General features: G+C 46.3%; 2 protein-coding genes across 6 annotated transcripts; one reads left to right on the top strand and one right to left on the bottom strand.

The window, feature by feature from the left end:
* The first annotated feature begins 70,054 nt into the window (after positions 1-70,054).
* Positions 70,055-946,396, top strand: UNC13D (unc-13 homolog D). 5 transcript variants are annotated; one of them, XM_069200185.1, is made up of 33 exons: positions 70,055-70,097; positions 294,779-294,820; positions 296,839-296,931; positions 299,317-299,424; positions 375,352-375,411; positions 395,137-395,203; positions 395,315-395,507; positions 395,759-395,803; positions 422,999-423,067; positions 442,783-442,852; positions 501,045-501,149; positions 501,360-501,449; positions 513,491-513,594; positions 516,973-517,090; positions 517,803-517,927; positions 547,894-547,984; positions 573,351-573,407; positions 577,304-577,401; positions 598,278-598,329; positions 628,030-628,160; positions 628,811-628,931; positions 629,287-629,430; positions 661,767-661,862; positions 662,760-662,966; positions 676,355-676,423; positions 687,025-687,104; positions 694,044-694,149; positions 711,683-711,754; positions 733,907-733,990; positions 766,577-766,697; positions 797,243-797,366; positions 823,100-823,305; positions 945,658-946,395. In XM_069200185.1, the coding sequence occupies exons 2-33, from the start codon at positions 294,779-294,781 to the stop codon at positions 945,765-945,767; spliced, it is 3,258 nt and encodes a 1,085-aa protein (XP_069056286.1). In that variant the 5' UTR covers positions 70,055-70,097; the 3' UTR covers positions 945,768-946,395. The 5 variants fall into 5 exon arrangements, with proteins under 5 accessions (XP_069056286.1, XP_069056285.1, XP_069056283.1 ...); XM_069200184.1 differs by lacking the exon at positions 70,055-70,097 and adding an exon at positions 159,934-160,019; XM_069200182.1 differs by lacking the exon at positions 70,055-70,097 and adding an exon at positions 209,180-209,378.
* Positions 154,076-182,004, bottom strand: LOC138247004 (protein FAM133-like). Its single transcript, XM_069201753.1, has 2 exons — positions 181,822-182,004; positions 154,076-154,564 (listed from the first exon to the last, which is right to left on the bottom strand). The coding sequence occupies exons 1-2, from the start codon at positions 182,002-182,004 to the stop codon at positions 154,076-154,078; spliced, it is 672 nt and encodes a 223-aa protein (XP_069057854.1).
* Positions 946,397-973,002: the final 26,606 nt, after the last annotated feature.

Raw genomic sequence — 973,002 nt, 5'->3', positions numbered from 1 at the left:
ACAGGCAACCTAGAGGACTGTGTCAATCGATTAATACTGTTCTTATTTAAACCTTTTCCGGTATGCTAGTGGTGGAGAGAGACCATGTATATCTGGAGAGCAGGCTGCCACCCAGGGCACTCGCGTGGCCCATAATAGAACATTTGTTGAAATTCAGAAATAGGGATACTGCTGTGAGCCTGCCACTGGAGAAATGGCCTCTCAACTTTGATGGTGATAGTGTATCTCTTTTCCTGGGCTTCATGATTGCTGTTCAAGATGCACAACACAAATTTGTACCATTGAAGCAAAAACATTTGCAAACCAAAATTCAGTATGCAATGTTGTACCCGGCATGTCTGCAGATTTCACATCCGGGAACACAACATATCTTTCAATTGCCACAGCAGGCCTTGGAGTACCTTCAGAAGCTGGTGTGACTCACAGATGCACAGAAGCCGTTTGACTCACAGACATCTAGTCTGTCACCCACATCACAAGGAGATTCAGAGTAAACATATGAACTTCTTGGGTGGGACGGTGGGAGATGTCCTGGGGCTATTCTTTCCCATCATAGGGTCTGTGTGTACTGTCCTTAAACGTGACCTCGGAAGTTGGCTGACTAATTCTTCCTGTGACACTACTCTCTTTTCTGCATGTTTAATTTTGTATTGATAGTGTGTCATTTGTAGTAGGTGGGGTTGGGCTCTGCTTCATTTCTGCTGTTTATATTTTGTTGCATGGATGATACCCTGCTTCCCCGACACCCTAAACCGTAGATTGGGGAGGACTTATTGTCTCTCTAGGAGACCTCTGAGTGTTATGTCCCTTAGGAAGTATTATGTGTTGCCCTTTTTCTACTTAGTTTGCCAGTATTCAAGTTGGATCAGGTATTTTGTAGCCGGGGAAGGGTTTATAGTCCTAAAGGGATTGGGCCATCAGAGTTGGTGGTCGGAAGGGACATTTCTCTAGTTAGCGGCTCACACTGTACCATTGGCAATGTATTTCAGAACTGGATTTGCAGATCAGGGGGCAGTGGTGGTGGACTAAGGATGGTGTGGCTCACTGCAATGTGTATAGGTTATATATGTCCGGGCGGAAACAGTGAGGGATAAATTACTAAGATGTTTAACATGGAAAGTTTGAGGACTTAACTCCTGAAAAATCAAGCAGACCCTTGCCTACCTTGATGGGCAACATGTGAATGTCACACTTCACCAGGAGACTCAATCACATCTCAGACAGATAGCAACTTTGCCATTTCCCACTGCTTGACCTTGTCCTATTCTTCCTATGTGTGGGGTTGTCATTCTGATGATAAAATTAAAAAAAGGGCACCCAGTTCACAGTGGCTGGCTCATTCTGCAATACTGTGGGGGCAGCTGTGGCAGACAAGGCTCACCATTGTCAATTACTTTGGCCCGAATGCTGATGGCCCTGGATTTTTTGATATCCTGTGGGGCACAGTGATTTCTACCAAGCTGCAAGCCTAAATATGGGGTGGTGACTTTTATTGTACACTGCTGGATAAGTCACATATTACACCCAGTGGTAGTTAGGCTGCTACTAAACACCTGAAGGCAATAAAGCATGATCATGTCCTACTTGATATTTAGAGGTATAGTTATCCGCAGTTTAAGGATGGTACGTTTTACTTGTATGGACATAGATTGTGATCCCAGTTGGACTATTGGCTGCTGTTAAATATGTGGATCCCTGGGTGTGGGAGGTCTTGCACCTAGGCAGTAACCTCTTTGACCCTGCTCCTGTTCTCTTAACTGACGATGCCCAGGGTGTTTATGTCAGAATGTTCTTAGTGGTTGAATCCCAAGGCATTATTGAATAGGGTCTTTACGAACAAACTCGACACAGGGATTCTAAAATATTTTAATTCAACCAAGGTACTGTAGACTCTAAGGGCATGGTAAAGGAAGCCTTCAAAGTTACCATTAGGGGTAAATGAATGGGCAAACATAACCGGATGGTAAAAGCTCTCTGAAATCACTTAGCACATCCAGAGGCTGAAATTATGCAGCTCAATTTATCCCTTTCTCATGGGGATGATACATCTAGTCTGGAGTGGATTCAACATAAGCCCACTGAGTGCAATGATGTGGTAGCCAAAGTGTAACTATCACGGGAAATAAGCCAGCGCATTTGGTGAAGATGAAAGGCTCACTGAGTTGCTAGCTGCCATGATTAGGCGGTCCCGGGTGCTCATTCTGTTATGAAGGCTGAGGGCTACGGGGGACATATTCAGCGTGATTCTGCTCAGATCCTCTGTGTTTTTTGGCTTACTCTAAAGAATTGCACACTGCTACTGGGCTGAGCCTCTCATCACATATTCTATATTATCTGGAGAATACAGCCCTGGGATGGCCCAGTGATGGTTGCCACCTATTCCTGAAGCAACTCTTTACCATAGAAGAATTGTTGGTGGTGCTTGGGGAACTCCATACATGTAAGGCACCTGGTTCGGACGGGTTGCTTGCTGAGTTCTATTAAAGATATGCTGATATTCTGACCTCTAAATTGCTTGCAATATTTAAAGAGGTGTGGGAGCAAAGGCTCCTTCTTTCTGGGAGGCAGTGATTGTTAGTCTTTTGAAACCCAATAAATTGGTACCTAAATGTGACTTATATCGCCTTTGTCACTATTGAACTGTGATGCAAAAATATTAGCCAAATGTATAGCTAACATGTTGACTTTGTTGTTTTCTGACCTAATGTGGCCAGTCGAGTCTGGATTTGTTTCAGGTCGTACAACGCTGTGGCGACATTCTAAGAGGATTCCAAGTCATTCAGTTATCTTGAGTGGGGCTAACTTTTCACAATATTGGGTACAATAGGCCTATGGCACAACTTTGTAAGCTGGAAAAAGCTGCTGTATACTTCGCCCATGGCACACAATGTCTACCCTGACTCTTTGGTGATATTGTGAGGCACAAGGCAGGGCTGTCCCCTCTCGCCTATCCTTTTAGTTTTCACACTATGCTCAGGCAGCACTATGCACTACAGTACACAACTCTGCGCACTATGATATTTCTGTATGCTGGTGACATGCCCCTTTATATTTAGGAACCTCACCGGAGTCTCAACGCTACCAGGTGTGAATATCTTAGATTTGGATCCCTTTTAGAAGTCCATATAATGTGGTTATATGGGAGAATTATGGCTTTATCCCTAATCAAATCATGGATAGGATATCTCGTTAGATCTCCCTTCCCCTCTCTGTAGCTGGTCGTATAGCCCTAATGAAAATGCTGATCCTCTCAAAGCTGCTCTATCTCTTGCTGAAGATACCACTATCACTAAATAAATCTTTTTTCAGTGTACTCAGGTCCCAAATGATGAGACGTGTGTGGGCATGCAGGCAGCACAGGGCTGGTTGGGAGACACTCATGCTGCCCTTTGACTTACATGGGTTTGAAACTCCAGGCTGCAAGTTATATTATCTATGTGTGCAGGTGAACTTCGCCATATATTGGTACGGGCCCTAGCCCTTCCTACCACGTCAGCCTAGATTTATAGTATAGCTCCCATCCCACCCTCTTCCTTCTTGAGGAGGCCCCTCACTAGATCTCAGCGTGATGTGTCTATTGTTTAATGTACAGTTTGGGCTTGGGATGGTCTTAGTAGAAAGGTGGGACAGCGCTATCTTTATTTACCATAACTCCCCTTTTGCTAGTCAACAATGAGTATAGCGCTTTACCACAACTTCATGCACAGGGGTTGGTGAAATGAAATAATCTTTATAGGAATGGCTCCTTCATCACACTGGAGGAATATAAGGGGAATTTTCCTTCCACACTTCTAGATGTGGTTCACTATTACAAGTTGCGTGGGAGCTACAATTTCTTGCTTTCACAGTTCGCGACCGAGCCATCCACCTTCCCACCTTTGGAACTGCTTTTAGATGCCACTACTAATAAAACACCTAATGACAGTATTGTACCTCTATTCGTAGTAGGGAAAGGCTGTACATGTTCAGGCTCCATGCTCCACTGGGAAGGGGCACTAGACCAAGAGCTCACTGATGAAACTTGGAGATTTCTTTGCACCCAGAAAGGCATGGTATCTGTGAGTCGTAGGCTCTGTATTATCCGCTATAAGTTTCTCCAGGGAGTATATGTAACGGGGTTGCCGGCTTCCCCACCTTTAAGCCGGAGATTGGGCCGTCAGGAGAGTGCTACGTGCTCATGTAAGCACGTCCACCAGGAAGAAGAGGCAACATGCAGCGCAGCAAGCGGAGACGAGGAAGGAACGCAAAAGAAGACCGAGGACCAAAGAACAAAACATCTGAAGTCCCAGAGGGGATCTGCACAGCGACGGAGGAAGGAGAGACCTACGGGGACGAGGGAGCCTAACGAAGTGGCAGTATCCCGGTTCTGGATGCAACACACCGCCACGTCCCCGGAGGGACATGGCTAACGCAGGTACGTGCCTGCTTACTGGGTTCAGCGACAAACTTCCTAAGGAGGACTTGGGGAAAAAGAGGGAGGCGGGGAGAATAGCGAGGGAGGGGAAGGGAAAACACCACCATAAGTTCCAATACGAAATTAGGGGCTATTGTAACAAGCCTGACTCGTCCACATAAAAGCACACCTGAGATATTGTTTTTTTTTTTTCTCTCTTCAAATTCACTTCCTTCTGTCCTTTGCTCTTCCCACGTCCCACATCCTCTGGGATGGTGACACCGGGACCCCGAGCTATACCTACAAAAAAAGAAACCCTAATAAATAAAAATAGGAGAGTCCACCCTACCATCATATCTTGAGTCATCCGGAGGTTTTATTTTATTATTTTTATGTTGTTTTGATCATTAGCCAAAAAGAGAGCAAATTAAGGACCCTCCAACTAACCCACCACATATTGGTGTCAGAAGTGGGATGAATTCCCTACCAGAAGGAGGGGATATGGAGGAAAAACCCTCCCTAGAAGACATGATTAACCAACTTTGCCGAAGGACAAAGACATTTACAAATAGTCTGGGAGGAACAACTGCGGGAAGCAAGGAATGATGGAGAAACACTACAAAATGCGTTTAAAAGCCAGGCTACTATAATAGCAAACAATCAGCTGGTTCATGAAACTGCTATACAAAAATTGAAAGATACTATAGCCACCACCCAGGTCCATCCCAATGTACCCAGTTCTGTGATACAGAAGTTTCAAGAAGACGACCCTGATGCCTTCTTTACAAATTTTGAGAGGGTGGCGGCATCGAACAACTGGCCTCAAAATAGATGGGGACAATATGTGTCACCCCTGTTGACAGCAACATTACAAGACGCCTATCAGGCAGTAAATCTAGGGGGAGTAACACCATATGGGAATATAAAGAAGGCCATTCTGGAACGAGTAGGGTTTGACACCGAGTATTACTGCATACATTTTCGGAAGACAAAATGGATTCCAATGGAATCCCCCCACCCCGTTCCCCCCCCCCCCCCTTCCCTGAGCTTTGTACTGTAGAGTACAAGATTTGGGTCCAAAATGGTTGAGTCCCATTGGTACTAACAAGGAGGAAGTAATACAGATAATCTTACTGGAACAGTTCTTAGAAGCCCTACCACTTCAGACCCGCAATTGGATTAAACAACACCCTAATGTCACCACGACATCGGTCATAGATTTAGCATGTGCCTTCCACTGAGCTCCCGGTTTTATAATAGTGCCCCTAAAAGGACAGCCCCCTAGGAGGAAGATCAGCTGCTTCTTCTCCCAGGCCCTTACCGTTGAAAAGTCCAGAGGATAGTCCTATTTCCTGGTTTCCAGAAAAGGAACCTAATCAAACACCACAATGTTATCATTGTGCAGATTGGGGTCATATTGCCACAACTTTCCTCACAAATTACCCAAACCTGAGCCAATTGAATTAGGAATCACCAGAGGTAGGGTACTATGTACAGCCCAAAGCATTTCCCAATGTACTAAAGAAATGTTAGTGAATAACAAACCCACCAATGTGTTGGTTGATTCCGGGTGTAGTCAGTCGGTGATTATAGCTGAATTACTAACAAAGGAATAATAGAGACAAGATGAATCACTATCACTTTGTTGTATCCATGGGGGAATAAGACAATACCCAATAGCGGAGATCTGTATACAGTGGAGGGGACGGGAAGAACTCATCATAGTAGGTCTAATACCTGATCTAGTTGAAGATGTCATTAAAGGGACTGACTATATTGATATCCCTGAATTATTAGACAGCGTAAGTGGAAATCATAAAAGTGATCCCTGGCTCAAGGATGCTCCATTTGCTCAGGCCTCCATTTGCCTGGGTAAGGGAAAGCCAACAATAAGTAGACAAGATAAGAGAACAAGAAAAGTTGTATTGCATGACTGATAGATCTGACTATTTTCCTTTATCCCCGACAGAAAAGCCAGTTTTGTCAACTCCACCACCCTTCCGGGTCAGTCAAAGGGAAGATCCTGCACTACAACATGCCTGGGCCTTTACCGTCACTGAAACAACAGGGCAGGTGGGTCCGTATTTAATTATACAGAACGGTCTACTATATAGGGTTGTAAAACATGACAACATAGAAAAGAAAACAATTAGTGGTACCCAACCCATACATTTAGCCCACAGGAAAGTAGGGGGAGGACATTATGGGATAGAAAAAACTGAGGAGTATCTTCTCTGACCCTGGGGCTTTTTGTGACATACGTAAGTTCTGTGCACAATGTCCAAAGTGTCAAGTTGTTAACAGCCCTCTACCCTTTACCGGCTATTGATGTTCCTTTTTCCAGGGTTGGTATGGATCTAGTGGGACCTTTAACCCCCTTCGTCTCTTGGGTACATGTACATATTAGTTCTTGTGGATTATGCAATGTGATATCCTGAAGCCATTCCTCTTACCAGTATGACCAACAAAAGTGTGGCACATGCCATGATTTTTTTTTTTTTTTTCCTTGGGTAGGGTTCCCGAAAGAGTTGTTGACAGATCAGGGTACTCAGTTTGTCTTGCCTCATGTCCCAAGTATGCCAAATACTCGGGTTGAAACACATTCGCACCTCTGTCTATCAACCTCAATCAGGCGGATTGGTAGAAAGATACAATTGTGCCATCAAAACACTCCTAAAGAACACAATATCAGACTCAGCAAGGGATTGGGATAAGAAGTTACCTTTAGTATTATACGCCATTCAAACTCATGTTCAGGCTTCAACGGGGCATAGTCCATTTGAATTAGTTTTTGGTCGACAACCCCGAACCCTTTTAGACATGGCTGCTGAGAAGTGGGAGGAGAAAGAGATTGATTGTAAAGATATCATAGAATATCCTCAACAGTTGAAAGACTATATACAAACATTATGGGATGATGTCAGAATACACTTAGAAGAGGCTCAAGAAAAGCAAAAAAAAGTATAACGTACATACCACCCTGAGAGAACTAAAAAAGGAGGATAAAGTATTAGTTCTTTTGCCCAGCTCCGACAATAAATTACTGGCTAAATGGCAAGGTCCTTATTAAATACTCGCGAAAGTAAACCCCGTTACCTACCGACTAAAATATCAGAATCACCAAAGAAGCCCCAAATATACCCATAAAGAAAATGGGAAGAGTATGACCCGAGACCCCAACTGTGGATTCCTTTTTACTCGTGAACAACATAAAACCACTTGAGATAACTCTGTCCCCAACCAGATGACCTGTATGAATGGATGGCCCACATTAATCCCAAGATACCTAGTAAATCCAGAACTCAACTAATAGAGACATTACAACAGAACAGGAAACTTTTATTCAATAATGCCTGGAAGGACCCCTTTGATACAGCACAGGATTATTACCAAAGAAGGGAAAGTCGTCCGTTTGAAACACTACTGCATACCAGAAGCTCATAGGAAAATGGTTGAACAGGAAGTAAAGAACATGCTAAACATGGGCATAATCAAACCCTCCACAAGTCCATGGTGTTCCCCAGTAGTTTTAGTTCCAAAACCCAATGGAACAATCCGTTTTTGCATTGACTTCAGACAACTTAACACCGTGTCTGAATTTGACACCTATCCGATACCAAGAGTGGCCGAATTAATTGAACAACTAGGCAAAGCACGATACCTGTCCACACTAGATCTCACAAAGGGCTATTGACAAATACCTCTAAATCCTGAAGATAAGGAGAAAAAGTTTTTTTTCTACACCATCAGGCTTATATCAGTTTATTGTATTCCCGTTTGGCCCACGCAGAGCCCCTGCCACCTTCCAACTGTTAATGGACAAAATATTAAGACACCACATGGGTTATGTTGCAGCTTATTTAGATGACATTGTCATTTATAGTGAAACATGGGAGCAGCATTTACTACATCTCTCTAAGATATTCCACACTCTATTAGAAACAGGCTTAACAGCCACCCCAGAAAAATTTAATTTGGCAAGGGACTCTATTACCTACCTCGGATACCATATAGAAAGAGAACAAATATGACCTCAGCTCAACAAGGTTGAAGCTATAACTAAAATATCCTCCCCCCCCAAACAAAAAAGGAAGTACAATAATTTTTGGGGATGGCTGGATATTATCGCCGTTTCATTCCTAACTCTTCCACCCTTGCAGCTCCTTTAACTAATCTTCAAAAAAAAAAAAAAAAAAAGAGCAGACTAATAAATTCAGTGGGTTGACTACATCTCAAATCAGGAGTTCTCAAACCCTTAAAACTTACCTGATAACCAAGCCTGTTCTGCATTGCCCAAACGTTACGAAACGCTTTTACTTACAAACAGATGCATCAGATGTTGGCTTAAGGGCGGTCCTGTCCTAAAAAGACAAAAACAAGATATCACATCCCATAGTTTCTATACGTAGGAAGTTGCAACCAAGAGAAAAACATTAGCCTGTAATTGAGAAAGAATGTTTGGCTATCAAGTGGGCTATTTAGAGTTTGCAATACTACTTACTGGGACACCAATTTACTACGGACCATGCTCCTCTCACCTGGTTAGCCCGGCACAAAGATAACAACTCTAGAATATTCCGCTGGTTCATGACGCTACAACCTTTTCTGTTTCAGATTCAAGGGTTGCAGCTGATTACTGCAGATTATTTGTCCAGACATCCTATAGAGGCAGGACTAGATCAGCCCTTTCTTTGCACGAGGGAGCGTATGTAACATGGTTGCCAGCTTCCCCACCTTCAAGCCCGTGATTTGGCTGACAGGAGAGTGCCCCGGGGGCACTCTGGAGAGTGCTCATGTTAGCACGTCCACCAGGAAGAAGATGCGACATGCAGCACGGCAAGCGGAAACGAAGACACAGCGGGAGGAAGGAGCGCAAAAGAAGACAGAGGACTGAAGAAAAAAAGTCTGAACTCCCAGAGGGGATCCGCACAGCGACGGGGGAAGGAGAGAACCACGGGGACGAGGGAGCCTTACGAAGTGGCAATAGCCTGGTTCTATATGCAACAAGCCGCCACGTCCCAGGAGGGACGTGGCTAACGCAGGTATGTGCCTGCATACGGGGTTCAACCACAAGCTTCCTAAGAAGGACTTGGGAAGAGGAAGGCGGGCAGAAAAGCGAGGAAAATGAAGAGAAAAAACCCCACCATAAGTCACAATACAAAATTAGGGACTATCGTAACAAGCCTGACTTGTCCACATAAAAGCACGCCTAAGATATTGTTTTTTTTTTTCTTTTTTCTCTTTTCTAATTCACTTCTCACCAGTACACTCTCAAAAGAAAAGAGCACTACGTTGAAACAAAGGGAATCAGTGTGTTCACCAATAGGCACTACCCCTCGCTTTTCCCCTCCCTTAGACAGGACGTAAAGAGTATCAGATACATAAACCACTTACCTCTTGTCCTTCTGTCCTTTGTTTTTCCCACATCTTCTGGAATGGTGACACCCGGACCCCGAGCTATACCTACAAAAAGGGAAACCAGTGACAATTAAAAGACAAGATAATCGGAAGAGAAAAATAGGAGGAGAAAAGGAAAAGAGACCAGAAGAAAGGTTCCAAAGGACAGAAAGAGTAAAAGACAAACTGTTAAGAGAACCATTAAAAAAAGAACCCTAATAAGAGAATCCACCTTACCATCATATCTTAAGAGTTATCCGAAGTTTTATTTGATTATTTTAAGTTGTTTTGATCATTAGCCAAAAGGAGAGCAAATTAAGGACCTCCCAACTAACCCACCACAGTATATTACACCCAGAAGGCCCTCCGCAAGGTTGGCCGCAGAGATTATATGAATTGTGGCAGATGGGGATCACTGGAGGCTGGGTTCCCACACCTGGCATGGGTATGTGGTGCTGTGCATGGCTAATGGGATCAGGTGTTGTCTGCTGTATCCTCTGTGGTGGACTGTCATACCAGCTGACCCTGTCGTTGCATTGAAGGGCTGGGTGGGAGACCTGGATACCCCATATATATATATATTTTTTGGGTGTTGGGCCTCTTGTTGTCGAAGAGACAGGTGGCCTGTTGATGAGGCAGGGCCCCCATAAATACTGGATACATGATCTGTTATATTGTAATGAACAATTGGAACTCCATGCGGACTCTCTTCCATTGACATAATGGCCTAAGGATATCTCGGGGCCTCCCCTTGAGTCATGCTCGTTGCTCCAAGAACACAAATTGTTATGCACTAGTACTGCTGTGATGTGGTAGCATGAGTGTCTGTTATGGACCTTTTGTCTGGAGCCACATATGCCATGCCAGGTTTGGGTACTGTGCTGACCTGTACTAGGTTGGATCTCACCTGTCTTTAATATCCATAATATCTGAATTTCCATGTCTAGGGATTGTTATTGTTGGAATAACGTTGTAGATGTCCATCTCTGAGCTATTACTGAGCTTGTCTGTTTTAATATTAATATCATGTAGCTTGCTTCCAGATTGTATATGTCCAGGAGTCCATTGTCATGAGATTTGTGACGTCTGTATGTGGTAATGCTGCCTTGTTAGATTGTAACAATAAAAGCCAATAAAAAAAAAAAATAACAATGTGCAATGACGTGTATTTTTCAGATGTAAAACAGTCCCTCGTGTATTCTGTTGAAATCCCAAACAGCTAGTAGGAAGAAAGTGAGACTGAAATAATCCTGGACTGATCGGAGATGGGAATAATAATATCTCAAGTCAGTCGGTTACAGTTACTTTGCCAAAAAGCCAGAAGGGGAAGGAGGCTGAGCCACAAAGCCCTTTGGAGTATGTATAGAATAAAATATGGTTGCTATAAATGGTGCAAGTGCTTTTTACACCATAAACATAAAAACTGAATGAATGTGTGATTTTTAGCCTCTTGCATAAAATACGTTTTGTGCTGGTGGTCTGGATTTTGTTCCTAAGCTCTCTCTATGAGCCTGCTTGCCTTGCATTACATTACCTTCCAGCCATGGGCATTTGTTTTATTGTTATGTTAAAGAAATGCATTTTAGAAGCCTTTTAAGATGTGTACAAGGAGAAGATTTACAAGGTAAAGAGTTCTTCTGCCTTTGCACTGAAGAAAGCCTAACTTTACCTATAAGGTGGTGTACAGAGCAGTTGCCCTGTTGACAAGAGCTAAAGAATAGGCATCTTTGGAGCCCAAGTAACCTATTTTGAACTGAATTGGATGCCTAATGAGGTTTGTGTGGGGATTGTATATAAGCGGAGTACAGTGATTTGTTTTTTCCCCCCATCCATTCTTAACACTAGACAAACTACAGCATTCTGCATCCTAAAAATATTGCACCTCAAAGGTAGGTAAGCCTGCATGCAGAAAGTTATAGTACTGAAGCTTTGGGCCACTCTTTCACCAGTGCTTTATGAGCAACACATAGTAAACAGACGACTTTTTCTAAGGCAATGAGTTGTTGGAAATAGCTGCCAAATACTGCCTGCCACCCCCCCCCACCCCACCCCTCCCCAAATACCCTGTTTGTTTGAGGAAACTCCATACTGAAAGTAAAATCACAGTTTGTACATTTAAGTTGTTCATTCATGATCATCGAAGGAAGTAGAGACAAAAGATTGTGATGGTCTTTAGTGTAAAAAAATAATTAGTCCTGTTTGGCATCGAAGAATTAAAGATAATTATCTCGCAAACAAGTCTTAGTCGGGCCCAGCACATACTGAAGTTCAGCTACCACTAAGGTGTCTTATGAGATTTTGATATATAGTTGTGCATCATCTGCATATGATTAAACTACTGCCTGGTTATCCTTCCATATATCAGAAATGGTTTGAGGAATAAATTTGACATTCGGTTGAGCTTTTGCGATTTGTTAGTCACAAGGTCTCTGACACATTTTTCCTCAGCCTTCTCCCTCCTCTTGTACTTCACTCTGGGTACCTAATGGATGTCTTGTGCTAGACATTTCTAGTCTAGAACTCGGCTCGTGCTCCAAGCCTCTGCAGGTCTTTTTCAGTGTGCAGACACCTCGTTTGAGAGCCTTTTCCCAGCACTGTCCAAGGCAGCTTGTTGCTCTAAGTTCTCCCTTGACGATTCTTCAACTGTTGTGTTTAGTGCTTCAAATGTTTATATTGTTGATCCTTACAGAGTAACAGATATGTAGCTCAAAAGATCTGTCAAGCAGGGTTTGACAAAGTACTCGAAAATTTTGGCAACAATGACTTAAATCTAGCTGGACCTTCCTACAAATGTTCGTGAGTTCATAGATGGTGCTCAAACATTAAAGACCTACCTGTCGCCAAAGTATGTATCCTGGAATAGCAAAGAGACTAGACCAATTTATATCCCAAAAAAACAATTAATGGAGCACACACTAACATGGTTCCATGGAGCCTAACTATCAGGAATGACAAATTTAATAATCACTGTATATCAAAATAGGAATAAGCAAAAAATACCATGAAATGTAGTAAGAAACAATAATTGATAGAAATGTACAGGTATGTGGTGTATATATATATATATTATTATAAACACAAATATTTCCATAACAAAATTCAATTCTTGGTAATCATAATTGAAACACATTAAAAAAGTATTAAATGTTGATATCTAGTCCAGCCTATTCACCAATATCTCGCAAAAGTTGACAGAATTCAGCCGACACGTGTTTCATCCTATTGTAGGATTTTTTCAAGGCTTATCTCAATTAAGGAAATCCATTGTAATCTAAACGACCACTTATATATTATTTCATATAGGGGATATTTCCTAGGAAGTATATCAGTATTCAACAAGTTTATTTTTTTCCTTTTCTCACCATCAGTGTGGGATTCATATTCAACAGTACCAATCTGTTTCTCAAACACCCCACATGGGTAATTCTTACTGGTCTATATCCGACCACAAGTCCGACCGGCATTTGTCTTGACCGCCAGGGTTTGACAAAGTCCTGTCAAAAGGAGGCTCACTATCTTAACCTGCATATCCTGCCAAGCTCAGGAGTCACATCTTCCCAACTATTTAAAGGCTAATCAGTGACTATGAGCTGGCACAGAAGTATGCTAATTCGCCTTCTCACAGTTCAGGCAGGTAAAGGTTAACTTTCTGAAAATCACTTTTCCTTAATATTTAATTATTTTTCTAGCTAGTCCCACTCCCGAGATACAGCATTAGGAGTTTAATCTCTACTCTGGTTTTCTACATAAAACAGCTAGGTTTACCACAGTGAAAAATAGCTTTTTATGTTAGTTACTGTAAGGACATGTTGAAATACAATTTCTACATGCTCTACTTTGAAATAATATGCACCCTGCCTTTTCGGCTACAAGGGTTGATGTATTAATATTTAAAAGGGAGGTTTTGAACAGTCAAAGGGTTTATTTTGACAGTTCTAATTGCAGGTTTTTCCCTGCTACAATGTAAGGCCTGAAACCCTGTTTGCACTGACAGTGTATCAGATAGCAACAGGAGGTGCTGCAGTCCACTAGTGGCGTGTAGCTTCCAGGCCCAGGGTGCATTTTCTATCACATACTAGGGACATATAGGCAAGCTAATATGCCAATTAGGAATGTGCCAATTCAACCATTTTAAAGTGGGGGGGCACTGGCACTTTACTGCTGGTTAGAAGGGATAAAGTGTACAGTTCTAAAGTCAGCAAAAAATATATGGTCCAGCAAAAGGTGAAAAATCCAGGGTGAATATGCAGAAACGTGGATTTCCTACAGTCTGTTTCTCTGTTACGTAGGAAAGGAACGCCAATGGATGTCACCAGTCTTTTAGTGCCTGTCTGCTGTCTTCAGTGTATTTCAGCCAAGGTCCTATTCACCTTCCAACTGCTGCAGCGGTCTGTCTGGCCCAGTAAGCAAGTCCCAGGAGCAGAAAGTGAGCAGGTACCCAGCCCCATACTTACTTGGAAGCCCCCTTCAGACCCAGCTCCTTTCCTGAGGCTCCCTGCCCCTCTGCTGCTGCGCTCTCTCCTCCTGTCTTCTTTCTGTCCTGGGCCTCAGCCCTCCTCTTAATCTCTCACTTCTCCCTTTTGTGCCTTATCTCCTCTCTTTTCATCCCCTTTGTGCCGCTTTCATAGTGCTCTCTCACTTTTTGTGCCTTTTCGGCCCTGTTTTTAGCCTTTGTGCATATTTCATACTCCCCATCTCACTTTTTGTGACTTCTCTCTTTTTTTTTAATTGTTTTTTTTAGTCTTTGTGCCAATTTCATACTCCTGTTTTCACTTTTTGTGCATTTTCTCTCCCATGTGTAGCCTCTTTGTACCACTTTCATACCTCTATCTGATACTTGGTGTCTTTAGCTCCTCTGTTCTTAGCCTCCTGGTGCTGTTTTCCTTTCTCCTGCTCACCTACTCTTTATACCCTTTTTTGTCCCTCCCTCCGCCATGCGCATTTCTGCTTTTATGCCCTTTCTCCACTCGAGCCTGCCTTGCTCTCCCCACACTCCCCTATCCCTCCTGCGCTCATTTCCTTCCTCCCTGCCTCCTTACCTGCTCTCCTGCCTTGTCTTCTTAAACCCTCTTCTTCCAGCACCAGCTAGCCCTGCCTCTGCACACCCAACCTTCACCCTCCCAATGCTCCTCTCCCCTCCCAAGACCTACTTAATGGTAGCGTGACCGCACAGAGGCTGCGCCAAAGGCAAAAACAACCACTCGCATGCATGCTTTTCAACACCTGTTCTCTTAGCAAATACGCCACGAGGTCTGGAATCTCCTTACGGAAACCTGGCTGAACTCCGTGGTAGCACCCTGCATTGCCGTGGCTATTCCAAAGGGTTACAAGCTTGCACTACAGAACCGTTTTTGTAAGCCAGGGGGAGGATTCACACTCACAAGGACACCATCAAATGTGCCACATCCAAGGACAGAAAGACCTCCTTTATGGAATACATGCACTTCAGGCTACAAACCAACAACAGTTTCACCCTCAAAGGTAAACTTGCATATTGAATACCAGGACCAAGTACCAACTTCAGCATCCTCATCAGACTTCATTGCTCCCTTCACCATCAAATCCAAGGACTTTGTGCTACTCAGTGACCTTAACTTCATCCTCGAAGACTAAATGGCCCCCTGCTCCGCAGCCCTCCTTGAAAGTCTGAACATCACACACCCTCCTTGTCACAGACCCTACACACATCACAGGACATACTCTGGACCCTGTCTTCGCCACAATCAACAGAACCATGTATAACTCTGCCTCCCCGCTCACATGGACCGACCACTCCATCATAAACGTCCAAATCACCACACCACAGGTCAGCGTACACACCAGCACCTACCTACCCAGCCAGAACTAGAGCAAAGTAACAGAAGCAGACTGACTCAAAACAGACCAACCCAACACCACTAACTTCCACAAATGGGTCAAGAACTGCGCAGACTTCCTTACACCAAACAAAAGCAAAGACGAAGAACCAACAAACAAGCCATCTGGTATACAACAACCTCCGGGAATCTAAATATCATTGCAAGCAGCTAGAAAGAAAACAGAGAACCAGCCACAATGCCAACACCAGAATCACCTACAAGGCCGCACTCGAACAATACCAGCAACTTCTGAGAGACACCAAAAAAGGGCACTAACTGAATGCATAGTGGCAAGCTACAACAGCTGCAAGGACACCTTAATTGTCAAAGAATTCACCACTATCTCAATTGTTGAAGAATTCACCACACTTGAGACCACAGCTACCACCATCCCCCAATCACAGTAACTCTGACAAATTATAAAACGAATACCACAGCAAAAACACCAAGGATCTACAGCAACTTCGAATAACAACCATACCCCAAAGATGTTACATTCAACCTGACTACTCCCAACCGAGACGAGCACCTGACTGAATGGAAAAAACTCACCAAAGACAGTACAACAATCAAGTGAATGTTACACTCTGGGGCCCCAACGGACCCATGCCCCTACCACATCTACAACATGGGAGGACCACCAATCAGCAACACCCACATCATCAGCACGTCCATCAAATCCACCGCCATTCCAGAAGACTGGAAGCATGCAGCAATCAACATCCTTAAAAACCATCACTGAACTATGCGAGCTGAGCAACTTCCAACCAATCTCTCTGCTCCCATACCCAGCCAAAGTGATGGAGAAGGCCATCAACAATCAACTCACCGGCCACCTCGAACTCCACACTCTCTTCGACCACACCAGAATTTCAGAGCAACCACAGCGCCAAAACTGCACTCATTGCAGCCACAGACAACATCTGCGCCATCTGAACCCTGGAGCAACAATAGTCCTCATCCTACCTCTCCACAGCCTTTGATACAGTTTCCCACTGCACCCTAGTCAGAAGACTGCACGGGATAGGCATCCAAGGACTGGCCCTCAACTGGATACGCACCTTCCTCACTAGAAGATTACAACACAGCGCAGCCAAGTCCAAGAATCTAATCTGTGTAGTCCCTCAAGGTTCGTCTCTCAGTCCCACCCTGTTCAACATCTACATAACTCCACAAGTTAAAATCATCAGATCCCAAGGATTCATGATCATATCCTATGCCGAAGACACCCAGCTCATCCTTTCTCTGACTGATAAGTTTATAAGTCCATCAACACCACAATCACCTTTTCCAACTGCAAGATCAATGTAACAAACTGGCTGAGATGGAATTGCGTGAAACTGTACTTCGAAGTGCGGAATTGCTGATCTCTTGGAATAAGAACTCTCCATGTGAGTCTACCTGGTGGCCATCAGAGCTCGGACCTACACCCACACCAGCTTATCATGCCAGAAACCTAGGTACCATCCTGGATGACAAGCTCAACATGACGGCGCAGGTCAGCGCGGTCAGCTCTTCCTGCTGCTACATTCTTTGCATGCTCCGCAAGATATCGAATTGGCTACCTTTGAACATCAGATGCACCATCATGCAAGTCCTTGTCACAAGCAGAGTGGACTAGGGCAACCTACTCTATGCTGATATCTTCATCCATCTCCTACATGGACTCTAGACCAGTCAGAACACCGCAGCAAAACTCATCCTCAACCTCCCATGGTGCACACACATCTGATCATACCTGAGAGCTCCATTTGTTCCCCATCCAAAAACGCAGCCAATTCGTACTCTGCACTCCAATTCAAACACCTTACGCATGCTTACAAGGCACTGCACAACTTTGACCTAACATCCATGAACAGCCACCTACACTTTCACCAACCCTCCAGACACCTATGCCCAACCACACTCACACACACACACATACTCCCTATATATACAAAAGCAGGACAAGGACTCTCCTACATTGTACTCAAGACCTGGAACGACCTCCCTCAACGCATCAGGGCCTCCTCCTCACTTCTTGAATCCTGCAAGAAGATGAAGACCTGGCTCATAGCATAATTCTGCTGGGTCTGACAATCAACATCTTTCGCCTAGAAATCTGCTCCAGTGCCTTATACTGTCACAGGTTATTAGTTGCACGATACAAATCTACATAACTTAACAAGGAGACTAGAGCAGGGACTTCTAAGCAGAGGTTAGAGAGAAAACATCCCAGCAGAGATGGGCAGAGACAGCCACATTACATTCTGGGCCCAGTATCAAGAAGAGTAAACAGAGCTGGACCAGCTCAAAAAGCCCCATCAAGGACTAAAAAAGGAAAGTTGCCCAACGTGCTAAAGTAAAGCTTTACCTTAGAAGAGAATAGGAGTATCTACAATTTCAAAGTCCCCAATCGGGGCCCAACCACTAACCATGTAGGCCATAAGGCCATCACAGCAACAGTTTAAGAATGGCAGCAAAGAAAGACCTTCTTACAGATATCAATGCCAGACACAATTGGCATTAAAGGAGGATCAGTAGATTCCAGTTTTATTTTTTTATGAGAGAAACCAGTGAAGACATTGGTGGAGAGCCCAGCTGGAGCTTATGCAAACGCCCATCCACCAGAGATTTTTAGAATCTCTGCTGTAACAGCAGATTTGTGGAAGCTGGTCAAGATGTTGATTGGAGAGGTAAAAAAGTTGCAACTGAATGGCAAATCCCATACCCCTTCCAGGGCCTCTATTGAGAGACCCTTAAACCACAAAATGATCCATGGTGGAAAGAAACAACATGCAGTCAAATATTGCACATCCCTCTAAAAAAGGGCACTGAATAAGCACAGATTATGTCTGCAGTGCACAGCCAGCAACTGCCCATGGCCGCTGGCAGATAAGACTTTGCCAGAATTGCAAGGAAGCATTCTGGCATACATTCTTACTACATACCTCAAAAGTGCTAAGGACCATATCAAGAGAAGAGCACCTTAAAAAAGCAACTGCATATCTCAGAGTCAGGTGCAAAACTTTGGAGCAGATTAGGGCAAGGAGGTGAAGAGTCCTCTCGAGTAGATTGGAACTTGGTGTGCACCTAACAGTACATAGCCACAGAGAAGAAAGGAGCCTTTCAAACTTCAAAGGGTTTCTGAAGAACATTCTCTAGCAAGGTGGAATGTTCAGAGCAAAGAACCTCAAGACAAGGGCAAAGTTAGACCTAGCCAAATATTGTATAAAGATTGGCTGCCTCAGATGACATTCCATCTACGAAGTGAAAGGATGGCGGTCCCCAGCAGGAATCTGAAGAAGCTTCAACCCTGATGTAACTGGTGTCAGGACAGTAAATAGATATTATCTAAGAGGAACACACTCAGTGAAAACAGGCCATCAATCCACAGCACTGAGCTTCCTGCATCCAAACTGCAGGAGGCTTCAGACCCCATAAGAACCCCGCAGCACCTTTGGAGAAGGAGATTATTCACTCTAGCTTTCTCACCCATAAGAGGGGAATCAAAGCATTGATATGGATAAGAGTATAGAGCTCCTACCCTGGATTCCTGACGCAAGAGCACCATAAAGAGGGGAGCTGCTCAGAGTAATCCTTGAAGAAGCACATCAACACAGGCCTGAGACTTGACAAACAATAAATCATTCTTAACTTTTTTGACCTTAGGTCCCTTCCATTTCCCTCTATTACAACCTCCATTCTTTCAGTCACTAATCTGCTCCCTATTGATTGGCATTATATATTCTTTACCATTCTTAATATTCTAGACCTCTAGGCTGGGTTGAGAGTCAGTTGCTGTAGGAAGTTGGCTCTGTATATACTATTTCAAAGTAAGAAATAGTGTGCACAGAGTCCAAGGGTTCCCATTAGAGGTAAGATAGTGGCAAAAGTAGATAATTCTAATGCTCTATTTTGTGGTAGTGTGGTCGAGCAGTAGGCTTATCAGAGGGTAGTGTTAAGCATTTGTTGTACACACACAGGCAATAAATGAGGAACACACACTCAAAGACTTACTCCAGGCCAGTAGGTTTTTATATTGAAAAATATATTTTCTTAGTTTATTTTAAGAACCACAGGTTCAAGATTTACAGTTAACACTTTAAATGTAAGGTACTTCACTTAGATACTTTAGGAACTTTGAATTAAAACAATATCATGTACAGTCTTTGTAAAAATGGCAATAAGCTATTTTCAAAGTGGACACCGTGCAAAAATCAACATTTCCTGGGGGAGGTAAGTAAAGGTTAGATTAGGAGGTAAGTAAAACACTTACAAGTCTCAGTCCTGGGGCATAGGCAGCCCACCGTTGGGGGTTCAAGACAACCCCAAAGTTACAACACCAGCAGCTCAGGGCCGGTCAGGTGCAGAGGTCAAAGAGGTGCCCAAAACACATAGGTGCCTATGGAGAACAGGGGTGCTCCGGTTCCAGTCTGCCAGCAGGTAAGGTCCCAGGATGCTTGTTTCCGGTCCAGTGAGGACCTGGCTTAGCAGTTCGGGCTGGACTGTTCCCATGAGGAACAGGGTCAAGACTGATTTGCATATGGCTGGGTCCAAACTGGGGTGGCATGGTGAGCAAAAGAACGATGGATTAAACCCAGATCTGTGACTGGGGGTGAGTGTTTGACAATGTTCAGCATCCCGTCCATCACTTGTTGTTTTTGCCAGCAGGTAAGTACCTGCGTCCTCAGAGGGCAGGCCAGGGGAGTTTTGTAGAGCACTGGGGGGACACACAAGTAGGCACGCAAAACACACCCTCAGCGGCACAGGGGCGGCCGGGTGCAGTGTGCAAAGCAGGCGTCGGGTTTTGTATAGGTTTCAATTGAGGGACCTAGGGTCACTCTAGCGGTGCAGGCAGGCACGGGGGAGCTTCTCGGGACAGCCACCACCTGGGCAAGGCAGAGGGTCACCTGGGGGTCACTCTTGCGTCGAAGTTCGGTTCCTTCAGGTCCTGGGGGCTGCGGGTGCAGTGTTAGTTCCAGGTGTTGGGTCCCTTGTTACAGGCAGTCGCGGTCAGGGGGAGCCTCTGGATTCTCTCTGCAGGCGTCGCTGTGGGGGCTCAGCGGGGGCGTCTCTGGTTACTCACGGGCTCGCAGTCGCCGGGGAGTCCTCCCTGAGGTGTTGGTTTTCTGCAGGTCCAGGGCGTCGGGTGCAGAGTGTAGAGTCTCACGCTTCCGGCGGGAAACGTGAAGTCCTTGGAAATTTCTTCTTTGTTGCAAAGCAGTAGCTGGTTTTGAACAGGGCCACTGTTCACTGGAGTCACTTGGTCCTGTAGTCCAGGGCAGTCCTCTGAGGCTTCAGAGGTCGCTGGTCCCTGTCGGATGCGTCGCTGGAGCAGGTTTTCGAAGTTGGAGACAGGCTGGTTGGGCTGGGGCCAAATCAGTTGTCGTCTTCCTCCTTCTCTACAGGCTTGTAGGTCAGCAGTCCTTCGTCTTTCTTCAGGTTGCAGGAATCTGATTTCCTGGGATCTGGGGAGCCCCTAAATACTGAATTTAGGGGGGTGTTTAGGTCTTGGAGGGCAGTAGCCAATGGCTACTGTCCTTGATGGTGGCTTCACCCTCTTTGTGCCTCCTCCCTGTGGGGAGGGGGACACATCCCTAATCCTATTGGGGAAATCCTACAAACTCAAGATGGAGGATTTCTCAAGGCAGAGGTAACCTCCGCTCAGGACACCATAGGGGCTGTCCTTACTGGTGGGTAACTTCTCCTTGTTTTTCTCATTATCTCTTCCAGCCTTGCCGCCAAAAGTGGGGGCAGTGGCCGGAGGGGCGGGCATCTCCACTATCTGGGATGCCCTGGGGCGCTGTAACAAAAGGGGTGAGCCTTTGAGGCTCACAGCCAGGTGTTACAGTTCCTGCAGGGGGAGGTGAGAAGCACCTTCACCCAGTACAGGCTTTGTTCCTGGCCACAGAGTGACAAAGGCACTCTCCCCATGTGGCCAGCACCATGTCTGGTGTGTGGCAGGCTGGCAGGAACTGGTCAGCCTACACTAGAAGTCAGGTATTTTACAATAAATTGCACACTGGCATCAGTGTGCCTTTATTGTGCTGAGAAGTTTGATACCAAACTTCCCAGTTTTCAGTGTAGCCATTATTTAACTGTGGAGTTCGTGTTTGACAAACTCCCAGACCATATACTCAAATGGCTACCCTGCACTTACAATGTCTAAGGTTTTGCCTAGACACTGTAGGGGCATAGTGCATATGCACATATGTCCTCACCTGTGGTATAGTGCACCCTGCCTTAGGGCTGTAAGGCCTGCTAGAGGGGTGCCTTACCTATGCCATAGGCAGTGTGTGGTTGGCATGGCACTCTGAGGGGAGTGCCATGTCGACTCAGTCATTTTCTCCCCACCAGCACACACGAGTTGTGGAGCAGTGTGCATGTGCTGAGTGAGGGGTCCCTAGGCTGGCATAAGACATGCTGCAACCCTTAGAGACCTTCCCTGGCATCAGGGCCCCTGGTACCAGGGGTACCAGTTACAATGGACTTACCTGAGTGCCAGGGTTGTGCCAGTTGTGGAGACAAAGGTACAATTTAGGGAAATAACACTGGTGCTGAGGCCTGGTTAGCAGGGTCCCAGCACACTTTTAAATCATGCCTTAGCATCCGCAAAGGCAAAAAGGTAGGGGTTAACCTTGCCAAGAAGACATTTCCTTACAGTTGCTCTGTCTCGCCATCTACTCTGGTTTCAACTTTTGGGTTCTCCTGAGCGGTTCTTTTTTGGTACTCTAACTTTCTAATGTTTCCTATTCTATATCTTGGGCTGGTCATTTTTTGCCCTATCCTATTGTTTATGGCGTCACAAGGCTCTGGGTTGTCCCTTCTGCTCCAGTTACTTCAGTTATTTTCACTTTTGGACTATCATATTTTTTCATCAATGACTCTGATCCTTATTTGACAGTGTCCTGCTGTCTCATTTTTTTTCCATGAATCTTTTTATTGTTTATTATTAATAGCAACAGAACATAATATTGCATTGATTACATCAGTTATAACAGAGGAATTCAATAGTCACATATTTTGTAGGGTTCATGAGATTCGTCATAGGTGGTATAGTGGACAACAATGGGTGTGGGGAGCTAACGTGTTGGCTACCAGAACATGTGAACTACATGTTACACCTGTTAATGTCCATGGAGGCTTCAGCATTAATGACTTGTGTAGTAAACGGTAGGTCGCATGCATTCAAACGTAAACCACAAAGTATCCAACCACTCCATTGCTCCTCTAAATGACAGTGAACATGGCTATTTACTTGTATGTAAGTGCAGATTCTAGGGTAATATTAAGCAAAACGGTAACATTCAACAACAAAGGCGTTCAGTGGATTTAGGATCCCAGTACAAGCAATTCAATGCCCTCATGTGTGTGTGTGTGGAGTTCCCCGAATAGAATCCAAAAATATCCACTCATGTAGCGATTAACTCGTGTCTAAATGTGCAGCGCCACTAATGAACCTGTCTGATTCTTTGTGTTAAAGTGTAATAAATTAGCAAATCACCTGTGACACTTGTAGCACATCTTAAGAAAACTGATTGCTGGGCTGCTGTGAGTTATTGAGTTGCTGCAATGAGGTCAGAGTCTGTTTCCGGAGTATGTAAAGATATTAGCATCACTTCCCAGCCATCAGAGAGGGGATATTTAAGTAGGCAGAGTGCGTCCTCTCGTCTCAGCGCCACTCCCTCAGCCTCCGCCCATGTCAGAAAGGAGTGTTTCCAGGCCAATACAGTTGGTGCTTCGGCAGCCTTCCATCTCCGGGTTATCAACTGCTTGGCCGTTAAAAGCCCTAGGTCTAGGAATCAGATTTGGTAGCCTTGCAGTTCGTACTATTAGGAAACAGGCCTAACACGCAGGCTTCCCATGTATGTGATAGTTAGCGCGACGTGCATGTCAATAAACAAGCGACGACAGCGTCCCAGTAACTATGTAAGAGGGGGCAAGACCACATCATGTGCAGGACGTCCGCATTTACGTGTTTGCAACGGGGGCAGGCTGCATCATTGTGGCAGAAGTATCTATTAATGCGGGCCGGAGTAAGATATGCCCTATGAATAATGTAAAATTGTATGAGTCGGAATCTGGAGTTGCGGGGTTTAGTTGTGTGGCTGGATAGGACTGTCTTCCATTGCATATCTGTGAAGGGAGTGCCCGAGTCCCTCTCCCATGCAGTGCTCCGTGATCATGCTGTGTGTGAGTTCGAAGCGCGTCTGTAAACCTCCTAATCATATGTCTGCCCTGCCCCATAACCTGTATATATTGTATTAGCAAATTAGTTGGAGGTGCGGTAGTTAGGTCCCCCCCCCATCCGCTTGATAATGACCTCAGCAACGAGTTATATAACAGGAACTGTCCTGCCGGGATACCCGTGTCAGCAACCAAAGCAGAAAACAGAGTCAGTTTGCCATCGCTATAAAGGTCGCCCAGCGTATATACTTCTACAGCGTGTCATGACCGGAGCTCAACGTAAGACGTGACTCCAGAGCCACGAGGTGTACCTAGCAGTGCCAGGGCCGGGGCGAACGGGACGGTTCCCTTCGTAAGTTGTAAACACCTGCGGTGACAACGATGTGCCACATTAAGGAAAAGCTCCTCCGGTGGCGCTGAGTTTGTAAGTGGATGGAAAAGGTGCATTAATCGCGCAAGTGTCAAGGGCTCGGAGGTGGTTGCCGTGTCCGAGATGAAGCCCCGCTAGCCATCGGGACACCCACTGAAGCTGCAAGGCCAAATAATAATGTTCCAGGTTCAGCGCCGAAAGGCCACCGTGCACCAGAGGTAAGTAGAGTTTTTTTCAATGCTACTCTGCAGCATTCCTTATTCCAGATAAACTCGCGCAATCTGGGTTCCAGTTCTCTAAAAAAAAAAAAAAAAAACTAACTGGGATATAGTATGGGAGATTAGAGAAATAGTATAATAATCGCGGTAACACGATCATGTTCAGGAGGGCAACTCAGCATGCAACAGAAAGCAGTAACGATTGCCAGAAGGTCATTTGGGAGCAGATGGATGCCGCTGCCCTTCCAAGATTTCCATTGTATAAATCCTCCTTCCGATGATGTATGTGAATGCCTAAATATCTGAACGTCCGTGTGCTGCCAAGGGACATCAATACCAGAAAGGCACAACCTTGGATTCGGAAGGTCTGGGTCGACGGGGAAAAGGCACGATTTCGCCCAATTGACATGCAGGCCTGAGAGCTGCAAAGCACTGTAGAATAATCCCAATCGCCGGAGGGACATTAGTAATGTCCCTGAAGTACAATAGGAGGTCATCAGCATATAGTGATACGGTATGTAAACTGTCACCCAGCTCGATACTCCAGTGGAGGCCTCGACTGCGCAGCTCCCAGCCAACGGCTCCATCGCAAGGGAGAACAGTGATGGGGAAAGGGGGCAGCCTTGCCTTGTGCCTCTGTGTTCTTCAACCGGGTCCGAGATGTTCCCACCCATCTTGACCCAAACCTTAGGGCTGGTATATAGAAGCTTAACCATTCGCAAGAAATGCGGGCCAAGGCCAAACCGCCGTAAAGCTTCAAAAATATACGGCCACTCCAGTGAATCAAATGCCTTTTCCAAATCAAGAACCACGCATCCCGCTAGCGGCCAGTCACGTGCCGAGTATCGCATGATACCGAATAGGCGCCTGATATTGTGAGAAGTCTCGTGCGGGTACAAATCCATTTTGATCAGTGTGAACCAGGTCAGAGACCATGGGTGCCAAGCGTGTCGCCAGGGCCTTGGCTAGTATTTTATAGTCAGTATTGAGCATCGCCAGTGGTCTGTAGGAGCCAAGTTCTGATGGGTCTTTGCCTGGCTTAGGAAGCAACACCAGCAATGCCTCTCTTTGCAATACCGATAGAGACGCCCCTTGTATAGATTCCTCGTACAAACGGAGGAGGTGAGGAAAAGGATTGCAGAGAAGGTCTTGTAGAAGTCGGGCGGAAGGCCATCCGGACTGAGAGTTCTGCCCGCCAATAGATCATGAATACTGCCCTGGATCTCCGGAAGCGCCAGTGGTTCCTCCAGTGCCTCCCGCGGGGCATTCTTCAAGCAGGGCAGGGTGAGTGACGAGAAGAAATCCTCACAGGCCTGCTGGCTCGGTGGTGCAGCCGAACTGTAAAGTGTGCCACAGTATCGTGGCCAGGCTAAAAGCCTGCCCGACTTAACAGCAGAGGCATGAGTGCGCGCCGAGTGAGCCGCATAATTTAAGCAGCGTAGTCGCTCTAAAAGGGATATATGCTCAACTCAGGCTGATGATAGCTGCGCCATCCCTGCATGGTTTTGAGTGGCATCTTGCTCAAGGTGCAGCAAAGTCTGTTCCACTCGCAAGAGCACTTTCAATAGAACGTCGCAGAGTCCACTTCGTACCCATGCAGTGGCCCCTAACAAAGACCTTAAATGCATCCCACTCAATCAAACCGGAGGACGCCGTGCCTGTGTTATGTTCGAAGTATTCGGGGATCGCCCCATCCAGCGACGCTCTAAATGCTGCGTCCTCCAGGAGCTCAGGCCGGAGCCTCCAGGTAGGAATACTGGAGGGAGAGGTATCCCACCCCAGTCGCATGAGCTGTGGGTTGTGATCCGAGTGAGTGCAACACAAATAATCGGGGTCCAACACTGCAGGATAAAATTTTTGTGTGCATAGAAGTCTACCAAGACGAACATGTGAGTGATGTGCAGCGGAGTATTATGAATAGACTCTGGCAGTAGCGTTTCGGTGGCGCCAAATGTCTAGTAGGTACCAATTTTGGATCCAGGAGTTTAGCGAACGTGCAGCAACCATAGTAGGCACCGTGGGTAATGGAGGGAAGGATCGGTCCAAGTCAGGATCTAGCACACTGTTAAAGTCCCCCCCCTGCCCCCCCTCTTCCCCCCCCCCTGCCCCCCCTCTTCCCCCCCCTACCAATACCAAGGGTAATCATTCCATCTCGATAGTTGACTGGGCAGAGAGCGGAGAAAGGAGGCCTGATCTGAATTTGGTGCATATATGGAGCCCAGCACCAGGGCTTGGCCCACGGGTCGCCCTTGCACCAAGGCATAGCGACCCTGCTCGTCAACAATTTGATCCTCTGCTACAAAGGGAGTACCTGGCCTGATCCAAACCAAGGCACCTCTCGCATAAGAAGAGTAACCTGTTGCGTATAGCTGTCCCCTCCATCGCCGTTGCAAGCGAGGCACCTTGGGCTGTGCTGGATGTCTTTCTTGCAAGAAAGCTATGTGTATTGAGTGTCTTTTGAGATAGGAGCATAGGGAATATCTGCGCACAGGCGTGTGTATGCCGCGCACATTCCATGTAAGAGCAGAGTATGTGTTCATGGTAACGATAGCAACTAAACAGCTGAGTGTCACGTACATGAGAGGCTGTATAAAGAACAGCAGGGTTTCAGCAGACTGGTAGGCTAAGAAGGTCCGGACTCCATTCCAAAACTACCACAAAAAAATACCATTAGAGCAGAGGGACAACTGGTGGCTGCCCAAACTGAGCAACCCATCAAGTCAACAAAACAGGTATGAACAAAAAGTCTGCACTATTAGGAGAGTGGGGTAAGCCAGGTAAATTGGAGGTGGTTGTAAAGTAGAGCAGGTTCCCCGGACAACATGGATGAAGGGGAGACCAATGGAAGTGAGACTAGTAGATGCATGAGGGGTGCAGGAGTGTGAAGCCCCCCACAGGGGGCCTCCACCGGCGCCCAAGTACGCCAAGAACTGCTTCGTAGTGGTCAGTGTCTGTCAGATCATGGAGTAGGCAGTACAGAAAACATTCCTGATTCTAGAGACTGCAGTAATTAAAGGGAGAACAATCTCATAATGATATCCTCCTGGAATGCCATCAGTAGGCGGAGATCAATATAAAGGCGTTAGAGCAGATCGTCCACTGTCCGGTGTGTCACCTCCAGGTGCGCCGGGGATCCCATCTCAGAAGAGTGTTCGAGGGAAGAAGGTTCCTCATTGTTAGACTGTGAGAGTTCAGTTTCGCCTCTGAAACAACCGGGAGTACATTAATAGCTGCTGCCGACTGCAGTGCACAGCAACGCTCCAGAATGATCTGCTCCATATCAGGGATGTGTTTCGCCTTCCTCGGGGCAGCCGTGCGAGTTATACAGTTTTGTCTCCTGCGGGAGCGGCGACCCTGCGTTATTGGTGGGTCCACCTCCGGGTTTGGTCCATTGACACGGCCAGTAGACTCCAGCCACTCCACTGCCCACTCTGGTGTAGTAAAAAAGTGAGACTTGTTCTCTGCTGTTATGCGAAGTCTGGCTGGGAATAAAAGAGAATACGTGAGGTCAAGGGCCCGGAGCTTACATTTTACAGGCAGATATGAGGCGCGTTCTCTTTATACAGCCAGCGTGTAATCAGGAAAAAGCATGACCTGGGCATTGTCTACTCGGATCGGGGCCTGGAGGATAAAATCCCTGTCTGCATAGTGAAGCAGATGGAGCAGAAAGGGACGTGGTCCATTCCCTGGTGGTTGCGATCTAACAGGGACCCTATGCGCATGCTCCACAGAGAAGAAAGGCGTCAGGGATCCCTCCGGCACCAGCCCTTGAAGCCAGGACTCAGAGTAGGCGACCGCATCCCGGGCCCCCATGCCTTCCGGAGGGCCAATGACCCGAATGTTGTTCCTCCGGGTGCGGCCCTCAGCGTCCTCAACACGGTATTCCAGTTTGCCTATGCGGGTCAGAGCATCCTGCAGCAAAGACTCCAGTCGAGACGTTGTGAGTGCCAGCTCACCAAGCCGACCCTCGAGTGTGCATGTCCTATCCGCTAACTTGCGGTGGTCTGCATGTAGCAAGGTAAGGTCGCTGGTGGTCACCTTTTCTATTTTACCTTCCAGGGATGCACGGGCCTGCTCTAAAGAATCACCTATGCGCTCCACCACTGCCAGCACAGCTGTCCTGATGTAGTGCTCCGATGAAGATTTAACGCCAGTTCTGGAGCGGAGGCGGCCTGCGCCCACCATTCCTGTGACAAGGAGATTGTGTGTGCTGCTGCAGGGTGTCCCCATATGCACAAGCCAAGTCTCAGCAAACCTGGTCAGTAGGGGCCCGCTTGCACATGCCATTTAGGGGGAGGGCGCGGCAGCACAAGCAGCCCCAACCCCATCTCATGTGTGCCACAAAATAAGTCAAATCACATACAGACCTGTAAGAGACAGGCGAGTTGACCAGTCAATCGTAGTGCAGCTGAGTGCTTTCCAATAGAAGTAAATCATCCGCTCTCCAGTCCACAAAACATGGGGGTCGGCAAGAAGCCCCCTCCGTTCAGGGCGCAGCCGCCAGCAGGATCGAGTGTCGACTCGTAAACAACGAGCTCAGAAGCCAGACAGGCCCGCTTGCATGCACATCAAATATAGTGGGGCGCAGGAGCCTCACCGCCCAGCACGGTGCCGCCCCAGCCGGCGCTTATTCCAGGTGTCCAGGAAATGAAGAGGTGGGGCCACTCTGCACTTATCTTGCTTTTAGGGTCACAGCAGGCCCCAGGTCTGCTCCCAATCACCAGGGGTCAGCAAGCATCATAGGCGTGTCGGTGCCCTCAGGCCAGGCATACACCCCAGCCCCGCAGCTGATGTCCTCCCAAGTGCCTCCGCTGCCACGGGCCGCAGCGCGTTCCTTCAGCCAGGCCTACTCCTGCTGCCTCCTCCAGGGAGGCCGCCGCCTGCAGGCCCACACGGGATGGCACAGCTTTAACAGAGATCGTGACGTCTCCTACTGCCGCAATCGGAGCCGCCGACGCACCGGAGGTTCCGCCCAGCGGAGCACAGGTTGAGTGGTGCTCATCAGCCCCCTGTACCGTTATTCAGACAGATAAACCGGGGATAAATCGTGGAGTGCGATCAGATCGCTTCCGCCATCTTGGCTCACTAGCCACGCCCCCAGTGTTTTGCTGTCTCATTGCAGTACATTATGTGATGCTGGATTATCATTTAGATTTGAATCCTTGTAAAACTGAAACACTTGTCTGGCTGCTAATCTAAGTAGTGGTGTATTGCCACCTTCCATTTCTTCTTTATCTCTTCTTACCACTGAGAAGCAGTGTCTTCTTGATCTCAGGGGTGTGGACTGGAAAGGGACACCAACTCAAGCTCAACACCTTCCTTAGACCTACTAGGGCCAGTTCTGATAGGCTGGGTCATTACATTCCCCAGTCAGCCAGTCATTGATGACTAGGAGCTGAGAGGTTCAGTAATAAAGTTTGGCTTCTGCATTCCCATCCCTCCTTCCTACACCGATTGCCGACATTTGTCCTATGCTATAAGCAGTAGTCCGCAGACCAAACATTTGGTGTCACAAGTGGGAGGTTTTTTAGCACATAGATACCGTGGGACTGCCATCATTTTAAAAAGGGACACTCTTTCCATTCCATTACACATAACAGGAGTTTAGCCCATTTTTTAGAGTCTGCTTTTGCTTTAAGAAAAGGGACCAGGTTAAAGCTCTGCATAAGTTCCTGCACCATTGATACATGAACGCCCAGTTATTGGAAACTTAAGCTCCATATTGGGATGTTTGTTTGCCAACTTAGTGTCACTATCTCACTTCAGTGGGACCAGTAGTAATCTGTGCTGGTTTAATCAGCGGCAAACTCAACGATCTTCTGGATTTGTGGAATGCAGGGGCCTAATGTCTGCAAGTTAGCTAAGAAAAGGAGCACATTATTGGCACACAGTGCAATCCTGTCTTCCACCGACCCATTCCCCTTCCCACCTCCATCCCTGTATCTGAGCATCACATCAGAATTGTATAGCCAGTGGTTCAGACGGGAGGGCAAAGAGGAGAAAGGACGCCTCTGTCTGGTTCCACGTTGGATAGGAAAGATGCGGGGGAGTCCCCCATTTATTGAGGCCTGGACTGAAGGCTCTCCAAATCAGAGTTTGACATATATGTTATACTTGGGGGCCTAATACCATACTCGAATGTCAAATGCCTTCTCAAAGTCCACAAATTGGAGCGCACAGGGGTCAAATCTGTCCTAAAGGCATGCCAGGGCTACGTTAACTCATCAGATGCAGTGACACATACTATGGTTGGGCATAAAGCCACATTGGTCAGGGTGAATCAGGGTGTCTAGAACTCATTGGAGTCTTTTTGTCAGGGCTTTGGTGAGTGTTTTAATCTCTGTGTTGATCGATTATATGGGGTGATAGGATGCAGTTATCCAGAGGTTGGACTGAAAGGACCAGTATGGTGTGGCAAAATTGAGATCTTTGAGAAAGAAGCTTTTCTGTTCCACTTTCAAACAGAGATGTAACATAATAAGGTAATGGAATTTACGTTAGCACTCTAACGGAAGGCCATCAGGCCCAGTAGCCTTGCCTGTGCTCATGTCTTGTATAGCTTTCCTTATTTCATCTACCATAAGGAGTCCTTTCTGTTCCGCTAGGTGGGATTCCATAAGTATTGGGAGGGTTATCTCCATGAGGAAGGGTTTAGCCCGTTCTTTGTGTGATCGAAGTTGGTGGGCATGTAATGCTCGGTAATAGTCAGCTAATGCTCCTGTTATCTTGGTGGTATTTGGTTGGCGCTCAGACTGATCAGTAATGCTAGTAATCATTCTAAAGCCAATCTCCCTGGTGGCCAGCCAGTAGAGGAGTTTCCAAGTCTTATCCCGTGTTCATAGACCCATCAGATCAATACTCTCCAGCACTGGCAGGCCTCTTCTAGCCAAGCTGCCACAGTTAAGATGTATCAAGCTTGAGTTGCCAGCAAAGTGTCCAATATAGATCTTTTCTCTAGCTGCAATACGAGTTTCAAATCTGATTGTCTGACCAGGCTGGGTGCCCAAGCAGTTCACCTCAGGGTTAGGTTCCTCATTGAAATCACCTCTTACAATAATGTCCCCTGGAGGGAAGCCTACAATAATGTCTGTCAGCTCATTAAGGGTCTGTGTGGGTACTATATGTATACATATATATTTATATACAAAATGTTGAATAGTTTCCCCTCTAGCACGGGGTCCAAGAAGGTCTTTGTTGGAGCTAATGTGACTTTTCTGTGCAGGATTATAGCCACCCCTCTGGATCCCCTCGCGAAATCTGCATGGAAAACCTCATCATATCTGAATCTGCATAGGAGGTGGATACTTAGTGCCCATTAAGTGTGTTTCTTGTAACCGCATTATGGCTAGTCTAAGCCTCTTAGCATAGCGGAGGGCTGCTGTCTGTTTGGTATAGTGTAAAAGGCCATTGACATTCCAGAACAGATTTTGAAAATCGGGCATTGGGGTTGTGCATAGGTGAGTGTCTCAGGCCCGGGTGGGGGACACTGGTCAAGCTGCAGGATGGTGTATATGCAGGCAGTGTGTTTGTGAATACGTACGGGGTCAGGCAGGTGTAGAAAATGTAAACAAACAAAAAACTGTGTTTCGTCCCTCACATCCTCCCCTCTCCAGACTTCTGCCCAAGAAGCATCTGTTGCTCCAACTTCCCACATAACTGTAATTGTTCTATAACCAACACTAGCTTATTGGAGGTGGCCCTCCTCCAAAGTAGGATCCTCTACCAAGCCTCATTGGGTTTCCACGTTATGCACCCCCTAAGGTGTCCTGAGCTGGGGTGACTCTGACTTTTAGAAATCTTCCATCTTGCAGATGGAGGATTCCCCCAATAGGATTAGGGATGTGCCCCCTCCCCTCAGGGAGGAGGCACAAAGAGGGTGTAGCCACCCTCAGGGCTAGTAGCCATTGGCTACTAACACCCCAGACCTAAACACCCCCCTAAATTGAGTATTTAGGGCCCCCCAGAACCTAGGAAGATAAAATTCCTGCAACCTGAAGACGAAGGACTGCTGACCTGAAGCCCTGCAGAGAAGACGGAGACACCAACTGCTTTGGCCCCAGCCCTACCGGCCTGTCTCCCCACTTCAAGAAAAACTGCAACAGCGACGCGTTCCCCAGGGTCCAACGCCCTTTGAAGCCTCAGAGGACTACCCTGCATCTAAAAGGACCAAGAACTCCTGAGGACAGCGGTCCTGTTCCAAAGAAACTGCAACTTTGCAACAAAGAAGCAACTTTTAAAGACCACACGTTTCCTGCTGGAAGCGTGAGACTTTCCACTCTGCACCCGACGCCCCCGGCTCGACCTGTGGAAAACTAACTCTACAGAGAGGACTCCCTGGCGACTGCGACCCCATGAGTAGCCAGAGTTGACCCCCCTGAGCCCCCACAGCGACGCCTGCAGAGGGAATCCAGAGGCTCCCCCTGACCGCGACTGCCTGCTTCAAGGAACCCGACGCCTGGTAAAGACACTGCACCCGCAGCCCCCAGGACCTGAAGGAACCGAACTCCAGTGCAGGAGCGACCCCCAGGTGGCCCTCTTCCTAGCCCAGGTGGTGGCTACCCCGAGGAGCCTCCCCTGTGCCTGACTGCATCGCTGAAGAGACCCCTGGGTCTGAAAAATAGAAGTACACTGTTCCTATATATATCAAAAAAGAACAGTCCTGTGTTTCTTCCAGCGCTTGCCTATCGAGGTTGGTGTACCTAGTCCTAACACAGTGTGGTCAACATGTTTCGCGCCTCTATGGTCACAGAGTGATCCCTTGGCGCTTCGTCAGGACCATGATAACTACTTCTCCTAATTATATACGAAAAAAGGGGGGGATAAGTGCTGGAAGGTCACTTACTGAACAAAGACTATTTGTCACCGTAAATTGGTCATTAAGACGCCCATCCCATGGTAGAGAAAAGGCATCCTAGGAACACGCAAGCCTCAAACCAAAAGGAATATATTTGAATCCTCTATTGATCGGGTGGCAAACCTACCCAGGGTCGCTTGCCGGAAACCCTTGGCCTCCCATTGAATCCTATTGCAAACCCGACGCCTGTCTGCAAACAGCACCCGGCCGCCCCTGTGCCGCTGAGGGTGTACTTTCTGTGCCTGCTTGTGTCTCTTTCCCCTCCCCCCCCCATTTCCATTGAAGTCTATGTGTTTTGGGCACCACTTTGACCTCTGCACCTGACTGGCCCTGAGCTGCTGGTGTGGTAACTTTGGGGTTGCCTTGAACCCCCAACGGTGGGCTACCTTGGACCCAACTTTGAACCCTGTAAGTGCTTTACTTACCTGTGAACCTAACAAATACTTACCTCCCCCAGGAGCTGTTGATTTTTGCACTGTGTCCAATTTTAAACTAGCTTATTGCCATTGTTGCCAAAACTGTACATGCTATTGTGATGATTCAAAGTTCCTAAGATACCTGAGTGAAATACCTTTCATTTAAAGTATTGTTTGTAAATCTTGAACCTGTGGTTCTTAAAATAAAATAAGAAAATATATTTTTCTATATAAAAACCTATTGGCCTGGAATTGTCTTTGAGTGTGTGTTCCTCATTTATTGCCTGTGTGTGTACAACAAATGCTTAACACTACCCTCTGATAAGCCTACTTATCGACCACACTACCACAAAATAGGGCATTAGAATGATCTCTTTTTGCCACTATCTTACATCTAAGGGGAACCCTTGGACTCTGTGCATGCTATTTCTTACTTTGAAATAGTACATACAAAGCCAACTTCCTACACTCTCCTTTGCTCCGGTTACTCTCCCTGTGACCTTCCGGGGGTCTTGTCGAAAGAGTGTGATGTCTGCACCTACCTCCTTAATTTTTGTTGCCACAGCCTCTTGTGAGGTTTGAATTGCTTGTAGGATGGTCACCACCTCTGCGGATTCCATTAGGCTCTAAATAGAGGCCTCAGAGCGCGGTTTCGTTAACTTAAACAAGGGAGTGGTGTATTTGCCTATCCGTGGTTGGGCTTGCATCTGGGGACCTTTTATCTTTTTCCATCTCTGGCAGTTGTTACAGGTGAGGTTGATCTGATGATAAGCGGGGTGTCTGCATTGAGCCCATGTTCTACACCCTGGCAAACGTTTGGAACTCTTGCTGCCAGTGCTCAGACTTAAAACCTCATTGCAACCCTCTCCGAGGATCCTGGCAGCACGCCTTGCCAATAATGATAGTCATGGTTTGGGATTTGCGTGGGTAAGCTGAGGGCTAAAAAGCCCAAAGGCTAGGGGACAGGGTGGTACACCAGCCTGCCGCCCTCTGCATATGCGAAGCAAGGCAGCGCAAGCACACTGGTCCTTTTGCAGCCAGCCAGCTCGCTCATCCAGGCGTGCTGCAAGGTCGAATTAGCAGTCTGTTCCCCAGACCAGTTGGGCCTCCCTAAGATTATTGCCTGGGGTGTCTTTCCTCCTTTTCCTCATTGAAATTTCCGCTCCAGAGCTCACTGCTAACTCCCTGGATCTGATGGAAGCAAGCCTGGGATGTCATGAAGCAGAGTATCTCCAACAGGCTCATCATCACATTCAAACAGGCTATGTGTCTATTGTGGTGATTCATGCTGGGAGTCTCATTGCGACCCTCTGAAAGTTTGGGGGGGCCCGGTCCATCACCCAGCAAGTTGATCAGTAGTGGACGTGTAAATACAGGAGCCCAAGTGATGAAAGTATGAGAATGTCCCTCGACGGGCAGCAGCCAGCAGACTTAAATGGTGGGAGATAAGGTCAAACTCCAGCCCACTTACGTCTGCTACATGAAGTGATGCAGCACGAGTAGCTGGGACCAACCACTCTCTTGTCCTCTAGGCAGCCTGCACCTTAGACTCACCGCAAGGATACATTGCACTGGTCTTCCCCCCCCCCCTCCCCCGCCAGGTCATCTACTGTGCAAAGCCCAACTTGGGCTATTAGCCATCAGTCTCCTCTGCAAGGAAGGGGGAAGGGCAGGGTGCACTTTGTTCCCGTTCTCAAGAGACTCCGCAGAGCGTAGTGGCTCTCCCACAATTAAAAGTGGTCAAGCAGTCTTTCATGTGGTGTATCTTCCGCACCCAGGCTGGATTGTATGGCCAGTGGGGCTGGTGTCTTCAGGTGCAGTTCTGGGTCAGTGCATGCAAGGTCTAGACCAATTCGGCAACCAGCCACCATCTTAGGAGTGGGTTTGACAGCAACACATCCTCTCTCCCATGTCAGGCCGAGCACTCTCGCCCTCCTTTTACCCCCACTCAATCACCTTTGGGGGCCCCTAGGGAGGTAATCTAGGGTAGTTTGATGATAGTTGGTGTAGTTAGGCGGGAAGACTCCTCTGGATGACTAAGGAAGTCCAAGAACATTTCTAAAAATAGTTTGATATCTTGGCTGCTTTGGCCCTGACCCATATACTTCAATTTTGCTTTCTTTTATACAAGTGTATTCATGGTCTTGTTCTTCCTTTCTAGTTGAACTGATTTTGACTTATGTCCAGTCTCTTTTGTCATGTTCAGCTGCAAGTCTGTCCACAAGACTCCTCTCTGATGCGCAATGAGTTCTATTGTTTTTCCCTAAACTAACCTAAATAATGGAGTGATTTGACCACTGCAACGAGCTAAGGACGGTTTGTGTTCAGCGTAAAAGAATGAATATTTACAGATTATCTATCGTCTTCCTAAGACTGCTCAGTCATCACAATTCCAGCGCTTATCTGCAATTCCATTGTCTCACATTATTATTATTATTATTACTACTGCACTTTTGTAATTTCCTTTCTGTGTTTTAAAGAAAGTTCTACGTACCTTAAATAAAAATGAGAAATAAGGGAGTATTGGTTCCAGCTCTAGCACTGTATATTAACTAACTGAACTCTCAGAAAGTAATAATTTCCACAGGAAGGAAATATGTTCTGGTTACCAGGATATGCATAACAATCTTCCCTAAGAGAGGTAGGATTGGATGAAAGTGTTTTGAAGAGGAAGAATCAGTCGCCTGGTTGAAACTGGATGAGCCCCATGGAAGAAACAAAAAATGGCATCTGATATACATTATATATACTTACAGCCTTTCCTGACACAAGCCAAAAATCAATGAGAGGGTAGCAGGGGGTTCCTCGAAGTGAAAGTGCCCAGGACCAATTTCAAAACACACTGTCACTGGAGTAAAATACCTTACCAAAGTGGGAGATAGCCTTTACAACAAAGGCAACACAACACAATGCCTTTACAACGCATGCCTGTACAATGAAATGGTAAGTATATATAAGGTAAGTTTATGAGTGCGTGTATGTATGTGTGTGTATATATATATATGTATATCTTCGGTGGCATGTGTAGCTGCGGATACACATACTGTACATTATACTTCTGCCATCTAGTATTGGGCTCGGAGTGTTACAAGTTGTTTTTCTTCGAAGAAGCGTTTTCAAGTCACGGAATCAAGTGACTCCTCCTCTTCGGTTCCACTGCGCATGGGTATCGACTACATGTTAGATTGTTTTCTTTCCGCCGTCGGGTTCGGATGTATTTCCTTTCGCTCCGAAAGTTCAATTCGGAAAACTTAGAAAACGTCTTATTTTCAACTGTATTGTATCGATTGGGTTTACATCTTCCATGGACACATCGGTACCGTCGGAGAAGACGACTTTACTCACCCTTCGGGGTGCGCGCGCCCATCTTGGACCTAGTCAGGCCGACCGCGTGAAAGCCTCATGGATCGGACTCCATTCCGATTCTGTCCTCGGTGCCACGCAAAATTCCCTTATACAGACCAACATCTCGTCTGTAATCTTTACCTTTCCCCAGATCATCGGGAAGAAAATTGTGAGGCCTGTCAATCCTTCAGGTCCAAAAATACACTTCGAGACAGGAGGGCACAAAGACTCGAGATGACGTCCAGAAGCTCCAAACATCTCGACGTGGAGGAGGAAGAGATCGTGCAGACAGCAGTTTCCGTCCGAGGTTCTGACTCCGACCAAGAATCTGAGGAGGACAGACCGGTCACGGCAGGACAGCATGTGAGTACGCCTGCCCCTGTACCATCACAAAGACATAAGCATAAGGCCTTGGGTACGCCACTGCCGGAAGGCCATGGCTCAGCCCCAGAAAAGACATCCAGTGACCAAACTACCACTTCGGCACCGAAAAAGGCCACTCGTCCGAAACCATTGGAGTTGATAAAAGGCTCCGTGTCCGACTCCAGTAAACATAATTTTTCGGAGTCGAAAGTTCGGAAATCCCTTTTGGAGCCAAGAACATCCACGACACCATATTTTTTGATACCGAAAAAGACGGCTTCGGAACCGAAAAGAGCAGGATACACAGAGGGACAAGGACTTTAAAAAAAGACTAAAAGAAAGCCACAAAACCTCTGAAGAGGAGACTCAGTTACAACCAATTCTTGAAGCAATAGATGAGAGGCAAGGCAGGATTCATATCCACAAAGAAACCAGCAGAATCCTAACAGCACCTCCTCTAAAACCTAAGAGGAAATTTAGCTTTTCAGGAGGAATTGGACACTACGCAGCCTCCAGCTAAAGTGCCAAAGCCAAAGGAGAGACTACCACCTCCTCAATTTTCTCCTCCTCATTCTCCACTCCTGCATACCTCTCATCCTACCAGTTCTACACCAATGCAGTCACCATCACATTTGTTTGACTCACAACAGGACAATGTAGATCCATGGGATCTTTATTATCCACATCCCATTCCAGACAACGACCCGGACTGCTATCCCTCTAAACCTTCACCACCTGAGGATAGTACCGTGTACAATCAGGTTTTAGCTAGGGCTGCAGCATACCATGGTGTCACCATGCACACTGAACTGTTGGAAGACTATTTTTTGTTTAATACACTCTCCTCCACACATTCAAAATACCAGTCGCTCCCCATGCTCTCCGGCATGCTAAACCACGCTGATCAAATATTTAATGAGCCAGTTAAAGCAAGGATAATTACTCCCAGGATAGAGAAAAAATACAAACCACCTCTCTCTGATCCTGATTACATACCTCAGCAAATCCCTCCAGATTCGGTAGTAGTAAGCGCTGCCAGACAAAGGGCAAACTCAGTCATCAGGTGATGCACCACCAGACAAAGAAAGCAGGAAATATGATGCTGCAGGGAAGAGAGTAGCATCCCAGGCAGCGAATCAATGGAGGATAGTCAACTCACAGGCATTGTTGGCTAGATACGACAGGGCCCATTGGGATGAGATGCAAAACCTTATTCAGCATCTCCCCATGGAACATCAAAAATGGCAAAGCAGATAGTGGAGGAAGGACAAGCCATTACCATTAATCAGATTAGATCTGCCCTAGACTCAGCAGACACAGCTGCCAGGAGTGTCAACACTGCTGTGACAATAAGAAGGCATGCATGGCTCAGTTCCTTGGGTTTTAAACCCGAAATCCAACAAGCGGTGTTAAATATGCTGTTCAATAAAAAAAAAAAAACTTTTCGGCCCAGAAGTTGACAATGCAATTGAGAAATTGCGCAAAGATTCAGACACTGCAAAAGCTATGAGTGCACCACACCGTACAGGGGAATCCTTTCGGAAACCTCAGTTTAGAGGAGGATTTAGAGCTCAAACAGTAGAGGCATCCACATCGCAGGCAAAACCAACCTACCAACCACAGTACCAACGAGGTGGTTTTAGGGGCACATATAGGGGTCGGAATCCCAAAAGTAGTGGGAAGTTTCAAACTTCTAAACAAACTCCACAGCACCCTAAGCAGTGACTTGGATTATCCCCTTCCACTCCACACCTCTCTTGTGGATGGAAGACTGCAACAGTTCCACACCAATTGGCAAAACATTACCACAGACAATTGGGCACTATCAATTATCCGCAACGGTTATTGCCTAGAATTGATACAAACTCCCCCAAACATCCCACCAAAACAACACAAACTATCCACAGAACATATCCATCTGTTACAGGAAGAAGTCAAATCTCTATTAGTCAAATAAGCAATAGAAGCCGTCCCACAAGATCAAGTAGGGACAGGAGTCTATTCTCCATACTTCCTGATTCCCAAAAAAGATGGCACCCTCAGACCAATATTAGATCTCAGGACCCTCAACCTTTACATCCTGTCAGAACATTTTCACATGGTAACTCTTCAAGATGTTATCCCACTACTCCAAAAACACGATTTCATGGCAACATTAGACCTCAAAGATTCGTATTTTCATATACCCATCCATCCGGCGCACAAAAATATCTCCGGTATGTCATTCAAGGAAAGCACTATCAGTTCAAAGTGTTGCCCTTCGGAATAACAGCACCAAGGGTATTCACAAAGTGCCTAGCGGTAGTCGCTGCCTACCTAAGAAGACAACATATACATGTATTTCCATATCTAGACAATTGGCTAATAAAATGAAACAGTCATACGCAGTATCAAAACCATACGTATTACGTTATACAAACCCTGCACACACTAGGGTTCTCAATAAATTACCAAAAATCGCATCTACAACCTGCGCAAATACAAAAGTATCTGGGTGCAATACTAAATACTCAAAAAGCGCTAGCATGTCCAAATACGCAAAGAATACAAGCATTCCAAAACATAATCACACAGATACAGACAAATCAACAGTACACTGTCAAATTTGTCATGAAAATTTTAGGAATGATGGCATCATGTATTGCAATTGTTCCACACGCAAGACTAAACATGCGGCCCTTACAACAGTGCTTTGCACAACAATGGTCACAAGCACATGGTCAACTTCAAGATCTAGTGTTGATAGACTGCCAAACATGCATGTCCCTTCAATGGTGGAATCCCACAAATCTAAACAAAGGGCGGCCATTTCAAGGTCCTGTGCGGCAGACCATAATTACAACAGATGCATCAATGATTGGTTGGGGAGCTCACCTCAACAATCACAACATTCAAGGACAATGAGATGCAACACACAAACAGCTACACACAAATCACTTGGAGTTGTTAGCTGTCTTCCTAGCACTGTTTTTCAGCCTCTTCTCTCACAGAATGTCCTCATCAAAACAGAATACATGACAACCATGTATTACCTAAACAAACAAGGAGGGACACATTCAGCCCAACTCCCTTCTAGCCTAGAAAATTTGGAAATGGGCAATACACAACCAAATTCACCTGGTAGCACAATACATTCCAGGGATACACAACCAATTGGTAGATTTTCTCAACAGAAATTATCAGCAAACACACAAGTGGGAAATTCACCCTCAAGTACTTCAAAAATACTTTCAACAATGGGGAACACCAAACATAGATCTGTTCTCCACAAGCGAAAACGCAAAATGCCAAATCTTGGCATCCAGACACCCACATCCCCTATCCAAGGGCAATGCTCTATGGACCAGTTGGTCAGGGATATTTGCTTATGCTTTTCCCCCTCTCCCACTCATTCCGTTTGTAGTCAACAAATTGCGTCAAAACACAAACAGTATGATACTCATAGCCCCAACATGGACCTGTCAACCGTGGTACACAGCATTGTTAGACCTGTCAGTAGTACCACACTCCAAACTCCCAAACCGGACAGACACGTTGACACAAAACAAAGGACAAATCAGACACCCAAACCCCAACACACTCAATCAGCCGATTTGGCTCCTGAGGTCATAGAGTTTGGATATTTACACCTACCATCAGAATGTAGGGAAGTTATCAAGCAGGAAAGAAAACCCACTACTAGACAGTGCTATGCTAACAAATGGAAAAGATTTGTATATTACTGTCAATCTAAACAGATTGACCCTCTTACAGCATCAATACAAGATATTGTATGCTATTTACTTCATGTACAAAAATCAAATTTAGCATTCTCTTCCATAAAAATACATCTTACTGCAATTTCTGCATATTTACAAAATGTACAGCACAGCTATTTATTTAGAGTTCTTGTAATCAAAGCTTTCATGAAAGGCTTAAAATGCATTATTCCACCCAGGACACCACCAGTTCCCTCTTCGAGTTTAAACATAGTGCTTATGCTACTTATGGGTCCACCATTTGAACCTATGCACTCATGCCAAATGCAATTCTTATCCTGGAAGTTTGCCTTCCTAGTCACAATTATGTCATTGCGAATAGTCAGTGAAATTCAAGCATTCACTATTGAAGAACTGTTCATACAAGTACACAAACATAAAGTTGTACTAAGAACAAACCCCAAATTTCTTCCACAGGTAGGGTCGCCTTTTTATATAAATCAAACAGTGGAACTACCAGTCTTCTTCCCACAGCCAGATTCTGTGGCAGAAAGAGCTCTACATACATTAGACATTAAAAGAGCCCTAATGTAATCTATAGACAGAACAAAACCATTCAGAAAAGCCAAACAGCTGTTTGTAGCTTTTCAAAAGCCTCATACAGGTAACCCCATTTCAAAACAAGGATTAGCAAGATGGATTGTAAGATGCATCCAAACATTCTACATTAAAGCCAAAAGACAACTTTTAGTTACTCCTAAATCAGGTTCTACAAGGAAAAAAGGTGCTGCAATGTCTTTTTTTGGAAATATACCAATGGCTGAAATATGTAAAGCAGCTACTTGGTCAACACCACATACATTCACTAGACACTACTGTGTAGATGTTTTAGCAACACAACAAGCCACAGTAGACATTGTTTCAAACAACTTCAACTCCTACAGGCTAACCACGCTTTTATGGGAGGACAAACTGCTTTGTAGTGTCTGCACAGCATGTGTATCTGCAGCTACACATGCCACTGAACGGAAAATGTCACTTACCCAATGTACATCTGTTTGTGGCATGTTCCGCTGCAGATTCACATGCACCCTCCCCCGGAGCCTGTAGTCGTTTAGGTTAACTACACTTGAACATATCTAGATATATAGATTTGCATTAGCATGGACATCTCTTTTCTTTATCACCTTTATACTCTATCACTCCTACCTTACCCTCTGCAGGAAAACAATCTAACGTAGAGTCGATGCCCATGCGCAATGGAACCGAAGAGGAGGAGTCACTCGATCCCGTGACTCGAAAATGCTTCTTCGAACAAAAACAACTTGTAACACTCCGAGCCCAACACTAGATGGAAGACGTATAATCATGTGAATCTGCAGTGGAACATGCTTCAAACAGATGTACACTGGGTAAGTGACATTTTCCATATTTTAACCAGTGGCAGTCACCACTGGGTAGTTATAGTTAGGATTTCTTTTCCATACACCAGGCTTTTTTTGGTTTGCTAATAACTTTAACGCCGTTTGACGAATCTTCACGAAAAGCAAATTCACTACAGCACCTTCCTGAAAAGTTGTGTGGTGATCCGTCAAGTGGGGTCAAATTTCCCCATGCAGTTTCTATTGACTTATTTAGGCATTGCTACTTCAAATACTGCTAAACAGAATTACACCAAATTTGGCAGGAAACTAGATCTTCGTACACAGATTGTGCTTTTGTGATTTTGTGTAAATCCGTTCAGTAGTCTATAAAAAATTAAGGTGCAAAAATATTTGTATATCTGATAGACTTCTAGCTGAAGATTCCTTCCCTTTGAATTCCCTGGTGTCGGCTTTAAATCTGGAATTTTTTGCTGAGTAATACCCTGTGTGTGCCGTCAGGTGGCATCGTTCGGATCTACGTGTGTCTTTTGGCTCCGCATGGCTTCATCAGCGTCATTTGAACCATCTGTAACATCACGACCGCCCGTAAAGGCACCACCCTGGTGTGCGTACGTCAGTTCTTTCTTCCATGCTGATTAAGTGCAAGTCTGGGATCGAGCTACCCTTTGCCTTTTTTGGAAAGCCTTTTTTCGACCGTTTTTTCGAAGATTTTTTGTGTCTGTGTGAGGAGGTCATCTAGGAAGCTGGGGTTCAAGCCGTGTGGCGCCTGCTATCGGTGACAGACCCCCACCAGGCCCGACTGCCAGGCCATGGCCCCGAAGGCTTGGAGAGAGTGGTCTCTGAAAGCTCATGGCAGCCCGGCAGTCGACTTCGGTTGGCTTGACTCCTAGGAGGTCACAGTCCTGCTCGAGGAGGAGGTTACAGGACTGCTCCAGGATCCCTAAGTCCTCTTCTTTGCACTCTAGGTCCTCGGGAAGAGACACAAGAAAAAGAAATCCAAGCAGACTTTGACTTTGCCACGCCCATCAGCCAACGAGGCGTCACGGGAATGTCGACGTTCCAAGCACGGTTCCGCGGAGCCGACTTCGTGTCTCTTACGCCCCCCGCTCCTTGTTGGGGAACCACTCAAATTAAAGACTTCTTGTAAACTTCGTACTTGTATAGCGCACTTTTACCCCGTGAGTCGGGCATCTTGGCGCTGTACGCATACAGCTGTGGAACCCTTCCTGGCTTTCCCTGTGATGTGCCCACTCCTGGGCACCCCAAGGTGAAGCCAGGCATCCCAGCGCTGTTGGGGCCGTTGTGGAGATTAAGCAAGCTATTGCCCAGAGTTAGAGTAGGACCCATGATTAGATTGGCACCGAGGCATGAGTTATCAGGTCAGAGGAAATTGAGCCCAGGACCCGCTGAGGCAGGAATTGATCCCTGGTCCCGGGCCAGACCTCTGCATCAGGGTCTGCCGCTCTAACCATTGCGCCACACTTCTCCACTTCTACGAAGCCATGAGCCTCGTTTCTGAGCGGTCTGCCCCTGCGGGTGGGGTCTTTGGACTCTGCGCTGTTGGGGACTCCCGGATCCAATATCGGATCCAGAACGGCGCTAGTTCCACACAGTCGGCCACCCCGACTCTGACGTCAATGCTCCTCCCCCACAGGTGGTGGGAGCCCCATCCTCATTCCGGGTGAGCCGGAACGACATTGTTCGACGCCGATTACGACTTCAACTGTGCTGACACAGCCCACATCAGTGCCTGAGGCTTATTTTGAACAGCCAGGCACAGGTGAGGAACTGGAGGGGTCTGAGGACCCATTAGAGTATGAATTAGAGGAGCAGGACTGGTATGAGGGTCTAGGGGAAGCCAGTGAACTGGATACTTCTCCAGATGCTGGTATGCCCTCACCTCCTCCTGTGGCTACGAAGGAGGGAGCGTCGTATGCCATGGTGGTGCGTAGGGAAGTTGAGGTCTTGGACCTGGACTAGCCTATGGTACCGGTCAGGACTAACATCCTGACAGAAATGATTCAGCTGGGGGTTGCTACATCGGAGCCGATGTTAACCTTTAATGAGGCGCTTACTGATGTCGTGCTGGGGACGTGGTCCAAACCCAGCACAGGGGCTCCTGTAATTAGGACAATTGGCCACCCCCATAGACCAGCTCCTATCGACCTTAGTTTCCTCATCCAACACCCCACCCCTGAGAGCTTGGTGGTCCAAGCCTCCACATCCCATGGTGCCTTCCCTTTTGCTCCCCCAGACGGGGAATCCAAGAGGACTGGGAAGAAGATGTTTTCTTCTTCCAGCCTGGCATTGAGGTCCGTAAACACCTCATGCCTATTGGGCCGTTTTTCCCATACTTTATGGGATACAGTGGCGCAGGTGCTGCCCCAGGTCCTGGAGGGGTGTGCGGGGCACTCTCACTCAGGCTGTCAAGGATGGATGTCATGCAACCAAATTTACAATTCTGTGTGGTTTGGACACAACTGACTCGCTGGGCAGGGCAATTTCATTGACTGTGGCCCTTCGTCGCCACACCTGGCTTCCTACCACTGTCTTTTCGGGGGATATCCAGGCAAATCTGATGGACATGCCCTTCGATGGCACACGCCTTTACGAAGGAAAGGCAGACTCTGCGCTTCAGAGGTTCAAGGACTCTCAAGCTATGGCCAGATCTTTGGACCTCTCTGTGCCCGCTCACCAGCAGTCTGCCTTCTGCCCCTTTCGAGGTTTCGGGAGGGGTGGGGTACCACACCACCCACAGGTCAGCCACCGTCGTCAATCTTCACAGCATCCTGTGCAAGGACGAGGTTGTAGAACCTTCAGACCCAGAGGGTCTAGCCAGAAGTCGTCCACCACCCAGCCCCCTTCTTCCACAACGCCCGAGCCCTCCTAGTATGGTTCTGCAAGACCATGCTCGTCCAGCTGGAGGGAGGATTCGATTTCATCTCCCTTACTGGCAGTCCATAACATCAGACAAATGGGTCTTGCAGATCATACAGAAAGGCTATTTCCTCTCCTTCCTTCCATCTATCCGTCCATTGAAAGAACGGCTGATGGAGGATCATTTAATCTTGCACCACAAGAAAGTTACCGCTCACTTGGCCAAAGGAGCCATAGAAAGGTTCCGGATGTCAGAAGTAGGCAGTGGTTGTTATTCCTGCTACTTTCTGATTCCAAAAAAGAGCAAGGATCGTCGCCTTATCTTGGATTTAAGGGGCGTCAAACTCATCCTTGAAAAGGAGAAATTCAAGATGCTCACTCTTGCTCAGGTCTTGTCTGCCCTAGACCAAGGAGACTGGATGGTAGCGTTGGACTTGCAGGATGCGTATTTTCACATCCCCATCCTGCCCGCACACAAGCGTTACTTGCGGTTCAAGGTGGGCCACGAGCACTTTCAGTTTACTGTGCTCCCCTTTGGTCGCACCAGTGCCCTTCGGGTGTTCACCAAAGTGGTGGTGGTGGTAGCAGCTCATCTGCGCAGGTTAGGGATTTCAGTCTTCCCCTACCTTGATGGCTGGCTGTTGAAGGCTCTTACGCCCCAGGCTCTCATCACCCACCTTCAGACTACGGCAGTCCTCCTGCAGTCGCTGGGGTTTACTATAAACATGCCGAAGTCATCCCTGACTCCCTTTCATCGGGGCTGTTGTGGACACAGTGCAGTTTCAGGTTTATCCTCCCAAGCAGCGAGTCCAGGATGTTCAGGTCATGATACCAATGTTTTGATCTCTATCATGGATTTCGGTGAGACATACTTTGAGACTGTTGGGACTCATGGCTTCCTGCATCCTGTTAGTCAAACATGCCAGATGGCATATGAGAGCTCTCCAGTGGGTCCTGAAGTTCCAGTGGGCACAGCATCAGGGAAATCTTACTGACATGGTTCAAATCTCAGAGGGAACTGCAAAAGACCTGCAGTGGTGGTTAGTGAACTGAGATTGGGTCAGAGGCAGACTCCTCTCCCTTCCCCACCCAGATCTCACAGTAGTGACAGATGCATCACTTCTGGGATGGAGCAGCCATCTGGGAGAGGTGGAGATCAGAGGTCTCTGGTCTCTGGCGAAATCTGGACTCCATATCAACTTACCAGTGCTCCGGGTGATCCGACTGGTTTTGAAAGCATTTCTTCCTGTTGTGAAAGGGAAGATAGTGCAGGTGTTCACGGACAACACCACTGCAATGTGGTACTGCAACAAGCAGGGAGGTGTGGGGTCATGGACCCCTTGCCATGAGGCTCTGCGTCTCTGGACATGGCTGGTACAGCAGGGCATAACCCTGGTGGTTCAACACCTGACAGGTTCTCTGAACGCCAGTGTGGACGAACTCAGCCATCGATGCCTAGCGGATCACTAATGGTATCTCCATATGGAGGTGGTTCAGGGACTCTTTCAGCAGTGGGGAAAGCCTTGGTTAGATGTGTTGGCCTCCGTAGGGAACGCGCAATGTCAGCAGTATTTTACGTTGGAGTTTCCAAGGCAGCAATCGCTCGGCGGCACTTTTCGTCGCAAGTGGAGTTCAGGCCTACTGTACCCTTTTCCGCCATACCACTTCTGCCTAGAGTTCACAAGAAGATCAAGAACGTGTGGGCCCAAGTCATCTTAGTGGCTCCGGGTTGGGCACGAAGAGTCTGGTAACCTGAGCTTCTCAAAATGAGCATTAATCCTCCGATCAGGCTGCCCCTTCCGGAGGATCGTCTGTCGCAGCAGCAGGGGAGGGTTCTCCACCCGAACCTGTCAACTCTGCGCCTTCATGCGTGGAGACTGAGTGGCGGCGGTTGATGGCTTTTGACCTTCCTCCCAAAGTCTGTAAAGTTATTTTGGCAGCCAGGCGTCCCTCCACTAAACGGTATACGCCCTGCTGTTGGAAATGATTTGTATATTACTGTACAAAAAGGTCTGTTGATCCTCTTTCAGCTTCTCTTTCTGATATCCTTCTCCTCATACTTTCTCTTGCCCAGCAGGGTTCTGGCATGGGGACTCTCGAGGGCTATATTTCTGCCTTATCGGCATTTCTTCGACTGCCTGATCAGCCATTTCTGTTTAAATCCTCCATTGTGCATAGATTCCTCAAAGGGCTTGTACATATGTTTCCCCCTACAACCTTTGTTATACCCCAAAAGGACTTAAATCTAGTCCTTACATTTCTGATGTGCGCTCCCTTCGAACCTTTGCACACCTGTCCCCTCCAGCTGCTCACCATCAAGACAGCCTTCTTAGTGGCAATAACATCTGCCAGGAGGGGTGAGTGAGATGCAAGCTCTGTCATCAAAGCTACCATATCTCCCTATCTATCCAGACAAGGTGGTACTCAGAACTTGTGCCTCTTTCCTCCCTAAGGTGGTGACTCCATTTCATCTGGGTCAGAACATCACCCTCCCTCCCCCCCACCCCCTTCTTTGCTCCACCACATCCCTCTAAGGAAGAGGAGCGACTCCACCAGCTGGACCCAAAAAGAGCGTTGTCGTTCTACCTTGACTGCACAAAAGAGTTCAGCGTGGATGACCAACTCTTTGTGGGGTACGGTGGAGCAAAGACAGGTCGGGCAGTGCAGAAACGAACCATTTTGCACTAGGTCGTTCTCTGCATCAAGATCTGCTATGCATTGGCCAGGAAGCAGCCTGCTAAGGGCTTGAGGGCTAATTCTGCCAGGGGCAAAGCTGCTACTGCTGCATTCCAGTCCTGCAGATTTGTCAGGCGGCAACATGGGCATCTTTGCACACATTTGCAAAGCATTACTGCCTGGATAATCCGATACGGAGAGACGGACACTATGCCCTTTCAGTCCTACAGGACTTTTAAGTGTTATGGAGGAGTCCGCAGCCTACTGCCAAGAGGTTATGGCTTGGGTATCTATTCAAAGGTAAGGAATCTGCAGCTAGAAGTCTATCAGATGAACAAGTTACTTACCTTCTGTAACGCGTTATCTGGTAGAGACTAGCTGCAGATTCCTTACACCCACCCATGCCTCCCCGCTCTGCAGCTAAGTCTAGTAGGGCCCTAGTTCTGCACAGATAAAATGTTGGTTCTATCCATGACTCTGCACTTCTGGCATGGATGTTTTGTGGGTAAAAGAACTGACGTACGCACACCGGGGTGGTGGCTTTATAGGTGACGTGACATCACAGATGGCTCCAACGCCGCTGATGAAGCCACACGGAGCCGAACGACACACGTGGATCCGAACGACGCCACCCGATGTTGCGCATATTCCTCAGCAAAAAAGTCCGGATTCTAAGTTAACGACCGGGAATTCAAATGTAAGGAATCTGCAGCGAGATAGTGTCTCTAACAGATAATGTGTTACTGAAGGTAAGTAACTTCTTCATCTTAAAAGCTGGGTCTGCGAGAGGCTAGCATGAGTCTCAGGGGAGGACCATTTTAAAAATAGAGCGTTCTGATTGGCCCAGGGAGCCAGACCCTGTCGCCAACCTCCTGCTGTGCACAGCCATAGGCCATGCACTGCTTGGAGTTGGCTGCCTGTGTGGGGGGTTTTCTGGCCCTGCTGCCAACCCCTTCCATGTCAGCCGTGCACGGTGGGGGGGTTGGCTTTAAGTTTGGTAATAAAATATTACTTTTTTTTTTTTTAAACTAGTAATTCACTGAAAAAAAAACAAAGATTAAAGTAACATTACAGTTAGGTGAATATGTCAGTGACAACATTAACGTTTTGAACTAAAGAAAAACGCAGAAATTCACCAGTTATAGTTAGCAAAGCGAACTATAACTTGCCCCCGTCAAGCAATGATCTCACTTATTAAATCACCCATGACATGTTCTGTGACCTCATTTATGATATTATTGATAATCTCAAATGACATAATTGCTCAATAATGATAAAATGACATATGAAGTAAAAAGTATATGGTTGCAGAGCAGCAAAAAAGAGGAGGTGCTTATATTAGTCAGCCTTTTTACGGAGCATCTAATTGGTTAACATATGGACTGCCATTGGGATTTGTAGTTTTAAACTTTAGTGTTATGAGTTTTGTTATTTTTTTTATCTGCAACAACTCTGTTATAAGGTGTTGTTACATAGCTGCTGTACTAATAAAAGTGGAGAAGAGAATGCATAATCTGACATAAAATCCAGACTACACTATCCCCAGCCACAGACACCTGAGCTCAAGAGTCCCACAAGCCACAATATGAGCTTCCAGAGATGTTCCCTGGAAAACAGCAATATTTCCAAGGAGGAAACAATAAAGCCTTCAAAGTTAGACTCACTAGCACAAACTTTTGAGATTAAGGCAAGGCCATTTCACTGGCCCCTCAATAGACCTCTCATTGAGAACACTTGGGGCACACCTGAAAGTGAGGGAACAGGATGCCGCGACAATTCTTGTGTATCCAGTGTCTGGTTACTGACGTTCTCTGCTTTAGCTCTACCATACATCTGACTCTGGGGTTGTTATGGTTACAGTGGCTGCTCCAAACTGTATTTTAGTAGCGGGAGGACACTAGGATTACCATAGGACACACCCGCAGCCCTTGGGGCCCAAGCGTATTGTGACTGAAGGCTTTCACCATCTTGAAAATCCCCAGGGTTGGCCCCAGAAACATCTATTCCATTGGTTTGGTTGTGCTCAGGAGTCATTCCCCCCACTAGCTCAATCTAGGCATAAATGTGGCATCTCCAGATGCTCAGTTCAGCGTGCTGCTGGACCTGAGAAAGAACAGAAGAGGAATGGACTTGCTGTTTGTGATCTGAGAGGCGCTGAAAAGGACTGGACCTGCTCCCTCTTATACACAGGTCAAAGAAGTGGACTCCAAGGTTCATAAGACTGACCGCCTGTTCAAGCTACGGGGATTCAACCAGTTACAAGAGGCTTCTCCTTAAACTGGCCAGCTGATCAGTGACAGCTAGACTCGGACTGGACTCTACTGTTTGCTTCATCCCCAGAGGTCCTGGGGGCTTTAGAAGTGTACTCCTATGGTGGGTCTGAATGTGAAGGTCTTTGAGGCTTTAGAAGTGTACTCTTCTGGTGGATTGGAACTTTGAATACTAGGTCAGAAGTAAAATCTTTAACCAGGACAAACTTGGTTGGTGTTTCGACCCATGCTCCATCACAGCCAAATTGTGCCCAGGTCCCAGTCTACTGTGACAATTGACTATCATTGCCACTTTCTGCATTCTGGTGCTATTCCTCCTTAAAACTTTAAAAACTCTTATATCGGGTCCCCTTATTGGGTTTTTGTCATTGTGGCGTCAGTTTGTTTGTTGCTAATTTGCTCTGGAATTTTTATTGGTTTGTATTTTGACTCTATTACTAGCTTGGTCCTGCATAAATACTTTACACATTGTTCTACGTTAAGCCAGTCTTTGTGCCATATCTACCAGGTGGTTGAGCTCTGGTTAGTTTAGTGAATTAAAAGGTTCAGCTTGATAAGGGTGGTGGTTATTACTTGAGGTGGGTAGGCCAGCCCCCCTTAACTAATAATCAAATTTCTTACACCAACAGATACTGGTGTAGCAGCACAGCAACACCTGGTTATTAGAAAAACAAGCAGATATTGCTATAGAATTGACACCAAGGTAGGTTGTGGAGCAACAAGGACACACTGATATAAACTTATTCTATGTTATGCCCATGATGAGGTGATGGAGTAACAGAGTTGTCATCAGATGATGGTTAGCTAAATTGGAGAGCGCCTTGCTGCTTCTTAACTCCTGCGCAATATAGGTGTTATTTAGGGGTCGCCAGAGGTAGTAGCTTCTACCCCTAGTTTGCCCCTTGCCATCCGTGGCACTCAGAAGTGGCATTTCATTTTCTGTTTTGTATAATAAATCAGTTCAGTGCTGTAATATGCACCTTTTTGAATAAATTAAAAAAAGTTCTTATCCAGTAATCTGAAAAAAATATTTTAAAAAGATGCACTTTGATTCACAATTTAAGCCATGGGGCATTTGTTCTCAGCATTTAAGATGATTTGCAGTTGTACAGTAGGTCTTACCCTTTATCATTACTAGTTTATCTTGTCTGTCCTTTTTTTATATTACTTTTTCAGTGCCAAAATCATAAAATGTTTAAACGTGTTTCATTTTTGTTAACTCAAGCAGTGGGTATGTTTGATGGTGCCTTACAAGTGACCATAAATAGAAATATGTTAACAGAAATATGGCATATTTCTGATGAATACTTCTAACCTCAGATTTTTCACCTTTAGAATATTCCTAGGTTCCAGACAGGATCTGAAGGATGTCCGCATAGCCCCTGAATCCCCGTATATGGGTTCATAGGACTCTGTGTTGACTCCGCTCCGGAATACACTGATTTGCTGTTTGGAGTCAGGCCATGGCTCCAAGTTGTGCGAGCACTGTATCCTGAGGCAAACGAAGGAGATCCAGGACTACAAAGCCAAGCTGTATGTCACCAAGAACCGAAGGAAACTCCTGCTCGAAGTCAAGGACACAGACCCATTCTTACTCTTTTGGCCAGTCCTGCATTAGACTGTCATTGTGGTCCAAGTCTTCTGCTAAGTCAAAATCCAAAAACAAAACACAAGACCTCCAAGCTGGCTTCGCCACTCTCCTTCTGAGAAATTATGAGGGAGTCACTGTGCCTTGCCCTCTCGCTCCTGGTCCCCTACTGAGGATCTGATTTCACAGCTAATCCCAATGCACCCTGAATTTTTAGTCCATGGATGACACCACAACAGACTAGGGCATTTAAAGAGGCCAATCCTCACATTTTCTGCAGCCTTCTGACTCCCTTTGACGCACATTCGAGCCACATTGATCTGAAGAGGCCTCCAGTAAGATTGCCACTGGTGGCTCTGCGCTTGGCACCATCAGTGCCTTCTGAATCCACTTTGGATTCAGCTTTGAATCTGGGGCCCGCTCCATGCCTGGGTCCACAATCCATGACTGTTCCTGCCACATCGATGCCAGCACTGATGCCACGGACAAAAGAGGAGGATGTCGATCCACATGTCTTTCTGACTCTGAACTGAATCCGTCTTGACCTTAGCTGAAGCTGCTCTCAAGCTCAGTCACAAGATGCCCAGTCCCCATACATTCTGATAAGATAGAGCCTTTACCTAGGAGTCACCTTCAAGTGTTCCAGCAACTGTTCAGATCGGATGCTGATCAGAGCCAACCAGCTTTTAGTTCAGATGACAGTGATGGTGGTGGTGATGCCGGGGGCGCATCCTACCCCCAATTTGAATATGTTTGTATGAAGAGACAAGATGTTAGTTCACTGGACACTTCCCCTGACGTGCAGCGGGTCTCTCTCACTGGTCTTTTCATGGAAGAGTGTGGTTCATTTGCCATGGTCATTAGACAGACAGTAGAGACTAGCATTCTCGTTTAAGTGTTAGTCCAGCAGTCCTCATTCAAACCCTTCCTGCTGATCAACTAGGCACTGACTGACTTATGGGTAGTTGGACCAAACTCTGCTCTTGCTCACCCGTAAATAGACATGTGCCATGTCTCCACAGACCTGCTCCAAGTGACCCTGCCTTCCTAACAAAGCACTCTACTCCTGAGAGCATGGTAGTACAGGCTTACAGTTCTTTTCCCACTACCCACAAACTGGAGAAGTACAAATTCACAATGCTAACAGTGCCATAGATTGTATCTACCCTGGATCCAGGAGACTGGATGGCGTTGTTGGACGTGCAGGACGCTTATTTCCATATCCTGTCCTGCAGGGTCCACAAGCACTACCTGTGGTTCAAGGTGGAGCACACGCATTTTCAGTTTGTGGTGCTCCCTTTCAGCCTCACCAGTGCCCCTCAGGTGTTGACGTAGTTGATGGCAGTGGTCTCAGCATACCTTCAAAGGTTGGGGGTACTAGACTTCCCCACCACAGCAACTGGCAGTTGAAGGCAAGCTCATCGCAATCAGCTGTGGCTGCCTCTAGATGACGACAAACCTCCTTACATCATTGGGGTTCATGATCGATTTCCCAAACTCACATCTGACTCCTGCATAAGCTTACTTTCATCTGAGCCATCCTGGATACGGTGCACTTTTAGGCCTTCTCTTCAGAACAGTGAGTCCAGGACATTGGTCATCCTGATGTTTTAGCCTCACTGAGGATGGCTCTGAGGCGAGGCTTCTTGGCCTACTAACCTCCTGCATCCTGTTTATCAACCATGCTGGGTGGCATACATTGGCTCTGCAGTGAGATCTGAAGTCTCAGTGGGTCCAGCACCGACGAAACCCGTCAGACTCTACCCAGGTTTTGAAGGAGACTGCAAATGATCTACAGTGTTTGCTGCTCAACTGCAATTGAACCAGTAACAGATTCCTCTCCCTACCCCACCCAGGGCTGAAGGTGATGACAGATGCATAGCCTCATGGTTGTGGTGGTCGTCTGGAAGGGGTGTAGATCAGGGGACTCTGGTGTCTGGCAAAGCTCACCCCTACATCAGCCTGCTGGAGTTGCGGGTTATTCGCTTTGCATTAAAAGCCCTCCCGTCTATTAAAGGGAGGCTTGCTCAGGTCATTACGGACAATACCACTCCCATGTGCGGGGCATGCAACAAGCAGGGCCGATTAGGGTCCTGGGAACAGTCTCAAGAGATCCTGCATCTCTGGCTGAATCGTCAAGACCTCTCCTGGATAGTACACCACCTGGTGAGATCTTTAAATAACAGGGCGTGTAAACACAGCTGGCAACACTTCCGCCACTGTAGAGAAAGCACAGTGCCAACACTTAAGTGTAGGAGTACTCAAGAATGCTCTCTCTGAGACACCTTTTGCCTAGCGTGCAGTACAGGACTCCTGTATGCCTTTTTCTCAAAGGTTTGGTCCACATGTTTCTTTCTAAATATTTTGTGATACTACAATGGGACATTACTTATTTGTACTCCTTTCGAGCACATTTGTTCCTTGAATTTTCTGACCCTCAAGATGTTTTTCACATTGCAATAACCTCAGCTTGTTGCATGAGTAAGCTCTGTGTTCCAAAGACTTCTAAAACAAACATTTTAAATAAATTGCAACTTCCTATCTCGTCAGGAAAAAAATCACTTCCAAAGTTCTTTGCCTGTCTCATCCTTCAAAATTGGAAGAGTGACTCTTATTTTGGACCCCAAAAGAATGCTAGGCTTCTTTTTCAATTGTACCAAAGATCATCTGTGAATGATTAGTTCTTTGTGGGGTTTTTGTGGAGCAAAGAAAGTCAAATAGGTGCCTAAACCGACCTTGCCCAAATGTCTTCTGCATTCAAATCTTTTAAGTGATGGCCAAAAAGCAGCCTCCAGAAGAATTGAGGGCACATTTCACCAGTGCCAAGGCTGTTACTACTGTGCTAGCATGAGGAGGGCCTGTATTGTATTTTTGTCAGGCTGTAACTGGGGCATCAGTACACACAATTACAAAGCACTCCTGCTTTGACAGCTAGGGCCAAAGTGAATGGCATTTTGGATATTCTGTCCTTCAACACTTCAGACTCAATTCCACAAACCCACCACCACGGAGATCTGCTGTTTTATCTATGCTAAAGGTGATGAATCTGTTGTTAGAAGTATCCATCAGAAGAACAAGTTACTTAACCTTCAGTAATGCTCTTTCTGGTGGATACTTTATATAGCTGCAGATTCCTCACTGCTCTTTGCCCCCCATTCTGTGCCATGGAATATTATCCATCTAAAAATGTTCCACTTTCAGGGACAGCACACTGCCCGGAGCAATTAGTGTTCAGGTCCTGCATTCAATGGCACTGGCATCACTTTTGAGGCAGAATGGGACCAATGCGAAGCCGCAGGGTGCCACCTATTGGCACACAGGGGCTATACCGAAAAATCTTCCGTTCCACTCTGGTGCCTGAAGATATTCGAAATGTGAGGAACCTGTGATTAGATTATCTAACAAAAGAGCATTATCCTCCTTTTCAAAAGAATGTGTAATTCTTCATGTAATTATAAAGAGGAATGCATGATGATTCTCTGGTATTTCATGCCGGCACCAGTTAAGATATAGATGGTATTTGTGTTAGTAAATGTTATGTTACTATATTAATTGTGTACTTCTTATGGAATTCTTCAGTTATGTCCAGTATTGTGATGTTGCCAGGGTAAAGATCATGTGGCATCACTTTCTAGGAAGGTTCAGGGTCCAAGTTGTTGTGATGTCTAGAGATCCAGGGGTGTGTGATGTCATTTTTAGGTTGAGCCATGACAGCACATGCACTGTTGGTTTAGGTTGAGCCGAGAAAGCACTTGTGCTGTTGCTTCGCGACCTGTTGTATATGTTTTGTGGAGTTCAACTTCGCCCATTGCTTTTCATTTGTTTGTCAGTGTTCTTTATAAATCTTTGCTTGTTAGTGGTTAGTCCTACCTCTTTGTCCCTCCTTTTTCTCTTTTGTTCTACCAAGGGAGCAATGACTAACTACTGTATATTTCCACTTTGGTACTTTAACTCTTGCTTTGAGGGACTACTTTATCATTTATTTGTTGCTCCTGTTACACTGTGGACAATTCAGGCCATATCTGCTTTTTTTTTTTTTTGCCTCGTGTTTTTGAATTGCAGTTATTTTGGGTTTTCTGACTTTTGTGCATGCCGCCTGCTTCAGACGCTGTGATTCATGTTTCAGTTGTTTGGGAAGCAATTCACACGATCAGTGCTGTTTTCACTCCCTTCCTAGAAGTGTGTATTTTATTTCCTGAGGTCTTGTCGAGGTCCATTTCCGAAATGTATTATTTGTTTTATGTTGTGTCCAGGCGCACGCTACGCACACTTTCCTACAGTGTAAGTAATGCTCTAAGCCGTGATATCGACATTGCGCAACTACTTCACTACATAGTTCATCTTTTGGGGCCGGTGGGCTGGGTTTGGTAATTTGCCACGGCTGGTGGGGATAGTGCATTGAGCAGGGCGGAAGGGTGCCATGTCTGTGTGCACTCAGTGTCAGGCCACCCAGCGCATGCTGAGGAGGTGGCCAGCTATAGAGGCACAAAAAACAGGCGTGCTGCGGGGGCATCCTGAAATGCCCATTGGAATTGGAGCACAGCCCCCTAGTTGCAGCCTTTCTGTGCCGCCCTTCCTCATGTGCGGGCACAAAATTGCACTCTGAACTCCCGTAGAGTTAGAGTGCTACTTCTACACCCATCACCGGCATTTGAGCGCTGCAGCCCCCTCCCTGGGTGTCAGTTACTGTACCCAAGTCGCCAACTCTTTGATGTGGTGCCACATACCCTGCAGCCGGCCGCACCAGTCTGAGGGACATGTGTAGTGCGCACAACATGTATCTTTTCTACTTTTATCTCCATTGTCTCTTTAACAATGCGTGGTATTTGATTTATTTCCTTTAGGCAAAAATTGCATTGCCCACTTCACGCCCGCCACGCCTCCTCTGCTTTCTTAGTTACCTGCTCGTCTTTATAGCACACCTGAGAAACCAGGAGCGCTCATAAACAGAGCTGTAAACTTGTTCTTGTTGACTTTGTATGCTTCCTGTGCATCTCCAACTGACTTGAAATGGAAAATGTGTCTTTCCATTAGTCATTACTCGTGTAAAAACACTCATTAAGATGTCAGCATGTCGCCCGGAGCATTGTCAGCCATTCCTTTGTCACACAGACCAACACAAAGCATCATATATGGCAAAAAAACGTGAAACATCTTCACAGTTTGGGCGCATCGAAACATTCATATAATTAGCACACGTCGAGCGCAGCATTTATAAATATCCTAATAAACACAGAAGAAGCACAACAAAGTGCTGAGATCAAATATGTGTCAAAGGCGCAGAATCATTTTAACTATATCCGCAGGTTCCCACTCTCAGCTGCATCGCCTCTATGACCACATAAAGAAACTGACAAGACAATTTGGTTCTGTGTGGGGGGCCCTGTGGGGTCAGCAGAAACTCCTGGTAGAGGGCTTCTCTGTCTTGAAGACACTGGGGAAACCTCTGCCACGCTGGTCTGTTCATGCGTAGAGACCCACCTTTGATCTACTTGCAGTGCTTACCGCTTTTCCCTGACTCTGAAAGATTTGATAGGCCAGATGTGCAAAATATTTTTCTATGCAATGGCTGTTCTATGCAAAATGGCAGACTTTCAAATAGCAGGAAATTATTTTACAGTGTACAAAACTACATTGCATATACCAGTTGTTTGAGCTGGTATTTACACATTAAGAGTCCTTATATTTTGCAAAGGAAGTGGCAAAGGGGTGTTCTCACTTCCCTTGTGACTTTCAATGAAATATATTAATGCTTTATGAACTTCTTCTTGGGTTGCAAAGCACTGACTGGTTACCAGCTGACAGAAGGAACCAGTAACTCTTTACAAACCTAAAGCTGTCCTTAGTGGACAGCTCCCACTCTGCAAATGACATCTGAAGCCATCTGGAGTGTTGAAAGCATTCAACAGAACTCATGAATGGCTACATGTTCCTCTTCACCCTCTGCCACTTTAACAATGTGTTCTGCTTTTGGAAACCATTATTCTAAAGTGCCAGCACATTACACAAGTTCTGGAGTGTAACTATCAGCACTGCTTCCAGTACAGGGCATCTGGGCCCACGGGTGTGAGAAGCTCAACCCACTTATAGCTGACTTTGTCATAGTTTGGACTCTTGCTCTAGGCAAGTCTGCTGGTTCGAGGATAACAGTACTTTTGTTTGTAGGTGACTATGCCTATCCTACAACAAGTCACAGCTGTTGTCCCAACCTTACCGGCTCACTAGCAGCACCCCACCAGAAACACAATAGTAAAAGGTGATTTGTGGCAGCCTTTACACATGGACTCGAGAATAAGACCTCTCAGGGAGTGTCGTGGTTAAACGGAGATTACCCCTTTCTCACAGATATATCATGTCTCATACAAACACAGGCAATGACAAGGATGCAGTAAAGTTTCAATAGTTTTTATTTAACACAACTGCAATTTGCAATATGTTGCATGGGCTACAATGATTAGGATAATGAATAGTGCAAGAAACAGAATTGTGAAGACAAGAGTCATTATTAAAAAGACCCCCACCATCTTGCAATACATGTAAAAGACATGAGGTGTAATATGCCCTAATACCCTAATGTGATAGACCTAATCTCCTACCTAAAGGAGAGCTGGGTTTGCTAAACCTAACCTGCCAGTGCCATGTCCATGAGAGGAGCCCCCAACCCTCGTTACCTTGGAATGAGGTCTCTATCTCAGACTCCGCAGGGACACGAATACTGGGTCAGCATCAAGACGATGTGCATCATCGATATCAGCGATGGTGGCGATGCCCTCTGGTCGGAATCCCTCTGACTATCTGTTTAAAGTGCGATGTATTTATACAGATCTTCCAGGAGCCCTGACGTAGGTGTGTTCCCAAACAATAGATAACAGGCATGCTTGGGACGGCAATTATTATAAACGAATCCCTCGAAAGTATAGAGAGGGAAAATCCCTAAGTGTGAACACCTGCTGTTTGTTGTCTTTGTTGCTTGATCTTGATGCCTTAGTGCGGTGGCACTGATAATGCAAAGCATAACAAGCGACCTAACTATAAACAAGGCAGCCATCTTAGATGAATTAAATAATTAAATGGGCTACGACAGAGCAAGCTAAGTAGGTTAAAAGTCACAAGGTGACGGGGGCACGAGTCTGCAAGCCAAAGGCTAAGCTAACTCCTTTAATCCCATTAAAACAAACTAGGATTCACTACACCCTCCCCATTGCCGTAACAGGTATGACGGAGGTACAGGAACCCACACGCTAAAATTGCTCTGAACTAAAAGCTAAAAGCATAAAAACTAACTAAAAAACTCTTTAAAATGTGTTAAAAAGAAAAAAAACAGATCAGCTAAAATACATACAGAGATGTTAATGTCAACCATGACAAGCACAGCGTGCCAAAGCAAGTTAATTTAAATGCATAATTTTAATCTGGAATGGCAAGCCAATTCATCAAATTATTTGCTGTACGCGTGATTTCGAAGAGTCATCAAAGTCACCAACCAAGGACCTAAAAAATGAGTCATCATCATCTGATTTTAAATCGAGGGCTGGGTGGAAAAACTGATCCACAGAGCAGTAGTGAGCAGTAGTCTCTAGTGTAAGGTCATCCGTTGCAGTGCCGTTGTGCATGGTAGACCTTAAAACGGAGGGCTCATAGGTGGCCTCGCGGAGCAACCTCAGTCTCAAGGGGCATGACCGTGTATGAACCTTCATCGGGGACATCAGCAGTTCGTGGTCCACAGTAGATGTTGGTGCAACAGCAAGGCAGACCATAGGCAGATGTGCAAAGAGGCACCATATGCAGCGGAAAACTGGTTGTACGCACCTTAGAAGGGGACGAAATGACAACGACCAGTCATGCTCCAGTTCCACCAGCAAGGGTTCACCGAAGATCCGAACCATGCGTTCACGGCACAGTGGAGTTGGCGGGAGCGGCTCCATTGTTCTGCATAGCTGGAAAGAAACAACCACTGCGAATCAGAAGAAATAGCAGTAGTAGTCCGCCAATCAAAGCCAAAATAATTGGAAAGCCACCAAACACTTGAAAAGAGCAAATGGATGGCCGACGGGATGACGCCTAAGACAGTCTGTAAGATGGACACAAAACCAGACCTGACAGCCTTAAAGAAATGGACAATCCCAGTAGTGCTCGAAGCATTGAATATTCTGGATACCAGTTCTCCAAAGTGCTTGGGGAAGTTGCTATTTAATAGGGATTGTATCTCTGCTGATGTTCTCGCAATCTGGAGAGCATACGTCTCTTTTGTGGATGTCAAGGCGACCTGTTTTCGAAACAATAGCACCTTTAGCCTGCTCAGCTTGTCATAGTTCACATTAATAGTATCTATATGGGGCCACATGTCAGATACTTTTATCTCTCGTGTGAGGGGGAATAAAACATGTCCACAACACGTAACAACCTTCGAGACCGAGATTGTGTAGACAATTCCTGGTCGCATGCTGCAACAATGTTGATCGTTCAGTACCACATAACTTCCATTGGAAAGTACATGAAATACCGGGCGAATCAAAGGGACAGGAGTACCCTTCAGGAAACAGGCCAAGTTTGCGACCCCCGCATTTCCAAGACGGTGAAGGGACACCTGCTTGCATATCATCGAATGACTAACAGCAGCCTCACATTCGCTTCCGCTAAGAAAGACCTCTGTTTCGCCATTCAGACATTTATAATCAAAGGGCAACTCCCACTCTTCCTTATTACAGCTATCTCCTAGTTGCTCGTACCTTCCCACTGCAAGATGTTTCAGGCAGCTTGAAAAACAAAAGGTCGAAATGGGTAAATTAATTATGCCATGTAAGAGCCAGATAGTTGAAGGACTTTGTGCTACTGTGAAGGGCAACTTATCTCATTTTTCTATGTGAAGCATGGTGAAACTAGCCTCCCTTTTAGCCATTGTCTGTTGTTCTCTAGAAAAATTAAAAGCAGTGAAGAATTCACTCCCGTTAATATACTTCCATGGAATACAGCCATTTTCAGTGTCTGTAGAGTCTAACCCAGCTGCATGATAGAATAGCTGTGTCTGTCCATTATATAACCGGGACAAGTCTGTCTGAGTAATATCAATAGCAGACGACACTATATTTGATAGTGAATAAATCCTGTTGGACAGAATATTCATGCCGTTGTCGACAACCGCTAAAGCCTTTTCTAAATTTTCCTTATCCAATTGCCTTAAGCGCACAGCAGCTTCAATCCGTGAAAGTTTCCATATTTCATTGTACATAGCATATTGAACCTTTTCGAGCGCTGTTTTCTAGGACCCAGCAGAAAATCCAGCAAGTCTACATCTTCAGAAAGAGTGTTCAGATGTTTAACTGCGGCTAACGTGTTAGTCTGTACCCATTGCTGGCACAGTTTACCCACACTGTATGCTGCAACTATATCTGTATGTTGACCCGATACAAAGCGAGGTTCTGGCCTGTTAATTGAAAACCCCCCTGAAGAGTTCAAGAAATGCGTTTGACACTTATTAGTGTCAGTGGGTCATATTAACCACCCGCCGGGACTGGAAAGTGAAGAATTATAGGTACCAGCCTTAACCATTGCATTTAGCCTTTCCCCGGTGATATTAAGGAAATATTGCCAATCTTTAAACCTTGCCGGAGTGGGGATACTGTTCGTGTTCATGTCTTTAATGTTTGTTAACCCCAGACATGACGTCTGCTGAATAGTGTCATTTAAAAAAAAATTATTTGCACAGGAATCAGACATGCTCGAAATAAAGCTTCCTTACCCTGTATCTGCCAATCTTGTGTTCCCCATACACTTCAAGTCAATAGTGCTCTTCCAGTATTTGTAACCTTCAACTGCAAGCCGGGAAACAAAGGGATCTGAATAAATCAGTTTTGTGTCAGTTAGCAAAATTTTCCTAATTTGTGCTGGAGGTATTTTAAAATAATACGACTCTGCTTTGCCTAGAGAAATATGTAAATTTATCACTATAGTATTTTGGGCTCCCCACTGGTGGTGTAGAACAGTGTTCCCACTGTGTGCAGTTTAATACTGGCCTGTATCTAGTGGCACGGTGTAGGTAGTAATATTCCCAATTGTTATAGCAGAACATTTCCCCATAATTCATTGTATGTTCATATACATCATCACTTTCAAAAGCGGAATAGTCCTTCATTTCAGTTAGCATGGAATCAACTGTTTGGACATCCCAATCACAAGAGACAACATCAGGTGTAATTACATCTGTCATAGATGTTTTGAACACGTATGGTATTTGAATAATATCTGTAGGCCCGTATATATCAAAGGGAACTTTGTCCCAAACAATCCCATCAGAAATCGGTATTGCTGTAATATTTACAAGGGACAAGTCTCTTTGGACCTTATGCGAGGAATGATATGGAGTTAAAACTTCATCAATAGGCTCAGCAGAGGAGCAATCAGGAATATAGTGACCATTTATGAGCAAAAAGAAAACAGTCACAAAACCAACCCATAAAAATAATGCTGAGAATGTCAGATAGAACCGTAAATAGTTCCACAGGTATATCAAATAGTTCTTTGTAAGCCATTGATACAGCATACTTCTTGTTGAAACATTGTCAATCACAGTAGTGGATGAGTCTGAAGAAAAGTCATCAATGTCAATGAAATAGCCATAGGTAGTCTCTGCAAACACGGGAGCCGGTGCATTATCTGTACTTTGGTCCACTTCACGTGGAGGCTCTTGGTAGACAGTGTCAACAGTCTGTGAGGTGTTTGTGAAAAAAAGTGCCAAATCTTGGACAGGAGTGGTCATCGAAGTGGTGACTGGAACTAGCAAGAGTTCATTTTCCGCGCTCCCATGGTCGAGGAGGTATCTGGAACAGCGCTGGACATTGTTGCATAGTCCGTAGTAGTGTTGATCATCCTACTATGTAGGTGTATGTCCTGTTGGGTAGTGAGATGGGATCGGGAACCACCCAAGGGACCTCTTGGTCTACTATGAAGGATCGGCTACTTGGTGTAGTTTGATGTCATCAATTGGAGATAAATCTGTTCGTTCGAGAGCCAGTCAGTGGTGGTAAGATGACAGTCCTGGTACCTTGAATTCCCAAGACCGGTACAGGTGCTCTGTATGATAGGCCAAATTCCTTCTTCACAGCGATCTTCTCATGAACCACATCCCCAGCATTAGGAATCCAGCCAGTCAAAGTTTTCGCTAAATCCCTTATTCCTAAGGTGGCAGCACTGGTAGATGATTTATCATCACGAAATTGCTGAAGCTCCTGTAAGACAGTGAAACGTTCATTTATGTCAAATGGTGTTTCTGCTGCCACCATACCAGAGGCATCAAGATCTGGGACATACATAGGTATCCCAAAGAGAACCTCATAAGGAGTGTGTCCCCCACCCCCCAAGGACCGTCTTGGCAGATTATTCAGTGCTCTCTGGACCCCATATAGGTGATGTAACCAACTGCGGCCTGAACCTAATATTCAAGCTGCTAAGGACTACTTTAGATCACGATTCCGCCTCTCCACAACCAAATTTTCCTCTGGATGGTATGTTGAAGAGTAATGGAGTTCAACACCCATCGTCCCCATGGTGTCCCTGAATGCCTTAGAGGCAAATGCAGGTCCCGGGTCTGAATGGAATGCTGCAACCGGATATGTACCGATAAAGATCAGCAAGTCTTTTATACCTGTCCGAGCGTCAGCCGACTGCTGTGGCCATACCCACAGGAATCTTGAACAAGAATCTACAGCGACTAAAATGTATTTGTATGCACCATCAGGCTGTAAGGGACCACAATGGTCCAGGTACACTCACTGTAGTGGCCTGTTGGACACTAAGAGGGATGTCTGCGGTGGGGGTTTGATATTAGAGCCCTTTATCTGCTGGCAAATGTCACAGCAAAGGACATATTTCTTTGTCCGTCTGCATAGACCAGGCCACCAGAAGCATTTCTGTAAGAGCGTTATCGTGGCCGATATACCAGCATGTGCAGAAGCAACACCCTCATGTGCTGCTTTTACTAGATCTAATCTCTGGTCTTCGTTGGGGATCACTCGATCTCCAACCCCAGAAATTGTTGCGTAGGCAACATTCTGTGCACTGATATGGTAAGTATAGTTTGTAGGGTATCCCTTTGGAAGGGGCTTGCCTGCAGCCGAAGCTTTCACGGCAGTCAGTATTTCATTATCCAATCTCGTTTGTGAACAAGTCACTGCAGCCACAGAAGCCGTAGCTACTGCTACTTTGGCCGCTTCATCAGCCAATGTATTGCCAGTAACGTGTACTCCTACACGTTGGTGTCCCACTGTGTGTACTACATAAACACACGGTAGCTTATCCTTAAGATCAGCCACCCTCCCCCACAATATTTTGTGTTTAATGGTGTTCCTTTTAGAATCTCTAAACCCGTTCAGCTTCCAATGATTAAGATAATCGTATGACTGAATGCAGTAGTATGAGTCACAGACTATTAAAATCAGGCATCCTGGCTCAGTATGTTCGAGCGCTAGTATAAGAGCTTTGAGTTCAGCCAACTGGGCTGTGCAGTCCCCTAGGGTCTGTGTGTAGGTATTGTGAAGGTGGAAGACTCGATCTTCCATCACTCCGCTCATGGCTGTGCAAGCTGCTGAGTATTGATGTTTAGTACCTACAGCCGGTTGTGCTGAACCATCAATGTATATGACAGTATTGTATCTGTCTAGTGGCAAGATATTTAGAGGAGCGGGGTACTCTTGTTAGTACTGGAGAAACTCTTGTGTCTGAAGTTTTGGATCAAAAATATAATCGACATCAGTGGCGGTCAGAGATGTTGCCCATTGAATCCAACGAGGATGTAATGCTTTAGCATTAGGAACGCTTGCTTTGGTGACAGCCTCTAAGGCCGGCACCGGGGAGACAACAATAATACGTTTCCCCTGGGCAAGTGGCCTCTCTTTTATGATGGCCATCTGAACTGCCGTCAGAATCTTTTCTGTAGGTGAAAAACGCTGTTCTGCATTAGAGTATAAATGTGATTTATATCCTATGGGTATTGTGTCACCTTCATTGAAGGTGACATAAGTAAACCCAATGGCACCAGGAATTATTCTGATGACCAAATTTGTTTTATTGTCACGTGTGTGTAAGTGTTTAGTTTCTAGCATGCCCTGTTGCATTTCCCTAAGAATGCGTGTGTGTTCAATTGTCCAGTGTCTGCTAGAACAATTGGGCTGAACCAAGTCACAAAGTGGCTTGATCCGTTGTGCATAATCTGGAATGTATGTTCTGCCAAAATTAAAGAAACCTAGTAATGACTGCAGTTTCTTAAGTGTGTTAGGAGGGTGCAGTTGAGCACATTGCTCTAGAAAGTGTGGGGCCAGACTCTTTCCCTCGTTTGATAGCTCATATCCCAGGAACAATACACTGAGAAAGGCGATCTTACTTTTTCTAAAGTTGAATTTGTAACCGAGGTCTGCAAATCCCAAAATGATCCGATCGACCCTTGCAAGATGAATGTCGAGGTCGTTGTCTGTGAGATATGTCATCCACGTAGGATAACGCCTCAGAATCAATATCATGCAATATTGATGTTACACGGGCTGAAAATAGCCCCGGGCTGTTTTTATAGCCTTGAGGTAAACGACAAAAGCGTTTCTGAGAGCCAAATGAGAATGAACTCCGGTCCCGACTTTCGTGTGCTAAGTTCTGGCAGAAAAAGCCATTAGATATGTCTAATGTTGTTTTATATTTTTTACGCGCTATATTGTTTGTTAGTGCTGTGCTATGTGAGTTTTGTATAGCATATGTGCGTGTATGACTGTTTAAATGTCTGTAATCAATGACTATTCTGTATGAATGGTCTGGCTTTGCAACGGGGAATAACAGGTTATTCATTGCAGATGTACAGGGCTCAGTTACTCCCTGGTACTCAAGTTGGGTGAGGATCTCCCTCACCTGAGCTTTCGCTTCATGTTTGACAGGATATTGTGGCTGCGGTTGGGGTGTAGACCTAACAGGAATTACATGACAAGGAGACTCCTTGTCCCAACCTACATGAATGCGGTATAAAGCAGGTGCCTGCGCTAAAGCCCATTCAGCAGCATAGGCTTCTTTTTCTGCTTCCTGAACAAGATCAGAGAAAGAAGGCAAAATGACATCTTACCCATGCAGGAGCTTACGGACGTGTTCAGGTGGCCAGTCTCTTTCGGCCAATAGGATATAACTAGTAAGTTCATCCCATAAATTTACATTAATGGTGCGCTCCACATCTCCCTCTATCTGAATTTTTAGATCGTAAACCCTGTCGGGTGGGAGAACGTGGCCGTCCGCAGTTTCAACTGTGATGAAATCGCTAGTTGCTGTCACATCTAGATGATCTTTCAGACTCTGGCGACATATCGTGACCTCTGCTGGACTGTAACAGAGTCACTGCCCACGTCTTGTTCCTCAACAGTGTTCTCAAGTATAGTGGCATTTTTAGCTGTCAGTGCTGCCACCTTTTTCTTTTTAAACTGTGGCTTTTGCTGAGGAGTCATTTCTTCTTTTTTAATGGTAGACTGCGGCGAGTCTTTCTTTTGTTTCACGTAGTCAGGACGTCGATCTGGATGGCCCCCTCTCTCGCTACGTCTAGCCGGTGCTTCCTGAAAGGAACGAGAGGGACATGAATCAGTATATCTGTCTGGAGTTTTAATGTTCTCCCTATTTCTGAGATTGTATCTCCTTTCAGAGTTCTCCAGGTGTGGAGAATCAGCTCTCTTATTTCTTCTATCTTTGAAATCTTTTTGTTTGTCCCAGCGCTTCTTAGGGCCCTATTGTGCCTGCTTTGTACCCTCCTTATGGGTGGTACCTTGTAACTCCAATTTCTTTGGCCTGGCTCCCAAACTATCCCACCCTATACTAGTATAGGTGTCGGAAATTATTTTCGGTAGCTGTCTCCCTTGTCCTGGTGTGGAGTTTCCCGGAGACGCTGGCATATTGCCAGTGCTACCGCTTCCCCTTTAATACTACTGAGTATTATTGAGGAAACCGCATCAAAATTATGCATTAATTTCATCCCCAAATCCAAGGCTGGTGCAGCCCTGTGCTCATTCTGTATTTGTTTTAACACCTCCGGTAAATTGGCCAATGTCGGGGTACCATGTGTGGTAGTGTATATTGCAGCGAAGACTGTACCCTATGTGGCGCAGTCATCCACCGAGGGAACTATCCCAAAGGGCAAGCACATAGTGAGCAGTCAGTTTTTCCTGTGGTCCCGTATGGGGAAACACAGCTTCCAGCTGATTAGTTTTCTGGGCAATCCAGAACGGTATTTTTTCCCATTCTGTGGGTACTTTACCCATGATAGTATGCACTGTTTGTGGATTAATCCCAGTAGCCAATTGGTAACCACCAGGTGCTGGACACGCTGGTGTGGTGTTCAAAGTTCGCATTACGAACTGAACTAATCATCTATATAATGTCACTAATTCATTATATAAATCTCGCAGATCTGCTATTGTCATATTTTGTATGTCTGGGTGAGGTGTATATGTGGCAAACATAGGCCACGTTGGGCCGTCATTAGTTAAAGGACCTAGCCTCACTCTTTGTAGTACATGTGGTAGGGCACCTTCAAACCAGTTCTGGTGCTCTTGGTATGTGAGCAATATTTCATGATACTGGTATTCTCGGTACCGTTGAGGTACGTTCGCAATTTCATATATGTGGAATGTATGTGTTCTTTTGTCTACCTCAGGAAAGGTGACCCAACAATAAAAAGTTTCTGTTTGGTATGCTTCATTAGCTTCTATTATAAGAGTAACATCCCCGCCCTCATCTGTAAGGCCATGCACTAATAATTGTTGTGTTAGTGCTTGTCTAGCATTTTCAGGAATGTCAATGGCGTTAGCCATATTTGTTTAGAAAAATGGAACACCAAAATGGGGAGTAAAGTCCTTTTATGAGTTCGAGCTCGAACAACCTACAGCTTAATCAGGTGTCACCTTTTCAGCTGAGGAGGATTTTCCCAAAGACCACGGACGTCTCCGTATAATGGTACTTAGGATACCTGTTGTCTGTGAGACAGTGATAGTCGGGGTATCCGTAAATTTGTGCCGAAACACCATCGTTGGTGGTGCCATGTCGTAGTTTGGACTCTTGCTCTAGGCAAGACTGCTGGTTCGAGGATAACAGTACTTTTGTTTGTAGGCAACTATGCCTATCCTACAACAGGTCGTAACTGTTGTCCCAACCTTACCGGCTCACTAGCAGCACCTCACCAGAAACACAATAGTAAAAGGTGATTTGTGGCAGATTTTACACATGGACTCGAGAATAAGACATCTCAGGGAGTGTCGTGGTTAAACGGAGATTACCCCTTTCTCACAGATATATCATGTCTCATACAAACACAGACAATGACAAGGATGCAGTAAAGTTTCAATAGTTTTTATTTAACACAACTGCAATTTGCGATATGTTGCATGGGCTACAATGATTAGGATAATGAATAGTGCAAGAAACAGAATTGTGAAGATGAGTCATTATTACAAAGACCCCCACCATCTTGCAATGCATGTGAAAGACATAAGAGGTGTAATATTCCCTAATGTGATAGACCTAACCTCCTACCTAAAGGAGAGCTGGGTTTGCTAAACCTAATCTGCCAATGCCATGTCCATGAGAGGAGCCCCCAACCCTTGTTACCTTAGAATGAGGTCTCCATCTCAGACTCCGCAGGGACACGAAGATTGGGTCCGCGTCAAGACGACGTGCAGCATCGATATCCGCGATGGTGGGATGCCCTCTGGTCGGAATCCCTCTGATTATCTGTCTAAAGTGCGATGTATTTATACAGATCTTCCAGGACCCCTGACGTAGGTGTGTTCCCAAACAAAAGATAACAGACATGCTTGGGACGGCAATTATTATAAACAAATCCCTCGAAAGTATAGAGAGGGAAAATCCCTAAGTGTAAACACCTACAGTTTTTTTGTCTTTGTTGCTTGATCTTGACGCCTTAGCGCGGTGGCACTGATAATGCAAAGCATAACAAGCGGCCTAACTATAAACAAGGCAGCCATCTTAGATGAATTAAATAATTAAACGGGCTAAGACAGAGCAAGCTAAGTAGGTTAAAAGTCACTAGGTGACGGGGGCACGAGTCTGCAAGGCTAAGCGAACTCCTGTAATCCCATTAAAACAAACTAGGATTCACTACATCTTTTACTCATTGAGGGCCACTAATGTTATTAGTGTTGTAATAGTGACTGTATCAGACAAGATTACATTAGTGGTCATCATATGCCAGGTTACTACCAGCACTGACTTCCACAGTGCATCAGGCATGTTTGCCAACAGTAATTTAATAAAGGCATTGTAAATATGGAATGATTCTTCATGGGTAATACTTAACAGCCATAGCTGCAAAGCCTCTGGTACCAAGATAGCATCACCTGTAAAAGTCTCCTCCGCGCCACATGATTCATCAGTCAAATATCGGCTTTACATATAGTTTGGAAATGCAGCTCTCTACAACATAGCTTCTGTCTCCAGTTCATTCACCACTTCCTAGACAAATGACCTGTCCCGCTCTATCTTCCTTTCTGTCTACTCGGTGCAGCCGTCACCTCTATCTATCCACCATGCGACATTAATTACACTACACAAATACACTCTACCCCACACAATTACACAACTAACAATTCAAATACAACCCATGTAATTCCACTCCACGCCACATACATCCACTACACTCCAAACTAAAACACATAGGTTAGTGACATTCTCATTTACAAATCCAATTGCTCTGTCACAAATGCAAGACCTATTGCATTGCAAATGCTTGTTACTGCACCAGGCGTTTTGATGAGGTGCATGACCCACATCCCATTTTAACATACAATGGTAGAAGATTGAGAACATAAAAAGCATGTACAGAGGATATGAAAATCTCAACAGTAAAATCTGTAAAAAAAAAAAAAAAAAAATAGCAAAGGCCTGGCGCACAGAGCACGAGAACCAACAGACAAGTCATCTGAGAGATTCAGCAGATAGGGTGACTGGTCCTGTCAACAGGGTCCAGCCCCCCACCTAACGTGCTTATTCACGTCGGCACCTGATAAGCTGGGGAAGGAAGCCATGTCATATCAACCATCTGCTTTCATATTTCACTGTTGTTTCTCCATCTTTCTGTATGGACGTCCGCCCGGGGCCCGGAGAGCCGTCCGATTTCTGAGTGAAAGGACGTGGGCACCACCTTCTTCCAGTGGAAGGAGACACGGTAATCGTTTGCAGTCAAGCAAGCACGGTAAATATGACAGTTGTGTAGTGGATTTTCTATCACTGTTTGTTTTTAGTATGGCCTGTGTGTTTTCAACATGCTCGCGCCTGGGCAAGGGGCAGCGCGGGAGAGATGGACGCCGTAGAGAAAGACTGCCCTGATGGAGCCTGTGAAATGTGAGTGCCACCCAGTGCTACGCTGGAACAGACTCTGCCTCTTGCCAACTTCCAAGGACCCCCTGTCGACGGTGGTCCACGTCCGTTCACACGGATATTCCTAGACAGATTTTGGTTGCCTGCAGTCCCTTTTTTCAGCTCATCAGTTGTGTGCCCCATATTTTTGACCCGCAAAGAAACCAACGTGAACCAGTTCCTCTTGGGATGAAGAAGTGAATGGAGTTGTGATGTTGTAGGAATGATTTATCCTGTATCAACATCAGGGTGTTATCGTGACAGTTAGCGGTATCTATATAGTAGCGACCTGGTTACAAGGTATATTTTCACCAACAAAGGGATTAATAAATGGGACATTTGATCTAAATTGGAGGTCCTAATTGGGGGTTGCGCGGGCCACTACCACCTGTGAACTACCACTCACATCAGCCGGAAGTCTTTCATCACGGTCCAGCACTACGCGTAATTCTGATTATTTCAACAAACTAGCTTGTGAGTGTATTTAAGGATATGATATTATAATTGTTAATGTTTTGGCTACAGTATTTTTATTTCGGAATATTTTTGCTTCAAGTGAAATTGGTTTCTCTAGCATGATGAAATAATGGAAAGGTTACACGCTGCGCTTTATTACATTCATAGATAAATTGTTGTTCCAGTTTCTTGGCTCTTATGCACTGTGAGTTTGTCATTCTGTAATTCTGTTTTATAGAGCTTTCTTCAGAAATAAGTTACATTTGTTTTAGAAATCGCTAAGTCCAAAATACTTGGCATTACTTTGAGCAGGCCAGGAAAAGCAGATTAATCTTGTGTTTTTTTTTGCTTTATTGAAGTACCTAAGAGTCCGGAAGTGACAACTGCGCAATCGGTGCTACATAAACACAATCACATAAGTAAAGGAGGGGTTTGTCCTGTCCACTCAACCACAGAAGGTACAGTGAACACGATTAGCACAAATCACACAGTGAACCGTACGAGGCTTTGGTTGTTACACTTAACCAATCTCACAGCCCCCAGCGTAGAAGAAATATGACTGTGTACCACTGAAGCCTTTCCCAAAAATTCACACATCAGCTCCAGATACACCCGTATAAACTTACCTTGCTTTGTACAGAACTACACTCTTTTGGGTTTAGGGGTCATGAACCCCCGGCCGTATTTTTGACAAAACACACAAATCAATCAAAAGTCATCAAAATCAACAATCATCAAAGTATATGCAGTAACCCCATCATATTTACATAGTGTGTACAGTGCTTCAGATGCCTAGCCTTAAGAGTACGCTAATACATCAGATTTTCCTATCACTAACTAAACCAGTTAGTTTCTGCTTATCCCAATGTTGGTGACTGTGAATGAGCTCATGACTGATTGCTAAGACACCCAGGCCCTGTTCCACCTTGCGCTAGAAGGCCCAGGGGTAGGGTCTCCATAGGGGATCATCCTGTCCCCTCTCAAACCCCCTTAAGGGTACACCCTGTGGAGGGGGCCTGCCAGAATACCTACCTTGGCCACCCCCTCAACCCACAGACCCCTCCCCCCCCCCCCCCCCCCCCCCCCCAAGGGCCAGTGCTAGCTTCAAGGCCTTTGCGCATGTGTGGGTGGTTGTTCCTAGGGGGAGGGGTCAGTTACCAGCAAGTGCTTGCAACCCGCGCCCCTGGATGCCAACCTCACTTCCCAGCCAGCACCCCTTGGAGAGTCCAATTACCTTGCCGTCCTGCTCAGGTAAGAAAAGGTACCTAATTGTCCCCCAGTCATGATCTCACCCCGCTCGCCACCATTCCAATTCATAAAATACGACAACATGCATAACATGCTTTCACAAAGAATCCAATCACACTGTCAGGAGAGAACATCTAAGAAGCACAGAATACACTGCAGCCATGTGTAAAGGAACAGGATAAGACAAGTTATCGAAACTGTGAATCATTAGTAATAAAGACTGAATAGCTGCCAAGGGGGGAGGTGGGTGTGTGTTTCCCCGTTGGGCAGTGATGCACCATCTTTTGGTTGCTGAGGGCGAGTGAGAGACCCGTTCGCTGACCGGGACCCCCTTTTAACGGCAGGGTCTGGTGCGCTAGTGGCACTTCCAGAGATACCCCAACACCAGCCCTTCAATGCCTTAAGCCATTATTAGGGGTGTCGGGTGCGTTGCACCCCCTTTTCCCCCTACACATTCCAGCATCCATACCCAGGCCCCACCATCCCATGGGGGTGAGGATCCCATGCATTCAACTCTGTGTCGCAGATCACTAAGCACTTGTTCAACCCACTAAACGATCTCACAGGCAAAAGAGGCTTGGAAGAGATTTCATCCAAGTTTGAATCCCACCTTTGCTAGGCTAACTGGTTAAGAAGGCCACACTGCGAAAACAACGGAGAATAATACATATGTTTTTGCACCACTTTTACTTACTGCATCAGCACATTCTACAGTTCTGTACTCGTTTTTACCATCAGCTGCATGCTGGAGGTTGTAGAAGAAAATAAACGCAAGCATGCAGCATTTGCACTGTACTTCTAAGTCACGGTGTGGCACATATAATCATAAGAACTGGTTGATCTGTTTTTGCCGCTGCAAAAGACACCATACAACGGCTGAATGTATGAAAACAATGATAATTTAGTGTGTTCACATTGGTTTATAGAACGCAAGAAAGCCTTGGACTCCAGTATCTCAGGGAATTTACGAATTCCCTAAAGGACAATCCTTCAACGTGAGGTGATGGCCATCCATGTCCCCTTATGAAAGGCATAGGATTTGCGAAAAATTGCGAATGAGCCAACCTGCAAGGTAGGAAAGTGTTAGGGCAAAATAGAGTCCAGTGTATTTGTGGTACATTTCCAGAAGCACGTGGCTAAAACACGATTTGGTGAACAATTTTTATTAATAGACCGCACATTCCCCACCTAAATGACATCTTTATGTAACTAAATCACCAGAAACAACTACTGGACTGCTGGGCCTATTTTGATTAGGGAACAGTGAGGCCTTAAACACTCTTCCTAACTTTTAATGCTCTGCTTTAAAATCGAACTGGAAAGTCTTGGTGCCTCAACACAAATGGGCACAGTCCCCCTGGCTTTCCACTTCCAGGTAAACCTTTTATGCTTACCTCCAGTGGTGGCTGATTAATGTAACAAGCATTTGCCAATCCACTAGGTCTCACGCCACGTATGCAAGAGCATTTGGTCTTGGCAATATGTTTTAGCCATGTTGTACACCAATGTGGCTGCTGTTCAGCATGGCTAAAAGTTAGTGGCGCTGAGTGTTGTAGAGTGTCATATAGTGGAGTAGCGTATAGTGTTTTAGAGGAGAGATTCATAGAGTTGAGTGGATTGAAGTGGTGTGGATTATAATGGATTGGAGTGGAAAAGAGTGAATAGAGTGGAGTGGATTAGAGCGGGTTGGAGTGAACTTGGGTGGATTAGAGTGTAGAGGATCAGAGTGGTGTGGCCTGGAATGGATTAGAGTGGCTTCAAGTGAATTGGAGTGGATTAGAGTGGAGACGATCCGAGGGGATTGCAGTGGTGTGGATTTGAGAGGATTGAAGTAGATTAGACTGGGTTAGAGTGGATTGGAGTGGAATGGATTGGAGTGAATTGGAATGGAGTGGAGTAAAATGGAGTGGCATGGACAGAAAGACCAAACAAATGTCCTTACAAGGAGTTGTCCTTGCACAATTGTGGTTAGGTACAAAGTTCCTGTAAGTCTGCCCCCAAAAGCACACGCTGAACATTTTTTAAGGACAGCTGTTGAAGACACAGTTTTTCATGTATAGGCAAACTGGATGCTAAAATGCACATTTCTGCTTACAACTCAAACTGTCCCAAAATATACGAGATTTTGAGAAAAACAGTCCAGACTCACCAGCAATGCACTGTGTACCCGTGAGTGTTTAACACTCTGTATCTGTAAATATAAAAAAATCTGCCCCCAGAGAAACTGGCGGCAAGGAATGCACTTAGTTATCTGGTCTGGTTTATTTAATTGGTCACAAACAAATTGCATTTCAAAATATATTTTGGGATTAAAGCGCATTCAGCATAGAGCTTTCCGCACCCAGCAAGTTCAAGTTTCTAACCGTGAAATACCTGGTTGTTAAATGTACTTGCTCGAGACAACTATGTGCAGTCCAGTCACAAGTTTGACTAGTCATAAAATAGCATAAATGGTTAATGTGTGTATTGAAAAGCACAGTGCTCAACAAGCAGGTCACCGATTTGCATTTTATGTTAATTGTTTAGTGGGTTACTGCTTTTGTTGAAGCTATGCTTGCCGTACCTGCTGGTCACAAGTTACAAGTTTTGTAATGTAGTTGAATAAGTTGTCATCGAGGGGCGGCATGCAAATTGCAGAGCACAAGTATAGAACCGTATAGGTTTTTTCCTCAATCTTTTATTATTGTAAGGTTGCAAAAATGCTATTAGTAAGTGAAATAAAGGGTTATTAGTATAATTAATCTGTTACATCTGACATTCTTACAGTGCACACAGAACTTGGGTGGATCAAAACCTGCCTCCAAATCATATTTAATTCCTTAAGCAGTGACAAGCTGAGTGTTTTTCTTTCCTTCATGGCATTGGCATCACAATACTATTTTGTAACTAGCCCCCGGCTAGAATGGGACTCAAACAAAATGAGTGCTGATGAGCTTCTAAGTGAGGCATTTATACTGAGATTAATTCAACCATTTCACCCATTAGCTATTTGTTTACTTCACTGCAAATATTATGGTGACAAGTATTCCCACTCTTGGGCTGCGTGTTCCCTGTACTAAAGGAATCAGACTGTAGCTCGTTGATAGACCCAAGGAGAGTGAAGTCGGGAGTTGCTTGTGTGTGTCACGATATAGAAGAGGCTTGGTTTGGCAGGTAGGCCTGGATTGGTCCTATTGGAGCTGGACCAAGACTGATTTGCATGTGGCTAGTCTCAGTCTAAAGTGGCATAGTTGGGGGACGAATCTGGGCGGGGCCAAAATGGCATGCTTCAGATGGGGCGCCAATCTCTTGGCATTATTCACCCTCTTAAAGACCCTTAAGGACAGCCGTGGCCCCAGGGAGGCCTGAGTGGACCTGACGTGAGCTTGGTGCCTGGTGTAATAGAAAAACAAGTGCCAGTGCACCAGGTGACAGAGTGGATAGCAGTGCGCTGTGGTAGACTCCCCCAGGTGTGAGGGGTTGAGTGGAGATCTCAACGCATGTCAATTTGAGCTGAATCCATCAGGAGAAGGGGCCAAGAGGAAGTACCAACCACTGCAGCCTGATGGGGCTTCAGCCTGGGAAGGTATAAGTAACGGTAGATTTGAGGAGCTGTCGATGAGCCAGTGGAGTGCAAAGGCTCCCATAGTTGGTGGAGACAGGCCCCCATGACATCAGGGACTCCAGAGACCACCATAAAGGACCTGTAGGGCATTTGGCGCCATCAGTGGGCTCCTGTATTGACCATAGACCTGCCCAAATGCATAATTACAGCAGTAGGTTCTTGCTTAAAAGCAATAAGGGGCTCACAAACCTGTCTCTAAATGCTACCCCAGGACATTGTGGCAGGGAAAAAAAGTAAAGAAAATCTTTTAATTTGGAGGAATTGTCAGCAGCAGTGTACGAAAGTACCCTTTTTTTGGCATATTACCCCCAATTTCTGCCTGATGTCAGTGTGTTTGTGTCACTGGGATCCTGCTAATCAGGACCCCAGTGCTTATGCTCTCTCTCCTCTCAATTTTGCCACTACATACTAGTATCCCAGTATTTCATCCAAAATTGGCATACTGGTCACCCCTTATAAGTCCCTAGTATATGGTACTTAGGTACCCAGGGCATTGGGGTTCCAGGGGATCCTTATGGGCTGCAGCATTTCTCTTGCCACCCATAGGAAACCCATGCAAAGGCTTCTGCAGGACTGCCATTGCTGCCTGCTTGAAATCGTGTATGTGCCCTTTCACTGCCATTTACACTGTACAAGGTCACTTATAAGTCACCTATATGTCAGACCTTCCAACCTTGAAGGTTAGTTGCAAAATACCTGTGTATGAGGGCACCCCTGCACTAGCAGAGATGCCCCCACGTCATCCAGGACCATTTTCCCGGACTTCATGAGTGCGGGGACACCATTTTACGCGTGCACTGGACAAAGGTCAATACCTATGTCCTGCTTCACAATGGTAACTCTGAATATGGCCATGTAAGGTGTCTAACATCTTGTAAGTATTCCCCAATGCTGATTTTAACATTGGTTGTATAATTCTATACACTCTGGGGGCTCCATAGTGGACCCCCACTACTGCCATACCAGCGTACTGGGGTTTTCTAGGCAGCTCCAGCTGCTGCCACCTCACTGACATGTTTCTGCCCTCTTGTTGCTCAAGCAGCTCGAGCCCAGGAAGGCAGAACAAAGCATTTCCTTTTGGAGAGGGGCGTTACACCCTCTCCCTTTGGAAATTGGTGTTGCAAGCATGGGAGGGGTAGCCTCCCAAAGCCTCTGAAAATGAAATGCTTTGAAGGGCTCAGATGGTGCCCTCCATGCATAATCCAGACTATACTGGTTCAGGGACCCCCAGTCCCTGCTCTGGTGCGAAACTGGATGAAGGAAAGGGGAGTGACCACTCTCCTGTCCATCACCACCTGGGGGGTGATGCCCAGAGCTCCTCCAGAGTGTCCCTGGGTTTTACCATCTTGGATTCCAAGGCGGTGGGGCACTCTGGGAGCAACTGAGTGGCCAGTGCCAGCAGGTGACGTCCGAGCCCTCCCCTGATAGGTGCTTACCTGTGTAGCTGACCAATCCCCCTTTCAGGGCTATTTAGGGTCCCTCCTTTGGGTGTTTCCTCAGATTCGGATTGCAAGACTCCAGCAGGAATCCTCTGCAACCTTTACTTCACCTTCTACCGACGAAACTGCATCTGGACCCTCCAGGAACTCTACAAACTGCAACAAAGAAGCAAAGACGACTTCTGCAACATTGTATCTTCAGCTCCTGGCAGCAACTGCAACTGTTTCCAGGTCGTGCATCCTCCGAGGATCATCCTGCACCAGAAGAACAAAGGAATCTCCCTTGAAGTGAAGGAGTCACTTCCCTGCTTTAGCAGGCAGCCCTCTGCAGCGACAACTGGTGGGTGGGTGCCCTCTCCTACAGAAGTGCATAGATCCAGCATCACGGGTGGTGGACTGAAGTGGTCCAGACGGTCCTGAAGTCCAGCTGTCCAACGTTGGTGGAGGTAAGAACTTGCCTCGCCCAGCAAGACAGTAGCCCTCTGCACCACGTGTTTTGCAGGTGCCAAAGCTCGTTGGCATCCTTCCACGAAGTTCTTCGTGCACCGTGCAGCTCCGGCCCCCAGCATTCTATCCTGTGACGCACAGCCTCCTGTGTGGTTCTCCGGCGGCGTGGGATCCGTTTGTGTAGTGCTGCATGGGCCTCCTTTTGCACCTTCTTTGTCCCCGTGCTGTGGGACTACTGTCTTCTGAGGTCTCTCTGAGTTGCTCAGAGGCCCCTCTGTCTCCCCCTCCTGGGTAGAGGCCACCAGGTCCCTTCTGGTCCCTGGCAGCACAATTTTCCACTAACCACAAGCTTTGCGTGTGCCAAGACTTGTTGGCGGAATCCAGTGACGCAAGCCAGACTGCAGTCTTTCATCCGGCGTAGGACATCATTTCCACCAACCCGAAACCCGCATCCGTCGTCTTGGGTGCAGTACTGACTGTTCTTCTACACCGGTGGTTCTTCTTTTGCATCTTCATCCGGGTTAGCAGGGGCTCCTGTTCTCCCTGGACTCTTCAATGCTTCTTGGTCCCCTTCTTCCACAGGTCTTCAGGTCCAGGAATCCATTGTGGGTGTCTTGCAGTCTCTTCTGGTTCTTGCAAAATCTTCTATCATGTGTACTTGTGTGTTCTAGGAAACTTACTGTGATTTACTCCTGCTTTCCTGGGCTCTTGGGTGGGTTCTATTACTTACCTTTGGTGTTTTCTTAAACTCCCAGCGCCCCTCTATACATTACACTTGCCTAGATGGGAAACCGACTTTCGCATTCCACTATTTTAGTATATGGTTTGTGTCACTCCCAGGCCTAGTTCTAACTATTGTGATTTTCACTATTTGCACTGTTTTCTTACTGTTTTCTACAGCTATTACCGCATTCTAGTATATATACTTCGTATATTACTTACCTCCTAAGGGAGTATAGTCTCTAAGGTATTTTTGGCATTTGTGTCACCAAAATAAAGTACATTTATGTTCGTAACACTGAGTATTTTCTTTCATTTGTGTAAGTATTGTGTGCCTTCAGTGGTATTGGATGAGCTTCGCATGATTCCTAGTTAGGCCTTGGCTGCTCGCCCACACTACCCCTAGAGAGCCTGGCTTCTAGACATTGACTACATTTCACTAATAACGGATAACTGGACCTGGAATAAGGTGTATGTACCTTTGGTACCCACTACAAACCAGGCCAGCCTCCTACAAGCAGGAAGCAAAACAGACAGTGCTGTTCAGCTTGCAGAAAAATCACAGTTATCCAGTGAGACACACGCCCTTCAAACAGATTGGGGTAGAAGATTGCCTCTGTTGGTTCAGTGATAAAAATAATGGAAGACAATTTGTAGGTCCTACCTGGTATCGCCTTGGCAAACAAATGAGCCTTGGAATCCACAGAAAATAAAGTGAAGTAATGGCAGGGCCAAAATACGGAGATTGTAGAGGAGGTAGGATAAGTCCTTTAAAGGAGTTGCAGTGGAGGCAATTGGCAATGTTGAAACTGAAGGACAGTCTGGAGGCACTAGATAATGTGAGGAGGAGTGTCACACTTTGGGTACTTGAGGTCCCTTCAGAGATGTTACAAACCAGGATGAGCGCTATTAAAGATTGGCTGGTTCTCCAGTCAAGATACACCAATACCAACTAATGGAGTAGCCCAGTGAACCTCAGGGCAAGGGTAGCAATTAGCAGACAGAAAATGGAGCACTGTTGATGCCTGCAAAGATCCTTGGAAACCTATATTGCTTTAAGGTAGCCAAACCTCAATATTATACAGACAATTTATTTGAGGAGTAAAAAAAAAAAGCACAGTACCTGGTTAGAAATTATTGCTCACAATATATATTATTTTACAAAATAATATATACACTTATCGGTAATCGATTGCTCCAAATAGGTACAACGAATGTGAGAAAAGAGCTCATGCAAAGTGACTTGTGAAACCAAGAAGTGACCAAGGACAAAATGTACAAATCAAGTAAAAAAACAATACAGAAGCTGCCTGCTAGCTGTCTGGCAATATAAATAGAGCCCAATTCATCCAGGGCGACTATGAGAAATCCTTAGAAGCCCTTGTGGGGGTGTGTATGTCCAGACCATTTGAAGAGCGTCAGAGTTTCAACCCTAAAAACTACATGGTTACTCAAAACCATCGAAAAGGATCTTCATCAGGATGTGGGGAGGATAGGGGAGCAACCTAAGTAATCAAAAAATGAAATAGGATTAACACCTGGGTCTGTTCTAGTTTAAAAGAAGTGCAAAAATCATGGAAGCTCACTAATGGTAATAAACGATGAGCTGGGAAGTACGGGGGATGGACGGTACAGTATTACATCAAAAGCAGCACCTTTTTACTGATGATGTTGCAACTGGCTGAGCAAGTCCCTCAAAAGATAGAGCCGGTGATTATCACTAGAAAGATATATTTTTTTTTTTACTTAACAGTGCTTCCGGTATAAGAGTCATACCATGTTAAAAATACACGAAACTTAAGGAAACGTAACCGGTAACTAATCTCATAAAGCCGTTCCTCTCACTTCATTAAGAGTGGGCTTAAGAAAATGGAAAATATTGTGAGTATATGATTATGGCATCATCTAGAAATCCCTCCGAGAGTCCCAGAAAAGCCCTGTAGCGGCTACAGTCCGCCATAAAAAAAATTAACCATGATAAAATCTCCAGTCGTCTCACTCAATGGGAGCAACAGCAGAGCATGATTCAGCTGTCACATTTTAAGAAAGCCGCCAATGAAGTCAGCATGCACACTGATATGATGGCGCAGAAAAGCATACTCCCAACTTGGCCATCACTAGAAATGGCGGTCCAGTGGTTCTAAAGCTTCACAAATCAAAACGAACAAGCTTAGATACATCTCTATAACCCAAATGCGGATCCTCACTAAAAACTCCAAGAACTAAATGTCAGTTTGATTGTGTAGAACAATCAAAATCCTGTTCTTAACAAAACACAAGGGTTGTGCCACATTAAACATTTCTGAGCATGTAATTGCCTGAAGCTACCGTCCCAGCAAATCTTGTGAGCTAAAAACTACTCCTATATTTGCGATAATGACAGCTTATTCTAAAGGCTGTCCAAGCTTTGGCACAATATGGATAGTGAGCCAATATTAATTATCTCTAATGGCAACTATTGATGTGACATTAACGATCGAACAGAAGTAGGAGTAGAAGGTAAATATTAGGAACATCAGCATAGGCAAATCCACTTAAGCCTGTTCACCGGGGTCACGTGCACTCAAAGAAAAATACAGATGTTCCCTTTGGCCACACAAAAAGGCACAGAAGAAACCACGTGATAGTATCACTGCTCTAGTTGCAAAAAAACATTAGGGACATGGGTGACAGTTGTAAAGTTCTCAAACAAATATAAAATGTATGTACACAGCATGGCATTTCACACTATGGCATGATAAGGAAAGTCAGATAAGTAGGGCACAATGAAAATGTTATTATCAGCATTACACAATACAAAGAGGTGCATCGTAACAAAGGGGGCTACATATAAGTGCAGCAGAAAAAACATTGCACAGCCATTATTCAGCATTGCAGTCTGGCTGGTAAGTTCCTCATATTCATTGAACCCCTTGGTAAAAGTGTCCAGGTGTATCCACTTACATTCACGCATACTAAGTATGTTCATAAGATCGCCACCGCTAGAGTTGACATCACCTTCTGTGTCACAAACCATTTCAGGCTGTCTGCAGGGTGGTTAGCTGCAGTGAAATGTTCCACCGGTGGGGCTTCCTGTACTTTACACCGTATCAGACTACTGTGTTGCAGTATTCTGGCTTTTACTTTTTTTTTTTTTTTGTGAAACTGTTTTTATTGACATTTATCATTTAAGAAACAGTGAAAGATACAATTCAGACCATACATATACTCCGGCAAAATGCCAAATGCATTAACCCCCCCCCCCCCTCCCTCGCTACAAGAGCAAGCATATCCATATTTAACAGAGGCTGAGTTACCAGCCAAACATAGCTCTATAATCCCTCCCGGAGTATGCGCCACTGCGCTAACTTCTGAATGTACACTTCCAAAGGAAAGGGGAACAGGAAGAAAATGTAACAATAGAAAGAAGAAAAAAAGAAACAGAAAACCATAATATTAACAACAAAACTCTATGTACCATTTCCTACAGGCAGTGCTTTAAATGGAAAAATAGAAGTGCAGGTACTCTGTACCAGAGTACCTGCTTGTTTCTGAGAAGTGCCGGTACTCTCCAATTAAAAGTATTACGTTTTTCTGGAGATATGCCGGTACTCTCCCTCTCAAAATAAAAAAGTGCCGGTACTCAGTACCGGAGAGTACCGGCCCATTTAAAGCACTGCCTACAGGGTATTCTATACAGTCGGAGGCTGGAGCGCGAGAAGACAAGGGGCTCATCTGCCCTGAGGACGCGACCACCCCCCCCTCTCCATCCCCAGTGTCTTCCACATGGACTGAGCCTTATACATGAAAAAGGTGTAGAACCCTAAGGCGCGGGCTACAGGCAGTAAGTGGTGTACCCCTAGAAAGGAACCTCACCAGGGGAGTCCCAAATATAGTCAAAGCTCCTTCTAGAATTATCCAATTTATCAGCTAAGCGCTCCATAGTTAGCCCGCGCCACAGTCTGGCGTACCACAGCGCCATTGTGGGTGGTTCTTTTTTCTTCCAGTAGGACGCAAGAACCATCTTTGCTGCAACCAATGCCAGCCACAGAATAGAACAATCATCCTGTGTCTGATGTTGCAATTCGGGAGCGGAGCACGCAGGCCCAATAGAATATGTGCCGGTGATGCCGGAATAGGGTAGCCCAGAATCTCTTTAAGATGTGACAGAATTTCATTCCAGTATGGGGGTATAATGGGACAGTCCCACATCCCCGCCAGCACCTATCAGAGACCTGGGGAAAGAGTTTTTTAAGCTTCTCCGGGTAGAGATACCAGTTGTAGAGAAGTTTATAATGAGCTTCTCTAGTGCCCAGGGAGTGGTTATATTTGACTATATCATGAAACAGGCGGGACCAGAGACCCACCTCCACCGGAGATTCCAACGTCCACTCCCAAAACGCCAAATGGCAAGGAGTGTAGGTGCGTTGTGCTGATATCAATAATCTGTATAGTGTGGAAATACTACCCCGTGCCACCCCCGCTGAACAAATCTCTCGATAGGAAGAAGCTCCCTAACGGCCGCCGCTCTCATACGAGGTTGAGTAACCCAACGGAGTAATTGATTATAATGAAAGTGCTCAGAAATGAGTAGATGGAAGCCCCTACAACAATTCTCAAATGTGGGTACCTGGTCCCCATGAAAAAGATCAGCGATCGTCAGACAACCCCCTTCTCTCCACTTATCAAAGGGTCCAGGTGTAGCTCTCAGGGGGAAGGCCACGTTATAATGGATTGTTGTATGGGGTGAGGGGAAGGTCGTAAGTCTGAGGGTGCTTGTCACCATGTCCCAAACCTTGAGAGTAGTAGCCGTGGGAGTACTAAGGTAAGCATTTTTCAGGCAGTCACCCCTAGGTTTCCACAGGACAATCCCACAATGTCCGCCCCGTCACTGCCCTATCCATGTGCAACCACAGCTTGTCTGATTCTCAAAGGGACCACTCTGCAAAAATCCGGAGCTGTGCTGTTCTATAGTATATAAAAGGGCCTGTGAGGGCTAACCCGCCCCTGGGGTTTGTAAGCAATCTGTTGGAGAGCCGGGCTCTTGTGTTCTTCCAAATAAACTGAGTAAACAACCTATGAAGCTTGGTAAAAAAAAGTCTGGAGGAATGTCAATGGGCAGGCTTTGAAACAAATATAACAACCGCGGGAGAACCGTCATCTTAATAGTGTTAATGCGGCCTAACAAAGAGTGCCAGAGTGTAATAGAAGGGGCAGAAAATTTGCCTTAAATAGGTCAGTCACCCTAGGGGTGAGCCCTACTCCCAAGTATAAAATGTATTTCTTGGCCAAGACGAATGGAGAAGTGGAAGCCAACACACTCATCTCTGCGGAAGGGACAGTTAAATTGAGGATATAGGATTTCTCTTATTCACTTTGAAGCCTGCTACCTGCTCAAAGAGACGCAACTCCTCCAGTATAACCTGAAGGGTCGCGCGTGGTTGAGTGACGAAAAGCAGAACATCGTCAGCAAATAATGAAATCCTATGCTGATCAGAGCCAAATTGAATGCCATGAAAATTCAGATCTGGCGGTATCCAGGCCGCTAGTGGCTCCACGCTAAGCGCAAAAAGCAGCAAGGAAAGAGGGCCACCCTGTCTGGATCCCCTGGACAAGTAAAAAAAAAATCCGATATCACCCTATTAACACATATCCGAGACCTAGGACCCGAGTAGTTGCTCATCACCATCGCTATAAACAGCTCCTCAAACACAAAGCGTCGGAGAGTCGCCACCAAAAAGGACCATTCCACCCGGTCGACATCTTTCTCAGCATCCAGTGCTAACAGCATAGCCGGGACCTGCTTCTTCGCCACCTTTTCCATCAGGTGGATGACCCTTCTAAGGTTATCATGTGTTTGCCGACCCTTTATAAAACTGGATTGATCCGGATGAACCAAATCTGGCAACACCCCTTCAAGTCGCCGTGCCAGTATTTTGGTTTACAGTTTTGCGTCAAGATTGAGCAGGGCAATAGGCCTATAGGAAGCACAAAGCTGAGTGTCCGTCCGCTCCTTAGGAATAAGTGAGATCAGGGCTTCCCCCATAGTAGGGGAGAGTGTGTGCTCGGATCTTATGAAATAGAACAGTGCAGCTAAATGTGGGACGAGCTCGGCCCCAAAAGTCCCGTAGAAATGCACAGTGAAGCCATCAGGACCCGGGGCTTTGTGTAGAGGAAGGGAGTTGATGGCCTCCCTTACTTCGTCTAAGGTGAATGGGGCCTCTAAAAACTCATTGGTATCCTGGGAGACTTGCGGAAGCTGAAAGTGGCGTAAATAGTTCTCCTGGGTGGTAGCACACGGGTTATCTGAGGTATACAAGCAAGTATAAAAGTTCCTTAAAGCACGCGCTTTCTCCTCTTCCGAATGGTGCTCCCCAGATTCGTCTCGCACTTGCGCAATATAGCCCTTAGATTGCTTAACCTGCAATTGCCTGGCCAAGAGAGAGCAGATTTTGTTCCCACTGTCATAATAATACCTCTGGAGCTATAACAATGCCACCTCTGATCTATTCATATAGATAGACTGCAGTTAGCCTTTTATGGAGATTACCACCTTCTGATTCTGCTAAGTAAGGGAGAGCTTGTGAGCCCGTTCAGCCTCCTGCAATGCATTCTCCAAACCTAGTCTCTCTTGAGCTTTCAACCGATAAAGTGAGGTCGCAAAAGAGATGCACGTGCCCCGGATGACCGCTTTGAACGCGTACCAGATAGTAAGGAGAGGGGTGTCCCCAGGTTGATTACTCTGAAAGAACTCCCTGATTGCTCTCCTCAGTGTGTCTCGAGTAGCTGGGTCTCTAGTTAACACGTGGAAAATACCAGCGCCCCCTCTGTGATTTTGGGAGGTTCCACTCCAAACTCACCTCAACCAGCGCGTGATCTGATATGATTATCAGATGCATAGTGTCCGTTCGGAGGAGCTGTCGAAGGGCTTGCTTATGAAAATGTAATCAATCCTAGGATAGGACCAGTGAGAGTGGGAGAAAAAAGTATAGTCTTTTACCGTGGGGTGAAATGCATGCCAAGAGTCAAGAAGCCCCAATCTGTGGAATTACATCTTAATGGATTTTGCAAAGACATTAGTAAGCGGTCTTTGGGGATGTTGTGTCCTGAGCGGTATCCCAAATCAGGTTGAAATCTCCCAAAAGCACTATCTCACCCTCCGCAAAGCACCCCAACACATCCAGAAAGTGCAATAGAAACTGTGTTAGGCCACTATTAGGTGCATAGAGTGTGGCTATCGTACAAACCTGGCCCCAAGGGATCCCTTGACCAACAAAAATCTGCCCTCCTTGTCTAGATGTGACCTCGAAAGCAGAAAGTGCATGGATCTATGAAACAGCAAGGCTATCCCTCAGTGCTTTGTTGTTGCAGACGCAGTATATATCTGCGGGTAGTGTTTGTGCTGCAGTCTATGGCCGAGCCCCCTCTTGAGATGTGTTTCCTGCAATGCCACTATATCGTATTGGTGGTCATCAAAGAATTTCCGCAGCTGTGACTGCTTGGTAGGTGAATTCAGCCCCTTTACATTCCATGTTAAAAAGTGTAACATCATACCGAGGCATCTAATAAACGTTCGCCCATGATTACTTCTGACCAAATGTGTTGCACTGGGACCCCAGTGCTTCCCCTCCATCCCATGCCTAACCACCCTCGCCCACCTCCCCCAAACTGTCCACCCACAGGAAATAGGGACAACAAACAATAAATAAACATCAAGAAAGATAACACAAAAAAATAACATCATAGCAACTATAAGACTCCGACATTGAAACAAGAAACTCTGTGTAGTCCTCATGATATGATGGGGGTATTCAGCCGCCTCCAACCCCAGACAGATCCCTGACAGAAGCACATATAGTGTCTGGTGTAGAGACTTCCTTTGCTGCCCCTGGAGGGATGATTAGAGAGCCGCCCCATAAGCGTTCAAGCCACCAGCACTCATCCGGTCTGTCCAGAGCCTCCACACTCTCCCCCAGGAAGATGAACCTCACATAGCCCCTCTCAAAAACCTCCGCCCCTGCTCCCGAGGTGTTTCTCCAGCTGGCGGCAGACAAGTTCACATGCTACTCCTTAATGGCTTTTCTCCCCCTCCACGGCAACCTTCAACAGTCCCCAACGGGAGATGCAACGGACTCCTCCCGGCGCCGTGTCTTCCCTTGTCCAGCAAGGCCATTGTCCACACTTGTCTCCGGCAGGCCCAGTGCAGCCGTCGCCTCCCCACAATTCACAAAATGATACAGCTTGTTGTTAAGTTCATCTGTACTGAATATTTCGCGTTTTCAACTCCTCCATGATTGGACGGAATCGCTGCCGTTGGAGCAGGGTAGCTGGGCCAATGTCTGGAACAGCGCACATTGAGCACCTTGCAAGGACACCACGTCTTGTCTCTTCGCCTTCTGAAGTATGTGCTCTTTAACCTTGAATGAGGTCAATTTCACCAAAATATCAAGGGGTCTCTTATTCTCGGTGGCGGGGCAACTCCCCACCCTATGCACCCTTTCAATCTGTACTTCTGGATGATCATCACCCAAGAGATGTGAGAAGAGACCCACCACAAAGGTCTCTTCGAGAACAGTTTTCCAAGTCCTCACACTTAAGTATCGATAGTTGGAGTTGCGATTTGAGCTGCGAGACCTCCTTCTCCAAAGGACTTACTTGTTGTTTTATCTCTTTGTCCTAAGTTTCAAGGTCCAACGTGCGGGTCCCCACTGAATCCACGTTCGCTTGAAGAGAGGTCATGTGACTTGTAATGTCTGATTGAAGCGCCTCCAGCGCCGATTTCAAATCCGTAGTGAGTTTCTCTTGCAATTCCGCCTTAAAGGTGCGGAGGGAGGTCAGAAGATCCTCCTTGGTGAGTGCCATGCCACCTGACCGCTGAGTCTCTGGCACCTCGGATCTGGCAGGCGTAAAATAATTAGTGACCCTATTAGATTGTAGCTTCCTCCAAGGCCTAAGCACCCCTCAGTCCTCACTTGCCATGGTGCTCTTCTTTCCCCAATAAGTGCCACTCCTGCTGCTGGCCCCCAGCTGCTGCTCACTGGGACATGATTCCCACAGTCAGTACAAATGCTGGTGGACACAAAAGAACAGATCTCTGTAGGGAAAGGAAATGTGACCCTCCTACAGTGGATCTCTGTAAAGCCTCCCCAGGAAAGGTACACAAGTCCTGGCACCTGGCACCCGTTTTGAGGTCAGGCAACCAGGTCAGGTAGGCCCCTTAAAAGGAAAAAACAGGCCTCCAGGAGCCTACCGTTGCCCCCCCCCGACATCACAGTGGGGGAGGGGGGTGGACAACAAGCCAGAAAGCCCTACTCCGCTGTCCCCAGAATGTTGTTTTGGACTTTCCGTCCTGTCTTTAGGTTCAAGCAGTACTTCCCATGGGCAGCACCATGCTGGTTTTCTGGAGCGTTTGAGGAGGCCCCTAGGATGGCCACATTCTTGTAATTTGGTCAAGAGAAAATCAGACACCTTAAAGTAATCAGCCCTCTGACAACAATTTCTCCTTATGCATAAAAACTGTCCATAAGGGGGAATGTTTCGCAGATTTCTTGGGTGATGGCTAGAATATCTAAGCAAGGTGTTACATTCTGTTTTTCTATGTAAGTAGTAGATAGCTTCCCTTCTTCTACCCTGATAGTGAGGTCAAGAAAGTTAATTTCATAATGGCTCTTTGACCTAGTGAATTTGATATCCTCTGACCTATCATTCAGTTACTCGTGGAATTGTTCAAGATCCGAAAGACTACCCGTCCATGTCAAAAGGTCATTGTCTATATAACATTTCAATAATGTGATGTTATTGCTGAAAGGATGTGTTTAACTAAATATGTGAGCATGCTCATACTGATCCATGTAGAGGACTGCAATCGGGGGGTCTCATTTTTCAAAGACCAACCTCGTGATCTCCAGGGCCGGTTCTTGTGGAATGTTGGTATCACATGATGTGATATTGATTGTAACCAACCATTGCTCTGAAGGGTTAAAAGCCTAGTCCTCTAAAAAAAATTATAACCACCATGGTGTCTCTCAAATAAGAGCGTGTGGTATGGGCCCAGGGCTTGAGGAAAAAATCAACATATGTGCTCAAGGATAGACCCACATCCTAAAATAATAGGACACCCCAGGGGTTTGTCTAATTTTTTATGAATCTTTGGTAGTGTGTAGATTGTACGCATCCTAGGATTTTTTTGTTAAGATAGTCATATTCCAAATCACTAAGAAAGCCCTCAAGGAGACAAACATCCTTCACCACTTTGTCAGCTTGATCATTTCGATCGTGGGGTCTCCTCTCAGTTTCTGGTAATGGGCCCGAAGAACCAATTGGGACAAAATTTCAGTTTTATAGTCTTCCCAGTTTTGTACAAATATAACTCCCCCTTTATCTGCAGCTTTGACCACTATTTTACTGTTTTCCTTTAAAGTTTTCAAGGACATACTCTTTGCCTTGCATGTGGTATACCTTACATACTGTTTGTGGGATACAAGATTCATGACATCTCTAAGTACTACTTGCTGAAAAGCCAGGTTGTTCTAACACACCATGTGTGCTGGTGGTGTTAAAAAGGAAGGTGTTCTCAGACCAATCTGGGTTTGCTTGAACACGGGCGAAACCTTGCTGAAGTAATACTTCAAACCTACTTCACAGACAAACTGATGTAATTCCATTTTTATAGTAAAGGAGTTTGGCAGGTTGGTCGGCTGGTAGGGACAAAAGTCAGCCCTTTTGAGAGTATTTGCATTTTTCCTGAAGAGATTGTATGGTCTGAATGATTGATGAAAGGGTGTTAGACATGTCAGCTCTTGGCGTGGTTTACCCTGTCTTTTTGCTTCTGACCTCTTGTTTTTGATCCTGTGCTGAATTTCGTTTTTGCTGGCTTTAGTACTCTGAGCACTCTACCACTGCTGATCAGTGCTATAGTGCAAATGATCTCTGTCTAAATTGTAATGGTTATTGGTTTATCCATGATTGGCATATTTGATTTACTAATAAGTCCCTAGTATATATGCACTTTATCGGCCCCTATTTAAAACCTGTACAGGTACCTCCGACATAGGACACTCTATAGAGGAGTCTTGGGCACTCCCAAGTGGCCCTGAAATAGAGGAAGCAGCTGATATGAAGAGCGGCATTCCTGCACAAGATGGCATCTGCCCTGTCCCACACTTCAAGCAGCAAGTTGGAGGTGGCTGCAAACACTCGGAGTGGCTGAGGTGCGGTAGGTAGACAGGGGAATCTGCCATATGAGTGTGGTCGGCCCGGTGTACTTTATACCAGTGGGAATCACGCCTGCAGCAATGACTGCAGACACCCGTAGCAGCTGAGGTGAGGTAGAGCTATGGAAGGAACCGCTGAGTGTGTGCTGTCCGCCCAGTGAACATCGCAGCATTTGGACCCTGCCTGAGGCAACGTTCATAAATGAGAGAAGCTGCCAGCGAAAAGTCAAGGGCAGAGGCAGGGAAGACCCAGGTGGACAGGCCCACTGCATAATGGGACCTATGAGGCAATGCAAGACCTGTGGGACAGGGTGGATGTCATACTGCTCTGTATCTATGCCCCCTTCCCAGCTACAACAGACACTTGATAAGGACATGAATGTACTACTTGAAACTGAGCCATCACTCCATATCATAGATGGAGATTTTAACAACATGATGTCAGTTGAGATAAAAAAAAAAAAATCAGGAACAACCCAACAAACTACACTGGACTCACTGACCTGTGGCGAGGACACCACCCAACGACCAGGGACTACTCCAATTATTCGGGCATGCACAAAGTGTTTTCCCGGTTAGACTATGTGTTTGCCCCAGCAGGAGAGGTAGGGGCAGTCTCAAAGGTGGAGTATTTTTCCAGGGGACTATCTAATCACACCCCCTTCTGGATTATTCTAGGTCAGAGGCCCCAGGGAGGAGGACGGGGTTGGAAATTAAATGCCTGGAAACTACGAGATGAAATGGTAGCAAAGGAACTGAGTGGAAACCTTATGGAAGGTGTACAAAACTGTACTGTGGGACTGTGCTCAAAGTAGCATTGCCTTCAAGAAAAAGAAAGCGGTAAGATAGGTTCAAGCCCTCAGACCCCCTCACACAAAGAAAGGTAGAGGCCATACAAGAAGAATACTAAATGCTTTTACATAATGAAGTGCGTAACCAAATACTGGCCACCCATCACCGCCTATATGACACTGGAGACAAGGTGGGGTAACTCCTGGCATGGCTGGGCTGCCACAAATAGAAGTCAGATGAGTATGTTAGACTGAAGGTGAGGACAGACACATTTATACAACAGATAGGGAAATAGTGGGAGCAGTCACCTCCTACTTTGATGCCCTTTATGATGTACATACACAGGCGACATAGCCTGAGATAATGGCCTACCTAAGGAAGGTGTCACTACCAACCCTGACCACAGAAGACCAGGCTGTCCTCGTGGAGTACTTTCTGCTAGCTGAAATACAAGCAGCTATAACTAAAGTGAAGTCAGGTAAAACACCCGGACCCAATGGGATCCAAGCAGAATTCTTCAAACAAAATGCATTAGAACTAGCCCCAAACCTTCCCAATATGTATTTGGAGGCCTGAGCGGAGGGGATGCTGCTCTTAGACCTGCATAAACCCACTATAGTGGTTACACCGAAAGCTTGTAAACCAGCTTTTAAATGTGGATCATACCACTGCATCTCATTATTAAATATAGAAACTAAGATCTTATCTACGATATTAGCTACACAACTAATTAAGATTATAACCTCTCTCATACATGGGAATCAATCTGGCTTTATGCCTGGGAGATCAACTAGGCACAATTTGCGCAGACTCCATAATTGGTTGGAAGAGACTCAGGCGCTCCTGGATCCACGTGTTATTATCTCCTTAGATGCTGTAAAGGCATTTGAATCCGTTCATTGGCCTTTCATTATGCTGACTTTACAGAAATTCTGCTTTGACCCCCTAATTCTGAAGTGGGTTAAGCTATAATATCGCACTCCACTAGCCGAAGTGAGGGTGGATGGGCTCTTTTCCACAGATTTTCCCATTCGAAAAGGGACCAGGCATGGCTGCGCCCTGTCACCCTTACTTTTTGCTTTCATGTTGCAACCACTGGATTGCTTAGTTAGAGAACAGCAAGATATATTGAGATTCGGTGCCTCCGATTGAGGAAGAAAAATGTCCCTATACGTGGACGACATCCTCCTATACCTTACACGACCAGAAGTATCGATCCCTGGGATGTTCCAAGTTTTTGATGGGTATAGAACACACTTGGGGTATACTATAAACTGGGACAAATCGGTTCTCTTCCCCGCAGGTGACTACTCAGCCCCCTTGATGCTCCCCGGGAAACTGCACCTAGACCATGAGGGTTTCCATAATTTGGGGATATATGCATCACTAAATCAGGAGAGATCCCTGAGGCGAAATCTTCACAACATACAGGCGTCTTTCTGAACACATACCGATCACTGGCGTAAATTACCACTCCCCTTCTTGGGAAGAATGGTCATGTTCAAAATGGTCATACTCCCTTAATACCTGTATGCACTCTAGAATACGTATTGTAAAGTCCTTGAGGAGTTCTTTGCGAAGATCGAGTAACTCAGGAAACTGCCTTGGGATGATAGTCATCCTTGAATTGCACTTAAGACATTGCAGCAAAATCACTACAATAGGGTCATCCCATCTCATTGTTATAAATGACTGAAGCCACACTCCAGGAGACAACCCGATCTATGCGTTTGACCAGACCCAGTTTCAAGGATACCCCTTTCAGCATTACCTGTATGACGAGAAAGGAACGAGTCACCTTCTCCCCGTAACCCAGATGGTACTCGAGCCATGGATCAAAACAAATAGGTTAATTGTAGGTCATACTTTCAGGAATGAAGGAAACTTCTGGGCTTTAAAACCTGGAATTTGATTGTCATCTCCAAGGTGAACAAAATGGAGACTTTATTTCCTTCCAGGCTCTCAAAAGAGACTACTAACTTCATGACTCACAACACTTTAAATATCTACAATTATGACTTGCTTAGAGGGCAGGAGGCATTTCTCCGGATCGCCCAGAATATACACTGTTAGATGGAAGGCTTTTTCAGGAGGAACTGTTAGAAAAAGCAGTATTATTGGTGTACAGGACTGCTATTAACCGCACCAGATACACATAAAAAATGAGAATCAGGTGGGAACTGGAAGTGGGGGACTTAGAGGATATTGACTAAGAGGCAGCCATAATGCACCCAAAAGAGGTGGCAATCAAGTCCCAACTTAAACTCATTCAGCTTAAAATTTTACACTGAGTTTACTTTGACAGACTGAGGCTCCATAAAATTGGGAGCACAACATCCCCAGAACGTATGAGACACAGGAGGATAGACAGAGACTTTTTTCATACCCTGTGGACCTGTCCAATTATACACACCTACTGGGAGAAAGTGATACAGGAGATTAGCAGGGTTGTAGGGATAATGAGGCTTCACTTAGAACTGCATATACTGCCTTCACCCTGACCACTAGGTGAGAGACTGCAAGATTTGCCACACTTTTTCACAAAAGACTTTGAGAGATAGAGGCTATATTTCTGTTATGGCTTCCGGGGCTTAAAACAAAAGAATGCCTTCTATCTGAGGAAGATAGTGATAGTTCCTCAAACCTATAGCTTCAAGGAAGAGGGAAAGATCTGCTGAGAGTTTATACCCAAAGTCACAGAAGGCAATGAAAAAAGTCAGTCATTCACATTCCAAGAAAGAGGAACATCCTACTTCCAAGAAAGCAACCAGTTTCTTCAGAAAAGGTTCATTCTAAACCTTCCACTCCTTCCACCAAGCAAGCCCAGGTTACAAAACCTCCTAAGTCACTGCCAGCATCGACAAAATCAGTATTGTCACCTCCTACTGAAAAATGTGTTTTCTTGTCGATTACATAGTTGTTGGGCACCTCGTCGACAGCAGTCTCCACTGTAACTGCCACTACAACGTCTACATTCACTTCAACAGCTTCACCCATGATGTTGCGGTTGCTTTTATCATCAACAACGATTACATCAGTCAAGCTCCTTGCAATGCCAAAGGTTCCATCAACTGCACCATCACCATCTACGGCAGCAAGGTCTTCAATACCAATAAAGTAACTGTGAACATAGACGTCCACGTAAGGCCCATTAGCATCTGCCATTCTATCAGCGAAAAAGGTAGTACACCATCGATGGCGGCAGCAACAACTACAGTAGCATCGGCAACGCAGTCAACGAAAGACCTACTGACACCGTCAACAAAACTGTTGATGAAAGACTGATCAACGACAGAAGAGCCATCACCGAGACTGTAGACGAGAGCCCCTTCTCCAGTGAAACCATTAACATTGACAAAAACGCCTTCATTTGTACCATTGTCTCAAATAACAATAAAAAAACAAGCCCTCATGAGAGACAATATTACATCTCTCACCTCACCCAGTAAGGTTTCGCCTATACCTCCTGATAATCTTCTGGATGACGATGATGATGACGAGAAGTACTCTGATGATGAAGGCACATTCAGAGTAGCTCATAGCCCATCAGAGCTGCATGTGAAATGTCACGAGGAGGATGAAGAAGCACAGCAATATTATGATGAACATTGTACGGCACATCAATATGGGCACCAGGAACAATTAGTTATAGTGAAAAGCACCAGCAGGAACTTGCAATCCAGATGCAAAGCATGATTCAGGACTATTACCACAGATTCCCACAATCAGGAACTGCCCCCCTGTAAGCGCCCCAGAAGAGACCACCTCCTCAAGCACGCTCTCCTAGGGCACGCACTTCACAGCTTTTTGCTGCACCTCCTACACTGTAACCAACATTGGCTGCTACCTTTACTTAGCCTCCAGTGCACCTTCCACTGTTTTTGTTTTTAAACACTTTATTTTATTGGCATTTCAAAGTAAAATGTAGGTTACATCTCTTCTTTTCCAACTCCTGTACCTAGGCATCAATTACAGGCATACGTAAGCTCAGTGCTCAGGTATACACATTTCTTAAAGCATAGTCTACCAAGTACATTCCTGTCATTTCCAAGCACACATCTTGATGGTGAGATGTTAGTTAGATATATTATCTACATGTTGGTATGATGGAATCTAGGGTCAGAATGGGGTTGGGTTGATAAGTATGGAGGATAATGGTACGGACCAATATTGTGTCCAATTCATTCGCACCAAATATATGTAACTAAACAAACTTTAAACTGGTAACTCACCCATGGTGTATACTCTTCTAGGTGCCTAATGTGTAAGTGTCTTAGTTATGATGTACCTTCTATGCCTTTCAAATAAGGCTCCTTGCGGGTAAGGGCATTGGGGGGGGGGGCACCCCAGGATGCTAGCACCCAGCCATTGAATCAGCTATTTCCTTGATGTGCACACCCCATTGCCTAAGGCATCTTTATCTGGCTTCATAGTCTCTCCCCGTGGCACCTCCCAAGTCTGACTCCTCCCTTGAACCTGAGGTTTCCCAATTATCTAACACTACTGTCCACAAGGGGGGCTATCGGCCTACACCTAATCCCACTACTCTCCTCCCTTCTGAGAGCTATCTCCTCTGCCCTGGCCCAATGTGTCACATCCAGTATCCATGTGGTTAGGCTGGGTGGTCCCCTGCATTGTTTCCAAGCCAATGACACCCTGTGTTTGGCCAACACTAAGGCCAAGTCCACAAATCGGTTGCCAACGTTTTTGGGGTGTGGTCTTCTGAACAATCCTATTAAGCAGGTCGCTATTGAATTTTCGAATCATCTATGCAGTACACAATTTTTCGTATGACCCGTCCCAGAATTCATGAAGTCCCGGGCATCCCCAGGTCATATGACTAAAGTCTGCATCTGGCGCATGGCAGTGGGGGCAGCTCACTGCTTCGCTGCCATATATAAATGTAAGCCGTCGTGGTGTAAGATAAGTCCTGTGGGTGTAGTTGTACTGAATGTATTTTAGTTGTGTATTTTGGGATACTGTGGGTATGTATGCTAAGACTGTGCTCCAGTTGCTGTCTGTAAGGGACCTATTGAGATCTGTCCCCCATTTGATCCGTAGGGGATCCAACAGTCTATTTACCATTCCAATCAGTGCTTTGTAGAGCTAGGAGACAACATGAGAGCCCCTTCCAATCGATAGCATGGTCTGGAGGATCCCATGCTTGGATGGTTCACCACTGCTTTATAAGTCAGAAATTGACCCTGTGGCAGTCCAGTCTAGTTCACCAGATCGCCATAAGGGATCGACATTCCCTGGCAGTGCACCTCCCCTAATGTTTCTATGCCCACTGTCGTCCAGTGACAAAGCGGTCTCATTGTGAAGCAGGAGTACGGATCGCCATGAGGAATGCCCAGCAGGGGCGTGGCTGGCGCATAAGGGACCTTAGTTTTTGTTTTCCTAAGTGTTCTTCGCCAATTGGCCAGGGCTGTCAATAACAGTATATCCAGTCTGGGGCAGTGCACCTTCCACTGATGACGACAGAGTAGTGGGTGAGATCAAGGAAACTGCTTCTGCCCCCAACGAGTGGGATGATTATCAAATTCAAACACAATCCCCTTCCACGCCACCACCAGCGGATTCCCCACCGGCAGACATCCGTGGATTTCATAGCCTTATGGACTGGGCAGCCAAGCAGTTTCAGCTCCCAACAGTCACAAAACAATCTGACTGCTTTCTCTATGATTTTAAAGAATCTGTCAGAAAGACTGTCCATGCTATCCCTATAGTGGATTTTATATGGGAAGAAGGCCTCCAGGTTATGAATACTCCAGCATCAATACTGGCGGTCCTTCCCAGACTAGACAAGCAATACAAAGCACCAGAGGATTCTCCGGCTTGTCTAATTGGCCAACCAAAACCAGATTCCATTACTCACAGGCAGCCCAACGTCACTCTAGGAATCAGTCTACTCCTGTCTCCACTTTACCAGACAGAGATGGTAGGCGCCTGGACAGTATAGGTAAGAGGTTCTCTACCATGGTAGCCACTACCGTTCGAGTAACTAACTCTCTACCGTTTCTAGGCCATTATGACCACCAAGTGTGGTCAGACATCTCCACATACATTGACCTTTTACCAGACGAAGCAAAACTTGAGGCACAAAAAATTCTACAGGAAGGGGAGAAAATGTTAGCAGAAATAATAGACTGCACCATAGATGTGCAATTTTGGTAGCCAGATGCCGAGTTGGATCCACTTTTCGAGGAGGATCCCAGCATTACAGAAACCAACCCTACCATAGTCAGTATTGCCATTCATATGGTCAGCAGCACCAGCAGTCCTAAAGGCAACCACCATCCGCAGCATACAAACATTGATGCAGAAGAAAGTTGTCCTCCAGAGGCAGACAGTGTCAGAAAACAGTGACCTCCATATAGTGCCGGCCACCACCCACACCTCGTCAACTTAAACTGGAGTCAGAATCGCCAGTTACGTACATCAGTGGTCCCAGATAATGTCCAACAGGTGGGTGGTCGATGATATTGCCTGGGGGCATACCCTAGTTTCAAAAAACTCCACTGAATGTTCCACCAAAAAGATCACCACTTTCCCACTTGAAAAAGCTACTATTGCAGATTTCCACCATGATGCGCAAAGTGGCAATAGAAATAGTTTTGAAGACTCATAGGGGAATCTGTTTCTATTCTTGCTTCTTCCTTATCCAGAAAAAGATAGAAGATTGGCACCCCATCTTAGATCTTCGACAACTCAACAAATTTCTGAAAAAAGTTATTTTTACATAGTGAATCTTTAGAATATGCTGCATCTTCTCAAGTAAGGGAATCATATGACAGGCTTGTATCTCCAGGATGCCTACTTCCATGTTCCAGTCTACCCTAAACATAGAAAATTCCTGCAGTTCAGGGTAGGTGGCACTCATTACCAAATTAAGGTGTTGCCATTTTGACTAAGGTCAGCACTTCAAATCTTCACCAAGGTGTTAGCTCCAGTGACAGCCTATCTCAGACAGGAAGGCATCCAAGTACTCCCGTATTTAAATGGTTGGCTGTTAAAGGCATACACCCCTCCCAACAAGCATCAAGAGATACGACAACCTGACTATTTCTCTTCCGTACATTAGGTCTTACCTTGAACAAACAAAAGTCGCATCTAGCACCCCCGGCCACCAGCATCTTTTTGAGAGCAGTGATAGACACAATACAAACAAAAGCCTTCACCTCCCAGGAGAGGCAAGAAAAGATTCAAAGACTTGCACTGATGTTAACACAAGAAAGTCTGTTTCTGTCCGACTCTACACATTTTTTTTCTAGGGATGCTCTCCTCATGTATTCCCCTCATACCACACTGGTGTCTCCACATGAGACTACTATAGGAAGAGTTAGATAGGCAGTGGCTACAAACCAACCGATCTCTGGAAGGCATCATTCAGATTACCTCAAGACTTGATAAGAAGATGGAATGCCCAACAAGCTACACTCCATATAAACCTACTGGAGCTGAAAGACATTGCCTTAGTGCTAAAATCTTTCCTGCCCAACATCACAGAATCTTCTGTGCTGATCCGCACTGACAACAACAAAAGCATGCACTACCTAAACAAGCAAGGTGGAACATGTTCACCAGCGCTATCTCTTCAAGCACAGGAGATATGGAACTGGGCCCTTTGACACAGGATAACCCTTGAGCGGAACAGGTGCCTGCAAATCCAATATGCACGGAGACTCGCTGAGCAGGACCAACACCAACTACCATGAATGGGAGCTCGACCAACAAACTCTAGACCATCTTTTCCATCGCTGGGGCAAACCAAACTTAAACCTGTTTGTGACAAGCGAGAACCAAAAATGTCAGTTCTTCACCAAGTGGCAACTACAGAAAGGATCGTGGGGGAACACATTTTTTATAAGATGGTCAGGAATCTATGCTTACGCTTTCCCCTGATCCCATTGATCACAAGGTTTCCAAGGAAAACGTAGTGAGCTTTGCCGAGTCCTTCTCATTGCTCCCAGATGGCCCAGGCAGTTTTGGTTCATGGAGCTCCTGCTTCTCTCTGAACAACTTTACATCCAGCTAAAACCAATATTAACGCTGCTGATGATGAACCAAGACCAGGTCCGTCATCCCAACCCGGCATCACTTCATTTGTCAGCCTGAATCCCGAGTTCAATGAGTTTGCCAGACTAGACATTCCTTCCAAATGTGGATAAATACTTGTGATTGCCAGGGCCCAAGCCACGAACAAGACAAGATTTTGTCTCTGGTGTATGGATTCCAAGAGCCGTCCTTTCACGTCATCACCAGAGCAGATACTTCAGTATCTCCTTCACCTAGCGAAATCTGATCTTTCTCACTCTTCCATCAAAGTCCATCTGGCAGTGATTTCTAGATTTTGTCGATCCAGTAATTCTCCATCTCTACCTTCTCAGAGAATAATAAAACAATTACTTAAACGACTATTCAGAAAGTTCTCTCCTCCTCCTTGGCACCTAAATATTATGCTTTCACAATTAATGAGACATCCGTTTGAACCGATTCACAAGACCGAGTTAAAGTACATTTCTCAGAAGACAGTTCTTCCTTTAGCGCTTACTTCAGCTAAGAGGGTGAACGACATCCTAGCATTCAAGATCAAACAACCTTAACTCCAATTCAAATCGGACAGTGTGATCCTCAGGACCAATCCTAAATTTATACCTGAGGTCCCTTTAGACTTTGAACTAAACAAACCAGTAATATTAAGATCATTCAGCCCTAATTCTCAAATAGAGGCGGAAAGATCATTGCATATGTTAGATGTCAAATGATGTCTAAAATTCTACCTACACAGAACTAACAACATCCGCAAAGCAGATCAACTGTTTGTAGCCTATGGGGACCTCAGAAAGGGGTTTTCAGGTTTCTAAACAGACTATAGCAAGATGGATTGCTTCAGCCATACAAATTTGTCACCAGCAAGCAGGAAAACCGTTGGCTAGCAAGGTAAAGGCCCACGCCACCAGATCTGTCTCCACCTCTGCAGGTCTTTTTGTCGGTGTGCCTATTCAAGACATATGCCGAGCAGCAACCTGGTCCAGCAGTCAACATTACTGCTTTGATTCTGCTGAGAAAACTGATGCAGGATTAGGACAAGCAGTTCTACGACATCTGTTTCAGTAAGGTGAGCCACTATTCTTCCTGCTTTACGCTGCATTATTATCATTCTATGTTTATGACTGTGATGTTCACTGCTAGCTATTCTGATTCCATCATGTGAATCTATGAAAGGTCCAATTCTGGAGAAGAAAATAAGTAACTTACATGTAACTGTAGTTCTCCAGTATTAGCATCTTTCATAGATCACATGCGACCCATCCTCCTCCTCATAGAGGCTCCCCTTATGTCTTCTCATTATTTATCTCACTTGTACTAAAAAAACTGAGGGACTGGAGTCTCTTTGGTGAAGGTTCTAAAGGGTGCTGTCGCCTGATTGGCTGGGCTTTGGGTCATTTCTAATAACACTGATAAGCTATTAAACTGAATGTCTTTTGAATTAACTTCAATGTAGTTTTTTCTTTACTGCTTTCTATGGAACCATGGGAATCACACTTTCACGAAAGGGAATAAATCAAGCAAGTATCTATGAAAGATACCAATACTACAGTTACAGGTAAGTAATGTATTTTATTTTTTGTTACATGCTTTCTTTAGCACCTATTTGCCCATTGTTATGGCTTCATTGAGCTTTTGGTCAGTTCATTGAGTTTTCATATGGTTCCAGGGTTACCATCGCAGACCAGAGTCTGATTCATTTTATGATAGTGTGTTACTGGTGTTTATAATCTCAGTTAGATGGTTCTGTCTTGTTCATTGAGCTGTGGGCTTTTGATTTTGTCGGTTAAGTGTTAAGGCCAGGTTGGGGGGGGGGGTTTGGCTTGTCAATTCATTCTGTTCTATGTTGATAGATAGACCTGTTATCTCTGTGGTGTTTTTTAGTGATGAATGCTAGGTACTGATACAACCAACTGCATGGGTGCATTTAGGACATGATAGACATACGTTGGGTGGTTTGTCCTACAGGTTTTTATTGAATGTTATTGTGTGGTGTATCATGTGGGAAGTACTGTTTGAGCATAGTGATAGTCATCATTTAGACCACGATTGCACTGTGCAGGATGTTTGTAAGGTATTCTGTCTAATGTGTTCTGCTTCAAGTTGATGTTTGTTGCCACTAGTGCTGATGATTTAAATACTGTGTATTTTGATTTCTCACTTGCTTCAAGGCATAAACATATCACACATCTAGCTTAAGGGGCAGCTGAGCTTGTGTGTGTTTATACTAAAATTGTGTAAACTCAGTCGGCCCAGATCGTGATATGATCAAAACCTATGCAGCCTTTTAAAGGCCCAGTTAGTGCCTAATGTTGCACAGTTATTCCAAATGATCGAGAAAACAGCATCCATATTTGGTGGCCTGAGCAAAACTAATGAAACATAATAAAGGCCCAGATTTCGCCTGCTCCTCTTGGCATAAAAGAGGCCTAGTATGAGCAGGAGTTTTCACCCCACCCCTCCCTCTATCAGGCTCCCAAAAGCTCCCAAAGGCAGACAATCTGTAGATGAGTAAGCCCCTGATAGTGCATGGCTAAAACACTATACAGATCAGTTTTCATTCTTCCCAAACAATACAATACTGTGTCTCATCTGGAGGCAACACATGCAACTTCAGACATGTTTAAGCCTTGTTGAGCTTCATTGGCGAGCTGCACTTTTAGACCATTTGGCACAATCCACCAGGAGAATCCCATTTCTGCATGTCTTTAATTGCCAACCCCACCTTTTCAGACCAATGTCTATTGCAGTCTCACTTCCTATCGACTCATCAGGTTGATCATCGAGTTTATTTCTGAAGCTAGAGATCAAACAGCCTATCACAATGACACTCTGCACTTAGAAGTAATGCAAGGAAAGAGGCTCCAGTTGAACTGATATATGCTTTCTCACACTCACTGTGGAGTTGTAGCCATAGATAAATAGAATTCTGTTATTCATCTGCAATCAGCACCTGATAGAGCAAACAGCATGGAAGAAATAAATGCCTTTATTAGGTCACACTCTACTAGGCAGCGCAGATGTCTGATTTGCTAAATACATTTTGGGGACTTTTAGAAAGTTGACCATGGCTTTGTGGTTTGTAACTCTCACTTTCTGGCTTTCCATTTGCTGGCTTTATTTGCTTTAGGTTCTCCAGGTTCTGTTTGTCCCTACCGTTGCCTAAAACATATTTTCTGTATTCTTCCACAAACTCGCTTTCTGTTAAGAGGCCTTTAAATCTTGCTTTTATCTCTTCACGTTTGCTGTGCATTCAAAGACCGAAGTCAAATGTCAGGCTCTGTCTTCCAAGGGCGCTTGTTTACTTTTCTTTCTCTGACTTCAAAGTGAGAAGAATTATGTGACAATCTTGCTGGATACTGAGAGCAGAAAATAGTTTTTTTTTCTAGCAAATGACTTTTAAATAAACTGTGAAAGTATTTCCGAATATGTCAGAATTATGAACATACAAATTAAGCACATTTTTTGTTTGAGGTGTGTTGGAAACAAATACTTTAATCTGATCAAAACAAATCATGAAACTAGGTGATGCAATTTCCACACATTTTCGTCTGTGCATTGTATAGTTTTATTGCATGTCTATTTCAATTGAAATAGACCACACCATGAATACTTCACTCTACGCCACTCCACTCTATTTTGTACCACTGCACTCTACTCTACACCACTCCAATTTACACCATTCGACGCCACTGCACTCTACACCACCCCACTCTGTCACTTTATGTGATGCCTATCTACTCTACTTTGTACCACTCTATGCCAATGCACTCTTCACCACTCTACTCTACACCACTGCACTCTTCACCATTGCACTCTAGACCACACCAATCTACTCTTCACAATTCCACTCTGCGTCATTGTACTCTACACCACTTTGCAACATTGCACTCTACACTACTTTACTCTACACCATTACACTCTATGCCACTGCAGTCTACCCTGGGTCACTCCACTCTATGCCACTTCACTCTACTCTGAAGCAGTCTACTCTACTTCACTCTGTCACTCCCCTTTATGCCACTCTACTCTTAACCACAGCACTCTACTCAACTGCACTCCACGTCACTCCACTCTGCGGCACTTCACTCTGCTCTGTATCACTGTACTCTACGTCACTGCTCTCTTTCACTCTCCTCCACTCTACTCCACTCTGCGCCACTGCACTCTGACACACTGCTCTGCTACACTGCACTCTATACCACTGTGAGAAAGTAGCCTCTTTCTAGCATGGTTACCCCCATTTTTGGCCTGTTTGTCAGTGTGTCTGACTGTGTGACTGGGATCCTGCTAACCAGGACCCCAGTGCTTATGCTTTCTCCTTTTAAGTGTGGTTGTTGGATACTGTTAAAACAGTATTCCACTCATAATTGGCATACTGGTGCCCACTTACAAGTCCCTAGTATATGGTACTTAGGTACCCAGGGCATTGGGGTTCCAGGGGATTGCTATGGGCTGCAGCATTTCTTTTGCCACCCATAGGGAGCCCATGCAAAGGCTTCTACAGGACTGCCATTGCAGCCTGTCTGAAACGGTGCATGCATCCTTTCACAGCCATTTACACTACACTAGGTCACTTATAAGTCACCCATATATCAGGCCTTCTAACCCTGAAGGCTGGGTGCAGAGTACCTGTGTGTGAGGGCACCCCTGCACTAGCAGAAGTGCCCCCACGTCATCCAGGATGATTTTCCCGGACTTCGTGAGTGAGGGGATGCCATTTTACGCGTGCAGTGGGTATAGGTCACTGCCTATGTACAGCTTCACAATGGTAACTCAGAATATGGCCATGTTTGATATCAAACATGTTGGAATTATATCCCAAGGCTTTTGCAAGCATTGGTTGTATGATACCAGGCACTCTAGGGGCTCCTTTGAGGACCCCCAGTACTGCCATTATAGCCTTCTGATGTTTTCCAGGCAGCCTCAGCTGCTGCCACCTCACAGACCGGCTTCTGCCCTCCGTTGCTTGAGCAGCTCAAGCTAAGGAAGGCAGAATAAAGGGTTTCCCTTGGGAGAGGGATGTCACACCCTCTCCCTTTGGAAATAGGTTTTACAGGCATGGGAGGAGTAGCCACCCAGAGCCTCTGGAAATGCTTTGAAGGGCACAGATGATGCCCTCCTTGCATAGTCCAGTCTACACGAGGTCAGGGATCCCCAGTCTCTGCTCTGGCGCAAAACTGGACAAAGGAAAGGGGAGTGACCAGTCCGCTGTCCATCACCATCCCAGGGGTGGTGCTCAGAGCTCATCCAGAGTGCCCTGGGTTTTGCCATCTTGGATTCCAAATTGGTAGGGCACTCTGGGAGCATCTGAGTGGCCAGTGCCAGCAGGTGATGTCAGAGCCCTCCCCTGTGTAGCTGACCAATCGACCTTTCAGGGCTATTTAGGGTCTCTCCCTTCTGGGTGTTTCCTCAGATTCGGATTGCAAGACTCCAGCAGGAATCCTCTGCATCCTTTAATTCACCTTCTACTGAAGAAACTGCATCTGGACCCTCCAGGAACTCTACAAACTGCAACAAAGAAGGAAAGACGACTTCTGCAACATTGTATCTTCAGCTCCTGCCAGTAACTGCAACTGTTTCCAGGTTGTGCATTCTCAGAGGACTGCCTGCCTCTAGCGTGCACCAGAAAAACGAAGGAATCTCATTTGAAGTGAAGGAGTCACTTCCCTGCTTCAGCAGTCACCCCTCTGCAGCGACGACCAGTGGCCTGAGTCCCCTCTCCTGAAGAAGTGCGTGGACCCAGCAATACGGGTGGTGGACTGAAGTGATCCTGACGACCCTGAAGTCCAGCTGTCCCACTCTGGTGGAGGTAAGAGCTTGCCTCCCCATGAAAGACAATACCCCGTGCTCTGCGTGTTTTGCCATTGCCAAGGCTTGGTGGCATCCTTCCACGAAGTTCTTCATGCACTGTGCAGCTCCGGCCCCCTGCACTCCTTCCTGCGATGCACAGCCTCCTGCGTGGTTCTCTGGTGGCGTGGGATACCTTTGTGTAGTGCTGCGTGGGCCTCCTTTTGCACCTTCTTTATCCCCGTGCTGTGGGACTCCTGTGCGCGCTGCCTGGTCTTCTGATGACTCTCTGAGTTGCTGAGAGCCCCCTCTGCCTCCCCTTCCTGGGTAGTGGCCACCAGGTCTCTCCTGGTCTCAGGCAGCACCATTTTCCCACGTGTTTTGCGTGTGCCAAGGCTTGTTGGCAGAATCCAGCGACGCAAACCAGACTGCAGTCATCTATCCGGTGCGGGACATCATCTGCACCAGCCAGAAACCTGCATCCGTCTTCTTGGGTGCAGTACTGACTGTTCTTTGTCACCTGTGGTTCTTCTTTTGCACCTTCATCTGGGTTAGTAGGGGCTCCTGTTCTCCTAGACTCTTCAGTGCGTCTTGGACTTGGTCCCCTTCTTCCACAGGTCTTCAGGTCCAGGAATCCATCGTTGGTGTCTTGGAGTCTCTTCTGGTTCTTCCAAAATCTTCTATCAAATATTCTATCACGTGTTCTTGTGTTTTCACTGTGATTTACTCCTGCTTTACTGGGCTCTGGGGTGGGTTCTATTACTTACCTTTGTTGTTTTCTTACAGTCCTAGCGCCCATCTACACACTACACTTGCCTAGGTGGGAAACAGACTTTCACATTCCACTATTTTAGTATATGGTTTGTGTTCCCCCATGGCCATTGCTAAATATTGTGATTTTCACTATTTGCACTTTTTCTTACTGTTTTTACAACTATTACTGAATTCTAGTGTATATACTGAGTATATTACTTACCTCCTAAGAGAGTATAGTCTCTAAGATATTTTTGGCATTTATGTACCTTTATTTTTGTAACACTGAGTATTTTCTTTAATGTGTGTGAATACTATGTGACTACAGTGGTATTGCATGAGCTTTGCATGTGTCCTAGTTAGGCCTTGGCTGCTCATCCACACTACCCCTAGAGAGCCTGGCTTCTAGACTCTGTCTACATTTCACTAATAAGGAATAATTGGACCTGGTATAAGGTGTATGTACCATAGGTACCCACTACAAACCAGACCAGCCAATGAACTCTATGGCACTATACTCTGCTCTACTCCACTCGGTGCCACTGCGCTATATGGCACTATAGTCTATTCTGCACCACTCTGTGCTACTCTACTCTGCACCACTGTATGCCACTGCACTCTATACCACTCAACTCTTCTCTGTACTCTGTGCCACTCAACTTTACCACACCACTGCCCTATGCATCACTCTATGCAAATCTACTGTATGCCACTGCACTCCGCTCCATGCCACTCTGCGCCACTCCACTCTATGTACCACTATAATCTGCACCACTGTATTCTACGACACCGCATTGTATGCCGCTGCACTCAATGCCACCGCAGTCTACGCCACTATAAATTCCAACTAAGCTGGTAGCAGGGCACACAGAAGGCGCAATTCCAAGCATGCCTATCATAATTCAGTCTTTTTCTTACAACTTGTGCTCCAGGGATGAAAAGGGACCACCAAGCATTTTGATTGGATGCACAGTGCCTCAAAGACCCCCTCCCTCACCTGAGCAACAAAATATGTGTGTGATTTATTAGAAGAGTTTCAACGTGTTCTGTCATTTTTCATTTTCATCTTCAACCAATTCAAACAAATCTTCTGACCCTAGCCTTGACGTAGCCAACACATGTTTCTACACTTTGACTTCATCAGGGCTAACATCAAATTACAGTCCAACTCCAAATTTTATATAGTGTGGGTCAAGAAAAAGATGATAATCCAAGAACCTATCAATGAAGGCAGGCATCCATGCCTGATAAGACAGAAGGAGAATACTCAAAAAGCTGCTCACACCGTTATTTTCTCTATGCCTCTGTACTCTGCAGCACTCTATGCCAACACATTCTGCACCATTCCACTCTACTCTATTTCACTCCAGAGTGTGCCACTCTGTGACTCCACACTGTGCCACTCCAATACACAACACTCTCTGCCACTCCACTCTACAAAATTCTACTCCACTGTTTGTCGTTCCACTCAATAGCATTCCACACCACTCTCCTCTATGCCACTAACTTTTAGCCATGCTGAACAGCAGCAACACTGGTGAACAACATGGCTAAAACACATTGGCAAAGCTAATAGCTCTTGCATAGGTGAGACCGGTTGGCTTTGCGAATGCATGCAATGTTTTAATGCACTTGTGGTTTAAGAGGAGAAGTGAGACGAAGAGTGCTTGCAGGAGGAAATCCTTAGGTAAGCCTTACACCAGAGGAGGTCTCTTTATGAGCTGATAGAGCTGCCCATAAAAGAGCATATAGGCCCTCATTATGACTTTGGTGGTCTATTCCGAAGACCGCTGTGGTGATGGCCTCCAAAGGACCGCCGCGGAGGTGGTAATCTTCCCACCGTATTATGAGTTACAAACAAAAAAAACACCAGACAGCAGCCACAAAATCAACACCGCCAAATCTAATGACGGTGGGAGAGAAGCGGTCCCACCACCCTTACCGCCACAGCAACAACAAACGCCCTCCAAATTACATCCCACAGATCACCACAGCGGTCCATCAACGGTGGTAATCCATTGGCTGTGCGGACTACCGCAGTCAATTTTGGCACTCCACAACAACAGAAACATTGGCCAAATTGAAAAACCCACACCTGATACATATTCACACCGTATACACCAAGCAACATCACTATAAAACATCCCACACACAACCCACAATTTCTTGCAAATTCACAAAATCTGCTACACGTTGCCAGCCCACATATCCCTTAAACTGCACACCTATACACCCTTCACACATCACACTTTACACATCATACCTCTACACCAAACACACACACTACGCAATCGGCATGTCCTCACAAAAGCACCCGCGTTTCACTGATGATGAGTTGCAGGTCATGGTAGACGAAATCGCCAGGGTAGAGCCACTGCTGTTCGGTGTACAGGTGCAGCAGATATCCATTGCCAGGAAAATGGAGTTATGGCAGAGAATCGTAGACAAGGTGGACTCTGTGAGAACCTATCTACACACAAGGGACGACATAAGGAAGACTTGGAACGACCTATGGGGGACGTTGCGTGCAATGGCATCCAGACACCACGTTGCCGCCATAAAGACTGGCAGTGGACCCCCACCTCCTCCCCCACAGTTGACATCATGGGAGGAGAAGGTCTTGGCTATCCTGCATCCTGAGGGCCTCACTGGAATAACTGGAGGGCTGTATTCTGGTAAGTCACCCATACTTCACTACTACCATGTACACCTGCATGGTATGTCTCCCCGTCACCCTATCTCCCTTCAACCCACTCCTTCCCAAAGTCATACCCACCCCCTTAACTACCCTTATCAATTTCCCTTGTGTGCCCAACCCACTAAAATAATACCTCTCCAACGTCATCATTCACACACATAAGTAATGCATGGTTAGCATGAATCACTAACAATCCCACAATGCATCACCATACACAAACCATATGTTTAAACTACTACACCCATTCATTAGGGACACCTATCAATGCTGAACATATTCACACCTGGAACACCTGAGGTGGCAAGAGCAAACCAGGATATGGCAATGGCATTTACTGCTAAATACATACATACAACATGGCTTTTTTTTTTTTAAATTAAAATATTCATATGAAAATGCTTTCGGTAATACAGTAAAAAATAATCATCAACTACCAATGCCTTACCTGGGGAGCAAGCACCCTGCACTAATTCCCTGCATTAGCCATATTAATATCTGAGGATGATATGAACAACTATCATACATGTCCACAGGTACCACAGCTAATGTCATCTGGCAGCATGTGCCACGTCTACCAAGTCCTCCACCAGAAGAAGGCCCCAGTGATGACAGCTGCTCTGGATATCTGGATCTGGAAGATCTCCCTGGCCCATCTGGCACCTCTGGTCAGTCAGACACCACAAGCACCACACAGCCTACCTCAGAGCACCCCACATTGGACTCCACTACAATAGCAGCCACCCAACGTCCCCAAACCTCTGTCCCCAGGACCCATCAATCTAGTGTGCCCACCTGTACAGGGACCGGAGTCAACACCTCCCAGGCAAGACGGTGGAGGTCCTGGAGTAAGTGAGAGGGGGCACACAGTTCAGGAGACAGAGGGGGCCAGGGCCAATGGGAGGGCATCTGTGCACCCAGGGGTGGGCCAACTGAGGGAACCGACTGGCCAGGAGACTCTGTCACAAGTTCTGGGGACATACCAGAAATCTGAGGACAGGATGTGCTAGGTACTAACCACCTTGCAGGAGAACAAGAGGCTGCAGAGGGAACATCACCAGGAGGTCATGCAGCAGTTGCAGGCCCACAATGCCAACATGGCCTCCATTGCAGGGGTGCTCAGTGAAATTGCCACCATCATGCATGAGTCCTCAACACAACAGCAGGCCCCTTCCACTAGCCAGAGTACTAACTAGCCCTCTACATCTGCTGCAGCTAGTGGACTGGAGGCCCTGCCACAGTACTCACAGACCACCAGCACTCCTCCCTCTGTAGCAGAGGAACCACCCCTGCGAGCCAGACATCCTACAGAGTCTGTAGCCAAGACCAAAACTACTGCCTGGAAGTGAGCCTCTCCTACATGTCCCTTGTGTGCCACTGAGACACCTTGTTTACTTTGGACTGCCATTGCTCCTTTTTCCTATGCCCATAGATAAACTGAACCACTACACTGAAGATGTTGTCCACCATCACCCCACTCCATTGCACTATCCCTTCCTTCTTGTGATTTCAATAAACACATCTGAAGGATTTGTACTTTTATTTTATGAATATGCAATGTCTTGACCTTTATATTCCTGTGCAAAGGTAATGTAAAGTGTGAATCCATCCAATGTACAGTCAGCGTAGGGTACACGTTACCAGTGTAAGTGCTTGCCAGAAGTCACCATCCACCAGACTGTGTGAAAACAGTCTGTAAGCATTCATTGATACACAGTAGTGACCACACGAACATCTGAAAAAAGGGAAACCTTGAGTGACATTCACATTAGAAGTTAAGGGAAGTAAAGCAACATGAGCCCCTGTAACAGAAGAGCCTACATTCATCTGGTCACATCAACTTCATGTTATGCACTGCAATTAACTCCAAACACTAGTAGTGACAAGACACAACTTTTCTAAGGGCCTTAGATAAGATACCACAGCATTAGCCATGCCATGTTCTCAACAAGCCAATCCCTCCTCTATAACACCTAGTCCAGGCCAAACTGTCAGTGACAGTAAAATCACAGATCAGTTGTGTAAGCACATTGAAACTCACAATACATTCCCAGCAACAAATGCTAAGTACTGTATGAAACAAGAACACAGTTTGATGTGGGCATGTGTTTGAAACTGCCAAACAGTTGATAGATAGCATAGGCAGAATAAGCTTTTCTCCTTACACCACTGATGGAATAGTTTTAGGTTTCAAAATGCACACATTAGAGCTTTGTACATCATAGCTGCCACACAGTTCTTCATTTAAATTGTGATATGAACAGAACTACAGACTTACCTGACTGTCATTCGAAGTACTGGTGTGTCAGATGTGTCCTGTTGTCCACATCCTTCTCTTCCCCATCTTCATCACTGTCCTGAGTTTCCTCTGCTGGCACAGGTGCATTGTCTCCCCCTCCTCCTGCAGTAATGGCACATGCCTTCTGAGGGCCAAATTGTGAAGCATGCAGCAGGCCACGACTATCTGGCAGACCTTTGCAGGGGAGTAGAGTAGGATCCACCAGAAATATGTAGGCACCTAAACCTGGCTTTCAGAATGCCAAATGTTCTTTCTGTCACTCTTCTGGTCCATCCATGTTGCCTCACTGTAGCAATTTTCAACCTCTGTCCTCGGATTCTTCACTGGTGTCAACAGCCAGGATAGGTTCGGGTAGCCAGAGTCACCTGGAAATAGTGAAAATCTCACATTACGTGTGTACAATACTACAGAGGACAACTCAAAGATAATACACTGTGACATGCATTGAATTAAAACATCATACTCACCAATTAGCCAGACTCTCTCTCTCTCTCTCTCTCTCTCTCTGTAGTTGTGCCATCATCTGTGGGACACTGCTGTTCCTCATTACTTAGGCATCATGGGGATCCTGGAAACTTGGCAGTAACGTGAGAAATATACTGATCAGCAAGGCACACCATCTGCACATTAATGGAATGGTAACACTTCCTATTTCTAAACACCTGCTCATTTATTCTGGGAGGAACCAAAAAAAATATGGGTCCTATCAGTGGCCCCAATTACATGTGGAATATGTCCCATTGTGTAGAAAGCAGCCTTAACAGTGGGCAAATCATCACTTTGGGGGAATGTGATATAGCTGTACATGTGTCTCAGCAAGGCATTCAGAGCATTTTTCAACACTTCAGCAAACACTGGCTGAGACATACCAGCAGCCAAGCCCACTGTCGCCTGAAATTATCCAGTGCCAGGAAGTGGAGCACTCACAGCACCTGTACTGTAGGAGGTATTGCAGTAGAGGAGCAGGAATGAGATCTGGCTCCAATTGTGCACACAGTTCAATGATTGTCACCCTGTTCAGATGATAAGTGAGAATTATATGGCGTTCCTACATTATAGCCAAGTCAACTAGGGATCTGTACATGGGTGCATTCCTCCTCTTCCGCAGTAGTTGGTATCTAAATAAACCAAACCTTACAAGTGTGAGAAAGCATGAAGGATTTGAACACACAATATTACAGAAAATAGAGCCTTCTAATACATTTTAGACAACCAGTGTTTGAAATCTGCTCTGGTTGCCTCAACATGTAAACAGACTTCTAATACTACCCAATAATATTATATGGCAATACTGCTTCACAGTTGTAGTCTAAGTAGTAAGACGTTATTTGTATCATAACATTTTCAGTGTTCGTCAACTTTCATATTCAAGTAGTGCACTGCTATGAATACTAATATTGTATGGCAGATATCTGCCACCAAATGTACAATGTTAACATGTAGGAATTGCCTTGGTGTCTACTATAAGTACCTATGACGCACATATCATTGACTACAATGATAATCCTCAGAAAATGGCATCTGCCTGTCCTGCAAGCAGAGGACAGGTGGAAGTGACCTCACTCCACCGACGTTAGTCGTCATGGCAGAGGGCGGTCAGAACCGCCGTGCAACTCCTCATTGGTTAACATTGATGTCTATGGAGCACAGAGGCCAATGATGATCACTGCCGGCAGTGACAGTGATTTCTGGTGTGGACGTGACCGCCATTTTTAGAAACCCATTTCACTTGACTCCTGATTCTCATCCTATCAAGACCTCCACTGTGTGAGCTGCTGTGTCCTGTGTCTGGAAGCCACAATGGTTTGACTGCATTTTACCACCTGTCAAGTAACCGCCTCCTTCTTCCTGAACATTAACGAAGGTATGCGTAACAAACCTTTACTAATGACTCCCATGGCAGCCACCTGAGGCTCAGGAAGACATGTTTTTCATGCGCCTTTAGTGCACTAACTGTGCTGAATCCAATTCCTTCCAGTTTGTGGATGCAAGTTGTGGGTGTCCAAGTATGCTGTGCGAAGCAATTCCTCGAACTGAGTGAGCCTATCTACCTTTGAAACTAAGTCAGACATGCTGGGGAATTCTTACGATGTTCCCTAAAGAGAAGGTCATAGGCTATGAAAAACAGTAGTGTTTGCTACACAGGGTAGTCCGTGAGAAAGTAGCATATGTCCCAGTCAACATTATGTGCAGTGCTGTGACTATAATGCACTTAAAATACAACAAATTGAACATCTAAGTTCTGATGGAGGATGAGCATGAAAAGCAGGTCAAACACTAACCCATATGTGTCATTGTCCTTCAGTGCTGGGATGGCACAAATGGTTTTAAATCCATAGGTGTAGATGATGTACTTCTGTACTATCTGCCTTCTACCTGTGCAATATCCCTATGAAGGCACACCTACCATACACTTTTCTTACCCATTCATCTCTCTATTCTCAAAGTCCTGACTAATATCCTGTATAATTGCCAAGTGTATCTACTAACTTGTGGATGCACGATGGGGGTGTCTGAGTATGCCTTGGGAGGCGTATTCCTCGAACTGAGCGAGCATATCTACAGTTGACAATAAGGCAGACATGCTGGTGAAGAAATCCTAAGGTCTCGAAAGTAAAAAGTCAAACAAATATCCTGTTGGACTCATTTACCAACACTTCTACTTTTGCTTTGAAAATGAACCTACAAATTGAGTTTACACACTTTCAAACAAGAAGAAATGTCCGACAGGATATTTGTTTGACTTATTACACTTACTCTGGTACTCATTGGCAACATGTTGGTCCTTGTTTAGCATACATAAGTTCCCTAACAAGCACTTCAAAATTCAGTCATGCCTTTAACATTTTGCCACACAGGGTACTCCATGACAATGTGGCTTATGTTCTGTCCACTAGTATGTGCAGTATGGGGACTATAATGCACGTTAATTGAACAGAACACCTACCACGTTCTGAAGGTGGATATAGGTGTCAAGCAGGTCATAAGGAAGTCCATGATTTTGTTAAGTAGATGAATGACAATTCTGTGGCTGCTTGCCTAACGAAGCAGTGGCCCATGGACATTCGGTATCCATGCACAGCCACTGAAAGGATTACCCAAGAGCAGCTCCACCTCAGTCGATTTCCCAGAACTTTGCTTTAGTATGATACAACGTAAAGCAAGTAGGGACACAGAGGCCTGGTCGAGATGGGCACTGGGGACAGTAATACCGACTCCCCTGTCGCTTTTCATGCTTCAAGCTCACTTTACAGCGACGACATGGACAATCCTTTTTGGGTGTTTTAGCTATGCGATCAGCAAAGTGTTGCTCCTGCAGGCTTGCCACATCATCCAGAACATATGAGGTGGAGGCTGTTGCTGCTTCTGTAACAGCAGCGTGGCTTTCAATTGCAGACAGCTAGAAGTTAAGGAAAGTCATGAGTCTTCCTGTGGTTGTCTGTACACATTTTACGTTGCCATCTGGATCAGGTGGATAAATAGTTTCTTGTACCAAGTGAGAGTTTTACGACACGCATTGTATGGTTGAAGAACCTGGTTGTTCTTGTCCAATCTGCCCATGTACTTATTGTAATCAAGTATACAGATGGGCTTGTGGACTTCGGCCATCTGACCCCAAACCATGATGGGGGAAGTGCTCTTATAATGAATTGTAGTGAGCACGTATGCATCAGGCATACATTGGAACGCAACACAGTACTCTGGGATTTCTGGAGCTTCATAAAAAACAAGCTCCTGTGGGAATCCTTTGCGGTTACCACAGGCCACAGTGCCAGCTTTGTAGAGCTCACTGAACAGCTCTACTCCTGTATAGACATTGTCCACATAAAGGTTATAACCTTGGTGAAGGAGTGGCTGGACAAGTTCCCATACAATCGTACCTGTGACTCCTAACACGGGAGGGCAAACTACAGGGTTTTAGCTTCAACTCTGCCAGTGAAGTGGAAGTCCACTGGCGTGCCCTGAACAGGGCCCTAGAGTGCCTCCATGCTCCCTCAGAAATTGGTCTGCATGCAAATTTGTTTGCTGCACAATTTCCTGAAGCATGTCAACATCCAAAAATAGATGGACGTAGTTGACTGGCAAAAAGTTGGCCGTATCGACTTTATATCCAGCGTCACCAGTAAAAGGTGGAATTTGGGGCTGAACTAAATTGGTGCCTGCCAAGCGTACACTCTCTCTGTGCTTGCCACCGCACACACCTGCTCTCTGGGTTGGGCTAACCTGCTGTTGTCCCGGGGCACAGACTGTGCTTGCGAAGTACGCATTACAGGTGGTTGAGTCTCAAAGTGTTTTTATTTTCTTTCCTCCCTTTTTTTGGAATTAGCAAATCATCTCTGAGCTTCCATCCCCTTCTGACAAGCGTTCTTAATTACTTTTATCGGATATCCCCTTGATCTAAACTTCCTGATCATATTTGCTTGTTCATTCTGAAAACTTTGAGATGTACTGCAGTTTCTCTTTGCTCGGAGTAATTCCCCATAGGGTATACTCCACTTTAGACTCAGCGGGTGGTGGCTCTGAGCATGTAAAATACTGTTTCCCGCCGTACATTTCCTAAAGAGTTTAGTCTGGAAGGTGTCTCCTTCAACTGTAACCTCAACATCCAGGAATTCCATAACCTGTCTCTGTGTTTTGGAAGTAAATCTGAGATTAAAATCATTAATAGGTAACCAGGCCAAAATTTCATGCAATACTGCCTCTGGGCCATCCCAAATTGCAAAGATATCGTCAATATATCTTGTCCAACAAATTATATGTTTAGACCATTTTTCATTATCAACCGACATTACATTGTGTCTCCCACCACCCCATAAAAAGACAGGCATAGCTTGGAGCAAAGGAACTTCGCACCTCAGTCCCTGTCGTTTGTCTATACCATTGATCCTCAAATAGGAAGAAATTATTCTCCAAACAAAACCTTAGCATTTTTAGGAGCAGTTCAGAATGTTCATATGGCCTGATAGGTTTATCTCTAAATAAGTGCTTACATGCCCGAATACCTAAATCATGTGGGATGCGTGTATATAATGGCACTACATCTATGGTCACCGTGATATAATGGGATTTCCACGGAATGTCTTGTATTTTAGTAATAAAGTCCATGGTATCCCTACAATACGATGCCAAACTAAATACATATGGACAAAGAAAGTAGTCTAAATATATTGAAATATTTTCCAAAAGACTACCCTTTTCTGATACTATAGGTCTACCAGGAGGATTCTGACTGTCCTTACAAATTTTTGGCAGCATATAGAAGCAAGGCGCTATGGGTTTCTTAACTGTCAGGAATTTTAGTTCGTCATCCGTGAGGAGACCATAGTTGTAACTGTCAGAGAGTAAATCATGAAAGGTTATTATTGATGTCTGATATGCTGTCACTGTCGACCTCTCATAACAATTTAAAAGCAACAATTGTCTCCTTGCTACCCTTTGATATTTCTGTAAATCCCATAAAACAACATTCCCACCCTTATCTGCTGGTTTAATCACGAAAGAGGTTGCCTTATTTAGTGATATTAATGCTGCTCTTTGGCCTGGGGTTAAATTCTTTGCAAACATATCCCTACCCGTGCTATATAGTTTAACCAAATCAAAAATCACTGCTTCATGGAAAGCATCAATATTGTCATGCGGGGTTGTGGGGTTACATCTAAATTTTGGGGTAACTTTGCTATCACTCACATCTCCTGTTTCCAAGCCCAATTCCTTCAGCAAATTTATTTCAGTGTCCCATAATCTTTCCCCTGCTTCCAATTCCCTGAGGGTGGACAGACCATCAATATCACCTATAGTTAATTCAATAGGCCTGTCTACAACGTCTGTAACTATCTGTAAATGTTGTGGGTCATATTTATCTTTCTGTTGGAGAAAAATCTTCAATACTTTTAATTTCCTGACAAATTGGAAAACATCACTGCGTCTCTTGGTATAATCAAAATTGGCTACAGGGCAGAAGGACAGTCCCAGTTCCAGAACTGTCCGTTTATCATGAGACAAAGTATGAGAGGAATCTGGTGCATGGAGGTAGAATTTATGAAATGTCATTCTTTGGAATAGACAGGGTACTACCAACCCCGAGGGGGGGGGGTAATAGGAGTGGAGACTCAAAAGGATGGAATCTGAGTACATTATCCAGCTTAACAGCAGACTTCCCTGGGGTCCAAACCAAGATGAGGAACTTTTTGTGCATATTGGGTAACTCTACATTGCATGGACAAAATCATAATTGTTGATTGAGCCATTCAGGGATTTGTAAATATGACTTGCTTCTTTCTTTAATATTTGCCTACGCTCCCGAAATTTTGAATAAACGTGATGCTTACTGAATGTATGGAATCAAAATTAGGAAGTGTTGACTTACCAATTGGTGGGCATTATTTGGTGGGGCAATATCATTACAGTGTTTGGTACTTGATCTATATGGAATCTAATTTTTATTTGTATTTTCTTGCAAAATATAAAAAAATATTTTAGTTTAGGATGTAATTATTTTTTTCTGGTTAAGATGTTTGGTCCCACGTATATATATTTTGTGTTATGAACATCTATATATAGAAGTTATTTAGGATTTTTTCTAAGTCTATGACGGCCAATGGTATTTCTTTCATGGGGGGGGCTCTGTAATGACTTGGGACAATGAAGAAGACCATAATGGTTGAATCGCGTTGCCATGCCGTTCCAAGTTGTTTTTGTGAAAGGCTTTATAAGCTTTAAATAAACAACTAAGTTGTTTGGAGTGCCGGCTGAGGATAGAATTCTTTCATAATATATATACAGAAAAAAAGTTATCCAAACTGGCGGCACTCCAAACAACAATTAATTTATTCACTCAAGGCTGTTACAGTCTTTTAAAGAAAACAATTTCTCGACTTGCAAAGGCTACGCTTTTCAACCTTTGCGGTCTTCTTCATCAGCCCAGATCATTACAGAAGCTCCCTCTCCCTTAGAAAATATACCCTTGGTTTCCCTAGACATAGAAGACAGATCATTATGTAGAAAAAACATCAAAAAGCCCCAAACTTAAAAAACAATCTCTAAAGAATCAAGGATAAATCCAAATCTTAATTCACAAACAATCATCTACAAAAATAATTATATATTCACTACTTTCAAAATACTATATCCAAAGTATAATTCTCAAATAATTTGGTCAAGGGACCATTCATAATAATTACTAACATTAAATTAAATTCAAAACTTATAATGAGACTTATCTCGGGTGTTTGGGCTATCCATCAAATCAAGTCAAACATAATCAGATGATTCCCCACTAACCAGCCTAACAGGAACATGACACCGTTAACATGATATGAGGATTACCCTATGTGGACATGAAGTTCCTCATCATTATTTAATCCCCACGGATGTCTGCTATTGAGTTGAATGTATATATTCGGATTCCATTCTTCTCAAGATCTGTTCCCTATCACCTCCTCTTGGGATTAACTGTACCCTGTCAATCCCAAAAAATGACATCACTCACAGGGAAAAACATTTAAAAAAAAAAAATGTATGATGTATTCCACCCCCCCTAGGGTCGGCCTGTGTAGGAAGGGCCAACACCTCCATTTTTTGTGTGTTTTTTAAATAAAGAAAATCATTAGTTTTACTTACTTGGAGGGACGCGATTGCCCCCCCAGAAGAACCCCAACATCTCCGACACCCCTCAAACAAGATCCCTGGTGCCTACGGACATTTCCTGGCCATGGATCACAGCCGCGCTGCGATCCATGGCCAGGAAACGGTGCAAGGAAAGCATCGATGGAAAGGGGAAACTCTCCCTTTTTCATCAATGCCTCCCTGACATCTGGAGAGGCTGTTTTGGTGGTGCGCTGACATCACAGAGGGGTCAGTGGGAGGTCGGGGTGGGAGGAGATGCAGACTTCTGCATCTCCCGGGGTAAAAAAAAAAAAAAGGAAAAATCCTCCCCTGCATTGCACCGGAGGATTTTGAAAACTCCTCCCTCGTGTTGGCTACTGGTCGTGACCCGCACCAGTGGGGTTAACATATTCTCAACAGGCTTGCGCTAAGGCAGAATCCACCCTTGTTTTCACCCTGTGTTCAATGACGATGCAAAGCCATTTATTTCTGTCAACCTTTCAGTGTGTTTCTTACAACTATTGTGCACTATGAGCTATATATTTCTGCAGAGGATCACTATTTACATAGTTTGTAAAACTATCCCTCACCTAAAATATTTGTATTGGGGTTTGGGATTTTATATTTGCATATATGTTTATAAAATATATTCCTATTATTTCCCTACATCATTCCCCACTAGTTGATTCTTCGCCTACCTTTCCCACCTTCCCATCTACTAGGGGATCGGCTAATGCTCACCATTCTATCCCTCGACACCCGTGGCACTTTTCCTAACCAAAAAGGCTCCTCACATTTTAGCTGTCATCTTTTTATAACATGCTGTTATTACCTGAAAAATAAGACCCGTCAAGAGCAATTTCACTGTAAAAGGCAACAAGGCCTTAAACAACCCCGACATCCAGGATGGCACCCATTCAAACCAGCCCATCAGGGGCACCCCCCTTCATCGACCATTTTCTTGTGTAGGTCATGTAGTGTCTGAATGGCCTTAATTAATGCCCCATTCTCCAGATCACTGGCAGGAAGATGCTTTTGCCTTTGCCTGAACAAACGGTTGTATGCTTCCAAAAAAGAGCTAGGCATCATTGAATAGTCTATATTCCTGTGGGACTTCTTCCAAACTGTAGTATCATCGTATACCGCAGTTCATTTTTGTTCTGTGCTGATGAAACAAAGTCATTGGATGGCCCATGGGATGGTCATGAATTGGGAGATGTTCACACCTGGTATCACCAGAGAGGGGGTGTATAAGGTCACGAGGGAGCACAGGCCATTCCAGTTTGGGGGTAATTACATGTAGAGTGGGGCCCCACACATACAATAGTGACTGATCAGGCTGTAGGTACTGCCCGGCATTGTAGGCGATGATCTTGCAGTTGAGTTTATTTCCCACCCTTACTGTCCCATTTCCTCTGAAACAAAGAGAAGGGTGTGTTAATTTCATTGCTATTTTAGGGTGTGTGGTAATTCCTGTCCATGTATATCTCTGTATGTTTGCATCCCATATTTCTTGACACTGGCCTATTATCTTATCAAATGTTAGGTGACTGTTTGTCTTGGTACCATTCCATAAGGCTGTTGCTCTATATGTGAACTTGGCTCTAGCGTGCCATTTGTCATAAGCAAATACTGATCCCGTAATGCTAAGACCTGGTCTGCTCGCACACAGGAGCAGCTCGCGGCATGGGGGGAGAAAAATGAATAATAAAACAAAACCAAAAAACTTACCTGAAGCCGCCACCACCACCGCTCAGCTCCTCTTGCCCTGCGGCCAATCTGAACGCTGCTGTCATGCTGCTGGCAGCATGACAGCAGCATTACAGTTGGTCAGAGCGCCCAGCTAGGGCGCTCCTTGGCAGACTGGGAGAGTCTGCCTGCTCTTGTGGATAAAGCCTAGTGTGCACATATGTTTGGCCAGTCTGAGGCATTGTTTATTATCGTTGTATTGCAGAAGTTTGCCAGCTGCTGCTGCTGGCGGGGGAGTGACGCTCCTCCGGCCTAGCGGAGGAGCCGCCCCTGCTCGCACAACCATGGGATAGATGCTTAACTAAATAGTTACTATATTCGGATGATGGGTAAGACCTTCCAAAAATGCCTCTGTGTCATACCCCTTTTTCCCACTCTGTGTGAGCCCTCCTTTGCCCTGCCTTCTTCATTCGTGATATCTCTTCCATTATCTCTTGTTTTTCTGTCAGAAGTTGTAGGACTTCAGGGGTGGTGTCAAAATCTAGTTATATTAACTCATGCAGTTGCAGGACTAACATGAGTTGGTTGTAGCTGTGCTTTTATTCTGCATACAAAGAGGTGCAGAAGACAGTGTATTATATTTGGGGATACCTCTTTAGGAAAATGCAGTCTGTCTACTACAGTAGCATGGGCAATTAGGGAGCATACATAACAGCTGGTGTGGATGGTTCAGAATAGGGACCCTGCTGTCGGAAGAGAACATTCTTAAGTAATTCAACTAATTTCCCTGTCAATTCCAATGGTGTCTGCTATGATCATGTACACTGCTGTAGCGAAGACTAAAAGGTCTGTGGGTCTAGCGCTTACCTGGTCACAGCCTAAAATGTGTGTGATTATAGTCATGATGCCTGTATGAGATACTCCTGATGTGGAACATATCATAGATCCTTCCTCTTCAAAATGAATAGTCATGTTTAACTTTGCCATGACATCACGTCCTAGCAAGTTGGCTGGGGCATCTGCTGAGAATAAGAGACAACCTTCAATGTACCTCCCCCTATTTCCATCTCAACAGTTTAGTGAAAGGAACCCTCATCACAGCCCCAAGGAACCCCTTTGTGTCCAATGATTAATTTGTCAATGGGAACGCCCTCTCACGGATACAGGACCCAATGGCCCTAGTGTCATTAAGAAAGGTGTACTCCTTGTCATTTATGACTACCATCACCATGGGTTACTCGTCTGGCCTGTGGGTTACCGAACAACTTGACACATGAGACTACTCTGCGGGCACCTTCAATGGACAAATCCTTGCATGTAATTTTGCTGGAATGGGTTCCTTCTCCTGACAGTTACCCTTCCTTGTGAGTTCTGGGGCAGCAAGGTGGATTGCACGGTCTGTTGTGGCCCATACTGCATTTGGGGCACGGGTTGCTGTAATTGCATTTAGGGCTGCAGGAGGTATGTCACCTGGGGACTCGTGGCAGGTTGTGCTACAATACTATCAGGTGGTGCCATTTGTTGGCCATATGTCGCTCTATTCTGGTTGTTAAGTTCATCTTCCTTTTTGATCCTACAATCTCTAATGAAATGTCCTGACATCTTGCAATAGTGGCATGTCCGTCTACTATGGAATGTGCTTACTCTACTTCCCCAAAACCTTCCACACCCTCCTCGTCCATTAATTCTGTTATTGCCTCTCTGGGTATACTGGTTGGGTGCCATTGGGATGCCCAGAGAGGGCACACCCAAGGATACTGCAGCTAGCTGGGTGGTGACAGTAGCAATTCATCCCTCTGTTTTCTTAGTCAACTTCTGCAAGACCAATGTAGCTGCTGCCTTCTCTATTTTGTCTTTCTCACTTTTTTCCTTTTCCTGTCTCTTATTACAGAAATGTATTGTGTGCTTGTATCTCTGTCCATGGTTTGGCATCTAAGACACTATGGGGGTTATTCTAACTTTGGAGGAGTGTTAATCCGTCCCAAAAGTGACGGTAAAGTGACGGATATACCACCAGCCGTATTACGAGTTCCATAGGATATAATGGACTCGTAATACGGCTGGTGGTAAATCCGTCACTTTTCCGTCACTTTTGGGACGGATTAACACCTCCTCCAAAGTTAGAATAACCCCCTATATTGTCTAGCTTGTCCTGTAGACCCTTTTTTACTATGTTATAAAACAGTATTTCATTCTGACCAGTCATCTCCCAACTCTCCCCTACTTCTTGTGTCCATTTTTCCTTCATTCTGCTTAGGAATTGGGATGGTTCCTCATTTGGCTGCATTGGCTGTGTCATAAGGAACCCAATGTCTGGCCTGCCTGGAGACATTTTTCTCAATTGTCTTCAAACAATTCCCCTTACTCTGTTTCAGGGTGCCTCATCACATTTTGGGTTGGTCAATGTCACATCCTTTATTCCTCCTTTTATGAACAGTGTGTCCGTCTCATCTCCTATAAGAGAACTAAGTAAACTTTTAATGTCCCCTATTGCAAGATTAATCCCTGCTGTATGTTTTACTAAAGCTGCTATCCGTTTCCCAGCCCTTTCAGTGACCAATGGCAACTGTTTTTAAAGATTTTCTTTTTATCCATCTTGGGTCATGGTATATACTGAGGCGCCCCTGGCCCTTTAAATGTCCAATGCAATTCTGCCAAGACTGTAGTCCTATGGCCAGTAGGGCGACAATAGTCAAACTTACGAGCATACCTCTGCCACACTTGGAGAATTTGTGGCATATAGGGATAGTCTCAGTAAAGATCACCTATGCCCTGAGAAATGTACATTTCTGCACTTGCCATGTCTTGGGGCTCGACTGAACCCTCTTGCAGCCATGGTGTCACCTGTGATGTCAATCCCTCTGTCTGTTAAAACACTGACAACATGATAACCTTTAATTTAGGGTAAGTTGTATGACAGAGAGTGCATATATTCACATTTATACCGTGTTGATCTGCAGTGTCTGCATGTTTTATTACTTTGAAAACACCAGTCATGGTATTTTGTGCATGCAAGTGGTGTATGTATAGTTTATAACTGTAGGAAGTTGGCTCTGTATATACTATTTCAAAGTAAGAAATAGTGTGCACAGAGTCCAAGGGTTCCCCTTAGAGGTAAGATAGTGGCAAAAGTAGATCATTCAAATGCTCTATTTTGTGGTAGTGTGGTCGAGCAGTAGGCTTAACAGAGGGTAGTGTTAAGCATTTGTTGTACACACACAGGCAATAAATGAGGAACACACACTCAAAGACTTACTCCAGGCCAATAGGTTTTTATATTGAAAAATATATTTTCTTAGTTTATTTTAAGAACCACAGGTTCAAGATTTACATTAAACACTTTAAATGTAAGGTACTTCACTTAGATACTTTAGGAACTTTGAATGAAAACAATATCATGTACAGTCTTTGTAAAAATGGCAATAAGCTATTTTCAAAGTGGATACTGCAAAAATCAACAGTTCCTGGGGGAGGTAAGTAAAGGTTAGATTAGGAGGTAAGTAAAACACTTACAAGTCTCTGTCCTAGGGCATAGGCAGCCCACAGTTGGGGGTTCAAGGCAACCCCAGAGTTACCACACCAGCAGCTCAGGGCCGGTCAGGTGCAGAGGTCAAAGAGATGCCCAAAACACATAGGCGCCTATGGAGAACAGGGGTGCTCTGGTTCCAGTCTGCCAGCAGGTAAGTACCCCCGTTCCAGGCGTCGGGTCCCTTGTTACAGGCAGTCGTGGTCAGGAGGAGCCTCTGGATTCTCTCTGCAGGCATCGCTGTTCGGGCTCAGGGGGGTCGTCTCTGGTTACTCACGGGCTCGTAGTTGCCGGGGAGTCCTCCCTGAGGTGTTTGTTCTCTGTATCTCGAGCCGGGGCGTCGGGTGCAGTGTGAAGTCTCACGCCTCCGGCGGGAAACATGCAGTCTTTGAAAGTTGCTTCTTTGTTGCAGAGAAGTAGCTGGTTTCGAACAGGACCGCTGTTCACTGGAGTTTCTTGGTCCTGTAGTCCAGGGCAGTGATCTGAGGCTTCAGAGGTCGCTGGTCCCTGTCGGATGCGTTGCTGGAGCAGGTTTTCGAAGTTGGAGACAGGCCGGTAAGGCTGGGGCCCAAGCAGTTGTCCTCTTCCTCCTTCTCTGCGGGCTTGTAGGTCAGCAGTCCTTCTTGGTTCTTCAGGTTGCAGGAATTTGATTTCCTGGGATCTGGGGATACTGAATACTGAATTTACGGGTGTGTTTAGGTCTGGGAGGGCAGTAGCCAATGGATACTGTCCTTGAGGGTGGCTACACCCTCTTTGTGCCTCCTCCCTGTGGGGAGGGGGGCACATCCCTAATCCTATTGGGAGAATCCTCCAAACTCAAGATGGAGGATTTCTCAAGGTAGGGGTCACCTCAGCTCAGGACACCTTAGGGGCTGTCCTGACTGGTGGGTGACTCCTCCTTTTTTTCTCATTACCTCCTCCAGCCTTGCCACCAAAAGTGGGGGCAGTGGCCGGAGGGGCCGGCATCTCCACTAGCTGGGATGCCCTGGGGCGCTGTAACAAAAGGGGTGAGCCTTTGAGGCTCACCGCCAGGTGTTACAGTTCCTGCAGGGGGAGGTGAGAAGCACCTCCACCCAGTACAGGCTTTGTTCCTGGCCACTGAGTGACAAAGGCACTCTCCCCATGTGGCCAGCAACATGTCTGGTGTGTGGCAGGCTGGCAGAAACTGGTCAGCCTACACTAGAAGTCGGGTAGGTATTCAGGGGGCATCTCTAAGATTCCCTATGGGTGTATGTTACAATAAATTGCACACTGGCAACAGTGTGCATTTATTGTGCTGAGAAGTTTGATACCAAACTTCCCAGTTTTCAGTGTAGCCATTATGGAACTGTGGAGTTCGTGTTTGACAAACTCCTAGACCATATACTCTTATGGCTACCCTGCAATTACAATGTCTAAGGTTTTGCTTAAACACTGTAGGGGCATAGTGTTCATGCATATAGGCCCTCACCTGTGGTATAGTGCACCCTGCCTTACGGCTGTAAGGCCTGCTAGAGGGGTGACTTACCTATACCACAGGCAGTGTGAGGTTGGCATGGCACTCTGAGGGGAATGCCATGTCGACTTAATCATTTTCTCCCCACCAGTACACACAAGCTGTGAGGCAGTGTGCATGTACTGAGTGAGGTGTCTCCAGGGTGGCATAAGACATGCTGCAGCCCTTAGAGACCTTCCCTGGCACCAGGGCCCTTGGTACCAGGGGTACCAGTTACAAGGGACTTACCTGAGTACCAGGGTTGTGCCAATTGTGGAGACAAAGGTACAGTTTAGGGAAAGAACACTGGTGCTGGGGCCTGGTTAGCAGGGTCCCAGCACACTTTCAAATCATAATGTGTGTATGAATACATGTAGCCGCTATGTAGGGATCTAACTTAGCCCTGATAAAGGCCTCAGACCCCTATGGGCTTTACTACAGGATGAAACATGCAAGCACTGAGGATGTATCAGTCACAGTACTCATTAGGCATTCCTCCTATTTTCTTTTTTATTTGACCTGATGTATCCACACTAATAAAATAAATATATTTGGGTGTACACTGAGGCAATTTTATAGCTCTGGATCCCTCTTCTTTCTACTATTTACTTTATTAGGAATCCTCTCGATGAGGAGGTTGAGTTCGTCCTGGCTGTACTATCTTTCCAGGGTAACGTTACCTATGATGAAGCATGCAATAATAAACCAGGAGAAGTTTCCTTGTCCAGAAAGTCTGGCTCCACATAAACCTGGACGAAATTCTAATTATGCCATCATAAATTACATTACTTTGTGTAATTATGCGCCATTTTTGGTAAAAGAAAATTAGTTTAAAAGTCAGAATATTCAGTAAACTTTTACTGTGAATGTTGCAATTCCTAAAAGAAATTGTGCTGGAAATACAGAGAACAAGTGTCTTTTGTTTACGGTTTCGCATAATTCTGTGTTATTTTGCCATTATTTTGTGTGATTACACAAGAGAAATTACTTGAGTTTTGTGCACTTCTATTTCCACTGGCGCTCCAAGAGTCTGTTGTTGATATAGGTTGTCACACTCGTTATGATCTACAAACCTTTATAGGGGGTTTTACCCCCTAAACAAATTCTGAGACAACATGTGGTAAATGTTGCATTTTGAAGCCCAGTGAATCCAAAACATTGATTACATGTAGGAGGGATTGAAAATGCTTCAAAGTTTTTCTCTCACAAGTGACCTTTGATACATTTGTGACTAACTGAATATTTGAAAAAACATCAGCCCTGTAACACTGGTGAAAACCGGACAGTATTTAAAGAGACTTTCTAATGGATTATAGTTCTCCTCCAAATTTAACATTTTCAAATACCTGTGGCTTAAAAAGTTAATGAAAACTGGAATAATAAAATACAGCTTTGGAGCAGATACTTCTTAAAGCACTTTATGCTTATAACAATAAGAAATTAGCGGGTTATATTCCTCTCATTATCTTGCACACCTTCTTACAACTGCATGAGCCTCCTTTACACTTTTAAAAGTCACTGTAATTCAACAATAACTGGTATTCTATGTGTCAATTGCAGACATTTGTGTTGCATGTTTCATAGCCCTGTAAAAATACACATTAATACTGTGGTGCTGGAATAATTCAATTTTTAGACTTGGTGTGCTGCTGTCAATGTTACATCACTGAACTGATTGGGTTTCAAAAAAATCACACAATGAACAAAAGTCACAAATGAGCCACACCCATTCAGCAGGGTAGCGGTATGGATGTAGTTTGTAGCTAGTGCTGCATTTAGGAGCACACTGTCATAAATATATTACTAATGCATACGCATGGTGAGGTTATTTACAGACATCACATTTTTCATTGAAATTAAAACTACATTTGCACAGACAGTTTTTCTGATCGAAATATATATATATAGCTCACAAACGATAATGTGCGGTCATTTGATTTCAGTGAGCAACTGTCATTTGCACATCACCAAGTAGAGTATCTTGATTTGTTTTGATCATATTAGAATATTTGTCTTCTTCACACTTCAGAATTAGAAGCCAAGCACTTCATATGTGTGCTTTCCTGTTTATTTACTTTCCTTTCACACAAGCAAGATTTTCATAGTTTACTTTACAAAATCCTCACACTTTGCAGTAAGAGAATGAAAAGTAAATATCAGTCACCATGTTAAAAGAATTAGCAACCGTTTGTCAGAAGACTAGACTGCAATTTGACCGCTGACTTTGAACATAGCAAATGTGGCAAGATAAAAACAAAATTTAAAGTCTTCTTTAGTGCTTATTTACATTCGAAACTCCAGCATGTATATTTTGTCGGTCCTGCAGCCACCCTGCACCCATACTTACAGCGTTTTTATCAGCCAACTTAATGGGATCCATATAATCGACTTCAGAAGGATGAAAGCATAAAGATGTCTTGGTGAGATTCAAAAGTGTGGGCTGCCAATCACACACAGATATCAGCTCCAGGTCCACCAACCCAATGAACTCTGTTACTGGCTTATTAATAGTTTACTGTAACTGTAAGAAATTGGGTTATAAGTTGAGGAGGATGGAAGCCCCACTCCCACAACAACCAAAGTCCTTTCCAAAGTGAACCATAAAAAGGCACTACATCAACATGTGTTTAACCCTCTGGTATCTTGACACAAAGCAATCAGGCTTAACATATTTTGAAGGCAATATGTGAAGTATTTATGCAGTACACAAACAGGAAGAAAGTTAAATCACAACATAAGAAAAATCCCAAGGAAAGAGAGAGTAGAAATTAATAAATAAAATGATACAAGAACAACAAAAATCCACATAGTAGAACCAAGATGTTCAATTTTAAAGCTTCTAATGAAACCAGCGCCTAAAAGCACCACTGACGGTCTTCTGATCACCAAATAGACTGGGGGAAAGTCACAAGTTCATGCCGGCCACCATGAAGAAAGTGTAAGATACAGGGCCCAGGTTAGTCCTCCTGAAAAGTTACCTTCTAAGTCTGGCGCAAAGAGTTTGATTTACGCTGGAGAAGGTCACAAAGTGGAGGCTTAGCATAGTGGACGATCGTCGTGTAGGGCAATAAGCAGGCCAGGCATCGCAGGCAGTCGCTGCGGTAGTGTAAAGAGCCAGTCAAGCATTGCCAATGGTTGTTGCTGTAGCTTTGCGTTGGTGGTTTTGCTGTAGAGTGAAGTCTCACATTGCTGGGATCGCCTTGGACTGCCTTTCTTGACATGAATAACAGGGTTCACTGGAGCTCTTCTTTGGTCATCACAGGTGGCAGAGTTTCAGCAGTAACAGGCCTGTTCACAGTTAAATTCTCACCTTTTCTTTATGAGATGTACACCGATGCCAGCCAAGGGCCCAAGACATGAGGTGACACCACCTGGGGATCAGGGACTCACACAAGGAGAAGCCAGCAGTGCTCAGATAGGTCCAGTTGCAGAAGGTCAGCTGAGCTATCGCAGGGAGGCATCTAAAACTTGTTGTGTCCCTGTAGCTCACACAGGTGGTCATGAACTGACCCTTGGAGTCACACAGGTTCAGGTCCAGTTTCCTTCTCAGATAGCAAGGCTGTCCTTCAAGCAGCAGGGCAGTCCTCTAGCAGCAGGCCAGTCCTACTGTAACTTCCACAAGTCCTGGGGTGTTCTCACGAATGGCTCTGGAGGTCCAATATTTATACCTGGTGCCAGCCTTAGCATAGGAGGAGTCCCTGTGCTTCAGCCACGTCTGGTTCTGGAAAGTTATTCCCCTGTCAAGGCTCGAAACTGTCTGGGGGTGACAAAAATCCAGGCAAGGCCTGGTGTCAAGTTCCTCTGTGTCTGCAGGAGGCAACCCCCTCTGAAGTGTAAATGGGGCTGGGTACAGCCCCTTCCCAGTCATTGTGTGAGGATGGCCCATTACACCACACCTATGCTCCCTTTGTGTTACTGGCTGGAAGCAATACACAAAGCGCAACAGCAGAGATATTTACAGTAATGTGACCCAGAACACTGGTAGAATGCACAAATAAGTCGGACAAGAAAATGCCAACTTTCTAAAAGTGTCATATTCAGATATGTACCTTTAAATCTGTGTTTACCTGATGACCGAACACCCCTTGAGACCACAGATGGTAGTGTGGGCAATTAAAAGTAGGTTGAAAAAAGAATGCACCGGTGAGCAACAAGTAGCACAGATATGTGTGATTACACTGAATAGAAAAATTGTGATGTCTTGGACGTGTGTATCCTAGAGAGTTTATTGCAATCACATTGTTTGTGTTTTATTGTGAAAAACTCAATAAAAATAACTGTACAAAATTTGACTTTCCCTTCAAAGAGAATCTTAAATTATAATTCACTCAAAGTAAACAGTATATCTCTATCTGCTCCAAATCAAAAGTTATCACTTATCAAATATTAACATGTAACCCAATGTTAAGGGAGAGGTGGGCCCTACAAAATTGAATAAAATATTTAGGAGTTTTTCACTATTAGGACATGTAAAAATTAAAGATACATGTCCAACTTTTAAAATACACTGCATCCTGCCCTATAGGCTGTTTAGTGTCTACCTAAGAGGTGACTTATAAGAATTACAAATTAAGTTTTAGGCCTGACAAAAGGTTTATTATTTAATCAGGTCAAAAATGGCAGTTTAAAACTGTACTACAGGCTACATTGGCAAGCCTGAGACATGCTTTACAAGCTACTTTAGTGTGTAACACAAGTAGTGCTGTAGGCCCACTGGTAACATTTAATTTACAGACACTGGGTACAGGTAGTACTATTTACTAGAACTAGAGATTTTCAGGTAAATTATATGTGCCAGTTGTAAGCCAATTTTACTATGTTTGAAGGAGAGAGCACAGGCATGTTAGTACTGGTTGCCAGTGTTAAAGTGCACAGAATCCTAAAGCCAACAAAATGAATATATCAAAAGAAAGTGGTCAAAACATTTGGGGGGATACCATGCCACGGATATCAGGTTTAGCAGTAATTTTATGTTAGCATAGTAAAACATATCATATACTAAGAATATTTACATAACCTTGGTTTCTCATGCTTGAAAATTGAACCTAGTGTGCTCGTATAATAGGGGCTTTATTCACAAAGATAAATATACATATGTATATTTACTCATGTGCCTATTTACTAGTAAACCTAGGCGTAAGTCTACACTTTTTTATTATTCACTATTTCCAAATGTAGATCTATACTTGGTAACGCACAGGTCTCAACCCCCTTGAAACAAGGCGTGCAGTCTTCTACAACATAATTTGAGGATATATTGATAGATATTTAGATAGATAGATGGATGCAGAGTAGATAGATGGAGAGAAGGATGGATGAAGAAAAGACTAGGTGCATTTAAAGAAAGAAGGAAATATGGATGGATGTTTGTATAAATGAAGAGGCGGAACAAAAGAAGTATGTTTGTGTATGGATGAAGAAAGCAAGAAAATAAAAAGAATTATAATATTACAGCCGAGGCTGTCCGCCAAGGTTGCACCGCCGAGCGGGCGCCTATGCGGCCGCAAACCCGCCGGCCTCATTACAACATCCCCGATGGGCCGGCGGGCAGAAACAGAGTTTCCTCCCGCCGGCCCAGCGGGGATGTTGGCCGTAACATTGCAGCCAGTTCCTGATGGAGCCGGCGGTGTTGTGGCCGTGCGACGGGTGCAGCTGCACCCGTCGCGCTTTTCCATGCCAAGTGCATGGTCAGTGCAGGAGCCCCCAAGGGCCCCACGACTCCCCTTCGCGCCAGCCTTTCCATGGCGGTCTCTACCGTCATAGACAAGCTGGCGGGAAGGGGAGTCATAATCCTCAGGGCAGCGCTGCAAGCAGCGCTGCCCTGGCGGATTATAACCGCCGGGACAACGATGGTGGGAAACCGGTGGTGCGACCGCGGCACTACTGCTGCAGTCAAAATATGGCAAATCCTACCGCCAGCCTGTTGGAAGTATGATCGCCAAAACAGCCCTGCAGGTCTTTGACCGCCAGGGTTGTAATGAGGGCCTATGTAATTTACACAATCTGTAAGCACACATGAGACACACTCAAGATGCATCAACACATAATATCTTGCTTGCTCGACTACAGGCAGGCTGTCCCTCTTCCATATATATAGGGAGATGATGGGTTGTACGAGTTGGTGTTGAAGCTGGCTTCTGCTCTGCTGGTTCTGGGCTGGAAAGGCCTTTGGGGAAGCAATGGGAACATGGGCAGAGCTACCACTGGTGCAGCAAGTGCAGTGGCACCAGGACCCGCAGTGTCCCATTGAGCATAGGGAAAGATTTGCGGTGTAATGCCCAGAGCTGCCAATTTTGGAACTGGGGAACCAGGTTTGAGTCTAGGCGTCAGCTCAACATCCTGTGACTCTGGGCAAGTCACTTAATCTTGTTGTGGCTTAAAACTAAATAAAATCAGTGTTTAATGTATTGGTACTCATGGAAATTGCTCCAATACATTTGGGTCAAGTTTGCACTACATAAAAACTGCAAAAATAAAAACCCTGAGAATTGCTGTAATATTTGCATTTGAACTGCAGTCAAAGGGGCCTTTGTGATTACTTGCACCAGGGCCCATGCTACTGGATGAGAAGGCACAAGTTGAATGCAGCAAGGCTGAAAGGACCCACTGGAGGAGAGTCCATTGGTTAGGGGAGTGGACAATGGTTCTTCACTGGAGCTCAACAGAAAGGGTGCAAACAGGGCTCTGTTCTGTCAGATTTTAGGCTTTCACTTAGCTTCCCTTTATTTACCAAAGGACTGAATGACTTTCTCAAAATTGGCACAGAACAAGGTGAGGTCTCGATATCTGACACATTTCTATTTTGTAAGACACATTTGAATATGTGTTTGCTTTAAACCTAAGTCTGATGATTTTACATAAATGTGTCGGCCTCAGATACAAAAACAAGCTCAGACTGACAAAGAATAACTGCCGAGATCACAACTTTAGTTGCCTAGTTGTCTCATGTGAGTAGATCATTTAATCATGTTTGTATTGCAATCTGGTACTTGTAATTTCCCAGAATGGGTACTAAAACTAGGATGGCGCTCTCTGCATACAACACTTTTCAGTTTCTGACACAAGCAGATGAAAGCTGTATGCATTAGGCGTACGAACAGGGGTGTAGTTTGGCGGGGGTTGTTTGGGTATTACACCCCTTAATAAATGTATTTTCTGCTGAATAGTTGGGTACAGGTGCTTTCAGTCAGGTTTGGTGAGATGTCTGTCGGATTTCATCTGGGACTTTTGCAAGCATATACTGACAAAAACACACACTCTTTCTCATCTCTTTTGAAAGCTCTTCAAAATGTTGATCATTTTGCAAAATATTGTGTTTCTCTCACTTAGTATCCGTTCTAGTCAGCATTTGTCGCCCTTTCCACTTGGGCCCCTCTCATGCACCCTGCTTGTCCTGTAATATAGTTTAACATTATATGCCAGCATGATTGTTGGGAAATCTGCAGCTCACACCCTCCAAAACGTACTGACCAGGCTATGCCCCTACGTGCAAACATCATACAAAATCATAGTGAAAAAATGTAAATGCCACAAATGCTAGAAACTTCAGCTGCTGAAGACCCACGGTAGCCAAACTCGCCTGCAATGCTCCAACTGCCCAGGACGCACTTGAGGTACTAGCACCATACTATGCACAGGGGCGACCACCTCAGCTTGGTGGATGTCCATTCACTGATGCAGATTTAGGAGGTTGTCAGGTAGCAGTGGCTCTGGTGATTACTTTCATGTCATCACAAAGTGCAGCAGTGAAGACTGCTCGCCCCCTTAGAACTGGGTCCCCCACTGTCACCTTACACTGCCTCTCTCTCACTTTTGTTTCGAACACCAGCAGGAAAGAGGCCCTGGGTGTGGTGCCTCCCCCTACTCCCTGCGTGGGTCCTGACCCTCCGATGATCCTCACTCTGCAAATATCACACTAGCCAGTCTGCGGCAAAAAAAGAAAGAGAGTCAGATACTTGCACTAAAATTATTTGCAAGGAAATAAAATATTTTCAAACTGTCAGGCTATTAATTTAGGGGGTGCAGATAAGAATATGGGCCGGCCGGGCCCTGCTCGGCCCCCTCGTGGCTACGGCCCTGAATCTACCCGTCTTCACTCTACCCCAATCCATATCAATGTAACACACTTTACCCAACTCCTATTGACCATACTCTAATCTACCGTACTCCTCTTCATTCAAGCCCACTCCAACCTTCCCCACTCCACTCCAATGTACCCTACCCCACTCCACTCCCCTACAATCTATCCCACTACAATCTACACCATTCTACCCAAATCTACCCCACTCCAATCTACCCCAGTCTATCCCACTTCTTCCCCACTCCACCAACTTTTAGCCATGCTGACCAGCAGCCACACAGGTATACAACATGTCTGAAGCACATTGACAAAACTTACACTGTCATAGGCAAGACCTGTTGGTTTTGCCAATGTTTGTTTTACATTGAGAGGCCAAACCCCTACCCATAGGGGGAAATGTAAATTAACACCAGCTGTAACTGGGTTGGCATTTTGCGCATGTTCCCAAAATGAAAAGTTTAAATGCACTCTTCCAGCACTATCTAAAAATATCTGTTTATTTAAAAAACACAATGGCCCAATGGTGATGGCTCATAACACAAAGAAGTCAGACATTCCAGAAGAGGCAATTAACAGAATAAGTGTGTTTATTTTTGTTTCATAAAGTCAGGGCCACTGGAACTATGCGATTCTATGGCTGCAGCTTTTTTCGAATAGTAATGGTTTTGACGCATTTTCCACATAATCCATCATCTGGTGCATAATCGGTAGATTGTAACAAAAAAATGCTTCTACCTCAATCAGATCAAAAGTTTCTAACACTGTGGTGAGACTGGTTCGTGTGCAGTGGAATGGCCTTGTCAAAGATTAACTGGTCATCTTTCAGTTACTTTTTTCTGTATTTGGTTGTTAAACTGATACTAATGAGGTGAAATCTTTACCCAGACAGTATTAACATGGATAAAAAATAAATAAGAAATAGTATAAAAAAAAGGTAGTGCATTATGCCGCACAATGTGCCTTTCTGTCTCAGAATTTAGTCAAACCTGCTGCATAACTCGGTGCTCAATTGTTGCATACTTCCAGTGGTCCTTCATATAGTTCTTTTACCAATAGAGACCATGGAAGAAACAGATCATATGTAAAACTCTTAAGGGAATGTACTGTTCATATTGAGCACGATGTAAGCCAAGTCGCCTTTATTTGCTTGGGTTTTAGTGTTCCTGAAAGTTGACGATCACTAATTTATGTAGTGAGCTGCTCAGAAATGCAGGCGCTCAGTCGGATGCATGCTGTGTGTGAAGTGCGAGCGGACACGTGACTAACCGAGCACCAACCCTCTTGACCTTTGAAATACGGCTTTGAGAGGTGACTCAATCTAACTGAGCTGTAGCTGCAAAATATATCACAGGCTTATTACAGTACGCTTGTCGCAGACAGCAGCTCTTTGGGCATCTCTGTATAGCAGTCCATCTGTCCTCTGTAAAGGCATCTTTATATTTTTGGATTGTCTTATTTATTTAGCACCAAATAAAATGTCGGTGATGGTGTTATGTTGCGATCCACGGTAGGGGGGTTATTGTGGTTTACCCAGCCACGTTTGGACATGATGGTAATGTCTGTGACGTCGGCGGGGCTGTTAGTAAAAGACTGGGTGACCGGAACCCCAAGGTCGAATGGCAACTACGTGTCCTAGGGCCGTATGTACGAAAGATTTTTCCCATAGACACAGAATGGGTAAAATCCTTTCGTACATCTGGCCCCAAGTGTCTATGTGACACGCAGTGCTCTATCAAGCTCTGCGCCACGGAACAAGTAGGCGACGAGGGAGATCGAACTTTCCCTCTCAGACGGTCCGCGCTGCATGCTGCCTGGTTTGCCCATTCCCTACCCGGGACGGGCAACTCTTGCTGCCCATAGTGCACATCGGCCTTTTTTTCTGGCCTGCGCGCACCGGAGCGAGAGTCACGTTGGTGCAGCTGATTGCCCTGACCTGTAGTGCTGCTTCGTCCCTCAGCGACCCAGCAGACGGCCACGGTGCTGCTGTCACACCCAGGCACACTGAGAGAGCAGATGCTCGTGCTTGGAAGGTGGGCTGCCTCACACCACCTATTTCATTGCTGCAGCACTGACACAATACTGATGCCACTCCTTGCATGACTGGACACACATGAACTCCATCTTCAGGGGAGCATGCCCTTAAGCACTTTGTTAAACTGACTTTATGCTGTCATGGTAATCCGGCACAACAACTGCATACTCCTGCACTGCAGGAACACCAGTCAAGGAGCCACTTCCAACTATAAGTCATTTGTGGACGCACTCCAGGCGACATCTAGTCCTAACAAAGTTTGCCCCGCATCAAGTCAAGCAAATGAATGTAAAAGCCATGTAAGCTCCATATACAAACACCTACCAATTTGTGTATGTGGAGAACGCAATAAGTCACTCCGGAACTCACTTTGGCCTATGTATACAGGCATGTAGACACCTATTATACAATCGCATCTCAAGCGTGCAGAAGGAAGTGACAGCAACAGACCCATCACTTCCCATTACTGACTACCAGGTCAGCCCCCTCCTAAGGCATCCATTCCAGCCCTTGAGCTTTTTGTCGTTGAAGGTCACCCATCAGCTCAGGCCGCTACACGGAAGGAATGGGTGGAAAGGCTAGAGACCTACTTTGCAGCAGTGGCTCTGGACAATTAAAGGCAACACCCCACGTTTCATCATTTAGAGGGTGCCACCATCCACAAGCTGGGAAAGTCGTTGGCTGAAGGTGGTCTGCCCTTCACATACCAATCCCTGAAGAAGGCCCTCACTACGCACTTGGAACCGATCGCAAACCTGGACTACGAGCGGTTCCTACTTCGCCAAGCTAGGCGACTCCCGGAAGAGTCTGTGGACACGTTCTATGCCAGACTAAAGGAGCTCGCCAGCCCATGCACACTACCGGATGCAGATGACTAAATCCGGGAGCAGTTTATTCAACGATGCACGTCACTCAAGTTGAGAGAAGACATCCTGCAGGAGCCAGGGATGTCCATGGCCAATATTCTTACGCTATGGCGATCAAAAGAACTCTCAAATGTTCACGCTGCGCACATGGAAGCCGCTCTGCAGAGCCAAGTCAAGGTACAAGAACATGCTACATGTGTTTGGGGCCACACCCTCATCAAGGACTATGCCCTGCTCAAGGCAATAAGTGATCACACCCCCCCTGGCCCTCACGCCCCCGCACCCCATGCCTTCGCTACTCGGCCAGCGAACTCCTCGCCCTCAACCCTGGCCCCTCCTCAGAGTGCTTCCTGGCCACCCCGAAGCACACCAAAGGACCTTTTTCCTGCCGCACCTGCAACTTCACCTGCAACAAAACAACGAAACCAGCAACAACCAACACAAACCACCTGCACTGCATCCTCCTCAGCACACGCTCCGCACGAAAGCACGCCATCGAACTCTGGGACCTGCTCGACACCACCGCCCCAGACGTAGCCTTCCTGACCGAAACCTGGTGGAACGACTCCTCGGCCCCTGACATCGCCATCGCCATCCCTGACGGCTACAAGATCACCAGAAGAGATCGCACCAACGGAATTGGCGGAGGAATAGCCATCGCCCACAAATCTACCCTTAAGATCCACACCCACACGGACGACACCCTCAAGACAGCCGAACACCTCCACTTCCAGATTCACACAGACCCCAACACTACCCTCAGAGGAACCCTCATATACCGCCCTCCAGGACCTAGAGCCCTCTTCAGCGACGCCGTCTCTGACCTCGCAAGCACTCACGCCCTCGCCTCTTCAGACTACATCCTCCTGGGAGACCTAAACTTCCACCTGGAGAACAAGAATGACATCAATACAGCATCGCTGACCACCAACCTCTCCAACCTCAGACTCCGTCAGCTGGTCAACACTCCCACCCACATCGCCGGCCACACCCTTGACCCATTCTTCACTTCAAGCAACCACATCTCTTTGAGCCACACCTCCGAACTCCACTGGACCGACCATCACTGCGTCCATTTCTCCTTCGAGAAAAACACCGAACACCACCACACTCCTCTACCGCCTCACCGCCGCTGGGGAAAAGTCACAGAAGATCAATTTACCAACACCCTCGCCAAAAACCCACCACCCGACCCCACCGACCCGGACTCCGCCGCCATCAACCTCCAACAATGGATCCTCGACTGCGCCAACATCCTAGCCCCGCTCAAGAAACCCACCGCCAACCAAGAAAAGAAAAAAACAGCCTGGTTCACAGACGAACTAACCACCTCCAAACGCACCTGCCAGAAACTCAAGAAAAAATGGATCCTCGAGCGCACACCCGAGAACCTCGCTACCCTCAAGGAAGCCAACCGTGAACACCACCAACGGATCCGACTCGCGAAGCGCTCCCACTTCACAGAACGCCCCAACAACAACGCTCACGACTGCAAGGAACTCTTCGGCATCGTGAAGGAACTCGCCAACCCCAACGCCATTGTCAACGACAACCCTCCATCCCAGAAACTCTGCGACGATCTCTCCACCTTCTTCTACCAGAAAATTGCAGCCATCCACGACAGCTTCAACACCTCACCTCCGCCAGACCCCACCCCCAACAACTCCTCCCACGCCGACCACATCACCACCTGGACCCAAGTAGACGACGCCGAAACCCTAAAGACCATGAACTCCATCCACTCAGGATCTCCCTCTGACCCCTGCCCACATCAAGTGTTCAACAAAGCCGACGTCACCATCGCCCCCGCACTCCAAAAGATCATCAACCTCTCCTTCAACACCGCTACCTTCCCGGACAGCTGGAAGCACGCAGAAATCCAACCCCTCCTCAAGAAACCGAAGGCTGACCTCAACGATCTCAAAAACTTCCGACCGATCTCCCTCCTCCCTTTCCCAGCGAAAGTCATCGAGAAGATCGTCAACGCACAGCTCGCCCACTACCTAGAAGACAACTCCATCCTTGACCCCTCCCAATCTGGCTTCAGACGAAACCACAGCCCAGAGACTGCACTCCTCGCTGCCACAGATGACATCAGACTACAAATGGACAACGGCGAAACCTCAGCCCTGATCCTCCTAGACCTATCAGCCGCCTTCGATACAGTCTGCCACCGCACCCTACTAACCCGCTTACACGAAGCCGGCATCCAAGAAAAGGCCCTCAAATGGATCTCCTCCTTTCTCTCCGGCAGAACCCAGAGGGTCCGACTCTCACCTTTCCGCTCCAATGCCACCAACCTCATCTGCAGCGTACCCCAAGGCTCCTCACTAAGCCCAACGCTGTTCAACGTCTACATGGCCCCCCTCGCACAACTGGCCCGCCAGCACAACCTCAGCATCCTCACCTACGCCGACGACACCCAACTCGTCCTCTCCCTGACCAAAGATCCTCTCACCGCCAAAGCCAACCTCCACGAGGGACTGAAATCCATCGGCGAGTGGATGAACAACAGCCGCCTGAAACTCAACTCCGACAAGACGGAAGTCCTCATCCTCGGGCGCACCCCCTCGGCCTGGAACGACTCGTGGTGGCCCATCGCCCTGGGCCCCCCACCCACCCCAGCCAGCCACGCACAAAATCTCGGCTTCATCCTCGACTCCACCCTCACCATGTCCAAACAGGTCAACGCAGTCTCATCCTCCTGTTTTAACACCCTCCGAATGCTCCGCAGGATCTTCAAGTGGATTCCAACAGGAACCAGAAAGACAGTGACCCAAGCCCTCGTCAGTAGCAGACTCGACTATGGCAACGCACTCTACACAGGCATACAAACAAAAGACATCGAACGACTCCAACGCATCCAGAACGCATCCGCCCGCCTGATCCTCGACATACCCCACCGATGTCACATCTCCGCTCACCTGAAGGACCTCCACTGGCTCCCCGTGGACAAGAGGATCACCTTTAAACTCCTCACCCACGCACACAAGGCTCTACACGACACCGGACCCGCCTACCTGAACACCAAACTCAACTTCTACGTTCCCTCACGTCAACTACGCTCTGCCAACCTTGCCCTCGCCATCGTCCCCCGAATCCAGCGCAGATCCTTCTCCTACCTCGCCGCCAAAACCTGGAACTCACTCCCGACCTCACTGCGCCAGACCCAGGACCTCCTCACCTACAGGAGACTCCTCAAGACATGGCTCTTCGAACGATAGCAGCACCACCCCCCCCCCCCCCCCTAGCGCCTCGAAACCCTAACAGGGTTGATTGATCACACAGCAACAAACTGAACCATTTTGCAAAGGTATGCAGGTCGTCCGCTTCTCAGAAACAGCAAAAACCCAAGCCAGTCAACCTCGACAATCACCGATAGCCCCGGGAGACGAAGACGATATGGACGATGATGGACACGCAAAAGGAACAGTACACGTTGTGCATGTCACGCAGCCAGGAGGATACCCCCGAAAACGCATACCAAGATGCACGGTGCTCTACAGGGTAGCCTTCCCAAGCCACCAATATGCTTTGAAGAGCATATTTAGTGCCCTCCTTGCATAAACTGATTTGCACCAGTCCAGGGATCACTGGTTCCTGCTCTGGAGCGAAACTGGACAATGGAAAGTGGAGTGGCCGCTACCCTGTCCATCACCACCCCAGGGGTGGTGACCAGAGTTCCTCCAGGTGGCCACTTGGGTTTGCCTTCTTGAATCCAAGGTGGGCAGAGTCCCTTGGGAGCATCTGAGTGGCCAGGTAAGGTAGGTGATGTCACAGCTCCCTCCTAATAGGTGGTCACCCTGCTAGGTGGCCAATCCCCCTTCTGGCCCCTTTAGGGTCTCCCTCTTGGATGGGTCCTCAGTTTCGAAGTGCAAGATTCCACCAGTACTCCTCTGCATTGTTTACATCATCTTCTGTCCATTGGGAATTCAACTGGACCCTCCAGGAACTGAAAATCTGCAACTTTAGCAATGACTCCGCTCTGCAACATTGTTTCTTTGGCTCCTTCCAGCAACTGCAACATTTCTCTCCTCTGGAGCTGCATGGATCTTGCATCACAGGTGGGGGTCTGGAGAGGTCCCCTTGGTCCTCTCTACCAGCTGTCCAACTTGGGAAATGGTAAGCCCTTGCAGGACAGTACCCCTGTGCACGGCAACTGTTGCAGCTACCAAGGCTTGTTTGTTCCTCCTCCAAGGGATCTTCTGGCTCCATACAGCCCCAGCCCCCAGAAGCTCTTCCTGAACGCAAAATACCATGCCTGCTGCTCCAGCGATATGGGACACTTCTTCAGGTGTGCTGAGTGGGCCTCACTGCGACTCCTGTGCCTGCTCCCCATGGGTCGCCTGTGGGGCTGTCTCCTCTTCTTGTGACTCTCCCACCTGCTGAGGCTCACCCTGGGCTCCTCTTCTTGGGTCGAGTTCCCTGGACCTTGCTAGTCCCCTTCAGTCTTGCAAAACCTTCTTCTCTGACTCTTGCATTTGCCAAGGCTTGTTGGTGGTATTCCAGCACCACTGACCGACTACATCACGACTGCCGACGTGGGACATCACTTGCATCACTCCTGGAACTCCTCTTCTGCTCCTGTGCTGCACTGCTGACCTTCTTCGTCCACCATTGACCTTGTCCTTCATCCACAGAAGGGTGGGTAGTGGCTCCTGCCACAACCAGACACTGCATCACAAACTGGTCTTGGTCCACCTCCTTTGCAGGTCCTCTTCAGTCAGGATCTACCTTTGGGTTCTTCCAGTCTTGTCTGGGTCTTGCACAATCCTTTTCCAAAGTCCTTGTTTGTTTTGGGGAAAGCCAGGTACTTACCAATTCTCTCCTGATCGCTGGGGGGTTAGGGGGGTACTTACCTCGTAGGGTTCCTAGTTCCTCCAGCTTCCCTGTACTCATTCCACTTCCTTGGGTGGGGGACTGCCTTTCACATTACACTTGTTTAGTATATGGTTTGGCCCTCCCATAGGGTCCTCACTCGTTGCTATTGCTTTTACCAATGCCTATTGCTTTCTATGCTATTTCATGATTGCTAATGTGTACATAATAGTATGTTTACTTGCCTCCAGTTGGGCTATTGCTTATACAGTATTTCAGTATTTGTGTTACTGTAATAAAGTACCTTTATTTTTGTAACACTGTGTGGTTCTTTCATGTGTGTAAAGTGCTGTGTGACTGTAATGGTATTGCATACGTTTTGCATGTCTCCTAGATAAGTATTGGCTGCTCATCTACAGCTACCTCTACAGAGCCCTGGCTTCCTAGACATTGTCTACACTTCACTAATAGGGGATACCTGGACCTGGTATAAGGTGATAACACCACAGGTGCTCACCACACACCAGGCCAGCTTCCTACACACTAGCTCTATCTTCCCTCATTAATCTCTTCCTTCTCTCTATCTTTACTGTTGTGGTATGGAAAACATTCTTGGGGGTCTGACCGTTAAACTGCAGCTCCTTCCCACTAAAATAATCTGGTCCCTGGTGCCAATACATCAACTACACTACTTTCAGCTACAATCCCTGTTCACAGGGCAGCCATACTTTGAATAGTAAAATGCAGCGGGGGGCTTAGCCAAGATGGCGACCGGAGTGGCAGCATAATCTGCAGCTCTGCTCCCAGCCAAATGAATTCTCCTGCCAAACAGCGATCCCTGGCCCTTCCCGGGTGATCGCCTGTCTCCCCGCTATCCCAGGTCCCCTCCAGCGGTGCTCGGATCTTGGCCCGGCATATACAGGACCGCAGAGGAGCGCAAGGCCCGTTCTGAGAGCGGAGGAGGTGGGGCCTGAAGCTTGGACGAGCGGCATCAGCGGCAAGAGTGCTTAGCGCCACTGCGGATGTGCGAGCAGAGTGAAACCGACTCACGCCGCTCTGTTGAGGAGGAGTGGGGCTGTGCGCCTTTCCCCCGACCCGGCAGGGTCTGCGTGATGACGCGTGCGGCTGCACGGAAATGTTGGACTTCGGAGGTGGCCTATCGGCGGCATGTGTCGGGCCACGCTATGCAGAAGCAGACTGATACGTAGCCTAGGACAAATCATTCCCCCCTTTGCATGGATCGGTGGGGCTGACGGAGGGAAGGAGTGGAACGGCCGGGAGACTGCTGCGGTATTAAAGAGAATTTGAGGGCACAAGAATCGCGGATTGCTTAGGGTCTGTTTGGGCCCTGACACGCGGGCGTGTGGCTCATATCCCCGTACCGCTTGGCCCAGGAAGGAGGGAAGCGGCAATTTCTTTCAGATTCGTGTACAAGCAGGACTGACTCCCTACCTGCGACGCATAATGGAAAAATCGCCCAGCCACACCTGTGCGACCCCAGAATAACAGTTGTGAAACATACCCCCTAGATTTGACTGCGGAGGTTCAGAAGAAACGCGGTTCCTTCTACCAGGTGAAGGAGCACCTCCGAGAACACGATGTTAAATATGCGCTCCTATTCCCAGCCAAGCTTCGCGTACAGGATGACTCCCAGGTGCATATCTTTACCTCACCAGAGGACGCCTGGACCTGGCTCCACGCCAAGCTCCTAGCTCGTTCCACATGTTCAGAAATCACGGAGGAGGGTTGGTCTTCCCCAAAGGTGAAACGCAAGCGCCGGCCACATTTGGGGACTAAGCCCACTCCAGAATAGGTGGTTGAGGAGCACTCACAGCTGCTACAGGTAACGACGCGTTTTGCAGCCGACTCTCCGGCGGCGATGTCAGATCAAGCAGATACTGAATCTGAACACTAGACTCGTTCTGACTCTACGGATTCCCTCCTGGGGCCACTTCTCACTCCGTGTTTGGCCGATGACATTTGAACTGCACTCTTCGTCCTGGCATTTACAGGGCCCATGCTGGACCGTGACTCTTGGTTCTATGTGTCGACTGCACGCGGTGGCCTTGCTGAGTTGGGAGGCATGCGAGGTCTGATGGGTGGGCCACTTCTGCGGCCTCCCCCGCTGGGGTTCTGGGCAGCGGGTTGAGTGCGACCATCCGCAGAGCCGGAAGCGCGAACTTCTAGATCTGTCCTACATCATCCACACCCCACTCGATATGGACCTGTTCCACCCTACACCTGCTAGCAGGTTTTGCTCTGCTCTTGCACGCACAGTGCTATTGTTTCATATTGTTGTTTGTTCTGTTGTTTCCCATTGGGCTTTTCCCATTGTTTTCACATGGGTTTGTTTTCTCAGTGCCACATATTACACTTATCCTGCAAGGCGGCATGCACGCAATAGGATTCTGGGGGCAAATACGTCGGAGGTGGGTTGCCCTGGGTGCTTCTTGGGTACGTTATGGGCAAGGTCCCTTGTGACCCCCCCGTCAGATAGCCTCTCTACATCTCCATGACCATACAAGGAAAAACACACATCCCAAGGTATAATGTGCTTACATGGAATGTGAGGGGGATGGCGACACCACGCAGGCGACAGCGGATACATGCATCTCTCAGGTGCATTTTGCCATGCTTCAAGAAACACACCTATCAGATGCCACACTAGAAAAAACACGTGTAAACTGGAAGTGGCAGTTTTTGGGCACTGTATCCTCATCCTTTGCCTGTGGGGTAGCGATTTGGATCGCCCCAGTGGCACCTTATGCGGTCGCTCACACACAGATCAACCCTGATAGTAGATATGTGGTGTCCGAGGGCAACCTAGATGGCTCACCACTGTCATTAGTGGCACTAAATACCCCCAATACTAACCAGCACAGCTTCTTACACACATTATCGACGGGGATACTTCATGATCCAGCTGTAGACAGTATATGGGGCGGGGACTATAACTGTGTCCTAGATATTCACATGGATCGGTCCTTTCCTCCAATTCCAGCCGCCCCGAGTAATCGGATCTTGAGCGAGCTGGCAGCAAGGACATTGAAAAATGGTTTGTGTGATGTTTGGAGATTAGGACATCCGACACAACACGAATATTCCTTCTACTCCCCTGTCCACTGTTTACACACCAGAATAGACATACTTCTCACATCGCCGGCAGTGGTACATTTGATATATGCGTCGGATTATCTGGCTTGCACCATATCGGACCACAGTCAGCTACTTGCGGTTCTGGGCTGGGGTCGTCCACGCACACGGATTCCCACATTGTGCCTACAGATAGAAGCACTTACTGACCCCCCTTTCTGTGCTGAACTTGCCCAGTGCTTAACCACTTATTTCTCCCTGAATGACAATACAACATCTCACTGTGCAACTGAGTGGGACGCCCACAGGGTGGTGGTGCAGGGCCACTGTATGGCTGCCTCGGTAGAGGTCCGGCGGGTATTGCTTAAAGAGACAACGGGGTTGGAGCTCAAGCTGCGCGAAGTGGAGATTGCAGTAGGTAGAAATGAGATGCCAGTGGAGGAACTAAACTCGCTGAGGGCTAGTCATAGGGAGGCCGATGCCAGACTGAGTAAATATGACTACAGACACTATATGACACGTCAGTATGCGGAGGGAGACAGGGTGGGCCGCTTGCTGGCCTAGCTGGTTCGCCAGCCATCTCAGCCCTCACCTATAGGAGCAATCCATCTGCTCTCTGGGAATATAGTTAATTCTCAAGTGGAAATTAACGATGCCTTCTATACATATTACCGGTCCTTACACTCGCCCCCTCCTCCTTCACCTGTAGAGCAAATGGCTGACTTTCTTGTGTCTGCCCCCCAGAGACGCCTACAGACTGATCAATCAGACGCATTGGATGGCCCAACTGGTAAAGGAGGAAATTCGCCTAGCGATGTCACAGATGGCCTGCAACAAGGCGTCTGGTTCGGATGGTCTGCCAGCAGAATACTTGACATCCCAAGCTACTCACCTTTTGCGGCCATTGCTTCAGGTGTTTAATGAAGCATACGACCGGGTGCAATTGCCTGATTCAATGTGCGAAGCTCTAATAGTGGTACTCCTGAAACCTGGCTGCGACCCTCTTCAGGTTCGATCATACCGCCCTCTCTCCTTGCTCAACTCAGACTGCAAATTACTGGGAAAAATTTCAGCCAACAGACTCCTCCCCTTTTTACCATGTCTGATCCACGAGGACCAATCGGGGTTCATACCCAACAGAAACACCTTCCTAAATATCAGGAGACTACTTCATATAATACACAATAACAACCATAAAGGAGCAGTGGCCCTGTCACTAGACATAGAAAAGGCGTGTGATACGCTGAGCTGGGATTTTCTTGTAGTCACACTAGAAGCGATGGGATTTGGCACAGGATACATCAAATGGATCAAAACGCTGTATGCTAAACCCACAGCCCGCGTTAAAACAGGGCAGGTTATCTCTGAGTCCTTCTCAGTAGGTAGGGGCACCAGACAGGGCTGCCCGCTGTCTCCCTTACTATTTGCAATAGCCATGGAACCATTGGCTGTCAAATTACGCATGCGGGCACAACTATGGGGCATCCCGGAACTCAATACGTATCACATTATTTCTTTGTATGCGGACGACGCCCTGATATATTTGCAAGATCATGCTACCTCCACGGCTGGGGTGATGGCGACGCTTGACACCATCGCAACCGTTTCTGGCCTTTGGGTCTATTGGTCCAAATCTTGCATCTTCCCTCTCTCCCCTATACCACTAGAGCTTTGCTCGGCCCTACCAGACTACCAACTGCCATGGTGCCACTCTACTTTTAAGTATTTGGGTATACAGATATATCACTCCGTAGATGATCTTAGAGAAGGCAATATACACAGGGTTCTTCGTTCCGTCCGCAGCTCCTTATCATTCTTGGTGGCTCTCCCTCTGTCACCTATGGGATGTGTAGCATCGCAAAAATGCTCATCCTCCCGAGATTCTTATATTATTTCACGGCACTCCTGATATCCTTGCCTTGCTCATTCTTCAAGACCCTGCAGTCAATAATGACTGACTTACTATGGGGCAGGGATAGACGTAGAGTAGCACTGCCCATAACACAATATCCACAAAAAGAGGGAGGATTGGGCATGCCCGATCTTGAACTGTATTATGCGGCCGCCCAACTGCAGTGGCCGGCCTTATGGCTCAGCGAGGCCCACTCAGCAGAGCGTACAGTGATAATGAAATCACTAGCGCTGCTTTTGATACTAGCTTCGCTGTTAAACGGATCAAGTCTCCCACAGCATGGGTCCATTTTACTCGAAGTTGCCAAATCGTGCTTGCAGAGATACGTCCACGGCAGAAGCTCCCTGATGCCATATTCTCCTTTGGTTCCACTAACACAGCTGCCTGGGGCCCAAGTACTGACAGAGCATCATGATATACGTGGTATGAGACTGGTGAATACAGAATATTTTCTGGGCTTCACACTGAGACACTTCAGCGAACTTATGGAAACTGCGGGAATTCACGCTGGTGCCTTCCTAACATACTGCACAATTAAACACTTGATAGGTATCACGTGGGAACAGGGTAACGCTGAACCGCAAAAATCACAACTACTTACATTGATTCTCTCAGTTGGAAATACAAGAGGCACTATATCAAGGTTATACTCGATACTGTTGGCTAGGGTCTGCCCCGGACTGCTGTGCGCTAAAGCCCGTTGGGATGAGGTACTCCTTTCCACCCTGTCTCAAAACGCCTGGTCGGCAGCACTATCGGCTGTCAAAAATGGCTCTTGCAACATTAGACTTCGTTACACTCAGTTTAATTACGTACACCACTTCTATTTGTCCCTATCCCGCATAAAACGGATATACCCAGGATCAGACCCGGCGTGCCCCAGATGCGCGACGCCAGCAGTGGATTTTTATCATGTCGAGTTGCCCCCGACAAGCCACAGCCTGGCAACGTATCACTGACACTATAGGTGACATCACTGATCATACTCTGAACATGGAACCTGCGTCTTGTCTGCTGGGCCTGCGCAGTCGTGCCAAAGGGGACAAACAACTACACAGATTTATCGACCTGGCCTTTCAAATGTTTAAACGCTTGATAGCAACACATTGGAAGGCTCCACACGCCCCAGGATATACCACTTAGCTGCGTGACTTACTACAGTGCTCTCATGCAGAGGCTCAAACACTACACCAATTACAATACAAAGGGCTAATCCAGGGGGGATCTGAAATATGGGATGCTTTCATTGTTAGTATAGAAGCTAAAAGCGACGCATACCCACCATGAGCCTGTGTATTACCACACGACATTGAATATACAATACTCCCCTGCCTAGTGATCACTCGCGCCTCGCAGAGAACAGCCTGAACACTTTACCCACCATACACTGTAGTGTAGTTGCGCATACCACGTACGTGGAACACTACTTAAGATATGTCCCACTTGTAAAGGGATTGCCCACGTCAAGGTTTGAATCGCTCCCAAATAACTAACCACCCCAAGCTATCTGGTGATATATACCTGGTAGCTAGACTGTCCCCAATCCATCGGCATATGCACTACTACACCCCCCTGTACCAGACATGGGAAACTAATCCGCCCCATACATTATGTAACCTCTATAAATGATATTATAGTGGTGCCTGTTTATGGCTTATTGTTATGTACATTTCCACAGTACATTAATATGCGTATTGCACTATATAGGTTTATATATGTGTAAACATCTGCTCCACCCTACTGGATAAAGGTACTGATATAGTGATGTGAATCACTATGTTTAATAAACAGATAAAATAAAAAAAAGAATAGTACCATGCAGCTCTTCTCGGCATCATCAAAGCTACTGCACTATCACTGCTCCATTAAACCTATTGCAGGCCTATTAAGAGCTATGTTATGCCCACAGGCTGCCAAAGTTGCCTCAGGATCCAGAGAGGATGTTATGTTATCAGGATTTTTTAAAGTGCAACTTCTCACCAGAGGGTTATTCAAGTGTTGGAGCAGGTGTGAAGGTCATCTGCTGGGTGTTAGTTGAAATGCCAGGTAGAGACCCTTACGAGTAGAGGGAGTTTGTTTCACATTTTGGATGAGAGGTGTAGGAGAGTATTAGGCCTCCTCATTCTGCTTTTGTGGTTTTGGGTAGTGGGGTCCGGGAAAGAGTGAGGAGGCGCGTAGGTACCTGTTAGGCTGGTAAACATGCAGGTAGGCTGGTCCAATGTTGTGCAGTGCCTAGTATGCAGGAGAAAAGTTTGAATTGGCATTGTTTGTGTATCGGAATCCAGCGGAGATCTCTGAGGTGAGGCATAATGTGTGTGCGCCATGGGAGATCCTGGACGAGTCTAGCAGTGGCGTTCTGGGTGGTCTAAAGATGGTGGAGGAGGTGATCGGCGATTCCGGCTAGGAGTGTGTTGCCATAGTCAAGTCCACTGGTGACATTGAGTTAAATGATGTTAAGCCTGCTGCTGCTGGGAAAGATAAGCTCTTAATTAGATCACATTGTTATTTGAGGAGCGTGTCTTTTAGTGAGACCTACATGGGGAGAGGTTGTGGCGCTTCAGCCAGAGCTGCTGACTTTGGGACTGGAGAACCGGGTTCTAGTCTTGACATCAGTTCAACATCCTGTGATTCTGGGCAAATCACTTATTTTCCAGTATTGGATCTTTCATAGATTCACCAGCTTCAGTCATTCCCCATTGTCGAAGTGGGAGTCCCACGGTACCATAGTAGAGAAGTATGTAAAACTATCATAGGCTAAAATGGCACTAGGCCATTCGTTGATTAGTCTATCTATGTCTTTTTTTAAATGGTAAGTAACTCATTTTCATCTCCTCGTGCCTAAATTTAAAACAAAAATGATTGTGTCCTTATGTAATATAGCTGGTGCTCGTGTAAAGGGCTTCATTACATTTGGTTCGATTTTGCATTATATAAAAACTGCAAAAAAAAAAAAGTAGGGGTTATTATGTAAAGTGAGCAACCATGTTTTTTATCAGTTGTATTTAAGCTATTTCTTCACTTTTTCATGTAAAGCATAAATCATTCTGACTATAACAACGGGTATAGAGGGTGTTGTTATATAAACCACCTTGATAGTTGAACTTAGGCAATCAGCTACATTGTCATCGGCTTCTTTAGGGCCACAGGTCATCCCTAGAGCACATTTACTTTAGTGTATGGTTCCAAGAAGCGGGACTCATCATCTGCTGTAGTGTCAAGAGAGATGAGGACAGCTCACATAAAGCTGAACATACCTCATCACACATAGTAGTGTGGTCTCCCAATCACCTGATCTCTTTTCATGTGGGTCTTGAATGATAGCAAGAGCCTTTCACCCTTACATATTTCATGGCTAAATAGTGCTGATAATTTTTCCATTGTACTCATGTCCCAGATCATACACCAAAAGAGATCTATTATGTACAGGTTCCAAACGCCTGTAGTTGCTAATCGGACAGTGAGTGGTAGGTGTGTGATCAATGGCCTTATTAGTGTGGTGAGTAGATATGTACTGTCAAGACCAAGTCTCAGAATTACAAAACTGTGGGTTTCAACAGCAGATTAAACCTTGCAATAGCTCTAATGTGGGACAGATCTCTATCCAATAGCACTGTAAACATGTGTGCAACCTACACCTGTGGACCACGGGGCCTCTCCCCACAACCACTCTACATGCATCTAGCGCTCCAAACATCACTGTGTACCACCTTGTCATGATCTTTCAGAGTTCTGTTCATGCTGTAAATATATCAACAGTTTGAGTGCCCGTGCACTAGTCTTAGTCCATGTCTCTTCTGAAATCTCAATATTGAGAACTGAGCACATACTTATGTTTGTTTGATGGCAGTGGCATCTTAAGTATGTTAGGGGCCCTGGGCAAGACATGTTTTAGGCGCCCATGCACTTAATAATTTCGAATTTTATTACACATTGCCTTTTAATTCAAGAACGTATAATGTCAAACAGTACTGATTTATATGTTAAACTTTTACAGGCCACAGAAAACAGCTGAAATATGTCTTGCCTGAGACTCCAAAAATCTTTAAGATGATACTAGGTAGATATGCAAAGTCAGAGGTAGGTAGAGATGTTCAAATGTTTAGAAAGAGAAAACAATTAGAGATCAAGTAGAGAACAAGCTCACTTTCCAAGAGGGGCCTTGAAAGGTGGGGGTATTGGGCAGTTGCCCACTTTGTGCATTCCTTTAAACGTCTCTGCTTGAGGGCTTCCAATTGTTAATATGGTGACACAAAATGCCTTTTTTTTTTTTACTTTGCCTATGGTAGAAGTCTAATTCTATCTGCATCTTCACTTGCCTCAAGCCTGCCCAATGTAACTGCTGGGTTATACAGAAGCCAGGCTCATGGTTCAGGTGTAGTAGTATATTTTGCTGTGAGTAGGTTACATTCAATAAACGGTTTGCCCAAAGATGGTGTGTCCTACGAATGTTATCTCTTAAACCGTGTCTCATGTCTCCCGGCCATAAAGTCGAGGTTGTATATTGTGGTGCTTAAGGAGAGGGGAATGTAGTAATACCTGTCCTAAAAACATGGGTTCAGTGTTCTAACAGAGCAAGTGTTGATATGAGAAGGTCTAGGCCTGAAATTCCATATCTGGGACAGAACCATAGAACACATCCTAATGGGTTGTTGGAAATGACTTGTTCTAATATATATCACTCAAGGTTTCCTGTATGGATAAAAGTGGCGATTTAGTGCAGGCTCGGTTCTTCCACATAGACATTGCTTTTTAGTGTTGGAGAAACCTAAGCTGGTGTATCTTGGAACAGCGTAGCTTTTGTTACTGCAGGAATTTTACCACTCCATGAAAATGGAATCAGCTTCTCTTGAATCTTTGTGAGCATGGGTTTCGGAAACCAGCACGGTAGCATCTGCTCTGCGTATAAGATGCATGGCCGAAAATGTAGATTTTCCTAGTAGTTTATAACGGAAAGTCTTAATTTTATTAAAGACACGGAGGCGAGTATTATGCTTCTCGATCTTGCTTTATTTTAAATAGCAGCAGTCAAGAAACTACGTTTCCCATGAGGCTGAAGTAACAGGCAGCCAATGGGAAAGAAAAACGTATCGGCGTTGGAACCAATAGCAACACTTGAACACGGTATAAGCATTACACTTGACTGCGACCAGCCCTCTTTCTTGATGCGAGAAGGCTAGTCTGTGTGAGAAAATAACGGGATGATAGAAACAATTATGGCAACTGCCAAAATGAGAGAGCAAAGTTCTTGGCAAAAGTTCAACCAGGATTTGAGTAGCGGAAGGAAGCGGTGAGATGATCGGAGCTTGTTGTGATCCTGAGGTAGAAGGTTGGTCCAACTTGGTGGTGATGGGAGCTAGTTCCGGTGATCAGGAAGGGTTCTGAGGCTGGTTTGTTGTTGCTGTGGGAGGGACGAATCGACAAAATTAGAGAATCTGAGGCAGGATAATACTTGCCTCCGTGTCTTTAATAAAATTAAGACTTTCCGTTATAAATTACTAGGAAAATCTACATTTTATGGCAAGACCGGAGGCTCTTATTATGCTTTTTTAAAGCATGTTAATTATTATAGAAGTTGCTGTATGAATGGGTTTACAATAAAAGGTTCTGAAAACATAATCATTGGACCAGTCAGCCGATCTCAGAATGTCCTAGAGTCTGGAACCTACCCAAAATGCTTTGGAGGCCATGGCACCCCTGGATGAGTGAGCGCCAAATACCGATGTGTCTATACCTGCTAAGGTCATGACCCAGCGTACCCATCTGGCTAGAGTAACGGATGATACAGGATTGTGGGGTTTGCGGAAAGAAATGAGGAGTTGGGATGAGGACGTTCTGAGGTTGGCTGTGCGATCTTCGTAAACTCTGAGACACTGTCCTACACATAATTTGGGTTGATTGGGGAAATAAGGGTAGAACACTGAACGTATATTATTTTTGGTACGTTTGTTAATAGTAAATAAAACGCCTGTGGTGGAAAATTGTCTGGATGAAATATCTAGTGCTTTAACATCTGAAATACGTTTAATGGAGACTAAACAAAGTAGCATTGTTAATTTGGCTGAAAGCATTTTCAGAGAAAGATCTGCATTGTCTTGCCAGGAAATAAATAATTTTAAGACAACATTGACATCCCATAACTTGGAATACTTGGGTAACGGAGGAAAAGAACATTTTACTCCCTTAAGAAGGCGGCATACCAAGGGATGTTCTCCAATCGGTTTTCCATTAATGTGAGAGTGTTGAAGGGAAATAGATGATCTATAAAGGTTAAATGTCCTGTAAGATTTACCTGTGCCAGCTTGTGCAGCAAGGAAATTTATGATATAATTTACATCGGTTGAAAGGGGATCGATATTCCTTCCCAGACACCAGCTTGACCAAAGAGACCAAGCAGATTTGTATGCCTTTCTGTTGCCGGGAGCCCATGCGTTGTTAATGAAGTCTGAAGCTTCTGTCGAAATTGGAATGGGAGGTTGGGGATACCTGAAACCTTCCAGGCCGATAGGGAAAGGGTATTGTTGTGGATGAGAGGATGAGGGAAGCCGGTGGGATTCCGGAGGAGGGAAGGAAAAACTGGAAGGAGAACTGGGAAATCGATAGTTAGTTCGAGGAGAGGGGGAAACCACACTTGTGATTGCCAAAATGGAGCTATTAGGATGAGAGAGGCTTTTTGGCGCCTGACCTGGGCGAGCACTCTGGTAATCATTAGGAATGGGGGAAAGGCGTAATTGAGCGTGGATGACCAGTCCTGGAGGAAAGCATCGGAAGCGAGGGCTGAAGGATCCGGACGCCAAATGAAAAACAGAGGGAGTTGTGTATTTAGGCGGGACGCAAATAGGTCTATTTTGAAGGGACCCCATTTGTGAAGGAGAGATTGGAAGACTGAGGGATGGAGTTTCCAGTCGCTGGCATCTCTGAGATAACGAGAGTGCCAGTCTGCGACATCGTTGAGAGAACCGGGGAGGTATTCTGCTAACAGGGACATTTTGTTGTGGAGACAATATTCCCAGAGACTTTTTGCCAGATCTGCTAGGGTTTTTGATCTGGTGCCCCCTAAGTGGTTTATGTAGCGGACAGCTGACACATTGTCCATACGGAGGAGGATGGTACACTGGACTCTGTTTTTTGCGAGGCTTTTGATTGCAAAGGAGCCCGCAAGCATCTCTAAATAATTGATATGCAATTTGGACTCCTCTGAAGACCAGAAACCTCCAGTCGAGATTGCGCCACATCGTGCGCCCCAGCCCGTCAGACTTGCATCTGATTCTAACACAAGATCTGGGGCTGATGGAAATATAGTCTTGCCGTTCCAGGCGTCTAAATGGTCTATCCACCATTGAAGCTCTAGACGGGACTCGTGGTCGAGATTGATGGACTCTGAGTAGGAGAGACCTCTTCTGAGGTGTCGGATTTTTAGTCTTTGGAGTGCCCGGTAATGAAGGGGTCCGGGAAAGATGGCTTGTAATGAGGAGGCGAGGAGGCCTACAACTCTGGCTAGGGATCTGAGGGAGACTTGGGAACTCCAGAGGAGTTTCAGAATTTCTGATTTTGTGGATTTTACCTTTTGTTGTGGAAGCTGGAGGACGGCTGCGGAGGAATCGATTATGAAACCCAGAAACTCTATTCTTTTTGAAGGAATAGATATGGATTTTTCTTTGTTGACTAGGAAGCCCAATTGGGATAAGAGGGAGCAAGTTATCTGTAGGTGACGTTGCAGGGAGAGACGATCCTGATGCATTAACAGGATGTCGTCTAGGTAAATGAGCAATCTGACTCCCAGAGACCTGAGGTGGGTTGTGATCGGTTTCATTATTTTTGTAAAGCACCAAGGTGCAGAAGAGAGGCCGAACGGGAGGGAGGAGAAATGGTAAGTTTGTCCCTGCCATTGGAATTGGAGAAATTTTCTGTGAGATATGTGTACAGGAACGGATAAATATGCGTCTTGGAGATCTAAACGGACCATGTAGTCTTGTGGGAGAAGAATATCTCTTAAATGAATGATGGTTTCCATTTTGAAATGTCTGTATACGACAAATCGATTGAAATTTCTTAAGTTGATGACTGGTCTCGGTTTTTTGTTTTTCTTCTGGACTAGGAAGAGGGTACTGAAGAAACCGGAAGGATCCGGGCGGGAAATCTGAATGGCTTGTTTGCGGAGAAGTGATTGGATTTCTGATGAGATTAGGGACGACATTTCTGAAGAGAAGAAGAGGGGGGGAGGAAGGGACCGTTGGTGTGGAACTGCATAGAGTTCTATGGTGTAACCTTGAACTGTGTTGAGTATCCATGGATCTGAGGTGATACCTTTCCATCTTTCTATGAAATGACGAAGGCGGCCGCCTACAGGAAGAAGGCCATAATTGGGGCTTACCTTGTTGGTAATTGAATCTGGCGCCGCGATGTCCACGACCTCGGTAGCCTCTGCCGCGTTGGGGATAGAATTGAGGTTTGTAGGATTGTGAATCATAAGTGGAATTGTAGGTGTTGTAGGCGTTGAAGGAGCCTCTAGACCCTTGTGATCGGGCAGAACGGCCGGTAAAGCGGCTCCTGTCTGTACCGGCCTTGCCAAAAACCTGTTGGTGGAACACTTCTTTGATTGATTGTTGTGCCTTGTCTATAGAGGCGAAAGTGGAAACAAACTTTCCGAGGTCTTTTATGAATGAATCCCCGAAGAGGAGACCATCCGCCTTGACACCAGGGTCAATGAAAGCTAGGTTGGCTAATTTAGGGTCTAATTTGAGTAGGAGACCTTTCCGTCTTTCATGGATAATGGCCGAATTGGCGTTGCCTAAGAGGCAGAAGGCTCTTTGGATCCAGAGGGATAATTCTGCCGGGTCAATGACCGTATTTTCTGATTTGGCTGATTCTGCCATGTCAAAGATTCTGGCCAAAGGACCGACCAGGTCCAAGAGTTTGTCTTGGCAGTTACACCAGGCCTTATCGATGCCTTTACGGGGGTCTTTGCCAAATTTAGAAAAGAAGGTAAGGAGGGATTGGTCAATAGACGGGGTAGAGGTAATGTTAGAAGAAAGTGAAGGTCTAGGGCATTCTGATCTTAGTTTGGACCTAGTGGATTTGTCTAGGGGAAGTTTCAGTCTGGAGGAAATATATTCAGACACATGAGGAGGGTAACCATTCAGTAGAGTTGTGGTGGTGAAGGAAAGAAGGATTAAACATGGGATTACCGTCTGGGTCCAGAATTTGTTTGGCTGAGAAGGTATTTGTGGTTGAATCAAATTATGTTCTCTTGGGGGGGGGGGAAAGATTGAGACTGGGAGCCCCAGATATCTGGGTCGTCATCTGGGTCGTCTAAATCACCCATGTCGTCATCAGTGTCTGAAATATGGGAAATGGTAATTTTTTGTGGCGTAGCAGAGATATGTTTAATCTTTTCAGAGCATTTTAGTTTAGGATTCCCCTCCTTGGAAGGAGGCCTTGGATGAGACTTGTCCTCAATCTGGGGTGAAGAAGTTTCATCAGTCAAGCTAGCGCCATCTGTTTTTTGTGAAGACAAATCCTTAATTTTTCTCTTTCTGCATTCCCCCGCAGAATGGGCCAGTAAGGATTTGGAAACCATGTCCTGTATAGAGGATTGAAGGTTTTTTGTTATTTTTCCCATTGAATTCTTAATGGCTTTAGCCACAGAATCACTAATAAAATTATCAAGGTCTTGGTTAAAAGACTCATCTTCATTAATAGAATTATCAGTCATATTGTGAAACTGGGAATGAAAGGGTTCATGAGAAAAAATGTGGAAGGCAGGCCTGGGAGAACACGCCCCCAGGGGCGTTACCGGTGTAGAAGGAACAGACGGGAGCTTGAAGTCGAGCAGAGAGGCTCGATTCAGGTCGTCTGGGAGAAACGAGGTATTTCAGCCTACGCGCGCGTCGTCTGAAGAGGCAGAAGCTCTTGTGAAGTAAAAAGACGGCCGTTGGAACGTTCGCGTTCCTTGAAAGGCCGGCGCGAGGTGGGGGGGGAGGGGGTGGGGACAGATCAAAACACCGCGGAGCGAGTCTTTTCAATAAAACAGTACAGTCGCGCTGCAGCGGAACAGTATTAAAGTAAAGGTTCATGCAAATAGGTACATTTCAGAAAAAGCGCGCAGATAAGAAAAGGTGAAGAAATTTTGGAACACTTATCTTGACTGCGAGCAGCAAGAAAGAGGGCTGGTCGCAGTCAAGTGTAATGCTTATACCGTGTTCAGGTGTTGCTATTGGTTCCAACGCCGATACGTTTTTCTTTCCCATTGGCTGCCTGTTACTTCAGCCTCATGGGAAACGTAGTTTCTTGACTGCTGCTATTTAAAATAAAGCAAGATCGAGAAGCATAATAAGAGCCTCCGGTCTTGCCATAAAATTCATTTTCACACCATCCATGGAATATCTCGCTTCTCCATACATGTAGATCTTTGTAGAAAGTTTGAAGTAAGTGGGATATTGCATTGGAACACACTAGAAATCTTTTGAGACAGAACAGCTATGTTTTGAACGCTTACTTGAACTGGACGGGATTCAGAGCTTGACAGACACGAGTCACTGAGGAAGGCATAACTATAAAGTGGTTCAAAGTATTGTGTTACATTTTCAGAAAGATTTTTTTTTTTTTAGCCAACAGCATTTTACATGCTAATTTGTGCTGTGTTAAAAGCGAACATACAACACCCAGAACAAAACTCGCTGTTTGCCAAAAAACAAAGACCAACCTGAAATGGGTCTTCCTGGCGGTTATAGGAAGCAGCCCTGCCTAGTGCCACGTAACTTGGGTTATAGTAACACATTTCACGATTTTCTGTGCATCCCCGCACTACTGGAAATCCTTCACACAAATAAGTTGAGTTCAATCTGTAGTTTATTTGAAATTGACTGTTCATAAGTAACATTAACTCGTTTCCCCATTCTTACTCTTACAGTTGCCTAAACTTGAAAATTACTTATTGGATTTGATTCATAAGTGGAGCTCATTGATGTAGGAGGGACACAACTTTTAAAAAGATATTACACACAGGGACGGCCCTGTACCTGAAGAAATGTTGCACTTTAGCTCAATGCAGTTTATGAAATTTGGTTTGTGCCCTGCTTGTGTTATCAGAACTGTGCTTAATTTGAGCCGGTAGTTTCCGAGGCGGGGCTTATTTTTCTGCCTCAAGAATTTACTGCGAGCGAAAGCCACATATGGGAAAGACGGAGGAAGAGAAAAACGAAAAAGCATCACAAAAGGAGCAAGCAGAAAGCTGCAAGAGTGACCTGAAAGGACAGAGAGGGGCTGTAAAGGAATTAAAGAGCCCTGAGAATGCTTCAGGATTACGCTGCCTCAGTATTCCATGCTCGCACTTTTATTGGAGCAGCCGCATGTTTCAGAAGAGAGCTTTGGGCACCGGCACCTTTTTTATTACAAATTAGGCACTGGCTCTGAAGAGAAATACATGTTCCAGTCATTGTATGAAATTTGCAGAATTCCATAGTTGTTATGAAGAGAGTAGAAGCATATTATTACTTTCTTTACTTTTCATTGTTTTTGATCGCTTTACTGTGGGATGTCCCTAGATGTCAACTGACAGAGTCCAGGTTTAACTTCTTGTTGATGGGGCCACTTGTCAGCTTTGTAGGATAGCAAGTTGTCCATTATTGTTGTGAGGTAATACTGTGACCCTAGACAGCAGCTTGATTAAATCTATTATGGAACCACAAAATTATCAAGGACAATTCTGTTAGAAAATGCACATCTGTTAGTGACTTTGTATAAGCACCTCAAGCAGGTGCCATGCAGCGGTTTCAAGGGACTTTGCAGACTATTACATAAAAATGACTAAAATGTGAAATCTGCCTGATCATGATTCCTTTTACTCAAAATAAAATGTCACTCATTGTGTCAGTGAAATGTCACACACCAGCACACCGAAAAGATGGAAATGTGACAAACCGGCAAAATGAAAACCTGGCAGCTATGGGGGAAATTATTTAAGCAAGATGGCCCTGCATCTTCTGATCTCCTTGAAGTGTTGGCTGTTCGAGGGAGTTAACTTATGTGATCATGGTATGAAAAGGGAGCAAATGTGGACTTTGTGCAGGAGAAAAGGTGGGACTTGCACATTTGGAGATTCAGTGGCTTTGATCATTATGCTTCCCTTTGCAAAATTTCAGAAAATATTTTGCAGAAAAATCTGTAGGGCCCACCAAGTCTTTATAGACCTCATTTGCTCCTGAACATTAAATAGATGTTTCCTATTTAGGTTAAGCGTAAGCCTACGGCCTCTTGTATACTTTTAGTATACTTTACTTCTGTGGGCTTAAAGCCATTTCATTTGTTTGTTTCAGTTTCATTGAAAAATCCTTGTTTGCTTGTGGTCAGTCAATTCCTCTTTGACCCTCCATTTTTTCTTTCAGAGCAGGGACTTACTACTGTATAATTACTCTTTGTCGTGTTTATCTGTTCTTTGGGGACTTTTTTTCTTCATTTCCTACTCGTATTCAGTGACGCTTCCCTTTTCATTTGCAGAGCAATCTTGCGCACAGCTAATGTAACCATGTTGTTCCGGTTTACTTTTCACATGCTTTACTTAATCTAGCATTCTCTACGAGTGTTTGCTTTTTCCGGGATGTTACAAAAAAAATTCCAACCCTCATATTACTCTTGTCTCCCCTCCCTCATGACCTGAAAGCGTAAAATTTTCACAAAACAGGCACCACACTTCATTTTTCAGCACAGCAGCCGAAAGTCATTGAGGATGTGTTGAAATCAAGATTGCAGGGTACAGTGCTTTATGTGGCCAAAAGAGGTCCCAGGGGACAACTAGGGCCAGCCTCTGGTGTACTGCACCCTTTTCCTGCTCTGTGCACATTACAACAGTAAATGTTGCAGGTTTTTTCTGCCAGTACATTATAAGTCAAAAAGTGTTAACATAACCATGTTCTTCCTGATTACATTTCACATGCTTCACTTAATCTTGTTTATTTTGGTCCTTGCTATCCAAAGCATTCCCACTGTAATTAACGCTCCCAGTCAACTGATGTCTCAAATATGGTGTAGTGCCAAAGCTGCTCCCTTTGTAACTGGGGCACAAGGTTTGAGCATCCGCATTGGTTCACCATCCTGTGAGTCTGGGCAATTCACTTAATCTCCCCGTTCCCCCCAAAAAATGAATCTTTACTTGTGTGTTATAATTGTTGCTCCTGTAAAGCACTTCGATGTCTGCTGGTCGAATGTGTGCTATATATAACTGCAAAATAATCACAGTGATTTTGGAAAAGACTTTAAGCCGTAAGTCATCCAGCATCAACAATTCACATAGATGCTGAGCTTGAAGTCGCTTTAAAACATATACCCTGTCATGCTTTGTGGCATGGGAAGGTGCTTTCAGTCATGTATGGTGGGGTGTCTTTCGGAATTTACCAGTAATTTTTACACACAGGCAAAAACATGTTCACACTTGGTTTGGAAAGACTTAAAACTGTTTGGTCATTTCACAAACTAATGTACTTTATCCCACTTACTACACCTATATATTTGCATTTTTCTCTCTTTTCGCTGCCCCTTAAGCCCCTCTCATGCGCCCTGCTTACCATATAATAGTGTTTTTCAGCCCCTGAAAGCGTGGGATGAAAAAGTGTTTACACAGATTACTGCGTGTCATGTTGATTAAAAGCTGCCCATCCAGTGTCAACTTCTTAGTAACAGCAGCGAGGAGATGTCAGCCATCATAACTCAATTTTTCCCCATGTAAAGCTCCCATCTGTCGTAAAAGAACCATCTTCATAAGATATACTGTCCCACCTACTGAAAACTGCAGCCCAATTTTGCAACCACATTTATCATACTTTTGCCGTAGTGCTCACCTGGGGCATTTTAAGTATTTTGGGGGCCCCTGTTCATAACAGAATTGAATGTATGATCAAGTTCCAGCTCTTTCTTGCCCTCTTTGGCCATGTCACTGATAATGCACAGGCACAAACTGGTCCAAATTCTTAATTCTTAATGTGTTTAATCGAATATTCAGGGATTGTGATGTGTGTTTCAATACTTGTAACAAAGCAGAAGCTCACTAATATTACTGCAGATAACCTCAGTGACAACCTCCCATTTCTTATAGGTGAGGTCATGTTTTGTTCTTAAAGAACCTTTTTTTAATGGATGCTGCATGAAACAAACACAACATTTCTCTGAAAATGTCAGTAACAGTCCCTCACACATCGCCCATATTAAAAATAAATTACAAGAAAACAGTACTGAAAACAATCTAAGAAATGTTCAAGGTCTTCAGGGCAAGATTATTTGCAGTAAATGGAAGTGCTTTCGTTATATGCAGAGCCACTGCAATTATGTGGCAGAGAGGACCAAATTATGCAGCAGGGTTGACTAATTTATGTGGCAAGAAAAGTCCAGTTATGCATTTACAACGCCAATAACTCTAACACAAGTAAATGCGAGCCTTATTGTATTGCAAATGCTTGTTTTAATCCCCTGTCGAATATTTTTGGAGTGGAGTGTTGTAAAATGACTGTCCAGCTTGTGTGCACCATGAAAACGGTGATTGGGTACAGGTATTAACACACAGGCAGTGCTTAATTTGTGCTTGTTGTTTCCGGTGCTGAGCACAGGCACTTATTTTTGAGGGCCGGAGCTCAATCTTCTGCCTCAAGCATTTGCGGAGAGCAAAAAACACATATGGGAAAGACGGAGGAAGAGAAACGAAAGAGCGACACAAAGGTAGAAAGCTGGAAGCTGCAAGAGTGATCTGAAGTGGCAGGGAGTGGCTTTAAATGGATTGAAGAGACCCGAGATGGTCTCAGAATTACGCAGCCTCAGTATTCCGTGCTCGCACATTTACATGCAGCGGCCGCGTGTGTAAGAGGAGAGATTTGGGCACCGGCATGTTTTTATTTACAAATTAAGCACTGCTAGGTGCACACTGGGCTGCATATGTGCACCTACCACTCCACGCTGTGCACAGGGGTGTGGCTCGGTATCCTGCGGTTTATATTCCTGTGAAGTGCCGAACCTACTGCAGGTTTTGCATAATCACCGCCTGTACCTCCCCCGGGCAGCGCCTGGTAGTAAAAATACACAAAGGGGAAGTGTGTCCAGTGAGGAGGAACCCACCGAGGGCCGTCTGCCTGTGTGCAGTTCATGTTCAACGCGTTGAAAAGGGAGCAGCTCTGGCAGGAGGGCCCAGGACGCAGGTAGGTACCTCTGTGCGCAGCCGGGCCGCGGCGCTGCTGGGTTGGAGGGAAGGGAGGCTGAGGGGTGGGTGGCAGTACAGCTGCACGTACTCCTACTGAGTCCGGAGCAGAGGTGCCGGTCATAAGGGCGTCTGCTAGGAGTATCTGTGTGCAGTTACATTCGGCGACCGCTAGCAAGAGAGGCGTAAAGTAGGAGAGGTAGACCAAGTAAACGAGAGTGGGCCAGGCAGGGGCAAACTGGAAAGGCTGGTCGGATAGGGGCTTATGTGATGTCAACGGGGCGGACTACGGCTTGCAATCGATTGGTTCGGAGCTGGCCTGGAGAGCGGGCGCCGGGGGTAGCGTTACCACATAACGTCTCTGTCATCGCGGCACTTTCTTTAAACAACCCACTGTAACCTGGGAATTCTGGTTTTGGTCAAATGTAATTGAACCAATTGGTTTAGGCCACCCGAAAACAACCATTTGTAGGAAAACAGGGACTAGTAACCTAGTAACGTTGTGCTGGGTTGTGGCCCACAAAAATAGAAGTGCAGGTACTCTCTATCGGAGTACCTGCTTGTTTCTGAGAAGTGCCGGTACCCTCCAATTAAAAGTATTACGTTTTTCCTGAGATGTGCCGGTACTCTCCCTCTCAAAATAAAAAAGTGCCGGTACTCAGTACCGGAGAGTACCGGCCCATTTAAAGCACTGGTTGTGGGGTAGCAGGACTCTGTGCGGGGGGTGGGGAGGGCAGATGAGCACCTTACTGAACCAAGAACACCCAAGATGAGTATGTGAAGAATTCCTCGCGGAGGCAAGTGCGAGACAGGCAAGGACAAGCCGGTTAGACCAGGGCAGGTGTGTGATTCCTAGATAAACCATGGGACTAATTAAACACCAGGGTCAGTGGATGGACTAGGGCACGTACGTAAGACCAGGGCAGACAGGGAGTCCAAGGTAAGAGAGGTGAGGTTACGCATGCATGCTAACCTGCAGGTGAAGCCCTGTGAGAGAAGTGAGATCAAGGTAACATGTTCTTCAGCATCGCCAGAATGTCTAGTTTTTTTTTTTCCTTCCTGAGTATCCTGGCAGAAATGTGTTGCTTCTGAAGGTTGTATCCTCACTTAGAGTGCTCCTCCAAACAGCAACCTTTATTCACCAGGCACTCTACTAACATGTAGGTAGAAGTGCACTGGTTCGAAAACTGAAAAATGCCTTATTTTGACTGGTGGCTTTTAGGGCCCAACAGATTGCTCATTACAACCTAATGGTCACAGGAAGTTATAAGAGAAAGAATGCCATTGAATAACCGCATTAGAGAAAGCCCATCTCCTCCGTGTGCTGCGCAGAGGTAAGACTGTTTATCAGAATAGGTGGATTTGACATTTAGCTGGACCCTTCAAGAGTGACTCAGTTTGACGATTAATAAAATCACCTGACTGAGTAAGCAGCTTCTTGGCTCTGCTTCAGGAGAGGAAATCTACTGCAAGATGGACAGTACTCCAGAAAGTTAGAAAACAAGGCTCTACCTGGTTGGTAAAAAATATTTTAGTTGACAGTTAAATTAATTTTCTCCACTAATCTTAAGACTTTAACTTTCACCTCTGTGGCCTCTAACAGTGACTAGACACACTAAAGCACTGTCTAAATTGCTTACTGGATGAGTGATGAAAGCAGTAGTGTTATGAAGCTTTTGTATTGACTCTAGCGTAGATTGCAATGGAATCCTCAAAATGAGTTAATGAGGGGTTCTTCTTCCTCTATAGCAAGGCAGTCCTAAGTAAGGATGGTGGTGGATAAAGTCACTGCTGTCTGGTAAACACCGTAATACGATTTGTCAGTGTATCTGGAATCAGTGTAAGTTGATGGTGGTGATTTTGAGACTCCTGTTGAGCAGCTGGGCACAAGATTAAAGTTGAGGTGGCCCCGTACGAAGATTCTAGTTCTTGCCTTGGTTTAAGTGGGGACAGCTCTCTGATACACAGACTTTTCTAGGCCTTCAGAGAAGCCAACATTATGTGGTGATGAGAGGTTAGCAGAATAGATATGATGGTGAGTATTTTCAGAGTACTGCTGACGGAATGTGTTGAAGTACCTGATCAGAGCAAAAATGAGACTAAGGTGATCTTGGCAGCTGAGAGGCAGAGCCTGTGTGACTCCAGAGTTAAAGTAAGTAGTTGAGGAAGTTCGCGCAGAGTCAAGTAGGTTGACAGCACACTAACTGGCAACAGTTTTTTATTAATGGAGCAAGAGTGGGGGATCACCTTGACACACACGGCCGGCAAACCAATTAAGCACAGAAGCTGAGTTGTCTCCTATCCGCTACTTATACACCAGAGGATTTTCTGTACCCTACCCAGAGCAAAAACTAGGTTGCTGAAAATTAACAAGAATGTGATGTATATGGTCCTGGTTCAGAAAAGTAACCGGGTACTTGTCAACTGAAAAGGAGAAAAACTTAGCCATCAGAAGATAAGATACAAAATTGAGTGCTAAGTTCGTGATTTCCACCTATGCATTTCTTTTTCTCTGATTGTATCACCCTGTATGACCGGTGGTTTTCCAACTTTTTCCCCACTTTCCCAGAAAGAAAGATTCTAAAGAAAGTTATTTCTGTTTTCTTGCGGTGCAGGACATTAACTCTGTATTTGACCTTAATAACATCACTTATGGGATTGTTTTGAATTTCTTTTCAAAGATTTTTAGTTCTTTTTCCAGCATGTCCTTGCTCTAAATTATTTTCATTATACTAGGACGATTGGTTTACCAGCTTACATTTCCTAAAATCTTTCCCTGGTTATACCTTTGACCGATTCTAAATCAACTTTCTAGAAACAATCCAATTCTGCCTTCAGAGTACCAACCATTCCAGAATAAGTCAGAAGTAAAAGATGTAATCTCAACTGCAAGTACTTCCCCACTGGCACTGTAAAGTTCGTAGGAGTGTAACTTAATGTTTTTTAACAGTCCATCAATCAAATATCCAGTATACTCAGACATAGGAACAATTGACATAGTATGTCTGGGGTAAATGTGGTAAATCAAAAATGACTCTTAAGAAATGCATACTATGTTAGTTATACAAGAGGCAATGAATTCCTTTGCATTGAGGGACCATGCTATGTTTATTATACATTAGATTCAAATTTCAACCAACGAACCCTTGTTTGAAAAACCAAATTGGATGTAAAAGTAATTTTTTTTATAGTTCGTTTTTCTTGAATTGTGTTCTAAGATTGAGGGGATTAGAAACTATTTTTTCATTTAGAACACTGCAAATAAATAAACGAGTAAATAGGGAAATGGGTTGAAAGAGAAGTTTGAATGTGAATAATAATCATTTGAATTCTAATAATATGAATACTCATTGGTTAGCAAATGATTAGCTGTGTAAATGTTTTGATTAGCAAACACAAACTCTTGTTCAGGTTGATATGTTAGATTTTGAAGGTATAACCTTACAATCTACTGCAGTCGGCTATACCTGCCAGCTTTAGCATTTTCGGCCTGCAGTGAAGCTGAAGGCAGGAACTAGTGAGCAGGACTTGATTGGCCAGTGCAGCCATCTGTGATGGGTATATAAGGCTATTAGACCATACAACCTCACGAGGGATGAATGTCCTAATGAAAAAAAATCTGCCTCCGGGGAGACACTGGGTATTTAAAAACAAACATCTCTTTGCAACTGCAGCAGTAATTATAAAACATGAAGAGCCTGAGCTACGAAAGGAGACAGAAGTCAGACCGTGATTCCTGCCTTGACTTTGCCAAACTGATTTTCATACTTTGGCAAGGCAGAGTGAGACATAGGAGCGGAGGAGAACCCCACATGTCTTTCAGTTGTTCTTGTGGCATCTTAAACAATTGAAGGAAGGGGAAGGAATGCTTGAAGTTTTTTATTGCCCAGTGCCTCTCACCTCTTCATTTCCCTCAGCTTTTCACATGGAGAAGCAGGGTAGAAGGAGAAACCGTGTTTGTAATGTTAAAAGTAGTGCTTCTTTACCAGTACTTGTAGCCCACTGCCTCTCCATTGTCTATAAGGAGCCGTTAAGTTTTCTAATATTGGGTAAGAGAATTTCTGGAGAGGCTTTAAAATAGAAAGCTACTGACATTTACAAAGAGCTGGTAAGGGGTTTGGATGCATTGAGGTATTTGGAGAAGAGTGGATACAACTGGTTAGCTGAACTAGGAATTGCCACATCTGTAAATTACTGTGAAAACATGGTTCAGATGTACAGAGGATTTCCTGGATTTCAGACTTTGTTTGGCGCACCAGACGAATCTTGGTAGAACATGCTGGTTAATGATTAAGCTTAATAAATTTGATTTATCTGATTCAGATATGTACTGCAGCAAGGACAAGATAATGGAAGGAATGCTTGAATTCATCTCAGGCACTGGTGATAATCTGGGGTTGCATTCCAAACCATTTTGTGTCTCCCACTGTGCTGCTCTAGGCAGACAGCATTATACAAATCACGATTGGTATTGATCCAGTAGGAACAATCCAACATGAACTGCCAAGCCAGTCTTGTCCAGATAGTAACACCAGCAACCCTAGATAAGTTTTGGCCTCTTGACGCCTCATCATTGAGGTATTCACAGCCTTGTAGCACAGTGAACATGGGACCCACACCTGGGAATGCTCACTGCACTTAGGGTGCCTACTGTAACAACAAGGTGATGTAAGTAATGCTTGCATTAATTTAAGCTCCTGACAATTGTTTGGGGCCGCATTCCAGAACATTGTTTTTCGCCTATTGTGCCACTCTAGACTGACTAGCAATATGCAGTTCAGTCTTGTTCCGGCTCCCATAGGAACAGTCAAGTCTGAACTTCCATGCCAGGTCCACTGCAGTCAGGAACACAAGTAACCCCCGTAGTGTTTTCAGCTTACTAAGGCCTCATATGTGAGGGATAGCTCAGATCTTGTGGCACAGTGAGCACAGAACCAACATCTGAGCATACCCATTGACTTAAGGCATCTGCTGCAACTACCAGGTGATGAAAGAAGTGCTCTTGTTCATTTCAGGCACTGCTAGTTATTGGGACACATCCCAGTTCACCATTTTTATGCCACCTCTGAAAGGAACCAGCCACATCCAAATCAGCCTTGGCCCTGGTCTAGTAGAACCAGTCCCCACTGAATGGGAACACAAGCAATGCCAGACTCGTCCTCGCCTCTTCAGTGAGGTGTAGTTTGTGTCCCATGCCAGATCTGGGCATTGCCATTGCACTTAGGGTATCATATTAAGGAAAACAAAAAAGTGATGGGTGGAATGCTTGAATTTATCTTAGTCAGTGGTAGTTACTCAGAGCCTCATCCTAGTCCATCTTTTTCTTTTAGCCATGTGACCTCAAACAGGAACCAACCATAGGCAAATCATTCTCTGTCCTGCTCTAATAGGGACAGTCCAGCCAGAATCACAAAGCCAGGTCCCTTCTGAACAGGAAAACAACCAACCTCAGAACGGTTTTGGCCTATTTAGGCCTAGTCAGTGAGATATAGCTTGAGTCTATTGGCACAGCGTGATACCCTATGTATGAAGTTATGCCCAGACCTCGTCCCTTGCTCATTGTGCCTCGATAATTGTCCTCATGGATAGTTATCCTTCTCCCTATACAGCTTTAACCACCAGTCACCCTAGACCCCAAAATATCTCCACTAACTTCCAACCACATCTTACTCCATCCTATGCTGCCTTAATGCTTCCTGCTGCCCTCTACCCCATTATGGGGCTCATGCTCAGGGATAGTGCTCTCTTTCCCCACAAAGCTTTAACCCCAAGCTGTAATTACAGGTCCATGCTACTTTGGTAAGTCTTTTCACTCCCTTTCTGGTTTCTCAGACTGTGGGTCTTACTTTGACTATGACTTATACCAGCCTTCACTTTGACAGAGCAAATGGTATTGCAGTTGTCTCATATGAACAATGACAACAATTTTGATATTTTTTTACTCTTATCTCCACTTTTTTTCTCTTGTATATAATATTGCTCTATCATTTTTTACATAGTTTACAACTATACTTTTCTTTAGCCAAGCACGCATTTAACAAACTTAAACTTTTAAATTACCTCAGCTACATATATCTACAATCTCATATGTCTCTCACATTTTGTGTCACTTTTTGTAAACCGCACTATGTAAGATATTTCACGAAAAAAATGTTTTACCTTCATTGTATTGTTAACAAACCCTTGCACTATCGTGTGTATAACTAACTTTTCAGCCTTAAAGAACAAATTGGCTCAATTGCTCCTAAGGCGAAACTTGAGTTAACTGTTTTTATGTAAACAAATTTTGTAATCAAGATAGAAAGAAGAAGAAATCTAATTTTTCATATTACCTTTGTTGCAGTCTGATAATGTAACAAAAATATGTGCGATTAACACTCTAAGCTATGGAGTATCTTACACTTTTGCATTTTGATGGAAAATTCTGCCCTGTAAGATTCTGCAGGGCCGGATTAGGGAACCAAAAGCAACCCTGGCAGAAATGCTCAAAGAACCCGCACTCTGTCTGTTCACACAATCTCTCTTTTTCCATCCATCCAATCTATCTTTCTTCTTCCTCTCTGATCCCTTCTTCTTCTACTTCCCCCTCTTTTTCTCTCTCTGCTGCAATTAACATCGGGAAGATGTGGAAAATGTCCAGGAGCAACTCTTGGCTATCAAAATCTGCCTCCATGGGGTCCAGCCCACCAGGGAAATGCCTAGTGGAATAAGACGTATCTTGTCCTGGCCATCTTCATTAGAGGTCCACATTTTATCAGATGTGCATTTCATGTGCTGTGCCACAAATTATGGATCAAAGTACATCAAATGGGCATTTCATCTACAGGGGCACAAACAGTGGAACATATTGTGCCAGACATTACATCTGCAGAACCACAGATGTACAGAATGGGGGGAGGGGGGGTAAGCCATTGTTTTGGTGCTGTAAAATCTTCTCAGAACTTTAAATGCAATGTTTCTTTTGCGCTGCTGGGAGTGTTTCGCAACTCCATGGACATTCAGATTCACCTGTATTCGGATTACCTCAATTATATTATAGGGTGTCTTCTACTGAAGACATCAAGTGTGTTATAGTCTGTCTGGGCAAGCAAAAACTGGATGATTGCCTTAAATTGAATCTCGAATATGACATAGATGCTACTGACAATATCACTCCTACTCTGGTTGCATATGGCAGATTGCTTTACTTACTTTTTGCCTTGACTATGAGTCTGTCATGAAAACTCTGGACAAGTATACCATGTTTGAGTTGCATCTGCTGAGGAAACTGTGATATTATATTTTGCCAAGGCTTTGATTACCTCTCGCCTTTAAGGTAAGGGTCCCTAAATCCTCAAAAGCTCTTATGAGAGCTGCCTTGGATTATTATTCTTCTCCTTGCGAAGGGCTTTCCATAAAATCCCTGTTCCGTGCTATGTCCATTGGTTCTCTCTGAGATCTGGCAACAATTTAGGCTGGTCTTGTTGGCCTCCTGAGCCATGCATCTCGGCCAGGCTGCCTATTTGTCCCAGGAACATATTGTTTCAGAGAGGACAGAGTGAACAGTCACACTGACCTGTGAGTTCCCATTTTCAGAAGCTGAAGACAATGTCTCATTTTGTCTGTTGTGGGAGTTGGTTCTTGGGATTACCCTACTGTAAACCTGTGGTTGTTATCAGCTAATCTAATCTTTCAGAAATGTCACTAGGCATGCCTGCTTACTTTGTATTTGAATGGTTAATATTTTAAGGGCTGGTTCACAAAGATTTTTATACAAGTAGGGTTAGATGGAATAGGTATATGCATGGAAATCTATTAAAGTTGTGGAATTCCGTGGCTTACAGTGTATCAAACCCATCTGTGAATTTCACCAACTTTTAAAATCTATCTACAAGGGGTTCGGTTTCAGCACCAAAACCACATGGCAGGACTGAGACCATGCTGGACAATACCGTTTTGTAGCTTGTTTCATTCTATTGTTGTTGATTTTATAAAGCACCGGTGAGTCAATAAAGCGTATTTTTTCCGTTGGTTGGCATGCTGCTCAGTGGGAGTGCTTGAATGGATGAGTTTGTGTCTGTTACATGGCCAGTGTGACTAGTGTTTTGAGGTTGTCATTAGGACCAAAGTTGTACTTATACAGTGCTTTTGTTTCTGCATCTTGGCTTGTATTGAGATGAACTGATTGAGAACTAAAATGATTAGGCTTATAAAACAATAGTGTATGACTGACAAAGAGAATGACTGGAGTTGAGAATTGTAAATGATTACCCAGTAGATCAGGGATGTGAGTCTCTACTCACAACCACATGCTTCAGAGTAAATTATAGTAGGTAAGCAGTGTGACACTGTAGGAGGCTAGCTCAGTTTATGATGTGCCCCATGGTGTGGCAGACTATACTGAGTCCAGGAAACCCATAGTGATAGTGTTTAGGTGTTCAGATAGCAAAAGCTCTCTAGGGGTAGTTGTGGTGAGCAGCTAAAGCAGAGTGTAAAGCACTTGCAATGCCACAGTAGTCGGCCAATAACCAATCACAAGAAAGAACCACACCAGGTGTTGCAAAAATAAAGGTTTCTTTATATCTGATAGGGACTTCTCGTTGCACATTCCTTACCTTAGAATTTCCCCCAGACTTCAGAATGGATCCAGAGATTTTCTTCAAGCAGTACCCTTGCGCTCCCTCCGTGGCGGTGGTAGACTCCACATCAGTCGTTGGTGTTGTGATTGCTGTGATGATGTCACGGTCATATATAAGCTCCACCCCGGTGCACTGACATCAGTTCTTTTTGTTTCCGCGCCAGCCTACGCACAGATTCGGAGAAGAGCTACTCTCAGTCGCTTTTTGACTGACTTTCTGTCCCTTTTGTAGAACTTTTTTTACATTCTTGGTGCATCAAGATGTTCCGCCGTAAGACCAGATTCAAGCCTTCTGACTCCTGTCACTGTATGATGTCGGTGACGGATCCGCATCTTATGTGCTTGTGGTGTCTGGAATGCGGCCACAACCTGAAGTCATGCTCTGACTGTTGGGCCATAAACCCGAAGTCTTTGAGGGAGCAGTCCCTGAAGCTCATAGTGGCCTGGCAGTCGGCTCTGCGTCGCTCCCGGTCTCGCTCGAGAGGAAGGTCACAAGACCATTCGCGGAGCCATCACCACTCATCCTTGTCCCACTCTAAATCATCGGACATTCTGGTCAAAAGAAAAAGAAGTAGAAGAAGAACAAGAGTTCAACTCTGTTGCTAGGTCAATGTGACGCAGGAGGAGCATTGTCCTTCTAGGCCTCTGACTTCCAAGCGTGCTTCTGGGTCGGTTCCATGCCTCCCCGAGTTTTTGGGAGCCACCCCTGCCCAACTCAGGGAGTTTTATGAGGCCATGAGCCTCATATTTGGGCAGACCGACCTTCCTGTGACGCCTGTGGGCCCAGTAGGGTCAGCAGGGTCCCCTCATGCTCCACGCTGGTGGATTCTGAGGGCACCCCAGGATCCGTTTCCAGATCCAAGCTGATGCCGGTCATGCCATTGCCACCTTCACTGGCGCCGTTGCAGAAGTCTATGCTCCAGACGTCAGTTGGGCCCATAATCGATGTCGATCCCATACTTTCTGACCCAGAGCAGGAACAATGTCGCCCAATGCTGATTCTGACTTCGACAGGGACATTTCTCCCCAGGTTGGATCCTAACCCTTATACCTATGGGTATGGTGAGAGTATGGAGGGGTCGCTGGACCCTCTAGAATACCAGCTTGAAGACCCTTATGTAGTCTGGGCCCAGGAATTGGGTGAAGACAGTGGGTTGGGTACCTTCCCTGACTCTGACATGCTTTCTCCCCCTACCATGGCTACAGAGGAGGGAGCCTCCTACTCGATGGTGGTGCGAAGAGCAACTGAGGTCCTGGGCCTTGAGCTGGCTTCAGTGGCAGTCAGGACTAACCTCCTGACTGAGGTGCTGCAGCCTGGGGCTTCCACATCTGATTCCTGTATTGCCCTTCAATGAGGCCCTCACTGATGTCCTGCTCAGCTCATGGTCCCAAACCAGCACAGGGGCCCCTGTCAACAGGACAATCGCCTGCTGCCATAGGCCTGCTCCTAACAACCCTAAATTCCTGACCTAACACTCTACACCTGACGGCTTAGTCATTCAGGCTTCTTCCTCTTCAGGCGCATCCCCTTCCTCACCCCTGGACAGGGAATCAAAAAGACTGTGAAGAAAATGTTCTCTTCCTCCAGTCTGGCATTGCAGTCCGTGAACACCGCATGCCTTTTGGGCTGTTACACCCATACTTTATGGGATATGGTCACGCAGGTGCTGCCATAGGTCCCGGAGGAGGCCCAGGCCGTTCTCTCCCAAGCTGTTGCTGACGGGTGAGATGCAGCCAAGTTCACGATTCAATGTGGACTGGACACCACCGACTCACTGGGTAGATTGGTTGCATTGACAGTGGCCCTTCAGTGCCACAGTTGGTTAAGGACGTCTGGCTTTTTGGGAGGTATCCATCAATCGTTTATGGACATGCCTTTTGATGGCACCGGTCATCTCTTCGGAGATAAAGCGGACTCGGCACGTTAAGGAGTCCTGGGTTATGGCTGGGACCCTTGGCCTTGCAGCTGCTCCTCGCCCTCCCTCAGTTTGCTTTTTGCCCCTTTTATGGCTACGGAAGGGGCGTCCAGCCGTGTCCATTTCCCTCCAGCCAGTGTGCTGCGCATGCTGCCCAACCTCAGCGTTGGCCGAGGATGCAGGATCCAACGTCCCTCTGGATCAGGGAGCAAGCGGTCGGCCCAGACCCCCCTTGTGTCCCCTCTTCTTCCCCCCCACCACTGCAGCCTCCAAACCTTCCCAGTCTGTCCTCCTGCCTCTGACCAGTCTAAGGCAGGATCCACGTTCACCTGCCACACTGGGAGTCCATCACGATGGACAGGTGGGTTTTGCAAATAGTCCAAAGGGGCTACTCCCTCCCTTTTGAGACTACCACTCCTACCATGCCACCATCCTACGATCAGAAGATGAAGGATCATTTGGTACTTCTTCGTAAGGAGGCTATGGCTCTCTTGGCCAAGGGAGCCTTTAAGTGGATCCCTGTGCCAGAAGTAGGTCATGGTTGTTATTCCTGCTACTTTCTGGTGCCCAAAAAGGACAAGAGCCTTCGTCCTATTCCAGATCTCCAGGCCCTCAATCTCTTCCTCAGGAAAGAGAAGTTCAAAATGCTAACTCTGGCTCAGGTCTTCTCTACCCTGGAGACTGGATGGTAGTGTTGGACTTGCAGGACATCTATTTTCATATTCCCATCCTGCCTGCCCACAGACGTTACTTATGGTTCGTGGTAGGACACAAGCACTTTCAGTTCACTGTGCTCCCCTTCAGCCTTACTAGTGCCTCTCGGGTGTTCACAAAAGTGATGGTGGTGGTCATGTCTCATCTTCGCCGGCTAGGGGTTTTAGTCTTCTACTACTTCGACAACTGGCTATTGCAGACGGGCTCGTCCCAGGCTGTCACCTCCCACCTCCAGTATACGGTAAACCTCCTGCATTTGCTGGGAATCACTATAAACGTGCCAAAGTCACACCTGACTCCCTCTCAGATACGCCTTTTCATTGGAGCTGTTCTGGACACAGTGCAGTTTTCGTCCTATCCTCCCGAGCGGCAAGTCCAGGATATTCATGCTATGATACCGATGTTTCAGCCTTTATCCTTGGTTTGCCAGATGGCATATGCGGGCTCTCCAGTGGGACCTGAAGCTCCAGTGGGTGCAGCATCAGGGGAATCTCTCCGACATGGTCCAGATCTCTGATGGAACTGTGCAAGATCTGCAGTGGTGGCTAACAAACCAAGATTCGGTCTGAGGCAGATCCCTCTTCCTTCCCCGACCAGACCAGATCAGACAGCAGTGACAGATGCATCACTCCTGGAATGGGCCTACTGCATGGGAGAGTCAGAGATCAGAGGCGTCTGGTTTTTAGGAGAGTCCGGGGTCCACATCAACCTTCTGGAGTTCAGGGCCATCAGGCTTGCATTAAAGGCATTCCTTCCCTCTCTCAAAGGGAAAGTGGTGCAGGTGTTCACGGACAACGCCACCACCATGTGGTACTGCAACAAGCAGAGAGGGGTGGGATCGTGGACCCTTTGGCAAAAGGCCCTGCGTCTCTGGACATGGCTGGAATGTCAAGGCATATGTCTGATGGCTCAACATCTGGTTGGCTTTCTGAATCCCAGAGCAGACAAACAGCCGTCAATACATGGTCGACCATGAATGGCTCCTCCATCTGGAGGTGGAGCAAGGTCTCTTTTAGCAGTGACCCTGTAGGCCAGAACAGGCAACTGGAATCCTGGAGCCTCTAAGGAACCCCCAGAGTACATGGGATCATGCAGCTAGTACTGGAATAGGTGTAGTTGCATGATTACAACATGTTTGATACCAAACATGCCTAGGTTCGGAGATGCCATTATGTAGTTGGACCACTCGTATTGACCAGTGTCCACTACATACCTTAAGATGGCTTCCCCGCACTTAGAAAGCCCATGGAATGGAGTCTGGGGTCTGTAGGGGTACTCTGAACATGCAGGGGTATCTTCACACTTAGGAACATGCACCCTGCCCTTGGGCTGAAGGGCCTACCAGAGGCGTGACTTACAGTGTCTACGTGCAGTGACCATGATATAAGGCGCAAGCCTTGTATCTGAAGTGAAAGGCGCATGCCCCATTTCACGCAGGCTACAATGGTAGGCCTGCAGACACAGTTTGAATATGCCCCCATGGGTGGCGCAATACATGCTGCAACCCACAGGGGCCCCCTGGTGTACCAATGCTCTGAGTACCTAAGTACCATATACTAGGGACTGCACCAGTATGCCAATTGTGGGTGTAAAATGTTTACCCAGCAACCAAATTCAGAGGAGAGCGCACAGAGATTGGGGTCCTAATTAGCAGGATCCCAGTGCACTACAATCTAAACACACTGACACCAGGCAAAGAAAGTAGGGCATACTACAACCAGAACCCAGCTTACTACAGACACTACTGATGGGAGATGATGCAGTTACAATCCATAGGTCATTGTGTGCCGGACTGTGCCAAAGAAGCTGCTAAGGAGCCTAATTCAGCCAAAGTGAGCCTGTCTTGGAAAAGTCTACTGCACCGATCCCTGATGCCTCAGGCTCCGTTGCTGCTGCACCAAGACAGACACTCACCCAGTAAAGTGTCAGCATGTCTCTGGTAAGGTCGCTGGAGCCTGCCCTTTGGTGGGAGTTGGGAATGTTTTGCAGCCAAATACTGTTCCCTGTGCTCATGCTTTCATGCTCAGCCAGTGAAAACAATGACGGGAGCTTCAGTAGTCAATACCATGGCAAAAGTTTCACAGACCAAACGTTTTTCCGCCAGTAATGTTTCCATCTTTCCATTATATGCTCTGAGGAGCATGGGTGCCACAAGCTGTGCCCCTGCGTTCTGTAATTACAGGATACAAGATGCCCTTCAAGGCGCCAGAGATAATGGACAGCTCCATCCTTATTGATTACATGATTACTCCTGTTAATCACAAAAAGGACTACCTCACACTCCTAATGTTCTAATGTGTTTACTATGGCTAAGCATGTAACTAGAGTGGTTCAGTGTCGTTTTGTAGCATTTATTTTCGACTCTTGTTGTCTGAAGTTCTTTCTTTGTCTCATTACTTTTCCCTGTGTAAATAGCAGTATGGATAATGTGCTTGACTCTCCTTATATTTGCTTTTGAGAAGTTTGTGATGTCACCTTATTGTTGGCGACGGGTGCAAGTACAAACCATATCCCAGTTTTGGTCTAACAAACAACTACTAGATTGCTGATTTAATTATAGAACTATAATTTGATGGTCGTTGGTAACAGCCTGTTTTCAAATTTTAACACAACCCAAGATATCAGGTTAAATGTTCTAGATGAATATGTTACCTGCTTTATCCACCGAACTGTATGAGGGCTTTAGTTTGTGTGTTAATTTTGGATGCCATCATTGCTGGCATTTTTTAAATATATATTTCCGGATTGTTACAGGCGAACGCTGACTGAAATGCAGAAGTAAGTATGCAATGCAGCCCACATACAGCATGTAACTGTTGCTCACAGGCCACAGACACCTCACTACTTCTCCTTTCATACCCTTTCTGCCAGTCCATTATATGTTCCTTTTCAAAGGCAGATAGATGCGAGTGTAAGAATAACCGGGGAAGATATGCGAGAGCGTGGTGAGCCTGTAGGTCAGCCTCAGACTGGTGTGGGGGCACTGCTGGTGGTTGAGGTGGGACGGGCACTATGGGGGGGCGCAAAGGGTCTTCAAGTTTGTGTGTGTGGGTCCAGTGTGAGTGCAATGCCTGAGGGTGTTTAATTGATGGGGTGCCCGAAAAGGTTGTAAGCTGTGTGTGACTTGAGTGAGAGTATTCGTTAGGCTCAGGTTGCTCAGTGGAGCACCTGCCTAACATTAGCATGGTCTGTGAAGTTTCACAAAGTCCTTACTTTTGCCTGCATTATTACATCATTTACATTGACCCCACAATGGATTTGGGGTGTGCTCTATGGTATGGCTGGGCAGCCCTACCATGCGCTACACTTAAAATACTGTCTTGGGTCCAGTCAGGTACATTTACTCAACCTTGAGCTCAACTCTGGGTAGCTGTGGCTGCAAGCATTAAGGCTTAGCAAAGAAGCAATGTGTTAAGCATATAACACCAAACAACAGAATAAGAAAGTCACACAACACAAAAGAAACAAGACACCAGGTTAGAACATTGAGTGGAATTTTATATATCCTCAGCAAGCTTGATTATCAAATCCACCAGAGGGTTCTGGAGATATAGATTTTTAAAGGAATAAATAATTTTAGCATCAACCGCAAACAAGCATTGGTCGACAAAAACTTTGGAACTTTCGAAAAGTTTGGAAAGTTAGTTTGGCAACTCCAACCTGAGTTGGGTGACCAAGTCCAGCAGGACAGAGGCCCAGGGGGCCAGAGAGCATACTTTGGACAGGTACCTGGCCACCAGAGCGTTTTTAGAGCAAGGTCCAAACTTTACGGCAGGTGTCCCCAACCAGTTGATCGCGAGCTACCAATAGCTCCCAGACCCCTTCAGAGTAGCTCACAGGCTTACATTCATTTTAAATAAACACAGGGTCCCATTTTTCCTTTTAAACCTAAGGGAAGTCTGTTGTTCTTTTTACATCATTATCTTGAGGCTGTAGAGATAGTAGGGCCTGTTAAGGAGCAGTGCTTGAGTCAGATTTATGACCCAGAGCACAGAGGTGAACAACTTAAGCACTAAAGTATTTAACTCTTGAATAAAAACCCTTGTCAACTCAGAATTGGAGGTGAGAACAGAATGAGGTTTCTCAAAGCTTTTAAGTCAGAGAAATTTAAAAAGAAAAGTTACCTTATGATTAAGTTAACTTTTCACTTTAATTTTCTCAAGTTGTTTCCCAAAGTGTTGCATTTATTAAAAAAAAACAGGTCTCTTATGCCCAGTGGCCAGTAGAACACTGCACCATATTTATAACTGAAAAATAGTATTTGTGTAAATCTGAGAATATTTAAATGGGAGGAACTTAAAGTGAAGAACAATATTCCACATTCTGAACATTTTTGCACTTTAAGTTCCTCACATTAAAAATAATTGTTGCATGTTTGTGTATATATATGCAACAGTGCCACATGTGTCAAAATTAATGTCCTGTACCACAGGTACATATGACACAGGCTCTCAGTTACCCATACACATATATCCAATTCATACGCACAAATGTTCATACATCCTTAAAGGCCACGCTCTCACTGCACACATGGCAGCCATGTCAGTGCCAACAATCAAAGTATTTTATTCAAGCGACAGTATCTGGCTCTACGGACATTAGGGTTAAAGTCAGAGAAGCTGGGCGCAGTGGTGTCTGGTAATAATAGAATAATTGTTTAGCCTTCAGTAGTTCATGATGATTTTCACTGATCTGAAGTAGCTCTCACTACAGAAAATGTTGGCAACCCTAGCTTTACATGATGATCTCCATAGACCATAATGGAGTGGCCCTGATGCTGAGGGATGCAGGCTCAAAGATGCTCTGAATGCTGTGCTGTCCACGGGGCTGAAGTCCAGTCAAGTCCTTGGTCCACAGGTGAGTGGGGGCTACTCTGGTCACGGATTTCAGAATCCCACAAAGTCCTCTTTGCAGGGTTACAGGGGCTGCGGATGCAGACCGTGCGCTTTTTTTAATACACCTTCCGACCACATAAAATATAGCCATAGAACTAACCCCTACAGGACACTGCATTCCCGGCTGAAAAGCAAAAGCTCCAGCCTTAGCGGGTGCTTGAAAATGAAGAAGTCTTCCCAGGTCAGGTTTCCTGAAACGTGGAAAACAGGGTTAAAAGTTTAAAAGTTAGCCCTGTGGGGCTGCTGCACTGTGCAGTCCCGCACCCCTCCCCCAATAGCTGGTGGTGGTGCCCCTGGACATATTAGGGCGACCACAGGCACCATTCTTGAATTCATCTAAGCCCTGTAGGGTATAATGATGTGCTTCCTCAAGGAGAAGTGAATTTTGTGTTAAAGGCTTAGCCACTTTCTTTTACTGGCTTGCGGCTTCGTGCCCTTTTTTGTCTTTTTGAAAAGGGGGATGTCATGACCCATCTGAACACCCCCCTCCCTTCAGGACGTTGGGGCCACACAGGAAGCCCACTCCTTTGTGACCTGGCTGTCTCCCTGTGCCATGGCACCATCCTTGTTGGTGTGGGAGCCTGCAGTCTTCTCACTGCCCAGTGGGAAGGGTGCTACACTGGGTGGTGGCTGCCCTGCTCCCCTAAGACATGGGCAGCAGGGGAGAGGCCAACACTATTTTTTTTTTGGGGGGGGGGGTAGCGGGGTGGGCTAACCACGCTCCCCCTTTTAATCTTTGTGGCTAGGGGTTGGGGGTACTGAAGCCTATGGACCTCATACTCGGCGTTTCCTGGGCCTCAGTCAGGTTGTGTTGACTCCAGGGGAGACAGGGGCAAATCTAGATAGGGGAGGGGACCCCATGCACGCCCTCTGGCAATTTCTTTAATGGAGGATGCCTTGTCCCCCTGGGACTTGGTCATCCCCAGGGGAAATCAGGAGAACGTGAAGCCCCACATGCTTTGTCGCTCGGGTTTGGCATGTTTAAATAGGCCATCTTCAAATGCATATATCTTGGGATACATTTGGCTGACTTTGACCATCTTGGGCTCCTGTTGCTCCTGTTTGTGAGCGCTAGACACCTGAAGTCTCTGCAGCAGGTCTTAAAAGCAATGTACTTTTAAGGGAGCTGGTTTTACTGGTTCCCTGCACTAGGTTTCCTCTGTTCCTTGGTTTCTGGTGATCATCTGCTCCTGCTGGGTGCAGAAGTCCAGATTTTCCCGCAACTGGTCCTTAGGAGTTATAAGAGAACCAACCTCACTGGTCCTGGGATCAACTGTAGCCAGAGTCCTTAGTCCATAAATGCATCAGGGAGTTTGTCCTTCCAGTTGTCCACGGTGTTGTCGCAGTCCAAGTCCAGAGTCCAACTCCAACTAGTCAAACAAATCTCTCTCTCTCCTTTGTGCAAATGGGGAGTGTAAAGTTCTAGAGTCTAGGCACCCCTGGCCAATCCTAGGGTGCCTCATCGTCCCGCCAATGCTGTCCCAACCCTTCTGCACAGTATGCCGGGACAGTTCAGGATGGTGCGGTCAAGACACTGTTCACATCTCCTTTAGGGACCTCAGCTCTGCCTCTCACTGACATAACTTCCAGCGATTTGTTTTTTTCCCCCTTCAGAACTTCAAAGGGGAGCTAATTAACAATTGCAGATTTTCTTCCCCACCCGTTCCTCCGCAGGAGCTGAGTTAATCACTGTTCATTACTCCTTTTTTTTTTTTGTGGGAAGGTCCTTGTTCCAGCTGCTGGGAAGCAGAGTAATTAACTTGGCCCAGAAGGGGGATAAAAGGCCTGGATTGTGATCCTGCGCTGAGTCATAGAAATAAGAAAATTCTGGACTACCCATAAAGTGTACATGTGGGATCTTGGAGCTTACGTATTCAAACTGATTGCATATGTTTCACCCCAGTTTCATACCTTATGGAACTTTGTAGGCTTAAGGGAAGGGAAAGTGCACTTTAAGGCAGATTTCCCCACATGTGTACAATACATTGTCACTGCAGATAAAGCAGTAAACCCTACTGACCTTACCTATAAGTGCCCACTAGTATTATAAGGCCTATCTCAGGTCAAAATCTAACCAAGCAGAGTCCTTCCTTCGCCAGGCTACTTCGGCGCAGGTACGGGTCACGACAGCAGTCTCCCACGCGCATCCTGCAAATATGTGCATATGTTTGTGCAAACATGTTCATGTTTAACCATCCAAGTGTCACTTACCCTAACTTCCCTAGGCAGATGCTGGCGGCAAACATGTGCAGTCTGTTTACCATTTGATTACCGTGTATGAGGCATAAGTTGTGAGACTCACCCACAGTAAAAAGTTCAAAACTGGGTAATCAAAAAAGCAGAAAAATACGGGTATACTAAACCGATTTGCAGCAATACTTATTCCCAATTGTGTACTAGCCAGATCCAATTATTGTTGCAGCATTTGTCTAGATGCTCAAGAATGAAACTGCAGCTGCCGGAATTGTTGCACCAAGAAAGGTTCCTGGACTGAGGAAGTTCTTTTTTCACCACCTTGTACCATCAGCCCTATGGTAAGGTGATTGAGACACAATATGAACGTCTTCTTGGGAGGTTTAGATGTTCCATAGTTCCACATGATGGAGTATAAGTCATCATAGCAATGTATGAACATGTTTTTAGGAGTGAGAGAAGACTATTAGAGCCAGATGTATGTGTGAAGGTGTTTGTGTCTTGTTTGTAACCTTGCATTCATCACAGTGTTGCTTCCAAAATTTGTTTAGATTGACATTCTTCCTAAAGCCTGCATACTATAGCTAGTGAAGGAGCTTGTGCTGCTGCTGTGCATGCTGCTGTTTTACGTCTGAGGGGAGCTCGCATTGCTACTTATGCTGTAACTGTCGTCAGTGAAGAAAGCTTGCCCTGTTGCTTGCAAGTTCTGTATGTTGTGTTTGAGTGTGAGGAAGCCAAAACAACCAAAACACTGGACAGAGTAAGATAGCAATTGTGACTGAAGAGATAAATTTGGTGTCTCCAACGAGTAGCTCTTGAGCTACCCATAAGTAGCTCTCCTGTGTGCAGCCCAGTCTATAAAAATGGAAAAGTGTATATTCAAAACAGAAATGCAAACTTGCCTGATATGTTCAGCATTAAAATTCTAATATTCATAGCTCAGGATGATGCTGCCTTCCAGCATTGTATAAAAGAAGTCTGAGAGTGAATAAAGGTTGGTAAATATTTCCAAATTCTAGCTGCTCCAACCAAAAATACTCCAAAAAGTCAGTTTGTAGACTTTCAGGCTATTGAGAAGGAGTTTATTTTCAGAGCTTAATTGTTTCATAAGTTTGTGGAAATAGAATTTTCTTCACAGGAGCTCAGGTATATTAATGTGCCTCACTTTATGTAGTATTGTCATTGCTACAAAAATTATTTGTGAACTTGTGGCCCATATAGCTCTTTTAACCAAGAGGCAATGGAATCCAATTTCTTCAGGCCAGAAATGAGCATGGCTGCAGCATTTTTACCAGTTTTTTTGAAGCAATATGTTTTTGGCTGCAGGTAACAGGATAACATACCCTTAGTCAATGTGGGACTGGATCCAAGCATTGACCACTGGGGTCTTGTACAACCAGCAGTGTCTTCAAAGTGTTTAGGTGAAAAAATGCAGGTCTTAGCGACCTTGGGCGTCTGAAAATCAAGACAAAGGTCTGAGATCTAATAAATGGCACTATTCTCAACTGTGGCAGATAATATTGGGGGGCTGAGGTGGTGAGCTGGGTGCTACTGGCGATCTGAGGTCTGGGCTTGCATTTTCAGTGAAGCTAAAAGTAGTTCAGTCTTGGTTGCTTTTAGTTAGAGGTAGTTATTTGACATCCACTGACGAGTGGCTGACAAGGACCTAGGATGGTGAACAGTTTTTGACATAGGTGAGAGGTCAAAGAACAATTGATTACCCACATACATATAATATTTTCTGGCCATTTTATGCAGCCAGGCGTCTCATGTAAATATTAAAAAAACAATGGTGATAAAATGGATCACAAGGCTATCGACAATTCAAGGTTTTAGGTTTTGAACAAAAATGTGGGATTGATACTGTTGTTGGTGGTTGGTTAAACAAATTCTAATCCTTGCTAATGCAATGCTGTTTATGCAGATTTATTTAAATCTTGTAGTCCCTCTCTCCATGTTTCAGCCTCTTGAATGATCGTTGGTTGAGCCAACGAGCAAACATTTTGGGAAGAGCTTTGGTTGGGATGGTGCATTTATGTGGGATGGTGCGTTTATGTAGGTTTAACAGCATTTCCACAGTATGCTGTAAGGATGGAGCACAAAAACATAATTTGATCCTGGCATCAACAGAGAGCCTGGCGATTTCTTTAAGTGCGGGGTTGATGTGGTCCTACTTACAACGCCTAAGGGAAGGCCTTGTCATCTGGTTCTGACGTCTTCTGAGCATGGCAATGATTTTTTGTGGGAAGTCAGAGCAGATGATATTAGAGTAATGGAAATGGAAGGACACTCTTCAGTTCATCTCTGTGGAGGTCGTGAAAGAGTGTAAAGATTTAGCAAGCCAACACATAAACTGTGATTATGGAAAGCATTTCTTATGTATGTTGATGAAATATTACATTTTGGTTATGAATTAAAGGGGGTCTGCACACCGAGTGGCAGGTTGTTTACAGGGTGGTGCATCAGGGACAAATCCTCAGTTCTGCTGTCTTTCCTGCTCTGGTGCCTCATGCAGAAGCACCCAAAAATGAAGGGGTCCAGCTTTTGTGAGCTTGAGCAACTGCCTCAGAAAGGTGGGCTACTGCTTTTTCCCAAAACAGCGGCCGAAAATTGTCAACAAGGGTTCTGAAATGTAGGCCTTCTCAGCTGCTGCTGTGTCAACAGCTGAACGCACTGGACAACAGATGTATCTGCTGATGAAGAAATGTGTTAGTGTGGTTACAACTGGTCACAGAGGTCACATTATTTATTTATTTGATACTTTCTGGGTCAGAAGCCACATGATGCTCTTCTCTGACCTGAGTCCCAGTCAAATTGCGTGTTTTCCTGTGATATTACAATCAAGGCCAGAGGTTGTGTGATGTGATTTGCAGTGATTTCATCACTACGCTAATTCGTGGCTCTAAAACTTGAAATTTTGTTTTCAAGTATGCCTCAATTTCATTTTTATAATTTCGCTATAGAAAGATAAAAAGATGCTCGCATTTCCAGTGATGGTAAATGTGAAAAATGTTTTCTGCAAACTCACCATCTTTGGGGTACAGCAGTTGATAGGCTGACTGACTACCAAAACTCAACATACCAACATTGCAGTATTACTGGCAAATTTCTATTTGTCTGCATACTTTTTTTTAAATAAACGTTATTGCATTTTTATCAAACGGCAAATAAAATTATCGATATTCCAATGGAATCAGTATATTATCCATCGTGTATGTTTCAATTTTCATTTATCACTTTCATGTAGTCATTTTATGCAGTATCCAACTGTCATATATTTTCCTACATTTCACTTTGTTTCACATCAACAATTATTACTATATATTTGGTTCAAGGTTGTCAGTGGGGTCTGTCAATTTATTTTTTGCATTCTGTACATTTTGCTGAATCTTCTGTCAATTCTTAATTTCTCCTGGTGTTTCTCATGTGTTGTTCATCTGCTGTGCCCATCCAACAAGCTCTTTTTGCCTTGTCTCTCCTTGATCTCTCGCTCTTTTTGCCTTTTCTCTCCTTGATCTCTCGCTCTTTTTGCCTTTTCTCTCCTTGATCTCTTGCTCTTTTTGCCTTTTCTCTCCTTGATCTCACACTCTTTTTGCCTTTTCTCTCCTTGATCTCTCGCCCTTGTCGCCTTCTGTCTCCTCGATCTCTCATTCTTGCTGCCTTTTCTCTCCTTTTATCCCTCGTTCTTGCTGCCTTTTCTCTCCTTTAATCCTTCGTTCTTGCTGCCTTTCTAGCTTTTGGCCCATTTTCCTCCGGTTGCCTTTCCCTCTCGTTTTCGGCTCTCCTGCCTTCCCGCCGCTGCCCCCGTGCGGCCCGCCCCTCCGCTCCCATTCGTTGTCCCGCCTCCCGCCTCCCAGCCAACCCCTCCTCCCCCCCCTTCCCTCTTATGGCGGCCGCTGGCGCGCCAAAGGCAAGCCCGTCTGTGCCCGTCCGCACCTGGACCGCGCCCAGAACCAGAACCCCCGGCACCCAGCGCTCCCAAAATCCCCAGCTCTGCTACAACGCCGCGTTCCTCCACGCACTCAACCCTGGACGCACCACCACCTGCTTCCAAGCCAGCCCCAAACGCACCCAGGGACCCTTCACCTGCCAAACCTGCAAGTATACCTTCCGCCGCAACGACAATCCGTCCACCAGTCCATGCCCCAACAACCACCTCAAGTGCATCCTCCTCAACGCACGCTCGTCCACAGACACGCCATTGAACTATGGGACCTCCTGGACTCTACTGCACCCGACGTTGCCTTCGTCACAGAAACCTGGATGAACGCCTCATCTGCTCCTGACATCGCCCTAGCCATACCTCACGGCTACAAAATCGCCAGGAAAGAACGCACCAACCAAACCGGAGGAGGAATCACCATCATCTACAAAAGCTCCATCAACGTCACCACCTCCACCGAAGATACCCCCCTCGCCGCCGAACACATGCACTTCCAGATCCACACCGACCCCAGGACCACCCTCAGAGGCACTCTCGTCTACAGGCCCCCTGGCCCACGCGCACCATTCAGCGAATCCATCACAGACTTCATCACCCCGCACGCCCTAGCCTCACCTGACTACATCCCCCTCAGGGACCTGAACTTCCACCTGGAGAAGAACAACAACACCAACACCGCCACCTTGCTCGACAACCTTGCCAACCTCAGCCTCAAGCAACTGGTGAACACCCCCACCCACACCGCCAGCCACCCGCTCGACCCCATCTTCTCTGCCAGCAACCAGGTAGCCTTCAACTACTCCTCCGAGATACACTGGACCGACCACAGATGTGTTCACTTCACTTTCAGACGCAAGACCCACCACCTTCGCACACAACTAATCTCCCGCAGACCCTGGAACAAAATCTCCACAGAACACCTACTTTCCACTCTCAACCACAACCAACCCGCCATCACCCCCGACGCCAACAACGCAGCCCTCCGCCTCACACAGTGGATCACCAACTGCGCCGACAACCTCGCCCCCCTCAGAAACCTCCCAAGACAGACTGACAGGAAACCCCCTTGGTTCACAGACGCCCTCAAAGAAACCAAGAAAACCTGCTGCACCCTCGAAAAGACCTGGTGCAAAGAACACACCGCAGAGAACATGTCAGCCCTCAAGACCGCCACCCGCAAACACCACCAGCTGATCCGCTCCACCAAAAGGGCATCCTTCAAAGAGAGACTGGACAAGAACACCCACAACAGCAAAGAACTCTTCAACATCGTCAAAGAGCTCTCCAATCCCAACGCCAGCTCCAACACCATCACGCCCTCACAAGACCTCTGCAACTCCCTCGCCACTTTCTTCCATCGAAAGATCACCGACCTACACGACCGCTTCGGACCCCAGATCCCGCCGACCACCACTGAACTCACAGCCCCAACCATCACCCTCACCGCTTGGACCCCCATCGGCCCCGATGAGACAAGAACCACCCTGAACACCATCCACTCCGGCGCCCCATCGGACCCATGCCCCCATCACATCTTCAACAAAGCCGACGCAATCATCGCCCCCTAGCTCCAGAGCATCATCAACAGCTCGCTCGCCACGGCCACCTTCCCTGAGAGCTGGAAACACGCAGAAGTCAACGAGCTCCTGAAGAAACCTACAGCGGACCCCAACGACCTGAAGAATTTCCGCCCCATCTCGCGCCTCCCCTTCCCGGCCAAGGTCATCGAGAAGGCCGTCAACAAGCAACTGACCAACTTCCTCGAAGACAACAACTTGCTCGACCCCTCCCAGTCGGGCTTTAGGGCCAACCACAGCACGGAAACCGCCCTCATCGCAGTCACCGACAACATCGGAACCCTGATGGACAACGGTGAAACAACCGCCCTCATCCTCCTTGACCTCTCTGCCGCCTTCGACACCGTTGCCATCGCACCCTAATAGCCCGCCTCCGCTCCACTGGTATCCAAGGACAGGCCCTGAACTGGATCATCTCGTTCCTCTCGGACTGAACACAGAGAGTCTACCTCCCGCCCTTTCGCTCAGAACCCACCGAGATCATCTGCGGCATCCCACAAGGCTCCTCATTCAGCCCCACTCTCCAACATCTACATGAGCCCCCTCGCCAACATCACTCGCAAACACAACATCAACATCATCTCCTACGCCGACGACACCCAGCTGATACTCTCCCTCACCAAAGACCCAGCCACCGCCAAAGCCAACCTGAAGGATGGAATGAAAGACGTCGCACAATGGATGAAGCTCAGGCGCCTGAAACTGAACTCAGACAAAACGGAGGTCCTCATCCTCTGCAACTCCCCGTCCGCCTGGGATGACTCGTGGTGGCCCACGGCCCTGGGCACCGCACCCACCCCCTCTGACCACGCACGCACCCTCGGATTCATCCTGGATCCCCTTCTCACCATGACCAAGCAAGTCAACGCTGTCTCATCCTCTTGCTTCCACACCCTTCGAAAGCTCTGGAAGATCTTCCGCTGGATCCCCGCCGATACCAGAAAGACTGTTACCCACGCCCTCGTCACAAGTCGCCTGGACTACGGGAACACCCTATACGCAGGAACCACCACAAAACTTCAGATACGTCTTCAGCGCATACAAAATGCCTCTGCACGCCTCATCCTTGACGTACCCCGCCACAACCACATATCCGCCCACCTGAAACACCTGCACTGGCTCCCCGTCAACAAAAGGATCACCTTCAGGCTCCTCACCCACGCACGCAAAGCCCTCCACAATAAGGGCCCCGAATACCTCAACAGTCGCCTCGCCTTCTACACTCCCACCTGTCAACTTCGCTCTACCAGCCTCGCTCTTGCCACCGTCCCTCGCATCCGCAGAACCACCGCCAGAGATAAATCCTTCTCCTACCTGGCAGCCAAGACATGGAACTCCCTTCCTGTCCACCTCAGGACTACCCAGGACCTCCTCGCCTTCAGGAAGCGCCTCAAGACCTGGCTCTTCGAGCAGCAGTAACCCCCCCCCCCAGCGCCTGAGACCCTCACAGGTGAGTAGCGCGCTCTATAAATGCCTTGAATGATTGATTGATTGATTATTTTTCCCATTACTGTGCTTCGGGGTGTCCTAGGTCACCCAACAGATTGCTATCTGCCTTTTAGCTAATACTCATGTATGAAAAGCAGTCATCCTGATTTTCATTTTACAGTTATTCCTAATAGGGATAATTGTAACTGTAACACCACTTTTCCCCAGAAATCAGCTACTGACGGACACACCCAAACCATATGAAGAAAGTGGCACCACATTGCTGACAGGCTGACGATGTGCCAGGACCGAGCCTTGCAAGCTTTGGGCCATAAGATACGTTTTGTGTAGATAGTGGAAGTGTATTATTTGATTTGGTGTATTTGTGGGAAATATATTTAACCTGTTTGCATGCTTTCCTTCCGTCCGTCGGTTAAAGTGTTGCTGCCATGTCATTCACTAGGCCTGATAAATTAGACACATTTGTGAAGATATAAATTGGTGATTAACGCATGCATGCTGCCATATTATTAATGTTGGACATTACTTCCGGTACTGGAGGTTGCTCTGGGAACATGGTCCAGATTTCTCTAGTTACATGTGGTATTCATGCATGGAGTGGGAATTGTCCAACACCTAGGTTAAAGGAGTCTTGTGCTTGATCATATTTGAGAAACTGTTTATTTAGGTGGAGGTCTCCTACTTTGCATCACTTCCCCTTTTCACCATTTTATCATGGGCATATTCTTACTATTATCTTTGTTTGGTATCAGTATCCACAGCAGGATGTCTGGATTATATGGTATTTTTTTTCATTATAATTTTACCTAATCTCTTCCAGATCACGTCCGCATGTCTGACCATGTATGGGAAGGTTAGAGGTGTGTTCTTCCACATCAATAATGGTTCCAGTCACAGTATTAAAGGCATGCATCCCTGTCAGTACATCCTACTCCCAATTATCATTCGGAACAAACCAGTGTACTATATGCTCTTAATTGAGTAGCAGCATAATAAAGCAAACTATCGGAGAGCCCAAATGCACAGCGTTTCAATGTATCCAGCTTTACTTAAATAAGTTTCATTGCCCTGGCCAGCAAAGTGCTTGCATACTTTACCACACCTTTTGAGGGAACTACTCACAACCACCCCTTCCTTATTTGACCCATACTCATGATACTTTAACTGAATCACGCTAAGAAGCAGAGAGCTGTCTCTTCAACTGCTCTAGGTGACCTTCAGTTGCTGTACTGGGTAGTGAAGAATCCATGAAGACTGCATTGTTATTTCTGTGTCGCTGATTTTGTGCAAATGGAGGAATTTGTGGCCCATATGAGCAAGGCAAAATCTTCACAGTAAAAAAGTGAAAGCAGAGTCTGCTTTCTGCACACAGCAACTATATTTTCCACCTTCTGCAACAAAACACAAATTACCCATTATATAAATAGCACAAGAGTTTCCTCATAGCACCCATCTTCAACAAAACCAATCCAATCCCAAACTCTACCTTTCCCATCAAATATGCATGACACAGTGCTAAGGCTGATGAGCATTCTAGTGTTAGTCACACAGAATTTGGCATCTACTCATCTCTGGCCGTGTTGAATGCACCAGTGTATCACAGTGCATAAGCACAGATCTTCTTGTGATTTTGTGTTAGCCTAGTTCGTGGCCATAGTGGTGGGGACTGCTTTTTGTCAATGACATTCACTAGCACCTGTTTACTTTGTTTTTGTGTTGAGCATGCCTGGATCTTGCCATGCCTTCTTTGAAGGATATTACCAATATGTATTCCTCTTCACTAAACTGGGCTGCAGCAGATGTGCACAGCTAGTATTATCAGCCTGCAAGTTCTGAGTCCTTATGGTATGTGCTGAGCTGGGTGATCATGTTGGCTTAAAGCGATTGGTGCAGCACCCACAGCATTCAGCCTTTTGGCCAGCCACCATTCAGGATGATGGATCGCCTTCATATTACCTACACTTTTTCCATGCTGCTGATGGTGGGTTAACTCCTGCTGCATCAATTCTTGCCCCACGTCATAGTATGAGATGTTTAACTCTCTTTGCCTTTTCAGTGAGAATTGTGGTTGCCTAATTTTTCATTTCTGTGTGTTTTGGCTGCTACCAAATTCTTGGCTCAACCATGATATAATTTGTGTAATCTACCAAGGCTTCCAGATTCGTTTGTGGCTCTCTTAATGCTAACATCTGAAGGATAGAACATTTACACTAAGTGTCATTTGTGCCCTCACTTCTTGCGTGGACCATCTATATATTTGCTGGTGAGCTATTGGTGTTGAAGTTGTTCACACTCTCACTGTCCTTTTACTGAGTTGGATGCATCACAAATAATTTCTAATCTGGCTTTAATTGTGTGCCCACTACCATCTCAATGCCATGATCACCTTCCATATTCTCTAGGGTGAGGAATAGTTTGAAGGTTTCATACCCAACACATTGTATCAATAGTGAGCATTTCACACCTCAATTTGTCTCCACAGTGCCCCTAAAGTAGACATTCAGATTCACCAGTAACAACACAGCGCATCTTGGGGCAGCCATCACAGGAGCATCCAATTCACAGAGGCCCCTCAGGGTTAGCCTGAGCCGAGTGTAGTGACTGATGGCACTGCTATTGTCCGCTTTATCACCCAAATCACTTCGAATCATTGTATCCGGCGTGCCCAAAAGTCCTACACTGCACAAGGGATGTGGAAAAGAGATCTGGTTTGTGGCAGTAGAGACCCAGCACACTCTTCGTTATGTTGTTACTCAGTGCATACATATGTAGATAAATGCCAGTTGCTCTATCGGTAATGCCAGACTCTATACAATGAACTTGTTTGGCTGTCTCCAACACAGAATGGCAGCAATGCACACCAAATAGCCCTTTGGTCTGTGTCAATGGGTGCACCGATAGAAGCAGAAAAGTGAATTTTATATCACTTTTTGCCAACTCTGTACATGCCCCACACACCCTCCCAACACCATTGCACATCTACAAACAAAAACTGGACAACTGTATCTTCCTAAGACATAAAGTCATACACTTTAGGCCATGAAAGGTGATGTATCTTTCTAAATTCTCTTGCCATTTTCTTGGGAACCACACCCAGTGGGGCTATCATGAGGTCATGTAACGGCTAATGATCAAATGGAACTGCAATTCACCGTCCGTTACTTCCTTGGCCAATTTCTCTCTCACCACATGAGGCATGTCTCAAGCAGATTTCAAATTGTCCACAAACCTTCTCAGCCTGGGTCCCTGATTCCTTAGCCTGAAACTGTCCCAGAAGCCCAATCCCACCATCACTGCTGCCTTTTTGCCAGGTAAAAAGGTGATGAAAACCAACACAAGAGAGAGTGAGAAGCGGAGAATACCGGCTTACCTTCTCAAAACTTAATCATAATGTCGACCTTAAATCAAATGTAGGGAAACATCATAGTTCCAGTCATATCACATATTGTTTTTAATTTTGTCTGAGGGCACCTACAACAAAAGGTACACAAGTACAAGGGCGTCCTCTAGGCAGTTTTAAATAACACTCTTTTGTTTTCCTAGTTGATACACAGAACATACTTTAGGTGCACAAACAAAAATACCTGACCTGTTCTGCTGTAATCAGGTATGGAAGCACAACCTGGAGGCACTAGGCACCAAGGGTGGGATCCCTATGATGAAGCATGGTGGGTGAGCGGTCTTTTACAAAGATAAAAAGAGTCTTTTTGAAACACAGAAACAGGTTGCATATATCAATGAAAAAATAATATACCTGCTTTTGTTGTTTTGATTAGGTAAAAAAGTAGCCACAAAATACGTTTGTCTACCATAACTAGTGTAAACACCTCTGTTACCAAGCTGCTGCTGCCGCCCCCTCTTCCCTGGCTAATGTGTGCATAGCTCCCTTGCTTCCTGAAGCACTGTATGCTCCCCCCCATGTGTTTATATTTGCATGGGTTCAGTGTACAGTATCCACAATTTAACCCCCAACCTACTCCAGGGTTAAGCCCTTGTCCCCTTCCCCAAAAGCCAAGGATGGGACGTCCTAGGAAGGGTTGGAGTTGCATTGCCAAACCAGTAACAGTATGCAGCGTTGGTAGTGGTCATGTTGGACACATCAATTGAAGCCAGAAATTGATGTCCACTTCTTCTCTGGGTTTATCTGGTTTCACCCCTAGTCTGGCATGCAATTTCTCATCATAGTATAGCCATGCCAGGCCCCCAAAATCTATATGGGCCTTCCTAATTGTATTCAGATATTTAAATATAGACACTGATCTTGTGGGGAATCATTCACAGTATGCACTTGGGTAAATAAGAAAAGTTGGGATCCACGTTTCAGTATTGGTATGGACCCTTGGTCTCCCTGCCAGATTCCAAGCTTCTTCCCTTGACCCTTCTTTAGGCTGCACCTACCTGTGTAATAGTTTGTATCCACAAACTCACCTTTCCCTATTTTCCCCTTTATCTTGTTGGATAAATGTGCCCCAAAGGCATGGATACCCCCATATGAGGGAATCTTTACAGCCCTTCTGATTGTTTTGATTTCTTCTTATCTTTCTTTTGCCCTTCACTGCCCTCCAGAACCTGAACTTTGTCCACCGTACTAGTTTCAGGACATTTCTGTGACTCAACTTGCGCCTTCCTAATGGGGTCTTCAGCTAATTCCCCATATGTCCTACTTCCATGTCCATACCTTTGTCTACTGCATTTGTGCCCACCCCCTTTGCCACCATCCTTTGAAGCCTTTTCCCTACCCCAATCCTCCTACACTGCCACTAATCTGCCTCACCTTTCTGTAACCGGAGTTGAGCAGCTTTCTTCCTCCCTTCTCCACCTTTGCTCTCCTGCCACCCTGGTCTATTTCCTTCAGGTGTTCCTCTTCTGCCTCTGCCACCTGTAAGTCATTTGTTCCTGACAGGCAGGTTAGGAAACCCACCTTCTTGCACTTGCTTCACTGGCCACACACTCAGTCTCTCTATTCATGCAAGAATTTCACCTTCTTCTAATTACCCATCCTCATAGTCTAGTTCAGTCACTTCTTCAGCTTCTCAGTCATTTCCAACACCACTCACCCCAGGACACTCAACATTCAAAACAACCACTAATAAATGTTGTCCACTCAGTTAGTTGCCAATTTGTGTCTGTCTGTTTTTCCCCCGTGACGGCAGGATGGTTGCACCAAACCTCTCCCTCTCTTTGTTCTGGCATACACAGGTTGCTCCCACCCTGGCCGGTGGCTGGTCACCTTGTGTGGCCTCTTCCACTAGGTCTCCCCCAACTCCCATAGCCCCACAAGTCACCCCAACCTGACGGAGCTGTGTCCTGATGCTAATGTGTCACTGGCATATTGGCTGCTTCTGTTGTCATCTAGTGGCCGTACCCATTGCCCTCCTATAGCTCCTTACCTGTTCAGCCTAGAATGCACCTCACAAATTACAAAAAAATTCTCTCTCTGCTATGGCAGCACTCCCCATCTGATGATAAGACACTAGCCCTTTGATCTGTGTCTATTGCACTGAGCCTAACCCTTTTCTTTTCATTCAGTTTAGAAAACCTTGGCTTCTCTCGTAGGGGATTTCATGTATAGTCATAAGCGCTGAATAGTTCCGCCCACCTGCGGGGACCCCAGAGCACTTTTCTGAAAATGTTTTCTTAAGTGTTGATGTTCGCCTTCAGGAAGGCCTGCAAAGTCACTTAAAAATGTCATTATACAGCCTAAAGGAGAGGCTACAAAGGCCAACATTCTTCATCCTACTTGGTTGAAAAAAGGGTACTGTAAGGTAGATATGCATTCAAATTCATTAATATTTTAAAGATTTTGCAGAAAAAATCTTTCACAAACCTTTGTGCAATGTTACATAAGGATGTAGGAATGCAGGGCAGTGTAGCCCATAGGCTGCTATTATACAGAATCAAAATAAAGATGTGCTTTAAGAGCAGATGGTCCTCCCATATCCCCATCATGCTTATCAAGAGGCAGTTACCTCAGTTCTTTTTGTATGCTTTACTAGCTAAGATGAAGAAGTCTATGAATTATCAATACTATTATTATGTCTATTCCACTGGGGAGGAGGAAGGGTTGCTTATGACTATCATAGAAATACCTTTAAGAGAGTAGTGGAGTTACAGGTAAGAAACCATTCTTTCTCTCGTAGGGTATTTCCATGTATAGTCATAAGTGCTGAATAGATTAGCAGGCCCATCCCCCTGAGAGCCGTGGAGTAAACAGAACAATAGAGTGATATTTATTCATGCAAAGAGATTTCTAAGAGAACCCTGTCCTACTGGAGCATGTGTCTTAGCATCAGAATCAAGACAGTAGTGCTTGGTAAAGGTGTCATGGAAATACCCCTAAGACAGAACTGGAGTTACAGTAAGAAACTATTCCTTCTGTCACCAGTCCCCTTTTCTTTATTTTGAACAACTGCCCCACCTCCTCACCCCTTTCTGTATGCATTTAGCTGGGGTCACAACATTTTGGACAGTCCTGTGCTGATATTCCTAATGTGGCTGCTTTTGAGATGTAGTGCCATCTGCAGATTCTTCAGCAGCATCGAAATTGTTTTCACGCTCACTGCCTCTGGCACCTCCTGTTGGTTACTTTTTCCCACCACCTGGACTTGCAGTTAAGTCGACGCGCCCTCGCATGTGCCATTGCTTTGAAATGGCCTCTTACTACACCTCTGCAGCTCGCCTCTCTTTGCCATTGACATGACTCACTCAGCCATACTCTTCTGCCCGACCCTCCTGCTGGAAGCAGGTAAGGGCTTCAACTGTGAGACTTCCGTGAGCAGGGGTGCTAAGCATGGTTAAAGACTGCATCTTCTTATTTTTTACCGGCAGTGGGGAACATACCAGAACAGCTGCTGCTACCCCACCAGCTTCCACCCCTTTCAGCCTCCACATGTCATCCCATGTCTGATAAAGCACAGACCTGATCAAGGCATCTCTGTTCACTTCAAGAGGACCCTCAGGACCTCTTGAACAGGTGTGCTCTTTTCCACCATTCTGCCCAGACTAAACCACCCTGACTACAGACGAATGTGCCTACAGCCTTCTCTCACCCTCCTCCAGAGAAAACGCACCACCTACCAAAATGTACAGAGGATCAAATGCTTAACTACTCACAGTGTGATTAACTCTGCGCTGTCCTCCAGAGGAGACCCAACCGCCACATATTCCCACCCATGAATTATCCCATCAAACCTTCCCCATTGGGCCTGGTCTGGAGTAGGGGTGGGCAGTAAATTCTGCTCAGCCGGCGGAGTTTAAAGAGCTTTGCCTCTACATGCTACTCTTGGAGCATGGATTCCAGTAAAAAACGCAGAGTTTACTGGCATCCACCCCTAATTAAACTTGAAAAGGAGGTGTGGCCCATTGCTGTCAAGTGTTGCCTATTTCAGTAGATATACAAAAAGACTAACGGTTCTTAGAGTAGTACCCTGGAAGTAGGACAAAAATTACCATTCATGTGCTGAAATTGCATCCTATTGCCCTGCGCAGATGAAAAAAACTGAAAACTACAATTCCCATGTGACATCGCTGCAATTTTTTGGTTTACCGGCGCACAGCTGCCTCTGGGCTTTAGCAGGCTGTGGCCACAGAGTGTGGAGTGTTCTAGCTAGGATGACAGCCGCCTGTTGGTATCTGCTGCTGGCGAGGGTTTGTGGCCCAGGGGTGGGGTGGCAGTCGGAATCAGGTCAGCTACCTCTCCTCACCCCACAACAAAGGCATTGAGCAGCGTGCAAAGCTCTGGGAGGAGCAACCAGAGTACAGTGAGTGCAGTCTGGCGAGGGGGGGGGGTCACAGTAGGCAAGGGCCATGGTTTTCTAACAGCCACCACTTCTGCATACAGTGACAGCATGCCTAGGACCCTGCTGTGGAAGTGCAATTCACTCACTCCTAGTTTTGGAGCAATTGCAGTGTTACAAGTGAGCGTTTGAGATTGTTGTAGTGTTGATCCAACTTGGACTTTCTGCAGTTTGAATTGAACTCCGATAACATTAAATAGGGTCACAGAAGGTACTGAGTAATTTTCTTTTAGTCAGATAATAGGGAAATGAGAGGTTAAACATCCTCTGGTTCTTAAGCTGACCTCACACCAGCAGCAAGAAGGGAAGACGCCTTTAAGTGACAACGAGACACTTTTTATTTTGTTGCATACTGCCTTTTCAATAATTCCCAGCCTTGCTCTTCTCTATTCCGGGCAGGCTGTTAGTGTAACAGAGGTCTGCAATCTTTGAATTAAACCATGCAATTTGTTAGCCTGCATGCACGTATGCCCATAATTACAAGAGTTCCTGAGGGCCAGACAGCTCCTTACCCGCGTCAAACCATGTTATCAGAGATGGGGCGCCAGGAGAACTGTCTTACTAGCAGTAATATAGGGCTGAGCGGAACTCTGCGGAATCTTGCTGAATTTTTATGTAACTCTGTGGAATTCTACTGAATAAACCTCCGGGAGTTCTGCCCACCCCCTGTCTGGACCGCCAAGTGGAAACCACCCCATGAGCCCCATTCACACAGCAATCAGTGCATACAGTGGCGTCTCTCAGAGGCCCAGACAGCACATTTTAAAAAGATGGCCTAAAGAAATATACAATAGCACATGGTTCAAAGAGCTGTGGGGCAGGTTAATAACTCAATGTTGTGAAATAATTGGAAGGGCAAACCTTTTCATTAAACTGCTCGAGTCTGTGGCTTCCTATGAAGTCATCCTTCTTGGTTGCCACCACTTTAAGACATTTTAGTGAGCCACTGAAAGTGTCACTGCTTTTCATCTCAATAAGCTAGTTTCAATTAACCATCTTTAGTTGCCCTCACAGGAGTTGACAGAACTTCGTCTGCACTAAGTAATTTTCTTCCGTTAACACATGGCTCCTATGCTGAAGATGTTTTTAATGATGCCTACATGCTATAAGCCCTACCATGCTACTGGAAGAGAGCCCAGGAATTCTTGTGACAAGAGTTTTTTTTTCATGTAGGGTGGTACTCACATTGTAGAATTACCACGTAAGGCTATCATTTTAAAAATGACCACTTTCTACATCTAGCATTCCTACCTTTGCACAGGTTGTCTTCTACTAGTCTGTGCACAGACATGAGACAAGACAGCATGAGTTACTTTGTCCAAACATATACATAAAAAAATACATACACACCCATCTCTATGGTGGATACTCCAGACACACTTTTAGCCCTAGCTGTCTAAACATATATTTTCCTAAGGACCACTGACTGCTTATCTTCCTTCTTCTGTCTGTAGAATCTACCCACGTATAAGGAAAAGAAGAGAGTACGGTCTAAGGAGTTGAATTGAGTAACCTTTGTGGTGACTGTGTTACCCGTAGTCAAAGATCCTCTACTATTTATAACCCTTTACGGTGAGGCTCTCTGCCAGTAATCAGGTAACCTTCAAATGGATCCCCCTCGAACACAGAAAGACAGTCACACACCCCTCATCACCAGCAGACTGGACTATGGCAACCCATTCTATGTTGGAATCAACAAAAAAATGACCCGCAAATTGCAAAACATCCAGAATGCTGACGCCAGACTGGTCCTCGACAAACCCTGACACGGCCACATCTCGCAACACCTATGTACACTGCATTGGGTCCCCACAGAGAAAAGAATCACTTTCAAGATCCTCACCCATGCACACAAAGCCCTCCACAACACCGGACCAGCCTACCTGAACCAGCGACTAAACTTCCAAGTACCCCACAGGGCTCTACGCTCAGCCCAGCTCTCTCTCGCAGGAGTACCCCACATCAGGAAAACCAGCACAGGAGGACGCTCCTTCTCCTACCTCGTGTCCACCGCCTGGAATGCCCTACCTATCCACATCAGACAAACCACCTCCCTCACCAGCTTCACGAAGGAACTTAAGACATGTCTTTTTTAAACCACCTTACCGGTATACGCTACACTCCCCCACCCACCTTGAGACCTTAATGAGTGAGTAGCTGCACTTTGCAAGCACTTATTGATTGAAACATAAACAGAACATAAAATACTTCATTTAAATAGTTTTTCATAAAAAACAAGAATTTCATCAAGTTACAAGTAATCTAGGGGTCCAGAGAGTTAAGACCCTTTGTAATGGCCATTATGCAGGTTCTGATGCCCCGGCTATTGAAGATTTTTTTTTTTAGCATCAGGATACAAGCGGTCTTTAAAAACAAGCAAATGCAAACAACATGACTGATGTCCTCCTTTGTAGCGCCTCATAGCCTACATGATTGTGGGCCACTATATTTCCAAGATTTTTTATCGGTTAAGGATGGCAGGACACCAAACCTGATGTCCATCAGTTTCGTTTTTAAATAAACGGAGTCGGTCGTATTTAGATACGCTGATGGCTCAAGTTTGCGGTATGACTGGATTACCATCTAGGCATGCGTATGACTGGACGGCATGTGTTTATCATTTATAAATGAGTGCATTTTTGCTATTTTTTTATTGTTTTGCAAAAAGCAAGATGGGGTAAGATCAGGCTCCAAAGGTCAATTGTATTTGGTTTGTTTATGCTAACCAGAGAAATTTCCGATAAGGGAGCAAGGGTTCTTGTCTACAGACTGCCATAAAGCATTATGGAGTGGATTAATTTGATTTAACCGAATTTTATATCACATTTTAATAGTGGCATACTGCCTCCCAATGAATTGTTGCAATAATCCAAACTCCAGGCGGACTTGCGCAGGTGATGCGCTCTGAAGCAGTTGAAAAACTTGCTTATATGTGTTTGTTTGCAGTTTGTCCAAGGTTGTAGTGTCAGTTCCATTCGTGACCGCACTCGCGAAGGCGACCGTTGGTAAGAATGTAGCTACAAAAACTGCCAATAGTGGTTTAAAGCAGGGCCCATCTAGCTTTTTGGCAAGAACGCAGAAGGCGTGGGTCAAAGCATTTTCCTTCCTCGGTAGACGCTGCTTATGCGCTCGGACGTTTAGCTTCTTGTCTAGATATAGCTGCAGGTAATCATAGCTGCTGACTTCCTCTAGTGTCTTATCTCCCAATGTGATAAGGCCCAGGTCGATTCAATACGGATATTATTTTTATTTTTCTTGTGTTTATTTATAACTTGTTACCTTTGGAGTATGCTGCTAGTTCTAAGAGTGATTGCTGCAGCACCACTGTTGTGTGGCTGAGTAGGACAATATCATCCGCGTAAAAAATATGACACAACAATAATGGGCCACAGTGGATGAGAGTTAATCTGGTCAAGCCCTGGGGACAGATCCCCCATAAACAGATTGAATAGATGTGGGGCTAAAACTCTGCCTTGCTTAAGGCCCACTTCTGCTGGAATTCTCCTCGAACGTCTTGAACTGTCCACTAATTTGACTTGGAATCAGCTGCTCAGTGGGGCACAGTATACGGGAGCCCCCACAGTCTGCGCTGTAGAACACCTTAATCCATTCGACTGAATGCTGCTTTAAAGTCTGTGAAGCGTAGATGTAGCTTTTTCTTTAAACCCTCCGATTTGTCTGCTATTGCTGTCACGGCCAGAATATTAGTTGTAGTTCCAAATTCTTTCTGGAATCCTGTCTGATTGATAGGCACAAGGTTGTTATTGTTCTACCAATCAACTAAATCCTCCAGAATGAGTGTTGCCTCTGAGTCTATAAGGGCAATCAGCCTGTACTTGGTGGGGTCGGACCATTCGCTGTCCTTGAACATCGGATTTATTATTGACCCTCTCCAGCTGGTTGGAATTATACCAGTTCTTTACACCTCGCTATGCAGCACGGATATCGGAATTGCCCAGTATTCGGGGTCAAGCTTCTAGATTGTCTTCAGAATACCATTCGGACCTGGTGCCCCATCGGTTTGTCCTGCCCTTATCACTTTCGCCACCTTTGTTACTGTATAACCTAGTTTGACTGGAACAAGTGGGCAGCTTGGGATGTGGCGATGGTTTGGTATATCTGGCAGTCTGGGGTGTGGCAACAAGTGTTTGATATTTCCAACGGGCCGCTTCTGCACTCAAGATTCAAGTTTCAGGTATGTGAGCCATCAGTGAATGCCTTGGTCAGATGGACTACATAGACTCTCTCTGGAACGCCTGAGTAGTTTATTACCCGTGGATTTCTATTGATACCATTTATTGTTTTCCAGAAGATTCTGGTGTTGGTTTGTTTGGCATCGTAAAGTAATTTGGTCCAGAACTTGTCACTGATTGCTTTCCTATCCTCCCACAGCTGTTTTTGTAGTGCTTCCTCAATGATTTAACTTGTCCCAAACATGATTTGCAGCATTGGGTTTTCTAGCATTCCTTACTGACCACCGTATCTTATTTCTCAGATATAAGGATTTGCCAGTTAGGCGTTCTCTTCCTTTGACTGCTCCCCATCTGGCGGAGGTTGAAACAGAGCCACATAATAGCAACCTTCTTAAAAAGGTTGTCCAAGCATTAGCTAAGGTAGTCTTAGATGCGCAGCTGGTCTTCAAAATGGTCTTTGCTTTATTGGCTAGCCTTGGTAGTGAATAATGTGTCCATCCTAGATGCTTCAAGGTGGTTGTGTTAATGTTTATGTCTCTTGGTGCTGGCATGTGCCATGAAGGGTTCAAATTCAGCTCTAGGTATTGATACAGTCGGTCGCTACATGTCATGTATTTCATTAGATATTTCCTTAGATGCTGGAATAGCGGAAAAGAAAGAATTGTGTAGTCTATTATTGATCTTGAATTCACCCCAAAATGCATGAACGTTGGGGGGGGGGGGGTTCATCCTGGGTTCTGCCATTAATTACTCTGAAGCCTAGATGTTCAAGGGTAGTGACTAATTTTTTCCCCTTTGGGATTAGGGCACAGCTCAGATTGGACAGCCTAAATTGCGTATTCAGCTGCCAGGTGCTCATCTTAATCCGGGGTGCATATTAGGTTTGTAGTAAAGTCCCCTGTCACAAGGATATCCCTAGTTGGGTTTGTAAACCTTATTTGCCTTAGCTCAGAAATTAAAGTGTTAGAAAGTGCAGTCTTTTCTTTTTTTGTGCATTAGGATGGAAATAGACATTAAATAAGATTCCAATATTTGTATGATTTTTAAGTGCTATGGTAAACTTGATGGCTTGTAATTTGGGACTTGCGTTGGGTAGTCGCTCAGTGGTGACATTTATTCCTGTGGACATGTAGACAGCAAGCCCCCCTTTTGGTCTCCCAAATCGGTAGGACTTTCTGGCCTCAGCATGGTGGAGGATGTAACCGGCCATTTGGACTGGATCGATCAGCCAGGTCTCTTGAAGTGCAATGATATAGAATTTTCCCCAGTTTAACAGGGCGCTCCCTTGCAGAACTCACACCTTGCTCCTGCAGTGTTCCATGAGAGGTTACGTAGTGTGTTTTCCTGGGGTTTGCTTGTAACATCCATTAGGCGATTGACCTGAGGTGTTAGTTGCGCAGAATGTCACTCGCCTTGTGATGCATTTAAGGTGGAAACCAGCCAGTACCATTGGTCTTGATTCCCATAGAGATGCTGTGTGATTTTCTTCTTGTACTTGTTCCTATTGAAACCCAAGCACTTTGTAGAACTGAGTACACAGGGGTAAGTTTCGGGAAGTGGCTTGATCTTAGAACCAGTTTTAGTGGAGGAGAGGGATAACGTGGCTTTATAGGCTTAGAGAGAACTATAACCCAGGATTCAAATTGTTGAGCTTCGCTATTAATTAAGAGCGCTATACCATCAGACCTTCCTGTGGTTAGTGTTTGCTCCAGCAGCCTTTAGTCCTCGCTGGCTAGAAATGTGATGGATAACAAGTCAGAGCATTTAATTTGTTTTTGTATTTCTGTGAGCAACCTCATGATGTTTCCTCTATTCAGTGCATCCTGGTGTCATCATGAGGCGTTTTGATGGGGGTTAGAAGGACTTGGAGCTTGTCATTTTCTAATTCCCATGAGAGATTTGGTGAGGCTGGGGAATGTTGTAAATTGCCCTCGTCCTTGCTTTGTGAGTGTGTGACTTTGTGTGTGCCCTCTGTACTTCTGGCATCATTTTTTGATACGATATTTTCACTTTATGGGGAGATCTTTGGAAGGCCTTCCCTTTGAGCAAAGCCATGGAGATTTACCTCCAGCGAATTGCAGGAGAGTGTAACAATACATCCTGCTGAAAATAGGCCTTCATTGCATTTGTCCCTATATATCGTGCCTGCGTTGCTGCATGGAAGAACATTTTCAGTGACCCAGTTCGACTCGTGCTGAGATTTAGTTTTTTGGGGCAAAGGGAATTGTCCTGGATTGCACAGGGGTTTGCGTACATTTTTAAAAACGCATGCTCGGCGACCCTTCCGGGAGCTCTTTGCCATGTTGTTTTGCAGTGGTTTCAGGCCCCGTCTGCATTTTATCGATTCTATCTGCTGTTATTTGTGATACAGGCTGTGGGAGCGAATGAGCCCTGTGTCCCTCCTGCTCACTCTGTTCCGAGCCAGGTAGTGTTATTATCCGATCATCTGCCTTCTGTGGCATGTCTATCCTGCCCATTGATGCTCGTGAAGAATCTAATGAATCAGGACACATCTGCTTTGATACTGGTGCTTCCATATCTTCGTGTTCGGCACCTCTAAGTAAGGCTGTAGCTGTTTTAGCAATTGCTGAGTCCTGATATATCTGCCAAGTTTTGAAGATGGGATATCATTTGTTGTTGCACCCATCCTCCTTCGCCTGATGGCGGGTGTTTCTTCTTGCCTTCCTGGCACATTTCTTCGGTCTTTTTGTTTCCACTATGGTCCTAAGTTCCCACTGATCAGTAGGCCTAGGAGTAGGCAACTCTGAAGGTTTGGCTGCTTGTGCCAAAGCCATTGTATCTACCAGGTTTTTGCCTGATGGACGGTCAGCACAATTCCTGCTGTATATCTGGTGTTTGAGCTTCAGAGCAGGTGTTCCAGCCTACGCTGCCGGGATCACACAGCTTGTGCTCTTTTATAATACAAGTTAGAATGGCTGGGATGGAGCTTCACTTATCAGTGATTGGGCCACAACTGCAAATTTCTTGCTGAACTGGGGGTGTTATTCCTTGTATGCAGACCACTTCCATCATTTTTTCCAGTTGCTCTTATTGATGGAGATATGGTTGGCTATGATGTTCATAAGCTCTATCTGAAGATCTAGTTTGTCTGATTGCATACTTAGGGCGGAGATAGTGGTTTGTAAGATGTTTAGTAATGAAGATTCGAAATACTGTCCACCTTTAAGATGTCGTAGTTCATGTTGCGCTGAATGTCCACATCTAGATCGTTCTTATGACTACTTGCCCTCAATGCTGCGTCGTCTACCTTGTACTGTGCTGAGGGTGGTGTAGCCTGTCTAGGTGACTTAACATCCATATTTGGGTGTGATTGTTTGGTTCGGTCGAAATGACTCGAGATTTGAATAATTAAGTGGGTGCATTCTTCATGGTGACTAGCCATGTTGATGGTCTTCACTTCCATTGCTTGTACGAGGCCCGAGTTGTTTGTTAAAGAGGTTGAGTGCAGCCAGTTATCCTCAGCAGCTTTACCTGCATTACTTGCATCCTTGCTTGTGTCGCTCATCTGTGCAGGTGACCTGGTTGGTGGCCTACCGGAGTCCAGTAGTTGCTCAAGCCGTGGCTTGGAGTGATGCTGATTTGTGAAGTGGACCTGGGCCAGTGTCGTGATGTTACGCCCACCGTGACGTTACACCCATGTCTGCGGTTGTTGTGCGCGCACCCTCTTAAAAGTGTAAGTTAGATTGTTGGTCGGGCATGTGGGAACCGACGTTTGGGGCGTCCGTGGTGTTGGCAGGCTCTTAACGTTCTCTGATGTTGTGTAGGTGACTGCACCAGGGTCGTTTATAAATGTGAATTTATTGACACTGGGACATCCTGTCATCCACAAAAAGTGTTTGAATGGGTGATATCAGTGGGCAGACCTGACCTACATTTGCTTTTGTCAGATTTGCTGACATGCCATCAGTCCTGATCATCCTAGAGGGACTTTTTTTGTTTTGTTTTATGAGTCCAGGTCTTATGAGGGGCTTGTTGTCTGACTTTGCCAGATCTCATGGTGTCTGCTGATTATATTGGTGTTAGGCTCCGTACCACGGGTACCATAGGGACTTTCCCAGGGTACTTTGGTAAGCTGTTGGGCGCTGCCTTATCTTTCCTACGTATGCGCTCACAACAGGTGTTTCCAGCAACTTAAAGGTGGGAGGGCACGAGCGCACCTTGACTTGTTGTCACTCGCTATTTTCTCTTGGTTGAACAGTGGTGCACACATGCTGATCAGACTACTGTTCTCTTACTGCTTCTACATGCCCTCACTCTCTCTGTTCTGTCTAGTCATCCCCATTTTCCTCTTTCCTCAGATATCATTAAGTCACCATCATTGGAACTGATCTACCTGCTCATAGTCTATTCCGGGAAGAACAATCATCTAAATATTTTGACTGGATCTTATACACATAAACAGACATCCTTTTCATAACTAAAACCTGACTATATGATTCTGAAACAACATACCACAATACAGAATATGAAATCATATTTCGAAATCCTACCAAGAAAGGAGGCGGACTTGCAGTTGTCTTAAAAAAAAAAAAAAAAAGTAAGAACAAGCACTGAAGATTGTACTATATCTGAATGTGAATCTGTGCTGTTAAGGTATTCTCCATCATTTACATTCTCCTGCTGTTTCGGACTACTGCTGAACATCAGCACTGTCACAGATGCCTTGACTGATGTTGTGACAGAGACCACAGTAAGCCACAACAACCTCTGAACATTTTGTTAACCATCTCCTACTAGCAGACACAAGAACTACCTTCAGTTTCAAACAGCTTGTGACAGGGCAACCACACTACAGGACACATCCTGAATGTAATCTTCCTTTCCACAGAACATGCTACAGTAACAGTAAATGTGCACACAATCTGGAGTGGCCATCACATCACCTTATCCAATATCAATCTCCCAGCCAGAAAAGCACAAACAGGAAGGTCTCAGGGCAACAGTAGACACAGGCACTGAAAGACACTAAACATCTGAGCACTCGACTCATACCTTGACCAAGATATCCTCCAACAAACAACAGTAATGGCAGAGCTCGATAGCTGGTTTACCGAGGGCTGACAAACAGATTCCTTGAAGTGCAAATTTTAGATTTAAACACAGAAAATGGTCCCGTCTCTGAAAGAAAAAATACAAATACTAGGAAAGGAGTTTGGGATACTACAACACAAATGGAGAAACTCAAGGAGCAAGACTGACTAAATCACCCAACTACTCCATAACAGGTCTCTGATGTGGATATACCTGGCAGCCACATGATGTCTCCGCAGCGTCCTCCCGAAACATCCAGAGCTAGGGAAAATTGAATTAGATTAGGCAAGGAAGGACTACCAAGGAGTGAAATGGAGGGGGGCAGACTGGGAAGAAGGGAAGGAGGAGAGACAGAGAAGAGGTGTGGACAGAAGAAAGAAAAGACAGAATGGGAGAGGGGGAGGAAAGGAGAAAGTTTAAAAGCACAACTTGTGCCACTCGCCTTCAAGGATTCCGAAATTCTAGGAATGCAGGAAGAGGACCCATCGAATACACATTGCCCATAACCCTACGATGCTGAGCCAGGTGACTTAAGGAGAAGAAGCATTATATAATGCAGAGACATTCTATGACCCAACACTGGAGGATTAGAAGGAAGCCAATGGGAAGCAGAAGAGGAGGATGCTCCGGAGTTCGAAGACTGCTGGGTTCCCACACTCCACCACTGATGTTACCAGTTCTACCACGGTTCTGGGAAAGAACTGTGGCATCTGCATATATGTGGACAAAGGCAGGGAAATCTAGAGCCTGTAGCTAAACAAATGTTCTGTGGGATTCTCTTCCGTCATTCAGAATTTTTATTTATTTCTACACCTATGGCACGTTTAAGCTTTTGGCACCTCTAGGTCCCTAAAGAGTTGGGAAACTTGACTTACCAGAAAGGAGATGCAGGGTTGTAGATGAGGGGACAAGGACACGTGCCTACACACTACTAACCCAAAACGTCATTTAACTAACCACAAGCGACAAATACAGGGAGAAAAAAGTACCTTTACAGATAATGGAACAAAAAACAGGCTAAAGGAGAGGATGTAGGACTATAAATAGAGAAGACTGGATACAGAAAGAAAGAACAGAGAGCAACCAATATACACAGTAGGTTCTATCGCTGTATATGGAGAGTGAAGAAACACCCGAAGAGAGGGGTCATGAATAGTTGTGTCATCCAAACAAAATAATAGAATACCTGTATCTCTGATTGATGGTATTGGTGCTTATTTTTTACTTAGCTCACTTTTTGTGTGACCTGAGGGACTGACAGGTAGAGTGGCTCACGGGGGAGGCCAAAGAAGTTGCACCGGGGCAATGTCCAGTTCACATTGTCTGAGCTTCTGAAAGAAGAAGAAACAAGAGGACGAGCGCAATTGTTTTTATTTTTCCATGTTGTGGTCATTTTAAGTCAACAATAACATTAAACCATCCTTCTCAATAGTGACAGCCTTCTGTCTGTCTGTTTTGAACCAGTTCAATCCATGTAACAAAGTTATATAGATTGGTAATGGAAACCGCAAACATACAATGCTGCTCTACATAGAACACAATGATAGACTGTCCGCCATAGAACTACATAGTTATCGCGCTCTCTCTCTTTTCTCTCTCTCTTTTTCAGAGGTATGCAACCCAGAATGCACCTCCACTGAGGTTTCTACACTCACAAGCCTTCTGCTCACACTCATCTCCAAAGCAAAAAACAACAAAACAAAAAAAAAACAGAATAAAATAAAAAATGCTCAACATACAAAGACCAGGAACAGCAGAACACAAGATGTAAATAACCAATATTCACTATCCTCCTTCTGACCGCTATATTGACACTGAATTTATTTAACTGGTCAAAGCAAACAGGCCATGTGGATCTTCAGCAGACCCCACACTGTCAAATGATTTTGAAAGTATTGTTCTCACCACATGCCCTGGGCCTATAGCATGGAACATACACAAATCTATAGACGCCAGATCCTTTCCCCCAAACTGAAGACCGCCTGTATCAGACCACTTATCATGAAACATAATCTAGATCATCTAGCCCTGCCAATTGTAGGCCACTCTCCAATAGCCTATTCGGTATTTTCCCAGATCTCCAACTTTGTTGAGGAAAACAATCTAACTTCAGACCAACCACCTGGGTTCTTCCCAGGCAGATGCACAGAATCAGCCTTGATAACCAGACGTGGGAGGACCTGGAACTAACAGTGGTGAAGTACATATCAAAATCATGACGTGATTCCCAGTGCACAACCTTCTTTGTATATGTATGTGTTGCCCAGTATCATTTGTTTACCACCAACTGCAGCTTCGAGCAGTTAGATCCTTAGTCCATCTGTTTCGCTTTATTTCTCATTCTACAGTTGATATAAATTGTGGTACAATAGTTAAAATGTTGCTTCATTGAGTGCTGTGCTTCACTATTGCAGTCGTGAACCAAGACTTAAGGGATCCTATTCAAGAAGCATGCTCTACCCAATTAAATCCAGCCCAATGCTGAATAACAGTGTGCAACTTAAAATTATTCAGTGTACTCTTCTAAAATAAATAATAGAGTGTAATGAAGTGATAGTGCTACAACTCCTAGCCCTATCAGCAGACTTTAACATAAATTTTTATCAGACACTAGCGCTAGAAACCCTCAGCCTAGGAGGAAGCGTTATAAAGTGGCTATCATCCTATCTCAAAGACAGGTAATGTGTGACTTGAATAGTTTGATACAACCATTTACATCAACTCCTCACACCTCACATTGCGGCATCTTACAAGGATCAAGCATCTCTCGTCTGCTTTTCAATTCTTGCCTCACCCCATTACTAGATCTGACCAGTTCATTTAACCTTGTACATTATAGCCATACAGACGACATACAGATTATTTTGAAACCGGAAGCTTCTAAAACAGGGACACGGCTGGACTTGACAAGTGTCCCCAAGTCATGGATATATGTTTGATGACTAACTGTCCTAAACTCAACCCTTCCAAAACTGACATCCTCACATGTGGACAATGAAGCCGCTTCCAACCATCTGGCCCAAAGAAATAGAGTTTCAAAAGTGACATCAAAGAAGGTAAAAAAACCTCAGCGTGACCACAGACACCGACTGTGCAGGTTAAACAAAGTCATGAGAAAAACATTCTACGTGATGCAGACACTATGAACCATTTTCCCCATCTCGGGTGCCCTCAGAAACTACAGGCAATTCCCACACTTGTTATGTCTTGGTTAGATTATGGAAATAATCTGTACCTAACAGTGCTGTGGTTTCTTACTATGCAAATACCAAGGGATCCAAAACACTGCAGCAGGACTGACATTGAGCCTCCATCCAAGGGAACACACATGTGCTTCAGACATTAATCTGTTTACAACTAGCCAGACGTTCAGCCTTTAAAGCATTTATCACCCATACAGCCATCAAAGGGAAACGTCTGTGATTCCGACAAGCTAAATTCAAACAATACTTCCAGAACAAGACATGCAGCTCAATTCTAGTATGGTGCCTTATTCTTCATTTCTATAAAAGAAAGTTCATTGATGAAAAAGTATTCTCACTGACAGTGTCAAAAGTTTGGAATTCTTTATAGATATGAAATACAAAACCATCCTAGGTTTAGGAAGAAGTAAAGACCTGATTGAACCCAAGATAAGGACCCAGAACCAAGTTATCACCCTTGGCATTGCTGAAGTGAACAATATCCAATGTGAGGTCAGAGCACCTGGAAGGACCCATATCACACCCCCATCTCAAAAAACTACACTGGCTCTGGATTCAGAAGAGATGCCAGTTCAAGATGCTGACTCACACCTAATAAGGACCTACACAACGAAGGACAAGCATGCATTATCAAACACCTGACCTTCTACCAACTGGCCAGACTCCTATGATCAGCTTTCCTCTTCCTCGCAGACGCCCCATGGATCCATTGAGCGAACAGTGGAAGACGCTGCTTCTCGCACCTGGTAGCCGAGTCCTGGAACAACCTCCCCCTACACCTCAGGACCGCACCACCACTCCAGCGATTCAGAAGAGAACTAAATACCTGGATGTTTGAATTATCATTACTTCACGCAGCAGCATACAGCTCCAGCACCTTAAGACCCTCATGGGTGATTTGACGTGCTCTATAAATGCTTGATTGAGCACCTACACAATAATACCCCACATGTGAACACTACCAGAGCAGGCTACAATCAGTCCAAGCCAAAGATGGCACTCATATGCACTTGGCCCGAATAGACAAGAGCATGCTTTTTTAGCCAAGGTTTTTGAACCTTAGAAGTATCATACAGGCAGTCTGTAATAGAGAACATTTAGCATACACCAGTACTTTCAGGCAGCCACCACCCGCCTACCTAAACCAGGTCTCTCAACTCCGTGAATCTCAATGAAAATAATCCACTAAGAGGTAGGCCACATAACGACTGCAACTTGAATTGCCTTAACCTAATCCATCTCTTCAGGTTTCACTCCTAACCCTCACCAAGTATCATAAATTCTTCAGTGCAACAACCACTTTTACAATGGATGACTAATAAAGACCATCCAGGTGGACATCTGCCTTCTTGTGTTTGAGGGCTCGCTTGTCACCAAAACATTCCTCTGGCACCTGCAGAGATTAAAAAAAAAAAAGGCTGGCTAATGTAAACTATGCATGAACTCGCTCTCATTTACCTTGCTCCATCACACAGTTAAGCGATATGATACAAGACAGGACAAGAGCATCACTCTGGTCACTCTCGCACAACATCAAAACGCTCCCCACATAGGCCTATGTGGCCTTCGAACCAAGCAGAAATATAACACCCTTGCAGCCAAGCAATCTGGCACACTGTGACATGCTACCCAGGCCTTTTAGTGAGGCGGGAGCCACCAAGTCGAGTGAGTAGTAATTAAAAAATGGACTTAGAAACTAGTCCCTACCCTGTATTCATATAATTGATCTTCTGGCAAAAAAAGATTGATTTCTCAATAATGACTGGAAAAACAATAAAGGTAGTCCACAACGCAATATCTGTTTACAAACAGATGTGTTTTCTTACTACTGTGAAATGAGTAACCTGTAGATGTCGGAGTAAAATTAGGGTGAGAATAAATGTTCATGACAGGACACTACTGAATATTTCTGTAGTTGAGGCTGAAGGCAGTGAGTGTTTTTCACAGTGCCTGTCCCTCAGTTGTAACGATGTGCAGACTACTTGCCCATTCAATCCTTGGCCTCTCTGCCGAGCATACAGAATGGTGGTCACATGTGCTAACTACAATTACCATTTTTGAAAAAGTGTGTGGAGGTTCACAGCTGTGGATAGAGAGTATGTGTGAGATAGCCGAAGCATAGTGAAGATGAGGTGTGTCAAGAAAGTACATGCAGAGGAAAAGAGTGGAAAGAGTTGTAAGAAAGGAGATGATGTTTGGGAGATGTAGACGGAGGATTTAAGAAAGATGTGAAGAGGAAAAGGCTTTGACTAGATAAAAGTAGTGTGAAGGGGAGAATGTGAGTGACAAACACTGAAAACCACTACTCCTTCCACAGACTCCTATTTGTAGAATTAAAGCAATTTCAATGTTAATTATTCACAACAAAATCACTGTTACTTGCTTATCTGCTACAGCTAACAAGCCGTAGCAAAGTCAGCACGCCTGGCTTGTTCTAGGTATATATTAGTTGTTGTGTGATATGTCTGGTTGTGATAAAAGAAAATGTATAAACAGGAACCTAACTGGCACCTGTGCTAAGGACAGGATTTAACTACGTAGATCATCCTTTTGGAAAAGCTTCACAATTATGTTTGTCTGGCCACGCCCCTTTTAGAGAACCACCACACTTACCCCTTCATTTATCCTACTTAAAGTATTGGGAATGATGCTATGTCCGAGTACTCTCTCTACAACAGGGTATTTTATTTTGCCTCTTAAACTCTGCCCAGTAAAGGATTCCTAAGAGGAGAGTGAGTATATCGTAGTGGTTGGGAGATACCTTTGTTCTTTTGGGTTGAGGACTATTTCAGAGGGCACTTCCGCGGTAGACGCGGAAAGAATCCTATGGAACATCTCACTAGGCGACAAAGTGGAAACATTCACCCCCAGTACAGTGATCTGGGCCTAAATCCATTGTTTTTTTGCTGCCCATGCCATTCAAGTTTGGACCTAGCCGTATGCAAATCAGTCTTGACCCTGTTCCCCATGGGAACAGTCCAGCCCGAACTGCTAGGCCAGGTCTTCCCTGGACTGGAAACAAGCATCCTGGGACCGGTTTAGGGGTTTCATCCCTTATCAGCCAGGCTAGCTTGAATCCAGTAGAATGGGAAGCACGGGGACCCACGTCTGGGCATACCCTTCCCACTTAGGGCGACAAAGCAAAAACAACAAGTGATGGACGGAATGCTGAACATTGTCAAACATTCACCCCAGTACAGTGATCTCGGCCTAAATCCATCGTTTTTTTGCTGCCCATCTCACTAGGCGCCGTCCTTTTATTCTGGCGGGGAAAAGAAAGGGCGCACTCCATCGCGAAGACGTTATCTCGCTTCCTTCGGCCACCTCCTCAAGGTGAGATACATGATAAATGTTTTCTCGCAGTCCTTCTTTCGAGCGTGGAGGATAGGTCAGCACTCCATCACCCAGTGCATTCTGGTGGAATATCTTAGGGAAATCCCGAGCCTTTAGGGGCCAGTGGCATTCTCAAAAACACCTCCAGCTCCTTTGGGTTCAGGACACATAACCGAGGGCCCCTCTCTGCTCAGAAGGCTATGGGGCGGACGGAAGTCAGCTGTTGGTGAACGCCATCCGATTTCCGTTCGCCCGCCTCGTAGAGATAGACTTGGCGAGATAACGGGGCCCTGCGGTTTCCTCCCGAGCCACAGCGACAGCGAGCGACGAAGAGCGAGAGCGCAAGTAAGGCAGTCATAGTTCAGGGCAGGTGGTCCGGGCGCGCCCTTCACCTCCGCGGCTAAACCTCACCCATCATGGAGCCCGCCAGCGATGCGCCCGACGAGGACAGCCCCTCACTGGCGGAGGGCAGCATGGACGTAAGTGGAGGCACTTCGGGTTCATCTCTTTTCACTTTCGATGCTTCAGAAACATTCGCGGCCTCCAAGTCATGAGCGCGAGTTGTGAGGTTTCCGTCTGGAAGGCTGGACGTGGCAGCTGGGGCCGAGTCCCTCGCATGTCAGGGACGCGTCCCCGAGAACCAGAAGACGCTTGGGCCAAGCCGGTCACCTCGGTCAGCTCTCCCTTGCTTTGTATGTTGTACTCGGGCCCATGCTGTGTAATTGCGTAATGCCTCAAACATGCATGCCACGTCGGTGGCCACCAAGACTGCGGCACTGCCGTTCAGTCAGGCTTGTCTGCTTTCCGGAGGGGGATGCACAGGTAGACTTGTGGTGATCGCGTTACTGGCATACGCTAGAGTGTGAACCTGTGCCCTGGAGATGACTGAGTGGAGAGGGCACGCCCAGGGCACAAGTCCTAGATAAATAATAGAGTGACTAATTAGCGTATTTAATTATATCACATGCAATGGCTTTGCGGGAAATAATGTCGCAAGAAGTGATGCCACCCCTATAGTATCCCTTATGTAAGAGGAGTTGGGCTAGTTTAGAGCCAGACATGATACTGTCCATGTAGGATGTATATATGTGTGTATTCATATCTAACCCAAACACACGTTCATTGTATGTCTGAACACAAAGCTGTAAATGTTTTAAACCTTGCGAGTCAATGTTTAAATTATAATCCATGCATTTAAAGAGTAAATGCTTGCAATAGAAATACAAATGATGAATACAGCTACTGATTAAGAAGGTATGTGCTCGTGTCGCTGTCATGTACATTTCGGGCTAATGAAGTTGGTAACAGAGGCGATGTGATATTAAAGATGCACTTACTTTGTGTATGTGTTTGCTGGTACTGTATTTGGGAACTGGGATTCCTCAAGGCCGATAACACAGAAAGTCCCTATCCTAAGTAGAAAATTGTCCCTGGTCTTTCGTTTCCTATATTTTTCTTACTGGAGGGTTGTCCAGGCCCCAGAATTCGTCAGACTTTGTGGACAACCTGCCACGCAGAATGCTTAGAATGGAGCCACTTGGATCATAGACCAGATGAGTAGTGAGGGAAGAAGGCTGAGTGATCAGCACATAATCCCTGTTTGGTTGACTTGTGGGAGAGGGACAGAAGGTTACTGTGCATGGGTTCATAAAGCGCAGTGTGTGTACCATACAGTGAGCCATACTGCACAGTGTGAGTTTGTGTAAGATGGTCATGCTGTACATGAGATATATATTCTGTACAATGGCCCTTTATAGTATACTGACCAGAGACTTACAGAAGAGGGGGCATTCACGCTGGGTGGGTTATACTGTACAGTGGGCTTTATATAGTGCAGGCATTCATATTACAGGGCAAGTATACTAGAAAATAGATCATATTATACAGTGTTTTAAAATCTATATGAGTTTCATACAATATAGAGCTTAGGTCTCCAACCTTTTCTGTAACAAGAGCTACTTATGTTTAATTGAATTTATCCTGAGATATTATTCATATTATTAGTGTTGTAATAGTGACCACATCACATAAGATTATATTAGTGGCCACCCTTTGCAAGATTATCAGCAGTGATTGCCTCAACTGAACAGGCAATGTTAGCAGCAGTAATGTGAAAAAGGTTCTGTTAATTTGAAATGTGTTTACCTAGGTAATACATAACAGCAACAGCTGCAGTGCTCGTAGTACCAAAGTAATATTAGTAATGTCTTTCCCATACCACAACATTTATCACAATTAGCATAATTAAAAGTATTTTGGAAAGTCAACCAATTTTCTCCTGAAATCATTTTATGAGGTCTGAAAATACACACATATTCATCTTGAATACACACTTTTCAGTTTTGGTATAGATTCTTTAATTCCACCAAGCAAAAGCTTCTAATTTAGCAGGCTGGGCCATACACAGGAGAGCTACTCAAAGACAGCTGGAGAGCTACCAGAAGTTCACACGGTACTCATTGGAGAAGCCTGATATAGAGACTTAACCTGCACTTGGGCTCTTACCTTCACAGTTCCCTGCACCCCTTTACCAACCACCCATGCATGATACCCCCGTCTATTGATCTTACATACTTCCCACTTCCTCTCCTCCCACATAGGTACCAGGGGCGGATCCTCCATTAGGGTGGAGGAGCATCACCCCCATACCCCCCACCCTGGAAGCAGCGACAGCTGCAAACCTTTTACCAAAAAACAATAAACTGTGTTTATTATTGTTTTTTTGTAAAAGGGGCGGGGCCACTGGAGTGAGGAGCACTGAGGGGGAGTGCACAGCACTCCTCCTCAGTACGCATATATGTTTGGCCGGCCGTCTCGGGCCGGCCAAACACACATGTGCAGTATCAAATCAAATCAAATCGTTAACATTTATAAAGCGCGCTACTCACCCGTGCGGGTCTCAAGGCGCTAGGGGAAAGGGGGGGGTTACTGCTGCTCGAAAAGCCAGGTTTTTAGGAGTCTCTGGAATGGGGAGTGGTCCTGGGTGGTCCTGAGGCTGGTGGGGAGGGAGTTCCAGGTCTTGGCTGCCAGGAAGGAGAAAGACCTCCCACCCGCCGTGGAGCGGCGGATGCGAGGGACGGCAGCGAGCGCGAGGCCAGAGGAACGGAGGAGGCGGGTGGGGACGTAGAAGCCGAGGCGTCGGTTGAGGTATTCCGGTCCCTTGTTGTGTAGGGCTTTGTGTGCGTGGGTGAGAAGTCGAAAGGTGATCCTTTTGCTGACTGGGAGCCAATGCAGGTGTCTCAGGTGTGCAGAGATGTGGCTGTTGCGGGGTACGTCGAGGATGAGGCGGGCCGAGGCGTTTTGAATGCGTTGCAGGCGATTTTGGAGTTTGGTGGTGGTCCCAGCGTAGAGGGTGTTGCGCTAGTCCAGGCGGCTCGTGACGAGGGCGTGGGTCACGGTTTTTCTAGTGTCGGCGGGGATCCAGCGGAAGATCTTGCGGAGCATGCGGGGGGTGAGGAAGCAGGCGGAGGACACGGCGTTGACTTGCTTGGTCATGGTGAGAAGGGGGTCCAAGATGAAGCCGAGGTTGCGGGCGTGGTCTGTGGGGGTCGGTGCGGTGCCGAGGGCCGTGGGCCACCAGGAGTCGTCCCAGGCGGACGGGGTGTTGCCGAGGATGAGGACTTCCGTTTTGTCAGAGTTCAGCTTTAGGCGGCTGAGCCTCATCCAATCTGCGACGTCCTTCATACCCTCTTGTAGGTTGGTCTTGGCGCTGGCGGGGTCCTTGGTGAGGGAGAGTATAAGTTGGGTGTCGTCGGCGTAGGAGGGGATGATGATGTCGTGCTTGCGTACGATGTCGGCGAGGGGGCTCATGTAGACCTTGAAGAGTGTCGGGCTGAGCGATGAGCCTTGAGGTACGCCGCAGATGATCTCGGTGGGGTCTGAGCGAAACGGTGGGAGGTAAACTCTTTGGGAACGGTTTGAGAGGAAGGAGGCGATCCAGTCCAGGGCCTGGCCTTGGATCCCGGTGGAGCGGAGGCGGGTGATTAGGGTGCGGTGACAGACGGTGTCGAAGGCCGCAGAGAGGTCGAGGAGGATGAGGGCGACTGTTTCACCGTTGTCCATCAGGGTTCTGATGTCGTCTGTGACTGAGATGAGGGCGGTTTCCGTGCTGTGGTTGGTTCGGAATCCGGTTTGTGAAGGGTCGAGCAGGTTGTTGTTTTCCAGGAAGGTGGTCAGCTGTTTGTTGACGGTCTTCTCTATTACCTTGGCTGGGAAAGGCAGGAGAGAGATGCAGCAGAAGTTTTTCAGGTCGCTCGGGTCAGCCGTAGGTTTCTTTAGGAGGGCGTTGACTTCGGCGTGTTTCCAGCATTCGGGGAAGGTAGCAGAAGAAAAATAAGAGTTGATGACGGCCTGGAGGTGCAGGGCAATGATGTCGTCGGCTTTATTAAAGATGAAGTGAGGGCAGGGGTCCTAAGGGGCGCCGGAGTGGATAGAGTTCGTGATGGATTTGGTTTCTTCAGTGTTGATGTGGGTCCAGTTGTTGAGGGTGAAGGCCGGGGGTGCGGGTTCGGTGATGTTAGGTTGGGTCTGGTGTCCGAAGCTGTCGTGGAGGTCGCTGATCTTGCGGTGGAAGAAGGTGGCGAGGGATTCGCACAAATCCTGTGAGGGCGTGATTGCGTTTGCGTTGGCGTTGGGGTTGGAGAACTCCTTGACGATGCTGAAAAGTTCTCTGCTGTTGTGGCTGTTTTTGTCCAGTCTGTCGGTGAAAAAAATTCCTTTTGGCAGCGCGGATCAGGTGGTGGTGTTCGCGGGTAGCGTTCTTGAGGGCGGTCATGTTGTCAGCGGTGTGGTCCTTGCGCCAGGCCTTCTCGAGGGTGCGACAAGTTTTCTTTGATTCTTTGAGGGTGTCAGAGAACCAGAGAGGTTTTTTGGTGTTGGTCTGTCGATGCGTGCGTTTGAGGGGAGCAAGGTTGTCTGCGCAGTTGGAGATCCAGTTTGTGAGGCTGTGGGCTGCGTCGTTGGGGTCGGTGGTGAGGGTGGGTTGGTTGGCGGCGAGTGCGGAGAGGAGTTGCTCTTCGGGGATCTTGTTCCACTGTCGACGAGGGATGGGTTGAGTGCGGAGGTGGCGGGTCTCGCGTCGGAATGTGAAGTGGACACAGCTGTGGTCGGTCCAGTGTAGAGCGGAGGTGTGGCTGAAGAAGATGTGTTTGCTGGCGGAGAAGATAGGGTCGAGCGTGTGTCCGGCGATGTGGGTGGCGGTGTTCACCAGTTGCTTGAGGCCGAGGTTGTGGAGGTTGTCGAGCAGGGCGGTGGTGTTGGGGTCGTTCTGTTCCAGATGGAAGTTGAGGTCGCCTAGGAGGATGTAGTCCGGCGAGGGCGTGCGGGGAGATGAAGTCGGCGATGGCGTCGCTGAAAGGGGCGCGCGGTCCGGGGGGACGGTAGACGAGGGATCCTCCGAGGGTGGTCCTGGGGTCGGTGCGGATTTGAAAATGCAGATGTTCAGCGGCGAGAGGGGTGTCTTCGGTGGAGGTGGTGACGCTGATGGAGTCTTTGAAGACGATGGCGATGCCTCCTCCTACTTGGTCGGTGCGGTCTTTTCTGGAGATCTTGTAGCCTTCGGGGAGGGCAGTGGCGATGTCTGGAGCTGATGAGGCGTTCATCCAGGTTTCCGTGATGAAGGCGACGTCCGGAGCTGTGGAGTCCAGGAGGTCCCAGAGTTCAACGGCGTGCTTGTGGACAGTGCGAGCGTTGACCAGGATGCACTTGAGGTGGTTGATGGCGCGTGGGCTGGTGGTCGTGGTAGTTGCGTGGTGGAAGATTCGTTTGCAGGAGTTACAGGCGAAGGGTCCATGGGTGCGCTTGGGGTGGGCTTGGAAGCAGGTGTTGGAGCGCCCGGGGTTGAGGGCGTGGAGGGTGGTGGGGTCGTAGCGGGTCAGCGGGGTAGGGGAGGGCTGGGGACCTGGGGTCGTGGCGCTGGGCGCGGGCCAGGCGCGGATGGGCGCAGACGGGCTTGCCTCTGGCGCGCCCGCTGCGCGCGCCATAAGAGGGAGTTGCTGGGCTGGAGAGAGCCTGCATAGGCTCCCAGTCTACCTGGGAGCGCTCTGGCTAGGCACTTTCAGCCAATCCTGATGCTGCCCTGAGCTGCGTCAGGATTGGCCGCAGGGCAGGCTGGGAGCCTGTGCCAGCAGCGAAGCGGCGCGGCGATGGAGGTGTTATTTTTTTAAATTTAATTTTTATTTACTTCCCTCCCACCCTTATTATGAAGCAAAAGCTTGATACTAGAGCAGCCCAACATACTTTGCAGGCAGAAAGAGGACAAGTTGAGCAAATGAAGGGTGAGAGAAGGTGGGTCAAAGGGAAAAAGAGAAAGAGAGAGACTTGGACAAATGAGAGGGAGATGCACATAGAGAAAGGGGACAAGACAGAGAGAAGGGCATGCAGACCTAGGTAAATGAATAGCAAATGTGGGTCTTGAGGGAAAAAAAATAGAAGCAAATGGGATTAAGGGGAATACGGTGGAGGAAAGACGTGGTAGATAGAGGCAGAATGGTACAGATAGACACATGAAAAGAGAAAGAGCATGATAGAGATGGGAGTTAGAATATAAAAAATAATGTAGAGTCAGAGAGAAAAGAGACAGAGTAGGCGCTGAAGAGAAAGGAGAACTAAAGAGATTAGAGGGATATTTAAGAGAAAGAAGGCAGAGGGGGCAGAAGGGAAAATATAGAATCAGAAGGGGAAAAGAGGGACAGAGAAAAAATACAAAGGGGAAAATCGAATGGGGAAGGACAAGGGAGGAGAGAGTAAAATAGATGCATAGAGAAAAACAAAAGAGAAAGAACAGAGCTGAAGGAGTGACAATAATAGACGTGAGTGGAAAACAAGAGAGAAAGATGTATTGTGGCAGAAAGGAAAAGAGAAAAGTTTGCTACAAAGGAGAAAAAGAGAGGGATAAAGTCAGCGAACAGGTCAGGGAAAACGATGGGCACAGGATTAAAAATCAAAATAAACGTATATAGGAGAGGAGATAAAAGTTACAGAGAGGACTTGAGCATAAACGACAAGAGGAGAGCATGCACCCGGTGCAGTGTGTTATAACAGTGGGGAAAGTGAGATGTCCCTTCACCACTTGTGGCAATAAGTGGCAAGCTCCTAACAGAAGTTTTGGGGACACACATTTATTTTTACAAAATGAGCACTGTATATAAGCCAATTATTTGTGACATGTTTAAAATGTTGACATCGTGCATGGGGTTTGTGATCAGAAATTTCCTCTTGAAAGCAAATGCAAAAAAAAAGCAGTCGCCATGAACATGAAAATAACTTTCCGAAGTTTTTTTTTTTTTTTTTGGTTAGTCACATGTATGATTCATACATTTAAAAGGTATAAAATCGGCTAAGAAATGGCTGAAATTGACATCATTATTAAACAAAGGTGTGGGATTTTGTAATTACATTTTAAATGGGTTTTGCAGAATACGATTTGTCAGGTATGTTTTTTTTTTTTTTTAAGTCGGGGAAGAGTTAATGCAGTGCAGTTAGGGGATTCAAAGATAACATCTTCTTTGGGCATTAGCACAGCGAAAGAGAAAGTTGTCATAGGGATGTGAACATTCTGGTGTGTCATTACAATTCAATTCAAATTTATGTTGAGGAACTTCAGTGAGGTCCACATAAAAATATCAAAAGATATGCTTACAAAGTAGAGAAATTCATCTTATCTATCTTCAAAAACATTAAATCAATTTCACAATAGAATAAAATATCTTGCACATAAACAGTAAGAAAGTAACTGTTGTACGTTAGTATAGGACAAGAAACATTATAGGACTTATCCGATGACTGGAAAAAAAAAAAATAGATCAAAAGTAAGTCCCTAATGACAATAACTTAAATATTATATCAGCCATCGTTAATATAATTTTAAGAGATATTTGAAAAAGTTAAACATTTTAAAACAGAACATTTAATTTGCCGGGGTATGCAGTGCATTTAGGAACATTGGAGCAAAGATAATCAATAATGGCAAACAGATAGGCTTCAATCACTTCTGCCGGCAAGGTAATAGAGTGGGACATATAAAAAGGACATGGTTGAGATCCTGAATGCTCCTTTGATACCAGTTAGAGATTGCCAAGATGCCATACCATTTAGACACTAAGGGGGTTTATTGGGAGCAAACCTTGTCTTAAAAGAAACCAAAAGTGTCTCAGGCTATGAGGTTGATTCTAATAAGCATATGATTGCATTTTGTTTACCATGTATGAGTCTATTACCGTTTGGCTAATCCATTTCTTAATGCATACCTCTCTGTCCAAACAGAAACTTAAAGCCCATGTGGGTTTTTTAAAGATCATCTTTAATTGCTGTATTGATAGCGAGAGAACCAACATAGGGTCCAACTGCAACATCTCTGTTGCTACCACAAGGTTCCTTCAAATTGATGACTTAGCTTCTAGACTGCCAAAAATGTCTTTCTTTATACAAGATCTTAAAGAGTCATCATCACAATTTGCAAGATACGCGGCCCAGCACACTACTCCTGCCAGGCCCTGGACAAATGCACTTCTCAACCCAAATTCTAACTGTAGGGCTTCTACGGCGGAGGCTGAGTGCACTGAGATTAGGCTTATAAGAATACAACCTTCTATCACGTTAAAAAAAACTCCAATTATAGATGTTAATGGATTCCATACCATACAACAGAGAGGTGGGAATTTAAGCTCAATAAACTTTTGTTTCCTACCCAATTACCTAAATTGCCAAGTGTGGATTCTAATTTAACTTTCAGTGCCTTACTTGATCTAGAATCCCAATGAGTCCACCCTGTCTTATTAAGGCTTAAAACAGATCTATCCAGTTTCCAAGGACCTGCAAGGGATACATTAAAATTCAAGGAAAAAGCTAGCAGGCTATGATCACTCAGCAGAGAATCTACCACCTTTAGATCACCCAAAAGATAAAACGAAGACCAGCTTACTATCACATAGTCCAGAATGGACCCAATATTTGGTGTAGTAGTTATTTGATATTGTTTCTTGTATATGTTATGTTTCATACATATTAATAGTGTTTGCTTCAATGATGAAGTCTGCAGTGTGGAATTCTGAAGGAGCTATGTTCTGTAGAAGTTGTTAGTTGCTGTTGAGAAAGGAACTGTGTGCATCAATAAATCTTGCTTCCTGACATTACTTGAAGTCTTGTCTTTCCAACAGGAGTGCACACTGTCTAGTGTTTGAGATACTGTGTGGGACACGCAGGGAATAGAAAGAACGGACTACATGCCTCTCAAGGCTTTGTCATCCTTGCTTGCAGTACATCTATTTTGCTGGGGGCACTAGAATTGATAGGCTCGTCCTGAAAGCCTGAACATTAGGTTATGTTCCACGACCCAGCTTCCAGTGCTGAGTGCTTTCGGGGAGCTTTGCGGCAGAGCAGGAGCTGAGCAGGTGCCAAGCGAGAGTCAAGTGGGAGCAGAGGATGCGAGAGCCAGCTCGTCTGCTGGTCTGCTAGAGTGGTGGTGCTGGCGGTCGGGTACCTGGGCCTCTGCTCCCTCGGCAGCTGTCTCCCGGCCGCAACCTCCCACGCATCTGGCCCCCGCTGCCTGACTTGCTTTAAAGGAGCCTTTTAAAGGAGGGAGGTACACAGTGGTGTTAATAGACCTTTGAGGAGTTGCATTAAGTCAATAACCAATTGTTTTCCCTCTCATCTTCCCTGAACTTTGGCATTCCGACTTAATTAATCATCAACAGACACACGAACTGTGTCAAAATAATGAAAGTAAAACTGTCAGGTAAATAACAATTGTCTTTAGGACAGCAGATGTGGGGAGAGGGTTGCACAGAACCCTTGCAATACACTCTGGGATCGTAGGACAGTAAATTAGCACAGACCAGGCTCTAGCACCTGCCACCCCTAGAGTAATAGCAAAAAGCCTTCAGACTTCCAAAATCACTGGGACACATAGGTGTTCAAAGGCTATTCTAGTCTATTTATGACTGCGTCATCACTCTCCGTGAGGAACAGACAGATGGCAGAATCTACAGCTGACTATGGCTGGTCGGATTGGGTTGGTAAAAATGGTAGTACTACTGACATTTTTATACTATTTCAATAATATCCTCATAATACTACATACAAGTTTCTTCCAATCACGCACATCCCTTCTAACCAAGCTAGTGTGGGCCAATAAAAATCCAAGAATAGCATGAACATCCTCACCCATACTCCAATGGAGCTTTGCAGTTCCCTATTTTGGAGTTATATTATCTCTGTGCCCAAGCACATTTAGCTTACTACTGGTTTACTTCTGAACAAAAATATTGCGAGCTCCACCCCACTTTTGACTGCACTTTCGTCCACCTACATGTTCCAGCGGGATGAAATAAACACCATGCACTCCACTATTGCAGCCTGGGATAGGTTAAAAAGTGAGGTGCAATGTCCTTTGCTATATTCACCACGGGGAGCCGTGACAGCTCATCCGTTGTTCCTCATAACGAAAGAGCACAAAGCGATATCCCAGTGACATAAACTACAAATCCATATTTGGGACAACCTCTATGAAAATGGGCAGGTTATTACTCAGGAATCACTGAAAATGGTTGTGCTGTTGACACCGCTAGAAATGTTTGTATATCATGGAATTAAAGCACAATTAAAAACTTGTATCTGCCTACTTCCCTGAAGAGCCTGAAAGGCTCCTTGGAACAAATTATGAATGCTAATTCCCTTAGCAACTCATAACCATCTTATACCACTAGACCCAGCCAGCACTCCCAAGCTGTGAAAGCCCTGCTGGAGCGTGGTGAAGCGCGGAACTGGATGCACCCCTCACGAATGAAACCTGGGAATCCTGTTGCCTGCAAACTAGGGAATTGCTACTGAGTAGTAGGCTGCATCCTATTCATTACTGATTTCTTCATAGAATATCTGTACCTCTCTGGCACTGCATAAATGGCAGTTGAGAAAGGACTTCCCCTGTCAGGGGTATGGATGGGAAGACAAGGGATTCCTCCACCTAGCATGGACCTGCCCAGGCATCGTCTGCTACTGTCAACAAATCATTGGCACTCTTCAGGAAATAATGGCATGTCGATTTGTATGGCACACTAATCATCTGTGAGGGGGTATCCAGGTGCTTGAGCAGCTGAGTAGTCCCCACAGAGTTATTTGAAGAGCAGGTCTTCAGCTTCCTGCAGAACTCAAGAAGTGAGGAAGAGGCTCTGATGCGTTAGGGCAAGTTGTTCCATGATTTGGGTGCAATGTAGGAGAATGAGCGACATCCTGCTCTACGTTTGTGAATGGAGGTGTGTGTGCGAGGCAGAGCGTAGGTGACTGGCAGGCTGGTGAAAGTGTATGCGGCTATTCAGGTATGCTGGTCTAGTGTTGTGTAAAGCTTTGTATGCGTGCTTGAGTAGTTTGAATTGGCTGTGCTTGCGAATGAGGAGGCAGTTAAGCTCCTTGAGATGCAGTGCGACGTGGGTGCTGTGTTGGAGGTAGAGTAGGAGTCTTGCAACGGCGTTTTAGATAGAGATTCTTATGTAGCGTATGTTGCCTTAGTTGAGTCTGCTTGTGCTAAGTGCTTGTATGATGGTTGATGGTTGGTTCTGGTGTTTGTGGCAGCCACTTCAAGATCTTTCGTTGCATGTGTGGGATGTGGAAGCATGAGAGGCTCACTGTATTGACTTGTGCGATCAAGTTGAGCTCATTGTCTAGAAGGATCACTAGATTTCTTGCTTGGTCAGGGGGTGTTGGTGTTGGTCATAGGTCCAGCGGCCACTAGGTGGAGTTCTGTGGGGAGGTCTTATTTCCGAAGACCAGTACTTCTGCCATGTTGGAACTGAGCTTCAGGCAGTTGGTTCTCATCCACTCTGCTACCATGGTTATGTAGTTGGTGAAGTTGGCTCTGGTGGTGATTGTCTTGCCTGTCAGGGAGAGGATGAGTTGGGTGTCTTTGGCATAGGAGATGGTGGAGATGCCTTGGGACTGATGATGTTGGCGAGTGGTGTCATGTAGGCTTTGAACAGGGTGGGGTTGAGGGATGATCCCTGAGGGAGTCTGCAGATCAGGTTTTTGGTCTCTGAACTGAAAGATGGGAGTCTGGCCCTTAGGTCCTTCCCATAAGGATGGAACAGATCCAAATGATCTATGGAGTCTTCTGATGAGTGTGTTGTGGGAAACCGTGTTGAAAGCAGCTCAAAGTTTGAGAAGGATGAGGGCTGCTATTTCTCCTCGGTCCAGGATGGTCTGGATGTTGTTGGTGGTTGTGCTGAGTGCTGTTTCAATGCTGTGTTTCTTTCTGAATACTGATTGGGTCTTGTCCAGCCAGTGGTGGATCTTGAGAGTGGCTTGTAGATGGCCTTCTCAACCTTGTTTAATGGGGAGGAGAGCAGGGAAATTGATCAAAAGTTTCTAAGTTGGTTCGGGTTGGCTGGTTTCTTGAGGAGAATGTTGACTTCTGCAAGTTTCCAGTCATCTGAGAATATGGTGGACATGATGGAGGTGTTGATGATGGGGTTGAGGGCGGTGCTGATTGGTGGTGTTCCAAGGTTAGAGACGTGATGGGGGTGTGGATCGTTGAGGCCCCTAGGTGGATGGTCCACATGATTATTGCTGTTTTGTCTCTGGTGAGGGTTGTCCATTCAGTCTGGTAGCCGTCTTTGTTGGTGATGGGCAGGTTGGTGATGAGTTAGCAGAGGTCCTTATGGTGGCAGAGTTGCTGTGGACGGAATTTGATCCATTGTCGCAGAGTTCTTTGGAGGAGGTGTTGACTGAGGCTGATGGTATGGGGAAGTCCTTGACGGTCAAGAAGATCTCCTTGCAGCTGTTGGAGCTTCCTTCGATGCAATCAGCCAATGTTCCTTTCTTGAGGCTTCTTAGTTGCTGGTGGTAGCAGCTGATTGCAGCGTTCTAGGTGGTCTATCGGTGGTTTTGTGGCTGGCTCTCCACTTCCTCTCTAGCTGGTTACAGTGTAGTTTGGTGCTCCGGAGGTCCTCTGCGTACCAGCTGGCCTGCTTGTTGGATCTTCTTTGCTTGTTAGGTTTGGAGGGAGCACAGAGTTCTTATATCTAAAGTATAAAGTTCTTAAATAATTGAGATTTAACTGCCAGTCTCCGCAGTCATGGTTCTCATAGGTGTGTTAAAAATAATTTACTACCTGAAATGCAGATTCTCAGCAACAGCGCTTCTGCTGACCAAGCAGTTGGCTGCAAAAACTGGGGTTGGGGTTGCTGCCCTACTACTACTCAATAGATGGCAGAACTAACCCTTGCTGTCAACAAACAGAACTTCACGCTGAACTGCTACCTGAAACGACTAGAACTAACTACATATTGACTTGGTTTAAACAGTAGTTGCTTAATAAACCAACATCAGTGACTTTCCTAAAGTACACTGAAGGTCGCAGCGAATGGGCGTATCGGAAACTATCTGCTCATGGCGGGGTGAGTGGGGGGAAATGATGGTGGACATAACTGGGAGACATGTATTACAAATCAAGGTGTCACGTTCATAAAATGGTACGTGCAGTGTATTGTCTTTCTGTTTGTGGTTTGTTGTCACTCTAGAATGCGAAAACTCTTCAATAAATTAACCATATAAAAGGCTATTCTTACCAAGGGAAATAGTCACTGTGATTGTGCAGCTCTGACTTGACATAATGCCACCCACTTCCCCAGGACCCCCACAGTTCTGACTCAGGATACACATTGAGCGTACTTAAGCAGACTCTACCTAACGCACCAGTCAGGAACGACACCCTAAACCCACATCTTTCCTGCTACCTCTTTGGTATCTGAATTGCCATTTGGAGGTGTGCTCACACACCACACCTGGTACATTTTGCACACATCAGGAGTAATTTTCCAATAACTTACAGTCCGCCTGACTATTATGAGCTCCAGCAATGTGGCACACTTCACTTAAACCCACAACACAATCTCTTTCTCAATTTAATGAATACACACACAACAGGGAACACCATCTTCAATGTTGGCACGTGTTGCATTAGCTATTGCCATGTACCCACTTTGCATTCAGTAGGTAACAGCTTGCACTTCAACACATATAGAATTTGCACTATGCCCTTGGTGAATGGCAGACTTCCCGCCTGCATATATTATGCTATGTTATGTTATTGGCAGTTGTATAGAGAAATCATGTTATATAGCTGTGAATTCAGATTCCTTGGGTGACTTTCCAATCAATTCTGATGATTCCATGATAGAGACTGATTCGACTAGTGAAAGTGTGCTATCAACAATGTGAGTGAGTATATTCATCTGTTAAAAGCATATGTCACTTTTAGTAACTGTAGGATGATCTGTAGTCAAGATTTTTATGTTACTTAATTGTTACCCAAAGTAGGTGGCAGTGCACTTTACAGGTAACAATTCATGAGAAAATGGATTACGGGAAGAAATTACATAGAACAAAACAATATGTAATGGGAATATACATTCCAGGATAACTCTGTAGTAGGAGCGCACATAGCTGCCATTGTTCTTCATGTACACCAAAGTGTTATAAACCATCATTGTATAAATAAAATTAGTACAACTGGACATGTAGGTGGAGGTACAGATGACAGAATCAGGAATGGAAATGAGCACTGAATAGGGATGTTTTTTTATGTGAGGACTCTTTTTATGTTCCTTTGTTAGGATTACTGAGTGTTCTAGGTGTTTGCTCTGTGATACTGGAAAATTTTTCTAATTTTCCTGAGCACCTTCGGGGAGGAAGGAATGCTCATTATCTGGCAGATGTATATGCGCATGCCGCGAAATCAGATTGTGAGTGCAGTTGAGTGCAATGCTAGCCAGATAATGGATATTTGCATTATACTGAATGTATGCTAGAAGTCCTGTCTTTGTGTCTCCTGCATTGAAGATGTGTAGTTGAAGAATACTTTTGTGAGCATGGGGATAACCAACTACATGGCATGCAAGGGTTGTGTTGGATTAGGGTTCAATATTCTGTCTAATGAGTACTGCTGGGTGGTTTCGATGTGGTTTAAATGCTATTCAGAGAATGGTGATAACCGACCATATGCTGAATTGTGTGTTCTGTTTCATGTGTACTGCTGACCAGTGCTAAAGTGCAAGTGCTCTTTGTCTAAATTTGATTGGTAATCGGTTTATCCACGATTGGCATATTTGATTTACCTGGAAGTCTCTAGCAAAGTGCACCAGAGGCGTCCAGGGTTGTAAATAAAGGTGTCCAGGGCCTGTAAATCAAATGCTACTAGTAGTGTCTGTGTGGGCAGTTTTAAACTGCCAGTTCGATGTGGTAAGTGCACCCACTTGCCAGCCCCAAACCTTCTCTTTTACTACATGTAAGCCACCCATAAGGTAGGCCCAAGGCAGCCCCATGGGCAGGGTGCAGTATGTTTAAAAGGTAGGACATGTACTGGTGTTTTCTACATGTCCTGATAGTGAAATACTGCTAAATTCAGTTTTCATTATTGCAAGTCCTATGTCCTCCATAGGTTATCATGGGGATTGCCTTGAAATATCTTTTAGGTGTAATTTCCCACTGGGAGCAGATAGAGATCCTGAGTTTGGGGTCTCTGAACTCACAATTTAAAAATGCTTCTTTTGGTAAAGTTGGATTTTAGATTATAAATTTGAAAGTGCCACTTTTAGAAAGTGGGCATTTTCTTGCTTAACCATTCTGTGCCTCTTCCTGGCTGCGGAATACATGTCTGGGTGAGGATGAAAGTGTGAATTCACTCTAGACAGTCACACAAAGGGAGCTGGTGTGTGTGCCTTGCATATCCTGATGGGTCTTCCCGGGCTAGGGTGGTGGGAGCAGCTAGCACTTGAACCTGAATGGGGCTGGTGCCTGTCCTTACATAAAGTAGTCGCCAACCCCCTGGAGTGTACCTGGGGAGAGGAAGGGTCTTGTGCACTACAAAGACTTTCCTTTGAAGTTGCCTACTTCAAAGGCGGAAATGAGTATAAGTATTGGACTGCTGACCCCACAACTTCCGAACCGTTTTGGACTGAGGACATTCTGCCAGATAGAAGAGCTGGATGCTTGAGGAGGACCTGCCACTCTGCCTGTTGCTTTACTATGGTGGCCTGCTGCTGCTCCTTCTGCCCTGGGAGTGAAAGGACTGGACTTTGTTTTCTACACCCTGCTTTCGAAGATTCTCCAAGAACTTGAACTGAGCTTGCTTCCTGTTACAAGTCTAAGGGACACCAAAGACTTCATCTGCCAGCATTTGGGCATTCTTGCTGAGAATTCTGACTTGCAAAGTGGTGCCAAATCCAGTTCCTGGGCCCCTGGAAGTAAGTTCTGGTGAAAACAAGAAGAACCAGGCACATCGACTCCGGACAACTCCAGAACCGGCGCTGCTGCTTGACCTCGCGCCACTACCTGCATCCGAAGCCGTGGTCCCCGCTGAAGTGCAATGACAACAACCGATACCGCAGATCCAGTGTCGCTGGCCCAAAGCCGCCACAGCGCCTCTGAAGTCCCGCAACATTGTGAGTCCTGAGTGCCGTGCCACCAACATACGTGACACTCGACTCCGCTGCAGCACCTGTGGCCTGTGGTGTAACTGTGACCCCGAGGGGTCACTTCATAGTGTCTTGACCCGCCGGATTCATTGACCCGCCAGATCATAAGGAACCCTCAATTCACCGCCATGGCACCTTCCCTGCATCAGTTAGGAACTGACGCCTCACTTCCCCTGCCACGCAGTAAGGAACCAACACCTCACCTCCCCGGTAGCAGTAAGGAACCAACGCCGCACCGGCTCCAGCGACGCCTCACCTCATCGAGTCTGTGCAACGTCTTTGCCTCATTGTTTTCAAAGGTACTGTACCTGGGGGTCCGTGCAACTCTGTGACCGGTGCGCCACACCCCCTCGCAAGTGGCGTTGGACAGTTGGGAACGACTCAGTCAATGACTCCATTAACAACGTCTTGATAGCCCCATTTGGAGCTATTCATATCTTTGCTTGTGTGTTGGAGTTTTGTCGTTTTGGTCTTGTTTTACTCAGATAAATATGGGCTATTTTGCGAAACTGGCGTGGAGTACTTCTGTGGTGTTTTCACTGTTACTGTGTGTGCGCGCACAAATACTTAACACATTGCCTCTGAGATAGGCCTGACTGCTCGTGCCAAGCTACCAAGGGGGTGAGTAGAGATTATCTTAGGCGTGTGACTTCCTTACTCTGACTCGTTAGGGTGCTTACTTGGACAAGGTACAAACCATTGCCAACTATAGACCTCATTTCCAACATTAGTTATGAGATCACAATTGATTAATAGGAATCCTGGTTGGCATAGTGTGGAATAGAGGCTTGTATTACAGAGACTGTGAAGTCAAAGCCTGTGAAAGATTTAATTGTGAATACGTAAGTCATAATTTTAAAACTGTATTACACACAATGTAATATAGGCTGCAACAAAACAATCAAAAAGATTTAGGGTGTAACTCATGGTCCTAAAACCATCAAAAATGAAGATCAGCACAGGATCATAATAGGAGGTCAGAAGTAAGAAAGACAGGGGAAGCCACGCCAGGAGCTGACAGGTGTAATACATTCCCCCCTTTCTGAAAGTGGGGAGAACTACCCAACCTCATGGGAGTTCTCATCTCTAAGGTGCATATTTCAGAAGGCGCAGCACCTTCCTGCTCTTGCATCCACTCCCCACCACGCAACCTCAAGAGATATGGTTCTCAGTACCACAAGGCTAGGACATAGATTAGGTGCAAGTGTAGATTACCACTGTTACCCTCATGGGGTCTGGAAGTGCAATTTGGTCACTCATGCTTACCACGGTTTACCTTGGGCTCAAAGCCACAAATCTGCATGTTGAGCTTCCTGGGTGCATGTCTCAGTTGAAGCCTTGCAAGTCCTGTGCTCTGTTTCTTATAGATTAGTTGGCAAGATGGACATTTAAGTATGGCCTTGATGGGAATTTGCAGCCTCCCAGACTAATCATCCTCAAACAGATGATGTGCGGTTGCATCCCCTGAGGCTGATCAGGTTCACAGCAGGGAAGTATGGTGATCAGGCACACACAGTGGCAACATGTTTTCTTTGTTTACTAGTGGCTCCATCCCAAGTTCACTGCCACGGCAGCTGGCAGCAGACACAACCAGGCTTGATTTGGTGCAGTAAGGGGGAAAGGTCACAGGTAGGAACCACACAAAGAGACAGGAATTTACGATAAGGCTCGCCATTGGCTTGGCTCTCTGCTAGCACACACTTTTTCTGAGTGCTCCATACACAAGAAATACTCTTGGTTTCTCCACCCTAACACCCCGTCCTCCTGCAGGGCCAATCAGACATCTTACCTCCCTAAACAGGCAGGCTTTGGGTAGTAGATGGTCCCTCAGCTCCTTCAGACAAAAGTGTGCACTTAATACGGTGTCCCCTCATCTTTGGGTTTCTGGCAGTCAGACAGATACCACCAGCTCTGGTTATACCACAGCTATTTGAGTACTCTGTGGAGCACTCGCTTACTTGAGCAAGAAGAATGCAGAACTGGGGAAAAAGTGTGGTAGATGGGATCCTTTTTTCATGTACATTTTCCAGACCTGTGATGTGCACGCACTGACTCAAATTGCAGAACAGGTTTGGGTTGATTCTCTTTTTAAGTATCCTCAGGCTGCTCTCTAGACACGGTCTTTGTGTAAAGTGACACTTCTCACAGCTGGTAGCACTAGGACTGTCTCCAAGCAGGAACACTCCTTTACTGCACCTGACAGTCAACTTTTCTCAAGCAGCAATTGGGGACAAAGAAAAGGGCAAGCCTGGCCTATAAACATCCTCACCTTCAACAACAGAAACTGCAATCTCACCCTCCTCCCGTACCATCTATCAAATGGCATTGGTTAGGAAGAACTAATCAGCAACCCCTTTCTAACAAAGTCTTCATGGAATTTCTAATGGGAACCCTGTTCTCATCCTCCATCTTGTGCTATGCTAAACCAGCATGGATGTATGCTTACTCACAGGGGATTCCACTGGCTGCAAACACACACAAGTACACACACCCCTAGAATCTTACTAAGTGTGTACAACATGCATATTCTACACGCACACACATATGACATACAAATTGGATGCCAGGACAGAGTTCTGGGTTACACATAAAATCAACACTTTACACAAAAATGGCTAGTAGGCCACACACTCACTAACACAGATTACAACATCTGGTCACACTATAAATCACTAAACACTGCACCACTGCTATACGTGCTACATCCAGGACAGGGAAGGTAGTTCTCTATCCACTATAAAGACAGGCTTGGTTCACTCCTGCAGGTCAAAGCACAGGTCCTGGGCCATGCATTGTGAGGGACAGGTCTAGGCCTCTGTCCACACACTATATTAGCCAGGATATTCACATTCACATCCAGGCAAGCACTCAGGGCAGGTGTACATGCCTATCCACCTTGTGAGAGACATTCTCTGCCAACATTCAATCAGGATAGCGCACAAAGGAAGAGGAATTTGAGGCTGCCCACAGGAGGGAAGACAGAAAAAAGAATAGACATCAGACCTCAGTCACATGATAATGAACAGCAAGTACATTTGATGTGTCCCTTTGTAGCGGGCTGGCTCGGCTTATAGTGGGTACCTGATGGTACTTACACCTTGTGCCAGGTCTAGTTATCCCTTATTAGTACATTAGTAGTGTTCTAGCAGCTTAGGCTGATAGAGGTGGCTATAGCAGAACAGCTTAGGCTGAACTAGGAGACATGCAAAGCTCCTACTATACCACTTATATCATATAGCACTATATCACAAGAAACACAATACTCAGAGTTACTAAAAATAAAGGTACTTTATTTTAGTGACAAAGTGCCAAAAATATCTCAGAGGATATACTCCCTTGGGAGGTAAGTAAAATACACAAAATATACACACAAACCAAAATCAGGTAAGTAAACAGTTAGAAAAATAGTGCAAACACTGTAGAATACAATAGGATGCAATAGGCCTAGGGGCAACACAAACCATATACTAAGAAAGTAGAAAGCAAACCACTTAGGGATCCCTGGCCTAGTGTAGTGTGTAGAGGGTCACTGGGAGAGTAAGAAAACACTAAGGGTGTCCAAGGTACCCCACCCCAAGACCCTGAAAAGTAGGAGTAAAGTGATACTACTTTCCCAGAAACACACTAAAGTCGTGATAGGAGATTCTGCAAAGACCACAACAGACTGCAAAGCACTGAAGACGGATTCCTGGACCTGAGGACCTGTAAAGGAAGGGGACCAAGTTAAAGAGTCACAAAAGTGTCAAGGGGGGCCAGGAGCACACTAAACCCCAGATGAAAGTGCAAAATGGCTGCCTCAGGATGGAAGAAGCTTAAGATTCTGCAACAACGAAAGGTGCCAGGAACTTCTCCTTTGTGCAGAAGATGTCCCACGGAGTGCTGGAGGATGCAGCGTTGTTTCTTCAGAGAAAGACTGTAAACAAGCCTTGCTAGCTGCAAAGGTCGCGGTTAAAGAAAAAGGGTGCTGTCCGGACCCAGGAAGGACCAGGAGGTCGCCACTTGGAAGAGGAGACAGAGGGGACCCTCAGCAACACAGAGAGCCCACGCACAAGAAGGCAGCACCCACAGAAGTATTTGAACACGGGTTCAAGAAAACTGAGCACGGTGGTCGTCTCAACACTACAAAAGAGGGTCCCATGAAGCCGGTGGTCAACTCAGCAAGTTGAGCAATGCAGGACGGAGTGCTGGGGGACCAGGGCTATGCTGTGCACAAAGGATTCCTTGCAAATGTGCACAGAAGCCCTAGCAGCTGCAGTTCACGCAGTACACAGGATTACTGTCTGAAGAGGGGAGGCAAGGACTTACCTCCTCTAAATTTGGACAGTTGGACCACTGGACAGTCTGGGTCACTTGGGTCCACCACATGTGTTCTAGGGGCCACGCTCGTCAGGATGAGAGGGGTCCCAGAGTACTGGTGACGCTGAAGTTTGGTGCCTGCTGGAGCAGGGGGACGATTCCTTCAACCCACGGTAGATTTCTTCTTGACTTCCAGTGCAGGGTGAAGGTAGACAGCCCCCAGAGCATGCTCCACCAGGAAACAGTCGAGAAAGCCGGCAGGATTAGGTGCTACAATGTCGCTGGTAGTCTTCTTGCTACTTTGTTACAGTTTTGCAGGCGTCCTGGAGCAGTCAGTGGTCGATCCTTGGCAGAACTCGAAGAGGGAGATGCAGAGGAACTCTGGTGAATTCTTGCAAGTCGTTATCTGAGGAAAAGCCCACAGGAGAGACCCTAAATAGCCCTCAGAGGAGGATTGGCAACCTAGTCAGGTAAGCATCTATCAGGAGGGGTCTCTGATGTCACCTACTGGCAATGGCCACTCAGAGGCCTCCATTGTGCCCTCACACCTCTGGATTCAAGATGGCAGAGGTCAGGGACACACTGGAGGAGCTCTGGACACCACACCTGGGGTGGTGATGGACAGGGGAGTGGTCACTCCCCTTTCCTTTGTCCAGTTTCACACCAGAGCAGGGACTGGGGGTTCCCTGAACCGGTGCAGACTGGCTTATGCAAGGAGGGCACCTTCTGTGCCCTTCAAAGCATTTCCAGAGGCTGGGGGAGGCTACTCCTCCCCTGCCCTTAGCACCTATTTCCAAAGGGAGAGGGTGTAACACCCTCTCTCAGAGGAAATTCTTTGTTCTGCCTTCCTGGGACTGGGCTGCCCAGACCCCAGGAGGGCAGAACCCTGTCTGTGGGTTGGCGGCAGCGGTAGCTGCAGAGAAAACCCCAGAGCTGGTTTGGCAGTACCCGGGTTCCATAGTGGAGCCCCGAGGATACATGGGATTGGCACCCCAATACCAGATTTGGCATGGGGGACAATTCCATGATCCGAGACATGTTACATGGCCATATTCGGAGTTACCATTGTGAAGCTACATATGGGTATTGACCTATATGTAGTGCACTCATGTAATGGTGTCACCACACTCACAAAGTCCGGGGAAATTGCCCTGAACTATGGGGGGGCACCTTGGCTAGTGCCAGGGTGCCCTCACACTTAGCAACTTTTCACTAAGCGAGGGTTAGACATATTGGTGACTTATAAGTTACTTAAGTGCAGTGTAAAATGGCTGTGAAATAACGTGTGCGTTATTTCACTCAGGCTGCAGTGGCAGTCCTGTGTAAGATTTGTCTGAGCTCCCAATGTGTGGCAAAATAAATGCTGCAGCCCATAGGGATCTCCTGGAACCCCAATACCCTGGGTACCTAGGTACCATATACTAGGGAATTATAAGGGTGTTCCAGTGTGCCAATTAGAATTGGTGTAATGGGCACTAGCCTATTAGTGACAATTTTAAAGGCAGAGAGAGAGCATAAGCACTGAGGTTCTGGTTAGCAGAGCCTCAGTGACACAGTTAGTCACTACACAGATACACACATTCAGGCCACAAACTATGAGCATTGGGGTCCTGGCTAGCAGGATCCCAGTGAGACAGGCAAAAACAAACGTAGAAACATGTGAAAAATGGGGATAACATGCCAGGCAAGATGGTACGTTCCTACACCCTTCTACCTGATATTTTTACATTTCATATGCAGGAAAAAGCAATGCACACATGGAGGAGCAGCAGGAATAATCTTATTTACTATTTTTGGAGATCTTGGCCTTTTCAGAAGGTGAGCCAGATTTGTAGCAACGCTCATGGGTTAAAGAGGACTTTTAAAACTAGCAGTCGCAAAGGCTGTAATGTCAAGAACTGAATGCATATATAGGGTATTGCCATAGAATCCAGTACACACAGTAGAAGGCTGGCTCAGTATATGGGGTTTACCCTGCACTGAGTCCAGGCAGAAGGAACTGCACCAGTGTTTGAGAAATAATGTACGCAGGCACTAAACTATCTTTGGTATATCTCCTAAGCGGATATATATATATATATATATATATACACACACAAAAATATAATTAGAAGCAGGTAAGTAAGGGCATAAAATAACATGGGCCCCTATGGGAAGGCTAAACCATATACTAAAAAATGGGACGCGAAAGTCACTACTAACCAAGGACTTTCAGGACTTGGTAAGCACTAAGATACCAAAGTTAAGTACCTAGGATTCCCAGGTGCCCGTGTGCAGAGGAGTTACCCCAGTCCAGGTGTCCATAGGATAACATAGGGAAGTCTCGGTTACAGTTTTCATGTTCCATGACTCTTCCCAGAGGACCCTGAGATATCCTGTTGGGACACCCAGAGAAGTGGAGTACCTGCACCAGGGAGCCCAGGTGCATAGGGATGAAGTTGTGTTGGAACCTCCTGTTGAAGTCCATGGGGCCCTTGGTTGTCCAGCTACTGTTGTTACCTGTAGACCAGGTCGGTGGAACCCAGGCATGGATTCTGGATGAAGAGGACCTAAGGAAAGAGGAGACAGAGTCCAGACCACCCGATAAATGCCCATGAGGTGCAGGAGGGCAATGCCTACCCTTCTTGAAAATGCTTTCCTGAGGGACGGTTGTCATGGAAGTACAGCTGTGGTGTCCAGGCAATTCAGGAAGATCCCAGGACTCATCCACAAGCTGTCCCACACTGGTCTTTGAATTGCAGGGGGGCGGTCAGCAGGATTACCAACAAGCCTTGGAAAATGCAAGAAAACGTCATACAAAAGTGTTGCAGGTCTTAGGGACCAGCAAGATCTAAGGGACTCAACCTCTGTAGGTAAGTCAGGGCCAGCCCTCAGCAAGCAGGAGAGCCAGCAGGAATCGTTGGAGTCCCCAGGTGGACCCTCTGGCAACAAGCACAGGGAGTCGCAAGCAGGCCTCAGCATCACATTGAAGATGGATGTCCACGTCAGAGGGGTTGCAGGGAGGACCTCATTCTTGGAGCTGTATGATGCTAGAGGCTGGGGCTTCTTGGAGCTAAGAGGTCTTTGGACTGAAGAGCCATCAAGCCTTGGAAAAGACAAACAGACGCGGCGCACAGGGGTTCTGGCCAAACAGCTCCAACAAGGAACCACAGACTTCTCAGATGCAAAGAAGACAAGGCAGCGCAGGCAGACATGGGGGATCCTCTAAGAAACCCCACTGTACATGGTATCATGCAACTAACACTATAATCTATGTAGTTGCATGATTCCAACATGTTTGATACCAAACATGACTAGGTTCGGTGAAGCCATTACGTAGTCGGACATCTTGTGATGACCAGTGTCCACTATATACCTTAAGATAGCTTACCCACACTTACAAAGCCCACAAAATTGAGTCTGGGGTTTGTAGAGGCACTTCTGCTCTTGCATGGGTGTTCTCACACTTAGAACCATGCACCCTAGCCTTGGGCTGAAGGGCCTACCTTAGGGGTGACTTATAGGGTCAGTGTGTAGTGACCATGATATAAGGCGAACTTTATATCTGGGCGGAAAGGTGCATGCACCATTTCACACAAGCTGCAATGGCAGACCCGTCGTCACCATTTACATGAACTCCCAAGGTTGGCATAATACATGTTGCAGCCCATGGGGGACCCCTGGTGTACCAATGCCCTGGGTACCTAAGTACCATATACGAGGGACTTATAGGGGTACACCAGTATGCCAATTGTAGGGTGTAAAGTTGCTTACCAACTAAATTTTGGGGAGAGAACACTGACACAGGGGTCTCGATTAGCAGGATCTCAGTGTACTACAGTCAAAACACACTGACACAGGCAAAATATGGGGTAACTATGTCAGAGAGATCCTACTGTCTTACACATACATTCAAACCCAAGTCAGACTCCCTGATAGTTAAATCCAGCTGTCATATCTGTCCTGCACCAGACAACGAGGTCGTAATCACCAGAGAAAGGCGACTTGGAGAAACGGAGCTATGCAGAGACATGTCTCGAATTATGTTGCTCGAATATGGCGAGCAGTAAATAAGAGGTTGAGGAAATCCTCCAACACCTTGTGGATGTGTGTTAGAAAAGAGCGCGTGTTTCTGTTCAAGAGTGCATTACTATATCCCATTGGATGTACTACAGAGGTAAGGTAGTCAGCTGAGCACAGGCTCTGGATATTGTAAGTCACACCTGGCTCAGAATTTTTTTTACAGTGCCAGAACAGCACGAGACAGTCATGCAATCATTATTGCAACTAAGATTCAGACTCACCTCGAAAGTCATCTCAGAAACAGAACAGCTTCTTTGGAATCTACACTGTGAATACAAGCTCAAAACAGACGATTCCACAGCTCCGAAGGCAATTGTTATATTTCGGAAAAACATTTTCCTTTACCAAACTGAAATGAGGACTGTGAAGCAATTACTAGGAATGATGGCATCATGCGTTCATAGCCTACAATTCACCCACCTGTACAAAACCAATTCAAGGCTGGCTCCCAGATCAGTGGGCACAAGTATAAGGGGAGAATTTACAAGGTAGTAAACCTTTACAGCACTAGAACATAAAGATTATGACATTAGGGTGCACTTCTAGAGGACCTGGCCTGACGTTCACCAATATAACAGATGCCTCCCACACATGCTGGAGGGGCACACTTCTGCTCTCTCTAAGAAGGCAGACATTGTTATTCCACAAATATGAGCCTTTCGTAGAACACATATTTACACAAGGAGGAACACCTTAATTTGTATTATGTGTCATAGCAAAATGCATTGTCAATGGATTGGCTATGGATCATTACATATACTTTACCTCCTTTTCCACTAACCTCTCGAGGACCGAACAGATGCAGGAATACACCTCTATCAGAGTTCATCTAGTAAGAATCACAGGCAATCTGAGCTGTGCAAACAAAGCCTTTCGTGCTAATCCATTTATTCATGGCTTTTTGAAAGGGACCAAACGGGTCTAGCTGCTCTTACAGCATCTACATGGTAACACATTCTAAGTAGATTAATGTTACCTCCATTAGACCAATATGTACAGCTTCTTTGAATCATGTATCAAAAATGGCTTTTTGGTAGCAATTACTCGTTTACGCATGGTCACTAAGGTGTAGTGACACAGAGTTGCAGTAAGACAGCATTACTTATAGATAAATCATGAAACAAATTGTAATGGGAACGCATCTAACATGCATACCTAAAGTGATTACTCCTTTCAATATTCATCAGAATCATTCAGTTGCTTGCTTTCTCTGGGAATTAAACTTTTCCTTCATAAAGAGCATGGCATGATGTGTACATTAGAAAACAAAAATGTATTCATATGGGAATAACAGCTCTGTGTATCGGAGTCAACACTTTTTTTACTTTTATGCTTCACATACGTTAAACAAATTGGTGATCAATTGCCAGATGAATCGTCTAACAATTCAGTTATAGCACTGAAGGGAAGATGTTAAACGCAAAATTCAGAGCACCTTTCACTATTAATAAGACTTCATCTCTAACTTTTACTGGAAATGTTTCTTACACTGCCATTTGTCACAAAACCTGATGTACAGCAGTATCTCAGACGCTGTTAGCGATTCCCAAATGGGTTGCAAGGGACCTGCCTCATTAATATTCATGAGGCAGGTTGCAAAGTGCAAACCATTTGGGAATGGCCACAATCACAGGGATGGTGGCCTACTGGGGTCATCAGACCACCATGTCGGTGACTGCTTTTTAAATAAAGCAGTTTTTTTGTAATGCAACCTGTTTTCCTTTAAAGGAAAATGGGATGAATTACAACAACAAAAAATTAAAAGTTTCCTTTCCATTTTTTCAAAATAGGTGCTCTGAAAAAAATGTTGGTGCCCCAATTCCCATTCCCATTTGCAAATGGGTTACCACCAATTTGAAACTGGTGGTAACTTTGATTGTTTTGCGACTGCATTCACTGTCATAAAACAACCATACACACCACTGCCACTCGCTATTAGGAAGGAACGTCCTTGCCACACCTCTTCCTAATAGTGACTCACAAACCCATTTTGCCATTAGGTAAATATTTTACTGAATCAAAAATTGGGTTTATACATTGGGAAATGCATTTTTTGGTCGCAAATATCCTGATTCTCTGAAACGGCCCGTTTGCAACCAACAAAAAGCTACATACATCTAACCCAAAGTTTTTTAATGGGATTATAGTTTTGATGCTTCAGGCTATTGTATATTTATGTAACATCCTCCTGCCTTCCCAGTGAGGAAGAGTGGTGCATGATCAAATTTAGTTCTTAATGCTTATTAACATGAAAGGCAAAAAAAGATGAGGTGACTAGGTAAGATCCACAGTGTTCATTATATCGGTCCATGATGGGCGCCTCTGTGGAATACTGCGTTGCACAGGACCAGCAATAAGGAGATACTGATGGGGGCCAGAGGACATGAGGGGCATCTGAAGCTGATATTGACAAATGGCACTTAACAAAAGATTGCACCCCTGAGTGTGAGAAAGTAGCCTCTTTCTAGCCTTGTTACCCCCACTTTTGGCCTGTTTGTGAGTGTATGTCAGGGTGTTTTCACTGTCTCACTGGGATCCTGCTAGCCAGGGCCCAGTGCTCATAGTGAAAACCCTATGTTTTCAGTATATTTGTTATGTGTCACTGGGACCCTGCTAGTCAGGACCCCAGTGCTCATAAGTTTGTGACCTATATGTATGTGTTCCCTGTGTGATGCCTAACTGTCTCACTAAGGCTCTGCTAACCAGACCCTCAGTGGTTATGCTCTCTCTTTACAAATTGTCACTAACAGGCTAGTGACCAATTTCACCAATTCACATTGGCATACTGGAACACCCTTATAATTCCCTAGTATATGATACTGAGGTACCCAGGGTATTGGGGTTCCAGGAAATCATTATGGGCTGCAGCATTTCTTTTGCCACCCAGATGGTCCTGGTGTGGAGGCGGCAGATACGCCCTTTGACATAAATGATCGTGTCACTGTTTTGCAGGATTTACAACAATTCCGTGAAGATAACTCTTCTGCCAGTGCTGCCTCCTCGGGAATTAAGGATGAGCCAGTGACACCTACTGGTTGGATACCCAGGATTGGGGATCTAGTGCGTGAAAAGGTCGCAGTTAAAAAAGAATTTGGTCCTTCTTATCGAGAACCTGTCCCTGTGTTGGGGGTGAGCGGCACGAGAACTGTGATTTTACCGCCGCTGCGAGGGGCCAAAGGAAATCGCTTTGTTTCCATTGATAATGTCAAGTTACAACATGTGGCAGATTCTGCACAGCAGACCAAGAGGGACACCCAGTAGTTCCGGAATCCCTCTCACTACTGGGGAAGAAGTCCTGCTGCAGGTGATTTTCACAGACACTGTTTCCTCTCCGACAGGGGTGTGGAATTTATTAAAATATCTACTTGTCCACGGGACAGGCTGCTTCTCAAATCTACTTGTCCTGTAAAAAGATCTACTTGTCCCTTTGGTGCCATGTAGTGTGGCGCCAAATTATGGCAGCAATCTCATTATGTAAGAGCTCTGATAATAGCCTCTCTGATTATGCCATGGGCTACTACCATAGTAGGGCTTGAATACTTGCAGTTTCAATCCCTACTGTAGCAATTTCCTTATTTTTCCACCTTTCTGCAGATCTGCATACTGGGGCTGGAGGAAGCAGTAAGCAATAGTTCCAGGGCTGGAATGCCTTTGAGTCTGCAAACCTACTAACCTGCATGTTTTAAAGATTTTCACCAGCTTCTCTCTAATATTTTCCCATAATAAGAAAGGTTGGACATTTACTCCTGACAATGGCAGAATTAGAACTTCTTCCAGGGTTGAGAAGAAAGTGGCTGGAGGGAAAATGAACTTGCAAATGCTCAATAGATTTTCACATGAGAAAATCTACACATGCGTATTTACCCATGCTAAAATACAGTTCACAAATATTTTATAGGGGTACGACATATACCATGGGTGCACTTTTGTGACTTTCTTTAAGAATTTGGGGCCACATGTAGGTAGGTTCAGATTTGCGACCCGCAAATTGCGAGTCGCAAATCCGAATGTAGGATGGTGTCCCTGACACCATCTGTGATTCGCAAGGGCTTCGCAAATGCATGAGGTGGGTCGCAATTTGCGACCCCCTTGCGAATGGCGGCCTCACAGGGATGGTGGCCTGCTGGAGACAGCAGACCACCATGTCTGTGACTGCTTTTCAATAAAGCAGTTTTTTTTTTGTAATGCAGCCCGTTTTCCTTAAAGGAAAACGAGATGCATTACAAAAACGAAAAATGAAACGTTTTCGTTTCATTTTTTCAGAGCAGGCAGTGGTCCGCAGGACCACTGCCTGCTCTGAAAAAATGTTTACAGTGACATTCACAATGGGGAAGGGGTCCCAGGGGGACCCCTTCCCTTTTGTGAAAGTGTTAGCACCCATTTGAAATGGGTGCAAACTGCGATTGGTTTGCGCCCGCGTTCACAAAACAATCCTACATTGCACTACGAGTCGCAATTAGGAAGGGAACACCCCTTCCTAATTGCGAGTCACAAACCCGTTTTGCGATTCGGTAACCAGGTTACCGAATCGCAAAACTGGGTTTGTGCATCGCAATGTGCTTTTTGCACGTCGCAAACAGCGAAAGTCGCTGTTTGCGACATGCAAAAAGCTACCTACATGTGGGTCTTGGTCCCTAATTAGGTCTGGTGTTAACAAAGACATTTAGTTTTTATTAAACTTCTATTTCTCTCTATTTTGGCTGGCTTACTGTGAATGATCGCATTCTTCTCTTCCACAAGGAGCATATTGGCACACAAAGTAGTTTTGTTCAGTGTCAGGAACAACAGTGGCAATCAGTGACGTAACGAAACTGGAGGGTGCCCCTTTGCAAAGAACATGGAGGAGCCCCCTCTCCAGACTCACTCAGGGCAGGTGCTGTGCTGAAGGGGTCCCCTGGAGAGCGGCTGCAGGCCTTTTTTTGTTATGCCACTGGTGGCAACGTGTGCTTTTAGAGTTCAAAAACATTTTGTGTTTTTTTTGCCAGTGTTTGTTACAATGTTGAGGGCCTGGTAGCTCCCACAACAATAAAGTGTTACAAAAGCCATGTCAAAACAAGACACGCATTGATGAAACTAAAAGACTTATAAAAATATGTCAGATCAGTTGGCTTTGTCAGTGTTTGTTTATTTTCATGCTTCCCATAATCGTGTTGAAAATGGTTACACTGATTTTCCATTAGAAATATTTTTGGGAAATACTAGCATGCATCAAAACATTTTACTAAATGACACTTCATTTGCATCTAATCAGAGAGCATTCTGGGAGCATTATACTTAGCCTCATAGCCTAAACTTTTCAAACGTGTATACACGTTTTTTTCTTTTATACTGGAACTAACGTCCGTAGTGAAGTGTGACCTTAAAATATTTATTTACAGCACTCACCCTAATAATGAAGGTTTTCAAATAATGAACCATAAATACAAGTTCGAACAGCATTATCTTTTGGAAACACATTACCTCAACTGCAGAGAGTTCCACTCTCTGTCAACAGGCAGCCAAAGGGTTTGTGCTGCAGAGGGTTGGGCCTACTTGTCCCAAGGACAAAGTGAACATAAAAACTTGTTGCCCTTGACCCCAAACAAGATGTCCCGGGCGTCGGGCGATAGGAATTCCACATCCCTGTCTCCGAGCTTGGGGAAGGTGGATGATGATCTTGCGATTGTTCCACCGACGGTGATTAATATGGAATCTTTTGATCAAATTGCTGTACGTTCTACTGACGTTTCTGAACATGTGGTTTATAGCGTGCCACGGCGAGAGCCTCCATCTTCTGGCTGCTTCAACGACACTGATAATGATGTGTCCGGCTCCTCGTCCTCGATGTCTTCTGTCCACGACGGCTGCTGGGTTGGCTTAAACGCACATATTTTGTTTTTCCATGGAACTATTTTTGGCTGTTTTTGGCCGTGATGACTCTTTTATTATGGTTGGGATTTGTGGTTACTTTTTTTCTGATAATACATGGTCATTTTCTTCCTGATCGATCTGACATTGAGCACGTGGAGACTGTGTTAAAACCGCATTTTTCGTCTCATATGGTTCGAAGAGACTTGTCCACTGTAAACATTTCTGCAATACCGGTTCCGGATGGAATTGTGTGGGATAAAATAATGTTTGATATATATGGTCCCACTGAATTGATTCAAATACCGTATGTCCTCAAATTATCAATGAATGATATTGTTATCCCTGGCATTGTTTCTGATGATTGGGATGTGAAGACAGTAGATTCTATGCTAACGGATTTGCAATATTATACTGTCTATGACGATGAAGATGCTTACCAATTTAGAGATAATCATGGTGACATGTTTTGCTACAACTATTATGGACACCATTTTATTCATAAAGCTAGTAGCCCTAAGCCCATGTTTAATTATGTGCAATGGGAACATTGCTCGACTCCTCCACAAGGGAGTTCGAAAACGTATTATGATAAATTTGCATATTTTTCTGGGCATGATCAACGGAATGCTAAGTCCTACTATTTTAAAGTTGCACCGTATTCTAATAAGCAAATGTTATTGACCGATACTAAATTACTGTATTCCAATTTGTTTGTATCTAAACTTTTGGTCAAGGGGTATGAATACTGGTTTAAAACTGTTGACTTAAAAAGTGTTTGGGGTTCGAAAAATTGGCAAATGCAAGGCAGGGACACGTTATTTAGAGCATTTATTATCCCTGTGCAGATGATTTTCCTCAATGACACAGTACAACAGACTAGCTGTTTGGGCTTAGCGACAATTAGGGAGTTGATTTTGCCTAGTATACCTGTCCCTTCTAAATTAACAAATTGGCAGCACTATGTGAATGCTACTTTTAGTGACTTTACACATTGGGTCCAGAATGGTACGCTTAACACTTCATCGTTACATCCAGGCGGGTGGTTATTATGGCCTGTAGACACTAATGTGTGTCATCAACGTTTTGTCACCTCTTCAGGGGGGTTCAGGACTAGTAGGGCAGACCCTCGTTACGTATCACCAGAACATGCTGATATTATAACTACATACAGTGTGGGGAAGCTTTGTCAGCAATGGTTGAAGTCATCCACGCTGGATGCAGTTAAGTCACATCTCACGTTACTGTCTAATGATACTGATTTACAAGATTTTTTGTCAGGTCCCAAAGTACCACGGAAGAAAAGGTTCTTATACGAGGTTTATAATGAGATTTGGAAGCTTTCACAACAAGAGGCTGCAGCCCGGTTGAGGCAGATTGATCAGGAAAATCTGATGCAGACTTTGTCTGTTGTTGATAATGGCATGCATACCCTTTCTGACCGTGTTTACACGATTGACAGCATTGTTTCCTCTGCCATTGACATTATTAAATCGGACATGTCTTCTTTATATCATGGGCAGAGTCAGACGCGGTCCATCATGCAGCTGGGTTGGACTCTTCAGACCTTGAAGGCGGGTCGCGTTCCATGGCAGCACGTTCGTGCCAGAGAGAACTTTATCTCTTTTAATTTGACTCGTCAACAACAACTGATGGCTAAAAAGGAAGCGACATATGTTATGTTAAATATTGAGAAATTAGAAAAACTGCCTTTCACGGTAGCTGAGATTCCGTCAGCTGAATGGTTGATTCATGGGGTTATTAATTTGCCTATCTCTACTTTGCAATTTACTTTGTGTTTGAAGCACATTCCGGTGGGTAGATATGAACTATTGGGAGACAGTTACATACACGAGGTGTGGGACCTTCCCTTTCAGTACAGATGTGTTAATGGTTTGAAGGAGGTTTTTCTTAGCGGCAGCGAATGCAAAGCTTCTGTCAGCCATTCAATGGTTTGTAAACAGCTGTCCTTGCACGGGGCGTGTAACGCTTCGATTGCTAACTTAGCTTGTTATCTGAAGGGAGTTCCAGTCCCGGTTATTAAAAACACTTTCCAGGTGCTTTCTAACGGCAGTTACATTGTTCTTAACAGCGAACGCTGCTGTGGCATGCGTGCCGGAATAGTTTACATCGTCGTTGTCAACAAGGCCGTTACGTGCTGCGGGAATGTGTTGTTTCCCCCCACTCAATTTAGGGAGGTAGCGGACATCTGGCCTCATATTGCTACTTCCAAGGTTGATTTCGACAAGTTGAGTCGGCTAAAAGCTTTATTGTTTCAAAAGCATGTGGCCCTTACATCTGCTAGCGAGACCTACGCACTTCAGGTGGCAAGGTCATCGGCGGAGATACAGTCCCTTTTGAATACTAACTTTCCGAATCACTTCGGTGAACTTGTGGGACGTATATTTAATGCATCCAGCACTGCTGGTATTGCACATTTTTTCAAAGTCGTTGGTGTTGGTTTTGCTCATACCTTCTCTTCCATATTCGGTTTGATACCTTTGGCTAAACATTCTATTTTCGGAAGCATTTTTGGGGGTTTCCCGATTACTTTGGCTTTATTGGCTGGAGTCTTGCTGCTGTTGCTATTTTTTCACAATGGCTGTCCCGTCACGACGAGATCCTGTATTGCTGCTCCCGTCAGCGCAGCTGTGTCGTGAACGCATGATGCAGCATTTTGGAGCGACACTCCTGGGACATTTGGAGTGTGACTGGTCTCTGTCATTCAGACCGGTTTTGGATTGTGTGCAACCCGTGTTTCGATGCCTTTGGTGCTCGTTTGAACATGCACTGGCTCTCTGTCTCTCATTGCAGCGCCCTCCAATGGTCGATACTGATCTGTTGATGTTCCCGATTAGGGCTCATTCCCAGACTTGTGCACTACGGATGCGCTTGCTTCGTGAGGCAGTTTGAGATTCCCTTCCTGGAGGAAGATGGTGTTGTCTCTTTCATAGGCCCTGCACGGGGTGCCACCCTGAATGGTTTTGGGGCTTTGGATCACACCTGCTCCATGGTACTTTGTGGCGTGGATCTTCCGATATTGACATATATCGAAGTGGAGGAACTCCTGCGTTCTATTGCTTCTATCTGACGATTGGATTTTTACGAAATTGACACTATATTGAATTTGGCTTTATGATCACATGTTACCTAAATTTATGACTTTGTTGTCTTCTCACCTTGTCGAAATAATTGTTTTAGGTATGGTTTATATTTAGGGCATCATTTTATATTATTGGAACCACTTGCTACTGACAAGGGGAGGGTGTAGTGTGGTTAGTTTTACGTATTCATTGCGCTTTAGCTTCAGGCTTTAGACCTTTGTGCACTTTGCCCTGAATATATTTTATTCATTTGCTGACAGCTTAGAGCCTCTGTGCACTTTGCTCTATATGCTTTTTATTAGGCTTCGTACTGTTATTTTTCAAATAACCAGTTCTACGGTGTTGTTTTTTTATTCATATCACACTGTTTTGCCTACTTCAGCACTGGAGTTCTCCATAACATATTTACTCAGTGCCTCAGTCAAGGATACAGTCTGGTACATTGCCGATAGACGTGGTAGGAGTTTAGACTTGGCATTCCTGCGTAGGGACATTTTGTGATCACGATGACATGTTAGTTATAAAATCTTCCTTGTCCCAATACACGCAAGAGGGAGATTCCGACCAGGGAACCACAACTAGACGCTGACTGCCTCGTTGCAGATGCTGAACCAAGATCACAGGTCTTTGCTCAGGTATGAGGGCTGATGTCTCCACAGTGATTCTAATAGGCAAGCTAGAAGCTTAACATGCTGTGCTCTAAATAGAACAAGCAGAGGGAGAGTAGAAACTGTTTGACAATATGATAGCTTTGTTCTTATGTTTTACTCTCCTGGTGACTATTACAATCCTACTGTGTTGTATCGTTCTGGTTATTGCGGCTCACGCCTTAATATCTAAAATACAGTCGTTTTATTAAAAAACATTATATAAAACTTATACTGTCTTTGTCATTTGTATATGAGATCATATTGGAAATAAGAGAGTTGGTTTGGATCTGAGTAACCACAACTTCCCTGAGAAGTTCCAAAGATGTCATGCGCTCGGCTGCCAAATCATTCCTTCCACATGGGAGAAATGAGGCACTGCTAGTTAGCCGGAGCAAAAAACGGATTTAGTGTGACAGAGTTCTTTACACGTGGGTCAGACTCAGTCCCCCACACCGTTATAGATCCTGCTACCTAGAAATGCAGTAGTCTCATTTAGAATAATGAGAGCCCACGCGACAGAACAAAGGACTTCCTCAGAGAGAGGGTGTTACACCCTCTCCCTTTGGAAAAAGGTGTCAGGGCTGGGGAGGAGTAGCCTCCCCCAGCCTCTGGAAATGCTTTGATGGGCACAGATGGTGCCCATCTCTGCATAAGCCAGTTCACACCGGTTCAGGGATCCCCCAGCCCTGCTCTGGCGCGAAACTGGACAAAGGAAAGGGGAGTGACCACTCCCCTGACCTGCACCTCCCCTGGGAGGTGCCCAGAGCTCCTCCAGTGTGCTCCAGACCTCTGCCATCTTGGAAACAGAGGTGCTTCTGGCACACTGGACTGCTCTGAGTGGCCAGGGCCAGCAGGTGACGTCAGAGACTCCTTCTGATAGGCTCTTACCTGTGTTGCTAGCCTTTCCTCCTTCCTAAGTAGCCAAACCTCCTTTTCTGGCTATTTAGGGTCTCTGCTTTGGGGAATTCTTTAGATAACGAATGCAAGAGCTCATCAGAGTTCCTCTGCATCTCTCTTTTCACCTTCTGCCAAGGAATCGACCGCTGACTGCTCTGGATGCCTGCAAAACCGCAACAAAGTAGCAAAGACGACTACTGCAACCTTGTATCGCTGATCCAGCCGCCTTCTCGTCTGCTTTCCTGGTGGTGCATGCTGTGGGGGTAGTCTGCCTCCTCTCTGCACTAGAAGCTCCGAAGAAATCTCCCGTGGGTCGACGGAATCTTCCCCCTGGAGCCGCAGGCACCAAAAGACTGCATCACCGGTCCTCTGGGTCCCCTCTCAGCATGACGAGCTTGGTCCCTGGAACTCAGCAACTCTGTCCAAGTGACTCCCACAGTCCAGTGACTCTTCAGTCCAAATTTGGTGGAGGTAAGTCATTGCCTCCCCACGCTAGACTGCATTGCTGGGTACCGCGTGATTTGCAGCTGCTCCGGCTCCTGTGCACTCTTCCAGGATTTCCTTTGTGCACAGCCAAGCCTGGGTCACTGACACTCTAACCTGCAGTGCACGACCTCCTGAGTTGTCCTCCGGCGTCGTTGGACCTTCTTTTGTGACTTCGGGTGAGCTCCGGTTCACTCTTCTTCATAGTGCCTGTTCCGGCACTTCTGCAGGTGCTGCTTGCTTCTGAGTGGGCTCCTTGTCTTGCTGGGCGCCCCCTCTGTCTCCTCACGCAATTGGCGACATCCTGGTCCCTCCTGGGCCACAGCAGAATCCAAAAATCCTAACCGCGACCCTTGCAGCTAGCAAGGCTTGTTTGCGGTCTTTCTGCGTGGCAACACCTCTGCAAGCTTCTTCACGACGTGGGACATCCATCCTCCAAAGGGGAAGTTCCTAGTCCTCTTCGTTCTTGCAGAATCCACAGCTTCTACCATCCGGTGGCAGCTTCTTTGCACCCTCAGCTGGCATTTCTTGGGCATCTGCCCACTCACGACTTGTGTGACTCTTGGACTTGGTCCCCTTGTTCCACAGGTACTCTCGTCTGGAAATCCATCGTTGTTGCATTGCTGGTGTTGGTCTTCCTTGCAGAATTCCCCTATCACGACTTCTGTGCTCTCTGGGGAACTTAGGTGCACTTTACACCTACTTTTCAGGGTCTTGGGGTGGGCTATTTTTCTAACCCTCACTGTTTTCTTACAGTCCCAGCGACCCTCTACAAGCTCACATAGGTTTGGGGTCCATTTGTGGTTCGCATTCCACTTTTGGAGTATATGGTTTGTGTTGCCCCTATACCTATGTGCTCTCATTGCAATCTATTGTGACTGTACATTACTTGCATTGCTTTCTATTGCTATTACTGCATATTTTTGGTATTGTGTACATATATCTTGTGTATATTTGCTATCCTCATACTGAGGGTACTCACTGAGATACTTTTTGGCATATTGTCATAAAAATAAAGTACCTTTATTTTTAGTATATCTGTGTATTGTGTTTTCTTATGATATTGTGCATATGACACCAGTGGTATAGTAGGAGCTTTGCATGTCTCCTAGCTCAGCCTAAGCTGCTCTGCTAAGCTACCTTTTCTATCAGCCAAAGCTGCTAGACACCTCTTCTACAGTAATAAGGGATACCTGGTCCTGGTGCAGAGTGTAAGTACCCCTTGGTACTCACTACAAACCAGGCCAGCCTCCTACATTGGAAGCAGCAACAGGATAAGTACTTGCAACTACTTACCACTTTGTCATTTTGTACTTTTCATAAGAGAAAAATATACAAAACAAGTTCAGTGTATGTACACCTAACCAAAAAGTTTTGCTTTTCTCCTCTTACTCTATTGCTAAGTGCTGAAAAGTACCTCTAAAACTTTCAAAAAGTTCTAAAAAGTTGAAAAAGTTTTTTTCCTGTTCCTTAAAAAGTCCTGAAACTTTTTCTTTCTTTTTCTATCCCTTAAACTCTTTTCTATCATGTCTGGTACAGGTCAAACTCTGGATCTGGCCAGCACAGCTTATGACCACCTTAACTGGAAAGGTGTAAGGAGTCTCTGCATTGATAGAGGTTTAGGGGTAGGGAAGAATCCTTCTAGAGAATTGTTGGTTAATATGCTCATTGAAAATGTAAAGGCCTTAGCTGGCACATCAGGTGGGAGATTAGCAGATGGTTCACACTCTGATTCTGGGGTAGCCCCAGCAAAAGTATTAGATGAGAATCTTCCCAACCTGCCCCTTAGCAGGCCACCTAGCATGGCTGGTACTAATGTGAGCTCTCATCACAGTAGGGATGTCATTCCTTTAGGCTAGGTTGTTAGAGTGCCATCTGTTAGGGACAGGTCTCCCTCTGTCCATTCACACCATTCTTCTGTGTCTAAGCATGCCCAACCCACCCACCCTGATGACGGAATGTTAGAAAGGGAACTCAAAAGATTGAGAGTAGAAGAGTCCAGACTGAAGCTTAAACAGCAACAGCTGGCTCTAGACAGGGAAACTTTTGACTTAGAAAAAGAAAGGCAGAGGGTGGGGTTTGGACCCCATGGTGGCAGCAGCAGTATTACAGATAGTAATCCTGTAAAAGAGCATGATTCTAGGAATCTGCACAAGATAGTTCCCCCTTACAAGGAGGGGGATGACATTAACAAGTGGTTTGCTGCACTTGAGAGGGCCTGTGTTGTACAGGGGGTCCCTCAAAGGCAGTGGGCTGCTATCCTATGGCTATCTTTCAGTGGAAAGGGTAGGGATAGGCTCCTTACTGTGAAGGAAAGTGATGCCAATAATTTTACAGTTTTAAAGAATGCACTCCTAGATGGTTATGGCTTAACCACTGAACAGTACAGGATCAAGTTCAGAGAAACCAAAAAGGAGTCTTCACAAGACTGGGTAGACTTTGTTGACCATTCAGTGAAGGCCTTAGAGGGGTGGTTACATGGCAGTAATGTTTCTGACTATGAAAGCCTGTATAACTTAATCCTGAGAGAGCATATTCTTAATAACTGTGTGTCTGATTTGTTACACCAATATCTAGTGGACTCAGATCAGACCTCTCCCCAAGAATTGGGAAAGAAGGCAGACAAATGGGTCAGAACAAGAGTGAACAGAAACGTTCATACAGGTGGTGACAAGGATGGCAAGAAGAAAGATGGTGAGAAATCTTAGGATAAGCATGGGGATAAGGGTAAAACCAAAGATCCTTCTTCAAATCCTAAACACTCTTCAGGGGGTGGGGATAAAACAAATTCTTCCTCTTCTTCACAACCTGCACACATTAAAAAGCCTTGGTGCTTTGTGTGTAAAAACAGAGGCCATAGGCCAGGGGATAAGTCCTGTCCAGGTAAACCCCCTGAGCCTACCACCACTAATACATCAAGCTCTAGTGCCCCTATCAGTAGTGGTACCAGTGGTGGGACTGCTGGCAACAGTCAAGCTAAGGGTGTAGTTGGGTTCACTTATGGGTCCATCATAGAAACTGGGGTAGTCAGTCCCAAGACAGTTTCTGTCACACCTAGTGGCATTGGCCTTGCCACACTGGCTGCTTGTTCCCTTACAATGGATAAGTACAGGCAGACAGTTTCAATAAATGGTGTTGAGGCCCAGGCCTACAGGGACACAGGTGCCAGTATCACTTTGGTGACTGAAAACCTAGTGGCTCCTGAACAACACATCATTGGACAACAGTATAAGATTATTGATGTCCATAACTCCACTAAGTTTCTTCCCTTAGCTATAGTCCAGCTTAGTTGGGGTGGAGTTACTGGCCCTAAGCAGGTGGTAGTATAACCTAGCTTACCTGTAGATTGTCTCTTAGGTAATGACCTAGAGGCCTCAGGTTGGGCTGATGTAGAGTTTTATACCCATGCAGCCATGCTGGGTATCCCTGAGGAATTGTTCCCTCTCATTTCTAATGAAATGAAAAAGCAAAGGAGAGAAGGCCTGAAAACTCAGGATCCCTCTCCAACAACAGGTAAAAAGGGTATCACTGTATCCCCTAACCACCCTGCCATTCAGGATACCATTCCTGTGGTGGGAGAAACCTCTCCTGGGGTGGCACCTGTTCCAAGGGAACCATCAGCTAGCATAGCTGTACTCCCTGAGGTGGAAGTACCTCTCTGTGGGATAACTCATATTGGTGAGAAAAATAACCATTTTAGTTAACATGGAGCATCCCTCCAACCCTCCCAGAGAAACTTTAGTGCAGAAACCCTGCACTGCCTCACAACACTTAGGACAGGATCCCTGCCCTAGTGTGGAGCTCATGGGACAGCATCCCTGCCCTGCTCCAACTCAAGAGAAACAGCACCCCTGTTCTCTCTTCCAGCCATATGGACAAAGTTTTTGCCCAGCTATGGCTTTTCTGAGACAGCATCCCTGTCTGGCATTCTCATCACTAGAAATAGGTTCAGTGGACAATTCCCACTGCTCTAAAGTAAAACTTACTGATAGAAACTCTGAAAATATATCTTCACATTGTTGCTTAGCTAAAAAACTTCAAACAGGGTGGTTTACATCCCCACAGGGAAGTAACCATATAGTGGATGATAAAGGGAGTAACCAGTCTATTGCAGAGCTACTCTCTACTTATCACCACTTAGACAATAAAGTCTCAACTGGCCAAGGTTAGCCTTATTGTCCTTCATTTGGGGGGAGGGGGGTTGTGTGAGAAAGTAGCCTCTTTCTAGCCTTGTTACCCCCACTTTTGGCCTGTTTGTGGGTGTATGTCAGGGTGTTTTCACTGTCTCACTGGGATCCTGCTAGCCAGGGCCCAGTGCTCATAGTGAAAACCCTATGTTTTCAGTATGTTTGTTATGTGTCACTGGGACCCTGCTAGTCAGGACCCCAGTGCTCATAGGTTTGTGACCTATATGTATGTGTTCCCTGTGTGATGCCTAACTGTCTCACTAAGGCTCTGCTAACCAGAACCTCAGTGGTTATGCTCTTTCTTTACAAATTGTCACTAACAGGCTAGCGACCAATTTCACCAATTCACATTGGCATACAGGAACACCCTTATAATTCCCTAGTATATGGTACTGAGGTACCCAGGGTATTGGGGTTCCAGGAGATCCCTATGGGCTGCAGCATTTCTTTTGCCACCCATAGGGAGCTCTGACAATTCTTACACAGGCCTGCCACTGCAGCCTGAGTGAAATAACGTCCATGTTATTTCACAGCCATTTTACACTGCACTTAAGTAACTTATAAGTCACCTATATGTCTAACCTTTACCTGGTAAAGGTTGGGTGCTAAGTTACTTAGTGTGTGGGCACCCTGGCACTAGCCAAGGTGCCCCCACATTGTTCAGGGCCAATTCCCCGGACTTTGTGAGTGCCGGGACACCATTACACGCGTGCACTATACATAGGTCACTACCTATGTATAGCGTCACAATGGTAACTCCGAATATGGCCATGTAACATGTCTAAGATCATGGAATTGCCCCACCAATGCCATCCTGGTATTGGGGAGACAATCCCATGATTCCCTGGGTCTCTACCACAGACCTGGGTACTGCCAAACTGCCTTTTCAGGGGTTTCACTGCAGCTGCTGCCAACCCCTCAGACAGGTTTCTGCCCTCCTGGGGTCCAGCCAGGCTTGGCCCAGGAAGGCAGAACAAAGGACTTCCTCAGAGAGAGGGTGTTACACCCTCTCCCTTTGGAAAAAGGTGTCAGGGCTGGGGAGGAGTAGCCTCCCCCAGCCTCTGGAAATGCTTTCATGGGCACAGATGGTGCCCATTTCTGCATAAGCCAGTCTACACCGGTTCAGGGATCCCCCAGCCCTGCTCTGGCGCGAAACTGGACAAAGGAAAGGGGAGTGACCACTCCCCTGACCTGCACCTCCCCTGGGAGGTGCCCAGAGCTCCTCCAGTGTGCTCCAGACCTCTGCCATCTTGGAAACAGAGGTGCTGCTGGCACACTGGACTGCTTTGAGTGGCCAGGGCCAGCAGGTGACGTCAGAGACTCCTTTTGATAGGCTCCTTCAGGTGTTGCTAGCCTATCCTCTCTCCTAAGTAGCCAAACCTCCTTTTCTGGCTATTTAGGGTCTCTGCTTTGGGGAATTCCTTAGATAACGAATGCAAGAGCTCATCAGAGTTCCTCTGCATCTCTCTCTTCACCTTCTGCCAAGGAATCGACTGCTGACCGCGCTGGAAGCCTGCAAAACTGCAACAAAGTAGCAAAGACGACTACTGCGACCTTGTAACGCTGATCCTGCCGCCTTCTCGACTGTTTTCCTGGTGGTGCATGCTGTGGGGGTAGTCTGCCTCCGCTCTGCACTAGAAGCTCCGAAGAAATCTCCAGTGGGTCGACGGAATCTTCCCCCTGCAACTGCAGGCACCAAAGAACTGCATCACCGGTCCTCTGGGTCTCCTCTCAGCACGACGAGCGAGGTCCCTTGAACTCAGCAACTCTGTCCAAGTGACTCCCACAGTCCAGTGACTCTTCAGTCCAAGTTTGGTGGAGGTAAGTCCTTGCCTCCCCACGCCAGACTGCATTGCTGGGAACCGCGTGTTTTGCAGCTACTCCGGCTCCTGTGCACTCACCGAGGATTTCCTTCGTGCACAGCCAAGCCTGGGTCCCCGGCACTCTAACCTGCATTGCACGACCTCCTGAGTTGTCCTCCGGCGGCGTGGGACTCTCTTGTGCAACTTCGGGTGAGCACCGATTCACTCCACTTCGTAGTGCCTGTTCCGGAACTTCTGCGGGTGCTGCTTGCTTCTGAGTGGGCTCCTTCTCTTGCTGGGCGCCCCCTCTGTCTCCTCACGCAATTGCCGACATCCTGGTCCCTCCTGGGCCACAGCAGCATCCAAAAACCCTAACCGCGACCCTTGCAGCTAGCAAGGCTTGTTTGCGGTCTTTCTGCACGAAAACACTTCTGCACGACTCTTCACGACGTGGGACATCCATCCTCCAAAGGGGAAGTTTCTAGCCCTTGTCGTTCCTGCAGAATCCTCAGCTTCTACCATCCGGTGGCAGCTTCTTTGCACCCACAGCTGGCATTTCCTGGGTATCTGCCCACTCCCGACTTGATCGTGACTCTTGGACTTGGTCCCCTTGTTCCACAGGTACTCTCGTCAGGAAATCCATCGTTGTTGCATTGCTGGTGTTGTTGTTTCTGGCAGAATTCCCCTATCACGACTTCTGTGCTCTTTGGGGAACTTAGGTGCACTTTGCACCCACTTTTCAGGGTCTTGGGGTGGGCTATTTTTCTAACCCTCACTGTTTACTTACAGTCCCAGAGACCCTCTACAAGGTCACATAGGTTTGGGGTCCATTTGTGGTTCGCATTCCACTTCTAGAGTATATGGTTTGTGTTGCCCCTATCCCTATGTGCCCTCATTGCATTCTATTGTGACTATACATTGTTTGCACTGTTTTCTATTGCTATTACTGCATATTTTGGTATTGTGTACATATATCTTGTGTATATTTGCTATCCTCATACTGAGGGTACTCACTGAGATACTTTTGGCATATTGTCATAAAAATAAAGTACCTTTATTTTTAGTATATCTGTGTATTGTGTTTTCTTATGATATTGTGCATATGACACTAGTGGTACTGTAGGAGCTTCACTTGTCTCCTAGTTCAGCCTAAGCTGCTCTGCTAAGCTACCTTTTCTATCAGCCTAAGCTGCTAGACACCCCTCTACACTAATAAGGGATACCTGGGCCTGGTGCAAGGTGTAAGTACCCCTTGGTACTCACTACAAGCCAGTCCAGCCTCCTACATTGGTTGTGCAGCGGTGGGATAAGTACTTTGCAACTACTTACCACTTTTGTCATTGTACTTTTCAAAAGAGAAACATATACAAAACAAGTTCAGTGTATGTACACCTAACCAAAAAGTTTTGCTTTTCTCCTCTCACTTCTTTTATTAAGTGCTGAAAAGTACCTCTAAACTTTCAAAAAGTTCTTTAAAAGTTTTTAAAGTTTTTTTCTGTCCTTTAAAAAGTTCTGAAAACTTTTTCTTTCTTTTTCTGTCCTTTAAACCTTTTCTATAATGTCTGGCACAGGCCAAACTGTTGATCTGTCCAAGACTGCTTATGGCCACCTTAGCTGGAAGGCAGCAAGGAGTCTCTGTGTAGAAAGAGGTTTAGGGGTAGGGAAGAATCCCTCTAGAGAACTGTTAGTTAACATGCTAGTTGAACAAGACAAGACTTTTGTTGGCACTTCTGGTGAGAAGTTAGCTGATGGTTCCCACTCTGATTCTGGGGCACCCCTAGCAAAAGATTTGGGAGGGAATCTTTCCAACCTGCCCCTTAACAGGCCACCTAGCATAGCTGGTACTGATGTGAATTCACATCACAGTAATAGTGTTGTTTCTCATCACAGTAGAAGTGTCACTTCTGTAGGCCAGAATGTTAGTGTGACATCTGTTAGGGCCAGGTCTCCTTCTGTTCATTCTCACCATTCCTCTGTTTCAAGACATGCCCTACCCACCCACCCTGATGACAGAGTGTTAGAAAGGGAGCTCAATAGATTGAGAGTGGAACAATCCAGGCTGAAGCTCAAGAAGCAACAGCTGGATTTAGATAGGCAGTCCTTAGAAATAGAAAGAGAAAGACAGAAATTGGGTTTAGAAACCCATGGTGGCAGCAGCAGTATTCCAAATAGTCATCCTGCAAAAGAGCATGATTCTAGGAATCTGCACAAGATAGTTCTCCCTTACAAGGAGGGGGATGACATTAACAAGTGGTTTGCTGCACTTGAGAGGGCCTGTGTTGTACAGGAGGTCCCCCAAAGGCAGTGGGCTGCTATCCTATGGCTATCTTTCAGTGGAAAGGGTAGGGATAGGCTCCTTACTGTAAAAGAAAGTGATGCCAATAATTTCACAGTTCTTAAGAATGCACTCCTAGATGGTTATGGCTTAACCACTGAACAGTACAGGATGAAGTTCAGAGAAACCAAAAAGGGGTCTTCACAAGACTGGGTAGACTTTGTTGACCATTCAGTGAAGGCCTTGGAGGGGTGGTTACATGGCAGTAAAGTTTCTGACTATGAAAGCCTGTATAACTTAATCCTGAGAGAGCATATACTTAATAATTGTGTGTCTGATTTGTTACACCAGTACCTGGTAGACTCTGATCTGACCTCTCCCCAAGAATTGGGAAAGAAGGCAGACAAATGGGTCAGAACAAGGGTGAACAGAAAAGTTCATACAGGGGGTGACAAAGATGGCAAGAAGAAGGATGGTAAGTCTTCTGACAAGGGTGGGGACAAATCTAAAAATGAGTCTTCATCAGGCCCACAAAAACACTCTGGTGGGGGTGGTGGGTCCAAATCCTCTTCGAATCAAAACAAAGAAAAGAAACCATGGTGCTATTTATGTAAAATAAAAGGCCATTGGACAACAGATCCCAGTTGTCCAAAGAAAAGCACCAAGCCTCCTACCACTACAACCCCTGCTGCTACACCTAGTGCCCCTAGTAATAGCAGTGGTGGTTGGAGCAAACCTACTAATAGCCAATCCAAGGGAGTAGCTGGGCTCACTTTTGGTAATTTAGTTGGGGTTGGTCTGATTAGGGAGACCACAGAGGCTGTGTTAGTCTCTGAGGGGGCTATTGATTTAGCCACCTTGGTTGCTTGTCCCCTTAACATGGATAAGTACAAGCAACTACCCCTAATAAATGGTGTTGAGGTTCAGGCCTACAGGGACACAGGTGCCAGTGTTACCATGGTAATAGAGAAACTGGTCCACCCTGAACAACACCTACTTGGTCACCAGTACCAAGTAACCGATGCTCATAACAACACACTTAGCCACCCCATGGCTGTTGTAAATCTCAACTGGGGGGGGGGGTTTACTGGTCCAAAGAAAGTTGTGGTTGCCTCCGATTTACCTGTACACTGTCTACTAGGAAATTATTTAAAGACATCAGCTTGGTCAGATGTGGAGTTGGAGGCTCATGCAGCAATGCTGGGCATATTTTTGCTTTAACCAGGGCTCAGGCCAAAAAGCAAAAAGGACAGGGTGACTTGGATCCTGGAAGAATGGACCAAGTGCTCCCTAAAGCTAGGGTTAGTAAAGGTAAATCACTACCTACTATCCCTCCCTCTACAGTGGATTCAACTTCTGAGGAAGAAGAATTTCCACCCTGTGCAGAACCTACACCAGAGGAGCTGGAAGCAGACACTGCTGAGCTTTTGGGTGAAGGGGGGCCTGCCAGGGAGGAGCTGAGTGTGGCACAGCATACCTGTCCCACACTAGAGGGTCTAAGGCAGCAAGCTGTCAAACAAGCAAATGGGGATGTCAGTGACTCTCAGAGTTTACTGGGAGGACAACCTCTTGTACACTGAAGCAAGGGATCCAAAACCTGGAGCTGCCAGGAGATTGGTGATTCCTCAGGAGTACAGAAAGTTCCTCCCAACTCTAGCCCACGACATTCCCTTAGCTGGACATTTGGGGCAAATGAAAACTTGGGACAGGCTTGTCCCTTTGTTTCATTGTCCTAGAATGTCAGAGGACACAAAGGAATTTTGTAAGTCCTGTGAAACCTGTCAAGCCAGTGGCAAAACAGGTGGCACCCCAAAGGCACCCCTTATCCCACTGCCTGTGGTTGGGGTTCACTTTGAAAGGGTAGGGGTTGACATAGTTGGCCCCCTTGACCCTCCTACTGCTTCAGGCAATAGGTTTATCTTGGTGGTAGTGGACCATGCCACCAGATATCCTGAAGCAATTCCTCTAAGGGCCACTACAGCTCCTGCAGTGGCAAAGGCCCTCCTGGGAATCTTTTCCAGGGTGGGCTTCCCAAAAGAGGTGGTATCAGACAGGGGAAGCAATTTCATGTCTGCTTACTTAAAGGCCATGTGGAATCAATCAATCAATCAATCAATCAAGAAATTTGTATAGCGCGCTACTCACCCGGAGGGTCTCAAGGCGCTGGGGGAGGCGGGACCGCTACTGCTCGAACAGCCAGGTCTTGAGTTGCTTCCTGAAGGAGAGGTGGTCTTGGGTCAGACGGAGGTGGATGGGGAGGGAGTTCCAAGTCTTGGCTGCCAGGTAGGAGAAGGATCTTCCTCCCATGGTGGCTTTTCTAATGCGTGGCACGGCAGCGAGGGCGTGGCTGGTCGATCGTAGCTGGCAGGTGGGAGTGTAGAAGGTCAGGCGGTTGTTGAGGTACCTGGGGCCCAGGTCGTGGAGGGCCTTGTGTGCGTGGGTGAGGAGGCGGAACGTGATTCTCTTGCTGACGGGGAGCCAGTGCAAGTCTCTCAGGTGTCCGGAGATGTGGCTGTGTCGGGGATGTCAAGGATGAGGCGTGCGGAGGCGTTCTGGATGCGTTGGAGTCTTTTCTGTAGTTTGGCCGTGGTTCCGGTGTAGAGGGTGTTACCGTAGTCCAGTCGGCTGGTGACGAGTGCCTGGGTGACCGTCTTCCTGGTTTCGGTGGGGATCCATTGGAAGATCTTTCGGAGCATGCGTAGGATGTTGAAGCATGATGATGAGACGGCGTTGACTTGTCTGGTCATCGAGAGGGAGGAGTCCATGATGAAGCCCAGGTTGCGTGCGTGGTCCGTTGGTTTGGGTGCGCTGCCCAGGGCAGGGGGCCACCAGGAGTCGTCCCAGGCAGAGGGTGATGATCCAAGGATGAGGACTTCCGTCTTGTCTGAGTTCAGTTTCAGGCGGCTGTTCATCATCCACTCGGCTACGTCTTTCATCCCTTCGTGCAGGTTGGTTCTGGCGGTGGCTGGGTCGTTTGTGAGGGAGAGGATCAGCTGGGTGTCGTCGGCGTAGGAGATGATGTTGAGGTTGTGATGGCTGCGAGGGGGCTCATGTAGACGTTGAAGAGGGTGGGGCTGAGTGATGATCCTTGTGGTATGCCGCAGGTGACTTCGGTGGCCTCGGATCTGAACGGGGGAGGCGGACTCTCTGGGTTCTTCCGGCGAGGAACGAGATGATCCACTCTAGTGCCTTCTCTTGGATTCCGATGTTGCTGAGGCGCTGCACTAGGGTGCGGTGGCAGACAGTGTCGAACGCTGCGGAGAGGTCCAGGAGGATGAGGGCCGCTGTTTCCCCGTTGTCGAGCAGGGTTCGGATGTCGTCAGTGGCTGCGATGAGGGCGGTCTCGGTGCTGTGGTTGGCTCGGAAGCCGGACTGCGAGTGGTCGAGGGATCCATTAGTCTCGAGGAAGGCGGCTAGCTGTCTGTTGACGGTCTTCTCGATTACTTTGGCAGGAAACGGGAGGAGCGAGATGGGGCGGTAGTTCTTGAGGTCGGTAGGGTCTGCTGATGGTTTCTTCAGGAGGGCGCTGAGTTCGGCATGCTTCCAGCTCTCCGGGAAGGTAGCGGTGTTAAAGGTGCAATTGATGATGTCCCGGAGATGGGGTGCGATGACGGAGTCGGCCTTGTTGAAGACGTGGTGGGGGCATGGGTCGGTTGGTGATCCGGAATGGATGGTGTTCATCGTATGGATGGTGTCTTCGGTGCTGACCGGGGTCCAGGCGCGGAGGGTGGTGTTGGGGGGCGTCGGTGTGGTGGTTGGGTGCGTGGTCTGTGCGCCGAAGCTGTTGTGTATGTCGGCGATCTTGCGTTGAAAGAACGAGGCGAGTGAGTCGCAGAGGTCTTGTGAGGGGGTGATGTTGTTGTTTCCGGCGCTGGGGTTGGAGAGCTCTCTGACGATGCTGAAGAGTTCCTTGCTGTTGTGTGCGTTGTTGTCTAGTCGTTCTTTGAATGTTGTCTTCCTGGTGGTGTGGATCAGCTGGTGGTGTTTGCGGGAGGCGTGCTTGAGGGCGGTCATGTTGTCTGTAGTCGGGTTTTTTCGCCAGGCTTTTTCGAGGGTGCGGCAGTTCTTCTTGGAGTTTTTGAGGTCGTTGTTGAACCAGGAGGCTTTCTTGCCGTTGGGCCTGATGGGATGGGTTTTCAGAGGTGCGAGGTTGTCAGCGCAGTTGGTGATCCACTGTGTGAGGTTGTTGGCTGCTTGGTTGGGGTCCGCTGAGCTGGCGGGAGGGTTCTGGCTCAGTGATGTGGAGAGCTGGTCGGTGGTGATCTTGTTCCAGCATCTGCGGGGAGCCTGTTGTGGGTGGTGGTGAGTCGTGGTTCTTCTGAAGCTGAAGTGGACGCAGCTGTGGTCTGTCCAGTGGAGTCCGGTGGAGTGGCTGAAGGAGATGTACTTGCTGGAGGAGAAGACTGGGTCAAGCGTGTGTCCGGCGTAGTGGGTGGGGGTGTTCGCCAGTTGCTTCAGTCCGAGGTTGTCCAGCAGGGTGGTGGTGGTGTTGTCGTTGTTGTTCTCCAGGTGGAAGTTGAGGTCCCCTAGGAGGATGTAGTCAGCGGAGGAGAGGGCGTGAGGGCTGATGAAGTCTGCGATGTCTTCGCTGAATTGTGTGCGGGGTCCTGGGGGTCTGTAGATGAGGGTGCCTCTGAGTGTGGTCTTGGGGTCGGTGTGAATCTGGAAGTGGAGATGTTCGGCAGCTGTGAGGGTGTCGTCGGAGTTGGTCGTGATGCGGATGGTGTTCTTGTGGACGATGGCGATGCCTCCTCCTGTCTGGTTGACGCGGTCCCTCCGGGTGATCTTGTATCCGTCCGGGATGGCGATGGCGATGTCGGGCGCTGAGAAGGCGTTCATCCAGGTTTCTGTGAGGAAGGCGACGTCTGGAGATGTGGTGTCGAGCAGGTTCCAGAGTTCCACGGCGTGTCTGTGGATGGAGCGGGTGTTGAGCAGGATGCACTTCAGGTGGTTGCTGCTGGTGCTTGGTTTGGCGGGCGCGGTGCGGGTCTGGATGCAGGAGAACTTGCAGGATTGGCAGGTGAAGGGTCCGTGGGTGCGTCTTGGGTCGGCACGGCAGCACCCGGGGATCCGGCTGGTGTTGAGTGCGAGGAGGGTGTCGGCGTCGTAGGTCCGGCGGATAGGCTGGCAGCGGCGGGGGCCAGGGGGTCTGGCGCTGGGCGCGGTCCAGGCGCGGACGGGTGCGGACGGGCGCAGACGGGCTTGCCTTTGGCGCGCCTTCGGCGCGCCCGCTGCGCGCGGCCTCCATATGAGGGGAAGAGGGAGGGAGGAGCAGCTGGGAGGTGGGAGCGGGGCGGCCAATGAGGTGCAAGGGGGCGGAGCTACCGGGACGCGGCGGCGGGAAGAACGGGCGGCGAGGGGGAGACGCGGCAAGACGAGGGAAGCAGAGAAAAAGGGAGCACAGTCAAGGCAAGGCAACAAGTAAGGGAGAGCAATCAGGGCAACAATAATAATAACAATACCAGGGACACAGGCACTCGGGTTACAGGATCGGCGGACACTGGCGCTCGGTCACAGGAGGCAGGCACAGGCAGTCAGGGCGCGGCAGCGAGAGCGTTCACACTGGGGGCTGCGTGGCGGTGAGGGGAGCGACCTGCCTGGGAACCAGGGTCAGAGGTCACTCACTCCGCCGCTGCGCGGCCTCCATATGAGGGGAAGAGGGAGGGAGGAGTAGCTGGGAGGTGGGAGCGGGGCGGCCAATGAGGTGCAAGGGGGCGGAGCTACCGGGACGCGGCGGCGGGAAGAACGGGCGGCGAGGGGGAGACGCGGCAAGACGAGGGAAGCAGAGAAAAAGGGAGCACAGTCAAGGCAAGGCAACAAGTAAGGGAGAGCAATCAGGGCAACAATAATAATAACAATACCAGGGACACAGGCACTCGGGGCACAGGATCGGCGGACACTGGCGCTCGGTCACAGGAGGCAGGCACAGGCAGTCAGGGCACAGCAGCGAGAGCGGTCACACTGGGGGCTGCGTGGCAGTGAGGGGAGCGACCTGCCTGGGAACCAGGGTCAGAGGTCACTCACTCCGCCGCTGCGCGGCCTCCATATGAGGGGAAGAGGGAGGGAGGAGCAGCTGGGAGGTGGGAGTGGGGCGGCCAATGAGGTGCAAGGGGGCGGAGCTACCGGGACGCGGCGGCGGGAAGAACGGGCGGCGAGGGGGAGACGCGGCAAGACGAGGGAAGCAGAGAAAAAGGGAGCACAGTCAAGGCAAGGCAACAAGTAAGGGAGAGCAATCAGGGCAACAATAATAATAACAATACCAGGGACACAGGCACTCGGGGCACAGGATCGGCGGACACTGGCGCTCGGTCACAGGAGGCAGGCACAGGCAGTCAGGGCACGGCAGCGAGAGCGGTCACACTGGGGGCTGCGTGGCGGTGAGGGGAGCAACCTGCCTGGGAAGGAGTGTGGTGTTACATACAAGTTCACCACACCCTATCATCCACAAACAAATGGACTGGTGGAGAGATTTAACAAAACTCTCAAAGGCATGATTATGGGACTCCCTGAAAAACTCCGCAGGAGACGGGATATCCTGTTACCTTGCCTCCTTTTTGCTTACAGGGAGGTACCCCAAAAAGGAGTGGGCTTCAGCCCCTTTGAACTCCTATTTGGACACCCTGTGAGAGGTCCTCTAACACTTGTTAAGGAGGGTTGGGAACAACCTTTAAAAGCTCCAAAGCAAGACATAGTGGACTATGTACTTGGCCTCAGATCTAGGATGGCTGAGTACATGAAAAAGGCCAGTAAAAACCTTCAGGCCAGCCAAGAGCTCCAAAAGCAATGGCATGACCAGAAGGCTGTTTTGGTTCAGTACCAACCAGGGCAGAAAGTGTGGGTCTTGGAGCCTGTGGCCCCAAGAGCACTCCAAGACAAATGGAGTGGACCCCACATAATTGTTGAAAAGAAGGGAGAAGTCACCTACTTAGTTGACTTAGGCACTGCCAGGAGTCCCCTTAGGGTGCTCCATGTCAATCGCCTGACACCCTACTATGACAGGGCTGATCTCACCCTGCTCAAGGCAACAGATGAGGGACAGGAAGAAGAGAGTGACCCTCTCCCTGATCTCTTCTCTTCCACAGAACAATATGCTCTAGTGGAAGGTGTAGTTTTGGCAGATTGTCTTACTGCTGAGCAGAAAGACCACTGCATAAATCTCCTGGGTCAGTTTTCTGAACTCTTCTCTACTGTGCCAGGCACCACTTCTTGGTGTGATCACACTATAGATACTGGAGACAGCTTGCCTGTCAAAAGTAAGATCTATAGGCAGCCTGACCATGTCAGAGACTGCATAAAGCAAGAAGTGCAGAAAATGCTTGAACTGGGAGTGGTTGAGCACTCTGAAAGTCCATGGGCCTCTCCTGTGGTACTTGTACCAAAACCTCATTCCAAGGATGGAAAGAAGGAAATGCGGTTTTGTGTAGATTATAGAGGTCTCAACCAGGTAACCAAAACTGATGCTCACCCTATACCCAGGGCGGATGAGCTAATAGATACACTGGCATCTGCCAAGTATCTAAGCACTTTTGATTTGACTGCAGGGTATTGGCAGATCAAGTTATCAGAAGATGCAAAAGCAAAAACTGTATTTTCAACCATTGGAGGCCATTACCAATTCACAGTAATGCCTTTTGGATTGAAAAATGCACCTGCCACTTTTCAAAGGTTGGTGAATACAGTCCTGCAAGGGCTGGAAGCTTTTAGTGCAGCATATCTAGATGATATAGCTGTCTTTAGCTCCGGCTGGGATGATCACCTGGTCCACCTATGGAAAGTTTTGGAGGCCCTGCAGAAGGCAGGCCTCACTATCAAGGCTTCAAAGTGCCAGATAGGGCAGGGGAAAGTGGTTTATCTGGGACACCTGGTAGGTGGAGAACAGATTTCACCACTTCAGGGGAAAATCCAAACTATTATAGATTGGGTTCCCCCTACAACACAGACCCAGGTGAGAGCCTTCTTAGGCCTCACTGGGTATTACAGGAGGTTCATAAAGAACTATGGCTCAATTGCAGCCTCTATTAATGACCTCACATCTAAGAAAATGCCTAAAAAGGTATTGTGGACAGCTAGCTGTCAGAAAGCTTTTGAGGAGCTGAAGCAGGCCATGTGCTCTGCACCTGTTCTGAAAAGCCCCTGTTACTCCAAAGAATTCATTGTCCAAACTGATGCATCTGAATTAGGGGTAGGGGCAGTCTTATCACAACTTAATTCTGAGGGCCAGGATCAACCTGTTGCTTTTATCAGCAGGAGGTTGACCCCTAGAGAAAAGCGTTGGTCTGCCATAGAGAGGGAGGCCTTTGCTGTGGTCTGGGCACTGAAGAAGTTGAGGCCATACCTGTTTGGCACTCACTTCATTGTTCAGACAGACCACAAACCTCTACTTTGGCTAAAACAAATGAAAGGTGAAACCCTAAATTGTTGAGGTGGTCCATATCCCTACAGGGAATGGATTATACAGTGGAACATAGACCTGGGAGTACCCACTCCAATGCAGATGGACTCTCCAGATATTTCCACTTAGACAATGAAGACTCATCAGGTCATGGCTAGTCTTATTGTCCTTCGTTTGGGGGGGGGGGGGTTGTGTAGGAAAGTATCATCTTGCCTGGCATGTTACCCCCATATTTCACTGTATATATGTTGTTTTAGTTGTATGTGTCATTGGGACCCTGCCAGCCAGAGCCCCAGTGCTCATAAGTGGGCCCTGTATGTGTTACCTGTGTTATGACTAACTGTCTCACTGAGGCTCTGCTAATCAGAACCTCAGTGGTTATGCTCTCTCATTTCTTTCCAAATTGTCACTAACAGGCTAGTGACCAATTTTACCAATTTACATTGGCATACTGGAACACCCTTATAATTCCCTAGTATATGGTACTGAGGTACCCAGGGTATTGGGGTTCCAGGAGATCCCTATGGGCTGCAGCATTTCTTTTGCCACCCATAGGGAGCTCTGGCAATTCTTACACAGGCCTGCCACTGCAGCCTGAGTGAAATAACGTCCACGTTATTTCACAGCCATTTTACACTGCACTTAAGTAACTTATAAGTCACCTATATGTCTAACCTTTACCTCGTAAAGGTTGGGTGCTAAGTTACTTAGTGTGTGGGCACCCTGGCACTAGCCAAGGTGCCCCCACATTGTTCAGGGCCAATTCCCCGGACTTTGTGAGTGCGGGGACACCATTACACGCGTGCACTACACATAGGTCACTACCTATGTGTAGCTTCACAATGGTAACTCCGAATATGGCCATGTAACATGTCTAAGATCATGGAATTGCCCCACCAATGCCATCCTGGTATTGGGGAGACAATCCCATGATTCCCCGGGTCTCTAGCACAGACCTGGGTACTGCCAAACTGCCTTTTCAGCGGTTTCACTGCAGCTGCTGCTGCTGCCAACCCCTCAGACAGGTTTCTGCCCTCCTGGGGTCCAGCCAGGCTTGGCCCAGGAAGGCAGAACAAAGGACTTCCTCAGAGAGAGGGTGTTACACCCTTTCCCTTTGGAAAAAGGTGTTAAGGCAGGGGAGGAGTAGCCTCCCCCAGCCTCTGGAAATGCTTTCATGGGCACAGATGGTGCCCATTTCTGCATAAGCCAGTCTACACCGGTTCAGGGATCCCTCAGCCCTGCTCTGTCGCGAAACTGGACAAAGGAAAGGGGAGTGACCACTCCCCTGACCTGCACCTCCCCTGGGAGGTGCCCAGAGCTCCTCCAGTGTGCTCCAGACCTCTGCCATCTTGGAAACAGAGGTGCTGCTGGCACACTGGACAGCTCTGAGAGGCCAGGGCCAGCAGGTGACGTCAGAGACTCCTTCTGATAGGCTCCTTCAGGTGTTGCTAGCCTATCCTCTCTCCTAAGTAGCCAAACCTCCTTTTCTGGCTATTTAGGGTCTCTGCTTTGGGGAATCCTTTAGATAACGAATGCAAGAGCTCATCAGAGTTCCTCTGCATCTCTCTCTTCACCTTCTGCCAAGGAATCGACTGCTGACCACGCTGGAAGCCTGCAAAACTGCAACAAAGTAGCAAAGACGACTACTGCGACCTTGTAACGCTGATCCTGCCGCCTTCTCGACTGTTTTCCTGGTGGTGCATGCTGTGGGGGTAGTCTGCCTCCGCTCTGCACTAGAAGCTCCGAAGAAATCTCCTGTGGGTCGACGGAATCTTCCCCCTGCAACCGCAGGCACCAAAGAACTGCATCACCGGTCCTCTGGGTCTCCTCTCAGCACGACGAGCGAGGTCCCCTGAACTCAGCAACTCTGTCCAAGTGACTCCCACAGTCCAGTGACTCTTCAGTCCAAGTTTGGTGGAGGTAAGTCCTTGCCTCCCACGCCAGACTGCATTGCTGGGAACCGCGTGTTTTGCAGCTACTCCGGCTCCTGTGCACTCACCGAGGATTTCCTTCGTGCACAGCCAAGCCTGGGTCCCCGGCACTCTAACCTGCATTGCACGACCTCCTGAGTTGTCCTCCGGCGGCGTGGGACTCTCTTGTGCAACTTCGGGTAAGCACCGATTCACTCCACTTCGTAGTGCCTGTTCCGGCACTTCTGCGGGTGCTGCTTGCTTCTGAGTGGGCTCCTTCTCTTGCTGGGTGCCCCCTCTGTCTCCTCACGCAATTGGCGACATCCTGGTCCCTCCTGGGCCACAGCAGCATCCAAAAACCCTAACCGCGACCCTTGCAGCTAGCAAGGCTTGTTTGCGGTCTTTCTGCACGAAAACACTTCTGCACGACTCTTCACGGCGTGGGACATCCATCCTCCAAAGGGGAAGTTTCTAGCCCTTGTCGTTCCTGCAGAATCCTCAGCTTCTACCATCCGGTGGCAGCTTCTTTGCACCCACAGCAGGCATTTCCTGGGCATCTGCCCACTCCCGACTTGATCGTGACTCTTGGACTTGGTCCCCTTGTTCCACAGGTACTCTCGTCAGGAAATCCATCGTTGTTGCATTGCTGGTGTTGTTGTTTCTGGCAGAATTCCCCTATCACGACTTCTGTGCTCTTTGGGGAACTTAGGTGTACTTTGCACCCACTTTTCAGGGTCTTGGGGTGGGCTATTTTTCTAACCCTCACTGTTTTCTTACAGTCCCAGCGACCCTCTACAAGGTCACATAGGTTTGGGGTCCATTTGTGGTTCGCATTCCACTTCTAGAGTATATGGTTTGTGTTGCCCCTATCCCTATGTGCCCCCATTGCATTCTATTGTGACTATACATTGTTTGCACTGTTTTCTATTGCTATTACTGCATATTTTGGTATTGTGTACATATATCTTGTGTATATTTGCTATCCTCATACTGAGGGTACTCACTGAGATACTTTTGGTATATTGTCATAAAAATAAAGTACCTTTATTTTTAGTATATCTGTGTATTGTGTTTTCTTATGATATTGTGCATATGACACTAGTGGTACTGTAGGAGCTTCACTCGTCTCCTAGTTCAGCCTAAGCTGCTCTGCTAAGCTACCTTTTCTATCAGCCTAAGTTGCTAGACACCCCTCTACACTAATATGGGATACCTGGGCCTGGTGTAAGTACCCCTTGATACTCACTACAAGCCAGGCCAGCCTCCTACAGTACATGACTCCGTTATTCAGTGTTTGACCCCGAGGTGCTCCCTTATGTGACCATCATTTTCAGATTTTATTTTCTGATTTAGATTGGGGGGTGAGGTTGTAATGCTAAATTCCCTTATATGCAAGTATTTATCTGTTAATAATAATTAAGAACTGGATTCTATTACGCACTATTACCTGTTATGAATTATTAAGAACTGGGTGTGATTACGCGCTACGCTTCACGTCAGGTACTTACCTCTGAAAAACCTGCTCAATGGGTTGAGTTACACAAGGTCAGACACGCGGCTGACTCTACCCCCTCTCTGCCGGTGTCAGCAACAGCCTGGAGAACGCGCTTTGGGGTTATCAGCCGTTGAAAGGGGAACCGATGTTGTCATGAAACGCAACTGAATGTGGTGACTGTGAGTAACGCTGTGGGAACTGGAACATCTTCTAGAAGACGGGAGGAGAGCACGCCGTTACCGCACCCTGCCACGCCTCCTTGGCTCCCTCCCGGCCTGCCGATACTTGCCTGGAAGGGCGGGGGCCCCCGTTCCGGCGACAGCACAGGAGCTACTCGAAGTCTGGACTGGAGCTTCTCCGCGGAGGTAAGTGGTCCCCTCGCTGAACCCTCTCATCTGAACTGGACTTTACTCAGTCAAAGCTCGCACCCTCCGGCAGCGGCGCAGCACGGATGCTATGGGCCCGGCTGCAATCAAGGAAAACAGCCTTCTTGGCTGTTGCAGTTTGTGGTTTGGTTGCTGTTGTGGTAGCAAATTCAGCATGGATCGTTGTTCCTCTTCTGGGTTTTTGGTTTAATAACGTTGTAGCCCAGGTTCACTTAGTTTACCCACAGAAACTGATACACCCGAAAACAAATATTTACAGAAGAAAAGCCCAGTTGTTAGGCATTACATCCTCGGTGACATGGAGTTACTTGGTAACCTCCAGTGGCGCAGCCTGGGTGTCTAGCGACCCAGTGCAGAGACAATTGCCCCATGGGGCTTGTATACAAATACGAATATAATCTAAGTTCGGTGGGTCTCTTACTCTGGGCCATGGTCTCACAGCGTAGCTGCACCCTTGCCTATACATCTCCAAGTTACTAATTTAGTCTTTTCTTTTCTCCTCCCTATATCCATCTCTTTATTATCTCATATTCGCTCTCCTCTTTCCCAATCCTCTGTCTCTATCCCCCCCTTCTGTCTCTCACGCATCTTCATCTGTCTTCTCTCCTGTCCGTGACATTTTTATTTTAACCCCCTTTCTCTTTCTTTTCTCTTTTGCTCGTCTTTCATCATTATCTCATCTCTTTGTGTTTATTTTTTCCTCTTTTAGGCTTCTTTCTTTTTTCCCTCTCCTTTTCTTTAATCCGCTTTTCGTTTGCATCCCTCACGTATATCTTACTCACCTTACCTTCCATAAAGAGTAAACACAGAACAAGATTCCAGGCAGACTCTATAATAAAACAGTTTTGACCGCGCAGCCTTTACAATGAGTGCAGCCAGCGCAGGGCATGCTGCATCACTCCTGCCTTGGGGCTCGGTGCCTCTGCACCACTAGCTACCCCTGCTTAGATTCATGCCACCGAGTTACAAGTTTCTCTGTCTTCGATTTTACATTTACTCATAATTGTTGTCAGGTGTTGTGGTTTTAATGACCAGAACCAGAAGAAAGTTGCTTTCTTTTATAAAACCCGTGGAGTGGAAACAAGATTGTAGCTTGGAGTAATCTGGTAACCGTAAGCGAATAAAACATACATTCAGAAAGGTAGATGGGTAATGCAAAGCACCGAAATTTCGGCATGCCTGCTTTTTACCAGCTTAGGATAACCAAACGCTGTTTGGCCTCCAATTTATCATTGGCGTAGTGACCATTGGCAGGGCTGTGCTGGGAGCCAAAAACACACCTGAAAAGTATTTTACTACTAATTCCAAATTTACAAAGTGATTATAGTAACCAAGAAAGTTTTGGAAAAAATAGTGATAAGTGATGCCGGTTTAGCCAATTTTTTTAGTTGATCTATTTGTGCTGCATTTACTTGTACACAATTCCTGGGATAGCTGCCAGATAGAATATTAGTACAGGAGGTAACTCTCTTGTGATCAGTGGGGAAGGTGAATGTTGTCCTGGCTTTGTAAGAAACAAATATTAAACTTGTACTACATCAAAACCGGCTGCCGCAGAACCTAAAATAGTAAAATTCACTGTAAACCATTTCATCAACAATGCTTGAAGAGTAATTCAACTGCTGCTTAAATTTGTTTCATTCTTACCAGTGGTTTAATCAGGGCATTTGAGTGGAATCCTTGTGTGAAGCAGAGGGGTGATATATATTAAAATGTCTTGGGAGAATGTTGATGCAGAAAGCAAGGTAAGGTTGGCAAATGCTTGACACTGGCTATTGACAGCAGTGGTCAGGCTTTATCAGAAGTAGAATTCAAAATGTTTTGGATAAACCCCATTAATCACAGTGGTAAATAGTAAGTGCATGAAGAAGCTAGTGAAAGCTTTCTTAGCTACACAAGAATATATTTGATACTGTAATTCTTAATGTGCTTGCTCTGCCAGGGATGTGGAATTCCTATCACCCGACGCCCGGGACATCTTGTTTGGGGTCAAGGGCAACAAGTTTTTATGTTCACTTTGTCCTTGGGACAAGTAGGCCCAACCCTCTGCAGCACAAACCCTTTGGCTGCCTGTTTACAGAGAGTGGAACTCTCTGCAGTTGAGGTAATGTGTTTCCAAAAGATAATGCTGTTCGAACTTGTATTTATGGTTCATTATTTGAAAACCTTCATTATTAGGGTGAGTGCTGTAAATAAATATTTTAAGGTCACACTTCACTACGGACGTTAGTTCCAGTATAAAAGAAAAAAACGTGTATACACGTTTGAAAAGTTTAGGCTATGAGGCTAAGTATAATGCTCCCAGAATGCTCTCTGATTAGATGCAAATGAAGTGTCATTTAGTAAAATGTTTTGATGCATGCTAGTATTTCCCAAAAATATTTCTAATGGAAAATCAGTGTAACCATTTTCAACACGATTATGGGAAGCATGAAAATAAACAAACACTGACAAAGCCAACTGATCTGACATATTTTTATAAGTCTTTTAGTTTCATCAATGCGTGTCTTGTTTTGACATGGCTTTTGTAACACTTTATTGTTGTGGGAGCTACCAGGCCCTCAACATTGTAACAAACACTGGCAAAAAAAAAAAAAAATGTTTTTGAACTCTAAAAGCACACGTTGCCACCAGTGGCATAACAAAAAAAGGCCCGCAGCCGCTCTCCAGGGGACCCCTTCAGCACAGCACCTGCCCTGAGTGAGTCTGGAGAGGGGGCTCCTCCATGTTCTTTGCAAAGGGGCACCCTCCAGTTTCGTTACGTCACTGATTGCCACTGTTGTTCCTGACACTGAACAAAACTACTTTGTGTGCCAATATGCTCCTTGTGGAAGAGAAGAATGCGATCATTCACAGTAAGCCAGCCAAAATAGAGAGAAATAGAAGTTTAATAAAAACAAAATGTCTTTGTTAACACCAGACCTAATTAGGGACCAAGACCCACATGTAGGTAGCTTTTTGCATGTCGCAAACAGCGACTTTCGCTGTTTGCGACGTGCAAAAAGCACATTGCGATGCACAAACCCAGTTTTGCGATTCGGTAACCTGGTTACCGAATCGCAAAACGGGTTTGTGACTCGCAATTAGGAAGGGGTGTTCCCTTCCTAATTGCGACTCGTAGTGCAATGTAGGATTGTTTTGTGAACGCGGGCGCAAACCAATCGCAGTTTGCACCCATTTCAAATGGGTGCTAACACTTTCACAAAAGGGAAGGGGTCCCCCTGGGACCCCTTCCCCATTGTGAATGTCACTGTAAACATTTTTTCAGAGCAGGCAGTGGTCCTGCGGACCACTGCCTGCTCTGAAAAAATGAAACGAAAACGTTTCATTTTTCGTTTTTGTAATGCATCTCGTTTTCCTTTAAGGAAAACGGGCTGCATTACAAAAAAAAAACTGCTTTATTGAAAAGCAGTCACAGACATGGTGGTCTGCTGTCTCCAGCAGGCCACCATCCCTGTGAGGCCGCCATTCGCAAGGGGGTCGCAAATTGCGACCCACCTCATGCATTTGCGAAGCCCTTGCGAATCACAGATGGTGTCAGGGACACCATCCTACATTCGGATTTGCGACTCGCAATTTGCGGGTCGCAAATCTGAACCTACCTACATGTGGCCCCAAATTCTTAAAGAAAGTCACAAAAGTGCACCCATGGTATATGTCGTACCCCTATAAAATATTTGTGAACTGTATTTTAGCATGGGTAAATACGCATGTGTAGATTTTCTCATGTGAAAATCTATTGAGCATTTGCAAGTTCATTTTCCCTCCAGCCACTTTCTTCTCAACCCTGGAAGAAGTTCTAATTCTGCCATTGTCAGGAGTAAATGTCCAACCTTTCTTATTATGGGAAAATATTAGAGAGAAGCTGGTGAAAATCTTTAAAACATGCAGGTTAGTAGGTTTGCAGACTCAAAGGCATTCCAGCCCTGGAACTATTGCTTACTGCTTCCTCCAGCCCCAGTATGCAGATCTGCAGAAAGGTGGAAAAATAAGGAAATTGCTACAGTAGGGATTGAAACTGCAAGTATTCAAGCCCTACTATGGTAGTAGCCCATGGCATAATCAGAGAGGCTATTATCAGAGCTCTTACATAATGAGATTGCTGCCATAATTTGGCGCCACACTACATGGCACCAAAGGGACAAGTAGATCTTTTTACAGGACAAGTAGATTTGAGAAGCAGCCTGTCCCGTGGACAAGTAGATATTTTAATAAATTCCACACCCCTGTCTGCTCATGTTGATGTTATCCTGCATATCCAGTAAATGAGCTAAACGGTTTGATTGGCAGATTGCATCTTCATTTTTCAATAATGTATTTCCCTTATTTTGTTGAGCCAAGTTGGAAGTAAGGGAGCTGTTTATCTTTTTTATTCATCAATTGATTAATAAATAGTCAACCCATATTTCAGCCTGCGGTGAATTGCATTGTGGCATTTCTCAAGGCCTCTTTATATTTCTAGCATGGTCCTGATCTTAACATTGTTTGCGATTCTGAAATTGTTCTGTTGCCTACTTTTAAGATTGTAAGATCAACTATTTTAAATAATTCTGCTTATTTGTATTTAATCACTAAGGGGGTCATTCCGACCCTGGCGGTCCATGACCGCCAGGGCCGGGGACCACGGAAGCACCGCCAACAGGCTGGCGGTGCTTCCAGGGCCATTCTGACCGCGGCGGTAAAGCCGCGGTCAGAAAAGGGGAACCAGCGGTTTCCCGCCGGTTTTCCCCTGGCCCAGGGAATCCTCCATGGCGGCGCTGCTTGCAGCGCCGCCATGGGGATTCCGACCCCCTTCCCGCCACCCTGTTTCTGGCGGTTTTTACCGCCAGGAACAGGATGGCGGGAATGGATGTCGTGGGGCCCCTGGGGGCCCCTGCAGTGCCCATGCCACTGGCATGGGCAGTGCAGGGGCCCCCTAACAGGGCCCCATTAAGATTTTCACTGTCTGCTTTGCAGACAGTGAAAATCGCGACGGGTGCTACTGCACCCGTCGCACCCCTGCAACACCGCCGGCTCCATTCGGAGCCGGCTTCTATGTTGCAGGGGCTTTCCCGCTGGGCCGGCGGGCGCCCTTTTGGCGGTCGCCCGCCGGCCCAGCGGGCAAGCCAGAATGGCATTTGGCGGTGACCGCATGGCGGGTGGCGCCCGCCGCGGTCAGAATGACCGCCTAAGACTGCAATCTCTTACTCAGGTGGCACACATGCCCCTACACTATTATAGCGATTCGGAATACAGTAAGAAAAGGGAAACTCATTCATTAAACGTTAAATTCAAAAGTATGGTATGAAGTGCTGAGCATTATCCCACATAATCTGAAAGTTGTAACCACCATTCTAGCATGTTTTAATGAACACCTCTAGCTTGGAATACCAATTCTCCCATTCTAGCAGAGTGGTCCATGAGACTAACTATTCTTAACTCCATATTCCACATCTTCATACATTGTCATGGTACATAGATGCACAGTTGGAAATGAGAATTGTAAATCTATAATCTTTATATACTCTTTCATTGGTGACCTTTTGGCCGTTGATATTCTGGAATCAACATTTATACAGGTCAATATTTTTGACTAGGATATCCTCTTGTGGTCTTCATCTGATGTCTTCACACGCATGTATTCCAATAACGGGAAGATTTCCTCATGCAGAAAAGATGGAGCTTGGGTAGACCACCACCTCTAGGCAGATGGAGGAAATGTGCAAAGGGGGAGGACTGGAGTGGTAAGGAAGAGGAGTTGATTTAGGAGGGATGTGGAACGTAATAAAGGGGGAGTGCAGTTTCAAGGGAGAGAAATATTTATGGAGTCCAATAAGGGTGAAGGTAAAATGCAGGGAGGTGAGGACTTGGCAGGAGTGTTGGACAATAGAGGAGGAGGGAGGAAAAATTGAAGCATACAGTTACGCAGGAGCGAGGAGGAAACTTCTGAAGTAAAGAAGGGATCAGATGCCAACATGTTTAAATAGAAATTAAAGTTTATGGGAAAAGGTGTAGAGGTGTTAAAAAGTAAAGGAGGTGTGGAGTGCAAAAGGTGAGAGGGAACGTAAAGTGATAATGTAGGTTAGGTAAAGTGGATATGGGAGGAGGTTTAAGCTGTGGGAGTAGGTGGAGTATAGAAGAGGCACAATAAGTGGCTAAGGAAGATAGAGGGCAGAGGCTGGAGTGACCAAGAAGGTTATGGGAGGTGAGAGATCAGACATGGATCATCAATTCCACCACAGCCATGCCCAGCAATTAGTTTATCAGAAAAAATGAATACCGGTCCCCTATAGTTTATAAAGTACCCAAATAGATCACTGATAATTTCTATTTCATCTTTATTTCAAATATTTATTTTCCCAGAATCTATTTTTTGAAAATGATTTTTCACTGAATTTCTTATCTCGTATCTGTCAGATACATCATAATAAACTGAACAAAGCAAAGACCCCACTCACACTGTAAACAAGAAAATCTTGGGCACGAGAATGAAAAATGATGAATGACATTTGTATATTTAAATGTCCAAAAATCCATCAGTAATCAGTATTATTGCATGCTTCTCTAATGGTCGTTGTTTGTTCTTCACAATATTGACTACAACCACAGTTTCAACCTGCTATTTATTAACCTTCGTTAGGGTATAATATTCTTCCCGAATAAATATCATCTTATGTGATACAATCCAATGTACCTTCAATATAGTGCCCCTTTTGGTCCTCATGATCACCAGACAATTTGGTATCTTATTTATTGCCACTCTCTATAGTCGTAGGTCAATCCTGTTAACAAGAATCTTCACTATTTATTATTTCCATACCAGTAAACTCATTTTATTCTTCCACAAATATTTTCACAGTTTTAATATGATGATAATGATTATTTCTCATGCAAACAGCTCCTTCTTCTCATTATCACATATTTGTTTCCAAAGCCTCAATAATTTCTTTCTGTTATGTTAATACGCTGTCCAACGTTTTGAGTCTTTCTAAGGAGGTCAAAGAAACGCGGAAACCTTCCTAGCATTAGTTCTTATTTTCTAAGACATTTTCATTCTTTTAAAATAAGAGCTATTGCAAAGAATGGGCCTACATACCTACTGTATTGTGATGGGCTGACCCTTTTGTTTATGAAACTAATGACTAGGAATTAGCAAAGGCAGCTGTATTGGTTACAAGGTATACGCATTTAATTGGTGAAGGCCGGGACATCAGAGCTAACTACAAGTGGCAGGAATTTTTAAAAATGCATTTGTTGTCACATAGGAATAATATCATACCAGTTAGGGCTGCAAGGTCCTGCGAATGGCAGTGTGTCTGCCCTATACATACCATAATATAACATATCAAGAGTTATTCATTCTGCCTAAACTGTAGAAATTACTTTGTCTAAGTCAATTACTGATCTCATTTAACACAAAGATTCCTAGACGTAGGCCTTAACTATAGTGTTGATGGGTTCCTTTTAACAGGACAGAAGGCCCTCACCCACAGTGGTGGTGGCATGCTAACTTAAGGTTGTTTGCTTGGCTAGTCCAATTCCCCTGCAAACAGTGATTACAAAGAAGGCCAGAAGCACACAGAAGAAATTCACGCTGCTGACTGCATGATTTCGGCATAGTCCTGATTACCGGAGACAAGCTAAATAAATTAATTCTGTACACTATTGTTAATCTTGTAAAAAAACACTACATTGAGCAAACTATAGAAACCAAAAGTGGTCAAACAACTCTGCCGTAGGCAACTATTTAACATGTGTCATAAATGAATGTCAATAGCATACATATACAGCCATATCACTGCCCACCCCAATGGATGTACTTTTATACAACAGACTATGCTAAACTATTAATGAGATAGTCCCAACACCACCAGACGAACCTACTGAATGGAAACTACTTTCGAAGATATTTTCTAATCCTACACCAACTAAGCTAGTCACCAGTATGTTAAATACTGTATTAAAAATTTTAAAAGCTGATGACAATTATGCAATAGATTAATGAAATAAAGACATTATGGAATAGATTTATGGAATAGAGACATTCATCAAGAGATCACAGATCCAGTGGTCATACTGCTCCCACTGGCTAAAGACATTTCTGCTAAAGTGACACATAGACTAATATGTTGTCACTTCATAGAATCTATTATACACCAGTTACTTTGGTGAAATTTAGCCTGGAAGCCAATTGAGCATAGAGACTTGGATGTACCCCTCATGCAGACTTTATACATCTAGCATTGGAATCCTCCTCTGTTTTTGAGTAGTGGTTGAAGATACACCACAAAATAGAAGAAATGTTAATTTTAGACTTGAATTGACCCCATTCTTTGTTCTTTATAACAAAGAAAACCCAAAATCCTACAGAAAGTACACCAAGGTATCTCAGTTATTGGCAAAGTGTAAAGTTACTATGACCGGGAGACAAGGCAGATTGGTGCCTACAGTTAAAGATTAGCTCAAAGATCTATTACAGTATAATGATAATTCAGAAGTATACACAACTCTTCTATTAAGTACGTCAAGATCCAGAGATACCTGCAATCCACCAAAACAGTGCCTTGCTGACCAGGAGCAGACCTCTGAGGACATTCAATATCTATAATTATTGCAGTTTACCCTACAGGAGATCCTAGCAACATGTGTCAACACAATTCATTCTGCTAAGTGATATACTTTCTGTTATTGGGGTGCTTGCCTCCCATATGCAAATGCTGTGGGGATGTGCTATATATGTTCTGTTGATGTTTATCTTACTGTAATGCTGTTTGCTCTTGTGTTTGAGGTGAATGTCTGAAAAGAAAATTACAAAAGTTATCTATTTGCTTTAGGTGAATCCTGACCAGCATGGGGAGTGGTTGGGGTTTGAGGTTGATCTGGTAAGCAAATCTGACTCTACTGGAGAAGAAGTCTACTTAGTGTGGAAGGTCTTCTAAGTTGTGATAATGTTTTCAGGCCAGTAGCCATCCTTAAGAGATACACGGCTCTTTGCCTAGGATTTGAGGGCATAATGGCATTGGTTAGACAAGGCCCAGCTTCACCCATCTGGCATTGTATTACTTGAAGTTCAGGTTTTAGTATTTCTTCCTGGTAGAGATTTTAAATTTGGAGAGCTGACTAGCTGCCTTTAACTTTGCTATATTATAAAGGTGGAATGGTATCCAATATTGGAGTGAGGATTTTAGTCGTACAAAATAGAAAAGGCAGAGTGAAGTTGGGCTTTTTAAGGTTTCTGCTCAGTGTTCCAGATGCAGTTGGTTCCTCAGGGTGCTCAAGGAACTAGGCTGCACTATCACATGTCACTTGTGTCAATGGGTAAATAGGTAGTTTGCTGGCTGAGTGTGTCTACTCCTGCTGCTAATGAAAGGAAGTCAAGCTTATTCTGAAATATTTCTGTCATTAATGTAACCTATCCTTCACCCAATGCAGCATCTTTACTAAGCATACCTCTCTGTTTACTGCTCCATTTTTTGCAGTGTTAATCCAGATCGTGATCCTTGCTCAGACTTATCGACTTCTATCACCTTTGCTTCCTTCTGCCTGGTTCAGATTTTCCTTTTCTTGATTGGTCTTGAGCATGTCTTTTACACTGAATCTCGATATTGGTGTACCCTCAATATCTTGCTTCCTATTAGTTCCTTATTCGTACTTGACCACATCAGTCATCCCTCTCAAACCTGTCTGTTGTGCCGAAAGATTTCAATTGAGTGTTGTCATATTCCTTGAGTGATTCACTAGCTCACTTCACTGTAAAGCTCAGTCTGGATGGAGAACAGGAAGGCAGAGGGGTACTCCATGTTAAGTTATGATACGGACACTTATGCAACACTTTTAGCAGTGAAGCACAATTTCACCTGTGTTCCCTTTTATGCATATTTGGAGGAACTATTGTTTGATAGTGTATTGTGTCTTTTTGGTGTTTGCTTCTTCGTGATTAGTAGAGAATTTATTCTGTTTATTTCCAAACAAGTCATGTAAGTCAGTGTGAAAGTAAAATCAGTTGATCTAAAAAGATCTTTGTAGTGTTTTATTTGCAGGAGTGGATATTGCGTGCATAAGGGTGTGTTATGTTTATGCTAGTTACTGGTCTAGGGTGTATGCAGGTAAGATGCATAACAAGACCCTTAATTTGGCAGCATTTGTCTAGTTGTAAGCCTTCGGAGTCCATTTGTGTACATGATGATGATGGGATGGTTCTGTCTAGTGTGTGCTGTGTGAACAGGAAAATTGGTAGACTAGAGAAAAACAATGAAAGTCCAAATAAGGGTTATCAAAGATGTGTTGAATTCAAGTGGTAGGGACATACTAGGATGTATTACTTTTGGAATTATGTATCGGTTTTAGGATATGGGAGCAGTAAGAGAAAATGTATTTATTCTCTAAAGTCAGAGTTGCTTTATACATTTTTGTGATGTTGGCTGATGCCTCATAATTAGATAGTAGGTGAGTGCCTTGTAGTTAATAAGTACCTAGTTTAGAAAAGGCATTATATGATTTTAAAATAATAATATTTAGTATGGGTACAGTATTTAGTTGAGCAAATATCATTCACATTGGTCACTGTGGTGTAGTAAGTATGTTAAGCTGTTATCATGAAAATACTTAGTTTGTAGGCACATTATTTAGTGCGGACCAGGTAGGCTGGTGGGGCCACGTTATGCGCTTAAGATTATTCCTGTATATTTACACTACCTTCTAAATTAATTATGTTGAATACTTTGTAGAATGGCTACTGAAGGTGGGTTTGGGTCACTGGTAAGCAAGCACCATTCTTTTGGTTTATTCATGTGTATTAGGACTAGGAGTATGAGTAATATCTGGTTTACTAATGACATTACATCTCTTGTAATATACATATTTAATATAGACAGTCAAAGATTGCAGGTGGAAAAATCATAGTTTTTATTAACATAGGCTTATTGATTTCCTGTAGATTTCTAGCCAAAATGACTAAAATAGGAAGTCAGGGCCAAAATTTATAAAAATAATAAAGTGTCCTCAGATAAAAAAAATACAAACCAAAACGAAATTGGATTATTATTTGGGATAGGTGACCTACTACCCACCTCAAAGAAAAATCACAAGCTTTGTAAGAGTGAACCCTGAAATACACTAAATTACCCAGAGCTCAGCCCCCCTGAAAGCTGTGGCACAGAGCATTTGGGCTTAACTTAGGGAATTGTGTAAAGTATGTATGCAGTACGAAAACAGCAGTACTGTCATAATGTAAAACAGAAACCCCAAATTGAATTAGAAAAAAAACATAGTAAAAGCTACTAAACAAAATGCTAAAAATTCAATAAGGGGAACCTGAGATATGAATTTTTAAAGTTTTAAGTAGCGATAGTGCTAAAAAGCACAAAGCACCAATGATAGTCAATAATTTGAGGCTGACTGTGATGGAGCATGGGTCACGTACACCAACCAAGTTCGTTCTGGTTAAACATTTTATCTTCTGACTTAAAGGACTAAAGGGGTCATTATGACCCCAGCGGATGGCATTAATATGAAGGGAAGTACTGCCAACATGCTGGTGGTACTTATCTCAATATTAAGACATTGGCGGTTTGGCTAAAGCCAAACTGCCAGTATACCACACCGCCTGCCACGGTGGTAACGACCGCTGGGCTGGAGACTTCAGTCTCCAGCCCAGTGGCCGTCACTTGCCGGCCTGCAGGATTATGACCCCGCCTACCACCATGGTTTTCGTGGCAACCTTACTGCCACGAAAACCATGGCGGTAGGCACTATCAGTGACAGGGAATCCCTTCCCTGTCACTGATAGGGGTCTTTCCCACACCCCTTCCCCTCCCCAGATTCCCCTCACTCCCTCTTCCTTTTCAGACCCCACCACGACATCCACACACCTTCATTCACACACGAACACACACATACACACACTCATACCCACATTCATCCACGCATGCATACATCCATTCACACACACTGACATACATTCAAGCACACACGCATTCACACAACACAACATACACGCACTCACACATCCATACATGCACACACAGATAACACGCATCACACACCTACATACACGCATGCACAGACATACACCCCCACACACACACAACACTCTCCCACCCCCTCCCCTGTCGGAGCACCCGGCTTACCTGATGTCAATGGGTCCTCCGGCAGCTGAACACCGCCAGGCCATATCATGGGTCATGATACAGTCTGCGGCGGTCTACTGGCGTGGCGCTGCTGCTGGCAGCAGTGCCACCTTACCGCCATCCACCGGCATGGCCACAGCCGGATTTCCGCCATCTTTCTGGTGGAAATCCGGCTCTGGTCAAAATCTAGCTGATGGCTGGTAGCCGCGGCAACGGTCTTTTGGCAGCCGTCGCCTCAGCGGTAGGCGGTTTTTACCACTGGGGTTGTAATGTTCCCCTAAGTCCAAATTCACCACAAGAGTACACTTCTAAAGCACCTAGGCCCTCAGGAAAGGCGAATAGAGACTCACAGGGTGTTTGGCAGAGGCAAACAGCAGAGTTCAGTCAATTTTTCAGTTTCCACTGGGCAGCTGGGTACTTCCAGGAAAAGGCCTCTTGTAGCTTTTGTTTCCTGTATCTTGAACAGGAGATCAGGCTTCTGACCTTTTGGAGTCCATGTCTTTGTCCTTTTGGAAAAGGAGCAGGTCAAGTCCTTCCTTCAGGGCACCTCTCAAGTCATAGACAGCATGTTCCCAGTCCTCCTCTGTTCTTCCTCGGGTCCAGAAGTGTTCTGAAGTGGGTGCCTGGAGATGCCATATTTCTGCCTGGCATGAGCTAGGTGGGGGGAATGACACTTGAGCACACCCCAACCAATGGGGCGGAAAGGTCCAGCTGCCAACCTTACTCACTTTGGGCATGGCAGTAGTCTTTGGCCACAATAAACATGTACTCTGAAAGCTGTGTGTGTGTGTACAGAGAATACCTTGGTATCCTACTGTCCACCCACATCTAACACTAAAATGCAGTTTGAGATAGCCATTGTACCCTCTAATAAAACCAGAGCCATACGTCTTTTAGGACAAAAACAGGGTTTTCCAGTAACCAGACTGTAGATACACAGGAATTGTCTTGCCATCCCATTTACTTCCTTTCAGGTGCACCCAAAGTGGCATATGTAAAACCCAGAGACAGAAGTCTGGTAGGGCAAAAGCAGGATTTTTCAGCAACCAGAAAATATATACAAGAATTATCTTGGCATCCTCTTGTCTTCCTGTCAACTCTGATCCAAGTGTGATAAGTAAACCACATCAGACCTGTCAAGTAAGATCTGACACTAATCAGGATTTGAGACTGTCATGTCAAAAAGGATGCCCAAATCCCTCATAGTAGTTATTCTGTGACGTTCAGAACAGTCATCTGTGTCTGTTCATGTTGACCTGTCAATCACAGTAACCTGTCATGTAGGTCCTGGCAGGAATTATACACCTTTTGAAATGCTAATCACCGGCTGGGAATAGTTAGAGAGCAATACAAAATATTCTCCAGGAATATAGGATAGAGAAATGGTAACTTCCTAAAAGTTACATTTCTTAATTTTTATAAACATCTGACTTCACCATTGAAATTAATTTTTAATAACTATAAAAATAGTTGTTTAATTATTTTCTAACTAGGCCCATGTCCGAGATATAGCATTAGAATTGTAATCTGTGCTCTTGTTTACTACAAAGGACAGGTAGGTCTTTCACAGTGACAGTAGCGTTTGGGTGCTAGTCACGGTAAGGACATGTTAGAATTAAATTTCTACATGTCCTCACTTTAAATACCATGCTTCCTTCCTTGTGGGCTACAAGTATACAAAGTGGTGACTTATTAATAGCTAAAATTGTGTTTTTGTCCTGCAAAGGGGTTTAGTTTGACAGGGTGAATTGCACTTTGTAGAATGCTACAGTCAGGCTACACAAAGTGGGTCTGAAGCTACGCATGCACTGTAGTGAATTGTACAACAGATGATGCAGTCCAGTGATGCATTTAATTTCCAAGACCTGGGTGCACTTTCCTTCTATACTAGGGACGTATAGGCACGTTAAATACACCATCATTGGCGTAGTGACTATTGGCAGGGCTGTGCTGGGAGCCAAAAACACACCTGAACAGTATTTTACTACTAATTCCAAATTTACAAAGTGATTATAGTAACCAAGAAAGTTTTGGAAAAAATAGTGATAAGTGATGCCGGTTTAGCCAATTTTTTAGTTGATCTATTTGTGCTGCATTTACTTGTACACAATTCCTGGGATAGCTGCCAGATAGAATATTAGTACAGGAGGTAACTCTCTTGTGATCAGTGGGGAAGGTGAATGTTGTCCTGGCTTTGTAAGAAACAAATATTAAACTTGTACTACATCAAAACCGGCTGCCGCAGAACCTAAAATAGTAAAATTCACTGTAAACCATTTCATTAACAATGCTTGAAGAGTAATTCAACTGCTGCTTAAATTTGTTTTATTCTTACCAGTGGTTTAATCAGGGCATTTGAGTGGAATCCTTGTGTGAAGCAGAGGGGTGATATATATTAAAATGTCTTGGGAGAATGTTGATGCAGAAAGCAAGGTAAGGGTGGCAAATGCTTGACACTGGCTATTGACAGCAGTGGTCAGGCTTTATCAGAAGTAGAATTCAAAATGTTTTGGATAAACCCCATTAATCACAGTGGTAAATAGTAAGTGCAGAAAGGAGCTAGTGAAAGCTTTCTTAGCTACACAAGAATATATTTGATACTGTAATTCTTAATGTGCTTGCTCTGCTCATGTTGATGTTATCCTGCATATCCAGTAAATGAGCTAAACGGTTTGATTGGCAGATTGCATCTTCATTTTTCAATAATGTATTTCCCTTATTTTGTTGAGCCAATTTGGAAGTAAGGGAGCTGTTTATCTTTTTTATTCATCAATTGATTAATAAATAGTCAACCCATATTTCAGCCTGCGGTGAATTGCATTGTGGCATTTCTCAAGGCCTCTTTATATTTCTAGCATGGTCCTGATCTTAACATTGTTTGCGATTCTGAAATTGTTCTGTTGCCTACTTGTAAGATTGTAAGATCAACTATTTTTTAAATAATTCTGCTTATTTGTATTTAATCACTAAGGGGGTCATTCCGACCCTGGCGGTCCATGACCGCCAGGGCCGGGGACCACGGAAGCACCGCCAACAGGCTGGCGGTGCTTCCAGGGCCATTCTGACCGCGGCAGTAAAGCCGCGGTCAGAAAAGGGGAACCAGCATTTTCCCGCCGGTTTTCCCCTGGCCCAGGGAATCGCCGCCATGGGGATTCCGACCCCCTTCCCGCCACCCTGTTTCTGGCGGTTTTTACCGCCAGGAACAGGATGGCGGGAACGGGTGTTGTGGGGCCCCTGGGGGCCCCTGCACTGCCCATGCCACTGGCATGGGCAGTGCAGGGGCCCCCTAACAGGGCCCCATGAAGATTTTCACTGTCTGCTTTGCAGACAGTGAAAATCTCGACGGGTGCTACTGCACCCGTCGCACCCCTGCAACACCGCCGGCTCCATTCGGAGCCGGCTTCTATGTTGCAGGGGCTTTCCCTCTGGGCCGGCGGGCGCCCTTTTGGCGGTCGCCCGCCGGCCCAGCGGGCAAGCCAGAATGGCATCCGTGGTCTCCTGACCGCGGAGTGCCATTTGGCGGTGACTGCATGGCGGGTGGTGCCCGCCGCGGTCAGAATGACCGCCTAAGACTGCAAACTCTTACTCAGGTGGCACACATGCCCCTACACTATTATAGCGATTCGGAATACAGTAAGAAAAGGCAAACTCATTCATTAAACGTTAAATTCAAAAGTATGGTATGAAGTGCTGAGCATTATCCCACATAATCTGAAAGTTGTAACCACCATTCTAGCATGTTTTAATGAACACCTCTAGCTTGGAATACCAATTCTCCCATTCTAGCAGAGTGGTCCATGAGACTAACTATTCTTCACTCCATATTCCACATCTTCATACATTGTCATGGTACATAGATGCACAGTTGGAAATGAGAATTGTAAATCTATAATCTTTATATACTCTTTCATTGGTGACCTTTTGGCCGTTGATATTCTGGAATCAACATTTATACAGGTCAATATTTTTGACTCGGATATCCTCTTGTGGTCTTCTTCTGATGTCTTCACACGCATGTATTCCAATAACGGGAAGATTTCCTTATGCAGAAAAGATGGAGCTTGGGTAGACCACCACCTCTAGGCAGATGGAGGAAATGTGCAAAGGGGGAAGACTGGAGTGGTAAGGAAGAGGAGTTGATTTAGGAGGGATGTGGAACGTAATAAAGGGGGAGAGAAATATTTATGGAGTCCAATAAGGGTGAAGGTAAAATGCAGGGAGGTGAGGACTTGGCAGGTGTGTTGGACAATAGAGGAGGAGGGAGGAAACATTGAAGCATACAGTTACGCAGGAGCGAGGAGGAAACTTCTGAAGTAAAGAAGGGATCAGATGCCAACATGTTTAAATAGAAATTAAAGTTTATGGGAAAAGGTGTAGAGGTGTTAAAAAGTAAAGGAGGTGTGGAGTGCAAAAGGTGAGAGGGAACGTAAAGTGATAATGTAGGTTAGGTAAAGTGGATATGGGAGGAGGTATAAGCTGTGGGAGTAGGTGGAGTATAGAAGAGGCACAATAAGTGGCTAAGGAAGATAGAGGGCAGAGGCTGGAGTGACCAAGAAGGTTATGGGAGGTGAGAGATCAGACATGGATCATCAATTCCACCACAGCCATGCCCAGCAATTAGTTTATCAGACAAAATAAATACCTGTCCCCTATAGTTTATAAAGTACCCAAATAGATCACTGATAATTTCTATTTCATCTTTATTTCAAATATTTATTTTCTCAGAATCTATTTTTTGAAAATGATTTTTCACTGAATTTCTTATCTCGTATCTGTCAGATACATCATAATAAACTGAACAAAGCAAAGACCCCACTCACACTGTAAACAAGAAAATCTTGAGCACGAGAATGAAAAATGATGAATGACATTTGTATATTTAAATGTCCAAAAATCCATCAGTAATCAGTATTATTGCATGCTTCTCTAATGGTCGTTGTTTGTTCTTCACAATATTGACTACAACCACAGTTTCAACCTGCTATTTATTAACCTTCGTTAGGGTATAATATTCTTCCCGAATAAATATCATCTTATGTGATACAATCCAATGTACCTTCAATATAGTGCCCCTTTTGGTCCTCATGATCACCAGACAATTTGGTATCTTATTTATTGCCACTCTCTATAGTCGTAGGTCAATCCTGTTAACAAGAATCTTCACTATTTATTATTTCCATACCAGTAAACTCATTTTATTCTTCCACAAATATTTTCACAGTTTTAACAGGATGATAATGATTATTTCTCATGCAAACAGCTCCTTCTCATTATCACATATTTGTTTCCAAAGCCTCAATAATTTCTTTCTGTTATGTTAATACGCTGTCCAACGTTTTGAGTCTTTCTAAGGAGGTCAAAGAAACGCGGAAACCTTCCTCGCATTAGTTCTTATTTTCTAAGACATTTTCATTCTTTTAAAATAAGAGCTATTGCAAGGAATGGGCCTACATACCTACTGTATTGTGATGGGCTGACCCTTTTGTTTATGAAACTAATGACTAGCAATTAGCAAAGGCAGCTGTATTGGTTACAAGGTATACGCATTTAATTGGTGAAGGCCGGGACATCAGAGCTAACTACAAGTGGCAAGAATTTAAAAAAATGCATTTGTTGTCACATAGGAATAATATCATACCAGTTAGGGCTGCAAGGTCCTGCGAATGGCAGTGTGTCTGCCCTATACATACCATAATATAACATATCAAGAGTTATTCATTCTGCCTAAACTGTAGAAATTACTTTGTCTAAGTCAATTACTGATCTCATTTAACACAAAGATTCCTAGACGTAGGCCTTAACTATAGTGTTGATGGGTTCCTTTCAACAGGACAGAAGGCCCTCACCCACAGTGGTGGTGGCATGTTAACTTAAGGTTGTTTGCTTGGCTAGTCCAATTCCCCTGCAAACAGTGATTACAAAGAAGGCCAGAAGCACACACAAGAAATTCACGCTGCTGACTGCATGATTTCGGCATAGTCCTGATTACCGGAGACAAGCTAAATAAATTAATTCTGTACACTATTGTTAATCTTGTAAAAAAACACTACATTGAGCAAACTATAGAAACCAAAAGTGGTCAAACAACTCTGCCGTAGGCAACTATTTAACATGTGTCATAAATGAATGTCAATAGCATATATATACAGCCATATCACTGCCCACCCCAATGGATGTACTTTTATACAACAGACTATGCTAAACTATTAATGAGATAGTCCCAACACCACCAGACGAACCTACTGAATGGAAACTACTTTCGAATATATTTTCTAATCCTACACCAACTAAGCTAGTCACCAGTATGTTAAATACTGTATTAAAAATGTTAAAAGCTGATGACAATTATGCAATAGATTAATGAAATAAAGACATTATGGAATAGATTTATGGAATAGAGACATTCAACAAGAGATCACAGATCCAGTGGTCATACTGCTCCCACTGGCTAAAGACATTTCTGCTAAAGGGACACATAGACTAATATGTTGTCACTTCATAGAATCTAATATACACCAGTTACTTTGGTGAAATTTAGCCTGGAAGCCAATTGAGCATGGAGACTTGGATGTACCCCTCATGCAGACTTTATACATCTAGCATTGGAATCCCCCTCTGTTTTTGAGTAGTGGTTGAAGATACACCACAAAATAGAAGAAATTTTAATTTTAGACTTGAATTGACCCCATTCTTTGTTCTTTATAACAAAGAAAACCCAAAATCCTACAGAAAGTACACCAAGGTATCTCATTTATTGGCAAAGTGTAAAGTTACTATGACCGGGAGACAAGGCAGATTGGTGCCTACAGTTAAAGATTAGCTCAAAGATCTATTACAGTATAATGATAATTCAGAAGTATACACAACTCTTCTATTAAGTACGTCAAGATCCAGAGATACCTGCAATCCACCAAAACAGTGCCTTGCTGACCAGGAGCAGACCTCTGAGGACATTCAATATCTATAATTATTGCAGTTTACCCTACAGGAGATCCTAGCAACATGTGTCAACACAATTCATTCTGCTAAGTGATATACTTTCTGTTATTGGGGTGCTTGCCTCCCATATGCAAATGCTGTGGGGATGTGCTATATATGTTCTGTTGATGTTTATCTTACTGTAATGCTGTTTGCTCTTGTGTTTGAGGTGAATGTCTGAAAAGAAAATTACAAAAGTTATCTATTTGCTTTAGGTGAATCCTGACCAGCATGGGGAGTGGTTGGGGTTTGAGGTTGATCTGGTAAGCAAATCTGACTCTACTGGAGAAGAAGTCTACTTAGTGTGGAAGGTCTTCTAAGTTGTGATAATGTTTTCAGGCCAGTAGCCATCCTTAAGAGATACACGGCTCTTTGCCTAGGATTTGAGGACATAATGGCATTGGTTAGACAAGGCCCAGCTTCACCCATCTGGCATTGGATTACTTGAAGTTCAGGTTTTAGTATTTCTTCCTGGTAGAGATTTTAAATTTGGAGAGCTGACTAGCTGCCTTTAACTTTGCTATATTATAAAGGTGGAATGGTATCCAATATTGGAGTGAGGATTTTAGTCGTACAAAATAGAAAAGGCAGAGTGAAGTTGGGCTTTTTAAGGTTTCTGCTCAGTGTTCCAGATGCAGTTGGTTCCTCAGGGTGCTCAAGGAACTAGGCTGCACTATCACATGTCACTTGTGTCAATGGGTAAATAGGTAGTTTGCTGGCTGAGTGTGTCTACTCCTGCTGCTAATGAAAGGAAGTCAAGCTTATTCTGAAATATTTCTGTTGTTAATGTAACCTATCCTTCACCCAATGCAGCGTCTTTACTAAGCATACCTCTCTGTTTACTGCTCCATTTTTTGCAGTGTTAATCCAGATCGTGATCCTTGCTCAGACTTATCGACTTCTATCACCTTTGCTTCCTTCTGCCTGGTTCAGATTTTCCTTTTCTTGATTGGTCTTGAGCATGTCTTTTACACTGAATCTCGATATTGGTGTACCCTGAATATCTTGCTTCCTATTAGTTCCTTATTCGTACTTGTCCACATCAGTCATCCCTCTCAAACCTGTCTGTTGTGCCGAAAGATTTCAATTGAGTGTTGTCATACTCCTTGAGTGATTCACTAGCTCACTTCACTGTAAAGCTCAGTCTGGATGGAGAACAGGAAGGCAGAGGGGTACTCCATGTTAAGTTATGATACGGACACTTATGCAACACTTTTAGCAGTGAAGCACAATTTCACCTGTGTTCCCTTTTATGCATATTTGGAGGAACTATTGTTTGATAGTGTATTGTGTCTTTTTGGTGTTTGCTTCTGCGTGATTAGTAGAGAATTTATTCTGTTTATTTCCAAACAAGTCATGTAAGTCAGTGTGAAAGTAAAATCAGTTGATCTAAAAAGATCTTTGTAGCGTTTTATTTGCAGGAGTGGATATTGTGTGCATAAGGGTGTGTTATGTTTATGCTAGTTACTGGTCTAAGGTGTATGCAGGTAAGATGCATAACAAGACCCTTAATTTGGCAGCATTTGTCTAGTTGTAAGCCTTCGGAGTCCATTTGTGTACATGATGTTGATGGGATGGTTCTGTCTAGTGTGTGCTGTGTGAACAGGAACATTGGTAGACTATAGAAAAACAATGAAAGTCCAAATAAGGGTTATCAAAGATGTGTTGAATTCAAGTGGTAGGGACACACTAGGATGTATTACTTTTGGAATTATGTATTGGTTTTAGGATATGGGAGCAGTAAGAGAAAATGTATTTATTCTCTAAAGTCAGAGTTGATTTATACATTTTTGTGATGTTGGCCGATGCCTCATAATTAGATAGTAGGTGAGTGCCTTGTAGTTAATAAGTACCTAGTTTAGAAAATGCATTATATGATTTTAAAATAATACTATTTAGTATGGTCACAGTATTTAGTTGAGCAAATATCATTCACATTGGTCACTGTGGTGTAGTAAGTATGTTAAGCTGTTATCATGAAAATACTTAGTTTGTAGGCACATTATTTAGTGCGGACCAGGTAGGCTGGTGGGGCCACGTTATGCGCTTAAGATTATTCCTGTATATTTACACTAAGTAGGACTACTTACTACCTTCTATATTAATTATGTTGAATACTTTGTAGAATGGCTACTGAAGGTGGGTTTGGGTCACTGGTAAGCAAGCACCATTCTTTTGGTTTATTCATGTGTATTAGGACTAGGAGTATGAGTAATATCTGGTTTACTAATGACATTACATCTCTTGTAATATACATATTTAATATAGACAGTCAAAGATTGCAGGTGGAAAAATCATAGTTTTTATTAACATAGGCTTATTGATTTCCTGTAGATTTCTAGCCAAAATGACTAAAATAGGAAGTCAGGGCCAAAATTTATAAAAATAATAAAGTGTCCTCAGATAAAAAAAATACAAACCAAAACGAAATTGGATTATTATTTGGGATAGGTGACCTACTACCCACCTCAAAGAAAAATCACAAGCTTTGTAAGAGTGAACCCTGAAATACACTAAATTACCCAGAGCTCAGCCCCCCTGAAAGCTGTGGCACAGAGCATTTGGGCTTAACTTAGGGAATTGTGTAAAGTATTTATGCAGTACGAAAACAGCAGTACTGTCATAATGTAAAACAGAAACCCCAAATTGAATTAGAAGAAAAACATAGTAAAAGCTACTAAACAAAATGCTAAAAATTCAATATGAATATGAATATGAATGAGATATGAATTTTTAAAGTTTTAAGTAGCGATAGTGCTAAAAAGCACAAAGCACCAATGATAGTCAATAATTTGAGGCTGACTGTGATGGAGCATGGGTCACATACACCAACCAAGTTCGTTCTGGTTAAACATTTTATCTTCTGACTTAAAGGACTAAAGGGGTCATTATGACCCCAGCGGATGGCATTAATATGAAGGGAAGTATTGCCAACATGCTGGTGGTACTTATCTCAATATTAAGACATTGGCGGTTTGGCTAAAGCCAAACCGCCAGTATACCACACCGCCCGCCACGGTGGTAACGACCGCTGGGCTGGAGACTTCAGTCTCCAGCCCAGTGGCCGTCACTTGCCGGCCTGCAGGATTATGACCCCGCCTACCACCATGGTTTTCGCGGCAACCTTACTGCCACGAAAACCATGGCGGTAGGCACTATCAGTGACAGGGAATCCCTTCCATGTCACTGATAGGGGTCTTTCCCACACCCCTTCCCCTCCCCAGATTCCCCCCACTCCCTCTTCCTTTTCAGACCCCACCACGACATCCACACACCTTCATTCACACACGAACACACACATACACACACTCATACCCACATTCATCCACGCATGCATACATCCATTCACACACACTGACATACATTCAAGCACACACGCATTCACACAACATACACGCACTCACATCCATACATGCACACACAGACAACACGCATCACACACCTACATACACGCATGCACAGACATACACCCCCACACACACACAACACCCTCCCACCCCCTCCCCTGTCGGAGCACCCGGCTTACCTGATGTCAATGGGTCCTCCGGCAGCTGAACACCGCCAGGCCATATCATGGGTCATGATACAGTCTGCGGCGGTCTACTGGCGTGGCGCTGCTGCTGGCAGCAGTGCCACCTTACCGCCATCCACCGGCATGGCCACAGCCAGATTTCTGCCATCTTTCTGGTGGAAATCCGGCTCTGGTCAAAATCCAGCTGATGGCTGGTAGCCGCGGCAACGGTCTTTTGGCAGCCGTCGCCTCAGCGGTAGGCGGTTTTTACCACTGGGGTTGTAATGTTCCCCTAAGTCCAAATTCACCACAAGAGTACACTTCTAAAGCACCTAGGCCCTCAGGAAAGGCGAATAGAGACTCACAGGGTGTTTGGCAGAGGCAAACAGCAGAGTTCAGTCCATTTTTCAGTTTCCACTGGGCAGCTGGGTACTTCCAGGAAAAGGCCTCTTGTAGCTTTTGTTTCCTATATCTTGAACAGGAGATCAGGCTTCTGACCTTTTGGAGTCCATGTCTTTGTCCTTTTGGAAAAGGAGCAGGTCAAGTCCTTCCTTCAGGGCACCTCTCAAGTCATAGACAGCATGTTCCCAGTCCTCCTCTGTTCTTCCTCGGGACCAGAAGTGTTCTGAAGTGGGTGCCTGGAGATGCCATATTTCTGCCTGGCATGAGCTAGGTGGGGGGAATGACACTTGAGCACACCCCAACCAATGGGGCGGAAAGGTCCAGCTGCCAACCTTACTCACTTTGGGCATGGCAGTAGTCTTTGGCCACAGTAAATATGTACTCTGAAAGCTGTGTGTGTGTGTGTGTGTACAGAGAATACCTTGGTATCCTACTGTCCACCCACATCTAACACTAAAATGCAGTTTGAGATAGCCATTGTACCCTCTAATAAAACCAGAGCCATACGTCTTTTAGGACAAAAACAGGGTTTTCCAGTAACCAGACTGTAGATACACAGGAATTGTCTTGCCATCCCATTTACTTCCTTTCAGGTGCACCCAAAGTGGCATATGTAAAACCCAGAGACAGAAGTCTGGTAGGGCAAAAGCAGGATTTTTCAGCAACCAGAAAATATATACAAGAATTATCTTGGCATCCTCTTGTCTTCCTGTCAACTCTGATCCAAGTGTGATAAGTAAACCACATCAGACCTGTCAAGTAAGATCCGACACTAATCAGGATTTGAGACTGTCATGTCAAAAAGGATGCCCAAATCCCTCATAGTAGTTATTCTGTGACGTTCAGAACAGTCATCTGTGTCTGTTCATGTTGACCTGTCAATCACAGTAACCTGTCATGTAGGTCCTGGTAGGAATTTTACACCTTTTGAAATGCTAATCACCGGCTGGGAATAGTTAGAGAGCAATACAAAATATTCTCCAGGAATATAGGATAGAGAAATGGTAACTTTCTAAAAGTTACATTTCTTAATTTTTATAAACATCTGACTTCACCATTGAAATAAATGTTTAATAACTATAAAAATAGTTGTTTAATTATTTTCTAACTAGGCCCATGTCCGAGATATAGCATTAGAATTTTAATCTGTGCTCTTGTTTACTACAAAGGACAGGTAGGTCTTTCACAGTGACAGTAGCGTTTGGGTGCTAGTCATGGTAAGGACATGTTAGAATTAAATTTCTACATGTCCTCACTTTAAATACCATGCTTCCTTCCTTGTGGGCTACAAGTATACAAAGTGGTGACTTATTAATAGCTAAAATTGTGTTTTTGTCCTGCAAAGGGGTTTAGTTTGACAGGGTGAATTGCACTTTGTAGAATGCTGCAGTCGGGCTACACAAAGTGGGTCTGAAGCTACGCATGCACTGTAGTGAATTGTACAACAGATGATGCAGTCCAGTGATGCATTTCATTTCCAAGACCTGGGTGCACTTTCCTTCTATACTAGGGACGTATAGGCACGTTAAATACACCAATTAAAATGTGCTACTTCTACCATGTTTAAAGGGGGAGTACAGTCACTTTACTACTGGTTAACAGGGGTAAAGTGCTCAGGGCACTAACACCAGAAAACATATAGGGTCTAGCAAAAGGCAAAATACCTTGGGTAGCCATTCAGAAGAATCTAATTTTCTACATAAAAGTATTGGTATTTTCCACTACAGTTAATTGTAATGTTGTTTAGTAGCAAACCTATGATTACCTGTTGACTGTGCATGTTCTCGTGTGTACCCACACAGAGGATAGGGTACTTAAAAGTCCACTGAAATGGCTAAAGTAACCCTGATTGTAAGCCTGAATTATTTGACCAATAAGTACCAGATTTCACAATTGTAAGCATATATGCTAAACCAAAAAATATGCAACTTGGTGAAGTTTACTCCCAACATTTCCTTCTTCCGTCTTCCCATCTGACAGATCATTAGATGCATGCCATATTGCTTGGTCTTGCTGTCCTTCTCACAGCAGTATTTATCTGTCACTCCTAATTTAGGATGGCAGCCTTTAAGACCTTCAAGCTTATTTTCATGGATCAGCCTTCTGAATGTTTTATTTGTTTTAAGTCTGACCTGAAAGACACTACCTTCAAGAGCACTGGGAGGAAGGTCTCGGATGTGGACCAGGAAGAGGGTTCTTAGCCAAGACGAGGGGATAGGAACACATAGGCTAGGGACTATGCACCTATATTCCTGGGTGTGGTGGGAAGTGATCTTTCATTGTAATGGGGGCAAAGAATGTGGGCAACTAATAGGTCTTTCAAACCAGTGAGGTCCGTTGTGATGTGCATTGATGTTCTGAGCTTACCAACAGGAAACAAAAATAGATTGGTTAATGTTTTGTTAAGAAATGTGCATTGCTGTAACCTCATAGATAGTGAACACTGTTCGCTGCATACCGGTTTCATTGATTCCATGTTCATGTATTATTGTATGGATTGTCTACAACGATTCAAAGCTGAAGTGAGCCCCAGACTGGCTTTGTGAAGTATTTTGCTTGTTGCTGTGTGCAGATAATAACTAAATATGAATTTGTGTTAGTTTCATGGAGTCTTGGGTATGTCATTCTACTTAGCAAATGCAACTTTCTTTTTCTGTGCATGTCATGACACTTTCTAGAGCACATTTGCCAAAAAATGACTCCCCCTATTTTTACAATATTCGGTCAGCCTATTTCTATGTAAGTTATTTTTATATGTTAAATTGACATCAGCAGCTTTGAGAAACATCCTCTTCTTGGTTCTGTGAAGCCCTCAATATTGAAAAGTTGACAAACCACTGATTAATACAAATTTGGTATACGTATGAACTCCTGAATCAAGGTACACCAACCTTTGCATGTGTAAGCATTTGTTGTCTACTGACATTTATGCACAATTTGATGAACTGTACTCCATCACTTCTCAGATAATGTGATAAAAAAGATGTTGGATACCCTCTGAAAGGTGCAATGTAACCCTACTGCACCACTTCAAAATGTACTCATGTTCCCATAAAGATCACTTAATAGAGGATATTACGTTTGCAAAAGCTCAAAGGTCTAAAAAGCATCACTTAGAGTGTCTTTACAATATTATTTCTCTTTGTTTACTGCAGAAGCACATAGATGATGCCTGCATGTGGTGGGTTGGTGCCTTGAACCTTGAAGAAAATTAAAGGTGTTCTAGTATTTTAACTGATACATATCCGACTTTTGAGATTTTATGATAGTCATCATCATCAGAATATCTTTATGTGGCCGAAGCTGTGAAGGCAAGACTACAACATAAAAATACAATAAAAACACATTTCAGCAAAACCATACATTCCATCAGCAGAAAGTAAAGTGCTCATGTGCGGGATCAAAGTGCATGTGTATCACCAGTTGTTAAAGTAGATATTGTTTCCTAATTTTAAAAGCCACTCCTATAAAACTTAACAAAGCATAACAAATATCTGGCAAACCTAGACACTGCAAAAGCAGAATCCCATCCTTATAGTGTCTCAAATTTGTCTTTCGCAGTATAGGGGCCAAAAAGCAAAGCCTTGGGCTGAAACCAAGATGGAAAACAAAATAAAGTGACTAGTACTTTGCATGGAAACATTGTCACAACAACAAGGGAGAAGATCTTGCTGCCAAGCTCCTGGCACAGGCAAGGCAAATTTAAACCTAAAAAGTGTAATGTAATAACGCTGCGCTGGATTTATAATCCATTCCAGGTAAGGCTCCATGTTCCTTGTGTTTGACACTGAACAATATTTAACTATCAGTTCCTTGGCCTGAGCCTACTCTAGACGTAAATTCTTGTAAAAGTCCAGGTAACATTGTTTGACCAGTTCTCTGTGTTCCGCCATATTATAACAGGGTTTTTGTATAGTTCAGAAAGCCTGATGGACTCAAAGGTTTCACTCGAGTATGAGAGCCAGGGAATCTGGTCTGCCCTGTCTAGGGACAATCAGTAATTCAAGTTTTGACAAGGCTAGCCTCCAGGTTTCCACAACATTTGACCCACAATAGCAGAGGTGTGAGGCCAGTCGAGTCCTCCAGATTAGACAATCCCAGTTCCTCTTGACATATGAGTGTAGCTGTGCCCCCTGGAACTGACAATCTACGCATGAAGCAGTTTTCTGCACTTTGGAGGGCTCCCACCTTGCAATGTTCCTATGACCCAGTGCCGTATCCCCCCACCAAAATGCATTTACTCTTGTATAAATTCTGAATTTCTTTGATTGGCTATGTGCAAATCTGAATATTGACTCAATGTTTCTATTAAAGTGCTGCTTTCTAGAGGTAAGTAAAGCAGTCCAGTTAAATCATGTACTAAAAATAGTACCTAAGCTGTTCAATGATTTTACTTGTGATATAAATAATCCCCCATAACAAAACGCCTGGACGTCGCACTTTGGCCACCTCAGGTCATTATATGTTTTTGAGAAATTGACCTGCAGGTCCCGGTCATTTGCATAGGTTAAAAATAAATCTAAAAGTGTTTGTAGGTCATTTGCTGTGCGGGCAACGAGCACTGCATCGTCAACGTATAACAAAATAGGTATACATTTGTGTCCCATAGGTGGCATATACTTTCCGTTTTCAACTAGGTGTTTATAGATCCATTAATGTAAAGCAGGAAAAGGAAAGGAGCAAGGATGTACTCTTGCCTAACACCCTGGGTAGAGCTAATGTGAGGGAAGCATTCGCCTGACTGGTCATAATGCAAACTTTCTGATGTAAGTGCCTGATAAGGGTGAGAAGTTATTTCTCGACACCCATCCTGCTCATCATGCCCCATAGCTTGGAGCGTTTCACTAGGTCAAAGGCACTTAATAAGTCAATAAAGGCCAGATATAGCAAGCCCCTTTTGACCTTGATGTATTTCCCAGCAATAAGGTAGAGAATTAGGCACTGTTTGACGGTACCAATATCAGCTCTAAAGCCGTATTGGATTTTATTTTCCCCCACCCAATCTTCCAAACGGGAGAATAACACTTGTCCCTCGTTTTATAATCTTATTTTAGTATGTTTATTGAATGTGTACAAATGATGTATCTGAATTTTTTAATTGAGAATTGCTACAATCCCCTAAAAGTTAAATACGTACATCTTACAGGTTCTAATTTAGCGGAAGCTTGTCAAATTGATCAGAATATGATATTTCCTTCAATAGGCTGTGCATTGGAGCAGGATGATGTAATGCATGCCAAATTTTACAAGGATCTATTAAGCCTTTTTTGCAAAACACAAAAGCAATTATGTGGGAAAAAGCAAACTTTTGGAGACCCTTCTTTAACCCACCGTCCCCCCCAGCTTGATTAATAATCACTAAACAAACGGAAATTGTGCTACACAGGTTCTGATGTACTGAAAAATAGCAATGGAAGTGTTTATTTACACCTTCATTTTCTATCATTCTTTATAGGATTCTTTCTTGGATTGACTTTGGCAATGCTGTACTGGTAGGAATCCTGCTGACTGCCTTAAAGCCCCTGCATTCTGTCCTCTGTGGTTCAACAATACTTGTGTCTTCTAAAGAATATTTTGATTACATTACTCCTTTCCTGGAAGAATTGCGCTGGTTACCTTTTGAAGACAAAATAGATGTCAATTGGGATGTCTGGCCTATAAGGGTATGAACTTCAACTCCCCATCCAACCTCGCTTCCTCTCCCGTGCAGTCAGAATGCCCCAAAGAATCAAGGAGTAAGACTTATTTAGTACGTAAACCTCCCATCTTCCAAAAAAAGTCATGCATAGCATCTAGCTTTCTTAGAAACTTCTTCACTTCTGTAGAACTCACTTCCAGTGGACTTAAGTGAAGCCCACCCTGATGTATTTTTGCCAACATTTGAAAGCCCATCTCTGTAGATTATATCTGAATAATTATTCTGCTCGTCCTTCCCGCTCCTCCGCTAAATTCCTACTATTAAAGCTTGTCTGTAATTTCTAAATGTCTATTACTTTGTTTCTTTATTCCTTTTATAAGAGGGTGAATTTTGCAGTCATTTGGAAACCCACCTGTTAGGATTTTTTTTCACGCTATTTAATCCATTATTTTACACATGTTCATCTTTCCCCTCCTTCTCTTTGGAGCCATAGCTATTCTATGCGGAAAGCCTGTTACTATGATTTTGTTTGTTGTTCAAAATATGCTCTGTGCAAACAATGCTCATTGTTATTCCATGTGAAGTGCTCTCATACAGATTAATGATCTGCACTGTATTAGAACGTTAAATAAATAAATAACTACAGAACAGACTGATTCTTCTGTTGTGATATATGTTGATGAAAATAAACACATTGTTTATATTTTATGGTCCCTTCGATCTCTTGCAGTATAATTTCATTATGGACATGTTTTGAGTATTCCATGTTCCAACTCAGTGCACCTAGTGCTGGGCCTCATTTGCTGGAGTCCCCATGTTACGCAGCAAATAATTCTTGTAAATCATGGTGCAGGTTCACCTACAATTAAAATTTTAGGCCATTAAAAACTAACTTGGAAGTGGAATCTGGGATGCAATCATATCTCTGAAGTACTGATGCACTGTAGAATTATAATAGAATTTATTCCAAATGTGTTTCCTTTGTTTCCTTTAGATGGAAGGCAGCTTGGCAGGTTCCCGGTTAACTAGGACCAAGGTAGGAGACTATGTAATTTTTTTACATGGCATTAAAACATGAAACATGCAAAGCCAGGAAACTCCATTTCCTATCCCTGCTTCTCCAAATACAGTGGTCAAAATGTTTGAACTTCAGAGGTGGGAAAATAATAAAGTAAATATTTTGTGCCCTAAGTGGTCAAATGGTTGTTTCTTACATTCCTGTTAAGGAACAGTTCCATATGTTATGTATCATAATGCTGTGAACTCTGTAAGGATGTTTTTATGTGTGTGTTTACTTGCTCTGCTTAGTTCCCTTTTATCCCAGGCATATCCATTAAATGCAAATGGCACAAAGTGGTGGAGGTAAATGAACAATGATATTATGCAAAGCTGGGTCTTTTGGCCAGAGCGAGATGTGAGGAAGTGAAATGGAGGTCAAGGGATGGAAAATCCCAAAGCTGAGGTGCTTTCAGGATAGAGAAATGACAATGAGATCTTAGTGAAGGATAAGAAAGTTTCTGAAACAAAGAATGAGGTTCTAGAGAGGCAAGGTCATGAACGAGGGCAGGCAAAGGGAGCAAAAATAAACACTAGCAAGCAAGATGGAGAGACACAGTTAAGAGAAAGAGGACTGAGCAGTGATGGAAACATAGTCATTTTATAACATGCAATTAATTAAGATAGAGGGAGTGTGATGCCATCCGGGATTTAACAGGCAGAAGATGAGCACTCTTTTTTTAAATCGTCTGAACTAACCATGATTCCACTGTCCAATTGCCCACTACTTCATTCTTGCCTGTCTTCACCTTCTGTTTTACTTCTGCCCTTTTTTCTTATCTTATACCCTTTGCTCCTTTCTACCCAAGGCGTCTCACTTGACATTTTCCATTCAGTGCTCTCCTGCTTATTATTCTGCCTGCCTCAGTCTTCCTCTAGACCTCTTCATATCGTCCCTGGAAACCTTTCTCTCATCCTCCAGCCTCATCATCTCTCCCGATCCTTATATCCTACTTTACTCTAATTCCACCTTTACAAGTAAACCATTAGCACCTTTCTACTTGAGGCCTCCCACCTCAAGTTCCTTCTTAACCATCTTTCTTATAATTTTCCATTGTTCCTAGTCTCATAAATCTTCTGCCTCCTTCCTTTCCCCCCCTCTCAATCCCCTGCAACATCAACATGCTGCATTCTTTATACACTGTTCCCTTTCCTCTATGAGTCATTTTGTGATTGGTTTGAACCATTGTCCTTATCTTTTTCCACTGGTTTGAACAGTTATCATTATCTTTTTCACCCTATGCCTTCATTAGTTACTTGCCAGTTTTATGTATGGTGTTAAATCAGCTCCCCTGTTATTCTCTTGTACAGTGCACTGACACCTACTTGGTTAAGCTGAACTTTATAAAAATTAGAAATAAATGTATACATGATCAAAAAGGCATCTTGGAGGAGTTGGTCTTCAGAGAGAATTGTAAGAGTGGTTTGAGAATTGGCACCTTGAAAATGTGAGAAGTTCTGTGAAATATGATGTCTGTTACTGTTGATGTTATCTGTGCATCTATGCATCTTGTGGCTCATAGTCCATAACCCGATGACCGAGAGCTAGAGCTGGGCACACTCACATTTTGGAAGAGTGCACTTGCCCATTTCATTGGCTTCCTTTCTGATGCTAAGCATTAAAAGAATCAGAAATAATAGAGTTGTTTCATGGTTGTCCTCCTCTCAAGTCTCTGTTAGCTGCACTTACTTTACACTGTGTATGAAAGAAGGTAGTGGCTGTTCATCCTTCTCATTACTGTGTTGACAGTGTTTGTTCCAATTTCTTTCTGAATAAGAGGCATGTAACCTCTGAATGCCGTGTTCTGCTGAAGAACCACACAAGGCATGTCCCAAGCTGAGATATGAATGTTAGGACTGCAATGTGTGGGAGGAGCACATCTTGTAATGATTAAATCAATGGACTGTAGAGTTCTTTCATAAGACTATTGAGTGAGAAGGAAAGGGTATTGGAAACAGTTAATATAACAAATAAACCCTGTCATTTCCCCCATACAGGCTCAATACAGACGGGGGCCCACTGTGCGTATAGCCCAAGAGAAGAATGCCAAAGACCCCATCCCGGAGCCAGAGTTGCCATCTTCAACTCAGGTGAGACTTGTTAAGCATAGCTCAGTCCATCTCCTAAATGTGATATGTTAGGCTGTTCCTGAGGTTAATTAGTGGAACAACTCTAATAGTCTGGGTTGGCACCTACATGGTTGAACCCTTGTGCAATTCCTCTGGATGCTCTTTTAAACTTTTAAAGTCTATTGGAAGACCCCCAGAGGATTCCATGGGGGCTGTTCTGAGAAGCAGCATGCATGGGTTTTTGAAGATTGTATGAATGACTCTTATGATATTCTGTGTGCTGAATGTATTTTGTGGGGGAATCATCCTAATATCTGGTGGGAGGAGTTCCGTATATTGGGTAAATATACAGAATTTCTTTAAACATTTGCATCTTTGGGACAAGGAGAAATGCGACCATTGAAGAGTATTATTTTTTTTGGCACGATAGCTGGCAGTTTCGAAAAATAAGGCTTTATGCTTGATGTGGGTTAGTTTAAAGATCTTTCTCACTTTCATGGCAGGCCATCTTCAGAGTACAGAATACATGCAGTGTGATTGAACGTTTTAGAGCCTGTGGCAGGCTTGGGTGGGTGACTTGGTGGGAGTTAGGTGCATTTGGGGAATGTTATGAGTTGATGGTTTCCACATCCCAGGCAGTATAAGAGATTGACTTGTTTGCTTGAAATCTTGGTCCTGGATAAAATATTTGATTTCACAGGGGGGTCTAATTTGAAAGAATGCTCCTTTTGCTGTTGATTTGAAATATCCTTGAAGGTTAATGGTCATGGTTGCACCATGATTTGTATTCAATGTCTAAATTGAAATATGGCAGTTAGGAGATTCCATAGTAGTCTTTCCTGCGTTTATATATAAAGGACTCCCTGCAGACTAGATAGGGATAGGGGTTTTTCTGGGGTTTTGTAAGAAGGACTCTTGGGAGAATCGCTGGGTGGGGCAGTTGTGAAGTTTTGCTTGAGGACACTTGGGAGACTCCATGGTCATGACTGTCTTCTGAAATTGTGTACAGCTGTCACTTAGACTACTGTATGTAGGGCTTATGAGGTTCTGTATTTGAGATACTTAGGAAACGCCGTGGAGTAGAGGAGTGTCAGTTCTCTTCTAAGGATGTGCAAGTTACACCCCATGGGATTTTATTTTGAGTTCTCTGAGGTCTTGCATGAGAGAATCCAGGAAATGGAAATTATGCTAACTTACCATAGGCACAAGAAAGTCCAGGAGATACTATGGCAATCTCTTTTCTGAATATGTACATGTGGAACTTCTGGGGATTCTATATGAGACTTCTCTTCCAAGTTTATGCACTTACGACTCAAGGGTATTATGCTGGGGAGTTCTCTTTGGACAATGAGCATGTAGGATTCTAAGGTGTTCCACGGGAGAGTTGCATTGTAAGGTTGAGCATGTGGAACTATTGCATGGGATCTATTGGGGATATTCTTCTCTGAAGATAGGGATGTGTGAGTTCATGGTATTCTGTGGGGATTCATTTCTGCAGTTCTGATGTTGTGCATATTGTAGTCCAGTCGATTCTTTGGGGTTGTTCTTTTCTGAAGATGTCCATATGGGACTCCTGGGAACTCTGTGGTGGAAGTTGTGCTGTAGGATTTGGCATGTGGTAGGCCAGGAGGTTCTGTGGAGGAATTATCTTCTGAGGGTGGTTATATGAGAGTCCAGGGGATTCTCTTCTCGCATTGTGCATGTGGTATTCCTGTGGATTTTATGTGGGAGGTTTCTTCTAAATTTGCATATGTGTGACTCCTGGGTACACCTTGGGAGGATTTAAGCTCTGGGAAGTGCATGTAGTGTTCTCCGGGTTCTGTTCTGCGTATAGAACTCAGAATACGGGATTGCATCATATTGTGTGTAGGAGTTCACATTTTGGTCATGCATGAGGGACTCAGAATTCTGCAGGGGAGTGCTCTTCTGTAATTATTCATGTGGAACTTTAGGTGAGTCTATGTGTGTTACTGTCTGAGGTTGTGTTTTTGGGGCGTCAAGAGGGATGATAAACATGAGACTCCAAGGGATTGTATGGAGGATTACCTTTCTGACGTTGTTCAAGGATTTTTGCAGAAGTGTTCTCTTTTGAGGTTTTACATATGGGACTCTAAAGAATTCTTTCGGGGAATGCTGTTTCGATGAGAGGCTTTTATGGGGGAGTCCTTTACAGAGAGGCGTGTTGAATTCCAGGGGAGTTTATAGGATAGTTCACTATTGAGGCTGTGCATGCAGGACTCTTGAAAAATCCCATGGTGTGTTGCACGATGCATTTCACAAATCCCAAATTTGGGCCACATGCTGTGTTTGTCATTGCCTACGATCTTGTATCCGTGCTTGTATATTCTCATACGTCCCTCACTGTATGCTGATTCGCCTCTTCTCTCTCTCTCACACGGTCTCCAGTCAAGTCTCTTGTATGAGGAGGTCCTTTACACTATCCTGCACCGACTGGGAAAACCAGAAGCTGAGCATGTGTCCGAGGCAGATGAGCTGTACGAATACGTGCAACAGGTGAGTACCGGGCTTGTTTTAGAGGCGGCATTGGCTCCTCTAAACGTGTGTGTGTGGGGGGGGGGGGGGGGGGGGTGGAAACATACGAAAAGATTCACTAATGTAGTTGAATGTTATTTTCCTGGAGTCGTCTCAACATGTCTTTTTTTAGAATCCCCGGTTGTATGGTACACTCCACACGTTTCAGGCTCTGTGATTCCTCTCTTTTTAAGTCTCCCCCTTTGGTTGTCCGCACTCTCCCCTTCTAAATGGATTTGTCATGGTGAACCCTGTTGATATTGGTGTTGAAAGCTTGCGCTCTGCAGTCTCGCGCGTTTTCCTTGAACCACTGCTAGTTTTCCACCTGAAGGTCGTTTTTTTGTGCGTGTGTGTATTTTTTTTTAATGGACTTAAAGCCTAATTACGACGTTGGCGGATGGGCTACTCCGTCACAAACGTGACAGATATCCCGCCCGCCACATTACAAGTTCCATTATATGCTATGGAACTTGTAAAACGGCGATTGGGATATCCGTCACATTTGTGACGGAGTAGCCCATCCGCCAAGGTCGTAATCAGGCCCTTTGTCATTTGGACATATGATGTATACAACCCCTCGGTGTGTGTGTATTTTTACGCCAATGCACGTGCTGTTAGCTTCTGAGGTGGCAGCCTTTGGCACTGCAGGGGTTCCTTAGCTCTAGAAATTTATTTTTTATTAACACCCTATTTAGGAAGATCTCACTCCCAGGGCCGGCCTACCTAGCCGGACTAAACTAGCCCTGGCAAAGAAAGTTCAAACCAGCCGCGCTTAGGTCATGGCAGCCCGCCCTGCCCTGAGAGCAGAAGGATGGCAAGTGCAGGCCTGCTCGCCGCATCTGAAGGAGGGTTCCAGAGCCTGCTAAACTTACATAGAATGCAGATAATACCTTTTGAATTGTACCATGGAGGCAGGCTTGAGAACATATTTAACAAAGCTGCCTTGGAGTAGAGGGAAAGGAAACATAGGCAAACGTGGGTACAGTCATTAACATTTATTAAGTTAAAAGTAACAAGTGCAGCTACATCGAAGAAGCACTCCATCAGGAGCTTACTCTTACCAACTCAGTCCACAGATAGCATTGGAGCCCTCGGGTAACTGTCACATAAGGAATGTACATGAAAGAAGCAGTAGTTCATAAAGGGCTAATTTAGGGCATCAACAGAATTCTGAAGGGCACATACATTTCCCTTGGGTCAACTGAGTGCCGTACCTGTTTTCCTTTTGCACGCATTTTGCCGACCACTTCCATTTGTGATAAGGGAGCCCTGGTCCTTGTTGCTTACTAGTAGGAAGCCCCTGCCCCCTCCTCTCCTAGTGATCAATTGACACTGCGTCATTCATCATGCGGTAGTTTCTTAAACTTCTTTTCCCGATGATGACCTTTTAATTACCTATAAAATGCCGGAACGTAATTTACATATAAGCATACCATTGTGTGAAGTGCAAATAATGTTGCTCCTTTCTTATTCCGTAGCTTCTGGTCATTTTTCTCTGTGTATACCCTGTGCTCACTTGCATGTCATTTGCTCCACCGTGTGATTATTTATGTGTACTGTGTATTTATTGATGAACAGCTGCATAACATGATATGATGATAAATGCATGAATGCAGAACTATCTGTTCGTGGCCTATATAAGTCCTTTAACATTAATCATCGTATTTTCACATATAACTAGTCTGTAGTTCATTATTGTCAGAATGTGGTACCGTTGTCTTTAAAAGTACATAAGGAATGTAGATATGGACCCCGGTGAAATCATAGGACCAGGCAGCACAGGACATCGCACCACACTGGCAAAGACACATGCAAATGCTGATCTGCTCAGGACACAGAGGAATCCCAGAACGAAAATTATGGGCTTATGTTAGAATCAAAGCCCACAGAGAATAGGCGCAAATCCTGGGGATCCAGTATTCGGTGGTAAATCGGTATCGCACGATCTCGATCCGTTCGATGCCCCAGTGGAAACGAACCTGCTGAATACTTAGTGTATGCTGTGCATAGACGCTTCGGTACGGTAGACAAGCCCCCCCATCACCACTTATCGATGCGAGGATGTGAATGTCTCGTCCCTTTGATTGAAGCCAGAAAAGCCTCCTCTGGTGATGCATCAGAAGAATTTTCTGGGTTTTTTGCCCCGCAAATCTCAAGCTGCAAGAGAAGAACTTCTTTTGCAGCTCCAGATAGTTTTTTTCAGTCTGTGTGAGGAGCACAACACAGCACGACTGAGTTGGTTATGGTTGCAAGCCAATGATTATGGTTATAGACCTGATATGTTTATTAGGAAATATCATGAAAAAGGCAAAATGCCTGACATATTTATAGTGAAAAGCACATGTTAAAGTCAAAAGGTAGATTTTTATTACTCTATATGGAAGCCTACAGAACAGTGGCCTAGCAAAAGTTGAGCCCTTACTTAGTGGGCTTTGGGGGCTATTGTTACGCCAGTGCTACAAAAAGGTATTTTATTACAAGGAATTTCACAGATTACCATATTAGGCAAGGGGCTTTGGTGTTGGTTACCCTCTCTCTGAAACCGTGAATATAAAAGATTTGCTCTCCGAGAATCCTTGATAGGCCCTTTTAAGAGAGATAGGGCCTCATTACGACCCTGGCAGCTGGCAGTAACACCGCCAACAGGCTGGCGGTGTTCCGACAGCTATTATCACCGTGGTGCAATAGACACGGCCATACCGCCTGCCCCTCCACTATACCGCCAGACTTCCACCTAGCGTTCATAATCCCCAGGGCAGCGGTGTAAGCACCGCTGCCCTGGGGATTATGAGTCCCCGATCGCCAGCCTGGCCACGGCGGTAAACACCGCCATGGAAAGGCTGGCGCTAAGGGGGGACTTGGGGTGCCCCTGGGGGCCCCTCCACTGCCCATGCACTTGGCATGGGCAATGCAGGGGCCCCCAGGCATAGTCCCATCGCGCATTTCACTGCCTGAATTTCGGGCAGTGAAATGCGCAACAGGTGCTACTGCACCCGCTGCACATCAGCATTGCCGCCGGCTCTTTTACGAGCCGGCAGCAATGTTGATGTGACTTTTTCGCTGGGCCAGCAGACGGTAACACTGGTACTGTCCGTTGGCCCAGCGGAGAAGTCCAAATAGGGAGCCAGAAATACCGCCGAATTTGTAATGAGGGCCACAGTCTTTTGGTTCGCCAGCTATAAGTCTGTATACTTTTCTAATTTTGTGACCGTTTGCCTGATGTGTGCCTTATGGATATGCTTATACTCAAAACATCAGGACTAAATTGGTTATGGTGACAAGCAGCTGTAGAAAAGTGTTATGCCTGATGCCATATGCCTGGTCTGCCTAATGTGCCAAGTTACGGCAAATACAATAGGCCTAGCTTAATTGTCAAATTTTATTTTTGAAGCAAGTAGTCCTTTAACAGTTGGTTGTTATCACATTGTGTTACAGGCTGTCGAAAGGTATTTGGTTACATGTAATTTCACAGATTACCATAGTAAGCAAGGGTTTTGCCTTTGTTCACGCACTCTGACAAACCCTAAGGGTTTTAACTGTGATTAGTCTTTTTAAGCCTCATTGAGAAAGGGCGTATATAGTTTTGCAAACTGTATTCTTCTGCATATTTGTAATGGTATAATTTTGTGCATGATGGTTGCCATGTTATGTGCCCTTGAAAAGGGCTATACTGGTTAACATGCAAAGTTTATTGGTTCATTGGGAAAATATATGCCAGATTCCATAGGATTACTCTGTTTATCATGCCGTATTGTGACACTGGCAGTAGGCCTCACTCATTTATTGTGAAAAGCATGTGTTAAAGGCAGTACACTTTTAAGGATGGATTGTTATTGCTCTGTGCTAAAGCCCGTAGGCAGGTATTTTATAACAGAGAATTTCACAGATTGCCATAGTATGCAAGGATTTTGATGTTGGTGACCCACTGGAGCAAAACACGAATGAAATGTACTATGATAGCCCTTCTTAGGCTGTTTTAGGAGAGCTAGCATTTTTTGCCACTTATAATTTTGAATACTTTTGTAATTTTAGCACTGTATGCCTGAAGGACGTCTTGTGGGAAAGCTTAAGCTCTGTACAGTAGGCCTGAGTTGGTTATGGTGACTAGAAGCTAGCAGCTATCAGTTCGATTTGTGTACAGGGAAAAATTATGCTAGATGCCATAGGTCTTGTCTAGTTATAATGCAAAGTTTTGACAAAATTACTAGGTCTGGCTTATTTATTGTGGAAAACATCTGTTGAATGAAATAGGCCTCTCAATAGTGGATTGTTATCACACATGGTACATGCTGTACAGAGGTATTTGGTTACATTTAATCTAATTATTATATAGGGCAAGAGTTTTGATATTGATTACAGACACTGAGGTAAATTTCACTGTGGCAATTCTCGTTGGGCCCTATTGAGAGGGATTGTATTTTATTTTGCCAACTGCAACTTTTACATATGTGTAATTTTATAACGGTAAGCCTGATGGTTGCCAACCTATGTGCACTTCAATAGGCTTGTGTTGGATATAGTGTCAAGCCAATGGTAAATGCTGTTGGCCTCATCGATTCACTAGGAAATGTTATTCCAGATTCCTTAGGTGTGATCGGTTTATAATTAAAGGTTATGACAAAGCAAGTAGACCTGATTTACTTACTGTGAAAAGCATGTGTTAAAGGCAGTAGGCTTTAAAGGGTGTATTTGTTTTACACTGTGCCAAAGCCTGTAGAAAGGTATTTTGTTACATGGAATCTCGCAGATTAGCATAATAGACAAGAGTTTTGGTGATGTTGAACCACCTAATCCTTATTAGGCTCTATTAGTAGGGATTGTATATTGTTTTGAACATTGTATTTGTAATTATGCATTTTTATCTGTATTATGTTGTACCTGCTGGCTTTCTTGTAGAAGACCTCTGGCCAACACAGTAGGTCTGAGTTGGTTATGGTGACGAGACATTGATAAAGGTTATAGGCCGGATTTGTTTAAAATGAAAAGTTACAATAAAGGCAGGAGGCCTGATATATTGATTGCGAAAAGCATATGTTAAAGTCAGTGTGCATTTAAGTGTGGACTAATAGTAAGTACTGTGAATTAAGTCCTACTGCTAGGTACTTTGTTATATGGAATCTCACAGATGACCATAGTAGGTGAGGGTTTTGGTTGTGGTTAACCCCTCTCACAAATTGCAGGGGTAGAAGATTTAACAATGAGAATACTTTTTAGGCCTTTGTAGGGTAGATAGTAATTTGCTTTACCAATTGTAATTCTGTCTGCTTCTGTAATTATATGACTGTATGTTTAATGGTTGTCTTAATGGGAAGCTTAAGCACAGTACAGGAGGTCTGAGTTGGTTATGGTGATAAACCAATGATAACGGCTATCTCCTGACTTATTCACTAGGAAACAATATTTTAACTACCACTGGTCAGATATGTTTATCATGAAAAATTGCCAAAAAGGCAGTAGGTCTGACATATTTATTGTGAAAAGCATATGTTAAAGTCAATAGGCATTTAAAGCTGGACTGTTATTACTCTGTACTAAATACTACATATAGGTATGTTATTATAAGACATCTCGCAGATTATCTTTATAGGAAAGTATTTTGGTGTTGGTTACCCCTTCTTGCAAACTCTAGTGGAAGAAGATTTGCACTGTAAAAATTCTAGGTACAATCTTTTTGCAAGCCGAGAGAGGGTTAGCTGTCTGCCAGGATAAAAAATAATTACATTTTCTATCTATCTATCTATCTATCTATCTATCTATCTATCTATCTATCTATCTATCTATCTATCTATCTATCTATCTATCTATCTATCTGTATTTCTTCCTGACGGTCACCAGTAGGTAGTTATAGTAAGGACCTAGTTTCAACAGGAAGTGTTTTTTGTTTTGCGAATAACTTTGACGCCGCTTGACGAATCTTCATGGAATTTTCAAAACGTATACTTGAGTCAGTTCAGCTGCTGTCTTGAAAGTTTCTGGGTGATCCGTCAAGCAGGGTCTGAGAAAAAGGGGGGTCTCAACGCTTTTTCCCCATTTATTTTCCCATAGGGTCTTTAGACACCCCTACAGCCCGAACTGCTGAACAGAATTACACCAAATTCAGCAGGAAGCTAGATCTTGGTACACAAGCTGTGCTTTATGTGATTTGGTGTAAATCCATTCAGTAGTTTGTGAGATATTAGAGATTAAAAAATATAGATATCTAGGGCCGCAGATTTGGATTCGCGAATCTGGATCCGGGGGAAAAGCAAGGCCCTGATTGTCTGGCCGCAACCTGACAGAAAAGTTGCAGCCACCATTTTCTTTTGTCACATCAGCTCAGGGGGTGGGAAATGAATGTGAAAAAACACATAAAGGGTCAGGATACAGGTATCCTGAGCTCATTGGACACTTAGGGGGTCATTCAGACCCCGGCGGGCGGCGGAAGCCGCCCGCCTGGCGGGAACCGCCGAATGACCGCACCGCGGTCAAAAGACCGCAGCGGCCATTCTGTGTTTCCCGCTGGGCTGGCGGGCGACCGCCAGAAGGCCACCCGCCAGCCCAGCGGGAAACCCCTTCCCACGAGGAAGCCGGCTCCGAATGGAGCCGGCGGAGTGGGAAGGTGCGACGGGTGCAGTTGCACCCGTCGCGAATTTCAGTGTCTGCACAGCAGACACTGAAATTTAAAGTGGGGCCCTCTTACGGGGGCCCCTGCAGTGCCCATGCCACTGGCATGGGCACTGCAGGGGCCCCCAGGGGCCCCACGACACCCCATACCGCCATCCTGTTCCTGGCGGGCGAACCGCCAGGAACAGGATGGCGGTATGGTGTGTCGGAATCCCCATGGCGGTGCAGCAAGCTGCGCCGCCATGGAGGATTCCGTCGAGCAGCGGATAACCGGCGGGAGACCGCCGGTTTTTCTCTTCTGACCGCGGCCAAACCGCCGCGGTCAGAATGCCCTGCGGGGCACCGCCAGCCTGTTGGCGGTGCTCCCGCCGACCCCGGCCCGCCGGGGTCGGAATGACCCCCTTAGACTGTTAGGGACCCCACATGGGCAAAAAAATTGCCCAATTTTTTTTGCTCCCAATCCACGGATCCACGGCTGGATCCATGGATCTGCAAACCTACAGGTGGATCTGCGTATCCAGAAAAAAAATGGAAAAAAATCCACCCACTGTATCCAAGCTTATACTAAGCACGGCAGAAGGCTGTGCGCAGCTTGGGTTTGGGTGCAGCAGCGTTGGGTGCCGGGCCTCGCCATAGACTAGGCCCGGTTGGCAACTCCCGCTGCCCACAGCCGAAGCCAGTGCGAAGCTTAGCTTGTAGAACTAAGCAGAAGCAACTGTTTCAATGGTTACAAGTCCCAAATATTCATGCTGAGAGTTCCATTGAGTGGTGGTGTCCTGGGGAGTAGAAGGGGTCAGTTCCGATAAAAGAGAAATATAGTTTGGGCAAAGTTGGAGACTGGATGGTGATTGGGGCCCTGATTTCATGGGAGAATGCTCAGCTCCTTTTTCCGATAAGTTGGACGAAGAATACATTGGCATATTATAAGATCACTTCTGTTTTAAAGAAACCCCAGCCACTGCAAATGGAAACAACCCGGGAGTTAGTTGGGGCTCTTTTTCATTATTTGCAGTTTTTTACAAAACAGACACAGTGGATAAAATGACTGAATTTAGAGAGAACCAGCTACCAGACCTAGGGCCAGATATAGCATTTTCCGATTTTGCGAATCGGAAATTGCGAGTCGGTGCGACTCGCAATTTCCGATTCGCAAAATCAGATGCAGTACGGTGTCTCAGACACCGAGATGCGAGTCGCTATGGGGTCACAAAGACCCACCTCATTAATATTAATGAGGTGGGTCGCATTTTGCGCCCCCATAGCGAGTCCCTGCACTCACAGGGATGATGGCCTGCTGAAGTCAGCAGACCTCCATGTCTGTGACTGCTTTTTAAATAAAGCAGTTTTTTTGTTTTTTTTAAATTTGCAGCCCGTTTTCCTTAAAGGAAAACGAGTTGCAAAATAAAAAATAATAATGAAACCTTTTGGTTTCGGTTTTTCAGAGTTGCCTGCTCTGAAAACCCCTTTTTGGCAATATTCACAAAGGGGAAGGGGTCCCATGGGGACCCCTTCCCTTTTGTGAATAGGTTAGCACCAGTGTGACACTGGTGGTAACTGCGAATTGCCTTGCGACCGCATTCGTGGTCACAAAGCAATTTAGCTTAGCGATGCGAGTCGCAAATAGGAAGGGGACACCCCTTCCTATTTGCGAGTCGCATTCACAATTTGCGAGTCGGTACCGACTCGCAAATTGTGAATGAGCATCGCATTCGGCATTTTGCATGGCGCAAACTGCGATTTTCGCAGTTTGCACCATGAAAAATGCATGCTACATCTGGCCCTTAGTTCCTAATATGCAAGTCAAGTGGTCACAAGAGATCGGGGGGAATTTAACCCAGGCTCAGTGGCTGGAAACTTTGGCCCTTAACTCCAGGGTCTTACGTAGCCCTAATTTTTGTAAAATGCAATTATATTTCCAGTGGATGGTAAATTATACTCCTGCTTTCCTACATAAATGGAATGCTAGTATATCTGAGCAGTGCCCTAGAGGGCCCAGATCGAGCACTTGAATTAATATTATTTGGGAATGCAAAAGTGTTCAAATCTTTTGGGAAATTGTGTTGAGAAGGCTGTGGAGTTCCCTGGGGAAATCTTATTTAGTGGATGTGAATTCTGTTTTGTTGGGCTGCTCAAAACATGTAGACATTAGCCCCGCTTCAGCCCGGCATTGTTGGTATACAGTATTGTTAATGGTGAGGTTGATAATTATGCTATTATCGAAATTTCCTGAACTACCCAGGCTGCAAATGTGGATAGAAAAAGTTGATAAGGTATATTTGAGGGAGCAGCTCTATGAAAGCCAGTTGGGAAAGGTAGAAGCTTCGCAAGAATCTGGAAATTCTCTACCCCATTTATACAGGCTTGAAATAAAATGGCAATAAGTGTATAGTGTAGGGAAGTGGAGTAGTATATGGTGTGGGGGTTAGTCATCACCGTGCAATAATCTCACAATACCCCAATGGCGGTCCTTGGATTCACACTAATAAATCCTTAGCTCAGTCCTGTTAGTGTGGCAAAGAGCAGTCAGGCTTTACTGGAGGAATATGTGTTAAGCATTGCAGAGCACCAACATGGACGATAAGTAATTAATATGACTCAAAAGAAATCCAACACTAGTTTATACACATAGAGCTTATTTTCATCTTAGTCTAGACACCAAAACGAACAGAATTGCATCTGTACAACTGGAGTTATAGATTTTAGAGGAAAAATTGAATCACAGTAAAAATACACATTGAAAACCACTAGTGGCAATCAGTCTCTTCGAGGTTAAGTTACTTAAGTTAAGGTGGTGCGGTCCCTAGGACCAGCCCACGACAGTCAGTACAATTTTACTTGGCCCCTGGAGTCCTGGTGCAGAGTTGTCCTGGCTGTCTGGAGTGCTGAACAGTACCCGTGCTGGCGCTGAATTTACAGCTCACACAGTGCTGCAAGAAACAAGATGCATACATGGTGAGGGAACAGTCGAGATCAAGCAGTTTGCACTGCTTCTGCAGTCTGCAATGGCAAACCTGCTATCCGCTGTTTATTTGGGTCCCCCAGGGTGAGACAAACTTGTGCTGCAGCCCTGGGGACCCCTTTACCACCTATGTCTTGGGTACCCCAGGTACCATTTAATATAGACTTACCAGGAGGTAAAGTCTTTGCCAATCAGAGAATTACCAAGTCGACAAATCAGTTTTGGGAGAGAGCACAAGCACTGGAGCCTGGACAGCAGGCTTAAATGCACTAACAAAGCCATCAGCATTGGGGGCAAAACGTGGGGGGTAACCACACATAAGGGGCACTTTTCTACATTATTTCTCCCCCTAGATGAAAGGGGATGGGCAACTAACCTACATCCTGGTAGTTCTCATTGTCTAAGTGAGAAAACCCTGAAAGACCATCTGCATTGACATGGTCTGTACCTGTTCTGTGTTTCACTGTAACGTCCATACCCTGTAGGGAAATGGACCACCTCAACAGTTTGGGATTTTCCTCTCTCATCTGCATCAGTCATCTGAGAGGCCTGTGGTCGGTTTGAACCTTGAAGTGAGTCCCAAACAGGTATGCTCTCGGCTTCTTCAGGGACCAAACCACAGCAAAGTATTCCCTCTCAAGGGCACTGCAACGCTGCTCTCTAGGGAGAAGTTGCCTGCTGATATAGGCAACTGTTTGATCCAGGCCTTCATCATTTGTTTGTGCTAACAGTGCCCCAATCCTATGTTCAGAAGCATCTTTTTGGACAATGAACTCCTTTTCATAGTCAGGAACCTTGAGTACAGATACTAAGCACATAGGGTCTCATTTCGACCTCGGCGGTCTTTTGCAAAGACCGCTGAGGTACCACCATGCTGAAGACCGCCAGTGCAGGCTTTTTTCCGCACAGCGTATCATGACTGCTGGCAGCCCTCCACCCTTTTCCGGACAGAGAGGCTGCTCCACCTCCACCGCCATGTCATCAGAACACCGAATCACGTCCCAGGATTCGGTGTGGCGGTGTTCTGGTGATGGGGAGCTGGCGGCGAGGCAGCCCCCATGGATCCCGTTCCCTCCCGGAGGATCACCGGACAAGGTAAGGTGATCGTCCGTTAGGGGGGGTAGGGAGGGTGTTGTGTGCGTCCATGGGGGTGTGCGTGTGAGTGTGTAGAGGGTGTGTGTGAGTGCGTGTATGCATGCGGGGGGGTGTTGTGTGTATGGGAAATGTGTGCGTTAATGTCTGTGTGTATGTCTGTGTATATGTGTGCGTGTATGTGTGCGTGTATGAGTAGTAGTTGTGTGAGTGTGCGTGTGGGGGGGGTCTGTGTGTGTGTCACTGTTTGGAAGTGTGGGGGTTGTGGGGAGGGGGACAGGGTGGGGGAGACCCCTATCAGTGCCAGGGAACGAATTCCCTTGCACTGATAGTGCCTACCTCCATGGATTTTGTGGCAGTACAGGACGCCACAAAATCCATGGCGGTATTCGGGGTCGTGATACCGCCGGCGGTGTAGTGACGGCTGCCGGGCTGGAGACAGAAGTCTCCAGCCCAGCAGTCGTTACCACCCTGGCGGTCGGAGTGGAGAAGTGGCGGTTTGGCATGGTGGTCTCCGCAATGCTTGTAATTTCATTTTTTTTACCGTCTGCCCGTTTGCGGTATTACCGCCACTTCTCCTCCGACCGCCAGGGTTGTAATGAGGGCCATAGTCTCTTTCAGGGTTTCAAAGGCCTTTTGGTATCCTGTTGTCCAGATGACCTTTTTAGGCTGCTTTTTGGAGCTAAGTTCAGTAAGTGGGGCCACAATGGCAACATAATTCTTAACAAAGCTCCTATAGTATCCAGTCAAGTCATGGTAGGCTGTGACATGAGTCTGGGTTTTGGGAGGCTTCCAGTCTAGAATAGTCTGGATTTTGGGTTGGGGAGGCTGTACTTGGCTTCCACCTGTAAGGTGGCCCAGGTACACAACAGAACTCTCCCCTATCTGGCACTTCCTGGCCTGATAGTAAATCCTTCAGGTGGACCAGGTGATCCTCCCAGGTGGAGCTAAAGACAGCAAAGTCATCTAAGTATGCTACACTAAAGTCTTTCAGGACTGAAAGGACTAGATTCACCAACCTTTAGAAGGTGGGAGGTGGGAGGTGCATTTTTCATTCCAAAGGGCATCACTGTCAACTGGTAGTGGCCCTCTGGAATTGAACGTGCTGCCCTCTTGTTTGCTCTCTGGGTGCATACAATCTGCCAGTACCCTGATGTTAAGTCAAAAGTTGTCATTTGTCAATTAGCTCATCTGCCCTAGGGATAGGATGAGCATCAGTTTTTATAACTGCATTGAGGCCCCTGTAATCCACACAGAACCTAATCTTACATTTGAGTGAGTTTTGGTGACCAGCACCACTGGGCTAGCCCAGGGGCTATCAGAAAGCTCAATAAGCCCAAGTTCTAACATCTTGCTGACCTCAGCCTTAACTTGGTTTGACAATCTGTAAATCTTGTTCTTGACAGGGAGACTGCTACCAGTGTCCACATCATGTGTCATGGAAAAGAGCTCTGCAAATTGTCCTAGGACTTGGCTGCAGTCAGCATGCTGTTTGGCAGTGAGAGTGTCATATAAGACCACACCCTCTACTGACCCATCCTGGGGGTTGTTTGACAGAAGGTCAGGAATGGGTTCACTTTCCTCCTCCCGACCTTCATCAGTGACAATGAGCATGGTCATGTCAGCAGTCCCACAGTGGGACTTTAGACGATTTACATGGAGAACTCCGATTAACATGTGAGGACTCCTTGGGTACCTAAGTCAACCAAGTAAGTTACCTCCCCCTTTTTCCCAAGATTGGATAGGGCCCAGTCCACTTGTCCTGGAGAGCCCTGTGAGCCACAGGCTCCAACACCCATACCAGCTGTCCTGGTTGATACTCCACCAGTGCTGACTTCTGGTCATACCAGTGCTTAATAAGCTCATGGCTGGCCTCCAGGTTCTTGTTTGCTTTCTTTGTGTACTCTGCCATGCATGAATGCAGGCCTAGTCCATCATGTCCTGTTTTGGAAATTTGAGAGGCCACTCCCATCCTTCCCTCACAAGACTCAATGGACCCCTTACAGGATGACCAAACAAAAGTTCAAATGGGCTGAACCCAACCTCCTTTTGTGTTACCTCTCTGTGTGCAAACAGTAGGCAAGGTAACAGGACATCCATCCTCCTTCTGAATTTGTCAGGAAGGCCTATTATCATGCCTTTATGTTTTTCATGGTTTTGTTGAATCGCTTAACTAAGCCATTTGTCTGGGTGTAATGGGGGTGGTGAACTTGTAGCTCACTCCACATTCTTCCCACATAACATTAATGTATGCGGACATGAAATTAGCATCTCTATCAGACATTACCTCATTAGGAAACCCTGGTGAAGATGCCAAGGGAGGGCCATTGCCACTGCAGTAGTTGTAGTCCTGAGGGGAATTGCCTCTAAGTGTCTAGTGAAATTGTCCACCACCACTAGGATAAATCTATTCCCAGATGCAGTTTGGGGGTCTAGGAAACGAACAATGTCAATCCCTACCTTCTTAAAGGAAGTCCCAACCACTGGTAGTGGAATTAAGGGAGCCTTTGAGAGTGTGCCTGTCTTGCCACTGGCTTGGCAGGTCACACAGGAGTGACCAGACGCCTGCACTTTTTCAGAAATATGGGGTAAATAAAAATGGACAACCAACCTGTCCCAGGTTTTGGTTTGTTCCAGATGTCCAGCTAGGGGGATATTACGGGCCATAGTGAGGATGAATTCTCTGTACTTTTGAGGGACCACCACTGCCCCTGGTTTGAGGGCATGGCTTCACTGTACAGAAGCTTACCCTCCCACAGGACCCTGTCGGTACCACTGACTTCTCCCTCTTCCTGCCTTGCAGCTTGCTGCCTAAGGCCCTCAAGAGTAGGGCACTGCTTTTGCCCTTTGCATAGGTCCTCTCTGGAGGGTCCCTGCACTGAGGTGTTCTGTCATGTCAGGCCAGACTTACCCACTTGCAGTTTCCTCCTCATATAGCAAGGCTTCTCCCTCAGGAGAACTGTCCCCGTGGTCCTGTGACCTCTTAGAAGCTGCCCTATCAGATATCTTGCTTTTTGTCTTGCTGGGGGCCACTTGGTCCACTGTTTCAGGATTCATGTTCCCTTGACGTCCCTGACATGCTGCCTGTGCTCTGGTTGGAACACATACCCACTGAGGGAGACCCTGCATTTCTGCATGAGCCTTCCTCTCCACTTCTGCCCATGCAGACGTCTCAAGGTAATTTCCCAACAGGCACTCTACTGGGATGGCAAGGGACACAACCACCTTCTTTGGACCAGTTACCCCTCCCCATTCTAAGCTCATCAAGGTTATTGGATGGAGCTTAGTCTCATTGTCAGCATTGGTAACCTGGTGACTGACACCATGCAACATTTGGTCTGGGTAATCAAGTCTAACTGCCACCATAGTGGACACAGTCACCTGTATCCCTCAGAGCCTCTACCTCATTCCCACTGATCTTTGGCCTTTGGGCCTTATTTAGAGTTTGACAGAGGGTGTTATTCCTTCACAGACATGATAGATATGCCGTCCGCCATATTACGATACTGTTATTTCCACTGGAAATCGTAATACGGCAGACTGGATATCTGTCAAGTTTGTGATGGAGTAACCCATCCGCCAAACTCTAAGTCAGGCCCTTTGTCTATACTTCTCCAAGGTTGGAGGTAAGACAGCCAGGCTCTCAATATCCACCCCACCCAGGGAAACTAAAGTAGCCTCTGTGTAACCTCTGGCCTCTCCAGAGTACTTCTCACCTCTACCCCCACTCCTGTGCTAGTCAATCCTTTGGACTGTCTACAACTGGGGGACATTTTGGAGCATGCTGCATCTCCTTTCTTATGACCTGCCTTACGACAGCCATGACACAATCCAGAATCCTTTGCTGGATCCCAGTTCTTACCCTGGTACCCCTTGCCTTTGGACTAGGAGAAGTCCCAAGCCCACCCTACTGAGAAGTCTTTTAGGGGCCTTTAGAGAACTCCTTATTTTTATCCTGCTTGTTGCTCACCTCTTTCCCCTGCTGGGACGTCTGTGCCCATTTTCTGGTCACTTCCCCTATGGGTCTTTTTGTACACCCTGTATCCGACCCACTTGTCAGCTATATTCTCCAGTTCTCTGGAGATGATAACTCAGAATCCACCAGATGCTGACACAATTTCTCTGTGGTGCAAATAGTTATAATGTGCTCTTTCATGATTAAATTATACAGCCCTTCCTCATTCTGCAAGTCCTCTCAAAGGCTGCAAACCATTTATGAATATCATCTCCATCACTGTACTTAGGGACAATCCCTTTGGTGAATTTAGGGGCAAAGGCTACCTTCTTCTCCCTGTTATCTTGATTGCTGCCACCATCTTTGGGCCTAAGGCCTAACTTATCCCCTCTTTCCTCTAGGGTTAGTCTCCTCTCCTCAAGTTCGAGTTTTCTCTCCTCCAGGGAGCTTAAATTCAACTCTTCCTCTAGGAGTCCTACCACCTTACTAATAGGGGGTTTGCTAGAGTGACTTCTGTCACTTCCCTATGGTAAAGGGGATTTGGGGAAGGGTGGAGAGTCTTTGTCATCACCTTTTTCCCCTTCATGCTCTTGTGCTAGAGCATCTTCCTCCATCTTGAGAGGGTCCTTCTCTTCTCTTTCCTGTTCATAGTGGCTGAGGGCCTTCTCAAGGCCCTCCTTTTTGGCTGTAGCTCTAAAACCCATGCCTCTTGCTTTGCCCAAGACTCTCTGGTCACTGATACTAAGAGCTGGAAGGATGGATTTGTGAGACTCTTAACAGCATCTATTGTGCCTTTTAACCTAGAGGTTGGGACCTTATTAAAAATGTAGAAACACGTTTTTAAACTTTTTCCTAACTTACTAAGCCTAAGCCTTTTGGAATGGGGGTCTACAAAAAGCCCTTACAATCCAATTAGAAAAATCGAAAAAAACCTGAAAAAATATTTTTTGATCCTAAAGTCAATTTAGTGGGTTTCTGATGCGAAATTAACGTACGACCAAGTGCTACTGCGAAACAAAAGTTCAGGATCCTACCGCTGTAACACCATTGTAGGAAAGTGGGGTATTGTGTGTGTGGGGGTTAATCCTCGCCATGTATTACTCTCACAATACCCCAAAGATGGTCCTTGGATTCACACTCATAAATCCTTAGCTTAGTCCTGGTAGTGTGGCAAAGCGCAGTCAGGCTTTACTAGAGAAGCATGTGTTAAGCATTTCAGAGCACCGACATGGACAATACCTAATTGACACGACTCAAAAAAAATCTGACACCAGTGTATAAAAATATATATCTTATGTTAGACACCAAAACAAACAGAATGCGTTAGTACAACCAGAGTTATATATTTTAGAACCAATATTAAATCACATTAAAAACGCACATTGAAAACGTAATGTTGCTGTCAATGGGAAAAATCATTAGTGACAACATGTCACTTCAAGGTTGAGTTACTTGGAATCCTTATAGGGCTAAGGTGGTGCGGGCCCTAGCACCAGGCCATGACAGTCAGTTAAATTTTACCTGGGCCCTGGGGTCTGGGTGCAGAGTTGTCTGGGGGGCTGAACGGACCTGCGCTGGAGCTGAATTTACAGCTCACACAGTGCTGCAGGAAACAAGATGCAAAAGCACAGCAGGGACTGTGTTGTTAATGTTGGATGCAGGCTGCATGGTGTGACCTGCAGATGCAGCGTCAAGCGTAGGGGTCAGTTATGGACTGGCAGTTAACAGACTTGGCAGTGGTAAACACAAATAAAAGCTTTGGGACCTTCATGGGGTCAGCGGGAGTGACGTAGCGGCCTGGAACTTTGGGGCATGTGAGACTACAACTCCCAGAAGACACTGGACCACCTGGATTAGGGCAATACAACCGTTTTTATCTGCAGTTTGCAGGGGACTAGTGGATGCCAGAAGCACCCTCAGAGAAACTGAGGGTGCTTCTGGCATCCATAGGGGTCCCTCTGGTTGGGAGTGCCAAGCTTGAGCCAAGGACACGGTTTGTTCACTCAGTTCCAAGTCTGTTGTCACAGGGACAGAGTATCTCTCTTGCTTTATTGCAGTGTGCAAAGTCCTGTTATCGGCCACACAAGGTTTCTCTAGGTCCTTTTTTGAAGTCAGTTGTTCAGATCTGAGGTTCTGTTTGTCAGGGAAATCCCTAAATCCTGGCTTTAGGGGAGTTAGGGGTGTAGTGGTTAGCAGCTAATGAACAGCTAGCTCCTGCAGCTAATCTGCCCCTGAAGTGACCACATCCAGTGGAGTGGATCACTTTTTACATCCAGAACGCTCTATTCTGCCACTCCTAACATGGCAGAAATCAAAATTTAGTGCACAAACCGAGCTGCTCACCCTAGAGGTGTGGGCAGCCTTCTGGGGGTGTGCACTACCCTCCATAGCTAATCTCCCGCCTGTCCACGAGCAGATGTGCCTGGGGGAGGGCTGTGTCCTCCTCTGGGGTACAGCACGGATGCCTATTAGGGGCAGTGAAGCCTTTGAAGCTCACCGCCTTGAAGTGATAATTTACTGGACTTGTTGGGGGATTTGGAGGGACGGAGTTGTGACCTTCTTCTTGCCTCGGCCTTTGTTCACACTACCTGGCAGGAGGTCAGAATCTTGTCTTGGCGGCAGCAGGTTTTGGAAAGAGCAGTCTGACTAGCCAGAGCACAAAGAAGTCAGGACAAACAGGTAGGTAACCACTAAGGTGCCACCTGGGTGTCCCTCAACACCAGAATTGTGTCAGGGGAGAGAATGCACATTGTTTGACACAAAACACACCATATCTAGGCAGTACCATAATGAGGCTAGCAACCCAGGTCTGCCCTGGTGCAAGTCCCATGTTATCCTATTGACCCGCTATCACTTATATTGTCATTTAATGGTAAAGGCACTATAGAGGCATATAAGCTCATGCTTACATGCTCACATCCTAAATATAATGCACCCTGTCCCTTGGGCTGAAGAGGCCTTCCTTGAGGTTGTCTGACATATATGAAAGGCAGTGCATGGGACTGTGCCACACATGGTGAGGGCACAGTCAAGACTGAGCAGTTTGCACTGGTCCTGCAGTCTTCAGTAGCAGACCTGCTATCAGTAGTTTACTTGGGTCACCCAGGGGGAGACAAACCGGGCTGTAGCCCTGGGGACCTCTTTACCACCTATGCCCTGGGTATCCTGAGTACCATTTACTAGGGATGTATAAGGGGGTAAAGTCTTTGCCAATCAGAAAATTACCAAGTCAACAAATCAGTTTTGGGAGAGAGCACGAGCTCTGGCGCCTGGACAGCAGAGTTATAACTATCAGCATTGGGGGCAAAGAGTGGGGGTGACCGTACACAAAGGGGCACTTTCCTACATAATCATTGGGGAAAGGATTGAATTCAGCTGTCTCTAGCATGGGTTAAACCTGCACTTCAAGAATATGTATGTGGATATTTATCTACTTGCCATTTAGTACTATGATGTGTACATTGGCACTTTAAAGAAAGAATTCATAGCACTTGACACTTTTGAAATCATACTGTCGTAGTTTGGACTCATGCTCTGAGCAAGACTGCTGGTCTCAGGATGACAGTACTTTCGTTTGTAGGTGACTAAGGGGGTCATTCTGACCCTGGCGGTAAAATCCGCCAGGGCCAACGACCGCGGGAGCACCGCCAACAGGCTGGCGGTGCCCCCTTGGGCATTCTGACCGCGGCGGTATAGCCGTGGTCAGAAACGGAAAACCGACGGTGTACCGCCGGTTTTCCGCTGCCCTGGGGAATCCTCTGCGCCGCCATGAGGATTCCGACCGCCATCCTGTTCCTGGCGGTTTTGGCCGCCAGGCACAGGATGGCGGTATGGGGTGTCGGGCCCCTGGGGGCCCCTGCAGTGCCCATGCCAATGGCATGGGCACTGCAGGGGCCCCCGTAACAGGGCCCCACCAAGATTTTCTTATACTGCAACTGCAACTGCACCCGTCGCACCCCTTCCACTCCGCCGGCTCCATTCGGAGCCGGCATCCTCCTGGAAGGGTGTTTCCCGCTAGGCTGGCGGGCGGCCTTCTGGCGGTCGCCCGCCAGCCCAGCGGGAAACCCAGAATACCCGCGGCGGTCTTTTGACCGCGCAGCGGTATTCTGGCGGGCCCCGCCAGGCTGGCGGCTACTGCCGCCGGCCGGGGTCAGAATGACCCCCTAAGTCTCTTCCTACAACTATTTGTAACTGTTGTCCAAACCTTACCGGCTTACTAGCAGTACCTCACCATTTGTGATTTGTAGCAGTCGCTTACGCATGGACTCAAAATACAATATCTCAGGGTTGTCGTGGTTAAACGGAAATTACCCTTTTCTCACAGATTTATAATGTCTCATACAAACAAAGGCAATAACACAGATGCAGTAAAGTTATAATAGTTTTTATTCAACATAACTGCAATTTGTGATAAGTTGCATGAACTGCAATGATTAGGATAATGAATATACCAAGCAACAGTATTGTAAAGAGGAGAGTCATGGTTATAAAGACCCCCACCATTATGCAATATATGAAAGAAATATATGTATATGTAAAAGATGGAATAAGCCCTAATACCCTAAGGAGAGTAGGTCTAACCTCCTACCTAAAAAGGAAGAGCTGGGTTCGTTAAACCTAATCTGCCAAAACCGTGTCCATGAGAGGAGCCCCCAACCCTTGTTACCTTGGAATGAGGTCTCTATCTCAGACTCCGCAGGGACACGAAGACTGGATCAGTGTCAAGATGACTGCAGCATCGGTATCAGCAATGGTGGCGATGGCCTCTGGTCGGAATCCCTCTGATTATCTGTCTAAAAGTGTGTTGTATTTATACAGATCTACAAGGTCCCCTGACATAAGTGTTATTCATAACAATAGATAACAGGCATGCTTGGGACGGCAATTAATATCAACAATCCCTCGAAAGTATAGAGAGGGAAAATCCCTAAGTGTGAATGCCTACTGTATGTTTGTCTTTCGTGCTTGATCTTGACGCCTTGGTGCAATGACACTGATAATAGAACCCATAACAAGTGGCCTAACTATAAACAAGGCCGCCATTTTAAAGGAAATAAATAATTAAATGGACTATGACAGAGCAAGCTAAGTAGGTTAAAAGTCACTGGGTGACGGGGGCACGAGTTTACAAGCCTACGGCTAAGCTAACTCCTGTTATCCCGCTAAAACAAACTAGGATTCACTACACCCTCCCCATTGCCGTAACCGGTATGATGAAGGTAAGGAAACACAAGCGCTAAAAAAAACTGCTACTGAACCAAAAAGCCCAAAAACGAAAATGAAAACTCAAGCTAAAAAAATGTACGTAATGATAAAAATAAATGCTGTGTGTTAAAATACGTTTAAAAAAAAAAAAAAAAAAACATTCAGAGATGTTAATATCAACCATGACAAGTATCACAAACTTTCAGTTAAATTGCTAGTTTTTAGAACCGGGAACTGGCAAGCGAATTCACCAAATTATGTGCTATATGCAGGATCTTGAAGAATGTCATCGAAGTCACCATTCAAGGATCTTAAAAATGAGTCAACATCGTCTGAAGTGAAATTGAGGGCTGGACGGACAAACGGATCCACAGAGCAGAAGTGAGCCATATTCATTGGTGTATCGACACTCGCTGCAGCGTCCTCATCCATGTTAGTTTGTATAACAGAAGGCTCATAGGTGGCCTCGCGGCGCAACCTCAGTCTCAAGGGGCATGACCGTGTATGAACCCTCATCGGGGACATCAGCAGTTCGTGGTCCATAGGAGATGTTGGTGCAACAGCAAGACAGACCATAGGCAGATGTTCAAAGAGACACCATATGCAGCGGAACACCGGTTGTACACACCAGAGTAGAGGCCGGAATGACAATGACCAGTCAAACTCTAGTTACACCAGCAAAGGTATACCGAAGATCCGAACCATGCGTTCACGGCACAGCGGGGTTGACGGGAGCGGCTCCATTGCTCTGTGTCGCTGGAAAAAAACAACCACCGCGAATCAGAAAAAATAGCAGTAGTAGTCCGCCAATTAAAGCCAAAATAATTGGAAAGCCACCAAACACACTGGAAAAGAGAGAATGGATGGCTGATGGGATGACTCCGAAGACAGTCTGGAAGATGGACACGAAACCAGACCCGACAGCCTTAAAGAAATGAACAATCCCAGTGGTGCTTGAAGCATTGAATATTCTCGATACCAACTCTCCAAAGTGTATGGGGAAATCGGTATTTAAAAGGGATTGTATCTCGGCTGATGATCTCGCAACCTGGAGAGCATACGTCTCTTTTGCGGATGTCAAGGCGACCTGTTTTTGAAACAATAGCGCCTTCAGTCTACTCAACTTGTCATAGTTCACATTAATAGTATCAATGTGGGGCCACATTTCAGATACTTGTATCTCTCGTGTGGGGGGAAACAAAACATGGCCACAACACGTAACGACCTTCGTGACTGAGATTGCGTAGGCAATTCCAGGTCGCAAGCCGCAACAGCTGTCATCGCTCAGAAGAACATAACTCCCATTAGAAAGAACATGAAACACTGAACGAATCAAGGGGACGGGAGTACCCTTCAGAAAACAGGCCAAATTCGCGACCCCCGCATTGCAAAGACCGTGAAGAGACACCTGTTTGCTTATCATGGAATGACGAACAGCAGTCTCACATTCACTTCTGCTAAGAAAGACCTCTTGTTCGCCGTTCAGACATCGATACTCAAAGGGCAACTCCCACTCTTCCTTAATAAAGCTATCTCCTAGCCGTTCATATCGTCCCACTGCAAGATGTTTCAGGCAGCTTGAGAAACGAAACGTTGAAAACGGTAAATTAATAATGCCGTGTAAGAGCCAGATAGTTGAAGGACTCTCTGCTACCGTGAAGGGCAACTTATCTAATTTTTCCACTTGAAGCAAGGTGAAACGAGCCTCTCTTTTAGCCATTGTCACTTGTTCCCTGGAAAAATTCAAAGCAGCGAATAGTTCACTCCCATTAAGGTATTTCCATGGAATGTGGCCACTTTTCAGCGTCTGTAATGCCCAACTCAGCTGCATAATGGAACGCAGCTGTGTCTGCCCATGATATAACCGAGACAAATCAGTCTGAGTGATATCAATAGCAGATTACACTATATTCGACAGGGAATAAATCCTGTTGGATAGCGTGTTCATGCCATTGTCGACAACAGCCAATGTGTTTTCCAAATTCTCTTTATCAAGTTGCCGTAAACGTGCAGCAGCCTCAATTTGAGAAAGTTTCCAAATTTCATTATACATGGCATATAAAAACCGTTTCGAGCGTTGCTTTCTAGGACCTAATAGGAAATCTTGTAGGTCTATACTGTCAGAAAGAGTATTCAGGTGTTGTTTCACCGCTGTTAAGGTGTTCTTTTGTACCCATTGTTGGCACAGCTTGCCCACACTGTAAGTTGTAATTATACCAGCATGATGACCTGACGAAAAGCGAGGGTCTGATCTATGAAAGGAAAAAAACCCTGAAGATTTAAAAAAACGCTTTTGACACTCATCAGTATCGGTGGGCCATACCAACCATCCCCCGGGACTGGAAAGCGAAGAATTATAGTCACCAGCCTTAACCAATGCATCCAGCCTTTCCTCAGAAACATTTAGAAAGTGTTGCCAATCTTTAAATTTTATCGGTGTAGGGATACTGGGTGTGTTTAGATCCTTCATTTTAGCTAATCCCAGACATGATGTCTGCTCAACAGTGTCATTTAAAAAAATCATTTGCACAGGATTTAAGCAAGCTCGAAACAAAGCTTCCCTACCCTGTATCTGCCAATCTTGCGTCCCCCATACACTCTTCAAATCGATAGTGTTCTTCCAATATCCATAACCCTCAGTCGAAAGTCGGGAAACAAAGGGATCTGAATAAATCAGTTTTGTATCTGTTAGCAACAGTTTTCTAACGTGTGTCTTAGGTAATTTAAAATAATAAGATTCAGCTTTCGTTGTATCATGCCCAGAAAAGTATGTGAATTTGTCACTGTAATACTTTGGACTCCCCACCCGTGGTGTTGAACAATGTTCCCATTGTGTGTAGTTAAAAAGAGGCCTATATCTAGTTGCACGGTGCAGGTAGTGATGTCCCCAATTATTATAGCAGAACATTTCACCATAATTCATTGTAAAATCATATACATCATCACTACCAAAAGCGGAGTAGTCCTTCATTTCAGTTAGCATGGAATCCACTGTTTGGACATCCCAATCATCAGAGACAACATTAGGTGTAATAACATCAGACATAGAAATTTTGAACACGTATGGTATTTGAATTATCTCTGTAGGCCCGTATATATCGAACTGAACTTTGTCCCAAACAATCCCATCAGAAATTGGAATAGCTGTAATATTGACAGGGGACTAATCACGTCGGACCTTATGTGATGAAAGATGCGGTGTTAAAATTACATCAACAGGCTCCACTGAGGAGCGATCAGCAATATAGTGACCATTAATTATTAAAAAGAAAACAGTCACAAAACCAATCCATAAAAACAATGCAATAATTGTCAAACAGAACCAGAGATAGTTCCATGGATATATCAAATAGTTCTTTTTAAGCCATTGATAGAACTTGCTACCTCTGGAAAGTTTGTCAGTCTCAGTTGAGGATGAATCTGAAGAAAAATCATCAATGTCCACAAAATAGCCAGAGGAAGTCTCCGCAAACACAGGACTCATCGAATTCCCATCCACTGTTCGTGGAGGTTCATGATAGATGACGTTACCAGTCGTGGAAGTGTTCGTGTAAAATACAGCCAAATCCTGTAGCGGTGTGTTCTCTGAAGTTGTTACAGGAACCAACAAAAGTTCATTTTCCGCCCTCCCCATGGTCGAGGAAGTGTCTGGAACAGCAGCTGACATAGTTGCATAGTCAGTAGTAGCGATGGTCATCCTACTATGTAGAGGGATGTCCTGTTGGGTAGTGAGAGGGGATAGGGAACCACCCAAGGGACCTCCAGGTCTACTGTGAAGAATCGGCCACATGGTGTAATTTGATGTCATCAATGGAGATGAATCTGTTTGATTTGGAACCAGACAATGGCGGAAGGATGACAGTCCTGGTGCCTTTTATCCCCAAGACCGGTACAGGTGCTCTGTATGCTGGACCAAACTCTTTTTTCACAGCGATCTTCTCACGAACCAGATCCCCAACGTTAGGAATCCAGCCAGTCGAAGTTTTCGCCAAATCCCTTATTCCCAAGGTGGCAGCGCTTGCAGATGATTTATCATCACAGAATTGTTGAAGCTCCTGTAAAACAGCGAGACGTTCTTTTATGTCAAATGGTGTTTCTGCTGCCACCATACCAGGGGCATCAAGATCGGGAACATACATAGTTGTCCCAAAGAGAACCTCATATGGAGACTTTCCCCTCAAGGACCGTCTTGGCAGATTATTCAGTGCTCTCCGGACCCCATATAGGTGATGTAACCAACTGCGGCCTGAACCTAATACTCGAGCTGTTAAGGACTGCTTTAGATCACGATTCCGCCTCTCCACGACCGAATTTCCCTCGGGATGGTATGGTGAGGAGTAATGGAGTTCAACACCCATCGTCCTCATGGTGTCCCTGAAAGCCTTAGAGGCAAATGCAGGGCCCTGGTCCGAATGGAATGCTGCAACCGCATATGCACCGATAAAGATCAGCAAATCTTTTATAACAGTCCGGGCGTCAGCCGACCGCTGTGGCCATACCCACAGAAATCTAGAACAGGAATCTACAGCCACTAAAATGTATTTGTATGCACCATCAGGTTGCAAAGGACCACAATGGTCCAGGTACACACAATGAAGTGGTTTGTCTGACACTAAGAGAGATGTCTGTGGAGGGCGTCTGATATTCGAGCCCTTAATCTGCTGACAAATGTCACAGCAAAGGACATACTGTTTAGTCCGTCTGCATAGACCAGGCCACCAGTACCGTTGTTGTAGAATGGTGATAGTGGCCTGTATACCAGCATGTGCAAAAGCGACACCCTCATGTGCAGCTGTAATCAGTTCCAATCTTTGATCTTCATTTGGGATCACTCGATCACCAACATCTGGAATTGTTGCAAAAGCAACATTCTGTGCACTGATATGATATGTATAGTTCTTGGGTATCCTTTCGGAAGGAGCTTGCCTGCATCCGAGGCTTTAACGGCAATCAGTATTTCATTATCCAACCTCGTTCGAGAACGAGTCACTGCAGCCACAGAAGCCATAGCTACTGAAGCTTTGGCTGCTTCGTCAGCCAATGTATTACCGGCAACATGTATTCCTACACGTTGGTGCCCCAATGTATGAACTACATGGACACATGGCAGCTTATCCTTAAGATCAGCCACCCTTCCCCACAATATTTTGTGTTTAATGGTGTTCCCTTTAGAATCTCTAAACCCGTTCAGTATCCAATGATTGAGATATTCATTGTATGACTGGACGCAATAATACGAATCACAGACGATCAAAGTCTGTGTTCCTGGCTCTGAATGTTCGAGCGCTAGAAGAAGAGCCTTAAGCTCGGCCAACTGGGCTGTGCAGTCCCCTAAGGTCTGAGTGTACGTGTTATGAGGATGAAAAACGCCGTCTTCCATTACCCCGCACACGGCTGCGCAAGCTGCTGAGTATTGATGTTTAGTACCCACAGCCGGTTGTGCTGATCCGTCAGTGTAAATTATGGTATTATAACTGTCTATTGGCAATATGTGTAAGGGAGCGGGGTACTCCTGTTCATACTGGAGAAATTCTTGTGTCTGAAGTCTTGGGTCAAACACATAATCAACATCAGTGGCGGTCAGAGATGTTGCCCATTGAATCCAGCGTGGATGCAATGCCTTAGCGTTAGGAACGCTCGCTTTAGTGACAGCCTCTAAGGCCGGAACCGGGGAGACAACAACAATGCGTTTCCCCTGGGCAAGCGGTCTCTCCTTTATGACGGCAATCTGAACTGCCGTCAGAATTTTTTCAGTAGGAGCAAAACGTTTTTCTGCATTGGAGTACAAATGTGATTTGTATGCTATTGGCACCGTGTCACCCTCATTAAAGGTGACATAGGTAAATCCTAGGGCACCAGCTATTATTCTGATGACCAAATTCGTTTTATTGTCCCGTGTGTACAAGTGTCTAGCTTCTAGCATGTCTTGTTGTATGTCCCTTAGGATGTGTGTGTGTTCAATTGTCCATCGCCTGCCTGAATAATTGGGCTGAATTAAGTCATATAATGGTTTTACGCGTTCAGCATAATCTGGAATATATGTTCTGCCAAAATTAAAGAAACCCAGTAATGACTGCAATTTCTTAAGCGTGTTCAGAGGCTGTAGCTGAGCACACTTCTCTAGGAAGTGCGGGGCCAGGCTCTTCCCCTCGTTTGATAGTTCATATCCTAGGAACAATACACTAAGAAAGGCTATCTTGCTTTTATTAAAATTTAATTTATAACCGAAGGCGGCAAATCCCAAAATTATCCGATCGACCCTGGCAAGATGAATGTCAAGGGTGTCATCAGTGAGATAGATATCATCCACATATGATAATGCCTCGGAATCAAGCTCCTGTAAGATTGATGTGACACGGGCCGAAAACAGTCCTGGGCTGTTTTTATAGCCTTGTGGTAAACGACAAAAGCGGTACTGAGAACCATAGGAAAATGCACTTAGGTCTCTACTTTCATGTGCTAAATTCTGGCAGAAAAAACCATTAGATATATCCAATGTAGTTTTGTATTTTTTACGCACTATATTATTAATTAGCGCTGTGCTGTGTGAATTTTGTATAGCATAAGTGTGTGCATGACTATTCAAGTGCCTATAATCAACCACTATTCTATATGAATGATCAGGTTTCGCAACGGGAAATAGCGGATTATTCATTGCCGATGTACAGGGCTCAATTACTCCCTGGTATTCAAGTTGTGACAGTATCTCCGTCACTGGAGCTTTTGCTTCATGTTTAACAGGGTATTGTGGCTGCGCGTGTGGTGTAGACCGAACGGGAATAACATGACAAGGAGAGTCCTTGTCCCATCCTACATGATTACGGTATAATGCAGGTGCCTGTGCTAAAGCCCATTCAGCAGCATATGCTTGTTTGTCTGCCTCCCGAACAAGATCGGAGAAAGAAGGCAAAATGACATCTTCCCCATGTGGGAGCATGCGGACATGTTCAGTTGGCCAGTCTCTCTCGGCCAACAGGATATCACTAGTAAGTTCATCCCAAAATATTACACTAATAATGCGTTCCACGTCTCCCTCTATCTGAATTGTTAAATCAAAAACCCGATCGGGTGGAAGTACGCGGCCATCCGCCGTTTCAACTGCGATGTAATCGCTAGTTGCTGTCGCATCCAGATGATCTTTCAGATCCTGGCGACATATCGTGACCTCTGCCGCGCTGTCCAACAGAGTCACCGCCCACCTCTTGTTCCTCAACAGTGTTCTCAATACTACTGGCATTTTTAACTGTCAGTGCTGCCACTTTTTTCTTTTTAAATTGTGGCTTTTGTTGAGGAGTCTTTTCTTCTTTTTTAACAGTAGACTGTGGCGAGTCTTTCTTTTCTTTCACGTATTCCGGACGTCGATCTTGACGGCCCCCTCTCTCGCTATGTCTATCCGGTGCGTCCTGAAAGGAACGAGAAGGACGTGAATCAGTATATCTGTCTGGAGTCCTAATGTTATCCCTATTTCTGAGATTATATCTCCTTTCGGAGTACTCCGGATGAGGAGAATCAGCTCTTTTGTTTCTCCTATCCTTGAAATCCTTTTGTTTGTCCCAGCGCTTTTTAGACCCCTCTAGTGCTTGCCTTGTACCTTCCTTATGGGTGGTACTCGGTATGTCCAATTTTTTAGGTTTGGCTCCCAGCCCATCCGGTCCTATACTAGTATAGGTATCAGAGATTATTTTCGGTAGCTGTCTCTCTTGTTCCTGATGTGGAGTTTGCCGGAGACGCTGGCGTATCGCCAGTGCTACTGCTTCCCCTTTAATATTACTCAATATTATCGAGGAGACGGCGTCAAAGTTACGCATCAATTTCATCCCCAGATCTAGGGCCGGTGCAGCCCCATGCTCATTTTGTATTTGTTTCAACACTTCCGGCAAATTGGCCAGTGTAGGGGTACCATGCGTGGTAGTATAAACGGCAGCGAAGAGTGTACCCCAAGTGGCACATTCATCAACCGAGGGAACCATCCCGAATGGCAAGCACATAGTGAGCAATCTGTTTCTCCTTTGGCCCGTATGGGGGAACACAGCTTCCAGCTGATTTGTTTTCTGAGCAATCCAGAACGGTATTTTTTCTCGATCCGAGGGCACTTTACCCATAATGGTATGCACCGTTTGTGGATTAATCCCAGTAGCCAATTGATATCCACCAGCTACTGGCGGTGCTGGACGCGCTGGTGTAGTGTTCAATGTTCGCATTACGAACTGGACCAATCGTCTATATAATGCCACTAATTCATTATATAATATCCTTAAATCCACAAGCGGCATAGTCTGTATGCCTGGGTGAGGTGTATATGTGGCAAACATGGGCCACGTAAGCCCCTCATTACTTAAAGGACCTAGCCTCACCCGCCGCAGTATATGTGGTAGTGCGCCTTCAAACCAGTTTTGATGCTCCTGATATGTGAGCGATATTTCATGATACTGGTATGCTTCGTACCTTACGGGTACGTCCGCAATGTCATAAGTGTGAAATGTGTGCGTTCGTTGGTCAGCCTCAGGAAAGGCAACCCAACAGTAAAATGTTTCCGTTTGGTATGCTTCAGTTGCTTCTATAATCAAAGTAACTTCCCCGCCCTCTTCTGTAAGGCCATGTGCTAATAAATGTTGTGTAAGTGCATGTCTAGCATTCGCAGGAATGTCTATGGTATTAGCCATAGTTGTTTAGAGAAACGGAACACCAAAATAGGGGAAGTTTCTTCCTTTTGTGAGTTCGAGCTCGAACAACCTACAGCCTATTTAGGAGTCACCTGTTGGGCTGAGGAGGATTCTCCCAAAGACCACGGACGTCTCCGTATAATGGTACTGAGGGTACCTGTTGTCTGTGAGACAGTGATAATCAGGGTAACCGTAAATTAGTGCCTAAACACCATCGTTGGTGGCGCCATGTCGTAGTTTGGACTCTTGCTCTGAGCAAGACTGCTGGTCTCAGGATGACAGTACTTTCGTTTGTAGGTGACTAAGTCTCTTCCTACAACTATTTGTAACTGTTGTCCAAACCTTACCGGCTTACTAGCAGTACCTCACCAAAAACACAATAGTAAAAGGTGATTTGTAGCAGTCGCTTACGCATGGACTCAAAATACAATATCTCAGGGTTGTCGTGGTTAAACGGAAATTACCCTTTTCTCACAGATTTATAATGCCTCATACAAACAAAGGCAATAACACAGATGCAGTAAAGTTATAATAGTTTTTATTCAACATAACTGCAATTTGTGATAAGTTGCATGAACTGCAATGATTAGGATAATGAATATACCAAGCAACAGTATTGTAAAGAGGAGAGTCATGGTTATAAAGACCCCCACCATTATGCAATATATGAAAGAAATATATGTATATGTAAAAGATGGAATAAGCCCTAATACCCTAAGGAGAGTAGGTCTAACCTCCTACCTAAAAAGGAAGAGCTGGGTTTGTTAAACCTAATCTGCCAAAACCGTGTCCATGAGAGGAACCCCCAACCCTCGTTACCTTGGAATGAGGTCTCTATCTCAGACTCCGCAGGGACACGAAGACTGGATCAGTGTCAAGATGACTGCAGCATCGGTATCAGCGATGGTGGCGATGCCCTCTGGTCGGAATCCCTCTGATTATCTGTCTAAAAGTGTGTTGTATTTATACAGATCTACAAGGTCCCCTGACATAAGTGTTATTCATAACAATAGATAACAGGCATGCTTGGGACGGCAATTAATATCAACAATCCCTCGAAAGTATAGAGAGGGAAAATCCCTAAGTGTGAATGCCTACTGTATGTTTGTCTTTCGTGCTTGATCTTGACGCCTTGGCGCAATGACACTGATAATAGAACCCATAACAAGTGGCCTAACTATAAACAAGGCCGCCATTTTAAAGGAAATAAATAATTAAATGGACTATGACAGAGCAAGCTAAGTAGGTTAAAAGTCACTGGGTGACGGGGGCACGAGTTTACAAGCCTACGGCTAAGCTAACTCCTGTTATCCCGCTAAAACAAACTAGGATTCACTACAATACTTGGCACTTAGACCCTTGATCTATACATCTCCACTTTAAAGAAGGCATTCTTAGCACTTGACACTGTTTGAAATTGTATATTATCTTCCTTAATGAAATAATAATGTTGTAATTGATTTATTTGTTGCTTTGTGATGTTAAAGTATATCTGTTGATTTATATTTTGCCTAGTTTGGATTTCACTCTTGCACTTTATAAATTGTACTGATGATGAATTAGATAATGTTGTATAAGGATGTATGTAGTTGTGGTTTGTGACCCTGTAAGAAATCGCAAAAATAAAAAATGAAAAACAAAGAGTCAAACAGGTCCTGGAAGTATAGGATGCATCTAACTAATTGTTGGCTGTGTTTCAGCTGTGGTTCTGGACCAACAATTAAGTCTTCTGTGTCATCGGAGTTTGCTTTAATTTGCTACTGTTTGTTCCAATTTGTTATGCCTCCACAACTACTGGTAGTGTACAGCCCTTAAAATCAGTCTCTATGGAAAAAGAGACACGTCTGTCTATGAGTTATTTCGAGTACACATTCCTCTATTCAGTCAGGAAATAATGTTTATTTGGCATATGCCATTAAAGTACAAACATAATCTATACAGTACATCAATATGAGCATTAGATGATAACAAATATTTAAAATCAATATTCAGACAAATTATCAAATATATTTTATTGAGTTCAGTGCAAAATATAATTCTGGAATTAAATACAGTTCTTCGTAGTATTTTCTGATTACTAGTGCCACTCTTATAAAATTTATAACAGCATAATAAATATATATTAAATGAAGTTGCTGCAGAAACACCAAACAAGCCGTATATTGTCTGATGTTAACGCTTTGTAAAATAGGAACCAAAAAGGAGATCCGTGGGGCTGAATACAATGGACCAAAACAGCATAAAATGAGTTGTGTATTGTTTAAAAGACCTGTCATATTGGCACGGAGGAAGGTCCTGTTGCCAAGTTGCTTGCAAAGGGAAGGCTACGTTCAAGTGCACTGTGCATAATCTAAAAAGAGTAAGATAAAAACGATAAGTGGGATTTACTATCCATTCTAAGTAAAGTTCCATTCCGCTTGTAGTTGACACTTAAGAGTAGCTTATTACTTTGTCCTTATACTGGGCCCTCACCAGCCTCAACTTCATACAATGATCAAGGTATAACTGTTTAACTTTTTCTTTACATCTAAGAGTCTTTAATTGCAGATTATTATATAATTTCGGGGTACCTATCAAACCGGTAAACCAGGGAATCTGATCCACTTCATCATGTGTGAGGAGGTCATTCAGAAACATTCTAACCAAACCCCCCTACGGTTTACCCCAAAAATAGATCTATAACATCAATGGTGCGAGCCTTAATTCCTCATAACAAAATAAGGTGGCGGTGCCTCTAGATACTGACAATAATCTACAAGTGGTGGAGCGGGGATCTCAGTTTAAATATCGATTTATGAGGTAAAGCTTACCAACTCATCAGGTAGAAATCCCCACTTTCTAGGCCGTATGGGTCTTTGACGTTTGATGAGATTAACCAAGAGCTATACCATCAATTAACTTATTATCACAATTTCAATTTCTTACCAATCATTCATAATCGTGGATAAAGTGTGTTCTATAAAGGAAAGAATCCTTATTCTAAGGAACAGGATGATTCAGGGATCAGAGAAAAAAGTGTCAATCGGAGTCTATAAAAAGCTAGAATTAGTGAGGTCAAAGCATAAAGCTTCAGTATCCGTTATCAGAACCATTCCAAGCAGAACGTCTCATAAAGAGAGGTTCAAGAAAGTCAGTAGAGTCAGTAGAGTCTCAGCATGAGCAGCATAGATTTGGACTGGGAGAGTGGCATATGAGAGAGACAGCAAATGTCTAGGAACACACACTATTATAGATGGTGCAATTTAAGCTGTTACAACATGTTGCTTTGTCATTCTTCTTTCTTTAGTCAGACAAGCAGCTTTCGATGTTTTCATGGGAGCAGGAACACTCCTCACCAAGAGCACAATAGTCTTCAGACAGCAATGTCGAATAAACAGTTTTATCAAATACATTGTATAGGCTTCAGCTTGTTCTCACCATTCATTTGCCTTAAGAAATTATAAGCTTCTACTTTATCTTGCTAAAATACAAGCTAATTATTCATTAATTCTGCAGTGTTAATAGAAACATTTATACAGATAAACGACAACAATTGAATTCAACTACTTTATTATTATGAAAAATATGTCTATGGGAAGGTCAGGTAGCCTTAAAGTTAAAAGGGCATTCCAAATTAGTGAGGAATTAAACAGGATCCTCAAAAATTTGAAGGCTTTTGTTTTTTCAAACTGATTGCACCCCATATATTAGGACTTGGACTTAGTATTAGCACTCCCATAAGTCATACTATATTTCTTTTAGAAATTCACCCTAAAATCTAGGTCTTCCATGAAAGTTATAAGGAATCCAGCAGGGCTTGTAGCCTATTAGCTATATGAACAATGAGGACTGCATTGTCTTCATACAGTAAAATAGGTGTATGCTGGGTTCCCATTCGGGGCATGCCTGTTCCCTTACATGATAAATGGTTATTAATCCCATTTATATAGAGTACTGAACTGCTCTATCAAACAACCACCTTCCCCGAAGATTGGAAGCGTGCCGAAGTCCCCCCCCCCCTCCTGAAGAAACTCACAGCCGACCCATTAAAGCTCAAGAATCTCTGGCCCATCTCACTACTACCCTACCCAGCCAAAGTCCTGAAAAAGCCATAAACTCACAGCTGTGACAATTCCTCGAGGACAACAACTCTCTGGATATCTCTCAATCTGGCTTCCGCAGCAACCATAGCACGGAGACCGCTCTTCTTGCAGCCACCGATGACATCCGCACACTCCTCGGCTGTGGCCACACCGCAGCACTTGTACTCCTCGACCTCTCAGCAGCCTTCGACACGGTCTCCCACAGCTCCTTATGCACCAGACTCCACAACGCAGGAATCCATGGAAAAGCCTTACAATGGATTCACTCCTTCCTCACCGGAAGAAAACAGTCAGGCTTCCACCCTTCATATCCAGACCAACAGGAGTCAACTGCAGAGTCCCTCAGGGATCCTCCTTGAGCCCAACGCTCTTCAACATCTACATGGCCCCGCTTGCAGCCATAGTCCGAGACCATGGAATCTACATCTTGTCACATGCCGATGACACACAACTCATCATATCCCTTATTGAAGACTCGGACAAAGCTAAGAGGAACTTTCACACCAGAATGAAAGCTGTTGCCGTCTGGATAAGGGAGAGCTGCCTCAAGCTCAACTCAGGCAAGTCTGAGCTCATCATCTTCAGAAACTCCACTTCAGCCTGGTACGACTCCTGGTGGCCCACATAGCTCAGCGGACTGCCTACTCCGACTGACCATGCCTGCAACCTAGGAATCGTCCTCAACTCTTCCCTATCAATGACCCGACAGGTAAACGCAGCCACCTCTTCATGCTGGCACACCCTCCGTCAACTCTGCAAAATCTTCAAATGGATCCTGGTCGACTGTGTCAAGATAATCACCCACGCCTTAGTAACAGGCAAGCTCGACTATGGCAACACACTCTACACCGGCACCACAACAGAGAATACAAGGAAACTACAACTCATCCAAAACGCAGCCGTCAGACTCATCCTGAACCTCCCCACCAGAACACATCTCCCAAAACCTGAGGATCCTCTATTGGCTCCCAGTGGAGAAGCAAATCAACTTCTCACCCACACCTACAAGGCCTTTCACAGCATCGGACCTGCCTACCTGAACCATTGCATCTCATTCCATAACCCCGCCAGACTCCTCCACTCTGCCCAGCATGCGCTAGCCACCATCCCACGCATCTGGAAAACCACAGCCAGAGGAAGAGCTTTTGCCTACTTCATTCACAGCTAAGAGCTGGAACAGCCTGCCCACGCACCTCAGACAAAGCCCATCACTCACCATCTTCAGGATGGACCTCAAGACATGGCTCTTCGAATGAGGCCCAGTCCCACTGAGGCCCTCACGGATGAGTAGTTGCGCTTTATAAAAACTTATTGAGAGTACAAAATAGGAAGGGGGCCAAAATACACCTCTGCCTCATACTACCAGTAGTTCTAATTTGGGAGGTACACTCACCTAGAGAACCAAAGCAGACATTAACCAATATATCATGATGCATGCATCTTATTAGGGTGAGCAATTTTTTCCCCATTACCGTCTATTCCACTAAGACCCAAAGCTTTGACGGTTTACTAGGACAAAGGCACTAGACAAGCCCATAAAGGCTAGGTGTAAGGCGCCCCCCCTTGGCCATGAGGTAGAAATAGAAATACTGTTCTGCTGTGCCAATTCCTGGTCTAAAACCATATTGTGCCTCTGTCAGAATGTTATGTTCCTCGGCACATGCTTCCAGATGGAACAAAAGTACTCAGCCTAAGATCTTGGCACTGGAGTCGATCAGGGAGATTGATCTATAGCAGAATGGTGAAGATCTATCGCTCTTCTTGAAATTAGGCACACTGATAGCTGTCCTCCATGCATTGGGTATTGGACCCTTTGCTGTAGTTCGTATAATGTTTGTTAAAAAGGGTGCCTATGATTTGATATTTATTTTGAAAATGTCAGCTGGTACTGCGTCTGCCCCTGTGCCTTCCCTACAAAGCACTTCTGAAGTGCTGAGGCCACCTCCTGAACTTCTAAGGAGTTGAAAAAGCCCTTCAGATTTTGAGAGTTAATGTACATCCCACTATCTGTTTTGATTTGGTGATCCTCTTTATTCTCTGAAAAACTGTTGAGAAATGGGACACTCATAGATTCGTTGGATTTAGGGACTCAACCCTCGAGAGATCATGTTCGGCCTCTGAGAGGTCATCCTAGACTTTGCGTTGTATCTAATTTCTCCTCTCCTCTAAAATACTTTTATATAGTTGCCTGGCTTCTTAAATTTTTTTGGCTCGCGTGCAGGCAGGCTTGGAGTGCTACTTTCAACTGTGTATGAGCAGTCGAGCAGGCTGCATTGAACTGTCTACAGGGTGGTTCCTCGGACAGTGCCCTATTGAGGGTTAGTTTATCCGAAATGGACATACAGATATAGTTTAAACCATTTTGAATAATACTGGGCTCTACTTCATAAGATAAGCAGGCTAAAATAGAGTCCATACCTTCACCAACTAGTTTTTGAATAAAAACAACCAGGTCAAACTTGTTCCATTTTATTTTGAACCCTTTATTCTTAAGGTATTCTATCCCATGCTCTCTTTTAGCTGAATCTCTTGATTTTATGGTTGAATTCCAAACAGCAGTGAGAGGGTTACATTCACTTGAGCACTTACTAACAATTTTAAAATCCACAAGGGGAAAGACCAGCCCATTTGATAAAATCAATTGTGCTCCCTTTAGGGTGTCAAGTGAAAGTTGCTTTCCTTGTGGATTAAATCACTAGTGAAAACTAAATTATAATCAATCAATCAGGATTTGTATAGCACAGCTGCCTGACCCGTGAGGCTCTTGATATCTTCAATACCAGTCTGTTTAAAGCCTCACCATAAACAGTATGTTTAAATGCGTCACATTTTCATTCGTTAGGTTTTTAACGCCACAAGGTGACTGACCATTATGTTCACATGTGGTGATATTCAATTCCCATTCCCATTCCCGTTCCCATTCCCAAATTAATAGAACACATTGTTTCTCAAATAAAAACCTTCTAAAAACCTATCAAATTGATCTATCACATTGCTCATTATATATTTAAAAATATTGTAATTAAAAAAATCAACAATGTATCCGGTTCTTCAGGAAATGAGAGCAGTGTAACCAGGGTGTAAGGGGAAGACCAGTCTTCTGATACTCGCAGTGCAGGAGTTTGGACAAAGATGAACGTAGCTGACCTCTCTTGGCCCTGCTTGCAGATGACGGAGAGGCTTGCTAAGTGAAAGCATAAAAGCAAACAGTGTGAAAGTTCCCTTTCATCCAGGTTTCTTGGCAACATATGATATCAAAAGCACTGACGAACGAAAGACAGTCTGGATTCACAATTTTGGTGCATGCCCCCACAGTGTTCCATGAAACGAGACTTCAGCCCCCAGGAGGTGAAAGTGTCTTTTTATCTAAAATGTTGTCTGATTTAACCAGGTTTAAATGAACATTTTGATTCAAATTGCCAGATTTATTTTTTACCTGATAATTGTATTTGTTCGCCTTTGTATGGGAAGGCAGTCAGTCATTCATGTCCAACCTTTCAATTGGCTCAAAGCTGTTTCTGACAGAGACAGTATAACAGCCCTGCAATCTAGCATGTAGTGTTGGATCCCTCTCGTAGTTAATAAAGGTGTTTCCTGAGGAATGATTCAATCTGTAAAAGAAGACAAAGGGATGTGCTAATACTCAATCTTGTTTGTTTGCCAGATAATTAAGATAATGCAATAAATGTTTAAAAGGTATTGGATTCCTAAAATGTATGACAACACAATCACCTTTTTATTTTTTTACTAGTTTGTCCGACCCATCCAAGGTTGGGTAAACAGGATTGCATTATACAAGTCATCATAAAAACCTGTCTTCGTCAATAACCATTGAGCAGTCTTAAGTTTTAAAACCAGTCCATCCTCATTTGACCTATGTGTTACCAGCAGCACATCTTCCAGCACAATCACATTGGAAGTACAATCTGGGGGTAACTGAAGGATGTCTTTGTGTGTGAATATTTGAAAATGTCCACCCCTGTATTTTAGAAAGGTAAGCAAGATCCCTATTTTTGCATTAAGTCCCTTTGATGGCACACACTACTTGGTTGCAAAGCAGGCATAGGGTTTTCATGGATTTCCTGTAATGTTTCTGCCAACATTCTATGTGTCTGGGCTCTCGACTGGAGTTTCAGGGTCTATATTTCCCAGTTGTTGGGTTCCACCAATGCCACTTCTGTGTTCATAATCCACAGTTGTAGTTAGTGAATGTGTTTGTGCTAGTAGTTGCCTTAGCAGGTGCACAATCTTGGCTTCAATTTTAGTGGAAATGTTGTGTATTAAAGATTCTGTTTTCATCAGAAATTGGTTGCAGAGCTCCATAACACAATTATGGGTATCTTTTTTTACCTTATTTCTGTTACTCTCCATTTCTCCATCTGAGAGTTGTTCACCACAAAGGCTTTGGTTTCCGACAGAAAAATAGGTAGACATTGTGTGGGTACTGACTTTCTAGATGTTGTGGCCTTCACCTCCCTTCTCTTCTTTTTTAAAACAGGTGGGCTTGCTTGGGTTGAGATATTATCCCCGGGGTCATCCTCATTTTCCAATCTGACTCATGGCGTAGAGGTTCAAGGCTTTTTAGGCAATTTTGTCCCCATCCTTTCCCCCTAAATAGCTCTTTCAGCACTTTTCTGGTAATTATGACAGTACACCTCACTCTTCAGTATAGTGATGTGTGGTATCAAAGGAGGATTATGTGCTTGCCGCTATGCACCCTCAATCTTATCCTCCATATTTTTGAGTTCAGATGATATCATTGCCATTACAGTAGGGAGATAATTAGCGTTAGAAATCTTTTGAGCAGATGGGTCTCCTTTCCTCTTTTTTAAGGATACAGGCCCTCATTACAACGCTGGCGGTTGGTGTTAAAGCGGCGGTAATACCGCCAACAGGCCAGTGGTAAACAAAATGGAATCACGACTGTGGCGGAAACTGCCAACATAGACAACCACTTTAACACTCCGACCGCCACGGCTGTACAAACAAACAGCGCGGCAGACACCGCCAACAGACAGGCGGGAGACAATGTACCGCTCACCCTATCACAACAGGCCTATCTGGCACCTTTTCCGGGGCAGAACCAATGCAAATAAAAACACGATGGAAACAGTACACAGAAGGGAAAACACTCACTCACCTCTCTATACCCCACGAGGAACCAGGACGCCATGGAGCCCGAATTGCAGATACTGCCGATGATGGTCTTCCTGCTCCTCTATCAGGAGCTCCAACGACGGCGGCGACAACCACGGTGAGTACTGCACCTACAACACAGGGGAGGAGGGAGGGAAAAGAGAGTGACACACACATGCAACACCCCCACCCCCACCCACAACACCATACACACAAATACATGCTGCAACATTACATATACACCCCCCCGCAGGAATAACGCAAGGACAAAAGGAAATGATTTGAACGAATGTAATCATGTGAAATATCATTATCAAAATTCTAAATCCAGTATATACAATTATGTACACCAACTACACAAGTCCGGATAGTGCACCAATCATTGTCCGTCGACCACTGGGCCCAAAATGCATGGGCGAGGCCCACACATGATACTTGACTCCAAACGGAGAGAACACTGGAGGGGCATCAGATAGAAAATATACAGGCACCTCAGCCTGATGAACGCACGACGCCACTGCTCGACGAGGGGGCTCCATGCCCACTGCTTTATCCTGGGGAGTGCAAAGCCACGGTCTCTCAAGTCTTTTCAGTGGGTGGTTTGCCCACTGCTTTATTCTGGGGAGTGCAAAGCCACAGTCTCTCAAGTCTTTTCAGTGGGTGGTTTGCCCACTGCTTTATCCTGGGGAGTGCAAAGCCACAGTCTCTCAAGTCTTTCCAGTGGGTGGTTTGCCCACTGCTTTATCCTGGGGAGTGCAAAGCCACAGTCTCTCAAGTCTTTTCAGTGGGTGGTTTGCCCACTGCTTTATCCTGGGGAGTGCAAAGCCACAGTCTCTCAAGTCTTTCCAGTTGGTGGTTTGCCCACTGCTTTATCCTAGGGAGTGCAAAGCCACAGTCTCTCAAGTCTTTTCAGTGGGTGGTTTCCCCATCAAGTGGATAACAGTCTCCACTGGTTCTGGAGGGGGCTTTGTGCCCAGAGTGCTTCATCCTGCCAAGGACTGAGGTAGTGGATGTATTTCTCCATTGGTTCTGGAGGGGGCTTTGTGCCCAGAGTGCTTCATCCAGCCAAGGGCTGAGGTAGTGGATGTATCTTGCCACTGGTTCTGGAGGGCGCCTGGTGCCCAGAGTGCTCCACGTGCAGTGTGGCCAGAACAATACACTCGTCTGGGTGTGTGTGCCACGAGATTGCCGAGGTACAGGTAGCATGATACGCCATGGAGGCAGAGACATACCCCACACTGCTGCGGCTTTGCATTCCATATGCAGGTGACAATTGTGATGACAGTGATGCTTCATGGAAGCTGCCCAGGCTCCCCTCACCACCAGCCTCGGACGACTGACCACTGGGGATGGTAGCCATGTCTGCAGTGGTGCCACTGTCTGAGGACGTGGCGGGGCCGCTGAAGGTGCTTACGGCGGTGTCAGTCGCGGCGGTGCTTGCGGCGGGGTCTGTGGCAGCGGTGCTGGCTGCGGGGGTCTGTGGCGGCGGTGCTGGCTGCGGGGTCTGTGGTGACGGTACTGGCAGCGGGGTCTGTGGCGGTGCAGGTGGCGGTGTTCTCCGCCATATAGGTTGGCGTGGACAGAAGGTGTGACACTGGTCCCTCAGTCTGTGCCACCATGCCCTCTCCTGACCTGCCCTTCAGTTTTTGGCCCTTCCCCACCTTTGATGGTGGCGCAGCTGTCTTGCCACTATCCCCTTTCATTTTCCCTGACCCCTTGGTGGCAGGTGTTTTAATCTTCTCCCTCCGGGATGTGGGCACCTTTTTAACCTTGGCAGGTGGCGGAATGTCTTTGCCCCTCGCTCTGTGGCAGACTGGCAGCCCTGATGGTTGGCGCACTCTATGACCCCGCAATTGCTGGCACCACTGTGCCTGGGGATGTGGTGGCTGAAGTGCTGGGCTGGACCTGGAAAGCCTGGCCCTAGGGGAAGGACGGGGTGGAAGGTGTAGGGAAAAGGTCAATTTTAGCCAGGAAAAGTTTTTTAGGCACACTAGGACGGGTAGATGGAGGGGTTTTGGGAGTGGAGGAAGAGGTAGTGGTTGTATGAGGTATACGTCTGCTGAATTTGGGTGAAGGTGCATGGGCTGGAGGCTGTTGTGAGGTGGATGGCTGTTGGGTGGGTGTGTGCCTGCGTTTGTGTACTTTGGGAGGAGGGCTCACTGACACACTGGGAGAGGACACTGGGGATGTGTGAATGGTAGTGGGGGTGGTGAGTGCACGTGAGCGGTGTGTGGTGATGGGCGTGCTAGTGATGGAGGTAGTGGCTGAGGATGTAGTGCATGCAGGAGTGAGTGGAGACGAGACTGGGAGGGAGGAGGGAGACGTGGAGGAGGGGGACACAGTGGGGGAAGTGGATGTTGGTATGTGTGCATGAGTATGATGCTTGTGTGAGTGCCTGTGGGATGTGTGATGCTTATGTTTGCCTGAGCCACTCTTGTGTGTCGATGTGTGTGCTTGCTGGTCTGATGGTGTGCTTGGGATAGGCTGAGGTACAGGGGATTGGGTCTGGGTGGAGGAGGTTGGAGGGGGGAGGCTGGACACAGGGACAATGGCTGCCATCAGTGCTGAGGCCAGAGCCTGAAATGCTCTCTGTTGGGCTGCCTGGCCAGAAGAATGCCCTTGAGGTATGCATTTGTTTGTTGCAAATGCCTCTCAACACCCTGGATGGCATTCAGAATGGTAGACTGCCCAACAGTGAGGGATCTCAGGAGGTCAATAGCCTCCTCACTGAGGGCAGTAGGGCTGACTGGGGCAGGGCCTGAGCTGCGTGGGGCAAAGGAGATGCCCACCCTCCTGGGTGAGCGGGCACGGACACATGCTGAGGGGCTGCTGGGAGGGCGGTGCTGGTAGGGGGGGGTGGGTATACCTGTTGATGCGGGGGCACAGAGGGGCCCACCACCGCAAGGGAGCTCCCATCAGAGGAATCGCCGCTGTTGCTGGTCTCTGCTCCTGTCCCCGCCATGAGGCTCCCCTCACCCTCCGTCCCACTGGTGGCTTCAGACTCCGTTGTTTCGCCCTCCAGGGCCAAGTGGGATGCAGCTCCCTCCTGCTCCGGTGCCAATGCTCCTCCGCCTGATGATGCTATTGCAGACAAGAACAGGGAGACCACAAAAGGGGGGGGGGGGAGAGACAGGATAAAGACATGTTCAGTGCATGCAACACCACTACCATTGGCGTACACAACAGACACAGCATCCCTCTGCACTACGCCATACACTTATAGTTCCTAGATTAATCACGTGCCCATGGGGTACAAGGCCTAGGCCCGATTGTTGCCCACCTGGAAGTGACAGGAGCCTGACTTGGTGTAGATGGCACTAATCACTAGTGGGGCTGGGGTGCCACAGAGCCTGCCTCACAAGGGACCTTGCCTACCAAGATCGCCCTGGCCTAGGGGAACCCACTGACCACCTCCCCCACCCAGACACCTCGTAATGTGCGCAGAGTCAGCTGAATGAGAGTGTACTCACCCACTTGTGGCTGCTGTGATGCCCTCAAGCGCCCATCCAACTCCGAATACGCCACCGCCAGGATCCGGAACATCAGGGGGGTCATGGTGCGATGGGCACCCCTCCCACGTTGGGAGGCCATCCCCAGCTGGGCCTCTGCCGTCTTCTTGCTCCAGCGGCGCAGGTCCTCCCATCTTTTACGGCAGTGGGTGCTCTGTCTGTGGTGGACCCCCAGGGTCCGGACGTCCTTAGCGATGGCACGCCAAATAGCCTTCTTTGGGTGGGCGCTGACCTAGAGGAATAGTACAGGGGGAAAGGAAATTCTTTACCCCTTACTCATTGGCCCACGTTCCCACCCTTGCCCTGATGCACATAGACTCACCGTCCCCACATGCAGGCCTCAGCCCCCTCCCCCCCATGTATCTTCCATCCACACCACTCAAAACAGGCATTGCCCATGCAGCATGCTCACAGTATACTCACCTGTTTGTCTGGAGGACCGTACAGTTGTGTGTACTGGGGAAGGACCCCATCCACCAGTTTCTCCAACTCCTCCGAAGTGAAGGCAGGGGCCCCTTCCCCAGACACTGTAGCCATTGTCGCTTCCAGACTGAGGTCACAGCAGCACTTGCAGTGTAGGTCCTCTCCTGTTGAAGGTCAGGTATCAAGTGAGTGAACAGACAGGAAATGGCGGTCACGTCCGCGGCGGTGCGTACCGTCACCGCCGGCGTACATCGTCATTGGCTCCTCTGACCCATAGGGTCCAATGTTAACCAATGCTGGATTGCGCCGTGGTCTTCAACCGCGACGGTGTACAACGCCAGCGCAGTTACCTCATATCCCCTTGTCCCACCTTGTGGCAGCTGTGGAGCCTTTGGCAGCCGCCATTTCAGGGGGCCACAAGGCATTTATATTAACTGCGTCACTCCAATGTAGGCCTTGAATACACACAGTTACAGGCACATTGCGGATTAATAAATGTGTGCAAATTACATTTTGTGATACCTCAGTGTTGGCTGACTCTCTGCTCGCTGTTCTCCTCCATAGGGCACGTCTGCTGGGGCAGGTGATGAGATGTCAGCATCCTCCAGTGTACAGACCACTGGTGGACCTGTCGACATTGGAAGAGAGACACATATTAGTCACCTACAGACTTGATCGTGCAACAATCCATGAACTGTGTGCCTGGTTGGAGCCAGACTCTGTCAGCCATCCACCATCCCACAGGGATACCCCCTCTAGTGCAGGTCCTGTCAGTACTCCGTTTCCTGGCAAGTGGTTCCTTTCAAACAACAGTGGCCATTGCATCAGGGATGCCCCAGCCAGTGTTCTCTAACGAGTTGTCCAGAGTGTTGTCTGCCCTGCTAAAACACATGCGCAGCTACATCGTGTTCCCTCAGGTGGAGGATTTGCCCACAGTGAAAGGTGACTTTTGTGCCCTGGGACATATCCCCAACATCATTGGTGCCATTGATGGGACACATGTGGCATTGGTATCCCCCTGCAGGAGTGAACAGGTGTACAGAAACCGGAAGTGCTACCATTCTATGAATGTGCAGATGGTGTATTTGGCAGACCAGTACATCTCCCACGTGAATGCCAAGTTTTCTGGCTCAGTGCATGACGCTCACATTTTGAGGAATAGCAGCATCCCTTATGTGATGGGGAAACTCCAGAGGCACTGTGTGTGGCTAATAGGTGAGGACAAGGACCCTATACAGTGTGAGTAGGTGTCTGGGTATGGGGTTGTCCCTACAGGTTAGTAGTCTTCTGCATGGCTATAAGCGGCATTTACCACCAGGGTTGTAATGAGGGCCGTAGTGTTTCTTTTCCCCATGCTTTCACCAAAACAACATTAATGAGGAAAGGGCCTAGCTTGAATTTGTGCAGGAGGCCTGGGTGGACTTAGGTATCAGAGCCAAGGAGCTGGCCCAGGTCAGCCTCTTCCTGGTTCTGACAGACACAAATGGGCCCGCTGTTGGCCGGTCCTTGCCAGGGCACCCCCCCAGGTGCCTCTCTCATTTTGGGCATATCGAGATATGTGCTTGTTCAGCTCTAGCCCCTGCCTCCTGGGCCAACAGCTGAAGTCTGAGACACACAGTTGCTGCCCCAAAAGACTGTAAGTGTCTTCAAGCACTCATTTACTGGCTTGGAAGAGACTCTCACTTCTGTGACCCCCTGTATAATTTGTTGAGAGTGCTAGTTGGTGCCTTTAGATCAGGCTTCTCCAAAGAGTAGCTCATAAGCTACTGGTAGCTCTCCCACTACCTGTAAGTAGGTCTCCTGTGTGTGGCCCAGCTTACTAAATTTGAAACATTTACTTGGTTGAAATAATAGACGTATACCAAAATTGAGTGTATATTTGAGACAAAACATGTCTATTTTCAGAACTCATAAACTGATATTTGGAGAAAAATGGCTGAGGTTCCAAAATATATTTAAACTTTATATTTGAGTGGTACAGTACGCGGAGAGACTTTTTTACAAATGTTATTACCTTGGTGCCAGGGGCACTGCACTATGGCTGCTGTGTATTAGCCTTGTAGAGGCATCCATATTGACCAAACATTTTAGCAATAGTTCGGGTAACCATGTCTGAGGCACTGATTTGATCTCTGGTAGCATATCGTGTCCGCTAATGTATTTTTTTTCGATGGAGTCACTAATACAACAGTGGTAATATTAGTAGCTCTCGGTACGTTTCATTGAGCATAACTAGCTCTTGTTACAAAAAGGGATGGAGACCCCCCCTTTAGATGTATAACGACAGGAAGAGTGGGGAGAAGTCTGACTTTGTTCCTCTGTATGATGATGTGACTTAGACTTCATGTTTACATCAGTCACCATTGTGTGCCTGAACGTGTGCTTCTGCAGTATGGTACCGGAATGTGTTTGTCTGAATATTGTCTAAAAAATATTTTCCGATTGACGTTAATGAAAGAAAATTCGCAGCCTGTGATATATTTTTGTAAACTGCATTTAGCACATGAAATTTATGTCAGATATTTATATACACAGTATTCTGCCATGCGATCAACATCAGCTAATGGCAGCTTGCTCTGGAAGCCGCAACAAACATCACTGGTCCATTGACCTTTGTGTATCTCTTTGGCGGGTAGACCCTACACTAATGGGCAAATTAGGCAGTGGCGTGATTTAAAACCATTCAAACACATCAGCGTTTGCAGTAAAACAAGTTGCGTTTAGATATTCACTCTTCAGCTATCCAGAGGTTTTCACATCTTGTAAGCCGTGTTTTACTCTCTTAAATAGAATATAAGTTCTGAAGGGTGAACACTGATTAATGTCAGCTGGAGACGGGCAGCTGCTGGGCGGGTTGTTTTTGCATACGCACATCATATATGTGAATCCCATCGAGAGCAGTTGTGATTTAATGCTCAGCCCATAGATTTCACTCACATTCAGACTACAGTAGAACCATCACCACAGTCACTACTTGACATCTGCTTTACACTTGTGTTACAGATACACTTATGTGCATGATAACTACATATAACTACTACATCTGAAATAGACCGCAGGGTGCAGGATTCAACAGACTTCCCATTCACAAAAGGAAGCTGCAACACAGCCCAGAATACCACATCTCTCCCCATACTGAAGAAAACCTTGACATGTCTTAAACATACTACAAACGAGCTCACGTTGGTGCAATGAAAATGCACCAGTCGGAAAACATGGCTGTGTTCAGCCCAAGCCAAATAGCTGTTATTGCTCAATCTTAACTCATCGGTAGTCTTTATCGTAAACAAAGAACACCCCCCACCCCCCGCCCCACCCCTGCTTAAGCGTAATGGCATCATGGCTACTAGCACCACCCATTCAGCAGGGACTTGTCCATTTGCGTGGACGTACGTCAGCAACATTCCCAGATATCGTTTTAGTCTTGTACCAGCAGCAAAGTCCGCGGGATCCTTTCAGCGCTGAACAGATTGTGGGTAGTATTTTTTCCGCACAACATTCTCTTTTTAAAGAACATAGCCTTGCGCAGATAATGGACATGGATGTATGTCCTCGCTCAAGGGCCAGTCCTTCGTCTAGGCAAGGACTACTCCCCTTGTTTGAGCGGTAAAATCATGAATATTTGTTCACCCCCTAAACTAATCTCGCATACTTCTCCTTAGTTTTAATGCAACAGTCAAACATAATTAGCAATTACCAACCTTGAATTGCACCGCAGTGTGATATTCCTGGCAGGAGTGTTCCACACAACTAAATGAATTCAAACTAAACGTATTGTGGGCACCCCCCCTGTGACTGTTAACCCTTGCTCGCTGATGGCGCTTCACACTGGCTCTTGAAGGAGGGCCTGAAATGTACTGGACCTCTGCAACATAACGATGTTAAGAATATTAAGTATAAAATGCAGTTCTTTTCAACATGTTGTATTTCAGTTCTGTGCACGCGTGAAGATTTCACTCATTATAGTAACTGAGTAAAGGAGCAATACTGAAATACTTGAATTAATTTTTCTTTTGCCCAAAACCTTTCGCATAGTTTACAGAGTTTGAGTAAAAAACTAGGTCTCGTGCACACACACACACACACAAACACACACGTATAGAATAATCCAAGGGCAAGTGTAACAAACACATGAAAAGCAGTTGCACGCATTGGAGCTAACAACAGCAAACAATAACATTTGTTATTCCTGTAATCAGGTAACTAGATACAGGTGGATTGCTTTATTTACCTAGCTGCATCATGTTTAATAATCACACACGCATACAGTGTAGCAGGTAGACACAGAAACGCACACATACACGCAGACACACGTTACTGAAAATCCTTGTGGCAACTTGTTTAGGGTGTCTGGTTTGGAGAATGCCCCCCGCAAAGTGTGAACCTTCAGGCAACTCTTTCCTTACATTTTCCGCGGGTGCTTAGTGTCCTCAGCTAGGACTGACTGAGCTTCACCCACTCGGTGCCTTTAGTTGCTCTGTTTAGTGGCATACCCCGTGTCTAAACAACGTAGTTGTGGGGGAAAGCATATATTTTAAAAACAATGAATGCTATTCCTCCATATGTAATACTTTCTGTTCGTAATCCACTACTAAAAACATGTTTCAAAAGGATATAACTCTTTGGGGACACTATTGAAGAGTTTAAGAGCAGTGTATGCTAGAATAACCTTCCCCCACACGTTTGCCCTACACAGTCCAGTTTGATAATAAACTTGAATTCTAATTATTGACTTCCTCGGTTTTTTTCTTTCAGCTGTTCCCTAATTGCCATTTTGCCAATTAGAAATAAGCAAATTTTCTTGTACACATGATTTCTCAGGTAGTGCGGTACGTTATTCAGGTCAGTGCTGTCAACAGCCCAAGGCACATATATTTTTAATAGTCCTTAATTTGACCCTTGTTCCTTTTTCTGGTTCCGGTTTCGCTCCCTCAGTGCTGTTCATCTAATCAAATCAAATCAAATCATTAGCATTTATAAAGCGCGCTACTCACCCGTGCGGGTCTCAAGGCGCTAGGGACAAAGGGGGTGGTTATCGCTGCTCGAACAGCCAGGTCTTTAGGAGTCTCCGGAAAGCGGAGTGGTCCTGGGTGGTCCTGAGGCTGGTGGGGAGGGAGTTCCAGGTCTTGGCCGCCAGGAAGGAGAAAGATCTCCCACCCGCCGTGGAGCGTCGGATGCGAGGGACGGCGGCGAGTGCGAGGCCAGAGGAGCGGAGGGGGCGGGTGGGGACGTAGAAGTTGAGCCGTCTGTTGAGGTATTCCGGTCCCTTGTCGTGGAGGGCTTTGTGTGCGTGGGTGAGAAGTCGGAAGGTGATCCTTTTGCTGACTGGGAGCCAATGCAGGTGTCTCAGGTGTGCGGAGATGTGGCTGTTGCGGGGTACGTCGAGGATGAGGCGGGCTGAGGCGTTTTGAATGCGTTGCAGGCGATTTTGGAGTTTGGCGGTGGTCCCAGCGTAGAGGGTGTTGCCGTAGTCCAGGCGGCTCGTGACGAGGGCGTGGGTCACGGTTTTTCTGGTGTCGGCGGGGATCCAGCGGAAGATCTTGCGGAGCATGCGGAGGGTGAGGAAGCAGGCGGAGGACACGGCGTTGACTTGCTTGGTCATGGTGAGAAGGGGGTCCAAGATGAAGCCGAGGTTGCGGGCGTGGTCTGCGGGGGTCGGTGCGGTGCCGAGGGCCGTGGGCCACCAGGAGTCGTCCCAGGCGGACGGGGTGTTGCCGAGGATGAGGACTTCAGTTTTTTCAGAGTTCAGCTTTAGGCGGCTGAGCCTCATCCAATCTGCGACGTCCTTCATACCCTCTTGTAGGTTGGTCTTGGCGCTGGCGGGGTCCTTGGTGAGGGAGAGTATAAGTTGGGTGTCGTCGGCGTAGGAGGTGATGATGATGTCGTGCTTGCGTACGATGTTAGCGAGGGGGCTCATGTAGACATTGAAGAGTGTCGGGCTGAGTGATGAGCCTTGAGGTACGCCGCAGAAGATCTCAGTGGGTTCTGAGCGAAACGGAGGGAGGTAGACTCTTTGGGAGCGGTTTACGAGGAAGGAGGCGATCCAGTCCAGGGCCTGGTCTTGGATCCCGGTGGAGCGGTGGCGGGTGATTAGGGTGCGGTGACAGACGGTGTCAAAGGCAGCCGAGAGGTCGAGAAGAATGAGGGCGACTGTTTCACCGTTGTCCATCAGGGTTCTGATGTCGTCTGTGACTGAGATGAGGGCGGTTTCAGTGCTGTGGTTGGTTCGGAATCCGGTCTGTGAGGGGTCGAGCAGGTTGTTGTCTTCCAGGAAGGTGGTCAGCTGTTTGTTGACGGTCTTCTCTATTACTTTGGCTGGGAAAGGCAGAAGGGAGATGGGGCGGAAGTTTTTCAGGTCGCTCGGGTCAGCCGTAGGTTTCTTTAGTAGGGCGTCTCTGTTGTTGTCGTGCTGAGCAAGTCTTAAGATTCTGTACTCCCTGTTCTAGTGGTTTCCATTTTGGAGGAATAAGGGGCCAGATGTATCAAGCGATTTTGCATTCGCAAACGGTGTGAATCGCAAAATTCGGCCGTTTGCGAATGCAAAAATGCCTTTCAGAATGTATGAAAGGAATTCGCAGTGCAATTTTAAGGAATCGCAAAAATAGCGATTCCTTAAAATTGCGACCCCCATTTAGAGAATCGCAAATTGCGATTCTCTAAATAAGAAATCGCAGATAAGGAATCCTTATTTGCGATTTCTTAAGCTCATGTATCAAGCATTTCCTAAATGCGAATTGGGCATTTAGGAAATGCAATTACCACAAACAAAAGTTTGGTGGTAACCATATGCAAATTTTAAAAATGCATTTTTAAAATTGACATGTAACGCACACATGCCCCTAAGGCAGGTGTGTGCTTCACATGTCTGTAAAAAATTTTTGGGGTGCAGCAGAGGGGGCCTTAGGCCCCCAGTACCCTGGGATTTGCATTTCCTAAATTGCAAATTCCTAACTGGAATTCGCAATTTAGGAAATGCAAAACCATTCTCAACAGGCACATAGGTGCAAATGGGGTTGGATTCTCTATTTGCGATTCGGTAATAGCATTTGCGAATTTTAAGAAATCGCTATTACCGAATCGCAAAAACCATACATACCATTTTGAATTTCTTAAATAGCGATTTCTCAAAATTCGTTATTTAAGAAATGCAAATCGTTTTTTTGATACATCTGGCCCAACGTCTCCCATCCCTACTGCTGTAATGTCTTTCCATTGTGATTCACCCTCTTGCCATCGGGAACAAGTCCTTTCCTTCTTACCCAGTGATGTCCAAGTTCAGAAGGGCCTTATCCGTGCCACATGTCCAGGCTATCCAAATAAGATGTACGTATTATGATAAATCTAAGTAGAAATCACTTACATAATGATTACCGTGAAAACCTAGGACGAATCTGACCCTTCTGGGTTTCCGATGGACACCCCTACTCTGTGCTCTGGTCAGTAACTCCCTTGGGATAATCCCAGCAGTTACAGGGGGAGCCTGAGAGATTACTTCCCGCTCCTACACGGATATGGGGCTTCCAACTTGCCTCTCTGCTGACAACAAGGGTCTGTGCGCTTGTGAGGTCTTCTTGGTCTTTAAGATGGACTGAGCGTCCAGTGTGTCTGAGATCAGACTTGTAATACCTGCTGGTACCGCTGGCCACTCCTCTAGTAATACTTCATCTGGAAGTGAAGGTGTTGTGGTCTTCACCCTTCCCTCTCAGAACCGACTCTAGTTATCTGACCTGTATCACCTTCTCAGTCCACACCACCAGTATTTACAAGCCTCTTACAAATCTCTTCTCAGAGTTCTTGCTGCTCTACCCTTCCATGAGCGTTACACATCTTAACCTAAGATGGGCACACTTCAGGCTCCTAAATATTCGTTCTTTTTTCTGTGATCAATGGTCTGTACTGGTACAGATGGTTTCACCTTACTAGCAGTCTGTTATATCACGGAAGTAGTTCTGAAATGTAATATTTGCACTGCATGTGAACGATTCTCTGCACCATAAACCCAGTATGCCACGAGCCCAGCAATTTACACACATCGAGTATCTCTTTATACTGGACTATAAATCATTTCTGACTTTAAAAATCCAAATACTTGCACTTCCTTGACAAATCATATTGATTAAGAAGGGTTCATGTGGCGGATAAATAAATAAAGGCCGAAGACATTCAAGACTTTCAATAGTAATTGAGTTAGCAAAGGTCTTTTTGTAACAGCATAACTTAACACAGATACAACTTTCTACAATATGAACAAAGAATGGTGAGTCCTCATTATATCCATCACATAGTTAGTATAAAGAATGTCTCTCTCCCTCTCCTCCTCCCTTGTGTGACATCAAGATCAATAGCTGAATTTGAGTCACAACTCTTTGAGATATGACACTGAAAATTCCACCATGTACCTCTGAGTGACCTATTGGAGTGACTCAATTATTTTTTTAAAGGTGGTCCTGTTGGTTTGGTATTCAGCCTCATGATTTACTTCCTGGCGACTCAGATGGCAGGGGAATTTTGCTTGGACCGGATAGTTTACTCTGGTATTCATGTAAGGAGATCCCCAATTTTCAAATCCTATGCCTTTCACTGTTAAAATGACAAAGGTAAGACTTAGGAAGCAAGGACCCCTCTAAAAGTGTACCTTGCACTGGGGACATTTGGATGAGAGATAGCTCTGATGTGGCCTGAAGGAAGTAAGAGTAGTAGGAAAAAAAAATGCAGGGAAGCGATAGGTATTTTAGTGCAAAGTGGCATGTAGAACTGCAGAATGAAAAGTGTGACTAAACAGTAGTTTCAAAATGTGGAGAGTGTTTGGCACTAAAAGAAAAACTAACACACACACACACACTCTCTCTCTCTCCCCCCCCACCCTTGTTGGCAGCCATCTTGTGACTTGGACTCAGCCAAGTCCAAAGAAAAAGTTAAAAAAAAAAATGAAAAAAACATAAAGGATCAGGGTAGGAATACCTCGACCTCGCGCAAGCCCAAAACTTTTCTTTTTTAAAATCTTTACTGCAAAGTAGCAGAAGATCCTCAGATCCACAACAAAATGTAAACCAAAAAAAAACAAGCATTGCTCCCTCGCTTTTTTTGCCCACGGGTGGGCCAGGTCCCATGAATCGGGGTAATTATCAATTATATAGGGAAGGGGGGGTGAATGTGTCCCCCCTCTATAGGTCGATTATGGTCCGGGGACCACCACTCCCTAGGGCCTGACAGAAAAAAAAGAATGGAAGGGGGGCCGTGTGACATCACCTCCCAAGCTGATTTTTGCCTCGGGCACCCCACGCCCCAGAGCCAGCCATTTAAAAAAATGGGGAGGGACTCCATTCCTCAGCTATGCAATGGAAAGGGAGGGGGCTGCGCGGTCCTCTTCCCAGAGCTGTTAATGGCTCCGAGGACTGCCACCCCCAAGGACCTGCTCTCTATGTCCCGAGGTGCCCATCTTTGAGACATTGCTGTTTGCTCTTGCTTGGAGGGAGCTTTGACAGCTCCAGCGAAGCGAGAGCAAACAGTAAGTCTGCTCCCAGTGGGCGGGAGGTGGAAAACTGCTCTCGCCTGTGGGGGTACAGATATGGTGGGAGAGGACACAGGGGACGCGTCCATTGATGCTGTGGAGGCGACTGCCAGTGAGATGTGTGTTCTGCTTGGTGTGGTGATGATGCTGGTAGTGGATGTTGATGTAGTGCATGCAGGTGTGAGTGTGGACGTAACTGGGTAGTAGCTGGAGGAGGAGGGGGGGAGACAGTGGAGGCAGTGGATGTTGTCGTGTCTGCAACTGTATGGTGTTTGTGTGAGTGCCTGTGGGATGTAGTGTGGTGCTTGTGTTTGCCTGTGCCAGACTTGTGTGTTGTCCTGTGTGCATGCTCGTCTGCCTGTGTGCTTGGGATGGGTTGGAATTGAGAAGAATGGGACTGGGAAGTGGAAGTTGGAGGGGGGACGGTTGAAACAGGGACAATGGCTGCCATCAAAGAGGATGCCAGAGCCCGAATCGATCTCTGTTAGGCCGCCAATCCACTGTGAATGACCTCCAGTAATGCATTGCATTGCTGCATCTGGGATGGCATTCACAATGGTTGATTGCCCTACAGAGATGGATCTCAGGAGGTCAATAGCCTCCTCACTCAAGGCAGCAGGGCTCACTGGGGCAGGGCCTGAGGTGCGTGGGGCGAAGGAAATGCCCACCTTCCTGGATGAGCGGGCACGGGCAACTCGCCGAGGGGCTACTGGGAGGATGGTGCTGGTACGGGGGGAGGCAGATGTACCTGCAGCTGGGGTAGTCACAGAGGTGCCCGCCACCACCAGGGAGCTCCCATCAGAGGAGGTATAAGAGTCTGTGTTGTCCCCTCCAGTCGCTGCGTGGTGCTCCCCTCGCCCTCCGTCCCACTGGTTGCGTCGGTGGACTCTGCTTCCAGGGTCCTGTGGGATGCAGCTCCCTCTGTCGCCGGTGCCTCTGCTCCTCCGCCAGATGGTGCTAATGCACATAAGAACAGGATGACAAAACAAGAAAGGTAGGGAGAGAGACAAAGGATACATTGGGTCAGTGACTGCACCAACACAATCGTTTGCTTACACAACACCCTCACACACAGGGAACAGGCCTACGCACTATGCATTGAACTACCAGTGAAATGGCTAGTCACCAAGGCATGAGGAGGGGCACACACCGCCAAATTCAGCACACCTGGGACCTACTCAGCCCTGCCTAGAAGTGAATACTAACAAGCTAGGTAACCAGTATTTTCCATTCAACCATTACCCTGCTGAGGTCCTACGCTGCTATGTCTGGCCTGGCCTAGGGGCACCCACTAACACAACCTTCACCCGGATACCATCCCACCAGCCATAATTTTTGATGATAGCCACTGTACTCAAACCCTTGTGGCTGCTGTGATGCCCTCATGTGCCCATCCAGCTCAGGGTAGGCCACCGCCAGTATGCGGGCCATCAGGGGGGTCAGGGTCCGACAGGCACCCCTTCCTTGTTGGAAGGCCATCCCCAGCTGGGCCTCCGCGGTCTTCTGCGCCCAGCGTTGCAGGTCCTCCCACCGTTTCAGACTGTGGGTGCTCTGCCTGCCATAGACCCCTAGGGTCCGCACGTCCTTGGCGATGACACGCCATATTCCCTTCTTTTGATGGGTGCTGACCTGCAGAGGCAAAACAGACTGGAGAACACCATTAGACAAACAGTCCAGCCTGTCACACAAATGGCCCACCATACCCATTTCCATCACCATTGGCACACACATAGGCCAGCGCACACCATGTACACCGCCAAGAAGAAATCCACCCCTCTAACATGATGCCTTCCCACACAACTCCATGCATTCATGCCACATGCATTGTGCCCACAATGTACTAATCTGTTGGTCTGGAGGCCCATACAGCAGTCCGTACTGGGGTAGGACCCAATCCATCAGTCGCTCCAAGTCCTCCGAAGTGAAGGCTGAGGCCCTTTCCCCAGTCACACGGGCCATGGTAGGTTCCAGACACAGGTCACAGCAGCACATGCAATGTTGGTCCCCTCCTATGGAAGGTCAGGAAACAAGTGAGGAATGTGAAATAAAATGGCAGTGACGTCCGCGGCGGTGCATACCCTCACCACCGGCGCAGATCCCCATTGGCTACTGTACCCCGTAGTGCCCAATATAAACCAATGAGGAATTGCACGGCGGTTCATGACCGCCTACCACCGCGGCGAGCAACGTCGGCGGCATTACCTCACTTCCACCTGTCCCTCCACACAGGACAGGCGCTCGCCATTTTGAGGGGGGGGGTGTGAACAGGTCTATCGATTATTTCTGCGTCACAGGATATATAGGCACATGCTTTAAAATTACACTGTCCCAAAACATGATTGCACGATGTGGACTGCCGCTGTAGATGAATAGGTGATGGAGACATACCCCTGTGTACAGATCCCTGGTGGACTTGGCTACACTGGAGGACAGGCACATTATATTCACCTATAGACAGGACAGGGCCACAATCACAGAGCTGTGTGCCCAGTTGGAACCTGCCCTGATCTCAGCTATCCCTCACCCGACTGGTATCCCCCCTCTTGTGCAAGTGCTATCAGTGCTCCATTTCCTGGCAACTGGTTCTTTCCAAGTGACAGTGGGCTTGGCAACAGGAATGTCACAGCCAATGTTCTCAATAATGCTGCCAAGAGTCTTGTCTGCCCTGATAAAACACATGTGCAGCTACATTGCTTTCCTCCAGGTGGAGGATTTAGCCACTGTGAAGGCTGAGTTTTATGTAATGGGACATATCCCCAATATAATTGGGGTGATTGACGGAACACATATTGCGTTTGTCATCCTCCCCGCCCCCGGGAAAAAAGGACAGGTGTACAGGAATCGTAAGAGTTTTCACTCCATGAATGTGCAGATGGTGTGCCTGGTGGGCCAGTACATCTCCCATGTCCATGCTAAGTATCCTGGGTCGGTGCATGATGCCTTTGTCCTGAGGAATAGCAGCATCCCAAATGTGAAGTCCGAACTACAGAGGCACAGGGTGTGGCTAATAGGTGAGCCTTGCTCCCCAACCAGTTTATGTTGGTGTATTCCTATGCTGTTGGCCATATAGGATAGTGTGTGGCAAAATGTTGTCCGTCAATATTTGCAGGTGACTCTGGTTCCCCAAATCTATCATGGCTGCTGACCACTGTGAGGAATGCCAGGACAAGGGCAGAAGAACTTTATAATGAGGCACATGGGCGAACCAGAAGGATCATTGAGAGGACCTTCGGCCTCCTGAAGACCAGTTTTAGGTGCCTCCATCTGACTGGTGGATCCCTGTGCTACTCACCCAAGAAGGTCTTCCAGATAGTAGTGGCATGATGCATGTTGCACAACCTGGCCCTCAGACGCCATGTACCTTTTCTGCAGGAGGAGGAGACTGCAGATGCCCCCTGTGGCAGCAGTGGACCCTGAGGACAGTGAGGATGAGGATGTGGACAACAGAACATTGGTGATACGTCAGTACTTCCAATGACACACAGGTGAGACAGTGCAACTTCACATTTCTATGACTATTGGTATATTCTGTTTGGCATTGGCATGCTTGCATTACCCACTTATTTCCTCTACTTACTGTTACTTATTGCTATTCATTTTACAGATGTTGGTGATATGAGAACAATGTTGTGATGTGATCACAACAGCCAGCAACAGGTCATTAATTCTATGCTCATACTATGTACAGTTAATTTGCAATGGTTGTAGCTGTTTCAATCAATACAAATTTGCAATACATGAAATACTAGTAGTCGAGTTTTATCCAAGAGTGTTTATTGTTGTGCTAAAATATAGAGGGAAAAGTGCAATGGAATGGGGTGATGACGGAGGAAAGTCCTGGGTATTGTTCTTGTCTGTTTGTAGCGCAGGTGCAGTGTCCATGGATACATAGGAAGGGGAGAAATGGCAGTTCAAGGTGGACAAGGTGACTGAGTGAGACACAAGGGGGACAGTCAGGAGATTCTCATTTCCTGGCTGTGGTCTTGGCAAGTGTCTCTGGCTTCTGTCTGGTTCACAGGGAACGTTTATGGGGTGGTTCACCTTCTGCAGGGGGAGGGATGCTGGTGGCCTGTGGATTCTGTGGCGGGGCCTCCTGGCCACTAACTGCAGAGGAAGTGGAGGGCTGTTCAGATGACTGGCTAGTGGTAAGGGCCTGCTGGTTTGCTGTTGCCTTCCTAATGATGTTGGCCATCTCTGCCAGCACCCCTGCTACGGTGATCAGGGAGGTGTTGATGGCCTGCAAGTCCTCCCTTATCCCCTGATACTGTCCCTCCTGCAGCCGCCTGTTCTCCTGCACGTTGTCTAGGATCTGGCCCTTTGTGTCCTGGGAATGTTGGTAGGCTCCCAAGATCTTGGAGAGTGCCTCCTGGAGAGTCAGTTCCCTGGTCCTGTCCTCCCCGTGGCACACAGCAGTCCTCTCAGTGTCCCTGTTGGCCTGTGCCTATGTCCCCTGAACGGTCTGCCCACTGCCACTAACCCCTGGTCCCTGATTGTCTTGTGGGGGAGGTGTGGCCTGGGGTCCCTGTACATGTGGGCACACTGCTGATTGACGTGTCCTGGGGACAGAGGCGTGGGTACCCTGGGTGGGTGCTGTGGTGTTGGTTCCTGATGGGGGAGGCTCTGTGGTAGTCTGTGAGTGGCCTTGGGTGACTGGCTGTCCAGTGGTCCCTGATGGGCCAGGTAGGTCCTCCAGATCCAGAAGTCCAGAGTTACTGTTATCACTGGGGGCGTCTTCTGTTGAGGGACTGGATAATGGTGGCACCTCCTCTCCACTGACATTGTCTGGGGTACCTGTGGGGATGTAAATGATGTATTATGCTTCAGGTGTATGACATTTGTACTTCAGTAGGTTCCCCTCTATGGTTGCTGTTACCCTGTCAGCTTTTGCTTGTGTATATTGGTGTATTGTGGGATTGTTAATTTCCCTATGCTGTGCATGCTTTAGTGGTGAGTGTCCATGCAGGGCTGGGAGGGGTGTCTATGCATTGGTACAGCGTGCAGTGTCCTTAATAGAATTGAAAATTCTTGGCGCGAATGCTAGCAAATTTTTCATTCTATGACAGGACCGGCTGCTCAGATTATGCTAGTTCAAAGCTGCCTGAAACACTCTAGATGCAAAATCACCCACTGGTTTGTAATAAAACAGTTTGAAAGTGGAATCTGAGGACCAATCTGCTGATTTCATAATATCCAGCATTGACAGACCCAAACCCACAGATTTGGAAGCCATCCCGCCCGAACCGAGTGCACACCAAATACTTGCGTATCAATTCCCGCTTCAGCCATTACAAAACGCAACCATCTGGAAATGGTAGCCGCAGATACAGGCTTAAAAGGTTTGCAAAGAGAAATCAACAATTGGCCTGTCAGACTCTGCCTAAGAGATCTAGTACATTGCTCATATTCTTTTAAACAAGCAACAACACACAACTTTTTAGAAAATGGAAAAGCAAAGTATTCGATACAGGTAGACATTGTTTTTGTTCTTCTAGAAATGGAAAAAGAAACACCTTCAGGTGTAAAAACTCTACCTGCAAGATCTAAGGCTATCACATCCGAAAAACGTCGACAAGCTGCTAGGCATACCAGCATTGCCAGCTTTGCCGATAACTGTTTCCTGGATAGATCAGAGTTATCCGGCCATCTCTCAAACAAATGGAGAACCAAGTTCACATCCCAAAGGAACGTATACTTGTAAGAAGGAGGGTTAGAAGCCCTCACACCCTTTAAAAGCTTAACCACCACCGGATGCATACCTACAGAAACTCCATCCACCTTGACATGGCCTGCAGAAATAGCTGAACAAAAATGATTTACCGACCTGTAGGACAATCCTTCGTCAGCTTTCTGCGATATAAAATACACAATTTGGACTAGCTCGGCTGCCACGGGATCCAAACACCGTTCCAGGCACCAACTGCTCCAGATTCTCCAAGCGGAGAGATACCTCTTTCTAGTGGAGGGTGCCCACGCCCCACTGATAAACCTCTGAGCCGATTGCGAAATGCCTGGCAAGTGCCACTGCTGCCTGAAAGCCTCTATGCCATCAGCTGCAACTGCCTCTCCAGAACCAGAGGGTGTTTTCTCGCCCTGCGGGCCCCGAAGCATGTCCGGCGACCAAGGAAAAAGAAGAGGAGAGTCGCACGCCAACTCCAACAGCAACGGGAACCACAGCTGCGCCCTCCAAAGAGGAGTAACCAATATCACCTCCGCTTTCTGCCGTTTGATCTGCGTCGCCACGCTCGGGATCATGATGAATGGAGGAAAAGCATAATTGAGGGACCCTGCCCAATCCTGAAGGAACGCATCTGTTGTTCTCGCCAACGGATCCAGCCTCCAACTGAAAAACTCTTGTAACTGTTTGGTCAGGCGAGAGGCAAACAGATCTATTCTGCATTGACCCCACAGTTGCTGAGTCAGCAGAAATAACTGAGGCAGAAGCCTCCAGTCGCTGTAATCCCTGAGATAACGGGAATTCCAATCCGCTACCATATTGATCTGACCCGGCAGATACTCCGCCGTCACCTGCAAACGGTGCTCCAAACAGTAATGCCCAAAATCCTTGGCTATCTCCGCTAGGACAGGCGACTGCGTGCCCCCCAGCTTGTTGATATATCTGACTGCCGCCACATTGTCCATCCGAAGCAGAATGGAACACGAAACTCTCTTGGGCGACAGAGTGTTTATTGCAAAAGAACCCGCTAATAACTCCAGGCAATTGAAGTTCCTGCGAGGACCATCTCCCCCCGTCGAGATGTCCCCGCATCTTGAGCCCCAGCCCCAAAGACTGGCATCCAACTCTATCACCGTCTCGGGCTTGGAGCTGAAGATGGCTCTGCCATTCCACACGTTGACTTGGGACAAACACCAGTTGAGCTCCGAACGGACTTCCTCCATCAGAGGAACCAAGTCCGAATATGTCATGTCCCGCTGGAGATGACGTATTTTGAGTCCCTGTAACGCTCTGTAATGGATGGGACCTGGAAAAATCGCTTGGATTGAGGATGCCAGCAGCCCCACAATCCGAGCGATCTTTCTCAGGGACAATGACGTCCTGGCTAAGGCCACCTGAAGCTCCTTCTTGATGGCCCGAAGCTTGGCCTTGGGAAGAACCAAAAGCGATCTGTCGGAGTCTATCAGAAAACCTAAGAATTCTACAGTCTTGGAAGTTACCAGGACCGACTTCTTGTCATTTATGACAAACCCGAGATCCTGAAGAAGGGCTACAGTTGTGAGCCTGTGCTGCCTCAGCAACTTCTGGGATCGCGCCATGATCAGAATATCGTCTAGATAAACAATCAAGCGAATCCCTTTCTCCCTCAGAAACGCCACTACCGGCTTGAGCAGCTTGGTAAAATACCAAGGCGCAGAGGAGAGCCCGAAGGGAAGGACCGAATACTCCATCCAAGTGTCCCTCCACCTGAACTGGAGGAAACGCCTGTGAGGATGCCAGATCGGAATCGTTAAATAGGCATCTTTGAGATCCAGACGCATCAGCCAGTCTCCCGGCTGAAGGAGGTCTGGTAAAAGATGAAGACCCTCCATTTTGAAATGCCGGTAAACAATAAAAGCATTGAAGTCTCGAAGATTTAGGACCAAACGGTGACCTCCTTCTCTTTTCCGAACTGGAAAAATATTGCTGCAGAAGCCCGAAGGATGGGGATTGCAAAAAACGATGGCTCTCTTCTGGAGCAGCTCCCGAATCTCAGAGTCTATGACGCTGGCGTCTTGTCGGGAAAAATGGAGAGGAGGAGGAATACTCTCCTGCAGTGGAGTCTGATAAAACTCCAGATGAAAACCATGGACTGTTTGCAACACCCATGCATCCTGAGTCACATGAGACCAATTGTGGAGGAAAAACTGAACACGACCCCCCAATTGAATGAAAGAACTGTCTTGAATTCTCACCTGCAGACAAACTTGACTGGGAGTTAGATCTGGAGCCGCCTCGTTGACCACGCTGACGAATGAATCGAGAGCGTGAGGGAAAGAAAGCACCTCCTCTGCCATAGTCCTGGCCCCGAAAGGAGCCACGTTGGGAGCCTTGGAAGGTTGTACGGCCTGACAAGCGGCCCCTGCTTCGTCCGGCCCAGCCAAAAAGGCCAGATTGAAAGACCTTTTTAAGGTTCGCCTGCGCCTTATCCAGGGTTGTGAATGTAGTAACATACTTGGCAATATCTTTGACGAATTTGTCGCCAAAAAGACGACCGTCCGTCAGGGGACCTGCATCCGCCGTCGCCAACTCCGTCAAGGTCGAATCAATTCTCATGAAAAGGGACTTACGCCGCTCCGTTGAAATAGCGCAATTAGCATTCCCTAACAAACATATCGCCCTCTGAGTCCACTCAGCCAGGGTGTGAGGATCAATAGGTTCACCAGACTCTTTAGCCCTCAAGGCCATTTCCAATATTTTGGCCAAGGGGCCCGCGGGATCCAAACATTTGTCCAGGCATGAGCGCCAGGTTCCTGTCAATACCTTTCTTGGGTTCCTTGGTGAATTTCTTAAGGAAGGTCAGCATGCTAGGATCTATGTCTGGCGTCTCAGCCACCTTATTTGGAATCTCCGGCCTAGAGCACTCAGCCCGCAATCTATTCCGGACCTCCTTGTCAAACCCCTTTCTCAGCTTGTCATGGAGGTAATCTGCCACGGCCTGCGCCGGGGCCGAGTCCGCTGAACGAGGATGAATAATGTCCTTTGGATTGAATTGGAATGATTAGAGGGCGACTGAGACTTCTCCTTGACATGAGAAGAGCCGGCATTCCGAGCTCTCTTGCGTTTACGCAAGGGACTGCTAGAATGAGAGGACCCAGAGGAGGCTGAGTCCGTTCCAGACGAATCTGCTGCTTCCAGAGAAGATCCCTTGGACGTTGACGGCAGGGAACAATATACGTGATCAGAAGAAGCCTTAGCCAATGCTGACAAGGCGCCATCATGCGGCCAAGAAGAGGTCTGCAGAGCAGCCGCCGCCACGGGGCCTTCTTCCATCACCTTATCATCTGGCAAGGGAGACAACCCTGTTTTTTTGATAGAAGATTCAAATTGTTGAGTGATGGGCTTGAGAACAGCTTGGTTAATCCTCTGCGGTATGGACACCGCCAGCGCCCTGCTCAGAGACTGTTTTACTGAGGCATTAATTACCTCAGACAAGCCTGCTCCCAACTGGGGACCGAGGGCCTCCTCAAAACCATGCCCCATTTCCTCCTCCTCGAAGGGCAGCCACTCGGTCATGATAACACAACAAATTGCCACAGCAAAACTCCGAAATAAACAGTCTGAACACTGAAATCAAAGGAAGGGGGGAGCCACCCCAGGTGCAAGAAGGACACGTCCAATAAGGCTCCTCGGCTCAGCCGTATAATAATTTTTGCAGCCCCTCCAAATATAGCAAGGGGCGTAAGTGAGAGCCAAACAATAATAATTTACCAGCGTGCACACCGCTAAAATGCAGGGCAAAGCTCAATTCTTTCAGCCAGAGCCAGGCGTGGAATGCCAATGACAAACACGTCAGGAATGCCAAAAACGCACGATTCCTACGTGCTGTCAACAGCTGGAGGAGGAGGAATTGATAACGGAATGCACATAGCCCAACTAGTAGAACTAGTAGGATTTGGGCTACACGCACTGTTGCGTTCTCTGACTCAGGCCGCACTAGTGAAAGGCACCGGTCGAGCACAGACGTGCTAATCAGCTGCAAGGGGCCAACCTGTAAAGCAAAAACCACAGAAAACCGATGCGAGAGCGGAAGCTCCTGAAAACGGGGTTCCGCTCTGATCGTTGAAGCGATAAGGCCACTGAATGCAAGTAAAGCCGGTGCCACAGCAAACAGACGCGCGCGCCCCCTTAAATAAAGGCAAACCTCCCAAATTGAGAAGGTAAGAAAAAGCACTTAACTCGTCGAGGAGCAGCAAAGAAAGAGGAGGTTCCAGTATGTTTGTGGACTCTAATATGGTTAAGGAGCTGTTGATTGGTGGACATTTTTCTGCAATGACTTTTGGGAAATGTAGTTTGTGTTTTTATGTGTTTTGATTGGCTGTTAACATTTTGAGTAGTAAAGAAAGAGAAGCATAATCTGAGCCTCCGGTCCTTCCATAGAATTCAAATTCAAGCAATGACGGTTTTGTTTTTTACGCTTCACTCTTTTGATCTTTGCAGGCAGATGTCCTGAGGTACGTGTTCATTTCATGAAAATGTAGCTTATCAAAGATAGCCGTTTCGTCTGCGTCATCCCTTCCTTAGACATGCTGTAGTACTTTCTCTATATTTATAGCTGACTTAAGCCTCGCGAAGGCATTTGTTTTTTGTCACGTGACTCATCATTCATTCTCTAAGCCTGACATTCTTTTTAAAAGTTTGTCAATTAAACATAGTAATTACTTTCCTGCAATCGCAAATTACATTCCTTTTTAGGTTGAGCATGCTGCAGATATAGGATGGAGGTAAATCGAAGTGCTTTCGTAATATGCAGGGACACTGGAATTATGTGTCAGGAAAAGACCAAACTACGAGGCACTGTTGACCAATTTATGTGACAAGAAAAAACCCAGTTACCAATTTACAGCACCAATAGGTCTAACTCAAGCAAGTGCTAGACCAATTGCATTGCAAGTGCTTATGTATTGTATTTATGTTGTCACATTTGCGGTCCTCTAAAGACAGAGGTCAAATTGCAGGCTGTATCTTCTGACAAATTGCTGCTTATTCTTTTAATATGAAGGATTAGTGCTTATTTCTTTGTATGACTGCAAAGTTGGATGAGCGTTTTAAGTGAAGCATGCGACAATCTTGCTGGGGTACAGGGAGTGCGAAAGGAAATCATGGGTGTCATTTTTTTGACACACAGCGAATTAAAGATACCCGTAAATAAAAGGTACCAATATTTCACAATATATTAGCAGTTAGGAAATGAAAAATAAAGCACGTTTTTTGCAGTTCTGAAATGTGATGGATACAAGATTTTAATAGGATCCTAACAAATCAAGACACTTCTACTCGGTGATGCGCAATTGATAAACATTAACTGAAACTCGATTTCTACACACTATCTTCTGTGTGCTATGCATTTTTATCAGTAAAACTCAATGTCTGTGTATATGTAATGCCCATTTTAGTGGAAAATGTGTTGTCTAGAAATGACAGTGCGCCACTGCACAATGCTTTAGTTTTTATTTATGACAGATATGATATGAATAAGATTTGTAAAGCGCACAGCTACTTCTTGGAGCGTCCCGGTGCTATGCCGTATGGTCACTTGCAGTAAGCAACTCTTGTTGGAAAAACCAGGTTTTTAACTTTTTGCTGAACACAGATATATCTACCACTGAGCGTAGCTCAAAAGGGAGCTTGTTCAGGACGACTGGCCTGAGATAGGAGAAAGTCCGACCTCCACTTCTCATTGGGCGAATCTTAGAAATCCTTGCCAGCAAGCTGTTAGATAACTGCAGATTTCTGAAGGGGGCTTAGTATTTAATCCTATTCTTGAGATAACCTGCACCTGTAAAGTGCAGTGCTTTATGGACCAAAATGTATGTTTTGAAAAGGATTCTTTTCTTTATCGGAAGCCTGAGAAGGGCACTCAGATGTGTAGTCACATGAGTTCTTGGAGTTAGGTTGAGGAGAATGTGGGCTGCTGTATTCTGGACCATTTGAAGCTTATTAAGAAAGATATTCTGGGAGTCCCAGATAAAATGTGTTTCCATAGTCCAATTTGGACGTTATAAGTGTCTGGATGACTGTCTTTCTTGCTGAGAAAGATAGACAAGGTAAGAACTTTTTTAGAGTATGCAGCAGCTGAAAACATGTGCCAACCACAGATTTTATTTGTGGTTGAAAGGATAGTTCTCAAATATAATGCCTGCTTTCAACTATTCCCTCCTGAGGACCTGGGAGAGGGGCATCTTTCAGGCATAGGGTCTGCCTCGGTCTTGTCTGTGTTACATTTAAGTTGGTGGGTGGTCAAAATACACCACTAGCTAAATTTTACACTCTGACAACTCTCCTGTTGAATACATTTACTACACTTTGTCTGAAGCTCACATTTTCCACAATCACTATAACATCAGTGATTTAACATTGATGTCAGCACCCCAGTCTAAAAATTGTTCCAGAACCACTAGTACAAAGCTTAAAACAAACCCTTGCAATTATTCACAAGTAGGACCCTGGGTGAATCTTGCAGTATTTTTTGCTGTTTTTAAAAAAACATTACAATGCCATTTCAGCAGAGAACGTGCTCAAAATACATGATCATACACAATCATCCCACTGGTGTATTACTTTCACACATAAGTTGAGAAATATGGTTATGGCTGACCCAGTGGATAGAAAGGCATCGACTCTGAACGGGTGGGCTAGCCTCAGCGCTCCCCCATCTCCCTCAATTGGTAGGAATGCTATTTAAATTCACCGGACCTGATCAGTCAGACACCCTAGAGGTCTGTGTCATTTGTAAATGCTGGAACCGGTGTCTCCAAAAGACTGACACGGGTACACCTTACTCACCTGACATCACAATGATTTGGCTAGTGTAGTGCCCCATAGGGGAGATTTGGGGGGGATTACATCCTGGGTGAATGCGGGGGCTACACGGCTGAGGGACCTGTACAGGGATGGGGGGTTCCTGCCCTTCGAGGAATTCAGGCAGGAGTATGATCTCCCACAAGGTCACTTTCTGTTACACCATGCTGTTACCCACGCCATCCAAAAACATTGGCACTCGGGGAGCACAGAACCGCGACCCCATAGAGTCAGCAACTATATAATAAACTCGGAAAGTATATATAAGATAGTAACCCGATTATACGAGGCTATATGTGTGGGAGCATTACATCCCCTGGAGGACCTGCGTATGAAATGGGAGGCAGAATAGGGGATCCCGATACCGGAGAAATCCTGAGGGCAGATATTAGAGAGAGCACCAAAGGTATCTAGAAATGCCTGGGTCAAATGAATACACTTCTATGTAATACATATCTCACCCCTAGCCGGCTCCGCAACCACTTTCAGGTAATAGATGCTAAATGTCCACATTGCGGATAAGCTGTTGCAGAATTCATACACATGATGTGCACTTGTACGAACCTAACCGCTTATTGGTGTGGGGGTAACGACTCATATGGCGTTGGTCCTGGACCGATATATCCCTTGCACGCCTGGACACGGTCTCCTTCACTGGTTGCCCCACACTTCCAAGAACAAGGCCACTAGTAGGCTACAGGACCTAGCGTACATACTGGCAAAGAGAGAAATAACAAGGAACGGGAAACGTCCCTCAGGCCCCTGGCTAACTGGCTGGAAGAAGGAACTGGAGCGATGGGCGGAATATGAGAGTTTAGTTTTACAACGTGAGACCAGGCAGGGCAGGGGTTCACCGGATGTAATGCGAATATGGGAATAACTGGTTGAAGCCCTGAAAGATAAAAATAGGCTATCCCTCAGTGAACCCAGAGAGCTTTTGCCACCTATCACCCACCAGGAACAAACACCTCCTAGAACAGAGTAAGGAACTGCCCATGGGGGAAGCTTGACTAGTAAGGTTACTGAGATAGCATTCACCTAGCGCAAAAGTGAATAAACACACGCACTTACACAGATCGTACACGACAGGTTATAAGTCTAGCAGGTGTGGCGGCACCGTAATGGGGAGATGGAGTGGAGGGCTTAGGGCAATATTCTGAAATATTGTATGATCATTGAGTATTATCCTAAAAACATTAATAAAATCTGTTAAAAAAAAAAAAGTTGAGAAATATGGATGTGACCTAACAGCCAGAGGTGCTGACACTGGATTTCGGGAACCAGGTTCGAGTCCCAGCATTGGCTCCGGAAAATCACTGAGGGCCCGATTTAGAATATGTGGTTGTGTCGTTCTCTGCCAGGGCAACAGAGTAATTTACTTTGTTGCTTTGGCTGAGGTCCTGAGCTCAAATTCTAAAATGTCTGTCAGCCCAAAGGACATTTCAAGCACTCACAGGAACGTCTGTTAAGGTTGTTCCAGTAAATGCATTTGAACTTTTCCGTATGGCCCTGTCAGACAAAATGGAGCCTTATAGCAAAGTTTTTTTCATTTTCAGAAATAAAACCCCAAAGTGGGATTTTGTTTTGAGAAATAAAATAAACAACACTCTCATGCCATGAGAGTCATCTCCCATGGTAAGGAGAGAATTTTTGGTGTCTTATTGCCCCTCACCGCCACAGTGTTTCTGGCAGTGAAGAAAAGCTATATGTCTGCCCATCCAGATTGGGCGGGTGGACATATAGGCAATTCTCTGTCGGGCTGTCAAATAACTTTGGCCACAGTAGAGACAGAGTGGTTTATTCTATGGCCAAACTATGGTCCACCCGCTTCTAAATTTGGTGGGCAGACCATTATTTTGGCAGTAAACATAATCTGTTGCGAAAGAATTTATACATTGGACCGTTAATCTCCTGGGCTTAAACTAAAATGAAACTGACCTTATGTAATGTAACCTGTTGCTCATGTATAGTGCTCCAGTGTCCTTGGGCGGTGTTTGCCCTATGTAAACATACAGACACACACATACTGGTATCAACACAAAGATTTTTCAGAAGCCTTGTTATTCTAGTGAGCGATGCCACAAGCCAGTGTCCTACTCCGAAAAGTGTTCCATCTCCACTGCAGTTCACAATCTACAACTTATATGGGTAGATCACGATCTTGGCTGCAGTCACATTAAGACATCGAAGGGCGTGGTCAAGGTTGTTACTTTTACCAACAATTGCTGTTAAAGAGAAAAGGCAAAGACATTGTAAACAGTCTGGTATTTTGATAATTCACAGCTTTTTTGAAGGCATGTCTGATATTACATTAAAAAAATCTTATCTCATGTTCATTAAAGCTAAATGGGCTGCAAAGGTTTGTTGCTATAACGATTGGGTTGTGTTTCTAAAAAGTTTGGGAAGCATTGCTTTCCACACATAACAATTGTTCCCATACAGACCTCATCTGCCCCCTCCCTATTTTGTTACCTTCGATCCCCATTATATCAAGTTTTTGAGTTGCCTTGAACCCCAGGCGATTACTTCCTTCATAATTTTTCTTTACCAAACACAGTATTTTCTTTTTTAAGGCCCTGCACCTTATTCACATAACAGGCTTCTTTCTTGTTTGTTTCCGGACTTGTCCCAGTCTCTAGTTTTTGATCCAGGTTCAGCATCTGAATTGATACCGGCTTCCTGCTGTCTTCACTCTAGGCCCTGGCATCAAACCAATGCTTTTTTCACGCACGTCTGTTTTGGCCTCCTAAGTCACTTTCCACTTCTCCCGGCTGTCATACTTACACCAAAAGATTGCCACTTGTGCCAGGCATTGCCACTGCTGACTAACTCAGCCTTTCTCTGCTGGTGTGCCTGGGTCTCCATTTGGAACCACGTGGTACATAAAAGTGTGTTTGTGTCCTCTAGGCCCATTCTTCCAATTACTAAAATTCAACCTGTTTACGCAGATTTTGTTTCACAGGTTCCACTACTCCTTCATGTAAGGTGGAGTTTGTTCTTACCATCTTTGTCTGTTAGTCAACGTTTTGTGTGACCTCTTACATGTTTTCTCACACATGCACACAGGCACAATCTTGCACTTTCTTACTGTCCTCTCCTCAGGAGCATAGCTTCAGGACCGATGCACCACTTTCTTATAAATATGCCCCAATGTATTTAAACATTATGGCCCTCTTTTTGACTTCAGCTGTCTTTTCCTAAGACCGCCGAAGCCACAGGTGCCAGAAGACCGCCAGTACTGACGGTTTCCCGACTGCCAAATTATGAGTACTGAAGGATTTCTGCCACAGTTTGGGCAGAAATCCTCCTGTGGCCATGTTGACGGTTGGAGGCGCAGAGGCGGTTCCACAGCTGTCCCCCACCCCACCAGAAGGACTCCAGCAGTGGTATTATGATCTGTAATATAGCCTGGTGGTGTCCTGATGGTGGGGCTCTGCTGGCGCTGGGAGTGCCGGGTCCCGTCCCCTCGCGGAGGAGCACCTCATTGGACAAGGTAAGTGTTTTCCACCAGGGGAGGGTGGTGGGGTGTGTGAATGGATGTGTGTGCGTGTGTGTATGCATGTCAAGAATGGGGGAGAGTGTTTGTGCGTGCATGTGTGTCTGTGTGTAAATGTGGTGATGGCGATGCGTGTGTGGGTGAATGTGAATGTTGGGTCGGGGTGCATGTGTGTATGCATGTAGACGGGTGGAGGATGTGTGTGTATGCATGTTGAGGAAAGGGGGGTGGGAAATGTAGTCTGTATGCGTGTCAATGGGGGTGAATGTAGTGAGTGCGTGTGTGTGTGGGGGTGCTGTGCGTGTAGGGATTTGGGGGGTGTTGTGTGTGTGTGCTTGAGTGTAAGGGTGTTGTGAACGAGTCAAGGTGTGCATGTCTGTGGGTGTGTGCGTGTATGCGGGAGGTGTGGGGGGTAAGTACAGGGATCGGGGTGGGGAGTAAGTATGTGTATGAAGGGGTTAGGGAGTCACTAATCGGGGTGGCGGTGTTACTTGGGGTTCAGAATGGTGGGTGTGGGAATGTTGTAAGGGAAGGGGGTGGGGGGCTCCTGGGTAGATGGAGGGGTGGGGGAGCCGTCTACGGGCGACAGGAATGCAAATTACTGTCACCGGTAGCCTTTCTGCCAGCGATTTCATGGCGAATCCCAGGCGGAAAGCGGGCTCATGATACTGCCGGCGGTATTGGGTGGACCACTGGGTCAGAGATGCTTATCTCCGGCCTGACGGTCCGACCGCCCTGGCGGTAAGCACAGGAAAGTGGCTGTTTCGGCACAGGCCAAACCTCCACACTCATAATTTGGCGTCCACACCGCTGGCCCGTCGCTGGTGGGACCACCACCATGAGTCTGGCGGTCTGAAGATCGCCAGACTCTTAATGAGGGCCAAAGTGCTAGCCTGGTTGTCGGAAAGACTGAAACTCAGCACCCCCCTCCCAAATCTCAATGACCAAGCCACACCCCTGCCTCTCCTCACCTCTTTCTATACCCATTTCTCTACATTCTTGTTCTCGGGCAAACTACGCCCTGCTTAAACAAAAAGGAGACTGTGTACCTTCGTTTTGCCAGACCATAGACTGTAAATTGTTATAGTGTTAACAGCCATCTTCATCTGTTTATATTTAGTGATATAGGCCCAGTTCAGTGCTCTACTACTGCCTTCATCCAGATGATAACCCCACAGTTTGCTTAGGTGTCAGAATGCCATTGACATGGCTACAAAGACTTCCCAAATGAACTTACCTCATACACAGTTTAAGGATCAGAACCTGGCCTCAATTTTACCACTTTTGTTTCTCCTTCTTTGTATGTTTATCTGTCGATGTCAAATTACTTGTATCCTATTTTTCAGGCTACATGGTTTTATGTTACCACTAGCACTCTGTGGTCACCTTCACCTTTGAGCATTAATTTTGTGATTAAAGGCTATATTTCATGTTTTTTTTCATAAGATTTTATTTATGAGCTAAAACAAAATATAATGAAAGAACATGACACTATACAGTAAAAGTATATTGTTCGGTGGCAACGTATATAGCGTCATCACAATTTCCCAAAAATCACAATTGAGCTAAAATAGACACATTCTGCAATGTAATCCTCTGTGATTACAACATCAACCACTGACAAGCCTTCTAATGTCGACTAGTGTCCATGCAAGCAATCTGCCCTTTCTTGTTATGCTCGGTGATTTCGGAGTGGGCTTCAGATATCCCTTGGTCGCACTCTTGGGTGTAAGTCCTCAAAATATATTTCAAGTTTGTTTATCTTGCACCCGCTGGTTATGCTTGGGGATGATGTTTTGCATCCAAGTCAAAGCCACTTTCCTTTTGACTAGCAATAAGGCCGTAGTGATGAGATGGCAGACCCATAGTGGTGCTCATCAGGAGTCAATGGAAACTATAACATCTTGCTTATCAGCTCAAACCCTTTGATCAAGTACTTGAAAACTTTGGGGCAAGTCCATGAAACATGAAGAGTATCCACATTGGGCACATGCACTTTAAACATTTTTCTTATTATTTGGGACAAATGTACCTATACGAAGTGGATTGAAATAGATACTCTGCATCAGTTTAATTTGGTTCAGTTTATGTCTGCAAGTGAATAGCATGTCATTAACCAGCACGGAGCAATAGGACCACCATTCATCAGATAATTGGCATTCTCTGTCTGACTCCCATTCCAGCCTGAGGAGTACAAAAAGGAGATAGACTTACCCGATTCAGCCAGGAGTATATATTTAACAGGGAGTGACTAGGGAAAGCCGGTAAGTGCTCGGACTTAACTTAATTCAACCAGGAGCTCATTTTGCAGCAGATTGCATACAGTAAATTAGAGTGACTACAGGTGCATTGCCATCTTTATTTTGAAACTTTTGAGGGTCCACAAGCTCTCATTTGGGGAAGAGGTCTCCCTAGTATGTCTATTTCTACCTTTCCTATGATTTGTGTTGCAGGTTTCTCTAGTGGGGTCGGAGCAGCGGATTGTTAAGCGCTGGTAAAAGTGAGGATTATAGCATCTCATGACCAAAGATCTGTGATAGTTTCCACAAATCATGACATTTTGTTCTGATCACGTTAATCTCAGCTGTTTGAACTGTGGATTGCCTACAGATCATTGCCAGTAGGTGTTTAGTGCATGTCATTGTGCGTTCTATCCCACTGTGTTTCAGTGTTGCTGTGTCAGGGGGCCAGTATTTGATATAATAATGTGCCTGAACCACAGTGAGAAAATGGGTTGTTGGTTGATTGGGGTGTGAGCCTTGGTCAAGCAACAGCCGCAATCCCTTGCAGGGTGAACCACAAAAAGTCACTAATTTAACCTCTGCTTGACCTTGAGTAGCTTGGCACTAAAAAAGCCGTCAGGCTAAACTTAGAGGCAATGTGTTAATAATTTATGTAGCACACAAACAGAAATATAGTGAACCACAACATAATAAAAATCCCAAACCAATTTTGAAAATTAGAGAACCATCAAAATCCAGTTAGTAGAACCAGAGCGATTATTTTTTTTAAGTTTAAGGTTCAAAAAAACAAGTCCTCAGTTTTAGAAAATGGCCATTTAGGCACCTTTAGCACAACAACCAGGTGGAGACCATCTGGGGCCTCAAGCTGGGTTCAGATGCAAGTTCAAGAGCCTGTTATGTCCCTGCGGCTCTAAACAGAAGGCCTGCAAAACTAGCCCTTGGAGTCACCATCTAACGTCCTGGGTGCTGGTGAAGATGCAGGGCTCCACAGCAGTGCTGGTCACTGAAAGTTCAAGGGAGGCTCCAGGCAGCAAAGCAGTCCTGTCAGGTATAGCAACAGTCTGGCAGGGTGCACAGCATGGCACAGCAGCAGGCAGTCCCCTGAGAGTCCTTCTGCAGGTCCAATAGTGAATTGAAGAGTGGGTCGGAGAGCCCTATTTTATACCCTGGTGCCCTCCTCCTAGAAGGTGGACGTTCCCATAAAGGTTCTCTGAAGTTTCAACCAAGAGTTTCCTGCTTCCCCTGTCCTGGCTCCTTGATGGCTGCACTGACAGTACAGGGTTGTTAAGTGTATTGTGTGGTAGCACAGCATATTCAGGTATAAGTGGGGCTGTGCTTAGCTTTGCCCCCATCAAGTCAGTGGCCCACTCAAGCTCTGCTGATCCCACTATTGTTTGACTGTCTGGGAGGAAGTCACAAAGTCCTAACTGTCAGTTTTATTCAGTCATGTGACCTAAGGCAGTCTGCAGTCACAGACCGATAAGGGCAGGAAAATGCCAACTTTCTAAAAGTGTCATTTTACAACTTGTAATGATAAATTCAACCTTATCATTAAAGAGGGTTTATCATTACAAGTTCATAGGTACCAAAAATGACAAAGCTACCGCCTTTGGTTTAGGAATCACAGCCTATTAAATATAATAAGGAGTCCTCAATGTTATCCTATGAGAGGGGTAGGCCTCACAGTAGTGAAAAATGAATTTGCGAGTTTTTCACTACTAGGACATGTAAAACGTGAAAATACATGTCCTATCTTTTAATTAAAAAGCATCATGCCCTATGGACTACATATGAAAAACTTTGGGGGTGACCCTTTAGAGGGCCGTTTCCAAAAGCCACTAAGTAATATACATAGAAGCCTGATTTGTAACAATCGTCCTCTTAACATGAGGTTGCTTGCCTCCCCGTATCAATCTGCTCAATGTTTGTCGAAGTTGTTTAAAATAATACTGTTAATATGCCTACATTTATATTTGCAAAGAGGTATAAACACCTGGGCAATATTGTCAGCTTAACAAGGGAAATGTGGCAACTGAATCCAGCACTCATTACGCGTTATAAGGGTCTGGACCATATCACCAAACTTGTGTCTAAGCAGCTCCAGGAGATTTAGTGTAAGATAGATTCCAAGATATGTTACACAGATTGTGCTCCATTTCAAGGGATAATCTACTGGAATTGATTCAGTAATGTCTGTCAATAGTAGTATCACAGACTTCTCCCAGTTAATCTGTAAACCAGTGTGGCCACCAAAATAAATAACTTTCTAAAATCATAGGTGCAAGGATTTCACTGGGGTTCTAAAATATAGCACCAGGTGGTCTGCATACAGGGACAGTACCAAGGGCCTACTTTCTGTGTAAAGTATGCATGCAGAGCAGTAGTCAAGAAGGAAACAGACAAGTAGTTCTACCTCTATGCAAACATCAAAGGCATTGAAGGACAGCTCTGCTGCAAGCTCCTGCTGATAGGTGTTATCTCTGAATATAGATCATTGTCCTTTATCCTACTGCAAGGTGTGGTGTACAATAATTCAATAAATTTAAATTTGGGCACCCATCCCCATATGGTGAAGACTATCCCTCATTAATGGTCATTCCAAGCATTAAATGCTTTTTCAGCATCCAAAAGTACTGCCACAGCAGATAGCGGTAGATCCACCCAAAGGAGAATGGCCATCAGAGGGTGAAGATTAAAGGTAGTTGAGCTCTGCGGTATAAAGCCTGGTTAATCTGGTATCGCGAGGAACTTCATCAGTGGTTGAATATTCTTAAAGATGTTATTATTACTATTTAATAGTGATAGCTACGTGTAAAAAGACACTGCGTAGGATCTCTGCCTGACTTCGGCAGCACCGTGATTATGGATTCCCTCATGGTTGGGTTAACCATCCCATAGAAATAGCATCATTATAAACCTGAAGCTGCCAGAGGGCAAGGATATCTGTGTATTCTTTATAGAATTTGATATGGACGTTGCCACTTCCACGAGCTTTTCCAATAGGAAGACTCAAGATCGCATTTTTAACATCCTCTCAAATGAGTGGGGAATTCAGCAACTCTCTCATCTCCCCCTCAATCCATGCCAAAGCAATAGTGTCCAAATATGCACCAATGTCAGATGAAGCACATTGTATTTTGAGGGAATATAAACGTTTGTAATATTGCCTAAAGATATCTACAGTGTCTCCTGGTGCAGAGGTAGACTCACAGCTGTACGTAGTTATACATGAAATGTAACTGTTATCAACATTAAATTAAGCACCCATGCCAGGGTTCATTCTGGTCTATTCATTTCATTCAAAAGATAAGCACAGGTGTGCTTGCCCAAATAAAGAACCTCCCCATCGGTTGTTTCTTGGAACTCCTTTAGCTTATCTTGGAGTTTGAGATCCGTGGGGCTGCATTTACCCTTGGCTTACTCACTTTATAATGCTTTGAATTTCCCTTCCAAGCGTCTTAGCTGTGTCTTTAATCCTGAAATTGTGTATATACAATTAATAAAACATTTTGCCATACTATCATGCCCTTGTCAGGGCACCCATGTTCCACACTGTGGTAGTCTTATCTTGAGCCCACTTGTTTTTATCTCTCTTTTTCTCTCTGTGGCTTTTGTCTCAGCTGCTCCATCCTGGAAGGATTGCTGTGGGGAAGTGCCCTCTTTCTTGTCATGGCTGCCCCCATTTTTCTGCCTGTTGTCAGTGTGTTTGACTGTGTTCATTGGAGTCCTGCTAACCAGGATCTCACTGATTATGCTCTCTCCTCTAAATGTGGTTGCTACTAACCTTTTCTCCCCACAATTGGCATACTGGTGCCCCCATGTAAGTCCATAGTGTATGGTACATAGGTACCCAGGGCATTGGGGTTCCAGGAGATCCCTAGGGGATGCAGCAGTTATTCTGCCACCCAAAGGGAGCCCATGCAAAGGGTTCTGCAGGCCTGCCATTGCAGTCTGCATGAACCGGGTGCACCACCTGGTTTCACTACAGGTTACTGTAAGTCACCCCTAAGCTAGGCCATCTCTGCCCAGAGGGCAGGGGGCAGGTACCTGTGTGTGAGGGCACCCCTTCACTCGCAGAGGTACCCCCATGAACACCAGCTCCCTTTTACTGGACTTTGTGAGTTCGAGGACACCATTTTATATATGTAATGGACATAGGTCACTACCTATGTCCATCTATGAATGGTGACTATAAACCTAGGCATGTTTGGTAATAAACATGTCGGACTCATACCCCAAAGCTGTTGCAAGTATTGGAAGTATGATTCCATGCACTCTGGGGGCTCCTTAGAGGACCCCCAGCATTGCTACCACTGGTTTTACAGGGATTTCCTGAGCAGCCTGCGCTGCTGCCACCCCTCAGACAGGTGTCTGCCCTCCTGCTGCTTGATCTTATTCAGACCAGCAAGGATTTCCTCTGAGAGAGAGGAGGTAACACTCTCTCCCTTTGGAAATAGGTGTGACTGGCTTGGGAGGGGTAGCCTCCCCAAGCCACTGGTTTTGCTTTGAAGGGCACATTTGGTGCCCTCCATGCATAAACAAGTCCACACCAGTTCAAGGACCCCCAGTCCCTGCTCTGGCGTGCAACTGGACAGTGGAAAGGGGAGTGACCAATACCCTGCCATCACCACCCTAGGGGCATGCTCAGAGTTTCTCCAGAGGGTCCCTGGGTTTACCATCTTGATTCCAAGGTTGGCAGGGAACTCTGCCAGGTCAGGCAGGTGCCGTCAGAGGCACTCTTTGATAGGTAGTTACCTGGTTAGGTGGCCAAACCCCTCTTTGGGCTACATAGGGTCTTCCTCTGGGGTGGGTCCTCAGATTCGGCTTGCAAGACTCCAGCAGGACTCCTTTGCAACCTCTGCTTCGACTTCTGGCCTCAGGAACTGCAACTGGACCCTCCAGGAACCTACAAGTTGCAGATCCACGAGAAAAACTCTTCCTTAAGATTGTATCTGGAACTCATGCCAGCTTTGCAACATTTCAACGGCTGTGCATCCTAAGAAGACTGCACCTCTTCAGCCTGCACACGAAGAAGGAATCTCCCTTGGGATGAAGGCATCACTCCCCTGTAACTATAGGTACCTGGCTTCATCGACGACCGGCTGCGTGGATCTTCCCTCATCCTGAGTGGCATGGGTCCTGCATCCTGCACCCATCTGCAATCCAGCTTCCAGCTTGGGACACCTTTTGCATGCATCAGGAACTCTTCCACAGCTTCTGTGCTGCAGTGCTGACCTGTCTTCCTTCTTTGTCGGCCAACTCCAAAAGGTACCTCTGGGTGGGTAGTATCTCCTACTCCCCCTGGACTCCAGAGACACTTCTGGACTTGGTCCCCTCTCTCCCCAGGTCTCCATCTTCGGTTATCCACTGCTGTTAATTGCAGACTGTTCTGGTTTTGGGGAAATCCAGTGTTTTACTCCTGCATTCCTGGTCGCTGGGGGGGGGGGGGGTGGGGGGGGTACTCCATTACTTACCTGTGTGGTCTCCTAGTACTCCCAGCTCCCCTCTACATGATTTACTTACCTAGGTGGGGGCCCTGTGTTTACATTCCACTTTCTTAGTATATGAGTTGGTCTCCCCCTAGGGCTGCTATTGCAGATTGCTATTTTACACTGTTGTCTAACCTCTTTATGCCTCTTACTGTTTATTAGTGTGTGTGTGTGTGTGTGTATATATATATATATATATATATATATATATATATAGTGTATTTACTTACCTCCGATTGGATACTTTGTTCCAAAAATAAAGGGCCTTTATTTTTGTACAACCAAGTGTTTTCTTTCTTGTGTGTGAGTACTGTGTGACTGTAGTGGTATTGCCTGAGCTCTGCATGTCACCTAGATAAGCCTTTGCTGTTCATCCTCAGCTACCTCTAGAGAGCCTGGCTTCTAGACACTTCCTACACTTCACTGAAAGGGGATACCTTGACCTGGTATAAGGTGTAAGTACCATAGGTAACCACCACACACCAGGCCAGCTTCCTACAATTGCCTCATCTTCATCCCTCTTGCCTCAAAGCACACTATTGCAATGCTGGAAGAGGCTATCTCTGGCCCGTTCTCTCCATTCCAAAATTAACTCCTTTTCACACTAGAGTGTACATCTCTATCCTTCTTGTCCCACAGCTCCCTTTGCCTATACCATAGTAGCCATTCTCCATTTTTCTCATGAGGTTCCCTTCGCCCGGTACTATAGAGACTGTTTTTTCTCCATATCTCTGACCCAAAAACTCCCTTCACTTCACACTAGGCTTGGCTGCCCCAAGCCCTCTGAGCAAGGGTTCCTTCTTTGTTCTTCTCAACCCAGAGCTTCTTCTGTCCCTTGATTGTGGAGGATGTTGCTTTCAGCTCTAGAGATTTACTATTTTCATCCCTCTCCCACCCGCTGGTCCCTCTGTCAAAAGGTGTGTTAGTCTGATAAGAAGGTCCCCTTCTATAAGAAATTATTATAATAAATTAATTTATGATAAGAAGTGAGTTCTGACTGTTTTCCTCTTATTCTTTCTTCTTCTGCAGGCTTTCAACGTGGACAGTGCCCAGCACAGACTGATTATGAACCGAGTGCGATTGCTGGAGGTAAAGCTGGCTGTTTCCTGTCCTGTGCTCTCTTCGGGCTCTGTTTCTGCTTGATATCTCTAAAGTCAGTATTTTTTATAGTTCTGCCAACACTACAATGTGTTCAGGAACACACCTTATTACACCCTGAGCACCCAGACCATAACACATCGGCCCCATGTGCATCATCATTTTGTTTAAACATGTTGTTCATGCTCTTGGGTGAATCCTAACCTGTGTGATGGGGGTGGGATGGTATCATCATGAAAGCAAATACAGGTATTCACGATCCATACACATGAGAAGTGACATCCATAAGATTCTTGTGCTGGACACCAAAAATGTGCAAAGGCCACAGGCAGCCACCTAGATTAAGACTTCATCATTGGCTGTGAACACATGTCATTTGCACGTCCAGGGGCGGTGAAAATATGTAGATTAGATGAGCCTGGTTTTGGATTTCGGCATGTTACATGTAGGGTTTCCGATTTTCATTTAAAACCAATTGTAACTATAAAACACCACTGAAAGGAATAGTTGATTTTCAGTAGAAACTGGAAACCACCAAATTTAGCTGCACTTTTACTGATTTTATTCCAAGTCCATTTATATGATGGATGCTCCCGCTATGATCCACTCAACCAATTGTAAGCCACTTAATATGCCCTTGTGACCATCCACCAGGTCCCTGGATCTACTGGCCTCCCTGGGTTTTATTGTGGCCAGTAGTTGTGCAGCTGAAATATGAACAGACTGTCAGTCCAGGGCAAGAGGCACCGCCATACTATCACATTCCACCACAGACAGCAGGAGGGAGCTTTGCTTTCTGAAAGGTCCATAATAAGAAGTCCTCCAGTAAGTGGGTGAGGGTATTTTATTGAAGAATAGGAGCAGACAGGTCCACTACTACCCACCTAGGTGCATTCCACCAACTAAGACAGTCAGAACCACCACATGGAATATAAATTTCTACATTCCATAGAACACAACCCAAAATGTAGGCATCAAGATTGTGGCAACAGAAATCTTTGTGCAAACAACACTTCTGAAATCAATGTCCTCTCATAAACATCAGAGATAGCAGCAGCGTACTTTGAGGCCTCCTGGGCCCAGACCCAGCTATCCGATTACAAAGCCCCTTAATGGTGGCAGTGGCCTAGTGAACTTTTAATATCCCCCAACTGACGCTGGGGGACGGCCCTGCCATGGATGAACAGAGAATGGCATGGTGAGGTTGGGACCGTTCTGGGCCCTGCACAGAACATGGCAGCCACCCCAGTTTGAGTCCCAGGATGTGCACAGCAGAGCCGCAGCAGGCACACCCCACCTCCCTCCGTTTTACTAATCCCCTTTGGGACTGGAGCTAGGACTCACAGCGCCCATATTACTGGAGAGGGCCTGATGGGGGTGTGTGTCCAGGGGCAGCAGAGCGGAACAGCTGCTGGCAGGGTCACCAGACGTCGCAAGGCTTAAGCCTCAACGGTGGATGTCGGCATGAAGTGGTGACGCCTGCACGAGGAGCCTGATGAAGGGCTTGTGCAACATACACGGTTGGTCTAGTGAGGGGCCGTGTGGATCATGTTAGACCTGCGAGTCACAACGGGCGACTAGCTGCATAAAGTTACGTCCCAGTGGGGGTGGCTAGAACCTATTGAACTTTCTTGGGCCCCCCTCCTGAGACTAACTGAGCAGAGTGAGGCCTCCTCTTCACCCATCTCCATATAATTACTGCTGGTACTGCCTACATATAAGGACCCATGCCAACTACAACAAATATCTGCAGAATTGCCCGCAGGGCTAAAAACCGGGATGCAGCCTCTAATGCCTTGACTCCTCATGCCCAGCACAGGTAAAGTACTTGAGATGCGGGAGCATATCGCAGATTAAGAACGGGCCCCCAGCAGCGCACAGTCCTTGATGGTCCAGTTGTTTGACTCCTTATCTTAATCCAGCTGCTCAACCCGGACACGACACCTGTGAGTAAGCACTAGGCCCCTGATATATTTCTCCCCCCTTCTTCTGGGAGTGATTGTGGAGGACATGGGACCATGGGCGGTTGAGGTGACTCCAGACACAGAATGCCTCATTGAAGCTGCCCTGCAACACAGCCCAGCCCAGTGCAGTGCTGGTGCCTAGGGGACTGATTACAGTTCTCCTTTCTTGGGATGGGGGCCCCTCCCCACACTGGATCCGATGGATGGGTGCCTTAAAGTGGACACAGTTACATCATGGGTCACTCGAAATCTGCATCAAGCGGGTCCACCCCCGCTCCACTACCTTGGAGAGCTAGTGTAGGAGGCTGGCCTGGCTTGTAGTGGGTACCAGTGGTACTTACACCTTATGCCAGGTCCAGTTATCCCTTATTAGTGTAGAAGAGGTGTTTCTAGCAGCTAAGGCTGATAGAAGGTAGCTATCGCAAAGCAGCTTAGGCTGAACTGGGAGACATGTAAAGCTCCTACTATACCACTGGTGTCATATGCACAATATCATAAGAAAACACAATACACAGATATACTAAAAATAAAGGTACTTTATTTATAACAATATGCCAAAAGTATCTGTGAGTACCCTCAGTATGAGGATGAGAAATGTACACAAGATATATGTACACAAACCAAAATTATGCAGATAATAGCAAAAGGAAGTAATGCAAGCAATGTAAAGTTACAGTAGATTGCAATAGGAGCACATAGGTATAGGGGCAAAACAAACCATATACTCCAAAAGTGGAATGCGAACCACGAATGGACCCCAAACCTATGTGAGCTTGTAGAGGGTCACTGGGACTGTAAGAAAACAGTGAGGGTTAGAAAAATAGCCCACCCCAAGACCCTGAAATGTAGGTGTAAAGTGCACCTACAACCCCCAGAGAGCACAGAAGTCGTGATAGGGGGATTCTGCAAGGAAAACAAACACCAGCAATGCAACAACAGTGGATTTCTGGACCTGAGTACCTGTAAGACAAGGGGACCAAGTCCAGTAGTTGCAACAGTGTTGAGAGTGGGCAGGAGCCCAGGAAATGCCAGCTGAGGGTGCAAGGAAGCTGCCACCAGGTGGAAGAAGCTTGGTGTTCTGCAAGAACGAAGAGGACTAGGAACTTCCCCTTTGGAGGATGGATGTCCCACGTCGTGAAGAAGCTTGCAGAGGTGTTCCCACGCAGAAAGACCGCAAACAAGCCTTGCTAGCTGCAAGGGTCGCGGTTAGGATTTTTGGATGCTGCTGTGGCCCAGGAGGGACCAGATGGGGTGCCCAGCAAGTCAGGGAGCCCTCACAGAAGCAGGCAGCACCCGCAGAAGTACCTGAACAGGCACTTGGAAGAAAAGGGCACCGGAGTCCACCTGAAGTCATAAAAGGGAGTCCCACGACGCCGGAGGACAACTCAGAAGGTTGTGCACTGCAGGTTAGAGTGTCGGAGACCCAGGCTTGGCTGTGCACGAAGGAAATCCTGGAAGAGTGCACATGAGCCGGAGCAGCTGCAATTCATGCGGTACCCAGCAATGCAGTCTAGCGTGAGGAGGCAAGGACTTACCTCCACCAAACTTGGACTGAAGAGTCACTGGACTGTGGGAGTCACTTGGACAGAGTTGCTGAGTTCCAGGGACCACGCTCGTCGTGCTGAGAGGGGACCCAGAGGACCGGTGATGCAGTCTTTTGTTGCCTGCGGTTGCAGGGGGAAGATTCCGTCGACCCACGGGAGATTTCATCAGAGCTCCTGGTGCAGAAAGGAGGCAGGCTACCCCCAGAGCATGCACCACCTGGAAACAGTGGAGAAAGCCGGCAGGATGAAGTGATACAAGGTTGCTAGTAGTCGTCTTGCTACTTTGTTGCGGTTTTGCAGGCGTCCTGAGCAGTCAGCGGTCGATCCTTTGGCAGAAGGTGAAGAGGGAGATGCAGAGGAACTCTGGTGAGCTCTTGCATTCGTTATCTGGTGAGATCCCCAAAGCAGAGACCCTTTATAGCCAGAAAAGGAGGTTTGGCTACCTAGGAAGGAGGATTGGCTACCAAGAGAGGTAAGAGCCTATCAGAAGGAGCCTCTGATGTCACCTGCTGGCACTGGCCACTCAGAGCAGTCCAGTGTGCCACAAACACCTCTGTTTCCAAGATGGCAGAGGTCTGGGACACACTGGAGGAGCTCTGGGCACCTCCCCTGGGAGGTGCAGGTCAGGGGAGTGGTCACTCCCCTTTCCTTTGTCCAGTTTCACGCCAGAGCAGGGCTGGGGATCCCTGAACCGGTGTAGACTGGCTTATGCAGAGATGGGCACCATCTGTGCCCATCAAAGCATTTCCAGAGGCTGGGGGAGGCTACTCCTCCCCAGCCTTCACACCTATTTCCAAAGGGAGAGGGTGTTACACCCTCTCTCAGAGGAAGTCCTTTGTTCTGCCTTCCTGGGCCAGGGCTGCCTGGACACCAGGAGGGCAGAAACCCGTCTGAGGGGTTGGCAGCAGCAGCAGCTGCAGTGGAAACCTAGGAAAGGCAGTTTGGCAGTACCCGGGTTCTGTGCTAGAGACCCGGGGGATCATGGAATTGTCCCCCCAATGCCAGAATGGCATTGGGGGGGGACAATTCCATGATCTTAGACATGTTACATGGCCATGTTCGGAGTTACCATTGTGACGCTGTACATAGGTAGTGACCTATGTACAGTGCACGCGTGTAATGGTGTCCGCGCACTCACAAAGTCCGGGGAATTTGCCCTGAATGATGTGGGGGCACCTTGGCTAGTGCCAGGGTGCCCTCACACTAAGTAACTTTGCACCCAACCTTCACCAGGTGAAGGTTAGACATATAGGTGACTTATAAGTTATTTAAGTGCAGTGGGAAATGGCTGTGAAATAACGTGGACGTTATTTCACTCAGGCTGCACTGGCAGGCCTGTGTAAGAATTGCCAGAGCTCCTTATGGGTGGCAAAAGAAATGCTGCAGCCCATAGGGATCTCCTGGAACCCCAATACCCTGGGTACCTCAGTGCCATATACTATGGAATTATATGGGTGTACCAGTATGCCAATGTGAATTGGTAAATTGAGTCACTAGCCTGTTAGTGACACATTTAGAAAGCAGAGAGAGCATAACCACTGAGGTTCTGGTTAGCAGAGCCTCAGTGAGACAGTTAGGCATCACACAGGGAACACATACAGGGCACATACTTATGAGCACTGGGGCACTGCCTGGCAGGGTCCCAGTGACACATAGACTAAAACAACATATATACAGTGAAATATGGGGGTAACATGCCAGGCAAGATGGTACTTTCCTACAGCTAGCTAACTCCAATGCCAGACGATTGTTTTCCCCCTACAGATGTGATTCCCCCAGATAGACAAATTGGGTGTCATACTCCAAGAAATCCAGGACTCCTGAGTAGCACTGGAAGAATGATTGGGAAGTATCACAGCGGACATCAGTCTCCTTAAGTATGACCACCACATGCTTGCTGACAAAGACACAACTAACGAACAGGCACTCTCTATCATAATTCATTGTCAAGCAGAACACTCTGCACAGATTGCTCAACTCCATAAACAGGTAGAGAAATTACAAGATTGGGTGGACAACGCAGAAGAAAGATTATGTAGAAACAATGTCCGCATAGTGGGAGTCCCAGAAGGTGGTGAGGGACCCCACCCAATTCATAGAGAACTGTCAGAAGACACCAGTGGCCATATCACAACTCTCAACTCTATTTTTAGTGTAAAGAGCACATAGAGTACCCACAAGAAAACCTACATCCGGAGCTCTGCTATGTCCTATAGTAGCCAAATTCCCGAATTACAGGGACTGTCATTCAGTACTACGTGCGGCCTTAGAAAAGGCACCCAATCACTTGAAAAATACCATGGTCTCACTATTGCCGGATTACACAATCGCAATGCAACACAGGTGATCCATGTTCCGAGAAATTAAAAGAACTGGTGTACCCTAGGCTTAAAATATGTGTTGCTGTTGCCAGCCGGACATGAAATAAATCATGAACAGCACTTTCATTTCTTTGATTCGCCAGACAGAGCCTGGGTTTGGCTGGAGAGGCAATTTCCAAACTCTATGAGATGAAAAATACTGGACACTGAGGCACCCAAAACACAGCAGAATAGGGGCCTCGCGTGACAATGGGACAGTCCCTGTCCGAGAGGTGATCCGATCAGCAAATTCTTTACGAATTCTAAGAAGCCTATCAGCTCCCACTCCTCTAGGGAGAGCATTTCAGACTCAGACGGTAGCATGGCTCTGTACCCCTCGATCACTCCACGAATGGCACATGATCCTTTGGGTTAAAGGGAGTGAGTATTACATGAGTAACTTCCTTTCTTGGCAAGTTGTTTCTTCCTACATATAATGAATGTTTTTAGGGGAAGGAATGGGGTGATGGCTGTGTACATTGTTAGCTCCTGGTCATATATTACTTCAGTACCCTACACCCCTGATGGAAACAGTCTTCACCTCCCTTATTTACTACATGGGGACTCAACAGCTCTATATAATTGATGCATATAATTCTAGGCCCCGGTCCCGATCGGCCTTCGATGACTGGTGTGGGCTTTAGCACTCCACTCTTCTTGAAATTGGAAACTTTGACAATATCCCCCAATAGCGAAGGCAATGTTTTTACCACTGGTTGAAATATTTTGGTTGTACGGACAGTTTTGTCCAACAAACAGTTGTTGTTGGACTAAGTATTTTAGAGGTTGTTATATGCAGGTAGATAAGGTCATGAGTAGGGTGGCACAAAAGGTAAATGTATATACTATAATAACATGGAATGTAAGGAAATTAGGCCCAGTGTATAAGAGGCACAACTGAATAGACGCCGAGCACAAATAGTGTTCATACTTGATACACATCTCCCCACACAGGAGGCCCTGAAGTTACATGGAAACTGGCAAGGACAGATATTTCACACGCCCTATTCTGCTTTCACGCGTGGCTATCTGTCTGTTTCCCGGTGTCCCGTTCACACTGCTGGAAATTGAGAATAGACAGCAGGGACGATATGTCCTTCAGCGAGATAACTTAGATGGTGAACCTGTTGTGCTGGGCAGCATATATTCACTCAGTTGAGAGCAAGAAGTGCACCAATCTAAACTGTCCTCCTTGCTATCAGACAGGATGATGTATCCCTGGGTGCTGGAAGGTGATTTCACTAGTGTCCACCTCTATCAGGTACGTCCTTGGTGCGAAAAGCCAAGGGGTTGAGGCAATGGATAACAGGCTGGGGTCTATCAGATGTTTCGCCGAACAACATATAAGGGCTAGAGAATATTCCTTTTCCCTTCCTCTGCATGAGCTGCATTCATGCCTTGACAGAATCATATGCCCTATGCATCTACTACCCAGCATTACAAGTACAACATACCTGAGTAAGACAATTTCAGACTGTAAGAAAATGGCCATTGTTTCAGTTACCACCCCGAGCCCCCAACCCCCCACTTTTTGCCTGATATTGATGATGACTGGACTGAGTGTGCTGGGATCCTGCTAACCAGGCCCCAGCACAAGTGTTCTTTCACTAAAAGTGTACCATTGTTTCCACAATTGACACACCCCTGGCACACGGATAAGTCCCTTGTAAAAGGTACCAGTGGTACCAAGAGCCCTGTGACCAGGGAAGGTCCCTAAGGGCTGCATCATGGATTGTGCCACCCTAAGGGACCCCTCACCTAACACATGCACACTGCTGTTGCAGGTTGTGTGTGTTGGTGGGGAGAAAAAGGCAAAGTCGTCATGGCATCCCCCTCAGGATGCCATGCACACAAAACACTGCCTGTGGCATAGGTAAGTGACCCCTTTAGCAGGCCTTAAAACCCTAAGGCAGTGCACACTATACCACATGTGGCGGCATAGCTGCATGAGCAATATTGTCCTTACAGTGTCTACGTCCATTCTTAGACATTGTAAGTACAGTGTGGCCTTATTAAGTATATGGTCTGGGAGTTTGTCAGAATGAACTCCACAGTTTCATAATGGCTACACTAAATACTGGGAAGTTTGGTATCAAACTTCTCAGAATAATAAACCCACACTGATGCCAATGTTGGATTTATTTTAAAAAATGCACACAGAGGGCATCCTAGAGATGCCCCCTGTATTTTACCCAGTCCTTTAGTGTAGAACTGACTGGGCTGTGCCAGCCTGCCATTAGCAAACAAGTTTCTGACCCCCTGGGGTGAGAGCCTTTTTGCTCTCTGAGGCCAAAAACAAAGCCTGCACTGGGTGGAGGCGCTTCACACCTCCCCCGCAGTAACTGTATCAAAGGCTTACGCTTCGTGTTACAGTCCCTTAGGGCACTCCAGCTAGTGGAGGTACAAAGCCCCTCTTTTGGCATCAAGTCCAGAGGGATAATTTAAAAAAAGCAAGGAGGAGTCACCACCTAAGCCAGGACCACCCCTAAGGTGTCCAGAGCTGAAGCGACCCCCTCCTTGCAGAATCCTCCATCTTGGTTTGAAGGACAGGGACCAGTAGGGTTAGGAATATGTTCTCCCCCTTCCCCCAAAAGGGAGTGAGCACAAGGAGGGAGTAGCCACCCTCAGGGGCAGTATTCATTGGCTACTGCCCACTGACCCCTAAAAACGCCCCTAAATCTTGTATTTAAGGGCTCCCTGAACCAAGCTAGTCAGATTCCTGATGACCTCACAAGAAGAAGAAGGAAAGCTTAGCTGAAAACCCAGCAGAGAAGGAAAGGAGACAACAACTGACTTGGCCCCAGCCCTACCGGCCTGTCTCCTGCTTCAAAGAACCTGCTGAAGAAAGGCGAAGTGTCCTGTAGGTCCAGCGATCTCTGAAAACCTCTAGAGGACTGCCTGGGTAACTGAGGATCAAGTACTCCCTGTGGACAGCGGCCCTGTCCAAAGAAGAAAAGTAGAAACCTCTACTAAAGGACTCCCACCTCACTCCAGAAGTGTGAGTCCTAACCACTCTGCACTCAACGCCCACGGCCCGAGTCCAGGTGGCCCAACTGACCAGAGAGGACCCCCAGGCGAAGGTGACCAAGTGCCCACCCTGGATTGACCCCTCCACGACGATGCCTGCAGAGGGAATCCCGAGGACCCTCCTGACCGCGAGGGCCCTGGATGAAGATAACCGACGCCAAAGGACCCACTGCACCCGCAGCCCCCAGGCCTTGGAGAAATTGACACCAATGGAGCGAGATCAAAAGGCGGCCCTCATTCCTGCCCGACCGGTGGTGTGCCTGAGACACCCTTGTGGACCTCGCCTGAGGTGCCTGAGTAACCCCCGGGGTCCCCTCATAGAGTTTCATTGGAAACCCTGCGCCCTGGTTGCACCCTGCACCCGGCTGCCCAGTGCCGCTGAGGGTATGGGATTGGTGCCTACTTGGGGCCCCTCCAGTGCTCCTATAATCCCCCGCTGGTCTGCCCTCCGAGCCACGGGTACTTACCTGCTGGCAGACCAGATTCCGAGTACCCCTGTCTCCATAGGAGCCCACGTTTTGCTCAACTTTGACCTCTGCACCCGGCCGGCCCGTGTTGCTGGTGTTGGGTGTTTGGGGTTGACTTGAACCTCCAGTGGTGGACTACTTATAACCCGGAGACTGGAACTGTAAGTCGTGTACTTACCTCTAAAACTCATTGAATGCGCTTGAAAAGGTGACTTTCGAGGACAAGGAGGCAGCCCACAATTTACAGGAAGCACAGATTACACATGCGGAGCTCCTCCAGAGCTCCGCATGATCAACTTTTGAACCTATGTCCAGAGAACACATAGTGAAGTGGACAAAACAGGGGTGCTGTTAGCACGCTTGATTCGACGGACATCTCCCCTACCCTGATCCTATCCATTACCAATTCACCCCAGGGAGTAATTGATACACAAAACGTGATCAACTGGGCATTCAGAGAGTTCTCTTCTACTCTTTACACCACCCTTGGCCCTCCGGACCCTGCAGACATGACTATGTTTTGAGATCAGATAACACTCCCCAGAGTACCGGCGGGGAGCCGGAAGGCCTTAGGAGCTCCTATCTTAGCAGGCGAGATACGTAGCACCATCAGGGAACTAGCTAGAAATAAGACACCTGGTTTGGATGGCATCCCAATCGAGTTTTACTCTACGTACTCGTCACAACTAGTCTCAAAATTGGAAATGCTCTGCAATGCTTCCCTGGATGAAGGCTTACTTCTCCCACCGCTTGGGGGGGGAATAGTACCGTCTCTGCTGATACCAGGAAAGCTCCCCCACCCCGAGCTCACCTCATACAGACCATTGTCTATCTTAACCCCTTCACTGCCAGGCCTTTTCCCCCTCCTGTGCCAGGCCTTTTTTTGCCTATTTGGGGCAGTTCGCGCTTAGGCCCTCATAACTTTTTGTCCACATAAGCTAACCAAGCCAAATTTGCGTCCTTTTTTTCCAACATCCTAGGGATTCTAGAGGTACCCAGACTTTGTGGGTTCCCCTGAAGGAGGCCAAGAAATTAGCCGTTTCGTTTTTTTAAAAAAAAATTGGAAAAAGTGGCTGCAGAAGAAGGCTTGTGGTTTTTCCCCTGAAAATGGCATCAACAAAGGGTTTGCGGTGCTAAACTCAGCAGCTTCCCAGCTTTCAGGAACAGGCAGACTTGAATCAGAAAACCCAATTTTTCAACATAATTTTGGCATTTTACTGGGACATACCCCATTTTTGCAATTTTTTGTGCTTTCAGCCTCCTTCCAGTCAGTGACAGAAATGGGAATGAAACCAATGCTGGATCCCAGAAACCTAAACATTTCTGAAATGTAGACAAAATTCTGAATTCAGCAAGGGGTCATTTGTGTAGATCCTACAAGGGTTTCCTACAGAAAATAACAACTGAAAAAGAAAAATATTGAAATTGAGGTGAAAAAAACATCAATTTTTCTCTACGTTTTACTCTGTAACTTTTCCCTGCAATGTCAGATTATCGAATAATATACTGTTACGTCTGCTGGACTCCTCTGGTTGCGGGGATATATAGGGCTTGTAGGTTCATCAAGAACCCGAGGAACCTAGAGCCAATAAATGAGCTGCACCCTGCAGTGCGTTTTCATTCTATACCGGGTATACAGCAATTCATTTGCTGAAATATAAAGAGTAAAAAATTGCTATCAAGAAAACCTTTGTATTTCCAAAAAGGGCACAAGATAAGGTGTTGAGGAGCAGTGGTTATTTACACATCTCTGAATTCCGGGGTGACCATACTAGCATGTGAATTACAGGGCATTTCTCAAATAGATGTCTTTTTTACACACTCTCCTATATTTGGAAGGACAAAAAGGAAGAGAAAGACAAGGGGCAATAGCACTTGTTTTGCCAATCTATTTTCCCCCAAGTCTCCCGATAAAAATGATACCTCACTTGTGTGGGTAGGCCTAGCGCCCGCGACAGGAAACGCCCCAAAGCGCAACGTGGACACATCCAAATTTTTGAAAGAAAACAGAGGTGTTTTTTGCGAAGTGCCTACCTGTAGATTTTGGCCTCTAGCTCAGCCGGCACCTAGGGAAACCTACCAAACCTGTGCATTTCTGAAAACTAGAGACCTAGGGGAATGCAAGATGGGGTGACTTGTGGGGCTCAGACCAGGTTCTGTTACCCAGAATCCTTTGCAAACCTCAAAATGTGGCTAAAAAAACACATGTTCCTCACATTTCTGTGGCAGAAAGTTCTGGAATCTGAGAGGAGCCACAAATTTCCTTCCACCCAGCGTTCCCCCAAGTCTCCTGATAAAAATGATACCTCACTTATGTGGGTAGGCCTAGCGCCCGCAACAGGAAATGCCCCAAAGCGCAACGTGGACACATCCCATTTTTTGAAAGAAAACAGTGCCTACCTGTGGAATTTGGCCTGTAGCTCAGCCGGCACCTAGGGAAACCTACCAACCCTGTGCATTTTTGAAAACTAGAGACCTAGGGGAATCCAAGATGGGGTGACTTGTGGGTCTCAGACCAGGTTCTGTTACCCAGAATCCTTTGCAAATCTCAAAATTTGGCTAAAAAAAACACCCTTTTCTCTCATTTCGGTGACAGAAAGTTCTGGAATCTGAGAGGAGCCACAAATTTGCTTCCACCCAGCGTTTCCCCAAGTCTCCCGATAAAAATGATACCTCACTTGTGTGGGTGGGCCAGGTGCCTGCAACAGAATAAGGCCCAAAACTTGAAGAGATAGAAGGGATAGCACAGCGAGTTTATAAGGGCATATTCTTTTACACATCTTTAGACGGACTCTGCTTTGGGGACCCACATAAGTGAGTGTCATTTTACTTGGGAGACTGAGGGGAAAACAGGGGAGTAGGAATTTTGTGCTGGAGCGGTGATCCTACTAAGAAAAGTCAGGAAAATATGCTTTTTTTATGCAAATTTTGAGGTTTACAGAGGAGTCTGGGTAAGAAAATGTTGGGGGAGCCACGCAAGCCACACCTCCCTGGACTCCTTGGGGTGTCTAGTTTTAAAAAATGTCTGGGTTTTGTAGGTTTCCCTAGATGAAGGCCGCACCCAGGACCAAAAACATAGGTGGGCCCTCCCCCCCAAACACAGGTATTTTTGTAATATATCATTTTGATGTGTGCACATACGTCCGTGATGTGCCAAACACTAAAATTGTGAAAAGAAACACACTTAGGTTATGTGAAGAAGACCCCTCACCCACCAACCAAGTTGGTGGCATGCTTCATCATCGGGGTCCCACCCGAGGCACCTAGCGTGTCACAGGTGTGCTGCGATGCCTGATTACAACGGAGCAGGTTTTGTCATTTTTACCACACATACTGGTTGGATTTGGCACGAGGGTGAGTGATGGTTCAGTGGATCAAATTTTATTAACAAGAGATTTCACAAAAAGGAAATGCACTGCTAATAACTGAAAGGCAAAAAACTGAACCAATGACTCACAGCTCGTGAGCTGTAAAGCCGCGACAAGGCACTAACCGCTTTAAAGTCCATTCACACACCTTTCATACATGACACGCACATGACCATTCACACCGCCAGCCACGGGCCCAGCACATTACAACACTCACATCGACAGACCGCGCCACTCAAGGGCCCATCATTTACATACGCCCACATGCCTGATACAAGAATCACACCAGCTGATGGGAGTGTGGACTGTCGTTTGGCTGGCACCGCCAGCCAAGCACCACCCCAAGCACACCGCCAGCCAAGCGCCACCCCACGCACACCGCCAGCCAAGCGCCACCCCAAGCACACCGCCAGCCAAGCGCCACCCCAAGCACACCGCCAGCCAAGCGCCACCCCACGCACACCGCCAGCCAAGCGCCACCCAACGCACACCGCCAGCCAAGCGCCATCCCACACACACCACCATCACTTTTTTTGTTTATAAACAACAAAGAAACCACTAATTATAAAATAAGCACAAAACTACAAACACAAAAGCTCTAACTAAATACATGACAGAGATGCCAACCGTGAAACATATGAAAATATAAAACAGACCGCTTACGCTCACGGTATTTCCCCGAAATTATTTTTGGTGTGGTAACTTCTATAACAACCGGGCACACACAGCCCAGGCTTTGAAGGGCATTCGGGGCAGTACATCCGGCTCTCCCTCCGGATTAGTCTCCGGGCACATACTCTACATTTCTTTGTGGACAAGTCGTTTTTGGGAGTGGGAGGAATGTGATCTAGAAAGTGACGATCTTTCAATCTAGCCACATCCTCCACCACTTCTACTCTAGGAACTCTTGCCGGTTCCACCACAATAAGGCTTTCTATCACCGACTCCTGAAATTTAACAAATGTTATCCTTGACTCAGGTGAACAATCCTTGTATACAATAAAGGCATTAAAAGTTGCCAAATGAAATAAATGTAGGGCCAACTTTTTATACCACACATAAGACTTACGAAGAGCAGTGTAAGGTTCCAACCTCTGATCTACTCTATCAACACCACCCATGTGCCTATTGTAGTCCAAAATGCATGCAGGTTTGCGCACTTCCGCAACCTGACCCCAAACAGCCACAGGGGAAGTACTCTCATCATGGATGGTCGATAGCATGTACACATCCCTCCTGTCTGAAAATTTCAGAGCTAGCAGCTCATTATTCCGCAAGGCACTGCACTGTCCCCTCTCAAGTTTTTTACAGACAAGCTCCCTTGGATAGCCTTTCCGGTTAGAACGGATTGTGCCACAAGCAACAGTGTCCACCCTAAACAACTCCTTGAACAACTGCACTCCAGTGTAGAAATTATCTACGTACAAATGGTGACCTTTGTTAAACAGCCGTCTAGCAAGTTCCCACACAATTCTTTCGCTAACTCCAAAAGTGGCCGGACAACCAGGAGGGTCAATACTGGAATCCCTACCAGTGGAGACCCGGAAATTATACACATATCCTGTACTGCTTTCTGACAGCAGATACAATTTAATCCCATACTGTGCCCTCTTACTAGGAATGTACTGCTTAAAAACTAAACGCCCCTTGATAAGGACCAAAGACTCGTCCACACTTATCTCTTTGCCTGGAACATAGACCTCTGAAAACCGATCCACAAAATGATCAAGGACAGGCCTAATCTTAAAAAGGCGGTCACAATCAGGGTGATCTCTTGGCAAGGGTAAAGCATTGTCTACAAAATGCAGCATACGAAGAAGAAGCAAATACCGATTACGTGTCATAGTTGCAGGAAATATAGCAGTTGCCATCAAGGGACTAGTAGACCAATAAGAAGCCAGTGACGGCTTCCTGATCAACCCCATCAAAAAAGACAAACCTAAAAACCTTTTCATCTCTTCCAGATATGTGGGAACCCACTGAGTAGCTCTAGACTGAGGCTTAAGTCTGGCAGCGTTGTCCCGCAAATATTGCTCTGCATACACATTTGTCTGCTCCACAATCTCTTCCAAAAATACATCGTCCATAAACAGGTGAAAGAAATGGACAGGCAAAAAGTTTTCCGTATTAACTCTACACCCTGGGAGACCAGTAAATGCAGGTAACTGTGGCTGCTCCATGTTTGGGGCAATCCAGGTGTCAGGTCTTCTAATGGGAAACCCTTCAGCCCCAGGCTGCTGCACTCGTGGCACATCAATGTCCTCCTCTAACACAGGCCCTTCATCTGCACTGAGAGTAGCTTCCTCATCAGAAGAATACTCTAGGACAGAAAACTCACTTCCAGAATCTCCTGCTTCCTCCTCTGCCTCAGATGCAGAGTCAGTGTCGTAATCATGGTTTGAAGACGACTCAAAGAGCATGCGAACAACCTGCTGAGCGGTCACTTTGCGGCTAGCCATGATCCTAACAACAAATGGATTGCCAACAACAACTAGCACTAAAATAAGTAATAAACAAAGTGTAGCTTTATCACAAAGAGTTATGTACTACAAAAAACTATACCACTCACTTGCCTGAAAAAGCTACTCACCAAGCAACTACTCTGCACAGACACAGCAATCACCAATGATATCCCACAAAAAAAAAAAGAAAAAAGCAATTTAGACATATGACAAGACAAACATCACTGTGCTCAAATCTAAGGACAATGTCAAACACACAATACTGCATTTAGTACACCACCTACAAACATGTCATTCATGCATGTCAACAATACTCCTTTGGAGTAAATTGCTTTCACTTACCTAAAACATGCAACTATGCAAACCGCAGGACAACTACTGCCAAAACCGCAAAGATCCACAGCAAAGGAAGCAAAAGCGTTGAACTAGAAGAAAAAGAAGAAATAAATTGTTATAATCACAAATACAAATACTTTGCCAGTTGACAAACACCCCACCACCAAGAACTTAGAAGTTGTCCCTGGTACCTAAGTGGATCCTGCCCCCCTCGGGGGGGGGCAGAAATGGGCAACACCTCTGTGCCCCCTTTAGGGGGCGACCCTTCCCAAAAGGGGCACCCCCAGCACAACACAAAAAAAAAAAAAAAAAAAAACATCCCTGCCGTATTGGTGGTTTCTGCCCTCCTTGGGGGCAGATGGGCCTACAAAAATAGGGGCAGAGATGGCCAATACGTACTTTCCCCGCTTTAGGGGGGCGACCGTTGCCCAAGGGGTGCCCCCAAACACACACCACACACACCACACAATCCCTGGCGCCTAGTGTGCTTTCATCTCCCCGGGGGCCAGATCGTCCAAAAAATGGCTGGTCTGCCATCGGGGGGGGGGGGCGAAACAGAAAAAAAAAAATAGCTCCCCAGGGGAGCGACCCTTGCACAAGGGGTTGCCCCCAAAATAAACAATAAAAACAAAATCCCTGGTGTCTAGTGGATTTCGCCCCTCCCCCCCCCCACCCCCCCCCCTTGGGGGCAGATCAGCCCAAAAATTGGCAATCTGCCCCCGGGGGGGGGGGGGCGAAATACTAAAAAAATAGCCCCCCAGTGGGGCGACCCTTGCCCAAGGGGTCGCCCCCAAAAGAAACTTTACAATAAAAATAAATCCCTGGTGTCTAGTGGATTTCACCCCCCCGGGGGCAGATTGGCTGAACAAAAGGCGATCTGCCCCCCGGGGGGGGGGGGGGGTCGGGTGCGTAACACTAAAAAAATTGACCCCGGGGGGGGGGGTGGGGGAGTCCCTTGCCCAAGGGGTCACCCCCAAAAAACACAATAAAAACTAATTCCCTGGTGTCTAGTGGATTCTGCCCCCGAGGGGGCGAAATACAAAAAAAATTGCTCCCTAGTGGGGCGACCCTTGCCCAAGGGGTCGCCCCCAAAAGAAACTTTACAATAAAAATAAATCCCTGGTGTCTAGTGGATTTCGCCCCCCCCTGAGCGCGCGCTGACGTCATCGGATTGCCGGGGGGGGGGGTCGGGGGTGGAAGGGGAAGGGCTTCCCCTTCCATCCCCGCCTTGGGGGGGAGGGGGGTGCAAAGGGGGGCGCGCTAGCGCTCCCCCAAGTTCCCCTGTGCCTTGGACGAGGTGACCTCGTCCAAGGCACAGGGGAACTGTAGCCTTGGACGAGGTCACCCCCAAAAAACACAATAAAAACTAATTCCCTGGTGTCTAGTGGATTCTGCCCCCGAGGGGGCGAAATACTAAAAAAATTGCCCCCTAGTGGGGCGACCCTTGCCCAAGGGGTCGCCCCCAAAAGAAACTTTACAATAAAAATAAATCCCTGGTGTCTAGTGGATTTCGCCCCCCCCTGGGCGCGCGCTGACGTCATCGGATTGCCGGGGGGGGGGGTCGGGGGTGGAAGGGGAAGGGCTTCCCCTTCCATCCCCGCCTTGGGGGGGGAGGGGGGTGCAAAGGGGGGCGCGCTAGCGCTCCCCCAAGTTCCCCTGTGCCTTGGACGAGGTGACCTCGTCCATGGCACAGGGGAACTGTAGCCTTGGACGAGGTCACCTCGTCCAAGGCATAGAAGCGGTTAAATACAGAATGCAAATTTTAAGTAACATTCTTGCCCAGAGACTCCTTTCTCTTCTTCCACAGCTTTTACACACAGGTCAAAACGTCTTTGTCTCCTGTCGCAACACTTCACTAAACATACGCCAACTTTTTGCCATAATGGACGCTACATGGGGACTATACCCATATGCAGGCTGTTATCACTAAAGGTGTGTCAAGCATTTGATACCCTGGGTTGGGACTTTATGTTGGAAGCACTAGCCTGATGTGGTATACCCCAGACCTATATCCGTTGAGTGCACCTTTTATATATGCAGCCAATGGCAAGAGCAATAACTGGCCGTCTTACCTCAGAACCATTCAAAGTGTTTCGTGGGGTCAGACAAGGATGCCCTCTGTAGCTGCGCCTATTCATGTTGGTGATTGAACCCATAATGCAGTGAATCCATCAGGATTCCACAGGGTGGGAAATACCCATAGATCAAACAATCCAGTCCATATCATTGTACGCAGATTATATGATCTTGTACCTTAGAGATCTCCGAGTGGGTTTGGATTGGATTGCACAATTATTGATTAGTTTTGGAAGCTGTCCGGACTCATCATTAATATAGATAAGTCCTGTGCATTTCCCTTCTCCTGTGCTTCTATAGGCCCTACACTGTGCTTCTGTCATACAGACCTCCAGGTGTCGCCCCACATGTTCCGATATTTGGGGATCCGGCTGTTCCGTGCAACACAACATATACTTGAGGGCAATCTCATAAGTACGATTAACTCTCTAAAGCACAAATTACTTTCTGGATCACCCTGCCTTTATGCGTAACGGGTCGCCTCTCCATCTCCAAGATGGTCATGCTGCCAGGATTATTATATATTTTTAATGAATCTGTTTATAACGGCATGGATGTTTCGAGTGCTGAACACCATGTTAGTGGAACTGACCTGGGGGGTTGGGCAGCTTTAGGGTGGGCCTCCATAAACTACAGTTACCATCGGATGGTGGTGGTGTAGGTGCCCAGACTTCAAGGCTTATTGTATCGCAGGGCAATTAGAGTGGCTGGCTTATTGGTTGTCCGGACACAACCTGTTGGAGATCGGATACCAGTCAGAATACTTGATCAGAGACCAGCTACACACTTTGGTATGTATGGGCAAGGCCTGGCCCCAAAGTCCCCCTCTTTTACTTTGAGTGGCCCTTACCTATTGGAGGATGGGCAGAAATATACAGACACCACTCGACTTTATGCACCAAGGGCCATATGTACGAACACATTTTCCCGTAGACACAGAATGGGTAAAACCCTTTGGTACATCTGGCCCCAAATGTCCCATTGCGTGGCCTCCCCACAACCGCAGGGGGAACTGACGTTGGGTTCTTTGTACCATGAGGGCACACTAAAGTCACATTCTGCCTTTCTACAAGAACATGGACTCCCTGCAACTCTCTTCCTGACACATGTGAGCATACAGTGTTATGTACATGAGTACCTGACGCCAACAAGTCTGAACAGCATGTGCATGAACTTCTCCAAGCATTACACATCATGGGCAACAGCAGACTGCTGGCTGTTTCATGGAGTCTGGCTCATTCTGGGACCTCACTTCACTTATTAAAGCTCCAGTGGCCACCTATTGTTCTTGCCGATCTCAACCCTCAGCCACCACTTAGCCCCATAGCTACACAGTACAGATCCTCCACACACAATCCCACTGCTTTGTGACTTACCTTTTGCACACCTCCAGGAAACATTCACCACTTTTGTTTTCGTGTTTGATGCTAGGTGACATGTTCTATAAGATAAAGGGAGTGGGAGGGGGCTTGGTTTATAGAATGTATAAACTGTTCTACTGTGAGAAAATGTCTTCAAACAAACAACATGTGATACAAGATGAGCCATTATTGTTTATCCGTAATTATGTGAATTATACCACATAAAACATATGCAGGAGATTATAATGAACATAAATAAAACCAGTAAAGTTTGTGTTAAAAAAATGTCAACCATTAACCTACTTGCAAGAGCAAATTCAATGAAAAGATTGAGGCAAGGGATTTAGGAGCAGGAAAGAAAGAAGATTTGACATTAGAATAAATGATGCAAGTAAAGAAATAAAAGTCAAACTATTAGCACTAGAAAACACCATCCCCATGATTTTTGACAGAGCAAATAGTGTCAACGCTGTTAACCACTGATTTTTACATTTTTTTTGAACACTGAAAAACACTGGGACCCCAACACCAAAAGTCAAAACAAATAGAAACTGAAAATAAGAAAGCCTAACTAAATATTTATATATCCTTTCCTTGGGTTACATTACAGTGGAACACATTTTTATTCACAATCTCTTGTATCCATTCTCAGTACCACTGACTGCCCTTCACTACAAAACATTTTCTCAGGTGGCGTACATCTGGGAAATGACAGTGATTTTCCTTTCTCATCATTTGCTTTCCCCTCCAGCCCCCCATCCTTTGCTTGAAAGTTATGGTGAAGGAAGCCAAGGGAATTCTGGGAAAAGATGCCAGTGGTAAGTAGTCTAAAGTGTTAGTCCTTTCTAGTGCATAACGTGTTGTTCCTCTTTGGACTGCAACAGTCCTTTTTATGAATGTGTTCTTGTTTTTTTACTTTCATGGCTCAGGGTTCAGTGATCCCTACTGCTTGCTGGGAATTGACTCCAGTGCAGAGAGTCGATCCAGGGACAGCCAGGAGAACCCGTCCAACAAGAAAAAGCCAAAGGCTGTAGTGAGAAACACCATCCCAGATGAACAGACTCATCGCACCCATGTCAAAACACAGACCCTCAACCCTGTCTGGAATGAGACGTTCTTTCTGTAAGAGAGCAGTGTTTGTCCTGAAGAACCGTACCTCTCCACTCCTAGCTGTGTTAAAGAATGTAGCATTTTCACACCCCTCAGCTAGCTTTGCTCATATGTGTTACCTGCCCCTCCTCCATCCATATCCACCATGATGTTAAACACCATTCCCTTCCTTCCCAGTTGTGTCCAGGATTGTTGCCAATCCCCTTGATTTAATTTTGAAACAGCCCATTTACATCATAGTCATTTGTATCCATCTCTTTCAGGGAGTTTGAGGATATTGCCAATGCACGGTTCCAGATGGACATGTGGTGAGTACGGCACCAGTTCTCTTTCAGGTGCCTGCCTCTTTTTTGAGTTCAGTCTAAAGAAGATTCCTTAAAACATCTTTGTTCAGAGAGGATTGTTCTGTGTTATTGAACATTGCACTTGAGCATGAGAAGATCTTTTCCTCAAAAGATTAAAAAAATATGACTGGCTCCTCCTAATTGGTAGCTTTCTTTCCATCCACCCAAGTATGAACATTGTGAGACATCTCAAGCAGTTTTTTCATAAAGTGCTGTAGATTCGTTGGCAGCTTGTGCTTGTCATCACAAAACATTGTGAGCCTTTGAGCCTATGAAAGCTGAGTTGACCGAACATTTAATTATGATCTCAGTAGGCTCCGGCTAAGGGAGCTCAAAATGGGTTAGTTGATTAAAGGAAGGCAGGAGTGAGCTTACAGGCACTGTTGGCTCATTGTTTCTGAATATATATATAGATATATATATATATATATATATATCTATATATATATTCAGAAACAATGAGACGTATGAGATATAAATATATATATATATATATATGTTCAATGGCATGTGTAGATGCAGATACACGTGTTATGCACAGGTCCTGCCATCTAGTGTTAGGCCCGGAGTGTCACAAGTTGTTTTTCTTTGAAGAAGTCTTTTCGAGTCACAGGACCGAGCGACTCCTCCTTTTGGGCTCCATTGCGTATGGGCATCGACTCCATCTTAGATTATTTTCTTTCCGCCATCGGGTGGGACGTGTTTCTCTTCACTCCGGTTGTTCGAGTCGGAAAAACGTATAATCCATCGAAAGTCGTCGGTATTGTTCTCGATCGCATCCCATCTAGCATCAACACCTCGGTACCGGCGTATACACATCTTCGGTTGCCCTTCGGGGCACCCGTGCCCAACTTGGGCCTGGTCGGCCTGCCCGCATGTGTCGTCGAAGCCTCATGGACCGGACCCCGTTCAGATTCTGCCCTCGGTGCCACGCCAAGTATCCCTACACAGATCAACATCAGGTTTGTAATCTGTGTTTGTCTCCAGATCATCGAGAGGATACTTGTGAAGCCTGCAAATACTTCCGTTCGAAAAAGACCTTACGAGACCGAAGAGCGAGAAGGTTTCAGATGGCCCTGAAGCACCGAACGCCTCGACGCAGAAGAGGAGGAGATGATTCACACCGCCATCTCCGTTCAGGGATCCGATTCCGAGGAGTCGGACGTCGACCAACCACTAACAGCGGGCCAGCATGTGAGTACGCTTGCCCTGACCCAGACCAAGACCAAACATAAGGCCTTGGGGATGCCACTGCCGGAAGGCCATGGCTCCACCCGTAAAAAATCAATCGGTGACCAAGTAACACCTTCGGCACCGTAAAAGGCCACGCCGGTTACGAAGTCTTCGGACTTGAGCCGAGACACAGGCTCCGAAAGCATACAACACAACCCATTGAGTCGAGACCCGGAAAGTCCCTTTCGGAACCGAGGCCAACCACTACTCCAGGCCCTTTGGTTCCCAAAAAAACGGCTTCGGAGCCGAAAAAACATTCCTATATGGAGGAGCATGGACTTTCGACACAGTTAAAAGAAAGCCATAGATTTGAAGAAGAGCTACACCAAATGGAGGATTTCGATGACAAACAAGCCAGGATACAGATCCACAAGGACACTGGCAAGATCCTCACAGCACCTCCTCTTAAAATAAAAAGAAAACTGGCCTTTCATGGACGTTTGGACACTGATCAGCCAACTGCTAAAGTGCCAAGAGAGAAATCTCTGCCTCGCCAGTTCTCTCCCCAGCAGTCTCCTCCTCACTCTCCTCAACGGACTGTCTCCCCACCTGCTACACCCACTGCACAGTCTCCAACACACACTATGCAGTCACATCAGGACACAGATCCATGGGATCTCTATGATGACCCAGTATCAGACAACAGCCCAGAGTGCTACACATCTAAGCCATCGCCACCTTAGGATAGCACCTCGTAAACACAGGTTCTAGCTAGGGCAGCAGCTTTCCACAATGTGAGCATGCGCACAGAACCTCTAGAGGATGACTTCTTATTCAATACATGGTCCTCAACCCACGCCACATACCAAAGCCTATCCATGCTCCCCGGTATGCTCAAACATGACCAGCAGATATTCCAGGAGCCGGTTAAAGAAAGGGCTATTAACCCCAAGGGTAGAGAAAAAATACTAACCACCACCCTCAGACCCAGTGTATATCACACAACAGCTGCCCTCCGATTCAGTAGTGGTCAGAGCAGCGACGAAAAGGGATAATTCGCAGTCCTCTGGAGATGCACCCCCTCCAGATAAGGAAAGCAAAAAATTTGATGCTGGAGGGAAAAGGGTGGCGTTGCAAGCGGCCAATCAGTGGCGCATAGCTAATTCGCAGGCCCTCCTCGCTAGATACGATAGGGCTCATTGGGATGAGATGAAGGACATTATTCAGCATCTCCCCAAGGAACACCAAAAGAGAGCCCAGCAGGTAGTAGAGGAGGGACAGGCAATTACAAACAACCAAATAAGATCGGCGCTAGACTCAGCTGATACAGCCGCAAGGACTATAAATACGGCTTTCACCATTGGGCGGCATGCATGGCTCAGGTCATCAGGTTTTAAACCTGAAATCCAACAGGCTGTCCTCAACATGCCTTTTAATCAACAGCAATTATTTGGCACACAGGTGGACACAGCCACAGATAAAATGAAAAAAGATGCCAACACTGCTAAAGCGATGGGAGAGCTTTACTCATCCCAATACAGAGGCACATTTTGGAAGCCTCAATATAGGGGAGGCTTCAGGCCACAGCCCTCTGAGCCATCCATCTCCCAATCTAAGCCCTCATACCAGACACAAGGATTTCGGGGATCCTACAGAGGACAATTTCCCAAATCTAGAGGAAAATTCCAATCCTCAAAACAAGCCACTAACAACAAACAGTGACTTTGTCATCACCTTCCCTCAACACACTTCCCCTGTGGGAGGAAGACTGAAAACGTTCCACAACCAATGGTTAGACATCACAACAGACACATGGGTACTATCCATTATCCAACATGGTTACTGCATAGAGTTCATACAATTTCCTCCGGACATTCCTGCAAAAGCGCACAAACTTTCATCTCAACATCTTGCAATGTTACAAACAGAAGTGCAGGCACTATTACTCAAACAAGCCATAGAACTAGTGCCACATCATCAAAAAGGAACAGGGTTTACTCCCTGTACTTCCTTATTCTCAAGAAAGACAAAACGTTAAGGCCAATATTAGATCTCAGGACTCTCAACCTCTACATCCGATCAGAGCACTTTCAGATGGTGACACAACAAGATGTAGTCCCATTGCTGCAACAGGGAGAATTTATGTCAACACTGGATCTAAAAGATGCGTATTTTCACATACCCATCCATCCAGCTCACAGAAAATACCTCAGGTTTGTTATACAAGGAAAACATTACCAATTCAAGGTATTACCCTTTGGGATAACAACAGCCCCCAGAGTCTCTACAAAATGCCTTGCCGTAGTAACAGCATACATAAGGAGACAACATATGCATGTATTCCCGTATCTCGACGATTGGCTAATAAAAGCTAACACTCAAAAACAGTGTCAACATCACACACGTTATGTAATAGATACCCTACACACACTAGGGTTCTCAATAAATTACCAAAAATCACACCTGCAACCATCACAAATTCAGCAGTACTTAGGAGCTACACTGAACACTCAAAAGGCGCTTTCAAGTCCAAGCCCACAAAGAGTGTAATCGTTCCACTCCATATTGCCAAAAATCCAGCCAAATCCGCACTACACTGTCCGTTTTGTCATGAAACTGCTAAGTACGATGGCATCATGCATCACCATTGTCCCAAACGCAAGGTTACACATGCAACCCTTACAACAGTGCCTCGCAAAACAATGGTCGCAGGCACAGGGTCATCTCCAAGATCTAGTGTTGATAGACTGCCAAACAAACATTTCGCTTCAGTGGTGGAATCCCACAAATTTAAACCAAGGGCGGCCATTTCAAGACCCTGTGCCTCACGCCATTCTCACAACAGATGCATCAATTATTGGATGGGGAGCACACCTCAACAATCTCAATATTCAGGGACAATGGGACAACAAACAGAAGCAGCTACACATAAATCACTTAGAACTGCTAGCAGTCTCCCTAGCACTAAGAGCCTTTCAACCTCTTCTTGGTCACAAACACATTCTTGTCAGAACAGACAATATGACAACAACGTACTACTTAAACAAACACGGAGGAACCCACTCATCACAACTTTGCCTTCTAGCACAAAAAATGTGGCATTGGGCAATTCACAACAACATTCACCTGGTAGCTGAGTACATTCCAGGGATTCACAATCAGTTAGCAGACAACCTCAGTCGAGATCACCAACAAACTCACGAGTGGGAAATTCATCCCCAAGTGCTTCAGACATACTTTCATCACTGGGGAACGCCAGACATAGACCTATTTGCCACCAGCGAAAATGCAAAATGCCAAAACTTTGCGTCCAGGTACCTGCACCCTCAGTCCAAGGGCAATGCTCTATAGATCAACTGGTCAGGGATATTTGCTTACGCTTTTCCCCCTCTCCCACTCATTCTATTTTTGGTCAACAAACTGCGTCAAAACAAACTCATACTTATAGCACCAACGTGGGCACGCCAGCTATGGTACACCACACTGCTAGACCTGTCAATAGTACCACACGTCAAACTCCCAAACAAGCCAGATCTGCTGACACAAGACAAACAGCAGATCAGACACCCCAATCCAGCGATGCTCAATCTAGCAATCTGGCTCCTGAAATCTTCCACCAGAGAGTATGGAAGTCATTAAACAGGGAAGAAAACCTACCACCAGGCAGTGTTATGCTAACAAATGGAAAAGATTTGTTTTCTACTGTCAAGCAAAACACATAACACCTTTAGATGCGTCCATACAAGACATCGTAGGTTATTTACTCCACCTATAAAAAGCTAATCTAGCTTTTTCATCCATCAAAATACATCTCACAGCAATTTCTGCTTATTTGCAAAATAAACAGACCAAATCCCTATTTAAGGTACCAGTCATTAAAGCCTTCATGGAGGGTCTAAAATGAATCATATCTCCAAGAACACCACCCCTCATAGAATCTTAACATTGTACTTACAGGACTCATGGGTCCACCATCTGAACCCATGCACCCTTGTCAGATTCAATTCCTAACTTGGAATTTAGCATTTCTAGTGGCAATCACTTCATTACGAAGAGTTAGTGAGATACAAGCATTCACTATTGAACAACCCTTTATACAAGTACACAAACATAAGGTTGTACTCCGCACAAACCCTAAATTTCTACCAAAAGTCATCTCACCGTTTCACTTAAACCAAACAGTGGAACTCCCAGTCTTCTTCCCACAGCCAGACTCAGTGGCAGAAAGAGCACTACATACATTAGATATTAAAAGAGCTCTAACGTATTACATCGACAGAACAAAATCATTTTGTAAAACTAAACAATTGTTTGTCGCATTCCAAAAACCCCATACTGGTAATCCTATATCAAAACAAGGCATAGCCAAGTGGATAGTGAAATGTATACAAACTTGTTACCTAAAAGCTAAAAGACAACTGCTAATCACACCAAAGGCACACTCCACTAGGAAAAAAGGAGCAACAATGAGATTTCTAGGAAACATACCAATGACAGACATTTGTAAGGTAGCCTCTTGGTCGACACCTCATACATTTACCAAGCATTACTGTGTAGATGTGTTAGCAATACAACAAGCCACAGTAGGACAGGCTGTACTAAGAACATTATTTCAGACAACTTCAACTCCTACAGGCTGACCACCGCTTAGGGGAGGATTACTGCTTTGTAGTCTATGCAGAGCATGTGTATCTGCAGCTACACATGCCATTGAACGGAAAATGCCACTTACCCAGTGTACATTTGTTCGTGGCATGTTCCGCTGCAGATTCACATGCGCCCTCCCTCCTCCCCGGGAGCCTGTAGCCGTTTGTTATATTTAAAATTTGTACATATGTATATACATCTCTATTCCATTGCATAGACATACATATATTTAAACTCTGAAAATACATCTCTATTCCATTGCATGGACATCCCTCTCTTTACACTCTATCACTCCGACCTTACCCTCTGCGGGAAAACAGTCTAAGATGGGGTCGATGCCCATGCGCAATGAGGCCAAAAAGGAGAAGTCACTCGGTCCTGTGACTCGAAAAGACTTCTTAGAAGAAAAACAACTTGCAACACTCCGAGCCCAACACTAGATGGCAGGACCTGTGCATAGCTTGTGAATCTGCAGTGGAACATGACACGAACAGACGTACATTGAGTAAGTGACATTTTCCATATATATATATATAAATATATATGTTCGGTGGCATGTGTAGCTGCAGATACACATGCTGTGCATAATCCTGCCATCTAGTGTTGGGCCCGGAGTGTTACAAGTTGTTTTTCTTCTAAGAAGTCTTTTCGAGTCACGAGACCGGGTGACTCCTCCCTTTCGGCTCCATTGCGCATGGGCTCTATCTATCTTAGATTGTTTTCTTTCCGCCATCGGGTTCGGACGTGTTCCTCTTCGTTCCGTATTTCGAATCGGGAAAGTTAGCTAAATTATCGAAAATTTGATGGTATTGTTATCGTTCGGTACCGGGTTAATGTTACTGTATCGGCACCGACATCAAGAGCGCTCCGACGGCCCTTTGGGGCTTCTGTTCTCCACCAAGGCCTGGTCGGCGCAACCACACCCGTCGTTCCAGACTAATGGACCGGACCCCCTTCCGCTTCTGTCCTAAGTGTCATTTGAAGTATCCTTATACAGACCAGCACCTGGTCTGTAATCTGTGTTTATCACCTGAACACAGGGAGGATACTTGCGAGGCTTGTTGAGCGTTTCGATCGAAAAAGACCCTAAGAGATCGACGAGCAAGAAGACTGCAAATGGCGTTGACACCAAGAGAGCAACTCGACGTCGGAGAGGAGGAAAGCATTTCCATCCAGGGATCGGACTCGGACGAATCTGAAAGTGACCGAACCTCAACGGTGCAGCGAACAGTGAGTAAACCTGCCCCGTCCAAAACTCACACAAAGATATTTAAGGCCAAGGGGACGCCACCGCTAACAGGCCGTGGCTTAACCCATCGAAAATAAGGTGACCAAACATCGGCACTGAAGAAGGCCAGGGATTTGCCGAAGACTTCCGACTCCGGTCGAGATTCCGTCACCGAATGATCTCGACACCGAGAGTTCGACTCACCCAAAGTGAGAAAAATATCTTCGGAACCGAAAAAAGACTATGGGGGTTATTACAACTTTGGAGGAGGTGTTAATCCGTCCCAAAAATGACGGTAAAGTGACAGATATACCACCAGCCGTATTACGAGTTCCATAGGATATAATGGACTCGTAATACGGCTGGTGGTATATCCGTCACTTTACCGTCACTTTTGGGACGGATTAACACCTCCTCCAAAGTTGTAATAACCCCCTATATCTGAAACCTCGGTACCGAAAAAAGCGGCTTCGGAGCCGGAAAAAAAGCTCTTACACAGAAGAGCAAGGACTTTCCAGCCAAATGAAGGAAAGACATAGATTTGAGCAGGAATTAAGAATGGAAGAACTGGACCATACACAAAGGAGGTTACATATCCAGAAAGAGACTGGAAAAATACAAATTTTACCTCCAATCAAATCTAAAAGGAAACTTGCATTTCAGGAGACAGAAATGCAGCCTAAGGCAAAGGTGGTTAGAGACAAATCCCCACCACCAAGGTTTTCACCACAACCGTCCCCACCGCACTCACCACAACTGTCACCAGTGGGAACACCTCCAATGCAGTCACCCACAAGTACAGGGATGACACAGGACGATGCTGATGCATGGGACTTATATGATGCACCAGTATCGGATAACAGTCCGGATTGTTATCCAACAAAGCCGTCACCTCCAGAAGACAGCACTGCATATACGCAGGTACTATCCAGGGCAGCTACGTTCCACAATGTAGCAATGCACTCAGAGCCAATAGAGGATGATTTCCTGTTTAACACCTTAGCATCCACCCACACTTCCTATCAGAGTCTGCCAATGCTCCTGGGTATGCTCAAACACGCAAAACAAGTATTCCAGGAGCCAGTTAAGGGAAGGGCTATCACGCCTAGGGTTGAGAAGAAGTACAAGCCTCCCCCAACAGATCCTGTGTTCATAACACAACAATTTACACCGGACTCAGTGGTTGTAGGAGCAGCAAGAAAGAGAACAAACTCTCAATCGTCAGGAGACGCTCCACCGCCTGACAAAGAGAGCAGAAAGTTTGACGCTGCGGGCAAACGAGTGGCAGCATAAGCAGCCAATAAATGGCGGATTGCTAATTCGCAAGCCCTACTTGCTCGCTACGACAGGGCACACTGGGATGAGATGCAACACATCATACAGCACTTGCCCAAGGAGCATCAGAAACGTGCTCAACAGGTTGTGGAAGAAGGACAAGCCATATCTAACAACCAGATAAGGTCCGCACTAGACTCGGCAGACACGGCAGCACAAACAGTTAACGCAGCGGTAACCATTCGCAGGCATGCGTGGTTAAGAAGTTCTGGATTCAAGCCAGAGATCCAACAAGCAGTGTTGAACATGCCATTTAATCAGGAACAGTTGTTTGGGCCGGACGTTAACACAGCAATTGAGAAGTTAAAAAAAAAGACACGGACACAGCCAAAGCCATGGGCGAGCTCTATTCCCCACAAGTCAGAGGCACCTTTAGGAAATCACAATTCAGAGGAGGTTTTCAATAGCAAACATAACCTTCCACCTCTTAAACCAAACCCACCTATCAGGCACAATATCAAAGGGGAGGGTTTTGTGGTTCCTATAGAGGACAATTCCCAAGAGGAAGGGGAAAGTTCCAGGCAACCAAACCAAGCCAGACCAAACAGTGACTTCAATGTCACAAAACCCCAACACTTATCACCAGTGGGGGGGAGGCTAACCGCATATTATCAAAACTGGACACATATTACTACAGACGCATGGGTCCTATCAATTATCCAGCATGGTTATTGCATAGAATTCACAAAATTCCCGCCAGATGTGCCACCAAGAACACACAATCTGTCCAAACAACACTTAGACCTATTACAAATAGAGGTCCAAGCACTATTACAAAAACAAGCAATAGAACTAGTACCCAATCATCAGAAAGGAACAGGCGTCTACTCACTATATTTCCTAATTCCAAACAAGCAGAAAACGTTAAGACCTATCTTAGATCTCAGAACACTGAGGGCCTCATTCCAACCCTGGCGGTCTATGACCACCAGGGTGGAGGTCGCCGGAAGCACCGCCAACAGGCTGGCGGTGCTTCATTTGGCATTCCGAGCCGCGGTCGCCCAGCTGGGTCCGGCGGTTTCCCGCCGGATTACCCCCGGCTGGGAGAATCCTCCATGGCAGCGCCGCCATGGGGATTCTGACCCCCTTCCCGCCAGCCTGTTTCTGGCGGTTTTCACCGCCAGAAACAGGATGGCGGGAACGGGTGTCGTGGGGCCCCTGGGGGCCCCTGCACTGCCCATGCCACTGGCACTGGCACTGCCCATGCCACTGGCATGGGCAGTGCAGGGGCCCCCTAACAGGGCCCCAGCAAGATTTTCACTGTCTGCATTGCAGACAGTGAAAATCGCGACGGGTGCAACTGCACCCGTCGCACCCCTGCAACACCGCCGGCTCCATTCGGAGCCGGCTTCAATGTTGCAGGGCCTTTCCCGCTGGGCCGGCGGGCGCTCCCTTGGCGGGCGCCCGCCGGCCCAGCGGGAAAGTCAGATTGGCCTCCGCGGTCTTTTGACCGCGGAGCGGCCAAGTGGCGGTTCCCGCTTGGCGGGCGGCGACCGCCGCCCACCAAAGTAGGAATGAGGCCCAGAATCTCTTCATCAAATCAGACCACTTCCACATGGTAACACTTCAAGACGTGGTTCCCTTTCTAAAAAAGGAGGAATACATGTCAACATTGGATCTCAAGGATGCGTATTTCCACATACCCATCCATCCTTCCCACAGAAAATACTTAAGGTTTGTAATATACGGCGTACACTATCAATTCAAAGTGCTACTGTTCGGGATAACAACAGCCCCAAAGGTATTCACAAAATGCCCAGCAGTAGTAGCCGCTCACATAAGGAGACAGCACATGCACGTATTGCCATATTTAGACGACTGGCTAATAAAAGGCAACACTCAACAACAGTGTCTTCTTCACACGCAATACGTCATAGAAACTCTACACAAACTAGTGTTCTCTATAAATTACCAGAAATCAAATCTGCAACCATCCCAAATACAACAATACTTGGGAGCAACACTCAACACACAAAGAGCAATTGCCACCCCAAGTCCACAAAGAGTCCAAGCATTCCAAAGTGTAACATCAAGCATACAGTCAAACCAACACTACCCAGTAAGGTTTGTAATGAAACTTCTAGGCATGATGTCTTCATGCATAGCCATTGTCCCAAATGCAAGATTACACATGAGGCCCTTACAACAGTGCCTAGCAAAATAATGGACACAAGAACAGGGTCAACTTCAAGATCTAGTGTTGATAGACCGCCAAACACACTTCTCGCTTCAATGGTGGAACCCTATAAATTTAAACAAAGGGCGGCCATTCCAAGACCCAGTGCCTCAAGCTGTTATCACAACAGATGCTTCCATGATGGGGTGGGGAGCACACCTCAACAAGCACAGCATACAGGGTCAATGGGACAATCAGCAAAAACAACTTCACATAAATCATTTGGAACTGCTAGCTGTGTTTCTAGCATTAAAAGCATTTCAACCACTGGTAGCCCACAAGCACATCCTTGTCAAAACTGACAACATAACAATAATGTATTATCTCAACAAACAAGGGGGGACACACTTGTCACAACTGTCTCTCTTAGCACAAAAGATTTGGCATTGGGCAATTCACAATCACATTCGCCTGATAGCACAATACATACCAGGCATTCAGAATCAGTTATCCGACAATCTCAGTCGAGATCACCAACAAACTCACAAATGGGAAATGCATCCCCAGATCCTACAGGATCACTTCCTTCGTTGGGGAACACCAAACATAGACCTATTCGCAACAAAAGAAAACACAAAATGAAAAAACTTCACGTCCAGGTACCCACACACTCAATCCAAGGGCAATGCACTATGGATCAGTTGGTCAGGGATATTTGCTTACGCTTTTCCCCCTCTCCCACTCATTCCTTATCTGGTCAACAAACTAAGTCAAAACAAACTCAAACTAATACTCATAGCACCAACTTGGGCTTGTCAACTGTGGTACTCAACACTGTTGGACTTATCAGTAGTACCCCACATCAAATTACCAAACATTCCAGATCTGTTAACACAACACAAACAACAGATCAGACACCCGAATCCAGCATCGCTCAATCTAGCAATCTGGCTCCTGAAGTCTTAGAATTCGGACATTTAAATCTTACACAAGAGTGTATGGAGGTCATTAAACAAGCAAGAAAACCTACAACAAGACATTGTTATGCAAACAAATGGAAAAAGATTTGTTTGTTACTGCCACAATAATCAGATCCAACCACTACATGACTCCACAAAGGACATTGTAAGCTACTTATCACACTTACAGAAGTCTAATCTAGCATTCTCTTCCATTAAAATCCATCTCACTGCAATATCTGCCTATCTGCAGATTACACATACAACATCACTTTTTAGAATCCCAGTCATTAAAGCATTTGTGGAGGGTCTAAAAAGAATCATACCCCCAAAGACACCACCAGTACCTTCGTGGAACCTTAATATTGTATTAACACGACTCATGGGCCCACCATTCGAACCCATGCATTCTTGTGAAATGCAATATCTGACTTGGAAAGTAGCCTTTCTAATAGCTATCACATCACTTAGAAGAGTAAGTGAGATACAAGCATTTACTATTCAAGAACCCTTTATACAAATACATAAACATAAAGTGGTTCTCCGTACAAATCCAAATTTCTTACCAAAGGCCATATCACCATTCCACCTAAACCAAACTGTGGAACTCCCAGTCTTCTTTCCGCAACCAGACTCAGTAGCCGAAAGAGCCTTACATACATTAGACATAAAAAGAGCACTAATGTATTACATTGACAGAACAAAACAATTTCGTAAAACAAAACAATTGTTTGTAGCCTTCCAAAAACCTCATGCAGGTAATCCTATATCCAAACAAGGCATCTCCAGATGGATAGTTAAATGTATTTAAACTTGCTATATTAAAGCAAAAAGAGATCTACCTATTACACCAAGAGTACATTCCACTAGGAAAAAAGGCGCCACAATGGCTTTTCTTGGGAATATACCTATGACAGAAATTTGTAAGGCAGCCACCTGGTCTACGCCTCATACATTTACTAAGCATTACTGTGTAGATGTGTTAGCAACGCGACAAGCCACATTAGGACAGGCTGTATTAAGAACATTATTTCAGACAACTTCAACTCCTACAGGTTAAACCACTGCTTTTTGGGGAGATTACTGCTTGTTAGTCTATGCACAGCATGTGTATCTGCAGCTACACATGCCACTGAACGGAAAATGTCACTTACCCAGTGTACATCTGTTTGTGGCATGAGACGCTGCAGATTCACATGCGCCCTCCCACCTCCCCTGTAGCTGTTCTTAGTTGAATGAAAATTGTGAATATGTAAATAAATGTTCTCTAGATACACATTAAGAACATACATAACTACTCCATTGCATGGGCACCTCTAGTATAGTCACAACTCCTACCTCACCCTCTGCGGGGAAAACACTCTAAGATGGAGTCTACGCCCATGCGCAATGGAGCTGAAAGGGAGGAGTCGCTCGGTCTCGTGACTCGAAAGACTTCTTCGAAGAAAAACAACATGTAACACTCCGAGCCCAACACTAGATGGCAGGATAATGCACAGCATGTGAATCTGCAGCGTATCATGCCACGAACAGATGTACACTGGGTAAGTGACATTTTCCATATATATATATATATATATATATAAATATATATATATATATATATATATATGTGTGTGTGTAAACACATCAAAACTACCAAAAATAGTAACTTTTCTGGTTTCCACAAATACAGGTAACCAGAATTAGACTATGGAAGTGTTTAATGTTCATACTGATGACTAAACTTGCAACAATTTGTCTTATAGTTTCAAATCTGTTCTGCAAAATACGCTTGAAGATTAGTTTGACATACTTTTTGCAAATCTACAAAACTATCTGTCTACATAGTTTTCATCTTATCCTTTCTATTGTTTCTTATTCATAACTTTTTGTGCGTTTCCACATATAGGTGGTCATCCTGACCCTGGCGGTCTTCAGACCGCCAGGGTTGAGGTGGCGGTCTCACCGCCGACGGGCTGGTGGTGAAGACGCCACATTACGATTCTGGTGGTTTGGCGTGTGCCAAACCGCCACTTTCCTGTGCTTACCGCCAGGGCTGTCAGACTGGAAGGCCAGAGATTAGCATCTCCAACTCGGCGGTCCGCCCACTACCGCCGGCAGAATCACGAGTCCTCTTTCTACCAGGGATTTTGTGGCAGTAGCACCGCAATGGAATCCCTAGCGGAAAGGCTACCTGCGACAGGAATTTGCCGGTAGACGACTCCACCCCCCCCCCCCCCCCCCCCAATCTACCCAAGAGCCCCTCCTTCCCTTACAACATTCCCACCCCCACCTCCCTGAAACCCCCAGTACTCCCCCACCCCCGCTCCCAGTAGTGACCCCCGTGCATACACGTTATTACTCCCCACCCCGATCTCCGTACTTACCCCCACCTCCCTCATACACTCATGCACCCACCCGCACCCACAGACTCGCACACCCTGACTTACACTCACAACACCCTTACGCACAGACATACACATGCAACACCCCCAAATCCATGCACAAGCACCCCACTCACTACATTCACCCCCATCGACATGCATACACACTCCATCCCCCCCACCCCCTCCTTTCCTCAACATACATACACACACAACCCCACCCCTGTCTAAATGCTTGCACACATGCACCCGACCCAGCATTCACATTCACTCACACACGCATCGCCATCACCACATTTACATAGACACATATGCAGGCATGCACAAACACTCCCTCTCCGTCCCCCCATTCATAACACACATACACACATCCATTCACACACCCCGACCCCCCTCTCCTTGCGGAGGAAACTTACCTGGTCCGACGAGGTGCTCTTCCCTGAAGGGACAGCTCCCCGCCATCAGGACACCGCCAGGCCATATTACAGGTCGTAATACAGCTGGTGGAGTCCTTTTGGTGGGGTGGGGCCAGCGGTGGAACCATCTCTCCACTTCCGACTGCCAGCACGACTACTGGAGGATTTCATCCCAAATTATGGCACAAATCCTTCAGTACTCGTAATTTGGCGGTATTCTGGCACCTGCGGCTTCGGCGGTCCTAGGAAAAGAATGACCACCATAGTCTTTTAGAGCTAGCTTTTGCTTGTCTATTTTAGTGACATCATTGTGAGAGTAGGTAACAGCATTGTCTTTTGTAGCCTTACCAACATATCCTTATACACCGGGTTTAGTAGTGTAAAACCACTGTATCTGTCTCCAATCAAGAGGCAGCTGTCTTTGTCCATTCTAGCTACTACGACTGATAGACCTAAATATTTATAAAACGCATTACTAGACTATTCCCTGCAATATAGAAATCAGTCAAACTGAATAAGCATTTGTCAGCACAAGTGCACTTATGGCAAGGCATCCGGCTACGCTTGGATGGCTGCCAGGAGTAGAGCCAAGTTAGTAGAATTAAGGAAAATACTATGATTGCCTCAGCAGAAAAGGCTTCAGCGATAGCTTTAAAAAATTGGCGACCCAAAAGAAGACTTGAGACCCACACAGAACACAAAGAGTAGTCCAAATGAAGGACGTTACCAATCTGGTACATCAAATTAGTTGTTACTCGTGAATTTTGAGCATTAGGATTGAAGGTCTGGTTTGATGAATGGTGTGGAGATGGTGTTACAAACATAAAGTCAATTTAATGAACAGATGGCACCTTAAATGCATTCATTTTTATTTACAGTCTGCAAGCAAGCAGGTTAGCGGTCAAGGTCTTAACTCTCCATATGTGATGAAGTAGTTTACTAGTTTTTGTAATTTCGCAGGGACAGATAAAGCCATAGTACCAGAAGAGAATGAACACATTGTCAATTTTCCTTAGAGTTCACAGTTGATAAAATCAAGTCTTACTAACTTTTTCACTTGGTTGGGAATCTAAAGATCAAGAGGCATCATCATTGATCCCTAGATGCTTACAAAAAAATGGGCTGAGTACATTGCTCCAAAAACATTACTTAGGCTTGAACTGGATTTATTTGTGGACATCCACTTTTGAATATCGGGGAGTTTGATCTTTGCAACACTGTTATCCGCTTTCTGCATATAATTGATTTGCATGAAGCAATGGAATGAATAAAAGCAACCATGGTAGCCAGAAGTTTCATGCAGAAGATATGTTAAATAAAAGTTTGCTCAGAGTGAGTAGCCCTTGGGCACATGGTTGACAAAGTAGCAGATTTAAAATGTTGAATGGCCTCTTTCTGGAGAGGCAAGAACAATTGAAGTGAATTAGATTTTTGGGCTTTGAATAGAAGACTGGGTGCTCTACCATGGAATGGTGCATACATTTTTGAATGCATATGTGTCCCTATCCTGCCGCCATCCATCTGAAATAGGAGTTTGTCAATTTATGTCTAAGGACACCAGTGTTCACGTATATAGTAATTCTTTTTGAACAGTTCAATATAGTACGATTGTTGTACAAGGGTTTGGAGTTTAGAGGTCGTGTTTTTTTCCAGCAGCTTAGCCAAAAAGACCAGAGAACCCCACCATTGTTCGGTCAGTCAAGTCTAGAGAATGCTTCAGCAAAGGTACATTACCTACTTCTTCTGAGGCATGCAAACACTGATTTCAAGAGAAGAGCTAACCCTAAAGGCAAAAAAATTTATTGAGATAGTCATAATAGGCCTGAGTGGATGAACCTCAAGCAAGAGGTAGATGCCATTCATAAATCAAAGTCATTATTGTTAAGAAGGTGAGAAAAGATTTGATTGATGGCCTTTAATTCGATCCTCTCTCTTGTCTCAGCCAGTGATGTCCTTTTTTTTCTTCATATATTTGACAAGGCTCATTGGGACTCAGCAGTTGACATGTTTATGTTTGTAATACAACAAATTCATTTCAGCCCCCCACCAGTTTTTAAAAGTGACTTTCTACAAAGCCTATTGATCATTCTTAGTTTTTACTGATGGGACATGATGTGTGCCACATGGATTTAATGCGAAGTTATGTAACTTAATATTTATAAATGCCAAAATCAATATTATGAGCCTTGCAGTATTACTTCATGCCTTATTGCATGCATGAATGCTGGACTGGAAGTGACTTGGGGACCGGTCCACCAAATCAGACCTGGTGGAATTGATCACAGCAAAAGGAATATTACGAAGACATTGGTGGGGTAACATTGATTTCTGTGTGTTAATTCCGGTTCTATAGGTAGGCTATAGACGACCACAGGTACTTCTTCAGTAATACCACATCCCAAAATTAGATATCCATGCACAGTGTAACCTTGTTGACCTCTGCAATTAAGCCCAGTCACCCTTTGGATCTGTTTCTGCATTTAGTCGTAAAACGCTGTTGAAACACCACCTGACCCATTAGCCAGGCTTGATGCAGTGATTATTAATGTGCAGATTGGTAATTTCAAAGCTATTCTCATAAATATGAGTGCTTTCCTTTAAAAAGTAAATTATTATCTCTTGAACCTTTTCCATGCATAAGGGTTATCAATTAGAAACAGCGATGATTGAGACTAACCTGCTTACAAGTATAACAATTTATTGGTAGGAGCGGCTGTCTGACACTTTTCTTTTCATTATATGTGTACAAAGTGTGGGAATACCCCTCACTTCCTGAATGTATAGACAAGTTATTAACATCCTTTTCACTGAACAGATTGTATACTCCAGCCAGAACCCTCTGCAGGTTAACAGATTTAAGAACATTTATGATGGTTGAAAGTTGTACATTTTTTTCTTTAAATGTAGTTGGGACAACATGTTAACAGAGTTGAATCTCCTGTCAGAGAGAACGTCATATCCCCTGTGTAACACTACACCAGTCTTTGGGTAAAACTTCACTACATGTTTGGCTTGCAGTCATGTTCGATTGTTATAAGCTCAGTGTTGTACTGGAGAACGGGGGAGGGAGGTTTGTGTGTGAGTTCTACAATTTTATCACTTTTTGCTACAGATTAATAATTCTCCAAGGGTCTGTGATAGACTTGCAGTCTTTGATCATGGGGGCAGATTCTTTCTTTCCATCTGTCCCTTCGCTCCCCCTGCAGAGGGTAGTGATTGCTTCCTGCAGGGTAGGGCTGGAGTTGCACATTTTTTCAGGGCTGCCTTTAGCTCCTAATCTAGTTCTAGTCCCTAAGTTCCTGCGAACCTAGAATATGATTTCATGAACCCCTTCTAGAGACTGTAGAAGGGGAGGCTAAGGGGAATTTAGCTTCATCAGCACTGATTTGAATGGCCTCATAAATCCCCAGTTTTAGCCAGATTTATCTACCTTGTCCTGGAGAGTGAGAGTTTTCAGTAACCTAGCTAAATCTAGGAATGTTATGAATCAACATTGGATCCACTTTGTGTGTTCTAAAAAAAAAAAAAAACCTCGCTCAGATCATAATAATGGTCAAGTTTGGCATGCCACTGCTATTTCTCTTCGCATTCAGCTAAAGCAAGCTTAGTGGTTATTCTGGGTCATAATGAGATAGTTCAGGGAACTGTTGGAGAATTTACTAATATTCTTTTTATTGAAAAGTTTTAAATCAGAGTACATTGCTCAACACAACACACGACAATAAAGCATTGCAATGAGTTGTCTTCTTTAGCTGTTAGTGTATGGAGAAAAGCACGATTACATCAATAAGACAATACTTCCAATGATCTTTCAATGATGTCCAGGCTCAGCAGAGAGAGCAAAAAGGTGCATCGTGCACCAGAATCATGCAGTTGTCCCCTGAAAACGATACTCACAAATTCAAAAAAGGAATTACAAACAAATAACCAAGTATTGGAGGTTGGAACAGCATTATGTGGGGTCCCTCGAGGACGAGAGCGCCCCGGGGCTGGGCATTGTGGGAGAGCCCAGGGGTTCAATAGACAGGGAAAGGGGAGGGAGGAAAAGCATATAAGTGGAGTGCTATTAATTGTCTAGCGGCACCTAGCATGTGGCATATGAGTCGCTAGTAAATGTGTGTCCTTGCTTCTAATTCTAAAGAGCATATGCCTAATATAGCTATGATATAGAGCAGGGAGGGGAAAAATCAGTGTGCCCTTGATGTGGCCAAAGATCTCCTTCCAGTAGGTAGTTATAAGAGAGCACGACCACTTTATGTGGTGGAAATCTCCGGGGACAACACTGCACTGCCAACAAAGGTCAGAGTTGACAGGGTAGATTGCTTGGAGGCGGGTCGGTGTGTAGTCACACCTAGTCAACAATTTGTAGGCAGTCTTACGCTGCAGAATGCTTTTATAAGTTCTTGAAATGTCCCTCCAGAGTGTTTTTCATTGTTTCTGGGTGATACCCTCAGCCATGTCTTTTTGCCACTGGGATTGAAATGGGTGTGTTTTGATTGGTGTGGAGCGGTAAGTGCAGGAGAGCAGTCCCCTGGTGCCATTACATGTACAGACCAATGACTCTAAGGGGGATGAAGGCTCTTCCTGAGTATTGGAAGGGTGATGTGCTCAGTGGTGTAGTTGGCGATGCTGTACTTGAGCCGCTTCAGGGATCTAGAATTCTGTTTTACAATGTTCAAACAACTTAATGGAGTCCTCCTCAAACATGTCACATAAGTTGCAGCATTCAGCTTCTACCCAGCTGGCAAACGATTGTGGTTCAAGGGCAGGCGTAAAGTCCAGATTGCGAGAGATTCGAGTATATGGGGATGGAAAGTGGTGAGATGCTTTTTAATCACTATCTTGTCCCAGATTTCCAGGACAGTCCTGATGAGGATGGCAATGTAGGCGCTTTCCGGTCTAGCGAGTTTAGGAAACTGAGCGAGATCCTGCAAAGGTAGACAAGCTACCGCCCTATCCATGTGGAACCAGTGTTAGTCGCTGTCTATTCAGAGACATAGCGGAGGTATGCCGCCCAGTAGTAGCCAAGGTGGTTAGGACATGCCAGGCCCCCTCGATCTCTAGGAAGCGTAAGCATAGTGTTGGAAAACCGGGACCGTTTGTTCCCTCTCCCCACCCCCCCCAATATGAATGTGTGTATGTCACTCTGAAGACTCAGAATGTCTTCCTGAGAGATGGAGGTGGGCAAGGATCGGAAAAGGTAAAACATTTTCAGGATGGTCATCTTAACAGCATTAAGGCGGCCCAGCTAGGACACATGCAACCACCACCGAAAGTTATCAGGAATAGATTTACGAAGCCCAGGTCAGTTGCCTTGTGTCCAGGAGACAAGAGATAGATTAATATTAAGGCCAAAATAGCCGATGAACTTTGAGGCCCACAGAAATGGGCTAGAGATTAAATAGCTGAAAGATCTGCCTTAGTTATTGTAAGGTTCAGAGCATCAGACTTGGACATATTGACTTTAAAGCCAGAGGCACACTTAAAGCGGTTGGGTAAGGGTGAAGAGAAGATCATCTGTGAAGAGGTACAGCTTATGTGAGCATCCACCAAATGGAATGCTCGCAATGGACTCAGTGTGTTGTATAGTAATGGCCTAGGGTTCTACCGCCACTGCAACCATCAGGGGTGAAAGCGGACACCCCTTTTGAGTGCCTCTCGCCAGCCAGATGGGGTCAGTTTGTTGACCATTAACCCAAATGATGGCCGATGGAGCGACATAAGAGGCCATGATGTGGGCAATCATGTCAGGGCCAAGGCCAGTCTTTTAAGGACTGCTTCTTTTAAGGTCTGCTCGGAGAAAGGGCCTCCCGACCCTATCAAATGACTTTGCCGCATCAAGCAAGATGAGGCAGGAAGGGATGTTGTAAGATGGGAATTTCTAAACCAGGTGGGCAACTCAGCGGATGTTGTCTGCTCCCTGATGCTGGTGTATGAAACCCACTTGGTCTAGATCTATAAGGCCTAGTAGGTATCGTTCCAACCTAGTCGCCAGGGTTTTAGTGAAGATTTTAGTGTCTGTGTTTAAAAGAACGATTGGCCGATAGGATGTGCGTAGCGTACCACCTATACCTGGTTTAGGTATGAGGGCTATCTAAAATGCCACCATCATGGGGGTAAGGCCACACTCTGCCGTGAATAAATTAAATAGTTTCAGGAGCTGGTCCTGGAGGGAAGGCATAAAGGCTGTATAGAAGGACATGGGGAGGCCATCCAGCCCTGTTTTTGTGCCAAGGAGAAGGTCTTGTATGGCTCATTGTATCTCAGCCAGAGTAATGGGGGCTTCCAAGAGCTCTATGTGTTGTGGGTCCAAGGCTCTCCAAGTACAAGCATTAAGGTAAGAGTCACTAAGATCACGGGGAATGTCCACTCCAGTGTACAGGTCCTGATAAAAGCTATGAAAGGCCTGTTGCATGTTCAGTTTCAGCTCATCCAGTCTCACAAACGTAAGTTTGGCTTTATGGGCATGGGCCTGCTGATGACATAGTTTGTGAGAACAGAGTCCACCAACCTTGTCACCAGCTTAATAAAACCGTTGTCTCAAATCTAGCAGGGACCATTCAGCATTGTTCGTCCTATGTGTGCGCAGCTGATCCCGTAGCAAGACCATTTGTTGTTTATTACGCCTGGAGGGGGCAGCTTGATCAAGGTGTTTGAGTTGTTTGATTTCGGTGGCCAATACCTCTTCCATGAGCCTGGCCTCTATAGTGCGTGCAGTAGCGATGGATGTTATGACCCCGCAAATGGCCGCTTTGAAACCATCTCAGAGCATCTGGGAAGTCATGAAGGTCAACATTTTCTGCGATCCCCTTTGGATCTCTGCCACGTCCACTGCGTGTCAAGCAAATGTGGTGGGAAGAGCCAGCGCCTTTGTGCCTCTTCCTGACCTCCACTGCGGTTCCAGATTAATTCCACATGTGCATTTTCTTAACTAGAGATATTCGAAATGGAGACAGGCATCAGGCTGTGTAGGAGAGGAATAAGTAATCAATGTGGGAGTCTGAGGCATGGACATGGGAGTAAAAAGAATAATCTTGCAAGTCCGAGTGGTTATATCTCTAGTCCCAGGTCAGTGAAGGTTTGTTTTAGTGCGGCAGACATTGCCCCAGTGCCCTGGAATGATGCACTGCTACGATCAAGGTCAGGGTCCCAGAGGAGATTAAAGTCTCCACCCACAATTAGGTTACCCCCCTCCCTTGCCAGCTGGTCCCAGAGAAGGTTCCTGAGGTAGGGATCTTGCACCTAATTAGGGGTGTAGATGTTGAGGAGAGTGATTCATCGGTTGCCTTGTTGTAAGGGTAATTGTAGATATCTACTATCCCTTTCTCGCACTGTGTTCAATACTTTTGTGCAAAAGCCTGCCTTGTACTTGATCGCCACCACAGCAGTTTTGGTGGAGGTAGAAGCACAGAAGTGTACTGGATATCTCGGATGAGATATGCGGTATGAATATCCCCGTAAGGTGAAAGGCCTGGAGGGCATTGTCCACTTCCTCCAGGTCACGTGATGCATCATGGCTGGCCGTGCTGCATAGGGTCAAGTTAGCAGTGTGCAGGAGACAGTGGTGGTCTGTTTAACAAGGCACTGTGGTCAAAGAAAGATGTTTTAATGAAAATCTGGAAGCTGATGGAGTTGGAGAGGGGCTTCTCTCCCTGTTACAGAGATGCTGTATTATGTCGTATTTGGTTTTACGAGTTGAAGCCGCTTTAAGATGCTTGTCAGAGCGCTTTGGTTTGACTGTGGACAATGTGAGGGGCCTTGCTTTGTGCGAAGTAGAGCATGGCGGAGATGGACTTCCCTCCTTCACATTTTTTGTGATGTTTAAGAGTTGTTTGGCTTCAGTCAGGGACCATATTACTTGGCGCTTGTACTCCCATGAAAAAAATGAGGACAAAGGGATGGCCCCATTGGTATCGGATCTCATGTTCACGCAGTTTGTCTGTGATGGGCTTGAAGCCATTCTAAATGTCTTGCGGGTAAGGCTGACCTGATCTTCCAGGGCCACACAGTCCAACTCTTCCAGGATCTGTTGCCTGTTCGCACCACTGCAGCTCATCGTGCGGGGATCACTCTCCAGTGTAGGGTGTCTCTGACCAGTGGGCACAGAGCAGAGGATGGGGACCACAGGCTCTGGCTCAGATATCTCTGGGTGAGGTAGGGGCCTGCTGCAGACTCCTCACGTTCTCCGCTATTAGCGAGGGTGAAGACAAGATGGCAGCTCAGCAAGGTCAGCTCCAGGGACTTGGGCTGCAGTTGCCTGGACCTTCCCTGCAGGCATGCCACCACACCATTTTAGGGGTGTCCTGCATCAGCATGATGCCAGAAGGCCAGCGAGGGCCTGTAGCAGGAACAGACTACGTTTCACTCCATTCTCCACTTGGTCACGCCTCCCGAGATTTGATGGGCCAGGATTTCATCTTTAACATTCAAACTCCAAATATCAATACCCCTCATTTTTATGAAGATGTTCTTTGTTGATGGTACCATCTACGCGATAGGTGGCAGAGACATGAAAAACTGAAGAGATGAGGTATCAGGCCAATCTTCTGAATTTGTTTGTATTACTTTTCCTATGTTATATATATGCTTTTCACTCTGGAGCTCTGCCCCACAGAATTGTTAGGAAACAGTGGTATTCTTCGAAAACTGGTTCAGCATCCAGAGAGGTCACAATAATGGAACAATACACAGTGCTCAATAAAGTATTTTCCAAAAGACACAAAACAGTCACCCTCCAAACTCAGAGAAGAGAGCTTGATAACATTGAAACTAAGCTAAGGAATTGGGATCATGGTACAAATCAGCTAAAATGTCTCAAGTCCTCTCTGAGTAGTAACAAAGCAACTGCCAAAAGGGAGGCCCATTTCCTTTGCCATTCAATTTGAGTATGCAAAAATAGCAGGTAGACACAATAGCTCTGTATATTAAGGAGGGGGAAACGCCTAACAGTAACAAGCATTCATATAATAAAGTTATCAATTACTGTTTTTCTTCAACCTTTATTCTTCTAAGATTCTGGTTGCTTCTGCAAACTCGTGTTTCAGATTTCTTAAAGGAGAGTTCGTAATTAATGTATTGACTGATTGGGAAATCACTAAAGAGTTTTTTTGGTTAAAAAGCTGCAGCCTCAGAGGGACTCTGAGCTAAACTTTATATTGAGGATTCTAAACCATTGGTGCCTCATTTGCTGCAGGTATGTGTAGATGAGTTGGTTCTAGATGAGCTTCTGTCTGCTACCAGGGATGCACTCATCGTCATCCTTATGCTGCCAACAGACGCTAATCAATATAAACTTCAATATATTTGCTAAAGTCAATGACGCTTGTCTTCTATCATTTGATGTCTCCTCCAGTTCTATTTGACTAGACTGAGTTTTTCCCTGTTCAGTCAATCGCATCCAGCCTCACTTTGAAATTGATTCCAACCTGCCATTGGCATCAGTGACATTCTTATAGCACTGCTCTTTTATTTGAAGTTTTGCAAAAGGCTGAAGTATTAAACTATTTCCTCTCTCTCTTTAGATCCCCATCCACCGCTAGCCAGCGTATTCTCTGAGGGACTCACTTTGGGCCCAGTTTATTTACAAAATGTTCCCTCACTTTTTCAGTCTTGCCTGGGAAAGTCCATGCGCTGTGGCTTGCAATCTCTTTTGTTCACTCACAGGGGGCTTAGAGTCTGCCATTGCCCACTATTGGTTGGCTTAATTAGCACTCACATTTCCTTGTCTCTCTTTATGCAGCACATTCTTGCTTTACTTCCTCGTTGAGTGTTTGTACTGCTTCATTGCCCACTTTGGGCACTTCCTCTGGTGGTACATTCAGAGGTACTTTCGTTTTTTTGCTTACGCCTGCCCTTCCAATGTTATTGCTTGCCCTGTTACTTACCCCGTCCCAATGTTGCTAGCTCAGTCTCTGCTGCCCCTCTCGCTTTGTTTCTTGCCCCGTCCCTCCCGAAGCAAAAAGTTATTGCATAGGCAACAGGTATTGGTTTTACCAATACCTGTTTTGCTTTTGTGACTGAAATATTAACGCTTTTTATCCACCTTAAGAATTTAGGCAGTTGTGTAAATTGGTAGCACCATAAATTGCTGAATTTAATATTAAAAGGATATTTCTTTTGTTTCAAAGGAAATGAAATCAGTCTCACACCCATTGTTCAGAATTTTGATTTTTTTGTTGGATTCTATTTGAAGACACACACTCACAGACTCTGTCATTGAACCTTTAGATGCTCTACTAAATACATTAAGGGATATGTATCAGTAAGTTTACATTAATTCTGCTGGTATGGCCACAGAAAAGTTAGAATGCTGATAACCAGATCACATTTTTCACTTCTATGAATTGATCATATTTCTTGAAATGATCATTTTAACATCATTTGTGACCTTTTAAGTATGCCCTGCTGTGCTTTGTATGTCTTTCTTTGCAGCTGGGCTCTCTTCTAAGCATGTTGCTCTGTGTGAGAAAACAGTCTTTGTTACAGGGAGGTCCTGTAATATAGACTGTCATTGCGGTTCCTATATCTCTCTCAGTGAATTAATGAGATGCTGTAGAAACTCACTTCATGTTGTTCAGTACAATGAGACTGCTGCAGTTGCCACCAATATTGGGTGTTACTGGATATGTTTCTAGGGCTCAGCTGTTATTGGTTAGTAGTGTATTATTATTAATGAATAGAAGGGTGAGTCACCTGATTCAAGGGCCCTTAATTAAGGTTGAGGATTGATGAGGAGCATCTTACACATTGCTCTCAAATTGAAGAAATTTACTGAAAAAAAACCATTGTCACCACTGACAGACTTAGGGATATACTCAGACTATAGATATTATGTGCTACAAACAACTGTATTCCACTCCAGTTTTGAAATGATAGTGATGTACTAATTAATTATTAAATATCACCACACATATTTTCATATTTATTACCTTAAAAGTGTGTAACATAGTCCTTCTTCTCTGAAGAAAACCATTAAATGATAGACCCTGATACTTCCAGTAGAATGTGACTGATTGCTGCATACAGATACATTTAGAAGGGGAAACTGTATTATTTGAGATTACTGTTTTACACTTTGAGTCTAATTATTTTTTCTTGCACAAAATGATACAATATGATAAATAATACTTTTAAAAGAGCTAACATTTTAATGTTCAGGTTTTCCACAATGGCACAACATTTTCAGACATTCCAACCCTTAGGATTTATTTTTTGGTAGCAGACAACGCAGGTGCTGATACTTGGTTGCCATGTGCATTACAGTTACTATTTTTAAGCAATACATTATCTCCCATGTTTGTTCTAAAGTTCTCTTTAAATCTAGACCTTTTTTCTCCTGTTTGAGTTACAAAAGGTGTTATGTTTTTATTTGTAGCTGAAGATGTTTGTGTACAGACTTTCTGCTTAAATTTTAGCTGCAGTGAAGAGTTATGTATTTGTGTTATGGTATTTCAGCTTTGCATTCTTACCTGCTATTATATCGGTCTGCCAGCAGTTGTCAGTATTTGGTGCTGTAGTAGCTCAACTTTGCAAGCATTTTCATACTCATTTGGGGACGGAGTGCATTTCATCCCTAAATTGCTGTTCCTTTCAAGATTTTCTTTGTACCAGATGCTTCATTTTGTATGCTTTTTATGGGTGAGCGCAAACTGCTCCGTCCATTCTGTAATCTCTCTTTGGGCTTCAAACCATGCCCATGCCACGTCAGTCACTTACATTGGTTCGTGGGCTTGCCTTTTAAAATCTGCTTGCTTTCATTTGTGAAAGGCATGCATACGTCATGCCTTTTCCGGTGTTTAGCCCACCTACACAGCACCGGTAAAGTACCAAAAACAAATGAGGCTCGATGTTTTCACCCTGGTGTCCGGACTACTTTATCTGTTTATTTTCCATGCTGCGCGATCGCGCTGCGTTTTGTTTTTGCTTTGCAACGCTAATAGCTCTAACTCGAACAAATATGAGACCCCTTGCATTGAAAATGCCTGTTTAATGTCTAGTTTCTGGCAATGTTTGGTAAACACATTCTTTTTCCTTTTCTCAGAAGCCACTGCTGTTCACAATGCCCCATAAATGTTGGCACCTCATTGAGAATGATGCGCTTTTTATTGAAAGTGAAGTTGAGTTTCCAGGGATTTCCGTCCTATAGTGAAAGGCTGAATGTGAGAGCGTTGAGCCAAATACTCTCTTCTCTACTCTATAGAAACTACGACAACCACTGAAATTGGTGAACTTTAGTGAAACTAGCTGCTTCACTCACCAAGAACTCTACAAATGCTTCCAAAATTATCTCTACATCATAATGTCACTTCGGAGATCCTGATTTTATAACATACACATATTCTAGTAGGGAACACCATAAGGGGAGTGGTAGGGAAATGGGGGCACGAGGTGAGGGTTCTTTAAATGGGCCTTAACTACAAAGTGGGTATCATTTACATAATATGAGTCGAGAACGCACCCACTTTTGAGACTGATGAGCAGTGCCCTCTGTTTCATACTACTCACATTCTGGATCTTTAGACATAGGATGCAATGGACCTTGCCTACCAACCATCCAGGCTGCCCATATCCTGGACAGTTCATGACACTGTAAAACCTACTGTGTTTTTTTATTTGTCTCAGAATTGAGGTTACCTCTGTACGTGTAACATCACTTCCTTCTGTCTGTGGGGGCATCATGGATTCTCTACTCTTATTTGGAAAGCATTAGTAGTTCTGAATTTATACTTTTGAGTATACTGGCACATATGAGATCTCTGCAGGCTTGATTGATTGTAATAAGGCTACTCTCTTGCTACCATCTCTTCTACTCCCCATAATTGCTCCTTTGCCCTGCTGTGTTCTTGATGTTCTTATTGAAGTGCATCCTTAACTGCGCTTTTTACCTCTTACCGTGTCTCTCTACCTCTTCTCCCTGCAGGGATTCTGATGAAGTTGAGTCCGTCCGGCAGAAGCTTGGTGATGTTACCGATCTGCATGGCCTCACAAGGTGCGCCTCATCATTAATAAAACTGCACACTTTGAACTCTAAACCAGGCATCCGTAAGGCTCTAGTCATGCAATGGTGTGAGCAATAGCTTATCTAAGTATCAAGTGACCACATTCGCTCCATGTTCTATCTATATAATGTTCTTATGGGATCTGTGCCTTTGTTTGAAACTTGAACACCATCTCATCTAATGCTACAGTTCCTCTCCCCAAATTGTAGCATACATTTGCACAGATTGTGACACCAGTCATGCAGTGTGCTTTGTAAAGGCAGTAGACATACACATGGGCATTTATTCAGCAAACGCGATGGCATCATCCACTCTTGGACCAATTTTGACATAACTGGTTTGACTTCTGTTCTACGCTTAGACCCTTAAACATCTTCCTAATCATTGAGATAGGATGAGTGCAAGGCCTGTTAAACTGTAGAACATGGGTAGGGCTAGCCTTTAGAGTCTTGTCTTTTTTATTTTATTGTCACTGTATTCAAGGCGACTCAGAACAGGGTACTCAAGGACAGTGCCTTGTGTGCCATATGGTAATCTGATGGCGCTACCTCTACAACCACTGGCTCTGTATATTTTAAGCATATCAACGTATGTCACTTAGTAAAAGGGAATGTCAAGCAACGTTCATGCAGTAGTAACTTTGAAAATATGACCATTGTTAGCAAATACAGGGTGTTAGAATTTTCACGGATGCAAACTTCTGCCAAAAATGTTGGTGGATGTCCTGCCCCTATGGCAGCATATATATATATATATATGTTCGATGGCATGTGTAGCTGCAGACACACATGCTGTGCACTGTTCCTGCCATCTAGTGTTGGGCTCGGAGTGTTATAAGTTGTTTTTCTTCGAAGAAGTCTTTTCGAGTCACGGGACCGAGTGACCCCTCCCTTTCGGCTCCATTGTGCATTGGCATCGACTCCATCTTAGATTGTTTTCTTTCCGCCATCGGGTTCAGACGTGCTCCTCTTCGCTCCGTGATTCGAATCAGGAAAGTTTAACAAATCATCGAAAATCCGTCTGTATTGTTGCGTTCGGGACTGGTTTTCTATAGATACATCAGCACCGACGAGACAACCGTTTCGGTGGCCCTTTGGGGCTTCCGCACTCAACCGAGGCCTGGTCGGCCCGACCACACCCGTCGTCGAAGACTCATGGACTGGACCCCCTTCCGTTTCTGTCCGACGTGCAACGCCAAGTATCCTTATACAGATCAGCATCTGGTCTGTAATCTGTGTTTGTCACCGGAACACAGAGAGGATACCTGTGAGGACTGCAAGGCTTTTCGGTCGAAGAATACCTTGAGAGATCGACGAGCAAGGCGCTTGCAGATGGCATCGAAATCGACACAACACCTCAACGTCGAGGAGGAAGAGATGGCCATCTCGATCCAGGGTTCAGAATCGGACAACTCCGACGGAGACCCACCACCGACGGCAGGACAAAAAGTGAGTATGCCTACCCCGACCCAGCCCCAAATTCAGTCAAAAAATAGAAGGCCTCAGGGACGCTACTGCGGGAAGGCCATGGCTCGACCCACAAGAAAAGCGGTGACCAAATAACATCTTCAGCTCCGAAAAAGGCCAAGATCGTGCCAAAGTCTTTTGACTCGGGTGGAGAAACCGGCATCGAAAAGAGTCGACATCGATTGGTCGAATTGAATAAGCCTCGAAAGAGCCTCTTGGTGCCGAGACCAACCGTTACCATGGGTGTTTCAGTACCGAAAAAAAACGGCTTCGGAGCCGAAAAAGACTTCTTATGCAGAAGAACATGGGCTCCCCCAACAACTTAAAGAGAGGCACAGGTTTGAGCAGGAGCTGGATGTGGAGGAGCTTGACCAACTCAACCAAGATTGCAAATCACTGGGAAAATTCAAACCATCCCTCCGCTCAAGTTTAAAAGGAAATTGGCTTTTCACGCAGAGACTGAAACTGAGCAGCCAAGAGCAAAGGTGGTTAGAGAAAGGTCACATTTCACACCAGAGATGTCACCACCACACTCGCCACAAGGGACAAGGTCACCAGTTGGCACACCAACTGCACAGTCACCCACACATACTGTGCAGACGCAGGACGATGCAGATCCCTGGGACCTATACGACCCACCAGTTTCAGACAACAGTCCTGAGTGTTATCCTTCAAAGCCATCTCCTCCAGAGGATAGCACATCCTACACGCAAGTACTAGCCAGGGCTGTGACATTCCATAATGTCACTATGCACTCAGAACCAGTGGAGGATGACTTTCTTTTCAATACACTGGCGTCCACGCATGCGTCATATCAAAGCCTGCCAATGTTACCAGACATGCTTAAGCATGCACAACAGGTCTTCCAAGATCCGGTCAAGGGAAAGGCCATTACACTGCGGGTGGAGAAAAAATATAAACCTCCCCCATCAGACCCTGTGTTCATTACACAGCAGCTCCCTCCGGACTCTGTTGTAGTGGGAGCCACAAGAAAGCGGGCAAATTCACAATCGTCAGGGGATGCGCCACCCCCTGATAAAGAAAGCCGTAAATTTGACGCAGCACGGAAAAGAGTGGCGTCGCAAGTGGTCAACCAGTGGCGTATCTCCAATTCACAGGCCCTCCTCGCCCGTTACGACGAGCACATTGGGTCGAAATGCACGATATTATTCAGCATTTACCAAAGGAACATCAAAAACGGGCTCAACAGGTGCTGGAGGAGGGACAGGCCATCTCCAACAACCAAATCCGTTCTGCACTGGACTCTGCCGATACAGCAGCACGGACTGTAAACACAGCAGTTACCATCAGGAGGCATGCATGGCTACGCAGTTCTGGTTTCAAACCAGAAATACAGCAAGGGGTATTAAACATGCCGTTCAACCAGCAGCAACTATTTGGGCCGGAGGTGGACACTACAATAGAAAAAATGAAGAAGGACACAGACACGGCCAAAGCCATGGGCGCACTCTACTCTTCCCAGTATAGGGGAACATTTAGGAAGCCACAGTTTAGGGGAGGGTTTAGACAGCAACCCTCAGAGCCTTCCACCTCCCAAACAAAACCCACCTACCAATCTCAGTACCAGAAAGGGGGGTTTTGTGGTTCATTCAGGGGACAATAACCAAGGGCCTGCCAAGCAGACCCCCAGTAACAAGCAGTGACTTCAATGTCACACTTCCCCAACACACATCACCAGTGGGGGGGAAGATTTAACAAAATACCACAAAATTGGTCAGACATAACCACAGACACATGGGTTCTATCAATTATCCAACATGGTTACTGCATAGAGTTCACACATTTCCCTCTAGATGTTTCCCCAAGGACATACAAACTGTCAGCACAGCATCTAGACCTACTACAAATAGAAGTGCAATCTCTATTAACAAAACAAGCCATAGAACTAGTACCACACCATCAAAAAGGAACAGGGATTTACTCCCTATATTTCATTATTCCCAAAAAAGACAAAACACTAAGACCAATTCTAGATCTCAGGACGTTAAACCTCTTCATCAAATCAGATAATTTCCACATGGTCACTCTACAAGACTTAGTTCCCTTGCTAAAACAATAAGAATGCATGGCAACACTGGATTTAAAGGATGCGTGTTTCCACATACCCATCCATCCATCTCACAGGAAATACCTCAGATTTGTCATACCAAACATGGCAAACATTACCAATTCAAAGTATTGCCCTTCGGGATAACAACAGCGCCCAGAGTATTTACAAAATGCCTCGCTGTAGTAGCAGCTCATATAAGGAGACATCACATGCATGTATTCCCATATCTCGACGATTGACACCGGTGTTGAGTGTTGGCTTTTATTAGCCAAAGTCACACGCACTATGTAATAGACACTCTACACAAACTAGGGTTTTCTATAAATTACCAAAAATCTCACTTGCAAACATCCCAAATACAACAATACTTGGGAGCCACACTCAACACGCAAAGAGCAATTGCCACTCCAAGCCCACAAAGAGTTAAATCGTTTCAAAATATAGTGTCAAGCATACAACCAAACCAACAGAACACAGTCAGGTTTGTAATGAAGCTACTAGGCATGATGTCCTCATGCATCGCTATTGTCCCAAACGCACAGCCACACATGCGGCCCTTACAACAGTGCCTAGCAAAACAACGGACGCAGGCACAGGGTCACCTTCAAGATCTAGTGTTGGTAGACCGCCAAAAACACTCTTCGCTTCAATGGTGGAACCATGTAAATTTAAACAAAGGGCAGCCATTTCAAGACCCAGTGCCTCACGCCATTATTACAACAGACGCTTCCATGATTGGGTGGGGAGCACACCTCAACAATCACAATATACAAGGTCAATGGGACAATCAACAAAAACAACTTCACATAAATCACTTAGAACTACTAGCGTTATCCCTAGCACTAAAAGCTTTTCAACCCCTTCTAGTCCACAAACGCATTCTTGTCAAAACAGACAATATGACAACAATGTATTATCTAAACAAATAGGGGGACACACACTCGTCACAACTATGCCTCCTAGCACAAAAAATGTGGCATTGGGCAATTCACAACAACATTCGCCTGATAGCGCAATACAGGGAGTGCAGAATTATTAGGCAAGTTGTATTTTTGAGGATTAATTTTATTATTGAACAACAACCATGTTCTCAATGAACCCAAAAAACTCATTAATATCAAAGCTGAATATTTTTGGAAGTAGTTTTTAGTTTGTTTTTAGTTTTAGCTATGTTAGGGGGATATCTGTGTGTGCAGGTGACTATTACTGTGCATAATTATTAGGCAACTTAAAAAAAAAATATATATACCCATTTCAATTATTTATTATTACCAGTGAAACCAATATAACATCTCAACATTCACAAATATACATTTCTGACATTCAAAAACAAAACAAAAACAAATCAGTGACCAATATAGCCACCTTTCTTTGCAAGGACACTCAAAAGCCTGCCATCCATGGATTCTGTCAGTGTTTTGATCTGTTCACCATCAACATTGCGTGCAGCAGCAACCACAGCCTCCCAGACACTGTTCAGAGAGGTGTACTGTTTTCCCTCCTTGTAAATCTCACATTTGATGATGGACCACAGGTTCTCAATGGGGTTCAGATCAGGTGAACAAGGAGGCCATGTCATTAGATTTCCTTCTTTTATACCCTTTCTTGCCAGCCACGCTGTGGAGTACTTGGACGCGTGTGATGGAGCATTGTCCTGCATGAAAATCATGTTTTTCTTGAAGGATGCAGACTTCTTCCTGTACCACTGCTTGAAGAAGGTGTCTTCCAGGAACTGGCAGTAGGACTGGGAGTTGAGCTTGACTCCATCCTCAACCCGAAAAGGCCCCACAAGCTCATCTTTGATGATACCAGCCCAAACCAGTACTCCACCTCCACCTTGCTGGCGTCTGAGTCGGACTGGAGCTCTCTGCACTTTACCAATCCAGCCACAGGCCCATCCATCTGGCCCATCAAGACTCACTCTCATTTCATCAGTCCATAAAACCTTAGAAAAATCAGTCTTGAGATATTTCTTGGCCTAGTCTTGACGTTTCAGCTTGTGTGTCTTGTTCAGTGGTGGTCGTCTTTCAGCCTTTCTTACCTTGGCCATGTCTCTGAGTATTGCACACCTTGTGCTTTTGGGCACTCCAGTGATGTTGCAGCTCTGAAATATGGCCAAACTGGTGGCAAGTGGCATCGTGGCAGCTGCACGCTTGACTTTTCTCAGTTCTTGGGCAGTTATTTTGCGCCTTGGTTTTTCCACACGCTTCTTGCGACCCTGTTGACTATTTTGAATGAAACGCTTGATTGTTCGATGATCACGCTTCAGAAGCTTTGCAATTTTAAGAGTGCTGCATCCCTCTGCAAGATATCTCACTATTTTTGACTTTTCTGAGCCTGTCAAGTCCTTCTTTTGACCCATTTTGCCAAAGGAAAGGAAGTTGCCTAATAATTATGCACACCTGATATAGGGTGTTGATGTCATTAGACCACACCCCTTCTCATTACAGAGATGCACATCACCTAATATGCTTAATTGGTAGTAGGCTTTCGAGCCTATACAGCTTGGAGTAAGACAACATGCATAAAGAGGATGATGTGGTCAAAATACTCATTTGCCTAATAATTCTGCACTCCCTGTACATACCAGGCATTCACAATCAGTTAGCTGACAATCTCAGTCGAGATCACCAGCAAACTCACGAGTGGGAAATACATCCCCAGATTCTACAAGATTACTACCGCTGGGGGACACCAGACATAGATCTGTTTGCAACAAAACAAAACGCAAAATGCCAAAACTTTGCATCCAGGTACCCACACCCACAGTCCAAGGGCAATGCTCTATGGATCAGTTGGTCAGGGATTTTTGCTCACGCTTTTCCCCCTTTCCTAGTCAACAAATTGAGTCAAAACAAACTCAAACTAATACTCATAGCACCAACTTGGGCTCGCCAACCGTGGTACACCACACTGTTGGACTTCTCAGTAGTACCTCACATCAAACTCCCAAACAGACCAGATCTGTTAACACAGCACAAACAACAGATCAGACACCCCAATCCAGCATCGCTCAACCTAGCAATTTGGCTCCTGAAGTCTTAGAATTTGGCTATCTAAACCTTTCAAATGAGTGTATGGAAGTCATTAAACAGGCAAGAAAACCGACAACAAGGCATTGTTATGCTAATAAATGGAAAAGGTTTGTTTTCTACTGCCAAGCAAACCAAATCACACCGTTAGAGGCCTCCATACAAAACATTGTAAGTTACTTACTATACCTACAAAAAGCAAATCTCGCTTTTTCTTCCATCAAAATTCATCTCACTGCAATCTCTGCTTACCTGGAGATTAAACATACAAAGTCACTTTTTAGAATCCCAGTTATTAAAGCCTTTATGGAAGGACTAAAAAGGATCATACCTCCAAGAACCCCACCAGTACCCTCATGGAATCTTAATATTGTACTTACACGACTCATGGGCCCACCTTTTGAACCCATGCATTCTTGCTAAATCCAATTCTTAACTTGGAAGGTAGCTTTTCTAATAGCCATAACTTCACTACGAAGAGTTAGCGAAATACAGGCGTTTACTATTGAAGAACCCTTTATACAAATATACAAACATAAAGTGGTTCTCCGTACAAATCCAAACTTTTTACCAAAAGTAATTTCACCGTTTCATCTAAACCAAACAGTAGAGCTCCCAGTCTTCTTCCCACAACCAGACTCGGTAGCAGAAAGAGCACTGCATACATTAGACATAAAGAGAGCGCTAATGTATTACATAGACAGAACAAAATCATTTCGTAAAACTAAGCAATTGTTAGTTGCTTTCCAAAAACCCCATGCTGGAAACCCTATATCCAAACAGGGCATAGCCAGATGGATAGTCAAATGCATTCAAACCTGTTACCTCAAAGCTAAAAGAGACTTACCCATTACACCGAAGGCACACTCGACTAGAAAGAAAGGAGCAACAATGGCCTTTCTAGGTAATATACTAATGACAGAGATTTGTAAGGCAGCCACTTGGTCTACACCTCATACCTTTACTAAACATTACTGTGTAGGTGTGTTAGCAACACAACAAGCCACAGTAGGACAGGCTGTACTAAGAACATTATTTCAAACAACTTCAACTCCTACAGGCTGACCACCGCTTAGGGGAGGATTACTGCTTTGTAGTCTATGCACAGCATGTGTATCTGCAGCTACACATGCCATTGAACGGAAAATGTCACTTACGCAGTGTACTTCTGTTCGTGGCATGTTTCGCTGCAGATTCACATGCACCCTCCCACCTCCCCGGCAGCCTGTAGCCGTTTAAGTTGCATTTAAATTGTATATATGTAAATAAATATTCCTTTACCACAAACTATGCACATACATATCTATTCCATTGCATGGACATCTTTAGTATCCTCATCCTACCACTCCTACCTCACCCTATGCAGGGAATACAATCTAAGATGGAGTCGATGCCTGTAGGAAGTTGGCTCTGTATGAACTATTTCAAAGTAAGAAATAGCATGCACAGAGTCCAAGGGTTCCCCTTAGAGGTAAGATAGTGGCAAAAAGAGATAATTATAATGCTCTATTTTGTGATAGTGTGGTCGAGCAGTAGGTTTATCATAGGGTAGTGTTAAGCACTTGTTGTACACACACAGGCAATAAATGGGGAACACACACTCAAAGACAATTCCAGGCCAATAGGTTTTTATATAGAAAAATATATTTTCTTAGTTTATTTTAAGAACCATAGGTGCAAGATTTACAAACAATACTTTAAATGAAAGGTATTTCACTTAGGAACTTTAGGAACTTTGAATTAGCAAAATAGCACATACAGTTTTCACACAAATGGCAATAACTATTTTAAAACTGGACACTGCAATTTTCAACAGTTCCTGGGGGAGGTAAGTGTTTGTTAGTTTTGCAGGTAAGTAAACCACCTAAAGGGTTCAAAGTTGGGTCCAAGGTACCCCACCGTTGGGGGTTCAGGGCAACCCCAAAGTTACCACACCAGCAGCTCAGGGCCGGTCAGGTGCAGAGGTCAAAGTGGTGCCCAAAACACACAGGCTTCAATGGAGAAGGGGGTGCCCCGGTTCCAGTCTGCCAGCAGGTAAGTACCCGCGTCTTCGGAGGGCAGACCAGGGGAGTTTTGTAGGGCACCGGGGGGGACACAAGTCAGCACAAAAAGTACACCCTCAGCGGCACGGGGGCGGCCGGGTGCAGAGTGCAAACAAGCATCGGGTTTGCAATGTAGTTCAATGGGAGACCCAGGGGTCTCTTCAGCGAAGCAGGCAGGCAAGGGGGTGGGCTCCTCGGGGTAGCCACCACCTGGGCAAGGGAGAGGGCCACCTGGGGGTCGCTTCTGCACTGGAGGTCGGATCCTTCAGGTCCTGGGGGCTGCGGGTCCAGTGTCCTTACCAGGCGTCGGGTTCTTAGAAGCAGGCAGTCGCGGTCAGGGGAAGCCTCTGGATTCCCTCTGCAGGCGTCGCTGTGGGGGCTCAGGGGTGTCAACTCTGGCTACTCACGGGCTCGCAGTCGCCGGGGAGTCCTCCCTGTAGTGTTGGTTCTCCACAAGTCGAGCCGGGGGCGTTGGGTGCAGAGTGCAAAGTCTCACGCTTCCGGTGGGAAACATGTGTTCTTTAAAAGTTGCTTCTTTGTTGCAAAGATGTTTCTTCTTTGGAGCAGAGCCGCTGTCCTCAGGAGTTCTTGGTCCTTTTAGATGCAGGGTAGTCCTCTGAGGCTTCAGAGGTCGCTGGACCCTGTGGAACGCGTCGCTGTTGCAGTCCTTTGAAGTGGGGAGACAGGCGAGTAGAGCTGGGGCCAAAGCAATTGGTGTCTCCGTCTTCTCTGCAGGTTTTTCAGCTCAGCAGTCCTTCTTCGTCTTAGGTTGCAGGAATCTAGTTACCTAGGTTCTGGGAGCCCCTAAATACTCGATTTAGGGGTGTGTTTAGGTCTGGGGGCTTAGTGGCCAATGGCTACTAGCCCTGAGGGTGGCTACACCCTCTTTGTGCCTCCTCCCTGAGGGGAGGGGGGCACATCCCTAATCCTATTGGGGGAATCCTCCATCTGCAAGATGGAGGATTTCTAAAAGTCAGAGTCACCTCAGCTCAGGACACCTTAGGGGCTGTCCTGACTGGCCAGTGACTCCTCCTTGTTTTTCTCATTATCTCCTCCGGCCTTGCCGCCAAAAGTGGGACCGTGGCCGGAGGGGGCAGGCAACTCCACTACCTGTAGTGCCCTGGGGTGCTGTAACAAAGGGGGTGAGCCTATGAGGCTCACCGCCAGGTGTTACAGTTCCTGCAGGGGGAGGTGAGAAGCACCTCCACCCAGTACAGGCTTTGTTACTAGCCACAGAGTGACTAAGGCACTCTCCCCATGTGGCCAGCAACATGTCTGGTGTGTGGCAGGCTGCTAAAACTAGTCAGCCCACACTGGAAGTCGGGTATGGTTTCAGGGGGCATCTCTAAGATGCCCTCTGGGGTGTATTTTACAATAGAATGTACACTGGCATCAGTGTGCATTTATTGTGCTGATAAGTTTGATACCAAACTTCCCAGTTTTCAGTGCAGCCATTATGGTGCTGTGGAGTTCGTGCATGACAGACTCCCAGACCATACACTCTTATGGCTACCCTGCACTTACAATGTCTAAGGTTTTGCTTAGACACTGTAGGGGCATAGTGCCCATGCACTTATGCCCTCACCTATGGTATAGTGCACCCTGCCTTAGGGCTGTAAGGCCTGCTAGAGGGGTGACTTATCTATACCTATAGGCAGTGTGAGGTTGGCATGGCACCCTGAGGGGAGTGCCATGTCGACTTAGTCATTTTCTCCCCACCAGCACACACAAGCTGGCAAGCAGTGTGTCTGTGCTGAGTGAGGGGTCTCCAGGGTGGCATAAGACATGCTGCAGCCCTTAGAGATCTTCCCTGACATCAGGGCCCTTGGTACCAGTTACAAGGGACTTACCTGGATGCCAGGGTGTGCCAATTGTGGAAATAAAGGTACAGGTTAGGGAAAGAACACTGGGGCTGGGGCCTGGTTAGCAGGCCTCAGCACACATTCAAATCATAACTTGGCATCAGCAAAGGCAAAAAGTCAGGGGGTAACCATGCCAAGGAGGCATTTCCTTACAATGCCCATGCGCAATGGAGCCGAAAGGGAGGAGTCACTCGGTCCTGTGACTTGAAAAGACTTCTTCGAAGAAAAACAACTTGTAACACTCCGAGCCCAACACTAGATGGCAGGAACAGTGCACAGCATGTGAATCTGCAGCGCAACGTGCCAGGAACAGATGTACACTGGGTAAGTGTGTAGCTGCAGACAAACATGCTATGCATATTCTGCCATCTAGTGTTGGGCTCGGAGTGTTATAAGTTGTTTTTCTTCGAAGAAGTGTTTTCGAGTCAACTCCTCCTCTTCTGCTCCATTGCGCATGGGCATTGACTCCAAGTTAGATTGTTTTCTTTCCGCTATCGGGTTCGGACATGTTTCTTATGGCTCCGGTAGTTTGAGTTGGAAAAGTTCAAAAACTCTCTAATTCTCGTTGGTATTGTTTCGATCGCGTATCATCTCTCATCGACACTTCAGTCCTGTTGGATCTACATCTTTACTGGCCCTTCGGGGCACCCGTGCCCAACTCAGGCCTGGTCGGGCCGACCGAGTGGAAGCCTCATGATCCGGACCCTATTTCGCTTTTGTCCTCTGTGCCACGCCAAATTTCCATATACAGACCAACATCTCGTCTGTAATCTCTGTCTCTCTACAGAGCATCGAGAGGATAGTTGTGAGGCCTGCAGATCCTTCCGTTCGAAGAAGACTATCCGAGACAGAAGAGCACGAAGATTGGAAATGGCGTCAAAAAGCACCCAACATCTCAACGCACAGGAAGAGGAGATTATGCACACCGCAGTCTCCGTCTGAGGGTCCAGTTCCGAGCAGGAGTCCGAAGAGGACAGACCGGTCATGGCAGGACAGCACGTGAGTACACCTGCCCCTGTCCCAGCCAAGCCCAAACATAAGGCCTCGGGAACGCCACTGCCGGAAGGCCATGGCTCAACCCGCAAAAAGACCCTCGGTGACCAAGCAACAACTTCGGCACCGAAAAAGGCCACGCCACCGAAGCCTTCGGACTCGAGCCGAAGCACTGGCTCCGAAACAGGCAAACACCGACCCTTCAAGTTGAAGCCTCGAAAATCGCTTTCGGAGCCGAGGCCAACCTCCACTCCCGGACTTTCAATCCCAAGAAAACACAGAGGAGCATGGACTTTCGAAAGTACTTAAAGAAAGCCATACATTTTCGGAGGAACACACACAGATGGAGGACATTGATGAAAGGCAAGCCAGAATTCACATTCACAAGGACACTGGCAAGATCATAACTACACCTCCTCTGAAGCCTGAGAGGAAGCTGGCCTTTCAGGAACAATTGGACACTGCTCAGCCACTGGCTAAAGTGCCAAGGCCTAAACAAAGATCTCCACCTCCACAATTTTCACCTCCTCAATGTCCTCCTCATTCTCCACCTACTACTCCTACACCTGCACAGTCTCCTGTACATTCTTTAGATGCACAACAAGACGATGTGGATCCATGGGATCTCTATGATCCAGATCCCATTCCAGATAACAGCCCAGACTGCTATCCTTCCAAACCATCACCACCGGGAGATAGCACTGGATACACTCAGGTTCTGGCTAGGGCGGCATCATACCACAATGTCGCCATGCACACCTAGCCTTTTGAGGATGATTTTCTCTTCAACACATTATTCTCCACACACACTACCTACCAGTCCCTTCCCATGCTTCCAGGCATGTTAAAGCATGCACAGCAGATATTCCAAGAGCCAGTCAAAGCCAGGATAATTACTCGCAGAGTGGAGAAAAAGTATAAATCACCTCCCTCTGATCTGGCATTCATTACACAACAACTGCCTCCTGATTCTGTAGTTGTAAGTGCGGCTAGGAAGAGGGCCAACTCCCAGTCATCTGGTGATGCACCACCACCGGACAAGGAGAGCAGGAAATTTGATGCTGCTGGCAAAAGAGTAGCATCGCAAGCAGCCACCAATGGAGGATAGCCAACTCCCAAGCACTGGCTAGGTATGATAGAGCCCACTGGGACGAGATGAAAGATATCATCCAACATCTCCCCAAAGACCAACAAAAAAGGGCACAACAAATAGTCGAGGATGGGCAGGCTATTACTAATAACCAAATTAGATCAGCCCTAGATTCAGCAGACACAGCAGCTAGGACAATCAATACTTCTGTTACTATTCAGAGACACGCATGGCTTCGGTTGTCAGGGTTTAAGCCTGAAATTCAACAGGCTGTCCGAAAGTTGATACAGCCATTGAAAAGATGAAAAAAGACTCAGACACCGCTAAAGCCATTGGTGCTCTGTATACCACACAATACAGAGGATCTTTTCGGAAACCTCAATACAGAGGTGGTTTTAGAGCGCAAACACCTGAGGCATCCACCTCACAATCCAAGTGAACGTACCAGCCTCAAAACCAACGAGGTGGGTTTAGAGGAAATTACAGAGGCCAATTCCCCAGAGGCAGGGGAAAATATCAGCCAACAAAACAAGCCTCACAGCCAAAACAGTGACTTTCTTCATCTCTTCCCAACTCACACCTCACCTGTGGGGGGAAGACTGCAAAGGTTCCACAACAACTGGCACCCATTACAACAGACAACTGGGTATTGTCTATTATCCTCAATGGTTATTGCATAGAATTGGCACAAATTCCCCCAAATATACCTCCAGAAGCACACAAACTCTCCTCCCAACATATCTCAATGTTGCAAAAAGAAGTACCATCACTATTACTCAAGCAAGCCATTCAGCTTGTACCACAAGATCAGATAGGAACAGGGGTTTACTCTCTCTACTTCCTTATCCCCCAAAAACATGGAACCTTGAGACCAATATTGGATCTCAGAACTCTCAGTCTTTACATCCTGTCAGAACACTTTCACATGGTAACACTACAGGATGTAGTCCCGCTGCTACAACAGCAAGATTTCATGGCAACATTAGACCTCAAGGATGCGTATTTTCACATACTCATCCATCCAGCGCACAGAAAATATCTTAGGTTTGTAATTCAGGGAAAATATTACCAGTTCAAAGTGTTTCCCTTCGGGATAACAACAGCTCCCAGAGTATGTACAAAATGCCTAGCAGTAGTAGCTGCCTATCTAAGAAGACAACACATTCATGACTTCCCATATCTCGACGATTGGCTAATAAAATCCATCAGTTATACACAGTGTCAAAACCATACACATCATGTAATACAAACCCTACACACTCCATGTTCTCCATAAACTGCCAAAAATCCCACCTACAACCTGTGCAAATTCAACAGCATTTAGGAGCCACACTAAATACACAAACAGAACTTGCAAGCCCAAGTCCACTAAGAGTGCAAGCATTCCACAATGTATAAACAGAGATTCAGTCAGGCCAACAGTACACAGTCAAATTTCTAATGAAACTGTTGGGCATGATGGCATCATGCATCTCCATTGTCCCAAATGCAAGATTAAACATGCAGCCTTTACAACAGTGCCTTGCAAAGCAATGGTCGCAGGCACAGGGTCAGCTTCAAGATCTAGTGTTGATAGACCGCCAAACACGGATATCACTTCAGTGATGGAATTCCACAAATCTAAGCAAAGGGCGGCCATTTCAAGACCCTGTGCCTCAGACCATACTTACAACAGATGCATCAATGATTTGATGGGGGGGCACACCTCAACAATCACAACATTCAAGGACAATGGGACACCAAACACAAACAACTTCACATAAATCACCTAGAATTGCTGGCTATATTCCTAGCACTGAGAGCCTTTCAGTCTCTTCTCATTCACAAGAACATTCTTATCAAAACAGACAACATGACTACAGTGTGTTACCTAAACAAACAAGGAGAGCCCCACTCATCGCAACTGTCCCTTCTAGCACAAAATATTTGGCATTGGGCAATACACAACAAAATTCACCTGGTAGCACAATACATTCCAGGAATACACAGCCAATTGGCAGATGTTCTCAGCCGAGATCATTAACAAACACACGAGTGGGAAATTCATCCCCAAGTGCTTCAGACATACTTTAATCACTGGGGAACGCCAGACATAGACCTATTCGCCACCAGCGAAAACGCAAAATGCCAAAACTTCGCATCCAGGTACCCACACCCTCTATCCGAGGGCAATGCTCTATGGATCAACTAGTCAGGGATATTTGCTTATGCTTTCCCCCCCCTCCCGCTCATTCCATTTCTAGTCAACAAACTGCATCAAAACAAACTCAAACTCATACTTACAGCACCACCGTGGGCACATCAACCCGGGTACACAACAGTGTTAGATCTGTCAGCGGTACCACATATCAAACTCCCCAACAGACCAGATCTGTTAACGCAAAACAAGCAACTGATCAGGCATCCAGATCCCAAAATACTCAATCTAGCGATTTGGCTCCTGCAGTCTTAGAGTTTGGATATCAACACCTTCCAACAGAATGCATGGAAGTAATTAAACAAGCAAGAAAACCCACTACCAGGCAGTGTTATGCAAACACATGGAAAAGGTTTGTGTTTTACTGTCAATCTAAACAGATTGCCCCTCTTTCAGCGTCAATACAAGACATTGTAAGTTACTTGCTTCATCTGCAAAAAGCAAATTTAGCCTTCTCATCTATCAAAATACATCTCACTGCAATTTCTGCGTATTTGCAAAATATACAACACACCTCTCTATTTAGGGTCCCTGTTATCAAAGCCTTCATGGAAGGATTAAAACGCATCATTCCATGGAGAACACCTCCCGTGCCTTCGTGGAATCTAAACATAGTACTCACACAACTCATGGATCCACCATTTGAACCTATGCATTTATGTCAGATTCAATACCAAACATGGAAAGTTGCCTTCCTAGTTGCAAGTACTTCATTAAGACGAATTAGTGAAATCCAAGCTTTCACTATTCAAGAACCGTTCATACATGTACACAAACATAAAGTTGTACTTCGAATAAACCCAAAATTTCTACCAAAGGTGATATCACTGTTTCATATCAAACAGTGGAACTGCCAGTCTTCTTTCCACAGCCAGAATCTGTAGCAGAAAGAGCCTTGCATACATTGGACATTAAAAGAGCTATAATGTATTACATTAATAGAACTAAATCATTTAGAAAAACCAAACTGTTATTTGTGGCGTTTCAGAAACCACATACTGGTAACCCTATCTCAAAGCAAAGACTAGCTAGATGGATAGTAAAATGCATCCAAACATGTTACCTAAAAGCTAACAGGCAGCTATTAGCAACACCTAAAGCACATTCCACCCGTAAAAAAGGGGCTACAATGGCTTTCTTAGGGAACACACCAATGGCAGAAATCTGTAAAGCATCCACTTGGTCAACACCGCATACATTTACCAAGCATTACTGTGTAGATGTGTTAGCAACACAACAGGCCACAGTAGGACAGGCTGTACCAAGAACACTATTTCAAACAACTTCAACAGGCTGACCACCGCTTATGGGAGGCAAAACTGCTTTGTAATCTATGCATAGCATGTGTATCTGCAGCTGCACATGCCATTGAACGGAAAATGTCACTTACCCAGTGTACATCTGTTTGTGGCATGTTCCTCTGAAGATTCACATGCACCCTCCCCGGGAGCCTGTAGCCGTTTAAGTTAAACATTCACTTGTACATATGCATATATATATATATATATATATATATATATATATATATATATATATTCCTTTTGCATGGACATCTCTTTTCTTTATACTCTATCACTCCTACCTTAACCTCTGCGGGAAAACAATCTAACATGGAGTCGATGCACATGCGCAATGGAGCCAAAGAGGAGGAGTCACTCAATCCTGTGACTCGAAAACTTTCTTTGACGAAAAACAACTTGTAACACTCCAAGCCCAACACTAGATGGCAGAATATGCATAGCATGTAAATCTGCAGCGGAACATGCCACGAACAGATTTACACTGGGTAAGTGACATATTCCATATATATATATATATATATATATACATATATATATATATATATATATATATTCACAGAAAAAAAAATACATATGTATTCGCTGTAAAAAAAAAGTTAGAGGGACGTTATAGTTAGGCTCACTGTTCAAGCGTACAAAACCATAGAAATTCAGCAGTTATAGTTACCTCGAGTAACTATAACTCCAGCTCCAAGGTAACTCTAACTTGTGCACCCGCTTCGCACAGTTTTTTCCTAAAAAATTTGAATGCAAAAATTACATTGATATTATCAAGTATGTTATCAAAGATGTCATGGGTGCCGAAATTTGGGGGTTAATAAGCAGTGCCTGGCGAGGGCATGAGTTATAGTTACCTTTAGGCACAGGTTATAGTTACTTGAGGTAACTCTGACTATAACTGCTGGATTTCTATGGTTTTGTATGCTTGAAATGTGAGCCTCACTATAACGTCTCTCTAACCTTTGTTTTTTCAGTGAATTTCTATGGTTGTTTACCGTACAGTTATATTTAGGACCATTTTTCCATAGAAAAAGCATTTTTTGACTTGCCTATATCTTTGGCACTGTTTGAATCTTCATGGAATTCTCCAGAAAGAGTGCCCAGGTGATTCTTGTTGCGCTTGGAAAGTTTTGGGGTGATCCATTAAGCAGGGCCTGAGAAAAAGGGGCAGGGGGTTCAAAAAAGTTGCGTTTCCGATGTTAATTCCCATAGGACCTTTAGACACAAATACAGCCTGAACCACTGGACGGAATTACACCAAATTGTGCAGAAAACTAGCTTTCACTTATTTGGTGTAAATCAGTTTCGTAGTTTTTGAGATACTAAAGGGAAAACAAATTTGGATATCTCTGGCCGCAACGACTTCGAAGATTAAGAGCTCATGCACGGCAAATGCACAGCTCTGATTGGCTGCCTATACTTCAAACCAGGAAATGTTGGCAGCCATCTTGGGACTCAGCTTGAGCCAAGTCCCACTAAAAAAGTGTAAAACAAAAAAAAACAAAAAAAAAGGGGGGCCAGGGTAGAGTCTCCCTGACACCTTAGCTCTGGTGCTGGGGTCCCAGAGGGACTCCACCAGAGCAAAAAAATGTTTTCCCCGTGAATTTGCGACGCAGTCTACTATAGCTTGTTTTCTGATAAGCTCCCCGTGTGGGCAGGTCCATGGGAATTTTTTGTTTAATGGGGTAGCCTCCTGGCCCCCCTCAGCCCAGTGGACGATCACTTTCGCGGGGCTATTGTTAAATCTATAAGGGGGGTGTTTGCATCCTGGCCTCTACCACCCCCCCACGCCCCTGCCCCCCCCCCCACACAGGTCTGGAGACCACCACCTCCCCATGGCAAACATAAATACTATGCAGGGGGCTGCGCAGGCCCCTGCATCCCCGGGAACCACCACCTCCACGGGCGTTCCTTTAATGAGCGGTGGGGCATGTGACCCCCTTGCAGCCCCGGGGACCACCACCTTGCGCCCTCCCCATGCACCACTAAAAATTCTTGACAACTGCTGTAACACCATTAAAAATATAAACGCAACATTATCACTCAAATTATTGAAGAAGAAACTTTGCATGGTGAGGGGCGAGTTGTTGTTGCTTGAAAGAACTTTAACTATAACTGCTGATTTTCTATGGTTTTGTACGAGTAAATTCGTAACCTAACTATAATGTCCCTGTAAGCTTTGTTTTTTTTTTTTGTGAATTTCTAGGGTTTTTTAATTCTATTTCTTAACTATAACGTTCCTGTAACCTTTGTTTTTTTTTCAGTGAAAAACCCCCCAGAAAAAACAAAGGTTACAGGGACGTTATATTTAAGAAATAGAATTAAAACACCTCTAGAAATTCACTCAAAAAACGAAAGGTTAAAGGGACGTTATATATCGTATAAATGGATGGGACATCAACCAATACTAAACTGCTTGCATGAATCGAAATGGTATCACCAGATGCTGCAAGCTTTCACAGGAGTAACGTGCAGTTCTCAGTGATTTGCCACATTACCAAATTCAGCATTTTAGATGGCTTATCTCTTATCCTCCAGTCAAAGGTCTGCCTTCACAACATCATGTGAAGAGATCTTGGGTGCAGGCGTTAAATGCACTGGCAGTGCCAGTTTTGTCAATAAGTGCTGCCTAAATAAAAATGTTGGCCTTGGCTCCTAAGTCTTTTTTAATGTAAGCATTGCTTTAGAGTATCAGTTGCACGTCCAGAAGAAACGATTGTCACCTTTTCTAAAACTGCTGAAAGAACACTTCTTTGACCAGTGTATTTGACTGTTATTTGTATGACTTTTATTAAGACAGATTGTGAGAAAACAAGCCTTTATTTATTGTGCATGTCACACTTAAGAAATTGTGCACCAGAGTGTTCATGTTTAAGCACCATAAATAATGCGTGAACCTTATACAGTCTGAGTTATTCCCTGATTACCCAATAACTGGGCGCAAGAGAGGTCTTTTGTGAGGGCTCAAGCAGGTTTCTGAAAGCCTGCTTCTCATAGCATTATAGCAGTCACTACTATTGGAAAATCATGACTTGGTCACTTTTCCACCTTACTTTACAAATATAGATTTTAATATTTTAGTTGTCATAATTGGTGTTGGCATCCGTTGCAGAACAAAACAAAGCAATAGACTTAAAGAAAGAGAACATCATCCAGTGACTTGCAGCCTCTGTTTCTTCTAATGATTTAGACTGAAGTTCCATTCCATTGACTAAAGGCCTTATGGCAAAACCTTTTTCCATAACGTCAAGGAAGCTGTGCTTTCTGAATGCCCACACAGGTACATCATCTAGTAGCCCTCAAAACCTCTCAGCATTATATCACTTTAATATTATGCATGGTAGATGCTGTCTTTAAAGTAAAGCAAAGTATTCACTGCTTTTAGACAGGTCATCTACATGCTTTAACCTAGCATGATGTCCCTGGATACCAGTATTACTCATTAAGATCTGATTTCACATAATGTAAGAACCAAATTACTTGATGTGTTTTTTTTCCGCGCGCACAGTGTTTCATGGTCTGCAAGCAAAATTTCTTGCACCAGAGGGTTAGTGCAGTTAAGGAAGTTAAGTGGTGCAGTCGCCTCCCTATTTAGTTGTTGTGTCCCTGCCTCTTTCTTCCTCATACACATTTTACTTTTTCCATCCTTAGGATCTTCAAAGAAGTTACAAAAGACAGGGGCCAAGATGATTTTCTTGGGAACATTGTTGTCCGGTTGCAGGTGAGTGAGGGCATTGACAAATGTTGCACTATAGTAGTCTTTCTATAAAGATGGGCCACTTAGAGGAGGGTGTGCAGCTTTCTTCTGATTTCCTAATGTCTCCACTTCCATCCTTCTTAAAAACCTCATCTTTCCTACATCTGGTTCAACTATGTTTCCCGGTGTACTTCCTTGAAGTTGAATAGAGATATAAGCCCCAGTTTACTATTGAAAGTTTGGTTATCCTGAGTGGAACAATAACACAGGACGATCTTTACAGTCAGACATATATGGAATGGCAGATAACTTCCTTTGTACTTGTTCAGATAATGTTTTATTTATTTTTCGGCATAGTATGAATGTTTAGATCATGATGTGGCATTAAACCATTCCTAGAACTGAGGTTGTTCCCCTGCAGATCTCATGTCTCTGGCTAATTGGTGATTTTCAGTGGTACATTGTGGATTGTCACAGTACTTTCTTCCAGTCTGCAGAAGTTATGCGTTTCGTTCGGAAAGCTTGATATAAATGATTGCCATGCTAATTAAAGTGTCAATTTATTAATATGTTGTTTTCTGCAGCTAAACACTGTAAGTAAATATGTAGGTAACAGAAGCGGTGAGGTGGGCTCTATTTATGGATGAGATAGTTAGTCTAGAGGAGAAGCATTATTTGATTTATAATAACTTTGGCCCTGTTTGATGAATCTGCATGCATGAAAATTTCCAAGGAAAATAAAGATGCATCTAAAATGTATCATATAATATGTTTTGCAGATTATTCAAAGAGGTATGTATGTTCACTAACCTATGGCAGTAATTTATCTGGTGTTTGTATAATCTCTATGAAGATAACTCATTTTAAGAATATCCTCCTATGTACCAGAATACTTTCACCCTAACTGTATCTATCAGCTCCACCAGGTGGCTACATGTGGTTTCAGCCTCAACAATACCCTCCATAAATATGGTTTGTGAAAGACTACATAAAGTAAAAAAATTTTTTTACAAGAGTGTCAAAACAAACAGTCATACAAGGACTGTAAAATGTGATAATGCCACAGACAAGCAATGTAAGGATTACTGGATTACTTTCCACATGGCATGACATAGCTATGCCCGTGCCTAGTACAAGTTGGGTATTATTGGTATTAGTATTGATACAATATTATAGAATGCTTGATTTCCCAAAGACGTCTTCGGCCTAGTGCCTACTTGTTGATACCAGTAAGAAAAAGAGGCCCGAAAACTAGATGAAGAAGATGTCAACTAGGGGGGCAGAGAACATGAACAAAGCCAGGTTTTAAGCTGTTTTCTGAACTGCAGTAGAGTGAGCTGGGCTTTGAGGTACAAAGCCAGCTTGTTCAACAGTTTAACAGTGGCAAGGATAGGATGTCTGCCACCCCATGAAGCTTTCCTGTTTATCAAAGGAACTTTTTTCTCAGATAATTTGGACCGGTATCGTGAAGAGCTTTATGCGCCAAGCAGAGCACCTTGAAGGCTACTGTTTTTTCAGCCGGTAGCCAGTGTAGCTCCTAAGTAGTTTGAGAAACCAATGTATATTTTAGGATCTTTATGAGAAGGCGGGCTGCTGCACTTTGAAGTACCTGCAATTCATTTAATTGCTTTTGTTGAATGCCCATGTATAGGGCATTACAGTAGTCGATCCTAGAAAGAACTAAAGTGGTGATTACTGTTTTTTGAAGATCAAACGAGATGAAATGGAGGATATTTTTCAGTGTTCTTAGTAGGAAAAGGCAAGAGGATATAACTAGATTAATCTTATTTTAGAAAGTGAGATTTCTATCAAAGATTATTCCCAGATTCCTCACTTCAGTGACAGAGGGTGGGAGGGGGCAGACTCTTGAGGCCACCACATTAGATTCCAGAAAGAGGTGGTGTTTCCAAAAAGAAGAACCTTTGTCTTCTCTGAGTTTAATTTGAGCCAGTTGTCTCCCATCCAGCCTACTTCCTCCTACATGCAACTGCTAAAGCATTTGGCAACCTTGCTAGGATCACAGGAGAAAGAGACTACATTTTGTGTGTAGTCAGCATATGAAACCATGGGAAAACCAAAGGATCTGTTCAGTTTGTCCAGTGGTGCTACATGAATATTGAAAAGGGTAGGATCCCTGGGGGATTCTGCAAAGGAAACTGAAAGACTCAGATCAAAAGTCACCAAATGCTGCTGATTGTTCTCTATTAGTGATAAAAGATATCAAAAGGTCTAGAGCCTTCCCGCCTATGTCTATAATTTCTAGTCATTCAATGAGCAATGAAGGCAGGTATCAAATGTAGTGGAAAGATCCAAGAGGATCAGTGCTGAGCAGTGGATTGACATGACCATTTCCTAAGCCCACTGGGTCCTTGGATCAGGGGTGTTTTACCAGGAGGTTATCAGGAGCTCATGGTCAGTGCCCATCAGGCACATCCACAGGCCATAGCATCAGCCACTACTGTAAAAAATCATGACTTGGGTACTTTCCTTCCTACCTTAAAAAAACAGATTTTAATATTTTAATAGTCATAGTGGATGTTGACATTGGTTGTAGGGCAAACACGCTTAACCACAGGCCTTGTCCTGTTTGCCCAAGGAGCAATTGAAGTAGGAACAGCATGAGATATGCCCGACAGGCACTAAGGTAATGGATGTGGCTAGCAAATGCGTGTGGGCCCTAGATACAGCTGCAGGCACTATGCAAATGGATCATGTGCACATGCCAGGACCATTTGCTGTGCTCAGTATCCATTGTTTACTGGACAGTGCCTGGTAAAAATAAGGAACCTTGACCATGCTCAGTACCCATTGTTTGCTGGGTAGTACTTGGTAAGAATACTTCGACCAACACAGGTCCAAAATAGTACTTTATCTCAGGGATCTCGATTTCTTTACAGGCTGAGTGCAGTCAAGAAAATATAAATGGGCTGGGCACCCAAAAGTTTCTATAGGAGAGGTCCCATAGAACTCACCAATCAATCAGTTGGCAGTGGGAAACTGAAATTTAGGGTTAAGGTCCAGGTGCTTCTTTATGGTGTGATATGTCTGGAACTGCAAGGTTAGCAAGATGCTGAGATGCTCAAAAGTTTCAGGTTTAGAGTCCCGAACTCTAGCTCTCAGACCCCCCGTCCTTGCATAATGGGACAAAAGGCTAAATTCCCTAGATCCTTTTTGGATATTGCTGGTAATACCTTAGCACCAAAAACTCTGTGTGTTGCCTGTTGCTGTTTATTAAAAAAAAAATCAGTAAATCACTTAACAAGATCTTCGGAGTTGTTTTTATATGCAATGGGTCGGGAAATGTGCTCCTATGCTCAGATTGGAAATTGCACCTCCCTCTTCTTCCAGGTCATGTTCCTAGCGTGGCACCAGGCCACAGCGTATTACAAGCAATAGAGAGAGTACAGCAAAAGGAGATCCCCATCCCTGTTAAACATCCCTCAGCAGGGCCAAGCAGCGGAACCAAAATAAGCCCTAGCAAAATGCTCTAACTTGTCCTCCTCGCTTTGTCTCCTTTTTCTTTTTATTCATCCTGTCTCTCTCCTTCTCTTCTTTCTCTCTTTTTACTCTCTGGTCGCATTCTTTTTCTCTTCGTCTCCCTTGTTCTCTCTCTCATGAAGTCTCCCTGTGCCTACTTCAATTAACCTCAGGGTGATGGGGAAAGTGACAGAGTCACAAGGAGCAAAGCTGTGCTTTCAAAACTGACCTCCAAGGGCTCCAGCCCACTGAGGAAATGCTGCTGGAATGAGAGTCCTCTCCATCCCTGTCCCTCAGGGAGGATCCATATAGTCTCCTTAAAGTCACAACAACGTACGATTCACATGGCCCAGAGAGCTAGCATTTATCACACTTTGATGGCACTGATAACACAAATTGTAATTCTTGCTTTATCCTCTTTTTGGGCTTTTCTGTAGGCAGTTGTACAACACAATATTAGAAATCGTACAACGTTCTTTACAGATAGGACCAAGATAGCCCCAGTCACTTTCTCTGGTTGGGTAGAACAGCACATCAGGAAAGTATAAGGTTTTAGGTACAATGAGGAGATCTGGTTTTGCAGTGGAATGGGGGAAGATTCTCAGCACACGGGTAGATGCAGCTCGAGACAGTCAAGTGTTGCATCCTTTGAGAATGAAGACAAACTGGTGCAGACCCACATACAGTCTTATATTGGCGCTAGTCACCATGCACATTGTACATACATCTCACATGCTTAGCATGCATATATCAAATACAGTAGGGAAGGCAAGGCTACCAGTTATGAGTGACTTTGCTGAAGCTACAGGGGCGAGACTGTGTGCTCTAGCCCCTCCAGAAGAACAGGTAGGAAGTCTTGCCCCTCTTTGACACCAGTCTTCTCCCACTGACTGCCAATAAGAGAGGACATTAGCCACATCAATATGGGCCAGGTACCATTTGGGTGTACCTGGGTTCTGCTGTTGAATGTCTAGCAATAAATAGCACAGAGCACCTACGAGGCACTGACAGATTGTCTAGTCCACAGTGTAAAACATAAGGAACCCAAGAAAAACTAACAAGCCAATATTATGCCACTTTTTCAAGCCATGCTAGTACATCTGCTCCTATAGTGTAAACACAAAAGATATTCTATGATGCTTTTAACTTGTTCATAGCAGGCACTGCTGTAGATAATATGCTCTGCATACTCCTGCCATCTAGTGTTGGCCACAGATGTTTGCGAGTTGATTTTTTTTCCCAAAGACGTCTTCTGTCTTGAGATATCTCATGACTCTTCTCTAATCCCCTAGTGCACCAGGACAAAGACTCCATCTCAGATGTAATTTATCCACCATTGGGTTTGCATGTACCAGCTCATCTCAGGGACTGTCAACAAGTTCTGTGTTCCTTCGTTTCCAGTCACTGAATATCCTAATCCATAGTCAAGAGAATCAGCAGTAACCTTGTCACTTTTGTTTGTTTATAAAATACAGCTGTAATAACTACAGACGACTCAAGAGTTCAGCTGGAAAGATGTTTATTCTTCAACTCCTCACAATCCACTCACAGAAACCCACTTCAACATTCTACCCTAAGCTCCCGGTGATTCCAAGTGTCTCAACATTCTAGGGAGAACGGAATGTGCCGTATTATTACTTGTGGTTCATATTTAAGTATAATATGACGGCTAACTGTGTTGCTACGTTAACTGATCTTTTGTGAAATATATATATACATATTTACATTGTCAGACAGTGTCTTATTAAATCACATTGAGACTCCACCAAGCTACTTGCTACATTCTGATCCAAAGGAACTGAGGAGAGTTGCTATGAGGGCCAAAGACTATCCGCAATACTAGCTAAACACCACCCCTGTCGGGCCCTATGACTAGGCCTGAAAAACACCGACCTGGCCCTGAGTCTCCAACCAGCCACCTTGAGAGTCAAAATTTGCTCCAACGTCGAGTCTGAAGCCTGCTTCGAAGTTTGCTCCAAAAAAAGATTTCTGCTGGAGTAGGAGTCCAGTGAGGTCACCCGTGTCATTGAGCTCTCAGAGATGTAAGACAGCCCAAGATATGCATTCACCCCTCAATGGAGAAGATCCTTGCTCAGCCACATCCTCAATTGGAGCCGCACAGACCGCAGGCAACACCTTGGAAGAAAAAGAAGTTTACTTAAGAGGAACAAATCTAAGTCAAATTAAAATTCTAACCTGTTCCTAAGAAGAGTAAGGTCAAGACTACCTTTGTACAACACAACCCGTATACCACCACTGCCGTCACCAAAGGAGTGTGCTCACTCTTACCATTCCAGTCAAAGACCAAGAAAGTTCTTATGACCTTCAGGACCCTTATTTTGATCCTGCTCAACCTGGGGAGTGGTATCAGAGAGGATCCTAACATTGACCCACAAGAGGACAACTACCCTGGAGTCTTATCCAGTCAGGGCATCATCTCCAGATGAAACCATGGTGCAATACAACAAGCAGTTGACCACCTTGAAGTAGAGCTGTGTGTGGTGGAAGAAGAGAATAATTTTGACTGTGAGGCACTTTTGAACACCGAAAGATCAGTCTAGTACCTACACTTGCTGAAAAGCATAACCAAGTGTACCACTGGGAATTTCAGGATACCAGTGAAGGTCTGGGTGATCATACAGAAGGTTGAGAAAAAATACAGACCTTCAGATGACTCTTTACATCAATGAATATGTACCACTGGACTCCTTAGTCATTCTTACAGCATTTAGGTTAGCTTGTACCTCAGTTACTGGGGATGCCCCTCTTCCTGACAAGCAGGAAACAAAATTGAGGTGGCTGGTAAGTGTGTCGCCGTGGGGGTGGCTAGTTGTGGTTTTTAACTTGAAGGACAGCAGCAAATTATAAACATGAACATCTCTTTGGAACGCTGGTGTAGAGAATGTTATAAAAAATCGAAAAAAGATACTGAAACTGCCAAAACCATGAAGGCCTGCCGAATTCAAAAGCAGCAGACGTGGGGAGAGGTCTAGGCTGCTATTACAACTCAGCATCTGGTATAATAACAACTGCAGTCTTTTTGGGAAGCTCACACTTTCTAGTCCTACGAGTGACGTGGTGACCATTTCATTGACAGAGGCAAATATACAAGTGGCTCTGCCAGGGGTGCCTATACCTCCATACAGTGACTGCCCTCAATCTTCTCCGATCACATAATTCCTGTCAGGGGAAGAATAAGGTTATTCCTCCCACAATGGGAGGAAATAACTTTGGACAAGTCGGCCCTCTCTGTGGTTCAGCATGGATACTGCCTGCAGCTCCATACCCCTCTACCAAACATACCACTTCCACACCATGCAATGAATCAGAACACCTATGACTTCTGAGAAAAGCACAACAACTTTTCAGCAAAGGAGTTATTGAACCAGTGCCCCTCACCTGCGAGGCCAAGGAGTGTGCTCCTTATACCTACTCATTCCCGTAAAGGGTGGTACCCTGAGGCCTATGTTTGAACTCAGGCCACTACATTTCTACATCCTATTGGAGCACTTCAAAATTATCACTTTTTAGGACATCATCCTGCTGTTCCGCAAAGAAGACCGTATAGCAGCCCTAGGCCTCAAGTTTGTCTTCTTCCCAAGGCCATACATCCGGCACATCACTGCCACATGCACTTTATGTTCAGTGAAATGGCATATGTGTCTTTGCATACCTAGAAGTCTGGCTGATAAAAAGCAGCAGCTGACAACAGCTCTTAGCACAGGCAGCATTGTTTTAGTACACAGGCAAGCGTTCACAATTGATGTGGTAAAGTTCCATCTTGAATCAAAACAAATCCAACCCTTTCTGGGTGTTCTATTAAACTCTGTCACAGGAAAGGCCTACCCAATCTAAGAGAAGGTGATTGCATCCCAAAAACTGCTACCTCTTTTTTAGACACCAGTACAGTGATGAGATGGTTGGGAATTATGGCTTCAGGTTTAGCAGTATTGCCACATGCAACACTGCATGTGTCCACTGCAGTAGTGTCTATTTAGTCAATTGTCACAAGCAGAGAGTCATTGGGAAGATCTAGATCTAGTGTTGGTAAAGCCCAGAATTCAGCATATTTTCCAGTAGTGAGATGATCAGACATTAGTGGGCAATCCGTCTCTTCACCATTAATCATAGATGACAGTTACCACAAGTGCCTAACTCATAGGGCGGGGAACACATCTCAACCACATGAATATGACTGCTCAGGACTCAAGAACAACAGGGATATTACATCAGTTACCTGGAGCCGACAGCTGATTAATTGGCGCTAAATTTTACTCTTAAAAACAGTTCTTGTAAAGATGGACAACATGACTGCCAAGTACTGCATCCAGAAACAGGGGTGGGGGCTTGGGCTTCTGGCTCGTTCTCCTTACCTGTCAATGCTTTCCCAAAAGATATGGCACTGTGCCATTTGCATAATGCATCAACAAGTCCACAAGTGGGAAATGAATCCTCAGGTACTTCAGAGGAACTTCCAGAAATGGGACACACCCAAATTCGACACAGTAGAAAATGAAAAATGTATAAACTTTGCCTCCAGGTACCCTCACCCACAGTCCAGGGGAGTTCGCTAGGGATCCCTGCTCACTCATTTCCTCTGAATAGTGAGGAAGGTGAGGCAAACATCCATGGCTCTCTCTGGTTGCATCAAATGGGTGAGACAGGCAAGCAATTCAGTGCTACTAGAAATGTCTGTTCATCGCTTGAAATGTTACTCATCAAACTAGACCTTCTGACTCTATATTGGGGTCAGCACAGCTCAGACCTCAAGGAAAGGAACTTAGCAAATTGGTACCAAAGGTCTTAGAGTTTGGTAATCTGGAACTTCCTCAGGAGTGTATGCAAAGCCTGCGTGAGACACAAAAGCCCAACACACAGGCTTACTAATGTAATCCATCCGTAACACTAGGCGGTTGTTTGTGAAGACTCTCTTGGGAAATGGGAAATCTCTTTTAAACTGTAGTATTGTGAGATGATAATGAAAAACATATAAACATTATATTCTAAGGAAAACATACCCTGAATGTTGTTTCTAAGGCAAATTCCAATAGCTGTGACCTCTTTACTGAACATACCAATAGCAGAAATCTGTAAAGCTGCTACATAGTTAACTTCACACACATTTACTAGGCCCCATTGTGTGGACATTCAAGCCTGGCAAGAGGCTTGGGTTGGCCAAACAGTGTTGAAAACTTTGTTCCAAACATCTGCATCATCTGCTCACTAGCCACAGCTTGATAGAGTAGCACATGATACAAATAGAAAATGTTCCTCACTCTGTAGTCTGTAGCTTGTAGTATTCTGCATTCATATGTGCCCTCCACATATGATCTTCTGCTTCACTGCACTCCACTCTACATTACTTGCCGTCTGGGGAGAAACAATCTGAGGTGGAGCCTTTTCCCTGGTGCATTGGGTGATTAGGAAGGAATCACAAAACATCTTGAGACCAAAGGCGTTAAAGACTTTAAAGAAATACAACTTGCAAACATCTGCTGCCAGTATCTTATGGCAGCAATATGAAAAGAAAGTTAAAATCTTCAGTACTACATGCTAAACATTGATGGTAAGAGTGAGTAATGTTTTCCTTCCCCGATTTGGCACATTTTCTTAGATCTTTTTAGAAACAAAATCGAAAGTCCTATGTAGATTGGTAAAGGGATACTATCTTTAGGGAATGGTGGGGGGTGGGGCTCCAAATGTTCCCTTTTTATTTCCCAGCTGGAGTTTCCTTTTGCCAAGGTAACAGAGAAAATGCTCACGGAACAACATCAGACTTCAAATGGAGACAGAGGCCACTGTCCTCTGTGCTTTCCTTAAATCAAGAAATTGCTTTTAGACTTACAGGATGAGTTATTTAATAAAGTTAGTAGGTCCTCAAAGACTTTATTTGACCTTATTTTCTTAAATTAGAAGTAAAATATATGTTATAGGTATTGTTTTTTAATTAGTCAAACCTATTGCAAGTTAATTTTCATCGTATGATACAGTAGTGTTGGAGCAGAGTCATTCAGATGGAGAGATGAAGACTGAGATATGCAAGCCCAGATCTATGATTTTGGGTCTGGAACAGGCTATGAAGAAGCCTGGCTGAGCCATGAAGATGCATGGAGAAGCAGGAAAAAATCAACAAATGATTTTGGAAGATAGGCTGTTTAAAAATCTGTCATATGGACATATTTAAGAACCAAAAGTTACATTTCTTTACCAACAACCCCTCCAGATGTCTATCTCAGGTTCACTGAGGTACACAAGCTCTTTTACCTGCTTGTGTTGGGTGTGGGTGTGTGTGTGTATAAATATATATAAATGTTCGATGTCATGTGTAGCTGCAGATACACATGCTGTGCATTATCCTGCCATCTAGTGTTGGGCTCGGAGTGTTACAAGTTGTTTTTCTTCGAAGAAGTCTTTTCGAGTCACGAGACCGAGGGACTCCTCCCTTTCGGCTCCATTGCGCATGGTCGTCGACTCCATTTTAGATTGTTTTTTATCCGCCATCTGGTTCGGACTTGTTCCTCTTCACTCCGTGTTTCGGTTCGGAAAAGTTAGTTAACAGTCGGAAAATTTGACGGTATTGTTTGCGCTCGGTATCGGGTTAGTGATAGCACATCGACACCGAAGAAAAGAAGAGCTTCGGCAGCCCTTCGGGGCTTCCACTCCTCGGCGGGGCCTGGTCGGCCCGACCGCGTGCGTCTTCAAGGCTCATGGAACGGACCCCATTCCACTTCTGCCCCAAATGCCACGCTAAGTATCCTTATACAGACCAACATTTGGTCTGTAATTTGTGTTTGTCCCCCGAACACAAAGAGGATACGTGCGAGGCCTGTTGGGCATTTCGGTCAAAGAAGACGCTGCGGGACCGGAGAGCTCGAAGACTTCAAATGGCGTCGACACCGGCCGGACACCCCGACGTCGAAGAAGAGGAGACATTCTCCATTCCAGATTCGGACTCGGACGAGCCCGAGAGTGAGCAGCCGACGAGGCAACAAACTGTGAGTAAACCAGCCCCGGCAAAAACTCACTCGAAAATCATGAAGGCCCAGGGGACGCCACCGCCGACAGGCCATGGCTTTACACGAAAGCATGGTGACCAAGCATCGGCACCGAAAAAAGCCTCACAGCAGCCAAAGACTTCCGACTCCAGTCGAGATACCGGCTCCGACCAGGTCTGGCACTGATTACAATTACAAGGCCACAGGTTTGAACAAGAACTGGGGACTGGAGAGCCAGACCATACCCAGAGGAGGCTCCATATACAGAAAGACACAGGGAAAATAAGTACACTTCCCCCAATTAAGATGAAGCGGAAGCTCGCATTCCATGAGGCGGAAATGCAGCCAAAAGCAAAAGTGGCTAAAGAAAAAACACCACCACAGTTTTCTCCACAGCCATCGCCACCGCCCTCACCACATCTGTCCCCAATAGCAACACCCCCAATGGTGCAGTCACCAACGCACACAGGGATGAGCCAAGATGACCCAGATGCATGGGATCTGTACGATGCACCAGTCTCTGATAATAGTCCGGATTGCTATCCGGCAAGGCCATCACCACCAGAAGACAGTACTGCTTACATGCAGGTGGTTTCCAGGGCAGCTACGTTTCATAACGTAGCATTGCATTCAGAACCTATAGAAGATGACTTCTTGTTCAATACCCTGTCATCAACACACAACCAATACCAAAGTTTGCCAATGTTACCAGGCATGTTAAAACACGCCAAACAGGTGTTTCAAGACCCAGTCAAGAGCAGAGCCATCACACCTAGGGTGGAAAAGAAATATAAATCTCCCCCAACGGACCATGTGTACATTACGCAATAGCTGACTCCTGATTCAGTGGTAGTGGGAGCAGCCCGGAAAAGGGCAAACTCACAAACTTCTGGGGACGCACCACAACCCGACAAAGAAAGTCAGAAATTCGATGCTGCAGGCAAAAGGGTGGCAGCACAGGCAGCCAATCAATGGCGAATTGCCAATTTGCAGGCTCTATTGGCAAGATACGACAGGGCACATTGGGACGAAATGCAACATTTCATTGAACACCTTCCCAAAGAGTTCCAGAAGCGTGCCTAACAGGTTGTAGAGGAGGGCCAAACCATCTCCAACAATCAAATAAGGTCGGCTATGGACTCAGCAGACACGGTGGCCAGAACAGTAAACATGGCGGTCACCATTCGGAGACACGCGTGGCTACGTACCTCCTGATTTAAGCCAGAGATCCAGCAGGCTGTGCTGAATATGCCTTTCAACGGACAACAATTGTTTGGGCCGGAGGTGGATACAGCAATAGACAAACTAAAGAAAGACACTGACACGGCCAAAGCCATGGGCGCGCTCTACTCCTCACAGAGCAGAGGCACTTTTAGGAAGCCACACTTTAGAGGGGGGTTTCGGGCCCAAACCACAGAGCCTTCTACCTCACAGGCCAGACCCACATACCAGGGCCAATACCAAAGAGGAGGCTTTCGGGGACAATATAGGGGTGGACAGTTCCCTAAAACAAGAGGGAAATTCCAAAGCCCAAAAACCCCACAAACTAAACAGTGACTCCAACGTCATAAACCCCCAACACACAACACCAGTGGGGGGGAGACTCACAGATTATTACCAAAATTGGAAACACATAACTACGGACTCGTGGGTCCTCGCCATTATCCAACATGGTTATTGCATAGAATTCCTACAAATACCACCAAATGTGCCTCCCAAGAGCACACAACATGTCCAAACAGCACTTAGATCTGTTACAACTAGAAGTCCAAGCGTTGTTACAAAAAGAAGCAATAGAACTAGTTCCCAACCATCAAAAAGGAACAGGTGTTTACTCCCTGTATTTCCTAATTCCAAAAAAGGACAAACACTGAGACTCATATTAGACCTCAGAACACAAAATCTTTACATCAAATCAGATCACTTTCACATGGTGACACTTCAAGACGTGATTCCCTTGCTCAAACAACAGGACTACATGTCAACATTAGATCTCAAGGATGCTTACTTCCACATACCCATACATCCTTCCCACAGGAAATACTTAAGGTTTGTAATCCAAGGCGTGCATTACCAATTCAAAGTGTTACAGTTCGGGATAACAACAGCACCAAGAGTATTCACAAAATGCCTTGCAGTAGTAGCTGTTCATATCAGGAGGCAGCACATGCACGTATTCCCTTACTTAGAGGATTGGTTAATAAAAACCAGCACTCAACAACAGTGTCTTCAACACACAAAATACGTCATAGAAACCCTTCACAAGCTAGGGTTCTCTATAAACTACCAAAAATCACATCAACAACTGTGTCAAATACAACAATACTTAGAAGCATCAATCAATACACAAAAAGGGATTGCCACTCCAAGTCCACAAAGGGTACAAGCATTCCAAAATGTAATACTAAACATGCACCCAAACCAACACTATCAAGTGAGGTTTGTGATGAAACATCTAGGCATGATGTCTTCATGCATAGCCATTGTCCCAAACGCAAGACTACACATGCGGCCCTTACAACAGTGCCTAGCAACACAATGGACACAAGCACAGGGTCAACTTCAAGATCTAGTGTTGATAGACCGCCAACCACACTCCTCGCTTCAATGGTGGAATCCTATAAATTTAAACCAAGGGCGGCCATTCCAAGACCCTGTGCCTCAATACGTGATCACAACAGATGCTTCCATGGTAGGGTGGGGAGCACACCTCAACCAGCACAGCATACAGGGACAATGGGACGCTCAACAAAGCCAACTTCATATAAATCATCTGGAACTGCTAGCAGTATTTCTAGCATTGAAAGCATTTCAACCGTAAATAGCCCACAAATACATTCTTGTCAAAACAGACAACATGACAACAATGTATTACCTAAACAAACAGGGAGGTACACACATCACAGCTGTGTCTTTTAGCACAAAAGATTTGGCATTGGGTGATTCACAATCACATTCGCCTAATAGCACAGTACATCCCAGGAATTCAAAACCAGTTAGCCGACAATCTCAGTCGAGATCACCAACAAACCCACGAATGGTCAATTCATCCTCAGATACTACAAACGTACTTTCAAAGCTAGGAAACACCACGAATAGACCTATTCACAACAAAAGAAAACACAAAATGCCAAAACTTTGCGTCCAGGTATCCACACCCTCACTCCAAGGGCAATGCGTTATGGATGAGTTGGTCAGGGATATTTGCTTACGCTTTTCCCCCTCTCCCACTCCTTCCATATCTAGTAAACAAATTGAGTCAAAACAAACTCAAACTAATACTAATAGCACCAACTTGGGCTTTCCAACCATGGTACACAACACTACTAGATCAGTCAGTAGTACCTCATATCAAACTACCAAACAGACCAGATCTGTTAACTCAACACAAACAACAGATCAGACACCCGAATCCAGCATCGCTCAATCTAGCAATCTGGCTCCTGAAATCTTAGAATTTGGACATTTAGACCTTACACAAGAATGTATGGAGGTCATTAAACAAGCAAGAAAACCTACTACAAGACATTGTTACGCAAATAAATGGAAAAGATTTGTTTATTACTGCCATAATAATCAAATTCAACCACTACATGCGTCCGCAAAAAACATTGTAAGCTACTTATTACACTTACAAAAATCAAATCTAGCTTTTTCGTCCATTAAAATACATCTCACAGCAATATCTGCCTATCTGCAGATTACACATTAAACATCACTCTTTAGAATCCCAGTCATCAAAGCATTTTTGGAGGGTCTAAAGAGAATCATACCCCCAAGAACACCACCAGTTCCCTCATGGAACCTCAATATTGTATTAACACGACCCATGAGTCCACCATTTGAACCCATGCACTCTTGTGAAATGCAATACTTAACCTGGAAAGTAGCCTTCCTAATAGCTATCACATCTCTTAGAAGAGTAAGTGAAATACAAGCATTTACTATACAAGAACCCTTTATACAAATACACAAACAAAGTGGTTCTATGCACAAATCCCACATTTTTACCAAAAGTTATATCACTGTTCCACCTAAACCAAACAGTGGAACTCCCAGTCTTTTTTCCACAACCAGACTCAGTAGCCGAAAGAGCCTTACATACATTAGACATCAAAAGAGCACTAATGTATTACATTGATAGAACAAAACAATTTCGCAAGACAAAACAATTGTTTGTAGCCTTCCAAAAACCTCATGCAGGAAATCCAATATCCAAACAAGGCATTGCCAGATGGATAGTGAAATGTATTTAAACCTGCTATGTTAAAGCAAAGAGAGACCTGCCTATTACCCCAAAGGCACACTCCACTAGAAAGAAAGGCGCTACAATGGCCTTTCAAGGAAATATACCTATGACAGAAATCTGTAAGGCAGCCACATGGTCTACGCCTCATACATTCACAAAACACTACTGTGTAGATGTGTTAACAACACAACAAGCCACAGTAGGACAGGCAGTATTACGAACATTATTTCAAACAACTTCGACTCCTACAGGCTAAGCCACCGCTTTTGGGGAGTAACTGCTTACTAGTCTATGCACAGCATGTGTATCTGCAGCTACACATGCCATTGAACGGAAAATGTCACTTACCCAGTGTACATCTGTTCGTGGCATGAGACGCTGCTGATTCACATGCGCCCTCCTGCCTTTCCGGGAGCCTGTAGCCGTTTAAGTTGATGAAAACTGTACATTATATGTTGATGAAACTTGTACATTTGTAAATTTGTAAATATATATCACTTTTAATCACATTATGTACATACATACTTACTCCATTGCATGGGCACCTTTACTATGTACACAACTCCTACCTCACCCTCTGCGGGAAAAACTATCTAAGATGGAGTCGACGCCCATGCGCAATGGAGCCGAAAGGGAGGAGTCCCTCGGTCTCGTGACTCGAAAAGACTTCTTCGAAGAAAAACAACTTGTAACACTCCGAGCCCAACACTAGATGGCAGGATAATGCACAGCATGTGAATCTGCAGCGTCTCATGCCACGAACAGATGTACACTGGGTAAGTGACATTTTCCATATATATATATATATATATATATATATATATCTTATTGTCCATAAATGACAAAGTGCACTAGAAGGCAGAGAGGCATCACATTTATATTTCTGAACCATATTGGAACATGGCATTGCACTGTTGAGTCAAGCTGTTGAAAGCTTCAACTGAGCAATGCGTGTGATATTACACTGCCTGCTGCCACCCATATTTTCTACAGCCGATCGAGGTAAGCAGTCATTTATTTTTAATGTATCGGAAGGGGGTTGAAGGGTTACAAAGCGCTACACACCCAAAATTACTGCCACAGAGTGCTTGTCTGTAGTTAGGATGGGCATATTTAGTCCTATAGTCAATCAATCAATCAGTTTTTGTAAAGCGGGGCTACTCACCTGTGATGATCTCAAGGCGCTGGGGGGGGAGTCTCATTCGAAGAGCCACGTCTTGAGGTTCTTCCTGAAAATGGTGAGTGATGGGCTTGTCTGAGGTATAGGGGCAGGTTGTTCCGGCTCTTTGATGCGATGTAGGTGAAGGATCGTCCACCAGCAGTGGTTTTTCGAATGTGAGGGATAGTGACCAGAACCAATTGACCAGAGGGATCTGGCAGGGGGTGTGGAAGGAGATGTGGTAGTTCAGGTAGCCTGGTCCGACATTGTGTATGGCTTTGTACATGTGGGTGAGTAGCTTGAAGGTGATTTGTTTTTTTATCTGGAGCCAGTGGTGGGTCATCAGGTGCTGGGATATATGTTCTTGGTGTGGGAGGTTAAGGACAAGTCTGGCAGCGGGGTTCTAAATGACTTGCAGCTTTTTGATGTTTCTCGTCATGGTGCCTGCATAGAGAGTGCTGCCGTAGTCAAGCTTGTTTGTGACTAAGGCGTGGGTGACTGTCCTGCGTTAGTCTGCTGGTATCCATTAAAAAAAATCCTGGAGTTTGCAGAGGGTGTGCCAGCAGGAGGAGGTGACTGATTTTACCTGTCAGGTCATAGATAGGGAGGAGTCGAGGATGATTCCTAGGTAACTGAGAGATGTGGGCCACCAGGAGTCGTCCCATGCTGAGGTGGCGTTTCTGAAAATTATGAGCTCTTTCTTGTCAGAGTTGAGCTTGAGGCAGCTTTCGCTCCTCCAGGTGGCAATGGCTTCCATTCTGAGTGGATGGTCCATTTGGTCGTGTCCGGGTCCTTGGTGAGTTCAAAGATGTGTTGTGTGTCATCGGTGTATGACATAATGTTCATTTCATGGTTTCTGATGATGGCTGCGAGTGGGGTCATGTATATGTTGAAAAGAGTTGGACTCAGAGAGGATCCTTGGGGATCTCCGCAGCTGACTCATGTGGATTTAGATGCGTGGGGAGGGAGCCTGACCCCCTGCGTCCTTCCGGAGAGAAAAGAGTGGATCCATTTCAGGGCTGTTCCAAGGATTTCTTGGTGACCCAGCTGGCTTTCTTTGGCATATCCTTGGCCGATGTCAGATGAAGGGGAGGCTAGAGTGTTAGCGCATTCGGTGATCTATGTGTTGAGATTGTGTGCTGCGGTGTTGGTGTCACCGAAGGGAGGCAGGAGGGATTTGGTGAGAAATGTGGTGAGTTGCTGATTGGTTATTTTGTTCCATTTCCTACGGGGGTTCCTGAGGGCACGGATTCGGCTACTGGATGCGGTGATGGTGAAGTGTAGGCAGCGGTGGTCGATCCAATCTGGGGTGGAGATGGAGTCTATTGTGTGTCCTGCGATGTGTGTGGGCGTGGTGATCAGCTGTCTGAGGCCAAGGGTGGCGAGGTTGTCGAGTAGAGCAGTTGTGTTTGGATGGAAATTCAGGTCATCAAGGAGGAGGCAATCTTCAGACGCCAGGGTCCAGGGGGTGGCAATGTCTCCAATGTCATTGATGAATGCTGGGTGGGGGCCGGGTGGTCTGTAGACCAAGGTGCCGTGGTTGGAGGAGTTGTGATCAGTGTGGACCAGGAAGTGAAGGTGTTCCATGGTGGTGCATTGTTCTTCTGAGTTGGTCTTGACACGCAGTGAGGACTTGTGTACGATGGTGCGTTCTCCGCCCGGGCAGGAGGGCCGGTCCCTCCTTAGGCTGCTGTATCCGTCTGGGATGGCAATGGCGATGTCCGGTCCCCAGGTAGTTGGTCTCGGTCTCGGTAAGGAAGGTGATGTCGGGTCATTCTTGTGGAGGGAGCAGTTGTAGAGGAGAAGGCAGTTGATGGGGTTGTGGTGGGTGTTGGTATTTCCTGGTGTGGGGAGTACCTTCTGCTTGTTGTGGCTAACATTGAAGTTGCAGTTCCTGCACACAAAAAAGGTCAGTGGGTGTCCTTGGGGGATGTGATGCAGCAGTCGCTGAGGCGTCCAGTGTTGAGGCGGTGGAGGGTCACGGCGTCGTAATTGATGCTGGCCAGGGGATGGCTTGTTGGGGATCCAGGGTGTGGACGGGCTTGCCTGTGGTGTGCTTTCAGCTCCGCAGCCATTAAGAAGGGGATGGGGCGAGGGTGCGGGAGTCCGGTCAGCTGGGAGGCAGGAGGGCGGGAAAGACACTTCGTGAGGGGATAGGGGGTAGGGCCGCAGGGCTAAGAGCAGAGCGGGAGGGAGAGGGTCAAGGTAAGGACAGAAAAAAAGAAAAGAGGTGGAAGAAGTCTAAAGTAAAAACGATTGAAAGAAAAGGCAGAAGTATAGAAGCATGAGTAAATTAGAGATAGAGATACTTGTCGATGGCCACTAGACCACCAGGAATGAGGCGCAGGCAGGAGCCTGCGGGTGGAGGAGGGCCTCGAATTGAGAGTCAGGCAGGCTCTCAGTCCGTTCCCAATGCGAGGCAGAGGCAGCAGCAGCCAGAGGAGCTGGGGAGGGCAGCAGATGCAGACCAGGAGGTCCGTGTAGATGCCCTCTCACTGTGATGTGGCCGCCCTTAAGAAGGGGAGGGTGTCGGGGTTCCGGACACCTGGGAGGTGGGAGGGCGGGAAAATTGCTTTGAGGGGGCTGGGCAGGAGCGGTGCAGAAGGGAGAGGGTCAAGTAAAGGACAGAAAAAGAGAAAAGAGATGCAAGAAGCCAAAAGTAAAAATGGGTGAAAGAAAAAGCAGAAGTATAGAAGCAGGAGTAAAGGAGAGATAGAGAAGAGATACTTACTTGTTGATGGCCACTAGACCACCAGGGATGAGGCGAAGCAGGAGCCTGCGGGTGGAGGAGAGCCTCGAACTGAGAGTCAGACAGGCTCTCAGTTCATTCCCAGGCGAGGCAGCAGCATCCAGAGGAGCTGGGGAGGGCAGCAGATGCAGGACATCATTGATATAAAAAAAAAAAGTAAAAAAAAAATCCTCCTTTCAACCTTTGCCCATCCCTCCTCCTCCTCTGACGTATCCGTATCCCTAACCTTTCGAACTACTGTGAATCACCAAACATTCTTCTCAAACCTTCCCCAAATTTTCGCAGCAAATTCTTAATTTATTTAGGGAACCCTTTTTCTTAGGGTTAGTTCTCTATGGGGTTATTTTGGAAGTATGAAAGGCAAATGGAGATTATTAATGCAGCTAGGCAATGTGATTTAGAGTTATGGTGTAGATAGGTTTCAGCCTCGAAGAAATTTGGTGTGCCCTAATAATTGTTATATTTTAATGCATGTTGGGCTAACAGAAGTCTTAAAACACAATAGGATTTAAACACAGGTTTCATGGGAATACTTAAAAAACAAGACAAGGTGCATGTAAAGTATCTGGGGAAGTAGCAGTGATCATACCATTGTAGGATTTAGGAAATTCACAAGAAAATTATTTAAAAATGCTTAGTCTATGAAAGTGAGGATGGGCTGGAATGGATTGTCACAAGCCGGACAACCGTACAATTGAAGTATTCCTTGACATGGGATTGACTCTTATTCTACCTTAACAGTCTTTCAGACTGACTAACTGTTGTGAAAAGTTGCCATTAATCATCATTCAGTAGTGTTCACTGAGCAGCGAAAGCGCTGCTTCAACCTAATGAGCAACTAATGAGAGCCTGCAATAAGTTACAACCCATGGTGAACATGTACTTTCACTTCTTAGTACTTGACACTGCATGAGAGGCCTGCTCCATGCCTCAGTTATAGCCGCAGCCTGCAAGTCACTGTAGCTGCAGCGACTGGTCCACGCAGCCAGCTCTGAAGGCCTGGTTTGGCTTATAACGATACTCGCTTTGGTACGGCCCCTTGAATGTCTAGACCCTGAGTAACTGAGTTGCCTGCATCCCCGTTTTGACTTCCCTTTCACACAGACAATATGCATAGCCCTTTACACGTTTGTACTCTAAAATAACTTTGGCTGATAAGTTAGAGCAGTCTACGGCATCTTCATGCACAATGGACCACATAGCAAATATATCACTGACTGCTCACCCAGCCCAGCCAACCGTTCAGATGTAAATTATGGAAAGGAAATCATACATGCAATGATATGTTTTTAACAAAACAAGTCGAAGAAGTGTTGTCTAAGCAATGTATTGATTACCAAATTATTAAATTCCTTATGAGCTCTTGGAAAATAAACACATTCAGAATAGGTGAGAGCCTGCTTACAACCACCAGGTTCTCAATGGCTCCAGGCCTGCAGACGGTCTAGAACCTCAAACGGACACAGTTGTTGGCAAAGTAATTTCATTGCCACTTGGATCAGTAAAGAGGTCAAGCACCTTAAATAAACTTGATTCAACCCTAACCGCTGATAGAGAGGGAAAGGACGTTTTATGAGGCCTGTAAAGAACTTGATGGGTAAACTATAATTCACAAACATCATTGGACTTCATTAGCCACCAGTAACCATATCACTGAGCATCCCGATAACCTAAGCCTAAAAGAATTGGACTTGGCACCCTGAAAACAGATATCTGTAGAATTGTGGGGGACCTACTGGGCTTATTGTGCATGGTTAACTTTTTTGGGTCAAAGGCTTTTTGAACTTTTGCTGGAAACTCAGCTGCAAGCTCAAACCCACTAAGTTGTCAAACTTTGTACTCGGAGAAACAGACACGTTAGTACATAGGGCAGGCTTCTCATATTAGATTAGATACTGCTGTTCCCCTGACTGCACCTCTACATCATTAAATGAGATTTTGTTTTGTTTAACACTAGTGAACGTTTTTAAACCACACCTCTAGCCATACAGTTTGGCCCAGAAACCTGGTAAATTGTTCAACCATAGATTAATGTTGGCCAGAAAAACCTCATGCAATTTATTTTTATAACTCTAAATCTTACATGCTTTAAATAATTTTTAGGTTGTATCTTGGCGCAAGAAGGTGCTAGAAGCTTGTTTTTTTATGTGTATCATAGTTTTACTGCTCTAAATTACCGACCTGTGAAAAAGTCTTGTTTGTTTTAAGTTATACCATTGACTAGAAATGTAGTGTGTGTTTTTTCTGCCATGCCATCCCAGCCCCTACCAGATCCAGGCCCTTAATAAGTCTTGAGTGCTCCACTGTGTGAGCTATGAAGAGTCAAGTGGGTATTCAGTTTGAGTGCACCACTGATGTTTGAGTGAACCACTACTGATAGACACCAATACATGTTAGTTACGCCACAGTACCACTGTCAACATCTACATGTCCTTCCTGAGCTTATATATAGAAACAAAGCTGTATTTCTACAGCGACTAAAAAGATCCACTGTGATGTAATTTCCCATGTCATCAGTACTGTCATTAGTAGGACATTAGGGGCAAATAGATGGTTCTATAGTTAACAATAGCAGGAATTTCAATGTTTTTAAGCTTTCTGTTTATACCCATCATGGCCAGCTAAATATCTTTTTACCACTGTGATTAGAGATTGATATTAGTACTCTGCCATAGCTTCAGTTTACAGAGGTTTTTCTTTGATTTTTTTTTTTTCTAGGGGGATTCCAAATGAAATACTTTAACAAGTGTCATTATTTTGGCTGTATCCCTCCCTCTTTGCACATCATGGACATAGTCTATTGCTGTGACTAATACATACAATGCAGAAGACAAGGTCTTTGGGCAGATCATTTGCCCAGTTTCCAGCATGCACAGGGAAGCAAATACGTTTTCAAAACACCCCAGCTAATTCGCAAGATTTGCATCAGAATTTAGACTTTTTAGGAGAAGAAAAGCATCTTTTACCCTTGTGAGGTTTGTGAATCAAGAGGGCTAGTTTATTAACTAAATGTCTACAAGGAATACACTTTGGTTCACAAAACACTATGCGCCTCATTACGACCCTGGAGGTCTTCAGACTGCCAGGGTTGCTGTGGCGGTCTGACCTCTGCCAAAGCGATTGTCTAACCGCTTTGGTGGCGGTTTGACTGCCACATTATGACCTTGTCGGTTGCATCACGGTCAGACCGCCAGCACTGCCACTTTCCCTCCACAGCAGGGACTGGTGGTGCTGGTGGTCTGAATCCTCCAGGGCAGCGCTGCAAGCTGCGTCACCCTGGGGATTACGACCCCCCTCTCCACCAGCTTTTACATGGCGGTAGCACCGCCTCGTAAAGTCTGGCAGAGGCAGGGGAGCCCCATGGGTGCCCCTGCGCTGCCCATGCACTTGGCATGAGCAGTGCAGGGTCCCCAATGGCCAGCCCTGTCGCGCTGTTCACTGTCTGCTTTGTAGACAGGTGCTGGTGCACCCTATGCACTGCAGCATTGCCACCGGCTTAATTATGAGCATCAGTGTTGTGTGCTGTTTCCCGCTGGGCCAGCGGGCGGAAACAGCAGGAAACTCCTAATGGGGCCCCTGGGAAGGTGGCTGCACTGGCGGCAACCTGACCGCGGGAGTTTGGTGGACGGCCTTTTCCGGTTGCCAAACTCTTAATGACACCCTATGTCTAATTTTGATTTTTCTCCGGGGAAAATGTGTTTTCAGCTCTGTTTATGTGGCCCTTCTGTGTTGGGTGTGCTCACCCTGCCCCCATATGGCACCAACAATTGTTGCACAACCAGGATTATCAGTTCACGAAACACGAAATAACCATTTAGTTTGGTCACAAATCTAGATGTACCAATATCTATACATTTTCTTCTTTTAAAACTGTTGAACTGTTATTTCAGGGAGTACGTTGGAGCAAGCATTACCTTCTAGTCTAAGTGTTGCTGGGTTCTCTTAAGGGGAGAGCAAACATTCCTATTAGAATTTGAGTGGAAAATGTATTTTCTGATATCCTCTGTGTAGTACTTTCACCAGTGTGCACAAACATTTACAGGATCAATCTTAGTGTAACTATGCTTTTTCATTAATGTCATTCTGATTCACCAAACATGGCCCAATTTATCTGTAACCAGAAAATGCTCATCAATCTCAAGTATAATTTCTATGTTGTTGACTGATGAAACGTACGTGTCTCAGCCAACCAGATTCATGCTTCAAGTTCAGATTCAGATTTCTGTTTGTGAACCTATATACTAATTCATCCATCCAGAGATCTAGACATTTTGCATTTTAAAATGTACTAATTAATAGATTTATACCAAATCATTAAAGTGCAAAAACTGGACCTAGCTCTTTGCCTGCATGCCATTTTTAGGATACTTTTGTGCATTGCTATTAGCTGTAGCTTAGAGAAATAAAAGCCCAATGGGAAGTTCAACTTTTTGGTGTCCCTGTCCAGTGTACATAAAATATGTGGTTATTGGGTAGATATACATGCATATAATCTAACCATAATTTGTCTTTAAAAAAAATAGCACAGTGAATGCCAACTTCCATGGCTAAATTAACCTATTTACACTGTGGGGGAAAAGTGTTTTTTTGGCATCCTACTCGGGTGAGCCCCAGTCCTCACTTGAATTGGGGTGAGTCCATATATAAGCCTCCGTGATTTGATTCTGCAACACAAGTTCGCAAACAGTGGTTCATTATTCATGAACTGCTCACATTGCATCATGATATTGCCAAGTTTTTTTAGCCAACCATTGTTTAATGGTTTATTAACAGCATGCTATTCATGAATTGATCGTAGGTGCTTCATGAATCTTGGGGTTGTTAGCTAGTCATACGTTTAAATTCGAACTAAATATTACTATTCTTTTTAATTTTGTAAAATAATTAGTGATTGGGGTCTACACTGAATTGTATAAAGTCCTATTACACGCCACACTTGGTTTAAGTCCATGCAGCAGTTTGTGTTCAAGGAAAAAAGTGACATAAAAGCTTGGTGGTGTGGGCAGCAAAACTGACATTGCTACTTTATTTAAAAGTACTCCACCAGTATGCCAACAAAGCTTGTCATGACAGGCTAGTACTTTTTTCTTTTCCTCCAGGTAACAGGATCCTGAATCACTGAACCCAGCCTATTAGGTTTTTTTTTGCTTTGAAAAACCTCTTTGTTTGGGGCAAATGTGGCTTTAGATACACATGCCGTGCATACTTCTGCCATCTAGTGTTGTGCCCAGATGCGTGCAAGTTGTTTTTCTTCAAAGAAGTCTTTCGAGTCACAAGGTACTGTGACTTCTCTTGCTGGTAATGCACATGGTCATCGACTACATTGTTAGGTTGTTTTCTTTCCATCATCGTCTTCGGACTTCTGTTCTTAAGCTCCGGGTGGACACTGGTTCCTTTCCTCCATCAGTATTGTTTTCATTAGTATTCCTCTTTTTTCCTCGTTTCGGGTCGATGATACCTTCTTTGAGTGGGCAATTCTCGGTCGACCTCGGACCCACTTGGACCGTCACCCTTCGGGGCCTCCTTCCATCTCCTGACCGCGTCCCCCCCACCATGTCTCCATGGTGATGGAACAGACACCATTTCTTTACTGTTCCTGCTACCATGGGAAATACCCTATGACCGATCTCCATCAGGTATGTAATTTGTGTCTGTCTTCATAGCATAACAAGGTTGCCTATGACGCCAGCCGCTCCTTCTGTTTTAAAAAAAATAACCACCACAAAAGTCAGGCTCAACGTCTCGAGGCATCAAGTAGGAGCAGAGATGTCACCCGAGCCTTTTCAACCCTGAGGACATTGAGGGGGAGCACCAGCCACAACCGTCGGACTCATTGCAGGAGGCGTCCTTCCTCGACAAGAGCTCTGGCTCCAATCTGGAGATCAAGGTTCTTCCAACAGTGCAAGCAGCAGTGAGTGCAGTACTCCCTCCTCCTCAACACTGCTTGCAAACTGAGCAACTCCTTTGCCACACATCTCTGGCTCAAAGCCAAAGAAACCACTGAGGCTGACTGTTTTGGCAGTGCCCGCCTCCGAGCCGAACCAACAGTCATAACTGACAACTTTGACATTGATGTCAAAATCAGTGTAGGGACTGAGCCCCATGGTGCTGATCACCAAGACCAGCCACAGTTCTGGGACTGTGAAGCTGATCCTGTATAAACTCCAAGAGAAGATCAATGCCCGACAGAAGCCCCACATGAGCTGGATTCTCACCTGCCCTATGGGATCTGCTGCTCAGCAGTCCAAACAACAGCTCTCCTTTGAGTAAACCTTGAACATGCCATCTCTACCCAGGCAGCACAAGAAGGTGGACAACGTGACTAGTCCTTTGCCTGTCAATCTCACACCACGACCTCAACCTGCTCCACAGCACTCATCCTTCCCACCTACTTCTCCAGCTGACCCTATTCCTTATACACCTCAGGGATCACTTGATTCAGACGTGGGGGCAAGGAAGGAGGAGAATCCTTCATTCCTTTTCCGCAGGGTGATCCCTGGGACACCTATAATGCTGACCCACCGGGAGACACAGATCCTGACCTGTGGCGAACCAGTCCCTCCCAACTACTCCAGGTCCTATCATGAACTGATAGGTAGTGCTGCCTTCTTCCACAAGGTGGATCTCCACAGTGAGCCCTTGGAGGAGGACTTATTTTTTTTACTTGTCTCTTCCACCCACCGCTCCGTTCAGTACCTTCCCATGCTCAAAGGCATGCTCTGTCATACCCGGACCTCTTTTACAACCCCATCCATGCCAGGATCATCACAGCTAGGGTGAACAAGAAATACAAAGCTTCCCTTACTGACCACCTGTATATTCGCTGCTAGCTCCCGCCCAACTCTCTAATGTTCACCACTGCCCATAAGAGGGCTAATTCTGAAGCTACTGGCGATGCACTTCCACCAGAAAAAAGCAAATACATGGATAGATGCTGCAAGAAACAGGGTAGCTGCAACATTTGCCAACCATTAGCGGATTGCCAATTCCAGTGGGCTGCTCTCTAGATATGACTGTGCCAACTGGCACCAACATCAACCAGAGGAGAACTGAAAAAGGGGCTATGACTCATTTCTGAGGGAAAGCAGATCTCCAACTCCACACTGCACGTTAGATGCTGCAGACACTGCTGCTAGGGGTGTCAACTCCAGTGCCCTTTTGTGCAGGCATACCTGGCTCCTTACTTTCGCCTTCAAGCTGGAAGTTCAGCAAAACTTTCTCAACCTGCCGTTCGATGGGCATCATCTGTTCGGACCGCACGTTGACCAGAGGTGGGAATAAATAAAGAAAGATATGATGATTTGAAAAGCAGTGGCCACTCTATAGACCTACTCCTCGTGACTTCTTTCATCCAACGCTTGACCGTGGAGGTCAAAAAGGCCACCTCCCCTGAGGCTCCCACCTTGTAGCAATGTCCACAAGCCCATCAGTCCTTTCCTAAAGGCTGCTTTAGAGAGCTCTACAAGGAGAGCAACTCAAAAGGCAGGGTAGGTATGGCTCCCCTAAAAGAGCTGCCACCACCACTAAGCTCTCACTTGTCTCTCCTCCCCCTGACCATACAACATCTGTCATGAGGCCCCGCCAAAGGTTTTTCCCATTCGGCAGAACGTCACCTCCGACCAGTGGAGGCTGGATATTATCCAGCATGGTTATTGTCTGGAGCTCACTTCGACACCTCCCATGATTCCACCACACAAACCCAAACTCTCCCCAGAACATCAAAAGCTATTCAGGGAAAGTTCCAAGTGCCTCTTTCAAAGGGGCCATAGAAGTCGTCTTCCACCATCAACAGGGCACAGTAGTATACTCTGTACTTTCTTATTCCCAAAAAGACAGTTTTTTTTCACCCATTCTGGACCTCAGACCCCTAAACAAATGCATTCTGTCAGAGTATTTCCACATGGTTACTCTTCAGGATGTCATCCTGCTGCTACAACAAGCCTACTTCATGGCCACTCTTGACCTAAACAACGCTTATTTCCACATACCAATCCACCAGGCTGATAACCATTATCTCAGGTTTGTAGTCAGCTGAAATCATTACCAGTTGAAGATGCTCCACTTTGGGGTCACCACTGCATCCAGGGTGTTCACAAATTAGTTACTGCTCATCTGTGCAGGCAGGGCATTCATGTCTTCCCCTATCTGGATGACTGGCTCAAAAAGAGGGCCACCCTTCAAAACTGCTGTGAACACACTTAGCTTAAACCTCCTTCACCAAATAGGGCAGTGGTCTTCAAATTTTTTATGTTGCGCCCTCTCTCCCCCCCCCCAAGTGAAAATAAGTATCATTGGGCCCCCCCTCCAAATGTTTCAAAATTATTCTTTTAAATTTGCACTGTTTACATATGTATAGAGGTATTTACACATTGCATTTAAATTCTCATACGTTTTTAAAAATGCAATCAAATAAATGATGTCAAACATACTGTTCTGGTCAGGCAGGCCTTACTGACCTGTAAAAGTATCCACAGTGTGAATATTAGAAGTGAGAGTGGAGATTTTGGAGAGTATTTGGAGTCCCTTCCCTTTAGATACATATTCCCAGCTCGGATATAAATGTCAAAATACGTTGCTGATGGCCCATTACAGAACTGCTAGTTTTTTTTCAGCTTAAACTTCTTTTGGCAAGAGCCTGGCCCCCCCCCCCCCCACCCCACCCCTTCTCCCCGGATCACATGAGGCCCCCCAGTTTGAAGACCCCTGAACTAGGGTTTACCATCAGTGCTACAAAATCCCACCTCTAACCCCTCGAGATACAGCCCTATCTGGGGGCAATCCTCAAGTCACAAGTTGGCATACATTATCCAAATGCTACCAGGATATAGACCTTCCAGGCACAAATCCCTCTCTTTTAACCAGGCCACCAAGTCACAGTCAGGACAGTCATGTGCCTCCTCTGCTAGATGGCATCCTGTATTGCAAGAGTGCCCTATGCCAGGTTACACATGTATCTATTGCAGGAGTGCTTGGTGCACCAGTAGTGCCAAGCAGAGGGTCACTGGAGTAATCTGATAATTATCAGCCACCACTCTGCTTGGTTTCTACAGTGGTGGAACACCAACAACCTGCTTGCAGGGGCAGCCTTTTCTCGACTCCGTCTGCAGAAGACCATTACAACAGACATCTTCCTTACCAGATGGGGGCACACTTACAGGATCTGACTGTCCAAGTCCAGTGGGGGCCCCGTCACCAGGGTTTCCACAACAGTTGCTTGGCGTTACTAACTTTCCCACTTGATTAGTAAAGTGGTCCTCATAAAAACAGACATGACAGCCATGTATTATCATCAAAACTAAGTGGACACTAGATCTCCCCAGCTCTCTCACCTAGCACAGAGCATTTGGCGGTGGGCTCTCTGACACAAGATCCATCTACTGGCAGAGTACCTTCCGGGAGTGGACAATGACTTGGCTGACCTCCTCATCAGGATACAGCAACAAATCCACAAGTGGGAACCCCGCCCGCAATTCATCTTCCATTACTTCCAGCATTGGGGCTCCCAGAGATAGACCTCTCTACTGTGGCAGAAAAGGTCAAATGCCTAAGCTTTGCCTCCACGTTCTCAGATCCGCAGTCCATGGGCAATGCACAATGGATGAGTTGGTAAGGGATATTTGCCTATGCTTTTTCTCCTCTCCCAATACTTCCATTTGTGGACCGGAGGCTTCGGCTGTCATCTCTCACCCTCATCCTGGTAGCTCCTACCTGGGCACCCCTACCATAGTTCACCACCCTAGTCAAAGTCACAGTGGTTCTGCATGAGAGGCTCCCCAACAGGCCAGACCTTCTCACGCAGAACCATGGAGAAATCAGGCACCCAGACCCCATGTCTCTCAGTTTTGTGATCTAGCTCCTGAAGTCCTAGAATGTGGGTACCTTAATCTCTGACTTGAATGCATGAGCCTTCTAAAAAAAAAACGTATGCCTCCTACTCGTGCCTGTTATTCTGCCAAGTGGAATAGGTTTGTCTACTATTGTCATTCAAAAAACATTGACTCTTTAGCAGTCAAAGTCAAAGGTATTGTCTGCTACCTACTTCACTTGCAAACTTGTTGTTTAGCTTTCTCACCCATTCAACTACACCTAGCTGCTGTAGCCGCCTAACTTCAGAACAGACAACAGATTTCCCTCTTCAGACTTGCAATCATTAAAGCTCTTACGGGGAAACTCAAGAGTCATTCCTCCTGGGGTCTCATCAGCCCCGACATGGAACCTCAACATTGTATTGATAAGACTCATAGGCCTTCCCTTCAAAACTCTCCACTCCTACCCACCCACCCCCAGTTACTCTCTTGGAAGGTAGCATTTCTGGTCACCATCACTTCAGTCAGGTGTGTCAGTGAGCTTCTGGCACTAAACTTAGAAGATCCCTTCTTCCAGATAAACAGGGATAGAGTTGTCCTCTGCACAACCCCTGATTTCTCCCGAAGGTGCTCTCACAGTTCCACCTCAATCAATCCATTGAACTTCTTCTTTTTTCTTTCAACCTGATTCAGTTGCGGAACGGGCTTGCCATACTTTGGATGTTAAACAAACCCTCATGTATTACATTGACAGAACTAAACCCTACAGGAAGACGCAACACTCTTTGTTGCTTTCTCCAAACCCCACAAAGGGAAGCCCTACCAAAATCAGGCATTGCAAGATAGCTTAGAAAATACATTCAGGCATGCTATACTAAAGCTAAAAGAACCTTGACTTTTTCCTTGAGCCCACCTCACTCAGAAAAATGAGCCTGTACGGCCTTCCTTGGGAACATCTCTGCTGCTGACATTTACAAAGCAGCTACCTGGTCCACAGCACATACTTTTACAAAAGCTTATTGTTCAGATGTGCTAGCCCACTAACAAGGAAGTGTTGTCCAGGCAGTTCTCTGTACACTTTTTCAATCACTGCAACTTCCACAGGCCAGCCATAGCTTTCTGGGAGGACTGCTTCACAGCATATGTATCTACAGCAACACATGCCTCAAATGGAAAATATTACTTACCCAGTAATCTGTTTGTGGCATGTAGTACTGTACATTCATATGCACCCACCCTCCTCCCGGACGCCTGTTGCAGTCATCTTCAATGTCATTCTTCTCCTTTGCATGGACATTTCTCTATACATCGCTTCACTTCACATTCCAGAGCACCTGACTGGGTCTGGAGGTGGCCCTCCATATACCTCACAGGGAGACTCACCTGAGGTTTTGTTCCACCACTGCTTTGCTGCAAATTTACCATACCTCATTGTACTCCATCTCTTGCTGTTTAACCAGATATGTTAAAGCAGATACAAAATGAACACAGGGCCTCCCCGGCCCTGAGCTTGGGGGTGAAACTAATTGACAATTTTGCTACAGTATCCTCAAATATTTGAAGAAATATTAAAGGGGAAACAGCAGCTCTGACATTTCGCCAGTGCCTTGCACAGATTCTGTTAATTGACCAGGAGCACAAATTACCAAAACTTATTGCCAAAACCTATACATTTACAGGTCGTGGTAATTCAGAAGTCAGACCAAATAAACCACAGCTTAAAGCTAATCCTGAAAAGGCTAATACCAAGCAAGCACCAGAGTCTTCTAAGAAACCCTGGATAAAAAAAAGAAACAATGAAGAAAAAAACTATAGCACAGGGTGAATCTCTGCAGCCGGAGATCTCTGAAAAACATTATAATTTACGCAACTGTGATACTTTGAAACAACCTGACAGGTATCAGTACGCTGATAGATGCCATTCTTGTTCCTTTCAGGAATCATCCCACAAAAGGTCTTGGAGAGCCGGGTGGTTAAAGGGCATACAAGAAGAGGATGTGAAACTGGAAAAGGACTCCACAAAAACCCAAATTCAAAAAGACGTTTGCGGGAACTTTAACAAAATATGCCATACATACTGAGAATATTACTTCAGAACAAGACGTGGTCAGAGACTCTGCTAGGTAGTGTGGCAGAGGTCACTATAGTTCCCCAGAATCTTCAAGAGTTTCTGGATGCGAACGCAACTAACAATTGCATTAAAGTTGAAACCCCTGATCGGTTAGTCACTCCTTCCGATAGAGTGTATAAACTGAATATACAGATTGAGGGGGACATAAAACTCACAATTAAAGCAATTTTCTGGGAAACCCTGAAACTTAGTTATGACATTCTCTTGGCTGAAAATAATTGGCCTCCAGAGTTTGTTAGAACTCTCACTCATGGGGACGATGTAATATTATCATCTTTTTCAGTCCTAGTTCCTGAAGACATAAAACAAGCCTATGCTGCAGAATGGGCTCTTGCACAAGCCCCTGTACTGCAACCATTTGGGCTGGGATAAGGATTCACCTTATCATGTAATAGCCATAAGGTCCATCCCACAAGTGCAACCACAATACCCAATAAACCGTGAAGCAAAAGCTCCTGTGAGAGAAATTCTCTCACAGCTTGAGTATGGGGGAGTAATTGACCATGTACAACCCTTTATTTACAGTAGCTAAGCCGGATGATTCCTAGAGAATAGTCTTAGATTATAGACAACTAATCAGGCAATACAATACAAAATTCACATAGTAAGGCTTTAATGAACAATGCTGTTAGTAAAACAATACAAAATTACCCTAAATACTTCCAACTGTTTTTTCTGCCAAAGCATAGCGCCTGAAAGCAGGGATCTAACCACTTTTTCCACACTCTGCTCAAAGTGCCCTTTTTGCTGGCTCCATCAAGGGTATAAGAACAGTCCAGGACTGTGAGCTACCCGTGTAACATTAAAATTGCACGATATTGATCCAGACGCATTGTCCTATGTTGATGACATATATCTAACAAAGACTTAAACACTCATTTATTCAGAGTAGACTGCATTGTTTTGGGTTTTTCTGAACATGACTACAAATCCAACTTCAAGAAAACAAAAATTGGTTTTCTCAGTGTCCTATTTTTAGGATAGGAGTTATCAAATGAGGGTAAGAGCCTGGCACCACACTGCCTTGAGAAGTGCACCCAATTACAACCACCAAATACTATTAAAAACTGAAATCTTTGTTGGGATTATTTCATATCTGCAGAACATATATTGTAGACTATGCACAAATTATAAAACCACTGTACAATTTAATTCACCCAGACTTTTCCAAGTAAATATTGGACAGCAGAACATACACACATTTTGAGATCAGACACATGTCAATAAAACAATCTTGGTCATCCGGAAAATAGTGAGTGCCATTGGATTCACTTATGTCACATTTAATGAAAGTGACACAGTGCAGGTTACCTATAAATCACATTTATATTCAAATGCAGAAAGGTGTTTGCATCCAGTGGAAAAATATTGACTGCAATTCAGATGGAGGTCATAAAGGAAAGACCACTGGCTCAAGGGAAACACATAATTGTCCTTACTCCCATCTCAGCCTTAGAGCTGGTGAGAAGGGCCAGCATTCCAAACACGAAAGCCTTACATCCCAAATGCAAACATTGGGTCACTTCCTTGACTGCCACTGATGTAGACTATGGCCCTCATTACAACATTGGCGGTAAATGCCGCTTACCGCCGTGCAGAAGACCGCCAACACACCACCGCGGAATTCCGCTACAGCTATTCAGACCCACAGCTCAGAAACCGCCAAAACCTAGACACCCACACAAGTCTGCCACACCAAAGGTCAGTGATAAACTGGCGATAACAAAACCTCCACCGTCACGCCAACAGGAATAAGCCCACACTATCACGACCCACGAATCCACGCGGCGGTCTTTCAACCGCGGTATTCCATTGGCGGTACACACCGCTGTGCCCAAAATACACACATATTTACAAAACACTACCACATTGGACAAATTGAAATACACACACCTGATACACATGCACACACCACTCTCACACACCCAATACAATATAAAACACACACCCAAATTACCCACAAACCCTTACTACCCAAACATTTGGAGAAGGCCAGAGAGACAGCAAAGCAAAAACAACACCAGCATACTGAGGCACACAACACCATCACACATACACATCCACGCACAAAACCCCACACACCCCTATACATCACCCCACACATCACAACACACACCACCCCACACATCACCCACACCACCCCATGGCACCGCAAAGACACCCCAGGTTTTCTGAGGAGGAGCTCAGGGTCATGGTGGAGGAAATCATCCGTGTAGAGCCACAGCTATTCGGATCACAGGTGCAGCACACCACCATAGCTAGGAAGATGGAGCTATGGTGCAGAATCGTGGACAGGGTCACGCAGTGGGACAGCACCCAAGAACATGGGATGACATCAGGAAGAGGTGGAACGACCTACAGGGGAAGGTGCGTTCCGTGGTCTCAAGACACCACATTGCGGTTCAGAGGACTGGCGGCGGACCCCCACCTCCTCCCCCACAACTAACAACATGGGAGGAGCAGGTCTTGGCTATACTGCATCCTGAGGGCCTCGCAGGAGTGGCTGGAGGAATGGACTCTGGTAAGTTAAATCTTTAACTACTTCATCCCCCACCCTACCTGCATGCTATCACATACCCCCTCCCTCGCCCTCACCCCCATCACTCCAGCTCCTCACATATGTCCCACTATCACAAACCACACATCCCAACACCAAGCCCTGCATGCAACAACAAAGCATGGACACCCATCACCAATGCATGTTCACTACACATACCCACACAGACCCCTAAACAATTAACACACAAGGTCCTACACAAGATTGTAAGCACTGGGGTACAGGGTCACCCACCCATTGCACAGCATGGCACACACAGATGCAATAATCATGCCTTTACACCCCTGCAGGACCCCTACCCAACGTCACCGGACAGGAGGTTCCAGACGTGTCCACTCCACCCATAGAAGAGGCCCACAGTGATGACAGCAGCTCTGTCCAACTGGATCTAGATGACCAGCCCGGCCCATCTGGGACCTCGGGACAGTCGGTTCCCCTTACACAGTCACAGGCCACCACAGAGCCTCCCCCTCAGGAAACACCAGCACAGCACCCACCCAGCGGGCCCATACCTCTGTCCCCAGGACACGTCAAGCAGCCATGTGTCCACCACTACAGGGAACCCAGGCTAACCCATCACCCCAAGAACAGCAGGGACCTGGGGGCAGTGGTAGTGGGCACACGGTTCAGGGGACAGAAGCCCAGGAAAACTGGGGAACTGGGAGGGCTGCTGTGCGACAGGGGGAGGACAGGCCCAGGTAACCCACTCTCCACGAGGCCCTCTCCAACATCATGGGAGCCTACCATCATTCCCAGGAGATGATGGCAACGGTACTGGCCAAGTTTCAGGAGACCCAGCGGCTGCAGGAGGAACAGTATTTGGGGTTCAGGGAGGAACTCAAATCCATCAATACCACCCTGGGCACCATTGTAGGGGTGCTGAAGGACCTCGTGAACACCAGGAGGGACACTGTGGAACAACAATGGGCCCCTGACACTAGCCTGGACGATGAACTGCCCACCACCTCCGCCGGTGCTAGTGGACAGGAGGCACCACCACAGGACCACGACACCAGCACCCCACCCCCTGCAGTTGGAGAACCACCCCGCCAGGGGTTTTGAGATCCAGGACAAAGACGGAGAACAATGTCAAAACCCCCGCCAAGAAATGAAACCACCCTGATTGTCATCCTCTGTCCCACTTTGTCACCCTTTTCATCCTTAAACTGCCCTAGTTCCACTTCCTATGCCTCTTTGGACAATGTACCTGTGAGACAAATAGACTGGACTCTGCCATGAACATTCCTCCACCATCACCCCTGACCATTTTCCAACCCCCTCCACTAATTTGCTCTTAAATAAACACCCTTGAATCACAGAACAATCTGGAGTCAGCCTGTGCTTTCACAAATGTGTATTTGCTATAACTAAGGAAAATACCAATGTCCATTGTATTGTCAACATACCTATGTCACACAGCTCTAGTCCATGAGGTAACATAGCAGAGGACACACAGTGGGACCCACATCTGTGAAATCGAAAGGGAAAGTGACAAATCAGTGTCCATACACTGGGTGAAAGTGACAGACAGATGAGAGGTCGAACAATTTTATCAGATGTAGGAGGAAGTGAGGTCTTCTTACCTGTGTCTCACTGGAACTATAGATGGATCATGGTGTTTCTGTTGTCTATGTCCTCTTCTTCTGCCTCCTCTTCTTCACTGTCCACAGGCTCCACAGCTGCCACAACACCTCCTTCAGGACCATCCTCCTGCAGAAAAGGCACCTGTCGTCGCAAAGCCAAGTTGTGCAGCATACAGCAGGCCAAGATGATCTGGCACACCTTCTTTGATGAGTAGTATAGGAAACCACCTGTCATATGGAGGCACCTGAACCTGGCCTTCAGGAGGCCGAAGGCCCTCTCTATAACCCTCCTAGTTCGCCCATGTGCCTCATTGTAGCGTTCCTCTGCCCTTGTCCTGGGATTCCTCACTGGGGTCAGTAGCCAAGTGTTGGACACACACTAACACTTAGGGACAACCCCAGACCCAGACAACTATTCACATTGTATAGGGTCGTTGTCCTCACCTGTTGGCCACACACGGTGCCTCTGGAGTTGCCCCATCACATAAGGGATGCTGCTATTCCTCAAAATGTAAGCGTCATGCACTGAGCCAGGAAACTTGGCGTTCACATGGGCGATGTACTGGTCGGCCAAACACACCATCTGCACATTCATTGAATGGTAACTCTTCCGGTTTCTGTACACCTGTTCACTCCTGCGGGGGGTACCAAGGCCACATGTGTCCCATCAATGGCACCTATGATGTTGGGGATATGCCCTAGGGCATAGAAGCCACCTTTCACTGTAGGCAAATCCTCCACCTGAGGGAAAACGATGTAGCTGCGCATGTGTTTCAGCAGGGCAGACAACACTCTGGACAACACGTTAGAGAACATTTGCTGGGACATGCCTGATGCAATGGCCACTGTTGTTTGAAAGGACCCACTTGCCAGGAAATGGAGTACTGACAGGACCTGCACTAGAGGGGGGATTCCTGTGGGATGGCGGATAGCTGACATCAGGTCTGGCTCCAACTGGGCACACAGTTCATGGATTGTGGCACGGTCAAGTCTGTAGGTGACTATTACATGTTGCTCTTCCATTATCGACAGGTCCACCAGCGGTCTGTACACCGGAGGATGCTGCCATCTCCTCACCTGCCCCAGTGGACGTGCCCTATGGATGAGAACAACGATCAGAGGGTCAGCCAACACTGAGATACGATATAAACAACTTTATTGCACACATTTGTCAATCCGCTATGTGCCTGTCTTAGTGTGTATGCAAGGCCTAGATACGTGTGACGCATATAATATTAATGCCATGTGGCCCCCTGAAATGGCGGCTGCCTGACCTGTAATGTCGGACAAGGGGATATGAGGTAACTGCACTGGCGTTGTACACCGTCGCGGTAGGCGGTCGAAGACCGCGGCGCAATCCTGCACTGGTTAACATTGGACCCTATGGGTCCCAGGAGCCAATTACCATGTACGCTGGCAGTGACGGTACGCACCACCGCGGACGTGACTGCCATTTTCTCTCTGTTCACTCACTTGATACCTGATCTTCGACAGGAGAGGACCTACACTGTAAGTGCTGCTGTGACCTCAGTCTGGAAGCGACAAGTGTCTGGGGAAAGGGCCCCTGCCTTCACATAAGAGGAGTTGGACAAACTAGTGGATTGGGTCCTCCCCCAGTACACGCTACTCTACGGTCCTCCAGACAAACAGGTGAGTACACTGTGAGCATGCTGTATGGGCAATGCCTGTTTGGAGAGTTGTGGATGGGAGATGGGGGGGGGGGAATGAGGCGTGCATGAAACAACGAGGAGTGGATGTGCGTCAGGGCAAGGGTGGGAACGTGGGCCAACGACTGTGACGGTCCGGACGGTTATAGATTTTCCTTTTCCCCTGTACTATTCCTGTAGGTCAGCGCCCACCAGAAGAAGGATATTTGGCATGCCATCGCCAAGGACGTCCGGGCCCCGGGAGTCCACCACAGATGGAGCACCCACTGGCGTAAAAGATGGGCAGACATTTGCCGCTGGAGCAAGAAGACGGCGGAGGCCCAGCTGGGGATGGCCTCCCAACGTGGGAGGGGTGCCCGTCACACCATGACCCCCCTGATGTTCCGGATCCCGGCGGAGGCGTATCCAGAGTTGGATGGGCGCTTGAGGGCATCACAGCAGCCACAAGGGGGTGAGTACTGTCACATCCATCTGATTTAGCGTGCATTGGAGGTGTCTGGGTGGGGGAGGTGGGCTGTGGGTTCCCCTAGGCCAGGGCAAGTTTTGTAGGCAAGGTCCCTTTGTGAGGCAGGCTATGTGGCACCCCAACCCACCAGTGTTAAGAGCCATCTACCCCTAGTCAGGCTCCTGTGACTTCCATGTGTGCAGCAATCTGGCATAGGCCTTGTACCCCATGTCCCTGGGATTAATTATGGAACTCTAAGTGCATGGCGTAGTGCAGAGGGCTGCTGTGTTCGCCAACAGTAGCGGTATTGCATGCACTGAACATGTCTTTCTACCTTCTTTCCCCCCCCTTTTTGTGGTCTCCCTGTTCTTGTGTGCATTAGCATCATCAGGCGGAGGAGCTGTGCCACTGGAGCAGGAGGGAGCTGCATCCCAGATGCCCCTGGAGGGCGAGACTACGGACTCAGAATTCACCAGTGGGACGGAGGGCGAGGGGAGCTCCACGGTGGGGACAGGAGCTTAGACCAGCGACACCGACTCCTCCTCTGATGGGAGCTCCCTTGCGATAGCGGGCCCCTCTGTGCCCACCGCATCTACAGGTACACCCGCCACAGCCCCCTACCAGCACCGCCCTCCCAGCAGCCCCTCAGCGTGTGCCCCGTGGCCGCTCACCCAGGAGGGTGGGCATCTCCTTCGCACCAGGCACCTCAGCCCCTGCCCCAGTCAGCCCTGCTGCCCTCAGTGAGGAGGCCATTGACCTCCTCAGATCCCTCACTGTTGGGCAGTCTACCATTCTGAATGCCATCCAGGATGTAGAGAGGCAGTTGCAACAGACAAATGCATGCCTGGAGGGCATTCATTCTGGTCAGGCAGCCCAACATCAAGCTTTTCAGACTCTGGCCTCAGCACTGATGGCAGCCATTGTCCCTGTGTCCATCCTCCCCCCTCCAACTTCCTCCACCCAGACCCAATCCCCAGTACCTCAGCCTATCCCAAGCACACCATCAGACCAGCATGCACACACCTCAACACACAAGGGTAGCTCTGGCAAACATAAGCACCACACATCCCACAGGCACTCACACAAGCATCATACCCATGCACACATACCAACATCCACTGCCTCCACTGTGTCCCCCTCCTCCACGTCTCCGTACTCCCTCCCTGTCACGTCTCCACTCATACCTGCATGCACTACATCTTTAGCCACTACATCCATCACCAGCACGCCCATCACCACACTCCGCTCACGTGCACTCACCACCCCCACTACCATTCACACATCCACTGTGTCCTCTCCCAGTGTGTCTGTGAGCCCTCCTCCCAAACTACACAAACCCATCACACACCCACCCAACAGCCATCCACCTCATGACAGCCTCCAGCCCATGCATCTTCACCCAAAGTCAGCAAACAATCACCTCCTACAACCACTACCTCTTCCTCCACTCCCAAACCCCCTCCATCTGCCCGTCCCAGTGTGTCTAAAAAACTTTTCCTGTCAAACCTTGACCTCTTCCCTTCAACTCCCCCACCCCTTCTGTCCCCTAGGGCCCGCCTCTCCAGGTCCCAACCCAGTACCTCAGCCACCACATCACCGGGAACAGTGGTGCCAGCACTAACCGGCTTCTGGAGTGCCCCAAGCAGCAGGGCAGCCAGTGTCCCAAGGATCCAGGCCAAGGACATTCTCCCACCTCCAAAACAAAAGAAGTTGCCCACACCTGCCACCAAGGGCTCAGCCAGGACAACAGTTGGGAGTGGCAAGACAGCTGCGCCACCATCCAAGGTGGGGAAGCGGCAGAGAAAGAAAGGGAAGTCGCTGCCAACCTGCACTGCGGACAAGACCGCCACATGCACCGCCGCCACGGGCACGGCCGCCCAGGACACCGCCGCCAGTAGCACGCTCAGTGAGCCCCCCACCAGCACCGCCACCAGAAGGATGCTCAGTGAGCCCCCCACCAGCACCACCACCCAGGACACCGCCGCCAGCAGCACGCTCAGTGAGCCCCCCACCAGCACCGCCGCCCAGGACACCGCCGCCAGCAGCACGCTCAGTGAGCCCCCCACCAGCACCGCTGACCAATGAGCACCGCAAGCACCGCCGCTACTGAGGCCGCCACCAGCACCGCCAGCGGCCACGCCACATCCTGTGCCAGTGGCACCACCGCAGACATGGCTGCCATCCCCAGTGGTCAGTCGTACGAGGCTGGTGGTCAGTTCGAGGGGCCTGGACAGCTTCCATGTTGCCCCACTGTCAGTGGAGTGTCTGATCCACTACCTCAGTCCTTGGCAGGATAAAGCACTCTGGGCACAAAGCCCCCTCCAGAACCAATGGAGAGATACATCCACTACCTCAGTCCTTGGCAGGATGAAGCACTCTGGGCACCAGGCCCCCTCCAGAACCAGTGGAGACTGTTATCCACTTGAGAGACTGTGGCTTTGCACTTCCCAGGATAAAGCAGTGGGCAACCCACCCACTGGAGAGACTTGAGAGACTGTGGCTTTGCACTCCCCAGGATACATTAATGGGCATGGAGCCCCCTCATGGAGCTGGTGTTGTGCACTCATCCGGCTGTGGTGCCCCCCCTTCCCTTCCCCCTGAGGTGCCTGTTTTATTTCGATCTGATGACCCTGCAGTGTTCTCTCCGTTTGGGTATTGAGTGTGAGCCTCGCCCATGCATTTTGGGCCCAGTGGTCCACGGACTATGTAGGTGCAGTACATGGACTTGAATTCTTGGTGTACATATTTGTTAATAGTGTATATATATTTTTGATTAATGGATTTTTCCTGATTACAATCGTTCACCTCATTTCCTTTTGTCCTTGCGTTCTTCCAGGGTGGGTTGGGGGTGTAAATGTAATGTTTCAGCATGCATTGGTGTGTGTGTTGTTGTCTGTGAGGTTGGGGGTGTCACTCTCTTTTACCTCCCCCCTCCCATGTGTCGTAGGTGCAGTACTCACCGTGGTCGTCACCGCCGTCGGTCGTGCTCCTGGTAGAGGAGCAGGAAGACAATCGCAGGTAGAATATGGAGTTCCGGCTCCATTGCGTCCTGGTTCCTTGTGGGGTGTGTAGAGGTGAGAGTTTTCCGTTCCTAGTCCAGTTTCCGCCGTGTTTTTGTTTGCGTTGAATCCGCCCCGGAAAAGGTGGCGTATTGGCCTCTCATAATGGTGTGGGTGGTACATTGTCTTCCGCCTGTCTGTTGGCGGTGACCGCCATGCTGTTTGTTTGTACCGCCTTGGCGGTCGGAGTGTTAAAGTAGCTGTCTATGTTGGCGGTTTCTGCTGCGGTCATAATTCCATTTTTTTTTACCACCGGCCTGTTGGCGGTCTTACCGCCGCTTTACCACCGACCGCCTAGGTTGTAATGAGGGCCTATGTCTTTGCCCCTACACTACAAACTCAAGAATGTTTCCAGTATGAACAAGAATACCCCAAGCCCAGTAACATTTTTTTTTCATGATCAGTATAAATACATTATATATAGTGATGGTTCAGCTCAGCCTGCTATAGGCACTAAACACCAGTACTCAACGTCTTGCACAGCTGTATATGGAGTAATGAAGAGTTCCACCCACAATAAATCTTCACACAGTCCCTGGGGGATTGCACTGCACAACTGGCTAAACTTAAAGCTTTAATTCTGGCACTGGAGCAAGCGGATCCTCAATTCCCACTCTTATATTGTGGGATTCATATTATTGTGTGCAGTCCTTTAATGAAAACGTACATTATTATCACCTAAGTGGATTTAGAGAATCCAAAGGAAATACTATCAAGCATAAAGTTTGGGAAACCGTGGCAGAATTTAAAGATAATCTGCCACAGGCTCATGAAATGCATACACTGAGTCACCAGTTTGTTGAAATACACATTGTAGGACATTCACTGGCTGATAAAGCAGCCAAATCTGCAGTCAAGACTGCAACAGTAGCTGTGATTACTCATTCCCACACAAGAGTGGATGAAGAAATTATGAGCGCTGTAAATTCTTCAAGCAATGACACCCCATTGCCAAATAGAAGATCTTTGGGCGGCTGATTCCCATATGAAGTTTTGTGTGGTATCCAGATGTATGTCCCATATTTTGATTGTCCTGGCGCAGTGGCAGGAGACATATCTTTTGACATCAATGAACGTCTCATTGTTTTACAGGAACTCCATGATTTCTAAGTTGAACATTCTACCACATATGCTGCCACCTAAGGAGTGAAGGAGCAACCAAAACCTACTGGATGGATTCCAAAAACTGGGGATCTTGTTTGCGAAAATGTTGCAGTGAAGAAAGAATGTGTACCATCATGCCATTCACCGATGCCATATCTTAGAATTCAAAGTACCAGAACTGTGATTTTGCCACCGCTCGCTGGTTGCAAAGACAAATAATAAAATTACATTGTAGTGAATCCTAGTTCATTTTAATGGGATAACAGGAGTTAGCATAGCCTCCGGCTTGCAGACTCGTGCCCCCGTCACCTAGTGACTTTTAACTTACTTAGCTTGCTCTGTCTTAGCCCATTTAATTATTTATTTCTTCTAAGATGGCTGCCTTGTTTAAGATAGGCCACTTGTTATGGGTAACATTATCAGTGTCACCGCGCCAAGGCGTCAAGATCAAGCACCAAAGACAAACAAACAGTAGGTGTTCACACTTAGGGATTTTCCCTATCTATACTTTCGAGGGATTGTTTATATTAATTGCCATCCCAAGCATGTCTGTTATCTATTGTTTAGGAACACACCTACGTCAGGGGTCCTTGTAGATCTGTATAAATACATCACACTTTAGACAGATAATCAGTGGGATTCTGCCCAGAGTGCATCGCCACCATCGCTGATACCAATGCTGCAGTCGTCTTGACGCTGACCCAGTCTTCGTGTCCCTGCGGAGTCTGAGATTGAGACCTCATTCCAAGGTAAAGAGGGTTGGGGGCTCCTCTCATGGACATGGCATTGGCAGATTAGGATTAACAAACCCAGCTCTCCTTTAGGTAGGAGGTTAGGCCTTTCACATTAGGGTATTAGGGCATATTACATCTCATATATCTTTTCTACGTATTGCAAGATGGTGGGGGTCTTTGTGATAATGACTCTCGTCTTCACAATTCTGTTTCTTGCATTATTCATTATCCTAATCATTGTAGCCTATGCAACTTATCGCAAATTGCAGTTATGTTAAACAAAAACTATTGAAACTCTACTGCATCTTTGTCATTGCCTGTGTTTGTATGAGACATGATATATCTGTAAGAAAGGGGTAATCTCCGTTTAACCATGACACTCCCTGAGATGTCTTATTCTCGAGTCCATGCGTAACGGCTGCCATAAATCACCTTTTACTATTGTGTTTCTGGTGAGGTGCTGCTAGTGAGCCGGTAAGGTTGGGACAAAAGTTGCGACTTGTTGTAGGAAAGGCGTAGTTGCCTACAAACAAAAGTACTGTCATCCTTAAACCAGCAGTCTTGCTCAGAGCAAGAGTCCAAACTACGACAACATCATGTGGTAGATCCTACACTGTAGGCCGAGGACTCTTGGGTAGTTCCCTAACCCCTCTCATTACCATACAGGAAATACCTCTTCAAGCGTTAGCCAACAACAACAATATTTCCCCCAGGTTGGGGAGAGCAGAGAATGAACTTTTGTTGATTCCAGTTACCGCTGCAGATACAGGAAATACACCAGATGGAAGTCTACAGTTTTCTACTACTTCACAAAGCAAGAGAGTTGTTTATAATGAGCCATCTTTGGAGGTGTCTACCACTTCTTTCACCTGCTGAGACGCCTATCTTCATTCACACAGACTGCTTCTGGGTACTGGTACTGATTGACATTGACAACTTCCATTCTGATTCTTCTATCACTTCCATTCATGGGATACGCAGATACCTTCAACTGGCTGAAACAGACTTATATGATCCATCTGTGGTGCTGTTTGTGAATTATTCTTGATTTATTTGCTCGCTTCTTGTGGATTGGATTTGCAACTGTTGTCTTTCTGCTTATAAGTGGCAATTATCTTCCAGAACGCTCTGCTATGGAACTGGTAGCTGAGATGTTAAAGCTTCATTTGTCTCTCACAAAGTGCAAAGAGACCTGTCCCTTGTGAACATTTTTGCTGTTCCAGTTCTAGATGGTATTGTTTGGAATAAGCCCCCCTATGATATCTGTGCTCCTGAAGAGATTGTTCAAATTCCATATGTTTCTAAAGTTGCAATGGGTGATATGATAACACCAGGTGTTGTGTCTGAGGATTGGGATGTTAAGACACTTTCTTCAGTGCTTTCTGACCTTGAATATTATACTGTATTTGAGAGTGAGGATGCTTATATGAACTCAGCCAATTACGGTGAAAGGATTTGTTACCTTAATTATTTACACCATTACCTACATAGAACTAGTACTCCACGTACAATTTTTAATTATAAATAATGGGAAAGTTGCCCAACTCCACCAGTGGGTAGTTCAAGAGATATTTAGACAAATTTCCAAATCTGCAAATCGTGGGTCTTGTTATTTTAAAATTACATCTTCAAAAGCAAGGAAAAATATGTTGACCCGCACAAAATTGTTTCCCAATTAGCAATTGAAGGCTATGAATATTTGAAAGATACGATTGATTTAAAATCAGTTTGTTTAATAAAAGATTGACGAGTGTAGGGCATGGATGCATTATTTAAAATATGTCTCATTCCACTACAGATGATTTTTCTGAATGACACAGTTCAACAGACCACTTGTCTAGGTCTAGAACAATTAAAGAAGTGAATGTGCCCAGTCTTCCCTCAATTGCCCGATTTGAAAGTTGACAACACCTAGTAAATTACATTGTAGAACAGTGTAATTGCATAGTGCAGAATGGTACATTTAGCAATGCACTTTCAGGTCCCAACGGGTGTTTTTTATGTCTAGTGGACACGCAGGTTGTCATCCACATTTTTTTAACTCCTCGCAGGATTTTAAAGCAAGCAGATTGGACCCTGTTATATCCAATCACAGCACACAAGGATTGTCACTTCTTACTGCGTAGGACAATTATGTTAGCAATAGTTGCAGCATTCCACATTATCAACCATAAAAGACCATCCCTTTCTCCTCTCTTATGACATGGAATTGCAAGATTTCTTGTTAGGTCCTAGGTCACCATGCTCCAAAAGATTCCTGTATGCCATTTATAATGAGATTTGGAAGCATGCTCAAATGGAAGCTGCGGCACGATTAAGGCAAATATATCAGGGTAATTTAGAAAAAGCATAGGCTGTTGTTGGTAACGGATGAATACATAGTCCACTCTTATTTACACATTAAACATCATTGTGTCTTCTACAATTGACATCATACACAATGACGTCTTTATCACAACATGGGCTAAGACAACCTAGATCCATTGTGCAGCTGAGTTGTACATTACAAGTTCTGAAATCGAACCGCGGTCCTTGGAAACATTTTTCCCTTATGTGGTTTATGTTTCTCAAATATTGATCTGCTGTGGTTACGTACTTTTTCCTCCCACGCAAGAGATTAGGGTACTTAGTTTAGGGGCTTCCATTCCTACCTTTAATCTTAACTTCGACAAGCTGAGCCGACTGAAAGCACTATTGTTGAGGAAAATTGTGGCTCTTACATCTGCCCATTGGCCTTGGGTGGCAAGTTGTACGGTCGTCCTCTGAAATACACCCACTTTCCAAGACATTTCTGTCAACTTATGTGTCGCATTTTTAGTGGCTCTAACACCGTGGGTGTTGTACACTTTTTTTTAAAGCAATTGGGTCTGGATTTGTCAGCACTTTGCAGACTGTTTTTGAAGAGGTTCCATCTTTTATATACTCTGTTTTTGAGTGTATTTGGAGACATACCACTTGTTTTATTCCTAATTGGTATTTTAATTTTACTTTTGCTGCTCAGTAATTAATGTCCCATCTCAAAGCCTAATGGTGATGGAAATACCAGACTTCCAGCTGTGTCGTGAATGCATGATACAGTACTTTGGCATACCTTTATTGGAGGAACTAAATGACAACTAGTCTTTGTCGTTTTAGCCAGTTCGGTTCTACTGTGTGCAGCCTGTGTTCCACTGTCTTTGGAATGTGCTCTTGACATCTATCTTGCAATGCAATTGGTACTATCTACAGACATGAATCTGTTGACATCTCCATTAAGGGTTCATTTTCCGAGTTGTCCTTTGAGACAACGATCACTTCAGGAAGCCTTTTATGAGCCATTCTACATGGATATGGATGCTACGGCTCCATGAGTCCTGCTCTCTGACTCAACAACTGTGGGCACTGCACATGAGGCTATTACCTCGGCGGCGGCTGAGGCCACTGACCATGTTTGTTCCTTCAGCTTACTCACATAGGCTCTTGTGGGTCTGTCATCTGTGGAAGCAGGACCCATTATATTGGCACTGTCAATATGGATGACAACTTGGAAGCCTCCACAAAGGTTACATTTGGTCTTTGTTTTTAAGCAAATTGGTTATGTTTTAATTCTTATTTTTAACTTAACTTCCTTGCTTTGCCTCAAGGAGTGAACATTTTATTCCTTTTTATAGTATGGGTTTTTAGAATCTGTCTTTTCACAAGCTAGTGGAGGGTGTCGTGAAGACCTCTTGTCCCCGAGTTAGTTCCATCGTGTTTTAGTTTTGTTTTGTATTTCATATTTTACATGTTTTAGCTGCATTGCTTTAGCTGTGCCATTCTACACAGTATTCTTGCATAATATTATTCTAGGAATATATTGTATGATTTGCTTGTTTTAGTTAGCCTTTTCTTGACATGTAATCAGTACATTTTTTTCAAGGCTAGGAACACAGTACACAATATCCTAGTGCATGTGTTGCCTGTTCAGGAGACAGCTTCTACCATCTAGACATAGCATTGTATCAGAGCTATGCTTCTAGCAGTGTGGCTTTATTATATAAATGACCCGAAAGGGGTAGAGAGGCATTTCAGACCGACCATCCTGGGACGAATGCTGTGTTTAATGCGCAGCTCTGCTGACGCTCATCTACCAGCTTCCAGAGGGGATTGCCATCTGCACTAAAGGATGACTTCTGACAACATTCCCATGTGCGGGGATACGTCTATTCCCTTAGATTGGGCAAGGCAGAAGGGTACACCCTTCTAGAACTTGTAGGACTCATTTACCATGGTTGTATTGTTCATTATCTTTACCATGTGCATAAGGCTGGCAAATTTGATTTGTTTCATCTGCATTATTATTGCAGCTCATTTTTTCTGTGCAAGGTTACAATTGTTTCATTAAATGTATTGAAAACGTATCTTGTATCTCTTTTGTGTTTCACCTGGCCATTTAGAAGTAATACAACAAAAGGGTGAGATCTGTTTCCACAACTTCTTTGGTAGTCAGAATGTCCTGTTCAGGTTGCCACAATCACCTTTCATTTAGGGATGGTTGGTGTAGGTGAGGCACTGTGAGATAGCCAGGAGCTGCACTGGACTTTTCTGATGGTGAGGACGAACTTATTCTCCCCTATTCTAAAGTTCTATTGTCCTAATACACACTCCTGTTATTTTAGTAGGAACCATATAACAGAAATGTTTCAGATATTCCTGCTTCTCCAGAGGATACATCACCTCCTATTTCTCCTCAACCAGTGGCTCATCTACCACCACCTTTACTGACTTCCCCTCTAAGTCTCATCCAAAGAGGTCTCCAACTCCTAGAAGACTCCAGATGGACTTTCTATACAGTCTGGGTATCCCTCTCCTCGTTTCTTACTTTCTAGAAGTCATTCCAAGATGTTTTGCCATTCTTGAATAAGACCTTGTTCGTGTTATTAATTCTCTTTAGTCCTAAAATTCTCACCAGCCTTGCCAGAGTGTAGTTTTTCTCGAATTTCTCGACTTAGTGATATCACTACATTCAATTAAGTGCTAATTGATGGCTCTGAAGCTTGACATTCCAGTACCTGCTACTCTAAATACCACAACATTTGTCATCTTTGAGATGCTGCACTATCACTGTTTCTCAAGACCAATAGCACCTCCAGCTACGTCTGCTCCTACCAGGTTCCAGAAAATGTATAAACCGTACTACCAAGTTCAGCTTTTCCTCCATTCATCTCCTCAGCCAGATCAGGTCATAGTTTCTGCAGCAAGAAACTATTGCGCTGCTTCTTCAGCTTACACCAAGTCTCTTGAGATGGAAAGTCAGTGAATGGATGCTGCTCAGTGGCATGTCTCACGGACATCAGCAAGAGCAATGAAAACTACCAACGTTACTGCTTTACTTGGGTGGTGCTAGCACGCCTGATCCTTAGTAAGTAAACTTACAAGGGGACGCGTATAGGTCGATGAACCTTTTGGATCGCATGGAGTATCCTAGCTAAGTGGTAGACCATTGAACCATTAACATCACTATAATCAATATCAAACTACTGATACATTTGCAGAATGTTCTAGCAGAGCCTTCTAAACTCTACACAGTTCAAGGTCCTTTTCTCCAGTTCCAGTCCTCGGAAGCCTTGTCGCGTCTCCACGTTAAAGCAGGAAAGGCCCAGCGAAAACTAGGCCTCCAGTATGGCTAATTTAAGAATACGAATTAACACAAAATAGAGGTTATACATCCAAGTATAACGTATTAATGTTTTTCATGAATATTTTCCATTATTTCGCATCTTGTTAATACACATGGTGACCACTCCCCGTGGGCACATTTTGCTCACACACGTTATTTTCAAATATTAGTTTCGTTATCTAAATTTCTCATTAGTATTCACACGCAAATCATTAAAATTTCCCATATTAGCATATCTGCTCCAACAGTGGTATGACTGACCTTTGTAGCGCACTCTACTGCACTACTCTGAAAAGCTTCCTAAAGAGCATTTTCAAGAGGTTATACAGGGAAACATGATGATATCTAATCAGGTTATCAGTGCTATGGCTGACTTCTCAGAGCTGGCTACATATGGCTTTGGACATGGCTTTGCCATGCTGCAAAGTTATTGACTTACTGGGCTTTAAGCAGAAAGCTCATCAGCAAATTTTGAACCCCCCCTTTCTCTGATACTCTTTGTTTGGCTCACATGTGAATAAAGCATTGATTTGCATCAAAACAGAATTGGAGATCCTTAAGGCTGTCAGATTTGCAAAAAGATACAAAAAGCATCAGTTCAAACCTCTGAATGCCCCTACTTGCAACAGCATTTTCAAAACCCTCAGTGTTTGCAGCACCATCAGCAACAAAATCAACATTATCACCCAAGGGAGTCATTGTAAGGTAGAGGTGGCAGTCAAGCATCTGCTGCTGCCGGAAAGCCAGCTGAAAAACTGACTTTTCCTTCACCATCATATATTTCACACTGTGTAGGGTTAGCATAAACAATCATGTGAAAAGTAGAAAAATATTACAAAAAATAGAGGGGTGCAGAATATTGTGCAAAATGTTTTTTTCTCTACTGTCCAGACCATCTGCACCTGTTATACCTCCAAAGAAATCTTGTCAGTACCACCGAGAAATGTTTCAACAAGAGGAAGCAGTGGGGAGGGTGAATTTTAGGTGGTGTCAAAATATGTACCACTTGAGTTCCATCCACTGTCGGGGAGTGATTGTGGACATGCAAGTGGCAAAAGTATTTTAGAGGAGAGACTTTATTCTGAAGTACTGCAGGTCACTAATAATATTGCACATGACAGCCTGTCTGATTTTATTACTGGTGGAATACATGCTGTTGTGTATGTTCCTTTTTTCATATTCTGGCTGTGTATAATAAATTGCACCAGTGTCTGGAAGACCAGTGGTACCAATATTCAAGAAGATGAGAAGTTGAGTTGTCTCTTACATTGGCTGAGACCCAATCTTTACCTTTGTGGTTTGGATCAGAAGATCTCCTGAAAGGGGTACTGTTTCACCAGGACATTCCATTACAGACTGTAGTTACCAATGCTTCACTTAAGGTAATAGGAGCATGCAAGGATCACCTTCAAATGCAGTGGATATGGACAGTATAAGATGGATCACATCTTTTCAATCTACTGGACTTGAGAGCACACCGTCTTGACACATAAAAACTCTTGCCAAGACCAGAACTCCCCTTTTCTTACATATAAGTCACCACTAAGGTAGGCCCTAGGTAGCCCATATGGCAGGGTGCCATTTAAGCAAAAGACAGGACATGTACCTTTAAGTTTTTTTTATGTCCTAGTAATGAAATACTCCTAAAGTCATTTTCATTACTGTGAGGCCTGCCTCTCTCATAGGCCAGCAGTGGGAATTCCTTAAAAAATCTTTAAGCTTTATTTCCTGATCTGGGAGGAGTAGCTACATCATGTTTAATACCATTGGAATGGTAATAATAAATCCTATTTGCTGGTAAAGTTGGTTTATTATTACTATTTTAGAAATGCTTCTTCTAGACGGTGGACATCTCTCTGCACTCTCTGTCCTGTGTTCCTACAGTGTATCTCCAATACACATCTGACTTGGACTAGGTGACAGCTACACCTGTGCGTTCTCTTCAGATTCCACAAAAAGGATACTCAGCCACATCCAAATTCATCTGCATACTGATGGGTCTTCCTGGGGAGGAGGATGGGAAGGGCTCACACTTACACCTCAAAGAGTAAGGACTAGAGTTGACACAAAGGGGCTTATTACCTCCCACTCCCTGTCGCCGAGACTGACCTGAAAGGGACCTGGGCACTTCACAAGAATTCTTTTGTAGTCATCCCCCACACAAAAAGGCACTTTCTTGTATAAGTACTGGGTCTCTTGACCCACAGGAGTAGCATACTGCTGGACTAAGAAGAAACTCTGCTGGAGTAAAGACTGCTCTGCCAGAAGGTTTGCCATTCTCCTGTGACTGACTGTTCCCAGGAACTGCTTCCCTGCTGTGCTGCTCTGCCCTGCTGCCTGCTAACCTCTACCCTGCAACCGGGAACCAAAGATTCCCCTACAGCGTGACTCCAAGGACTGATTTGATTGCTCCTACTCACTACCTACTGGGGAGTGCAACAACCTTGAACAGTGGCTTTTGCTAGCTTGTCTCTCTCTGTTCAGCCTGAGGTCCTGCGGATGATCTGGACCTCTGTTTCAATTCTCTTTAGCTGGCACCCCACATCCCAGAGGCTGCTCTTCCCGACAAGCGCTCCATGTTGTGGGAGTGCGTTTGAGTACCCGTGAGTGCGAGAGAGGAGGAAGTGCAGCGCTTCACTCTCCAACCTCTGCCCGTAAACCCACACTCGGCCCGCCTTGGGAGACTCATGGCTGGAGGAATCTGCACTCTGCTTCACTCCCTGATTGGACTTCTCCATGAGTGGCTTTTCCCAAAGGGAATGGCGGGGCAGAGAACAATGCCCAACCTGGCCCCACTCACCTGGGCAGACGAGGAACAGCGCCCAGCGATGCAGGCCCCTTGTTTGTGACCTGCCTGCACCACTTGCGGCTTGCTCCCCAGCCCCGCCTTCATCCACCAAGCTGTGGAGCAGCGCGCCTCGCTGGACAGCAGCTGCACTCTGCCCATAAACATACTGTGATTGTGTGATCTCGACCGCTGAGCCCCGTAATATCGCGGGCAGCTGGGGAAAATTACCTGACAACATCTCGGTCTTTTCAAGTAAACCGGAGGAACTTACTAATCCCAATTAAATGTCTGTGATTGTGCCATTCTTTGCCGAGCAAAATTACTGTAAATGGCTCTAAAAGGAGCATAGATGATTTAAGCACTGCTTTTAGAGTTAATCCTTGTAAACTATACATCTCTTGATCTATTGATTGGATTCTTTGTCATTTTTAACATAGATAAACATCGCCTATTTTTCTAAACCTGTTTGGGGTATTTTTGTGGTGTCTTCATTGAGTTACTGCAAGTTAAGTGTCTCATAAATACTTACAATACAATAGACAAGGTGGTTGATGCTATAGAGTTAGCACATCCAGTTCAATGTCTGTATACATTTTTGAGGAAAAATCCTTAGTCTCTGCAAAAACGAATAGCGAGGGTGCCAACCTGGTATAACACCCAACCACCCCGGGTGTTAAAATACTGATTGGGAGGCCAGTCAGAATTGAAGACCGTCAATGTAAATCAGGGCACACTGATGTAGTCCAGAAATGTTCGTCCAAGTGGAAAAGTAAATTCAGAGTCCAAAAATACGTTATTGGAGTTGATAGAAGTTTATTCCTGTTAAACAATGATATATTCAAAAACAGACAACACGTGTTTCGTCAGATTGACTTTCTCAAGGCTAAAACTTATTATTAGAAGAAAGTATCCAGAAGTGTTGGGCATATTTTTGGACTCTGAATTTACTTTTCCACTTGGATGAACATTTCTGGACTACATCGGTGTGCCCTGTCTCATAAATACTTTACATATTATCTCTTAAGTTAGGAGTGACTGTTCTGTGCCAAGCTACCAGAGGGTAAGCACAGGTTAATTTAGTTGTGTAACTGAATTGCCCTGACTAGAGTGGTGGGTTCTTCCCGGCTTAGGTGCATACCCTAGCCAACCAGAAGCTCCATTTCGAACAGCAGCTCACTTACTAAGTTTGGCAAAAGATAGGCAAAAAAGGTCTTCTGAAGGGGAAAATAAAAAGATTTTTAAGTCTAATAGGACATTTCAAAGGTATGGGCAGAGAGTGCAGCATTCAGGGAATCTTCATCAGCTAAACATCAGGATCAACAAAGCATCTGCAAGTATCAGGAGCTCTCTGCAAAGATCTTCTCGGGACTGCTGAAAGTTCAAATGTCCATCAATATTTTAGAATTCACAAACCATTTTAATTAGTCAAAGATATCAGTTCATGTCACACTGAATGAGCATCATCCAAAGGGAATTAATCATATGACTCCAAACTGCAACTTTTACATTCTCGCTAAGGCTCAACATGAGAACATTTCACTTCTGTGTGAATCCAAACAGGGTTGAAACAAATGTATACAAACTCAGTCCATGTTCCTGCAATGTACTCTTTCCTAGGGCAAATGAATACATCTTTCCACGTTTAAACAATGGGGTCTATTACAGAAAGGACTTTGCCTCTCATGGGAACGGAATCGGAAAGAGACTTCATGTTATCAAAACATAATTCATCACTTTTACGTGACTTCAAAATGCAAGCTCTGCAGGCCTCACTTATGCTAACACAAAATCACAATAATACATTTAATTAATATGTTTTAGTAAAACACGTTATATGCAAACGTATAAGTTCAGACTTAATAATATGTCATCAATATGAATAATACATTTCATATCAATAGAAACGCTTTGTTACTGCATTTCATTAAGTACAACAGAGGACTGCATTTCTCTCACTTGCACATCTTTTTTAACTCATTTATGAGTTTCTTATCACTTAAAAATTCAATATTGTTTCTATATGCACTGTTAGTCTAAAGTCTAAATTACATTTTAACATCTGTTATATCCTTCTAACGTGATTTAATTCAAAAGGCACCTAAGTCGAACTCTGAAATACATGAAATTGCATATTTAAGTTGTGTGTCAATGCAGCTTACTACATTAGTTTTTCCACTCATTTACTTTCATAAACTCAAACTGTCATACCCTGATGACTTTTGTGGCACTAGGGAGGGATATCACTAAATTTTAAGTTCTATCAAAGGCATGATGCCCAATCCCCACAAGCAGTATCTCATTGGTGTCTTTTACAGGTAACTCCAGTGCTGGCAACAACCAACAGAAGGGTTGAGTAGTGCTCCCCCACCCTCATCATGAGTCATTATGCGGCCTCAGTAGTGAATACTCTCGCTAGCATTGGTAATGTAGGTTTGGCCAATGAAGCATGAAATCCCTATGCTGCTGTTCAAGCCCCTAGCAGGCGGTACAGTCAGTGAAACGTCACCCTTACAGTTCTTTGTAGTAGATTCATCTTCCTAACCTGTTGGTCTGTCCTTAGATGCAGCATTAAAACAGTTACCTTGCTGGTGACACAGCTCACCCATATCCATACTTTTGGCACCAGTCTGTGTCCATAGAAGGCAGCAGGTCAGCATTGGCTGGCCATGTAATAGCACAGTCATGTCAGGGTTCAACCTACTACATTATCATTTAAAAGGCCATCTAGTGGCTGAATGCTGTGAGCAATGTATCACTGGTTGATAGCTAAGTTAAACAGTCAAGCTATTCGCTACAAGGCAGGAAAAAGAGAAAACATACTCAACTTTCTCTTTAGCTGATTTGCTTGACAATTGCCAGTCGTGGGGTGATATGGGGACTTCCCTTATAATGCATTATCCTAACAGGGGAAACATGGCACTTGGATGGCTGCTGTTATATTTAGTGCATATGGCTATTAATGTGGATCAGGATATATGATTTAGCATGTAATCCTAGTTGTCCTTCAGGGCACTCTTCAATAAAGTCATAAATCGTCCTCCCTTCCCCCCAGAGAAGATGCTGTTTATTTGGGATCCTTGTTTCCTACAAAAAAGAGAACAGACCTAGGTGTCACTAATATGACATGATGGTATACTGGTGAAGTGCTGTTATTTAAAGTAGCAGTCAGTTTTACAGCATATTAAGGCTGCAGCCCTTGGCTCTGCTTTTTGCTCACTTTTTTTTCCCAACAAAGGTTTGTCAAATAGTTTTTTCTAATCATTATCTTTAGAATAGAATTTCCTTATTTTTTTATCAATGTGCACTGCATTTGGCCAGTATCACCTGCAGAGAAGGTGTCAAGAGTATTACCTGCAGTTAAGATGTCCATTTTCTCCAAATTTACTTCACATGAAAAATATTTGTACGTGCCTATGTATTTGAAAAGGTGCTCTGGGAATCCCACTCATAGACAGGACTGTTCAGAGCTTAAGAATGTATTGTGGATTTCTTTGTAGGAGAGCTAGGATTACAGGTGAGTAACCTTTCATTTTAAGCCTAGGCCAAAAAAATCTCTGATCAAATAACCTGTTTTGCTTAGCTTTCAGCCCTGTGTAGTGCACTCTCAGCTTGACTCACTGCCAGCCTGTGTGCCTTTATAACCATTGTCATTATGCAACAGAATGTGACTTAAAGGCATGACCTTACAGTGCCCAATTGATGTAGGGAGCGGTGGTCAAGATGGTGCGGTACGAGTGAGGAGGTCCAGACAGCACCATCGTGCACCATTATTTCACACTTGTCAGAGTTACATTCCAGGCTGCCGGTTGCCATTCATTCTGCAGCTGAGATCATAAATGCTTGGGAAGTGGCAGTAAGGTCAGAATGTGAGCTGCTGATTCAGATCAGAATTTGTGTGTTTTTGTTTTAAGAATATATGGTTCTCTGCTGGGTCCCAAGAGGTACAGATTTCAATGTCGCCTGGAAAGGCAAAAAGGACAGTTCTGGAACTAGTCAAAAATAAAGGGGAAGATCCACTCAAGGGCAGATGAGATGATTCCCAGCTTGCTAAGCAGTTTAATCAGTGTTGTATAATTGATGATATCAAGAACGACTGACAAATTAAAATTGATCATTGTGGGGACGCCATTTTCATCGAGTGCGATCGCAGTAGGTTGATGTCATCCAAGCTGCAATGAGTGCAGGCTTGGTCCCATGGACAGATGGATAACCTGATTAGAGTTGAGTCAAAAAATGTTGAGGACTCTAGGGAATGGCGTAGTTAGATATTGATATATTTTCCAGAATTTTTGCTAAGAGACAGCAGGTGACAAATAGGGCAGTAATTCTTTAGGTCCAAGATGTTAGCGTGGCCTTTTTTAACAACTAAAGCATAATAGCCCATTTCAGAGAAATAGCAACACAGGCCTTTGACAGTATGATTATAACAGACAATCTAGTAAACGGTCTGAGGTGCCTTCTTAAGATAAATGTGAGAACAGTTTTCCCGCTGTGGAACCCAAATGGATGGTGTGAAAGTAGGCAATTAGCTTTTCAACAAAGGAAGGTTGAGGGATAGAGGTAGCAAGAATGGAAAGAGGAGAGGTCCAGGTTGAAATAGTGGGAGATGAGGCAGTAGGAAAATAATTTGTTTTCAAATTAAAGGTGCATAGTTGTTGAGATGGAGGTACAGCAGATATTAGACATCCTAGGTCACTAGGTTCATGAACAATGTTGGAAGTGTTTTTGACAGAACTGGATTCAGTACACACATGGCTGCAGTAGTAGAGGCTATGAGTAGCAAAAATTGCCTTTTTATATCCTGAGCTCAGAAGTGCACATCTCCATGAGAGGTTTGTATTCTTTACGTCAAAGCTTTTTGTCGTCGGATTTTAGCATTTCCTGTTCAAAGGAAAATTGTGGAGCAGAAGCTTGTGATCTTTTATAGTTAGAATCTTTATTAGACAATGTAAAGTCAGTGGCTTCTAAAATGTATGCATCAGTAAGAGTTGTGCCCTGTGCAGGGACTGTAGCAGGAGTAGAAGGAGTGTTGATAAATTTTTCAGACAATGCAAAGATCCAGAGGAGAGGCCCTGGGTGGTGTAAGGAACTAAAAGGGATCAGATTGTAAAGATGAAAAGAAACACATACTTCTAAATATATGAAAGATTAACTGTTCGAAGAATTATAGCTTTTTGTAACTGAAATATCTCAACACCTTTGGATGGATTTGCCAAAAAGGCATTTTCTTAGTAAAATGATGTTATTTTGGGACAGGAATTGCCTTGTATGGCGTTGAAAGTGTGCTCCTCTACCTTGATTTCCGAAGAGTGAATTTGTGGCGTGTTCTTGAACTTTTTTTGGTCTTAGCTCATACAACATCATGCAGTCCTCAGCATAAATGCTTTAGTTATGACCTTGAGACCCCGAGAGGGACTTTGTGGTCTACAGAAGAATCAAGGGGCTTACCATGTGTTCCCTCTCTCGAGAGAGTGTGACTGCTGTCAGCTTGTTGTATGACACAAGACTGGTAGTGATGGCAGTTTGATATGTCACAGTGGTAGGGCAGGCTATTTTTAATATGTGGCCTGCAGAATGGTAAGTGGCCTACTAGTGTCCCCAGTACAAAAGCACTGCCTGGTGTCATGTTACAGGGTACTTTTCTACACAGGCATGGACAGAACACATAGACTTATAACTGGTTACATAGTAGGATGAACCAGAAGTGTGTGGTTTAAGATAAAATATGATCTCAGTTGACACTATCATGGATTTCCACTGAAAACATGCTGCACATAACAGAGGTTGCCTATCATTCTAGCTATAGTATTGATATAGCCTTTGTGAAGACTCAGACTCCAAGGTGTGAGAAGAATGGAGAAAGCAGTCTCTTCAAATGTGCAGACTCAGCCTTTTGCTTTATTTTTCCCTTCACTTTACCTCAATTAGACTGGTAGAGTGTGTGTTGAATCTCGAAAAGGTGGTCTCCTTAGAAGTGAAAGGTTAGCCTTTTGATTAGTCTGCTGTTTTGTTCTCCTACAGTTTCCACCCCTGAATGGTTGATAAATGTGAGGGCTTCTTTCCCTATTGTGCCTGTATTTTAAGTTTGTCACATTGGAGAATCCAAGTTCTACTCCCTCTTTATCATCATCACCTAGAGATAAAGAGTGTGGCAGACCTATCTGAGAATGAATACACAAATGTCAGTCCATAAGCTACACCCGTGAAATGCACAAACTCTGTCTACAAGACTAGTTTTAAGAGAAGCCTGAAACTTCCATCAGTGCTCAGGACTTCTCACTGACCGGTGTAGGTGGACACCCCGCATACTGTTGGAAAATCTTCTGAATTCCTGCAATGGTTCCTTTGAAAGCCAGCTTCCCAATCAGGTGAGAAGCATCACCTGATAATGTTTTCAGTAATTTGTTCGAAGCTCTGTGGGTCTGGCTTGGAAGGGGGGAGTCTTTGCCTGGTGAGGGAAGGTTGCTGGAGGTTTTGCTGCAGGCAGAATCTGCCCAGAGGAGAAGCCCAGCTATGGTGTCATGGTGCAGGAGCTGCCCAGAGAAGTGGGCTGACCCAAGATACCGAAGAAAGAATTGAGTTGCAAGCAAAAACGGAGAACAGCACTGCAGGAAGACTGTGGTGATCCCCACTTGCTTCATGTGTATGTCCGGTTGCCCCCAACTGAGCATTGGAGGTTCTTCGGCTATCCTCCCTGGCCTGGGACAGTTATGTGTAGTTGTTGATGTGGATTAAGTGGGCTTCAGTCTCATGGTTGTGATCTGCCGGGTCCGGTGTCCCCCCTAAGGTGTGCTGCGCTGAAGAAAACTAAACCACAAATGTACAGTTGCTGCTGTGGCCTGAACTGTGGCATCTGACCTGTGACCTTTCACCCCATCGTCCCTAACCACAGGATCCTAGGGTGGAGGCTTTAGGGATTTCTGTTGTCCCCTGTGATCTCCTGCCTCACCTTTCTCCAAGTGCCTTTGGTAGGGCTGTGGTTGTTGTTTGGGTGGTGTGTTTATTTGGGCCTGAATCACTGACTCCTAGGTGTCCTGTCCAATCACCAGCCCTACCATGACCTTTTTGTAGCATATGGAAGCTGCTAGGGGAAGGTATGGCTGGGTTGATGGGGCACTGGAACCGCATTCAATGATGGGCCGCAAAACGCAAGCTCTGCTACATCACATATAAATAACCCTATCCTTTCAGAGGACAAACCCTGGACTGGGGAGCCATTTAACCTCAACTAGACTATTCCAGAGGCTAGCACAATTACAGAAGCACTCGGAGACTGCTTTCTGGTCACTGACTAGAAAGGAAGATGTTCACTAGGGAAAATGACCCCGCTTCTGCCTAATTTTCCCATGTTCCCTTGATCATTTTCATAGCTGTTAGAATTGCATAGCTGTTGACCTCTTGCCTCCCACGGGATCTCTTTGTGGACTATTGTGTAGTCGTAAAATTAAGTTGTTTTATGTTAAAGTAGCAGCACGGACTGGACAATATGTTATTGTGTTACATCATGTAACTTGTTAAGTTCTGAGCCTCTAGACTTACTCCACCTCCTTAAGTAAGCCTTTGAATGCTTGTCTCACTATCCTCAGGGTAAAGTGCTAAAGGCGTTTTCTTGGTGTTCAGTTGTCGGTTTCTTCAGTAGAACAGGCCTGGAACATGAGTGGTAAATGGACTCAAACACCTCGACCAGTAGCCCCTATGTGCCCTTGAACCTTCAAACTGGTTTGGACTTTTGGTCAGTTGTTTTTGCTTTAGCGCAGAGAAAACAATTCTATTGGGCGTAAAAAAGAGAAATGCTACTTTTAGACTACCTTTCTTCCCTTTGACCAATGTACACCAGGTCTGCAGTAAGATTCCAAGGTAGGTGCACCAGTAGTCTTCCAATCTTTTTGCAGAATCATCAGCGACATCTGCAATATTAGAAAATCAGAGTAAACACTCATCTATAAATAAGGAGTCTATTTTGTCAGTTGTGATCTATACATAAATGTATGCATAAATATTCAGTGGTTTCGCTGGATGATTATTTCAAATGACTTTCAGTTTTAAATGTAATTTTTTCTTCTCTCTGGCTGTAGGATTTGCCTTGCAAAGAGGATCAATGGTACCCATTGGGACCCCGGACAGAAACATACCCTGACAGGGGACAGTGCCATCTTCAGTTCTCACTACTGCACAAGAAGGTGAGTGCTTTGCTTCCAGGAGTCAGAATTACCTAAGCTGTACCTTGGCACCTTATTGTGGCCCTGCAGGAAGCCTGCTTTGTTTAAGTGACCAGTTGCCTGCACGCAGGGTCTTAGTACACTGCATACATCTGCTGCTCCTTCAAATGAAATTCATCTAAGGTTTTAGTCTCACTGCATCAACTCATGCTTTCCACCCACTTGTTTTAGAGAGCAACACAGCAGAGCAAACAGCCCAGCTACACTGTTCACCGCCAGCTGCTGCAGGAATTTGTGCGGCATGAAATCGCCCAACATCAGGTATACCGGCTCCTTTATTTAACACACTAGACATCGCTGAATGACATTCACTGCATAACGTTTCCTGACATCAGTGTGAACAGCTGTAAATACAAAAATGTAATTACTAACCCATCTGCACCCATTTTATCACTAATAGTAAGAAAAAGACTGTGGGCTTCATTACGACTTCGGCAGTCCTTTCAAAGGACCGCCGAAGCCGCCACGGCAGGCAAAAGACTGCCAGTAATGGGGGTCTTTTGCCTGCCATATTAGGAGTTTTCCGCTGGGCCAGCGTGCGAAAACAGCGTTTTCACCCACTGGCCAGTGGAAAACTCACCACAACATTGACGCCTGCTCGTAATTGAGCTGGTAGCAATATTGTGGTGCGTTGTGTGTGACAGCACCTGTCGCACATTTCACTGCCCGTAATTTGGGGCATGGGCCCCCATGGTGCCCCCGATCCCTCTTTCTGCCAGCCTTTGCATGTCGGTTAGACCACCATGCAAAAGTTGGCGGAAAGGGGACTCGTAATCCCCAGGGCATTGCGACTGCCGATACCGCCAGGCTGTCGACAGGCGTCAATCTGGCGGTGCCAGTGCTCAGACCGTGGTCCATCTGCCATGGTCATAATAGGGCGGTCAGACCGCCCTGTCTGGGCAGTCCGACCACATTTGTGAGTGTGGGGGTATTGAGACCGCTACACTCATAATGAGGGCCTGCATCTTTCTGGAATTTGAACATGTGACATGGAGTTTGCACAGCGGCCAGCATGCAGTGCTAAGTTCAATACTACTACTTGTACATAATAAGTAAAAAAAAAACAGAAATGTACTTAAAGGCAATCTGTAAATACCAAAGAAGCACTGCGTGCCCTATAGCTATCATCTGATATGAATTGTTGAGCCTTGAGAGCGTGCAATAGCCTATGATAGGTTACAACTGACATGTTGCAATAAAGAAGGCTGCCAGCAATGGAATAAGGGCTTACCCAACTCCTGATGAAATAACCTTACACACTGCTGGGATTCATACACTCAAGCAGCTGTATGAGCAACAGTAAGGTTTAGAAAATAACAGTTTTTAGTTTTCCAAGCAAAATCCACAGAGACACATGAGCTTGTTAGGAAATATCAGTTCCCCAAAATGTCAGTGGCTCTGAAAGAAGGCTAAAGCTGCAGAACTCTCTTGAGGCTAGTGTTTTTAGTGTTAGGCATGGGTTTAGTATAAAAGGTGATTGCCTTTGCCTACTTAGAATTGGCATTTAAAATGAATAGCCTACCAGCCACTCTTGTGATTCCTCAACTGTTCAATGTTATTTTCTTGCAGTGGCATCTGAAGTATTTTTGGGTCTCTGGCAAACCTTATTTTGTGCCTACTTCAGGAACAAATTTGAGTGTATTGCCCATTTTCATCTAAATTAAGCTCTTGTGATTCAAAACACTGTTGTGTTATATGTTAAACTTTCAGAAACAGTACTTGAAAAACGGAAGCTTAAGCTGCCTAGCATTTGCCATACTAACTGTACCAAAAGCAAGCTTCAAATAGCATTGAGAAAGCTATTTCTTTTTGCACTTCGAGCTAGAATTTTTTTGACTTGCAACAACATTTTGCGCAGAATTCAGTCCCTGACAAACTTGTTCCTCCCATTGTTGAAAAGAAACGGTAAGAATGAAATTATGGTAATTTAGTTTATATTTTTAAATTAGCCATGTGCATATAACACTTGCACCTGGATCACTCCAGTCCCATTACCCATATACCCATGACATTTTCCCTTAGCACATCTACCTCAAATAATCAAACTTTACTGCAATCATTTTTAAGGAATATAAAAGAGGCTGCAATTATTTATTTAAAAACATGCAAGATTGGCAGTTCAACCATTGATTATTATATGTTACAGAAGTATCATAAGCATGTTGCATGATCATACATAAATCACAGGTATCTTAAATCAAGGGCATAAATCAATGTCACAAAGTCATAAATCAGTTGTGATTGATCAGCCATTAACCATCATACACTTTTGTTACATTTTTTTCGAATCCTGGCCTCTGCTTGGCCTCTTTTCAGGCAATTTTATCATGAGGCAATCCTACATGCCGCTTTGGAGGGGTTCACAAAATGCTGTTGGTTTACCATGTTTCTGAGGGGGGTAGCCTCCTGTTTTCGTTTACAGCCAACACGCTACCTTTTGTGCCCTGCCAGTCGTCTGGGGGGTGTGGGCTGCGAGTGCTGTGCTCCTCTTACTACCCTTGCTGGCCCCTTTCATCCTGCTGAAAGGCATCCCCAGGTGAGTGGCCTTTCCTTAGCACACACACTTACTAGGTGTGCTTGCCTTACAAAAATGGATAAACCCATTTTTCTGTCCGCCCCATATATTGTATCCCCAACACAGAATATCAGAACACTGCTCTGAAGATTTATACTGTTTTTGGGATGAAATCCCTCCTCTCTGTCTACATGTACTTTAAACTGTGACTTCAGGCTATTCTAAATAGGAGAAAGGGTACAAGACAAAAGAAGGAGTGAGTGGCATAGAGCTATAAAGAATGGCATAGTGAGAGAGATGAAGTTGAGGAAGAAGAGGGATAGCGATAAGGTAGAAAGATAAGTGAAGTAGGGAGAGGTATATGGTAAGGAGAGCTAAGCAAGGTAACCAGAGAGAAAACTACTGATAGGTAGTAAGAGATGTTCAAAGAAGAACAGATGGGTACCATGTTAAAGTGAGGTAGGGAGAGCTGGAGCTACGGAGAGAGAAATGTGGTGAGAGGTAAGGCGAAAAGAAAGGTGGGATAGAGTGGGTAGAGGCAGAGTTCTAGAGGTAGACATGTAGACATGTGAGGTATTGAGAGAATCATAGAGACACAAGGTAGAGAGAGTGCTGTGGTATAACAATATGCAAGATCAGAAGAATAGCAACAGGTGAAGTAAAGAGACTAGTGAGGCTTGGAGAAAGGTAGAGAGGGGTGAATAAAGAGGTGGAGTAGAGAAATCAAGGTGAGGTAGAGGAAGAAAGGTGAAGTTGATGTAGAAATGCAGAGGGTGATGTAGAAAGAGAGAAAGAGGCAAACAATTATGTGTTGTATAAAGAAAGAGGCAGAGAGAATGAGTTTAACTAGAGATAGATGGGCAGAGAAAGAGGAAAGTAGTTTGATTTAGTGATAGGTAAAGTAGAATGTAAAGGTAGAAATATAGGCGGAGCGAGAAAGGTACTGTAAAAGATAAAATAGAGGTAAAGAAATGGTAGCAAATGAATGGTGAGATAAATTGAGAGGTTCGGTAGAGCGAAAGAGGTGGGGTAGCAAGAGATGAGGTAGTGAGAGAAACGTAAGGTGCAGCAATGAGATAGAGAGAGTGGTGAGGTACAGGGAAGGGTGAACGAGGTAGAGAGCTGGAGTAGTGAGAGTTGTTTTGAGACAGGTGAAGTATACATAGGTGAAGTAGAGAGGTGAGACCGAGAATGAACAGGTAGTTGTGTGTGTGTATATATATATATATATATATGTTCGATGGCATGTGTAGCTGCAGATACACATGCTGTGCACATCCCGCCATCTGGTGTTGGGCTCAGAGTGTTACAAGTTGTTTTTCTTCGAAGAAGTCTTTTCGAGTCACGAGACCGAGGGGCTCCTCCCATTTCGACTCCATTGCGCATGGGCGTCGACTCCATCTTAGATTGTTTTTTTTCCGCCATCGGGTTCGGACGTGTTCCTTTTCGCTCCGTGTTTCGGTTCGGAAAGTTAGTTAGAATCTCAGAAAAAACGTCGGTATTGTTTGCGTTTGGTATCGGGTTATTTACAACAGATCGACACCGAATTTTGAAGAGCTCCGGTGGCCCTTCGGGGTTTTTTCGATCCCCCGTCGGGGCCTGGTCGGCCCGGCCACGTGTGACTTCAAGGCCGATGGAACGGACCCCATTCCGCTTCTGTCCAAAATGCCATAATAAGTATCCGTATATGGATCAGCATCTGGTCTGTAACTTGTGCTTGTCCCCAGAGCACAAGGAAGATACTTGTGAGGCCTGTCGAGCGTTTCGGTCCAGAAAGACGTTAAGAGACCGAACAGCCAGAAGACTGCAGATATTGTCGACGCAGACAGGACAAGAGCGTTTCGAGGAGGAAGAGGAAGCTTTCTCTATCCAAGAGTCGGACTCGGAAGAGCTCGAGGCCGAAGAAATGCCGAAAACCGTGAGTCAGACGTCGAAACATAAGACTCACGAGAAGTCAACAAAAGTCCAGGGAACGCCTCCGCCAACAGGCCATGGCTTAACCCAAAAAATAGGTGACCGATCCAAGGCACCGAAAAAGGGCACGCTGGTGTCGAAGTCATCCGACTCCGGTCGAGATACCGCCACACAGCAATCTCGGACCCGAGACATCGGCTCAGAGAAATTTCGGCACCGTGACAGCGGCACCGAACAAATTCGGCACCGAAACACCACCACACCGAAAATTACAAAGGTTTCTTCGGAGCCTAAAAAGACGTCCGAAAAAGTTTCGGTTCCGAAACATCCAGCCTCGGAGCCGAAAACAGGTTCCTATACAGAGGAACAAGGATTGTCCTCCCAAATGCAAAAACATAGATTCGGAGAGGAACTTCAAGCAGTAGAGCCAGACTATACTCAAAGGAGGCTCCACATTCAACAAGACACAGGGAAGATAACCACTCTTCCTCCAATTAAAATAAAAAGAAAACTTGCCTTTCAAGAAAAGGACAAGGAGCCACAGGCAAAGGTGGCAAGGAAAACAACTCCACCACCGTCTCCACCACCATCAGTGCACACATCACCAGTAGCAACTCCTCCACTGATGCACTCCCCGACTCATACTACCATGAGTCAAGATGATCCCGATGCATGGGACCTTTACGATGCTCCAGTATCGGACAACAGCCCAGACTCGTACCCTGCCAGGCCGTCCCCACCTGAGGACAGTACATCTTACACACAGGTGATCGCAAGGGCAGCTGCTTTCCATAACGTCACCTTGCATTCCGAACCAATTGAGGATGACTTTTTGTTTAACACGCTATCCTCCACTCATAGCCAATACCAAAGACTACCTATGCTCCCAGGAATGCTAAAACATTCAAAACAAATCTTTCAGGATCCTGTTAAAGGCCGAGCCATAACTCCAAGGGTGGAGAAAAAGTACAAGCCACCGCCAACAGATCCAGTTTATATTACAACGCAGTTAACACCAGACTCAGTAGTTGTCGGGGCAGCTTGTAAGAGAGCAAACTCTCATACCTCGGGGGACGCACCACCTCCAGACAAAGAGAGTCGCAAATTTGATGCTGCGGGCAAAAGGGTTGCAGCACAAGCAGCAAACCAATGGCGCATTGCCAATTCACAAGCACTTTTGGCAAGATATGATAGAGCTCACTGAGATGAGATACAACATTTGATAGAACACTTACCCAAGGAGTTCCAAAAAAGAGCACAACAAGTGGTGGAAGAAGGACAAAGTATCTCTAATAATCAGATACGGTCTTCAATGGATGCAGCAGATACGGCTGCAAGGACAGTAAATACTGCAATAACAATAAGAAGGCACGCATGGCTGCGCACGTCAGGGTTCAAGCCGGAAATTCAACAAGCCGTGCTAAATATGCCATTTAATGAACAGCAGTTGTTTGGGCCGGAAGTCGACACTGCTATTGATAAACTCAAGAAAGACACTGATACAGCAAAAGCCATGGGCGCACTCTACTCCCCGCAGAGCAGAGGCACATTTCGCAAAACACCTTTTAGGGGAGGGTTTCGAGGACAACCTACAGAAACCACAACATCACAAACAAGGCCCACTTACCAAAGCCAATATCAGCGGTGAAGTTTTCGGGGGCAATGTAGAGGGGGACAATTCCAAAAAAATAGAGGAAAATTCCAAAGCCCCAAAAGTCCTCAAAATAAGCAGTGACTTACAAGTCACACATCCCCATCACATAACACCTGTGGGGGGAAGACTAAGCCAATTTTACAAACATTGGGAGGAGATAACAACAGATACTTGGGTACTAGCAATTATCCAGCATGGTTATTGCATAGAATTTCTCGAATTCCCTCCAACAGTCCCACCGAAAACACACAGTATGTCAAAACAACATATAAATCTTCTAGGATTAGAAGTTCAAGCATTGCTCCAAAAAGAGGCAATAGAATTAGTACCAAAACAAGAACCAAACACAGGAGTTTACTCACTGTACTTTCTGATACCCAAAAAAGACAAAAGTCTAAGACCTATACTAGATCCTTCACACAGAAAGTACCTAAGGTTTGTATTCCAAGGGATACATTACCAATTCAAAGTGTTGCCATTCGGAAAAACAACTGCGCCAAGAGTTTTTACAAAATGTCTAGCAGTAGTAGCTGCACATATCAGAAGGCAGCAAATACATGTGTTCCCGTACCTAGACGATTGGTTAATCAAAACCAAAACGCAAATACAGTGTTCACAACACATAAATTATGTCATAGAAACCCTACACAAACTAGGTTTCTCAATCAATTACTCAAAGTCACACCTTCTGCCGTGTCAAACACAGCAATACCTAGGAGCAACAATCAACACAGTGAAAGGAATTGCCACTCCAAGTCCACAAAGAGTCCAAACATTTCACAATGTAATACAAGCCATGTATCCAAACCAAAAGATACAGGTCAAATTAGTAATGAAACTCCGAGGCATGATATCCTCATGCATAGCCATTGTCCCAAACACAAGGTTGCACATGCAGCCCTTACAACAGTGCCTACCATCACAGTGGTCACAGGCACAGGGTCAACTTCTAGATCTGGTGTTGATAGACCGCCAAACATACATCTCGCTTCAATGGTGGAACAGTATAAATTTAAACCAAGGGCGGCCTTTTCAAGACCCAGTGCCACAATACGTGCCACAATACGTAATAACGACAGATGCATCCATGACAGGGTGGGGAGCACACCTCAATCAGCACAGCATCCAAGGACAATGGGACATTCAGCAAAGACAGTTTCATATAAATCACTTAGAACTGTTAGCGGTGTTTCTAGCGCTGAAAGCATTTCAACCCATAATAACCCACAAATACACTCTTGTCAAAACAGACAACATGACAACAATGTATTACCTAAACAAACAGGGAGGAACACACTCGACACAGTTGTGTCTCCTCACACAAAAAATATGGCATTGGGCGATTCACAACCACATTCGCCTAATAGCACAATTTATTCCAGGGATTCAGAATCAGTTAGCAGACAATCTCTCTCGGGATCACCAACAGATCCACGAATGGGAAATTCACCCCCAAATACTGAACACTTACTTCAGAATGTGGGGAACGCCACAAATAGATCTATTTGCAACAAAAGAAAACTCAAAATGCCAAAACTTCGCATCCAGGTACCCACAACATCAGTCTCAGGGCAATGCACTATGGATGAACTGGTCAGGGATATTTGCGTACGCTTTTCCCCCTCTCCCACTTCTTCCATATCTAGTAAACAAGTTGAGTCAAAACAAACTCAAACTCATACTAATAGCACCAACATGGGCAAGGCAACCTTGGTACACAACACTACTAGACCTTTCAGTAGTACCTCATGTCAAACTACCAAACAGACCAGATCTGTTAACACAACACAAACAACAGATCAGACATCCAAATCCAGCATCGCTGAATCTAACAATTTGGCTCCTGAAATCCTAGAATTCGGGCACTTAGACCTCACACAGGAATGTATGGAGGTCATAAAACAAGCTAGAAAACCTACCACTAGACACTGCTATGCAAATAAGTGGAAAAGATTTGTTTATTACTGCCATAATAATCAAATTCAACCTTTACACGCATCTGCAAAAGATATAGTAGGATACTTACTACATTTGCAAAAATCAAAACTAGCTTTCTCTTCCATTAAAATACATCTTACGGCAATTTCAGCTTACCTGCAAATTACGCACTCAACTTCATTATTTAGGATACCAGTCATAAAAGCGTTTATGGAAGGACTAAAGAGAATTATACCACCAAGAACACCACCAGTTCCTTCATGGAACCTCAACATTGTCTTAACACGACTCATGGGTCCACCTTTTGAGCCCATGCACTCTTGTGAAATGCAATACTTAACGTGGAAAGTTGCATTCTTAATTGCCATCACATCTCTAAGAAGAGTGAGTGAAATTCAAGCATTTACCATTCAAGAACCATTTATTCAAATACACAAAAATAAAGTTGTTCTACGGACAAATCCTAAATTTTTACCAAAAGTAATCTCACCGTTCCACTTGAATCAAACGGTAGAATTACCAGTGTCCTTCCCACAGCCAGATTCTGTAGCTGAAAGAGCACTACATACATTAGACATCAAAAGAGCACTAATGTACTACATTGACAGAACAAAACTAATTTGAAAGACAAAACAACTATTTATTGCCTTTCAAAAACCTCATACAGGAAATCCAATTTCAAAACAAGGCATTGCTAGATGGATAGTTAAGTGCATTCAAACCTGCTATCTTAAAGCTAAAAGAGAACTGCCTATTACACCAAAGGCACACTCAACCAGAAAGAAAGGTGCTACCATGGCCTTTCTAGGAAATATTCCAATGAACGAAATATGTAAGGCAGCAACATGGTCTACGCCTCATACATTTACCAAGCACTACTGTGTAGATGTGTTAACTGCACAACAGGCAACAGTAGGTCAAGCTGTACTAAGAACATTATTTCAAACTACTTCAACTCCTACAGGCTGAACCACCGCTTTTGGGGAGATAACTGCTTACTAGTCTATGCACAGCATGTGTATCTGCAGCTACACATGCCATCGAACGGAAAATGTCACTTACCCAGTGTACATCTGTTCGTGGCATTAGTCGCTGCAGATTCACATGCGCCCACCCGCCTCCCCGGGAGCCTGTAACCGTTTAGAAGTAGATCTTAAACATTTGTACATTTGTAAATATATTACTTTAAACTTCATTATGTACATACGCATTCACTCCATTGCATGGGCACTATTACTAGCATACACAACTCCTACCTCACCCTCTGCGGGGAAAACAATCTAAGATGGAGTCGACGCCCATGGGCAATGGAGTCGAAATGGGAGGAGTCCCTCGGTCTCGTGACTCGAAAAGACTTCTTCGAAGAAAAACAACTTGTAACACTCCGAGCCCAACACCAGATGGCGGGATGTGCACAGCATGTGAATCTGCAGCGACTAATGCCACGAACAGATGTACACTGGGTAAGTGACATTTTCCATGTACACTGCTCATTGCTTTTTAGATAGAGACTCCCCCTGTGTTTCAATTCTTAAAAATAGTAGTGCTAATTTGGTAGTATGTTATCTATATTTCCTTTTTAGGAAGATGGGTGATAAGATCTTAATTAACTTAAATGATCGTGCCATGATGTAATCTGTTAAATGGACATGACTTAATAACTTTCCCTAGTTTGAATTCATATCACAAACTGATGAAATATAGATGGAATAAGTTCGTATACAGATTTGTACTGTACCATTGATGATGATGTTTGATTCCATTGTATTCTTCTATAACTTGGCGACTGCAGAATATTAAATATCATATATAGAGGTATATATGTACATCTAGATTATAACATGGACCAAAAGATCAATAGATCTGACTGTTTTAATTGGAGTTTTTGTAACACTTCTATGCACTTTATATGCTCTTTTGCACTTATTATTAGCTTAGTTTTTTAGCACATTGCACTTTATGCCAAGGCCTCATTTTAATACAACATATTTATATATATGTTTATGGAATTACCTAGTATACAGATAAGGACAGTGAGGAACTAGATTTGATTATACGGGCATCCGATAAAAACTATAGTATTAAAACATAACTATTGTCACTACCTAAACATGATTTTAATACAAGATACTAACTAATTATTAATAATTATATGTATATATAACGAATGATAATTTAAATATTGTAAAATTGAAAAATTTATATTACCGTTTCTTCGTTTATATTTACACTATTACTGTTCTTGTTATTTAATTGTTTTTATATGATCAAATATTATGAATTATTGGAAGCAATTGTCCTTTTTCCTATTATATTTATTATTCAATATTTATTCCTTAGGACTGTCTAATCTCAACTTTGATCTTATCTGTAAATATTGGCATCAATGTAGGTTTATTCCTCTATTAATTGTTGTATCTATAATAATAATAATTACACACTTCAAAATGGCCGCCGCGTTTGTAGTACATCACAGTGTTATAGAAATAAATGTAGGACGTAATAGCTATATGTAAATGATGTCGGCTGACTAGCCAAACTGTCCAGTAGAAGGCGTTTTGCCGAAACGCGTTGACAGACATCTCATTCGGGACTCTGAATTACCTGTATAAGCTAAATAAATTTATGAACTAAATACGAGCGCTTTGGACTCAATTGACTTCGACACTTGGGAGATACGTGATGGGATCGGTGCAGCCGTCAGATGGCTATCAGTCCATCTGTTGAAGAAATAATATATATATATATGTATATGTACACATAAATCCTTAACCGATCATTAAGGCTCCAGCACTCCACGATGTTTTCAAGAATTTATTTCAAACAAAACAGGAACGCGTTTCGGCGTGACCGCCTTCTTCAACCTGCGGGCCGCCATTTTGGCACCCTTTATATATCCCTTATGTTACCATACATTTAAAGTGATACACTGTCTTTTCAAACATACTGACTTCCATGGTGTCATACATATGAAAAAATATATATAATACATCTTGCAAAATAAATTAATATAACGAAATAAGGCAGTGTCTGGTGCTAATACCCAAAATAATATTTACCAGTCTAACTACATCTTTATAAATCTAATTAAATTACCATTAATGACAGGGAAACTAATTACATATAATTCTTGAAGTAAATCTCCTTGGAGAGGCCAACCAGGTCCAATCAACAAACATGGATGTTAGCTTAGACATTATTACTATAAACAATCATGAATAAGTTGAATACCCTATACACTAGCAAAATCGCACAATAGCTGTGTCTATGTAATATGTATGTTTTATTTGCTGTATTATCATGTATTAATCAACCTAAATGAATATATAACTCTTCACTGGAGTTCAATCCTCCTGGCTCTCTTGTGTCTAATGCCAATATATATCTGGACTCCAATTTCCTCAGATGTTTTTCCCTGTCTCCTCCACGGATGTCCTTTCTGATGCCATCTATTACACTATACTTGACATCTTCTACACGACCTCCATGATACTCATGCATGTGTCTGGCAACCGGATATATATATATGTATATATATATATGTATATATATATATATAGAGAGAGAGAGAGAGAGAGAGATGTAAAGAGAATCATTTGAGGTAGAAGACATGAGACAGAAAGATTATTTTCAATTTCTTTTAATTTAATTGCCGCCAACTGCCTGGGAGCACGAAGGTTCAAGCTGGGCAGACCAAGCATATACAAAACATAGTGAGATGTGCATGCTATCTATCAAAATCTATATTTGTGCACACCATTATTATTACAATATACTAAGGTGCCCTTAAAGTGGGGAACTGGAATGTTGTCCATTTTAACCCGGCGTCTTTGTTTTCTTTTATCAGTAAAGTATGAGGGAACAACAACAATAACTCATTCACTATCTATAACTATCAGATCTCCTATCCTCCCCCACATCTTTTGTAATGTTGCCTTGGAGCCTCATAGATATTTACTTCTGTCATCAAGACGGTGGCTTCTTATTCTGTAGTGCTAACCTTGGAAGGGAGACCATTAAGATTACAGGGTACATCATTGCTATTTTGATGGCATGATTTCTTGTTTGAACAGCCGCTTAAAGCATTATTAAAAGAAGTACTTGGGTCATGTAAACATGATTGGTATTGTAAGAAGTAGCTTAAGTAAGGCTAACAAGGGAATTGCATATCAGGACTGCCTTTCAGTGTTGTAGGATTAATGGGATGTGAATTCTCACATTCTTTTTAAAAAATTGTTTCCATAGTCCAATATTTCTCTTGTTTGCTGTCTATGATTGCAGGCAGGCAGCACGTCCTGGAATGGGGAACTCAGTAAACCTGCCATCACTATCCTGTTTCTGCATGCCACCCAGAAGGACTTATCTGATTTTCACCAGAGTATGGCGTACGTATTGGATACACAATGGCCGAGCATAAGGGCGAACAGAGGATATACATAAGCACTCAAGTACAGTCTCATCTCTCACACATACATATTTGTTTGCATACACACACCGCACACACATGCAGGCTCATAAGCAGTATGCCAGAGTTTGTGCTGTGAACCATCTTAGTGTTAAGAGCCTTGCATCTTGCACCATTCAAATGACTAAGTTCAGTCACACAACTGAAATTCACCGAGCACCTAGAGTGGATTTACTTTGCAGCACATATTACATTAAGTTATTCACACACAGATAGATCTCATTGTTTACAATCATTCTTTATGGTAGATGTAAATATGTATATATATATGTGTGTGTGTGTGTGAGAAATATTGGCCATTTGCTCATATTTTTAGACTGTACAATGGCAGGGACCCTAGACTTTAATTTAATTGTACTTAAATTCGTTTGTATTATTCTTTATCTTCATGAGGTTTACAATCGGGTGAGCAACACCGCCGCTATTTGTTGTGTTTTACTTTTTTTTAAACGGCCATGGACATGAAAATCCCAGCTATGCTGGTAAGATACTGGACTGATGGTAGCCCTAGCCAGTGTGGAAGGGGGTGTGACAGGTTTCGCCCTTTAAACTGGAGTATGTCAGAAGTGAAAAAAAAAGTTCAGACTCGTGAGCTTTTTAGGGTTAATGAAGAGAGGTGTAGTAGATGCCAGCCTCCTGCGAGTCATCAACACAAAAACTGTACAGCCTATGAGCATTAGGAGAGAAGCCAATCTTCTCGATCTACCTCTTGCGACATAAGGGTGTATGAGTGACATTAAAGAGATGGAGTTGGCCTAAAGGTGAGTAGCTCCCTCATTAATCAACCTATTCATATACCTTTCTCAGACCCCATGTTGTGCATGCTGACAGTTTGTAAAATACAGTGGTGAGGAGCAGCTTACAGAGAGAAAGGTGAATAAACACACTCCGTAGGGACAGAAGGATTCTTCTTGAAGATCATGTCAAGCTCAGTTCTGACTAGAGCACCAGTATTAAATTGAGGATGCAATGAGCACACAGCAGGACTGGCAAATAAGGAATGGATTAGAAACTTGGACATAAGTACAGAATTATGATCTGACATTTATCTTCTTTTCTGCCAAATCCAATCTCCCTATTCAGTGACGAAGGCAATTTCTGAGCCTAACACCCTTGCTAAATATTAATAAAAATATGCAACATGTAAAGCTAGAAGGTCTCACTAAACTTGTAATATGAGAAATGAGCAGTGGTTTCCGCTGAAGGTTCTATGTAGGGTATTTCTCTTGCATGATTGCCAATGAGGTGTCCTTTAGTTTTACAAATTGTTAGTCTCTCTTAAATCATCTGCAGAATTTATACATAATATTTTCCCAACGGGTTTGCGTTGGACGAAAGCATTTTTACTTGTGGCTATTCTTGATCTTTCAGAGAGAATTGTTGGGCCTCCATCCGAAACAAACTTGATAGCCTCTTTCATGTGCATTGAGAGCTGTGACTAGGACAGCATCACTGGATTTTAAAAAAATGATTTTAGCACTTTTATTCCATTACATTTTACTTTTCTTTCATGTATTCTTGGGTTACATTTAGCCGTTGCTTCATTTTCTCATATTAGAACAGAACCACTAAATGTACATTTTCAGTCTCTCTTAAATTATCAACATAATTTATACTTAATATTTACCCAATTAGTTCTCTCTGATTGAGAGCATTTTTACTTTACTGGCCATTCATTGATCTTTTGAAGGGAATAGTTGGGCCGCATTCCAAACAAACTTCACAGCCTCTTCTATTTGACTGGAGAGCTGTGACTAGAGCAGTATCACTGGATTAAAATATATATATATATTTAATGATTTTAGCTCTTTTATCTCCATTGCATTACACTTTTCTTTTTTCCCTGCATCCTCTGGTTATATTTTTAACCTTAGTTGTCTTTTCTTATATTAGAACAACATCACTAAATATAATATCTATGATTGATCTTGCAGCATCACCCTTTGCTTCGCTTTATCCATCAACTTCACAACACCAAACGCCAATTCTTTGTCAAGAAAGTTCTCCCCTTTTCCAGGCAAAATAGTTAAAATATACACAGTCCATCAGCAACAGAGTAGATGTTCAGGTATTTGCAAATTGAAATCAAAATGTTAAGAAGGGAAAACATCAGAAAACATCCTGACTCACTTTAGAAAGGAGCGGAAAATGGAACTCTTCAAGCAACATTTTACCCCCACATACTTAAGGATCCTTATCGGTTCAGTCCCTGGGAGACAGTCCGGCTGACTATGTACATTATCAATTGTGACTTTCTCCTCTGTGGTCTGCTAGGTTCCTGGACAAGATTATAATATTTGAGTGTGGAGATAAGTTCCAGTACATATATACAGTGTGTGTGTGGGTCTGTGTGTGTGTGTGTGTGTGTGAGTGTGCACATTGATGAGCAGACACAAGGTTGAGCTGAGCATGAATATGACTATATGTCACCACAACCATTTCTTGAACAGCAGACCTCTTCGGTTGACCCAATCTGATATGTTTCCATTGGCAAAAATTAGTGCAAAGGGGACAAAAATGTTTCTCTAGCCGAAGTAAAAAATGGTGAAACAAGCTTCCTATGTCTATTAGAAAACATCTAAAATCTATCTCTTCCTAGGTTGAGGTTCTGTATGATGTCAGTCTGTCTTGCGTTCCTTATAGCCATGAAACCTCCAAATGTATATGTGCTTTATAAGAGCTAAAATCTATTGTTCTGTTTAGGCAGAACGTTAAAACTGTATGTTTATCAAGGTTTAACTGCAATGTAAACTAACCTATCTTTAAAGGTGTTCTTTAATCATGTCACCTGTTTCCAAGACACCTAGCTGGCAGTTATCAAAAGCTGCTAGTGCAGAAAGAGCCTACGACATGATGAAAATTACATGATAATCATGGGAGGATCACATGTTGGGTCTGATCTTGATGTCCTGTCTCATGAAGCTCATATATTAGGTTAGGGTGGGTTGTGTTGCTGTCCAAAATCTGTGAAATGAGGAAGAACTTGCTGTTATGTGTGTGAAAAGTGATGCTTACGTCATAGATCTGTGTCAGTGTTAGTTCTGATAGCAGCTGGCCTTGTAGTGCAGAGTGCATGTTGTTATCTCACTTTGAAAGCTCTTTATAACCTAAGCTTGAACTACGCTCAAGTTATTAGTTGCTTAAAATCTTTGGCCATCCTACATATCGTTTTCAAATTAATTAGGGATTCCTGGTCCCGCATGTTTTTTTAGGTCTGCTTTGTATTTCAGGGAGATGATCCTTAACATAGCTTGTGTGGCCCACTGCATAACTTATGACGCTACCTTTTCTTTTATAGGCAGTGGCTAGCCTACAGCAAGCTTTACCAGAGCCTGGAGTTCAGTAGTAGCTGCCTGCTCCATCCTATCATCAGCATTGAGTACCAGTGGGTACAAGGGCGAATGCAGCCCCAGCAGGTAAGGAGAGTGATGGTCATGCTGTGCTTAGACTGTACTAGTGTTTGCTCCGACGTTTGCTGTAGACGTCTGAGTGTATGAGGCATGGTTGGGCGTCAGTAGTTGGGAATGCATGTTACAATACTCTGTCTATCATTTTTAGTTTGCTTGTCTATATATGAGGTGTGTTGATTTATTACTGTTGAGAAAAAAGCAAAACGTGATGGGTGGGATACTTGGGTTCATCTCAGCCACTGTTAGTTTCTGTGGGCCGCATTCCAATCCATCATGCCCAGCTTGTCTTTTTAGATCTCACCTAAGACAGTGCGTGCGCTGCCTGTTATTTTGTTAGCTTACAGTGGACTTTGAGGCCTCACATTGATCACCTTTAGGTGTCCTGATTGTTACTCTTTTGTTTGCTTCTTGTTTGATGGCCTGTGTGGGCTTTACTTCCTCGTAATAGGTTTGCCCCTCTCCTGACGCACGGATTCTTGGTGGCTTTGACGCTATAGAGTGCACTGCTGCCTTTCTGCTATGCATGATTCTTCTGATAGCTCACTGTCTACAGTGTTAAGCATGTGAATGGAGACTTTCCCTGATGAGCATTTTGGACCTGGAGGTTCCTATCCTCTGTCTTTTTACTCTTTTTCACCACACGTTTTGTAGTGATGCATGAGAAGGCCAGTGCCCGCTGTGGTAATTTTGCTTCTGTTGTTTCTTTTGTTGAATGCAGCGAGCGGAACTGGCAGAGTCTTTTGAATCCTTACTGGAATACGGTGTCTCTCTGCTCCAGCGATATCGCATCGTCTTCCCCCCATCGGCCCCTAAGTCTGCGGACCGTCTCCAGAGTCTGCTCAGGTGAGTCATAGCAGCAGCAGGCCCTCACAGAAAAAGGCTAAACGCTTAAGCACTGAAGTCATCAGACTTTTCAGAAGTTAGTGCAAGATCTGAGGCCAAACATTAATGCAGGATCGTTCTTCTGTTTTGGCTTGTGTGTGGTAAGCAGCACCTGCTAAGAAAAATAAAAAAATATATACTTCAGGGTAAGAAAAAAACACTGACTGGTGCCTTCTAGTGGTTTTTCCATTGCCACACACCTGCCTAATTATTAATTAGGTCATGTTGTATACATTTGTGCGAGCTTGCTTGTATGTTTTCTGGTGAGACGTTTCAGTGAATTTTCTGGGAAATCTTGCGCATTTTTTTAATTGCGTTTACATTTCCATTTTTTTTATTTTTGAATTTAAGCATTAGGAGAACTGGTGGAAAGAATCGAGTGGCACAACGAAGGGGGGTGTATGATGTGTATGGATTACGATTTTTAACTTGTTTTAGGTCTGGTGTTAGCCAATGTCTTCTGATTTTACTAAAATTATGTATATTTTATGCTTGGTTATAGGGACTTTCTACCAGCCCTCTTGAGACTTTGGTCTGCCGTTGCGTAATTCACATTTTTCTTCCACCCACTAGAACATTTTGAATTGGGCAGTGGTTCAGTCCACCTTAGCCTTCGCCTAACTTCCCTATGAGTTACGGAATTCAACTCTTTCACAAGGCACATTCTTCCTTAAAGTAGTTATATTCAGTGCTGGGGTCTGCTGTGGTAATGAGTGACTTTTCCAACCCCAAAATACTTTTGCTTTTAGCCAAAACATTTTTTAATATTGGGGAGCCCTTCTAACAATAATATTTTATAAAAACAAAACAAACATTGGCAAATCCAAACGGCTGCCTGCCACTGAACCAGTGTCAGACCTATTGACTTTATCATTGCATGGTTTTGTTTGTATAGTCAACAATTCTGTAGCCTCCTGGGGCTAGTGATGTCCGAAAATGATGTTTATGATGAAAATTCACAGATGCATATGATTAAGATTTTTTATTAGAGAAGTAAGTATGTTTCTTTCTTCAGTAGAGTCCTCATTTTTTTGTAAATTCAGCCTCTTCTTTTGCACAAGAAACCCTTTATTCACATCAGAGCCATGATATCATTTTGTGTGAGAATAAAGAAATGATATGCTAGAGGCACGGTTTGCTCAATCTCACGCCTACTTTTTTCAGCTCTGAAAACACACAGCGGACCTGATGTTTGATCAATGATGGAATGATAGCCTGCAAGGGACAGACGACCACAATACCTGTTTTGGCCTTCTCAAATGGAAACCTTTTTTTTTTTTTTCAACAGCAGCCCATCTTCCTAAAGCAACAGGTGCTGCTTTAAAACTTCGGGGCTAACTCAGGGGGATCATGGAGGACCACTGCATATTTTCTCGATGTCACACTCCACAATTTCTAAAGTGGAAGATAGCCCTCTGCATATGAGTTAGCACCTTCTTAGCAATATTGAAAACTCTTCTGTGTTTTATGACTGCAGTTGCAGTAGCCAACCATTAATACGTCTCAATGCGAATTGCAATTAGAAGAGATGTCCTTTCAACCTTTTGCCTAATTGCAGTTTGGAATAAATAATTTCGCAATTCAGACATGCTTTTCAGAATAGTGAAAGGGCTTAACTACATACCAAAATGCCATTTTGCCTTTGCAAACCTCATGTTTTTGTGTATCGCAGAATTTACAACCACAAAATGGCTTTGCTCAAGAGGCACAGTGTTTCTAGAGATCTTGTTTGTAAGGAACGCAGGAATTAGCAGTCTTATAGTTACCATATAAACTTAAACCTTTTAAATGAAGTCTTTGCACCTTTTCCTGTTGTGTGTTTATTTTCACCACTGCAGTAGGCCTGATTTTCAGTTTAGATTGTACATGCTTTTCTGTTTTTTTCTGCGTTTCACTAATGGTTAACATATTTGTTAATTTATGGGTTACCTGTTTTTTCTGTTTAGACATTGCATCATGTTTCGTTTTAGGATTTCAATCAATCGTTATTGCCATTTGCAATGTATCATCAATAAACAGATCAGCCAATAAATCCCTATTCTCTCGTAGGAGATTTCTATGTATAATCATAAGCGCTGAATATTCCCCGCCCGCCTGCAGGGACCCTGGAGCACTTTTTCCAATATAACTTCTTAAGTGTCCATGTTCGCCTTACTTCAGAAAGGCCTGCCAAGTCACTTAAGAATGTTCCTATGCAGCCGATAGAAAGGGCTACAGTGTTGAAACTTCTTCATTCAGTTTGTCCTTGAAATAAATGCATTAAAATGCCTGAACAAATGAATATAATTTTTCAGAAAAAATCCTTCACAAACCTTTTTATATCAGAAAACCCCTATGAAGGAGTGCAGAGCAGTGTAGCCCATAGGCTGCCATTAGTAATGAAGAAAAAGGAGACTGTGCCTTTAAGAACAGCCAGTCCTTCAGTATCCCTTCATGCCTAGAGAGAGGCAGTTACCTCAGTTCTTTTTTCCGGCACCTGCTGATAGGACCCTGGAGCTTTGCGCTCAACCTTTTTAGTTTTTTTTCTTCAAAAATATAGGAAAACTTTGAGAGAAAAGGCTTCATTTTACGTCTTTTGACATTCTCTCTTGGATTTTGAAGTTTTCTGACAAGATTTAAGGCTTTTTTACTCAAAAAATGCCTTCCTTGTTCGACAAAGGCTCAAAATGTGGCAGAAAAAAGGCCAAAACAGACCCTCATGAGGTCTGCATCATTTGTCTGCCGTCCTCACACATACCTGCCTCCTGTAACATCTGCAAGACATTCTCCAGGCGCACATTGCGTGACAGAGAGAAGATTCGCCTTCAAGGGAGAGCAGAGAGAAGACGCCAAGGAACCAGTGGGACTTCTGAGCGAGGGGAAGGTCAGTCTTCCACCAGGGCTCATACCTCGGCCTCCAGTGGTCGTGGAAGGTCTGAGAGGCGTTCCTCAGGGTGAAAACGCTATTGGTCCCGGTCGACGTCGAGAGGAGGTACGGCGCCGACATGCTCGCGTCGAAGTCCGGCTCGACATCGTATAGGAGTCGCCGTTCGACATCAAGGCACCGCACGACGTCGAAGACTCCATGACGTTGAGGAGCAGATCGGCGGTGGCGGAATCAACGTCGAGAGGTAAACGTAGACGTCATGGGTCGAGGTCCCGCACAGCATCGACGACGAGACGTAGAGGACGATTGACGTCGAGTAGCCCATCGACGTCGAGGAGACACAAGCGAAGAAGAATTTATTCTTCCTCAGAGCGATCTACTTCGGTAGTGCTGCTTCCCTCATTGCCTTCTACTCATGCATCTCCTCATGCCTCTCCTCCACCAGATCTGCCGCCAACTTCACCTCAGGCACAGACACCGTGGCCTACGGGTCAGGAGTTACCACAACCGGCTACCGCTTCCAGTGCCTCAAGTACCGATTAGTGTCCCAACAAGACCGCGCTCTACATCGCGCCACCGTTCACGTCATGGCCATGATTCATCCCACTCAAGATCTCACCGCAGATCTAGACATAGATCAAGTTCAAGGGGTTATGAGAGTGAGTCATGGTCTTCTACCAGAGACTACTCCCCTACCTTATCGGACTCACCCCCACCTCGGTCCTCGCCGGTTGATGATATTAACACCTTCCATGAAGTGCTTGTCCGAGGTGCGTCAAAACTAAACATTCCGATGGTTGCCCCTACACCATCTACGTCGGTCATCTTTGAAACTCTACAACATCGTGCAGCCACCAGACCTTTACTACCCCTAGTACCTGGCCTCTTAGAGCCTGCTATGGAAGTTTTCCTCAGGCCAGCTACGACAAGACCTGCACCATCTAGACTGCAGAAAAAGTATCGCTCTTCTGAGCAAGATCCTGTGTTTTTGTGTTCTGACCCTCCACCAGACTCAGTGGTTATATTGGCAGCTCGCAAAGCTCACGCTACCTCTCAGTCTTCTACCTCTCCCCCGGATAAAGAGAGTAAAAGGCTGGATTCAACAAGCCGTAAAGTCTGCAGTTCGGCTACATCATCTATGAAGACTGCAAGTGCCACAGCCCTTTTGGGCAGGTACGATAGATCTTTGTGGGATTACATATTACAGTTCGCAGAGCATCTCCAGAGAGATCACAGAGAGGATTTCTTAGAAATAGCCAAGGAGGGTGCTATGGTCTCCAATCAGATCATCAGTGCGGCGGTGTACGCGCCTTTTCTCTCAGCACATTCTTATTGCCATGGTGTGACACTGAGAAGACATTCATGGCTGTGGCTTACGTCATTGAAGCTGGATGCTCAGCAAAAGAATTATAAATCTGCCATTTTCAGGCTCGACCTTATTCGGATCCCATGCAGATGATGAAATGGAAAGGATGAAGGCTGAGGTGGACACATTAAAAGCAGTGGGTCTTGACAAAGCTAAGGAGCAACGTCGGTCCTTCCGACCTTTCCAACGCCGCTACACCATGCATAGGGTTCATACCCCTCAATGGGCCCCTACAAGATCTCAACAGCAGCACCAACGAGCCTATGAACCTCAGCGTAAAGCACAGAGAGGACGATCGACCCATCAGTCCACTCAGAGTAGCCGACAACCTATGACCTCAAAACCCTGAGAATTTCCTCCCTCCAACTTCGTTAACCACTCCGGTGAGGGGAAGCGTCACCAATTGCCTGGTAGAGTGGCAAAGAATTACAACAGACGCTTGGGTCTTAAACATTGTACAGAATGGATATTGTCTCAGGTTTTCCACACCGCCTCCGGCCGTTCCGCCAAAACCCTCAACTGCGCACCTCGACCTCTTAAAGGCGGAAGTTTCCATCCTCCTTGAAAAGAGAGCAGTGGAATCTGTTCCCCTCAACCAACGGGGGAAGGGTATTTACTCCAAATACTTTCTCATCCCAAAGAAGGACAAGAGGGGATTCAGACCCATTCTAGACCTCAAAATTGCCAACAAATGGGTCCGAAAGGAAAAGTTCAGGATGCTATCCTTACACCAGATATATCCTCAGATTCAGCAAGGGGACTGGCTTTGCTCAGTGGATCTACGTGATGCGTATTTCCACATCCCCATTGCGAAGAAGCATTGGAAATTCCTGAGGTTTGTGGTAGGTCAAGATCACTTCCAATACACTGTCCTACCCTTCGTTCTCAGGTCTGCACCCAGAACCTTTTCCAAGTGCATGGTGGTGGTGGCAGCTCATCTCAGGAAAAATCAAATTTTCATATACCCGTATCTGGACGACTGGTTAATCAAAGCATCCACTTATGCAGAAGCCAAACTGCATTTCCAGATGACCTGCGAGCTCCTGTATCGGCTAGGCCTTCATGTCAACTTTCACAAGTCAACGACAGTTCCTGTCCAGACATTACACTACTTAGGAGCTACCATAGGCACACTGCAGGCAAAAGTGTGTCCTTCGGAGGAACGACGCTTATCCATTCTCCGGAAGTTTCGGGCTCTCCAATCAATGCGTCACCCAACAGTGCAAACAGTCTCCTCACTTCTCTGCTCCATGCATCCTGCATCTTTCTGACACCCAACGCTCGCCTCTACATGCGACCGCTTCAGGAAAGCCTGGAGGACCAATAGAATCAACTGTCGGGGAACTGGGAAGACCGAATTAGTCTGTCCACCCATGCAATCAGATCTCTAACTTGGTGGTGCTCTCCAGCCAATCTCCTAAAGGGTATGCCATTCCGTGCACAGCCTCCAATGCAGACTGTTGTGACAGATGCCTCTCTCCTCGGATGGGGAGCTCATATGGATCACCTGCAAATACAAGGTCGATGGTCTCACAAGGAATCATTGTACCACATCAGTCTCCTAGAGCTACGGGCGGTACACCTAGCTCTCAAGGCATTTCTCCCCTCAATCACCACCGACAACTTGCTGGTACAGACAGACAATACCACCACTATGTACTATCTGAACAAGCAAGGGGGCACCAGATCCAGAGTCTAGTCTCAAGAGTCCCAGTCAATATGGCACTGGCTCCTAGCCAGGAAATTGAGCATAGTGGCAACCCACTTTCCAGGGGTTCAGAATATGCATGTGGATGCCCTCAACAGAGTTCTAGAAGAGAACCACAAGTGGGTACTCAACGAAGACGTCACTTGAGACATTTTCCAATTGTGGGGCACACCTTCTATCGACCTCTTCACCACAGAAGAATACAGGCAATGCCGCGACTTCGCCTCCAGGTTTTACCACCCAGAATCGCTGGGGAATGCTCTGTGGATAGACTGGCCCAACAAATTTCTGTACGCCTTTCCACCAATTCCGCTGATCCCAGCAGTCCTCCTCAAACTCTTGATGACGTCAGCCATGATGATCCTCATTGCACCAGAGTGGCGAGACAGTGGTGGTTTCCGGATCTCCTTCACCGATCACTCCGGCCACATCTCAGGCTACCCGGCAGACCGGACCTTCTGACGAAGTTCGGAGGACAAATGAGACATCCCAATCTCTCCTCCTTGAATTTGGCAGCATGGCTCCTGAGTTAGTCCAGTATGGTCATCTAAACCTTCCACAGGATTGTATGGAAATCCTAAAGGAGGCGAAGTGGCCATCTACTCGTTCAGCATACTCCTTCAAGTGGAAAAGATTCTGCATCTGGTGTTCCTCTAAGGGGATAGACCCTCCATCTTGCAAGGAAGATGCCATTCTCCCTTACTTGTTACAATTGGCACGATCTGGCCTGCAACTTTCTTCAATAAAAGTTCATTTGGCAGCTTTGACTGCTTATAGGAAAACTCCTTCGCAAACCTCTTTCTTTAGAATTCCAGTTATCAAAGATTTCCTAGAGGGGTTTAAGAAGGTCTTTCCTCCAGTTAGGCGCCCTTCTCCACCATGGGAACTTAATGTGGTCCTTTCACGTCTAATGCAACATCCATTCGAACCCATACACAAGGCATCTCTCCAACACCTCACTTGGAAGACGGCCTTTCTAGTGGCAATCACTTCAACACGAAGGGTTAGCGAAATCCATGCCCTCTGTACCCACGAGCCTTACACAGTATTTCACTCCTCTAAAGTAGTCCTACGAACACATCCTAAATTTCTACCCAAGGTTATATCCGATGGTTTCACATCAGCCAGTCGATTTCCTTACCTACTTTCTTTCCAAACCCTTCTACCCCAGCAGAGAGAGCTCTCCATTCTCTAGATGTTAAGAGGGTGTTCACATTTTATCTAGATAAGACCAATCCCTTACGGAGAACTTCACAACTGTTTGTTAATTATGGTACGGTCCGTACCGGTTTAGCCACCTCCAAGAAAACAATATCGAGATGGATAGTCTCCTGTATTTTATTTTGCTATCAACTAGATAAGAAAACCCTACAGGGTAAACCAAAAGCACATTCCACCAGAGGCAAGTCAGCAACGGCTGCTTTATTGCGGAATGTTCCATTAGCAGAAATTTGTAAAGCTGCGACTTGGAGATCTGTTCACACCTTTACTAAACATTATTGCCTTGACTCAGATGCTAGGGCAGATGCTCAAGTAGGACAGGCTTCTCTTAGGAACCTCTTTGCTTGAGAGAATATTCTCTGACTACTCTATCTGCTCCTCCGCGTGTTATGGGATGGGCTTGCTATTCTATTCAACGCTTATTACTATACATTGAAATCCCCTACGAGAGAAGGTATAGTTTCTTAACTGTAACTCCAGTTCTCTCATAGGGGTATTTCCATGATAGTCATAAGCAACCCTCCCACCTCCCAGGGGGAGCAGATAAATTGCCTTATTAGGTTAATCATTATTAACAGCTAAAAACTGCCTGCAAAAAGAACTGAGGTAACTGCCTCTCTCTAGGCATGATGGGATACTGGAGGACTGGCTGTTCTTAAAGGCACAGTCTCCTTTTTCTTCATTACTAATGGCAGCCTATGGGCTACACTGCTCTGCACTCCTTCATAGAGGTTTTCGGATATAAAAAGGTTTGTGAAGGAATGTTTCTGAAAAATTATATTCATTTGTTCAGGCATTTTAATGCATTTACTTCAAGGACAAACTGAATGAAGAAGTTTCAACACTGTAGCCCTTCCTATAGGCTGTATAGGAACATTCTTAAGTGTCTTGGCAGGCCTTTCTGAAGTAAGGCGAACATGGACACTTAAGAAGTTATATTGGAAAAAGTGCTCTGGGGTTCCCGCAGGCGGATGGGGAATATTCAACGCTTATGACTATCAAGGAAATACCCCTACGAGAGAACTGGAGTTACAGGTAAGAAACTATACCATCCTCCTGTCCTCCAACAAGGAGTGCTTTTCTTTTCATAAAGTGTATATTGTTTGAGGCATTTCTTGTCCTTTCCTGCCCCAGCATGGAGTGACTTCCATACCCAACTGGCTAACCCGAGGCCACATCCTCATGCACTGCTAGGAGGGTCCCTAACACTCCCACACCATACCTCTGAGAACTCTCTCTTGGTTCCTGTACTTGTGTGGGATATCATCTCTATATCCAATATGTGCCATATTATGTGGAACCAATCTAACACCATCGGGCCACAGCCCTATAACTTGACAATAGTATCCCTTTAGCCACCAAGAAGAGCAGCATTACTAAGATGTGGGTGCACTTTATCGTCCCCTATTTGGTCTCTGTTGCCCATCCCATCAATACACTTAAAGCATGGACTCGATATTGTCCTCAGTGACCTGTTCTTGATGGCCCAAACCTGATCACAGAACTAATGGGTCATTGAGCAATAGTATATGCAGTATGTGCAAAATAGTTTCTTGGCCCCTGCATCCTCTCCAGCAGGAGTCAGAATGCTTCCTATTTAGTGTGGCCGGTTTGGTTGGCATGTAGTGCCATCTGTAGACCAATCTTTTTTTTTATAACTAATGTTATTGTTTCATTTGTAAACAGCTTGTCACATTTACATATTATAACATTAGTAATTAATACTTTCAACAGCCACAGGTTACCTAGGTTCCATCAGCAAGTATATCTCCAGCAAAGAGTTCCTGCTGATTCAGGGCTAGATCTCTGCACCGCTCTCTTGATCTGAATCTTCAACCAGCCCTGTACCATCCAGCCATTTGGACCAGATCTTGGTGTGCTTCACTGGGCAGCCCCATGCCCCATAAACTGGCCGTTCCATCTGGGCACAGCAGTTTACTCCTCACTTCCATCTCGAAAATGCAGGAGGAGTGGGAGCTTTCCAATGTGCAGCAATGTCTCTTTTGGCTACCAATAAAGCAGCATTTAGTAACTTCTTAGCTGCCTTTGTCCCTCCCACCCCTCCGTCTACCCCCAACAGAACAACAAGAGCAGATAGATCCAGGGTCTGTCCCATTACCTCAGATACTTCGGAATGTAGCAATCTCCAGTTGTGTTCAATGATCGGGCAGGCCCAAGTCATGTGGAAGAAGTTAGCTGGGGAGCATTAGCAGCATGGGCATCGCCAGTTGGACCGAAGGCCCGCTCAGAACAGTCTGTCAGTGGTGAGGTAAGAGCAGCGTAAATAGTACATCTGAATAAGTCTCAGTCTGGCGGAGATTGTGATCTTTCTGGGGGCCATTAAGGCATCCCTCCAGTCCTCCTTCTTTAGAGGTCCAAGCTATGTCTCCCACTTAGATCTAAGAGCGTGAAGCTCTGTATCTGCATTCAGTAGGATTGAAGGATAACTGGGATACCCCCCTTTACCTATGGGCCCCATATTTTCGCCTTGGCCTCCATGGGGTTGAATTTGGGTAGTGAGGTGTCAGAAGGAACGTGGACCTTCAATGTGTGACATAACTGTAGGGATTTGTGAAATTGCATTGTGGATAGGGAGAATGACATTTGAAGTTCCTGGTATGTCCTGTTTGAGCCTGACCATGCTTTTCCAACCAGGGTAATTCCTATAGAGTCCCACTGGGAGAAGCCCTCTAGTTTAGCCACATCTCACAGCCATGTCCATGCCATGTAGGAGTGTGGTGGGTGATTTTCCCCCACCACCCATTGTGCCTCAACACTGCTGTCAGCTGTGAAACACCACCCTAATGGCCTCCGGAATGTTGTTGGCGATGGGGCCCTAGTATAGCAGTTCCATTACCCTGGAAATATCCAGGAGGGTGAGTTTCAGTCTATAAGTGGAATCGGCCCATCCTCCAGTGAGCCAGTCTGGGATGTGAGAAGATAATAGTGAAGGTTAGACAAACCAAGTTCCCCTTTGTATATGTGTGGCGTTGGCAAATGGTCATAGCCAGACATTGTCTGCTTCTGTGCCAGAGAAAGGAGCCAATCAGTGAGTGCATCTCCTGAAACCAGTGTTGTGACACATTGAGAGGGAAGTTTTGGAATAAATATAAAAAGCGTGGTAGTAGCATCATTTTAACAAGCATTTGCAATGTAATCGGTCTCGTATTTGCTCTAGTTAGACCTATTAGTGTTGTAAATTCCTAACTGGACTTGTCTTGCCACATAAATGGAAACTGAAAAGTAAAACAGTTGACATAAGCGAGCTGATTCAAATCGCCTCGGTGGCTGTTGGCACAAAGGAGACACACAAAAGGAAAAAGAAGTTCGCTCGCAGTCAAACGTACCGGTAAAAGTGCTATTATCTATGTAACAGGGTCAATGGCCAAGGCGGTAACAAAACTGCCCCAAGGAGGGATAAACGTAAAGCATTTACCAATGATAAAGTATTATTAAAAGGCAAGCCTATGATTGAGTTAAAGTGATGGGCATGCAGTGGGTGCGGTTAAAAGCCCACATAGATACCAACACATCGGAAAACCGCTCAACCTAAAAATGGCAGTGTCCTGGCAAATACGGGCCTCTTGGTCACCCAATTCTCAGAGATTCTGGTAATTTGGCCCCAGACCGGATGAGGCTGGGCACCAGTGCAGGTGACCTACCCAGGAAAAGCCCTCAGTTGTACACCCTAATCGGCTGTTATGAGGTGCAAGGAGGATCCAACCAGTCACACTGACAATTAGCCCAGAAAATAACTGAATGTGTTGCGCACATGTTGTGAAGATCTGCCATGAGTTCAAATCCTGGCAGGCCAGAGGCAGCTCTCTGTTTGATCCATTCGAGGTCGATCACATTGGTACCATTGATGCTGGTGATGAAGCAGGCAAAGCAAAAAATTTAGTTTACACTTTGTTAGGGTGACCAGAATTTTAAGGACAAAAACCAGGACATTTCACAAAAAAATAGGATTACAATTTTACTTCAACCAAGCTCACAGAATGACAGCGCTCATCAGCACAGAATTATAGAAGAGGCTCTAAGAACATAAATAAAATGCAATTCTTAAAACCAATATGCCTTTTAATTAAATTGCTTTCTGAAAGCACTTGCTAACTAACCCTTCTTTAAAAAATAAAAAAAATGTCTGCCACAGTTTTCAGGTGCCCTTCTCTAAAAACCAGGAAATTAGCTACATTTTCTGAATTCGCCTGGGACAGCTGATGAAAAACCAGGACTGTCAGGGCAAATCCGGGACCCCTGGTCACCTTACACTTTGTGCAGTATGAGTCAGTGGTGATTAGCATGTGTGAGTTATATACACCAGATGGTGTGCAGTGACTTGAACTACAGACCCCTTCGCTGACGATCACTACAAGCCTGTTGTATGTATTTGACTTGCACTTTTTCACAGCTGCCTATAGCACTTAATGCCCCTGAGGAGGCGCCATAGCGCATGGAGTGGACAGATAGCACACTAATCCACGCATTTTGGACCATGACTGGAAAGTGAAATGGAATTTATTGCAGTGTAAAAATTTCCAAAAATGTATCTGAAAGAACATTGATATTTGAATGGTAAAGCTGGATTTCCAGTGCCAGCAGAGTTTGACAGTGTGCCCTGCAGATTAGGTTAGTGACCCGTAGTGTTCCTAAGACTGCCTTCCTGAGAGGGTCATGTGGAGGGAGGGCTGCTTCACAGAGTGCGCGGCTGTGCCGCAGGATTGGGAGGCAGCACCAGTGTGTGATGGGAAGCAGCTCCAGTGTTGCATCGAGGGAGGCAGTGCGCTAGTGTAGGAGATGGGAGCGCCAGTGTGTGAGGGAAAAGGATGTAGCTGGGAGGGGGGGGTGTTTGAAGTGTCGCACAACCCTCTAATAACTATATTTTCTGTTAAATAGTTGGGTAAAGGTGCTTCCAGTCTGGTATGGTGACGTGTCGGTCGGATTTCATCATAGATTTTTATGTTTCATTTATTTTTTTATTTTTTTACAAAATCTTCTGTTTTCTCTAATTTAGTAACCCTACCAGTCTGCATTCCTCTCCCTTTCCACTGCACCTTAACCTCCTCTTGTGCGCCCTCCTTATTGTATGATGTATTTATCATTGAATGCCAGTCTGACTGTTGAAAATCTGAACCTCGCACCCCTACTGCCCAATCTCACTAACCAAGGAACGCCCCTGGTGCGGAAGGAAGTGCCACTATGCCAGTGTGGGAGGCATCGCCAGTGTGGGTACCAGTGTGTGATGGAAGGCAGCGCAAGTGTGTGATGGGAGGAAGCAGCAGCGTGTGATGGGAGGCAGCGCACATGTGCAGCCGGCGGTGCCAAGGCAACAGACACTCTTCTACCTCTTGCTGCATCAGGAGGGGACAAACAGCCCCTGGATGAAGCCACTGCCGCTGTGTGAAGTCCTTGCAGAGGGCGACTGTTCACAGCGGAAACCTCTCAGTGTTTTCCAGTATGATTATTTGTGCAAGTGTGACCTCTGTCTCTGGCTAAGGGGTTTTATAGCACAGGCACACATGCCATCAGAGCGGACTCAGACGGGAAACCGCTGATTTTTGGAGCAAAAATGAATACATTTTGGCTGTCTCCCGGCTGAAATTGCCTCCAGCTCCAAAAGAAGTCAATGTGTGAAATACATTCTCACAATTAGTGTTTTTAAAATATTTCACTTTCCTCTTCTAAAATGTTGGCATGTATTGGTGCAAGGGTGACAAAGTGCTCTGCGTTATCACTGCTGTGAGCTCAGAGGAGATTGTAAAACGGGATGCCGGGCCTGCGTTCGGATTTACGTTCGCAGGTATGAAGAAACCTGCGCTCTGTCCAGGTTTGTGCACTCACAATCGCCCCCTACGTAAAAAGTATTGCCCGGGCACCCGTGTGATCAGGTAAACCGATCTCAGAGAATGTTTCTGCTCTTTAACCCCTTTGTAAGTGGCAGAACTACAAATCATGTGCCAACCCTATGCTATGCACCAATGCTATTACCTGGGTGTTCTTGCCTCAATTAACTGCTGCACTATGAATGAGGTCAGTGGAGCAGAGGCCACTGGCAGTAATCTTTCACACAACTTTAGCATTGATTTTTTTTTTTTTTTTTTTTTTTTTTTTTAATGGTTTTGCTTGTCTCCTTACGAGTCATTCAGAGCGCACAGCGCTGCCCATAGACATCACTTTGCACCATTGGAGTGTCTCAACCAGTCTTAGTTTATTCTGTGAATTCTGTGGCTTGCAGCCCTGTATTTACATTGAGGAAAATCAAAACTACAAGGGTTAGAATAAAACAGTAACATAACACCGGGAGTGGACAAGGGGCTGGCGCCTGACACGGAACTAGGGCCGTCAACTTTCTACCATCACTCTGCAGGACACTGTGGGGGTCATTCCGACCCTGGCGGCCGGGGACCACGGAAGCACCGCCAACAGGCTGGCGGTGCTTTCAGGGCCATTCTGACCACGGCTGTAAAGCCGCGGTCAGAAAAGGGGATCCGGCGGTTTCCCGCCGGTTTTCCCCTGGCCTAGGGAATCCCCCATGGGGATTCCGACCCCCTTCCCGCCAGCCTGTTTCTGGCGGTTTACACTGCCAGAAACAGGATGGCGGGAACGGGTGCCGTGGGGCCCCTGGGGGCCCCTGCACTGCCCATGCCACTGGCATGGGCAGTGCAGGGGCCCCCTAACAGGGCCCCATGAAGATTTTCACTGTCTGCTTTGCAGACAGTGAAAATCGCTACGGGTGCAACTGCACGCGTTGCACCCCTGCAACTCCGCCGGCTCCATTCGGAGCCGGCTTCCTTGTTGCAGGGTCTTTCCCGCTGGCGGTCGCCCACCGGCCCAGCGGGAAAGCCGCCGCCCGCCAGGGTCAAAATGAGGCCCTGTGTCCAGGAGGCCTCAAAACATGCTTACTGGGGAGCAAGTGAACTAGGAGTCGCTGAGCGCAGTTTTGCAGTTTCATTCCATAATCCCATACTCTGAATTAAACCATGTTAAACATATAACTTGATTGGGATTGAGGAGGATTGCTATTCATTAGGTTTTTAAGCTCTGATCCTTTTGCCGTCTCCTGCAGTTAGCCTTGGCTGCTCGCTGGTGCCACTTTTGAGAGACAAGTTTACAACAAGCATTTTTGCTTCACATTTTAACAAAGCTCTAATGAAGTTAGCATAGCAGCCTGAGAAGAATTATGGGCTCAGTAAAGGAGATAAGCAATGCCTTGTGTGAGATGTCATGAGTGCTGGCTGGGAGGGGCCCTGGAGAGAGAGAGACTCTGCAATGTGAGGGCATATGGTGTTTGTTTAATAAAAGAAGCTTATTTTAGCAGCCGTTTGTTCAGTAAAATAAGCTTATTTTAGGAGCTGGGTATGAGGACAGCACTGGAATAAAGCCAAAACAAATGTCAACTACATGGGAGGAGGTGGGAGGAACCGAATGCTGCAATAAAACGCAGGGAGCTACCAGCCTAAAACACGCACAGGCGCTCCGTGAAAGGGGACCTCCAAAGAAATGTAAATAGTCTGTCACAGCAACAGATAAAGGAACCAAAGTGGAACAATAAAGTAGTTGGTCACTGCTCTGAAACATAAAACGGAGGGAGAAAAGGGCAGAACTGACCACTAGCGAGCAAGAATTTTTTAATGGAAACTGCAACCAACAAATGAAATCGCTTTAACCCACAGTAGAAGTATTCTTAAGTATCCACCTGGTGGAATGCTAACGCTCAGCATTAAAAAGGACTCTTGCAGTGTGTTGTATACCTGGATGTTGTATACCTGGAGCCACGCAGGACATCAGCCAATTGACCCTTGGAGTACACTTCTTTGTCCTGAGTACAAGTGGGAGCAGGTCCAGGAATTGATGTCTTGTCACAGGTTTTAAACAGCATTTGCACTCCTTCTTTTTTGAGGGGCTGGGGTGAGGGGCCAGCTTTGTAGGTTTTGGGCAGTCACTAATCAATGGTGTAACAGGTCCCAGGGGCAACCATACCTACTCCTACATCCTGTTTCCTGTACTACAAACGATCCAAGAGTGTACTATTCTAAGGGAATGGAAGATGACACAGGCTTTGTGCCCTTGTAGGGAGCTTGTGTGAAATTAGCAGGCCCCTCCTCATAAACTCTGGCTCTTTGGATGCAAGTGTCCGAGGTTAGATGAGAACAAGTGTCACATAAAAGTTGCCAGTTAAGTCCTTCCATTCAGGAAGAACCCAAGAATGTGGCTCTTCACAAAGGTCTCAGGTCAGGCAGCAAAACTACCTTTTCACCAAAGCTTGGATACCCTCCTAAAATAGATGTGCACTTTAGAAGTGCACATAACATAAGGACTCATTTATTTTGCCAGACATATCCTGCATATCTTTACAGCAGGCAGGTAACCATTGAATTAAATCTCAGGAGTGGAACTTGTGACCTTGACGTTAAACGAGGATTGCCTACAAATGTGTGAACCCACTGAGAGATCTCACTAGCATTTCACCCTGTGGCCTGCATATCACAGATAGTGCTGTTAAATAACAACTGCAGTATAAAAATTGGTTTGTGGCAGACAGTCACATGCATTGTGGGTGCCCAGTTAGAAAAGGGCTAAGGTAGAGTGTCTAAAGGGCACCGAAGGCCACAGAGAAGAGACTGATGGTCTCCTTGAGATAACATTTAGAGCTAAATTCTAAGGGCTTGGAGAGGTGCTTTAAGGATATCTGAGTGCCAGATGAGAGGGTATAGAGGAAAGCTGGGTGCACTTGTGGCTGAGTGTTTGTCTTTGAGAGAGCAGGGGAAGAAGTAGGGGCACTTATGACCGGCAGAGTGGGGTCTGACGGTGTGTGTGAACCGGCTGAGGAACTGTGAAATCTACCTTTTAGTAAGTAAGTGAGTGACAAGCAAGGACATCTGCTGGTTAAGTAAGAGTCTCTCTGGCTCCTGAGGCTAACATATTGTAAGATAAGGGTGTCTATGGAAAAGCGGAGGACAAGTAGAGGGATTTTTCAAGGTTCTGAGCACCAACATAGTGCACTCAAATGTCATTCAAGGGCAAATATGGCCAGTGAAGACTGAATGCCGGCTGAAGGTTTCGGACGGTTGAGGGCTGGCAGAGGGTGTGTCACAGATGGTAGACGATCTTGTGCAGTGGTAGAGGGCTTGTTAATGGTAGGCTAAGGTGTAGGTTGGGTCAGACAGGATTGTCTGAGAGTCAGTGGCTGCTGGATGAGAACATGTAAGAGATGAGGTATGTGGCAAAGGCTGGTGAATGAGCCTTGAGTGGAGGCATACGAGCTGTGGTGACAAGCTGAGGTTCCTCTCAACATCTGGCTAATGATGACTGCAGACCAAGGTACTGCCGGTGGCTAAAACCAGTGCAAGTCTAAGGGAGAAGATGTCTTAAAAGGACTCTGACCTCCCAAGATCACTTCTGTAGTCTGCCAGAGATCAAAAGCAAGAGGCTCCTGCACACGCACACCTTTCCTCCGGCATACTCTATTGGAGCAAGTGGACCTCCTACTCTCTCGCCAGACCAGGAGAGGAGGCTTCATGGTAAACTGCAATTCCGCAGAACCTGCCTGCATACAGTGTTGAACTGATAAATCAAGGGGGTGCCCCAAGGAACACTCCAGGCATACAGTGTTGAACTGATAAATCAAGAGGCATGGCCCAAGTAACACTCTAGAGTTTTGGGCTAATTGTATAGAAAAGGAACAGTAATACCTCTAGCAGGATAAATTTGATTTCTTTAGTCAACAAATGGAGTTATTATTAGACAAAAACATAACTTAAGCAATGCATTGACAAACCTTTTGAATTCAGATGTCTCCTTTAGTTTTTCTACACATCAACAATTTATTATGTTGATATTTCTTACACACAAGACTACAGGGTCTTTAAGATCCACTATCCTCGTTTGCATATGAATAGTTGAAACATGTGATGGCCCAATGTGTGTTTTCAAGCAGGGTGTGTCTCGAGATAGTCCACTTTATCTGTAGCCATTGCTTAATGCTTATGTGCAGAACATCCAGTGGGGTTAGACCGGCAATCCTTAAGTTAATATATCTTTTCCAACTGTCAGTGCAGATTTATCTTGTTTATATTGTCGATGCGTTTTGGCCAATCGACTTGTGGCCTCTTCAGGACTGTACAAGTGAGTTTGAACCTGCTTTTAAAAACAACACAAATTGAAAAAAAAATCTAATTAATAAAAAGTAATAAAAATGCACTATGACAAAAAGTGATTTGTGGACATGCTTAAGTGGCCGTATCTAATAAATATATTACAAATGATGCAGTGTGCATGCCAAAACTGCTGAGACAGACCAAGCAGACATAGACATAATCATGTTTTCTTTTAAGTAGGAGGTGGGAGCGACAAGGGGTGGTCAGAAGAAGTACCAGAGGCGCGGGTGGGGGCATAAGCAACACAGGGGATGAGGAGCAAAATCAACACAGGTGTATCAGTGGTGGGCACCGGTAGGAGGTTTGAAAGTAGGTGCTGAGAGCAACACAGGGCCCAAAGCCACATGAAAGGGTGAATGTTGGAAGCACCCTGGGGTGTCTGTGCATAATGAGTTTCTAAAGAGGGTAGGGAATCTACAAGGGGGCGGAAACACACAGGGCAGAAGGAAAACTGGGGTGTGAGTGATGGATGCCAATTGGGAAAAGGCACAAACATGGAGATGGCAGGGTAAAGTACAAGGGTGTGAAGATGACATGAGAGAACTGGATAGGATCACACAGGGAAGCGGAATACAGAATGCACTGAAGGGGGTAAGAAGCACATGAGGTAGGAGGTGGAAAAACAAATGCACACTTATATGTGCTTAAGTAAAAAGTAGCACCTGACAAGGTGAGCGGTGGAAGGACACAGTAATGTGCCAATGCTCAAGGGCGGAACAAACCCAAGAGGAAGACAAGCATTTGCAGTGCAATGGGACTTGCGTGTACTCGAGTTAAAGCTATTAGCATTGTGAACTCCTAACTGGACTTTTCTTGCCACATAAACTGGAAAGTAAAACAGTTTTACATAAGCAAGCCGATGGCCACCATGAGCACAAAGCAAACACACAAAAGAAAACAGAAGTTTGCTTGCATTGAAACGTATTGACAAAAGTGCAGTTATCCATGTAACCAGCAAAAGTGCAAATATCCATGTAACAGGGTTGATGTCATGCAAAGCACTCTATTACTGCCTACAAAATAAAGAGAAAAAATAGTGCTGAAACCATACAGAAAACTTGGAGCCTTGTATGTTTTCAGTAGTTGTCCGGTACCCTCAAAGCAGGCTAAACACTGGAAAAAGCATGACGTGTGCATACCTTCCACTAATGAAATCAGGCTAATTTTAAAAGGCCACCCCATGAACAAACCAAACTGATGGGCTTGACATGGGTGTGGTTAAAAGCCCACAGAGAGATTACACCAGGGACGGAGCCCTTTGCCCTCAGCCCTAAAAATGGTAAATTTGACAGCATAGTTTTTTTTACATAGATTGACTGAAAATCGAGAGTTTATACATGTGCGCTATTGAAACATTCTAATAATTTTATATTATGTGCTAAGCATGACTAACCCTTTCCAAGAGGTCTTTAAAATATAGTGGTAACACAGCAAGTTTTGCGGTAAAATGTCCATAAAAATTCACTAAAGGACAATACGTTGTTCAGACAGAAAATAACATAATGTCATTATGCAGTTTCACATGGCAGATCATTTATCAAATGTATGTATGCATTTCATTTTCAATCCTTCCCATTCATGCAAATTCCAAGAATCATTGAATATTGTTATGACCTCTGCCTGCAGCTTTGCCCCTACAGGAGCCACCCATGGCCGGCATATATTGTTAAAATACATCATATGACAAGCATATCGCATGAGAGTGGCTTATGCAGCAGTGGAAAGAGAGCAGTGCAGATTGGTATGATTAATAAGTGAGAGGGACATAATTTTCTGTAAAATATTTAAAAGTTTTTGGGCTTTCAAAACAGGCAAGAGAGAGTGTGTGTGCTTTGTCAGTCTGTGCATGCATAAATCCCAGGTGAAACCCGACAGACAACTCACCCTACCCAACTGAAAGCACCTGTATCCAACAATTCATCAGAATACACATTTATTAGTTGGGGGGGTAACTCCCCAAATGCCCCACTGAAGCTATGCCCTTGAGTGGGAGTGAGAATGAGTAAGTGAGAGAATGTGACTTAGAGTGAGTGAGGTAGTAGGTGCCCGGCAATTTAGAACTGCAGAGAGCTAGGAAGTGAAGAAGTAAATGCAGCTGCCTTTTCCCAAACACCCTCCATGAAGCAGAAGCAGGTCTAGAACATGTGGACACATTTTTAGTGTTCTACAAAAACAAAAAGGCAAAGAGTGAAACAAAGCAGCATCTACTAAAATACCAAAGGGACTGGTCCACCTAAAAGTGATAGCATTTGTGTGTACATGGACAAAGAACGGGGAAATACTCAATAAAAATACTGAAATGCTGGACTTGTTACAGGGTACAAAATATTATTTTAGGAAAATAAAAGCATGTGTTTGCCTGGGCTCAGAATGGTTTAACATAAGAATGGATGCAGGAAAATGAAGCGCTTGGTGTCCCGGCCACTTGAGAATGCTACAGTCGTGTCTGTGCCTGGGTCTGGGTGGGGCTAATGGACAGGGCAGGCCCATGCATTGTAAAGACCAATATGACCACCAGGGGACAGAGTGGAAGAGTCCTGGTCCTCCAAAATATGTACTGGTGGGCCCACTGGCACTCCCCGATGCAGTGTAACCACTGGGTTAAGGAGAGGGCTCTGTATGGCCATAAAGATAGGGTGGTGAGTAGTTATAAAGTAAGGTTTCATTTTAAGGTGTAGGTTAGAATAGGGTCAGTACACTTACTCTTGAATCTTTTTTACTCAATCTAGTGGTAATCTCAGAAGTGGTAATCTCAGAAGTGGTAATCTCAGCAGTGGTAATTCCTGCAGTGGTAATCTTAGTGGTAGTAATCACAGTAGTGGTAATCTCCGCAGTAGAAATCCCTGCAGTGGTAATTTTGACGATGGTAATCTCAGGAGAGGTAATCCCTGCACTGGTAATCTCAGAGGTAGTAATCACAGTAGTGGTAACCTCAGAAGTGTTAACCCCTGCATGGGTAATCTCAGAGGTAGTAATGACAGTAGTAGTAATATCAGCAGTGGTAATCTCAGAGTTAGTAATCACAGCAGTGATAATCTCTGCAGTGGTACTCTGAGGTAGCAATCACAGTAGTGGTAATTCAGCAGTGCTAACCCCTGCAGGGTAATCTCGGAGGTAGTAACCACAATAGTGGTAATCTCAGTGGTAGTAATCACAGTGGTAATCTCAGCAGTGGTAACCCCTGCAGTGGTACTCTCAGGTAGTAATCACAGTAGTAATTCAGCAGAGGTAATATTTGCACTGGTAATGTCAGGGTAAGTAATCACAGTATTGTTAATTCAGCAGTGGTAATCCCTGCACTGGTAATCTCAGAAGTAGTAATCACAGTAGAGGTAATCTCCGCAGTGGTAATCTCTGCAGGGGTAATCTCAGAGTTAGTAATCATAGCAGTGGTAATTCAGCAGAGGTAATCTTTGCACTGGTACTCTCAGAGGTAGTAATCACAGCAGTGGTAGTCCCTGCAGTGGTAATATCAGAGATAGCAATCACAATAGTGGTAGTCTCCGCAGTGGTAATTTTTGCACTGGTCATCTGAGGTAGGAATCACAGCAGCAATAATCTCTGCAGTGGTACTCTCAGAGGTAGTTATCACAATAGTGGTAATGCAGCAGTGGTAATCCCTGCAGTGGTAATCTCAGAGATAGTAATCACAGTAGTGGTAATCTCAACAGTGGTAATCCCAGCAGTAGTAATCCCAGCGGTAGTAATCACAGTGTTGGTAATCTCAGCAGTGATAATCCCTGCATTGGTAATCTAAGAGGTAATAACCACAGTAGTGGTAATCTCAGTGGTAGTCATCACATCAGTGGTAATTCCTGCAGTAGCAATCCCTGCAGTGGTAATCTCAGACGTAGCAATCCCAGTAGAGGTAATCTCAGCAGTGATAATCCCTGCAGGGGTAATCTCAGAGGTAGTAACCACAGCAGTAATAATTTCAGCAGTGGTAATCCCTGTAGTGGTACTCTGAGGTAGTAACCACAATAGTGGCAATTCAGCAGTAGTAATCTCAGAGATAGTAATCACAGTAGTGGTAATCACAGCAGTGGTAATCACTGCAGTGGTACTCTCAGAGGTAGTAATCACAGTAGTGGTAATCTCAGCAGAGGTAATCCCTGCAGTGGTACTCTCAGATGTAGTAATCACAGCAGTGGTAATATCAGTATTGGTAATCTCAGTGGTAGTAATCACATCAGTGGTAATCTCAGCAGTGCTAATCCCTGCATTGGTAATCTCAGAGGTAGTAATCCCAGTAATGGTAATCTCAGCAGTGATAATCCTTGCAGTGATAATTGCAATGGTGGTAATCCCTGCACTGGTAATCTCGGAGGTGGTAATCACAGTAGTGGTAATATCAGCAATGGTAACCCCTGCAGGAGTAATCTACGAGGTAGCAATCACAGTAGTGGTAACATCAGCAGTGGTAATCTCAGTTAGTAATCATAGTGGTGGTAACCTCAGCAGTGTAATCCCTGCAATGGTAATTCAGCAGTGGTAATCCCTTCAGTGGTAAACCCAGGTAGTAATCACAGTAGAAGTAATCTCAGCAGTGGTAATCCCTGTAGTGATAATCTCAGTGGTAGTAATCACAGCAGTTGTAATCCCTGCAGTGGTTCTCTCAGAGGTAGTTATCACAGTAGTGGTAATCCCTGCAGTGGTAATCTCAGAGGTAGTAATCACAGTAGAGGTAATCTCAGCAGTAGTAACTCTCATGGGTAGTAATCACAGTAGTAGTAATCTCAGAAGTGGTAATTGCAGTAGTGGTAATTTCAAAAATGGTAATCTCATCAGAGGTAATCTTTGCCCTGGTAATCTCGGATGTAGGTAATCTCACAGTAGTGGTAACCTTAGGAGTGGTAATCCCTGCCCAGAAAACAAAAATATGGATCAACATCCTATAGAAAGTCATCTCACTTGGTGTCACCCAGAGGACCATACCAGAGATTAGGAAACACCGGTATAACCTAAGATCCCGCACCAAAGAGAAGGTGTCCAGCCAGTCAATTTAAATGCATACTTTAGTAATTTAAAGAGCCGAGTGCCCGTGTACAATGTATTTAACACAAGGCTTCACATTTCAAAATTGTACTTTGTTTAAAAAATCATGATGAGTAGTATCTTTACCTTTATATTACAAATGCCATATTTTCCTTTGCTAAGACTTCCAGGGAATGATAATCATGGTCTTGCTTCACCCCTACGTGAGGACTGACCTCAAACTGAATCTAGGCAGCAGTGCCAGACACCAAGCCCTGGCCTGAGAGCTTCTAATTGACTGAACACTGTGTTGATTGGCTGGAAGGACAGCCCAGTGCCATCAGTCTTGGGCAGCTCTGTTAGGTTCTGCTGCGTCTTGTGGGAAGGAATCTAGAGTACAACCCCCAGATATATTTGTGTAGTGTCTCTTGTTGAAGGCAGACATCTCCTTTTGTTTCTTCAGGATAGGTAGGACTATTCAGCGTTTGACTGTGGCATTTAGTCCCCTGTTGTTAAATGAGATAATCTGTAGGGATGTAACTATTGGCGTCTCTTTGTGTGCTGTTTACCCGGAAGAGGTGACCAATGTGGCTATGCTACTATGATTTCATCCTTACTTTCTTCAGCCCGCACTGGCAGAAACTCTGTTGAACATTTAAAACCCCCCACTCCACTTGCTTACCCAAACTCCTTTCATCAGGGACTCAAAAATTAAATTTTGGGTCTTTCCTAGTGTTGCCTAACATAATTCCGTTTCAGGACTTTAAAGTGACAGTTCATACTATGGTGAAATTTGACCCACTGTCTTCCAGCTCCAGCCAGCTGGCCCCAGCTGCCTCTCGTTATCATGTTGGGGGCCATTGGGCATGGGTCCACCTCTCAATCCTCAAAGTTCTAATACTTTTCTTGCACAATAATGTTCTGTTCCTGCAGTGTAAGCAGCTCTTTCAGCTGGAAGTCCTGTCCCTGAGAGACCCCACTGTAGCGTACTTCAGATGTGAGACCCATATTTCAAGGTTCTGGAGGTTTTGCAAAGCTCTGCTCTGAGGCGATCAATGCCATCTTTCAATTCGCAGAACAGTTGGGCCAAGAGTTCATTGAGGCTTCCTCCATTGATGCCAAACATTAGTCTAGCTTAGCGCAGGCGTTAGATTTGTCTTTTTGCTGCTCACTTTTAAATGAAGATGGTCTTATGAACAATTCTTTCACCATCGGCTCTATCTTGTTCTAAGTCGAGGCCATCACTTGCCCACAGCATTGCGTCATCATTTCTTGTTGTACAGATAGTATGCTCACAGGCCCCCTAATTAGGGCCAAAGGTGAGTCAAGACACTCAGGGATCTTAAAGTAACTCTCCTCCCTGCAACTCCTTCTTTTCTCGCACTTTGGGCTCTTAAGATAACATGTGCCTCAGAGCACACTCTGTCCTGGGTTCTATCCACTGTGCCAACTTCAGGCCTTCACATACTCTTCACAAATTGTACCATGCCTAGTTTTGTTCAGTGTTTACAGGTGTTCATTGCCACCAGCTCTGTCCTCATGTGTAGCCAGTGTGGATTTCCAACTCCCATAGCCTCCTCGGTTCTTTAGCATTACTCATTGCCTCTCAAAAATGGTAGAATCATTCTAGTTGGGCTCCACAGCCTCTCCTCTGTCTGAGAGGCACAGACCTTCCCACCTTCCAGGGCCTCCTTGCAAGCCTCAAATGCGTTCTGGGTCTAGCATCCACAGGCCAGAGTAGAGTCACAGCCTGTGGGTGGACCACCCTGCCATGTCCCCTTATCGACCAGGAGGTTGAGGGCCTCATTCACCGCTCAAGACTTCACCAGTTCTTCCACTCCTGTCTTCATTACTCATTTTTACTGTGTCCAGAGGCCAGAGGCACAAGTTCCACCACTGTCCATCCCAGGCAGGAATCATCTCCAAACCTCCAGCACTCAATCCATGCCAGACAATGAGGAGGAGCTGACAATTGCTGCTTCTGTTGCCTAGTCTTTGAGGCACACCTCCACTTTGCTCCTGCTGCTCACTGGGCAGTCAGAGCCGCAGATCTGAGGAAGGTAAACCTTCCCAGCTGGTGCTTCTGCTATTGTCTTCCAAGGGCCAGGCTCCCTCCCCAAACAATCACGTTATTTACTTTCAGTGACAATCTTTCTGGTGGATACTCTATGTAGTTGAAGAATATTCACCTTCCAAATATCAGAATATTTCCCCAGACATTAGATTGGATCCAGAAACTTCAAAGCAGTACTCCTGCTTCCCAGCAGACGGTGTTGTGTTGCTAAGTGACAGTGTCCTTCTACTCTGGGAAGTGACAAGCGGAAAAGGATATAAGGTCCATCTCAGTGTGCTGACATCAGTTGCTTTCTAAACTGTCCACGCTCTCAGACATAGGTCCCATTAGCAGATTAGCATGACCAGTGTGCAGATCTCTAAATTTGGGACCTGTTGACAGAACAGGGAGGTTGGAGGGTCAGTGAGGAATCTGTGGTTAGATAGAATATCCACTAGAAAGATTGTTACAGAAGGTAAGTAACATGTTCTTCTGATGCATAATTCCTCACCTTGTGAATAGATAGCGTAGTGGTACCTTCCAAGGTATTGGGTCTGTGAAATGGTTCATTCTGCAGGACAGAAAGGGCAAAGTGCCTTTCTCGATGGACCTGACTGTCATGGTAGTAGTGCTTTGTGATCTTACTTACCTATGCTCACGAAGCTGTCTGACAGATGACGAGGGGAGGTGCTTCATGTGCTAATGCAGTGGTAAAAGCTTTCACCCTGGTGGAATGAGTCCATAAGGCTTCTGGTGTCTACTTCTTTGCCAGTACAGAGCATATCTTTATGCAGAGAACAATCCATTGAGAGATGGTCCGTTTTTGCACTCTTTTCTTTCTTTGCTCTGGAAGTCCCTATAAAGAGCTGATCATTCACTTGATGTTCCTTGGTGTGATCAGTGTTAAGGCTTTGTGCACTTCTACAGTCCAAATAATGGAGTCTCTTTTAATCCTTAGAGTGATGAGTTGCAGCAGATGCCTGAATGGTGGTAGACCGTCCGACATGAAAAGGGGGTGACCACTTTTGGAAAAAAGGAAGCTTGGGTCCTCAACAGCAACTTATCTAGGAAAAAGGTGGTGTAAGTTGGGTTGACATAAAGAGCCTGCAGCTTGCTTATATGTCTAGCTGATTTAATGGCGACAAGACCAACTATCTTCAAAGTCCGATGTCTTTAGAGACAACTGTGCAGCGGCTCAAAAGAGGTGTGCATCAAAAAAGTGAGGACTAAGTTTAAGTTCCACTGAGACATCACAAAGGGACTTTGGCAAAAACAAATGTTGCATATCTTTAAAAAATCTAATCACATGTGACTTAAATAATGAAGCCTGATTTGACAACCTTACAAAGCCAAAAGTGCTGATAAGTAGCCTTTTACGGTGCCCAAAGCAAGTCATTGCTAGTCTAGGGTCAGAACAAACAAAACTTCAGACAATATGGCTCTAATGGGTGCAGTTGCTGGGTGCCACACCAGTCCACAAATTTGTCCTAACAGTTGGCGTACACTAACTTTGTGGAGGAATGACTCACTGCCAAGACCTCAGGTGACAGGTGGAAGGAGGTCAACTGCTGCCACTGAATATCCAAGCATGAGATTCAGATTGTGCAGGCTTTAGTGCAGTACACCCTTCCTTGTTTTTGTGACAGATCCTCCTGAAGTGGCAGCTTAATTGGACAACAGATGCTTATGCCCAGGAGTTCTAAGTACCACACTGTCCTGGCCCAATCCGGTGCCACTAGAATGACTTTCGGCCAGTCTTTCCTGACCTTCCTGAGAACTGAGGGCAGGAGAAGCAGTGGTGAGAAGGTATATACGAGTCGGAGCTCCATTCTTGATGGAAGGCATCTCTAAGAAAGAGCTGCTTTGCGAACTCCAGACTTTCAAAATTGCTGACATTGTGCATTCTCGTCAGTGGGGAAAAGATTGAGCCAAGTTCTGCCCATTGCTGGAAGATTTCTTGTTCCACTTCTGGAAGCAGTTACCATATGTGATCCGCTTGGCATATGTGGTTGAGTTCGTCCACCCTGCCGTTTAAAGATCCCAACACATGGTTTACCACTAAAAAAAATACCTTGACTGACGAGCCACTTCCAGAGGCATAGAGCCTCCTAACAAAGGACTCAGAATCCCACCTGCTCTGCTTGTTGCCCGTGAGCACCCACCTGCTCTGCTTGTTGTCCGTAAGCACCCACACCAGACTTCCTTGAATGGTGGAATGGAAGGCCTTCAACACCAAGCGAATTGCCCTCAACTTCAACAAATTGATGTGGAGTTAAGTCTCTGCCAGAGACCATAGGCTGCTGATCACCTCTCCCTGTTGGCTTTCTTAGCCCGTGGGGCCTGCCAGTGACCCAATCATGCTCCAGTATTCACCACAGCAGATATTTCTCAGTATCCTTTGAAACAGCTTCCCCTGATCTTGAGGGGCCTATAATTTCAGGCCCCACACCAGAGAGGGCATTTGACACTTTGTATGATTGGCCAGCAGAATTTAGGAGGCCAACAACTGCAAGAGCATCAGAGTCATCCATACTGAGATCCTGGCCTGAGGCAGAAACATCAGGATCATAACCTGAATGTCCTAGACTCTGCTGTGGTGGGAGAGCACAAAATCGTACCATATCCAGAAAAGCTCAGGAGAACTGGAGCGGTTGTGAATGAGTTAGGTGAGACTTCAGCCCATTGAAAGTGAAGCCTCACGATGTTAGGTTCAGCATCATCTGGAGATGGCTGACGACTGCCTGTGGGGAACCCACCTTAAAAAGGCAATCACCAAACTAGGGAGAGACCGCTACCTCTGACCTCCAAAGGGGTGCTTTGATCACTGCCATTGTTTTTGTGAACACCCGAGGCGTACTGGTGAGGCCAAAGAGGAACAGTGCAAATAGTAAATACTCCTGGTGCATCAAGAATCACAGGTAGCTCTGGTGGGCCTGCAGGATGAGGATATGAAAAAAGCATCCTGTAGGTCTAATAACACCTACCATTCTCCAGGGCAGTCAGGATCTGGGATAGTGTCAGCATCTTGCATTTATCCTTCTGCAGGCAGGCATTGAGATGGTGAATATCTAAGGTAGGACAAAGGCCTCTCGCCTCCTTCAGCACAAGAAAGAAGTGGTAGTAACACCCAGTTCTTATTTCCCAAATTGGGACCCTCTGTATGACCCCTTTGGCCAAAAGGGCCTGCACTTGATGCTGTAAGATGGACAGGTGGTCCTCCCTTATCTGCCCTAAAGGTGGTGGAAGGTGAGGCTGGATAGAAAGGAATGGAAGAGCTTAGCCCTGCTCGACAATTAAAAGGCCCCACTTTCTAAAGGGATGACCGTTCACCCTGGAGTAAATATCACGTTATTCCTCAGACAGGGTGGCTATGTGCCATAAGGACTCACTTAAGCAGTTTTGCAGCTGGTGCTGCTGGAGTGGTAGGGGACTGAGCTGCAGGCTGTCCCTTCTTTGTTCTTTTTCACTGAGAACCACAAAAAGGCTGAAAGGCCTGCTGGGTTGGAGGAACCTGGTGCTGGTGATTCAAAAACAAACTCTTCCCTAACCACTGGGAGGGAGAAATTGTTAGTGAAATTGTGTTATGGGAGCGGAAATCTCTAAGGAACATGCTGCGTCTCCGCTCTGTTTGAATTGCTCCAAGGCAAAGCTCTCTTTGTTACCAAAAAGGCAAGAGTTGTCAAACAACATTTCCAATAAATATCCCTAAACATACCCAAAGAAGACCATCTCCTTCATCCAGACATGGTGCCGAAGAGCCACAATGGGACTCATTATGAATTCAGACAGCCAGTTGTGTCCAGTCCAGAGTGGGTGGAAAGTTTTGCTGCTTCATGACGATCTTGAATAGCCTGGGTAATGGAAGCTGAAGGTTGTCCAGAACAGCATATAAAGGCCCTCATTATGATCATGGTGGTGTGGGCCACCATGCTGGCTGTGGTGGGAAATCCCGCCATACGGCATGGCGGCCTACACCGCCACATAATGATGACGGGGAGGGCCGCCATAGTTGGCCCTCCTCCACCACCAGGCTGCCTCCGACAGGCAGCCTGGCGGTGGACGGCATCATTATCCAACAGGGCAGCGCTGCTGCCCTCGCATAATGATCCCATTTCCACCAGCCTTTCCCTGGCGGAAGGGGTGCTCCGGGGCCCCTGCACTGCCCATGCACTTGGCATGGGCAGTGCAGGGGCCCCTGTGCAGTGCCCCATCACTCAGGTCACTGCCCGATTTGTGGGTAGTGATCTGCGCGACGGGTGCATCTGGACCCACCGCACAGAGGCATTGACGGCAATGTCCTGGCCAGGCATTCTGCAATGCTTCCGCCTGCCGGCCCAGCAGAATGTTTGTAATATGGCCGGCAGGATCCCAGGGTGGCTGGCGGTCGATAGACAGACCGCCAGCATGAACACGGCGGGGAAAACCGCTGTGTTCATAATGAACCCCCCAGAATTTGTACCACAGAGTCTCAAAGGGCATGATATTAGTGGCCTAGGTGAGAGCTGGCATTTACACATCTCAGGGCCAGGCTTGTGGGTAAGAAAATCCTTTTTCCTCATTAACTATGAAGTGGAGTAATCAGGAATTAATTTCGATTTGTTTTGCTGGTAGTTACCTGCTGTACCACCAGACTCTTTAGTGTTGGATGTTGAGTAAGAAATCCACAATCTGATTCCTGCTTTGACTTCTTGTATTTTTTTCATTAATTTACCCGAAGACATCTGCCATGGGAAGGACATTGGGAATGGTACCTTCTTTCGACTTCGAACAGTCGTGGCGTGAAGTTTTCTTGGTTACAGCTATGTAGTTTTGGGCTCATGGTTTCGTATGGCCTTCGGGGTCATCTGGGTACAGTCACCGCAGGCCCTCGAGTCGTGATCTGATCCTAGGCACCAAAAACAGACTTTGTGATGGTCTACCATATACATTTGTTTGTGTGGGTCTTTATACGGCTTAAATCCTGTTGTTTTAGGGATGATATTTTCACTTGCCCAGTGCTTACATTTCTTGAAACAATCTGGTCAAAGACCAAGTAGAAGCTGCGTCTAAAGGCATGGAAAGACAGGAACTGACGTCAGGGCTCATGGGTGGCGCTTATATGCTACTTCCCATGCTGTCTGCAAGCCACATGACTCAACCTGGTGGTGTACAGGAGTACTGCTTTTAAGTTTCCAGATCAAGTCTGACTCCTGGGGAATACTGTCACGGTGAGGAATTGGCAAACAGACATATCTGTATAAGAAGGGTTTTCTTTTACTTGTTTCATACTCACCCACCTGGGATGGGCGAAAATGGGCTTGGTTTCGACAGATATGAACTAGAGGCCTACCAGGAGCGTGCTAACCCATTTTGTATTTTAAAATATGCACCTTATTCAGTGTACAGTTTGCTAGTTGTTTCTGGCACCTTTTCTTTTTCATTTAATGCTTTCATATTTTTCAGTTGAAACGTAACTCAATTTTCATTTTAAATTTTGTTAACTTTTCTGTTTTGAGTTGCCACTTTTTCACTATACACCTTACATATTTTGGTTTAGTGTGCACACCCATTAAATTAGGTTTCTTCATATTGTTTGCCTGCAGGGTACTGGTCCAGATGTGTAAAATGAAACCATACGCAGAACTTTGCCCTCAAATGCCATCCCTGCAACAAAAGGTCACAGACGCTATCCAGGTGAAATTTCAAGGTTTCAGATTTGTGGCATCATTTGTGATTGACCTATGCTCTTTCTGTGTCTGCCTTCAAGTGCCACAGCTCAATGCAAACTCAGTGTGCATTTATATAGTGATATCTGAATTCTTTATGTATGCTGTGATATGTTAGCGAAGTATGGGTTTGAATATTAATGGATATTTTTAGTAAATATTTAGAAAAAGGACAGCAAAGTGTAGCTTCACTATATTGTTTAACCATTCTAGCTATATCCATTGAAACGGCACCCGCGAATTATGAAAAATAAAGTTTTTTATTCAAATAGCCATTTATACTGTGATGCTAGAGGGCTGTGTGGTTACACTGTAATTTTAAAGGCTCTATGTAAGTTTTGGCTGCAATACTTTACCTTTCTTCATGTTTACACTGTGACACCAAAAAGCTGTATGTCAATACTGTTCATCACAATTTATTGTTTTTTGTGTTCTGTCATACCAGACATCTTTGTGCGTTAAATCATTATAATGTGGCCTTACATTGTGATACCTGAGATATTTGTGTTTATGCTTTGTTTAGTGGCTGCACCTCCGGACATACAAAACAAAGTATTTTTTGCAAAATGAAATGGTGGCGGAAATTAAATGAAAACAGAGAATCATTTCCCTTTCCCTTTCGTACACAGACATATTACTTTTGATGTATATATCTAACTGCAGAATTCCCACCTTAAGAATTTTTGCAGACGCTAGAACGAATCCAGAGAAATTTTAAAGCAATGCTTCTATGTGCCGAAAAGTGACCACATGTGGCTGTGTGTTGACGCTTTATCCTGTTTTGGATCTTTCATAGATTGACATGCTTGGATTGTTCCCCGTTATCGAAGTGGGAGTACTGCGGTACCATGGTAAAGCAGTATGTAAAACTAACATAGGCTTTAATGCACTAGACCAAAAGTTTAATATCGTATCTGTGTAGTTTTTAAAAAAGGACCAAACTTGAACAATAACCAGTCAGGTGCAGTCAACTTCTAGAACACTTCGAAGAGAGGGAGAATCCCTCTGATTTTCACTGCACCTCTTGTGTGAAGGGAATCTCCCTGAGCTCTGCTCAGCCTTTCTTTTTGAAGAAGGTATTGGAAGCTTATTTTTCCTACTATGTCTGACTCTAAAGGCCTTTTCTGTCCTTGCAAGACCTGTAGGAAGAAAAGGGTGCATGTGGACCTAAAAATTGTATTTATTTCCTTTACCCAGAGCACAAGGCAAAACAAATATGCCCCACTCTCTCCACAAAAGCTTTGAAAGACAGGGAAGGGAGACTGCTGTTGTGGCTTGAAAAAGCTTAAGATCAGAGAACAACTTCGGAAGATGACAGTGAAACCTTGTCTAGATCTCACAAGAGGGCCAGGTCTCAGGAAGGATCTTCTGAGGAGAGCAGAAAATCCCTTAAAACTTATCACCAGGTGAAGGACTTAAAGAAAAAGGAGAAACAAATACAATTCTCCTTAGAGACAGCCTTATCTGTGCCCTCTATGCCTTCCAACAGAGACAAAGATCTCCCTCATGTCTCCTCCTCAGATGTGTTGATGGCATGGCATCAACCTACCTTTAAGGTTCCGTCAATGACACCATCCGCTTCGACAGCAAGATTGGTGATGATGACCGTCACAGCTGTCGTGTCATTGAGACCGATGAGGGAAACAACGACAGCCTCCATTAACACCCCCATCTCGTTGACGAAGATTTTGGAGACGACTAAGAGTACGTCAATGCCCCTGTCGACCGATCCCACCGATGCTTCCTCCGTCGACGACGGCATCATCGACGACCCTGGTGATTCCGTTGATGACGACTTCTGAGGAAAACCCTGTCAACAACATCAACTATTATCCCGACGAACAGGAACTCAACATCAGGACAACATACCTATGAAGCTCTGACGACGACATCGTCGACACCACCATCGATGAAGATCAGGATAACAAACATCACCAACACATCATTAGGACCGGGAATTCCTTCCTCCACTAACATATCACCTCTATTTCCAAGCCACTTGTTTGATATTGAGGATTCCGATGACGACGGCCCTTTTGGACTAGCTCACAGCCCCTCTGAGCTTCACATCAATGTAGAAAGGCTGGATTACCAGGATTATTATGCTCCTTCTTCCACTCAAAGACATTATGAACATTTCAGATATTATCCTAATGATCCACATAGGCAGGATGACTTGTTTATGCCTTGTTCCTTAGTCCAGGATCTTCAGGCTGTGCTTTTTGACTATATGAAAACGTTTTACACAACTGCCAGAAGAACGACCATTGGCCCCACCACAACATGATTCTCTGACTCCAGCAGTCATCCCTCTGCCCACCACTCCCAGGATGACATCTCTCTCTCATATAGCACCACCACCATCAAGGGACAACCCATCATCAACTGATGATGGTAGAGGGCAACATTCCTGAGCCTCAACCCCCACTTGACGATTGGGGCGATTATATCACCCACATTATCTTCACCTCCACAACAACCTGTTGATTCGCCTCCAGAGGACATCGGAGGATTTCATAATTTAATTGAAAGAGCGGCATCCAGGTTCCATCTCCCCATATTGGTTAAGCAGTCCAGCTGCTTTTTTATAATTTCATAGAGCAAACAAGAAACTCAGTCCAGCCTATACCCATCATCGATTACATCTGGCAAGAGGGTATCAAGATTATAAAGAATCCTGCTATAGTGGCGGCTGTGCTACCTCGTATTGATAACAAATACAGCACCCCAGAGGATTTTCCTGCATGCCCTATAGCAGTGTTGTCCAACCTTTTTATCGCCGCGGACCGGTAAATGTTGGATAATTTTTCTGTGGCCCGCTTGGGAGGGCGCAATGCTCTGCGCCTCGGCCGCCCGCCACAGTGAAATGAAGTTGAAGTTCCTCGGGCGGCCCGGTGCCGATTGATCCACGGACCGGCACCGGTCCGCTGCCCGGGGGTTGGGGAACACTGCCCTATAGGACACACCAAACCAGATTCTGTTATTTCTCAAGCGGTTCAACGTAGATCAAAAAACCTGTCCTTACTGATATCTATACGACCAGATAGAGACGGGCCTGTTTAAACAATGTTGATAAAAGGTTCTCTACCATGTCAGCGATCACTGTTAGGGCATCCAACTCTTTGGCTATTCTATGCCGTTATAACTAACAAATGTCGTCAGATATAAGTTCCATCATTGACCTTACCCTGGAAGACAAAAAACACAAAGCCAGAAAGATCTTTCAGGAAGGCGAGCGGACCACCTTGGAAATTATTGACTACCATAAACATTGCCTCCACAGAATTCCGGCAACTGGAAAGCGCAACTGTCTTAAGACTCCAGAAGTGGCTTAAGTGACTTCATTCAGACCCGAAGTGCAATCTAAAATACTGGATATGGTAAGCAAACCCCCAACCATCTACACTGGGTTTCCCTAAACAAGGACCACACTAATAACCATCACATCAGAGCTGAGACACAGGTCACAAGCAATGACCTCATCCAGGTATCAGCCACCCTCTCCTCATATCCCTATTCATCTCAAATACCGCAAATACATTAATTTCACAGTAGCTGGTACCCATTACCAATTCATAGTCCTTCCATTTGGTCTCAAATCAGCCCCCGCATATCTACCATGTGCTTGGCTCCGTTGGCAGCCGTTCTCAGAAAACAAGGTCATTAGGTATTCCCTTTGTCTTGAGGTTATTTTAGCAGCATTTTATGGGCAAGTTATTTTAGCCATAGGCCTTCAGATTGTGCCCTTTAGCCTAGAAAACAATTCATTTTATTATTTTAGCAGAAGCTTACTTTTGCAGTGATGTTTTTATTCTTTTATTGTTGTTCGCTCTGCATAGAAATTATTTTCATTTCTTAGCACAACATTTTCATTCTGTGCTTTGGTCAAGACTGTATACGATAATGTTGTTGGTACAAAGTAGAACATCATATTCCCTGTCATTTCATGGAAACATACGTGCTTTTGCGTTAGGGCAGTTTTCTTAAAGCACCAGATATTTTAATATAAAACACCTCTCTTCCCCTTATACGTTCAAGGGAAATTCCAGCCAGAAGTTGCCACTGCATGCTGTTAGCTTCAATGCAGCTGTCTGCTGAGACTAGACATCATTTCGCCCTACATGGGAGAAGACTCTAGGTAGACCAACAGCCCTCTTTGCTACTACCATATTCAGGTATGGGGGATGGTGTCTTCCCAGTAGTCCTGAAGGGCGGATTAGGGCTAACACTGCTGTGCTCTAGCATAGAACGTTAGTGGTGTAGGTAGGAATTCCAAAACGTGGCATTGTGACACTATGGTGGGACGTTTCTTATGTTTCACTTTCTTGTCACCCCTCTGCTATTATAATTTTCATCATCCTTATTATTGCAGGGCATGCCTTTTTATCTAGGATGCAGCTGATTCAATAACATTTATTGAACCACTTCCTGCTTCTATTTGTCTTTACATGTGTGAGACGAATGTAACTGAGAGAAAAGGGCAAGATCTATTCCACCACGATTTCCACGAGAAATCAGAATGTTATGCGCACTGCTGCCACAAATCACCTCTATTCTTGGGTACTGGTGATGTACTGCCAGCTGGCCAGAAGGGTTAGGCCAAAAGTTGTCACACGGTGTGGGATTGGACTCAGTTCCCCCAAATCCGGTGGTGCTGCTGCCCAAATCCAGCAGTCTCATTGTTATGAGAGCCAACACGACACCTTATCTAGACGAATGGCTGCTAAAAGCTTCAACTCTAAAACAAGCTTTCAAAGACCCAAAAGCCTGCTTTTCGCTATTTCTCAAATTGGGTCTCATCCTGAACCGGCGAAAGTCCTCAATCACTTCCAATCAAAAAATAACGTTTCCTGGAGCCTATCTAGATACAATCCAGAACAAAGCCAACCTCTCTCATGAATGACAAAAGAGGCTAGCTGTTGTGGCTTCTAAAATATCAACAAAAAAGTATGTTTCAGTGAGACTGTTCAAGTCGCTCCTTGGGATGATCTTTTCCTTAATCAACCTAGTCCCAACTGCATGCCTCAAAATGAGACCATTACAAGAACTGCCATTCCATGGATCCAATCTCAAGGTTCCTTTGGGGACTCGATATCCATAACTCCAAAGATTTTAGACACACTAATGTGTGTCTCACAGGCCTCATCTATCACAAGGCCTCACATTTCTGCCATTGGTTCCTGAATTCGTCATCACCACAGATGCTTCAGTGGACGGAGGGGGGCCCTCTTACAGGACCGACAGATCTAAGGAAAGTGGTCAGCACATCAACAGAATATGCACATCAACAGCCTGGAACTGAAAGCTATCGTTCTCACCCTGCAAGCTTTTCTCCTAAGAATAGCAGGATTCTCTGTGGTGGTCTGCAAGGACAACACGACCAGCGTGTATTACATCAACAAGCAAGGAGGAACCAGATCTCAAACACTCTCTCACGAAGCCCAAGAGCTGTAGAGTTGGCTCATGGCCCACAAGATATCCATGAAGGCCAAACATGTATCGGTAGTACACAATACCCTAGCGGACACTCTGAGCAGGGCCAAAGACAATTGCCGTGAGCGGGAGCTGGACCAGCGTCAGCTAGACAAAGTATTCTTGCAGTGGGGGAAACCAACACTGGATCTCTTTACAATAGATAGCAACACCAAATGCCAGTTCTGCGCTAGTCGATACCCCCTCCCAGGGTCGTGGGGGAATGCCATTTCGATGTGATGAGCCGGAATCAACGCATATGCCTCCCCCCATTAATTATGAAGGTCCTCAACAAGATGAAAATGGAACTCTGTTGCCTCATTCTGATCGCTCCTAAGTGACCCAGGCAACACTGATACACGGAACTCATATTCCTGTCAGTGACAACTCCTTTACGCCTTCCAAAAATATGAATGCCCTTTCCATGTGATGAGCGGAATCTATGCATATGCTTCCCCCCATTAATTCTGAAGGTCCTCAACAAGATGAAAATGGAACTCTGTTGCCTCATTCTGATCGCTCCTAAGTGACCCAGGCAATACTGACACACGGAACTCATATTCCTGTCAGTGACAACTCCTTTACGCCTTCCAAAAATATGAACACTCCTGAAAATGAACCAAGGCTAAAAATTCCACCTAGAAGCAGCTTCTCTGCATTTACATGCATGGCTCTTGCGATGTATGAATTTCAAGACTTAAACATCACTCAGGAATGCAGAAATATTATATTCAAAGCAAGAAAGGAAGGCATGAACAGGACCTACAGGTTAAGCAATTTCTGAAGGGGTTGATCAGAGCTTTCCCACTGGTACGAGCTCCTCCCCTGGAATGGCATCTTAATGTGGTCCTATTGCAATTAATGAAGTCTCCTTTCAAACCCATTCATAAGGCTGAATTAAAGTTCCTCACTTGGAAAATTGCTCTGTACTCGCTCTCATGTCCACCAGAAAGGATAGTGAGATACAAGCCGTCACTACCCAAGAGCCTTTCTTACGTTTCACAGACAAGTTCGTACTTCTCAGAAGAAACCCAGAATTCATTCTGAAGGTCCCTTTTCAATTGCATCTTAATGAACCAGTCATTCTTCGAACATATTTTCCCAACCCAGCCATACCAGCTGAAAGGACTCTCCATACATTGGACATTAAACAGTGTCTCAAATGTTACCTTCATAGTACCAAACATATTTGCAAAATGCATCAACTGCTAGTCTCTTATGGGTAAGGTCATCAAGTGACTGCAGTGATGAAAGCAACAATAGCACAATGAATTTCAGCAACAATTCAGTTTTGCCATCCCAAAGCAGGCAAACCTCTAGCAAGAAAAGCTAAAGCACACTCTACAAGAGCAGTATCCACTTCAGATGCTCTGTTTGCAGGCATATCACTAGAGAAGATATGCCTTTCTGCGATGTGGAAGGGCACCTTTTCGTTCAAGCAGCACTAATGCCCGGAATCAACACAGTGCAGTGACGCAGCAGTGGGCAGGCAGTGTTACACCATCTATTTCAATAAGGTGAGCCTCTTTCAATAGAGGTGTTTTATTCATATTAAATTTAAATGTTTTTCAGACTACTGTATATGTCTGCTTGATTGTCCTATTAATGTTTATTTATCTAAAGGTTTTAGATATCAATACGTACGATTTCAATGTATATCAATATACATATTTATATTTTGTATGGTTTACTATGAACATTTATTGCTTTTACCCACTATCTTCTAAGGATACTTCAGTTACCTATAATACTGCTTGCTATTCTGATTCAAGCATGTGAATCTATGAAAGATCCAATACTGGATAAGAAAATAAGTTACTTACCTGTAACTGCAGTTATCCAGTACTGGTTCTTATGACTAGGGATGTTATTCCCACTTGTGCTCGAAACTCTGAGGGATTCTGCCTCTCTTGGGAGTGTTCTAGAGGGTAACTGCACCTGACTGGTCATTGTTCAGGTTTGGTCCTTTTTTTAAAAGGACAAAGATAGGCTATTAAAGTCTTGGCCTTGTGCCTTTATAGCCTATGTTAGTTTTTCATACTGCTTTATGATGGTACCACGGAAAGCCTGCTTCAACAATGACTCAAGCATGTGAATCTATGAAAGATACCAATACTGCATAACTGTAGTTATTGGTAAGTAACTGATTTTCTTCCTCTCCCGAAGTTACCGAGTGAGTCCACATTAAAGCGCTGCACTTATGTGCTGACATCAGTTCTTTCTTTCCATGATCTTAAGTGCAGATCAGGTGCTCCATCCTTAACTGTAACAGATAACCATGGATGATATTTTCCTCAAGAACACCAGGATTCAAACTATAGCTACTGGAAGTAGATGTCATTCACGGACCTGGACAACATATGCCTTTGGTGCTTGGGCTCTGGTTATGACTCAGAATGTACCTGAAGTCTATGCTGGAGAGAACTTTACATCAAGAAACACAACAAGATGTTTTAGTAAAAAAACAGATTGCATTTCTGCTCCTAGACAATAGGGTGTTACCAATTCCGTTCTCAGAATCTGTCTAGTGTGAATTCCCAGTCTTCTGGTAAGCCTTGTCATAAGGGCAAGGCTAAGCAGTCCTAATCCCCATCTCTCGACAATCTAAGTATCATACCCTACAAGCAGCTTGTGACTATGATCCAGTCCTGAAGTGGATCCTATTGTGTCCTGAGTTCCCCAGGCCTTTTTAAATCCTCAGCAAATTGGATACTTCAAGTAGTCCATGCAACAGCTTCTTCAGAAAGGCTCTGGCTCCCTCTGGTGCTCTTTCAGGTCCCATTGTGATGCAAGGGGCTCCATTTGGACTTCTACTGCCAGGCCTTGCTTCAGCATAACTGACCCTGTGTAAATCAGGCACTGGTCCATTCTGACACCAGTTCATTCTTCCACTCTAGTGCCGGGGTCCACACCTATTCTTTCTGTGCTAGTAGAAATGCTGACTCCCAACAGCCCAGGACCTGATTTTGATGTCAGTATTGGACCCTGAGCCATCATCAACCTGCTTTAGACTTATGTTGCACTATGCAACTATAATCCTTAATTTCAGCTTCGACACCAGTACTATCAGAGGCTGGAGGCTTTATTTGGATCCAAAAATGACATGATTCATGTTGTACAAATGTTCCCCATGACTCTAATGATGACAAGGGTGCAGACGACCTGCTCCTCTCTCACTAAACTAATTATCACTCACTATACTTAATTTACAAAATGCTAGTGAGCAAGCTACATCCCAAGAAACTGAGCTATACGGTCCACTTGGGTCATGAGCGGAAGAAAGTGCCACTTTCTCAGTAATTGTACAAAGGGCAGCAGACATTCCTGATTTACAGTTGCCTACAGATGCAATCAAGGCAAACTTGACTTAACTGAGATCCTTCAAGCGTATCCATCATCTTTTGAGCCACTATTGCCATTTAGTGAGGCTCTTACAGTTTTATTGACACTTGGTCCGCGCCATGCTTGGGCCCTCCAGTCAGTCTACCTGTTGCCAGGTGACATAAGCCAGTCCCCATTGATAATGATTTTCTGATAAGGCTCTCTTGGCCTGAAAGCCTGGTGATGCAGACAGCTACAAGTAAAGTCACCCGTAATGCCGTCACCTGTAATGCCTTTCTGACCAGTCCTTTGGATAGAGTGGAAAAGTATTGATGTCTCTTGAAAGAGATGGTGCTCTTCTTTCAATTTGGCTTCTTGAACACAGTATGCCTTTTCAGCAGATACACCAAAGGTTTATGGCATATAGCCAGAAGAATCATGCCAGCCATCCAAGAAGACCTCAGGTCTTTGCTGGCTGAAATGATATATGATGGCCAAAATATGGCAAAGTATGTCTTTGGCTTCTGGTCTGGACACCATGGGCTGTGGGGACAAAGCTGTTGGCTCCAGTGAAGTGTTTAGAAGGTACTATTGGATAAGGGCAACTAGATTTTCATGGAATTTCCAAGCATCCTTTATGAACGTGCCCTTTGACAGCTCTAGATTGTTTGGTGAGAAGGCTGATTTGGCGCACAAACAACTTAAGGACAGTCAAGCTTCAACACAGTCCTTGGGATTCTTATCTCAAGCCAAGCAGTTCCATCAAGAAGTTTAGGGTTTATTCCAGGGGATAGCCTACAGACAACACCAGCTGTCCCAACCTGTGCAGGAGCACCAAGCCAATTTTGTTCGGGGAAGGGGTTGTTGAGGAAGCCGAGACTGTTCATACTGTCAGGGACAGTTCTCCTCTACCTCTTCCTCCTAGGCGGCAGAGGTTGCCAAGCCTATTTAACTTGACTTCAAGGGTCCATGGTCAGCGAGTAGGATGCAATGTTTCCTTCCTGGGAGCAGAACCATCACGTTGGACAGAAGAATCTTTAAAATCTTTCTAGGGGGCCACTCTCTGCCTTTCATTTTCTCCCTGCCTCTTTTTCCTCCCATATCAGAGCAACAGTCATCAGACCATTCCAAAATCTTGCGACAACAAGTTAAGCTTCTGCTGGCCAGCGATGTCATCAAGCAGGTGTCAGCATCAGAGAGAGGAGAAGGGTACTACTTATTTTATTTTCTTGTACTGAAGAAGGACGGAGACCTAAAACTAATGCCAGAATTCTGTCCACTATTTGTGTGGAAAGGCAAGGTCAGGATGCTCACCCATTCTCCGATTCTTTCTGCTCTGGACCCAGGAAACTCGATGGTGTCCCTGAACTTGTAGATTGTTATTCTCGTATATCCATCATGCAGTCCCACAGCCATTATCTATGGCTCACAGTTGAGTCACAACACCTCCAATTTGCTGTGCTCCCCTTTGGTCTTACCTTAGCCACTTGAGTGTTCACAAAAGCTATGACGATGGTCACTTCTCACATTTGGAGGTCCAGGATACATTTGCTCCCATAAGTCAACAACTGGCTGCTCAAGACAGACTTGCTGCAGTCAGTCATAAACCACCAATTGATGACAGACATCCCCCTGAGGACTTGGAGCTTTTCCATAGATGAGCTGAAGTCCTAGCTGTGCTCAATGAGGAGGAGTCCCTTCGTTGGGGCTGTCATAAACACTGTGGTGCCCTCTCCCCCATAGCTGAAAGTCAGAGGCATTCAGTATATGATCCCAATGCTTTGGGCTCAATTCTGGGTATTGTTAAGGACGTCTCGGAGGCTTCTTGGACACCTGCCATTCTGCTTTCTCCTTGTCCTGAATGCCAGACTGCCTATGCAGGCCCTGCAGTGGAACCTCAGGTTTTTCAGCCCTTTTGGCCTTTTTATATTTACTAAATCAACATCTCTGTTGAAATCACCTGTTTGTGATGCTTTATATCAAAGGTCTCACTTTCTGACTCAAATATTTCCCCAGTTCTAGTCATCATGCCACAATGATACTTTAATTTACTGTTGCCTTTTTTTTATGTGCACGCCTGTTGAGAGAGTGCACAGCTGCTCACTGTGACAAGTGACCCTTGAAACAGCCTTTCTAATTGCCATCACCACTGCACGGCATGAGTGAACTGCAGGGTCTTCTTGTGCATTACTGAGGAGTTGGGCATTCTTCTTTCCAAAATTGTGTCACTTTTCCATTACTCTGCCAACATTTTGCGTTCAACCTCATCCTCTGAAGGAGGAGGAGGCTCCATCGGATCAACCATAAAAGAGCTTTTATATAGGCCTTACGAGGGACCATCGTGTGGATGACCAGTTCTTTATAGGATTTCTGGGAGCAAAGAAAAGTGCAGAAAAGTACCTGGACAAGAAGGTTTGTCCTCTGCATTAAAATGTACTATTTGCTAACTAAGAAGCAACCTTGTGAAAGCTTGGTACTCATCCCACAAGGCCAAGACAGCTACAGTGGAATTTACAAGGAGGAGGTTACCACTTCTGGACTAATGCCAGGCTGCGATATGGGCGCTGGTGCACAAGTTTGTGAAACTACTTCCTTGGCTGTCAGATCTGATGGAAGGGCCTTTTTGCTTGATCAGTCATGCAAGACTTTGTGGTTGGACTTCAGTCACTATACCCTCCCTCTTTGAGAGGTACTGCTTTGGTAAATATTCTTAGACTACATTAAAAGTATCCATCAAAATACAAATTACTTATCTTCAGGAATTTATCTGTCTGCTGGATACTTTATCTAACCACAGATTCCTCAATGCCCTCTCACCTCTCCATTCATTGGAGTGGACCTGTGGACATCATAATGAGGCTTCAATTTAATTAAAATTTTGGAACAGTATCAGCTAGAGGTCTTTTTAGTGCTCTGTACCTGAGAGAGCAGGGGAAAGATTAAGACATGGGGCAGAAAGGAATCACCCTGGAGCCACATAGCATCAACAGTAGTTTCGCAGAAGCATTGCTGAGAAAATTCTTAGAATCCAGTTTGGCACATGGGGATATTTTTGGGGTGAAGAATCTGCAGTTAAAAAGGGTATCTACCAGAAAGAATATTAATGTAGACAAGTTCCTTGTTTATTCGACATATACTGTTCTGCTAGCATTATAGATTTTATGCAGTTTCATGGTGTAAGATCATAATGGCTGACATTGGAGTTTCATTTCGGAACTACTTTGAAGCCTTCCAACATCCAATCTCACCAAAATTCCTTAGCATTTGTCCCCTCAATCATTAGCTCCATTTGTTAGCTTGGCTATGATCTTTGTCTGATCTTGATTGTTGACGGAGCAATGGAAAAGCCACTCCATTTTTGCTTGACCGGAATTGACTGCATTGCTCCTTTATCCTCAGGCAGTACTCTTTTCCTGTGTAGCTTAGCATGAATCCTGATGTAATTTTTAGGCCTTGAAAAGTATGTTATTTATTCATCTATAAAACATCTTTACTTTCTCCTATAGCAACTCAAGTAAAGTAGAAGTGGCACAAATATGTAATTCTGCATATGACCACTGGATTTCTGTATTAATTTGGTAGAGTGGATTTTATGTGTTCCCAAGTCTAAAACTTATCCATGTTGCTCAGTATACTTCTTCAATAAGGTCATTATACCCCTCATTGCAACCAGAGGTAGTCTCTATCTACCCAGTCAAACACTGCCATAAATTATGCAGTGTAATAACAACATTCACTGCCTTAAGCAATGAGCTTTTGCACAGTGCACGGCAGGCAGAAATGTCCAGTTATGGAACTCCTCTCTCCTGCAGATGCAGGCCAGGATATTAGCTGTTCTAGTAAAAAAACCTTTTTTAGGGCATCAAATAAAGCTATCCGTCTATAAGATCTGGGTTAGTCAATGGCTCACCTATAAGAATAGAAATAATATTTGAGCCATTGGATAAATAATCAATATGTATTTCTGATAGAGACTTCTGACTGCAGATTCCTCACCTTGTTTAATTTCCCCAGGCGTCAGACTGGATCCAAAAACATTCGTAGCAATTCCCTCACACATCAGTTGGTGGCGTATTGCAGGTCTGCGTTGGATCCATCCACCCTCAGATTTGACATGGGGCCCTTATTTGTATGCATCACCTCTGCGTTGACGTCAGTTCCTTTCTTTCAGGACCTGCTGACACAAATCAGGAGGTATTGAAATCCTGGCACTCCTGACTGAGATGTTCCTCTCAGTTCTTCAGTGTGCACATAATGTCACCCCCTACAACAAGAGGGTTTAAACCATTTTGTGACTGTCATTGATAAATGCATGTGACAGACACCTATCACATCTGGTCATTGTGCCTTGGCTCCAAACACAACTCTGCTTTGTGTCAATGCTGCACAATAATGAACAAAAAGCTCAGCAGCAACCGTGAGGCCAAACCAGCCATTGCCAAACATGGGAGGTTGAAAAGTGCTCATGGTGGAAGTTAAGGTGTGATGGTCCTCGCCGAAGTCGAGCATGTGGATGCTCTACAACGGCTGCTCCCATGACTAGTCAGCATCAAAGTCACAGGCCTCAGGTAGATCAAGGAAGTCCCACAAGAAGCATGAGAAATTGAAGCACAGGTCTCCTTCGTCCCACCACTTCCACCACTCGGAGTTGCGTCAACACCCCTGGAACCTCTAGGACGTGGAGTCATCCCACTCCTCCAGAATTGATCCTAATGATAGTCCTGCTTTGACCCAACTCCGAATGGACAACAATCCCAGAGCAGTTCCAACAGGTGAAGACAGCCATTGACCACATCTTCGGTGCCACACTAGATTCACTGGAGCACCTTCGGGTCCATGGATCAGAGATGGCCTACACACGGTCTGCTGTCGAAGGATGTCAACTGTGCCTCTTTACCTCACTTAGAGGCCAAGTTTGTCACCAGTTTCGGCTCTGGCGAATCCAACCCTGATGCCATGCAGTGCCCCATAGTCGGTGCTGGACACAGCACCACGTTTGGGGCCACAACTGATGCCTCGGGTACTTGTTCAGACTCCAGTCCCGACGTCACCCATGCCGGAAGTGGAGCCAACTGTATTGTTGGTTTCAGAGACCCATGTTCTTTTGCCGAGACCTGGAGAATGTGTCCACTCTGACCAGGCTGCGCACCACAGATTGATTTAGAAAATCTTGATAAATGAGAATTAAAACTAATACTATTGGGGCAATATTTTTGACGTTCTTCAGGATTCCATTGGTCCCCAGGCAATGGCCTCGCCTCACAAAATCCCATTATGGCTTCTGAAGATTCTGCGTCCTTCCCCACTGATTCGGAGGGGAGCTAATACACTTGACCTCATCTTGCCAATACGAGAAGTCAAAACTAACCTCCTAACACAGGTTCCTAATCACACAGAATCCACTCAGGAGCCTCTGCTCCCCCTTAATTAGGCTTTAACAGATGTGCTGGTGGGCACATGGCTAAAACCAGGATCGTTATTTCCGGCAACTTGACAGGTGGCGAGGGGGCATAGTCCGGCTCCTGCAGGTCCGGACTTCCTATTTCTAGCATCCTAAAGTGGAGAGCCTCATCATACAAACATTGACATGCCAGCTGAGCCACAATGCTTTCCCTACCATCCTGCCTCTCAGGAAACCAAAAAGGAAGGAGACATTCGATAAACAGATGCTCTCCTCAGCTAGGCTCACTCTCAGGTCTGCAAATACCACATGCATGCCTCCTGGGCTGATTGTCACACCTGATTGGGTAAAGTAGCGGACATCTTGCCAATAGTCTCAGATTATGTCCGTCAAACCTTGCAAAAGATGATCTTGGATGGACAAGATGGAGCTAAATATTCTATTACATGTGGTCTGGACAGTACCAACTGTCTGGTTGGGGCAGTCAGCATTCCCAGCGAGGTACTTTGGGGTTAAACCTGGATTCACTCCATGGACGTTTCAGCTGACAGTCATGCCCTTCGACTGCTCTAGGCTCTTCGGAGCTAAGGCAGACTCTGCCTTTAAAGGTTTTCAAGAGAGTAAGGCCACTTACCACTCTCTGGACTTCGCTCTACCAGCCCAGCAGCGTCCCTCTTGAGGCTTATGGTAGGGGCTACCACCAGAAGAAGAGACCGATATCCGCCTCTATAACAACAGGCCTCTCACACCTTCGAGGTTGAGCCCGGGGATTGGGCCGACAGCATCTTGGCTCCAAGGGGCAATGAGCTACCCAAACCCCAGGACCCCTCCCTCATGCAGCTGCCATAAAACTGCTTTAATTTTCCCTTGGCAGTGCAGACCCGACCAGTAGGAAGTTTTATCACAGTCCACCTCCCCAGCTGGAGGAGTGTTTCATTTAAATCAATGGATTCTCCAAATCATGCAAAATGTGTACTCCCTGCCTTTTCTGTATTACCCCCAGACATGCCACCTGCCCCCGACACCTTCTAGAGGACCGCATGCCCATACTCCATGGAGACGTTCAAGCTCTCTTGACTAAAGGAGCAATTGAGTGGGGTACCAACAGCAGTAATTGGGGTTTGTTGCTACTCCTGTTACTTTCTGGTGCAGAATAAAGATTAAGGACTCCGTCCCATTTTAGATCTTCACTCCCTGAAATACTTCCTACGGAATGTAAAGTTCAACATGCTGACTAATGCCTAAATTCTGTCTGCCCTGGATCCAGGAGATTGGATGGTAATGCTGGACTTGCAGGACACACACTTTAACATCCCTTTCTACAGACACCTGCAGTTTCAGGTAGACCAAGAGCACTTTCAGTTCACTATGCTCCCTTTTGGTCTTATCAGTACACCTCTGGGGTTCACAAAGATAATGGAGGTAGTTACAGCCAATCTGCACAGGATGGGAATAGCAGTCTTCCTATACCTCGACGACTGACTGCTGAAGGCAGACTCACCTCAGATGGTCATAAGTCACCTACAGACGATGCCCAACCTGCGGACCTCAATGGATTTTTCCATCAAAGTGCAGAAGTCACACCTTACTCTTTCACAACAGCTCCCTTTATTTTGAGCTATCATAGAGCATGACTGCATTGTTGCTGGGTTGAGGAGGACATCTTGGAGTGGTTACGATCAGAGGACTCTGGTCTCCATTGTAAGTTTGCCTCAACATCAACTTGTTGGAGTTTCGAGCAATCCGTTTGGCACTGAAAACATTCTTCCTGATCACCAATTTGGAACATGTGCAGGTGCTCACTGACAACACGTCCATCATGTGGTAATGCAACAAAGAAAGGTGAAGTGGGGTCCTTTGGCAGTAGGCTCTGAACCTCTGGAACTGGCTGAATTCTTGTGAAATCACCCTGATTACGCACCTGGTAGGATCTTTTAACGCCAGGGCGACAAACTCAGCCAGCAGTGCCCAGCAGATCACAAGTGGCAGTTACGCTCTGAGGTATCACAGGGCATCTTCCACAAATGGGGAGAACCCTGGTTCAATCTGGTTGCCACCGTAGAAAACGAGCACTGCTCAAATGTTTTCACTTTGGAGTTCCCAAGGCAGTCATCCTTCGGAGATGCTTTTTGCCTGAATTGAGGGTCGGAACTCCTGTGCGGTTTTCGCTACTCTGTCTCCTGCCAAGAGTGCTGAAAAAGATCAGGAAAGACTAGGCCCAAGTCATCTTAGCGGCTCAGGACTGGGCAAGGAGAGTGTGGTGTCCAGAACTTTTAGCCATGAACAAATGTCCCCCAATTCATTTGCCTCTTCAGTGGACCTCCTGCTGCAGCAAAAAGGCCAAGTCTTGCTCCTGAGCATGCACAATCTATACCTCTGTGCATGGAGATTAAGTTGCAACAGTTGATGGTTTTTTGACCTTCCCCTCAAATTGAATAGTGTCTTTCAGGCAGCCTGACATCCATCAACCAAATCTGTTTACTCAGGACAGTGGGAGAAGTTTGTTGTCTGTTGCACATCCCGACATACCCAGCCTCACATGAACAGTTATCAGATGTTCTCTTATTTTGTCTGTCTTTAACCCAGCAAGACCTTGCTGGGGCCACAGTCAAACATTAGCTTTTGCCCTTCCTAGGTTTACTGGCTCAGTCATCCATTTTCAAGTCACTCGTTGTGGTACGGTCTCTGGAGGGGCTACCAAAATGTTCCCTCACCATGCTTTGTGATGTCACAGAGGGACCTAAATCTGGGTCTCCCTTATCTAATGTGCACTCCATTTGAACCTATGTACAGTTGTACCTTATGTCTTTGACCATCGAGATAGTGTTCCTTATCGCAATAACCTATACCAAGCACATAAGTGAGCTACAAGCATTTTGTGTCCTACAACCATACGCTTAAGTTTTCCCAGACAAGCTGGTCCTCAGGACAAAGGCAGCTTTCATGCCGAAGTAGTCACACCTTATCATATAGGGCAAACCATTACTTTGACTACTTTCTGTATTCCACCTCATCCCTCTAAGCAGGAAGAACAGCTTCATGAACTTGATCCCAAAATGGCTCTTAGCATTTGCATCGATCAGACCAGAGATTACCAACAAGATGGCCATCTTTTTATTGGGTTCTCTGGAGCAAAAAAGGGCAAGTTGTTGCAAAGAAAACTAAATCCGAATGGATTGTGTTATGCATTAAGATCTGCTATGGGATAGCCAAGAAACATCCCCCAGAAGGCTTGCACACTTATTTCGCAAGAGCAAAGGCCGCTTCCACTGCTATGGGGCATGATGTGTGAGTCATGGACATATGCTAGGCTGCTACATGAGCAGCCCTCCTAATGTTCACCAAGCATTATTGCAGCCAAATGTAAAGGAGTGGGCCCTTCACCTGATCTCTTGTGCAGGAGTTCCTGGTTTGCCCTATTCTACAGACCCACCACCTTGGGGAATACTGTTTTGGTATCTATTCATAAAGTGAGAAATCTGCAGTAAGAAATCTCTATCAGAAGACTTAGGGCCTGATTTAGATTTCGGCTGATGGGTTACTCCATCACAACAGTGATGAATATCCTGGCCGACAAAATATAAATCCCATTGTTTCCTATGGGATGTATCTTTTGGCGTATGGGATATCCATCACCGTTGTGATGGAGTAACCCATCTGCCTAAATCTAAATCAAGGCCTAAGTTACTTACTTTATATAACTGCAGATTCATCACTGACCCACCCTCCTCCTCGTTCTCTGGAATGGACTCAGCTAGTCTAGTAATAAGGTTCCAATGTATTAAGTATCTACACTGCTGTATTCTGATTTCTATTGCTTTGTGTCCTTCGTGAGGATGAAGATCAGAAAAAAACGGATGTCAACACGAAGATAGCACATGGATATAAGGGTCCCAGTATTAAATCCGGGGCTAGGCGGATCCGAAGTGAATCTGCATGCCGCCATCTAAGACACACGAGGGCATTGTGTCAAACGTTCCCAGGTTCAGTTTTCCGCCTGGAGAAATTCACAAGGTGAGAAATCTGCATTTAGAGTCTCTACCAGAAAAGGTGTTACCGAAGGTAAGTCAGTTATTCATTTCGTATAGTGTTGGAAAATTGTGGCATCAAAACCCCAGACCACCACATTTCCCTTTTATTAACCTTAATGTCTTCTCTTGGTGGCTTTAACTGGATTATATCTCCTTTTTGTAGACTCTGTGCTTCTTTCACCTCACTTACTTGGTAGTTTTCTGATACTTCCTTCTGTCATTCCCCTCTTTTTATCTAAGGAACACCTGCTCATGCACCAGTACTACTGTATTTGGTGACAGTATTGCCTAGAACTCTTGTATTAGTTAAAGGTGTATTCTCTTGATTCTTAAATCCAGTCAGTGTTTTTTTCTGGCTGACAGAATGCATTGTGTTGCTCTGCGACTCTTATTTAATGATTCTCAGCCTTCGACCTATGGAGTTTCTTGTTGCTGTTGTGTAAGCCTCCTGTTAATTATTCATGGTGTGCTCCTGTTGGCTCATCTAATCTCAAAATGTGTGCTGTGATTTTTCATGCACATGAGTTACAGTAAGCTAAAATTTGATTCCATTGTGGTCAAAATCCTTTTAACTTGTCTTATGTTTGTTCTATTATATCTGCACTCAGACCCTCAGTGTAGCCCAACTTAATATTGTTTGATTAAAAAACACAAGGCTCTGATGATTGGGAGAAAGGCACCTATGAACAAACGCATCGAAATTGAATGTCTGGGCGAGTGTCCAGTTCCAGAAATGGAAGTCCCACTGAACCAAAGCCTATCTTTTCACTATCAAATCAATTCATTACCATCTTGAAATAAATCCTTCTGTTGTCAGAATCTCATGGTGGAATGGACACTCCTCCATCATTTCCTGTCAGCTTGGTGACTGCAGCAGCCTAAGTTAAGGAGTTTTAATGCCTTCTAATGTGTTTGCAACACATTCAGAACATGGCAGAAAGGATGATGTCTGGCTCAACACAGCCAGCAAATGACTCCAGCACTTACTAGGACATAACGGTTGCAGATGATACTGAGAATCATGTTGAAATGCTACAGCCATAAAGCTGCCTACAAAATTGATCTGTATTTTCTTACCCTTACTACAGTAACTGTGCTGATTATAATTTGTGCTCACCCCACTGTTTGCAATCCTTAGAATTAAAAGTTCAAACCAGAGACCTGTCCTTTCCTGTTTACTAGCAGCATCTTTAAACATGCTTCCTACATAGCTGGTCCACTATTTGTTTCCATCCAGATTTCACCTATACTGCATCCCTGTAAGAGTGCTCTGGAACCTTTGCACAGCTTCAGGAATCCCCTTGCATGCATGGTATACAAAACTGAATTATGTAATTTAAGTTATGAATATTATTGTAGTGCAATTTCACTAGAAGTGTAACAATGGAGACTCAGTATAGGCAATAAATTGGAAAAATGCTCGATCCAGGTTAGTGTAAGGTAATTAGTTCTACTGCATCTTTATGAAATGTATATCGGGGATACCTGTCATCTTGCTGTGATCATTTGAAAGTCCAAAATTGAACAGTATTAGTCATTGTGAGAGCATCCTTTCAGTGCTGAGGCATTGTTGTTTGAGGAATTGTGAGGCTTAGGATATTCAATTTCTCAAACTCATGTAAAAAATAGTTTTTTGGGTTTAGGGGGTGGAAACTTTCCTTACACAACACCCAGTATCCTTGTCAGGGTGAATCACAAAAGTCACAAAATCAGCCTTGGCTTTACCCTCTCGTAGCTTGGCATAGAAACAGTCAGGCTTAGCTTAAAGGCACTGTGGTAAGTATTTATGCAGTACACAAACAGTAATAAAGAGAAAACACAACACAGAAATAACCAAAACACATTAAATCTAATCAGTAGAGCTGGAGTTTAGATTTTTAAAAAAATGTTAAGTGTAAAATAGTGCCTAAAAGATCAAAGCGCCAACTGCAAGTATCTTTTTGCCCAAGATTGGGGCAAAAGCAGAAGTTATGGCCAACCACAATGAAACATGAATCAGATGCACAAGAAGGGTGGGGCCCAGCCTCAGCTTACATTCGGACTGAACATTTTCTAAGAAACTTTCCTGAGAATGTAAAGTTCACCTGTGCTCTGCCCTCTCTTAGCTTAGCACAGGAACAGTCAGGTGTAGCTTAAAGGCAGTGTGTTAAGTGTTTATGCAGTACACAAACAGTAATAAAGCAAAAACACAGCTCAAGAATAACCGGAAACCAATTTAGAAAAACATCGTAAATTCTAATAAATCAAATGGCACCAAACACATTAAATCCAATCAGTAGAGTCGAAGTTATGATTTTTTTAAAATGTTAAGTGAAAAACAGTTCCTAAAAGATCAAAGCGCCAACCGCGAATATCTAGTTGCCCAAGACTGGGGCAAAGTCAGAAGTTATCCCCAAGCACAATGCAGCGTGAATCAGATACACAAGGTGGATGGTGCCCAGTCTCGGCTTAACTTTGGACTTAAAAACATTTTTTAAGAAAAGTTTCCATGAAGGTAAAGTTCAGCGGACCAAGGCAGCTGCTGTTGTGTGAGTAGGAGATGCCATCAGGGAGCCACTAGACAAAGTTGCGATGAAGATTTCTACGTTCGAACTTTGTCACATTTTTGGAAGTTGAAGATCTCCACTTGGACGATGCTGCAGGCTATAGCTGATGAGGGCTCCACGTGTTTGGATAACCTTTCCGAGGGGACCCGCTGAACAGGATTTACTTCTGTGGAGAAGAATGTAGTGGGAGCTACTGTGAAGTTGGGCTGACCTGTGATGCACCTCAGGGGTTCCACGTGCAGGCTACTTTTTGGTTGAAAATTCCCCGTTCTAAGTATCAGATTTTGGCTAGAGGAACATCTTTAGCACCACTTCCAAAGGTCGAGACCGGATTTGGCACCTCTTGGAGGGTCAGAACTCGCTCCAGACAAAGGCCAGATGCAGGGTTCAAGGTCTCCGGACCTTGTTATATCGCTGTTGCTCACACATGAGGCCAGCCAACTGGCCTTTGGTTCACTCTGATAGTCCTGGGATCAAGCACCCAGGCAGTCCTCAAACTGCAGGACAGACATCTGTTTGTACAAGGCAAGCTTCAAAAAGCAGAGAAGCCCATTGGTAGGGTCATGGCAGTCCTTTAATGTACACAGCAGGTCTCAAGCAGCAGGGCAGTCTTCTGAAGTACAAGTCAGTCCTTCTGGGGGTCCTCTGATGGTCCAGGAGTGAACTGAAGAATTGGTCTGGGGTCCAATATCCAGACCTGGTGTCAGCCTTTGAATTGGGGAAAATGTCTAGCTGAATAATCTGCCTAGGCTCCAAGTGGTCTAGAGTGACAAAAGGCTGATGTCAAGTTTCTTTGTGATTATGCTGAAGGTAGTCCTTTGAAATTTAAGTGAGACAGAGAACAGCTCTACCCTATTCATCCTGGCAGAATAGCCAATCCTGCCAACACCTACTCCCCCTTTGTCTCACTGTCTGGAAGGAATGCATACATGCCAAATTGCCAACTATTCACAGTCATGTGACTCAGGACACAAGTTTTGGCCATCAAATGGGTAGCACAAGAAAATGGCAACTTTCTAAAAGTGGCATTTTCAGAGATATGACTTTACCTTTAAAGAAGATTTTAAATTACAATTCTGTTGGGACCAAACATGAAATTTCTACCTGTTCCCAATCCAAACTTAGCACTTATTAAATGTAAGAAGGTAACTCAATGTTATCGTACAGGAGAGGTAGGTCTTACAGTAGTGAAAATGACTTTAGGAGTTTTTCGCTACCAGAACATGAAAAACGTAAAAACACATGTCCTACTTTTTAAATGCAATGTACATTGTCCTGTAGGCTGTTTAGAGTTTATCTGAGGGGTGACACATTTGAATTAAAAAGGAGGTTTTTTGCTTGGTAAAAGGTTTATTTTGCCAGGTCTAAATGGCAGATTAAAACTGCACCATAGGCTGCAATGCAAGACCTGAGACATGTTTTAATGAGCTACTTTAGTGGGTTGCACAATAAGTGTGGCAGCCCGACTGGTAGCATTTAATTTACAGGCCCTAGGCACATGTAGTAAATTAAATGTATGAGTCAGTTTTTCTATTTTAGGTTAGAGCACACACACATTAGCACTGGTTAGCAGAGGTTAGGTGTACAGAGTCCTAATGCCAACAACAAGAATTTCAGAAAACAGGAATGTGAAGAATTTTTTTTTAGGGGTCACCCACTAGAGAGGACCCAGTCCCACACACAGCCTGGCCCCAGTAGCACAAAGTCAATCCTGTTAATCAGTTTTATCTTTGGCTATCATTTATTAGGGTAAAACCAACAGCAAGTATTTTTAATTTGGCTCTTTTACCTGCTGAATATTACATTTTTATGTGGCTGAAAGAAAAGTAGGATGTTTGAGGAACTAAAACGTATTATGCCTGCTTTTTTTTAGCAGGACTAAATGATTTGAGCATAAGATGACATTGCATTTAGTAAAGTGAACATAACTGGCATTGTGCCTCAATGAATACTAGGAGATTTGTGTTTGTTAACTTGTAGTGATTGCTCATCTTTAAGGCAAGGTTTCTGCAACACACTAAAGCAGTAAGGTTTATTGCAGTGAGTGTAAACTTTTGAGCTGGTACTCATGAACATTTCTTGCATGTTGTGAAGAAATGCATTTTTAAAATAATAGCTTTCTCTGAGTGCATTTAGATTCCTGTAGATAATACTAGACATTATGGATACGTCCCTGACTTATAAATTGTCACCCCCCCCTATTACTTTGGTCAGTTACTTGGTCAGTGATCTACCATTGTGAGCAAATCCATAGGTTTTCCCATTTCACAAGTGCAGGAGGTGTTATGTACACTGTCTTCTTTCTATCTTATGAAAACATTGATTTGATCATCTGACTACACATTTGCTAGGCTGATTCCATGAATTTTAGGACCCCGGAATTTTTCATATCGTTTCAATACAAATATGTCCCTGGATAGCTTTACTAACTCCCAGGTGTCATTTTCTGTTTATAGGTAATTAGGTTAATTTACTAACAATCATTTGATGCAGCATGTTTTCTTAGTTTCAGTCAACTTCTCCTGGTTCCAGTGTGAACCTAATAGGATTCCAGTTTTTGTACAGTACGTCTGTGGTGAAGAACTTGAAAGAGAACTGGAAATCTGAATGACCAACACCAAGGTGATGAGTTCTAATGAAGTCACCATAATATAGATGAGCGGTTGCTACATTCTACAGATCTCCAAAATGTTATGTGTAATTGCAAAACACACTATCACATGAGAGGGTATCCTAGCCCTGCCTGTGGTAGTTTGCTTAATTGAAAACACAGGTCTTCAGCTTCTTGTGGAATTCAAAAAGAGAGGAGGAGGCTCTGGTGTGTCTAAAAAATCAACATCATCCAAATTAGCTTCTGAACTTGATATAAAGTAATAGACTGGGTGTGTTGCTGCTGTACTTCTACTTCAGAATGATCTTTCAGCTTTTGTCTGTCCCATACAAGATTCCAAACCACCTGAATTTGTAAACAATTTTACCAATCCCAAATAACATAATTCTGTGGGGATTTTATGGACCCACCACTTAAAATGAATTCTTCCTTGGCACATATTCTTTTGTCCATGCTTTGGATACTGTACCCCTGCAGCTTTTGTGCCTTTAAACACATTTTTGTGACAGATATTTGTCATAGGCCAATATATATTGTCAGTGACATTGCAGATCAAAGGTAAACACTTGCTGTGCTTCATCTTTCCCCTTTGTGTCTACTGATATCTACCCATATGGTCTTTTTAGTTTGAATCCATTCATATCATCAGTGAAAGCCTCCTTGCTGACTGGACTAAATAAAAGTGTGGACAAGGAGGATTCGGTTTGCTTCATGTGACATGCAGTTGTCAACTTCTACTTCTGTATAAGTGAGGTTTAGATCATGAGTCTGCACCTTTTTTTAAGTACAGAAAATAAAGATCACTGTTTCTTTGATGTAGTCTTAAGAAATGATTAATCAATGACTCAGTACCTTTACAATTAGTGTGAATTCTTAACAGTAATCAAAGCAGTCAAACTGCAGACAATAGCCATATATTCAACAGTAGTTGTGTAACCTTTAATTTGTCATAACATTGCTCAATGATCGCACAGTGCAGAAAGCAGCATTGAGAGAAGCAAGAAAAAAGCAAAACTTTTTTCAAAATTGCATAGCTGACTGAGATGGCGCATAATTTACATTTGATGGTTGGATGAGGACAGCAGGCATGGAGTTTAGGCACAGAAAGCCATAATCTAAAATGTCAGCCAACATTTTCCTTTCTCTGTTCTCTGTCAACTGTAGCTGATGTGAGCAGCCAAACTACCTTACTGTTTTTGGCTATGCACCTATAAAATGGTAGTTATAGAGATAAGTTTCCCTTTCTTGCTTTTGTGCACATTAACTACAACTGTACAAATGTGACCACTATTCTCTATGTTCAGACATTATAAGGCAAACATTACCAAAGATACAGTTGCCCAGTGCAATTGGACTGTCACGCCACATACTAATCTCCCAGTTACAGCTTACTCTGAATCAGCATGCAATTCACAATGAGCACATCTGAGAGAACTCACTAATGACCAGAGCACAATGTGATTATTGCACCACTTTTAACTAAGTCAGTAAATAAAATCTCAGTACCATTGAGTTTGGTAACAATAAACAATTGTTCCTGAGTACCAATATGCCCAAGCAGTGAATGTGATTTTTATAGATACACGTTCTATTACATTATGAATGCTTAATCTGCAACATCATAGTTCTGTGTGAGTATACCCTGATCTCATAGCTGTCTTCGCATGCAAGTTGTGACATTAAGGTTGTCTGTGCAGGTCCCACATGTGTATACTTTAATAATGGCAGAAAGAACGCTCTGTGACACTGAAAGCGTGTATACGTATCTCTATTTTGTTGTATATATATATATGTATTGAAGAGCAGTAGCATTTCTACAAGAAATGATGTTAGTAAACATAGTGTTAATAATAACAAAGTTGGCTTCATTGTGCAACCCGTTTTCTTTTTGTGTATACCCTGACTGCACCTTCTTTCTTGGGAACATTGACGGCACACCTTCTCAACGGTAGACTGGATCAGAGGAGTGGTTCCATCTGACAAAGCAGCATCTTCAGCCCATGATCAAGGTGAGACCCTCCCCCAACAAATGTATTGACGGATCTATTACTAGAGAAAAAATATGTAAAATGACATTGTCTTGTATATGGCCTTAGCCTTGAAATCAACCTTAGCCTCATAAGATACATTATAAGAGCGAGTGCGAATGCAGCCTGGTTTGAAAACCAGGTTATTTATATATTAAAAGACAAATTTAAATGGTTATTTTGAGTCTTTCTGGACAACAAGGAAATAAGGACAAAGAAATGTGTATGTGGCTGGCAAAGGTTACCAGTGGTAGGTTGATCCCATTATTGGTAGCTGATTTTGTTCAATGCGACAGGTCTCGCAGAAGAAGTATTCACATTTTATATAGAGAAGCACAGATTCCCTTTGGTGTTCAAGGGGGTTCTTGTTGAATTCAAGGGATCCACACACAAAAGGTATTTCACAATGCAGTGCCAAGAAGACAAGGTTTGACATATGCACTGAGAAAAACAAGGCATTAAGTAGAATGTCCATTGGGTATTAGAGGTTGTGTGTTGACTTCTTTAGCTTGCAGCTTAAAGGACAGTATTGAGACAAATAAGTCTTCTTTTATCAGTTTTGCTTTAATTATTATAAACATGTGTGAGACCAAGGTTTATACCACTCTGGATCTAGCTAGCAGGTAACTCAAGTAGTTTTACATGGCCTGTGAACACCATTGATGTTGGTGATAACTTCTGTTAAAGGGCTCCATTTTAAGAGGATGGTGTTTGTCATAGATAGTGTATACCCTACAAGGAATGCCATGTTCAAAATTCAAAGGATTTGCACAGCTGCATATTTACCTACAAGATGCAGAAGAGCGCTTGGCTGAAATCTTAAAATAAGAAAAATAAATGCACTTAAGGAGAAATGGATTACTTTGAGCACACTGTGTGAGATCAAACGTATGGGAGTAAAAAACTGGGATTGTGGGGCATAGCCATATGTACTCGGATAATGGCTTGAAGCCACTTAGGTCTGTCTCAGCTACTTCTTTTCTGTTGTTTCCTTTTTCCCCCTCTCTTTTTATTTTGGCCCTTTGCAAGTCACCTGGCAGCAAATATGCTGTGCAACTTGCTATTTATGAAAACACCCAGAAATTGTCCCTGGGTGTTATTTCGGTCCAGTAGCCACCTTAAGAAGCAATTTGAAGAGTAATCCTTAATGATGCTTTAGACTACTACGCATCATGGTATGAGAATTGCTGAAGAACCAACCCAGCAACTACCATGACTGAAAAAAGAAATGAAGGTAGAGGCTGGGGAAGCAAACAGAGCTGCACTCAGGGAGACACTCCATCAGTGAAACAGCAACCTACAGATGCACTATGCATGGTAGTTTCCAGCTGGCAGTGTGATGTGTTAAGTAGATGCACAACATTTCTCCATGCAAGTCATCCATGAAGAAGCATAGAGTTCTAAACATGAATTATTTACATCCTTCCCCTTGCTGCAAGTGAATTAGTATAAGTGATGCCTCCACAGGCAACATAATGAGGAAGTCGTTAGGGTTAAAGGAATCTTTGATGCCTGGTGCACATCCTTAAAACGCACAGCAGAAGTAGCTCCTGTTGAGGATATTCATGGTAGGTCCAAAATAGCAAAACATATGACAAGAAGTGATGAACTAGTTTGAAGTTGCTTCTTGACTGCTGGGTGTCTGAATTTAAGGCCAAGGGGCCAAAAGAGGGTGTCACTGGCTCACTTGGAAACAAATGTGATTCCTTTGCAGGCATCAGAGAGAAAATGTGAGGATGTTCAACTAAGTGGTGCTCTATCTTTTGTTCAGATGCATAACAAAGTTGAGTGCCAACAGAATTCTGTAAGTTTGGCTAATTTCAGAATCTTAAGGCTGCCAAATGCTGGGCAGGAGTAAGACCATTGCCAACCTTCCTAATCTAGACAATGGGTTCTGAAATTAGAATGTTGTGGTAACTAGTTGAGAAAGCCTTTGGACTGCTGGGAAGAGATAAGAGAACCAATTCAAAGGTTTGTCACCTGATTCGATAATGGGAGAACAGAGCAATCTGAAGCACGAATAGAATTAAGAGGTTATCGGATTCACTCGTTCCAATCCTTGTTTAGCTTCACCAGAATAGATGTCAACTGGTCTCTGCCTTTATGAATTGTGTGACAAATGCATGTCTTTTCCTTCTCTCTACCTACACAAAAAGGCTAATTATGATAGTGTTTTTTTAATAAATAAAGCGTAGTCTACAAGGTTTATGGCTACTTTATGGCTGTTGACTTCTAATTTCACTGTTGCAGGAGTGAGTTGAAACATACAAACCAAAAAGACATTTACAGAAGTTCCTTGAGGAAGCACCAAAATCACCGAATAGGAAACAGTCAAGCTGATTTTTAGGCTGAACAAAGTATTATGCGAAATGTCTGGTAACACTTGGATTGCCATCTAGAGCCAGTGCACCTGTTGCTTAGGAATGAAAGATGAAGGTGCATTTTGATGAAATCAAGAATAGATTTATTAAGTCATCATTTGTCTCATTCTGATGAATGAGTTTTGGAAAAGGAATGAAAGTAAGCAGAGATGTGTGGTGCTACTTCATACTTAAATTAGGTTACGTTGAGAGGATGAAGCATAGTATGAAGACATGCATTCATTCAGCAGTTCGATCAGTCTTTGTGGTCATATTGAGCAGCACCACATTCTCCAACTGTCTTGTGATCCACTTGAGATTGTTCAAGAAAATAAAGTTACACACCTTAATTTTAGCAACATGGTACACAAGGAGTAAGAGGACTAAGGGCCATATGTACGAACACTTTTTCCCATGGACACAAAATGGGTAAAAACCTTTGCTACATCTGGCCCTAAGATACTAGTTGGTATATCATGATATATTCTGAATATTGAGGAATTTGATAGTTAGGCATACAACACAAAGATAGATTGGGACTGTTGTGTGGCAAAGGGATTGCTGTTAAAAATACAGAGACTAGATATAATGTTGAAAGGTGATGTCACAAACTCTATCAGGATCTTGAAGAGAAATAACAAAGTAGTGATGTCTGCTGCAAGAATGTGGAAGAGGAGATAAGAATATGATGTCTCAAGAAAGATATTTGGGAAGACAGTCAACAAGACAGCAGACTGTGATTAAACTGTGAAGGATGTTATAGGGTAGATGAAGAGGACACTTATGCAGGTGATAGGAGGAGGAGTGATTGTGCGGGGAGGAGATTCATATTGTGTGGGAACGGAAGCTAGTTAAGAGGTGATTAACTCTGTTTATAGGGAAACAGTCATCATGGACGAGTTGGAATGGGTAGACATTTTATAGCTTTTTACAGGAATGACTCTGGGAAACCTACTGACATTTATTGAGTGTTGCCGTTGTTATTGGAAAAACATTCCCCAAAAGCCTCACTTGTCCTTTAGCCATCCACCCATGATGTATCATGTTTTTCAGTAAGGTGGCACTGACATTCGCCTTTGCCACCAGGCTTTCTCCTTTACATGACTCTCTCTCAGGCCCTTACACCATCCTGAATACATATTTCTTTAGACCTGTAGATGACATCTGAAATCACATGTAATTACACTTAGAGGAGAATGTAACACAACAAAAGAGATGGACATACGCCCCGAGTGCAGACCTAAAGCTACTACTCGTAAATGCCCTTTGTGAGTTCCCAAACTCGTAAACTTAGACGTTTGGTCTAAGTTTAGACAAAACATCTAAATTTACCTCTGTGAATCGGGCCCAATTTTGATTAACCATTCAGCCTTTAATAACTATTCAGCTATTCAACCTTCTTCCGAAGTCCAGGTAATCAGGAATGTGGCACTCTGTTTCAGGAGAAAGGAAATTCCTCATAAGCATGACTGTGCCAGAAAACAAACTAACCTCTGTGTTTCTAAATACTTTGTCCAGAATGTTGAAGAGAATTTGAAGTCTTTGGACCGCTTGGTGGCTGAGGTGACGTCAGACCTGCACAGATCCATTAAAACCTGGAACAAGTTTTTTGTGAAGTAAGTCTCTGGGTTTGGGCCTGCACATTGTGGATAATCCTCAGTTGTTACTGTCATTGTCTATCAGGTAACTACAGGTACGAGGGCCGAACTATAAATCTGACACAATTTTTTGTTAAGATGAGATGTATGCCTTATAGGCTTATCCTTGCCAGGGGAGTGGTTGTCATTGACTGATTGTCAAGGATACTGCTACCTTTTGCTGTTAGTTGGGGACACTAGTAATGTTTGATTCTTTTTATTCTTCCATACCATCCTCGAAAGAGAAGTCAGCTCTTGGATGGTGCCAGGGAAGCACAGGCGCTGCAAAAAAGAGAGAGTGATAGAGGAGTAATATAAAAAAAAATGTTTTTAATGTCAGTGCTATTGCCAGCTTTGCTGTGTTAACCCCTTTGCTGCCAGGCCTTTTCCCCCTCAGGTGCCAGGCCTTTATTTGGCTATTTGGGGCATTTTGCATTTAGGCCCTCATTACGTTTTGTCCACATAAGCTACCCATGCCAAATTTGCGTCCTTTTTTCCCAGCATCCTAGGGATTCTAGAGGTACCCAGAGTTTGTGGGTTCCCTTGAAGGAGACCAAGAATTTCGCCAAAAGACAGCAAAAATTTCATTTTTTCAAAAGAAATGGGAAAAAAGGCTGCAGAAGAAGGCTTGTGATTTTTTCCCTGAAAATGGCAACAACAAAGGGTTTGCGGTGCTAAACTCACCATCTTCCCAGCTTTCAGCAACGGGTTTGAATCAGAAAACCACAGTTTTCAACAAATGTTTGGCATTTTGCAGCGACATACCCCATTTTTACTATTTTTTGTGCTTTTAGCGTCCTTCCAGTTAGTGACAGAAATGGGTGTGAAACCACTGCTGGACAAAAGTCTGAATTCAGCAAGGGGTCATTTGTGTACATCCTACAAGGTTTTCCCATAGATAATAACAGCTGAAATACAAAATATTGAAATTGAGACAAAAAAAACAGGCATTTCTCTCCACGTTTTACTATGTAACTTTTTCCTGTCATGTCAGATTTTCAAAAACAATATTCATTTATGTCTGCTGGACTCTTCTGGTTGCGGGGATATGTAGGGCTTGTAGGTTCGTCAAGAACCATAGGTACCCAGAGCTAATAAATGAGGTGCACCTTGCAATGGGTTTTCATTGTATACGGGGTATGCAACAATTTATTTGGTAAAATATAAAGAGTCAAAAATAGGTATCAAGGAAACCTTTGTATTTCCAAAATGGGCACTAGATAAGGTGTTGAGAAGCAGTGGTTATTTGCACATCTCTGAATTCCAGGGTCCCCATACTAGCATGTGAATTACAGGGCATTTCTCAAATAGACGTCATTTTTACACACTGCCTTACATTTGGAAGGAAAAAATGTAGAGAAAGACTAGGGGCAATAACACTTGTTCTTCTATTCTGAGTTCCCTCAGGTCCCCTGATAAAAATGGTACAGCACTTGTGTGGGTAGGCCTAATGCCCACAACAGAAAATGCAACACAAACACATCACATTTTCCCAAAGAAAACTGACCTGTTTTTTGCAAAGTGTGTAGCTGTGGATTTTGGCCTCTAGCTCAGATAGCACCTAGGAAAACCTAGCAAACCTGGACATTTCTAAAAACTGGACCCCTAGGGGAATTCATAATGGGGTGACTTGTGGGGCTCTCACCAGGTTCTGTTACCCATAATCCTTTGCAAACCTCAAAATATATTTTTTTTAAACAAAAAAAACAAAACTTTTTCTCCACATTTCGGTGAGGGAAAGTTCTGGAATCTAAGAGCCACAAATTTCCTTCCACCCAGCACTTCCCCAAGTCTCCCGATCAAAATGGTACCTCACTTGTGTGGGTAGGCCTAGTGCCCACAACAGGAAATGCCCCAAAACACAGTGTGGGCACATCACATTTCCCTAAAGAAAACTGACCTGTTTTTTGCAAAGTGCCTAGCTGCGGATTTTGGCCTTTAGCTCAGCCGGGCACCTAGGGAAACCTACCAAACCTGGACATTTCCAAAAACTAGACACTTAGGGGAATTCAGAATGGGGTGACTTGTGAGGCTCTCACCAGGTTCTATTACCTAGAATCCTTTGCAAACCTCAAAACTTGGCAAAAAAACAACACTTTGTCCTCACATTTCTGTGATGGTAAGTTCTGGAATCTAAGAGGAGCCACAAATTTATTTCCACCCAGCGCTCCCCCAAGTCTCCCGATAAAAATGGTACAACACTTGTATGGGTAGGCTTAGTGCCCGCAACAGGTAATGCCCCAAAACACAATGTGGATACATTAAAATGATCTATTAAAAAACTACCTGTTTTTGTGGGGGGAAGAGGCACCTGGGTAAGAAAATGTTGGAGTCTGGGTAAGAAAATGTTGGGGGATCCGCACAAGCCGCACCTCCCTGAGCTCCTCTGCGTGCCTAGTTTTAAAAAATGTCTGGGTTTGGTAGGTTTCCCTAGATGAAGGCCGCACCTAGGACCAAAAATGTAGGTGCACCCCCAAACACAGGTAGTTTTGTAATAGATCATTTTGATGTGTCCACGTACTTCTGTGATGTTCCAAACACTAAAATTGTGAAAAGAAACTCACTTAGGTTATGTAAAAAAGATCCCTCACCCACCAACCAAGTTGGTGGCATACTTCATCATCGGGGTCCCACCCGAGACATCTAGCATGTCACAGGTGTGTGGCGACGCCTGATTACAGCGGAGCTGGTTTTGTCATTTTGACCACACATACTGGTTGGATTTGGCAAGAGGGTGAGTGATGGTTCAGTAGATCAAATTTTATTAACAAAAGATTTTACAAAAATGAAATGCACTGTTAATAACTGAAAGGTAAAAAAACCGGAACAAATGACTCGCAGCTCGTGAGCTGTAAAGCCGCGTTAAGGCACCAACCGCTTTACAGTCCATTCACACACCTTTCATACATGACATGCACAAGACCATTCATGCCGCCAGCCATGGGCCCAGCACATTACAACACTTGCATCAACAGACAGCGCCATTTAAGGGCCCATCACTTTCATACGCCCACATGCCTGATACAGCAATCACACCAGCAGATGGGAGTGTGTGGACTGGCGTTTGGCTGGCACCGCCAGCCAAGCGCCACTCCATGGACACTGCCAGCCAAGCGCCACTCCATGGACACTGCCAGCCAAGCGCCACCCCACGCACACCGCCAGCCAAGCCCCACCCCACGCACACCGCCAGCCAAGCCCCACCCCAAGCACACCGCCAGCCAAGCGCCACTCCACGCACATCGCCAGCCAAGCTCCACTCCAAGCACACTGCCAGCCAAGCGCCACTCCACGCACACTGCCAGCCTAGCGCCACTCCACACACACTGCCAGCCAAGTGCCACTCCACACACAGCCAGCCAAGGGCCACTCTATGCACACCACCATCTCTTTTTTTGTTTTTAAACAAAGAAACCACTAACTAATTATAAATAAGTACAAAACTACAAACACAAAAGCTCTAACTGAATACATTACAGTAATGCATATGAAAATATAAAACAACAGTTTACGCTCACAGTAGTTCCCAGTAATTCTTCTGTGTGTGGTACCTCCTGAAACAGCCAGCCACACACAGCCCAGGCTTTTGAAGGACAGTCCGGGCAGTACATCTGGCTCTCCCTCCGGATACCTCTCCGGGCACAGACTCTACATTTCTTAGTGGGCAAGTCTTTTTGGGAAGTGGGAGGAATGCGATCAGGAAAGTAGCGATCTTTCAATCTAGCCACATCATCCATCACTGCTACTCTAGGAACTCTTGCCTGTTCTACTTTTTATACCACACGTTAGTCTTGTGTAAGGTTCCAACCTCTGATATACTCTATCAACACCACCCATGTGCTTCTTGTAGTCCAAAATGCACACAGGTATGCGCACTTCTGCAATCTGACCCCAAACAGTCACAGGGGAAGTACTCTCATCATGCATGGCATTTAGCATATACACATTCCTCCTGTCTGCAATTTTCAGAGCTAGCAGCTCATTATTATGCAAGGCACTGCACTGTCCCCTCCCAAGTTTTTTTTACAGATAAGCGCCCTTGGATAGCCTTTCCGGTTAGAACGGATTGTGGCACAAACTACAGTGTCCACTCTGAACAATTCCTTGAACAACTGCATTCCAGTGTATGCAGTTATCTATGTACAAATGGAGACTTTTGTTAAATAGTCGCCTACCAAGTTCCCACACAATTCTCTCACTAACTCCAAAAGTGGGTGGACAACCAGGGGGGTCAATACTGGAATCCCTACCAGTCTAGACCCGGAAATTATACACATATCCTGTACTACTTTCAGACAGCATATACATCTTAATTCCATACTGTGCCCTCTTGCTATGAATGTACTGCTTAAAAATCAATCGCCCCTTGAATAGGAGCAAAGACTCGTCCACACTTATTTCTTTGCCTGGAACATACACCTCTGCAAACCGATCTTCAAAATGATCAAGGACAGGCCTAATCTTAAATAGACAGTCACAATCGGGGTGATCTCGTGGCAAGGCTAAAGCATTGTCAAAAAGTGCAGCATCCAAAGAAGAAGCAAATACCGGTTACGAGTCATAGTTGCCGGAAATATAGCCGTTGCCATCAAGGGACTAGTAGACCAATAAGAAGCCAGTGACAGCTTCCTTATCAACCCCATCAAAAGAGTTAAAACCAAGAACTTTTCCATCTCTTCCTGATTTGTGGTAATCCACTGGGTAGCTCTAGACTGAGGCCTAAGTCTAGCAGCGTTGTCCCTCAAATACTACTCCACATACAAATTAGTCTGCTCAACAATCTCTTCCAAAAATACATCATCCATAAACAACCAAAAGAAATAGACAGGCAAAATGTTTTCCGTATTCACTCTACACCCTGGGAGACCAGTAAAGGCAGGAAACTGTGGCTGTTCCATGTTCGGGGCAACCTAGAGTTCAGGTCTTCCAATGGGAAACCTTTCAGACCCAGGCTGCTGCACTATTGGCATATCAGTGTCCTCCTCTAAAACAGGCACTTCATCCGCACTCAGAGTGGCTTCCTCATCAGAAGATTCCTCTCGGACAGAAAACTCACTGTCAGAATCTCTCTCTTCGTCCTCTGCCTCAGATGCAGAGTCAGTCTCATAATTATGGTCAAAAGATTACTCAAAAAGCATGCCAACAACCTGCTGAGTGGTCATTCTGCAGCTAGCCATGATCCTTTCTAAGAGGTGTAACTTGACAAATATGCCAACAACAACCAGCACTGTCTAAAATAAGTAATACAAAAGTGTAGCTTTATCACAAAGAGTTATGTACTCAAAAACAATACCACTCACTTGCCTGAAAAATCTAGACTCACCAGCAACTACTCTGCACAGACACAGAAATCACCAATGATATCCGACTAAAAAGAAAAGCAAATTAGACATAAGACAACACAAATATCATTGTGCACAAATCTAAGGACAATTTCACACACAATCCTGCATTTACTACACCCCCTACAAATATGTCATTCATGCATGGCAACAATACTCCTTTGGAGTAAATTGTTTTTACTTACCTAAAACATGCAACTATGCAAACCGCAGGTCAACCACTGCCCAAACCGCAAGGAGCCACAGCAAAGGAAGCAAAAGCTTTGAAGTAGAACAAAAAGAAGAAATAAACTGTTATAATCACAAATGCAAAACCTTTGCCAGTTTACAAACACCCCGCCACCAAGCATTTAGAAATTTTCCATGGTGGCTAAGTAGATTCTGCCCCCGTTAGGGCAGATGGACCTACAAAAATAGGCGGGCAACAGTTCTGTGCCCCCCCCCCCCCACACCAAACACACACACACACACACAGCAGATCCCCAGTGCATGTGTCTGTTTTCCACCCCCAACCGCCCCCCCTGGAGAAGGACTCACCTGTTGAGCGTCCTCTCTACTAACGCGCTGGATCCAAATGGCTTCCAGCGCATCCTCAGCACCATTTGATGATGTCAGGGCACTGTGAGCGCGCAGACGTCATCAGATTGCTAGAGGAAGTTGGGGGTTGAAGGGGAAGCAATTCCCCTTCCATCCCAGACGGGGGTGTGGGTGGGAGGCCCACTGGGGGGTGCAGGACGAGCTGGTCTCGTCACCTAGCATACGAAAACTGTGGCCAAGGGCGAGACCAGCTCGTCCTAGGCACCAAGGGGGTTAAAGACTGATGTTGCGGGATGTGGCATTGGACTGGTTGCCAAATAGAATTTTTAGTTGCATTTTTTATGTGAAAGGGTACTGAATCTGCCATAGCAGTCTTGTACTTAAATGCCACAAAATGTCATGATATGCAGGAAGAAAACTCGGCATGTCAGGGTCATTTTTAATGTGAGTATAGGTAATGTTCTCCCAATATTAATGTACTGTTTCATTATACACATTTGTGACAGCATTTCTGCCATTCCACTGTAGTATGGTACACCTATCAGCGCAGAGGGTTGTTCCTTCAGGGGATGGGGCCCCCTGCCAGCCCCACTAGCTGCTGTCTCAAAGTATGGGCTAATGGTCTACCACAGGTGTGGCAGTGATGTTTGCTCCACTGTCAGGTTGGTGATCCATGTTTCAAAGTATGAATAAAAGTATTAGTTTTACATATTTTGACTGAACCACAATCTCAATATTTCTTACAGTACATAAAATGCTTATGATCATTCTCATGTTTCCCGTCTTGTGGGTTGAGCACAGGTAACTTGTTGATTCCAATATTTCACATACATTTCAATTCTTTGTAGCTTCTCTAATATATTCATCATTGCAGCCTCACTCTGGAAAGGATCTGCTTTTTAAGGGACTTTTTTGTTAGGCTTGGATTGTTAATCTTAACTTGAGGTGAAGACCTCATGCCTCTCCCTCTGTGTAACCTGTTTATTTTCCTTTTGTGGCATTTGAAATTGTTAAGGTGGGGGTACCTTGTAAGATCTTAAAATTTCAGTGCAATGCTCTCTATGGGTTCCCCACATAATCAGCACCTTGTCCATTTGCCTCTGACCTGGGCTAACCAATTGTTACGCTTCAGAATGGGCCTACTTGGCCCATTGCCTGTGCTGCACTGCTTGCCCATCTCTTGTGACTCACCTCTCCACTACTTTCCAGCATCATTTGTGTGCATTCACTATCAAAACCGCATCTGTGCAGATTATTTCTTTTCTTTTGGTCTCAGTATACTGCACTGCTTGCCACTGCTCGTTGTCGTTAGTTACTCCAACTGCAACAGAGCTGGATTGGCGTAACTTTCAATTAGGTATCCAGTCTACAAGTGGCTGACATTTTAGCTGGACAGGTGCATGATAGGAAGATGCATATCTCTGAAATGTCTCAGTATTGGATCTTTCATAGATTCACATGCTTGAATTATTTCCCATCATCGAAGTGGAAGTCCCACAGTACAATTAGAAAGCAGCGCACTGATAAAGCTAGCCTAGAAAGGTCATAAGATCTTCAGTTTAGGAACATATCTTTGTCATTTTAAAAAAGAGACAACACTTTAAGCTCCAACCAATCACACCGTATAGAACACTCCTCTCAGAGGCTTCTGTCTCTCAGATTTCCACCGAATGTTGTGTGAGGTATTCTCCACTGAGCTATGCTCAGTTTAACTATTTTCAGTGCTAACAGAGAGTGTTACTTCTATTTACCTTATATTACTAATGATCAACTGATTCAGATATGACTGTACAATGTCAGAGCAAGAAAAGAAAGATCTTTATAGACTTTGTGGGACCTATGGCAAAAAGAGGCTTAATTCAGAAGATCTGCACAAAGATTGCATTTACTGCCTTTACCCATTCCACAAAGTAAAGGATTGCAAGGGATGTCGTACCTTTTCTTTTAAAACCTCGAAAGACAGAGGGGAGGTTACTGCCCTGACTCTAAAAGCTTAAGACTAAGAAGGACCCTGTTTTTGAAGACGACAATGAGGATTCTTCATCGACCTCCAGGAAAGGTAAAAAAATGGACAGGGAGAGATTAGAAGTGTGTTCTCCTCACCAGCCTCCTAAAAAATCTACTTAATGCCTCCTCAGGCAGCCTACACTAGGCAAATCTAGAAAAGAAACTTGAGTTGACTAGGAAAAGACACAGGTCGTCGGCAATGATGATCTATAGGCACTGGCTACACCCCCCTCTCCTGTGACATTGGAGGTAAAATATCCAATCACCTACACAAATGCAAGAAAATAACTGATCAAAGAGTTTTGGATCTCATTCGATTCTGCCACACTCTTGAGTTAATTCAAAAACTGCCTCTGACCCCGCCTCAGAAGTCACCGCAAAAAACTCTGCATCTTCTCAAGTTAGAAGTCCAGACCATGCTCAGTAAAGGGGCCATAGAACAAGTTCCCATAAGCCAGAAATGAAGAGGGTTTTATTCCAGTTTCCTCTTAGTCTGGAAGAAGTCATGGGGGTGGAGGTCTATCCTGGATCTGAAAACGCTAAACAACTATCTCAGGAAACAAGCATTCTGCTTGGTGACGCTTCAAGATATCCTACAGCTCAAAAACCAGGAAATTTATATGATAACATTAGTACTCCAGGATGCATATTTTCATGTCCTGATTCACCCAGAACATCGAAAAAAATTAATATTTACAGTAGCCAGCAGATTAGTTTAAACTCCTCCCATTTGGCTTCAAATCCACCCCTCACGTTTTCACAAAGTGCTTGGCACCAGTAGCAGCTTTCTTAAGACTGGAAAAATAAGCCTTTCTGTACCTCAACGACTGGCTAATGAAGGCTCCTTCCCATCAGGCTGCGCAGAGGTCAACCAAAACCTACATACATCTCTTCAACAAACTGGGTCATATTCTTAATCCGCTAAAATCAGCTCTCCAGCCATCCAAGAGGATAACATTTTTAGGGGCTACACTGAATACAGTCCTCAACAAAGCATACCCCACACCAGAGAGACAGACAAGATTGCTGTTTTTACCGCAACTAGTGCAAAGCAGAGTCACTTCCTGTTCACATCTACAAATCCCTGCTAGGAATGATCTTCACTTGCATTCCCTTTGTGCCGTTCTGCTGTCTGCGAATGGAACAGTTGCAGGAGGAGCTGGAAAGGCAGTGGGTTCAAACAAAAGGATCTTTCGACTATATCATCCATGTCATCCCAGGGATGTTCAGAGCTCTGTCCTGGTGGGCTTAAGGGGCAAATCTCTTTGTATTCTTGACATTCATACCCCAAACTTCTTTGTTGGTTATCACCTCAGATGCCTCCTGAGAAGGCTATGGAACTGATCTGCATGACCTGCCAGTCAGCTGCAAATGGGAACTGTCTCAGCTGCTTCACATCCATCTGCTAGAACTCAAAGCAGTACATCTTCCTGCCCAGAATACAAAACTCTGCAGTGCCCATTTCATTCACACAGACAACACCACAACAATGAATTTTATAAACAAACAAGGTGGCACAAGGTCTCAAGCGGTGTCCCAAGAAGCACAAAGAATTTGGAAATGGTCGATCCATCACCAGGTGAATCTGAAGGCAGAACATGTCTCGGGGAGTCAAAATGTCATAGCAGACACTCTGAGCAGGATGAGAATTGTTGCCATGAGTGGGAAATAAATTAGGGCATCCTAGAGGGCATTTTTCATCAATGCGTCAGGCTGAATCTAGACCTGTTCACAACATAAGAAACTTTCCTGCAGTTCAGAAACGATAGAGTGATTCTGCAAACAAATCCAAAATTCATTCCAAAAGTTCCATCAGACTTCCACTTAAATGAAGCGATAATTTTAAATACTTTTTTTTCCCAGATCCTAAGACTGCAGCAGAAAGGGCATTCCAGTCTGTGGGTGGCGAAAGATATTTTAAATTCTACCTTGACAAAACAAAACACTTCAATCAATCAATCAATCAAAAAATTTCTTAAGGGCACTACTCACCCGCTAGGGTCTCAAGGTGCTGTGGCGGGGGGGAGAGGGGGTGCCGTTTACTGCTCAAAAAGCCATGTCTTGAGGTGCTTACTGAAAGTTAGGAGGTCCTGGGTCTTGCATAGGTTGGTGGGGAGGGAGTTCCAGGTCTTGGCGGCGAGGTGGGAGAAGGATCTGCCGCCGGAGGTGGTGCGTTGGAAGCAGGGGACTGTGGCGAGGGCGAGGTCAGCGGAGTGGAGATGTCGAGTTGGTATGTGGAAGTTTACTCGTTTGTTGAGGTAGGCCGGTCCAGTGTCGTGGAGGGATTTGTGAGCATGGATGAGGACTTTGAAGATGATCCTTTTGCTGATGGGCAGCCAGTGTAGGGATCTGAGGTGAGCGGAGATGTGTTCAAGGCGGGGAGGTTGAGGATGAGATGTGCGGCTGCGTTCTGGATTTGCTGGAGTTTTTTCTGAAGCTTGGCTGTGGTCCCGGCGTAGAGGGCGTTGCCGTAATCCAGTCTGCAGCTGATGAGGGCATGGGTGACCGTTTTTCTTGTTTCTAAAGGAATCCATTTGAAAGTCTTGCGTAGCATGAGAAGGGTGTTGAAGCAGGAGGACAATATGGTGTTGATTTGCTGGGCCTTGGAGAGGGATGAGTCTAGGACGATGCCAAGTTTGCGTGCGTGCGTGGGTGGTGGGTGTTGGGGGTGGTCCGAGGGTGGTGGGCCACCAGGAGTCGTACCATGCTGTCTTGTTGGGACCGAAGATGATGATTTCTGTTTTGTTTGAGTTAGGTTTGAGGTGGCTTGCTGTCATCCATTTGGCGATGTCAAGGAGTCCGGCGTGCAGGTTTGTCTTGGTGTTGGGTGGGTTCCTGGTGAGGGAGATGATGAGCTGGGTGTCTTCAGCGTAAGAGATGATGGTGATTCTGTGGGGGCGGAGGATGTTGGCAAGGGGGCAATTGATATGTTGACGAGGGTGGGGCTGAGAGAGGATCCTTGGGGGACCCCGCAGATGATCTTGGTGGCTGGAGACCGGAAGGGAGGGAGGCGAACTCTTTGGGTTCTTTTGGCGAGGAAGGAGGTGAGCCAGTCTAGGGCCTTGTGTCGGATTCCTGCGTAAAAAAGGCGTGCACGGAGGGTCTGGTGGCATACAGTGTCGAAGGCTGCGGAGAGGTCTAGGAGGATGAGGGCGACGGTCTCGCCCTTGTCCACTCTGGTCCTGATGTCGTCTGTGCAGGCGAGGAGGGCGGTCTCAGTGCTCTGGTTCTTGCGGAATCCAGACTGGGAGGCGTTGAGTATGTTGTTTTCTTCCAAGAAGTGAGACAGTTGGGTGTTGACTATCTTCTCAGCGACCTTTGCAGGGAAGGGGAGAAGAGAGATGGGACGGTAGTGTGTGAGGTCTTCCAGGTCTGCTTTGGGTTTTTTGATGAGCGCGTTGACTTCGGCGTGCTTCCAGACGTCTGGGAAGGTTGCGGTGTCAAAGGAGCTGTTGATGACGGCGCAGAGCTGGGGAGCGATGATTTGGCTGGCATTGTTGAAAATGTGGTGGAGGCAGGGTTCTGTGGGGGAGCCTGAGTGGATGGAGTTCATGTTTTTTTTGGTTTCTTCATCGTTGGTGGGGGTCCAAGTGTGTAGTTGGTTGGTGTGGGAGGGCGTTGTGTTGTTGGTCGTGTCGGTGGTGGTGATGGTGGGTGCTGATGCTGTGAAGCTGTTGTGTATGTCTACGATTTTGAGGTGAAAGTAGTTGGAGAGGGAGTTGCACAGGTTTTGGGTGTGAGGAGGGTCAATGGTGCTGGATTTGGGTTTGGTGAGTTCCTTGCTCTTGTGTGTGTTGTTGCCTATGCGTTCTTTGTAGAAGGACCGTTTGGTGGTCCGGATGAGTTGGTGGTGTTTGCGCATGGCTGTTTTGAGGGCGGAGAAATTGCTCATTGAGGGTTCTTGGCGCCATGCTTTCTCAATTTTACGCCATTCTCTTTTGGAAGCTTGGATTTCTGTGGTGAACCAGGGGGCGGGCTTGACGGTGCGGGTGTTGTTGTTTCTTTTCAATGGGGCGAGGGAGTCTTCGCAGGTTGTTAGCCATTGTGTGAAGTTGTGGGCGGCAGTGTTGGGGTCGTGGTAATGGGAGGTGTGGCTTGTGTGAGGTTGGCAATCAGGTGTTCTTTGGAGATCTTGTTCCACTTGCGGTAGGGTGTGGTGTGTTGTTGGTGGTGGGTAGGGAGTTTCATGAAGGAGAAATGGACGCAGTGGTGGTCAGTCCAGTGGAGTTCAGTGGTGTGGGTAAAGGTGACGTGGCTGCTGGAGGTGAAAATGCTGATGGCAGAACGAAGTGGAATAGAAAAAGGGAACAAAAACAGTCACAAGCAGTGCAAAAAACGATATAACAAAAACAAACTACTAAGCTCAATACAAATACAAGGAGCAGAGTACACTAGATACGCCTACCACTAGGCAACAGGAATGAGGCGAAGGCGGGTGCCTGCGGCTGGAGGAGGGCCTCGAACTTCTTCTGGTGGCAAACAGCGTGGTCAGGGGCACGGAGGCAGAATGGTGGAGCCAAAGTGGACTCCTGGCAAAAGGCAGGTCAGGGGGTCACATAGGGCTCTGCGCAGCGGCCGCCATTAGGAAGGGGAGGTGGGAGGGAGGAGCAACTGGGAGGTGGGAGGGAAAGACCAATGGTGGCGCAAGGGGGGCCCCCATTGTCAGTTTAGTCGGTTTTTTTAAAATGACAAAGGTTTATTACTAACCTGAAGGTCTTCTGGTCTTTCCAGGCTATCTTTATCAGTGCACCACTTCCTAATGGTATTTTGGGCCTCCCACTTCAATGACGAGGGATGATTCAAACATGAATATATGAAAGATACCAACACTGGAGAACTACAGTTACAGGTAAGTAACTTATTTTTCTGCATGCTGTTGTGCGAGACTGATTTGTTAGATTATGGTTATACCCCACCAATAATTTCTCTCCCCAGTGGCTATCCAACTCCCAATCCCACTGGTTTCATTCATGAATCAGCCCACTGTATACAGCCATTGAAGGGCAACACCAAGTAATGACCACCTAGCTAACCACCCTTAAACCTTCCTAAACTGCCCCAAAATTTGGCTTTAATAAATCTGAATATGGGGTCAGAAAGCGTACGTTTTAGGCATATGCAAAGGGGAAGGCACTAGGAACCTTTCTCAAAATCGTTGGATTGAGTAACGAAATTGGCAGTGGAAACATCATATTTTCCCCCTCAAAAAAGAGTAAATGATTGAAAAGGTGAGAAAAGAGAAACTAGAAGCCAGACAAAATGATCATGCTTATCACTCAAGTTTGTATGTTCTCCCATGGTGCTAGAATTTTTCAGGTTGCAAACTTCAGTTGCAGAGAATGATACAGTAAAATGTGCAGAAAACCCAAGATGATCGATTGCAGCTCTCTCTCCATGCATGGAATCTCCTTATAGATTTAGTTCCATGTAGTTACTGGTTTGAGTGAGCCACTACCTAATTTACTAGTGATATTTTTCTGGTGGTAGCCAATCAAGGTACAGACATTTTTAAAATGTGAAATCCCCCTTTTGTAAGGAACAAATGCATTATTTTTCTTTGCCATCTATGTCTCAGGCTTTTCTGTAAGTAGAACTATGACAGGCTAATACAACTTAAGGAGTGTCCTTGAACTTAAAGGTTAACAAAACATCAAAGCGATATGGATGATATAAACACACAATTGGAAAGACTAGGTTTTATATTTTGTCCTGAAAAAATATGTTTGTGATCTGTTCTTAAAAAGAAGTTAATTCTGGATTTTAATGCACAGTAATAAAAAGATCTGCCCAACAGATTAACTTCTTTAAGTCCAGAAACAGTTGCCAGGAATACAGAAGCAAAATGCAAACTGTGTGGATTATGCAGAATGATAGGCTATCCTAAATCTGAAGATTCTTTATACGAGAGACCTCTATTTGAGATCTTCAAAGAGCCTCAAACATACATATCTTTTGCACTGAAAGGGAGTGCAGGACATGCAGGTAATTAGATATTGAATGGTGGGATTGCTAGCAACAGTGTTACTGCATTGTTTTGGAAAAGCAGCAGCCTTTTCAGCAACATAGCAGATAAACCATTATAAAGAAAATGATGGTAGTCGAGGCATAGCTTGATGTCCGCCTGGACGACTGTTTCTCATTGCTTCACTGGAAAATAAGGTAACATTTTATGAAAGATCCAAAGGTAGTAAAATAAATTAGTAGGTACTTTATTCGTTTGTTTGTGAAAAGTCATCTTATTATCAGTGATCATGCCCAGATCTCTAGACAATTCAACAGGGGTGGTAGCAAACCCTAATTCGACTGGCCACCAGTCAGATGATCAAATGGTGGTAGTCCACCAAAGATTAGGACATCTGTTTTGTTCCCTTTCAGTTTCAATGAATTGATGGTCATCAAGGAGAATACATCAGCCATGCATTGCTAAGCGGTATATGGAATAATTGCAGGGAGCATTCGAGGAACAAGCATGGCAGGTCCAACTGGTAAAATGAGAGAATGTTTTTGGTAACAGGAGCAAGGGGAAGGTACTAGAAATTGTGGTGGCAAATGTACACGCCAGCAATATGTTGTCATTGCGCTTGGGAGGTGGGGGCCAGGATCAGTGCGACTTGGCATGAAGTCCTGCCACTATTGGTCTCCCAAGAAGGCGTGAGGGCATCATGCCTCCAGGTTATACTTCCAAAGTTGTTCTACTTCCAAGTCGATTTTAACGCTTATTCCGTGGCAGTCACCTCCTTCTGCCTTGCCAATGGGCCCCAGGGAGCCACCAGACCTCCGAACTGGGCCTCCACCAGCAGGTCTGCATTTGAAGCCAGTTGGAACCTCTGAATCATTTGCATGAGCTGCAACCTCTTTACCACCCTTCCTACATTGACAAAGTGCCTCTACCTTTTGGCAGGGCTCATGTTCTTCTTGAGGGTATTCAGCACAGACTTCGATAATGGGGGCTGTGATGCGGGGGATGACATTGTTCAGCCTTACAAAGAGGACAGCTAGTACATTGATCTCCAAGATGCCAGTGGTCGGGATACCCCCCCAGACACTTAGTTTCCCCCCAGGGTCTGCTACAGGCAGGGAATCGAAGAGACTAGAGACTGTAGGAAAGTGCCCCTTTTTGACATGGTCACCTACCACTTTTTGCCTGGTATTTGATCGAGTTTTGACAGAAGTGTAGTGGGTTCCTGATAATCATTTCCCGGGGCCAGATCTCTTTCCCTAAAATGGTGCAGTTTTTCCCCAATTGGCAATACCTTTAGTACCCCTGTAAGTCCCTAATATGTGGTACCTCTGGTGCCTTGGGTATAGTTACTAAAGATGGTCCCCAAGGGCTGCAGCATGTATTGTTCCACCCTAAGGGATCCCTCATTATGCTCATGCAAACTGTCATTTCAGACTGCATGACGTGATGCAGAGAAAAGTGAAAACACAACATGGCAAACCTCCTGTGTGCCATTCCTACAGATACTGCATGCAGTATAGGTAAGTCATTGATACAGCAGACTTTACATCCCTAAGGAAGGGTGCACTTTACTACATGTGTGGACATATCTGCATGAGCAGATATACCCCTGTGATATGTAAGTCAATTCCTCGATATTACAAGTGAACAAAGAAGCCATTTTACATACATGTGCTGGACACTGGTAATTACGAATCCCCCAGCTATATGATGGCCTCATTGAAATGCCAGATGTTTGGTATCAAACATCTTGTTTTAATAGGCCCACACTGATTCCAGTGTTGGATTTATTAATGCCTGCAACCAGAGGGCACCTTAGAGGTGCCCCTTGAAAACCTACCAACTACTGGTCCTGACCAGCCTGCCACCACAGATGAGTTTCTGACCCCTTGAAGGTGAGAGCCAATGCTCTGTGCGGTCAGAAACAATGCCTCCTCTGGGCGAAGGTGTTACCACCTCCTCCAAGCAGGATTGCTAGTTATCTGCATTTCAAGGCAGGAGGCTTCAAAGGCCTCTGCCTCTTTTGTTGTTACCCTGGCTTCCCCAGTCAGTGGAGATGTCACCCCCCTCTGCCCCTGGCCCATTTGGCACCAGGACAGGTGGGAAAATTAGCTAGTGAGGAGGTGAGTTCCCTATCAGGCTAGTTCCACCCCTAAGGTGGGCTACCTGATGTGAACACAAAACTTAGAATTCCATCATCTTGGTTTTTGGTGGAATTAGGCTCACTTGGCCAGGGTTATGCCCACCTCCCACGAGAAGTGGTGATATAAAGAGTGTAGCCCATTGGCCTATACCCGTCACTCGCTTTAACACTCCTAAATTTAGTATTTAGGAGGCACCCCCTGTGCCAGGGACTCAGATTCGAAGGATCCAGAAGTAAAAGACAATGAAGAGCTGCGAGAAAGCAAGAACAGAAGACTTGCTGTGGACTTTTGGTGCCAAGTCCTGCCTGCAAGCACCAGTCTCAACAGCTGCAACAAAGTGACTCATCCTCCAGCTGAGCATCTGCCAAGAATCCCGGTAGGCTGCCAGCCCTTCCCAAATTGCCAGCAATCTCCCTTGGAGTAGACAGGTGCTCCCCTGAAGTCAGCAGGCACCGTCTGACACCACAGCTGCCCAGGAAGAGGCACTTGTGCCCCAGAAGGTTAGCCCAATCGACCCACCAAGTGTGAAGACACCAGGAACAACCAGAGCTACAGAGCACCAATACGCAGGGCACTGGACCCCTTGCAAAGCAAAACACAAATAATGGACGGAATGCGGAACCAATCAAACATTCACCCCCAGTCACAGATCTGGGTTTAATCCATCGTTCTTTTGCTCACCATGCCACCCCAGTTTAGACACAGCCATATGCAAATCAGCCTTGACCCTGTTCTTCATGGGAACAGTCCAGCCCGAACTGCCAGGCCAGGTCCTCCCTGGACTGGAAACAAGCATCCTGGGACCGGTTTCAGGGTTTCACCCTTCATCAGCCAGGCTAGCTTGAATCCAGTGGCATAGTAAGCCTGGAACCCACGTCTGGGCATACCCAGCGCACTTATGGCGGCAAAAGCAAAGCAAAACACAAATAATGGACAGAATGCGGAACCATGCAACAAGCCAAGCCTATGTGAGACCAATCTGGACTCCCACTGCACCAAGACCGAGCAGCTGTTGAGGGCCATCGGCATCAGAGAGACCCACTTCTAGAGAGGCACAGCTGCCCTGCTTTGCACCCTAAATCAGCTAGACCAACAACCGCAAGAGCCTTTGACCCCCCCCCCCCAGCCCAGCCGACCTATCTACTCTGCACCCAAGCGCTCCAGCCCAGGTACCCGAGAATCAACTGTGTTTTCTTGCTGCCAGGACCCTTGTGACCCAAGCCCCGCATTGAGAGCTTCCTGATTTGTCTTTAAGTCCCCCTCTTCAGCCTGTTTCCAGGTAGAACCTCTCTCCACTGGCGTACTGCCTAAAGCTTCCCACCTGACCAGCACCTCTGCACCCGAACACCCCACGGCAGGTAACGACTAACTGCTGGTGGTACTTTAGATCCTAGCCCCTACAACTCTAAGTCCAGAAGGAGACCCCCGAAACTGACAGTAAATAACTATGTAATATATGTTGTTTTCCCAATAGGGAAGCATTGCTGCGTAAAGATACATTTAATTGAACACTTTACTTACCTGTAAAAATCGATATTTAAAAAAGTACTTACTTGATAATGAAGTTCTTGAACTCAAAATGTTCATAAAAATATGTTATTTTTCTAAATTGTCTCAGATTTATTCTTAGGTGTGACTCACTTATTGCCTTTGTGTGTAAAACAAATGTTTAGCACTACCCCCCGACAAGCCTAAACCGCTCGACCACACTGCGACAAGAGAGAGCATTTGGCCTTGTCATTTGTGTCTCTGTAAACCAGTAAGGGTTTTCCTGGATTCTTTACACATTGTACCTCGTTTTGGTTCTCTATATAAAGTGCCAGCTTCCCACAGAGTTTAGTAAATGAGCTTTCCCCTCTAGGTTTGGCCCTTTGGTCAGTGAATGACAGCTGCCTATTAGGCAGCTACTTTCATGCCCTTTGGGAGCGTATGACCCAAGCATTGCCCATGGTCCCGGAAGTTGCCCGTTCCATATTTTCCAAGGCTGTGCAAGATGGCTGCAGTGCAGCAAAGTTCACCATCCACTACAGACTGGATACTGCTGTCTCCCTCAACAAGGCTATCTAACTGCAGATTTCTCACATCAACTCCCTCTCCCTCCTGTTTTGTGAACTGATTTCTTCACATAAAAAGATCCCACTTTAGGAATCTGTACACTGGTCACAACCAATCTGTTTAGCACTGTGTCTTTGGGCACCGAAGAGTCAAGCAAGCAACTGATGTTAACTCGCACAGGTACCACCTACATAGATCTGCCACATGCGGCACAGAACGATGTTGACACGGAGCCGCCTTCACCACCTACTTGCTTGCAGGGCTACTGCCGAAGATTTTACTGATCCAGACTGATGGCTGGTGGAGTATTTAAAAGATAAGGAATCTGTAGTTTGATAGAGTTTCTGCCAGAAAGTGATTTCCTGAAGTACTGAAGTTAAGGAACTTTTTCATCAATAACATTTAATAACGTACGATCAGCCGCGAAGGATGGGGATGGTTGTTTATGACTTCACTGAAGATTCCTACCATACAGAACCAGGGCTACAGGTAAATAATCTTTTCTTCTGCATCATGGGATCTTCATTCTTAGTCATATGTTCTTGAATTGATTAGCAAGCTAAAAAGGTTTAATGCAGCTGTTAAGTGTAAGAAGTAAACCGTACTAAACAGCATAGGAATCGGTGTTATAGATGCTATATTCACTTACAAATGTCTTGCCCAACCTTAGCTTCTGTTTGAATGCCCCTTTCTAGACAACAGTGTCTAGTAAACACTTGTACAGACTTCCATGATGCAGATTTCCAAAATCAAGTCTAAACCAGGTGCTGTTTGCAGCCTTTTTTCTTGTGGAATGGGCCTTGGGTTTGCCTGAAAGAGGTTTATCAGATAGCTAGTTGCAGAAATAAATACATGCAACTATCCTTATAGCAATAAATGATTTACGAGTAACTAGAAATTGCCTAATATGCCCATAGTTCACGAATAATTCATTAGTTTTCCTGATATCTTTACATTTATTTAACTAATAATGTAGTACCCTTCTAACATCTAGAGAATGCAGCGTTCTTTCTGCTGGTGTGGATGGGTTATGGAAGAAAGAAGTGTAATAGACTGATTTATGTGGGGAAAAAGGAGGGGTGAGTTCTTATGACTACGCTGTTGGCATGAAAAAAATGTGAAAACCTCTATCATTGATAGTACCTGCAAATCACTACCCCTTCTCGTTGATGTAATTGCTACTTCAAAAGCACTTTTCAGATGTTGTAATATAGATTTGTGTATAGGTTCAAAAGGGGAGCTCATACATTTTAACAACACCAAATTCAGCTCCTGAGGAGGTGATGGTCTTTTCATTGGAGGAAAAACATTCTTGAGACCTTCAAGGAAGTCTTTCACTACGGGAATCTTAAAGAAGGATATCTGTTGTGATGAAGGTCTATAAGCAGTTAAAGCTGCCAAATGGACCTTTATTGATGAAATTTATAACTGAGATCTTGCGAGATAAAGCAAGTATGGCTGTATGAATTGGCCAATGTTTTGACACCAGATGCAAAATCTCTTCTAGTTTAAGACATAATAAGATCTTGTAGAAGTGAGTTTAGACTCTTTCAGAATATGGATACATTGAAGGGTAAGATTTAAATGTTCATACTGTCTGATTTCAGGTGCCATGCAGCCAAATTCAAAGATTGAACGGTCAGATGCTGTATTTGGCCCTGAAGTCTGGTCATAAGATCCAGTATGCATGGTAAACATGTATGATGTCTAGAAGCTAGAAGGTCTGCGTACCACCGCTGTCTCAGCCAATCTAGTGCTAGTAAAATATATATATATATTTTTTTACTTACATAGTTTGAGGATTACTGTTGATATGCGTGGAAACAGTGGAAAGGTGTAGACAAATGAAGCTGACCAACTGGTCAAAAAGGCATGGCCAACTGATTTGAGCTCTGGACTTCTGGATGTAGAATTTCAGTATTTTCTCTTTTGAGCAAAAATATTGTGTTTAACTTCGTTGTTTAGCACTCATTTGCAATTCTCTTTCTGATGTTGACTGAGAAAATCTGCCTCGACTTTCTGTATACCTCAATAATGAAAGGCCATGAGAGCTAGACTTCTGGCTAGGCCTCAGTGCCATATAGTTAGAGCTTGCAAAGACAATTGTCTTGATCTTGTTCCGCCCTGTTTCTTGATATAGTACAATGTGGTGGTGTCGTCCATTTGAAATATGGCTTCTTTTATTGAGAGAGATGGTAAGAAGGCCATGAAGACTACTATTAGATACCAATCCAAATCATGTAGCACCTTCAGTGGACTCTTAGATTGTTGAATCCACTGGTAGAGAGTTATAAGGCAGACCAGAATAAATTAAGGGTGTCGAGCATCAGGACCGTAACAAGCCATGCTAGGACCTTTGTCCCTACATAAATCTGTATAATAAAGTCTGAAGAATTCCAACAGCCTGGTGACTGTCTCTGTGCCACCCCTGCTGGACTTCCAAAAGCACTGGTATCCTCGGATTTAAATTAATGGGTAGGTGTTGCCCTATCTGTAAGTATGCAGAAAAGTTGTATTGAAAACATATTTGATTGTCATCAGAGTCTGACCTCTGTCACCTTTCACTTCCATCCTAAGCCTCAGGCTCACCCCATTCTGTCTTTTCCCTTTCTGTCTTTAAACACATCCCAGCCTTGTGCTTACCTAACCCTTTTGATAGCTTAGGCACTACTTAGGTAGGCCCTTACCATCCTAATACACTGCACTTTGCTGCTTGATCCTTCACCTTGTTTACGGTGTGTTTATATCTGCCATCTCTGTACAGGCTAGTTTGTCCAGTTGATCTCACGGTGGTGTTTCTCTCTGCAGCACAGTAAAGGTGGATATCTTCAACATCTCCTTCCTCAAGCTTCAGGAGCTCGTAAGTAGAACTGCTTGGCATGTCAGATTTGTGTGCAGCATGATAGACGTCTTTTGTTTTATGACAAATAATTTTGTACTGTGATATATCCTTGTAGACTGAGACAGAACCATAAATACTCTAAAATATAGCCTTCTATCATTCCATTTTTTTGTATAAATTGACAGACATTTGCACATAGTGACATACCTTTCATTTAACGTAAAATATATGCACATTATAATAAAAGCTGGTGTATCATGACTATCCTTTGTTTGACAATTGTTTCATGGCAAATAATTGTGTACTGTGAAATATCCTTGTAGGTAATAATAGAGCCATACGTACTTTAAAAGGTGGCCTTCTATCATGGCAATTGTTTGTATATATTGGCATACATTTGCATATAGTGACATGCCTTTCATGTCATGGCAAACGTGTACATCACAATAAACCTTGTGTAGCATGACTGTCTGTTGTGTGACAATCAGAAGGCAGGTCTTTATATGTCATGGTAGATCCCTGCATAATGTTACACTTGTTTTACACAAGTTTTATATACCTTTGTACAATAAATATTGTAAAAGGTAAACTTCTTTAATGGAAACGTTTATACCTTTTGGAAAGTATTTGCATATTAGCATGACTTTCATATCACGACAGACTTGTACATCACAATAAACCTCTGTGTATTATGACTTGCCTTTTATATGACAGTTGACATACAGATTCTTTATATAGCATCACAGATCTTTGCATATTGGTAACATTGTTTTACACAATTATTATATATCTGTGCATATCATCATCACCATTTTCAAATTTTAGTATACCTTTGTACAGTAAATAGTGATTTACATTTCTATAACATCACTTGTATACAGCCTCAGGCATTTGTAAATTGCTGCAGACCTTTGTAAAACATGACGTGCCTTCATATACTGAAACAGGCATTTGAATGTCCTGTCTAGCGTTTGCACATCAGGACACACATTTGTCTATTTTGGTAGGCCTTTGTATGACATAGAAGAATGTTGAATATTTTGATAATCTGTCTTAAAAAAAATATGTATTTTAATATTGAGGTAGCATGTCTGTTCCATACCTTTATATATTGTGTGACAGGTCTTTATATATCGCTGTAGAACTGTTCATACAATGATAGATATTTGTATATTTTGAGCAACATTTATATTGGGAACAGGCTGTTATGACCTTTGGCCCTTAGATTAATTTACAGTTATGTTGTGGCAGTCATCAGTGTGCACACCTCCGCTTCATTACTCGTTTGTGTGGAAAAGTGCTTTAGACCAGCCTGTGCGTGCTACCTTTGTATGTAATCCGCTGCCCACGAATCACAGTAACTTTGTGATAGAACACAATGTGGTGCACTCCAGTTTTCATACTTCTGGCTTTATTTATCCAGTAGTATAAGTCCCATATTTGTCATATGATCACTGGATATTTTAATTTGATGTATCCACACTTAGTACACTGTGTTCTCTTAACTAATTTATAGAGTTAATTCATCCAATGATATCAGTGTCCATTTTGTTAAATCTTGATCTTAACAGAATGCAATAAAACAAAATCATCCTTAATATACACAAGTGTGTATGTATATTGAGGCACACAGTTTGTAGTCCATTTGAAAATATATCAAGGATTCAAATGGTTCTAATTACTGCCTTCCGAACATTTGTTAAATATTATGTCTTATGCCTGTCATTTTCTTTGTGTCGGTGGCATGATAACTCTCTAATTGTCTAGTGAGCCATACCATTTTTATGGAACTCAGTATTTTGATAGAGTTCTAACTGTACATTCCATACCTTTTGAATATTCTCCAAGCATCAGATTGGGTCTGTAAAGTTTTTTTAGCAGTACCTTTGTGTGCCATACCGCTACAGAAATGACTTGTGGAGCCTATAGAGATGCCACCAGTCCTTTCGTTTCGCACCTTCAGACACGATCTGGAGCTACCTCTTGCCGCTTTGAGACTGTTTACCACAAAATTATGGCACTGCGCAAGGGAAATTTCACTTCCCAAAAAAACCTATTTTAAGCCCTTTAAGGACTGTCACAAATGTCTGTGACACATCCGTGGGAAAGTGCCCATTTTGGCATTGTTAACCACACTACTTATTGCCTGATATTGATGTTAACTTGACTGAAAGTGTGCTGGGATCCTTCTAACCAGGCCCCAGCACCATGTTCTTTCTCTAAACTGTACCATTGTTTCCACAATTGGCACACCCTTGGCACACAGCAAAGTCCCTTGTAAAAGGTACCAGTGGTACCGGGGGCTGTGTGACCAATGAGGATCCCTAAGGGCTGCAACATGTATTGTGCCACCATAAGGGACCCCTCACCAAAAACATGCACACTGCCATTTCAGATTGCGTGTGTTGGTTGGTAGAAAAAGGGTGCCATGCCCACAAACTACTGCCTGTGGCATAGGTAAGTCACCCCTCTAGCAGACCTTACAGTCCTAAGGCAGGGTGCACTATACCACAGGTAAGGGCATAGCTGCATGAGCAATATGCCCCTACAGTGTCTAAGTCCATTCTTAGACATTGTAAGTGCGGTGTGGCCATATTAAGTACATGGGCTGAGAGTTTGTCATTACGAACTTCACAGCTCCATGATGGCTTCACTTAAGACTGGGAAGTTTAGTATCAAACTTCTCAGCACAAGAAACCCACACTGATGCCAGTGTCGAGATGCCCTTTGTATATTATCCAAACCTTTAGTGTAAGACTGACCAGTCTGTGCCAGCCTGCCACTTTCAGACAAGTTTCTGACTCCATGGGGTGAGAGCCTTTGTGCTCTGTGGGGTCAGGAGCAAAGCCTGCTTCATTCCTCCCCCTGCAGGGGCTGCAACACTTGGTGGTGAGCCTCAAAAGGTCAGGTCTCCTGTTACAGTGCCCCAAAGAACTGCAGCTAGTGGAGATGACCATCCCCGGACCAAGTCCCACTTTTGGCCAAATGTCCGGCAGGAAAATCAGGTGACCACTTCAGCTGGGACCCCCCTTAAGGTGTCCAGAGCTGAAGTGACCCCCTTCTTGCAGAATCCTCCATCTTGGTTTAGAGGAGAGGGACCAATAGAGATAGGAATGCACCCTCCTCGTCAAAGGGAGTGGGCACGGGAAGGGTGTAGCCACCCTCAGGGACAGTAGCCATTGACTACTGCCCTCTGACCCCTGAAACACCACTAAATCTAGTATTTAGGGGCACATCTGAACCTTACTCACCAGATTCCTGGCAACCTTAAGAAGAAAGAAGGACTGCCAAGCCGACACCAGCAGTGAAGACTCCAGATGTCAACTGACTTGGCCCAAGCCCTACCGGCCCGTCTGCTGCTTTAAGACTCCTGCTCCAAAAAGGTGACACATCCTTCAGGACCAGTGACCTCTACAAACCTCCAGAAGACTGTCTGCTCAGCAGAGGGCCAAGAACGCCCAAGGACAGTGGCCCTGTCCAGAAGAAATCTAAAAAAAAAGACTTCAGAACCGCCCTGGATCCACAAGCCCTGCCCACTCTACCCCTGACGCCCAGGGCCCAAGTCCATCAATCCAGAGAAGGTCTCAAGGCGGTTCTGACCTTGAGTCCACCATAGGTTGACCTCTGCTGCACAACACGACAATACCTGCTGCTTAAATCCAGAGGACCCTCCTGACCACGACCGGATCAATGAAGATACCTGACTCCCAGGGAGCGACCTGCACCCGTAGCACTCTGGCCTTGGGAAATCTGACCGATGGTCCAGCAACGTCTAGTGGGCGCATCTCCTACTTGTCCAACCTTTGGTTTTCCAGAACTGACTCGTTGGACCCACCATGCAGCATCTTTTGTGACCCCTAGGGCTCCTGGGCATTGGACGCCTAGTTCTGTGTTTGCACCATGCACCCGACTGCCTCTGTGCTGCTGAGGATGTGTGTTTGGTGCTGACGTGTTCCCCCCAGGTGCTGATCTAAACCCCCAAGGCCTGTGTCCTGGAACCACAGTTACTTACCTGCAATCTGCTTTCTACCCAGCACCCACGGTCCTCATAGGATTCCATTGAAAACCAGATGCCATCTTTGACCTCTGCATCCAGCCGGCCCTGTGTTGCTGGTGGGGCACCTTTGGGGTCAACCTAAACTCTGACCTGTACACATCGTAACCCCAAAGGCTGGAGTCATAAGTTGTGTACTTACCTGTTAACTGTGCTACCTCTTTTCCCCCCAGGACTCTATTGATTCATACAACTGTACTTACTTGCAACAAAGACCTTCTGGTTCTAGTAATAAAGTAACAACATATATTTTTGCTATATAAAAACAATTGTTGTGGAGTTAGTCATTGAGTGTGTGCCTCTTTTCTTGACTGTGTGTGTACATCAAATGCTTTGCTCTACCCTCTGATAAGCCTAACTGTTCGAGCACACTACCACAAATGAGAGCTTTAGTATTATCTACTTTAGCCTCTGTTAAGCGTCTGGGGAACCTCTGGACTCTGTGCACACTATACTTCATTTTGGTATACTATATACAGCGCCAGCTTCCTACAAGATCCCCATCAAGAGTGCTTGTTGCCTGGGGCGAGCCACGACTCCAAGGCATGCAGTAACCGCTGACGATGAACCTGAAGGCAAAAAAGGGTGCAGCAAGATGAACTCTACAACCTCCAAGCACTGCAAGACTCCATGTGACTGGTCCAAGTGCAAGGTCGTTCCCTGTCCCATGCTGGGCCCAAGCGTCATCAGAATCAATTCTGAGGCTGATTGTATTTGTGCTTCAAACCTTTGAATAAGTCAAAGAAGAAATTTAAAAAGTCCAATTAGACTCAGCCCCTTGCCCCCACTTGTGTAATGTAGAAAAGACGTGAGGGTGTTGCCATTCCTCTCATTCTCGCTCCTGAAGTCGGTCAACATCGGAGCCTTTCCTGCAACTTGTTCTGGTACAACCCTAGTTTCTGGAGCTGTCTGCGACACTGAGGCAGATCAGAGAGTTCAGTGAGGCCTTGTGCGGACTCTTCAGATCTCTTACGACTCCCTTTGGTGCTCCTACGGGCCTCAAGGAGCCAAGAGGTCCCCTCCCCATCTGGGATACCACCAGCAGGTTTGCTGTTGCCGCCACTTGAACCTTCCGAAATCCACACTTGGCCTCCCCAGTGCCTATACTGACGTCAGCTCCACACTGGTTCCTGGAGCACCAATGCCGACTCTGCCAGTACCAAAGGACAAGGTGCCAATTGTGCTTTCTGACTCCAAGTCAGCATCGCTACAACCTCACAGAGGCCATGCATGGTTTCCGTCAATGCAGACTGCGCTTGACAGTCCTCCTCCACCTGGACGCTCCCAATCTTTGCGTTCTTAGTTTTGACCTTATTCAAACAATGGTTATGACGCAGTTGATAAGATTGGTCAACCTTACTAAGCAGAGAATTGTTATGATAACATACAAGATGCCAGTGACCTCGACATGTCTCTCGAGTATGGTCTTCTCACATTCCCAGATCTTGCCCCTGAAGCGAGTGCTTCCTTTGCGGAGGTTATGCAGAAGACAACTGAAGTCCTGATCTGCTACTTACAAACCTAGAGGTCAAAAACAATGTTTTGACTGAGGTTTTCCAGCAAGGGCTAATGACTACTGAGCCCCTTCTACCTTTTAATGAGCCAGTAACTATTAAACCTCTAGGGGGCAAGCGCTAAACCATGCTCTGGCCCCACAGTAAATCATGTATGACTGCATAACTCCACTGACCTGCCCTGTCAGGAACACCATTGCCAGTGTTATCTGATAGAGACTTCTAGTTGCAGATTCCTTACCTTAGAATTTCCCCCAGGCGCCAGACTGGATCTGGAGATTTTTGTTCGAGCAATACCCTTGAGCGTTGGTAGGTGGCGTCGGTCAACTCCACGGGCGTCGTTGTCGTTGTAGTCGCCATGATGACGTCGGGAGTAGTATATAGACGCCACCTTTGCACAGTGAAGTCAGTTTGTTTCTTTCCGCGCCACGTGCTGATCCGGAGAAGAGCTACCCTGGTCTCTTTTTGACCGACTTCAACCGTTTTGTCGAGTTTTTGTGAGAAATTTGGTGCGTCGAGATGTCCCCAAAGACCGGTTTCAAGCTGTGCGAGGACTTTCATCGTAGGATGCCAGTGATGGATCCTCATCGGGTTTGTCTATGGTGTCTTGAGCGTTACCATGACCTGAAGTTGTGCTCCGAGTGCTAGGCCATGCACCCAAAGGCTTTGAGGGAGCGGTCCCTAAAGCTCATGGTGGCTTGGCACTCAACTCCGCGTAGGTCCCGGTCTCGATCAAGGGGAAGGTCTCGAGACCGGTCGCTGAACCATCAGCACTCGTCTTCTTCCAAATCCTCAGGTCAAGGTAAGAAGAAGAAGAAGTCAAAGAGATCCCATCGCTCTCCGACTTCGCCCCGTTGCTCGGCTGACGCGACACAGGAGGATGGTCCACGCACAAGGCCTCCATCCTCAGAGCCTGTGTCTGAGTCAGCTCCGTGCTTCCCTGAGTTTTCCAGAGCCGGAGCGACCCCGCCCAGCTTTAAGAGAGTTTTATGAGGCCATGTGCCTTATCTTTGGTGGTCCGACCCCGATACGGCACCTTCGGGCCCAAGGGGTTCAGATGAGGGGCCTTCGGGTTCCGCACCGGCGTCTTCGGCTCCGGCCACTGAGGTCACCTCCGGATCCACATGCGGATCCTCACCGGCCCCCCCATGAGACCTTCCCCGGCGCTGGGTCGATTATCGACGCTCCCGACGTCAGTAGTGCTCACTATCGATGTCGACCCAATTCTTATCCCCGATGACTCTGTCAGAGCAGCGTTAGCCGACGCTGCCTTTGACTTCGATGGGGCCTATTCACCCCAGTTCGGATTCAGACCCTTTTTCTTATGGGTACGAATATGGGGAGGGATTTCAGAGGTCCCTGGACCCTTATGAATACCAGGATGGCCCTTCTATGGACTGGGCTCAGGAATTGTGCAACGCCAGTGGTCTAGATTCTTCTCCTGTCGCTGGCATGCTGTCTCCTCCTACCGTGGCTACGGCGGAGGGAGCGACTTATGGTATGGTGGTCAGTAGGGCAGCTGAGGTCCTTGGTCTTGAGCTTCCCTCTGTTGAGGTCAGGTCTAATCTCCTGATGGAGGTGCTTCAGCCTCGGGCTTCTACTTCAGAACCCCTTTTGCCGTTTAATGAAGCCCTCACCGATGTCCTCTTGGATACCTGGTACGAACCCAACACAGGGGCTCCTGTGAATATGACTATCGCACGCCGCCATTGGCCCGCTCCGAAGCTATTGTCTCTCAAGCTGTAAACGATGGGAAAGATGCAGCAAAGTTCACAATCCTTTGTGGGCTGGACACGACCGACTCTCTGGGCAGATCGGTTACTACGACGGTGGTCTTACGATGCCACGCCTGGTTGCGTACTTCTGGTTTTTCTGGGGTTGTCCAACAGTCACTCATGGACATGCCCTTTGATGGCGAACGTCTCTTCGGAGACAAAGCGGACTCGGCCTTGGAAAGATTCAAGGATTCCTGGGCTACGGCTCGGTCCCTTGGTCTTTCCTCTGCCCCCCACAGTCCACTTTTTGCCCCTTTCGTGGCCACGGATGGTGCTCCCTGTCGCGTCCTCCACTCAGCCACCGTGCAACCCATGCTGTTCAGCCTCTGTGTGGCCGGGGACGCGAAATTCAACGTGGCCGTGGGACAGGGAACCAAGGTCTGCCCAGTCTACCTCTGCCCCCGTTGCAGCCTCCAAACCCTCCTAGTCCGTCCCCTCACTCCCGTCCAGTTGGTGGCAGGATTCGCCATCACCTGCCCCACTCGGAAAACATCACCACGGACAGGTGGGTTTTGCGGGTAATTCGAAAGGGCTACTCCCTCCCTTTCGAATCTGCTCCACCAACCATGCCTTAATCCTTCAGTCACCTTCCAGAGGATCATTTGGCACTTCTTCGCCAGGAAGTCATAGCTCTCTTGGCCAAGGGAGCTATAGAAAAGGTCTCTGTGCCTGAAGTAGGTTGTGGTTGTTACTCCCGCTACTTTCTGATACCAAAAAAGGACAAGGGCTTACGTACTATCCTAGACTTTCGGGACCTAAACTACTTCCTCAAGAATTAGAAATTCAAAATTCTCACCCTAGCTCAGGTTCTGTCTGCCTTGGACCCAGGAGACTGGATGGTAGCGTTGGACTTGCAGGATGCTTATTTCCACATCCCCAACCTGCCTGCCCACAGACGTTACCTACGATTCGTGGTAGGTCACGAGCACTTTCAGTTTACCTTGCTTCCCTTCGGCCTTACCAGTGCCCCTCGGGTGTTCACGAAAGTGATGGTGGTGGTTCCAGCTCATCTGCGCCGGTTGGGGTCTCAGTCTACCTCGACGAGTGGCTGTGGAAGGCAGACTCGCCCCAGAAAGACATCTCCCACCTTCAAAGTACGGCATACCTCCTGCACACGCTGGGATTCACTATAAACAAGTCTCACCTGACTCCCTCTCAGACGCTCCCTTTCATCTGAGCTGTTGTGCAGTTTCAGGCTTATCCTCCCGAAAGGCAAGTCCAAGACATTCAGGCTATGAGTCCCATCTTTCTGCCTCTTCTTGGGTTTCGGTGAGACTGACTCTGAGGCTGTTGGGCCTCATGGCCTCCTGCATCCTGCTAGTAACACATGCCAGATGGCATATGCGGGCTCTGCAGTGGGACCTGAAGTTCCAGTGGGCGCAGCATCAGGGGAAGTTTAGGGCTTATCCTCCCGAAAGGCGAGTCCAAGACATTCAGGCTTTGAGTCCCATCTTTCTGCCTAGTCTTGGGTTTCGGTGAGACTGACTCTGAGGCTTCTGGGCCTCCTGCATCCTGCTGGTAACACATGCCAGATACATATGCAGGCCTGCAGTGGGACCTGAAGTTCCAGTGGGCGCAGAATCAGGGGAATCTCTGCGACATGGTCCAGATCTCAGAGGGGACTGCGAAAGACCTGCAGTGGTGGCTTTCAAATCTGCATTGGGTCCACAGCAGATCCCTCTCCCTTCCCCCAACCAGATCACTCTATAGTGACAGATGCGTCACTACTTGGTTGGGGCGGCCACATGGGAGAGGAGGAGATCAGAGGGCTCTGGTCTCCGGCGGAGTCTGGGCTCGATATCAATTTTCTGGAGCTCCGGCCGATCAGGCTTGCGTTGAAAGCATTCCTTCCCTCTCTCAAAGGGAAAGTGGCGCAGGTGTTCACGGACAATACTACCGCCATGTGGTACTGCAACAAACAGGGTGGAGTAGGGTCCTGGACCCCTTGCCAGGAGGCACTACGCCTCTGGGCAGGACAGGGTTGGAACATCAGGGCATTACCCTGATGGTTCAAGATCTGGCGGGTTCCCTCAACGCCAGAGCAGACGAACTCCGATCACGAATGACGTCTCCATCCAGAGGTGGTGCAAGGTCTCTTTCAGCAGTGGGGAGAGTCTTCGTTAGATCTGTTTGCCTCCAAAGAGAACGCGCAATGGTAGTTCTTTTGCGCGTTGGAGTTTCTGAGGCGGCACTTGCTCGTAGACCCTTCTACCCTGATCAGCCCTCACTCTTTAAATCTCCTATTGTGAGTAGATTCCTAAAAGGACTCACCCATTTATTTCCTCCCACTCCATTTATCATGCCTCAGTGGGACCTCAGTCTTGTACTTACTTATTTGATGTGTTCTCCCTTTAAGCCTATGCATAATTCTCCCTTGCAGCTCCTCACTTTCAAAATTGTCTTTCTTGTTGCTATCACCTCTGCCGCAGGGTGAGCTTCTGGCCCTTACTCAAAACCTCCATACTTGTCTGTGCACCCTAACAAAGTAGTGTTGCACACTAAGGCTTCCTTCCTTCCTAAGGTGGTCACACCTTTTCATGTAGGCCAGTCCATCACTCTGCCTACTTTCTACGCACCCCCCACATCCTTCCCATGAGGAGGAGAGACTCCACCGTCTGGACACAAAAAGAGCGTTGGCGTTCTACCTCAATCGTACTAAAGATTTCCAAGTGGACTATCAGCTCTTTGTTGGGTATGTGGGTGCGAAAAAAGGGAAGGCGGTGCAAAAGCGTACCATCTCTTGGGTGGGTGCTTCTTTCCATCAAAATATGCTATGCTTTGGCCACGAAGCAACTTCCTGAGGGCTTGCGTGCTCATTCCACCAGAGCAACTGCTGCTTCCACTGCGTTAGCACGTGGAGTTCCTGTCCTGGATATCTGGCAGGCAGCTACGTGGGCGTCCCTGCACATATTTGCTAAACAGTACTGTCTGGACAATCAGGTCCATCGGGACGGCTACTTTGGTCGTTCAGTCCTGCAGGACTTCCTAGTATGATCTTGGTTCGCAGCCCACCACCGAGGATGCCATTGCTTGGGTATCTATTCTAAGGAAAGGAATCTGCAACTAGTAAGTCACTATCAGATGTACAAGTTACTTACCTTTGGTAATGAAATATCTGGTAGAGACATATTCTAGTTGCAGGTTCCTTACCCACCCACCCATCCTCCCCACTTGCAAACTGATTTCTAGGGACAGGGATTCCCCCTTTCAGGTCCTTAGCTCTGGCGCACCAATCTCAGTGTTCTTAGTGGCTGTGCATTTGGTGTGGAAAGTCTTTAAAAGAAACTGACGTCACTGCACAAAGGCGGCATCTATATACTACTCCCGACGTCATCGCAGCGAAAACGACGCCCGCGGAGTCGACAGACACCACCTACCGACACGCAAGGGTATTGCTTGAAGAAAAATCTCCAGGTCCAGTCTGACGCCTGGGGGAAATTCTAAGGTAAGGAATCTGCAACTAGAATATGTCTCTACTAGATATTTCGTTACTGAAGGTAAGTAACCTGTACGTTAAGTTCTTCCCTAGCTAAAACAATTCCCTTCTTCCTTGTATCCACATTGGTTGCAGAGTCGTCCTCACTCCTGGTGGCTTTTGCGGAGGGTGTTCTTAGAACTAGCTTCTTCAGGTTTAACTGCCACTCAAGATGGTGGCCTCAAATCCTTGTGAGGTCCACGCTCTAGTGTTTCTACCTTAGTCTCGTGCTGAAGCTTCCCTCCAGCTGTTTCTCTCTGGTAGCTGTGCACTTCAACTGTCATCCTGAGGAGAATGAGCAGTGTTCCTGAGGCGCTTCATTTCATAGAGAATTATTCTAGTTTTGAGTATTTAATTCTTTTTCTTGCTACGGTGTGCACACCATCTACTTTTTCCCTTCTGGAGAAGTTGAATTTCTTCCTTCTTCCAACATCTGGCTATCAGCTTTCTGAGGAGAATTCGTTTTGGCTTAACAGAACTTCAAGCAACTGCAGTAAGGAATCCTTTTCTATGATTTCCAGACTTGCCAATATATATGTGTACATATATGTTCAAAAACTCTTCGCCTTGCAGAGTTGCCAGTCTTAGAGACAAACCTCAGTACTCAGACTAATTCCTAGAGACTGTGATTGAGAAAACTGAACCTTGAGAAGGAGTTTTCGTTTCCTGTAAAGACATTAGTAGATTTTTGTGAACCTTTGAACTGTTCTCCAGAGAACCTTGGATACCTCTGACTCCTGGAGAAAAGAAGATATTAAGTTAACATTGTTCTCTTAGAGAGAGGCTAGTCTCTCAAAAGATCCAGGTTAGGAGAACGATGGAATTGGGTGAATGTGAATGGCTGAACAGTTGAATGCATAGTAGGAATGTACTTATCTATGCTCTTATCACCCGACTGCAGGTCCTTCCTTTAAAGAAATACCAAGAGGAAAAAAGATGCCTGTTACAAATGCAAGCACTGAATATCCTATATTTAAGTGGGAAACACATGCTGGAACTGGATCTGGAGGCGGTCACTCTTTTTCTATTCCCATTCCCCTTTCCCCCCAGCGGATGCAGGGTTCAGATAATCAGTAAAGTCTGAGCATGCATCTGTTGGAGAGAGTTGGGTAAAAGACATCTGTTCCTGTGGAAGTTTGATTTAATGGGTTATCTCCTGACATGTACCAGAAGACCATGCATTTTTGTCACAGCACCCTTCTCTGGAGAGCTTAGTGCTACAGGCATCTACTACAGTCAAATCTAAACACTTTTCCGACTACTTACCCCAACAGGGAATCCAATGGAGCAGGGGCCTTTGGTTAGAGGGTATTTTCTTCCATTAGTTTAGCCCTCAGGTCTGTCAGTGCAAGTTGCCTGCTGGGCTGCTATTACTATGCTCTTTGGATTTGGTGTCTCAGATCCTCTAAGATGTTTCAGAAGACCAACGTCCTGTCCTGATCAAAGATATATAGAACAGTTGTGACACAGCCAAGTTCATGAGTCGTTCTGACCTTGAGACCATCAATTCCCTCGAACAAACTATTGGCACCAGTGTCGCCATTCGCTGCAAAGACTGGCTTTGGCTTCGGTTGACAGTCTTCTCAGGGGAAAACCAGTTGTCCCTTTTGAACATGCGGTTTGACAGGACTCAGCTTTTTAGGGATAAGGGAGATTCCACCCTGGTGCAGTTCAAAGAGAGAAAGGCTACACCACTCTCCCTGGGCTTATCTGCCCTGCCTTGCCAGCGACATCAGTTCCCCAGTTCCTTTTCTGGTTGCCATAAAGGCCTACCTGCCAAGCCCCTTTAGCATGCCCTTAGTGAAGCTCAGCCCAGCCACCTGGTTGGAGTCATGATCCAACAAATCTTGCCGGTTTGGCAAGCCATAACAACAGACAGGTGGATCCTGCAATTGTTCAGAAGGGGGTATGCCTTAGCTTTCATAAACACTCCTCCGACCTTCTTCCATCCCGGCAATGACTATCGTAAGACCATTTGTGTGTCTTGTGAAGGGAAGTGCAAGTTCTTTTGGTCGAAGGGGCTATTGAGAGGATGCCTGCACCAGAAATAGGTAGTACAACTGCACCAGAAGTAGGTCATGGTTGCCATTCCTGCTACATTATGGTGCCAAAAAAGGATGCAGGCCTTTGTCCTATTTTAGACTTTTACCCTCTCAATGCCTTTCTCCAAAAGGGAAAATTTAACAGGAGTGGGTGCCCAGGTGTCTCTTCTGCTACACTGTGGCCTTGATCTCGCCTTGCCCTTCTGACTCGTGTTGGTGTCTTTCTCCTCCTGTTTTGCCTGTTAGTGCTCACTCTGCCCCCAAATCGGTAACTGCACCTTCTTGTTTGTGCCATCTGTTCTACCTGCCCTCGTCTCTGTTTAAGTGCTCCTTGTAAGGAAATGCCTCCTTGGCATGGTTACCCCCTGACTTTTTGCCTTTGCTTATGCCAAGTTATGATTTGAAAGTGTGCTGAGGCCTGCTAACCAGGCTCCAGCACCAGTGTTCTTTCCCTAACCTGTACCTTTGTCTCCACAATTGGCTCACCCTGGCATCCAGGTAAGTCCGTTGTAACTGGTACCCCTGGTACCAAGGGCCCTGATGCCAGGGAAGGTCTTTAAGGGCTGCAGCATGTCTTATGCCACCCTGGGGACCCCTCACTCAGCACAGACACACTGCTTGCCAGCTTGTGTGTGCTGGTGGGGAGAAAATGACTAAGTCGACATGGCACTCCCCTCAGGGTGCCATGCCAACCTCACACTGCTTATGTCATAGATAAGTCACCCCTCTAGCAGGCCTTACAGCCCTAAGGCAGGGTGCACTATACCACAAGTGAGGGCATAAGTGCATGAGCACTATGCCCCTACAGTGTCTAAGCAAAACCTTAGACATTGTAAGTGCAGGGTAGCCATAAGTGTATATGGTCTGGGAGTCTGTCAAACACGAACTCCACAGCACCATAATGGCTACACTGAAAACTGGGAAGTTTGGTATCAAACTTCTCAGCACAATAAATGCACACTGATGCCAGTGTACATTTTACTGTGAAATACACCCAGAGGGCATCTTAGAGATGCCCCCTGAAAACATACCCGACTTCCAGTGTGGGCTGACTAGTTTTACCAGCCTGCCACACACCAGACATGTTGCTGGCCACATGGGGAGAGTGCCTTTGTCACTCTGGGGCCAGGAACAAAGCCTGTACTGGGTGGAGGTGCTTCTCACCCCCCCGCAGGAACTGTAACACCTGGCGGTGAGCCTCAAAGGCTCACCCCCTTTGTTACAGCGCCACAGGGCATTCCAGCTAGTGGAGATGCCCGCCTCTCCGGCCACAGCCCCCACTTTTGGCGGCAAGGCCAGAGGAGATAATGAGAAAAACAAGGAGGAGTCACTGGCCAGTCAGGACAACCCCTAAGGTGTCCTGAGCTGAGGTGACTCTGACTTTTAGAAATCCTCCATCTTGCAGATGGAAGATTCCCCAATAGGATTAGGGATGTGACCCCTTCCCCACCGGGAGGAGGCACAAAGAGGGTGTAGCCACCCTCAGGGCTAGTAGCCATTGGCTACTAACCTCCCTGACCTAAACACACCTCTAAATTGAGTATTTAGGGGCCCCCAGAACCTAGGAAGACAGATTCCTGCAACCTGAAGACGAAGAAGGACTGCTGACCTGAAACCCTGCAGAGAAGACGGAGACACCAACTGCTTTGGCCCCAGCCCTACCGGCCTGTCTCCCCACTTCGAGAAAAACTGCAACAGCGACGCGTCCCCCAGGGTCCAGCGACCTCTGAAGCCTCAGAGGACTACCCTGCATCTAAAAGGACCAAGAAACTCCTGAGGACAGCGGCCCTGTTCCACAAAGACTGAAACTTGCAACAAAGAAGCAACTTTTAAAGACCACACGTTTCCTGCCGAAAGCGTGACACTTTCCACTCTGGGCCCCCGGCTCGATCTGCGGAAAACTAACTCTACAGGGAGGACTCCCCGGCGACTGCGAGCCCGTGAGTAGCCAGAGTTGACCCCCATGAGCCCCCACAGCGACGCCTGCAGAAGGAATCCAGAGGCTCCCCCTGACCGCGACTGCCTGCTTCAAAGAACCCGACTCCTGGGAAAAACACTGCACCCGCAGCCCCCAGGACCTGAAGGATCCGAACTCCAGTGCAGGAGTGACCCCCAGGCGGCCTTCTTCCTAGCCCAGGTGGTGGCTACCCCGAAGAGCCCCTCCTTGCCCGCCTGCATCGCTGAAGAGACCCCTGGGTCTCCCATTGAATCCTATTGCAAACCCGATGCCTGTTTGCACTCTGCACCTGGCCGCCCCTGTGCCTCTGAGGGTGTACTTTCTGTGCCTGCTTGTGTCCCCCCGGTGCCCTACAAAACCCCCCTGGTCTGCCCTCCGAAGTTGCAGGTACTTACCTGCTGGCAGACTGGAACCGGGGCACCCCTATTTCCATTGAAGCCTATGTGTTTTGGGCACCACTTTGACCTCTGCACCTGACCGGCCCTGAGCTGCTGGTGTGGTAACTTTGGGGTTGCCTTGAACCCCCAACGGTGGGCTACCTTGGACCCAACTTTGAACCCTGTAAGTGCTTTACTTACCTGTGAACCTAACAAATACTTACCTCCCCCAGGAACTGTTGATTTTTGCACTGTGTCCATTTTTAAAATAGCTTATTGCCATTTTTGCCAAAACTGTACATGCTATTGTGATGATTCAGATTCAAAGTTCCTAAGATACCTGAGTGAAATACCTTTCATTTAAAGTATTGTTTGTAAATCTTGAACCTGTGGTTCTTAAAATAAACTAAGAAAATATATTTTTCTATATAAAAACCTATTGGCTTGGAGTAAGTCTTTGAGTGTGTGTTCCTCATTTATTGCCTGTGTGTGTACAACAAATGCTTAACACTACCCTCTGATAAGCCTACTGCTCGACCACACTACCACAAAATAGAGCATTAGAATTATCTCTTTTTGCCACTATCTTACCTCTAAGGGGAACCCTTGGACTGTGTGCATGCTATTTCTTACTTTGAAATAGTACATACAGAGCCAACTTCCTACACTCCTTTTTCCATCATTTGTTACTCCTAACTGCCCCTTTTGCGTGTTTTGCACCTCTGCTCTGTTTTGCATCTTGGTCTCTTCTGTTTTCATCTGCAACTTGTTCTGTCTTTGCATTTTCCCACCTTGCCACTCCCGCCGGACTTTTTGGTCTCTTGCTGAGCTCGCCGGCCACCCTGTGCGCTCCCCCAATCTCCAGGGCCCTGCTCAGTGGAGGTTGCAACTGCACCACTGGTGTGCCAAAGGGTAGCAAGTCTGCGCTTGGACCACACCCAGTGCCAGGAACCCCGCAGCTTCACCACCGACGAACACCACCTGCTCAAACCTGTGCTGCCAAGTCACATCTCGGTCCAGGGTGAGCCCCTTTGCTTGCTAGCATTGCCACCTCACCTACCTCGACAGACCCACTCCCTCCGTCCACACATTGCACCCCTCACCAAGTCAAAACTCAAGACCCTCACAGCACCACACATCCTCCCCATACAACAGCACTCACTCATATGAATGCTCCTCTACACGCTCAGTCATTAAGCACACCACCAAGATTTTGGACCTCATTGGCTTCAATTCACCAGACCTCCTCTTCCTTACAGAAACGTGGCTCAACCCTACAGCGCCACAGCCACCCCTACTGGATACAAAATCCTGCAGGAGTTACTTGCCTTTATCCAAAGAGTCTCCATAAAGTATACCGCTCAAACTGACCCCAAAGCCACTTTTATGGAACACATGCACTTCAAGCTTCAGACAGACTGTCAAACCAGTATCGAAGGCACCCTCATCTACAGGCCTCCAAGACCTTTCATTGACTTCAGCAACCTCGTCACTGCACCTTTCATCATGGGCACCAAAGACTTTATACTCCTAATTGATCTCAACTTTCATCTCAATGACCCCATGGACTCCAACTTCACAGACTTGCTTGAAAGTGCACAGAACATCAGCCAAACCCAGCTCATACAAGGCCCAATCGCCAGACACATCCTGAACCCCTTCTTCTCCTCCGGTGACAATGTTAAAGTCAGCCACATCACTACAATCACATGGACGGACCACTCCATCATTCACTTCCACATAACAGGGCCACCAACTAACCCTGTGGAGTCTAGCAATGCTCCATCCTGCTGCTGGAAGGAAGTTACAGAAACAGAATGGCTCAACGCCCTCCAAACAGACTACTCATACCCCACCAACAGCCTCATCAATGACACAACTTCAACAACTGGATCACAAACTGTGCCAATTCCCTGCCTTCCCTGAAAAGCACCAAACCCAAAAGATGCAACAAACAAGCCAGCTGGTATAATGCTGACTTAAGAGAATTCAATAGTGTTTACAAACAATCAGAAAGGAAATGGATAACCATCGGAGAAACCACGGCAAGAAACACTTACAAGACCGCACTTAGACATTATCACCATCAAGTCAAAGAGACCAAGGAAAGGCCCTGAGAATTAAATCTAGCTCCCACAACTGCAAAGAAATTTTCATCATCGTCAAGAAATTCACAAATCCAACAGCCACAACCCACGGCATCACCCCTATACAACAACTCTGCCATAACCTTTCCAACTTTTTCAACAAAAAAATAACCAAGATCTACAGCAACTTCGAATCCCAGTCACCCCTCTTCGACCTTCTCAGCCTTCTAACCTCATTAACCAAAGACTACCAACTGACAGCACAGAACCCTCTATCCATCGAGGGCACTGCAGCAGTAATGAAGTCAGTCCACTCAGGGTTGTCAGAAACCCCTGCCCCCGCCATATCTACAACCTGGGAAGAGTTACAATCTGCACAGCATTTACTTCCATCAACAACACCTCCCTTAAAACAGCCACCTTACTACATAGCTGGAAACACGCCAAAATCACTGCCTTCCTTAAAAACCTTCTGCTGACCCTGAAGTGCTCAGTAACTGCCAGCCCATCTTGCTTCTCAGCCAAAGTCATAGAGAAGACCATCAACAGACAGCTCTCGGACCACCTATAACGCCACAAACTCTGGAACGACTCTGTCAGTATTCCGAAACAACCACAGCACTGAAACAGCCCTTGTCTCTTCCACAGGCAACATATGCACCATCCTAGGCCATGGACAGACCTCACCCTCTTCCTCCTTGATCTCTCCACCGCTTTCAACACCATGTTCCACCAGACTACACACAGTAGGAATACAAGGACGAGCACTCAAATGGTTTGCTTCCTTCCTCTCCAGAACACAACGAGTCAGGCTCTCGCTATTCACTTCAGAACCCAAGGACTTCATCTGCGGAGTCCCACAGGGATCATCACTCTGTTTCACAGTTTTCAACATATACATGACTTCTGTGACAAGTATCACCAGATTCTACGCAATTAACATAATCTCCTACACCAATGACATCCAGCTCACTGTTACCACCAAGAAAAACCTCAAACAATGCATGGCCAGTATGGCTAACTGTATAAAAAAACTGCTTAAGCTGGACACCGACATAACTGCAGTGCTGATCTTTGGGAATAAGAGCTCACCTTGTGACTCCACCTGGTGGCCCACTGATCTTGGACCCATACCCACCTCAACCGGCCTCACCAGGAACCAAGGCCTCATCATGGACCCCAACCTCAACTTGAAACCCCAGGTCAACGCCATCAGCTCTTCATGCTTCCACATTCTCCTCATATTATGTAAATTATTTAAAAGGCTTTCACTGGACACTAGACCTACCATCATGCAGGCCATCATAACAAGGTGGTTGGACTATGGTAACACGCTGTACATGGGCATTCCATCTCCTTGACAGATTTCAAGCCATTCAAAATGCTGCCGCCAGACCTTCCATGCCAAACCCACACCACACCTCAGAGAGCTCTACTGGCTCCCCATCCAGGAGGGCTGCCAATTCAAACTACTCACACTCGCATTCAAATCGCTACCTAACACAGGACCTGTGTTTATTTCCACCACCCCACGATACAACTTCGCTTAGCATCGCTGTCAGTTGCACACCCACCCCACATCCACAGAAGGAGGTCGATCATCTCCTACCAATCCACCAAATCCTAGAACGACTCCCCTTCCCCCAACACAGCAGGGCCTCCTCCTCACTTTCTGAATTCTGCATGAAGCTGAAGCCCTGGCTATTCAGCAAGTCTTCTTGCAGGACCATCAAGACTGCCTATATTCAGCCTCAGCCTCACCACATGCCTATACTTATCTCCTCTGCGCTTGGATACCCTCACAGGTGACAAGCAGTGCTCTACAAATCAAGCTTAAATTACATTACTGTGCAAGATGCTCACCCTGGTCCAGGTCTTATCTGCCTTTGACTCGAGAGACTGGATGATGGTGTTAGATCAGTAGAATGCCGAATCCCAAATATCTGTTCTTCAGACACATCGGCGCTACCTGCAATTCATGGTGGGACAGGAGCAATTTCAATTTTCTATGCTCCCATTTGGTCTCAGTACCCCTCGGGTCGAAAGTGATGGCGGTGGTAGCAGCACATATTGGGAGGTAAGAGGTTCCATTCTTCACCTACCTTGATAACTGGCTGTTAATGGGGGGGCTCGCAACATGCAGTCAACCACCTGCATACCAGCTACAGCAAACCTCCTGTCCTGGACACATCTCTGGAGTGTTTCACGGATAGCAAGCCTACAGCACGCTCCTTTACCCTTTCTGCTCCATGCCAGCCACACCAGCAGTTTCACCCCTCCATAGCTATGCTAGGGGCTTCTAACAGCCCCCACAGATGTAACAATTACCCAAACTTTTTCATGGCCACCATATTCATAAAATTGGGCAACAGGGACAGTGTACAATCCAGAAGCTCCACCCTCCTCAAGCCTCTTTAGTGCCCTTGACAGCACACAGCCACCCTTTCTGCCCGGGTGGCCGCAAATAACTTTAGAAAAGTGGGTCCTGCAAATTGTTCAGCAGGGTTTAATCTTTACCGTTTCTCAAGATCCTGCTGTACCTTCCACCTTCCCCAGACTGGCTGACAGAGGACCACTTGTTGCTCTTGCAGCAGGGAGTGTATGCTATTTTGGGCAAAGAAGCCATAGAGAGAGTACCGGTGCTAGAAGCTGGTAGTGGTTGTTATTTCTAGTACTTCCTGGTGCCACTTTTAAATCTTAACACTCTCAATTCCTTTCTTTGGTAACACAGGTCCAAAATCCTCACCCTGGCCCAGGTCTCACCTGCACTCAACTGTGGAGACTAGATGGAAGCGCTGGACATGTATGATACGTATTTCTACATCCCTGTCCTGCTGGCCTACAGGCGTTACCTGTGGCTCAAGGTAGACCACAATCAGGTGGAGTCCGCTGTGGGTGCTATTCCCGCTACTTTGTGAAGCCGAAAAAGGACTGAGGCCTTTGTCCTATTTTAGACAAGAGCCTTCTCAGTGGAGCAAATCAAAGATGCTCACCCTGGCCCAAATCTTGTCTGCCCTCGACCCTGGAACTGGATGATGGTGTTGGATCTGCAGGATGCCTACTCCCAAATGCCCCTTCTGCAGGCCTATCTGCGCTACCTGCAGTTCATGGTGGGACAGGAGTATTTTCAGTTTGCAGTGCTCCATTGTGGTCTTACCAGTGCCCCTTGTGTGTTTACAAAAGTAATAGCGGTGGTAGCAGCACATCTTCAAAGGCGGGCTCACCCCAGACTATGGTGAACGTTCAGACTTCCCTGGGATTAACTATCAATGTGCCGACTACGGACCAGACTCCTTCGCAGATGCTCCCTTTCATCAGAGCCATTCTGGACATGATGCAGTTTGCTCCTTTCCCCCAGTAGGTGAGTTCCCGGACATTCAGGCTATGATCCAGATTGTATAGCTTCAGTGAAGTTGAATCAGAGGCTGCTGGGACTAATGGCCTCCTGAATCCTGCTGGGCAAACACACCCGGTGACATATGTGTGCTGTGCAGTGGGGTCTGAAGTCTCAGTGGGTCCAACATCAAGGGGACCTCTCCCAACATGTCCAGATTTTGGAGGAGGCTGCAAATAATCTCCAGTGGTGGTTACTGACCGTGATTGGGTCATCAGCAGACCCATATCCCTACCTCACCCAGAGTTGGCAGTGATAACTGATGCATCACTTCTGGGTTGGGGCAGCCACCTTAGAATGGTAGAGATCAGAAGACTCTGATCTCCAGCAGAGTCCTGGCTCCACATCAACCTCCTGGAGCTGAGGTCCATCTGCTTGGCGGTGAATGCCTTCCTTCCATTCATCAAAATGAGGCTGGTGCAAGTACTCTTGGACAACACCACCACTATGTGGTATTGCAACAAGGAGGGTGGGTTAGGGTCATGGACCTTGTACCAGGAGGTGCTTTGACTCTAGAAATGGCTTAATCATCAAGGAATTTTCATGGTAGTGAACCACTAGGTAGGATCATTGAATGCCAGAGTGAAAGTAGTCAGTCGCAAATGCCTAGCAGATCACAAGTGGCAGTTGAACCCAGAGGTGGCACAAGGTCTCTTCAGCAAATGGAGAGAACCTTAGCTTGATCTATTCACCAAGAGCATTCAGTGTCAGCCGTTCTGAATTTTCAAAGTGTCTCTTGCTAGGAGACATGTTCCTCCTAGAATGAAACTCAGGACTTCTGAATGCCTCCCCCCTGATATTTCCACCGCCCCAAGTTAAGAAGAAGATCAGGACATCTAATAACACCTGATTGGGCACAGTGATGTATCCAAAACTCCTGGTTATGACCACCTGTCCTCTAATCAGGCTGCCTCTCCAGGACGATCTGCTGTTGCAGCAATAAGGCAGGGTTCTGCATTCATTCCATCCATCTTTACCTTTACGCTTGGAGATTGAGCAGCGACCGCTGAACACCTTTGACCTTCCTCCAATGGTGGTTGATGTCATGTTGGCAGCCAGGTGTCCCTTGACGTAAACTGTACACACCTGCTGCTTGGGCAAATTTGTGGTGTGGGACATTACAAAGGCAGATTGATCCCCTCCAGGTGAAGTCATGTGACATTTTGTTGTTTTATTTTGTCACTCTCCCAGAAAGGATTTGCTCTGGGCACCATTAAAGGGTCCCTTTTGGCTCCTTTTGTGGATGCCAGACCATCCTTCGTTGTTTATATCAACTGTTGTGATGCATTTTTTGAAATACCTAAAACGTTTGTTTTCTTTCTCTCCTTTCCTTAATTTGATCCTCACCTACTTGATGTGCACTCCTTTTGAGCCGGTGCATAACTGTCCCTTGCAGCTCCTCACCTAGGTGAGGCTCAAGCTTTTTTAAACCTGTCCTGCACCACATTTTTCCCAGGTAAACTTGTTCTGTGGATGCAAGCAACCTTCTTTCTGAAAGTTGTGATGCCCTTCCATGTCATTCGAAATATCACATAGCCAGCACTCTTTGCTCTGCCTCACCTCCCTGAGGAGAGACTCTGTTGCTTGGATTCCAAGAGAGCACTGAGCTTTTACAAGGATCTTACCAGCAAACACACCTCCTTCTGGGGTTGACTGGAGCAAAAAAATACAAGGCTGTGGAGAAAAGGATCGTCTTTCTCTGGATTGTGCTCCACATTAAGAATTTTTATGCACTGGCCAAAAAGCAGACCCAGGAACGACTGTGTGCCCATTCTAACAGAGCCAAAGCTCCTGCCACTGCATTGGTACTTGGAGTTCCTGTGCTGGACATCCGTAAGGCAGCTATGTGGGCATCACTCCATACTTTCACAAAATACTGTCTGGACTGCCAAATATGCTGAGAGGGGCATTTCGTTTGCTTACTCCTACAGGACTTTTTGGTTTGAGTCCATTCACAGACCCACCTCCAAAAAGGTAGGTAGACGGGCAGATAGATAGATAGATATGTATTCGTTCATTTGAAATCATCACACTGATTCATACAATAATCGCATGCATATATTCAAAGTTTTTTAAATAAATACCAAAATATTCCAAAGTGCGTTCTGTGAAGTAGCGTGGCGGTATGACATCCTCCCAGCATTTATAATAATAAGCTCAGAATCAGGCCATTTCGTTCTTAGACTCCTGTAGGAAGTTGGCTCTGTATATACTATCTCAAAGTAGGAGATAGTGTGCAGACAAAGTAGGAGATAGTGTGCAGAGTCCAAGGGTTCCCCTTAGAGGTAAGATAGTGGCTAAATTAGATAATTCTAATGCTCTATTTTGTGGTAGTGTGGTTGAGCAATAGGTTTATCAGAGTGCAGTGTTAAGCATTTGTTGTACACACACAGGCAATAAATGAGGAACACACACTCAAAGACTTAAATCCAGGCAAATAGTTTTTATATAGAAAAATATATTTTCTTAATTTATTTTAGAACCACAAGATTCAAGATTTGAAGTAAATACATAAAATGCAAGGTACTCCACACAGGTAAGTTATGAACTTTGAATTAGAGCAGTAACATACACAGTTTTAGTTAAAATGGCAATAAGCTATTTTAAAAGTGGACACTGCAAAAATCAACAGTTCCTGGGGGAGGTAAGTAATGGTTAGTTTTTCAGGTAAGTAAGGCACTTACAAGTTCAAGTTCCTAGGCATATGCAGCCCAGCGTTGTGGGTTCAAGGCAACCCCAAAGTCACCGCACCAGCAACACAGGGCCAGTCAGGTACAGAGGTCAAAGGAGGGCCCAAAACACATAGCCTATGAAGAACAGGGGTGCTCCGGTTCCAGTCTGCCAACAGGTAAGTACCTACGTTTTCGGAGGGCAGACCAGGGGGGTTTGTAGAGCACTGGGGGGGGGGACACAAGTAGGCATACAATACACACCCTCAGCGGCACAGGGGCGGCCGGGTGCAGTGTGCAAAGCAGGCGTCTGGTTTGTAATCGAAAATCAATGGAGGGACCCGGGGGTCATACTAGTTGTGAAGGCAGGGCACAGGGGGGGTTTCTCGGGCCAGCCAACAACTGGGCTAGACAGAGGGTCGCCTGAGGGTCACTCCTCCACTGGAGTTCGGTTCCTTCTGGTCCTGGGGCTGCGGGTGCAGTGCTTGGTCCAGGCGTCGGGTTCCTTGTTTCAGGCAGTCGCGGTAAGGTGGAGCCTCTCGATTCTGTCTGCATGTGTTGCTGTGGGGGCCCAGGGGAGTCGTCTCAGGTTACTCACGAGGTCGCAGTCGCCTGGGGGTCCTCCCTGTAGTGTTGGTTCTCTGGAGCTCGAGCCGGGGACGTCAGGTGTAGAGGGTGAAGTCTCACGCTTCCGGCGGGAAGAGTGAAGTCTTTAAAAGTTGCAAGAAAGTTGCAAAGTTGTTGCTGTTTTTGAACAGTGCCGCTGTTCACTAGAGTTCCTTGGTCCTTCGGGTTCAGGGCAGTCTTCTGAGGCTTCAAAGGTCACTGGTCTCTGTCAGATGCGTCGCTGTGCAGGTTCTTTGAGTCTGGAGACAGGCCAGTAGGGCTGGGGCCAAAGCAGATGTCGTCTCCGTCATCTCTGCAGGGCTTTCAGGTCAGCAGTCCTTCTTCTTTGTGTAGGTTGCAGGAATCTGATTTCCTGGGTTCTGGGTCGCCCCTAAATACTAGATTTAGGGGTGTGTTTAGGTCAGGAGGGCAGTAGCCAATGGCTACTGTCCTGGACGGTGGATACACCCTCGTTGTGCCTACTCCCAGAGGGGAGGGGGGCACATCCCTAATCCTATTGGGAGAATCCTCCAAACTCAAGATGGAGGATTTCTAAAGGCAGGGTTCACCTCAGTTCAGGACACCTTATGGGCTGTCCTGACCGGTGGGTGACTCCTCCTTGTTTTTCTCATTATCTCCTCCAGCCTTGCCGCCAGAAGTGAGGGCAGTGGCTGGAGGGGCAGGCATCTCCACTAGCTGGGACGCCCTGGGTTGCTGTAACAAAAGGCATGAGCCTTTGAGGCTCACCGCCAGGTGTTACAGTTCCTGCAGGGGGAGGTGAGGAGCATCTCCACTCAGTGCAGGCTTTGTTTCTGTCCTCAGAGAGAACAAAGGCTCTCACCCCAGGGGGACAGAAACTCATCTCAGTGGCAGGCTGGCACTGACCAGTCAGTCCTGCACTGAAGGATTGGGTAAATTCAAGGGTGCATCTTCTAAGATGCCCTCTGTGTGCATTTTGTAACAAATCCAACACTGGCATCAGTGTGGGTTTATTATTCTGAGAAGTTTGATATCAAACTTCCCAGTATTCAGTGTAGCCATTATCGAACTGTGGAGTTCGTTTTTGACAAACTCCCAGACCATATACTTAATAAGGCCACACTGTACTTATAATATCTAAGAATAGACTTAGACACTGTGGGGGCATATTGCTCATGCAGCTATGCCCTCACCTGTGGTATAGTGCACCCTGCCTTGGGGCTGTAAGGCCTGCTAGAGGGGTGACTTACCTATGCCACAGGCAGTATTTTGTGTGCATGGTGCCCTGAGGGGGATGCCATGTCGACTTTGCCTATTTCTCCCCACCAACACACACAAGCAGTGTGCATGTTTTAGGTGCGAGGTACCTAAGGGTGGCACAACACATGCTGCAGCCCTTAGAGGCCTTCCCTGGTCACATGGCCCTTGGTACCACTGGTACCTTTTACAAGGGACTTATCTGTGTGCCAGGGGTGTGCCAATTGTGGAAACAGTGGTACATTTTCAGTGAAAGAACACTGGTGCTGGGGCCTGGTTAGCAGGGTCCCAGCACACTTCTCAGTCAAGTCAGAATCAATATCAGGCAAAAAGTGGGAGGTAACTGCAACAGGGAGTCATCTTCCTACAACCCCCTTAAACACCTTACAAGCCACTGTGATTGATCCCTTGTGGTCAGTAGTGACATTGCAAATTCATGCTGATTAAAGTGCAACTTTCAAGTTATCCTAAGGATTACTGTGATTTTTCCTGGTATACTTCGAAAACCATCTGAATAGCTTATCAGATTCCTTCCACTGGCCATTTCTTAAAAACGTGTCAGAGAGGCTTAAACATTCATTGCAGAACCACCAGGATGACTGAGGGGTGCTTCCATATCTACAGAGTGCTAATTGTGCTATTGAGCCTCTGCAACTAATTCCACACAATGTATTGTTCATATACTTTGCTAGCACCTTACATATTCACATGGGCAAGGGGATGAGCTAAATTACCTGAAGGCTAACTTAAAACCCATATAAAAATGCTTAACTTGCCCTACTTCTGCCTAGATTAACATCCCACCCTGTGATTATTAAAATGCTAAACTTTACCAAACACCACTATGTAGTAAAGCAGTATGCCAAAAAGTACAGGAAGAAACAGAAAGCTGCTGTGCCACTGGAGATGGTGAAACTAAAAATGAATATTTAATTCTAATGCATCATTCAGTGCTTTGGTGGCTGCCTTTGTGTACTTCATAAGTTGGGCCGACAACTGAGTTGACTCCTCCTCCAGACACTGTTCAATGGTCTCATTACAACTCAGAATATTCAGAATTTTGAAAACTGGTCGAAGCCAGAATTTCATAGGTGGCAGCTACTTTTCTCATATACAAACTATGTGGCTCAAGGATTCTTGCAAGAGGCCACACAGTATCTGCTGTCCTTCCCACCACTTAATTTCCAATACCAGTACGCTTTCAGTGGGATCATTCCAAATCTAATCCACATCAATTGCAGCTTCTGAGCTTTGGTTGGTTTACGTATAGCTTACTTGATGTTCAGATCAGCCAAAATCATCTTTGCTTGTTTTTTCAAGGTTCTCACTAATTGTTTGATAGGGAAACCGACTGCCCATAGAATTAATTAGCCTCTAAGAGAATTAGAGAAAAGTTTTGAAAATGGTGCCAGGGAGAGTTCCCCTGAGTTATTGCCTGCCATAAGTGGTATGTCAAATATCCAGTTTGCACCCTCATTAACTTGCCACAATAGGCTAGGATCCTAGCCTTTAGCAACAGAACTTGTCATTTGAGATTACATTCTAGATCAATTTGTGATGGACCGATGCGATCTGGCAAGTGTAAAATTGTTGATAACAATTACATTGGGACTTATCCATCCAAGTGCCTAATTATTTTTGTATGCAATTGCGCTATAATTAGTGTTAGCATTAGTTTACTGTTTACACCTCTCATTAATGTTGTCACATCCAGGCAGGCCAAATTTTAAATTAATCTTTGGATCACCTGTGCCAGAAATGGGGCTGAGCTCACAAGTTACTTCAAATTGTGTGCTGTTTGACTTCTTTCATCAAAATGTACTCCTACATATTAATAGCTGTTCAGCCTCTCCAGTTTCTCATTTTTCAAAAACCAGAAGCCACTTTAGTTTGTTTTGGACCCAAATATCACTACCTTGGTTTTGAATAAGTTGATAAGGATGTTATTCGCTTCACAGTAGTGTGCTAGTGCCTCAAGAGATCTCTGTAGGCCAATTGGTGTATGGTTGGTTTATTAGGACCGTATCATCAGCATATTGCAATGTTTGAAGTCTTTGACCTGCTAATATCAGGGGAAAAGATCTTGCTTCCTCCACAGACCATTTAATGTGAGCTAAATGTAAATTAAACAACAATGGTGCTAAAATACACCCTTGTTTCAGCCCCTTGTTGGCAAAGATAGGTAAAATAGGTACTGGTTTGGTAACTATTAAAAAGGTGAGGAGTCTGTGGTTATAAGCCTCTATCAGAAGAACAAGTTACTTACCTTCAGTGATGCTGTTTCTGGTATAGAGACTCTATCTAACCCCAGATTCCTCCGGCCCTCCAATCCTCCCCGTTCTGTTGATTGGACTTCACCAATTAATAGAATCCCAAGACTAGGAATCTGCCTACTGCTAGAAGTCAGTATGCTGTTGGGGCTCATGCATCTGGGTTTGCAGACAGCTCCGTAAGCAACTGACTTCACCCATGGGAGTGGCACCCATGTAGTCTCTGAATGTAATTTTCAGAGTGGAACGGCTTCAGTGTAGACCCGCACAATGCCACCTTCTGGCACACAGAGGTTTCCTGAAATTGTTTCTGAATCCAGTCTGACGCCTGGGGAATATTCAGAAGGTGAAGAATCTGCACTTAGACGCCGCCCGCCATGCGGTTACCGCCGAATGACCGCACTGCGGTCAAAAGACTGCGCCGGCCATTCTGGCTTTCCCGCTGGGCCTGCGGGCTACCGCCAAAAGGCCGCCCGCCGGCCCAGCGGGAAAGCCCCAGCAACGATGAAGCCGGCTCCGAATGGAGCCGGCGGAGTTGCTGGTGTGCGACGGGTGCAGTGGCACCCGTCGCGATTTTCAGTGTCTGCTTTGCAGACACTGAAAATCATTATGGGGCCCTGTGAGGGGGCCCCACGACACCCGTTGCCGCCATCCTGTTCCTGGCGGTATTTACCACCAGGACCAGGATGGCGGGAAGGGGGTCGGAATCCCCATGGCGGTGCTGCAAGCAGCGCCGCCATGGCGGATTCCTTGGGCCAGGGGTAAACCGGCGGGAAACCGCCAGTTGCCCTTTTCCGACCGCGGCTTTACCGCCGCGGTCAGAATGGCCCTGGAAGCACCGCCAGCCTGTGGACCGCCAGGGTTGGAATGACCCCCAGAGTCTGTACCAGAAAGAGTGTTACCAATTCATTAGAACCATTTGAAACGTTGATATATTTCAAGTGCAGTACAAACGTATCTAAATATGTGCACTTGTGTATGTTAAGGATGCTTTGCATATAGCGAATGTACTTAAAAGGTGATGTTTTAGGAATCTGCAAACATGTATTAGCACTGGCGTTTGTAATATTAGGAATTTGTGTTCTAATCATGATTTAACAATACGGACATGGAAATGTTCGGATTAAACTAATGTTTAAAATTAAGTGAAAATAGTGTGCTGAACATGGATGCACATAAATTAAACCTTGAATGATCATATGACAAGTCCGTGAAATGTGTCATTGGATAACTGAATAAGTCAGAATAAAAATTGGGGTGTACATACTTCATCTTCATGCACACCTGTCAGTGAGATGTGCCTCACTTTTTTGTTGATATTGCAGTTCACAATATTCTTTTGCAGTTGTCATTCATACATTTTCTCAATATTTTGTTCAATCCAAATAATCAATGAAAACATTTATTTTGGACTTTTGAGCAATGTAAATCAACCTGCATTTCCGTGCATTGTGTCTTCAAACAAAAGCATGAAGAATGAATCTGTCTCATGAAATGACCAGTTTGTTCAAGCTGAAACACTCTTTTATAACCAAAACCATTAGGGTATTCCCCTTTCAAATATCAGTTTGATGATCAGTTACTCATCCAAATTGCATTTGCTGTTGCAAAGTGTCCAACAGCCTTCATACTGGCTGTCTTTTCTCAGCAGTTCTCTTTTACTGTATTAAATTATGTGTTACCACCAACAATTTTCCCTGAGAGGACTGTCCTTAGTTCTCTTCTTCAAACAAAGCATATCATGTCTTGCATTTCATGAAGCTTTCTTAGGTCAACTTTATCAACTTTTATAATGCCTCTTGCTTCACACTAGGCAAGTTTCCTATTTCTATCCCTGCTGCTTGGTACCAAGAGTATTGGTTGTAAAATTATTAAAAACTTAATTTGATTAACATGGTGCCTTTCCTGTATGCCATACTATAGGTTTACTTTGATTTGTAGTACGTGTTTGACCCATGTTCATTCCACCTCACTTTAGCAGCACATTCTGTCACATAAATATAATAAATATTACCTGGGTAATGTATCACATAAACACCTTACTGTGCTACAAATCCTAAACTTGATACTCTTCCTCGTGTAGGAGACATCACTGTTTGCATTGAGTTCTTCTGGCATTTATGTCATTATCAGCTACACATATTGTGCAAAAATAGTCAAACATTTTCCAGTCCGAAAGCCTACATAGATTGACCTTGAGTTTTCTTAGACAGTCCTTTAGTCCCCAGTCCTGAATAATATTGCTCCTCTTTTCTCATTCAGGTGACGGAACATGTGTTGGTGCAGGTTGGCCAAATGAACAACAACATGTCTGCATCTACAGCTGAGAACCTGTACCAGCTCTACCTCAGCCTAAAGGAACTCGATCGGCTCAAGTGCAACCTGACCAATAGGTAAACTCACTGGGGTGTTTTCTGGGTATCAGTCAGATGAACTCATGGTGCTGCACTGCCCTCAGTTCACAAGCACTGCCAGTAACTTGTCTCAGTATCTGCTTATCTCCTCTGAAAGAGTTGAAGCTGAAACCGAAGCATGTTTTTACATCTTGCCCATGCACATGTGGACTGGTGTTCATGGAAATCATTGGACTTTGCCTCAGGCTGGTCCCAGCAAAAGTGTTGGAGAAATGGATGAGAGTCAGTTACATGTCAGGTTAGCTTCACTTTGACTTCATCTTGGCCTCAAATTGATGTCATGATGACTTCACCTTCATACCACTGTGACTTCTGTTATTGCTTATTTCACATTTAGCTCACTACCAAGTAATAAAGGACCCATTCCTGGAAGCCAAGAGACCAAGTTGGTGTGTGGAAAAGGGAGGTGAACAACATATTTCAACATGGAATTGATTTTGTTTTAGTGATTCACTTAACAAATTGTAACTTCAGTACAACTATTACATTTAGGAAAGATTGACTTAATTTAGAGGGGATCCGTGTTTGTTTTTAAATAGTATGTTATTACAATTGATGTTGTTAGCTCAATGTTTTGTCAATCTGATATTTTTTCAATTGATAATATAATCAATTATCTGTTTTCCCAGGGATACTCAACTCGTAATTTCCAAATTTTACACCTGGTTTAGGCCTGCTCTGCCCTGCTGGCTCCAGAAAGCCTACACGACAGCCCAAGAAAGGGTGCAGCGAGCCATTCAAATGGATCAGGTATGTTTTAGGATCGAACAGAGAGACACTTCTTTTCATGGCTTATGTTTATAATTTTGGGCTGCTAGAAGAAAGAATCCAGAAATGGGATCTTGTTCTAGATACTCGTCAATGAATTGTCAAAGGAAATTAAGCCTGCCATGCAGGAATACACTGTTGCTCTGTCTCTCCTTCCTTCCTAACTGTTTGGAAATGCCTGCGCCTCAGGCAGGACTTTCCTGTCCTGCGTCTGATGCAGGTATTCCCAGTCAAACATGAAGAAGTCAGAACATAATCTAAGAGTACTGTATTCACCATAACAGTAATTTCTCGTGGTTATCCTGATAGGAGTTGTTCTTTCCGGTCTTAATTACAGCTGAAGCCTGTTGCTGAGCTTCGCAAACACAGCTCTTCTACTGTTGACTTGTCAACTTGCTACACCCAGATTATTAAGACCTGGCAGCAGCTGGACTGGCCGGATCCTGAGGAGTCTTTTATGATCATTGTGAAGTTTACAGAGGTGAGATCCCACAAGTGGAAGGTGGTGAGCAGTCTGTCCATTTTCATTTCTACATCCTTTCTGATTTTGCTCTTTTCCTTTCTTTCTTGCTCTAGCTTGGCCATGGGGATACACTTTCATCACTACTGTACCCTCCATACTTTACAATTGTAAAACGGGGTCTGTAAATGTCTTGAATATTTTGTGTTTTTCCCAATTAATTGCCTTTTCACCATTTGCAATGATTCTTGCTTTCTCTTTGACATGGCCCACACTTAACAGTCTGGTATGACATTTGCTGTGCGTGTTACTATTGCAGTGAAACTGGATATGATGTTTTCTCAAAGGTTTACTTTAAACACTGACTGTGCACCACACTTGAAATATCCTTAAAACTGGGTAGATGACGCTGATTCTCACAAGGCAAGAAATGCAGAATGTCCCTTTTCTTAATTAAAAAACATGTTAATGAAATTGTTTGTGAAAAACTCACAAAGGTTGCAAAAAAAAAAAAACTATGCTCAAAATCAAAGACTGGTGCATCCTGTGAACAATGTCAGTGAGCAAGAATGCATGGCTGAAACAACTTAAGGATATGTAGAAGCAGTTTGTAGTATGCAACAGTTGGAAATATGGGGTTTGTCAGCATACGTGAAAAAAACACACCCACCCCAATGCCTAATATCAGTTGAGCCAGTGGTCTGCCGCACAGAGGTCCAAACGGATGCTGTTGTGGCTCATCAGTTAAGGCTTACCGACCCAATTTCTTTTTTTTTGTTTTTTTAATCTTATCTAAAGCCATCTGGGTTACTTCATTCTTGTATTCCAAAACAGCCAGTACATTTTAAGGGGCAATTGAGTTTCCAGTTAAACATGGACAGAATGAAAATATTTCCTAGCATTTTTAATGGAGAATTTCAATGTTATTAAGGACACAAAGGCGAGGATTATGCTCTATCTTCTTCATTTATTCTTACTGCAGCCGACTTCAACATTCACATAAACTGCCTTTTCCTGGAAGCAATGGGAAAAGAACTACCAAAACTTTAAACCAATCAACAGTCTTTCTTGTGCCTCATAGCAAATATACCTGTGAATGACTTGCTCTGTGTGACAGGAGCTTTTCCAGGTGATTTCTTTATTCTCCTTTAGTATGGTCAGACCCTGGAATATAAAGAATGTACTGAGATTGGCATCCAAACCTATTACGTCCTTCCAAGAAAACGAACGAAAGATATCCCAGAGAAAAAACTGGTAATTCATCATCATGAGTAAAAACACCATATGAATAATACATCAATCCCAACAACAAAGGAAAACCAACCTTTATATTTATACCTTACATCGAAGTTGTGCATGAAAAACACTTTCAATCAGATTCTGCCCCCCAAAAAAAGGGATGCTAAGGAAGGGTTGACAGAAACCTTGGGTGGGAATAATCCTTGCCTCAGTGTCTTTAATAGAATTGAAACTTTCCATTACGAATGCTAGAATTTTTTTTCATTCTATGTCAGGACCAGAAGCAAGCATTATGCTCCTTCAAAGCTTGTCCACCACTAACAAGCCATATCCAAGATGGGCTTAAAATAAAACCTCTTAAACATGGAGTCCGTCGAATAATCTGCCGCACTCAGATTGTCTTTCAACCGGGCACCCAGAGTGAAAGCCGTCAAGACCATGGCTTCTCTCACTGGGTGAGCGCGAGATTGCGACACACCAATGCCAGCTTTCGGCATGACCCAGCACACCCATCGAGCTATGGTTGGAGAAGAGATCGCTTTGAAAGCTTTCTTGAGAGATTAGCAATTGCCTCTTTCCCAAAGGTTGAAACTCTTCCGTCATACCCTCATATGCCTTAAGGCACCTTACCACACACAGTTTTGGGAATTTATTGAAAGCCGGAAAGGAGACTACCCAGGAATTTAATTTTGTTCTACAGGAAATGTGGAAGGTCACACATGAGGTGAAAACTCTGCCCGTAATATCAAGAGCCTGGACACCCGAGAATCTATGGCAAGAAACCAAACATAGGAGCAAGGCTAGCTTCCCGAAATCTCTTTGTGAGATAAAAACTAATTCATTTGCCAATATCTAAAAAGATTGAGAACTTGATTGACATTCTATAAGGAGGAATATCTGGGTCTGGGGTGATGAAAGACAGATACCCCTCATCAGCTTACTTACCAGCAGATGCTAAAATACCTGGTAACCATATATCGGGATGTGCCCTGCTGAAATCGTCAACGTAAAGTTGTTAATCAATCAATAGGCCAGGCCCTGCGGTGCCAAATAAGCCAAGAAATTAATGAACTGGATAACGTTGGACCCCAAAGGATCGTCACCTTTTTGTACATACCCAACAAACCTATCTCGACCATGCTGACTTTAAATCGCTTGGTGGTACCGTCAGCCCTTGCTGTGGCCAACATCTGCTCAGGTTCTTCTGAACATCCAGGGACTCCATCTTATTTATTTATTTTTTTATTTATTTAGCATTTTTTAATAAAATTATTTTTCATTATTTATCAAATTATTTAGCATTTTTGTAAAGCGCATACTATTGCCAGTACTGTCATCATGGCGCTAAGACTCTTTGGAGATACAATCTGCGAAATACGAGACCGCGAACAACAGATCACAAAGATCTGACTGCAAAGCTTACTTTGGAAAGAGCCAAGTTTTTAAAGCCTTCCTGAAAGATAGAAGATCTGGACTTGACCTGAGATAAGAGGACAACTCATTCCAGGTCCGAGCAGCCTTAACTGTAAAGGCACAACCTCCTTGTCTAACCTTACAGAACTTATTTACGGTGAGAAAGTTGGCAGTGCTCAAGCAGAGACATCTTCCAGGTGCAACGTTTACATTTGTCATAATAAAAGCGGTAATGTCCTTGTAAAGCTTTAAAAACAATGCACATAGCTTTCAAATCGACCATCTGATCAATTGGAAGCCAGTGGAGGTCTTGCAGAACTTTGGAGGCCAAAGACCTGGGAGGTCTATTTAATGCAAGCTTAGCTGCTGCTACTTGAACTCTGCGTAGTTTACTGATCAGTGAGTCTGGGCGCTCAGTAGGAGGGCATTATAATAATCTAGCCGGTTCAATATAATGCTGCGCATAATAGTAGAGCAGGCTTCATTTGATAGAGGCAGTAGCACCTTAACAGCGCAAAACAGGTGCCAGCGACTCTAGTAACATGTTTCTCCAGAGACAGCTTGTCATCAAATACAACCCCAGGATTACGAACTGGGCTAGAAAAAAACAGATAGTTTTTCGTTGGTGTGGGCCAGAAATGTGGGGGAAGCTGCATGGGGATTTTATTAGCTTAGCAGCAGAGAAAATGTGTTTATCCCCATTTAACATTAAGGAAGTTTAAGTTCATCCACTTGACAACATCCAGAATACATTTTTGAACATTTACTGTAGAATTTGGTTGTTTATCATTTAAAGAAAAGATTAAGGGCCTGATTCTAATGTTGGCGGGTGGCGGGAGCCGCCCGCCAAGCTACCGCCGCTGAATGACCGCACCGCGGTCAAAAGACCGCGGCGGCCATTTAGACATTTCCTCTGGGCCGGCGGGCGCTCTCCAGATGAGCGCCCGCCGGCCGCTCTCCAGATGAGCGCCCGCCGGCCCAGAGGAAATGCCCCTGCAACGAGGACGCCGGCTCAGAATTGAGCCGGCGGAGTTGCAGGGGTGCGACGGGTGCAGTTTGCACCCGTCGCATATTTCAGTGTCTGCTTAGCAGACACTGAAATACTTTGCGGGGCCCTCTTACGGGGGCCCCTGCTGTGCCCATGCCATTGGCATGGGCACAGCAGGGGCCCCCAGGGGCCCCGCGGCACCCCCTACCGCCATCCTGTTCCTGGCGGGCGGACCGCCAGGAACAGGATGGCGGTAGGGGGTGTCAGAATCCCCCATGGCCGCGCGGCAAGCTGCGCCGCCATGGGGGATTCAAAGGGCAGCGGTAAACCGGCGGGAGACCGTGGTCTAAGACCGGCGGTCTTAGACCGCCGGGGTCAGAATGACCCCCTAAATGTGTGTCCCCAGCGTAACTGACTAGACTAATATCATACACTTTTACCAGGGAAATCAATGGTCTCAGATAAACAGTGAACAGGACTGGGCTCAAAGCTGAGCCCTGAAGAACTCCTGACTGCAGATGTTTGAAGTGAGAGCAGTAAGGGGACAAGACAACAGCGTGAGAATGATCAGCTAGATACAATTCGATCCACTTCAGGGCCAAGCCTCCAACCCCAATTTTGGCCAAACTTTCAAGACGTTTTATGTCATTAGCTCCAGACAATTTATGTGGAGTCGTTCTGCTACAGACCACTTTCCTCCTGTGAAGGAATCCCCACATTGAGCACCCTATCCAGAGCTGTTGGCGTCAGACTCTATTTTGATATCCGGGTTCAAACCCGAAGATGGCCTTGCCATTCCATGCCTCCATGCAGACCAGCCACCACCGTATTCCATCCTTTACCTCCTGCGTCAAAGGAATCTGCTTCAAATATTGGCCTTGAGCCTTTTGAGGGCCCTGTAATGTAACAGGCCTGGGAATATTGCCTGGATGGAGGACAACAGAAGCTCACTCATGCAAGCTATTTGATGCAACAAGGTCATTGGCTTGGACGGAGTATGTCTCAATTCTCTTCGAAGATTCACGATCTTCTAGGAGGGTAGAGTGAGGGTCTTTTCTGTCGAGTTAATGACAAACCCCAGGAAGGTCATCTGTTTAGGCGCGGTCAAGAGAGATTTCTTTTCGTTGATGACAAAACTCAAGCTTTCCAGCATGTGAAGTGTCATTTGCAGATGCTTTTTCAACCTGTTGGGGCACTGATCCATCAGAAGAAAGTCTTCCAAGTAGATAACCAGATGGAAACTCAGGGCACTAAGTAACTCCATTGTCTGCTTCAGCACTTTGTTGAAGCACCACAATGTGGAAGAAAGGCTGAAAGACAGAGTCTTGAACTTGTATACTTGACTCTTCAATAGGAACTGCAGAACTCTGCAATAGGGCACAAAGATGGGAACCGTTAGGTACCAGTTTTTGAGATCCTAGCCTACCATTCAATCTTTCGATTGCAACAGATCTTGCAAAGCATGGATGCCTTCCATCTTGAAATGGCATAAACTAGTCACCTGCTAAATTTTTTAAGATTTATCACGGATTGTTAACCGCCATCCTGCTTCACCACCAAGAAGATGTTGCTGCGGAAACCCCCCGGTGGAGAAAAGACCGGGCAATAGCGGCTTTGCGCAACAAGTCCACCACTCCCGGGTTTATCAAGGTAGTTTGCTCTTTGTTAAAAAACAGCAGACATGAACAGAAGCGTTGCAGTGTGGAGCCATAACACTTGATGTTATCATGTAGGCTCTCATTATTCTAATGAGATTACTCAATTTTGAGTGGCAGAATTGCCTGCGGTGTGGGAACTGAGTCTGGCTCACTACAGGTGACACCTGTCGCCCCAATCCGGGATTTGCTCAGGCCAACTAGCAGTGACTCATCTCTACCCAAGGGCAAGGATGATTGGGCAGCCAAGCGCATTACATAACTGATTTTTCAGGGAAACCGTGGTCACTCAGGTCTTATCCGTTTTTCTCAGTTACATTGGTCTCACATACACAATGACAAACAGAGGCAGTATATGTTTCAATAAGATTTTGAAGAAGCAACTGCATCTTAGATAGCAAAACATGTGCTGCAATAACCAGGACGATACAGCATGACAAGGTTAAAATTGTGACAAGGAGAGTAAATCATAGAAATAACGCTACCATATTGTCACTAGAGTCAATAGACTAATTCCTACTTAGGCTATAATAGAGCACAGCGTGGCACAGCGTGTTAAGCTCTAATTCTGCCCTTCAGGTTCCCCTGGGAAGACATCATCCCCCATACCTGAGCAAAGGCCTGAAGTCTGCATAAGCAGCTGTTGCGAAGCGTTCAGCAATCAGCATACAGACATAGTTCTCTGGCTGGAATCTCCCTCTAACGTGTAAGGGACAGGGAAGTGTTTTTATAATGAAAAAGCTGATGTTCTGAGAAAATGTCCCTACATAAGGAAGTGTGTTTTTCTATGAATGTTAGAGACAAAACTTAAACCACGTCACTGGCAACCTATCTTACTGCAGCCTTGAAAGAAGCACAGAGTGAGCAAGAATGTCTTGTTTGAGAACGTAGTGCTAGCCTAGGCAAAAACAGCTAGATCGAAAGAAATAAAACAAGCCCGCAAAAGTGGCTATTGCAAGAATAATAAAACAAAGCTGAAAAAATATATGTAGGTTAAAGTGCACAGCGGCAGGCCTAGTATGCTAAAATAACGTGCATGGAGCTATAACTAAAATGCCTACACAATAAAGTGAAAACACTGAACCATCTTTAGGACCCACAAGTCTGTGGTTAACATCTCCCTGTTGTGTAAGAACAGTGCCAGCTGACTTCCCACCTTTTGTCAGGGAGAAGGGCAAACACCCACCTGATTGAGCTCTGTGAAGTTGTCTTCTGGAAAATCCGTGTGCGTCTCAACCTCTCTGGCCTCTCTTGGAGGGGAACAACTCACTGGAGTGGGGCTGGTCCTGCCATTGGCCCCTATGGTAGCCTTGGCCTCATGGTGGGCCTTGTGAGGAGAAACGTCCGGCAAGCGACCCCGCCACAGCCAGTTCTGACAAAAATTCAGGGGTGGCAGATTTTCTTCATGGAAGCCTGTGCCTTATCAAGGGACGTGAAAGTGGAAACAAACTTTCCTAATTCCTTTATAAAAGGAAAGAGTCCTCCTTGGGCCACTGCTCCTGCCTCCGTAGAAGCCAAGTCCTAAAGCTTGGAGTCTACTTTAATCCGGAGAGAACATTGCATCTCGGTAGACCAAGTGCTATTGGTATTGCCAAAAAAAATTACAGTGTGCTACGCCCATCTTGAGAGAATCTCCGGAGAGACCCGATTACCTGAGGACTTAGCTTCCAATGCCAGGTTCAGAATGTTTGTCAGGAACCCAGTGACATCGAGGAGCTTGTCCTGGCAGGATCTCCAGGACTGATTTATGTCCTTTTTAGGGTCGCAAATGTACTTCACTAGAAAAGTGGCCACTCTGGTGTCTAGGTCTGGCGTGAGGGCCACTTACCCTGCCAGGGAGTGGTATGGACATTGAGCTCAAAGGCAGGCTCTCCTTTTCGAGGGTTTTTTAGAGGTGATCCACCACATATTTGGCTACATTGGTGGAAAGGGACCACTCAGCGGAGCAGGTCTGAATGAGAATGCCAGAATTTAGCATATCTGATTGGCCCTCCGGCGCGTCGTGTGAAACAATGGGAGTAGTATTAGGAGAAGGGCACCAGGGTCTAAAGGGGCCTGCCTTGTCATTTGAATCCCCATGGGAATCATCGTCATCGCCATCCGGGAAGGAAAGGGCGATGGCCATTTCATTGGGTGCAGGGGCCAGTTGCGCCCCAGGTCTTTGTCAAGACCAGTAGGGAGAGGTCTATAAAAGAACGCCTTCTTGAGCCTCTCAAACACACTCAGATCAACCCCTAAATCCGCCTTGCATTTGAGAAAGCGCTTCGCAGTCTGGTTAGGCTCTGTGAGGGAACCTTTCGAGCGTGGTGAATCTAGCAATAAATTCAGCCGTATGGGGCAGAAACAGGCTATTTTAATCACATGCAGTTCAAGTGGTGTAATCGCTGAGGCTACAGCCTGGTGAATTGAGGCGTCCACGGCCTCGCAAAATTCATCATTGATAGGGAGTACTGAGATGGACTCCTCTTCGATGTATTCGCCCTCCATTCTAGTCTGTATTACATAAATGCCCTATTAGTCAAAGAGCACCACTTAGGGTGTGCTATTGTGGTACTGGATGAGGCTATTAAATATGGGTGTGCTAAATAATGTGCAGCGGATTGAACCCTGGGGCCTATATAGCATATACTGATCTAGAAGGAGTAATAACAACTGCCTGGACCCTGCCCATAGTGGCAATGGAAAAAGCATGGTGGCTTATTGATTGCAGCAGATTAGTTGTGACTAAATACAGAACCAATTGCAATCGGCTGTCGTGCTTCTTCAAATTACCAAAAGTGGTACAGACAGCGCAGAGATTCTGCCTTCCAGGCGTCCCGGGGGAAAAGGCAAGGCACCAGCTCTGTGGAGGCAAAAGGCTCATCTGAAGGCTTTCAATAGTGAGTGTGCCCTCTGCGGAGCAACAAGATGCATGATGCATTTCTGTCTCTTTTGTACGCCCCCTAGTGGGCCGGCCTGTGCACTGCACTCACGTGGTTTTTGAGTCAATGCAATTAAAGCTGGCTGCACAAGGAGTGATGACGGGCTCCCATGGCTGCGATATGCTATGGGAGAAACAGTGATTAAAGTATAACACAGGAAATATCACAATTCAGTCACAGATTAAGAGAAAAAGAAAAACACTCATCTGCCTGGTGGAGCAGAAAATAAAGAGGAAGTCAGACAGGGGAATGCTCGTTTTGAGGGACAAGGAACACTGTTGATTGGTTTGATGTTTTGGTAGTTGCTTTCCCTTGGCTTGCTGGGAAAGGTAATTTATATTAATGTTGAAGTCTGCTGTAGTAAGAATGAAGGAGGAAAGTAGAGCATAACCCGGTCCTGACATAGAATTCCTTTGTCCTAAAAATTCACCACCCAAATCAGGGTCCCACCTCAGTAACGCAAATGTATGCATGAGTGTGGCATTTGTATTATGCAGATCTAGCCAAAAGTCAATGTTCAAAGTCAAAGACATATTCATTAAGTGATTGGCGGGAATGCTAGGCTCTAGGGGCAATAGAGTGTTTATACATTGGGATTCTTTAGAGAAGCCCATATTCAGCGACTTCCTTATTTTGACCATTGTTTGGGCAGTCGTGATGGATCCAGGGCTGTCATTTCAAATCCTGTCTGCATAGATGGGAAATGCCTGTTGCCTTATTTTTTCAGTTTTGCACAAATGGTGAATTTAGGATGCCAGAATCTTCAGAGTTCAGATTCTGGAGAGCTAGTGGAGACCGCATAGTTTGTGTTCAGGGGACAATGAAGACATAAACTAGTTAGGGACAAAAACAATGGATGGGAATACAGCAGAAGCAATTGCCAGTGGCAAAGACTTTTCAACCATTCAGTCTCTCACCCTTGTGTTTTTTTCAGTGTGGTGCCCCTAGTGTTAAGCGTGTCCCATTCTCACTGTGCCCCACGACTCTAACTGCACCTTATTGATGATGGTCAAGAAGACTGAGTTGTTTGTGTTAACAGTTTAAAGGGAGTGTTGCCTGGCAATTTGGGTTATCCTGTTCATATTGGAGGAGGGCCAAGTCTGATTTGCATAAGGCTGGGGCTGTCTGTAGTGGTATAGTCAGCAAAAATGTGATAGACAGGAATGTGGCCAAATGATTGCTAGTGGCTGTGATTTTCTCACACATTCCATCCATCACATCCCGCACCATTTCTCTTTTTATTTTTTAGAAACTTTTTCATCCTAAAATATACAATTTTTTTAAAGGATCATACATAAGTAAAACAAACTTCGAATGCCAAGAGTTTGAGTCCAGTTCCTTCAAGATGACTGGAGAATCCCAGGCTTAAACCTGTTAAGGAGCCATTTGCTATTCCTATTCTTGCAATTATTGCAGATGTGTCCGTAGGCCAGCATCTTCTGTGTTGACAGCTGATACTAAACGTCAAGGACCTAATACCAAAAAATATTGCCATGTGAATGGGCCCACTCAAAATACATGGGTTTTTCTTTTGGTTCAAAGCTTCAACAGTGTCTACAGAGAATTTAACTTTAGGGTTATGGCCAAATTCTCACTTCAAATAGTAATATTTCTGGGACCGTTAAGCTTGAATGTTGTTTATATTGTTTCATATGTTTATGAAATCACAGTAGACAATCCCAACGCGGGGTTGAGGAGGAAACATCATCATATACATCTAGGACTTGAAGGAGACAGATCTTCCACTACATGGGTGGGGGGGGGTGCAGACTCACAAAACTAAAAGCATATCCATGACCTAAGCAACGAATTTGAATTACTTAGGTGACTGTGGTTTGTTGGATTATGGGGATTCTGTGGTCATTGGTTCTGCTCCCATTCTTTAAGCCAGTCAAAGGATCAAGGTTTTTCAGGGCCTAGGATGTGGCCCACTCCCTTCATTAAATCAGCAATCTGCAAGGATGTGATACTGACAAATATTACTCACCCTTCATTGCAAAGTCACCTTGAAGTCTGATGGAATACATGTTACTGACTTAAGGGAAGCAGTATTTGTCCCAGATCAGACACTCATGCCGAATGGGTGGGACACCCTATGGACCTACCAACCTGTGGACATCCTATCCCCCCACCCCAGGAGACTGTAACTGTAAGTCTTGTACTCACCTCAAAACAAAACTGTACTAACTTTTGTTCCCCCAGAACTGTTTTTGAAAATTGCACTGTCCACACCAGTAGAACGCCACCAACCGTATCATGACACATGCTACGGCCTGGCAATGTTCCGCTGGTGGACGCTGCTGCTGGCAGCAGCACCGCGCCCAGTCTCCTGCCGGCGGACCCCCTGCAAGCAGGTAAGTCAGGTTCTCCAAAAGGAGTGAGGGGTGTTGTGTGTGTCTGTTTTTGTGTGCGTGCATGCGTGTGTGAGGCGTGTGGAATGTGTGTATGCATGAATGGGTGTGTGTACGTACATGTTGTCTCATGTGAATGCGTGTGTGCTTTTATGTATTTTAGTGTGTGTTGCGGTGTGTGTGTATGAATGTATGCATGCGTGGGTGGATGTGGGTAAGCGCTTGGGTATGAGTGCGCACGTAGGTGTGTGTATGTCGGGGGGTCGGGAGGGTGGGGGCGGATTCTGGGGAGGGGGTGGGGGAAACACCTATCAGTGCCAGGGAAGGAATTCCCTGGCACTGATAGTGCCTACTGCCATGGTTTTCATGGTGGTAAGATTGCCACGAAAACCATGGCGGTAGGTGGGGTCATAATCCCAAGGGTGGGATTATGATGGCCGCCTGGCTGGAGACCGAAGTCTCCAGCCCGGCGGCTGTTACCGCCCTGGCGGATGGAGTGGTACATTGGCGGTTTGGCCAAACCGCCAATGTCATATTTTGGGGTAAGGTACAGCCAGCCTGTTGGCAGTACCTTTCTCCAAAATAACGCTGTCCACCTGGGTCGTAATGAGGGCCTGTATCTCATTTTGATACCGTATATACAAAGCCAGCTTCCTACATTGGTGGATCGACGGTGGGGGTCTATGACTTTGCATTTGCTGGACTACTCAGCCAATACCTGATCACACAACTAAATACAAAAATTGCCTTAGTAACTGAATTTTGAACTTGACAATTTTTTTCTAAATTTTTAAAAGTCCTGCTAGGGTCTTGGTTAAGTCCCCTTTACCATTTCATCTTTGATTTAAAAGTTATTAGAAGTTAAGGTTTAGTAACGAGAAGTAGTTTTGGATTCCTAAAAGTAATCCCCAACTTTAGCAACAAAGTGAGCAGCTCAGAGGACATGGTGGTGGTACCCAACCTTACCCCTTACCTCCATCTTGGGATGGGAGAGTTAAGGTCCCTCTGCAGACTGAAAACATTAAAAATGGTTCCAACCCTACCAAGGTGAAGCTCCATGAGCTCTTGGCAGAGTATACAAGGGAAACCCCTGCTGAGGAGGAAGACCTCCCCTCAGATGGGGAAAAAAGTTGGGGATCAGCAGGATGAACGTCCCCCTTCTAACCTAACTAGGGAAGTCAGGGCCCCAAGGTCCCTGTCTCCAAGGATAGTGCTCACTTGATCTGCCTCGAGGGGAGTCCAGTTCCTCTGGGAACATTGAGGGCAGCTTCAATGAGGAGGACCTCCTTTCAGCAAGGATGCCAAAAGATTAGCCTTGGAGAGACAGCTCCTGGCTATAGGAAGGGAGAGAGCAGAAATGGGCTTAAGACCCATTAATGGTGGCAACTATATAATAGCTAAGGGCAGAGAGCACTCTGATACCCTTATAGTCCCCAAAGGGATTGTCTCCAAGTATGTGGAAGGTGATGACATCGCCAAATGGTTTACAGTCTTTGAGAGGGCTTGTGGAACCAGAACATTGAAAAGGTCTCATTGGGAAACTGTCCTTTGGGAACTGTTCACTGGTAAGTGTAGGGATAGGCTCCTCACTGGTGCACATGCTGAATCCTGTGATATGACCACATGAAATCTATTCTGATTTTGGGCTTTGGATTCACCACCGAGGAGTAAAGAATTAAGTTCAGGGGGGCACACAAAACTTTTAGCCAGTCCTGGGTTGATTTTGTAGACTACTAAGTGAAAACACTAGATGGTTGGATAATTTGTAGTGGAGTGCATGACTGAGATGGGCTTTATATTTTTTTTATGAAAGAACACCTTTTGATAACTTCTTTGATGACATGTTGCATCAATATCTGGTAGACCTAGGTCAAATTTCTTCCCAAGAATTGGGAAAGAAGGCAGACCATTGGGTAAAGACCATGGTTACCAAGACGTCCACTGGAGGTGACCAAAAGAAATGGGTTACAAAGCCACCGCAAGGGAAGGGGTGATGAGACACGTAGAGATTCAAGTAAAAAGTCTTCTCAAGAGCCCCAAAAACCCGCTCAGGAGGGTGGGCCCAGACCTCTTCACAGTCTTCACATGGTTACAAGGGTAAAAACTTTGATCCCAAAAAGGCCTGGTGTTTCAAATGTAAACAGCATGGACACCAAACTGAAGACGTTGACGGTCCCCAAAAGAATCCCCTAGTACTGCTCCAGTTAGTACTAGTATAGCCAGTCTCTACGTGGGATCAACAGTGTGCCAGAGCAAATCAGAGTTCACACTGAAGCTACTTTAGTCTCTGAGGGGGGTAGATGCTGCCATTCTTTTTGTCTGGCCCCCTAATATGCAAATATACAGTCAGCATCCTTTGAATTACGGGACAAAAGTAGAAGCCCTGAGGGATACAGGTGCTAGTGTCATCATGGTGACAGAAAATCTTGTTTCCTCAGGACAGTATTTGGCTAGACAAACTTATCCAGTTACCAATGCTGACAATGTAACTAAGGTCCATCCCATTGCTATGGTGACCCTAGAATGGGGAGGGGTTACTGGCCTGAAACAGGTAGTGATCTCTTCTGCAATCTCAGTGGAATGTTTGCTAGAGAATGATCTGGAGTCCTCAGCTTGGGCTGAAGTAGAACTCAAAACTCATGCAGCCATGCTGGGAATCCCTGAACTGGTGTGTGTGAAAACTAGAGCACAAGGTCGAGCACATGGTTAAAAAGAAGTGTTGGAGCCTGGAATAAAGGCCTCACATTCCAAGAGAAATGGCAAGAAGGACCAGCTGCTGAGCAGCCAAAGTAACAAGACTCATCTTCTCAGGAACAAGTCTTATCCTCTAAAGTAACTGAATCCATGGAGCTGGATCCTTATCAGGTAGAGCTCTTGGGCCCAAGGGGACCTTCAAGGGAGCAGCTGTGCCAGGGACAGAGGACCTGTCCCACTCTTGAAGGCCTGAGGCAGCAAGCAGCTGCACAGGAAAAGGGAGATGTCAGTGACTCTTACACGGTCTGTTGGGAAGATGGGTTCCTATACACAGAGGCCAGAGACCCCAAACCAGGTCCAACCAGGACAGTGGTTGTGCCTCAGCAGTTTAGGGAATTCATCCTCACTTTGGCCCATGACATCCCCCTAGATGGGCATCTGGAACAGACGGAAACTTGGAATAGTTTTGTAAGCCATTTCTACTGGCCCAATATTTCTCAGAAGGTGAAGGAGTTTTGTAACTCCTGTGTCACCTTCCACGCCACTGGTAAGGCAGGTGGCCATCCAAAGGCCCTCATTCCGCTTCCTCTGGTGGGGGTCCCCTATGAAAGGGTTGGTGTGGATATTGTGGGTCCACTTGAACCACCCACAGCTTCAGGAAATCAGTACATACTGGTAGTAGTGGATCATGATACCAGATATCCTGAAGCAGTTCCCCCTACAGTTCCTGCAGTAGCCAAGGCCCTGATTGGTATTTTGCCAGGGTAGGTTTTCTTAAGGAGATGTTTCTGACAGAGGTACAAACTTCATGTCAGCTTAACTAAAACACATGTTGAATGAGTGTGAGGTGACCTATAAGTTGACCACACTATACCATCCACAAACCAATGGGCATTTGAGAGATTCAACAAGACATTGAAGGGCATGATCATGGGACTCCCTGAAAAACTCAAAAGGAGATGGGATATTTTCACCTATGGAGAGGTGCCTCTGAAGGGGGTAGGGTTTTCCCCCTTTGAACTTCTGTTTGGTCATCTGCTAGGGAACAACTTGCACTTGTAAAGGAAGGCTTGGGGAGACCTCTCCATTAGCCTAAACAAGATGTGGTGGGCTATGTGCTTGGCCTCCGCTCAAGGATGGCTCAGTACATGGAAAAGGCATCCAAATAGCTTGAAGCCAGCCAACAGCTCCAGAGGTTGTGGTAAAACTTAGTACCTTTGACTTAACTGCAGGGTACTGGCAAATCAGAACGGCACCTGGAGCAAAAGAAAAGACAGCATTCTCTACACCTGTTGAGCATTATCAGTTTACTCTTAGGCCCTGTGGCTTAAAGAATGCCCCTGCCGCCTTCCAAAGGTTGGTAAATCAAGTCCTTGCTGGCTTGGAGCCCTTTAGTGCAGCATATCTCGAATGATATTGCTGTCTTTAGCACCTCCTGGCAGGATCACTGGTCCACGTGGGTAAGGTTTTGCAGGCCTTGCCATCAGCAAGCCTCACTATTAAGGCATCCAAATGCCAAATAGGGCAGGGTACTGTTGTATCTTTGGGCCACCTTGTAGGTGGAGGCCAAGTGCAACCCTTACAGTCCAAGATCCTGACAAATCTGGAATGGGAAGCTCCAATAACCCAGACTCAAGTCAGGGCATTCCTTGTCTTACTGGTTATTTATAGGAGGTTTTGAAGGGGTATGGATCCATTGTGACTCCCTCACAGGACTAATGTCAAAGAAGATGCCCGAAAAGGTAAACTGGACTCTTGACTGTCAAAAGGCCTTTGACACCCTGAAGGAGGTAATGTGCTCAGCAGAAGTACTCAAAGCTCCAGATTATTCTAAGCAGTTCATTGTGCAGACAGATGCTTCAGAGAATGGGATAGGAGCAGTCCTGTCCCAAATCAGTGATGATGGCGTTGACCAGCCTGTTGCTTTGATTAGCAGGAGGTTACTCTCCAGAGAGCATAGTTGGAGTGTCATTGCGAGAGAGGCCTTTGCCGTGGTTTGGTCACTGAAAAAGCTGAGACCATACTTGCTTGGTGCTCACTTTATTGTTCAAACTGACCAAAGACCTCTCAGATGTCTGATGCAAATGAAAGGTGAGAACCCTAAACTTTTGAGAAGGTCCATTTTCCTATAGGGAATGGACTTTTCAGTGGAACTCAGACCTGGAACTGCCCATATCAATGCAGATGAACTTTCCAGGTTTTTCCACTTAGACAATGAAGACTCTTGTGGGAAAGGTTAGTCTCATCTTCTTACGTTTGGGAGGGGGTTGTGTAGGAAAGTGCCCCATTTGGCATGGTTACCCACACATGTGTTGCCTGATATTGATACCGACTTGACTGAGTGTGTGCTGGGATCCTGCTAACCAGGCCTCAGCACCAGTGTTCTTTCCCTAAACTCTACCATTGTTCCCACAATTGGCACACCCCTGGCACACAGCTAAATCCCTTGTAAAAGGTACCAGTGGTACCAAGGGCTATGTGACCAGGGAGGTTCCCTACGGTGCTGCAGCATGTATTATGCCACCCTAAGGGAGCCTTCACCAAACACATGAACACTGCCATTGCAGCTTGTGTGTCCTGGTGGGAAGAAAAAGGTAAAGTCGACATGGCATCCCTCTCAGGATGCCATGCCCACCAACCACTGCCCGTGGCATAAGTAAGCCACCACCCTAGCAGGCCTTACAGCCCTAAGGCAGGGTGCACTATACCACAGGTGAGGGCATGGCTGCATGAGCAGTATGCCCCTACAGTATCTAAGTCCATTCTTAGACATTGTAAGTGAAGTGTGCTTTACACGACCCCCTCCCTGCAGAAACTGTAACACCTGGGGGTGAGCCTCAGAGGCTCATGCCTCCTGTAACTGTGCCCCAGGGCACTCTAGCTAGTGGAGATGCCTGCCCACCAGACTAAAGCCCTACTTTTGGTGGCAAGTCTGGTGGGAAAATTAGGAAAAACAAAGAGGAGTGACCACTTCAGCTGGGACCATTCCTAAGGTGTCCAGAACTAAAGTGATCCCCTCCCTGCAGAATCCTCAATTTTGGTTTGGAGGACAGGGGCCAATAGGGTTAGGAGTGTGCCCACTTCCCCAAAGGGAGAGGGCACAGGAAGGGTGTAGCAACCTGGCTATTGCCCTTTGGCCCCTGCAACGACCCTAAATCTGGTATTTAGGGGCACCCCTGAACCTAGCTCACCAGATTCCTGGCGACCTCAAGAATAAAAGACTACAAGAAGAAAGAAAGGCTGCTAAGCTGACCCCCAGCAGAGAAGACTGCAGACACTAACTGATTTGGCCCCAGCCCTACCGGCCTGTCTCCAGCTTCTGAAGCCCTTGTTACAAAATGAGGACGCAACCTGCAGGACCAGCGACCTCTTGAAAGCCCCAAGAGGACTGCCTGCCTACCAGAGAACCAAGATCTCCCTAGGACAGCATCCCTGTCCACAAAGAAACTCCAGCAAAGGACTCCTGATCCACCCTGGATCCACGGGCCCTGTCCACTCTGCACCCGACGCCCACGGCCCATGTCCAGGTGGCCCACCGGTCTAGAGCAGGTCCCTAGGCAATTCCGACCTAGTCTCCACTAGGACAGAGGACCAGCCTGCAACCTATTTGTGACTCCCGGGATCCCTCTATTCAAAAGCATTGGGAGCCCGACGCTGAGTTTGCACCCGGCCGCCCCTGTGCTGCTGAGGGGGTGTGACCTGTGGCCTCTCAAAACTCCCCCTCATCCCCCCCAATCAGTGCTCTCCTAAACCCCCCAGGTCTGCCCTCCAAATATATAGGTCCTTACCTGCTGGCAGAACCAATACTGAGTGTCCCCAGTCTCCATAGGAACCCATTTTAAATCTTGAAGCAACTTTGACCTCTGCACCCCGATGGCGCATTGTTGCTGGTGGTGGGAGTTTGGGGTTAACTTAAACCCCAACCTGGGGACATCCTAACCCTTGGAGACTGGAACTGTAAGTGTTGTATCTACCTCGAAACTGTACTAACTTTTCTTCCCCCCTAGAACTGTGTTTGGAAATTGCACTGTCAACTTTTAAAACAGATTATTGCTATTTAATTGATAACTGTTTAACTTGCCAAAGTGAATCAAAGTGTTGTTGATAGATATACTTGCTGCTTACTTGCAAATGTACTTACCTGCAAGCAGAATAGTGTGGTTCTAGAAATAAAGTAGCAAAATGTATTTTTGTGATATAAAAACCATTGGCCTGGAGTTAGTCATTGAGTGTGTGTGCTTCCTTTATTGCCTATGCGTGTACAAGAAATGCTTTGCACTACCCTCTGATAAGCCTAACTGCTTGACCACACTACCACAAAAGAGAGCATTAGTATTATCTGCTTTAGTCTCTGTTAAGCCTCTGGGGAACCTCTGGACTCTGTGCACACTGCATCTCATTTTGATATAGTATATACAGAGCCAGCTTTCTACACTTATTCAACCCATTGTAGCTTTGGCTGCGTGTTTCAGGTCATAGTCATGCTGGTAGGAGACCTTCTGTCCTGGTTCCACTTTTATGTAGAGGGCAGCAGGTTTTCTTCAAGCACATTTCTATACTCTAGTATATTCATATTCACAGCTATCCTTACCGTTGCCTTAGTCTGTGCCCATGAGACACATCCCTTCAAAATTATGCTGCCACCTTGTTTCTCTGTAGGTATAATGTTCTTTGAATGTACTGCACCTGAATGGTGTCGAACATAAAACTCTGCATATAGGTCAAAAAGTTTACTTTTAATATTGCCAGGTTTTTTGACATAACACTGCAGAATATTCCAAATGTTTATTTTCATATTTCAAACATGATTCAAAACAGGGTTTTTACTACTCTCTGATCAGTTTCTTTACTCCATATTTTAGGCTGCGGAGACAACCTGCTCTTAGTGGTGCCATACACATTTCACTTTTTATTAATAATCTCAAGGGATCTTTTTATTCATCATCTCAAGGGATCTTCAATGTAGCTTAGATCATATTATGTATATTGTGTTTTAAAACTCCTTGGTGCTCATGATTGATAATACCAAGTACTGACAGAATATTTTAACATTTGATTTTGAGCCACTTTTACAATGGAGAGAATACTTATCCAATAAAGTTATTTCAGTATTTCTATTTATTTTATTTGCTAAAGCATTCTGGAATATTTTTCATTTGAAAGTTGTGATATAGGATTTGTAGAGAGATGAAAAATAAATTATTTTCATGTGTTTTAAATCTAGGTGTTCAGCAATAAAAGAAAAATATAATTGGAGTAACATATAATTGGAGTCTTGTTATTGTTTTATTACTAATAGATGGTGTTGCCATGTTCAGACCTCAGACAGACCAACCTCCACACATCGTGCCGAGCATAGGAAACATAATGGAATCACTGTTCTACTGATAACACTGCTGCCTTATAGTCTGGGTGGCGGGAGAAATTAGTCAGACGTGGGAAGCTGTTTCATAAGACTCTAGATTGCTTTTGCGGTCAGTCAAGACTACTAACTTCACTTTTTACTGATCCCCCCCTTTTCCTGCTTCCACTTAGTATCAGAGGAGTTTCTATACCTAGGGGCCGTCAATTTCATTACCTTCAATGAGTCAAAACGTTAGAACTTTACAGACGTCTTGCCGGTATAAAGAGAAAGGGGGAACCCTCTACCATCGAATGAATGAATAAATCAATGATCCCACTTGTAAAGCGCAGAGGTGCTCAGACGCATCCCAGTGCTTAAAATGAAAGGTGCCACAGCACACAGAGTAAGCCGAGGTTAGTTTCCACTTAGCCACATTTCCAACTGCCTGATTGCAGAAGTTCCATCCCTTAGTTGCCAAATAGGTGAAAGAGTAGCATCCTCCTTTAACAAATGTGATTCTAGGCATCTTAAAAAGGTGACCCTCCTGAAGAAGTCAACTATCTTTAGGGACTGTAATGTGTAAGCCGCTTGTTTATGTATTTGTGCCCCATATTTCAAGATACTCTGTGAGCCAAAACCAGAGTCTTAAAAAGTATGTTTATTACCAGCAGAAAATGAAGCCTTTTAAGATGTGCAAATGTAGGTCTTCAGTATGGTATGTTTAAGATCACACATGCCACAGAATTCTGGACAATCTGTAAACAGTTGATAAAATAGTTATGAAGTCCTAGTTATAGCACATTGGCATAGTCAATCCTTGATGTAATTAGGGCATGGACTATGATTTCCCGGATCTCACTAGGAAGAAGAGAAGATCATCAAGTGTTTCCTTAATGATATTAGAAGGTAAAATCAGGTGCTCGCCACAGAAATAATTTGTTAGGCAGAACAAAAGCTTACTATCTGATAGAGACTTCTAGTTGTAGATTCTTTACCTTAGAATTTGCTCAGGCCTGCAGATTGGATCCGGAGATTTTTTCTTCCAGCAATACCCTTGAGAAGCCAGAGCCACCCCTGCCCAACTCAGAGTTCTCTGAGGCCCTACACCTAATTTTTGGGCAGACAGACCCCTCTGCAATACCTTTGGGTTGGGTGGGGTTAGTAGGGGCCCGCCGGGTTCTGCAACAGCAGTTTCCACCCTAGCTCCTGAGGGTCCCTCAGGAACCTTTGTTGGATCCGTGCTGAGACCGGTTGTGCCAACTTGACCTTCCCCGTCAAAGACATTGAGGCTTTCGATGACGGTTGGGAGAACTATCATCATCAAACCCATTCTTATGCTCGATTCCAACCTGGAGGCAGACAGACGTCGCTCGACACAGGTTCCATCTTCGATTGGGCCTACATCCCCTAGGTTTGATTCTGACCCTTATTGCTATGGGTATAGGAAAAGTGTGAAGGGGTCGCTGGACCCTTTAAAATTCCAACTGGAAGACCCTGACTGGACTGGGCACAGGAATTGGGTGAAGCTAGTGGTCTGGATACCTCTCCAGATGCTGGCATGCTTTCTCCCTCTTCCGTGGCTACGGAGGAGGGAGGGTTGCATTCTGTGGTGGTGAGAAGGGCAGCTGAGGTCCTCAGCTTTGAGCTACCTTCTGTGGCAGTCAGGACTCACCTCCTGACTGAAGTGCTTCGGCCTGGGACTTCCACCTCGGAACCCCTTTTATCTTTTAATAAAGCCCTCACTGATGTTCTACTGGGTACCTGGTCCAGACTAAGCACAGGGTCTCCTGTCAACAGAACAATTGCCTGCCACCATCCACCTGCACCGAACGACCCTAAGTTCCTAACCCAACACCCTACACCTGAGAATCTTGTCATCCAGGCTTCTTCATTGGACGCTTTCCCATCCGCACCCCCAGTTAGGGAATCAAAGGGACTGTATCAAGTTGGGAAGAAAATGTTTTCTTCCTCCAATCTGGCATTGTAGTCTTGGAACACCACGTGCCTTTTGGGCCGCTATTCCTATACCCTTTGGGATACAGTTGCACAGATACAGCCACAGGTCCTGGAGGAGGCCCGCGCTATTCTCTCCTAAGCTGTTGCTGACAGGAGAAATGTAGCCAAGTTCACTGTAAATTGTGGGCTGGACATGACCGACTCACTGGGCAGATCGGTTGCATCAACGGTGGACTTGCAGCGCCATGCCTGGTTGAGGACATCTGGCATTTTGGGGTCTGTCCAACAATCACTCATGGACATGACCTTTGATCACACCCATCTCTTCGGATACAAAGCGGACTGGGCGCTGAAGCGCTTTAAGGAGTCATAAGCTACGGCTTGGTCCCTTGGCCTCGCTGCCACTCCTTGCCCCCCACTGTCTGCTTTTCACCACTTTTGTGGCTACGGAAGGGGCACTCAACCAAGTCCATTCCCCTCCAGCTACCGAACCGCGCATGCTGCTCAGCCTCTGCATGACTGTCGACGCAGGATTCCACATGCTCGTGGATCAGGGATCCAGTGGCCCACCCAGTCCTCCACCGCCCCCACTACAGCCTCTAAACCTTCCTAGTCCATTGCTCCATCCTGGACCAGTTGGAGACAGGATCTGCCATCACCTGCCTCACTGGGAATCCATCAAGATGGATGGATGGGTTTTGCAAATAGTTCGAAGGGGCTACTCCCTCCCCTTCGAGGCTACCCATCCGACCATCTTACAATTACCTTCCGGAGGATCACTTGGCACTTCTTTGTGAGGAAGTTGCGGCTCTCTTGGCTAAGGGAGCCATAGAGAGGGTCCCTGTGTCAGAAGTAGGTTGTGGTTGTTATTCTCGCTACTTCCTAGTGCCCAAAAAGGACAAGGGGCTGTGCACTATCCTAGACCTCCAGGCCCTGAATCTCTTCCTCAAAAAGGAGAAGTTCAGAATGCTCACTCTAGCTCAGGTACTATCTGCCTTGGACCCTGGAGATTGGATGGTGGCATTGAACTTAGGACGCCTACTTCCACATTCCTGTCCTGGCTGCACGCAGATGTTACTTGCAGTTTGTGGTAGGTAACAAGCACTTTCAGTTTACTGTGCTCCCCTTTGACCTTACCAGCGCCCCTTAGGTGTTTTCACAAAAATGATGTAGGTGGTCGCAGCTTACCTGCGCAGGCTAAGGGTTTCAGTCTTCCCCTACCCGACGACTGGCTGTTGAAGGCGAGTTTGCCCGAGGCTGTCGTCTCCCAACTCCAGACTACGGTGAACCACCTGCATTTGCTGGGGTTCACTATAAACATGCCAAGGTCACACCTTACTCCCTCTCAGGCTCTCCCTTTAATCGGAGCTGTTCTGGACACAGAGCAGTTTTGGGCCTATTGTCCCGAATTATACTAATGTTTCGGCCTCTATCCTGGGTTTCAATGAGAATGCCTCTGAGGCTGCTGGGCCTCATGGCCTCCTGCATCCTGCTGGTGAAACATACCATGTGGCACCTGCGGCCTTCCCAGTGGGACCTAAAGTTCCAGTGGGCACGGCATCGGAGGAATCTCTCCAACATCGTTCAGATCTCTGAGGGAACTGCACAAGTGCTGGTTTCTTATTCAAGATTGGGTCAGAGGCAGATCCCTCTCCCATCCCCAACCAGATCTCATAGTAGTGACAAATGCGTTACTCCTGGGATGGTGTGGCCACATGGAGGAGGCGGAGATCAAAGGGGTTGGTCTCCAGCAGTGTCCTGGCTTCACATCAACCTTCTGGAGCTCAGGGCGATCAGGCTTGCATTGAAAGCATTCCTTCCTTCTTTCCAAGGAAAAGTAGTGGAGATGTTCACGGACAACATCACCACCCTGTGGTACTGCAACAAGCAGGGCGTAGTGGACCCTTTGTCAAGAGGCTCTTTGCCTCTGGACGTGGCTGGAATATCAGGTAATATCCCTGGTGTTTCAACATCTGGCGTACTCTCTGAAGATGAACTCAGCTGTCGATGCACAGTCAATCACTAATGGCATCCCCATCTGGAGGTGGCACAAGGTCTCTTTCAGCAGTAGGGAGAGCCTTGGTTAGATCTGTTTGTCTCCACAGAGAACACGTAATGTCAGCTGTTTTGCACCTTGGAGTTTCTTTTCGTCTCGAGTGGAGCTCCGGCCTCCTTTCCGACCTTTCCGCCAATACCACTTCTGCCCAGAGTTCTGAAGAAAATCAAGAATGACAGGACCCAAGTAATCATGGTGGCTCCGGACTGGGCACGAAGGGTATGGTATCCCAAGCTTCTGAGCATGGCCATCAGTCCTCCGATCAGACTGCCCCTTTAGAAGGATCTTCTGTCGCAGTAGCAGGGGATGGTTTTCCACCCGAACTGGTCCAATTCCACCCCCCTTGCCTGGAGATTAAACGGCGGCAGTTGGCAGCTTTATGTTGGCAGCCAAGCGTCCCACCACCAAAACGGTATACGCCTGTCATTGGAACAAATATGTGGCATGGTGTACAAACAAACTGTTTATCCCCCTTCTTCACCTCTGTCTGAGGTTCTACTGTTCATCCCCATTCTTGCCCAGCAGGATTCTGCTTTAGGCACCCATAAAGGATACTTGTCTGCCATCTCTGCCTTCCTCAGACTGCCAGATCAACCCTCCTTATTCAAATCTCCCATCAAATCACCTACATGTTCCTACCAACCAATTCATAATGCTGCAGTGGGATTTGAACCTGATACTTACATACCTTATGTGTGCTCCTTTGAGGCCACTACATAATTGTCCTTTGCGGCTCCTCACACTGAAAACTGCTTTTCTTATTGCCATCACCTCTGCTCACAGAGTGAGTAAGCTCTTTCTTCGAAGCTACCATTTCTATCTGTTCATCCTGACAAAGTGGTGCTTCGTACCGGGGCCTCCTTCCTCTTTAAAGTGGTCACGCCCTTCCATGTAGGCCAATCCATCACTTTTTACGCACTCCCACATCATTCTCATGAAGAGGAGAGACTCCACCTGTCTGGATATAAAATGAGCTTTGGAGTTCTACTCAATCGTACAAAAGATTTCCAGGTGGACAATCAACTCCTTATAGGTTATGTGGGTTTGAAGAAAGGACAGGTTGTCCTCTGCATCAAGATGTGCTATGCTTTGGCAAAGAAGCAACCCCCTGAGGGTTTGCATGATCATTTCACCAGAGTGACTACTGCAACCACAGCGTTGGCACGCAGTGTTCCGGTCCTGGACATCTGCCAGGCAGCTACGTGGGCATCCCTTCACACGTTCACCAAACACTACTGTCTGGACAGCCAGGTCTGCAGAGACTTTTCAGTCTGATCTTGGTTCGCAGCCCAACGCCGAGGATGGTATTGCTTGGGTGTCTATTCTAAGATAAGGAATCTGCAACTAGAAGTCTCTATCAGATGAACAAATTACTTACCTTCGGTAAAACATTATCTGGTAGAGACATATTCTAGTTGCAGATTCCTTACCGACCCACCCATCCTCCCCTCTTTGTAAACTGATTTCTAGGGACTGGAACTCCTGTTTCGGGGCCCTAGTTGTGGTGCATCAATATCGGTGTTCTTCATGGCTCCACGGTACTGAAGTAGAAAGTCATGAAAAGAAACTGACGTCAGCACACCAGGGTGATGCTTATATATGACAGCGACGTCATCATGGCCACCATGCATGCGGAGTTGACCGACGCCACCTGATGGCATGAAAGGGTACTGCTCGAAGCAAAATCTCCTGATCCAGTCTGATGCCTGAGGAAATTCTAAGGTAAGGAATCTGCAATTAGAATATGTCTCTACCAGATAATTTGTTACCAAAGGGAAGTAACTTGTTCATCAAATATAACTCCCAGTTTTTTGTGCCAGAGGAGGCCTCAGGAGGGTTCCCCTTCTCCGTGGGCCACTAGTTGTTGGCCCAATCTTCATCGGAACCAAACAGCAAGATTTCAGTGTTATCTGAATTGCACATCAATCTGCTATTATTCATCCAGTCACCCACCTCTACAAGACAGTTTTTAAAAGCTTTTTGCTTGGTACTGGTATTTTTTCCTGTAGAGAGAATAAGTTGAGTCTTGTCTGCATATGAGACAACATGAATGCTGTCTTAATCTTGCATCCCTTTCTGCCCAAAATGACATTGAAAATGTACACCTTAACCACTTTTTATTTTGGGTTATGATATTGTGTATGCTAGATTACAAAGGTGTGTTTTCACATTCCTAATAGGCGCCCCCACGGAGAGCTTCTCAGTTTTGTGCCAGATTGCAGGCTTTTCTAGGACAAAGTTCTACCATTTATCAAGTTTTTTTTACCAAGGTGATGACAGCAGTGACTGTATTTATGAGGCCATCTGCCACGCATGACTCCTTTTATCTAGTTGATTGTCTGGTAGGGCTTCCTATACTCAGTCTGCCATTTTATCTCATAGTTTCACAACCCCTGCACTGCACATGGAGTCATCTTTTTTTGCTTCCAGGCTAAGGCCTGATTTAGAGTTTGTCGGATGGGATTACTCCATCACAAATGTGACAGGTATCCTGTTATATCCTATGGGAATCGTAGTATGGCAGACAGTATATCTGTCACATATGTGATGGAGTAACCTGTCTGCCAAACTCTAAATCAGCCCTAAAGCTGTTTCATAAGGGCATATCTGAACACTGGTTGCTAGGTACCCCCATCTCCCATTATGTGATTACACCTATTTAGGATACTGAGCAATATTCCATCCTGTCAGCAGGCTTTAGCATGGTAAGTCCAGAAGAAGATGAGTCATGTGGCATCTTGCATTTTGTGGTCCATTCACAAGGTTATACATGAAAGCCTATCGGCTTCATTCAGCATCACTTTGTGATAAAACATAGAGTCTACCCTCCCTGTTGATTGTGGATTCACCCTCTCCCAGGGGTGTCTTCTTTTTAGCGCCTTTCCATCAGTTAATGCTCTTGCTCACTTGAGCATCTGGCTTCAGCCATCGTGCTTTGTCAAAAAGCAATATATACATCATGAATTCAGCAACAGTCTTCCTCTCAGAAGCTGTAATCACAGAACTTAGTTGCATTTTTGTCATTGGGCCCTGGGAAGAGGTTTATTCACTGGCTTGCTGGTTGAGTTAGGTGTCCCAGTGCAGCCATGAAGGACTTACATGAGTTTGAATATTTTCCGTACAGGTCTCTGTGGTTCACCTTTACTTAGTACCCATTTACATCCAGTGAATTTAAAGTGGTGTTACAAAAACATGCTTTGTAATTGCAGTCACTTAGGCTTATTGTGCCATCATTTTTGAAAAAAGAATAGGATACTTAGCAGAAAAATCTTTTCTTCCTCCCTAAATTACTTATGGATTTTCATATAAACTACGATATCTCTTTTTGCCATCTCTTATGTCCGAGGCTGAGTAGGCCCCTATCACGACTGAATGAAAGGAGGGTCCCTTGATCATCACCAGTACTATACCTAACACATCTGCTCTACTGACTGGCTTATATTATCTGTAGAAGTTCTTCTCTATGGAGGCAGGTGTCTAAAGGAACTAGGGTCCACTTTCCTTGCCCAGCGTATTAACATTTTGAGTGAAATATCATCTCACTGCTAAGGGTGGCCATGCAGATGCAGTATTGTTTTTTGCCTTTTAAGTATCACATCCACCTGAACTTCATCTGCAAGGATGCTGCACGGGTCACTCAGAATGCCTTCTGCACACAATGTGACCTCTACTAATTCTTGTTTGGATACATTTTGCTGATTTCAAAATATAGGGGCATCATCTGAAAAAGACTTGCAACGAAATTAGGAACACAAGGGAAAGAAGGATCGAAAAGCAATGGCAGGGACAAATAGTTGAAGTTGAGACAAGTAAGGAGGCACCAGGCCTTGAATACATGTAAAGGCAGACCATAGAAACGAAATGGCATTCAGAGGTGGAAAGGCAACTAGCAAAGGCACTGGTGAAGACTCATTCAATAGCTCATTAGACTGGCCTTCTCTCTGGTGTGCAGGCAGTCTTCCATGTATTGATTCAGAATCTTACTATGAATGAGAAAGAGTGATTACGTAGTATGAGAAAAAAGTCCATGTTTTAAGCAACTTGTATTTTATGTAGACTTGAGAACACTTGTGTTCTGCTCTTTGCCTTTGTTTGGTATATAGTCTGATTAGCTGGGAACATTGTAATAATGTCCCATTGTTTTTTCTTTGCATTTCTATTTGTTATCATTTTGTTGGTTGTTGGTTTATAATTCTTTGTTGTTATCTTTAGTGTAGCAAAGCAGAGAAATATATTGTGAAGATTTGGTATTTAATATCCTGGAAACAGGTAACTGCTATCTTAGAAAATTAAGGATATTCTTGCATGGATGCAGGTGTGCAGCATTAATTTTTGCTAACGTGAACAATGGAACAAAATATATGAATTGTTGGTGTGTATTATTTTTTAGTAACCGTTTCAAGTTTATAATTTACTAAATGTTTTTTATGCAAATTGTATGTAGGCTGTAGGAAAGTACCCTCTTTTTGGTATGGTTACCCCCACTTTTTGTCTGCTGTCAGTGTGTTTTGACTGTTTCACTGGGATCCTGCTAAACAGGTTCCCAGTGACTGTGCTCTGTCCCCCTACATGTGGTTGCTCACGACTTAGCACACTCACAATTGGCATACTGGTGCTCCCATCTAAGCGTATAGTGTTGCAAAATGGCCTCTCTGAAGTGTCATTCCAAACTTTTTGCCTTCCTCCTCTTCTTTTTCTGACCTCATTTTTGCTGGCTTTAGGACTCTGGACACCTTACCACTGCTAACCAGTGCTAAAGTGCATGTGCCCTCACCCTAAAAACCTGGTAACATTGGCTCATACCCGATTAGCATAATTCATTTACTTGTAAGTCCCTAGTAAAGAGCACTACATGCACCCAGGGCCTGTAGATTATATGCTACTAGTGGGCCTGCCGTACTGATTGTGCCACCCACATAAGTAGCCCCTTAACCATGTCTCAGGCCTGCCATTGCAAGGCATGTGTGTGCAGTTTCACCGCCACTTCGACTTGGCATTTACATATACTTGCCAAGCTTCAAACACCCCTTTTTCTATATATGTCACCCCTAAGGTAGGCCCTAGGTAACACACAGGGCAGCGTGCTATGTGGATAAAAGGCAGGACATGTAAATATGTGTTATATGTCCTGGTAGCCTAAATGTATTTTCCATTACTTTGAGGCCTTCTCCATTCACAGACTAGCATTAGGACTGCCCTCATATGCTTTTTGAGTGGTAGATTCGGTTCTGAAAGGGGTACCCAGGTCATATTTAGTATGGCCAGAATGGTAATAGAAAATCCTTCTTATTGGTGACATTGTATTTAATATTACTATTTCAGAAATGCCACTTTTAGAAAGTTAGCATTTTTGTGCACTTAAAACCATCTGTGCCTTACAGCCTGTCTCCAATCAACGTTGGTCTGTGCTGGTTGACAGCTCCCTTGTGCATTTCACCCAGACAACAGGGCCTAACACTTACATTTCAAAGCCATTGGTCTGCCCTCACACAATAGACTGATCAACCTCCCTCTGGGACCCTGGCAGATAGAACTGGGCTGAAAATTGAATTTGTGCACTTCAGAACCACTCTTTGAATTCTCCCCCACTTCAAAGACATTTTTGGGTATAAAAACTGTGTCTCTGACACCACCAACTCAGACACTTCTGGACCTATACCTGCATTCAATCAACAGGAACTGCCTGACTGCCCAAAGGACTTATCTGGACTGCTTTGCTGAGAAGGACTGCTGCCTTGCTGCTGCCCTGCTGCCCTGTTGGGCTCTGACTTTGCTGAGGAGGACTCTGCCTTCCCCAAAAGTGCTCTCCAAGGGCTTGGATTCAGCTTGCCTCCTGCTTTCTGAAGTCTCAGGGCCAAAAAGACTTCTTCATCTCCTAAGGAAACTCCTTGCGTGTCGAAAATTGACGCACCGCCTGCCGAAATCGGCGCAAAGCCTGCATTGCGATAGAGAAATTGCTGTACAGCCGACCAGAATGACGCAGCCCTACTTCCTGAGTGGAAATTTGACGCAGGGCCTGCCTTGCAACGAAAAATTTGCTGCATCGCATACCGTATCGATGCAGTGCCTTTGCCTTATTCCAGCGCGTCAAGGACTTTCCCTTCATTGTCCCTGGTTGTCAAAATATCCCCGCATCGCAGTGAGGAACCAAGACTGCACGCCGAAAAATGACTTAAGCCCCTTGCAGCGTGGAAAGAAACAACACATTGTCTGTGCCGCGTCGGAAAATCCGATGTACACCTTCTTTTTCTAGGCACATCCTCCTATGCAGTCTCCGTGCGTCATTATTTTTGACGGACAACTGTTTATTTCCAAGGATTAAGACTCTCTTAAATGTTTTAAAAGGGATATTTCAACTTGTGCGTAATGGATCTTTGTAGTTTTTGACCTTGTTTTATTAAGATAAATATTATTGATTTTTCTAATCCTGTTTGGTGTATTTTTATGGTGTTTTCACTGTGTTACTGTATGATGTATTGCACAGATACTTTTCACATTGCCTTCTAAGTTAAGCCTGACTGCTCAGTGCCAAGCCAGGCTACCAGAGAATAATTTGGATTGTGTGTGATTTACCCTGCCTATGATTGTGGTCCCTACTTGGACAAGGGTGTATACCTATGCCAACTAGAGACCCCATTTCTAACACCTAGTATATGGTACGTCAGTACCCAGGGCATTGGGCACCAGGGTTTACCCATGGGCTGCAGCATATATTGTGCCACCCATGGGACCACATGCAAAATGTGTCTGCAGGCCTGCCATTGCAGCCTGCGTGAAAAGGTGCACGAAAGGTCTCTGCGCCAGGTCACTCTAAGTCACCCCTATGGCAGGCCCTCCTAGCCCAGAGGGCAGAGTGCAGGTACCTGTGTGTGAGGGTACCCCTGCATGAGCAGAGGTGCCTCTACGAACTCCAGCTCCATTTTCCTGGACATCGTAATGTGGGGAAGCCATTTTACCCGTGACCTGTGTCCAGCTACATAATGGTAACTCCGAACTTAGGCATGTTTGGTATCAAACATGTCGGAACCATACCACAATACTGTTGCCAGTATTGGTTGTATGATTCCATGCACTTTAGGGGCTTCTTAGAGGACCCCCCAGCATTGCTCCTACCAGTCTTTGGGGTTTTCTGGGAAGACCGGGCTGCTGCTACCTACAGACAGGTTTCTGCCTTCCTGCTGCTTGACCAGCTCAAGTAAAGGAAGGCAGAACAAAGGATTCCTTTGGAAGTGGGAGGCAACACCCTATCCCTTCGGAAATAGGTGTAACATGGCTTGGGAGGGGTAGCCTCCCAGAGCTACTGGTATGCTTTGAAGGGCTCATTTGGTGCCCTCCTTGCATAAACTGGTTTGCACCAGTCCAGGAACCCTGGTTCCCTGCTCAAGCACGACACTGGGCAATGGAAAGGGGAGTGACGACTCACCTGTCCATCACCACCCCTGGGGTGGTGCCCAGAGCACCTCAGGGTGGCCACTTGATTCTGCCATCTTGAATCTAAGGTGGGAAGAGGCCCCTGGGAGCATCTGAGTGGCATCGGATTGGTCACCTAGCAGGGTGACCAATCCACCTTCCTGGGCTATCTAGGGTCTCCCTCCCGGGTGAATCTTCAGGTTCGATATGCAAGATTCCAGCAGGACTCCTCTGCATCGTTTACTTCATCTTCTGCCCACCAGGACCGCAACTGGACCCTCCTGGAACCGACATTCTGCAACTCCAGCGACGACTCTGCTCTCCAACATTGTTTCTCCGGCTCCTTCCAGCAACAGCAACATTTCCCTGACTTTGCAACCACTGACGGTTATGCGTCTTCAGCCTGCACAAGAAGCAATAAGGAATCTCCCTTAGATTGAAGGGGTCACTCCCATGCATTCGCAGACACCAACTGCACCGATGAGCGGCTGCATGGATCCTCTCTCCTCCGGACCTGCGTGTATCCTGCATCACAGGTGGTGGTCTGGAGTGATCCCCTTGGTCCTCTCTACTAGCTGTCCAATTTAGGAGATGGTAAGCCCTTGCCTCTCTTTGCAGGATAGTACCCCTGTGCACCACAACTCTTGCAGCTACTAAGGCTTCTTTGTTCCTCCTCCAAGGGATCTGCAGGCTCCGTGTAGCCCCGTTCTCCAGCATCCTTCCCTGCAAAAGCACAGTCTCCTGCCTACTGCTCCAGTGACGTGGGACTTCTCTTCAGGTGTGCTGAGTGGGCCTCACTGTGACTCCTGTGCCTGCTGCCTGTGGGTCACCTGGGTGGGCTGCCTCCTCTTCTTGTGACTCTCCCAGCTGCTGAGGGTCACCTCAGACTCCCCTCCTTGGGTTGAGTCCCTTGGACCTTGCTGGTTCTCTTCAGTCTTGCAAAACCTTCTTCTCCAACTCTTGCATTTTCTAAGGCTTGATACCACTGACCGATTGCATCATGACCGCCGACGTGGGACATCACTTGCATCACTTCTGGAACTCTTCTTCTGCTCCTGTGCTGCACTGCTGACTTTCGTCATCCACCATTGACCTGGTCCTTCATCCACAAAAGGGTGGGTAGTGGCTCCTGCCACAGCCGGACATTCCAACTCGAACAGGACTTGGTCCTCCTCTTTTGCAGGTCCTCTTCTGTCACGATCCACTTTTGGTTTCTTCCAGTCTTGTCTGGGTCTTGTACATTATTTTCCCAAAGTTCTCCTGTAGGTTTGGGGAAAATCAGGTACCTACCTCTCCTCTCCTGGTCGCTGGGGGGCACCCTTGTACTTACCTTTTGAGTTTCCTATCTCCTCTAGCTCCCCTCCACTGATTCCACTTCCTTGGGTGGGGGGCTGTCTTTCACATTCCACTTACTTAGTATGTGGTTTGGTATTGCCTAGGGCCTTTACTATTGTTTATTGTCACTGACTTCTAATGTGTTCATAATAGTGTTTTTACCTGCCTTCCAGTGGAGTATTGCCTATACAGTATTTTAATATTTGTGTTACTATAATAAAGTCCCTTTATTTTTGTAACACTGTGTGGTTCTTTTATGTGTGTAAGTGCTGTGTGGCTGTAGTGGTATTGCATAAGCTTTGCTTGTCTCCTAGATAAGTCTTGGCTACTCATCTACAGCTACCTCTAGAGAGCCCTGGCTTCCTAGACACTGTTTACATCTCACTAATAGGGGATACCTGGACCTGGTATAAGGTGATAACTTCATAGGTGCTCCCCACACACCAGGCCAGCATCCTACATATGCCATTTCTTATTTTTCTCTACGTTGAACCCATGTGTTTCATTGCTTGTGCTAATGTACTGTTTAAATGAACAAATATGTATTGTGCCCAGTTCTGGAGCATAGGGTTCCATTCTGATAGTTCATCTGGAGTACTAAGCCCTGTTCTGGTGGTTACACCTGAAGTGTTCAGTCTATTTTTGGAAGCTTTTCCATGAGTATTATACCCTGTTGTGGAGCCACTTAAATAGTACTTTGCCCATTACAGGAGCCTAATCTAGATTGTTGTGTACACTACTGTGGCCATCTTATAAGTTGAGCCCAGCTCTGGAAGGCCCTTCTGAAGTGTTTCACACTCTTGAAGGCCATAGTCAAAGTCATGCTTAGTTCAAGAAATTCAGGCCAAGCACATAGTGGAGACAGTCTTTACATGTTCAACCAAAATTATGTGTTCGTTAAACCTCTATTCGTATGAAGCAAGGCTTAAGATGTAAAGTTGTATGTACATCTGTAAGAGTGATGGGACTTTATATTGACTCTTTCTATTTTGCAGGATATGTGCCGCATTGCTATAACCTACTGCACCCTTATCAAGAAGCGGGCAGAAGAGTTAGGAGTCCAAGGAGATGAGGGAGATGCTGCTGACAAGGTGCAATCTCCTATCCAATCCCTGTGCTCATTCCTAGAGTGTCTATGCAAATTCTCAGTGCTTAACAAGTCCTGTCCTAGATTCTGTTTAAAATAATGTCAGTTTTCATGACTGATAATGTATGTGTTTGTGTTTGTGCATTGATGCGGTGATAACTGGTGGTGTGCGAGGCACCAGGGAATGTGACTAATGCAGTCCTTGGAATAAATGTTGCCAGATTTACATATGGGGGAACAAGGAGTATTTCAGATAGGCCAGTGACTCTAATGGTGTCATGTGACTGACCTTCACCCTGCAACTTGTCCTAGTGGCTTTCCAGAAACACTGGCTTTTGTAGAATTCTTCTTCGTATCCTTTTGGCTAATAAGACCACTAAATAATGCAGCCTGTTTTATGGTTGGCTTGAAAGGGCAGCTGTCATCAGGCAATTATGTGAGTAAGGCGAGAGAGAGGCTTTGGCTCTGCCCACTTGTTGGGAGGCAACAGTACTTGTTTTGATTGGGCAGATGATGTGTGCTTCCACAAAAAAAGTGCTTGCTCTCTAACAGCTGTGATCATTTTGTTTATTTATCCAGCTCGCTCAGCTGGAAATTTCAGGGGCACACACATGACTTAGTAATGTTGTAAACGTGTCTTAGATAACTACATCATTTATGGTGTTCATCTTTCTGTGGCAGCAGAACTGATGAGTGGATGGCAGTCATTAACCTACATGGATTTTCAGGTTTGGCTTGACAGAGCACCTGTCACTTGACCTTTTAAACTACATTATTATTTTACAGTTGCTTCGCATTACCAAACAACATTCTTTCAAGGCCAGACCTATTACCATTACCAATGATTGTTAAATGTTATCATCTGACATGCCTGTTCTCATCTCTGTCTTCTCTTTTGCAGCTGTGTGTGGTAGTGAACAATATTGAGCAACTGCGCTTGGTGGTGCTGGCATTGCCTAAACAGTTGGACTGGAAGGGGCTAGAGCAGTGTGTCTCTGAGGTCATTAGACCAGAGCAGTTCCAGAACACACTGCACCACCAGCTGGAGGGTGCCATCGCCTGCCTGGACCATGAGATCCGTGATGTAGTGCAGGCTCTGGCACAGAAGGTAAGTACAAGGTTATGTGGTTGAATATGTCTGTACATACAGCTCTCAGTAAACAACTGCTTAGTCAGCAGCTTTTATAATAAATCTAAGTTCAGTCTGCAGATTCTGGTGATAAGCGCCCATCCCTCCCAGGATGATGTAATGTTGTGTTGTGTACTGGAGGAGATATATTGGCAGGAGCTGCAATAAATCATAGTGTTGGCAACTTTGATTCTGAATGCGTCTTCCTTCTGCACAGTATACACTTTCAGTTGTAAATAAAATATCTGATGGAGAACTATAGCCACAGACTTCTTACCTTAGAATTATCCCCAGTTGTCAGACTGGATCCATCATTTTTTGTGTGAGCATAACCCCTGCATGCCAGTAGGTGGTATGATTTGGCTCCATGTGGCCTTATCCGCACTGGTAGTGAGATGCACGGTGCCTATGAAGGTGCCATCCCGTTTGCTGACGTTAGTTCTTTACTTTCTGCACTAGTAAGTACGGATCCAGAGAAGAGCTACCCCCCAGTCACTTTGTGACGGACATTTTTTCATACTCTTGTCAATGATGTTTGAGACATTGTCTCCTGGTGTGGAAGGGATGTCCACAAGGAAGGCTGGTTGAAGCCCTGTGGCCCCTGTGCCCTTGCAAGTGTCGGTGATAGACCCACACTTTGCCTCTGGTATCTTGAGCGTGACCACAACTCCAAGACCTAGATCGATTGCCATGCCATGCACCTCAAGGCCTTGAGTGAGCTCTTCTTCAAGCTCCTTGCCGTGTGTTGTTGCAACAGTCTCAATCCTGGTCGAAAAGAAGGTCCTGGGATCAATTGTGGAGCCACTCCAAATGATCATCGTCATGCTTAAAGCTGTCCTGTCTTTCGGAAAGTCCAACAAGCTCAAAAAGTCGAAGAGCCCCATGTGTCGAAGTCATCCAACAAGAACAGGGAGCTTTGTATTTCGAAGCATGGCTCCATGGTTGAGCCTGCCACTGGGCTGTCTCTGTACCTCTTTGAGTTTCTAGGAGCCAGAGTAACCTTGCGGCCAACTCAAAGGATTTTTATGAGGCCATGCACCTCATATTTGGGCAGCCCATCTACACTAGAGTGCCCTCAGCCTGCAGGCTCGAGAGAGGCCCCAACTGGTCTTCCACTGGGGGGTTTTCCCTCTACTCCAGTCAGGTCCTTAGGATCCCTGGATGGATCCGGACCAGTGCCAGTTGAGCCACCTTGACCATCCCTGGCACCAGCCCCACTGACAATGTCCCTTCGAGGGTCCCACCCTTATACTCATCCCTGGTTCTGACACGAAGCCGGATAGGCGTCCTCCAATGGCAACTCATCTAGGCCAGAATGTATGCCCCATTCCTATGGGCTAGGACTTTGGGATAACTAGGAGGGGCCACTGGACCCTGATGAACATACCAGCCCCTAGGTGTCACAGGGGACACCTGCTGTGAGGATTTGGCAGATGCCTGTGGACTGGACACCCCCCAGATACTGGCTTGGTCTCACCTCCTACCATGAATCATTTTCTATGGTGGTGAGGAGGGCAGCCAAGGTCCTGGACCTTCAGTTGCCCTTCGTGGCTGTTAAGATGGAGATGCTTCAGCCGGGATTCACCCTTTCTGAGCTACTTCTCCTGTTTAATGAAGCCCTCATGGACATCCTACTCGGATCCTGGTCCAAGCCCTGCAGAGGTGCTCCTGTAAATAGGATAATTGCTCACCAGCATCATCCCACCCCAGGGGACTCCAACTTTCTCACCCAATACCCCACCCCGGACTGCTTGGTGGTCAAAGCCACCACTTCTAGAGTATAACCTGGTGCATACCCTACCACTCCACCAAACAGGGAATCCAAGAGTCTGGATAGCTTTGGAAAGAAGACATTTTCCACCTTCTGCCTGGCACTGTGGTCGGTGAGCACTTGGTGCCTTTTGGGACCTTAGTTCCATTTGCTGTGGGACTCGGTTGCGCAGATGCTGCCTATGGTCTCAGAGGAGGCCCAAGGCATACTCTCCCAAGCTATTGCTGATGGGAGAGATGCAGCCAAGTTCACCATATGGTATGGACTGGATATAAACAACTCACTAGGCAGAGCAGTTTTATCGTCCGTGCCCCTCAGGCACCACGCCTGGTTTAAAACCACTGGGTTTTTGGAGGATGTCCAGGCTTTGCTCATGGATATGTCCTTTGATGGCCCCTGGCTCTTCTGAGACAAGGCAGACTCAGCACTAGAGCGTTTAAGGACAGCAGAGCTACAGCCAGGTCTTTAGGCCTTTCTGTGGCCCTTCACCAACCCCAGTCTGCCTTTTGCTCCTTTTGTGGCAACAGAAGGGGCTTCCAGCTGCCAGCCTTCCCCTACCTCAGTGACTAGCTGCTAAAGGCAGGCTTGCTGTAGGTGACTGTCTCCCACCACCAGACTATGGTGGACCGCCTGCACTTGCTGGGGTTCACTCTCAATGTGCCGAAGACACACCTGACCCCTTCTCAGATGGTCCATTTCATCAGAGCTGTTCTGACACATTGCAGTTTTGGGCCTGTGCTTCTGAGTGGCAGGTACAGGATATTAAGGCCATGATACCAATGTTTCAGCCTGTATCTTGGATTTCGGTGAGACTGACTTTGAAGCTGCTAGGCCTTATGCTCTCCTGCATTCTGCTTGTGATGCATGACCATTGCATATGTGGGCTCTGCAGTGGAGCCTGAATTTCCAGTAGGCACAGCTTCAGGAGAATCTCTCAGACATGGTCCAAATCGCAGAAGGAACTGCAAAACTCCTGCAGTGGTGGCTGATGGATCGCAATGGAGCCAGTGGCAGACTCCTTTCCCTTGTCCAACTAGGTGAGACTGTAGTGACAAATGTGTCACTCCTAGTCAGGGGTGGCCATCTGGGAGAGGTGGAGATCAGAGGACTCAAGAAGATCAGGAGCAACTGGGCCCAACCCATTCCGGATTGGGCACAAAGCATCTGGTATCACGAGCTGTTGAGCTTTAGCATCAGTCCTCCGATAAGTCTGCCTCTTTAAGAGGTTCTTCTGTCACAGCAACAGGGTAGGGTGCTGTACTCAAACCTGAAAACGCTTTGCCTTCCTGAATGAAGAATGAGCTGCAACAGTTGACAGCATTCGACCTTCTGGTTCAAATCAGCAATTTTATTTTGCCAGCCAGGCATCCCTCCATCAAGATGGTATACACCTGCTGTTGGAACGAGTTTTGACATGGTGTACAGATAAGCGTGATAATCCTCTGTCTGTACCCCGTTCCCAGGTTATACTGTTCATTCTTTCCTTTGCCCAGCAGGGCTCTGCTTTGGGCACATTAAAAGATTATCTTTCTGCCATTTTGCATTTCTGCGGTTGCCAAACCAGCCACCTTTTTTCAAATCCTCTATTGTACATATGACCCTGAAAGATCTCCAGCACATGTTTCCACCAGCGCCTTTTATTATGCCACAGTGGGACCCCAGTCTGGGTCTTACATTCCTGATGTGCTCGCCTTTTGAGCCACTCCACAACTGCTCCCTCAGACTTCTAACCCTCAAAATCACCTTTCTAGTGTTGTTAATATCTGCCCGTAGTTACAGGCACTGCCTGCAAATCCCCCACACCTTACCTTCTACCCAGACCAGCTGGTTCTTCTAACTTGAGTATCCTTCTTACCATTCTTACTCCATTTTCCATGTAGGCCAGTCCTTCACTGTGCCTACATTTTATGCTTCTCATCCTTCCAAAGAAGTGACTCCACTGGGCGGACCGAAAAGGAGTGTTGTTGTTCTATCTTGATAGTACTTATGAGTTCCAGATGGAAAATCAACTCTTTGTGGGGTGTGTCTGGACCAAGAAAGGAAAGGCGGTGCAGAAGTGGACCATCTCCGAATGGGTAGTGCTCTGCATCAAAATCTGCTACACATTGGCCAAAAAGGAACCCCCTGAGAGTTTGCATGCTCACTCTACCAGAGCCAAGGCTGCTACCACTGCATTAGCCCACGGTGTTCCTGGATATCTGTCAGGCAGCAATGTAGGCTTCCTTGCACTTGTTTACAAAGCACAACTGCTTGGACAGTCAGGCCTGGTGTGATGGTCATTTTGCCCGTTCGGTCCTACAGGACTTTTTAGTCTAATCCGTAATGCAGTCCCACCAACAGGAAGATGCTGCTTGAGTATCTATTCTGAGGTAAAGAATCTGCGGCTAGAAGTCTGTATCAGATGAACAAGTTACTTATCTTTGATATTGCCTTATCTCATAGAGACTATAGCCACAGATTCCTTACAGACTCTCTCATCCTCCTGCTCTGCAAACAAATTACAGTGAAAAGGATTAACCTTTTTAAGGACATATCTTCACACATGAGTGATCAGTGTTTCCCGTGGCTCTGAGCTTCTGGCATGGTAAGGCATGAAAAGAAACTGACATCAACAATGGACACGTCATTTCTGGTGCGGATGACACCCACAACACCACACAGACCCGAACAATGCCAACTAACGGCATGCAGAGGTACTGCTCGTCAAAAGTTTCCAGATTCAGTTAGACGTCTGGGGATTATTCTAAGGTAAGAAATCCATGTCTAGCAGATATGGCGTTCCCAAAGGTAAGTAACTTGTTCATCAGTGCTTTGGAAATGGAAGACTTTTGTTTGCAACACTTGATCTGCCTGGTGTATGAAATAGAAAGGAGGTTGCAAATGAGTCACTGTATCCACTGGAATGGGGCATGTTTAATACAGAGCAATGCACCACGTGTTGCTGCACAGTGAAAGGCACTTTGCAAAGCTGGACTGGTCATCTTTTTTTTGCTTGTTGCTATATTTGGGTGTTGAAATTGTCCTAATGCAGTGCAACTACTGCCCTGACAGTGTTACTGAGTTTAAAAATGATGACATAATGAAGTAATACTATTGCAAAATGTTCGAGTTATGCCACATAATTTGCCTTCGCTTGCTGCATAATTTATTAAACCCTGCCGCATTATTTAGCCCTCTCCTGTTGCATAATGTATCTACATCAGCCCAGAAGTACGCTACAACTACCAAGAGTGTCCTCAAGAAAGCACCAGCGCCTTGAGACCCTCGAGGATGAGTAGTTGCACCTTATAAAAAGTGATTGTTTGATTTACCAGAGCTTGCCTTGTACGATCAGACAGTCCAGGGAGTTAGAACATGGTAGAAACGGGTTGGGGGGTTCCCCTCTGTGGTCGGACTGAGCCACTCTAGATAGGTTGAGGTGAGTGTGAGGATTAAAGACTGCTTTTCTGCTGTTTGCGACAGCAGGGTACGAACAACAGTGAACTGATAGCACATCTGACTGGTGGGGAAACCTAATCTGCACGTGAGCTTCATTTGTACTTCTAGCAAAGCTTGCTATGGGGCAATCCTGGGTAGAATCTCCCTGGTGGAAGAAAGCATGGAGAGAAGGGATGGGGTGTAGAACCCAGAAGGAAGTCATGATCAAAAGCATCGCCCTGTATACTTGATTTGATTTGTGCAGTATTGAATACTGCTGTGTATTTTCATTTTTGAAAAAGACAAGTACTGGGTTTGACATTAAACCTTGTCTGTTGGTGACAGCTGTGCTCTGATTTCATGCCACCCACATTGTCTCACTGAGAAGCCTCTGACTCCTTAAGGGTTGTACTTGGCCCAGTTTACAGAATTGTAGAATACCAGTGGCAAACAACCTCAGCTGCCACACTTGGGACCTAGTAGTCTGTCTCTGCCCTTTGGTTACCCAAAAGGGGTCTAACATTAACTAATTTGTAAAACACTTGACCAAGGGACTTTTTAACGTACAGAAGAGAGAGACATTAGGCACACCACAGTCTGCACCAACCGTCGTCCTCTAAGACCCCAGTATCTTTGTTGAACAAGATTCCTCAGTGCCAAAGAAGAAGAGGCCAGCCCCTGAAGAATCCCTGCAGCTGCATTGTCAGGAGTTAATCTCTTCTAGTGCCTTCAGTCATGAGGAGCAAGAGAATGTCAAGCTGACACCAAAGACCAGCAACCCTTGAAAAAAGGCCATGCCCAAAGCCGTAGTTATGTCTCGTAGCTGACACTCATTCAAGGCCTCGCAAGAAGCCTCATGAGGTCTCATGCCAAAGTACAGCACTGTCCTTGTGGGACTCAGGATTTAAACTCTGCACACAAAAGGCTATTTGGTTCAAGGCCTTTACTGCTTTTGGGCTTGGCTGGCACCAAGAAAAGGCTTTGGAATGGAAGGAGAATTTGTCTAATGTTGATCCTCACTGGCTATTGTACACTACATGGCCCTAAATGACCCAAGGGTGCCAAATACCTTCGCCAGCACCAGAAGCCAACGCTGAAGGAACCACAGATGCTAGCAATGAAGCACTTGTTGGTGTCAAAAGCACTCTGTACAGTCAGATCTGAGAATTGGAGTTGCTCACCTATACAGGCTCCAAAAAGGAGTTCAGCACTAGGTAGAAGCACTCATCTCATCCATCCTGTTACCAGGACTATTTCAGCAAAACTACCACCACCAAAGCCAAAAGGTAGCCTCATGAAAGGAAGTCCCCTCTAGAACTGGTACAGAACAGATTAGCACTAACCCTCTCCCCTATGTTTCACCTCGATCACTGCTTCCTCCACCTTCACATCATCCCCCTCCAGTTCACACACACTATCCCCTCTGCCTCTGCTAGATTTACGCCTGGGGGGGCCACACACCTTTTCTAGTCCTGTCAGTTCTTTTAATCTTACTGATCCTTATGGCCATCCTTTAGATTCAGGGGCCTCCGGGGTGAATACAGGGACACAGTCCTGTCAAAGATACCATCACCTACCATGAGGTCATTCATAGGGCTGCAGACAGGTCAACATGCATGCCCTCCACGAGGAAGAACATTTGTTGTAGAGATACAATGCAAGTTTAAGCAGACGGCGCAGCTCCTAACAGTGCTCAAGTACATGCTTCAGCCTGCCCGCCCATGAGACCATTAAGGACCCTGCCCTGAGACTTTTAAGGAACCCATAAAGGCAAGGGCTATAACACCAAGGATGGAGAAGTACATTTCCTCAAACAGTGCCCGAGTGCACATCAAGGGCAGTGTCCCTACCCCCTCACTTTTAATGCGGTTCATACCGCCGGCAAAAGGTCATCCACTTAGGCTACAGGCAATGCCCAGCTTCCTGACAAGGAGAGCAAAAAGGCAGATGAAGTGGGCAAGAGGTTGGCTATAAGGAAAGTTCTCTTCTAGAGGATCCTCATCAATAGTCGTAAGCACTGAATATTCCCGCCCACATGCAGGGACCCTGGAGCATAGATAAACACACATGTATGTTAATGTTAGTACATATATATCATATACATGTGTGAAAACAATAATGCAGTCTATGTTGACAAACAGGCTAAAAAGTTCTTATTTTTGTGAAGTTTTTCTTTAATTAAACTCCTCAATTAGAGGTAAACCTTTTCTGCAATCAAAGGAGAGAGCATAGAAAGTATACACTATTCCATGTAAAGAGAAAAACTGCAGTGAAAATACAGGGGCATTATTAGCCAGTAGACTGCATCCAAATTAACAGAACAGAACCAAAAACTGGCACTGTGCCTTTAAGGCCCTGAGCACCTCCAGTATCCCACCATGCCTCAGAGGGGAGAGCGAGGTGACAGTTGAGTTACAGTTAGGTCAGTTCTTTTTTCCGGTTCCTTCTGTAAGGATCCTGGAGCACTGAGCTCTCTTTTTTCTTTTTTTTTTTTTTTTTTACCAGAAAAAAGCTGCAAAACAAAAAATTTCTACATTTTACTCAACGTCTCTTGTCTTTTTCTGAGTAAAATAAAAATTTTCTCTGAAAAAAATGCCTTCCCTTTTTGTGAAATGTCCTGCTTGTGGTAAAAAGAAGGCTCAGACTGATCCACACTCAGTCTGCATAGTGTGCTTACCTCAAAGCCACTGTCCTGAGACCTGCAAGCATTGAATCCGTCAAAAAGAACTTTGAAAGACAGAGAAAGAATTTGTCTCCATGGACTACAAGAGAGAGAGAAAACGTTATCCACCTCTCTCCAGAAAAAGGACTCCCAGGAAAAGGCTTCTTCGGATAAAAGACGAGCAAGATCTATCTCAGCAGGTAGGATTATACCTGTTTGTTCCCCGTCGGCGTTATCACTCACATTGTCGCAGCATCAGCGTCGTCATTTGACGTCAAGGAACACCCCTCCGCCAACGGGATAAGTCTCCGTCGGAAGTCACCCATCACTTGAAGTCGAGCCAGTACCGACATGCCGATACTCTGTTAAGGGACCAGACCCATTGAGGTCGAAGAAATCAACGTTGAGAACAACCGCACGTAGATCAAGGTCTCCATCAAAGGCAACAAGATGCCGTTCGACATTGAGGCACACTCCCCCAATGGCTCATCACTCAGCGTCAAGGCGTTCAATGTCAAGGCATTCGTCGTCAAGACATTCGCCTCCAGTAAACATTCGACGTCAAGGCATGGACTGTCTCCGTCAATGGCACTACTTCGTTGTTCGGCATCGAGACACTCTTCACCTGTACAGTCAGCTTCAAAGCGAGCTTCTCAGCACCGTTCACACTCGCCACAATGGAGACAATCTTCTCCTACTGCGCCATCAGTGCCAAAGACTCAGGACCCTATCATGGCCATTCCAAGTAGGTCATCTATTGGGTCCTCGAGAGCCTTGTCACACTCTAGATAGGTCTCTCCGATAAATTTATCGCCAAGGTGGTTGGAAAGCCTAAACAAGAGCCCGGCTCATCAATCTCCAGATTCTCAGTGTTCCCAGTTTTACCCCCCCCTCTGCATCTTTTCTAAGGACACCATCTCCAACTCCTTCAGCCAAGCGAGTGACAGTACCATCTGCTGAACAACCAACTCCACGACGACAGCCTACTACTCCTCGGTTGCGTACAAGAAGCAGGTCTCCACAGACATCCAGACCAAGGTCAAGAACCACGGTCCCTCGATCCCATCACTGCAGGTGCAGATCCTCTTCCTGGTCCACTGCTTCTACCTCATCTATTAAAGACTATTCCCCACACTAACAGACTCTCCTCTGGCAAGAGTCTTTCCAGTGGACGGCCTTTCCAGTGGATGACATAAATACCTTTAATGAGGTGTTGGCTAGAGGAGCTCATAAACTGAACATAGACCTACCTGAACCTACTACATCATCGTCTATAATATTTGAGGTGCTATGCCAATGCTCCTCTTCTAGACCGCTTCTACCGCTAGTTCCTAGGCTTTTGCAACCAGCCATTGGCACTTTCCTGACACCAGCAAACTTGCGAGCTGCGCCTGCAAGAATTCTAAAAAAATACAAGGCCTCAGACCAGGACCCTTTATTTCTTAGAACCGATCCTCCACCAGATTCTGTCATCCTAGCAGCAGTCATGAAAACCCATTCAGTGGCATCATCTTCAGCAGTCCCTCCAGACAAGGAAAGCAAGCATCTGGACTCATTGGGAAGGAAGGTGTGTGGTACCTCTGCTTCCTTTATGAAGGTCTCTAGTGCAACAGCACTTTTAGGAAGGTACATCCGACCCCTGTGGGACTCTCTCAACAGCTTTGTCTATAAACTGCCTAGGTAAGACAGACAGGATTTTCAAGAGATCCTGCAAGAAGGAGGCCTAGTAGCCAATCAGGTAATCACCGCGGTGGCGGATGGTTCAGATCTGGCTGCTCACAGATATGCGCATGGTATATGTGCAAGACGCTGATCTTGGCTTCGCCTTACGGGTCTCAAACCAGAGGCACAACATCGTATTTTGAACCTCCCATTCAATGGAAATTCGTTATTTGGGGCTCACACAGATGAGGAAATGACCAAGATGAAATCAGAACTAGATACACTTAAGCCCGTGGGACTAGAAAGGCACAAGGAATACCGTAGAAGGTATAGGACCTATGATAGACGTCCCTACTAGCATAGGGTTCAAAACCCTCAATGGACTCAAAGACAACAGCAAAGACAAGGACGACCTTTCTACCAGTCCTGAAAAACAACAAGGAAACGCGGCTCCAGCAGGCAAAATTAGTCTGCAACGAAAACATCAGGGAAACAATGAGGACTCGCTTCCCCTAATACTGTTACCCACTCCAGTGGTGGGAAGTATTACGGATTACATAAACGAGTGTTGACAAATGGGTGCTAAATATTGTCAAAAATGGGTATTCTCTACGTTTCAAGTGACCTCCTCCACCGGTGCAACCAACAAAAACAGTTTGTCATCACCAGCCTCTCCTGCAGGAAGAGGTTCTTATTTTGCTACAAAAAAGAGCTATAAAGAAAGTTCCAGCTTCCCCGAAGGGAAAGGGGGTGTACTCCCGCTATTTACTGGTACAGAAGAAAGTCCAGACAAAGCTTTCACACCTATTTTGGATCTGAGACATCTCAACAAGTACATTTGAAAAGAAAAATTCAGGATGCTAGCCCTTCACCAAATCTTTACCCAACTATGTCAAGGGGACTGGATGTGTTCCAGAGATCTTAAAGGATGCATATTTTCACATCCCAGTGGTAGTGAAACACCACAACTTGCTTCGCTTCATAGTTGTATCCCAATACTTCCAATACAGGATACTACCCCTTGGGCTAAAATCAGCCCCTCGAACATTTTTCAAATGTGTAGCAACAATAGCAGCACACTTAAGAAAGAAAAAGATCTTTATTTACCCATACCTCGACAATTGGTTATTGAAAGGCAGCATTTCAGTCCTAAACTCGCAGCACCTAAAAATCACTCTGGATACCTTCAAATCCAGCCGCAGCCCATCCTTTAGGTCAGCCAGTGAGGGAAAGCAGCAGTCCCAACCCTCATGGGACCTCCGAGTCTTAAGGTAAGTGTGTGTGTTTTTTAAATGAATGCGTGGTGCGTGCGTCTATGTTTGAATGTTGATGAGTGTTGTGAATGGATGTGTGTGCATGCGTATGTGAATGAATGAGTGAGAGTGTGCTGCCCGCCACTCTCCCTCCTAAAATTACCAGCCGCCACTGTTCAAATCCCTAGGTCTTCCAGTAAATCTACAGAAGTCCATACGGACTCCAACCCAGAGGGTCTACTACTTGGGAGCAACACTGGACCCACACCTCGAAAAAGTGTATTCTTTGGAGGAGAGACTATTATCAATAGCACTGAAATGTCACAGCATACTCCACGTGCTACGGCCAGACAAATAGTCGCTCCTAGGTTCCATGGTCTCCTGCATTTTCATTGTTCCGAATGCCAGGTTACATATGAGACCTCTTCAAGAGAACTTGGATGATCAGTGGAGCCAGTTTGTAGACAAATGGGGAGACAAAAAACACTCTTTCACCGGTGGCAAAGAACGCACTACAATTGTGGACTCACCAACATCATCTGTTGGAAGGGGTTTCCTTTTCAACAGAACATTCCTACCCAGACAGTGGTAACGGATGCATTGCTTCAGGGCTTGGGGGCTTACATGGGATCTCTACAAGCCCAAGGACTGTGGTCAGACAAAGAGCAGCAATATCACATCAATCTGCTGGAACTCAGAGCGATATATTGGCCTTTTCTGGTGCTACGAAGGTGCAGACAGTACAACAGCAAACTTATTCAACGTGGATAACCTGTGTATTAAAACATGCTATGGTCTGGCTAGAAAGAGCCCTCAGAGAGTTTTCATGCTCATTCCACCAGAGTCAAAGCTGCAACTACGGAATTGTCAAGAGGTGCTCCATTGTTAAACATTATCCAGACTGCAACGTGGGCGTCCATTCATAAGTTCAGCAGGCATCACTAGCTGAACAACCACAGGGAGGCTAATTTCACCTGCACTATCCTGTAGGTGAAAGATCATTATCCAGACCCTCCACCTTTTAATAGCCAATGCTTTGGTATCTATTCAAAAGGCTAAGAATCTGCAGCTAGAAGTAACCATCAGAAGAGCAAATCATTTACCTTTGGTAATGCTATTTCTGGTGTAAACACAGATTCCTCACTGCTGTTCTGTCAAGCAGGCTTTTAGAGTTCTAAAAAGATCCCAAACAAAATGTTGCACACTGTCTTACTGCAATCTGTCATGGCTGATCCATGTCTGAGGGTGTTGAAGAGTTCCAAGAAACACTGATATCTACACATAGGGTTGTGCCTTTATATGACTATGTCACCACTTCCTGGGATATCATACTATGTCATGGAATTCCAAGATCATTCCAAGAAGATTCCATGTTCTAAATGGTGATGTTTGTATTAGACTGTGTTTCCAAGATTTTCTCTTTTATTCACAGTCTGTATTTTGTGTTGTCTTGCAGGTGCCCTGTATCCTCTTTAGAATTTGTGTAAAGTGAGGGGATGTGGTAATTTATGATACATTTTTGGCCTGATCTGCACGCAGAATAAGTATTTTTTCTTCTCTTTGGGTATCAATGGTGAGGCCCACTCAGCATTTTGGTCCTCTTACGCTGTGATGAATTTTTTGAGTGAGAGGATGAGTCATAAGGAGATGGGCCTTCCCATCCCTTGCCTTTCTCTGTGTAGGCCCACAATTGTCCATCTCATCATTGCCCATCTTACCTGCTCTCCTGCTGCAGTCATTATAGAATTGGCAAATGTGACTGATCTAGTGATATCATGTTTGCCAGGATATTAGGATGGATTGATGAGCAGCTACAGTCTTATGCCCTCATTATGAACACAGCGGTGTTAACCACCGTGATCATGCTGGCGGTCATTTAACTGACCGCCAGCCCCCCTGGAACTCTGCTGGCCGCATAAAGAACATTCTGCTGGGCCAGGACATTGCCGGCGGCTCCACATGGAGCTGCCGTCAATGCCTCTGTGCGGCGGGTGCAGCTGCACTCGTCGCGCAGATCACTGCCTGTAAATCGGGCAGTGACCTGCGCGATGGGGCACTGCACAGCGGCCCCTGCACTGCCCATGCCAAGTGCATGGGCAGTGCAGGGGCCCACAAGGGGGCCCCAGAGCACCCCTTCTGCTAGCCTTTCGCTGACAGGGGAACCCGCCAGGGTAAGGCTGGTGGCAGAAGGGATCATTATCCGAGGGGCAGCAGAGCTGGCCTGGCGGATAATGATTCCCTCCACCGTCAGGCTGCCTGTCGGAGGCAGCCTGGTGGTGGATTATATGGCGGTTCAGTCCGCCATGCTGGTTGCGGTCTTTTCACCCGCCTCCGGCATGGTGGTCTGAACCTCCGGGGATCATAATTGACCCCCTTGATATGGATAACATTTTTATATGATGAACAGCGAACTAGCACTGTTGTTCACTAGCACATATAATGGCAGGGAAGGAGGGATGGCTAATGAGGTACCCGCCCCTGTTAAGGATGTGTTTAAATGGGGAAAAGGGTGCCGATTTGAGCTAATAAATAGGAAATACGGTTATTTGTCTTTTCTCTTTGAAAAAGCCTATTTATATGTTGCTGTCTGTTTGTCTGGTAGTTGGATGACGGTATCGCTAAGCACATCCAGAGTCTGTCCACCTGCAGCGACTCAAGGGACCCTGAAGATGTAAGTGTATCACCATGTACTCTCTTAGTTTGCCTGTTCTAAAGATGTTGGACTGATACTTTGTGACAAAGAAAGAGTCATGTTGAGAAGCTTCATGCAAATGCAGAATGAGCACAATATTCTCAGCTAAAAGGGAGATTAACCAATATTTAAATGCCATAGCATTTTTATTTTCTGATTTGTAGTAAATGGATCTGTGAGGAATTCCAGTATGAATTTATTGGTGAATGTTTTCCACATGCCTGTGAGCTATGGTCATTACTGTAGTTTATTCTGGTGACAAAATTGTTCTGAATGGATCACTGTGATCATAATGAAAATGTATACTTGGGTGCAATTGGTTTTAGTTAACGATCAAAGATTTAAATGACAGTATTTAAATAATGTAGTTCAACAAATTGTACATTACTACCATGTGCCTGCTTCCCGTAGAGCTGTGTGTTAGCCTCCTCTCTTGAAAGCTGAATATCCAGTTAATAGTGTCTGCTGTCTTCAGAGCTGACAGTCAGCACAAGAGGCGCTGCCAGCTGTCTTTAATTAATCATCAAAGCCTGTGTGTGAGCAAAATGCCATCCTTATCTACTGCTGTCAGCATAGTAGTGCCAGCTACTTGTTTCCTTTCCTACTGGCTGCTAGCATTGCAGTGCCACCCATCTTCTTTCCTCAAAGCTGACTGTAAATCCACTAAGGACACCATGTCCAGACATCCTCCAGTGCTACCCAGTGCCAGGCCATGCACTCCCTCACAGCCACTAGAACCAAAACCGTGAAAGAGCAACCCCTACTTCTGTCTACTGCCATGCAACCTTAAGCTCACAATTAGCTCCAAGCATGCTCCTTTTTCCCTGTCCCCTCCACTGGGGCCCATTACCATGCATGTCTGTCTACAGAAGAAAACCCACTAGCATGAGGGTTACATCAAGCATAACCACAGATCACCTAGGCACATAGCCTTGCATCCTCTTCTTCCTCAAATTACACATAGGATGTAGCTATATAGTCTACCTCACTTTGTTATAGACTAACCATTTCTTTCCCTACGCCCTGCACCCCACTTGTCCTTGAAGGCCTAGCCACAAACCTGTCCAACCCAATTCCTTTGAAAGCCCACTGCACTGTTCCTCCTCTAACAAGCCCAACGAGAATCAGGGTCATTCATCTTTTCTCTGCACAGAGGGCTAGTGGATGGTTGGGAAGCTAGAGCCCTACAAGGAAGCCCGCCCTCATCTTCTGAGTCTCTTTTATAATGATCCACATGCCTAGGCCCCAGAGTATTGTGGCAGGCATGTTACCTGACTCTGAGGCTTAGTACCACAATGTTGAGGGACCTCAGTCTCCTGAAAACTGGTGAGGATGTGAGCAAGATAGTTATGGTTGTACCTGTTCTGAGCTGCTTCAATTGTACTAGCAGAAAATGTTCTAAAATAGATGATGATCCCTTGTGGATGTTTCTTCTGTGAACCACAATGTCAGTCAAACTTATAAATTTGAGAACTTCATTATAAAATGTTTGCGTTATCTTTGCATTTTTTTGAAAGTGTGATTTTGTGAGTCTGGCAATGTTGATCCTCTCATCTTCACTTCTGTGTTCTGGTTTGTTCACTAGGCATGTGTTGGTTCGGAAACTTTTCATGACCAGAATTAGCTTCAGATGCCAGTTTCCTTAATGTGAAACTTATGTTGTGTATTGCAATCATGGAATGTTTTGTCCAAAGAGTCACAGTGTGCATCAACAGATCGTATGGTTTATCATTTGCCAGTACTTTAATAGTTTGTTTCTTTTGTAAAATTAATGTGGCTGCAGCCTTCACACCGATATTTAGGCCTCTATGGCCCAATGCCACAGTTAGTTGCTCAGCATTGAATGGTTTCCCGAGGGTGTGGCTAGCCACTGGGCACGATGGACGCATAACTAAGCGGCTCATCACTGTGGATATCACCCCTGAAATCCACACATGAATCCCGTCATAGTCTGTGGCAATCAGCAGAAATGTGATCTGCACTCTCTGAGGCTCGGCTGATGAAGGCCGGAGGTGCTGCGGTGGCCCGGGCCTCTATAACAGAGGGGAATACTGCAGGTGGTGTGGGAGGAAAAGATGGTGGATGGAGGCAGAGCAGCCTGCTAAGAGAGTGGAGTGGCCCACAGACTGCACCTAACTCCCCGTGCGAAGCGGCTGTAGGGCCTGCCTGGAGGTGAGAACCTACCTGGAGGTGAGAACCATTGTGCCCGGCGAGCTGCGCGGCCCCCCAGTGTGTGAAGGACTTGGGGCAAGGGATGCGGCCCGCCAAGGAGATCGGAGGTTGGCACTGTGGGGTCGGCGCCGGGGGTTGTGTGGCTGACCGGTGCAAGAAGGCCTGGGGGGCCGCCCAGGCCCCTGTAGTGATGAAGGAGCCCTGAGGAGCAACTAAGCAAATACACGGATGGCTCAGTGGCAGCACCCACGAGAAACAAGACTGAGACAAGACCGCTGAGAATATAGAAGTGGACCCTCTGGCGACCGGCCGGGGTGATGACCGCAGGAGGTGTACTAAGTAGGCCGCAGGGGAGCAAATCATAGGAGTATGCCAGCAGAAAGTACACAGCAGGAGGGGGGCTACAAGAGTAAAACAAATGATGGAGTAGGTCTGAAAAGACCATCCAAGGCCATGGAATCGTGCTGGTGGAGTGACAGAATTGTGCAGCTGGGGCTCAGATGGGGATGCCCCCCCCCCACCCCTGTATGTGCCCCTTACCAGCATCAGATCTACCCCACTGTGCTGGTTAGCAGGATCTCGGGTGCTGCCGGCGAGGCACCAGTAAGAGTCAGATGGCGGCGGAGAGCCGTTCCGGGCAGAGAGACTACTGTAACGGGGACTGACTTGAGTGCCCATGGGGGGGGCATGTGCCGCAAGGAGTGGGACAGGAATAATGGGATAAAGTAGGAGTCTTGGAGGTACGCAGGTCAACAGCTTGGACAAGTATATCATCCCGCTGTGCACAACCGGGGTCGAGAAAGACTCGCCCGCACTGGGCACAAAGACTAAAGGGGGCCATATGGAGAAGGAGCCATCACTCCGTGAGATCATGAACGCTGTACAGTCGCTCAGAGGCACTTTGGAACCAAAACTGGATACAGTCAGGATGGACATCAATCTCCTTAGAACAGATCTTCGGAAAGTCAAATGTAAAGTCACCGTGACCGAGACACAAATCCACGGACTACAGACGATGACCAAAAAGCTGGAAGACCAAGTGCAGGTGCTCACGAAACAGCATCCTCTGTGGCAGAGAAACTGGAGGACCAAGAAGGCCTGGCTCGACACAACAACATTCAAGTCACAGGTTTTCCATTGTGGAGCTCTTCTTGGAGGACCTCATCTTGCACATGCTGTGTCCAAAGAGATTGTCTAATTACTTCTCCATAGAAAGGGCCCACAGAGAGCCGGCCTGGCAGCCGCCACCTGCAACAACACCACAAAAACGTATTGGAAGAGTTTTCAACTAAAGGGACCGGGATGCAATTGGGTGGCAAATGGTAAGACCTGGCTCATCTCATCCCCAGAGGATGTATGGGACTGTCTTGAGGGCTGCAAAAAGTGGGGCGAGGAGGCCATGGCACTCAAGAGAAGCAAAGATCTCCTAGAACTGGTGCAGCGCAGTGGACCCCGCTCTACGGGGACCCTGGGGATGGAGAAAGCACCGGGGAACGAACACTGGCCAGCGTAGAACACCAGACCCGACACTCATCAGACTCTGAGATGGACCCGGTCCCTGGCGGGTCCAGTGAAGATTGGAATGGAGCACTGAGAGAGACATAGGCGACATAAGGAGGAGAGAGCAGCGCCTCGGGTGAGGCACAAAGATGTACTACAATGCCTACCGACGAACTGGTGATATACCCCCTGATAACAAGGGAAGTGTAACTCTAAGGACAAGAGACTATTATCTATGCTGCCCTGGCAATGTTAGTCTACCCATGGTTGTGTGTTCAAATTATGGGGCGACATGCTCTCTGCCAGTTTAAGTAGTGGGTATTTGGGGACCGGCGAAGCAGGGTAGTTACGATGGGGTAGGAGTTGTTTGGGAAGTTTGAGTTGTATAGGTTGTGGCAGTTGATTTGCAGTGCTATGCATGCAGTACGTAGAGTATGGTTGTATGGAACACCTGAGCACAGTATGAACAGTCCCTTAGGGAATGGGATCCCAGGGATAAAAGTGCAGGTGCTTTATCTTAGGTGTAAGACATGGAAACAGTGACAAAGAGGTTGGTGCATGTTTGGTCCTGGAACGTATACAGGCTGGGGAGCAAAGATTAAACGTACAGTAGTATTGCAGTATCTCCAATGCAACTCTGTGTCTGGAGGTGGATCTGCTGCAGCAAACTCACCTGCAAGGTAATTACTATAAGTCCCTGAATAGGTTTGGGTATACCCTGATGGCACACACTGGATACTCAATGGACGCCACAGGGGTAGGGATCCTACTAAAAGAGTCTTGGCCATACACGCTCACCCACACATGTGCGGACCTCCTCTGCCGCTATGTATTGTTCACGGGGAGCTGGGAGGATATGACTCTCAACCGATGTTCACTCTACATCCCACCACGCTTACACAGAACAACATTTTCAGATGTTGGCATCCTGTTTTTAGAGTTGCTGCCTGGGATTTTAGCCCTGGGGGATGATTTTAACACAGCTAGCGACCCCGGGAAAGACCAGCTGAGCAATCGAATGTCGTTGACAGAGGTGGGTCAATTACAGTCCTTTGTAGATGCTATGAGCCTGTTGGAAGTGTGGCACACACAACACCCATACCTCAAGGAATATACGTACTACTCCACTCCGCATTGGAGTTTCTCCCGCATTGATCAAATTTATACGCAACAACTTCATGAGGACCTATTCATTGAGGTGAGTCACAGGTCTAGGGGGATTTTGGATCACTTACCAGTGATGGTATCTCTGAGGGGGCCAGGTGTTAGCACCCAGATTGGACATGTGGTACGTGAAAGAGGCGGAAGTTAGGAAGAGGCTTAGGGAGGGGGCAGAGCTTTACTTCCAGGAAGATAAGGATACAGTGGCCTCTATTTGCATCCTATGAGAGGCCTTTAGGACCGTGATCTGAGGGAAGGCTCAGGCTTTGGCTGGGGGCAAGAAGAAAGAAAACAAAATACAATTTGAAGCCCTAGAAAGGGACATATGGGTCCTTCCTGACTGTTTCCCAATAGATACTAGCCCAGAGCTTTGGCGCAGCCTACAGGCAAAGCAGGCAGATCCGAGGGACCTGGCAGAAATAGGCCTGACTATATGTCCAAGCCACACAGAGACAGTTATACGGAGATGGGTGTGAGAGGTATTGAAAGAGGAGGGAGAGATACAGCGGATTAGTGTGGACCTACCTGAAACCTACTGCAAACGCCTGTACATTTCTGGGGCGACCGTGACAAACTCAGCCTGTGATGACTTCCCAAGAGACATCCACTTAGTGACACTTGCAATAGACAATAGGGTGGCCCTGGAGGGGAACCTGACAACAGAGGGGAATGGGGCAGGCATTTAGGGCATTGCAGTCTGGCAAGGCCCCCAGTGCCCAATGGACTCCCAGTCGAATTGTATAAGGGGATGGTGAGCACAGTAGTGGATCATCTGATGGACATGTACCATGATGCACTGACAGTCCATAGACTGTGCTGGTGGATCAAAGTACAGCCACAATTGTAGTTATCCACAAGAAAGGGAAGCCACCAATGGACTGTGGGTAATACTGGCTGATATCCCTCCTAAAAGTGGAGGTGAAAATATTGGCCAAAGTCCTGGCAAATAGGCTACAGAGGGTCATCTCCTCGATTGTCCCCGATGTTGTTTGCGCTGTACCTGTAGCTGTTGGCCGCCTGGGTACTTCAAGATCCCTTGACCCAGGGAATTCCGGGCACGGAGGGATGGGAGGAGTATATCTCTCTGTATGCGGACAATGTGAAACTATATGTTATGGATCCGTCCCTCTTGATTGACAGGCTTATGCAAATGTTCCAAATCTTTGGGGAACATTCGGGATACTGCATTAACTGGGACAAGTCCCTCCTTTACCCATTAGTGGGAAGTGTCCCCAGGCTCACTATCCGATGCGTGATACCGGTTGACACAGAGGGATTTAAATATCTTGGGATATATGCCACGCAGGACTAAAGTGAATTCCTCCATCGGCATTTGGCCCACAGTTGGAGAGACTGCTGACAGATGTTGGAGGAACCTTCCACTCATGCTCATGGGCAGAGTGGCGTTATATAAAATGATGACCCTGCCCGGCCTATTGTATTTCTTTCAGAACACACCTTTCCCTCTGCTGGCTGAGACATTTTCTAAATTATGCACACTGTTATTGGCTGGGAGTGCCCCACGGATCACGTTGCGGAAGCTCCTGAGAGGAGTCTGTGACAGGGGCCTAGCAGTCTCAGATGTACTTTTGTACTATGGGGTAACGCAGTTGGTGGTGAAATACGAATGGGCATTTGCTGATCAAGCAGAACCAGCCTACGGAATTAATGGAGCAGCCATGGGACTTCAGGGGATTCGAGAGGGCCTTATACAGCAACAGACGAGTCGGACGGTGTTACAAGCTGGAAAGATGCAAATTGTAACCTAGGCGGTAGGGGGGCACTCAGGGCACAGACCCCACTCTGGGACTGCGAACTCCTACAGTAGAGGGGGAGCGCAAATTGGTATAGAAAACTTGGGAGACATGACGAAACAACACCTTTATTCCCTTTGAGACATTACAGCAGGAATACAACCTGACGGGGACTGAACGGTATAAATACTTAAAATTGGGTCACACTGTAGGAAGCTGGCCTTGTGTGTGGTGAACACCTACGGTGTTATCACCTTATACCAGTCCAGGTATCCCCTATTAGTGAGTGTAGGCAGTGTCTAGGAAGCCAGGGCTCTCTAGAGGTAGCTGTGGATGAGGTTCAAGAGTTATCTAGGAGACATGCACAGCTTAGGCAATACCACTATAATCACACAGCACTTAAACACATGAACGAACCACACAGTGTTACAAAAATAAAGGTACTTTATTATGGTAACATAAATACTAGAATATTGAATAGGCAATCCCCCAACTGGAGGTACGTAAACAAACTTATTATATACACATTAGCAATCAGCAAATAGCATAGAAAGCAATAGGCATTGGTAAAAGCAATAGGAAATAGTGGGGGCCCTAGGGGAGGGCCAAACCATATACTACAGAAGTGGAATGTTAAAGGCAGTCCCCCTCCCAAGGAAGTGGAATCAGTAGAAGGGAGCTGGAGGAAATAGGAACCTCAAGAGGTGAGTACCAGAGTGACCCCAGCGACCAGAAGAGCATAGGTAAGTACCTGATTTTCCCCAAAAGAAACAGGAGGACTTTGCAAAAGGATTGTGCGAGACCCAGCCAAGACTGGAAGAACCCAAAGGTGGATCCTGACAGAAGAGGACCTGCAAAGGAATGGAACCAAGTCCAGTTACAGTTGGAGTGTCCTATTGTGGCAGGAGCCACTACCCACCCTTCTGTGGATGCAGGACCAGGTTGATGCTGGACGAAGAAGGTCAGCAATGCAGCACAGGAGCTGAAGAGAAGTCCCAGGAGTGATGCAAGTGATGTCCCACATCGGTGGTCGTGACGTAGTCAGTCAGTGGTGCTGGAAAATCACCAACAAGTCTTAGTAAATGCAGTAGATGGAGAAGAAGGTTTGTAAGGCTGAAGAGGACCAGAAAGATCCAGGGTACTCGGCCCAAGGAGGAAAGTCTGCAGCTGGGAGAGTCACAAGAAGAGGAGGCAGCCCCCACAGGCAACCCACTGGCTGCAGACACAGGAGTCGCAGTGAGGCCTTCTCAGCACACCTGAAGAGGAGTCCCATGTCACTGGAGTAGCAGGCAGGAGACTGTACTTTGCAGGAGGGAGTGCTGGGGCCCGGGCTACACAAAGCCTCAAGATCCCCTGGAGAAGGAACAGACAATCCTTGGTAGCTGCAAGAGTCGCGGTGCACAGGGGTACTGTCCTGCAAGGAGAGGTAAGGGCTTACCATCTCCCAAATTGGACAGCTGGTAGAGAGGACCAAGGAGACCACTCCAGACCACCACATGTGATGCAGGATGCATGCAGTTCAGGAGGGGCGAAGATCCACGCAGCCAGTCGTCGTCGCAGGTGGTGCCTGCGGATGCAGGGGTGTGACTGCTTCACTCCAATGGAGATTCCGTCTTACTTTTTGTGCAGTCTGAAAACTCATCGCCCTCAGAGGATGCACAGCCGGGGAAATGTTGCAGTTGCTGGAAGGAGTCGGAGAAACAATGTTGCAGACTGGAGTCGTCGCTGAAGTTGCAGACTGTGGGTTCCTGGAGGGTCCAGTTGCAGTCCCAGTGCCCAGAAGATGAATTAAACAATGCAGAGAAGTCCTGCTGGAATCTTGCACGTCAAATCTGAGGACGCACCCAAGAGGGAGACCCTAAATAGCCCAGGAAGGGGGATTGGTCACCCAGCAGCGTGAGCACCTAAGAGGAGGGGGCTGTGACGTCACCTACCTGACCTGGCCACTCAGATGCTCCCAGGGGCCTCTGCCTACCTTGGATTCAAGATGGCAGAATCAAGTGGCCACCTGGATGAGCTCTGGGCACCGGCCATAGGTTGGTGGTGGACAGGGGAGTGATCACACCCCTTTCCTTTGTCCAGTCGTGTGCCAGAGCAGGGACCGGGGTCCCCTGAACTGGTGCAAACCAGCTTATACAAGGAGGGCACCAAATGTGCCCTGCAAGGCATACAGGTGGCTTGGGGAGGCTACCCCTCACAAGCCATGTAACACCTATTTCCAAGGGGGAGGGTGTTGCCTCCCTCTCCCACAGGAAATCATTTGTTCTGCCTTCCTCTGCCTGAGCTGGTCAAGCAGCAGGAGGGCAGAAACCTATCTCAGGGGTGGCAGCAGGGCGGGCTGCCTGGAAACCCCAGAAGACTGGCAAGAGCAATGCTGGGGGTCCTCTAAGGAGCCCCCAAAGTGCATGGAATCATAGAACTAATACTGGCAACAGTATTGGGGTATGATTCTGACATGTTTGATACCAAACATGTCCAGGTTCTGAGTTAACATCATATAGCTGGACATAGGCAGTGATCTGGGTAAAATGGCTTCCCAGCACTTACGAGGTCCAGTAGAATGGAGCTGGAGTTTGTAGGGGCACCTCTGCCCATGCATGGGTGCCCTCACACACACAGGTACCTTCACCCTGCCCTCTGGGCTTGGACTGCCTACCGTAGGGGTGACTTACAGTGACCTTGTGCAGTGACCTGTATTGAAAGGGTGCGTGCAATGGCAGGCCTGCAGACACATTTTGCATGGGCTTCCATGGGTGGCACAATACATGCAGGAGCCCATGGGGATCCCCTGATTCCCCAATGCCCTGGGTACCTAAGTGCCATATACTAGGGACTTACATAGGGGCACCAGTATGCCAATTGTGTGGTATGCAAAGTCCTAAGCAATCAAATTTAGATGAAGAGAGCACAATCACTGGGGTCCTGGTTAGCAGGAAGCCAGTGAAAACAGTCAAAACACACTAACAGCAGGCAAAAAGTGGGGTTAACCATGCCACAAACAGGGTACCTTCCTACACACATACTCCTGAGACCCATACTGGAGGGGGAACAACTCCCAGAGGCAACAACTCTGGAGGACAGGGTTCTTGCGGAACCACTACGCAAACTTGCAATCTCGACCATCTACAGAAAACTGATCACTAACTCACCGGACCCCAAAGGGAAATTGAGGAAGACATGGATGGAGGAAGTGGGACCCCTTGATGACGAGGACAGGGCTGATGCCAAGATGAGTGCATGTGAAATAGCTATACTGTACAGGCCCGCTTCTGATTAGTACAGCTTAGGATACTGCATAGATCCGACTTCTCCCAGGTATGACTCTGAAAGATGGGTTGGGTAAACACAGAGTTGTGCATGAGAGGGTGAGGGATGATGGGTACATTCTACCGTATACTCTGGGTGTATCCCCAAATACAGCTCTTCTCAGGAGCAGTGGTGTGTAAAATGTCTCAGGTGCAGGGGGCATCAGTCCCTTGCGACCCTAGGTGGCTTATCCTGTCGATAGCAGAGGAATCCTCATGGACATGATACCAATGCACATGGTTTTGGCTTGCAGCCGGGGTTGCCAAAAGGAATGTGGCCAGGGAATGGGGAGCCCCCCAACCTCTGAGTGTGCCAGAGTGTAACTCTGACATGGACTGGTGTCAATGTGTGGAACAAGTAGTTTATCAGAGTAGAGGTTGCTCCAAAAAATGTGGTAAAGTGTGGGGCCCTTGGAATACCATACATGGGATTTGCGAAAGGATGGTGTGGGTCTTTGATTGGAAGATCTCTGTGCTAGGGTGGAATGGCACCAGGCCTGAGGGTTACAGGAAGGTCTAAGAATAACTGCCACTGTTTATTCTGCGTATCAATTGTGAAGAAGTATTGTCCTATGGATTACATGCATACAAGATGATTGCTGTTTTTAAATTGAATGATCCACTGTACGCCGTGACTTGTTTAATAAAAAGTTTTTTTTTTTTTTAATTGAATGGTCCCCTCTCACAGTGTATCGCTCCCTTGATGAAGTTCTTGGAGCTAAAGTTGAAATACATGAATGAGAACCTGGTAGAAGAGAACTTCAACAGGTAAAAGGATCCTGCCCACTTCTATTTAAGCTTGTTAATTGTCTCCTCCCATGTTCACCCATTTCTGTACTCTTTGTCTGCATTCTTGCTCAAATTCCTCTGATGTGAAATAACTTTGTTCTCATTTACTTTTTCCATTCTTCTCAGCTTCTGCTCTGTTGAACCCACCAGATGCCTCCCTTCCCTATTTTCAACATTGTACCGTAAACATTTACTACTTGCCATCATTCCTCTCTTCTTGCCCTATAAATCTTACTTTCTTTTTCTCTCCCATTGTTTACTCACTTTCTCTATTCTCTTGACTGAACTTCCTTGCCTTTTCTTTGTTTGCTTGTTCTCTCTGTCCAGCCCTTCATCATTCTTGCATTCTGTCTCTCCTTCACTTCTTTTTCTATGCCTCTTTCCATTCTCTCGTAGGGGATTTCCATGTATAGTCCTAAGCACTGAATAGTTCTGCACGCCTGCGGGGACCCTGAAGCACTGTTCTGAAGTGTATTCTTAAGTGTAGATGTTCCCCCTTCTTGAGGAAGGCCTGCAAAGTCACTTAAAAATGTCAATTTGCAGCCTAGAGGAACGGCTACAAAGGCCAAATTGTTCATTCTTTTGGTTGAAAAAAGGATACTGTAGTATAGATATACATTTAAAAACATGTTTATTCTAGAGATGAAGTAGAAAACATCTTTCACAAACCTTTTTACAACTTCAAAATAAGGATGAAACAATGCAGGGCAGTGTAGCACATAGGCTGCCATTATACAGAATGTAAGTAGAGCTGTGCCTTTAAGAAGAGAAAGTCTTCCTGTATCCCATCGTGCATAGCAAAAGGCAGTTGCCTCAGTTTTTTTTTCCGGCTCCTTATGACAGGACCCTGAAGCATTGAGCTCCACCTATTTATAGTTTTTTTTTACTAGAATTCAACTAAAATCCTTTGGATTTCTGTTTCACTCAACGTTTTTCACCCAGAGTGAATGTTTTCTGTCCTTTTTTTTTGGTCAAATTCTGACAGAAATGTGAGGCTTTTTTCCACAAAATGCCTTCTCTGTTTGATAAGTGCCCTAGCTGTGGCAGGAAAAAGGCCAAAACAGACCCACATCAAGTCTGTATTATTTGCCTGCCGTCATCTCATAAACCTGATGCCTGTGACATTTGTAAAACCTTCTCCAGGCGCACCCTTCGTGACAGGGAGAAAATTCGTCTTCAAGCCAAGGAGGACAGTAGACGGAGGAGACAATCCACCACAGAGCGAGGAGAAGGTCAGTCTTCTACCAGGGCTCTCACTTTGTCCTCTGGAGCAGCTTCCAGATCTGCTCAAAAACGTCACAGGTCGCTGACGACGTTGAGAGCATCGATGTCGAGACAAGGAACGGCACCGACATGCTCGCCGTCGAGAACCAGCTCGCCGTCGAGGAAGAGGCATCGCTCGCCGTCGAGAGCGTTATCATCGACGAGACGGCGTAGACATTCGCCGTCGAGAAGTTCCCTGTCCAGGTCACCGTCGACGCGAAGGGGAAGATCGACGTCGAGGGACAGTACTCGCCATCGGAGACGATCGACGACATCACACCGACGTCGAGGCAGATCGCCGTCGAGGGGTTCTCAACGGCGAGAGGAGGCAACGTCGAGCAGTACATGTCGGCGTCGTACTTCGACGTCGAGAAGCTTGTTGGTGTCGAGAAGGCATTCAAAGAGACCAAGGAGGGTCTATACCACCTCGGAATCCTCGGCTTCTCTGATTCTCTTGCCATCTTCACCTCAGCATTCTCCTCAGCCATCTCCTCTACCACCGACACCTCTGGCATCTACAGCTCCTCCGCCGGTACCTCTTTCGGAGGCCGCCCCAGTGACTCCTGCAGAATCCACGAGACAATCATATCATTCTTCTAAACGTTCATCTGCGTCTAGACACCGTCATTGGCATGACTCGGATCACAGGTCTCCTCGTCCCCACCATAGACACTCCTCTTCATCCACAAGAGATTACTCTCCGACGTTATCGGACTCCCCGTCTCCGAGAGTTTCTCCCATAGATGATGTGAATACTTTTCAAGAGGTATTAATTTGCGGTGCTACCAAGCTGAACATCCCTCTGGCAGTACCCACTCCAACAACTTCTGTCATATTTGAGACATTACACCAGCGATCTTCGGCTAGACCATTACTACCGCTGGTCCCAGGGTTACTTGAACCGTCAATGGACGTTTTCCTTACACCGTCCACAACCAAGACTGCTCCTTCCAGACTCATAAAGAAATACCGTCCTCCGGAGCAGGACCCTTTATTTCTGAGAGCGGATGCAGCGCCCGATTCAATGGTAATCGTGGCTGCTAAAAAGTTGCATTCAACATCTCCGTCGTCTTCTTCTCCACCAGACAAGGAGAGTAGAAAAATTGATGGCGCAGGCCGCAAAGTTTGCTCAACCTCAGCCATCACCATGAAAGCGGCTAGTGCCACTGCCCTGTTGGGCAGGTATGATCGTGCCCTTTGGGATTCTGTGCTACAATTTGCCGATTACCTTCTAAAAGACAAAAAGGAGGATTTCTTGGAGATTGTAAACAAAGGCGCCATGGTCTCCAACCAAGTGATTAGTGCGGCTGCAGACTCCTCTGTGTTATCTGCACATAGTTATTCTCATGGCATATCCTTAAGAAGACATTACTGGCTACGCCTTACTTCACTCAAGCCAGAAGCTTAACAGAGGATACAAAACCTTCCTTTTTCAGGTTCCACTTTGTTTGGGTCTCATACTGACGACGAGATGTCTAGGATGAAGACAGAATTAGACACTCTGAAGGCAGTGGGCATCAAGAAGCCAGGGGAACAACAGAAAACATTCCGTCCCTACCACCGCAGATTCTTCGCTCAAAGGCTTCAAACACCGCAGTGGATGCCTCCGAGATCCCAGCACCAGCAACACCAGAGACCTTTTTCAACCCAGCGAAAACAAACAAGGGGTTGCTCCACACCACAAACCGCCCAAACAGGCCGTCAAACATCGGCGTCTAAACCCTGAATCCCCCTCCTCCGTTACCCCCTCCGGTAGGGGGAAGTATTTCGTATCATCTGGAAGAGTGGCAACGCATAACATCAGACGCCTGGATTTTGAATATTGTACAGAATGGCTATTGTCTCTGGTTCATAAACCCTCCGCCTTCTGTTCCACCCAAACCGGTGAAATACCACCTCGACGCTCTCAAAGTAGAGGTAAGAACCCTATTTCAAAAGAAGGCGATAGAACCTGTTCCTATGAACCAGCAAGGAAAGGGAATCTACTCGAGGTACTTTATGGTACCAAAGAAAGACAAGTACGAGTTCCGACCCATTCTCGATCTAAGAATAGCCAACAAATGGATTTGCAGAGAAAAATTCAGAATGCTATCCTTACACCAAATCTATCTCCAACTTCATCAAGGCGATTGGCTCTGTTCAATAGATCTCCGCGACGCTTACTTCCACATTCCCGTGGTAAAAAAACATCGGAAGTTCTTAAGATTTCTCGTCAGAAAAAGCCATTACCAGTATACAGTGCTACCCTTCGGCCTCAAGTCAGCACCGAGGATGTTTTCCAAATGCATGGCGGTAGTGGCAGCCCATTTAAGGAAACATCGGATCTTCGTCTATCCCTATCTAGACAATTAGCTCATAAAAGCATCCACATACCTAGAAGCCCAACAGCACTTCAATTGGACCTACCATCTTCTCCAGAGACTGGGTCTTCAGGTCAATCTCTCCAAGTCCACAACATCACCTGTACAGAGGTTGCACTACTTAGGCGCCATCATCAACACCACTCAAGCAAAGGTGTTTCCTTCGGAGGAACGATGTTTATCAATCCTCCAGAAGTGCCAGCTGCTTGAAAAAATCCCTCAGGCTACTGCAAGAGCGATGTCCTCTCTCCTGAGGTCGATGGCGTCTTGCATCTATCTCACTCCCAACGTTCGCCTCCATATGAGACCTTTACAGGAGTGCCTAGAAAATCTATGGAATCAACTACTAGACGATTGGGAGAACAGCATCCTTCTTTCTCCCCATGCCATTCAATCCCTCAAGTGGTGGTGTTCTCCGAGCAATCTCCTGAAAGGGATGCCATTCCACCAACAGCCTCCCACTCAGACCATAGTCATGGATGCATCGCTGCTCGGATGGGGAATGCATATGGATCACCTTCAGATTCAAGACTCTTGGTCGCAGAGGGAAAGACTATATCACATCAATGTCCTAGAGTTACGTGCAGTCCATCTTGCGCTCAAGGGCTTCCTCCCCGCATTGACTGCGAAAACTCTGCTTGTCCAAACAGACAACATGGCCACCATGTATTACTTGAACAAACAAAGGGGCACCAGATCCAGGACTCTGTCTACAGAGGCCCAAACAATTTGGCACTGGCTTCTAGCCAGGAACTTAACAATAGTAGCAGCTCACCTTCCAGGCATACAGAATGTCCAAGCGGATGCCCTTAGTCGAGCAATGGACGAAAACAACGAGTGGGTTCTGCACGACAACGTCGTCCTCTCCATCTTCTCCATGTGGGGTACCCCTTCTATAGACCTATTCGCAACCCCAGAAAACAAAAAATGCCAAGACTTCGCCTCCAGGTACTACCATCCAGGAACATTGGGGAATGCCCTGTGGATAAACTGGTCAGGAAAATTTCTTTACGCCTTTCCACCACTTCCCCTGATACCGACAGTCCTCCTCAAGCTGTCCCACTCCAACACCAAGATGATTCTCATCGCCCGGAGTGGCCACGCCAGTGGTGGTTTCCAGACCTTCTTCACCGATCACTCCGTCGACATATCAGATTACCTTGCCGCCCGACCTTCTCACGAAGTTTCGAGGCCAGATGAGACATCCCAACCGCTCGTCTTTGAATTTGGCAGCATGACTCCTGAGCTAGTGCAGTTTGGTCACCTTAATCTTCATCAGGACTGCATGAAGATTCTAAGGGTGGCAAAACGCCCTTCCACAAGAACAGCTTATGCCTTCAAATGGAAAAGGTTCTGCATATGGTGTTTGGACAAGAACTTTGACCCAACGACATGCGGAGAAGAAGCTATTCTTTCATATTTATTACACCTGGCGAAGTCTGGCTTACAGTTGTCATCAATCAGAGTACACCTTGCAGCACTAACAGCATATAGGAAAACTCCTTCCCAAACCTCTTTCTTTAAGATTCCAATCATAAAATATTTCCTAGAAGGTTTAAAAAAGGTTTTTCCTCCTATTAGACGTCCATCTCCTCCATGGGAGCTTAATATAGTCCTTTCGCGTCTGATGCTACACCCCTTTGAACCCATACACAAGGCATCCCTCCAGCATCTTACCTGGAAAACTGCCTTTCTTGTAGCAATCACTTCAGCTCGCAGGGTTAGTGAGATCCAGGCCCTTTGCGCTCAAGAACCTTATACAGTTTTTCATTCCTCAAAAGTAGTAATGAGAACACATCTTAAATTTCTACCTAAAGTCATTTCAGACTTTCACGTAAACCAGACCATCTCCTTACCGACTTTCTTCCAAAATCCATCTACTTCTGCTGAGAGAACCCTACATTCTCTCAATGTAAAGAGGATTTTAAAATTTTACTTAGATAGAACAAAATAATTGCGCAAATCACAACAGCTGTTTATTGACTATGGCCCAGTTAGGACAGGTATGGCCACCTCCAAACAATCCTTATCCAGGTGGATTGTCTCATGTATCTTATTCTGTTATCAGTTAGCAAATAAATCCCTCGATGGCAGGCCTAAGGCCCATTCCACTAGGGGCAAACCAGCAACTGCTGCTTTGATGAGAAACATTCTGTTAGCAGAGATCTGCAAAGTGGCTACATGGAGATCTGTCCACACCTTTACTAAGCATTACTGTCTTGATTCGGATGCTAGGACAGATGCTCAGGTTGGACAGGCCTCTCTTAAGAATCTCTTTACGTGACTTATTGTTTCTTTATTGTTCTGTCTACTCCACCGCGGTTATTGGGATGGGCTTGCTAATCTATTCAGTGCTTATGACTATACATGGAAATCCCCTACGAGAGAAGGAATAGTTTCGTACCTGTAACTCCAGTTCTCTCGTAGGGGTATTTCCATGATAGTCATAAGCAACCCTCCCTCCTCCCCGGTCGAGTTGACATGATAATAACTATAATAATAATATTAATAATGAAAGCTATATTCAGACTTCTTCATGTCATATTACAAGCCTACAAAAAGAACTGAGGCAACTGCCTTTTGCTATGCATGATGGGATACAGGAAGACTTTCTCTTCTTAAAGGCACAGCTATACTTACATTCTGTATAATGGCAGCCTATGGGCTACACTGCCCTGCATTGTTTCATCCTTATTTTGAAGTTGTAAAAAGGTTTGTGAAAGATGTTTTCTACTTCATCTCTAGAATAAACATGTTTTTAAATGTATATCTATACTACAGTATCCTTTTTTCAACCAAAAGAATGAACAATTTGGCCTTTGTAGCCATTCCTCTAGGCTGCTCATTGACATTCTTAAGTGACTTTGCAGGCCTTCCTCAAGAAAGGCGAACATCTACACTTAAGAATACACTTCAGAACAGTGCTCCGGGGTCCCTGCAGGCGTGCGTAACTATTCAGTGCTTATGACTATCATGGAAATACCCCTACGAGAGAACTGGAGTTACAGGTAAGAAACTATTCCTTCTTTTCTATCCCTCCACAATTTGCTTGCTATACCCTCCTCTTGCATTTCCCGTGAATCAATCTTCTTCCCTCCACTTCAGTGTTTTCATCACTTTACACTTTTTTCCTGGCTTCTGTTACCGTCCTTTCCCGACACTTCTATTTCGCTTTCTTGCACCTTCCCACATTCCTGATTGCTCATTTTGTGCAACCTATCTTGTCTTTATTCCATATAGCCCATTTTCCTTTCCCTCTGAAACTTTTTTTTTCTTCATTGTCATACTGCTGCAGCCTCTTGACCTTGCTCTGGACTCTCATCCTGAACATTCTAAGCGGAGTCTGCAGCCAACAGACACCCTCCCCCAGGTACTACAAGAGGTTGCAGGTGGCCCTTAAGGTGAGCTTCTACAACCTGGGCCACACTTCCGGGGGAGGGCTTTAGGTGACACTGGAGATGAGCCTCTTTTCTGTGTGAGTGATGATGTTGCCAGTACCCATGAAGGAGAGCTTCTACTATCTAGTTGAAACAAGAGGATGGTGCTGGAGGAGGACCTCCACCCTGTGCGAGTGATGGCAATTCTGCTGGCAGCACTGTAGGCAAGGGTGAGGTAGGAGGGAGTGGTGTAGATCCAAGTGAAGGTGAGCTTCTGCTGTCTGGTTGAGGTAAAAGCTGCACTTACCAGTGAAAGCATGCTTCTACTATCTGGGTTAGGTAGGATGAGTAGGAGGTGCAGTTACCAGTAAAGGCAAGCTTCTGCGGTCTGGATGAGTCCTCGGGTACTGCTGAAGGCAACATTTTACAGTCTTTGGGAGGCAGGACGGTGAAGCCTAAGGTACTGCAGAAGGCAAGCATTTATAGCCTGGATGAGATAGGGAGAAGAGGTGCAGGTTCTAGTGAAGACAAACATCTGTAGTTTGGGTGTTGCACCAGGAGAAGATACAGTCACCACTAATGGCCCTTAGTTATGCAGGAACATGAGGTGTCAGGCACAGCTGAATGCAAGCTTCCACAGTCTGGGTGACACAGAAGGAGAAGGTGCATGAACCACTGAAGTAAGTACTGAAGGAAAGGTTCTGTTGTCTGCCTGAGGCAGGAGGGTGAGGCTGAAGGTAGGTCTGCAAGCAAGCTTCTACAGTTTGGGTGAGTTCTTTTTTTCTTTCTTTTTTTATAGAGTCCTCATTTATAACAAAAGACAGGAGGAGCCATACGGTGTCCCGACTTTGGTCAGATCCCTAACCCACAGATTAACACCAATGTAGCAGCCTCTATCAACCTAAGGAGAGAAGGTGTGAAGTGGGGGTGGGGGGCATGAGAGTCAGAACAGATCCACACCCCCACCTCCTCTCTGTTGTGTCTTAGTGCTAATCATTGGACTCTTACCATAACCAGGTACCAAGAGTTAATTTAGATTAAGTCTCCCTGGACTATAGACAGAGAAAGTTGGCTCTGTAGAAGTCCAGAAAAGGTCCCCACATTCTCTGACACTTAACCGAGCCATTACTACACTCTAGGTCAGAGATTCTCTTCATTGACAATAGCCAATCAGTATAGGTGTGGGGAGACTAGAGAGCCACTTAGTACATATTTCCCGCCGTGCTATCAGCACCAAGTAAAAAAAGAGGTGCGCCAGAGGTCTCTCCAATTTGTCGTGCATATTCCTTTCAGCACCCTCATATAGTCCAAATACAATGATTGGTAGGGTTATCTCAGCTCGTCTATTTATGATAGATAAAATCATTTGCCCACTTTTTCCCCAGAATATTTGAATCCCCGGACACTGCCACCACAAATGGATATTGTGCGCGCCCTCGCACTTCGGGCAGTTACTCTTCCTTTGGAATCCTATTCTAGCAAGCCTTCCGGGAGTCCATAAGCCCGGTACACGGTAAACAAGTGGTTCCTCCGTAGGGGAGCAGAGTTTACCACAAACCAAAGTGTATTCATAGATGCCTGCCAAAAATAAGGGAGGTCCAGTGCAGGAAAGTCAGATTTCCTTCCCTCTACGGGTAATGGAAGAGAGGCGTCTTTGGCTTGTGTTAATACCCAATACCACCTTGAAACTTCTTTCTTTTATCTCAGGGAGCCAATGATTTCACTTTCCCAACCTGTGGAACGCCCTGCCTCGGGCTCTCCTTGTACCCAGCTTTTAATTTGTATGTATTTAAACCTGGATAACTTAGCATTTGTTGCTTCAGATAGGTACTCCCAAGAAAATGCAGAGCCCCCACTAACTATTTGTCCCCATTGCACAATTCCTCCCTCTATCAATGGTGCAGCTAATGTATCTAGCAGACATAACGGTGTACCAGGCGAATTCCAAATTGAAGCCGGTGCACTGTAATACAGGATTCCCAGTCGCGTTCCCACTGCATATTAAATCCTACAGGCACTATTAAGAACTTTTAGTCTGACTTTTTTGTAATACCTAGGATGGCCAAATTTATAGAGAAAATATGTGCCCTGGTCCCGGGAAGCTCCTTGTCAGTGCCTGCAGCCGAGAAGATACATATTCCTTGGAGAAAAGTGGTCTGATGTTTTTCAATTGAAATGCCCAGTAATAGAGCTAAAAATCTGGAAGTGCGATTCCTCCATCCAGTTTCTTCTTCCTCAATTTCTTCCAGGCTATTCTTGGATTTTTATGAGACCAAATGAAGCTAACTATTTTTCCCTGCAATTTCCTTAGCCAGTCAGCTTTAAAGAATAAAGGGATAGCGTTAAAGATGAAGGTAAATTTTGGCTGTATCACCTTTTTTATTAACTTTGTTCTGCCTATAATATAAAGACGTAAATGGGATAATTGGAGGAAGAGCCTCTTTGTTTCCCTGAAGAGATGTAAGAAGTTCACCTGGGCCATCTCTGCCACATTTATTGCCACTTTTACCCCTAGATAACAAATTTCATTTTTCTCTAACTGTCCTCTGGACCATTCTAGGTCATTACTTCAGATTTATCAGCATTGACTAAGTAGCCCGAAATTTCCCCAAAACCAGCAATAATTTCAAAAAGTGCCGGAAAAGTACTTTGAGGGTTCTGTATATAAACCAGGAGATCATCTGTATACAGGGCTTCAGGAGGAGAAAGAGGACAACCCTGTTGTGTGCCTCGTTCAATTTTAAAGTGTGGGGATAAAATACCGTTAACCAAAACCCTTGCTGTAGGTGCCTTATAGTAATTGCCTTAAGGAAATTATCTCCTAAGTTGTTGCGTTCCATTACTGCCTGCAAGAAAAGCCAACAGACTCTATCAAATGCCTTTGCGGCATCGATTGTTAATATGATAGGAGGAATGTTAGTGGTAGTAGTGATGTCAATTGCGGAGACTAAATCATGTGTCAGATCACCTAGGTGCGGATTTCTCATGAAACCTTTCTGATTATTGTGAACCAAGTCATCAATCACATTATCCAACCTCCTAGCAAGTAATTGTGCAAAAATGTTATAATCATTACTAAGCAATGAAATGGGTCTGTACGACTCACATCTCGTAGCATCTTTCTGTGGCTTTAATATTAAGGTTATAATAGCTTTGTTCCATGAGGTCGGAACCAGGAAAGACTCTATAAATATCGAATTTATCAACTGGGTCAACACTGGCAAAAGTTCCTCTTTCAGGAGTTTGTATACTTCAGCTGGTATTCCGTCTGGGCCCGGAGCCTTCCCGTTCTTCAACCCCGCAATAACATTATCCACTTCGCTGGAATGAAAACATTGGTTAAGAGTCTGGTTCTTATCTGGTTCGAGCCTAGGGAGGAAATCTCCCCTCAACCAATTATCAGTCACCTTTATCGAGCCCACAGTATCTTCCCTGTATAGTTCTGAGAAAAACTTGACTAACTCTCCTGCAATATCTTGATCATCTGAGATAGTTCTGCCCAACTCGTCTATCATTATACCTTTAATAGTATTCCTAACATTGTCAGACCTGGTTTTCCAGGCTAGGAACCTTCTGCAACCTTCACCGTACTCGAAGTGCGCCAGTTTACTGGCTTCCCATTTACTCTTCGCAATTGATTCCACGAAGCCCTCAAGTAAGTTTTTAACTTCCTGAATTCGATTCTGTAAATCAATTTGTATTGTTGCATCCTGATAGATATCCATCAGGGCTTGCAAATTGCAGAGTTTACCCTCAAGAGTCTGTACTCTGGTTTTAGTTCTCTTATCCTTGTAGGCAGCATAACTAATTGATTTCCCACGAATGAAGGCCTTATATGTTTCCCAAACTGTGGCTATCGATGCAGAGCCTATATTAATCTTAAAGAAATCTTTAGAATCCCTTTTCAACTTTAGTACGATCTCTTCCTCCGCGAGGAGGGTTCTATCCAGTGTCCATCTGGAGCATGCACAAGGACCAGAAAAAGTTATGACCAGCTGCACAGCTTAGTGGGCAGAGAGATGACTCGGCTGATGGGAGGTTTCCACTAAGTTATTTCGAAGTCTTGCATCTATCAGAAAAAAAGTCAATTCTAGAAGCGTGACCATATTTTTTGTTCCAGAAGGTGAACTCCTTGGTCCGCCCCTTTCCAATTTGCCAAGGGTCAATCAGGCCGACATTCTTTATTATGTTATGTAGACAATTTCTCATATTGATTGTGCTGACAGTTGGTCTGGGGGTGGTCCTATCTAGAGAGGGGTTAAGCAAAACATTAAAGTCCCCTCCAACTATTATCAGATTCTTAGCTCTTCCAGACAACTGCTCATAGAGATCCCTAAGTGGGCCAGGGTCATCCACGTTAGGTCTATAATATGAGACCAAGGTGTATTCGACCCCTTCTGGCTTAATGTTAGCCAACACCCATCTCCCCCTAGGGTTAGCACTAACATCTGTCAGGTGACCTCGAACCTTGTTCTTTACAATAATTGCCACCCCTTTTATGTTGCAAGATTGATTAGTGCAGGCAAACTGAGTGATCCATCTTTGCGTCTTCAGGATATTTATCCACTCCTCATATCTTAAGTGGGTCTCTTGCAGGAGGATGATCTGGCTGTCAGATAATCTTAAGAATTCAAGAATTCTTCTTTTACTGCTTACTCTGAGACCATTTACATTCCAAGTAAGGATTTTAAGTTTAAAAGTGACGTCGGGCCCATCATCCTGTTCTAATCCGTGTAGCTGTCTCATGTCCAGCCCAAAAATTATATTGAAATGTAAGACTCGATTTCTCCCCCCCCATATGCTCCCCACCCAGTGAAACATTAACCAAATAATTTTACTACGTGACACCCCAAAATTGCCCTTCCCTCGACCCTCCCTAGTGAATCCTCCTTTGAACAATGTTGGGTAATTCATCCTTCCCTTAAGCCCTACCGCTCCGCAGCCCGCTAGCTCTCCCCTTTTATCTGTTCAATTAGTGCCATAGCTTCTTGTGGATCCATCATATTGTACATTTTATTTCGCCACATTACCTTCAGGGTGGCAGGAAACCTCAATTGTGGAGTAGCGCCCAGGGTCTTAAACTCCTGCATGCACTTCCCCAGCTCCCATCATCGATCTTGCGTTACCGTGGACATGTCAGATCTTAATGAGAAAGTCCAAACCTCATGCTTGAAGCCCTGCAATTTGAGAGCTACTGTAAGAATCTGCTCATTCACATACTATGAGGCAGAATTACCCAGCACCTTCCTGAGTTTATCCCTGTTAGGGTTTCTCTTAAAAGGGTTCTGATGGACTCTCAGAATTTCCAAGTCCAGGTTGACGGAGGGTTACGTTGGGATATGTTCTTTAATCAAGGTTATTAGAAGACCTTTAATTTTGTCCCCTTCCACATCTTCTAGGATATTCAAGAATCTGAGGTTATTCCGCCTGTAGTGATTCTCCAAAGATTCAATTTATCTTTCAGATCTTTCTCTTCGTTTTAGGGCTTGGACTCCACTTCTGCGTGTAATACACCAATAGTGGACTCCATAGCCCCCAATCTCTCCGTCAAATTGGTCATTTTGGCATCAAGACCATTGCAAACCCCCTGAATTTTAGCTTGATTAGATTCAGATACAGCTAATTTATCTGCCATCTCTTGTAGTAATGACTGAAGTAGAGAATCTGTGTAGGTTGTGCTGCTTCGTACAATCTCTGCCTCCCTCGGTAATATAGAAACCCCCCTAACTATACCTTGTCCTATATCCTGAGTAACAGAACTATGTTGCGAGTCCGACAGGGTGGGTGATGCTCCTGCCATGTTGGCATCCATGTTTACTGGGGAGGTAGGCACACTCTGTTAAGTAGGGGGATTGGAATGGTCTTGGACCTTAAAAAAGATATAAGCGAGGGAGTGATTTTAACTCTCCTAGTAGTAAGTCTTGCAGTGTTTATAGTCGATGGGGCTTGGTTATTTTGGAGAAGTACCCCTCCCTCGCAAAATAGTGGTGGTAATAATGATAAATTGTGGGGCTTACCTTGAACGGCGTGCTTGTCCTTGTCCATGTGCCAGACGATAGTTGAGTGGAGGCGAAAGGGGGGCCCAGGTTATCCAAATCGGGCTTAGATGGAGGTAATTTCTGTCCCTGCTGCCGTGTCCTGGCCCCAGGCCCTGATGGGCACCTGGGGGTCATGCAGGAATATTCAATCTGGGTAACCTGACATGCAGAGGAATAATCCTGAGTATCCTTGCTAAAGTCACTGGGGAGGGGGGCTCTGAAACCAGCTCCTCTCGTAAGTCATGTTCCAGCCCAGGCAGGGTCAGGAACAAGCCTGTGCTCACTCTGCCCCAGCCGCCCTGGAAGTACAACCTGGCCGCCGCCCCTCTGCTACGGCGGATCAACCAGGCAGCCCGGAGCCAGCGTGAGGAGAGCAGCAAGGAGCAACACGTCAGGGTCTCAGCCTGCCCGGAGGGATCCCCTTGCCTTGGGGCACCCATCCGGTGCGGGCATTCAGGGAGAAAACAGGTGCAGGCGGTAGGCCATCCCCGAGGTGAGAGAGCCGGCGGGAAGCGAGCGGAGGGCGGAGACCACGGTTTGCGTGTTTAGCAGACTGCCATGTTCCCCCTGGGTGAGTTATGAGTTATGAGGGCAGAGCAGAAGGTTACAATGATACCTTAATGTTGGTGAGCTGGAAAGAAGATTGGTGTTGCAGGTCAATCAATCAAAGAAATTTGTAGAGCGCGCTACTCACCCGTGAGGGTCTCAAGGCGCTGGGGGAGGGGGTGGCCAGGGAAGGTCACTGGTCAAACAGCCAAGTCTTGAGGTTCTTTCTGAAGACTAGAAGGTCTTTGGTTTTGCGAAGGTCGGTGGGGAGGGAGTTCCAGGTTTTGGGGGCGAGGTAGGAGAAAGACCTGCCTCCTGTGGTTGTGTGCAGGATGCGGGGGACTGTGGCTAGGGCGAGGTCGGCTGATCGGAGATTGCGTGTGGAAGTTTACTCTTTCATTGAGGTAGGTTGGGCCGGTGTTGTGGAGGGATTTGTGTGCGTGGATGAGGATCTTGAATGTGATTCTCTTGTCTATGGGGAGCCAGTGTAGGGATTTGAGGTGTGGTGAGAATCGTTCGTGTCGGGGGAGGCCAAGGACGAGGCGCATGGCTGTGTTCTGGATTCTTTGGAGTTTGCTTTTGAGTTTGAGTGTGGTGCCGGCGTCAGGTGGCACTGAAGGTAATTTATTGTCTGTTGGTGGCAGGAAAAGTAGTTGGTTGGTTGTTAGCCAATCTCCTGGACTGGGTCACCTCCTTTCTTACCAGCAGAATCCAGAGAGTCTGCCTCCCCATTCCGTTCGGAGGCCACCAAAATCATCTGCGGAGTACCCCAGGGTTCGTCCCTCAGCCCAACCCTTTTCAATCCCTACATGGCCCTGCTCACTAACATCGCCCAATCCCACAACCTCAACATCATCTCATACGCTGACGACACCCAGCTGATCCTCTCCCTCACCAAGGACTCCGCTAAGACCTACCTCCACGAAGGAATGAAGGCCATCGCCGAATGGATGAAGAACAGCTGCCTCAAACTCAATTCCGACAAGACATAAGTCCTCATCTTCAGCTCCACCCCCTCCGCATAGGATGACTCCTGGTGGCCTGCCACTCTCGGAACCGCTGCGACTCCCACCGACCACGCACGCTACCTAGGACTCATCTTGGACTCCTCACTATCCATGACCCAGCAAGTCAATGCCATCTCCTCCTCCTGCTTCAACACCCTCCGCATGCTCCGAAAGATCTACAAATGGATACCCACTGAACCCAGAAGAACAGTCACACCTGGACTATGGCAATGCCCTCTACGCAGGAACCACGGCCAAACTCTAGAAGAGGCTGCAACGCATCCAGAACACCTCCGCACGCCTCATCCTGGACATCCCCCGCCACTGCCACATCACAGACCACCTGAAAAACCTGCACTGGCTCACAGTCAACAAGAGAATCACCTTCAAACTCCTCACCCACGCTCACAAAGCACTGCACAACACCGGACCAGAATACCTCAACAAACGACTCTCCTTCTACACCCCGACCCGGTATCTCCGCTCTGCTGGCCTCGCCCTAGCAACCGTCCCACACGTCCGCAAAACTACAACCGGCAGTAGATCATTCTCGCACCTCGCCGCCAAAATGTGGAAGACTTATCCCACCCACCTGTGCCAGACCAAAGACCTCCTTAGCTTCAGGAAACTTTTCAAGACCTGGCTGTTCGAGCAGTAGCTGTACCATCCCCCCCCCCGCCTTGAGACCCTCACAGGTGAGTAGTGCGCTTTACAAATCCCGGATGGATTGATTGATTAGCCACTATTGTCTAAGTGTGACAGCATGGTGAGATTGCAATCTGATAGTCTTTTAGCTGCACATTAGTTACTTTTGAATCCCCCCCCCCCACTTAGGCGTCAGACTGGACCCAGAAAATTTTCTTAAGCAGTAGCTCTGCGTGCCATTAGGTGGCATCAATTAGCTCCTCACCCATCATCTTCTGCCCCGGGTATGATGTTACCGGTCCTATATCGGCACGAACCTGGCTCGCAGACTTCAGTTCTTTTCTTTCTGCACCAGCTACCACTGACCCCAAGAGAGCTACCCTTCAGTCACTTTCTGACTGGCTCGTTCCAACTTTTTTTCAAGTGCTTTTTCGAGTTGGCTCCTGGTGCGTCAAGGGATGTCTTCTAGGAAGACAGATTCAAGCCCTGTGGATTCTGTCATCGGGCGATGTCCATGATGGATCTGCACCTCATGTTCCTTTGATGTCTGGAGCACGACCACAACCCGAAGTCGTGCTCTGAGTGCCAGGCCATGCATCTGAAGGGAGTGGTCCCTGAAGCTGATGGCAGCCTGGCACTAGACTCCGCGCAAGGCGAGATCCCAGTCGAGAGGAAGGTCCTGGGATCGCTTGAGGAGTCCGAAGTTGTCATAGTCCCACTCCAAGTCCTCAGGACTATCAGGTAAGTAGTTGCATAAGACAAAATCTAAGAAGTCGAAGTTCTCTTCCACTTCTCGTCGTCCATTGGCTAACGAGATGAGGGAGCGTCGACGGTGTAGGCCTCGTTCTACGGAACCTGCGCTTGGGCTGACTCCGTGCCTCCTAGAGTTTCCGGGAGCCGGAGCAACCCCTGCTCAACTCTGACACTTCTATGAGGCAATGCGCCTCTTTTTTGGGCAGCTTGATCCTGCTGGAGCACCTTTGGGCCCCATGGAGCCAGACGGGCCCTTTGGGTTCCGCGCTGGCAGCTTTGGCCTCTGAGCCAAGGGGCTCCCAGGGGTCCAGTCCTAGATCCGGACCGGCGCCGGTAATGCCACCCCAGCTTTCCCTGCTGCCGCTGCTATCCCCATTGTAATCGCCAACTATGACACACAGCCAGATGGGTGTCGTACTAAGCTGACTCCGGTGCCAGCAGGAGCTTTGCCTCCTTGCATGGCTCCTGAGTCCTTTTCCTATGGGCTGGGCTTCGGAGATGAATGAGAGGGGTTGTTGGACCCTTTAGAATACCAGCCCCATAAACAAGTGTACTGGTGTGAAGACTTGTGTGAGGTCAGTGGACTGAATACTTCTCCAGATACCAGCATACTTCCCCCCCTACTGTGGCCACGGAGGAGGGAGCTTCTTCTGCTATGGTGGTGAGGAGGGCGGCTGATGTCCTGGACCTTCATCTGCCCTTGGTGGCTGTCAAGACTAATCTCTTGACGGAGGTGCTGCAACTGGGAGCTTCCACCTCAGAACCCCTGCTTTGGTTCAACTAGACCTTCACTGATGTCCTACTTGGTATCTGGTACAAACCCAGCACAGTGATTCCAGTGAACAGGATGACTGCCCGCCAACATTGCTCCATGTTTGAGGACCCAAGTTTCTTGACACAACACCCCACCCCTGAGAGCTTGGTGGTGCAAGCCTCTACATCCCAGGGCGCGTTCCTTTCCGCTCCCCCAGATAGGGAATCCAAAAGGTTGCACTCACTTAGGAAGAAAATGTTTTCTTCTACCACCCTTGCATTGCGGTCTGTGAACACCACATACCTTTTGGACTGTTATTTCCACACAGTGTGAGATAGGGCTGCACAAGTGCTGCCACAGGTCCCGTTGGAGGCCCCGGCTGTACTCTCTCAGGCTGTTGCCAATGGCGAGATGTAGGAAACTGGCCCCTTGTTGCAGTACCCCCCCACACTTTTTGCCTGGTATTTGATGCTTACTTGACTGAGTGTGTGCTGGGATCCTGTTAACCAGGCCCCAGCACCTGTGTTCTTTCCCTAAAACTGTACCATTGTTTCCACAATTGGCACTCCTCTTGCACATAGATAAGTCTCTTGTAAAAGGTACCAGTGATACCAAGGGCCCTGTGGCCAGAGAGGGCCCCTACGGGCTGCAGCATATACAATGCCACCATAAGGGACGCATCAAACACATACACGCAGCCATTGCAGATTGTACATGTTGGTGGGGAGAAAAAAGTAAAGTCGACATGGCATCCCTCCCTGGGTGCCATGCCTACAAATCACTGCATGTGGCATAGGTAAGTCACCCCTCCAGCAGGCCTTATAGCCCTAAGTCAGGGTGCCCTACACCACAGGTGATGGCATAGCTGCATGAGCAATATGCCCCTACAGTGTCTAATATGCCCCTATAGTGTCTAAGTCCATTCTTAGACCCTGTAAGTGCAATGTAGCCACATTAAGTACATTGACTGGAAGATTGTCATTACGAACTCCACAGCTCCGTGATGGCTTCACTGAAGACTGGAAAGTTTGATATCAAACTTCTCAGCTCATTATACCACACTAATGCCAGTGTTGGGTTTATTGAAAAATGCACACAGAGGGCATCTTAGAGATGCCCCCTGCATTTCACCTAACTTTCTAGTGTGTGGCTGACCGGTCTGTGCCAGCCTGCCACTACCAGATGAGTTTCTGACCCCATGGGGTAAAAGCCTTTGTGTTCTCAGGAGTCAGGGACAAAGCCTGCTCTGGGTGGAGGTTCTTCATACCCCCCCTGCAGAAACAGCAACACTTGACGGTGAACCTTAACCTTTTGTTTTGCTGCCTCAGCCCACTCCACCTGGTGGAGATGCCCCTGGACCATGCCCTTCTTTTGGCGGCAGGTGTGGCGGAAAAATTAGTAAACACCAGGAGTAGGGCCCACCCCAGCTGGGACTACCCCTAGGGTGCCCAGAGCTGAGGTGAACCCCTTCTAGCAGAATCCTCCATCTTGTTTTGGAGAGTGATAGTGAATAGGGTTAAGAATGTGCTCCCCTCCCCAGAGGGAGTGGGGACAGGAAGGGTGTAGCCACCTTCAGGGTCAGTAGCCATTGGCTACTGCCCTCTGACCCCTGCAAAGCCCCTAAATCTAGTATTTAGGGGCATCCCTTAACCTTGTTCTTTAGAGTTCTAGTGTCCTGAAAGAAGAAGAAGGACTGAAGAGCTATTCCAGCAGAGAAGACTCCAGATGGCAAATGACTACCGTCCTGTCTGCGGCTTCAAGACTCCTGCTAGAAAAAGGCGACGCAACCTGCAGGACCAGAGACCTTTACAAACCGCCAGAGGAATGCCTACCTCCCCAAGGACCAAGATTTCTCAAGGACAACTGCCCTGTTCACAAAGAAACCTCCAAGAAGGACTTCAGAACTGCCCTGGATCCGCAGGTCCTGCCCACTGTGCACCCGACACCCACGGCCCATGTCCAGGTGGCCCACCAGTCCAGAGACGGTCCCGAGGTGATTCCAACCTCGAGTCCACCCTGGGTTGACCCCTCCTGACCAACACAACGATGCCTGCAGCCTAAATCCAGAGGAGCCCCCTGACCGCAACCGGCTCCGGTTAAGATTTCCCGATTCCTAAAGGTATCCCTGCACCGCAACCCCCTGGCCTTGGGAAACCAAACCGATGGTCCAGCAATGTCCAGTGGGCTCTCTACTTACCTGTCCAGCCATTGGTTTTATTCAACCGACTCCCTTTATCACACCCGCAGCATCTTTGTGATCCCTAGGGTTCCCCCTTTGAAAAGCATGTGTTTGCACCCTTCATCCGGCCGCCCCAGTGCCACTGAGGATATGTGTTTGGTGCTGGCCTGTGGCCCCACTGGTGCTGATCTAAACACCCCAGGTCTGTGCCCTGAAGTTGTGGGTACTTGCCTGCAAGCTGTTTCTTTCTGAGTGCCCCCAGCCTCCATAGGATTCCATTAGGCACCCAACACCAACTTTGACATCTGCACCAGGCGGCCCCGTGTTGCTGGTGATGCACCCTTGGTGTCTTCCTAAACCTTGCCCTGCGGACACCTTAACCTTTGAAGACTGGGATCGCAAGTCGAGTACTTACCTGCAAATTGTGTTGTTAATTTTCCTCCCCTAGGGCTGCACTGCTTTCTATGAGAAATTGCACTAGGGGGGTCATTCTGACCCTGGCGGTAATTACCGCCATGGCGGAGGTCGGCGGTAGCACCGCCAACAGGCTGGCGGTGCACCGCTGGGCATTCTGACCGCAGCGGTTCAGCCGCGGCCAGAAACGGAAAGTCGGCAGTGTACCGCCGACTTCCCGCTGCCCTTGAGAATCCTCCATGGCGGCGGAGCGCGCTCCGCCGCCATGGGGATTCTGACACCCCCTACCGCCATCCTGTTCCCGCCAGGAACAGGATGGCGGTAGGGGGTGCCGCGGGGCCCCTGGGGGCCCCTGCAGTGCCCATGCCAATGGCATGGGCACTGCAGGGGCCCCCGTAAGAGGGCCCCACGAAGAATTTCAGTGTCTGCTTTGCAGACACTGAAATTCGCGACGGGTGCAACTGCACCCGTCGCACCTTCCCACTCCGCCGGCTCCATTCTGAGCCGGCGTCCTCGTGGGAAGGGTGTTTCCCGCTGGGCTGGCGGGCGGACTTTCGGCGGTTGCCCGCCAGCCCAGTGGGAAACCCAGAATGACCGCCGCGGTCTTTTGACCGCAGTACGGTCTTCTGGCGGTTCCCGCTTGGAATCGCCCCCTAGGTGTCTTCTATTGAAAAGTATTACTTACCTTAACACTGTTTTATCTGTCAATTCTAAATAAAGTGCATTTGATACTTCAAAGTGATACATTCTTGAAACTGTACATACCTGCAACAAAGATCCTTTTGGTCCTAGAAACAAAGTAACAAAATATATTTTTGATACATAAAACATTGGCCTGGAGTTAGTCATTGAGTGTGTGCCTCATTTCGTAACTGTGTGTTTACATCACCTGCTTAGCACTACCCTCTGATAAGCCTAACTGCTCGACCACACTACTTCAAAGAGAGCGTTAGTATTATCTACTTTAGCCTCTGTAAAGCCTCTGGGGATCCACTGGACTCTGTGCACACAATACCTTTCTTTGGCATAATATATGCAGAGCCAGCTTCCTACGAAAGAGGAGTGGCAAAGTTCCCAATTCTTGTGGACTGGACACGACCAACTCCCTAGGCAGAGTGGTTTCTTCGACAGTGGCTCTGAGGCGCCACGCCTAGCTGAGGACGTCTGGCTTTTCATGGGGTTGTGTGGTTGAGGGCGCAGCACCCACCAATCTTGTGTTTCAGGTGGCTAGTGGTCTGGACAGTCTGCTGCCCTCTTAGCCCCATCATCCCCTGCAGCAGCCTCTAAACCTTTCTAGTCTGATTCTTACCCACCATGGGCCAGTTGGCAGCAGGGTTTTCCATCATCTGCTCTGCTGGCAAACCATTACATAAGACAGGTAGGTTTTGCAGATAGTCTGAAGGGCCTGCTCCCTCCTCTTTGAGACTACTCCTCCATCCCTGCCACATCCTACAATCGGATGATGGTGGATCATTTGTTCCTTCTTCGCAAGGAAGTTACAGCTCTCTTGGCCAAGGGAACCATTGAGAGGGTTCCTGTGCCAGATGTAGACTGTGGTTGCTATTCCCGCTACTTTCTGGTTCTAAAAAAGGACAAGGATCTTTGCCCTATCTTATACCACCGGTCTCTCAAACTCTTCCTCAAGAAGGAGAAGTTCTTAATGCTCACTTTGGCTCAGCACTGGACCCAGAAGACTGGACGGTAGCGTGGGACATACAGGACACTTATTATTATATCCCAGTCCTGCCTCCCACAGACATTACCTGTGGTTCACAGTAGGCTGAGAACACTTTCTTGATCACCATACTCCCCTTTATCCTTACCAGCTCCCCTCAGGTGTTCACCAAGGTGATGGCAGTAGTTGAAACTCATCTGCAGAGATCAGGGGTTTCAGTCTTCCTCTATCTCAACGACTGTCAGTTGAAGGTGAGCTCTCCCTGGCTGTCGTTTCCCACCACCCGACTATGGTAGACATCCTGCATTCGCTGCTTCGCTTAAATGTCCCAAGTCACACCTGACTCCCTCTCGGATGCTCCCTATAATCGGAGCTGTTCTGGGCACAGTGCAGTTTCAGCCCTATCCTCCCAAGCTGCGAGTCCAGTTTATTCATGCTGTGATACTGATGTTTTAGCATTTGTCCTGGATTTCTGAGAGAATGACTCTGAGTCTAATGGGCCTCATGGTCTCCTGCATCCTGCTGGTGACACATGCCAGATGGCCTATGCGGGCTCTGCAGTGGGAGCTGAAGTTCTAGTGGGCGCAGCATCAGGGGAATCTCTGATCACGTCCAGATCTCGGAGGGAACTGCTAAAAATCTACAGTGGTAGTTAACAAACCACAATTAGGTCAGAGGCAGATCCCTCTCTCTTCCCCAACCAGATCTGACTGTAGTGACAGAGGTGTCACTCCTGGGATGGGGCGGCCACCTGAGAGAGGTGGAGCTCAGAGTCATCTGGTCTCCAATGGCACACAGGCAGACGCGTCATTCCAGGGATGGGGCAGCCACCTGAGAGAGGTGGAGATCAGAGGCATCTGGTCTCCGATGGCAACCTGTTTGAGCTCTGTGTGATCCGTCTGGCATTGAAGCTTTTCTTACCTCTATCAAGGGAAAGATAGTGCAAGTGTTCACGGACAAAACCACCGCCATGTGGTACTGCAATAACTAGGACGGGGTGGGGTCATGGATGCTTTGTCAAGAGGCACTGCACCTCTGGACGTGGCTGGAACAGCATAGCATATCCCTGGTGGTTCAACATAGGGCGCGCTCTCTGAATGCCAGAGATGGCAAACTCAGCTGGAAATACCTAGTCAATCATGAGTGGTGTCTATATTCGGAGGTGGCACCGGGTCTCTTTCAGCAGTCGGGAGAGCCTTGGTTAGATCTGTTCACCTCCACCGAGAATATTCAATGTCTGCAGTTTTGCACATTGAAGCTTCCAAGGCTGCAATCACACTGAGATGCTTTTTGTCTCAAGTGGAGTTCAGGGCTTCTGTACGCCTTTCTGCCTAAACCACTCCTACCCAGAGTTCTCATGAAGATCAGAAATGACCTGGCCTAAGTAATCCTTGTGGCTCCCAACTGGGCATGGAGAGTCAGTTATCCAGAGCTGCTGAGCATCTCCATCAACCCTCCGATCCGTCTGCCCTGTCGGGAGGATCTTCTATCACAGCAGCAAGGGAGGGTTCTACAACTGAACCAGTCCACTCTCTGCCTTCTTGTGTGGAGATTGAGAAGTGGCAGTTGACAGCTTTTGACCTTCCTCACGAAGTCTGTAACTTCATCTTGGCAGCCAGACGTCCCTCCATCAAAACCAGTACAGAAGCAGACCATCTCCAGATGGGTCATATTCTGCATTACAATCTGCTACGTACTTGCCAAAACGCAACCCCCTGAGGGTTTGCATGCTCATTCTACCTGGGTTAAAGCTGCAACCACTGAGCCAGCATGTGTAGTTCCAGTCCTTGGCATCTGTCAGGCGGCAACGTGGTCATCTCTGCACACGTTTACCAAACACTACTGGCTGTATGGTCAGGTTTGTAGGGCTGGGCATTTTGCCCGTTTGGTCCTGCAGGACTTTTTGTAGTCTAAACTTGGTTCCCAGACCCACCTCCGGGGATGGTATTGCTTATGTTATCTATTCAATGGTAAGGAATCCGCAGCTAGAAGCCTCTATCTGATGAACATCAGAGTAACGCCCTATCTGGTAGAGACTATATCTAGTTGTAGATTAGTTACTGCACACCCATCCTCCCCGCTCTGCAAACTAATTTCTAGGGGCAGGGACTCCCCTTTTAGGGCCTTAGTTTTAATGCACCAGTAGTCCGTGCTCTTCATGGCTCTCCACTTCTAGCGTGGAAAGTTGTGAAAATAAACTGCTATCATATCTGACATGGACAACCCCGACAACAGACGTGCAGCCGATCAACGCCACCTACAAGCGCGTCTGAGTACTACTCACAAATATTTTCCGGATCCAGTCTGACGCCTGGGGAGGAATCTGCAGCTAGTTATAGTCTCTACCAGAAAAGGAGTTACCGAAGGTAAGTAACTTGTCCAATAGTACTGAAGACAAGTATTGTGGCAAGGGGAAGGACTAGAGGCTGAGGTGTAGGTAGCACAGTACTAAAAATACATTCTACTGTGTGTGGCAAGGACAAAGAATCTGCGGGCAAAATACTTGTGATGCCTGTTTAGCGCAGGGACAGGAAAGTGGGGCTGCAAGTAATGTGCTTGTACAAAATGGGTGTGGTAGAGGTGGGGGGATATAGGGCCTGATTCTAACTTTGGAGGACGGTGTTAAACCGTCCCAAAAGTGGCGGATATACCACCTACCGTATTACGAGTTCCATAGGATATAATGGACTCGTAATACGGTAGGTGGTATATCCGCCACTTTTGGGACGGTTTAACACCGTCCTCCAAAGTTAGAATCAGGCCCATAGTGTTCTTGTGAGAGGGTCATTGGGAATTTGGGTGGTGTAGCAGTGATCAGTAGTTATGGACAATGTAGTTGGGAATGGAGGGTACATTTCATTCTTCCAGGGCTGTTGGAACATGCCTCAGGAGACACTCAAAGGGACATGCATTATTTGGCTGAGGCACAGAGATGGCTGCATGGGTACCTGAGAGAATGTCCGGTTGCAATTAGTCTGCTCAATATCACTGAAAACACTTAAATATTCGGATTCCAAGAAGAAAGATGAGATAGCCAAAAGACTGTGATTGTGGGGGCAGAGAGCTTTGGAAGACACAGAGCATGTAGGAGGTGTACAGCATGTTTGGAATGCGGGTAAAATTCTGGGAGGCATACTGGGGACATGAGAGGTAAAGAGGGTGCATAAAAGAAGCAAAAATCACAGAGCATGTGTGAAGCACCACCACAGAGGGACAGAAATCATGCAAAAGGCATCACAGTCAAGCATGCAGGCCAGAAAACATTACGAAGGTATAGAACATGTTAGAGGAACAGAGTGCATGGGAGAAAGTGTGCAAGACAAAGTGAGCATGAGCCACAAAGCACATGGTGAGCAAAGAGGGAATGGGTGAGGCACTCTCTGTGGAAAGCACAGTCCATGTGGACTTTACAGAGTATCTGTAGAAATTGTTGGTATTTGCAAAAGCAGAGTATTTGGAGGTACAGATAGGCCTGAATGGGCATTTACAAGGCAATATAAGCAGTGACTGTACTTCCCAGACTTATTCTCATACTCTTTCCTATAGAACCTGGAGCTCTGCTTCCATGCAGAGGGATGTGGTTTGCCAATAGAAAGCCTGCACACAGACACTTTTCTGGTAAGTTTCATGCTAGTGTGCATGGTCAGCCAAGTGACCTCCAGGGTCTGAAAGGCCTGTGTGGTGTAGAAAATATGTGGCTGTGTTAAACACTTGTGTAATGGCAGGCTGAGGCTTCTTGTTGCCTCATACTTTTGTCACCATGCTCACCAACCTCTGAGCTGCAAATAAGGAAATGTCCTCTCAGTGGTTCATAGACAAAGCAGAGGTAAGTCAACTTTGCAAAGAACCTAGACACATCCTTCTTTCTTTACTCACTTTGTTTTGAGAATAGTTCAACTGGCAGAACATTTAAGTAGTAAATAAAGCTGCAGACTCCAAGTTTTCCAATGATAGACGTATGTGTGTCGCCTGTGTGGCTGTAGTTGCACATGGTATGCTTACTCATGCCCTCTAGTGGCTCAGACATTACAAGTTGTTTTTCTTCGAAGAAGCTTAAAGTCACGGGATGTTGTGTGACTCCCTTGGTCCACAATGTCCATTGGCACAAAACTTGTTTTTTTCCCGACGTTGGGTTTGGGAGTGTTTATTTATGGTCTAGCTACTACTCTTCACCTGGGAACGGTCACCATGCCCAATCCTCAAAAAGGTACACAGTTATTTCTACTCTCCACTGCAACTGGTCGATTTAATGCCAGGTGGATGGTGCTCGGTCACTAACAGCCCCAACCCTCTTCTACCAACGAGGTCTTTGTCGTGGAGAATGTTGGTAGATGGAATGCACACCTTTGCAGTTCTGCTCACAGTGTAATACCAAGTATTTCTAGGCTGCCCACCATGAGGGCTGTAACCTGTGCTTCTCCCAGATCATCAGGAGCTGACATGCAACTTCTGCCTCACTTTCTGGTGCAAGAAGACATTGAAGTTTCAGAGGGAAAGATGAAAATGCAGAGCAGGTTGTTATCAGACCCCCAGGACATTTTTGGTGAGTATGACTATCTCAACGTTGAAGAGGAGGAGGTGTACCCCTGTGGCAGCCCAACCCATGGCCAGCTCCGAGACACTACATTCAAGCACCTCTGAGGAAGAAAAATAAAACACTTCGATATCAGTGGAACCACTCACCAGGAAGACCCGGGGGGTTGTAAGTACCACCACAAGCCAAAGGGTAATGCTGCACCCAGTCAAACGACTCTGTACTGAGGCAGAGAACTGCTCCCACAAGAGTCATCTACCCTCAAGCTGTGTTCAGTATTAAAATACTTTGGAGCTGAACCACTACCCGCCCAGGACTCCTTCAGCTCTGACCTCTGAGGCCCCAGAGGCTCCCAATTTTGAGACACTAGTAAACAAACTAGAAACAAGTGTCTCTTCATTCACCACCAAACAGGAAGGATTTCAGCTAAATCCAACAACCACATTGTCACTGGTCCCCAAAAACAGGTACTAACTTCTGAGGAGGAGCTTGCCTTTGAGGCACTTTGAAAATTGCAAGAACTGGTCAACTCATCCTCCCTCGCAAACCCCAACATGCAAGCATGCACCACCTCCCCCACCACCAGGGTCACACCCACCACACCCTCATTCACCACCAGTCAGTATTGCCACTGCTTCCACGTAACTCTCCAGAAGATTTATTTTGCAGACCCAGGCAACCCATACAGGGAGGGAGACCCATACAACCAGTACACTGGTTCAAGGGGCTGTACAGGACGACTACAGTGTTGACCCCCTTGATGTCCAAGTATCCTACCTAGCCAAACCATCTATGCTGGATGATGGTACGGCGAACCGTGTTGTCATTCAAAAAGCGGCTTGCCACCATAAAGTTGTCATGCACGTCACAGAGGACAAAGATGACTTCTGGTCAAGGCTCTCTCCAAAATGGAACACATTGTACAATTCTTGCCTGTACTTAAGGGTGTTTTCAAATTGGTCCCAATTTTTTAACTCAGTCAGGGCCAGAGTGATTATACCACATGTGTAAAAGAAGTATAAGACACAGCTTCTTGTGGCAAAAATAGTAGTGCCCTGCTTCGTAAGCACCCATAGCTTTGTATATTTGGCTTTACACTAGATGTCCAGGAACGTTTCCGTAACAAGGCATTTGATGGGTAACATCTCTTTGGAGCCTAAGTGGACAAGATGTTACAGATAATTGAAAACAATACTGAAATTTTGAAGACGGGGTATCCTCCAGTCTAAAACCTCAAAGGGAACCTTTCAACAATCTGTGGAGGAGGCAAGATCTCATCACTTCCTTATCCCAAAGAAGGACAGTATCCCCCAGTCCACCCTAAACCTTAGGCAGCTCACTCTGTACATCCTGAAGGAGCACTTCCATATCACAACCTTTCAGATGTAATCCTGCTGCTCCAACTTGGGGGCTTCATGACAGTGTTGGATATTAAAGCTGCCTACTTCCACATACCTGTTAATCCCGTCCATCCCAAGTACCTCCAGTTTGTGGTAAGTGCACAGGACTGCCAATTCAAAGTAATACCCTGAGGAGTCACTTTGGCTCCAAGAGTTTTTACCAAATGTCTGGCAGTGGTGACCGCTCATCTACCAAGAGAGGCCATCCGAGTCTTCATTTATCTTAATGACTGGCTGATCAAAAGCAGCAGCAGGCAGAAATGTCTAGCACACACACTCAGACGTCTCTAACCCTTCTCCACAGCTTAACGTTTACTGTAAATTCAAAGAAACACCTCCTCCAATCTGAACAGATCCACCTCTTCCTGGGCCTGATCTGAAATGCAGTCATGAGGAAAGCACACTCCAACCAGCAGAGGGTCATGGCATTTTGAACAGCTGTTATCTCTGTCTATTTGCCGTTGACAATAAGAACTGTAATTAAGCTTCTTGTATATCAATTGTACCACATGCCATATTAAACATGCTGCTTCTCCTGTTATGCAGCATATTGTACCTTTCCTAGAAGGTTATTTTTTCTTGTAGCTATAACTTCGCAACATGAATGAGTTACAAGTTCTTACTATTCAAGAGTCATTCATTCAGGTAGACTCGGGATACCTGGAATAGGTATCAACACTCTGACTGCCTAGTTGCACACTGTAGAGAGTCTACCCTTTCCATATCTGTTTTTGGCAATTCTCATACTAATTACTGAATACTTCCCATCTGAATTACCACTTAGAACTGATCCCTGGCCCTTATTCATTCAATGGTTCTATTTTGTGTAAATCACATTTTGTATATTTGATCGGTTAATCTCCTCAATGTGTTGAATTCTGTTCTTTGAGCACAGTATAATATTGTTTTTAATCTTGCCTAGTTTCATAATACATTTGTTGTGTTAACTTGCTATCATATATATCCAAGGACCACTCTTGCCCCTGGAACATTATTCAAATGCCTCTAACACTACTTGAAACCTGAATAAAAATACATAACTATCACTAACATGTAATGCATGTACCTCTTTCCGGGTCTTAAGTCATTCGAAATTTGCCATTAGTTTTTAAGTCTTTGAGAGCTACTGTTCTGACATCAAAGATGGCTGGAATCATTGACTCTGACCATGCTGTCACTTAGCTAAATCATGTTTATTAAGCAAGGATAATGGAAATAGAGATAGAAGGTATTATATATGTGTATTTGTAAATTACCAGGAATTTACTAGGGAAACAAATTGAAGAAGTTGGATTGTTTTGTTCAGGAAGGCATAGGTTTTGTGTACTTGTGCAGTCAAAGATGTTTAGTTAATAAGGTAGTAGGGGCCAGATGTAGCGAGAAACAAATTTGCGATTCGCAAATTTGTATGCAGAATGGTGTCTCAGACACCTTCTGCTAATCGCAAGGGGGTCGCAAAGACCCACCTCTTTAATATTAATGAGGTGGGTTGCAATTGGCGACCCCCTTGCGATTCCCTGCACTCACAGGGATGGTGGCACGTTGGAGACAGCAGACCTCCATGGCTGTGACTGCTTTTTCAATAAAACAGTTTTTTTTTTTTATTGCAGCCCGTTTTCCTTAAAGGAAAACGAGTTGCAATACAAAATGAAAAATGAAACCATTTGGTTTAGTTTTTTCAGAGTAGGCAATGGTCCATTGGTCCACTGCCTGCTCTGAAAAAACATTTTGTGCTACATTCACAAAGGGGAAGGGGTCCCCTGGGGGCCCCTTCCCATTTGCAAATGCGGTCACAAAGCAATTCTGCATTGCGGTGCGAGTCGCAAATAGGAAGTGAACACCCCTTCCTATTTGCGAGTTGCATTCCCATTTTGCGAGTCGGTAGCGACTCGCAAAATGGGAATGTGCATCGCGATGGCCGTTTTGCATGGTGCAAACTGCGATTTTGCAGTTTGCGCCATGCAAACCGGTTCTTACATCTGGCCCTAGAACCCTAGGTCCAAAAGTGGGAGAAACCTCTACAACTAATATTTTATGTAAGACTCAGAGTGAAATAAACACATTTTGGCCCTCATTACAACCCTGGCGGTCGGTGGAATAGTGGAGGTATTACCACCAACAGGCTGGCGGTACCTACCTCCACTGTTATGACATTGGCAATGTACCACGGCGGCCTTCAGTAGGCCGCCCATGGCATTATGACCCAGCCCACCGCCATGGTTTCAGTGGTTTTGGTACTGCCACTAATATCATGGTGGTAGGCGCTATCACTGCCAGGGAATTCCTTCTCTGGCATTGATAGGGGTCTCCTCCGGCCTCCTCCACCTCCCCATAATCCATCCCCCTCCCTCTCCCGACCCCCCACACATTTACACACATACACACACATCCATACACCTATGCATAAACACTTTCACCCGCGCATTCATACACACTCACAAACATACATCCAGGCACACACGCAATCCAACGACACAACATGCACTTACACTCACACCCACTCATGCACACATTCATTATACACGCACGCATTCACACACAGTCACACACACCCCCACTCACGCACACAACACCCCCACCCCCCTCTCCTGTCGGAAAACCCCACTTACCTGCTTGCAAGAGGTCCTCCGGCAGGAGACGGGACTCAGCACTGCTGCCAGCAGCAGCGTCCGCCAGCAAAACACCGCCAGGCCGTATCATGGAACATGATACGGTATGCAGTGTTTTGCTGGCGTGGTGCTGCTGCTGGCACCTTACTGCCGTCTGACGCCATGATCATTGATGGAATTCCGCTAGCCTACGGTCATAATGCCATGGACGATCGGTAGCCACGGCGACGGTATGTTGGCGGCCGTTGCCGTGGCGGAAGGTGGCATTTGCTGCCAATGTCATATGAGGGCCTTAGTGTCTGGTTTACTGGTAATGGTTGACACTAAGGTGAGTAAAATAAAATATTTTTAATAGCACCAGTTGGAATTATTGCAATAACAAACAGTAATTATAAACTAATTTTACTATAAACTAATGCTAAATTTTGCACTGCCTTTCAAAATAAATTCTACAGATGCAGGTGTGAGTGGAGGGAGGTCGATGACGAGGTGGAGTGGGACACAGTGGAGGCAGTGGATGTTGGTGTGTCTGCAGGGGGATGGTGCTTATGTGATGAAGTGTGGTGCTTGTGTTTGCCTGAGCCCCTTTTGTGTATTGATTTGGGTGAATGCTGGTCTGAAGGTGTGCTTGGGATAGGCGGAGGTTGAGGGGGTTGGGACTGGGTAGAGGAAGTTGGAGGGGGGAGGCTGGATACAGGGACAATGGCAGCCATCAGTGCGGAAGCCAGAGCCTGAAATGCTCTCTCTTGGGTCGCCACCCCAGAGTGAATGCCCTCCAGGTATGCAATTGTTTGTGCAAATGCTTCTCGACACCATGGATGGCATTCAGAATGGTTGACTGCCCAACAGTGAGGGATCTCAGGAGGTCAATAGCCTCCTCACTGAGGGCAGCAGGGCTGACTGGGGCAGGGCCAGGGAGCCTGGGGCGAAGGAGATGCCCACCCTCCTGGGTGAGTGGGCACGGGAAACACGCTGAGGGGCTGCTGGGAGGGCGGTGCTGGTAGGGATGGTGATGGCTGTGGCTGTACCTGTTGTTCGGGTGGGCACAGAGGTGTCCGTCACGGCCAGGGAGCTTCCATCGGAGGAGTCGCTGTCTGTGGTGTCCCCTCCTGTCCCCTCACCATCAGTGGATTCGGCCTCCAGGCCCATGTGGGATGCAGCTCCCTCCGTCACCGGTGCCTCTGCTCCTCCGCCAGATGATGCTAATGCACACAAGGACAGGGTGACAAAACAAAAAGGGTGGGGGGAGACAGAGGATACACTTGATCAATGCCAGCAACACCACTACCGTTGACGTACATAACACACAGGGAGCAGCCCTATGCACTACCAGTTACTAAGATAGTCACCAGCCAATGGGGTACATTGCCTAACGCCATTAGCTGCACACCTGAAACCAACAGGACCCTGCCCAGTAGTAGATGCCCACTAACACTATTGGGGTTGGAGTGCTTCAGAGCCTGCCCAACAAGGGACCTACCCTGCCATGTTCGCCATGGCCTAGGGGCATCCACAGCCCACATCCACCACCCAGGTAACACCTTAACGTGCGCACAGTCATGATTATGAATCTGTACTCACCCCCTCCCTTGTGGCTGCTGGGATGCCTTCAAGCCCCCATCCAGCTCCAGGTAGGCCACCGCCAGGATGTGGAAAATAAGGGGGGTCAGGGTACTATGGGCCTCCGCGGTCTTCCTTGCCCATCGGTGCAGGTCCTCCCACCGTTTGCAGCAGTGGGTGCTCCGCCTGTCAAAGACCCCCAGGGTCCGCCCCTCCTTGGCGATGGCACGCCAAATACTCTTTTTCTGATGGGCGCTGACCTGCATGGAAAAGACGGCAGAAAAGGGAATTAGTTAACTGTCCGGACAGTCACACTCATGGCCCACCAGATCCCTCCCATCCCCTGACGCACATATATTGACCACCATACATGCAGCACTCTGGCCAGGATGCCTCAGCCCCTCCCACTACATGTGGCTTACACACACAGCAATCCATACATTCATGGCCCACGCATCATGCTCACAGTCTACTCACCAGTTTGTCTGGAGGACCATAGAGTAATGTGTGCTGGGGTAGGACTCCATCCACTAGTTTCTCCAACTCCTCTGCAGTGTAGGCAGGGGCCCTTTCCCCAGACAAATGAGCCTTTGTTGCTTCCAGACACAGGTCACAATAGCACTTGCAGTGTAGGTCCTCTCCTGTTGAAGGTCAGGTAGCAAGTGAGTGAATAGATAGAAAATGGCGGTCACGTACATCGCCATTGGCTCCTGGAACCCATAGGGCCCAATGATAACCAATGCGAAGTTGCGCAGCGTTCATCGACCGCCTACCGCAATGGCGCACAACGCCAGCGGAATTACCTCATTTCCACTTGTCCCTCCTCAGAGGTCAGGCAGCTGCCATTTCAGGAGGGCATAGGGCATGACACCTAACTGCGTCACAGCAGACATTGGCACAGCAACTGACTCTCGGATTCACATACAGGTTCTGTAAAGGAAAAGATGCATCATTATTTCAATTGATGTGTGAATATGACCCTCTGCTTACCGTTTTCCTCCATAGGCTTCAACCGCAGAGGATGAATATGAGATGGCGGCATCGTCCGGTGTACAGGCCCCTGATGGACCTTGCAACAATTTAGGACAGACACATTATATTAACATACAGACTTGATCGGGCCACAATCCAAGAACTGTGTGCCCAATTGGAGCCAGACCTGATGTCAGCTATCCGCCAGCCCACAGTTATCCCCCCTCTAGTGCAGGCCCTGTCAGTGCTCCATTTCCTGGCAAGTGGTTCCTTCCAGACAACAGTGGCCATGGCATGGCCATGGCATCAGGGATGTCTCAGCCAATGTTCTCCAACGTGTTGACCAGAGTGTTGTCAGCCCTGCTGAAACACATGCACAGCTACGTCGTATTCTCCCGGGTGGAGGATTTGGCTGACTTTTATGCCCTGGGACATATCCCCAACATCATTGGTGCCATTGATGGTACACATGTGGCATTTGTCTCCCCCCCACCCAAGGAGAAATGAACTAGTGTTTAGGAATAGAAAAAGCTATCACTATGAATGTGCAGATGGTGTGTTTGGCGGACCAGTACATCTTCCATGTGAATGCCAAGTATCCTGACTCTGTGCATGACACATTTATCTTGAGGAATAGCAGCATCCCATATGTGATGGGCCAACTCCAGAGGCACCGGGTGTGGCTAATAGGTGAGCCTAAGGTCCCCACCCTGTATAAGTTTGTCTCTGGGTATGGGGCTGTCCCTAAGGGCTACTGTGTGTATAACCGGTATCCCTCGATATTTGCAGCTGACTCTGGTTTCCCCAACCTCTCATGGCTACTGACCCCAGTGAGGAATCCCAGGACAAGGGCAGAGGAATGTTACAATGAGGCACATGGGCGAACAAGGAGGATAATTGAAAGAACCTTTGGCCTCCTGAAGGCCATGTTCCGGTGCCTCCATCTGACAGGTGGATTCCTGTACTACTCACCCAAGAAGGTGTGCCAGATCATTGTTGCATGTTGCACAACCTGGCCTTGAGACACCAGGTGCCTTTTCTGCAAGAGGATGAGCCTGGAGATGGTCTTGTGGCAGCGGTGGAGCCTGTGGACAGTGAGGAAGAGGAGGCAGAGGAAGAAGATGTGGACAACAGAAGTAATATAATACAGCAGTACTTCCAGTGACACACAGGTAAGACACTGTAACTTCACTTTACATTTCAGTTTTCTGTTGGGCATTGTACATGGCAGCCTGATTTCCCTATGTCTATGGCCACTTACTGTACCGCTTGGCATCTCTTTTTTAAGATCTCTGTGGCCCACTCTGGCTCCTGGTATGTATGCTGCTGCCCATTAAAGGTCATTCCAATGTAAATGTAACTGTACATATGACTTGCAATGCTTTGATAATGTTGTATCAATACATATTTGAATCATTTGACAGACTCCAGATTTGTATTTGTTCCAAGGGTGTTTATTTAAATGCTCATAAGTAGAGGGGGATGTGCAATGGGCTGGGGTGATAGTGGAGGAACGTCCAGTTAGAGTCCAGTCTGTTGGTATCACAGGTGCATTGTCCAAGAGGGCATAGGAAGGAGGGCAATGGCAGTTCAAGGTGGACAGGGTGACAGAGTGGGATAAAAGGGTGACAATCAGGAGAGTCTTATTTCCTGGCGGGTTCTTGGCAATGTTCTTTGGCTTCTACCTGGATCGCAGGGACCATTTGCGGGGTGGGTCTCCTTCTGCAGGGGGTGGGGTGCTGGTGGCCTGTTGTTCCTGTGGCAGAGCCTCCTGTCCACTAGCGCTGGCGGAGGTGGAGGGCTGTTCATCAGTGTGGCTAGTTTCAGGGGCCCGTTGGTGTGCCACTGCCTCCCTCATGGTGTTGGCCATGTCTGCCAGCACCCCTGCAATGGTGACCAGGGTGGTGTAGATGTGTTTGAGGTCCTCGCTCATCCCCAGGTACTGTCCCTCCTGCAGCCGCTGGGTCTCCTGCAACTTGGCCAGTATCTGGCCCAAGGTCTTCTGGGAATGGTGGTATGCTCCCAGGATGTTGATGAGTGCCTCCTGGAGAGTGGGTTCCCTGGGCCTGTCCTTCCCCTGTCGCACAGCAGTCTTCCCAGCTTCCCTTTTGTCGTGTACCTCTGTCCCCTGAACCATGTGCCCACTGCCACTGACCCCAGGTCCCTGATCATCCTGGGTTTGTGGGGTTGCCTGGGGTCTCTGTAGTGGTGGACACACTGCTGATTGACATGTCCTGGGGACAGTGGCATTGGCTTGTGTGCTGCAGTGGTGTTTTCTCAGGGGGAGGCTTTGTGGGTTGGGACTGTGGCAGGGTAACCGACTGTCCAGAGGTCCCTGATGGGCCAGGTTGGTCATCATGATCCAGGCGTGCAGAGGTGCTGTCATCACTGTGGGTCTCCTCTGGGGGGGACTGGATGTTGCTGGCAAGTCCTCTATGGTGATGTTGAGTAGGGGTCATGTGGGGATGCAAATGCAGTGTTATTGTATCTGCGTGTGCCATCTTGTGCATGGGTGTGTTGCCCAGTATGGTTGTGATTTCCCTGTAAGCTTTGCCTTGTGTGCGTGGTGATTTTGTGGGCTAAGTGATTCTCTCTACTGGGCATGCTGTGGAGATGGGTGTCCATGCAGGTCTGTGATGGGGGTCCATGGATTGTTGTGGCATGCAGGGCTTGGTATTGGGATGAGTGGGTTGTGATAGTGGGGTATGTGTGAGGTGGTGGAGTGATGGGAGTGAGGGTGAGGGTGGGGGTATGTGATGGCATGCAGGTTGGTGGGTGATAGTAGTAAAGATTTGACTTACCAGAGTCCAGTCCTCCTGCTACTCCTGCAAGGCCCTCAGGATGCATGATCGCCAAGACTTGCTCCTCCCATGTTGTTAGTTGTGGGGGAGGAGGTGAGGGTCCACCGCCAGTCCTCTGTACAGCTACCTGGTGTCTTGCAACCACGGAACGCACCTCCCCCCGTAGGTCGTTCCACCTCTTCCTGATGTCATCCCTTGTTCTGGGGTGCTGTCCCACGGGGTTGACACTGTCCACGATTCTCCGCCATAGCTCAATCTTCCTTTCAATGGACGTCTGCTGCACCTGTGATCCGAATAGCTGTGGCTCTACCCAGATGATTTCCTCCACCATGACCCTTAGCTTCTCCTCTCAAAACCTGGGGTGTCTTTGGGGTGCCATGGATGTGGTGTGAGAGGTATGTGTGAGGGTTTGTGGGGTGATGTGTTGGGGTGTGTGGTGTGAGGTGCGTGGATGGTGTATGGGTGATGGTGTTTTGTGGCTCTGATTGAGTGGGTGCTCCAGGCTTGTCACTCTCTGTTTGCTATCTTTTTTTTTTCGTAGAAAGAGTTGTGGGTAATGTGGGTGTGTGTTTTATATTGGATTGGGTGTGTGGGTGTGTATGTGTGTCAGGTGTGTGTAGTTTGAATTGTCCAATGTGGTGTAGTTTTGTTAGTGTGTGTGTATTTTGAGCGCGGCGGTGTGTACCGCCAAAGGTTTACAGCGGTTGAAAGACCACCGCAGTGATTCGTGAGTCCTGATACTGTGGGCGTATTCCTGTTGTCGTAACGGTGTGGGTTTTGGTAGTGCCAATTTATCACTGACCTTTGGTCTGGCGGACTTGTGTGTGTGTCTGTATAGTGGTGGATTTCTCTGGGTGGATCATAATACCCGTAGCGGAATACCGCCGCGGTCACAGTATGTTGGAGGCCGTCAGCACGGCGGTAGGCGGCATTTACCACCAGGGGTTGTTCTGAGGGCCTGAGTGTTTTCTTTCATGTGTGTCAGTGCTGTGTGACTTCAGTGGTTTTGTATGAGCTTTGCATATATCCTAGATAGACCTTGGCTGCTCATCCACAGCTACCTCTAGAGAGCCTGGCTTCTAGACACTGCCTACACTTCACTAATAAGGGGATACCTGGTCCTGGTATAAGGTGATAATACTATACTACTCACCGCACACCAGGCCAGCTTCCTACGGGGGTTACATGTAGTCCCATAACTTAATTTCTGGCTGCTGAAGACACACTTGCCACTGTTACTCTCAGGCCACCTACGCACTATGGTAACTCTTCTTTTATCCCTTGGGTTTTCCATCAGTGAGCCAAAGTCTCATCTGATGCCTGTACAGAAAATTTCCTTCCTAGGGGTCAGCAAGTCTGGGAAATTCAGAGTATTGTCCCAATGTTTCTGGCTCAATCCTGAATTTCCACATTGGCAGTTAAAGGCTTCTTGGCCTCTTGCCCTTATGCATCCTACTGGTTCCACGCACCTGCTCACACATGCAAGTCCTGCTTTGTAACTTCCACCTCCAGTGGGCTCAACATTGTGGTTGTCTTTTGGGTGATGGCCCAGGACCTTGATTGGTGGCAGGTGGGCACCAGCCTGTTCTACGGCAGACCTTCCTCCCTATTTCACTCAGTACTGACAGTGGTGATAGATGCATTGTTAGGAGTACCCATCTGGGAGAAGTAGAAATCACAGGCCTTTGTTCCTCAGTGGAGCAAAAACTCCATATCAAACTTATACAGCTCCATGCTATTCATTTGACTGTGAAGGCTTTCCACACATCTATTTGACAGACAGTGCGACCTCCAAAGGAATGAGAGGTTGAGAGTTAAGTCAAGCGGATTCAGTGTGCAATTTAAAACCATGATATATATTGAAGGACCTTGATATTTCGTGGACGTGATATAATGAAATAGAATTGGCAGTTACTTTGCGCTGAAAGATCATCTTAGTATGGAACTACTATGACAGCAATTCATCAAGGATAAAATATATATTGACACAATGTATTATGATTTGACTGAGACCTACTTGGAAGCCTCTTATTTTTTTTAACCTTTTAATTACTTTTCCTTTTACTTTCCTCACATGAGCCCTGAAGAAGCAGTTGGTAAGCTGTGAAACACATGTTGGCTGGGACTGTATCAGAATATTATGAACTATTCATAGGACTTGTACTTTGTTTTAAAATCTGATTGAAAAGTTATCACTGTAAACAAACTTTGGATGAAATGTCCTAGTATTACAAGTAAAAAGGTTGTTTGAAACAGAGATATTAAAAAGAAAATTGTTTTTCAATAAAATGAAACACGAAAAGAGTGAAGATGTATGGGTTAATTACTATGTAGCTAGTTGATAATGGCTCCCCGCTCGTGTATATATCTTTCTATGCAACATATCTGTTTATTTGGTTACTGATATAGTGGATAGTAGCCTAGTGCAGGGACGTTCACATCTGTAACTGATAATATATTCAGTCTGTGTGGCTGCTACATGTGTGTCTATGCATTAGTTCACCAAATACTTCTGCCACAATAGTCAAGTCTGCAATTTCACTCCCTTGGTCCTGCTGGACTTCTTGGTGTGAGTCCATTTCTCAGACACTCTACTTTTTGGAGGGGCTGCTTTGGTATGTTAAATGTGAGGAATCTGGTTTGAAGTATCCATTAGAAAAACAAGTTCTTACCTTCAGTAACGCCCTTTGTGTTGGGTTTTCCATATAACTGCAAATTCCTCACCATCCTCCCCGTTCTGTGGCAAGGACTTGTGTGGTTGTAAAAAGGTCCCAAGATAAATTTGGCATTGTGTCTTCTCTAATCTGTTACAGTTAATCTGCATCCAAATGTGCAAAAAACATACAAGATAAACAGAAATCTCTGGACAGGGACAGTGCCTATATGCAGCTTTATGCCATTATTTTTGGAGTGGGTGCAAAACAACCATGAAGACTGATGGCGCCACCTGACACTGTGCAAGAGCAAATGCTATGAAAATTTTAGATCCAGTATGGTGCCCGGGGATATTCACATTCTGAGGAATCTGCAGTTAAATATACTATCTATGAGAAAGAGCATTCCCAAGGGTAAGTAACATGGGCCGTCATTATGAACACGGCGGTATACACCGCACCGCCGTCGGTAGTGGTAACAACCACCAACAGACGTGCGGTCCGAACTGCCAAATAATGAACCAACTGAAACACAGGCATCCTGAAAACCACTCACCGCCAGGAGAGGAGTGCCGACAACGACGGCAGAGTCTGCCCGCAGGCCGACGGAAAGGCCCTAACTGCCCATCAAATAATGAGGCACTAGACCTAAGTCAGTTCCGGGGCGGGAACCACCGCCACGCAAAGCCAGGCGGAAATGAACCAGATATAAGGAAACACTCACCGGAGGCTCACACAACATGCCGAAGCAGACACGGAGAGAGAGTTGCAGATCATGCCAGCCCTGCTCCTTGCCATATACCTCCACGACCGAGACCGCCGGTGAAGACTGTAAGTACCGCAACCTACTAAACAAGGGAAGAAAGGGCACAGTTACATACCCACCCACGCTCCCACAACCCTTCACAGCAGCACAAGCCATACACCCCACAGCAAGAGGTACTTACCCGACACAAGGCAAATCCAACCTGCCCAAAGTACATACATGTGCCCCACACCCCCCAAACAATGAAACGAAAAACCACGGATCCTGAGTGCGCCTCAAACAACACAGGCCACACGTTAACCTTTATTCCACTCACTGAGCAACAGAAGTGCATATAAGGCCAGTGGCCAGTCCATATAGAAAGAAGTCCGATGGGCCACAATGGCCCAAACTTGACACCCACAAGTGCAACGGTACTCCACCTCATAAGGGCAAAAATGTGGGCATGCAGTGTGACTGGATGTAGTGATTGTGGCCTGGGTGGGGTTGTGGTCCTGGTGGTAGTTGGAGGGGTGAGGTGGTGCATGCATTCCAGGTGTGATGGAAATAGAGTAATTGTAGATGACTTACCCAAATCCATTCCTCCAGTGAGTTCAGTGAGTCCCTCAGGGTGCAGGATGGCCAGTACCTTTTCCTCCCAGTCAGTGTAGTCGGGTGGTGTTAGTGGAGGTCCTCCCCAAGTCTTCTGGACTGCAATGTGGTGCCTGGATGCCATGGACCTGACCTTCCCACGCAGGTCATTCCATCTCTTGTGGATGTCATCCCTGGTGTCCCACTGAATTGACCTTGTTCACTATTGTCTGCCATAGCTCCATCTTTCTGGCGATGGGTGTGTGCTGGACCTGTGCCCGAATAATTGTGGCTCGACCTTCAGGATCTCCTCCACCATGGTCCTTAGCTCCCTTTCTGTGAAGCGTGGGTGTTTGGGGGGTGCCATGGTGAGTGTTGTCTTGTGTGGATCTAGATGAGGGTGCTCTTGTGTTGTTGGGTGTATGTATCCTGGATTGTGGCGTTCGGTGTCTGCTTCTGGGGTTCTCTGTATTAGTTGGCCTAATTTTGTTGCAAAGGATTGTGGGGTGTGTCTGTGAGTGTTTTATAGTGTTGTGGATGTGTGTCAGGTGTATGGGTTTCAAACTTGCCAATGTATGCATTTCTTGCTGTTGGGTCCACTTGCCGCCTGTGGCGGTCTGTACCGCCAATGGTCGTTCGGCTTCCACTGACCGCAGCGGTGATTTGTGCTTCATTATTTGGAGGGCGGTGTTTTTGTGTGCTCGGCGGTGGCGGGGTAGGAGATCTAGTATTTCCGCCGACAAGGTCTTGGCGGTGACTGGTGGCAGGGAGATTTTTGGCGGTTTATGATTTTTCATCATTATATAGCGGGTTTCTGTTCACCGTCAATGGCGATCTTCTGTTCGCTGTCGCCACAGAGGTCGACGGTGTTTACCGCCCTGTTCATAATGAGGGCCATGGTCTAGTTGCTCCAAAAAGTCAGTATCTGTTCTGCCAAAGGAATCTGAGGCCCAAGCCAGGTGCAGATTCCGCAGCTTCTGTATCTCTTTCCTATGCTGCTCCTGCTTATTTTTGCACTTCATTAACTTAACTGCCCAAGTAACCTGAATAACGTGTGTGGTCTATAGTCATTTAGCTGTCCTGCATTTTCTCCTGTTACATTGCTTTCAGTGTTAGATCTTGGCTAGCTTGCTCACCACTTATTTCCCCTCAATGTTTGACCCAGTCCAAGACTTCCTGTGGGCTCATAAGGAAGATCGCCCCTCTGTTAAACTGTGTTTTCAATTTTGTCACGAAGAGGAGCAAGGTCAGAGGTTCAAATTGCTGAGTTACAGCTTGACTACTAAGGATCTGCACTGTTGTTTTACTGCTGCCATGTAATTTGGCAATTTAAAGATTTTGGCATTTCCTAATTCAAAGAGTCTGTGGGCATGAGCCTTCTGCTGACCTAAGCCCCAATTCTCAGTAGTGCAGTAGTTTTGCCATTATCGGTTTTGGTGGCATACACAGTCTCAGGTTTCTGCAGGAACAATGTATGTTTTTTCAGTTGTGAAAAAGCCTGTTGTGGCTGCCACCATGCTGAACCAAGTCTCTAGGAACATCTCCATATCTCTGCCCTTGTCCCCTCTTGGACAACCTTGATTTTGTTTCACTAGGAACGGCCCTTGGCATCTTCCCCATGATACACTAGGAGACTTATTATTTCTAGCATGTCAGGCTTCTAGGCTTTTTTGTTCATCTCATGTACTCGTTCAGCCAGGTTGAATTCTTTCTTTCACACAATTCACTCTGATCAAAAGCTAAGTCTGTTGCAATGAAGTCTATTTTGCTTTCCAGCTTGCTCAATTGCTTAGCAAGGGAAGGCCCCTGGGTTGGACGGCATTCCTGGAGATCTATTTCTGTCCAGACCCGGTCCCTGTATCTTAATGCGCTTAGCAACGAGATATTGAGGGGGGGGGACTTCCCCCCTCGTGGCAAGGAGCAATAATAGTCCCCATCTATAAGAAAGGGCCAAGGGAAGAACCTACTAACTATAGGCCAATCAGCCTGCTTGATGTTAGTCAAAAAATATTTAGCAAGCAGGTGCTGAATAGATTACAGGTATGGATAGACGAATCCCATATTCTTTCCGACTTTCAGGTAGGCTTTAGAAAAGGAATGAGTACAATAGACCAGGTATTTAGATTCAATCTCCTTTGTTGGAAATACTTGTCACTAAAGAAAAGTCACCTGTATGTAGGCTTTATCGACCTGAAAGCTGCTTTTGATATGGTCCCAAGGGACCTATTGTGGAATGTGTTGGAGAGCTATCAACTTGATGGCGAACTACTAGGCTTGATAAGGTACTTACATGAGGGGACGTATGCTAAAGTACGCTGGTCCCAAAGTGGTGACTTAACACAAGCTATACCTGTTAATAGGGGGGTGAGACAAGGGTGCATCTTGGCCCCAACATTGTTTAACCTCTACATTAATGGCGCGGCGGACCAACTACTAAACTGTAACCATGATGCCCCAAAGCTAGCTGGATCTTCTGTTCCCATTTTAATGTTCGCCGACGACACTTTATTAATCTCGAGAACGCCTATGGGCTTGCAAAATGAATTGGATGCTTTTTACCAATTCTGCATTAAAAGAGGACTTGAAATATCCCCAACCAAATCAAAGTTCATGGCTTTTAATCCGCACAAATCTTTTAGGGGGAAAATGAGTATAGCAGGCAAATTAGTGGAGAGAGTTAGTCAATTTGATTATTTGGGGATTAGATTAAGTGATGATCAAGGATGGTTGGTGCAAATTGGAAAGAGTTTGAAGGCCCTCAGGCAGAGGTCAACAGTGATAGGGAGGAAAATTGCCAATATTTCAGAAGGGGAGATATCGCCTGCTATCACTGTTTATAAAGCAGCGGCAGTTGCAGCTTCAATCTATGGCGCTGAGCTTTGGGGACACACAAATTCTAGGTGTTTGACTGTAGTAGAAAATCGCTTTTTAAGAAACTTTTTACGACTACCAATGAGCACCCCTCTCATCCCCCTTAGATTTGACTTAGCTATAAATGAGATACATAATGTTATTGCATTAAGACCACTCAAGTATTGGGTTCGGCTTTGGACTTCTGAGCATTTGTCAACTCTACAGACAGCATTAGAAGAGTTTTTAGTAGATGATTGTGTATCAAAGATCCCTTGGCTTAGACACATCAGAGATTTGTGCAAACTTCTTAACATGGAAGAGGTGTGGAGTGCTCCTCCGAATCTGACCAAGGAAGTAAAAGAGCGCATAAATAGGTGTTACTGGGAGAATATTCTGGTCCAAACATGGTATATTAATAAAGGTAGTCGGACCCTGCAGTTTCTAGATCATAAATGTACTCCCAAATTTGAGGCCTATATGGACAATGTTAATCCTCCCTATACTAAAGCGCTCTATATTAAGTTCAGGCTAGGGATCCTCCCGCTCAAGTCATTCACTGCGAGATGGAGAGCGGAGGACCGGAATTCAATATTTTGCCATTTTTGTAAAAAAAAAACACAGTCTCACTCGCGCATTTTATGTTCTTTTGCCCTAGATATGTGGCCCCGAGGAAGAAGTGGATTGCCCCATTATGCAGATTATTGGGGATAAGGGAATGGAATATAGCATTGCGCCTAATGATAACTGATACAAATGATAAAATAGTTTTTTCAGTTGCAAGATATTTGCAAAGTGCATGGGCCATAAGAACTAGAGAATTGTTATAATTGTATGGTTTTAACATATTGGTCATAGTTATTTATTATAATAACTTGCTTTTTGATCTGACTGGAATAAGACATTGAGCCATTAACCTTTTATATTCAATATGACAGGATTTTAAGATTTTAAGAATAATAATAATGTTTGTATTGTATTTTCTTAAAATTATTTGATTTTAAAATTCATTTAGGGTTTTTAAATGTATAATGTGGTATTTCTTTTATTCTTCCTTTCTACAAACTGATATGTTGTTGAACTATGATATGGTGTCAAATTGTTCACTTTTATGGCTTTTTAGCCGAAATAAAGTACTATTGCTTAGCAATGGCGTATTCTTGCAGCAGAGTGTCTCTTGGTATGAGTGTTCATCCTGCTGTTTGCTCAACCATACCTATCAGTTAGGTCAGGGGTGCCCAAACTCCATGCTATCTGAGCTTTGCCTTTTCGCCAAACCGGACAGAGAGGCCCCAGTCTAGCTGATGAGATTGGATCTGCTACGCTGATCTACTTCAAATGGAAAGTGGTATTAGACCTGGCATCCTTTGTGTGGTTTCCCCCTGTCTTTTCGTCTATGCTTCCTGTATTTTTGACTGTGTGCTGGACTTCGTTTCTGCTGGTTTTGGTACTGCTGACCAGTGCTAAAGTGCAAGTGCTATCTATCTGAAATGTATTGCTAACTGGCTTTTCCATGACTGGCATATCTGATTTACTAGTAAGTCCCTAGTAAAGTGCCCTAGAGATGCCCAGGGCCTGTAAATCAAATGCTACTAGTGGGCCTGGAGCACTGATTGTGCCACTCACACGGGTAGCCCTGTAAACATGCTTCAGACCTGCCACTGCAGTGTCTGTGTGTGCAGTGTTAAACTGCCAATTCGACCTGGCAAATGTACCTAATGGCCAGACCCTAACCTTCCCTTTTACTAGATATAAATCACCCCTAAGGTAGGCCCAGGGTAGCCCCATCGGCAGGGTGCAGTGTATCTAAAAGATAAGACATGTATTGGTGTTTTTACATGTTCTGATAGTGAAATGCTGCTAAATTCGTTCTGAACTATTGCAAGGCCTATCTCTCCTATAGATTAACATCGGGATTGCCTTTAAATATCTTTTAAGTGTAATTTCCTATTGGGAGCAGATAGAGATATGGTGTTTCGAGTCTCTGAACTCACAATTCAAAAATATACCTATTGGTAAAGTTGGTTTTTAGATTGATTGTTTGAAAATGCCACTTTTAGAAAGTGGACATTTTCTTGCATAGCTATTCTGTGCCTCTGCGCCTGCCTGTGGGATCCGCATCTTGGTCAGACTGACATTTGGGCTGTTTGTGAATTCCCTCTAGACAGTGACACAAAGGGATATCCTGATGGGCCTTCCTGCGCTAGAGTGGGAAGGAGGAGCTGACACCTGCACCTGAAAGGGCTGTCCCTGTCCTCACACAATGCAGTCCTCCACCCCTGGAAGTGTGTCTTGAGCAAGGCCTGGGAAAGGCAGGATCTTGAGAACAACAGAGACTTTCCTTTGAATATTGCCTACTTCAGAGGCAGAAATGAGTATAAGTAGTGGACCCAAAACCTCAGACTTTTAGAACACTTCTGGGTCAAGAGGAACCTCTGCCAAGGAGTAGAGGTGAAGAGCTGTGAGGAGGAGTACTACTCTTTTGCTGTGTGTGCTTTGCTGAGTTGGCCTGCAGTTGCTGCCTGAGAGAGAGGACAAAGACTGGACTTTGCTGTGTATCCTGCTTGCAAAGTTTCCCCAAAGGCTTGGACTGAGCTTGCCTTCTGTTAAGAATTCTCAGAATTCTGAAGTGGTGCCAATCAACTTCCTGGGCCCCTGGTTGTGAAAGCTGGCCTGGAAATCAAGAATAACCAGGCACACCGACTCCAGACTACTCCAGAACTGGCACCATTACATTGCTCCGCGCTGCTGCCTGCAACCTGAAGCTGTGGTCCCCGCAGGAGTGAGACGACCTGACCGATGATGATGCAGCCCCGCTGATCTCCCATGACATTGTGAGTCCCGAATACCATGTCACCGACGTCCGTGAGACCCGACTCTGCCACGGCACCTGTAGCTCTGTGGCGTGACCACGACCCTGAGAGGTCATCCCCCTTTGTCTTGACCCACCGGGTTCATCCTCCCCGCCAGATCGTAAGGGACCGACGCCTTGACCCGACGCAGCATCCCCTCCCCTGTTCTGCAGTAAGGGGCTGACACCGCACTGGATCCAGAGACTCCGTGCACTGCCTTGTTTTCCTCGTTACCAAAGGTACTGTATCTGGGGGCCGGTGCCACTCCATGACCAGCACGACCGGACTGTTGGTAACGACTCACTCAATAATGTTGTGATAGCCCCAGTTGGAGCTTTTTGTCGTTTTGATATTGTTTGATTTAGATAAATATTAGCTTTTTTACTAAACTGGCGTGGAGTCCTTTTGTTGTGTTCTCACTGTGTTACTGTGTGTGTTTGTACAAATACTTTATACATTGCCTCTGAGATAAGCCTGACTGCTTGTGCCAAGCCACCAAGAGGGTGATCTGGGGTTACCTGAGCTGTGAATCTCCCTTACCCTGAGTAGAATGAGGGTCCCTACTTGGACAGGATGCAAACTGACTGCCAACTAGAGACCTTATTTCTAACAGGTGGCCTGTACCCCACAGACTTGCCCAGGGTGGTGGTCTACCTGCCTCGCCTATGTCTACCTGTCCTCCATCAACATAGGGTTCCCATGTGGGCATGTGCCTTCATAGATTAGAGGAGTTATCAATCTACTGGGCTACTTCTAGAGGGCATCTCCTGTTTTACTTCTGCAGACACCCTCCGGCCCACTTCACTTTCTGTGTGCTGTTTACCTTCGCTACAGTTACACAATGCTCAGACTGTCCCCCACTTGTTCAGGCCCTCGTTTTGTGTTGGTGCAGGGTTAGTATGTTTACAAATGCTTACGCAATGCTCTGGTGGGGGGGCACAGGTTTGAATGCTGAGGAATTCCAGGTCCAGTCCAAGGAGAAGAGGTCAGGGGGCTCAGAGCCATCCACTAATAGCCACATGTTGGCGTACACACCCTGTCTTGAGGACTCTTCAGGAATTTTATAACACCGCCTCCACTGTCCGAGGAGTCTGAGCGGAGACTCTTTCCTCATATCCCTGCCAATCACCACAGATTCCTTTTGAATTAACTCCAGCACAGGGCCCCATGTTTGTCTGCTGATCCATCTGCCTGTCTTATGGGGCCACTTACTTGCTGTTGATCGTCTAGATGCCGGGCCCCTGACGTATGTAGGCTCATGGAGATTTCGTTATCACCTACTGTTCTGACTGTCAACTTTGCCAGATTGGGTGTGTAGCCCCCCGGTACCTTTTCCTGCACCACCAGAATCCTCAATTGACAGCCGGTGGTGTGGGGTATCTGTTCAACATATACCCGTCTTTTTGAGCCCAGTTCCCTGCCCATTTGTGCCAGTGTTGCGTGACAGGCCAGGGCACCCCCTCAGAGGAAAGATGCTTGCTGATGTAGGGTGGCTATCAGAGTAGCTGATGTGATGCACGTCTCATTCCCCTGGCCGCTAGCCACACATCCTTCTAAATTGTTACTTAACACAAGAATACATAGAAGAGAATACTTTAGATCAGGTGACACTAATCATGAAGGAACATAATGCCCACTAACTTCCATCCCCCAGAAATGGCACACACATTGCTAGTGGGGCAGAGCGGAGATGTCTGGTGGGGGTGTAGAAAGAGAGGAGGTGGTTGAGGTATGCAGGTCCGGTGTTGTGGAAGGCTTTGTAGGCGTGCATGAGCAGCTTGAAGGTAATTCATTTGTTGATGGGTAGCCAGTGAAGGTTTCTCAGGTGGCCGGTAATGTGGCTGAGGCGTGGGATATTCAGGATGAGTTTGGGGGAGGCGTTCTGGACGTTCTGTAATTTCTTTGAGTTCCTGGGTGATGCTGCCGTAGTCAAGTTTTTATTCAACAGAACATGTAACGTATTAGCCTATGCCTTCCTGCATAGTGTAGTGCTATCAGAACCTTTTCACATTTCTCCAGGGAGTGTGCATCTGCACCAAAGATAATCCAGCTGCGTGCTGGACAGTAGTCCAGGGAGCAGGTTGCTTCTCTTTAAAGGCAAAAAATGCAAAATTAGGTAACTTCAAAATAAAAATGCTGTTTTCTATTGGGAGATGTTCATCATTTTTCTAATGAGATTTATTTGTATTATTTTTCTTTCAGGCTCTGGAGAATGAGTTATACCTCAGTGTGTCAAACACCCATGAGCTCATAGAGAAATATTTCAAAAGCAGAATTAAGCAACAGGTAAGGACAGCTCTAATGGCAGGGCACTCTGAAAGAGAGACAGCGCGCACGCACACACACACACACGCACACACACACACACACACACACACACGCACACACACACGCACACATACACACACACACACACACACATACACACACACACTCTCTCTCTCACTCCCGCCCTCTCTCTCTCTCCCCCTCCCTCTCTTTCTCTCTCTCTCTCTCCCCCTCCCTCTTCTTTCTCTCTCCCCGTCCCTCTTCTTTCTCTCTCCCCGTCCCTCTTCTTTCTCTCTCCCCGTCCCTCTTCTTTCTCTCTCCCCGTCCCTCCTCTCTCTCTCTCCCCCCCTCCCTTTCCCTGTCCCTTTTCTTCTCCCTCTCCAGAACGGCCGTTGAAGTATGAAAGAACTGAATACCTCACTCTGGATTGTATTTCCAATACATCCCACTGTTGGGTTAGCTAGGGTTCTGGTCTAGTTCGACAAGGATTGACTTTCCCAATCATGGGTGCCTAAACTTAGTTCAGTCAACCAACACTTGAGTGTGAAAGTCCATGTTGTTGTAGCCCCACACAACTCCAATTAACATACTTTGTTGATGTAGTGTCTCGGGTTTCTGGGTTACTAACAGTCCAGTAAAGAGGTCAGGGACACAGTGGTAATTCAAACTCAATTTTGTTCTTTGCAATATCATACACAAGTGCTGCACTAGGAAACAACACTATATATTTGTAAGTGTTTCTTTCAACCGTCTCATCTTGTTCCTTAGTACAAGATTAATAACCAGACAAAAGATAATTAATACAGCAGTAATGCATGTCACTAACAGAACAAATAATATAAACAGTTTCTTGGGACTCAGTGCACTGCAAACCTGTTCACAGCAGATAAACTATGGTTATCAAACTTCAGATGGGAAATAGTGTTCCCTTGAAAGAAAAACATACATCAGCAGAGCTCAGCTCTTCTCCTCCCAAAAGTGGCTTGGTATCAGCTTTCAGTATAGGAATCAATGTTGCTGTAGTACAACAGTCTGGGAGGTCCTCTTGCGATTTCCTCGAATGAAGATCTCTCTGAATTAGCGGTCACTCCATGGGGGTTTCATAGAATTGACCAGTGACCTTTTCCCTAAATTGGGGACTTTGCACCTAGTTCCAGACCTAATTGGTATGAATCAGTATGACAGTTCAATTCATAACTGGTATGAACCAGTATGACAGAAATGTGCCAGTTTAGGATACTTGTTTACTTTGTGCATTCACTGTCTGACCTTGAAACATAGATATGAGGGAACAGGTATCAGACTTGTGTCACCTTCATCAAGGTCATTGTTTGGATGATTTGACACTTTCACAATTTCCGCAAAAGATAATGACGTGGCATGTGGGTGTTGGAAAGTAGCCTCTTTCTAGCTTGGTTACCCCCACTTTTGGCCTGTTTGTCAGTGTGTTTGACTGTGTCTACTGGGATCCTGCTAATCAGGACCCCAGTAGTTATGCTCTCTCCCTTAAATTATAGTTGTTGTGTACTGGTAACCCAGAATTTCACCCACACTTGGCATACTGCTGCTCCTTTATAAGTCCCTAGTATATGGTACTTAGATACCCAGGGCATTGGGGTTCCAGAGTATCCCTATGGGCTACAGCATATAATTTTCCACCCATAGGGGACCCATGCAAAGGCTTCTGCAGGACTGCCATTGAAGCCTGAGTGAAAAGGTGCATGCACCCTTTCCCTGCCAATTACACTGCACCAGGTCACTTATAAGTCATCCCTATAGTAGGCCCTCAAGCCCTGAGGGCAGGGTGCAAAGTACCTGTGTGTGAGGGCACCCCTGCACTAGCAGAGATGCGCCCACAACCTCCAGGACCATTTTCCCGGACTATGGTGAGTGCGGGGATGCCATTTTACATGTGTACTGGACATAGGTCATTACCTATGTCCAGCTACATAATGGTAACTCCGAACATAGGCATGTTTGATATACATGTTGGAATCATACCTCAAGGCTTTTGCAAGCATTGGTTGTATGATTCCATGCACTCTGGGGGCTCCTTAGAGTACTCCCAGTATTGCCATTACAGCCTTCTGAGGTTTTCCAGACAGCCCCAGCTGCTGCCACCTCTGACAGGTTTCTGCCCTCCTGTTGCTTGAGCAGCTCAAGCCGAGAAAGGCAGAAAAAATGATTTCCTTTGGGAAAGTGGTGTTACACCTTCTCCCTTTGGAAATAGGTGTTACAGGCTTGTGAGGGGTAGCCTATCCAAGCCACTGGAAATGCTTTGAAGGGCACATTTTGTGCCCTCCTTGCATAATCCAGTCTACACCAGTACAGGGACCCTCAGTCCCTGCTCTGGCGTGAAACTAGACAAAGGAAAGGGGAGTGACCACTTTCTTGTCCATCATCACCCCAGGGGCATTGCTCAGAGCTCCTCCAGAGGGTCCCTGGATTTTGTCATCTTGGATTCCAAGTTGGCAGGGAACTCTGTGAGCACCTAAGTGGCCAGTGCCAGCAGGTGATGTCAGAGCCCTCCCCTGATAGGTGTTTACCCGTTTACCTGACCAATCCCATTTTCAGGGGTATTTAGGGTCTCTGTCTTGGGTGGTTTGCAAGTCTCCAGCAGGAATCCTCTGCATCCTCCACTTCACCTTCTCACCGAAGAAACTGCATCTTGTGCATTACTTACCTCCTAAGGGAGTATAGTCTCTGTGGTACTTTTGGCATTTGTGTCAGCAAAATAAAGTACCTTTATTTTTGCAACACTGAGTATTTTCTTTCATGTGTGTGAGTACTGTGTGACTACAGTGGTATTGCATGAACTTTGCATGTCTCCTATATAAGCCTTGGCTGCTCAGCTACCTCTATAGAGCCTGGCTTCTAGATACTACCTACATTTCACTCATAAGGAATAACTGGACCTGGTATAAGGTGTAAGTACCATAGGTACCCACTACAAACCAGGCCAGCCTCCTACAATGGGTCAAAGGTGGACAGGCTAACTTAAGAGGCTCACAATGGATCTGACCTTGGGGTCTATACAACACCAAAATAGGCACAGTATGAGGGTGCACATCATATAGCCCTTTATTTTGATTGGAGTTCACTGATTCAGTCAGCACGAGGATACACCACAGTGTGAATCACTCACTCTACGAATAACATAGCATAATATTGTGAGAAGCTCAGTTTTGGTTGCAGTACTGTAGAAAGCTGCCTCTCTATGAGGTGCACTAAAAAGAAGTACACCATGCACAGAGTGCAGTGGATCCCTAATTGGTTGACAGAGGCAAATGTAGATAACACTAACGCTCTCTTTTGTGATAGAGTGGGCGAGCAGTTAGGCTTATCAGAAGGTAGTGCTAAGCATTTGTTGTACTCACAGAGGCAATAAATCAGACACATACTCAAAGCATAAATCCGAGACCCATTTAGAAAAATAACACTTTTTTATATATATATATTTTAAAACCAAGAACTTGGCAAAAGAGTAAGTACTGGTATAGTGTTTAAAAGTTAAAAATAAGTGAACAGTTCAAACCTGTACACGTTTACACACAATGCAATCCTATCGAGAGAAAAGTCAATAATGCATAACGGTAAGTACAGTAGGTTTTGGGGGTTCACCTTCTGGAATTAGAGATGTAGGGGCCCAAGATCTAAAGTATAACCAGAAGTTTGTTGAGAGCTCCCCGAATTCCACCAAGAACAGGCTGCTGGTGTGGTTGTAGCTGGGCGCTACAAAGAATTCGGGACACCTAAAACAGGCTGCACAGGGTGACTTGGGGACTAGTTCGATAGCTCCCAAATGGGGTTTGGCTCCCAAGGGGGCACAGACGGTTCTTCGGGACGTGGGCCAGACAGCTCTGATGCAGAGTGGACAGGGATGCCAGGCTATGTGCGCAAAAGGGCTTCTCGCGGTTGGGGTCAACCAGCTGGAAGGGGCCAAATCTGGACAGCTGAGACACTCACAGAGTGGGTCTCAGGGATGCTGACAACCATCGACAACTGCTTAGTCCCAACTGGATTCTCGCTGTTGATGCTGGGTCAGGGCATCAGGTACCCCGGGGATAGGCACTGTATAGCTCGGTTGGTCCTGCCGTCGTCACACTTGGTGGGGGAGACAGTCCTGGTCCTCCAGAGCACGGGTACCTCCTCCTGGTTGTCTGGTGCATTGGTCAGGGCCGGGGAGCTGCAAGGCGGTAGACCGGACTCTGCTTTTTGGTACTTGATGACTGCAGGCTCTACTCCATGGAAGACTGGCAGTGGTTTTGAAGTGTTGGCAGGCTACCTGTCGTGACTGTCAAGAAAGGTGCGGGTAGGCAGAGTTTCACTTCAAAATGTCCACAGCTCTTCTTTTCTCGCCAGGCAGTGGCTCTTTTTTGTCCTCATTCTCTTGATCCATCAAATCTGAGTTCTTGGGTTTAGGGATGCCACCTAAATACTCAATTTACAGGGAGTGCCAAGTAGCAGCAAATGGGTTGCCTACATTTAAAGTGACTACACCCTCTATATGACCACTTTCAATGGAAGGTGGGCATAATCCTGACCCTAGAATACTAATTCCGTCCAAAACATGATGGGAGAAATGGGTTGTCCTTTTTGCCTGTTTTTTGATGCAACTTTGACTGAAGTGCACTGGATTCCTGCTAACCAGTTCCCCAGTGCCAGTGTTCCTTCCTTTCTCAAAACAAGACACTTGGGGGGTTATTACAACTTTGGAGGAGGTGTTAATCCGTCCCAAATGTACCACCAGCCGTATTACGAGTTCCATAGGATATAATGGACTCCTAATACGGCTGATGGTATATCCGTCACTTTACCGTCACTTTTGGGACGGATTAACACCTCCTCCAAAGTTGTAATAACCCCCTTGGTCTTGTGATCCGCAAGTGGCCAGGCCCTTTAGCACCTCTGTATGTCTCATGCCACTCTAAGGGACCCAGCACAAACCTCATGCAGACTTCCATTGCAAGCTGCTTGACAAGGTGCTCCCTGAAAGTGAAAATATGACATGACACACAGACTGTGCTATGTCCCCTAAAAACTGCAATAAATAAGAGTCACCCCCACAGCATGCCTTACAGCCCTAATGCAGGGTGCATTATATTACATGTGTGGGAATATCTACAAGAGCAGATATGCCCCTGCTTTGTATTTGTCAATTCTTAGAGATAGTAAGTGAACAATGAAGCCATTTTAAATACATGTGCTGGACACTGGTCAATATGAGTTCCCCAGATACATGATGGCTGTACTGAAAATAGGGATGTTTGGTATCAAACATCTTGTATTAATAAACCTTACCTGATTCCAGTGACAGATTTATTAATACTTGCATCCCGAGGGCACCTTAGAGGTGCCCCATCAAACCCTACCAACTGCTGGTGAGGTTACTGACCAGTTCTAGACAGTTTGCCACCAACAGACAAGAATCTGACCCCCAGGGGTGAGAGCCTTTGCTCTCTGGAAGTCAGAAACAAAGCCTGCAAGGGCTAGGATGTTGCACATCCCTCTCAACAGGATGGTCTGCATTTCAAGGCAGGAAGCTTCAAAGAAGCCCACTACCTTTGGTATGTAGATCTGGCCTCTCTCAGAGAAAGATGCCGATTTCTCCCCCCCCCCTTCTCACCCCAGGACCCATCTGGCACCTGGACAGGTAGGACAATTAGCTGTGCATGAGGCGTGTTGTCTTTCCAGGCTGGACACACCCCTAGGGTGTCTGGCCTGAAATGCACATAGCTTTAGAAATTCTGCCATCTTGTGTGTGGTGGTAATTAGGGACAGAGTGATGCCCAGTCCCCAAAGGAAGTGGTCATCTAGAGGGTGTAGTGACCCCAAGGGTAGGTAGCCCATTGGCTTCTGCCCTTCACTCCCCTTAAAAGCCCATAAATTGAGTATTTAGCAGGCTCCCGGATACCAGATCTTCGAATCTTCACTGGACAAAAAGGAAGACGTGGACAATGGCCTGCTGGACCCGAGAACCGAAGAGCACGACTTACCTGGCACCAACCATGCCAGCCTACCTGGTGCACTCAGCCCTCAAGGACCAACTGACCTGTCCTGCCGCTGCAGCCTCCAAGAACCTAGGAAGGCTGCCAGTGCTTCGCAAATTGCTGATGAGAACTCCCTTGAAGCAGAGACACTGCTTCACTGGATCTGCAGAAAAGCAAAGAAAGAACTGTGAGGACCGGGACTGCCGAAAAAACCAACACTGGACATCACTGCTGCACCCAACAACCTAGCCCTAGCTGAAGTGGGCCAATGGTGTCAGCGTGGTCCCCAGGCCCTCCAGAGACGAAGCCCACTTTGAGTTTGCCCTCTGTGGACTTCACAACAGCATTTGCAGCCTGTTTCTGCAAACCCCCAGCCACCGCAAGTGACCTGAAGACAAAGACCAGACACCTCAGGAGACCTCTGCATCCATCTTCCCAGGGCTGAGGAGAAGAGGACCAAGGGAGTCCCCACGTCTCCCAGCCTTGTGAGACCTGAGCCCATTTGTTGGCTTGGTCAGAGTGGACCCCCAGTCCACCACTGCAGACTGTTTCTGCTGGCCCCCTGCAATCGTTAGGAACTCCAGCACCGGACCCGATGCCAGAAGACACCACTGCACCCACGCCTCACAGCCTAAGTAGAAGTGGACCGACAGTGTTCCCCACATGCCCGATGACCTCAAGGGTCGAGCCCCCCGTGGGTTACCCTGGATTGATCATCCAGTCCATCCCTGCAGCAACTTTGTAACCCGGTGGTGAACTGCACCCGGCCGCCCCAGTGCTCCCCGAGGTGACCTGCTGGTGTGGCCTTGGACCTTGCCCCATACTTACCTGTAATCCAGGAGATAGATCCTGTAAGTTGCTGTACTACACCTGTATGCAGTGTTTGTTGTTCCTCCGTAGGATAACATTACAGCATCTGAAAAATGCACTGTCAACTTTAAAAAACTAGAAAAATTACTAACTCAAAAAGTAGTCACATGATTCCAGTGATATTCGTATCAAAAGTTATATAAATGTGTGTGTTATTTTTATAAATTGGTGTCGGATTTCTTTGAGTGTGCGTCTCACTTACTGTATGAGTGTGTGCATGACATGCTTAGCAGTACCATCTGATATACCTAACTGCTCGACCACACTACCACAAAAGAGAGCATCTGGGGTGTCATATGTGCCTCAGTGATACCTCTGGGGGATTGCTTGGACTCTTTGCACAGTGTACCTCATTTTGGTCCAGTATTAAAAGAGCCAGCTTCCTACAGATATGGCAGAGGTAGTCCTAGCAGTCAGCTTTGATCTGACAGCCCGAGTTATTCCACATATAGGAGAAATACTAAAGGTCTGATTCAGAATTTGGTGGATGGGGTTACTCCGTCCCAAACAAGATGGATATCCCATCTGCTGTATTACGATTCCATTATATCCTACGAAAATCATAATATGGCAGACAGGATATCCGTCACGTTTGTGACAGAGTAATCTGTCTGCCAAACCCTAAAGCAGGCCCTAAGCCACCAAAGCTCTCCTTCTTTCACTGTGGCTTGGGCCAGGCAACTGAAAGTAAAAACTGTACATAACAAATTTAAGAGATGGTGAAGGACAGTGTCAAACAACAGGCTGGAAATATAGGAATGAATGTACAGGCAAAAGATGATCAATTGTTAATAGTTAAGGACTATAATCTTCAAAAACAATTTCATATGTATAAAACTCCCTTTTTGGTTATTCAGAAATGGGTGAACACTTAAAGGTGTCAAACATAGTTTTAAGCATGATCAAAATCTGACAGTAATAAAAAATTTCAGAACTCATCTCTAATACAGTGGTCCTTTTTCCGATACCATGACCAGTAAGGCATTTTATGGAAAGATATGGGTCACTTTAATGGTGGTGGAACTACAGAGCTATTGGAAAAGCTTACTCGGAGACCTAAGTGAGGATGTGACTAGACTGAGGCATGAGATCTTTGGTCATTGAGAGGGAATCAACTTGTGGACAAGAATATGTCAACACTCCCCTTCCTGGGAGGTTGAATCCAAGTTGGTACTACCCATGACTCAGTAGTGACTTCCTTGGGCAGCTAATGACAGGCTTCCATGCTCTGTGCAGTGTCCACAGGTAATGGGATCTACAACTGGTTTGCCAAACTTGGAAAGTTTTTCAAGTAGGCAGGCTTCCAGGGCTATTGTGTCTTTAAGGAGAACTTTCAAGGTAGTTTAATTTGACACACAGTGCTGATCAGTTGGTCACCATTCTATGGTCGGTGAAATTAACTCATTTCAGAAATAATCCTCCCTAATGTTCCTCTCATTATTCTTTGTGGTGTATCTTGGTGTGAGTGCCCATCCTGCTGTTTGCTCAACCATGCCAGCCGGTCACGTCATGGGTGCCCATCCTCTATGCTGCCTGAGCTGTCCCTTGTCTGCTTGCCAGAGAGGAGGTTTTCAGTCTAGCTACCAAGATCAGGTCTGACGCTCATAGCCCAAGCTGAAGATTTTGGGCTGCGAGTTCCCCATTTCCTTACCTCTTCCCTTCTGGGTGTGGCAAGCTTCTTGGCTGCAAGCTATTTTAAGGCAGATGATTATCCAGCATTAAAAAATGGCTGGCTTGGAGAGATGGATATTCTTTTTGACATCTTAACAAAGCATCTGGGGAGAATCTTCTTGCGTACTTGCTCAGGAAAAGTGAGTTTACCTCCTAAATGCTAATGGAATTCCTGTCTTGACAGAATTAGTGATAGGAGGCCCAGGGTGTCTATCAAAATTATACCTACTGTGTTCTGGTTTGAGGAATACAGCAATAATTATCTTACAAATGGACCAAACTATTGACCCTTTCTTCTAGGAGAAACTTGCCAACAGTTGCTAAATGCGCTCCCTCACAACAGTTTTACAATTACTTTTTCAAAAGGATAAAGGTATCTACTGTTTACTGCAATTTATTTTGTACCACAGCAATGTGTCAGATGGAATCCTATTTTAGCATTATTGTGGCCCAAGGAAAAAAAACCTCACCTAGAACATTCGCAACATTAAGCTTCTGATATCATCCATAGACCGTCCATAGGGGCTTCTTTAAGTCACTGCCTCCACACAATAAAAAGAAGTGCACCTTAGCCACTCTGCTATCTTGTCTACTACAAAGCATATCACCACATTGCATAAAAATCGACATGTGGTTCATTCTACACAAAATAGAGGAAGTGTAAACCAAATCAAGCAACTACCCTTGCCCAAGCCATTATTGTTTGGACTCTTCCCCTAAACAATGTTTATCCCGCATTATCTAAATTGTGCTTTAATACATTATTCATTTTATGCTCCAGCTGTATCTTAAATTATCAAACGTTTGGCTATATTGTTGTTTGTTTATACTTCTCTCGCGTGACCTTTCCCTTTTCGTTAACTACTGACTGTCTCACAATGTTTCAAGTTTCCGATGGTATTATCATGTCTGACAAAAATCAAAGTTAAATACCTCCTTTCTCTCTCCACTTAACAGCCAGTCATCAACCATTTGCAAAGCCGTCACCCTCTCTAATAACCCTTTGAATCCTCCACCTGTCTGTTTTTTTGTGTGCTTTATGTATCCAAGACTGGTGTCTCGCAAACCTCCAATTTTATTGCTTCAGGCCACTTCAATAGACTATCATACTTAATCTACCAGACCTCTACACCTCCTTCAACACTGTTGACCACTCGGTCCTACTCAGCACCTTTAACTCCCTCAACACTGTTCTTGTAACTCTACTGCTTTGGTCTTCTTTTCAGCTTTTCTTTTTAGTTTTATTTATTAATCGCAACAGAGAAAGTAAAGCAGAAGAAACATCATTGCTTTAAACATTCCCCAGGGCAATGCATTACATTATAGTATAGTATATAATCTAGATAGTATAAAGCAGTTAGTCAGTCTGGCTAGGCAGTGTCATTTACAGTCTGATAGGGCTGCATCTGGGTGGTCCAACCACCCCTATGGAAAAGCTCCATCCACACCAATCATGTACCCATGAAGAAGGTCCTCAGTAAGGCAAAACCAGCCCAGAGGATCCAGGCAGATTTCCAACAGTGGTGCAGCAGTGGTAATACAATATGACCTTGCTCCTACTGTTGATCAGGGCATCCAGCAGGTTCAGTGGCACCCTGCATTGGTAGAAATTCATGCAGGAGCTCCCATATGTCCCCAGGTCTGCTCTTGGGTGGGAGCAAAAGATATTATGGCCCTCATTACGACCCTGGTGGTGGGTGATAAAGTGGCAGTAATACTGCCAACAGGCTGGCGGTAAGTACTGCCAAGTTATGACCACAGCGGTGATAACTCCCATAGACAGGCAATGTACCACACCAACCGCCACGGCGGAAACAACAGCCACCACGCCAGTAGCTGCCAACAGCCAGGCAGGAGACAAAGTACTGCCCACCATATCATGACACTGCAATCGTCACCTTTTCTGGGGTGGTACCAACACCAACAAAAGCCTGGTGGAAACAGAGCTCAGAAGTGAAAGGACTCACCATTGGAGACACAGGGAAGAACCACGCCGCCATGGAACCTGAACTGCAAGTTTTCCCAATGATCTTCTACGTTATGCTAGCACACAAGGGAGGGAGGGAGGAAAACGACAGTGACACACACATGCACAACACACACCCGACACACACACATACCATACACACAACCAGCACCCATAAACCAGTTGCACAAGACACACGGCAGAATAATACACAGACCATAATGCTGGAGTAACAACAATGTATTAGGATAGCAAAATCCACCCCACGAACCAAATATATACAAATGTCCATAAAGGGCCAACGCCCAGTCCAAAGTCATGAGGGCACACAAGGTCACATGGCACATTTCAAGGCCCAACATGTTCCCTGACACAGCCGGAGAGAACACTGCAGGGGCATCATTTTGTAAGTAGGAAGGCACCTCAGGGGGGTACCTCAGCCGAATACGGGAACGTTCCCACTGGTTCTGGAGGAGAAACATGCCCATTGCTTTGTCCTGGGGAGTGCCAGGCCACAGTCTCTCAAGTGGGTGAAGGCCACAGTCTCTGGAGTGGTTGACTTGCACACTGGTTCTGGAGGGGGCAGCCTGCACAGTAGCCCCTGGAGGGTGGACTACATGGCATCTGCCGGCAGTGACAGCTGCACTGTGGTGGTGGTTGGTGGAGGCTCCTGGGAAGCCCCTGCACTCACTGATGGCTGCATTGTGGTGGTTGTTGGAGGAGGCTCCTGGGCAGCCCCTGCACTTACTGATGGCTGCACATCCACAGCTGGCGCTGGGGGCCCTGTGACAGCTGTTGGTGGTGGCGGTGTTAGCCTGACAGCTTCCTCTGGTGTAGAGTGTCTCGTCCCCTTACCCTTCTTGGCAGGGGTGGATGGGCTCTTCCCCTCTCTTCCTGGTGGTGCAGTCGTCTTCCCCTTCTTCACAGCTGGTGCAGGCTCCTTCCCCTTCTTCACAGCTGGTGCAGGCTCCTTCCCCTTCTTCACAGCTGGTGCAGGCTCCTTCTTCCTTCCCCTTCTTCACAGCTGGTGCAGGCTCCTTCTCCTTCTTCACAGCTGGTGCAGGTGCCTTCTCCTTCTTCACAGCTGGTGCAGGCGCCTTCCCCTTCCTCACAGCTGGTGCACGACTCTTCCCTTTTATCCCTGGTGGTGCTGGCTCCTTCTCCTTCAATGTCCTAGGTCTGGTATCCTTACCACCACGAGTAGGTGGTGCTACCACTGTCCCCATGGCCTGTTTGGCTGAGGTGCTGGGCTGTGTCCTTGGTATCCTTCCCATTCGTGCAGAATGGGGGGAGTGGTAGGGAAAAGGTTAATTTGGGAAAGGAAAAGCTTTTTTAGGGACGTTGGGGCGGGACGAGGGAGGAGTAATGGGAGTGGAGAAAGAGGGAGTGGTTGTTGGAGGTATATGTCTGCTGGATTTGGTGCATGGGCTTTATGCTGATGTGAGGTGGATGGCTGTTGGGTGTCTGAGTGCTTGCGTTTGTGTCCTTTAGGAGGGGGGGCAGATAGGGTGGGAGAGGACACATGGTACACGTGCATGGCTGTTGTGGAGCTGTCTGCCAGTGAGGTGTGTGTTCTGCTTGGTGTGACGATGCTGATAGTGGATGTAGATGTACAGCATGCAGGTGTGAGTGTGGATATGACTGGGAGAGAGGGGGGGAAGAGGGGGAGACAGTGGAGGCTGTGGATGTTGTCGTGTCTGCAATGGTATGGTGCTTGTGTGAGTGCCTATGGGATGAAGTGTGGTGCTTGTGTTTGCCTGTGCCACTCTTACGTGTTGCCTTGTGTGCATGCTAGTCTGTCTGTGTGCTTGGGATTGGTAGGGGTTGAGGAGACTGGGACTGGAAAGTGGAAGTTGGAGGGGGGATGGTGGAAACAGGGACAATGGCTGCCATCAGAGAGGAGGCCAGAGCCTGAATCAAACTCTTTTGAGCCGCCAAACCACCATGAATGCCCTCCAGGAATGCATTGCATTGCTGCATCTGGGATGCCAGCCCCTGGATGGCATTCACAATGGTTGACTGCCCTACAGAGATGGATCTCAGGATGTCAAAAGCCTCCTCACTGAGGGCAGCAGGGCTCACTGGGGCAGGGTCTGAGGTGCCTGGGGCAAAGGAGATGCCCACCCTCCTGGGTGAGCTGGCACGAGCTACTCGCTGAGAGGCTACTGGGAGGGCGGTGCTGGTACAGAGGTGGCGGCTGTACCTGCAGCTGGGGTGGTCACAAAGTTGTCCGCCACCACCAGGGAGCTCCCATCGGAGGAGGTATAAGAGTCTGTGTTGTCCCCTCCAATATCCGCTGTGGTGTTCCCTTCGCTCTACATCCCACTTGTTCCCTCAGCGTCCTCCAGGGTCCTGTGAGATGCAGCTCCCTCTGTCGCTGGTGCCCCTGCTACTCCGCCAGATGATGCTAATGCACACAAGGACAGGATGACAACTCAAGAAAGGGGGGGTGAGAGACAGAGGATACACTGGGTCAATGACTGCAAGAACACCACCGTTGGCGTACACAGTACGCTCACACACAGGGAACAGGCCTACGCACTATGCAATGCACTACCAGTGAAATGGCTAGTCACCAAGGCATGAAGAGGAGCACACACCGCCTACTGCATCACATCTGGGACCCACTCAGCCCTGCCTAGAAGTGAATACTAAAAAGCTAGGTTACCTGTATTTGCAATGCAACCATTACCCTTCAGAGGACCCACGCTGCAATGTCTGGCCTGGAGTTAGGGCCACCCACTAACACACAACCACCACCCGGATACCACCCCACCAGCCATAAGTTGTAATGGTACCCACTGTACTCACCCCCTTGTGGCTACTGTGATTCCCTCAAGCGCCCATCCAGCTCAGGGTACACCACCGCCAGTATGCCGGCCAAGAGGGGGGTTAGGGTCCGACGGGCAACCCTTCCTCATTGGGAGGCCATCCCCAGCTGGGCCTCTGCGGTCTTCCGTGCCCAGCATCTCAGGTCCTCCCACCGTTTTCAACAGTGGGTGCTCCGCCTGCCATAGACTGCCAGGGTCCGCACCTCCTTGGCGATGGCACGCCATATTCTCTTCTTCTGATGGTCGCTGACCTGCAGAGGCAATAAAGACAGGAAAACACCATTAAACTAACAGTCCAGGCTGTCACACAAACCTACCATGCCCGTTTCCATCACCATTGGCACACACATTGCCTAGCGCACTACAGGTATACCACCAACAGACAATCCCCCCCTTTCACTATGCCTTCACACACATCCCCATGCATCCATGCCACATGCATCGTGCCCACAGTGTACTCACCTGTTGGTCTGGAGGCCCATACAGCAGTCCGTACTGGGATAGGAACTAATCCACCAGTTGCTCCAACTCCTCCGAAGTGAAGGCTGGGGCCATTTCCCTGGTCACATGGGCCAAGGTAGGTTCCAGACACAGGTCACAGCAGCACATGCAGTGTAGGTCTTCACCTGTGGAAGGTCAGGAAACAAGTGAGGAATCAGATAGAAAATGGCGGTCACGTCCACGGAGGTGTACACCGTCACCGCCCGCATAGATCCCCATTGACCACTGTACCCAATAGGGCCAAATATTATCCAATGAGGAATTGCACTGTGGATCACGACCGCCTACTGCCACGGCACACAACGTGGGCGGAATTACCTCACTTACACCTGCCCCTCCACACAGGACAGGCGGTCGCCATTTCAGGCGGGGTGAACAGGCCTATTGATAATTGCTGTGACACAGGATAAATAGGCATATACTTTTAAATTACAATGTCCCAATACATGATTGCATGATGTGGGCTGCTGTTGTGGTATAGTTGTTCAAATTGTGAGAGTCTACTCACTCTTGTGCCCCTTAAATACCTACCGCTGCGTATGAATAGGAGATGGAGATACCCCCGTATACAGACCCCTGGTGGAATTAGCTGCACTGGAGGAGACAGGCACATATTACTCACCTATAGGCTCGACAGGGCCACAATCACAGAGCTGTGTGCCCAGTTGGAGCCTGGGCTGATCTCAGCTATCCGTCATCCAACTGGGAATCCCCCCTCTTGTGCAGGTTCTATCAGTGCTCCATTTCCTGGCAACAGGTTCTTTTCAAGTGGCATTGGGCTTGGCAGAGGAATGTCACAGCCAGTGTTCTCAATCGTGCTGGCAAGTGTCTTGTCTGCCCTGGTAAAACACATGTGCAGCTACATTGCTTTCCCCCAGGTGAAAGATTTGGCCACTGTGAAGGTAGGATTCTATGCAATAGGACATATCCCCAATATTATTGGGGCGATTGATGGAACACATATTGCATTTGTCCCCCCGCCCCTCCCTCCGGCAGAATGAACAGGTGTACAGGAATCATAAGAGTTTCCGCTCCATGAATATGCAGATGGTGTGCCTGACGGACCAGTACATCTCCCAAGTCAATGCTAAATATCCTGGGTCAGTGCATGATGCCTTTGTTCTGAGGAATAGCAGCATCCCAAATGTGATGGCCCAACTACAGAGGCACAGGGTGTGGCTTATAGGTAAGCCTTGGTCCCCACCCAGGGTATGTTGGTGTATGCCTCTGCTGTTAGCCAAATAGGATAGTGTCTCGCTAAATGTTGTCCCTCGATACTTGCAGGTGATTCTGGCTACCCAAACCTATTGTGGCTGCTGACCCTGTGAGGAATGCCAGGACAAGGGCAGAAGAACGTTATCATGAGGCACATGGGCGAACCAGAAGGATCATTTGAGAGGACCTTCGGCCTCCTGAAGGCCAGGTTCAGGTGCCTCCATCTGACAGGTGGATCCCTGTGCTACTCACCTGAGAAAGTCTGCCAGATAGTAGTGGCATGCTGCATGTTGCACAACCTAGCCCTCAGACGCCATGTACCTTTTTCTGCAGGCAGAAGAGACTGGAGATGCCCCTCTGGCAGCAGTGGACCCTGAGGACAGTGAGGATGAGGAGGCAGAGGATGAGGATGTGGACAACAGAACATTAGTGATACGTCAATACTTCCAATGACACACAGGTGAGACAGTGAAACTTCACATTTCTATGACTATTGTTGCTTTTATGCTAGGTATAGCTTCAGGATCGCATGGGGAGCCTGTGCAGGTGTCCCAGGGACTACTAGAACACCAACGCCATTGAGGGATGAGGAGCGAGGCGGCTGACACCAGGAACAGGTAATTTTTTTATTTATTTTTTTTTATTCCCACCCCCCTGTCACCCTTGCCTGCCTCTCCCCTTGAGATTTGTGTCTGTCGCCGATGTGCAGATCTCCTCAGAGTGGCGGAGCGCACCTTATCTAATGAGCAGGAGGTTTCCAGATTGGTGTCCTTGTCAACCAGAATGAACACATTGAAGTCCAGGGTTGAGGATGCAGAGGGCCGTTTACATTGGTGCAGCCTTCGCTTCATGGGCTTCCCAAAGGGTGCAGAAGGCCAGAGTCTGGAACTCTTTCTCGAACAATAAATCACTACTGTAGACCCCTCGGCACAGTTGTCCACATGTTTCATGGTGGAGAGGGCTCACCAAGCACTGGTGCCTCCGCCTCCAACGGGGGCCTTCCTCCGCACATTCTTAGGGAAGGATCTCAACTACAGGGATGGACATGCCATCCTTCGAGCGGTCCACCAAGCTGGGAACCCAAATTTGAGAATCATGTCATCCTTACTTTCCCAGATTATATTCGACATCCAACGGGGGCCTTCCTCCGCACACTCACAGGGAGGGATCTCAACTATAGGGCTAGAGATGCTATCCTTCGAGAGGTCCACCAAGCTGGGAACTCAAATTTGAGAATCATGTCATCCTTACTTTCCCAAACTATACTCAACAAGTGCAACAGTTGCACCAGCCTGAGGAGTAATACAAGTTTAGTGGCTGGAGTGAGGTGTGCAGTGGGGGCAGTTCTGGAGCTTTGTGGCTGTTTGTGGGGATGAGCTCATCTCACAGATAACTGGGGTTGTGGGAGACTGTGTTGGAATACTTGGGGCTGGCTAAACCAACGCCTCTCCCCCCTTCTCCTCTCTTTTGTATCATCTCCTATGGGTATACAGTTTGCCCTTCTGCAAGAAACTCATCTCCAGGACACAGAAGCTGCAGAGGAAATGGAGGGGATACTCTAACTGAGCCCGTGGTGTATCCATCTGGGTTGCGCCTCAGGTACCATTTCAGATGCAAAGTTTTAGGATGGAGGTAGACAGTAGATACCTTTTTCTATGTGGTTTAGTGGACAGACACAAAATCTGTTTTCTGAATGTGTATGCTCCCAACGTGGATGATGGGTCCTTCTATTTAGAGCTGGAACACGATCTCCTCCCTTATTTGGGCAACCTCTTACTCTGTGTAGTTATCCACCCAGGTTGGGCACGAAGCCAATATGATGGCTGGTTTGTCACAATGACACATGTGTTGCACCGAACCCCCTATGCCAGGCTCCTGCACCTGCGATGGCTGAAAGCTATATGTTATATTCAGTCGGTGATGGTTCTGACACAATGGTTTACAGGTGGTTGCACCACTGTTGGTGACCTATTCCTCAACAATGTATTCCTCACAATAGCAGATGCGCAAGATATATTAAATCTTCATAAAGGGCAGTTCCCCCAATATGTCAAAGTATCTTGCATAATTTGTGAGATCTGGCCGACCTTCCCCGCCGAGCCCTTGGTTTCCCAGACCCTACAGATAATATTAGACTCTGGGTCATCCAGAGGCCTGATATCACGTTTTTATATTGCCCTTAAAGGGGATCGTCACACAGACAACAGCAGTCCAAGGCAAGTGGAAGGAGATGCTGACTATGCTCCTCACCTCGAGTGCATGGAAGAGAGCATTTGGACAGGTTAGGGAGGTGGCCAGCAATGTGAGGTTCAAACCCACGCAGTTTTACTATTTACACCAAGCTTACTTAACCCCTCTGTGTCTACATAGGATTAGCAAGGCTTGTTCTCCAGACTGCCCTCACTGTGGGACGACACCAGCAACTTTTCGTCATATGACATGAGACTGTGGTGCACTACGACAAGGGTACTGGAAGGGAGTCTTGCTGACAATGCAGGAAGTCACCCAGGTGGCGATAGAGTCTTCCGTGCAACATTGTTTGCTTAAGATGCTCCGGACGCCTCAACCTAGGACCTGAATCTGCCATAGATTTGCTCTGTTGGGTCTGGTCTTGGCTAAACAAAGGGTAACTATACACTGGATGCAATCTACAGCCCCAGCAGTTAGTAAGTGGCTAACAGTCCTAGAATGGGAAGTAGCAGAAGAGAGGTGCCTGCGAGCAGTGCGCAATAACGACAATGCCAAACGGTATCTAGAAATATGGGAGGGTATGTTAAATAGTTTGTCAGAGTTTGTATCAGCGGCACTCACCCCACACACAGCCTTGGGGAGTCTGACCAAGTGATGCACCGCACCACCAATTCTAGGGATGGGTCAGCACCCAAAAAAAATTGAGCTATACCTGTGATGTGCTGCTTTTGGGATTCTGGGGTGCACAGGGCGAACTAAAGATGGCTCTTGGGCCCCCTTTCCCTTCCCATGGATGATTGTCTACTGTCCTCTGCCCTCTCTCTCCAGCCCCCTTCCTGTTCCCATGGCTGGTCCCAGTTAAGCTGTTGTTTGCTTATATATTTTTCATGTATATAGTATCATGCACTTGATTTCTTGAGTATTGTGTACCCTATTGACAGTTCTGCTGTGTACATGAGAGCCCTGCATGGCATAATGGTGTATGTGCATTATCTCAGTGCCATATTTTTGAAACAAACCAATAAAAACATGTTATTAAAAAAAAGGATTTTGGCAAAAATCTTTGAATCAGTGTTTATAAACGACAGTGGACGGTAGAAATTTGGGTTTTGTGGGTGCTTACCAGGTTTTAACAGTGTAACTAGGATTGGCTCTTGAAAAGAGGGGGAAGAGAGCCGATCTCCCAAGTATTGAGATCAGCCGTCTAATATTTTGTGCTGTACTACGTTGGGGGATAAAGCCAGATTGGTCTTGATGAATTAATGAAGACATATGGGGCAATAGTCTGTGGCTAGTATCCGACTAAGTATCTTATAGTCCATGTTAAGCATGGACAACTGTCGGTAGGATCGAACATCACTGGGAGGTCTATCTGGTTTCAGAAATGGTATCATGACAGCTTTGTTTGTGAACTGAGGCAGGCATCCCCTTTCTCATGCTTCAGATTATAGTGTGCAAAGTTGCGGGGCTAATTGCTCCTGGTACACACAATAAAACTCCACTGGAAGTCCATGTGCACCCGGGACCTTGCCTCTTGCCATACTTTGGATTGTGGCTTTGATCTCTGACATCAAGATAGGCTCGGCGAGGGCCAAACTATCCTCATTTACCAATTGAGGGAGAACAAGTTCTTCTAATTCCTTTATCTGGGAGGTACTAAGAGTTTCGGTAGGCAGTGCATATAATTTGGAATAGTAATAAGCAAATCTTGCGTTTATTACTTTCTGACCATAGATACTGCTAACTGTGGTGTCTTCAATTTCTACTATTACTGTTTGCTGTTTCGGTGGAGTAGCAAGCCATGCTAGAAGTGCTCCTGCTTTATCTCCCTCCGCATGTTGCTTAGTCAGGTGTTTCTTATAGTCAAAGCGGTTCAGCCTTGTATTTGCTTCAGCTATTTTCCCTTTACTTTCCACCAAAAGGGAGGTCAGATTTGGACAATCTGGTCTTCTACGTTCAATATCTCTAAGGAAGTCCTCGAGCCCCCGGATTTCTAATTCCAATGACCGTCGGACCCCTTTGTTCTCATTAATACAGATTCCTCTAATTACTGTTTTAAATGTCTCCCATTCAAGTGCTCTGGAAGACGTTGTTCCCAAGTTGAAGGTAAAAAACTCACCAATTGCCGTTTGCAGTAGGTGTTTAAAAGCTTGGTCTTCTAGCATTTCTGGACCACTGCAGAGATGAGTAGAGCCCTAGGGGGTATGGCAGAGAGGAAAGCTCCAGGACCAGATGGGTTGACAGTGAAGTTTTACAAAGCTTTCCAGGACATATTGTTCCCGCATCTGAGGGATGGCGGAGGCTGGGGTGATGCCACCCTCGAATGCGAGAGGCGATGTTGATTGCGTTGTTGAAACCTGGCAAACCTCATCCTACCATCCGCTATCATTAATAAATGTAGACACCAAAATCTATGCTAAGATCCTGGCAGACTGGTTGGCCATACTTTTACCTAAATTGATTAAACCTGAGCAATCAGAGTTTATCCCGGCCGTAGTCTCACAGCTAACTTCTGCACAGTGTTTGGTGCTATACAAAACTTGAACCCGGAGACGTAAGCTGTGGCAGTCTTCCTAGTTGCAGAGAAGGCCTTTAATTCTGTGGAATGCCACTTTATGATGGCGGTCCTGTGGCGGTTGGGCGTGGGGGACTTTTTCTTACAATTAGTGACAACATTATATGAGAAGCCCTTGGCCAGGCTTAAAGTTAATGGCTCGGTATCAGATGCATTCCACATTTCTCGGGGCACTAGGCAGGGGTGTCCGTTGTCACCCCTGCTGTATGCGATAGTCGCAGAACCGCTTGCATGTGCATTGTGGGAATATCATGGCAATCAGGGACACTTACTATATCTATGACACTTCGATGACACTTTACTATACATCCGAGACCCTCACTGTAACGTAGCACTGATATTACGAGAGGTCATAAAATATGGTGCCCTTTCTGGTCTACGGATCAACTGGGACAAGTCCATTGTGTTCCCCCTGACGCCAGCCACGACTCCTGTGGATGTGGATTTCCCCCTTAAGTGGGAAACAGGATCAGTTTGGTATCTGGGAATCAGGGTCCACACCGATCCTAAGATAGTAATGTCAGATAATTATGATGTTGCAATTAAAGTGCTGGCGAGAGATGTGGAGAGATGGATCAGGTTGCCGCTCTCGTTGGTGGGTCGGATAACCCTCATGAAAATGGTGGTGCTGACGAGATTTGTATTCTTTTTCCAGAATATCCCTATGTTGCTGCCGAGAGTGGTTTTGCAACCTTGAGGGCCCTGCTTATTAAGCTAGCCTGGGCAGGAAAACATCCAAGAATTAAGTGGCAGACTTTGACCCTGCAGTACGAGATGGGGGGGCTCAATGCACCTGATTTAGAGACGTATTATAGGGCTACTCATGCTATGTTTGCCCACACCTGGATACATGGCTCTCAGGACTTGCCATATTTAAAAATAGAATGCGAGCTGGCGGCCCCAGGTCCTTTGCCTAACAGGATATTTTACTCCCCCTCTCGTCGATATGGGGAATTTGCTTCCCTGAATACTACCATGCAGGCCTGATGAGCCGGCAGCTGTATTTTCCGCATGTGCCTCTGGAATGGTGTGCGTGGTATGCGTTGTGGTGTGATAAAAAATGTGGGGGAGGCAATGCATAAGTTACAAATTAAGACAATGGGTGACTTTTTCCATGAGGGTGGCATGCGCACCTGGGCAGTGACGGCGGAGCAGGTACGTGCACCTACCCCGCTTCTTCAATATAATTTTTATAGAGCCAGGCATACAATGGGCGCCATTTCGGGTGAGGAGCTGTGGGAACCACCAGACATACAGCCCCTCTCTATGATTATCACAGATGCACAACCTCGTCGCTTGGTGTCTAAACTCTATGCGCATGTGCAGAAGGCACATGTGCATGAGCTGATAAAGGCCAGAATCGAATGGCAGAGAGATTTGGGAATACAGTTAACGAACAAACAGTGGCAATACTGCTGTTTAGTGACCTACGGACTCTCCTTGAATGGCGGGCATCGCCTGATACACTTTAAATACATAAATAGCGTATATTATACACCTCTCAAACTATATAAATACGGATTGTGCACAGAGGCCTCCTGTCCCAGATGTGAGGAAGACCAGGCGGGTTATTTCCATATGGCATGGTCCTGTCCAGGCATTCAGCAGTTCTTGGGGAAATATTTGCAGAACTAGAAGGTATATGGGGCACCGGCTGAAATGTGCACCGCTCTTGGCACTGCTCGCCTGGGAGAGGGAGGTGGAGAAGACAGTTCGGCGTTTGATATCCATGGAACTTTTGCTAGCTAAGTGTCGGATAGCCATGCTCTGGGATCGAGGGTCGTTGCCAATGATTGAGGAATTGCACAAGGACATGGTATATTGCAACAGGCAAACTGATACATATAACAAACTGGCTCCTCCAACCAGCAGACCTACACAATATTGGGAAGCTTATAAGAAATACCTGATTGGCATAGAAATTGTAATGTGTGATAAAGCAATTGCGCTTTGTTTTAGAATTGTGTTAAAAAGCATAACTAAAGAATTTAGAAAAAGAGTTACTGCCTCAATGACAAGTTGCATCAATATCTAGTAGACCTAGGGACAAATTCTCCCCAAGAACTAGGAAAGAAGGCAGACCGTTGGGTAACAACTAGGGTGACCAAGACTTCCACTGGGGCTGACCAAAAGGGGTTACAAAGCCTCCCCAGGGGAGGAGTAGTGAGACACGTAAGGATAAAAGTAAAGAGTCTTCTAAAGGCCCCCCAGAGGGTTGTCCCAAGCCTCTTCACAAACTTCCAATGGGTACAAAGGTAAGCACTTTAATCCCAAAAAAGCTTGGTGTCACAACTGTAGACAGAATGAACACCAAACTGGAGACTTGGCCTGTCTCAAAAAGAATCCCCCTATTACTGAACCAGCTAGCACTGTTATAGCCAGTATCCAGGTGGGATCAATAGTGTGCCCAGAGCAAATCAGGGTCCACACTGAAGCTACTTTAGTTTCTGAGAGTGGGGTAGATGTTGTCACTCTTGCTGTCTGGCCAATTAACATGAACAAATACAGGCAGCATCCCTTCATTAATGGAACTAAGGTGGAAGCCCTGAGGGATACAGGTGCCAAACTGACCACAGACCTCTCAGATGGCTGATGCAAATGAAAGGTGAGAACCCTAAACTTTTAAGGTGGTCCATCTCCTTGCAGGAGCCATGCCCATGCCAATGCAGATGGACTTTCCAGGTTCTTCCACCTAGACAATGAAGACTCTTGGGAAAGGTTAGTCTCATCCTCTTTCGTTTGGGAGGGGGTTGTGTAGGAAAGTGCCCATTTGGCATGCTTAACCCCACCCATGTTTTACCTGATATTGATGATGACTTGACTGAAAGTGTGCTGGAATCCTGGTAATCACAAAGCCCTTGGTGATCAGGGAGGGTCCGTAAGGGCTGCAGCATGTATTATGCCACACTAGGGGGACCCCTCACCAAGCACATGCACACTGCCATTGCAGCTTGTGTGTGCTAGTGGGGAGAAAAGGGTAAAGTCGATATGTCATCCCTCTCAGGATGCCATGCCCACCAACCACTGCCTGTGGCATAGCTAAGTCACCCCTCTAGCAGACCTTACAGCTGTAAGGCAGGGTGCTCTATACCACAGGTGAGGGGATAGCTGCATGAGCAATATGCCCCTACAGTGCCTAAGTCCATTCTTAAAAATTGATAGTACAGTGTAGCCATATTAAGTACATGGGCTGGGAGTTTGTCCTTACGAACTCCTCAGGTCCATGATGGCTTCACTGAAGTCTGGGATGTCTGGTATCTTAGAGATGCTCCCCGTATTTCAACCAAACCTTTAGTGTAAGGCTGACCAGTTTGTGCCAGCCTGCCACTAAAATACATGTTTCCGATTCCATGGGATGAGAGCCTTTGTGCTCTCTGGGACCAGGAGCAAAGCCTGCTCTGGGTGGAGGTGCTTCACACCTCCTCCCTGCAGGAACTGTAACATTTGGTGGTGAGCTTCAAAGGCTCAAGCCTCATGTTACAGTGCCCCAGTTCACTCCCACTAGTGGAGATGCCTGCCCCCACCCCCCCAGTTCAAGCCCCACTTTTAGCAGCAGGTCTGGCAGGAAAATTAGGTAAAACAGGGAGGAGTGACCACTGCAGTTCAGACCACCACTGAGGTGTCCAAAGCTGAAATGGCCCCCTCCCTGCAGAATCCTCCATCTTGTTTAGGACAGTAAGGACCAATTGGGTTAGGAATGTGCCCTCCTCCCCAAAGGGAGTGGGCAGAAATAGGGTGTAGCCACCTTCAGGGACAGTAGCCATTGGCTCCTGCCCTCTGACCCCTGTAATGCCCCTAAATCTAGTATTCAGATTCCCGGTGACCTTAAGAAGAGGAGGAAAAGAAGCAAGAAAAAGGATTGCTAAGCCAACCCCGCAGTGAAGACTCTCAAGCAAACAACTGATTTGACCCCAGCCCTACTGGCCTGTCTGCAGCTTCAAACACCCGTGCTCCTAAAAGGCTATGCATCCAGCAGGACCAGCGACCTCTGAATACCCCCAGAAAACTGACTGCCCAGTAAAGGATCAAGAACTCCCAAGGACAGCGGTCTTGTCCTGAATAAATCTCCAAAATGATTCCAGAACCACCCCGGATACGCGAGCCCTGCCCACTCTCCACCCGATGCCCATGGCCCAAGTCCACGTGGCCCACCGGTCCAGAGAAGGGCCCAAGGCAATTCTGACCTCGAGTCCACTCTGAGTTGATCCCTCCTGACCAACACAGTGACTTCTGAATGCGGAAGGCACCCCTGACCGCAACCAGATCTGACAATGATATCTGATGCCCAAGGAGACCCATGCACCTGCATCCCCCTGGCCTTGAAGAATCAGACCGACAGTCCAGCAACATCTAGCAGGCACCTCCCGTGCCCGTGCAGCCTTTGGTTTCCCAGAATGGACTCCCTGGACCCAGCCTGCAGTATCTTTTGTGATCCCGGGGTCCCCCCATTGAAAAGGATTGGTCGCCCTGCTCTTTGTTTGCATCCTGCACCCGGCCACCCCTGTGCCGCTAAGGGTGTGTGCTTGGTGTTGATCTGCCCCCCCCCCAGTACTGACCTAAACTCTCCAGGCTTTGACCTGTGTACATCCTAACCCCCGAAGAGTGGAATCTTAGGTTGTGTACTTATGTTAAATGTGCTAACACTCCCCTCTCCCCATGACTCTATTGCCTCCTATGGAAAATTGCACAGTCAACTTTGAAATTGAAAAGTGTTACTTATTTGTAAACTGCTCTGTCTGCAAAACCCAGACAAAGTACATTTGACACGTATGTCTGATACTTACTACTGTACTTACCTGCAACAAAGACCTTTTGGTTCTAATAATAAAGTAACAAAATATATTTTTGTAAAACAATTGCCCTGAAGTTAATCATTGAGTGTGTGCCTCATTTCTTGACTGTGTACAACAAACGCTTTGCACTACCTTCTGATAAGCCGAACTGCTCGACCACACTACCTCAAAAGAGAGCATTAGTATTATCTACTTTAGCCTCTGTTAAGCCTTTGGGGGAACCCCCGGACTTTGTGCACACTATACCTCATTTCGGAATAGAATATAGCCAGCTTCCTGCATTGCGGACCAAAATGGATGTTCTCCTAGCGTATGAGGAGTAACATGAGAATGAGCTGTAGCAGCTCCAGCACCCTGCAAACATGTTTTTTTGCGCTCCAGAATGTGTCTCCTTGAGGAGTGCTATATCAATCCTGTGGCGGTCTAACTATACACTAGTATTTGTCTGGCTTTGCAGGGGTTGCCAGTGCCCTGTATGTTTCATGTTATCAGGTTTACAGAGGTAAAGAGCTTATGCACCGAAGCCATCAGCCTGAAGGAGGTCCATCGCTTTTGTGCGCTATGATGTACTCCTGCTCAGGCTGATTTTGAGCCTGGATACAAGCAAAATTCAAACCATTGATCCATAATAAGCAAATGCATTTGTCCCACACCAGCCACCCCAACGTGCCAGTGAAATATTCCCACCCTAAACATTCCTTCAACAACATGTCCACAAAACAGTGCAGAGCCATGGATATCCCTGAGGTAAATGTTTCAGGGGAGCTCACTTTGGAGGAAACCAGAGTACCTGCCATTAGCACCTCCTGTCAAAGGGCACACTCGCTGAGCATATGTTTGGGTAGCTTAAGCAGTTGAAGCAAGGAAGCTTGCCGGGTAGTGTACACACACTCTAGAGAGAAAACATGGAACATCGCAGTTTAGCATTGTATAAGTGTGATGTGTTACACTGATTGAGGAATATTGGCCAGAGCCAGGAGGGGGGGGATCACACTGGCAACAGGGGTAAATACTGACACAGAAGCATGGACAGCAGAAAATGTCAGGCACTTAGGGTATTAGGAACTAGCCATCCACAGATGCATCTGCTGAATGTTTTCATTCCACCTCACTCAGGTCTACATCCAAAGGGTCTGGCTGACTGGTTGAGAGGGTATGCTTCCTCCTCTTAACTTTACCAAGGAAATGCAAAGTAGACTGCCGATTGGACAACATGGATGGTTTGTTTACATAAGTGATCTTGAGGTGTGCTGGGTTCCACATAGGGGATGCCTTCCTGGCACACTTTGCACTTCATCGCCATGTGGACTATAAAGTGTATAGTCTGGGTTGATGGATATTGTGGTGCCCTCATGGACGAGAGGCTGCTGCTCTCCGGCTAGATGCAGGACTTTGTCACAGGTGCGGTAATTAAACAGGTAGGCTATTAAGGGTCTAGATGGAGTACACAGAGGCGACTGTGACCCCAGAGAGCAGTGAGCCTGCACCACTGCAAAATGCAAGGAAAAAAGTGAGCACTAAAGAGGCGTTTAAGAAGTCCTCTTGTATAGGACGAAACGCGTTGGCTGATTGCTCGTTTGTATAAGAAAAAGCTACATTAAAAAATGAAGATGATTAAAAGACAACGTTGTGTTACTGGACTTTACTGACTTTGCGCAGTGGTGCACTATCCATATCTTTTTGCATTTAATCCTTTCAGGATTGCCCTTTTGGTGGCAGGTGCTGTGATTTGTGAACAGGTATAGCCATAGATATTGGGCGACAATACAGTTCACAGAGTTTTAATACTTATGGTAGTCCAAGACAGGTGCATTTGTAAAGCTTTAACCCGCCACCAATCCAGTAGCAGAGGTTTTCAATAAAGTCGGCCATATTGCCTAGACTCTTGAATTCAGAGAGTCACACCAACTGCAAGTTATTGCACCTAGATCTGGCCTCAAATCTTCGTTTTTGTCCTGGATTACATCAATGACCTTTTACATGTTCAGTAATTTCTCATTGGCAACAGATGTGTCATCCTTCATTGTGGATGTTTGAGATTTCGCTGCAGTTATGCGCTAGCTTCACCATTGTAGAGGCAATTATGTTGATTCTTTGTGTCAGTCTTGCTGTCTCTGGAGGTTAAGCTCTGCTGCATTTGCAGAAGTAGAGACTGGATATCCGGTTTGAAGACCTCAGGAGGTTCCTCTGCCCGATCAGCAGACTTTGCCCTGGCCGCTTTCTTGATCTCGAAGCTCAATTTAGCTTGTTTCTGCTCAGTTCTTCCTACTGTAGATGTCAATGTGACACAGTTCAGTCCACCACAGTGGGACTCGCAAATGTCCCCTCTGTCTGAGTCAGAGCAGACCGACCTACCACCCGTCGGCCTCCGGCAGGTGCCCCAAGAGTCGATATGGGACACAGTGCAGCAATACAACAGGATGATGGATGGAGTGTTGAAACTTTTCAAACACCCACCCCAGTCACAGATCTGGGTTTAATCCATCGTTCTTTTGCTCATCATGCCACCCCAGTTTGGCCCAGCCATATGCAAATCAGTATTGACGCTGCTCCTCATGGGAACAGTCCAACCCGAACTGCCAGACCAGGTCCTCCCTGGACCGAAACAAGCATCTTGGGACCGGTTTCAGAGTATCACCCCTTATCAGCCAGGCTAGCTTGAATCTAGTGGCACAATGAGCAAGGGACCAACGTCTGGGCATACCCTGACCAACTTACGGCGACTTTAGCAATACAAAAGGTTGATGGATGGAGTGGTGAAACTTTTCAAACACAACTCCAGTCACAGATCTGGGTTTAATTCATTGTTCTTTTGCTCACCATGCCACCCCAGTTTGGCCCAAGCCATATGCAAATCACTCTTGACCTTGCTCCCCATGGGAAAAGTCCAGCCCGAACCACAAGGCCAGGTCCTCACTGGACCGGAAACAGGCATCCTGAGACCTGTTTCAGGATATCACCCTTCATCATCCAGACTAGCTTGAATCCAGTGGCACAGTGAGCAAGGGACCCACTACTTGGCATACCTTGGCCAACTTACCACAACTGTGAAGTTACACAGTCAGTTCAGACAGTGTGTTCCTGAGCTAGGGCAATATTCTAGAGCTGGGATCCCCCAGTTCAGTACAGTTTGCAACAGACTAGGGCACGTGGTCCTTTTCGAGCTCCATCATGGCCTCCTCAGCCTCAACGTGCTCCCCGCTTTCTTCAACAGAAGTGGACGCTGTTGTCAAGGTCTAATGGGCCTGGCCGGGGCAGCAAGCCCAAAATTCACCACAGGGTTGATTTTGCACATATGTCGTGCCACTAGTGGGGGCTCTCTGTTCCAACCAGTAACTTGTGACCCGATTCAGTTCCCAGGCACAAGCCTCCAGCGCCAGGCTGCCGCGGTCCTACACTCCCACTGAATGTGGCAAGCTGGGCGTCTCGAGCAGGCTGCATCGATTATCGCCTGTCACCCCCTGGGACCACCCTGCAGTCCAACATGGCCTCCAAATATTTAGCAAGCTGCTGTGCCCCCTCCTTTTCGTCTTACCATCTCAGTGTGGTGCCACCTCTGCACAGACCAGCTCAGACCAACTAACTCTCACATCAGGAAAGCTGGGCGGGCCTCCCAGGTGATCAGACAGCTTCCAAGGGGACTCGAAGTTGCTGTTCACTTTGCTAGCGCAAGGCTCCAGCCCTCCTCGGATGCTGTACGCCGACAGCTCTTCGTTTTCATACAATTTCACACGTGGATGCCGCCTGTAGTGTGCGGGTGAAACAGGTTTGTAAGCCTGGTGCAAGGCGCCTCCCAACGGTACAGCCATCTTGTAGCCAGAGACTCTAGCACCCGTTATTACAGCATTTATACCAATGTCAACCATATTTTGTACGCATTCCTTTCCTTTACACACCACCCACCATCATCCCACTCAAATGTATGATTGTCTCACTACTTGGTACTGGATAGCTTTATAGTCCCTTGTGCTCAGCTTTTCTCAAACAGAAATCACCGACTTTTTGGCCTTTTTCTTTCTGTCTGCATTGACTTGATTAACCTCTTTCCCAATTGACTTGATTCCTCTTCATCATGTCACCAATACCCTTGAATTGTTATGTGAACAAAGATCCCGAATCATTCTCTAAAGCCCTCATAAACAAACTTTTGACAAGCAAGTTAGATATCAGTAATTCATTGCTTGATGACCTCCCAAAACACACCCGCTTTCTCCCAGGCAACATCATTATTAATTTTGCAGCCCTTACAATTTTCTTTATTCTTTAACAGTTGAGGAACCCTATTTCCCTATTCTAGGCCAGGGCATCTATCTTCCCTCTCACAGCAGATGGATGATTGCAAGCACCTCTCCCCTGATCTGCTGCACCTAAGTTTATTGCAACGGGGGCTAGTTTACGACATTAACTATTGAATTGTGTTCCATATCACTGAGTGTAAGGAAATGGCTCCCTATTGCAGTTACCCCCACTTTTTGCCTGATACTGATGCTGACTTGACTGAGAAGTGTGCTGGGACCCCGCTAACCACGCCCCAGCACTAGTGTTCTTTCACCTAAAATGTACCATTGTTTCCACAATTGGCACACCCCTGGCACACAGATAAGTCCCTTGTAAAAAGTACCAGTGGTACTAAGAGCCCTGTGACCAGGGAAGGTCCCTAAGGGCTGCAGCATATGTTGTGCCACCCTAAGGGACCCCTCACCTAATACATGCACAATGCCATTGCCTTTTTCTCCCCACCAACACACACAATCTGCAAAGTCGACATGGCATCCCCCTCAGAATGCCATGCACACAAAATACTGCCTGTGGCATAGGTAAGTCACCCCTCTAGTAGGACAGCCCTAAGGCAGGGTGCACTATACCACAGGTGAGGGCATAGCTGCATGAGCAATATGCCCCTACAGTGCCGAAGTCTATTCTTAGACATTGTAAGTACAGTGTGGCCATATTAAGTATATGGTCTGGGAGTCTGTCAAAAACGGACTCCACAGCTCCATAATGGCTACACTGAATACTGGGAAGTTTGGTATCAAACTTCTCAGAATAATAAACCCACACTGATGCCAGTGTTGGATTTATAAAAAAATGCACACAGAGGTCATCTTAGAGATGCCCCCTGTATTTTACCCATTTGTTCAGTCCAGGACTGACTGGTCTGTGCCAGCCTGCTGCTGAGAGACGAGTTTCTGACCCCATGTGGTGAGGGCCTTTGTGCTCTCTGAGGACAGAAACAAAAGCCTGCTCTGGGTGGAGGTGCTTCACAACTCCCCCTGCAGGAACTGTAACACCTATCAGTGAGCCTCAAAGGCTCAGCCTTCGTGTTACACTGCCCCAGGGCACTCCAGCTAGTGGAGATGCCCGCCCCCTGGACACAGCTCCCACTTTTGGCGGCAAGTCCAGGGGAGATAATGAGAAAAACAGGGAGGAGTCACCCACCAGTCAGGACAGCCCCTAAGGTGTCCTGAGCTGAGGTGACCCCTGCCTTTAGAAATCCTCCATTTTGATTTTGGAGGATTCCCCCAATAGGAATAGGGATGTGCCCCCCTCCCCTCAGGGAGGAAGCACAAAGAGGGTGTAGCCACCCTCAAGGACAGTAGCCATTGGCTACTGCCCTCCCAGACCTAAACACACCCCTAAATTCAGTATTTAGGGGCTCCCCAGAACCCAGGAAACTAGATTCCTGCAACCTGAAGACGAAGAAGGACTGCTGACCTGAAGCCCTGCAGAGAAGACAGAGACACCAACTGCTTTGGCCCCAGCCCTACCGGCCTGTCTTCCCCACTTCCAGAAAAACAGCGACGCGTCCCCCAGGGTCCAGCGACCTTTGAAGCCTCAGAGGACTATCCTGCATCTAAAAGGACCAAGAACTCCCGAGGACAGCGGCCCTGTTCCACAAAGACTGAAACTTGCAACAAAGAAACAACTTTTAGAAGACCACACGTTTCCCGCCGGAAGCGTGAGACTTTCCGCTCTGCACCCGACGCCCCCAGCTCGACCTGCGGAAAACCAACACTACAGGGAGGACTCCCCGGCGACTGCGAGCCCGTGAGTAGCCAGAGTTGACCCCCCCCTGAGCCCCACAGCGACGCCTGCAGAGGGAATCCAGAGGCTCCCCCTGACCGCGACTGCCTGCTTCAAAGAACCCGACGCCTGGTAAACACACTGCACCCGCAGCCCCCAGGACCTGAAGGATCCGACCTCCAGTGCAGGAGCGACCCCCAGGTGGCCCTCTTCCTAGCCCAGGTGGTGGCTACCCCGAGGAGCCCCCCCCCTTGCCTGCCTGCATCGCTGAAGAGACCCCCTGGGTCTCCCATTGAAACCTATTGCGACCCGACGCCTGTTTGCACTCTGCACCCGGCCACCCCTGTGCCGCTGAGGGTGTACTTTCTCTGCTGACTTCTGTCCCCCCCGGTGCCTTACAAAACCCCCCTGGTCTGCCCTCCGAAGTCACGGGTACCTACCTGCTGGCAGACTAGAACCAGGGCACCCCTATCTCCATTGGAGCCTATGCGTTTTGGGCACCACTTTGACCTCTGCACCTGACCGACCCTGAGCTGCTGGTGTGGTAACTTTGGGGTTGCCCTGAACCCCCAACGGTGGGCTACCTTGGACCCAACTTTGAACCCTGTAAGTGCTTTACTTATCTGCAAAACTAACCAATACGTACCTCCCCCAGGAACTGTTGAATTTTGCACTGTGTCCAATTTTAAAATAGCTTATTGCCAAAACTGTACATGCTATTGTGATGATTCAAAGTTCCTAAGATACCTGAGTGAAATACCTTTCATTTAAAGTATTGTTTATAAATCTTGAACCTGTGGTTCTTAAAAACTAAGAAAATATATTTTTCTACATAACAACCTATTGGCCTGGAATTGTCTTTGAGTGTGTGTGTGTTACTCATTTATTGCCTGTGTGTGTACAACAAATGCTTAACACTACCCTGTGATAAGCCTATTGCTCGACCATACTACCACAAAATAGAGCATTAGAATTATCTCTTTTTGCCACTATCTTACCTCTAAGGGGAACCCTTGGACTCTGTGCATGCTATTTCTTACTTTGAAATAGTACATACAGAGCAAACTTCCTACACTGGGTTTGACTACATTATTCTTGATTAGACTATAGAAGATAGTTGGAAAGTAAGGCGGAGAAAGAAGCCCTTTAACGGCCTGGACAGGAGAATTCCAAGAGGAATGTGTAAGTGTGAGGGCAACATGGATGCACAGACCTAGCATGGTTGTATAAGAGTCTCATAACTCTGTGTGCCCAGACCTTGATGGCCAATCATGGACTATCTAAAGCATTAAAATGATGACTGCTCCTCATACACTCCTTACCAACATTTTCTCAAATAAAGCACATAAACATCTCTGGCTTAGGCTATGGCGAGAAAAGCCCGGTCTCTGGCAGCTTAAATAGGTCCAGGTTCACTAGCAGTCCCCCTCTGCAACAACTGCTCTCCCAGACTCATTGTAGTGGAGGTCTCATCTAACTGCCTCTCTTAGTATCCAAACTGCAAAAATATTATATCCCACTACAGATAGGCCTTGTCTGCATGCCGGGAATCTTCTGCTTTCTCCTAACTACTAGCTTCCACAAGAGAAGCCCCACTGCCTTTACAGAAAAGATATACGGATATCTGAGGTTCCCACTGAGAGGAGAAGTTTTCCACCTTCTATGCTTAACACGTACAATAATGGACAGCCTGCATCGCCTGTATAACTAGTGGTACAATTAAAGATTTGTAAGTTGTTTTAGTTATCGGGGCACATTAGGCTTCTCACTAAAGGACTGATTGTATCTACTACATAAACACAAATAAGCATGTACACTAAAGGACATATGATCCGAATTCCTAAGAGGCGGGTTGGGGAACTTAATATCATGTTACCTTGACACACAACATACATACGGTGTTAAAGTATAACCCCCATTGGAATGAGTTTTAAGCATGTTAATCCTACTGTTTTGCTCTTCTTGTCTTTGTTCTTAGATCACAACCAATACTGAGAATTTTGGGGCAGTGACTGTGAAGGCCTTCTACAGCCATTCAGAACAGAAGCTACGAATGGAGATCCTAAATGCTGTGAACCTTGTCCCACTGGACTCAAACGGTCAGTCTCTCAAATTTGTACCCTAGGGCTGACCAGGTTACATTCCTAAACAGGAATCACGGACCAAGGGGAGCACAGGTTAGAAGCCTCTAATTCCAACTGTTGTACTGGGCTGCCTGAAAACTACCCACCTCTTGGTGTTGTTTGCAATGCTTATTCCAAGTCCTTTTTCTCATGGGCCCAGTTCTTTAGGTTGCTAGTATCTCAAGTTATCCCATCACAGCAGGAAAGCTGGGCGGACCTCCCAGGTGATCAGACAGCTTCAAAGGGACTCGAAGTTGCTGTTCACTCAGCTAGCGTGTGGATTTTCCAAAAAAGGGTCTTTACATAAACATATTATTAGGGGTACAGTTTTCATCAAATTGGTATGTTTGTTTAGGGTGCACTTTTCTCTTTTCCTTTCTTTTTTTAGAGGAATGAGGTTTTAAGGTTTCCATTTCTAACTGATTTTGAGTCCCAAAGCCCCAAAGAAGGTTTATACATGTCTTGTGCTTATGTATCGCTTTCAGACCTACTGTATATGGTCTAGTACTCATTGTATTTACAGATGAGATATGTTTTTTATTTTTTTCTCTGCCCAGGCAGAGAACGGTTGTAGACTAAGAGTGTACTTTTACTTCATTTTGAGCGTTTTGGGCACCAAAAATATATTGAAGTTTCATGGGTTTTGTTTAAAAGCAGGAGTGTGATTATTATTAACAAACCCTGGAGATTCCTCAAGGCCTGTGAGACATGAGCTTTGTGGAAGAAAACTGCTTTTTCTACTATATTAAGAGCAAACCTCTTACAAGACCTTTTTTACTTTTTTAAATTCTGTTGTTTGTTTGTAGCTGTGAAACCATAAAATGCTGTCTGTGAATGTAGAAATATGGGAGACAAGTAGACTACCCATTGGACCTGGCCCTTTTACAGGGTCATCCCCAAACCTTTTGTCTTCCCTCTCCTATTTTTTCTGACCTCTTGTTGTTAGCTATAGGACTCTGAGCACTTTATCATTGGTCATCAGTGCTAAAGTGCAGGTGCTCTCCCTTCTAAAGTTGGTATGATTGGCTTATACCTGATTGGCACTTTTAATTTACCTGTAAGTCCCTTGTACAGTGGTATCCCTATACCCAGGGCTGCAGCTCAGCTTGCACCACCCACAGAAGTAGATTTTCAAACCTCTCAGGCCTGCATGCAACGTTTACTGCCACAGGGACCTGGCATCTATTTTTACTTCCCAGGTCTGGAACTCCCCTTTTACTACATGTAAGTCACCCCTAAGGTAGCTAGCTAGCCCTATGGACAGGGTGCTATGTAAATAAGAGGCAGGACATGTGCCTGGTTCCATGGCCTGCCCTGGTAGTGACAAACAGCCCAGTTGGTTTCTCACTGCTGTGAGTGCTGCCTTGCACATATGATTGCATTGGAAGTGCCCTGCCTTATGCTTAGGGGGTATTGTCTGATCTATGAGGGGTAGCGTAGGCATGTTTAGTATGGTTGTAATGGTAGTGAGAAATGCTGCTTATTGGTGTAGGTGGATTTTTTATTACCATTATAGAAACGCCACTTCTAGAAAGTGAGCATTTCTCTGTGCTTATGACTGGTGTTTTGCAGCTTGACTCCAATCCACGTCTGGGGCAGAGTGACAGCTGGACTTTGTGCATACCTTTCAGACAGCCTGTACACAGGGAAGGTGGAGGTGTCACAGAGGTTCATCTGCATATTGAATGGACCTCCTGGGCTGAGAGAAGGAGAGGAGGGACACACCTGCATTTGTAAAGGCTGTGCCCAGGCCTCATTCAAATGGCTTGTTTACTCCCAACTGATGTCTGGAGCCTCTGCTGAAGGAGAGAGGGAATACTCCTAGAACCAGTTGGAACAGGTTGGAACCTCTTCTCCCCTTCTTTGTGAAAGCTTTTGCAAAACTGAGTATAAGTACAGGGGGTTTCCCTATGTTAAGGGAGACAATAATGGACTACTGAACTAGACACAGAATGCTGCTGGAGGGACTCACCAGAAACCGCTTCGGACTACTGCTGTTGTGCTGACCTGTGACCTGCTGGGTCACTAGGAGGAACTGCCACAGACTGCAACTGCTTGTGCTGGCTTGCTTGTTTGGGCTCTGTCGCCCTCTGCTTCCTTTTAATGTCTCCAGGGACTTGGTGCTGAGGCCCCTGTCCCCTGCATTGCAGCGCTACAAGTGCGCTTTATTTTGGGCTTCCCTGACGTGAGGGAAGCATTGTGTTTTACTTTCTTGATTTTATCTGAAGCGCAGGAAGAGCGCTCTGCCGTTTGTTTACTGTGGCGCAGGAAGAGTGCTTAGTCCCTTTTTATTTGGCTTGAAGTGCGTGAAGAGCGCTTTTCCTTGTTGCCCGAGTGGGAACTCGCCACCGCTACCCGGGCGGGTTGGCAGGAGCAAAGCCAGGAGCGATCGTGCGCCATGGAGTGCCACCAGGGCACAAGCAGGCACCAGCTGTGGTGCAATCACCACCGTGGCCCGGGACACTGAGCCAGAGGAGCTCACGCACAAGATCGGGTGCAGGCGTGCCAGGCTGCGGTGGAGTGAGGCGTCTGACTCGAGGGCCCAAGAGGGCTCCCAGTGTGCTCCCGTCCCTTTAGTGTTGAGAAAGGAGAAGAGGCAGCGAGAGGCCTCCCCCGTCCCCCTAGAAAGGTGAGCAGCCCTGCTAGCCTTCCCGCCTCCAACCGCTGTAGGAAGACAAGCTGCTGGGTGGGAGTGAGGGGCTGTGTACCCCAGAGCCAGAAGGCTCATTGGGGATTTGTGGCTCCTTAGGTAGGGACTCGAGCAAGAGCAGCCGCACAGCGGCGGCGCGAGCGGCTGCGCTTGAGTTCACGGATGTTGAGAACGGTACGGGAGACCCAGAGCGGCCTCAGGGTGGGCTAGGGGGGAGGAACATGTGTACCGCCCCAACCCCTCCCTCTCTCCATTGGATGAAAGAAGCGCCAAAGTGCTGTAATAACGTGGCCAGGAAGGGAGGGAGGGGGACTCCTACCCTCTGGGCAGTATTGTTGTTGCTTTCTTTTCCCGACTTTCCACCAGGATCACCCATGATGTATGCCTCCAGAGACATGCCTGAACCTGTGTGCTGATGTGTTTTGCATACTGGGAATGTTGATGACCCTAATGCCTTGCCATGTGTTCTCTTATGTTCCTGTTATGGGCAGTTATGATGATATGCTTATTATGTTGTGCATTCTTGAGGTAATTACAACCTGACTACTGCTTATGTTGCAGGATAACCAGTAACCTATGTGTTTTATGAAACTACTGCTGGCTTTTGCAGAGTAATCGTACTGAGTGATGTTCTGACAGCTGCTTCGCTAGCAGGGTATTACTGACATGTTGTGTTTGGTCTAATGATGTTGTGTACAATACAGTTTGCAGGAAGTTGGCTCTGTATATATCATCTCAAAGTAAGAGATAATGTGCACAGAGTCCAAGGGTTCCCCTTAGAGGTAAGATAGTGGCAAAATTAGATAATTCTAATGCTCTCTTTTGTGGTAGTGTGGTCGAGCAGTAGGCTTATCAGAGGGTAGTGGTATGCATTTGTTGAACACACAGGCAAATAATGAGGAACACACACTCAAAGACTTAACTCCAGGCCAATAGTTTTTTTTATATAGAAAAATATATTTTCTTAATTTATTTTAGAACCACAAGTTCAAAATTTGAAGTAAATACATAAAATGCAAGGTACTCCACATAGGTAAGTTAGGAAGTTTGAATTAGAGCAGTAACATACACAATTTTAGTTAAAATGGCAATAAGCTATTTTAAAAGAGGACACAGTGCATGAATCAACATTTCCTGGGGGAGGTAAGTAATGGTTAGTTTGTCAGGTAAGTAAGGCACTTACAAGTTCAAGTTCCTGGGCATAGGCAGCCCACTGTTGGGGGTTCAAGGCAACCCCAAAGTTACCACACCAGCAGCATAGGTCTGGTCAGGTGCAGAAGTCAAAGAGGGGCCCAAAACACATAGGCGTCTATGAAGAGCAGGGGTGCTCCGGCTCCAGTCTGCCAGCAGGTAAGTACCCGCGTCCACGGAGAGCAGACCAGGGGTGTTTGTAGAGCACTGGGTGGGACACAAGTAAGCACACAAAACACACCCTCAGCAGCACAGGGGCGGCCGGGTATAGTGTGCAAAGCAGGTGTCAGGTTTGTAATAGAAATCAATGGAGGGACCCTGGGGTAACTCTAGCGGTGCAGGCAGGGCACAGGGGGGCTTCTTGGGCCAGCCACTGACTGGGCTGGGCAGAGGGTCGCCTGGTGGTCACTCCTGCACTGAAGTTCGGTTCCTTCTGGTCCTGGGGGCCGCGGGTGCAGTGCTTGGTCCAGGCGTCAGGTTCCTTGTTACAGGCCGTCGCGGTGAGGGGGAGCCTCTGGATTCTCTCTGCATGCGTCGCTGTGGGGGTCCAGGAGAGTCATCTCGGGTTACTCACAAGGTTGCAGTCGCTTGGGAGTCCTCCCTGTGGTGTTGGTTCTCTGGAGCTCGAGCCGGGGGCGTCGGGTGCAGAAGGTGAAGTCTCACGCTTCCCGCGGGAAGAGTGAGTTCTTTAAAAGTTGCAAAGTTGTTGCTGTTTTTGAACAGTGCTGCTGTTCACAGAAGCTTCTTGGTCCTTTGGTTCAGGGCAGACCTCTGAGGCTTCAGAGATCACTGGTCCCCATCGGATGTGTTGCTGTGCAGGTTCTTTGAATCTAGAGACCGGTAGGGCTGGGGCCAAAGCAGTTGTCGTCTCTGTCATCTCTGTAGGACTTTCAAGTCAGCAGTCCTCCTTCTTGTTTCAGGTTGCAGGAATCTGATTTCCTGGGTTCTGGGGTGCCCCTAAATACTAAATTCAGGGGTGAGATTAGGTCAGGAGGGCAGTAGCCAATGGCTACTGTCCTGGAGGGTGGCTACACCCTCTTTGTGCCTCCTCCCTGAGGGGAGGGGGGCACATCCCTAATCCTATTGGGGGAATCCTCCACACTCAAGATGGAGGATTTCTAAAGGCAGGGGTCACCTCAGCTCAGGACACCTTAGGGGCTGTCCTGACTGCAGGGTGACTCCTTGTTTTTCTCATTATCTCCTCCAGCCCTGCCGCCAAAAGTGGGGGCAGTGGCCGGAGGGGGCAGGCATCTCCACTAGCTGGGATGCCCTGGGGTGCTGTAGCAAAAGGGGTGAGCCTTACAGTTCCTGCAGGGGGCGGTGAGAAGTACCTCCAACCAGTACAGGCTTTATTCCTGGCCACAGAGTGACAAAGGCACTCTCCGCATGTGGCGAGCAACTCATCTGGTTGTGGCAGGCTGGCAGAAACTGGTCAGCCTAACACTAGGAGTCGGACTAGTATTCAGGGGGCATCTCTAAGATGTCCTCTGGGTGCATTTTACAATAAATTCCACACTGGCATCAGTGTGCATTTATTATGCTGAGACGTTTGATACCAAACTTCCTAGATTTCAGTGTAGCTATTATGGAACTGTGGAGTTTGTGTTTGACAAACTCCCAGACCATATACTCTTTATGGCTACCCTGCAGTTACAATGTCTAAGGTTTTGCTTAGACACTGTAGGGGCATAGTGCTCATGCACTTATGCCCTCACCAGTGGTATAGTGCACCCTGCCTTAGGGCTGTAAGGCCTGCTAGAGGGGTGACTTACCTATGCCACAGGCAGTGTGAGGTTGGCATGGCACTCTGAGGGGAGTGCCATGTCTACTTAGTCATATTCTCCCCACCAGCACACTCAAACTGTGAGGCAGTGTGCATGTGCTGAGTGAGGGGTCCCCAGGGTGGCATAAGTCATGCTGCAGCCCTTAGAGACCTTCCCTGGCATCAGGGCCCTTGGTACCAGGGGTACCATTTACAAGGGACTTATCTGGGTGCCAGGGCTGTGTCAATTGTGGAAGCAAAGGTACAGTTGAGGTAAAGAACACTGGTGCTGGGGCCTGGTTAGCAGGGTGCCAGCACACTTTTGGTCATAACTTGCATCAGCAAAAGGCAAAACGTCAGGGGGTAACCATGCCAAGGAGGCATTTACTTACTTACACAGTTTATTTTTATCTAACTTAGTTTTGTGTTTCTTTTGTGGTGGGGATAGTGCGTCATGTGTGTTGTGTGTGTTGTGCAATCGCTTTACGCGTTGCCTCTAGGATAGGCCTGACTGCTTGTGCCAAGCTACAAAGGGGGTGAGCATGGGTTATCTTGGGTGTGTAACTCCCTCGCCCTGACCAGAGTGGGTGGGTTCTGACTGGTTTAGGTGCATACCCTAGCCAACCAGAAACCCCATGTTCGATGGCATCTGTCGCTGTAGATACACATGGTATGCATGAGCTCGCCATCTGGTGTTGGGTCGGAGTGTTACAAGTTGTTTTTCTTCGAAGAAGTGTTTTCGAGTCACGGGACCGAGTGACTCCACCTTCTGTGCTCATTGCGCATGGGCGTCGACTCCATCTTCGATTGTTTTCTTTCCGCCATCGGGTTCGGACGTGTTCCTGTCGCTCCGAGTTTCGGAACGGAAAGTTAGCTGAAGACGGAAGATTTTCGACGGTATCGTTGCGATCCGGTTAGAGATAGACACATACGACGACGCGTTCAACATCGAAGCGCCTCGGTGCCCTTCGGGGTAGATTTCGGCACCCCGTCGGGGCCTAGTCGGCCCGACCGCGTGGAGGACAACGCCGATGGATCGGACCCCGTTTCGATTCTGCCCCGAATGCCACAACAAATATCCTTATACGGACCTACACTCGGTCTGTAATCTGTGCCTGTCACCCGAGCACAGCGAAGAATCCTGTGAGGCCTGTCGGGCGTTCCGGTCCCGAAAAACTCTGCGCGACCGTCGAGCGAGAAGACTCCAGATGGCGTCCACGCCAAAAGAGCGTCCACAGTTCGAGACAGAAGAGGAACAGGAGGAATCCTTTTCCATCCAGGATTCAGACTCCGACGAGCTACACTCTACAAGAACTGTGAGTAAGACGTCGAGATCAAACCTTAAAAAAGGAAAGAAGGCCCAGGGGACGCCACTGCCAACCGGCCATGGCTCCACCCAAATTCTCGGTGACCAACAATCGGCACCGAAAAAGGCCCATTCAGTGTCGAGATCGTCCGACTTCGGTCGAGACACCGGCACGCAGCCTCCTCGGGACCGAGAGAGTGCTAAACAGAAGCATCGACACCGAGAGTTCGGTGTCGACACCGATCGACGCCGAGACAGTGGCGCCGAAGACCATAGAGGCCAAGAATTTTCGGCACAGAAAAAGAGGAAGGTTACCTCGGAGCCGAAAAAACAATCGACAGGGCTTTCGGAGCCGAAAAAAGCGACATCAGACCCTGTTTCTGGCTCCTATACCGAAGAGCATTCTATGTCTTCTCAAATGAAGAAACATAGATTTGAACAAGAACTGCAATCCACTGACGTGGATCACACGCAAAAGCGTATCTTTATTCAGCAGGGGACTGGGAAGATCAGTACCCTCCCACCTGTCAAACGAAAGAGAACGCTTCAGTTTACTCCTCAGCAACAAACAACACAAAAGGTAACACCTCCTCCCTCGCCTCCACCTGTAACTCCGGCTTCGCCAACTTACACCCCGTCACATTCGCCAGCTCACACCGCCATGAGCCACGACGACCAAGATCAGGATGCGTGGGACTTGTACGACGCACCAGTGTCTGATAACAGCCCAGACACATACCCAACTAGGCCATCACCACCGGAAGACAGCACAGCCTACTCGCAAGTGGTGGCTAGAGCAGCTCTATTCCATAATGTGGAACTACACTCGGAACAAGTAGAGGATGATTTTTTATTTAACACCCTCTCCTCAACCCACAGCTCCTACCAAAGCCTGCCGATGCTCCCAGGCATGCTACGCCATGCAAAGGACATTTTCAAGGAGCCAGTTAAAAGTAGGGCAGTGACGCCTAGGGTGGACAAAAAGTATAAGGCGCCTCCTACGGACCCTGTCTTCATCACCTCTCAGCTGCCACCAGACTCTGTGGTGGTAGGGGCTGCCAGAAAACGGGCAAACTCACACACTTCTGGGGATGCACCTCCCCCAGATAAAGAAAGTAGGAAGTTCGATGCAGCCGGGAAGAGGGTTGCTGTCCAAGCAGCAAACCAGTGGCGCATCGCAAATTCACAAGCGCTGCTAGCGCGATACGACAGAGCCCACTGGGATGAGATGCAGCATCTCATTGAACATCTCCCAAAAGATCTGCAAAAAAGAGCAAAACAGGTTGTTGAGGAGGGTCAAAACATTTCCAACAATCAAATACGCTCCTCCATGGATGCAGCAGACACGGCCGCAAGAACCATTAATACGTCGGTTACCATCCGTAGGCACGCATGGCTCAGAACGTCTGGATTCAAGCCAGAAATTCAACAGGCAGTGCTTAACATGCCAGTAAACGAGAAACTTCTGTTCGGTCCGGAGGTCGACACAGCTATAGAAAAGCTCAAGAAGGACACTGACACTGCCAAGGCCATGGGCGCACTCTACTCCCCGCAGAGCAGAGGATCTTATAACACCTTCCGCAAAACACCTTTTAGAGGAGGGTTTCGGGGTCAGGCCACACAAGCTAGCACCTCACAGTCCGCACCGCCCACCTACCAGGGACAGTACAGGGGAGGTTTTCGGGGCCAGTATAGAGGGGGGCAATTCCCTAGGAATAGGGGAAGATTTCAAAGCCCCAAAACCACTACCAACAAGCAGTGACTCACATGTCACACACCCCTCCCACACAACACCAGTGGGGGGGAGGATACGTCAATATTACGAAGCATGGGACAAAATAACTACAGACACATGGGTCCTAGCAATTATCCAGCATGGTTATTGCATAGAATTCCTGCAATTCCCTCCAGACATACCACCAAAATCACAAAATTTAACAAAATACCATTCACAGCTTCTAGAGATAGAAGTTCAAGCACTACTGCAAAAAAATGCAATAGAATTAGTACCAAGCACACAAATAAACACAGGAGTTTATTCACTGTACTTCTTGATACCAAAAAAGGACGAAACACTGAGACCAATTCTAGACCTCAGAGTAGTAAACACATTCATCAAATCAGACCACTTTCACATGGTCACACTACAAGAAGTGTTACCATTGCTCAAAAAACACGACTACATGACAACCCTAGACCTCAAGGACGCATATTTCCATATACCAATACATCAATCACACAGGAAATATCTAAGGTTTGTATTCAAAGGAATACATTACCAATTCAAAGTATTGCCTTTTGGTTTAACAACCGCTCCAAGAGTATTCACAAAATGCCTAGCAGTAGTCGCTGCACACATCAGAAGGCAGCAAATACATGTGTTCCCGTATCTAGACGACTGGCTAATCAAAACCAGTTCGCTCACACAATGCTCAAACCACACAAATCAAGTCATACAAACCCTCTACAAACTAGGGTTCACCGTCAACTTTGCAAAATCAAACATTCTGCCAAGCAAAGTACAGCAATATCTAGGAGCCATAATAGACACGACAAAAGGAGTAGCAACGCCAACTCCACAAAGGATCCACAATTTCAACAGGGTCATTCAACACATGTCTCCAAACCAAACAATACAAGCAAGAACAATACTACAGCTCCTAGGCATGATGTCCTCATGCATAGCCATTGTCCCAAACGCAAGACTGCACATGAGGCCCTTACAACAGTGCCTAGCCTCACAGTGGTCTCAAGCACAGGGTCACCTTCTAGATCTGGTGTTGCTAGACCGCCAAACTTACCTCTCGCTTCTATGGTGGAACAGTATAAATTTAAACATAGGGCGGCCTTTCCAAGACCCAGTGCCAGAGTACGTAATAACAACAGATGCTTCCATGACAGGGTGGGGAGCACATCTCAATCAACACAACATAAGAGGACAATGGAACATACATCAAACAAAACTGCATATAAATCATCTAGAATTATTAGCAGTTTTTCAAGCACTAAAAGCTTTCCAACCAATCATAACCCACAAATACATCCTTGTCAAAACAGACAACATGACAACGATGTATTATCTAAACAAACAAGGAGGAACACATTCAACGCAGTTAAGCTTGTTAGCTCAAAAAATATGGAAGTGGGCAATCCACCATCAGATTGGTCTAATAGCACAGTTTATTCCGGGGATCCAGAATCAGCTGGCAGACAATCTCTCTCGAGATCACCAGCAAGTCCACGAATGGGAAATCCACCCACAGATTCTGTACACCTACTTCACACTCTGGGGAACACCACAAATAGACTTATTTGCAACAAAAGAGAACGCAAAATGCCAAAACTTCGCGTCCAGATACCCACACAAGCAATCCCAAGGCAATGCCCTATGGATGAACTGGTCAGGAATATTTGCTTACGCTTTTCCTCCTCTCCCTCTCCTTCCTTACCTAGTAAACAAATTGAGTCAAAACAAACTCAAACTCATTTTAATAGCACCAACTTGGGCAAGACAACCCTGGTACACAACACTGCTAGATCTGTCTGTAGTACCACACATCAAACTGCCCAACAAACCAGATCTGTTAACGCAACACAACCAACAGATCAGACACCCGGACCCAGCATCGCTGAATCTAGCAATCTGGCTCCTGAAATCCTAGAATTCGGACACTTACAACTTAGCCAAGAGTGTATGGAAGTCATAAAGCAGGCCAGAAGGCCATCCACTAGACACTGCTACGCAAGTAAGTGGAAAAGATTTGTTTGGTACTGCCATCATAATCAGATACAACCGCTAGATGCAACTCCAAAACATATAGTAAATTACTTGCTCCATTTACAAAAAGCAAAGCTAGCCTTCTCTTCTATTAAAATACACCTTGCAGCAATATCTGCATACCTGCAAACTACCTATTCAACTTCCTTGTATAGGATACCAGTTATCAAAGCATTTATAGAAGGGCTTAAAAGAATTATACCACCAAGAACACCACCTGTTCCTTCATGGAACCTAAACGTGGTTCTAACAAGACTCATGGGCCCACCTTTCGAACCCATGCACTCTTGCGGAATACAATTCCTAACCTGGAAAGTTGCCTTTCTCATCGCCATTACATCTCTAAGAAGAGTAAGTGAAATTCAAGCGTTCACAACACAAGAGCCTTTTATACAAATACATAAATATAAGGTCGTCCTACGACCTAATCCAAAATTTTTACCAAAAGTTATTTCACCATTCCATCTAAATCAAACGGTAGAACTACCAGTATTTTTCCCACAGCCAGATTCTGTGGCTGAAAGAGCACTACATACATTAGATGTCAAAAGAGCATTAATGTACTACATTGACAGAACAAAGAACATCAGAAAAACTAAACAGCTATTTATTGCATTCCAAAAACCTCATGCAGGTAACCCAATATCAAAACAAGGTATAGCCAGATGGATAGTTAAATGCATCCAAATCTGCTACCTTAAAGCAAAAAGACAACTGCCCATTACTCCCAGGGCACATTCAACAAGGAAAAAAGGTGCTTCAATGGCCTTTTTAGGAAACATCCCAATGCAGGAAATATGTAAGGCAGCCACTTGGTCTACGCCTCACACATTCACCAAACACTACTGTATAGATGTGCTATCCGCACAACAAGCTACAGTAGGTCAAGCTGTATTAAGAACTCTATTTCAGACAACTTCTACTCCTACAGGCTAAACCACCGCTTATGGGGAACTAACTGCTTACTAGTCTATGCATACCATGTGTATCTACAGCGACAGATGCCATCGAACTGAAAATGTCACTTACCCAGTGTACATCTGTTCGTGGCATCAGTCGCTGAGATTCACATGGACCCACCCACCTCCCCGGAAGCCTGTAGCAGTTCAGAAGTTACCTTCAATTTTGTACATTTGTATATATTACTTAATCCTTTAATAGGTACATACTTACATTTTTCATTGCGCGGGCACTATTACTATAGTACAACTCCTACCTCACCCTCTGCGGGGAAAACAATCGAAGATGGAGTCGACGCCCATGCGCAATGAGCACAGAAGGTGGAGTCACTCGGTCCCGTGACTCGAAAACACTTCTTCGAAGAAAAACAACTTGTAACACTCCGACCCAACACCAGATGGCGAGCTCATGCATACCATGTGAATCTCAGCGACTGATGCCACGAACAGATGTACACTGGGTAAGTGACATTTTCATTCTAACACTACCTTTGAACTAATGTGCCTTAGAGGTGGGACATCAATCAAAACTGATGTAATAGCCATAAGCCAGAATTTTAAGCATGTATTCGGTAATGTATTTCGAAAAGGTACCATTGAACCGCTAGCCAGACACATAAAAGCAGACCAGAGCATACAAGGAGTCAACTGGGGTGCAGACTCGAAGACTGGGTTTCCATTTACTCTGATGAGCTATTGGTCTACCTGGATCATTCCAAAAAACTCAGTTTCACACGTCTTAGGCCCTCATTACGGACATGGCGGTTCAGACCGCCATGCCGGCGGTGGCGGAAAATACCACAACCGGCATGGCGGTCTGTACAAGGAAGGGCGGCCACAGGCGGCCCTCCGCCACCGCCACCGCCAGGCTACCATTGACAGGCAGCCTGACGATGGCGGATTACTTTATCCGACAGGGCAGCGCTGCAAGCAGTGCTGCCCTCTGGATAAACAACCCTTGTTCCTCCAACCTTTCCCACCAGGGAAAAGCTTGCTTAAGGGGTGCAGGGGCCCCCGTGCAGTGCCCCGTCGCGCAGGTCGGGCAGTGATCTGTCCGACAGGTGCTGCTGCACCCGCTGCACAGTGGCATTGACGACGGCTCCATGTCGAGCCGTCGGCAATGTCCCGGCCCAGCAGAATGTATATTATTCGGCCGGCGGAGTCTCAAGGGGGCTGGCAGTCTGTGATAAGACCGGCAGCATGAACACGGCGGGGTTTCCCGCCGTGTTCATAATAACCCCCATAGACTCCTTTACTATTTTGAACAAACATCCAGCCTTAAAATTCTACAATCAAAATTGATTCTACATCTAGAACTATAAATATACATTCTACCGCTCCAGTGAATGCCAGTAGTTGGGTATATATGTGTCATTATCACTATGGGCAGCTGCCTGTTTCTAGAGACCATACAGAGAGACCTGGCTGCTGATAACCACTTCCCTTAGTTGGATGACCAGCAATCACTAATATGGCATCTCTTCCCAAGTTAATATATGCCCTGCAAATTCCTTCAACATACTGCTATCTTTGTCTCAGAAACAATCTGCGTTGCTTTGTAATTTACTGTGTACCCACTGAATATCTCTGATACTGGGGATGATAAATATCATCTCTCACTACAGGGCATCTCTCCTCCGTGTTGTTCATTGAAGGCTCTACAACCTGCAAAGTGACCCCGCATACATCCTGGAAAGATCGTTAACTGGTGGTTGTTATCCTTTACACTACTTTTTTGGGCACCGCATACCCCTATGTATGCCACTAAATTATTAATTACCATTTTATACAACTCACTTCATGCAATCAGATGACAGAATAAATTAACGGAGCAAACCCACCTGTTGGGAGACGTCCCTTCTCTTAAGGGATTTCGGGGATAGGACACGATTGACATATGACAACTTAAAGCATACTGTCCCACTACCTTGTGCTCATTCACAGTTCTCCGGGAGTAGTATGATCTTCATGTGGAGAATAATTTTACTCTTATCTCCAACTCCAGGGTGCCATCGTCCTTCAGCCAAAAGATCTGAACAATATAGTACACTTTAATTCACTAGAGGCCAAAGTGCAGATGGGCCTCCTCCTTGACAAGGGCAAACAAATCTCGAGATCAGTGTTCACTGTGTGGGATAACTGATAGATCTGTCACAGTAGATATTAGTCAGAGGATCTGAAACTAGGAGCCACTGAATCCTGTAAAGTGCAGGGGCCAGTATGCTCAACTCCAAACCGTTGGTGTGGCAGCCAGCCACATCAGAAGCAGAGGCACACTCAGACCTACTCAATGTGAAAGGCAAGAACGAAACTGCAACACAATCAGTTATCTTGCATTTACAGGTCCCTGTGATGTCTGTCATCCTGTGCAGGCATCAGTCCAGAAAAAAGAATGTCAGTGGTAGCTACTGTGGCTTTAATAAGTTATTGCAGGTGCCAGGAAGGAAGTGTGCTACTATGGAAGTAGCCCACAAATTAGCATTGGTGTGGGGGCCCTCCCCTGTGTACAGTGTTTCTCCATGATGGCAGTCCATGTCAACTTGAGGCCCACCTGCATACAGGGATCTTCTCTGAAAAAAAATAATGTAATTTACTAGAATAATGGTGGCGCACCCTGACATACAGTGGCCATGCATTACATTATCAGCATGGCCACCATGCTGACAATAGATTTGCATAATGATGTCCCACTCAAAGTATATTCAAGCTCCAGAGTGGGAGAGACTTATTGCTGATCTTGTTTCTAATACCACAGGATACTTTCTAATATTGTTACTATTTCATAGTCACGTAGAACAGCAGTTCTTAATCTTTTGGCTTCTGTGGACCCCCACCTAATCATTACTGGATTCCACGGACCCCCATTGAATCATTATTGGAATCTAGGGACAGCTACTAAGACATTACTGGAAGTTGAGGACTCCTCCCAAAGAAATTTCAATGATCTGCACCACAAAACAGGTTAAATATTTCATATAATTCAATAAATGTAGAAAAAGATCAAAATTGTAATTTAGGTGGAAAGGTTGGAGCTTTACTACATTAAATTAAGGTCACCCATCATCCATATTATATTCTTTGTGATGAACCTGCACTGCTCCCATGAATCACTCTGACAATCAACTACATTTTTAGCCTCCAATTTCATATTCCTTCATATTTACTGAACTTCATAGATTTTTTAATTTTATAAATTCTCTCCCTTTTAATTCTCACCAGGCATCAGATGGGATCTGGAAGATTTTTTTGTGAGCATTACCTCTGCTTGCCCGTAGGTGACATAGATCGACTCCGCGTCCAGCATTGACTACACCGGAAATTATGTTGCGGTTCCTATATAGCTGCCACTCAGGCGTGCAAACGTCATTTGTTTTCTTTCCCGCCAACCAGCACTGATCCGAGAGAGAGCTATCCCTCAGTAATTTTTTGACTGGCCTTTTTTTTACTTTCGGTTGAACGTCTTTGAGGTTTATACCTCCTGGTGTGTCGAGATGTTGTCATGTAAGATGGGTTTTAAGCCCTGCGGATCTTGTCATCAGGCGATTTGCACCTCGTCTGGTTATGGTGTCTGGAGCAGTCCCTAAAACTGATGGTGGCCCAGCAAGCAACTCTGTGCACGTTGAGGTCCCTGTCGAGAAGAAGGTCCCGGGACTGATTGCAGAGTCCCAAGGCGCCGTCATCGTCCAACTCCTAGACCTCGGGACGATCAAGTAAGTCGAGGCACAAGAAGAATAGCAAGACGTTGAAGCGGTCTTCAAATTACCCTCATCAGTTGACCGATGCGACAAGGGAGCGTCGACATTCTAGGCCTCATTCTTCAAAACCTGCGCCTGGGCAGACTCTGTGCCTCTGAATTTCTGGAAGTCGGAGCAAGGCCTAGCCAATTAAAAGAATTTTATGAGGCCATGCATTTCTTTTTTGGGCAGACTGACCACGTCAGTGCGCCTTCAGGCCAAGAGGGATCAGAGGGGGGTCTCATCGGGTTTCGCACTGGCGGCTTTGGCCTCGGCACCATTGGACACCCAGGGATCCATTTCTGTATCCGAACTGATGCCGGGTGTACCACCTTGACCTTCCCTGGCACCAGACTCAATGCTGATGTTCCCAGCGCCAACGGCACCCACCAACGGCATTTCCAACTCCAACATGGAGCCGATGTGCGTAACCCGACGCAGACTCTGATGCCAACATGAGCTTTGCCTCCTAGATGAGCTCTATTCTGTCAAGGTAGGCCTGGGGGAAGACTGAGAGGGATTGCTGGACCCTTTAGAATACCAGCCTTATGAGGAGAAAATTGACTGGTGTGAGGATCTGTAGGAAGCCAGGTACTGGACACATCTCCAGATTCTGGTATGCTCTCTCCTCCTACCATGGTTACGGAGGAGGGAGTCTCTTACGCAGTGGTGGTGAGGAGGGCAGCTGAGGTCCTGGAGCTTCAGCCACCCTCAGTGGCAGTCAAGACTAATCTGTTGACAGAGGTGCTAAAACCAGGAGCTTCCACATCCAAACCCCTGCTCCCATTCAATGATGCCCTCACAGATGTCTTTTTGGGTACCTGGTCCAAACCCAGCACAGGGGCTCCTGTGAATAGGACGATTGCCTGCTGCCATCGCCCCTAACCTGGAAACCCAACCTTCCTCATGCAACACCCCACCTCTGAGAGCTTTGTGGTCCAAGTCTCAACTTCCAAGGGTGCGTTCCCTACCGCTTCCCCAAATAGGGAATCCAATAGACTGGACTCATTTGGGAAGAAGATGTTTTCTTCCTCAGTCTGGCATTGCGGTCCCTCAACACCGCATGCTTTTTGAGGCATAATTCCCACACTCTGTGGGATACGGTTGCACAAAGTCCCAGAGAAGGCCTGTGCTGTACTCTCTCAGGCTGTGCCGAAGGGAGAGATGCAGCAAAGTTCACAATCTGTTGCGGAATGTACACGACCGACTCGCTAGGCAGTGCGATTTCAACGACAGTGGCCCGCAGGCACCACGCCTGGCTGAGGACGTTTGGCTTTTCGGGGGATGTCCAAGCTTCCCTTATGGACATGCCCTTCGATGGCACTTGTCTCTTCGAAGACAAGGCAGATTCGGCGCTCAAGCGCTTCAAGGATTCTCGGTCTACAGCCAGGTCCTTGGGCCTCACTGCAGCCCCTCGTCCCCACAATCTGCCTTTTGAGGCTATGGAAGGGGCTTCCAACTGCACCAGTTCGCTGCCAGCCACTTTGCCACGCATGCTTCCCTGCCTCTACGTGGACAAGGGTGCAGATACACCAACCTTGTGGGTCAGGTGGACAGAAGTCTGGTCAGTCTGCCATGGCAGCAGCCTCTAAACCCTCCTAGTCTGCCTCTATACCACCATGAGCACCCAGTTGGTTGCAAGACTCCCATTACCTGCCCCACTGGCAGTCCATTGGCTTGGACAGGTGGGTATTGGAGATCGTCCGAAGAGGCTGCTCCCTCCCCTTCAAGACTACCCCTTCTACCAGGCCACCATCTCAAGACCGGATGATGGAGGATCATCTGACCCTTCTCCGTGAGGAAGTTGGGGCTCTCTTTGTCAAGGGAGCCATAGAGAGTTTTCTGGTGTCAGAAGTAGGTTGTGGTTGTTATTCCCGCTACTTTCTGGTACCCAAAAAGGACAAAGGTCTTCACCCTATTTTAGACCCAATCTCTTCCTCAAGAAGGAGAAGTTCAAAATGCTCACATTGACTCAGGTGTTGTCTGCCCTGGACCCAGGAGACTGGATGGTAGCATTTAAATTGCAAGACACTTACTTTCACATCCCTGACCTGCCTGCACACATATGTTTTTTGCTGTTTATGGTAGGCCACAAGCACTTGCAGTTTACCATGCATCCCTTTGGCCTTACCAGTGCCACTCGGGTGTTCACCAAGGCGATGGCAGTGGTTACAGCTCATCTGCAGAAATCAGGGGTGTCAGGGGTGTTAGTCTTCCCCTATCTCAACGACTGGCTTTTGAAGCCAGCCTTGCCCCAGGCTATCGTCTCCCGCCTCCAGACTACGGCAAACCTCCTGCGTTCATGTGGGTTCAATATAAACGTGCCAAAGTCACATCTGACTCCCTCTCAGATGCTCCATTTTATCTGAGCTGTTCTGGACACAGTGCAGTTTTGGGCTTATCCTCCCAATCTGCGAGTCCAGGATGTTCAGGCAATTATACCAATGTTTCAGCCTCTATCCTGGAATTCTTTGAGACTGACTTTGAGGCTGTTGGGACTCATGGCCTCCTGCTTCTTGATGGTTACACATGACAGATAGGCATATGCGGGCTCCTCAGTGGGACCTGAAGTTCCAGTGGACACAGCATCAGGGTAATCTCTCCTACACTGTCCAGATGTCGAAGGGATCTGTGAAAGATGTGCAGTGGTGGTTAACTAACCCTGATTGGGTCCAAGGCAGATCACTTTCCCTTCCCAAACTAGCTCTGACAGTAGTGACAGATGCATCTCTCCTGGAATGGGGCAGCCATCTGGAAGACATGGAGATCAGAGGGCTCTGGTCTCTGGTGGAATCCAGACTCCATATCAATCTGTTGCAGTTGCCAACACTGCTTGGCAGATCACAAATGGAGTCTCCACCCAGAGGTGGAGCAAGGTCTGTTTCAGTAGTAGGGAGAACCTTGGTTAGATCTGTTTGCCTCCGCCGAGAATGCACAATGTCTGCAGTTTTGCGTGCTGGAGTGTCTACAGCAGCTCTAAGATCAGGAACGACCGGGCCCAAGTAATCCTTGTGGCTCCGGACTGGGCAAGGAAAGTCTGGCATCCCAGGCTGCTACTGCCCCTTTGGAAGGATCTTCTGTTGCCTCAGCAGGGGAGAGTTCTTCACCCGAACCTGTCCACTCTCGGCCTTCTTGCATGGGGATTGAGCAGCAGCATTTATCAGCTTATGACCTTCTTCACGAAGTCTGTAATGTCATCCTGGCAGCGAGGCATCCCTCCACCAAAACGGTATACATCTATCGTGGGAAGACATAAGCATGGTGCACCGATAAGTCTGTTGACTCCCTTTCTGCTCCTGTTTCTGAGGTCCTACTATACATTCTTTTACTTGCCCAGCAGGGCTCTACTCTAGGTACTCTTAAGGGGCTATCTTTCTGCGATCTCTTCCTTTCTGTGGTTGCCAGATCAGCCATCCCTGTTCAAATCCCCTGTTGTGAATAGGTTTTTGAAAGGTCTTCAACACAAATTTCCACCTTCACCCTTCATCATGTCTCAGTGGGACTTCAATCTAGTGCTCACCTTTCTGACGTGCACTCCTTTTAAGACACTGCACAACTGTCCTCTCAGGCTCCTTACCATCAAGAAGGCATTCTTAGTGCCAATAACATCTTCCCGACAGTCAGTGAGCTCCAGGCTTCGTTATCTAAGCCTTTGTACCTAAACATCTTCCCAGACTAGTTTGTTCTTCGCACTAGAGCTTCCTTCCTGCCAAAAGTTGTGACTCCCTTTCATGTAGGCCAGTACATCACTCTGCCTGCCTTTTACGCTCTGCCGCATCCCGCTAAGGAAGAGGAGTGACACCACCAACTAGACCCAAAAAGAGCATTGTCATTCTACCATGACCGTATGAAAGAGTTCCGGGTGGATGACCAACTCTTCCAGGGGTATGTCGGAGCAAAGAAGGGGAGGGCTGTGCAGAAACTGACCATCTCCTGATGGATTAAACATTAAAATCTCCTTCACACTGGCCAAGAAGCAATCCCCTGAAGGTTTGCGTGCTCATTATACAAGAGCTAAGGCTGTGACTGCTGTGTTAGCATGCAGAGTTCCAGTCATGGACACCTGCCAGGTAACAATGTGGGCTTCTCTGCACACGTTCACCAAGCACTACTGCCTGGACAGTCAGGTCTGTTGGGATGGGCACTTTGCTTGTTTGGTTTTGCAGGACTTTTTAGTGTGAAACGGTTTTGCATACCCACCTAGGGGAGGTATTGCTTGGGTATCTATTCTAAGGTAAGGAATCTGCAGCTAGAAGTATCTATCAGATGAATAAATTACATACCTTCAGTAATGCCTAATCTAGTAGCAACACTATCTAGCCGCAGATTCCTTACTAAGCCACCCATTCTCTACACCCTGCGCACAGATTTCTAGGGGCAGGATTTTTCTCCTTTCAGGGTCCTAGTTTTCCATACCCGTCATCAGTATTCTTGGTGGCTCCATCCTCCTGGCTTTGAAAGTCACAAAAAGAAACTGTCAGTACGCTGGGGTGGTGCTTATATATTTGCACTGCCCATGTCACTTCTGGGCAGCCGCCAACGTGATGCAGAGTTCAGCGACACCACTTACCAATGCATGGGGTACCACTTTCAAACAATATCCAGTTCTAGTCTGGCAGCTGGGGATAATTCTAAGGTAAGGATCTGCGGTTCAATAGATTCCCTTCCATATAAGCGGGTACGGAAAGTAAGTAACTTGTTCATCTAGGCATCAAGTCAAGAAAGGAGGCACATTTTAGTACTGAGGTCTGTAGCTGATCTTGGTTAAATGAGCTGGCTGATATTCTTCCCTATACTGTCTACATTAAATGGTAAGTGCTACGTGAATATTTCTGAAAATGAGACTTGCAGAAAGAAGCATCAGTTAAAAGTTCAAGTTAATTTTCATACTTTTTTCCTGATGTATAGTTTACTGTAGATTACTGTCTGCCATTCTCCTGCTTTCCTCTGCGGATGTGGCGTTGTTATACAATAATATTTTTTTTGTATTTTGTCTTCACACCATTATCATGTTTGATTAAGCCTATGAGGTTCCACACATGGACTATTCTTTTGTGATGCCTGAAAGAGAGTATTTTATTGTTTCCACATCCAGTCTACTGCTTGCTGTATGTGTAGTCTCTATCACAAAAATGTTACCAATTTTAAGTAACTTGTGTTTTAGTTTCTTGAAAGCAAGATTATATATATATATATATATATGTGTTCAATGGCATGTGTAGCTGCAGATACACATGCTATGCACAGGTCCTGCCATCTAGTGTTGGGCTTGGAGTGTTACAAGTTGTTTTTCTTTGAAGAAGTCTTTTCGAGTCACAGGATCCTCCTTTTCAGCTCCATTGCACATGGGCATCGACTTCATCTTAGATTGTTTTCTTTCCGCCTTCGGGTTTGGACGTGTTTCTTTTCACTTCGGTTGTTCGAGTCGGAAAAGTACTACAAACTCTAAATTCGTCGGTATTGTTTTCGTTCGCGTACCATCTATCATCGACACTTCGGTACCGGCAGATACAGATCTCTACTTGCCCTTCGGGGCACCCGCGCCCAACTCGGGCCTGGTCGGCCCGACCAAAGTCTTGTCGAAGCCTCATGGACTGGACCCCGTTTCGATCCTTCCCTCGATGCCACGCCAAGTTCCCGTATACGGACCAACATCTAGTCTGTAACCTGTGTCTATCTCCAGACCACCAAGAGGATACTTGCGAGGCCTGCAGATCCTTCCGCTCGAAAAAGACTCTACGAGACCGAAGAGCGCGAAGGTTGGAAATGGCGTTGAGAAGCACTGAACGCCTCAACGCAGAAGAGGAGGAGATGATCCACACCGCAGTCTCCATTCGGGGGTCTGACTCCGAGCACGAGTCCGACAACAACAGACCAATAAAAGCGGGCCAGCACGTGAGTACACCTGCCCCTACCCAGTCCAAGCCCAAACACAAGGCCTCGGGGACGTCACTGCCGGAAGGCCATGGCTCCACCCGTAAAAAGACTGCCGTGACCAAGCAACAACTTCGGCACCAAGAAAGGCCACGCCACCAAAGCGTTCGGACTCGAGCCGAAGCACAGGCTCCAAAATACTTAAGCACCGACCCATTGAGTCGAAGCCGAGGCCAACGTCTACTCCAGGCCTTTCGATCCAGAGGAAACCAGCTTCAGAGCCGAAAAGACCCATATATACAGAGAAGCATAGATTTTCCAAGCAATTGAAAGAAAGCCATAGATTTGCGGAAGAACTTACGCAAATGGAGGAATTTGATGAAAAACAGGCCAGAATCCAAATTCATTAAGACATTGGCAAGATCCTCACTGCACCTCCTCTAAAAACAAAGAGGAAGCTGGCCTTTCAAGGACATTTGGACACTGGCCAGCCACCGGCTAAAGTGCCAAAACCGAGCCAAAAATCTCCACCTCCTCAGTTCTCACCTCACCAGTCACCTCCTCATTCTCCCCAACTAACTGTCTCTCCACCTATTACCCCCACTGCACAGCCTCCAGTACACTCTGCAGAGTCACACCAGGATGAGGTCGACCCATGGGACCTTCATGATGATCCCATTTCTGACAATAGTCCAGAGTGCTATCCGTCAAAGCCATCACCCCCAGAGGATAGCACCTCATACACTCAGCTAGGGCAGTGTCATACCATAACGTAGCCATGCACACAGAACCTCTTGAGGATGATTTTTTATTTACTACGTTGTCCTCAACTCACGCCACCTACCAGAGTCTACCCATGCTTCCTGGCATGTTAAAACATGCACATCAAATCTTTCAGGAACCAGTTAAGGCAAGAGCAATCTTTCCTAGGGTAGAAAAGAAATATAAGCCGCCTCCTTCTGACCCAGCTTTTATTACCCAACAGCTACCCCCAGATTCCGTAGTGGTCAGCAACTCCCAGTCGTCTGGTGACGCACCGCCAACAGTTAAAGAAAGCAAAATATTTGATGCTGCTGGTAAAAGAGAAGCATCACAAGTGGCTAATCAATGGCGTATAGCCAATTCCCAAGCGCTAATGGCTAGATACGACAGGGCCCACTGGGACGAGATGAAAGACATCATCCAGCATCTCCCCAAGGATCAACAGAAAAGAGCCCAGCAAATAGTTGAGGAGGGGTAGGCCATTACCAATAATCAAATCAGGTCAGCGTTAGACTCTGCAGACACAGCCGCAAGAACTATTAATACAGCTGTCACCATTAGACGACATGCATGGCTTCGGTCGTCAGGCTTTAAACCTGAAATCTAGCAAGCTGTTCTTAACATGCCATTTAATGAAAACCAGCTGTTTGGCATACAGGTTGATACAGTGTAAGGAAATGCCTCCTTGGCATGGTTACTCCCTGACTTTTTGCCTTTGCTGGTGCCAAGTTATGATTTGAAAGTGTGCTGAGGCCTGCTAACCAGGCCCCAGCACCAGTGTTCTTTCCCTAACCTGTACCTTTGTTTCCACAATTGGCACACCCTGGCATCCAGGTAAGTCCCTTGTAACTGGTACCCCTGGTACCAAGGGCCCTGATGCCAGGGAAGGTCTCTAAGGGCTGAAGCATGTCTTATGCCACCCTGGAGACCCCTCACTCAGCACAGACACACTGCTTGCCAGCTTGTGTGTGCTGGTGGGGAGAAAATGACTAAGTCGACATGGCACTCCCCTCAGGGTGCCGTGCCAACCTCACACTGTCTATGGCATAGATAAGTCACCCCTCTAGCAGGCCTTACAGCCCTAAGGCAGGGTGCACTATACCATAGGTTAGGGCATAGGTGCATGAGCACTACGCCCCTACAGTGTCTAAGCAAAACCTTAGACATTGTAAGTGCAGGGTAGCCATAAGAGTATATGGTCTGGGAGTCTGTCAAACACGAACTCCACAGCACCATAATGGCTACACTGAAAACTGGGAAGTTTGGTATCAAACCTCTCAGCACAATAAATGCACACTGATGCTGGTGTACATTTTATTGTGAAATACACCCCAGAGGGCATCTTAGAGATGCCCCCTGAAAACATACCCGACTTCCAGTGTGGGCTGACTAGTTTTACCAGCCTGCCACACACCAGACATGTTGCTGGCCACATGGGGATAGTGCCTTTGTCACTCTGTGGCTAGTAACAAAGCCTGTACTGGGTGGAGGTGCTTCTAACCTCCCCCTGCAGGAACTGTAACACCTGGCGGTGAGCCTCAAAGGCTCACCCCCTTTGTTACAGCACCCCAGGGCACTCCAGCTAGTGGAGATGCCTGCCCCGTCCGGCCACGGCCCCACTTTTGGCGGCAAGGCCGGAGGAGATAATGAGAAAAACAAGGAGGAGTCACTGGCCAGTCAGGACAGCCCCTAAAGTGTCCTGAGCTGAGGTGAATCGGACTTTTAGAAATCCTCCATCTTGCAGATGGAGGATTCCCCCAATAGGATTAGGGATGTGCCCCCCTCCGCCCAGGGATGAGGCACAAAGAGGGTGTAGCCACCCTCAGGGCTAGTAGCCATTGGCTACTAACCTTCCAGACCTAAACACACCCCTAAATTGAGTATTTAGGGGCCCCCAGAACCAAGCAAGATAGATTCCTGCAACCTAAGACGAAGAAGGACTGCTGACCTGAAAGCCCTCCAGAGAAAACAAAGACACCAACTGCTTTGGCCCCAGGTCTACCGGCCTGTCTCCCCACTTCAAGAAAAACTGCAACAGCGACGCGTTCCACATGGTCCAGCGACCTCTGAAGCCTCAGAGGACTACCCTGCATCTAAAAGGACCAAGAACTCCAGAGGACAGCGGCTCTGCTCCAAGGAAGAAACATCTTTGCAACAAAGAAGCAACTTTTAAAGACAACACGTTTCCCGCCGGAAGCGTGAGACTTTGCACTCTGCACCCGACGCCCCCGGCTCAACCTGCGGAGAAACAACACTACAGGGAGGACTCCTCGGCGACTGCGACCCTGTGAGTAGCCAGAGTTGAACCCCCTGAGCCCCCCCAGCGACACCTGCAGAGGGAATCCAGAGGCTCCCCCTGACCGCGACTGCCTGCTTCTAAGAACCCGACTCCTGGTAAAGACACTGCACCTGCAGCCCCCAGGACCTGAAGGATCCGACCTCCAGTACAGAAGCGACCCCCAGATGGCCCTCTCCCTTGCCCAGGTGGTGGCTACCCCAAGGAGCTCCCCCCCCCCCCTTGCCTGCCTGCTTTGCTGAAGTGACCCCTGGGTCTCCCATTGAAACCAATTGCAAACCCGACGCCTGTTTGCACTCTGCACCCGGCCGCCCCTGTGCCACTGAGGGTGTACTTTTTGTGCTGACTTGTGTCCCCCCCGGTGCCCTTCAAAACCCCCCTGGTCTGCCCTCTGAAGTCGCGGGTACCTACCTGCTGGCAGACTGGAACCGGGGCACCCCCTTCTCCATTGAAGCCTATGCGTTTTGGACACCACTTTGACCTCTGCACCTGACCGGCCCTGAGCTGCTGGTGTGGTAACTTTGGGGTTGCCCTGAACCCCCAATGGTGGGCTACCTTGGACCCAACTTTGAACCCTGTAGGTGGTTTACTTACCTGCAAAACTAACAAACACTTACCTCCCCCAGGAACTGTTGAAAATTGCACTGTCTAGTTTTAAAATAGCTTATTGCCATTTTTGTGAAAACTGTACATGCTATTTTGCTGATTCAAAGTTCCTAAGTTAACTAAGTGAAATACCTTTCATTTAAAGTATTACTTGTAAATCTTGAACCTGTGGTTCTTCAAATAAACTAAGAAAATATATTTTTCTATACAAAAACCTATTGGCCTGGAATTGTCTTTGAGTGTGTGTTCCTCATTTATTGCCTGTGTGTGTACACCAAGGGCCAGATGTAGGTAGGTATACAATTGCGACTTGCAATTTGCGAGTCATAGCGACTCGCAAATTGCAACTCGCAATTCGAGATGCAGAAAGGTGTCTCAGACACCTTCTGCGACTCGCTATGGGGTCGCAAAGACCCACCTCATGAATATTAATGAGGTGGGTCGTAGTTTGCGACCCAATAGCGAGTCTAGGCACTCACAGGAATGGGGGCCTGCTGGAGACAGCAGACCACCATGTCTGTGACTGCTTTTGAATAAAGCAGTTTTTTTTTTTCTTTTTGCAGCCCGTTTTCCTTAAAGGAAAACGAGCTGCAAAAAGAAAAAATACCGAAACCATTTAGTTTCGGTTTTTTCATAGTAGGCAGTGGTCCATAGGACCACTGCCTGCTCTGAAAAAATATTTTTTGTGGCATTCACTAAGGGGAAGGGGTCCCATGGGGACCCCTTCCTATTTGCGAGTCTGAATCACATTTTGCGAGTCGGTACCGACTCGCAAAATGTGACTCTGCATCGTGTGAGGCATTTTTCGCAGTTTGCGAGGCGCAAAAGGCTTGCTACATCTGGCCCCAAATGCTTAACACTACCTCTGATAAGCCTACTGCTCGACCACACTACCACAAAATAGAGCATTAGAATTATCTCTTTTTGCCACTATCTTACCTCTAAGGGGAACCCTTGGACTCTGTGCATGCTATTTCTTACTTTGAAATAGTACATACAGAGCCTACTTCCTACAAACAGCCATTGAGAAAATGAAAAAGGACGCCAACACTGATAAAGCTATGGGGGTGCTTTACTCAACACAATACAGAGGCTCATTTCGAAAGCCTCAGTAAAGCGGAGGCTTTCGAGCCCAAACATCCGAGGCATCTACCTCACAATCCAAACCCTCTTACCAGCCACAATACCAAAGAGGGGGGTTTCGAGGAACCTACACAGGACAATTTCCCATAACTAGGGGAAAATATCAGCCCTCAAAGCACACCACACACACCAAGCAGTGACTTGCTCTACATCTTCCCTCACCACACTTCCCCTGTGGGAGGAAGACTGCAAAAGTTCCACACACACTGGTTACCCATCACAACAGACAATTGGGTCTTATCCATTATCCAACATGGTTACTGCATAGAGTTCGCACAAATTCCTCCAGATATACCTCCAAAACCACACAAACTCTCCTCCCAACACATTTCAATGTTGCAAGCAGAGGTACAATCATTATTACTCAAACAAGCCATAGAGCTTGTACCACATCATCAAAAAGGAACAGGGGTTTACTCCCTATATTTCCACATTCCCAAAAAAGACGGAACATTGAGCCCAATACTAGATCTCAGAACTCTCAATCTTTACATCCTGTCAGAACACTTTCACATGGTAACACTACAGGATATAGTCCCACTGTTACAACAACAAGATTTTATGGCAACACTGGATCTAAAAGATGCGTATTTTCACATACCCATCCATCCAGCACACAGAAAATATCTCAGGTTTGTAATACAAGGAAAACATTACCAGTTCAAAGTGTTACCTTCCGAGATAACAACAGCTCCCAGGGTATTTACAAAATGCCTTGCTGTAGTCACAGCCTACATAAGAAGACAACATATCCATGTCTTTCCATATCTCGACGACTGGCTAATAAAAGCCAACAGTCAAACACAGTGCCAATACCATACACGTTTTGTAATAAAGACCCTACACACACTAGGGTTCTCAATAAACTACCAAAAATCTCACTTACAACCAGCGCAGGTTCAACAGTATTTAGGAGCCACATTAAACACCCAAACAGCACTTGCAAGCCCAAGTCCACAAAGGGTACAATCATTCCACAACATATTACCACAAATCCAGCCAAACCAACATTACACAGTCAAATTTGTCATGAAACTGTTGGGCATGATGGCATCATGCATCGCCATTGTCCCCAACGCAAGACTAAACATGCAGCCCTTACAACAGTGCCTTGCAAAACAGTGGTCACAGGTACATGGTCAACTTCAAGATCTAGTGTTGATAGACCGCCAAACACACATCTCGCTTCAGTGGTAGAATTCCACAAATTTAAACAAAGAGTGGCCATTTCAGGACCCTGTGCCTCAAGCCATACTTACAACAGATGCATCAATGATTGGATGGGGAGCACACCTCAACAATCACAACATTCAGGGACAATGAGGCAACAAACACAAACAGCTTCACTTAAATCACTTAGAATCGCTAGCTGTATTCCTAGCACTAAAAGCCTTTCAACCTCTTCTCGTTCACAAACACATTCTCATCAAAACAGACAATATGACTACAATGTACTACTTTAACAAACAGGGAGGAACCCAATCATCACAACTTTGTCTTCTAGCACAAAATGTTTGGCATTGGGCAATTCACAACAACATTCACCCTGTAGCACAGTACATTCCAGGGATTCACAATCAATTAGCAGACGGTCTCAGTCAGGATCATCAGCAAACATACGAGTGGTAAATTCACCCCCAGGTACTTCACAAGTTCCTTCGCCATTGGTGAACACCAGACATAGATCTATTCGCCACCAGCCAGAACGCAAAATGTCAAAACTTCACATCCAGGTTCCCACACCCTCTATCCAAGGGCAATGCTCTATGGATCAACTGGTCAGGGATATTTGCTTACGCTTTTTCCCCTCTCCCACTCATTCCTTTTCTGGTCAACAAACTGTGTCAAAACAAACTCATACTTATAGTGCCAACGTGGGCACGTCAACCATGGTACACAACATTGTTAGACCTATCACTAGTACCACACATCAAGCTACCAAACAGGCCGGATCGGTTGACACAAAACAAACAACTGATCAGGCACCACAATCCAGCAATACTCAATCTAGCAATCTGGCTCCTGAAGTCTTTGAGTTTGGATATCTACATCTTCCACCAGAATGTATGGAAGTAATTAAACAAGCAATAAAACCCACTACCAGGCAGTGCTATGCAAACAAATGGAAAAGGTTTGTCTTTTACTGCCAATCCAAACACAACACCTCTTTCCGCATCCATACAAGACATTTAAAGGTTACTTACTTCATCTACAAAAAGCAAATTTAGCTTTTTCATCCGTTAAAATACATCTCACAGCTATTTCAGCCTATTTACAAAATATACAAAACAAGTCTCTATTTAGAGTCCCTGTCATCAAGGCCTTCATGGAAGGACTAAAACGTATCATACCTCCAAGAACACCACCAGTGCCTTCATGGAATCACAATATTGTAGTCACACGGCTCATGGGTCCACCGTTTGAACCCATGCACTCGTGTCAGATTCAATATCTAACATGGAAAGTTGCATTCCTCGTTGCAATCACTTCATTACGAGGAGTTAGTGAAATACAAGCATTCACTATTGAACAACCCTTTATACAAGTACACAAACATAAAGTCGTACTTCGCACAAACCCAAAATTCCTACCTAAAGTCGTCTCACCGTTTCATATAAATCAAACAGTGGAACTTCCAGTCTTCTTCCCACAGCCAGAATCAGTAGCAGAAAGAGCGCTACATACATTAGACATAACAAGGGCTTTAGGGGGTCATTCTGACCCCGGCCGGCGGCGGAAGCCGCCGGCCTCGCTGGAACCGCCAGAATACCGCTGCGCGGTCAAAAGACCGCCGCGGGTATTCTGGGTTTCCCGCTGGGCTGGCGGGCGACCGCCAGAAGGCCGCCCGCCAGCCCAGCGGGAAACACCCTTCCATGAGGATGCCGGCTCCGAATGGAGCCGGCGGAGTGGAAGGGGTGCGACGGGTGCAGTTGCACCCATCGCGATTTTCAGTGTCTGCATGGCAGACACTGAAAATCTTTGTGGGGCCCTGTTACGGGGGCCCACGACACCCCATACCGCCATCCTGTTCCTGGCGGCCAAAACCGCCAGGAATAGGATGGCGGTATGGGGGTCGGAATCCCCATGGTGGCGCAGCAAGCTGCGCCGCCATGGAGGATTCCCCAGGGCAGCGGGTTTTCCGTTTCTGACCGCAGCTGTACCGCCGCGGTCAGAATGCCCATGGGAGCACCGCCAGCCTGTTGGTGGTGCTCCCGCGGTCCCCAACCCTGGCGGTCTCGGACCGCCAGGGTTGGAATCACCCCCTAAATGTATTACATTGACAGGACAAAATCATTTAGGAAAACTAAACAGTTATTTGTTGCATTCCAAAACCCCATACTGGTAATCGTATCTCAAAACAAGGAATAGCCAGATGGATAGTAAAGTGCATCCAAACCTGTTACCTAAAAGCAAAAAGACAGCTATTAGTAACACCAAAGGCACACTCCACCAGGAAGAAAGGAGCAACAATGGCATTTCTATGGAATATACCAATGACAGAAATCTGTAAAGCAGCCACTTGGTCAACACCCCATACATTTACCAAGCATTACTGTGTAGATGTGTTAGCAACACAACAAGCCACAGTAGGACATGCTGTACTAAGAACACTATTTCAAACAACTTCAACTCCTACAGGCTGACCACCGCTTATGGGAGGAGAACTGCTTTGTAGTCTATGCATAGCATGTGTATCTGCAGCTACACATGCCATCGAACTGGAAAATGTCACTTATCCAGTGTACATCTGTTCGTGGTATGTTCCACTGCAGATTCACCTGCGCCCTCCCTCCTCCCTGGTAGCCTGTAGCCGTTTAAGTTACACTTCAATTTGTACATATGTATATATATCTCTATTCCATTGCATGGACATCTATTTCTTTACACTCTATCACTCCTACCTTACCCTCTGCGGGAAAACAATCTAAGATGGAGTCGATGCCCATGCGCAATGGAGCCGAAAAGGAGGAGTCACTCGATCCCTTCACTCGAAAAGACTTCTTCGAAGAAAAACAACTTGTAACACTCCGAGCCCAACACTAGATGGCAGGACCTGTGCATAGCATGTGAATCTGCAGCGGAACATGCCACGAACAGATGTACACTGGGTAAGTGACATTTTCCATATATGTGTGTGTGTGTATATATATATATATATATATATATATATATATATATATATATACATACATACATATATGTTTGATTGCATGTGTAGCTGCATGTTAATGTTATTGACGTATAGTACTCCAGTCCCCTTTTGGTGACTCACTTGATGGAAAACCATCACACAAAGGAAAGATAACTTCATCTATTAGGGCTACAGATCAGTCCACGGTATTGGTGTCTCAGACTAGGAATGATAAAAATAACAATTCACCCCTACTTTGGGGGTTCACACACCTCACAGAAACTTGCTCACTATGTGTTTCTCTCTTTTCTTCTCTATGCTCCACCAGGATCTAGTGACCCCTTCGTCCAGTTGACCATGGAGCCACGGCATGTGTTCCCCATGGTGGAGCCACGGACAACGCAATGCAAGAAGAATGACTTGCACCCACTGTTTGATGAAGCGTTTGAGTTGTACGTATGTCGCCAGCTCCGCATAGATTTTGCCAATTGTTGGTCTAATGTCCTGTTCATTAAACTAGTGAGACCTTCAGTTACTGAACCTTGGACAAGATCTGAATGGGCTTGGGATACTACCTTGAAAAATAAGGCAAACACAGTAGGGCACTGTCTTATTCTAAGACTCGAAATGCAGTGCTAGTGAATTACTGATGGAGCACACTTTTGTGTACCAAAATTGGTAGATTCCCCAGCTAAGCTTTTTCCATATAAGACTCTTCACAGTTACAAAGATCCATGGTATTAGTTGCTCTTTAGTGTAGTGAGTAGTAGTAATTAGAGTCTAGCTCTTGAATCTTATATGGTTGAGGATTGTATATTTAATAAGAAATGTCCTGTTTGTGTTGCATTTTGATTTTGACCCACCCACTATCAGGCCAGGCCTTATGCATATAGTTGTGATACTTTGTTCCTGCAGTTCCCAAATTGGCTCTAAACCTACTCAGTATCTAATTATCCTAATGGCCCATATATTCACTGCTACCCACACCTTTGCAACCCAGTTATCTGCCAAGTCCCAGAAATCTTCTCAGCCCACAAATCATTGCCTGCAGATTTTCCCTTAGGCCCTAAGCCCAAGCTGCTTTTTCCCCTAACTTTCATTCCCTCCTTGCTCCTGTCTCTCGTGTAAACTATGCTGTTAAGCCAGCTACTCATGTATCCTCGTATATATCCCCTCAGCCAAGGGAAACCACGAGCCTACATGTGCTATCAGTCCACAAATCTTTGCCTGTGAAATTCTCCCAGCCTTTGTATGGTTTTCACCCCACAGTTTCCCCAGCCCTCTTATTCTCCTTGTTTAAGCCACCCCTGATATTCAGGACCAGAAGGCAAAGCGAATCAGTGAACACAAAAAGGGTTTGGGGTTGAACCTCGGGCCTCACTCCCTCTCTAAGTCGCAGGCTCAGTTACGTGGCCTTTCGAATTATCACCTTTCTGCTCAGAGTCTTTGAGTAAGTCAAAGCACAAGTCCTAGCAAAAATGAAAAAGACGGAGAAGGACTCAACCTCATCCCACCAATCTAGCTTAAAAGAGGAAATGTAAGGGTGTCAAGATAAACACTATACTCTTTGAAAAAATCCCAAGTTTCTGAACCAATTCCTGAGCTGATCCCAATTCACTTTTGAGCTCTCCGGGCTGTTGTTGATCCCACAGCAAATAGCAGCCTTCCACAAGGCCATATTGCAAATCGTTGCTTTGATTCCAGCCCCTTCTGATATACCTCTGGATTCCACAGAGCTGCAGGGGCCTCCATCCGTATTACCACCAATCGGCCTTCTCCTGATGCTCTCTGTTCCCCTGTGACATGTTACTGTGTCCAAACCGACCCCACTACCTGCTTAATGTCCAGCCCCAAATTCCACACAGGTATCAACTCCACCACCTTCAATAGATGATCTGGTCCTGACACCCATGGCAGACCAAAAAACTGATGTGGGCCCAAATCCGACTGATGTAGTGCTATGAGATCACAAACGTATAACCAATCATTAGGCAGGCAGACTCTAAGCTCGTACCTCTGCCGTCACACAACTATCATCAGATGCTCCATTGTCTTTTTGGCTCTGACTCTGACCCCAGGCTAAATTCTGACTCTAAGAAAACTGCGACTAACTCCCTTTGTCCTTAGTTGGGAGAAAACTGAGATTGTGGTCTTTTGAGCAAGGGCAGTGTTGCCTCAAGAATTGTTGCCAACATTTTTCAGCACTCTACCAACCCCTTCACCTGAGGCCCAAAATTAGGGTATATGGGTGCATTCAAGCCTATCTTTCAAGGAATATATAATTGTTACCTGCTGGACTTGTTTTAACCTCCTGAGAATAATCAAGAAGAGTTTCCCTTTTATTTAACCTTCCTGCAGGAAAGACATTATTCAAGTTTTCATCCTTTCCAAGATTTATTATTGCAAAGTTCTTTATATGGGCTTACCCAAATACCTTGTGCACATACTTCAGTTATTGCAAGAAGTTTATGCCCATCTTGCACGGTCTAGCTAAGCTTTATAGGCCTCCAGTTTATTAGACATTCACTTCAAGGCACTATTCAAGCCAGCCTGGCTCATGAGGAGTGATACCCGAGCCCGGTGCCAGTATGGTTGTTCTGGTCCAGGAAGGACCTGGCCTGGCTGCTCGGGCTTGACTGTTCCCATGGGAATCAGGGTCAAGATTGATTTGTATATGGCTGGGTCCAAACTGGGGTCACATGGTGAGCAAAAAAAACGATGGATTAAACCCAAATCTGTGACTGGGGTCAATGTTTGATTTATTTCGCATTCCATCCATCATCTGTTCTTTTTGCTTTTGTTGCCCTAAGTGGTAAGGGCAGGCCCAGACATGGGTCCGCACTTACTGTGCCACTGGATTTAAGCTATCCTGGTTGATGAGGGGTGATACCCTGAAACCGGTCCCAGGATGCTTTTTTCCAGTCCAGGGAAGACCTTGCCGGGCTGCTTGCACTGGACTGTTCACATGAGGAACAGGGCCAAGACTGATTTGCATTTGGCTGGATCCAAACGGGTGGCATGGTGAGCAAAAATAGATGGATTAAACCCAGATCTGTGACTAGGGGTGAATGTTTGATTTGTTCTGCATTCTGTCCATCATCTGTTCTTTTTGCTATTGTCACCCTAAATGGGAAGGGTATGCCCAAACGTGGGTCCCGTGCTCACTGTGCCACTAGATTCAAGCTAGCCTGTCTGATGAGGGGTGATACCCCGAAACCGGTCCTGGGATGCTTGTTTGCATTCCAGGGAGGAGCTGATCTGGCTGCTCATGCTACACTGTTCCCATTGGAAACAGGGTTAAGACTGATTTGCATATGGCTGGGACCAAACTGGGGTAGCAAGGTGAGCAAAAAAACGATGGCTTAAACCCAGATCTGTGACGGGGGAATGTTTGATTTGATCTGCATTCCATCAATCATCTGTTCTTTTTTTGCATTAGGAATGATAGCCATCACAGGGACAGTAACCTGCTGGGGTCAGCAGTCCACCATGTCTGTGATTGCTTTGAAATAAAGTATTTTTTTCAAATGGAGCCCATTTTGCATAGAGGAAAATTGGATGTGTTTTAAAAACAAAAAATAAATATTTATGGTAATTTTTAAAAAGGAGTCAGAGCTCTGTGAGACTATTGCTTGTTCTTAAACATTTTATTTAAGATTCTCAAAGGGGAATTTGTGAATGGTATCACTTCCTTTCAGTAATCGGTAAAAAAATAAAGGTTTTGCAAACATAATTTGGTCGCTAATCATTAATACATACCACTGCGAATCAGTATTTGGAAGGGACGCGTTTGAGATATCCAAAAAAAGTTTTGGACATGAGGTCCTTGGTCTTCAAATACGAAGCTGTCGAATGCTGTTCCTTTAGCATTACTTACTAAGTTTGGGTAGAAATTCGAGACCTGCATTTTTATAAACAGTTAAGAACCCCACTGTTTCAGTGAAGATGAGTCGTTGGGTTCTGTTGCCTTTCTCCATTGCCCTTTGTATTCAGTTCTTGTACCAGGACAGTTTGGCTTTCAAAGTAGCTGGTAAAGTCCCATACATGCACTTTATAACTTGTCAAATCAAATGAAATCAACCAAACCCTATTCAAGAGACATATAGGGTCTCCCTGGACATTGACGCTGATGAGGAGGAGGTGATGATTTACATTCCCTTCACTACAGTGATGATGTTTAATACTTGGATTTACAAAACGCCAGTGGGCTAGAAATTTCCCCTGAAATGGAGCTTGACTTCCCACATGAGCCACCAACAGAAGAAAGGCCCTTGTTTGCAGTGGTCCGCAGAGCACCTGAGATGCTAGATCTACAGTTTCCTTCCACTGACATAAAACAAACGTTCTGTCAGAAGTCCTCAACCATGGCGGACATCATTGGTCTCAATGATATCTACTTAGTCCAAGCCTTGTTCTTACCCTCCTTTAACCCTTTCGCTGCCAGGCCTTTTCCCCCTCCTGTGCCAAGCTTTTTTTTGCCTATTTGGAATAGTTCTTGCTTAGGCCCTCATAACTTTTTGTCCACATAAGCTACCCACGCCAAATTTGCGTCCTTTTTTTCCAACATCCTAGGGATGCTAGAGGTACCCAGACTTTGTGGGTTCCCCTGAAGGAGGCCAAGATATTAGCCAAAATACAGTGAAAAGTTCGTTTTTTTTTTTTTAAACAAAGGGTTTCAGGTGCTAAAATCACCAGCTTCCCAGCTTTCAGGAACAGGCATACTTGAATCAGAAAACTAAATTTTCCAACACACCTTTGGCATTTTACTGGGACATACCCCATTTTTACGATTTTTTGTGCTTTTAGCCTCCTTCCAGTCAGTGACAGAAATGGGTGTGAAACCAATGCTGGATCCCAGAAACCTAAACATTTCTGAAAAGTAGACAAAATTCTGAATTCAGCAATGGGTAATTTGTGTAGATCCTACAAAGATTTCCTGCAGACAATAACAACTGAAATAAATATTGAAATTGAGGTGAAAAAAACAGACATTTTTCTCTACGTTTTACTCTGTAACTTTTTTCTGCAATGTCAGAGTTTTGAAAGCAATATACTGTTACGTCCGCTGGACTCTTCTGGTTGCGGGGATATATAGGGCTTGTAGGTTCATCAAGAACACTAGGCACCCAGAGCCAATAAATGAGCTGCACCTTGCAGTGGGTTTTCATTCTATACCGGGCATACAGCAACTAATTTGCTGAAATATAAAGAGTCAAAAATAGGTATCAAGAAAACCTTTGTATTTCCAAAATGGGCACAAGATAAGGTGTTGAGGAGCAGTGGTTATTTGCACATCTCTGCATTCTGGGGTTGCCCATACTAGCATGTGAATTACAGGGCATTTCTCAAATAGACATCTTTTTTACACACTGTCTTATATTTGGAAGGAAAAAATATAGAGAAAGACAAGGGGCAATAACACTTGTTTTGCTATTCTATGTTCCCCCAAGTCTCCCAATAAAAATGATACCTCACTTGTGTGGGTAGGCCTAGTGCCCGCGACAGGAAATGCCCCAAAACACAACATGGACACATCACATTTTTCCCCAGAAAACAGAGGTGTTTTTTGCAAAGTGCCTACCTGTGGATTTTGGCCTCTAGCTCAGCCAGCACTTAGGGAAACCTACCAAACCTGTGCATTTTTTAAAACTAGAGACCTAGGGGAATCCAGGACGGGGTGAAATGTGGGGCTCTCACCAGGTTCTGTTACCCAGAATCCTTTGCAAACCTCAAACTTTGGCTAAAAAAACACTTTTTCCTCACATTTCGGTGACAGAGAGTTCTGGAATCTGAGAGGAGCCACAAATTTCCTTCCACCCAGCGTTCCCACAAGTCTCCTGATAAAAATGGTACCTCAATTGTGTGGGTAGGCATAGTGCCCGCGACAGGAAATGCTCCAAAATACAACGTGGACACATCACATTTTTCTACAGAACACAGAGGTGTTTTTTGCAAAGTGCCTACCTGTGGATTTTGGCCTCTAGCTCAGCCGGCACCTAGGGAAACCTACCAAACTTGCACATTTTTGAAAGCTAGAGACCTAGGGGAATCCAAGACGGGGTGACTTGTGGGGCTCTCACCAGGTTCTGTTACCCAGAATCCTTTTCAAACCTCAAAATCTGGCTAAAAAAACACTTTTTCCTCACATTTCAGTGACAGAGAGTTCTGGAATCTGAGAGGAGCCACAAATTTCCTTCTACCTAGCGTTCCCCCAATTCTCCAGATAAAAATGGTACCTCACTTGTGTGGGTAGGCCTTGTGCTCGCAACAGGAAGTGCCCCAAAACACTATCTGGACACATCGAAATTAGCAAATAGAAAACTACCTGTTTTTGCGGGGTCACCTGCGTTTTTGGTCCTGAGCTCAGCAGCCATCTAGGGAAACCTACCAAACCCAGACATTTCTGAAAACTAGACACTGAGGGAGTGAAGGGAGGTGTGACTTGCGTGGATACCCCAATAATTTCTTACCCAGAATCCTCAGCAAACCGCAAATCTAGCTAAAAAATCACAAGTGCAGCAGAACTTTTATCGGTATAGATGAGACAATGCTGGGTAGTAGGAATTTTGTGGATTACTGCAGATTGCGGAAGCTTTCATCACAAAAATGTGGGAAAAATGTGTGCTTTCCAGCAAATTTGCAGGTTTGCAGGGCATTGTGGGTGAGGAAATGGTGCGGCGTGCATGTGAAGCACACCACCCTGGAATCAACTAGATGTTTAGTTTTCAGATGTGTCCAGGTCTTGTGGATTTTTGTACATGGCAGCATCCCAAAGTAAAAAAAGTGCAGCCCTCACCATTCCAAGTGGCACGATTTTGAGAATTACCCAGCTCTCATGGCCCAAATGTAAAACAAAAAACAAAAATAATCAAATGTCCTCTTGCTTGCCATGGGATAAGATGTTTTAGTGTGCGGGGGAGAGCTGAAAGACTGTTAGCCCCTTCAGTTCGGGTGGGGGCATAACCAGGCCCATACTGGTTGGTAGCCACCACCCCACTATTTTCTTTTATTTTTTGTATTCCCTGGCATCTAGTATACTTTCTGTCCCCCCGGGGTGTGGATCGGGGGGTAATTGCCCAATCTGCCCACTGGTGGGCAGAACAACTTTGGCCCCATTTATTTGGGGTGGGGGTATGGCCATACCCCTTATTTTGAAAAAAAATCTTTCCTGGTCTGGTGGGCTTTCTGCCCCCCTTGGGGGCAGATGGGCCTTCCTAAATAGGCCAGTCTGCCCCCAAGGGGGGCAGTTATGGCCAACAGTAATGTGCCCCCATGGGGAGAGACCCTTGCCTAAGGGGCTGCCCGCTCCAAACAAAACACACACACCAATCCATGGTGTCTAGAGGTTTCTGCCCTTCTTTGGGGGCAGATTGGCCTAACAAAAATAGGCTGATCTGCCCCCAAGGGGGGCAGAAATGGCCTAAACATAAAGTAAATAAAAAATATATATATCCCTGGTGTCTAGAGGTTTCCGCCCCGGGGGGGGCAGAAAAGGCCTAAAAATATTTTGCCCCCGGGGAGTGGCCCCTGCCAAAGGGGCCGCTCCCCTTATGCGTTAGTATAAAAAAAAAAATCCCTGGTGTCTTGTGGTTTCTGCCCCCCAGGGGGCAGAAACCACAAGACACCAGGGAGGGCAGAAATGGCCTAGAAATAATTTGCCCCCTGAGGAGCGGCCCTTGCCTAAGGGGTCGCTCCCCACAAATAATAATAAATAAATAAAAAAATCCCTGGTGTCTACGGGGGTTTCTGCCAAAAAATAAATTGCCCCCCTGGAGAGCAGGCCTTGCCCAAGGGGCTGCTCTCTTTATGAAATAATAAAATAAAAAAATCCCTGGTGTCTAGAGATCACCTCGTCCAAGGCATACTAGGGGTTAAATCAGCCAGTAGCTTGGCAATATAGGCCTGGTGATCGAGATTTTCTAACTAAGAATCCTACAATGGCAAGTCTAATTGTGAAGACCTCAATTAGCAGCCTTAACTTCTTCCTGATAACTTCTCCATATAGGAATTTCAAAAGCATTGACACTTTTAGTAGGTGGGTGTTTTCATCCAAAAGCCTTGCATTTAGGTCCATAAATGTGGTTTGCTTACTGGAAGGTAAACACATGCTTTATGGGACATAGCCGGTGAGGTCTTGCCAGTAGGAGGACCTATGAGCTTCTCTGGCTCAAATAATACTTGGACTGAATCCAGCAAAGTATATAATCTGTGCAGGACTGGACATCACTGACTGCCATGGCATGGCAGTTGACACCAGTGTTGTGCTTAGGAGGCTTACATTGAGCGGTCTACCGGATTGTCTAGTAATGTGCTGGCGTCAATAATGGATATGCCCTTTCATGGGCTAAGGCACACTCTGCGCTCAAAAGATGTCATAATAGCTGAACAACAGCACGCTCTTTAGGGCTATTGAAGCCAGTAAAAAAATAACCCCTCCACTTCAGGAAATTCTTGGTTATCCTTGGACTGGCCCACATGTAGTGTCAGCCTTCCCAACTAGTGGTGCAGGAGACAAGCCCAGTCATTCTAGGGCTGCAGGCGCAGTACTGGCAGACACCGCACTGAGGCAACAGGGCCTGTAGTCTTCAACTTCCCCTTCTCCTGCTGCAGGGGTTACCAAGCCCCTTTAGTTTGTTCTCCACAATTCATATCTGGCTGGTGGGAAGCAGGATACAGTATTGCCTCCTTGGCTGAAGATCCATCACACCGGGCAGATGTTACAAATCTGAAAGAGGCTACACCCTATTTTTAATTTCTTCCCTGACTGATCTTCCTTCCACAGTATAGCAAATTATCTAGAAAAACACTTATCAATCCTGAAGCAGGAGATAATTCTTTTACTTTCCAATTGTGCCACTGACTGGGTATCAGACTCGTAGAAAGGTAAAATATGCTATTCACTCTATTCTCTTGTCTGAAGGAGGACTGAAACCTCAGAGCTAGAGCGCCACTTTGCTTCTCAAATTTCTAACTGCACAAAGACAGATTCAAAATGCTTACACTGGTTCTTATTCTATCTGCCCTAGACCTAGCAGACTGGATGGTGTCACTGACTTGCAGAAATCATACGCCCATCCTACTGACCCATAGCCCATTACCTGTAGTTCATGGTGGGCGAGGAATGCTTTCAATTTGCCATTTTCTCCTTTGGCCTTACGTCAGCCCATCAAGTGTACACAACAGTGATGGTGGTGTTTGCTGCCTATCTTCGAGGGTAGGGAGTACATATATTCTCGTACCTTGACGACTGGCTGCTAAGAACGGGCTTGACACACGCAGTTGTGGACCACCTCACGATGACAGCTGAGGTCTTAACATTGTTGGGTTTTACCATCAATGGGCTGAATTCCCACTTGAGCCGCACACAGAGACTCCATTAACTGTGGCATTTCTAGGCATGGTGACTTTCAAGGGTTTCGCTCCACCACAGCAAGTCCAGGATATTCGGGGTATGATCAAGATGTTTCAGGTCACCTCTGGGTCTCAGTGAGGGTGGCTCTGGGGTTTTGTGGACTCTTGGCTTTGTGCATCCTCCTTGTTCACACTACCAGGTGGCATATGCAAGCCCTGCAATGGAACATCAGTACCCATTGAGCTCAGCATCAGGGCTGCCTCTCCTACTAATTTGGATCATAAGGGAGCCTGCTCAGGATCTGCAGTGGTTACGGTCAGGTACCAATCTGATGTTTAACAGGCTACTGTCCCTTCCCACCAAGAGGTTAAATATTTTGGTAGACGCAACACCACTGGTCTGAGTGGTAGAGTTTTGGTCACCTGTGGAACGTGGAGATCAGAGGCCTATGGTCTGTGGTTGACAGCCTGTTCCAAATCAACCTCTGCAGCTTTGAACTATCCATTTGGTCCTCAAAGGAAGGCTAGTGCAGCTTCCCACGGACAACACTGCCTTAGTTGGTACTGCAACAAAGCAGAGTGAAATGGCATCCTAGGACCTCTGTCAGGAGATCCTACACCTCTGGAGGTAGCTGGAAAAGCAAAAAATCATCCTTGTTGTCAACCACCTGGTACGGTCATCCTTGAACATCCAAGTGGACGAACTGAAAAGGTGCTGTCTGGCAGATAAATAGTGGCCTCTCAATCCCAACGTTATGCAGGCGTCTGGGGGAGCCCTGACTAGATCTGTTCATCTCCCTAGTGAATGCATATTGTCAGTAATTTTGCACTTAACCTTTTCTTCCAAGTCATTCGTTAGGAGACAGCAGTAAGGCAGAGGGAGAGCCATGCATCCAAGTCTTTTTTGCACCTCCACGCATTAAGTTGAACAGTGGCAGCTAAATATGTTTGAGTTGCTGACTGAGGTGGTGGATGCTACCCTTGTTGCCAAAAGCTCTTCCACGAACTCCATGTGCTCTAGCTGCCAGGACAGGTTTGTTGCCTGGTTTGGTCCCCAAGACATCCACCTCATACAGGCCAAGCTTTCCTGCGTTCTTTTGTTTAGTCTCTCCTTATCCCAAAAAGGACTGAAAGGTTACTTATTAGCCCTTTTGTCTTTTCTGGGGTTTGCCAGACTGAGCATCCCTGTTCAAGTCACCAGTTGAGATGCGTGTCATTAGAGGTTTGATATGTTTCCTCCCAAACCTTTTGTGATGACCCAGTGTAACTTTAACTGGACTTGGTATTCTCGAAGTGTACAGCCTTCAAACCTATTCTCACAGATGCTTTTTAATGCTCTTGATGCTAAAAACAGTTTTCCTTGTTGCCTTCACATCTGAACATAGTGTGATTGAGCTGCAGGTGCTGTCAGCACACCCACCCTACACTATGTTTTTTCCAGACAAGTTGGTGTTGAATACCTTCCCTAAAGTTGTAACACCATTCATTGTTTTCCAGTCTGTCACCGTACCAGAATTCTTTGCTCCACCTCATCCTTCAAAAGGGGAAGAGAGGCTACATTGCCTTGATCCAAAGCAGGTGCTGAGCTTTTACATCACCCAGATAAAAGAGTAACAGATGGTCAGCTCTGCATGTGCTTCTGAGGTGCAGAGAATGGTAGGGTGGTACAGAAGCATACCCTTATCAAGGTGTATAGTCCTCTGCGTAAAGATCTGCTATGTTCTGGCTAAACAGCAGTCCCTTAAAGGCTTGAGAGTCGATCCCACGACAGGCATGGCCACTAGTATGTCATTGTCATGACGGGTGTTTGTTCTTGATATCTGCCAGGCTGCTACGTGAGTGTTGGTGCATACGTTCATGAAGCACTAATGCCTTGACAGCCAGGTCTGATGGTCAGTTCTCTCGGCCCTGTAGGACGTCTTAGCCTGAGTCCACTCCCTTGACACCTCCATTCCCTCTCTCCCCCCTGGGTACCACTTTGGTATCAATTCAATGTTATGTTTCTGATGGATACTTCCAACTGCAGATTCTAATAGAGATTTCTAGTTACATATTGCTCACCTTTTGAATAGTCCCCAGGCATCTGACTGGATCCAGACACTCTTCAGCAGTACCTCAGCGCACCAGTAGGTGGTGCTGTGGTACTCCACACTGATGCTGTTCCACTCAGGAAATGATGTGTAGAGCCTATACAGGCGCCACTTCTGTGTGCTGACGTCAGTTCCTTTCCTTCCATGCCAGGAGACGAAGATCTAGAGTTCTTTATTTTGTCTCTCAATGATCCCTTACTCAACATTTCACCAAATCTGCAGTCGGCAAGCGATGTCACCCCCTAAAACGACAGGTTTTAAGTTCTGTAGGGACTGTCACAAACAAATGTCTGTGACACATCCCCATCAGTTGTCTAGGGTTGAGTCACAACACCAATGCCTGCAGTGACTGTGCTTCCATGAACTGGAAAGTCATACTGGACTGCAAGGTGAAACTACATTGCCAAGCATAAGATGACTCCTAGCTGAGACTGGTCTAAATCATGGTCCGAGTCCCAAGTTCATACTTGGGCCCACTTCAAGAGTCTCCAGAGCCGCTTACAAGGTCAGTCTTCTTTGTGATCCAAATCATCCATTCAGTCTAAAATGAAGCCTAAGAAACCAAAGTGGGACTCCACCCCCTCTTGCCATTTGCATTTGCAGAGCAGGTGCAGAGGAAGTGCTGAGGATTTTGATCTCACTCCTGGAGTCGGTCAACTTCTGAGTCAATCCTGCAACCGTTTACGGCACAACTGGGGTTTCCAGGGTGTCTGCCACTCGACAACAGATCAAAAAGTTCCACGCAGCCATGCTATAACTCGTTGAGTCCGTCTGATGTGCTTTTAGGCCCCAATGAGCTGAGAGGCTATCCACTTGGGGTATTGTAGATGTGTTCGCCCTTGCTGCCAGTTAGATCCTTCAAGCCTGTTTCAACACCTCTGGATCCAATCCGAGCCCCTCTTCTGGAGCCATGGTCCACACACCAATTTCAGGGACATGGACACCGATGACGAATCCATCAAGGTTGGACAACGAGCTCCATAGTCCAGTTTGACTCTGAGACTGCACCAATCCGACCTCTCCCGATGCCACTTATTAAACAGTCTTTTCAGCACTGACTCGGGCAATGACAATTATGATGAACGGAATTATTATATCTCACAATATGATTAGGAAAACTGGTATGAAGAACTCCAAGATGCTAGCGGTCAAGATACTTACTCCAGTATTGGAACTTTCATAGATCCACATGCTTGAATACTTCCCCGTCGTCGAGATGGGAGTCCCCGGTGGAATATATAACCTAAGCCTCAATAGAATAACCTATCATAGTCGTTTTGTAAAATAGACCCAGACCCAAACTCAAATTTGAACCAATCAGATTGCCTCACCCCTTAGAGCCTCCTGTGAGGGGCTGCCTTCCCTCAGATTTTCCACTGCACATTGTGCTGAGGAGTCTCCTTGGAGCTCTGCTCAGTATTTTCTCTCAGAAGATCTACTACTTCAGTTCTACTACATTTCTTTTCTTCACTGGTGTTTCAAACTGGCTGCCATGTCAGAGACAACGAGGAAAGGCCTTTTTAGATCATGTGCCTCTTGCTTGAAGAAAAGATTATATGTGGATGATCCACTTGAGGAATGCATTTACTGCCTATATCCAAGCCACAAAACAAAGGACTGCAAAATATGTAGAAAGTTCTCTAGAAAGACTTTGAAAGACATAGAGGGTCGCCTGCTGTTGTGGCTTCAAAGAGGTAAGACTGGACACTCAGCCTCTGATGAGGACAGTGCCTCCTCCTCTATTTCTGCTCCTAAAACACCTGTGAAGAGAAAGCATGAAGGCTCAGATATTCAAGAGCCACCTAAGAAAATGGCGCACAAATCAGCAGAGACATCTGCTAAAAGTCATAGGTCTCCACAGAGGAAGAAAGCATGCACAGAAACCCTCACAAAATCACTAAAAAAGACTGCTTCTGAACCGGCTACTCCACCTCCTAAGGTTCTCCACAAGTTTAAGAAGCTAAGTTCAGCACTGTCGACGCCACCATTGTCTACAGTACTCTCGTCAACGGCTATTTCATTACTGACGCCGGTTGTGGTCACGTTTTCAGTGTCGACGGCAGCGGCTGCAAGATCCTAGTCGACAACTATATCATCCTTGTCTACGGGATGCCCCATTTCATCACCCTACTCTTGTAGACGAAACTCCAGTCGACAATCGATTTCACAACGATGCTCCCATCGACGGTGCCTCCGTCAACAAAGCTTCCATCGACGATGCTCCGTCGACGGTACTATCGTCGTCGAGCACACCGTCGACGATGTTTCCAGTGACGACGATATTGGTGATGTCCCCGTCGATGACAACAGGTTTCTTCTCGACGACAATGAAAACAAAGCGCCAAAGACCATCAACATTGCCATTGTATCACTCTGCGGAGCATACTCCTCTCAAGAGGCTTTCCAGGACTCATTTGACACTGTCTGTCACATCACCATGCAAGGTGACAAGGCTTTTTTCATCTTGGTTTTTAGATGGGGACAATGATGAGGAATCAGATCAGGATGCATTGTTTGGAGTAGCTAGGAGTCCTTCCCAGTTGCATGTTAAATGTCAGGAGTACTCAGATGATGACTCCTATTATGATCAGCATTATTATGACTCAGTCCCACAGCAACAACAAGGAATAGTGTTCTTGCCTTATGGTCTTGTTTCTGACCTACAGGCCATGCTGTCAGATTATAGGGAGCGCTTCCATCCTCAGTCGGCAAAAGATCCTACACCAGTAGTGACTGCACCATGTACTGCAGTACCTACCTTTACCAGTTCTTCCTGCTGCGCCGGAAATTCCTTCTCTAGTCCAAGCCTCTTCGGACGAAGCGGCTGAAGAAAGAGAAGTTCTTTCAGACCAGGATGAATGGGATGATTATGTACTCCCAGCACCCCCTTCACTGGAGCCAACGACAGTTGAATTTCCTCCAGAGGATATTGGCTCTTTTCACAATCTGTTAGAAAAAGCGTCTGCACGTTTTGAGCTCCAAATGCCATCCACCCAGCAGGATTTCTTTTATATGACTTCAAGGAGCCGCATAGGAAATTAGTCAGAGCAATCCCTATAATGGATCATGTATGGAAACAGGGATTAAAAATTATGCAGAACCCAGCGACGGTGCCAGCGGTATTGCCAGAGCTGGATAAGAAATATAAAGCGACAGAGGATGCCCCTGCTTGCCTGGTGGGTCATCCAAAACCAGATTCAGTGGTTTCTCAGGCTGCCCATCGACACTCCAGAAACCCTTCAGCACCTCTGTCTGCACCTCCAGACAAAGATGGTATGCGCCTTGACAACATTGGTAAAAGATTTTCTTCTGTGTCTGCCATTGTGGTCCGTACCGCAAACTCTCTGGCGCTCCTGGGCAGATATGACAGGCAGCTTTGGTCTGACATTTCGCAATCTGTCGTCGATCTTCCAGATTCTAGAAGGCCGGAAGCGAGAAAGATCCTCATGGAGGGTCAACGCACGTCTGGAGAGGTTATTGACTGTGCTTTGGACATTGCCGCTATGGGGTTTCGGCTACTGGCTGGTTCGGCTGTCCTAAGGCACCAAGGGTGGCTTAAGGCCACAACTTTTAGACCGGATGTCCAAACCAAGATCCTTGACCTCCCTTATGATGGACAAGCCCTGTTTGGTAAACATGTGTACGATGCTCTTCAAGCAATCAAAACAGATATGGATACTACCAGGGCTTTATGATCACTGCAGTATAAGCGCGCACCCTTTGGAGGAGCTAGGGGTAGAGGACACTCTTCCTTTCGAGGTGGCTACCAATCATTCAGGTACCCAACCTATTCCTCCCAGTACCAATCTTCCAGACCCCAGTACCACCAGAGACAACTTCCGCCGGCGGCATGCAACAGACCTCCTCCTAGAGGAAAGTCGGGGAGACAATCTAAGGACACCTCCCGCAGGCAATGACAGTCTCCAGAGGCCAAGTACCTCTCCTTCTTTGACACATCACCTGCAACGTTGGCGTCAGATCACAAACGACAACTTATGGTCATCTGCTAGAGTTCACTTGCATGCCCCACAAGACTCTGCCTTCCCGGGAACGTCAACAACATCTGCATCTTCTCCTTCTGGAAACAGAAGTCATGTTATCCAAAGGGGCGATAGAGGTAGTCCCTTCTTCTCAAAAAGGAAGCGGTTTCTATTCTAGCTTCTTCCTCATCAGGAAGAAGTCTCGTTTGTGGAGACCCATCCTGGATCTGGGGCAGCTCAACAAATATCTAAAGAAGCAATCCTTCTGCAAGTTCTCAACAGAGGGGATTTGATGGCTTCCCTAGATCTGCAGGATGCCTATTTCCACATACCCATTCACTCCAAGCACATAAACTTCTTAAGATTCATGGTTGCCGGCCGGCACTTTCAATTCAAAGTGCTACCCTTCGGACTCAAATCCGCTCCTCGGATTTTCACAAAATGCTGAGTCCCTGTTGCAGCATATCTGAGCCGTTTCAAACACCAGATATTCCCATATCTAGACGACTGGTTACTGAAGGCTCCAGATATCTACACTCTAGGCCACACTCTCAAGACCACGTTACGCCTATTCCATCAACTAGGTCTCACTCTCAACAGAGACAAGTACCATCTTCAGCCTACCAGTAGAATAGTTTTCCTGGGAGCTATCCTGGACACGACTCAAGTAAAGGCATTACCAGCGGAGGAACGACAACTCAAACTCGTCACCCTAGCATATACAATTCGAAAAAGAAAGTTTCTTTCGGTTTGAAAGTTCAAATCGTTACTGGGAACGATGACCTCCTGTATCAATCTAGTTCCCCACTGTCACCTTCGGATGCGCCCTCTTCAAGAAGAGCTCGACAAACAGTGGAAACAGACACAAGGTTCCTTCGGGGACATCTTACAGATAACAGCAAGGATCGTCGACTCCCTCGACTGGTGGTCAACACCGACAAACATCTCCAAGGGTTTAGGATTCTTAGTTAAGGTCCCTCCGTTTACGATAACAATGGATGCTTCACTGGAGGGATGGGGTGCATGCCTTCTGGGTCTTAAAGTGAGCGGCAGGTGGCCCCGCTCTCATGCTACTCTTGACATCAACCTTCTCGAGCTCAGAGCTGTGTACCTGGCATTGCAGGCTTTTCTGCCAAGAATCCAAGGCTCATTGGTGCTTGTCCGAACGGACAATACGACCACGATGCACTACATCAACAAACAAGGAGGAACTCCGTCTCATTTGCTGTCCACAGAAGCTCAAACCATTTGGACCTGGTGCATTTAACATTCAGTGCACATACGAGCAGAACATCTTCCGAGAGTGAGCAACACCACAGCAGACTCACTAAGCAGGCTCGGCACATCTTCCCACGAGTGGGAGCTGAATCAGAGGATGCTGGACGCAATATTTCTCAGGTGGGGAAAACCAAACCTGGACCTCTTTGTGACGTCCCAGAATGCGAAATGCCGGTTTTATGCAAGCTGGCATCACCAACCAGGGTCGTGGGGAAATGCACTTTCGATAGCATGGTCAGGGATTTATGCCTACGCTTTTCCTCCGATACCTCTTCTTTCACGGGTAATCAGCAAGATCAAATCGAAACCCTGCCAGATAATCCTAATTGCTCCAGCCTGGCCATGTCAACCGTGGTGCACAGAACTTCTGTTGCTGTCCTCGTGTCCTCCCATCACATCAGAACCTATACCGGAGCTACTAACCATCAGCCAGGGCAAAGTGAGGCATCCGGATCCCAAGTCTCTCAGATTATGTGCATGGCTCCTGAGTTCAATTAGTTCATCCATTTGAATATTCCTGTTGACTGCCAAACCATTTTAGCTAAAGCACGTGCTGATAGCACTAGTAAAACGTACAAATTCAAATGGAAACGGTTTTGTTTATGGTGTGCCCCAAAGGGCATTCATCCGCTTACATCTGCTCCAGAGCAGGTTTTTCTGTATCTTCTTCATCTGGCACACTCTGGTTTCGCGCACGCATCCATTAAAGTTCACCTAGCTGCTATTTCAGATATAGACGGCTTTCTAAAGGACCATCTCTTGGGTCTCATAGGCTTATCAAGCCACTCATGAAAGGGGATGTTCCGATCTTTTCCTCCAGTCAAAGCACCACCTACAGCTTGGCAGCTAAATACAGTCCTGGCTCAGCTAATGAAGGAACCATTCGAGCCCATTCATAAGTCAAACATTAAGTATCTCACCTGGAAGGGAGCGCTCCTCATGGCTTTAACATCTGCTCGTAGAGTAAGCGAGATCCAAGCATTTACCATCCAGGAACCCTTCATGAGGTTTGCGGACGATAAAGTCATCCTGCGAACAAACCCTAAGTTTATCCCCAAAGTGCCGTCAGACTTCCATATTAATGAGCCAGTAGTGCTAAGGACTTTCTTACCTCGGCCTCAGACGGGGCAGATAGATCGCTACATTCCCTTGACGTCACACAATGCCTTAAATTCTATCTGCAGCGAACATCCTCAATCCGGAAATCAAATCAACTATTTGTGGCATTTAGTGCACCCAGAAGAGGGCATCCTGTTACTAAACAGACTATTTCTAGATGGATCTCAAGAGCAATAGCCTTTTGCCATCAAAGGGCTGGTTGACCCCTGGACGCCAGAGTACGTGCGCATTCTACCAGGGCAGTATCTACATCCTGTGCGCTCTTCTCAGGGGTGTCACTGGCAGACATCTGTCGAGCCGCCGCGTGGAGAACGACACATGCCTTCATGAAGCATTACTGTCTGGATGCTGAGGCGCTCCGAGATGCAGCGGTGGGTCAAACAGTCCTTAGGCATTTGTTCCGATAAGGTGAGCTGGTTGTTTTCCTCCATCTGCTTCTGATATATTATCACATTTTCTGTACAGTATTAACATACCTCTTATGTATATTCATTTATGTTTTAGAAGGTTAACTTTTGTTGCTTTGCATTTACCTGTCTAATGCGAACGATGTCTTATGATGAGATGAACAGTGTTTGTCAGTACAGAAAATGTGTTTGTTACTGCTTGCTACTCCTATTCAAGCATGTGAATCTATGAAAGTTCCAATACTGGATTAAGAAATAAGTTACTTACCTGTAACTATAGTTCTCCAGTATTGGAAGCTTTCATAGATTCACATGTGGCCCACCCCCTTCCACGGGGAAGCTTACCTTCTCTATTTTCTCAGTGTTCTTTATTATTACAGCACTTATGCTCGGAAAATCTGAGGGAAGGCAGATCCTCACAGGAGGTTCGAAGGGCTGAGGCAATCTGATTGGTTCATATTTGAGTTTGGGTCTATTTTACAATAGGTTATCCTATTGAGGCCTAGACCATGTATTGTATATGTCCATTTTCATGCCTAGGTTATATATTCCACTGGGGACTCCCATCTCGACAATGGAGAAGTATTCAAGGATGTGAATCTATGAAAGCTTCCAATACTGGAGAACTACAGTTACAGGTAAGTAACTTATTTCTTCTCCAGATACCAGCCTCTTATCACCTCCTGGTCCTGCTACAGACTCTCTTGTCATCATTATGTAGCGGGTGGCAGAAGTCTTAGCACAGCTGTCCACTGTGAAGGTAAAAACTAATGTTTTATCTGAGGTACTTCAGCCTGGTCAGGCCCCTAAATAGCCTTGGCTGCCATATAAAGAGGCTCGAATGGATTCCCTATTGGGCATGTAGGCTAAACAGATGAACTTCCACCTGTCAATAGGCAGGTTTCTCGTGGCCATCATCTTGCAGCGAGCCCAACAGCCTTTCTTACATAACATCCGACACCAGAGTGTTTAGTGATATGGTACAGGCATCCACCAGCACATCAAGCCCGATGCCTTCCCTACCACTCTGCCTCACTGTGAGTCAAAACAAATAGAGACATTTGGCAAGCAGGTTTTCTCCTCTTCAGATTTTCATTTCCTTTCCTCTGACTCTCAGGTCAGTAAATGCCAGTTGTCTTCTCAGTTGCTACTCCTGTGCTCCTTGGGACACAGTGGCACATCCTTTCAGGCTATGATCCTAGTATTTCAGCTTTGGTCCTGATCTCACTGCGGATGACTCTGAGGCTTCCGGAGTTGTTGGCCTTCTGCTGACGAAACACAGCAGTTGACACATGCAGGCTCTGCAGTGGAACCTCAAATGTCAGTGGGCACAGCATCAGGAAAATCTGTTTGATTGTATCGAGATTTCAGCGGAGATGGCAAATGATGTGCAGGGGTGGCCCCTGAATATCAGTTGGGTCAGTGGAAGGCCCCTCTCCTTGCCCCACCCACTTTTGAGTTGTGGAGGCCACCTGGGATAAGTAAAATTCACTTTGTTGGAGTTGGAGGCCTTCCTGCCCACCATCAGAGGAACACTTGAAAAAAAGGAGGCAAACCCAGTAACCCTCAGCCCTGGGGGTATAACTATATTGTAAATGATTTTTAGTCCACAAGGGGGAAATGTGGCCCTTAACTCCCTCCGCAATATTTTTATCAATCTCTCAACACGATCAGGTTTTTATTTGCATTATTTATTTCATTTATAATTCAATACTGGTTCAAAATCAAAATGCATTACATTCATTCCATAAAAGTTCTCCTAAAATAGCGGTGCAGTGAAACTGATTACGGTGAAATGATAAAGTGCACCAGTGTTATATACAATATTCACAAGAACGTGGCTAAACGTAATCAAAGTGGTCTTCAAAATGACCCCTTCAATCCAGGTGTCTAGAAGCCACTTTTACATTTGTAAAAGCAGTCCACATCAAAATTATGGTGACGTTTCAGCCCAACCTAAAGATTCAATCAACAATGGGTCATCATCAGTACAAGGCATTTTTGTAGGTAGCACCAATTTCTCTAGTGAGGATGTATCATATCAAGACTGAAGCGAGTTAATTAACTTGTTCAGGGCAAAATTCCTATCACTGTCGGTATGAAGGTAATCACTTTATTTATGAATCCCAAACCTTTTGGTGAAAGTGTAACTCGTCTGTATTAGAGTATTACGAGTTGTGACAGCCATTACTTCATGCCTAACATCATGCCACTATCTGGGGTTAATCCCTTTGTTCACGAATCCATCAGCAAGCCAGAGGATGCCAACATGCATATCAGGTTCCCTTTCTTTACACCACTGCAAGAGTATGTAATGTCAGCAATTTTGCATATTGGATTTTCCAAGACACATCTCTCGAAGAGACTCCTTCTGTCTAGAGTGGAACTCAAGACTCCTGTATATGCCTATCTGCCACAGCCTCTTCGTCTCTGAGTTCTGGAGAAGATCACAAATGACTGGGGACAAGTCATCCTAGTGGCACTTGATTGGGTCAGGAGAGAGTGGTATCTGAACTCCTGCGCATGGGCATTTGACCTTCAAATGAACTACTGCTTCGGGCGGATATTCTGTCACACCACCAGGGCAGGGTGCAGCACCAGAACCTGTACAATTTGCATCTCCATGCTTGGTGACTGAGTGGTGACAATTGACGTTCTTCAGACTTCCTCCTGAGGTCGTTGATGTCATCTTGGTGGCTAGCGGTCCTCCCACTAAATCTATGTATGTCAATCACTGAGGTAAATTTGTGCATTGGTGAAGCACTCAACACACTGACCCACTACAAGCCAAGTCCTTTGATTAAATTACAACTGGGACAGATTCACGCAGACCGGCAATTAATGCTTTCCCTCAGGATGTGCTTTCCTGCTGTCATAGGAACACAGTATCAAAATTTCATGCACAAAAAGAATTTCAAGGGGCAAAAAGAAAAGTATATTCTTTATAAATTTATTGTCCAAGCACAAATCGGCCAACACGTTTCAAGATAAAAATCACTTCCTTAGGTCCCATTTAACAGTTCCAGTAGTCCAGTAAATCACTTGATTTGTGTTTTTAAAGAAGGTTTCCTTTATAGCAGTGATGAACTCAAGTTTCAAGTTAAAGGCAGTTCTAGTAGAATGAGAAGAGTAACTAGCATAGTGCAATTCCATGATCAGTGTATCAGCAAAAGCTTTCACAAATTGAGTGATTTACTGGACTACTCCAAATTGTTCAGCAGGGCTATACGCTTTTATTCACAGAAACCCGTCATCAATGCCACCATCCTCAGACTGGCTGGATGAAGACCACCTCTCCCTGCTGTGTTGGGAAGTCCAGGCTCTTTTGGCCAAAGTAGCCACTAAAAGGGTGCGGCCATCAGAAGTAGGTCATGATTGCTATTCCCGATACTTTCAGGTACCGAAAAAAGATGAAGGCCTTCACCCTATAAACTAGACTTGCGCCTTCTCAACTACTTCCTGAGAAAGGAGAAATTCAAAATGCTGACGTTGGCTCATGTCCTGGCTGCCCTGGACCCTGGAGACTGGATAGTAGCCTTGGACTTGCAGGACGCCTATTTTCACATAACCGTCCTATCAGCCCACAGATGTTATCTGCTGTCCTCAGTAGGTCATGAGCACTTTGTTTGCTCTTCTCCCCTTTGGCTTACCAGCAACCAGTGTCTCTTGAAGGCGGGCAGTAATCGCTCACCTCCAGACTACGGCAGACCTTTATACGCTGGGGTTAACTATCAACATTCTGAAGTCACATCTGACTCCCTCTTAGATGCTCCCTTTCACCTGAGCCATTCTGAACACATAGCTCTTTTGGGCCTATCCTGTGAAGCGATGAGTCGATCCACGATATTCAGGCTAAGAGTCACATGTTTCAGCCTCTGTTCTGGATTTCGAGAGACTAAGTCTGAGGCTGCTGGGCCTCATGGCCTCCTGTATCATGCTGGTAACATATGCCTTCTGGCATATGTGGTCTCTGCAGTGGAACATGAAGTCCCAGGGGCACAGCATCAGGAGAAAATCTCCGACCTGGACCAGCTATCGGAGGGAACTGCAGAAAATCTTCAGTGGTGGCTGATGAACGGCAATTGAGTCAGCGACAGACCCCTCTTTCTTCCCCACTCCACCCAGACTTCACAGTGGTCACAGATGCATCGTCCTATGTTGGGAAGGCCATCTGGGTTAGCTGGCGGTCTGAAGACCACATAAACCTGTTGGAGCTGAAAGTGATTCACCTGGCATTGAAAGCCTTTCTTCCGTCCATCAAGGGAAGGCTAGCTCAGGGGTTCACTGACAACACCACTGCTATGTGGTATTGAAACAAGCAGGGCAGAGTGGGGTCGTGGATCCTGTGTCAAGAGGTCCTGTGTCTCTGGACATGGCTGGAACGTCATGGCATACTCCTAGTCATACAACACCTGGCGGGCTCTCTGAACGCCAGGGCGGAGAAACTCAGTTGTCAAGGCAGTTATAAATGAAGTCTCCATCCGGAGGTGGTGCATTGTCTCTTCAAAAACCTTGTGTGGATCTATTTGCTACAGCGAGTATGCGCAGTCAGCACTTCTGCATGCTCGAGTTTCCAAGGCAGCTTTTGGACACATTTTGTAACAGACTGGGCCCAAGTCATCCTTGTGGGTCCGAATTGGGTTCGTAGATTATGGTATCCTGAACTCCTGAGCATGAGCATTGGATCTCCGATCAGGCTACCTCCTCGGAAGGATCTTCTGTTGTAGCAACAGGGCAGAAGTCTGCAAAGTCATTTTGGCAGCCAGGCGTCCATCAACAAAAAAACGTATATGCCTGTCATTGGGAGAGGTTTGTGGCTTGGTGCACAGACAAGCATGTTATTCCTTTTAATGCACTTTTGTCCAAGGTATTGTTGTTTGTTCTATCATTGGCCCAGCAAGGCTTTGCCTTTGGCACAGTGAAAGGGTACATTTCAGGCACACTGGCTTTCTTACGGTTGCCGGATCAGCCCTCCCTGTTTCAGTCACCAGTTGTGACTTATTTCCCGAAAGGACTTTAGCACATGTTTCCTCCAAAACCCTGCCTTATGCCCCAATTGGACCTTAATTTGCTTTAAACATGTTTTTTATGTGCTTGCCCTTTGAGCCAATGCATAGTTGCACACTACGTCTTCTGACAGTCAAACAGTCCTCTTAGTGACCATTACTTTGGCCATGAAGGTTTCGCGAGCTTCAGGCACTTTCTGTGCACCCTCCCTACACCAATTTTGTTCCATACAAACTGGTTCTCCATACCAGCGCCTCTTTGCTACCAACAGTGGGGGATGCCTTTCCCACATCAGCCTTCTTTGCATGGACCCAAAAATAGCACTGTAGTTCTAGACTGATCGCAACAAAGAACACTGGTGGACGCTCAATTCTTTGTTGGGTTTAATGGAGCATTGAAACGGAAAGTTGTGCAGAAACAGATTGTCTCTGGACAGATTGTGCTCTGTATTAAAATTTAGTACACATTGGCCAACAAGCAAACCCCTGAGGGCTTGCAGGCTCATTCCACCAGAACTAAGGCTGTGACCATTGCAATAGCTCTTGAAGTCCCCATCTTGGAAATTTGTCAAGCTGCTATGTGGACATCTCTGCAGACATTTACTAAACCTTACTGGTTTGACAGTCACGTTTGTTGTGAAAGGCACATTGTCCGTTCAGTCCTCAAGGACGTCTTTGTTCGCAGAACCACCTCCAGAGAGGTATTGCTCGGGTATCTTTTCCAAGGTAAGGAATCTGGGGCTAGAAGTCCCTATCAAATGAACAAGTCACATAACTTTAATAATGCCTTATCTGGTAGAGACTCTATCTTGCCACAGTTTCGTTACTGGCCCTCTCAACCTCCCTGCTTTTGTGAATGGCTTTTTCTCTGGGTACTGAGGAACCCATCCCCTTGTGCCAATGTACTTGTTTTTGGGGAGGAAGGTCAATGGAGCCCATTCCATGAGTCATTAAAAAATGCCCCAGGGCCGATGTAATTATTATGTTTTTGGTGGTGTACAAACCCCTACCTGAGCCATATGAAAGCCCCCAGGACCCCATTTCCCAAGGCCCGGGTAGAGGCAATGTTCTGGGATTCCATTCCATGGGGCACTGTTTTGTTCACTTCATTTGGATGGTGCGGGAAGGAAATATAAACCTAACTCCCTGTCCACATTCTCCTGGGCCGAGAGCATAGCTTTGCTCCTGCCCAGTGGAAGCAGAAACAAAAGCTGCTCCCGTCAGGCAGCATCAAAGAAATGGAGTCCGCTTCCTCTAGCACTCATGATGGGTGCTGGCAGGGGGGCATGGCTAATTATGAAATTATGAATTTTTTTTGGTGTTGCTGTAATCTTGTAAGTTCTTGAAAAAACAGCACATTGAGCTGAAATGTGAAGTGAATGTTCTGAAATCTCTCATTCGATGACCTATTGACTTAGGTTTCTCCAGCCCGGCTGTGTTTAACAGCTGGGCTGGAGAAGATGTACCGACCCCAGGACTGTGTCTGAGTGGCAGTCACTGCCACTCAGACCAATCCTGATGCTGCTTTCATGGTAGGTTTTGCATGAAAGCAGTGCCAGAATTGCTGGGGAGCCTGTCCTGGTGTTCCAGTGAATGCTGGGACACCAGAAGAGGAGTGAGGCAGCAGAAGTCGACGGGAACAGCCCAAAAGCTTTTTGTCGACCCACCACTGAGGCCCCCAACCCCGCCACATGCCCCCCCTTCCCCCCCTCAAATCCCCCCCTGCCTACGCCACCACCCCCTTGAACATTGCGCCAGCCTCCGCTGGGGGCACAGGGAGTGATCAAGCAATCTTCCTTCACCACTGATTACATTCTCTGGAAGTGATTTGTGAAATTGTGGAGCGGAGGATTTGCAGAAACACATTCTTGTGTTATAAAAAGAGATGAATGACAATATTTGTGACATTTTCTAAATAAGTGGCTTTTGGAGGCCTACTACACTAATACCTCTGTAACTAGCTGATGTAGCAGTTCCAAAATATAAGCCAGTGGTGAGCATCAATAAGTTTGTCCTCAACTGTATATTTGTTAAGGCCCTTCTTAGAAGTCTGGCCCAGTCTTTTCAAATTATGTGTTCATTTTCAAATTTATAACCCAAGTTTTTCTACCTTGAAGCCTGCTCCATATGGGAGTGTTCTGCCAGAAAGACTGACCGGAGCCTAAATGGACGGCCAACAATACTCTGATACAGTTCTCCAGGATTACTTCTTCAAATTAAAATATCTTTTGGTATCTGGGGACAGAAGCTTCACCGTAAATGAATCTTAAATATGCCTTATTCTATAATTTCTATCTCCTTTAAAACCATGTTTCCTTTACTGATTGGTGTGTCTCCTTTGTATAAACTGGTAACTTTGGAATGGTAAGAAATGAGCATGGCCATCTCAAGAACTTCATCCCCTTGAACTGGAAGTAAAGACAGCACATCCTGCATATAGGGAAAGGGGGAGGGTTCTTATCACCAAGAGAGACGGTATGGTTATACAAGAAGTCAAAACATGAATTTGCAGATTATCAGAAACATCTTAGCTATCTTGCCAAAACCAACCCAAACTCAGTATAAATCAGTGTATAGGAACGCTTTGCATGTTTAGTACCTGTTTGCAGTAAGCAGTTGAAAAAGAAGACAATGCTTGATGATGGTGATTCTTGGGAAAAAGTTATATGAGATTCTATGAACTTGTATTTGAAAATTATTGGGCATTTATTTATTGGTTGTGTGCCACAATTTCAATGTTTTAAAGAAAATGTTAAGCTAAGATCAGTGAAAAAAGGGAAAAATATTCCTGTTGAAGTGTGGCAAAAAAAACTATTCTGTGTTAATCTGTCCAGTTCATCGTACTTGAAAGTGCATGGATTAAGTAAATGTGGTGCACAAATCTGGGAAAGATTGTTTTTTAATTTATTGCAAGATTATTTGATCAGGGTTTTGGCCTGTGTTTCTTCCATCAGCCTGGTCACACCCGAGCAGTGTGAGCATGAAGGAGCCTGTATCCTACTCACAGTCTTCGATTATGACACGCTTGGGTCTAATGACCTGGAGGGAGAAGTCTTCATCTCCATGAAGGACCTGCCTGGCTTAAAAGGAGAGGACCAAACCGACAACACATTCCAAGTCAGCCAGACCCGCCTGCCACTGATACACCCCAAGCCAACTGGTACATAAAACTTTTTTCTCTGCTTTATTTAATATTTCTCAGCATACCTCTGCAATCATGTTTTCTTGCTCACTATATGTCTTTATGGGTGTATCTAGAAGTTGTAATACTGTATTTTCGGTTTGTTTAGGAGTTCCTTAGTGTTCTGTTTATCAGCTTGCTAAGTAATACTGTGGATGTGTTTCTTCTTTTGGAAAACGTGCTCTGTAATGTTATTCTTTGGACTCTGTAAGGACCGGCCTTTCATAAGGGTTGTCTCTTGGTAGTTGGCCTACAGAATGGATGGGTCTAATTGGTAGGGTCTTAAATCCAAAAGACTTTATTGGGCCCTACAATGGTGTGTTACAGAGGAGCCCTAACCCGGGAGACGTGTGCTACATAATGAGTACGAAGGTTGGCATTGCTTTCTTGGTTGTTGATTTTGGGTTGATATTCTGAAACTACTTGGCTGTTTAGTGGGCAATGAGCAGGTTTACATGTGCTTGATGAGCTTTAAACTGATTGGCTGTATATTAACCTAGTTGATATGGACCGGATGGCTTGAATTGGATAGACCTGAGATCGTTGGTTAGGGTTGGCTGTAAGCTAAATTGTTTGGAGTGCAGAGACTTTACGCTAGTTGACTGTGTTGAACAAGAGAAGCAGACTCACAAAAATAAAATCCTTTTAGCAATAGTTATTTTCAGTTATTATGATTTGAGGGCAAAGAATGTCACTGGTAACTCATTTCAAGAAGATTTCATAATAGTTCACCAAAACAACAGCAGTCACAGAAAAAAGTTGCATAACTGTTAACTAACTAAAAACATTTATTGCCATGAAATATAAACAAGAAATAGTAGCATAGTCAAAACAGAATTAGGTTAAAATGTGGGTTAGAAAGCAGAATGTGGTCAAACGACAGGAAAGAGTCCATCAAATCACCAAGATCATCACAAGAGACAAAATCAAAATACAAGAGCAGGTCCAGAAGAAGAGCAAGCTGATTTAAGAAATCAAGAACAACAGTCAGGATTTATAGGCCCTTGGAGTTCAGGGTTCCAGGATGCTAGAGCATGCTATTTAGGAGCTAAGAGTAATGAGAGTTGTAGTTTATTCCATTAAAACCAATACTTGTCACATGTATTGATGAGATCACAACAAGACACTCCTTGATTGAACATGCTACTTCCAAAAACAGTTCCCGCCTCCCCCTTCCCCTTCGGTGCCTGACACAAAAAAAGCAGCATGTTTCTTATGATGATATATATATCGATATATAGATAGGTAGATAGTTATAGTTAGGCCCTAGTTTCCATAAAAGAAGATTATTTTTGACTTGGCTATATCTTTGGCGCCCTTTGACAAATGTTACCGAAGTGTTCCAAAGAGTGTGCCCAAGGGCCTTGTTGTGCATAGAAAGATTTTGAGATGATCTGTCAAGTGGGGGCCAAGAAAAAAGGAGGGGGGGTGAAAATGTAAGTTTACCGTTTTAATTCCCATAGGGAATTTGAAGACTACAGCCCAAACAAATGGATGGAATTACATCAAATTTTGCAGAAAGGTAGCTTTTAGTCAGGAGATCACGCTTTAAAAAAAAATTGTACATCTGTTCAGTGGTTTTTGAGATATTAAAGGATACCAAATTTGTATATCTAGAGGTGCACATCATTTGTGAATCCTCCCAATCTTGTGTTGAAATCTGATTGGCTGCCAACACTTCAACCAGGAAGTGTTGGCAGTCATTTTGAGACTCAGCTTTAGCCAAATTTAAAAAACAAATGAAAAAAACAGAAAAGAGGGCAGGGTATGTTTTCCCTAACCCCCTAGCCTTGGTGCAGGGGTTCCCCTGGAACCCTACCAGGGACAAAACGCATTTGTTTTTTAAATTCAACGTGAAATTCACAAATATTCGATAATTGTGTTTTGATATATATTTTTTTTTTAAAGTACGGTACCTGCACTTGCTTTCAATTTTGCCTGTGGGTGGCAAAAGGCCCGGGGGCATACATATTCTTGTTATTTAGGAGGAGGTGCACGAGGCCCCCTTCCTAAGGCTGTTGAAAGTCCTGGGGACCACCACCTCCCCAGGGCTACATTTTAAAATGATGGGGGGTCGGGAGCAAACTGCCCCCATGGGCCCTGGGGAACACCACCTCCCTGGGGCTATTTGTAAAATATATATATATATATATGGGGGGGGCGCACAGACACCCGAGCCCTAGGGTTCACACCTCCACTGGACTACAATTTATAACTGTAAGGGTGGTCGCGCGTGCCCCCACCCCAGGGATCACCACCTAAATGATAAAAGTTGTTAGGGGGCAGCATAGACCCCCTGGGCCTCTTAGGCCGCCAACTCCCTGGGGCTAAAATAACATTGAACAAGGGGGTCCGTGCGGCCCACCTCCTGGAGCCATATATGACCCTGGGGACAACAACTCCCAGTGGCCGCCTCCTACTACCTCCCGAGGTGCCCGCCTCCTAGTGCCTCTGAGGTAGCTATTTGCTTTTGCTTGGCAGGAGCTGTGACACCTCCAAGCAAAAGCAAACACTCCGCTTACAGCAAGCGGGAGCTGTTAAAATGCTCCAGCCTGCTGAAAGCGGAGTTTTCATCTCTTTCCCTGTCTGCTAACATGAGGGCAGGGAAATAGCTGAAACTAGTTATTGCTTGTGTAAGCGGGGAGCAACATTTTCAGCAGCTCCCTGCGTGGGGAGCAATGATTGCTCCTGCAGGAAGCGGAGAGCCGGTTGGGAATGCGGGGGTCCTTGAGGCTCCCCCCGCAGTCCTTTTGATGGCTAGAAATAATAAAGTACTTACTTTTGTAAAGTACAAATCATCCAAATGTGTTTTCTCTGCAGTTCCACCTTGTAAAGTTATCAGATGGAGATGTTCCAAGAACAATCACATTGGCAAAGTTACAGACACACAAGGAAACTGGAGACATTACCTCGGCGTCCTTTAGGCAGCTGTAGTGTAGGAGATGCACTATACATTTACCCAACGAGATAGCACTTACTAATTAGCCAGTAGAAAGTACTCCAGTTGGGTAGACATTCTGCTGGAAACACTGGCCTCTTCTTTGATAAATATGCAGGACAGGATTCATTCTGGCACAGTGCTCATATCACAGGAAATAGTTGAAGCACCACTTCTTATCATCCTAACTTTGTGCGCATGGCCAAGGCAAAACAAGTGTGTTTTATCTGCATTTAGACCATGAAAAGGTATTAGTAAACTTTGAAGGAGGTGTTTGCATCCTTGCTTTTTTTTTAGAGCTCAATTTCTCATGTAATGAATGTGATGTATGGATTCTTTCTTGTCATCTGCTGCGGGAACCAGAAATTGTGTTATCCCTTTTCCAAGGAAGATGGACAGCTTACTAAATGGACCCTCCCCTCCCGCCCAGGCTGCATTTCTCACCGATTTTGGAAACGTGGTCTTGATGAACAGGAATATGATCATATCTCCACCAAACGAAGAAGCACTTCATGACTGCTGTGGGGTCGGCTAAAGGCCCTGCGGCCAAACACTGCCATGCACGGCGTTGGATGGTTATAGGTGGTTGGCCGCAGGGGGTTGGTTGGATTAACATACAGTAATTAAAAGTTCGATGGCATATGTTGCTGCAGATACACATGTCTGGCACAGTCCGCTGCCTGGTGTTGGGCTCGGAGTATTACAAGTTGTTTTTCTTCGAAGAAGTCTTTTTGGTCACGGGACCGAAGGACTCCTCCCTCTTTGGCTCCATTGCGCATGGGCGTCGACTCCATCTTAGATTGTTTTTTTCCGCTGTCGGGTTCGGACGTATTCCTTTTCGCTCCGTGTTTCGGTTCGGAAAGTTAGTCAGAATCTCGGAAGAAAGCGTCGGTATTGTTCCGTTCGGTATCGGGATAGTTAGGATACATCGACACCGATCATCGGAAGACTTTGGGGCAGTTTCGATCCCCCATCGGGGCCTGGTCGGCCCGACCGCGTGCGACATCGAAGCCGATGGAACGGACCCCGTTTCGTTTCTGCCCAAAATGTCACAGTAAGTATCCTTATACAGATCAGCACTTGGTCTGTAACTTGTGCTTGTCCCCCGAGCACAAGGAGGATACCTGTGAAGCCTGTCGAGCCTTCAGGTCCAGAAAAACACTCCGGGACCGAAGAGCCAGGCGTCACCAAATGGCGTCCACGTCGACAAAACAACGTTTCGACGACGAAGAGGAAACATTCTCGGTTCCGGAATCAGAATCCGGAGACTCCGACGTCGAACAACAGCAACAAACTGTGAGTAAGACGTCGAAAAGTAAATCCATCGACAAACCGAAAGCCCAGGGGACGCCACTGCCAACAGGCCATGGCTCGACCCATAAATCAGGCGACCCGTCGAAGGGGCCGAAAAAGGGCACGCCCATAGCGAAGACACCCGACTCCGGTCGAGGGACCGCCATGGAGCAACCTCGGAGCCGAGAAAGCGGCTCCGAGAGACAAAAACAAGATACCGGCACCGAAAAACATCGGCACCGAGAATCCATGCCGAAAGGAACAAAAATTCTGTCGGTGCCGAAACCGAAAAAAGATTCTCTCTCGGCGCCGAAAAATACCACACCTTCATCCTACTCAGAGGAACAAGGACTAAGTGGCCAAATGCACAAATTTGGACAAGAGCTCCAAAGTGTAGAATCGGACTACACACAAAAGAGACTGTGCATCCAGCAAGATACAGGGAAGATATCAACCCTTCCCCCAATCATGAGGAAAAGAAGGATCGGACTTCCAAAGGATGACACACAACCACAAGCCAAAGTGGTTAAAAAAGTCACGCCTCCGCCCTCTCCTCCACAGGCATCGCCGGCACAAACACCGCCACAAATGCACTCACCAGCGCAAACTACCATAAGTCATGACAATCAGGATCAAGACGCTTGGGACCTGTATGACACCCCAGTGCCGGACAATGATCCCGAGTCATACCCCACAAAGCCGTCACCGCCAGAGGACAGTACCTCATACTCGCAACTGGTGGCTAGGGCTGCAGACTTCCACAATGTCCAACTGCATTCCGATCCTATAGAGGATGATTTCTTATTTAACACCCTCTCGGCTACACATAGCCAATATCAATGTCTCCCAATGCTACCAGGGATGTTACGGCACGCAAAACAAATTTTTGAGGAGCCCGTAAAATCAAGAGCCATCACCCCAAGGGTGGATAAGAAATACAAACCACCACCCACAGACCCAGTGTTTATTACTTCGCAGTTACCACCCGACTCTGTGGTGGTAGGGGCAGCTCGCAAAAGAGCAAATTCACATACATCTGGCGATGCCCCACCTCCGGACAAAGAAAGCCGAAAATTTGACGCGGCAGGGAAAAGAGTGGCATCACAGGCAGCCAACCAGTGGCGCATCGCAAATTCACAAGCGCTGCTGGCCAGATATGACCGCGCACACTGGGACGAGATGCAACTTCTCGTAGACCATCTTCCCCAGGAATACCAAAAAAGGGCGCAGCAAATAGTGGAAGAGGGACAAACGATCTCAAACAATCAAATCCGCTCTTCACTAGACGCAGCCGATACTGCAGCAAGAACAGTCAACACTGCTGTCACCATAAGGAGACACGCTTGGCTACGCACTTCAGGCTTCAAACCTGAAATCCAGCAGGCTGTCCTTAATATGCCCTTCAACGAGAAACAACTGTTTGGCTCGGAAGTGGATACAGCCATTGAAAAACTTAAAAAGGACACAGACACGGCCAAGGCCATGGGCGCACTCTACTCCCCGCAGAGCAGAGGCTCTTTCAGAAAAACTCCATTTAGAGGGGGGTTTCGTGGCCAACCTACAGACACCACCAGCCAACAATCAAGAACCACACTATATCAGGGTTCCTTCCAAAGGGGAGGTTTCAGGGGATATCGGGGGGGTCAATTCCCAAGGAGTAGGGGAAGATTCCAGACTCCAAAAACACCTCCACCTAAACAGTGACTTTCAAGTCACGCAACCCCTTCACTCAACACCAGTGGGGGGGAGACTAAGCCAATTCTACCAATCTTGGCAACAGATTACAACAGACAATTGGGTATTAGCAATAATCCAACATGGCTATTGCATAGAATTCCACAACTTCCCACCAAACATCCCCCCCAAAACACGCAAAATGTCACAACAACATTTAGAACTTTTAGGACTAGAAGTTCAAGCACTACTGCAAAAGGATGCAATAGAATTAGTACCAGTACAACAAAAAAACACAGGAGTTTACTCCCTGTACTTTCTAATTCCAAAAAGAGACGAAACATTGAGACCAATATTAGATCTCAGGACACTAAATACCTACATCATATCGGACCATTTTCACATGGTCACACTACAAGACATCATTCCACTGCTCAAACAGCAAGATTACATGACCACATTAGACCTAAAGGATGCGTACTTTCATATACCAATACACCCTTCTCACAGAAAGTACCTACGGTTCGTATTCAAAGGAATACATTACCAATTCAAGGTGTTGCCATTCGGAATAACAACTGCACCAAGAGTGTTCACAAAATGTCTAGCAGTAGTAGCAGCACACATCAGGAGACAACAGATACATGTGTTCCCTTACCTAGACGACTGGCTAATCAAAACCAACACAGTAAAAAAATGCGCAAACGACACCACTTTTGTCATACAAACCCTTCACAAACTGGGGTTTTCCATCAACTACACAAAATCACACCTAGAACCGTGTCAAACACAACAATATCTAGGAGCAACCATCAACACATCAAAAGGAATTGCCACTCCAAGTCCACAAAGAGTGCAGGCATTCCACAAGCTAATAAGTGCTATGTTTCCAAACCAAAAGATACAAGCAAAATTTGCGCTAAAACTTCTAGGCATGATGTCATCATGCATAGCCATTGTCCCAAACGCAAGACTACACATGCGACCCTTACAACAGTGTCTAGCATCACAATGGTCACAGGCACAGGGTCAACTTCAAAATCTGGTGTTGGTAGACCGCCAAACATACCTCTCGCTTCTATGGTGGAACAGCAAAAATTTAAACAAAGGGCGGACATTTCAGGACCCAGTGCCTCAATACGTTATAACAACAGATGCTTCCATGACAGGGTGGGGAGCACACCTCAATCACCACAGCATTCAAGGACAATGGGATATACACGAAACAAAATTTCATATCAATTACCTAGAACTGTTAGCAGTATTTCTAGCGTTAAAAGCCTTCCAACCCATAATAACACACAAATACATTCTTGTCAAAACAGACAACATGACAACAATTGTGCCTCCTAACACAAAAAATTTGGCAGTGGGCGATTCACAACAACATTCGCCTAATAGCACAATTTATTCCAGGAATACAAAACCAACTAGCAGACAACCTTTCGCGAGACCACCAACAAGTCCACGAATGGGAAATTCACCCCCAAGTTCTGAACAAGTACTTTCAAATTTGGGGAACACCCCAGATAGATTTGTTCGCAACAAGAGAAAACTCAAAATGCCAAAACTTCGCATCCAGGTACCCACACCGCGAATCACAAGGCAATGCTCTATGGATGAATTGGTCAGGGATATTTGCGTACGCTTTTCCCCCTCTCCCTCTCCTTCCATATCTAGTAAACAAGTTAAGTCAAAACCAACTCAAACTCATACTGATAGCACCCACATGGGCAAGACAACCTTGGTATACAACTCTACTAGACCTTTCACTAGTACCGCATGTCAAACTACCCAACAGGCCAGATCTGTTAACACAACACAAACAACAGATCAGACATCCAAACCCAGCATCATTGAATCTGGCAATTTGGCTCCTGAAATCCTAGAATTCGGACACTTGGACCTCACACAAGAATGCATGGAGGTCATAAAACAAGCTAGAAAACCTTCCACTAGACACTGCTATGCATCTAAGTGGAAAAGATTTGTTTACTACTGCCATGCCAATCAAATACAACCAGTACATGCCTCTACTAAAGACATAGTAGGATACTTACTACATTTGCAAAAAGCAAATCTCGCTTTTTCATCTATAAAAATACACCTCGCAGCTATATCTGCTTACCTACAAACTACTCATTCATCGTCTCTATTTAGAATACCAGTTATTAAAGCATTCATGGAAGGGCTAAAAAGAATTATACCACCAAGAACGCCACCAGTTCCTTCATGGAATCTTAACATCGTCTTAACAAGACTCATGGGTCCCCCTTTCGAACCCATGCATTCCTGTGAAATGCAATATCTAACCTGGAAGGTCGCATTTCTCATTGCAATCACATCCCTCAGAAGAGTAAGTGAAATACAGGCATTTACCATACAAGAACCATTTATTCAAATACACAACAATAAAATAGTTCTAAGAACAAATCCAAAATTTCTGCCAAAAGTAATCTCACCATTCCATTTAAATCAAACAGTAGAATTGCCAGTGTTCTTCCCACAACCAAATTCTGTGGCTGAAAGGGCACTACATACATTAGACATCAAAAGAGCACTAATGTATTACATTGACAGAACAAAGCTAATCAGGAAAACAAAACAACTGTTCATAGCTTTTCAAAAACCACACATAGGAAATCCAATCTCTAAACAAGGCATTGCTAGATGGATAGTCAGATGCATTCAAACATGCTATCTTAAAGCCAAAAGAGAATTGCCTATTACACCAAAGGCACACTCAACCAGAAAGAAAGGTGCTACAATGGCCTTTCTAGGAAACATTCCTATGAGCGAAATATGTAAGGCTGCAACCTGGTCTACGCCTCATACGTTTACTAAACACTACTGTGTAGACGTACTAAATGCACAACAAGCTACAGTGGGCCAAGCTGTACTAAGAACATTATTCCAAACTACTTCAACTCCTACAGGCTAAACCACCGCTTTTAGGGGAGGTAACTGCTTTATAGTCTATGCCAAACATGTGTATCTGCAGCAACATATGCCATCGAACTGAAAATGTCACTTACCCAGTGTACATCTGTTCGTGGCATTAGTCGCTGCAGATTCACATGTACCCTCCCACCTCCCCGGGAAGCCTGTAGCCGTTTAGAAGTAGATCATAAACCTTAAACATCTGAACATTTGTAAATAATTATTAGAAACTCTTATCATACATACATATTCACTCCATTGCATGGGCACTATTTATACCAAACAACTCCATCCTCACCCTCTGCGGGGAAAACAATCTAAGATGGAGTCGACGCCCATGCGCAATGGAGCCAAAGAGGGAGGAGTCCTTCGGTCCCGTGACCAAAAAGACTTCTTCGAAGAAAAACAACTTGTAATACTCCGAGCCCAACACCAGGCAGCGGACTGTGCCAGACATGTGAATCTGCAGCGACTAATGCCACGAACAGATGTACACTGGGTAAGTGACATTTTCATTACTTTACGTTAAAAAAAAAACATAGAAATGGAATGAGAAATCCAAAGGTTACAGGGACATTATAGTTAGGAAAGAGAATTAAAAAACAAAAACGAAATTCACTCAAAGAACCAAAGGTTATAGGGACGGTATAGTTAGGCTCACATTTTAAACATACAAAACCATATATATTCACCTGTTATAGTTAGTTATTTCAAGTAAATATAACTCGTGCCCTAAGGTAACTATAACTCGCGCCCTCTTCATGCACTGATAATTATGCTAGATTGTACAGCACTCATGACATCTTTTATATCATCATTGATAATTTCACTGAAACGTTTGTTGTAACATTATTCATAAATAGACTGTGCATAGCGGGCTGTGAGTTACAGTTACCCTAGGGCACAACTATAACAAGACACATTTCTATGGTTTTGTACATATACATATATATATATATATCCTGGTTATAGTTTGGACCTAGTTAGTTTCCATAGGAAAAGCGTTTTTTGTTTTGCCAATAAATTTGGCACCGTTGACAAATCTCCACAACTAATATGACAGTTGGTTCAGCTGCTGTCTTGACAGTTAAAGGGTAATCCATCAAGCATGGGCCAAGAAAAAAGGGGTTCCCAAACGCCTTTTCCCCAAGCAATTTTCCATAGGGATTTTAGACAGCCTGAACCACTGGAGGGAATTACACACAATTTGGCAGAAAGGTAGCTTTTGGTCCAAAAAGTGCCCAATTTCCCAATATCTAGAGGTGCAAACCTTTCGCAAATCTTCCCAGTCTCGTGTATTGAGCTGATTGGCTGCAACACTTCAACCGAAAGTGTTGGCAGCCATTTTGGGACTCGGACTCAGCCGAGTCCCAAACAAAAAGATACAAAAAAGAACAGGGAGCAGGGTGACACCCTAGCCAAGGTCCTGAGGTCCCTCTGGGACCCTGCGTGGCAAAGAAGCTTGTTTTTAAAAAAAATGTGCTGTGAAATCGCAGTGGATTTTCCCCCTTGCCATGCCCTGATAGTTACCCCATCAGTTATGACATCTTCTATGGCATCTTTGAAAATTATCACTGCAACATTTGCAATAAAATTATTGATGAGGAAACTGTACATGGCGAGAGCGCAAGTTATAGTTACCTTAAGGCACAAGTTAAAGTTACTTGAAAAAACTCTAACTATAACTGCAGAATTTCTATGGTTTTGTACGTCTGAAATGTGAACTTAACTGTAACATCTCTGTAACCTTTGGGTTTTTGAAAATATATATAAACATATGTTACCTAGTGGCAGTCTCCACTAGGTAGTTATAGTTAGGATCATGTTTCCAACGTAAAATAGTTTTTTGACTTGCCTATATCTTTGGTGCCTTTGGACGAATCTTCACAAACCTTTCCATAAAAAGTGTAACAGTGATTCTTGTTGCGCACAGAAAGGTAATGGGTTGATCCATCAAGTGGGGGCCGAGAAAAAGGCGGTGTAAAAAAAGTTATGTTTCCCATGTTAATTCCCATAGGACCTTTAGACACGACTACAGCCCGAACCGCTAGATGGAATTGCACCAAACTTGGCAGAAAGCTAGCTTTCGGTATGCAGATTCTGCTTGCACTTATTTGGTATAAATCTGTTCAGTCGTTTTTGAGAAATTTAGGGAAATACAAATTTGTATAGCTCTGGCCGCTGCAGCTTTGTGATTATTTTGTGAATATTTGCAAGAAGCGTTATAATTGGCTGACCGCAACCTGACTTGAAAGTTGCACCCGCCATTTTCTTTCTCAAGACATGGTCCCCAGGGGTGAAAATCCTAAATCAAAGTGGCATAAGGGGTAAGGATTAAGGTACCCTGACCCTAAGGGTGTGATATAGGTGTGTTTTATGGGTAGATTATGGATTTATAATACTTTTGCTTCGCCATGTGCAAAATTCGTGAAAATTCACAAATTTTCAAAAATTCACAAAAATGTGAAACAATTTGAAAGAAAAACCACAGACTCATTCATACACTGATTCATTCACTCATACATGCACTTAGAGACTCATGCGCCCGCTCACACACCCACTCAGTCAACCCCTCATAGATCCACACACCCAATTCCAGACCCTCTCGGACACTTGTGCACCCTCTTGCAGATCCACGAAGAGAGACAGGCTCTGTGGCCAACTTGTGCTGTGCATGGCCGAAGGCCGTGCGTGGTGTGGGGTTGAGTGGTTATCAGGGCTTGGCTGCAAGGTCTGGCTGCAGGCCAGACCTTGCATCCAACCCCCACCCGGCCGCGCATGGCTGGGGTTGGAATAACGTATAGGAATTAAAATTACTTTACATTAAAAAAAAACATAGAAGCTCACTGCAAAAAACAAAGGTTACAGGGACGTTACAGTTAGGTTCTGAATTTATTCATACAAAACCATAGAAATTCAGCAGTTATAGTTCTTTCAAATAACTATAACTCCTGCCCTAAGGTAACCATAACTCACGCCTTCCCAATGCTCAGCTAATTATTCCACATATTATATCATTGATGAGATCTTGTATGGCATCTTTGATATTATCACTGCAACATCTGCAATTAAATTATTGATAAGAAAACTGTGCATGGCTAGGGCGCGAGTGGTTTTGTATGAGTAAATTCAGAACTTAAGTAAAACGTGTATGTAACCTTTGTTTTTTTCAGTGTGTGTATATATATATCTATATATATGTACATACATACACCTGGGGACCAACACCTCTCCGGGGCCAGGAAGTACAGTAGAAATTCAACTGTTATAGTTATACTTATCTCAAGAAACTATAACTCGTGCCCTAAGGTAACTGTAACTCGCGCCCCCCCCCCACCATGCACAGTTTTCTCATCAATATTTTATTGTAAGTGTTGCAGTGATATGATAAATGATTTAATCAGGACTGTTATAATCTGTATGGTAAGTAGCAGTGCATGGCGAGGGCACAGCAGTCAGGGAAACAGAAGAAGAGTCCGCTCCCAGCGGGCGGGAGCATTTTTCCTGCTCCCGCCTGCTGGGAGCAGACTCACTGGGCCTGATTTATAACTCAGCGAATGGGTTACTCCATCCCAACAGTGACAGATATCCCTTGCTGAAATCTAAATCCCATAGCATATAATGGGGTTTAGATTTCGGCCAATGGGCTATCCGTCACAGTTGTGATGGTGTAACCCGTCCGCCAAATTATAAATCAGGCCCTTACTGTTTGCTCTCGCATGACGGAAGCTTTTAAATGCTCTATGGGCATCATGGGACAAGCAGGAGCCCGACCCTGGGTGATGGGATCCCCAGGGCCATTAATGGATCTGGGAATGGGGCTGCACATCACCTTCCATTTCTATTGCACTGCCGGGCCCAGGGGAAGGATCCCTTGGGGCGGAATGCAGCCTGGGGAGGGGACCACGTGGCCCCCCTCCCCATTTTTTTTTAATGGCCGGGCTCCATGCGGTCCCCCCTCCTTATTATCTATATCAGTCAGGCTGTGGGGGATGGGGTCCCCGGAATGAAATCTGCCCTGGAGGAGGGCCTTGCAGCTCTCCTCCCAATGATCACATTAGGCCGGGCCCTCTATATATTACAGAGTGGTGGTAGAAACTCTGTAGTTAGGGTTACAAGAAATAGGGTTTTTTGGATTTTTGTCCCTTAACAACTTTACACCTGTCTGACGATTCTCTGCAAAACTTTACCAACTTGTGGCACCCATTACATTGTCAAAAGATTAAGGCCCTTATTCCGACTCTGGCGGACGGCGGTATTTTGGAGTAAGGTACTGCCAACAGGCTGGCGGTACCTTTCCCCAAAATATGAAATTGCCAGTTTGGCTCAAGCCAAACCGCCAATCTACCACTCCGTCCGCCAGGGCGGTACCAGCTGCTGGGTTGGAGACTTCAGTCTCCAGCCAGGTTGCCGTCACTGTCCCACCCGCGGGATTATGACCCCACCTACCACCATGGTTTTTGTGGCTTTTTTACCGCCACGAAAACCATGGCGGTAGGCACTATCCGTGCCAGGGAATTCCTTTCCTGACACTAATAGGGGTCTCCCCCTGCCCCTCCCCAGAGTCCTTCCCCACCTCCCCCTCCTGACCCCCCACGACATACACGCACATTCACGCACCAACATACACACGCATATACACATTCATACCCACATTCACCCACGTTTGCATACATACATTCACACACACATCCACACACACCGACATACATACAAGCACACACGCAGTCACACAACACAACATACATGCACACCCATTCTTGCACACACGCATTCCACATGCCACACACCCGCAAGCACGCACACACAAACATACACCCCACTCACACACAAAACACCCTCTTCCCCCCTCCCCTGTGAGAGCACCCGACTTACCTGCTCGCAAGGGATCCTCCGGCAGGAGATGGGATTTGGTGCTGCTGCCAGCAGCAGCGTCCGCCAGCAGAACATCGCTAGGCTGTATCATGGATCATGATACGGTCTGCGGCGGTCTATTGGCGTGGCGCCGCTGCTGGCAGCAGCGCCAGCTTACTGCCGTCTGCTGCTATTACCGCAGCTGTAATTCCACCAGCCTTCTGGCAGAATTCCGGCTACGGTCATAATATGGCAGATGGTAGGTAGCCACGTCAACGGTGTTTTGGCGGCCGTCGCTGCGGCGGTAGGCTGTCATTACCCCCAATGACATAATGAGGGTATAAATGTTTTGTAGTGCTTGCCCAGGGGCGTGCACAGAAAAATTGAGGTCCCAATACACACTTGAAATCTGATGTATTTTACATAGATTCTTTTATTTCACATAGCGTAAAAACAGCTAAACGGATTGTAATGAAATTTCACAGCAATGTACATTAGACTATGTAGATGATTCTTTTTTCTATTGCAAGTGATGTTATGAAGTGGTTATGAAGTTATAAGGGCCAACAACTTAGTGATATTTTGTAGCACACTAAAAGTAGCAAGGACGCTCAAAATATAAATTAGACTCCATATGTATGACACTACATGAACAACTGAAAAACCCATTTATGGTCGAATGCCAATGGAAACCTATAACAAATACATTAAAAATAAAATACATCTTAATCTACATACGTTTTCCTTGCATGATCTCTGGCTTACAAAATAAAACTGCCTCAACAAGCTAAACAAAAAAAATATTTCTTATGCGCCCATGTTCAATAAAATAAAAAATTGCCCTAGTAGTGAGCCACACAAACTACTATTTGGAGGACATGATAATTGCCCTTTAGGAAAAGAAAAATAATCTAAATTTTTACAATAATACCCATGGGCATTGATTCACCAACATGCCAGGAGTAGCTGAAGTGACATCATATCCCCTTTAATCCTAATGACATCACAGGAAGTGATGTCATTTCACTCTTGACCCTGAATTTTTTCTAGGAAGTTATGCTACATCACCTTAGCCGTGATGACATCACAATTATTAGTTTTGCTGAAGTTCCACTATAACTGCATGATTAATATAACAACACAAAACAGACAGAAGTTTACTTTAGATACCGCAATGTTATGGTGCTGGTTTAATCTTTGAAAGAGCTTCCACATCATGCTTGCCCTGAATTATAGTGGGTAAGAAAGCTAGGTCTCTAATATAAGGTTTCTACCCACGAGAACATTTTGAGAAGAATGTGTTCAAATAGTGCCATTTAAAACACAGTTTTTGCATATATGGGCTAAAAACCCACAGGCTCTGAAAGAGGACTCATTACGTTTTCAAGTCATTTTAATGGTGTGTCAAGACAATGAAACTTAGGTGGTCATTACAACCCTGGCGGTCGGTGTTAAAGCGGCGGTAAAACCGCCAACAGGCCGGCGGAAAAAAATTTGGAATCACAACCGTGTCGGAAACCGCCAACATAGACAGCCACTTTAACACTCCAACCGCCAAGCCTGTACAAACAAACACAGCGGCGGTAACCGCCAACAGACAGGCAGAGGACAATGTACCGCCCACAGAATTACAACAGTCCAATCCGCCACCTTTTCCAGGGCGGATTCACCGCGAACAAAAACACAGCGGAAACAGGACTTGTAAGGGAAACCGCTCACCTCTACACACCCCACGAGGAACCAGGACGCCATGGAACCTGAACTCCACATACTCCCTGCCTTTGTCTTCCTGCTCCTCTACCAGGAGCACGAACGCCGGCGGTGAAGACCATGGTGAGTACTGCACCTACGACACAGGGGAGGGGGGGAGGGAAAAGAGAGTGACACTCACACTCACACCCCGCCCTCACCCACTACAACACACACACTAATACATCATGATACATTACAGTTACACCCCCCCATCCCCCCTGGAAGAATGCAAGGACAAACGGAAATGAGTCGAATGATTGTAATATATTCAAAGACATGAATCAAAAATATACATAAATAAAGATATTCACACTATAAACAAATATATACACCAAGAATACAAGTCCAAGGGATTCCACCATCATAGTCCGTGGACCACTGGGCCCAAAATGCATGGGCGAGGCCCACACACGATACCCGAACAAGACGGAGAGAACACTGCTGGGGCATCAGACAGAAATAAAACAGGCACATCAGGGGGAAGGGAAGGGGGGGGGCTCCTCAGCCAGATGAGTGCACGACGCCAGATCCACGAGGGGGCTCCATGCCCATTGATGTATCATGGGGAGTGCAAAGCCACAGTCTCTCAAGTCTCTACAGTGGGTGGGTTGCCCACTGCTTTATCCTGGGGAGTGCAAAGCCACAGTCTCTCAGGTCTCTACAGTGGGTGGTTTGCCCGCTGCCGCATCCTGGGAGTGCAAAGCCACAGTCTCTCAAGTCTCTACAGTAGGTGGTTTGCCCACTGCTGCATCCTGGGGAGTGCAAAGCCATAGTCTCTCAAGTCTCTACAGAGGGTGGTTTGCCCACTGTTGCATCCTGGGGAGTGCAAAGCCACAGTCTCTCAAGTCTCTACATTGGGTGGTTTGCCCACTTTTGCATCCTGGGGAGTGCAAAGCCACAGTCTCTCAAGTGGATAACAGTCTCCACTGGTTTTGTAGGGGGCTTTGTGCCCAGAGTGCTTCATCCTGCCAAGGACAGAGGTAGTGGATGTATCTCTCCACTGGTTCTGGAGGGGGCTTTGTGCCCAGATTGCTTCATCCTGCCAAGGACAGAGGTAGTGGATGTATTTCTCCACTGGTTCTGGAGGGGGCTTTGTGCCCAGAGTGCTTCATCCTGCCAAGGACAGAGGTAGTGGATGTATTTCTCCACTGGTTCTGGAGGGGGCTTTGTGCCCAGAGTGCTTCATCCTGCCAAGGACTGAGGTAGTGGATGTATTTCTCCACTGGTTCTGGAGGGGGCTTTGTGCCCAGAATGCTTCATCCTGCTCGTGGTGGGTCAGTAGCGTCTGAATCTTTGGCGCTCAGTGGCCTGCGGTGCTGGTGGCGGCGGTGTCCTGTTCAGCAGTGCTGGTGGTGGCAATGTCTTGTTCAGCGGTGCTGGTGGCGGCGGTGTCCTTGGCAGCGGTGCTGGTGGCGGCGGTGTCCTGTTCAGTGGTGCTGGTGGTGGCGGTGTCCTGTTCAGCGGTGCTGGTGGTGGCGGTGTCCTTGGCAGCGGTGCTGGTGGCGGCGGTGTCCTGTTCAGCGGTGCTGGTGGCGGCGGTGTCCTGTGCAGCGGTGCTGGCGGCGGCGGTGGTGTCCTGTTCACGGTGCTGGTGGCGGCGGTGTCCTTGGCAGCGGTGCTGGTGGCGGACGTGTCCTGTTCAGCAGTGCTGGTGGTGGCGGTGTCCTTGGCAGCGGTGCTGGTGGTGTCCTTGGCAGCGGTGCTTGTGGCGATCTTGTCCGCCATGCAGGTTTTCCCAGACTTGCCAGTTTTAGTGTGCCCCTTCCCCACCTTGGATGGTGGCGCAGCTGGATCCACACTCCCACCTGTACCCCTGGGAGCGCCTTTGTTTGAAGATTTTTTTCCTCTCTCCTGCCGGGCACTGGCCAACTTTTGGTGTTTTTGAGGTGGGGGACTGTCCGTGCTCTGACTCCTTGGCACACTGGCTGCCCTGCTGCCTGGCGCACTCCAGAAGCCGGTCGCTATGGGCACCACTGCTCCCGCTGATGTTGTGGCTGAGGCGCTGGGTTGGGACCTGGAACAGCAGGCCCTAGGAGACTGAAGGGGTGGGGGAGGTGAGGGGAAGAGGTCAAGGTTGGACAGGAAAAGTGTTTTGGACACACTGGGACGGGTAGATGGAGGGGGTTTGGGAGTGGAGGAAGAGGTAGTGGTTGTAGGAGGTGTAGGTTGGGTGACTTTGGGTAAAGGTGCATTGTCTGGAGGCTGTCGTGAGGTGGATGGCTGTTGGGTAGGTGTGTGGCTGCGTTTGTGTACCTTGGGAGGTGGGCTCACAGACACACTGGGAGAGGACACAGGGGATGTGTGAATGGTAGTGGGGGTGGTGACTTCACGTGAGTGGGGTGTGGTGGTGGGTGTGGTGGTGATGGAGGTAGTAGCTGACAATGTAGTGCATGCAGGTGTGAGTGGAGACGAGACTGGAAGGGAGGAGGGAGACAAGGAGGGGGGGCACAGGGGACGCAGTGGCTGTAGGTATGCCTGCATGTGTATGATGCTTGCGTGATTGCCTGTGGGATGTGTGGTGCTTATGTTTGCCTGAGCTTCCCTTGTGTGTTGAGGTGTGTGCATGCTGGTCTGAGGGTGTGCTTGGGATAGGCTGAGGTACAGGGGTTTGGGTCTGGGTGGAGGAAGTTGGAGGGGGGAGGCTAGAGACAGGGACAATGGCTGCCATCAGTGCAGAGGCCAGAGTCTTAATGCCCTCCAGGTATGTATTGGTTTGTTGCAACTGCCTCTCTACACCCTGGATGGCATTCAAAATGGTAGACTGCTCAACAGTGAGGGACCTGAGGAGGTCAATGGCCTCCTCACTGAGGGCAGCAGGGGTGACAGGGGCAGGGGCTGAGGTGCCTGGGGCGAAGGAGATGCCCACCATCCTGGGTGAGCGGCCACAGGGCAAACACTGAGGGGATGCTGGGAGGGCGGTGCTGGTAGGGGGGGTGGCGGCTGTACCTGTAGATGCGGGGGGCACAGAGGGGCCTGCCACCCCAAGGGAGCTCCCATCAGAGGAGGAGTCTGTATCGCTGGTCTCAGCTCCTGTCCCCGCTGTGGAGCTCCCCTCGCCCTCCGTCCCACTGGTGGCTTCTGACTCCGTTGTCTCGCTCTCCAGGACCATGTGGGATGCAGCTCCCTCCTGCTCCGGTGTCATTGCTCCTCCGCCTGATAATGCTAATGCACACAAGCACAGGGAGACCACAAAAAGGGGGGGGGGGGACAGAAGAAAGACATGTTGAGTGCATGCAATACCGCTACCGTTGGAGGACACTACAGACACAGAAGCCCCCGGCACTACGCCGTGCACTTGGAGTTCCCTAATCAATCCCAGGGACATGGTTTACAAGGCTATGCCTGATTGCTGCACAAATAGATGTCACAGGAGCCTGACTAGGTGTTGTTGGCTCTGTACACAGGTGGGTTGGGGTGCCACAGGACCTGCCTTAAGAAGGGACCCTGCGTACTAAACTCGCCCTGGCCTAGGGGAACCCACAGCCCACCTCCCCCACCAGACACCTCCACTGCACGCTCTATCAGCTGAATGAGACTGCACTCACCCCCTTGTGGCTGCTGTGATGCCCTCAAGCACCCATCCAACTCCAGATACGCCACCGCCAGGATCCGGAACATCAGGGGGGTCATGGTGCGACGGGCACCTCTCCCACGTTGGGAGGCCATCCCCAGCTGGGCCTCCGCCGTCTTCTTGCTCCAGCGGCGAATGTCCTCCCATCTTTTCCGGCAGTGGGTGCTCCGTCTGTGGTAGACCCCCAGGGTCCGGACTTCCTTGGCGATGGCACGCCAAATATCCTTCTTCTGGTGGGCACTGACCTACATGAATAGTACAGGGGAAAAGGAGAAGATATAAGCGCCCGCACCATCACAGTCATTGGCCCGCATCCCTACCCTTGCCATGTTGCACATGCACTCACCGTCGTTTCAAGCACGCCTCATTCTCCCCCCCATTTTTCATCCACACCACTCCAAACAGCCATTGCCCAAACAGCATGCTCAGAGTGTACTCACCTGTTTGCCTGGAGGACCGTAGAGTACCCCATCCACTAGTTTCTCCAACTCCTCAGTGCTGAAGGCAGGGGCCCTTTCCCCAGACACACGAGCCATTGTCTCTTCCAGAGTGAGGTCACAGCAGCACTTGCAGTGTAGGTCCTCTCCTGCCGAAGATCAGGTATCAAGTGATTGAACAGAGAGAAAATGGCAGTCACGTCCGTGGCGGTGCGTACCGTCACCGCCGCCGTACATCATCATTGGCTCCTGGGACCCATAGGGTCCAATGTGAACCAATGCAGGTTTGCGCCGCGGTCTTCGACCGCCTACCGCGACGGTGTACAACGCCAACGCAATTACCTCACATCCCCTTGTCCCACCTTACAGGTCATGCAGCCGCCATTTCAGGGGGCCACATGGCATTAACTTTAAATGCGTCACACATATATAGGCCTTGATTATACACTAAGACAGCCATATGTCGATTTTGAAAATGTTTCATATAAAGTTGTGTTTACGTACTTCAGTGTTGGTTGACTCTCTGCTTGCTGTTCTCCTCCATAGAGCACATCCGCTGGGGCAGGTGAGGAGATGGCGGCATCCTCTGGTGTACAGACCGCTGGTGGACCTTTCAACAATGGAGGAGCGACATGTGATCATCACCTACAGACTTGATCGTGCCACAATCCAGGAACTGTGTGCCCAGTTGGAGCCTGACCTCATGTCAGCTATCTGCTATCCCACAGGAATCCCCCTCTAGAGCAGGTCCTGTCAGTACTCCATTTCCTGGCAAGTGGGTCCTTTCAAACAACAGTGGCCATAGCATCAGGGATGCCCCAGCCTATGTTTTCCAACGTGTTGTCCAGAGTGTTGTCTGCCCTGCTGAAACACATGCAGAGCTACATCGTTTTCCCTCAGGTGGAGGATTTTCCTACAGTGAAAGGTGACTTCTATGCCCTGGGACATATCACCAACATCATAGGTGCCAATGATGGGACACATGTGGCCTTGGTCCCCCCCGCAGGAGTGAACAGGTGTACAGAAACCGGAAGAGTTACCATTCAATGAATGTGCAGATGGTGTGTTTGGCAGACCAGTACATCTCCCATGTGAATGCCAAATTTCCTGGCTCAGTGCATGACGCTTACATTCTGAGGAATAGCAGCATCCCTTATGTGATGGGGCAACTCCAGAGGCACCGTGTGTGGCTATTAGTTGAGGACATGGACCCAATACAGTGTAACTAGGTGTCTGGGTCTGGGGATGTCCCTAAGAGTTATGTGTGTCTAACAGTTGTCCCTCGATATTTGCAGGTGACTGGTTGCCCCCAACCTGTCATGGCTACTGACCCCAGTGAGGAATCCCAGGACAAGGGCAGAGGAATGCTACAATGAGGCACATGGTCGAACTGGAAGGATTATAGAGAGGACCTTCGGCCTCCTGAAGGCCCGGTTCAGGTGCCTTCATATGACAGGTGGTTCCCTATTCTACTCACCAAAGAAGGTGTGCCAGATCATCGTGGCCTGCTGAATGCTTCACAACTTGGCTTTGCCATGACAGGTACCTTTTCTGCAGGAGGATGGTCCAGATGGAGGTGTTGTGGCAGCTGTGGAGCCTGTGGACAATGAAGACGAGGAAGCAGAAGAAGAGGACATAGACAAAAGGAACACAGTGATCCAACAATACTTCCAGTGAGACACAGGTAAGAAGACAACACTGCCTGCTACATCTGTTTGATCCTTCTACCTCTCATCTGTCTGTCATTTTCGTACAGTGTATGGACCCTGAGTTGTCAGTTTACCTTTCGATTTCCCAGATGTGGGTCCTACTTTGTGACATCTGCTTTGTTTCCTCATGGACTAGAGCTGTGTGACATAGGTATGTTGACAATACAATGGATATAGTATTGTTCCACAGTTATTGCAAATACACATTTTCGAAAGCACTGACTGACTCCAGATAGTTTTGTGATTTAAGGGTGTTTATTTAAGTGCTAAATAGTGGAGGGGGTTGTAAAATGGTCAGGGGTGATGGTGGAGGAATGTCCATGGCAGAGTCCAGTCTATTAGTCTCACAGGTGCATTGTCCAAGGGGGAATAGGAAGTGGAGCTGGGGCATTTTAAGTATGGACAAGGTGACAAAGTGGGACAGAAGGATGACAATCAGGGTGGTCTCATTTCTTGGTGGGGGTCTTGGCATTGTTCTCTGTCTTTGTCCTGGATCTCAGGGACCGCTTGCGGGGTGGTTCTCCATCTGCAGGGGGTGCGGTGCTGGTGTGGTGGTCCTGTGGCGGTGCCTCCTGTCCACTGGCACCGGCGGAGGTGGTGGGAAGTTCATTGTCCAGGCTAGTGTCACGGGCCCCTTGTTGTGCCACAGTGTCCCTCCTGGTGTTGACAAGTTCCTTCAGCACCCCTACATTGGTGTCCAGGGTGGAATTGATGGATTTGAGTTCCTCCCTGAACCCCAAATACTGTTCCTCCTGCAGCCGCTGGGTCTCCTGAAAATTGGCCAGTACCGTTGCCATCGTCTCCTGGGAATGGTGGTAGGCTCCCAAGATGTTGGAGAGGGCGTCGTGGAGAGTGGGTTCCCTGGGCCTGTCCTCCCCTTGTCGCACAGCAGCCCTCCCAGTTCCCCTGTTTCCCTGGGCCTCTTTCCCCTGAACCGTGTGCCAACTGCCACTGCCCCCAGGTCCCTGGTGTTGTTGAGGTGGTGGGTTAGCCTGGGTTCCCTGTAGTGGTGGACACACTGCTGATTGACGTGTCCTGGGGACAGAGGTATGGGCCCGCTAGGTGGGTGCTGTGCTGGTGTTTCCAGAGGGGGGGAGGCTCTATGGTGGCCTGTGCCAGTGTAAGGGGAACCGACTGTCCAGAGATCCCAGATGGGCCGGGCAGGTCATCTAGATCCAGTTGGACAGAGCTGCTGTCATCACTGTGAGCCTCTTCTGTGGGTAGAGTGGACATGTCTGGACCCTCCTGTCCGGTGACGTTGGGTAGGGGTCCTGCAGGGGTGTAAAGGCATAATTATTGCATCTGTGTGTGCCATGGTGTGCAATGGGTGGGTGACCCTGTACCACAGTGCTTGCATTCCTGTGTAGGACCTTGTGTGATAATGGTTTAGGGGGTGTATGGGTATGTGCAGTGGCCATGCTTTGGTGATGGGTGTCCATGCTTTGGTGTTACATGCAGGGCCTGGGTTTGGGATGTGTGGTTTGTGACATTGGGACATACATGAGGAGTTGGAGTGATGGGGTTGAGGGCGAGGGTGGGGGTATGTGATAGCATCCGGTTGGGTGGGGGATAAATAATGTAAGATTTGACTTACCAGAGTCCATTCCTCTAGCTACTCCTGCGAGGCCCTCAGGATGCAGTATAGCCAAGACCTGCTCCTCCCATGTTGTTAGTTGTGGGGGAGGAGGTGGGGGTCCGCCGCCAGTCCTCTCTACCGCAATGTGGTGTCTTGAGACCACGGAACACACCTTCCCCCGTAGGTCGTTCCACCTCTTCCTGATGTCATCCTGTGTTCTTGGGTGCTGTCCCACTGCGTTGACCCTGTCCACGATTCTGTGCCATAGCTCCATCTTCCTAGCTATGGTGGTGTGCTGCACCTGTGATCCGAATAGCTGTGGCTCTACCCGGATGATTTCCTCCACCATGACCCTGAGCTCCTCCTCAGAGAACCTGGGGTGTCTTTGCGGGGCCATGGGGTGGTGTGGGTGATGTGTGGGGTGGTGTGTGGGGTGATATTTAGAGGTGTGTTGTGTGAGGTGCATGGATGTTGTGTGAGTGATGGTGTAGGGTGCCTGTGGATGCTATTGTTCTTTCAGGTGGTGTCTCTCTCTGGCCTTCTGTCGCAATTGTGGTCGTAAGGGTTTGTGGGTGATGTGTGTGTTTTTTTATTGTATTGGGTGTGTGGGAGTGGTGTGTGTATGTGTATCAGGTGTGTGTATTTTGATTTGTCCAATGTGGTAGTGTTTTGTAAGTGTGTGTGTATTTTGAGCGCAGCGGTGTGTACCGCCAATGGAATACTGCGGTTGAAAGACCGCTACGTGGATTAGTGGGCGTATTCCTGTTGGCGTGACGGTGGAGGTTTTGTTATCACCAGTTTATCACTGACCTTTGCTGTGGCGGACTTGTGTGGGTGTCTGGATTTTGGCAGATTCCGAGCTGTGGGTCATAATGACCGTGGCGGAATTCCGCGGCGGTGTGCTGGCGGTCTTCTGCACGGCAGTAAGCGGCTTTTACCGCCAATGTTGTAATGACCCCCTTAATGCTCTGCAAGAGTTGACCCATTCTCCAAAATGATGCCGCCATATGTCAATAATTAGCTTGATTGTATTAGGGCTAGCATTTTGTCATGGTACCCCCATCGGTCATGAGTGTCCGCAATATGCCAGAGCCAGAATGTTTCTGTGTATGCCATCCAGATACCATTGATGACCCTTATATCAATAATTACCTCAGTATGTAATTGTCAGCATTTGTCATGTTTGCCATCCTCCCATACCACAGGCTCTCCTCCTTTATGCCAATAATTACATCCAGTTTGCTTGTACCAGCATTTTTCCACAAGTGCTCCATAGGCCAAGAATTACATCTAGTATGCCATTACTAGTATTTTACCATGGGTGCACATTATGTTAGGAATTACCTCCAGTGTGCCAGTGCCACTGTTTTGTCACAGGTCACCATCATGCTAAGAATTGCTCCACGTATGCCAGCAGCAATCATTCACTATGGGTGTCTATAAGAGAAGAATCGTCTTCATTATGCCAGGACAATGACAGACTTTCAAGCATAACACCACATTCTTACTCACACTCATTCATTCATTGTCTCTCACTCATTTTCACTCACACTCTTGAATACTACGTTACATCTATTTTTATTCAGTCTCACACATTCACTTGTAGGCACTCTTACTGACAATCTTGCACAATCCCACTCACGACCTGGCACTGACTCTCACTCACACACACGCTTACACACTTGCTCACTGTAGGAAGCTGGCTATCTATGTAGTGTATCAATGTTAGGGGACACTATACAGATAGTCCAGGGTGACCCTTATTGGCTAAAATGGGTTAAAACAATAACCCTAAAAGCTCCTGTAGTAGTATGGTCCAGCAGTTAGGCTCATTGGAGGGCAGTGTTAAGCATTTATTTCACACACAGTCAGTAAGTGAGACACACACTCAATAAAAAAAGACACCAAATCATGAACATAACACATGTATTTTTATATAAATTTAGACACCAGAAATGGGTGATTAATTTTTGAGATATCGATTTTTACAGTTTTCAAAAGTTGACAGTGCCATTTTTGGATGCAGTAATGTTATCCTATGGGAAAACCATGTACTGCATTTGGGCACTTAACAGCGACTTACCAGACTGTTCTCCACGACTTTAGAGTATGGGGCAAAGTCCAAGGCCACATGAACAGGTCACCTCGGGCTCTGGAGCATCTGGGTGCAGAGGTGTGTTATAGCATTGGGTGTCCCATTCACTTCAGTGAGGAACGGCCGGTCACAAAGAGGCTGCAAACTGGGACTGGGGGGTTGGGCCAGTCCGGGCAGACCCACGGGGAGACTCAATCCTTGAGATGCTCAGGGACATAGGGATGCCTTTAGTCCTCTTCTCCTCTGCCTGGGGCAGCCAAGTGCAGAAGTTTCCTGAGGCCTCTGTTTTCTGTCACCGGGGTACTCGCGGTGGGGGGGTGCTGCAGAAAGAGGATGCAGACAGCAACTAGGAGTCCAGTCTTGGTGAACCCAAGGGTGGACTCAGCTCCAGGGAGTCTCAGGATTCTGTGGGCACTGTTAACTCCCTTGGACTCAGGCTGCGGGGCTCGAGTGCAGAGATGCTTTGAGGTGTTGGGTCGCAGTGGTCAGAGACTGGCTCTCGGTCTTGGTGACCTGGTGAAGAGGGGAACGGGACAGCGGGCCACTCCTGAATGGCCTTGTGGATCCTGCTGTCCCTTGACTGTAGGTCTTCTTTGGTGCTGTTGGAGTCCAGATTGGACCACCAACAAGCCTTGGTTTCTGCAAGTGGTCCAGTACCTCAGGTATAGTTGCAGAGAGTCTCTGGGAGGCGTCAGCATCTCAGGACTGTCAGGGCTGACCTATCGGGCTCCAAACAGTCTTGTCCTGGGTCATTGATCCATCGGAGGGCCCCACAACCAAACAAGGAGAGTACTGGACTTTGCAAATGGTGCCTGCAGATGCAGGAAAGCAGCTGCTCTGCTCCAAGTGCGATATTTCCCAGTTGTTGAGGTGCTGGGCAGCCAGTCCTCCACTGTTTTTTGGGAGGGTGTCCAGCTCTTGGTGATCTTGGTCCAGCAATTGTCAAAGTATAAGCATCCTGGCAGGGTTTTGTGGCCATCTTTGGTGCAGGCCTTCTGTTCCCACTCTCCACTTTGCTTCACTCATACATCGATACTCAATTTCACACATGCACTCTCACCTATAAGCGCACACACAATGCACATTTAAAATATGTTTTGCTTACCTAAGCTGCAACCAAAGGTCCCACTCCAGCTAATTGTCCTCTTTATTTTATTATTAATTTAATCATCACTACTGGTGATCGTGTTACAATATGAATGAGATACAGGTTCATTTTTTTCATAAATCTTTTTTTTTTCAGGTTTTCAAGTATTATATATAAGTGACAGTCAGTGATACAACCCCAGCTAGCTTTAGCCCCACCAACCCATGCACGAGCGTACAGTACATATATGTCCCCAGTAACAGCAAATGTAAAGTACATGGATGGGAGGCTAGCACGGATGTGATAGCAGGCGTCCCTTACAGCTCCAGTCATCAGAGCGCCTGCTAGTGTAGAGTGGAAGTCGGGTCTTGGTAGTCTCATGATGGATAACCATTCATAACAGAGCAGTAGCAGCAACTAGAGCCCATACCTATAGCTTTACAGATAATCCATTCCCCGGGACACAATCTCATCCATCCTATTCAGACACTCCTGCACCCCAGCAACAGAGCCGGGACAGGACGGGCCTGCCAGAGCCCTGCAATACTTCACAGTGGGGTCACGAGCTGCCCATCAAGAACTACTACTTGCTAGGTCAAGGGCTTACCCTCAGTCTCATCCATCAGCGCCCCATGTTCGGTCAGCATGGTTTCCCAGCTGGAGGTCAGTGGGTATTTGAGCAGCCCCATATTATCTTCCCTACGCAGCGCCGCCCCCTCCGCTTGTGCCCACAATAGAAAGGAGCGTGTCCAGGTCGTGTGCGTATAGAGACACAACAGCTCCCAGCGGAATGCTCCAGCTCACCCCCCTGACGGCGGAGTTCTGTTGCCAGAGGCTCGATTGTTAATGAGAAGAGTAGGGGAGAGAGGGGACAGCCCTGACAGGTTCCCCTACCAATTGGGATCAATTTAGATATGGCAGAGCCAGTTTTGACTCTGATCAAAGGCTGTGAGTATAACAGCTGTAGAAGCTCCCAAAAGTCGGGGCCAAAACCATTGTGGCGCAGAGCATGAAATAAAAAGGGCCATTCCAGCAAAAGGCCTTTTCAAGATTGGATACAAGGCATCCAGAGGTAGGCCAGGCCTGCGTGGAGTATTTCATGACATGGAAGAAGTACTGGAGGTTCAGGGATCTACTGCCACTGGTACAAACCCCTTTTGGTCTGGGTGAACCAGTTTGGGAACCAGGGGCGCTAAACGGACCACCAGTGCTTTAGTCAGAATCTTATAATCCATGTTGAGAATAGCCAGTGGTCTATAGGAGCCCAGCGGTGTTGGGTCTCTGCCAGGTTTTGGAAGGGAGATCAACAGTGCCCCTCGTTGAGAAGCAGGTAAAGTGGCTGCAAACAGTGCCTCCTCATACATGCATAGCAGGTGAGGGGCAATCGTAGGGCATAAGCCTTATAAAATTCAGCTGGGAGGCTATCAGGAGCTGGGGTCTTTCCGGTGGTAAGAGTGCGTTTGCTCTCTTGCATCTCGGTCAACGTTAATGGCTCCTCTAGTTCCTCTCACTGCTCATCTGTAAGACAGGACAGAGTAAGTGGGGAGAGAAATGCGCCAAAATCCACAAGTTCCGCTGGCACAGTTGATTGGTACAAGAGTGTATAGTGGTGCCTGAGTTCATCATGTATTTCCCGTTGGGTGTGCAACAGGGGGCCCACTGCGGGGCGCAGCACCAGTATTGGGGTGGCGGAGCGTTCCTGGCATATCAGCCAGGCCAGTAACCGACCTGACCTGTCTGCTGCAGCATGCATACGAGCTGAATGCAAAACATATTTAAGGCAACGTAGATGTTCCAGCAGGGATACACGCTCCCTGTGACTGGCCGTTAGTCCACGTTACCCTGTTGGGTCCTGCAGGCACTTGTTTTTCTTAGTTTAAAAGCATTCCCCCCACCCCTGTTAAGTCCCTTTCGATCAGTCTGTGCATATTCAATTGCATTCCCAAACAATGGCCTTGCATTGTCACTTTGAATGCGTCCCACTCCAGGCGTCTTGATGAGGCCGTCTGGTCATTGCTATTAAAGTATTCAGTAATGGCTCTATCCAGAGACGTCCGAAAGGGGCATTCTCCAGTGCCTCAGTGTAGGAAGTTGGCTCTGTATATACTATTTCAAAGTAATAATAGTGTGCACAGAGTCCAAGTGTTCCCCTTAGAGGTAAGATAGTGGCAAAAGTAGATAATTCTAATGCTCTATTTTGTGGTAGTTTGGTCGAGCAGTAGGCTTATCAAAGGGTAGTGTTAAGCATTTGTTGTACACACACAGGCAATAAATGAGGAACACAGACTCAAAGACTTACTCCAGGCCAATAGGTTTTTATATTGAAAAATATATTTTCTTAGTTTATTTTAAGAACCACAGGTTCAAGATTTACAGTAAACACTTTAAATGTAAGGTACTTCACTTAGATACTTTAGGAACTTTGAATAGAAGCAATATCATATACAGTCTTTGTAAAAATGGCAATAAGCTATTTTCAAAGTGGACACAGTGCAAAAATCAACAGTTCCTGGGGGAGGTAAGTAAAGGTTAGATTAGGAGGTAAGTAAAACACTTACAAGTCTCAGTTCTGGGGCATAGGCAGCCCACTGTTGGGGGACCCCAAAGTTACCACACCAGCAGCTCAGGGCCGGTCAGGTGCAGAGGTCAAAGAGGTGCCCAAAACACATAGGCGCCTATGGAGAACAGGGGTACTCCGGTTCCAGTCTGCCTGCAGGTAGGTACCTGTGTCCTCGGGGGCTTTGTAGACCACTGGGGGGGGACACCAGTAGGCACCCAAAACACACCCTCAGCAGCACAGGGGCGGCCGGGTACAGTGTGCAAAGTAGGTGTTGGGTTTCAGGTAGGAAACAATGGAGGGACCCGGGGGTCACTCAAGCGGTGCAGGCAGGCACATGGGGGGCTTCTCAGGACAGCCACCACCTGGGCAAAGCAGGGGGTCGCCTGGGGGTCACTCCTGCGGTGAGGTTTGGTTCCTTCAGGTCCTGGGGGCTGTGGGTGCAGTGTTGGTTCCAGGCATCGGGTCCCTTGTTACAGGCAGTCGCGGTCAGGGGGAGCCTCTGGATTCTCTCTGCAGGCGTTGCTGTGGGGGCTCAGGGGGGTCGTCTCTGCTTACTCATGGGCTCGCAGTCGCTGGGGAGTCCTCCCTGAGGTGTTTGTTCTCTGGATCTCGAGCCGGAGGCGTCTGGTGCAGAGTGTGAAGTCTCACGCTTCCAGCAGGAAACATGCAGTCTTGGAAAGTTGCTTCTTTGTTGCAAAGAAGTAGCTGGTTTTGAACAGGGCCGCTGTTCACAGGAGTTTCTTGGTCCTTTAGTCCAGGGTAGTCCTCTGAGGCTTCAGAGGTCGCTGGTCCCTGTCAGATGCATCGCTGGTTGCAGGTTTTCGAAGTTGGAGACAGGCCGGTAGGGCTGGGGCAAAGCAGTTGTTGTCTTCCTCCTTCTCTGCAGGCTTGTAAGTCAGCAGTCCTTCTTGTTTCTTCAGGTTGCAGGAATCTGATTTCCTGGGTTCTGGGGTGCCCCTAAATACTGAATTTAGGGGTGTGTTTAGGTCTGGGAGGGCAGTAGCCAATGGCTACTGTCCTTGAGGTTGGCTACACCCTCTTTGTGCCTCCTTCCCTGTGGGGAGGGGGGCACATCCCTAATCCTATTGGGGGAGTCCTCCAAACTCACGATGGATGATTTCTAAAAGCAGGGGTCACCTCAGCTCAGGGCACCTTAGGGGTTGTCCTGACTGGTGGGTGACTCCTCCTTGTTTTTCTCATTATCTTCTCCAGCCTTGCCGCCAAAAGTGGGGGCAGTGGCCGGAGGGGCGGGCATCTCCACTAGCTGGGATGCCCTGGGGCGCTGTAACAAAAGGGGTGAGCCTTTGAGGCTCACCGCCAGGTGTTACAGTTCCTGCAGGGGGCGGTGAGAAGCACCTCCACCCAGTACAGGCTTTGTTCCTGGCCACAGAGTGACAAAGGCACTCTCCCCCATGTGGCCAGCAACATGTCTGGTGTGTGGCAGGCTGGCAGAAACTGGTCAGCCTACACTAGAAGTCGAATTGGTATTCAGGGGGCATCTCTAAGATGCCCTCTGGGTGTATGTTACAATAAATTACACACTGACATCAGTGTGCATTTATTGTGCTGAGAAGATTGATACCAAACTTCCCAGTTTTCAGTGTAGCCATTATGGAACTGTGGAGTTCGTGTTTGACAAACTCCCAGACCATATACTCCTATGGCTACCCTGCACTTACAATGTCTAAGATTTTGCTTAGACACTGTAGGGGCATAGTGCTCATGCACTTATGCCCTCACCTGTGGTATAGTGCACCCTGCCTTACGGCTGTAAGGCCTGCTAGAGGGGTGACTTACCTATGCTACAGGCAGTGTGAGGTTGGCATGGCACTCTGAGGGGAGTGCCATGTCGACTTGGTCATTTTCTCCCCACCAGCACACATAAGCTGTAAGGCAGTGTGCATGTGCTGAGTGAGGGGTCCCCAGGGTGGCATAAGACATGCTGCAGCTACTAGGGGTACCAGTTACAAGGGACTTACCTGGGTGCCAGGGTTGTGTCAATTGTGGAGACAAAGGTACAGTTTAGAAAAAGAACACTGGTGCTGGGGCCTGGTTAGCAGGGTCCCAGCACTATTTCAAATCAAAACTTAGCATCAGCAAAGGCAAAAAGTTAGAGGGTAAACATGCCAAGGAAGCATTTCCTTACACTCAGGTCTCAGGCGCTAGCTGGGAATGACAGGAGCAGTGTTGTCTCTTACCAGCTGTAAGTATTGTGGGTTATGATCGGAGTGGGTGCAACCTAGGTATTCCTTGTGTAATACAGTGGGTATTGGGTTGTCAGTGCGAAGGAGTCTTATGTGCAGGTTGGTGTGGGGCAGAATACCATGAGTAGGCTCAAACTTGGTCATTTCGGTAGCGCCAAATGTCAGTCAAGTGCCTGTGTTGGATCCAGTTATGCAACGAGCACACAGCGCAGGTGCAGTGGGAAGTGGCAGAAAGGAACCGTCGACCCCGGATCAATGACACTTTTGAAGTCCTCTCCCACGAGCCATGGTATACCACTCCAGTAGGACAATATGCTAGATAGCCTGTGAAAGAATGAAGCTTGTTCTGTGTTTGGTGCATAGATAGACCCTAAAATTAATGCGCGACCATCTAATCATCTGTGTACAAATACATAACGGCCTTCAACATCAACTACCTGCTCCTCGGCTACAAAGGGGGTACCCGGTCTAACCCATAAAAGAGCTCCCCTAGCATAGGAGAAGTGTGTTCTGCCGCTGCAGCCTAGTGGCCTCTGACAATGTGAGGTGCGTTTCCTGCAAAAATCCAATATGATTGGAATGCCTTTTGAGGTATGATTAAATAGAGTATGTGTGTGCTGGCATGTGTATACCTCTCACATACCACATGAGAATGTTAGTAGGGGCGATTATTAGTTAGTAGGAGGCAGCATCACATCTAGGATTGGAGCAGCTTTGTGAGCACTGTATAATCAGCAGAGGGGTCGCAGGGACAAAGCAAAGGTCGCGGGTCCATCTAGCTTCGGCCGCCAAGCCGAACATCAGTTCCCGGGTGTGCCACTAGCAATTCACGTTCTGCAGTGGTCAATGCATTGCCTGCAGACGGATAAAAGAAGGATAAAATGGGTTTTGTGGCCGAGGTCCTTCAAAGCCCGTCCGCCATCTTGGCCCCTCAAGCCACGCTCCAATGAGATACAGGTTCATTGGCGTCATTTATGATTTCTGTGAAATATGAGACATTACTGGGCAGGGAACATGGTACATTACATTAGATGGTTTGTAATCATAGTCAGAGTTAAGAGAAAAGAAGGGCCCAATCTGCTTCATTTTGTTTACAAATCTGATAGAGACGTCTAGCTGCAGATTCCTTACCTTAGAATTATTCCAGGCGTTCAACTTGAGCCAGAATCTTTTTTGTGAGCAGTACTCCTGCACGCAGGTAGGTGGTGTCAGTTGGGTCCATGTTGCCCGCGCTGGAAGTGACGTCCAAGGCATCTATATAGGCACCACCTAGGCATGCTGACATCAGTTATTTTCTTTCCACACCAGCTAGAGTTACCCCTTCAGTCACTTCTTAACTAAACTTTTTTCAGTGTTTTGTCGAGACTTTTTTGAAGGTTTTCTTCCTGGTGTCACAGGATGTCATCCAAGAAGGCCGGCTTCAAGCCATGTGGTGCCTGTCACCAGCTGATGTCGGTGCAGACCCGCATCTTGTTTGCTTGTGGTGCCTCGCACACAACCACAATACGAAGTCATACTCTGACTGCCATGCCATGAATCCCAAGGCAATGAAGAAGCGCTCTCTCAACCTGATGGTGGCCCATCATGCGACACTGTGCCAGATGAGGTCCGAATCGAGAGGCAGGTCCAGGGACCAGCCGGGGAGGCCTTGGTCGTGGCCCCACTCCAAGTCTTTGGGGCAGTCAAGTAAGTCCTGCATAAGAAGTCGAAGCATGATTCGATCTCTCCACGTCAATTGACTGACTAGACGAAGGAGCGTCAGTGTAGGAAAATGCCTCTTTTGACATGGTCCCCTGCACACTTTTTGCCTGGTTTCTGGTATACTTTTGACTGTTAGTGCACTGGATCCCTACTAACCAGGTCACCAGTGTCATATCTCTTTTCCCAAAACTGCACAGTTGTTTTGAACAGTTGCCAAACTCTTTAGCTACCACCTTAAGTCCCTAGTAAATGATAAACCTGCTACCTATGGCCTGGGGTAGTAAGGAAAGTCTCTGAGGGCTGCAGCACCAATTGTGCCACCCTCAGGGACCCCTCACCAAACTCACACAAGTACTGCCATTGCAGACTGCGTGTGTTGAAGCAGGCTAAATTGAAAACGACCTATCACACACCCCCTGTGTGCCAGGTCCCCTAAAACTGCATGTGCTAGGTGTAAGTCACCCCTAAGGCAGGGTGCATCCAGGCACACATGACGACATATATGCATGAGTATATATGCCTCTGCTGTGTCTCTGTCGATTCTGGGTCATAGTAAGTGCCCAGGGAAGCCATTTTAAATGCATGTGCTGGACACTGGTTATTATGAGTTCCCCAGCTACATGATGGCTTCTCTGAATCCTGGGATGTTTGGTATCAAACCAAGAATAATAAACCCTCATTGACCCCAGTGATGGATTTATTACAAAATGCACACAGAGGGCACCTTAAAGGTGCCCTCTGAAAACCTCCCAACTACTAGTGTGTTGACTGACTGGTCCTGACCAGTTCACCCACCACAAACACATTTCTGACCCCACCCCACTCCCAACGTGAGAGTCAACGCTCTCAAGGGCCTGAGACAAAGGTCTGCTCTGGGCAGAGTTGTGACCTCCTCTCCAAGGCAGGATGGATATTCCAGGGTGGGGAGCTTCGAATGCCTTGCTGCCTTTGTAATGTGACACTGCTCTCTCCAAATGTTGGAGATGACCAACTCTGTCTTGACCCCACTTTTGGCAGCAGCACAGGCAGGAAAATTTGTTAAATTAGGAGGAGTGCCCACTTCATGCCAGTCCCACCCCTAAGGTGGACGAGCTGAAGTGGACCCTGCTGTTCAAATTCCTCCATTTTGCTTGGAAGGAATCAGGCCACTAGGATTAAGGTTATGCCCACTTCCCAGCGGCAGTAGTCAAAAGAAGGGTGTAGTCACCCTAAAGGTGGTCAGCCCATTGGTACTACCCGGCCCTCCCTGTAACTCCCCAAAATTGAGTATTTAGGTGGCACCCCTAAATCCTAGAAAGAAAGGACTTTGCAGCTGCTGGCATCACAGAAACCCAACACCAAAAGTGACCACTGCATCTGACGTCCACGACTTGAGGTGAAGCCAACCAGTGGGGCCAACGTGGGTCCCCAGCTGCCCAGAGACTGAGTCCAGTGTGGCCTCACTCATCTTGGACTCTCCCAAGACGCCTGCAGTCTCTGCATGCAGGCCCCCTCTCCCACATGCTTGGGAATGGAGAGAATCCGACATCTCCAGCAACCACTGCTACCGTGACCCCTGACCCAAGCAGAGGTGGGTCATTGGTGCCAATGACATCCCCCAGATCCTAAGAGCTCGACTTTACCTGGGTTCACATCTGCCGGACTCCCCGATGACGCCTGTAGCCTCAATACAAAGGACCCCCGACCTCAAGTGCGCCCAGACATGAAAACCCATTTCCTAAAGACACCCCTACATCGGTCACACATGGACACAAGAGAAGAGGACCAAAGGTGCACCTAAGTCCCGAGCACCCCAAGTCTATTACATACCTGCTTGCTGTCCCTGACTGGCTTCCTAGCCAGAGTGTGCAGCCTGTCTCCACGAGAACCAAGCTCCCATAGGAAACCATTTGGCACCCGACGCCTTACTGCACCTCCGCACCGGGCTGCCCCAGTACTGCTGGTGTGACTTTTTGGTGTGTTCTGACCAGTGCCCAGTACTTACCTTAACTCTCTGAAATTGGCTTTGTAAGTCGTTATTAACCCTGTGTTTGCTGAACATTGTTTTCCTCTAGTTCTTCTGGTTCTGCTCCTGTGCCTCCCATCCCAGCGCCAGTGGGACATCAGTGATCCATTCTTGGATTCGGACCGGGGACTGTTTTTCCACTGTGACCTTCCTCGTGCCGGTTCCAATGCCGATACCACCAGCAGCACCATACCCATTTTTTAATCCCTGACTTCAGTATGGAGCCAGAGGGGCATTACTCGGCTTCACATGCTTCGCCACCAGGAACCTTGCCTCCCAGGTCGGATCCTGAACACTATTCCCATGGGTTAGGACTCAGGGAGGAATTGGAGGGGTCACTGCACCCTGAGGAAGTCCAGCCTTTTGACCAAGATATGGACTGGTATAAGGAGCTGGGTGAAGCTCGTGGTCTGGACAAATACCCAGATGCTGGCATGCTTTCTCCCCATACTGTGGCTACGGAAGAGGGATTGTCTTTTGCAATGATGATGCGGAGGGCTGCAGAGGTCCTTGATCTTCAGTTGTTCTCAGTGGTGGGCAAGACCAGTGTCTTGACAGAGGTGCTTCAACCGGGAGTCTCCTTATCTGAACCACTCCTCCCATTCAATGAAGCCCTAACAGATGTCCTTTTGGGTACCTGTTCCAAGCCCAAAACAGGGGCTCCTGTTAATAGGGCAATCACCTGTGGCCACCGCTCGCCCATGGGGACACACGTTTCCTCACTCACCACCCTACCCCTTTGGAGTTTCGTGGTCCAGGAGACTGGATGGTAGCGCTGGACTTGCAGGATGTATATTTTCAAATACTTATCCTACCTACCCAAAGACATCATTTATGGCTCATGATCAGCCACAAGCACTTCCAGTTTGCTGTGCTTCCATTTGGCATGACCAGCACCCCTCGGCCTCGGTGTTCACCAAGGGGATGGCAGTGGTTGCAGATCATCTGTAGAGATCAGGGGTGTCAGTCTTCCCCCCCATCTCAACAACTGGCTGTTGAAGGCAGACTCGCCCCAGGCTGTCGTCTCACACCTCCAGACTAAGGCGAACCTCCTGCATTCACTTGTGTTCACATAAATGTGCCAAAGTCACACCTGACTCCCTCACAGAGCTCCCTTTCATCAGAACTGTTCTGGACACAGTGCAGTTTCAGGCTTATCCTCTCAAGCGGCGAGTCCAGGATATTCATTCTATGATACCGAAGTTTCAGCCTCTATCCTGGATTTTGTTGAGATGGACTCTGAGGCCTTTGGGACTCATGGCCTCCTGCATCCTGCTGGTGACCCACACTAAATGGCCTATGAGGCTCTGCAGTGGGACCTGAAGTGCCAGTGGGCACAGCATCAGGCGATATGGCCATCTGGGGGAAGTGTAGATCAGAGGACTCTGGTGTCCGTCAGAATCCAGAATCCACATCAGTCTGCTGGAGCTCTGGGTGATCCGACTGGCACTGAAAGCCTTTCTACCCTCCATCAAGCGAAGGCTAGCGCAGGTGTTCATAAACACCACTGGCATGTGGTACTGCAGCAAACAGTGTGGGGTGGGGTTGTGGACCCTCCACTTCTGGACTTGGCTGGAACAGCAGGGCATATCCCTGGTGGTTCAACACTGGGTGGGTTCTGAATGCCAGAGCAGACAAACTCAGTCAAAGATGCCTAGTGGATCACCAATGATGACACCACCTGGAGGTAGTGCCAGGTCTCTTTCAGCAGTGGGGAGGGCCTTGGTTAGATCTGTTCTCCACTTAGAACATGCAATGTCAGCAGTTTCGTGCACTGGAGTTTCCAAGGTGGCTCTCGCTCGGAGACTCCTTTCGTCTCAAGTGGAATTCAGGCCTCCTGTATGCCTTTCTGCCCATACCCTTCTTGCCCAGAATTCTCAAGAAAATCAGGAACAACCGGGTCCAAGTAATCATTTTTGCTCTGAACTGGGCATGGAGCATCTGTTATCCCAAGCTACTGAGCATGTCCATCGATCCTCCGATCAGACTGCCCCTTCAGGAAGATCTTCTGTTGCAGCAGCAGCGAGGGGTTCTTTACCTAAACCTGTCCGATCTCCCCCTTCTTGCTTAGAGATCAAGCGCCGGCAGTTGACAGCTTTTGACCTTCCTCCCAAAGTTTGTAACATCATCTTGACCGCCAGGCGTCCTGCCGCCAAAATTGTATACCCCTGTTGTTGGAAGAAATTTGTGGCATGGTGCACAGACAAGTCTGTTGATCCCCTTTCTGGCCCTCTAGCTGAGGTTATGCTTTTCATTCTTTCCCTTGCCCAACAGGATTCTGCTTTGGGCACTCTAAAGGGCTATTTGTCTGTCATTTCTGCTTTCTTGTGGTTGCCTGATTGATCATCCTTAAGTCTCCTATTGTCCATAGGTTCCTCAAAGGTCTTAATCATCTATTTCTTCTTTCTCCATTCATTATGCCCCAGTGGGATCTCAATGTGGTTCTGAGCTTTTTGTTGTGCGCTTCTTTCGAGCCCCTCCACAATTGCCCCCTCAGGCTTCTCACATTGACAACAGCCTTCCTTGTGACAATTACATCTGCTCACAGAGTGAGTGAGTTGCAGGCCTTATCATCTAAGCTGCCCTACCTCTGTATATATCCTGACAAAGTGTTGCTTTGCACAAGGACCTTTTTTCTACCAAAAGTGGTCACGCCTTTTCATGTAGGCCAATCAGTCACTTGCCTACTTTTATGCATCCCCACATCCTTGTAAGTAATAGGAAAGACTCCACTGCATGGACCCAAAAAGAGAATTGGTGCTCTACCCTGATCGTATCCATGAGTTCCGGACGGACAACCAACTTTGTGGGGTATGTGGGTGCAAGAAGGTTTGGGCAGTGCCATCTCTCATTGGGTTGTGGTCTGAATCAAAATCTGCTACACATTGGCCAAAAAGCAACCTCCTGAAGGCTTGCGGGCTCATTCCACCAGAGTTAAAGCTGCGACCACTGCGTTAGCACGTGGGTTCTGGCCCTCAACATGTGCCAGGGAGAAAAATAGGCATCTCTTCACACATTTACCAAGCACTACTGCCTGGTCAGTCAGGTCTGTAGGGATAGGCACTTTGCCTGTTCGGTCCTACAGGATGTTCTCATTTGAAAGTGGTTCGTAGACCCACCTTCGGCAATGGTTTTACTTGGTTATCTATTCAAAGTTAATGAAGCTGCAGCTAGAAGTCTCAGTCAGATGAACAAGTTACTTACCTTCGGTAATGCCTTATCTGGTAAAGACTATGGCTCTCATTATGAACTTGGGGGTCTGGGCCGCCATGCCGGCGGTGGCGGGAAATCCCGCCATCCAGCATGGCGGCCCAGACTGCCACATAATGAAGACAGGGAGGGCCTCCACCTTCAGCCTGCCTCTGACAGGTGGACAGCATCATTGTCCGACCGGACAGCGCTGCTGCCCCTCGGATAATGATCCCATTTCCTCCAGCCTTTCCCTGGCGGGTTTCCCCACCAGGGAACGGCTGGCGAAAGGGGTGCTCCGGGGCCCTCCTGGGGCCCCTGCACTGCCCATGCACTTGGCATGGGCAGTGTAGGGGCCCCTGTGCAGTGCCTCATCGCGCAGGTCACTGCCCGATTTACGGGCAGTGATCTGCATGACGGGTGCAGCTGCACCCACCGCACGGAGGAATTAACGGCAGCTCCATGTGGAGCCGCCGGCAATGTCCTGGCCAGGCATTTTGCTGGGTCAGCGGGCGGAAACAATGTTTCCGCCCGCCGGCCCACCAGAATGTATATTATACAGCCGTCGAGGTCCCAGGGGGGCTGGCGGTCGATAGAAAGACAGCCAGCATGAACACGGCGGTGTAAACCGCAGTGTTCATAATGACCCCCTATATCTAGCTGCAGATTACTTACTGACCCACTCATCCTTCCTGCTCTGTGGACAGGTTTCTAGAGGCAAGGACTTCCCTTTCAGGGCACTAGCTTTGACACAGTAGTGGTCAGTGTTCTTCATGGCCTGTGCTTTGGGCTTGGAAAGTTGTGAAAAGAAATTGACATTGGTGCGCTTGCGGGGTGCCTATGTAGGTACTGCAACATAATTTCTGGTGCGGACGATGCTGAGGACGGATGTGGAGCCAATTGACGCCACCCACCGGCGCACTGGGGTACTGCACATGAAAAATCTTCTAGATCCTTTGTCGCTTGGGGAGAATTCAAAGGTAAGGAATCTGCAGCTAGATATAGGCCCTCATTCTGACCCTGGCGGTCGGTGATAATGCGGCGGCCAAGCCGCCAACAGGCCGGCGGTCCAACATATGCAATTCTGACCCTGGCGGGAACCGCCAACACAGCCCGCCGCATTAACACTCCGCCCGCCACGGCGGAACAAACAAACAGCGCGGCGGTCCCCGCCAACAGCCAGGCGGCAGACAATGTACCGCCCACCCTATCACGACCCACCAATCCGCCACCTTTTCCGGGGCGGGAGCACCGCCGATAAAAACACGGCGGAAACAGACTACGAACGGGAAAACGCTCACCTCTACGCACTCCACGCGAGATTCCGGCAGTATGGAACCCGAGTTGCAGGTCATCCCCGCACTCCTATACCTGCTCCTGTACCAGGAGCACGCCCGGCGGCGCGGAAGACATCGGTGAGTACTGCACCTACGACACAGGGGAGGGAAAAGAGTACCGGCACACACCCACCCACCCACACCCACTACAACACACACATCAATGCATTCCCACAGATCACTGTCACAACCCACAACCCCCCCCCTCCGAAATAATGCAAAGACCAAAAGAAGAGATCATAAACGGGCAGATATATTGAAATATGGACACCAGTAATCCCAATAAATAAATAAACTATGTACAAAATATATACAGCTACTAAATGTAGTCCAACCACTGTCCGTGGACCACAGGGGTCCTGTGCAAAGGGGCAAGGCCCAGTCCCACGACAAGAACTCCACGGAGAGAACACTGCAGGGGCATCAGAAAGAAAATAGGACAGGCACCTCAGGGGGAAGGGAAGGGGGGGCACCTCAGCCACTTGAGTACACGACGCCAGATCCACGAGGGGACTCCATGACCACTGGCCCATCCTGGGGAGAGCAAAGCCACAGTCCATACAGTCCATACAGTGGGTGGCCTGCCCACTGGGCCATCCTGGGGAGAGCAAAGCCACAGTCCATACAGTCCATACAGTGGGTGGCCTGCCCACTGGGCCATCCTGGGGAGAGCAAAGCCACAGTCCATACAGTCCATACAGTGGGTGGCCTGCCCACTGGGCCATCCTGGGGAGTGCAAAGCCACAGTCCATACAGTCCATACAGTGGGTGGCCTGCCCACTGGGCCATCCTGGGGAGAGCAAAGCCACAGTCCATACAGTCCATACAGTGGGTGGCCTGCCCACTGGGCCATCCTGGGGAGAGCAAAGCCACAGTCCAAACAGTCCATAACAGACTCCACTGCCACTGGAGGAGGCATGTTGGCCAGAGGACATCCTGCAGCCCTACCCGAGACAGATCCTGCCCTGCCACGTCTGCCAAAGGGCCAGCGGTTCTTGCCTTGAAGGGCCCAGTTCAGCGGTGCTTGAGACGGCGGTCCCCAGCGGAGCGGTGCTGGAGACGGCGGGGCCCAGTTCAGCGGTGCTTGAGACGGCGGTCCCCAGCGGAGCGGTGCTGGAGACAGCGGGGCCCAGTTCAGCGGTGCTTGAGACGGCGGGGCCCAGTTCAGCGTTTCTTGAGACGGCGGGGTCCAGTTCAGCGGTGCTTGAGACGGCGGGCCCAGTTCAGCGGTTCTTGAGACGGCGGGCCCAGTTCAGCGTTTCTTGAGACGGCGGGCCCAGTTCAGCGGTGCTTGAGACGGCGGGGCCCAGTTCAGCGTTTCTTGAGACGGCGGGGCCCAGTTCAGCGGTGCTTGAGACGGCGGTCCCCAGCGGAGCGGTGCTGGAGACGGCGGGGCCCAGTTCAGCGGTGCTTGAGACGGCGGGGCCCAGTTCAGCGGTGCTTGAGACGGCGGGCCCAGTTCAGCGGTTCTTGAGACGGCGGGGCCCAGTTCAGCGGTTCTTGAGACGGCGGGGCCCAGTTCAGCGGTGCTTGAGACGGCGGCCGGTCTATGGCCAACTGCTCATTGCCTGGTGGTGCCCTCCTGGGCAGCGGGGATGGTGCTCCTTCAATGCCCACCTGGGCTGTGGGTGGTGGGGCCCTCCTGGCCAGCTGGGCTGGGTCCTCCCTGGCCAGCGGCTATGGGGGTGGTGGGCTCCTCCTGGGCAGCAGGCCTGCAGCCTGACCTCTCCGACTTGCTGCCCTTGCCCTCCTTAGTCGGGAGTCTGTGGCCCTTTCCTCCCTTTGGAGCTGTGGCTGGTGACTGTGTCTGGGTGGTGTCCGGGGGGGATGTAGAAGCCGGGCTCCTGCGGCGCCCCTTCCGCCTTCTGCTCCTCTTCCCAGGGGGTGGGCTGGCTGTCCCCTTGCTGCTGGGCGAAGATCCAGACATGCGGGCTGGTGGGCTCCAATACACCTGCACCCTTGTAAGGGGGGCTGCAGGGCTGGTGGTGGCTGAGGTGCTCTTCTTACCCCGACGAGAAGGAGGGGGGGGCTCAGGGTCAGGAAAGAAGTTAGCAGTGGCGAGGAAGAGTTTCTTGGGACAATGGAGAGTGGTAGGTACAGTGGGAATGGGAGTGGAGGGAGAGGATGTGGTTGTAGGTGAGTCACGTTTGCTGTCTTTGGGTGCAGGTGCAGGAGGGATAGGCTGTCGTGAGGTGGATGGCTGTTGGGTGGGTGGGTGGCTGCGTTTGTGTGGTGTGGAAGAGGGGGTGACAGACACAGTGGGAGAGGACACAGGGGACGTGTAAATGGCAGTGGGGGTGGTGACTACACGTGTGCGGACTGGACTGGAGGGTGTGCTGGTGATGGAAACACTGGCTGATGGTGAGGTGAATGGAGGTGTGAGTGTAGACGTCACAGGGAGGGAGGAGGGAGACGAGGAGGTGGGGGTCACAGAGGTGGTAGTGACTGTTGGCATGTCTGCATCGGAATGTTGCGTGTGTGAATGTCTGCGTGATCTGTGGTGCTTATGTTTGGATGAGCTTCTCTTGGGTGTTGAGGTGTGTGCAGGCTGGTCTGATGGTGTGGGTGGGACAGGCAGAGGAACAGGAGACTGGGAGGAGGGAGTTAGTAGAGGGAGGCAGGAGACAGGGACAATGGCTGCCGTCAGTGCTGAGGCCAGAGCCTGGAACGATCGCTGATGGGCAGCCTGACCCGAATGAATGCCCTCCAGGTACGCATTGCTGCGATGAACCTCCCTCTCCACCCCCTGGATGGCATTCAAAAGGGTAGTCTGCCCAACAATGAGCGTTCGGAGGAGGTCAATGACCTCCTCACTGAGGGCAGCGGGGGTAACAGGGGCAGGGCCTGAGGTGCCTGGGGCGAAGGAGATGCCCGGCTTCCTGGCAGAGCGGGCACGGGGCGAACGCTGAGGGGCTGCTGGGAGGGCGGAGATGGTGCGCTGGGTGGCGGCTGTGCCTGTAATGGCGGGGGGCACGGATGGTGCCACCCCCGCAAGGGAGCTCCCTTCCGAGGACGTGTCCGTGTCGCTGCAGGGTCCAGTCGTCCCCGTTGTGGAGCTCCCCTCGCCCTCCGTCTCACTGGTCCAGTCAGACTCTGTGGCATGGCCCTCCTGGGCCATGTGAGATGCAGCTCCCTCCTGCCCCGATGCCACTTCTCCTCCGCCTGATGATGCTGATGCACACAAGCACAGAAAGACAAACAAAAAGGGGGGGGGGGGAGAGAAATAAAGGGATATTGAGTACATGGATCTCCGGTACAGTTAGCGGACATGACAGACACAGATGCCCCCTGCACTAAGTTGCGCACTTGGGGTCCGCTACGCATTCCGTGGAACATGCCCTACACGCCTAGAGTTGACAACTGCACCCATGGATGACACGGCCCAGGGATGGCTGTACTGACACACTACTGAGGGTGGTGGCTGGGGACACAGGGGCTTACGGGGGTGCCCAGCCTACAGATATCGCCCTGGCCTAGGGGGACCCACAGCCCTCCTCCCCCACCCAGACACCTCCACTGCGCGACAACAGAGTAGATAATGCTTGGACTCACCCCCTTGTGTCTGCTGTGCTGCCCTCACGCGCCCATCCAAATCAGGGTAGGCCACCGCCAGGATCCGGAACATCAGGGGGGTCAGTTGACGGCAGGCACCCCGCCTACGTTGGGAGGCCATCCCCAGCAGAGACTCAGCGGTCTTCTTGGTCCCGCGGCGGATGTCCTCCCACCTCTTGCGGCAGTGGGTGCCCCGTCGATGGTGGACCCCCAGGGTCCGGACTTCCTTGGCGATGGCACGCCAAATCCCGATCTTCTCATGGGCGCGGACCTATGTGACACGTACAGGGAGGGAGAAATACCACGTTCAAGTTTGTCTGCATTTTCGTTGCCAGTGGCCCAACGCCCCCCATCCCCGCCAGGCCCCCCGCCATGCCCCCCGCCAGGCCCAACATGCCCCCCATCCCCGCCAGGCCCCCCGCCATGCCCCCCGCCAGGCCCAACATGCCCCCCATCCCCGCCAGGCCCCCCGCCATGCCCCCCGCCAGGCCCAACATGCCCCCCATCCCCGCCAGGCCCCCCGCCATGCCCCCCGCCAGCCCCAACATGCCCCCCCCATCCCTGCCAGGCCCAACATGCCCCCCATCCCCGCCAGGCCCCCCGCCATGCCCCCCGCCAGGCCCAACATGCCCCCCATCCCCGCCAGGCCCCCCGCCATGCCCCCCGCCAGGCCCAACATGCCCCCCATCCCCACCAGGCCCCCCACCATGCCCCCCGCCAGCCCCAACATGCCCCCCCATCCCCGCCAGGCCCAACATGCCCCCCATCCCCGCCAGGCCCCCCGCCATGCCCCCCGCCAGGCCCAACATGCCCCCCATCCCCGCCAGGCCCCCAAGCCAGCCAGTGGCCCCAAATCCATATTGAATTAAACTCACTTGTTGGTCTGGAGGACCGTAGAGTAGCGCATACTGGGGGAGGACCCCATCCACAAGTTTCTCCAACTCCTCTCCAGTGAAGGCAGGGGCCCTTTCCCCAGTCGCAGCAGCCATTGTCCCTTCCAGACCGAGGTCACAGCAACACTTGCAGTATAGGTCCTCTCCTGTGAAAGTTCAAGTCGCAAGTGGATAAGTAGATAGAAAATGGCAGTCACGTCCGCGGCGGTGCGTACCGCGGCGGTGCGTACCGCCACCGCCGGCGCCCTTCGCCATTGGCTCCTGAAACCCATAGGCTTCAATGTTAACCAATGCGGCTTCGCGCCGCGGTCTTCGACCGCTGACCGCCGCGGTGTGCCACGCCAGCGCATTGACCTCACATCCCATTGTCACACTTCACAGGTCAGGCAGCCGCCATTTCGAGGGTCCACATGGCTCAGTTTCAACTGCGTCACACAGGCCTAGGCCTTGCATAGCCACTCAGACACGCCATTCACTGCATAGAGAATCGTTTACTGTGCTAGCTGTGAGTACGTACCTGTGGGTTGCTTGACTGTGTGCTCCATGTTGTCCTTCCTAGGCACCGTCTGCTGGGTTTGGCGAGGAGACGGATGAATCCTCCCGTGTACCGACCGCTGGTGGACCTGTCGACAATGGAAGAACGCCACATTATCCTGACCTACCGTCTTAACCGTGCCACTATACATGAACTGTGTGCCCAGCTGGAGCCCGACCTGATGTCCCCCATCCGCCAACCCACAGGGATTCCCCCTCTGGTGCAGGTCCTGTCAGTACTCCATTTCTTGGCAAGTGGGTCATTTCAGACAACAGTGGGAATTGCTTCTGGGATGTCTCAGCCCATGTTTTCGAAGGTGTTATCCAGAGTGTTGTCTGCCCTGATGAAATACGTGAGGAGCTACATCATTTTCCCTGAGGTGGGCGAATTGGCTGCAGTGAAGGGTGATTTCTATGCCCTTGGACATATTCCCAACGTCATTGGTGCCATTGATGGGACCCATGTGGCTTTGGTTCCCCCAAGAGACAGGGAGCAGGTGTACAGGAACAGAAAAAGTTACCATTCCATGAACATCCAGGTGGTGTGTTTGGCTGACCAGTACATCTCGCATGTAAATGCCAAATTCCCAGGGTCAGTGCATGACGCCTACATCCTGAGGAATAGCAGCATCCCTTACGTGATGGAACAGCTAGAGAGACACCGTGTATGGCTATTGGGGGACTCTGGGTACCCCAACCTGTCGTGGCTACTGACCCCAGTAAGGAATCCCCGGACCAGGGCAGAGGAACGGGACAATGAGGCCCATGGGCGTACTAGGAGGGTGATCGAACGCACCTTTGGCCTCCTAAAGGCCAGGTTTAGGTGCCTGCATATGACAGGTGGATCCCTAATGTACTCACCTAAGAAGGTGTGTCACATCATCGTGGCCTGCTGCATGCTTCACAACCTGGCTTTGCGCCGCCAGGTGCCTTTCCTGCAGGAGGATGGTCGAGACGGTGGTGTTGTGGCAGCGGTGGAACCTGTGGAGAGTGACGAGGAGGAAGACGACGGGGCTGAAACAGACAACAGGGACAGAATCATTGAACAGTACTTCCAATAGGACACAGGTAACAATTCAAAGATAATTTAGTAAATCTGAACTACTCTCCTGCATCTCTGCTGCCTGTCTATTTGCCCCAGTGTATGATGACTGAGTTGTGGCTTTTCCCTCCCTATTTCAGATCTGGGGTCCCCACTACGAGTCCTGTGCTTCGTTTCCCCATGGACTACAGCTTTGTGGCAGCTGTTTGTTGACTTCACTATGTACAAGGACATATTTGCACTGTCATGTCAATTACAATATTTTGAAATCACAGCCAGACTCCAGATAGTTTTGTGCAAAATAGGTGTTTATTTCAGTGCTCAAAATGGGATGGGTGGTTTCAAGTGGGTGGGGGCTATGGTGAAGGAATGTCCATGGCAGAGTCCAGAGTAACAGTCACACAGGTGCATTGTCCAGAGGCCTGTGGAGAGATGGAGCATGGGCAGTTCAAGGATGGACAGGGTGACAATGTGGGACAGTGGGATGACATCAGGTGGTATCCTTTGCTGGCGGGGGTCTTGACATCCTACTCTGTCTTCTTGCGAGATCTCAGGGCCCTCTTGCGGGGTGGTTCTTCTCCTGCAGGAGGTGGGGGTCTGGTGGGCTGCTGTTGTGCGGGGGCCTCCTGTCCACTAGCGCCGGCGGAGGTGGTTGGCTGTTCTTGGTCCAGGCTAGTGGCAGGGGCCCTTTGTTGTTGTTGAGTGTCCGTCCTGGTGTTGATGAGGTCCTGCAGCAGCCCGACCATGGTAACCAGGGTGGAGGTGAGGGCTCTGATGTCCTCCCTGTACCCCCGATAGTGTTCCTCCTGCAGTACCTGGATCTCCTGGAACCGGGCCAGTACCGTCGCCATCGTCTCCTGGGAGCGGTTGTATGCTCCCATGATGGTGGTGAGGGCCTCGTGGAGAGTGGGTTCCCTGGGCCCGTCCCCCCCCTGTCGCACAGCTGCCCTCCGAGTTGCCCTGTTTCCCTGGGCCTCTGCCCCCTGGCCGGTGTGCCCACTACCACTGCCCCCAGGTCCCTGTTGTTGTTGGGGTGGTGGGTTATCCTGGGTGCCCTGTAGTGGTAGACACACCGCAGATTGACGCGCCCTGGAGACAGAGGCATGGGCCCGCTGGGTGGGAGCTGTGCTGGTGTTCCCAGAGGGGTTTGGGTCTGTAGTGGCCTGTGCCTGTGTGAGGGGAACCGACTGTCCAGAGGTCCCCGATGGTCCGGGCTGGTCATCGGTGTCCAGGTCGACAGAGCTGCTGTCATCGCTGACGGCCTCTTGGGTGGGGGGTGTGGAGAATTCTGGGCCCTCCGCGGCGGTGTGTTGACGGTCGGGTCCTGCAGGGGTATAGAGGTATGGTTATAGTTTCAATGTGTGGCATATGGGTGTATCTGTGGGTTCCCGTGTCCCCAAGTGCTGGCATTCGTGTGTGGGGGCTTTGGTGAGGGTGGCTTGTGGGGGGGATGTGTATATGCATTGGGCATGCTTTGGTGATGGGTGTCCATGCTTAGTGGACGCATGCAGGCCTAGGTTTTGGGATGTGTGGGTTGTGATGGTGAGACATTGGCAGGGAATAGGTGTGCTGAGGGTGGGGGTGAGGATGGTGATGGGGGTGAGGATGGTGGTGGGGGTGAGGGTGGGGGTGAGGATGGGGGTGAGGATGGGGGTGGGGGTGAGGGTGGGGTTCGAGGATGGGGGTGAGGGTTGGGGTATGATTTGGCATGCAGGTGGGGGGGAAGCAGTAGTGAAGCTTCAACTTACCAGTATCCATTCCTCCGCCGACTCCTGCGAGGCCGTCAGGATGCAGGATGTTCAAGACTTCCTCCTCCCATGTTGTAAATTGTGGGGGTTGAGGTGGGGGTCCTCCGCCAGTCTTCTGCACGGCGATGTTGTGCCTGGATACCATGGAACGCACCTTCCCCCGTAGGTCGTTCCATCGCTTCCTGATGTCTTCCCGATTTCTGGGGTGCTGTCCCACAGCGTTGACCCTGTCGACAATCCTCTGCCATAGCTCCGTCCTCCGGGCAATGCTGGTGTATTGGATCTGTGTGCCGAACAGCTGGGGCTCTACCCGAACGATTTCCTCCACCATGACCCTGAGTTCTTCGTCTGAGAAGCGGGGGTGTCTTTGGGGTGCCATGGGGTGGTGTGTATGATGTGTGGGGTGGAGTATGTGTAGTTAAGTGTGTTGAGTGTGGTGGTGTGTGTTGTTTTGTGTGTGGATATTGTGTGGGTGATGGTGTTGAGTGGCTGTGGCTGCTAGTTTGTGGATGGTGGTGTCTCGCTCTGGCCTTCTTTCGGAATTTTTGGTCGTAGGGGTTTGTGGGTGATGTGGGTGTGTGTTTTATATTGTATTGTGTGTGTGGGAGTGGTGTGTGTATGTGTATCAGGTGTGTGGAATTCAAATCGGCCAATGTGGCTGAGTTTTGTTCGTTTGTGTGTATTCTGACCGCGGCGGTGTGTCCCGCCAATGGAAAACCGCGTTGGAAAGACCGCCGCGTGGATTCGTGGGTCGTAATGGCATGGGCGTATTTCTGTTGGCGTGACGGTGGAGGTTTTGTCACCTCCACTTTTCCGCCGACCGCTGGTCTGGCGGTCTGTTGTGGCTGTCGGATTTTCGGAGGTTTGGCTGCTGCGGGTCAGAATGACCGTGGCGGGTTTCCGCGACCGCGGCGGGATTATGGAGGATTTCTGACCGGCGGTAGGCGCCTTTTACCGCCGAGGTCAGAATGACCACCATAGTCTCTACCAGATAAGACTTTACCAAAGGTAAGTAACTTATTTGTCAGATTTACAGAGCAATGTAAGGCCATTACGCATGGGCTTGCATTGATTTGTAAATCTGGAGAAATGCAAGGCAGCACAGTTTGCTGTGTGGCATTATTCTGCATGCCATAATCTACATTGCTGCTAAATTTCACAATACCTCTGTATGCCACACCACTGTAGCCACTCCACTATTCACCATTCCACTCTGTGCCGCTCCACTCTACGAGATTCCACTGTACACCACTACATGCTATCATATTGTATGCAACGCCACTACACTATACTCTTATACTGTACGTACCTCTACGTCAATCCACCGTATGTTACTCCCCTGGCGCTAGTCCACTATATGTTATTTCACTCTGCCATTCTACTGTACGTCACTCTACTCTACTCTATACCACTGTATGCCACTCCACTCTACGCTGTTCGATTGGATGCCACTTCAGTGTACATCACTCCACTATATGCTGTTACCTTCTACCCCTGTATGCCACTCCAGTCTGCACTACTCCATTATACGCCACTCCACTGTACGGTACTCCTCTGTACACTATTACACTCTACGCCACTTCACTCTACACAACTCCAGTCTACACCACTCCAGTCTACACTATTACACTGTAGGCAACACTAAGTTGCACCAGTCCACTACATGATATTACACTGTATGCAACTCCTCTTTATCCAGTATTGGATCTTTCATAAATTCACATGCTTGAATCATCCCCGTCGTCGAAGTGGGAGTCCCACGGTACATAAAATAGCAATAAATAATAAATAAACAATTTTTTTGCCATAGGCTATAATGGAGCCAGCACTTGCTCACATAGCATATCCATGTCCTTTTGTGAAAGGACCGAAACCTGCCTGCTGTCCAATCAGGCACCAGCACCCTCTAGAACCTTCTCCAGAGAAGCTCCCTTCCTCAGATTTTCTACTGCACGTCGTGTGAAGGGAGTCTCCCTGAGCTCTGCTCAGTTTTTCTTTTACTTCAGAACTTTTTCTCTCAAAAGAGTTGAAAATATGTTGGATTCTTCTAGGAAAGGCCTTTTCCGCCCTTGCAAGACCTGTGGAAAAAAAATGCTCCATGTGGATGACCCACATAAAGACTGTTTGTATTGTCTCTACCCACAACACCAGGTTAAGGACTGCAAAATATGTCGCACCTTCTCCACAAAGACCCTCAGAGACCGTGAGGGCAGGCTCCTGACATGGTTACAGGCCAAATCCTGTACTTCAGGTGAGGAGAGTGGGTCAGAGAGGCCACACAAAAGGTCCAGATCTGAGGACCTACGCCACACAGAAAAATCCAGGAAGAGGCAGAAATCACATCATGGGAAGGGCTTACAGACTTCAGTCTCCTCTGAGCCTTCCTCTCCTCTTCAAAAGGAGTCCTACCGTCTATCTCCTTCCTCAGAGCCTTCCACTTCTGGAAAAATGACTCTAAAAATTAGATCGACGACGGTACCAACAACTACCGTCTCCACTACATCGTCGACGAGACCGTCGTCAGCGTCGACGACCTTAATATCGACGGTAAGGGATCCAATCCCCTCTCTCAAAACTCCGTCGACGAGTATAGTAAAAACATCGTCGGTTGCAACACCGTCGATGACTGCTCCGTCGACTATAACGTCAGCGACGCCATTGTCATCGGCGCTTTCGCCATCGACGGGGACACCTTCAAAGAAGCTACTGTCGACGACACTACCGTCGACGACACTACGGTCGGCAAAACCATCGTCGACGAGGCCACCGTTGACGAGACCACCATCGACGGAAACATCTGTACCATCCGCGGCTGCATCAACTTTCACGCCATCGACAGCACTGGTGCCTAGTAGACAGATTGAGGCCACTCCTACCTCTTCCAGGTCTCCAGATCTCCGAGCCATGGTCAGAATCAGATCTCTACCTGCACCGGACATTTATCCAACTGACACATCTCCAAACAAGGTGTCGGCTTTAGTACACAGTCATCTTCTTGACTGGGAGGAATCTGACGAAGGTCCTTTCGGAGATGCACATAGCCCCTCGCAGCTCCATGTCAAGTACCAAGATGAGGATGAAGAGGATGAGTATGAACAATACCAACCATACTACTCTCATCAGGAACAATATTACGAAACACGAGAGCCTCAACACAGAGATACTGTACAAATGCCTTCCTCCTTAATCCAGGATTTACAATCCATGCTACAGGATTATAGGAGAAGGTTCCCAGCGGAAGATCAACCACCAGCGCCAGTCTCTCCGGTGACACCAGTTAATGCTCCTCCTCCTCCAGCTACTCCAAGATTGACATCCCACTCGGTGTTAGTTGCACCCCCCAGAGATGAAGGTTCCACTTCAGGGGAAGAGGAACAAGAAGAAGGAGAAATTTCCACTCCATAACATCCTACCGAGGAATGGGATGATTACTTGGCCCCCACTCCTTCTCCACCACCTCCTCGCCCCTCTGATTCTCCGCCCGAGGACATAGGTGGTTTCCATAATCTGATGGACAGAGCCGCGGTACGTTTTCACCTTCCAACATCTGTCTCCCAGTCAGAATGTTTACTACATGATTTCAAAGAGCAATCACGGAAGTCGGTACAGTCCATTCCGATTATTGATTTCATATGGAGCGAGGGCACAAAGATTATGCGAAACCCGGCTACGGTTCCTCCAGTTCCACAAAAACTGGATAAGAAATACAAGGCAACCCAAGATTCTCCGGCATGCCTTACTGGCCATCCAAAGCCTGACTCAGTCATCTCACAGGCTGCTCAAAGGCGCTCCAAAAATCCATCGACGCCTATCTCTACTCCTCCAGACAAGGAAGGTCGCAGACTGGACAATATAGGCAAGAGATTCTCCTCCATGTTTGCAATCACTGTCAGGGCAGCAAATTCTTTAGTGATTCTAGGCCGATATGACCGCCAAATGTGGTCCGACATGCAACCTTTCCTGGACCTCATCCCTGAAAATAAACAAGCAGAGGCACGAAAGATCCTACAGGAAGGTGAGCGTACGTCGGAAGAAATTATCGACTGCGCTCTTGACATAGCCTCTACTGGTTTCCACCAACTAGCGGGTGCCGTGGTCTTACGATGGCAAGGTTGGCTCAAGGCCACATCTTTTAGACCAGAAGTGCAGTCCCGAATCCTAGACATGCCCTACGATGGCGAATCTCTATTTGGCAAACATGTGGATGACGCACTTCAAGCCATCAAGACGGACACGGACACCGCCAAGTCCCTGGGTACCCTGCAGTACCGGAAACAGCCCTTTTGAGGGGCTAGAGGAAGAGGTTTCACCTCATATCGAGGTTCCTTCCATAGACAATACCAGCAATCCCAGTACAGGCCTTCATACCACCAGCAGTACAGGCAATCATCGACTGCCTCCTATACCAGACAAGGAGGTAAACGAAGGCAGGGTTCGCAATCCAGAGATCAACCCAGGAAACAATGATCTTCTACAGGCACTGGCTATGCTCCCCCAATGCCCACAACATCAGCAAATAGGAGCAAACATTTCCAACTTCATCCAAGAGTGGAAGAAAATAACATCAGGCAGATGGGTGCTGGATATAGTGACGAGAGGTCATACCCTGGAATTCACACAAAAGCCACCGCTTCACCCACCAACATCAGGCAGGTCTCTCCATCTTCGTCTGCTTCAAGCGGAAGTATTCAGCCTTCTGGCCAAAGGGGCTATAGAGGCAGTTCCTCTGCAACAACGGGGTCTCGGATTCTACTCCCGGTTTTTCCTCATAAGGAAGAAGTCAGGAGAGTGGCGTCCTATACTAGACCTCAGGAAACTCAACAAGTTCCTTCGGAAACAATCCTTCCGAATGATCACACTGTCAGATATCTTGCACTTCCTGAATCCTGGAGATTTTATGACAACTCTAGATCTCCAGGACGCCTACTTCCACATTCCAATACACCAAAAGCATCGCAAATATCTCCGTTTTACAGTAGCCGGTGCCCATTATCAGTTCAGAGTCCTACCATTTGGCCTTAGATCAGCTCCGAGAATCTTCATGAAATGCCTTGCCCCAGTCGCAGCCTCCCTCAGAAGCAAGGGTTTCCAGGTGTTCCCATACCTGGACGACTGGCTCATAAAAGCTCCGTCATCTCTACTAGCTTCCAAAGCGGCAAACGCCTGCCTAAAACTATTCAACGGTTTGGGTCTAACAGTGAACCTACAGAAGTCAGTCGTGCTTCCCGCATGCAGGAGAGTTTTCCTGGGAGCAGAATTAGACACTATCCAAAACAAGGCATATCTTACCTTAGCAAGGCAGCAGAAGCTGACCCAATTGGCTGTCACAATCTCCGCAAGAAAGTTAGTTTCAGTACGACTATTCAAATCGCTTCTGGGCATGATTTCCTCAGCCATAGTCCTAGTACGGCTAGCAAGACTCAAAATGAGGCCGCTGCAAGAAGAACTGCAACTTCAATGGACCCAGTCGCAAGGATCCTTCGACGACTTGATAACTATCACACCAAAGATTCGGCAGGCGTTAGAATGGTGGTCTCACATCAACCACCTCTCACACGGTCTAACTTTTCTAGCACCAATAACAGATTTCGTCATCACCACGGACGCCTCCTTGGAAGGATGGGGAGGCCACTTACAGGACATGCGCATTCAAGGCAGATGGTTCAAGCTCCAAAAACAGATGCACATAAACCTGTTAGAGCTCAAGGTGATTAATCTCACGCTCAAAGCTTTTCTGCCACGCATCACAGGATCATCAGTGTTAGTCAGAACAGACAACACAACAAGCATGTTCTACATCAACAAGCAGGGAGGAACAAGATCCCTCTCCCTCTCAAGAGAAGCTCAGTCTCTCTGGAACTGGCTCACACTGAACAACGTCCACCTCAGGGCGGAGCACCTGGCTGGGGTCAACAGTGCTCTAGCGGACTCTCTCAGCAGGACAGACAACTGTCACGAGTGGGAACTCAACCAGACCATACTCGAGGACATCTTCCAACGATGGGGTCGGCCGGTCCTAGACTTGCTCGCCACCAATCTGAACGCCAAATGCCAGTCTTACGTCAGTCGATACCCACTCCCGGGGTCGTGGGGAAATGCTCTTTTGATAAGATGGTCCGGGATCTTTGCATACGCTTTTCCCCCCATTCCACTGATTCCCAGGATCCTCAGGAAAATGAAGACCGAATGCTGCAGGATCATTCTCATAGCCCCCAAGTGGCCGAGGCAGTATTGGTACACAGAGCTCCTACTCCGGTCAGTAGCCAATCCAGTCCGCCTCCCTTGTAACCACAATCTTCTAACGAAGAATCAGGGTCTCATCTTACATCCCGACCCAACTTCACTACACTTGCATGCTTGGCTCCTGAGTACAGAGAGTTCCAAGATATGAACATTGATCAAGAATGTAGACTTATATTATCTAAGGCACGAGCAGAGAGCACGAACAAGACATACAAACTCAAATGGAAGATATTCTGTGTTTGGTGCTCTCAGAATAATTTTCACCCATTTCAGATTAATCCTGAGCAAATTCTTTCTTACCTGCTCTCCCTCTCCAAAGCTGGTCTTTCCCATGCATCAGTCAAGATTCACCTAGCAGCTATAGCCTCTTACAGACGATCGGCTGACATGCCATCTATCGGCTCATCCGGAGTCATCAAACAGTTTATGAAAGGGCTGTTCCGCACGTTTCTTCCGGTACGCTTACCTCCGCCAGAGTGGCATCTTAATATTCTCCTCTCCCAACTCATGAAAGCTCCTTTTGAGCCCATTCATAGGGCGGAGCTCAAGTACATCACCTGGAAAGTGTCAACCTTGCTCGCTCTCACCTCTACCAGGAGAGTCAGTGATATACAGGCGTTCACTACTAAAGAACCCTTTTTAGTTTTCTCTGAAGACTTCGTTATGCTCCGAACCAATCCCAAATATATTCCCAAGGTTCCATCTTCGTTCCACCTCAATGAACCCGTTATTCTACGAACCTTTTTTCCAAACCCTACTACGATAGCAGAGAAAACTCTCCACTCTTTGGACATCAAACGATGCCTAAAATTTTATCTGCAAAGTACCAAACACATCAGAAAATCAGACCAACTCCTAGTATCTTATTCTCTGGGACGACAGGGAACAGGAGTAACCAAGGCCACTATAGCCCGATGGATTTCTTCGACAATCCAATTTTGTCACACCAAGGCAGGAAAACCCTTGACTAGGCGCCCGAGAGCCCACTCCACAAGAGCAGTCTCCACATCGGCTGCTTTGTTTCAAGGTATTGCCCTTGATAAAATTTGCCAGGCTGCGGCATGGAAAACTACGCACTCCTTTACGCAGCACTATTGTTTGGAGTCATCACAAAGAACAGACTCTCTAGTGGGACAAGCTGTGCTACGCCATCTCTTTCATTAAGGTGAGACCTTTCCTTAGTTGTAGTCATATGGTTTGAAATGCAAATAACCATGTTTCTAGTATGCTTCCATGTGAATATGTAAGGTGAATGTATGTATTTATGGATGTGTATACATATACATATATATTTATATCGGTATTTACAGCATGAATTTTAGTATTTATGTACATGTACTTAAAGTATCTGTATTCCTTCGTAACTCACGATCAGAAATGTATGAGTTTACTATGATTATTATTATTATTATTATTTATATTGGAGATAGAGGGTCTTCATGCTCGCACCCTCCACCCACGCTGGATACAATGTTTATCAACCATACTGCTGTCTATTCAGATTCAAGCATGTGAATTTATGAAAGATCCAATACTGGATAAGAAAACAAGTTACTTACCTGTAACTACAGTTATCCAGTATTGGTATCTTTCATAAATTCACATGCGACCCACCCTCCTCCCCTTTGATGCTCGCATTTCCTCCCAGGTTCTAATTTTTCACTCTCGTGCTGGAAAATCTGAGGAAGGGAGCTTCTCTGGAAAAGGTTCTAGAGGGTGCTGGTGCCTGATTGGACAGCAGGCAGGTTTCGGTCCTTTCACAAAAGGACATGGATAGGCTATGTGAGCAAGTGCTGGCTCCATTATAGCCTATGGCAAAACATTTATTTATTTATTATTTATTGCTATTTTATGTACCGTGGGACTCCCACTTCGACGACGGGGATGATTCAAGCATGTGAATTTATGAAAGATACCAATACTGGATAACTGTAGTTACAGGTAAGTAACTTGTTTTCTTATGCCTCTTCCGTGGGCACCACCACACTGTATGGCACTCCAGTATACGTTAGTCCAGTATGTGTTATTCCTCTTTATGCCATTCCACTGTCTGCCACTCAGTACTCTATGCCGTTTCACTGTATGCTACTTCACTCTAGGCCACGCCACTTCATCCTACTCCATTCTACGGTATTCCATGGGATGCCACTCCACTGAATGCTATTACACTCTACCCCATTTCAGTGTACGCCACTCCAGTTTACACCACTTGACTATATGCCCCTGCACTGTATGCTACTCCACTATACACTATCCAGTCTACGCCACTCTCATGTACACTGCTCCAGTCTTCACTATTCCATTGTATGCCACTCCACTATACGCTACTGCACTTCACCCCACTCCAGTGTACACCACTCCACTCTACGCCACTCCATTCTACCCTTGTCCATTGGACACCACTCCACTCCACTATATGCTGTTTCTCTCCACAACCCTCCAGTCTACACCACTCCACAATTTTTGCCCCTCTGTATGGTATTCCACTTTACCCCACTCCACTGTATGCTATTACAATCTACCCTAGCCCACAGTACACCACACCAGTCTAAACCACTTCACTGTACATCACTCCACTGTACGCTATAACACTATACACTATTACCCTTTAGGGCACTCCACTGTACGCTACTACACTGTATGCTACTGCACTCTACGCCATTTCACTGTCACTCCACTGTACGTTATTCCACTTAATGCCACTCCACTGTGCGCTACTCCAGGCTACCCACTCCAGTGTACTTTCCTACAGTTTATATAACTCTATTCTATAAAACTCTAGTGCACTACCACATTCTGTCCTCATACACTCTACTGTCCAAATTTGCACTCAACTCTATGCCTGTACACTCTATTGTACAACACTCTACTCCACTCTTCAACAGCTTCCAGCACTGTACGACACAGCACTCCACTCTACTGTATGAGACGCCACTCCAATTTGTTTCCTTGACTGTACGCTAACCTACTTCAAAGTATGCCACCCCTCTCTATGCTAATCCACTGTACCCTACTTCACTCTACGCCACTCTACTGTATGCTATTCAACTCTGGCTATCCACTCGTCTACATTCAACTGTACAGTATTGTACTGTACACCAATCCACTGTGTGCCTCTCCATTCTACGCTGCTCCACTGTATCACACGCTCCTCCACTCTGTATGACTAAACTCTATAAAAGTCTACCACAGTTTATGGCACTCTACTACATTCCACTCCAATCTGTTCCCGTACACTCCACTGTCCAACTCTATACTCCACTCTGTGCCCAAACTCTACACCACTGTTCTATACTCTGCTCTGTTACACTGTCTGAAACTCTACTCCACTGTATGCAAATCCACTCTACAACACTGTACTAAACTCTGACACTCTACCTCACTCTATGTCCATCCACTCTACACCACTGTACTACATAGCAGTATGACACTCAGACACGCCATTCAACTTCTCTCTACGATACACCACTCCACTGTATGACATGGCACTCCAGTCTACAATACTCTCCTCCACAGTACTCTATGACATTCCACTTGACGATACTCCATTGTGTGACACTATGCTTCACCATGCTCCACTCTAAGGGCCATATGTACTAAAGCATTTTCCCATAGACACAGAATGGGTAAAACCCTTTGATACATCTGGCCCTAAAACACTCTACTCCTCTCTATGACTGTCTACAATATCCTACTGTCCTGTACGACACACCATTCCACTATTCAATTTGCGGCTCGTCTATGATGCCTAACTCCACTATATGAGACACCATGCCAGTACACTATATAACACTTTACTACTGTACCATATGCTACTATACCCTAATTTACTCTATTCCATTCTACAGTACTTCAGTCTATAATAAAAGACTTTACAACACTCTCCTCCACTGTACTGTGTGACAGTCCACATAACAACCCTCCACTTGCAACACTGGACTCTACAATTCTCAACACATTTTTATTAAAAAATAACAACAAAAAATGAATTAAATGAACAAAACAAAGGTTAACGCTTAGTTATAGTGAGGAAAAAGTATTTTCCATATACAAACCAAGTTTAAAGTACACCAGCTAAAAAAAATCTAAATTTATAGTTATAACTTTCATTTACAATTTATCCACCAACTTCAAATTATTATAAGTAGGGTACCTCGTTACACACTCTTTTCATCTCGCAAACCAGACAACACTAACTATAAATCACCACTCTACTATGCACTGTATTCTCACAAATAATGATACTCCACTGTACAACACTACACTGTACGAGACTATCCGCCACTCTACTGGACAACACTACACTAGACAGCACTGAACTATACGACACTCTACGCCACTGAACTCCACACTATGCCAATACTTTACAAGACTCTGCTACACTATATGCCACTCTGTGACACTCTGCTCAATGACACTCTACTCCACCACACTTCATTTCATGACACTCCAGTCGACGACACTCCACTGTACGATACTCCACTCAACGACACTAGACTCTATGACACTAGACCCTATGACACTCTCCTTCACTGTACCGCAGTACCATAAAAAAATAACAAAAAAATGAAAAAAACACTATAATACAGAATATTTCACAAATATACTGTAATAATGTGTCTTTCCAATTTTTTACATTTTTTATTATGTAAAAACAGTCTCCGGATTACTGCGGTAATTACCACTTGCAAGTGGAGAGTTATTATGTGGACTGTCACCACATTACCACGTTACTTTCAAAAATTACCAAAAAAGGTACATTTTGTTAAAACAAACATGGTACATGCTAGATACTACTGTTTAAACTGGTTAAATATATAGAAAAGTATAACAACATTTCCTATACTTTTTTCCACTTTAAAAGAATGGTAATGTGTTTAGAACAACAATAAATCCTACTACTTACCTATGCTTAAGATCCTAATTCAAAAGTCTACTTAAAGAATTATGTCTGCCTTTTAAATTTATAAAGGCAAACATTAGCCAATTATACACTGCCTTGTTCTTGCTATGTACCACAGTTTACTGTTGCCTTACCACAGTAAACCATGGCACAATACATCACTAGGGGACAAAAAAATGTATTCTGTTGCGTTAGCCTTGTGTTACACAGAGGGGGTGATTCTGACCGCGGCGGACGGCGGTCGCCGCCCGCCAAGCGGTTCCCGCCGAAAGACCGCGGCGGTCATTCTGGCTTTCCCACTGGGCTGGCGGGCGACTGCCGAAAGCCCAGCGGGAAACACCCTTCCCACGAGGACGCCGGCTCAGAATGGAGCCGGCGGAGTGGGAAGGTGCGACGGGTGCAGTTGCAAAGCAGACACTGAAATTCTTCGTGGGGCCCTCTTACGGGGGCCCCTGCAGTGCCCATGCCATTGGCATGGGCACTGCAGGGGCCCCCAGGGGCCCGCGGCACCCCCTACCGCCATCCTGTTCCTGGCGGGAGACCCGCCAGGAACCGGACGGCGGTAGGGGGTTTCATAATCCCCATGGCGGTGGAGCGCGCTCCGCCGCCATGGAGGATTCTCAAGGGCAGCGGGAAGTCGGCGGTACACCGCCGACTTTCTGTTTCTGGCCACGGCTGAACCGCCGCGGTCAGAATGCCCAGCGGTGCACCGCCAGCCTGTTGTTACCGCTTTGCTTGGTAAATGTACAGAAAATCAATGCAGTCCAAGTCGCTGACTTGAATGTATCTGCACATCATAATCTACAGCCCTCCAAAATTTCTAGTACATATGTATCCCACTACACTGTACACCACTCAACTCTTTGCTATTCCAATGTATGCCACTGCACTGTACACCACTCCACTGTATGCAACTCCACTGTACGCAACACCACTATACGCCACTCCACTAAATGCTATTTTACTGTATGCAACTCCACTGCATGCAATTCCACTGTATGCCACTCCACTCTACAACACTCCACTGTACGCCATTCTATTCTACTATATTCCCTTGGATGACATGCCACTCTGCAACTCTCCACTATATTCTGTTCCACTCCACCCCACTCCACTGTGTACCACTTTAATATTCGCAACTCCACTGTACATAACTCTGTTGTACGCCCTACACTGGGCCAGTCCAATCTACGCTACTCTACTGTATGCTACTTAGCTATATGCTGTTCCACTGTACGCCACTGCACTGTGCACTACGGCACTCTACACTATTCCCCTGTATGGCACTCCACTGTATGCCACTCAAATGTACGCCAAACCACTCTTATACTCCATTCCACACTATTCCATTGGACGCCACTCCTTTGACTTCGACTCCATTATGTGGTATTCCACTTTATAACACTGTGCTCTATTCCACTACAGTCTACGTACACCACTATTCTTTACTACACTCTATGCTATTCCAGTGTATGGCACTCCACTCTACGACACTCCAGTCTACACTATTCCACTTTATGGCAATCCACTCTTCTACAGTCCAGGCTATGCTATTAGACTGTACTGTATTCCACTGTATGCTACTGAACAGTACGGTACTCCACTTCACATCACTGCTGTGTATGCCTCTGCACACTATGTGGCTCCACTGTATGACACTCTGCTCTACTCTCTAGAACTGCACTTTGCACTACAGTATGGCACTCAACAAGACTGCTTCACTCTATTCACATACACTCCACTGTCTAACTCCAAAGTCCAATCTATACCTGTACACTCCCATTGTACAACACTGTATTCCACTAAACAACACTGTTCAGTAGTTTAAGATACAGCACTGTATTGTACGAAACACCATTCCAAATTGAGTTTACTCGACTGTACGCTATGCAACTAGACTATAATCCACTCCACTCTACTTTGTGTCAAGCTAATACTCTGAATTTTACTCTACTCCGCTCCACTGTAGGATACTATACCTTACTCTACGCCATTGTCCAAATATTCACTCTATACAGCTTCTCTCTACAACACACTACTGTACTCTATACAACTCCACTCTGCTATACTGTTTTCCACTCTACCCACTACATTCTACTACACTGCAGCCAATTCCACTATATAATACTTGACTCTACAACACTCTCCTTCACTATACTGTATGATTCTCCAATTAACAAGACCTTAATGAATAACACGTAGTACAATTTTTTTAATCAAAAACAGAAAAAACATTGAAATTCCATTTAACAAAAAAACAATGGTTAGAAATAAGGTATAGTTATGAAAACTTTATGTTCGAGGCATGTGTTGCTGTAGATACACAAGCGTCACTTAATCCTGACATCTCCTGGTGTGGAAAGTCGAGAAAGTGACTAACGTTTGCGCACCAAGGTAGTGCCTGTATGGCTACTGTGCATGCCACTTCTGGGGCGAATGGGGCCACCGCTACCACCTGACAGTGCAAGAGCATTTCACAAACATTACCAAAGGTAAGTAACTTGTTCCTCTACACTACTCAGCTGTTCTGTACGCCACTCTACACTATTCCACTCTATGCCACCTAACGCTATTCCAGTCTATGCCATTTCGCTGTATGCTATTCCACTCATCTCTAGGCCACTCATCTCTACGCCACTACACTGTACGCAACTATACAGTACACCACTCCACACCACACAACTCCACTCTATGCCATTCCACTCTACGCTATACCACTCAACTCGTGCCCCTCTACACTACGATATTTCACTCTACATCATTCCACTCTACTCAACTACACTCTACCCAACTCCAATTAATATTATTATAAATTTGAGGTGTAACTATAACTTAAGAATTAGTAATGTTTGTGTAGCTAAAGTTGAGCTTGAATGTCATAGAAAGAGTAAATACATTTTTCGTAATAATAGCTATGTTTTAACCTTTGTTTGTTCATATATAACTTTGCTATTATTACACAAAATGTTTGTTCTATACATACAAGCTCACCAACGCTGACAATCAGACTAAAGTACATCCCATGGCTATGGTAACTTTAGAGTGGGGAGGGGTCAATGGCCTGAAACAGGTGGTGGTCTCCTCAAATATCCCTGTAGACTATTTGCTTGGAAATGACCTGGAGTCCTCAGCATGGGCTGAGGTAGAACTCAAAACCCATGCAGCCATGCTGGGTATCCCTGAACTGGTGTGTGTCAAGACAAGGGCACAGTGCAAGCCTCAGGGTGAAAAAGTGGTGTTGGAGCCTGGAAAAAGGGCCCAACCCTCCAAGAGAAAAGGAAAGAAGACTGGGAAACCAGCTTCAACACAACAAGAAAAAGAGAACCTCTCTTCTCAGGAAGAAGTTCTGCCCTCTGAGGGAACTGAGCCCCTGGAGTTAGAACCTTATCAGGTTGATCTCCTAGGCCCAGGGGGACCCTCAAGGGAACAGTTGTGTAAGGGGCAAGAAACCTGTCCCTCTCTTGAAGGCCTTAGGCAGCAAGCAGCTGAAGAGTCCAATGGAAAAGTAACAGTAACACACAGAGTCTATTGGGAAGATGGACTCCTTTACACTGAGGCAAGAGATCCCAAACCTGGTGCCACTAGGAGAGTGGTAGTGCCTCGGGAGTTTAGGAGGTTCATTCTGACCTTAGCTCATGACATTCCTCTTGCTGGGCATTTGGGAAAGACCAAGACGTGGGAGAGACTAGTCAACCACTTCTATTGGCCCAACATGTCCCAGAAGGTCAAGGAGTTGTGTGTCTCCTGTGCCACCTGTCAAGCCAGTGGTAAGACAGGTGGACACCCAAAGGCCCCCCTCATTCCACTTCCAGTGGTGGGGGTCCCCTTTGAAAGAGTGGGTGTGGACATAGTGGGTCCACTTAAACCTCCCACAGCCTCAGGGAACCAATACATACTAGTAGTAGTGGATCATGCTACTAGATACCCTGAAGCAATTCCCCTTAGGTCGACTACTGCCCCTGCAGTAGCCAAAGCACTCATTGGTATTTTTACCAGAGTGGGATTTCCTAAGGAGGTGGTTTTTGACAGAGGTACCAACTTTGTCAGCATACCTGAAACACATGTGAAATGAGTGTGGGGTGACATACAAATTCACCACACCATACCATCCACAAACCAATGGTCTTGTTGAAAGATTTAACAAGACATTGAAAGGCATGATTATGGGGCTCCCTGAAAAACTCGAAAGGAGATGGGATGTCCTCTTGCCATGTCTGCTTTTCGCCTACAGAGAGGTGCCTCAGAAGGGAGTAGGGTTCTCCCCCTTTGAACTTCTGTTTGGCCATCCTGTAAGGGGACCACTAGCTCTTGTGAAAGAAGGCTGGGAGAGACCTCTTCATGAGCCTAAGCAAGATATAGTGGACTATGTACTAGGCCTACGTTCAAGGATGGCAGAGTACATGGAAAAGGCAAGTAAACACCTTGAGGCCAGCCAACAGCTCCAGAAGCTTTGGTATGACCAAAAGGCTGCTATGGTTGAATTCCAGCCAGGGCAGAAAGTCTGGGTTCTGGAGCCTGTGGCTCCCAGAGCACTTCAGGACAGATGGAGTGGCCCTTACCCAGTGCTAGAAAAGAAGAGTCAGGTCACCTACCTGGTAGACCTAGGCACTAGCAGAACCCCCAAGAGGGTGATCCATGTGAACCGCCTCAAACTCTTCCATGACAGGGCAGATGTGAATCTGTTGATGGTGACCGATGAGGACCAGGAAGCTGAGGGTGAACCTCTCCCTGATCTCCTCTCCACAGACCCTAAAGATGGTTCAGTTGGTGGAGTGATCTATTCAGACACCCTCTCTGGCCAACAGCAATCTGACTGTAGGAAGGTCCTGCAGCAGTTTGCTGAGCTCTTTTCCCTAACCCCTGGTCAGACACACCTGTGTACCCATGTTGTGGACACAGGAGACAGCATGCCTGTCAAAAACAAAATATTCAGACAGTCTGACCAAGTTAAGGAAAGCATCAAGGTGGAAGTCCACAAGATGCTGGAATTGGGAGTCATTGAGCACTCTGACAGTCCCTGGGCTAGCCCAGTGGTCTTAGTCCCTAAACCTCACACCAAAGATGGAAAGAGAGAGATGAGATTTTGTGTGGTCTACAGAGGACTTAATTCTGTCACCAAGACAGATGCCCATCCCATTCCAAGGGCAGATGAATTGATAGACAAACTAGGTGCTGCCAGATACTTAAGTACCTTTGACTTGACAGCAGGGTACTGGCAAATCAAAATGGCACCAGGAGCAAAAGAAAAGACAGCATTCTCCACACCTGATGGGCATTATCAGTTTACTGTTATGCCCTTTGGTTTAAAGAATGCCCCTGCCACCTTCCAAAGGTTGGTGAATCAAGTCCTTGCTGGCTTGGAGTCCTTTAGTGTAGCTTATCTTAACGATATTGCTGTCTTTAGCTCCAGCTGGCAGGATCACCTGGTCCACCTGAAGAAGGTTTTGAAGGCTGTGCAAGCAGCAGGCCTCTCTATCAAGGCATCCAAATGCCAGATAGGGCAGGGAACTGTGTTTTACGTGGGACACCTTGTAGGTGGAGGCCAAGTTCAGCCACTCCAGCCCAAGATCCAGACTATTCTGGACTGGGCAGCTCCAAAAACCCAGACTCAAGTCAGGGCATTCCTTGGTTTGACTGGGTACTACAAGAGGTTTGTGAAGGGATATGGATCCATAGTGACACCCCTCACAGAACTTACCTCCAAGAAAATGCCCAAGAAGGTAAATTGGACTGTAGAATGCCAACAGGCCTTTGACACCCTGAAACAAGCTATGTGCACAGCACCAGTTCTAAAAGCTCCAGATTACTCCAAGCAGTTCATTGTGCAGACTGATGCCTCTGAACATGGGATAGGGGCAGTTTTGTCGCAAACAAATGATGATGGCCTTGACCAGCCTGTTGCTTTCATTAGCAGAAGGTTACTCCCCAGGGAGCAGCGTTGGAGTGCAATTGAGAGGGAGGCCTTTGCTGTGGTTTGGTCCCTGAAGAAGCTGAGACCATACCTCTTTGGTACTCACTTTGTAGTTCAAACTGACCACAGACCTCTCAGATGGCTAATGCAAATGAAAGGTGAAAATCCAAAACTGTTGAGGTGGTCCATCTCCCTACAGGGAATGGACTTTATAGTGGAACACAGACCTGGGACTGCCCATGCCAATGCAGATGGCCTTTCCAGGTTCTTCCACTTAGAAAATGAACACTCTCCTGGGAAAGGTTAGTCTCATCCTCTTTCGTTTGGGGGGGGAGGGGGGGTTGTGTAAGGAAATGCCTCCTTGGCATGGTTACCCCCCTCAGGGTGCCATGCCAACCTCACACTGCCCATGGCATAGATAAGTCACCCCTCTAGCAGGCCTTACAGCCCTAAGGTAGGGTGCCATATACCACAGGTGAGGGCATATGTGCATGTGCACTATGCCCCTACAGTGTCTAAACAAAACCTTAGACATTGTAAGTGCAGGGTAGCCATAAGAGTATATGGTCTGGGAGTCTGTAAAACACGAACTCCACAGCACGATAATGGCTACACTGAAAAATGGGAAGTTTGGTATCAAACTTCTCAGCACAATAAATGCACACTGATGCCAGTGTACATTTTATTGTGAAATATACCCCAGAGGGCATCTTAGAGATGCCCCCTGAATACATACCCGACTTCTAGTGTAGACTGACCAGTTCCTGCCAGCCTGCCAAACACCTGACATGTTGCTGGCCACATGGGGAGAGTGCCTTTGTCACTCTGTGGCCAGGAACAAAGCCTGTACTGGGTGAAGGTGCTTCTCACCTCCCCCTGCAGGAACTGTAACACCTGGCTGTGAGCCTCAAAGGCTCACCCCTTTTGTTATAGCGCCCAGGGCATCCCAGCTAGTGGAGATGCCCGCCCCTCCGGCCACTGCCCCCACTTTTGGCGGCAAGGCTGGAGGAGATAATGAGAAAAACAAGGAGGAGTCACCCACCAGTCAGGACAGCCCCTAAGGTGTCCTGAGCTGAGGTGACCCCTGCCTTGAGAAATCCTCCATCTTGAGTTTGGAGGATTCCCCCAATAGGATTAGGGATGTGCCCTCCCTCCCCACAGCCTGCCTGTAACAAGGGACCCGACGCCTGGAACCAACACTCCACCTGTAGCATCCAGGACCTGAAGAAACCGAACTTCAACGCAGGAGTGACCCCCAGGCGACCCTCTGCTTTGCCCAGGTGGTTGCTGCCCCGAAAAGCCCCCTCTGTGCCTGCCTGCACCGCTAGAGTGATCCCCCGGATCCCTCCATTGATTCCTACCTGAAACCCGACGCCTGCTTTGCTCACTGCACCTGGCCACCCCTGTGCCGCTGAGGGTGTACTTTGTGTGCCTTCACGTGTCCCCCCCCCCCCGGTGCTCTACAAAACCCCCCTAGTCAGCCCCCCGAGGACGCAGGTACTTACCTGCTGGCAGACTGGAACCGGAGCACCCCTGTCTCCATAGGCACCTATGTGTTTTGGACACCTCTTTGTATAGAAAAACCTATTGGCTTGAAGTAAGTCTTTGAGTGTGTGTTCCTCATTTATTGCCTGTGTGTGCACAACAAATGTTTAACACTACCCTCTGATAAGCCTACTGCTCGACCACACTACCACAAAATAGAGCATTAGAATTATCTAATTTTGCCACTATCTTACCTCTAAGGGAAACCCTTGGACTCTGTGCACACTATTTCTTACTTTGAAATAGTATATACAGAGCCAATTTCCTACAAAATATATATATATATATATATATATATATATATATATATATATATATATATATATATATTCAATGGCATGTGTAGCTGCTGATACACATGCTGTGCACTGTTCCTGCCATCTAGTGTTGGGCTCGGAGTGTTACAAGTTGTTTTTCTTCGAAGAAGTCTTTTCGAGTCACGGAACCGAGTGATTCCTCCCTTTCGGCTCCATTGCGCATGGTCATCAACTCCATCTTAGATTGTTTTCTTTCCGCCATCGGGTTCAGACGTGTTCCTCTTCGCTCCGTGATTTAAATCGGGAAAGTTAAAAAAACATCGAAAATCCATCTGTATTGTAGCGTTCGGGACCGGTTTCTTATGAGATACATCGGCACTGAGGAGACAACCGCTTCGGCGGCCCTTCAGAGCGTCCTCACTCAGCCGAGGCCTGGTCGGCCCGACCACACCCGTCATCGAAGCCTCATGGTCCGGACCCCCTTCCGTTTCTGTCCGACGTGCCACGCCAAGTATCCTTATACAGACCAGCATCGGGTCTGTAATCTGTGTTTGTCACCAGAGCACAGAGAGGATACCTGTGAGGCCTGCAAGGCTTTTTGGTCGAAGAAGACCTTGAGAGATCGGTGGGCGAGGCATTTACAGATGGCATCGAAATCGACACAACACCTCGACGTCGAAGAGGAAGAGATAGCTATCTCTATCCAGGGATCGGAATAGGACGACTCCGACGGAGACTGACCGCCGACAGCGGGCCAAAAAGTGAGTACGCCTGCCCGACCCAACCCTAAACTCAGTCAAAAAAACAGAAGGCCTCGGGAACGCCACTGCCTGAAGGCCATGGCTCGACCCGCAAGAAAAGCAGTGACCAAGTAACATCTTCGGCACTGACAAAGGCCAAGATCGTGCCGAAGTCTTCCCACTCGAGTCGAGAAACCAGCGTCGAAGAAAGTCGACATCGACTGGTTGAAACCAATAAGTCTCGTAAGAGTCTTTCGGAGCCGAGACCAACTGTGACTATGGGTATTTCGGTGTCAAAATAGCCAGCTTCGGAGCCGAAAAAGACTTCTTACACAGAAGAACATGGGCTCTCCAAACAACTTAAAGAGAGGCACAGGTTTGAGCAGGAGCTGGATGTGGAGGAATTTGATCAAAGTCAACCAAGATTACACATCCATAAGGATACTGGAAAAATTCAAACTATCCCTCCTCTTAAATTTAAAAGGAAATTGGCTTTCCACACAGAGACTGAAACTGATCAGCCAAGGGCAAAGGTGGCTAGAGAAGCGTCACCAACTCCACATTTCTCACTAGAAATATCGCCACCGCATTCGCCACAAAGGACAAGGTCACCATTTGGCACCCCAACTTCACAGTCACCCACACATACTGTGCAAACACAGGACGACGCAGATCCCTGCACCTATACGACCCACCGGTTTCAGACAACAGTCCTGAGTGCTATCCCTCAAAGCCATCTCCTCCAGAGGATAGCACCTCCTATACACAAGTACTGGCCAGGGCTGCGACATTCCACAATGTCACTATGCACTCAGAACCATTGGAGGATGATTTTTTTTCCATACCCTGGCGTACACGCATGCGTCATATCAAAGCCTGCCTATGCTACCAGGCATGCTTAAGCATGCACAACAAGTCTTTCAAGAGCCGGTCAAGGGAAGGGCCATCACACCATGGGCGGAGAAAAAATATAAACCAACCCCATCGGATCCTGTGTTCATTACACAGCAGCTCCCTCCTGACTCTGTAGTAGTGGGAGCCGCACAAAAGCGGGCAAATTCGCAATCATCAGGAGATGCACCACCTCCTGATAAAGAAAGCCGCAAATTCGACACAGCAGGGAAAAGAGTGGCGTTGCAAGCTGCCAACCAATAGCGTATCGCCAACTCACAGGCCCTCCTCGCCCGTTACGACCGAGTCCATTGGGACGAAATGCATGATCTCATTCAGCATTTACCAAAAGAATACCAAAAACGGGCTCAACAGGTGGTTGAGGAAGGACAGGCCATCTCCAACAACCAGATCCGTTCCGCACTGGACTCTGCCGATACAGCAGCAAGAACTGTAAACACAGCAGTTACCATCAGGAGGCATGAATGGCTACGAAGTTCAGGTTTCAAACCTGAAATACAGCAAACGGTGTTATCAACCAGCAGCAACTATTTGGGCCGGAGGTGGACACCGCCATTGAAAAAATGAAAAAGGACACGGCCAAAGCCATGGGCGCGCTCTACTCTTCACAGTATAGGGGGACATTTAGGAAGCCACAATTTAGGGGAGGGTTTAGACAGCAACCCTCAGAGCCATCCACCTCCCAAACAAAACCCACCTACCAGTCACAATACCAGAGAGGGGGGTTTCGTGGATCATTCAGGGGACAATTCCCAAGAGCAAGGGGAAAATTTCAGCCTGCCAAGCAGACCCCCGGACTTCAATGTCACACTTCCCCAAGACACATCACCGGTAGGGGGAAGATTAACAAAATACCTCAAACATTGGTCAGACATAACCACGGACACATGGGTTCTATCAATTATCCAACATGGTTACTGCATAGAGTTCACACATTTCCCTCCAGATGTCCCCCCAAGAACGCATAAACTGTTGGCACAACATCTAGACCTGCTACAAATAGAGGTGCAAGCACTATTACAAAACAATCCATAGAACTAGTACCTCACCATCAAAAAGGAACAGGGATTTACTCCCTATATTTCCTTATTCCCAAAAAAGACAAAACACTAAGACCAATTTTAGATCTCAGGACATTAAACCTCTTCATCAAATCAGATCATTTCCACATGGTCACACTACAAGACGTAGTTCCCTTGCTAAAACAGGGAGAATACATGGCAACACTGGATTTAAAGGATGCATATTTCCACATACCCATCAATCCGTCTTACAGGAAATACCTCAGATTTATCATGCAGGGCAAACATTACCAATTCAAAGTATTGCCCTTCGGGATAACAACAGCGCCTAGAGTATTTACAAAATGCCTTGCTGTATTAGCAGCTCATATAAGGAGATATCACATGCACGTATTCCCATATCTCGACGATTGGCTAATAAAAGCCAACACTCAACACCGGTGTCAAAGTCACACGCAATATGTAATAGATACTCTACACAAACTAGGGTTTTCTATAAATTACCCAAAATCTCACTTGCAACCATCCCAAATACAACAATACTTGGGACCCACACTCAACACTCAAAGAGCAATTGCCACTCCAAGCCCACAAAGAGTTCAATCGTTTCAAACTATAGTGTCAAGCATACAACCAAACCAACAGTACACAGTCAGGTTTGTGATGAAACTACTAGGCATGATGTCCTCATGCATCGCTATTGTCCCAAATGCACGGCTACACATGCAGCCCTTACAACAGTGCCTAGCAAAACAATGGACGCAGGCACAGGGTCAACTTCAGGATCTAGTGTTGATAGACCGCCAAACACACTCTTCGCTTTAGTGGTGGAACCCTGTAAATTTAAACAAAGGGCTGCCATTTCAAGACCCAGTGCCTTACGCCATTATTACAACAGACGCTTTCATGATTGGGTGGGGAGCATACCTCAACAATCACAATATACAAGGTCAATGAGACAATCAACAAAAACAACTACACATAAATCACTTAGAACTACTAGCGGTCTCCCTAGCACTAAAGGCTTTTCAACCCCTTCTAGTCGACAAACACATTCTTGTCAAAACAGACAATATGACAACAATGTACTATCTAAACAAACAGGGGGGGCACACTCGTCACATCTATGTCTCCTAGCACAAAAGATTTGGCATTGGGCAATTCACAACAACATTCGTCTGATAGCGCAATATATACCAGGCATTCACAATCAGTTAGCCGACAATCTCAGTCGAGATCACCAGCAAACTCACGAGTGGGAAATACATCCCCAGATTCTACAAAATTACTTCCACCGCTGGGGGACACCAGACATAGATCTGTTTGCAACAAAACAAAACGCAAGATGCCAAAACTTCGCATCCAGGTACCCACACCCTCAGTGCAAGGGCAATGCTCTATGGATCAATTGGTCAGGGATATTTGCTTACACTTTTCCCCCTCTACCACTCATCCCTTTCCTAGTCAACAAACTGAGTCAAAACAAACTCAAACTAATACTCATAGCACCAACGTGGGCTCGCCAACCGTGGTACACCACACTGTTGGACTTCTCAGTAGTACCCAACATCAAAGTCCCAAACTGACCAGACCTTTTAACCCAACACAAACAACAGATCAGACACCCCAACCCAGCATCGCTCAACCTAGCAATCTGGCTCCTGAGGTCTTAGAATTTAGCTACCTAAACCTTTCAAATTAGTGTATGGAAGTCATTAAACAGGCAAGAAAACCGACAACAAGGCATTGTTATGCTAATAAATGGAAAAGGTTTGTTTTCTACTGCCAAGCAAACCAAATCACACCATTAGATGCCTCCATACAAAACATTGTAAGTTACTTACTACACCTACAAAAAGCAAATCTCGCCTTTTCTTCTGTGAAAATTCATCTCACTGCAATCTCTGCTTACCTGCAGATTGAACATACAAAGTCACTTTTTAGAATCCCAGTTATTAAAGCCTTTAAGGAAGGACTAAAAAGGATTATACCTCCAAGAACCCCACCAGTACCCTTGTGGAATCTTAATATTGTACTTACACGACTCATGGGCCCACCTTTTGAACCCATGCATTCTTGCCAAATCCAATTCTTGACTTGGAAGGTAGCATTTCTAATAGCCATTACTTCACTACGAAGAGTTAGCGAAATACAGGCGTTCACTATCGAAGAACCATTTATACAGGTACACAAACATAAAGTGGTTTCACGCACAAATCCAAAATTTCTACCAAAAGTCATTTCACCGTTTCATTTAAACCAAATTGTGGAACTCCCTGTCTTCTTCCCACAGCCAGACTCAGTAGCAGAAAGAGCACTGCATACATTAGACATAAAGAGAGCACTAATGTATTACATAGACAGGACAAAATCTTTTCGGAAAACTAAACAATTGTTTGTTGCTTTCCAGAAGCCCCATGCTGGTAACCCCATATCAAAACAGGGCATTGCCAGATGGATAGTCAGATGCATACAAACCTGATACCTTAAAGCTAAAAGAGAATTACCCGTTACACCAAAGGCTCACTCCACTAGAAAGAAAGGAGCAACAATGGCCTTTCTAGGTAACATACATATGACAGAGATTTGTAAGGCAGCCACTTGGCCTACACCTCATACATTTACCAAACATTACTGTGTAGATGTGTTAGCAACACAACAAGCCACAGTAGGACAAGCTGTACTAAGAACATTATTTCAAACGACTTCAACTCCTACAGGCTGACCACCGCTTTGGGGAGGATTACTGCTTTGTAGTCTATGCACAGCATGTGTATCTACAGCTACACATGCCATTGAATGGAAAATGTCACTTACCCAGTGTACATCTGTTCGTGGCATGTTGCGCTGCAGATTCCCATGCGCCCTCCCACCTCCCCAGGAGCCTGTAGCCGTTTAAGTTTAATTAAAATTATATATATATGTAAATAAACATTCCTTTAACACAAACTATGTACATACATATCTATTTTATTGCATGGACATCGTTAGTATCCTCATTCTACTACTCCTACCTCACCCTATGCGGGGAAAACAAGTTTTTAAGCACTGTGCTGATCCTATGCTTAAAAACTTTGCTAGATAAGCAGACATTGGAGGTGAGCAAATTTTGAGTGTTGCTGGTGTTGCAGGGTGCTCCTTACTAGAGCAGCTCTCCACCTAAAATTGGGAACTTCCCAGAGTTCTCCTTTGTTTTTTGCATAATTTATGCGTCACTCTAACCCTGAAAGGGCCTTGGTTTGAGATATATATATATATATATATATATATATATATATATATATGCATGTATGGAACAAACTAAGATTAGCTATCATATAGCATATAGTATATATATGGAAAAAAGGTTAAAAACGAGCTATTATAATAAAAGAAAAAGGTCCCAGGAAGCCCACCCCCAAGATCAGTTATTGCGTGACAACCCTCCCTGAGCCATTAATGGCCCTGGAACCCCATCCTCCATGGCCGGCTCAGCAGCTGTGTCCTGGGGACTCTACTCCCTGGACATAGTGGTTTTCCTGCCCACAGCTGCATCGGCAGGGACACCTGTGTTTGGCGTCACTTGGCAGGAGCATTTTCAAAAACATAAGTTTGCTCCCAGTGGGCTGAAGCTTTAAAAATGTTCCTGCCTGCTGGGAGCGGACTTTTGATCTGTTTCCCTGCCCGCACTGAGGCACTCAGGTAAAAAAATCAAAATATTGCTCTCAGACGGAGGGAACAGCATTAAGACTGCTCCCACCGGGCGGAAGCAGTGCTGGCTTCCGCTGTATGTAAGGAGCCAGCTGGGGCTTCATGGGCCTTAGGCCCCCAGTCCCTAGCTGGACTATGGTGGATGCCTTGGGTTCCGAAATCAGGGCAGCGTGCTGACACCCTTTAAAAATAATGCTGGGTCCCGGGGTATGGGTCCCTGGGGCTGAAGCTTTGGGGGTGCCCCCCCCTCCACCCCCAAAATACCACTGGGCCGTGGTGGCATGCAGCCCCCTCCCCTTTAATACAAAAAAGGCCTGTGGAGATGGGGACCCCAGGGCCAAATAAGGTTCGGGGAGAGGCCTGGGCAGCCCCCTTCCCTTAAATTTCATGAGTGGCCCTGGGGGATGGGGTCCTCATGGCCTATCAAGGCTCTGTTGGATGGGGTCCCCAAGTCCAAATAAAACTCAGGGATGGGGGCCATCCCTTTATTTACAGGAGTCACCCTGGTGAATGGGGTCCTCAGGCCTTAACAACGACCTGCAGTCCCACTCTCCTTTAATTAAAAATAAACAGACCTGGGGAGGGGTCCCCAGGGTCTAATAAGCCTCGGGGAGGGGGGCTGCGCAGGCCCCCTCTCTTTTCAGTTTAAAAAAAGGGCCTAGGGCGATGCATTCTACCGGGCCTAATAGGAATTGAGAGAAGGGCTGCGCAGCCCCCCTCTCCTTTAATAAAAGAAAAAAGGCCCTGGGGATGGGTACTGAGGGCCTAATATGATTGAGGAGGGAGGGGGGCTGCATTCCCCCTCCCTTTGAAGAAAAGAAAATGAAGAAAAAAAAAGGCCCTGGGGATCATGTCACTAGGGCCAAGTAAGGCTCTGGGAGGGGGGCTGCACCCCCCCTCCTCAATAAAATAAAAGGCCATTACATATATTAATCTGGGGTTGACTGCCTTTACAGGAGTTGGCCACAGGGCCTGGCTGCAGCCCATTGTGCATGGCCTAAGGCCATCTGCAGAGTAGGGTTAAATTTACATATGGTACTAAAATATTACCTTATGTTTAAAAACCCTAGCAATTCACTGAAAAAAGTAATGTTATAGTTAGGTGTGATAAGAAGATCTGTATTTTTTTTTTTAAACCTTAAACAGTAACAGAAAAAAACAAAGGTTTAAATAACTTAATAATTAGGTGAATTTGACAGCAACAACAGTAACGTTTTGAACTTGAAAAAACATAGAAATTCACCAGTCATAGTTAGCAGTGCTAACTATAACTTGTGCCCTGCCATGCACTGTTAATGACCTTGTGGGAAGTTGGCTCTGTATATACTATCTCAAAGTGAGAGATAGTGTGCACAGAGTCCAAGGGTTCCCCTTAGAGGTTGATAGGGGCTATACTAGATAATACTAATGCTCTATTTTGTGGTAGTGTGGTCGAGCAGTAGGCTTATCAGAGGGTAGTGTTAAGCATTTATACACACACAGGCAATAAATGAGAACACACACTCAAAGACTTAACTCCAGGCCAATAGGTTTTTATATAGAAAAATATTATTTTCTTAAGTTATTTTAAAACCACAAGATTCAGAATTCAAGTAAATACATAAATTGTAAGGTACTTGGCATAGGTATGTATGGAACTTTGAAGTAAAACAGTAAGGTACACAGTTTTGGCAAAAATGGCAATAAGCTATTTCAAAAGTGGACACTGCAAAAATCAACAGTTCCTGGGGGAGATAAGTACAAGTTAGTTTAGCAGGTATGTAAAGCACTTACAAGTTCAGTCTCCGGGGCATAGGCAGCCCACCATGGGGGGTTAAAGTCAACCCCAAACACCCAGCAACACAGGGCTGGTCAGGTGCAGAGGTCAAAGTAGGGCCCACATAACATAGGCACCTATGGAGACTAGGGGTGCTTCGTTCCAGTCTGCTAGTAGGTAAGTACCTGCGTCCTCGGGGAGCAGACCAGGGTTGTTTTTTTAGAGCACTGGGGGGTCTCAAACACGCACCAAAATACACCCTCAGTGGCACAGGGCGGCTGGGTGCAGTGTGAAAAGTAGGTGTCAGGTTTTGCGTTGAAAGCAGTGGAGGGACCCGGGAGTCACTCAGGCGATGCAGGCAGGGCACAGGGGGGCTTCTCGGGCCAGCCACTGACTGGGCAACGATGAGGGCTGCCTGCTGGTCACTCCTGCACCGGTAGTTGCTTTCTCTGGGGCCTGGGGGCTGCGGGTGCAGTGCTTCTTCTTGGCGTCGGTTTCTTTGTTACCGGGCAGTCGCGGTCAGGGGGAGTGTAGGAGGTTAGCTCTTTATATACTATCTCAAAGTAAGAGATAGTGTGCATAGAGTCCAAGGGTTCCCCTTTAAGGGAAGATAGTGGCAAAATTAGATAATTCTAATGCTCTATTTTGTGGTAGTGTGGTCGAGCAGTATGCTTATCAGAGGGTAGTGTTAAGCATTTGTTTTACACACACAGGCAATAAATGCGGAACACACACTCAGACTTACTCCAGGCCAATAGGTTTTTATACAGAAAAATATATTTTCTAAATTTAGTTTATTTTAAGAACTACAGGTTCAAGATTTGAAGTAAATACATAAAATGCAAGGTACTCCACACAGGTAAGTTAGGAACTTTGAATAAAAGCAATATCATATACAGTCTTGATTAAAATGGCAAGAAGATATTTTAAAAGTGGACACTGTGCAAAAATCAACAGTTCCTGGGGGAGGAAAGTAAAGGTTAGATTGTGAGGTAAGTAAGACACTTACAAGTCTCAGTTCCTGGGCATTGGAAGCCCACCTTTGGGGGTTCAAGGCAACCCCAAAGTTACTACACCAGCAGCTCAGGGCCGGTCAGGTGCAGAGGTCAAAGAGGTGCCCAAAACACATAGGCGCCTATGGAGAACAGGGGTGCTCCGGTTCCAGTCTCCCCGCAGGTAAGTACCCGCGTCCTCGGGGGCAGACCAGGGGTTTTTTGTAGAGCACTGGGGGGATACAAGTAGGCACACAAAACACACCCTCAGTGGCACAGGGGCAGCCGGGTGCAGTGTGCAAAGCAGGCGTCGGGTCCTAAATAGGAAACAATGGAGGGACCTGGGAGTCACTCTAGCGGTGCAGGCAGGCACAGGGGGGGGGCTTCTCGGGACAGCCACCACCTGGGCTACGCAGAGGGTCGCCTGGGGGTCACTCCTGCACTGAGGTTCGGTTCCTTCAGGTCCTGGGGGCTGTGGGTGCAGTGCTTGTTCCAGGCGACGGGTCCCTTGTTACAGGCAGTCGTGGTCAGGGAGAGCCTCTGGATTCTCTCTGCAGGTGACGCTGTGGGGGCTCAAGGGGGTCGTCTCGGGCTAGTCACGGGGTCGCAGTCGCCAGGGAGTCCTCCCTGTGGTGTTTGTTCTCTAGATCTCGAGCCGGGGGCGTCGGGTGCAGAGTGGGAAGTCTCACGCTTCCGGCGGGAAATGTGAAGTCTTTAAAGTTGTAGAAAAGTTGCATGTTTGTTGCAGATTGTTGAGCAGAGCCGCTGCTCACTGGAGTTTCTTGGTCCTGGGGGTCAGGGCAGTCCTCTGAGGATTCAGAGGTCGCTGGTCCCTGTTGGATGCTTCGCTGGTTGCAGGTTTTTCGACTCTGAAGACAGGCTGGTAGAGCTGGGGCCATAGCTGTTGTCATCGTCTGTCGTCTCTGCAGGCTTGTAGGTCAGCAGTCCTTCTTTGTAGTTCAGGTTGCAGGATTCTGATTTCCTGGGTTCTGGTGTGCCCCTAAATACTAGATTTAGGGGTGTGTTTAGGTCTGGGAGGGCAGTAGCCAATGTCTACTGTCCTGGAGGGTGGCTACACCCTCTTTGTGCCTCCTCCCTTGGGGAGGGGGGCAAATCCCTAATCCTATTGGGGGAATCCTCTAAAACTAAGATAGAGGATTTCTAAAGACAGGGGCACCTTAGGGGCTGTCCTGACTGGTGGGTGACTCCTCCTTGTTCTCCTAATTATCTCGTCCAGCCTTGCCGGCAAAAGTGGGGGCAGTGGCCGGAGTGGCGGGCATCTCCACTAGCTGGGATGCCCTGGGGCGCTGTAACAAAGGGGGTGAGCCTTTGAGGCTCACCGCCAGGGGTTACAGGTCCTGCAGGGGGAGGTGTAGCCGTTATGGAACTGTGGAGTTCGTGTTTGACAAACTCCCAGGCCATAAATTCTTATGGCTACCCTGCACTTACAATGTCTGAGGTTTTGCTTAGACACTGTAGGGGCATAGTGCAGATGCACATATGCCCTCACCTGTGGTATAGTGCACCCTGCCTTAGGGCTGTAAGGCCTGCTAGAGGGGTGACTTACCTATGCCACAGGCAGTGTGAAGTTGGCATGGTACTCTGAGGGACGTGCCATGTCGACTTAGTCATTTTCTCCCCACCAGCACACACAAGCTTACTGTAAGGCCTGCTACAGGGGTGACTTACCTGTGCCATAGGCAGTGTGAGGTTGGCATGGCACCCTGAGGGGAGTGCCATGTCGACTTAGTCATTTTCTCCCCACCAGCACACACAAGCTTGCAAGCAGTGTGCATGTGCTGAGTGAGGGGTCCCCAGGGTGGCATAAGACATGCTGCAGCCCTTAGAGACCTTCCCTGGCATCAGGGCCCTTGGTAGCAGGGGTATCAGTTACAAGGGACTTACCTGGGTTCCAGGGTTGTGCCAATTGTGGAGACAAAGGTACAGTTTAGGGAAAGAACACTGGTGCTGGGGCCTGGTTAGCAGGGTCCCAGCACTCTTTCAAATCATAACTTGGCATCAGCAAAGGCAAAAAGTCAGGGGTAACCATGCCAAGGAGGTATTTCCTTACAACTAGCATCAACAGAAGGCAAAATGTTAGGGGGTAACCATGCCAACAGTGGCATTTTCCTACAGGCCACATATATGAAATCACTCATGACATGTTCTATGACATTACTGATGACAGCTCAAATGACAAAATTAATGACATCACTGATGGTATTATCCACCTGGTGTGTTTGTTTTATAGTTTACATAGTCGCGGGTAACTACCATATTACTTTTCTACCTAATGTTATACAGCCTGTGTCAAGCTAATTGGTATAAGTGTTTACAAAATGCATGTGCTGCTAATTCATCATAAATGTGTAGAAGTATTGACCACATTATAAATCTTTGTATTGAAGATTAACTCTGTGTGCAGGTGACAGATGACTTGTGTTCACTATGTACCACACAAGTGTTCCAGTACTCCTAAAAAGTTTGCAGCATGGCAAAGATTCTACGTACTAAGTATTGTTAGCGGTCTAGAGTTATTAGACAAAATCATCTCAGCATGACAATATCTACTTAACACTGAAGACTGTGTGTACATGTACTAACCTATTTACATGTGCTTGTTCTGCTTCAGAAGATGGGCTATCTGTAACATTTTCACCACAGTATAAATACTGCTGGTAACATGATCATCTGATAGAGACTTCTAGTTGCAGATTCCTTATCTCAGAATTTCCCACAGACGTCAGACTGGATCCGGAGATTTTTCTTTGAGCAATACCCTTGCGTGTCGGTAGGTGGCGTCAGTCGACTCCGCAGGTGCGTTGGCGTCGTAGTTGCCGTGATGACATCGGGAGTAGTATATAGATGCCACCTTCACGCAGTGACGTCAGTTCTTTTCTTTCCGCGCCACGCACTGATCCGGGGAAGAGCTACCCTGGTCTCTTTTTGACCGACTTTGACCGTTTTGTCGAGTTTTGTGAGAATTTTTGGTGCGTCGAGGATGTCCACGAAGACTGGTTTCAAGCAGTGCGAGGACTGTCACCGCACAATGTCGGTGATGGATCTTCATAGGGTTTGTCTGTGGTGTCTCGAGCGCGACCACGACCCGAAGTCGTGCTCCAAGTGTCAGGCCGAAGGCTTTGAGGGAGCGGTCCCTAAAGCTAATGGCGGCCCAGCACTCGACTCCGCGTAAGTCCCGGTCTCGATTGAGAGGAAGGTCTTAAGACCGTTCGCGGAGCCATCATTACTCGTCTTCTTCTAAATCTTCGGGTGCAGGTAATAAGAAGTCGAAGAGGTCCCATCGCTTTCCGACTTCACCCCATCGCTTGGCTGACGCAACGTGGGAAGTGTGTCGACGCTCAAGGCCTCAATCCTCGGAGCCTGTGTCTGGATCCGCTCCACACTTCCCAGAGTTTCCCGGAGACGGAGCGACCCCCGCCCAGCTTAAAGAGTTCTATGAGGCCATGCGCCTCATCTTTGGGCGGACCGACCCCGGTACGGCGCCTTCGGGCACAAGGGGTTCAGTTGAGGGGCCTTCGGGTTGCCTATTTGCCCCAGGTCGGATTCAGACCCTTTTTCCTATGGGTACGAATTTGGGGAGAGATTGGAGGGGTCCCTGAACCCTTATAAATACCAGGATGACCCATCTTTGGACTAGTCTCAGGAATTGGGTGATGCAAGTGGTCTGGATACCTCTCCTGACGTTGGCATGCTGTCTCCTCCTACCGTGGTTACGATTGAGGGAGCAACTTATGGTATGGTGGTCAGTAGGGCAGCTGAGGTCCTTGGCCTGGAACTTCCTACTGTAGAGGTCAGGTCTAATCTCCTGACAGAGGTGCTTCAGCCTGGGACTTCCACTTCAGAACCCCTTTTGCCATTCAATGAAGCATTCAACGATGTCCTATTGGTTACGTGGTCCAAACCCAACACAAGGGATCCTGTAAATAGGACTATTGCACTCCCCCTTCGGCCCGCTGGCTAAATTCCTGTGCCAACACCCCATGCCTGAGAGTCTTGTAATTCAGGCTTCCTCTTCTTCAGGTGCATTCCCTTCCGCACCCATGGAAAGGGAATCAAAAAGGCTGGAACAGTTTGGTAAGAATTTTTTTTCTTCCTCCAGTCTCGCAGTGCGGTCTGTAAACACTGCATGCCATTTGGGCCTCTATACCCTCTCTTTGTGGGATACAGTTGCGCAAGTACTGCCACAGATACCGGAGGAGGCCCGTGCTTTCGTCTCCCAAGTTGTGAACGATAGGAGAGATGCGGCAAAGTTCACAATCCGTTGTGGGCTGGACACGACCGACTCTCTGGGTAGATAGGTTGGTATGACGGTGGCATTGAGACGCCATGCCTGGATTGCGTACTTCTGGTTTTTCTGGGGATGTCCAACAGTCACTCATAGACATGCCCTTTGATGGCTCCCGTCTCTTCGGAGACAAAGTGGACTAGGCCTTGGAGAGATTCAAGGATTCCCAGGCTACGGCTCGGTGCCTTGGTCTTTCCTCTGCCCCTCACCCCCGCAGTCCGCTTTTCGTCCCTTTTGGGGCCACAGATGAGGCTTCCTGTTGCTTCCTCCACCCAGCCACCATGCCACCACCATGCCACCCATGCTGTCCAGCCTCTGCGTAGCAGGGGATGCGGAATCCCACATGGGTGTGGGACATGGAACCAGAGGTCTGCCCAGTCCACCTCTGCCCCCACTGCAGCCTCCAAACCCTCCTAGTCCATCCCCTCACTCCCATCCAGTTGGTGACAGGATTCCACATCACCTGCAACCACTGTGAATCCATCACTACAGACAGGTGGTTTTGCAGATCGTTCGAAAGAGCTACACCCTCCCTTTCGAATCTGCTCTACCAGCCATGCCTCCCTCCTTCAGTCACCTTTCAGAGGGCCAAGGGAGCTATAGAAAAGGTCCCTGTGCCCGAAGTAGGTCCTGGTTGTTTTTCCCACAACTTTCTGGTGCCAAAAAAGTACAAGGATTACATCCTAGCCTACACTTTCGGAACCTGAACTACTTCCTCAACAAGGGAAATTCAAAATGGTCACCCTGGGTCAGGTTCTGTCTGCCTTGGACCCAGGAGACTGGATGGTAGCGTTGGACTTGCAGTACGCTTATTTCCACATCCCCATTCTGCCTGCCCACAGACGTTACCTACTATTTGTGGTAGGTCACGAGCACTTTCAGTTTACCGTGCTCCCCTTCGGCCTTACCAGTGCCCCATGGGTGTTCATGAAAGTGATGGCAGTGATTGCAGCTCATCTGCTCAGGTTAGGGGTGTCAGTCTTCCTCTACCTCGACGACTGGCTGTTGACAGTGGACTCGCCCCAGAAAGTCGCCTCCCACTTTCAGACTATGGTGAACCTCCTGCACACGCTGGGGTTCACTATAAACGTACCGAAGTCACACCTGACTCCCTCTCAGACGCTCCCCTTCATCAGAGTTGTTCTGGACACAGTGCAGTTTCGGGCTTATCCTCCCAAAAAGCAAGTCCAAGACATTCAGGCTATGGCTCCGATCTTTTGGCCTTGGTCTTGGGTTTCGGTGAGACTGACTCTGAGGCTGCTGGCCCTCATGGCCTCCTGCATCCTGCTAGTGACACATGCCAGATGGCATATGCGGGCTCTGCAGTGGGACTTGAAGTTCCAGTGGGCGCAGCATCAGGGTAATCTCTCCGACATGGTCGAGATCTCGTCGGGGACTGCGAAAGACCTGTAGTGGTGGCTTTCGAATCCGCATTGGGTCCACGACATATCCCTCTCCTTTCCTCAACCAGATCTATCTATGGTGACAGATGCATCACTTCTCTGCTGGGGCAGCCACATGGGTGAGGCGGAGATCAGAGGTCTCTGGCAGAGTCTGGGCTTCATATCAGTCTTCTGGCGCTCCGGGCGATCAGGCTGGCGTTGAAAGCATTTCTTCCCTCTCTCAAAGGGAAAGTAGTGCAGGTGTTCACGGACAATACTACTGCTTTGTGGTACTGCAACAAACAGGGCAGAGTAGGATCCTGGACCCTTTGACAGGAGGCGCTACTCCTCTGGACATGGCTGGAACATCAGGGCATCAACCTGGTGGTTCAACATCTGGTGGGCACTCTCAATGCCAGAGCAGACGAACTCAGCCGTCGATGCACAGCCGATCACAAATGGCATCTACATCCAGAGGTGGCGCAAGGTCTTTTTTTGCAGTGGGGAGAGCCTTGGTTAGATCTATTCACCTCCGCAGAGAACGCGCAATGTCAGCTGTTTTGCGTGTTGGGGTTTCCAAGGTGGCTCTCGCTCGGAGACGCTTTTTGTCTCGAGTGGAACTCTGGCCTCCTTTCCGCCTATACCTCTTCTGCCCAGAGTTCTCAAGAAGATCAGGAACGACCGGGCCCAAGTCATCTTGGTGGCTCTGGACTGGGCACGGAGAGTCTGGTAACCAGAGCTATTGAGCATGTCCATCAACCCTCCACTCAGACTGCCTCTTCGGGCAGATCTTCTGACGCAGAAACAGGGGATGGTCCTTTACCCAAACCTGTCCAACCTCCACCTTCATGCATGGAGATTGAGCGGCACCAGTTGATGACTTTTGATCTTCCACCCGAAGTCTGCAATGTTAACTTGGCAGACAGGCGTCCATCCACCAAAACTGTATACGCATGTCTTTGGATTAAATTTGTGGCATGGTACACCAACAAATCTGTTGATCCCCTCTCTGCCCCTTTATCCGAGGTTCTTCTGTTCACTCTTTCTTTGGCCCAGCAGGGCTCTGCTTTGAACACCCTTAAAGGGTATTTATGTGCCATTTCGGCCTTCCTTAGGTTACCTGATCAGCCCTCACTTTTTAAATCTCCTATTGTGAGTAGATTCCTAAAAGGCCTCACCCATTCATTTCCTCCCACTCCATTTATCATGCCTCAGTGGGACCTCAGTCTTGTCCTTACCTACTTAATGTGTACTCCCTTTGAGCCAATGCACAATTGTCCCTGGCGGCTCCTCACCTTCAAAACTGTCTTTCTTGTTGTCATCACCTCTGCTCGCAGCGTGAGTGAGCATCAAGCCCTTTCGTCTAAACCTCCATACTTGTCTGTGCACCCTGACAAAGTGGTGTTGCGCACTAAGGCTTCCTTCCTTCCAAAGGTGGTTACACCTTTTCATGTAGGCTAGTCCATCACCCTGCCTACTTTCTACGCACCCCCACATCCTTCTCATGAGGAGTCGAAACTCCACCGTCTGGACCCAAAAAGAGTGTTGGCATTCTATCTTAATCGTGTTAAAGATTTCAAGGTGGACGATCAACTCTTAGTCGAGTATGTGGGTGCGAAAAAAGGGAAGGCGGTGCAAAAGCGTACCATCTCTCGATGGCTGCTTCTTTGCATAAAAATGTGCTACACTTTGGCTGAAAAGCAACTGTAAGGAAATGCCTCCTTGGCATGGTTACCCCCTGACTTTTTGCCTTTGATGATGCCAAGTTATGATTTGAAAGTGTGCTGGGACCCTGCTAACCAGGCCCCAGCACCAGTGTTCTTTCCCTAAACTCTACCTTTGTCTCCACAATTGGCACAACGCTGGCACCCAGGTAAGACCCTTGTAACTGGTACCCCTGGTACCAAGAACCCTGATACCAGGGAAGGTCTCAAAGGGCTGCAGCATGTCTTATGCCACCCTGGGGACCCCTCACTCAGCACATACACACTGCTTGCAAACTTGTGTGCGCTGGTGGGAGAAAATGACCAAGTCGACATGGCACTCCCCTCAGAGTGCCCTGCCAACCTCACACTGCCTATGGCATAGATAAGTCACCCCTCTAGCAGGCCTTACAGCCCTAAGGCAGGGTGCACTATACCACAGGTGAGGGCATAGGTGCATGAGCACTATGCCCCTACAGTGTCTAAGCAAAACCTTAGACATTGTAAGTGCATGGTAGCCATAAGAGTATATGGTCTGGGAGTCTGCCATACACGAACTCCACAGCACCATAATGGCTACACTGAAAACTGTGAAGTTTGGTATCAAACTTCTCAGCACAATAAATACACACTGATGCCAGTGTGCACTTTATTGTAAAAATACACCCAGAGGGCATCTTAGAGATGCCCCCTGAAAACATACCCGACTCCAGTGTGGGCTGACTAGTTTTTGCCAGCCTGCCACACACCAGACATGTTGCTGGCCACATGGGGAGAGTGCCTTTGTCAGGAACAAAGCCTGTACTGGGTGGAGGTGCTTCTCACCTCCCCCCGCAGGAACTGTAACACCTGGCGGTGAGCCTCAAAGGCTCACCCCCTTTGTTACAGCGCCACAGGGCATGCCAGCTAGTGGAGATGCCCGCCCCTCTGGCCACTGCCCCCACTTTTGGCAGCAAGGCTGGAGCAGATAATGAGGAAAACAAGGAGGAGTCACTACCCAGTCAGGAGAGCCCCTAAGGTATCCTGAGCTGAGGTGACTCTTACTTTTAGAAATCCTCCATCTTGCAGATGGAGGATTCCCCCAATAAGATTAGGCAAGTGCCCCCCTCCCCACAGGGAGGAGGCACAAAGAGGGTGTAGCCACCCTCAGGGCCAGTAGCCATTGGCTACTGCCCTCCCAGACCTAAACACACCCCTAAATTGAGTATTCAGGGGCTCCCAGAACCAAGGAAGATAGATTCCTGCAACCTGAAGAAGAAAAAGGACTGCTGATCTGAAGCCCTGCAGTGAAGACGGAGACAACCACTGATTAGGCCCCAGCCCCACTGGCCTGTCTCTCTACTTCGAAGAAAACTGCAACAGTGACGCATCCAACAGGGTCCAGCGACCTCTGAAGCCTCAGAGGACTACCCTGCATCTAAAGGACCAAGAAGCTCCCGAGAGCAGCGGCCCTGTTCAAGAAACTGCAACTCTTTGCAACAAAGAAGTAACTTTTAAAGTCCACACGTTTCCCACCGGAAGCGTGAGACTTTCCACTCTGCACCCAACGCCCCCGGCTCGACCTGCGGAAAACTAACTCTACAGGGAGGACTCCCCGGTGACTGCGAGCCCGTGTGTATCCAGAGTTGACCCCCTGGGCCCCCACAGCGACGCCTGCAGAGGAAATCCAGAGGCTCCCCCTGACCGCGACTGCCTGCTTCAAGGAACCCGACGCCTGGAAACCACACTGCACCCGCAGCCCCCAGGACCTGAAGGAACTGAACTCCAGTGCAGGAGCGACCCCCAGGCGACCATCTGCCTAGCCCAGGTTGTGGCTACCCCGAGTAGCCCCCCCTGTGCCTGCCTGCATTGTTGAAGAGATCCCCGGGTCTCCCCATTGATTCCTATTGAAAACCCGATGCCTGTTTGCACTCTGCACCCGGCCGCCCCTATGCCGCTGAGGGTGTACTTTCTGTGCCTGCTTGTGTCCCCCGCCCCTGGTGCCCTACAAAACCCCCCTGGTCTGCCCTCCGAAGTCGCGGGTACTTACCTGCTGGCAACGGTGGGCTACTTTGGACCCAGCTTTGAACCCTGTAAGTGTTTTACTTACCTGTGAACTTAACATTTACTTACCTCCCCCAGAAACTGTTGATTTTTGCACTGTGTCCACTTTTAAAATAGCTAATTGCCATTTTATTCAAAACTGTGCAAGCTAGTTTGATTATTCAAAGTTCCTAGAATACCTGAATGAATTACCTTTCATTTAAAGTATTGTTTGTAAATCTTGAACCTGTGGTTCTTAAAATAAACTAAGAAAATATTTTTTTCTATATAAATGGTGGGCTGCCTATGCCCCGGAGACTGAACTTGTAAGTGCTTTACATACCTGCTAAACTAACTTGTACTTACCTCCCCCAGGAACTGTTGATTTTTTCAGTGTCCACTTTTGAAATAGCTTATTGCCATTTTTGTCAAAACTGTGTACCTTACTGTTTTACTTCAAAGTTCCATACTTACCTATGCCAAGTACCTTACAATTTATGTATTTACTTGAATTCTGAATCTTGTGGTTTTAAAATAACTTAAGAAAATAATATTTTTCTATATAAAAACCTATTGGCCTGGAGTTAAGTCTTTGAGTGTGTGTTCTCATTTATTGCCTGTGTGTGTACAAATGCTTAACACTACCCTATGATAAGCCTACTGCTCGACCACACTACCACAAAATAGAGCATTAGAATGATCTCTTTTTGCCACTATCTTACCTCTAAGAGGAACCCTTGGACTCTGTGCATGCTATTTCTTACTTTGAAATAGTACATACAGAGCCAACTTCCTACAGCAACCCCATGAGGGCTTGCATGCTCATTCCACCAGAGCAACTGCTGCTTCCACTGCGTTAGCACGTGGAGTTCCTGTCTTGGATATCTGCCAGGCAGCTACATGAGCGTCCCTGCACACGTTTGCTAAACACTACTGCCTGGACAGTCAGGTCCGTCGGGACAGCTACTTTGGTCGTTCGGTCACTCAGGACTTCCTAGTATGATCTTGGTTTGCAACCCACCTCCGAGGATGGCATTGCTTGGGTATCTATTCCAAGGTAAGGAATATGCAACTAGAAGACTCTATCAGATGTATGAGTTACTTACCTTTGGTGATGAAATATCTGATAGAGACATTCTAGTTGCAGATTCCTTACCGCCCACCCATCTTCCACGCTTGTGAACTGATTTCTAGGGACAGGGATTCCCCTTTCAGGTCCTGAGCTCTGGTGCACCAATCTCAGTGTTCTTAGGGGCTCTGCGCTTTGGCGTGGAAAGTCGTAAAAAAAAACTGACGTCACTGCGCAAAGGCAGTGTCTATATACTACTCCTGACGTCATCAAAGCGACTATGATGCTATCGTCACCTACCGATGCGCAAGGGTATTGCTCGAAGAAAAATCTCCGGATCCAGTCTGACGCCTAGGGGAAATTCTAAGGTAAGGAATCTGCAACTAGAATATGTCTCTACCAGATATTTTGTTACCGAAGGTAAGTAATTTGTACTTTAGCACCTTCAGACCATGGTTATTTTAAGTGAATAGTTGCTCTTTGGACAAGTTTTGCATACAGTGTACACTGTGCTTAGTAGATACTTTGTAATACTTCCCTTTCACTCTCTGCAAACCATGTGGTACAGAGAAAACTGTTAACAGTTCTCACTTTTCTACTCATATCAACTTCATTTCTCAGTGTAGGTTCAGTGTCTGTCAGGAGTTTGATACAGGTAAAGAGTGTCTGTAGTAAGGCATTAGTTATATAACTGGGCTTGAGTATCTGGAGGAACTTGGTTTTCCCTCAACAGTTGTATAAAGATTTAACACTGGCTGTAGGATAGGTTACCCTTTCATATGTGATTCATAATCAACTTGAAGTTGGCTACCCATAAAGTATATGTTTTAGTGTCAATTTTGCAAGTAACACAAGCTTGCTTACCTATGGGGGTTGTATGTGTCATAGTGGTAAGGACGCTTCATATTATTCTGAGCTATTTTGCACTTAGTTTCATAGCTCTAATAGGATACCCATTTAAAGTGCAATGTCTACAAAAGAAGCTTGAATGGTGACATCAATGATGTCAAGTGAGGTCATAAGCAGTGCATGATGGGAGCACGTTATAGTTAGTGCTGCTAACTATAGCTGGTGAATTTCTGTGATTCTTTTTTTCTGTTAAGAACAGTTGTCACAGACAAATTCACTTAACTATAATGTTACTTTAATCTTTGTTTTTTCAGTGTGTGTGTGTTTGATATATTATTATTTTATATATATATATATATATATATATATATATATATATATATATATATATATATATATATATATATATATATATATATAGTAACATATACATACCCCTGGAGCACACTGGCACTTAATTTTGCCCACCAGGATGGCAGTCTGGTTCAAAAGTCCACATCTGATGTGTGTGTCTTCAATGCAGCATGAGAAGCCCGGCCTGTGTGATAGGAAACTCCTGGCCTGAGGTGGTGGTCACTGTGATACGGTGTCACTTTATGGCATTTCCAGGTGACTGGGATCCATGTGGTATTCTGATCCAGGCTTGTAGTGGCCAGGTCATAGGTCATGCTGGCGAGTTAGGTAGCCAGCAGCCTGGGCCCAACCAGCTTGAACCTTGCACTCTCATGTTTGAAAGAGAATTTTCAGTTTTGACACAAGGTTCCCTTTGAAAGTTCTTTATTAACAGTGTGCAATTTTTCCCTTTTGACCTGAGAAATGCCCCACTTCCTCATGCTGGTGTCCTACAGCAGACATGTTACACTGCAAGACAGCCTAATGGATTCCAGCATGCCCTCCAAGAAAGGAAACTAGGTAATTTCAAGGCACTTTAACAAACAAAACCGATGTGTATGCAAGCTGTGCGTTATTTCTCAATACAATAATCTTTCTTGTTCAGTTAGTTAAACATTACAATCATAAAATCACAGTTAAAAGCATTGAAAATAAAGTCCAGAGCTTTGTGTGTCTCTGCACAGTCAGCTATCATTACATATAAAACTTTCAGCACTACTGAGCACCAAACCTAGATTGCTGGATAGACATAAGTCATGAACCCTATCGGCATTACTGTGGCAGATACATAAAAGAAAGTTCTTTGACCTCTGGCTTGGTATCAGTTTTGTCGCACAAAAATTACTGGGGGCAAAACAAGACGACTGGCACAGGGGCATGGTAGTTTTAGTAGTGCAAAGACTCAGAGAAAAGTGCTGAGAGCATGAACATGATTTCATTTCATCTTACATGTGCTCTATACAGAGTGCCTGGTGCATTAGTATGATTACATTTCGCCGTATGAGGACTCAGTCAGTTTCATCAGTCTGGAAAAGCTGATTCGAAAGAGAGAATTACAGGGCACAGCCCATAATAAATTTAGTGGTGTAAGAACTCTGAAAAAAGTGATTAGTGTCTTGACTTGAAAGTTAGTGCCTTCTGCTTATTCCTAAATTGATTGGTACCCAGCAAAATAGATGGGTAAAAATGAGGACTTCTCAATCCTGGCGCAATATTTACTAAGTTAGTGGCTCAATCAATTTGCACAGTTAACCAGATCATAATTAGGAAATAGACCTTTATAATTTTGTCTTCGCTAATTTTGAGTCTGTAGTGCTCATGAACTAAAGGAATTTCAAGCAAAACATGGCATCCTCTCTTTGAAGGCAGGCTATAGTTGCCTGCCGACTTATACGCGTACCTTTGCTAATGAAGAACTGTCTCAGCAGACCTTTTAATTCTGTCATTAAAGCTCGACAGATACAGACAATATGGAAAATGTCTTCTTTATAGTAGTTGCAAAGCCGACAGGTAGCTTCAGTGGAAGTCCTCTTCCAGATGGGGCAGTTAAAGTGGGTGCAGAGTTTGCTTAGCCGGAGGTTCAGCAATTTGAGCTTGACCTTTAACCCAAATAGTTCCCCTATGTATGATTGGGATTTTAAAAGGCCATACAAGCCTAATATGATCCAAGTGTAGGATATTTTCGATAGCACAGGTTTATTGTTGAGGGATGAGATCTTTTTGCCAATTGAATTTATGACCCTGTTAAAAGCTGTTTGCAAAAAGGTTGAAGATCAGAGTTCCTCTGCCTTAGAAGGTGTTAGAGCTAGATTTAAGTGATCATGTGTCTGGGAATTTCTTGGATCATTTATGGCTTTCGACACAATGATACTTTGGGTGGAACTTAGTGCATGTTTTTAACTTGTAACAAAATTTCAAATAAGCACCCATGCTGCTTGCGTTCTGATTCCATAGGCCGAGCTCAAGTCGAATTTAAGCAGGAGAGGCATGGCAGGGGAGATTGAACATGCATCGATATGTCTCTTTTATAGCTTCATCAATTATTTTGTCAGCTCTTCCTCTCAAGGCCTCAGCTCCGTATGTGAGAGATGGAACATGCTTAGCAGCCATAACTTGAATGAGTGGATGGAGAGACATTCCTTTTAAAGAATTTTGTAAGAAGTAGAAGGCGGAGGTTAAAGTGTCATTTCTCCATTGTATCGCACTGCACTGTTTGGCGAAGGCACCTCTTGAATCAAAGATTACAAGTATTTGTACTCCGACACAGGGTCCAAAGCTGAGCCCTCTAAGTGAAAAATTGGTGGCGGGTACACCCTTACTTAAGGCCATTAATCATCCATATTTTCTTCAAGATAGAAGAACCTGTGCCAAGCCTTACCCTTGTCCACATGTCAGTGTACAGCAGTACAGCAGTTGGAAGGCTCTTAGCTTGGCCCACAAGATGTTAGATGTATTGCATCAAAGACGGGCCAAAAGTCCACGTAACACAGATAAAGACTTGAGGAGCAGCACCTGGCTTGATCAATTAGCAGAGCAAGCATTACAATGTTTGTGGTTGTTTTTGTTTTCTTAATGAACCTAGTCTAGTTCAACGGAACCAAAGAGCCTCCTTCAGTCAGATCAGCAAGTAGAAGTTTAGCAAAATATTTAGCCTCCTCGTCCAGAAGTGCAATCAACCGGTAATTCGAGGGTAATGTTTTCTTCCCTGTATTGTAATTTGGTGCCAAGATCCATCAGTGCCAGCTGTCTGGGATAACCTGGTTGGAGAGGACATAGTTGTACAACGTGGACAGGTGTTTGGCCCAGTAGTGGGGATTCTATTTAAAAATTGCATGCAGTAATCCATTAGGGCCCGGGGCACCGTCATGTCGGCCAGCAGTGATTATTTTTTCCACCTCTCTTGCAGAGGTAGGACCTACAGGCCATACATGACGGCCACCTGCATACTTGAAGGCCCTGTTTCATGATACCCCTGTGGAGGCTTTAGGGCCACCAGTACAGGTGTGCCTCTGATTTTGTTGACTCCTTTGTGGCTTTTTTGTATAACAATCTCAGATAGGGAAGGATCACACTCCTTGAGGTCAGGTTTGGACTGTTTCTAAGTAGCTGCAAGGCGTGGTTCAGCTTCTTTTTGGGTGTAATGAGTTGGGAGCTAGAGCTTTTGATGTCCCACAGGAGTGAACTTGATCTTCTAGAAGTAGCTCGGAGAACTGAGCCCACTGGTCCAATGGGTTTGAGATTGTTTCACATACAAGCTCCCATTTGTGTCTGGCTGTACATTTCACCCACTCATTGGAAACCGCTGACCAGTAAAGCCTTCTGTAATTAGTGGTGGAAACTGTGACTGTGTCTGGCTGGACCTGGTCATGCATGGAACAATGTGAAGATTACCAAATTCTTTGTGGTTGATGATCACTTTCCAGTCTGCTTCCCAGGCCGTAATAAGTAACCAGATGAAAAAGAGAAAGTGAAACAAAAGTATAATTGATAATTGAATTGGAGATTGCAGAATGTTGAGTAGGATGAGCCGGAATGTCTGGATTGCTGCAGCCGTTCAAGGGTGTCAGGCCCAAGTGCTACACATGGTTTACGAAGAGTCGCTCTCAGGCATCCTACGGGACTGGATGAAATGATGTTATGTGTCAGATCTGATCATGAATTGCTACTAGTTGATCTTTTGTTGTGACTTGTCGTAAGTTCATATTAAAATCGCCAGTCATTAAAATTAGCGGAACCAGGTTTGTGATAGTTTGAGCTGTAATGAAGGCTAGTAGGTTGTCAATTGTTTCTTGCTTCTTGGCAATTAAGGGATAAATGTAAACTTTTATAATCAGCAGGGGAGAGGCATATATTGGCGAGCTTTCCAAGACTTTTAGGGCTTGCAAGTTAGGGTTGTCGATATCGATCACTTCTATTTTTGTGTTGAGTTTCATCACTACATAAATGGAAAGACCCCTAGCAGGTTGACCCAGCACATGAGTTTTGACTGCCGGTTTGCTAAAACTCAAGAATGCCAGAAGATCTAGAGCCTCTTGGGCCAAGTTTCTTGGATAATTGGCAAGTGGAATGTTTTAATGTACGCTAGAAAGTTCTCGTCCTCGAATTTGCAACGAAGGCCCTCTATATTCCAAGTGCAAATTGATAGTGTCCCTTAAGGAGTGGTCGGCAAACTGGTTACTCTGTCAATATAACCAGTGCCTCTCAGAATCTGGATTCAAGGCGCCCTGTAGCCAAGCCCAATTATCGGTGGCCTGGTGAAGTTGAGTTTGTGATCCGGCAGCCTTGACATATCTATGTATGTCCGTGTCTTTACCATATGTCGTAGAAGCTGAATGGCACCGGGCCCCTCTGAGAACTGACACTGGCTGGGTTTGCTCGTTGACTTTCGGCCTCCTAGTTTGGACTTGCGTGCCCCATTTTCCTGGATGAGCTGTGGCAAGATAAAGATGACTGTTATCCTGGTCAACACTTTACAAGTTACGGAGGGCACTGTTTCCAAATGTAAATACTACCAGTTTGTAAATTGGGCAAGAGTTCTACCTAAGGAAGACCAAGGGAATGATACTTGGGAAAAGAAACTGCTCCAGACGCTCTCCCCCCTAAAGAGGTTGCATTGTGGTATTGGATGCTGATGGAGGCTGGGGAAGAGTCTCCTGGTCTTGCCATTAGGAAAATGGGGAAAGGACTTGCCGTCGCTGGACGTCATCACCCTTTGGCAAGTACCAATGTCTTTGCTTTGAGTTACAACTAAATCTGCCTCTTTAAAGAAGAATCATCTGTTCAAGCTACACAGGGTTTACTGGACCCCGAAGAGGTTGATGGCACTGTTAAAGTGGGAGAAGAAGAAGTGCCCTAGATGTGATGAAGAGGGGGCGGATGACGTCCATATGTTCTGGCAGAGTTATGCTTTATCAATTCTGGCAAGATGTGGGTAAGGTGCTTGTGGATGTGATTAGCCCAGAAACTAAGGTAAGTTTTCCATTAGTAATTTTCGGGGTGCTGGATGGTTGAAGGGGAAATTCAAAAGCTCAATAAGAATCAAAGGTCGCTTTTGGGAAATTTGTTTTAAATGGAAACTGTCTTCACTCCCAACTGTGCATGAGTGGCTGACATCAGTAACAAAGTTTCATCGGCTAGATCAGAGCTGCTCTATAGGTAAGAGGAGGAGGTTTTGGTTGCTATGAGAAAACTGGTGTAGTGTGCAGATGCAGGCTTGATCCTTATTCAGTTTAGTATAAATGCTCAGTTGGATGATATCAGATGATTAAGAATTCCCACATTTTCTTTTGGGTTTCATGGCCGGGCGCCTGGCTCACTGCTGGCAGTTGCTCCTGTGCAGCATGTGAGCTGAAAGGGTTGTGGTTGAGGCCCCCCTTGGTGGGGTGCCCCCCCCCATGAATCACGCCTGGCAGCCCCCTTAGCCAATTGAATTCACAATGAGGACTCACAAAAAAAAGATAAAGAAGACTTAGTGGCTGATCCGCCTAAAAATGTCTGGTTGTTTTGATGTCTTGTTAATCTATCTTTAAGGGCAAGTGGCTCCAAGCCTCTTTGAGAACTGTTGCTCGCTGGATATACTCATTGGCATTGTGCCTCCCAAGTTGGTCTTGGTTGCCCTGTTTGACTAGATGGACCAGGGAAGAACAGCTTTTCCCTGGGCTTTGAGGCATTAAAAATTGAGGTTAAGCTTCATTCACCTTGCAAGAGATCTCGATACCCCATTTGGCCAATGTTTGCTTCTCCGCCCACACCTGTTCTATGAGCAGACCAGTTGCCCAAGTGATAACTGTAGCTTCTTCCTTAGCGGGGTTTAAGGAGCTTAAGAAGTTGGCCGAGTAGATGTAAGATGATTCAATGTGCCTTAGAGATTTAGCCCCTCATTAGGAATTTGGCGGTCTTCTGGTAAGACCGCTGCGGTGGCGGCCGCGAAAAGGCTGCCAGTGTTGGCGGTATCCCTCCCGCCGTATTGAGTCCACAAAGCATAGTGCCTAAAAACGGCCACAAATCCGACACCGCCAGGATAAAGGAGGGTGGGAAAGAGGCGGTTGCACAACCAGCACTGTCACTCCGACAACTTTCCACCCACCAGATTACGACCCACAGATCAGAACAGCGGTCCTTCCATGGCAGAAAATCATTGGCGGTCCGTACCACCGAGCTCAGAACACACTCCTGTCAGAACACACTACCACATTGGACAGTTCGAATACCGAACACCTGAGACACATACACACCAGACACACCTACGCACTGCACTATACAACACACACCCACAGTACTTTGCAGCCAGAAAAACACACAGTGACAGCGAGGAGCGCACAAACGGAGGACACAACACTGCTATACCATAGCCACCAACACACTTCACACGCATCACACACCACACAACTGCACCAGCAACACAATACACACATCGCCACAGCACACAAACACTACTTACAACCAGTGCACACAACAAAACACCCCCACCCTTCCAACCACCCCACACTGTGCCCTTTCACACAACACATACCACCACCCACAACACAACCACCATGTCACGTCAAAAGTACACACGCTTCACAGACGATGAGCTGAGGGTCATGATCTATGAAATCCTCAGAGTAGAGCCACAACTGTTTGATGCACAGGTCCAGCAAACGTCCACTGCCAGGAAAATAGAGTTATGGCAGAGATTTGTCCACAGGGTAAACTCAGTGGGCAACCATCCACACACAAGAGAGGACATCAGGAAGAGGTGGAACAACCTAAGGGGGAAGGTGCATTCCATGGCATCACAACACCAGGTAGCCATTCACAAGACTGGCAGTGGGCCCCCACAACCTCCCCCACAGTTCGCATCATGGGAGGAGAAGGTCTTGGCAATCCTGCACCCTGAGGGCCTGCCTGGAATATCTGGAGGACTGGAGTCTGGTAAGAGACCATCACTTCCTTGGCACTAAGTGCACCTGTCCAGCATACCCCTAACCACCCTATCACTCCCCAAGTCACCCCATCCACCACTCCACCTCACACCCAATACCCCTCCCCTGCATGCCACACCATCATCCTGCCACAATGCCCACACAGTCCCACCCAAGTGCATGGATAGCACTGCCAAGAACTATCACTACAAACTCCCACAAAGCACCTGTTCATCCACATCAAAACCTGCTAACAGGACTGCACAGTACAACTCCTGCATGTACAGCCATTACACATCCCACACCAACTGGATGCTTAGAATGAGGACCAACTCATGGCAATGACAGCAATGTAATCCCCACCCCCCAAATTTCAATGTAATGTGTCATCTCGCTCACCATCCACTATTCACAAACAATGCCTGCAGTGCTGCATCTGTCATTGCCATAACTGGGAATCAAGTTAAGCCACTGTATGCATCAGACAACCAATCACAACTTCACCAGATAACAATCTTCCTCTCCTTTCACAGGTACCCCAGCCACTGGCACCACAGCGACGATGCCAGAGACTGCCAGCCGTCCCCAGGATGAATGCCCCAGTGACGAGTACGCCTTGACAGTTACGGTGTACCTGGCCGGGCACATCTGGTCAGTCCACCACTCCCAGCCTCACCCTGCCCACATCCAACCCTCCCCCCCCCAACACACACACATTGTGTCAATTACAACACAGCCAACCCCTCGTCCTCAAACCTGTGTCGCAAGGACTAGTCAATCAGTTGTGTGCCCCACAATACAGGGACCAGAGTCTAACCCACAAACACAAGACAATGAAGATCCTGGTGATACTGGGAGTGGGCACACTGTGCCTGTGGCACAGGCACATGTGGACAGGGGGTGTGGAAGGGCACCTGTGGGCCAGAGGATGGGGCAGCCAAGGGACCCAACTGACCAGGAGGCCATCTCCCAAGTCCTGGGAGCATACCAGCAATCCCTGGACAAGATGGCCAAATACTCACCATCTTGGGGGAAAACCAAAGGCTGCATAGAGAATACCATCAGGAGGCCATGCAGCAGAGGCAGGTGCTCAGTGCCTCCATGGCCACCATTGCAGGGGTGCTCAGTGACTTCCCCAACATCCCGAGTCCCACCTCCACCCACCAGCAGGCCCCTTCCACTGGCACCCCCTTATCGGAGCCATCTACTTCAGTGGCAGCCAGTGGACTGGAGGCCCTGCCAGGGGACCCACAGGCCTCTGACACCTCTGTCTCAATAGCTGAGGATCCCCCAGCAAACGTGTCTGTCCATCCAGGCATCTGGCTGGAGCAGAATCCAAGACCAATACCACTGCCAGAAAGTGAGCCTCTCCTGAACATTCACCCTTGTGTGTCACTGACACACCCTGTTGACTGTTCAATGTCATTTCTCACCTTTTCTGATGGCCCTTAGACACTGGACCTGTACTACCTACAACTAGGCTGTCTACTCTGATAAAAAACATCTACTATGACCCCACTCATCAAGTGTATGACAGTATGTGCACAATAATCACTGTAGAGCACAGCATGTGCATATGTGTCTTTATTGTATGATGTGAAAATGTAAGCAAATTGAAATGTCATGTGTTGTAACACCCTTCAACCAACAACCGGTGCAAACCACAGTGGAGAGAGGCATCCACCTCAGGGAACATAGGACACCAGAGACGTCACATTAGACTTCTCGAGGAGAGTTAGCAGTCCAGCAACACACCAGAGTAGATCCAGGTATCCAATCTGTAAAAAGGACAACATAGGGACACAAATCAGGATGTGAGCCATGGTGCCTTCCTATGCAGATATACAGTAATTTGTAGCAATGCTCCTTGTGCTTTGCCAAGGAAACAGGGCATAACACATTACACCTCAACATCAAGAAACACAAGAATGACATAACAAAAAACATGTAGCTGAAATCTGGAATGGGCTCAACACAACACCTTCAACTGTTAGCAGACCCAGCTTGCCATGAAAGGGTCAGACAACTGTTGGGATACGAAAGGAAACACTGTACAGAACCCATATTTTGACTCACATCTGGAAAGGAGATGACATGACATGACACATAGCAGTAGATGTTAACCTAGCAACCTGCATATGGTACGAAAGGCAGTGTTTTGACCACTGACAATGCTCCTTACATAAACTCAGTTGTCTATCACCACCCACATATGGTAAGTGTCAAAGTGACATCCCCACTGATATGCCTGGCCAGGAGGGGCTGTTTATTGAATCCAAGTGCAAATATTTCACCTGCTACATTACACACATGAAATACCTGTACGTCATTGGAAATATTGATTGATCAGCTCCGTCCTAGTCTCTGCTGCCCAATCATCATCTGCCTCCTCATCACTTTCCATGTGTCCATCACCACCCACTGGTCCAGCAGCCAACTCCTTATCTGCCAGTAATGGAATTTGACGTCTGAGGGCCAGATTGTGGAGCATACAGCAGGCAACAATAATCTGGCAAACCTTTTGGGGGCTGTTGAGCAGGTCACCTCCCAAGACGGGGAGACACCGGAATCTTGCCTTGATCAGGTCAAGAGTCCTTTCTATCACACGCCTCGTCCTGTCGTGGGCCTCATTGTAACGTGTCTCGGCATCCGTGATAGGGTACCTTACTGCTGTCAACAGCCAGGGAAGGTTAGGATATCCTGAGTCTCCTGTATGAATAAAGGCAGGACCAGTTGGAAAACAGGACAGGCACAGGGAAGGTTGTGTTGACAGGTGCAACAACAGAGACACATATCAACACTGATACCTACCAATGAGTCAAGCCCTCTCTCTTTGTAGACGTGCCATCATGTGTGGGACATTGCTGTTCCTCAATATTTAGGCATCATGGACAGATCCCGGAAACTTGTCAGTCACTTGGGAGATGTACTGGTCCTCCAAACACACCCACCTGCAAGTTAATGGAGTGCATGTTTTTCCGGTTATGATAGACCTGTTCACTGACCCTTGGAAGAACCAAAGCAATATGAGTGCCATCAATTGCACCAATCATGTGAGGGATATGTCCCAGCTCATAAAAGATAGCCTTCACAGTGGGCAAATCCGCAGGTTGGGGGAACCTGATGTAACTGTCCAGTTGTTTTAGGAAAGCTGACAGTACGTCCCACATGAGCTGTGACATCCCTGCAGCCAAGCCCACTGTGACCTGAAAGGACCCTGTGGCAAGATAGTGCAGCACTGGCAATACTAGGACAATGGGAGGGATGGCATAGGGATTGCGGATGGCAGGCAGTAGCTCAGGCTCCAAATGAGTACAGGTGGCAAGGTCGACTATCGGACGGTACACAGGGGCATTTCTCCTTATCTTCATTACCTGGTATATAGGATGTAGAGAAGAAGATGTAGCATATGATGAGCACTCCTAACATGTTAGCAGGTCAGTTTCTCGTGTCACACACTAAACAAAGCAGACATGCCAGAATGGGACACAGTTACTTTATTGTGTATGCAGGAGTGCCATTAATGTCATGTGTGCTGCCCATTGATGGCCCTGTACATTGTTTGTGCCACCCAATACATGTGTCATGTTCCATGCTGGGTGCACATATGTGTTCTGCACGAAACATGCATGTAGATATGACGGTGATCTAGTGTACACCACCACCTATGGGGCAGCATGTAGGGGCAAATGCATTTCAGGTGACATCCGTGTTGAATGTCACATGTATGTGCCCATATATGATGTAAATACATGGGCCTGTGCAGAATTATGGACATTTCACTCTCATGACGCACTTACATTTTATGCAAAATCCCATTACCTGTAAGTAAAATGTCAGCCGCCTGTCCTGCAGCACAGGACAGTTGGAAGTGATGCATGTCTGCCGGCGTATGCCGTCATGGTGATTTCAACCGCTGTGCAACTTGTCATTGGTCAACATTGCTGCCTGTTGGTGATTGGGGCTAGTGAGGATCACCGCCAATGGTAACGGTCCTGTGTGTGGTGGCCGTGAACGCCATTTTCTGGCACCTAGCTCACTTGACTCCTGACCCTCCTGCAAGCAACACCTCCACTACGTGAGCTGCTGTGTACTGTCTCTGAGAGCCATCATGCCACGTCCTGCAGGTGATAGGGCCCTGGCCTTCACCCAAGAAGAACTGTAGAAACTGGTGGAAGTGGTCCTACCCCTTTATGGACAGCTGTATGGAGCCCCAGAGGGAATATGTGATGGAACAACTAGGTCCTAAACAACTAGTTTCCTAAACCACTACTGCTAAACAACTAAAATGTCTCTACAATGAAGTACTGAAAAACTACAACAATTTTGCCTGTATAACAATTGGCTGAACAACAAATTTTGAGGTAAGTTTTCTTTCTTTTTTGTGTGAATTTATATATATATATATAAATAACAATACAATTGTTATTCAGGCAAAATCGTTGTTTAGACAGTAGTTGTTCAGTACTTCGTTGTAGAGACATTTTAGTTGTTTAGCAGTAGTGGTTTAGGCCAGTAGTGGTTTAGGCCAGTAGTTGTTTAGGACCTAGTTGTTCAGGATGTTTCCCCCCCAGAGGAGCAGGTGACCGCCATGCCATTGTAGTGTGTGTTAGGTGTATGTGTCGTAGTGAGTGGCATAGGCATACTGGCCACGTAGTGCATACATGCTTGGGGCATGGCTGTTATGTGGACTGTGACCCTTTTGGATGGATGTAGATGGTGATGTGGTGTTTGTAGTCCACTGCTGTCAATGTTGTGCCACTCCTAATCACATTCTCCTCCTGTCTGTGTCATCCATCCAGATCAGCGCCCATCAGAAGAAGGTGATATGGCGTGCCATCACCAAGTAAGACCCTGGGGGTCCATAACTTGCGGAGCAGCCATTGCAGGAAGCGGTGGGAGGACCTGAGACGCTGGGCCCGGAAGATCACCCAGCTTGGGATGTCCTCCCAACGAGGGAGGGGTGTACGTCGGACCCTGCCCTGCTAATGGCCTGCATTTTGGCAGTGGCCTACCCTGAGGTATATGGGCGCTTGAGGGCAGCAGAGCAGCCAAAGGGGGTGACTGACTGTTATCTCGCACTTGACAGGGCTTTAGGGCGATTGGGTGGCTTGATTCTAGCATACTGTGACTGTGGACAATGGTAGACACATAACTACAATGGGTATCAGTGACCCTGCCAGGGTCAATGACAAGCATTACTGTCAGTGAAGTGCACTCCCAAACTTACCTTGTTTAGGACTGTTTTGACTACCTATGCATTGTGCCTGAGCAACTCCAACCATTGCCATCAGTCTATCATAGCTGTAAATGCAAATCCATATGTGTTGGTCTCCTACTGGAACAGTGTATGTATTGGGTTGGTATAGTTGCAGGCATTGACTGTAAGTGGATCTGCCTCCACATCTCCACCACAGGAAGGGCCTCAATGGGACAGGAGTATTGGCCTGATGGCTGACTATGAAATCACGTCACCTTCAGTGTTTAGGGATGAGCAGAGACACAACAAAGGGGTGCTGCTAAATGATCTTACATGAGGGAAGATGGTACAGCAAGTGCAGCTCTTGTAGATTTCAGTGTGTGCATTTGGCCTTACAACATTGGGATGGTACTAAATGTGGTAAGTGCCCAGGGAAGTCACTGAAGTGACAACTTTGTGAATCCATGTGAAATTCCATATCCCCCTACCAAATCCCTGGTGTGATGCAGAGTCACTGCCTCTTCATCTCCATATTCCTACTTGTGTGCACATCTGATGCAACATGTCCATTACAGCTTAGCAGGATGAAATAGGTATTGACAGACTTGGAGTGCAATTGCAATGGCATGCCCTGACATGTTATGTAATGAGTGATATGTATATGTACATATGTGTTAATGTGAGTTAGGTTTTGACCACTTCCCTACCTATCTTTCTGTCTTCCCCGTACTTCTCTCCCTTTGTGTGCATCGGCATCATTTGGCAAAGGGGAAGGGGCACTGGCGAGTGGGGAAGCGGCAGCCCACGGGACCCACAAGGCTGAATCTAGCGAGGCTGAGGGAACCAGTGGGGCGGAGGGTGAGGGGAGTGCCACAGGGGAGCCCATATCATCAACATCCTCCTCAGGATTCTTCTCCACTAGACACACCCTGGTGGTGGCAGACCCATCTGGGACCACCCCAGCACCATCTTTGTCCGCCACCCCTTTTACTAGCACCACCCTCCCTGTAGCTCCCCACCCAGTTACCCGTGCCCGCTCACCCAAAAGGGTGGGTGTCTCCTTCGCTCCAGGCACCTCTGCCCCTGCCCCAGTAAGCCCTGTTGCCCTCAGTGAGGAAGCTATTGACCTCCTGAGGTCCATCTCTGTGGATCAGACCACCATCGTGAATTCCATCCAGGAACTGGCAGCTCAAGTGCAACAGAGCGACGCAGTCCTGGAAGGCATTCACGGGCCACTGTCCCTTTGTCTGCCTTCCCCCCTCCATCTACCTCTTCCCAATCCAAAACCCCTCTCCCCACTCCCATTCTGAGCACACCTTCACACACGCAGGCAACCACTCCAACAGACACGGTTGCACATGACAAACACAAGCACCACAAGACCCACCACCAGCATGCACGCAGACCAAACACACCTGCAGACATGACAACATCCATTCCCTATACGGACTCCCCCACCACCCCCTTTTACAGCCACTACTCCACTCACAACTGCTGGCACTACATCAGCACTCCCTGATCCAGCCATTACAATAGCTGACCCACAGACATCCACTCTAGTCACCATATCAGCACACACCACAATCACAGACACTCCCACATGCAGCACATCCACCATACCTGCAGCCACCACCCCAACACAGAGTCACAAATCCATCATGGCCATTCCCTGTACCTCCTCTCTCCCTCCTTCCAAGACAGCTAAACGCCCGCACTCACGCACCGAACAGACACCCAGCACACACATGCATACCATTCAAGCACTGGGAAAACTTTGAGTTCTGGTTCCATGGCGGTTCCGGACATGCCTGTATTCCTGAAGGTGAGTGTCCCCTTTTATGTGGCTTGTTTCTGCCAGGCTTTTGGTGGCTGTGTGACCGCGGCAGAAACCCTGGTGGTGTGCTACCTCATAATACTTTCGGCAGAAACAGCCACCGCCGGGCTGGAGATGCCTACCACTGTCCAAGGCTGTCCGTCCACACTGGTGGTACTGGCGGGGAATTGGCTGTGTTCGGTTCAGAGGACCGCCATGGGCATAATATGGCGGTCTTCTCAGCCAGGCCGGCAGGGGTGCGACTCCCATCTCCACATGGCGGTCCTCAGAGCGCTATACTTGTAATGAGGGCCTAAATTTCCTGAGTCATGCAAAGCATGGTGCCTCTGTTAATTTTATCGAATTGACCCCTAGATGTATATATATTGGTGTGAAGATGACGTTGCACAGATTTTTGGGAAAACAGCCTTCACCATTGTTCGCTTTGAGGGTGATGACCTAGTTTCAGTGAGGGATTGCTGTTTTATAATAACCTGGGTCTTACATTGTTACATGTATTTAAGTGAAAGCCCAGTGGTGGGCAGTTACACTGTTGGTTAGGCATCTGGCCTTCTCTGTAAACTGATCGGGAGTGGTTTGTAGACCCCATTACCACCACAGAGTGGAAGTTAATATAGTTGTATGCGCTGAATAGCTGTCAAGTTAGCTCCATTAGTTGCTGGACCGTTTGTTGGGCAAGATTCCTCTCTTGGGTTCGATTCCTGCAGTAAGCTGATCGGTGATTGATAAGTGCCTGTGGGTGTAAGACCAGTCACAACTTGGAGAAAAGTTTAACATTCTCTGAGTTGTCTTGAGCTTCTTTGTCGATAGTTAATCCTCTAGGCGACCCCTCTTCATCGCCCTGGCCATTGGCCACATCGTGGGGCTTTGTGGATAGTCTAAAGATGGAGTAGACTTGGTCAATCTGTGCTCGCAGAGACCTTTGACAGATTGTTTTTTATGGGATTTTCTTAGCCTCATATGCTGTCTTTTTATTGGTTGTATTATCCCAGTGTGATGGTTACTTACTGAGCCAGGGATAGAAGCAGGCTTGCTTCGCAGAGGCTTAGTAATTGGGCTGGATTGTTGGTCAGTGATCGTTTCTCATTTATAACTTTGAACAGGCTTGCTGGTGGATGGCTGGGTGGTAATGCTGCTTTGTTGATCAACGTTTCCGAGGCTCTGTTAATCAGTATTTCTTACATCCCCCGTTATTAATGAGCTACTGTTAATGCAGTTGGCAAGCTTTGATTATGCAGAGGTTTGGACAGCTGGAGGATCAAGCTTTAATTGCCATTTTATGCCTGTTAGAAATGAGTCTAGGGTGCCCAGGAGGCATGCCGGCTTGTCCAGAATTGGCCCACAAGCACAGGATGAAACTGCTTGAACAGCGTCTGCTTGGGCACACTGAGTGAATTTAGAGCTCCAATGTTTTATTCAATGGCCGCTACATAAACTGCCATTATATTGAGGAGCACCACCTGCGGATCTAACTTACTTGACTGGTATGTTAAGCCATGTTCTACTGACTGACAAGAATGAAGCAGTACTTCCCAGGTGTCTCTTGTCTCGCCATCTTGCCGAGACGTTGGACTCTGAGAGGCACAGCTATGGAGAGAAATGGCAGGACTTGCTGATAGATGTAAACCTACTGAGAGCCTCTTTGGGCCAAGGGTTGCCAGCATCTGAACCTGAGATAATGGGAAAGGATTGTCTAGCAAGACCAGAGAGGATGTTCTACTTCTTGTTGAACTGGGGCTACTGTGTTTGTGGGCACTGTCTGCACTGTAAGCCCAGGGTGTTGTCACAGTAGCAGGATCATAATCTTTCTGTCTGTCTAAGGAAGGAGCCAGTTGGTCATTGGTTGGAGACAGTGTACTTCTGCGACGATCTGGATACCCTTTCTTTTGCTAGGGAATTCATTGTTGGCCACGGATTCATAAGCAGACTCTGTTTCGGAGATGCCTCATGCTTGTTCCTCCAAGTCATTTGACGCAGGAGGCTGCAGGGATTCAAAATCCGTCTTTCCATTTGGGTGACCTGTTAGTTGGATTTCCCTCCTTTCTCTTAGTTCAGGCTCTTTTATGCTCAGTTCTCCCACTGAAAAGAAGCCTTTCTCTTTGAGACCACAGGGTTTTTCAAACCAAAGCTGCCCTGATTGTCTGTCAGCCATAGAGCTGGGCGATTGTGGATGTATCGGTGTTTGGAGGCCTTTCACATCTTTATAGTGAGTGAACAATACGTCCATTGAATATTTTAAAAAGGTGAACTTATTCCAGGAATTAGCCAGTGGGTCTTAAGCCGGAGCTGCCAGTACTGGAGGTAAGAGATAAGGCCGTTTGAGTTATGCTTGGTGTGAACGGCGCAGACTCTGAAGAATAATATGTATTATTATTTTTTGTTGCAGCATGAGGGTGCCTCGGCATGCATCTCGTGGTTGCTGGTGTTACCCTAGCCTTGTCGGATTGCATAACCACTTTGGTGCCTTTGTCCTTTGAGATTGACTGACTGGAAAAGGCTGAGACCAGAAGCCTATTTGTGGTTCCCAAAGTTAATCGGTTAGCAGGGGAGCACACAGCGTAGAGCAATCTGCACCACAGACTTAGCCGAGCCACTTCCTCTCACCTCCGGCTTTACCATGATGAGGCGCACTGCTCCCCTCCTAAACCCCTGTCCGGAGGCAGTAACGAAAAGCAAAAGGCGATGGCCAATAGGCAGCCTCAAGGCAGCGTGCAAGAGACCCCACATGTTGCAAGTAAGAAAGTGAATGAGGGGGACCAGTAACTCTTAACTGGTAGGCTAGTGGCGAACTATCAAACAGAGCCAGGCGCTAACAGCTGCAAATGGGCCAGGGCACCGGGGAACACCACCTTACAGGCACAACACTCCAAGCTTCGCTTTGGGCTCAGATGTAGAGCCAGCTGTATTTAGGGGGAACCCCTTCGAAGGCACAGATCAAAGAGTGCTGTTTGCATACCCTCTGGTGGCGCAAGCCACACCGGCCTAACATCAGTTGCTTCCACACCTAACGGAGGAGACCGCAGCCCTAAAGCCTTACCTTCACTCTTACGTGGCCCGCTTGCGCCAATGGATACTCAAGCCAGTTGCCCTGGAAGCTAGTCCCCGTAGGCCGTGCCGAACTTCTAGCTCCTCTCCTGCCCCACTCTTCACCTCTGACCAGGAGCTCTAAGGTCCCCTCCCTGGTGTTCCGGGATCAAAAGAAAGGCCCCAAATTAGTACCGGGCTGGGCTGAGGTCGAGCCTGACGCCAAGACCGAAGGGGGGCGCAGTACCAAAAACTGAAGGCTGGGGGCTACTGTAGAGCTGGATCCGATGTGGCCGTCCTCGCTGGAGCTGCGGCATGTAATATCCTCAGGCCCCTCCGTAGCAGGGTATAGCTCCCCTGTTTCTCACTATGATTCTCTCACCTGCATTTCTAAGCAGTTGCTGGATAATAGCCTTAATTGTGAGGTTCCTGAACTGCTATTTTCGCCTTTATCCCCTGTTCTTGTGTGTGTTGCTTTGAAGATACCTCGGCCAGGCCGTATATTACAACTTTTATTCTCTTTTTATAAATCTTTTTATTTAACAGCCATTGCACATTACAGCATGTCGCAGTATAATTTGTGGCAGTAATCCAAGGTGTAATGTTCTGATCAAGAATCATCCAGATACGACAATCAAATACAGTTGATACGCTGATCCTTCAGTCACCTGTGGAATCCCACCTAGAGAATCACTCCCCATTCCTGTGGTCTTTCCACCCTCCCTAAATTTTCTCCCACTTTTTCGGGCAACCCCTACTCTGGTAAATTACTCTCTCCGCACCCTTTCACCAGTTCAGATCGGTGTGCCATTCCTGCATGCTGGGTGAAGATTCAGCTCCCCAGGTTTGTGCTATATTACGCTTAGCTACCACTGCTTCTATGGCCAACCAGATGCCCTGATATTTCGGCAGGGAATCTTCCCCCTCTTCCAACCCACAGCCTCTCAAGCACTGCAGGGCCTGCGCCCTCCCCATTTTACATAGCACAACCCAGGAGTAATAAGCCCTGTGTAGAATCCGCAGCTGGATCAACCTGAGCCAGGTTTTAACCACCACCACCCTGGGGCTCTGTCTCGCCCTCACCCAGTCTTCATCATCCAGTGTTCCCAGGTCTGCCTCCCATTTGGCGCGCAGGAGTATTGTTGGGTCCGGGGAGTTGTACAGTAATTTCTTATACGTCAGAGATATTGCTTTTTCTTCCAGTGGTTCTGTCAGTAGATGGCCCTCAAGAGGGGCTGATTATGGCAATTTCTCACTGCCCTGGACATGTTGGCCTAGTGCGTGCCGGAGCTGCAAGTATCTATAGTGCTCAGTTTCCACCAGAACATACTCCTGCTGAAGGACTTCGAATTTCATCAGGCCTCCACACATCCCCCAGGTGTTCAATTCTTAGCAGAGACCATTTGTGACCACCCCGGCCCCAAGGCCACCCAATAAATCACTACACCACAGTGGGGTTTGTGCCATCAACGTGGATCTATACCCCAGATACCGAGTGGCGTTGCGTCCTGCTCTCACCACTGTTGCAGCATGCATCGGCAGCAGTCGCAGGCTCACACGATCATACAGAGCAGACTCATATCCCTTCCTGCCCATTGTCTCCCTATCCACCCAGAACGCCAGGTCTCCCTGGTCGGCAAAGGCCTAGTCATTGATGGTGATCAATTGTGTCACCCAGTATTATTGCTGGGGGTCTGGGATGGCCAACCCACTCTCATATGCCCCCAGTTTCAACTTCTGCAATGCTACGTGGGAGCAGCCACCGTCCCATAACAGTAGTCTAATCATCTCGGTCCAGTTGTTGAAACACCTCTGCCGGTATTCTATAGGGAGTATTCTGAAAGACATATAAAAGTCATGGCAATATCATTTTGTATAAAGTGGCTCTGCCCATCAAGGAGAGTGGTAGCGTCCTCCAATGAGCCACGTCTCTATGGAATCTATACAGTTGTGGCTGGAGATTTTTTGGGAGATGTATGTTACTCCTGGTAACATACATCTCAAGGTATTTAAAACCATCCTGCCATATCAGTGCCCTCTAGCCTGGGGGTAAGATGGTAGGAGCCCCCGCCAGGGAGAAGACCAGCGATTTTTCCCAAATAATCTGATAGCCAGTGTGTTCCCCAAATATTCGGAGAACCTGCATTATCCCGTCTACGGACCATCGGGGGGTTGGTGACATATAGTAAAATATCATCTGCTTACAGAGAAATATGATCCTTCCATGTTGTGCCAGAGTCTATATCCCGTATCAAGGGGTCTTGCCGGATCCCTGCTGCTAAGGGCTCAGTCGCCAGCGTGAACAGGATAGGTGAGAGTGGGCACCCCTGCTGGGTGCCTCTATGTTGGGCAAAGGGCCGGTAGAGCACGGCATTGACTCGCACCCAGGCCACGGTGTCCCAATATACTAGTCTGATCTAGTCTAAGATCTGCGGCCCCACACCAAACCTCTTGCGAGTGGCAAAAATGTAAGGCCATTCCACGCTATCGAAATCCATCCTAGCTTCCAGTGACAGGAGTGCTGTCTGCTCACCAGTCTGGCTTTATATTATATGTAGGACCCCATATAGTCTCCGCAGATTCAGGCGCGTGCATCTGGATGGCATAAAGCCAGACTGATCCGGATGGACCAAATTTACTATAACTGCACGTAATTAGTGGCTAGGACCTTCGCCAAGACCTTAACCTCCATATTGAGAAGGGAGATGGGCCTAAAAGAAGCACATTCCTCTGGGGGCCTACCTTTTTTCGGAATTACAACAATGGTTGCTGTACTCTGATCCCTCGGCAACCGCTCCACCCCCCCCTCGCTTCCCGGAACATAGCCAACATGTTGTGCTTGGTGACCTTGCTCCCCATGCACTTAAACAGCTCAGCCGGGAGTCTATTTCGTCATACCGCCTTACCCGCCTCCAATGCCAAGACAAATTCCTCTTCGGTTAGCTCAGCCTTTAATACTCCCCTTTCTTGTTCTGAAAGCTAAGGCAGAACCCTACAATCCTCCCCGGTCTTTTGTGTCGCAGAGGCATAAACTCCCTCATAGTATGTAGCGAAGGCTTCCGCTATAGCCTCATTTGACCTACGAGTGACACCCTCTTTGGACCGAATCTCCCTGACCCATGTTCGTTCTCAGTCCCTCCTATCTAACCAAGCCAGTAACTTTTTGGCCTTGTCACCTACCTCATATAGTGGGTGCCTGGATGCTAATGCGTAAGCTTGCGCATGCTGTTCGGCTTGTGTACACAGTTCCTGCTATTTTAGGTGCAGTTGGTGTTGTAGGCCACCGTCCACTTCCCCCTCTGTGTGGTAGAATGCCTCAAGGACCTCAATTTATTTCTCCAATTCCCCACATTGTAAGTTGCGCTCTTTTCTCTTGTCCCCTATCGAATCCTGTGCGTGTCCCCTGATTACAGTTTTGAATGCCTCCCATAAGACTCATGCCGAGTTCACAGACCAAATATTTTCCTCAAAGTATTGCGTAGCCCTCTCCCTAATTTTATCACTGAAGGACTTATCCGTCAAGTGCCAGGAGTCCAGTCTAGGTGAAAGACAGTGGGACCGCGTGGGTCCCAGCAGCGTGACTCCCACGGAGGAGTGATCCAAGATGCCCCTCGGGTACTGCGTGGCCTCCGTGAACCTCCCAATGTGTGCCTGTGTGGTGAGTAGGTAGTCCAGTATCAATGATTTACCATGGGGCGCGTAGGAGTACGTAAATTGCCGATTTCCCGGGTTGTGCTATCTCTACAGGTCCGCCATGCCAAATGAGTCCAAAAAGGACCGCATCAGCACTGAAGTGTCTGGTTCCCTTGCATGTGAGACTCTGTCCAATCCTGGGTCAACCACAAGATTCATGTCGCCTCCCACGATTAGTAATCCTGTGGGGTGACCCAGCAATAGTGCCCCTAGATCTACCAGGGTGGAACCCTGCAGTTGCAGTTGGGCATATACTGAACATAAGTTAAGCGTATGCCCCTTCCAGTCTCCTGAGACCGCCACATACTGCTCCCACCAAGTATGTCAGTATAAATGGTATATATTTTGTGGGAGGATGCCTACTCCCCTAGAATCCGCTGTGTAGCCCGTATGCGCAATTAGCTGATAGCCGAATCTGTTTAGGGCCTTGTATTGATTCCCATTAAGATGCGTTTCCTGTAGCAGGCTACGGTCTGGGCCATGTCTGCACAGGTATTGAAGGACTATGATGCGTTTAATACGATTACCCAGCCCATTCACATTCCATGTCAGGACTTTAAGGGTGCTTGCAGTCGTACCTGCCATTGGGAAACTTTTCTAGGTCTAGGCGGGTTGCAGCACCGGACCCCCCTCCCCCCACATGCTTCTTAAATGTCCCGCAATCCCAGGTAATGTCCCAGGTCATCATACTGCTGTGCAATAGCATATAAACACCATATAACATTGAAGTGTTGATTAACATTCCCCCTCTAGACACTCTTCCCATCCTGCTACCCTGCAAAGTAGGCTTTAAACTGCCCACCCCTCCAACCCGCAGAGCACCTGTCGCCTTTAGGAACTCAAACTGTTGTGTGGGTGTGCTTGCACCACCAAGTCTGACCATCACAGCCAGCTAGTAGCAATTAGATTCAATCCCCTAGTCAATATATCCTTTTTTAATACTGCTTGACTGTCCTGATCAGGCCCTGGCAAGCCGCTGTGGGCCAGTTCGAGTGCGCTGGAAACCACCACCAGATTTCAGCCAGTAGCTCCAGCCGTCGTCACAGCCCAGGGATCCGGGAGGCACATCTTCCAAACTACCTCCAGTTGAAGTCAGATTGTCATCCCTGAGCGTCCAAGCTTAGCAGTCCCTACTATTGGCCATTCTGGGGTGGCTGCCTATATTGTTGGCGACCTCGCTACTGCAGTTCCGGTTTCTTGTATCTCTGGTGGTGGGTCCACTGTCCCTCTGTCTCCATGTCCTCTTTGTTCACCCTTTCGGCTAGGATGGCCCGGGACCCCTCCAGCCACTCCTAGGACTCCTCCTGCGTGTCAAAGTGCCATGTTTTGCCCTCTGCTACCACCCTCAGGCACGCCGGGTAGAGCATCATGTATTTAATGCTTTTTTGACCTCCTGGAATCTTCGCCGTTGTCGCTGGACCCTAAGTGTAAAGTCAGTGAAAAAGCAGATGACTCCACCCTCATATTGGAGACCCCCGCGAGATCTAGCAGTCTGCAGGTTATGGTCTCTATCTTGATAATTGAAGATTCTCACAATGATTGTCCTCGCAGGGGCCCCCGGTCTCAAGGGGGCTGGGGGGGACCGGTGCCCTCTGTGTCCGTTCAACAGTGAAAAATGTAGATAGTCTCTTAGAGCAAAGATGGTCTATAATAAGAGACTCCAGAAAGAACTCAACACTCGGACCCTCGGCCCCCTCTGTTACCCCCCACCACTCTGATATTATTTATTCATTCCCTCCCTTCCTGATCCTCCAAGCGCGCCATAATTCTCTCGTGTTCCAGTTGTGAGAAATTGTACCTGGTCCTCGAGTCTCTTGGAGGTAGACTGTAGGCGGGCAATATCCATCTCCTTAGTTGTGACCTTATCTGCTACTTTCATGAGGTCTGCCCGTAGGAGAATCACATCCATGGTTACTGTATCAAGTTTAGGCTCCAAAGTTCCCTTCAGGTCTTAATTGGCCGCTATAAAGGCACCCAGTGAAGGTTTGCTTGGGAGGGCCCCTTCTGCCTCCTGTTCCCCCCTGGCATCTTACAGTGTCATGGGTCCCCCTGCCTGCCTCGGACAGAGTACTTGTCCATTTTATTATTCTGCTGCGGTAGCTGTCCTTTGTTTCTGACCATATTTGGGGGACCCCGGAATCGTGGCCCCTTAAGGGCCTATGTAGGATTCTCCAGCTGGGGTTTCTCCCTTTACTCTGCTGGGTCACTCCCCTCTGGTCCAGTGGTGTCCTGCCAGCCCTCATCCGCCACTTGTGCCAGCAGGGCCCCCCGTCCCCTCTGTCGCCAGCTCCACAGCCCAGACTCTGGCACAGGGTCCAGCCTCTCCCTCCAAGTCAGGATCCCGCCACCTCCTTCGCAGAGGGTACGTTGTTACTGGGCCCACCGCCACCATCCTCGTGGCACCCCTTAGGGTGAGACAGCCTGCCCCTGGCTCTCCCAAGGGGTTCAGCTAGTTCTCCCAGGGGCAGGCAGCTGATACAGGCACCTCACTTGTCTTTTGTGCCTTCACCTATCTTCCGCCATCATCCAGCACGCTTCTGGGCCCCCCTCACCTCCGCTCACTCTGCGGCAGCTGCTGGTGTTGGTTCTGTTGGGGGAGCGGCACCGCAAGCCTCCATCATCTTCTGCGTCTGTTGCAGGCCACGGGAAGCCCCAGCACACACAGGCCCCTGGATCTGGCGGTCTGCCTCCTCCCCGCTGTCCTCCTGTCCCACTGCAGGCTGACTGCACAGTCGCGGCCACCACCCGCCTTTCGTCCACACCTTAGGCTCCAAGGGCAGACGCCAGCTACAGGCCGTCGGGCTCGTTCTTTTCTTCTGGTGGCCCCCAAAACGTGGGAGCCCCTCATGTCTGTGCCCCTTCATCCTGACCTCACCCAGAACTCTGCTGGCGGGCGGCTCAGATTTAATGTCTGATTTTGAAGGGGGAATTGTGAGCTAGTGGCAGAGCTCTGTTAGTTGGCAGCCATCTTGGCTGGAGCTCAGCCACACCCCCCCTACAACTTTTATTCTCAACTTAATAATGGGTGTTTCTACTTGCCACATGTTTCTTATTACCTGTCAGTGTTTCATAGTGGTGCAGTTCGTGAATATGGCGTACAAATTAGTTAACCGATAGTAGGGTAGATTCTTGTGTTTTAGGTTGAGCGTAAGCGTATGATTTCTTGTATACTTTTAATATACTTCTTCTGTGGGCTTCCAGCTATTTCATTTGTGTGTTTCAGTGTCATTTAAAAGTCCTTGCTAGCTAGAGGTCAGTCATGCTTCTTTGTCCCTCCTTCTGTGTGGGAGCAGGGACCAACTACTGTATAATTACACTTTGCCCTGTTTATCTGGTGTGTAGGGAACTTTTTTTTTACTTTGTTTCCTGCTCCTGTCCAGGGAAGCTTCCCTTTTCATTTGCAGAGCATTCTTGCTCTCAGCTAGGCTGTAAACAACGATATAAATCAGGCTGTTATCTTAGTCACTTTTGGTCTTTGCGGGCTCTCTGCACCCTCTCTCAGCTGCCTGGCTCCCGCACTTTTGCTTGGCTTGGATTGTATTTACCAAGTGTGCCTGCCTGTGGTCCCCAGGGCGGAAGATCCCTTGTAATTGCTTATATCCTAGGCACCCAGCTCTACCAGGGCTCCGCAATCCTTAGAGACAGTGCCCACTGCTGCTCCATACTGGTATCAGTGCACTTCAGTTCATGCACTCCAAGCCCCTCAGCCGTGCCAGAACCCCAAACACACTGTCTGCCAGAGCACCTTAGTCAGCAGACTTTGCTGTTCCACTACAGGGACTTTGGATGCAGCTCCATCAGTGCACCTCAGTTCTTCCCCAGCGAGGTCACCTCCTGTCCTATACTGGTACCCCGCTCACATACAGTTATGATACAGCAGCTCAATTCTACTATTAGCTCCACTGCAAACTCCATACTGGACCCAAAAGAGAAAAACACAGCTCAGCCAGTGCACCTCAAGTCTAACATCCAATGCCACTGTTGATGGGAACCACCACAGCTCTGCCCGAATCCATCAATTCTAACATTGAACGCACATTTATTCTCAGTACTAAGGCTTACGCACATGCCCCTTGCTTCTGTGGTTCAGAGGCAAAGCCACTCCCATGCTGGACCCCACTCGCAGCTTCACCAGGGCACCTCCAGGCTAACACTCAGCCACACTGACACGCCAATACTAGGTTCCAAAGATTGCTCCTTTAACATAACTCAATTCTGACCTTGTGTGCCCTTTACTGTTCCAGTACTGCAGCCCACATACAACTCTGTCAGTGCACCTCAACCCTAGCCTGCAGAACCCCATTATTCTAATACTAGGGAATACACTGCACTCCTTTTCTCATTCCTCACTTGCTGCCTTTCTGTTATTCTAACACTGGGCCGGGACACAGCTCTCTCTATACCCCTAATCCTGTTCTGAAGCGCCCCTATATTGCTGTATTGGGGTTCACATACAACTCTGCTAATGCAACTTCTGCTGTTCTGCAGTGCCCCCTGCTGTTCCACACTCTGACTTCTGTTTGAGGATGTGGGGGAGTGTAAGAAGTTGGCTCTGTAGTGAGAAATAGTGTGCACAGAGTCCAAGGGTTCCTCTCAGAGGTAAGATAGTGGCAAAAAGAGATAATTCTAATGCTCTATTTTGTGGTAGTGTGGTTGAGCAGGAGACTTATCAGAGGGTAGTGTTAAGCATTTGTTGTACACACACAGGCAATAAATGAGGAACACACACTCAAAGACTTACTCCAGGCCAAATGGTTCTTATACTGAAAAATAGATTTTCGTAGTTTATTTTAAGAACCACAGGTTCAAGATTTAGAGTTAATACTTTAAATGTAAGGTACTTCACTTAGATACTTTAGGAACTTTGAATGAAAGCAATATCACATACAGTCTTTGTAGAAATGGCTATTTTAAAAGTGGACACAGTGCAAAAATCAACAGTTCCTGGGGGAGGTAGGTAAAGGTTAGTTTTGGAGGTAAGTAAAACACTTACAAGTCTCAAGTTTGGGACATAGGAAGCCCACCGTTGGGGGTTCAAGGCAACCCCAAGGTTACCACACCAGCAGCTCAGGGCCTCTCAAGTGCAGAGGTCAAAGAGGTGCCCAAAACACATAGGCGCCTATGGGGAACAGGGGTGCTCCGGTTACAGTCTGCCAGCAGGTAAGTACCTGCGTCCTCGGGGGGCAGACTAGGGGGGTTTTGTAGAGCACTGGGGGGGGGACACAAGTAGGCACACAAAACACACCCTCAGCGGCACAGGGGCGGCTGGGTGCAGTGTGCAAAGCAGGCGTCGGGTTTCAGGTTTCAATGGAGGGACCGGGGTTCACTCTAGCGGTGCAGGCAGGCACAGGGGGGGCTTCTCGGAACAGCCACCACCTTGGCAAGGCAGAGGGTCGCCTGGGGGTCACTCCTGCATCGAAGTTCGGTTCCTTCAGGTCCTGGGGGCTGCGGGTGCAGTGTTGGTTCCAGGCGTCGGGTCCCTTGTTACAGGCAGTCGCGGTCAGGGGGGGCTTCTGGATTCTCTCCGCAGGCGTCGCTGTGAGGGATCGGGGGGGTCATCTCAGGTTACTCACGGGCTCGCAGTCGCTGGGGAGTCCTCCCTGAGGTGTTGGTTTTCTGCAGGTCGAGCCGGGGGCGTCAGGTGCAGAGTGTAGAGTCTCACGCTTCGGGCGGGAAACGTGAAGTCCTTGGAAGTTGCTTCTTTGTTGCAAAGAAGTAGCTGGTTTTGAACAGGGCCGCTGTTCACAGGAGTTTCTTGGTCCTGTAGTCCAGGGCAGTCCTCTGAGGCTTCAGAGGTCACTGGTCCCTGTCGGATGCGATTCTGAGAAGTTTGATACCAAACTCCCCAGTATTCAGTGTATCCATTATGGAGCTGTGGAGTTCGTTTTTGACAAACTCCCGGACCATATACTTAATATGGCCACACTGTACTTATAATGTCTAAGAAGGGACTTAGACGGGGCGTCAAGATGGCGGTCGCACTCTGAGAGTGCTCTGGACCCTCCGTCATCCGCCCGTAGTTAGAGTGGCCTGACCGAGCCGGAGACGTCGTTTTGACAGTCCTTGTGATCCCTGGGCCCCTGAGAGGCTCCGGCGAGGAACTCCTGGCGAAAGCAGCCCCCGTTGTCGAGCCGCGACCGTCCCGTCCCCGAAAACAGAATGGCGGCCGGGACTGACTTCCGCGGCTGAGCTGGGGCCGGACCGGCGATCCCACCGGACGCGGCCGCGCTGGAACAGAGGTGCGACGGGGTAAGAAGGGGACCCTGGATAGGGTTGAGGCTATGACCCTAGCGCGGCTCCCGCGGCGTGTGGGGGCGGCGCCGCTGCGTCTGGAGGAAGAGAGCGTCGTGTGGATGAGGCTGCGGCCGTGCGCAAACTTGGGGACAGCGGCGGAGGGAGCTAAGCGGCTGCGCTGTACCCAGGACCCCGCTGGCCGGAGCTGGAGCGGCGGAGGGGCGGTTGCAGAGAAGGACTCCCTGGTGCCCTGAGTGACGGCGGAGGCATGCCGGGAGTCCACGGAGCGCGGCGGAGACATCGAGGCAGGATGAGGCTGTGCTAAAGTTACCGATACGGCCGAAAAATCAGCACCGCGATCCGAACTAACGGAAGGGCAATGGCCCTGAGTGACCTCATGGCATCACTGGAGCAGCGTAATTAACACCGGGGCCGGTCGAGGCTTTACTGAAGGTACCGACTCGAAGTGAAAACGGGGTGCGGGAGGGGAAAGGAGACAGGGAGGAAAGATGCCCTACCCCCCCCCCCCCCCCCCTTGCACTTAATACCTAATGGCAATTGGCAACTGGGCCAAGATGAAACTGGACTCATCAGATCTCAAAGGTGAAGAAGATCACAGCTTGGGCCTGAATGCCTCTCCCCACGCACTCATAATCGCAGTAACAGCAAACGTGCAAGGGATCTAGACTTGATTGGAAAACTACCCGACTCCTGTCTCCGATGCCGTGATGGGGAGAGACAAGGCGAACAAGCAACCTCCATCTTCCCAGCAAAAGATTGACCAGTTCACGACACCGGCTGGCCAGCGAGGAGAGGGAGACACAACTAGCGGAGGCCCCGCACCGGACGGAGTGAGTGCCATCCTTCAAGCCATTTAAGCATCACAGTCTGCTGTGGAGACTAAGATCGGGGAAGTACGAGAAGACGTGGGTCTGGTTCGGCAAGACCTCAGAAACGCAGTGAGCCGGATCACCGAGGTTGAAACTAGAGTCTCCCAGACTGAAAACGACCTAGCTGACCTTAGAAGAAAAGTGGCCCAGCTGCAGACTCGAACTGGCGAGCTGCACCGTCGTGCGGAAGATGCAGAGAACCGATCAAGACGCAACAACCTGCGTTTCATCGGATTTCCGGAGGGCGTGGAGGATGGTGGGGCATCTGAGTTCCTAGAAAGGTGGATTAAAGCATGGATGCCGGACCAGTCCCTTTCGCCCTGGTTTGCGATTGAAAGAGCCCACAGGGCATTGGCCCCGCGCCCCCCACCGGGCGGCCCAAAACGACCAATGATTGCGCGCTTCTTTAACTTTAAGGATAGAGACAATATCCTTAAAGAGGCTAGGAGGTCGGAAGATCTTCAATGGGAGAACCATAAAATCTTAATTTTCCCAGACTATACCCGTGAGGTCCAGATCCGCCGCCAGTCGTATGAACACGTTAAGCAGAAACTTAGAGCGATGCAACTTTCATACATGCTCCTCTTCCCCGCGCGGCTCAAGGTCCTCTTGGCCGGGCGAGCACATTTTTTTGAAACACCTGAAGAGGCTTGGGACTGGCTGACGGAGGAGGGCATCGGTGCCCGGAGGGGGCCCCTGGAGCACACGGAGGGGGCCCCTCGGGTCGGACCCCTCACCCCGGGAGGCCCCCGGAGGAGCCGGAGGCGCACCAGATCCCGGAGAGGGAGACCGAAAGACACAAACAATTTCGACAACAATGAGGAAATCCGAGATTCTGGCTCACAAACAGAGAAGAAACCCACGGACCCTTCTGGGCCTCAGATCCCAGGCCAAACGGCAGATGATAACGGCCTGAGTCAGTCCCCGGTCCTTGGTTAATATGACACACTTGACACCTGCTGATGGGAGTCCAAAATGACTTGAGATGTCCGTTTCACCTATGCAGACCTTACAAGGGTCACTACAGAAGGCGTCATGCCTTTCTACTATAAGATACCTGAGACTTGGCAGGTCACCACTAATTGTAATTGATCCGACTATATGGAGGGGTCCACCACTCCACCCCAAGGACAGTCCTGCTGGCTGTCTGGTTTTGGTTGGGTATTTGGGCGACAGATGCTTCCGGGGTGGGAGTATGGGGAGGAGGGTGGTTGGGGGGAGGGGTTTTTGAAGTTAGACTAGATAGGAAGAAGTTGCTTAGCTTCCTTATTATCTTACTGTTTTGTTTGAAATGGTCGTCCCTGGGTCCACAGCCTGACACTCAGCCCTATGCACCACCTATACAATTCACGCCTGGCACTCATTAACTCAGGTTCTTTCTTGGAACGTAAATGGTCTGTTGGATAAGATTAAGAGGTCAGCAGTATTTAACACTCTCCGCAGATACTCCCCCTTAGTGGTCCTTCTGCAGGAAACCCACCTCCTTGGGACTAGGTGCCCCATGCTCATACGGGGAGGGTATGACAGAGTATACCACGCAGGCTTCTCCAGGGGCTCTAGAGGGGTAGCCATTTTACTTCACCGCTCTCTGCCTGTGGTGATCACAGCAACACAGGCCGACCCACAGGGCAGATTTGTAGTGGCTACGGGGACTCTTCATGGAACTCCGATAAATTTTATATCTGCGTATGCCCCCCCGACGAGACTTGATGCCTTCTTGCACTCGCTTCGCCGAGTGGTTGTGGGATTGCCCCAAGGGACCACCCTGCTGGGGGGGGACTTCAACGCGGTTCTCGATCCGGATTTGGATGTATCCGGCGAGATTACGGCCAGTAGATTAGCCAGGGCTTCGGCTCTTACTGGTTGGACCGAGAGCCTTGGCCTCTGCGAGGTATGGAGAACTTGGCACCCTAGGGATCGCCGGTACACCCACACGTCGGCCGCCCACCGGACGCAATCCAGAATTGATCTGGTATTCATGTCTGCTCTGGACCTCTCGAGTGTCACAGGGGCAGAGATACTCCCCCGGGGAGTCTCGGACCACGCACCAGTGCGGGTCCGACTGGGTGGAGCGGATCCCTCCAAACGCCCAGTATGGCGCCTAAACGCATGGTATTTACAAGACAAAGACTACACCCAAGAGATCAGAAATCAACTAACTCAATACTTCGATCTGAATCTGGGGTCGGTCCGCTCCCCAGGATCATTATGGGCCGCCTGTAAGGCTACCCTCAGAGGGCATGCCAAGTACCTTCTCCGTACCCGCGAGCGGGACAGGAACTCCCAGATCTCTGACCTGGAGGCCAGGGCTCTGAGACTGGAACGCCAACAAATGACTTCTTCGTCTGCCGCTGCCCTGAGACAGCTGACTATGGTTAGAGAAGAAATTAAACACATAATGCTAGATTCAGCCAGGTGCATTTGGAGAGCTTCGGTGGCCCGTATATATGGCTGGGGGGACAAAAATGGGAAGCTCCTACATTGGCTGGCCGCGCGTCCTCTGGCCAGCAGGGTTATACCTGAGATTTTGGAGCCCTCGGGCGCCCTCTCTAGGACTCCAGCTGAAATCGCACAAAGTTTCGCGTCCTACTATGCCCACCTCTATGCACTGCACCCCCGCCCTGCTATTGAGAAAGAGACTCCCCTCCTGAATGAGATCACTCTCCCCAGGATCTCCCTGGAGGCAAGAGACAGGCTAGATGAAACTATTAGCCTTGCAGAGATCACCAGTGCAATCTCCAGCCTGGCGTCGGGCAAGACCCCCGGCCCTGACGGATTCCCGGCAGAGCTATATAGCAAATGCAGTGATATACTGGGTCCCCACTTACTCAACATGTATGGGGAAGCCGAGAAACTAGGCCGATTTCCCACCGAGATTGACCAGGCGACAATAGTAGTGATTCCCAAAACTCAGCCCCCATCGAGACATTGTTCGGCATACCGACCCATCTCACTTCTAAACATTGAGATCAAAGTGCTTTCCTCGACCCTGGCCTCTAGACTGAAAGAGATAATGCCTACACTAGTGCACCCTGACCAGTGTGGCTTTATGCCCACTCGTAGCACCAGGCACTGCATTAGGCGGTTGCATCTGGCTCTGGCACATCGCAATACTCTGTCGCACGCACACTTGGCATTACTCTTGCTGGACTTTGAAAAAGCCTTTGACACAGTGGATTGGTCTTACCTTGAACTGGTCTTGCAGAAAAATGGACTCGGTCCCAGATTCCGAGGCCTGGTGAGACTCCTGTACTCCAAACCGACAGCTCGAGTCCGGGTGAATGGAGTGGTCTCTGACCCATTCCCTATTGGCCGCGGAACCCGGCAGGGTTGCCCGCTATCCCCGTTGCTCTTCGCATTAATGATAGAGCCTCTTGCGATACTGCTGCGAGGAGATCCCCTGATCGAGGGCTGGTCCTGGCCTGCCTGTGCAGAAGACCGATGTCCTCCTATACCTATCCAACCCGGCTAAAAGTGGCCCCCGCGTGCTAGAGATCCTGGGCCTCTTCGCGGAAGCCTCGGGGCTGATCCTGAACCCCGGCAAGTCCCTACTGGTCCCCCTACACCGCTCCGGGGATTGTGTGGACTGGCAGCGAAACATTCCAGTACGAAGAAATAGCTTCAAATATCTGGGAATGTATATTTCACTTCTCCCTGAGTTGACATGGGAACTTAACTTTACACCGTTAACCAGAAAAATCAGAAGTGATCTCCTACACTGGAGGACACTCCCCCTTAACCTGCTCGGTAGAATCGCGCTCTATAAGATGATGATCCTTCCTAGGCTCCTCTACCTCCTGCAAAATTTTCCCCATCCCATCCCTAGGAAATGGTTTGGGGAAATGGACTCATTGGTGCGCCAATTTATATGGAGCGGAGCCCGCCCACGATTAGCGCTCAAAACCTGCCAGAGGGATGTATATGATGGAGGTTTGGGCATGTCCAATATCCACTCCTACCACCTCGCGACACAAGTACTTGTGATTAATGACTGGATGGGGGGTGGGTGGACAGACCCGGCGTACCAACTGGAGCTCCAGACGATGGGTTACCCACGGATTTTGGACACCCTCTATGGAGGTCCGATCTCTCGAGACGTCCCAGATGTGACCAGGGTGGTTCTACAGGGATGGCGGACGGCTCAAAAGTCAACGGGGTGGTGGGGACGACTTACCCAGCAGACCCCACTGTGGCATGGGAGGCAATTGGTGGAGGTGGCGGGCTTGGAGGGGTTTCGGAACTGGGACAACATAGGCATCTCCACACTAGGCGATGTCTGGAACGGGTCACACATACGGTCCTTTGAAGATCTCCAGAAAAACTTTTCATTAAACAAGACACAGTTCCACAGATACCTCCAGCTCCGACATGCCTTATCAGTACACATCCGAGAGGGGGAAAACATACCTGAATGCAGCCTCATGGAGGCCAAGGCATTGATGGGGAGCCTAGGTAGGGGAGGTGTTTCCCAGATATATCGCACCCTGGTCTCCGGCACCTCGGGCTCCCTGGGGGTACTTCGCCAGAGATGGGAGGAGTGGGTGGGCCCCATGGAAGAGATGGAATGGGGTGAGGCGCTAATGGCCCCGCGGGCCCTGGCGATCGCCACCCGTTTCAGATTGATACAAACTTACTTTTTGCACACAGCATACCTCACACCCGACAAACTACACAGAGCGGGCCTCCGCCCCAACGCGGAGTGCCCTCGCTGCAGAAACCTTACAGCTGACTTCTTCCACATGGTGTGGACCTGCCCGGCCATGGTAGCCTATTGGGGAGCGGTCCTGGGGGAGATTTCTGAGGTGTTGCAGGAGAATATAGAGAGAGAGCCTCTACCCCTCCTCCTCGGGATCATGGGTGACATCGAGCTAAGGAGACCAGATCGAATTTTCCTTGGGGTGGCGTGCTTAGTGGCTAAGAGGGACATAGTGGCAAACTGGAAGGCCAAGAATGCCCCATCGTTGGCTAAATGGAGACAGGGAGTGGATTGGTGTGCGCAGAGTGAAAAACTTGTATATGAGGCTAGAGGATGTCCGAATAAATATAATAGGATATGGGGGAAATGGGAGGCCGCACTAGGCTCCTGAATACTATGTTATCTGTTATCTTTAATAGTAGTGCTATCTGGGATCACAGGTTCGACCAATGTTGGATGCCCGTTGGCATCGTGTTATGACCTTTGTATCATGGTTATTTTTTCTTTTGCAAAAATCAATAAAAATTCTTTATCAAAAAAAAAAAAAAGAATGGACTTAGACACTGTATTGCTCATGCAGCTATGCCCTCACCTGTGGTATAGAGCACCCTGCCTTAGGGCTATGAGGCCTGCAAGAGGGGTGACTTACCTATGCCACAGGCAGTATTTTGTGTGCATGGCACCCTGAGGGGGATGGCATGTCGACTTTGCCTTTTTCTCCTCACCAACACACACAATCTGAAATGGCAGTGTGCATGTGTTAGGTGAGGGGTCATTAAGGGTGGCACAAAACATGCTGCAGCCCTTAGAGGCCTTCCCTGGTCACAGGGCCCTTGGTACCACTGGTACCTTTTACAAGGGACTTATCTGTGTGCCAGGGGTGTGCCAATTGTGGAAACAATGGTACATTTTAGGTGAAAAAAACACTGGTGCTCGGGCCTGGTTAGCAGGGTCCCAGCACACTTCTCAGTCAAGTCAGCATCAGTATCAGGCAAAAAGTGGGGGTTAACTGCAACAGGGAGCCAACTAAATCTATCCTTAGCTCCCATCTTTATTTGGGAGGGTCTGTTTTACCTATCTCACTCCGTTCTTTCCTTTAATGTGTTTACTCTCAATGTTTCTTCCCCCCCCCAACCCCCTCCACTTTTCACTTTCCAGCTCTTAAAAGCCACATGTTAACAGTTTTGCTCTTTTTTTTCAACTGTTTATTTCTATTCATCTCCCCTTTTTCCCCTTCTTCCTCTTCCTACCTCCTCTTTCAAACTTGGTCATTTCTTTCCTTGTTTCATTCCTCTCTTTTTTTCTCCATCAGGAGTTCATTTCTTCACTATTTTTTTCTCCTGCCTTCATTCATTCTGTGTCTTTTTATTTTTCGTCTTTCCGTTGACTCGGTATGCGTCCTTTGACTTTTTTTTTCTTTTTTTTTTTTTAGATCTTTCTTCCTTCCCCTGATTTTTTTTCTTATCTTTATCTGTCAATTCACATTTTACTATAAATCCCTCTTTTTCCCACCTGTATGTGTAAGCCACAAGTTACTTGTCGGGATCCGTTGTATCCAAGTGGTTTTCCAATTCTGTGTCTGTGGAAAATATGTCTGTACATACGTGCCTTGGCTCTTTCGCCGCTGGTTTCTCTCACCATCTCTCTTTTTCTCTAATGTTAATTTTCCTCTTTCTTTTCACACTTCTTTAAAATGTTTTCCTCTTTATCTTTCGTTTGCTAGCTTCCTTCCCTTTTTTCTTTTGTCGCATACGTTTGCTCTATTTAGTCTCTTAGTTGTGTTTTAGTTTTCTTGTAGTTTCTTTCCCTTCTTTATTTTATTTCTTTGCGAACCCTTCTCTTTCTTCCTTTTGTCTGTTGTATTCCCTTTTCTTCTCTTTTTCTTGCCCATCTGCTTTCTCTCCTGCGGCCTAGTTATCAATAAAGCAGTGGCACCGGGGCCCAGAGACCTATGAACCTCACTCAGCTCTAATTACTGCTCTATTTTCTACCAAAATTCCAGTTCACCATTTTCCTTTCTTACTCCAGGGCCCATGACACCGTTACTATGCCACTTGTCCTCTCCGTCTTTACTCCCGACTCCCTCTTTCCTTTCATCCTCCAATCCGTCCCAAATTATATTTTTATTATGGTGTTTTGAGCATTACAATCCGTCCCAAATTATATTTTTATTATGGTGTTTTGAGCATTACATTCTAATGCCAAAAGTTTAGTTCTGATAAAGGTTTATATGATAATTGTATATGTTTTAAGATAGAGGAAGAAGGTAAATGGAAGTGCTTTAGTGAAATGCTAGGCCACTGGAATTATATGGCAGGAAAAAAACAAAATTATAAGGCAGGGTTGACCAAGTTATTTGGCAAGAAAAGTCCAGTTATAAATTTACAATGCCAATAGCTCTAACTCAAGAAAATGCGAGACCTTTTGCATTGCAAATGCTTGTTTTATTCTGACATCCACCACCCCCATCTGACTGCAGTGTTGGGTGTTAATGTTTCTTCTGCGATTTTCTGCCATATTTAAAAGAGGCCTGTGTAGCCTGTAACAGCTGCGTCCCTTTGCGCATACTGTGCACGTTGTGAATTTATGAGCATCTGAACATCAATGAAAGGTGTGCCAAAGGTTAGCTAAGACTGACCTTCACTATAGTTTCAGCAATTAAAATAGTCTTAAATTGCCAAAGAAGACTGAACCATGTGATCGTGCCCTCTTTCAGCAGCAGGAAGTTCTGTTATACATTGCATTCTACAATTTGTGGGTTTGATGTAGCTAATCTGAATGTAAAAATACGCATAACAGGGTACTAAACAATATAGACGAGTAATTCAAGCCTGATTGGGGAAAGAATGCTACCTCGGTATGTCACTCCTAAGTCGAAACATTTAACACTTTGCTGCGCCGTACATGTAAGTGAACGCACCAGCGGTAGAAGTGGGCCACACTTGCGGTAGAAGTGGGCAGTAGCCACTTAAGTAACAATTGGGCACTTGCCACTTATTGATTTTATAGATTAAGCACGGTAGGTAGGTGATATGTAGATAGATAGATAGATAGATAGATAGATAGATAGATAGATAGATAGATAGATAGATAGATAGATCGATCGATCTCAGTTATCACACAACATCTGCAATTACGTTTTAAATATATAATGTTATGGCAATGCACTTGCTATCGCCCAGTATAAAAGTCTCCCACACGTATGCTAATATACCATACTGTATGACCTACACCTACCAGTGATAGAATAGGTTATTTCATTGATTTGTCATAATGGGCCTCTAGGTGGTTAGTTTGGCTACACTAGGCTTTACACACTTTAGCCAGGAATGGATTGACATCTATTTATTTGGCTTTACCATGATGTACCTTTGACTTCTCTTCTCTTAAAATATAGCTGGGTACTGTCAATATTTTTGCCTTGCATTTTTCTGTTGCCACCTAATGGCTGTTTTTTCCTTCCTGTTTGCAGGAGACCGTATCCTGAAGCTTTTGGAATTGCGAAAATCAGACAAAGAGGCACAGACATTTGTAAAGTTGAGGAAACAACGGGCGAAGCAGTCCTTAGAAGGCAAGCGGTAGCATCCATTCTGGACTGGAGAGAGGCCTTAACACATCGTAGTTTGCGATGCTCCTGAATTTAACCAAGCTGTTCAGAGCAACCATTTCTGAACTTGCTCAGATGCCGCATAGTTGTAGTGCAATGCATCCAGTGACATGACACCAGTGGACTGTATTAGTCAAGGTCATCGGAGAAGCAGGACAGAGAACTGGGCAGGAGTGCAAATACATGGTCAGTTCTTTGTACGGAGAAAAATTAAACGTACACTGCATCCCCACTGTTAAATTAAGATATTTTTCTGCCAGTCACGAACCTCAAAAGTCTGGGAGTCTCAGATCTTACAGTACGGTTTTTTGAATGCCAAGGAGAGCAAGAACTGCGACTGCGTAGCCTTTTGATAATGAACTATGTAGATGACTATAGCAGGACCTTAATAGATATTTTAACCGAAAGATTGTTCGATGGCATCTGTCGCTGTAGATACACATGGTATGCATGAGCTCGCCATCTGGTGTTGGGTCGGAGTGTTACAAGTTGTTTTTCTTCGAAGAAGTGTTTTCGAGTCACGGGACCGAGTGACTCCACCTTCTGTGCTCATTGCGCATGGGCGTCGACTCCATCTTCGATTGTTTTCTTTCCGCCATCGGGTTCGGACGTGTTCCTGTCGCTCCGAGTTTCGGAACGGAAAGTTAGCTGAAGACGGAAGATTTTCGACGGTATCGTTGCGATCCGGTTAGAGATAGACACATACGACGACGCGTTCAACATCGAAGCGCCTCGGTGCCCTTCGGGGTAGATTTCGGCACCCCGTCGGGGCCTAGTCGGCCCGACCGCGTGGAGGACAACGCCGATGGATCGGACCCCGTTTCGATTCTGCCCCGAATGCCACAACAAATATCCTTATACGGACCTACACTCGGTCTGTAATCTGTGCCTGTCACCCGAGCACAGCGAAGAATCCTGTGAGGCCTGTCGGGCGTTCCGGTCCCGAAAAACTCTGCGCGACCGTCGAGCGAGAAGACTCCAGATGGCGTCCACGCCAAAAGAGCGTCCACAGTTCGAGACAGAAGAGGAACAGGAGGAATCCTTTTCCATCCAGGATTCAGACTCCGACGAGCTACACTCTACAAGAACTGTGAGTAAGACGTCGAGATCAAACCTTAAAAAAGGAAAGAAGGCCCAGGGGACGCCACTGCCAACCGGCCATGGCTCCACCCAAATTCTCGGTGACCAACAATCGGCACCGAAAAAGGCCCATTCAGTGTCGAGATCGTCCGACTTCGGTCGAGACACCGGCACGCAGCCTCCTCGGGACCGAGAGAGTGCTAAACAGAAGCATCGACACCGAGAGTTCGGTGTCGACACCGATCGACGCCGAGACAGTGGCGCCGAAGACCATAGAGGCCAAGAATTTTCGGCACAGAAAAAGAGGAAGGTTACCTCGGAGCCGAAAAAACAATCGACAGGGCTTTCGGAGCCGAAAAAAGCGACATCAGACCCTGTTTCTGGCTCCTATACCGAAGAGCATTCTATGTCTTCTCAAATGAAGAAACATAGATTTGAACAAGAACTGCAATCCACTGACGTGGATCACACGCAAAAGCGTATCTTTATTCAGCAGGGGACTGGGAAGATCAGTACCCTCCCACCTGTCAAACGAAAGAGAACGCTTCAGTTTACTCCTCAGCAACAAACAACACAAAAGGTAACACCTCCTCCCTCGCCTCCACCTGTAACTCCGGCTTCGCCAACTTACACCCCGTCACATTCGCCAGCTCACACCGCCATGAGCCACGACGACCAAGATCAGGATGCGTGGGACTTGTACGACGCACCAGTGTCTGATAACAGCCCAGACACATACCCAACTAGGCCATCACCACCGGAAGACAGCACAGCCTACTCGCAAGTGGTGGCTAGAGCAGCTCTATTCCATAATGTGGAACTACACTCGGAACAAGTAGAGGATGATTTTTTATTTAACACCCTCTCCTCAACCCACAGCTCCTACCAAAGCCTGCCGATGCTCCCAGGCATGCTACGCCATGCAAAGGACATTTTCAAGGAGCCAGTTAAAAGTAGGGCAGTGACGCCTAGGGTGGACAAAAAGTATAAGGCGCCTCCTACGGACCCTGTCTTCATCACCTCTCAGCTGCCACCAGACTCTGTGGTGGTAGGGGCTGCCAGAAAACGGGCAAACTCACACACTTCTGGGGATGCACCTCCCCCAGATAAAGAAAGTAGGAAGTTCGATGCAGCCGGGAAGAGGGTTGCTGTCCAAGCAGCAAACCAGTGGCGCATCGCAAATTCACAAGCGCTGCTAGCGCGATACGACAGAGCCCACTGGGATGAGATGCAGCATCTCATTGAACATCTCCCAAAAGATCTGCAAAAAAGAGCAAAACAGGTTGTTGAGGAGGGTCAAAACATTTCCAACAATCAAATACGCTCCTCCATGGATGCAGCAGACACGGCCGCAAGAACCATTAATACGTCGGTTACCATCCGTAGGCACGCATGGCTCAGAACGTCTGGATTCAAGCCAGAAATTCAACAGGCAGTGCTTAACATGCCAGTAAACGAGAAACTTCTGTTCGGTCCGGAGGTCGACACAGCTATAGAAAAGCTCAAGAAGGACACTGACACTGCCAAGGCCATGGGCGCACTCTACTCCCCGCAGAGCAGAGGATCTTATAACACCTTCCGCAAAACACCTTTTAGAGGAGGGTTTCGGGGTCAGGCCACACAAGCTAGCACCTCACAGTCCGCACCGCCCACCTACCAGGGACAGTACAGGGGAGGTTTTCGGGGCCAGTATAGAGGGGGGCAATTCCCTAGGAATAGGGGAAGATTTCAAAGCCCCAAAACCACTACCAACAAGCAGTGACTCACATGTCACACACCCCTCCCACACAACACCAGTGGGGGGGAGGATACGTCAATATTACGAAGCATGGGACAAAATAACTACAGACACATGGGTCCTAGCAATTATCCAGCATGGTTATTGCATAGAATTCCTGCAATTCCCTCCAGACATACCACCAAAATCACAAAATTTAACAAAATACCATTCACAGCTTCTAGAGATAGAAGTTCAAGCACTACTGCAAAAAAATGCAATAGAATTAGTACCAAGCACACAAATAAACACAGGAGTTTATTCACTGTACTTCTTGATACCAAAAAAGGACGAAACACTGAGACCAATTCTAGACCTCAGAGTAGTAAACACATTCATCAAATCAGACCACTTTCACATGGTCACACTACAAGAAGTGTTACCATTGCTCAAAAAACACGACTACATGACAACCCTAGACCTCAAGGACGCATATTTCCATATACCAATACATCAATCACACAGGAAATATCTAAGGTTTGTATTCAAAGGAATACATTACCAATTCAAAGTATTGCCTTTTGGTTTAACAACCGCTCCAAGAGTATTCACAAAATGCCTAGCAGTAGTCGCTGCACACATCAGAAGGCAGCAAATACATGTGTTCCCGTATCTAGACGACTGGCTAATCAAAACCAGTTCGCTCACACAATGCTCAAACCACACAAATCAAGTCATACAAACCCTCTACAAACTAGGGTTCACCGTCAACTTTGCAAAATCAAACATTCTGCCAAGCAAAGTACAGCAATATCTAGGAGCCATAATAGACACGACAAAAGGAGTAGCAACGCCAACTCCACAAAGGATCCACAATTTCAACAGGGTCATTCAACACATGTCTCCAAACCAAACAATACAAGCAAGAACAATACTACAGCTCCTAGGCATGATGTCCTCATGCATAGCCATTGTCCCAAACGCAAGACTGCACATGAGGCCCTTACAACAGTGCCTAGCCTCACAGTGGTCTCAAGCACAGGGTCACCTTCTAGATCTGGTGTTGCTAGACCGCCAAACTTACCTCTCGCTTCTATGGTGGAACAGTATAAATTTAAACATAGGGCGGCCTTTCCAAGACCCAGTGCCAGAGTACGTAATAACAACAGATGCTTCCATGACAGGGTGGGGAGCACATCTCAATCAACACAACATAAGAGGACAATGGAACATACATCAAACAAAACTGCATATAAATCATCTAGAATTATTAGCAGTTTTTCAAGCACTAAAAGCTTTCCAACCAATCATAACCCACAAATACATCCTTGTCAAAACAGACAACATGACAACGATGTATTATCTAAACAAACAAGGAGGAACACATTCAACGCAGTTAAGCTTGTTAGCTCAAAAAATATGGAAGTGGGCAATCCACCATCAGATTGGTCTAATAGCACAGTTTATTCCGGGGATCCAGAATCAGCTGGCAGACAATCTCTCTCGAGATCACCAGCAAGTCCACGAATGGGAAATCCACCCACAGATTCTGTACACCTACTTCACACTCTGGGGAACACCACAAATAGACTTATTTGCAACAAAAGAGAACGCAAAATGCCAAAACTTCGCGTCCAGATACCCACACAAGCAATCCCAAGGCAATGCCCTATGGATGAACTGGTCAGGAATATTTGCTTACGCTTTTCCTCCTCTCCCTCTCCTTCCTTACCTAGTAAACAAATTGAGTCAAAACAAACTCAAACTCATTTTAATAGCACCAACTTGGGCAAGACAACCCTGGTACACAACACTGCTAGATCTGTCTGTAGTACCACACATCAAACTGCCCAACAAACCAGATCTGTTAACGCAACACAACCAACAGATCAGACACCCGGACCCAGCATCGCTGAATCTAGCAATCTGGCTCCTGAAATCCTAGAATTCGGACACTTACAACTTAGCCAAGAGTGTATGGAAGTCATAAAGCAGGCCAGAAGGCCATCCACTAGACACTGCTACGCAAGTAAGTGGAAAAGATTTGTTTGGTACTGCCATCATAATCAGATACAACCGCTAGATGCAACTCCAAAACATATAGTAAATTACTTGCTCCATTTACAAAAAGCAAAGCTAGCCTTCTCTTCTATTAAAATACACCTTGCAGCAATATCTGCATACCTGCAAACTACCTATTCAACTTCCTTGTATAGGATACCAGTTATCAAAGCATTTATAGAAGGGCTTAAAAGAATTATACCACCAAGAACACCACCTGTTCCTTCATGGAACCTAAACGTGGTTCTAACAAGACTCATGGGCCCACCTTTCGAACCCATGCACTCTTGCGGAATACAATTCCTAACCTGGAAAGTTGCCTTTCTCATCGCCATTACATCTCTAAGAAGAGTAAGTGAAATTCAAGCGTTCACAACACAAGAGCCTTTTATACAAATACATAAATATAAGGTCGTCCTACGACCTAATCCAAAATTTTTACCAAAAGTTATTTCACCATTCCATCTAAATCAAACGGTAGAACTACCAGTATTTTTCCCACAGCCAGATTCTGTGGCTGAAAGAGCACTACATACATTAGATGTCAAAAGAGCATTAATGTACTACATTGACAGAACAAAGAACATCAGAAAAACTAAACAGCTATTTATTGCATTCCAAAAACCTCATGCAGGTAACCCAATATCAAAACAAGGTATAGCCAGATGGATAGTTAAATGCATCCAAATCTGCTACCTTAAAGCAAAAAGACAACTGCCCATTACTCCCAGGGCACATTCAACAAGGAAAAAAGGTGCTTCAATGGCCTTTTTAGGAAACATCCCAATGCAGGAAATATGTAAGGCAGCCACTTGGTCTACGCCTCACACATTCACCAAACACTACTGTATAGATGTGCTATCCGCACAACAAGCTACAGTAGGTCAAGCTGTATTAAGAACTCTATTTCAGACAACTTCTACTCCTACAGGCTAAACCACCGCTTATGGGGAACTAACTGCTTACTAGTCTATGCATACCATGTGTATCTACAGCGACAGATGCCATCGAACTGAAAATGTCACTTACCCAGTGTACATCTGTTCGTGGCATCAGTCGCTGAGATTCACATGGACCCACCCACCTCCCCGGAAGCCTGTAGCAGTTCAGAAGTTACCTTCAATTTTGTACATTTGTATATATTACTTAATCCTTTAATAGGTACATACTTACATTTTTCATTGCGCGGGCACTATTACTATAGTACAACTCCTACCTCACCCTCTGCGGGGAAAACAATCGAAGATGGAGTCGACGCCCATGCGCAATGAGCACAGAAGGTGGAGTCACTCGGTCCCGTGACTCGAAAACACTTCTTCGAAGAAAAACAACTTGTAACACTCCGACCCAACACCAGATGGCGAGCTCATGCATACCATGTGAATCTCAGCGACTGATGCCACGAACAGATGTACACTGGGTAAGTGACATTTTCAATCTCTTTCATTATTATCAGAAATTCATGAAACCTTTCTGGAGCACAATGTGGTGGGTCAACGCCCCTATGAAATGTTTGTAAGACCTTTTGACAAACGTAGTCACAGTTCAGAAAGCATTTATCTTTTAGACCTCGACAATGAATGTCTTCTCACATATGGCCTCCTGTGATTTCTCTCACACCAACTAGGATCTACCTGTATTGTATTGTATGTGCATCATTTAAACACCCTAATAAGGAAAGTTGTAATGTGTAGATTATCTAAAGAGCACCCTCATCATCATAAAACTGCCATATACCGCATCGTTGTACAAGACAACCATTGTTCCTGTTGATGTGACTCCTACTCCATATGACATTGTAAGATTTATTGTGATATCGCAATTCTTGTTCTTTGAAAAAGGCATTGCAATTCTACAGCATTATGATACCAGCATTCCCACAAATTAGAACACTGTAATACTCATATTTTCTGACATAAGAAATACCATGACACCCCGGACTTTAAACATAATACCTTTGCCTAATGTCATGAAATCTACAGCTTATGACCATTGTACATATTCCTTGCGTCATGAGCTCAGTGTTTAGTCTCCATAAAACCTGTGTCCTGTATTATGGGATCAATGCATTAAGAAGATAAAGTATTTATACCCAGTGCCACCCTATGACCTGCACCGTATGACAACACGAGACCCAAGTCTCATTTCATAATAAGCTCAACAACTTATGACAATGATAACTATGGCATCCCATGCCTACGTCATCAAATGAATGCCCTGTTACATCATGATACTTATTCTCTTAGGAGCTGAATACCTTATTATCATGGAATCTCTGAATCACGTAGAAAGCACCATATGACTATAACTATACCATATGTCAAGAGAACAACACTTTGATATCATGATACCTTTAACTTATTAAGCCATGTCACCATGGTAACAACGCTCTATCAAATCATGCTCACTATGGTTCTCTCTTTGTGTGATCATTATGTGCATGTCATATACCATCCTAACAGGGATACCTTTTACCAGCATGAGAATGACTACTTATGACATGTACAGACCTTTATCATTAGAAAGTACCACGCATTGGGTTTTAGTTACTTCATGACAGACTTCTTCAAGCGAGATTTTGTTTTACCTGAAGACATTGCAAAAAACACCATATGCAGAGATGAATAAACCTTATGCCTCGAGACTAATGAAGGCTTTATTTCAAAGACACCACCCTGATCCTTATGACAACATACACCACTGCCCCTAATGTTACAAGCCTACTTAGAGGTAATACTCTCGGTCTTTGTGCTCGTGAGGCCTTCTTACAGAAGAAAACAGTCTACCCATATAGAGAGCATTTGTGATGGTACTGATATTCAGAAGTAAGCAGAAAGCCTTACTATCCTTCCTTCAAAACATGTTATATTGGGGTATCCACAGTAAATGAAAGAAGGCAGGATCCATGCCATATTTTCAGACTAACCATTGCTTTTGTTTACATGTCTACCAATCAGATACAGTGACTCCTATTCACAGAGACATTCAGAAATCTGCACCTGAAAATTTCCAAACTTTTATGAGTTCAGATTTGTGAATTTTTGGGGTTCACAGTTATTCCTGAAAATGTGTGAGAGCGTGGTCCTAGAACACTTGTAAATTCCCATTTTCTCACATGTGGAGGTATTTTTGCCTGCATGATGTACAGTTATGCATAGGCAAATGCCGTCAGAAATATGCAGTTGCTTTTTTAGATCTCGACTACACACTGCTTTTGCTGCCTGAAGGAAGACCTGTTGTACATTACATATACTTGGAGCGGGCTTTGTGTCAGTGCCCTGCCCATGATTGGATAGATTTGTTATCTGCCTCATTTTACTGCTCCTGATTCGATCACTTGCGTCCCTATTCTTGTGTTTGTCAGGAGGAGAACTGTTTGACCAGATGATGTAACCTTCCACTACTGATCTTAGATCTTGTTTGCAGTGCAGGGGAGGGAATATTTTCTCTTCTTGTACCCCCTCTTCTCCAGCACCATTTTTTCTGCCCCTTCCTACCCGCACCCAGCACCCTCTTACCCCTAACCACAATTGATTTTCTTAACTAGCAGACATTTTAAATTGTCTTTTGAGCATTCCAAAATAGCCACCCGACATACTAAAATCCTATTCAAAGATGACCACTGGATATACACATTCTAGGTGCATTCAGTTTCATCATTCTTAGATCATCAATGCCCTGTAGGCTGTAACCAACGATAGGCAAATCTGTCTTGGGCACACCCCAAAAGGAACAGCCTAGCCCTACCTTCTAACAATAATACAACATCGGTATACAGTAGGGAAAAATACTAATATATTATGCAACACAGTGAAAACCTTAATTAATCACTGGAAAATATCTCATTACCTATAATACCAATACTTTTTTATATACAGATTTATTTTTGTCACACCTTGTCCCGCTCCCGAAAAACATTAAAAAACATAACATGTAGTATAAGACCTATAAAACATATATATACAAAATATCAAAACATGTCCAATTATACATATCAATTTTCCAGAGCAAAGTAGTGAGTGCAAAGGACGCCACACTTAAATCTTCCTTCACTATTCGAAACTAATGGCTGCCAATCAACTTTGCCAAAAGCAGTCCACTGTTGGAGGTAGTAATTATGAAAATTGATATGTATAATTAAGGTTTTCACTGTGTCGTATAATATATTTGTATTTTTCCCTACTGTATACCAATGCTGTATTATTGTTATTTGATAGCTAAGATATAGTGGGGCTACAAGGGCTTTTCCCCCATGGTTGTGTACAAGCCCTACCTTCTAGGCCACAGTGCATCCATTATCATATTATTATCTGATTATTATATCATTATAATTGTGCAACCACAGTGACCATCTTTGAGCGTGATAATTTTTTTTTAAAAAAAATGCTTTAAACAAGCATTTGCAATGCAGTAGGTCTCGCATTTTCCTGATTTAGAGCTACTGGCTTTGTAAATTTGTAACTGAACTTTTTTTGCCACATACATTGGTCAACCCTGCCTCATAATCTTGTCTTTTCCTGCCATACAATTCCAGTGGCCCTGCATATAACTAAAGCAGTTCCATTTACCTTCTTCCTCTATCTTAAACATGTACAATTATCATATAAACCTTTATCAGAAATACATTTTTGGCATTAGAGTGTAATGCTCAAAACAACATAACAAACATATCATTTGGGGCGGATTAGAGGGTAAAAGGAAAGAGGGAGTCGGGAGTAATGATGGAGAGGACAAGTGGCGTAGTAATGGTGTCATGGGCCCTGGAGTAAGAAAGGAAAATGGTTGTTGTCAATTTCAGTAGGAAAATACAGCAGTAATTAGAGTTGAGTGAGGTCCATAGCTCTCTGGGGCCCGGTGCCTCTACACCTGTTGCTCCATTGATAACCAGGCCTCAGTAGAGAAAGCAGATGGCACAGAAAAAGAGAAGCAAAAGGAATACAACAGACAAAAGAAAGAAAGAAAGAGAAGGGGTCGCAAAGAAACAACAAGAAATTAAAACATGACTAAGAGAAGAAATAGAGCAAACATGTGAGAAAAGAAAAAAGGGAAGGAAGCTAGCAAACGTAAGATAAAGGGGAAAAATAATGAAAGAAGTGTGTAAAGAAAGAGAAAAATGAACATTAGAGAAAAAAGAGACATGGTGATATAAACAAGCAGCGAAAGAACCAGGGCATGTATGTACTGACACATTTCCCACAGACATAGAATGGTAAAACCACTTTGACACTTCGGATCCCAACAAGTAACTTGTGGCTTCCACACACAGATGGGTGAAAGAAAGATTTATAGTAAAACGTGAATTGAGGGATAAAGATAAGAACCCCAGAGAAAGAAACGAATGAAGATAAAAAAATAAAATAAAAAAGTGAAAGGACGCATACCGAGTCAAAGGAAAGAGCAAACGAAAAATCAAAAAAAAGAATAAAGGGAAGATAAAAAAATAGTGAAAGAATAAATGCCTGATAAAAAAAAAAGAGAGGAACGAAACAAGGAAAGAAATAACCACGTTTTTGCGAGTTTGAAAGAGGAGGTAGCAAGAGGAAGAGAAAAAGAAAAAAAAGAAAAAAGGGAGAGGAGTAGAAATAAACAGTTGAAAGAAAGAGCAAAATTGTTAATGTGTAGATTTTAAGAGCTGGAAAGAGAAATGTGGGGGAGAAAAAAAACATTGAGAGTAAACAGAGTAAAGGAAAGAACGGAGTGAGATACGTCGATACTCCCAAATAAAGATGGCAGCTAAGAATATATTTAATTGGCTCCCCCACGTCCTCAAAAAGAAGTCAGTGTGGAACAGTAGGGGGCACTGCAGAACAGCCAAAGGTGCATTAGCAGAGTTGTATGTGAACCCCAGTACAGCAATATTGGAGCGCTTGAGATCAGGATTGGGGGTATAGACAGAGCTGTGTCCCGGCCCAGTGCTGGAATAATACAAAGGCAGCGGGTGAGGAATGAAAAACGGAGCGCTGTATAATTCCTGGTATTTGAATAATGGGGCACTGCATGTTAGGGTTGAGGTGTACTGACAGTTGTATGTGGGCTGCAGTACTGGAATAGTAATGGGCACACAAGGTCAGAAGTGAGGTATGTTAATGGAGCTATATGTGGAACCTAGTATTGGTGTGCCAGTGTTACCAGGTGTTAGCCTGGAGGTGCCCTGGTGAAGGTGCGAGTGGGGCCCAGTATGGGAGTGCCATTGCCTCTGAACCACAGAAGCGGAATTTTGGTGGAGCTGCGTGGCCATCAACTGTGGTGTTAGATGTTAGACTTAAGGTGCACTGGCTGGGCGGTGTTTTGCTCTTTTGGGTCCAGTATTGGCTTGGCACTGGGACTGAATATTAAAATTGAGCTGATGTAATGGAACTGTATGAGTGGGGTGCCAGTATAGAAAAGGAAGTGATCTTGTGGGGGTAGAACTGAGGTGTAGTGATGGAGCTGCCCACGAGGTCCCAGTACTGGAGCAGCAGAGTGTACTGACTGCAAGAACTGAAGTGCTCTGGCAGACAGCTTACATGAAGTTCCTGGCACTGGCACAGCTGAGGGCTTGGAGGTGCACTGATGGAGCTGTGCCTGAGGTTCCACTACTGGAGCAGCGGAGTGTACTGACTGCAAGAACTGAGGTGCTCTGGCAGACAGTGTGTGTGGGGTTTCTGGCACTGGCACGTCTGAGGGCTAGGAGTGTGTGAACTGCAATGCACTGATGGAGCTGCGCCCGATGTCCCAGTACTGGAGCAATGAAGTGTACTGGCTGCAAGGACTGCAGTGCTCTGGCAGACAGCGTGCGTGGGGTTACTGCCACTGGCACGGCTGATAGCTTGGAGTGTGGGAACTGAGGTGCACTAATTTAGCTGTGCCCAAGGTCTCAGTTCTGGAGTAGCCAAGTGTACTGAATGCAAGAACTGAGTTGTTCTGGCAGAGAGCATGCGTGAGGTTCTTGGTACTGGCCCAGCTGAGTGCTTGGAGTGTGTGAAGTGAGGTGCACTGATGGAGCTGCGAGTGGAATCCCAGTATGGAACAGAAGTGGGCACTGTCTCTAAGGATTGTGGAGCCCTGTTAGAGCTGGGTGCCTAGGGTATAAGCAATTACAATCGATCCTCCACCCTTGCTCTCAGCACATAGGCAGGCACATTTGGTAAAGAAAATCCAAGCCATAGTAGGGCAGGAGCCAGGCAACAGAGAGAGGGTGCCCACAAAGACCAAATGTGACCAGGATCACAGCCTGATTTATAGCCTTGTTTACAGCCAAGCTCAGAGGAAGGATGCTCTGCAAATGACAATGGAAGCTTCCCTGGACCGGAGCAGGAAACAAAGAAAAAAAGAAGAAAAAAAAGTCCCTCACAGACCAGATTAATGGGACAAAGCGTAATTATACAGTAGTTGGTCTCTGCTCTCACACAGAAAAGGAAGGGACAAAGAGGCATGCCTGACCTCTAGCAAGCAATGATTTTTAAATGACACTGAAACTAACAAATGAAATAGCTGGAAGCCCACAGAAGAAGTATACTAAAAGGATACAAGAGGTTGTACGCTAAAAATGGCTTTAGGTGCATTCGCAACTATGGCAGCCGTATTCAATCAATCAATCAATCAAAAAAATTCTTAAGCGCACTACTCACCCGTTAGGGTCTTAAGGTGCTGTTGTGAGGGGGGTGGGGGGTTTGCTAGTTACTGCTCAAAAAACCATGTCTTGAGGTGCTTTCTGAAAGTTAGGAGGTCCTGGGTCTTGAGTAGGTTGGTTGGGAAGGAGTTCCAGGTCTTGGCAGCGAGGTGGGAGAAGGATCTGCTTCTGGAGGTGGTGCGTAGGATGCAGGGGACTGTAGCGAGGGCGAGGTAGGCGGAGCGGAGCTGTCGAGTTGGTATGTGGAAGTTTACTCGTTCGTTGAGGTAGGCAGGTCCAGTGTCATGGAGGGCTTTGTGAGCGTGGACGAGGACTTTGAAGATGATCCTTTTGCTGATGGGCAGCCAGTGTAGGGATCTGAGGTGGGTGGATATGTGTTCATGGCGAGGGAGGTTGAGGATGAGACGTGCGGCTGCGTTTTGAATTTGTTGGAGTTTTTTTTAAGTTTGGCTGTGATCCCTGTGTAGAGGGCGTTGCCGTAGTCCAGTCTGCTTCTGATGAGGGCATTGGTGACCATTCTTGTTTCTAAAGGAATCCATTTGAAAGTCTTGCGTAGCATGCAAAGGGTGTTGAAGCAGGACGACGATATGGTGTTGATTTGCTGGGCCATGGAGAGAGATGAGTCTAGAATGATGCCAAGGTTGCGTGCGTGGGTGGTGGGTGTTGGGGGTGGTCCAAGGGTGGTGGGCCACCAGGAGTCGTCCCATGCTGTCTTGTTGGGGCCGAAGATGATGATTTCGGTTTTGTTTGAGTTAAGTTTGAGGTGGCTTGCTGTCATCCATTTGGTGATGTCAAGGAGTCCGTGTGCAGGTTTATCTTGGCGGTGGCTGGGTTCTTGGTGAGGGAGATGATGAGCTGGGTGTCGTCTGCGTAAGAGATGATGGTGATTCCGTGGGGGCGGAGGATGTTGGCGAGGGGGGCCATGTAGATGTTGAAGAGGGTGGGGTTGAGGGAGGATCCTTGGGAGACCCCACAGATGATCTTGGTAGCTGGAGACCGGAAGGGAGGGAGGTAAACTTTTTGGGTTCTTTCGGCGAGGAAGGAGGTGAGCCAGTCCAGGGCCTTGTGTCGAATTCTGGCGTCAAAAAGGCGTGTGTGTAGGGTCTGGTGGCATACCGTGTCGAAAGCTGCAGAGAGGTCTAGGAGGATGAGGGTGACGGTCTCGCCCTTGTCCACTCTGGTCCTGATGTCGTCTGTGCAAGCGATGAGGGTGGTCTCAGTGCTGTGGTTCTTGCGGAATCCAGACTGGGAGGCGTTGAGTATGTTGTTTTCTTCTAAGAAGTGAGACAGTTGGGCGTTGACTATCTTCTCACCGACCTTTGCGGGGGAGGGGAGAAGAGAGATGGGACGGTAGTTCATGAGGTCTTCCGGGTCTGCTTTGGGTTTTTTGAGGAGCGCGTTGACTTCAGCGTGCTTCCAAACATCTGGGAAGGTTGCGGTGTCGAAGGTGCTGTTGATGACGGTGTGGAGCTCGGGAGTGATGATTTGGCTAGCCTTGTTGAAAATGTGGTGGGGGCAGGGGTCTGTGGGGGAGCCTGAATGGATGGAGTTCATGTTTTTTTTTTATTTCTTCGTCGTTGGTGGGGGTCCAGGTGTGTAGTTCGTTGGTGTGGGAGGGCGTTGTGTTGTTGGTTGTGTCGGTGGTGGTGATGGTGGGTGCTGATGCTGTGAAGCTGTTGTGTATGTCTGCGATTTTTAGGTGGAAGTAGTTGGAGAGGGAGTTGCAGAGGTTTTGGGTGTGTAGAGGGTCAATGGTGCTGGATTTGGGTTTGGTGAGTTCTTTGACGATAGCAAAGAGTTCCTTGCTGTTGTGTGTGTTGTTGCCTATGCGTTCTTTGTAGAAGGACCGTTTGGTGGTCCGGATGAATTGTTGGTGTTTGTGCATGGCTGTTTTGAGGGCGGAGAAATGGCTTATTGAGGGTTCTTGGCACTAGGCTTTCTCAATTTTACAGCATTCTCGTTTGGAAGCTTGGAGTTCTGTGGTGAACCAGGGGGTGGTCTAGACGGTGCGGGTGTTGTTGTTTCTTTTCAATGGGACGAGGGAGTCTGCGCAGGTTGTTAGCTATTGTGTGAGGTTGTGGGCGGCAGTGTTGGGGTCGTTGGTGAAGGGAGGTGGAGCTTGTGTGAGGTTGGCGATCAGATATTCTTTGGAGATCTTGTTCCACTTGTGGTAGGGTGTAGTGTGTTGTTGGTGGTGGGTGGGGGGTTTCATGAAGTAGAAGTGGACGCAGTGATGGTCACTCCAGTGGAGTTCGGTGGTGTGGGTGAAGGTGATGTGGCTGCTGGAGGTGAAAATTGCGTGAAGCGTGTGTCCTGCTGAGTGAGTGGGTGAGGTGACCAGTTGCTTGAGTTGCTCGAATGGCATTTATTAAAACATAACAAAATACATTTGAATGTGGCTGCTTTGTACACGCTTGCATCTGTGGCAGCCATATTTGAATGCATTTTGTTACGTTTTACAAACCCTTCAAAGAAGGCTGCTGTGGATGTCAGTTCATTCACAGCAGGTATCTAAGACTAAAAAGCACTGTATAACCTATATTTTTCACCGCCAAAAACTACTGTTTTTGATAATGCTTGTTTCTTTTTTTCCCTGTACATGAAAAATGTTTGTCTACATGTATTAACCGTTTTTTCATCAGTCCATCAGATTAGAGGGTGATCCCCCACATTCTAACCCACAAATGGATTATCTCTGGCCTTTGAAAACAAAATATGTGTGGGGATGGGTTGGAGAGAAGTTTGTACCTACATATTTTAAGTATGTTGCTGTGAATAAGCTTTCATGGCATTACTGCCCTGAAATGTAGACTATACCAGTAGATCATTGGAAAAGTAATTCCACCTTTTAGAAACTGCAAAAGTGGTTTTTACACCCAAAAAAAGTCCGTTTGTGCTTATTATATAAACTTACACAAGCAAATAGTTTTGTGACTTGGGCCTATAGTAGGTAATTTATTTCATGATATTTTAGCATAGATTGGCCCTTCTGGAGGTACGTTGAACACTCATGAAGTATGAGTTAAGGTATGGTGTGGTAGATGTCGCCTTTTACTACAGACCTTGGCGCCATTGGCACTTTCGTGAGCTGGTGCATTAAGGTTACCACATTCAGAGGATTATTAGTCACATCTGCACAAAAGAGAACATCACAGAAGTTTCAATCTCCATTTCTGATTTTTTTTTTTTTTGGTAAATTCAAAATAATAATAAAAATATCTGCTTGTTGGTTAAAGTGTATTGTTTTTTATGTAAGAAGCAATGAAGTCAGGCTGCCCCTGGAAAGGCAACTTCAGCCTTGAAGATAGAACAAAAAACAAATGCAGTGGAGTGTACACTTTCATAATGTCAGTGTGAGTCACCTTACGTGCATGGGCGTTCCCAAACATGGCCCCTGAGCCACATCTCGCTTATGAGGATACTGAAGCATGCCTTTGTTTCCTCATGTTCCCATTAAGAGGTTCTGTGGGACTAGGAGGGAGGGCTAGATTGCTCCCTTTGGGCTGTGGCCAAGGCTGTTTTTCCCACCACTGGTTTCTCCCTTTAGTGGCACTATTGATCTGGAAATTATGAAACTGAATGCACCAAGAATAATTATCAGGCTATCTAGTAGATTCAACCAGTTCTATCAGTTACGTTTGAGCAGCAGAGAGAGATAGCAGCAGCCTGTACATACAACAGATTATATCAAATACCTAGATTGATGGCATACTTTTATGTGAAAAATAAATGTACAACACATAATATATGGACTATGTGTGTCCTTATATGACAAAGTTAAGTACTATGCAGACTAGGCCATGTCTCAATGTATAGAGAAGTGCACTATAAAGAGGGCGGGATTGTTATTTATGTGACACAGACATAACATGGAAAAGCATATCATTTTTTTTATTCAGCCCCTGAAACTGAACAATTATATAATGTTTCATTTCAGGCACTACATTGACATACATTAGTAAATTACTTTCATAAATTGCAGCCCACAATATTTTTCTCTTTCAGCTTTTGAGCATAACACACTCAGATATGTGGTGAACAGCGGGCCCAAATCTTGTGCCATTTCCCTTACCAGTGCAACTTGATACTCTAGTAATTGACCCTTTTTTATCTTCCTCTATTATGCCCAGAAAGAATGTGCAAGTTCCAATCCTTGGTGAAAATGTTACCATCAATTGTATGAGCATATAGCACAATAGTTTGTCCAGAGATCGTATGTGCTCACAGTGTAAGTGGTCTATTTTCCGTGCTCTAGTCCTTTGAAAATTCCTGACCAATATTCTACTACAGCTTGCTCTATAGCAAAAGTATGTAGTCCATTAGCCTGTGGATACATTCACCTGGGGCATTCCACTTATCGATTTGTTCCATTTAGATATTAAAATCAATCTGTGTACGATACTGAGCACAGCTCCTGCACAGGTTAACCTATCTGGTGTTCCCGCTTTTCCCAATGATGTCATCATGGAAAATTTCTAGAAGATTAGACTGAACCTATACTATACAACCTCCATGTATTGGATGTAAATTGAGATACGATGTAAGCGTAGACCCAAAATATATTGTAGCAAATTACTTGAAATAGACATTTAAAGTATTTATCTGTGTAGATAATCAGTAGCGGCTGCTGTTGGCAAAATGTATTGGGGCAGCGCGGGGACAATAAAAAAAAAATTAAAAAAAACATAACTTACCTACAGCCTTGCCGCCTTGGTGCTCTTGCTGTTCCTTTGCTGATGGTGCACAGACTCCACTGCGCCAATCCAGACAGTGGTATCATGCTGGTTATACTAATACCCAGCATGAGAGAAGCGCCGGGTTGGTCTGAGCAGCCTGGTTTTGCACTCCCACAGGGACTGGGAGCCTGTACCTGCTGTTCTCCACCTGGCTGTGCAACACATCTCAGGTTGGAGTCTGCAGAAATCTAAGTGCAGGTGTTGGTTTGGCCATCCTTAGCCAACCAAACTGACGTGTACTTGCAGTGCTCACCACTCCTCCTCCATACTTGCTGCTGTCATCAGGATGCTCCACCCCCTCCTCAAGACTTGGCTCCGGCTTCGTGATGAAAATTAGAATAATAAAATTGTTTTCTTATCATTTTATTCTTCAAGTTTGCAATTGCATCTGCGAGCTCCAGAAGAGGGGCAACACTTCTCTGACATAACGGAGGAGCCACCGCTGTATTTAATCATGTGGTCTTTGTACAGTGCAATCTTCAAAAAGCAGTAGGGCGACTGAGTTAATGGAAAATGTCAGAACAAAGATTGCTGTAAGTAAGCTGTAATAGCCATTTTCCCAGGGATGCCTTGTAATACAACCTCCATTCCAAAAGGACCCTTCTATCCCTGGGTAGAAGTTGTTGTGAGTAAATTTGTGCTCAACAATGTTATTTCTCCATGTAACAATCCAGTCCACCTTGTCTATTTTTTTAAAGTTATTGCAACGTGTACAATTAGAGCACAAACTGCATAAAGAAATGCAAGTGCAATGATACAGTGAATTTTCAGACAGATGATTTGCTATAAAGTCTATGAGACATTTTGGCAAAATAAGCAAAAAAATAACATTCCTGCTTAAGTCTAGGTATCACATTCTTCATACGTGGGATTTCTAATTAGTGTTTAGAAGTCAAACAAACAGAATGCAGATATCATTTGGCCCAAGTAGAACAAAGGTCACCATTCAAAGCCACAGAAACGGTTCCAGTTCACCTGTATTTTGCTCCATTTCATTGGGCAGCATCAGTTGACAGACGACTTTCTTAGACAACATATACCATCAATGTTATGTTACACCAGACATTGAATTTTGGAAGCTGCCGACTACTTCACGGTTTGGCGACGTTTCATCTGTCGACCATGAGGCCAATATAATAAAAGGCCTTTGTGTAGCTTGGAGGGGAATAAATATCTCTTATACCTACCAAAACTGTTTTCAGCACTTGTATCTTTGAGGCTTTCTTGACTTCTTTCCTATTACCTATATTGCCATTGGAGAATACCTTAAGCACTGTCATAAGATATGTTTAAATGTGCTGACCTCACGACATACCCTCCAGCACATCTCCATTGAAATCTTTCTAAATGATTTAAGTCAGAAGTGGATAAGTAGGTGTAAAAGGTTTGGCTGGATCAGGCAGAATCTTATGTAACTGCAACTTCCTTAGGATACTGGACAACTCACTCCCACTGCCCAACCCTTATTGATCCCAAGTTGGCTTTCAATCTAGCTTTAAGCTAAGTATTAGATTCCTTATTGACAGGAATTTTGTTTATCATGGATGCAGCGATTCAAGACAAAGGTTCCATGAGTACCGTACTTTCCAAGAGGGTAGAACCTTGAACCTCCTGCTTAAAATTATACTTACCATATTGGTGTGGTCTGCTCCATTACCCCATGATGGAAATGCATTTTGTAATAGCTAGTCATATCTAATAGAGACTTCCAGCCACGGATTCTTTACCTTAGAATAATCCTAGGTGTCAGACTGGATCTGGAGGTTTTTGAGCAGTACCACTGCGCCTCAGTAGGTGGAGTTGTTTGGTTCCACGTCAGCGGTGTCAGCTGCACCTGAAATGACATGCTCTGTACCTATGTAGATGCCATCCCGGTCTCTGATGTCAGATCTTTCCTTCCTACACCAGATGGTGCTGATCCATGAATAGCTATCCTCAGTCGTTTTTTGACTGGCTTTTTTCTTGACTTTTTCTAACTTTTTTTGAGAGATTTCCTCTCCTTGTGTGAGAGGATATCTTCAAAGAAATCAGCTGTTTCAAACCATGTGGTGCCTGTCACGGGCAGATATCTGTGACAGACCCAAACTTGGTTTGTTTGTATTTCTTGGAGAGTAACCACGTCTCCCAGACCAACAAGGACTGCTGCACAATGCACCCAAAGGTGCTGAGGGAGCAATCCCTCAAGCTCCTCACCGCCTGATGTCGGACGAACCTATGATGCTCATGATTCTGGTCGCGCAGAAGGTCCCAGGAAAGTTTGTGGAGCCAAACCTGGCGATTGTCATCCCACTCAAAGTTTATGGGTAAGTCCCAGAAACATAAGTAGAAGGGGTCTTCCACCGAGCATAGGCATTCAACGCCTCGAACTTTGGCAGAGCCTGAGTCAGGGTTCGCTCAGTGCTTCCCTGACTTTCCTGGAGCCAGAGGAACCCCCAACCAGCTTAAATAATTTTTTTGAGACTATTCCTCTCATATTTGGGGAGCTGGCCCCTCTGGAGTGCCTTTGGGCCCCATAGTCTCAGAAGGTGCCCCCACTGCATCCTTGCTGGTGGGTTTGCCCACAGCACTAGTCAAGTCCCATGGATCCCATGTTGTATCCAGAGCAGAGCCATCAAGGAGAACAGGACCTTCATTGGCACCCATCCCAGTGCCAGCACCCCACACGCATGCCATCCTCATTGCCATTCTCAGTTCTGACACTGAGGGGGTGATTCTAACTTCGAAGTTCCCCCACCAAAATACCGCTCCGCGGTCGAAAGACCGCTGAGGGTATTTTGGGATTTGCCCTGGGCTGGCGGGCGGCCGCCAAAAGGCCGCCCGCCAGCCCAGGGCAAATCAACCTTCCTACTAAGATGCCGGCTCAGAATTGAGCCGGCGGAGTGGGAAGGTGCGACGGGTGCAGTTGCACCCGTCGCGTATTTCAGTGTCTGCTAGGCAGACACTGAAATACTTTGTGGGGCCCTCTTACGGGGGCCCCTGCCGTGCCCATGCCATTGGCATGGGCACGGCAGGGGCCCCCAGGGGCCCCGCGGCACCCCCTACCGCCATCCTGTTCCTGGCGGGCGAACCGCCAGGAACAGGATGGCGGTAGGGGGTGTCAGAATCCCCCATGGCGGCGCAGCAAGCTGCGCCGCCATGGGGGATTCTAAGGGCAGCGGTAAACCGGCGGGAGACCGCCGGTTTACCCTTTCTGACCGCGGCCAAACCGCCGCGGTCAGAATGCCCTGCGGGGCACCGCCGGTCTGTCGGCGGTGCTCCCGCCGACCCTGGCCCCGGCGGTCTGAGACCGCCGGGGTTAGAATGAGGGCCTGAGTCAGATGGCTGTCGCCCGACACTGGTTCCAGAGTTGAACGGAACCACGTCCGGATTAGAGCCGGTGCCTTTTGCCTTTGACAGGCTTGGAGAGGGAGATGAATTGGAGAGGTCTGAGAACTCTTATGGATACCAGCATCCCTTAGATAAAAATGAATGAGGGCAACTGGCATGAGGGATTGGTGTAGGCCAGTGGATTAGACACCTCACCTGACACTAGTTGGCCTCTTCTCCTACCATGGCTACAGCACCTCTTTTGCTATGGTGGTGCATAAGTCAGCTGAGGTCTTGGACCTTCAGCTACCCCTAGTGGCAGTCCAGATGAATGTTTTGACGGAGGTGCTTCAGCTCTCGGAACCTTCACTCCAAAGCCTTTACTGTCCTACTCTGGGCTTGGTCCAAGCCCTGCACAGGGGCTCCTGTGCATAGGACAATTGCCCACCCCCACTACCCCACTTCTGGGAACCCCAGTGTCCTTACCCAGCACCTACCCCAGAGAGCTTGGTGGTCCAAGCCTCTACCTACCCCCTGGTGGTTCCCTACCACTCCACAAGATAGGGAATCCAAGAGGCTGGATACCTTTGACAAGAGAATGTTTTCTCCTGCCAGCTTTGCACTGAGGTCAGTGCACACTGCATGCCTTTTGGACCAATATTCTCACATGATCTGGGATTCAGTTGTGCAAGTGCTGTCTCATCTAAGAGGAGGCCCAAGCCATACTCTCACAAGTGATTGCTGAGAGGAGAGACACAGCAAAGTTCACCATACAATGTGGACTGCACAGAAACGACTTACTGGGTATAGCAATTTAATTGTCTGTGGCCTGGCACTGTCACCCCTGGGTGAGAACCACTGACTTTACAAGGGATGTCCAAGCTTTGCTTTTGGACATGCCCTTTGATCTCTCTCGTCTTTTTGGAGAAAAGGCAGACTCAGCACTAGAGCGCTTTCTGCACTCGCTGGGGTTCACTATCAGCATGCCAAAGTCACTCCTGACGCTCTCTTTGATGCTCCTTTTTATGTGAACTGCTCTAAATACAGTGCAGTTTTAGGCCTATCTTCCTGAACAATGATTCCAGGATATTCTGGATTTCAGTGACAATGATTGAGATTGTTGGGCCTCATGGCCTCCTGCATCCTGCTTGCAACTCATGCCCACTGGCACTTGCAGGCTCTGCAGTGGGACTTGAAGTACCAGTGAGTGCAGTATTAGGGGATTCTCTCTGTCATGGACCAAATGTTGGAAGTGTAGGAAAGTGCCATTTTTCTTGGCATGGTTACCCTCATTTTCTGCCTGCTGTCAGTGTGTTTGACTGTGTTCACTGGGATCCTGCTAACCAGGACCCCAGTGATTATGCGCTCTCCCTTCTAACTTGTAACTGTACCTTTTTATTCCCACAATTGGCATACTGATCCCCCCCATGTAAGTTCCTAGTATATGGTACCCAGGTACTCAGGGCATTGGGGTTCCAGTGGATCCCTATGGGCTGCAGCAGTTATGCTGCCACCTATAGGGAGCCGATGCAAAGGGTTCTGCAGGCCCGCCATTGCAGTCTGCATGAAACGGGTGAATGCACCCATTTTTACTACAGGTCACTGCATCAAGTCCCTATAAGTCACTCCTGTGGTAGGCAGGGTGCAGGTACCTGTGTGTGAGGGCACCCCTGCAGTAGCAGAGGTGCCCCCACAAATTCTAGGCTCCTCTTCCTGGACTTTGAGAGTGCAGGGATGCCATTTTACATGTGTGATATAGGTCACTACCTATGTCACTACCTATGTGCTGCTACATATTGGTAACTCCAAACCTGGGCATGTTTTGTATCAAACATGTCAGAATCATACCCCAATACTGTTGCAAGTATTGGAAGTATGATTCCATGCACTCTGGGGGCTCCTTAGAGGACCCCCATCATTGCTACCACCAGTCTTACAGGGTTTTCCGGGCAGCCCAAGCTGCTGCCACCCGTCAGACAGGTTTCTGCCCTCCTGCTGCTTGATCTGATCAAGCCCAGGAAGGCAGAACATAGGATTTCCTTTGGGAGATGGTGGTAACACCCTCTCCCTTTGGAAATAGGTGTGACTGGCTTGGGAGGGGCAGCCTCCTCAAGCCACTGGTATGCTTTGAAGGGCACATTTGGTTCCCTCCGTGCATAAACCAGTCCACACTGGTTTAGTGAGCCCCAGCCCATGCTCTGGCACGAAACTGGACAATGGAAAGGGGAGTGACCACTCCCCTGTCCCTCACCACCCCAGGGGTGGTGCTCAGAGCTCCTCCAGAGGGTCCCTGGGTTCTGCCATCTTGTTTGCAAGTATCTGAGTGGCTAGGCCAGGCAGGTGACGTCAGAGCCCCCTCCTGATAGGTGCTTACCTGGCTAGGTGAATAATCCCCTTTTCAGGGCTATTTAGGTTCTGTCTCTCGGGTAGGTCCTCAGACTCAGCTTGCAAGATTCCAGCAGGAATCCTCTGTAACCTCCATTCGACATCTGCCCTCCGGAACTGTGACTGGAACCTCAGGGACCCGACAAGTTGCCTCCAAGAAGAAGAACTCTTCTGCAACATTGTTTCCAGGGCTTCTGCTAACAATTGCAACATTTCCACAGGCTGTGCATCCACTGAGGGCTGCGAGTCTTCAGTCTGCACTAGAAGAAAGAAGGAATCTCCCTTGGAGTGAAGGAGTAACTACCCTCCATCCGCAGGCACCTGCTGCAATGACGACCAGCTTCATGGGTCTCCCCTCATCTTGAGCTGCGTGGATCCTGCATCACAGGTGGTGGTCCACAGTGGTCCTCTTGGTCCTCTCTGCCAGCTGTCCAGCTTTGGTGGAGGTAATCCCTTGCCTTCCCACGCAGGACCGTACCCCCTTGCACTTCGTCTCTTGCAGCTGTCAAAGCTTGTTTGCATCTCCTCCAAGGGATATTCAGGCAACGTGTAGCTCCAGTCCCCAGCACGCCTTCTTGCGACGCACAGCCCTCTGGTGGTTCTCCTGCGGTGTGGGTCCCTTTCTGTAGTGCTGCGTGGGCTCCTTCTGCGATTCCTGTGTCCCCACCCTGTGAGACTCTTGTGGGTGCTGCTGCTGCTACTGTGGACACACTGTGACACTGAGGGCCCCCTATGACTCCCCCTCCTGGGTTGAGTCCTCCTGGGCCTTGCTGGTTCCCAGCAGCACCACTTTTCCACAAACCGCAAGTTTGCTTTGCCGAGGCATTTTGGTGGAATTCCTGCACCTACAACCGTCTGCAATCTTCACTCCAATGTGGGACATCTTCTGCATCCATCAGGAACTCTTCTCCAGCTCCAGGGCTGCAGTGCTGACCTGTTCTTCCTCCCCGTTGACCAACTCCTGCAAGTACAGCTGGGTGGATAGTAGCTCCTATTCCTCCTGGACTCCACTGTGACTTTTGGACTTGGCCCCCTCTCTCCACAGGTCTTCTTCTCCTCCAGGAATCCACTGCTGGTTTCTTGCAGTCTTGTTTGGGTGTCTTATTTTCTTCTTTTCCTTCCTTCTGGGTGGTTTGGGAAAATTCCAGTGATTTACTCCTGCTTTCCTGGTCGCTGGGGGGTACTGTTACTTACCTCTGTGGATTTCTAGTATTCCCAGCTCCTCTCTACACATTCCACTTACCTAGGTGGGAGTCCTGTGTTCGCATTCCATTTGTTTAGTATATGGTTTGGGGTCCCCCTAGGTTAACTATTGGTTATTGTTATTTGCACTGTATTCTAACCTTTTTTATGCCTATTTCTGATTGCTAGTGTATATATTTAGGCCCATATTTATACTTTATTAGCGACGTATTTGTGTCATTTTTTACGCAAAAGTGGCGCAAACTTACAAAATACAATTGTATTTTATAAGTTTACGCCGCTTGTGCGGCAAAAAGCGGCGCTAAAAAAAGTATAAATATGGGCCTTAGTGTATTACTTACCTCCTATTGGAGGGTTGCCGTTCGAGTATTCTGTGGTGTTGTGTTCCAAAAATAAAGTACCTTTATTTTTGTACAACTGAGTATTTTCTTTCATGTGTGTAAGTGCTGTGAGACTACAGTGGTATTGCATGAGCTTTGCATGTCTCCTAGATAAGCCTTGGCTGTTCATCCACAGCTACCTCTAGAGAGCCTGGCTTCTAGACACTGCCTACACTTCATTGATAGGGGATACCTGAACCTGGTATAAGGTGTAAGTGCCCACCACACACCAGGCCAGCTTCCTACAGGATGGAACTGCAAAAGATCTGCAGTAGTGGATGACAAACTGTGATTGAGTCAGTGGCAGACCCCTCTTCCTTTCCCAGCCAGATCTGACTATGGTGACAGATGCATCCTTTCTTGGATGGGGCAGCCATCTAGGAGAGGACTCTGATGTGGAGCCCGGACTCCACTAGGGATCAACCTGTTCGAGCTTCAGGCGATACGCTTGGCATTGAAATACTTTCTTCCTTCAGTCAAGGAAAGGCTAGCGCAGGTGTGCACATCCAAGACCACCGCTGTGTTGTACTGCAACAAAGAAGGCGGGGTGGAGTTGTGGACCCTTTGTCAAGAGGCTCTGTGTCTCTGGACAAGGCTGGAACACAAGGGCATTTTCCTGGTAGCTCAGCACCTCATGGGTTCTCTGAAAACACGGGCAGATGAACTCTGCTGAAGATGCCTAGAGGATCACAAATGGTATCTCCACCCAGAGGTGATGCGAGGCCTCTTTCAGAAGTGGTGAGAGCCTTAGTTAGATCTTTTTGCCACTGCAGAGAACGTGCAGTTTCAGCAGTTTTGCATGCTGGAGTTTCCAAGGCGACTCGCTCAGAGATGCTTTTCATCTCGAGTGGAGCTCCGGTCTCCTGAACACCCTTCAGCCGATACCACTCCTTCTCAGAGTTCTGAAGAAGGTCAGGAACGACTGGGCTGAAACTATTCTTTTGGCCCCGGATTAGGCACGGAGAGTCTGGTATCCCAAGCTGTTGAGCATGACCGTTGGTCCCTCGACCAGGCTTCCTTTTCAAGAGGATCTTCTTTCACAGCAACAGAGGAGGGTTCTGTACCCAAACCTGCGCAGCCTTAACCTTCATGCATGGAGATTGAGTGATGACGGTTAGCAGGTTTCGACCTTCCTACAGAAGTCTATGATGTTATAATCACTGCCAGGTTTCCCTTCACCAAGTCGGTATACACCTGTCCTTGGGATAATTTTGTGACATGGTGTGATTCTAAAAACATTGGCCCATATTTAATAAAAAGGGGCGCATCAGCTATGATCTGCCACTTTTCTTGTGCCCCCTACCGGCACCTAACGACACCATGTTTGCACTGTATGACCATCGTTAGCACAATAGCGTCAAAATTTTCGCTACACTAGCATCAAAAACTTTGATGTTAGTGCAGCAAAGTGCAAGGAGGCCCATAGGTTACTATGGGATCGTCATTTTAACGCCTGCTTTGAGCAGGTGTTAAAAATTAAACCAAAAATGGCACCAAAAATGGCTTAGTGAAATGTTGTAAATTTCACTGCACCTTTTTTGTGGTGCTCCTAGCGCCGGAATGCCCCACCTTGCATACATTATGCCAGGCACAGGCATAACATGGCACAAGGGGTTACAAAGTGGCCCAATGCATGGTAAATATGGTGCAGCAGAAAAGCCACTTTAGTGCCGGCTTAGCATAAAAAAATGATGCTATGGCAGGGCGATGGTGGCACTAGCGGCTCTTAAATATGCCACGTTGTCTCTTTCTGCACCTCTCTCTAAGGTTCTTCTGTTTGCTCTATCTTTAGCGCAGCAGGGTTGTGCCCTGGGCATAGTTAAAGGTTATCAATCAGCCATTTTGGCACTTTTTGCAGTGGCTGGAACAACCTAATTTATTCAAGTCACTTTTTGTGGCTGGGTTTCTTACCAGCTTGCAGCTCATTTCCCCCAAACTATTTATCATATCCCAGTGGGATCTAAATCTTGTACCAACCTTGATGTGTGCATCCTTTGAGCCTCTGCACAGTTGCTTTCTTAAACTATTTTCCATCAAAACTGCATTTTTAGTGGCCATTAAATTGGGCAGGTCGGTAAGCAAAGCTTCTACCCAGACGAGCTTTTCTCTGGACACGTGCCTCCTTACTTCAGATGGTCATAACTCCTTTCCATGTAGGCCAGAACATCACCCTGCCTACCTTTTTTGCTCCTCCTTACCCCTCAAAAAAGAATGAGAGACTCCACTGCCTTGACCCAAAAGGAGCATTGTCGTTCTACTTGCATCGAACAAAAGTGTTCCAGGTGGACAATCAACTCTTCATGGGATACGTAAGAGCCAAGAAAGGGAAGGCTGTGTAGAAACAAACCATCTCAAAATGTATAGTGCTCTGCATCAAGTACACTATGCATTGGCCAAGAAGCAATCCCCTGAAGACGTGCATGCTCATGCCACCAGAGCTGAGGCTACCACCACTGCGTTAGTCCACGAAGTCCCTGTCCTGGACATCTGTCAGGCAGCAACATGGGTGTTTTTGCACATTTTTACCAAACACTAATGTCTTCACAGTCAGGTGCATCATGACAGCCACTTCGCCGTTCGGTCCTACAGGACTTTCTGTTTTAAATTGGCTTCGCAGACCCAGGTTTCATGTTCTTTTGTCTGTTTTTCACAGTACACCGAATATCGCATGTTTTCACATTAAAGTGTTGATAAGGAGGATATGTGACGGACCACCCATTTCTCCTCATT

This window comes from Pleurodeles waltl, chromosome 7, assembly GCF_031143425.1.
Source record: "Pleurodeles waltl isolate 20211129_DDA chromosome 7, aPleWal1.hap1.20221129, whole genome shotgun sequence".
Lineage (NCBI taxonomy): Eukaryota > Metazoa > Chordata > Amphibia > Caudata > Salamandridae > Pleurodeles > Pleurodeles waltl.
Note: the sequence above shows the minus strand (reverse complement) of the source record. Positions and strands in the feature narration are given on the sequence as shown.

What these genes read in the sequence shown, in the direction of transcription:
- LOC138247004 (XM_069201753.1), bottom strand. Translation starts at nt 182,004, where the DNA reads ATGAGAGATCGAGGAGACAGAAGGCGACAAGGGCGAGAGATCAAGGAG. An exon ending in AGAGATCAAGGAGAGACAAG is followed by an intron (nt 154,565 to 181,821) that starts GCAAAAAGAGCT and finishes TTTCATTCCCAG; the next exon opens with TTTCACAATATGACTGATAA.
- UNC13D (XM_069200182.1), top strand. Translation starts at nt 209,316, where the DNA reads ATGGAGCCCGCCAGCGATGCGCCCGACGAGGACAGCCCCTCACTGGCG. An exon ending in CCCGGTTAACTAGGACCAAG is followed by an intron (nt 294,821 to 296,838) that starts GTAGGAGACTAT and finishes TCCCCCATACAG; the next exon opens with GCTCAATACAGACGGGGGCC. An exon ending in TCCTCAAGCTTCAGGAGCTC is followed by an intron (nt 598,330 to 628,029) that starts GTAAGTAGAACT and finishes TTTCTCATTCAG; the next exon opens with GTGACGGAACATGTGTTGGT.